At 39.1% G+C, this 1,153,433-nt stretch overlaps 3 protein-coding genes, 2 long non-coding RNA genes, 2 other non-coding genes and 1 pseudogene across 15 annotated transcripts; 5 read left to right on the forward strand and 3 right to left on the reverse strand.

Annotated features, from left to right (window-relative positions):
- The first annotated feature begins 20,038 nt into the window (after positions 1 to 20,038).
- Positions 20,039 to 26,047, forward strand: LOC105733017 (uncharacterized). The gene is made up of 3 exons (XR_001111152.2): positions 20,039 to 20,415; positions 22,222 to 22,362; positions 25,464 to 26,047. It is a non-coding gene; the product is annotated as an uncharacterized LOC105733017 (long non-coding RNA).
- Positions 26,048 to 27,983: 1,936 nt separating this feature from the next.
- On the reverse strand, positions 27,984 to 963,456 carry CTNND2 (catenin delta 2). 9 transcript variants are annotated; one of them, XM_064375868.1, is made up of 23 exons: positions 962,815 to 962,870; positions 789,746 to 789,882; positions 620,981 to 621,093; positions 467,632 to 467,666; positions 467,165 to 467,281; positions 450,004 to 450,176; positions 437,361 to 437,925; positions 418,438 to 418,632; positions 400,490 to 400,745; positions 293,774 to 293,906; positions 256,293 to 256,506; positions 214,163 to 214,346; positions 174,754 to 174,871; positions 168,748 to 168,933; positions 156,360 to 156,533; positions 141,799 to 141,873; positions 140,622 to 140,772; positions 79,923 to 80,133; positions 76,276 to 76,360; positions 50,913 to 51,039; positions 46,501 to 46,632; positions 36,581 to 36,654; positions 27,984 to 29,174 (listed from the first exon to the last, which is right to left on the reverse strand). In XM_064375868.1, exons 1-23 carry the CDS (start codon positions 962,849 to 962,851, stop codon positions 28,914 to 28,916), a joined length of 3,753 nt encoding a protein of 1,250 aa, XP_064231938.1. In that variant the 5' UTR covers positions 962,852 to 962,870; the 3' UTR covers positions 27,984 to 28,913. The 9 variants fall into 9 exon arrangements, with proteins under 9 accessions (XP_064231938.1, XP_064231940.1, XP_064231937.1 ...); XM_064375870.1 differs by lacking the exon at positions 962,815 to 962,870 and adding an exon at positions 962,156 to 962,176; XM_064375867.1 differs by lacking the exon at positions 962,815 to 962,870 and adding an exon at positions 962,050 to 962,109.
- On the forward strand, positions 31,670 to 35,728 carry LOC105733018 (uncharacterized). The gene is made up of 3 exons (XR_001111153.2): positions 31,670 to 33,207; positions 33,302 to 33,423; positions 33,817 to 35,728. It is a non-coding gene; the product is annotated as an uncharacterized LOC105733018 (long non-coding RNA).
- LOC135274954 (U6 spliceosomal RNA) lies at positions 84,428 to 84,535 on the forward strand. Its single transcript, XR_010342696.1, has one exon. It is a non-coding gene; the product is annotated as a U6 spliceosomal RNA (small nuclear RNA).
- On the reverse strand, positions 120,313 to 121,766 carry LOC135274764 (uncharacterized). The gene is made up of 2 exons (XM_064375751.1): positions 120,614 to 121,766; positions 120,313 to 120,517 (listed from the first exon to the last, which is right to left on the reverse strand). Exons 1-2 carry the CDS (start codon positions 121,608 to 121,610, stop codon positions 120,477 to 120,479), a joined length of 1,038 nt encoding a protein of 345 aa, XP_064231821.1. The 5' UTR covers positions 121,611 to 121,766; the 3' UTR covers positions 120,313 to 120,476.
- On the reverse strand, positions 743,179 to 743,298 carry LOC135275067 (5S ribosomal RNA). Its single transcript, XR_010342781.1, has one exon. It is a non-coding gene; the product is annotated as a 5S ribosomal RNA (ribosomal RNA).
- LOC110569236 (L-lactate dehydrogenase B chain-like) lies at positions 879,734 to 880,747 on the forward strand (annotated as a pseudogene).
- A 157,368-nt stretch (positions 963,457 to 1,120,824) lies between the features above and the next one.
- Positions 1,120,825 to 1,122,183, forward strand: LOC135274765 (zinc finger CCHC domain-containing protein 9-like). The gene has a single exon (XM_064375752.1). The coding sequence runs from the start codon at positions 1,120,887 to 1,120,889 to the stop codon at positions 1,121,700 to 1,121,702; it is 816 nt and encodes a 271-aa protein (XP_064231822.1). The 5' UTR covers positions 1,120,825 to 1,120,886; the 3' UTR covers positions 1,121,703 to 1,122,183.
- Positions 1,122,184 to 1,153,433: the final 31,250 nt, after the last annotated feature.

Consider the following 1,153,433-nt stretch of genomic DNA (forward strand, 5'->3'; position numbering starts at 1 on the left):
ATAAATCAATTGCTTACAACTTGCCAGTGAAATGAACTGTCAGCATTCCCAGGATCCCAATTCCTTCTTTGCCTGCTGCTCCGTTTTTAGACCCCACAGAAATGGAATAACAAAATCTTATTCAGAGATATGCTGATTAGTGTGGACATCCTGAGAGGGTCTTTTTCCAATAAGAAAAGAACCTCATACAAATTTTGCCAATAGCCATAAGGTTTTTTCCTCTGAGCGTGTTAAAAAAAAAACTGCACAGTGTTAGCCTTCATTGAAATTCACTGTTTTTGGATAGGTAGAGAGCTAGCTGAGTTGAGAGCCTGTCTCATTTTAAAGACAGTTCCATCATTTTCAGAAAACTTACCCTTTAAATTTATTTAACCCAAACAGAGTGGGTTCAATAAAATTTGAAATAGAGATATAAATATATTTCCCACTACTAACTAGTGTGTGTTAATATCCTCTAAGTAAATTATTTATTAACCTAGGCATGCAAGGGAACCGGAGTCCAGGGAGCTCAGAGGGGGCGGTGTCTGCATGTGTTTCCTATTGCCACTGTCACAAACTACCACAAACTTTGACTCTTAAAACAACATACATGGATTATCCTATGGTTCCGGATATCAGAAGCCTGCAACGAAGTCGTAACAAGGAAGAAATGTGTTGGCAGGGCTGTGCTCCTCCTGCAGGCCCTAGGGGAGAATTCCTTTCCTTTCTTTTTCCAGTCCTAGAGGCCGGCTCCATTCCTTGGTTCATAACCCCGTCCAGCCAACGATCGCAGCACGCCCAGCTCTGCAGCCATCACCGCACCTCCGTCTCTGACTCCGGCCCTCTCCCCTCCCTTTCAGAAGGACACTTGTGATCACATTTGGCCCACTGGCTAATCCCCCACTGGCTAATCCAGGATTACATCCCCATCTCAAATTCCCTAATTTAATGACATCTGCAAAGCCCCTTTGGTATATAAGGTCAGATAGTCAAAGGTTGTGGGGACGAGGGTGTGGCATCTTTGAGGAGCTGCTATTCAGCCTTTAGCACAAAGGGTGCCCGGCTGGCAGAAGGTCCTCTGTGGCCCTCTTCTCCGTGCCCAGAGGATCTGGCTGGCTCTATTCTCCCTTTCCCCACTTTTCTTTCCAATGTGCCACATTTCTTTATCTTTCTTCCTCTTTTATCTTTCATTTTGCCTGTGCTCTGTTCTTAGTCATTCTAAAAGGACCAAGGCAGGAGTAATGAGTATATACCTTTAATACATCAAGGGGATATACAGCTTGTGCATGATAACATGAGCTCTCAATTCTGGATGAGTTATGAGATGAGATAGGGGAGGATACAAGGGATTGTGGCAGCCTGAAATATGCCCCATTGTGCACTCAGCAGCAGGCATGGTAAGTAGCTCAATGCCACGTCTTCGTCGCAGTCTCAGAGTAAATGCATTTTATTGATTTTTATGTTTAAAAGTCTCATCTGCTCAAGTAGCGTGTTTAATGCTACAAGTACAACAGAAATAAGTTAAAACTCTAACAGGCAAAACAAGTCCTACAATATATTGGAAAAGCTGCAGCAATTTGTTTAACTATTTGCAAGTTTATTTATACATTAGTTGACTTTTCAGTTATCCTTTGGTTTCTCCTAGCTTTTAGGAAACAGTGTAAGTGCTCTTGTCCCGTTTAAGGATGATCACTTTTAAAAATCACACAAAGGTTTGGTGCTGGGAGAATTTCTTCCCACAGTGATTACTTGACGATGTGAGTTTCTATTGGGAGGAGAAAGACCACTGTTGATAAAAGTTTAAGAAAATCATTTATATTTAAATTGAGAGATGCTTGTCCTATTAGCAATAATTTTTATAGAGCAAGTAAATCTTCTCTTATCTATTTTCCCCAAAGATTGTTCTAAGCACAATTGTAAAGCATTTCCCGGACAGGCACAGTGGCGTTTGTACCTGTAATACTAGCACTTTGGGAGGCAGAAGTGGGCAGATCGACTTGAGGGCAATAGTTTGGGACCAGCCTGGCCAACATGGTGAAATGCCATCTCTACTAAAAATACAAAAAATTAGCTGGGTGTGCTGATGCTGTAATCCCAGCTACTTGGGAAACTGAGGCATGAGAATTGCTTGAGTCTGAAAGGTAGAGGTTGTAGCAAGCCAAGATTGTGCCACTGCATTCCAGCCTGGGTGACAGAGTACAACTCTGTCTCAAAGAAAAATAGCATTTCCCCACCTCCTTTTTCCTGTTCTTCCTGCCTCCCTATTTACCCCTAATTCACGATTTGCTGGTACCTAGTGCCGTTGTGCAGTTCCCAGCCTCTGCAGAGACCCCCGCTGCAGAGCCTCAGCTGGGCTAGCCCTCGTGGTTACCCCCTGCTCCCTTCCAGGATCCTCTATGAAACTTCAAAGATCTTTTCTTCAGAGGATTTTCATCAGTTCTGCCAGTTGTCCCACGTGAGACCACCTGATTCTTGTGAAGGCACTGGTATGCTTCTGTTATCCTCTTTGGAGTGGCTGGAAACAGAGGGCTTGAACTAGCATTCCCAACATGAGTTCTTTAGAACACAGGTTTCCTAGGAGGTGAAGAGTTACCACATAAAAAATAGGTTCAATTGCCAAATAAGCCTTGGAAACTTGTGATGTGCACTGGCACATGTCAGAATAAAATACCCTAAATAACTTGTTTAGGGACACTTAACACAGTATTTCCCATCATACCATCTACAGGACCAAGGGACCTGAGACCTCGTCAAGAAGAAAGGATCTTTGAAGATGAACTGTCATCCTCAGTAATGGACGGGAAAGCATTCTGGAAAGCATCAGCATGAAGCGAAGCAGAGAAGTTATTCAGCTGTGTTTGGGATCGAAGGCATCAACAGCAAGGGCAAGAACACGCAACTCAAACGCAGGTGGAAGAAGGAAAACCGTTGGTTCATTCATTGTAAAGCGTAAAAGTAGATCCGCCTCAGCTGGGCCTTGGCCTTCACTAACAACTCAGACTGGAGCAGAAAAAGGAAAATTCTTGGGTTGTTTACTAAAAAATCCAAAATGAGGATTGGCCGAGGCATTCTAACAGAGTCATTGGGGCCTGGTGTTTTTCTATCTCCTGGCTCTGACTTCTGCCTCTTTGATTTTATTTTGAGGACCCCAAGTGGCGTCTTTGAGATGTGGTGAACTCACATCTTCTCACTGCAAAGGAAAAGTCAGAACAGCCTTCTTGCATTTCACTGGTTCTGCTGATTGGATGACATGATCCTCTCTGAACCCCTCAGAGTAGCCAGGAAGATACCATATTCTGAATGTGACCATTCAGAGTCCTGGGACCAGGGCAAGGGACAACTCCACCCAACGCACGTGGTCAGAAGATACGCAAGATAGTGGTTTGCCAGAGAAAACTGTGGCATCATTACCAGAAGTAGAATGAATGGGGTCTTGGTGGCCAGAATACAACAAATGCCTACTGCAGCTGAGAGGAAATCACTAGCCAGTATGTGTCTTGGTCTTTATGTATTAAAAGCCATTCAGTTCTATAAGATTAAAGGATTAGCAGGTTAGTGGTCCAGATAATCCAGATGCCTGCAGTTATTACAGAAAATGCTAGAGAGAGAAGATGCCCCCAGAATATGAAGCAAAGCTTAGCCTCTGAAAACGTGCCTATCCAAAACTCACCTCACAGAGCATTGATCAGTGCTCTGTTCCTTAGCAAGCTGGTTTCCTTGAGGTAAGGACGTTACCTCCCCCTCCCTATTACTCAGCATAATACTTCATGCTGATGAACTTGTTAGAAGACCATTCTTGACTGAATTAATGAATACATTTTCAGTTATAATTCAAGATGGTATTTTTAAAATGTATGTCCTAGGGTACTTGGAAAACACCCCTGTCCGGTCAAAAAGTGAACTGTTTTTGGAACATACCATGCTAACAGAGAAAACTTGTAACCTAATAAGTTGTTCTGAACACATCTGAAGACTCTGGGAAAGTGTGGGTCTCAGTCCATGAGGAGTCTAGGAAGGGAGAACAAAGAGCCGGGACTTTTCAAAGTCAGTGGGAGAGGCGCCCTGCACAGCTGTCTAGGTCTGGTCAGCTTGCTATAGACTGGCAGGCTTATACGCAATAGAAATTTACTTCTCACAGTTCTGGAGGCTAGAAGTCCAAGGCCAGGGTGCTAGCATGGTTGAGTTCTGGTGAGGGTGCTCTTTTGGGTTGCAGACTGCTGACTTCCCACTATAACCTCACATGGCAGTAGGAGTGGGGGGGCTTCCCTTTTTTTTTTTTTTTTTGAGACGGAGTCTTGCACTGTCACCCAGGCTGTAATGCAGTGGTGCAATCTTGGCTCACTGCAATCTCCACCTCCTGGGTTCAAGCAATTCTGCCTCAGCCTCCCGAGTAGCTGGGACTACAGGCATGTGCCACCATGTCCAGCTAATTTTTTTTTGTATTTTTAGTAGAGAAGGGTTTCATCATCCCATTTTTTTATAAAGGCACTGATGCCATTCACGAGGGCTCTGCTCCTGTGACCTAATCACCCCCAAAGCCTCCACCCCTAACACCATCACCTTGGGATTTCAACATATAGATTTTGAGTGACACAAATTCACACTAGCTTAACTCTGTGCAGCTTTCTTCTCTCTTGCATCTGTCCCATAACTTCAAGCCTTCCTGGTCTCCCCAAACTTCGGGTTCTCTCTCTCTTCAACTCAGCAAGGTACTTCTTGGAGTTCCCTCCCTGTCCCCAGTGTAGTGTCCTGCTGAGACCACAAGGCTCGCTCATCTTGTTTCCTTCCACTCAGGGACCACAATCCCTTTGTGCAAATCCTTCCTGCATTGGTTTTCTCCAGTTTTCATTTTTCTTTCTTTTCTTTTTTGAGATGGAGTTTCTCACTCTGTCACCAAACTGGAGTGCAGTGGTGCAATCTCAGCTCACTGCAACCTCTGCCTCCCGGGTTCAAGTGATTCTCCTGCCTCAGCCTCCCGAGTAGCTGGGACTACAGGCGCGTACCACCACAGCCAGCTAATTTTTGCATTTTTAGTAGAGACGGGGTTTCACCATGTTGGCCAGGATGTTCTCAATCTCTTGACCTTGTGATCCACCTGACTTAGCCTCCCAAAGTGCTAGGATTACAGGCATGAGCCACTGCACCTGGCTTTTTCTCCAGTTTTTTAAGTGTTTAAGGTGAGAGGGGAAATCTGGCTCCTGCTACCCCATCTTGGCTTTTGACATGTACAGTGAATGCATTCATCTGGCTGGGAGTGAAGGCCTAAGGAGGACCTGTGGACTGGATGGAGGCGGGAAGATACAACTAGCTCCACAGTTCTGACTGCTGGACAGCATCCTCACAGCTTCTCCTGGGTCTCTGATGAATGACAATGGCTAAGTGTAATTTGAATCCCGAAGATGTCCTAGTGGACATTAATCATGTTTTCTGGAGGTGGGGCATCGTTAGGATGTATTTGCTTGGGTTTAGTCTAAGTCCGGTCTTCCCAAGGCAGAGATCAAAACATTTGGATCTGAGTGGTCTCTGAGGCATTGATTTAGGTATGTGATGTGGCCTCCAAACATCAGCTTCTGCCCTGAGGCCTTTCAGTTGAGTGACTTGAGCAGCGTGGCTCTGGGCAGAGTCCATTCTGTCAGAACAGGTGGTGGCATAGTCGTTTCACAAGACTGTCTTGATTCCTTTGTGTTGGTGTAAGGAAATACCTGGGACTGAGTAATTTATAAAGAAGAGGTTTATTTGGCCCACGGTTTTTCAGGCTGTACAAGAAGCACAGCGCCAGCATCTGCTTCCGGTGAAGTCTTTAAGTGGCTTCCACTCATGGCAGAAGGCGAAAGGGAGCCAGTGTGCAGAGATCATATGGAGAGATAGGAGGTGAGAGAGGTGGGCGAGGGAACTAGTAGAGCAAGAACTCACTCATCCCAGGGAAGACATTAATGTATTCCTGAGGAATCTGTCCCAGACCCAAACACTCCCCATTAGGCCATGCCTTCAACATTAGAGATCAGATTTCAACATGAGATTTGGAGGGGTCAAACAAACCAAATTAGAGTACCTTCCCTGGGTAAAAATGGGTTGATGTGGACTGTGGTTACCACGCTGTTTCCTCTAGCATCCAGGAGGCAGCAGCAGAGGCTTGGCTCCCTGGCCAGGCAGCTCATGGCTGGATTTTAGCCACTGTGCCTGGAACCTTAGCTTTCAGTCTGTTTCACCAGCCATCCCAATAATTCTGTGAGTACCTCCTTTTTCTTCCTCATCAGCCAGAGTTGGCTGACTTCCACTCTTACTTGGAAGACTCAATATCTTGGTTGTATTATTATTTGCTGGGTAGCAAATGACTGACAAAGAGGTAACTGAAAAATAGGATATCACTTTATCAAATAAAGAAAGGCTAAATTTAAACAGCTGCTTCCAAGTAGACATAAGTCCTTACTTACAGGCTTGTCTGTGTATATCATAGACCAATGCTGAAGACCGGAAGAGAGCAAAGGCATTAATTATTCCAAGACTTATCTCTTTCTATTGTCAACTGTAACATTTTTCCACTTGAAAGAAAATCTTCTATTAGTCTAGTAACTGTTTCTGAATATTTTAGTGACCTGTGTCAGCACTATACAAACCATATACTTTCTAAACAAGTTTCTAGGCTTCACAAGCATTTCCGGAGTTGGACATTTGTAATCAAGGTATAGGAAATACTAAGCTGACAGACGGCTTTCTTTAATAGATGACTTGGAAACAGCATCTGATTTCACTAATTTTATAACTTTTCATTCATTTACATTTATAAACTGAGCATGTACCTGCTATGCTTCATTTCATTCTTTTGAAAGAAACACAGAGACCAGGGTCATTTTTATGGATAATTATGCATCTTTTTAAAACAGCATGGGTAGTTGTGGCTTAGAGTGGAAATCATGTCAGCTGAGCCACCCAGAAGATGCCTCTCCCAGGAGTCAACTAGATAAGATGTGGTCATAGAAGATAGGAAATGCTATCTTAATAAAGCACCATCAACTCCTTGTCTTTTAAACGTAAAAGAACTGATTCCTGGTTGGTAATAGAAAGAATATCAGTTGGAATTTCTGGTAGGAGTTACTTTAGAGTAGAAGCACATATTCAAATGTTTGAATGGTACACTTCACTCCTCCCCAAGATTACTTGATGAGATTTGTATGGACAGGCAAGAAGCTACTTTGTTGTGTAAACTTTTGAAAGGGAATGAGAGAGAATAAAAAAATCAACAAGCAAATAAATGAATGGGCTATGAACATAGTAGGTGAGACATTGAACTAGCTGTTATTTATCCTTGTAAAGGTGAGAGTGTTTCTAAAATAATATCTAAATCCAAAACCAAGCCATTGTAACAAGACAGAAAAGCCTCATTGGGCTCTTTATGGTGTGTGAAGCAAAACTGTAGATATAGAGAATAAATTCACTAGAAGAAAAACCTTGGAAGTGCATTTAGTTCAATACACTCAGCTGAGGCCCAGCCAGGAAGTGATCTGCCAAAGGACTTATTAGGTAGCGGGCAAGTGTTGTGGACTGAACATTCGTGTCCCTCCGAAATTCATATGTTGAAATCCTAACCCCTGAGCTGATGGTATTAGAAGGTGGGCACACTGGGGGATGAGTAGGTCATGAAGGTGGAGGCCTCTTGCATGGGAGTAGTGCCCTTATTAAAGAGACCACAAAGCGCTCTCTTCTCCCTTTCTGCCATGTGAGGATAGAGTGAGAAGATGGCTATCTATGAACCAAGAAGCAGGTCATTGCCAGACTCCAAAACTGCCATGGCCTTGACCTTGGAGTTTCCAGCCTTCAGAACTTGGAGAAATAAATGTTGTTTAAGCCACCCAGTCGATGTCAATTTTGTTACAGCAACCCAAACACAGAGAATGTAAGTTTAGAAGGCTGTGTCAAAGCAGAGAGGGGAGCATCACACACCGGGGTCCATTGGTGGGGGTTAGGGGAGGGCTAGTGGGAGGGAGGGTGGGGAGGGATAACGTGGGGGTAAATGTCAGGTACAGGTGATGGGGGGATGGATGCAGCAAACCACCTTGCCATGAATGTACCTATGCAACAATCTTACATGATCTGCACATGTGCCCTAGAATCTAAAGTACAAAAAAAAAAAAAAAAAGAAGTCTATGTCAAAGGACAGAGCACCATGACAACTTTAAGAAGCGAAAAAAAAAAAGAAGCTAATACCATATAATGTGGCCATCGTGATGAGTAAAAATCTGAGAACTATTTGCAAAGTCAGGAGCTCTTGGTTCCTCCATGTTATAGACATTAAAGTGAGCAATATTCTTCACGGATAAAATTGTTTTACTATGAAAAGTTGCCTGGGTTTCCATAGACCTGAATGGGCACTCTCCTATTGAACACGGGACCTGAATGAAACCCTATAATGACAGACTTATTGCACTGACAGCCCCCTCAACGCTGGATCAAGATGCAAAAAGGCATGGCTAAAATGAGATGAAATCCAAGTGCAATGAAAAAGATCAAAGGCATAGATGCAAGAAGAGAGTGCCTGATAATAATAGTTCTTATTTGCAAAAGCAAAAACAAACAAAACCCTCCCAAAACAAAAAGGCACCTAGAGTTTCAGTGGATTCCAGCTTAAGATGCACCAAGGGTGTGACGTGATTGTCATATAAGCTGAAAGAAAACTCAGGCTGAATGAATCAGGCTCAGTGTCCACGAGCCCTAGAGGACGTCACAAGTAGGGGTATAGATGCAAGTTCAATATAACAGGGAACGTCCTTGCTGTTTATTGTGGCGTCAGATCAGGCTGACAATTTGGTGTGCATTTCTGGAAGGTTATGAACAGCTGGATGAACATCTGTCAAGGATGCTGTAAACTTGATTCTGCTTTTGACTAGATGGCCCCCAACTCCACTCTAACTCAAGGGTGTAAGTTTAAAGTCCAGCATTACCCTCCAAGCCCCACCACATAATATGTGACCTTAGACAAGTTACAAAACCTCTCTGAGTCTCTTTTCCTTGGCTTTAAGATCAGGAAGATTAAATATATCTCTCATAAATTGTTTAAAATATCAATTTAAGAAGTGTAAAGCAGGCCCTAGTATAGTGCTTGGTACATAATAATTTTTAAAAATGTTTGTGTCGTCAGAACTTTCCATTCTTCCATCTATAACAACTCATTCAGGGATGAGCATGTGACCCCATAACAATTAATGAGATAGACTTGGGTTCGCGGAGTTCTTCTTGCTTCATGGATTTAAGGCTGAGATGACGCTTCCTGGAGATCCTATTATATCTGAACTCTGAGATTAGGACCAGGACAGCTGGAATCAAAGACAAGAAGCAGAGAGAAACAAACCTGTGAGGACTTCCGTCCCTGAATCTCGCCATGCCTGAAGCTTGATGACTCCTAGAGTTCTCATTTACATGTGTCAATTAATTCCATTTTGCTTCTTGCAGTCTGGTTCAGGGTTTCAGTCAAATGTAACAAAAGAATTGTGACAGATATAGTTCTGGAGAAAGACATTCTCATATCCTTATAGTTTATTATTTTTGCTCCCTGTGAGGCCCCAACCTGACAGCAACTTTTCCTTTCTTTCACGCATAAAGCTCTGAAGCCACCACGAGCATGACTTTTCTTAATTATCTACCTCTTCTTCCAGTCCAGGGCAGCCAACTTTGACACATCAAGGACACGCTGACCTGGAAAGTCTGTTGTTATTTTTGGCAGCTCTCAGCTTACAGATCATACCTTTAAAGCCACAGCTGTGTCTTCTTTAGTTCACCCTCTAGGTGCCAAAAGCCTCATCAATAATGAATAGCCACGATGTCTTCAAACTGACTTTAGCATCTGGCCTGAGGAGGGGCACGCCAAGTGTGGGTCTCATGGCAAGCAAAGCTGGAACAAAGACAGAAGTGCTGAGACGAGCTCAGTCACAATGTAGATTCACCAGTGGGTCTCTAGTGTTACATTTCTGCCATCGCCTGCTTGCTAATTAAATCAACTGTCAAAACCTGCTATGAATTAGGTTATGGCTGAAGCGAACCAACATGGAAGCCCCATTGCCATCACTGCACAAGGTTGTTGAAGTCACAGCTCTGACGCTTTCTGATGTCAGCTTGTCTGAATGACCCCTGGAGATTCTTCTGACAACCTCCAAGGAGGCCAGTGGGTCTGTTGATGGACACAAACCTGAATTTTGGTGGCCAGGCTGCTGGAGGAAGAGCTTGAAGCGCCTACTGGTTTTCATAGACACGAGTGTTCAGTGCTGGTGGTTCTCCCAGAAGTGCCCCTCCCTTCTGTTGCGGTTGCATTGTCCCCTTGCAAAAGCAGCAGGGACCCTTACCCCAGATTTGGTGCAGGTTTGGAGGTTGATGACCTCCATGCACGAGAGTGTTTGAGGAAAGATTTATTACTCACACAAAGGACTCTCTGGTAGAGCTGAGCAGGTGCCAGCAGGCCTGGGGTTGGCTCAGGCAGAGCAGAAGGATGGGCTTGGGCCTTTGAATAAGTGGCTAGGAGCCCAGGACATGCTCACTGGATTTAGGGCCCAGTGAAATCCAGTTCGACCTCATCTCTCGTCTTGATTACATCTACAGAGAGCTAGTCCCAAACAAGGCCACATCCTGAGCTTCTGGGTGGATGTGAGTTTTTGGGAGAAACTGTTCCACCCAGTCCACAGAATGAAAGCACTTCATTATCATTTCTGAAAAATCACCTTCTTTATCACACGTACCATATTGCTGAATTTCTGCTTCCCTAAATGGGACTGGAAAGAATCCCACAGGCTCATGGGGTTCCCAGGAAAGTTTGATCCTTGAAGAGGATTGAGGCCTAAAGAATGGATTTGCTCAAAGCAGAGCTGAGAGAGGGAAGCAGTGGAACAGGGATGCCACCTGCTCAGCCCTCGCCTGGGGGAACACTGGCCGGGGATGGAGAACCTTAGTGACCCACGCTGGCCTGCTTTCCCAGCGGAGACACAGCTGAGTCAGCCACAGTGAGTGTGACATTTGGAAGTGTCATGGCCTCAGGATAAGTGTGGTCACCGGAACTATTAAATATAGTTCTCGTGGCTGGTGCCCCATTCAGACAGATCTGATGCTTGGTGACATATTCAATTGGAAAATTTGCCACAGCTCGGTTGGATTCAGTGGCCTCCCCCTTTAATTGTGGGTTACGCTGCCAGGGCTGCCATAACAAAGTACCACAGGCTGGGTGCTTAGGCAACAGAAATGTGTCTTCTCATGCTTCTGGAGGCTGGAAGTCCAAGATCAAGGTGCTGTCAGTGTTGATTTCACTCTGAGGTCTCTCTTTCTGGCTTGCAGATGGCCGTCTTCTCACTGTGTCCTCACATGAGCTTCCCTATGTCCCTATATGTGTTCAAGTGTTTTTTCTTTCTTATAAAAACACCAGTCCTGTTGGATTAGGGCTCTCTCTGATTACTTTGTTTTAACTTAATTACCTCCTCAGAGGTAATTGAATAGGGTCACATTCTGAAGTACTGGGGCCCCGGACTTCAGCATATGAATTTGCAGGAGACACAGTTAAGCCCGTAACAATCCCTTCCACATGTTTGTGCTGAATGAGCAAAGTGCCTGACCTTTTTTGTTACACATTTCTCTCTCTCTCTCTGTGAAAGTTATGACTGTCTGTCAAGGAAGGGTTTAGATTTTAGATGGCAGGGACAGGAGGCACAGCCAGGCTGAGGGCCCAGAATCATGACTCAGTTCAGAGTGTGGGGTGCACGAATGCTGAGAGGTGTGAACTGAGGTGCTGCACTGACAGCTTGTTGACTTTTCCCGAACAGAACCCCAGTCTTCAGGGAGCCTTTTCAAGACATTTATACCTAGACTTTCACTTGCACTGGAAACGTGTATCCACCTCTGCAATCCGCAGGCAAGGTTGCAAATAAACCTATTTCTAAGCATGGGACTTAAAAGTATGAGGGATTTTGTTATATCTGTAATTTCAGTTACATAGAAGAATTTCATATAAGATACATTATTTGAGGGCCTTGTTCTAGGAATGTATATACAGCAAGAAGCTGTTTTAATCCCAGCACTTTGGGAGGTCGAGGCAGGTGGATCACCTGTGGTCAGGAGCTCGAGACCAGCCTGGTCAACATGGTGAAACCCCATATCTACTAAAAGTATAAAAATTAGCTGGGCATGGTGGCAGGCACCTGTAATCCCACCTACTTGGGAATCTGAGGCAGAAGAATCGCTTTGGGAGGCGGAGGTTGCGGTGAGCCATTGTACTCCAGACTGGGCGACAAGAGCAAAACTCTGTCCCAAAAAAAAAAAAAAAATGCCAGGTGCTGTGGCTCACGCTTTGGGAGGCTGAGGCAGGCAGATCACAGAGTTGGGAGTTTAAGAGCAGCCTGGCCAACATAGTGAAACCCCATCACTACTAAAAATACAAATAAATTAGCCAAGCTTGGTGGCAGGTGCCTATAATCCCAGCTACTTGGGAGGCTGAGGCAGGAGAATCACTTGAACCCAGGAGGCAGAGATTGCAGTGAGCCATCCCTCCACTGCATTCCAGCCTGGCAACAGTGAGAGACTCTGTCTCATAAATAAATAAATAAATAAATATTCTGTTGTTGTTTGCATAACTCTGATGATGATGCGATTGCAAAAGCCAGGTGTGAGACACAGAATAATGGTCCTTCAAAGGTGTCCACATTCCAGTCTCCAGAACCTATCTTATCATACATGGCAACAGGGACTTTGCAGATGGGATTAAAGAGCATGAGGCTGGGAAATTATTCTGGATTATCTGGGTGGAACCGATGTAATCAGAAGGTTCCTTATAAAGGAGAGAGGGAGGAAGGAAGTGGGGCTGGGGGAAGAGAAGAGAGGAGGAGTTTTAGCTACGCTACATGGCTGGATTTGAAGACGGAGCCAAGAAAACAGGAAGCCTGGAAAAGACAAGGAAACAGATTCTTCCTTAAGGCCCCCAAAGTGGCACAGCCACACAGCCCTGCCATCCCATCTGGGACCTCCAGAACTGGAAAATAACACATTTCTGTCTTAAGCCATGAAATATGTAGTAATTTGTTACAGCAGCCATAGGACACTAAAACCTCAGGGTAATTAAGTTACTGTATCTTGAGCAGCCAGAAGTAACTGGGTGATATTATCACTGAACAATTGCCTCAGCATCTTCAAGGTGCAAACGGTGGCCAAGAAATGCACCATCTATCAATATAATGGCTCCCTTTCCTGCATCTGAGCTGATCCAGCATCTGAGGCTTACAGAGTCCAGCAGAAATGGGGTCCCAGGTTCATAATCTACGCTTGTTCTAGCTGTTGCTGTCCCTGGGCTGAGCTGGCAGGGTGTTATATTGCCCAGCCCTTTACAAATCCCTCTTCTACACATCGCTTTTCCTCGATTTCTCCTAATAGGCTTCACCTTGGAGACCCCCCTTCTTCCTCCACATCCCCTGTAACACTCTGACTGCTCTCTTCCCTACTCCAAGAACATACTACTGGCATCCGTCTAAAGCCCATCTGTCCCTCTAGGTATGGCCATCTGGCCCCAATTCATGTTTATTCTAGCATGGATGACAGCCATCCCTTCCCTCCATCCAGAAAACAGTCTTCTTCAGGCACTAGGATATATCCACTTTGGAAGGCTTCGGGTGGTTATTAACAACACTTTGGGTGGTTTTCTCATTATATTTGTTTCCAAAAACTTTTATATAATGCCTCTTATGTGATAACTTCAGTAATTTTGGGCTAACTGAATGAATGTTAATAATATACATTAGATGTGGCCGATTGAGGTCTTTCATGGTTCCATATGAATTTTAGAATTATTTTTTCTATTTGTGTGAAAAATGTCATTGAGATTTTGATAGAAATTTTGTTGAATCTGTAGGTTGCTTCCTTGAGAGGCAGCAAAACTAGAGGCATCACACGTTCTGATTTTAAAATATATTACAAAGCTACAGTAATTCAAACAGTATGGTACTGGCATAAAGACAAGCTTACGGTACCAATGGAACAGAACAGAAAGCCTAGAAATCAACCCACACATATACAATCAATTATCTTTCATAAGGGTGATAAGGATGCCAAGAGCACACAATGAGAAAAGAATCATCTCTTCAACAAATAGTGTTGGGAAAACTGGATGTTCACATGCAAAAGGATAAAACTAGACCCTTATTTTAGTCCATACCCAAAACAAACTCAAAATGGCTCATAGACTTAAACATAAGTCCTGCAACTATAAAATTCCTAGAAGAAAACAGGGGAATAGCATTATGACACTGGTCTTGGCAATAATTTAATGAGTCTGATGCTAAAAGCAAAGTTCAACACAGACAAAATGAGACAAATGGAGAAGCATGAAACTCACAAGCTTCTCTGCACAGCAAAGGAAACAATCAACAGAGTGAAAAGGCAATTTACAGAATAGGAGAAAATATTTGCAAACCATCAGATAGGGGTTAATTTCTAAATATATAAACAACTCCTACAACTCAATAGCCACAAAACTAATAACCTGATTTAAGAACAAGGTAAGCCAGGTGTGGTGGCTCAGGCCTATAATCTCAGCACTTTGGGAGGCCGAGGCAGGCAGATCGCCTGAGGTAGGGAGTTTGAGACTAGCCTGGCTAACATGGAGAAACCCTGTCTTTAGTAAAAAATACAAAATTAGCTGGGTGTGGCAGCAGATGCCTGTAATCCCAGCTACTCAGGAGGCTGAGACAGGAGAATCACTTGAACCCAGGAGGCAGAGGTTGTGGTGAGCTGAGATTGCACCATTGCACTCCAGCCTGGGCAACAAGAGCAAAATTCCATCTCAAAAAAAAAAATAATAACAGGGTAAATATTTAAATAGATATTTCTCCCAAGAAGCCATACAACAGCCAACAAGTACATGAAAACATGCTTGACATTACTAATCATCAGGGAAATGCAAATCAATGTCACAATGAAATGTCACTCACGCCTGTTCAAAAAGATGAACAATAACAAGTGTTGACCAGGATGTGGAGAAGAGGGACCCTTGTATGCTGTCATTGGGAATGCAAAATGGTACAGCTGCTATGGAAAACAGTAAGGAGGTTCCTCAAAAAATAAAAAATAAAAAAAAGAAATACCATATTAATATGGTTTGGTTGTGTCCCCATCTAAATCTCATCATGAATTTCCACGTGTTGTGGGAGGGACCTGGTGGGAGGTAACTGAATCATGGGGGCAGGTCTGTCCCATAGGCCATGCTATTCTGTGATAGTGAGTAAGTCTCACAAGATATGATGGGTTTATAATGGGGAATTTCCCTGCCCAATCTCTCTCTTTTTGCTTGCTGCCATCCATGTAAGATGTGACTTGCTCCTCCTTGCCTTCCTCATGATTGTGAGGCCTCCCCAGCCACGTGGAACTGTAATTCCATCAAACCTCTCTCTTTTGTAAATTGCACAATTTCAGGTATGTCTTTATCAGCAGCAAGAAAACGGACTAATGTACATATCGTCTAGCAATCCTACTTTTGGGTGTTTATCTAAAAGAATTGAAACAGGATCTTGAAGAGATATTAGCATTCTAACATACTTTGCAGCACTATTGACAATAGCCAAAATGTGAAAACAACTTAAGTGTTCAGTGACATATGAATGGATTAAGAAAATGCGGTAAACACATACAAAAATATTATTCTGTCTTAACTAGGTGTGGTGGTGCACGCCTGTAATCACAGCTGAGGCAGAAGGATTGCTTGAGTCTGGGAGTTTGAGGCTGCAGTGTTCTCTGATCATGCCTGTGAATAGCTGCCACACTCCAGCCTGGGCAACATAGCAAGACTCTGTCTCTAAAAATAATTTTTTTTAAAAAAAGGAAATCCCACAGTATGAGATAACTTGAGTGAAACTTGAGGATGTTATGCTAAGACAAATAAGTGGTCACAGAAGGACGACTACTGTGTGATTCCGCTTAAATGAAGTATCTAAAATAGTCAAATTCATAGAATCAGGGAGTAGACTGGTGGTTGCCAGGGGCTGGGGGAAGGGGAAATGGGAGTTGCCAGTCAAAGGACATCAAGTTTCAGTTAAACAAGATGAACAAGTTCTAGAGATCAGCTGTGCAATGTTGTCCCTGTAGTCAACAATATTGACTGTATTGTACACCTAAAAATCTGTTTGAGGGTGGATCTCATGTTCTTACCATCATCACCACCACCACAAAAAAACAAAACCAAATCCAGAAAACCGCACACTTGTACCACAGTTAAACATGTTATGGGCAGTGGTGTGCTAAGCTGGCCTGTAATGGCTCTCTGATTATTAAATTTTCCGGAACTTTGCATGCTGGTTGTTAAATATAGCCATTATTAAGTGTTAAATCGTATAAACTTACAACTAGACAAATTAGATGAAAAATAAAGACAATAAATATTCAGAATCCATCACAACCTAATTATTTCACTGCATTTTACTATTACCTGTGTTCTACAGGTTACCTAAGTTATTATCTATTTTATCTGTATCCTGGAAAGTACATACAGGTTTACTACCAACCGCTCTGCGTTCAGTGACAGCATATTGGTACTTTGAAATTGATCATGGTATGTGAACTTACACCATAGAAATTGGTAAATGCTATAAATCAAAAATTTTTTTGAGAGTCAGTTGTTAAATGTTCAGCAGGCCACCAGACACCACTGCTCCTAAGCCAGTTCTTTGCAAAAGATTTCACAAAGACTCCAAAATGGGAGCAGAACACATATTACCACCAATTTCCTAATACAGAGAGACCCAGACATTAACCAGCTTGCCCAAAGAAGGCTTCGGAGTCCTACCCTACTCCATATGTTCACTGTTATATAATTTAAAATCAATTACTAGTAATTGAGATAGTCTCAATTATCTATGATTATCTATGATAAAAGAAATTAATTATTAAATCCTTACATTTATTTTTACTTTTTCCTATAAAGCATAATACATTAGAAAAATAATGGTAGAAATATAAACTAGGGTTGCCAGATAAAATACAAGATATCCAGATAAATTTTAACTTCAGATAAATAATGAAAACATTTTTAGTGTGTTTCAAATATGGCATAAGATGTATTTATACTAAAAGAAAGTTGGGGGCCTGGTGCGGCGGCTCACGCCTATAATCCCAGCACTCTGGGAGGCGGAGGTGGGTGGATCACAAAGTCAGGAGTTCAAGACCAGCCTGGCCACCATGGCAAAACCCTGTCTCTACTAAAAATATAAATTAGCTGGGCATGGTGGCACATGCCTGTAATCCCAGCTACTTGGGAGGTTGAGGCAGGAGAATTATTTGAACCCAGGAGGCGGATGTTGCAGTGAGCGGAGATAGCACCATTGCACTCCAGCCTGGTCAACAAGAGTGAAACTCTGTTTCAAAAAATTAATAAAGAAAAATAAAATGTGGGGTTATTTTATCCAAATTCAGTGAAACACTAGCTATACTTTCCTTTTAACAAGACGGGAAGATTTCTTACTATATTTCTATTAAATTATTTTTTTAAATCTGTAAGGTACATGGATGTGCTTTGGTGAAGAATTCTGCAGAGGCAGACATCCAGGCCTGCGTGACTCAGTGGGATTGGTGTGCAGGCGCACACCTCCACTTGTTATTCAACCTGTTTGTGTAAGCTCATACTTGGCTCTACGCCACTATTGCCTTTTGTTTGTTTTGAGATGGAGTTTTGCTCTTGTCACTCAGGCTGGAGTGCAGTGGCACGATCTCAGCTCACTGCAACCTCTGCCTCCCGGGTTCAAGCGATTCTCCTGCCTCAGCCTCCCGAGTAGCTGGAACTACAAGTGTGCGCCACCAGACCTATCTAATTTTTTGTATTTTTAGTAGAGACAGGATTTCACCATGTTGGTCAGGCTGGTCTCGAACTCCTGACCTCAGGTGATCTGCCTGCCTTGGCCTCCCAAAGTGCTGGGATTATGGGTGTGAGTCACCACACCTGGCCATATGCCACTACTGTTTGTGAAAGGTATAACTGCCCTGCTGATGCTGTACATGCTGCTTAGCTCTCATGCCCAGAGAGAGAGAGAAATGCTACTGACCTCTGTAAGATAGAGCTGGTGTCGTAGGTCAGGGAGTGCAGCTGTAGGCGCGCGGGCAGCAGGAGCTGTGGAGCCGGCTGCTGAGAGAAGCCACAGAGCAGGAGCAGACAGCCAAGATAAAGGCGGACAGGGTGAGAGAGCTCATGTGAGTAAGCTGCTGATGAGAACGCTGCTGAATAAAACTACATTTCACCTGCCTACGGGCCCCCGAGTGTTCTTTCGGCTATCTGCCACCCACCCACTCCCCTCAGACCTCAGCATGGGCTGGAACCTGGCCCAGGGCCTGACATTTGGTGTAGGAGTGGACCTGACAAAATCTTTCTTTACCACTTCCTCTAGTCAGTTCTCCCTTTTAAACCTTTGCTAGGGTCAAAGTTAATTGCATAAATAAATTGCTTATGATTACCTAGTGCAGATACAATAACCTATTGACTTTGAATTTCCACCTAAAAGGGATGACCAATCTCCTTCCTGACTTTTTAAGACTTCTCTGCAACATCTAAAGCAAAACAGAAGCATTTTAAAACAGTTTCCTTGGCCATTCATGGCATTTCACCACACAGTTTGCACGATCACCTCCTCTTGGGGGGATAGAACAGTCTCCTTGTCATTAGCACACTCTGGTGTCAGGTGTGTCTTGGCCAGTGGCTTCAGTTTTTTACTGATTAGAAATTCTTGGGAAAGTAAGTAAAGCTGCCCTTCAGAATCATGGATCTTGGGTGAACAGAAAATCTGACTGGGATACCTCTCTAATGGAGCTCAGGAACGTGCCTGGACCAGCGAAGCAGTGGTTGGCAGGTTGATTATTGCACCTGTGATGTTGAGTGTGTGGCTGTTGAAAGCTGCCGCCATTCATCTGGGCAATGTTGCATTTGCTACAAATGCTCTTTATTTTCAACAGGGCCCAAGGATTAGTGGCAATGAGCTCCCCGCAGAAGGTATGGGACTGGGAGTTGTGGAAACGGAGCCGGCAATTTCATTGCATTGGTAATTTAGGTGGTGTGTGTTAGCAGAAGGGGAAGTGATAAATGGCCATGCAATTTGGAGGCATTCCCGTTTGGAAACAGTATTCTCAGAGCCCGACTCAGAAGAAAGATGGATCATTGCTCAGCTTCCCAGCCTGCGTTATGGTTGTTTCAGCGATTTGATCATCTTTCAGTGATTGTTCTCACTGGTTACAGATGGTGAACACGTGAAGCACATAATTACTTAAGAACCTGAAATTGCTCCTAATAGTGTATTAAGGCAATAATATAATTTCAAATGCTTTCAGTTATAAATCTGCAGCATATTTCACTGGTGGGTGAATGAGATATATTACGATGGTGACTACAGAAAGTATCTATGGAACACTTTTCTGCTTACTAAAATTGGCATTGAGTTTAAAAAAAGTAATTATATTCCCTAACTTTTCAGAAAAGTATGTTCTTTTTATAATAAAATGACAATGTGAATACTTAACTGGGTTTTGTCTTGAGATTGCTTCCATCGGTCCAGCCTTCTGTTACTTCCTAGGAGCAGGCAGGGAGTGTCTCTAGAACATGGTCATGTACCTGACTATTGCCTGTTGTGTGATAGTCTTGAGATTGGTGCTTTCTGAGTGCTCTTAGAAGAGAGCCTGGTTATTTCTATCTCCTGTTCTGCTCTCCTCCACTTTGGCTTTAGCCTAATTGGACTCCTCATGGTCATAAGATGGTTGCCAGGAACAGACAGTTGCTGAATGCTTCCTTCTCATTCAGCTGGAGGAAAATAAAAGCTCAAGATCCAAAAGCTTTTCTTCTACCATAATGACACGACTTTTTCTCACATTTATATTAGTTACATTATTTGTTTTTTACTTCCTCTAGTAAAACTCATCATTTTTGCCTATATTAAGAAATACTGGCTAAATGTTTGAAAGAGGACGCTGAACCTATTGCTGCAAAATGTTACCAGTTTTGTGGTAGATTGTATCAAAAAGGCTACTGCAGTATTTCTATCCCACAGGCTCTTCCATCAGCAAAAGCAGTCTGTTGCTCAGCCCTGTCCCCTGAAATGAAGCAGTATTTTGCAGCTGCATTGACTGATGGAATGCATCCTGACTTTGGTGCCTGGCTCTTTGCCTTGGGATATGGGTTTTGGGAACTTTGAGATAATAAGTAAGAAGTCTGGCTGCCCTGAAGCATCCCTGCTGGAGAGACCCCATGGAGAGAGCTCAGAGGATGCCTGAGGAGCCACAGCTGTCCCTGTCCCAGCTACTTGAGTCTTCCCAGCCCAAGTGCCAAACAGCTAAGTGATTGAGCGTTTAAGGGATTCCAGCTTCCAGCCCCAGCACCTCCGCAGCTGACTCAGTGCAGCACAGCTGTGCTGTCCCCGATGGAGCATGATCCAGGTTACAAATTCTTGAACAGTAAGTTCTCTCTCTCTCTCTCTCTCTTGTTTTTTAAACCACAACTTTTGAAGCGGTTTGTTACAGAGCAATAGAAAATCAGAATTAGTCTAGTTCAAATGGTGTATGTGTGCGATTCTCAACTGTCTTTGATAATTAAGAGCTGGCTATATATTCAGATAGTAGAATTGGGATAGTGTTTCCATTGATAACAGGTTAGCTCAGGTGTGCACATGCAGTCTTGACATGACCAATGATTTGGGTGTAATTCCCACAAAGGCCAGTTCACTTTTCCCTGCTCCGTGACTTAACTATTTGATTGTCTCATAGACGTCTGCTTGCAATTATGAGAGCATGAAGAATCCTTGCAGCCATTAGGAAATGGGCACCAGGCTTCTCTGCTGAGTATGGGAGCGATGGAGGCTGTGAAGAGAACTCCCTGAACAAAAACATACTGTTGGGTCCATCAAGGACCAGGCTTCTGATAGACTGGTCATACGAGAAATGAGGATAAGTAGCCTGGAGCAGATGGGGTTGTAGTGGGGTAGTAAGGATGAAACTCTGGAAGAAAGATCGATGGCAACGGTAACGGATGTGGCAGGCACTGGTTGTGTGGGATGTATGGTGAACAGCAGTAGACAGACAGCGTGACTCACTGAGCTAAGGATCAGACGTATCCCCGTTGCCCTGTATGGACGTCATGGTACTGAGTAAAGGGTGCACCCTGCAGAATTAGATATTTCTTCTTTCTGGCTCCTTCGCTTGGTACACTTATAATTATCTCTTGAGCCAAAAAGCTCCAATTTAATGTCCAGCTGCAAAATTTTGTATTCAGCTGCATGATATCACAGCATCTTTTTCCCCTTTTCTAAAAAATGAGGCTGAGGATACTAGTGGTGAACAGGACAAGGAGAACAAATGTTAAAACACAATGAAATCAAAATCACATTGAGATATCATCTCATGCCAGTTAGAATGGCGATCATTAAAAAATCTGGAGACAACAGATGCTGGAGAGGATGTGGAGAAATAGGAACACTTTTACACTGTTGGTGGGAGTGTAAATTAGTTCAACCACTGTGGAAGACAGTGTGGCGATTCCTCCAGGACCTAGAAATAGAAATTCCATTTGACCCAGAAGTCCCATTACTGGGTATTATAAATCACCAAAGGATTATAAATCACTCTATTATAAAGACACATGCACATGTATGTTCATTGCGGCACTGTTTACAATAGCAAAGACCTGGAACCAACCCAAATACCCACCAAGGATAGATTGGATAAAGAAAATGTGGCACATATGCACCATGGGATACTATGCAGCCATAAAAAATGATGAGTGTCCTTTGTAGGGACACGGATGAATCTGGAAACCATCATTCTCAGCAAACTGACACAAGAATAGAAAATCAAACACTGCATGTTCTCACTCATAGGCTGGTGTTGAACAATGAGAACACATGGACACAGGGAGGCAAGCATCACACACTGAGGTCTGTTGGAGGGGACTAGGGGAGGGACAGTGTGGGGTGGGGAGGTTGGGGAGAGGTAACATGGGGAGAAATGCCAGATACAGGTGATGCGGATGGAGGCAGCAAACCACATTGCTATGTGTGTACCTATGCAACAGTCCTGCATGACCTGCACATGTACCCCAGAACCTAAAGTACAAAAAAAAAAAAACAATGACGGCAATACAATACTGTACACATAGAAGGGGTTGTTTCTAAACCATTTGCGTGAGTGTGAGTTACCTTTGCATTGGTTAATCAGTTTATTTTGCTGCCCTAAAATAATTCTTCATTCCATCTTTGATTGTCCCAGGCCAAGGTCTCATCTCAACTGCTAGCCCATTGCTAAGCTTTTCACTGCCTCGGCCTCCTGCCTCCCGTTCACTCACCTTCATCTGCTTCCAGAAGTACTCCCGAAAAGTCCTACATGATCTGCACGTTGCCATGTGCAAAGGTTTGTTCTCAGCCATCTTTCTCCTTGCCATCCTCTGGGCCCACCAGTGGCATTTGCCAGTCTCTGCATGTGAATCGCTCTCCTTCCCCGGTTTGGACAAAGTGTGCTGGTCTCGTTCTTCCCACCCCCACCCCCACCCCACTTGGCATTCTCCTCAATCCTCTTGTCTGCCTCATGCTGCTTCCCCACGGGTCCTCGTCATCCTGGGATTCTCTTTTCTCCAATTTTTCTTTTTCATGGGTGCTCTGTCCACACCCACTTTTCAGCTTTTAATCCCAAAGAGACACCTGATTTCACATCTCTAGCTCAAAGCACCACATGCACATCCCACTGCCCACGGTAACAGCCTCCCGGCAATCACCATCAGCACGGGAACTTCCCATGTCCAAAACCGAGTGGATTTTCCTTGCTGGAAAAGCTTTTCCTCTTTCTCATGGATGAGTTTCCACGGCTGGACTCCTGGTTGCCTAGGCTCACACCTCAGAGGGATCTTTAGGTGTCTCCATCCTTCACTGAGTAGTAGCCAAGGGCTACTCATTTTATATCTACATTATATCACATTAGTTTTATTTCTCTTGCCTGTCATTCTTTTAGTGCAGATTCATGTGTTTTTGAATCATGGCTGTCAGACCTTCATGTTCCTAAAAATCACCTTTTGATAATGTAGATTCTAATGTGGGACCCAATATTCTGCATTTCTAGTGAGCTGCCAGGCAATGTTGATGCTGCTAATCCCTGAACTACACTTTAAGTAATGAGTTTCTAGGTTAATTACTACAGCAGTCTCAGAAGTGATTCTCCCTCAACCAGTGGTTCTAAACATAAGGACCCCAGACAAGCAACATTAACATTGCTTGGAAACTTGTTGGAAATGCAAACTCTTGGCCAGTTCCAGCCCTACCCAATCAGAAACTCTTTGAATAAGCCATCCAGCTGATGTACTCCAGGTGATTCTAACGTATGCCGAAGTCTGAAACTCGCTGATGTATATCTTACCTTTACAACCATCACACACACCCACACCCCAGAATCTTTGCAACAATGTTGTAAATTTCCTTTTTTGTAGTGTTTCTGTCATATGACTTTCTTCTTTTTGTCTGTGTATCTATTTATGTATTGATTTTTAGACACAGGATCTCACTATGTTGCTTAGTCTGGTCTCCACCTTCTGGACTCAAGCAATCTCTCACCTCAGCCTCCCCAGTAACTGGGACTAAAGGCACGCGCCACCACACATGTCAAAATACAGCTTTCGAGGGCCTCAGACTTTGTCCCCAGCAGACTCCTCTCGCTCTCTATCCTCCTCCTGTTCCTAATTTTAGAGTGAAACTGGCTGCATGTTGTCCTCTGTTCACTCCCCGTCCTTCCTCCACCTTGGCCTTCACTTGCTTCTTCTTCCTGAAGCGGCCCCATTGCTGCTCATTGGAAGCCTCTCCGCGCCTTAGGCTCTTGCCAAATGCCATCTCTGCTGTCTCGTATTTCTCAGGTCACTCAGCTAGGAGCGCATCTTTTTCCTTCCTTGTACGCAGTCGTGGTTGGCATATCGTGCATTGCGCTAGCGTAGTGGTTCTCAGCTGGGGCTGATTTTGCCCCCCGGGGACATTTGCTTATTCCTGGAGATGGCTGAGATTGTCACAGCTGCAAGTGCTGGTGCTATAAGCATCAAGTGGGTAGAGGCCAGGGCTGCTGATAAATATCCTTGAATGCATAGGCAAGCATCTCACACCACCCGCAAACAAATGATTATTCAGCACAAAACGTCAGTAGTGCACTGGTCGGAAGCCCTGCGGCAGAGCTTTACGTGCATCTTCCATTTTCCCCATGAGATTGTTGTCAGCACCACCCTGGGGCTGTCTTCATCACGCAGGCAAGTTCCGGTACATAGAACCAGGTCCGTAAAAGGCTTGTCTTCGTTTTATTGAGAAACTGAGCAACCTACTATTGTAAAGTTTAAAAATGTGTGATCAGTGCTTGCTTATGTGGTTATTATTGAAGTCTATGTCAAGAATTCCGTTGTCTTACTAAGACCTGAACTTGACTTAAAACTCCACTTTCATTATTACCTAGTGCGCGTAGGGAGTCGGGGGTGGGTCTTATTTCTTCTTTATCCTTCATGGCCAATGAGGCTTTAGGTGCAGATAAGTTACTGATGATGGAACTGATGCAGAGACGAAGGGTCAAGTGCCTGCTTTGCTAGTTTGGAACTGGGTACTTGCAACAGGGGCTGCATTAGAAAGCTTCTGTCTGGAAAACCCATGCTTGGGTGTGTTCTAGTTGTTGTGTGCAAACACTGGAGGTCTTGGTCTCTTTGCTTTGTACGGCCAAGCCTGTGGAGGACACCGAGAAGTCTCATTGCTGCGTATCTACTGTCTTGCGATGAGGTGGTGTGCCTGAGGCTCTCTTGCCCACAGGGACCTCTCTGCAGGACAGAGACCAGCACACTTGAATGTAGCTTGTGATCTGAAATGCACCACGGGAAGGGAACTGATTCCGAGAGCCGAACCAGGCTTTGGTGACTCACAAGTCCAGTTTTCTTATTAAGCACTTTGGTACTAGTTCATCTGTATGAGTCCCTTGGGGCAAACTGAACTCAGAAATTTTCAGATTTTAGAAGATAATCTGGGTGTGCACCACACACTCCATAACACGCTCGGTAGAGTCTGGGAAGGACCTGGTAGTCAAATGCACTGTGTGTGAGAAATATCGAAGGAGTCTCACGAGGTGGGAGAAACAGACCATTCATTTCAGGTCAGGTTTTGCTACCAAGTGCATTACAAAGTGTTTTTTTGGTGTTGGAGACTTGGGGATTTTAGAGAGACCCAGGGATACAAGGCTGATGATAGGAAGATCAGTTTGGTCTTGATGAGATGGTTGCCCAGCATGAGTTTCTATTATAATCTTGTTTCAATCACACTGTAGAATTGAAATGTCAGGTGGGGAGCGGAGCCATGGGGCCTTCCAGGAAACGTGGCTGTGGAAAATCCTGCCACGTGTTAGTGGTCTCTGGCATGTCAGCAGTCTCCAGCCTGCGACGTGCAGATCTCTAAAGCACACTCTGGGCTCCCTGATTGCTGGCTTATTTCTTTCTCTTTGTCACACAGAGCTTCCTTTGGTCTTGAGATAAAGGTCAGGTTTCTGTGAACCGACTGGCTGCAGCCTTTCTTCTCCTGCCATCTGAGGTGGAGGTGAGCTGAGGCGCCTGGAGTGTCCTATTTGGTGGGTAAGAGACCCCAACAGCCTGGATGAACACTTTTGTAAACAGCATTTTGTCAGACCAGAGCCATGTTCATTTCCCCGTTGCCATGTGAGTGAGAACACTGAGTCTTCAGTCAAACCTCATTTCTCAGGGGCACAGTTCTCAGAGACGAAGGGGACAGTAGCAAACACTGAAAAGGAGCTGAAGAGAAACAAGACATACCAAATACACTGAGGATTTTTTGTTTTTTTCTAATGAGTTTAAACAGTGCTTTTTTTAAACAGCAACTTTCCATAATGCACGAATCTTATTACTATGAAATGGGTCATCATTGGTTAAACTTCACTTAGGTTAGCTCCAAGTATGACGTGACATCTATGTCACCCTGATTCTTATAAACCTGTTATTTGATTGTCTAATGCATGACTCTTAGTGAGGATCATAGCATGAATGTGTGATAATAAAAAGATCATGTCATTGTTATCCCTAGCGGTGCAGTTTCAGTGTTCCTTCATCAGTCCCTGGTGATCTACACTCTCGAGTTAAAAAAAAAAGGGGGGGTCTGGATTTTACATCCTATTAAGTGCATTGGGTGTTTTATGGTCTACCATAGGGACCGAACAGAAAAAGAAATTTCCTCGTTTCCCCACTTTCCTCTGAAAAACACTATTCCCATCTCTGCAGGAAAATCCAGGCTCTAGAGGCTCTTGTAGATGCAAGACACAGCCACTTGGGGGAGGGGGCCTTACTTGGTCACTTTAGGACAATGAAAGCCAAAACAAAGGTTTCTTGTCACTTGGGGCTTTTATCCAGTACATCCCACATTACAAACGATAAATCACTGGCTGACCCACCTTCTTTGCCAAGGGAACCTGTTGGGGCTTTAGGCTAATTCATAGTTCAAGTAAGACCCTCATCTATCGACTTATCTACCTATCATCTATCTATCTATCCCTCCACCATCTATCATCTGTCTGTAGCTATCTGGCATCTATTTATCATCTCTCTTTCTGTCTACATCTATCCTCAATCTATTTGTGTATGTGCATAAAAAGGAACAAAGGACTGGCTTGAATAACGTCACTTTTAAATTTTTCCCGCTAACTCTACTTCTGATGCCAGAGGCTCCTAGCTGAGTCAATTAATCACAGCCTGGCACAATGTGCTCTCAAACAATTATGGGAAGCAGACATCCTTGGTCTTCAAGAGTCACAAATGTAGGGCATGCATTGAGACTCAAAAATCATAAAGAAAACATAAAGTTTCTCCTAGGAGGAGGACTTTCATAGCACATTAATTCCACTGCACAACTCCAACCGGAGAATGAGTCCTATTGCTTCCTTCTGGAAAGGTGAAGCCAGCTATTACATTACAGGAAGTCATGTCCATGTCACATGCTCTTTACTGTTGCGTCATGTGATACAGACCAAGTGGAAACCCTGCCTCTGGTGCACTATGTTCCTCTCTCTTTAGAGGAGCTGGAGCATTCCTGTGAGGGAACCCAGAACTATATGTCCAACTCGTACATAATTTGTAGGAAAATTCATACATACATTTCTGTGTACTGCTCTATTCTGAAAGTTAACTTTTCATTTCCAAAACTATGCATGAATCGAGTATCATTTGATTGTTGTTAAATTTGGAGAAAGCACCATTTACTTGAGACTTTGAGCTGAATTAAACTATGTAGAGTGAAGGGAAGCCAGTTTTAAAGGACGATGGCAGCCAATTTCTTTTGTTACTTATGTTTTTATTTTTTCCAAGAACAGTTAACATTTACTAGGCACCTATTGGCCTCAGTCACTTGCATCTAAAGAGCAAAGCTAATTTACCCACGGCCCATGTTCTTTTAAATGGTTAGCCTTATTTCTTACCTCTGTTAACCACTATTCTAGCGTTAGCTCCAAGTTCAGTTTTAATAATCTATTCCATAGTTGTCTACTGCTCCCTGCCACATGAACAAAAAGTCTGGGGGAATAAGGCGAGCAGTTTACATTTTCTGTGGATACTTCAAGTAATCGGCCCCAAAGTGAAATTGAGTTGGCCATGGTTTATTGTGTTCTGAGGGGATAAAACGTGTAAGGAAACGACCTGTAGAAAGAGTTGATATCCAAGTATGTGTGAATGTGTGAAAATCCTATAACTCCACTTCAACTGGCCTAATATCCTGAGTCACTAGATGGTCAGAAGAATAGATACAGTACAAAAAGAACAAACCGATGTACATTTATACTAAAAAACCAAAAACAAAGTTTGTACAAGATGAACAGCAAATGAAATAGCTTCTATCAAAATAAAATCTCACACAGGTCATTTTCCTAGTACGTGGACATACATACACCCACACACGCACAGACACACAAGCAAGAATGTGTATTTTGTAAGATATAGGTCCTTGGAAATAGACATTCTTAGCAAGTATGGATGACAGATCAATTGTAATTTATTTTCTTGTAACACTGTATCATCATAAAGAAAACTGGTATAAATGAAAAAATCTATTTCAAATATCTACATCTAAAATTTTAGGCAGTGAAAAAGCACTTTGTTGACAAGGAGTGTGGAATGATGTATGTTAATTGTCAGAAACTGCTGAATGCCTTGTTTAGTCGCCACAAACAAATTCACATATCAGAACGAACAATACTGCTAAATATTCCTTTTTTCCTGCTTTTTTTTTTTTTTTTTTTTTGTTAAAACATACTGGGAGAAAGTAAAGAAAAACTGGAAATCCATACATCTTTCAAAAGTCTGAAATTGAAGCAATATTTAGAACCATAGATGAGGAAACACGGCGGCATTGGTGTAATATACACAACGCGCTTTTCTTCTTTAATCTGTAATGTACATCAAATACTTTACAACAATGCATTAACAAAAGGCAAGAAACATCTTGCTGTACAGAGGAACCCCAATGCAACTTGAAGCCTAGAGTCACAACGGATGAAGAGAGTAAACAAAGCGTGAGAAGCCGTCCCCCATACAGTGTGTAAACTATTCTGTGTCTTGTGCTTAATGATAACCCTCACGCCCCACTGGCCCGAATGCCTCGTCTCTCCTCCCATCAGCCACGTTCAATACAAAGCCCTTCTCATTACTCTACAGCTCACACTAGAAAGGTGCTACCCACTGTTGTATTTAGGATCGCTTTAGCGTTCTACTGATTTCCAAGTTAACCTGCGATTCATTTAGCTTTCTAAAATAGCTCTTAATATGTCCTTACTGGTTATCACAGCCTTCCTATGGAACAGGCTTTAACAAACTAAATTTGCAGGAGAAAAAAATAAAACAGAAAGAAATGTCTTGTGGTTATGCATGCACATGCACTGTTCCCGGAGCGCCTGTGCCCCGCTCCTCACACCCAGGAGTCGGGGGAGGCCGGGTAGTGGCTCGTTTCATAGTTCAGTTCACTGTAGGGACGGGCAGCTGAGTAGAAGTCAACGTAGTTGCCGGTGGACTTGAGCCCCAGGTGCATGGTGTACTCGCTGGCGGGAGGGCGATGGTGGACCTGGTCCTCGAAGAAGGACTCGTCGTAATTTCTCGTGGAATTCTGAAACGGCTGGTAGGTCTCATAATCTTTTCTGCTGGGCTCCTGTGGGACTGGCTGTGCTGAAACCTGAATGGGAATGAAGAGCCACACTGGGTTACTTGGTTTCCCTCGACTCAACCTCCCTCTTGCCCCGGGACCTGACTTCTCCTTCAAAGAAGAGGCTGTGTGCATCCAGGCATTCACACTGCAGCACTGCTCCTCCAAAACTGCCGACTGCCATTGGCTTTCCTTTTGAAAACTGGCTCCTATGTCCATGTGCTATCATCATTCTACATAATCTTTATCATTATTGTGGCAAAATATACATAACATAAAACTGCCTGCTTTAAGACATTTTGAAGCATAAGATTAATTAGGTGGTATGAAGTACATTCACAGTGCTGTGCAACCATCACCACGATCTTTTTTAATCATCCCAAACAGAAACTCTGTGCCCATTAAACGTAATTCTTCACGCCCTCTCTCCCAGCCCATGGCAAGCACCATTCTACTTTCTGTCTCTAGAAGTCTGCCTAATATAGGGGCTGCATAGAGTGTTTGTGTGACTGGCTTCCTTCACTAAGTATCATGCTTGCGTGGTCCATCCATGGTGTTGCATATGTCAGACCTTTATCTGTTTTTGTGGCTGAGTAATATTCCACTGCATGATGTGCACTGCTCTCCTGATGAGTGCACTGAAGGCCATGACTTTGCCACAATGCAATACATCAATGTAGCAAAATTCCACTTGCACCCCATGATTGTGTCCATATAAAAATAAAACATTCCATGGTAGGCATAGACCACATTTTATTTATCCATTCATCCATTGATGAATACCTGGGTTATTTCTACCTTTCAGCTGCTGTAAATAATGTTGCAATAGGCACTGTTTATAATAGGAAGGACTTGGAACCAACCAAAATGCCCGTCAATCATAGACCGGATAAAGAAAATGTGGCACATATACACCATGGAATACTATGCAGCCATAAAAAAGGATGAGTTCATGTCCTTTGCAGGGACATGGACGAAGCTGGAAACCATCATCCTCAGCAAACTGACACAAGAACAGAAAACCAAACACCGCATGTTCTCACTCATAAGTGGGTGTTGAACAATGAGAACACATGGACACAAGGAGGGGAATATCACACACCAGGGCCTGTTGGGGGGTGGGGGGCTAGGGGAGGGATAGCAGGGGGTGGGTGGATTGGAGAGAGATAACGGGGGGATAGATGCAGCAAACCACCCTGGCACGTGTATACCTATGCAACAAATCTGCATATCTGCACATGGACCCCAGAACTTAAAGTATAACAACAGCAACAAAACAATGTTGCAATAAACATTGTGCATTAGTACCTGTTCTAGTCCCTGGGGTCCCTATTCAAGCACCCGCCCCTGAAATGAGCAGAACCTCCCAAGGTGTAGGGTGATGGTAACCCTACAGCAAGTGCATACCAGGATGCACGAATCTCTGCAAATGTGCAGTAACTGGGGAGGAGGTCTGCTGTGAATTATAAAACACTCTTAAAGAAATATTGTTTGATCACTTTTGGGTGAACTCAGTAATTCCCTATTAATTTAACTAAGGTTCAGCATGGAAACCTCCTCTAGAAAGTGGTCTTAGTTAATAGATAATGATTTGTAATTAGCACGTTGTGTGTAAATGAATGCATTTAATGGCTTGCGCATAATTCTTCTCTCAAGTAAGTGAAACTCCCTCTTATATATGTCATTGATTTACACTAGTAATCGACCTGATCTTCAAAGGAAGTGGTGAACTTCATCACAGCAGCTGTCTGGGATGTCCCACGTGTCTAGTTAGTGGTGGCTGAATGAATGAGGTTTCTGTCTACCTGCAAAAGTCAAAAAGTCCATAGAGCGTAAACCTTTTTTAGCCTGAGAGCTAACAAAGGATGAGAGGAATATTTGGAATAAATGTGCAACATGTGCAATTAAATACTGCTAAGTCTGGGTCTCCCAGACTGCGTTGCTAGGTTGGGGTGCCCTTTGCTATTCTGTGAAGAGCGCTGCTTGTGCTTTGCTGAACTTCACTCCAACACAGGCCTGCTTTCCAAGTACAAGACATGCAAAGTCTCAGAATCTAGAGGTTTGGAAAAATTACACAGGGAAGGAACTAGATTTGCTGTGCTTTTAGTTCAGCAGGCACCCTATTCAATATTTAGCAAATTCTTTAATACTCCAGTAGTCATAAATATTTATATGTGTGTTTGTGTGTCTACATCAATATCTATAATCTATCATCTGTCTGTCTTCCTATGCACCCACCAATTCATCCATCCGTCCATCCCTCTATCAAACTCTCACCTTATAGATGAGAAAACCGAAGCACGGAGAAGTTAAGAAGCTTCTCCAAAATGTCATAGCTAGTGGTGGTGTGAGCTGGAACTGGAACACACGGCTGTCTGACCCTAAAACCCAGGTGCTCTACCAAGCTAGCCCAGTCCCATCAGAGTCAGGGTGGCCAAATCTCGGAGGACAGGCCTCAAGGAGCTGACTCCAGGCTCTAAGATAAGAAAAAATGTTGGTGGACAAAGGAGACTGAGAAGCGGTGTGTTTTCTTATGCTGATTTTGGGGGGCAGGGGAGGCAGTGCAGGGGACAGGGACATGTTCGGGGAAGTCACTCACAAGGCTTATGGGTCTCCTCCAGAGTGACTTCTGCTTTCATTTTTTTTTTCTTTTGAACAACCTCGTTCAAATTTTCTTTACTGCTGTCATGTTCTCTCTGGTTGGTGAACATTTTGGAGCTGGGCGTCAGTTTTTTGAGCCTTTTACCTCAGAGAATTAACTTCTTCCATTCATCTGTACTGTTCATAAAGTCCCTCCTCAATCACTTCTGAGGTTTGGTGCCCAAGAGTGTGTACAAATGAACTGTCACAGGTGGCATGTGAGGCTGCTGAACCTGGGGGGTGCTGAATTTGCTCACTAGTCTTGGGGTTTGGACGTTTGCTGGTGAAACACATCTGCGGTGGAGGAATATTGGCTGCATTTTAAACTTTAAGGGATTATCTGACAGTGTCGAAAATCTGGCTGATGAAATGACCCCTGTAAAAGCCCTTCCCACAGAAGAGCTAAAAATAAATGCATTAAAAGTTGCAAAGTTTGCATCAGTCAGATTTGGATGAGGGAAGTAGAATGATTCCCTGATAGAGCCGTGGGGATTTCTGAATCTGGCTGTCTGTCATGGTCTAGAGGAGCCCAGAAACACCGAAGCCTGAAGCGTTTGCCTGCTTTGCCTTAATGCTGCATCTTGTTTTAGAAAGGGGTTGTGACCAGCAGCTCTCTCCAGGGTTGATATGCCCACACTCTCTGTGCTCTGTCCTGTGGCTTCTGTTTCTACCAAGTCATCTTTGCTGAACTTTTTCCTCAATAGTAGAATGTTCACTCTGAATTATGAAGGATAGTGTCATGACACCTTCCAACTCTGTTAGCATAATGACAAAAGACTTCGGGTTTATTCCTTAACGAATTTGGCAGCAAACTGGATTTATTTTGAACACGAGGGAACTAGCAGCCCAGTACAGATCTTCCAACTTTTCCATGTCAGGAAGGCTAAAGACTCAGAGTGATCATAGAAAATGAAGGAGGCCAGACGTTACGTATCAGTGGTTCTCAAAGCATGATCCCCACACCAGCAGCATCAGCATCACCTGGCAACTTGTTAGAAATGCCGATGACTGGGCTCCACTCCGGACCCACTGAATCAGGGCCTCTGGGGTTGGGCCCCAGCAATCTGTACTTTAGTAGCCCTTTGGGGAATTCTGGCTCATGCTCCAATTTGAGAACCACCAGCACAGAAGTGAAAAAATGGGACAGGAAGACAGAAGAACTAGGTGGAGTGATTGCCTCTTCCTGGCTGGGGGACTGAAGGAAACAGGTATCCTCCTTGAATTTCACCTTCCTCATTTCTGCAGACAATTACCACTGGCCTGCTCATGTGACAGTGGGACTGAGGACACCAGGAAGGACCTCAAGATGCTGGTTTTGTTGTCATCAGTTATCATTTAAGTATTGGTCATCAAAACAGCAACCTTTGTTTCTAGTTCCTGAACAAAAATCCCGTTGTCAGCCACATAGAGTCCACTCAATATGGTATTTCACTTTATAAATATGGGATGGACTGGTAAAAACACGAAAGGAGTTTTAGAAAGTATGCATAGCTAAGTCTTTTTTTTTCCTTTTTGAGACAGGGTCTCACTTTGTCACCCAGGCTGGAATGCAGTGGTGCAATCATGGCTCACTGTAGCCTCTACCTTCCAGGTTCAAGCCATCCTCCTGCCTCAGCATCCCAGGCAGCTGGGATTACAGGCATGCACCACCATGCCCAGCTAAATTTTATAGTTTTTGTAGACACATGGTTCTGCTATGTTCCCCAGGCTGGTCTTGAACTACTGAGTTCGAGCTCTCTGCCTGCCTCCGCCTCCCAAAATGCTGGGATTACAGGCATTAGCCACTGCATCCAGTCAGTTAAGTCTTAAAGTGGTGTCTGTAACCCGTTGACCTCAGACAGTCAAACCAAAGATCACAAACTGTGTTTTACACTATTGATTGTTTCTTCTAGGAGTCTTTAAGCTCAGAGTTCACTGAAAATGTGCCTGGGTTCCAGATGGTCACAGGAGCAGCACCCACATGTGGTCTGGTCATATGTCCAGTGCAGGTGCCTCTTTCTCAGCTCTCTTTGTCTTTTGTCTTATCTTGTAGATCTACTTGGAACTGATTTCCCTCCATGAATCGCTTCCCCATAAGCTCAGTCACTATCCAGTGTGAAGCCCCCGAGACCTGGCTGGTGACGGAGCCACCCAGGAGACAAGAGTGCTCAGCAGAGGACAAGCTTCAATCTTAGACTGACCAAACCCTGGAGCATTCCTCCTGGTGAAACTGTTCCAGGTGTGAAGTTCTGGGGTAACTTCTGGCCCAGGGAAGCTCCCAGCCTGGAAGCATTTCATCTAGAATGGTTGGCCACACCTGTATGGCCAGAGAATCCAAGTCAGGGACACTGTTTATGAGTCCGCTCTAGGACTCCTGACCATGAAAACGTGTCTTTTGAAGGGTTAGGATGGTTGCACTATTGAGTCCCCAAGAGAGAAAGCTGCACGTAAAGACAAGGTTTGTTCCTATGACATAGTGCAAAATACGTAAAATGCTTTCTTTTCTTCTCTCCAAGTTCACTGAGTGTCATTATGATCTCCTTGGAAATACTTCTGGGGGAAAAAAACACCCTCTCTCTGGTGGACATTTAAAAATGCCGTTAGATGTTAGGCTAAGATAGAAAGATCCAATCATCCATTTCCCTTGGCTGGTCCCTCTCAGGGAAAGATGGTGGTCCTGAGCTACGAAGACAGGACGCAGCTCTGCTGGGGCCTGCCTGCAACACCTCGGTGCTAACAAGAGGTGCGGAGCTTGCTCTCCCTCCAGGATGGATTTTAGAAACATTCGCCTCAGACCCGGTGGCCTTGGTGAAGACCCTTGGCCTCCACTGTGAGACCGAGTCAAGCACATTCTGGGGACCTCTGGGAGAAAGGCTATGGCTAGGTGGTGTTCACCTCACAGCAAGGATGCCATCTTAGCACATTAATTCTCGTTTGCTTCAATGCTCAGGATCTGCTTAGGTAAAAAGAATGTGCCCCTTAGAGTCAGTATGGACCATCCTCTAAATCTAGATGGCAAGCAGTCTTTTGGAACCTACTGCAGCCACTCTGTGAGATGTCAAAGACCCCTGGCCACCTCAGGGCCTTTCTTCAATGCCAGTGACAGCAGGACTCCCGGGAGGGGAAGGTTGGTGCAGAGGGAGCTGGTTCTGCTGAGGACTTCTCTCTACCTGGGGCAATTCAAGACAAATCTCACACTCTTGGCTGCAAAATCGCAAGGATCTATTACAACCTGACAAGAATCTGTAATAATTGGCAATAGTCTGCTTACAGTACATCCCGAATTTCACATTTGCCACAAGAAGCCTGGTGTATTTCCATAAATGAAGTTGGCATTTCTAATACATTTTGTTTCTGTTTGCCTTTATGTGTGGGGAGGCAAGTCGGCATGTGAATAGTTGGGACCTCCCTGGTGACCTGGTGTCTACAGCTCATGACCCTGTTTATTTAGTCATTGACTTCTTTGCTTTTAGTAAATACTAGAATGGAGAGGAGGCTGATTAGATAATAGCAACACATCAAATAGGCTGTGGGGGCCAAGCCATTCACCAGGAGGGTCACAGACAACACCATATGTCTTCCAGAATGCTGCACATGGACTGGGATGATGCCCAACGCGGGAAGGAGAGATGGATGAAGTTTCTGATCAATGAAGGGGAACAGATTGTGTCTTCTGGCTTTTATAGTTCCCGCAGAGCCAGGGAAAATGAGCCTTCAATAACTGTTTGCTGAATAACACACACACACACACACACACACACACACACACACACACACACAGTCTCTCTCTCTCTCTCTCTCTCAGATTGGTTCCTTAAGAATTTACTGTTCAGTGCTCCTCAAACCTGAATGTGCACACAAGGGCATCTAATTAAAATGCAACTGTGCTACAACAAATCTTGGGCAGGTTAGGGTTAGGAGCCAGAGAAGGCTCTCTCCTGTATTTTTTTTTGAGATGGAGTTTCACTCTTGTTACCCAGGCTGGAGTGCAATGGCGTGATCTCGGCTCACCGCAACCTCCGCCTCCTGGGTTCAGGCAATTCTCCTGCCTCAGCCTCCTAAGTAGCTGGGATTACAGGCACGCACCACCATGCCCAGCTAATTTTTTGTATTTTTAGTAGAGACGGGGTTTCACCATGTTGACCAGGATGGTCTCAATCTCTTGACCTCGTGATCCACCCACCTCGGCCTCCCAAAGTGCTGGGATTACAGGCGTGAGCCACCGCGCCTGGCTTCTCTCCTGTATTTCTAACAAGATTCCGGGTAATGTTGGTGCTGCTGGTTCTCCAACTAGACTTTGAGTAGCGAGACACTACAATGCATTTCATTCACTGCAGAATAATAGAACTTACTTATGTGTTCTGTCTTTTTCAAGCTCTCTATTGAGCTTGCTGTGTCTCCTTTATTGGTAGCGACTGTGTATAATGAGTGCTTCCTTCCTCATGCATTTGCAGGGTTACCGGAGCGACTCGATCTCCGTCCAGTAATTACACAATTCCTATTTAGTAACAACATCTTACATTTGTCAATTTGGGGCTTTCTTTTAGCTTTGCACCATAGTAAAATACTTGCTTTCTGCAGCAGATCAAGCACGAGGTTCAAAGGTCATTTGCAAATTTGAGGCTGTTCTGCCGAGTCCAATACACACACACACACACACCCCACACGCTGCAAGAGGCGTGAGGAGAGGGCCTCAGGGGACCTTGCCTTCTTTTTCAGTTCTTTATGTATGTTGGATGAAAACTGATGTTTAGAATTCCAGGTGATTTCACGAGTCACATTGAAAAGGAAATGCAAAGGAGGTGCATGCTCTTTACCTGGTTGTGTTTGATGTCTTCAGTGGGCGCACCATATGAATTCCTATACAAAGTTGAAATTCCAGTGTTTTGAGCTAAAAGAAAAGGAAAACAAAAGTTTAGCAAAAGAAGCAACATTCCAAATGAGGAGTGGTTGTCAGTGAGGCACGTTCTTGCCCTGACAAAGCTTGTTTTCTTGGGGACCATTCCAAGCAGAAGACATTCTTTGGCTCTGAACACTGCGTTTTACATACAGATATTAAAAAAGGAGAACAGTTATTCTAGAAAATCCCCAGTATGTCAGCTGCTTGCAATAATGTTCACATCACAGACAGGGTCAGGGCAGATGCTGCAAACAGATGGTCATTTTGTAAGTTTTATGGCCTTCTTTTCTGGTGAAAACTGGCGGGTAATAAAGGCTTGTCACCTGCACTGAAGCATGCAGGAGTCTGTATTAGCAGCTCAGCTTTTAGCTGGAGAGTGACAAGAATAGAATTTCTAATTTGAGCTCTCAGAAGTGCTTGATCATCCTTCAGACAGTTCATTTCTTACAGGCCCAAAGGATGGGCAGGGAGCATCGCCCGCATGTCCCCCACGCATCTGGAAGCCTGCGGCTTTGCAAACCTGCTAGAGGCAGGATCCCGCTCTGTTGTCTGGTCTGCCCGTGGTCTAGCTGAAAGAGATGAAGGTCTCCTCTAGTTGCCAGCAGCTTCTGAAGACCCAGAGAGGGGGCCTATTTGCCCACTTCCTTATGGGAGACCCTTGGAGCTCAAGACATCCACTCACAGGAAGGGCACAGGGCACCACTCCTCTTCCAGGTGCTGAAGGGTTATGGGTCAAGAAAGCTTTGGTAGAATGACCATATCATCTAGCAATCCCACTGCTGGGTGTATGTTCAAAAGAAAGGAAATCAGTATATCAAAAGATATCTACACTCCCATGCTTACTGCAGCACTGCTCACAGCAGCCTAGATGTGGAATCAACCCAAGTGTCCGTCAACAGATGAATGTGGCCGGGCACGGTGGCTCACACCTGTAATCCCAGCACTTTGGGAGGCCGAAGCAGGTGGTTCACGAGGTCAGGTACTCAAGACAAGCCTGGCCAACATGGTAAAACCCTGTCTCTACTTAAAAAAAAAAAAAAAAAAAAAACCTGGGTGTGGTGGCATATGCCTGTAATCCCAGCTACTCAGGAGGCTGAGGCAGAGAACTGCTTGAACCTGGGAGGCAGAGGTTGCAGTGAGCCAAGAGAGTGCCACTGCACTCCAGCTTGGGTGAAAGAGCAAGACTCTGTCTCAAAAAAAAAGTGGTATATATTTTTTTCTATTATTTTTAATTTTTTTCCTATTATTTTTAATTTTTTTGTGTTTTTTAAGGAGTTATTTTTAATTTTTAATTTAATTTTTTAAATTGTACTTTAGCTTCTGGGGTACATGTGCAGATCATGCAGGATTGTTGCATTGGTACATACATGGCAAGGTGATTTGCTACCTTCATCCCCCCATCTCCTATATTTGGTATTTCTCCCTCGTTATTCCTCCCCACCCCCCAACTGTCCCTCCCCTAGCCCCCCACAACTGACTGCAGTGTGTGATACTCCCCTCCCTGTGTCCACGTATTCTAATTGTTCAACACCTGCCTATGAGTGAGAACATGTGGTGTTTGCTTTTCTGTTCTTGTGTCAGTTTGCTGAGAATGATGGTTTCCAGATTCATCCATGTCCCTATGAAGGACACAAACTCATCCTTTTTTATGGCTCTGTAGTATTCCATGGCATATATGTGCCACGTTTTCTTTATCCAGTCTATCGTTGATGGACATTTGGGTTGGTTCCAGATCGTTACTATTTATTGTAAACAGTGCCACCATGAACATATGTGTGCATGTGTCTTTATAATAGAACAATTTATAATTCTTTGGGTATATACCCAGTATTAGGATTGCTGCGTCAAATAGTATTTCCATTTCTAGGTCCTTGAGGAATCGCCACACTGTCTTCCACAATGGTTGCACTAATTCGCACTCCTACCAGTACTGTTTGGCCTTAAAAAGAATGAAATCCTGTCACTTGCAGCAACATGGATGGAACTGGAGGTTATTTATGTTAAGTGAAATAAGCCATGCACAGAAAGACAAATATCGTATGTTCTCACACATATGTGGAAGCTAAAAAAAACTGATCTCATGAAGATGGACAGGAGAATGATGGTTACCAGAGCCTGAGAAGGATAGTTGGGAGAGAGGCGTGAGAGGGGCTGGTTAATGGGTAGAAAAACACATTTAGAAGAGAAAGGATCTCGGAGAGAGATCCAAGATGGCTGATCACTAGCAGCTCGGGCACGTAGCTCCCAGTGAAAGCGCAGAGAACGAGAGGACGCCACACTTTCAGACGAATATTTGTAGCTCACGGACCAGGAGATTCCCAGCGGAGGAGCTCCACGGGTCGCCAGAGCAACTCTTGTGGCCAGCGCGGCGGTTTTGCTGGCGCCTTAAAGCGGCAGTTCTTGGTGCAGAGTCCAGAGATTCCTGGGCAGAAAGGCACCATCAACCTTAACACCACTGTCTTGGCCGGTGCAGTGGATTCCTCAGATTTCGGCGCTGGGAATCAAAAAGTTGGACATCCACTCAGAGACCTAGTTAGAAAGTCGGTAATTACAAAGATGACAGATGGATAAATATATAATCAAGGGAAGAAAGCAGCCTAAAAAGGCAGAGAATACTCAAAATCAGAATGCCTCTCCCTCTACAGGGGATCGCAATTCCTCATCAGTAACGGAACAAGGCTTAATGGAGAACGAGTGTGTTCCAATAACAGAAGCAGGTTTCAAAATGTGGGTGATGAGAAACTTCTGTGAATTAAAAGAACTTGTTCTAACCCAATGCAAAGAAACTAAGAACCTTAAAAAAAGGTTTGACGAAATGCTAACGAGAATGGACAATTTAGAGAGGAATATAAGTGAATTGATGGAGCTGAAAAGCACAACACGAGAACTTTGCGAAGCATGCACAAGCTTAAACAGTCAAATTGATCAAGCAGAAGAAAGGATATCAGAAGTCAAGGACCAGCTCAGTGAAATGAAACGAGAAGACAAGATTGGAGAAAAAAGGATAAAAAGGAATGAGCAAAGTCTCCAGGAAATATGGGACTATGTGAAAAGACCTAATCTATGTTTGATAGGTGTACCTGAATGTGATGAAGAGAATGAATCCAAGTTGGAAAACACTCTTCAGGATATCATTCAGGAAAACTTTCCCAACCTAGCAAGGCAAGGTAATATTCAACTCCAGGTAATACAGAGAACACCACAAAGATATTCTTCAAGAAGACCAACCCCAAGGCACATAATTGCTAGATTTATTAGGGTTGAAATGAAGGAGAAAATACTAAGGGCAGCCAGAGAGAAAGGTCAGGTTACCCACAAAGGGAAATCTATCAGACTCACAGCAGATCTCTCAGCAGAAACCCTACAAGCCAGAAAAGAGTGGGGACCAATATTTAACATCCTTAAAGAAAAGAACTTTCAACCCAGAATTTCCTATCCAGCCAAACTAAGCTTTATGAGCGAAGGAAAAATTAAATCTTTTGCGAACAAACAAGTACTTAGAGAGTTCACCACCACCAGGCCTGCTTTACAAGAGCTTCTGAAAGAAGCACTATACATATAAAGGAACAACCAATATCAGCCTTTCCAAAAATATATCAAAAAGCAAAGAACATTAATACAATGAAAAATTTACATCAACTAATGGGCAAAACAGCCAGCTAGCATCAAACGCCAGTATTAAACTTATATATATTTCAATTGGATAAAAAGCCAAAACCCATCGGTATGCTGCATCCAGACCCATCTTACATGCAACAATACACAAAGACTCAAAGAGAAGGAGGAAGATTTACCAACCAGTGAGTAAAAATAAACAAATAAACAAAAAGCAGGAGATGCAATTCTCGCCTCTGATAAAGTAGACTTTAAAGCAACAAAGATCAAAAGAGGCAAAGAAGGACATTACATAATGGTAAAAGGATCAATGTAACAAGAATAGCTAACGATTCTATAGATCAACGAGATAGAAAATTAACAAGGATATTCAGGACTTGAACTCAGACCCGGAACAAGTAAACTTAATAAACATTTATAGAACTCTCCACTTCAAATACACAAAACATACATTACCACCTCACACCTATTCCAAAAGTGACTATATAATTGGAAGTAAATCACTCCTCAGTAATCGCATAGCATTTCATAGGTTTAAATGAAATATTGGTTGGCTGTTTGTTATCTTCTTCCCTTATTCCTTCCTGACTACATCATTAAGTATAATTATCAGTATACAAGAGGTTTTCAATACCCATTACTAAATTGCATTCTAGCCTGGGCAAGAAAGCAATACTCCCATTCTCTCTCCCTCTTTCTTTTCCTTTTTCCTCCTCCCCATTCTCTCTCTCTCTTTCTCTTCCTTTTTCCTCCTCCCCATTCTCTCTCTCTCTTTCTCTTCCTTTTTCCTCCTCCCCATTCTCTCTCTCTCTTTCTCTTTAAGAAAAAAAAAAAAAAAAAAAAAAGAGGCATGAGCTATCATGCCTGGCAGGCAGAACAGTTCTGAAAGCTCTGGACCCATGTTCCTAAACCTGATGGCAAAGTCCCCCACTCCCACCCTGAGTGATTCAGCTCCACAGAGGAATTGAACATCATTTAACCAGAAAATTAATCAGAGAATCTCATTCCACTGGCAAAAACAGAGTTAACTGCCAGCACCTAGTAAAAATCATTTAGTCTTTCTTTGAGCTATGTCTCTAGAATGATTCTCAAACCTTGCTGTACATGTGAATCCTGTGGAGAACTTTTGGAGGTAAAACATGCTGGAACCCCATCCATGAACCTCTGGGGTGTGGCCCAGACTCGTCAACCATTAGACCTCAGATTTTGCCCAGTTAGTATCTATGCCAGTTTAATTCTTTTTTTTTCTTAAAAAAAAAAAGAAGAGGAGAAAGGATCTAGTGTTTCATAGCACCATAGGCAACTATAATTCACAATCATTTATTTTATATTTCAGAACAACTAGAATAATGGAATTGGGGTGTTCCTAACATAAATAAACATGTTTAAGGTGACCGTATCTCAATAACCCTTATTTGATTATTATGCACTATATACTTGTATCAAAAGATCACATGTACCCCATAAATAAGTACAACTATTATGTATTCATCAATTTTTTTTAAAAAAAGCTTTGGAAAATGCTCTCTGTCTAGTGTCAGTGGGGTATAAAATGCTCTAAAACTAGGAAGGGCTTATTGTTTGCTTTCAGTATTTAAGGGATAATGAAGTGGGATCATACGCCACCTATAGGTCACAATAGAGAACGGTCAGTATAACCTCTCAAGGTCTAAGTTCACTCCACCCACGATTTTTACTTAGAGTTCATACAGCTGTGCAATAAAATCCCTCCTGGAGAATTCAGCTTAGGAAGTGAGGGCTGAGAGCCCATTTTCCATTCTAAAGACCATTCAGCTATCCCCTCTGGTTGAATGTATGTCACTCCTGTCTCTGTATTATGGTGTAAACCACAATCCCTCTCTGGACCACTGCTGCTGACTCTTCTGTGATGGCCCATCTTCCGCTCTGTCCAGCCTGATTCCTCCCTCCATCCTGTTACCAACAGCCGAATGACTTTGTTACACAGGTCGGGTTCTACCTCTTTCCCTGCTTGTAACACTCCAATGCCCTTTGCCCTGAGATGGCTCTCCACTACGGCCACGGGGCCCTGCGGAGTTTGGTTCCTGCCTAACTTCCTACCACGTTTTCCCTTCTCACCTCTTGTTAAAGGAGTCCCAGCTATGCTGACCTTCCTTCTTCAGAGCAGGCTGAACTTGTTTAGCTTCAGTGAGGTTGACCTTGCTGATCTTTCTCCCTGGAACTCGCTTCCCTCAGACTTTAAATGTCTCCTCTCGGCCCCCGTCAGGTGAAGTAACCCCTTCCACCCGCACCCCGCATCTCATTACTCTGCTCATTTTCTTCTTCCCACTCAACACGGTGCGGTATCATCTGGTTGGGAACCTGTTATACTGTTTACCTTACGTACCGTCTGCCTTCCTCTTCCAGAGCAGAAACCCCATGAGGCAGAAACAGTCTGTTCTGCTGCTGCCTCTGTGTGTATCCTCAGAGCCCGGCACAGCGCCTGGCCTCAGTGGACACCCATAGAGGAGGCGCCCTATTTGCTGAATGAATGAATGAGTAAACCTTAGATAAATCAGCCTTCAGAGCTATAAATTGCTGGCAGAAAATGTCACTTCAGGGATAAGGTGAAATCTTGTTTTTTCTGTTGCTCAGAATAAAATGCATATATATATTTAGGAACATTTGCACTATTGTAGGCTTCGTCTCCCTCTCTGTTGTGAAATCATAAACGGACACCAAGACCCTCTTATCAGAGGAATCTGAAAAGCATGAGGCAGAGTTTGCGGCTTCTGAGCCTAGGATGTTTCTGCTGGAAGTTCTTTTCCCTTACTCATTTAAAGGAGACTGTGGCCGAGACTGAACGACCTTTGCGGACACAGGAGGCAGAGGAATCCATGGAGGCTCTGCCCTCATATGACCGAGCTAACAGTGGACTCACAGAAGGATGCCTTTCTATTTTTCTAACAGCCCCTGGATACCCAATTTCCAACTGAATCAACACACTGAAAATTAGAACGCCTTTCAAAAGCATAAGAGGCCAGACGCAGTGGCTCACGCCTGTAATCCCAGCACTTTGAGAGGCCGAGGGTAGATTACTTGAACAGGAGTTCAAGACCAGCCTGGCCAACATATTGAAACCTTGTCTCTACTAAAAATTTAAAAATTATCCAGGCGTGGTGGCAGGCACCTGTAATCACAGCTCCTTGGGAGGCTGAGGCAGGAGAATTGCTTGAACTTGGGAGGTGGAGGTTACAGTGAGTTGAGATCTCACCACTGCACTCCAGCCTGGACGACACAGTGAGACTCAGTCTCAAAAATAAATAGATAAATAAAAAGCATAAGAGAGACACTGACAAAAACCAACAAGACCACTGGATGAAAGGGTATGTGGGAAGCTCAGATGGGAGGGAAAAACCTCCAGGTGAATTTAAAAGTCAGGCAGCAGAGCTGCTGGGATTATGCAACCCTTTCTTAAGGTGAACCGAACACGTGAGGTTCCCAGGCATCCAGGACTGCAAGAACTCACTGCTGAAGCCGGCATGCCTGAATGACCAGCCGACTGGATTTGTCAGGGCTCCTCAGTGGCAGAGCAACACTTAGGAGAGAGTAATTTCAAAAGGCTTCATCCAAGCTGGGAAATGAATCCAGAAAAGGAGGCCAGGGGGAGCCCAGAATAAACACCTAGATGGATCTGAACTTCTAAGAGTCGGCAGAGGAGATGATAGCTTCACCAAGGAGCTGTTTCCACTGCCAGCCCGCACAGGCTGCATTTTGAGGGTGAAGCTTCCCTTGTTTTCATAGCAGAGGGAACGTTTTCTTGGTAGGGAATGAAACAAGGAAGATGGAAGTTTTTCAGGTTATCCTTCAATGCACTGAACTTTAAGTGTCCTGTGGATTTGTTCTCAAATGAGAAAAAGCATTGCTTTTGATGTGGAGGCCACAAGAAATCTGATTTTGCACGTAAACCCTGGAATGAGTTAGCAAATGGGCATTTGCTAACATCCTGCAGGGTGGAGGTTGGAAACTCAATGTCCCCATTCCTATGTGAAAGACTGGCTTCCACCCGGCTTGGCTGGGACTTATTCATACTACTATTGAAGGTGGCAAACGGCCACCATCCTCACTTCCGCTACCCCGTCACCTCCACCACCCTCCCCACCACCACCATCTTTGTTGTGATAATAACAGCCAGTGTTTATACAGCACTGACTGGCTTGAGAGGAACTTCCCTACATACACACATTATTCAATAAAGATCTCAATGTTCTTTCTGGCTTGCGACATGATTGATCGTGTACTTCTGAATTGCATTTTTAAGTAAGTTAGAGGAAAGCTGTTGAAGCCTCTAAATAAGTTTGAAGAATTACATATACTGAAATTGTCGAGATCCCTGCCATTTTCTAAGAAGATGAAGTTATCAGAAACACTGTAGATTTTAGTTTTTATTTTACATATAGGGCACAATTATGTCCCATTGGAAGTATTTTGACATAAACACGCACACCCACACCGGAAGGCCTTTTGAATGATTCTCTTGGGCAAGGGAGTTAAAGAGAAACACTAAATAATAATAATGCAGTCAATCTCACGACTATTCTTTAATCTCAGTTTATCGTCCCAGGCAGCTGGTGATGTGGCTACCCAGGGCGATGGTAACTGCACGCTGAACGGGTCCGTTGAATGTGGTGTCACGACTTGTTCAGCATAATCAGTACAAACTAGATCCTCTGCCGAACATCCACACTCCAAGGACTCAGAGTTCCGGTTCATACCTTTCTTTATTCCAGTTCATCTATGACTGCGGCAACACGTATGGGGGAAAGCAGTGAATGTGAATAATAACCTATAGCCCACACCTTGAGTTAAGTTCCCCATTCAGGACACATTTCAGGAGCAGCGGGGAGGTGCTCCCTTGTAGGGTCTGCACGTGGAGGCAGAACATGGTCCTGGGGGCAGGGATAAGAAACATCTGTTTATTATACTTTCCTTTATGCCGCTGAGCAGAGTTGAAAACACTGCCACTGGGGTAAATGCATTTGCTATTAGAAAAATTTATCTTAGCTGTCCTGGTTGGGAAGGCATTTTCATAAATCATGTAATTTGTCTGCTGAGCTTCCCTGCAGCCTTCACCTAAATACTACCGGAGAACTCTGCCTCCTGCTCTTCACATTCCTCTCCTAAGAGGGTCTCAGCGTCTGGACTGCGCCCTTTGCACCCCAGCTTTATGAATGATCTAACCTGACCTTGTTCTATTACAGGCCTCTTCCTCATAGCCTATTTTCAGCAGGGACCCATCTCCATGATCATGTGGTAAAGAGGCTGTGAGGTCCCTGTTTACAGGTCCTCAGGGCTCTGGCAGCTCTACTTTTCAGGTATAACTCCCTCTACAGCCATAGCCCCATGTCCTGCTTCTTGGAGGAGGGGCCATCGGGGAGAGGGTGAGGTACGGAGACCTTGGAGGGGGTTGTGGATGCCTCAACAGAGGCATATACAGAGTATACAGTGACTTAAGGGTAAGCCCTGTTATCAGATGGGCTGGGCACAGCACGGCGGAGGGGGCAGAGACAGGCACCCATTGTACCAATTCTGGCCTCCACAGAGTCTTGGCTGATGAGAAAGGAAGACGGGGGTGTGAGTGAGATGGCGAGGGACAACGAGCGTGGAAGATGAGAGCCGCCCGGAGAAACTGCGGTCATCAGCTCTAAGGAAGCTTCTTGGGGGTATGTCATGGTAAGAGGTTGGTATCACGGCAGGAGGAGAAAATATCTCAACAGTAGTTTCATGGGGTTTCCCTTAAATCCTCCTCCTGCCCTTTCCCCTCCCCTCCCCTCCCCTCCCCTCTCTCACTTCCCCTCTGTAGCTTCCCTTCCCTTCCTTCTTCTGTTCCGTTCCCTCCATTCCTAATCCACAGGGCCTGACTGCACTGCCCCCACCATCTTAAAGTCCCCTCCCCAATGGGTTATGTCAACGAGGAAGAAATATGTGGGACTCTTCTCTCTACTTTGAAAGAATATTATGAACTGGGCAAATGAGAGAGAGGAAAGGACTGACGTAAAACATGTGAAGAAAACATCTTCTCTTAGTTATGCCTCTAATCTCTGTTCCAATTCTTCAGAATCACCATCGTTAAGCTCTCAAGTGACCAGGCAGTTGCTAAGTCCTGCTGAGCATCAAGGCGCAGCCAGCCCCATGAAGCCTGACGCCCCATCCCTCCACCCTGTCGCGTCCCAGGAGGGGCTGCACGGTAGGGCGGGCGCTCACCTGTCATGGCATCTTTCCTGGAAGTGTGCTCGCCTTTCGCTCCGTGGTAGGTGGCATTGCTGCCGGCGCACTCGTAGTCTGTTTTCCTTTCCTTGAGGCTGATCATTTCCCGAGGTGAAGCTGGGGCACTTGCTACATAAAGAAATCGAAAGGGTGATTTTCTGCGTCTCATTCCGTAGCGTGTGGACCTTCCACACGGTCAGGTCCTCAGTATGCACGGCCTCGCATCTCTCAACACCGACGCGAGGACCCGATTTTGTTTCTTTGTTTTCTAATTTTGGCTCTTGTCCCTGCCCCATTCCCTCACCTGTGACAACTGGTACTTTATAGTTAGGGAGCATGTGATTTGGAGGCTGGCAGCTGGGGACCACATCCTGGGGCCAACTTCCTTAGAGAGATCACGGAGGGGACATGACCTGCCCAAGGTGTGGGGGGCAGTTTAGGAATGAGACCCCTCTTGGTTTCTTCCTTTCTCTTCTCTTTTCCTTCCCTTTCCTTCCCACACTCCTTCCTTAATTAGATGTGTTTCAGAAGATCTATTACTGATATTGACTAATCCTTGATTAAAATAAATGCAGTTTTACTTAAACACTGAGTCACCTAGAAACTGCCTTTTAAAAAGTCAGAGGAAACAGCTCTCTACACAGGATGATTTGTGGGGCAGAAATCACCAAGCCAACCAAGACCTTGTTTGTCCATGACTGGGATGGGCTGGGGAGGGGCGTGGAGACAGCTCTGGTTCCTGCTAGGGCATCCTTGCTCCAGCTCTTTGCATCAAATCCCCATTAATCTCTGAGGCCCCCCTTACACTGCTGCCACTCACTGCCTGTCCGACCAGGAGGCTGAGCTCTGCTGCCCCTCTTGCACCCATGTCTAAAGTGCTGGGTTATAACTGGAGGATCCTCCTGGGAAATTCCAGGAGTCCCTAACAAACTGGTACTAGAAGAGAGGAAAAGCCGAACTCAGAGGTGAGGAAGGCAGTAAAAGGAGGCTGAAGTTTCATGAGAGATTGAATGGATTGGCAGCAACTCAACCTTCCTGTCAGTGCAGAGGGGCCCTGAGAGAGGTGGGCAGCAGCCGTGCATCTGGGTGAGGGGCAGTTGGCCATGTGCCCCACTCTGTGGGCATCCATCTGCAGCTGTGTCCAGCTCCAAGGGAGCTCAGGAGCCGTGTCCCTCTGTCAGGAAGCTCTCCCCAGCTCCCGCAGCCCAGGGCGGTGCTTCAGAGCCTTGTTTACCCTCAACACTCACCTGAGAATTTAGGGATGCCCAGAGCCCATCTTGGACCTTTTGAGTCTGAATTTTCAGTGGCGGGCTTCAGCATCCATATTTAACGAGCATACTTGATGACTACTGAGGCTAGGAGTCCCTAGAGGACTCTGATTTTTAGGATGAATCCCTCTTTCCTTCGCTAGTATCAAAGCCTCTCCCCCACCAAACCTCAGTTTACCTTCCAGCTTATCGTTCACACCCTGTGTAGGGTCCCTTAGCTCCCTGGGTCTGTGGTCCCCTAAAGTATCTCTGTCACTGTCTGAGTCATGTGATTCAGTTTGTCACCCTTAGTATCTTCTACGTACAAATTCCTGTGCTAGCCACTGTGGGAGGCGGACATGCAAATCACACGGCTCTTCCTGAACGTGTGCAGCTCTCAATCCAGTGAGAAAATGGATGTTCAAATAAACTAGAATGAGAGGCAGAAGTGCCCAACAGACGTCACAGCCAAGTGCTGGGAAGGTAAACACAGGCGGTTGTTGCCACCCTCTTAAACCTGTCAAAATAAAATCATGCCTCACTGCTTAGCTCTTGAAGCCCTCAGGGCTTTTCGATCCTGGATGCCTATTAGAATTCATTACCTGGAGTCCTTTAAAAAATACTGAGTCTTGAACCCCACCCGATGCCAGATGGCCAGAAGCCCTGGGTACAAACCCGATGGCAGACAGGGAAGAAAACCACATAGCCTGGATAGCCTAAAGTACCCTATCACTTGTAGGACAAGCCTGGAGCTGAAATGACTTGACCAAAAACTGAATCTCCCTGATCCTGAGAACCTGTGCAGGTGGAGAGAGTGCCCAGGCTCTGCTTAGGGAAGGGAGGCTCAGGGAGAGGACAGACAAGGGCTGGGACATGGGTCATCTGTCCCGAATGTGAATCTGGGGAGATGTGAGGGGCAGCTACTGTGCCTTATGAAGACTGGGGTTCTGTTGCTTCCAGAGTGGCACCCTTAGCCCTGTCACTCAATGGGGCTCTGCATCCAGGTCCTGCCTGCTCACTGGTGTCTTGCTCACCTCTTCCACCCGCTGCCCCCTTCTCCTCTGTTCACCATCTTATTCTTCCAGGAGAGTCTCTCTTCCTGCCTTTGCCCTTTTTCCTCTGGGTCTTCCCTAATAAAGGTTAGCCTTTTGTGAGTTACTGCCACACAATCAAGAAGGGACAATATTTTAAAGCCTGTTGACCAAAGCTTTTAAAATGAGAATCCAATATTGCCCAGATGGTGGTGGTTATTAAACTACATCAAGTGTGTAATTATCTCCTGAGACCTTGCATGCAGTGGTGCTCCAAGTCTCCGGTAAATCAGGATTAAGTTCTGGGAAAAATCAAATCACGCAAACAAGTGTTTATTAGGTGTCTGGATGTGCCTCGCCTCGGAAATCCTGAGGCAGCGCACTGGCTGCATGGCTGGGTGAGCACAGCCCTGCCTGCTCTTGAGAGGGCGGCTTCTCTCTCCCAGCCCTTGCCGATCTATTATGTTGCTTCATTCCTATTGCACTGATTGGCTCACTGTGATTCTTAATAATTACAGCTTTCCAAAAGACACTATCCATATGCTTCCCAGACTCCATGTGCTTTATCTTTTTAGGCCTGCTGGAATCATGGAAATAAGAAGCCTAAGAGGCCACCTTTGTGCTTCTGAGATGGGTGGGTGTTTCCATGTGTACATGGGGTTCCTGGCCATCCCCCAGGGTTGGACCAAACGTAATAAGTAATGACAATACACTAAACAGATCAGCTTTTGCAGAGCTGAGAGCGGGCCCATTTATTTCAGTCAGATATTCGCCATTCATTTCTCGTCATGTTGACAGTCAGGTCTGGTGTGGAGTGCTGCGACTATGATTCTCGGGGGCCAGGAAGACCTCTTTGCTGGGCAATGCTCTCTACCAGGTCCTCCCGGGCACCATTTCAGAGAATAGGATTTCCTTGGCAGGGAGAGAGCAGAGAAGAGTGGGAAGAAAGCTCTCATAAATAAAAGCCTACGTCGCTGTGTCTGTGTGGGTACACAGAGCTTGTTATCCATCTTTCATTCTCAGAACAAAATCAAAATGCAGAAATCAAAATAAAAGTTCTAAAAACTTAAATTGTGAGCAAAACAGCAATTGAATTTATGCCATTTCTATTACTAAATGGTTCACATTTGCTTGCCACCTTTCCTCTGATCTTTGGCATTCTTTAACATGACTTTCAAAGGGTATCAAATAAAGTATTTTTACAGACAAATAAAAGAAGTTCAAAATTTAAGCAATAGGAATGTGACACAATCAGGAAAATATTAAATGGAATGACTTACAAGTTACAATTGGCTAAGCTACGAGTTTATGAATGGCACCTGCTGGTTTATAGTTAATAATAAAAAGCTAATTGGATATGGCATAGTTATGAAACCATCAGTGATGTGTGTCAAATGTCTATCACACTGAAGGAAGAAAGCGCATTTGATCTCCTCCAGTTTTTATCTCAATCATGAGAAAATGCAACTCATACAATTTTTATTTATTTTGTTTATTTATTTATGCATTTGGTTTTTGAGACACAGTCTCACTCTGTCACCCAGGCTGGGGTGCAGTGGCACGATCTGAGCTCACTGCAACCTCCACCTCCTAGGTTCAAGTGATTATCCTGCCTTAGCCACCCAAGTAGCTGGGATTACAGGCACGTGCCACCACACCTAACTAATTTTTGTACTTTTAGTAGAGATAGAGTTTTGCCATGTTACCCAGGCTAGTTTTGAACTCCCGAGCTCAGGCAATCCGCCTGCCTTGGCCTCCCAAAGTCCTGGGATTACAGACGTGAGCCGCCATGCCTGGCCTACTCAAACTATTTTAAGTTGGAGAAACTGCCCATGGAAACCCCTGCTCTGCAGACACAGGACAGTTTTCTTTATACTCGTTCCTCGTTATTTCAGGTCCATTACATGCATTTCATGCATAGGAACCTGCTAGCAAAGGAGATTTGCTCCGAGTCTGTGCATACAAAACACGGAGTGGCCACCGCAGTACAGAGAACAGATTCATTTCAGACTTCTAGTAGACGTCTGAATGGAAGGCTCTCCTCTGAGTGGGGGCTGGCTCAGGGACTGGGAAGGAGGGTCTTTGCTCGAAGAGAAATGAAGCCTGGCTGGCTGGCGTGGCAGCCGCTTACCTGAGCGGTTGTTGGGAGACACGCGCACAGGGGAGATGGAGGGCGTGCGGGAGGAGGAGTAGGGCCTTTGCCGGTCCCTCTCAATGGTTGAAGACGAGGCTACAAAGTGGTATTGTGACCATCCATCCTGCAAAACACAGCATGCTCCTGTTAGATGGGCAAGACAGGGTGACTCTTCACCTCCTGACAGTTTGAAGTTCCAAGTATCTGGATTTGCAAAATATTTCCATAGTGTGTCCAAAGAGGTGTTTGGAGCTCCACGCCCTCATCGAGGTGAACAGGACAGAATGGCAATGAAGACATGCCTCCTTCCTTCCAGATAGCCTGGTGGGTGGGGCCTGCTTTCCTTCATAATGTTGAAGAAATGGTCTCTTTACAAACCTGCTCTGCTCAGAAGCTTTGACTTCAATGAAAATATGATGCTCAGAATGTTAGGAGACCCAGAAGCATCTATTTTTTGCCTACCTGGTTCCAGCTCTGCCTGGCTCCCTCTTCCACTGCCTTAATATTTTCCACAAGGGTTTACCCCTTTGCTCCCAGGACCTATCTGTTCGCAACCAGAATCCAGGGCAGCGTCCTCCTTCCCCTGTACCTCCCCCTGTCCCTTCTAGCCTCTTTCTAGGCTCCAAGTGTCCACCTCCGCCTGTTTCCAAGCTGGTTTGCTCCAGGAGTGATATTTTTCAATATGAAGCATATTCAAAATGCATCCTCCCAAGCCTCCATTTGGCTTCCCGTATCTAGTTAGTATACAAAAAGCATCTATACTATTTTCCTTATAAAAACCACATAAATGTATCAATGATTATTTTGTGAATTTACAAAGCACAAAGAAGAAAATACAAATAGAACTCCTCCCTCTCCACCTGAGAGAACTCCTGTTAACATGTCACGGTATTTCCTTCCAGTCTTTTTTTTTTAAATAGATTTTATTTTTATCAAAGTAACATGTTAAATAGTAGTAACATTATAGCAAAGAAAAGCAGTCACCTGCTCCACCCCCAATTCCTATTGTACAGAGGCAACTGCTCTCAGTTCTCTTCGCTTTTTTCTTTTTCCTGATAACATTTACACTTTTAAGGTGCTCAATGCTTTGTTCTCTTGGGATTGTTCAGAGAATCTTGCCGCATAGTTGGCACCTAGTAAGGAAGCTGGGCAGTATCTTTTAAAATCATGCACCTCTAATTCTGGCTTATCCTACCAGTCAGGTAGAACAGGAATCATGAGAATTAGATACACAAAGATTAGTCTTGGTGTATCTAGTAAGAATTAGACGGGAACACAGAAATGAGCATGCATTTTGTTCTTTATTAACTTCTCGTCTATTTACGTTTTCAACGATCCTTGATAGAGTTTTGAGCCCCTTAAAAGTCTAAATATTATCAGAATAAAAAGCTAAAAGAATTGAAAACAGGCGCCGCTGTGCAGTGGGAAGTGGGGGTGGGGCAGTGCCTGCTTTCCTTCGCTATAACTCAGTGGTATTGGACATATTACTCGGATGGAGATAAAATCAAATTAATGGATACTATTATCTCCATTCTACAGGCGGAACTTGAGTCTTTGAAAGTAAGTAGGCCACCCAAAGTCAAACAATACACAAGTTACAAAAAACATATGAATACTAACATGTGGTATTCTAACAAGTGCTTGGAAGGAAAAACCAAGCAGGACTGGGGATAGAGGAGCCGGGGCAGGAATGGGAGAGTGTTGAGGGGGTGGGAGAGTGTGGTGGGGGTGGCAGAGTGTAGTGGGGATGGAGGAAAGAGGGCAGGGACAGAGGAAGTGGGGAGGGGATGGAGGAGCAGGGCTAGGGATGGGAGAGTGTTGTGGGGATGAGAAGTGGGTTGGGGATGGAGGAAAGGGGGCAGGGATAGAGGAAGCCGGGCAGGGATAGAGGAAGGAGGGCGGGGATAGAGGAGCAGGGGTGGGGATGGGAGAGTTTGTGGGGATGAGAAGGGGGTTGGGGATGAAGGAAGGGGGCAGGGATAGAGGAATGGGGGTGGGGATGGAGCAGGGGTGGGGATGGAGGAGTGATGTGGGAATGGAGGAGTGATGTGGGGATAGAGAAGTAGGGGTGAGGACTCTGACATCTCTATTTTGTGGAGTGGGGTCAGGGAGGTGCTGTCAGGAGCCTTAACATTGCAGCAGAACCTGGAAATGACAGTGAAGCTGACCCTGCAGACACAGATGGGGATTCCCAGCCGAGGGAAGAACAGATGTGAAGGACCTGGGTGGGAACTGGCTTCACTGGTGTGAGAACAGTCTCCTGGGACTGAAGAGGAGTGAGCAAGGGGACAGGAAGACAGGAAACCTTTGAGTGTCCAGGACAGTCTGGGGAGGAGTAGCAGCAGCAAAGCTGCTTGGGAAGTCGCTCCCCTAGACAGAGGAGAGACGGCCCAGGCTTGGAGGGTGCCGGTGGTGGGAAACGTGCAGATCTGGCATCCACGCCGGAGGGTCTGCTGGTGGCATGGCTACTGGTGTGGGAAAGAGGAAGCAAGCCTTACCGCAATGCTTCTGGTGTGAACCACAGGGGCCTGAGGTGCCCTCCACTGAGACGGAAACAAGGGGAGGGAGGGAGGCAGCTTTAGGGAGTGGGACCAGAACTGCCTCGCTGGGACATAAGCAGGATCTGCAAACTGGAATCTGAGGGCTGGAGGGAGAACTCTGGACGTCAGCATATGGGTATTATTTAAAGCAAAGAGAATGGATGCAGACACGTAAGTGAATGCTAATAAAGAACAGCAGAAGGCAGAGGCCGAGTGAGCCTGGGGACATTCCAATACTGAGAGGGCGCAAAGAGTAGGGGAAGCTTCAGAGGAAGCCCGGGAGGAACCGAGTGAGTTGCAGGGAGAACCAGGAGGGTGTGGAGAGACCAGGGTGAGGAGAAGGCCAAGAACTGCCCGGCGGTCTGGGGGGAAGCAGTCCTCCTGACGGGGACAGAAGTGCTTTCCCCGGTCAGATTGGCAAATGTCTAACTCCAGCAGGCCCCAAAGATAATGAGAGTTGGTGAAGGGGTGACAGTGAGTACAGACAAGCCTTTGGCAAAGTTTTATCATAAAGGGAAGTGGAGAAATGGGCTTGAAGAGAGTGAGGGGAGAGACGTTTTCATAGATCACCTGGAAGATACTGCAGCATTTAGTGTGCTGATGGGAATAACTCAACGCAGAGAAGAAAAAACCTGGGGACATAGGAGAGAAAGGGAAAAATGGCAGGAAGAAAATTCTCAAGACAGAAAAGGCGGAGAAAATAAAGTGAGCAGTGGGACCACTGGCAGTGGAAACAGAATAGGAGACAGTCAGATTGTGGCCATGGACATGGGAAGAGACAGGTTGATGGGGTGACAGGAAGGCTGTTCACTCTTGATTTTTTTTCTTTGCATTTTCTCAGGGAAAATGAGAAGAAGTAAGGTCATCTGCTGAGAGTGAGGAAGGGTTGGAGCTTAGAGAATAGAGAGGAGAGGGGAAGGGAAGGGAGGAAGGCAGGGGAAGGGAAGGGAGGAAGGAAGGAGAAGGGAAGGGAGGAAGGCAGGGGAAGGGAAGGGAGGAAGGCAGGGGAAGGGAAGGGAGGAAGGAAGGAGAAGGGAAGGGAGGAAGGAAGGGGAAGGGAAGGGAGGAAGGAAGGGGAAGGGAAGGGAGGAAGGCAGGGAAGGGAAGGGAGGAAGGCAGGGGAAGGGAAGGGAGGAAGGCAGGGGAAGGGAAGGGAGGAAGGAAGGGAAGGGAAGGGAGGAAGGAAGGGAAGGGAAGGGAGGAAGGAAGGGAAGGGAAGGGAGGAAGGAAGGGAAGGGAAGGGAGGAAGGCAGGGGAAGGGAAGGGAGGAAGGCAGGGGAAGGGAAGGGAGGAAGGAAGGGAAGGGAGGAAGGAAGGGAAGGGAAGGGAGGAAGGAAGGGAAAGGAAGGGAGGAAGGAAGGGAAGGGAAGGGAGGAAGGAAGGGAAGGCAAGGGAGGAAGGAAGGGAAGGGAAGGGAGGAAGGCAGGGGAAGGGAAGGGAGGAAGGCAGGGGAAGGGAAGGGAGGAAGGAAGGGAAGGGAGGAAGGAAGGGAAGGGAAGGGAGGAAGGAAGGGAAAGGAAGGGAGGAAGGAAGGGAAGGGAAGGGAGGAAGGAAGGGAAGGGAAGGGAGGAAGAAAGGGGAAGGGAAGGGAGGAAGGAAGGGAAGGGAAGGGAGGAAGGAAGGGAAGGGAAGGGAGGAAGGCAGGGGAAGGGAAGGGAGGAAGGAAGGGGAAGGGAAGGGAGGAAGGCAGGGGAAGGGAAGGGAGGAAGGCAGGGGAAGGGAAGGGAGGAAGGCAGGGGAAGGAGATGTGAATCGGTTCTTGAGTTGGGTGGGGAGCGAGCTGACTGGCCAGGACTAGTGGCCCAGGTGTGGCCAGGGCTGGAGGCTGTGGCGATGGACCGAAAAGGAGCGGACTGGCCACATCCATGTGTGCCTCTGTCCAGCCACAGTCTCCACATCTCTGGGGCAGATGTGGAGCGGGTAGAGTTGATGCGTCGTCAGGCAACTTGGAGAGAGGGACAAGGGAATGTCACAGAAGCCCACGGAAGCTGAGCCCAGTAGGGAGGAACACGTAGGTGCTGGAGACCATATGGAGAGTGTAAATTGGTCAGGGTACTGGGGGCTTATGAGGGTCATAGGCTGCTGGGGGGATACTTCACAGGTGTCAGGGGTTTTTTTTGAGGGAGGAGAGCAGAGATCCTTCTTGAAAGGGCAATGAGGAGGGGGCAAGAAGGACGACTGCTCCAAGAAGGATGCGTGCTCCACCTCCAGGGCCAGGGACACAAGGGAGGGAAGGAGGGCGGGTGGGAGATGAAACAGCCCTCGAGGGGGGCCGGGGGGGGCAGTGTCCTCAGGGCCGCTGGTGTCAGAGAGACACGAGACGAGCAGAAGAGGGACTTCACAATAGAATGCAGGGGATTTTGCTGATCTTTAACCACAGGTTAAAGGAGGAAAAGACTGGGAGGTGGACAGAAGACAGGTGGAATATATGGGGGATAACTGGCTGCTCAGAGCCTTCGATCCAGGGGTCCAGGTCATGATGATCATCCCAGGAGGCTTGGGTGATTAGTGAGTTAAGGTGATGGGGATGAAGGGTGTAAGTAAATAAATGCCTCCTTAGGGAAGGGTGGGGGTGTCACAGAATGAGCAGGTATCACGGCAAGAGACAGTGCCTCCACTGGAGTTCTGTGGGTTTCTCTGAAATCCTCTGGAGGGTGGTGGCAAACACAGAGGAGGAGCAGTCTTACCAAAGACACGTGCAGGGCGGAAGATATTTCAAAAATGTATGTGTCCGTTACTTATGTGGGAGAATGATTAAAAAAGAATTTTTAAAAAATGTTTGTCTTTTGAAGGAAATGCTTTGTAGATGACAAAACTCCCAAATATGACCAAATGGGGACAGATCATTTTATGTTTGTCTCATTGCAGTGTAGAAGGTATGCTTTGGGATTCCAAGTAGTGGCTCGGGACAAAACCTTGGCTTCTTTGGTTACGAATGTGATGATATTCTGTGTGGTATTAAGGGTGAACAAGGTACTTTGCAATATGAATATTGGCTAACCATTTAATATGTTCTAAGACCTAAGGACACGCTAGACGTGAATGTGGCACAACTGCAGGACTGGTTTTCCTTGGCGAGACATCAGTACATTAGTTAACACTGCTCTCTTACGCAGGTGATTGGAGATACGTGTTGTTCAGCAATTCAGATTTCATGATGTTTAGACTATATTGCAACCATTCAAGTATTTACATTTCTGGAAATGTCAGAAAAGTGAATGTGATGACAAAATTGATTATAAAGGAACTCTTCTATGGATGCACCCAAAAAAGTTCAAATCCTTCATAAGATCCAATATGGAAAATGCTAATGCCTGGCAGAAGTGTGGTCCCGCAGGTAACCTGTCTGTGGGTGATGGGGTTAGTATACACCTGATGGTGACGAGAGCGGAGTGCGGTGGGAGAAACAGGGAAGGAACCCCTGAATCAGACCCCTCTGAGGACGACCAGGGACAGCACACCTGTGGGTACAGGCGTTTTGAATGGAGGGGAGACGGGAGCTTAAGGAACAGGGCAGAGCAGAAATCCAATAAAGGTCTTTGTTAGAGCTGTTTCCCGAGCCACAGCGCAGGAGCCTAAGGAGGGACAGAATACCTTCCACATTGCAATGAGACAAACATAAACTCTGTGTGCTGTGAGAAGAGGTGATCCTCTCTATCTTCCCTCTCTCATTCATCGATGCAGCACGAAGGCTACAGTGGCCAAACTGTGGAACTGCAACACTGCTACACTCAACAACGCCAGAGAGGACTTTACAATTTTAGTTCTGATGCCACATACAGTCGGCCCTTTGAATCTGTGGGTTCCACACCTATGGATTTCACCAACTTACGATGGAAAATATTCCAAAAAAATTGTCTAGACTGAACACGTACATGTTGCTTTTTCTTGTCATCATTCCCTAAACAGTGTGAGTACTTACACAGTACATTGTATTAACATTACATATTATAAGTAATCTAGAAACGATTTAAAGTTTACAGGAAAATGTGTGTAGGTTACCTGCAAATACTGCACCATGTTATTAACACAAGAAGGACTTGAGCATCTACAAATTCTGGTATCTTTGGGAGGTCCTGTAACCAATCTCCCACAGATGTAGAGGAGCAACTGCCAAATGTCATGGAAACTTGTAGAACACTGGATGCTGGAGACCAGGGTGCACCTGGTTCATGGTACAGATCAATCAACACTCATTACAAACACAGTTATGTGGAATACTTAGCTACCTTGAGCTCATGGCCTTCCACATCTTTTTTTTTTTTTGAGATGGAGTCTTGCTTTTTCTCCCAGGCTGGAGTGCAATGGTGTGATCTTGGCTCACTGCAACCTCTGTCTCCCAGTTTCAAGCAATTCTCCTACCTCAGCCTCCTGAGTGGCTGGGATTACAGGTACCCACCAGCATGCCCAGCTAATCTTTGTATTTTTAGTACCGACAGGGTTTCACCATGTTGGCCAGGCTGGTCTCAAACTCCAGGCTGGTCTCAAACTCCTGACCTCAAGTGATCTGCCCGCCTCGGCCTCCCAAAGTGCTGGGATTATAGGCATTAGCCACCATGCCCAGCCCCACATCTTTTATTGTATAAAATATTTAGTCATTCAATTAAAAAAATGTTTTGCTTTTTAAATAAGAAGGGAAATGAAGATACAGATTCTTCGGGAAAGTTACTGCTCAGCTGACATTCCTTCTATTCCACTAGCCATGTACACTTTTGTTATCTAGTCAGCTAGAATCAATCTATTATTCATTTACTTCCCACTGTCACTCAGAAAGGCTTGGAGGTGGTTCACAGAAATGCAAACAACTAGGGCACATATCTTTTCGATCATTATTTGCCTCTTTAATCGTTATTTTTTCTTGTTAAAATATTAACTCATTGTAGGCCAGAGACTTTGTTTGTGAATTCTGTCGTATCGGGCATTCCACCCTGGCTCCTCTTTGCACCACCTGTACAACTCATAGGGATTAGAAAAGAAAGCTCAGGGAAGAAGCAGGGAGAATGAAGAATTACTGTGGTAACTGGGGAAGGGCCGTGAGTCCTTCCCATTGATGATAAGGAGCTCTTTTACTATCTGCTGTTCACCTTCAGCAGAATGACCCAGAAGTTGTGCCCTTCAGCCCAGGATCCAGCTAAGCTGTCAAAAATGTGATATGATATCTGTGCCTCAAATTGGTTTTTATTTTTAACACATTAAACTTAAAACTGGAGGTCGTTAAATTGTTCCAAGTATATAGAGATAGAAATCCAAAAAAGAAGATGAGTTCAAAGTCACTGAACTTTAAATTGCCACCAGGAACAATCTGATTTTCTTTATCTTACACCCTTTAGCTGGCCTTCCCCCACTTACAGCCTCTGAAAGTTTCCAATGTGTTTCCTGTGAAACTGTATTATTCCCCAAAGCTACGATAATCCACATGGGCATTTCCAATGGTTCAGAGTGCACGAGAGTCAGGCCATTGGTCTTCACTGTATTTCTAGGACGTGGTCAGTCTGTTTAGTTGATACAGGTCTTCTTTTTATGGATTTCGAGGGCCCTGAATTTATACCACTCTCCATTTTATATTTTTGAACATCTTGTAAATGTCACCAAGAAGAATGTATTACTAGAGAGACTTCTACTAAGGGTTTGAATGAGGGAACTAAGTAGCTTTCATTCAGACTGGTCTACAAGAGGTTAGGATAACACACACTCGAGCCATAGCTTCTTATTCTAGAAATTGTGCACGACATTCAGTTCAGATGGGCACGGGAGTTGGTTAGGTTTGTATGCAGAGGATGAGGAGAACTGTCTGTCAAGGTTCAAAACTGTTCTCATGAATATCTTTTCACTACCTGACTTGCTAACCCTGGGTGTCTCAGCAGACAGAGAGGTAGAATCAGAGAGCCGTCAGGAGTCGGCCCTTCTCTCCCAATTACTGGTAAGCTCCGTCTCAGCTTCTTTTCCACACATTAAGGGCAAAGTGACTCATTAGCTTGGGGAGTTTTAAAAATACAAATGCCAGGGCTCCAGCCCTGAGGTTCGTTTTAGAGTATTCTGGGTAGGGCCGGGTATCCTTATTGTCAGAAGCTCCACCCCTCCCCCAAATTGATGCTAATGAACAGCCAGGGCTGTGAACCATTGGCCTGGGGTTTCTTTGCATAGGTGTCAGTGACAAGTTGGGGTACATTTTTAAAGTGCTAAACCCCAGGAGGCCCTTCAGTCTCCATTTCCAAGGTTGACTTCTATAGTAACAAAATAGGTTAAAATCTCAGGCCAGAGAGGGATGCCACACCCACTGAGTGCCAATCACACCTGATCACCCAGTATGCACTGATTAGGAGATTCCATTTCACACATCCCCATCTGGGATCAGGCAGCTCTGTGACACGGCAGGGCACCTTGCATTTTTCTGCCTGTCAAACCTTATCCTGCTTGTTTCTGTATCACACAAACAGGAGGCAGGCAATGCATGCTCATCCAATGACTATTGCCAAATTAATTATGCCACCCTGGTTTAAGGGGAGCTTTCAGTAATGTGACCAGTTTTATTTCCATGATACTAATAAAATGCTTTTACATCACGCTACAGACTTTTGCAGGCCAGTCTATCTACCTAGCTGTGAGGCAGCAAAGCCCTGGTACCTAGCTAGGATAGTACCTGGAACACAGAGGTGTCTAATAAATGCTAGCTGGAGTTAATGATTTAAGATGACAGTATTAATTATTGTAAAATGAAATGACAATCAATTTCACAGGTGTTATAGCCAGCATCCACAGTTCTTAGACTCTATTCTATAACAAATAAATATAATCAGAGCCTTAGAACCTTCTTCTTTTAATTGTAGCTCAGAGTAACTTCATCAGAATCATCTGCTGTTGGTAGATCTGTCTTTTACGACACACTAGAAACTGTGCTAAAGGCAGTGTTAGCTTAGGTAAAACAGCACCTAATGATAATCACAAAAACGTGGCCTTGGGTTTGCCTGCTCTATTTTAAGTGGTAATTTCTCTCCACTGACCATGTTTCAGTGTGAGGTATATATAATTGCCTCCTCTTTAACCAGTCTGGAAAATAATTTTGAAGCATCATTATCTTTGCCACCTCTGTCCCCTGGATGGGTGCTGACTCAGTCGGAGCACACAGCTTGTCTCTCCACCCCCAGTGCTTCTAGTTCCATGGAGCTCAGAATACATAGGTACTTGCCCATGGCAAATGCATTCAGTTCCCCCCAAACACAGATCCTTAGGAGAATCAGGAAATAGGATTAAAAGGAAGAGTATATTACCGTTCTCATTAGCTATGCCCCAATTCTTTTATGACTGGGTACAACAGTCCACACCTGCTTCCAGAATGTGCCCATTAAACTGAAGGGGTTGGTTTCTGGAGAGGTCACCTTGTGGGAATATTATTGGGCAGGGAACAGTGATGACCAGTAGGTGCTCCAGAAAGCATGCAGAGCATGTCAACAAGAGGATGGAGAATATTTACATGTGATAGAATGAGAATGACCCACGTGTTTGGACTATGAAGGGACATCCTGCCATTGTGAGTTGAGCAGGTAAGAGCACCCCACTTCTGCTGAATCACAAAAAGGATGGAGAAGGATACTTCTTGATGGAGGAGGAGGGAAGGGGATTAGGGAGAGAAGTTGCCTTATTCCATGTAATAGAGTTTAGAGAGAAGGTGGGAGGGGAGAGTGAATATTTCAAGGGCTGCTCAAATGAAGGTTTAGTGGATTTGGTGATTACAGGGAGAAAAAAACAGTCTAAATACTAAATCCTCAGTAATGTGCTTTAGCAGATGAGATTCAGCAGAAAATGGAATTTTGAGTTATGCTTATGGTAGCCTCTGACCCCTGCTCCTGGAACACACCTTTTAGAAACTTGACCTCAGTGGGGTGGAGGGTGACCCAGTGAATACCCGCAGCTGTGATGATATAGTCAATGTTGATGTTCCTATTGATAATTTTGTTTCCAAAGAGAGTTCTGGAAGCTTTGTCTTCTATCAGTAGAAGTTATATTTATCAACTATTTTCTTATAAGAGACTTCTCTGACCCAGGTGCTTCAACAAATAATTAACTTTGAGAATGAACAATGGTTTATTTCTACTGGGGATATTAATTGGAACCTAAAATAATTACTAGGACACTGTTGGCCCATGTATGGCCTTTTTTTCCCTGTTTTTTAAACAGTTCTGGAACTTTCTTAATCTACTAAGATTTATTTGGCCTCTACACGAGGAATCCTCAGTGGGCATATGCAGACTACTTGGTACTGAAGTAACTAACACAACTTTTTCACCTTAGCTATCCTTGAAGCCTCTACAGCCCAGAAAGCTTGTCAATTCTAATTTTTTTTTGAGTGACTTGAGATATAAAAAAAAGTACGGCGAAAATCTGTTGGGCTTTTAGCAACCCAGGCTCACCCATGCATCAGCCTGCAACACGCAGGGCTTGGCACTTACATTCACAAGCAAGACTACTGCACTGGGGACCTATTTTTCAAAGGAAAGTCAAAACAGAAGTCGTTGCCTTAGGTAACCAGCTAAGATATTAATGCTCACGTATCAGAAATTTCATTGTTCAAAATTGTACCAGTTTTCCAGTCATTTTTGAGTAGAACAAACCTATTAATGTAATCACATTAAGCAGAGGATGAAAAGATTTCAAATTAGTGGATTTATACATACACATCCTTCTTATTTTCAGAAAAGGTATTAAATACAATAAACTGGAGGCAGAATATTCGAATGCACCATCTGTGTGACTGAAGACCAAGTCATATTTTGCTTAACTACAAAACCTTCCGCCTCTCTCTGCTGTAATAAAACAAGTTTCCATCTATTTTTAAGGAAAACTGTTTGTTAAAGGTTCATTAAAACTAATTCCACCAACAATTCCAAAAGCTATTAGAGTTAAATATTTAAACTAAATTTTAAGGGCCAAAAGGGAGTATTTGCAGTTTAATGTACAAATAAACACTACCTGACATACTAGCTGCTTTCATTAGTTTGTTTCAGCTGTGTTGCTTCTAATGAAATTTAATTAAATTGATTTGGCTACTTAAAGGTACAGTACATATGAACATAAGGATCTTGTGCAATACCATGTTTTAAAAGCGAATACTGTGTAAATCTGCTTTAGGAATTCAATTTACTGCTACTGAGTTAATTCTAAAGAACCAATGTAACCAAGAAGATATGAAAATCTGGAAAAAATAAATATGATTTAGTAGAAGAAAGTATACCATTGTTAACCACCAGGAGTTAATAGGTACCAATGGAATGCAAAAAAGCCACGTATGCACCCATGCAACAATCTTGCACGTTTTTCACATGTACCCCAAACCTAAAATGCAATAAAAAAAAAAAAAAAACAAAGAAATGAAAACACTTGGGAAATTGAAATAAGACCACATCAGCCCTCTTACCTCCCTGGCTTTGCTTCTGAGGCCTTAAAATGAAGATCTGACTTGGACGAGCTGTACCAATGTCCTCTGTGTTTCAATTAGTACTGCAAAGTTAAATTCAGGATAAAACTAAACAGTCCAGTCTTCAGATTTAGGAATCCAAATGTCTAGCTTCTGATATGTCATTTGAGCATTTGAACAGTCAGCTATTTTACACACATACTGATCATTGGTGAACAAATTCAAAGATTACCCTGGGTCTCAACGTCAAGTTCTCTGTATTCCCATCCACTTCAAAATGCTCCTGACAATGTGAATGGAAGCAGAGTCACTGAACACGCCCTCTGCTAGGCTTACACTCTGGGGTAGCTACGCCGGTGCTTTTATTCAATAAAAATTAGTAAGTAAATAGCATCATGCTGGGCACAGGGCAAGAACAGAGAAAGAGACCGGCATGGCTGTTGAGTGGAAGATGGAGGAGAGACAGGTGTTCAAAACATGATCACATCAATAGTCATGATGTAAGAGCCATGAAGGAAAAGTTCAGATTATTGGGAAGGACTGCTATTAGCCTTACAGAGCTGGGGAAGTCAGGGAGGTTTTCTGGAGGGGGTTATAGTTAAACTGGAGCAGCAATAACCAGGCTTGGAGGGAGAGAAGGTGAGGCATCCCCAGCTAAGGAATTGACCTGTGCCCAGGCAATGCCAAGGCTCTCTGTGGGAACAGCTTTGTGCCTGCAGAGGAAGAGCAAAGGGAAGCAGGAACAGTGTGGCTGAGGCAGAGCTAAGGGAAGTGAGTGCAGGGAGGTGAGCAGGACTTTGTGAGAAACTGGAAGGTACTGAAGCATTTTAATCAGGAGAATGGCGAGGTCAGATCTGGATTTTTAAAAGTATACTCTGAATGCTTAATGGAAAATAGACTGAAGATGGTAACATTGATTCCAGAAAACCAATTAGGCAGTAACTGTACCAGGACCAGGGACAAATGATGATGGAAGTAAGGATGGGAGATATAGTTGGGTATGGGAGATTTTTAGGAAATCTATCATCAGGGTTTGCTTAAAAATCGAGTGGAGATAAGAAAAAAGGAGGTATTAATTGGATGACTCTCAGATTTCTAAAAAGAACAACAGGGTGGGCTGGGTGCTATTTCCTGAGATGGGCAACCATAGAAAAAGAATAGATCTGGGGAAAACACTGAGAACTCAGTACTGGACGTATGGACGCTAGAGCTGATGAGTTATCTAAGTGCAGATGTCATGTGGTTAGTTGTATGGATGAGCTTAGTGTTCAACAGTGAAGACCAGATAGAGAAATAAATGTGGATACAAACTAGTCTTCAAATGCATTTAAAAACCATGGGAGCAGAAGAGATCATCTACATTAGCAAGTATAAGGTCCCAAACAAGGATGCCGCAGGGAAGACCAGGAACAGGATGTTGGCAAAAAAGACTGAGAAGGGGCGGTTTGCCAGGTAGAGAAAAATAAGAGTAGTGACAAAGAAGCCTGGGAGGAGGCTGTTTAGCAGAGGAAGATGTGTCAGGGTCTCTCCAGTCCATGTCCTTCTCTTCCTGGATACCCATCGAGACCACACATCCCAGCCTCTCCTGCCATGTGGCTGCCTTTCACACCCACGCAATGGAGATCTAGCCAACAGAGGTAAGACAATGGGCATGTGAGCTGCTAGGTATGGCTGCAGGCCTTATGGCGTGCCAGAGCCACAGATGGAAGGAGGAGTCTGCGTCCTGAGTGCCAACATGGAGAAGAGCTGACCTGTCCCCTTGAACACCTGTAGTCCAGGACGACTACAGGAGCAAGAAAATAAACTTTCACGTAGTTGGATCATTTGATGTTTCAGTCTGCGTGTTACAATGGGGAGCCCCACCTAAGGCACACAGGCAATGCGACTCGATGGACGCTGCAGTTAGGAGCCCGTTCCATGGAGGCGTGAGGACTGACTGCTAGGGGTGGATGAGTACAACAGAAAGTGAGAAAGGCACCATGAATGAACTCCAACCTTCCTAGAAACCGCTTTGTGAAGGCTGGACCATGGGGGAGCAGAAAATGAGAAGGCAGAAGATGGAGAAGGACAGGGAGGGGACATTTCTCAAGCACTTTCAGACAGAAGCACGAAGAGCATGTGTATCTCTAGGGGAAGAATGACCAGAGGGAGAGAATGAAGAAACAGGAAGGGGGAAAACAGACAATACCAGGAGAAAACGGCTTAGCAAGAGGACTGGACCATAAATAGGGAATACATATGTATATATATATTTCTATTTTATAATAGAACCCAATAAAAACAAGCATAAAGTGAAACTATCAAGAAATAATCGCTAAAATGCAGGCCACGTGTAATTGGGGAAAGGTAACCCAGTATGAATGTATCCACTTCAGAACTTCCGGAACCTAGAAGGGAGCGGAGGAAATAGCAGGTGCTCAGTAAATATGCATTGAATGAATAACGAACGTAAGTTACTAGGAGTGGCCACTGGGTAGCAGGATTGACAGGACTGCTTTAAGAGGAATCCCATGGTATTAAGGAGAAGAAGAAAATGGGGGTACTATCGCACAGACTGGCGTAGAGAAAGACCCAATTGATGTATAGTTTTATTTTATGCTACATATTTTACCAGTGGTCAGTCTGTCACCCGGTTACATGGAGCGCTGGTGGTGAGGACAGCATGAACGGCTCTCTCAGGGCAGGACATAGGAACTGTGAGTTCACCCAGCTTTAACCTCGGGAACTGCTGGCACAGGGTTATGACAGCACATGTCACAACAAGAAGCATCCGAGACGGTTCCACATTCTGTGACCTCACTTCTTCCCTTGGTTGTTGCCAATGTTCTCAGACTGTTCCAGCTACAAAACAGAGTCTGAAAACGTACAGTTCTCTTTCCATCGACCTGGCCTCCCTGCATAGGGCAATGGAGTCGTGGACATGAGGCCGTTTTCAAAGTTGAAGCCTATTGGCAATTACCGTAGAAGTATTTCTAATGAAATGACAGCACTGTGGGATCTCCCAAGAATGTGGCTTTTATAACAACCGGGCACAGATATTCAAAAGGAGCCTTGGTGCTGGTGCACACATAGCGAGGATGTCCAGGGAATGAACATCTCCGTCCTAGCCTTTTCTTCACTCTCTCACCCTGTAATAGAAACTCTGCTTTTCAGTTAACCCCTAGAGAGGGATCGTGGGTGGCCACTTGACTAAGAACTGGAAGTATTCACAAAGGAGTGTCTCTAAAATAAAAAAAAGCATGCCCTCCCTGGCTCTTTTCCATTCCAGTTGTTTGTAACGTGGGCAGGCTGATACGCAATGTGGATGACACAGATGAGCACGGAGTGAGGAGGAGCCAAACCCCTGGCTCTGGCAGGTGTTATATCAGACTTCAACCATTACACTCAGGATTTCATGTGAGAGGGAGTTGGAGGCTGAATAATGCTGCCTTCCCCATAAAAGATATCACTGTCCTAATTCCCAGAACCAGTGAATATGGTACGTTAACTGGCCAAAGGGAATTTGCAGACGTGATGGAAGTTAAAGACCTTGAAAGGGGGAGATGGAGATCATTCTGAATATCCCAGTAGGCCCAATATAATCTCAAAGGTTGTTCCTTATAAGAGGAACTCAGGGGGGCTCACAGAGCAGGCAGTACAGTGATGGAAGCAGAGAAGTTTCAAAGATGCTGCACTGCTGCTTCTGATGGTGGAGGAGGAGGAGGAGGCCACCAGCCAGGGAATGCAGGCAGCCTTTAGAACCTGGAAAAGGCAAGGAAACATTCTCTAGAGAACTTGCAGATGATTAAATACTGGTGATAAGGTACTATGCCAGGATGTTAACGTAATTTCCTTATGCTTCTGTTCTGGCTAAGGTCCCAAGCAAGGCAAAAAATAATAGATGACCCCTTGCCCCACTTTCTCAAAGTGTTATACCATCCACTCAGGGTTGCAAAAGTGGTGGACAAAATAGGGTTCTGCAGTATTAGCATATGACCCAACTGCAGATTATGTAAGATAGGGTGAGGGTGGAAGCGGCTGGTGGTGAGAACTTCCTTGGAAGTAATCAGTTGGTTGGGGATTCCTCACCTTCCCTCTCCTGAAGCCCAGGGAGTGAACTGTGTAAAGAGCTTCACCATGAGCTCCCTGAAGTTGCGGGGCCTGGTCTTCAGCAGCACTAGCAGGGCAATACAGAGGTTCAGTGCCAAAGGTGAATGGACCATAGAGTCATGAAGTTTCAGGCCCACCCACTGCACAGGCCCCTTCCAAGGTCTATACCTCATTTATATTCATAAAGTGTACTCTTTTTCTTAAATAGGACTTCCAAAATGACAAAAGCTACAGGGGCACAACATCTGTATCTTCCCTGGTCTGTGTGTAGTCTGAGGCCAATTGAGAATTCTGAGGCAGATAGCTGAGGAGGCCAGGTATCCCTAGTTGGGAGGTCCTTGGTTGCAGGGTGGTACTTCTGAGCAACGCACCCCTCTGTCCCCATGAGAGGTGGAGCTAGCCAGCAGTCATCTCCCATGGGCAGGGTGTACCGGAGCCAAGATATAACCAAGTTGGTTCTGTTCTCCTCTCCTTGAGTCCCCTTTCCCACTTAACTCAACCTCCTTGGGAGGCATTGAGACAGGGGAAGACACAACTTATGAGCAGGGGATGGAGAGGAGATGGAGGGAAGAGAGAAGAAACTGATCATGCTGTCTTTCATGCACACTGAGTTCTCATTGACATGATAACACCCAATCTGCTGGATCCACCAGAAAAACAGGGAGTAAGTTTGAGTTAATTGCCACAAAGTAAGGAAGAAGAATGGATGTGGACTTAGATTAAGCTTACTGAGTTTCTAGCTCCTGATCCAGTAAGTCCTTTGATTCTGCCTTTTGTCTCTGGGGTATTTTCATAGGTTTGATTCAAAATGTTATCATTGAAGCCTTGTGAAAGGGTGGAATTATAGAGGAAGTGTTTAGTTTGGGTACTGCTACACGGATTTCCCCTGACTTGGGGATCTAACCCAGTAACAGCTGTAACTTAGTCATTTCTTGTTTAGAAACTGCCACGTGCATTGATTTCCACTTTTGCACAATTGATTTTTGCTTCTGTTCCCATTTGTGCCTTTGCTTTTGGACAGATATCACATGATGAGTGTCTGAGAATTGTCTCAGAGAGGTCAGGAGATCTCGTGAGTAAAGACCTTCTCTGTCAATACCAAACCTCAACAAGTAAGCGTCCAGATTTACGGCGGAGACGGCATGGAGCTGAATTTAACCTCAGCCGTTTTGTTTCCTACCCTAACTTGACATCAAGTAATTTAGAAAAGAAAGAACTTGAGGAGCTACAATTGCAAACCTTGGGGACACTAGCCTTGGGTTCTTTTAAAATCTGGCCAAAAGTCCTTATATTCTTCCAATAATCTCTGGTTGAAGAATTTTCCGGCACAGTAGAAAGATTAATAAATTCCCAGTAAGCAATTTCCTTGATAAAATGACAGCTCTACATTTAGTAGCTTAATTTATTTCCATAGAGGATTTACTGCTTTTTCATCCCTTAGCTACCCAGAAAGTAGAGTCTATTAACTCTCAAAATAGCAACATATTGGAGGACATATTAGAGCCGTTCAGTATTCCCCACTCTTCATACTGCAAAGCTTAAAATTTAACATTTTGATTTTTGACTATATTGTGTTTTTCCTTGACACTATTTCAAAGTATCTTTCTAAGTCTCACTGGAACCTAGTATTGTTTTCCAAATGTCCAGACGATGAGGTGATGAAGTGATGTTAAACATGAGAACACCACTTCAGTCCGCAGGGCCATGGGCTATTGGCTCATCTATGAAGAGTGGTCAGTCTCCCACAAGCAAGCTGCAAAAGATGACAGAAGGCGGTGCTCACTCCTTCATCCACTCTGGTATGGACATTCGAGGAGATCCGCAGGCATTCCCTTACCCATCTATAATTACTTATTGATTTCTTGTTTTGCGAGTGCAATGGCAGCAAGAGCCAATGAGATGAATCCAAGAGCGGGAAGAAAAGAAAGCCTGGTGCGAGACAGGCCATGAAGGGCATGACGCACTCCCGTCAAAGCTCATTCTTCACTTGCTGGGCAACCCGAGAGTCTATCTTCTCTGACAATAAAAAGAAGGACATTGAAAGATTAGTTTTACGTTTTCTTTCTCTCATCACGAAGGAAGGAGCCAATACAGTATCTCTATTCAGAGAAATATGACCTTACTCTGTTTCAAGCACAGGCAGTTTGGCATTCTTCAAGACATGAGCCCACCGTCAAGATACCAACATTTTATGCGAGGTGGGGTGGAGGGGGGCACAACCATCGAAACACCAGGCCATCAATATTAGGAGGGAGACTTAGTCTGGTTTCTAACCCTGCTACTTGTCAACAAGAGATTGAGTCTGACATCTGATCTACCTGTGATTTGATCCCTACACTTAGGAACTAAGGATTTTATTTATATTTTATTTTTAATTGTTTGAGACAGGGCCTCACTCTGTCACGCAGGCTGGAGTGCAGTGGTGTGATCTCTGCTCACTGCAGCCTCCACCTCTTGGGTTCAAGAGATTCTCCCATCTCTGCCTCTCGAATAGCTGGGATTACAGGCATGCACTGCCATGCCCAGCTAAATTTTGCATTTTTAGTAGAGATGGAGTTTTACCATGTTGGCCAGGCTGGTCTTGAACTCCTGACCTCAAGTGATCTGCCCACCTCGGCATCTCAGTGCTGGGATTACAGCGTGAGCTACCGCTCCTGACCTGAACTACAGATTTTAATCCATCCAGAGAGATAATTGAGTGGATGCTGTTCTCTGTGAAGCACTTTGTGTTTCTTAGAGCAAAATGAGCTTCAAGATCATAAACTCAACAATGGAAAAAATCATTTACCACTTAACAACAGGGACTCTGACCCTCTCCATACTAACTTTACAGGGTCTGTTGGAATGGCCTGGCTTGTCTTCCAGGCAAACCGTCTATGGTGAAGCAAGGACATGGAAGCACGGAGGTTGCATCCTCTCAATTCTGACTGCCATCTTTCAGGACCCAGCACTCTCTCTTGTAAACACGGGACTCTGCTTCCTACAGAAATATCACTGGCAGGCAGAGCTGCGTGGGAGAAGGGACAAAGGCCATGGGATAGGCCTGGATAGGGACACTGGATAGGCCTCTAGGGACTGGGGGAGACAGAGTAGAGAGACCAGGGGGAAAGGAGCTGTAAAAATGAAGGCAGAGGTGAAGAGTGATGATGACAATGACAAATTGAAATCCTCGGATCCAAACCTTCAGCTGCCTGTGGACAGGATGGCAGAGATGGCACTTGCCAAACAAACAGCTTGGAAAAACGTTGTAGAATTAATGGCACCAACTCCCATGGATATATTCCTTTCCATTTTACAAAGCGCCGTGATGACTGCAGTTCCATTTGAGACATAAGCAATCCCCCGAGGTGAGTGTTATAGCTCTCCCATCATGGATGGGAAAACCAAGGGAGGGGGTGGGATTGAGGGAGAGATGCCCACAGTCTTCATGAAGGGCTCTGGAGGTTCTTTGACACAAAGGTCAAGGATAGATACAGACGTGGATATACAAAGTGGAAGGAAGGCATCATGGTGACCCAGGCTTCCAAACCTCCAGAGACCCAGGGGCGTGTCCCGTTGCCTCCAGGGAACATGCTGCCAGGTACAAGAACTGCCAGAGACCATTTTAAGAGGTCGTTTGCTTTTCTGGTGGCTCTGCATCAGGAATGGCTGCTCACCAGGTACAGATAACTGGATGCCAAGCAACCCCAGTGCATCTGAAACCTGGTGAATCGGGGGCTACTCACTGTGTTCCACCCTTCAGCAGAAGTGGCCAGAGGGCTGCCTGAGTCAATTCTTACACTGATAGGCAGAGGGTCTCGAGTCACCTGCCCAAGGTCATGCTTCTGGTAAGTGACAGGGCTGTGCTGGGGACCCCTGGCCATATGCTGTTTGTATTTCACCAAATTATGGGATGAACCTTTCAGACACCAATGTGATCTCCAGTTTTGTGAGAAGTTGAGTGTCGTGCATCAGGAAAGCATAGTCTCTGTCTATTCTCCTCTGCTTCAAAGAAAATTTGAGGAATACATTCATTTTGGGGTGCTATATTACAAAAGGGATATCAACAAACTTACATGTATTTGGGAAGAAGAGATCGCAATGGTGAAGGCTGTGGAAAGACTGAGATATTAGAATTCAGCATGTGATGGGATTTAGGGATGGGTTAACCCCGAATGCGGCACCTTGGCATTTGGGAAAACAGCAGAGGTAGAAAGGTCTCTCTCGCCTTCCCCTCACACTTCTTCCCTTAAGCCGGTCATAAAATCCTCGTTCAAGAGGTGCCTTCTTATACTGGAGCAAAGGAACATCCTTCTGTTTGGACTCACAGGGTCACAGAGAGGAATCCGCAAAGTTCCCCTGTTTATCACCATTAGATCATACCCTTTGTCTTCCAATCAGACATCCCTATGGCTGTCCACCCTTCATCAGACTTCGGCATAGAAATACACAAGTTTACTTGTTTCTTCGGGGGTTTATTCCTTACAGAGGCTCTCATGTCACATAAAGAACTTTATATTAGATAATTTTTGATGCTTTTCTCTTGTTATTATAATTTGCTTTTCATTATAGAGGCTTCTGCTATGAACCCAGTGATGGGTGAGGGAGGACATTTATTTTCCTCCTCTGTACATTTTAGACCTAGAGAAGTAATGACCGTGTAGATAAAGATGGCTAGCTTCAAATCCAGGAAGGCTACTGCAGAGAAGAGAGATTAGACTTTTTCAGTACAGCTTTTTGGAGGACAGAAGTTGCAAATAAGGAGATTTTTGCTTAATACAAGTAAGAAGTTTTGGCTGATCACAGCCACCCCAAAATGGGATAATATGCCTCATTATGTTGTGATTCCAACTGCCATTAAAGACATTGGAGAAGAAAATGACTGCTGGAATGGTCCTGCCTTTCTTCTCAAGCCACAAACCTTTTTCAGGGGTTATGCTGTGCCCTGTCCCCACCCTCCCTGGCAGGGGGCTCTGGCGATGGGACTGAGTTCTCACCCCGGGGTGTGGGCCCGAGACTAGCAGCTTCTGTGCCACTTGCCCTCCCCTCTCTGCTCTCACCCTATGGGCTGGAATGAGAAGTGGGCAGAGCCAGGGCGCTTTGTTTATACAGGCAGGAACGACTTTTCTTTTGCAAGGCAGAGCGATGTGACAGGCATCAGGGTCACCTGCTGGCCTTGGGCCACCTGTCTGAGCACGTATGGATCCATGAGAGGGAAAGGGAGCCCCATGTAGTCTCAGCTCCTATAGTTTTGGGTCTCTCTGAAAGAGATTTAGCCTGTGTTCCAACCAACACAAGTTCTTCTTGTGCAGATTATTAAGGCAGCATCGAAGACATGATGATTTCTGTAATCTTTTAATTCTATGTCCTCCCCCAAACCTATCTTCTTTCTTTCAAAACCAGCCATCCCGACAATTCCCCAACCATAGTCAAACCTAAGCACCCTATTCTTTCAGTCACTTCATTTCTTGGTAAGTATCAAGTTCTAAAAAGTCAAGAACTTCTCGTCTCCTGCTTCTCTTGTACCCCGACCAGTCTCTTCCTGTGGCACATCGTCTTTTCCTTTAGAAGCCATCCTCTGCAACAACACTGAACATCTAACTTCTATTTGTGGTTATCTAAACTTAACTGGCTTTAAAAGGGTGAGGCATTCTTTAACCTGCAAGTGATCACATTCTTCTACACCTGTTTGTGTTCCTTTAGGAGAAAATGACCCAGAAGGCCAGGCTTCACAAAAGTCAAAGGTTCAGATGATACAAATATGCTTTGGTTCCAAATCCATCATGAACCGAACATGGTTTTATATTAAACAATACACCCAGCCAGAAGAATATTCTGATTTGAATCAGAATGTGTCTCTTTAAGTAACATAAAGTAGGTGAGCTAATGAAATGACAGCCTGGCCTCTGTGCCTGGGTTCGACAAGAAAATGAGCATGACAGATGGAGCCGAATTCTGCTCCATGGACACGCTACTCTCAATCCAATTTCCATCTCTCCCCTCATGCTTTCCCTTTTATCCAGAATATCCTTATCTCTTACTCCTAATTACCAAAACTCCATAAATTCCTCTCCAGATTTGATCTACAAGTTTCTTTCCCTTAATCCATGCTTTAAAATCTGTAGTATGTAATTCAGAACTAAATGAAGCTGCCCATTATAGTTTCATATTTCATCTTCACCCCTACGACCTCCTTCCTACGTCTTATGTTTTCCTTTGCAACTCTTCCTTTGCTAAGCCTAGAAGGTGTTTAATAAATAGATTTGAAGCACGGATAATTAAAAGATATGGATCAGACTTTTTTTCAATGATATGCAAATTGTCAATGAAGAACAAAATCAAAATCTATTTCCCCACTGATTGAAAACAATTCATAAAGATGAATGAATTTGGTTTTCTCACAAAGGAGCTTTTCAAAAGGAAAGCTTTTCTGAATTTTGAGCTTTGCTATTAGCAGCACTTATGACACTGGGCACAAAGAGCCTCCTTTCATTTCACAACTGTATAATTTGGAAATTATTAAGAGCTCTGTCTCGATATTTTTAAATCATAGGTCAACTAAAAACATCACCATTCATTTGTCCAGCCCATCCTTCTTGACTCTTCACATGAAACATATTTTTTTTTTGTATTTTTTTAAATTGTACTTTAGGTTGTGGGGTACATGTGCAGGTCATGCAGGATTGTTGCATAGGTACATACATGGCAAGGTGGTTTGCTGCCTCCATCCTCCCATCACCTATATCTGGTATTTCTCCCCTCATTATCCCTCCCCACTCTCCCCACCCCCCGCTGTCCCTCCCCTAGTCCACCACTGACCACAGTGTGTGAAGCATCTTCAGCTCTTGAGTTTTACCTCCATTAAATTCCTGCCAACACATTCTTTTTTCTTCATGGAAATCGACAATTACCTTTTTGAACTCTGCTACCAACAATGAAAAACACTAAGATGGAAGACTCATATGATTATTCAAAGAGCCTGGAAAGTCTCTAAAAGCTACTTCCCTTCTATGAACAGAAGTATGAAAAGGTGGATTTCAGCAAAGAGGAAATGTTCAGGATCTGAAGGAAAAAGGGTCTTATTTCAGGCAGTAATATTTCATCGAGTTTCTGGAGCCACTGATTCAGAGCAGCCAGTTCCTTTCTAATTTATACCATGTTCCTCAAACAGCTGCCTGTTTAGCTGGACTCTTTCCTGGGCAAGACTTCATTTGCCTCGTGGAGGAATTCAAGAAGGAATTAACTAAGGATGCTAAGATAGGAATTTCAAACAAAACAGAATCTAACCCAAACACTGTAGATACATGGCTGATGCTAGCCTATTATGTAAAATGCTCGGGGAAGGACTTAACAGTTGTCCCTTGAACCACGTGGGTTTACACTGTGTGGATCCACTAATAATACAGATTTTTTCAACAAAATGCAGATCAAAAATACAGTATTTGCGGGACGCAAAACCTGTAAGGTTTATAAGGAGGGCTGATTAATTTCTGCAGGGCCTTGAATATGCATGAATTTTGCTATCTACAGCAGTCCTGGGACCAGTCCCCTGTGTATACTGAGGGATGACTGTAATTGGTCTAGAACCTTCACTTAATTTTGCATTCTGTTTCAACTTAAACACACTTCCTCTTAGGTAACAGGAAAATTTTGAAAGAGAAATATATAAGCTAAACTTTGTAAACCTAAAGTGCAAAGTAATGAATACTTAAGGGAAGTTATAAAGGCCTTGGGGGAAATCTAGAAATAGACTATAACTTAGTAGAGACAGCTATTAAATATTTATTTATTTTCCCTGTTGGCTTTGGAAAAGACAAATTTTCCCTCTGGCAAGATGGGTCTCATTCCCTATGATGTGAGCTCTTTGCTGCCCATGTCCCTGGCCAGTGAGTGGCTGGTGACCTGGGGGGTGGGGACTGTAGATGGGGATGGAGGCAGTAATGATCTTGGCTGTCTTTCCACTTCCTGCAGGCAGCCAGGGGGCTGTAGGTGGGTGCTGTGGGCAGTTGCTGATGGAAGCCCACGCACCCTTCCAGAGTCCTGTCTGTGCTTTCTGAATCCCTGCATGGAGACCAACGCCTATGCCATTCTCCCTGCTTATTAGTGATGTCCTCTAACCCCTATTTTTTTTTTTTTTTAGATGGAGTCTTGTTCTGTTGCCCAGGCTGGAGTTCAGTAGTGCGATCTCAGCTCACCTCAACCTCTGCCTTCTGGGTTCAAGTGATTCTCCTGCATCAGCCTCCTGAGTAGCCAGGGTTACAGGCACCCACTACGATGCCCAGCTTTTTTTTTTTTTTTTTTTGGATTTTTAGTAGAGATGGGGTTTCACCATGTTGGCCATGGTCTCAAACTCCTGACCTCAGGTGATCTGCCCACCTTGGCCTCCCAAAATGCTGAGATTACAGGTGTGAGCCACCATGCATAGCCCTCTACCACTATTTGTTAACTCAAATTTGAACTTCCATACTTGATGGCCTTGTCACAACGAAACAATAACTTTAGGGAAGCATTAAAAAAATTCTCCCCTCCTAACCAAAAAAGAAAAGTTAGGCATCCTATACTGAGCAGCATTTGTAAATGAGGTCTCAAATAAAACTTTCTAGATGTGACTTTTTTCTCTGAAGGCATTTTTGAGTCACATTGGGGGTGAGGACTCCTTGGAAGAGTGCGATGTGAACTCCTGCCTGCCTTGCGAGAGTGCACTGAGAAAACGCCGAGCATCTAGGTGGTCCACGTTTGTCATTGGAGCACCGTCTTTTTCCCTTTGGACATAACGCCGTGAGGTTCTCAGGGGCTTAGGGACACGGATCAGACAGTTGAGTCTCCTATTCACTGTTCCTAGTGTGCAATGGTTCTTGATTTCCTGAATTGCATGCTCTGTTTCTCACTTTCCACATATTTATATATATTAATATATATAATAGATATAAAAAAATATATTTATATATATAAATATGTACATGTATATACACACACACATTTATATATCTCCAAAATTACTTGTTAACATTTGTTGATGCTTTTTTTTTTCAAAATCTCTCTGTCATTACTTTTTAGTCTATTGTAGAATACTGAAGCTCAGGAAAATGAGCTTGTTTTATTTTCTGTAAGATGATTCAGGGTAAGACCCTGTGAGCATGGGTCTGTCTAGTCCAGAAAGTTCATGGATCTTCGGAACTACTCAGGGGACACATGGCCTCTTTTCTGGCTTCCTCACTGATTCTCGTTTCAGTTGTGTTTCAATGCCTGAGCCTGTGGGAAAGTGCCCTCCACGTCTGTGATGCATCTCAGAGCCCCACACTGAGTGTTTAGCTCAGGGCCCAGGTGAAGCCAGCCTTACCTTTTTGTAGAGACTCCTCAGATCTCGGTACTGCCACATGCTGTTGAGGACCTGAGATGCGGCCTTGACCACTTTTGGAGAGTGTCTGATGAAGGAAAGACAGGAAAGGCAATACATGAGTGGGACAGCTGTGTCACAGTCCTGTAGTTCTTGGAATATTTCAAACGTCTTCATTATCATTCTGTCTACGATAGTGATCTGTCATCAGTGCTCCCTGATGTTACTTCTCTAACTGTTTGGAAGCACCACGAACTGCGTCCATGTAAGACAGCAACCGTAATCAATACATGTTGCGTGTTCCGACTGCTCCACTGACTGGCGATTCCTCCTCTCTCTCTCCTCAGGCCTCCCTCTTCTCTTCCGTGAGATAAAATAATGTTGAAAATTAGGCCAATTAATAACCCTACAATGGCCCCCAAGTGTTCAAGTGGAAGAAAGGGTTGCACGTCTCTCACTTTAAATCAAAAGCTAGAAACGATTAAGCTTAGTGAGGAAGGCATGCCAGAAGCCAAGCAGGCCAAAAGCTCAGCCTGTTGTGCCAGTGAGCCAAGTTGTGAATGCAAAGGAAAAGTTCTTGAAGAAAATTAAAAGTGCTGCCCCAGTGAACACATGAATAATAAGAAAGCAAAACAGGCTTCTTGTTGATATGGAGAAAGTTTGAGTGGTTTGGATAAAAGATCAAACCAGCCGCAACACTCCCTTCAGCTAAAACCTAATTCAGAGCAAGGTCCTCACTCTCTTAATTTTATGAAGCCTTGAAGAGGTAAAAAAAAATGCTACAGGAGAAAAGTTTAAAGCTAGCAGAAGTTGGTTCATGATTTTTAAGGAAACACAATATTTCTATGACATAAACTAAACCAGTTGTGTGATTTGCTTTGCTGAGATATTCGCTTTGTTGCAGTAGTGTAGAACCAAACTGACACTATCTCTAAGGTATACCTGTAATTCCTTTGACTTAAAGACAGAGAATTTTAGATCTTTCCATGAATCCAGATGAAGCTACGTTTCATTCTCATATAATCAATGCTGAACCAAAATTAAATGCAATATTTTGTTGTATTTTATCATTTAGCTAAATATTTGTTCATGACAATGGCCAAGCAACTCTAGAAAAATACATTTGAATATTCAGGTAGTGATAGTGTAGTTGAAACATAATTAGTATGTATAAATTCCTCTGATACAGTACAGTCTTTCGTTTCTATCTCTTGCGTAGTTACAAACCAGAATGAGACTGTGAATGTGTAATGAACAGCAGGTTTTAACCTCTCGATTAAAATGCCAGTACATCACAGTATTATACTAACACATGAAGGTCAAAGAAACTTGGCTTTCTCTTTAGACTTTAATTCTGATGCATTCACTGGATGGGTACCATAGAAATTTCTACCTGAAAAACTCTTCTAAGTATTGATTGAAGGACTTGGACAATTGAGTGTTTCTAATGTGACAAGTGATTATAACCCAAGCAACAATACACAGTTCTTTACTGACAGTAACAGTTGAGTCTGTTAATAGCTTTTCCATCTTATGACAAAATACAGTGACACATTCAACACAACTTCCTATATAACTGTTAAAATTGAGAAGAAAACAAATGTATTCTTGAGACAGATGAACATGATAGAATGTCCATAATGGATGTTTAAAATGATGTGAAAAGAATAAGTTTTCAAGATTTTAAAATGGCGAGTATAAGACTTCTATAAGAGTTAATAACAACTACACAATTGGAGTCTGATCTTCATCAAAGCTGTCAAGTCAGGGGTGGTGAAGACGTCAGCTGGTGCAGTTCATTGTGGCTGTCAACACAGCTGTGCCAGTGGCGGGATCTCAGAACACCAGCTCCCCTGGTTGTGTCTGCCAGACGCCATGAGTTGTGCAGTTATGACAGACTGGGACTGGCAACTCGCCAGTCTGACTCATTAACATCACTGCATATTTAAGCTTGTGTGTGTGTGTGTGTGTGTGTGTGTGTATATATATATATATATATATATAAAGAAAATGTATAAATACATAAAATGGAGAATCATAGCAAGGCATGTTTCTTCCATCTGTGTTTTCCCATACTATCACAAATAAAAATCAGGTTTAAACTGAACTTATTTCTGGGAATAAGTTTTTAAGGACAATTTAGAATGGGCAAATTTGTAATAATTTTATAAATGAACTATTGTGTATTTGTTTTCCTGCTGTTCCCAATTATTAAATTAACCTCAATTCCAAAAATTTGATTTTCAATAAACTCTACTTCCTTAAAATTTGTCTGGAAGTCCATGGGAATCTCCATGCCTACTATCATAATAGAATTGAGTCAGAAATGGTGAGTTTCATGCTCAGATTTGGAGCAATTCTTCTGGATTCATTTTGTTTTAAGGAGCAGTGAAAAGCAATAATAAAATTGAAGTGTAGGTAGGAGATGAGGATAAATGTAGTTATAAAAACCTTGTTTTGATCCCCAAATTAGTCAGTATATAAAAAAATGAGATATACTACATGAAACAGTGAAAGAGACCGACTAATCGAGAGAATTGTAACCAGGAAGGTGCTTGATTCAATCCAATTTAACACTTCTTATTAAACTCATAAATCCAGGCTGCTGCCAATGGAAAAAGAGATAAAGGAACAACGAGATGAAATGAGTGCCTATTCTATGGAAAAATTTTCAGCCAAATTCAAGGGCATTTATGAGATCATCTGTAGTAAAAAAAATCTTCCCATTAACAATAATCAGTACTGGTCTGGCTTATCAGGAGCTTAGCAACATGGATATGTATCATTTCATAGATGGTTTCCTCAAGTGATTTTTAAATTAGTTTCACCAAATAATTTTCTTTGACCATAGGACTCAATAAAACATTTTTTTTCCCTCTTTTAGGCCCATTTAGTGATGCTTATTGCTGTAGGGCTGCTCATACAGTGGGAGAGAATTAATACACACCAAACCACTCTCAAAGCTCTCTAACTGTATAATTCAGAGAAAATACTTTAATCTTTGAATGTCTCATGAATATAGACAAAAATATATCAGATTGTTTTGCGGACTGTGGTTTCATTGTGTGTGTGGTTGTGTATGCTCAAAAAAGCATACTGTGGACTTCCTACCACAGAGGAACAACAATGACAAAACACTTCCACGTATCTGGGTTGAACTCATGTCTCTTCCAGGTGGAAGGAGCACCTGGGTGTGTTGGTTTGTCAAGTCCACTTTACCAACAGTAAGAGAGAAGACTGGGGATTGCTGGGTCAAATGGTAGAACACATGGACACAGGGAGAGGAACATCACACACCGGGGCATGTCGGGGGATGGGGGCCCTGGGGAGGGATAGAGGTGGAGGGTATTGGGGAGGGCTCACATTAGGAGAAATACCTAATGTAGATGATGGGGGGATGGATGCAGCAACCCACCATGGCACGAGTATACCTATGTGACGAACCTGCACGTTCTGCAAATGTACCCCAGAACTTAAAGTATAAAAAAAATTCAAAATAAAAAAAAAAAGAGAGAGAAGATTGGAAACCATTTGCCATTCTCCTTCTCTTGATTCTCAGAGACAAATGCCTTTGGTGACAATCATAGTTGAAAGGCACATTCAGAACCAATTTTACCAGGACAGAGATATGACGTCACCAGGTAACTTACTTATCTCCTTTGCTTTTGGAGATGCCGACCAACTTCTCGATGCCACCAGCATCCCGTAAGGCCTTGGCGTTCTCCATGTTCTTGGTAATCACTTCGTGCAGGGTGCAGCAGACGGCTGTCACTGTGTCATCCGACATGGCCTTGCTTGCCGTGCTGTTGCTGTTGTTCCCACCTGGAAGTCTGTGGACTAGGTCTCGCATGGCGTATTTGCCTGGAAAAGAAAATAAAGAGAAGACTTGAAAGGAGGTCAAGGTGAAGGTAGAAGGTAGTGGCAGAAGTGGGCATGGGGGAGAAGAGAATACAAGAGGCCCTGTTCATGCAATATTGTTTGTTTCCCATCACTGAACGTTCTCTATTGGGTAACTCTGGACACAGCTACAGAGAAAAAGCAGTCATTCCTCATGGCGGTGCGTGCACTCTGCTGCTAGACTGACCTGGGATCAAAGCACATTATTTCATGGGCAAGTTATTTCATGTCTCTTAAGCCTCAGTTTTTTCAGTCTCTAAAGCAAGACAATAATGGTACCAAGGTTGCTGTAAAGCATAAATGAGTGAATGTATGGAAAGTATTTAACACATGGGGATGAACAAGGACACAGGACTCAATAGGTGTTAGGTATGATTATGTTCTTGCTTGATGTTTATAGAAGTCAAGAAAAATGTATGGAAATTCTAACATAACCCTCAAAAATACCTTAATGAAAGCTATGTCAGGACCTGTATTTTATAACAAGAGTCAAAGCACTAATGTATGGGGAACATGATCACATATACGAGTCTTGAGTTTTGATTCCTTTAAAGCAAAGAGAAACATGGAAAGCAGGAGAGAGGCACTTGACAGTCTGTAACTATGTGTCCTTGGAACTACAGTAACCTGATGCTGTTTGTCTCTCTGATGGTATTTTATTGGGTAGTTCTACCATGTAACGCTTACTAATTTGGTGTGTTTTTGTGTGAAAAATATAATAAAATCCAATTCTGCTTCCTTAATTCACTTTAGCATTGTTAATCTGACTATTCCCAATGATAAAGGTACTTATAATGACGTATTTATGGAGTACTTTTAGTTTACAAAGCACTTTAGGCATTACCAATAACGCTGCAAGACAATTAATTTATCCCACCTGCAGCTTCCATTTCTGCTCCTTTAATTTACTTCTGGAAGTAAGTAAATGAGTGCCTGTAGCAAAGCTGGCTGTTCTCACATTTTTCAGGTGGAATTGGCAAGTGCCTCAAGTTAGATCCCTTTCTTGTCTCCCATCCCCCAGTGAGGCATATTTAGCTAGCTCCTAAAAGCTATATGAAATATTTCACCTCCATCTAGATCTATAAATAATATCTTCTTCTGCTATTGAATTCTCAGGTGCATGCTGCCTGGAAGCAGGAAGGGAACCTTGTGGGAGCAGGCGGTGATATCTTCATTCCAGGCAGTGATACATAAAACACAGGCCCTTGTAATTTTGGTATCTGCTCTTATCCTATGTTTAGGTGGCTTATTTTAGCTTAGAGAGAAAATGCTGATGCTTAAATTACTGAAATAGAAAAGTGTGTTCATTCACTTGATGATAGCGGAGGAAGTGTCTGACAAAAATGGTTTGCCTGCAAACCCCCAAAATGGAGCATATTTATTTTCTAATGACAGCACCTAAAATAGTTTATCTATTTATCATTAAATCAGGCTTAACTCTGGTTAAGAGTTTACTTTTGTAGAGCTCAGCATGCTGGAGATTCTATCAGTTCATTTACCCTCACAAATCATTAGCAGACAAATTTGAGCTCCATAGACATGAGATGACCAATGTGTTCCTTTTTCCTTTTCTTTATAAGGAAAGCAATGAAGGAAGGGCAAAATAACTGAAAAAATATTTCAGTCATTGTATATACAGACACATTTACACCCTTGATGGTATATGGAGAACGGTTTGGTGACCTTGGACATTGTCAAGGGGAAATCCCAAAATGAAGAGAGGGTGAGAATTTAGCTGTCGTATGTTTTAGCTTTCTTGGTATTATCATTTTGAAAATTATGTCATCTAAATATGAAGATGTAGTTTCATCCTCCATGGCTTCCCAATCCTTGAGTCCTGAATAAGAGGCAGGTGTCCCTGTCATGTTAGCTTATTTATAGATAATAAGTAGATGGCAGGTACCCAACCCCTGCAGAGCAGCCTCTTCCCCTCACCCCAGCGTACCATACAAGTACTATCATTTTCCATGTGCCCCATGATATGGAAAAGATCAGGAGTCACTGTCATATTTAGCCTCTCACAACTTCACTGTCGAGGAAACTCACTGGAATTATTTTATTTCTATTATTTCCAATATAGGTCACTGACATTTTACTAGGCAAATGAAGATTTTTCATTAAGTCTATCAGTCTATCTGGAGGGATACATTTTAGTCTATATTTTTGACCATCCAAGTAAAGAAACAAATCCGGTAATATTATTCCATGGAGAAGAAAACCTCTGGGCAAAGTTTGTTCATTATTTTAAAAGGTTACAATTCTTTTTTAGCCTTTAATTTTGTGTTGAAAATGCTATCTTTTTACAGTGAAATTTAAATCCTATCTTCACAGAAAATTTGGGTAGCAAGAAAAGATTTTTAGCTCTTTCTAATGTCAGAAACTTTGAAGCTGATTACGGAAATAATAAAATATGGGATATAGAATAATTACAGATGCAAGTGACCTTGTCTTGTGTGTTTATAACAGTAGTTCATGGAAGAGACAAATTCGACAGGACTGGAGTTGTTATGGAAGGCTTGATTCAGGAGGTGGATATTTAGGATTTTTTTTTGTATGTTAAGGGGGCAACAAGATCAACTTGATACTTTACAAAGAGAATTCTGGTGCATTAAGAAGGAAGGTTTCAGAATAATAAAACTGAAGGTGGAAGAAACATATAGTCTTTTTCTTGACAATAAAGTTCTCTTCCTCGAGACTTCTAGTGAAATTATAAGCACTACAACTCAAGGTAGTGTGTTACTATAACTGTTCCATATCCTGTATTTTCTTTTTAACCTAAGTTTCTAAACAGTTGAAAGAGCTGAAAAGCTATTCTTGCTACCCAGTAGGAGGAATCTTGACTCTTCTCCTCTACTGTTCAGTTAGACTTTTGGGTCTTTGAGGTCTGAGATTTCTTCAGAGGGTAAAAGAAGTTAATTCCCCTTTTTTGTATCACAATGGCAACAGGAAACTGCAAAGTGGGTCGTTTAAACTTTTATTTTTATAGCTCGACACCATTAAGGTGATCAAATTGTTTGCTTTTCTTTTTAGAGAGAGAAATGGATGGAGATGGGGTTGTTTTAGGACTGGGGAAGAAAGAATGTCCCTGTATATACAATGACTGAAGAGGTGGGGTTCTTTTAGGACTGGGGAAGAAAGAGGCTGGTTCACCAGGTGGAGGTTGTTGGAGGTTCTTCACAGTCCCAGCAACATAAAGGGTACTTGGAGCCCAGCAGTGGCCCTGTGATGCATTAGGATTCTCTGTGGGTGCAGATGAGAATAAAAGAGCATAGGCTTCACCCTGTGCTTGAACCTGGCATGGGAGAGAGGAGGTGCCTGACTTGGAATGACCTGCTTAGGCCCTCAAAAGGGGCAGACACCAGTAGTAACCACTGCAGACAGATGACCACTCCACCTGACTACACCACCTTCTTCTTTTTTTTTTTTTAAGACAGAGTCTCTGTTGCCCAGACTGGAGTGCAGTAGCATGATCTCAGCTCACTGCAACCTCTGCCTCCAGGATTAGTGATTCTCCTGCCTCAGCCTCCCAAGTAGGTAGGACTACAGGCATACACCACCACCACACCTGGCTAACTTTTGAATTTTAGTAGAGATGGGGTTTCACCATATTGGCCAGGCTGGTCTCAAACTCCTGCCACAAGTGATCTGCCTGCCTCGGCCTCCCAAAGTGCTGAGATTACAGGCGTGAGCCACCACACATAGCTGACTCTACCTTCTTCTAGATTTAATTTGGTTCAAAAATAAGTAAAAGGTACGATACAGACTGAAAATAATAGAGTGAGTCATTCATTTGGCAGGAAGCTATAATATTTCAGGAACAAACAAGGACCGGTGACTACAGAAAGGAGGTCATGGGAGGATCAAGGGCAGGAGAGCAGCCATGATGGAAGTTCTTAAGAAGCAACTGACAGGGCTTGGAGCCCGGGGAAATGTGGAGGTAATGGAGGGACATGATTCAGAGGTTTCATGCTGGAATAACATAGAGAGTAGTAAAAACCAAATGGATCTTAAAGCTTAATATTAATGAATAAGTTGAGCGTTATTTGCCACACAAAGAAAAACATGCAAAATAAGTTATATTGCTTGCATGAGAGAATCACATACCAAAATCCCATCAGAGAGACAAGTAGGTCATCAGGTTCAAAGAATACCTAGATTTATGAAGGCAAAATGGATATCTTGCCTTGCTTCTATTTTGAATAAATGTGCTACCAATAATCCACCATCATGGAATGACATCTGAAAAAGGGATATCATGGTGCTCGCTTCAGCAGCACATATACTAAAATTGGAATGATACAGAGAAAGATTAGCATGGCCCCTGTACAAAGGTAACCCGTAAATTTGTGACACGTTCCATATTTTAATTTTTTAAAAAGAAAAGCTTGTTGCTCAGATCAAAACAATACAAAACAAGACTCTACCACTGCCACTGCCACAAACAGTCACTCTTTCTTGCTAAAGTTCCCAACAGAAATGACTCCTTGGGCCATTTCTTTTAATTTACTTAGTCTCTATAACATCTCTGACTTTTGCAATACTGATAAGAGACAACCACCGGTGATAATATAATAGTGTGGAAAAAAGACTATTTTCATCATTGATGGACTAACTGCAACCTCGTAGCTCTGCTATCCTTTCCACTGTGTGCGTGTGTGTGTTTCCTTCAAATACCTGTATTTCATATTTGGTGAACCAGTTTTCTAAATCCATATTTGCTTGAAAAACTGCAAGCAAAAAACATTTTCTCTTTGCAATGCTTCATTCTGGAAGTCTTCTGTTAAGCATTGTTGGGTACACCAAGGTAGCCCCATGGACTCACTCAGGAGACCTAACAAACCACGTTGCCCAAGAAAGGCACTCCTTGCAGAACGCTTGTGCAGAAAGGAGCTGGTGGGGATTTCATGGTGAGGTAACAGCTTTGCTCTCGTTCACTGCTGCTGTGTCGCGTTTGTGACTTTCTATTTCTATTTCTGAACTAAGCCTGTTTTGGTTATTGATGTGCATACTACCACTTGGTTTTCTCATCGGTGGCAGGAAGGTTGAGTGGTGGTCTCATGGTCTAAACACCTGCATTCTCTAAGGCAGCAGACAACTTGAGTCCCTTCCTACACTGATTACAGATTTCTTCTGATCACTGATGCAGTCCTGTGTGTGTGGTCTTTGTTGTGCACCATTATAAACTTAAATGTCTCACACTGATTAGAGAAAAAATATTTTTTTCAGGTCAGCTGGACTAGAGAGCAACCCTAGATGAGAAACATCACAACTCCTTTGTCTTCAAGGTCTCAGTAGTTCTATGACCTTCCTGTTTCCTGAGCTGCTAAAACTGATCTATGAGTTTTTGCTGGGTGCTCCGAGTTTTTTTCCAGAAAACTTTTGTATTGCAGTAAAATACATTAAAAATTATCATTTTAAGTATATAGTTTGTTGATATTATGTAGAATCATATCATTCTACAATCATACATCTCCAGAACTCTTTTCACCTTGCAAAATTGAAACTTTAAAAACATTTAAACAACTCCCCAACCCCTCCCTTCACTCCCCGGAAACCCCCATTCTACTTTCTGTCTCTATGAATTTGACAACCCTCGGTACCTCATGTAAATGGCATCATAAAAGATTTGTTTTTGTGACTGAATTATTTCACTTAGCATAATGTCCTCAAGGTTCATCCATGTCATAGTGTATGTCAGAATGTACATTCTATTTTTTCCAGACAGTCTCACTCTGTGATCCAGGGTGGAGTGCAGTGGTGCAATTTCAGCTGACTGTAATCTCGGCCTCCTGGATTCAAGCAATTTTCATGCCTCAGCCTCCTGAGTAGCTGAGATTACAGGTATGTGCTACCACACCCAGCTAATTTTTTGTATTTTTAGTAGAGATAGGGTTTCACTATGTTCACCAGGGTTGTCTTGAACTGGCCTCAAGTGATCTGCCCACCTCAGCCTCCCAAAGTGCTGGCATTACAGGTGTGAGCCACTGCACCTGGCCAGAACTTTCTTTTCAAGACTGAATAATTTTCCATTGTGTGTATATGCCATATTTTGCTATTCTTCTGTTGATGAAATATTGGGTTGATACTTCATTTTCACTATTGTGAATAATGGTGTGAACAGGGATGTACAAATATCCTTTTACTTTCAATCTATTTCTGTCTTTGAATCTGAAGTAAGTTTTTTGTAGGCAACATATAATTGGATCATTTTTTTTTAATGCCTTCTGTCTTTGATTGGAGAGTTTATCCATGTATATTTAAAGTAATTACTAATAAAGAGGATCTTGTTTCTAGCATTTTACTTTGTTTTCTATAAGCCTTATAGCTTATTTTTGCCCCTCATTTCCTGCATTACTATTTCCTTTGTGTTGATTTTTCTTTTGTAGTGAAATGTTTTAATTTCGTTCTCATTTTCTTATGTGTATATAGTTTAATGATTTTCTTTGTGGTTACCACAGGGATTACATTTAACATTATACTATTATAATTTTGAATTTATACCAGGTTAACTTCAATAACATACAAACACTTGGTTCATTTACAGTTTCATCCCACACTTTTCGGTTATTGATGTCACAAAATTATATATTTGAACATGGTGTGTACAAAAACATAAATAATTGGTTTTTAAAAATGAATTCATCTCTTAAATTATGTAAACAACAAAACGTGGAGTTATAAGACAAAGCTACAATAATGTTAGCTTGTAGATTAGTAATTGTTTTTTCTTAAATGTACTGAATCATGTAGAAAACAAAGTAGCATTATAAACCATTGTTAAAACAATATGAGCTTTATAATTGTCTATGTATTTATCTTTACTAAGATATTTATTTCTTCTTATACCTTTGAATTACTGCTTAGTGTTCTTTCATTTCAACATGGAGGACTCCCTTTAGGATTTCTTACAGAGCAGGTCTAGTGGTAATGAACTCTCCTAGTTTCTGTTTATCTGGGAATGTCTTAATTTTTCCCTCACTTTTGCTGGACATAGGATGCCTGGCTGACAGTTTTTTTTTCTTTCAGCACCATAACTATATCAACCTACTGCCTTCTGGTCTTCAAAATTTTGATTAAAAAATCAGCTGATAATCCTACTTTCGACTGCTTGAGTGTGATGAATAACTTCTCTAGGTTTTCAAGATTCTTTATCTTTGGCTGTCAGCAATTTGATTGCAATGTGTTTCAGTCTGGGTATCTTTGAGCTTATCCTATTTGAATCTCACTGAATTCTTGAGTGTTTATATTTATGCCTTTCATTAAATTTGGTAAGTTTTTAGCCATGATTTCCTCTAATAATCTCTCTGCCCCTTTCTCACATTTTTTTCTCCTGAGTCTTTCACAGTGTGTATGTTTATCCTCTTGTTGATGTCCACAGAACCCTTAAGCTCTGCTCCTATTCTTCGATCTCTTCTCTTTCTGTTCTCCAAAGTCAATAATTTCAATTGTTTTATCTTCAAGTTTGCTGATTCTTTCTTCTGCCTGCTCAAATCCGCTTTTGCATTTCTTTAGTGAATTTTTCATTTCAATTATTGTACTTTTCAGCTCTAAATTTTTTAGGTTTTCTATGTCTTTATTGTCTCCATTTTGTTCATATATCATGTTCTTGACTTTTTCCATATCTTCCTTTAATTCTTTGAACATCTTTAAAACAGTTGCTTTGAAGTCTTTGTCCAGTAGGTCTGCCTTTGTGCCATTTTTCAGCTATGGTTTATGTTTTTGGGTTTCCCCCTGCTTTGAACTGGTTGTATTTCCCTGTTCCATTGTATGCCTTGTGGTTTTTCTTGTTGTTGAAACTGAAAATTTGAATGTAATAATGGGTTATCTGGAAACCAGACTCTTCTTCTTTTCCAGGGTTTGTTTTTTTTTGTTTTTGTTTTGTTTTGACTGTTTTAGGCTATCTCTGTGCCAAGAATTAGCCTTAAGATCTTCACTGATATTTTCTGAGGATAAGCGTTTCCCTGGGCATGCGCAATGGCTCTCTTATTTTCTCTTGTATATGCAGTTGCTTTTGAATATGCTAGTCTTTAATGACTGACTCCCAAAAAGTGAAAAGAAAAAAATAAGATGGATGAGGAGGGTGAGGGTGTCAGCTCTTTAAATCCTCTGAAAATAACTTCAGCCAAAGATAGAGGGGCTCGCAATCATGGTATGCGTGTGTGCAACAATGGTTGCTTGCCTCTGTGTTTGTATCTCTGTATACAACAAAGAAGCAGCAATCAGCAGAAAGAACAGATCCCCAATATTTAGAGAACAGGGTCTTCTGTGCCAACCCTGGCTTCTGACAGCTGTAAGTAAGCTGCTCTAGGAACATAGGCACAGCTACCTGCCACAGGGCTGAAGGGTGGGGGATGGGTAGCTACTGCTGAGCTAAGCTAAGATTGACCAAATAAACTGTACTTTACTGTCCAAGCCTTCTGAAATTTTAAGCCTTCAATAGACTCCAGAATTTCAAAATAGTTATGTCAGTGTGATGGTTAATATTAGGTGTCAGTTTGATTGGATTGAAGGACTAGGCAGCTGATAAAGTACTGTTTCTGGGTGTGTCTGTGAGGGTGTTGCTGGAGGAGATTAACGTTTGAATCAGTGGACTGGGAGAGGCAGACCCACCCTCAATGTGGGTGGACACCATCCAAATGACTGCCAGCATGGCTAGAACAAAAGCAGGTGGAAAAAGGTATGATAAGATGCCTTGCTGAGTCTTCTGGCTTTCATCTTTCTCCCATGCTGGATGCTTCCTGCCCTTGAACATCAGACTCCAGGTTCTTTGGCTTCTAGACTCTCGGACTTACACCAGTGGTTTGTCAGGGGCTCTTGGGCCTTCAGCCACAGAGTGTAGGCTACAATGTTGTTTTCCCTACTTTTGAGGGTTTTGGAGTCAGACTGAACCACTAATGGCTTATGTCTTCGTCAGCTTGCAGATGGCCTATCATTGGGCTTCACCTTGTGATCATGTGAGCCAATTCTCCTTAATAAACTCCTTTCACATATACATATATCCTATTAGTTCTGTCCCTCTGGAGAACCCTGACTGATAGACAGATTCTGCCAATGTGATTGTGTCTAGGTGGGGAGGCAGATTCCTGGTGCTTCCTACTTCTCTATCAGCCTAGAATCCTCTCCCCTCTCTGAATTTACTTTTCATCAATGATTGATGATGTAAAGGCGAGGAGCTGATTTTTGTGTGATTGGATCTCTGTAGGTCAGTGTGAACAGAGTTTTTTCCCTTTTGAATATAAAGGGTTGTTTGATGTTTACAATGCTGGAATGTTTTGTCTCTCCTTCCTCTTTTGGGAAATATTTGGAGCTCAATTTATAGAAATCTGTCATTTGCACACTATAAATATGTCTAATTTAAACGCAGTCTATCATCAAAGGGGAAAATATATGCAAAAAAATCTATATTATAAAACTGGTTAATGCGGCTTACAGACCAAATTGGTTAAGCATTCAAAATGGTATTGCTTAGTTATTGAAAATGTTTGCATGCTTGTTAGTATGAGAAAGGTCTCTTCTGTATTGTACAGAGGTCTCTGACCTCTGGAAACATCTGGAAGTTTCTGAGTGTGTTCCTTTTTCCCCCCAAAACAAAATACATGGAATACTACTTAGCAATCAAAAGGAACACTATATGCTACAACCTGAAAAGATTTGAATGGCATTATGTTAACTGAAAAAAGCCAATCTCAAAAGGTTCTATATTGTAAGATAACCACTTATATAACATTCTTGAAATAACAAAATTATACAGATAGAGAACAAAGTAATGGTTGCTAGGAGTTTGGGATAGTTGGGGAGAGTGTGACTATGACAAGATGGTATAACAAATATTGTTGGGTTGAGGGAATTATTCTGTATCTTGAGAGCCTTGATGGTTACACAAATCCAGACATGTGATGACACTGTACCTACATGCTGTAATGTTACTTTCCTGATTTAAATATTGTGTTATAGTTACATAAGATATAGCCATTGCTGGGAACTAGGTGAGGGATACACAGGACCTCTCCTTGCTATCTTTGCAATTTCCTATGAATCTATAATATTTTTAAGTTAAAAATTAGAAAAGTCACACAGAAATGTAGAAATATGCCAATAAACATGTGTTGACAAAAAGGTGCCAGTAAATCTTAAAATGTATCTCCTGGTTCAACCCACAATGGACTTGACAAGCATTACAAAAAATAGCACATATTATATAAGAAGAAATCCAGTTACAAACTCCTGAATCTTCCAGCTTACCCAAGAGTTTGATGGGGATTCTTCTGTTGTGTGTGTATAAACACTTTCTGTGTCTAGAAATTGGTGTAACTTTTCAATTCTCTGGATGAAACTGACAAATGGAGCTCCTGGGTGGTTTGACTGGGTTATGGAAACAAGTAAGTCCTCATATATGTAATTACACAAGAAAATTAAAAAATTGCCAATGAAAATACTCTCAAAATGCTTTAATATGCTGGTCCTTTAAGAAAAAAATCTCTCACAAAAGCTTATTTCAAAGAAAAACACAAAGAAATTTCACAATGAATTAAATTAACAGCCTTGGTAGCTAGGATAAAAAATTTGAAGCAAAGACATAAAAGTTGATATCAGTTTAGCAAAGACAAGGGAAAGAAATAGCACTAAGACACTTCAGGACCTTTAAGGGCATTTGAAGAGGTTTCAATATTTGGTATCTAAGGTAAAAAGAGTTGATGCAGTATTTTTAGCTAAAGCAAATCCTTGCAAAATTAGACTGGTTTGACAATATTAGAGGAAAAACAGAGCTGTGTCTTTCCTCTGATTTTGTCATGTCATAAATCTTTTGTTAGTGTGATCTGTTCTATAAAAGATTAGGTTTATTTCCTCAATTTTTAATAATATGAATTTTTAAGATTTCCAGTTCTAGGTTTATTAGACAGATAAGCTAACATTATTATTTAAAAACGTAAACAGGTTAACAAGTGTTCAGCTAGACTGAATTTTAATAACTGCTGTTTCATGAAGGAGTTGCTCTTCTTCACCTTAGAGAATTCTACAGAAGTGTGTTACTGAGTTACTCCATTAAACTCCTCTGAGTAAAATTTTTAATGTCTTCTTTTTGGAAAAACACCGTCCACTAAACTCATAGGCACATACACATATGCACTCCAAATATCTGCAAATGTACAAATGTCTTGGACTTGTTCATGTTGCTACTTCATCAAATACAAAAACAATATATCAGACTGTTGGAGGAAGTACATTGTGAGTCTGTGAGTCACAGGCAGCTTTCTGGAATCTCAGCTGATCTCAAGTACACACAGGCAACTGTCTCCTAGCCTTCTCTATGTCTGTGAGGAAATAACTCAGTTACATTGTTTCAAAGCTATAACTAATATGAGCAGTTGATGCTGTATGTTAGTTTTCTAATGCTGCTGTAATAAATCACCACATGTTTAGTGCTTTAAACCTAGATATATTTGTTATGTTACAGTTCCGCAGGTTAGAAGTACAACACTGGTATTACTAGGCTACAATTAGGGTGTGGGCAGGGCAGCCTTCTGGGAGCTGTAGGAGAGAATAGTTTTCTTGCTTTTTCCAGTTCCTAGAGTCCACCTGCCTTCCTTGGCATGCAGCCTTCTGCTTCTACCTTTAAAACTAGCAACAACATGGGCTGAGTCTTTCTTATGTCACATCACTCTGACGCTCTCATTTGCTCCCAACAGCTACCTTTTCCACTCTTAAGGACCTTTGTTATTACAAAGGTCCCAGTGGGTCCACTGGGATAATCCAAGGTCTTCTTCCTATCTCAAGGTTAGCTGATTATCAACCTTAATTCCTCTCGGCCATGTAAGATGGCACAGTCACAGGTCTGGGGGCTGTGGACATCTTTGGGAGGACCGTTATTCTGCCTACTACACTATACTAGGTACAATCATTGTAAAATAATATGAATGTGTCTATAAGATAATGGAATGCATTTTTGTTTATCAAGGAAGAAAGCGTGTCTAAGGTAAAAACGTCTGGCTGTGTGTTAATACATAAAATATAGTAAGACATATTCGAGCATGTGCAATAAGTTATGGCAAGTTTGAGAAGGAGTGAACCTTATTTGCTTTGGTTTATAATGCCTAGAAATAATGAAATGGAAAAAAAAACAATGAAAGATGTGACAGTCTTTATAAAGTTTGTGTAATTTTGACGAGTTTACTTACAAGATAGAGAAAAGGCTTGTGAAGTCTCTATTGCAAATGTTGCACAACTAGGGTACAAATATGCAGTTAGAAATTGGGTTTTCTCTCTGAGTACATTGAGTGTATACACTGTTTTCTGTAAGAAATTGTGAAGAATAGTCTGTGCTCAAAGAGCAAAAGCCTCTTTTAACACAAAAATCCTCCTACTTGATATCCTGTTAATTTTTTTGTGCTTTTGTTAATCTCTTGAATCACTTTTAGCAAAATTTCCTCACTTGTGGAAATGCTAGAGTTTCATCTTTTAAATTAATATTTAGTAAAAGATCCTTGCTTATGAAAATGCTAGAGTTCCTAATAACTTCTTTAACTGCTTTATGTAAATAGTATCACTCTGAGCCAAGCTGAAGTTATGTCTAGTCTTTAGCCACTCCAGATTTACCCTCATATCTTGCATCCTCAGATAACTCTTTTTGAAATTGCCTTCCACAAATCTGAACCCCATAGTCAAACCAATACAACTTTTGTTTGTTTGTTTGTTTGTTTTTTGAGATGGAGTCTCACTCTGTAACCCAGGCTGGAGTCCAATGGAGTGATCTCAGCTCACTGCAACCTCCGCCTCCTGGGTTCAAGCAATTCTCCTGCCTCATCCTCCCAAGTAGCTGGGATTACAGGTGTCCGCCACCACGCCTGGCTAGTTTTTTGTATTTTTAGTAGAGACAGGGTTACACCATGTTTGCCAGGCTGGTCTTGAACTCCCGACCTCAGGTGACCCACCCACCTCGGCCTCCCAAAGCGCTGGAATTATGGGTATGAGCTGCTGCGCCTGGCCTCAAACTAATACAACTTTTAGAAGTATCTTTTTTACATTTAAACCATCTTTGGGGTTTCTTAGAAAGTTTCTGGTGATACCAAAGATTTTTCTTCTTCACCTTATGAGAAAAGGGATGCTTTCTATGTTCAGCATTCTGCAGATTTTTATTTGGTTTAATACTATGGTGAGAGTTGTCCTGTTAATCAAGAATCCAATACAAAAAGACCTGTCAAATGAAAAAGTGAAAAGCTCAACCACCACTTACTTATGACGAGTAAAATGTGATCATTGTGATTATGCTTCGGCAGTGATGCCCTTTTCATTGTGGAGAGAGGCACACTCTCTTTCATGTTAAAGAACAGCACAATAATGGTCAACAACTTTTTAAAAGAAAGATCCCATTTCCACATCTAAAAGAACCTTTTCAGTTGGTGGTCATCCTAACACACATTGGATGAAATGAATTAAAAGGCCATGGAGATTGTTCTGTGGCCTTACTGCTCCACTCTCATGGCAGTCACTAATTCTTCATGAAACTAAACTGGCTTCCATTTTGATATTGGTGGTTACAATGAGTAAGTAACCAGACCCATTCAGCCTTAGCACCAACAGGTGGTTTCTGATTTTTTCTCACACTATCCTAAAGACCCCTGCCAAGGCCATGGATCAGTAATGATATCTGCTGGAAGGAACATCACAATAGCTTGATTAAAGGACTCGTTAGTACATTTGACACTTGATGGAATAGAAAATTGGATCTTGGTTACACGCATCCCTCTATCAGCTGGTACCACCGTCACAAATGAAGACTACGGAGGGACTGAGTCAGGAGTTCCAGAACTTGTTTACGGGGGAAGCAGACAACTTTGAGAAACTGGAGTGCTTAGTAATCAACAAAACATAACTACCTAGACAAATGACACAAATTTCGTTGTGGTTACTGTTCTGATTTGGATCAGGCATGTTATAGGAGTCTTCTTTCTATTTCCTCTGCCTCCAGTGCTTGATCTAATAGGTTATGTTTATAAAGACTAGAATAAAACATTCCTTAAATGGAATCTTCTAATTAATCCTTCTAAATTCATTTTAAAAATCCTCACAAAATTTTAAAACAGATGATGATAATAAATTATCAGGAAAAGCTAGTATTTGTAATAGTCCTGCAGATACTATGACATATGTTGATTGTTCTGAGACTATACAACAACTAAAAGCAATAGTTACCTTATTATTGAACTATTATTATTACTAATCTGGGTGTTTTTCTTTAGCCATAGGCTTTCATATTTACCTAGAATCTGTCTTCCTTCTTACCAGAATATAACAGAGTAAATAAAATCTGTGATAATCACCATGTCAGAGGTGTTACATTTAAAGGTAAACATGATTTAATTAAGCATGACAAGCTCGTTTAAAATGAGTGCACTTCATATGTGGGGTTAATGCCTACAACATCCTCTCAAGACACTGGCTTGGTTCACGTTGTGTGGGGTCCCTAAGCCCTGGGCCACAGACCAATATTGGTCCATGCCTGTTGGAACCAGGCCACACGGCAGGAGGTGAGCGGCCGGCGAGCGAGCACACAGCCTGAGCTTCACCTCCTGCCAGATCAGTGGTGGCATCAGATTCTCATAGGAGTGTGAATCCTATTGTGAACAGAAGGATCTAGGTTGCGCTCTCCTTATGACAATCGAACTAATGCCCAATGATCTGAGGTGGAACACTTTCATCCTAAAACCGTCTTCCCCACTGACCTCAGTCCATGGAAATATTGTCTTCCATCAAACTGGTCCCTGGCACCAAAAAGGTTGGGGACAGTTGGCTTAGGGAATCCCAACTCTGCAGGTAGTATGGCCAGGAGCACTGAAAACTTGAAGCACAGAGAGATGGAATACCTTTTGAGACATAGGTAATGGATGTGAAACCTGGAAGAGGTGAACTTTGAATCTGAAAGTTCTGGAATACTGATTTCAGTCATCCAGAATCAAATATTTCTGCCACAAATACAAAAGTGACCACGAAGCAAAAGTTAATCCTCAAGACTTGATATCATAGAGCTCTCATTTTTATAACCATGCAAAGAGGTGTTGGTGAATGAATCAACACTGCCTGCTATATCTATGTCTATACAACTGGTCCAATAAGACAACATATCAAATTAATGATCACAAATAAGAAAACTGCTAAACAAACGCCTGTGGATAAATTTGTATTTTAGGGGTGGAACGTCAGCATTAGGAAGAACTGTGAAGGCAAACCAGGACCCAGCTCCGCCCCTGTCACGGCAGCAGGCACATCATGCACTTTACCCAGTCCCCATCCAGGGAAATAGAACAAAGCCAAGCTCAGGAAACAAACCCAAAGGAAGCAAGCAAACAAACAAACCGTACAATTGCCCTTCTACTGCAGTCCCAAATAATGAACCTTTGACCCATTTCCTAACAGTCGTAGACTCCCCAGACAGCATCATCTCCGACACTGGCAATACCGATATGTGACAAAGTGATTACCTTGTGAGAGAACTGCTGTTTGCCCAGCATGACCTGACTTAATGTAACCTTAAAACCAGGGTAATTTTGTACTTCTTAAGTTTTAAATGGAAAGGGCTGGTCTTAATTCTGGCTCCCCTGTAACAATCCATAAGAAAGCCCCTTTCTCATCTGGATGCTTTTTCTTTCTGTCTTCCTTTCACACAGTGGAAAATGGCTGTGGCAACACCAACCTTCTGGATTGATCATGCCAGTCCCTTTTTCCCAGAAAGGGACCCGTTCATCTCCACATCTGCCCCCTTGTTCCTGCCAGATTCAAATAAATATTTCATGAGATGGCGTGATTAAAAAAAAAAAAGAATCTTCTTTTATAATGTGCCTGTTTTAATTGATTAGAGAATTATTCAAATAGAAAAAGAGAGAGAGAAGGAATAGTAAGAAGGGACCAGCTGGAGCCAGGGGATCAAACAGTTTCTACGGGCAAGGATAAGACAAATTCTAGAAGGTATACTAAATTTCCTTATGCTTTTTTCTAATAACCATTATTTTTAAAAAATACAAGTACAGGCTGGGCACAGTAGCTCACACCTGTAATCCCACCACTTTTGGAGGCCAAGGCTGGTGGATTACATGAGGTCAGGAGTTTGAAACCAGCTTGGCCAACATGGTGAAACCCTGTCTACTAAAAATGCAAAACTTAGTCAGGCATGGTGGCATGTGCCTATAATCCCAGCTACTTGGGAGGCTGAGGCAGGAGAATCGCTTAGATTTGGAAGGCAGAGGTTGCAATGAGCCAAGATTACACCACTGCACTCCAGCCTGGGCAACAGAGAAAACTCTGTCTCAAAAAAACAAACAAAAAAACAAGTACAGACGTGTAACACATATAAGATCCTATTTCACATGCCCAAACTGGCAAGCAGTTGGTCTGAGAAAATGATTCAAAGAGTAACTCAATACTCTGAAAAGAAAGAACATTGAATGAGGCAGAATCTTATAAGTTTATGGCATATGGTATGAAGTTCTTTCTAGAGTTATTACACTCAAATAAACAACCTATTCCATCTGTTTGGAAGACAAAAGGAATCGTATGTTTCAGTACTTTGTCTCATCCAGGGGAATTCACTGAATTAGATTCTGAGAAATTCTCACGCTGTTGAAGTGTGAAGAACTAAGAAAATGAGTAGAACTATGGGCAGGAAGGTGGCTGAGATATGCATGTTTAACTAGTGTAAGAAAGATTCTAAAAATAAAAATGGCAGTTAATTAACTTCAGATTTGCTGAAGTTCCTTTTTGAACTAGAAATAAATTGATTTTTGAGAAATATTGAAAAGGAGGCAAGCAACTAATATGATCCATTTTAACAGGACTTAAATAATTTGATTAACTATTAAGCATGGTAGCCATAAAAATGATTATCTCAAGTCATTGACTAATTTTAGCAGAAAGGAAGTAAAGACGAAAATTTAAACGTACTGATTCTAGCTTCAGGGGAGAAACCTAGGAAGGGTGTTTTATTTTTTGGTCAAGATTGCTATCTAACAAAGACCCAAGAACTCTCCTAAGATGAAAATTTCAGAAGACAATTGTCTTTCTGAGACAGATGAGATCAGCGCTTCTCTAAAGAAAAGTTTGTTTTCATGAATAGAATCTGAAATTAGTCCTCCAACCTGAGCGACATTAGCAGTAATTCATTGATTATTGCAGTAGCTTAATGATGAATTATAAAATCACATTCCCTCATTCTTGCTTTTCCGAATTGATTTACACCTCTGCCAAAATAAAAATCAGATCCAATTAAGGATATGGAGAGAGGGAATCATCCATTGTTTTTTCTCATAGGCTATTACTCATAGATTACATTATGTAGTGTTCTAACTTTTTCAAGAATATGCACATTCATTATTTTCATTTGTATCTTGCATTACCCTAGGGATATAAAAATGGCAGGCATAACTTCCAATTTATCTAGAAGACAAATAGAAGTTAAAGGATATGGGAAAGGTCGCAGAGCTGTCTTCTAAGCTTTGGTGGCTCTAAGTCTTTTGGGCAGAAGCTCTACTGTCCAGCCCAACCCTCCCGACTCCTTCCTCTGAGCTCTTTTCACAGGGATAGACTGCCTTTACCACCTGTGTGACACCTTCCCAATCATGCATTTATTCAGCCAGTCATTCCAAAAACATTCACTGAAGTTGCATCTGGTTTGCTGATGTATATAATTTATCCGTCTAACATATTAACTGAGTATAGGATGATAGCTAACAAACCTATGTCTACTGATAAAATGTAAACTGTGGATAGGATGATAGCTAATAAACCTGTGTCTACTGATAAATTAATAAACAAATTGCATGAGGCTTTTGACCACACAAGGTAAGAAGGTACAACAGCACTTTTAGTGTTGAAAATTGCATTCACATTTATTCTGTTGCAGTTATTATTTACTTCTAAGCGGGTCTGGGGAATACTAGTTTTATAAGGTGCTATGTTCCAAATAGGGTTTCACTGTACCATAAACGCAGGAAATGCATACTCATCTCAGAGACTTCTAAGCATTAGCAAATTCACTTTGAATTAGCAAAGTAAAGGCTCCAAGCAGACCAACAGACACAATGAAGACAACTGTTTAACTTTGTTTAAGCACAAGTTTTGCCAAACTTATCAGAATAGAGACAGCTGTCTTGGGCATGGCACCCATTCCCTTCCCAGAGAAGTGGGGGTCTGAGGGCTCAGCCTGGGGCCCCTCTGTTACCGTTCTTCCTTCTATTAAGTTTTCATGTCACCAAGTGCACACAGATCTTTATACCACAGAAGCTGTAATTTTACAACTTAAATTAATGTTGATGAAAATGAAAACTGAAAGAAAAACTCTTAGTATGAAAAAGGGATGGTCAGAGAAGATGTACGGTATCTGTTTTAAGTGTTGGCTGATGGGAGCAGCTCACCCCAATACATTTTATTCCTAATGCATCTGTCTCATTCTTATGTTACACATGCACACCTTGTTCACAGAGGACTTCATAAACTAGAGAGATATATGGCATTAAAAAGAAGGACATATAATTATTTGCCTGAAATTTCATCTTCCTTATTAACCAATGAGATGTTTATGGATGAATTCCATGATGGTTCTCAAACAGAGGAAGTTCACTGTGTGAAACTTCATTGTGTTGCCCAAGTCGGTTTTTGTCCTGGGACCCACCAGCCAAGGCAATGCTGGTTTCCACATGGCAATTCTACTTCTAATGTAAATTACGAAATTGAGCTTTGGATACCAAGAAGTCTTAGGTGGCTTTGGGTCACCAGTTTGCCAGGGTCTGATTTTGCTTATACAAAATCTGTACATAAAGGATTTTCTCCAGCTGAAATAGACCTGAGAAGGCACAAGCCTGGTGTGGCTTGGGGTGGCTGGACCATCACTTAGTATCTTCTTCTAACACATATATTGGGGCCCCGATTACATGCTAGGTCCCTGAACTTGTTTCAGATCTTATAAAAGCCTTGTCCCCCTTATGTTTAGGAGGCAATCTCCTTTCCTAGACACAAGATAGTTTAGAGGGTTCTTAACAAAAAAAGTGATAATACCCTTTCTTAAAAAATACTTCTGATCACTTGTCTTCACTTTGAGACGGATCTTTAACAGTGTTGGCTTATAAAACGTTTGATATCTAGGTCAGAGCTCATTTTTTAGTTTGTTAGTTGTTTTCAGGATGAAGAAACTGGGCCTGTGTTGTAATTTTATAGTACACAGAATGTTTATTTCAAGAGAAATAACCCAAAGATACTTAAAATGTATTTTAGTAAAATTGGTTTGGGCTTTAGATATTTCTCCAAAAGTCCTAGCTGGTGAAAACACTATTCCTGTGAATGGTAAGAATGTCTCAGGCTATGTAATATTGATTGTATCTTTGTTAATTAACCACAGCAGACATTTTTAATGAAAGTGTTATCATTATTAATAATCTACCCAGGATTCTAGCACTTACATTATAGGCTTATGTTGTATGTGTAAAATATACAGGGTTTATATTTGATGAGTTTAAAACTTTGGTGGTTGTATTTGTGCTATACTAAAAAATATCAGTAACTATATGTTGTAATTATAGGAACTATTCACAAGTAGATAGGTAGAAAAAACCTAAGGTATGATGAAACAAATAAAAAGAGACCAAGTAGATATAAAAGCAGAAGAAAAAATGAGCCTAGAAGACTAAAAATGGACCAAGGTTTATTTTCACTAATTTTACTCAATTAAAATGACTTATTGTTATGTCTCAGCTAAGCCGATGACCCACTTTTTACAAGCAATATTAATACTGTAACATTTCAGGAAAAGAAAAGAAGCTGCTGTCCTTTGGCGATTTCCTTATTGGGATGGGATTTCACTTGTAGCAAAGGAGAAAGATTTGATGAGTAAAAGAGATTGCACGGAAGATTAAAAAGGCAGGAAAATATTAGACACAGAGCTTCTGTACATCCACTGGCTCGAACCTCAGGAAAGTGTTCGGTGTTTTGAGTTTTCTCCTGAAATTGCAATTTTTGGAAAACTTTAAGTATCTATTTGTCTCCCTCACTAGGGGGCCCAGGCAGGGGATAGAGGCTGTCATTCACACTTGGCTGAGAGTAACTGGCCCACAGGCACAGGCCCTGCATCTTCCAGCAGGTTGTGCAGCGGGGTAGCAGCCTCTGCCCTGCAGGAATCTGATGCTCCTGGCTGTCCGCTCTCTGCAATGATGTACCGTGACAGGAAGTCCCTTCCCTTGGCAAGAATGACTTCTTAGCAGTGTCACCTTCTGAAGTGCAGACACCAAGCGTGCCCTGGACACTGCCCTGCCACTCTGTCAAACCCACTTGGCATGATCTGACAGACAACAATGAGGTGAGTGATCATCTGCAAGGATTGTAGGAGCCTACACGTTGGTCGACAAGTAGTTTTAATTATTATTGCACAGTCACTATGGTCAAACCAACCAAACCATGCAAATCTACACATCCATCCAGTAAAAATAATTAGGGGTCTTCACATTACAGAACGATATTTTCTATGTACATTTCATAATCCAATATGAGCAGTCCGTCCTACCCTATTTTGAAAGTGAGTAGAAACTACAGTACGCTTGCCAAAAAAAAAAAGGATGGGTTGTTGGTTTATTTGAAAGTCTGAAGATTCAATGATGTTTGTTTGGTTTAAGATAATTCCATTAGTTACACAGAGCTTACGCAGCAACTGTTTTTCTTCCAATGTCACATTGCTAAGGTCAAGTTCAGGTAAACATGTGCCTGAATACAGATACAGGAGCAGAGCGGTGGACAGGGACAGGGATAGATGCTGGTGCTCAAAGGAAACTGTCACTTGAGACACAGCACAAGATCAGCTCGTGGTTCTGCTATTCCTCATGTGACTCAGGCCAGAGCAGAGATGGATAAAAATGTGGGGCTTTAGGGGTTACAGAGTAGTTCCCCCTTGGGCCACCAAGGGGGCCCCTGAGCGCCCCGAAAGTAACACTTCTTTCTTTTCCTTTGCGTTAGTTTCCTGTGACTGCTTCAATGGATTACTACAAACAGGGTGGATTACAAAATCAGAAATGTATCTCTTACAGTCCTGGAAGCTACAAGTCTGAAATCAAGGTATCGGCAGACAGGGCCATGGCCCTAAGGCTTTAGGGAAGCCCTGGCATTTATTCTGGTGGCTCCTGCATCTCAGTCCATTTGCATTGATCTAAAAGAATACCTGAAACTTGGTAATTCATAAAGCAAGTAAATTGATTTGGATCACGATTCTGCAGGCTGTACAAAAGCCACGGTGCCAGCATCTACTTTTGGTGAGGGCTTCGGAAAGCTTCTACTCATGGCAGAAGGTGAAGAGGAGCCAGAGTGGGCAGAGATCATATGGTGAGAGGATATAAGAGCGGGGGTGGGGGGAAGGTGCCAGGCGCTGTTTATAATAACAGTCAGATCTTGCAATATTGAATAGAGTGATACTCACTCATTACTCACTCATTAAGGCACCAAGCCGTTCCTAAGGGATCTGCCCCTGTGACCCACATACCTCCCACCAGGCCCCACCTCCCACACTGGGGATAGCTTTCCAGTACGAGATTTGGAGGGGACAAACATCCACACCAAATCAGGCTGCATCGCTCCCACCTCTGCCTCTGTCCTCACCGGCCTTCTCCTCTGTGTCTGTGTCATCTCCTCTTCTGTCTCTGACAAGGACATTTAGCTTTGGATTTACAGCCTACTTGGGCAATCGAGGATGATCTCATCTGAAGACCCTTACCTTAATTGTATCTGCAAATACTCTTCTTCCAAATAAGGTCACAGTCACATTCTGGGGACTTAGACTTGGACGGATTTTTTGGGGGCCCACCATCTCACCCACTATACTTTCCTCACCTCTTCTCCATCCTCGCTTTTCTTAAGCAATGTTCCCTTCCCTTCTCCATCCTCTGTTCTTTCCTTTCACTGATCAGTTGGAGACTCAGGACCTTCCTCCTTGCTGGTTTTAACCAGAAATACTAAGTGGCTGACCTCCTGTCTGTGCTGCAGGGCAGAGTGGCTGCTGGCTCAGCAGCGGATGGGGCTACTTGGTGTGGGATGGGGTGGAAACCGGAATGCTGCTGGTCCTAGGCTGAATTGTTACCTCCTCTCCAAAATTCATATGTTGACATCCTAACCCCAGTCCCTCAGAATGTGGCCTTCTCTAGCAACAGGGTCATTGCCAGTATAATCAGTTAAGATGAGGTCATACTGGAGTGGGGTGAGCTCCTAATCCAATATGACAGGGGTCCTTACAGAAACAGGAAATTTGGATCCAGGGATAGATGCATGTCAGGAAAGCACCATGTGAAGATGAAGGCAGAGATTGAGGCGAGGCTTCTACAAGTCAAGGAACACCATCTATTGCCAGCAAACCACCAGAAGCAAGGGCAGTGGCCTGGGACAGATTGTCCCTCACAGCCCTGCGAAGCAATCCACTCTGTGACACCCTGATCTCAAACTTCCTGCCTCCAGCACATTTAACCCAAGCAACTAGGGGCACTTTGCTACAGGACCCCTAGGAAAGCAACACTCTGCTTGACATTGGGGTTTAGGTACATTTCAGAGCTGTTACCTTGATGAAGAGACACAAAGAACTGTTCTATTTTGTTTTATTTGACGAATAATCATGTCTCATCAGTCATGTGGAATCCCACAGAATTTCTCATTCCACTTTTAACAGTATCTGAACTCATTCAATGATATCCCAGCTTGGTATTTAAGACCAAATAAGCAAAAGCAAATAAATAAAATAAACAAAAACGATGCTTCGGTTTATCACATTGGCTGCCATCATCACTGTCACTATCACTGGATTCTGTTTTGTCCAAATCTGTTAAAAAGAAAACAGGCTTCGGGCTCCCTGGAGTTAATGAAGCACAGAGCCAGAACCGACAAAATGGCAAACTCAAGACCAATTTCTTTGGAAAGTCCTTCACAGCCAGAGAAAGCCCGTGTGTTTTCATGGGGCTGATCATCAACATTATTGGGAATGGAAAATAAAGTTTACAATTCTGTCATCAGTGACTCTTCTCAGCAGAGCCTCCTTGTGAATTTCAGGAGGGTTGGTGAGCTGGGTTTCATGACCGTGAGTGCCTCTGTGAAGGCCGTGCTTCTCTCAGCAAGATGAGTGTGCACACAGGGTCTTTATCTTGGCAATAAAAGATTACCAGCTATGGCACTCCGGCTGCTTCAGAAAGCAGGAAAAGCTGCCAGCACATACCTCTGCCTGTCAAGGAGGATGGTGTCACAGGAAACGGGACTGGACACTGGTTCTAAAGGAGCACACGGACTCAATCACATCACACGCAGTTCACCACCAACAGCAATGGCAAAAATACCTTTTGTATTTTTTCCACATAAAAGGCATTGTTTTGGGGTCTGAATTTAAAACAAAACACACAATTATGTAGCAAGGGGTGTGCTGGCTAGGGAAGGGAGGGACAGAGGGACATGGTATGTGTATATTTAGGGGTATAAAGAGTGTGACTCCCTGTCTACATACACACAGATGCCCAGATGCACGCATACGTATATGCCATGACTTTTGTTCATTGGCAGGTCCATGAAAACATAGAAAGATTAATATATTTCATTGTTTGCTGCTGTGGTCTAGGTCAGGATCACCCTAATAAATATAAATCCCATATTTTAATTCTAACAGAATTAGGCTGGGAGCACGAGACTGTGTGTGCCATTTTTTCTGTTGACCATGTCATATTGCTAGCTCCCTCTTGCTTACCAGGTAAAACACCAGCTCTTGGGACTGGCCAACAGGACCCCTGCAGGCCTGGGGAACTGCTGTTCTCCTAGCAGGTGGCCCTGCCTGTAATTTTGTAAATATGCTCTGGGGCACAGGACTGTCAGGTTTAAGTCCTGTTGTTCTTGCTTCCTGCACTGTTTGCTCCTTCTAGTTAACTTCACCTTCTCTGGGCTCAGTTCAGGGGTTTCAGGGGTTCCACCATTTAGGGAGGGTTTCCTAAATCCCTCCTCCCAAAGCTGCTTTGGCTGCCACCTTCACCATCCCCAAATCCTGGCATGCCTCTAGCATAGCACGAGGATCCATTCACCTCAGTACTCTCCTTGAGGCAAGGGATACAGGCTCTTTATCATGCGAGCTCCCAGAACCTGGAGCTGGCTTGGATCAAGGTCTGTGTTCCATAAACACTGCCCTGAACAATGTGTTATCCAATCTCTGCATCTACTTAGCCATGAATGAACAAAACAAGACCCCACCCAAACCAAACCACGGCAAACACAGTCAGGCATCCCGAGGTAGATTCTAAGCCGGAAGTGAAAGTTATTCCCTGAGTGAGGGTAGCTGCCTTCAGAGATTTACATGATCTTGAATATTAGTCAATCCTACATTTAATGTTATATTGTTTTATTTCCCTATAAAAATCTTGCATGCATGTATTTTTTGGTAATGCATTTAGTTGCCTGGGAAACAGCAGGGTCTATGCAGAGAGAGAGAGAGAGTTGGACACAGAAGTGTTTCTGGAATATTAACTAATGGTGCGATCCTCCACCCATGGATGCACAACTTACACAGTTGAGCCATGGAACATCCCTGCCCCACACCACCACTGTGGTGAGCTGACAGGTAGAGTCATCTATGGCGACTCAAGCACAGATTTGTAGAGGGTCACAGCAGTGCTATTTCCAGCTAGTGTCATTTGGCTGGATTGGATTGCATACTAGACTTCAATGGATTTCCTAGTTGTGATTTTCACATATATGTAGACATAATCTATGTCTATGGAAAAAGATTGGAAGGAATAGTTCTTTTGGAGAAAGAGAGAATTCGCCAGGTTTTCAGGGCTCAAGAGACATCTGTACAAGATCTGGAGCCGGGTTCCTCCAGCTTGGCACTGTTGATACTTTGGGCTGGACGATGCTATGTTGTGAGGCAGTTCTGTAGCCTGCAGGCTGGAGAGCAGCAGCTCTGGCCTCCACCCACCAGCTGCCAGTAGCACCCTCCCATCCACACCATTTGTGACAACAAAAAATGCTCTCTGATATTGCTAAATATCTCCTGGGGGACAAAACTGCCCCGTGTCGAGAGGAATTGCTCTAGAGATTCCCAGGTAAGATGAGGTCATTGCTGGAAACGGGAAGGGTAAGTCACTTTCTGAAAGTCATGGGATGGGCATGTCAAGGAGCTAAAGGGAGGATCCTTCTTGCTAAAGCCTCCTGATAGCTATTCCATACTTTTCATGTTGCCTCAATAACCTCCTAAGCTCCTGGAACTTCACGCCTCATGGGCTTTTGGAGGCTTTTGTGTGATTAGAGGGGAGGACAGGGGTGTGATTTGGTATAACTGACATAATACAAATTGCTTGTCAAATTTCCTCTCACTTGTCTGCAGAGTGCAATAGTAGGAACATTTGCACAGAGAAAAATAAATGTCTAAACATGCATTGGCACAGGCAGTGCACAACTTTCAACCTAATGAAAGAAACCTACTGAATGAAAATGTAAGACTTGTCAAACGTGTTATGATAACTCTCCAGTGCGAAGGCAGTATCACCCTCCCACAGACACATGGGCAAGCCTGTGAGTTCACTCCAGTCAGGAGGTGTGCTGACCATCTCCCCTGCATTGTAGGTGAATGTGTCTATCCCTCATTATAAGGCTTCCTGAAATTCCTTCTGAACTTTCCTTCTGAAAATGCTATTCATTCTCCAGGCACCCAAACCCACCCCTTTGTGCATGGAATGTGTCCAATAAATAACTGGGTTTCGTACCACTTGTGCAAAAGCAATATAAAATGTGCTTTTTCCTTAAGGGGAAATATCTCACCATGTATACCTCCTGGGAGTTAGTAATTTCATTTAAATACTAACTTCATCAGCCAGAAGCAATTCATTGTCTTAGTGAAGAGATATACTGTTCTATCCACATTGCTACATACAGACTACTGTTAACAAATAATAATGGAGATATTTCTGGTGCCAGGCTCATAGTAGTGCCCAACAAATTTCAATGAAAGAGTCTAGCAAGTTGAACAAAATGCTCCTTCAATAATCTGCTCCTGGAAACTTGTTTTTAAAATGGTTTAGAGGATATAATTGTGTATGTATGTTTTAGTCCATGGAATTTTAACGGGACGCTCTTTCTTCTTCCCTTTCTACCGATTTCTGGTATATTTCCTTCCAGTTTCAAGCCATGTTCTTTTTCCACCCAGGTCTATTTGTCCCTAGGCCTTGGGACCCAGAATCGATAACACCTTCCCTGCAAGAAACACACTCAGAAGTGTCCACTACCTTAGGTCCCAGTGAAAACAGGTCCAAGGAGATACTGTGTTATGTTCAACGTTTCCCTTTGGTTAACTCCCTGGTTCTTATCTTTCCACAATGATTTCCTTTACAGTTTGTATCTACTGCTACAAATGGCTTATAAATACAGTACCAGAAGGAGAAAAACCAATAATAGATAATTTACTCAAAATTACCTGGCTGTATTTAGTTTCATTATAATTATAATTAAAAACTAATTTAAAATGAAGTCTATTTTGGAACCAGAACTCTGTTACATGATAACTCTCACACATATACCCATGGAGAGACAGAATATGCAAATGGGCAGTGGCCAGAAAATGCGTAAAAACAGAACTTTGACCCACAACCTCAGCATCCTGCCCAGGAAACCAACCCCTTGTCTATAATAAACAACTCAGGAAGCCAGCCTGCTGCATGTTAGTCTTGCAGAAAGGCAGACTGCTATCTCTATTCAGAACCCCTGTACCACTTGGCCCCAAATGGCCAGGACTTGATTGATAAATGAAAGCTTCCCTAGTTTTTGTCTCTGCTTCCAACTGAGGACCAACCAGAGAAGGCCAAGTATATACCCCGATCAATCACCTGGGGAGCTCCGCTTCTGGTTGGCTCATAACTTCTCTGTGCTAATAGCTTCCAATTAGGGCACACCTGAAGCTTCCATTTTTTCTTTTATAATATTTACCACTCTTCTGCCTTTGAGTCTTTGCCAAAACACAAGTGACGGTGGCCAACTCCCTTGCTATAGTAAGCTCAGGAGAAACAGCCTTTGCTTTTCTCTTCTGGTTGTTGGTTTATTTCTACAAAGCCTGCCCTACCAGAACAAAAGCACATTCATTCTTAAGTAAATTGCCTAGACTGGCTAGTGGATTTCCTTCTCAAGGGTCTTAAAGAGACTGTTTATTAAAAAAGTACTGCCATCTCTAGGATGCAATATATTTGCCCAATTGCCAGAGCTCTAATGGGTACCTATGAAGCGTAGATCATGCAGAGAGATATAAGAGCTAACTCAAATAGAAGATAATTTTGGATTGGGATCAAGCAATTAGCTATACTGGAATTTGGCCAGGGCAATAAGCATATAAAAATGGAGACACAGCTTCATGGTTAATTTTAGTTGCCTTGTAGGAATTTGAGATAAACTGACATGAACCTTGGCCTTCATTAGCTACATTGTAAGCCACTGGTTCATCTCATGCATTTGGAACTTCTCTTGATTGTATCTACATCTCTTAGAAAAGAAGTGAGGATCAGAAAAATATAGACATTTGAGACTAATAAAGAAGTCTGTAAGATACGAAAATTCTTCTAATAACTGGGAAATCAAGATTGCAAAAGATTTTTCATAAGAGTTGCGTCATCTCCTCTAATTTTTAGAATGAGGTTTCTTTTTTTTAAAGCTACAGATCTTGGAATGCCTGTTCGCTATAAACTTAAAGCATGATTATCAATTAACTGTTCATTAAACAAATATACATTGATGGCCTGACATTTTGTTGGCCTTGGACTTATTCAAAAGGTAAACAGGAGTGACATGATCAGATTTTGTGTCCCAAAGCAACTGAGAATAAACTTCAAAATAAAATTTGATTTTAAACATACTAAACTTTTGTTTATTGCTTCTTCACGATGTAACTGTGCATTTAATAAGCACTGTCCCCTGCCATGTTTATCTTCTATGAGCTCCCTCATACTTAAAGCATGCACAGCAATCCCAGTGTTTGTGAATATGCCAAGGCCGGGGCTTGGTCTTTGAGAGCAGAGAGTTCATTATACTTTCCATACCAAGCTGGGGTGGAAGAATTGAAGGGGGTGTATAGGTGTAGACTCAGGAGCCAAAGGGCTGTTAAATGGAAATAAATTTTAGATCATTGATGGTTTTGTACTACCTGTGCTTCTATTTCATCTCAGTATCATCTGGCGCAATTCTTGAGATGCATACATACTTTCAGTTCATGGAGAACTAAAACTATGTATCTCCCAACTCAACTTTTGCCCAAATGCTCCTCTCACACACACAGCTGGACAAGAAATTTACATGCAGATAGAAATGGTCTTAATTACCCACTGTTCTCATTAACATCACTTACTATTCTAAGAGATTCTTGCCAATGCAAATAACTTGATTGTTCAATCCAGAAACTTGTAGAAAAACCCACTGACGCTTACATGGAAAGTATCAAAAGACAGTTTGTGCCCTAAGACTTACTGAATTCCTGTTTCTACCAATCCTGAATGGTGGCAAGTCTTAGCATTGGAAGATTCACCTTAAACCAGGCTTAATTCTCCACAGAATCTCATCTCCCTTCTCCAAGGCACTGCCAAAGCTCCCTTGAGTGGTATCCCCTTACCACAGTAAGAAATCAATTCAGCTGTGTTTCAGCAATAGGTTGTGTTGATGATCTTTAGGGAGGCAGCCTCGGGCACCACGAAGGACCAGTTTTTCTCACTAGAAACTCAAGCAGATAAGGGCATCTGAGGCAGTTGCTAGCTGGCCTTTCCTTAGTAACACTAGAAAAATTATTGAATAACACTTTGGATTTATATACTTTCATTAGGAAGGCTTATTTTTGGTCTGTGTTCATAATGCTTTTTCTTTCCCATGAGTTGATTTACTTGTTTGTATTAGAACAAATACGATTTATATAGGGCAGTGGCTAGTTCAGCTTTAGATTTAATCAGTCTTTTAAAGACATGACTTAATGTAGCAATTTACTTAAAGTTTCAAAGAGAAATTACAATAAGAAAAGGATGACAGACGTGATTTGCTGTAAGCTCACTGCTAGGCTGAGTTAATCTCAGATGACTAATCAATTTGGTCTCATCTGAAGCTTAAAGTAAAGGTGCTTTTCTCTTTTCTTTTCTAATAATTTCCCCCCCAGGCTTTGATGGTTTTGTATGCAGAGGCAAGCTTATCAGAGAAGTTTGAGACGAAAAAAAGTTTACATTATGCTATGAATGAAACAGATGAATTTCAATGTCTAAAGGAAGAGATTGAGCTCTTTGGAATAAAGCAAAGCATATTCAATACTGAAGAGGGAATTTAACTACATTGGATAATGCACTAAATTCCTTCCTGAGAATCCTCATCTCAAAGGATTTGCTGAAAAATATATTAATACGTTTTCCCTGAGATTTTTCATGGTTCATTGAGACACGAAGAGACGGCTCTTTTCTGGCATGCACCATTTAGACCGTGCAGCGCTAATGGATATTAAACAAACAAACTGTTACCTTGAAAGATACAACCCCACGGAGGATGTATATGCACGGGGCGCAAAATGCATTTGATCTTCTACTTTGTGTTCCTGTGTGTGAATTTGTTTAGGGCGAGTTTGTTTTGGTAATTAAAGCTTAAGAGTTCTTGGCAGTTTTTTCCTTTTAAAATAAAGGAATAACAAAACTGGCTCTCTCTTTTTATCAAACTCTGCACATGTGTAGGAGAATATAATTACAGGTACTTGGGATTCCAGCTCCTGTGTCATTGCAGATTGCTCTTTAGTTGCCAACACTTTGCTTCATTGTTCCATTATTTACCAGTGGGCTTCTTGGAAGAAGAGAGATGTGATGCCCAAATAGAAAACCTTGTTGAAAGAAGTAAGTTGCTTTTTGGGAAAAATTAAGCATCTGCATAAAAAAGATTTGTGCCTACAATGAAATGAAAGAAAAAAAGGGTTTTGGAGAAGAGGCATCATCACAATAGGCTGGAGATAACTTTAAATATACTGAAAATGTTTAATCTCTTTTTCACAGAACAGAGACACTGAATAACCTTCGCTTGGGAGCCTCCATGGAACCAAGAGAAGCCCACAAAAGCACTGAGGCTAAGACCTGCACCACAGCTACTGCTGTGAAGCACGAGGGCAATGACAGCAGTGAATCCGCTCAGGGCCTGCCAAGTTCCAAGTATTTTTCTAAGTACTCTCCGTGTCTTCAGTGATTTCTAGCAACAGCCCTAGGAGGTCGACACTGCAGTTCTTTCCATTTTAAACATGAAGACACAAAGGCACAGAGACAGTAAGTAACTTACCTAAGGGAGTCAAGCTAGAAAATGTACAACGATGCCCAACACTTAACCTGAAATAAAAGGTACGCAAGAGGAAAAGAACTAACAGGAATATTAGAGATGGCAAGGGAGAAGTAAGAAGCACATTTCCTATTACCTTCATCAGAGGCTCCCTGCAAGCCCCACATTGCTGTTTGGTCCGCTGGGATCCCCTCCCCTGCCCCGCCTTCCCGCCAGTCCCTACACTTGCCTCCCATCGCTTTCATCTCCCAGCTCCTCCCTGCCTGCAGCACTTGCTGTTTGCTGGGCACGGCTGTAACTGAAGTTTTTGAGCATTTTCTCGGCAAAAGTTGAAGACTTGCTATGGAGTCAGCGTGGTTTAACATTTTATGAATGACTCCAGGACTCTTTTGGGAGCATCATTTATTTTCCTGTATCATAAGAATATTCTCACAAAGAGCTTCTGTCCCACACTTAGTGGTTCTAGATAGTGCCACGCTTGTGTTTATACATTTCCATCCTCTCCTATTGCCTGTTTATTTCTGGCTGATTACTTGTTAAATGTTCTCTACTGTTCAGTGTTCGACTGAGAGCCCTGACGCGTTTTCTGAGAGCAATGCATGGGCCTCCTGGCAACTCCTCTGTCCCTGGCTGAAGCAGAGCAATGCCAAGGGTCCTATTTTCTACCTGGCATGGGACTGCTGGCTTGAAGTGTGGCAGGACTGAGTTCATTTCTTTATACCACAGGCTTGATTGAGGAATGAATGAAGTAAAACAGTTGGAGAAGGTAGGGCTAAGGACATAGGTACTGAATGAGCCAGGCTCCTTAAACAAGTCGTGTGGAGTCTTAAAGAATTCATTAGAATGGCATAAAGGTTACTTTAAACTTAAAAGAAACCTTGTCTGAGCTTCCCTCATTGACTAAAGGCTAGGTTTTCTGGATAATGCAGCCATAAATCCCCTCTGAGGAGGCTCCAGCCAAGGAGGAGAGACTGACCCTTAGCCCTGGGGTGAGAAATGTCATAAACCAAACTTTATCTGAACTGTCATACCTCCATTTATTTCCCCTAGAAGCCCATTTGTTTCCACAGAAGCCCTATCTATCCACCCTTTCCCTATTAAGCTGGAGTATAAACCATTACCCGGAGCTGTTCAGTGAGTTACCCATTACTGAGTCCTCCTGCACACTGGTGAATAAACCTTGCCTTTTCTCCTGTGTCTGTTGTCAATTTATTTGCAGTCTCCCAACAGGACCTAAGTTAGTAGAAGAATGGCCTGGAGTCTGGAGCTGGGTGTGCCGGGGCATGCGCTATCCAAGGTAGCCAGCGCTCTGGAGGTCGGCTGTGACTGGGGATACTGGGCTAGGCGGTCTTTGGCTCAGGTAAGGAGGAGCAAGGGACAAAGAGAACGAGCTGTTACTGGCCTACACCCGAGGTCCTTGTGGATGGCGAGTACTGCCATGAGCTACATGACCGATCAGGCAGGGTTGGGTCACAGTGGGATCTCCGTGTGTGCTGAGGACACAGGAGGTCAACCTGCAATACAGTGGGGCTTGAGCGGATTTCCTGGCTGCAGAAGAAAATCCCATGGTCACGGCACATATGATAGTGCAGGTTCTCGGATACACTCTCTCGTGAGTGCTACATTCCAGTCAGTTCTTGTGTGTAATTGCAACATGCAACGACCTGGATCACGGAGATGGGGGTGGGGGTGTCTCCCACCATCAGGCTTTTGCTAAGCACATGTTTGAATAAAAGTTAGATGTCTAAACAATGACTTTTACTTCTGAGAATAAATCTTTCACATTTCAATACTATTAATTAATCTTTCTTAAATGGAGAATCTAAGTAGATGCCTGGTACGGAGTCTCAATACATAGTGGTGCCTTGAATCTAGAATCACTTAGTTAATGTTCATTGACTGATTACCTTGAATTTCTGCTAAGGAAATACTGAAAAATGAGATGTAGAAAATCAACGGAAATGAATCTGGGAAAAATATTAGTGTTTAGTATATAATAAAACCTGATGTGATGCATATAGCTCATTTCAAAATAATGACATATTTGCCCCTCCAAATTGCTAATGTATTTTTTAAATTATTATTTTATTATTATAATTTTTAAAAACCGAGGTCTCACTCTCTTTCCCAGGCTGGTCTCCAATTCCTGGGCCCAAGTGATCCTCCTGTCTTAGCCTCCTGAGCAGCTGGGACTATAGGCATGTGTTATTGTGCCCAGCTTAAGTACTTTAAATTCATGGGTTCTTTGCACAATCTTAAGAGCACTTGACTTGAGGTTTTAAGGTCCTAAGAAGTTTTGTAAATAATAATTTAGAGCTCAGTGAGAAGCAGCTTCATATGTGTGGAAAGGGCAGTGCCATTCTTAAGAGGAAATGGCTGAACTAGCTAGGGCTGACACCCTGCAATGCAGATACATGATGCTCAGCCTGGGCTGTGTATCAGAATCCCCTGCAGGGCATCTGGAGATAGAGAGAAGCTCAGGCCACATGCCAGAGACTCAGATTCAGGAGGCTTCAGGTCCGGTCAGGGCCAGTGTCACTCTTATGTCTGAAGGTGGTTTCACACTGAGTACCTTTTTTTTTTCTTTGAGACGGAGTCTCACTCTGTCACCAGGCTGTAGTACAATGGTGTGATCTCAGCTCACTGCAACCTCTGCCTCCCGGGTTCGGGCGATTCTCCTGCCTCAGCCTCTCAAGTAGCTGGGACTACAGGGGTGCGCCACCATGCCCAGCTAATTTTTGTATTTTTAGTAGAGACGGGGTTTCACCGTGCTGGCCAGGATGGTCACGATCTGCTGACCTCATGATCCACCTGCCTTGGCCTCCCAAAGTGTTGGGATTATAGGCATGAGTACCCTTCATTTAATCATTTGTGTGTGGAACCCAGCCTTGTGCTACATTGCTGTGACGTCCATCTATCTATTACTATCATTGCCCCTTGATCTGCACTATAGAAAATCACATGCTTTTGCCAAAATCTCTCCTCCAGCTCAGGTCTCCAAGTACAGGACAACTGTCTCAAGACCAACATTCTGGGGTGTCAAAACCAGAAAATTGTTCCATTGATAAAGTAAGGAGGAAACAAGAGAAAACAGGAAGTTTAATGAGTATATTGATTCATCTAATGGTGTGGGTTGTTGATATGGTTTGGCTGGGTCCCCACCCAAATCCCATCTTGAGCTGTAGCCCCCATAATTCCCATGTGTCATTGGAGGGACCCAGTGGGAGGTAATTGAATCATGGGGGCAGGTCTTTCTCGTGCTATTCTCACAACAGTGACTAAGTGTCATGAGATCTGATCATTGTAAAAAGAGGAGTTCTCCTGCATTTAAAAAGAGGAGTTCCTCTTTTTGCCTGCTGCCATCCACATAAGATGTGACTTGCTCCTTCTTGCCTTCCACTGTGATTGTCAGGCCTTCCCATCCATGTGGAACTGTAAGTCCAATAAACCTTCCTTTTGTAAATTGCCCAGTCTCAGGTACATCTTTATCAGCAGTGTGAAAATGGACGAATACAGTAAATTGGTACCAGTAGAGTGGGGTGCTGCTGAAAAGATATCTGAAAATGTGGAAGTGACTTTGGACTGGGTAACAGGTAGAGGCTGAAACAGTTTGGAGGGCTCAAAAGAAGACAGGAAATTGTGGGAAAGTTTGGATCTTCCTAGAGACTTGTTGAATGTTTTTGCCCAGAATGATGACAGTGATATGGATAATCAGGCCCAGGCTGAGGTGGTCTCAGATGCAAATGAGAAACTTGTGAGAACCAGAGCAAAGGTAACTCTTGGTATATTTTAAAAAAGAGAGTGGTGAGATTTTGCCCCTGTCCTAGATACGTGTGGAACTTTGAACTTAAGAAAGATGATTTAAGGTATCTGGTGGAAGAAGTTTCTAAGCAGCAAAGCATTCAAAAGGTGACTTGGGTGCTGTTAAAGGCTTTCAGTTTTATAAGGGAAGCAAAGCATAAAAATTTGGAAAATTTGCAAAGATGTGATAGAAAATAAAATCCCATTTTCTGAGGAGAAATTCAAGCCAGCTGCATAAATTTGCATATGTCATGAGGAGCTGAATGTTAATCCCCAAGACAACAGAGAAAATGTTTCCAGGGCATGTCAGAGGTTTTCACAGCAGCCCCTCCCACCACAGGCTTGGAAGCCTAGGAGGAATAAGTGATTTCCTGGACTGGGCCCAGGGTCCTCATGCTGTGTGCAGCCTAGAGACTTGGTGACCTGCATCCTAGCCTCTCCAGCTATGGCTGAAAGGGGACAATGGAGAGCTCAGGCCATGGATTCAGAGGGTGCAAACCCCAAGCCTTGGCAGCTCCCATGTGGTGTTGCGCCTGTGAGTGCACAGAAGTCAAAAACTGAGGTTTGGGAACCTCTGTCTAGATTTCAGAAGATGTATGGAAACACCTAGATGCCCAGACAGAAATTTGCTATAGGGACAGGATCTTCATGGAGAATCTCTGCTAGGGCAGTGTAGAAGGGAAAAGTGGGTTGGGAGCCCCCATACAGAGTCCCTACTGGGGCACTACCTAGTGGAGCTGTGAGAAGAGGGCCACCATCCTCCAGACCCCAGAAAGGTAGATCCACTGACAGCTTGCACCGTGAACCTGGAAAAGCCACAGACACTTAACACTAGCCTGTGAAGACAGCTGGGAGGGAGGCTACCTCCAGCAAACGTGCAAAGCTACAGGGGTGGAGCTGCCCAAGACTATGGAAACCTACCTCTCACATCAGCATGACCTGGATGTGAGACATGGAATTAGAGGTCATTTTGGAGTGTTAAGATTTGCCTGTTCCACTGGATTTCAGACTTGCATGGGCCCTGTAGCCCCTTTATTTTGGCCAATTTCTCACATTTGCAATGGCTGTATTTGCCCAATACCTCTACCCCATTGTATCTAGGAAGTAACTAGCTTGCTTTCGATTTTACAGGCTCATAGGCAGAAAGGACTTGCTTTGTCTCAGATGAGTCTTTGGACTGTGGACTTTTAAGTTAATGCTGAAATGAGTTAAGACTTTGGGGGACTGTTGCAAAGGCATGACTGATTTTGAAATGTGGGAATATGAGATTTGAGAGGGGCCAGGCATGGAATGATATAGGTTGGCTGTGTTTGTACCCAAATCTCATCTTGAATCCCACAATTCCCATGTATCATGGGAAGAATCTAGTGGGAGGTAATTGAATCATGGGGGCAGGTCTTTCACATGCTATTCTCACAACAGTGAATAAGTCTCACAAGATCTGATTATTTTAAAAGGAGGAGTCTCCCAGCACAAACTCTCTCTTTTTGGCTGCTGCCATCCACCTCAGATGTGACTTGCTCCTCCTTGCCTTCCACCATGATTGTGAGACCTCCTCAGCCATGTGGAACTGTAAGGCCAATAAACCTCTTTCTTTTGTAAATTGCCCAGTCTCAGGCATGTCTTTACCAGTAGCGTGAAAATGAACTAATACAGTCTTGTAGATCATCCGTACTACAGAGCTGGGTTTTAGCTATGAGCAGACAAACATCATGACTCTGTTGGAAATTTGAAGGCAGAATCACCATGATTTCCCATTTCATGCCAGTTACAGAAATTTCTGAAAATAGCTTGGGCCAAAAATCATGTTGTTTATAAAAAAAACTGTGGCATACAGAGCTACATATAAGATTAAAAAATCATTCAGCCACTGCCAACTAAGATTCAAATGAATGAAGAAAAATTCAATTTATAAGAAAAACTATCACAGAAACTCTTTTTGAAATGTGTGTATATATAGATATACCCATACACATGAATATATATATATATATGTATTCACACCATATTTATATGTGAAATTGTAATTTTTTTGAGCCTCCCTAGGATTTGAAGAAGAAGGAAGAAGTAAAATGTATTTTTTTTCTGCAAAATAAGGAGAGCTTGACTACAAGATGTCTAATGGTCCTCTATCAATTAGATTTATATCTTCTGGAAGCATTTGCCTCCCTGTAGGCTATTCTCACTTCTAAATGTTTGACAGAGTCTCCTGCCAAGCCATGCACACAGCTGAAAAATGGAAGATAAGTTCACAACCACAGCATTTGCAGGATGGCTCAAGGGGAGGTAGCTACCCTCACTGTGTTTATAAAGGTCTAGCAAAGAAGCATTTCTATTCATTTTCACTGTAATATATACCATGGATAAATAACTTGGCACTGCACATAGGGCTCCTAAAACAGTTTCATCCTCATGGAAAACTGATCAAGACAGAATGACTAGGTATGTGGTCCTGTGCACAGGGATTCATCAAGTCCCAGAAGCCGTATAATAAAGGATGACTACACACACACACAAATTACTTGACAGATGAAAATTTCAGGAGTAAAATGTGACCATCTGGAATAATGAGCCTAAAGAAACAAAATTAAGACAAATGATACCCAACACGAGGGTCTAGACTAGTGGATGGAAATTCAGACTTCTCATCAGTCTCAACTGATTGGCCCTCTCCCCATGTCCCATATTTTTTCCTGGGGTGGATAAACAGCCAAGATGCCTCAATAGTAGTAGCATGAATAAATCTGTTTCAGTTTTGTACTTAAACAAGTAAGAGGAACTTAAAACGACTTCACATGATGACCTGCAGTCAACCTAAAATAATCTGAACATGTGCGGTCATATAATTTTCAGTAGCATCCACACAAAGAAACAAGATTACCTCTTGTCTTCTTTATTCCAAAGTAAAAATGAAGACAATCATGTAAGAAACCTGTCTTTGGTTAATGAGCCAAGAAATGCTTATCTACCTGTGGATATCTACCTAAGATGAGACTTCCTGTAGATGTTTCTGTACTTAGAAAATTAACATAATTGGACCAGGACTTTAACTATCTTTTTTTTTTTTAATATCTGAGTCCTGAGCTTAAATGAATATTGTTAGCTTTCTACTAGGCATCTCCCCTTCCATGTCTCACACACATTTCAAACTTTCAGTCCAAAATCAAAGTTGGGATCTACCATCCCCTTCCCTCCTCTGTCTTTTCCCACTTATAGCCTTGTGTACGTCATCCATCAGCAAACCCTGCTGGTTCTACCTTCAAAATACTTTTTCCACTGCTGTGCTACAGCTCTGGTCCCGGACAGCAGGATCTCCTTCCCAGACTCCAGAATTCAAACCTTCACTGGTCTTCCATCCTGTCTACTGTCTACTGTCCATCCAGCAGCCAGAGAGGACTTTTAGTAATATACGTCTGACCATGCTTTCACGAGCTGAACCTCTCAGAAAAATCCAAATTCCTTATCCAGGCTGAAAGGCATCCCGCACTTACCATCAGCATCTCTGACCTTTCCCTGCCTCATTTACCATCTACGACAAAACATTGACCTTGCTCCTGTTTTTGCCACCTGCCAACCTCTCTCCTGCACCAGGGGTTTTGCTCTTGCTGCTCCCTTGCCCAGATGGTGTAAGGTCTGGCTCCTGTCCATCTCACAATTTAGCTCTTCATAGACTTCTTTCCTGACCATGCCATTCAACATTCCCTTCCCCTTGTCACTCTCTAAGCCCTTACCCTATCTGAAGTGTGGAAAGTAGATACTGTTTTCTTTTTTTTTTTTACACAAAGTTTCACTCTTGTCACCTTGCCTGGAGTACACTGGCACGATCTCAGCTCACTGCAATTTCCTCCTCCTGGGTTCAAGCGATTGTCCTGCCTCAGCCTCCAGAGTAGCTGGGACTACAGGCACCTGCTGCTGTGACTGGCTAATTTTTGTACTTTTAGTAGAGATGGGGTTTCACCATGTTGGTCAGGCTGCTCTTGAACTCCTGACCTCAGGTAATGCGCCTGCCTTGGCCTCCCAAAGAGCAGGGATTACAAGTTTGAGCCACTGTGCCAGGCCTGTTTGCTTATTTTTGAGACTGTTTTCACCACTAGGCTGTAAGCTCCACAAAGCAGAAACTTTGATGTACTGTGATTGGTACATGGTAGGCACTCAATAAATATTGTCAAATGAAGGAATTAGAAGATAAATTAATTCCACACCTTGGAAGTTAGTACACAAGGATAAAATTATACTAAACCCTTGAAATATCCTACTAGGTATCACCGTATCTTGGCAACTGTATTAAACGACCACATTAGACTTTCATGGTATGAAAACCGAAGTGTGGCACTTCCAGTTTGAAAGCTGGACTTCTTTATATTTAATTAGTCTCCGAGAATTTTTAAATATTGTACTCATTGTCCCAATAATGATACTCTATATGAAGATAAGAAATTACGATCTAGCATAAAATTCGTACTCTAGTCTTAATTAGCTTCAAATGCCATCCTTAGATCTTGCCTGGTGCTTCATACCACACAGTTGGCTGCTTTTCTCTTTGTGTAAGCTCCCTCTGGGGAACTGTGGCTCAAAAATGACATTTGTGGAAATGACTTGGGAAAGCCAGAGCTAATTCACCAGAGAAGCACATTTTTCTCACGTTAACCCTTGACTACGTGGGAACAACGCCAAGGTCATAACTATAGTTCCATGGGGGCAGGCTACCCTGGGGCAGACTCCAAAAGGAGCCCTGTGTGCCCTGGGGGCCACATGAAGGCTTGCCAAGGGGATGCAGGGTATGGGGTTTTAAGGGAATCCATTTTCAGATTCTCAACTTCCTTAGGGACTCAGAACAAAACCGATCTGCCTGAAAAACGTGCTTGCATGTTCTTTCACAGGTTCTCTTCTCTTATTTTACAAAACCAGGTCAATTTTCTCCCTGCTGCAGACTGGCAAACATTCTCGAGATGAAGCCAAGGGTATTTGCTCAATGCCAGTGTCTGGGTTGAGAAGGAACAACCATGATGATGGACAGTTCACCCTTTTCCTCAACGAGGCAGTTTCTAGTTCTTTACCTTCAACAAAATTGAAGGAAGACTGAATGAAGTTGACAGTTAATAGATCATTAAAAATAACTTCTGATGATGGATCCCAATGAGATTTACAAAAATCAATATGCATAAGGAGTTCACAGAATCAAGTAGTATTACTATCAGGAAAGACCTATTCCTTCACCTGATAGATATAAGTAAAGCTTTTCAGTATTTAAATCTATAAAAACAAAAAAAGAATAAAATGAGACTGAATCTTGTTCAATCAAGCAATAAGTAATATAATTTTTGAATATATGAATTGCTTGGGGAAAAAAGCCTCATCCATCTGGTGAATGCATTTCCAATACAATTTTACATTTTATGCTGAATAATTTTAATCAAGATAAATGACATTATTTTGATCAATTTTATTCTGCTAATAAGTATAGTAACGATCTATAAGAAAGTTTTAATTTAAAGCCCGATACCATAAGAAATATTTAAAATATATCTTAATTTGTATATGCTTTGTTTGCAAAGAGAATGAGCAATGAGAGACTTTAAAGCATAAAATACATTAATCAGGGCAAAATTTTCAGGAGATGTAGAAAGCTTAAATGTTTAAGGAGCAAAAGGAATGATGTAAAGTTTCTAATATTGATAGGTAATCTGCTCACATATTGTTGAAGAGGATGATGCTGGGTACTAAACCACTGTGGTATCCGGATTTTAAGAGACATATTTAAAAGAGGGATGTGTCAGTTTTATTTTTAAAATGCCACCCAGGAAACTAAACTACATTCTTGGCAACAATTTAAATCTAAAAATGTGAGGGGGTGGGGGCTGGGGGCATAGCTTTCCAAAAGTCTTCTAGAGAGTTAACAGGGAAAAATAAATTGCATATCCCCACTCTTAAACATTCTGTTAATGATTTGCAATCATTGATTCTATCAATAAACTGACATAGGCATCCTCCAGCCTGTGTGTGGTCAGGCCACAATGGGGAGGAACCGGGATCCTCCGGAAGAACAGGTCACCTTTCCCTCAAGGAGATTGCCAGGGTGGGTCAGCCAGACACAGAAGATGCCAGCAACAGGATAAGATGACTTCAGAATTTCAGGGAACTTGGGGGTGGGGAGGGCTAGAAGAAATGGAATCCTCTTCAGCATTTCAGAAATGCCTAAGAGGACTTCAGAAGCATTTCCTAAGAAATGAAAGGGAACACACCTTGCCTTCACCCTGGAAACACACCTTGCCTTCATCTTGAGAATACACCTTGCCTTCACCTTGAGAACACACCTTGCCTTCACCCTGGGAACACACCTTACCTTCACCTTGGGAACACACCTTACCTTCACCCTGGGAACACACCTTGCCTTCACCCTGGGAACACACCTTACCTTCACCCTGGGAACACACCTTACCTTCACCCTGGGAACACACCTTGCCTTCACCCTGGGAACACACCTTACCTTCACCCTGGGAACACACCTTACCTTCACCCTGGGAACACACCTTGCCTTCACCTTGGGAACACACCTTGGGAACACACCTTGCCTTCACCCTGGAAACACACCTTACCTTCACCCTGGGAACACACCTTACCTTCACCTTGGGAACACACCTTACCTTCACCCTGGGAACACACCTTGCCTTCACCTTGGGAACACACCTTGCCTTCACCCTGGGAACACACCTTGCCTTCACCCTGGGAACACACCTTGCCTTCACCCTGGGAACACACCTTGCCTTCACCCTGGGAACACACCTTGCCTTCACCCTGGGAACACACCTTGCCTTCACCTTGGGAACACACCTTGCCTTCACCTTGGGAACACACTTTGCCTTCACCTTGGGAACACACCTTGCCTTCACCTTGGAAACATACTTTACCTTCACCTTGAGAACACACCTTACCTTCACCTTGGAAACATACCTTACCTTCACCTTGGGAACACACCTTGCCTTCACCTTGGAAACATACTTTACCTTCACCTTGGGAACACACCTTACCTTCACCTTGGAAACATACCTGACCTTCACCTTGGGAACACACCTTGCCTTCACCCTGGGAACACACCTTACCTTCACCCTGGGAACACACCTTGCCTTCACCCTGGGAACACACCTTACCTTCACCTTGGGAACACACCTTACCTTCACCTTGGAAACATACCTTACCTTCACCTTGGGAACACACCTTGCCTTCACCTTGGAAACACACCTTGCCTTCACCCTGGAAACACACCTTGCCTTCACCTTGGGAACACACCTTGCCCTCACCTTAGGAAGGACAAGGTGAAGGCAAAGTGTGTTCCCTTCCATTTCTTTCCATTTCTTTTCTCCAAGTAAAGATACATGCTTGTTTCAGCCAAGCTGTGGGGCTATTTTCATGAACGATTTGAGCCCCCTCTTTTCTGAGTTTAAAATAAGAAATCTCACATGCCTTGGAATTTAGAAAGAAAACTAGGCAGAGACTAGCATCTAGTCACTGGATAACTGAGCAGAGACTAGAAAACAATCATACAGACCGTGAAAAGCCCTGAACCTGGAGACTATGACGACATCAAACAGGCTGATTCCCACCATCTGGGAGGGAGAACAGGACTCAGAGTGGAAGGGTGAGAAGAGAGGAGTCCGTAGAAGATGTGCCTTTGAGACAAAGAACATTCCACACACTCCCTCCCCTCCTTCTCTAGTAACTGTCCCCACTCTTTACATGCAGTAAGGGACACTTGGGATTGCTCATCTGTTCTCCAGAAGACAAGACCAGAGTTGGCCTACAGCTGTTTAAAGCCCCTACTCCACGCTTGGGTCTACCAGCCCTGCCAGCTCTACCATCTAAACTCATCCCCCTCTCTCTTGCCAAAGCAAAACGAAGATATAGTTATTTTTCCTAAAAGTCTGTCAGAATGCTTAAAGGAAAGTCATAAAAGAATCAAATTTATAGGAAAGTCTGCATACATGTCAATCACACTGTTACTATCTAGACTGATTGCTAGTCTAGTTAGACTAACTGGGATTTTAGGCAGTGGTGATTTGTTTTTGCTGTACCCAGTTCAAGCTGGTTGCTCAGCTTCCTTTAAGCACCTCTAGGAGTTGGCGGGTTATAGATTAACTAGGTGGGGGGTGGTTGTGGTTGTTCTTGCTACTGCTAGATATTGTCTAGTCTGCAGTTTTCCTGCACTTCCCTAGAACTGCTCTGGGAAGAATCGTTCTTATTCCAAACATTTCTACGTCTTCCACTCCATCTCTGCCATGAGTTCACAAGGGGTGGAGGTGGCCTTTGGGGACAACTGAGAAGCTAAAAAACAGGTTTGCTAGAAGTCCTGTCTTAAGCCAAGCTTGGAGGAGGATATAACCTGATTCAGTCACTTGGGCTTTTCCCACAGGTGCCTAATAACTGTGGATGCAGTCACAAGTACACGTATGAGGCCACTAGCCTCTTCAAGATGGTTCTTCTGCAAATAGTACTTAGTTACGGAACGCTCAGTATTGTCTGTTGCTCATAGAACTTGACTGCTTGATCCAGTAGCACAGTCACACACATGCGTAATAACTTAAAATATTTATCCTGAGGAGCCCTAATACTTTGCCTTTCAAATTCTTTTAACAAGCGTTAGTTCTTTGTCTAACAGAAAGAAGGTCACTGCATAATTCCTCGATTTTCCCCTATGAAGATGCTTTAGAAAAAAATACTCTTCTTTTCTTCATTCAACAAACATCCTTGCCAATATTCATCACCCAGTCTATCTCTTTTTATTTGTTACCTCTTCCCTCTGAGGACTAACAGCTGATTTTTTTATCTTGCCCAAATTCCTTTTTAAGGAGTCTGGGGAGTCATACCCTATAAACCGTAAATTCTCATCAGATAGGTTTTATTTAACCTTATTTATCATGAATTACTTTCCAATTTGACTCTGGCATAACATTATGTGACAAAGAAAGTCAAAAGATTTTACCCCAAAACGTGTCTCTTTGCCATATTTTGAAATGGCCCTGCAGAGCTGTCCTTTGTCGGGGAAAATGTGCATCTGGAAAGAATCTCTATTAACGTAGCTAGGTCTTTTTACTGCAGGCCCTCCCAATCCTGAGGAGATTAAGTAAGAGTCCAGCACCTTTTAAAGGTCTGAACAGGAAACATTTGTATCTGTTGTCTCTAAGGGCAGCCACTATGAGACTTCAAAAGAACCTTGGTCTCCACAATCTTTTATCTTAACTTGAACATTTTCTATTGATCCCAGGTCTTTAGACAAACTCAACCAACTGTCAACCAGAAAATGTTTACATTTACCTATAGCCCCCCTCACTCCCTCCCACCCCTACCCCTGCGCCTCCTCCACCCCCACCACACTTTGAGTTGTCTCATCTTTCTGGACCAAACTAATATATTTGATTGATGTCTCATGCCTCTCTAAAATGCATAAAACCAAGTGCACCCTGATCACCTTGGGCACATATTCTGAAGACCTCCTGAGGGCTGTGTCATGGGCCATGGTCACTCATATTTGGCCCAGAATAAATCTCTTCGAATATTCTACAGAGTGTGACTCGTTTTGTTGACACCTCCCAGACCAACAGTGAGACTCAGTGAGAATGAAATGCAATTGCAATAGTGTTCTGTCGGGTTAAGAAAGCTGTCACAGTAGATTTGCTAATGCCAGGATGTGGTCTCAGGTCAATTTAGGAATATTTAAGGCAGACCGCAGAATTATTCCCTGGGTCTCCTACTGTCTGTGTCCTTAGTTCAGCGATGAACAATCTGACCAAAAAGCAAGGCCAAAGGTCTGATCTTCAAGGGGACTGATTAGCTTCTCCCAGTACACGATGCAGCCTGTATACCAACCCCAGAGTCATTCTGCACACAACCCAGGCCGTCAGTCAGGGCCTGGGGAAGGGACAAGAGGGAGGAGCTCATGAAAAATCCTGTTACCATGATTCAAAAGCAATTCAAAGCACGCACTGCCTCATATCCCCTCTGCATATCAAAAACAACACATTTTTACAATCATCCAGGTATTGGTATAAGGTAGAGAAGACTATAAGCAGAGAATAGTGTTTAAGAAGTGATATGTAGCTTTAACTCAAGAAAAGTAGCTCACCAAAATACTCCAGTATTTTTGGAGAATGGTCAAGGCAGGGTTATAGCTCAAAGTACTAATATGTATATTTTCTGTTTATTTTTCTCCTCCTTTGCTTGCTCACTGAAATACTGAAGGAATCCTTTCCATACTTAACCCAAACCTAAACAGAGACATAGCTTCAAAGAAACCATAGGCCAGTGTCCCAGAGGGAATATCTAGATGCCGCTTGAAGGATCAGGTTTTTAGGTCCCAGAGGTTAGCTAAGACTGGAGCTAGGAAAAGGTGGTGCTGGGAAAAGCAGCGCCTCCAACCCCGTGGTCTAACCAGCTTGGTCACATGTAGGCATCCTGAATGGTGAGGAACTTAGACACCTTGAATGAGGAAGAAAATCCTGTCCCCATCGAAGAGTTGAGATAGTCCCTGGAGCCTTCCCAGACACCTATACAATTGTCAGTGTTATACTTGCATTTGAATGTTTTCAACAAGCTTTTCAAACCCATCCTCTTGATTAAATTGGTCTTTGAACATAAAGGGCTTTATTAAGTGGAAAGGTAAAGTTAGAGTCCTTTGCTGAACTGAAGAGGCCCAGGATATCTTCATTGAAGAGTGTGTTGTGAAAGATTATATTAAAACAATGCCAACTTGATATTTCCACTATCTCTACATACAGTATTTGCAACAGTTGAAGCTGTTTTTGACTCTAGGTATCAATGACATTAGTGGTAATGTTGGCTGAAGTTGGCTATTCCATTCGAAGAAACTATTCGTTACATAAATAATATAAAGAGGAAGTTTGGGTCAGCAATTTCTGAAACAGACTTTTTGTCTTTTCTAATCAGAGAAATGGAATATCTCAGAGGAAAACAACCTTTTAAATACACGTTTAAAACCCGAGAAGTTTAAACTTTAATAATTATAAAATATTTCAAAATCAGAAGAAGACAGTTTTTATTTGTGATGGGTCTTACAGACTCAAATCAGTAGTTCCCAAGCTTGGCTATACTTCAACATCCCTCAGGGAGCCTTAAAATAAGTAGTCATATCTAGGCGTCTCTGGGTCAGGCTCAGGTGATTCCAATGTGCCTCCAAGTTTAAGAACAGTGTTCTTTAAAAAGGACTTTTTGTCCGCTTTGGTTTGCATAGTAAAAATAAAGCATGCAGTTCTATTTTTATGGGTTTCGTGATGGTGTATTCAAGTTAAGGAAGGAGAGTGAGGGTAAGTAGGGCTCAGCTGTAAAAGGTTGTGCTTTTACAACCTATGCCAGAGCTCAGCTGTGTTCTGGTATAGGTTATAATGGCAAACTCATTTAAATTACTTAGGAAATCTATGTATGATGATATAAATTTGATTTATAAAACCACAATATTATGACTTCAACTTAATAATATGCATTCCAACTTAATAAGAATCTGCTAGATGACAGAACACATGCATTCGGGGGTTATAGTAGCAAAGAAGGAAGACACTGTCCACGTTCCCACAGAGCTCCTATTCTAGCAGAACGGTAACTTTGCAATGTGTACTTTCATCACAACACAAACACAATGCTAGGCATACCAGGGCTTTCAAAAGAAGCACAAAAAGTAGAAGTAAAAATAGAGAAAGGTCTTGTTCTTGTTCCTAAAGAGTGACCAGGTTAGATGAGGAGATGACACTATCTCACTTGAGTCATCATGAACTTCTATGAGTGTTGTACACAGCACTCATTAAGTGCCAGACTTAGGGGGTATGCAGATTAACACAAACATGTACAAGTAGGGCTAAAACAGATAAATCTAGAGAACTCACAGAAGCTTGTAAAAAGGGTAGGGCCCGAATTTGTCTTGGAAGATGGGTTAGGAGTAGATAGGAAAGGAGGTGAGAGAGCCATCAGGGTGCCTTGGGAAATGGCTGCAGTGAGCCATCTAAGTGAGTCAGCATGATAATGTTATCAGTAGGGAGAGTGGAGAGAGTGTCCACTTGCAAAGGAGGCTGTGAACTCAGAAATGGTACATATTGAGGATGGACAGAGACAGTGGATGTCAAATTACACAAGACCTGAAAAATATAGGTAGTGCAATGATCCAAAAAGTTGGCAGCTGAGCTTTGCAGCAGAGAGGAAAAAAAATGAGAGAGAGAGAGAGAGAGAGATCTCTCTTTCTGGCTCAGATAACTGGATTATAGTATACAGAGTATAGAGAAATCTTTGGAATCTATAGGTGCTCAACTTCCAGGCCTAACTGTAGATTAAATACTGATCATGCTCTTGAAACATCTGAACTCAGGTAAACCAAATTTAACTAAAGCTGTGACTGGGCTGAATTTAACTAAAGCCCAGATATAGTTAAAGCATGCATTAGATTGACTCAGCCCTCTACCGTAGCAACCCCATAGATAAAATCGGGTGCTCTTTTTTAGGAGGAAAGAATTACCAACTTCAGTGTATTCAAATCTTTCAACATATAATGTCTGGCATACAATAACAAATCACAAGACTTGCAAAGAAGTAAGATAATATGACCAAAAATTAAAAGAAAATAAAGTTATCACAGGTAAATCCACAATAATATAGATGTTAAAATATGTAGACAGGCCGGGCGCGGTGGCTCAAGCCTGTAATCCCAGCACTTTGGGAGGCCGAGGCGGGTGGATCACGAGGTCAAGAGATCGAGACCATCCTGGTCAACATTGTGAAACCCCGTCTCTACTAATACAAAAAAATTAGCTGGGCATGGTGGCGCGTGCCTGTAATCCCAGCTACTCAGGAGGCTGAGACAGGAGAATTGCCTGAACCCAGGAGGCGGAGGTTGCGGTGAGCCGAGATCGCGCCATTGCACTCCAGCCTGGGTAACAAGAGCGAAACTCCGTCTCAAAAAAAAAAAAAAATATATATGTAGACAAGGACTTTATCTGTGATATATTTGTTAAATTATCTAGTGAGAAAATGGACAACATGCAGGAAAAAATTGGTTAAATTCAGCAGAGAAATGGAAACTATAAGAAATGACCAAATTGAAATTCTAGAATTGGAAAATACAATATCAGACAGGAAGGATTTATATAATGGCCTTTATAGAAGATTGAAAATAGCACCTGGAAGGACCAGTGAGTTTAAAGATAGATCACTAGAAACTATCAAAATGAAAGCACAAAGTGAAAAAGAATAAAAAAAATCTTGACAAAGGATCTAAGACCTGCAGGACAATATCATGTAGTGTAACATACATGCAACTGAATTCCCAGAAAGACAGGAAAGTGAGATGGGAGTAGAGAAAATATGAGAATAAATAATGACCAAGCATCTTAAAAGCAGGTAGTATAAAAGCACGTATTCAGAGAACGACAGTAATAACTGACTTCTCATCAAAGCAATGGAAACAATAAGACAATAGAATAATATCTTTGAAGTGCTAAAAGAAAAAAAGTTCTTCTCAGAATTCTACTAAGCAGAGATATCCTTTGTGGATGGAGGCAACTGAGACATTTTCAAAATGACACAAAGCTGAGAGAATTTATCTTCGGCAGACCTGCACTATAAAAAGTGCTAAAGGAGTTTATTTAGGAAGAAGGGAAATTATACCAGATTTATACACATTTATCCTGGATTGGCAGGAAGAAATGAAGAGGATGTGAAATAAAATAGAGGAGAGGTCTTAGATGTATATGGAGAGGGAAGAGGAGAAGTGTACAGGAGAGAGGAGGGGAGGGGAGGGAAGAGGAGAAGGGGAGAGGCTAGAAAGACCCAGGGCACAGCAGTGACATAAAGTGGAGAAGAAAAAGCCAAAGAGGGGAGAACAATGGAGAGGGAAAGGAGTAGGAAGAACACTGGGAAGGTTTTATCTTAGGAACCAAGATACATGAATATGCCAAATGCTGCTGGAAGGTTTGAACAAGCTTGGACGTGAGACATGTCTAGTGTGCTAAGAAGCACAAAGGCTCTTGGGGGGCCTCAGTAAAAATTTTTATTAAGAAAAAAATCAGGGCTGGGCATGGTGGCTCATGCCTGTAATCCCAGCACTTTGCAAGGTTGAGGCATGCAGATGGCTCAAGGACAGGAGTTCAAGACCAGTCTGGCCAACATGGCAAAACCTTGTCTCTACTAAGAATACAAAAATTAGCCAGGCATGGTGGCATGTGCACCTGTAATCCCAGATACCCAGGTGGCTGAGGCATGAGAATCACTGGAACACTGGAGGCTGAGGTTGTAGTGAGCTGAGATTGCACCACTGCACTCCTAAGTGACAGAGCCTGGGTGACAGAGCAAGACCCTGTCTCAAAATTGTTCTTCAAAAAATGAGGCAGCAGAGTTCATTTTGTGTCATTCACCTCAGAAAACACTGACTGGTCCTCAACTGGAGCACCTTGCAAAGGTGACAGTGGCAACAATGATGTCGGGGGGTGGGGGTGGGGAAGTGCAGACTGGGTAAGGAGGGATAGAGGGCAGGAACCCACGGAGGGGACCATGTGTGTGTCCTGGGCTTGCCATGCTATGGGCTGAAACTGAAAAGTAAAATGCAGAGGGGTAGTAAAGAGAAACAATAAACTCCCTGGTGAAGTGTCAGTAAGATATCACGCTTGGTTTACTCACTTGGGATATAGAAATGGAAGAAAAGAAAATAATAGACGTTTCTGTGCATTTCTATCACTGGGAAAAGAGGGCCAAGTGAAAACTGGGGTTTCTGTTTGGATCTGAGGAAGAAAGGAAATGATGGCTTGAAAATGAAACCTACTGGGTTTCTAACATTTTAAGAGTAAAAAAGTCACTCATAAGATGGGCCTGACTCACACAGGCACTAGGAGTATCAGTCTGTGGAGCTAATCGTCAATTAAAAATTTAATACCACCAGTTTCCATTTCATGACTATCACTTTTTCTGACCAATAAATTAAACTGTTCAAGTGTCAAGGTGAGGACCACAGGGATTTGTATCTTTCCATCTCTCTTGAGCACTGAATAACCTCTATCGTTAATGTTGCAATACAAGTGACTCTTAATTAAAAGTAACACACTGTACGTTAACATATATGTGCATTAGCCCAGGCTGTACTGCCTCAGGTTCAGTTGCCTATATCAAATGATAAGAAAGATACACTTTGGGGCTGGGCGCAGTGGCTCACGCCTGTAATCCCAGCACTTTGGGAGGTCAAGGAGGGTGGATCATGAGGTCAGGAGATCAAGACCAACCTGACCAACATGGTGAAACCTCGTCTCTACTAAAATACAAAAAATTAGCCGGGCATGGTGGTGCGTGCCTGTAGTTCCAGCTACTCGGGAGACTGAGGCAGGGGAATCGCTTGACCCCGGGAGGTGGAGATTGCAGTGAGCCGAGATTGCACCACTGCACTCCTGCCTGGGTGACAGAGCAAGACTCTGTCTCCAAAAAAAAAAAAAAAAAAAAGAAAAAGAAAAAAAAAAGATTCACTTTGGGAAATAAGCCACTCTATGTTTCAAATCCATTCATTTTTACCTGACATTGCTTAAATACATTATCATACAAGAAATTGAATAGGAAAATTTTGTTTTAAATTTAAAAAAACAAAATTCCCAAATGAACAATATATCGTTATGAATTTTCTGGTTATGAGAGAAAAAAATGTCTGAATTTCAACTAATTTTCTTGAATAAACTTTTAGGACATTTTTATGAGGAGGTGTTGGGAATTGCTTGATTCTCTCAATGTTCCTTTGACTGGAGTCTGGCAGATGAGCAACATGAGCTTTTTTCTTCTCAAGGTATTCCGTTTAGGAGCAAAATCTGTGCTTGCTGCTTGTGCCAGGTCACAGACCAGCACCCTCAGCCAGCCTCAGGCTGCCCAGACACTGCAGGGGCTGCATCTCCAGGCTTCTGTCTCCTTCCTGGTTCCCTCCCTAATCTATGTCCGGGAGGCTTGCCCCTTCCTGCTAGACTGGCTGTCCCCTCCCCGCTGTCTGCCTCCTTCTCTTCTAACTGCCTTATGTGCCCTCCAGGACAGAACCACTGGCCCATCTGACTGATGGCACCAGCCTGGAGCCTTCCTTTTAGCTGAAACTCAGTTACAGCTGTCCTGGCCTTCTCCATAGTTCCTTGAGATCCATTATAATAAATATAATCAAACACCAGCCAGAATGGTTTAAAGAAGACTAATCTTTAAACTTTTAAACTCTTCTCTAATCCATTAATTTTTAATATTCAAGAGTAAAAATAATAATATCTTTCCACTGGATATTGAGACTTTTGTTTTTAACAAGGAGAGAAGACAGCAATCCACACAGAGAAGGGAATACAATGTAAAAACATGATCTTGCAAAAAGTCTCTTTTCTATTTTTATGTTCTTAAGATTTGGTTGTGGTATTTGAGGACAGTCATTTCATTTCTCATGCATCATCTTCTCTAAAGCTTTTCTTTGAAAACTGTTTGGCCAGGCACAAAATGAATACCTAAACAGTCCAAATAAAGTTATGCGGGCTCTCCCTCTCTTTCTCTTTCTTTGAGGTCTGTAAGCCTTTGGGCAGAAGTCCTGAATTTGAATCAGCTGGAAATTTTTCAATTCTGCCTTTTTACCCTCATGGAGTCTTTCCAAGGGACAAATCATTAACTCTTATTTAATAAAATAATTATTGGCCCTTCAATTTATTTACAACTTCCCTTTTAAAGAATCCTTATCTTCCAGACCCAGCTGCCAAAATTCTCCAACAGGTGTCCCAAGTTAATTAACAAAGAACCCATGGCGTCACCAAAAAGGGAGGCAGCATTCATGAAATTAGGTTCTGGGGTTTAAGAGATGAGTGCTGTAATGCAGGCGTCTAATCTGAAGATACAAAGTTCCAGCCAAGGCACAGAGCTTTCCTTCTGCCTAAAATTTGGCTTGAGAAGTCAAGTTATTAAAACAAACCAGCATAGAGCACTCCAACACATCACCTTGTCTAAGAAATCTGGCTTCCTTTTAAAATACTAATTGAAATTACAAGTGTTCTAATTAAAATGACATCTGTCTGGGTCTGAAGGAACATATTTTTGAAAAGCAGAGAAGATATGTCTCTAAAATTTCCTCATATCTACTTAATAAAGTGAAGCTTCTATGTTTCCAGTAATGAAAATAGCACATCGCCTTCCTGGGTTGCATTGGAGTTTATACAGCCTTGTATCTTTCCCTGGACAGAGATGCGATTCGTCAGGGTCAAGGACACAAGTAAAGAACGTGCCTACAGTGCCGTGTGATCAGTGACCCTCAAGAGGCCTGTTCCCCAGAATGGGGCGCCCATATCCCAGAGTGTTCTGTCACATGCCAGCCTAGCATGAGATGCAAAAATAATGAAACATGCACGTATCTATTTTAACTGATAGGAGTCTAAATGTTTTGTAGAGTGCCCTGTTTTGCCATTTTTCCAGCAGACAATGGGAGTGCAATGTGATACTCAGGGCACAGAGAGGATCATGACTCAGTGCGTTTCCGTCCTAGCTGCGGAATTTAGATAGACTTTGAGGAATGATGTCCTGAGCAGCATTTGTAACGATGTGTCATGGAAGTGGAGACATAGCTGTAGGTGTCTGTTTACTCCCCAGCTCATGCTCTCATCATTAAGGATTTCGTTAAAAATGTATCTCAAAGTTTCGATGAAGAGCAGTATTTCCAGGTTTAGAATTCCCAGAGTCCACTGCGAGATGACTAAATAAAAGAGAATCTTTAAAACTTTATATGTAACATTCAGGATGGTATTGATATAAGGAAGATTTTCCCTGTTCTCCCCACCCCTCACCCCAGTTCTCCAAAGGAAAAAACATTTCTCACTAAGACGTGGCATGGAGGAAGGAGTATTGTAATTCTACAGGCATCAGTCTTTATTTTCACTCAAATTACATTTTAATGTTGTCCTTTAAATATCACCAGGAATCTCTATCCGGAAACAGTCTTTACAATGCACAGATCATATCTTTTATTTGAATATTTAAAACAAGCAAGTAAGGAAGCTTGAAAGGATGGCCCTAGTTCAACCCCCTGCACCCCTCACCTCCTTAACCTCTGGAATGAAGGAAAAGGATGATCTGAAGACCCCTGTGGGGAAAGAATAACAATGAATTTTGCTACTTACAAAATAACAGACTCCCAGGCAAGAAACTACCCTGATTTTGTTCCTGATTTCATTCATGTGGGAGAGCGTGAGTTGTGTACTGCTGGCTACACAGGGGGGCGCTGGGCTCCCTTCCCTTCCCTCTCTCCTGGCGGATGCCTGTGTTTGGGAAACAGCCGATTCCCCTAGGAAATGGCCCCATCCTGACCCCAGGGAAAGTCATATGCTGTGTTGTGCTCCTTCTGAGGTTGGAATGGGGAGAGAGGGCATTGCCTGGACAGAAGCTCAGCTAGCTGGTAAAGTGAAAGGAAAGCCCAATGTGAAAAGTGGATTATAGAACAGGAACACGTGGGGGCGTCAGTCGAAGGAAGATTCTTACACATCCTCCCCAGTGTGGTAAAGCAGCCATCCAAATGGGAGCAGAACGTAGGGAAACAGTCCTGCAAAGCACAGAAGGATGAGGCCAAAGGGTGATGGCAAACTGGGAAAGGGCCAGGCTCACGACACAGAAGACAGGTCCTTCTCTTCAGCCTCAGGAGGGTGCAGGGAGCTAGGAGGATGCTTGCAGCATCCTGGCCCTGGCTCTCCTGCCGGAAACTGTGGCAAGCCGCCAGAGCCCAGGGCAGCCAGGGGAGGGGCTCTGCGAGCTCTGCCAGTACCCACGGGGATGCGGTGGCACCGCCAACACGAACCTTTGGCAGTGACTGAATCACATACAGAAAGCATTACTATTTCCTTCCCAATCTCAAGCCTCTTCCACAGTGGCAGCAGAATGAGTTTGATTAGAGTCTAGATTAAAGAGAGCATCTAAGCTGTATTTCTTTCCTCTGTTGCCTAGACACCATGGAAAGAGACAGACACAGACATCCCCTCTACCCCTTCCTCTCTCTACTTGGATTCCCCAAACCTCCTTCAGATCTGCTCTTTGAATAAATACGCTGTGTTATTTATCCACCAGTTAATTCATTCAGCAACTACATACTGAGTGCTTGTTATGAGCATAGCAAAGTGCCAGACACTGTCAGACATAAAAATAAATACCTCACCCGATGCCTGCTTATTATTTCATTTGGGGGCAGACATATGTATACACAAAGAACGTAAGAGACAACATCAGGATAAAATTACACAATGGAAATCTAAGATAAGTGAGAAGATTTCTTATCGAATAGGTGCTGCCCACTGCAACTCTGGGTGCAGGGTGTAGCCTTTATCAGGAAAAGCCACTGCAAGGTGGGCTTTGGATGGTGGTGGCAGGTAGCAAATGTAAGCTCATGCATGCTTTAAGTGTTTGGTTTCTTTGAGTTTGTTTGTTGGCAGAGAGATGGGATTTGCCTAAACTAAATATCTGCCATCTACATCAGGAACTGTCCATGTGCTGAAATGGGTGGCATATAGCTAAACTTTTTGTTGAAGCAATACAATATCATTCACTCTTTTCATTGAAGCTAATTATTACCATTCCTTTTTTTAAATCTTCTGCACTCAGAAGTACAATTAACATTTTTTGAAGGTTGCAAAGAAATGTATGGATGTGCACGAACTTCGGCTACTATTCCATGCCAGTAGGAAGAACACAAGGCTCTATCTATAGCATACTTATCGCTGGTTCCCAGAGATAACTATGGAAACAGCCCAAATGGAAAGCCGAGGGAGAGGCAAAGCGTGTTACATTCTGCTGGTGCTACTGTGTGATTCTCATTAGACCTCATGGGGCAGGGTGATTATTGTTCAACAGCCTATTTACAGTTTTCCCAATAATGGAGTCTAAGGAAGATGAACCATTCCTTAGTTGCAATTGTGGTAGCCTGCTTGCTTCAACCGCTAACTAACAGAATGATCTAAGAAGAATTCTATTTTAAACCGAAAATCCAGAACTAGTGATGGAAAAGATCTGGATTCCTTCTGAAATCCTGAGTGTCTTCATGCATCTAGTAAATTTATGGAGAAAACAAACTGGCTGTTAGAGTCTTCACTTATTTTTTAATTTTTTAAATTTAAATTTTAATTTTTGAGGTGCGGTCTTGCTCCGTCACCCAAGCTGGAGTGAAGTGGCACGACCTTGGCTCACTGTAACCTCCACCTCTGAGTTCAAGCCTCAGTCTCCCGAGTAGCTGGGACTATGGTGCATGCCACTACGCCTGGCAAATTTTTGTGTTTTTAGTAGAGACAAGGTTTCGCCATGTTGGCCAGGCTGGTCCCAAACTCCTGACCTCAGGTGATCCACCCACCTCAGCCTCCCAAAGTGCTGGGATTACAGGCGTGAGCCACTGAGCCCAGCTGATTCTTGGCTTTTTTAATAGCAAACTCTTTTCTTTAGTTAATGTTTTATTTAATTTCCCTAGTGTTTTGCTGACTTGGAGGTCATGTTAAGATGATGACAAGGCAGGAAAAATTCAGTTCAGTCATTTTTTTTTCCAGCATCTTCATTGCTTTCTCTCTGGTCCCTACTGTCCTCACAGTCCCTACTGTGGATCAGGCATTGTTCTAGGTACATGGATATGCCAGCAAAGAAACAAGACAGAACTCCCTGCTCTTAACAGGCTTACCTTCCAGTGGGGAAGGATGTAAAAGACACAAGATAAATAAGTAATACATTACATATTAGAAGATATTTGGGGCTGTGGAGGAAATTAAGCAGGGAAAGGAGCTGAGGGTAGGATTTTAATTATGGTGGCCAGAAAAGTTTCTCTGGGAAAGATGTGAGTGAGGTGAGGACTGGGCTGCATGAACAAGAGGAAGAGACTCCAGGCAAAGGAAGCAGCAAGTTCAAATTCCCTGAGGCAGGATTTCAGAGCATGTAATACAGAAATCACAGTGAACCAGTGGCTGCAGAAAATTTCTTGATTTTGTGAGGACTAGGTGGAGTTGGAGAGGTCATAGGGAGCTTCCACGTCTGCTCTGCAGAGACTTGACTTTACGCTGAGATGAGGAGGGTTTGGGGTAGAGAAGAGGAATAAGGTTTCAACAGGATGACTCTGGTTGCCAGTGTAACAGGAGACCACCTAGGTTGAAGGCAGCACAGGGAGACTAGGTAAGGGGGTGCTCAGAAATAAGCCAGGAGAGAGATGATGGGAGCTTTGGACCAGAAGTGTCAGAGTCTGGGAAAATTCAGAAGGAAGACCAGATGTGTTGATGGATTAGGTATGAGGTGGATTGGATATGAGTCAATGAGGATGCCAAGGTGTCTGTCCAGGGTCCTTGCAAGAAAACTGGCCATTTTCTAGGGGAAGATTGTAGAAGGGTCAGGTCTGGGAGAGACCCTGGTTATGGACATCTTATATCTGAGACACTCTTAAGAGATTCAGTGGAGAGAATGGGCAGACAGTTGGACACAGGATCTGGGGTTCATGCTGGAGATAATCTGTTTGGAGTCACCAGAATACGGATGATCTTCAATGCCATGAAACCATATGATGTCACCCTAGCTTTTTGTGAGAGGTGATAGAGAGGAGAAGAGGTCCAAGATGAACCTTTTGTTGCTGTTCTGTATTCAAAGTCACTGCAGCTTTCTTCTGTGTATCAAGTTCTGTATAGCATCTTCTTACAAAAACCACTTGGATACAATATTTAAAGTAAAAGAGTTAGCAAAAGTTTCATTCCTCTCTCTTACATAGAATCCAATGTTGTTTTTGTTAAATTTTGCTCTTTTCAGTCAAGAAAAAACTTACTGATTTCATAAAGCCTGTGACTTAGATATTTTCCCTTCTACTTTTAAATGACTGGCTCTATTTCCTGTCTGGTGACATTTGATAGTAAAGGTTTAGCTGAACACGGGCAGTATAGTGATCTAAATGTTCCTGTCTCAGAAAGAGGACTAGGTGACTGGCTTTTGAGAGAGAAGAGATGCCTAGGAGCTGGCAAACCAATCAGTAGTTCACTGTTTTGTTATATTTTAATCCACCAAAAGAAATGAAACTCACACAAACAAACACACAATACCAAGTAGTTAGCATCTAGGCAGTAGACCGATTAGCTATTCATCTTTTTCTCCATTTTTTTAATAGAAGGGATAGAATTTTCTTGGAAATGCCAGTGCTGTCCTGTCTGAAACAACTGTGCAACAAAAATGAAAAGAGTGTATGGAAAGAGTACCTTAACTTTGGGAGCTAACGACCTGCTTTAGATATACCAAATCTACAAAATCCACAGATAACATTTAAATTTAAACTCCACCTAAGTATAAATAGCAAGTAGCAAGCTTATTTCCTGCTGTATAATGTATTACAAGTGTGGCAGATAATTGCATTTATTAGACACAGATTTGCAGTCTGGTCTTGCAGTAAATAAACAAATGGCTGAAGACCTGGAAATACTATGGCTTTTCTTGGAGGATATGATGGGGATTGTGAAATGGCAGGAGGAAAAGTGGCTGCTTCCCAGAGCCTTTTACAGGCTCTCCGTAATCTGGATAAGGGAAAACAACCATGCATGTATGAAAAATTTGTGTCTGAAATTTGAAGCCACACCTCATCTTCCAGTTGCCCCAGGAATGAATTTTGGGCTGTCTATTGTCACCTAACTTCTCCCAGTTCCCCAGATCACCTGCACCCTCGCCATGGGGGTGGTCCAGCTCCCTTCTGCTGCCCACTGACACCTGTTCTCTGCATTTGGGCTGCCAGATCTCATGCTGTAATGGGACTAGTGACACTATAGAAATCATATCCTCAACACCAGATGCCTACCAATCAGAACGATGGCCTGTGGGGACTGTGTCCTCCTCTGAGAGGTCCCAGTAGATTCATCTTTCTCCAGGAGATCAATCCGTCTTGGCCTTGGCACCAACCCACCTACAGAGGGAGGCATCAGAAGGCCTCTCCAACCTTGGTTCCCAGCACTCACCCTGCCAGGTACATGAGGTCCCTTGAAGGCCTTAAGCCCCCTGGTCTGCTCCCAGTTCCCTCTCCAGGGGCTGTGTGCAGAGGCTGCCCCTTTAACTTGGGATTCTTTCCCCCCAGATCCCTCCATGGCTTCCTGTCGCACCTCCTTTAAGTCTCCAGTGTTACATTCCCAACCACCCTTATCTGGACCTCCCACTGAAAATCACAACACTAAACTGGATATCCACACATGGAAGAATGAAACTGGACCCTGATCTCATATAATATACAAAAATCAACTAAAAATGGATTTTAAGACTTAAAAATAAGACCTAAACTATAAAAATTCTAGAAGAAAACATAGGGGGAAAGCATATGACACTGTCTGGGAAAATATTTTTTGGATTTGACTCCAAAAGCTCAAGCAACAGGATAAAAAATAGACAAATGGGATCACATCAAACTCAAAGGCTTCTGCACAGAAAAATGAATAACTGAATGAAGAGACAACCTACAGATCGGGAGAAAATATTATTTGTAACCAAAAATATAATTATGGGTTAATATAAAAAACAGATAAAGAATTCAAACAATTCAATAGCAAGAAAACAAATAACCTGATTAAAAACTGGGCAAAGGATATGAATAGACATTACTCAAAAGAAGAAATACAAATGGCCAGTATGAAGAAACGTTCGATATCACTAATCACTAAAGCAATGCAAATTAAACCCACAATAAGCCATCACCTCACACCTGTCAGAACGGCTATGATCAAAAATATAAAAGATAAGGGTTAGTGAGGATGCAGACAGAAAGAAACCCTTGTGCATTATTAGCAGGAATGTAAATTAGCACAGCCATTATGGTACTGATTAGAAAAACAATATACAGTTTCCACAAAAAGCTAAATACAGAATTACTGTATGATCCAGTAATCCTACTTCTGGGTATATATCCAGAGAATCTAATATCAGTATGTCACAGAACTATTCATAGCTCTTATGTTCATTGGAGCATTATTCATAATAGTCGAGGTATAGAAGCAACCTAAGTGTCCATCAATAGATAAATGAATAAGTAAAATATGGCATATATACACAATGGAATACTACTGAGCCATAGAAAGGAAGGGAATCCCGTCCTTTACAACAACATGGATGAACCTGGAGGACATTATGCTAAGTGAAATGAGCCAGTTACATATGTACACATACCATATGGTCTCACTTAAATGTACAGTCTAAAACAAATGAATTTAAATAAGCATAGGTCCGGTGCTGGTGGCTCACACCTGTAATCCCAGCACTTTGGGAGGCCGAGATGGGTGGATTACCTGAGGTCAGGAGTTCGAGACCAACCTGGCCAACATGGTGAAACCTCGCCTCTACTAAAAAAAAATGCACAAATTAGCTGGGCGTGGTGGCGCGTGCCTGTAGTCCCAGCTACTTGAGAGGCTGAGGCAGGAGAATTGTTTGAACCTGGGAGGCAGAGGTTGCAGTAAGCAAAGATTATGCCACTGAACTCCAGCCTGGGAAACACAGTGAGACCACATCTCAGTGATTTGGGAGGCTGAGGTGGGTGGATAACGAGGTCAGGAGTTCAAGACCAGCCTGGCCAAGATGGTGAAACTGTCTCTACTAAAAATACAAAAATTAGCCAGGTGTGGTGGTGGGCACTTGTAATCACAGCTACTTGGGAGGCTGAGGCAGAGATTTGCTTGAACCCGGGAGGCAGAGGTTGTAGTGAGCTGAGATTGTACCACTGCACTCCAGCCTGGGCGACAGAGCGAGACTCCGTTCCTCCCCATCTCAAGAAAAAAAAAAAGACTTTGTGGAAGCAGAGGGTGGAATGGTGGTTATGAGAGAATGAAGGGTAAGAGGAATAAGGAGATGTTGGTCGAAGGGTGCAAAGTTTTCAGACTTAGGAGGAATAAGTTGTTTGAGATTTATTGTGCATCAAGGTGACTATAGTTAATATATTTTATAAATTTCAAAACTGCTAAGAGTAAATTTTCAAATGTTCTCACCAAAGAAAAGATACTTATTTGAGGAGATGAAAATGTTAATCAGCTTGATTGAATCAGTTTACATTGTACACATTCAGGTTGAGGATCCCTTATTCAAAATGCTTAGGACCAGAAGTGTTTCAAATTTTAGATCTGTTTTGGATTTGGGAATATCTGCAGAATACATACCAGTTAAGAATACCGGTGGAACATCCCTCACCTAAAAATTCAAAATTGGAAATGCTTATTGGAGCATCATGTGGACACCCAAACAATTTCAAATTCTGCAGCATTTCAGATTTTGGACTTTTGGAATAGGGACCCTCAACCTGTATATCACAACATCACTGTGTGGCCCATGAATGTATATAATTATAACTTTCTAGTTTACCATTAAAGAAACACAATCCTCATGCTAAGTGAAAAAAGTCAGACATGAAGGTCCTATGTTCTACAATTCCAATTATAAAAATACCCAGAATAGGAAGATCCACAGAGAGTAGAGTGGTGGCTGCCAGGGACTGGGGAGCGGGATGGAGAGTGACTGCGAATGACACATGGTTTGCCTTTGGTGTGATGAAAATGTTTTGAAACTTGACACAGGTGATTGTACAATATTATGAATATACTAAATGCCACTAATATGGTAGACTTTAAAGTGGTCAATTTTATGTTATGTGGTATCATCTCAATTAAAAAGAAATTTGTAATCTCACTGATCACCCTTTACTCAGCTCCATTTTGTGATTCATTTGTTTAGTTTGCTGACTGAACATCTCCTTCTCTTGAATGTAAACTCCACAAGGACAGGGCTTCCTGTCTGTTTTGCTTATTGATCTAATCTCTGGGCCAACAGGCCTGGTACAAAGCAGGCCATGAGTTTTGTTGAATAGACAGACGAATGTATTACCTCTTTCATGCCTTGCCAATTAAGGATCCTCTGTATTTCTTGAATAGCAAATTAAAGAGAAATGATTTCTTAAAAGAATAGGATTAAAGGGTTAGTATGGTCTTATGCAAAATAAACTTAAAATAGAGAGGAAAAGAAAAGCCACATGTATCCATCAGAATTCCTCAGTTCACCGCATGGGAAACAAACAGCCTGCCAGAGATTCAGAGGATTGGGACAACAACAGTATCAAGTGCTGAGCACCGAGGTCCTTTTCAATTTGCAAGGATTAGAAATGTCAACAAGCATCACATTTTCCTCTAAATTCTAAAAGGTAAATCAGTGCACTGGATTTAAACTAGAAGGACAGCAGAAAACACGAGCCTGCTAATAAATGCACGGCTTCTGCATAAGCCTATGCTGTGCATATGGGTTCCACCACACCTACCCCAAGAGAAAATATTTTCCAGTAACAGCTGAGACGCTGTGACTCAGAGAGAACGTACCAATGAGCTCCTTATTTCTCACGTCCAAGGCCATGTTCCGCAGTGCCGTGGCCACCGCGCACACCACGCGGTCATTGTCTATCCGGAGCAGCTCCACGAGGATGGGCAGGCCTTTCTCTTTTCGGACAGCGGCTCGGATATAAACTGACCACTGCAAAAACAGGGAAGGTGAAGGGCATTAGAAACAAGAAGAAAACCCTACATGCAAATAGTACATTTGCATTTTCAGACGGCTGCTTACAGGAGCCAAAAAGGTTGCGTTACCAAGACCTAGGTGCAGAATGGGTTGAATATGTTAGCCGTGCATTTAAACTTTTTAACTGTATTTTTTGCCTTCAGCACAGGACCAAGATTTCAGGGTTAATCAGTGAACCGCAATAGGTTTCTTTCGTGACAGTGTTTTCAGTACTTGAAGTTGAAAGTCATCTGCGTGATGCAGATATTTGATGCTTCAAGATACAGAGGTTTGGGACAGGAGGATGGGGCCAGTGACATTAAGAGAAATTTTAAAAAAAACTTATGAAAAAGTAGAAAATGAGAATGGGTTGTGTGGGAGTGATTTCTAAAAAGAGCTTTGAATTTGGACATAGGGCACAGAGGTGTTTCTGAACATGCCAGTAAGTCATTGGCTGAACAATAAAGAGTGGACTAGTCAGAAACAGGCAGGGTAGATAAATGTAAATACGACATTGAAGAGCAGGAGTGCACATTGTAAAATATTAAAAAAAAAAAAACACTAAGGTCAAACTGTATAACGTTCAGGGCCATAATTCAACGTCTTAAAGTAGGACATGAAATTTGTTTCGAGTTGGTGGTCGTCAGCCTTAATGGAACACGGGTAATGCATCATATTAAAATGTCCTTGTAATATCTGGATGAAGAAGCATTCAGATTCACTTAACAGAACGCAGGCCCAGATTTTCAGACATTTGCATGTATGATGTATACTGTCCTGTAGTGTCCCGGAGAAGAGAGTGCAATAGAAAAATCTACAAATGTAAGGGTTTCACCTGTTGCAATTTCATTTTGAGTTGAGAAAATTACATTCACGCAATGAGGTTGTGGATTCTGTGGCAAGGTCCTCCTGGGGACCAGTCCTTTCCCACCCAGTCCCCCCAGCAGGCCCCCTCCACCCCCCTTCCCCCATGGGGGCAGGCACCCCAGAGCTGGCTCTCACCTGTGGCAGGCAGGGAGCCCCCTCTGGCAGTGAACGTAGGGCATATGCCATGCCTGCCACATCCTCAGCCCAGCCCTGCATGAAATATGAGATCAAAAAAACAACTTCATCCTGTCCTACATTAGAAGTCACATTCATATAGTTCTTATCACCATCAACTCACACTGTATGCTTTTCTCTCATCCCCGCTTTGCGCCTCAAGCTCTGGGAAGCCTTGAGGGGGTAGGGGAGCAGGTAAAACTCACTAAAGCATCTCTTGGCTGCAGTGAAGTATTTGACAGCTCCACTCTCAGGGAGCAAAGAAGGGGATGGTCAGGAAGTGTCAGACATGACAAAACACTGAGGTGTGCAAACTGCTTCTTGGGATATGGGAATCTGGAACTGACATCCCTTCCCAAGGGGGAAGCTCTTTCTCCTGGTACACCACCAACTTCCATCGATGCATTCGACGGACATGCTTCCTCTGGACATAACTGCCTCCCCTACTCCTTGTGCTCTGCTGGGTCTCTAGTCCCCGGCTTGGAAAAGCCTGGGAATCTGAGCTTTTGCAGCCCACGTACTCCTGGGATCTTCTCTAAAACTAGGGAGAGAAGCTAGAAAAAGGAAGAGAATGCAAATCACGGTGTGGGGGTCAACACTGACATATTGCAAGAGGAACATCAATAATAGCTTGCCACATTGGGGAGATACTCTTGACCTTCTGGAAGATGGCAGGGGTATTCCTGGCAACTTAGGCAGGCCGAAGCATGTGCCCTCAGCCTGATGGGGAAGAAATGAACTGGGGAAAATGAGTTTATCTCTTCCCCAGCACCATTTCTTTGCAGGCCCATGCAACTGGTTTATATATTTGAGATCTCTTCTAATTCATGAAACTCCAGGGAGGTCAGCATTTTTATTTTATAGCCAGGGAAATTTAGGCACAAAGATATTCAATAACCTGCCTACAGGAGTCACCTGCCCCTCTGACTCCAGAGCCTATTACTCCATATCTGTCTTTTTTATGCGCTTCTGACATTATACTCCCTCCACCATCATCCCATCCCACCTCCTGTAATCCTCCACACTCAGTCTCCCAGGCATGGCCAACCTTTCTCTCCATCCTTCCAGAGAGGCAGAGGAGAACCTGGCCATATCTGAAATGAGCCAAGAATAAATGGACATAACTTTGTCCTTCTTAGAAGTCCAGCTACTAGCCACACACCCAATGTTGGATGAAAAGATGATTTGGTTTTTGGAAAACAATGGGACTCCTTCAGCTTTGCTGGGAACTGATTTGAGAGCAACAGAACAAAAAATGGCTACTTAGGACCAAAAATGTGTATGAGATATAGAAACATGTTTTTGGTACAAGAAACTGGTGAGCAGTAATGTGTTCTCCCTAAGAGAGAAAGGATAACCAGACAACAGATTTTATATTTTTATTATTGAGGCACAGAAAATAGCTTTTATTTTGAAAGGTTGGTTATGTGTATGTTTGTGTGTGTACAGAAGATTTCCAATATTATCACAGTAAATGAGACCAATTTGCCTAGATTGAGTAGGTCCAATACAAGAAGTCATGTCTAATTAGAATTTCTCACTTGTGCCAGGAAAGGATCCCTTCTTCTGACAGGTGATGGGATAAAGCTTTTGCACTCCTCCCCCTGGGGAGAGGCTCAGGCCATTATTTGACCCAAACAAGTGTTGTCAGCACAGGACAGAGAAGCAGCAGCAAACAGGTACTGTCTAAGGCTAGAGGGCACAGATCCAGGTAAAAGATGGAATATATTTGGAAGAGAATTAGGGAGAATACAATTTACCTTCTCCACAGTCATTACAGAGCCTCCATGCTGGGGAAAGAAAGGATGCAGTTTGGAGAGGAAGCAATAGATGCAGCAGCAGCACTGTGGGGGCTGCCACCTGATCCCTGGAGTCCTCCTGGACAAGCACCCCTCTATTGATAAGGGGCGCTGAGGATGAAATCCCCCTTGGAGATGGGAGAACAGAAGTTGACAGAAGCTTAGCTGCCCTTCTTGGATGACAGCAGTGGCCGAGCAAGACTCAGCGAAGTCTCCTGTACCATCCCAGATTGGGGGGCCACAGAGAACAGTGACAAGGTTTGCTGGGCTGGAGAGGGTTGGGAGGACTCCTGTAGCCCCAGTGTGGCACAGGTAAACTGCTGGGGGTGGTCTTGAATGGGTGGGGTGTGTAGGTTAGCTGAGCAGGAGGAGCGAAGGACCCAGGGCTGCAGAGGGGTTACTTGGCCAGGAGGGAGGAGACACATCTGTGGAGCACGTGATGGGAGCAGACGGTCCCTCTCTGGATTAAGGAGAGGAGGTGGTTGTTGCATCTCAGGGGAGCTCAAAAGGGATGGAGGGCAGGTGTGGGCCACGAGAGGACCCTGGACTGGAGATGGTCCAATCATCAATCACCACACCCAAGTGTGTCCTGGAGAAGAGGCAGCATAGAACAGAGCTGATTCCACACTGAGAAATGGACCCCACACCTCCATCCTCTGTGCAAGAATGTACCTGTAAGACTCCCAAGTTTAATCAACTGCAGAGGCAGGAGAGGATGAAGGTGAGGAACATAAATGTGGCCATGCTTGAAGCCTGATGGGACTGGGAAGAAGCTAAATGTGATTGGGTTTGCCTAGAAATGTTCAGATTCACATTTCATTCCTTTCTATTTTTTGGCATCAGGCAAATGAGGGCTCAGAGATGAACATGAAATGAATTAACAAAGATGCTTGCACACAAGTTTGTGTCTCATGGAATTCTTGGTTGTATATATTGAGAATCTGGTAACAAGTCAAAAACTTTTAACCCTTTAAGCTCAGGCTGCCTCATTCTAATGCGGATTTCCAGGGACTTGACTTTTACAAATCCCAGCCCAGCTATAAACACAATTGATGATCATAATTTTTCTAAAATTTTCCCCCTTGCTGAAACCGAGGTGATCCTGTGAAGGCTGATTTGTTCCTGAAAGGAGATTAATACTATAATTTAACTAGCTTTTCCTTGTTGAAATCCTCATAATTTGCTAAATTACAAAGGCAGTGGTTTCCTTTTAGTGCTAAATATTCTCTTCTGAGGCTGAACCCATTATAGTGCTAAAATTCTGAATCTGTTAATTCTCTATACTCTTAAAAGTACTCTTGCGTTAGAAGTATAGTCTGTAATTAAATGATTTTCAGTTAAATGATCATTTCCCCATTATCAAATTAGTCATTTCCTCACTTTTTCTTTTAACATGATAAAGTCAGATTTTAAAAACAAACTCTTCCAGTGAAAAACACATACAAAGAATTTGGTACCAATGGCATGAGATTCTTAAATTTGTTTCTGAATTCATTTACAACACCATGCTGTCTCATCCCCATGACAAGAAGGTAGGAAATACCTCCTGTATAGAAAAGCTTAATTAGTATTCTTTTTACCAGTAGTTTACTATAAAAAGAATGCACAAAGTATTAAGGAACCAAATGGCTATTGCTGTATGCCTCAGATTATTCTCTCTAGAATAGATTATTATTTGAAGTACCAAATTCTCCTAGCAGGAAGAGAACTGTGCTTGGTGCCTGCTCTAGAATTTATGAAACAATGGGGCGGTGTTAGCACAAGGTCCTTCAAATGATGGGGTTACTCTGCAATGGACGCAGAAGTCAGGTGTCGGCTCTTCACATCCAGAGTTACATTACAGATTTATATATCTTTGTTTCCAAATTTTCAAAATCTATTTTGAAAATTCATATATCTAATCAAATGAATAGTGAAGAATTCCCTTCTGTCAGTAAAGAAATAAATTCATTTAATAAATACAAATTTTGGTTAAAGCAATGGCAACTATTGCATTTTTTTTTAAATTTGTTTCTTTGTCTATTTTTAAAATGTAAGTCAAGTTACAGCAAAGACTGAATTTTAGCACGTGTGTTTATGCCATCCTGGAAATATTAATTTACAGGCAAGATAATTTCCTGGGGGAAAACATTTAGACGTGCTTTTGCGGTAAGAACAAACAAACAAGGTCAAGCTCAAGTAAAAGTGACCCAGAGGAAGCATTCACTGACGAGACTGGAAGAAGCACACTCATCCCCCAACTCTCAAGCTATCTCAGGCATCAGTAATTTTCAGTTAAAAAATTTCTTTAAAAAGGAAACTTTCTGAACATGAAAAGGTTTTTTTGTTTGTTTTTACTGTGAATGTAATTAAATATTAGAGATGTGATCCTTGTGTGCAACTGGCACCTTGAAATGCCTTCTGGGGAACTAAATACAACCCTGTTAGATGATAGTCCAGGGTATGAGACTCAGGCTGCCTCAGATCTTATTCTGAGGCCCCTGTGTGTTCCTAAGTAACAGTGATGCATGAATCCACCGATGAGAAGAGGGAACTGACCACAGTGGAGGTCCAAAATGAAACTGCTCCCACTGTTACCCTCTAAACAAGAGTGGTGGTTGAGAGGTGCAGGCTCTGAGCCACTGCATTCACAGACATGAAAGATTTAGAGATATTTTTATCCAATTTAGGAAAATAAAATTAACTCAGTTGTTCCTTGTTCTAAGTTAACAGGCACTAAGTCAGAAAATATTTCCTCTAATACATCTTTTTTTTCTCTTTAAATGTAGTACCTCCTGGGTGGAAGTGTTCTGGACTTCATATTTTTCTTTTGGAACCAGAAAATATCATTTTTGGAATATTAAGCCATTTAATTCTTCTGGTTATGGGGAGAGAGAAATCTGAAATTTATCTTTGGGGCACAGTCTGGAGGGCCCTGTTAATGAGCCCTTTCAGTCTTGCCATTATAAGGCAAAGTTTTTGCTGAAGTGTTAAGTAGTAATTTAATTCCAGTGAAATTATTGTTTTACTAAGATCGTGTGTTTTACTTTCTAATAATCTAATATAAATCAAATATATTAGCAAATTCTTTAGAAGATATTACATAATTTTATTTTTCTTGGATCTGGATTTAGATGACCTTACTGCAAATTATTATTCACTGTTCGTAGGGAATGAGTTTATGAAGACATTTGTGTACTAGAGGCCAGGAGTTCAGCCCAGCCTATGAGAAGGGACATAGAGCTGTGATCTTGACTTTCATAACAGAACATGTGTTGTTATGAACCTGTGTTTTTGCTGCTGTTTTTGCTTCCTGCTGGTGGACAGTGATGACAACAGCAGTCTTCTAAGTCACACATTGAAGATGGCAGAACAGCTATCAGCCTGGGTGAATTAATTCGTGGAGAAGAACTTCTGCCTTAACCTGGGCTTAACTGTGACACCAGGAGAAAATCACTTCTATCTTGCTTGGGTATTTGCATATTTGAGGGTCTCTTTGTTAAAGCAGCTAGCACTCGCCTAAATAATGCTATGCTAGTATACTAAAATGAACTCTCTAGAATCATGGAATACCAGCCCTAAGGTCTTAACAAACAATTCTGGAAGTGTGCTTCCTCACCTCCGCCACTTTGTTGTAAAAATAACCTGATGGCCGGCCCGGTGCCGGCACACATTCCTATAGCTGCATCTGTGACGGATTTTGTAGATGCTTTGTTTACATGCTGATCATATTGTAAGGGAAGAGACTAAGTCATATTCAACTATTTATCTCAACTGTCTTCTAGTTTTTGGCCCATAGTTGGAGATTTTAAAATGTTTAGTTGATGAAAAAAGATGTCAGGTTGAATGACAGTATCAAGTCTGATGATTTAACAAGAGCATTCTGCTCTGAAGGAGACTATGCAAAAAGGATGAGAGCCAGTGCAATTACTAACAGGGCCAGCAAATTCTAACCACTTCCACAAAAGTACTGCTAGGGTTTAAAATGGTTATACAGGCCAGGTGCAGTGGCTCATGCCTGTAATTCTAGCACTTTGGGAGATCAAGGTGGGCAGATCACTTGAGGCCAGAAGTTTGAGACTAGCTTGACCAACTTGGTAAAACCCCATCTCTACTAAAAATACAAAAATTACCCAAGTGTGGTGGTGCATGCTTATAATCACAGCTACTCAGGAGGCTGACGCAGAAGAATGATTTGAACCTACGAGGTGGAGGTTGCAGTGAACCAAGATCCCGCCACTGCACACCAGCCTGGGTGACAGAATGAAACTAGGTCTCAAAAAATAAAATAAAATAAAATAATAAATAAATAAATAGTTACATGCCCCTTTGGGAGTCTGTTCTAAAGACAAACAAATCCATTCATTCTGGAGGCCCTGGTGTGGTGCCAGAACCTTTGATTCAGGGTTTATGAATAGTTGTTTCTCTCCAGAACTGAAGAACAGAATATCGAGGTGGCATATCCTGAGCCACCATAGCTCTGATCAGGCTGCGTTGATTCATCTACGTTTTTATGTTAGAATTCCTCTGCAAAGTGACTGCTTAGGCGACTAAGTATGTTAGTTCCCAGGTTAGCCATGTCTTAAACTGGACTGAAAAAGGGTTTCATGTACAGGGAGTTTTTCAAGTGCTTTAAGTACAACTGGTGGACTAGGACTTCCCTTTAGAGCAGGAGTCCCCAGCCCCTGGGCCACAGACCAGTTAGGAACTGGGCTGCAGAGCAGGAGGTGAGTGGTGGGTGAGAGAGCATTACCGGGCCGGGCGTGGTGGCTCACACCTGTAATCCCAGCACTTTGGGAGGCCGATACGGGTGGATCACGAGGTCAAGAGATCGAGACCATCCTGGTCAACATGGTGAAACCCCGTCTCTACTAAAAATACAAAAAATTAGCTGGGCATGGTGGCGTGTGCCTGTAATCCTAGCTACTCAGGAGGCTGAGGCAGAAGAATTGCCTGAACCCAGGAGGCAGAGGTTGCGGTGAGCCGAGATCGCGCCATTGCACTCCAGCCTGGGTAACATGAGCGAAACTCCGTCTCAAAACAAACAAACAAACAAAAAACAAACAAACAAAAAAGAGAGCATTACTGCCTGAGCCTCACCTCCTGTCAGAGCAGCAGCAGCATTAGATTCTCATAGGAGCACAAACCCTACAGTGAACTGTGCATGTGAGGGATCTAGGGGGCAGGCTCCTGATGAGACTCTAATGCCTGATGATCTGAGGTGTAACAGTTTCATTCCCAAACTATTCTCCGCTCCATTGGATACATGGAAAAATTGCCTCCCACAAAACTGGTTCCCGGTGCCAAAAATGTTGGCACTGCTTTAGCAATAGGTTTTGTCTGCTGGACACCAAACTGAAAATCAATTTAAAACATAATTGAGCCCAATCGGTTCAGCTGTTTTTTGTTTGTTTGTTTTTAGTGCTTTAGAGATGCTGCCTCCCTGCCTTCTCACTGGCATTGTTGCTGATGAGAAATCTGCCGTCTTCCTTCTCTTGTACGGAACATGTGTTTTCTTCCTCTGGATGCTTTGAAGATTTTCTTTTTATTGTTGACTTTGAGCAGTTTGATTTTCATGCACCTTGGTTTCATTTCTTCAGGTTCCTGGTGCTTGAGGTTGTTTAAGCTTTGATCTGTGAGTTTAAGAGTTTCATTAAATTTGGGAAATTTTCAATAGTTATTTTTTCAAAATTCCTTTTTCTGTTCTCTTCTTTTCTCTGTCCTCTCATTAGAATACTCCAGCTACATATATATCAGGCCACTTGACACCCACTGATGATCTGTAACTTTCATTTTTCTTTCTGTGTTTCATTCTGGATAGCTTCTGTTGTCTTCAAGTTCACTGATCTTTCCTTCTGCAATGTCTAATCTGCTGTTAATCACATCCCATGTATTTTTCATTTCAGACACTGCATTTCAGACTCTAGAGGTTTTATTTGAGTCTTCTATACATTTTCCATGTGGAACTTTTAAAATGTTTTGAACACATGGAATACAGTTACAATAATTGCTTATTTGATAATTTTAACAATCTGTGCCAGTTCTGAGTTAGTTTTGATTGATTGATTTTTCTCCTTATTTTGGATTGTGTTTTCTATTTACTTTCAGGATAGTTTTCAGTTGTACGCCAGACATTCTCAATTTTAATTTGTTGAGTGCTGAATATTTTTGTATTCCTAAGGATATCTGAAAGCTTTGTTCTGGGATGCAGTTAATTCACTTGGAAACTGTTGATCCTTTTGGGTCTAACTTAAGATTTGATAGGAAAGACCAGAGCATGGTCAGTCCAGGGCTAATTATTCCTCAGTACTGAGGCAGGACCCTACTGAGTATTCTCCCCAGTGGCTCATGGATGATGAGATTTTCCCATCTGGCTCTTGGGAATATGCACTATATGCACCCCATGTGAGTGCCCGATTTCATTCTAATAATTTTAGGTGTTTCTTTCCCAGCCATGGGTATTTGCCTCAGACACATGTGCTGAGAGGTCTCCTCTGCACATCTCTAGGGTTCTATGTGTGGCTGTCTCCTCTTTTGTACTTCATCCTATGAACTCCCATCACTTTGATATCTCTAGATTCCCAGCTCCATCTCCTCAATACAGTGAGTCTACCGAGGTTCCCCTGGTCCCTCAATCTTCGTGCCATGGCTTGGAAACTCTCTCAAGGCAGTGAGCTGAGACAACCAGAGGGCTCACCTTCTTTTGTTTCCAGTCTTTCAGAGATCACTGTCCTTGGTTGATTAACGTCTAGTGTCTTACTAAAAGACCCTAATGTTTCACATATGTCTTTTCTTTGTCATCGTTGTTTTTCCTTGAAGAAAGGTAAATTTGAATCTCTTCATTCCATCTTGGCATCTTGGCTGGAAGTGGAAGTCCCTGTGGTTCAGCTGTTTCTACAACTTTAAAGTTCTGTAATTTAGAACTTTTGAAATCAGATCATCCAATGACAGTAGTAACATTAATGCAAAACTATCCAAAAATGAGTTTTCTTCATTTATCGATTTGGATGCATATGGCATTTGCAACACAGATGTGATCTTTGCTATCAGTACTACTTCCCGGTCTTGTAGGGAAGGTCACTGAGTCCTGTGATTAGGGCCCATGACTTGGTTGTGGCCGTGCTCTTCCCATCTCCTGCTCCACAGAGTGGGTCCGTCCTTGTCCTGCAACAGACTGGCCATTGCCTGTGTCTGAGTGTTCCATCTCCAGGAGACTGCTGATTGGACAGGGTGCTCTGATCACTTCTATGTTTATACCGGCCCAGTTTCTAATTGATTAGGCACGATGCTTTGTGTTCCATTGTCATCATAGTCTTTCAGAACTCTGTTTCTTTACATGTGAGTCTAACGCTTGGTATCACACGATTAACTAGAGCAAAGACAAATCACTTTGTCTTAAATGATAAGCCATGATTCTTACTTGCATTTGATGGACTCCACTGATCTGCCCTGGTTCATTTTTACAAGATACACTACCTACTAAGATAAGCTAAATTCAGAGTCTTTCTCAAGACTGTCATCCCTCTCTCTAAGGACAAGTCTCAGATTTCCCAGTTCCGTTACATTTTTTATTCATTTGGGCCACATGGCCAGAGATTCTGTTTCCTTCTTTACAAAGTCCATGTTGCTATTATGTTAGCTCATTAAATATTAATGGCTAACATCCAAGTATCTCTTTGTTCTGTCTTATTTTAAAAATAAATGGCAACTAACAGATGCTTTGAAAAAAGTCATATTTTAGGAGGAAAACTGACTGTACAAAGAATTTTAAATGTTTGACTTCATAGCAAGTACAGATATATTTCTACAGTTCAAATCCTGGGTTTTCATAAAGCTCAAGTACAACAGAAATAATCCATAAATGGGAGTTAAAAGAACATTTGTTCTCATTTTGGAAATCTTGAAAGCACTACACCCAATTGTTTTAATATTCTGCAACAACAAAATCATTGTACCATAAATGAGAAAAAGGTAACTGAAGTCCATGTTGCCAAAGAAAAACATTTATCACTTTGCTCTGCCATAAAAACATTATGTTTTTCTGATGCTCATAAACCAAGTAATGAGTGTTTTAAAGTTTAAAAAGTGTTTAGGGCCATTATGAAGATCTAGTTTGCTAGTCAATTTGTCACAGAAAAAGAGTGTGCATGATCTTCCTATAAAGAGAAATTATTGTTGTAGATAATGAGGTCTATAAAAAGCTGTCTCCATGCAAAATTTTAGTATTTTACCTCTACATTTCTGTTTTTCTTGGGTCATAAAAAGTTAAGAACATGAAAGAACTACCACTAAATTTTAACAGGTGCTATAAAAATACATTTTTAAAATTCTAGATTTCAGATGGTAACACTGTATGCTGTTGTGTATCCTAATTCAATCTTTTAGTAATTCAAGATTTTTTTCTGAAATCAACTTTTTTAAAGTAAGGATTTATCTGTTTGGTTTCTGGACAAATTGTCCTTTGTCTTCTTTAAATTATAATAATTTATCTTTGCTTGACTTAATGATAATCTTTTCAAATCTTTCCTAAGAACTGTCTACTCACTCTTCCCATGAAATATGGCAAATCAGTAAATTACACAGTAGATGATGATAATGTCACTGATCCCTATACGTGTACTTGTATTTTGATAAGGAATTTCTTATGTATGTATGAATACATTTATAACTACTCCCAAATATTCCTTAGCAGCCCGTTGTCACACCTGAGAACTATCCCATTATCCAGAATTATTAGGGAAGTAGTGCTTCTCATGATCAAGAGTGACATCCTAAGAGTCAAAATTCTACTTTAACCATTGGGATGGAAATCTTTCTCAAATGCTTTCTGTCTTCTAAAATTACTAGTAATAACATTTTCTTGATGACAGAAGGCCAATCTTATGACTCTCAGAATAGATGGAACAGCCATGACATTGAATGATCTCTGACAGTTTTTCTTTCTTGCATTTTTTTTTTTTTGAGATGGAGTCTTGCTCAGTCACCCAGGCTGGAGTGCAGTGGCATGATCTCAGCTCCATGCAACCTCCGCCTCCTGGGTTCAAGCGATTCTCCTGCCTCAGCCTCCCAGTAGCTGGGATTACAGGTGCACACCACCACATCTGGCTAGTTTTTTTGAATTTTTAGTAGAGACAGGGTTTCACCATGTTGGCTAGGCTAGTCTTCGAACCCTAGACCTCAAATGATTCGCCTGTCTCAGCCTCCCAAAGTGCTGGGATTACAGGTATGTGCCACTGTGCCTGGCCCTTTCTTGCATTTTTATATTCCATTTTCCTAACTCTTCTGTCTTTTCTGTTTGCCAGCACAGTATCTACTCTCCCTTCTTAAGATGGTCTATGTGTCTGCTTACAAGAGTTCTTGCATTTTTTAACTTGTTGATTGAAGTCCAATATGGACTGGGAAATTGAAGGTTGTTGTTAAGCTTTGTCTAAAATAAAACAGCTTTTGTGATGCTGACTTTGGCTATTCTAGACCCTTCTGTTTTTCTCTTAGTAGTCTCTACTCTGTTAACAGTAGAGACATTTACCAAAGAAATGCCTTCTGGATATGTGGGATAATTGTGCTGAACTAATACACAGATTTATTGTGGTAGAAACAGTCAGTAACATGCTATCGCCAGAAAATATTAAAAGCGATGATCATACTTCTTCCATAATTCCCATTATGTAAAGTAGATGAGACCTTAAAATATAAAGATAGTAAACCCTTTTTAAACTTATAATTTCCTTACTCTACACACCTAACGACCTACACATATCTAAGCAGTTCTTGCAACTGATCTGTGTAAGATCTGGAAACTTACACAGAAAACTCAGCACGGTAGAAACTGCAGAACTGGGCCCTTGCTGCTGAACTCTGCAGCCTGCAATACATTGTTCAGGACACCGAAAAGAAAATCATTCTCTCATAACTTCTTTCGATCAATTTTACATTGTATTGACAGTATATCGCCATCTGAACAAAAGAACCAAATAAAAAATCATAAAATGTGACCATCTGAGGATGGCCTGGTAACTAATATGTGCTACTAAATTCTTAGTGACCAGTAGACATTAATAAATAGAAAACACTGCGCTGCTCAAGGAAGACATGTGGACATAGATAGTAGTTGAGATAAATGCTCACGTTTGATTTTTTTCACTCAGCCAAGCACAGGGGTGGGCAGTGAGGTACAAGAAGATAAACGGGGCTTGGCTTCTGCCCATAGGGGCGCACAGACCGAATTCTCTCCCAGAGGACAGTCTTAGCAGCTCAGAAGGACTCGTTGTATGAATGAATAACTAGTGTCACTGATTCTTAAATTTGATGTTTAGATGTGGTGCAGTTCTTTGTACTTTAACATGTCTTTTTTATCTGTCTGCTTTTAGGATTTTTTTCTTCGTTACTAATTTTGATCAATTTGATGAAAATATACCTTGGTATCGTTTCTTCATGATTTCTGTGCTTGGGGTTCCTTGAGCTGCTTAGATCTGTGAGTTTATGGTTTTCATTAAATTTAGAAAATTTTCAACCATTATTTCTTTAAATTTTTTTCTGTCCTTTCTCCTCTCATCTGTGGACTCCATTTACACATATATGAGGCTACTTGAAGCTCACTGATGCACTGCACATTTTTTCTTTGTGTTTCATTTTGGATCATTCCTATCGCTGTCTTGAAGTTCACGAATCTTTCATTCCGTAATCTTTAATCTGCTGATAACTCAATTCCACATAGTTTTTGTTTAGGCATTATATTTTAATTCTAGAAGCTTGAGTTTGTTCTTTTATATATTTTTCCTATTTCTACTTTGTGAACATATAGAACATAGAGTTTAAAGACTGAAGTCTAACATTCAAAATCATCTGGAGCCCAGAGACATTTCTCCACTTTTAAGTTGTTATGATTACATGATAATGACATAAGTACTTCTCAAGGAAAATGATAATTGATAATAAATTAAAAATAAATAAATAAAGGAAGAAAGAGAGAAAGAAGAGAGAGAGACAGAGATAAACCACATCTTAAGATGGCACACCTGATTTGCCACCATCTAGCTGTTTGTGTCTTAGTCAGGCTGATGCCTGAAGCCCAGAGCCTATTTCCGTGTACCTGTCTAGTTAATGATGCAGGGCAGGGGAGCTGGGTAGGATAGTGTAGCTCTTGAGCACGTGAGTGCTCATGGGCACATACAGTGTCTTGGCCTATGACATCTTGCTCTCATCCTTGCATCCAGTGTTGTGATTGACATGCATCATATAGAGTGAAGCAGCCCTGATTTTCTCTGTTTGCAGATGACACATCTGAGACACAGTGATGTGCTGTAATTTGCCCAGGCTCACCGTGCTCAGAAAAGGTAGAGCCTTAGTTTGAACTGTGATTTGAGTCAAAGCTTCCTGGATCACGCTAAACTTAGAGAGACATAAGACCTAAGGCCTCGTTCCAGGAAGTGATTTCCATCCGTATCTCTTTCCTGCTCCTGTAAGACTGTGCTCTGGATGTCTACCTGGTGCAACTCTGCTTTTGAAGCTTTTCTTCACCAATCTCTGGTTGCAAGCAAGAGATGGGTACAGCTTTAGGGCTGTCTATGGGCAAGGTATAGAAAAGGGCTAATTATGTCCATCCCTAAGACTCTTAGGAGAAGAAGTGAGTCCGGCCATGAGGCAGTGGCCAGCTCTGTGGGAGGAATTGTCAGGGGCTGGGGCCCATGAGCTGGGATGGCACACCCAAGAAAGAAGGAAGTTCTGTAGCTTGGACCATAGCAATGGAAACAAAGGATGACACAGAGAGAATGACAAGAAGGCAGACATCCAAAGGAATAAGCAAAGGGGAGGGTGTAGTTACATAATGTCGAGGCTAGGGTGTGTGGTGTGTGTGACACCTACGGCCTTGAGCTTCTGAACATTATCTGTAGTTACGTGTATATGCTAACATGGTTTAGAAGAAAATAAATGTCAAGGAAAGGAGTGATTGATGATTATCCCACATCCCAGGATTTGATGTGAAATGAATGGAACATGGATGGCAGAAGTGTAAACTTTCTCTCTCGGTATTCTCCCCACCCGCCTTCATTCTTCTAAGAGGTCACACTGTTTTAGCGACAAAGTAAGTTAGCACACTGGTAACTAGACTCAGGAATTGCTTCCTAGGGTGAGTCTCTTTCTGCCCAAAATGAGTGTCATGAAAATCAATCAGGAACAGTGTCAGTTGATAAGGACTCAGAAAAATGCCGTTCTAATCTCCTCTCCAATCATACATTTGCTTTAACACTTTTGCCAAAGTCAACTAACAATACTATTCTTCTCTTAAGCCCAGGCTTTAAAAACACAAGGGGTTCTTTTCTTTCCTTTTAGGACTGGGACCCAGCACATTTAAGTGTTCACGTGGGGTTTTACACAGGTGTTTGGGCATTAACTCTTACCAGTTAATGATAGTGCTTTGAAAAAATGTCAACCTGTCACCATCTCCACTGAAAACAAAGTAGCTCAGCTACACGAACAGAATGAAAAACATTTCACAGCATTTTCAGTGACTATAATCAAATCTATTCCTCTCTGTTTGTAGTGATCTTCAAGGACCCCTGAGCCTTTAAGACAAATTTTTAAAAGGAACACATTTCCAAGTAAAACAGTTCAATATAAATGGTTTTCCTCTAATGTCCTAAAAATCTTTATTAGAATTGCATTTCTCAAAACTGGACTTGTATTGTTTTCTGAGGAGTTGCTCGTAATTCCAGATTTCTTTTTATTGTAATGAACTGGCCATACCTTCCAGCTCCCTGCAGCCAAGTTCTGCAGGGCGCCTGCCGCCCCTTCCAGCGTGTCTGGATTTGAGCACTCAGAGAGCAGTGTGAGGTAGGGTTTGACTATTGATGGGTGCCACAGCATCTGGATCCCTTTTGGTGGTTCGGCACAGTCTGGAAGAGGTCCTACTCCATCCCACTGGTGGAAGAAAAACAAGAGAGCAAACATCTTTAACAACTTTATGCTTCCCAACATTGCCTTCCTCAGACATTACAGGCAAAAACAAAAGCAGAGCGTTATCACAGTTGGTGAACACAGACTGCACGGAGGCTATTGCATCAGCAGTCCAGGGATCACTAAAAGTAAGCAGCCATTCCTGCTCACCGAGAGCTTGGGATCGAGGGTGGAGGGTGGGTTGGAGGATGCATACAAGAGAATGCAACTGCAGAAGAAGTGGATAAGCTCTCCAAGAATGATTCTAACATGTTGCTGTAGGAAGGAAGGGGAAGATATGAATTAATTTTGATTGAGCAGGTTGGAAGAAGGATAAAGATCAAGGTAGCATATTTTATAGTTAGCATACTACAGGTGCTGCTTAATAATTATCAACAATCAAATGCCCTCATTTTTTATGCATAATTATTAATGTGATAAATGCCTATATAATTTGCTACATACATACAAATTGGGTACTATTGTTGCATTTAACAAATGAGAGAATCGATAAAAGAGAGAAACTGCTATGGTTTATTAGACACATTAACATGAGCTATAGGCAAATCTAGATCTTAGAGCAATCATGATAGTTAAATTTGCTTTGAATTGAATCTAATGAATAACAGGATAATGTGTAATTCAAAATTAATTATACATAATTTAGAAATTATGGCTTGCATACTCAAAGGAATACCAGTCAACCATTAAGAATGATCCTTATGAAGACTATGTAGCAACTTGGACAAATTACAACAATGAAAGTTAAATGATCAAAGCAGGATGCAAAGTAGTATGGGATTTGCACTTTATTCCAAGTAAAATGCACCGTAAAACACCTGTAATTATTATAAAAATTTATTAATAAAATGTCTTTTTTTCTACATGTCAAATTTCCTGTTCTATTACTCTTACCATGTTAAAACTATTAAAAATTAAAATGATTCTGATCTTTGATTACACAAAAGCTTTGTCTTTTGTGAAAAAAATGAGTATAATAAAGATAGAAATGAAAGATGCTATGCTTTTAGAAAAACTATACACATATTCAGTTCTGGGGAAAATCACTGTAAAATAAAACAATTTCTTTATAATTTTAGTGTGAGAACATGAAGGCGTTTAGCTTATTAGTGTATTTATTAATGATTACTTAAAATACAGTATAAATGACACACACTAAACACTTGCAGATATTTTATGTATATACATATATGTGCATGTATAGATATATGTGTGTATAAATATAAAAAATAAAACCATATTTCTGAATGTAAGTCCTTAGTTCTGAATATTTCACTCCAAGAAAATACATGCTTACTTTGTATCCTTGTGACATAAAAATAGAAAAGTGAGTAGAGATACTGTTGTCACAAATAATTTCAAAAATTTCATTATTTATTTCCTAAAAGAAGCTAAAATGCCTGTCTTCTTTTCCTCAATGGTGATACAGCTTAGTTTAAGTCAAGGCTAAAGCTCAGAGACAAATGACATCCTATTAAAGGTCATTTTCAATGAACACGTCACTCAATTTTAACTTTATAACAAGGACACTCAGTGTGGAACGCTTCCTGTCCTTTTAACCAAAGCCACTTCTTAACTATTCAAAGATGACTTTGCACCTGTGAACAGCCTATCAATAAACCCAATACATCTCCTTTAAATTAAAAAAAGAAGGAAGTGAACTAGCCCTGTCACATTGCTCCTAGTTCATTATTTGAGCCTGGCTTGCTGCACTGAATAGAAAGTGGACTGGAAGAAGACAGTAGTCATTCTGTAGGTTTGTCAATTTCAATGACAAAGCAGGAGCAATACTGGCCTCTCAAAGGAGACCAGCTTGGGGTAGTGAATCTATCTACTAGAGTAACAAAAAATGGCAAATTATTTCTTTTATTTCATTTTATATCTTGTTATTGTCTTAAATATTTAAAGCAATTATTTTTATATAAGAATTGGATAAAATTCAGAAAAATCAAAGTGTGAAACTTCCAACTCAACATGGATGAGATTTTCCTCTGATGTAAGAGCTAACCTAACAGCAAGAGGTATGGAGAAGTATTATTTGCATGCTCATTACAAGAAGAGGAAAAGTAGCCGTGTTATCTTTTGCTGGGTTTCATCTTGCTCTCCTTTTCTAGTTTCTGTGCAATCAAGCAGGATGAATGGGTAAGTCAGTAGACAACTTTCTTCAGGCTCTGACATGTCATCTATGTAGCTCTTAAATACCTTTTATTACAATCCTTTCTTAATGGCTACAGAGAGAATCTGAAGGAAATAAAAGGACAACTGATGTGAACACAGATAATCTTTGATGGCAACTGGAGATGGAGTTCAAAGGGGATTCTTGGCTATTTTAGCACGTTGATGGTGCCCTGGTATGTTAATATTGAAAAAAAAGGACTATTTCAAAGCCAATGTATCTGCCAGACCTTTATCTGGGTACTTTCTTCAAACTTTTATTAAGTTAATAGGGGAAAAGTATGATAAGTTAATAGGGGAAAAAGCCTATTAAGAACAGATTTCCATCAGCTGTAAAATGACTGGAAGTATTCTTTAAGACTTGGGTTAACATACTTGAAATTATTTTGTCTAGCTCATCAACATCAACAAGGCAGTAGGGCAATGGTGAGGTTAGGATCAGACTGATGTAGGTGAGACAATTCTGCACATGAAAACTTTTGATGCTCGAAGGTGAGGATTCATGAAAAATCATGGGATATACAGTTCTTTTACCTAAGTAGAAATACTTTATTTATAAATTTAAATATAAGGTGTTTCATTCCTAAAATATCTACAAAAATGTGACGTTATCTGCAGGCAAGCAGTGGCTTGATCTTTAACATAACTGAAGCAGTTACCGCAGTTACTTAGTCCTGAAGAACACAAGACGAAACTTAGAAATCTATGCAAACTGTGTTCATTTTGGAGGACTATATCTCGAGGACCTGCTACTGAAAACCCTTTAAGAGCTTGAAATATGCAAAGAAAACATAAAGAAGTAAAATGTCATCAAGTTGGGAGAGAGAACTTTCTATATAATAAGGAAAGAACACATGAAGACAAAGTATTTCCACAACAGCAGTGGTGGCAATGCCAGGAGAGGATTTTTGATTATGTTATCTGCGTGAGGACTACACATGAGAGAGAGAGAGAGAGAGAGAAAGAGAGAGAGAGAATGTGTGTGTATGTTTATGTATCTTCATTCTTCAGGTTGCAGTTTAAAAGTAAAGCAGAATAGAGAAAGAAAAAGAAATAGCATGAGGAGAATGGCATTTGTGGTTTTTAAAAAAGTTTTTTTGGCTGGGGTGGTGGCTCACGCCTGCAATCTCAGCACTTTGGGAGGCTGAGGTGGGCGGATCATGATGTCAGGAGATGGAGACCATCCTGGCCAACATGGTGAAACCCTTCCTCTACTAAAAATACAAATGGTGCACACCTGTAGCCCCAGCTACTCAGGAGGCTGAGGCAGCAGAATCGCTTGAACTGGGGAGACAGAGGTTGCAGTGAGCCAAGATTGCACCACTGTACTCCAGCCTGGTGACAGAGTGAGACTCCATCTCAAAAGAAAAAAAAAAAGGTTTTGCTGGGTTTCATCTTGTTCCAGCTTGGGGGAAATTTTCAATGAAAATATCCCTTCCTCCTCAGAATTTTACTCCTTATGTTTGAGAGTTACATAAATGTTCCACAATTCTGCACAACATGCTAATTTTCATCTGTTATATTTTAGCAAATAAAATTTACAAAAGTTGTAACAGTCCTAAAGTCTTATAGATACTACTTAAATGTTCAAATTACACTTTGTACAAGTCATTCACATGTTGTTGAACAGGAAAATACACCAAAGAATATATTGCTGGCATAATAATAAGCCTCCGCTTATGAATTGTCTTGTTTAGGGAAATTTATAATTTTACACACATACTTAGAGTTCATAAATCTAAGGATTAAGGTGGTTATAACCAGAGTATTTAAAAACTGAGTAATTGAGAATTAAAGCTCTGTTGGTGACAGACTGGCAGCAAAGCAGTGAGTGTATATAGATCATAGAACAAACCAATAGATTGATTTTTTGCCACCCAAATAGTGCCTAACTCGATAATGTATCAGCACTTTTTTTTTCTGGCTTCAAATATATGACCGCATGACTAATATCCATAAAAATTTGTCTAACAGTTTCTGTCACTCAATTTCTAAAATTGTATAGAATTGAAAATATGTATTCTCTCATTAAGAAGGTAATGCTCAAAAATCTTTTCAGAAAAAAAGAGAATATCAAGCTTCCCAAGATGGGAGGTAAGGGACTGCTAACATTTAGACACGATGCTTTTTGATATGATCACCATAAGCACAGAGGATACACAGTAGCCACTGTAAAAAAGGTCTGCTTAGGAAGAAAATAACATATGTGTGGGGATCTGCTCAATGTGAATGTTAAAGAGAAAGAAACCTTTCTTTGGATTTGCTTTAAATACTTTGGCTTCTACGCAGGGCTTACATTCTATTTAGAAGATTTCTATCTCAGTTGGGTTTGAGAATGAAAGAGTGGAAGCCAGTTACTCCTTATATGAAGAGAAAGACATAAGTTAGGGACAAAAACCTGAAAATAGGCTGGGCATGGTTGTTCATGCTCATAATCCCAGCACTTTGGGAGGCTGAGGCAGGTGGATCACTTGAGGTCAGGAATTTGAGACCAGCCTGGTCAACATGGTGAAACCTCATCTCTACAAAAATAGAAAAATTGGCTAGGCGAGGTCAGGAGTTTGAGATCAGCCTGGCCAACACGGTGAAATGCCGTCGCTACAAAAATACAAAAATTATTCGGGTATGGTGGTGCACACCTGCAATTCCAGCTACTTAGGAGGCTGAGGCAGGAGAATCACTTGAACCCGGGAGGCAGAGGTTGCAGTGAGCCGAGATCACACCACTGCACTCCAGCCTGGACAACAGAGCGAGACTCTGTCTCAAAAGCAAAAAAACAAAAAAACCCTGAAATTAAAGATGTCAATATACTTTATATTAAAAAAAAGAGATGTAAACATGGGGTTTTTTAAGTTATGGGGACTCACAGGACTCCTCTAACGATTACATTCATAAAGCCCCTAATGAATGAGAAGAATTACAAGACAATTTCTTCTCTTCCCTCTCAGCCGTCCTACCACTGCTCTAGTCTTTGATCTCCAATGCACTGGGCTGAGTACCGAGGAGACACCGACAAGGAGCAGTGAGTGAGTGTGGAGAAGGATTTCCATTTCAGGAGAAAAAGTGCTAAAATACACAGGTCCTCTTCGCACATGTCATCGGCTTCATACGGTCTCAGCCAATCAAGTTTGTGTGCAGAAAAGGCCTTTTACTGCTGAGTTCTATCTTCAGAACATCAACAGAAAAGGCTGGTTTCACCAGCGGAATGCATCTCTATTACCTAGATTTCTCTACCAATTAGGGAGCATCACAGTCATCACATATGTGCAGGCTCACTTTCATTTTTAAAGATCTTTCAGTGAAATCAACAACAGACCAGAGATACTGCAAGATAAAGGGAGTGGATGTGTAGCATCAGGGAAACGTTCTGATTTTAAGATCCCACTCTTTCCTCTCAGGGGGAGTCACACATTGCAAAATGTAGGAAGAAAAGATGGCTCTAAGTAGGTAAACTGTCAGAGAATTTTCTCTCAAGCAAGGTCTGGTTTAATGAAGCTGCAGCCAGCCCTACCTCCTTTAAAAAGCAACAATCAAAACCCAAGTCCATCCCCCATCTGCCGCTTTTGCTTGGCCTGCTTTGAACAGCAGGGTTATTACGTAATTTGCCTTTATAGTGTTTCATGGCCACTTCCAGCTTTTGGGGGCTTAAAGGTGGAAGGATAGAGGTGATGGGCATTTTAAAACTCCAGTTAACTGTAAAAAGCCAGAGAGAAATGATTCTTTGTGTTGATTCTTAAGAATTTCAAAGAAAAGGGTATGCGAGTGTCTGAATCCCCCTAGGAGCTGTTCAGAAGACTTCGGCTGCAGCTGAGGCTGAGGCTGTGAAGAGGGAATAGAGTTGATGGCTAATTATCTGTATTTATGTGGCACTGCATTGTCTCTAGGCTCTCCTTGCAAAAGAAAGAAGGGGGTTTTACATTTGAGAGATTAGAAATCCGCATTAAAGAGGCAGGATGAGGTGTCATCTGAACAAAGCATTTGGGCAAAAGAGATTCAGGAATAGCCTTGCTGATGTACCTCCTCCTGTGGGGGGCCAAGGGGCCAGGTGGGCACACATCCCTCAGGAGTGAGGCTGGTGATGCTGCCCACTCCACAGACTGTCATTACAAGACCAGCCACTGTGCTGTGCCCTATAAAGGACAGCTGTCAAGGCTGCTTATGTGACTGGGCCTGCCTGTCCCTTCCCGAAGTCACCATGATGGAACCAACTGGGGCATCACTGATGCTCATCTAGAATTCTCTCTGCTATAATTTGCCACCCACATCTAGGGAAACCTGGGCCACGGCCGTCCCTGTTACTGCCTTCTAAAGGGGCTTTGTCCCTGATGTGCCAACCTCCTTCGGATAATCCTGTGGTCTTGGTTATTTGCTATGTGTTTGGTGATAGGTCCTTCAAAAGACAATCTAGTCCAATGGTCTCAACCAGCAATTTTAACACCCAGGGGGACAAGCAGCAATGTCTGGGCATTTTTGGTTGTCATGGCTGTGGCAGAAGGTGCTACTGGCGTCCCGTGGGTAGAGTCCAGGGAGGCTGGCAAATACCCTGCAATGTGCAGGCCAGCTCCCTGCAACAGAGAGGCATGCTGTCCCAGTTGTGACTGGTGCTGAAGTCCAGAAGCCCTGGTCAAGTTGTAAAAGACAGTGTTGATGGTGTGGAAGACTGAGAGACAAAATGCAATCAAGAAAACTAAACGAGACACCTGAGACAGAGTTTTAAGTCTATGAACTCACTGAAACTAAAAAAGCAGCACTTTTAAGTGGCAGGCTCTATTTTCTACTAGAGGTGAGAAAGAAGTAGAGGAATCTGGTTCATCCATGGATAATGGCAGAGGAGAGTTGCTGCACAAAAATGTGCAGCTGTGATCTCTGCAGGCTCATGAGATATGCTGCTTCCAGGACATGAAATATCATGTCTTGAGTCCACAAGTTCTGGCATATGGCGAGGTGAAAGCCGAGGGAGACCGTACTAGAACCGGCCAAGAGGAATGGGCGGCAGCTGAAAGAAGCAGATGGTTAGAAAGGAAATGATATTAAGCGGCAAAAGAAAAAGTATGTTACTAATGAGAAAATGAAAACTGGGAAAAAAGAAAAACAACCTGTGATATTAGGAAATGAAAACCTAGGCGCATCCAAATGTCATGAAGAGCAGATCCATGGAGTGATAAGAAAAAATCGAGGCCACGAACAGAAAGTGTCACTGACATTCAGAGTGATTAAGATAAATTCCGGTTTGTGTATTCAGTCTTAAAAACATGCATTTGGTCTAGCTATTTCACGTCTAAGAACTTATTCTTAAGAAGTGATTAAGGGGGTAGGTGAGATTTAACTACACAGATGTGGATTACAGTTTACGTTAGTAGAAACTTGGAAGCAACCTCATTTTCTAAGAATAGGGGATTGGTAGTCCTCCACCATGGAATTCACAGTAGCTCTCCCGCATTCCACTGTGAAGAACTGTTTACCGGCAAGGAAAGAAGTCGGTCTGTGTCTAACGATAAGCTGCCATAAAGCGGTCAGCAGAGTGACGCAGAGTGGGCTTGTGCTACACCTGTCCTGCCCATCTGTGGTGCAGCAAGGTGGGCGGTGGGGGGATGGGGGCTGTCACCTGGGGGCAGGTAATAAGAGGCTGAACTCTTTGCAGGGAATGTACAAGCAGTGAAATGAATACAGGTTGGGTTTTGGTTCACTACCATGTGCAGATAATGCTAAATGATTTCACTGATAAGAGACCCCTCCTCACAGGGACACAGAGCCCCTCCTCACTGCACACTCTGAATAGGCCGCTATGTGCCTTCTTTCTTTATTAACCGAATGCCCCAGGTTCACCTAAGGTAACGGTTGTCCCAAGAGACTACAATTCCCAGCCTCCCTTGCAGCTCTGGTGGTACTATGAGCCAGTCTCGGCCACAGGGATGTAACACTGATGCATGAAACTTCTGGGTGGGGCCCTAGAGGAAAGGGTACTTCTGTCTTCTTTCCCCCATTTCCACTCCTGAGCTACGGATGTGAAGAGCCAGAATCTGGACCATGAGGAGGAAGGCAGCACCCTAAAGATGAGATCCCCATAACATACAAGGAGCCCGACCTCTGAAGACTCAAGTACCAGAGTTCTACATCAGTGGAAATATCAACTATAAGACCTTATGAATTTCTGTCTGATATGGGCCTTAACAGAAAAACATCTGAAAGGATATTTCCCAGATGTTAAGTTGTCATTGTGAATCTCTCTAGGAGGAGGCACGCAGAAGGTATGGGTATTATTTTCTTCCTGGAGTTTAGTGCTATTTTACTCACATATTATTTACATGTTAAGTGTGTACATGTACACCTAGATATTTATCATTAGTATCTATTTTGTCTGAAATGAGAAGAAACTGTTATTTAAAGTTCAAATCTCCATTGTGGTCATTTGAACTAGTAATAAAATTCATGCTTGTGCCTTGGGACATTGCACGCTGTTTATTTAGCCTTAGAGTCTCACTTTGGGGTCAAGAGCATCCATATGACACAGCAGGCAATGTGTGAGCTTTTGAAGAAGTGGTAGCCAACACTGATAACCTGAAAACCCAGGAAAACCTTGTAGGTGATGGGACTTCATGCTATCTCGTAATGCCTTCAGTGCAAAGAATTCATTTAGTCTGGCAGGATCAAAGGTCCTGCTTCTCCAGGGATACTTTGAAACACACACATATTTATATTTGTTGCATATAAACTTAAGTTCTTAGATGATAATAGCAATTTAGATGGTGCATTCATTTTGGTGGCGATGGCAGATTGAGAATACTGACTAACAATGAGATAAAGGCAGCACTGTCATGAAAGGCTGAGGAACAGCTCAAAACACGGTGGGGGGGTGGGGGTGGTGGCAGCCGAAGATGCTTGGCTCACAGCGGCCCTTGGGGTCAGGTCTCACCAGGAAAGACCCAGATGAGTCTGGGAAAAGTCACGGCTATGAGCATCCACCCAAAATTAAAACTACAGCAAGAGCTAAGGGCCACCATAGGCCACAGCCTAATTGGGACCAGGCATTGGGCTATAAATCACAGACTGAATATAAGACCCACACAGTCCTTTGCCTCAGAAAATCTGCTCTTTTTGGAGATCAATTGCTATACTTAACCCATCATATGATAACAAGTAGCAGAGAAGTTTAAATAAAATTATGGAGAAGTAGATTAGGGAGCAATTGTTTACTTGAAAGAAGTCTTGGAAAAACAGGGGATGTTTTATGTCCTCTTGAAAGATTATTCTCCAACTAGTGGAGTGGGAAAAGGGAGTGCCAGGCGGTGGAACAGCATGAACAGAAGCCTCGAGGCTGGGCTGCGGGACCCTCAGACATGCCTGGAAAGTGTACAGGGAAGAAGCCTTCAAAGTTCTTCCAAGACATACCTTTCATCATGGAAAAAAATAAGGGGGTATTAAAGTTTTACACAGAAGCCCATTCCTATTGCTTTCTGCATAAAATATCACCCTGTATATCACAGGTGAATCTTCCCACTGATTTATGCATTTGGCATCTACAACTTAAGAAAGAGGTGAAAAGAGCAAAAATATTTACTCTTAAATGGACTACAGTGCACTCAGCTGTGAAACAAAGATGATCATGAAAGAAGGCCTACCAGATAAAAATAGTGGATTGGAATCCTGTTTGAATTCTGACAGGTTTGTGTCCTCACCCATGTGGATAGATATATATTTTTTACCCATTTGAATTAAATAACTTTAAATTGAGTTATAAGCCAAAAAGGGAGGTTTAGAATTCCAGCAGATCCTGCTTATTTAGTTTTTGCTTTTCTCAGTGACCCTTTGCACACGGCCAGTCTCACACTGAGAGTGTCTTGAAGAAGGTCTAACCTGACCAGCAGCTGGTGGACGACAATGTCCCATCACCTCCAAACTACATTTACACAGCACCCACCTCCGGACACCATCACAGGCTCGTTGGCCATATCCCACGTTGAAAAACAAACCAAAAAACGCTTATTGCTACAAAAGGTGCAAAAAGTAAATGAACCCATGTCGTCTCCTCCTATTTCCACAGACCCCAAACTTTGGATTTCCCCCACCAACTCTTCAGTGACAGGCTGCTGGCACCAAGGTCTGCTGAGGGAAGGGAGGGTCCTGCTGGGGGAGATGTGCCTTCTTGGGAGATGCACCTTCTTGGGAGATGACATGCAGACTGTTTCATGGGCGGCTTGCCCAAAATGGACTAGAGAAACTAGCAATTCCTTAGAATTCAGCAACAGGCACAGAGCAGATTCAGAAATGGTTCAGTTTGCAAGGACCTCTTAGACCAGAAAGTGATGCATAGAGTGTCCGACACTTCTGCACATGGGAGCTCGGAATCTGATACTTCCAGTGTGGTTCAATAGCAACCACTTCTTGAACTAAGAGCATGCATGCAACATATCTTTGTGTCATATATTTTCTTGGGTTATCCCTACAGGGATTTTAAAAAAAGTTTCTGAGATTTTTCTTCTAGCTAAATTTGACATGCAGAATATTATAGTGTGTTTTTAAGGTTGAGAATACCAATGCCAAAGGTAAAGGTCAACATAAATTTCCGGAATAGAAAAAGCTCTGGAGGCCATCATTAACCAATTACTATTTGGATCGATTTTACTCCTGTTATAACATTTGGCTCCTCTGTCCTGGAAATCTGTGTTGTAGACTAGATAATCTTTCATGTTAAATAATCTCTTAAACCTTTCAGTGAGGTATAAATCTATTTGAAAAAAATACATTTTTATAAGCATATATTAACTTAGTGCCTTTTGAACACTATTTTTCAATGCCATTTGCAAAGATTATACATGTAATTTCCATTGTAGAAAATTTCTAAATACAGAAGTACAAAAATAATCCATCATTATCTTCTCTGGGATCTTACTCTGCTTTTTCAAGAAACATATATATTTTGTTCATGCAAATAGCATTTTGTATTTGCATATGACATATAATACAAAACTGGCCAGCCTGTGTCTGTATCATCTATACCTGTATTTATGTACACACTTGTTTTTACGTTGCTTTTTTCACTTTACTTGTATTGTATATTTTCTCTACTCTTTAAAAACCTGACTTAACATGTAGTAGAGATTCCAGGGACAAATGATATCCATCTTTACATCTGCAAAGCTAGCACTTTGTGTAAGTTCCTTGATGAGATAAATCAGTTTCCAGGCCCTGAAGTTAGCCTCTGTTCTGGTGTTAGCAAAGGTGGAGACACTTTGATCTCCCATCACTCCCTGTCCTGGTGGGGCCTGTGGTGAGGGGTTTGGTCTCTCAGGAGCTCCCCGGGACAGGGGCAGAGGCTGTTCTCATGCATCAGGTTCAGGGGTGCTGCCTAGCGGCCTTTGTTTAGCTGCAGGGGAACCCCCTTCCAGCTACAGCGGGTGAGGGCCATTCTGTTCTCAAGTGGCCTCTGGCTCCAGCTGAACACTGTTCTGAATTCATCTGAATTGTCCCCCATGGCCAAGCTTCTAATGCCATCCTGTGGAAGGGCTGTGAATTCTCTGTTACCCCCATTTCCAATGGGAAGTGTGAGACTGAAAATCCAAACACTTCAAAACCAGCGATTAAATACATGTTGGGTCTTGAGTCTCCCTCTCTCTGTTTCCCTTCTTACACCACATCTCCTATCCCACCCACCCCTGTCACCTGGACGGCGCCAAGCCCGGCTCCAACAGTGCCCTCGGTAAATGTGTGAATTAACACAGTGCCTACTCAGAGGTGGGATGTCAGAGCTTGCTAGGGGCTCAGGTGGCTTTTCTTTCTTTTTTAAGAAATTTCCTATCTTGGCTCAACTGCGAGGTGTGGGGGAAGTCATTTCATGTCCCACTGTCTCAGCTGTGAAATTTCCACAGGAAGATTGTGCAGATGGATGAGTGATTTTACCTCCTGATGAAAATGCAGGGCTCACTCTCTTTATATACAGAGGAAACATTAAAGTTGCAATTAGGGAAGGGGGTAATTGCATGCAGCTGCAAGCAGCCCGCATCACCTGATCTTGGGATTTCTTTTTCTTCTTCTTCTTGCCCCAGCAACCAGAGCTCTCGGCGTCCTTGCCATTGGCCTCGCCACAGAGTAGCCCGTCCAGCTCGTCCGTGCCCATGTGCTGTCCCTGAGACGTTTCTGCCGCCAGCCGGTACGAGAGGTTCCTTAAAATGCACACACAGTTTTCAACGGTCTGCAGAACCCGAAAAAGAAAAGGAGGAAACAGAGGAAGGAATGAATAAAACTAGCACTCAGCACTCCGTTCTTCCACCTGGAAAGGCATCTTTCTCCACGGACACATTTTTCTTTGGAAGTTTAGCAGCCAGCTTCTGAAAGCACCCCTGACAGCCACAGTGCAAAACAATTAGAGAAACCTGGAAAGGTCTTAGGACCTTCCCCACAACAAACTACTTACCAGAAGTGACTTCTATAAACATCTGTCGTTGTTGATTGAAATTCACGTGTGAGAAGGGAAGAATGTACAAACACGAGAGATCCCAAATATCCACTACAGACAGCACTCCCACCTCTAACTCCCCAACTGGGGACTGGGGATCGGGTAATGAGGAGTCACAGACTTAGAATTTCGGTCAGCTCTGGTGGGTGACACATTTACTGCCCACCAGAGCATTTTCTGAGTGTCAGAGAGGCTGCAGGTGCAAACCAGGGTTGTCCCAGGCAAGTGAGTGGCTGTGATCACCTGGGGGCATACATATTTTTAGTCTGCATTTTTTTTGAGATGGCTGACACTCATGTTTTCTTAGCAAAAAGGTTAAACAGTGGTTAAGGACATATGTTGTGGAGCTGGACACCTGCAGAACCCTAGATGTCCGATTCAGCTGTGGGACTTTGGACAATGCACTTGACATCTCTGGGACTCAGTGTTCCCCTCTGTAAAATGGGCACAGCAGTACCCACATGTTAGGTTCCTTGTGCATTAGGAGAGCTAAAATATGTGTGTGTGGTATGCAGAAAAATGGCCCTCCCACAAGGTCTACATCCTAGTCTCTGGAACCTGTGAATATGTTAGGTCACATGGCTAGAAGGAGGTGGGAATTACGAAGCTAATCAGTTGCTTGTCAGAGAGGAGGTTATCTGGATTGTTCAGGTGGGCCTGTGTCATCACAAGGGGCCTGTACATCAAAGATGAAGGCAGGAGAGTCACAGTGATGTGAGAAGGATGTGGTTGGCCATTGCCGGATCTGAAGATGGTGGAAGCGGCCACAAGCCAAGGTATGTGGGCATTGTCTAGATGCTGAAATAGGGAAGAAAACGAATTCTCCCCAAAACCTCAGGAAGGAACACAGATCTTAGGACATTTTAATTTTATACCAATGAGACCTATTTCAGACTCCTGGTCTCTAGAGCTATAAGATCATAAACATGTGTTGGGTTCAGCCAACAAGATTGTGGTCATTGGTTATGACAGCAACAGGAAAGTAACAAGCGCACAAGTACTGGGAAGAAAGCCGGAGCACACTAAATGCTCTTCAGAGGTTCATATCATGAACGATGGCAGGAGACGGCACAGTGCGGAGGTCCAGAGCTTGTGACGAAGGGCTAACCAGCTTGGCTTCCAATCCTGGGCCCACCATTTCACAAGCTGTGGGACCTTGGGCAAAGTGCTGAATCCTTCTGTGCTTCTATTTCCTCATTTGTAAGCTGAGGGTGATATTAATAGTATCATGTACAGGGCTACAGTGAGGGTTAATAAGCTAATAGATATAGCTCTTTGAATAGTGTCTGCTCAAAAGTGTTTGCTAAAATATCGGTTGTAATAACTTCTGATTGCTAAGAAGAGGGGTGAGCAAACTGCTGCACATGGGTCTGATCCAGCCCACAGTTTTACAAACTGGCTGTTTTACTGGAGGACAGCCGTGCCCATTTGTTTATGAATGGTCTGTGGCTGCTTTCATGCTACGATGCGGAATTACATGGCTGTGACTGAGACAATATGGCCCACAAAGCTGGAAATATTTATTCTCTGACCTTTTGCAGAAAAAGTTTGCTGGTTAAGACAAAACTGACCTTTTGACTCCAGGAACCATGGAAAGAGGGGGAAAATACCCAATTTTTAAAAGAGGTGAAATAATGATGAGAAAAAAAATAAACTGAGCCAAGTTTTATTTTAAGAATCTTACCAAGTTGGCTATCATTTTTCAGGCACCTGCTACGTAACAGCCACCTGTGAAGGCACATAACACAATTCCACTGTACAGGTGAAGGGGAGGAGAGCCAAAACTTGAGTATCTCCCACCAGACTGAGCTGCTTCTGTGCAGTCCTGGGGTGGGACTGGGATACGCCAGGGCTGCTGAGATCACGATCCTGCACTGCTTCCCTCCATTGGCTGGAATTTGGTGAAAGGTAGCAGGTGCCTTGTGCTTATTACCAAGGGCGTGAAAATCTATGAGGAAAACTAGTTTTCAGGAAATATCTCTGGAGCCTTTATCATTCCACACCTTTCTTGTCAGCTTTTCAAGGTGTCATGGGCTGCTAATCCCACAGGCTCTGAGTCAACCTGATTTTCTATTCCAAGCATCCTCTCAGCATCAAAAACTGGACTGGCTGGCATGAAAGCAGGTAAACTCAGGGCGATGCATGAAAGAGAGAAACGATTCTCATTGAAAGGAAAGTGTTATGGCATAAGTCAGAATGATTTTTAAATCAGCTCAAACTGATTTTTCTTACATCAAAGACTTGGAAGAATAAAATTCTTTCTCATCCCACTGTTCGTCTTCCCCGGAGGCATTGCTGTTCCTCCGTTTAACAAATGACAACTGAGGAATAAATCTGCAGTTGCAAAAAATGCTTTAGAATCAAGCTGCAGCTGGGGAAATGATTTGGGAAGAAGCTGGAAGAAGAGAGAAAAAGTGGGGATGGGGTTGGGTAGGGACGGAGGAATGGGGGAAGGAAGGTCACAGGGACCACGCTTAACTCTCCTTTAAGGCTCCTGGAGTTTCTCAGTCTGGCTTGGTTTGGAAGAGTTACTTAATTCAAGAGCTTTTCTCTAATGAGTGGGGAGAAAGAGAAGACAAAATACTTGGGATCCCAGCAGGAGCATGGCAGCCGGTAGCTTTGCTTGGGACGTCCATTGCTGTCAGCAGGGCTCTCAGCAGTTCTTTTCGATTATCAGGGTCATTTTGACTCCTTATTTTCTATTAGAAAGTGTTAATCTGGAAGTTGTAAGAGTGGTCCACCATATGTTATCCAGTCAACACACTGGCCCAATTGTAGGACCAGAGCCACAATCTTGTATGGAATCCAGGCTCTTTTATGTATTAACTTCTTGGGCCTTAAAAAGAAGGTGTACTCATTCAGCCCCATCACCCTCAAGTTGTCATTGTTAAAGCTCAAAAGCAGCCAAGTAGAGGGCTGACTGGAAAATGATGGTACAATAATAATACGTTAAAACAATAATAACAGGTGCTACATGAAAATAATATGTAGCACAATCCCGCCAGTGAAGCACCTGCTGAGTAACTGATCACACGTGATTCTTTCAACAGCCTTGGCATTCAGCTATGATTATGCACCTTGTCACAGAGTTGAGGTCACTTGGGTGCGACGCTCCGGCCAGTGGGAGGTGGAGATGGCACAGTGCACTGGCCCTGTCTTGATGCCAGCTCAGGGCTCTTCCTACTCCACCAGGGATACCTGGGTTTTCTGACTCCAGCCGTGAATACTCCCAATTATTTCAATTTCCCCTTTCGGGGAAAATTCGGACATTAGAAAAGATGAACTACAAAGTCTCCCAGCGTTTTAGGAGTCTGATCATCTGAAACATCAGAAAGAAGATGTTCGTGCCATGTGGGTTCTTGGCATGGCTCCTGAAGAGTGCCTTAACCTTTGGTGCTGGTGACCACACTTGGCCGAAGCATGAGGCTGTTGACTCTTATTTTCAGCTGCAAGGTCCAGCTTGTATCAAAGCTCTTTTCATAACCATCACAGTAAAAGGTATAGTCTCCCAGTGCCTCACTCTTTCACCATTCTGAATATGAGGATGCTGAGCACCGTCGCCCCAGTGGTTTACTTTCAGGAGCTCTTTGAAAACACATGTGTCTATTATGCTAACAAGCATTTGTAAATACTCAAGATATCTTGACTGGTCACTTGATTAGGGATTTAATTTTCCTGCCGATGGTATTAAAAGGTCTAAAATGGTCACTTAAGGGCTTCTGTGAAAGGCGAATGCTTACTCTTTGGTACATCATGTTCATCTTTGAAATTAAAAACACACAGTCAATGAATGGATGTGAGCCTAACTGCGCAGAAGTTAAAAGATGACAAGCTGTGCTCATAATTGCGGTGGACTAGTACCCACAGGGCTCAAGTCCCAGAGGTACCTTGCATTCAGATCTTTGGGGAGTAAGACTCAGGCATCAGTCATTTCCTAAATTTCTTGGTGACTCTAATGTGTAGTCAAGGTTGAGAAGTGCTATGCTCACTTATACACACAGTCAATTCATGACTACATGGATAGAAACACTTACATGTTCTTCATCTAACTTTGTAACTAAATCACATTGTACCAGATTCCTAATTAGAGAGTCATATTAAAGCTCTATCTACTATGGCAGGTTCTTAATCTAAGATGCACATCAAATGACTTGATGAACTTCTAAAGGTACAAAAATTTGAGACCAGAGTTAGACAGTTGGGTTCAGAGGACTGCAATAGGGTTTGGGCAGATGTATTTACATGAACACTCCAAAGGCACTTCTAATAAAGAGACAGAATGAAAATCACAGGATTAAGGCTGAGGTTCATAACCAGGGATAATTTTGCTCTCCACAGGATGTATGACAGTGTCTGAGATGTTTTTGTTTGTTACTTGGGTGGGGATGGGGCTGCTACTGGTACCCAGTGGGTAGAGGCTAGGGATACTGCTAAGCATCCTGCAGTGCATGAGACAGTCCCATGACAAAGAATAATAACTCAGCCAAAAATGTCGATAAGGGTGGCTCTTGAGAAATCCTTATTAAGAAATCACATGTATTACCTGCATTACTTTATGAGTATTGGTAAAGTTTGTGTTTCTAACAGGATATTATGAAATCACTTTACAAACATATGAATGAATCAAACTTATTTAAGACTCAACAAAATAGCTCAAACACTGGAAAAGCCCACCCAATTCTATTCTGGCTTGTGAACTAAGACACTGAATAGACTTTGGTGATTTATTATGTTGGGAGGCCTCATTTATTTAGCATTGTGACATTTATTTATATCTTGCAGGCCTTTTAAAATGGCACTTAATGTAATTAACAGTTGTTAGAAAGCAAGTTTATAAGACTATGGGATTATTCAAATCTCAGGGCTGGATGCAGTGGCTCACGCCTTAATCTCAGCACTTTGAGAGGCCAAGGTGGGCAGATCACTTGAGGTCAGGTGTTTCAGACCAGCCTGGCCAACATGGTGAAACCCTGTCTCTACTAAAAATACAAAAAATAGCCAGGCGTGGTGGTGCATGCCTGTATTCTCAGCTACTCAGGAGGCTGAGGCGGGAGAATCACTTGAACCTAGGAGGTGGAGGTTGCAGTGAGCCTTGACTGCACCACTGCACTCCTGGGTGACAGAGCCTGGGTTACAGAATGAGGCTCTGTCAGGTAGTTTTAACACCTTGTCTTTTCTTTTGAAAGTAGATTACATTAAAAGTCAGGTCGTTTTAACATCTTGTCTTTTCTTTGAAAGTGGATTACATTAAATAAAACCAGAAGCTTGTGAGCAATGTAGTATTCAAGTTTACACACTCAACCAGAACACCTGCGGTTTGAGTAACTTACAACAATCTACGTATTTACTCATGGCCAATCAGAAGTTAGGTATCTGGTTCCATGCTCGAATCTGAAGCCCAGTGTAAAAAGTGTTGGATTCTTACAAGGAAACCAGGAGAGAGTTCAGAAGGAAAGTCTGAAACACTGTGTTGGCTCTCCCGGGCTGTTAGCTATGGTTTAGTCCCGTGGGAGTCTTTATTTTTGAACATGCTTAATCTATGCAAATACAACCAACCTTGCTATCGATCTCACTGCTCCCCAGTGCAGACTGGATCACGTACAGCAAGGCATCTGTGAGCCCATCACACTCTCGCATCCTTCTGCGAGCCTCCTCTCCGGCCGAACTAACATTCCTGTAAAGCAAAAGGATACGTCAGCAATCTTCATGGTTGTCAGCAAAAGAATGTCTTTCCATATCCATCTGCTCTCGTAGTTTTAAAGGAAATGCTTTTTTCCCCACTTTTTCAGAATGTTTATCAAGAATATATCTTTAATAAATAGGGATGGCTTCCACAAAACACATCCCAGAGTTGGGTAAGTCACAGATGTCTATGATGCAACTCCTGGAATAGACAATGCAGAATTCTTAACACGGGATCTGTGAGTCCCATGACCCAGAGGGTTGGGACTTTCAGAAAGTCTTCTAGGTTTACTTCATGTAGAATCAGAAGCTTTTTCATTCAAAGGATTTTCTTTGAGAGGTCTCAAACACTTTAAAAGACGGAGTTTTTAACTTACTGAAATTCGTCTGCCACAAAAGATACCTATCTTGGCCCAACCAGAAGCAGACTTCTAGGAATTTATTCTAAGGACAGAGTTAGAGGTTCCTGTGACAATCTAGTCGTTCTGATGTGCATGGTACCTCTTATGGGAAGGGGCTGCTCCAAGCTCTTTCCTGTTCTAGCACATACTGAGCTAATGGCAACAGATGGGGTCCACTGTAATGAAATGTGTGGCTGTGAAGCAGAGATATCTTTTAGTCCTACAAAAGACAGAGATAATCCTACTCAAAGGCAAGTCTTGGGGTGCTTTTAGTCACTCTACCACCTGAGAGTATGTTCTTCTCCTACCCATGGTTAGCATTTGGTTCCAGTAGAGAATTTCTGCAATGACTTACTATAGACAATACAACCTGTAAAAGGGAGGCTGGAGGAGGTGAGTTAGTGGGTGGTACAAAGGGATTGAAAGAATTTAAGGATCTTGGGGACAGTGGGAGAAAAAGAAGGATGGTTCTCAAACGTTGGGAGCATCAGAATCACCTGGAAGGTGCGTGCAGTACAGACTCTGCTGGCTACATGCTGGAGTCTCTGACTCAGATGTCTGGGGTGGAGGCAGATAACTTGCATTATCTGTGGTGATGCTGTTGAGAACTCAGAACCTAGCTCTCTAGGGAGGGTCTGGCTGGGAGGAGGATTGTGTTCTTTGCTAACTGCTGGGGCAGCCATGGGGCAGATCCCAAGAATCTGTGAGCCTGGAGGGAATTTGGAGAAGTTGAATGAAGTGAATCTCCAGCCCATTATAATTGACCCAGATAGTCTAATTTCATATTCACATCTTTTGCTGTTGTAGGTAATTCTATTTTACACATGATAAAACCGAGTCTCAGAGGTTGTCCAAGGTCACATAATAAGTGTGTGTCTCTGCTTCAGATGGCCAGGATGCTGGAGATCAAACCCAGAGAAGACCAAGGCATGAGATTTTGGCGAATCAACCTATTTGCAATTAGCCTCCCACTTCACACTGTCTTAGCTCTTTGAACCTCCTTTGCTGATCACCATTGGGTGTGTATTGGAATTACTTGGCTGTGACCTCAGTACTGCACTGGGACTTTCTGGAGGGTAGAAGGCATGTCACTCTTATGTGTCTACCTAGCATTCAGTTGAGGAGGAGATGGAATAAAACCTGTGAAGACGGGAAAGAAGGCTTCAGGTCTGATGTCGAATATGAATGCAGAATATGATTTTTTAAGAATTAAAATAAAATAGGTTTCATGTTAAAATGCTACTGAATATAGTTTTCTGAGATCTAAAAAATTCCACTGACGTGTTAAGATAGGCTCTATCACCATTTTCATGTAACACTGGGAAAGATTATGCAATTCAAATTGGTATTTTTGGCATTTGCTGACCTTCAAATATAAACCAAATTTCTCAGCTTCTTAGATAATATAACTAGGCAAATATTGACAGCATCTTTACGTAAAATTTCATAAATTCCATCTTGTGGTGGCCAACCTTTGTTTCCGACACAGTCCGTGGTAGGGGCCAGAGAGGAACTAACTTTCTGCTAGGGAAAAGGTGGTGAGAGGCATTTTGATATTATTTCAAACTAAAAGAATGGCCCTTTTAAAGAAGCATTTTAGATCATTCCCTCTTGAAATGATTTTCACCAGGTTGAGCCGTGAAGCTGTTAAAATAATAAGTTTGTCAAAGATTCCAAATCAGACCTCTTTGGCCAGAAGAATGTTGCCTGGCAATGTGTGATTATGTTTGGCTCTTTGTAGCATATTTCCAAAGTTACTATTTCCAAACAGAATTAATGAAATTCAGGCTGGAAAGCACCTTAGGGCAGTGTGTGTATACGCTGATCTGAATAAACCCTCTGCAACTCTTCCTTGACTAATGTGTTCAGCCTTTCCTTCGAGTATCCCTTTCGTGGAGGCAGGCTGCCTTCCGATTCACAAATTAACTTCCTAATGATCAGCCCTAATTTCATTGGTAATCATTAAATATGTGGGACCAACCAATAGGAAATAATTGAAACCTTCTGTGATGCTCACTGAATGGTTAGTTGTAATCATGGCCCTTAGTAAGTGTTTGACAATGAATCAATGTCCAATCAAGAAAGTTCCTCCCTCCCATTGTATTTATACCATCTTCTGCCCATCATGAGGAAGGTGATTTCTACATCTGGCTAGAAATGAGTGTGGCAAAATTCTATGCATAAACGTAACATCAGAAGTTGTCAGTATTAATCTTGGCATTTTTCTTTATTCTAATTTCTATTCTATTCCAGTCTAGTCTCCTCCAAAATTTGAAAAGTTATTAATTGGCTACTTATTAAAATGTGTAAGATATTGAAAAATGAGAAAGATTAATAAATGAGACCTCGGCTTAAGGTCTCAGCAGAGAAGGGGAGTGACTGAGATACACACCCACACCCACACAGCACCGATGATAGAGCCTTCAAGAGGGAGTTATCATACTGTCCACGGGCGTGGTGAGGCTCAGTATACATTTTTACATAAACTGTCTCTTTTCAGTGGGTAATGGTTTCCTCCAGGTCTTTGTGCTTGGGTTTCTACTTTCTTTTTTTTTTTTGAGATGGAGTTTTGCTCTTGTTACCCAGGCTGAAGTGCAATGGCACGATCTCGGCTCACCGCAACCTCCACCTCCTGGGTTCAGGCAATTCTCCTGCCTCAGCCTCCTGAGCAGCTGGGATTACAGGGGCACGCTACCACACCCAGCTAATTTTTTGTATTTTTAGTAGAGACGGGGTTTCACCATGTTGACCAGATGGTCTTGATCTCTTGACCTTGTGATCCACCCGCCTTGGCCTCCCAAAGTGCTGGGATTACAGGCGTGAGCCACCGCGCCCGGCCTGGGTTTCTACTGTCAATGAACTATACCTCAGTGCATGAAACATATCTTAAGAGAATCTTTGATTTTCACATTGGTGGTAAGGAGGCTTTCCTGTTTCTCCCTCTTCCCCATAAATGCAAGTTCTACTATTTCAACCAGAAATTTCAGCCTTTACTGTTGTTGGTTAAGACTTTTTATCAACATGCTAAGGCAAAGTCATGTCAGCTTAGGATTGAAATATTAGAATCATGTTAACAATATGTGATAAAGCTATAAGCATCACAACTTGAACACAGCTCAACTTTTTTTCTCTACACATTTACTATGAAACTTAACAAGATGTTTCACTATATAAAAATAAACACCCTGATAACCTGTGATGCTCACTGGATGGTTAGTTGTAATCATGGTCCTTGGTAAGTGCTTGACAATGAATCAATGTCCAGTCTAGAAAGTTCCTCCCACCCATTATACTTAAACCATCTTCTGCTCATCACAAGGAAGGTGATTTCTATGTCTGGTTAGAAATGAGTGTGGCAAAATTCTATGCATAAACACAATATTAAGACAAATACCTGTAGACTATTTGTTAAAAGCACAAAAATACGTATAATATCTCATCCTTATTAGTAATCTTTACAATCGTGGCTGAATTGTCAGTTGCTCATGTCATTGGGAAGTTCCTGCTAAAAGTGGATTCTATAATCTTTTTATCTAACAGATAAAAAACAAAACAATTCATTTTTATATCTTCCAATTATAAGACCAATTTTTTTTTCTTTTAATGCAACTAGTTAAACTGCTTCCTTTCCCCTGTCTTCCCTGCTGTTTGAAATCTCATTTTCTTGAATCTCCATCACTCACTGCACTTCAACACACAGCGGTCTCCTAGGACCCAAAGTAAAACTCAAACCATATGTTCACCTGTATAACTATGGCATCTTCCATGAACGATGTGCCTCTGCTTCAGATGGCCAGGATACTGAAGATGAAACCACAGAGAAAACCGAGGAATGAGATCGTGGGTAGTGAATGTATTTGTAATTAGGCTCTACTCTTAGCCCTTTGAACCTCGTTTACTGATCATCATTGATTTTGTATTGGAATAATTTAGGCTGTGACCTCATTACTGCACCGGGACTTTCCGGAGATTAGAAAGCATGTCATCCTTATGTCTATACCTAGCATTCAGCTGAGTGTGTGACACGCAGTTGGCTGTTATTGAGAATTCAGCCCTTCCACTGGATTGGAATTCAGGAAAGCAGGGGCACGTTAACTCTGACTGATTGACCTCTGCGCTCCATGCTTACAGAATAAGTATCAGATGTTTGTTCTCCTATTTGAATACCTGCTTCTTAAACTGTACTTTGTGTTACAAGCCCCACCCTGAGTTATTTGGGGCAGTCTCAATTTGCAAAAACAAGAAAATGGAATAGAAGACAGCATACAGCATCGAGAGTAAAATTGTTTAGCTCGAGATATAAACTATGTCATGACTGTTCATAATATTGATTGAGTACTGAAGACAACTGCACAATTTTGTGGCCTGGAGCCAATCAGATATTTCCCAGTTTCACACCCATCTACAACCTCAGGCTCGGAGGAAGAGCTTTCAGACCCTGGTTCAAGGCTAGGTTGTCTTCCTATGTCTCTGTTTCTTCCTCTCCTTTCTCCCTTTCCTTTTTGGCCTTAAGAATCTGGACTCCATTGGAGTTGTCTCATACCAAGCCCACCTACATGTCCTTGAGCCCTGGGTCCAGCCCTGCTGTAATCATCATTCATCAGGTGGCCCAGCCCTTCACATCCCTCCCTGGGCAGGTGCTCCCTGAGCTCCTTCATCTAATCTTCCAATTCATAACCAGCAGAGCCCAGATGCTGGGTCTCTGCAGGATCGTGCCTGGGTTCCTGAGACTGCAGGATCTGGCCCGGGTTCCATATACCGGTTTGAGGAGTCGGGTGGGTTGTCCGGAAGGTGTTTGAGAGCAGAGCTGGGTTAAGGGATACCGAGAATTCCAAGGCAAAGTCGAAATATGAAGCCACATACTTAGTCCAGCCTCGATGCAACCCAGCAAGGTAGGCCGGGGAGGCAGAATCAACCAGAGATGATGGCGTGGACCAGGGACCAGACTGAGCCTGGGGATACCTGGGACCCCCATGGCAGAGCTGAGAGCCTCTGGACACTTGACCAAGGATAAGGAGAGGTTGTCTGGGGTTCCCAGGCCCGCTGATCCCTTCCCCTGGAATGTTCTCCCTTCCACCTTGAAGCCATCACAGCTGCGGCTGCCAGGGTTCAAGCCAAGCACTGCCTTGTCTACTTTCTAAGCCTTGCCTCAGTCCCACTACTCCTTCCGTCACAGCTCCAGGCACAAGCTTCTTTCAGAGTGCCTATAACACTCGATGTTTGAGTCTGGTCCCACAAGGTGCTAGCGGGTAGGAGGGAGCATCATCTTATTTGATTGTGCTCCCTACTGTGCAGCACACAGTAGGAACTCACTGGATATCTACTGGATGAAAGAACATATGGTTCTTTTCAGGACTCTTTCTAGACCAGTGGTTCCTAACCAGGGTGACTGTGCCACCAGGGAATATTTTTCGTTGTCACAGCTGGGTGAGTGTTGGGGGCATTACTGGAATCTCATGGGTAGAGGTGGCCAGGGCTGCAGCCCCCAACACGAAGCACACCAATTGTTTCACGGCTGAGTGGCCTGCTCTGGATAGCTGGGCTCCCTGAGGATCTAATCTGCATGTGTGCTTCGCCAGCACCTAACCTGTGCACAGCCCCGTGGCTTCTCAAACCTCTGCTGCATCAGCATCAGCTTTGGAACTTGATTAAAATACAAAGGCACAGGCCCTTCCCCTAAACTTTGATTAGCTCAGTTCCTAGTGTGTTCCACTGGTCTCCAGGTGATGAGAACACACTCCACAGGTAAAAACCATGGCCTTAGCCCAGGGCAGGAAATTCAACATAGAAAGGTAAAATACTTATTGAATGGCCCTGAAACCATGTGGTTGTCTACTGTGTGCAACGTGATGTATACACTCTGAACAATATTCCCTAGACTCTTCCTAACAGGATGGGGCCATGTGGCTCCCACACCCACCAGTGATGGCCTTTAGATTAGACCAGTGGCCATTGGCTTATAAAAGTCAACCAGCAAATGATAGGAAATAACTCTAAACTTGTGAGGAGGAATCTCACGAGGAGAATATAAATATAGATTATCTTATTTTTTTGACCATGTAATTACCTACTCAGAAATTGATGGATTTTTTTTAACTCATGACAATCTTCCAATTCAACAACACAGCCACCCCCAGTAAAAAGATCTCCAGAACTCCCCACCTCTCCTGCTTAGGCTAAGCAGAGACTGAATAGACCTAATAGCCACTCCTTCAAAAGAGACATATTATTAGCAGCCAAATCGATTATCAAGTGTTAATTACACGTAAAAATGCAAAGGGTTGGCTCTTTGGAGTTTGATGCCTGTGGTTAGCTCCCTTCTATGGAGAATATCCTTACATTCTCAATGGCTTGAATTTATCATAAATTATCTGATCTGAGTTAAGTGTGAGAATAAAATTATGCCAATCATGCTTTTCTTCATTCCACAAAGCACACTTGCTTTTGCTTCAAAAACATTAAATTTTAAAGAGATCTTCTATCCATAAACACCTAAATCAGGAGTTAAAAACTTTCTGTAAAGGATCAGAGAATAAATATTTTAGGCTTTGTGGGCAGGGTTTCTGCCACTTTTTCTTCTCTCTTCCTCTTCCTCATTCTTTCAACAACCTTTTTAAAAATGTAAAACCTATTCTTACTTGAAGCCATACAGAAACAGGTCACTGGCACGATCAGCCCCTGACCTAGATTCTCATCTGAAGCTCAGATACAGGATTCAGGAGGTTGTCTGTGAACTCCTGATATTTTGTTCAAAGTTCTGTATATTTTTATATGAACGTTATGCAGTTCTTTTTTCTGTGCTAGAGGTACAGAACTTTCAGCATATTCTGAGGCTGGGATCCTAAACTGTCTAAAAACATCTTACCAAAATAAGTGGTTTGAGCAGTTCCTGCTTGGAGCATCACGCTACTTTCCTAAATCTAGAGTCTGGGTTTCAGGAATCAAATATATTTGCCTCCTCAGGGAAACAGCAGCTCTGCCTTGTGTCCTCCCACAAGGCCTTGGGAGACTTTGTCTGTGGTTTCCAAAATCATTGTTCAAAACACCCATCCATTTCCTCTGTGTGGGAAGATCGTCCTCTTCGTCAAGTGCCTAGGGGCGGGGAAGGAAAGGGTGTCTTCTGCCTGGCCACTGGGTCGGCTGACTCCATCTGCCTTTAATGCAGCGACGGTAATCCAGCCAGAGCCTCTCTCTCTCTAGGTGCAGAGACTGCAGGGTGGAGGGCAGCATGAGACCCTCCAAGTCTGTCCATCCCCTTCCCTCTTCCCACAAAACCACGAGGGCCCCTTTGGAAAAAGGGGCTGGCTGGCTTTCTTATCATTCAAAATGTCCACCCAGGTGGCTTCTCCTGGACCTGGCGTGGTGCCCATAGCCGGGCTACTGAGCTGTGAAGGCGCTTTCTTCACCGTGGCCTCCTCATCCGGCAGGTGCTGCTGGGAAGGGTGTGGACGTCACAGGGGATGTGTGGTGACACAGGGCAGCTGCTCTGGGCCAGGCTGGCTTCTTCTCAGTAAATGTCAGCTGAGCAGCTGCTCCACCAGAGACCTCCCAGCCCAGAGGGGAGAAAGACGCCAGGCGGGTTACCAGCTCCCCACAGGAAACATGTCTCCTGCACGCGTGCGGCAGGAAAGAACAGAAGTTTTGCCAGCGGCGTTGGCAACTTCAGTCATTTATGTTTTAAAAATCTAAAACTAATGTAAAAATATTAAGACAGTGGGGGAAATGTCAAACTAAAAGCGATGTCTACACTCTTCACTTTCCCTTAAGGAAGTCACTGTGACCATTTGGTGTTTATCATTTAAGAGTATTTTCCACTCATATTAATAAACTGTGTTGGTAAGATTCTGTTTTTTGCCACAACAATTCCTTAGGCAACTGGCTTTTATCCCTGTTAATGAATATCCAGATTATTTCTAATTTTTTACCGTATTAGGTAATGGTCAGTTCAATTTTGGAGGAGATATGGGCTTTAGAGGAATCATTCTAGGAAGAAAAAATAGCAGAGATAAATGATTTCAAATCAACAAAGCAACCAACCTTGACTGGGTGCCGGCTGTCTTCCATACACAATGCTAAGTCTTGAGATAAACAGATGAGAGCACCTGGCTTTTGACCTTTAAAATGTCACAGTCCAGCAAGGTGAACAGACATTATATTTGATGTGAGTTACCATGATGTCATCAGCATGTAACTAGCAGTGTGGAGAATTTGGGAACCAATCATCTTTGGAAGTGACATCTAGATATACAACAAAAAACCAATATAGGCTGACGTGGATGAAAACTGTACTCTTCATCTGTTTTAGTAAAATATTTCCTTAAGTTGTAATTCTGTAAATTTAGACATCAGTTATTTTCCTTCACACTTAGAGCAGCAAGTCATGGGTTGTAACTTAAAATATAAGGACACGGAACATAATAAACATGTTTCCAGCAAAAAAGCAGCTCATGCAAAGTAAATGGAAAGTATTCAAAATGCATACTTTTAAATGTGAAGGGCAAGGCTTAAACTACAGTCACGCACTTGGGCTAAGTTCCATGCAGGCAGAGGTGGGGTTGGCAGGCTCCAACCAAGGACAGAACCCAACAGGGAGCCATGGCATTCTGTGGCACATGTTAATTCTGGCACGTCATTCACTTTTACTAAGCCTGGCATCCTAAGGCAGTGCAACATGTCTGCTAAAAGTGTGGCTGGCTCATGGTGGACCAAGGGCAAATCTTGTTAATTCCCTTTTCCTCAACCACATTTCCTGTGGTAAGTCCTTCCTGAGATGTGGCCACAGGACAGTCCAGGTGGGTGGCTCTAAATCCCAGGCCATCCCTCACCAGAGGTTCCACTCCTGCTTCTTGCAGTTCTGCGGCTGGTGGAAATGCAGTTCTGTTCCTGTAGTTCTGAGCAGGTGGAAATGCATGACATTTGCAGGATAAGCAAAAGTGGACTGAAGCAGGGTTTCTTTCCCCACCAGCCTAGTGTGCTCAAGTCTCTTACAAGAGGCATTTGCAGCGTCTCCTTCTGACATCTGACCTGAAGGGCAAAGCTGAGGATGACATTGGATAAGCTCTGGCCTGGAAACCCAATGGTGTTTGCTGGGTTGGGTTTGCAAGCTGCTTTGGAGCAGTGCCTCCATTTAATTTTCAATTTCCTCTTTTAGAACTGGCATGCCTATAATTGTTATCCTATGTCGTTCCGCCACTGCATGTTGGGAGCAGACACGTTGCTTCTTTATTGTCACAGGTTCACAGACGGAGAGAAGTCCTTCCACGGGAGCTGTACTTAATGGATTACTCATCCAGCTCGGATTTGGATGATTCAGATTTTGGACTTGTCAGATGAAGAGATTTAAGACTTTGAGTTGATGCTGTAATGGGACGAAATGTGACTCTTTGGAGGCCAGAGGGTGAACTGTGGTAGGCCAGATAACAGCCCCTCCAAGAGGTCTAGACCTTAATTCTTGGAATCTGTGAACAGGTTACTTTATACGAGGGAAAAAAATAGATGTTGCAGATGGAATTACGGTTACAAAGTTTAAAATAGGGAGATTTTCCCCTCTTTTGTCCCTGGAAAATCTCCCTATTTTATTCTCTGCTTTCCCTGGCTGGAGTCAGAGAGATGCAGCAGAAGGGATGATGGAGATCCCAAGAGTACAGGTTCCACTCCCGGCTGCTGGTTCTGACATACGGGGGAGCCACAGGCAAAGCGGGGAGAGAGAGAGAGGCCATTGGGAGTGCAGGACTGAGGGCAGCTCTCAGCTGATCACCACCAAGCCAAGTGGAGACCTTAGTCCCATGGCCATAAGGAACTGGATTCTGCCAACAACCTGCCGTAGCTTGGATTCTTCCCCAGAGCTGCTAGGAAGGAGGGCCATCCCATCAGCACGACCAGTGAGACCAGTATCCAAAGTTCTGGCTCACAGAAACTGTGGGATAATACATTTGTGTTGTTTTAAGTCACGGACTTTGTGGCAATTTGTTACAGCAAGAGGAAACTCACACAGAGCCCGCAGCTTGTTTGGCTCCAGGGTAGACGGAATTCTCAGCACCATCCCTGGTGCCTCACGTCCCACTCCCCCCCAGGATAACTGCTCAGCCTGCAGTGGGAAGGTGCAAGTTTCAAGAAGGGACTTCTAGAGAATGAAACAACTGGATTGCTTTGCTGGAGACATAAATGCCATATATATATACACACACATATATATGAATCAAAATTCTTCCTCGGAGCATGTGGAGAGTTGTGAGGTGGTGGCATAGAAAATACCTGCCCTCAGCAGAGCCTAGTGGCTCATGCCCGAAATCAGAGTATTTTGGAAGGCCGAGTTGGGCAGGTCACCTGAGGTCGGGAGTTTGAGACCAGCATGGCCAACATGGTGAAATCTCTGTCTCTACTAAAAATATAAAAATTAGCTGGACGTGGTAGCGAGCGCCTGTAATCCTAGCTACTCAGGAGGCTGAGGCATGAGAATCACTTGAACCTGGGAGGCGGAGGTTGCAGTGGGCCAAGATCATGCCACTGCACTCCAGCCTGGGCAGCAGGGTGAGACTTTGTCTCAAAAAAACAAAAAAAAAAGAAAAGAAAAAGAAAAAGAAAAGAAAATACCTGCCCTCAACACTGCAAGGCCAGGCCACTGTTTGATGGGACTCAGGTGCACGCCAAGGCCCTCTGCATGAGCAGCACGGATGTGATGTTGGGATGATTGATGTGATGTTGGGATGATGCACTTTCTGAGGCTGAAGTACATGCTTCAACATATTCTGCCCTATCTCTGTTCTCATCAGCTACAAGAGCGCCACCAAATTTGCAGCTATCAGCTTGGTCCAGACTGCTCTCCTGCCTGGTTGGTATCTTCCACTTCTGCCAGAAGAGGCCCCTGAAAACTGGAGTCTTTAGAGCTTGCAGAGAACAGAAAGTGCTGCAGCTGGCATTCTGTATCCATCTAGGACATGAGGACGCTGGATTATAAAAGAGAGAAATGAGGCAGCTTCCTAGCCCTGCTTAAGTGAAGTCTGCAGTGCGGCCTCGTTATTTTAAATGAATTCCCAGAACATTATCTGAAGCACCGACCATAAGTACCAGGCAGTATTACCAGCATGAGGATTAGCCACACCTCCGTAAACGTTCATTGGTTGCAAATAATGTGAGGCTGAATTTACTTGAAAAGCCCTTGACTTCTCTCTCTACATATGTGTTTTGAAAGCTCGTCCCTCATCACAGCCAAATCAGAATAATTTCCAAAGAAATGTTTCCCTAATTTTTTTTTTAGAGATTAGCACAGTCTCGCTGTTGGAATTGCTATGCACCTTACTGTCTTCTCCCAAGGAAGGCAATTTCTTTATAAATCAGGACAATGATAGCTTGGTAATTGCTTTGCTGAGCTGCAGGGACAGAACACCTCAGTGGCTAAAGACGAACTACCTACTGGGGCTGGCCGTGAACACTGCTGTTGTTCTGTACCCAAAGCAGGTGGTCGCTAGGTTCCTACCGCACACCCCCACGTCCACTCATAAACGTAAGCCATCAGGAAGGGACGGAGGGCTCCTCTTTGGATGATGATTAAACACTGCACCATTGTAAGACTGCCTGGATCCATGCCTTCTGGAGTTAGCCACGCATCAGGGAACATTGCTACAGAGAAGCCCAGAGCAGAACCAGAAATACCTGAGTTAAAAGACACCCTCTTGCTGTCAAGTACTACCTAGGGTTTTAGCTACAAGATTCCAATTAAAACTGATGGTCGCCACAGAGTTAACTGCTCTATGAAACGTCTGCTGAAAGTTTCCCATTGGGCTAAATTACAAGGAAATCAGAGGGAAGAAAAGGATGGATGCTGTGTGGCTGAAACCATTAACTGTGAGCCTAATTGTGCGTGTGGCCCTTTGTGCTCCACAAACACTCACACGCTGCTCACAGTTGTTGTTTCCTAACTTGCAGTACTTGGAAAGTGAGCTGGACTCACCAGGCCTTGATGTTTTCATGACCAGACTATGTCTCCAGCTTGGAGTAATGCCATATGGTCCATCCCCTGGGTCAGTGCCCGCCCTCCCTGTGTTCTACCAACTCTCACAATGTTTTACTCTGGCATATTCATGGTGGGCTAAGAAATTCAGGGTGCATTTATATATTGGAAGCTCCCCATATCCAACCTTCATTCTGACACCTTGACTTCCCATCGAGGGGGAAGTCTACCTACCACACACCATGGCAGAAAGAACTATGCTTGCTAAATGATTTGCCAGCATGGCCAGTTACACACACAGCAAAAAGAAAATGTCATGGGTCAAAACACAAATTAGTTTCAAAAATGAACACCAGCTAGTTGTTTTCTTTCTCTGTTAAACCAAATTATTTCTGGTCAACCAGGTGTGATTTATATGACAAGTCACAAAACCTAAGCCTTAAAATATATAAAATAAATGAATATGCTAGGAAACATTGCAGAAGACACATGCCAATATTTACTTCATCAAGCAGGTGGCCTCCAGGAAAATGACCACCACGTGACTAAATAAATAATGAGCAATACCAATGTGATCCAATTCCTTGCATTTTGAGTTTTGAGTCTCCTATCTTCTAAGAAGTAGGGGAACAGAACTTGACTAATCCCTTATTAGCCAAGTTCTCATCTCATCAGCTATAAGAATGCCACCAGATTTGCAGCCAGATTGTGGGCTTTAAGATTTTGCAATCTACCCATCTGACAAAGGGCTAATATCCAGAATCTACAAAGAACTTAAAGAAATTTACAAAAAAAAAAAAAAAACACACACACACACACACACAAACAGCCTCATTCAAAAGTGGACAAAGGATATCAACAGACACTTCTCAAAAGAAGATATTTATGCAGCCAACAAACATGAAAAAAAGCTCATCATCACTGGTCATTAGAGAAATACAGATCAAAACCACACTGAGGTACCATCTCATACCAGTTAGAATGGCGATCATTAAAAAATCAGGAGACAACAGATGCTAGAGAGGATGTGGAGAAATAGGAACACTTTTACACTGTTGGTGGGAGTGAAAATTAGTTCAACCATTGTGGAAGACAGTGTGGTGATCCCTCCAGGATCTAGAAATAGAAATACCATTTCACCAAGCAATCCCATTACTGGGTATATACCCAAAGGATTATAGGTCATTCTATTATAAAGACACATGCACACGTATGTTTATTGTGGCACTGTTCACAACAGCAGTGACTTGGAATCAACCCAAATGCCCATTAATGATAGACTGGATAAAGAAAACGTGGCACATATGCACCGTGGAATACTATGTAGCCATAAAGAAGGATGACTTCATGTCCTTTGCAGGGACATGGATGAAACTGGAAACCATCATTCTCAGCAAACTGACACAAGAACAGAAAACCAAACACCACATGTTCTCACTCATAAGTGGGTGTTGAACAATGAGAACACACAGACACAGGAAGGGAAATATCACACACCAGGGTCTGTGGGGTGGGGAGCTAGGGGAGGAATAGCAGTGGGTGGGGTTATTGGGGAGGGATAGGATTAAGAGAAATACCTAATGTAGGTGACAGGGCAATGGATGCAGCAAACCACCACCATGGCACGTGTATACCTATGTAACAAACCTGCATGTTCTGCACATGTACCCCAGAATTTAAAGTATAATAATAATAACAAAAAGATTTTCAAGATTTGGCACTATGTTCTGGATTATTAACAGCTATTATTAAAACAACCTTTCCAACTTTCATTTCAATTTATCCCTAATTCTGCATATGCAGTCATGTAATTTTTCAATTTATTTACTTGGAGGATATTTTAACAAATCATACTTCAAAGACTTAATAAAGCTGAGAATCAATGTGATTTTTAAAAGCTCATTTATCTAGATGGTAAGTTTTCCTTGAGGTCTATTTCTTAATTCTCTGATTGCTTTGATCACTGACTGACAGCTTATTGAATACCAATAACCATCATCAAAAAACTGAAAGAGGCAAAGAACTGCATATACTCTCACAGAGTCTTGTGTCTTAACCCTTTGTTTTGTGCAATTCTCTAGCCCCTCTCAAATATTGTTTTGTTCTGGGGAGTCACCCCAGTATTTCTGTAAGCTGACTGCTTACTGGGGGGCTAAGTAATTGGAAGAGGGAGTCACTCAGCAAGGAAGGAAGGGCAGAGCCCCTGTTATTCTGCTGGTATCCAGCCCTGCTGCCTACGGGCAACCAGCTCTCTCTGCTTTTTATAGTTTTCGTTATGGACTGAATGTTTGTGTCCCCCAATAAACTCATATGTTGAAATTCTAACCCCCATGTCACAGTGTTAGGACTTTGGGAGATGATTAGATTATAAGGATGAGAGCCTTATGAATGAATTGTCAATGCCTTATAAAAGGGAACTCTGGGAGCTCTTTGCCCTCTTTCTGCCATGTGAAGACAAAAAAGTCAGCTGTCTGCAATGCAGGAGAGTCCTCACTACAACCCAATCGTAGGGGCATCCTGACACTGAACTTACAGCTCCCAGAACTGTGAGAAATACGTTTCTGTTGTTTGTAAGCCAACTTGTATGTCGTATTTCATTACGGCAGGCGAAACTGACTAAGACAGTCTTCTTACATAACTTCCCTGGAAAATGACTCCTTAATTTGTGGCAAAAATGCTAACAGAAACATTCCTTGGATCAAACTAGCTTAATTCCCATGTTTAAATTGGAAGGAAGTGATTGAAAATAAAAACTACCTTTCCTATAACCTCTTAGAAATTTACCCATCTCTGCTAATTGCTATTTCATAAATTGAGAAGTTCTGACAACTCATTTAGTAGTTTTTTACTTGAGGCAAAGACCATGACAAATGTTAGAAAATCCAGAGTCCAGTTAACTTGGCCAGAGATTACTGTATAGCTCTAGCTAGGTGAATACTGTATTAAAAACAGACAAATCATCATCACTGGTCATTAGAGAAATGCAAATCAAAACTACATTGAAATACCATCTCACACCAGTTAGAATGGCAATCATTAAAAAATCTGGAGACAACAGATGGTGGAGAGGATGTGGAGAAATAGGAACACTTTTACACTGTTGGTGGGAGTGTAAATTAGTTCAATCATTGTGGAAGACAGTGTGGTGATTCCTCAAGGACCTAGAAATGGAAATTCCATTTGACCCAGCAATCCCATTACTGGGTATATATCCAAAGGATTATAAATCGTTCTATTATAAGGACACATGCACATGAATGTTCATTGCAGCAGTGTTTATAATAGCAAAGACTTAGAACCAACCCAAATGCCCATCGATGATAGACTGGACAGGGAAAATGTGGCACATATACACCACGGAATACTATGCAGTCATAAACAATGATGAGTTTGTGTCCTTTATGGGGACATGGATGAACCTGGAAACCTCATGATTCTCAGCAAACTGACATAAGAACAGAAAATCAAACACTGCGTGTTCTCATTCATAGGTGGGTGTTGAACAATGAGAACACGTGGACACAGGGAGGGCAGCATCACACACTGGCGTCTGTTGGGGGGAACTAGAGGAGGGACAGCTGGGGGTGGGGAGTTGTGGAGGGATAACATGGGGAGAAATGCCAGATACAGGTGATGGGGAGGAAGGCAGCAAACCATGTGTGTACCTATGCAACAATCTTGCATATTCTTCACATGTACCCCAAAACCTAAAATGCAATAAAATATATATTTTAAAAAAGCAGACAAATCAAGTTTTTGACTAATGGTTACTTAAGACTGCCAAGAAGTCTAAGGACCACTCTCCTTGTTTTAGAATGAAAATATCTCATATGGAGGTGATAGGGGATGGGAAGAAAGAAAAACTATAAGAACACATATCTATTTCATATAAGAAAAAAATATACAGAAAACAGTAAGACTTAAGATTATTTGGCTTTTTTTTTTCCCTGAAAGGGAGAGGGATGTAATTTAATCTTAATTACTAAAATCTATTCTTAAGTTTCTAAAAGAAATTTCTGGAAGTCTTCTTAAAAGAAAGCAGGAGTTATTTCTGTGAAGAGAAGCACCAAGGAGGTCTTGCAAGTTTATACACAGGTCTTAATCACTAGTTAGGAATAATGCTGGAAAGTGCAGTGACAGGACAGCTTGAAGATTCTGCATTTTAAAAGCAAGGCTGCCATGGCACCGATATAGTCTGTCTGCTTCCATGATCATCATGACTGCACTATTCCCCTTCATTGCAGTAGGGAGAATTCTAAATACATCCCTCCAAGATTCCCTTTGGTCGCTCAACCAAATACTTACTGGGGAAGGGGCTTTGCAGATGGGATCAAGGTTGCTTATCAGCTGACCTTAGGATAGGGGAAATGATCTTGGATTATCCTGCTAGGCTTAATGTAATCACATGAGCCCATTAGAGTAGAAGATGAAGACAGAACGGTCAGACTGGGAGATGTGGCTGAGGAGGGAGCAGGAGAGGTGGGGAGAGATAAAGGTAGGGGGTCTGTCCTAATGGCTTTGAGGATAAAGGAAGGGAGCAATAAGCCAGGGAATATGATGCCCTCTAGAATCTGAGAACAACTCCTGGCTGAGACCCCACAAGGAAATGCAGCTCTTAATCTACTGCATGGGTCTGAATTTAGCCAGCAACCTGAAGGCTCCGGGATACAGGTTCTTCTGAGAGTTTTGCAAAAGGAGGCCAATGGCTGACACCTTGATTTCAGAATTGAGAGACTCCAAACAGAGAAACCAGACAAGACCCCTGCACTTCTAGGGTACAGAACTCTGCAGTAATCAGTTAGTAATGTTCTCAGCCATTATATTTGTGATGATTTGTTATGGCCGTGATGGCCGTGAAGAATTTTGTCTTATGTGAAACTCACCATAATAATTTTCACAAATGTTCACTTTAACATTTCTACTAACATATTTCAAAAGTTTTAGATAAACATTGTTTCTTCAGACGAGGGCATTTTACATGCTCTGAATGACAAGACGAGGTGTAGTCATTAGGAATTTTAGATGCCTCTTGTTGCAGGAGGAACAGTAAGCTAAATGAGTTTCTCACCAACTCTAGGTAGCACCTAAGAGTGACTTTTCTTGCTTTACTACGACAAGGTGGCTTGCACACAATATGAGTATAGGATAATGGCACCACTGGGTGCACTATTTCCTTTTATTGCTTTAGTTGTGAAAGGAGTAATGCTTCAAAAATCCAAGAATTATAAAGCTGCACAAAAAGGTCAAATATCAATGACACTTTGAAGAGCCACAGAGCATGATTAAAAACAGGTCACAGGTTGGCTATGAAGAGTTTGGTTTCATTGTCTATCTTCACTGAACTAAGTGCTGCAATCAAAGGACTTTTAATGTCTTACAGTACACGTGTCAGTCTTTCGCTTTTGAGAAAGTGTTAAGGTCTGATTTTAAAATTGTGCACTTAGCCAGCTTGGTGGCCACCCCAAGAATAACTAGAAAACAAGAGAAGGCTCATGCCCTCTACCATCAGCCCAAGGCACATTTGTCATTCAGGTTTCACTGCTTTTTGTAAATAATAATGGTTCTTAGAACTCTGGCACAAACTATATAAAATTACTTCATGGGAGAAAATGTCAAGGCAACAATACTCCATAGAAATAATCTAGAAAACAATCTAGAAACTCAAGGTTTTCTCTAAAGTTCATCTTAATATAATTACTCCTACTATCCATCACTTTATATGTACTGAAATGAAAAGGTTTTAGAGATCTGCCAATCAGTAAAGAAAAAAGTAACTGAAAAAACAGAGTGGATTCACTTTTTGACAAAATAGATGCAGAGAGAGGATCCTTCTATATCATACAAATGTACATTGGTAGATAAAGTGATTGAATGACTTCATTTAATCCAATAATTTGCTAAAATTCTCCAAGAAATACACTATATTATTTTAATTTGAATTACAAATACTCATCATGGAATATTTTTACAGAATATGCTGAAAATAAAATATATAGTGTTACATGATTCCAACTCCAAAGAAAATTAGGATTACTGCAGTCTCTGAGTAGTGGTTTCCCATCTTTATTTTCCACATGGACACACCTCAAAGATAGTGTGCCCATGACTGACAGCTTCCTATGTTCACTGGCCATTCACCATGCAGTGAGATGCAGTGGGCTGTGGGTTACATGAAGCTGCCAACCAGCTAGACACAACTTTGTCCCTGCTCTCCATCTGGTTCATATCATGGTGGTAGGTGGAGACATCCACTTCTAAATTAGTGTTGACCACTGCTATCGTCTTAATATTTGTGTCCCTCCCAAAATTTATATGTTGAAACTTAACCCCCAAGGTGATGGTATTAAGAAGGGAGGCACTGGTGAATAGGATTAGTGACCTTATGAAAGATGCCTGAGGGAGCTTGGTAGCCCCTTCCATCACGTGAGGATGCAGGAAGGTGTCACATGTAGAGCAACCCTCAGTAGACCTCAAAGCTGCTGACGCCTTGATCTTGGACTTCCCAGCCTCTAGAACTGTGAGCAATAAATTTCTGTTGTTTACGAATTACCTGGACTAAGGTGTTTTGTTATTGTACACTGAACAGACAGAGATTGCCAGCCATTTTTGCTTGTTTGTTTGTTTGTTTGTTTGTTTTAGTTCTGAATTTTCTTCATCTTAGAGGTCATGAATTAAATTAGTGATGTATAAAATAGAAATAGTGAGTGAAAAATGACTTTATAAAGTACATTTGTTGCCACAGTGATCAAGAGATGCAAAAGAAGATGAAATGAAAAAAGGAAGAAGGCAAAAAGGAGATAAAAATGAAATGGGAGAAGAAGAACAATGGTGCTAACTGGGATCTATTTTGAGGGTTTTCTTAGTGGTTATGTTGTTATGCACCAAGAGTGCTTCACTCACTGGATAGATTTGTGTGTCGCTCATCTCTGACTCTCCTCTCCCCCACATGCCTACGTTCAATCAGGCAGCACATCAAGTCAGCTCCAACCTCAAAGCATTTCCAGAATCGTTCTCCATGGCCACCACCTGTCTCTTACACGTTCTCTCTGGTTCCGTTCTCATATTTTCTACCTTCTAGGGAATTCTCATAGAGCAGCTGTAGTGATTCTTCAAAAATATGTATCAGAGCACAAGTCCTCCACTCCAAGGTCATTTCACTGAGTCAAACTCAAAGTCCTCACCAAGGCACATGCCTGAATACTTTCTTGTCTTTTAACTCCTACTCATCTTGCAAGTCTTTTCCTTAGAAGACTTTCCCCAATCCCCTGACCAGGCTAAATTCATTGGTTCTATGCTCATTCAAGGCTCCCTTTCACAATTCCCATCCCACCGATGTTACTTGCTTACTGCCTCCTTCCTGCAAAGCCCATGAAAACAGGACCTGTGCCTTTCTTGGCACTCATGTCACCAGCAGCTGGCACAGTGCCTGGCATTGAGTAGGCCCTTAGTAAATAGTTGTTGAATTGAAAAGACTTCCTATTGTATCTCTAATCAATTTCCATAAATGATACAACCATCCCAGATTGGTCTGGAGGAGTTGAATGACAGAAAAGCCATATGAGGAATTAATCCAGTCAATAGTTCATTTCTTATTTATTAATATAGGTCATCTCAATTTGATCTAAAGGCAGGAACTTTATTAATTGTCCTATTCAGAATTCAGAAATTTGATTTTTTTTCATGCCAGTTTAGTCAAGAAGCTGTATCTAGTGGTCTAGATCAAATAATGATTTAGAAAATACTATGAATAGTATATAGACCCCAAAGTGTCCAGGAATTTGCTTGCTTGTTATATTTAAGAACAAGGTTAATCCTCATAAACTTAATACTCTAAGCTTGGTTTACTATTTCCATGGACTCGTAGATAGGCTCCTGCAAATAACTTGGGAAGAAGATAAGCAGTAGCAGGTCTGACTTGGGTGTAGGGAAGAAGAATGCTTTTGGAAAAGAAATCAGGTGACTGATGACTGCCAGGTCTTCTTGCAAATATGCCAAAGACAGACCTCCCAGCAAACAGCACAATAATGTTTACTAGCAGGCGAGTCCTTATTTATGGAATGTTTTCTTCAGAATATTCCTGATGTCTAGGATAGCTCATGAGAAACATCTAGGTTAGGTATCTATCTGGATATGAAATTGGAGGTATTTAATGACCAAAATGACCCTGTATTAGCTTTTTATTACTGCTATAAGTTATCTCAAATTTAGCAGACTAAAATAATATAAATTTATTACCTTACAGTTCTCTCTTATAACAGGTTGAAAGTCCAGTATGGGTCTCCAGAGTTAACGTCAAGGTATCAGCAGGGCTGCAGTACTTGTTGGAGGTACCAGGGGAAAATCTGTTTCCTTGCTTATTCAGCTTACTTGCAGAATTTAGTTCATTATGGTTGTAGGACTGAGGTCCCTGTTTCCTGACTGGTTGTCAGCTGAGGATCTTTCCCAGCTTCTAGCAACTGTGCATATTTCTTACTGGTGGCCTCCTTTCCCATCTTCAAAGCCAGCCATGATCTCTCATTGTGTTGCGTTGCCCTGACTCCAGCCAAAGAACATTCTCTGCTTTTAAGGGCTCATGTGATTAGATTGGGCACACTTGGAAAATCACAACAATCTCCCCTTCTCATGGTGCTTAACCCTATTCATGTCTGCAAAGGTAACATTTGCAGGTTACAAAAAGGTCTTTTGCCAGGTAACATTCTCAGGGATGTTGCTGGGATTAGGGTGTAGACATCTTTGGGGGCCATTACTCTGCCAACATTGCTGGGATTAGGGTGTAGACATCTTTGGGGGTCATTACTCTGCCAATCCCAGGCTCCCTGTTTGTAAGTGATGCAAATGCACACTGTTCCGTGAGGACACGTGTTAAACTGGCTCAGTGCAGGTCCTGACACAGCAGGAAGGACCTGGTAGTGGCACTGGTGGTGCCATCCTCTCCCTACCCAACCTAAGCCCTGTGGTTACCTGTGTCCTTGATATTATTAGAAAAGCTTGATACCTTGTAGGGTCTATGATTGGTGTGAGTTCGACTCAATATTCTAAACCTTGTTACATCGCACAAATTTAATGGGTGGTGCAGATTCTGTTCTATTTGTAATTACTGATTAATTATTTTTCCTAGAAAAGCTAGCTTTGCTAGGAGCTACATAACAGGACCAAGGTTGGTGTCTTGCCTTATAACTTAGGTCATGAGAGCTCTGCTTTGCACATATCTCTAGTGGGGAGTGAATGATGTGATACTGCTGAATTGATTAGTCATGAGGAGATTCCTTTCTGCACGTCCATGCAGAACCAAAGCATTGGAATCATCTCCCCAACAAGCTGGCATTAAGTTTTCTTTCCTTGTCTTCAGAGGAATCACAAAGTAACAGGAAACTTTTTTTTTTTTCTTTTTTGAGGCTGGAGTGCAATGGTAAGATCTCAGCTCACTGCAACCTCTGCCTCCTGGGTTCAAGTGACTCTTGTGCTTCAGCCTCCCGAGTAGCTGGGACTACAGCTGCATGCCACTATGCCAGGCTAATTTTTGTATTTTTAGTAGAGACGGTATTTTGCCATGTTGCCCAGGCTGGTCTCGAACTCCTGGCCTCAAGTGATCTGCCTGCCTTGGCCTCCCAAAGTGCTGGGATTACAGGCATGAGTGACCACACCCAGCCCGAAACCATTTTTGATCTGGAAACCATAACTACCAAAAGAGGGAGAAAGCATCTTGTTACCCAAGGAGCCCATCTGTATCCCAGGATACTGTGTGTCGGAGTTCAGTACTGTGTGAAACCACACTGACAGTGGCTGAATTTCATTTCACGTTTGTTTTCTCACACCTAGAACTGGACCTGCTGATTAATCCCTGTCTTACTTGAATCTTTGCTCACCTCCCTGGGGCAACTACTTCATCATTATGGGTGTGATGTTTATGGAACCTTGGGTGATAGAAGAGCCTGGGTTGAAAGGGAGAAAGAACAACAAATCCTATTTTCTATCTGTTTGCTGCTAGATCTCATGTCCCGCTGGACAGCTGCCCTTACAGCTCTGCTCCCTGAGTGCTGAGTGCTGCCGACCTGCCTGGTGGTGTGGCTTCCTGATGCTCCACAGGAATGCAACAGCTGCCTGAGGGTGTATGTCAGGCTTTTCCTCCTTCTGTAACAAATTAACATAAACTCAGGTGCATAAAATGCTGAGTTATTATCTTACACATCTGGAGAACAGAACTCAGCCATGGGCCCACAAGCTGAAATCAAGGTGTTGGCTGTGTTCCTTTGGAGGCTCCAGGGGAGAATCTGTTTCCTTGCCTTTCCCAGCTTCTCTGCCCTCCTTGGCTCATGGATCCTTACTCTGTCTTCAAAGCCAGTGGAGACTTTCTTATGTGGCACTCTGACACTCTTCTGCTTCCCTCTTCCATATTTAAGGACTCTTGAGATTATAAGGATCCATCCATATAATCCAGGATAATCTCCTTATATTAAGGTCAGGTGTTAGCAACCTTAATTCCATCTGCAACCTTAATTTTCCCTTGCCATGGAATTTAAGGTAATCACAGGTTTTGGGGATTAGCACATGGACATCATTTGGGGTCTGACTTACCACAGGAGGTCAAACAATTTTTTCATCATGTTTGGGCACACATTAGTACCCAAAGAAAACATGGTAATCTCTTGCCTCCTTCAACCTGTCCAGAGCAAAGAAACAGGTTGAGGAAGCGTATTCAGAAGACTGTCTTCAAAGTACTCCTAGCCTCTGCTTTGAATAATTTGATCTCAAAAGAAAAAACAGATAAAAACATTATCTGATCAATTTATCAGTTTCCTATGGATTAAATGGAATGCAATGCTATCTGATTAATTCTTTTTTTTATTGTACTTTAGATTCTTAACGATTGTTTCTGTAAGCCAAGTGCTGAAGTCGTTCTCAAACATTATATATGCGAATAAAGTTCAAACTTACTTGTAACACTCTAATAGATTCTCTACAACTACCTATTGAGAAGACGTCTGTATCTATATTTGCCAATGCTACCAGTTCCTACTGTGATGTCAAACACATGGGAAGAGAGGGTCTATTCACCCCCAGCTACAAAACAGTTACTGAGGCCATTCAGGATGTGCAATGGAAAGAAGGATATGGGAAAACACAGTCTTCACCAAAAGCTCATGCAGTGTGTAGGAGAAGCCATCTGTGTAGAGTACTGGAGAGGAAATATACACATATTTAAGTTGTTCTATACTGGATTTACAGAAATCAAAACAATCTCTATACTGGATTTACAGAAAACAAAACAAATGTATATGGAGAATAATTGACTGGTTTAGCTCCAGGTTGGAACGTGAGGTAAGAGAGAAATACTGATTTTATTCATTTTGTATTGTCTGATTGCTTTAAAAATTATTTTTATTTTTATTTTTTTGAGATAAGGTCTTACTCTGTTGCCCAGGCTGGAATGCAGTGGTACACTAGGGGAGCACTGTAGCCTCCACTTCCCAGGTTCAAGTGATCCTCTGATCTCAGCCTTCTGAGTAGTTGGAACTACAGGTGCACACTACTGAACCCAGCTAATTTTTTATTTTTTGTTGAGATGGGGTATCCCTATGTTGCCCAGGCTGGTCTTGAACTCCTGGACTGAGGCAATCCTTCTGTCTTGGCCTCTCAAAGTGCTTCGATTACAGGTATGAGACATTGTGCCCAGCTGTTTGATTACTTTTTAAAACAAATGCATACAAGACGGTCTTTTTTTTTTTTTTTTTGTAAAGTGTTGTTGAACACGATAGAAAAGATCAGAGTAATTAGTGACGATTGCATGCTTAAAGCGATTGACTTTATCTTTTTTTAAATGCTCAGAGTACCCTCTTGATGGTTCTTGGTGAATAAGGGAGACAAAGCTAGAAGTTAGAGGCTCTCGTCTTTGGAAGGCATCTTCAATAAAAATATCCTTTGGGGATGCTTAATTATTCTAAGACTAGTTGTAGATCTAATAAAGATTGCCTTTGAATGAGTTAAGTTTGGATATGCAAGAAGGCCATCTGTGAGAAGAACAGGGAGCCACGCAAGTTGGCAAAGGGAGGAAAAACTCATTAGGGATAGGAGAAACCAGACAGGTGCCTAGGCCAGCTGTGTCTGCACTCAAGAGCCCAGGCTGGCAGCAGACAGCCCTCAAAGGTTCTGAATCTTCATCTACAGTCAATTTTGGTCTACAAATGAATATGAATGGCTGCATGTGATTGATTTATTTGCCTGTTGCGATAGTTTGAAGGTGTTCTCTAAATTCCTGTGTTGGAAACTTAATCCTAATGTAACAGTGTTGAGAAGTGGGAACTTGAGGAGGTGATTAGATTATAAGGGCTCTCAATGGATTAACATTGTTATCATGGGTGTGGTCTCCTTATTCCAAGAGTGGGATTTTTTATAAAACTGAGCCTGGCCCCCACTCACCCTTTGGCTCTCTCTTGCCCTTTCACCTTCTGCCCTCAACCATGATGAAGCAAGAAGGCCTTTACCATATGCCAGCCGCTTGACCTTGTACTTCCCAGCCTCCAGATATGTAAGAAATAAAGCTCTGTTCTTTATAAATTACCAGACTGTGGTATTCTGTTATAGCAGCATAAAACAGACTAAGACACCTGTCAAATAGATGATAACTTGCTCAAATGGAAAGGAGACAGAAGGACTAAACAGTGCCAATACTAATGTACTCTAGCCATAGAAAGGAAATGAAATTGAAAGCCAGCAAGAGAACAGCTTCCTACTGCCCGCTTCTTCTTTAGCCCTATTTCACAGAGAAATTAGAAACAGACCAGATAACGTTCTTATCTCGAACATGTTAAAGGAATTTCAAGCAAGACAGTGTGAAGTCGAATGCAAGGGGGATTCTTGAAGAGCAGGGAGAAGAGTGTGAACGGCGAGAGGAACACATCAGGAATACCTCCACACCCTACCCTGGCAGGACCTCATTTTTTAATTCACTTGTAAGAAATGGAAGTATTTTATTCTCCATAAGACAGCCTGTGGTACTGGAAAAGGTTTGGTGTTAAATTTAAACTCTTTTATTAGCTGTCTGGTCTTGGGAAACATGCTTAACCTCATACCCTCAGTTTTTTCATCCATAAAGTGGGCTGAGTTTTGGAAGGATTAGATGAGGTAATCTGCGATGCATGTGAGAGCCAGACCTGTAGTGGATATCCACTTCCCACTTACTCCTTCCTCCTTGACTTCTGCTCACTCAGGCATATGTGCCTGAGCAAAGGCCAGAGGAACGTATTTAACAAAGAGAAAATAAGAGCAATACATGTAAAGCATCTAATGCCATGCACAGAAGGCTATCCTGGTATTCAGCGAATGCCCCAGTAGCTCTGGGAAAGGTGAACCTCTTTTTCCTGGCTTTATTTTCCCATGAAACTCTCCAAGACTTCCCCTACCCTTTCTATACACTTGCTCCCCTGCACTAGTTTGCTAGAGGTACATCTAGGAGATGTCAACATGACCACAAGCTGGTGGCTTAAGCAACAGAAATATATTGTTTCACAGTTCAAGATCAAGGTGTCTGCAGGGTTGCTTCTTTCCGAGGGTTGTGGAAAAAACTCTGTTCTGTGCCTGTCTCTTACTTCTGGTGATGTGCTGGCAGTATTTGACTCTTTTGGCTTATAGGAGCAGGACCCTGAGCTCTGCCTTCATCTTCATGTGATATTCTCCCTTGTTGGTGAGTGTCTTTGTGTCCAAATTTCCCATGTTTATAATGACACCAGTCATATTGGATTGGAATCCACCCATTAGACTTCATCTAAACTAACTATATCAGCAATGATCCTATTTCCAAATAAGGTCACATTCTTCAGTAGTTGGGGTTAGGACTGCAAAATGTGAATTTTGGAGGGAGGCAGAATTTTACCCATAACAGCCCCCAGTAAGGAGAGTGAATCATTTGACTGGTGGGTGATGAGCTCTGGCATTGGCTGACATTTTGCACTTGCTGGAGCTAAGCTGTATGACAGCACCAGGGACTGTGGGAGGCAGTGATGCGGGGTGTGTTTGTCAGCTTTTCAAATCCCAGGTTTTCTATAGGAGCAGTCCCTAAGTCTACACCAGCTAGGGGTTTCTATGAGCAGATCCTTAGCCTGCCATTTGGTGGCAGTTAGAAAGCTATGATCTCCACCCAGTGTTCTCACCAGTAAACAGACTATTTAATTTCCATTTGTCTGTTTTTGCTGTCTCATTTTCAATTAGTCCTAAACTTGGGAGAAGAAAAGGGAAAGCATTCCGTCCAGATTCTGAAAGCCCTGCCTTGAATCTTGGTTTGTGGCTTTCTACCAAGGGCTCCAGGGTAAACTGCTACACCTGTCCAAGCTTCAGTTTTTTCTTATTTAAAATTGGAAAAAAAAAAAAAAACCCCATAACCTATCATCTATGATGTTATCCTGAGAATTACGTGAAGATTAGAGGTATTAAAGAGTTATTCTGTCCACAAAGCACTAGAGTGATATTATTCATTGATTTCTTAACTGTGCTGATAAGCACAGTCTAATGGCTTCCTTCAGATGAGGTGGTTGAGGAATTCAGAATCATAAAAACCAAGGCAACGTGAGCACACTGTGAGGACAAAATACTCTAAACAGGTTAGTGAGGCCGTCCAAAGGAAAAGATATTCTGCTGTTTGGTAAAACTCATTGATGTGGTGGTTTCCTTGAACAGAATTATCAGCAACACACACGCTGGAAAACAAGCAGTTATGTGGCTCTACCCAAGAAATTAATCTCATGTGGAAACTGGGGATGACAGAAGTGAAGTCAGTTCTCTCTCCAACTGGGAAGATTTTATGAATAACCAGGAGAGTGAAAGGTTCCTTGCTTGGTGATGATTCGTGCAGGACAGTTATTTGGCATGTGGCCCAGCAGAAAAAGAAGGGCCATTCGTCAATTCAGTCATTCATGCATTCATTCAGGTCGGAGCTACTGATTCGGGTTCTACAAGGTGCCAAATGTTGTTTGGGGGAAAGACAACACTGATACTGATCAAAGATATGATCATCACCTATGGGAGCATGTCGCTTGCGAAGTGACTGGCCTTAAATACCCAAGCACACAGGCAAGAATATCCCTCCAAATTGTGAGAAGTTCTGGATCAAAGCCCAGGATGAATTTATACAGACTGGACATGTCAAGGAAGGCCTCTTACGACAGGAGGCATTTAAGCTGGGATATAAAGGTAGAAAGTCCTCCAGATGCTGGCAGTCATGTGTAAAGGCCCTGAGGCAGAAAAGACCTCAGGGTATAGAACAATGGAGAAGAGGCCAGTATTGCAAACACATTGAAGGAGGAGCGGAGGGGCCCCATGTGAGGCTGGAGTGTTGCTGGGTGGAGGGGTTTGTTTCTGCTGCGGGTTGGGTCTGCCTGCAGGCAGGCGCATCTGGACTTGGTGGTCTATGGCACTCCTTGGCCTTTGTCTTCACCTGGATTAAAGTCTTCATAGCTCACTAAGTTTTAAAGACAGAGGAAGAAACTTCCAGGCCCAGTAAGGTGAGAAGCAAGGGGAGCCCGTTCTCCAGCAGCGTTCCTGGCCTCGTGGTGCTTTGGTGCTGCCTTTCTGGGCTGCTGTCCCCTTCTGTCCCCATGGGAGTGGGAAGCTGCTCAGACAGGCAGTCCAACCTCCCTAAAGCCTCTGTGTTAGCTCTGGGGATCCCGGCCAGGTGCTTGAGAGAAAACAGGAGGCTATTCTGTCTCAATGATCTCCCCTCAAACAGGAATGATCCCTGGGAAATCCCAGTAAGCCCCAGCACGGGTTCCTTTGTGAGCCAGTTACCGAGGGAGCTGGCAGAGGACTCTCTGCTTCATCTGACTCAATCTATTTCAGCTGCTTAGGAGTGACAGGGGTCAAGGACAAATGACATTTATAAGCCAGGGTGAGAGTGCTGCCTGCAGAGGAGAAATCAGTAAAGTTCCTTTGTGTTCTAGGAAGAAACTCAGTGCTGCTTCCGTGCACGTTAGGGAGAAGCGCTGCCCTTCAAGCCCCGTCAGATTCTGAGCAATGTGATAGGCCACACGCCACGCCTCCTGGCAGGCCTCAGAAGGACACGATGCTTTTGCTTCCTTGAAACCATTATTTTTTGCAGTAAGTTTCATTTCCTGCAACACCTGACTCTAACTTGTGCAAAATAGCTCTGTGAACAGTAAGTACCCGTCACGGTGACAATGCTTTCCTTCAGCAGAACCCTCATGTGTTTATATAAATTAGGCTGCAATTAGCAATTACATCGTTGTTTCAAAATAAGGGCAGGCAACATGTAACCCCGGGAAGAACAATGGTCTGGACATGAAAGTCCAGACAGGACTATTATGGAGAATTATGGGGGATGATTAATCAGCTGGCCTCTTCCCGGGCATGGCTATTCTCACATAAAATCTTTGTGCTAACGCAGCTACTTTCTGTAATAAGTTACCTTAAGAGAAGTGTAATTAGCTGCTGGGATTCATTAGCTCCAGTCAGTGCATCACCGCTATAACATCTTCCTTGCTAGTTTACTGCTTGTTAATGGGGAGTGATGATGTATCTGTGCCTTTACGGAACGATAGTGAAGGACGTGGGGCTAACCTGAAGTCCTGGCAGTCTGTCCTTCTACGTAGCAGACTGAAAAACTGAAAACGATTTTATAATACAGAGGAAAAGCCCAGGGTCCAGAAAAGCCAGTGTGGAAGGCTGTCAACCCGTTCACACATATTATTACTAAATGTTGCTTCTTCACTTAAACCTGTTGGAGGCAATAACATGTCGACCAAGCATGAAACCTGGACAGGGCTGTCTTCTCGTTCGCTTTTCCCTGCTTTAGGAAATTTTGTAGTGGGTACTTCTAGAAGCTTCTGTCAGCTTAGAATAAGAACTAACAAGACTCAAGGAGTAATGACTTTTACTTTCATTTGCTTCTCAATTCTGTTTCCAGAATGAGCAATCGGCTTTCTGGGAGATAATGAAGATCCACCCCAGAGAGGCAGCCGGGGGCCCCACGAGGCTGTGCAGGAAGGCAAGTGCTAGTTTTCTCTGCTCACCCCAAAAGCACCTCTGCTTCCTATGAGCCCCCCGCACTGCTGTTGAGTCAGTGTTCAGAGACCCCACCTCTCACTCTTGCACAGTACAGCTGTGCAGGGCAATGGAGAGGAACCCAGGGAAGCAGACCTCCTGCTCAGCCTCCACCCCGCAGCGACCATCAAGCATCGCTGTGTAAATCCTGGTAGACTTCTCCACCGGCCCGCTCAGTGACAGGACAAAGTCATTATCCTGGGAAAGAGGGCCAGACAGCACAGAACGGCACATGGAGACTTTTCTACTCTCTCATTTGAAATATAGTCTTGGTCAACTAGAGGAAAACTAAATTTTATTTCAAATATTCTTGGTTAATTAAGGACCAACCAGACTCAAGAAAAAGAGGATGTGGGACCACCAGAATGTAGAGATGTGTGGTGCAGCACAAAAAGCGTCCAGCTCTGCACGCTGACATCAGGTGGTAGCAGGCGGCAAGGCCTCTGAACTGCTGCCTTCTTGTTTTTTTTTGAGGGAGAGTTTTGCTCTTGTCACCCAGGCTGGAGTGCAATGTGCCATCTCACCTCATTGCAACCTTTGCCTCCGGGTTCCAGCTATTCTTCTGCCTCAGCGTCCTGAGAAGCTGAGATTACAGGAGACTGCCACTAAGCCTGGCTAATTTTTGTATTTTTAGTAGAGACGGAGTTTCATCATGTTGGCCAGGCTGGTCTCGAACTTCTGACCTCAGGTGATCTACCTTCCTCGGCCTTCCAAAGGGCTGGGATTACAGGTGTGAGTTACCGCATCTGGCCTGAACTGCTGCCTTCTGAGTGCTTTTCATGCCTCTCATTGCCAATGTTTCCCTGCCTCCAAAGGATCACAACTGCAAGCTGGAGATCTTCACTTAGGTTCATCAACAGGGGCTTGCCCCACGTGGACTTCGCTTGTTTTGTGAGCTGTTCCAACTCACTGGTTTCTTGGCCCAACTTTGGTAAATGTCAGTTTTATTTATTTTCAAATAATGCCACTTTGAAAAGGGAAAGAATAAACAGCATGAAAACAGATGTGTTAAAGTGCTGGAGAGGCTGGGTATGTAACTGGTAAATGAAAGTGTTTGCTGTGCTCTTTCTTCCTCAATTTATGGTTAATAGATTTGTTTGCTTCTTCTCCAGAAATGTTACATCTTATGCAAGGTAATATAATTTGGGAGTCAGCAGGAAGAAAAATTATATTTTTAATATCAAGAAGTTATGAAGGATTTAAAGAATGAACTAGCTTTTTATTTATCAGGAAGCTAACACCCTGTACTAATGTTTTATAGAAACACTATTAAACATCATTTTATACCAATTGAGAATTAACTAAAGTTTTTCACTGAATTTCTTTTAAAGCGAGTAATTTGTTTGTACTAATGGGAAAATTCAGATATTCACGTCTTCATAGAAAGAATGACTCTTCATTCACATTGAAAAGATAAAATTAAATATTTGCTTGTCCTTTTAAAAGAAGCCCATATCTGCAACCAAATTACAGGATACATAATTTAAAACAAGTTATAGTTGGAGTGTACAAAGTTTTATGATTAAGTAGATCAAACTTTGCAGAAATAAGTGATGAAAACTTTAAAAGGGAATAGCATGATGGGGGATTTCATATTAATCCTTTATATTTAAGGAGAAATCATTATACCTTAGGAAAATATAACAGTGTTTGGGAAGAAATTATCCCCATTACTATTTAATGGAACAAAAATGCCAAGAAGAACTTTGGATAATGATAGTCCTTTTAAGGAAGAAAGACCTTCTGAAAGAAATGAAAAATAAAGGTTTTTCAAACTTTTCCTAATGGAAAAGACAGGGCACATGCAAAATCCCAAAGAGATGAAAAGCTCAAGGGCTACAAGATAGAAACTTTAAGCCAGTTTCAAGTAAAAAGCTTTTATATGTAAAGAAAGAATGTGTTAGTAAGAGAGAGGTAAATCAGACATGGAGATATTGAAAAAAGAAATGTCTTCTCTGGCATTAATTAGGGAAACATATCCCAATTTGTCTGGTCTGGGGCATGTAATGTGGACCTAGATGCATCAGGCTATCTTATCTTAATGATATTATGCAGGACTTTCAACTGCAAACTCCATGGATTCTTCTAATTTTGCAACTAAATGCAAAGTATTACCTTTTCTATGTATGGATATGTTTAGATAGACACACACTTACCATTTGTGTTATAACTGTCTACAGTACTCAGGACAGTGTCATGCTATACAGGCCTACAGCCTAGGAGCAACAGACATAGCATACGGCCTAGGGTGTGTCATAAGCTCTGTCATCTAGGTTTGTGTAAGTGCACCCCATAGTGCTTATGGTGTTTGCATAAGAATGAAATTGATTCAAGATGCACCTCTCAGAACAGCTTCCTGTTGCTAAGCCATGCATGACTCTAGAAAGCACACCTCTTTCTGACTGGGTGGGAGGAAGTGATCTGGATGTGCTGGGGTTGCACCAGCAACACAGACCTAAGTCCTTGTCACTGGTGGAGCTGCCGAGATGGGCAGCTAGCTGTCCTTTCTGAGGAGTTCCCAAGATCACCTTACTCCTATCCACCCCACTGAACTCTGTTCCCTCCCATTAAAGAGGACCGTCACTGTTGAGCCCTGACTCAATAAAACCATGTCACATCTCTGCTAGACACACTGATCAGGAGAGAGCTGCCTGGCCAGGAGCTTCCTCTGCTCTCGGACCAGGTATGGGGAAATGGGGTAGAGTAGGGTGAGTGGTGAGTGTCTCATCTATTCTCATGTCCACACAGAGTCCTTCCCCTTTTCAAGAACCTGGATTAAGAGTGCTGAATTCTAACGACCAGTGACAATGAGTTTTTTTCATGTTTGTTGGCTGCAAAAATGTCTTCTTTTGACATGTATGTTTATTGCGGCACTGTTTACAATAGCAAAGACTTGGAACCAACCCAAAAGCTCATCAAAGATAGACTGGATAAGGAAAATGTGGCACATATATACCATGGAACACTATGCAGCCATAAAAAAGGATGAGTTCATGTCCTTTGCAGGGACATGGATGGAGCTGGAAACCATCATTCTCAGAAAACTAACACAAGAACAGAAAATCAAACACCGCATGCATGTTCTCACTCATAGGTGGGTGTTGAAAAATGAGAACACATAGGGAACATCACACACAGGGGCATGTCAGGGGATGCAGGGCTAGGGGAGGGATAGCAGGGGGTGGGGGGATTAGGGAGTGTTAACAGGAGAAATACCTAATGTAGATGACAAGGGGATGGATGCAGCAAACCACCAAGGGACGCATATACCTATGCAACAAACCTGCAGGATCTACACATGTACCCCAGAACTTAAAGTATAATAAAAATAAATTAATAAATAAACTGTTTACTCTGAAAAAAAATAATGAAAAAAAAAAGACTGCTGAATTCAGCCTGGGTGCATTGGCTCATGCCTGTAATCCCAGCACTTTGGGAGGTTGAGGCAGGAGGATCACTTGAGGTCAGGAGTTTGAGACCAGCCTGGCCAACATGGTGAAACCCCATCCCTACTAAAAATACAAAAATTAGCTGGGCATGGTGGTACATACCTGTAATCCCAGCCACTCAGAAGGCTGAGGCAGGAGAACTGCTTGGAGCTGGGAGGCGGAGATTGCAGTGAGCCGAGATCACACCACTGCACTCCCGCCTGGGCAACAGAGCAAGACTTCTTCTCAAAAAAAGGGGGGAAAAAAAAGAAAGAAAAAAGGAGTGTAGAATTCAGCTGACACATGCCCTTCATCCCAAGACTGGGGTGAGCTAGTTTGGGGCTCATGATACAACACTTCAAAAATACTTTTTCAAGAAGATTTTTTTTAACAGATGAATAATATTGGCAGCCAACTGAACTTAACATAAAAATAGTAATAACTCCTCTTCTTACCTGTGGCTACTGAAAGAGTAAACCATATAAAATAAATGTCCTTGGAGCTTTGCAGTCAGAGTGTGATTATCATTAACATTACTTTGTGAAGGGGCTTTCTTCAAGGTCACTCTAGAATTAGAGCCACCATGGGACCAAGCGCTCATCCATTATATGGGTTAAAATGACTAATTGAGGGTCTGAGTTTAATTATAATTGTAAGCAAAGGCACAGTGCAGATACTTTGACGGGCTTAATAACATTCTTATGTATACAAAGATAGATGTAAAAAATTAGGGTTTTATATTGTTGTCCTTCAGGACAAGATGCTGAAGTGGGAACAGAATAATAAAAATAAATAAACAACTCAGCGGCACCAGGAAATGAGCTGTGCAAGTTAGCAAGCTAGCCTTATGAACATACTTCAGCTGGAGATAAAGTCCTAAGTACCCACGACTAAATACAATGCGACTACATAGGAGGGCAGATCACAGTAGTTTTATTGAGCTAGCTGCTAGATTAAAAGGTAAAAAAGAATGCTCTGCAAGCTTTTACCCACAGTTCACCCTGAAATGATGATAACGGCCACGATGGGATCTTTAGGATATTGATCGGTGATACTTTAAATGGTAAATGCAGTCATGTTTCACAGAAAATCCAGAAAGCATCAGGTCTGTACACGGCTGCTAGAGTTGACATCCTTAAATGATACTGATATCATGTCACATCCCCTAGTATCAGAAAAATACATGCACTGTTCAGAAGCTAGTTCAATGTCGGGAGGAAAAGGAAAGGTTGGCTCGCAAATGAGAGCAGAACACACAGAAATAAAAACAGAGAAACATCTCCGATCTGGGTTGTTTGTTCAGTGTGTGGGCACTATTTGGGGATAGGCAGCATCTCTGAGTTGTCCGCCTCCTCCTCTTCTCAGCGCTGTGTCCTTCAGGTGGCTCCCTGGCTTCCTAGCTTAGCAGGCCCTCTGTTGTTTTCTTATTGGAGTGACCATAATGGATTCCTAGGGCTGTCAGAACAGAGTGCCACAAACTGGGTGGCTTAAAACAACAGAAATGTATTATCTCACAGTTCTCGAGGCCAGAAATCCAAAATCAAGGTGCCAGCAGGGCTGTGCTCTCTCTGAAAGCTCTTGGGAAAAATCCTTCCCTGCCTCTTCCTAGCTCCTGGTGTTGCAGCAATGCTTAGTTTTCCCGACTTGTGGCTGTAACACTGCAATCTCTGCCTCTGTCTTCACAAGGCCTTCTGTCCTGTGTGTCTCTCTGTGTGTATGTCTCTTTTTATAAGATGACATTCATTGGCTTTAGGACCCAGCCTTATCCAATATGATCTGATCTTCATTAACTAATTATATCTGCAATGACCCTATTTCCAAATACGGTCACATTCTGAGGTTCTGGGTGAATAGGAATTTTGGAGGAACATTTATTCAACACACCGTAGTGACTTCAGCCAACATGAGCTTGTCCAGGGTGGAGCCATACCAATGTTCTCTGGTTAGTGTTCAGGCCATGGTCCTATACATGTTTTTGGTTGAAGGTGATAGTTACAGCGGCCACAGGCTAAGAGAGGGATCTGATCACACAATGTGCAAGGAAACAACAGTGAGTGCGAAACTGAATCTGTTTCAAGGTCTGAACCTCACTCTATGAAATTCATTTCCCTGAAGGACTACTTAGTCATAAAACAAAGCAGAGAAGACTAACAAAATAATCTCACTTATTCTTACATCCTAAGCTTCTCCAACATTTTGCCACATTTGTTTGGGACCATATTAAAAAAATTTTTTTTTGTTAAAAATTTGAATCTGGCAGAATTGGAGCAAAAGGAACAACTAGCAAATGGGAAAGAAATGAAGAAGGGGAGTGTTAGTGTGCCTGGGATGGGGCGGTGGGGGGGATGTGAGGAAGAGGTAGCGGAGGCAGAGCATAGAGATGAAGCCCTTCCCTTCTGATCACCCATAGTTCTAGCCCCCGCACCCCTCCTCCCCATCCGCCTGGAGTCCCACAATCTAGATGCCATCATTCTTTCTTTTTTTTTTTTTTTTTTGAGATGGAGTTTCACTCTTGTTACCCAGGCTGGAGTGCAATGGCGCGATCTCGGCTCATCGTAGATGCCATCATTCTTACCAACTCAGACCTCCAACAAATTTAAGAGATTTTTTCCCCCATTTCTATCCTTTTTCTTCAGTGACAGATAGATACTCCAGGAACACATAGACAGGTCTGCTTTTTAAAAATTCCATTTCTTGTCCCCAAATGAATTTTAAACAAAAAAAGGACTAAGGGCATTAACTTTTCATTTTATATTTCATATGTGCTTAAATTTTTGCTATGTCAATGTGATATATCTTCCCATGAAGATTTTCCATTCCATTCTAAAGAAGGCAAAGCAAGTGTCTCCTCTCTTTCGAATGTTCCCTGTGAAGGTGCCTCCTTCACTAGCCTGGGACTTGGAGGTGGTAGGAAACACGGTGGGGTTGGGTCATGAAGTGGGGACAGCCACTGATATTGGTACAATATCCACTGCCTAAAGGAAAGCCTGAAACTGGGCAGAGCCTATTAAGCCTGCATGAAATTGTCTAAAGATAGAATAGTGTCAGCTTGTCAGATTCTGGCTAAGACTTAGGCATATTTTACTGACTTAAATTTATCTTTAATAAGCTTTTGGACATTTAAGAGCAATATAATTTGCATTTGTAGATTTTTTTTTCCAATAAATGAAAAGATGACCTCTTTAAAAATAGTAATTCCTTAAATTCTTAACTTTGGCTCCCACCCTGAAATAACATAAATAAGACTGAATCCTGCTAGGAACAAAAATCAAGAGTAATGATTTTCAATAATATGACCTGATGAATTTAGTTTTACCTTCCACATACTCCTACTGCTGGATTTCCAAGATACACTAGTTAAGGAAATAGTATTCTAGGAAAAAGAGTTTTATTTTCTTGGATGTTTTATTTTCTTTGTATATCTCTGAAACAACAGCTACAGAAGCAAACATTAACTCATCTTAAGGTCATCGGCAAAAGAAGAAAGGAGTCTGAGTACTGGAAAAACGATGTCAACATCATTATCTAGAAAATGCCTTAAAATACAGTCTTATCTTAAAACACAAAAAGGCACCCATAGCTCTAGTTGTCTACATGAAGATTAAAGGCGGAGGTCAAGAGAAGAGACGTGCACTGGGCTGAGTGGCTAGCGCTGTCCAAGGTACCTACACACTCCATAGGCCCTAGCAGGAAAGAATTTCAAGTAAGAAAGAAGAGAGAGGGAGAAGACAACTGCCATTTAAAAGCCAAATGATGTTGGCCACGTGGGTGCCACTACATTTATTTCTGGGAGCAAATTTAAGGAACCAACAGAGAGGAAAGCGTTGCCCTGTCAGCAGTTGGTGGTGGTTGTGTATTGTTTTAAGCAAGATCTGTCAGCATTCTCCTATCTCATAACTTTGTATGTCCTCTCTGTGTGGTAGGGTGGGAATGGTCTGAAACCAGTCAGAATGTGGCTCAAGTCCTGGCTTCATGACTTACTACACATGAGCTCACTGGGCTTACGGTGCATATGAGAATCAACAATGTATCTGAAGTGGAATTTTCAGGCCCCTGGAAGACAGAGATTTTATGAATAATAAAACTTACTTCAATTTTATTAAAAAATCTAGTCTCTATTGATGGTGCATCTCAAACCTCCCTAGAGTCCTTTCAGCACTTGGTACAGAGTGCTGGCCACTCCCACCCGCCATGACGCTTCACCGTTTCATCCTCTCTATTCGAAGCACAATCTCACCTGATCCTTTAAGCCTTTTTGGACCACACCTGGCTGTCAGCCATTTCTTCACCAGTTTTTCCTCCTGCACTGCCATGATCATAACACTAAAATGCCACTAGGCTGTTGTGCTGAGGCTCACTGAGTGAGTGCCATTTCTTCCACTCAGTTATGACTTTCTGCAGGGCAGAGGCTGCCCTATCTCAGCCTCCTTAGCCCCTTCCGGCAGGTGGTCAGGAAAAGCTCCTGGGGTAAAACTGCTGCATGGCAGAAGCAGCACAGGAGGTCATTTCTTTAATCTAAAAAAGATCTCTTTTGGCTTTGTTGGAAAAATGAAAAGCGTAAATATACTTGCATACTAAAATCTAAAGTCTTCTATCATGATATGGACATCTGTGACTGTTCTGGTGTCACAGATGTCGATATGACAAACTAAACCAAATGGCATCGCTTTTTGCTTCTTATTATGTGGTCACTCCTGGCCAGCAGCAGAAGCAGCAGCAAATGTTGAGCTTCTGTATGTGTGAACAGAGGAGGATGTGGAGTCATTCTGGTCTCACTAAACGGCTCTGGCATCACAACCCAGACCCTAAACTCAGCCAGATGATGAATAAAGGGGACCCGTGAGCCTACACTGGTCTATCTTCTTCATCTACTTTTTTATCAAAGGATGTCAAATGTACTTTCATAAAGGTGGTGGCCTACATCCTTTCAAAGACAAGGAAGACATACTTACGCTATTATATTAATCAGAGCACTTTAATGGACAGAGCTAGCCAGGTCCTTATTGACTATAATTGCTTCTGAGGCACTTCCTTCTGCAGTCTTCACTAGGGACCCTGACACTCTGAAAGTAGGGAATGCTAGGAAGGGAAAAACACTTTTAAATAGTTATAAATAAGTGAAATAGAAAAAAATTCAGGCATGAGAGTTCAGAAGTGCCTACAATTTTAGCTTTGGAGGAGTTATACTTCTTCCAGTTGGACAGACGTTTTCTAATGGATAATGGACTTTAAGCGGTTATGAAATGGATGCCTCAGTAGGGGGTTTCAGAGAACTGTATATTTGGCATATGGTAGCACCTATCCAGAGAAATCATGTCAGATGTTCATGATTTCGTGACTTGGATGAAAAGCAGAATTGTCAGAGGATTCCCATTCCTGCCTATGAATGCATGTAGATATTCGTGGAGGCAGTCTCTTATCTTGCTCTGTGCACACACATTCACACAAACACATACCTCCCCTCTCAAGACTGGAGGCTGAGAGCATTGTGATGAATATTCATGAGATGATGATTATTAATACAACTGAGGTGATTTTGTTCCTTCTCGGTACAGACTGGTTGTTATACCTAGAAACTGATCAACTATAGGATAAATGGCAGCTTTGAACCATTCCGACCAAAGAAATCCTATATGTTTTACTTTTGAAATATAGATTATTCAGCCAGGTATTTTTAATCACCCCTTTTGCCCCATCCCATCAACTTCATCCAGCAGAGATTTCCAACTTTGGTACAAAATACAACACCCTCAGGAGCACAGTTTCTAAAGTTTAGAAGAATTACATCTTGATAACTACTTTCCTTCCTAAGAGCAGAAATTAAACAAGACATAAAGTTGATTCTAAGAAATCTCAATAGGTTCCTGAGGGATGGATAATTTTTGTGAAAATGCATCAGGAGGGAATTACAACACATTTGCTGCTTTTACTATTTTAAAAAACCATTTAATACAACAGACCTTATTAAAGAGCTTTTTCTAAGAATTGTAGATTCTTAGTCAAACAGAGAATTTTTAAAAGGAGAATATTTTTAAAAATAGCTACTTGTGACACTTAACCAGATCCCTCTGTATCTGTTATGGACCCTGCCCAAGGAGGCAGCCTGCCTGCTTGTTCTATATGCCTGATATGATGTGAAAGTACCGAGAACTATTGTTTTCAGCCAAAAAAGATGACTTATTTTTGACTGGAATAAAAACGTTTGTTTTTCACCTTAGACCTAAGAAATCATGTGAAATAAGTCTAACATTGACTACGTAGAGAAAAATACCTACATGACTTTATTACCGGGTTAGAAATATCTTTTACTAACTTCTTATATTCCATTGCCACATCAACATTCATCTTTTCAGAATGGTCCGATCCTCAGCAAAAGAGCCATTAAAGTTATGGAAAGAGACAGTGTCTGACCACGGGAAGATGGTGGCAGGAGGCACTCGTGACACAGGACTGACCTTAGGCACCCGGTGGCGTTACGCAGCACCTGTGATGAATGCAGCTGTATTTTCCGATCATCCTGAAGAGGCGAATTTTCCCAGCCTGAGTGGGGGATAATCACTGCGTTGGTCAGTACTGCCAGGGCATCCTGGATGATTGGCATTTTGAGTGCATCGCATGAGGAGAGGTTCCAGAGGACTCCTGCAAGAGACACACAAAAAGAGCTTTTGGGTGGCCATGAGTTTTTCTCATCTCAAAACTGTCTTCCTTATTTGAGTTGATGGCACTGGCAGGAAGGATTAAGACACTGTGGACACACATCCTAGAGCTTGTCCTTCATTTTAGAACATTTGTGTGAACCCATTAAAGGCATTCTGTGAAAAATCTGATGAGTGAGCAGAGGAATTGCGACATGATTATCTTTATCTCCTCATGAAACATAATCAAGGTTGAGAGGTCTGATTGAACTGAGGCTATCAACAACGCTTCTGTTCCATTTTCATACAATGGACCCAAGTTGCTAAATTCTAACCAAGACCAAAGGCACGTGAAAGTTATTTGAAATGGACAACTAGAGCATCTTTGTCTTACCCAAGAACTCAGTGTGCACATGTGATTGCTATGAAAGCTAAGTGCTTTCATAAACAACCAGCAACCATGGGTAAGACCTTATGAGAAGCCAGCATCAGGTCAGATGACAACCGGCTCAACAAGCAATTTAAACTGTGGTCACTTGTGACAGTTTTGTCAGCTTTTCTCTGAAAGCAATGCTCATGGAGGACCTACAGAATGTTCTTCCTTAAATAATGACAAAGGGAGCAGTGGGAAGAAGAGGGCATGTCCACGATGAACAGAATGTCACAGGCAGGCAGAGCAAAACAAAATGTTAAGGGCAAATAGAACATTTTAGGCTTATAAATATTTTTTAAATTGAGACATTCCAGAAAAGGTCATAAGCACTGCATATATATTACAACATCATTTGAAATGCTTTTAACTAATTATTCTTTTTTTGCTTAGAACAGTATACATAAAGAGAAAAAGGAACAGAGAATAACATTCTATTTTTCTTTGAAAGAAATCCTGTATATGCCCTCAACCTAAACAGGTACCACCATTGCAGATATTGGAAATAAAATACTATAGTTGCCTTTAGAAATAGAATTTCTAGCTTATGTGTTTAATAAGCTTTCAATACATTTTAATGAAATGAGATTTTGTTCCATCTACTGTGCTCTGAATAGAACAAACAGAACATATTTATTTCCAAAATTTGTTTTATTGGTTCCTTGCACTGCACATGTTGAACTATCCAAGGACATTAATAATACAAATCTGGCTGTTAATAACTAAGTAAGTGACTATAAAAATAAAGTGACTATAAAGTTCAATAAAATGTGACTACAGAGACAAACTCAATTGTCTTTAGAAATAACATTTACTGGAAATTTTATTTAAGTGAATGCAAAGGAAACAAAATGATTTTAGTGCCTGGCATAAAACCATCCTTCAGTACAAGGGGTTAACTTGAAGGAAATCTAGTTTGTCTGTTTTTTTATGAATAAAGTTGAATTGAAGCACAGCCATGTCTGTTCATTTCTAAATTTTTTACATCTGCTTCTGTCCTATAAAGGAAAAGTTGGGTATTAGTGACAGAGACTATGCAGCCCACAAACCATAAACAATTTACAAACTAGCCCCTTACAGAAAAATTTTGCTCACCCTTGCTTTAGTAAATGTGACCATTTTCTATGCACTTTTGTTTGTGCTTGTGTTGCCATTAGTATCCTAAATTGAGTACACAAAAAATCCTCAATGGTACACAGAAAGTGCTCAGCATATATTCTGATTTGGACTGATTTGAAATACTAGGAATATTAACACATACATTTATTTCTTTTTAAATAAAATACAAAGCTGCTTATTCATCCATTGAGAGATGTTTTACCAAATTCTGGTAATCTAAATAATCAAAATGACTTCCTTCATTTCCAGTCTCACAAAAATGTTCTTTTTAGAGTAAAATAATTGATTTTGTGGTTTCTAAAAGTATATTAAAAAGAAATTAGTATCTACCACAGTATTTAAGAATAACTTTCAGGAATATCACGTTAAGGCCTTTGTGTCTGCTCTTCTAAGTACACAATGCAAAAACACAGGAACAAAATGTGTATTTTTCTTCATTCCCAAATCCAGACTTAAAATATCAATGCCTAAAAATTGAGGCTTGTATTCGTTTCAAAATATGGATGACATCTTTTGCTGTACAGTATATTTCCTTTAAAAACTAAATAGCAGCCTGAGCGTGAAGGCTTATGCCTGTAAGCCCAGCACTTTGGGAGGCTACGGTGGGTGGATCACAAGGTCAGGAGTTTGAGACGAGCCTGGCCAACATGATGAGGCCCCATCTCTACTAAAAATACAAAAATTAGCTGGGCATAGTGGCAAGTGTTTGTAATCCCAGCTACATGGGAGGCTGGGGCAGGAGAATTGCTTGAACCTGGGAGGCGGAGGTTGCAGTGAGCTGAGATCATGCCACTGCACTCCAGCCTGGGTGACAGAGCAATACTCCGTCTTGGGTAAACAAACAAACAAACAAATAAAAACTAAGTAGCAAAAGAGAAACCTTTGCATTTTTACATGAATATAAGAGAATCTAAAGGTTTTCTATGAGAATACAGCTATTTTTACTGTTTTCCTACAAACAGAAAAGAGGTAGGAAAAGAGAGGAAAGAAATCAAAGAAAACCTAAAGGTCAAATCTAATATCTGACAGAAAGTGAAAGAACGGAAAGGCAGATGCAGTCTGGAATGTCTCTTTACAGGCTGTTCTATCTCCTTCACCTTTCCCATTAATTCATTAATCAGTGTAACCTAATTCAGAATTATGCACAAACAGAGGTTCACATTCATTCCACCTTTCCAGGCTGTCTCCATCTGCAAGTCACATTGCAATGAACTGATCACCAGTACTTGATCCATATCTCTGAACCTTCTCTCTTAATTTATAACTGCAATAGACAATGCTTCCTGAACTTATTACAGCTGCAATGAATCTCCATCGAACAACTTTATCCCCTCTGGATGAAGACTTGGCAAAGTGGATTTAATGTGGCAGATTTTCTTGAAGGGGAAATCAGCAAACCAGCTGCAGGGGGTCCTCAAAATTTTGAGGTAGATTATCTGGACATTAGACAGGTTTAAGTATAGAAGCAGCAGTTTCTGCAGACAATTGAGATGAAAATTTACACCATCTGGCAGGAGCAAAAAGTGGGAAACAACTGGCAATTCCACATCTTTCCTGCTACACACAAGCACACGCACACGCGTGCGCACGCGCGCACACACACACACAGTCTTGACTGATGGGAGAGAGATTAGTGGAGAGAGTCTGACATATCTAGGCATCCTCTGAACAAATGGAAAATAAACGTTTTGCTCAAACTTTTACTTCACTCTCCCTCCCCTTTTCCATAGTGGTCTAAGATATGCCCACAAATTCTCGGATGTTTCCTTCAAATAGTGGAACTTAGTCCTTCTCTCCATGAATGAGGATTAGACTTAATGACTCATTTGTGACCGATGAAATATGGTGGAAGTGAGTGTGACTTGAGACTAGGTCATTGAAAAGGTACTGTGGCTCCCTCCAAGCTCTCTTGGATTGTTATTCGAGGGGAAGCCAACTGTCATGCCGTGATGACCCTCGAGCAACCTTATGGAGAGACCAGCACGGCAAAGAACTAGGGCTTTCAGCCAAAATTTTGGAAGTGGATTTTCTAACCCCAATCAAGCCTTTGGATGACCACAACCTCATGAGAGACCCTGAGCCACGACCACCCGAATCTGTGGCTCCTTCTTGCACTCCTCACGCTTAGACAGTGGGTGACATATATGTTGGCTGTTTTAAGTTGCTAAATTTTGGAGTAATTTGTTACGCAGCAACAGACAATATACCTTTCCTTTCCTACCAAGCTCCCACTCTCTCTCTCTGTTGCTTTCTTCTCTCTGGTTCACCTTCCTCTCCCTTTGCCTTTCTACAACGGATGGGCTCATTTTCCCCTCTTTCCTCCCTATGACACTTTAATTCTACTTACTCCTCTCTTACCTAAATCCACTTGTTCGCTTATTCCTTCCAAATTCCAGTGTGAGAGTATACAAGCTACAGCAAGGATGATCCAGCTACACTTTGCAACTAAATTTAAAATGCATTTTAAGTGATTAAATATTTAATTTTTAAAAATGTATCATTCTTTGTGTTTGCAATTCAATAATTGATCAAACCCTTTACTTTGGAATAATCCTGCTCTTATTTCCAATTGCCACTTTAACAAATCACCACATAGGGGCTTGAAAAACACAACTTTATTCTCTGACAGGTTCTGGAGGTCTGGAGTCTGACACAGGCTGGCAGGGCTGGGTCCTTCCAGAGGATCCTGGGGAAGATGTGTTTCCTCATTCTGTCAATCTCCTGGGGGCTGCCTGCATCGCATTCCTTAGCTTGAGATCTTACATCTCTCTGACTTTGGCTTCCATCATCACATCTCCTTCCTCACGCTGACCCTCCCTCCTCCCTCTCATAAGGGCACTTCTGATCACATGGAACCCGTCTGGATAGAATCTCCCCATCTGAAGCCCTCCTACCTGAATCCTACCTGCAAAGTCCCCTTCACCACGAAAGGTAACACTTACAGGCTCTGGGAATTAAGATGTGGGCTTTTGTTTTGGAGGATAGGGGCATTATTCGGTCTACTACAAATCCCCTCAAAAAATAACCTGTTATGCTTAAAATAAAATTAAACTTATTATAGTAGCCTCATGATCAGGCCTTTCTCTAAATCTCTGAATTCATCTTGAGTCAGATTCATTCATTCATTTGTCCATTTCATAATATTAAGGACCTACTACATGAACAGTTCTGTTTGACGTGGAGTGGAGACATCTGTGAAGAAAACAAACAACAAAAAATCCCTGTGCTCGTGGTCCAGGTATCATATAGCTCTCGTCGCTATGCTTCAGCCACAATGGGCTGAACACACAAGCTCCTTTGTGTCCCAGATCCCTGGACTTGCTGCTGCCTCATTCTGGAACATTCTTTCCTAGATCTTTTCATGGCTAATCCTTCTTCCATTCACGTCACCTTAAATGTGCTAAACTCAGAGAGGCTTTCCTGGATCAGTCTAATCTACCTTCCCAGACGCTTGCTGTCAGATCTCCTATTTAATTTCAGCAGAAACCTCATCACTAACTCATTCTGTCATTTGCTCACCGTTCCATCCTCCAACTGGGTCCCAGGCATGAAATGAAAGCAGACACTTCTCTGAGTGCCCATCATATGTGAAACACACAGAGCTACAGAATCCCTGGCATACAGAATATGCCCTGATACACATGAGTGTTCACCAAACAGGCACTAAAGAAAAATAAAAAATAACAGCTGGATGGTATGACCTTATAGGATGCCATGTGCTCCAAGCATCAAACATTCTTTAAGTATTATTGTGCTAGCAAAATGATGCCATGCCATGAACAAATAAAACAGCAAATGCAAGATGTAATTTAAGAAATAATAAATCCAAATGAATAGAAAAATGTTATGTAAATGGGATTATTTACTTTGAATCTACAGAAATTCTACTTTTAGCTAGTAGAGAAAAATTTATATCACTGAAAAATGTTAATCTGTTTTGTATTAAAAGGTTTATCTCTGGTGCTTCATTTGGGTAATTTTCTTACATTAACTTCCTGATAATTCTAAATTAACCCAAGTAATACTAAAATTTCAATTTGAAGAAAAACTACAAAATGGATTGAATGTATGGCGATTTTCAGCGTCCATAACAAATTACCCTGTTTGTTTTTATCTGAGCATAATATAAAAAATGGTTTAATATTTTGGTTAATGGTCACTAGAAAATTTAAATTTATCTGATGAAAATATGCTTATTCCTTCCAGATTACAATCTGTAATAAATTTGTTTTATTAGCATTTTTCTTTTATTATTTCCATCCAATAGCTATCCTTTATCAGTGTAAAATTATTGCTTTTCCAAATATAATTTTGACAGTAAGTTTAATTGAGAAGACATTTACATACACTAAAGATATTTAAAATACAGTTTATTTTTATTTCAGGCACAGAATGGCTCTTTTTCTTGATATTATCCATATTCATGAGCAATGATTGATTTAATAAAAATTCCTTAATAAAACCTTAATTACTTTCATTAGCTCCTTCATAATGCTTTAATGGAGGGTAATTGTAGTTTCTTTTTACTGAAAGAGATGAAGACTATCTTGGTTAAAAACAAAAATCCAGATGAACAAAAATCATGTTTTAATGAAAGCAAGTTTTAAATGATGGTGAAATCAAACACTGCCTAATGGCTCTGCAGGACTTTACTCCAGCCCCCTGGCTGGCTTTCAGCTCTTTGTTTTCAATCTCTAGACCTAAAACAGACCTCCTCAGGTGGGTGAGGCTCAAACCAAGCCCACAGGAAAGTGGGGCTTCATTCATTTTAAATAAATGTTTATAAAATGTATTTAAAATAAATTAGTGAATTAAGCATCTACTTCATGTATTTACAAAGATTTATTTTAAACAAATTTGTCATTTATCTTGGGTGTGATAGTTTGTGCACCTGGGGAGAGGGGAAGGAAAGAGGAGAAGACTGGGGATAAAAAAATTCATTTTTTTTAAAAAAGCCAGAGTTAGGCCTGGTTGAAGGTGGGAGTGGGGGCGGTGGGGGGATAAAGGGGTCCTCACCACCACCTCCTCCACCCCTACCCATTCACACCTTGAGTCCCTAGTGTGTGGAGGTTGAATGATTAAAATGTAGAGGCCCGGGATGTCCTGAATTGCTCATGCACTACTGTGCGTGTGCATTTGCTGTACAAATGAGTATTTGAATGCATATAAACTCTCAACATGTCCCCGAGAAGCAGTGACCCTCAGGAACGGCTGCTAATTGAGATCATTTTGAGAGTCCTTCTAAATGGCAAAGATTCACATACTATACTCACTGAATACTTTTAAAAGATGAAAGCCTTTCTCTTGAGTCGATGTTAGCTAGAGTTTACCAAATGTTGCTATAATAACAGCTCCTTAGGCCAAGGTTTCTTGTAGGAGTCCCAGGGGTTTGTTGACCAGAACAAACGACCTCTACATTTTCCTCCTTAATATTCCAGAAGAGGAACCTGCTGTGGCCTTTGCAGTGGGGATTACGTGAAGGCTGATCCTTTTAGAATTTCAACAGGCCGAATCATCATTCTAGGTTGAGACTCACAGAGCCAGAGATGGGAAGAAAGGGCCTCTAAAGCTGAGAGGCATGGGAGGTGAAGAGGGGGAACTGGAGTGCCGTGGTCCATAACTGTAAACTATCATTCTACAATTGCCATATAATGCTTCAGGTCCAAATACAGAATTTTTAAAAAGATAATCACTTAAATGCAAATTCTAAGAATTAAGTAGAATTATTCTCGCTCATTTTCAAAATACATACAAAATTTATTTAGCACCAAAATGGATGAAGAATGAGTTGTCCTTGACATTCGAAAGTAATTCAGATCTTGGCTATTGCATACAAGGCAAATTCTGGCTTAAATTGACTAAATCTACCTGGGTCTTCATGCAATGTTTTATATCTGCAGCTTTGAAAACAACTTTGTTACAAGACACAGCCATCAATACTAAGGTACTGTCTCGTTCTAAGCCAGAACTGACCCTGGCAACATTCTGATGCTCAAATTTCACAACTAGCAGCATATATTAAAAGTTTAGATCAAGTTGATAAACACTGAGATGACATGAAGCCAGAAGTCATTCACCATTTTTTTTTTTTTTGTAGACAGAGTCTCACTCTATTGCCCAGATAAGAGCACGGTGACGTGATCCTGGCTCACTGTAGCCTCAACCCTCCTGGGCTCAAGCGATCCTCCCACCTCCTTCACTTGAGTAGCTGGGGCTTCATGCATGTGCCACCATACCTGGCTTTTTTTTTTTTTTTTTTTTTTTTTGGTAGAGACAAGGTCTCACCATGTTGTCCAGATTGGTCTAGAACTCCTGGACTCAGGTGATCCTCCTGCCTTAGCCTCCCAAAGTGCTGAGATTACAGGCAGGAGCCACTATGCCTGGATCTCACCTAAATTTTTGATTAGTTTAAAAAACAATCTTCACTTTTGTTTTCAGAGCCTGAATTAATTTTATTTAAAATTAGGTAATGTTACAGACAAAAGACTATAATTAACTGATTTTTTAAAAATAAAATAATAAAAACTCAGATGTGTCTATGATCTCTCTTTTCATTTTAAAATGGAGTATGCATATCCTAGTTTCCTTAGAATTCTTCTATTAAATGTTTACCAAAAAGGCACAACAGATCAGACTCGATTAATGGAAAATGCTGTCTGTCCCAAGCTGGATGCCTTTCTGCAAGTGGCAACGCAGCTACTACTATAAGGAGGGAAAAGCTCTTCGCATGGTAATTTTTTAAAGTAATTATAATTGAAAATAATTTATATGTCAATGTCTGGTAGTGGCCATCTGTGGAAGTCATGGGTTCATCTTTGATCACAGCATTTTATAAATGAACCATAAAATTTCATATTTCTCAATCCCCAAGAGATCAACAGTTAGGAATACAAAATTAGGTTTGTTTAGAACTATAGCCTTCCTCAGCGACCTTGGGTGTGCCAGAACTTTGAAAAAATGTCACCAAAGCACCGAGGCTGAGTTGTATCATCTTTGGAAAGTGGTCCTGGAACTCTTTTCCTAAAACTTACGATAGTTAAAGATTATACTCTTTTTTTAAAAATATATTTTATTGCGTTTTAGGTTTTGGGGTACATGTGAGGAACATGCAGGATTGTTGCATAGGTACATACATGGCAATGTGGTTTGCTGCCTTCTTCCCCATCACCTATATCTGGCATTTCTCCCCATGTTATCCCTCCCCAACTCCCCACCCCCACCGTCCCTCCACTAGTTCCCCCCAACAGACCTTAGTGTGTGATGCTCCCCTCCCTGTGTCCATGTGTTCTCATTGTTCAACACTATACTCTTTTATCTGACAGCTCTCATATTCTTGTATGTGTTGATAAAATGATTTCTTATGCTTTATTATGTTTCTTGGTAGTTTTGTGCTCCAAATTACATATATTAAATCAAGTAACTTAAGTTTGACTTTTCAATAAATGGCATAATGATGAAGAGGAGAGACAGAATGTGTGTGTGTGAGAGAGAGACAGAGAGAGATTTAAAGACAAAATACCCCTACTATCTGATTAAAAAAAAGTAAGTGCAAGAGGTGAAATCAACATAATTTTTGGCCCTGGGTTAAGCAGTACTGGGACAGATATATTTTCCTACCCCTGTGTTAAACCATGCGAGATTGATAAAAAATAATTTAAGTGCTTGCTCTAGGAAAAACTTGCCTGTGAAAGTTTAGGCAGTGAACTAGAGAGTTGGCTTATCAGGAGTAATAGTTTGCTCACCATGACCATTTCAAGAGCCTCCCCTCACTATGCCATTAGTCAAAACTCTGCCCAACCCAATGGTTCCCCATCTTGCAATACCCACCTTAAAATCTCCCAGCCAAGGACCTACAGCCTTATAAATACCCTGCCTTCATTTTCCCTTTTGACACCAAGACTCTTCCAAGGGAGCATTTCAGAGCCACTGCAGTGAAGGAGAATACTTGCTGCAGTAAGTCTAACAAACTCAGCTTTGCTGATCAATGGGTTTTTACAGCAGTCTTTGGGGAGCTGCCAGTTGACAAACCATATGAATTACTGAAAATGGGTGGATGGCTAATGTCATCTTTGGTAAACATAGTCTGGCAAATTTTTGAATATTCAAGGGATCCATTAACCATAAAGTCCTCACCTTATCTCCGTGCATGGAACACAGGGTATTGAGCTGTTCACAGTTCCATTAAGTACCATAACCCAGAAGTTACACAGCCAGCACACATCTTGGAAGGCCCCTAGCTGCCATTCCAAACTCTCTGGGTCTCCAGGCATATACAACCTCTTTCAAAGACAGAGATGGCTATTGCCTTGGGGGTTTCTTTTTTATACTATAGGTAGCACATCTACCCCATAGGTCCTGTTGATGTCGAAATAAAGGCTCTAATTGAATTCATAGGAGCTTGCTTACGCAGGAATCCCTGGATTGAAGACACTGTTCTAAACTAGGGCCACTTTAAAGAGCACCCTTGGGTCCTATGTCTTTAAAGAAAAGCAACATTGGTGAAGATATGGTGGCAGAATAAAAACAGCGACAGCTTTTTCACAGAGCATCGCTGAACCACGTGTTCAAAATAAGATCATACTGAACAAAAAACCACAACACAAATCATAGCCAAAAATATCTAACATCTTTGAGTTCTTGTCATGCACTAGGGTTTTGTTAATCACCTTGCATGTATTAACTCATGTAAACCTTCAACAAAGTCCATTTTACAGTTGAGGAAACTAAGACATAGAGAAGTTGAGTTACTGACAAACTCATTCAACTTCTGGGGAAAATGAAGGTCAGATGAGAGTCTGACTGTGATGCATATGAACAATCAGACAAATGTCAGACACATAAATCTGCTACTTGAAATTGGAGGGAAGTGATGTGGTGTGCTATCCTTTGAAGCAGAATACATGAACACAAGAGAATGCTCTGCTTTTCATCTTTTGCCAGTTCCCTTTTAGCCCCAGGTAATGTAGCTTGAGAAATTTAAAGAAGTCATTTGAGTTCACAGAAGGAAGAACATTCCGTTTTATATGTTTTTAATTGACAGATAAAATTATATGTATGTATCTTCATAAAACATGCTATTTTGAAGTATATATACATTGTATAATGATTAACCTCAGTTAATTAAGAATAACTTTCAGCTTTGAAACTACTTTTAAACTAATTTTTCTTGTAAGCATTTAATTCTGCTGACCTCTACTCTAAAACACGTACACACACAGCTACAACCTTCTGTGGGAAGCATGAGACAAACATCAGATTGAGATGAGCGGTAATTAAAAATCCCAATTGTTCATCTATTCGCCACACTAATTAGATCTTTTTTTTTAGTTAAATCAAAATTGACTGATAATGTATTGGTCCATTTTCATACTGCTATGAAGAAATGCCTGAGACTGGATAATTTGTAAAGAAACAGAGGTTTAATGGACTTACAGATCCACATGGCTGGGGATGCCTCACAATCATGGCAGAAGACGAAGGAGGAGCAAAGAAATGTCTTACATGGTGGCAGGCAAGGGAACCACGTGCAGGGGAACTGCCTTTCATAAAACCATCAGATCTTCAGAGACTTAGTCCCTATCACCAGAACGGCACAGGAAAAGCCTGTCCCCATGATTCAATTACCTCTCACTGGGTCCCTCCCTTGACACATGGGGATTCTGGGAGCTACAATTCAAGATGAGATTTGGGTGAGGACACAACCAAGCTATATCAGATACTGTTGCTGTATCATAATAATGCCAATGATGATCATAAATCCTCACGTCCTGAGCCATTCCCATGTCACAAGCACTATTTAATTAAATCCTGACCACAACCTTAGAAGAGGGGTACTGCTATTGGTTTCCTTTGCAGATCCATACCTACAGATTAAAGTGGTTACCGAAATCTCCCATGGATAGGTAGCAAACATGAGAGAGAGAGAGCTGGGGTATAAACACAGGCTCTCACACTTCCAATTATATTGCTTCTTCCAGACATTCTATTAAGAGGTTATTTTTCATGGAAAATATGCCATCAGTGGACAATAATATTAACACTCATCTATAACTTCTGCTGATCATGCTCAAATTTATATTTGAGTTTCATTTCTATAACTCTGCATGTGAACATCTATTACTGCATATTTTCCTCCAAACATCTTCCTTTCTTCCTTTTAGTTTTTCAGCAGATATTTTATGAATGCCTGTTGAGACAAGGCATTGCTAGGTACTCTAAGGAATATACAGTAAATTAAAAAGAGCCCATCTGGGAAGATAAAATTACACTTGCCCAGGGAAAAATAAAACCCACTTTATGGAGTTGTAGACACTAAAGCCCATCAACTGTCAGAGGTGTTGTGTCATGAAAATTCTGGCAGTGAAAAGTCACCATGGGAGGAGATCACAGAATGTTCTATGGGAGAGGGAAGTCTTCAGCTGGCCCCTGATGTATGAGCAGAATTAGCCACAATGAGAGAAAACATTCAGTTATCAAGAAAAAGGGAGCCAAGGCTTGCAGATAAGAAAGGGTGATGGATAACAATCTTAATGACTATGAGCCTAATTGTATAGTAGATGGTACCTAAAACATTAATTGAGTAAAAAAATATATTTTTCAACAACAAAATGATACTTACATTTGGACAATAGTAGTATTACCCTAGAATAGTACTAGATCAGTGAAAAAGTAATTAAAAATCATGACAAAAATGGCAATTACTTTTACACCACAATATTTCTTATCTAATCCACCTGGGGGACATTAAGAAAGATATGTATGCACTGGCTTCGTCTCTGGAAAATCTGGAAAGTAATCTGGAAAGTGATCTGGTGTGGGTCCTGCCACCTAAGACTTTTTTTTTAAAAGTAGCCAGAATGAGGGACCATGGGGACTGGGAGTTGTTTCATCTTAGTCCTGGTGACTTTAACTGACTTCACCAACATCAGCTTCCTCCACTGACTTCATTCTGAGAAACAGGGAAAAAACTCTAAGTTATGATTATAGGAAAGTTATTACTGAGTTTTATACGTGAGATCTTCATGCCTTAGCATCATCATGACTGAACAACTTCATTCATTTATTTATTTGTTCATTCATCTCATTATCCATCATTCAGTTGACAGAATATTCTTTGGGTCCAGAACTGTTTCAACCCTCAGAGCAAGGAAACCACTAAAGAATTCAGTCTCACAAACATTCAGCAATTTTGGATCAGTTCCTCTGCAGAGCTGGGAAGACAATGACAGGAAAATGAAAGAAGTGGTCTCAAGCCTCACGGAGCTTCAGTGGATGATAGAGGCAAAAACAAGAAAGCAAATACATGTGGTATATGGTTAAGGATGGAGACTGGAGAGGAAATACAAAGGTTGATGTGGAGAGAAGATGCAGGGTGGAGCTACTTGGCACAAGATCAGGAACAAGACCAGGATGTCACAAAGCTCATAAAATCCATTAGGCAGAGAGAACATCCTTCTTGGAAATAAAAGGAAGGTCTATGTGGAGAGAGAGAGAGTTGGAGGATATGTGATGGACACTGAATTCACTCCCTGTGCATGTAGCTAGGTTTCCAGCAAGGACTATATGTGGGACATAGGGGGACATAGGTGGGACCTATGTGGGACACAGGTATTGTATGTTTTGGACCTAAGGGAAATCATTGTGCTTCTGTTTCTTAGAGTTTGGGTGGGGAAACAGATGTTCAATGATCAAATTCAAGGCATTTGATTTTCAGCTTCCTACCAGCTCCATATCTACCACGCTGTAATGTCTGGCACTGCCTACAGTCAGGACTCACATTGCCGTTATAAAAAATGTCAACTCTGCCCACCTGCGGAACCTCCCGGGCACCTGTCCCCTCTGGCTTGTAGCCAACCACAAGGGATCAGTCAGTGGAAGAATAAGTAGGCAGTCAGAGGGCATGAGGAGAGAGAGAACTGGGGAGTGCTATGCCCACTCCTCTGTGGTGCCCCTGGGGCTGGGAAGCCTTGTGGCTAGAGCAGCCTCTCTTCATGGCTCCCAGTCTTCCTGAGTTCTGGAGACCGTGTTTGCTTCCACCGCTTCCCACCACTGAGTCACCAGCTGCTCACCAGCCCTAGATCAGTATACCAGCCCTGCCCACTCCTTGGAAGAGTCCCTGCCTCGGATTCCATAGAGAATCCCAGCTGAGTGTTCTTTTTGTGTCCTGTAGGAACCTGGATGAGAGCTGATGTGCAGGGGATACTTTCTTAAAAGGGCCTCAGAGGCCACTCTAAGAAGTTTCAATTTTATCCAACAGTGCAGTGGATGTCATTAAGCAGGTAACTGTCATAATTGGGTTTCTGTGTTTGTTTTACTATGTTTCATTCCTTCTTGGTGGATCAATAACATTAAATAACAAAGTACAAGATACATTTCCAATTGGAGCTACAAGGTTAGGTTTTGAAAAATCTCTAATTAAAAATTAAGATGAAATTCCCATAACATACAGTTAATAACTTTCACGTGCACAATTCACTGTTGTTTAGCACATTCACAGTGATGTGTGGCCATCGTTTCTACCTACTGCCCCAACACCTCTGTCATCCCAAAAGGATGGTTGGTTTTTACCCACCATTCTGGAGGCATGCAGAGAGAACAGGCTGAAGTGTGGTGAAGAGAATTGGGAAGGCTAGCTAGGAGGTCACTTCAGAACCCCAAGGGAGAAATGGCCAGCAGAGATGGCTGTGGCCAAGTCTGAGACACAATTCAGATGTAACACTGTCTGGCTGGCAGCACGACTGGATGTGGGGCTGCAGGGAGATGGAGATGTTCTGACTTTGAGCACAGAGGTGAGAAAGACTGGAGGAGGAAGAGGTCTAGCAGGAAGTTTTGGGCTCCAGTTTGGGATGTGTTAAGCTCGAGAAGCCAAATTAGACATCACTATCAAGAGGCAGCTGGGTGCATGCATGAGCACAGCACCAAGGTAGAAATGTAGAACCCTCAGCATTTAAATGGTATTTAAAGCCACAGGCCTGGAGGAAGTCACAGAATTAAAGAAATAAAGAGTTCAAATAAAGAACCGGGAGCCCGGGGCTGGTCCTAAGCATGCCTGCATTAAAGAGTCTGATGGTGAAGGTAGTTTGGCATAAAGAAGAAAGAGGAGTGTAAGAAACGTAGTTGCACAAACTGTTCATCTCGGAATGGTTTGCTACTCTTCGATGTCAGTGGACAACTTCTTCTGTTAGTTGCTGATTTATTTTTTTAAATATCGCAAGTAATTTGAAAGCTTTTCTCTTTATATTGTGCATATTTGTAAAAAAAGGAACTAAGCCGCAGTTCTCGTTTAAAAGCATCTGTTTCAGGACTATCAGAGGGTTGATTGAGAACAGACAAAAACGCATTAGGCAGTTGATCACGATGGCATGTATTCAGTGATTATACCGGAACACATAACAGGAGGGAATACAATCACTTATTTTAGGAATCTCCTGAGTCAAAGAAGGAGCGACATAAGCAGAGCGCAGCAAAGCACGCATAACAGTGCAGCCTCTATTATGACTGGAATGTAAAGTGTAATAGGATCTTCAGGAAACAATTTAGGAAAAGTGACAATCTTGCTTATTTAAATGCTATGTGACATTCAGAATTACTCCTTCAGGTAAAATTACAAGACTGATAAAATGGCTTTTCAAGATATTGTTGAATATGCTGAACACATGTAATGCATTTATCTGTTTACTAATCTAACCCTTAGGTTAGTATAAAACTACATTGTTTCCTGAGCATTGAAGGTGACTTTCCTGAGTTGACATGCCAAAACTTTGGAATTTCTATGCTTGTCTATTTCAAACCAAATTTTAGATTGCTTCTATTTTTTTTTTTACAAAGTAATTTCTGTGTATGGGTATATACAGTATAAAATAAATTCCATTTTACATTACAATTAATCTTTATCAAATCTTAGGTTCACAAAAAGTGCATGTTTTTGGTATATATTTTCAAGTTTTCTAAGATGAAAACAATAGTATTATTTTCTCTGATTATAAAACACACATGGTAACATTAAAATCTTCAGTGTAGGCCGGGCGCGGTGGCTCAAGCCTGTAATCCCAGCACTTTGGGAGGCCGAGACGGGTGGATCACAAGGTCAAGAGATCGAGACCGTCCTGGTCAACATGGTGAAACCCCGTCTCTACTAATACAAAAAATTAGCTGGGCATGGTGGCGCGTGCCCGTAATCCCAGCTACTCAGGAGGCTGAGGCAGGAGAATTGCCTGAACCCAGGAGGCGGAGGTTGCGGTGAGCCGTGATCGCGCCATTGCACTCCAGCCTGGGTAACGAGCGAAACTCCGCCTCAAAAAAAAAAAAAAAAAAAAAAAAATCTTCAGTGTATTAAAAAGGGATAAAGAATAAAGTAAGAAAAAAAATCCACCCAGAGATAATGAGATCTGGGAGACATGCTCTTGTTTACGGATCTGTTCTTACATACTCACGTGACACTTGACAGAAATAGAATCCCAGCACACATGCTGTTTGTTAACTTGCTTTTTGCATTCAACACATGTTATGGATATATTTTGATATCAACATGTAGCCACATCTTAATTTTTAATGCCTGGTAATGTTCTATTTGATGGTCCATTTTTATCTAATTGTGTATTGATGAACATTTAAGTTGTTTCCTTTTTTATTTTATTTTTTTGCTGACATTGGCTCTTACCATGTACTAGAGTGTTTTAAATGCTTTCCATATATTAACTCATCTGCTTTAAAGATGTTTCTTAATAGTCTCTCAATATAAATCCTAAAACTTGGATCGCTGGGTAAAGAGTCTACACATTTTAAATACTGAGGCGTATTGCCAAAATGCTCTCCAGAAAGATCAGATCACCCTCTTGACACTGTCACCCAACAGTGTGTGTTGCTGTCCCTCACCAACCTTGGTGTCAGCAATCATTCTCATCTTTGGAGATCTGCTAGCAGACATGTGTCTCCTTCCCACGGGCATTCCTTTAAATTAAACTTCTTCGTATGAGCATATTAGCTGCTTGCATGTTGTTTTTTGAAATGCCAGTTCATATCTTTTGTTTTTATTTCCCAGTTGGGTCATGCATGGGAATGAACACATAAGTAAAACTACTAAATGTTGCAGAGCTGTAGAGATGCTAAAGAATTGAGAAGTTAGTAGAACCAGTATTGACGCTCACAATCATTATTCTTCCTGTCTTAACTTTTGTGACCCTTAGTGTATTGACACCTATATTTCTCTTTTCATGGTATCTTTTAATTCATTTGTTTTCTACAATGAATCCTATATTTAAAAATCCAGGGGACATGTATCTTTTCTGTTTCCCCCTGATGTGATTCCCCCATCTTCTGTCTTGGTGAGAGCAAGCTTTAACAACTATAAAAACAATGTATAGAAAGGCTTTGGAAATGTGTCACCACTGGACACGTACATTGTTGACAACGGACATTAACTTTCACACAGTTTCCATGGCAAACTCTTGTCTCTGTTGCCAGTCGAAGGATACAAAGCTCTAGCCTTGCACTTTACTAAGCATATCCATTTTACTATGTTTGTAGGTTGAGAGTGTAAGCACTGATATAGTTGAAAACAGGTTGAAATCCTTCATAGAGTGAGATCCTATCGATCTATCTAGAAATTTCTACCTCTTTCTCCAAACCACCTTAGTCTGTGAAGTCTGGTTTCCTTATCCTAACTTTCAATAATGGGAACTCAAGATCCAGCAAGGTCCAAACTGGGCTCTACCACCATTACTGATTCATAATTTCTAGTTAAAAATCCAACTATAACCTAACTGTACTTACCACCTCTGTTTATCTTAACTGGCTATTTATTCCAACTTATCATGTCATTGCTCTCAGATTAATGTTCCTACCCTGCAGGAGGGATCCATGGCACTGCCCCACTCAACAACCATCTGTTTGTCCCATCTTCCACAGATTTCACAACAGATGACATAACAGCATCTAAAAGACCAAGTTTGTAGGATTTGTTGATATGTTTTTCATATAAGTTTCTTACACAAACTCTTAATAAGAGTAAGGGTAATAACATTAAAATACAACCTCTCTTCTGTGAGCTGAGCTAATGAGGTCCAGATACATAATTCTGTGATTGAATGTAATAAATAGATGGAGTTTATGAACTCCTGCGAAGATGCATGAGTATTACATCCTTTATTTCACCTCAACAATTCCCAATGCACTCAGATTCTCAGCAGGGACTTTATAAGTTGATGTTAAGGTTCCAAGAACAGAGTGGCGTTTAGATATTCTGTGTTTTGCCCTCAAGGGAAATCCTGGTGCTTTTGTTTCTAGGTGTCTAGATAGGAAAACTGATATTCAATTACGAAATTCAAGGCATTTGATTTTTAGTTTCTTACTATGTATCTACAACATGGTGATACCTAACACTGTCTATAGGACACCCACTGTTGTTAGACAGAAAAAAAGAACAAAAAAAAAAAAAACAGTAAAAAATTATTGGCCTAATCAAGAATCTAAGGCACGCCCTATTTGTGATTCCAGAATTTTTTAACATAGAAAAATTAATCACAATGTATATATAAAATATATGTATTGCAAGTGATTAACAGTTGCTTTTACCTATCACCTCCTGGAGACTAAAAAAATATTAAGGGGAAGGAAATTTTGAGGGACATATTTTTTGGTCTTGTTCACAGATAATTAGATCTATAAAATACTCTCATTAAACTACATGGATCAAGTTAGATGGAAATTTACACCATCCATTTAAATTCTGAATAATATACTGCAAAAACAACCTTTGTCATTTTGTCAATAATTAGATAGCAGTGTCATTTATTTCCTTGGGTGAACTATGATTTGTGAGGATAAAATAATATTATCAGATAAAAAGCATCCTCAATTCCATTGCAAGAAAACATGTATCGGAAGAGAGATCCAAGATGGCTGATGATTAGCAGCTCGGGCACGTAACTCCCAGTGAAAGCGCAAAGAACGAGAGGACGCCACACTTTCAGACGAATATTAGTTGCTCACGGACCAGGAGATTCCCAGTGGAGGAGCTCCACGGGTCACCAGGGCGACTCTTGTGGCCGGTGTGGCAGTTTTGCTGGTGCCTTAGCACGCCAGTTCTTGGTGCAGAGTCCGGAGATTCCCGGGCAGAAAAGCACCATCAATCTTAACACCGCTGTTTTGGCCGGCTCAGTGGATTGCTCAGATTTCGGCGCAGGGAATCAACAAGTTGGATGTCAGAGACCCAGTTAGAAAGTCGGTAATTATAAAGATGACAGACGGACAAATATATAATGAAGGGAAGAAACCAGCGTAAAAAGGCAGAGAATACTCAAAATCAGAATACCTCTCCCTCTACAGGGGATTGCAATTCCTCATCAGTAACGGAACAAGGCTTAATAGATTACACGTGTGTTCCAATAACAGAAGCAGGTTTCAAAACGTGGGTGATAAGAAACTTCTGTGAATTAAAAGAACTTGTTCTAACCCAATGCAAAGAAACTAAGAACCTTGAAAAAAGGTTTGACAAAATGTTAACGAGAATGGACAATTTAGAGAAGAATATAAGTGAATTGATGGAGCTGAAAAACACAACACGAGAATTTCGCGAAGCATGCACAAGTTTAAACAGTCGAATTGATCAAGCAGAAGGAAGGATATCAGAAGTCGAGGACCAGCTCAGTGAAATGAAACGAGAAGACAAGAATGCAGAAAAAAGGATGAAAAGGAATGAGCAAAGTCTCCAGGAAATATGGGACTATGTGAAAAGACCTAATCTACGTTTGATAGGTGTACCTGAATGTGATGAAGAGAATGAATCCAAGTTGGAAAATACTCTTCAGGATATCATTCAGGAAAATTTTCCCAACCTGGCAAGGCAGGGTAATATTCAACTCCAGGTAATACAGAGAACACCACAAAGATATTCTTCAAGAAGACCAACCCCAAGGCACATAATCGCCAGATTTATTAGGGTTGAAATGAAGGAGAAAATACTAAGGGCAGCCAGAGAGAAAGGTCAGGTTACCCACAAAGGGAAATCTATCAGACTCACAGCAGATCTCTCAGCAGAAACCCTACAAGCCAGAAAAGAGTGGGGACCAATATTTAACATCCTTAAAGAAAAGAACTTTCAACCCAGAATTTCCTATCCAGCCAAACTAAGCTTTATGAGCGAAGGAAAAATTAAATCTTTTGCGAACAAACAAGTACTTAGAGAGTTCACCACCACCAGGCCTGCTTTACAAGAGCTTCTGAAAGAAGCACTATACATATAAAGGAACAACCAATATCAGCCTTTCCAAAAATATATCAAAAAGCAAAGAACATTAATACAATGAAAAATTTACATCAACTAATGGGCAAAACAGCCAGCTAGCATCAAACGCCAGTATTAAACTTATATATATTTCAATTGGATAAAAAGCCAAAACCCATCGGTATGCTGCATCCAGACCCATCTTACATGCAACAATACACAAAGACTCAAAGAGAAGGAGGAAGATTTACCAACCAGAGAGTAAAAATAAACAAATAAACAAAAAGCAGGAGATGCAATTCTCGCCTCTGATAAAGTAGACTTTAAAGCAACAAAGATCAAAAGAGGCAAAGAAGGACATTACATAATGGCAAAAGGATCAATGCAACAAGAAGAGCTAACGATTCTATAGATCAACGAGATAGAAAATTAACAAGGATATTCAGGACTTGAACTCTGACCCGGAACAAGTAAACTTAATAAACATTTATAGAACTCTCCACTTCAAATACACAAAACATACATTACCACCTCACACCTATTCCAAAAGTGACTATATAATTGGAAGTAAATCACTCCTCAGTAATCGTATAGCATTTCATAGGTTTAAATTAAATATTGGTTGGCTGTTTGTTTGTTATCTTCTTCCCTTATTCCTTCCTGTCTACATCATTAAGTATAATTATCGGTATAAAAGAGGTTTTCAATACCCATTACTAAATTGCATTCTAGCCTGGGAAAGAAAGCAATACTCCCATTCTCTCTCCCTCTTTCTTTTCCTTCTCCCTCCTCCCCATTCTCTCTCTCTCTTTCTCTTCCTTTTTCCTCCTTCCTATTCTCTCTCTCTCTTTCTCTTTAAACAACAACAAAAAAAGAAAACATGTATCAATTAATTTAAATACTATATCAAGTTATTTATACCAGAAAATGTATGTAAGATGATACTGATTGGTTCCTGGTAGCTACTGATATTCTGGCAGCGGTGTTGGTGAAGGCAAAGAAATAGAAAAGGAAGAGGTGAAGAAGACACAAAGTTGGCTTAGGATTCAAGCTGGTTTTATGTTGTTTAGGATGGAAATGAGATCTCTCAGTGCCCCTTGCTATGCCTGCAACAGTGTATTCTTCATAGACATGTTAACATACTGTCATCCATGACAACTCAAACATTAAGCAAGGTCTTACTATGAAATCAAAGACGAATGAGCATCAGTGAACACCAGTAAGTCCGCTGCTAACCTAAGCCCTTTTCTCAGTAGGTTAAAAGGAGAACACAACAGTGGTTATGAGTTGAGGAGTACTCCCGAGGCCCAGAGTATACAGCTCAATGAGGGGAAAACTGGAATATAGTTTCCACCAAATTAATCCAAGAGGGATTTGTTGAAGTCCTATGATATGCTGGGTTGAACATCATGGAAACAAAGATGACTATGAAACTTCCCCTGCTCTTAAAGAACTTATAGGTCAATGTTGGTGTTAGAGAGACAGAGATGATACAACTTGAATGGAAAATCAAGTCATGTGAACCCTGGTGGGAGGAGTATGATTAACAATGCCTTGTAATGGAAGATGATGCTAACAAAATGAAGCAAATGGTGGTTAAGAAAGTCTGAGGAATTTGAGATGTAAGAAATCAGTAGAGCCTAGCAGAATTTTGCTCTTTAAAAAGTATGTATATAATCGGAAATTTATGATATATAAATATTTTTGTTAAAATTAATTAGACTCAGGGCACTCATAACATTTAATCATTTTAAGTTGGCAAAGAATGTAATGATGGTTATCAATTTAGTGTACAAGGAAGACATACACAATACAGTATTCACCATATATTGAAATTTAACTCTTAGAAAGACATTTGTCCTACTGATCTTTTTGAGACTACAGAACTACGATAGCTCATAGCTAGAAAACTCTTACTTAAAATTACCCCACTAAGATGACAGTGCATATATGTTACAACTGTTTCTTAATTATGAAGATGGTATGTTAAGCAATAAGTAGGTAATTTTTCATAGTTCGACTAAATTTTCTCAATTTCAGTTGCCTACATTCTCCTGGATGGACACATTTCAAGGCAAAACACATGGACATTTATTCTTAAAGATAAAGCACAGCACTGTTATATATTCCTAAAACAAGGTTATCATTTAAAATATGAACCATGCCTTTAAATATGCATGTTTACCTCAAACTTCTGACCTCAGGTGATCCACCCTCCTCGGCCTCCCAAAATGCTGAGATTATAGGTGTGAGCCACCATGCCTGGCCTAAATATACATATTTATCTATACCTAACCTTGACATTCTATAATGTCTCCATTTTTAGTTCTCGTCATAAAGGAGCTAGGAGGTATGTGTGTTACAAGAGAAGTGGTTTTAAAAAATCATTTTCTGACCTCCACCTCTAAAAGTTAGTAAGTTTGAAGTCTGAGGACATATTGACATCCCAACCCTCTTATAAAAGGCTTAAATTATTCCCAGAATAGATAACCCTGGATGTTATCTAATATTTAAAAAATACATAATTGGCTTGGAGAAAGCAGGTATTTGTATTCCAAAATGATGCTGTGTAAACCTGGAAGAACTTTTGCTTTGGTACTTACTACATTAACCTTTTAATGTTTCCTTCTTACCCTAACATGGGGATGATAACAATGACATACTTTTTATTTGCTGGAAATAATAAGCTAAGGGCTCCGCTTATTGAAGAAATAACTCAACAGCAATGACCTTCATTGACGGATAGCTGAGGCTAGGGTACTAATTCTGTAATTAGCAATAAATGTAGGGTTGATATGGTTTGCTCTGTGTTCCCACCCAAATCTTATCTTGAATAATAATCCCCATGTGTTGAGGGAGGGACCTGGTGGGAGGGGACTGGATCATGGAGGGGTGGGGTTTCCCCCATGCTGTTCTTGTGATAGTGAGTGAATTCTCATGAGATCCGATGGTTTTAAAGGGCGGCACTTGCCCCCCCTCACGCGCTCTCTCTCCTCCAACATGTAAGATGTGCCTTTCCCTATGATTGTAAGTTTCCTAAGGCCTACCCAGCCAGGTGGAACTGTGAGTTAATTAAAGTTCTTTCCTTTGTAAATTACCCAGTCTCAGGAAGTTCTTTATAGCAGTGTGAAAATAGACTAATACAAGGGTCATGTGGTCTTAAATGTAATATGTTATTTTGGAAGCAGAATCCTATGTTAATATTTAAAGCATTTTAAAAAAGAAAGGTAACAGTGATTGGATGAGAACTCAGTTTTAAGTTTCACACACTGAAAGCACAAGCAAGGCTATGTGCCTCACACATTGTAGAATCTCAGCGTTGCGGTCGGTGCCTGCAAGGGGATGGGCTCCTCTGCTCATGTCCCTGACCCCAAGGCAGGATGTAGGGTGAAGAAGGACCTCACCTAGCCTGTTGGGGACAGGGCCTGTAACACTGATCCCTTTCCCATATTTGCCTTAGGGCTTATCTGAGCAACATTCTCTAGATCCTGATACCTCGTAGAAAACAGTGAAAACGTGACCTGGCTCTTTAAAGAACCAAACTGAAATACATCACTCGAATCATGCCAACTGGCAACTCCTATAGAATTCCTATGTAGCAGGGATGCTGGCTCCCATCTGAGTTGATGCCTCTGTACCCTGCAGAGTTCAGACAGGGCTCAGCACTCCCAGTTGCCCGAGGATGTGGAGCTGACAGAGTCTGCTAGTATGTGGGCCCAGAGGTTCTGGGGAAGAACCAAGCCTGTGCGCTCAAGGTCTGGGATGTGTTTGGGCAGGGCAGGCAGGCCTGGCAGAGGCTGACGGGCAGGGCAGGAAAACCTCCTAGGAGGGAACTGACGTGAATGCAAACCAGCCAGCCGGTACCATGAGCCGGGTGCAGTGACAAGAAGGGTGGACCCAAGGACTGGAGGGGGAGCCATTGTTTGACTCGTCCTCAGCCCAGCAACAGAGGCACATCTCCATTCCAGGGAAAGAGTCTAAGGTGGGAATTCTAGTACAAATTGTAATGCAAAGGGCAATGAGCCATTCTTTCTCTCTGGTTTACCTACTTCCTCATAGCTACCTTCTCCTGAGGGCTCAGGGCAGACACCTGTGGGGCCACTTTCCCCCAGTAGCAGTAGGTGAGATGGCCACAACCAGCAGAGCAGCACAGGCCATGGCCCAGGGAGCCAGGGAGAGCAGCCAGGGGAACTGCAGGCTCTTCTGCCAAGCCCAGGGTATAGAACAGACACACAAGGAAGTGGGGACAGTAGTGCTTCCAGTGAGGAACTGCGTCTGCTAGAGCAGGATGGCAGGGAGGTCTATGTGAAGGCCAAAAACCACGGAGCCCACGTGTGTGTGTGTGTCTGTGTGGTGTATGTAGTGTGTGTGTGTATATGGGTGTGCATGTGTGTGGTGTGTGTGGGGTGTGTGTGGTTTGTGGAGGGGGTGTGTGTAGCATGTGGTTTGTGTGTGGAGGGGTTGTGTGTGTGTAGTGTGTGGTGTGTGGGGGTGTGTGTTATTGTGTGTGGTGTGTGTGGGGGTGTGTGGTATGTGTGGAGGTGTGCGTGTGGGATATGTGTGCATGTAGTGGTGTGTGGTGTATGGGAGGTGTGTGGTCTGTGTGTGCAGTAGGTGTGTGTGTGTGTGTGTGTGTGTGGGAGGGGGGTGTGTGGTGTGTGTGGGGTGTGGTCCGTGTGTGTGGTGTGTGTGTGGGCTATGTGTGTGGAGGTGTATGTGTGTGTGTGTAGTGTGTGTCTACGCATACCGGGCACGTATGTTCATGCCTGCATGCGCCAGTCAGTGTGTGTGGTGTGTGTGTGGTATGTGTGTTTGTGGTGTCTGTGTGTAATGTGTGTGCACACACCTGGGCATGTACGTTCATGCCTGTATGTGCCGGTCAGTGTGGGTATGCCTACATTGCACAGGCATGCTTGCGTGCACCCACCTTCACATGGACATCTAGGAGTGTACACACCTGTGTATGCATGTCTGTGTGTGCAAGTAAAGTTAGTGACTTAGTTTTTGGAGGAGAGGGATGGATGTGAGACACTTGGTGTTTTAAGTAAATTTGTCTCAACTTCAACCTCTCTCTTCCCCCATCCATGTCTAGGTAGTTTTCCACCGCCCAGATGCCCTCAAAACTCTTATTGCAGGTGATTGCCCTCAACTTCTCACCCTCAACTCTTACTATGGGCCATTTTCCCCCAAGGACTGGTTAATACTATCTTTGCATAAAAGACATACAGCAAAAGAAACTACAGCCAATGGGGAGAAGCAATGCCAAGGGTAGCTGTGGGCTGTTCTTGCAAATTTCATATGACTGACTTTCTGTGGCCTAATGATTTTTTTAAAAAGTGCTTTGCATAGATATAGCTGTTTCCATAGCAACTCAGACTGTGTTTCATTATATTGCAGCCCTAAAGGCAGCCTCAGCAAAGCTACCTAGAGATGGTGAGGGAGCCCCCTGGAGGTAAGGGGAATTTTAGGAAGATCCTGGTATTTCGAGGTTGATCGGCAAATTTTAGAGAGATGCTGCTTTCCATTCACTAAGCTGTGGCTTATCTAATCAGACTTAATGTATGCTTTTGGGAGAGTTCCCCTTCTCAGATCACCTGATCATTTCTTTCTTTTCAATCCCATTTTCATTAGATTCAAATTATAAATACCTAGCCATGCTCAATGAGAAGTTTATACATGACAATAAAATTTCACATCTGTGTTTACACACTTCGATAACTAAGTTAATAGCAAGGGCACTTTTGCAGAAAATTATTAAATTGATAGACTGCTTGAAAATCCTAAATGATCCACGTTCATCTCATAACCACAACTGTGTGTTAAATACAATTTTCTATCTCCTGTTAATTTAACAAAGTCTTTGGAAGTCTCCTGAAAAAGGGCATGGAAAGTAAAGCACATTCGCATGCCTCTCCACCCATACATGTCCTTATAAAGGATGCGTGTGACAGGGTGTGCATAAGTGATGACACATATTAGAAACATCCAAGGTCAAAAGTAGAGAGGATGGGCATCAGCACTCACCAGCTAGCTGGTAAAGATATCCAGCAGCTAAGGCCCCACTGCCAAAGAAGAGGAGCAAATAGAATTAGTTTAGTTTTTTCTTTTCTTTCTTTTTTTTTTTTTTTGAGACCTAGTAGTTTTGTTCTTGTTGCCCAGGCTGGAGTGCAGTGGTGCGATCTCAGCTCACTGCAAACTCCACCTCCTGGGTTCAAGTGATTCTCCTGCCTCAGCCTCCTGAGTTGATGGGATTACAGGCGCCTGCCACCACGTCTGTCTAATTTTTTTTTGTATTTTTAGTAGAGACAGAGTTTCATCATGTTGGCCAGGTTGGTCTCAAACTGCTGACCTCAAATGATCCACCTGCCTCGGTCTCCCAAAGTGCTGGGATTACAGGCGTGAGCCACTGCACCTGGCCTAGCTCTAGTTTTGTGTGCTCTCTCTCGCTGGCTTATGCTATCTCTCTCTGTCTCTCTCTTCTTCTCTCAAACTCTTTTCTTTCATTACCTTGAGCATGTGTAGAACCAATATAAAATTAAACATCTGCTTCAAAAGTGCAAACACGCTTAAAAGGCAAAGACTGAAACAAAACAAAAACCGCTAGAGCTAATGTCCAAGACTTCTTTTTGTCAATAAAAATGTTTCCAAATGCTTTGAAATCAGCATTTCTCAGCCTTCGATTTCCATGCATATTACTGCCTCTCACTAACGAGGGAGGGGAAGAATTTTAAAGAATGAAGGCTGGAGGATGGTTCTTTCTAATCTAAAAAGAATCACTTGACATAAAATGTGAGAAATGGAAGTAGCCTTTTTTCTACTGATACTGGCGAATGCAAATGCGGTTCATTCACTGTTAAGAATATCTGGAAACCAGTTAAGAGTACATGTTCATGTTTGCTTTTAATTAACTGCACAGATAAGCCTCAGAAAATGGATTTGTGAACAGAGCAGGTATGCCGCCTGAAAACAGAATTGTGCTTATGAATTAAAATCCATTTTCTAAAAAAATAAATCCAACATGCATAAAAGCCAAATAATATGTAGGGTAAGTGGCTCTTTTAACTACTATGTATCATAATTTTAAGTGCTAACTGTGTTTGCTATAGACTGCTGTACTTGACGTACTGAATACTTTTATGCTCAAGGTTCCATGGTATTTAAATTGCTTGAAAAAATGTCCTAACTTTTAAGTTGGCCAACTGTCATTTGCACAGTAGATTAATCCTTGTTCACTATTGTGAATTAATAGTCTGTGCAATTTTTTTTCTCATCAACGAGGACACAGCTGACTCTGGGTGTACCCCTAGCAATTTTCGTGTGAAGCGAATCAAGTTATATAGAAACTTATCAAGCACCTACCTCATTATTCCTTCCGCTCAAAGGCCCTTAACTTCTAGAAGAATCTTAGATTAAAAGGCAAATATGGATGGAGAGAGAAGACTAGACTGTTTGAAGCAGACAGCATTAGGCCTCAATGCAAGGAAAGTGGGAGGCAGATATGCACACAGATGACTCAATTCTGAATCCATCGCATTTAAGGAGCAGGCATGGGACAGTTTGCCCCTGCAACCTTCGTGGCCCATGTTTTATTCTCCTGCTACAATTACCTGCAAGTCAAACCCATATGCATCTTTAAAACCCGTTTCAAATGTTGCTTTCTTCATAAAGTGTTCCTTGATCTTGTCAACTGAAGGTTCTCTTTCCTCCTCTAAGCTCCTCTGGCCCTCCATGCATATCTTGTAGAAGTTCTCTATCTCCCTCTCTCTAACTCGATGGACTGCTCCTGGAGAATACAGCTCACATCTACATCATTTTCTTTTCTTTTTTTCTTTTTCTTTCTTTTTTTGATGGAGTCTTGCTCTGTCATCAGGCTGCAGTGCAGTACAGTGGCGTGATCTTGGCTCATCGCAACCTCCACCTCCCGGGTTCAAGTGATTCTCTTGGCTCAGCCTCCCAAGTAGCTGGGACTACAGGTGCACGCCACCACGCCCAGCTAATTTTTGTATTTTTAGTAGAGACAGAGTTTCACCATGTTGGCCGGGATGGTCTCAATCTCTTGACCTCGTGCCACCCACCTTGGCCTCCCAATGTTCTGGGATTGTAGGTGTGAGCCACTGCACCCGGCCATCTACATTATGTTCGTATTCTTTCTTCTACCTTGACTGAGCAACCCTGTAGTGTTGCTCAGACATCTACTGTGAACAGGGGAAGAAAGAAGGTCACCTTCCAAGCAGTCCCATTTCCTGACTTCCCTGGGATTACAGGTCTATTGATACGGGCTCCTGTTTTAGGAAACCACTTCACAGAGATTCTTTTGGGTATTCCCTGGGAAGGGTACACAGTTGATGTACACAGCTGCTGTGATGGCAAAGACAACATCCAAGAGCGAGCTGCTAAGTGAAAAGAGTTTTGCAGGTGCAAAACTGAAGCTTCTCCTCCACTCGGCTGAGTTTCATCCTCTAAGGGACAACCAGAAAGGAAGTTTATTTCAAACGTTTCATCAGAAATGACAAATAAAAACATCTGTTGGAAAGGAAACCAGGTGTTGGGCAAGAGATGGAGACATTCTGTAATTTGCTGCTCTCCTCCAGGATCCAGTGGGGATTGCTATGTTGTGTTCGTTAACACTAGTTAATGTAATTTTTGTGATAATTGTAGAGCAAATAGAGCAAACTCTCAAATATAATTAGGGAAAAGTGTTTCTAATTAACTTGTAACTCATGAGTTGCAAAGTAAAGCCACCAATCAGTTACGCATTGTCAGACCTAAGAAGTGGAAATGTGCTGTACATTTCAATCTCGGCAAATAGAAAACAAAACAAAAAGACCCAGCACAACTTTCCTTTAAGTCTTTATACAGTTTTGGCATGCTGTGAAATGTAATTGCAGATAAGCACAGATACATCTCAGTCACCAGCCCCAGCGATCATGGAGGTGAAAACTGAAGGCAACTTCAGACAATTCAAGAACATCCAACATTTTACTGCAGCACTATGTAAAATAGATCATGCTCACGAAACACTCTGATCGGTGTACAGAAGGTTCTGATGAAACTTCAAGAAGTTTTGTAAGGAAGTAAAGGACTATGATATTTGCAAGCTCCACCCCAGTTACCATGGCCATCAGTAACAGAGGCTTACTGCTGGATGTAAGTCAGGGGCGGTACAGGCAATTTCTTCTATATCCAGTAGAAGCAATTCCACTTTTTTTCTCTCTCACTTGAGGAAGCACACTGTAATCTGAGGTAACCTCAAATTCATTTTAATTTTTAAAAAGTGATAAATGGGCCATATATTTTCATTAGATAATATAGTTACTATTAACAACAAATTATTTTGGCATCTCTCAAAACACATCCGTGCCTCCTAATTCCCCTCCCCTCGCTGTCCGCTGTAATTCTTGGTCTTGTGGAAGTAGAAAGTGGTGTTTCTCAAACATGCATGATCCCAAGAACCATCAGGGGGTATTGTTAAATGTGTGGCTTCCCAGGCTATGAAAATCTAGGGTCCAGAAATATGTATTGTTTTATCAAGTGCCCCCAAAGAACTCTTATGATTGAAGAAACTAGAAAATCACTGGTGTAAAGCAGACTGGCTTTGGAAATCAAGGACTACAACAGGACCACAGACCAGCTGTGACTTTAAGCATGTCCCTTATATCCAACCTCACAGGACCTCAGGAGTATTCAGGACAATGACAGACAGGAAGGTACCCAGCACAATGACTGTAAGTGTGGGTGTTCAGAAATGTTTGTTTATCTCCTTCTTGGTCCACAGGAAATAAATGCAGAGAATACCTGGATTGTCAGGTTTGCCACACTGGACAGCAATAACAGTGTAAAATACAAGAAATAATGTGAAGTATTGGCTCTAGAGGCATCTGCAATGTCCTACTCTGTGACAAAGGTAACAAAGAAGAGATATAAGCTTGACTTACCCAGATATAAATGTCAGCAGTCTAATCTTAGCATAGCACAAGTAACTACAACTCCCTTAAAAAGGCAGTTTATGAGACACACAGACAAATGGAACAAAATAGTGAACTCAGAAATAAGACTGCACATCTACAACCATCTGATCTTTGACAAACCTGACAAAAACAAGCAACGGGGAAAGGACTCCCTATTTAACAAATGATGCTGGGAGAACTGGCTAGCCATATGCAGAAAATTGAAACTGGACCCCTTCCTTATATGTTATATAAAAATTAACTCAGGATAGATAAATACTTAAATGTAAACCCCAAAACTATAAAACCCCTAGGAGAAAACCTAGGTAGTACCATTCAGGACACAGGCACAGGCAAAGATTTCACAACGAAAACCTCAAAAGCAATTGCAACAAAAGCAAAACTTGACAAATGGGATCTAATTAATCTAAAAAAACTTCTGTACAGCAACAAAGAAACTATCATCAGAGTGAACAGACAACCTACAGAATGGGAGAAAATTTTTGCAATCTATCCATCTGCAAAGGTCTAGTATCCAGAGTTTACAAAAAACTTAAACACATTCATAAGAAAAGAACCAACCCCATTTAAAAGTGGGCAAAGGACATGAACAGACACTTCTCAAAAGAAGACATTCATGCAGCCAATAAACGTATGAAAAAAAGCTCATTAGAGAAATGCACATCAAAACCACAATGAGATACCTTCTCATGCCAGTTAGAAGGGTGATTATTAAAAAGTCAAGAAACAACAGATGCTGGTGAGGCTACAGGAAAACAGGAATGCTTTTACACTGTTGGTGGGAATGTAAATTAGTTCAACCATTGTGGAAGACAGTATGGTGATTCCTCAAAGACCTGGAACCAGAAATACCATTTGACCTAGCAATCCCATTACTGAGTATATACCCAAAGGAATATAAATCATTCTATTATAAAGATATATCCACATGTATTTTCACTGCAGCACTATTGACAATAGCAAAGACATGAAATCAACTCAAATGCCCATCTGTGATACACTGGATAAAGAAAATGTGGTATATATATATCATAGAATGCTGTACAGCCATAAAAAGGAGTGAGATCATGTCTTTGCAGAAACATGGATGGAGCTGGAAGCCATTATCTTCAGCAAACTAACACAGGAAAAGAAAACCAAACACCACATGTTCTCACTTAACTTACCAGTGGGAGCTAAACAATGGGAACCCATGGACACAGGAAGGGGAACAACACATGCCAGGGCCAGTCAGGGAGTTGGGGGAGGGAAAACATCAGGAAAAATAGTTAATGCATCTAATACCTAGATAATGGGTTGATAGGTGCAGCAAGCTACCATGGCACACGTTTGCCTATATAACAAACCTGCACATCCTGCACATGTATCCTGGAACCTTAGAATAAATACAATTTAAAATTAAAACAAATAATGTTTTAATGTATGGAAATGTCTTGCTCACTGAGACATCGGTGCCACCATCCTGGTTATTGATAAGAGAGCCATCCATAAGGAAGGGGGATCTATGGCTGGAAGAAGCCAGATGGCTAGAAGGGTTTCTGAAGATCTATGGGATAGAGCGGCACGACCACCCTGGAATGCTTACCTCCAGACTTCACGTATGGGAGACAAAACTTCCTCTAGTTTAACAGACCATTATTTGGGGCTTTTCTTTTCTTCAAGCTTCATTCTAAGTAGTAAATTCCCATCCCTTTTTAATCTCTTTAGCCTGCTTGATTTTTCTTCATAGCATTTGCCACATGCTGAAATTACAGATTTATTTGTTTCCATTTATGTCTGTCTTGTCCACTATGACACTTTAGGAGGGCAGGTCTAAGAGTTCAAAGCTTGAAACAGTCTACAATGGTTCTGTTAATAAGATTACAAAATTTCACGTATTGTCTTGATATAGTTCACTCCTTTACATATGAATCAATGGAAATACCAAGACTCTTCTCAAAGGTGCTCCTTTATTTCTCCCTTCCTCCATCTGGCTCCTTGAAAAACAGGCGCCATGATCTTGATCATTAGGAAGAAAGTCATATCACAAGGAAAGTTGGTCTGTGGCTAGAAGGTGCCTGGGTCTTCACTTCTTGTATCCCAAGCACCTAAACTTCACTTCCATATACAGTTGACTTTGAACAACATGGTTTGAACTGTGAAGGTACACTTATACATAGATTTTCTTCCACTTCTGCCACCCCTAAGACAGCAAGACCAACCTCTTTTCTTCTTTCTCCTCAGCCTACTTAATGCAAAGACAATGAGAATGAAGATCTTATGAAGATCTACTCTTACTTAATAAAGTGCATACATATTTTCTCTTCCTTACAATTTCTTTTATAACATTTTCTTTTGTCTAGCTTATATTATTGTAAGAATATAGTATATAATACATATATAAAATATATGTTAAGTGACTTTTTATGTTATCGGTAAGGCATCCAGTCAACAGTAAGCTATTAGTAATTAAGTTCTGGAGAGCCAAATTATATGCAAATTTTCAACTCTAGGGGTTGTCAGCACTCCTAACTGTTGGGTTATTCAAGGGTCAACTACAGTAGGCACTCAACAGCAATTTGTTTAATGAATTAATGAACTACTGAATGGCTTCTCTCTCTAGGACTGAGGGTGGCGTGCACAGAAAGTTAAAGGTGTGGATTTTCTGATTTGATTAGAGTCAGTCTATTTGGGGAAGCAATTAGGAATCAGAACAGTGCTGAGGGTTTTAAGTTTTTTGCCCTCTGCCTGTGCATATAATTTGGGCTTGCCTCTGCAAAGAGATAATCTTAAAATGGTCAAAATGACAGGAGACAAGAATAGGCAACATCTCAGCAAAGAATATGTGAGATAAAAAGCTGGTTAGGAGATGACTTGCCATCAAAAGGCAGACCAAACACTTAGCTCCTCTCTCCCTCACTGATCCATCAGAATTAACAGCAATGTATTGGGAAAGATTCTTCCCCAGGCCTGATGTTTCCTTACTGTGAACGGAGCACAATTACTGTAACACTTAGACTCTCCCAACCCCTCACTTCCTCTTCCCCTGCAAGGTAGAGGAACTTGTCTAAGGCACTAGTGAGCGTGCAGGGCTTGGCCCAGCTCTGGGCTTCTTCCACTAGGGAATGAATGGCCATGAGGAACTCTGCTTCCCTTGGTCTCCATAAGATGTACCCTGGTGACTGGTAGAGGAGGAGGAAAGCTGCCCTGACCCAATGGCTGCCTGTGCCATGGTAGATAAATGTACCTGATTCTGGCATTCTGGGTGAGCAAACCAACGTGGCTAATAGGCCTGGAGTCTGGCCTCCAACCCTACTCCTAGCAGTAATGAGGTGATTATGTGGCCTCTTTCCTTATTCTGTTAGAACTTGGTTGTAGAAGACAGCATGCAATCGAAGGTTCTATAAAGCCCTATGGCCTAAGCTACCTGCTTGCATAAATACAGTTTAATACACAGCCATACTCATTTGTTGCTGTATTATCTATGATGCTTTCATTGAGCACAGGTAGAGCTCAGTAGTTGTAATAGAGACCTAAAACCTACAAGCTAAAATATTTTCTATCTGTCCTTTTACTGAAAAACCTTTCCAACTCCTATTCTAGAATCTAGAAGCGAACGGTAGAAAATCATATTGCCTCTAGTGCAATGCTTTCAGGTTCAAGAACAAAGGAAAAGTAAAAGGCAGGCAGGACTCCATTTCAGCAAACACTGCTACCCTTCTACATGCTAAAAAGCAAAGTGTCCAACTCAGGAAGCAGGTTCAAAAGAACTGTGCCTTCCTGAGAGCTGCAGAAGGACAGTAGACGAGAATGAATCACAGAAGGACATCCCATCCCAGCAGTAAAAAGAAGTGCTAGAAAAACGCAGGACTCAGGGCCTAGAGCAGGAGCAAGCAGAGACAGCGGCCTGCAGTGTGCATAGCTGAGGTCTGAGCTTGAAGGTGCAGCAGGTTCTGCAATGTAAAGAGCAGCTTCCACTCAGGAGTCTGTTGAGGGTAATTTTGCAATCTTCGTGGGGACAGGAGAGCAAATCAATTCCATAATAAAAAGCAGAGCAATCACTGTTGCACCATAGGATTGAGGAATATCTGCTAACAAACCACAGGACAGTGGAAGGCTTATCACAGGACAGAACACAGTCATGGGACACTGGACCAAAACACCTGACTACCAAAGAGGAAATCCAAAATCAAAGGTTTCAAGTATGCAGAAAGGGAACGAAACCACCTCATAGAAGACCTGGAGTGGAGGGCTTGTACTGTGTCACCCCAGCTGAACTGGAACTATGCTTTCCAGAATTTCCTTCCCTGCTGAGTTGCAGGTTGAGGCTGGAGATATCGGCAGGATGCCAGGCAGGTGCAAGTGAAGCATGGCGCTGAGCTCTGAGGGCTGCGGGCAGAGGGCATCGGGGCTGCAGCAGTGTGTGCATGCCTCCCCCGGCTGCTACTCCACCTTTTGGGCCACAGCTCTGACAGCTCCCACCACATCCCCTCTTTCCACTTCCCTAGGTCCTGGCCAGGAAGAATCATGCAGAGCTCTGTGGCAAAGAGCGGCAGCTTTGTGCATCACTCGTGGTGGATTTGTAGCCAGAGAGAGGCAAAAGACGGGTGCCGTTTGTCCCCATGAATGGCAGCTGGCTCTGGCTTCCCCTACTTCACACTCTGCTGTTCTTTCCGACTGTTGCCTGCTGGCCCGTGACAACTGCAGGCCCATCATCAGACAGAGCAGCAAAGCCTTCCATAGGCGTTTTCACCAGCTCTCACTGTGGTGTCAGGTCTAATCCTGAGAACGAGTCCCCCTTTCCATGCCATCTATGGTGCTTCTGCCTCCCTGGTCAAACCAGGATGCACGTGGAGACAGGTGCTGCCTCTGCTGCCTGTATCTAAATGTTGCAAGGTATCAAGGATGTCTGACTCCAGTTTCCCAAAGAAGAAACAATGGGAATAGAAGAATCTCCCTTCAAGTGGGAAATGCATCAGGCCAGAATGAACCTCTTTGCTGGGACTTTTTTCTCCTGATTCAGGTTAAGTTCACAGATGGTGGACCAGCAAAGCCACACAACACCAGGCTGGCATCCCCTGACTAAATCCAAGGGGCATCCAAGTGCTCATTTCCCTCCGACACTGTGGTCAGCAGAATCGTCATCCTCCGAAGATGTCCACATCTGAATGCTCAAGACCTCTGAATGGGCTCCTTTACATGGCAAAAGGGACTTGCAGATGGGATTAAGTAAGGTAAGGAATCTAAAATGGGGAGACTAACATGGAGAGAATCCTGGATCAGCTAGGTGGGTGCAATCTAATCACATGGGGCTTTAAAAGCAGAGAATCCTTTCTGGCAGTGATCAGAGGAAAATGTGACCACGGAGACTCATCAGAGCTGCAATGTTGCTGGCTTTGAAGGCAGTGGAATGGGGTCATGAGCCAAAGAACGTGGGCAGCTTTGGAAGCTGGAAAAGGTGAGGAAATGGACTGTTCTCTAGAGCCTCCTGAAAGCAACACAGCACCGGTGACAGTTGGATGGCAGCCAGGTGAGTCTGTGTCAGGCCTGTAACATCCAAAACCCTAAGAAAATCAGTCTGCCTTGTATTAAGCTGCTAAATGTGTGGTGAACTGTCACAGCAGCAACAGCTGACCAATACAGACGCACTGGTGCCCGGCTGCAAGCTTGGTGAGGGCTGGCTTCTGGGAACATGCCTGTGCCTGGAATACTTTCCCTTAGGGGGTCACAATGGCTTTCTTGCTAAATTTGATGGGCAGGTGCCATTGTTTACATCTTTGAACAGTGAGAGGCCTTAGAGCTGACAATGCAATCATACATCCCCTGAGGTCCTAAAAGTATGTGGCCAATTCCAGTGTGAGGCAGCCCTGAATTCAGGCTGCTGAAGGACCCAGGCCCTATAGAGGCACCAGCATCGCCCTGGCTGAGACTGTGCAGAATAAAAAATTGGCAGAGGACGATTTTTACATGTTAGCTCACTTAAGAATTGTGGATTTTGAACTTTAACACACAACGGCAAGAGGTATTGATTTTTTGACTTTAATTCCTTTGAACTTTAATGTCTTTGGACTTCAATATGAAAGTGGATTTAAACTTTGATTTTTAATTTCTCCATGGGAATTTGATATTTGGTGGGGGTTATATTAAAATTCAAAGCATTTCTACATTGCTGGCATTCCATTATTGAAATGTCTCTATTAATTTTTATCTTCGGGATGTTGTTTAATCTTCTCAGACCTCTAATTTGCTATGTTGGACAATATAGCTGGACGTCACTTGGAATAAGAAATAAAACTGGATTTAATTTTAAATCTTGGGAACATAGTAACCCTGAATTTGATTTAAATAATTTACTCCTCTGACCCCTTTTGGTGACTCTTGGTGAAATATATACATTTCCCACCAGGAATTCCAGGTGATTTCCAAAAAGTGCCATCAAGATGGAAGAAAAGCTTTCTTGACAAACTGCTTAGCTTCTGCTCTGGGGAGATGGGCTATGCCTCTGGGTGATCATAACAAAGAGGGTGAAAGAAAAATAGGCAGGGATATTAGTGGGAGAAAGGCATCCCCCCTGTTCCAGTGTCTCCTTCCATGCAAGGTGCTCAATCAATGCTATACCTGAACTTCTGTTAAATTAGCAAGGTCACTGGGCTGACAGACCTTAAAGAAGGCCTCCAGCCTGGCTTCTGTCAGCAACAGAGATAATATCTGCAAAAATGTTTACACTTTGTTTAATCTATCAAAACTGTTCAGAGTTCACTGTATGAGTTCAGAGCTGCTTCAGTTCAGAACTCATACAGGACAAATGTTATTTATCATGAACATATTGGAATAGAGAAGAGAATGGAAGGAATAATTCAGCAGACAAGAAATTTCATCACATTTCTGCAAGATGCAAAACAGCCAGAGTGAGCTGATAGATGGAGCCAAGGGAGAAGCAAGCATAGTCCAGGATACACATAAAGGTGACTCTATCCCAGGGAGGTGGCTGGCCGTCCTGGTGGAATGCTAGGAAAGATTTACACTCAGACACGGAAGGCACCTGGGGTGTAGAAATGGGACAACAAGCTAGAAAGGGGTGATTGAAGGGAAGTAGTCACATCTCATTCTCTACTTCCACCTAGGTCGAGAGAACACTCAGCAGAGAGTAAAATACTGTCCCCTTCCTCCAGGCCAAACAAACAAAAAACAACTCAGAAGAATCTCCAAAGAGACAGATTATGTTGGGGAGAACCAAAAAGGTGCCATGGACATCTGGGTCTTAGAGAAAAACCCTCCCCATTAAGACACTTAAAGGATTTCCCACGATAACAGTTTTCTCCCACCCATTTACTCTGAAGTGAAGCTTCACTGTGAACAAGCTTCACCAACATGCAAAGAGCTCAGATGAACTCTATTCCCACTATCTTAAAAATAAGCAGAAAGCTAAGGACCACCACAGATCTGAAGCCTGCAAAATCAATGAAAAAGCCCTCCATTAAAAAAAAACAATGAAAAAAATTGAGATAATTCATGCTAAAGAGATAAAAACAAACTTAAGTTCTAAGAAATATCCTTGGAGAAATTCAAAAATATTTTACATTTGTAAAACAAAAATAGAGGCTACTAAAAAATAAAAAAGAGAATTCTTAGCATTTTTCTTTTAAAAAGATGATATCCTCTTGGGCCCTTGGTAGTGGGAGGGTGGAAGTCACAGACAAATTGGGGAAAATAAATGTTGGATATTGGAGAAGTCTTCCAGAACATATGACAAAAAGGCAAAGCGCTCAAAATTATATAAGGAAATACAAGAGAAATAATCCAAGGGGCTCAAAATCTGACTAATTCCAGAAAGAAAGGACAGAGGAAATGGAGACAAGGGAATTATTTCGAAAAAGAAGAAGAAGAAAATTTCCTGGCACTAAAGGTCATGACTCTTTAAATTGAAAATGTTCAATGACTTTTTTTTAAAAAAGTCACACACCTAGATATATTATGAGAGAATTTTACAGTATTAAGGCTAAAATAATAGAAAATATTTTTTTAAAAAGTCACACACCTAGGTATATCATGAGAGAATTTTACAGTGTTAAGGCTAAAATAATAGAAAATATTCCTGAGAAAAATGATTTTCTGTCTAGAATTGCATATCTAGTAAACATCACTCACGTGTGAGGGTTAAAGGCTTACTTTTTTCAGAATTTAATCTCCTAAGCATCCCTTTTTAGGAGTTTTTAAGTGAGTAAAACAAAAGAGAAGAGGGCATAGGATCTTGGAGACAGAAGTTCTAATCCAGGATCTAATCCTACTGTGCAGGTCTAGAGTGCAACATCCAAATCCATCCTAAAGACTCTGGAAGGGACTTCTATGGAGAAAGGAGGGAATTAATGATGCCTGAAACAAAGGACAAGGTTGAGTCCTCAGCCTGACTCCCTAACTAAAAGGAAAGACCACCTAGACACGCGAAGCATCAGACGGAAGAACACACTCTGCTCCTGGAGAAGCAGAGCCCTCGACACGTGCTTCCAACCAAAAGAAAACTTTTTTACTAAGTTCTATTGTTTAATAAAAACGATTTTATTAAAGATTTGTAAAGGATTCTGAAATCTTTAGTTGGGCATACCCAAGATTTAGGTCCATTATTTCCATATTTAGAGAGAGAAAAACTCCACGAGTCAGGCCCAAAGGACGTACAGCATTTCTAATCAAAATTTATTTGTTTAGGAGGTTTTCAAGCAATGGCTAGCATACAACAGCTTCAACTGGACTTAAATAAAATTCTCATCGTCATCTCATAGTAATTATTGCATAGGAAGAAAATTATTTATTGCAAGACATAGCGGGCAGAAAAATATATTCTGCTGTGAAGAGATATTGCAGTGCAAACAGGCAGCTATTTTTTTCAGCATATGCATGTTTATGTGTTGAATGTAAATGTATGTAAATATCTCAATTTTAACACTTTATCATTGCTCAAATAGTCTGCCAAGCCATATTCAATACCTAATTTAAAGCTTTGCAAGATCATTTCTTTCCTTCTTGTAATTTGGCACTCTTGAGAGCATAAGTTCTTCTGGATATACAGCTAGGCCTAATCTATAATCTGATCTGCAAACTGTGCTTTCATTTTTTTAAAAATCACCAAAATTTTTCTTATGAATATCTGATTATAATACATCCCAGTTTACAAATATTTACTAAGAAATTCAAAGGCAGACCTCACCCTACCTTCCCCTGTAATGTTTTGTTCAACATTTGTTCTCATGCATGAGATAACAGGCAGGAAAGTGATCAGGAAAATCTCCCCTGTACTGGCTGGGCTCCTGGAATGTACTGAGTCGTTATTCTTTGCTGAGCTCTGCATTAGATCCACTGGAGAATTGCAAAGAAAGTAAGAGGTATAGCTGTTACACTTAGATCATTACTTTGTTTAATTCATGCACGATATCTGACCTAATTTCTAAACAGATTTGCGGCGGCTCCTTGCAACAACAGATGTGAAGCCAGCCTTTCTTCTTGTACACCCTACTCCGCCCCTCAGAGTCATCTCGTCCCTTGCTGCTCATCTAGTAAGTTGCTAAAATGTGTGGACATGTTTGCCAGGGCCATCACTTTAAATATTCAGCAGCCAGTACTGCACACTTCTGATCGTTCAGTGCAGAGCCTCACCACTGCAGCGGGCACTGGTGTAGGCATCTCCATGGCTGCACCGTAGGGTCAACTAAGGGCATTCAAGGCTTAGTCAATAGAATCCAAGCTTTCTCTGAGGTGAATTCCTTTGGCCTCATTTGACTTTTGCTTTGGGAGGTGAAGTTGGCTTTGGCTTCATTTACATCATTGATGCAATGTCTGTGCAGAAGTCAGCCGAGTCCTGCAGGTTTCTAGGCACCCTCAGATTTCTGTCAGTAAGAAACTCAGAAGGCTTTGTCTAGAGCCAATCACTAGACTCACTTACAGTAGCAATTTATTCCACACTAGAATGTTCTAGATGCTCTCTTTCAATTTCCTTTACTAGAGTGGAGGGTGGGCCAAGGGGCTTGTGGATTTTCTGAAGAATCCATGATGGCAACTTCAGACACCATGAACTTCAGCTTGTCAACATGTTCTGATATGTTTTTCTTTGAGAAAGGTGAAACTGATGCCAAGCACGATATGAACATGCTTCTGGAAAGGCAGAAAACATCTATTGAAGTAACAACCACTGTCCCTCTTAATGGATGTGACTATCACAGCAAAAGACAGCATTTAGAAGGAGACACAGAGAGAGCCTCGAAACCGCAGCACATACTGATGAAAACACAGTGGGTCAAGACATGACAGTGGGTGGAAACCTTCTTCTCAAAAAAAGTGCAATAAGAGGGTATCCTCTCCAGACAGTAAGTACTTGCATCCTTCCTACAGCCTGAGTTTCACCAGGAAAAGAAACAAGAGGTTATGCCTTTGGTTTTTCAGATGGGGCTTACAAAGGAATTTCTGATGTTGCCCAGGCACATGTGATGGTTGACACCCGGGAGCTGTCAGAAGCAGTGCTGAAGGCAATGGTGTAGGCACCAGTCGGATCCTTTAGCGCTGCTTCAAATGGCAGCACAGGATAAGACACACTGCTGCAGAAGGTGTCAGGTGTCGGGGGTATGGCATTTCCATTCTGTTTGAAGCCATCACTCATCTCAACCTTTGGCATGTGGCTGCGTTTCTTTGGCAATCAGGGAAGCTACCACAGAGGGTTCTTCTAGACAATGGTTTTGTGTTGGAGCAAATTCAAATTTTAGTCAAATCCAATTCTTTTCTAATCATAAATTAATCCATATGATATAGACAGAAGGTGCTCTGTTGGTCTTCATTTCTGGGGGCTTCATGTATCTTTTGGCGAAGTCTTATGCACAGAAGCTTCCTGTCCCTATCACACGCATTGAGTCCTTTCTTTTGCAGGCCGTTCCAACTTAAGCCCAACCCACAAATACAAGGATGGGTGTTCATAACCATAATGGTGGGAAATATTTTCAGTTACATAACTCATCCCCAACCTATCCTAGACATCATACTATGTAGCTAAAAATACTTTTACCTCCCCTGACTCATGTCACCTCACATTAGTTTGGTGTGAAACATTGCTTTAATAGTACGGTAATTGTTAACAAGTATTTTTTTTTTTCCCCACAAAGACAATTTTCTACTTACAGAAAGAAAAAACAAAATAACCAATTTGCATCTAGTTCTGATATAACTAAGGATGAGAAAGAAATGTGACAATAATCTCAAGGAGTGTATACTCAAGAAAATATACTAAAGTTGGGAGTCTTGACCCAGGACTGGATAAATATTTATGACTCTCTAGCTTGAATAATGTATTTTCATCACTTTTCAGCATAACTACAAGGAAATTTTAGAGTTGAGACAGAAGGTCAATAGAACCAGGGACAATTAAAAGATCTTTTTAGACCGTCAACTATGCAATCCAGTTGCCAAATACTTGCTGATAGGGGTAATTTTTGATGAACCGAAAACCAAGTATCACCTAGAATGGCAGTGAGCATGATCAAGATGAGTAAGCAGCAGAGTAATTTGAAATCCTGTATTGAGGCCACCTGGGCCATCAGTACTCCAAGTAACACTGCAGATTTTTAAAGTGAGAGCTGACAGCTCCGTGTTCACATGTATCCAGATATGTGCCAACTGTTTCACAGGGTCTCATTTATTAAACCCTCATGACTACAGTGTGGCTACTATAATCATTTCCATTTTACAAAACCCAAAAGTTCTACAATCAAAAAGCTTTGATGTTCACTTTTTAAAAATTCCTTAATATGTAATACTAATGGTGACTTTTAATAGATATGAACATTTCATTCAAAAAATTCACTGCTAAGTAGAATAAGCCGTCTGTGTTAATGACAGTGTAAACCAAAATACATACCTTATTACCAAAAACTGACATGCCTTGTCAATTATCATTAATGAAGAGCCCTGGGTATTGTATGATGCTCAACTACCTCTAAATCAACTGACAAAAACTGATTATGATCACAGAATTTCAGTGAGGGTTACATGCATTTGATTATTGAATATGATCCATCCAGGTGGGTCACATCTGATACCATTTTCTTAGTGGTTTACTCATTTGAAAACACATATTGAGACTGCCTATGTTATTAGAACACCACAATATTTATTTGGTTAGTATATTTGCTACCGTGTTGGATAATGGAAAGTTTATCTTGAGATAAAATATAATAATTCAATAATGCTTCTAACCTGTGACCAGCTCCCGGATCTCCAGGTCGGTGGTCTTGCGGAGTAACCTCACCAGCGCTGGGATGCCACCACAGTTTTTCAGGGCAATTTTGTTATCATCATTGGCCTTCCCATACACCAGGTTTCTCAGAGCTCCACAGGCGCTACGGTGGACTTCAGTCATCCGATGATCCAACAGGTCCACCAAGAGCTGGATGCCTCCTTGTCTTCTTATCTGAAAGAGCAAAGGACACCCCACTGTTGCTTTAGAGTGTAAAGTTTCACTCTCTATACCAAAACAAGTTTTTCATATAAAGTATCTGCTAACAATTAACTGCTCCAAACTGAATCAAGGCATACAAAACGAAAAGAAAATAAGTGTTTGCTTGATATTTTATTCTCTGTATTTGCTTTAATATTCTACCAATAAAAATCCAAATGCATTTCTTTCAAACTATAGAATTGGGAAAGGTGATTTTAACTTCATAATGGGTGCCTTAGACATTTCTCTCTATAAAATGATGCCATGTCCTCATGGATGAAGCACATGAAGAAATAAAAGGCATTAGAGTGATCCTTATTCCTTAGACTTATTAAATTTAACCACTGTCTTAAAGGGCTGCAGGACTGATGCACAAAATGTTAAAACTATGCTTAATAGGGATATGCTCCAAACATTTCAAAGGAAACAGAAGCGAAGCAAGAGACTGGAAGAATTGACACAAGGAGTTTTATCTCAGAAGACCTGCAGAAATAAGAACGTCTCTTACGTGAGGGACAGAACATGTGAGGCGAAGGCATGTTATGCTTAACTTAGGTATGTGATTCAACAACAAAAGCACGCTACATTTTACTGTTCTTTTTATCAAAAGAACATGTTAATCTTTCATAAGTAAATGCAAAGTATTTTTGCTGTGTATTTCGAGATGCATGTTGTCCTGGTTGCCCTTTGATTTGGGGAACAATTTTAAAATTTAAATTAGAAACAAAATAAAACAGCTACTTAACACACAGGCTAGTTCACAGGGTTTTCAACAAAGCTGCATCTGAAAACTTCTGCATGTATATGGAAAAAGAGCATGATTCATCCAGCAGTACCCTTCTCTTTTTCTTTTTTTATGCTTCAGTGTTCTTCAGGGATTGAAGAATTGGCACTTTCTCTACTTAAGTTTTTGATTACAGAAAAAGTCATTCATGCCACAGATGTGCCAGGACACCTGGCTACATCCCCAGGCTCTTTGAACAGTGCCCAAGTGCTGCTCTTTCTATGAGGTGACTCTAACTACACCGTTTAAAACCACACTTGGAACCACACCCTCACCCCAAGCCAGCATTCTTCTTTACCTTCAAGTGCTATTGAATTCTTCATAGGACTTGTTGTGTTCTAACTTGTGATGTGTATTATTATTGCCTGTCTGCTATCAGGATGCACGTTCTGGGAGGAAAAGTCTCTGTTATATATCCCTATCCCCAGTGCAATGCCAGACACACCATAAATGTTCACTAAATATTTATCAAATGAATGGAGAGGGTTAATTAATATATTATTTGCCACATTGGTGTTTCTCAGCTTTGCTAAAATAGTATTTTCAAAATTAAGAAATATCCCTCTTTAAAGAAAAAAAAAAACTCTTTTGTGAACAGTCAGGAATGTATCCAGAGGTGTCAGCCCCGTGGCTATTCCAACCTAGCTTACAAACAAAATAGAGCGTGCTTCATTCATACAGGGTGGCCTCTGATGATTCCAAATATGCCAACAGGAATCATTTTCATGCATCAGCAAATGAAAGCAGAAGAAGTGGAAATCCTCAGTGCACTCTTGGCCTCTAAATCCCTAATTTGGAAACCATGAATGCAGCGTTTCACATATGGCGCCTCCATGAGAACATTCCAGGGAAGAAAGAGGGAGGGATGAGGAGGGATGGTATTGTTGAGGGGTGACGGTTGCCCTGCTTGCGGCTGGTGACAACACCTGGGTAAGGAGGACTGCAGGGACTTTTGGGTCAACTAAGGAAAGAGAAAAAGAAGTGCAAAACCACTCTGCCAAACTTACAGTTTGACCCAGGGCTTGCTTGGCACCTGCGCCAGAGAGATGATGTTTGTATTCCTATATAGGTGTGTCTTGCACATGCACCCAGATTACAAGCCCATCCACTTCATTACTGTGCTTAAGAAGGCATATTCCACTTGTACAAAAAAGGTTAAACTATGAACATCACTTTCTCTGTGTGTATATTTTCACATGTGTGATTTAGTTCAAAGTTCTCTGAGTTTAGTTACTTTACTAATGATGAAACCATTAAAAAGAGATAACAAATCCATTCTTACAGTGAGTCTATTGGTTATGTCCTAAAAGCAGATAGCATCATCAATCAATCTATGCATTTTATTTATATGTATATATTTTAGCTATACTGGATGTTATAATTAATATTCCTAATTTATTATATTTCCAATTCATATGATTTAATGAATTAAGTGATTAAAATATTATTCCAAAACATTAAAAGGGAAAATGAATTCAAACTGAATGTGGCATGAATTCTTTTTTTTTTTTTTTTTGAGATGGAATCTCACTCTGGCCTGATCTCAGCTCACTGCAACCTCTGCCTCCTGGGTTCAAGTGATTCTCCTGCCTCAGCCTCCTGAGTAGCTCAGATTACAGGTATGCACCACCACGCCCGGCTAATTTTTGTACTTTTAGTAGAGATGGGGTTTCACCATGTTGGTTAGGCTGGTCTTGAACTCCTGATCTCGTGATCTGCCTGCCTCAGCCTCCCAAAGTGCTGGGATTATAGGCATGAGCCACTGCGTCTGGCCTGAATGCAGCATGAATTCTTAATGCTACAATGAAAACAAAATGTTTTCAGTATGGCCCTAATTAATGCCATATACCCAAATTTATAGTGAAATTTTCAGTTTGATTTTAATCTACTTAGATAAACATAAATAAGACAATTAACCTTTTTCTTTTGCTCTAATTTATTATATTAATTGGAAATATAATAAATTAGGGTCACCAGATCCTCTATATGAAAACTTGTTGTCTTGGGATTGAATTTTATCTAAGAATGTGAGAATCCTACTTTCGTTTTCTGAAGCCAAACATGACTCAGAGTTAAAATGTAAATAGCCACATGTGTGAAATGGGATGCCAGATCCTTGATCCTCCCTCCTTCCCCTGCAGCCTCCCCTCTCCCATCAGGGCCAGAAGGGAGGCCCTGACATGGACTCCAGTCCTCTTGCTTCTGGTGGCTATGTGTGGGTCTGATGCTGTCCTCTTCACTTTCCCTCTATTTTGCTTTTCTGCAGGACCCTTCCTTTCTCCAATTTCTTGCACCCAATCCATCTACCAGTTTCTTCTGGTACCTAACATGAAATCTTTCCAAGCTTCCAAATAAACCTATTTTAAACACTTAAAAAGTACAGTTTTCTGAAAACCTATCAGAAGAAACTTGTCTTCTCTGAAATGGCACCTTTATGTCTTGTCCCCCAAAATGGTGAGCTGTCTAGTTCCAATTTATCCCCTTGTCCATAACTCCACATCCAGCAAGCTGAGCCCAGGTTTCAGTTAACATATGATCATTGCAGGTCAGTTTACCCTCTCCTCACAATATTTCTTTAATCATCTTCATGCACAATTGGTTTTTTGTTTGTTTGTTTTGTTTTTTTGAGACAGAGCTGTGCTCTGTCACCCAGGCTGGAGTGCAGTGGCGCGATCTTGGTTCATTGCAACCTCCATATCCAGGGTTCAAGTCATTCTCTTAATAAAGATGAGGTTTCTCCCTGTTGCCCAGGCTGGCCTTGAACTCCTGGGCTCAAGCAATTCATCCACCTCATCCTCCCAAAGTTCTGGGATTACAGGCATGAGCCACCATGCCTGGCCTCATGCATAATTTTTTAAAAGTCAAATCTTGAAAGACTCTAAGTTTAATAGCATTAAAATAAAGTCAGTAAAATGGTAGTTTATATACATCTTATATTTATATATAATTCAACAGTAAAATAAAATGCAATAAAAGAGTGCCTGTCACAAGGTAGTAAGTGAATAAATATTTATCAGATGAATAGTGCAGCTGGTTGTCAGGTATTTCTCTTTGTCTGTCTGTCTGTCTGTCTCTCTCTCTTTTAGAGCAGGTTTAGGTTCACAGCAAAACTGAGCAGAAAGGACAAAATTCTCACGTACTCCCTATCTGCCACACAAGCACAGCCTCCCCCACTATCAACAATCTGCACCCTAGAGGTACATTTGTTACAGTGGTTGAATCTACATTGACACATTGTTATCACTCAAATTCTATAGAGTTCAATAGTCCAAAGTTACATTACGGTTCATGTCTGGTGCTATACCCTCTATTCTTACTAAATGTACAATGACATGTATCCTCCAATTATAGTTTCATACAGAATAGTTTCACTGTCCTAAAAAATCCTCTGTGCTTTGCCTATTTATCCCTCCCTCTCCACTAACCCCTGGCAACCACTGATCTTTTTACTGTTTCCATGATTTCGCCTTTTCTAGGAATTTCAAATAGTTGGAATCATACATATGTAGCCTTTTCAGATTGTCTTCATTTTGTTAATAATATACATTTAAGGTTTCTCCATATCTTTGCTAGAGATCTCATTTCTTTTTGGTGTTGAATGCTGAATAATATTCCATTTTCTGGATGTACCACAGTTTATTTATTAATTCACCTACTGTAGGACATCTTGGTTGCTTTCAATGTTTGGCAATGTTGTATAAAATTGCTATAAACATTTGTGTGCAAGTTTTTGAATAGACATAAGTTTTCAACTCCTTTAGTAATACCAAGATGTGTCATTGCTGGATCACACAATAAAAGTATGTTTAGTTTGTAAGAAACTGCTATACAATCTTCCAAAACGGCTGTTCCACATTCTCACCAGCAGTGAATGGGAGTTCCTGTGGCTCCACATCCTCCCTAGCCATTTGGTGTTGTCACTGTTTGGATTCTGGTCATTCTGATAGGTGTATAGTGGTATCTCATTATGTCTCCTTCTCTTTTAAGACTACCCGTGTGATTCAGATTTATTTACATTAATACAAATGATTAAAATTAAAACAATGAATGTTGGAATACAAATGGGGAAATGATAGCCTCATTTAGATCTTGACTGAACAATTCTCATATCTGCTACTTTCCCGAATGTGATAGAAGGGACTTTTCATACATGGTCTGAATAGACAGTCTTAAACTCACTTATTAAGTGGTTCTTTGATAGATAATTGACCTTAGTCAGTTGTTCCTGTGTAAATGGCTCACATTTATTTTTCTGCTTAGGTGTGCACTTTAGGAATCTAGATGAGAGTAATCTACAAGGAGTATGGAAGGTGGAGGCTGGTGAACCCCATCCTCAGGGGAAACAAAAGATGAATTAACCAATCAAACAAAGCAAAACCATGCCCTACTGCCTGTCTTTTGTTTGTTTTTGCTTTTTAGCTTGTTTACAGTGAGGTCATTCTTGAACGTGATGCAGATAATCTCTGGGGAATGAACACTAGAATGCATTCTCAGTTTGCATCAGGGGAGAATAAAAAATGGCTTTCATACCTTTGCCCTAAAATACGCTGCTTTAAAGTATGTTTACAATTTAAATTCCAGAACTGAGAGTATCTAAAAATCAGGCAGGAGAAGGAGGTAGTTGGTTTCTTCCTTGTCTTTTCCTTACAAGGAAGAATATATCTAATCAGAAAACAAATGGATAGGCAATTAAATTACACACAAGAGAAATGCAAGTAGTGCAACAGCACCTACTGCAAAAGTAGGGCCTAACCACTTAATGGATTTGTTACTCTTAACATAATATGCATATGTTGACAATAGCATATATTTGCCAATGAATTAGCTATTATCATTAAACTGATACCAACATCAATGAATAATTTAAAGCATATTCAATTACAGCAGTGTTGGGATGTTTGTGACAGTCTTCATACAAGTATAATGATAATGATGATATATAGTGGATAAAGAATTACTTTAAACAGCTTGCAACAGAATTCCTCTTGGGAGGTATCTACCTTTATTTGAAAAAAAAAATACTATGAGGTTACTTAGAGGATAGTGAGACCCTGAGGGTGTGGCCTACTAGGCATTCAGGGCAACAGAAGAGATTGCTCACCTGCTCCATATTTGCAAAAGGGAGGGATTTTGAGCTGGGGAGAGAAGACAGAAAAAGCTGGAGTAGCTTTTGTCAACCTATTATTTGGTGAGACAAGGACCTCAAAACAGGTAAGGACCTGGGTGTGTACTGTTATTGCTCTCAGGAATCTTTCATTTTAAGTAAAATGGTTATATCTTTGGGCTTCTGGGTTCATGTTGAAAGAAACTAGGCTGTGCCTGAGACTGAAAGTAAATTTTAATAATAGTGTGTAAGATTGTCACTACATACTATATATAGGTAGAGTATATCTCACATATATATATATGTATATACACACACACACACACACACACACATACACAATGAATACTATGTACTATAGTATTTATTTCCTTCAGATACTTATGAAAACTCAAGTCCCAATGTCTGAGAACTGGTTTTTAGAAAGAGCTGATTAAAAAGAAGATAAGGGAATGCAGTGATTTTTACTAAATTTTCAATTAACTGTTACTTTTCAATGGTGCTGGGTTTGAGAAAGCTTTTATAAAGGATATCATTATTATGCATTCATTTTTAATATTAAGACTTTCAATAATTTTTCTGCTTAAAGGCTACTGGAAGGTACAAAGTTTGTGAATTCTAAACCAGAGGTATGTAGAAATTGCAGTTATCAGTTTGTAATAACTGAAATCAACCCTTACTCTTATTGCAAAGTCAGTTAAACAATCAATGTTTCTATAAAATCTGAACTGAGATATGTCCATGTAGGTGCCTCTAAATAATATAGAAGTATATTTCATAAAAAGAGAGAGATTCTCAAAAATAATTTCCACTAAAAACAATTTCATAATTTTTTGGTTTATATAACTTGCTGTAAATTTTGAGCTGCCCTTGGAGATACTGAATACAAAAATGACAAAGCATTGACAATTACAAAGAATGCCTCCAGTAAGTCTTACTACATTCTAACTCAATTCAAATGTGACTTTTTATTTCCAAATTTAGATATTTCATGAAGAATCCCATGATTTTCTCTAAATCACAAAGTGTTGATAAAACCAGACTTTTAGCAAGCACCTAAGTAATTCTAGGGCCTTGAATGACTGCTTTCCTTGAATAACTTTGTAACATCATCAGTCAGAGGCAAATACTACATGTAGGTGCAGGGCGGATTTCTCCTCTCAAGACCATGCTCCCAAGTTTAAAGGCTACACTTACATTTACTTTCTCTCTCTCTCTGACTACTGTGGTATCTGCAGATCTGAACATACAGTCTGTTCAAGCAGATATATGCTCTATTTCACAGTAGGAGATTTACTCCATTGGATGTTTCATAAAAATACATGCTGCATATACACCATGGAATATTATGCAGCCCTAAAAAAGATGAGTTCATGTGCTTTGCAGGGACATGGATGAAGCTGGAAACCAGCATTCTCAGCAAAATAACACAGGAACAGAAAACCAAACACTGACTGTTCTCACTCGTAAGTGGGAGATGAACAGTGAGAACACATGGACACAGGGAAGGGAACATCACATACTGGGGTCTGTCAGGGGGTGGGGGGCTAGGGGAATGATAGCATTAGGAGAAATACCTAATGTAGATGATGGGGTGATGGGTGCAGCAAACCACTATGGCACGTGTATACCTATGTAACAAACCTGAACGTTTTATATATGTATCCCAGAATTTAAAGTATAATAATAATAATAATAATAAAGAATACATGCAAGGCCTCATGTTATTTAGGTTTATTATATCAATTACATATAGGTAGTACTACACCCTAAAACAAAGATTCACTGTCTATAAAGATGGACATTAAAATATTTAAAGATGGATGGTGAGGGTTGACACATTCTTTCTTTCTCACTTCTCTGAATTCTGATCTTTTGGCTTCTTTTGTGTGTTGCTGGACAGCTCTCATTCTTCCCAACTGATTGAGCAGAGGTCTCTCCTTTGGGGCCTGGATTAAAGTCCTTGCCTGGACTCCAAATCTACTACTAGCCTTTGTTACTGGTTTTAGCTTTGTAAGTCCTTGCTTCCCAGCTAACTGAGCAGATGTTTGAACTTGAACTTGATTCTGAGAAAATCTGCCACTACTATGGCATTTAAGCAACTGAACATTAGAATGATCATCATTTTTAATCTATAATAAAGTGAAGACACCAGTTACCATCCTTATTATTTAACTTTGTGGTGGATGTGATAGTCAACAGAGTAAAAGTGAAAAACTGAAATAAGGAGGTGAGTCATTTGGCAAAAAGACAATTATCAAGATCGATGAAAAAACCTTTGGAATTAATTAGAAAATTCAGTAAAATAGAAGCTTAAAACTTTAAAAATAAAAGCTTTCTCATGGATACATACACACACACACACATACACACACATATATATGTAAATTCATACTTTTCTCATATACTAATTTTACATAATATTCTCACATACATAATTTTCTCATAAAAATAATTGCTCAGAATATTAATAGAAAACTATTCCATTCAGAAAAGCAACATGGAATAGAAAATACTTAGGAAATAAATATATTATGAATTGCGAAGTTTCTTTATGAAGAAAACAACATGTATTTACTGAGACACAAAAAAGCACATGTGAATAAATGTAAATGGAATATCACATTCCTTCAGTATTATAAAGATTTCCATTGGTCTCTAGATTAATTTAAATAATAAAGCAGTTCAAATCCAAAGCCCAGTAAATTTTAAAGTTGTTTTTGTACACAATGACACTAAAGTTCATCTGGAAGAATGAACATGGGAAAAACACAGGAAAAATAAAGAATGATGGAAAGAGGAACATATTCTAAAGCACCAATACACAGAACAATATGAAATGACCCCAGAATCAATAGATAACAATAGGAGAGAAGAAAAGACTCCAGAAAAGATACACATGTTTACAAGACTTTAGGATTTCATCACAAAACGTTATGGATTTGATACCTAGAATAAGTAAAAACAGGCTCACCACTTAAGTAGGGAGAGAGCATTTGATTTTTTCATAATGACACAAAGTAAATACCAGATGGATTAGAAATGTAAATGTGAAACGTAAAACAAAAAAGCACTAGGGGGATGTACAAATGGGTATTGATATACTACTGGGAAGAACTAAGGTTGATACAAAAGCCAGGAGCCGTGATGAAAAAGACTGATGCACACATATTATAAGCAACCTTAAGTAGTGAGGAAATAACTAAACAAAATATTGGCTATGAACATGATAGACAAATGTTTAGACACTTAGCATTGCTAAATTCTTCCTTTAACTTGACCAATCTATTGGATGTAAAATGATATCTCTTTTTAGTTTTAATTTGCATTTTCCTAATTACTACTGAGGTTGAGCCTTGGAGTAAATTTTCTACCAAAGAGGTAAAGAATCAACATGAATAAAACTAAAGTACTTTACTGAGCAATCTAAACAAAAACATAAATAAGTATAAGAAAATGCTCTGTTCATGAATGAAAGGAGTGGATATTAGAAAGGCTATAAATTCTCCAAAATGTATTTACACTTTTAACACAATTGCAATCAAAATTCAAAGGATTTTCTGGAACATGACAAAATGATTCTTTTCATCTGGAATCTTAAGCAAGCAATAAAAAGTAAGAATATTTCAATAAGGAGGAATACAAGAGGCAAATTATTTTATCTTATTTATAAATGCTACATAAAGCCTCAATAATTAAAGTGTTGTGGTATTGATGTAGAGTCAAGACGGCTTGGCAGAACAGAATGGACAACCAGGAAACAGCCTGGGGTACTTAGGCGCTGATGTGTGACAAAAAGAATCACAAGTCAATGTTGAAGGCCTGATCATACCAAAAGGTCTTAGGGAAGCTAACTATACATCATGTACATTAAAGAATTTAAGAACTAAATAAACCAAATAAGGACAAAAATAAGTTAAAGGAATACCTATATGATTTCAAGGATGAATAAGGAATCCTGAACACAAACAAGAATGGAAGCAATCTAATTCCAAAAGTAATAATTGTACGCCAATACAAGATATCGTGTCAGCTTTAGTATCCTAGTGATACTGACTTTGAAAGTTTAAATATAATTTTAATATATCCTCATAGGGAAGCACACTATCCATACTAAAGTTAGAATACATCTTCAGATGGTTCACGTGTTCACTTCCTTTTCTTTCTCCTCCTCCACTCCCTCAATATAATAAGAAAAGAGTGTGACACTGGGTAGTTTTACAGAGATAATTTAAATAAAGATATAAGATTGTCTGGGTGTGGTGGCTCATACCAGTATTTTGGAATGCCAAGACGTGCAGACGAATTGAGGTCAGGAGTTTGAGACCAGCCTGGCTAACCAGGCGAAATCCTGTCTCCACTAAAAATACCAAAAATTAGCCAGATGTAGTGGTACATGCCTGTAATCCCAGCTACTCAGGAGGCTGAGTCACAGGGATGATCTGAATCCAGGAGACGGAGGCTGCAGTGAGCCTAGATCTTGCCACTGCACTGCAGGCTGGATGACAGAGCAAGACTGTCAAAAAATAAATCAAAATAAATAAAATAAATAAGAAATAAAGATATAAGACTGATAACAGCTGCTCTTCAAATTATGGTCTTATTTTTTAAAAGAAATAATCAATCCTCTCTCTTGAGCATAAATATCTACTTTCTAGGTGAACAATTACTAATCTAATAATCTCTTCCTTTGAAGGGGATAAGATCCAGCATATTTATTTATATGTGGGAAGGCTAAAGTCACACATTGTTTAACATCTCTAAGAGAATTTTGGATGACCTCACATAAATTTTGAAAACACACACCCCAAAAGGTACATATGTAACTTAATTCTTTGAAAATTGCTAAAACAAGGCTGGATGTGGTAGCTCACGCCTGTAATCTCTGCACTTTGGGAGGCTGAGGCAGGCAAATCACAAGGTCAGGAGTTCGAGACCAGCCTGGCCAAGATGGTGAAACCCCGTATCTACTAAAAAACAGAAAAAATTAGCTGGGCGTGGTGGCAGGTGCCTGTAATCCCAACCACTGGGGAGGCTGAGGTAGGAGAATTGCTTGAACCTGGGAGGTGGAGATTGCAGTGAGCTGAGATCTTGCCACTGCACTCCAGCCTGGCGACAGTGTGAGACTGTCTCAAAAAAAAAAAAAAAGAAGAAAGAAAATTTCTAAAACATCCAAGACTGTGAATGTAAGAGGCCCACAAATAATACCCACAAAGCTTTCATTTTATAAGGATGGGACAATCGGTTGTTTGGCAAATGTTTCCTGTGGGGCTTGTCCGCTCTAGGTGCTGGGGCTTAGAGGAAGTGAGATGGGCCAAAGTCCCTGGTGGAAAATGTCCAGGAGCCTGTGGAGTCAGGAATCAAGTAAAGAAACCAACAAGGGAGGAACTATGGCCCTTGCTATACTGAAAACTGGAGGCAGCTTTACTGAAAGAGGACCTCACAGTTTTCTAGTCAGTATTTTGTATTCTTCTCCTTAAAGAAGATCTGCTAAACTGTACAAGTTTTGGGTCCACCAACACCTCGGTTCTTCTGGGTGATAAGAACCAAAAAGAAGTCAGAGAAGGAAGAAAGGATAGATAGCATGTGATGTTGTTGCTGGGGAATGGGTCAGGGGATCTTCAAGCAAATACTCAGTGACATGGAGTGACAGAGACCCCAGAGAGAGGGTGACCTGGAAGGCCTGTGTGCCAGGGCTGAGCGGAAGAGAGACAGAAAGGAAGGGGAAGTGAGATGAGGCTGCAGGGCCCCGGGTTTACTCTGAGAAACACAGGAATTTGAGTTGCCCTAACTCACTGCTTTAAAGACCATGTGCCACGGGAAGGCAGACTGAGCACCAGCTAGGGCCACTGCCCTTGTCCAGGTGCGAGAACCACGGCAGCTTCTGACTGATTGATGGGAGTACAAGCACTAAAAAATGGCCAGATTCTAGGTCTGTTTTACAGATTGGTAAATATCAAGTCTGACTGAAAGAAAGGAATCACACGTGATGATGATTTGGGGCCTTGGGCTTTCAATAATGAGTGTTGATAATCATCACAGCAGTGGTTCTGGTTGACTGACAGATGGCAAAGCAGTTCGGAAAGACACGGCCACTCATTTAAATTTCTATGTTACTGGGGTGACAAAAGCATACACTTTAAAAATTGCTATTCTTTTGTTCATGCAAAATGGAAAATAACATCTTTCTAAAATATGAAATTATGCTAAGTATACAAGTAGAAATAATAGAGAAATTGTTTTGTGTCTTAGCCTATGGTTATAACAAATGAGTATTAAAGTAAAAGTAATATATTCCACCAAAAGGAGTTACGATAGAAATGTCGAGAAAACTTTTCTATGTATTTAATTTTAAATTAAAAATATCCTGACTTTAAAAAATTTAAATCACCTGAAGACTTTCATTAAGCCAACAAAAATTGTACAGAATATAACTGGCTTTATTATATATATTACATGATGGAAAGTTTCTTTTTGTTACACGTGTACTTTTTTCTATTTTAGGTTATGAAGTCTCCCATATGTTTTGAAGATCTATTTTTGTAGTAGTAAAAGGCAATGCTTAACCACACTAAACCGGTTGAGAAAATAATTCCAGTTCTGTTCAGTTCAGCTGATATTTATTAAGCATCGGTCCGCATTCCCTGGGGTTGTCATGGTTTAGTGAAGGGGATACACACAAGAACAAATGCAGTATATGAAGTGTACGGGAAAGTCACAAAACCAGCTTCCTTAGGAAATGGGGCAGGGTAATTGTTTCTGGAAGAAGTAATAGCAGAACTGATTTCTCAGGAGTTGAAAAGCTGGTGACCTGTACAATGTAGTAGATGATTAAACTCTCAAATGCTTGGAGTGCAGTAAGTCTATGCTTGTAAAGTCGAGGGCACACATGGTAGGGTTCAGGGAAAGGGCAGGCATCAGTATGCCGCACAATGGTACCTCTTCTTGGCCGTTAAACTCACCCAATGATTGGGGGCATTATTTTTCATACCAATAAAGACTTGGAGACTTTACGAAGAAGAATTCAAGATGTATGGGAATTTTAAAGCCAAAGCACAGAATTTATGAGCGTGGCATGTTTCTAGAGACCTGCTCTGGTCAACAGGCCCTGATTCCTGCAGCCCACATGGCTGAGGGCTGGCTCTGCAGAGAGAGCAGCAGTGGAAGGTTGGAGGGTGGGAGGCGGCCTTGGCAAGGGCCCCCGGCCGGCACAGAGCCCTTCCTGGAGGTAATAGACGGGGAGTGTGGGGGATGCTGGGAAAAGACCAATGGGAGCTGGCACTGAAAACCAGATAAATGAGGAAATAACCACATAAATGTGATAGAACCCACGCCTGGTTTCTGGCCAGGAATGACATGGGAAGTGGTGGCAATGAAGGCAAGAGGACAAATTTGAGAGCTGGTTCAAAAAAAGGAACTATCCATCATGTAAAAGTGCATCTTAGCTATTACATGGTTTGACCATTTACCTGACACATAGAAATTTACAGTCTTAACACACACAGGGGTTCTACATCTCTCAATCATTTTTGTTTAAATCAACTGAAATGCTTTTACTCCAATAGCTCTGTGTTCTGAGCCCCAGCAAGGTAACTGGTGGAACCATCTTGTGTTTCTGCAGTTAGCTTTGCCTCCACAGTCAGAGGGTGGAGGCCGCTGGGATCCCAGAGACTGAGCAAAAAGGAAAAGCGTAAGTTCCGCCACTTAGAGCTCCCGGAGCTCCCCCAGGAGTCTGCCAGATTCAACCACTATAACCAGCTGTTTTGAGAATCCACAAACGGAACCACGTCAACCTGATTTTCTCACGTTTCTATTGAATACAAAGAAAGCTGTTACCTGGGAAATCTGTCTGCAACAAGGCAAATTAAAATATGATTTATTTAATAGTGCTGCTCAGCTGATTAAATGTTATTCACTCTTCATTTTGTCCTTTAGCCCAAGCAGAACATTTATATGACACTTGGATCTTGGTATAAGAAAATACACATTTGGTGCATCTGTGACCTTTGAAATTTACAAAATTATGTACCAAAAAATCTCATCAAGTGCAATGCAGTGCATCCCACACTGAAGTGTCACGCTAATAGAGAAGGAGACTTCATTCTAGGCAGTACAGAGATGGTCACTGCAGAAATTCTGATGGCATCACAACTCTCCCAGCAATTTAGAGGTTAGTACTGCTATGTTACGCACATGCCTCTAATTTTATACGCACGTATAGTATAATGTCATACATATATAATAATGTATGACATATATGTCTATAAGTAAATGTATACATTTAAAAGAGAAAATCATTCAGAAAGGTCTTCTCCTCCTTCCCTCACCAAAAGGGGATTCATTCAGTTCTTTACACTATTTTACTATAATTTTAAGCTTGTAGCATTAATTTTCTTTTTTTCTTGTAACCCACCACTTGTGGGTTCAGAGGACCTGCCTGTAGGTATTCTTCTTTCCAGTAATTAATATAGCTACAGACATTGAGAAGACTGTTATTTCATTAAATTAATAATTTCAGTTGAAAGATTTTCAGTTTGGGATTGTACCAGATTCAATGGCTATAATCTCAATAATAAATAATAAAATGCTCTGATTTTCGTCTATTTTCTGAGGTGAGTTCTAGCAGTGAACTCTTAAAAAAGTTAATGCATGAAATCTCAGGTTTACAAAAATCTTCTCTGTTTTATTTACTGATTTTCTAATTTTGCATTTAAAAGAATACAGGCTATATAAGTATCTTGGTTTGTATTTTTAATTCTTTAAAAATTTTCAGATGAGTTATTTGTTATATTGCATACAATTTTTCTCCGGACTGGAAGGAAGGCAACGATTATACTCTCAGTTTTCAATAGGCTGGTAGATGCTGAGGACTTGGAATGAAGCAGGGCCTTAGGCAAGAGTTTTTTGTCTTTTGTTTCTAAATTCTGCACACACAGTAGTCAAAGTCTTCTTTCCAAAAAAAAAAAACATATGTAACTAATCAGATCTTGTTGATCGCTGCTCAAAATCCTCTAATGATTCCCACCACATCCAGAAGACTGCTAACCTTGGCCTTCAGTCCTGCCTGACCTGCCTGTGTCTTCTCTCTGCTTCTATCTTTCATTGTTTCTTACTCACTTCAGCTTCCATCGCCCTGGGCTTCTGGAAATTCCTGAGCAGGTTGTTCTCCCAGAGTCTACAGAGTGGCTTCTTTTCCATCACATCCCCTAAACCTGATTAGCCATCAAGGATGATGGTATGACCACCCCTTCCCCTTCCCTTCCATGCTGAATCTTCCCCTTCTCTAGGTTCCGTCTTAGCTCCATTTGCAACCTGATCTATTTCACGTACTTATTGGTTGATTTTCTGCTTCCACATTCACTCAGTGAGATGTCAGTGCTATGAGAGCAGAGATCTTGCCTGACTTACTCAACGCTGTGTCTCCAGGGCTGAGAGGGGTGCCTGGCACCCAGCAGGAATTCCCTATCTCGATGTTATCTTTGAACTGAAGGTAGTCTTGACTATTAACTTTGAGCTTTTGCAGTAAATCTGATTGGAACGTTTGCCCTTTGGGAGAAATAGCATGTATCAAGCAGATTCACACTTGGGAGCAAGGACTTCCATTGTCTAAGAAGATATCTCAGAAACTCAGAATATTATACAACCAGGAATATCAGGACACTGGTCTGGCAAACATTATGCACCTCTAAAAGTGTTTTTCTTAATGCTTGATCTTTTTATTTCATAAAGGAAGAGTAATTTTCCCACAAGTAGACCAGCACTATGTATAAAATGCCCCTGCACTATGTACACCTGCATCTTGTTTGTAGGAGCCGATGCTGAATATATTAGCTAATTATAGATATGCAGATGTCTTGTTTTCTTTAACACAAAAATATGTAAAAGCACGTGAAACAGTTTAGCACTCAGGTCCATGGATGAATATCCAATTTCCATTAAATGAACTTGGGTTAAATGGTAAAGAGACAGATAAAAGTCAGAACAATAAGGAAGATTATTCATAATTCAAAATCCTCACATTCTGCTGTCACTCCTCAGGCTTTAAGATACTAAAATGGGAAAAAAATCTAAATTGCAAAACAAATTATCATCCATTGATTCATTTCTTAGGATGTTCATCACAGAGAAATTAAATCTAGAGCCTAGAAGACTACCAAAAGGGGAAAAATGTTAGCTTTGGGGACTCTGAGAGACAATATGAAAAACCATTAGGTATTTATTAATCTAGATATGCTCACAGGGGTGGGGGAAATAGTTATTTTGAATGAGAAATTAAGGAAACTGATTTGCATTGAAATTTTCAAAAGGGGATTTTCATAATGACATTGGGACTTATTCAACATATGATTGATACGCTTGCTTTCAAGACCATGTGGTCATTAAGATGGAATGGATTGATGTGACTAGCCAACCAACTAGTCAAAGGAATAATGTGCTGTTAGTGGCAAAAAATCCTGAGCCTTATCTGAAGGAAGACAGCTCCACAGTGCAGGACATAATGTGGCATCCTGCAGGCAGATGTCCAGCTGCCCAGGGTTCCTCTAACAGTGGAGAGAGCATTTTCCTCACTCTACCACCCTGTAAGATGTCTATGTCTCAATGCCCAAATCCTGTGAATATGTCATGTTACACGGAAAAGGGGAATTAGGGTTGAAGATGGAATGAAGGCTGCTAATTACCTGATCCTAGAGTCTAACATGAACTATCTGGGTGGGCTCCATGTAATCACAAAGTTCCTTCAGAAGCCAAAGAGAGGGGCAGGAGAGTCAGAACAGAAGGACAACAGTGTGAGACAGACTTAACCAGCCATTGCTGGCTTTGAGGAGCAAAGGGGCCATGGACCAAGGAATGCAAGAAGCCTCTAGAAGCTGGAAAATGAGATAAAATGGATTTCACCCTAGAGCCTCCAGAAAAAAACACAAACCTGCCAACACCTGGATGTTAACCCAGCGAGACCAATTTTGCACTTCTGAGTCCCAGATCTACAAGATAATAAATGTATGTTGTATGAAGTCACTAAGGGTGTGATAGTATGTTACAGCAGCAATACAGCACTCACATAGGTGGAAAATCTACTGCTAAGTTATGTGTTCATGAGCAGCACTTCAGGCTTCACTGGATAAGAAATGGCTGCTTTTATCAGCCCACCTAGGGACAGCAGAGGTCTCATCTTAACCTTAGCAAAGTTGGAAGAGCGGTCAGAGGCTCAAAAGGAGTAAGGCTTAAGATCATTTACATAGGGTGGATTAATGAAACAGAGAATGCAAAAATATGGGAAAGCTCATAACTGCAATGAAATCTTAGGAGATGAAATCTTGGAGAATTCTGCTCAACTGTCCATGTCACCATTTGGGAAAGCTGTGCCCGCTCATTCCCAAAGCCCATGCTGCTCCCTCCAAAGGTCATAACCAATAGATCATACTCCTGCTATAACCAGTAGGAATCATTCTTTGGCTGCTGGAAGAGGATGGATCTATATTGCCTGGCCAAATATAAGTCTGATAGGACTAAGGCAATCTCAATATGTGCTGTGTACATAGAAGTACCAAGGACAGGGCATTTATTGCCCTTTGCCCATTTTCTTGACTCAATGGCCAACTCGTTGGTCACTGTCCACAAGTCACTGTTAAATGACTTTCTTTTCAGATAATTTTAATGAGGAGAGACAGAAAAAGTTTTCCCAAGGTGACAGATTGCACAATGGATGGCTAATCCTGTCTATACAAGCAAGGAATGGCTCATTAGAACTAGTGCCTTTTCAGATGAGTCATTCAAGGGAATACAATCTGGTCAGCTGGGAAGATGTGCTCTGGTATTTTGCTTTTGGGTTTTGTCCTGTTAACTTTAACTTTCCCACAAACTAGGGAGGAAAGAGGTAGCTTTCCAAAAATGTTCTGCATCGTCTTGTGCTCTTGTCTGCAACTCCTGTTATTAATATTTATCATTGGCCTTGTTCTGATAAAGAGTCATAGGCAGTGCCTATGATATCACTTGGAAAAGAATGAAGCATCAGAAAGGATGCAGAGGAACCTGAATTCTGAGCCTTCCTGCTTATGCATTTAATGGATGTCTCTGGTATAACATAGGAAATTCTTACGGGAATCTTTGCATTTAATTAGAGAGTTTTGAGGGCAGACACTTTTTATGTCAGTATTTGACATTCTCCAGGGTCTAACAAGACCAAGGAATTTCAGGCCAAGAATGTCCCCTAGGGATGCAAGCATTCTCTACCAGTGCCCAATAGCAAGTCACTAATCACTTTTCAAAAGGTAAATATCTAATGGTGGACTATGGTGGTCAGTATGTTCAAAAGCTTAAGGTTGTCTTTCTGCTGCCCCTACTAGCTTTTGCCATGAACTCCACTCTCTGGGTATTTGTTCCTGTTTGGGTAAAGCAGCTTGTGGATCTTAGGCATCCAGGGTTGTGCCTGGTATTCTTATTCACTGAAGACCTTGAGAGTGTCTTGTCACTTGGGATCACCTCAAAAAATAAATCCCTTCCTCCCTCCCTCCTTCTCTCTCTTCCTTCCTCCTTCCCTCTCTTCTTTCCTCCCTCCCTTTTTTTCCTTCCTTCCTTCCCTCTTTCCTTCCCTCCTTCCTTCCTCTCTCCCTTCATCCCTTCCCCCTTTTCCCCCTTCCCCCTTCTCCCCTTCCTTCCTTCCCCCCTCCCTTCTTCCTCCTTCCTTCCTTTTCCTCTTCATCTGTCTTTTTTCTATTTCTTTTTTTCTAACGATACTTAACAATATCCCCGAATATAAGATAGGATTTCTCCAGTATCCAAGGAGTTATACCAGTGTTATATTTCTTACTAATTTCAAGGCAGCATCAGGGAAATATTCTTCCATCACTTCATAAATATCCTCAATTCTTCAAATTTTCCTTATTGGGTTGTCCTCATAATTCTGAAGAATTGACAAGCCAGCCTCACCTTGTCATAGGAGTCGTGCTGGTGCCAATTCTGTCAGCCTTCTCATTTGTGAGCCCAATATCGTGACACCGGTAAAGTCGCATATCAAAGTATCTTATATCATTAGTAAGTTTGGATCTCTTCATAAAAGTTTTGGAGCATGGGTAAGGGAATGCACATATCTTTGTGTGAAAACTGTTAAAATAGATTGTATGTCTTTCAAATAAAGGCAAATTGAGATTGGCTTTCTCAGAAACTAGGATTGGAAAAAAAGGGAATTTTTCAGATGTAAGCCCCCGGTGCCTACCAAGCTTCCTTTTTAGCTAGAACTATATTGAATACTGTTCAAAGCCACAGGGAACACTGCTTTATTTAGACCTTAATAATCTATAAAGTCAACCCAGAAAAGCTGACTGCTTTGGTCAAATAAGCCATCTGTGTAGAGAGGTGTTGCAAGCCAGGAGACTGGTCTCTGTGACATCCTTAGTTAATACAGATGTCTCCAGTCCCTTCCCAGGAAATCCATCTTGTTTTTGTTTGGGGATTGCTGGTCTTGCTGGTGGAGAGGCATTTAGTCAGTGTGTACAATCACAACAGGTATACTCACCATTTCCACCATGTCCGTCGCCTCACGTGGAAGCTCAGCCTGGCCTGCATATGGGGTGTGGCTGGGTCAGCTGGATACAAGACGAGACTTTTCATTTTGAACAGCCACCTTTCCCTTCTCTCTCTCTGAGCAGCCTTCAATTCTTCAGTACGATGGCCAGGTCTAATTACACTGACTAAGCTCAGAAAATGTGGCTTCCCAACCAACTGCCATAAAAGTAGCTTCAGCATGTGGTCCCAGATCTCTTGCCAGGAGTGGTGGAAGAGTTCTCCAGCCCTCCCCATGCAGTGGGGGTCACCTGGCCGTGCTCCTCACCCACTTCCACTATGACTCCTCCCACCATCACAAGAACGGAATCAAAATACTTCTTCAAGATTGCCATGCTTCACCCTTCCCGAACCTCCATCGGGGAATTTTTCAAATCAGTGAACTTAAGCATAAATACTCCAAATTTCCTAGAACCTTATAGAGGAGAGAAGAATATCAATTTTGATTTCTCTTTTCTTCCAAGGTATTTAGGTTTTACTTATCAGTGGACAAGGACTTGTATGATGGCTGAGTAATTCTCCTCCTTGAAGATGTCCACATCTTAATCCCTGTGAATATATGACCTTACGTAGCAAAAGGGACTCTGCTGCTGTGATTAAGAAACTTAATGGGACAATTGTTCTGGATTATCTGGATGGTCCCAATGTCATCACAAGATGAAAGCAGGTGGGACAGAGTCAGGGAGAGGGGATGTGATGTCAGAGTCAGAGGTCAGGATGATGAACTCTGAAGACGAAGGAAGGGGCCACAAGCCAAGGAATGCAGCCAGGCTTCAGAAGCTGAAAAAGCCAAAGGACAGAGTCTCCCCTCAGGACACCTTGACTTTAGCCCAGGAAAAAAACTTTGGAAAGTATTCAGCTCTGAAATTTTAGAGTCTCTGATGACAGAGTTCTTTCTTCAGTGCTCTAACTTCGGTATCTCTTAGAATAGGGTAGAGTTATTCCAGCCTGTGATAGGGGACCTAGTTCTTACTCCACCTCCCCAACTCCACTCACCAGTAGTCACCAAACAGCTCCATCTTGAAAGGGGAGCTCTGTAAGACAATCGAAGGGAAGCATTCTGCTCAACTGTCCATGTCACCATTTTATCATTTGTATATGATATTATTATTAGTGTCTTCACAAAATGAGAGAAACACAGAAGAGTGGCATACACAAAGGAAACGTTTAATTCTGGGCATGCTTCTCCATCACCTGTGAAGATGGTGAAAATCCATAAAAAACATCAAAATTGAGAGCGTGTTTGTATTACATATAAAAGAATAAGAAACAGCTGGGAGGTTGTGTCTTCTTCCCCAGTGGACAGGAAAGAAAGAAACTGGCTTAAAAGCCCCATAGGTGGTAGCAACAGAAAGAAGAGTAGTTAGGTTAAGTAGAATTAAATGAGGAGAGTGCCAGGCAGTAGGTGAAGTCTGAGAAGTTCCCTTGGGATTCAAAGAAACTGCAGACAGAAGCTTCTACTCCTCACATCTCCTGCCTCCTTCATTCAGTCCGCACTTGGATGCCCAAAGCTCACCCAGACCTCCTAACAATGGCACTGCCATTATCCCCGTGCTCCTTTTCATTCGTCTCCATTTTCCCTGAACACCTGCCGCAGACAACAGATTTGATCACCTGGGGTCATTATCAAGGACAGTCCCCACTTCCGTTCCAAAGCTTGAAAGGAAACTGTGCAGGGAACATACCCTTCTACACAAGGGAGCACTGGGATGAGTCCCCAGCATCCTACTAGAACACCCTCTGCCCGTCTCCTGCTGGAGTTCAGAGACGTTTTGGCTTAACAAAGCTTGTGCGGGCCTGATCTGCTAATATATTGCACTGTTTCCAGGGAACATAATTTCAATTGCAAGATGTTTTTCTTCCAAACAATCTTTGGAAGTTGAAGACAGCCTGTATAGATCCACAGGAAACACAGAAATCATCCTATAAGTACAATTAAATACAAATAATGAAAGAGTTAATGCCAACTTAGTGTTCTACTTGTCATACAAGAGGCAAATTAATTAAGAAGGATTGTTAAGTACAGAAGAGCAATGTGAATTTTGAAGAGCTCTTAGCAAAGCAGATTGTTTTTTCTTACATTTGGAGCGTGGTTAAAAAGTGCACTAGGGCTAACAGACCAGAGTAGTCATATAATGATCACCTATAGCTTTTCTTGAAACATTTAAAAAACATTTGTAATGCTGAAGTGCATCTAATAGGATAGAGATGTGATAAAATATTGTGGGATAGTCTTCGTAAAAAGACACAGCTTTTCCAATCAGCATCTGATATGAAACATCTGAAATGTGGTCAAGCCAGAAATTTGCATACAGTTAAAGTCAGTCAACTGGGGCACCTGTTCAAGTCAGGAAGGCTCTTCCCCTCCATTGTATTAAGCATTTCCAAAACGGCACATGCAGGTGACCAGAGAGCAGGGTCATTATGCATTTGTAGTTCCACCAGCTTGAGCAGGTCTAAATCTTTAGATTCAGAATGAACTGGAACAATAACCTTAGCAAAGTTGGAAGAGCGGTCAGAGGCTCAAAAGGAGTAAGTCTTAAGATCCTTTACATAGGGTGGATTAATGAAACAGAGAATGCAAAAACATAGGAAAGCTCGTAACTGCAATGAAATCTTAGGAGATGACGGTGCCTTATAATCTATGCATGGACGTCACATGATACGAAGCCTTCTTGTATTGTTTCTCTCTGTGTTTTGACAAAATGTTCTCTCTGGTTCTGTGAGTCAGAAAAACCTGGAGAATGTCTGGATGGGAAAAATCAAGAAAATGACAGGTAAACAAGGTGCCTCTTCCTTGGTTCAACAATTTAGAGATTTTCACTTGGAACAAGGCCTGAGGGTGCTGAGTCGGTAGCAATAAGAAGCCAGGTGTCGCCAGGAGGAGAAAGGCCAACGTTTTGCTGCCACTTCCCCCACAGACTAAAGCAAAAGAAATGACCAAAACACCAGATGAAGAAGTTTATGGTGGATATAAAGTTGAACTATGTCCCTGAAAAAGGAACAGTTCTTCAGGCACAGGTGTTCTTCTCTAAACGATGACATATCAAAAATGCATCAAAACGGCAAAGCGCAGTGAGAAATCCCTCAGTGAGTGCTGGCTCCTTCACCTGTGATGCAAACGTGAATGAACTGACATTCACACAGGTCGTTTGTTTCTTCTGCTCATTATTGGAAAGACACAAACCTTTTGTGAGTGGGTGGAGAGGTGGGCGGGGTGGGAGGGATAAAAAGAAGACCCATTAAAATAGAAGGGAAGCATGGCCCAAAGATGAAGATGAAACAGAGTTAAAATAATCCAAAGTGAAATTTAGCAAACCCGGAAAGGAAACTTCAAAGAGATCTGAAAAATACCTGCTGCATCATTGTTCACAAGTCATGACCCAGTTTCAGAGATTGCTCTGTGACTCATGTCTGTTTTGCAAAGAGAACTTTGTGTACCTGGTGTTTTTAATCAGGAGTCTCGCCTCACTGAAAGGGTAGCTACATTAAATCACAATATTGGTCTGATTGCTTAACTTTCATTCACTATGGGCTATTAAAATGGTCTCCTGGTTATAAAGAAAAAGCCTTGTGGGGCATGGTGGCTCACGCTTGTATTCTCAGCACTTTGGGAGGCAAAGGCTGGATGATCACTTGAGCCTAGGAGTTCAAGATCATCTTGGGCAACATAGGGAGACCCTGTCTCTACAAAAAATAAAAAATTAGTGTGGCATGGTGGCCATTGTCTTAGTCCCAGCTTCTTGGGTGGCCAAAGCAGGAGGATTGCTTGACCTCAGGAGGTCAAGGCTGCAGTGAACCCTGATTACATCACTGCACTCCAGCCTGGGAGACAGTGAGATCCTGTCTCAAAAAAATAAAAAGGAATAAGCCTGTCCATTTTACTACTTCCACGCTTTCCCCCTCCCCATCTCTAACACTCCACCTCCTGAAGCAGGCTGGACGTGGGCTCCAGCCCCCTGGTGTGCTGCTCTTCCCAACCATCTCCTTCACCCTGTTCCTTCTCCTTTCTCATTGGAGGTGGGAGGGAGGAAGAAGAGGTGTTTCCTTACATAAAGGCAGGCTACCAGGCCACTGTCTATGTCTGTGGGTCATCTCTGCCAAGGTGGCTCCTGGGGTCTAGCAGGGGCCAGTCAGGTGGCTGGAGCTCTCTGCCACCCCACATCTTTGCGTCACTGGCTCTGCATCTTTGATGCGCACACCTTGCTTCATCCCTTCTGCCACACTCCTGAAGGAACACCGCTAGTTTCTCTAAATCCCTCCACCGCTAGTCTCTCTCTCCCCTGTGACTCTGCTCTGGTTCGTCTTCCTTGAAGGGACCTTTAAGCCTAAAGGAATACAGTCCTTGCTCAAAGTCTGGCAGAATCACTGTGTGATCTCCCCACCATGCTTCTGCAGCCCAAGGCAAGTCACCAGCTCGGAAGCTGAGTGACAGGCAGTTGGGGAAGAAGAGGACAGTTTTCCTTTTTTGCTGCCTCCTACAAACTTTAAGGGCTATTCCCATCCTTAGGCGCAGTCTTCCCCCAGTGTAGCTTCCTTTCCTCTTCTTGTTCTCCTGTTAAACTTCTCAGTGGAAAAGACCACCAAACCAGTGAGGTCTTTCCTGCCCCTAGAGAGATTATCTCTTGTATCAAGAACTGCACCCTTGAACTTGGTCCCAGGGGAGACACATCTGCTGAAGTCTCTACTCAGTCACCTCTGGAGCCAGAAGAGGTACTCATCTGGCACCTCACACAGAACTGTCACGCTGACTGACATCTGATGCTTCTCTGACATTTGGCAGGAGAGGCCTTTGTCGGAGGAGCCCTAAAGTCTCTTTAGACTGCAGGGAAAATCTTCAAGGCCAGGACAAGCCTCTTGATGCCTATAGGTTGCTAGAACCAGCTTAGATTTAGGAAGAAAAGGAGGAGAAAGGAGAGTTAAAAGGAGCAAGCAGTGGAGACAGGAGGGCAGAGAGGTGTAAGGGTACAATGTGCAAAAAAAGAGATGCAGGCTGGGCGTGGTGGCTCCCGCCTGTAATCCCAGCACTTTGAGAGGCTGAGGCCGATGGATTGCCTGAGCTCAGGAGTTCGTGACCAGCCTAGGAAACATGGTGAAACCCTGTCTCTACTAAAATATAAAAAATTAGCCAGGTGTGGCGGCGTGTGCCTATAGTCCAGCTACTTGGGAGGCTGAGACAGGAGAATTGCTGGAACCTGGGAGGCTGAGCTTGCAGTGAGCCTAGATTCTGCCACTGCATTCCAGCCTGGGAGACAGAGCAAGACTCCATCTTAAAAAAAAAAAAAAAAAGAGATGCATAAAGCAGGGAGTAGCAGTGGACCACCTGGCCTGGGATCCCCTGTGTCTCAACTGTCCCATCTATCGGTAAGTAAAAACACAACCGAATCACCATGATTTGGTGTCTCTGGAGGCCTTCTTACTCGGCTTATTCCCCATATTCTGAGTCCGTGATTCTGCCTTACCCTGCAGGTTGATCTATACCTCCGTGCAGCGGTATTTGTCCTCTTTAGTTGTAATTCTGTCCCAGGCTGTTAGCAATATTGCCTTCTTATTATCTCCTCCACTGAGGATGACTCATGGCCCCTTCCGATCAAAGCACCGGCCCAATAATTCCTGAGTCTGCCTCATCCATCATCCTTCATGTGTGAAGGACCAAGCCTTCACGAAAATAGAAAAATATATTGGCTTCTGGCTGCAGTAGTGCTCACCGTAGATCACATATCACATCTCTCCTGTGTTCATAAAGGTTGTGGACCCTGAGAAGCTTTAACATCTTCACAGAGCTAACCCCTCCACCAAGGCCTGGTACACCGGCCCTCATTGCATTCCTCGCTCTCTTCATCCTCTTCCTCTGGCTGTATTTAAACATAATAAGATTCTGTATCTTTTTGAAATAGGAATTAGAGCTCTGTTTGTTAAAGTCACTGCCTTCCTTCTCTTTGTACAGACCTAACTTGTCACGTCACCCAGCTGTTTTCTGCAGACTGTGTGCATGGCCATTAGTACCCTGGTGGTCAGCCTCACAGGAGAGTTTCATCTTGCCTCGTGGCTCCTGGACTCTTCCACAATGTTGTTCTGGAAGGTTCTCAAACACCCCTCCAGTTTCTTCCACTTACTAACATTCTCTTATTTCTGAGTCTTTCTCCTTTACTTCCTAATTACAGATTACATGTCTTGTCATAAATCACTCACATCTTCAGATCCAATAAGCCACTTTGTTTTTAACGACACTTTCTTTGTCGTTATCACACCTTCTCAGTCATTTTTGTAATATTACAAGAGGCCACTGGAGGTTACCTGGCAGCCCTTTCTGGCTTCTTTTACATCTTCCTGGGCAATCCTAGGAATGGTGATATATGAAATAGTGTCTCTGTGGTTCAGAGCTCTAAATGCGAGTTGAAAACTCCCTGTGAGAAGGACTGCCTCTGTGTCCTGCTAACTGGCAAATGAAAACAAAAACAAACAAACAAAACAGGAGCTTGACTTGAAACTTTGAAGTGGGTCAAACTGCAGTGACCGCCATATTCTGGAAAACAGCTGAATTTCCCCAGCACTGCAACCCTGAACAGCGACAACCAGTGAACTATGGACTCATTTTCTAAGTCAGCCACCTCTACCAATGATAATTTCCAAAACAACTTGTGTAATCACTCTGAGTTTCCTTTTGATTTTCTCTTAAAATCTCCCACTCCCCTCTTTTTCTTTGGAAGTCAAATTGTCTCCTGAACTATAATTCATAAGATTAAGACCCCAATGAACTCCTTGTCTTCTTACATTGCAGTTTGGTGTTTAACCTCTTCTTGGTTGACACTACCCAGTGAATTTACCCATTTCTCTTCTCCTTCAGAGCTTCTTTTCCTCTTCTTTTATAACACCAGCTACTCCTCCTTTGACCCACCATCTCATGAAGCAGTCTTTCTTAAGATGTGTTACTTTCCCAATCACCCTGCCAAAAAGCACACCCAGCTCTCTCTCCTCTGATATTAATAATGAGACACTGGCCTACATGGTTTACTTGATCCAACCCTGGGATATTACCTCTCTGATCTCACCTCCTACCCGTCGCTGCCGTACTTGCTAGGTTCCAGCCACACTCATTGTTACTCTTTGTTATAGGTTGAATATCCTTCCTACTAAAAGATATATTGAAACCCTAATACCTGGGACCTGTGAACGTGACCTTGTTTGGAAATTGGGTCTACACAGATGTAATAAAGTTAAGATCATGTTATTAGGATAGGTCCTAATCCAGTACAACATAAGCCCTTATAAGAAGAGGAGAAGCGATACAGAAACACGCCTAGAGGCGAAGGCCACAGGAAGACAGAGGCAGAGATTAGAGTGATGCATGCATAAAGCCAAAGAATGCTGAGGACTGGCGGCCACCAGCAGAAGCCAGACAGAGGCAAGGAAGGATTCTGCCCCGAGTCTCAGAACAACCATGACCCTGCTCCTTCTCAATCTTGGACTTCTAGCCTCCAGCACTGTTGGAGAATAGATTTCCATTGTTCCACATCTTTCAATTTGTGGTACTTGTTTTCCACAGCCCTTGGAAACAAACATACTCCCGGAGCACAAATGAGCACATGCCTTAGAGATCTAGCTCTGAGGTTCACTCTCTGGCTGCCTTTGGGCTCTGTGCCAAGGCTACTTCTCAGAGATCTTCTCAAAGATGCTTTCCTGACCACCTGCTACAGAATGGCAGCTGCCTCTCTCCACCCACTCCTCCTCACTGTCCACCCACTTTACTGTGTTGTATTCCTGCACGGCCCATATCGCCATCTCACCCATGCTGGATGTATGCCTGTGTACTAGTCCTTTTTCACATGGCTGATAAAGACATAGCTGAGGCTGGACAATTTATAAAGGAAAGAGGCTTAATTAACTCACAGTTCCACATGGCTGGGAGGCCTCACAATCATGGTGGAAGATGAAAGAAGAGCAAAAGGACATCTTACATGGTGGCCAACAAAGAGAGAATTTCTGCAGGGAAACTCCCATTTATAAAACCATCAAGTCTCATGAGACTTGCTTACTATCATAAGAATGGCACAAGAAAGACCTGCCTTCACGATTCAATTACCTCCCACTGGATCCTTCCCATGACATATGGGAATTACAGGAGCTACAATTTGAGATTGGGGTGGGGACATGGCCAAACCATAGCAGCCTGTATGTGTTTATTGTTGCTTCCCCCTACTCATGGGGGTCTGTTTTGTTCACTTCTGGATTACTGATGTCAAAAACAGAGCCTGGAACTTTATAGCTGCTCAATGATTATCTGTTGAATATGAATTAGTTCCACTTTCACATATCATTATGTCAAGTATCTGGGTCTATATGTTGTTTTATGTTGGCATGTGCAGGTGGCTTTTTAATTCTAACTTTCTAAAGGGCAGTAGTTGAATCTAGTTGTTAAAACAGCAGCTTAGCACAGAGCCACGCACAACATGTGTGTTCAACTTCCTTTGCTGACAATAGCAGATCTCAAAATGTGGATGACAAACAATACACGTATTCTCTCTATAAAACTATGGAATTGGTTTTACATGTAACTGTTAGAAGGAAATTTCCTTATTTATGTTGCAACACATATTAAAAATAACTCACACTCCTTTGCCACCTGCTCTGTGCTGGCAGTCTAAGTGTATTCTCTTTGCCATGACATGGAGTCTCCATGTAGTTTCATAGTCTGGAAGACTGAATCTCAGAAAGGTAAAGCAACTTGCTTAAGGCCACTGAGGTAGAAAGTAGTACAGCAGCCAGTGTTCAGATGCAGGCAGCCTGGCTCCAGAGCCCTTGCTATAAGCTCATTGGTATCCTCTCTACTGATACCAAATCAATGTAATACAGGCTTTTTTCCAAAAATGTGAAACAATTTATGATGAAAGAAAGAGAAGAAATGATTCAAAGGTAGTCAACTGAAAAGATGAATAGCATATTCACATGAACTATATGAGGCAGAAAGAACTAAGAATAAAATAGAAATTATGAAGCACTTTAAGTCTAGTAGACAGGAACAAGTCTCCATTTTTTAACGATGAAATGTTCTAAATTTGTTGGAATAAAATAAAGTTATAGGGGAGGGAAAAGGTATGCATATTTTATACACAAAAATCCATTTCTATGTTCTATTCTTAAAGAAAGGTAATCTGAATTTAGACAAATTATTAGCATAAATAACATAAATATATTGAAACTAGTCTAGACATACAGAAACACACACAAACAGACAACTGCAAATATGAGCCGTCTTCCATCAATTCTAAGTGGGTATGCCTTAGGTTATATTTTTCTGGCAAATTCTGATTTAAGACTTAGCATAGCCATCACTGTAGAAGGCAGTCACTTTCCCTGACTCTGCAAGGCTGGGATGTAAGCATTTTGTAAGGACTCTCGCCAGCTGTGGCTTCACCTCTTCATCATGCCTAACACACGGTATTAGAATGACCTGTTAGCTGGGCATGGTGGCTCATGCCTTAATCCCAGCACTTTGGGAGGCCAAGGCTGGTGGATCACCTGAGGGTCAGGAGTTTGTGACCAGCCTGGCCAACATGATGAAACCCTGTCTCCACTAAAAACACAAAAATTAGGCAGGCATGGTGGTGAATGCCTGTAATCCTAGCTGCTTGGGAGGCTGAGGCAGAAGAATCACTTGAGCCTAGGAGGAAGAGGTTGCAGTGAGCCAATAATGTGCCACTGCACTCTAGCTTGGGAGACAGAGGAGACTCTGTCTCAAAAAAAAAAAAAAAAAGAAAGCCCAGTTTCTTGCTGTGGCTTCACCTCTCCATCATGCCTAACACATGGTATTAGAATGCCCTGTTTACTTATTGTCTGTCCTGTAGGTTGTTTGTTTTTGTTTTGTTTTGTTTTGTTTTTCTGAGACAGTCTCACTCTGTCACCCAGGCTGGAGTACAGTGGCACGATCTCCATTCACTGCAGCCTCATCCTCCCGGGCTCAAGATATCCTCCTGCCTCAGTCTCCTGAGTAGCAGGGATTATAGGCGGGCACCACCATGCCCAGCTAATTTTTGTATTTTTTGTAGAGACAGGCTCTGGCTTTGCTGCTGATGCTAACCTTGAACTCCTGAGCTCAAGCAATCCTCCCACATCAGCCTCCCAAAGTGCTTGGATTACAGGCATGAGCTACCATACCCAGCCAGATTCCTTAAAGATAGGATCTATATGTTATTGATATTTGGACCCTTCTACTAACACAAAGCAAACTATCAATACACTCTTTTGCTTTCCACTAGAACTGAAAATTTCATTAAGAACAAAAATGCTTTATAGCAGTTAGGATGATAAGGTAATTGGAAAGATTGTTGGGAGTTAGAAAAATAAAATCGATACTGATTTCTTAGAGCAAGACTTCTTATCTTGGGCCTGTGTAAGTTTACTATATAAGATCTTTAAACATCTCTTTAAACACCTCAAAAAGATGGCTGAAGCTACTTTTTGATATAACAAGAAGTAATCAGGTCAAAACCTTAAAATACTTCTTTATCAATGCTGGTCACCAGATATTTCTATCAAAAAGAAAGGAATACAAGTTAATCCTTCTCACATATAAAGTCATATAATAAAGTTTGAATTTTTGAAATAAGGCATGTTGTTTTAAAATGAGGTATGTTAATAAGGAAGGTTCTATGTTTAAAAGAAAATACATTTTCAAATTATTTGAACATTTATAATTTTTGTTAGATTAACAAAATTTTTTTAAATTAATTGATTTATTAACTTAAAATAAAATATTTATCTTGGCATGGTGGCACACACCTATAATCCCAGATACTTGGGAGGTTAAGGTTGAGGACCACTTGTGCCCAGGAGTTCAAGGCTACAGTGTGTTATTATTGCACACCACTGCACTCCAGCCTTGGTGACAGAATGAGGCCTTGTCTCTAAAAATAAATAAGTATGTAGAAAGAAACATTTAAACATTAAAAAATAATCCCTATTTGCCTATATATATATACACACACATATATATACATATATATAAATATATATACACATATATATAAAAGTATATGTATATATATACGTGTATATACACACATATATGTATATGTATATATACATACATATATACATATATACTTTTATATATATTTGTATATATATACATACATATATATAAAAGAGGAATATATATATATATTCCTTTTTTTGTAAAACCATCTGTATGTGAAAAGGGGGTGCCAGCTGCATGCTGACTCTAGTTTGTGTATTGGAAAAAATGGGGAAAAATTCAGGTAGGATGAGCATAAATAAACTACAATCCTCACAGCCCATGAAGTGCATGAAATCAATGAAATAATCATACTATTCTTAACTGAGGGGAGTTTCCAAAAAGAATGAGGAAAGGATTTATAAAAAATGCTCAAAAGTTAGTAACATTTAGATACCTCCTAAAAGATGCTTATGGTTCATACGCTTGGGGAAGTTTCCATGTTTAATAATTCCTGTATCTAAAAGCTTAATTTATGGTGATATTCCCAACAATCTAGGAAACAGTATAGTTGACAGATATAGGTCAAGCAGTACTGCCATCCATCCACACTAATCATGCCTGTGCCCTTTAAAGTGGGAAGACCCACCTGTATCTCAGATATTCATCATCCCATGAATATGGACCCCACAAACTTACTGTGTTTGCAGCAATCACCTGAACCCTCACTTTATTCCTTCTCCTTCTCCCATACTCTTTAATTTTTATTAACTGCTTTTCTTCTGCTCTTATCTCAATCTGGTCCTGACGACTGCCTATGTGACTACACCTCTATCTCAGTTTTTAAACACTTGCTGATCTACAAAGTATTTAAAGTTAAATGTCTTACACTGGATCAGAGAACTCAGTAGAATGCAAACTCTGCCTTAGTCACTGGAGATTGCTGAGCTAGACTCCACCCAGCCCTCCCTCCTCAGTTCCACCTCACTGCTTGGAGGGTGATATGACTTGGTTCTGTGTCCCCACCTAAATCTCACTTTGAATTGTAAAAATCCCCATGTGTCACAAGCAGGACCAGGTAGAGAGAATCTGATCACAGGGGTGGTTTCCCCCATGCTGTTCTCATGATAATGAGTGAGTCTCATGAGATCTGAGCATCTGGCATTTCCCTTGCACCTATGTTTTGATTCAGCAGGTTAGAAACACTTTTCTTACAGAAGTTAGATTTGTTCATTCCAGACGGAAAGTGGGCATATACTGAAATGAGATATATCTCACCTTAAAAAGTAAAAGGAAGCTACCTATATTCTCTCTCCTGTTACCCTGTGAAGAGGTGCCTTCCGCCATGATTGTAAGTTTCCAGAGGCCTCCCCAGCCCTGCAGAACTGTGAGTCAATTAAACCTCTTTCCTTTATAAATTACCCAGTCTTGGGTGTGTCTTCATAGCAGTGTGAGAATAAACTAATACAGTAAATTGGTACGAGGAGTTTGGTGCTGTTGTAAAGATACCCAAGAATGTGGAAGCACCTTTGGAACTGGGTAATGGGCAGAAGTTGGAACAGTTTGGAGGACTCAAAAGAAGACAGGTAGATATGTGAAAGTTTGGAACTTCCTAGAGACTTGTTGAATGGCTTTGACAAAAATGCTGGTAGAGATATGGACAGTGAAGTCCAGGCTGAGGTGGTCTCAGATAGAAATGAGGAACATCTTGGGAACTGGAGCAAAAGTGACTCTTGCTATGCTTTAGCAAAGAGACTGGCAGCATTTTGCCCCTGCCCTAGAGATCTGTGGAACTTTGAAATTGAGAAAGATAATTTAGGGTATGTGGCATAAGAATATTCTAAGCCATCATTCAAGAGGAAGCAAAGCATAAAAGTTTGAAAAATGTTTGGTCTGATAATGTGATAGAAAAGGAAAACACATTTTCTGGGGAGAAATTCAAGCTCACTGCAGAAATTTGCATAAGTAACAAGAAGTCAAATGTTAATCACCAAGACAATGGGGAAAAACTCTCCAGGGAATATAACAGACCTTCACAGCATTCCCTCCCTTCACAGGCTTGGAGGCCTAGGAGGGAAAAACGGTTTTTGTGTGCTAGGCCCAGGGTTTCCCTGCTCTGTGCAACATCAGAACATGGTGCCATGCATCCAGCTGCTTAAGCTCCAGCCATGGCTAAAAGGGGCCAAGTTATAGCTCAGGCCATTGCTTCAGAGGTGTGAGCCCCAAGCCTTGGTGGCTTCCATGTTGTGTTGAGTCTGTGAGTGCCAAAAAGTCAAGAACTGAGGTTAGATTTCATAGGATGTGTGGAAATGCCTGAATGTCCAGGCAGAGGTTTGTTGCAGGGGTTGAGCCTTTATGGAGAACCTCTGCTAGGGCAGCAAGGAAGGCAAATGTGGGGCTGGAGCCCCCACACAGAGTCCCCACTGGGGCACTGCCTAGTGGAGCTGTGAGAAGAGGGTTACCATCCTTCAGAACCCAGAATGGTAGATCCACTGAGAGCTGGAACCATGTGCCTGGAAAAGATGCAGACACTCAATGTCAGACTGTGAAAGCAGCTGAGGGGGGCAGCTGTAAGCTGCAGAGCCATGGGGCAGAGCTTCCTGAGGCCATGGGAGCCCATCTCTTGCATTAGTGTGACCTGCAAGTGAGACATGGAGCCAAAGAGATCATTTTGGAACTTTAAGGTTTAATGACTGCCCTATTGGATTTCAAGCTTGCATGGGGCCTCTGGCACCCTTGTTCTGGCCGACTCCTCCCACTTGGAATGGTTTTATTTACCCAATGCCCATACCCCCATTGTATCTTGAAAGGAACTAACTTGTGTTTGATTTTACAGGTACATAGGTAGAAGAGACTTGCCTTGTCTCAGATGAGACTTTGGACTTAGACTTTTGGGTTCATGCTGAAATGAGTTAAGACTTTGGGGAACTGTTGGGAAAGCGTGACTGTGTTTTAAGATATGAGGACATGAGACTTGGGAGGGGCCAGGGGTAGAGTGACATGGTTTGGCTCTGTGTGCCCACCCCAATCTCATCTTGAATTGTAATAATCCCCAGATGTCAAGGGTGGGACCAGATGGAGGTAATTGGAACATGGAGGTGATTTCCCCCATGCTGTTCTCAAGAGAGTGAGTGAGTTCTCATGAGATCTGATGGTTTTTTAAGTGTCTGCCATTTCCCCATGCTTGTACTCATTCTCTCTTCTGCTGCCCTGTGAAGAGGCACCTTCCTTCTGCTATGATTATAAATTTCCTGAGGCTTCCCTAGCCGTGCAGTACCGTGCGTGAGTCCATTAAACCTCTCTTCTTTATAAATGACTCAGTCTTGGGTATTTCTTCATAGCAGAATGAGAATGGACTAATACAGAGGGGAACTGAGAAGATGGTCTTAAATCCAAGTTCACTAGAGCAGTAGGAGAAGTTAGGGATGAGGATTTTATCTGCTGACTTATGGAAGCAAATTCTCAACATTACACATAGAAGATGTGGTATCATTTTGAAAAAAACCCGGATGTTCTTGGCTTTATTATATGAAAACTGTACAAAGCACAGGAATAAGGAACAAGAAAGGCATGATTTATGACCCTCTGCATGCAGCAAATGTAGACCTGCCTTTCGTTCAATGGCCTACCCGTTGTGTGAGTAAAGTCAATACCAATAATGAAATGTAGACTGAAGGGCTAAATCAGTTCAATAAAATGCAATAGAAAAACTAGAGGACTGAGTAAATTTGGAAAGGCTAGTGCCTACATGATTAGTATTTGGACAACAGGTAATTACAAAATCAATGTCTGTGTATGAAAACACGACAGGCAGCCATCTGTCACAAAGGGAGAACCAATTACTAATAGTTCGGTCTTGGAGTTAGAGAACAAAATATATCTGTGTAGAATCCTTATTAGAGTTTGTGTGTGTGTGTGTGTGTGCGTGTGCATGTGTGTGTGTGTGCACATGTACACTGAATGGGAGAAAGAAAGGGAAACTCTGGAAGCTCACTCTGTGTTTTATTTAAGCCTTTTGCACTTCCCTTGTTCCTTTGGCTAACACTTGCTAACTTCAATCTCATTTTGCCAACTCGGGATCAGGGTGTGCACTCCGTCACACACCACCCTTCCCTTCCCTCTCATCCCAGCCTCCCATGCCTCCTGGGAACACTGTCATGGGCCCTGACAGTGTTTGCAGCCTTTACAAGGTAGCATGCGGGGCTGCCATCGATAACGTGAACAGCTGCTTGGAGTGCCAATTGCTGGGGGCCACCCCAAACAGTGAGAAGTGGTATGGGCAAACTTGAGGGCACCCATAGCAAAATACCAAAAATAAACAGAAGCACGCATATGTACACACACACATGGACACACACACGGACACACACATATACACACACAGAGACACAGGCACACACACACAGACACAGACACATGTACACAAAGAGACACATGTATACACAGTGACACACAGAAATAGACATAAAATAAAACAGTAACTTTAGTGTCTTAACTGTTACTGGCCAAAAAGAAGGTGGATGAATGCACATTTCGCCACTAAGCAGTTTGCACAGTTTAAGTCATTTAATTCTTACAAAGACTCTACAGAGAAGGTATCAGCATCTTCATTTTAAACATTAGAAAAGAGGCCCCAGAGAATAGTCAGGTAGTTTAAGGTGACTGAGCTGGTAAGCTGGGAAGCCAGACTGGGAAGCTCATCCATCCGCCATGACCCATGTGCTGGTTGCCCCTTCATTGTAAGGCCTGTGTTCACCACAATGCACTAGGGGTTATTCTGATGTAGCCGCTAACAAGTCTACAGCTGCTGTCACTACAGCTTCTGTCAGGTGGCATCGCCACTGAGAGGTGCCAAGGCCGGCCCGTGGATCACATTTACAGAGGCAGATCACGAGCTAAGACTTGCCTGGGCCACGAAGCCTGCACTACCTGGCTGGGTGACTCCTTGTAATAGGGTCTGACTCCATCTCTTGATGTTTGACTCCTGATAGCTTTGAAGCCTTACCCTTCCCTCCTCTGCCCCACATCAGAGCAAGCTGATAAAACTCATGAATTTGCATGGTACCCACAGGAGTTTCAAACCATACAAGGCCCAATCTGCATGTGAGAACCCACTCCTACAACCATAATAGCTCCATGCCAGTTTCCTTTCCAAAAGCTTTCAGAAGCCAATTTGGGACCTGCCTGGGAGCCACTGTGCTTGACCCAGAAGGCCTCACTGGGTGAGTGACACCTTTTCAGGCTCTCTTGGTGTGTAAGTGATGCCAGCAACCTTGGCATCAGAACAACCAAATTTTGGGTGGGAGTCCATCCCACTTCGGTGGGGAACCACAACATTCTTGAATCATTCATTCTAACAATGAAATGAAATACTTTCATGACCTTTAGAGAAACCCTCAAAGTTATAGTCTCCAAAAAAGAAAAAGTTATGGTCTTCAAAAAAAGATAACATATGATGATGGTACGTGACCCCCTGATCAGGAATCTGTCCTCCACGTTTAATGGCCATTTTTTTCCCTATTACAAATAGAGAATGACTCGATTAACATCTGTTTGGGACAGGAATCACATAACTTTAATGAGGCTTTAGGTCTTTTTAACAGTTGGCATTTTTTCACATTTAAAATTTTTCATAGATGGACAATATTTCTCTATAACTAAACTTTGGCACTGCTGACATTTGGGGCTGGGTGATTCTCTTTGAGGAGCTGCCCTGCACTTTCTGGGATATTTTGCAGCATCCCCAGTTTCTACTAGTGATACCCACAGCCACCTTCAGCTGTGACAACCAAAGATGTCTCCAGATGTCAAATGTACATTGGGACAAAAATCACACCTGGTTGAGAACCACTGCTCTGTATTCATTCCACAAAGAATCAGGACTTTCTTGATAAGAATGAGCACAGACCATGTTCTTTGCAGGCCCAGGGGAAGAGAGGTGGAAAAAAACAAAAAGCCATGAAGCTATGTATATCCCAACGCAAGCAAGCAAAATCTATAATAAATTGCAATTACATCTTCAAATCTCTCTTTCCACTCTTAAAATAATTTAGCCTCATCCCCAAAATTGCTTACATGCCATGAAGATGACTCATTATAGTTCATAAATCTTTTTTAAAAAAGTGATAACTCAGTTCCTTACATGCAAATGCTTGGCCCTTGTCTAAAAAAGTCAGATTTTGCTGCAACGACCACTGTGATTTTCCAAAAATACCATACAGCACAACATATGCATTTTATGTATTCCAAAAACACAGAGCATGTTAACAGTTGTTTACGTGTTGCACATGGACCATAGTCTCCTTAATGGAACACATATCCACATTTAATCCACTACTCCTTTGTAAATAGTGCCAAACACTTGGTTGTAACACAAAGCCAATTTCCTGCCTACGATCCTTATCCTGTCAATGAGTTCTGCAGGAAGGACAGGTCATAGCTTATACTGACTGCAATAACTATACTGTGATTTGAGGAGAGAACAAATGATTCCTAGTATATCTTTAGGATTTAGGGGCAGAAAAAACTCCCAGAGACAGAATCCGGAAGAGAAAGACAAATCATATTCCAAGTATGGCATCTGACAATCCAGCCTCTATTGATAACTAGCATACACCATTGGTCCTCTGTTCTTGGTATTCAAATACTAAAAAAGGAAGAATGCATAAACAGGCATGCTAATTAATTAGATGAAACGTGCTATGTTTTAGTCATACATTTAGATCTAAATTTTAAAAGCGTAACTTCAGTTATCCTAATTCTTTTCCCCATCAACATTAAAAAGATCTAAGTGCTTATGATCTGGCACCATTCATTTCAGAATCCAAGGAGCACTTGCCTCGGCTTTAATTTTGTTGTCTCCAAAGCAGAGGTGTTGCAAGTAGGCTGCCGCATTAGACTGGACGGAGGGAAACTGGTGTTGCAACATCTGAATCACTTCCGGCAGTTCTGGGTCTCTCCATCCAAATTCTCTGAACAAAAGAAGGTGGGAGAACATGAGAGAGAAATCCTACCACACTGTTAACATATGGTTAGCTCATGTATGAAATTTCTTAAGAGTTTATAAGAAAACATTTCACAAATGACTGTTCTGGTTTTCTTACACGCAGATCCATGTAAGAGGATTTGGAAGAGATTTCCTTGAGTAAATAGTTTTCAAGTGCATACATGTGTATACTACACAGCTTGATTATATAGATTACATATACAGATCAATCTATCAACTGAAGTTACATGTTAATAAAGATTATAAAAAAGTAACCTAATATAGCATATGATTTTAATATATACATTTTCATTTGGGCTTAAGTGAATTATTTCTTTATTTATTTATAACTTTCTTTTAGAGACAAGGTCTTACTGTGTCACCCAGGCTGGAGTGCAGTGGTGTAATTAAAGCTCACTGCAGCCTCAAACTCCTGGGCTCAAGTGATCCTCCCACTTCAGCCTCCCAAATAGCTGGGATTACAGGCGTGTGTCACCACGACCATCTTAAATGGATCATATATAGAGGTCATATCTATTCTAGTATATTGTTTCAACAGCCTGATTCAGGTACAGCATTTAGCTAAATTATCAGACAAGAGAAAACAGAATTGGATGAGTCCAATCCAAAACGTTGTGACAGCAGCCAATGTTGATATTACTATTTTTATTACTGTTGTTATTTTCATAATCTCTTTTTTAAAAATGGACAGATGCCCTACATGATTCTCTGGGAATAAAAGTGTCATAACATAATGACTTTATAAAAGGAAATTATTTATTTAAAAAGTTAGGCTTATTTGCAAAATGTTAATACATTTCATGCACTGCACATATTTTTTTTTCCTGTCTCCTCCTTTTTACATCTGAGCTACTCTAAGAAGCCGGTTGTCATCTTAAGCAATATGCTCTAAAATACTTAAGTCCATTTAAAAATATTATCTTGATTGTACTTTCACACAAAGAAATGTTATTTTATTAAATCTCTGCTCAGCCGGTTAGACATGCTGCTAACAGGACCAACTGTATGAATTCTATCCCTGCAGCTGGGAACCAATTTTTAACAGAGAAATAAAATAGCAACTGCAAGACCACAGGTAAAAACTTGACCCCACAAGCCACCAAAGGGCACTATTTATCCAAAGGATAGGCAGGAAGAGGAATGAGCCAGTTTTGCAGCCACCTCTATTCCTCATGAAACAACTCAAAAGCATACATCCTGTTGATGCCAGGTCGGTGCTGTCATCTGGGAAGAGGAGACACGAAAAATGGGATGGAGGAGGAACAGACAAAGGTTAAAAGTGTCCTCAGAGATTCTAACCTCTTCTCTTTATCTTTCCTTTATCACAACTGGTAGAGGTTGTCAAGCAAACCTTGAAACATGTTGGTGTTTCCTTTATAGCAAGTGAGTACAATATGAAATAGAATACCTCTTGAAGCGGCTTAGTTTTTATTGGAAGGATAAGGAGTTCTATTTAACGTGCATTGAGCATTTTACAAATTTACATACAATCAGACAGCTCTCTCTCTCTCTCTCTAAATATATATGCATACTCAGAAAGACATACAGTATAATAACATATTTGCGAAGAAACCTACTTAAGTAATTGCTGATAACGAACAAACTATTCAGTCCTTCTTGGCTAAGTGATCACAGTAGCAAACAATCATAGAATTAAAAATGTAAAGCCTGTTTTTCTTTTAATTTCCTTTTGTTTCATTATTCTAAACCACATCTGCAACGCTAAGATAGCACAGTCCTTTTAATAAGAGTAGCCTTATAGAATTAGATTCTTTAGGCAAATTGAACCAAAATCTCCTAAATACCTGTAAATTAAAATTAGAAGTGCAGAGACACTGGATGGCTAAGACGAATTCAGGTAAGCCTATGCTTTCAGAAAGCAATTAGTAAAGAATTCATTTCCATCTATTTTATTAACTAGTCAGTAATTGCTCTATTAGGTGATGGCTTACAAGGCATATGCCAGATGCACCTTTTGAACAAGAACTCCAGGAACAGACTTAGAGACTCTTGGCACACACGCATGCACATGTGCACATGCACTTGCACACACACTGCCCAAACAGACAGGAAGGACGAACACTCCAAAGAGTCTTGAGTGCAGAAGGGATCCACGTCCCTCACACTAGGTCAAAGGAAAGGCTGTTGCCAGCTCTGCCCTGTCCCCAACCCCCAAACCTCTGGAATCCAAGTGTCCCTTCCATTCCCACTTCTGCTCTCTCAGACCTTGTACCTCACCTTCACTCTGCTGACCTGCAAATTTCCTCCCACCTCCCAATCACCGCTCTTCCCACTTGAGGCATTTAAACATGCAGACACGCACACGTGATTGTGCCACTTTAGCTCCACACCCCTCAGTGGCTCCCACTGTCCTTAAGAGTCTAAGATACTCCCATGACCTTGGAGGCCTTTGCTGGGCTTGCCCACTCCTGCCTCGCAGGCTCCTGTCTGGCCCTGGCCTGCCCCTGTTCTTGCCCTCCTGTCAGCTGGCCTGCCTGGCCCAGTGGCTTCTCACTCAAACTTGGGGCCTTAGGCTCTTTATGACTTCCTTGGGGAATCCCTCCCCAACTCGTATCCATGCAGTGCCCAGTGGAGGATGACACAGTCATGCTATGGACATGAGGTGACCATCTCTTGCTTCACTCCGCTAGGCTCTGAGGCCAGGGCCGTGACTCTCCTGGTCATCTTTGTCAGCTGGCTCCTACAGGTCTCCCTGACACCAAACGGAGTCCACATAAATGTGTTTTGAAAGAATGAAGGTGCCAAGGAGTGAAGAAAGGGCTTGGACTGGGACAATGTTTCCACAGTTCTACCAGTGACTCTCAGAAGAGCAAGAGTCATTTCTAGAGTAACCACCGCCCCCCCCCCCACACACAGAGCACAGCACACACACCCCCAACACACACACACAGAGAGCACAGCACACACCCCCAACACACACACACACACACACACACAGCACAGCACACACCCCTCCAACACATACACACACACACACACACACAGAGCACAGCACACACACCCCCAACACACACACACAGCACAGCACACACCCCTCCAACATACACACACACACACAGAGCACAGCACACACGCCCCCAACACACACACACAGCACAGCACACACCCCTCCAACACACACACACAGCACAGCACACACACCCCCAACACACACACATGTACAACACATACCCAGTACACATACACACACCAAATTCCCACATACTCCTAACACACACATCCCCAACACACACCCCTAACACACATACCCAACACATACCCCCAACACACACACACTCAACACATATACATACACACAACACACACCCAATACACATACACACACCCAACACACACTTATCCAACACACACACCCAACATACACACCCCCAACACATGCACACACACAAAATACACACACCCAACACACAGATACACACATACCCAAAACGCTCGTATACACCCAGTATACATTCAACACCCAACACACACAGACACACAAGAGGAGACATTCTCCGTGCTGCTAACCTGAGCAGCCTTCTCTGTGTATCTATTACATCTCACAACTCCATGGCTTAGACGCTCCAGTGACTTCCCACTCTGCTTAGACAACAATCTGTGAGGGTGATGTTAGGGTGTAACATTTATGGGGCAACTCTGGGGCACAGTGGAAGCGGATGAAGGAGAAAAAGCCCAGATCACAAAGCCAGACAAGATTGGAAGGTGAATGTAAGTTAGTGTTCAAATCCCCAGGCCTTAAACCAGCTTCCCAGAAACTGTGTTGGAGTTCATTGTGTCTCCAGGCAGTTGACTCCTGGTTTATCGTAATTGGCGGCCCCTTGGGACTCAGTCACTGCAGCAGTTGCCCTCTAAGAAAAGACTAATCTTTTCAAGTGCTCTCCTCAATTTCACAAAATAGATGCTAAAAGAGCACCCTCCAGCAGAGAGTCTGGGGGAATGATTTATCTCCAAGGCTCTTCTTCTATAACAGTTTTGTTTCACTTAAATGAGATTCAGTTTGGTTTTTGTTTTGTTGATCATGGAGATATACCCCAGAGAAATAGCAGCAGGCCTGGAGAAAATAGTCTGTTCGAATCATTTTGGCCAGAATTTAGTGTCTAGTATGGTTTCTTCACATAAGGTCATAATCCTTAAGGACAAAGAAAATCTTGCAAGACAAAAAAGTTCTGGAACAAACAAATACCAGAGGAGGGAACAGCACCTGCAAGGGTGTGGCGTCACAGGAGGGGTTATCTGGGAAAGGTGAGCCACTGTGAGGCATGGCTGTGAATGGGATGGGGGCCTCCAGCGGGGAGGGCTGCTTGGCAACAGTGGGAGTTGGAGCGGGGGCTGGAAAGCAAGTTTGAGATGAGATCATGAAAGACCTTTCATTCAAATACAAAAAAATCTGGACCTGGTCTGTGGATTGTATTGTGAAAAAGAAAGGGACTAAGATTTGTTCAGAATTACAACAGTCAGAATAATCATCTCCAGTAATAACGTGAGCACATACTAAACGTCAGTGGCCAAGGTTCTCTGGTCACAGTCTTTAATTATCTAAACCTTAAAGAACATTGTGTGGCTTATTTTCATTTTACAGAAGAGGCAACTTAAGGTGTTACTGAACTGAAGAGATGGAGCTGGAGTAAATTGCCAGTTGTCGCCTCTTGAATCCATAAATGTAGCTATAAAACTACGTTGCCTGCTGTAATCATTCTCTTGAAATAATGTCTAAAACAGTGATTTTTTTTAAGACAACATCTAAAGAAGTAATAATGTCTGGAACAGTGTCCCTCTGAGGACATGTGGCAATGCCTGAAGACAGTTTTGGTTGTAACCCCCTGGAAGGTGCTGCTGGCATCCAGTGAACAGAGGCCAGGGAAGCAGCCAACCTTATGCAGTGCACAGGACAGTCCCCACAACAGAGAATTATTGGTCCCCAAATGCCACTAGAGCCTGAGTTGAGAAGCTCTGGTCTCAACATATACTGTGTTTGATCAGTTTTGTTGAGCAAGCATGTTGTAAATCTTTCCCTCCTTGACTGTTGTACTAGAATCAGGATTTGGCATCAGAATAACCGTCAAGGAGTTCAGAATGTGAACATCTGGCTCTCTTCCTTTTATCCCATAAATACAGGACGGTCCTTTAGACCTTGCTGGCCTTGGTTTCCACGGATCAAAATATAAAGAATAATACCACCTATTTTACAGCATTTCTCTTAAAATGCCAACATAAAATAATATATATGAAAGTGCTTGATAAAGTACTAAGAGCTAGATATTTTCTAGTAATTTTTACTATAAGACATACAAAGGATCATTTCTCCTTAAAATCTATGTAATATCACTTAAGGTTTTATAAACCTTATAACCTTTCATTGGTATGTATTCATTTAGACATTATACTTATTTGAAGAACTCTAAGTGTAAAGGGAGACACTGCTTTAGCTGGTAGTAAAATTTGCCCTTTCAAAACAGTTTACTTTCTTCCTAACCCCTCTTTGGAGGCCGTGTGCTAGAGTGGGCAATGTTCTTTGGATGCAACCAGACCTGGTTCGAATCCTGCTCCACTGTTAACTTCTCTGCAGCCTTGGCTTGGGGTCTGAGCCTTGCTGGCTGGCAGGGAGGTGCTCACTGTGTAAATGAACAGTGAGTCCATCTGTCCCACTGAGATAATAATTCCTACCTGAGAGTATTATTGGGATGATTAGAAATACTATATGTGAGCCTCTTAGAGCAGCGGTTGGCACCTAGCACGGGCCCTCTAGAAATGTCAGGTGTTGTAAAGAACTAAGAAGAGGAGAAATAAGAACCCTCTACAATCTTCCACAGAAGCCAAACTCTCATTTGTGACTGGGCTTCGCTTTAGAAATGTTAATGGAACTGAAGATATGCAAATGTAACCTTTTCTCCATTAAAACTTGTCACACAGGCCCACAATATTGTGACTAAATCCTCACTCTTACATGGACTATCTGAGTTGTTAAAACCCCAATGCTCAGCATAGAGCTAAACAGCAATGGTTTGCTACCGTGTTCAACAGTTCATGATGACGTTCAACCGTTCATGACTATGTTCTGCTGGTACCAAAATCAAAAAGTTGATGCATCGTCACAATATCTTATCAAGTTTCCCCAGTGACAAGGGTCCCAGGACAACCAGCATCCTTGCAATTCCAAAATATTTTCAGCAAATCTTTATGGTGGTGGTTGTGGCTCACTTTGACTGCTATCTAAACTATTTCCATTGAGGGCAGGGTTGCGTGGACATTATTAAAATGTATGATAATTTTAATCCTTTAGAAACTCTGAACTCAAAAAGTTTTAAAGACCGTACCAATTTTGACTTCCATATTTTGAGTCATGAGGAAGTAGAGGATTTTGTTTTTCATTTGGTCTTGATGATATAGTTGGAAGTGTGCGGGGTGATGGTTATAAGAAAGCTAGATAGATTCTTTAAAGAACAAAACAGAGATATTTACATTCTTGTTGACCAAAGAGAATTTACCCAACAATAAACATATAAAGGTATTAATATCTTAATCTTCATTCCTGGATAGTTTTTAACTAAAAACAAAAACCTGCCCTATACAATTTTTAGTTTTTATTTTTGAGGCAGTCTCACTCTGTTGCCCAGGCTGGAGTGCAGTGGCGTAATCTCAGCTCACTGCCACCTCCGCCTCCCGGGTTCAAGCGATTCTCCTGCCTCAACCGCCCAAGTAGCTGGGATTACAGGCGCTCACCACCACACCTGGCTAATTTTTGTATTTTCAGTAGAGATGGGGTTTCGCCATATTGGCCAGGCTGGTCTTGAACTCCTGACCTCGAATGATCCACCCATCTCGGCCTCCCGAAGTGCTGACTACAGGCATGAGCCACGGTGCCCAGCCTGCCATATACAATTCATCACATTTTTTTCAGAACACCAAGTTGGCTTTTATATAAACAGTAGCATGAAAATTATGACTAGTGCTGGAAATCAAGCTCAATGGTTATACCATTTTTAAGGAAGAAATGGCTTTCTCCAAGATTTATATGCAAGAAAAATTAATTCCCCAAACTGTATCATAAACATTAATCCTCTCAACCATGATTTCTGGTCCTGGCCTCATGATGGAGCAGCCACAGATCTCTCTGGAGATGTGTTCAAGCTTCCCCAGTGAAAAGGGGAAGTAGAAGGTGCTCTGGGACAACCCAACCAGCAGCTCCTCCCTCCAAACAGATAATTCCCTTCTCATATGAAATTTCTCATATTAATTTTACCTACATTTTCACAAAAGATCGAGGCAACTCAGACAAACCACATATGAGATAAGATGATAAAACAGAAATGAAAAAAAAAAGCAAACAAAAGAGAGAGAATTCAAATGTTATAAACACAGGGTCACCTTTCATGTCTGATTTGCTTCAGATTTGATTATTTCCTTATAAGTAGCCCTGACAACAGGAGAGAAATGAACAGAGGAGAGAAGGGGCTATTCCTGTTTTTTCAGTGAAAGGACAGAATCCCCACTGGGAAATTAGAGGGTAGGGATCTGAGGCCTTTTCTACCTGCCCCTATATTTGTGATAAGACTCTGGTTAGGACACTGGGGAAGGCTGAATAGTGGCCCCTAACATTATCCAGAGCCTAGTCCCTAGAACCTGCTAATGCTGCCTTCTATGGCCAAATGGACTTTGCAGATGTGAGTCAGTATCCTGAGATGGAAAATGATCCTCAGTTATACAGCGGGCCCTAAATGCCATCATAAGTGTCATCAGAAGGAGGCAGAGGGAGACTGGACAAAGAAGAGGGCAATGTAACACTGTTGCACGAGGCCATGCTGCTGTGTTGGGCATGGAGGAGGGGGCCATGAGCCAAGGGGTGCAAGGAATGCAGCTCTACAAGCTGGAAAAGTCCAGGACAGTTTCCCCTAGAACCTCTAAAGGGAGCCTGGCTGTACAGACACCTTGACTGCAACACAATGAACTTGGTGTTGGACTTCTGGCCTCCAGAATGATACGAGAATAAATGTGTGTTGTTTTAAGCCACCAGTTTTGTGTTAATCTGTATTAGCAGCAGCAGGAATCTAATACAGAAGCCCATCTGACCCCAGGACGTGGCCCTTTTAAGCCTGTAAAGAGACCACCCCACCAAGGCAAGAAGGTGAGAGAGGCCAAGAAGTACCACCTCTGATTCCAATTCAAGAGTCTTCAATGTGTCTTTGATTATGAGGCTGACTCTTCCATTGATCAGCTCTGACTTCCTGACCACCTCTCGTTCATCTAAGAGTTGGAAATGCAACTTCCCTGAGCTTCAGCTTATTTCAGTAGGGCTCAGTAGCTTTCACCTCTTGCCATATTCCTGTAGGCTGCCTGCCTGCCTGCTTTGTCTAAGGATTCTATCAGGAACCTCTCACTCCTCCAGTCAATATTGAATGGCCACCATGTGTCTGTCCAGTGGAATACACTGTTGAATGGAGCAAAGGTTCCTATTCTTGGGAGCTGACTTTCGATTGGTCACTGGTCATTAAAATTATTAAAAGAGCAGAATGCATTATTTGTCAGATAGTGATACATATGTAGGGGGTCTCCCAAATTCATGTCCCAAAATTCATGTCTCCCAAATTTCATGTCCACCTGGAACCTTAGAACTTGATCTTACTTGGAAATATGGTCTTTGCAAATGTAATTGAGGTAAGGATGGAAACTAGATCATACTGGATTGGGATGGCCCCTAAGTCAAAAGACAGTGTCCTCCTAAGAGACAGAAGACACGGACACAGAGAGAGGCAATGAGAAGATGACGGCAGAGGCTGGAGTGACGCGGCCACAAGCCCAGGGACGCCGAGGATTCCGGCACCACCAGAAGTGAGAAGGGAGCCAGGACTCTCCCTCAGCGCCTCTGGAGAGACGCTATGCTGCTGACATATGATTTTGTTCCTCAGGCCTTCTGAACGCTGGCAGAATCAATTTCTTTTGTTTTAGGCCACCCAATTGGTAGTGCCTTTTTATGACCACCACCAGGAAACTCATACAGGTGGGATGGGAAAATAAAGCAAAGTAGAGACAGGACATGGCAGTCTGTGTGTCTGTAGGTGAGTGGTGTGGGGGGTAGGGGTAGTTATTATAAATACAGAGGCCAGGGGAGACTGCTCTGAGAAGGTGACACTGGAGCTGAGTGGAGGGAACATTCCAGAACAGGAAAATGAGAGTAACAAGTCCCTGAGGCAGGAGCGTGCCTGGCATGTTAGACAAGAGGGAAGAAGGTCAGGGGGTGAAGTAAAGTGAGTCCCAGGTCCTGCTGGGAGACCAACAGGGGGCCCAGGTGTGTCGGCCATCACAGGCCTCTGGCTTCTGCTCTGAGAGAAGAAAGCCGTTGGAATGCTGGGATCTGACTCACATTCTTAAAGGATCACTTTGATGGTGGCTGCCTGGATCCGTGCATGTTGAACTCATAAATTGCAGGCCTAAAATCGTGCATTTCTTGTGTATCAATGATACCTGGATGAAGCTGAGTTCTGAAAAAGGCCCCCGCTGGATGCTGGGTTGAGAACAGATTCTGAGGGGCGGGGTGGGGTGGGAGCAAAGAGCAGCAGGGGCAGCAGTAGCCTCAGCGGGGACAGAGGGTGCTAAAAAGTGCGGGCAATCTGGGTGCCCTTTGAAGGCAGAGCCTGCAGGAATTCCTAGAGGGGCGCATGAGTGTGAGAAAAGAAAGAGGCCCTCTGTGAGCCCCTCTGAGAAGCCCACTCCTCTCCTCCCACCCACAGCACTGGGGACCTGAGCCCACCGCACAGGTTAGTCAGGCAAGGCTACCTTGTGGGGATTGGAATCTCTTGTTTCAGAATTAGGAGGAACTATTTCAACTAGCAAGTTTTCTACTGGCTGGTAAAGTGAAGAGAGAAAAACAGTAAAATGATGAGAAAATGGGCTATCTCTGAACTGTTATGGGTACTAAGTGCCTTACGTTAATCTTAGTCAAGCCATGGGCTGCTTCTCTGGATTCAATTTATTAGAAGTTGGGGCGAGGAATAATGTAAAATGATCAGCCCCAATTTGTGCTATTATTTATATTTAATTACATGTAGCTTAAATATTAACAAATTTCTGCTTCTCTATAGAATATTTAGGTCCTTTAGAAGACATAAACATTCTCAAAGACCATTAGATTACAGTGGATATCATCAATTATGTCATAATACCTATGCAATACCTAATTAACTTTAAAACAGTAATTTATTCATCCATTAATGCAACTAGACTTTTTCAATAAAAATATGCTCCAAAATGAAAAACTAACCTCAAACATTTAAGAATTTAGTTGCCCTGGAAATTCTAACAGGTTCTGTCTGGTGATAACAGACCAAGGGAAAAAGTACAAATTCGTCTCCATAAACTTGACCTTGTAAAGCATGATGACTTTATAGGAAATGTTTATGTTCATCACTATATATCTATTTTAAAATTAACAGACCATGATGTTTCTTAGAAAATCACCTTGACCTGTGAACCTGGAGAAGAAATAAGAGGGAAGGGATTTGATGTCCAAGATACTCGGATTAGAAGTGCATGATTTAAGAACATTTGAGCAGTGGTTTTTACTTTGTTGATATCAGCATAAGATCAGAATTTTGCCTCAGGATTAGAATTTGAGAAAACCACAAAGGCCTTGGTCACCCTCAAAATGTTTTATTATACATATATATATACACCACATATATGTGTGCACATGTGTATGTATGTGTGCAGACATACATGTATAATAGTGTGTAGATATTATATATGTATGATACATATTACAGTATGTGCACATATACATACATATAATGTATATGTACATATATATATCATGTATTATATATATTCAAGGAAACTTGATAAACTTAAAATATACTGTGTATAAACCATAGGACTAGAACACATTTTCTTATAAATTAGGTAACAATACCATTTGACAGTTGTCACTGAAAAAAATACAAATGGTGCACTTGATGAATCTCTTTACGAAAACTTCTTAACTTCTGATAGAAGCCACGATGATACGGGCAGATGCATTCTAACTACAAGAACACTGTCTCTTGAGATTCCACTCTAAGCTCTGTGTTTTGGAAGTGAAACCCTGTCCCAAAGGCACCTCTCACAGTGTCTTTATAATGTGAATCATGAACATATACTTTGGGGCTGATGGTTTACCAGAGTCTAGTCTTGGTTAGAACATAATCTAACAACATCCATTTTTGATTTTTGTCTTCATCGTCTCATCTTAGTTCTTTAAAGAATGCCAACTGAATTGATCTCAGATAATATTGAGCACAGATACCTCCTCTAAAGAAAATCTTAATAGGATCTAACAAAATGTGGTCTAATTTGGTCTAACATTTGGTCACTCTGGTCTCCAAAGCTCTCAGCCTCTAGTACCAAACCCTGGTTCCTGCCCTTAGATTATATGGGCAACACACTGGGAGCAGATGTCTACCAGAAAAGGCCTGTTATCTAAGAAGGAAGAGGGTACTCCTTGTTCTTGTTTTATGGGTTCATTTCCTGATGGACATAGGTCATGTAGCATGGCATTCAGGAAGAGTGAACTTCAGAAACAAGCTGCTAGCCATGTCACTGCCATCCAACCAAGGACATCAGGATCACACCTGTGGTTGAACCAAGTTGGGCTTATTGCTCATAATAAGAAAGGACTCACACCACGGGGAACCATGGGACATGTTGGTAAGAGGCTGTTGAACAGACTGACAAGATTTGACTTGTGTTGGGTGCGGTGGGGAAGATTCAAAGGAGCAAGGCTTTGTTCTGGATTAGGTGCTACCAGGATGTAGGAGACATTCCATGACTGGGCATCTTGAGGAATCTTATCTAGAAGGAGAAAATAACAGAGCAGTGCTCAACCTGTGATTGGCTAAGAATAAGCAGTCATTCATATCAGCCAGGCTACTGTGAGTTGTGTGGTCATTTTTGTGGTTTGAGGGGCCATCGTATTTTGCATCCATATTTGCCATTCATATTCATAGTTCACACTTCAGTATAGTTTTTGAGAAATGACTTCATGGATTACATTACATTGTTTTAACCTGAAATACATTAGGAATGGAAGGAAAGCTTTTGAGCGTTGTTCTTTAGCTGCTAGAATAAAACAAAAACAAAAAAACCCAAAAACCTAAAGCCATTTAATTAGATCTACAGTTATTAGTGTTCATGTTAAAAAACAACCAAAATACACTCATCAATGTGTATTGCTTCACTTTGTCCTTAAAGAAATTCTAAAGAACATATGAATATTTGGGCATAGTCTTAATATGAGGATAAAAAGGTTGCACTGCCTGAGCATCCATTCATAATTATTTCTCATTGCTAGACATTAAAAGCAAAGCAATTCCATAGGCGTTTTCTTTAATCATATTTCATAGTACTTTTGCTAAAAGCTATTAACTTACAGTCTGCATTTCTTTAAATATAAAATGTGGAGAATATTTTCACCCTTCAGTTTGAATAAAATAACCAACAGTGGACCATAGGTGAAAGGGATGTGGAAAGGCCCAACTACAGGTCACTGTCTTGGGATGATTCTATATCTGTACAACTGAATAGATAAGCAAGTTTTGTTTTCAAGTGCAATCATAATAAAAAATAATACGGACTTCAAGATAATGGTACCCAATTACCTTTCACTTCTGTCCATTGATAAAGTCTTAGGGTAGCCTTTTTCTTACCTCTGTGTCTGCCCAATTCTAAGTAGAATGTGTGTAATTATTTGAAAATTGAAAGTTGGCAGTGAATTTAAAAGGTGTTATCTTCTATTGCTCCCATAAATCTCTATAATTTTATTGTTTTTTTTAGAGACGGGATCTTGCTCTGTTGCCCAGGCTGGAGTGCAGTGGTGTGATCATAGCTCACTGTAGCCTTGAACTCCTGGCTCAAGTGATCCTCCTGTCTCAGCCTCCCAAGTAGCTAGTACTACAGGCACGCACCAACACACTCAGCTAGTTTTTAAAGTTCTGTACAGACAGGGTATTGCTACGTTGCTCAGGTTGGTCTCCACCTCCTGGGCTCAAGTGATCCTTCCTCTCAGCCTCCCAAAGTGCTTGGATTACAGGCGTGAGCTACCACACCCAGCCCACAGACCTTTATAATTTAAAATGAGGTAGACGGGTGCACAGGGCATATGGAAGAGATTTGACTATAGCATAAAGATTAAGTGGCAGAGAAACATAGTTTTGTTCATGCAAATAATAAATGCACATGCTACATCTATGATCATTTTTTTTACTAAAGAATGATGGTTTCATTATTAAGCATTTTTAAAGTTCTATTTCCATGTCAGCAAACTGAAGCCACTAGGAAAAAATAAAAGAACTTGGGTCTTTAAGAATATTGGTTTATTATTTAAGTGTTGTACAGATTTATTTTTTATAAATCAAACATTTTTTCTTTGTGAGAAGTGACTGGATACAGTAATTGGCTGGAGTGTTTTGTCTGCTTGACTTTATAGAACTTGAGCTTCCCGAACTTTATTGGTTCACAAACCTCTTCAAATTTCACAGGATGCCTCCCCGGGCCAAAATAAATGCCTGACAGTTCCATTTATTAAGTCCTTAGGTCTGAACAACTTAAGAATTATCTACATCCTGGCCAAGTGCAGTGGCTCACATCCGTAATCCCAGCACTTTATGGAGGCTGAGATGGGCAGATCACAAGGTCAGGAGATCGAGACCATTCTGGACAACATGGTGAAATCCCGTCTTTACTAAAATACAAAAAATTAGCTGCATATGGTGCATGCCTATAGTCCCAGGTACTTGGGAGGCAGAGGCAGGGGAATCACTTGAACCCAGGAGGCAGACATTGCAGTGAGCGGAGATTGCGCCACTGCACTCCAGCCAGGCAACAGAACAAGACTTCATCTCAAGAAAAAAAGAAGAATTATCTACATCCTAATATATCAGTGCTTTGGGGCACTGCACAACTTCTCAAAATGGAAGCAGACCATGCCATCTTCACATCCTCTCCTATGCTGATTTTCACTAGTACTTGCTTTATATTAGAAAGACCTCTGAAAACCGAGGTATGCAAAGTGATGACATCATCAAAAGGAATGTGGTACAACTGGATTTTGAAAGTGAACTAACGGAGCTCATGTTTCAACCTGGTTTCAAGATACTGTATTTATGTTGAAGATTTAAACTATCCCTCGGAATCCCTTGAGTTTCCTGTGTTACCCTGGGACACCTTGGCACATAGTTTGGGAACAGAGCAAACGAATGGTCCTTACGACAGCTATGACCTAACCGTTAACGAAAAACTTTAACAAAATGATCAATTACTGGGGGAAGGGCAAATTATATGCATACAAATAGGAAATTCGTCTTGTAAAGTTTATACTCAGAATTCCAATTAAGTGACATAGTAGCTAAGAAAAATAAACAAACACTTGTCATTTGGGAAAATAGATTTTCACTCATTTCTAAAAATTTGCTGATGTAAATGTTTTGAAATGTATCATTTTATGACTTTGAAAGTCCTAAATCACAACAGTCCTCAACAGCTCTTTATATATCTAAAAATACTTACTATAAGTTTATCAGCATTTAGAATTGCTTTATCTTTTTTACATTAGCAAGAGTATAGTACAATGAGACATGCAATGTTCATGACAAAAACACCATTTTAGTGGCAGCAGCATTACTGAAAATGCTTTATTATATTCAGCTTGTTCTTCACTGCATCAAATTGCTCTTAATGTCTTCAATCTTGTACTTGAACTTAAGGGACCCTCCTTCATACCCATCTGTTGCCCTTTCTCCAGATCCTTTGTTGGGCTGGCATGGACTTAGATTGCAGAATGAGAAATCACATGAGAGCACGAGAGCCAGCGAAAGCAAACAAATTCAGTGATGTGAAAAGTGCTGTCAGGTCAGTGTAACAAGCAGCTCTTTCTAGATTTTTCGGCAGTGCTGTGATCAGGAACTGGGGGGAGGTAATACTTACCCTATGTCTATAGACAACCAGAGATTTAATAATCAGAGAGATTATCTCCTGTACATAACATTATTCTACAATAAGCACTGGCATAAGTTCATTTCTTACAAGTAGAAGTCGATCTAATGCAAGCTCGCATTTATGGCATGTTCTGTGTTGCTAAGAACTGCTCTTATTCCTTCCCCACTTAGTGTTTACCACATTCCTATCAGGATGCTGCCATAAAGATTCCATTTTATAGATGTAGCATCTGCAGTACTGACAGCTTCAGCCACTTGCTTGGAGTCTCAGAGATGATCAGGTGATGGAGGCAGAATTAACCACAGACAGGCTCTCTTCAGAGCCCACAGTCTTACCCAGGTGGCTCACTGTCTCATCAAACACTTTTTGTTACTACTTTTATAAGCCGCTGCAAATTGGGCACCAAAATAAGTGTTTATCCCTCAGTAATTTCATTAGGATAACATAAAACTCATCTAATGTAGGACTAACACCGTGTTTCTTATGGATCTTTCAATTATAATTGCCTTCTCCCCTCTAAATCAAGAGTTGTGTAATTTAAATAATAGCAGTATTTCACACAAAGATATTTTATGTTGCTGACTTTTATAAAGCAATGAACTGTTTGCAAATAAATATCTCTGCTATGCTTTCTCCATTTAGAATCTCAGGCAACCTCAGTCTAAGGTTATTCCAGGGTCCAGGATCAGGAGATGGAACAGAGAATAAAAGGTCATACCTGGAGAAAAAAAACCATGAATGCTCTCAACCGGTTCTTATGCCTCTCCTTTTCCTTTCTTTCATGATCTGTCTCAAAATTTTACTTGCTTCTCATTGGGCTCCATTTGTTCAAATTCCTCCTAGATTTGTCATGTCCTACCTTTCTCTGGCTTTTGTGAGTTTTCAGTGATTTATTCAATTAAGGACTATTGATATGGTTTGGCTGTGTCCCCACCAAATCTCATCCTGAATTGTAGCTCCCATAATTCCTGAGTTTGTGGGATGGATCTAGTGGGAGATAATTGAATCATGGGGGTGGTTTCCCCCATGCTGTTCTCATGCTAGTGATTAAGTCTCGAAAGATCTGATTATTTAATAACAGGTTTCCCCTTTTGCTTGGCTCTTATTCTCTCTTGGCTGCTGCCATGTAAGACATGCCTTTCACCTTCCACCATGATTTTGAGGCTTTCCTAGCCACATGGAACTGTGAGTCCATTAAATCTCTTTTTCTTTATAAATTACCCAGTGTAATGGGTAATGTCTTTATCAGCAGTGTGAAAACAAACTAATACAACTATGATGCATAAATACAACAGACCATCTAGATATCTATTTCCATGAAGAGTTATGCTATTTGTTGGTGCAATAAATAAAACCTTCTGGACAAAATACTTTTTCCTACGTTGTATTATTCTACTCACCTGAGTGTTCTCCTGGTGTAAATCTCCAAAAGGGATTTGCTAAGCTAATCGAAATTTACTGCTTTGATTTGGAACAGATATTTTCTTTAAACAAGGTCTGATACAAAACATATCTTTCTGTACACTCAGTACATTTCATTTTTTATGTTTATTTACTTGGTGTAATCTGTTATCTTGTCCTAAAACTATTTAGTATTTTTATTACAATCCATTATGACTAAAACAATGCTTTACATCAAGTGGCTATTTAGAAAATGATGACTGTCTAATCATCAAATTTAGTTAAAACATTGACTGGATTTTTAAAAATTTACATAAATTACTGCAATTTTAACACACTCAGTTTAGCATAGTGATAGCCTTTACTAGTTGCTTAATAAACATTGGTAGTCAATCCACTTTTCTTGCCAGAGCCTGATTTCCAGACAGCTTAAATGACTTGAACAAAGTTGGTAAAAGAAGCTTCCATCACTTCGGGTTTCCCTGAATTCACACCCTCTGCTCAGTGCATGAAGCAAAGCCCACCCTATCCTGGCTGTGGTTCACAGGAATGGTAAAGGAAGCAGGTTATGATGCCTGAATTTGTCCAGGCACAAAAGAATAATTTAATCATAGGTAGAGCAAAGAACATGGTTCCTACCCTACACAATAGAAGTGGGAACTCTCAAATTTTCTGGTGCTCTTTAGGGAATGTTTTTGACTCCATTTGAATAATATCAGAGGTGCAGTCTATGGTCAGAGGCGAGATCTCCAAAAAGGCTTTCTTCTACTAGGGCAGAGGAAATGCCCATTTCCTACATTCTGAGAACGTTCAGATTCACTGTCCAACAGTGCATGTCAAAATTACAAAGCAGAAGACAGTCTAGAAATTTTTTCACACATCAAGAAGTATGAAATATATAAAATACTTTTCTGAGTTAGAAGCAGGTATCACCCTTACTTTTAGAGTTGTAAATACTTGTGATTGATTAAGATATTATTCACATTTTGATAGCCTAGAGCATAAACTGTAAGAGGCACTACATTAGGTCAAAACACTGTCAGTTCAGCCCAGCTTCTTTCTCTGAGGAGGCCCCAGGGGTTTGGGTTGCTGTTGTTATTTAAAATTTGTCTTTGGAGTCATGCCAGAGCTAAAAGTGTAGGGATGCATTCCAAAACATTTTCCCTCCATCCCCTACTACGTTTGTGTTATCTATGAGTTTTTCTAAATATCCCTTGACCTGTTTATGTTTTAAGTCTTTACAACACATGAGACTTTAAGTTTACTGCCTATTGTATGATTTAATACTTCCTTGTCATTAAATAGAAGAAGGGAAAATGTTTGCATTAACAACTCCAAGGGGGAAAAAAACCCAAAGTAGATCTCGCTTCATGAAAAATGTCCATGGATCTCAGTTGCAGTGAGGACTTGTCACGTCTGGGCCCCTTTCTGCATCAGTTGTGGCTCCTGCTGTCTCTACACATCATTCCTGGAGAGAGACTTTGTCTGCACTGGTTTTGCACAGAGGCCAACCAGAACTTTCAACAGGTGAATCATGTGACACAGAAGCACCTTGAAATCCTAGCATTTTTCCTGTTCATTTAACAGCCAGGGAGGTTTCAAACATCTTTCAAAAAATACTTTCTTAGAACTAAAATCACTGTAATATTGTGACATAAAGAAAAATTTAATCTTGTCGTATGCTCTCATTTTCTTTGAAACACAAAACCCATACTTGGCTGCAACCATAAAGGTTACACGTTCTATCTAGTAGGATGCAGACGCAGGAAGGCACAGGCACGGTTATCATGGAAGAACAAAAACATTTATAAGGGTCTGTTTCAAAATACTGGGAATAAAAGATTGGTTTCTAAGCTCCTCCTAGCATCAATCAGTCACAAGAGCTGGAAACTCACTTTCCATAATATTCCCATTGCTGGAGCCACGGCCACGGCCTCATTACCTCTTGCTTTGAAAACTGTGATGGTTTCCTCGGGCTCTGTCACTCCAGGGTGTAGCCTCTGCAGTTTATCCTGCCCACCTTCACCCCTGCCAGGCTTCTAAAGGCAAACCCCAGCATTTTACTGACCTTCTAGCAACCCTCCAGTGCGCTCCATCACAGGACTTTGCTCCAGAACAGCCCTGTGTTGTGGCCGCTGCCTCCTCCCTGTCTGGGCTCTTTGCTCTGTATGCCCTTTGGTGCATGCCCCGTGCACAGGCTGAACTGTCTGTAGTTTCCTACTCATGCCAAACTGTGTCGCTTCCTCCTTGGCTAACTTGGCCCCATCTCCCACCTGGCATGCTGGTTCTGCTACAGCATTAGCACCTGTAAAAGTCCTTTCCTAATGACAAAAATGTTGATAATATTCCTAGGTCATATTTGTGTGTTGACATAGATACGTAAAGTATCGTTCCTTTTGACCCCATAGAAATTTCTCCAGCCTCTCTGTGGCAACCAAAGAGAATGTGTGGCACTTGTCACATTGAAACTTGACACTTACTTGTGCAATTTGGTAATGACAATTTCCTCCACTAGACAGTAAAATCCAGAGAGCAGGGTTCATGCTAAGTTTAACTCATCATTATCTTCGCAGTGCCTGGCACACTTCTTTGCATATAGTAGATACTCAATGAACAAATGAAACTATTCTAAGATAAAGTCATCTCAAAGATAAAAATAATGATGAGTGAAAGGATTTATGTGCAATATGACATAAGTGCTAACTTATCAGTTGCTTGCTCTCTTGCTTACCACAGCTCCTCCTTAACCCCATTCATTCATTCAGCAAACATTTACTGGATACCAGTGAGGCATAGTGAATGAAATAAGGTCACGGGCCACCAGGTGCTATGGACTAGGAAGTCGAGGTGGGATAAAAGGATGGAGAACATCAGTGTATGCCAGGGTTTCTCAGCCTCAGCACTACTGAGATTTTGGGCCAGATAATTCTTGGTCTGGAAGAGAGGCTACCTTGTATTATAAGATATTTTTACAACATGGCTGGCCTCTACCAATTAAATGCAAATAGTACTGTTTTCTCTCAAGTTGTGACAACTGAAAAAAAAAAAAAATCCAGGTATTTCCAAATGTCCCCTGGGGGGACAAAATTCTCTCTGGTTGAAAATTACTGGTTTAAGGTAGTATTTCCGATACAGCAAGAGAAATGTCACAGGAAATTAATCACCTCTGGTCATATTACATAGATCTCTGTTGACTTATTTCTCGCTAATAATATTGCCAAATATGATAGTAATAGATTTTTTCTATTGGATCTCAATGACTTTTGGTCCAGAATTGTGTTGTGAAGGAAAGAAAGAATGGGAGAAGGTATGCAGGAATTACATCTTGTTACCTCGGTTCAGGCACCTAAGTGAATGATTAGCCACTGGCACATGTGATAAGGCTGCAGGGGTCATGAGGATATTCTCGGAGTTCATCCTCATGTACCAATTAACTGTATTAGTCCGTTCTCACACTCCTATGAAGAAATAACCGAGACTGGGTAATTTATAAAGAAAAGAGGTTTAAGAGCCAGTTCATATGGCTGAGGGGGCCTCAGGAAACTTACAGTCATGGCGGAAGGCACTCTTTCACAGGGCAGCAGGAGGGAGAATAAGTGCCAGCAGGAGAAATGCCAGATGCTTATGAAACCATCATGTCTCCTGAGAACTCACTCATTATCATGAGAACAGCATGCGGGAAACCACCCCATGATTCAATCACGTCCCACCAGGTTTCTCCCATGACACACAGGGACTATGGGATTCCAATTCAACATGAGATTTGGGTGGCGACACAAAGCCAAGTCACATCACCCACCCTAACAGTAGCCTGACGGTTGATGGGTTTTCTACAGCATGTCTTGCCTCTCACTGCCCCATGAACCTTGACAGGCAAATCAATGACAATTTTCTGCTGGCTCCTCACAGCTCTGCAGTACTGCACCTATTTGCATGGAAAGGCACCTGATAGTCTCCGTGCTGAGTAACTCTTCTCATGTATTTCAACATTACCATCATTCTCCTATTACTCCTCCAAGCCCTATTCCATCAGGGAATAGAGCTGGTATAGCGCTGTCAGTTCATTATACTCCTGGGGGTGAATAAGGCTCTTCAACTGATCTGGTGTCTCAGTCAAACTTAAATTTCTTGGAAAGTCAGATCCTTTCAGCACGGCATCCATGAGCGCTGTGTTGGCAGGAAGCAAGTCTTGTACCTAGGCTGAAGGGATTTCTTCTAACCAATCCGAGACATCAGAGCAGTGCAAAGCCCTGCCCATTAGGGAACCATCATATGCTGCATCTTCACAATGCCCAAAGGCCAGGGAGGTGGCAGACATATGGCCCTAAGAGGGACTAGAGAGCTGGTCAGGCCAAAAGCATTTGGAGGGGCTGGCTGGGCCCCTGCTCTCCTTTCTTTTCTCTCCCTAACAGTATCATGGCTTCCATCTGGTCATCCAAAGATCTTTTAAAACATTCATTTATCAACACTGCTATTACTGTTCACAAGTTTATGCTCCCACACCAATCCATTCAGTGAATTATTCAAGGCCACACAGAAACATCTTACGAAAGCTGAAAAAGACTTCAATGCCCCTCCAGGGCAAGTGAATCAGGTCACCACTTCATCCTTATTAGATTAAAATTATCTAATCTTGGTAAGTTTTGCTTTGTCTACTCTCTTCATTTTTGCACAAAAAAGGACTGTGTGTGTGTTTTTACTTTTTCCAATTTGGTAGGTTATGAAAAACACTTATGAGCAGTTTCTTCACCTCTGAAGTGGAAGAAAGGGAGTTTTTCTGAGATTGCAGAATTTAAAAAATAAGAAACACCTAAGGATTTTAGGTCATCATTAATAGAATTCCTATGTTTAGATTTCATAACGTCTTGTCTGAGATGCATTTAAACAGAAAAGTTCTATACATTATTCATATCTTTTTTCTTACTTCTCATTTTCCTCTGCACAGAAAACATCAACTGATTAGAAAATTCCTATGTCTCTTTCCTATTCTTCATCTATCCCCAGTATATGAATCAGTGTATCCTTTTTGTGGTTCTGCTCTGTTTGGGTAGGCTACAGTTCTCAGTGATTTAATCAAACACAAATCCACAAGTTGCCCTGAAGGTATTTCATAGCTAGGATGCCCAGCTACAATCAGTTGACTTCAAGTCTAGGGAGGTTACCCTTAATAACGTAGGTGAGCCTCGTACAATCAGTTGAAAAAGGAAAACTCAAGACTTCAGTAGTAACTCCTGCCTGGGTTTCCAGCCTGATGGTCTGTCCTGCAGATTTCAGACTTGCTAACTCTCACAACTGCATGAGCCAATTCCTTAAAATCAGTCTCTCTCTCTCTCTCCCCCCACCCCATATATGTATCTGTGGGTCTCTTGGGATGTTTACTCTTGGGATATACCCTTTTAGATCCAAGCCATCATGCCAAAAGAAGACAGTGTCACGTAAACTCGGGTCAGTTGCCCCTGCTGAGCTCCCAGTTGACAGCAGCCTCACCTGCCTGCACGAGAGTGTGTCGTCTCAGACATCCAGCCCTATGGGGCCATTATATGACTGCAGCCCACTGACATCTCACTGCATGCCCATGAGACTGCCCAAGTGACAACTGCCCAGCTAAGCCCGATCTACACAGAGAATCATGAGAGGGGAAGATTCACTATTCTTTTAAGCCACTAAGGGTTGGAATGGTTTGTTATGCAGCAAATGGCAATGGCATGTAGGAAGAGCTTTTGCTACATTGTTCTCAAGTCATGTTTGTATTTGAAAAAGAGCTTCTTCGAATCATTCGACAAGAGAATGCAATGTGTCCAAATAGCACCTGGATTCGGCTGAATTCTTTCGCATCAAACAGGAATAAAATATCTGAAAAGAACCACTTTGTTGGGGCCATGAGTTTGTTGTTAACAACCCTGAAAGTCAGTCGGGAATGGATTGGGCTCACTGTATCAAGACCGTGGACCCAGAGAGCCGTTCATCTACTATGTCTTTTCACTAATATTTCTTAAAGAAATAAACACATTTTAAGCCACTTGGAAATTGTCCTAAAATGGAAATATTACAAATACTACCTAATTTTTCCGACTCATTTATGACTTTCCTATGGAGCTTTGCATATGGTGAGTGAAATAATATATCAGTCTGTTTCATCACATGCTGACGATGGCCCTTCCTTAAATAATGTGTTCCTGTCTAATATTCACTGCTGTGAAGTGATGCAGATAGGAAGGAGCAGTAGAACAGATATAGGAATGAGAAGAAACAGATCAGGCAAACAAATATATTTTAAACAGACAAAGACTCATGCAGAGAGGATAAATGGACAAAATGTTACTTCCTAGTGTTTAAACCTCTGTGGAAGACCCTGTCTATATGATGCTACCAAGTTACAAATTGCCACTGTAATGTATAAAATAATGACACACTTTAAATTTGTTACTTATTCTAAAGGCCTTTATTTACACACTAAGTAAAAAGGCTTAAAAGCACAAAGTCTCATGTGAAAACCAATGAAAAAGCAGTAAAAATATCTTTTGCAATATCAAAATATTTTAAAATTTCATATAATATATGTAAAAAGAGGACAATCAATGTACTAGTCTGTTTTGCATGGCTACCACAGAAAATGCATCTGGAAGGCCCTTCTTGCTATGTCATCCCACAGTCGAAGGGGAAGAGGCAAGACAGCACACACAAGTGAGAACACGCTCCCACAGTAACGAACCCACTCCTGAAATAATGACATTAATCTACGAGCCAGTCACCTCTCAAAGGTCCCACCTCTCATCATGATTGCACTGGGGATTAAGTTTCCAACACATGAACTTTGAGGGACACATTCAAACCTTAGCAATCAATAATTTGAAAAAAAATTCAAGCTGACAAGGACAATCATCTTATTGGCAATCATTAAGGCAGTAACATAAAATTTACTATTACAGGCAAGTGTAATAGATGACTTGGTGGGTAAAGACTGAATCCATATGAAGGTTATTAAATTAATTCTGACATATCTGTAATTGTGACGGGCCCAAGAGCAGGACTCTCAAGGTTTTAGCCGTCATTGGCTCCCACATCTTGGAGGGATGCGTCTGGCTCTGTGCATGCAGGTTGATTCCAGGCAGGAGGTTGACACAGCCACGTGAATGCCTGCGTGGACTTATATTGACCTTGGCCCAGAAAGGACTATATGGGGGTTTTCTTTACTCTAACCAAAATTTAAAAATTAAAATTATGGCTCTTCATATGGAGGCAAATGACACAGGCAGCATTAGTGACCACGACACTGGGCTGGCCATCTGTCTCAGCCTCTCATCGGTCTAGGCCAGATCTCTTGGTCTTGCCCCAAAAGTAAGACAAGGGGATGGGCTTGAGCCTCTTTTATTCTGGGAGTTCCTTCCTCCAGAACTCGCTGAGAGAATACTTTATTTGTTATTTGTAGCACGCTGACACTGTGCTTAGGATCTGGCAAGCTCCCTAATGTCCTCCCGGGCGCTTTGCAATTGAGACTGACAAATACCCAGTTATGAAATCCACCAGCTGAAAAGGCAGTTCACTCTCCAAAGGACAGAGTCACTTAGCATTTTTATTTGGCGTCCATCTCAGACACTGAAGCAGCCTCTCAGTATCCTGCTGAACAAACCAAGGGCTATGTGTTTCTCAGCTCTGGATGGTGGGATGCCCTGAGGGCAAAACGTCCTTGTGTCTCGCCCTCCCCAAGGTGGATGCAGGTGTCTTTCAAGACTGTGAACCGTGCTCTTTCCAACCTACGACTAGCATTGGTACATGGGAAAGCAAGGGAGGGCATAGGAAATAATGGATTTTGCAGCTTTTATTTGTGAGTGAATGGGCCTACAATTTTCCTTTCCTGAAAGTCAACTTGAAGTTGAAATAATGGGATGATTCACTGTGAAAAAACTCAATGTTAGATAAAACAGTGTTAGATAAATATTTAAAGTTAAAAATCTCATGTAGAAAGTCTGAGTTAATCATAAAATCAAGGTGAGTCAAAACATATCCATGCCTTAGCTATTTATTGCATTAATTTATCTATCATGGATATCAAGAGTTTTATAGGCACCTGTTAAAAAAAGATAGCAGGCCCCAAGTGGAGTCACTCAGGCTAAAGTTCCACGTTACCGATCGAAATGTAAGTTGTTTACTTGTAAGATCTGACCTTCCCAAAAGTCAGGGGAGAAATGATAGCCACATTTCCAAACAAACCTTTCCAAACAAAAACCAGGAGATTTCACAGCAACCGACCTACCAGAAGGGCCCGGTCAACCTGAGAAACGTAATAGGGAAGTCTCCTCTGCGTAAACCCACACTCTACTGAGGGTGACCAATGTGCCTTTTGCATTCTGCTGTCTTCTTGTTCCTACTAAAGCTGCCCTACTGAGGACAATTGTTCTGAGATGCCTGGCGGAGCTCCTTACTATTTTGTAGAGTGGACGTTGCCCAGTTCATGAATCACTAATAAAAGCCAATTCAATCTTTGAAACTAAATTGGTTGAAATTGAGTTCTTTGCCACACATTTTCCATTCACAGGCTGAACTTCTGATTTCCTTGATCCCCCCAACTCCTTTCAATAACATAGGCTTTCAGAAACTGTCCCTTCAAAACAGACTTTTCCTGTCAGAGAATTGTTTAGTTTATTTACGTACAGCCTGACATGCTCTAGAATGAATTTCCTATGGCTTTCACAAAAGCGTAACTTTTCAGAGGTGAAAGAAACCTTGATGCCACATGAGTGCAACTTTCACCTGAAATGTGACCTTGGATTGTAGAGTCATCATCTGTATGTATGACAAGGGAACACCTCTTCTAGCTGGCCCACTTCCACTCACAGATGACTTGATTCTAAATTTTCTTTTTCCATTGACCCAACATTGATATCTCAACCTATCTCACTTGATTGCTGACTTCTGAAACCTTTCAAGATAACTAAAAATCTCTTTTGTATAATGACCCATTTCATATTTCAAATATGAAATCCATTTCAGTATTTAAATGTATTTTAAATATAGCAACCAAGGAAATGATTAAAGAATACTATAACCAGAGTGAAATATTTAAAGCCAGTAAAAATGATGTGTTAAAAGTATACTTAATAACATGCAAAAATGCTCATGAAATGACAGTCAATAAAAAAGATATAAATCTATATAACAACTATGATTACGTGTGTGTGTGTGTGTGTGTGTGTGTGTGTGTGTGGTGGAGAAAGAGTGAAGACAGAGGGAAATAATGAATAAGAAAATTAAGACAATTTAAAAAGCCTGGGAGAGAATAAATGTGAATAATGTTATCACTGGTGGCACCATGAACCACTAGTAAAATACTTCTTTGTATTTTCCAGTATGAGCCTTGAATTCATGCCTTTACAGTTACTGTGTGTATCTCTGCACTCACACCCACCCTATACTCTTTACAGTTAATTTCACCGAATACCAAGTATTCCTCAGCTGATGATTTTGAGTCTCTTGTCCTCTACTCTAAACACACTCCAGTTTGTGCATGTGTCTCTTTCTGAAACTGCCAATAACTAGACACAGCGTCCCAGGTGTGGTGTGAATAGCTCAGATGGAGTAGATTAGGCTCTCCTTTGCCCTGGACAAGGTCTTTCTATCCACGCGTCTGAAATCGTCTTCCTTCTAGTGGCACATCATCTGTAATCTCACGTTCACCTTCCAATCGACTAAACATAGATGTTCTTTTATAAAATGTTTGGCTAACAGCATTTTGGTAAGTCTTTATTCTTAGTTCTGGCCATCAAAATGACCAATTAATTGAAATACTTATATCAATTATTTGATCTGAGGTAATATATAGTTTAAAATACGAGGAGAATTGTCAAGTTTCCAAAGGATAGTCATTTGATATTATGGGTTGAATTGTGTCCTTCAAAAAGCTATACTGAACTGGTGAATCCAGAACCTGTGAACATGATCTTATTTGGAAATACGGTCTTTGCAGATGGAAGCAAGTTATGAGGTCATATTGGATTAGGGTAGGCTGTGGCTGTGGGCATGACTATGTTCCAATAAAACTTTATTTTCAGAAACAGACAGTGGGCCAAATTTGGCCCATGGGCTACAGTTTGCTGATGGTTACTGAAACTGTTTGAGGAAGATAATGTTTTTACAGGGTTTACAGGTGAGGGAAGCGAGGCTGAATGTTTATAACCTTGTAGAAAGTCACACAGTGAATACAGGGTAGCCCTGGAGTTCCAACTGACACCACATCTCCAGAAGTCACCACTGTAATCACTTGGCTACACTATCTTAGAAGCAAGAGGAATTTTGCGCTTTTGTTAAAAGTATATTAACTGGCCGTGAGTGGTGTCTCATGCCTGTAATACCAGCACTTTGGAAGGTGAGGTGGGCGGCTTGCCTGAGCTCAGGAGTTCAAGACCAGGCTGGGCAACATGGGGAAACTCTGTCTGTACTAAAAAACAAAAACAAATTAGCCAGGTGTGGTGGAGCATGCCTGTGGTCCCAGTTACTCAGGAGGCTGAGGTGGGAGGATCACTTCAGCCTGGGAGGCAGAGGTTGCAGTGAGTCAAGATTGAGCCACTACACTCCAGCCTGGGTGACAGAGTGAGACACCGTGTCATTTAAAAAAACAAGTGTATTAATTAAATAATGAGCTTTCACAAACTTTTCCAGTACCTATATTATCTTGGCAAGAGAAATATAACAAGTTAGAAGCAAAACAAAGACAGGCCAAATTTTATTAAATCAAAAAAACTGCCATAAATGTTCTCCATGTATGTTAGAAGGTTCAGGAAATTAAAATTCAGAGTTATTGACCATTAGTATCTCAAACAATCTGTGTATAGGACTGGAAAAAAATAATGTACATGATAGAACAGAGAAAACAAAAATCTTAGGGAATCAGTGAAAACATGATGCACATCTCAACGTTTCCGTTGGTTTTCCTAGCTGGAAAACCAATTAAAGAGATTTCTTTCAAGTTCCCCGGGCACGCAGAAGAAACATGAGTGTGATGGCCCCCAACATAAGCCTTTCTTTTGCAGGACAGTCCCACCCTCTGCAAAGCTCCTCTCCACACTGCAGAGGGGGCTTTTACTTGGCCCCAAATCATAGTTAGTTTCCTATAGCACTCAGTAGTGTTTTGCTGGATCTTTTATTCCCCTAATACAAAAATACTCCGAACTCACTAGTAGTGTTTGACTGAGTGTTAAGCTGTTCTGCCCAGAAGACATATAACATTAAATTGTCCAAAATTAGTTGCAAATCACTCAGCATCACAGTATGCATTCTCTCCTTCTATTTTTAAAAGTACCTTTCATTCACTGGCTCGGGTACCTTGATCCATAAACACTGAAAATCCACATTACTAACAGAGTTTAGAAATCTTTAGCTGACAGAATAAAAGAGTTTTTCATTACCTAACTAGAACATGATGTTGATGCCTCTCAGATCCTTTGAATTAATAACTGGGGCACAGAAGGTATTGCTACTACTTGGGTTTTGTTTGAATTCTAAGTAAAAATAATTTATTTCCCAGAATACAGCTTTAGTTGAGCTTGGCAAAATCACATTGGGCCAATGGATTCTCACCTCATTTCTGTAATTATCATAAACACACACAAAAGCATAAATAAAGAATAAAGAATTAACTCCACAAATATACTTGGAACAGGACATAAAGCTGCAGAGTGTCACCACATTTAACTCTCTGCTGTAATAAATGCCACAGACAAATAGAGTTAAATGGGTTAATTAGTCACCGGTGGCTATTTTAATTGCAGTATTGAAAATCAGACACAAATGCCAGAAGAATTCTCATTACGGGGTTACCTGGGCTTTAACGGGAGGGTTCGCCTGGGAGAGCAGCATCTCTAAAACATCGTGGAGCTGATTACATCTCTTCCTCCCCTTTACCTTTCATAATTAGCTGTACACTATTAAGTTAATGCACATTTGTCTACAACAATTCAATTCAGACTGCAAGAGAGAATCTTTCTAGTCTATAATTATACTCCAGCTTAATTAGCATAATTTCCACTGCACATATTTTAATAAAGAAGCTGCCATTATGGGTTGGCTTCCCATGTGGAAACTCTTCCAGGGAGATACAAATGCTTCCTTCTCTCGAACTGCCACAAATGCAAAGAGACGATCTAAAGCTGACTTTTTTTTTTTTTTTTTTAGACGGAGTCTAATTCCGTTGCCTAGGTTGGAGTGCAATGGTATGATCTTGGCTCACTGCAACTTCCATTTCCAAGGTTTAAGCAATTCTCCTACCTTAGTCTCCCAAGTAGCTGGGACTTCAGGCACCTGCCACCATGGCCGGCTAATGTTTGTAGTTTTAGTAGAGACAGGTTTTCGCCATATTGGCCAGGCTAGTCTTGAACTTCTGACCTCAGGTAATCCACCCACTTCAGCCTCCCAAAGTACTGGAATTACAGGCGTGAGCCACCATGCCCGGCCTGAAGTAGAATTTCCATGAGATGGGACTGTTGGGAAGGGCATGCTTCTCCAGCAGACCTGATGGAGTCTCCCCACATGGCGCTAACGGCTCATCCTCATTGATGGTTAAGGACTGGTGATGGGTGATTTGGCAATGGTGCCATGTGGTGATGGGGTTTGACCTCATCAGTCTGCAAATGTCTCATCTGAGAGGCTTGAAAACATTTCTACAGTTTAGTTTGGTTCCGGCTCTCATGGGAAAGTCATTTGAGTGCCTGAAATCCAGTCACCACTAGATGTCACTAGTCATTAACTGGGACACAGATAAATAAGACCTTTAAGGTATTTTTATTAACTTGAAAGACCCTAAGCAACGGGTTCTCTTCTCTACAGCTCCCTTGTGTGGGAGTCTGTTAACAACGAGGGAGCCAATCAATCTATTTGTCCAGCCCTGAGATGGGAAATGCCTACCGTGTGATTCAATAGGACTGCACACGTTTTGCAAGTGTTAGAAATCTGTCCTGCTAATAACCAGAATTGTCTGATACGAAGGAAAATCTTCAGTTCTAGTAGCTCATTATATTTTGCATGAACATCTAGCTATTCAAACAAACTTTGCAAAAAAGATTGTGCCAATGGTGTTAATGTTCTTACTAGATCCCTTAGAGAGAAGAATGAGAGGCATTTTCACTCCTCTGAATCTCCTGATGTTGAATGGGAAGTCATAGTATGATACACAAGAAGATGAGCTTTGAAAAAGAGTGGGAAATCATCACGACATCCAGAAAAACTTTAATGAGAAAACTAGAAAGGAGGCAGATGGAACAAGGTGCGATTCTACCAAAGGTTGAAGAGACCTTGAAAGAAGCAGGGGTTTTTAGAGATGCTAGACACCAGCATAATTTCTGGAAAATCCAGGTAGATGCCATGAGGCACAGCACATGTGTCAAACATTTCCTTTTCTGCATGTATATTTAAAAATGCAAACAATTTTAAAAACATATTTTTACTGAGCTTAAAGAGTTTTTCAGTAAGGTATCTATTTACTTTCTCAGTCACCAAAGGTACAATTTAAAAATAACACAACAGGCTGGGCATGGTGACTCATGCCTGCAAACCCAGCACTTTGGAAGGCCAAGGTGAGTGAATCACTTGAGGCCAGGAGTTCAAGATCAGCCTGGACAACATGGTGAAACCCCATCTCTACTAAAAAGTACAAAAAATTAGCTAGACATGGTGGCATGTACCTGTAGTCCCAGCTACTCGGTGTCGGGGGCTGAGGCATGAAAACTGCTTGAACCTGGGAGGTGGAAGTTGCAGTGAACCAAGATCACACCACTGCACTCCAGCCTGGGTGATGGAGTAAGACTCTGATACACAAAAAATTAAAAATAACATAAAAACATAGAAAATATATGCAAAGCACTATCACACTATACTCAGTGGATTCAAAAACGATATAATGGAGACTGGTTTATGTCATCACAATCTGCACTTTTTCACCACAACACTAACCATTTAGAGCTCATGCGCCTGCAGACAGTTACTTAAATTTGTACTGATGTCTTCAAAATGATGGGTCAATTTCTTTTCTTTTAAAACAGGATGTCCACTGCAGGGAGCAATGTGCACACCGACCCTTTTAAACTCTGCCACTGTTGCAGAGGTTTTCCAGTAGCATTCTAAGAGGTATCTGAAGAGATAGGGAACGTTCTGAACTGTCGTCATTTCAACCATGCATAAATGCTCACACACTGTTCCTTTTCTTGATCAAAACTTTTCATTTAGAAATACAACATCACAACTAAAAGCATGGTCTCTGGAGGCAAACTGCCTTTGTGAGTCCAGCTTCTCTGCTTACTGACTGTGAGACTGTGGGCAGGCTACACTGGCTCCCTGGGAAATGGAAAAATAACAGCAGCTAGCTGATAGAATTGAAGAGGAATGAATGGGGGAAAGGGAGGCAGTGCGCTTTGAGCAGTGCTCATCCCAAGCAAGTGATACGGAATCACTCATCCTTATTTGTTCCTCAGCTTTCAAAAATGTAAGAAAACAGCTTTATAACACTTTGGGGCCCTTGATCTGCAAAACTTCTCTTTGAAATCTATTCTGGTTTATTATAATGGAAATGCTAGAAAATAGTTTCCTTGGGTTTATTGATCTTACCAAAATATAGTCTTTAAAAACAGCACATTGCCTCTTGACTTCAGAAGGACCTAGATTTCAGCCTACATTTACCTTGTATTCAAACCTCATATTCAATTGGAACACAGCACGTATTTAACTCATCATATTGTAATGGGGTTGAATGAAGTGACATAGATTCACATGTCTAATATAAAGAAATCAGTGCTTCTGGCTTCAAAAGACCACATGAACAGGAAGTTCACAATATATGGTTGGCATAAATGTAAATATTCATGAAAAAGGTGCCTCTCTTTGAAATTGCTGCCAGAGTGCCCCCCCAGACTTGCACTTTGGAGCCCTGCAGAACGATTTGTAAAGGAGTAAGCCCTCCCCGCTCAGAATATGCAGGACACCATCTGTATTTACTTCAACATAACATAAGCCAAAAGGCAGATCTGGTCAGAAAGTTAGATGTTAATCTAGATAAATTATGCCAGTGATTGAAAATGAAAAAACATGGGGCCTTGAATTGCATGATTATGTTAACCTTGGAAATATTTATCATATGACAATATTTCAAAAGTTTACACATGCGTAAAACAACATTCACAAACGTATTTCACCAATTCTTTTTTTTTTTTTAATTTCACCAATTCTTAACTCCACATGGGAAACAAAACTTTGTGGCAAACTTGAATTAAATTTGTATCTAAATCCTCAATTTTGAGTCCGTTTTCCATGAATATTGAAATTTACTATAATTAGCTACTTCCAAAGAACTTCCCCAAAGTGGGTCTGTTTTTATTTTTATTTCACTCATAAAATGTGTGAGCATGGTAGGATTTTTCCCTTTACATGATTTCTAAAGTTGTAACACGTAACATATACACATAGTTATATAGTTTATATAACCGGAGACACACACATTAAGCAATGCATTTGTATGTAATTAATACACATTGGCTAATAATAATTGGTGAAATACCACACATAACAACTGTGCAACTTTTTAGGTACATGATGGTGTTTCTATAAGCCTATTAGTATACATTCAAAGGAAAACAATGTAAAAACAAAACAAAACAAAACAAAAACATCCAGTCACTGTAATATTTAGCCTGTGGGAATTTTCATGCTTTTGCAGTGTCAGATTTCTGGCTGAATTAATTTTTATTCAACAGGGAGACAATAGATTATGCAACGCTCATAAAAAATACAGGATCCCTGCTTTAACACATGGTACCATGAGAAGCGGCATTAGACAGGATCAAACTCTTTTCTCCCTAAATCAGTGTTCAACATTATACTTCTAGGCTGTGTCTCTTAATACTTCCTTTGGTTGGTATTATTGGATTACTGCAACCCAATCCTTAGCCTTATTATTGCAAGAAAGCTTAAAATAGCAGATAAGAAACCTTCAATAACCAGAAGATAGAAAAAGTTAACCAAATAATAGTTCATGTGAATGCCACGTGGAACTAAATAGGAGAGTATTGATTGAAATTAGATTGTATGAAGTAACATACTAATTAGCATGATTTAGCATTTGGCAATAAAATATAAACAATCTAGGATAATAAAAAGAACATGTTAATCATTACTGTCACTATGATTTTAGCACTATTTTTAAAAAATTTTAAATAATGAGCCACAATATAATTACATGTCAAGTCAATTCAAATACACCCAAACACACACATATGTGTATGCATAATTAAGTGAAAAACTAGTTACTCTTGCAAAGGTAGATGCATTTGAACAGCTTCTGTTCTTTTCTAGTCTGTTCCGTTCTACTCCCTTACATTATTATTCTACAAACACTGTTCGTGATCAATAAAAGTATTTTACCACCCACTAATGGATCACAATCTGTAGTTATAAAAATGACTATACAAACATACATACATGTATAAATTAATGTATGAAAACTAAATAATCCTGCATATTCATATCACATACAGTATTGCATATAAAATATTAACAATTTGGCAATTTGGGTGATATTTAGCTTTAAAAGCTAAAAGTAAACCAAAGGAAAAAAGAGCTTTCTTTCATAATTTTAATTTTATTTAAATTCCTGGTTTATTGGGTATTTTCTTTCTTCCCTTCCTCCACATATATGATCTACTTTTCAAAGATATGTACACATGATGAGAATGACAGCAAGGCTGAGAATATCACCTGCTGTCACCTGGACATTCATCTCAATTGTCAGAATGGGTCCCACTGCCATTATTTTACATTCAGATAGAGAGAGAATGATGAGGTTAGATGATATGCTGCAAAGGTTGTATTGTACCTTTAAATATCTCATATCATCTGCAAATTTGGCTTCAATTACCAAGTGGGTCCTCATCAAGGACTGGCTGAATGAGAAATGAGTGGGAGGTTAAAATGGGGGTGGGGGGTTTGGGGGAAGGCTTCATTCTAAGATATGCTTCATCTCACTTAACATAAGGAGAAAACAACTTTTACTGGCTAGGAAACAAATTGTGCATCTTAAGCTACAGTTCCCAAACCATTTTCATAATACAAATGAAAATATAAAAATATTTTATCTAAAAATATTTTATAAAATATTATACACATATTTCTTTTTTCAAATGTAATTTCTACTTTTCTAAAAGAATACAGTCCATAATTTTTTAAAATACCAATTCCTGACAGAGAGTTTAGATCACTGTGGATTAATTCAGAAAATTATAGCAATGTGAGATTATTTTTGTGACATAATTCTGTCCTTTCTTCATGTGATCACTTACCACCTACTGTGAAACACACCACTCTATAGCCACTCAGATTATTTTATATCCATCAATTATGACATATTCATTAGTTTTGAGAAGCTAGAGGCATTAGGCAACGTTGTTCCTCTGTCAGAGTCTAGGAAATATTTTTTTAATATCTTAGGAAAGATAAATGCTTCTAAATCAGTGTTTTACATGTATTTTGAGTAAAAATCTTAAATCCACCCATGCCACACTCACATTTCCTAAAATGCCACACAAAACCCAATTTTTCCTTACTATGGGTATTATAATCTATTCCATCCTATCCAGTCTCCTAAATGCTGGTGAAAACGCTCTGAATTGATTTCACAGCTCCGTCATACGTGGTCTCCAGGTGGAAAACAAAATTGTGCTAATCCAATTAGGTCATGGGCTCCCGAACTGCAATACAACTATGCCATAAAAATATCATCGTCACATTTTCATTTGTACCACTTAGACTCAAAGGGCAAAGGGCGACCTTACTAAAATATATTAGGGCAAATGATCTACTTTTATAATTGGGGGAAAGATACTAGAATTATATCCATGAGTACATAAAATTAATGTATATTACAGTAGGGGTCAAAGTCCAGCCCTTGGGAAAATTTCTGGACCACCTCCTTTTATTGTATGACCTGTGAGCTAAAAATGGCTTTTATAGTTACACATTTATAATGTATCTGATGACAGGGAACACTAACTTTGAAGACCAGCTAGGCATTCTAACAAAAAAATCATTCCATTCTTCTTGGTAGACCTGTATTACAAAACAGTATTATTATTAACATTATGAATTGTTTTTGAATTTCATTAATAATCATTTTGTGGAAATTTGTTTTCTCTCCTATTATATAAGTATCTACATATAATATTTCCAATTTTGCCTCCTGGCCCACGAAGCCTAAAATATTTGCCATCTGGCCCTTCACAGAACATTTGCTGACCCAAGTATTTGAGCTGAATGAAAAATAATTGTTATAATTATTATGATATACACCCGTCAAATCAGAGAGTGATCTGGCTGCAACCTCAATACACCCTGAGTCTCAGGTGGACACATAGGTAATATGCACACCAGGCGTGTAACTGGCTAAGTGTATAAGTCACACGGCCTTCGGTGCTCCGAGTACAAAACTGTCCCCTTGGTTACATGGAGAAGTGTCCCGCTGAAGAGGAGTCCCTCTGTTCAGCCAAGGAAACTCAGATGCCTTTGTTAAAAATAACTTTGCATTTGTTTTATTAAGTGCCATAAGCTCGAAGGAAAACTGGGCTTTTCAGTCCCTGGAATTTCTTTTCACTTAATTCCTTCCATATCATGGGACCTTGAGCAGCTCTGCAGTGAGAGACAGTCTACTGAATAAGCGCTGCGTGAGATGAGCTGTTCCTGTCTTCTTGCAACAGCAACTGCATTTAGAGTAACTGACACTTACAGGTCCAGATAAATGGTATTATTGGGCAATCTCATTTGTTTCTAAGCTGACATGAAGCAGCACGGGTGAACTCCCTCTGTGTCGATCTTCCATTAAAAGTTGTGCGCCATCCTGATACGCAGTAAGTTTTCCCAAAAAGACGTTTTACTCTTTGGGATATTAACATTTTAAAGTTTAGCACTGGAAAAACACAATTTGAATGAATACATAGATTTCCTGGGGGGTGCATTTATGCCTTCCGCTTTTAATTTTTCCCATGTTTTACCTTGATGGCTCTTGCTTCACTCTCCTTGTCTCCTGCTCTTATAAATACTTCTTTTTAGAACATGTTTAACTGAAAACCTTGAACAACAGTCCACATCAACATTCATCACTTGCTCTCATACTAACTAGGGGCTGAGCCAATGTACTTTTTATTGGTGTAATCCCTGACAGTTGTACTTGTTCTAGAAGTAATATTTTACAACTTCATGAAAATCTTACTTAATTTTCATGACATGCATTCATCAAAGCCTCACTTCTTAAAGCCTTTGGGCTTAAGTATGCATGGGGATTTCTATGTCTGCTTTGGGTGCTGATTCAATATTTTTGGCCATATGTCTATTTTAGCAATAACTAGTAACTTTTTCCTATGAAAGGATCATCTTCCTAAATCCTTATTTCACATGAACACAGAGTGGAAAACAATCTGTCTCAGCAGAAATGTGAGACAAGCCTGAGACAGAAAAAAACATGTTCAATATCACATTGAAAACGTATTTTGGAGAGTAATTAGAAAACAAACAAAACCAATAAAACAATTTTCACAGAAAGTTGACTTTGTTTTTTAAAAACAGACAACATCCTAACACAAAACACTAAAAAACTTCCCTAGAGCAAGATTTAATCTATTAGAAACAGATTATAAAACAATCAAGTCTAACAATTATCTTCTCCCTGCATAAAATATTATAGTTTATTTTTGCTTGTTAACCTCTAATGAAAACATGTTTTTAATCTAAGCAAAGAGTTGTTGTTATTGTTGTTGGAACAAAGAACTATTTTCCAAGGAAAACGAGTGAGGCAGGTCTAGAACTACCAATCTACAAGAAAGTTCCAAAAAAAATATTAAAACCAAAAACGCAATAAAATATATTTAAAAAATTAAATATTTCTTTGTCATTTATGAACATTCTAAAAGTCTTTCTATTGCAAGAGAAACGGTACATCTGGGGCTTACCTGGTACTTGGTCTTCCTAGGATGTTTCACCAACGTTACTAACCTAATTATGGGTGTAGAGTTGGTAGGAAACTGGAAAAGCTGACTTGAATTCTCTCCATAGATAAACTTATGCAGGCTAATATGTGGGTGGGAACAAGAGTTCTCAACAGGTCTTACAAAGTGCCAGGTACCATTACAAGCGCTTTATGTATAAATCACTTTATTTAATTCTCACACAATGCTATGGAGTAGGGGCTACTAATGCCCCCACTTTACACATGGGGAAACTGAGTCACAAAGACACAAGTAAGTGGCCCAAGGTCACATAGCTAACAAGCAGCAGAGACAGGATTCAAACTCAGAGCATCTGGTACCTCCTAATCCCCGCTCAGAATCAACAGCTGGTTAGCACTGATGTCAGGACTGGAAGCCAGCTCTCCCAGGTTTTGCTCCAACTGTCTTGCCAGCAGCCAGTGAGGTGAGCAATGAGAGAGAAGGATGGAACAGAGGACACGCTGGGTTCAAATTCTGCCCCGTGGATTCCCAGCTGGGCCACTGATAGATGCATCTGCTTCTCAGTCTCTTCCACAGTAAGAGGGGTAAGATCCTATCCACCTCTCTGGCTTGCTCTGTTAATAATGAGGTCCCCATTGCAAGAGCGATGTTAATCAAGGAGATGCTTAATAAACATCATTTCCCTCTCTTATACCACACACATTCTCTCCCTTTAACCTTTCTCGGTTCCCTGCTTATTTATAAACTCCTACAGCTCTATATTCAAGGGAAACAAGACTTTGAAACAGCTAGAATTAAAGTTTGACATGACTTCAAATTAATCAGGATTCTATTTTGTGCCAATCCATGGGGGAATGTATTGAGTAGAATGTGTTTCTTCAAAAGACATTTTACTAATTGTGTTTTCTAGACAATTTAATGCCAGCCAGAGAAACATACAATTTGTAGATTGCTGAATATCTGATTTTAATTCCCAAGTCCTTCATTACTTGCACATGATCTAAAAAATACAATTAAAACATGGCCTTAGTTGTTTCTTAGAAACTCAATGCAACCTTATTTCTTTATATAATTAAGTGATGTGACTTTTCCAGAGCACAAATAATGATGTATTGATTTAAAACAAATAAATCATACATCTCAACTTACAAAACTGTGCATAATGGGTTGCAAAGTGGCCCCCAAAAAGACACACCCAAGTGCTAATCCCTCGTATCTGTTAATGTGACCTTATTTGAAAGCAGAGTCTTTGCAAATGTAATTCAGTTTAAGAATCTCAAGAGGAAATCAGCCTGGATTCAGGGTGGGCACAAAATCCAATGACTGGTGTCCTTACAAGAGAAAGGAGAAGGAGATTCGAGACATGAACACACACAGAGAGGAAGGCCATGTGAAGATGGAAGCAGAGATTGGAGTGATGAGGCCACAAACCAAGGAAAACCAGGGGTCACTGGACGTTAAAACCGCCCAGAAAAGATTCTCCCCTAGAGCGTTCTAAGGGTGTGGGCTGCTGATTACTTGATTTTAGACCTCTGTCCTCCAGAACTGCGAAACAATGCATTTCTGTTGCTTTAAACCACACATTTAGTAGTAATTGGTCACGGCAGCCAAGGAAACTAATCCACTATATTTTTGAAGAGAAAAAGAAAAGCATCAGACGAAAATCCCCTTTACTATGCAGAACAACTTGAACATGATCACCACCCCTTGCCCTTTTTTTGTTTCTTAGAGCAGTGAGAGAAAATATTTTTAAAATAATCCTCAGAGCATAATATCAGGATACAACTCAATAGAACTCTTGGTTCTTAAACATTTATTTAAGACTTAATTTCTTCTAAGCTCAGCTCTCCTCGTGCCTCCCCACCAGCTATCTCCATCAAGGGTCACAAGGGACGTGCCAATCCAATGTTTCCCTATAGTCGCCATTCCACTCAACCTCTACGCACTACAGATAAGCTTTCCCGCTCGTGTGTGTCTGGCCTTGCCCTTGAACTATCTTTATCTCTCTCCTGCCTCTGCTTCCTCACTTGGCTTCCTTTACAGGTCCTACTTTCTTGTCTTTCATTTATTTATTCAACAAATATTCATGGAGCACCTCCTATGTGGCAGGCACTGGAAAGCATGAAGCTTGCACGCCACGACGAGGAAAGTAGGAAGGAAGACATCAAAGCATGTTGGTCAGTTCCAGGTGCTAGAGGGAACAAGCACAAACATAACATAGGAAAACAGGGAGTGGGAGAAGCTAGTGGCCAGGAAAGACCTCAGTGAGGAGCTGACATTTGAGAAAATGCTTCCCTGGCTTCTGACATGAGAAGAGACAGGAGCAAGGGATGCGGCTTGAATACAGTGGCCAGTTAGTAAGCTCAGCATATAAATATGTGTGCATCACTGCAACATAGATGATAATCAAAGCCTCAAGTCTGGATGAAGATGGGCAGAGAAGAGACGTGAACAGTGTCTGGGGCATCCCCAAATCAGCCACTCCTTGAGGCACTGTCTCCTGGGGACCCACCTCTCCTGGTTTCCTCCTAATTCTCAGGCCCCTTCTTTGTCTCTTTCCACAATTCTCCCTCATTGCTTGACTTCTAAGTGATGGCAGCCCGGGGTCTCATCCTGGTCCTCTTCTCTTCTTTACCTTCACTTACTCCCATGGTGTTCCCATCCAGTCTCATGACTTTAATTAGACATGGGTATAGACTGGGGTGACAATATAAATTGCTATCAAAACCTGGTGCTTCTGGGACTGAAATGGGGTGATATAAATATTTACACTGAAGAAAAAGTCATCTATGGGGCTGTCTTGGGTTGATGAGAATACATGATTGTTTGATTCTATAGCCAAACACCTGTTGATTTTATACCATCAATCCAGAACCGTCCCTGTCGTCCAGACTAGGATATTTGAGCTTCTGTGATGTCCACTCAAATACTTAAGAGACATTTGAAACCAAATATGACCAAAATCATGACACCCCCTCCAAAACTGTCCCTCTCACCATTTTCAGTAGCTCAATTAATGACAACTCATCCCTGCCTAAAGCCTGTATCAATCTGTCAATCTCTACCTTGATAATATGCCTGTAATCTGACCACTTCTCATTCCCATCCCTGCACCCCTCTGGTCATCTCTGTTCCAAATGACTTCAATAGCCTCCCAACTGGTCTTCCTGCTTCTGATCTTACCCGCTGGAGTATCCTTTCTTTTTTTTTTTTTTGAGATGGAGTCTTGCTCCATCACCCAGGCTGGAGTGCAGTGATGTGATCTCAGCTCATTGCAACTTCTGTCTCCCAGGTTCACCAATTCTCCTGTCTCAGCCTCCTGAGTAGCTGGGATTACAGGCACCTGCTACCACACCCAGCTAATTTTTGTAATTTTGGTATAGACAGGGTTTCACTTCGTTGGTCAGGCTGGTCTCAAACTCCTGACCTCAGGTGATCCACCTGCCTTGGCCTCCCAAAGTGCTGGGATTACAGGCATGTGCCACTGCGCCTGGCCTAGAGTATACTTTCAGGAGAGCAAGCATAGCCAATCCACTTCAAAGCAAAGGAAATTTACGTCACCGCTCTTAAAGAGGCTTAATCCCTCTGGTGTCTTGTATTAGATGATTCATCCATTGCTATAAAGAAATACTGGAGCCTGGGTATTTATAAGAAAAGCGGTTTAACTAGCTCATGATTCTGCAGGCTGTACAGGAAGTGTGGTGGTATCTGCTTCTGGGGGGGCTCAGGAAGTGCCCAATCATGGCAGAAGGTGAAGGGGGAGCAGACACATCACACGCTGAAAACAGGAGCAAGAGAGCACGTGGTGTGGGTGTGGGATGCCACCCAGTTTTAAATGTTCAGATCCTGCAAGAACTCACTCGCTATTGCAAGGCCAGCACCAAGAAGATGGTGCTAAACCATTCATGAGAAATTTACCCCATGATCCAGTCACCCGTCCCCAGGCCCCGTCTCCAATACTGGGGATTACAATTCAACCTGAAATTTGGGTGGGGGCAGATATACACACTATATCATGCCTCCTCATCTGTCCCAGCCACACTCAGTTTTAAAAGTCTGATGTCTTAAATTATGTAATTTGCTTCTGCTTTCCCCAGCCCATCTCTATAAGCAGCATTTATTGTAAAGCTCAGAACATTTAAAATCCAGCAACATCTTAACTGAAATGAAAAGGGACACAGGACAGCAAGTGTTAATACCCACCTGCTAAAAGAAGACCAAATGTCAATGTGTTGGAATAATAAAGGAATAAAAATAGTAATGTTTTAGACTGTTCTGCTGCCACACAAAATACCACAGATGGGGTGGCTTAAACAACAGTAGTGCATTTTCTCGTAGTTCTGGAGACTGGTAAGTCCACAGTCAAGGTTCCAGCAGGTTTTGATTTCTGATGAGGGCTCTTTTCCTGGGTTGCAGGTGGCAACCTTCCTGCTGTGCCCTCACGTGATGGAGAGAGACCAAGCTCGATTTCCTCCTCTTTTGTAAGGATATCAGTTCTGTGATATCAGAGCTCCACCCTTGTGACCTCATTTAATCTTAATCACCTCTTCAAAGGCCCTATCTCCAATACACTCATGTCGAGGGGAGTTAGGGCTTCAACATATACATTTTTTGGAAGGGAAACACAATCCAGGCCATAGAAACAGATGGAAGCATTTACAGGCACGTTTCTATCTTACACATACACTTGGCAATCCCCGAGCACTTTCGGTTTTTTCCCAGGGGCCTCTTCCTTCCCCTAGTTTGTCCCTGAAGGTTGCCTGCTACTCCAGCCCTGAAGACTCTGTTATCCAGTCCTGTCTCTTCTTCCCACAGACCCCTCCTCTGCTGTGTGTCTTCAACTCCCTGGATCAAGGAGCAAACTGAGGGTAAGGAGTGTGAGTGGTGTAAGAAATCATGGCCCTGGGTAGGGAGGAAGCCTCATTTCAGATCAAGATTGGGAAGAAAAAGCAAAAGAGAAAAAGATCAGGATTTACCTTCTTTGAATCATCATGTAACATGTTCACCACACGTGAAATCCTCCAGACAAGTTAATGACCATGTAGCTAGTGTATTGCAAAAAATATTATAACAAACATTTTATGTTTTTGGCCTTTTAATGGCAGATGTTTGCTCCTCGGGTAAATGGTTTCTTCACATTTAGGAAGTAATTACACAAGCCCAGTAAATCCCAGAGAGGATAAGGTCACAGATGGAAAGGAAAGGGCAAATATGTTTACATTATTGACCCAAAGAGGCTTGGGGGAGCCACGTTTCCGGAAATGTTCATGAACTCCATCAGTTTTTCTAAAATGTTCGTTTTTGTGACTAAAGCTGTTACCTCATGAAAGGTGTTAGTGATACTGAAAGCAAACAGTTATAGGAAATAGGATTCCAGGAAGCAATAGAAAATAGTCATAGAATTCCAGGAAGCAATAGAAAATAGCCACAGAATTCCAGGAAGCGATGGCCAATGGCAAAAAACTTGAGTATGCAAAATAAAGTCAACACTTGTGCACCGAATCTGTTTTCCTATCACATATACTAGTTTTCTAGGGCTACCATAACAAAATATCCCAGAGTAGGTGGCTTAAACAACATAGATTTGGTTCTTCACATTTCCAGAAGCTTGAGATCACAGTGTCCAGGTTGGGTTTCTCTGAGGCCTCTCCCCTTGGCCTGCAGCTGCTCCCTCCTCCCCACCCACTCACGTGGCCTTTCTTCTGTGTATGCACATCCCTGACGTCTCTTTCATGTCCAAATTTCCTCTTCTTATAAGGACACCAGGCAGACTGGGTGACGGCCAGTCTTCACAGCCTCATTTTAACTTCATCACCTCTTTAAATGCCCCATTTCTAATTATAGTCATATTCTGAGCTACTGGGGATTAACACTTTAACATATGAATTTTGGCATAACACAGGTCAGCCGATAACATAGTGCTGAACAAAACTTAGTAGCTTAAAATAAGTCATTTATTTTGCTCCCAAATCTAATTTCGGCAGGGCTCAGCAGGGACGGCTTATCTTGGCTCCAGGGCATCGGAGAATCCACTCTCATGGTGGTTCACTACCATGGCTGGCAAGGCAGTGTTGGTTGGTTGTCAATGGGGCATTCAGGGGCAGTGCCATGGGCTGAAAATCTCAGAATATCAGCATGATCAGTCGAAGTTGTTGGTTGTTCAAAAAGAGGCAATTCATGCTTCTCATCTGATGGTTTAAAGCTTCTCACCTCAGCACCCAGGAGAGTGACTGGCATGAAGTAGATGCTAAATAATTACTAGTTTTTAAGTGCCCAGAGAAGATGTACTCAAGAGGGAGAGTTAAGAGGTTTCAGACTTGATACCCTCTCTCTCCTAGCTTACAGCACCAGCATCGGACTTTAGGCACGATGCTGGGAAGAGAATCACGTGTTGTTCTGAAAATCACTCCAAAGGGGTTCTGATAAGCTCCAAGCCCCCATAAAGATGAATGCTACAGCCTCCATTTACAGAAGGCTGATAGCGCCTGCTAGAGATCCTTCTCTGATGCACACGCTGTTAGGGAATGACTGCTTCATCTTTCTGCAGATGCTAGGTAACTAACATTACTTAGATCACCTAGGAGGGTATGATTTACATATCTTTTTTGAATCAATTAATTGTGATAAAAAGGGGGCTTTCATATGTAAACTTTAATCTTGTACTGAATATTTATAGAATAATAAGCCATGAGTAAGTGCAATGCTTTTAAATTATTCCTTTTTATCTTCAGTTGTTTATGCAGGTTTAACTGCAACAGGCTTCACTAATAACCTGTAATACCCTGGCTATTGTACCATCGCATACTGATACACCTTTGCCAGATAATGTTTACTAAAAACTCAGGAAACTCATGTTAAAACTTGTCTCGTTCTAGCACTCCCTCTTCCTCAGATTTTTTTAAGATGAAAGGTTGACAAATTAAAATCCTTCAGCCGACCCAGCAAGCTCAGCCTCATTTAATTCTCAACAGCCAGTACGAAACCCTCCTAAAGTGCTCTGACACCTTCCTACTGTCATTTGCTTGCCTTTACCCCAGCCCTATGCTTCACCTTATTTAGTGGAGAAATTCTGAGTCATTGTTAACCTGACTGCTTAGTCCATGGGTTAACTCTCAGGAAAATCCTGTGGTTTTAGTAAGACAAAATGAAGATTCTTTTTCCCATCCTGTACGGGAATTGAAATCACATGCCCATGCCCAGTGTACAAATAAAGACATTTTTGGTATTTTCTATGGTATAAGGAGTGTCATGATACCAAAGAGATATGTCAACTTCCTTGATACTATTAACATGGGAAGAAAAAAGAGATGAGAATCTGTATATTTGTAATTAAAACCCAATTTAAACAAATACATGTTATATTATTCATACAATTTTAGAAAATAAGTAAATCACACATTAAAAATTTCAGTATTTCAGCCTGGCAAATATGGCAAAACCCCATCTTTACTAAAAAAAAAAAAAAATTAGCAGGGCATGGTGGCACCTGCCTGTAGTCCCAGCTACTTGGGAGGCTGAGGCAGGAGAATCATTTGAACCCAGGAGGCAGAGGTTGCAGTGAGCCAAGATCACGCCACTGCACTCCAGCCTGGGCAACAGAGCGAGACTCTCTCTCTCAAAAAAAAAAAAAAAAAAAAAAATTTCAGTATTGAGGAAACATATATAAACCTTAAAAAAGTAACTCCTTAAGTTAAACAGCAGCAGCCATGCAATGAGGACCTTGCCGTTCTGTTCATGTTCTCTGAGGGGTATCGTGTTTTCACTTGTCCAATGTGCCTGTAATACAGTCTTTAACATGTGGGTTATTAGCAACCATCACCATAAAACTGCTTCTCTAATACTGTGATGGTCCCTTTACCAAGGAAAGCCCAGCAGATTCCCACTGCTGCCTTGTGTGGACTACACACTCTTCTCCGTTAGGAGAATGTAGGTCTGGGCTGCATCAGGCCTTCTGGTCATGTGAATTCTTCAGCCACATGGAGAGCATGAGGCACTGTCTGACAGCACTCTGGGACAGTGCAGAGTTGTCAGTACCGTGCTCCTGCTGTGGGGAGGTGAAGGTTATGCAGGGCTGATCTCACTATCTTTTTATTTTATTTTTTTAAGTTCCAGGGTACATGTGCAGGATGTGCAGGCTTGTCACATAGGTAAATGTGTGCCATGGTGGTTTGCTGCACAGATCATCCCATCACCTAGGTATTAAGCCCAGCATGCATCAGCTCTTTATCCTGATGCTCTCCCCATCCTGCTCCCTGGACAGGAGCTGGTGTGTGTTGTTCCCTTCCCTGTGTCCATATGTTCTCATTGTTCAGTTCCCACTTATAGGGGAGAACATGAGGTGTTTAGTCTACTGTTCCTGCATTGGTTTGCTGAGGATAATGGTTTCCAACTTCACTCAAGTCCCTGAAAAGGACGTGATCTTGTTCCTTTTTATGGCTGCATAGTATTCCATGGTGTATATGTATCACATTTTCTTTATCCAGTCTATCACTGATGGGCATTTGGGTTGATTCCATGCCTTTGCTACTGTGAACAGTGCTGCAATGAACATACATGTGCATGTATCTTTATAACAGAATGATTTCTACTCCTTTGGATATGTATCCAGTAATAAAATTGCTGGGTCAAATCAATCTCATCATTAACTTTGGCTTCTAGGCATGTGTGTGCTCCAGGCTAAAACTCTGCCTCTCTTGCTCTCTGAACTGAGAATGGAGACTGAGTGACAACAGAAACCAGAAATCTGCATCGTTTGTGTCAGAGGGGTCTGGTGGCCTAACAGAGCCCCTCTACTTGACAAAGCTTTAGTCAGGCTCCTATGAGCCTTCTTCTCAATGAGGCCTCAATCTTGGCTCTGTCCTTCCTAACACCAGTTTTGGGAAGAATCCTGATAATTTAGTTTAGAGAGAACCCCTATCCTTGATATTTGATTTTTCTTAATGTCTGATCAAATTCCTCATCCTTCATAATACTTCAGGTTATATCTGGTCCCCGAGCAAGAATCCTGTTAGGTTAGCAAAGAACAATCTCCCCTTGAGGTCCCCTCTTGGTAATTTTCCATCAACTGATCCCCACCCACCACCTCCTTCCTCCTTGGCTTTAAGTCCCTGCTCTTGTCCTTGTTGTATTCAAAATGAAGCCCAGTTTTATAGTGAAATCTCTCTTCTCCTATTGCAATAGTTTCTAAATAAAATCTGTTTTTGCTGCTTTAACTACTGTCCAGCTCTGGTTCTCTTTCATAGGCCCCAGTCTAAAAGTTTTCCTGAAAAAGAGCAGAAGATCAAAGGCCAGGGAGAAGAGTTCTGGAAAAGACTAGAGGATAAACACAAGGGTGTATGAATACTAGTGAGAGGTGCTGATCAATATTTTCTACTCCTTAAATTTGGAGACCCAGAAGTCAGAGTGAGGGGAATTTTCCCCACTTCCCTCCAGAGAATAGACAGCTGGCCCCTCTGCAACAAACTCTTATGACTACAGTAGAATGAAACAAAAGAATGGCAGGTTTGGGTACAGGGAGCCTGAGATACTGGTCCTTCCTTTTGCTGCAATCCTTCCCTCCACTTCCCTCCCAACCAGAATCCTCCTTAGCTCCTATAAGCCCAGGAGGCCTTTCCTGCTACCCACCGGGGCTAAGGAGGTGATTGAGAATGAAAAGTCAGGGTATATATTTCCAGGAGATGGAGAGAGGTGCATATAGATATGTTAAATCCAAAGCGATTTTTAAATGTATTAATGATACACAATGTAATATAAGTGTTAATAAGAGACCCTAGGTGGATGCAGATCAATGATGCTGCAGCATAAAGGTAGGAGTAATATTGCAAATTAGAGGACAAAGATACTGGAAAAATAAGTGCTTTTCCAGCAATTGATATCCACATGGAAAAAAAAATAGATTCCTACTTCACACTACACGCAAGAAGTTGAAGATATATTTGGAACAAATCTGAAGGGTTAAACTTAAATATTTAAATAAGAAAATAAAGGAGAATGATACTTTGGACTTCATATAAGGAAAAATTTTATACATATAAAGAACAAAATTTAAATACATTAAAATTTACAAGTAAAAAAATTAAGAGACATGCCACAAGTTGGAAGAATTTATAAGAATCTAGATAGCATGAAGAATTTAGAAATGCCTCCTATATAATTAATGATGGCTTTCACTTATGAACCAACCCCACTGAAATGCTTTACATGTATTAAGTTATTCAGAACTTAGAAAAGCTCAACAAAGTAGGTGCTTGTATTAGACTCATTCTAAAGAATAAAAAGACTACAGATTTCAAAGATAAAATTTGCACAAGATCACATGAATAGCAGCTATGAGACCTGCACCCAAGTGCCTTAGTTCCAGCACTCTCACTTGAAGCCAAAAGTAAAATGGGGACAGGCCTGAGGAACAGGCAATTCACAGACTACTAACAATGCTGAACATGTGCTAAACTTCAGGGATACTGGGGTAATGCAGAGTGAAACAACAGACCCATCAAACTGGCAAAGATTTAAAAGGCTGACAGGAGTTGGCACATACAGGGTGAAACAGAAACTGTCATAAACTGACAGTGGGAGTATAAAATGGGCCCAAGCATTTTAGACAACAAATGGAGAGTCATTCTTAAATTTGAAGATATACATTCCTCTGTTCTAGCAATGTTTATGCTCTAAAAACTCTTCTACATTTGCCCAGGACACATGCACAAGAACAGTCCTTGCTTGCGAAACATCTACCAATAAGAGCATGGAAACCATCTGAGTATCCGCCAGAGAACAGATGAATGCACTGTGGTCTATCCATGCAATGGAACACCACCAAGCAGGAAAAGAGGAATGAAATCTACATGCACACACCCACGTGGAGAAATCTCAATAACACTGTTGAGACAAAAAAGCATATTTCTGGTATCTCTGTTTCTCTGCGTATATAGTAGTATGATGCTGTGACAAATTTATGTGTCAGTCTGACTAGGCCTCAGTATACAGATACAGCATTTGGTCAAACATTATTACAGATGTTTCTGTGAAGGTATTCTCTTAGATGAGATTAACATTTAATTTAGTCGACTTTAAGTAAGGCAGATAACCAAAATGTGGGTGGGCCTCATTCAATCAGTTGAAGCACGTAAGAGAAAAAGACTGCTCACCTTAGAAGTAAAGGCGATTCTGCCAGCAGACATGAACTCTCCCTCGAGTCTCCAGCCCTGCTGACCTACCCTGCAGATTTTGGACTTGCCAAGCCTCCACTATTGCAGAGGCCAATTCCTTAAAATATATATCTCTCTCTTTTTATGTAGATGTCTTGTTGTCTGTTGTGTTTCTTTGGAGAACACTGAGTAATACAGATGTCAAAAGTGCAAATGTTTAAAATATACAAAGCAGTTTATGAGCAAACACATATGTGAATGGCAGCCTTAGAAGTGTTCAAAGTAGTGTCCTGCTTAATTCTCAATATGCAGAAATAACAGTCCATATACAACCTTCACAGTACGATAAAGGGATGATTTTAAAAGTTGTATTAACATGCAAGAAGTGCAGGGGACAGGCTTAGAGAATTTTGAGAGCTGCACTTAGAGTAAATTTCATTTTTCTAGAAACTGAATATGCTTCCTCTTCTAGCATAAGATGAGTTGACTTTCCTCAATTAAAACTGAATCACTGGAGCAGTTCCAAAAAACTACACAAAAATGTTACATCAAAATAAAAACTCCACATCAGTCAGTTTATAAAATAAATGCAAATTACCCATTTTTCTGAGCTGTAGTTTTTTATTTTAGTTTGTAACAGCAAATACTTTATTTTCTTACATGTATTATAATTTACAATATGTTTTTCTATTATGAATTAGGGGAAAATATGCTGTACTGATTTCTGGACCATGTCAGGCATCATTCAGGTATGACGCTTAAATAATTCAATGCATTCTAAGTTATTAAACTACTGTAGGCAGATGCATTGCTTCGGGTTATTTGTTTTTGCATAAAATATGCCAATATTTTAAGGTGCAGTGGCATGGGATCCGCCTGCTATATATTTAAAGTCCTATGAGATTAGGATTCCAAAAGTAACACAAACATTACATGACACTGATGTACTGACAATCATCTACATTCATGTTCTTCTTTTTGTGCAGAAATAGCTCCTAAAATGTTTTCTAGTGTAACTTCAAGTATTTTTTTAAAAATATGACTTGGGAAAAACAACTGCTAATTAATTTTAACACCATGTCAATTATGCTAATAAAATTCTAATTGAATTCCTTGTGATGTAAATAAGTCTTCCTTTGTGTGTGTTGCGTGAGCGCTTGCATGAGTGTAATTATTATATAGGCTGTCAGATATCAGACACTTATTAAGTGTATCGTGAAGCTATATGGTGGGCTTAGTTGTTCACAGATATTTTGACATATCTAGCTCTGTCTTCCATAGCTTTGAACAAATTAATGGGGAGAGCACAATTTTTTTTTTTGAGATGGAGTCTCGTTCTGTCACCCAGGCTGGAGTGCAGTGGCGCGATCTCGACTCACTGCAACCTTCCCCTCCCAGGTTCGAGCGATTCTCCTGCCTCAGCCTCCCAAGTAGTTGGGACGACAGGTGCGTGCCACCACACCCAGCGAAATTTTTGTGTTTTTAGTAGAGATGGGGTTTCACGGGTTGGCCAGCCTGGTCTCGATCTCCTGACCTCATGATCCTCCTGCCTCGGCCTCCCAAAGTGCTGGGATTACAGTGTGAGCCACCGCACCCAGCTGAGAGCACAATTTTTAAGGTACCACAGAGGTAAATCAATAGATTCTCATTATGAAGATGCAGCAATCTAGAAAGAAGGAAGAGACTGAGTGCTCAGAACTTTTATAAAGAAATAAAAGTGGATGGCGTAATTTAGACATTAGTTATCTTATTTCAGGCTCATTATGTGAGATTGTACAATGAGGAAAAAAAATAGAAAACCAAAGCAGACTCTGCTACAAGATATAAGAGGCGGCACCCTTAGGGGCGCGGGGATGTTGTGACTTCGATTGTTGTCAAATGTGGAAACCCGGCAGAGCAAGTGTGGCCATTTCAGACCCTCGGCATACAGAATCCCCCCTTGGCCTTTGCCCCCAATATGACCAGTCTCGGCTCTGATGTGGCCGTCTCCCTGCAAGCCTTCTGCAGCCTGTCCTCCCCAGCGCCCGTGCTCCCAGGCCACTATCTGCACACCTTCACACAGGTCTCATCAGATCCTCGTGCTGTCCTCTGCTTGCATGCCTCTGTGTGCCTCAGGAATTGCCTGTTTTACTCTTCCCAGTGTCCAGAGCATCTAACACAGTACCTGACACAATGCAGGTGACCACAGGAACAAAATCATCCTGTCTGGTAAATTTTCACTCAGATGCTCTTAGGCACTCCTAGTCTGACCTCAGGCTCGGATTCCATATCCCAGTGGAAGAACAGCTACCGAGTAGCACATGGGAAAACATTCTATGCTTTCTAACTAGACTGCATATGGCATCTTCTCTTATCAAATTGGATTTGGCCAAAAGAACAACAGCTGAGCACTGGGAAAGTTATTCTTAGTATGCGCACAAAAGAGCAACTCCTCGTCTTCAAAACAGTCCTCTGCATCGTGAGTACAGATGCACTCTCCTGCAGAGCCAACTGCTGAGACATCCCTATGGTATCAGTCAGATGCCTTTGGATGCAAGTGACAACAACCAAAAAGATTAAACCATCAAAGAGATGACAACAGCAACTGCACTCCGGGACCAGGGGAACTTAATTATCAGCCTTCTGTAACCTCTGAAAAAGAGAGGTTTCAGAATGAGTCTCAGGATCCTCTTTCCACCATTCCCATCTAAGCTTCTCTTTCTCATCTCTTCTAAGGCTGCTTGTGGTTCCAGTTCCTCACTATTCACCAGAGAAAATGCAGATCATCTTTTTTGGTTCAAAGTCCAAAAGTTCCAGGGAAGGGCTCTCATGAGCTCAGCTGGGGCAAGGTGCTGAATTCTGGAGCAGTTACTGTCACCAGAAGCTGGGGCACTGGGGTTAGTGACCTCTGGAAAAATCACCAGGACCACGCAGCATCAGAAAATGGCTCCCTTTGCAACTGCATGGATCGAGCATGGAGCAACATATTTTCTGGAATATAAGGAGGCAGCATTCTAGACACATAAACGAAAGAATGTTTACTGCGTCATACTCCTAAAGAAAAGAAAAATAAAAATGATAGAATCCAAGTACAGAACCTGCTTGTGTTCCACACCTGTGCACTCATGAGCTGTGCAACTCTAGTCAGGACACTTAACTTCTTGAAATCTTGGTTTTGTTTCTGCCTTTCCCCTTTCCTTTCCTTTCTTTTCTTTCTTTCCTTTTGTTGAGACAGGGTCTTGCTCTGTCACCCAGGCTGAGTACAATGGCATGATCTTGGCTTATTGCAGCCTCCACCTTTCAGGCTCCTCCCATCTCGGCCTCCTGAGTAGCTACTACAGGAAAGTGCTACTACACCCAGCCAACTTTTCGTATTTTTGTACAGAATGGGGTTTTACCATGTTGCTCAGTCTAGTCTCAAACTCCTGGACTCGAGCCACAGGAAGCCACCCATTTTGGCCTCTCAAAGTGTGGGGTTACAGGTACGAGCCCCAACACCTGGCTGAAACCTTGGTTTTTTAACCTGCACAATGCCAACTTTACAGTTTTACTTACCCACATTCCATGTTTGGCTGAAAGGAACAAGTAAGATAAAAGATGTACAATTTTATATAACCATAAAGCAGAAAATAAAGGTAAATAATTATAAAAAAAGAAGAGAGAATAGCAGCATTTTTACACTGTTTTAAATAATGTGCTGTGATTTCCACTCCCCTCCCTTACCATCAGCAAAGGCCCACCCTCTTACTACATAAATCTCTAAGTAAGATAAAAGCCTTTGCATTCTCTCTCACACTAGATTATAAACCATGTGAGAACAAAGTAGGCTTCTAATTATGTTTATAACTACCTATGAGGTACCTGGCAGGATGCTCATTGCATAACAAGAGCTAAACCTAGCACACGTATGATTATGTGCTTTTATTTGTAGCTCATACAATCATAGTGCATTTTGTACTCGCCTTCAGTTCCAACAATACAAACAATTGCTTGCCTTTGACCATATCTACTTCTACCATGACTTTACCTCCTTTAAATACCACTTTCATATTGATAATTACATTTCATCCATAAATGAATGACCTCATATGAATAAACACCCATCATTTCATGGAATCTGCTAAACAAATGACCCTGAATGCAAGCATAATTTACCTTCAGAAAGAGCTTTTAAAAAGCTATAAAAGAATTATATAAAAAGGTACCTTTCATTGAGAGCATGTGTTTTACTCATGATCGTCATTTTAAATGATCTCTAAAGTTAACTTGGTGCTTTGGTCTAAGTCTTGTGCTCAGACCCCTCTATCACGTTAAAAGAGATGAAGCAAAATCCGAGTCTTTTAAAAAAACCTGATAGTTTAGCATAAAGTAACCTTAGTTGTTTATTTAACTTCATATAGTCAAGCAGGACATACTGAGCCCCCAAGAAGGAACACGTGCTAGCAGCTGGCTTTGTGAAGTTTAATAGTTTAATTAAACTTCAACAGTTTAGTTGACTTTAGCAGAGTCTTAGGGAGTTAACACGTCACCTATACTGGAGTCTTCATAAATGAAGTTATGCTACTAGCGAGAGAGGGAAGTCGGATACGTGAAGGGAAGTGAAGAGAAGCGATCATGGATTCGCCATCTTCAAGGAATGACTTGTCTCCTGGCTCCTGCCTGGTGCTGTCCTGCCACTACCGTGCTCCCGACTCCAGTACACATCTGCCTTGGGGATTCATCCACCCATTGGTGCTGACAGCTAAAGGCAACGGCCTAACCTGGGAGCCATTTCTTCCCACAAATCCATTTCCCTTCTAATGTCCCTTTTCTTTTTCTTTTGCAATAATATTAAATACCACATTTTCCCATCATTCTAGGCTAGAAAACTTGAAGTATATCTGAATTTCCCTCTCACTGTTTAGGGTGAGTCTGCAAGTGCCTTTGGGTTTTTCTCTGTAGTTTTTCTCCTATTGATTGGTCCCAAGCTTGATCCTGTTCCTTCAGTTCACATGAAGTGAATCATCTTCCCCGTTCGCTGTGCCAGTGCCTGCCACTTCCAATTCATTACACCATTATTCTCAGATGAGTCTCCCTCATACACACACACTTGCACATGACCCTCTCCTGCTCAAAGCTCTCAGTGGTTTCCTGTTGCTTTTCTGGTCCTTTCTCTCTGGTACTGACTTACCTCTCCAGATTCTCTTGCCCTCCTGCCAAACTAGCCTATTCACTTTTCTCCAAACGTACCTCTAGCTTTATGACTTAGCTCCCCAAATCTTCCCTGTACCTGAAAACATGGGACAAAAAATACCTGAAACCTGGTACAAAATAGATGGCAATAAATATCTGTGAAATGAGTGAAAACATACAGGCAAAACATTTATTTCCTGAAGTCTTGCAAAACTGTATCTTAGCCACATTTCTCTTCAGGTTTGCATTTACCGTAAATTTTTGCTTGCTACACCAACCAGCTATACAAAGTTTCTCTAAATTAAAAAAAAAAAAATCCACATCCTGAAACCTATCCACCTCATAGTGGGACCTATTCACCCCCTAGATCCAAATCCTCCTTTTGAGTTTCTAGCTCACCTTACGGCAGCACTATATACCATTCGGCTTGTGAAAACTAGAAACCTCAGAATAATACTTAGTTCCAAGTTCTCCTGCTCATGGTCGAAGAGTTATCTGCATTGCCACACAATAACAATAGAAAGACAATAACAAACCTTACATTTATTGAAGATCTACCAAATTATGAGTTGTGTTGTATCTTTGCCCTGCCAAAATTCGTAAATTGAAGTTCTAGTGCCCAGCACTTCAAAATGTGGCCCCTTTTGGACATAGTGCCATTGTAGCTGTATTTAGTTAAGAGGAGGTCATACTGGAGTAGGGTAGGCCCCAGTCCGACGTTACTGGCTGGAGTCCATATAAAAGGAGGGAATTTGGGCCCAGACATTGACATGGTTTGGCTCTTGTCCTCACCAAAATCTCATCTCCATTGTAATCGCCACGTGTGGAGGGTGGGATGTGGTGGGAGGTGACTGGATCATGGGGCTGGCTTTTCTTGTGCTGTTCTCATGACAGTGAGTGAATTCTCACAAGATTTGATGGTTTTCTAAGTGTTTGACAGTTCCCCCTTCACACACGCTCTCTTGCCTGATGCCATGTAAGACGTACCTGCTTCCCCCTGCCATGATTGTAAGTTTCCTGAAGCCTCTCCAGCCATGCAGAACTGTGAGTCAATTAAACCCCTTTTCTTTATAAATTACCCAGTTTGGGCCAGTTCTTCATGGCAGTGTGAGAATGGACTAGTACAAACATACTCAAGGAGAATACCACGTGAAGACTGGGTGATGTTGCCATAGCCCAGGAACTGCCAGAAGCCAAGAGAGGCCCAGAACAGACCCTTTTCTAGGGCCTTCAGAGGGAATATGGCCCTGCCAACACCTTGATCTCAGACTTCCAGTGTCCAGAGCTGTGAGATAATCAATTTTTATTGTTTAAGTCCTTTGGCAGCCCTTAGAAACTCATACAGTAAGTACCAGCTAACGTGCTAAAATCCTTTGCAAACAGAGTTATTTAATACTCACAATGGCCCTGAAGTCATCTAGAGTTAGAGATTCATATAATTATTATGCCATTATACAGCTGTGAGAAGGCTTAAGAATTACCCAGTTCAAGGTCACCCAGATAAGCTCAGCTATTTATCAGCAGCAAAGCAAACCAAAATATTTGTAATTCGAAAGCCCAAGTTCATATGCAGTAAACTCCAGGCCTCTCCTGATACATTTCCAGGCTGGGACAACATGAGATACAATTCCCATGCATTAAACTGTATAGAATGTTCACTTTAGGTATTCCTTAAGGTGCTCCTTGGAAATAGAAACTTGAACATAATTCATTTTATTTTAGGTGAGACTGTGTTCATAAGAAGTTCTCCAAGGGGAACTTATTTTTTATCTAATTTATCAGATGTGACATTTAAAATAAAATAACTCATAAACAAAGCTAACATGCTCCACTGCACATTTTTACTGTTTCTTTTATAATGCAAACATGGTATGACCCTTGTTAAAAGAAATTAAAATTGCAGTATCATACAGAGCAAAAATAACAAAATTACATTCTAAAAACATTTCATTCAAAGTTTATATTTATTCTTAATATGTGTGAGCAACTGAATGAAAAAAGCATTCAATAGCCCTGACATTCCTTTGCTATTTCAAAAAGTGGAATTATGTAAACTAAAAAACATAGAACACAACCACCTTTTGTTTAAGCATTAACCACAGGTAAAAAAGACTCAAAGAAATACGGGCATTTTTTTTGAGTCTTTTTTGCCTGTGGGTAATGCTTAAATATATCTGTGTATATATTTCCTAAGGCAGAGTTGTGAGTTATTTTACTAAATTATGCCCATGTATTGGAAGCAATAATGAACCAGCATAGACTAGGGCTGGTCTAGAGCAACAGTTCTCAAAGTCTCAAAGTTTGGTCCAGGAACCCCAGGGCTCCCTTCCAGGAACCCACAAGGTTAGGACAATTTGCATAATTATACTAAGCCATTATTTGCACTGATGCTGCAGGAGCACTGGTGGGTAAAACTGGTGCTTAAGCGTGAATCCAGCCAGTGACATCAACTCATACATGTAGTCATTTTACTCTTCACTGTCACAATCTCAAAACAAAACAAAACAAAACAAAACAAAACAAAAACAGTTCCAATTAAGAATGTCCTTGATGTAGCAGTAAAAATGATTAATTTGATGAAATCTGAATCCGTGAATGCAGGTCTTTTTGGTATTCTGGGTGATAAAATGGAATACACATAAAGCACCTCTGTTTCTGATGGTTCCCTCCTAGAAAAGCCCTGTGTGATGAGTTGTGAAATGAACGAGCCGCTTTTTCATGGGACATGGTTTTTCAGCCTTGGGTATTTGCAAGTCGTTTTCTTGAAAAGGTAAAAAGCAAGCTTCTCACTTCATAGAAAACAACTGACCATATTTGTTACCATCTATATAGTTCAAGCTTTCATGAATATACAGAATGTTGGAAAACTTGGATCTATCACTTTAAGCTTGAAAATTTCCCAGTATTTAGAGACTTTCTGATGTAATCATTGTTAATATTAAGAAACATGACTTAAAAAATATATTGTATAATGAAATTTGTCAACATTTAGAAGATCTGCAAGAAAGTCAGCCCAGTATGTGCCAACGTCATAGATGATCATAAAAGATAAATTTACAACATTCAAGTTTCATTCAAGAATTTAAATTTCCACAGTACAAAAAAGTTCATTGCCATATTTTTAAGTTCCGTATTTCAACTAACCTTTAAGAAACTATAACTTGTAGAGTTTTGGTGTAGTATCAAAGAATAACCACAATTATCTAAAAAGTTTTGTAAATATTCCTTCCCTTTCCAACTTTGTATCTGTATGTAACCAGATCTTCTTCAAATACTTCAAACAAAACATATTACAACAGACCGAATACAGAGACAGATATGAGAATGCAGCTGTCTTCTACTGAGCTGGTCGTTAAACACATTTGCAAAATTATAAAATGATGTTATTCTTATATTGGACAAACATTGTTATTTTAAATGAAATATTTACATCAATACATAAACAGTTTATTATTGTGACTTTAAAATGAATACTTAAAGGAGATGTTAAATTAATCATTTAAACATTTTTGAATTTTAATATTAAATACAGTAAATATTAATAGATGTAACACATAGTAGAAAGCTCTTTGAGGTCTTCCATAATTTTTAAGAGTGTAAGGGGAGGTCAGGAGGCAAAAAAGATCAAGAACCTCTAAATTACACAGTTTGGATAGGAATAGTGGGGATGACTAAGCTATGAACCAACTTATTCTTGAGTTTAAATTTTATCCCAGGATGCAAATATCTATTCTACCCACGACTGTCTAACAAATTTCCACATCTTTAGTTATTTTCACCTCAAAATTCACAGTGATGATAAGACAAAATGAAAATATCATTACCCTAATGTTAAGGTAACAATTAGCAGCTTCAACATTGGGCTGATAGAGTACAACAGGGGTGAGCACAGACCTGAAATTTCCTGTCTGTGTCCTGTTTCTCTGCTTTCTCTTAGTGATACCACATTTCAAAGTTAGTAAATTGTACATAAGCAACCACGCCACTATAACTGCACCTAGACATTAAAACTTCATGCCCTACCAAAACTATCACAATTTGTAAGTGACCACAAAGTCCTCAGGAAACGAATGGCTGTCTTTTGTTTAGTTGTTTCTTTTTTCTTTTGAGACAGGGTCTTGCTCTGTCACCAAGGCTGGAGTGCAGTGGCACAATCAAAGCTCACTGCAACCTCAAACTGCTGGGCTCAAGTGATCCTTCAAACTCAGTCCCCTGAGTAACTGGGACTACAGGTATGCACCACCACACCGGGTCATTTTATTTTATTTTTTGTAGTGATGGGGTCTTGCTATGTTGCTCAGGCTGGTCTTGAACTCCTGGCCTCAAGTGATCCTCCCACCTTGGCCTCCCAAAGTTCTGGAATTACAGGTATGAGCCATTGTGCCCAGTCATCTTTTGTTTCATACCAGTGCTAAAGCTTAGAAATGAATGTATTAATCTGAACAGTAAAATTCCTTTACTCCTAAACCCTTTCCATTTTGCATTTAAAATGCCTAAATAATTGGATTGGCTTGCATTTAGTTATGTCTCTCATTGAACTAGCACTATTACTTCTATGATCTTGGTTTCTGATGATTGTATCTACAAACATGTTTCCTAAGAATTTAAATTGTTCATGCACTGCCTGTATAGAAATGCAGTCAGTACAGAAATGTGGCTTGCAGCACAGGCTATAGCTACAACCCCAGACTCCACCATGCACAGTCTTGGGATGCTGAGCAGGTTAAACATGTCTGTGTGCCTCGGTTTCCTCAGCTACAAAATGATAGTGGGCTAGCGACAGTTCCTCAGAAGGTTTTCATAAGAATGAAAATGATTTATATTTGGTAAACACTTTAGAACAGTGCCTGGTGATTGGTGGTGAATTATTATTATAATAGAGCTGGTAAATAGATTGACTTGGGTCACCTTTTTATTGCACTGTATAGAAACCCTGTGGTACAAATGTATAAATGCTCACCCTGGATGTGAGTTGCACAGAAGCTATTTAGTGAACTCTTTTATTAGGGAATAAAATGATAGTGACGCATATCAGTCACCTCTTTAGGCCGCCTTCCCACTTGCCTCTCTTAACTTTAGTAAGGATCTGTTTTGTTTTCCTAGCTGTTCTTTGGGCTTGGATTGGCTTTTCTTCACTGTTTGGTCTAAATTTACCACTTCAATGTCCCACTTGTGAAGATTTAGCTAGCATTTGTGTATTTTTCATAGGCAAGCATATGCCAAGCTCTCTGGCATATACTCTCTCAACAAGCTGAGATCTCAGTACTGCCATAGCCTTTTATCAGAAGAAACAAACTTTTATCAAGGTAAAGAGTCTCACCCAAGGTCACAAAGCTCAAAGTATCAGAGTCAAGAGAAGAGTGGAGCTCTTGATTCCCAATTTCACATGCGCCGAGGAGGCATGTTGCATGAGGTACCCCCAAAGAGCAACAGCCTCTCCTGTTCCCACCTCTCCCAGGCCCTCTGAGAGTGTTTCTATTCTATCTCTCATCACCTTGAGAGAAAGCTCTGGAAAAGCAATGATAATCTACTAGCAGGATCTGTGGGTTGTCTAGGGGAGAAACACGTGGAATGGCCATGTTATTCCTCCCCTCTGTGAAATGTTCCTGCTAAGATGTGTCTGATTTTTGCTGAGTGTGATTTCAGGCAAAGGCTGCTGAGAACAAGTGCAAAACTGTCACAGGATGCTGGGAGCCTTGGCCAGCCACAAAGAAGGCCTTGACATTTGCAGATGTGAAGTCTCAGAGCTTCAGACTGCTCAGATCCTTAAATAAGCAAGGGCTGGTAAGAGATGTGGCAAAGGCAGGTAGCACCAGTGTGCCTCTGTGCTCTGATGTGTCATGTAGAAACGTGGCCACTTATGTGTGCTCACTGATGGGCATGAAACATACATGTGAATACATGACACATGATCCTTTCAAGAGAAATGGTCAGCTTTCCGAACTTTTATATTCATTTATGTATATTTAAGTTTGAAGATCCTAAGAGTATGGAGTCATGGTCTCTGGGGGGGGCATGGACTCCATTTCAGGGGAGACATCTGAATGGCCCACCTCCATGACACCATAAATCCTATGGTTAACACTCAGATCCCTTATATGGGGATTGGATAGGATTTCCTGCTCTTGGGCGAAGAGACTGGGCTTTGGTATCCAGCAGAAAAAGGTAAGACAGTGGTCCTGGAGAAACAAATGAGGGTGGGAACCTACCCTACCTCCACCGAAAAGCAGGGTAGGTAGGCAGAGAATGCCCAAGGGAACTTCACAGCCTGGAAGGTCTAAGCAGAGGAAGCTATAATGGTGGCCCTCTGGTACTCGATGGGCCTGGTCACGTCAGAAATGCCCATCGTACAGACCTCTCCAATCTCTCAGGTCTGGTCCAGCCTCCTTGTCAGGGTTCCGTGTCTCCCTGGGTGTTCTGCCACCTCCACCTCCTGGTGCGAATACCAGGTCTGAGGCCCCACTGACTACAGATCCGCAGTCCTTCCCACCCTCCCCACACACAGTTCCTAGATTTAGCAAGTAATACAGGACACCCAGTTAAATTTGCATTTTAGACAAACAACTTTTCTTTTCTTTTCTTTTTTTTTAGTGAAAGTATGCTCCAGGCAATATTTGGAACATACATACTTATATAAAAATTTATCCGTTGTTTATCTGAAGTTCAAATGTAGCTGGACATCTTGTATTTTATCTGGCTACCCTAGACCCTCTCCATAACGGGCTAAGCCTTTACTCTTCTGAGGATCCCCAGTCCCTATTCCCATCCCTTCAAGGGTGCTGCCTTTTGGAAGCAGGAAGTAGAAAGGAAAGATGTCTTCAGACAACAAGGGCACAACCTTCTCCTGGGATTAGAGGGCATAATCTGATACTGATGGGGAAGAAAACAAAACAGAATGAAATAGGAACTGATATCTCAGTGTATGGTCTCCCCATCTGCTTTCTTACTCTAGGGTCCAGCAGACAGGAAGCATCTGTGATGCCCTCCGCTGGAGCTGCTGAAATGAACTAGGGAAGACACAAAGTAGACTCCAATGTGTGAGTGGTTCCAAAACTCTGCGGCAGGGTGTGCCACCAAGGAATGGTATCATGTTTTAGACTTAATATGAACAAGCATACATAGTGCATTTTTGGAGAACTTCTTCAAGCTTTACAACCTTTGTTTTTGTTCCTCTCCAATGACCCCCAAAATATCAAACATTATTTTCTTCCCCTGAAGTTTCATTGTTGAGAGAGAAGAAATGACATTTTAAAATTCTTATTCTTCGCTCAGCACTGCAATATAAGGCAGTTTGCAAGCAGGCAGGGAGTGGGTGAAAACATGTTTTGTGTTTTAATCTGAAGACATACATTTTTATACTAAAGTCATACTACATTCCCATTACAAGCACAGAAATTCTGCTCTTTTTTGCCCCCTCCTACTCCCGGGGAGAAATAGATTCCAAATTTTGGAGACTTAATTGCCCTAAACTTTCATCTTTATGATGGAAATGACACTTTTCTTGGAAGACGGAACACGGCCTTTCACTGCTTTGTAACTTTCTCAGACTGAGTCCTGTCCTCGAGGAAGAGGGAGTGGGTAAATCAGAGGAGGGATGGGGGTCCCGAGAAGGAATGCGGGTAACTGGGCGTTGGGTCCTTGGCACACCACAAGCTGGAGCTGAGAGGTAACTGTCAAATCAGAAACCTGTGCCAAATTTGCTTTCCTTGATGTGTGCTTCTGCCTTTTTCTTTGTAATTAATTGATATCTGCCCTTTGTGCTTTTGAGTAAAATTCTTCCCCTAAAGTTGGCTCATCCTGTCAGTCCTGAGAGGGATGAAGGGAAGTGGGCCTGTGTTTCTCAGAATAAGTGGTGCTCTCTGGGCAGCTGAGAATGACGGCCACTACCAATCAGAAGGAAGACCGCGGGGACAGGGAGAGATACAGGGAATCAGAGGGGGTGTTCCTCCAGGGCCTTTCACACCTGGACACAGCTCTTACCCGGGGAGTACTCTCAGCTAAAGTCTTGGAGGGGTGTGTGTCATCTTTCAACGTAGGAAACGATTCTCTTACATCCCCCAGTCTGTTACTTGTGCTATTTCCTTATAAGGGGCCATGGAAGAGAGAAAAGGAGCAATGCCAAAGGAATGCAACAAAGCCCATAAAAGCTGCATGTGGGATTAAGAATTTAGCACTCAGTTTAGGTGTGGTCTAGAAAAAGGCAGTGAAGAGAAAAAGATGCCTTCCCCAGGTCTCCCGTGATGCCTCACCTGCTCTCCACTGTCAGGTAATGGAGAAGAAACCACGCCGAAGAGTCACAGCATGATTTCAGATGTGAGCACGGCTTCCCAGCTCTGAGAAGCTACCTCTGACTAGTGATAGCAGCTGGCGGGAAAACGATCTCCTGGGAAAATGGAGGAGGTAAACGTGCAGCACGTGCCACTTGGGTTATGAGGCATCACCTGGTAGGTTTCACAATGTAGAGGGAAATAAGGAGAAGGAGGAGGAGGATCATTTCGAATGCCTGCTCTCCTCCAAGAAACCTCGTGTCCTTCCTCTTTTTTGCCTACTGCCCCAAAGACTTACCCTTGAGTGTTCAGACCCACAGGCATAGCTAGACTTTGAGCCCTGGGTTAATTTGCTGTCTTACGTACTCACTCCTCAGCACATGATGCCTCCTGTATGTAATGTAATGTTTCATGTGTGCCTTTTCTCCTTAAGACTGTGAAAATAATTGGGCCACAGGCTGCCCCAGAAACTTCCTTTCTCTTCCACTCAATGCTTAGTCCAATACCTGGCATTTGGCAGCTTCTCGAAAATATAGCTAAACTGAATTCTAGCTTGGTGTTTGAGATATGAATTGAGTCTCTGATGAGAAAAAGACAATGCTCTTGACCTTAGGAAAAAGTTAATTCCTAATTACTCCTTTCTGTTGGTACAGGTTGCTCATGGAACCCACGAGCGGCAGCCTAACACACTGGTTATGTTATGTTATGGGTTCTGCAAGTTGATGGCCTCGCTGAATTCAGACCTTCTCCTACTTGCTCTATGACCCTGGGTAAGTAAGTCACCCATTGGCTTTGGCCTCAGTTTCCTCCTTCTATAAAACACAGATGATATCATCACTCCTTTCACTGGGTTGCTGAGGACTTAGTGATGTAATGGATGCAAACTGCTGAAGGGGATGTCTGGCACAGAGTTCGGCGTCAATAAATGTCCGCCATCAATATTTATCTGCAGACCACAATGACATGATCACCACTCCTTCTTCATTCAGGAAGAGCTCCAAGACACAGAGTTCTCCTGGTGCTTCTTGTTTCCACAGGGAGGAAGTATGTGGCAATGGGAAACCAACCCAGCTGTCTCCACTTTGTTCAGTAGCCTCAGTTAGTTACTGAGGGTATTTTGAATCTCAGTCTTCATTCTAAAATGAAGATAATGGTGATATTGTTTGGCTATGTCCCCACCCAAATCTCATTTTGAATTGTAGCTCCCACAATTCTCACATGTTATGGGAGGAACCTGGTGGGGGTAACTGAATAATGGGGGCGGTTTCCCCCATTCTGTCCTCATGATAGTGAATAAGTCTCAGGAGATATGATGGTTTTATAAGGGGAAACCCGTTTCGCTTGGTTCTCATTCTCTCTCTTGTCTGCCACCACGTAAGACGTGCCTTTTGCCTTCCACCATGATTGTGGGGCCTCCCCAGCCATGTGGAACTGTGAGTCCATTAAACTTCTTTTTCTTTAAAAATTACCCAATCTTGGGTATGTCTTTACCAGCAGCATGAAAACAGACTCATACAAATGGTATCTGACTTACTGGTTGTTGAAGATTAATACTGTATTAAAATACTTTGTGAAATGTTGCACAAACAGTTTCATTATTTTTTATTTGCCCTTTTGTAAACATAAATGCATTACACACAGGCACACACCACACACACACACACACACACACACACACACACACACGTTCTCTCTCTTATGCATAACACTGTTTCCTCCCTCAGTGGTGCTCATCAATGCATTTTATCCCTAGAGGTATCCAGATTTTTGCAGACCTGAAACTTGTATAATAGTTTTGAGTCTCTCTAAAAAACATAAAACAAATATAAAATTAGTTTTTTTGACAGAGGGCTATTTATTTAAACTGAGATCAGGGACAAGGAGCAATGGTGGGAGGGACTTTGTTCCTTGCAAGAGAGGGGCCAGGGCTTTCCGCTCTCAATCTAGCCACGTGGCAGCCCACGTGGTTGTACCACCCTTTTCTTCCAATCACCTTGTTCTGACTCAACTGTGCTCCCAGCAGAGAGTCTGTTTCTTCCTGGCCACTGTGCTCAGAGATCAGTCAGCTTCTTTTCCCCCTTTTCCAACATGTATTGTGAATCCATCTGTTCTCCCCATCTGCTGGGCATCTCCATGTGTTTCCCACCAGTCTGAGCTCAATGAGGATAAGAACTGAGTTTAAGAAGCACGTTATTCCCATTTCCTTGCAGCATGGTGGGTTTATGTGCTTGCTTGCTTGCTGAATGAATGCATCTTGGCATTGCATCCACTCAGCCACCAGGCAGCCGTCTTAGAATTGCCTGTGGTCACTGCACTTGCATCCCCCAGTCATTGCCCTCACTGCCTTGCTCCCTTCAGAATGGTGTCTTACTGGGTGCTGATGTAGCTCTTACTACACACAAAACATTGTTCTGAGCACCTTTCAAACACAAACTCCTTTCATCTTCAGCACTACCTGATAGAGCAGGTTTTATTACCATCTCCATTTGACAGATGAGGAACCTGGCACAGGAAGCATTTGCGTGGATTCCCCAGGATTGCTCTGCTGTAAGGAGCAGAGTCAGAATGGGCCTCAGCATCGGGCTCCCAATCCTGGCTTCTAACCATTGTGCTCTGACCCCCTCTCCCTACCTCCCCACTCCAATGCCTTCGGTCATGCCACTTCAGCTTTCAGGCCAATACTGTATTAGCCTCTCAGTGTTCCTGTGACACCCTCCCTGCAACCATTTCCCAGGACAGCAATTCCATGTGCCCTCACTGATGTAGGTGGTTCTTGTGTCATTTGTTACATCCTATTGAATTATTTATGCATCTTGTTCACAATCACAGCGCCCTCCCTCTCATATGTCCTCCTTCTACAAATGTCCCTCAATGTCTGCTATGAGCCAGGTGCAGACTTAGGTGACAGGTCCACTACAGGAAACAAAAAATTAACAAAGAGCAGCTGCATCTTAATGTACAGTAACAAACTATATTAAGCATCAGGAAGGAAAGGTTAAGGATGCCAGGATGGCTTTCAATAAGTAACCTGACTCAGATGGGCAGGTGGTGCTGAGGATTAGTAACATGCTCTCCTCAAGCACATCTGAGAGATGAGTAGGGTTGGCCAAGTGGGAAACATGGGGGAGTGTCCTAGGCAGAGGATGGCCCCATAGGCAGGATTTGCAGCGGAACAAGTTTGGCCCATGAAAGGTGTTGCATGGAGGCCTACACAGCAGGCTCACCATATGCAAGAGAAGGAACGACGGGACATGAGGGTGGGCACTAGACCTATTCAAGGTCTTGAGAGAGATGTTTTTGAAGACTTTATATTTGTTCTTAAATGTAATAGGAAGACAAGGAAGAATGTGAGCAGGGGAGTGGCACTCTGTTTTCCATACATGAAAGATTTATATTCACTTTGCTGTGAGAAGAACGGATTAGAAGAGAGAAAGGCTGAAAGTGCAGAGAAGCCAGTTAGGAGGCTCTGGCAGAAGAGGCGAGAGATGATGCTGGCTTAGAATGGGGGTGTGGAAGTGCAGCTGAAGATGGACAGATTCATGATATATTTTGGGGGAATATTTGAACATATAGTTGTTCTTCATAAATATTTATGTGAATTAAAGAATGGTCTATTTGCCTTTCCTCCTCTTTCTTTGCAACAAATAAAAAGTTGCAAGCTGCTTCCATCAACATTGTTAGAGCATCTTTTGGGACAACTTAGGAAAACAGGCTCCAGGGCCTAGCATGGGGTGGATCCGAGGATGTCTGCTTTTCTGTAGCCATTTTCAGCTGAAAAGATACTGAAATCATCTTATCATCCGTTCAACTAAGAATCAAGTTATTTGTCATTGGGTTGCCTTGGAAACGAAAAAAAGGACTTTTGCTTTCTTGATCTGCTGTCTTTTCAAAACTCACAGGTTGACCTTGGGCACTGTTAGGCAAGGCCCAGCTATTTTTAAACTTTATGGATGTGCTTTTATCCACACATGCATAGGAATGCCTGATGCTTTGATCTTTCACCATGTCGCCGAGTCAGGATGCCAAAATGGCTCAAAGGTTTGGCTTGCGTTGTGCCCAAATGAAAAGGCAGAGAGAACCAAGTGTGATCTCAAATTCATACAATTTAGTCTTCTGTCCCTAGTGATAACTCCCACATTCTGCCTCAAAACAGAAGACTGACACCTCCGCTGGCACTGTGCTTCCCTGTTGTGGGTCCCTGCAGGGGCGTGCTCAGGGGCTCAGTGCAGGGCTCCTCTCTACAACCTGGGGTCCTTACCACTGTCCTGGGGTGCAGGTTGGAGGGACTCTGTCTTTCAGAGTGGCCCCCTGAGGTGGTCATGGGCTCAGTTAAATGAGGCTACTTTGCCCAAAGTGTGATCCCAAAGAGCAGACCCCTTTTTTTTTCTGAACTACCTTCAGAGTCATTTGTCAGTCTCTAAGAACAAATCAGTTTTACTGCAATAGTAATTCTTTCCACATCCCACACCCAGAAATGTCTTCATTCCTTCTTTCTTTGCTCTTGAATCAGTGATGAAGTGAGGGTAGATCAGGCTATGCCCGTGAGATAACATCCAAACCACTAAGGTGGTTGGGGTGTGTGTGTGTGTGTGTGTGTGTGTGTGTGTGTGTGTGTGTGTACAAGGGCTGGTGCAAAGCACAGGAGCACTGCGGGAAGCAACCTGGTGGGAGAAAGCCTTCTATTCTCAGCAGGAGACAGCAAGGCAAGGCCTGCTTTGGAGACTTGTTGTAAAAACATGACAGGGGCCAAGGGGCTGAAGGAAGTTTCACTTGCTGAATAATGCCGAACAATACCTATATTTTAAAATAAGCTCTCACTAATAATAATTTGTACCATATTGTTTGCACCATATCATTGTTTAAGGGATCACCTTATGCTCATTTTAACTGGGGCTCATGAAACAATTTTCTAAAAGAAAAACTTGGTTTCATAAGAAAATATTAGTCTCATGATGACAAAAGTATCAATTATGTAAATTTTCAGGATAAGTGAAACTAATTACTTTTGAGGGCAAATATGCATTACATTAGACTCATAGTTATGGGCTGAATGTTGGTGTCCCCGACCAAATTCACTCTTGAAATCCTAACTCCTAAGGGGATGGTGTCAGGAGTTGAGGACTTTGGGAGGTGATGAGGTCATGAGAGCAGACCCCTCATGAATGTGGATAGTGCCGTTATAAACAGATCCGAGAGTTAGCCATCCTCTTTCCACCATGTGAGGACACAGCAAAGACCGCTGTCCCTGAGCGAGTACAGTGGCCCTCACTGCACAATGAACTTGCCGCTGTCTTGCTCTCAGACTTCCCAGGCCTCCAGATCTGTGAAAAATAAATTTATCTTGTTTGTAAGGCACCCAGTTTGTGGCGTTTCGTTATAAAAGCCCAACTGAGCGGAGACAGTGTTTTAAATTGTATGCCTAAGCATGGTCAGCCTCTGATTAGATTATAATTACTTCTTTTAAAAAGCAAGCTATCTATTCAATTTGCAAAGAGGCTCTTAATTTATCACCAAGTGATTTAGAAACAACAAGGCCCAGCAAACTTTTTCTGTAAATTACCACATAGCAAATATTTCAGGCTTTGGAAACAGTCTCTCACAACTAGCCAGTTGTGCTGTTACAGTGCTGCAAAAGCAGCTGTAAACAATACATCAACAAATAGCATGGCAATAAAACTTTATTTACAAAAACAAAACAAGACAAAACAAAAAACGATGTGGGCCAGATTTTTCCAGCAGTACGTAGTTTGCCAATCCTGATTTAGGGAAGGTAGCAGGCACACTTCCCCTAAGTCTCCACTAATCACAAACTCAAAATTAGTGATGAACTACACAAAACATGAAGTCTATTAATTGTTTAAATGTGTTTTGGTTTAATTTTTTATTTTTAAACATAATCTTAGCTTTATTCAGGGCAAAAGTAATCAGAAGCAATGAATACGGATGCAAATCCAGGCAACATTTTTAATGGCTTGGACCTTTCCATTCAGATGTACTGCACTTAGTCCTTTCTCACACTACTATAAAGAACTACCTGAGACCGGGCAATTTATAAAGAAGAGGTTTAATTGGCTCATGGTTCCTCAGAGTATACAAGAAGCATTTCTGTGGAGGCCTCAGGAAACTTACAATCACAGCAGAAGGTGATGGGGTTGCAGGCATGTCTTACATGTTAGGAGCAGGAGGAAGAGGGCAAAGGGGAAGGTGGTACATACTTTTAAACAACCAAGTCTTATGAAAACTCACTCACTGTCATGAGAACAGCAAGGGAAACATCCACCCCCATCATCCAATTACCTCTCACCAAGCCTGTCTTCCAACACTGGGGATTACAGTTTGACATGAGATTTGGGCAGGGACACATATTCAAACCATATCATTAGCCCCAATACAGAGTTCTCACTGGGGCACTGCCTAATGGAGCTGTGAAAAGAGGGCCACTATTCACACACCAGAATGGTGGATCCACTGACAGCTGCACTGTGTACCTAGAAAAGCCACAGGCACTCAACAGCAATCCATGAAAGCAGCTGAGTGGGTTGTACCCCGCAGAGCCACAGGGGCAGAGCTCCCCAGGGCCTCGGGAGCCCACCCCTTGTATCAGTGTGGCTTGGAGGTGAGACAGGGAGTCAAAGGAGATTATTTTGGAGCTTTAAGATTGAATGATTTCCCTGCTGGGTTGCAAACTTGCATGGAGCCTGTAGCTCTTTTGTTTAGGCTGATTTCTCCCTTTGAAACAGGCATATCTACCCAATACCTGTACCTCCATTGTATCCTGGAAGTAACTAACTTGATTTTCATTTTACAGGCTCATAGGTAGAAAGGACTTGCATTGTCTTAGAGGAGACTCTGGACTGCACTTTTGAGTAAATGCTGAAATGAGTTAAGACTTAGGGGAATGTTGAGAAGGGATGATTGTATTTTGCAATGTAAGAAGAACATGAGATTTGGGAGGGGCTAGGGACAGAATGATATGGTTTGGATTGTGTCTTTGCCCAAAATCTCATGTTGAATTTTAATTCCCAGTGTTGGAGGAGGGGCTTGCTGGGAGGTGACTGGATCATGGGTGCAGATTTCCCCCTTGCTGTTCTAGTGATAATCAATGAGTTCTCATGAGACTTGGTTGCTTAAGTGTGTGGCGCCTTCCTCTTTGCCCTCTTCTTCCTGTGCCTGTCATGTGAGATGTTCCTGCTTACCCTCCGCCCTCTGCCATGATTGACTGTAAGTTTCCTGAGGCCTCCCAGCTCTGAGTCCTGTACAGCCTGCATAACTGTGAGCCAATTAAACTTTTTTCTTTATAAGTTACCCTGTCTCAGGTAGTTCTTTATAGCAATGCGAGAATGGACTAATATACTATCTAATAGTCTTTATTATTTAACAAATATTTGGGCCCTTCCATTGAGCTGGGTCCTGGACTAGGCAGTGGCTAGTGAGAAATAAATCAAACCAACCTCTCAGAGAGTTCCTGTTCATGGGGTATGACAGCTTTTAGTGTGTTGTTCATTACATCCTCAGTGCTGTGCTCAGGCCTGGCACCTAGTAGGTGTTCAAAAAAATCTTTGTTGACTGAGAGAACTGCCATATCCTATTTGACACATCTAAAGTGAGCCCTTATCTTCCCCTCAAACTTAGTTTCTCCTTCTGCCTTCATCACTTCTATTTATAACTCTGTTCTCTAAGATTTAAAATCCCAAAGTCATCTTTTGTGACAGCTCACAGATCCATCCCTTCACTCCATCCTACACGTTAAAATCACTGTAATCTTCCTGCAACTCAGCTCTGATTCTGTCAATCCTCATTCATAACACCTGGGGTGTTGTCCTTTACCTTCAAAAACAAAGGCCATGCTGGTTCTGAGACACCTGAAGGACCCAGATTTACCCACCTCTCCTCTTTCTCTGCTTTTCCCCAGCGGCCTTTCAGCAGACACCTCTCTTATGTGCCTCCTCCCTGTGAGATAGTCACCCTCACATACTCCCCATGCATCCTCAATTCACATGCAGATACTCTCTCACACCCCCTCACCCACATGCACACTCACCCCACATGCACACACACACTCCTCGTACACCCTCACCCACATGCACACTCACACACAATCCTCATACACCATCACCCACATGCACATACACACACACACTCCCCATACACCCTCACCCCACATGCACATACACTCACACACACTCCCCATACACCCTTACCTCACACACACACACCCTCACCTCACACACACACTCCCTCACCACACATACACTCCCCATACACCCTCACCTCACACACACACACATATTCCCCATACACCCTCACCTCACACACATATACACTCCCCATACACCCTCACCTCACACACACACACATATTCCCCATACACCCTCACCTCACACACACACACTCCCCATACACCCTCATCTCACACACACACTCCCCATACACCCTCACCTCACACACACACTCCCCATACACCCTCACCTCACACACTCCCCACCCTCACCTCACACACACACACATGCTCCCCATACACCATCACTTCACACACACACTCCCCATACAGCCTCACCTCACACACACACACACACTCCCCATACACCCTCACCCCACATGCACATACACTCACACACACTCCCCATACACCCTCACCCCACATGCACATACACTCACACACACACTCCCCATACACTCTCACCTCACACATACACACACTCCCCATACACCCTCACCCCACATGCACACACTCTCACACACACACTCCCCATACACCCTCACCCCACATGCACATACACTCACACACACACTCCCCACACACCTTCACCTCACACAGACACACATATACTCCCCATACACCCTCACTTCACACACACACTCCCCATACACCCTCACCTCACACACACACACACACACTCCCCATACACCCTCACCTCACACACACACACATACTCCCCATACACCCTCACCTCACACACACACACACATACTCCCCATACACCCTCACCCCAAATGCACATACAGTCTCAGACACTCCCCATGCACCCTCACCCCACAGGCACATGCACTCTCACCCCACGTGCACACCCACACTCCACATGCACTGTCAACCACATGCACACACTGCCCATACACCCTTACCCTACATGCACTCACACACAGTCCCCATACACCCTCACCCCCCCACATACACACTCCCTACACCCTCACCCCCCCACATACACACTCCCTACACCCTCACTCCCCCACTCACACATACACCCTCACACCACACACATACACACTCCCCATACACACTCACATGCACACTCACACTCCCCATATACTCTCACCTCCCACCACACACACACACACTCACACACACACACACACACACACACTCCCTGTATTAGTCTGTTTTCATGCTGCTGATAAAGACATATCTGAGTCTGGGAAGACAAAGAGGTTTAATTACACTTATAGCTCCACATGGCTGAGGAGGCCTCAGAATCATGGTAGGAGGTGAAAGGCACTTCTTAAACACAGCAGTAGAAAGAGAATATGAGGAAGAAGCAAAAGCAGAAACCCCTGATAAACCCATCAGATCTCATGAGGCTTATTCGCTATCACAAGAATAGCATGGGAATGACCGGCCCCCATGATTCAGTTACCTCCCACTGGGTCCCTCCCACAACACATGGGAATTCTGGAAGACACAATCCAAGCTGAGATTTGGGAAGGGACACAGCCAAACCATATCACTCACCATACACCCTCATCCCACATGCACTCACACACACTCCCCATATGCCCTCACCCCCACCTTCCATAGTCTCAGCATTCATGCCCACCCCATGCTCTCAGGTAAGCAAACTCTTACACAGTCTTTCTCTCACACACTCAAAGCCATCCATACTTCCCTGAACAACTTGTCCTTTTCACATATCTGTATATTTTCTAAATGAGATTTTGCTTGTCGCATTTTACCCTTGCAGAATACTTTCATCTCTATTTAAAAACACCATTACAATCAATTTAAACTGCACTTCCTCCGTGGAGAATGAGGGCCTGGAGAATGCCTGTGGTTTGCAGCTCCTTTGACCCTGAGCGCATGCACTGGAGCAGGTCAGAATCTGAACATCACTCATCTTCGGTGCAGAAAGGTGACTTTGTTTTTCTCTCCAAACTCCTGTTTGTTCCAGAGCTTCTGTGTGCTTGGACTGACACTTTCCTCCAACCCCTTCAGAACCAAATGACATTCTAGTTAGAGTTGACTTGTATAGATAGGTCTGCTTTTCAACTCTGTCACAAGAAGGAAATCCCTCATGTTGTTCAGATTTCTTCCTTTCCCTTCCCCTCCTTAAGCGGATCTGATGCAGCAGCAGGAAACAGGGCCAGGGTCTTACAGGCCTGTGCAGGGTCCTCCAGCCTCAGTTCAGCTGATTGGGGTGCTCAGGGACAAGGTTTCCTCAAGGCTCAGTGACCAGCTTTTGCACTCTCTCCGACTTCCAGTCCCAAGATCCTCTTCCAAGCCCCTGACACTCTGGGCCCTTCTTCCGGGACCCTGTGGGAGCAACTGGAATTCCTGCCCGTGAGTTGCAGTGGAAGAGAAGTGGAGGTGTTCCTGAGCCCTGTTTCCCCTGCTGCCGTTCCCCTCAAATGTGTTGGTGCTGGTGACCTGGGAGGTCGGGTCTTCCCAAAATCTTGAGCAGAGAGCAGCCAAGTATTAGCCTATTCTTACACTGCTATAAAGAAATAGCTGAAACTGGGTAATTTATAAAGAAAAGATGTTTAATTGGCTCATGGTTTGGCAGGGTGTACAGGGAGCATGGCTGGGAGGCCTCAGGAAACTAACACTCATGGCGGAAGGTGAAGGGGAAGCAGGCACGGCTTACATGGCAGGAGCCGGAGGAAGAGAGAGCGAATGGGGAAGTGCCACACACATCTAAACAACCAGATACTGTGAGAACTCACTCACTATTACTAGAACAGAAAGGGGGAAATCCACCCCTGTAACCCAATCTTCTCCCACCAAGCTCCTCCTCCAACATTGGGAATTACAATTTGACATGAGATTTGGGTGGGCACACAGAGTCAAACCGTATCAAGCCACCAGCCCCTTTCTGGGGCCTCTGGTACCTTGGCACCTATCCACTCTGGCTCAATCTCAGGACGCAGGGTCTGTGGATACCTTCCGGGGGCCTCACACAGCAGCTGAACTGTGGACTGGTCCCTCTGAATTTCCTGACTGTCTGATTCCTGCATGATCATTCCTCTTCTTTCCTAAAGTCCAGAAATGTGATCTGTGTTACATTTGGATTCCTGTCTGCTCCCAAGTCAGACTCCAAGCTGTGTTTTGGGAACCCTAAAAGTTTTCCTTTATCAATATCAAGACTGCTTTTCTTTTTTTTGAGACAGGGTCTCACTCTGTCACCCAGGCTGGAGTGAGGTGGTGCAATCACAGCTCACTGCAGCCTCTACCTCCAAGGATCAGGCAATCCTATTCTCTTGCCTCAGTCTCTGAAGTAGCTGGGACCATAAGCATGCACCATGATGCCTAACTAATTTATTATTATTATTATTATTATTATTATTATTATTATTATTTGTAGAGATAGAGTCTCCCTTTGTTGCCCAGGCTGGTCTTGAACTCCTGGGCTCAAGGGGTCCTCCTGCCTCAGTCTCCAAGAGTGCTGGGATTACTGGCATGACCCAATATGCCTGGCCCAGACCGGCTTTTTAAAATCAAATAATCTTACATTCCTACCAAAATTTGGCTAGCCATTTAAAAATTTCTGTTTGAACCTCAAAGCTGAGCAATGAGCTCTGACTCCTGGCTCTCACTATGTCTGAAGAAGTGAATGCCTGCAATGGGGACATGGTTGCGGGAGGTATGGGATAGCCAGGGGTGGCTGGTAGGGTGACCAGGGAAAATAAAGGGTGCCCAGTTACTGTTGAATTTCAGCTAAACAATGCACAATGTTTTTTTAGAATAAGTATGTTCCAAATATTGCAAGAAATGCACTATACTAAAAACTTTTCATTGTTTATTTAAAATTCAGTTGTAATTAGGTATCAAGTCTTTTAATTTGCTAACAAAAATAATCATTAATTACAATTTTCCAGCTTTTTTTTATTAGGCTATGCTAGCAATAAAAACTTTAAATAGAAACAGGGAACTCTAGTAGCTGAGGGTTCACCAGGAATGAAATACATCAATTTAGAGTTTTCAAAACTGTGATCCTCTCCATACTACCTCGTACTAGAAAGAGTGGAGCAGTTAAAGGGGTAATTCAATATGGCCACTGATGGAATGGAGAGCACAGCTTTTGCTATCATTTTATTAGTTTAAATGTAATACAGTCTCAGAGATAGTGAAGATCTCAAATTAGTTTATACTCCACATCTGAACAATGTTAAAGTAATAGATAAACAATTATTTACTGTTGATTCCATTTTTTGTCCCATTTCTCTAACTTTGCCTGTAAAAACTGACTTCACAGCCCCTCTCACTTTTTTTTGAGACAGAGTCTTGGTCTATCGTCCAGGCTGGAGTGCAGTGGTGCCATCTCTGCTCAGTGCAACCTCTGCCTCCCGGGTTCAAGCAATTCTCCTATCTCAGCTTCCCCACTAGCTGGGATTACAGGCGTGCACCACCACACCCAGATAATTTTCGTATTTTCAGTAGAGATGGGGTTTCACCATGTTGGCCAGGATGGTCTCGATCTCTTGACCTTGTGATCTGCCCACTGCAGCCTCCCAAAGTGCTGGGATTACAGGTGTGAGCCTTTGCTCCCAACCCTTCACAGCACCTTCTATTTTAGAGTTTTATTTGTTTGCACAACCTACTACAATAACTGGGAAATTGTAAACAATGGCATTTTATTTAGGAGAAATTATTAACATATGAATATATGTGGATAGATGTTTATGTTAAACACAAAACTCAGGGATCAACTGGGTTTTTGTAGCTGGGTAATGAAAGCATACAACTTTTCAACTTTTCCTTTTAACAATTCTGAGAGCTAACTCATTTTGTAGAACATGTTAGAGTTTTATTTTGAAAAACTCCAGTTTCAGTGTTTCCTTTCTGTGCCACAGTCACTGGAGTGCAGGCTTTACCTAGCTATGGAAAGGGATGGCTATAGTTCTTGATCTGTAGCCATCCCCTACAGAACTACACAGCAAGCTTGATAAAGAGTTTGACTTTTATGAAAATATAAGTAACATTGTTTTGGAATACTCAGATGTCTTATCATCAGTAGATAGAAATTAACTTCATATTTCATACAATACCCTGAGCAGTGACTGAAAAGGACAAGTTCTGGCCATTACCAACCTGGATTAAAATGCCTATTGAGACCAAGAAGAAAAGAGCATTTATCCTGCTGATTATGATTTCTTTCACAATACATTCTATTAACAAGGTTTCTAAATGTTAATCTGATTCCCGACCTAATTAAAATGCTACAGCTAAGAAAAAAAACACAAAACAAAAAATCTAAACTATTGCTGGAGCATATAATTAGGGTAAATTTTTTTATGTTGAAAACCAGTACCAACACTCACCATTTATTGAACACTTACTAGCTGCCGGGTATATTCTAAGCACTTTATTATTTATTTACTTGTTTGTTTTTCTGAGACAGAGTCCCACTCTGTTGCCCAGGCTGGAGTAAGGTGGCGTGATCTTGGCTCACTGCAACCCCAGCTCCCGGGTTCAAACACTTCTTGTGGCTCAGCCTCCCGAGTAGCTGGGACTAGAGGTGCCTGACACCACTCCCAGCTAATCTAAGCACTTCAGACGCATCATCTCTTCTAATGTTTTGGGGGCTTCATGAGGTAGGTACTATTATTTACTATTATTTTATGTACATTTTACAGGTTAAGAAACTGAAGCTTAATGATATTTATTACCTAGCCCAGGGTCACACAGCTAGTTAGTAGAAAACTAGGATTTGAACTCAGTCTTACCCTAGATAACCATAATTTTAACCACCACACACCATATTCTACATCCTGTCTTCATTGATAACAGCATTTTGGTGGCTATGGCAGCATGGGTAGCTAGGAAAATAACACTTTAATATCCAGAAAACACACCGAGGTCAGTGCATTCTTGCATGGTTTCTAAATATCAGTTTTTCCCATTTTGCTTTTTCTCTGCAATAAACTCCCAATTATCTACTGTTTTAAATGCTGAATATCTTATCATAAACCTTTATGTGTCCCTCTATGGTACTTTGTCTACTGAAAATATATTTGTTAATGTTAATTATAAGTACTTTTTAATTAAATTTTGATTGGTTTCTTGAGTGAAGACAATATCTTTCCAGGGAAAGTATTTTCCAGTTATAAATATGACTATTTCTTTAATTCAAATTATGATTTTTTATCATTAATATATGTAATGTAGACTTTTAAAACCTCGATCCTTAACCTGAGGTTCCTAGATCCACAGCCAGGATTATCTCACCCTCAAGTAACCCTAAATTAAATGCAGAATTCTACAAGTATGGATCTATGCAAAGATGGAAATGTGAAGATGCCCAGAGCTTCCATCAGATGTTTGAAAGGGCCCAGGACTTCAAATGTAGCACCAAATGGATCACGGCACTAAAATATTATCTGGATTTTTATGCTTTCTTGTACTAGAGCCCCTGCCATGCTGAGCAGAGTTCCAGAGTTAGGAGTTGAACCATGTCCTTGCCCACCTGCCAGTGAACACGTGTGGCATACTCTGAGGTGCTCAGGCAACCCTTGGTCCCTCTGGTGAAGAACAGGATTGAGCTGCATTCTACTGACTTTGGTAGACTCATGGAACCTGAATTACTTCTTTATGAACCCAATAGAAACTCCAATACACAGACCCACCACCTTCCCTCTGTCCATTACTCCCTCATTCTCTGGCTCTCCCCACCAGGCCAGACCTGAAGTCCAGCTGCTATCACTTTTTCTTCCTGTCCCTCCATGGCATTCACCTGGCAGCCTCAGAGGAGGCCTGACTCACTGCCTCCTCTGTCCCAGGTCCTGAATGTGACCAGAGACAAACATCAAGTCACGCTGAAGGGTGTCCTCTGAATTGACAACCACTCCCCTCAAGTGGGCACTCAGCCCTGTGTGGCAGGCAGTTCCACCTCCCTCTCCAGTCCATGCCCCCTCCCATGTACAGAATGGGCACCCAAATCCTAACCTTCAAACCTTAGCTCCCTAGGCCCCTCCTCATGCTCAAGCAAGAACCTGATTTCTTTTCTCAGTGAGAAAACAAAAAGTCACCCTCTCCTCACCAGATCCTCAACCCAACTGGATTTGTTCTCACCTACTCTGCCTTTGCTTTTGTTAAAATGTAGACAAATTGTCCACTTTCCCTTTGACACCACTAAATCCGTTCCTTCTCCCATAGGTAAGATCCTTCCTTACGATGATGCCCTCTTTCTCCCACCCCACCAAATTTCATCCACCTTCTGTAGCATTCCCACCTGCATAAAAACATGCTGCAAAAGCTCTTCCCTGAAATAAAACAAAGCAAACAGTCACAACACACTCAACCACTCTAGGTGCTGCCCTATTTTTCTCAGAGAGAGTATATAGAAATGTCTATAATAACATCAATAATAATATATATTAATATTGAGAGAACATATCTGTATCTATATCATGTCAGGTACTGTTTTAAGGATTTTGCACATTTAACTCAAATTACTCCACACCACAATCTTGTAATTGTTAATAAAGGGCTGCTATTATCCTCATTTTACTCTTGGGCAAACTGAGTCACAAACTCACTTCCAAGTGGCACACCTTCCATTCTCAACCTCCTTACCTTGCCTCATTTTCTGTAGAACCTCTGTCTACTTAAGATTGTGTTTATTGGTTGCATGTCTCTCTCTCCTGACAACTACATAAACTTCAACAGAACTGAAACTGTGCCTGTTTTCCAATACCTGGAATGGAGCCAAGCCCATGGCTGATACTCAGTAAGTATTTGTTGAATAAAGAGTGTTAAAGACCTACACAAATTTTTGTGTATAGAGTCTTACGAATACACAAAATAAGTATTTGTAAATTAAAATGTCTATTCCATGGTTGTACTATTTAAAATCATACTGTGAATTCATTTGCAAAGTTTTCATGTGTGACGAACCACAGAAGTAGTCTATAGTTTTGTGTATTTTTTCATGTATTCAATTTTTTCGGATTTTCGTTAACTGATGATCAGAATACTTTAGCCTGTCATATTTTACTGTGAGATGGATAACCTGTTTCCTGTTTCCATGAAGTTGCCAGGCCTGCTTTGGCAGGCTCACAAATGAAAGCTGCATATGTACAGGCACTGAGCTGAACCCTGAGAACACTAATCACATTTGAAATGGAAACGATGCCCACTGGTTTTGACCATTCTACACGGAGTTTACATTCCAGCTCATTAGTCAGAGGCACTGCTCAATTGCATTCAACTGGCATAGTTCACTTACAGCACAGGTAAATATCAAGAGGAAATTAAATCAATGCTTAAATACAATATTTTGTGTAACTCTCTTTTTTTCTTTAATTTCTGTAAATTTGGTTGGCAGGTTTCAGCAGGAAAAAAGCTGTTCTTCATAAATATTAATATATTTCACTTTGACTCACAAAAGTAAAGTTGCTTCAGGTTTTTTTTTTTCTCCATTCACTTTCTTGTTTATCTAAATGTTGGTGTCCTCAGACAAAACAGCCACTATGTCATGGTTTTAAAAATCCTCTGTGGGTGAGAAAATAGTACAGCATACCAAACACTCAATCAGCTGAAGAATTGGAAAGGAAAAAGTATTGTATTAGTCTATTTTCACCCTGCTGATAAAAACATACCCAAGACTGGGAAATTTACAAGAGAAAGAGGTTTATTGGACTTATAGTTCCACATGGCTGGAGGGACCTCACAACCATGGTGAAAGGCAAGGAGGAACGAGTCACATCTTTCAGGGCTGGCAACAGGTAAAGAGGGAGGTTGTACAGATAAACTTCCATTTTAAAAACCATCAGATCCCATTGACTATCACGAGAATAGGATGGGAAAGACCCACCCCATGATTCAGTCATCTCCCACTGGATCCCTCCCACAACATGTGGGAAGTATGGGAGCTGCAAGATGAGATTTGGGTGGGGACACAGCACCAAAACCATATCAAATATCTTAAAGCAAAACTCTAAAATAGGTCCTGGTTAATCTTAGAAAATTCTGAAAATGACACCAGTTCCTAAGATTAAAGAAACCAAATTTAACATAGCTTTATATAAGCTATTTTTTTTGAGTTTGATAAACATAAAGATGTTTTCAAAATCTTATGCAATGCATTATATTTTCTAAGTTGAAAATGTATGCACATGGCCTCTTTTTTTCTCAAATAAATGCAGAGCTAAACAACACATCCTAAAGGTCAGTTTTATCATCTTTCTAATATATGTAACATAAAACTGAAATGATAATGGATCTACTACCAACCAAAACAGAATTAAAACAGTTTAAGTGATTGGGAAAACTGATACAAAAATGGACATTTTATAAAACAATGAGTTTCTATGTATGTGTATTGTAGTATTAAAAAGGAATTTGATTTTCCATTTTTGTCACTTGCAGCTATTGTGTTGATAGTAAGATTACTATGTCAAATTAACATACCATGTTCTCCATCATGGATGCTGGCCCCTGCTCTGGGATCATATCCATGCCTTGCCTGGGTGACGGTGCTAACTGGACAAGGTTGGAAGGTTTAAACAATAGCCACCAAGCCAGGGAGAAACAGCTCTGACTTACTGCCAATGTTACAACCTTCTCCATCATGCCTGCACATATTGCTATTTAAGAAAGCCCTCTAATAGTTGCAAAAGTCATCCTTATCAACCCAAGGCATCTTGAGAATGATGTACTAAAAATGTGAAGTAGGGACTGTTAGAAGTTCATAAAAGATGGAAAGTAGTACAGCTGCAAGAGGAAGATGGGAAATGTGAGGGAACAGTCCCTGTTTCAGAGACTGGAGAAATAAATAACCCCCTGATACACACACACACCGCACACACACATGCATGCACACATACCACAGACACACAAACATCCAAATGTAATGAACATGGTTCTTGGTGATTCATCCCTAGAGATTTTCAGTATGAAGCTTGGCTTACAGCACTGCCCTCCCACGTCTGATTCTAAAGCAGAGGTGAGCTCCCTAAAGCTTTACCCCATTTCCCCACTCCTTATGGCCAAGCCCCCAGAACAACGGGAAGGCCCTGGTGACCCTGTTGAAAACTGGGCCTGCCACATGGTGCCTCTGTTTGTATCCTGTTCTGTCCCTCCCTCCACATGTCTGCAACTGCCATGCTGGGTAACTTTTGCTTCTTTATATGCATCATACCCTTCCTTGTTCAAGAAACTCATCATGAACCTCACTTAAGTAGCCTCTTCTGCAATCACCTCTTGCGGCTTGCTGTAGAAAGCCTCTCCCTTCCTGCCCACATTAAATGCTCCTGCTCAGCCTCCCATGGCATGCATGCCCAGCATTTTCACTTCATATGTTACAGGACTGAAACTGCAGGTCTGTCATTTTCCCAGAGACATCCCAAAGTTTCTTGTAGATGCAGACGTATCTTACTCATCTTGGTAATTTTAATGTCACCACAGTGCTTGCCACAGAGAATCTCTGTTGACATAATGAAGGCATAGTTGCATAATAACATTATGCAATAAGCAATTATGAATTGCCTCCAAAAAGACTGGTGATATAAATGCAGTATCCCACACAAGAGTTCCACTGAAGTGTCATTTCTCTCTATATATAAAAGCAGCAACGCTACACTGGGTTGATTCATTTTTCAGTATTTTATGAAATTGTTCTGTAATATGTATTTTGAGTGGCTTCTTGGATACGTTTCTTATGTAAGATTTTTTTTTCATTTTGACAGTTATAGGATAAAAAGTGCCTTATTACAAGTAAGAGACTAAAATGTGCACAGTATAGAACAAAATGTATATTCAAAGTCAAAATAATTTTTTACAAAAGAATGGGCATTCTCCTTCAGCAGGTAACAAAGCACATGCATGTATTTTTTAAAATAATAAATACATTTAAAGAGATTGTATGTATACTTGCTCTGTGTATGGAGATACCTGCTCTAAAGGGAAGGCTACAGGGCAATTTGTTGAAAGAAACAGATGTAAATTTAGAGATCAGAGGCAAAAAGTTAACATGGTCTTTAGTTCTGCTGGCAGATGTGGTTATCTGACAAATTATGTCTGTGACATAGCTTCTTTCATGAATATGTGAGGCACAACTTTACCACATATTTGTCTGTTTCAGTCAGGATCTTGCTGTCTTGCCCAGCTTGAGCTCTGTGACAGTCATAGCTCACTGCAGCCCTGAACTCCTGAGTTTAAGTAATCCTTCTATCTTGTCTTCCCAAGCAGCCGGGACTACAGTGTGCCAGCAAATTAAAAAAATAATTAGAGATAGTGGGGGTCTCACTATATTGCCCAGGCTGGTCTTGAACTCCTGGCCTCAACTGATCTTCCTGCCTTAGCCTCCTGAGTAGCTGAGAATACAGGCATGAGACACTGCATCCAGGGTATTTCTTCCTTTTTTTCCATACACTGGCTCTTAAATTCAAAACATCCTGAAAGTAAGTCACATGATCTATGATGATAAACTAAGTTGAGACACAGTGAGGAGCAGGAAACTGAGCAAGTCACTGGGCTCTTATCCTTCCCTCCAAGTATCACCATTCCGAAAGGACTTTGGAAGCACTTGCTTTGAACCTGCCCCTCCCCAGAAAAGAAAACATCACATCTCGGCAACTTACTGAGAGCAACTAAGGAGGCTCAAGGCTGATACCTTCATTTCATTCAAATACGTCACATTTCATGTTGATTCTTCCCTTGCCTTCAGGATAGTTTTAAAAGATGTTAGACAGCAAAGAGAACTCTCTGATCCAAAGCTTTTAAAATACAGTTTGTTTCTGTAACAGAAACAAATGTTTCAGAAAGGTCTTCTTTGCCAACATTGAGATTCTTCAAGGCCGTCTGACCTATCCATGTCTAGTAAACCATGGTGCACTTCAAGAAAAAAAATCATGCTTTCTACATACTGTTCTATCATTAAAATTACGAATGTTGTCAAATGAAAGATTAATAAATGCTAAGGAAGCAAAAAACTATAAAGTTGCCTGTACCATTAGGAAATGGACTAAGACAGTGACAAGAAATAACTTCTTGTAGGAGACAGGGGTAAAAGTACACACTACAGACTCGAGTTATGTAACTGGGTAATCAATTAGTTTACCAACAATATTTACAATAACAGAAGAAACTTTTCAAGGGCCTTTTGAAATAAATATGTGGAATGTCAATGAATATTGTCTAACGTTTAAAATTTAATAACTTCATTAAAAACCTAAATGACATTTGCTGGTCATTAGTCAACTGCAGTTAAAATAAGTTTATATGGTACTTATTTTCTTTTCAATGTTCTGACATTTTAATTAGTATTTTCTAGTATTTTTTTCCTAAAAGATAAAAATTTCAAACATATATGTTTCCAGTCTCCAGAAAAATTGGGCATTTGCAATTTGTCATGCTATTCCTCTGGCACATCTTTGGACTTCAAGATTTCTCAAATTATATCAGCTCCATGTTTTTCCTTTCCCTCTCCCCCTCCCGTCTTCCTCCCTTCCTCCCTTTGGATTCTTTCCTTTCAACAGATCTACAGGTTTCTGCAGATCTTCTAGGAGGAGCACAGAGGAGAGAGATGCAATAGAGATTCTAATTGAAATTGGCTTGGAAGGATGATCTGAATTTCCCATTAGTAAAAAGAAGTAGTGACATTTCCTGCTTCTCTTCTCAAGTCTCTGTGCTGGCTCACATACTCTTTCACCTTATTGTATATACCTTAGCATTCTCAGAGAACGATAGTCTTCCGGATCACATGATGGAAGGAATCAGGCAAAGTGGGAGAAAATGTGATCAGAGACTCAGGTGGGACAAAACTGTGAAGTCTTGTTTTCATAGTGGGGATGTGGACATTATTCTGCAGGCACCAGCGCACCAGCAAATATCACTAAGAAACGGAATGGAATGATGTGATCAGATTAATTTTGAAGATGGTCTTTTTGGTGGCAGGAGGATGTCTAAAGCTTAGAAAGTTGGGGTCAGTGGCACAAGGTGGGGGCTTTCTTATATTTCCAGGTGAGTGATGAGGAGAATCTGCATTAAGGTAACGACAGTGAAAATGAGCAGGAATTCTAGACGAATGAGATATTCTGCAGAAAAACAGATGGCCAATTTAGTGTGGTTTGTATGAGGGAGGGAGGGAGGGAGGGAAGGAGGACCTGAAGATGATGCCAGTGCTTCTAGCTTAGGAAACAGCCAGCCATGACGGGGCACAGGATCCAGGAAGGAGAACAGATTCAGGGGTCTTTAGTGATAGGATAATGAGTACTGTTTTAGACATGTTGGGTTTGAGATATCTGAAACAATTATTAGGTTGGTTCAATCATAATTGAGGTTTTTGCCATTGAAGGTAATGGCAAGACTGCAATTACATTGGCACCAACCTAATATCTACTAGGTGCAAATATGACACTCTAGAGAGAGGCCTGGCATTGGGGACATAAAGCTGGGAAGGTGAGCAACAGGCAATTAAGCAGATGCCATCAGAATTGTGATTAGGAAGGACCAAGGTCCTAGCCAGGAACAGGATTCCAGTCCCCAGGGAGGAATGGCAATCACCCACAGCAGGGCAAGTCCCTTGCTTTAAGGGGGCTGAGGCGTTTGGTTTCAAGGTGGGGCCCAGGCTGATGGAAGCATGCCATGGCTGGTCATTAGGAGGGAACTCGATAGACACTCAATCCAGAAAAGGGAGAAGCCCATGTCCTAGGTGACACGTGGAACAGTGTGAGGTTCACGTTCAGTGCGTGGAACAGTAAGCTACTCTGTCTTAGATATTTTCTGAATATTGTCTGGCTTGACTTCAAACCTGCAGAGATTGAACCTTGCAGTGAGGGCAGCAGGGACCCTAGATAAGCCCCAGTTACCCTTTTCTCATGTTTATATGCCAAATACCAACAACTAGAAAGAATAATGCCTGCACCATTTTCTAGGCAATCTTCCCCATCAGACCGAAACCCTGCTGAAATGTTCACTCCCTGTACACAGAACATTTTCCAAGTCACAGCTTTGCATATCATTCTCCAAGTGTTACCACTTGAAACAGCAGAGAAAACTTGAAGGGCACATTTTAGTAAGTCACCATCCTATGCTCACTTTTTTGTTGTTGTTGAAAGTTACCAAAGAAACTTTCCCTTTCAGTTCCAATGACCATCTAAAGAAAGCATGCCTTCACTTTTGTATTAACAGTCTGGGAAGTATTTGAGAATATTCCCCTTGGCTTCTCTTTTTCTGGTAATAACGATGAAACTAAATGGTGTCTATCCTAACAAGGTCGGGGGCACATCAGGTGGCAGGGGAGAATTCTGGCTTTCTTGAAAAGATGAAATGCCTGCCTTCTCAGCCGAGGGCAGCCTGCCACCTCCACCACAGTGCACCATTGACTGTGGAGAGGGTAACAGGATGGGAAAGTGTATAGTTGGCCCATTGTTTAAAAGCAACTCCAGACATCCTTATTTGCTGTATATTAATTGAAAGAAACCATTTGTTTTGTGGCTAAATTTGCTTCTGAAATTTGCAAAGAACTGAGTGCTGATTTCCCAGAAAACTGAAGGCCAAGTTTAATTTTTCCAGCTTTCAACCTAATGCATTATCCTTTTTTTTTTCTAAATAGTGAAAGCCGTAAATGGAAATCAAAGTCTGTAGCACAAGAATGAACCCTCTTTGCCTGAACTGGTGCTTAAAGAGAGTTGAAACTCTTCATTTCCTTTCTTATTTCTGAGAAACTGGTTCAAAGGTCAAGCCTAATGGAATGCTTCAGAAGTTTTATTTTCCTTTGCAGGCTTAATGAAAGGCTTAGAGCTTGACCCAATAAAATTTAAATTATGAAGCATTCAGTTGCTAAAGGAATTTCCATGGTTTTTCCCTTTAAAATAAATCCTATATAGATCAAAAGACAGTGCCTTTATATTTCATTAAACCAACACATATATACACGTCCCTTTTTACCTATGACCATAAAGCTGTAACTGTTAATTTTTTTCTTTTGGATTATCATCACGTGGGCATCATTAGTACACAACTGCTCAAGACATGCATAATTATTATATACAATTATTAAAGCATACGAATTGTGATAGGCAATTATGAATCTTAAACATTATTCTATTGAAAATGCATCTCTTCATGAATGGAGGCAGGGTTTAAAAAAATTAATTTATTTATCCACAAATGTATGCTATTTATTGCTGGAATAAGACAAGTCTGTTTCAATCTGTAAACCTAAGATAAAATTCTAATACCCCCAACCAACTGAACTGACCTCCTCTTGGCCAAGGGTACCCTAGAGACATCTTGAAAATTGAATTTCTGGCCTCATTATACCCCCTCCCTAGCTAACCACCATTAGGCTCTCTTTCCCAAGGACTAAACAGAAACCAGCCCTTTGCAAAGACTCACTCCACCACTCAACCAACCAACCACCTGACTCTGCCCTTCCCTTTTGTGCTTCTGACAAAGCAACCGGCTAGCATTCCTTCTGCACAGGAGACCACTGGCCATAGAGTGGTTCTCACCAGTCTACCAGGACTGAGCACAAATGGCTTTTGTGTCCTCTGTTTCACCTTCTGATGTCCAGAGCCTAACTGTAGTATATTTAAATGTTGAGTCTCCACCACAAAATGAACATGGGATGCATTCTGCATATGTGTTAGCCTATTACACAAGCATGCGCCACCTCTTTGTGAAGTTTCCTAGCTAACTAAAACCTGCTGAATATGTACTGTGAGCCAGAGGCCCACCATCAATTCCTGTTCCCTTTGCCTTTCCCTCAAAGCGCTTGCTTTTCGCTTTCAACAGGATGCTGTGCTTCTGGCCTGCAGGATGTGGTACTCTCTTTCAGAAATAAAGCCTTCCTTATCAAGTGTGCAGATGTGTGACTTCTTTGGCCAACAACTCTATTTCTATCTTTGGTTTTTACAGATGCAAGAGTTGAGAAGATTTGTCCACAGTAATATGTAGTGAGGTTTCTGGGGAGTCAGAGGCTGGCCTTTATTTGAGAAGAGGGTGGAGAGAACTGTGAGAGGGACACGGAAAAGAGGTTCAGAGAAGAGCCGGTAGACACTGGCCAAATGAGTGTCTTAAAACTGATTGGCAGGACACCTCATCCCTGAGACACACCACCTCAGCCTGGAAGCAGCTGATCTAGATTGTAAAGGGTGCAACTCCTATCTCTAACCCCCCGAAAGCATCCTGAACACAGCTTGCAGTACTGCTGCCTTCTAGCTGTACCTGGCTTTCTCTCTTCTCCCTCACAGGCCTGTAATGAGCTGTGTGCCTCTACTCCCTCATCCCTTTGCTCTCCGACTGCTCAACCCCAGGATGGGGTGCCAAACTCCATGACAATGTGTAAAATGGGAAAGTCTTTTCTAATGAGGCAGAAGGAAAAGAGCTGGGCAACACTGAGCTCCAGATCAGAGCCTCTTTAACTTTGACGTGAAATGAATCACAACCAGGGAGTCTTGTTGATGAAGATTCAGATCAGTAGGTAGGTGTGTTAGTGGGGGGTGGGGGGCGCAGCTGGGATTCTGCATTTCAAACAATGAACTCTTAAGTTTCAACATGATGCAGAGGCATCTCCTGGGATGCATGCTGGCTGTAGAGAATGGCCTTATATCTGTCTGTACATTGGTAACTTCTGATGAGCGTCTACCTGATTGTTAAGGAGCACATACAGGCACCACACAATTTCTTGATGACAACCACACAACATGAAATGCCTATATACATGGTCCACGTTGAGGTATCTCAAGCTAGAGGGTATGCTACAGGCTCAAGTTAGCCAGAGAAGACAGCCTGGATGTGGCTATTGCATTGACAAAGAGGAGTGGGTGAATCATTACAGCAAGGGAAAGAATAAGGCTTTGAGCAAGTATAAGTGATTCTGGGATGGTCAGTCCAGATGCCCCAGCAAACTGACAAAGGCTCAGTGGGAGAAAAAAAGAGATCTTAGGGGGATTTTGCATGGGCTGGGAAAGGGGCAAGCATTGTTTGAAATCTTTGAAAGGCAAGTTGAAATGTTTGACTTTTTAAAAGGAATAGATACTGTGAGAAAAATCTAAAAGGTAAATCGTCTTCAAAAACTATATTGCAACCTTCTGAAAAGTGAGTGTAAATTCTGTTGATCACATTCTCAACTATACTATACATCTGGATTTTCAAATTCAAACTTCTGATCAAATAAAAGAAAACTCTAAGACTGCCAAGGTCAAGTGATTTTGGAGCCTTATTATGCCACTAATGTTATAATATTATTAAAAGCAATTTACAAGGTCAAACAGGATTAACGTTGTAATGTCAGCGCTTGATTTCTAACTTCTGCAAGAAACTGGATGTGGTCGTTAAGAGATGTTTCTGGCTGGGTGCAGTGGCTCATGCCTGTAATCCCAGCACTTTGGGAGGCCAAGGCAGGTGGATCACAAGGTCAGGAGATCAAGACCATCTTGGCCAACATGGTGAAACCCCATCTCTACTAAAAATACAAAAAAATTAGTTGGGTGTGGCTGTGGATGCCTGTGGTCTCAGCTACTCGGGAGACTGAGGCAGAAGAATTGCTCGAAACTGGGAGGTGCAGGCTGCAATGAGTTGAGATCACGTCACTGCATTCCAGCCTTGATGACAGAGAGAAATTCTGGCTCAAAAAAAAAAAGAGATGTTTCCGATGATAAAATCAGTAATTCAGACTTTAATGTGTGCAGAAATCATCTTGGAGTCTTGTTAAAATGCAGATTCTGATGAAGTGAATGTGAGGCAGGGACTGTGATTCTGCATTTCTAACCAGCACCCAGGTCTCAGGACCTTATTTCAGACAGAGAAGTTGCTAACAAGTTTAAGTTGTGGTCAGCCAAGTGTCTGTCATTTTTTAAGTACAATAATATATTTTACAGCAAAATTCAAGATGCAGTAGGCTAAAGATTTCATTTCAGTGATTTTAGAACTGAAGGAATAAAATGGAAATGACGGTGATTCTTATTTTGTAGAAACCATTTCATTCCCATAAGTGAGTATGTTCAATTTGTCAAAGCAGTAGTGATTTATGACATTAGGTTGATTTATTCATATGTTTAATGATTTATATGGAAAACCAGAAAAATGACTCTTTTTTCCAAATCTCATTTTCTATAACCTACACAAACCTTTTCAAATTTAGAGAAGATAAATGTGTATGTGTTGAACTGCATGTTAAATCTTAAACACTACAAAAAAATTCTTTTTTTTTTTGAGACAGTATCTCATTCTGTTGCCCAAGCTGGAGTGCAGTGGTGCAATCATGGTTCACCACAGCCTTGACCTCTCCAGGTTCAGGTGATCCTCCTGCCTCAGCATCTGGAGTAGCTGGGACTACAGGTGCTTGCCACCATACCTAGCTAATATTTTTGTATTTTTTTGTAGAGATGAGGTTTTGTCATGTTGCTCAGGCTGGTCTCAAAACTCCTGGGCTCAAGCAATCTGCCCTTCTTGGCTTCCCAATGTGTTAGGATTACAGACGTGAGCCATTGCATCCAACCCAAAATTCATCTTCAGAAAAGGTACATCTATATGAGCAAAATGAATGGCCACTTAATCTGCCTCTTTCTGAGCTTTCCCTGAGCGGCTATCACACTCCCAACAGCCCCCTCTTTGAACACACATGTTCAGATTACTGCAAAATCCCACTTCAGCTGAATGTTACGGAGATTCCCACTGACCCACAGGCAGCTCTGCCAAGAAGAGGTGAGCTGTGTCCAGAGTGTTTCATCCTGGACACCCACTCATGGCTCCAGACCGAGCCTCTTGTATTAGTTTGCTGGGGCTGCCATGCAAAATATCTCAGACTGGGTGTTTAAACAGAAATTTATTTTCTCCCAGTTCTGGAGGCTGGACATACAAGATCCAAGTGCTGGCAGCTTTCATGTTTCCTGAGGCCTCCTTCCTTGGCTTGTAGAGGACCACATTCCCACTGTCCTCATGAGGTCTTTCTGTATAACCACATTTCTGATGCCTCTTCCTCTTCTTATAAAGACACCAGTCCTATTGGATTGGGGCTCATCCTAATGGCTTCATATTAAGTTAATCATCTATTTTTTGTATTTTTTGAGAGAGAGTCTTGCTCTGTCGCCCAGGCTGGTGTGCAGTGGTGTGATCTTGGCTCACCTCAACTTCTGCCTCCCAGGTTCAAGCTATTCTCCTGCCTTAGCCTCCACAGCAGCTGAGACTACAGGTATGCACCACCACTCCCAGCTAATTTTCATATTTTTAGTAGAGATAGGTTTCACCATGTTGGTCAGGCTGATCAGGAACTCCTGACCTCAATTAATCCACCTGCCTTGGCCTCCCAAAGTGCTGGGATTACATGTGTGAGCCACCATGCCTGGCCAAAGTTAATCATCTCTTTAAAGCCTTATCTCCAAATACAGTCACATTCCAAGGTATTGGGGGATTGGGATTTCAACACATACATTTGGGGACAGAATTCAGCCCATAATACCTCTCTTGAGCAAGTTATCCAGTGTGGGTAACTCAGGGTGCTACAGAGTTACCCACACTGGAGAGATGCAGAGAGAGGAGAGGCAGAAGTCCTGTGCAATAGCACCCAGGAAGTCAGAGCTTAGAGACCAGGAGAGAAGGAGGTGGTCAGAGGAAAGCGGCAGGGTGGTAGTGTCATGAGTGCAGAGGCAGAGACCCACACTGCCAGGCTCTGCAAAGGGGCTCAGCAAATGCCTGATTCTCAGTGTCATCCTCAGGGCTCCTGCCATGGTCCAGAGCAGCTTTGGTATCCAGCACCGTGAGCTGGTTTTCAATGAGACTCGCCTGGGTAAGATTGCTGACACAGCTTCCTGTCTCTTTCATATCCCTTTGGAAACTTACAAAAAGCTCCTATTGACTGAGATAACCAGAGTGCATTTCATTCCTTGCAGTCTGTAAGTGATTACTGCAGTGAATGAGCTAATGTAGCATGTTACATACAGGCGCTTCAGCAGACAGTGTGGGCCTGAATGATATACACATCACATGTGGATGTATGTAAGGGTCCTGTTATACGTTGCCTGTGTTGCCTTGATTTCTATTAACGCAATAGTGTAGGATAATCAGACAGAAACTCATTTCCTTTTTAAAAATGAAAATTAATGGTTAAAAAGAGTTCAGGCCGGACATGGTGGCTCATGCCTGTAATCCCAGCACTGTGGGAGGCCGAGGCGGGTGGATCACTTGAGGTCAGGAGTTCGAGAACAGCCTCACCAACACGATGAAACCCCATCTCTACTAAAAATACAAAAAAATTAGCTGGGTATGCTTGCTTGAACCCAGGAGGCAGAGGTTGCAGTGAGCCAAGACAGCGCCACTGCACTTCAGCCTGGGCAACAAAGTCAGACTCTGTCTCAAAAAAAAAAAAAAAAAAGAGAGAGAGTTCAACTTACTTATACAGAGCAAGTCCAGCCTGTGTGTGTGTCTATGTGTGAGTTTAAGTGCATGCATGCACACTGTTTAGCACACACACAGTGCTTGAGTTCCTAGAGGCCAATTTTACAATATTAGCAATATTGTCTGTTACTTTCAAGCTGATTAATGGTAAATTTAAGTCTGTTAATATTTCAGTCATCTTCAAAACAAAGGACAGCAAATACATTGCAAGGCACCCTGCAGAAACGTTTCTGTTTATCTAAAAATCCCATGCTTTGTATTTTCTTCTTCAATGTCAAAAGCACTTTTACTGCAGTATAGATGTTAATTGCCACTTATCTTAATGAGTTCTTTTCTAATATAACAGAGCCTGGCTTGAAATATAGAAGACTTCTTTGTCAACAAGAGATAGGAACAAGAGTACTGTTGGTTCCTGGAAGAAAAGGGATGCTTTTTATTAATCTGCTTTCTTTATGTTGGTTGAAAGCGTTCTGATTTAGCATTTTTGAGGTATGAGTTACTACTTTTATCCTTAGTGTGAGGGGAAATTAACCCCTGTAGAAGTCAGGAAATAGAACTTTGGTTCTGAAAGCAAAAGGCACAGTAGGAACTCCTGAGATTATTAAAATATTAATAGAATTAGGTGGTAGCTCATATAATCAAGTTACTGAGGGTAATTTTTAATAAAACTATGGCAGGTTGCTTTCATTTAAATGTGATCTACTTTTAAGTTTATATAATTTTAAGCATGATTATTTTTTATTTATTTCCTAGTTAACATTCCTACCTCATCTTCCCTATGAAAAAGTTTCAGGGTCCAGAACAGTATCTGGCTATTTGTACTTAGAACATATTGTTGAGTGAATGAATGAATGAATGAAAATATCTAAAACTATAATACTAATATTATGTCATTTAAATTTAAAGCTACTTTAGTGGGGAGGAAGGATGGGAAGAGATTGGTCAATTAGTACAAAATTACAGATAGAAAGGAGGACTAGGTTCTGGTGTTCTATTGCACATGGGGGTGACTACAGTTAACAATATTATATGGTATATTTCAAAATAACTAGAAGAAAAGATTTTTGAATCGTTTCACTGCAAAGAAATCATAAATGTTTGAGGTGACAGATGAGCTAAGTACCCTAATTTAAGAACAAATACATGTGTATTGAAACATCACAGTGTAACTCATAAACACATACAATTCTTGTGTATCAATAAAATAAAACCTTAAAAACAAGGTACTTTTAATTCACTATTTTTAACAGAGTCTTATAATTAATATATGAGGTCATATATTATTGTAACATATTATTGTTTTTATTTGATCATAAGAAAATGTGGGCAAGAGATAAAAGAACTTACACATTTGGCAGGTAATAAATGGGACAGGATGCTATCCATGATCTCCTTAAAAGTGGGCTTTCAGGCTTCCTACATGGTAGTGGGAGGCATGGTTTTGAAAAGAATCAGGGTCAGGACCCATGAGGCCCGGATGCTGCCTCCCTGGGGCTCCATCTCCTGCTCCTCCATGCAGCCTTGGTTTCTGTCTACAGGAGGCAGTGCCTGGCCAGTCTGTAGTTGGCTCCTTCCTTCCATTTATGATGATAAAATATACATAACACAAAATTTACAGTTTTAACTATTTTAAGTGTACAGTTCAGTGGCATTAAGTATATTCGCACTGTTGTACAACCATCATCACTAACCATCTCCAAAACTTCATCATCCAAATTGAAATTCTATACCCAGTAAACACTTGTAATTTCCCTCTTCCCACATTCCCAGGTAACCACGATTCTACTTTTGGTCTCTTGGATTTGACTATTCTAGGTAGGTACTTCATATATTTGGAGCATACAATGATATAATTTGGCTGTGCCCCCACCCAAATCTCATCTTGAATTGTAGCTCCCATAATTCCCATGTGCTAAGGGAGGGACCCAGTGGGAGACAACTGAATCATGGGGTAGTTTCCCCCATACTGTTCACGTGGTAATGAATACGTCTCATGATATCTGGTGGTTTTATAAGGGGAAACTCCTTTTGCTCATTCTTTCTTGCCTACCACCATGCAAGACATGCTTTTCACCTTCTGCCATGATTGTGAGGCCTCCCGAGCCATGCGGAACTATGAGTCCATTAAACTTGTTTTTCTTTATAAATAACCCAGTCTTGGGTATGCCTTTATCAGCAGTGTGAAAATGGACTAATACTTACGTAAGCATCCTTTTGTATCTTCTGTATTTCACTTAGCATAATGTCTTCATGATTCATCCCTGTTGTAGCATGTATCAGAATTTCCTCCCTTCTTACAGCTGAGTAAAACCCCATCATATGTATACCATATACTACATTTTGTTCATCCATTCTTCTGTCAACAGACATTTAGATTGTTTCAACCTTCTGTTTTTTTTCTTTCTTTTTTGAGGCAGGGTCTCATTCTGTTGCCCAGGCTGGAGTGCAGTGGTGCAATCACAGGTCATTGCTGCCTCGACCTCCTGGGCTCAAGTGATCCTCCTGCCTCAGCCTCCAGAGTAGATAGGACCTCAGGCATGTGCCATCACGCCTAGCTAATTTTTGTATTGTTTTGTAGAGACAGGATTTCACCATGTCGCCCAGCTGCTTTTTTCATTTCAACAAGAAAAAGTAAAGAGAATTTCCCAGACGATATTAGAAGGAAAGATGGATAGTTTTGTGAGATGATCGGTCAGATCAGGCATAACAAATCATCCCACAAACTTAAAGCTGGAAACAACTGTCTTCATTTATAACACTTCACAGGTTCACAGGAATACCAGACAGGGAACAGTAGATATGAACTTCTCTGCTTCATTATGTCTGGGAGTTGACCTGGAAGATCCAAAGGCTCTGATGGCCCTGGGGAACTTGTCTGAAAGGGTTTGCTCACATGGCGGACAGGTTGACTCCTCACCACGGGCAGCTCGAGTGTCCTTAGGATGTCGGCCTGGCTCCCTTACCTGAAGAAGCCATACACTGCCACTCCTACAGCATCCCAGTAGTCACGCAGGCCAGCTCTGCTTCAGTGTGGGTGGGGAAGACAGAAAGGTGTGAACCCCAGGAGACTGGTCATGGCAGCCATCATGGAGGCCTCCTAACACACACTTTATTATTTTAATTCTATGCTGGATGCTAGGTATTGGGAGATTTTTCAGAAATTATTAAGATTTTAAATATTATTGCTACTTTGAAAAACTTGAATATATTGAGGAGATACTATAATTCTAGTCACTCATTCATTTAGCAAACACATTCAAAATGGTATATGTAGGTAAGGTAAAAGATAGGTAAGGAAAAAGGATTTCTTTTTCACACTCACTGGGAAACAAATTTTGAATGTTTTCACTGCAAAGAAATCATACATATCTGAGGTGATGGATAGGCTAAGTATCGTAGTTTAATAATGATGCAATATATATACGTATTGAAACATCACACTGTACCCCATAAATATATTCAATTCTTCTATGACATATGAGATCTTAAGGTAATTTTACATTACTCACTTGTTCAGAAAAATAAAAGCTCCAACATTGTGGACTTCTAAGTCAGTAGTTCCAACCATCTGTCTGCAAACCAACTTTCATTTTCTTCGTAAGGCCTCTTTTATTCAGTTGAAAAGACTACATTCCAGGGTGATTTCACATCTGCCTTTCCAGTACTTTAAGAAGTGCCGGGGGAGGTCCTTTGTCAAGGGAAAGACCAGACACCCTCTGCTGGCATCTCACCTATCCTTTGATATGTAACTAACTCACCTCTGAATTCCAAAAACGTTGGGAACCACTGGGCTACATTTCAAAGCTGGGGGAACCACCCTAGGGTCTCACTGTAGCATCCTTCAAGGGCATCGGACAGGGTAGATGAGGCCTTCACTAAGGGGGCTTCTTGCAAACGTCTCAGTTTTCAAACACAGTCCGCACTCCATTCATGTGGAGCTTCATCTCTAAAGAAGCCCCCAAACTGGGGCCACTCCAGCATGAAATTTTAAACAATAAACACATTCAAAGAACAGAGCATATACTGAAGTGTCCCTAGAAAACTGAGAAGGTAAAATAATGAAAAAGTGAGGATACTTCTTTCATATCATTCTTCAGTGCACTTTAGTACACAAAGCACTGTGTGTGTCGGAGTATAGCCTGCTGAATTTCCCACTGGTATCTCCTTCGCTTTCTTCTCCTCCTTTTCTTCTTCGTTTTCTCCTTTTCTCCTCCTTCTTGTCTTGTTAGTAGAATTAAGGGTCTGCTAAATCACACCTGGTTCAGCAACCCAGTTACAATCACTAAACATGTTCTTCAGTAGATTCAAGAATTTAAGTTACTAGGCTTGTCAAACTTGAAATGCACCATGAACAATGGGATTTCTGTTCAAATATATTTTTTACTACAAAATGCTAATCTTCTCCTTATCAAGGTCAGTACCTCAAAATTAGTGAGCACTATTAGCTGCAAAACATCTCAAGAAGCAATGGAAATTAATTTCCATTAGTTAAACGCTGATGGTCAACTACAACCTGCTTTGTAGGACAATAAATATTTGAATGCTCCATTTTTGTCCTCAAATGTTCAAAGTCAGATGGTGAAGGAAAATGACTTAGGACATCAAGCCCAATAGCAAAACTGGTTTGCACATGGAATAATCAGAGGGGATTTCAGAATTTCACTTGTGGTAAAATAAATAAGGACTTTGAGGATGGATTAATTGAGATATACTAAAAATAAAACATGTTTCCCATAGTAGTACACATTGGAAAATAAGGGAAGGAAGCTCTTTTAGTTAGGAACTGAGGCAGGAGAATAGGGTCTGGTGGCAGGGAACCTAAGGCCGATTCACACTAACTTCCCAGAACTAAACTAAATCAAAAGAAAAACACGAGCTTTCTACACCTAAGTAACAGAAGGACCAGAGCCTACTCCCTTTGCAAACCCCCACTCCTTTCTCTGTGCGGCAGATGGAAAACTGAAAGTACCTCTGACTGGTTGCTTTCCACAACCAATCACACTGACGACAGGCCAAGTCTTTGTTTGCACAGAAGTGTAACTTTGTAATTTTATTTTAGCCTCTGATTAGTTGCTTTCTACAACCAATCATATATTTGCATAGGATGCTTCAGACTCTCACCGCTTGCTTTTCACAACCAATCAGAGGCTGAAGTGAAGTTACAAAGGTCACAATCAGATTTTGGGCCACAACTTCATCTGCATCAGGTGTACATCAAGTGGCCGATGGGAAACCTCTAGAGGGTATTTAAACCCCAGAAAATTCTGGAACTGGGCTCTTAAGCCCCTATGCTCAGGCCTGCTCCTACCCTGTGGAATGTACTTTCATTTTCGATGATCTCTGCTTTTGCTGCTTCATTGTTTCCTTGCTTTGTTTGTGCCTTTTGTCCAATTCTTTGTTCAACATGCCAAGAACCTGGACTCCCTCCACTGGTAACAGAACTGGCCAAGCTCTCTGAAAGGCACAGAGTACTTTGAACAGAACATGAGTTCAAAAGGTTGAACAAAGCTATGTGGATGCCTATTAAATACATAAATACATAACCATAATGGGCTTTTCAAAAATTTTATAGCTACTATGACTTATCCATACTTTTATAAGGAAAACAAGTCTTGTGTTTGTCTATGAATGTGTACTTTTAGTTTTCAACACCTTATCAACACTCATAAATAGACGAGACAGAAAATCAACACTTTGTTACTGTGTGTCCTTTGCAGCATTAACAACCATGTGCTTACACAAGGTTTGTATATCTTATCTCTGGATAAATGTGTGCAGAGCCAATAAACAGATGGGTTACATGTATATATATAAATACATGTGTTTATACACATGTGTACAGATATTACACAGATACTACACACACATTATTTGTCGCCTGTATGCCACACAGACAGATTATGTGTGTATATGTATGTATACAAATAGTATATCTACATATAATTTATGTGTACATATGTATTTGCTAATATCACACAAATACACTCATAATCTACGTGGCACATACACACATACACAAAACAAAACAAAACAAAACAAATTTTCTCTAATAAAATAAAAGTCTAAGGCTGTCAAGATTATCCCTAGAGGAAGACAGTTCCTGAGGAATGATTGACCCGATGAGCCAATTCTGTCACCTGAATTTTCTTGGTTTCCCTCTTTCTGGTGAGGGTTTCTCCTCGTGGGAACCAACTTTGGGTAGCAGGGGTGCTGTCCTCCATTTTCACAATCTCGTGCAAAACTAGACCCACAAAAGCTTCCTTTAATACCTTTTGAAGCACAGAGCCTTCTTTGCATTCCTTCAAAACTAATTCCCACACCTCTAAAAGATATCAAGCACGAAATCAATGGGAAGCACACAGGTTTTAAATACAATCTCTGCATCCAATTGGAGTGTTTAGATTTCAGAACTTCCTCTCTGGAATTTCAAGCCGCTCTAATTCTCCATGTGATTCCAGGGAAAGAGGCTCCCCGGTTTTTGGTTCTCAGCTGACTTCCAAGAGGTATCATTTTTAATATTCACACTCCTTTTGTGCTCTTAAACATTCTGTTCATTTTTTTCAAAGGCAGATGAAGAGAGAGATTTACCTCCCCTACCTACCAAGGACCTTGCTTCTCATTTGCAGTTTTTGATGTCTGCTTCATCACAAAATGGTACAAGGAACAATTCCACCTACAAGACTCCATTTTTCTTCCAGTATGAGAATATCTAAATCCCATAGACGACACATGCACATCACACATATATCATATGCAAGATCATCAGTAAAATGACAGAGATTCACCACAAAACAGAAAGCAGTATGAATTACTGATAAAGTTAAAGCATCATAATAACATTGCAGATAACTATTTGAGAATTCAGTACTTTATTCCTCTAAAGCAGTGACTGCTTTTATTTTTATGTGTTATCACTGTACTTAGCATTATTGGGGACCTTAAACTTCACTAAGTTCTGACTTCTACTGATACAAGAACCCTTGATACTGGACATTATCATCAGATTTAGTTTCTCCAATAAGCTTATTTTGTAAAAATTTCATGATAATTTAACTATTGCATGGTAGTTCTCAGTTGATTTAAATTGGGGTAAAGATAATATATCTTTCTTGGAACAGGAGGTATAGCTGACTTTAGGTAGAAAGGTTAAAAAAGAAAGTTCAGGAAAGATGGAATAAGCATACAATGATGGATCCACTTGTAAGTCATTAAAGATACAAGTTGAGTGACCCAGGACATCTTAGTTCCTGGCTTCATAATGGAGTCCAAACATAAGAAACACAACCACAGCCACCTCCAAAGAAGATGGGAGGGAGCGAACAAGGTGTGTGGTGGGGGTGTTACGGAGGGTGAGCTACACTGAGAAGAAGGCCAACATACGAAAGTAGCTTTTGCTGCTGTATGTTGAGTCTAGCTAGCTTGGATTTGGCTTTTTCTCCAAGTGATGCAGGGAAGCCCAGGATGCCTGGAGCCCACTTTAGAGGACTGGAACTTGGGTTTCACAGAACTCTCCACACTCCTTGAGGCCCTGGCTAGAAAGTGGGGGCCCCATGGGTTGTCAACTTTTGGGCCAAGTATGAGCTCCACACTCACCTTCTGAACTTGGGGTACAGTCTGTTTTACTGACAGCACATGGATTGGGAAGAAAAGGGGCTCATTCTCTAGAGGAGGGTCTGTATAACAGAGCAGCAAAAAACAGACTTCTGCCATCACAATGGATGGCATATCTGCTAATAAGGAATTAAGTACCTGGTTTTTGGTACGAATATGCATCGGCCATGACTGCCTGTTTCTCATTACTCTTGACCACATAATATCATGGAGGCCCCTATGCCAGAACCTGCCTTAGTATAAATGAGGTGGGTATGTTTAGGTAGCATTAGAAATGAGTTGTTATTTTGGAATGAAATAAAATGTTTTTTGTTTTTGTTTTTGTTTTGAGATGGAGTCTCACTCTGTCACCCAGAATGGAGTGCAATGGTGCCATCTCGGCTCACTGCAACCTCTACCTCCCAGGTTTAAGGGGTTCTCCTGCCTCAGCCTCCCGAGTAGCTGGGAATTCAGGTGTGCGCCACCACACCCAGCTAACTTTTGCATTTTTAGTACAAACAGGGTTTCACCATGTTGGTCAGAATGGTCCAGATCTCTTGACCTTGTGATCTGCCAACCTTGGCCTACCAAAGTGCTGGGATTACAGGTGTGAGCCACCACTCCCGGCCCACTACTTTCTTTTAAACTGATAAAAGGACTCTTGAAAAGGAGGTTTTGTAAAACAAAAAAGTCCTTTTGCATCAGAGTCTTCTCTCCCATCTTCCTATTCTCCTAGGCTATGAGGGCTGAGTACAGGGTTCCTTCCTCCCTGAGGTCGCCCTGCCCTGCTCAGGCCTCAGTGGACCCCTCCTACTCCCACTTCCCGCTTCCCATCAGGGAAGGCCACAGGGGCTGCTCCTGGGCTTCTTTCAGTCTTTCCACGTGGCCTCTATGCCTTCACTCATTTCTTCCATTTCTCTGGCTCCCAAGGCCACTCTCAGCCCCTACCTCTCTCCTAAGCTGCTGCAAGGGCAGGAGCAGTGGCTGCAGCAGTGGTGGGGTGACTGAAGCCACAGCTATATACAGACCCCTCAACCAAGGCAGTATTCTAAGGACCTCAAGGTTTGAATATATTCCATCTTCACAACTTGATGAGGAAGGTGCTTTCGTTACTTTCATTTTACATCCATGGCCATGGGGCGGGGTTAGTGTAGAGATCACGCCCAGAATCACAATTTGCTAAGAATCCCTTTCCCCTTGGATTCAGTTCCCTTCACAAGACAGGCCACCCCCTCTATTCCCGTGTTTGAGGGATGGCATGCACCCTGGGGCTGAGCAACATCAGCTATCATTTAGGGAGAAAGGTTAAAAAGGAAGTTCTGGGAAAGTCGAAGAAGCACATATGAGAGATCTATTAATACTTGTAAGTCATCAGAGACAAAAGTTAAGTAACCAACGACATCTTAGTTCCTGGTTTCATCATGGAGACTATGAAAGACTATGAGTGGGAGGAGAGAAGTCTTGAATTTCTACTCACTTACTTAGCTAAAGGAAAGAAAGCAATGAAGTGCCAGGGCATTTACTCTCTGGGACAGCCCCAGCTGCAGTGGGGGCGTGAACTGGTGGAAGCCACACAGGGAGGGTTGCCAGAGATGCCCTTGCGTGTGCCATGCTTCCAGAGAGCACCGTGTTACTGCTGGGGTGTGGTGGTGGTGCATGTGGGGTTTGGGATTATATTATCCACTTTCACAGTAACTCTCAAAATGGAATAGAGAGCACTACAAGCACAAGCATATTCAAGAGCCAAGAAAACAGCCACCTTTATCCATCTTCTATGCTTGTAGTCAGGTTCCTCAGCCACATTAACCAGTTAAAAGCAGTGATGGGCTGGGCAAGGTGGCTCATGCCTGTAAGGCCAGCACTTTGGAAGGCGAAGGTAGGTGGATCACCTGAAGTCAGGAGTTTGAGACCAGCCTAACCAACATGGTGAAACCCCGTCTCTACTAAAAACACAAAAATTAGCCGAGTATGGTGGTGCACACCTGTAATCCCAGCTACACAGGAGGCTAAGGCAGGAGAATCGCTTGAACCCGGGAGGTGGAGGTTGCAGTGAGCTGAAATCACATCATGGCACTCCAGCCTGGGCAACAGGGTGAGACTCCATCTCAAAAAAAAAAAAAAAAAAAAAAAAAAGGCAGAGTGATAATGTACACAGACCAAGCACATTTAATCACATTGTTCTTTCTCAAGACAGGTTTTTATTATTAAAATGTAATATAAAATAAAAACTTTGAAATATGGCTTCTAGTCAATGTATCCTGTTCAGGAACATCTATTCCACAGTGTGCATGGGAGATTAGTACCCTAACACACACGTAGTCAGTTGAACAGTGTTCTTCCCAAAATCAGTATCTACCTCAGTACCTCAGAATGTGACCTTATTAGGGAATAGGCTCTTTGAAGATGTAGTTAAGATGAGGTCATATTGGATGAGGGTGGACCCGAAATCCAATGACTGGTGTCACAAGAAGACAGGAGGCAGAGACAAGGAGACAAAAAGACAAACATGAAGGCCACATGAAGAGGGAGACAGAGACTGGAGGGATGCGGCCCCAAGCCAAGGAATGCCTGGGGCCCTCAGAAACCAGGAAGATTGGATTTTCCCTTAGAGAGTTGGAAGGGAAATGATCCTGCTGATACCTTGATTTCAGACTTCCAGCCTCCAGAACTGTGAGGTGATAAATTTCTGCTGGCTTATACCACCCATTTTGTGGTAATCTATTACAGCAGCCGCTATGGTCTGAATGCTTTTGACGCTCCAGATTCATATGCTGAAACCTAATCACAAATGTGATACCATTAGGAGGTGGAGATGTTGGGAGGTGATCAGGTTATGCAGGTAGACCTCTCATTGATGGGATTACTGTCCTTTTAAAAGAGATCCGATCTTGTGAGGACACAGAGAGAAGGCAACATTTCTGCAGAAACAGCCCTCACTAGACACAGTCTGTTGCCACCTTGACCTTGGACTTCCCAGACTCTGGAACTGTAAGTAATGAATTATTTTCATATTAAGCTACCCAGTTAATGGTATTTTTCTTATGACAGCCGAAATGGGCTAAGACAGCAGCCCTAAGAAATTAATACACTATGGTTATAATTTATAAGTTAAAAAATCCACAAGCAAGCTATCATGTTACCATTTTGTCCTGATTTGGGCAGGTGAACAGGGGCATTCAGAGACAGCTGCCCTCTGTAGCCCCACATCCCAACTGAGCCAGGCCTGAGTGTTCCAACTGGCCTCCCCCTCCATTTCCAGACCTCTTTGCTTTTTCACTGTCCTCTTTATTGGGAAAGCTTTATCTCAGTTTTTCCCATGGAAATTCCCTCTGCTCCTCACCATGTACCAGTCCTCAACTCCTCCCGCCATACTGCTACTGTCACATCTGTCTTATTTCCCCACAGCATGACGGTCATTTGTAGATGTCCCTTTCCCTCTCATGCAACTTTGAAAGCTCATTAAAAAATAAGGCTGTTTTCAGGCTCTTATCAGATCTGCAAAGCCCACCCTAGAATCTTCCAAGGAAAAGCCACCTAGAAGATAGATGGCTTTTCCTTGGAAGATTCTAGGATGGATTCAGGGGAAGAGGTCCTGAGGAGTGAGGGGCTGCAGACTCCATCCTGGGGGCAGCTCTGGCTGTGACTGGACACAACCTCACCGAGGACATGCATGTCTGATTTTCCCGCTTCAAAGGATGTAGAACAATGTTTACAGTAATTATACTGGATAACAAAATTGGGACCCAGAAAAGTTTTCTACGGTATATAATAATGGAATCACCCTACAAGAAGTGAATGTAAAGTTCTTCATTTATGTTAAAAAGAAAATTAAATATTCCAGATAGGATCAGTGATTCATGGTTTTGCAGAAGTCACCTGTGAAAAGACACGGCATTTTGTTTGATTCTACAGCTCCAGTCCGTATCAATGTCCATGGCAATTAGAAACACGAGATTTAAAGTCAGATTTGGATTCTGTTTCCAGCTTCTAAGCCTCAGTTTCCCCGTATGCGAAACAGGCATTATAAAAAGTCACGTGATAGGGATTAGGGGTGATTAAACAATGAATATAAAATGTTTAAGCATGGAACTTAATAATTAACTTTCATTATCATTGTTATCATCAACACTGTTAGAAACATTGTTGTCATCTTACTGTCAAGAAAACCTATAGTGAACCCAGGTTTGCCCAAGGTAATACTTGTTCTCTCTCTACGCTTGCTGCTGATGTGTGAAGCATAATTTCGAGGGACATCAGCCACTGTTGGGCCCAGAAGTGACAGCTCTTGGGACAACAGCAGCTAGCACAGGGGCAGAAGCCTTGGGTGTGGGAGCAAGGTGTAGGAACTGTCTCCCAAGGCAACTCTGAAAAAGGGATAGGTGTATTCTCATATGATTTCACAGGTCAGAAACAAGATCAGTGAAGGAACTTACAAAAGATGCAGGTTTCTGTATCAATATAAACTAGTGTATAAGCCTTGGATTATTCAAAGAAAAATAAAATGGTTCAAGAGATGGTGAGGGGCGTGTTGCTACCTTACTTGAGGCATCTAAGCAGGGGCTGAATGGCAAGGTATTGGAATTGCTGTTAGCTTAACTGATAAACAACCTCCAGTACTCTTCAAATTCTAAAAGTCTGTAAATTGTGAATCCAGTATTTTTTCTCTTGCACATTTCCTCAGTTAAATAAATAATTATTGAGCATTTGAAGTTAAAAGGAAACTACCCAGAGATTCATCATCTGAGAGAACTAGACTCTGAAAAATATGGTATATGGTTTACTACAAACATTTCAGCCATGTTACTTGAGTTACATGGTAACTTAAGTTACATAACACTGTTTACACTTTAATATCTCATAAATATTCTTCAAGTCTTCATCCTTTTAAAAGCATTTTTGCGCCAGACACTACAGCTCATGCTTGTCATCCCAACCTTACGGGAGGCCAAGGCAGGAGGATCACTTGAGCCCAGGAGTTCAAGACCAGCCTGGGCAGCATAACAAGAACCCTTCTCTAAAAAAATAAAATAAAATAAAAATAACTTTAAAAATTAGCCAGTCTTGTGGCAAGCCTGTAGTCCCACCTACTTAGGAGGCTGAGGTGGGAGGATCAATTGATCCTGGGAGTTTGAGGCTGCAGTGAGCTAGGATCACACCACTCCACTCCAGCCTGGGTGAAAGAGCCAAAACTTGTCTCAAAAAATAAAATAAAAGCATTTTTATAGTATACTTTATTTCCTGAGCATTCAATTCACTGTGTATATGTCTGTGAGTGTGTGTCCATGTGTACACATGCGTCGTGAGCAGGTAATGAAAAAAGCAGCATTTGGAAAACATTCTTTACCAAGGTTTACCTAGAAATAAACTGTTTATAAGTAATATTCATTAATGAGATTTAATATAATGTCCAACAAGAATACTTGTTAATATTTCAAAATAGCATATAAAATATAGTTGAAATGTATAAATAATTCCTTAAAAGTGCATTTTTCATACTATTAGTCAAATATTGTGGTTTGAAATGAAACACCTCCATGGAGTGAGTTTGATAAAGCTGATTGAAAGTGCAGCTGCTAATTTGGGCCCAAAATCAGCATTAAAAATGTGCCATTGTATGTATTTTCCTGTTACGATGAATAACAAAATAGAAGACAGTGTTCTATTGTAAATCACACTCAGCAAAAGGGAGATTCTTTTAGCATGTTTGAAAAATTGCTTTTGAGATAGTATACACAAAGGATTACAATATCTCAAAAAGAGATTAATCAAACATGATTAAAAGTTGCTATTACTGCTACAATTTATACATTACGTCAATAAGATGTCTTAACCATGACTTCTGTTATTTGATAGACATTTATAATACCTTTAGTGTATCCGGGTACATCAGTCTTGCTGTGTTTTTTTCCATTTGTTTCATCAATCAAATTTTCAAAATAAGAATGCTTTTGTGACTTATCACTATCAATGTGACTGATACCTCTTTCATATAATTTAAGAATTATATTTGACTTTCATGTTTAAAAACAACAGTTTATAGAACTCAATATTTGGTGTAGTACCCACAAATATATTAGCTATGGTAACAATCCTTAAGAGATTCACATTTTATGGAAAATAACATACAATCACAAAATAAAATTTTCTTAGCAAATAGAGCTGTGAAGTGAATTTTATATGTTTAAAAATTATTTTCTCAGTGACTGCTGGCTTTACAAATAAAATTGGATAGGGGATTTATGTTGGATAAGGGACTTTTTGTTGGAGCATCAGATGATTAGTCAAAAGAGAAAAGACCAAAGCTTTGCACAATCTAAATGACTGAGCCAACCATCCACAGGAAGATCCCAAGCCCTCAGAACCAATCCTTTTGTATCCGGTAACTCAGAGTAACAGAAAACCAACATGGCTTCTCTGGTTTCAAGTAGAACTGTCATGACTTCATATTATTATTTTAAAATGCTGTATTTGCTTAAACACTTCTCACTGAATAATACTAAAACTCCTTAACAGAGAAGAGATACTGGTCTACAATAAAAAAAAAATAAGGTAGATGCTAGAAATAAAAAATACAACAAAGACCACACATCCAATAAGCAATGATCAGGGATGCCAGAGCTACGTGGACAATTTCCTTCATTCTTCTCAACTCCTACACACATACCGGTACTACCATTCATCCTCTGCAAAAAATCATAAGTATACTGTTTTTCCTTTTTATTTTTTGTAAAGAAATAAAAATGTTCATGCCAACATGTGCCGCAGTGTGGATTCAACATGTGCTAACAATGTAGACATAAGCCCACATACTCACCTGGCAGCAACGCATTTTCAACAAGTCATTTAACATTCAGATTCTGCATTTATTTAAGGCATTACATATGGAATATCAGTTTCTGCTCACAAAGGATTACATTAAAGATGTAAGTAAGCCTACTTTGAAGATTGTAATGTGCTATAAACATATGTTTATAATGATAAAGAGACTTACACAGTCTAGTGTTTAATGGTAAATAAAATGTTAACAAATTCTCCTAAATATATGTATATATATTTAAAAAGCTTGAAAATATTGAAAAGGTTTACATCATAGGCCATAATGCCAAGATAAATAATTGTGAGCTCTAGAAGTTAAATATATCAGTTCTGGTAATATGCACCTACAAGGAATCAAAATATAATATTTAATGGAAAATGCAAAAATATTGTTTTAAAGGAAGTCCTATATTCTGGACTGAATTTTAAATTTAGCATGTCTCTCCATTAAATAAAAACATGTTGAGATATTCATTCATTTTAAGAGAACCTGACAAGAAAGGCGTTACTATAGTTTATGCTCCATACATTTTGCATGATGCCAATATCTAGTATCCTTGAAATTGACAGTGAACTTCTAATTCATATAGCACTAATTTGCATACAAATTTGACACATACAAAAGCTTAGTGAACAATATTCTCTTATTCATTCTAACCTTTCTTATTAGTGTTTTTATTTTTTGGTTTATAGTAGGCACTCAATAAATATAAGTGACACAATCCATAACTTGAAAAGGTAAGAGCTATGTCAACATATTGAGAGAATAAAAAAGGCTGTAAAAATGACAGTAATATAAAATGCAAATGAGTATGCCATTTAATAAAATAAAATGCATTTAATACACAGCATAAAATATGGAAGCTAGGCTCCAGCTACAGAAATATAATTTGGCTTCTTATTAAGCTAAATTCCCTAATAGGAAAATTTAAAGTATTTTCATTGGAGATAAAATGTTTATTGTCAATTTAAACCTACAATGTTAAATATAAAAGTCAATTCAATTATATATTTTTATCTTTTAGCATTTCTTAAGGGTGCAGTATTATTCCACTTCTGTACATTTTCAGTAGCACATCAAGAGATTATTTAAAAATAGAGAATATGTTGAGGTATTTTCTGATGAATACGCTTGCCATACACGCCAAGAATACTTAAGAATCTGGGGCAGATTTTAGGACCAAGACTATAAAGAGTGCTGTTGAGACTGAAAATCTAGATAACCAGGACACTGAACATAGTAAACATAAGAATGCTTCTGATTTCTGGTAGATAACAGTAAGCACTTACTACAATTCACTTTTATGATGGTGTTACACCAAATACAATATTTAACACGGACCCTCCAAACAGGTTTGAACTGTGCTAAAGTAGCTGTCTCAAAGAAAACCATAAAATGATCCCATTCTGCCTTTTATATTTGCAGAAGTGATTTCTTTTTGCAAAAGAAGCTATGCCAACCCCTCAATACAGTACACAGGAACTTGCGTGCTCCATCAGTGAAAAATCTTTGAGATGAATTTTAAGTCCAACACCAGAGTCAAGCCACCTGCCCTACCATAAAGAAATACCAGCAATCTGACATATCAATAGTATTCACAGGTGCAGATATATATTTATGGGACTCTATCAGCATAAATCCAATGGCTATGAATAAAACATAAAGCATCATTTAACTCTACAGGGACTCAAATCCAACTTTAGAAGCAGAGCAGTGCTAAAACCCCTTAACACTGACGGAAAAAAAAAAAAAGAAGAAAGCAAAAAAACCAAACCACAAAATAGCAACAACCACAACAAAAACAACACCTCCATAACAACAATTTCTTTAATATATTATGTTCAAGATTTTATCAGTCTTTAAACAAATTCACTGTAATGTTTATTTCCAGACACAGAGAAATTAAGGTCATACAAAATTTCTAAATTTTCAATTTTACCGTAACTTAGAAGGTGCACCCCTTTGCAATATGATAGAAATGCACGGCAGGGCACGGTGGCTCCCACCTGTAATCCTAGAACTTTGAGAGGCCAAGGTGGGCAGATTGCCTGAGCTCAGGAGTTCTAGACCAGCCTGAGCAAGAAGGTGAAACCTGTCTCTACTAAAATACAAAAAATTAGCCAAGCATGGCAGTGTGCGCCTGTAATCCCAGCTACTTGGGAGGCTGAGGCAGGAGAATTGCTTGAACCCGGGAGGCGGAGGTTGTAGTGAGCCAAGATCGCCCACTGCACTCCAGCCTGGGAGACAGAGCAAGACTCCGTCTCAAAAAAAAAAAAAAAAAAAGTAATGCACATGATGATGAAGCGTACTTCCACTGAGACAATAAAATATGTAGGCCATGATATCTGAGGTCAATTGACATCACCTCCAGTCTCCAGTCTCCCCTGCATTAAAGAGGCCAGTCTATATCTTATCAAATAGTTAAATGTCAAGCACCTACAGACACTCTAATCAAAAGAACATCTTTAGTTTTTGGTGGTGAACCACAGAAGACACTAGGGATCCACTGCAAATACCCACATTCCAAGTCAAACAAAAGAATATACAACCCAAGAAAAGCCAGCCCTTTAATAGCCAATGACATAAATGCAACATGACATGAAAGAAATTGCAGTACCGGGTTACAAAACCGCTTTAGACATCATAGGGAAATAAAAAGGTTTTTACCCACCTGGGATCTTTCTGAATGCTATCAATGGACGGGGACCTGGCCAAGGTGCCTTCGGGCGGGAGAGCAGGGCCGGATTTGCTGTACGGAGACTCAACAGAGGGACAATACTGCAGCTGTCGGTAGGGGTCCGCGTAATTGGAGGCCGGGCCTGCGGCATAGCTGGCCCTCTGGAAGGTGGCCGCGGCGGCATTCTGCGGGCCATGCTGGCTGCCTGTGCGCTGCAAGGGGACGGAGTCGACACCAGGGGAAGATGGGGCTACGACAGGAAAGTAGGGACAAAGTAAAAAATTGAGGACCTGCTCACAGAAACGGTTAACCAGGTCTAGGCAGGGGCAGGGGAAGTTACACACATAAAAAATAGGGGTTTGAAAGAATAAACAAAATTAATCCTTCATATTTAAACCAATACAGTCAATGTTATCCAATCAAATGATAATCAGCATGCCTCAGAGACAAACCTTTCAGGTATGGGGGGAATGCATCTGCTGTGTGTTCTGTTACCCACATCCAAGAGAAGGTGTGTTCAGCTGCAATGTAAACTTTGTGCAGAAGTAAAACTCAGAAGAAATATGATGAATATTTTCTAAGGAGGCATGGGAAGTTAGTTCTTTGGTGCTCAAGTTGACAACATTCAGAATGTGTTCAGATAATGTTACATTAACTTTAATAAGGGTGTAAAACGAATTTAGTAATGTAGTTAATTTTCCTGAATCAAAGAAAATAAGAAGTGAGAGGGAGTGTATGTATGCGGGTGGAGGTAGGGAGAGGGGGGGTTCATGTCTCCATAATTAGCACCAGAACATTCAATGCAGGACTGCTCTAGTTGCTGTAAAGTAACTCCCGAAAGATTTTTCTATGCCTCTTTCAAGTGAAGCTGTCACAGGAACAAACACATTTGGTGAAGGGAGAATGAGGCAAAAACCAACCCAACTGCAAGGCAGACAAAATAAGGAGCTGACTTAGCTTTTCTGAAAGTATTTGCATCTTTTCAATGTGTCTAAATTGTTTTGAGAAGATTTTACACTAGTTACTAAAATCAGTTTGACTATTTTCAAATTGAATTTCAATTTTCTGTTTCCTTCTTGGATTCTTTTTAGATCCTTTCATGTCATTATTTTTATCTAGTTCTCAAAATATATTTGACATCCAAGGTTTGGTTGACACATACAATGAAAATAGCAGTTATTAACTGCTTTAGTGGCTGATAGCCACGATCAATAGTAGACAGCCCACTTGATTTCTGGGGCTATAGAGCAGATTTCATATCAAAAATACAGCCAATGGCTAGATAGGACCATTTATGCCACAGACGCTCTATATGGAATTAGGTTCCAATTATCAATTACACTTCACCACTCAGACTTCCTGACTATTTCTTAGTGGCCAATGATACAGCTTATTTTATCCTCTTTTACATTAGTGGACATATGCCAAATCAGACACGAAGGAAATTACGTCATGCTGAGAAAATAATTACTAAAAGAGGTAAGGAAATTGTGTTGAAATGATGAAAAGTTGCAAAGTGAACTGGAGGAATACACTGTAATACTGAGGATTGACTTAAGAGTTCAGGGCTTTTCTTTGCCAACGAACCTTCAATATTTCATCTCAGAATTACAAAAATTTAGAAAAGTAGGTTCCATAACACGACAAAAATGACAAAAACATTTAAGAGAAACTTCATATATAAAAAGTGCATATTTCCCAGAGGAACAATATTTTGAAATAATGAAGGTTTCCCCGATGTGTTAAGTCTCAAAATAATCAGATTAGGCTAATAAACATTAATTGCACAGTCGGAAAATCTGCTTTATGTCTTTATGCAAGTACTTGAGGATTTATCTTTTCTCCAAAGCATTATCAGCATGTGTAATTAAAATTCACATTTTAAAATTTATGCAGTGTGCCTTATATTATGGTGAAAGGGGTTTAAAATTTAGGCAAGTCTTACTCTTGGATGAACAAATGCACAGAGGTAAACAAAATTTCATTTTCTACGGGTTGTGATAAGCTAGTCAGAGAATCCAGGACAAATGGAGAAAACTAAGCACATCTGGCATTTTTCATAGATGTGCATTTTTTTCCCATTCAGGAAACTAAGTATCAACACTTAATCTTGCTGAAATGGCTTTCAGAAAAGAAATGTTTTTCTATAAAAAATTATTTGCTATTAATATATTAAATACAATGATTAAAGTGTCAGAGATCAGGAAATAATATTAAAATCTAAAGAAATCTTTTTGTTAAAAAAAACAACAGAGTAGGTAAGGAGAACAATTTGACTACCCACACAAAAAACTCTCAAAGGACCATGAAGTAAAAAAAAAAATACAAGCAAGAGTTTAAGAAAAACACTGCCAAGCAGCAGACAAAAAATTGTGAATAACATAAGAGGGACTGGTTCAAAATGTGAAAATAGGGTGAGAAATTCAATTAATTAAGCAGAAACAGGAAGACAACATCTTGGTATGTAAAGAGGAAGAAAAGGTAGGAGAAAATTTATGAACGTTACACTGTTCCTATTTTGATTTGTTTTACATCTTAGTTTAAAGAGTGATATCACTATTATGAAAAAAGAGGTTGAGATGAAATCTAAGATGAGCAAACAACTTTCAAAAAGATTATGTATTTTAAGAAAATACAATCACATGTGTAGTTTCAGCCTTGACAATTGGCCTTTTAGAAATGTCATTCCCAAATCCATGGTTTAAGCTTCTTTTAGGTCATAATAAATAAAACAGCTGATGAGAATTTCAAAATGTAAAACCGGAATCCAAATTGGTGCTGTTATAGTAAAATAAGTTAGAGACTAATCTATGCAATTAAAATAATGTAAAATACTAGTAAAAATGGAGAGAAAACACACATTTTCTTTTTCATAATCATAAAAAAGAAAATGTATGAGAATCTAATGAATCTCAAACCAACCATTAGTAATGTAACAATGTAATACCTTACTTTGTAAAAGTATATATAAAAAACAATTACTTTAAATGAATGAAAATCATTAACGATCTAATATGTAGAGAACATTAAATAAATGAGCTCTTATTATTACCATTAACAACTCTGAAATCAATCAATATTAGAAAACAGAAATGTGCATATGACATTGAATAAAATGCTACAAATATTCAGGGTTCAAGTCTCCCATCTGGTCCCAACTATTTAGACCTTGATGTGGCTTATGTAATCCTTGGCTCTCTGTTAATATGGATAAATTAATATCGGTCACACTATTAAAAGATTTCCATTTAATACATTTTTCCCTTAATTTCTGGACTGTTGAACACTTTTCCTTATTTGCGTTTTAAAGCTCAGTTGACCAAACCATTCTCCTTGTAGGATTACTCTATCCAATTGAACCTACTCAGGGCAAACACTAGAGAGGGAATGTGCTTCATCGGCTCTGTAAACACACTCCTCTCTCGTCTCACCTGCTCTGCAAACAGCCCCTTCTCCCTCAATAAGCTCTTAGAATTCAATGAACTGTATCAATGGTGGCTTTGGGAGATTTAACAAGTAGCCACTTCAGCAGCTGACTTGATACTTCAAAAGACACCTATGCTTTCATGAAATTATCTGTTTGTTTTCTGCAGAGCTGCACAAATAAAGACCTAGTTTATACAGGAAAAATAAAGAGATGTTTTACATTTATGTTCTGTATTTGTTTGAAAAAGGGGAAGAGGCATTCTTTTATATAAAATTAAATATTCTGCTTTATAATAGATGATTGCAAGCATTATTTACTGACAATGGAAAAAAAGGAGAACAGAATAAAATACAAGAATCTGGGCACACAGTTAGAAACTTGGTGGGGGGAATAGAAGGTAATGTTCAATAAAGAGGAAGAAAAAAACACTACTTTTTGGATTATTTATCTTTGCCTTTAAGTATCCTGCATATACAGATAAATATGAAAACATAAAGCACATTTACATGTCTTGGAAATACAAAATAAGCATATAAGAAAGTAATTAAAGAATGTCCCCCTGAAAGCTCAGAAAATAAGAACGGCTTAGATGACAATGGGTCCAAGAAAATGGCCTATACACTCTTAAAAGAAATTCACCCCCATTTCTTTAGGGATAGGGCATCTTTAGCACCCGATACAGCATATATCCAAAAGAGCCATCACCAAGAACTAAACTATAAACATTTTCCAATTTTCTGTACTCAGCACAAGCTGATCCATATTAAATTCAATGGAAGAATTAAGGGTAAATTTAAACATATGAAATTTGAAATAATTTCATATATTACTATCTTTGTGGGAGAGGCATTCAATGCATGGTTCTTAGTAGTAATGGAATAATTATCATTGGTGTTGATCTTATTTTCCCTGCTTTGATTGGAAAACAAGACACTGAAAACACCAGGACAGGCCAAGCTTACCTATCACATTGGTTCTCAAACTGAATGTGGGGTCATGTGTATGAAGATATTGTAGATGTATTTGAAAGAGAATATGATGTAAAATCCTATCCTTAAATAGTTTTCATAGTTTTATTCTTGTTATATCCTTGAAAGAATTTTAAAATGAAAGCTCTTTATTATTTGGATAAATGGCTAATGCATGTGGGGTTTAATACCTAGGTAATGGGTTGACAGGTAAAGCAAACCACCATGGCACATGTTTACCTATGTAACAAACCTGCACATCCTGTACATGCATCCCAGAACTTAAAAAAAAATTCAGGCTGGGTATGGTGGCTCACGCCTGTAATCCCAGCACTCTGGGAGGCCAAGGCGGGCGGATCATGAGGTTAGGAGTTCAAGACCAGCCTGGCCAAGATGTTGAAACCCTGTCTCTACTAAAAATACAAAAATTAGCTGGGCGCAGTGGCAGATGCCTGTAATCCCAGCTACTCGGGAGGCTGAGGCAGTAGAATCACTTGAACCCGAGAGGTGGAGATTGCAGTGAGCCGAGATCACACCACAGCACTCCAGCCTGGGCAACAGAGTGAGACTCTGTCTCAAAAAAAAAAAAAAAATTCAAGATGAGGTATGAGGTACTATGATCATGTTGGAACTTTGAATAACATTTTTATGAGAGTGGTGACTATACCTAAATTAACCAATAGCCTTGTAATGGGCAGATAGACTTCTATGTAAGCATAATTTGAAAAAAATGCAAGCTCCTCATTATGTCTTCACCATATAAATAAGCAGTAAAAAAAAACAACAAATGATTAACAGAAAGGATCCTGTTTAATAATCAGCAATAGCTACTACTAAGAATGTTATTGCGATATACAGCATAATGGATTTCAGTAGATTTGTAGAAGTTGGTATAAAAATTAAAAAGTAAGTAAGTGAATTAATAAAAAGGAAGGCAATATAATCCCATGTTTAATCCTACATATGTATATATTTCTATCTATTTCTATGTACCTTTAGCACTATGCATTTTAGTTTCCCTCTAATTTATAGTATGTGTAACTACAGTCATGATGAATGAGGAAGAGGATACACAGTCATTGTTTTGAAATCATTCCAAGCACATTTTTAGCTGTCAATGGGAAAAGGATAATAATAAATGCTACATGTATTTGGAGCTTCCTATTGTACCAACTACCTTATTAGGGGCTTCTACACACGAGCATTAAATTCTCATTTAATGCTCCCAACAGCCTACATGGCAGGTACTGCTATCACTAACATTACCCTCGTTAGGTCACAGAAGAGCAGTGACAGGACAGTGGGCAGGGCCGGGGCTGAAGTGTAGCAGTGGTCTCCAGGGTCTACATGTTTTACGCCCTGTCTCCTCCACCGCTGGGCACTAGAGGTGAGGCCATGCCTGCTTAAAAAAACCTACACATTTTGAAGTGCAATATGTGTGTCAGAAATGCCAAAAAAAAAAAAAAAATTAATGTGATATAGAGTGTAACTGGTTAAATCCCTATTACCTAGATAATTGGCTCCATCTTAATATTCCTCAAAATTTGCATTATCATTTTCTTTGGCTTCTTCCTCAGAAAGAAATGTAGCAGAACCTCCTTCAATTGAAGACAGAAAGGACCTAAGGGAAGGTCAATGTATAGAATTTTCCATAAAAATGGAAATAGGGCGGTTGGGTGGAGAATGCTAATGTATTTGTGGTGGACTTAGTTCTTTACCTTGAGTAAGATGAGGGGACTGAGCAAACTCATCACAGGACGAGAGAGGCAGGCCAGGAGGAGAGGCTGCACGGGGCAACCTGAGCAGGTTTCCTGGCTGCCAATCTCTAGAGAGCCAGATGAGATGAGGTGCATTATTCATGTGGTTTTACAGGAGGCTCCACAATGTGGCGATAGGGCTGGGTTTGCTCTCAGACATAAACTAGTTTGCTGAGAGCAGAATTAGCTGTGGAAAAAATCTGCTCCGCCATCTTAAGCACTAAAGGATTTTACATCAAGTATTCTGCGATATGTGGTTATGGCATAAAACTCATTTTATATTCTTTACACATCCAAATGTCCACCGGCCGAACAAGAAGCTCAAAAAGAAACTCCAAGGAAGCTAAAATGTTCAAAAAAAATACCTTAGCTGGCTAAAGTCCTGAAATTAGTGACACAGCTTGGAACCTGGTGGATTTAAAACCACAGGTGCTGTGACCCTTTTTATTTTGTAAAAATAAGCATTTCCACATCAAGCATATTCCATGCTATGATCCTGATCTATTCCTTTGTCCATACACTTGCAACATTTCTGGGAACATTTCCAAAAAGAGTCACATAGACAAATTTTAGAATAAAGGAAATTATTATTAGACCTAAAGGAAGAAATAGACTATAATATATAAACAGTAGGGAACTTCAACCCCCCTTTCAAGCATGGACAAATTATCCAGACAGAAATCAGTAAGGAAACATCAGACTGAAACTACACTCCAAACCAAAGGGACCTAACAGACATTTATAGAACATTCCATCCAACATCTTCAGAATACACATTCTTCTCAACTGCACATGGAACATTCTCCAGGATAGATCATATGTTAGGCCACAAACAAGTCTTAACAAATTTAAGAAGACAAGGACAGCATCAAGTATCTTTTCTGACAAAAATGCTATGAAACTAGAAATCAACAAGAAAAACTTTGGAAACTTTACAAATAAATGGAAATTAAACAACATGCTCCTAAACCAGTCAATCAATAATTTAATGAAATTAAAGGGCAAATTAAAAATTTCCTTGAGACAAATGAGAATGGAAACACGTCCTACCAAAACCTATGGAACACATCAAAAGCAGTTATAAGAAGGAGTTTATATCAATAAACACACACACACATATATATATATAAAGAAAAATTTCTAATAAACATCCTAATGATGTACTTCAAGGAACTAGAAAAACAAAAATAATCTAAACTCAAACTTAGTAGAAGGAAGAAAACAATAAAGCTAAGAACAGAAACAAACACTACAGAGGCTAAACACCAATTCTAATAATCAACAAAATGAAAAGCGTGGTTTTCGAAAAAATACACAAATCAATAAACCTTTTGCAAGACTAAGGACAAAAGAGAGAAGACTCAATTAAATAAAATCAGAGATGAAAAAGGAGACAAAATCATTAGAGATGATTATGAACAATTACATGCCAACAGATTTGATAAAACAGAAAAAACCAGATAAATGCCTGGACACATACAACCTACCTGGATTAAATTATGAAGACAGAGAAAATCCCAAAAGACCAATAATGAATGAGAAAACTGTATTAGTAACAAAAAGTCTCCTATCAAAAAACAAAACAAAACAAACAAACAAAAAATGCCCCAGGTTTAAACTAGTCCAGAAAATTAAAGAAGAAGAAATACTTCCAAATGCACTTCACTAGGCCAGCAAAACTGGACAAGGACACACAACAAAAGAGAGCTACAGGCCAACATCCCTGCTGAACACTGATACCAATTCTCAACAACATACTAGACATTCAACAGCACATTAAAAAGATCATTCACGAAAACCTATGGACACAGGGAGGGGAACATCACACACCGGGGCATGTTGGGGGATGGGGGACTAGGGGAGGGATAGCAGGGGATGGGAGGCTAGGGGAGGGATAGCATTAGGATAAATACCTAATGTACATGACAGGTTGATGGAGGAAACAAACCACCACGGCACGTGTATACCTATGGAACAAACCTGCATGTTCTGCCCATGTACCCCAGAACTTAAAGTATAATTTAAAAAAAAAGATTACTCACTATGATCAAATAGGATTCATCCTAGGGATGCAAGGATGATTTAATTCATGCAAATAAATAAATGTGATACATCACATTAATAGAATCAAGGATAAAAGCCATATAATCATTTCAATAAATGCTGCAAATAATTTGATAAAATTCAACATCCATGCATGATTAAAAAAAAAAAAACTCTCAACAAATTAGAAGGTGTGTACCTCAACACAATAAAAGCCATACATGGCAAACCCACAGCTAATATCATACTGAACGAGAGAAAGCTAATAGCTTTTACTCTAAGGTTAGGAACAAGACAAGGATGCCCACTGTTCACCAGTTCTATACATCATAGTACTGGAAGTCCTTGTCAGAATGATTAGGCAAGAAACAAAAACAAAAGGCATTCAAACTGGAATGGAGAAAGTCAAATTGTCTCTGTTTGCAGATGGCATGATCATATAAATGGGCAGCTCTAAAGACTCCACACACAAAACAAAGCCTGTTAGAATTAATAAATAAATTCAATAATATTGCAGGACATCAAATCAACACACAAAAGTCTGTAGCGTTTCTATACACTATACAGAAATGTACTGGCTGAAAAATAAATCAAGAACACAATTCTATTTATAATATTAATAGCTACAAAAAGTTACATACCTAGAAATAAACTTAACCAAAGAGATGAAAGATCTTTACACTGAAAACTATAAAACTTTTATTAAAGAAATTGAACAGGACACAAATAAATGAAAATATATCTCATGCTCATGAGTTAGAAGAATTAATATTGTTAAAACAGTCATACTATCCAAAGAGGTCTACAGATTTACTATAATCCCTGCCAAAATACCAATACATTCTTCACAGAAATAGAAAAGTATATTAAAATTTGTATGAAAACAACAACAAAAAAACCCTTAGTAGCCGAAGCATTCTTGAGCAAAAAGAACAAAACTAAAGGCATCACACTATGTGACTTCAAAATATATGAGAAAGCTAGAGTAACCAAAACAGCACAGTTAGCAGAAAAACAGACACTACACTAACGGAACAGAATAGAGAGCCCAAAAATAAATTCATGCACCGACAGCCAACTTATTTTCAACAAAGGTGCCAATAACTTACATTGGGGAAAAGACAGTCTTTCCAATAGATAGTGCTGAGAAAATTGATAACCACATGCAGAGGAATGAGACTAGACCTCTACTTCTCAACATACACAAAAATCAACTCAAAATGGGTTAAAGACTTCAGTGTAAACCAGAAACTATGAAACTACTAGAAGAAAACATAGGTGAAATGCTTCACAATATTGGGCTGGGCAAGAATTTTTAAAGTAAGACCTCAAATGCATAGGCAGCAAACCCAAAAATAGGTAAATTAGTATTAATAGACAAACTATTAATATTAATAGACTGCGGATACTATAGACTGGGAGAAGACATTTAAAAATGATACACCTGACAAGTGGCTAACATCCAGAATATAAGAAACTGCAACAACTCAACAGTAAAAAACAAACAAAAGAACCGAAGTAACCTGAGTTTAAAATGGGCAAAAGACCTTACTTGACATTTCTCAAAACAAGACGTACTAATGACCAACAGGTATGTAAAAAATGCTAAACATCATGAATCATCAGAGAAACGTGAATCAAAACCACAGTGAGATACTACCTCACTCCAATTAGAATGGCTATTGCCAAAAAGAAAAGGAAACGCTGGCAAGGACGTGGAGCAAAGGGTACACTTACATACTGTTCATGGGATTATAAACTAGTTCAGCCATTATGGACAGCAGTATGTTGATTCCTCAAAAAATTAAAAATAGAGTTACCATGTGATCCAGCAATCCCACTCCTAGGTATATATCCAACAAAAATTAAATCAGTAAGTCAAAGAGATACCTGCACTCACATGTTTATTGTAGCACTATTTACAACAACCAAGATGCAGAATCAATCTAAGTGTCCAACAACAGATGAATGGAAAAGGAAAATGTAGCACATCTACGAAACAGAATACTATTCAGCCGCTTAAGAAAAATGAAATCCTGTCATTTGTGCTAACATGCATGAGCCTGGAAGACATCATGCTAAGTAAACTAATCCAGGCACAGAAAGACAAATATCACATGATCTCAGTCAAGCATGGAATCTAAAAAAGAAGCTGATATCATGGAAGCAGAGAGTAGAATAGTGGTTCCCAGAGACTGGGGAGGGGAGGAGGATGGACAGGGGAGAGATTGGCCGATGGATACAAAGTTACGATGTGATAGAAGAATTGAATTCTGTTGTTGTATTGCATAGTAGGGTGACTATGGTTAAATGGTTAACAGTAAAATATTGTATATTGCAAAATAGCTAGAAGAGAGGCTTCTGAATGTTCTCACCACAAAGAAATGACAAACGCATGAGGTGATGGATACACACGCTTCCCTGACTGGATCATTATTATACGGCATAGATATGTACCAAAACATCCAATTGTATCCTATGAACATGTACATGTGTCATGATAGTGTGTCAATAAAAATATTAAATGAGTAATTTTTTAAAATTTGAGAGGCTTTTCAACTATCATTTTAACTGACAGAGCATGTCTGGTGATGAGGGCAGAATCTGCTAATGTGTAATTATGGTTCCATAGTGCTGCACTTTCTGGTAATGTCTTAATTATTCTTAAGTTCCAACTTTTGGTATTAGATACTATGAAGCCCCATTCAATGTGCAGTTGAAATCTATACTTGGCTTCTATTTTTTTCAACACTGCTATGCTTAATGATGTAATTCCAAGTATGAGGTGACATATCTTCCAGTAACTGGAGTATATCATCCAGGTCAAGGCCAGCTGTGCAATTTTCAGTATGTGTGCCCCTAGTTGACATGACATTAATCAACATGGTTTCATGGTCTATTTATACAAAAGTATGACAGTTATGATATTTTTGAATTTTACCAATAAACTGTTCTCCCATCACTCTGTCTTCCTTCAGCTAAACAATGAGACTTCTTATTTACACCTTTTTAAGTGAATCCACAAAGGAAGCATCTGAAAGTTCTCTTTGGTTCTAAGATGACATTTATCGTTGGGTTGATTTAAAATTTCCAGTTGGGTAACAATAGGCCCTTAACTTTTTAGCCTAAGAAAGTAATAGGTTCTGGAGTATCTTATTTGACTTAATCCAATGGGAAGCACTTGTTTTTATAATTTTAAGTAACAGCACTTAATAAGTAATAAACTGCTGATGATTTACGTATTTGTGAACTCAAATAATTTTATTTTATTTATGTATTTTTTGTTGAGACAAAGCCTCACTCTTGTCGCCCAGACTGGAGTGCAGTGGCGTGATCTCAGCTCACTGCAACCTCTGCCTCCCGGGTTCAAGCGATTCTCTTGCCTCAGCCTCCTGAGTAGCTGGGATTACAGGCGCCCATTATCATGCCTGGCTAATTTTTGTATTTTTAGTAGAGACAGGGTTTCGCCATGTTGGCCAGCGTGGTCTCAAACTCCTGACCTCAGGTGATCTGCCCGCCTTGGCCTCCCAAAGTGCTGGGATTACAGGTGTGAGCCACGTGCCTAACCAAAATAATTTTAATTAAAATAATTTTGACACTAAGACTATTATTTGTATTACAATGAATAACAGTAATAAAATTTTACGAATATGCAGGTCCTATGTAATCCCTCTATCACTTCGTTAAACACTGGCTATTTTTGCAGAGGATTAAGTTCTGTTTAAAGACTATTTTCTCCACATGGATAAATATCTTCACCACATTCTTTTCCCTTTTTATGTTGCAGTACTTGTCAACTTCATGAAGGTATTTAGCAAGTTTGCTCCTTGCAACATCTCTATGATAATTCTTTCTTTATTACAAGCTGACACATACATCACAGAATGCTTGTTTTCAACACTCACTTTGAATAGCATTTATGCAAAAGAAAATCCATCTGACCATCATCACAGCAGACACTGGCCATTTTCACTGGTTTATAAAAATGTGTTTAAGGGGTTGTCAGAGTCAAGTGTTTGTGTTGATCAAATAATTCCTAAATTGACAGTCATTTGTATGTTTAAGTTTGAAATAAAAATTCATGTTATGTATTTTCTGCTTAATAGACTTTACCACAAGCAGATTCATGAGGCCCACGCATTCCTTATTTCACTGTACTCCTTATTTTATAAACTCCGGTTTTGACAAGCCTCATCTCAGACGAAATGTATATTTTATCTAAATCGACACCTTAGTTAAAATTGTGCCTCTTTAAATTTTCATCATGCAAGAGATAAATGCCCAAATATTGTGGGGATGGTCCTGTAAAAGTTAAGTCTGCCATTTCTGCTGCAGTTCATGCAATTCTGCCTCCTCATCTAGGGAAAGGATACTGGGGCCTTCCTCTCTGTTATACTACCCCCTTCCCCCGTTAATGGTCCTGCAAGAAAGATGTGGCTGTCGTGTCTCGTGATGGGTACTCTCTGGGAGCTCTACTGACCAGGAACCACTCTGTGGCACAAAGTGACCCTTTCACCTTTTCCTAGGCTGCCAGATCTCTGGAGCCACCATGCTGGCTCTGTCTCCCTCTTCCAGTCCTCAGGCAGGTGGGCACTGCTGTACTTTCTATCTGCCTCCCTATTCAAAGCACTTTCTATCTGCCTCCCTGTTCAAAGCCTGGGGCCAGGGATGCAGGCAGGGCTGCCCCTAGAGACCATACCCTTCTGCTGGGGCAAGGTGGGGGATAAAGGTCTTTGGCTCTTATTTTGCAATGGCTGGCAGAGTTAGGTCTGGGGCAGGAGGACGGAGACCCCCTTTAGACCACGTTCTGGAACACAGCCTTAGGTGATGGCATGCCTGCTTGGCTTCATCAAATGCTATTGATGTCCTGTGTCAATAGTGAAATTTGTTTGTGTCACAAGCCAGGAGTAGAGGAGAGGTGAGGAGTAGGACTTGGGTGCCCTGTTCCTTGGACATTACATAAATGCTCCTCTATGCATGCTCGGGGGGTCTCTAACATTACAGCTGGGTAGCTTTTTGGGTTAGAAGCCTGGAGGACCTGTTTGACTACAAAAAGGTCGCCAGTGGTCCTCATCTGAGTTGGTACCGGAGATTTAAATTGGTCTTCATAATAAAGTAAGAGGCATGGATGGGTTAATTACGACAGCTAAGAAAAAGGAGAGATGAAGAAGAAAGTTCTAGAGGAAAGATGGGAAGAGATGGTGGTAGGTGGAGCCTACGGGAAGAAGCTAACTGAGAAATTCCCTTTGGTGGGAGAGTTAGAGGATCTAAAATGTCTTATCTTCAGTGTCTAAAGTTCTTTGCTGGTCTTCTCTGTGCAGTTATCTCCCCCACTATCTCTCAGCCCTAGGATGGTCTCTTTCTCAGGATAGTTTCAGCGGTGTCCAGAGTAAGGAAAGACTAGGGGTGAGGTCAGCATGAGGCAGAGCAGGACAGAGAGAGAGTAGAGTGGCCACCAGAGCCAGAGTCATGCCCACGAGCCCGAGCTGGTAGAGAGTACAGCTGGGACACTGAATGAGGCGTGATTCCACTCATATCTTCCCTTGGTGTGATTCCATCCATATCCACACCTTTCTATGCCCCCACTCGCTCCCACAAAAGAGAGGAAGGCCATGTTAGCGGGGACATGAGCAGGACAGGGAGGGGCAACTCGATCCCTCATTTTGTGTATAGCACAATCTTGAGTCATATGATATCCAGCAAAGAAAAAAAACTATTGTATTGTTTAGTATTGCATTGTTGAGTGTTTTTATGAATACTTCAATGTCTTCGATTTTCTTTAGAATACATATGTAGCCTGTACGATGTTACCTTCCATTACCAGTTAATGTTTCATATGTTTATGTCTTTCTCTGAAACAAAATTGAACATGCTTAAGGACAAGGAGATTTTAAGCCTCGTTGAATGTGCCAGTGCATCTAGCACACAGAGTATCTTTAACTGATATTATTTAACAGGATATAGAAGGCCATTAAGCTCCACAGATGAAAATAAATGTCTATTTTGTTTTTAAGTGATAATTTTTACAAATGCAGTCAACTAAGCCCAGGATCTAGGGTAAGACTGCCTAAGTATGAAAGTCTGTTTGTTTGTTTGTTTATTGAGACAGAGTTTCGCTCTTGTCTCCCAGGCAGGAGTGCAGTGGCACCATCTTGGCTCACTGCAACCTTCACCTCTGGGGTTCAACTGATTCTACTGCCTCAGCCTCCAAAGTAGCTGAGATTACAGGCACTTGCCACCACGCCCAGTTAATTTTTGTATTTTTAGTAGAGATGGGCTTTCACCATGGTGGCCAAACTGGTCTAGAACTCCTGACCTCAAGTGAGCCACCTGCCTTGGCCTCCCAAAATGCTGGGATTACAGGAATGAGCCACTGTGCCAGGCCTATTTATTTTTAATAGAGATGGGGTCTGATTATGTTGCCCAGGCTGGTCTCGAACTCCTGGGCTCAAGTGATTCTCTTGTCTTGGCCTCCCAAAATGTTGAAATGATAGGTGTGAGCCACCATGCCCAGCCTGTATGGAGGTTTACAGGCTGTTTCCACACAACCTGTGTGACCTTGGGCAGATTACTCAACATGTCTGTGCCTCAGTTTTCTGATCCATAAAGCAAGCATTGAGCATCATAACAGCATCTCCTTCCAAGGATTGTTCTGGGGGTTGGTAAAATACCCAAAGCACTTAGCACAGTCCCTGGAGGCAGCCATAAGCTACATGCTTCCTCACCAAAGGGGACTTCTCAGTAGCTTTTACTTTCAGGCTCCACCTACCACCATCTTTTTCCATCTCTCCACCAGACCTTTCTTCTTCATCTTGCTATTGTTTGTCCAGCCTCACACGCTTGCTTCAATGACACCATCTAAAAATTCCCCAATTGTGGAGGCATGTCTACTTTTCTTCCTTCCCAAGTGTTGACTCCTAGAAGGGAAGCAACTGGCCTCCAAACTTCCTGCCCCACTTCTCTTGCAGTATCATCTGGAAATGCTTTATGAAATATACTGAAAGACCTCCAGCTGCTGGCCCATTCTTAAGGGCAGAAAGATAAGACCAGTTGCTCCAGTCCCCTCAGCCACCCATCTGAGCTAAAAGCCAGAGGCCCTGAACACTTCAAGTCTGGCAGGCCTCGTAAGAACCTGTCCTTTTCTTTCAAGGAATTAGGGTGTCTGCTTTAGGCCTTCAAGTCTCTTAGAGGTCTGTACCAATGATCTCCAGGGTGGGAGTATGCACAACATAGATGACCCCCCACAGATATGGGGAAAGCAAACTGAGAATTCTTTTTATGGCTACCAGATAACTATTTTTAATATTTACTGCTTTGCAATCTCCATTTTTATGTGTGTTATACTAGACAGAATTTAATAATGTTGTATATGATGTCTTTGATCTCTAAATAAAAAGACATAGACACATATTAAAGGCATTTTCTCCTACAGGCAATTGTGATGCAGTTTCTGTGGTTGTGAAAATGCGAAGACACAAAATTATATGAATTAAGTATAGACATAGGGGTAACCTTGGTGGGTGCAGGGAAGAGAAAGTTTGTAGCTTTATGCTTAGGAGCTGGAGAGAGATTGCTTCTCCTCCTCCACTTGTGGTCCTAAGAGGTCATCCAAGCACCTCTGGAAATTTCCATAGTATTATGTCAATCAGCATGTTTTCTCAAAATTGCTTTAAGTTCAAAGGTGCAGGCTGGGTTGGGGTCTTGGACATCTGAATGTCACAACCTTAGCACATCTCTGCCACAGCTATTACCGAGAAAAGCCCCCAGCAAACGGGTTTCACCTCTGAAGCAGTTAGAAGTTACTGCTGCCTTCCTCATAGGTGGGAGGGAAAAACACTTGTTCATTCTGAATCGCCCTCCATTGAAGGCTTGGAGTAGGGGACAGCAATTTTTTCCTGTCAAGGGCCAGACAGCAAATATTCTTGGTTCTGCCCACCACATGGTCTCTGCCATGGGCACTCCACTCTGCCCCTGCAGGGCCCAAGCCACCATGGATGATATATAAGCGAATTGGTATGGCTGCATCCCAATAACTTTATTTATGGAGAGGTTTGAATTTCATATAATTTTCACATATTACAGACCATTAATCATCTTTAGATTTTCTCCCCCAACCATTTAAAAATGCAATCATCACTCGGCACTACTGAAACAGATGGGGAGCTACAGTTGGCCCGTGGGCCATTGTTTGCTGACCCTGACTCAGAGAAAACACTGTCACAGTAGAGTATCTTTTTTTTAAGTGTGGATATCTTCCCTTCATTTAATGTGATATAGATGAATTAAGGTGTTTTTCTTATTGTAGCTAATTTTTCATTAAGTTCCTGGAAGTTTATTAATAAGGGATAATTCTAAGAGCACATGCATATGGAACAGGGAGTCAATATAATCTCCTTTGTTGTCAGTTTTTATTCAAATTAGATATTGAATGTCACTGTGGTTATTATCTTCTTCTTTTATAAGATGTGCATAAAAATTAAATTACCTTACTTAATAATATGCAAAAACTAAATGCTAAAGTAGCCCAACTCCAGACAGGAGTGGACTTAACAGGTTGAAGGGGAAAACAATTCTGACAGAAGAATAAATGGGCATTCTTTTTCATCAAAACCAAGATATGTATTATTAATATTGGGTGGTATTTATGATGTCAAAAATAAATGAAGAGTATTTTGTGCCTTTCTCCCTATGATTCAGTGAAATATTGAAATGTAAATATCAATAATCAACTAGAAAAGCAGCTTAGCTTGCCTTGGTTTCAAAACATGTAATTTAGCATCATAATGCAGTTTAAGAAAATTGCTATGCTCTACTTAGTGGTCACTGGAAATTCCAATAGTCTGAGGATGTAGAGATCTGTGTGCCAGGTTCTGAAGCAGAGAGCCAGCTCTGCCAGCCTCAGTCCCTGCTGGCGCTCACACTTATCATTAGGAAGGAAGGAGAGAGCTATGCTATCTGCAGACCAACAACACAGTCGTTCCAGTTTACTTAGCCATGTGCAGCTTGATAATAAATGCAATTCTCAAATGTTTTCAATTATATCGATTTTATAGTTAAGATAAGTGTTCTCTAGCAATCTAATTATGACATTTGACAAATTATCTTGCAAATGGCTCACTATATTGGAAAACACTTGCATTTTGTCAAGTGACCTGTGGTTGTAGTCAACTGAAAATATATAGTGAATCGAGGAGAACTATATAATTGATCGAACCATTTGCAATTGCCAACATCCAAGCTTCACACAATAAATTCGTAATTCAATCTATTACTGTATATGAAATAAATGGTCTGCCTTTCAAAATATGCTACCTTTTCAGTAAATATGTTTTTGTTCCATGCTTGCCAAATATGTAGACAATATCATTAAAAAAATACTTACCATCATCAAGCATGTGTCTTTCATGTCCTATGAATGACTACTTCCTTGCAGTACTTACATTCATTAAATAAGTGAATAATCGTGTGTTAAATATTAGTATTGCTTCTTTTCATTTTTCTCTTTGAGAAAATGAGCTTGCAATCCCCACTGGCCTCCTTTCATTCAGATTATACCAAGGTAGCCTGAATTCAAGTCATATTCTGTTTCTACCATTATCATTACAGACGTTGATAGAAGCAGGTCACAGTGCTTGTGAGGACAGCGGACACACAGACACACACCTTTCATTTGGGAGTGTTATTTGAGCTCCCACGCAGAGCCCGCCCACTGGGGACAGGCCACCCACTGGGGTCCTGAATACACACCTGTGCTCGTGCGGTAGGTGCCGGTGTGTGCTGGCGGCAGAGGGTCCCCCTGGCTCTGGCTGAGACTCCTCATAGGGGGCTTCTGATAGACGCGGTCTTCATAGATGGGATCTATGTGATGTTCTGGGGACTGCAGGGCCCGCAGCTCTGGGCCCAGGTGCCCATGCTGGCTGCTGTATGAGGCTCGGGACCCAGCTGAAATAAATTAACAGAGGGATGTCAAGGCTCAAACCAATCTCCAAACAGAACTTGTTTAATCAAAGATACATTCAAATTTTTGGGACAAAATTGTTGAAATCCTCAGGAAACCAAATGAGTAACATGAAATGGCAGCACTATGTCAATCTAATCAGCTTATCGGCATCACCCAGCTGGCTGGCTTTGCTACCAAACATGATCTCACTCTAAGAATAATAATGTTTCTGAGATAAACCCACACGGAACAAGACCAGTGAAGTGTCTTTTCTCAAAACATAATGGATGTAGCTAGGTTCTTCACTACAGGAATCAGGTAGGCAGTCAATCCTAAAAATCTCATATTATCCCATAGTCCTTGCACCTTAAATTACACAATAGAAATCATTTTAAATGATGAGCTACAATGGCAAAGCCATCTTGATGTTGTTCCTAAAAAGTGAATTAGACTTTGTTCCCATCAGCAGTTTTCCCCTGGGAAATAGATAAACCAAAATGTTTGAACTTACAATGGCCTACATCCCTGAAAGAAGCAGATATTAAAGAAAAAGGTTTTCAAGTTACATTTTCCTTTACTCTGACCCTCTACATTGAAGCATTTACATTTAGTCTGTCTCCCTCTGAAAAAGGCAGGAATGACTGTCATTAACCGGTTTGATGTATAAATTGGGGCTACATATCACTTTGCTTTGTAGTATTTATAAATCCTTATTTGTGTCACTTCATTGCATGGTATGAGAAGAGGGGTTGATGTGAGGCAATGCTCTGGATCAGAGAACCATGAGAATGTGAAGAAAGGAAGCCTCTGCACATCAGGAAACAGACTTTCATGAGGCCAAAGAGGCTGGCTGGACAGACAGGAAAGAGGACCTTGACTGAGAGCCAGTATTTTATCTGAGGTACGGTCAGATGCCAACATCACTCTGAATATTATCTCAAGCTTATATTTTCCAGGAATATATTTAAGTACAATATATTTTGAGTTCCTGTTGTCAATTCTTGTTCCTGAAGGTTTTGAAAATATTGCTAAGGATTTAAAAGTGTAAAACTAAAAAAAACAAAAACAAAAACAAAAAAACAGTCATCACATCCAAATGTAGAGATAAGTAAAAGTTATCCATCACTGGTACATTTAGAGTTGTGAATTTATCACTACTCCTTTATTCTAAGCCTCAAGAAACATCAAATGATGACCGATGAGAGGATCTGCTGAACGTTTAAGGGGTGGCATGGTCTTAGGGTATATGTAAAAATCCTCTTTTTACATGCATTTACTTTGCATTCAGAAATTTTCATTAGTACCATTAGTCTAATGACCAAGGGTGCTGGGCAAGGAGCAAGAATCTAAGGTAAAGTCTACCTATGTAAATATCAGATGTTGGATATGCTGACATTAATACAAATATAATAATAAAATTAACTATCTGAATAGGATACTATACTTTTTTACATATTAGAGTGCTCTGAGTATAACTATAAGCTCACAGTGTTTCTCTCTGTAAACACTTGTGCAAAATACAGTTGCATATGTAAGCATTATGCATAGTTCTAAATCAGATAAGGCATTTTAAAAAGAACATTATTTACTCTTCCTTTTATCCACTGTGATAAAGTTTCAATTGCTCAAGGGTGGGCACAGTTGCAAGAGAGGCACAGAGAAGCAGGGGAAGGAAAAGAGTCAAGGAAACAAAGGTTCCAGATGTCACGGCTGGAATTGATGTGTTCTACCACCCTTGTTCAAGAAAGAACAAGTTGGATCCATACTAAGAAGGCCTATTTTATTTGGGGCAATTTCAAGAGAAAATTCTCACACAATCTTTTCTGGGAATCTGCCACAAAATGTCATGATATGGTATATATATTTGCTGATTCAAATAAAATATACTTTTGTTTAATAGTAAGTCTCTTTCATCATTATGGTCTATTTGACAGTGAATCTCAAGCGTCAACACTAGACTCAAAACACCATTCATGAGCATTTACATCTTTGCTAGGGACTGGAACTCTGTTCTTATAACAAGAAAAAATGCTGGAGAAAACCCAACTTTGTCTGAAATGTTATAGACGTCAAGGCCAAATGTTCTTGCCAATTATGTTGGTGAAGAACAATTCTGGGAACCTGGCCTTGACCAAGACCCTGCAGGGTGGCAGAGTGCAACCGAAACATGGATGAGCCAAAGAGAAAAGGGGATGCAGATCCGTAGACCAGACCAACTGCCCTGATGGCTTCCCCTGCCATGATAGACAGAATGTCACGTAATCATAATACCTGTGTCTATAAAGCATTTCACGATCAATTACTGCAATAATTCCTACATCATCCAGCATTAATATTTCAATTTTATAATGTGGTTTTGCTCTTCCTGTTTATTCTCTTCACAGGACAAAATTGGAGTCTAGAGAGCTCAGGCACTGGTAACTTTTCATATACAGTGTGTTTGAAAATGAGCTTGAAGACTCACAGCTGAAACATGCTGGGCTTACAAGCTAAGGAAGATTTCATGAGGCAGGAGGGATAAACGGTATTGGAATTTCCTTACATATATTCTGTGCAGGCTGCTGCTCCTACAGGTTTGGAGGGTTCCCAAAAACTGGGAAAGGCTTTCAAGTTGATCTAGGACTAGCCCTGAGTCATTTGCTGTATAAGAACTACCATGTGTCCTGTCATGGAACCTCAGAGCCATCTCCTCTTCACCACAGCTACAGGTGACCTGAATGGATGCCTGAACAGCTCAGAACCTGCATGACTACTGACCACTTGGCTGTGGGGCTGGTGTCAGGGGAGAGAGGAAAGGGTTCAGTCCTGTGGCAGGGGGGAGATAGGGATTCTAGAGACCCGGAGAGATGGGCAGAAGGGACCACGGGAGAATGAGGGGCACAAGACCCCAGACATCCCCTGCTTCTATGTTGACACCTTTATTCCTTGGCTCGCATTTCCATGTACAACTACTATGAGGAAATGTGACAACATGGCTCAGCCTCAAATTCTACATGTGAAAGGTGGCCTTGGGGTGTTGGTGATCAACAGCTGGAGGTAAACAGAAATCGTATCTAAAGTAATAATTTTACTGTTGTTTCTTGTGTCACTTTTGCCCAAAGAACTTGAAATAAGTATATATGAATTCTGTCCCAGCTCTGTCTCTAACCAGCTGAATAAACTAAGGAAACTCGCCACGCTCTTTGACTCCAGTTTCCTCAAGTATAAGAACAGAGATAATAGTATATGCATTGGTACAAAATGGTATTGTTGGAGGATCAGGATGAGAGAGACTACGTGGGAAAGTGCTCTGCAATGGATAAAGCAACATCAAATAGGTGTTCTCACGCCACTGAATCTTTGAATCAATAAATTATGTCATCTCGTGAAAATACATCTTTTGATTTGACAAAATAGTTGAAAAACCCTCACCATAAACTATCCAAATTTCAAAAACAACACGAAGATTTCAATTTGAAATAATCTAAATAACAACCATTTTTCTGATAATTTTATGAAGTATTATTACAAAATGTGAATATTACAGTTTTATCTTCTCTTAAAAATATGTGTGCTTTCTAATGGATAACTGCAAAAAATGCAGGAATGAATGAAAGGAATTTTTCATGAGGAAAGAAAACAGTGAAATGACTGCAAAAAGGTGGCATCCTTTTTAGACAGGGATAGGGCATAAATTAAATCTCCAAATTGAAAACAATAAATATCTGCTAATTCAGTGGGAAGCCAGGGACAGATTGCAGGGAGTTCTTGACATGGAAAATAGTTACAAGGCTGAAAGGGCTACATATGGCTCACCACCCTGTGCCTTGCCTGTTCCTGTTCCACACCATGTTTTCCTTGGGTCAACAAGGCTGTTTTCATTTGGCCAGCAAAACAATGTATTTATCATTTTTAGAATGATTTGCAACTGAATTTCTATGTAATCGATTTTACATCTATCATTTATAGGTACTAGTTAATCCCCATGGATCTATAAATATATTCATTCAACATATCCACTGAATGCCTGGGAACCTCCAGGAGTTGAGGATGTCCTAGTGCTTAAGACAGACAACATCCCTGGCTTTGAAAATAAGTATTACCTGAAGGAGGATGGAGGCAAAGGTGTTGAAGAAAAATGAGGCAGGGCAGTGGGAAAACGGATAAAGTGTCAGGAGGTTGTAGTGTTTGGCTAGGGGGATCAAGAAAGTTCTTTCTAAGCATCTGACCTTTTAGCAGAGAGCTGCAGACAGTGGGAGAATGAATATCACTGGAGGAAGAGCTGTATGGTTCTCCGGCGGAGGGAACCAGCAGCAGACACAAAAGATCTCTCCAGGATTTCAAATATACAGAAAAGTGATTTTATGTGTACTGAAACCATGCTGTCTTTAAAAGAAATACCAGTAAGTATGTGAACTCTTTATGAGTTCATACTATAATTGATTGTATGAACGAAAGGACTTTTTTAACTCAAAATTTCAAAATCACAGCGACTACATTTTTATCAGGATTTGCAGCAGTCAGCGGGAGATCACGTAACCTTGTGAGAACTGCATAGCTGAAAATTCAGCTCCAACTCTTTCGGATTTTTTGTTTTTTGCCTTGGAGTTTTCATGCCTTAGAATAGGATTAATTCTAAAATCTTAGTTTACTCCTCAAAGAATTATCTAGAAAAATTGCTGAAAATGCGGATTTCTGAATACAACCCCCAAGAGAGTCTGATTAGGTCAGTCAGGTAAGATGCATCATCAATGCACATTTTAATGGGCACCCCCAAGCCTCCTGCTTCTAATGCAGGGATCACACCATGAACCATCCTGTCCCAAATAAAGGAGAAAAAGAGGAGGTGGGTGTATTTTCAAAAACTAAGCATCTAATGTGTCACGCCTTCCATTTATCATTTGTTGCTTTATTCAAACAATTCCACTTAATACTGGTTATGCCAATTACTTTACTACATTAATAAAACAGGTCCATGCTGTTTTCTTTTATTGGAATCCATTCATATTATTTTATTTATATGCTCTATAATATATCACTCTCTAATTTAATGCAAATTCACCTGCCTTTACAAAAAATATATTTTTGCATGTTTTCATTTTACAGTATCAATATAGTTTAAAAGAGCATATTGCCATTTAACTGGTCTCTTCAAATTTGGCACCCAGTTTCAAATGCTCATTTGCAAAGAAATGGAAGGGAAAAAAGAAGGGTTGAAATGACCTAGTGTTCACATGGCCAGAGTGAGCAGCCTGAATGTGTTTGTGAACTATCAAGATAAAGTGCTCTCATACAGAGAAAAAGGTAAATGTCTTGATATGAAGAAAAGTCCAAAACAGAATTTAAGAATTGAGGCTTTTAAAACGTGCGCAATCAGTTAATGCATTGACAATTATTAATGGGACTACAGCTTTGAAGGGCAAAAGGGAACTTCTATAGAGAAGGGTGGGGTTTGGCTAGACATTGATTTTTCCCTTGCAAATTTGCACTGCTGTTGTTCCTTTGTGGATGCCCCGATTTTAAGGGTATTTCCATGATGATATGTCAGCATTGCTAGGCAACATGGCCTTTGCAGGTAGTCAGCCTGTACTCTGTGATAGCTGATAGCTTTGAAATAGCTATTTTCTGGACTTTGAACCTCTTAAAATGTTTGACTTGATGCCTGTTATCATGAAACTCCAGGGGGAAAAAGTGATATCGGCATAGAAACACTTAGAGATATACAAAAACAAACATAACTTTGGTTATCATTATCTCAGAAATGTGTACGAGGTATATTGTTGAGAGGTGCAAATATTATTCTTAGATCTGAGGAATGCCTCATCATAATAAAACTTAGCTCAAAGGAGGCACATTAATAAAGGTGTGCTCACTTGGCACTTTGGGAGTCTATGTAAGGAATTGCGCACATCCACGTTCTTCCTTCTGAACTCGGTTTACTAAGATTGACTTGTTTTATTCTTGACTTTTGCTTTTGACTCGAAATTCCAAAATCTACTTCCTAGTCCTATGTTAATTCAAAAATTAAATTTGCTATTTAAAGGACCCCAAAATATTCCCTATGCATTCTGAATCAAGTTTATCAACTAAATTTCATTTGCAAATGATCACTAATTTGTTGTAATTCATTGGACATCTCATGTTGTTATAAACGTAAAGATGTAAGGACACATTTCTCATATAGGTTACGAGTCATATTTCAGACTTATGTTTGGAAGGAACATTGTTAATTCATATGATTTCAAAGATAAAATTGCACTGAAACCTAATAATTTCAGTGTAACAGGCCAGCTGATAATGTAAAATGTTTCTATTATAAATCTGTTTTTGGAAAGAAAAAATGCCCTATTTCATCTTATTTCATAAATGTTAGATTTTCATATATTATACTAACTTAGTACAGTTTTGCTGCTATCGCTAATAACTTGAATATTATGCAGTCTCTGGCAGCATACAATACACAGAATTTGTTCCTGGAACTTTCCTGATGAGGTTTCCCAGTACAATTTACTGTCACGATAAAACCTGATCACACCTTTCACAAAATGAATATTGTAAACTATTGGGACTCAAATACTTTCCAGCAAAAATAACTGAAAAGTCAAAATCATCGGTCAGGACATCATGGTAAGTGTGTCCATGTGATCTCATCCCTGTAAAAGTATATGCCTCTTGTTCTTGTACTTTCTAACCACAAGCATTTATTCCCAAACTCTTAGGAAAACAGGCTTCTTTTGTTCAGTCCTTTTTGTGACAGGCAGGCATCTGGAACATAATGATAGTGGTAACGGAGTATAATGCGTAATGTGGGGTCCTGTATCAAGCTTTGCATTTTTCCTTTCAATGGAAGTTTGTTCTTCCTCGCCAGTGAAATGGAAGGAGTGTAATACCCCACACCTCATGCAGGGCTTCAACTTAACGAAGAGCTGGTAGGAACCTATGGCTAAGGTGGAATTGGTAACAGTGAAACATATGAGGTACACAGGGATGGTTCGACACCTGTAACCAATACCTGTTTTGGGTTTCGTGTCTCACGGGAAGTAGAAAGTAGCACCAAATTTACTAGCCATGTATTTTGATGTTTCTCAAAATGCCACATGCATATGGATTCCCTAACTGGTATGCAGGTTCTGGCTCAGTGGCTTTGAAGAAGGGCCTGGGGTTCTTTATTTCTAGCAAGTTTTCAGGCAATGCTGGTGCTGCTGGTCCACGGACCACCCTTTGAGAAGCCAGGATGTATTTGTCTAGCTATGAATACGTATCTGGTCACTAGGAGCCCCAGAGACAGACCATCAATGCCATGGTCTCTCCTGCCTAAGTGCTAGGATTACAGATGTGACCCACTGTGCCCAGCACCCCTGCTTTATCAGGCAAACACAAGTGGCCTCAAAAAAGGCACAGGTCAACAGTATAGCTAGACACTGGCAATGCAGGTGCTCATCAGCCTGGGCTCTGCAGCACAAGCTGTGCTGGACATGAAAACTGTGACCATTCTCTCAGCTGCTGCAGAGCGACTGATCTTAGCTACAGCTGGCTAAGGCCTTCAAAGGCCTTAATGAGCAGGATATCTGGGGCAAGAGTCACTTCTAGTGGGAAAAGAGCATCTTTCTGTCATCAGGGTGGACTATTTCTTAAGACACAGTTTCACTATGTTGTTCAAGCTGGTCTCAAATTCCTGAGCTCAAGTGACCCTCACACTTCAGTCCTTCCAGTAGCTGGGACTACAGGGGACAGACCACCATGTCTGGCTCAGGGTAGATTTTTTAAACATGGGTGCGCTGCAACATTTTTGCGGATTATGGTGTTTCTTGAGGCAAGTATCTAGGCTCCCTGCATTGCCACAGTTCACACATATGTAAGGGTAGCTCAGGGCTTCTCAACCCTGAAAGAACACGCATGGCATTTGTCTTGGAGACCTTTTAAAAAGGAGCAATGCTGTGGGTGCACTCCAGACCAGGACCTCAGGGGACGGGCCCAGGGAATGGAATAGCTCAAACATTCTCCAGGTGTCTCCAAGAAGCATCCAAGCTCTGGATGGCTGGGGGTCAAACTAGTAGATTTGAGCTAGATGTCGGATCTTGAGGAGCATGCATCAAGATTTGGTCCTCAGCAGACCCATTAAGCCTGGAGCTTCAGAATATCCCCAGAAATATCCACTCCTGAAAGTGAGGGAAGGAAGGAACCTCTTCTTAGATGAAGCTCTAGCTTCGGAAGTTTGCAGATACCTTTGAAAATAAAGGATGCTTTTTGCCCCTAGCATGCTACACCTAGGGGCATGCCTCAAGCACGCCTCCTGCTGAGAAGTCCCTGCGAGGTCACAGGTTGTGGCCAGGCATAGATGGCAGGACATTTCCCGCCTCTGTCTTTTCCCTTCCCTCCTGCAGGTCTCTGGGCTGGATTAAGTGTGGTGTCTGAGGAGGGTGGGGTCACACACAATCACAATGTGTGTCTTGTGAACTCTTGCTAAAAAGAATTGCTGTAACCACTACCCTTCAAGTGAAAGACAGTCCTGACTAGGGAAAAGACCCTTAGAAAGACTCTACCCAGGCACCCAAGCCCTTCTCAGCTGAGACCAGACAGAATAAGAAATTATGGAGTGACAGAAATTTTGAGTTTGTAGTATCTTTGTACAGAAGGGCAACATAATTTGACCTCAGACTTGTAAGAAAAGTTTTTGACATAAACATGTAAAGAAAATTAATCTATGAAGGTTAATTTTTACCTGGGAGGAGCCTCGTATTTAAAATTTCCTTCAAACCAACTCTCCTCCCTGAGAGTAGCTTTTGGCATCTACTGGGAGGAGTGGGCCCAGAGTCGTCATCACTGCGATCTTCTGAGTGTCCTGATTAACTACAGATGCAGAGCAATCTATGATTTGGTACTTCATTAATTAGTCATTTACCAGAATATTTAATGGCCATATTCACACAGATACTCTTCTTTATCAATGAGGGGGATAAAAATTCAACGAGTGGCATTTTATTTCTCGACAGCTGCGTCTCAATACCCCATCAGTGCAATACTCCAACAGTGCATCTGGAGTCTGGCTTCCAGACCTCATTATTATGGATCATTATGAATATTTCCACGGAAAGAATCCAGAACAAGGTGATCCCAATCTACCTTTTATTTTTTTGTTACATGGAGATGCAAAGCAGGCCAGACCTGTGGGCTGAAGCTTCAGGGAGACCAGAAGCCTCCATTCTGCTTTGAGAGCTAACTGCTGTGGGAACTAAGCTAAGTGTTCATTTTGATTATGCGGCTTCTGTCCATCAAAGCGGTTACAGATGAACTTCTCAAGGTATCCTGTTAAGGATAAGGCTTAACAGGCAGGAGTAGAATTAAACATGCAGCTGTCTTTTAAATGGGTTCAAATATTTGGATAAACATGTGAACTAAGATGTTTTACACCTCAACATCCTAAACAGAGGCCTTCTTCCTCAGATTGCCTAAGATAGGACATAGGTAGACTGCACAAATTCCCTTTAAACAACTAGACATTTAGCTTCTAAAATACAAACCTTTTTGTTTTTTTTTTTGAGACCGAGTCTTGCTTTGTCTCCCAGTCTGGAGTGCAGTGGCATGATCTCAGCTCACAGCATCCTCTACCACCTGGGTTCAAGCAATTTTCCTGCTTCACCCTCCTGAGTAGCTGGGACTACAGGCATGCGCCACCATGCCCAGCTAATTTTTTTGTATTTTAGTAGAGATGGGTTTTCACCATGTTGGCCAGGATGATCTCGATCTCCTAACCTAGTGATCGATCTCCTGACCTAGTGATCCACCCACCTCGGCATCCCAAAGTGCTGGGATTACAGGCATGAGCCACAGCGCCCAGCCCTAAAATGCAAACTTAAAATATGTTCTCCCTATATCATTTTTTTCTACTGCTTTATCTCTTTCACCAACACTCATAGAGTGGCCTCTGTCGTAACTCCTGAAGAAAAAGATACCCTAACTCTCAACATGATTTATAGGGAGGAAATGACAAATAAACAGCTTCATAGTTTAGTAATTCTCTGTACTGACATTTTATAACCTCTCTATATCAACATTTTATTAATTTTTATTATTTTATTCAACATCATTTCAGCATATATAAAATGAGTTGGAGAAGAGAGAAATTCTATTGTGCAATAAACAGTTCTAAGGAGGACTAAAATTTTCCTTTGATTCTTTTCCTCTCAAAAGCTTTAATATGTGTGTATGTGCATTTCTATTTTAAAGTTCAACTAATTACTGGGTTACATTTGCATAATGATCATTTGAATAGCAGTCATATTCATTAAAACATTAATTTTCTAAGACAGTACACAATTGATGAAACCAATCTATAGCTAAAATTCTCCCACCTCCTTCTAAAAATATTGTCATTTTCCAGGAAATATGCTGTTAAACAACCAACTGGTTTGGTACCCTAGTGATGTTAGTGATGCCTTCTAGTACAGAAAGTCCATTTGTTTTGACTACATACAATAAATACTACGTATCTGAAAAAACCTACCAAGTTGGGAGAGGGGAGGCTGTTTTTGGTCATGTGAATAACAACAAGGTAACTGACTACTAGGGTCTAAATGTTTGTGCTCTCCCCGCCCCCCAATTCTTATGTTGAAAGCTAACACCCAATGTGATGGTGTTAGGAGGTGGGGCCTCTGGGAGGTGATTAGGTCATGAGGGTGGAGCCCTCATGAATGGGATTAGTGCCCTTATACCTAGGGAGAACCAGGTGAAGACATAGCAAGAAGGGACCATCTATGAGACAAAAAAATGGGCCCTGATGGGACAATGCATCTGTCAGCACTTTGATTTTGGACTTTCCAGTCTCCAGAACTATAAGAAATAAATCTCTGTTGTTTAAAAGTCATACAATTTATGATATTTTTTATAGCATCCTAAACAGACTAAGACACTGACTCAGCCATGGAAAAAACTGTGGCATTAGCTGCTTCTAACCAGCTGAGCTTAAGACCTGAATGATGAATGCCTTTGTGTGTGTGTGTATGTGTGTGTATTCATGCATCTGTGTGTGTGTTTCTTATTCTAAAGAGAAATAAACACTGACTTCCCTTTTCTACATCAATTTTCTATTTTGGTCTCTCTTTTTCATGTCACTAATTCTTTGCAATTCCTCAGTAATCTCTGATAATTTATCACATTTGAGAAAGAAAAACCCAGTGGCAGCTTTTTTCCGCAGTGTCAAGGGAAGCATTTTCCACTGTGCATTCCTGAGTTAGAGTTTCTGGAGGGGAAGGCAGGGCACTCAGACTGGCAGTCTTCCTTCAGAATGAGTGGTGGGGGTGGAGGTAGCAGTCCCAACCTCCTCACCACTCCATATGCCTGCACTAAATGAACTTTATCTCGTGTAAACCAGCATCTATAATGGAAGTCTAGAAGTTTCTTCAAGAGAACACCTCTTAGAGTAAGCACTGGCTACAGGGTCACCATTTTGGTAGGAGAGAGAGATGTCTGTCAGGGGGTGCCAACTTAGAACTGTCTTGAAGACTGACTTCCAATTAATCTCTCCATCTTCAGCCCATCTCTCCCAGTCCCACTCCTCAAGCTCAGCTCTGACCCTTGGCCCTGTCCAGGAATTCACAGAAGACAGCCAGTCCAGTCCACGTCCAAAGTCCTGACAGAGCGCATTCTCAAAAGACACGATTCCCATATTTTAATTGCTTATCACTCTACTTTCTAGAAATTCTTAACCTGGCTTGCTTGTTGGTGATACTCAAACCCTGGTCTCTGTGTTTTTGTCTCTTTTGTGACTTTATTCCCTATTGTTTTCCTGTACTTTTATTTTTTGAGGTGTCTGGGAAATAGGGGAAACAAATGAGTGGGCAGAGGATCCCATCTTGAACAATTCTCTTGGGTAGTTTTTGTTTTTTTAGTGTATATTTTCTCACTTAAAGCATAATCAAAATCATATAAATTTCAATAATACTAGAAAGTCTTTCATAGAATTCTACAGAAAGAAGCCACTTTCCTACAAAAGAATGAAAAAAAGAACCTGTTTACCCTCATTTAATTTACAAGGCTGCTATGAGGTAGGTAATGAAGGGTGGGTGTTAATTTCTGTGAATCAAACAAAAAATGAAAGACACCAGGAAGACCTTTTGGGCCTCAGCAATCCCAATTCTTGGTTCCAGGCTTAGCCACTAACTTGCCATATGGGAGTATTAAAATTGCACTGTTCCCACTTCAGTTGCACCTGGATGTCAGTTGGATAGAAATCAGATATGAAGGCAAGTGCAATACAGGTGCTATATCAAATGAATTTACAAAATAAATATTTGATTACCATCTCTGTGAGTTCTGGACCTATAGGCAGATGAACGCTATTAGACTGGGCTTATGTACAGAGGATGGAAGTTTTGCTGAAGAGGTTTCCTGGGAATTCCAGAGAGATGAGCTTGTACAAAGCCACTCAGATGCGGATTCCCTACTATATTATGGGGTCTCAGAATTCCAGAGGGTAAGTGGCTGGCGGAATAACCGTTGTGTTGGTGGGAGCAGGAGATGGTTGGTGTGTGGGAATCAGCCTGCACTCCCCAAGTGTGTTGGGGTGTAGGATGCCAGAATGCACTATGCAGAAGGGAGACTCACATTACATTGATTCTAAAGATGGCCGGGTGGGACTGGGTTCCTAGCACAAGAGCTTATGAAGAAGGGGCTGGAGCCCAAGGGCATGGTCAGCAGGGAAGGCAATGACTCCCTGTGGTTGGGACAGTGCCCCATTAGGTCTAGTTTGAAAGAACCCCCAGAAGCTCCAGTTGAGAACAAGTCAGTCTTAACCACCTTTGAAAGGTTAAAGTTGATTAATATCACAGGTTGATCATATTCTAATTAGTAAAGCTACACTGGAATTTTTTAACTTGAAGTGATGGTGGGAAAAACTAAATATCTAGCACTAGAGTGAGCAGAATGTTCATGAGAACTGCTCATGCTTGTGGATGGCAGGGGAAGATTAGCTTTCGGAAATGAATTGAAAGGAGCAGCAGGAGCCAGATCACATGTTGCATTTTGACCCCATCCCAGGAGCTGTGGACTAAACAAACTCGCTCATGACCTGAGTAGACTTCACATTTCCTTTGAGAACCTGACTGCAGAGATTGCAAAGCTTTCATCTAGGATTAGGCTTTTTTCCTTTTTCTTCCTTATATAAGGTGTATCTGGAAGACTTGACCAGTCAGGGAATGGATCTGAAATCTCTAAACAGTCAAGATTCAGCATTTATAGTGCACGATCCACTCTAAATACTGAGTTTTATGTCCATTTGACTGGGGACAAGCTAGACATGCCTTGTCAGATTCCTCTCCATATTAGGTCAATTTTCATTCATATCATTGGTTCAGAGTCTCCATTTTATTCATGTAAATTTTACCTCAACATAAGCTTTCGATGTTTGACTTTAATGCATATTTACAACTCGTATTTCTTTTCAAAACAGGATTAATTTAGCTATAAATCCTGAAAGTGAAAGGATTATGTTTTTTTCTTTGTAAAAGTGAACAAAAATTGATATTGGTGAAGTCACATTCCCACATTCAATAGGATGTCGACAATTTTTTTTTAGATGTTATTATTACTTTCTTTAAAATAGTCACTTAAATAGGCTGAAAACTTATATTGCATTTCTACATCCTTTGTAATTCTCTCCACTGACACAAAAATATACTACCTTTAACTATGTATCACTTACATTTAACGCTACAGAGATTCTGGAGTGAAAGTGACCTATGTTCAAATCACATCTCTGTTATTTCTAGACAAGTAACTTTGGGCAAGGATGTTATCATCCATAAGCCTCAGTTTTCAAATCTGCAGAATGGGGGTAAAAATAATGCCTGCCTCATTAAGTTGCTGGAGACATGAGATTTATTAAAATACATTTAATGCTTAATTTACAAAAAAATTAAGCAAACTCTGGGTCAGGAAAAAATATAAAAAGTAGGTTATATCACTGATCTAGCCTTTTTTCTTAACCATTTATAAATGATAATTTTTATATTGTCCCATTCAAAACAAACAGGAGTTTTTAGAAGCAGTGAAGGACTCTTTCAGTGGCTTCCAATGTGATTCCCTGTCCATTTTTTTCTTTGTAATTTCAGCCTCCACACACTTCCCAGAAGAAAGTTTCTACCAACCAAACATGACCATGTCAATTGTCTGCTGGAAAGATAAATTTCTAAGTCCATTATCTTAGAAATTTAATGCAACAGCGTTATCTTCCTCTGCGCCTTCATTTCTCACCACCCCCTACCACTCTGTCTTTGCTCGAGAAACTGTGACTCTCCGTGTTTTCCCGGAGATTCAGAACTCTGAAATTTCCGGTCAGACTTTCTAACTGAGCTCCAGTTGTCTTCCCTGCCTCCCCGCATCCCCCACACACCTTCTCAAGTCTGACTTTGTTCTGGCTACCGTTTCTTTCTACTTCCTCCTTTACAGCTTTGCTCTGGGACCACCTCATCAAGGAAGCATGCCGGGTGCACACTGAACCCCACTGCAAGATGCTCTGCTAGGTTGCTCCCATAGTAACCAGCTTCTGTCTCACTCTGCACTGGCTTTAAAACGGCCCATTCCTGTGTTTGTTCCAAAACTAGGTCTCTCGAAACCAGGGGTTACGCCTCACTCATCTGCAGGTGTCCAACACAGACAATGACATGTTTTGGGATTCATTAAACCTGCTCTGTGTCTGAAGCAAAGGTGGATGACTTCTTCCTTGCACTCTTAAGGTACTATGGTAGGTATTAATAAATAGTATGAGTTAACTTCTGTCGAGCCAGAAAACATGCTAGTACTTTACCTATGTTACCTTATTTATGTGCAAAAGTACATGAATAGATACAATCGTGACCCCTTTTATCAGGGAATAATTTCAAGCTGGAGAACCACGAGCCTCCCAGCCTTAGGGAGCTCCACCAAGGCAGAGCTGGGTTTCCACTCAAGTAGCTCTATAAGATAAAAGCAGATACAACTGTTTTTTTAATAAAAGAAAAGAAATTTTAAAAACTATCCCAGGATCTTTGGTCTGTGATGACTTAACATGTGAGAAGTTACACTCTTTAGGTTGAATCTGAATTGTGGTGTTTTCCCAGAGTCAGAACTCTGAAATTTCTGGTCAGACTTTCTAAGGCTTGGCCGTCAGGAAGTGCAAACTGTGAATGTGCGTTTCCTTACCAAGTGCCCACTAGAATCAATGACCTGAAACCCTCAGATACAACTTCTAATTTCTGGAAATGTTTTCTTGCAAAACAAGAGAAACTTGAAAAAACTCTAACCTCCATATATCCAACTTTCTACTGGCCATGTGCCCTTTGATTCTGACAGATATCACCTATGCCAAACGAAGATCTTAGCATTTACCAGAACTATTCCGAGACCACCCCGTCCCCCTGCAGCCCACTCCATCTCAATCAATGGTGACTCCATTCTTCTGGTTGTTGGGTGAGTGGTATCTTGAGTTCTCTTTCTCTTACCATCATCACCTAGTGCATGAGAAAATCTCAGTGGCTATACCTTATATATACATCCAGAACTCTAATACATTATCTTCCATAACCTCCAATGCTTCCATCTTGACCCAAACGATAATCACGTCTTGCTTAAATTACTGCAATCACCTCTCAACTGACATTCTTGCTTTTGTCTTTGATCTTGATAGTCTATTCTCCAAATAGCAGCCCAAGTGACCCTGTTAAAAATTACATCAGAATGCATTACTCCTCTGCTCAAATCCTCAGCGGTGCCCATGGGTTTAGCAAAGCCAGCATCAAGTTCTCCACACGACTTGTAAGGCCTCTCTGACCTGGCCTTCTACTCCCACACTGCTGACCTCAAGTCATGTGTTTGCTCTTGTTCTCTCTGATTAGCCCCCATGATCTCCTTGCTATTCAGCAAACATATCAGACATACCCCCATTTCTAAGCCCTTGAACATGCTGTTCCTTCTGCTTAGAATACCTTCTGCCCAGATGGCCATAGGGCTAGCTCACTCACCTACTTCAGGACAGATTCAAAGTTACCTTCTGTGTAAGTACTGCATACTAACTAATGGCACCACTGGAATCTAAAAGCAAACTATTGGGTACTATGCTAAGTACCTGGGTGACGGGATCAACTGTACCCCAAACCTTAGCATCATGCAATATACCCAGCTCACAAACCCACAGAGGTACCCCCAAATCTAAAATAAAAGTTGCAAATTATATATTAAAAAGTCACTTCCTAATTAGAGCCTTTCCTGGCCATCTATCAAAAGTATTTTGTTGATTTTCTATCTTCCTCATTTGAAACAAGGCCAGGGATTTTGGCTGGCATTTTATCCCTGGGATCTAAGTCAGTGGCAGTACATAAAAGGTGCTTAAAAGTAATTATAGAAGGTGGCCAGGCACGGTGGCTAAGGCCGGTAATCGCAGCACTTTGGAAGCTGAGGTGAGCAGATCACTTGAGGTCAGGAGTTTGAGACCAGCCTGGCCAACACGGTGAAACCCAGTCTCTACAAAACATACAAAAATTAGCCAGGTGTGGGGGCAGGGTGCCTGTAATCCCAGCTACTCGAGAGGGTGAGGCAGGAAAATCACTTGAACCCAGGAGGTGGAGGTTTCTGTGAGCTGAGATTGCACTACTGCACTCCAGCCTGGGCAATAGAGTGATACTCTGTCTTCATATATATATATATGTGTATATATATACACACACACACACACATATATTATACACATATATATGTGTATATATATATACATAGATATATATATAATGATGAATTAGTGAAAGTCACTACCTATCCTGTATCCACCCTTCCTAGTCATCAGTGACAAATCTCCAAATTCACAATCCTGAAATTCCAAAAGGTGTTTTGCCATCTTGACCTAACTATACTCTTTCAACTAGCAAACCAAGTAGCTCCCAACTTCACAGTGCCTTGTATGGTATCAAGCACACAAAATCAGACATGGGGGTCTCAGAGTTCCAATACTCCTGATCTCTCAGAAGCATCAAGCTTGTCCCTTATACCTTTGCTGGGCAACGCAAGGGCAACATAAGCTATTTTTACAAAGTACTTTCACAGCCCCTTCTTAGACACAGTGACAGAAGGAGCTGTTGGTTCTACTCTGCTCCATTCACACTCCCCTAACCTCTCCACAGGTATCTGCAGCTGTATGGCCACACTCTCGATTTCTTCTGAAATGACAGAGTAGAACATCCAAAAGTCTACACATATCACCTGTGGGAGAAAGCACTGGAAGCTAAGACTCCTGATTTCTTTCATGAGGTACATGTGAGAACTGAAATGGCCTCTAGAAGGCCACCTGGACTCCCAGTGGGTCAGTTTCCTCTTCTCTGCAGTGGTGGGTGTGGCTAAGAAGGGCGTCATGGAGTCTGGTAAGTCTCCCATCTCCCCCTTCTGGACACGATCTGGTAACTTACTTTACAAAATCATATGCATGAAGTTTCAGTACATGTTTACTCGTCTGCTCTTCCAAGCAGATCACTACTCCTGAGTCCCTACAGCATAGAGATTTTGGTACTCACATTGGGTTGGCACTAATGATTGTCTACCTCAAAATTTCTATTTAAGAGAGAAGCTGTGAGTGAGAATATTTTCATTTCAGTAAACGTAGCTAGCATAATTTCGTAGGCAGCGGCACCGCAGTCTGTATCCTGTTAGGCCAGGCCAGTCCACACTGGCAATTATTGTGCTGAATTAAAGAAGCCCTTGGCCACCTGCCTCATGCATGCAACAAGTTCCTTTTTTATCCTGTTTATCTTCACAGTCATCTATTTGTGTCAAGAAAGGAAACATATGAGCGTAGCATCTGTTACTAGAGTGACACAATTACCAAATACTTCTGTAAGGGAAAAAAAATCCACAATAAATCCGGGTTAGTTGTCAGGTGTTTCAGAAGACAAAACATTAGTCTTTCAATCATGGTGTCTTGTTTTAGCTGAGCATATGGTGCTAACAGCAGAGAAGCACCAGCTCAGCCTGGTAGCTGACTGGCATAACGACCACAGAAATGTCACCTCCTCTAAACCGGCGGCAGGTTTCTCTCCCCCGGCCCAGCCCCTCCCTCCCTGTAATAAAGCAGGTACAAATTCAAGGTACTGTATCATTGCTGAGTTTGTCCCAAGTGTTCGGACACAAGTACATCCAACGACAGGTACAGGACAGTCCTTTAGTTTTCCCACTGTCTAATTTAGCAGAGATGCAAGCCAAATAAATGCAAGCCAAAACAAAAGTCATAATTCGAGGCAATTCATTATTGGTTATTTTCCCACTACTATTGAAAACTATGCAAGCTGAACGTCTAATTTGGGAAAATCCCTTCCTTTTTCCACAATAAAACATAGACAACTTACAGGTGACCCTGTCCATACTGCAGCTGTTACTTGTTTGGCTTTTTTTCTGGATACCATCAACAGGTCTATGGGATATTTTCCTAAATGTGTCTTACTATCATGATTTAGTCTTTAGAACGGGGAGAGGGGCAGAGAGAGGAGAGGAGAGGAGAGAGTGAGGCAGGTGTTTGAGATTGAGACACCACATTACTCCCAAAGAGCAGTCACTGGCGAACTGCCGGGAAGACACTGAACTTGTTCCAGGGAAGCCCTGGAGTTCTCTATCTCCTGCCACTACTTCAAACCTGGCGGACAGCGCGCCCAGCTTTACTGCTGCTGGAGCCCGGCTGCGGCCCCGCGCCCCCGCCACGCGCCCGGGTGAGCCGCGCCAGGTGGCAGCGAGCCTTTACCTGCCAGGCTGCCCGGCCTCTGGAGGGTGGCCGTGGCATACAGCTCCTGCGAGTGCTTGCTGTACTGCTCGGACGCGTGGACCAGGCGCTTGGTGGGCGACAGGGTGGCGTACGTGCCGATGGTGGAGCTCAGCTGGTGGATGGGCGAGGAGGAGATGGTGGACTGCACGGTGGGGGGCGAGGTCACGCGGATCGGGGACAGGCCGGCCGAGGACACGACGATGTTGATGGGCGAGCTGGTGCTGTAGGACTTGGCCAGGCGGCTGGGCGACTGCTTGGGCGAGGAGCCGCGCGGCGCGGCGTAGGTGGCGCCCTCGGGGGCCGAGCCGCCGCGCTGCAGCTTGGTGGGCGAGCCGCCCTGGGGCGCGGCCAGCGGGGAGCCCCCGCGCGGCGGCGCGGGCAGCGTGGAGCTGGAGTAGTAGAGCGCGGCGGCGGCGGAGGCGGGCGGCGCGTCGGGCAGGTGGAAGGCGCTGCCCAAGCTGGGCGCGAACGGCTCCCGCGGCGGCGGTGGCGGCGGCGGCGCGGGCTCGGGCCCCGCCAGGTGGCCGGCGCGACTGGTCGTGCCCTGTGCCCGGGAGAGGAGAGAACACGCGCACTTAGCGAGGGAGAAGAACCCGGCCCACCCGGCCCAGCCCGGCCCCGAGCGCAGGGAGACACCCGGGACGCCGCGGGCGCCCGGCAGCTTGGCGAGCCCAGCTGCGCTCGGGGCGGGACGCGAACCTGCGCCCTCCTGGGGCGGGTTTCTGGTCCTGACTCTGGCACAGGCCAGCTGACTACTGGAAGTAAGTCACGTTTTACAAAAGACACCTGTGTTCGCTTACATGTCGAAGTTATTTCGGGAATAGCAGAAGCATCGCATTAGTCACGTAAAGATATTTAAAGGCCCCCGGACAGGGTAATCATGATCTCCCTGGACGCGATCAAGATCTGTTAGTTTTAATGAGAAATTCGAGCAGTAAATCTTCTTCGGTCCCCACTCCCCACCCTTGCCTCAGGTCATTTCACTGGATACACTTTCTACCTCCGAGAATAGTCCAGTTTCATACTTATCTGGAGAACATCAAGAATAAACATACTTCTTACAGTTTATTCTGCCGCTATTGTCGCGTGGATTCTTCTTTTTGGACAAAGAAAAGTTAAACGGAGAGAAAAATATTAAGTCAGAATGAATTCGCTTGGTCTTTTCAGCATTAAAAAAAAATTCTAGAGGAATCAGAGCAATTGGAAATGAGAATACGAAAAAAGCCTCCCTTTTCTAGATTTTTACACTGAGCTCCCAATCTTAAAGCATCTTTCTCTCTCTCTAGCTCCCTTTAAGAGCCCCCTGCAGCTGTGTCTTCAAACTGAAAGCCAGTCGCCTCTCATTTATTTACAAGAACACAAAAGACAACAAGGGCTGGGGAGGAGCTGGAGAGACAGTTGGAGGGGAAAGCACTTTCCCTGAATCTGGTCCAGAGACAAATTTGCATTCGAATGAAAACACTACATTGTCAACCACTTCTGGGCAGGAGGTCTCAGATCATCCAGGCTTTCCCGGGGGAGCCTACCGGTGTGAAAATGGAGTACGATTGTATACTGAGTTGGAGAGAAGCTGGGAAGGAGGGTTTTGAAATGAGGGGTGGGAGGTGAGTGGGGAGGAGGACTCGGGAGAGATGGAGGGAAGGGAGGAAGAGAAGACTGAACAGATGCTAGCCATTAAAAGTTTCAATTATGCCTCTCCACCCGTTTTGGAACAGCAATTGGCAAATAATAGACTGGGCACTTACATCTGCACATACACAGCCATTCCAAATTTTATCTGGGATGTCAAGTTCATGTGCAGAGCTGAGGGAGTTAATTGAGCAATACTGAAATCCTGTATTAGGAGAAGCCTGGCATAGAAGGTAGATAAACACTTTGGTGAGAGACATTCTCTATGCAGTGTGTATGTATGTGTATGCATATGTATTTATGTATGGTGCATATATTTTAAATATTCTCAGATACAAACACACATGCAATCCATAAAGCAATTATTTTAACGTTTAGAGTGAAAGTAAAATGTAAGCTCCATGAGTTTGTTCAGTGATGTGTCTCCAGCAACTAGAACAGGGTAGAGATACCAGGAATATTTGTGGAATGGTTCCTAAAGTTAGTTTCAAGGCTACGAGGTTCTTATGTGTGGAGGATGGGGGACGAACACTGCAGATGTGGGTGTGCTTACTCTGAACCCCAGAGAAATAGTCCAACTTCATCCAGAGTCATTGAGGGGTGGCTTTGATGCAATTTTGCTTCTCTCCCAGTGGGTAGCTCTGAGCATGAAACATGTTAAATAGACTGGGCTTCTCAAATCTAGCTGTATATTATAATCTCCAGGGGAGCTTTTTTTTTTTAATCTCAATACTCATGACTTACCATTGCCATTTAATTCAGTATCCCTGAAGGTGAGACCCATCTATCAGGTGTTTTTGGAAAGCTCAGCAGGTGATTTCACCTTGCAACCAAATAAGAGTCCCAGGTGCCCCTAGAGCAGTGGTTTTCAAAGGGAGGCCCCTGTTCCCGCAGCTGCAGCATCAGTGTGGAACGTCTTTTCAGCATTAAAAAACATTCTGGATGAGTCAGAGCAATCAGAATCATACTCCACCTTAACTCTGGGGGAGGGCCCGAGGGATCCGGATTTTAACAAGCACTCCCCCAGGTGATTATGGTGCTGGTCAAAGTTTGCCAACACTGCTCTAGAAGACACGTGGATTTGGAGGGTCTGGAGTGGGCCCCAGAGTCTGCATTTCTAACAATCTCCCAGAGCAGGCAGATGCTGCTGCTCTGAGAATTACTGCTAAGCTGTGGACATTTTTCTTCTGAAGCTCTACTGGGGTTCCCTATCAACTGGGGCCTGAGTAACACTCAGCCATGCAGAACACAGCTGGCAAGTGATGGAAAAGCGTCTGACAAAAATTTCTGAAAACCCTTCCCACAGGAACAAAATGAGAAGAAAGAACCCTTTCTCTAAGGTCTTAGGAGCACTCTCTGCTCCCTGTTTACAACAAAACAAAAAAATTTTGTTATATCTTGGATATGTCACATTAATAAAACAACCTTAGAGTACACTAACATGCCATTAACAAATAGCATAATTTTTAATAAGTATTAACTAAAGCATGCAAATGTAAATGAGAATAATATTAAGTCAGTATTCATTCTAATATCTAAATATTAGAACAACATGTATCCTGTGAAAATCTTAATACTTTTTACAAATATTTTCTTTTTCTTGTCACCTGTCAGCACATCTAGTGTCAGGAGTTCTAAGTGCTCAGTGTGACTGTCTCCTGCGTTTTCTAAATGGATCCCAAATCTGTAGAAGTTTTGAGAACTGCCGCATGAGCGGTAGACATTTTGACAAGCTACAGCAACCAATTAGAAAGTCTTTTAGATATCACAGGATCTTGTGAAATTGTGCAAATCATTTTGGCATGAGAAAATAAAAATAAAAATAAAATGTTATATACTGTTTAAGATAATAAGTGGTATTGTCCACTATGTACTAAAGTGCAATTCCCAAAAGGCCTGAATCCATTTGTGTAAAAAGCCACCATCAACTAGAGAGTGTTCTCAGGAGCACCAGCTACACTGGTGAGTTACCAGCAGGGCTTTGTACACTGTAGAGAATGTTCTAAGTCTGTACTGTCAATATGGCACCACTGAACACATGGGCCAACTGACAGCTTGAAATGTGGCTAATCAGCTGAGGAACTTTAGTACACACTTCATTTTAATTAATTTAAACAGCCACATGCGACTAGTGGCCACCTTCTTGGACAGCACAGTTGTTTAAACTCCTCTACAGTTTATAATAAATAATCCAGGGGTGATCTATTCCATTCCAATGGCTTATAGGGTAAAAATGCCTAAGAACTATTCTTTGGCTAAATAGAGAAATCTATTTTGTAGCATCATTTGAATAAAAACAAAATCTGGGGAGCCTCTTTCCACTTTCGTGCTTATGTTTTCTTTCATTACCTAATTTGATTTAGTAACTCTTAGCCAGTTAGGGATACCTGAGGCTGCCATTCAAGCCTGCTGCACAATCATAGGATAGTTTATTACTACCCATCATTTCATTAGAAATAGTAGAAACGCATTTCGACACATACAGAATTGTATTCACTTTAGTGTCAGAAAGTTCAATTCTACCTTCAAAGTATGTTAGCACTCTAAAACTGCAAATCTAATTTTAAAGTTAGAATTCAAGTAAAGTTTCATTTTTTTTTTTTTTTTGTAAACTGAAGACTACTACACACTGCTTCCCTGGGGATATTTGGAAATGTGTGTGTGCATGCAAAGACAGTTGAAATAATTTTTTTATTGATGTGTGGCTCTGAAAAGAAAAATAACGATATAACAAATTTAGAAATACTTGGAATAGATTAAGCCCCAACCTTGGTCACCAATCTAGGCTGTTGGCAGAGACAATTCTCGACTCGGTCTTCATTCTCAGCTCTTTGGATCAGTCTCAGCCCAGAGGGATACTTTATTTGTCTTTCCCACCCCTTCAAAATAAGAAACCCATCTATGAGAAATGAATAAGGAAGCAGGATGTTCACAGATAAGCAACTCCATCAAGGAGATGTTCTGATGAAATAGTTTGATAGGCAGAGTATGGTGCACCTTCAATATAGTTCAGTTCTTGCTTCCCTTATGGAAAATTTTCAAGAAAAATATGGAACACTAACTCATCAAAGCGATTACAAATTGTTTCATCTGTATACATATGTTTCAGATGAGTCAGGTTTAGGATATATTCGGGTCACACTTTTTACATTATATTGTATGTGTGCATATACTTAGTGGTATATTGAGGCCTCTTGTGTAATTGTAGATGCATTTATACCTATTCTATAGAACTGCTTAAGGGGAGGATGTATTTATGAAGTGTAGTAGAAAAAATATTGAAATGGGAAGTTAGGGAATATGTACATTATTCTAACAGTCATTAATTAACAGTACTCAGGTTCGATGCAATAATTTACTCACTGACTCAATAAACCATTAACAAGTGCCTACTACAGGCTGGGCATCCCTACTCTGAAAATCCAAAATCTGAAATCCAAAAATCCAAAACATTTTGAGCACAGACATGAATGTCACAGTAGAAAATTCTACACCTTTGCTTTCTGATGGTTTAAGTATATAAACTTTGTTTCATGTACATTATTTAAAATGTTGTATAAACTTACCTTCAGGCTATAAGATATATATGAAATACAAATGAATTTTGTCTTTAGTCTTGGGGGGGTTTCATCCCCAATATATCTTATTATGTATATGCAAGTATGCTAAAATCTCCCCCAAAAAATCTGAAATCCTAAACACTGCTGGTCCCCTGCATTTAAACAAGGGATGCTTGACCTGTCTGCGCCATGTACAAATGAGGAGTTTGTTTTTGAAGAGTTCTCAATACTTCCCTTATATGGAGTATTTTACTTTGATGTTATTTTGGAGATCCATCAGTATATTTTTGTTTGTGCAGAATACTATCTAGCTCACAATTATGACATTGTTCTTGGGGAAGTAGGAGCCCCTGAGAATACGGCACTCTTCAACAAGAAAGTGGCACTGGTCTCAGTGCTGAGCACATTTGCTTCCAGATTCTTTCACACTGAATCTTCTATGAAGGGGGTAGGAATGGCAGAGGAGTCATAAGGGGACAATTCTCAGAGCTTGAAAATTTATTTAATCCTCATTCTTTGGGGATCTAGCAGTGCAAACAAAACAAAACAAATCCCCCCAAGGCGTCTATCCAGTTAACAAGAGACTTGACAGCCTGTAATCTCTGAGGAATCTTGACTTCCAATCATGAGTAAGCCCTGTCACTGAGCAAAAGCACATTTTATAAAGCAGGCCCATGATTTATGAGCAGTCCTGTGAAGATGCATTTAGACCTGCCAAATTTCCCTAAATTGTCAGCAAGGCCCCCAGTTCTGGGACAGGAGGCATATTTGCCCAGGATGCTGGGCAGCCGGGCTGACAATGTCAGGAATGGAGAACTGGAGCCCCTGCTTTGTGGCTTCCCTGAGTCCAGCTTAATGGGATCAGCAGTCTGCTCCCCCATCCACTGTATTCATCTCTTTCTATTTTCCTGGGATTACAATCAGACTGGCAAACCTAGTTACTAATGATGTCTTCCTTTCCCAGATAATATTGGTTGGTGGCACCTAAGGTCACCGCAGGGAGCAGTACCCGCGTGCAAGCACAGGGTTATGACAGGTGCATCTGGGGAGCACATTCAAAGGAAGCCACAGGCCACATGGCCATGGCCACAGAGGAGTCAAAACACATGAATGTAGCCACAGACTGGGGGAGGAAGAAATTGGAGCTCATGTGTGAAGAAGCTGTCTCGGTGCAGAGTGGTTTAAGTTGTGACACGGCCATGAGAAAGTAAAAGCAATGACAAAATGTACTCCTTCCATGTTAAGAAAGGCCGGATCAATCCTGCATAATAAAAAACAGGGCATGGCTGAACGATGACATCTTCAAAGAAGTCATCTTTTACTCAGAGCACTCTGGTAATGTAACTGAGTCATACCAGTTCTGTGCTGCTGATTAACTGTTTTGAGAAACTGTTGCACTTTCCTAGTGTAACTCTGTCTAGAGCTTTGGGCTTGTGCACAAAGACAGACAAGGCCATTTACTCTCACAGCTTTGAAACATGAAGAAATCACCAACTCCAAAATGCAAACAACTGTATTTAGTACTGTATGAAATGTTCCCAAAATATAGTGCAATTAAAACAAAGCTACATCCCCAAGTAAGTTGTGCGCCTTGCACTTACTCTCCGGAATGTAACGAATTTGCCTGAGCATGCCCACCACTGCTCACAACATGCTGAAAAATTTTCTTTTCAAACCGTCTTCCAAAAAGGAATGCCATTCTTTAATTCCAAAGGAAGAAAGTCTTGGTACTGTGATAAAAGTTTGATTTTGGAAATAGCTAAATAAAACCATCCAGGACCTTGCTTGATGATTCTCTTGAGGGATGCTGGTTTTGGTAAAAGCTAATATGTGTCATAAGCTCCTATGTGCAGTTTACACACCTTCCCTGAAGTCATCACCACTGTGATCATTACTGTCGGTAAGGAAAGAAGGGCGGCGTTTACCTGGTGGTGATGTCCCACAGACGCTGAAAGGTGGCGTCCAGAACAAACTGAACTTAAGTAACTGAAAAACCAAGGTACTTGGAAGAAATTCCTTTCCTCAGATGGGAACATCCCAGTCAAAAGACCCATAACAGCAACTATATCCCTGGAAATAATAAGAGAAACCACCCTCACTGCTTTCTCTCTGCCCAAGGGTCTCAAAATTCTGAAGGACGGGGAGAGAAAGAACAAGAGAGAAAGCAAGAGAGAGAAATTTTGCAAACTATTTTATCTCTGCCACTGCAGTTAGGAGGAGACGGCAATGGATTCACTTCCCCCAGGTCTTTAAGTCAGAAGGGCACACATGGTGATGTAGATTTCTGCATCCTTGGGTACTGATTTTTCCTTCCCTTTGACCCCTCTTTAATGAAAGTTGATTAGGATCATTATCAGTAAATGCTCTGAAAAGCATTTCATATGTTCGTATGGCCATTTCTGTGGTCTACCAGTGGAAGGAAAATAGAGAAGAAAGAAATAAGTCAATGGCATAAGTATCCTATAAATTTATCTTAAAGAATAGGTAATGAGAGATTGTTTGATGGCAACTCTTTCTTAAAACCTACATGAGCACTGGCAAAAATATACTACACAGAACTTTATTTCAGCAAAAGGCTCATTTAATATAACTGTAATAGCCCAAATATTTGCTTGGAAGAGAAAATGTTATATCAAAACACATATACACCATCCCTGCAATGAGAAAGGTTTCCATTATTGAAGCCAAACTAAATACACTTATCCTGGAAAGAGAAAATAGAGAGAAAAGACTTTAAAGCAAAGCAAGGAATAGGGATTCACAATAGATAGTCATCCTAAAACCGTCTTCAAAACAAATACTGTGCCACTTGTCTGCAAATATGCCAAGGAAAATATGTGAAACAATATGAATTCTCTTCTAATGTTGCATAATGTATAAATTTACATTTAAAAATCTCTGCAATTTTTGTGCTTTCCAAATTTATTGGTGGCTTTTCTCTGCAAGTTTTACCTACCAACAACTTCTTTCATAATTAAGCAGACAGGAGTGAAGTAATACTGTCCTTACGACCTTTTTTTTTTTTTTTTGAGATGGAGTCTTGCTCTGTCACCCAGGCTGGAGTACAGTGGCTTGATCTCGGCTCACTGCAACCTCCACCACCAGGGTTCAATTGATTCTCCTGCCTCAGCCTCCTACGTAGCTGGGATTACAGGCATATGCTACCACATTCAGCTAATTTTTTGTATTTTTAGTAGAGATGGGGTTTCCCCGTGTTAACCAGGATGGTCTCAAACTCCTGGCCACGTGATCCACCTGCCTCGGCCTCCCAAAGTGCTGAGATTACAGGCGTGCTCCACTGCACCCAGCCAACCACCCTTTTTATTCAACACTCAGGACATAGGTGTTTACAGGGAACCTTGTTCTGCCTTCAACTTCCCCACCCCTTTGGCCTTCACATCCACCTGACATGAGTGTGCACCAGTAAGTGTTCCAAACACAATGAACACATTTCCCTCTGAAAGAAGTGAGCAGATGGTGTATTTATGATTATGATATACCATTAATGAGGACTTTTAAGACATAAAAGTCAGCACATTAAATAGATAAGCCAGATCGAAAAGAAAAGGAAATTTTGTTTCTCAAAGTGTATCGCTTTTCTAGAATACCTACCACTGTTGTTTTATTTTAGAGAACTATCATACAATTCTTAATTTCTTACACCAAGTAGGTCATTTCCCTAAGATTGCAATTGTGCACACTGCTCAATTCTACCAGAGAATATGTGAAGACTTTTAAGTCTTTAGGCTCATGTACTCCTTTGCCAGTGCTCTGTCTACAGAGAATATTTTCATATTTCTCGCGTAGTTTCTTTTTTTGTTTGTTTGAGGGACAAAAGGCTTGGTGAGACTATTTTATGTTTGGACATGGGCAAAACCAACATGTTTAGAGTTGGTTTTTGGATCGTCTTTGCCAGAAGCTTTATATTTAGCATTTCATATAATCCAATGGAAATTTTATGTAAGTGGAAGCAGGAAAAGCCTGGAGGAAAGCCAACTTCATCTTCTAACCCACCCACAAACCTGTATGGAATAATTATAAAACATCAGGCTGGTGTTGGCAGAACCTGATGGATATCTGGTAAACCCTGGGTCAATTATGAGGGAAATGGAGGTAAGTCTTGCAGTGTTCTCACTCTTGCAGCAGGGCAATCTAATAGGAAGAGACAGACTTAAGTGCAACTAACTACAGGATATCACTTATTATATGACAGATGATGTTTGTAACACATAAGGTAGGTCATGTTCCTCTGCTTGAAATTTTCTACTGGCTCCTGACTTCACTCCCAGTAAAAGATGGGATCCTACCAATGACCCAGTTGGTTTCCCATCACCTCACAACTTCCACAGCCCACTGTAGCCATCCTGGCATCCTTGCTGCTCCATCAGCATGCAGGCTGCCCCATCCAGGGGCCACTGCATTTACTGTGCAGAGGGAGCCATATAGCTTCCTTCCTCTTCTCCATGTATTTGCCCAAAAAATCTCTTCGAGGTCCCTATCATGCTGCACTCCCCCATGCACTTTGGATCTTGCTTACCCTATTCTGTATCCATTTCCTTCCCATAGAAACCATCACTTCTTGATGTACTGTGCAATTTACTTATTTGCTGTGTTGGTTTTCTGCGTCTCCATCCCTGCTGCTAGAATAGAAGTTCCTTAAGGACTGGGATCATGTCTCCCTTCTTCACTTCTCCATCCCAAGCACAAAGGCTCATGGCATCAATTGGTACATGATAAACATCCTGAATACATCACAACCTAGACACACAAAGGTGAAGGTTGATCTGGAGGAGGCAGGGGCTGTGGAGGAGTGACCTATACAACTTGTTTAGAGGCTGGGGCGGGAACTTGCAGCACAGCTGAGCAGAGTCCTGGCAGTGTGGAAAGGATATCTATAAATCCGCTCAGGTCACTTTCTAGAATGTCATTGGGATTTGATGGGAAGGATAGTCCACTTTCTCTCCTCTGGACCAGCTCCCTGAACTCATCCTAAGTCTCAGAAGAATGATTTTTAAGGATTTTAGTTGGAGTAACATCAGAGAACAAATATTTTATGGCAATTTGGGTGACTTACAGTTTGACTTTTGGGCTAAGTTGGGGAATGCACGTTACACACATATAATCAGGGCCTGTGGTAAATCCTGGTGATGATCACTGAATAAGCATTTATTATGCTGAATACATATTTTTAAATACTGAAATTAGAATCTCTGAGCATTTATAATACTCCTTTGAAATTGCATTTAAATTTATGAACCAGGTTTAAAAAAATCGTTGCTTTACTTTAGAATTACAGTTTTTTAGACAAAAAAATACAAGATTTTTGTATTGATTGATTACTGACCATACTTACTTGGCCTGACATCATTAGCCAGAATTTGAATTGCATTAGTCCTTGTAGCAATTTATGATTACAGGATATTCTAAAAATTAACCAGCCTTGAAGGAATAAGATTTAACACAGATAAGACTTTTGAAAAGAAGGAATCACACACTTTGAAAAACCCCTCAAATAGAGGGATGTGAACAATAGTGTCATTATTGGAATGGAATGTGGCCTCCTTTCTCTCAAGGGTAATAGCACTAAAAGCACAGTGAAAATCCTGGCGTATTTGTTGAACATTTCTCTGACATTACATTGAAGCCACAGGCCCTACAGAATATTCAATAAGCATGCCTTTCATACTTCAGCACACAGCTGAAGTAAATCATGGTACCAGTATCTACCACTGAGCTAAATAAATGAGAGTTCAGATATTCCACAAGGGCTTCCCTTCTGTTAGTAGAGTGAATTAGAACATTTCAAGTCCAGGTTTGAATATTCAGACCTGTGCATCCTACCCACTACCAGGTAAGTGAGTCTACCAGTAACCTTTGCCCCAAGCTTAAGTTGTATCTTTGAACATTTACATTTATCGATGTCTTCAAACTATAACTCTGATGATTTCAAATATAGAGCTTTGATGATTTCACAACTTAGTAACCCTTTCTGATTAAACTTTAAAGCAATGTGGAATGTGGTTGGAGGGACAGGCCCTTCATCTCAGTGAAATGTTTTATCAGTTCCTCTTACCCACATCTTTATCATTCAGCATTGTGAGAAGGCAAAACTCACAAAGCCACCGATGAACAAGGATGTTGCTGGAAGAAGGTAACTGTATTTTCAAAATGGTTTCTGGCATAATCATTTAACTTTAGTAGTGGAAATCCAAATAAACTTTCCGTTTCTGCTTCAATAATGTTAATGTCACATAAATGGGCACACAGTAGTGCCCGTAACATACCAGGCTGTTCTAACCCTCTTTGCCTCTCAGCTCTGCGTTCATTTCCTGGGGACATGTGGCCTGCCAGGAACTACTGATATGAAGATGAAAAAAGTCCTGCCCTCGAGTAGCTTTCAGTTTAGTTAGAGAGATGCATGGATGGATAACATCAATACACTGGTGAAAGAGATGGGCTCAGGGGTTACAGAGCCAGTGGTGCATAGTGAACATTTCAGAGCAAGGCTTCCTGGAAGAGACAGCATTCAATAAGTGCATAAGGGCTGAAACTAACTTTGTCAGCTGAAAACGTGGAGTGGGGCTTGCAGTTCTTCATTCCAGAAGCAAAAGCACAGAGGTTAAAAGGGCTCATGTTGCTGAAAATAAGCTTAAAACAAGACAGCCTTCCAATAAATTAACTCTGGTGGGATGATCCAATATGTCTTGTATCTCAAAATTGTAAAAGCCAAAATATTTGCGTGCTCTCTCTCCTCCCTTTATATATAATAACATTTACATCTTTCTTGAAAAAAAAAAAATCACTTCCAGATTGCTAGCTGCTTCTTTTTACAAAGAGTTGGTTTTAACTGCAGCTAATGTGTTTGTGCAGTGAAACTATAAGATCAAGCATATGCCTTAAATAAACAATTAAAGGCACATTTAAAAATCAGACCTCACAAAATGTAACTGTGCCTAAACTCATCACAATTATTTTCCAAACAGTTCTGCTTACCTGATTACACACTTATAGTATGTTTCTTAATATTAAAATCAAAAACCCCAAAGAACAATCCCATGCTTTCTTTAGGAGACAAAATAGTATCTTTTCTGGTTATACTCACAAACTCAGAATGTGTGTCATATTCATATCACATATAGACCCAGAAAGAGTAACTAGACTCACACTGACATAGTCACACAGGGAAACATATACAAGACAGGTATAGCATGAACAACACACAGGTATTTCTAAAGGAAATGTTTGGAATTTAGCATGACTCCATAATCATATTTTATTATTTCCTTCCTTTGTTCACAGCACCAAAGGGCACCTTCCCTCAAGTTGAGGGACACACCTACGAAAAGGCAGGCTGGATCTCCACGTCCCCTGCACGCCCGTTCCCCACCTGTCCCCTTGGAGTCCACTGATACCACACAGCACTGGGTACCTACCTGGCTGAAGCTCTGGCCCGCAGCTCGGGCTTGTGTGCCTCGGGCCGGGAGCTGTGAAGGGGTGGTTTCCCCCAGGGCCAGGGTCTGGTTGCTATGGTAGCTGGCCGGATACTGGAAAGACCCTTCAGGTTTGGAATTGAGCTGAAGTGCACTCTGGGAGAGCAGGCTGGGCCCTGCATTGAAAGTCATTTAGAGCAGTCAGTGACAGTCTCAGTGAAGCAGAAATGACATGTATTATTTATCGAGAGTAGCCTAGAATTATCACATGCACATGATTCCAGCCATCCACGCTTAAAATTCTGAGAACTAAAATGACCATATAATTCGACTCCAGCTCTCAAATGAGGTTTTTTTTTTGGAGGTGGTTGTTTAAAAGTTCTCAAAGGAGTGGATTTTTCAAATGATCTCATCCTGACCTACATAGAGACATTTCTTATGAGACAAATTAGTTAATCAAGTAGTTATTTTGGGATCAGACAATATCAGAAACGTGAAACAATGTAAAAGTCTACTTTTTGGTACCTGTTAATTTTGCTAACATAATTATATCTCCTACTTAATGATCGAGATGCTAAAACACTCAAAACCTTCCAATCACTGACAAATTCTATTGTATGAATAGTGATGTAATACCTCAGTGCCTGAAGGGTAGACAGTGTTTAAAATATTAATAGCTCTTTGTACAGTGTGGAATTCACTGTCGTCTCACATAATCTCCAATGACTAGTTACCTTTACCAACACAGCAATGCACAGTAGGAGAACAAAGACAAGACACAGCATTTAATTGGTACCACGAATGTAGCTGATATTACAAGGGATGAAGAATCAGGTTCTGGTCTTGTTTAATTATACGCTGCATATGAAATTGTGTTTTGTTTTCTTATATTCTATTTAGAGGAGATGCTTGCAAACATTTTCCCATTTTTTCTAAAGCAAATTTTCTTTGATCGAATTGAATACTCTCTTTGGGGATCAAATAAGTGTGGAGGAGACTGAATGTGCTTGCTACTTTCCCATTGTGTGTGTTTGAGAGGGGACTCAGACAAGAAGGGTGTGTTAGCGGCAACAACTTGGCAATACAAGTTTTCTCCTGTCTCTTTGCACCATAGAACAAAGTCACCTTTCAATGGAGTGTAATGGTATACATATAGAACATGCAGACTGTAGCATAACCATGAAATCATTCTGGACCCTCCTCTTTGGCTGTTTTAGACAATAGTATCCCTTTCTCATAAGTATGACCAAATTTCAAGTTCCTTATTTTTTTATTTTTAAGAATGGAACATGACTTTATATTTCAAATGAGACACTAGATGTAACATGATGTGGATCACCTGTGCATCGAAATAATGCATCCTCTTTTAAGTAACATTGGTTCATAAAATCTTTGGCACTTAAAGCTCCCCATTCCCTCTGATTTTCTGATGGAAATTTGAAATAACATGAAGATATTTTTTCATCAGTATTTGAAACAACATGAAGATAAATTTTCATCAATATTTCATATTGAATAATATGCCAATTAGCTAGTACAATTATTTTGGAATCTATGCAGTTTCTGGAAAAAAAGGTAAGCAAGGAAATAAAAGTATCTTCATCCAGCCACAACTTCATCATAAAGGGCATAACAAAAGGACGGTTACAATCCCTTTATTTTTTTGTGTTTGATCGAGTCTCGCTCTGTCACCCAGGCTGGAGTGCAATGGCACAGTCTAGGCTCACTGCAACCTCTGCCTCCAGGGTTCAAGCGATTCTCCTGCCTCAGCCTCCGAGTAGCTGGGACTATAGACGTGCAACACCATGTCCAGCTAATTTTTGTATTTTTAGTAGAGACAGGGTTTCACCATGTTGGCCAGGCTGGTCTCAAACCCCTGACCTCGTGATCTGCCTGCCTCAGCATCCCAAAGTTCCAGGATTACGGGTGTGAGCCACCATGTCCGGCCTCTTTACTTTTAATTTAGGAAACCCAGTCCTGAGGAAACAGTATGTACCAGATGGTAAAGTTTCCAATAGCATGGAAAAGAAATCATTTATTCCATCCTGATGGTATTATAGGACTAATCGCTGATATAAGGAAGTCTCTGAGGGGAGATGCATTTAGAGTTTTATTCTGGGTGTCAGTAACATACTGTCTCCATCACTGCTGTGGAAGCTGCCAGGAGACTAATAGTAAAGTGGAGGAGAAGAAGGTGGGCATCGGGAAGACAGTGACAACTGTGGCTAAGGGATTTACCCGTGGTCCCTCCGGAAGGTCACAGCTGAATGGCAGGAGTGAGCTATGGTGGAAAAGCAAAGGCCCTTTCGGTTGGGTGGTCATCATGGTGGGTGGGCCGGAGGGCTACCCACAAAGGCTTTCTTAGCTCTTTCTTTTTTGTGCAGTCTACCTGGGCACAATGGCTTGCACTGGCCACCGTCTCCTCCCACCTTGAGATAGTAATGCATCTCAAGTGCAAGGAAGGCTAAAGCAGATACAATGACAGTGCATAGACGTTTGGAAATATCAACAGAATGATGTAAATAAAATAAACATAAACAAAATCTTTAATTTCACGTAAGTCATTTAGCATTATCTTAAAACAGATAGTTGCATATCCTCCTTATTTGTCCTTAAAAGAGATTTGGGAATTGCTTTGATGAACTTTTTAAAGTATGTAGTTAGCAAGTTAAATAACTTTTTATATTCTGAATACACTCATACGATTATCTCCAGAAACCTACAAATGCTGTCTGTATGGGATCTTCTAATGACAAGGTAAAGTCCCTTTTCAAAAGAATTTCAATTAAAAATATGGTTTACGGGCCGGGCGCGGTGGCTCACGCCTGTAACCCCAGCACTTTGGGAGGCCGAGGCGGGTGGATCACGAGGTCAAGAGATCGAGACCATCCTGGTCAACATGGTGAAACCCCGTCTCTACTAAAAATACAAAAAATTAGCTGGGCATGGTGGCGCGTGCCTGTAATCCCAGCTACTCAGGAGGCTGAGGCAGGAGAATTCCCTGAATCCAGGAGGCGGAGGTTGCAGTGAGCCGAGATCGCGCCATTGCACTCCAGCCTGGGTAACAAGAGCGAAACTCCGTCTCAAAAAAAAAAAAAAAAAAAAAAAAAAATGGTTTACTTGCTCCCAGAATATATATGATAGAATAATGAAATCTGTTCATCTTTTATAGAATTAGTTGTGTATTTGATCAGTACTCAATGAAAACTAACCAAGATTTTCAATCTCATTATTCATACATATCAAGCACTGAAACCTAGATGTACTCTGACAAAATAATTGCAACAGTGAGCAATGTATCAGAAAGTTACAACACTGACATATCACCTGGCAAAGACAGAACTGTCAGGACAATAGCCAAAACCGTGCAGGCATTTTAGAATGATCCTTTTCCATTGTTCACTAGGTTTTAAATCAGTGTCATTTAGCATTCCAACTTTAGAGAGCACAGACATATGAATATATGAAACAGGTTAAAATTTTAGGACAATTCTTAATTACTTTATAATGAAAGTACAATTTGCATGTAACTAACTTTCGATTAGCTTTATTAATAGTAGTGTGCATTGAGGCAGAAAATACAAATTTGCCAAGGATTTAAAAAGCATTTATAGTTTTGGGCTTTAAATTATGATTTTTTTTGTCCGGGACTTTTGACTTTTTATCAAGCCTTCCTTGGGCTAGAGGTAAAACTAGGCTGCAGTCCTGAACCTATGGAAGATATGACTTGAAGGATGGGGAGTAATATGGGAAGAAATGGTAGAAGAAGAGAAAGAGGCTGGGCCCAGGGAAACAAGATACTGTCTTTCATGAAATGATTTCCAGACGACATCTAATCTGTGAGCAGCAGTGGATCATCATGTCCTTCTTGGCCACAGAAAGCAGAAGCCATGCTCCAGGTTGCCTTCAAGACACTGACCTGAGGGGTCACAGTGGCTTCTTTGACCATTCTGTCCCTTCTCCATGATGGGTCAGTCTTCAGAATTGAGCCCAAGGGTTTTCTCAAAATGAATCACCGCTGTGAGCCAGGAAGAGGAGGTGAAACCATTTCCTGATAAATTGATAATGCTTATGACAGTTTTCTGTCTTTGTTCTGAACAAAACCCACTAGTTTTAACTGGATAGAGAGAAGAAATTCCAAGGGAACTACAAAGTTGATCCCATGAATCCTAGGAAGATACATGCAGCAAGGATCTTGAGTATAACACCAATGTCTCAATATGTTTTCACACATATGAATTAGTTAGAGACTATGCAGCAGCCTGTGAAAAAAACTGTGTGATCTTCATTTTTCCTAGAAGTACAAGCAGAGGCAGAGAGTGGTTACATTGTCAGCCAGTGTCACACACATGGTAACATGAAGAAGGGGCGTGGACCTTTATCTTCTGTCTCCAAGTCCAAAAGTTGTTGTTGTTTAACATCAAAGCACTGTCTCTTTAAGTCACATATACATGTCAGCAGTTTAAGGTTGAAAAAGTCCTGTGTCAACAGAAATCCACTTGTTTGCAGGAGAAATCTTCATGCCTCAGATTTTGGTACTTCTCCAGTGAACTGCTGCTTATAGATTCCAGGTGCCGGTTAGAGGAAACTCACTGTCCACTACTAGCGGGACAAAATCAATCTCAGAAGATGTAGAGGTTGAAATGTTAATTTTCTGCATTAAATTCAGACCCACTTATAGGTCATATCAACACAGATACTATATAACACAGACACAAAATAGCCAGCTTCTTCTGATCAGATTAGCTGAATATTTGAGAGGTTCCATGATTATGTGCACTTGTTCTGTTTGCACAGTTTTGAAGAGGCTTTATGTGGAATTGCTAATGTTTTCCTGCTTTAGTTGAACATCTGCTTCAGAATATAGGAGATCTTCAATTAAAGTATATACTTTGTAATAATAAAGAAGAGGACATAGGTCTACAGTGTGGCATTCCCAAGTTATTCTATGAGTCACAACCATACTAATGGAGTATCTGAATGTGTCTTGAAAAAAATTGAAGACTGGACGTCAGCAGACCTGGGCTCTGGCCCATCTTCATATTTATACTGCCATAGATGATGATGACAAAGATGATAATGACAGTGACAGTAATGACCAGTTAACCTTTTCTGAGTACTTATGAAGTTCCAAGGACTGTCCTGAGCAGTTTCCATCTACTAACTCATTGAATTTTAATGACATCTAAGCAAGGAAGGTACAACCACTCCCACTGATGTTGAGGGAACTGAGGGATCCATTAACTGAGACCTCACAGCTACTGGTGGGCCTGGGGTTGGCTTCAGAGTGTGTGTTCGTAACCACACTTCATGATTTTGTCTCTACAAATTTGAACCTTTCCAAATTTGAACATTTAATGAGATCACGGAAGTGCACATGCTTGGAAAAATTTAAACTGCTACAGGAATATCAGTTATTGTTATTATTATCTGATTATCTAATTGCATACCCGCATGGTTGGACAATAATAAAACCTTCACTGGGATCTTTTTGGTCTTGAAAACCTTATTGCAAGACTGTCCCACACATCACTCATGTTTTCTTTCAACAACCTGCCGGCTTTCATCTTACAAACAAGACATACAAGGCACAGCTCATTCAAATGGCCTGAATGCAATAAAACAACAACAAAACTAATGTCAGAGCAAACAGATGAGAAATTAAAGCCTTTTGGCACTTAGAGACAGTTCTCTGTTTCCTTAGCCTGAAATTCTTTTCTTCATCAACCTCAAAACTCATTCTCAAACTTAAAGTGCTACTTAAATGTCACCTCCTCCAAGCAGCCTGCCCTGGTGATGCCTGATTGCACAGGGAAAACGAACCCTGCACCCATCATGCTATCTTATCACTCTGAAGAGAACGGACTCTGAGAAATTTTCATTATTTAACAGACAAATGTGCACAGTGTTAACAACAGGATCTTGGGAAGGAGGAATGAAAGAAAGCAGGGATTCTAGATATGTAAGGTGATGGCAGCAGGACGTCATTGAGATGCCAGGGAGAATAGCAACCAGGAGTCTCTTCCAGTGCAGGAAAAGGAAATCGGCAGTAATTGAGGACATTTTCACTGGGGAAGGGGCAGGATTGGGTATGGAGAGAAAAGTGCACATTTAAGAGATATTTTCAAAGAAAACTTCATCAGAACTAGTGACTAAGGGAACACGAAGTGAAGGAGAGTCAAAAATGACTCAACCACTTCACCCAATCACTGGAAGGACAATGCCACCCACACTGCACTGGGTGGGTGGGAGTTTCCCAGAGCACAGAGTAAGTTCTTCCCAGCAATCCGTCAGGCAGCATGGCACTGGCATACCCAGGGGCACATCTGTGTCTACAGTGTGAGGTGATTGATTGGGAGGCACTAATTCTGGTCTGTTTCAGTTGAGCATCAGTCAGAGAATGTGCCAAACACTAAATAAATGCGTATGGAAAAGCAGCAACTCCTATCCTATTATATTCCTAAGGGAAGGACTGGCAGAAGACACGTGTGTTAGGGACTGAATGATTAGGGACGAATGAGCCCAGAAATACATTTTTCAGTTACAGAGTTTGAGGAGATGGTGGGAATTTGTATACCTAGGAAGGGAATCTGGGCTTGATTTTAATACTGGTTTAAGCAGAACCTGAAAAACAATCTTTTTGGGTTCTAAATAATTTCCAAGATCAAATTTTGATTATATGCAAATATAATTTTAAAATAGTGGCATAGCTATCAAAGTCATCAGTAGAAGGTGAAGCTACAAAAAGAAGACAAGGTCTCTAAGGGGTAGCATTTATCAATTTAATTCCAAAGAATTATTTTGCCATTAACGAAAACGTACTCAATGAAAAGTGAATAGAACTAAGCAATAGCTTGAAGAGGAACCCAAAGAATGTTTTGTGAGGCTGTTAATTCAGATTAAGCAAAAGAATAATAAACACATACATTGAAATGGGTAAGTTCAAGACTGGACACCTCACAGTGGATGCTTTGTTTAAATTGTTGATTGTCAGAAAGTGTAGAAACATTCTTTATTTATTCTTAGGCTAAATGGATTATTTCAAAATGATTTAAAATACATTTTTATGTTGCTCATGAAAAATAATCATACCACATCTAACAGGGTATTATCATTCATTTCCACCCTCTTGCTACCAAATCTTTGTGGAAGATTAAGAACAATTTGAAGGAGAAGTATTATTTTAATTTAAGTAAGAGTGAATTATTAGATGAACATCGAATAAAAAAATTTTAATCGAAAATATTAAGTAAGAATAAAGGAAACAGATGGTAGAATTTATGTACAGAAGGGTTATGGGCAATTACAAAATCAATGAGAAAAACTGTTGATTATTTCTAAAATTATTGAACTGCTTTAAATAGGTTCAAAGCACTTTGGTCAGACTTGACTCTGCAGAATAAAAATATTCTGTTTAACTTTCACTAATAATGACTTCATTTTTCATTTGTAGCAGCAGTTTCTCCTTTATGGGTTCCGGCAGAACTTGCCAATTTACAAATTTACTTAGAATAAGAGGTAGCTACCGGTGATAAAGCGGTTGTTTTCTCCTGATGTTCATTAGTAACTTATAAAGCTCATTTGGAGGAGTTTCTCTGAGGAGGTTCCTTGAAAATAGTGGTTCAGCGCATCAACTATTCCAAAAATTAACTGAGAGAAAAAGCCCATGGGGCTCGTTATGCAAGACAGCTTCAGAGTTGATGTGCTTGTTCTATGGGCAGGTATGTTTTTAAATTTCATTTCTAAGCCTCTGTCTCCAGAATATCTATTTCATCTGGGCAGTTGGTTTCAATGCGTAATGCTTTACATGAAAATTAAAATGTTAACGGTCCCAGGAATACAGAAGTACTCATTTAGTTTTTAAACTGATTTAGGCTTAACCAGTGTTCTTGGCTTAATTAGTATGCTTTTCCAAGTTTGACTACTGCGGATGGATACATCTCGGATTGGTCAAGTGTCCACACTACATACTAAGTCACTCAACTTCTTTTCTTTTTTTTTTAATTTAATTTTACTTTACATTCTGGGATACATGTGCAGAATGTACAGATTTGTTACATAGGTATACATGTGCCATGGTGGTTTCTGGAATCCATCAACCCATCATCTAGGTTTTAAATCCTACGTGCATTAGGTATGTGTCCTAATGTTTTCCATCCCCTTTCCTCCCACCCCACAACGGGCCCCAGTGTGTGATGTTCCCTTCTCTGTGTCCATGTGTTCTTATTGTTCAACTCCTACTTATGAGTGAGAACATTCGGTGTTTGGTTTTCTGTTCCTGTGAGAAGTTTGCTGAGAATGATGGTTGCCAGATTCATCCACGTCCCTAAAAAGGACATGAACTCATTCTTTTCTATGGCTACAAGGTCACTCAGTTTCTTTACAATGGTGCAAAATGGAAGACATGAACAAACTGACATTTATCATAAAAATAATTTTCAAATGTATAACTATAGCTTGGAATGTATACCAAAATAATTTTATCATGAATGAGATTGCACATGATACTGTAATTTTCATCGCTCACTCCAATTCTCAACTATTACCTTACAAAGTTTTGTCTTTAGATTATTTGTCATTAAAAATTAATGTAGCACCAGGAAAAGAAAAACATTATATATTTCTTCATAAATAGTCTAAGGATCTGATATATTCCTATTTCTCACCATCAATACTTGTGAAAAGAAGTAAAACATTAATACAAGTCAGTTTTGAAGAAAATAAAATTTAAAAGAGAAATTCAGAAAACACCACAATTTGTGAACAGGAAAACAGGAGTTTAAAGAACCAGTTTTTGATTTGCCACACATCATACATGCTCCCCGTGATCTGCATGGCTTCCTCGTGCATTTCATTCAGGTCTCTGATTCAGTGTCTTCTCACAATAGAGGATTTCCTGGCCTTCAGTCATTCTTTATTCTAGTGGTCCTCAGAACTCTTGGTCTCTTAACCCTTCAAAATTATAGAGGACTCCAGAGAGCTTTATTTTATCTGGGTTATATATAATGCTAGTCACTTGAAATGTTTCCAATACAAGAATATGTAGCACATGTTCCTGGAACCATCAGAGACATGATGCTGTCACATGCCATGTAGTCTCTGGAAATCTTCACCAACATTCATGTGAGAAAAAGCATGGTAAAGCAAGTATCTCTTAGTATTATTATGAAAACCGTTTGACTTTGAAAGTCCCCATCAGGGGCCATGAAGAGCCGAGAATTCCCAAGTAAACCTCGAGAAAAGCTGCTCTACTCTACTGTTGACCTGGCTTTGTCCTTCTGCCAAGCCATTACTGATCTGGCCCTCCAGTATTGAAAAGGTTGGTTTTGGCCTTTTCTGAGTAGAATATAAATGCCACAAGGACAGAGATCCTTTGTTCCGGCCATTAATAAGTGCTTAAGACATACATTTAACAAAATAAATGACTGGAACATCTACCTGTGCCTACAGTGATATCATAAAAAACCTGTACACTAAGAGTGGTTACATCAGTTACTGTTCAAGTGCTTTACTGTTTGATCACTATCAGTATTTTTTTTTTAATTTTGAGACAGAGTCTGGCTCTATTGCCCAAACTGCTGAAGTGCAGTGGCACAATCTTGGCTCACTGCAATCTACACTTCCCAGGTTCAAGTGATTCTCCTGCCTCAGCCTCCCAAGCAGCTGGGATTACAGGCATGTCCCACCACGCCCAGCTAATTTTTTGTAGAGACGGAGTTTTGCCATGTTGGCCAGGCTGGTCTGGAACTACTGACCTCAACTGATCTGCCCACCTTGGCCTCCCAAAGTGCTGGGAATGCAGTTAGGAGCCACTGTACCTGGCCAGTATTCATATGTTTTAACTTTTGGAAGACTCCTTCAAGACATCTTCATAATGTGTTACCGGGAGAGTCCTCTCCTTCCACTGCCTTGTTGGGGAAAAGTCTGCTTATTCTAAGGCTTTCTCACTGGGGTGGCAGCCTCTTTGCTTTTTCTCATACCTATGGCAGCTCTGGCAGTTCTGACACCGTCCTCACTTTCACCAGGTTTCATCTAATCCTCATATTTATGTTCTGGGCATCTACAATGCCTTGACAATTTCAAGACCAGGAAATTCCCACCAGGTTCTACACACATTGTGCTTGATGCCAGAAGATCCTGATAACCCAAGTGGGAATGTCGGCTTTAATGAGAAATTTGCATTGTTTTATTAAGTGTATAGTTAAAGAGCTCTTCTTACTTGATGCCTTTGCCTATTCCTTAAATTCTTAGGTTTGCCTCTGAGCTGGCAACCTTGTTAGAGAAGGTATAACGTGCTTCTTAAATGTCTACATGATAGAAGGAAATCTAAGTGAAATCAAAGAAAAAGAAATTAGGCCAGGCACAGTGGCTCATGCCGGTAATCCCACCTACTCAGGAGGCTGAGGCAGGACAATCACTTAAAAAACCCAGAAGACAGAGGTTGCAGTGAGATGAGATTGTGTCACTGAACTCCAGTCTGGGTGCCAGAGTGGGACTCTGTCTCAAAAAAAAAAAGAAAAAGAAATTAAATACTTAAACACTAGCTGAAAAACAAGTAGGGATACCTTCTAGAAGGGAGGCCAATTATAGCTTCCTGAAGGATTTTATTATTCCCTGTGGGCCACCTGTGTGTTTTCCCTCAGCTTTTGCCCTCACCTTCCATTTTTGCCACTGCTAACATCCCATTAGTCTCATACACCCAAGGTAGGGAGAAAGTGAGTGTAAGTGAATTTCAAAACGAATGGCAGCATCAGCCAACTTTAGACCTGGACACCATGACAAACCTCTGGAAAGAACAGTCTTGTTTGTATCTTAAAAACCTGGACCAAAGAGCATATGATCAAGTGATTTCATAGGGAATGAACAATTAGGATAGCTCAACTGACTCAAATAGACACATTTCCAGGATGTGGGGTCCCTAAGGCCAGGTGACGGTCCTTGGGCACCTCTAGGGTAAGGGAGGTTTTCCATCCTCTTGGGTCTATCTGACGACATGGTCTCCACAATAATAAAAAGCAAAACAGAAAGCAGCCCTTTTTCCCTGATAGTGATTTTTATTTTTTGAGCCAATTTGATTAACAGATTCCAAATGGATTTTACCTTTTGATTACTATAATTTTCATGAAAAATTTACTCTCCTATGAACTCATCTGCATTTTTTGGTGTCATGCTTACCAGGAATTATGAAAACATTCACTTCACAAGGATGCCTCTCCTTTTATTATTATTATCACATGGGAACATAAGGAATCAGGTTTCATAGCCTTTAAGTAACCTGATCTCTCAAACATCTCTTGTGAATTAAGTATATTCACAGTAATTGAAATAACATAAGACTGTTACTCAACAGTGAATAATATATTCACCTCTGTTAAACTATATATGATTATTCTAGTTTGATTTTACCTGCTTAGGAGGGTAACATATGATTGATTCCTGAGTTTTAAAAATATATTTGGATTTGAAAACTCAGAAAAATATGTACTTTTTTTTACCATAACACTCAGAATATATTAGTTCTTAAGATTTTTTTCCTATTGAATAATGGAATTTTCTAAACTATGACAATTTCAATTCATTAATGTGCTACAGAAAGAAATAATTACTATTGCAAGATACAATATTTAAACAATCTGTGGTTAAACATATGCATTATTTTTTTCCAGGCTGTCCTTACTATTTCTTATTTTGACTGACACATTTTTGTGAATCACTGGCTAAGACATAATCACCCTTATTTCTGAGTTTATATCTAAAAGGCAGCATAGATTAAATAAAATACTCGGTCCAAGGCAGTTCAAGTCACATTATACATTATGTAGAAAGCTAATGCCCCCAAGCTTCTGTTGGTAAATTATTTTTTGTTGTTTTGTTTTGTTCCACTGAAGCAATAGCAATCTCTGAAGCATTTCTCCTAGTGACTCAGTGACGCGTATTTGCTAAAATTGAAATTACACAACCAGTAGTCACAAAAAGAGGCAGGGTAGTGAAGGTTGTGGACATGATTTACCAAGTGTTTCAGATAGCACTTTTAAAAACATACAAAGTGTTAGAAACCATTGGTAACTGTATGACACAATAAAATCCGCAGAGTAGAGCAGTTACTGCTTGCCTTAAGGTCAAGAAGACCAGTACTATGATTCAAATTTTATTTTAATCAGACCTTTGAAAAATAGCAAAAAGCTTTAAACACAACAAATTAAGAACTATGCCCTTATGGGGTGAGACTGCTTTCCATTTTAGAACTTTTCCAGATTGAGTTTAGACAGTATTTAGCCTTGTTTTAGTCTCTTTTGAGTGAGGATTAAGAGACTGGTTCTCAAGGGCAGGGTGCCAGGTCCAATTTAGCATTAGCTGGTTCATAGCTAATGAATCCATTGATTGAATAATTACTAACTGGCAGAATCTGATGGGCTTTTCCTAATTAGATGAAATCTGTCAACATGCCACTCTGTACTCTGTATCTATTTGCTATGTTTCTATATCGGAGAAGTACATATGGTACGCCGTTGTTCTATTGAGGAGAATGCTGTGCTGTTAGTGCTGTACACTTTTTAAAAAATTCTTTGTTTGTTTAATTTTGTTTTTTTTTAAATATATTTAATTGCACTTTAGGTTCTGGGGTACATGTGAAGAACATGCAAGATTGTTGCATAGGTACATACATAGCATTATGGTTTGCTGCCTCCATCACCATCACCTATATCTGGCATTTCTCCCCATGTTTTCCCTCCCCAACTCCGTACCTCCCCCTCACACTGTCCCTCCCCTAGTCTCCCCCAAAAGACCCCAGTGTGTGATGCTCCCCTCCCTGTGTCCATGTGTTCTCATTGTTCAACACCCATCTATGAGTGAGAACATGTGGTGTTTGATTTTCTGTTCTTGTGTCAGTTTGCTGAGAATGACGGTTTCCAGGTTCATCCATGTCCCTACAAAGGACACGAACTCATCGTTTTTTACGGCTGCATAGTATTCCATGGTGTATATGTGCCACATTTTCCCTGTACAGTCTATCATCGATGGGCATTGGGGTTGGTTCCAGGTCTTTGCTATTGTAAACAGTGCCGCACTGAACATATGTGTGCATGTGTCTTTATAATAGAATGATTTATAATCCTTTGGATATATACCCAGTAATAGGATTGCTGGGTCAAATGGAATTTCTATTTCTAGGTCCTTGAGGAATCACTACACTGTTTTCCACAATGGTTGAACTAATTTACACTCCCACCAACAGTGTAAAAGTGTTCCTATTTCTCCACATCCTCTTCAACATCTGTTATCTCCAGATTTTTTAATGATCTCCATTCTAACTGGTGTGAGATGATCTCAATATGGTTTTGATTTGCATTTCTCTAATGACCAGTGATGACGACCATTTTTTCACATTCATTGACCTCATATATGTCTTCTTTTGAAAAGTGCCTGTTCATATCCTTTGCCCACTTTTGAATGGGTCTGTTTTTTTCTTATAAATCTGTTTTAGTTCTTTATAGATTCTGGATATTAGCCCTTTATCAGATGGGTAGATTGCAAAATTTTTTCCCATTCTGTTGGTTGTTGTTTCACTCTAGTGACTGTTTCTTTTGCTGTACAGAAGCTCTGGAGTTTAATTAGGTCCCATTTGTCTATTTTGGCTTTTGTTGCCAATGCTTTTGGTGTTTTAGTCACGAAGTCCTTGCCTATGTCTATGTCCTGAATGGTTTTGCCTAGGTTTTCTTCTAGGGTTTTTATGGTGTTAGGTCTTATGTTTAAGTCTTTAATCCATCTGGAGTTAATTTTAGTGTAAGGTGTCAGGAAGGGGTCTAGTTTCTGCTTTGTGCACATGACTAGCCAGTTTACTTATTCTCTGCTAGTCCTCCGCACATACTAGGATGTCTTGCATTTTGGCTTCTGATTGGGTTTGGCCAATGATAGGCAGAAGGAGATCGGGGGCAGGAGGAAAAAGAGATGAGGACATTGATTCCCTCCTTGCTTCCAGGCTCTGCTGGAACTAGTTCCTTGGTTTCCCTTAGGGTCTAAGGGTGGTAAGGGCTTCTGTCTTGTACTGCCTGAATACCTCAATATGCACTGTTTGTTCTCTTCATCTTGCCCACTTCTTCATAAATAGTCCCTTAATTAAATTCTGTTCAGTTAAACTCTTTCGAATAGAATGCCTATCTCATCTGGAACCTAACTAATATATATACATAGAGCAATTTAAATTTTTATTTTGTCATCTTCTGAACACTTAAAATTAGCAATATTGATACCCCAAATGATAGTTATCTACCCAATATGTTAAAATTATTTTCCTAAATTCTACTCAGTTACTTCAGTCTCAAGATGTTTAGGGCAAATGGTTCTTAAGAATAATACTATTCTTTATGTGACTGTGGTTCAGAATCCTTTGGTGTACAACTTTTGAATGGTACTTTTATCACCTGTTTCGTTTTTGTTTTGTTTCTTTTCCTTTCTTCAAAGCAGGATGCAGGAGCTTTCAAAAGAAATAATCAACTAAAATCCTTGGAGTCTTCAATAAGATAATTCAGTATATGACAATATAAAGTGACTAATCTTTCTTAAAAAATAAACATTTAACGGTTATCAAATACATATGGAAAGACCATATTGGAGCATTTAACTTTCCTGTTTAAACCATTTGCAGGTAATTTTTTAATACATATTGCAGGCAAACTAAAAGGAACACTAAAACATTTTCTTTCCCATTTCCTTGTGTGTAACAGAGTTTCTCAACTAAGAAAGCTCAATATTATTATTTGACTTACAAAAAAAAAATATTTATCAAAAAAAATCATAGATTTCTCCCCTCTATTTATCTCTGCCAGCATTTATTTACCTTTGACTATTTCACTTTATATTACTTCTCTGCATTACTTTTATCATGTCCATCTTCCTAGTTTCTTGCTATTTACTTAGCTCTTTTATGATTTTCTCCAAATCAAGTACAACATTCTTTATTTTGTTTTCTATTTTTAACAATGAAGTTAAGATGTCCTCTGAATGTGGTTTTTTCCCCCATACTTCTCTGTTTCCACTAAAATGTGTTCCTGTTTTATTTGCTTGGTAAATAATATGCAATTTTCTTTATAATTTCCATTTGATTCAGTAAATAATCCAGAATTATGTTTCTTAGTTTTAATATTATTACATTTTGCTTACAATTTTATCATTTACTTTTAATGTTGGTAGATTTTTATCCAAGGAAATAGCCCTCCATACTTCTTAATTTTTATAATTGCCTTTATCTTCCAGTAGCTGGTCAATTTTTATAAATTTTCCTTGGACATAGGTAAAAAACATATATTACCATACAATAAATAAAACCTCTAAAATTTATTTAATACATTGTTTTGTTAATTGGTTATTTCAACATTTTGTGGCTTTCCTTTCTGGTATTCTGTCTGATTCACATGCATTCAAATGTTCACAATACTATTTTTCATCAACTTCTTTTATTTTTAGTAACATTTGTTTTAATATTCATATGGTATGCTCTTTGGTGCATACACGCTCATTGGATTTTAGTGTGAGCTTAACACATCTCTATAAGACTGCTCACTACGTAACTCCCATCTTTGGCCCTGCTAAGTGATTCTGTATTAAATTCCAATTTATCTCATGTTGTTATTCTTCCAATCCCACTCTTTGCATTGATTATACTTGCCGGCACTATTTTGACTATTCCTTTCATTTCAACACTAATTTTGCTAAATGTTATGAATAACTCATAACTACTTTATCTTTGTTTACTGCAAGTTTGAACTTTTATTCTTTTCAGAGGAGAATTTAGCATGCTTACATGCAGCATTAGATTGATATACCTTAATTATCCCTTCTATTTTAATTTGTTTACTTTTTATTTAACTCATTGCTTTATTTTCTGTACTTTCCATTTATTAAAGAAGACTCCTTCTCCTAAACTCATAATCAAATATATTATTATATTTAAAAAATGAGATCTCCACTACCATCTCCCTCTTCTCCAACACGACAGACTATTCTGTTGCTGCTTTTCTTACTCTGTAACAAGATGAGTGCATGTGTTTCAAATATTAATTAAATAAGTTTTAACTACAGCTATCCCTACAAGAGAAACATTTTTAATGACTATGAGTGAAAAGAGGTAACAATTATACATTTTTCAATACAAAATGCAGAGAAGAAGGATAATACCAAACCAATCTTTCTTTAGGAATTGTATTGAGAGGATGCATACGGGTCTAAATATATCTGTTGTATACACAACAATGTTATCCTAAGAGTAATGGTATTACAAAGATTATAGACGAAATGAACTAATCTGTAAATTAAATAGTTTTCAAGATCAGTATGTTATCTTATCCTTATGTCTTTCTTTTACATGGTAAAGTTTAATGGGTATTGGAGGAAATTTTATTTTTTCAATTAAGGAATAAAATGCTTCACTGGTTTTTGATGTATTACCAGGATAATACCTATTTTAATGATGAAATTTTTAGCCTTTTGTGGAATTTTATTAAAATAAGTGAAGAGAATTTTGTGATTTATTTAAAGGAGGTTCATTTCAACTCCGAACACTTTTATTTATGAGCCTCAGCCATTCTGGTTAAAAAATATGTCACTAAGTGGAGTAAAAGTGAACTTTAAATATTCTATGGAATTAATATAGCAATGCAAGATGGTTAAATACAGAAAGGTGAGGATTCATTGTACAGTATCTTAGCATAGTACTGAATGGTTAATACTGACAGTACACCAATTTTTTTCCTATTTTGTCATATAATTGCTACTTTCTATGATTTCTACCAACAGTGATCTGTATGAGTAAAGCATTGACAGTTAACTTTAAGGCAGACATCGTGTTGACTACAAAATATATGATGAGTTCATAAAATATGCTAGTCTAGATATTGAAAAGGATATCAGAGAACAGTGAGAATCACCAGTGTGTCAGCTGTCAGCACAAAAACTACTGGTTTAAAAGAGTTTATACTCTAATGTGAATTGAGGTGGGATAATGTGGGAAGGGAAAAGATGGGATGGAGTGAAATGGATAAAACAAGCATAAAAATATCCTGAAATCCTCATTTGATATTGCTCATAATGTAATGATATTAGAAAAATAGTGACATAATATTCCTATATTTTAACTGTTTTCAGGCATAAATGCTACGTGACTTACTTTCACCTGTAGAATAATCCTGTGGGTCAAGTATTCCCGATTCCTGTAGAGACCTAATACAGGAGTCCACCAGCTCGAGACCTGTTGTAAGCTCATCTTCGATATCTTTTTGACCATCTGAAATAAAATATTTTAAAGTGAACAAACACATGATATATTATTATTAAATATTTAGGTTATCATTTAATCATAAAAAATATCATAGTACCTCTATGAAGTTTTCATTAGCTATCCCATTGTAATTCTTGGTCAACCAGCATTAAAGCCAAGGTCAACAATTTCATGTACCCTTGAAGAGCCCAGTTACTACAGAATTGAAAGATTTAACTCCCAATAAATTGTGAGCTATCATCAAGTTTTACTAGCAGGACGTTTTCCTGTTACTTTTCTGAGTCTCATTTCAAAGTTCATAAGAAAAGTCTTCAGTAGAGATATGTGTAACTCTTCATCAATAAGACAGACATTACCTTGTGACTGCCAGTGAAACTGCTCTTCTGCTGAACTGTAAAAAAGAGAATACACAGATATAATACATTGATTAGAAAAGACCCTAAAATCTAAGACACAAAGGCACATTAGGGTAGTAATAGTGGCTCCATGGCATTTCTTTTTATTTCTTATTCTGAAAAGGGATGTTGATACGATTTTAATTTTAATCGATTTGCTGTATATCCCTTTTGATTTACAAGTATTAGCATGTTTTAAACGGACATTGTTCAATAATCTTCAGAAAAAAGCTCATTTTTTACAAAACCCAACCTGTTAGAGTCATTCTTTATAAGAGCTTCTACATACATGCAGTTTTACTCTATTTTAGCTATTTTAGAATAGGATCATGTAGACTTTGTAAGATAGCCTAATAAGTAAATAACTATCTCTTTTTTTATTAGAGAGGCGATCTAAATCTTTGCCTCCATTTAGCTGTATCATATTAGAATTTCCCTTTAGTTGGTTACTAGGAGTTTAATTTAAAAATTACAACACTTTACCACCAACTAAATATACATTTCCAAAAGTCTCACTTATTAACACATCTTATGAAATGATACAGTCAGAAAGGGTTGTCCATATACATATGCCAAAGATACTGTATAGAGTGGCTCTGTCTAGGCAACAGAGATTTACTGCGAATGATTTATTAAATACAAAATACACAGTTTCTAAATATGAGCAACTCTTCCATTGTGTATGCAAACACTTCCTACATGCCTCCTTTTTATAGGTAAATAATTGGTGAGAAATCTACATGCTAATTTCTGAGAGACATCACTTTGGGAATGATTCTGTATACTTATTTCACGATCTTTTACTCTGATCAAGCAGCTTCCATGAATAGTTCATTAGTTTCACAACAGCAGGTGGATTGTAGATCTTTAGTCTGTACCTTAGAGGTGGGTTCTGAATACATTTACAGAGACAAAGGGAATTCCAGGTATAAATTCATGTTCAGAAAAGCCATGACTGGCATAAATAAATACAAGACTAGTCCGTTAAGAAACATGTGGCTGTTATAGGGTGTCTTGCCCCTGAGTCAATCCATATTAGAAAACTGGACAATGGTTTTATAATGATGAGAGCTGTAGATAGAATTGATAACACAAAATAATATTTCATATTCAGTCCAATGCAACTCTTTCTTGCATCAAAAAGATGGGACATTATATACTAGTAACTTCTAGCTACAAAGTTTAACTCTGAAAATAGAAACATAATCCTAAAATCAATACTTTACAAATTATGAGACAGTTTAAGTTAGTAAATGGAATTTAATATAAAGCAGTCCCATCTTATTATTCAAGAATCACCAATTCAAAAATCAGAACCATAGTTATCCTGGCTATTTTGATCCTCTAAGAAGTCTATGGATCATCACTTTTCAAGAACGTGAATATCAAAATACTAGTGTTTAAAGATCAATCCCATTGGTCATTTGCAGAAGCTGGACTAGAACTCAGGCATTTGGGTTTTGAGTAATTTTGAATGCTTACTTGTATCAGAATCATCTGTTGTAGCACTTCTTAAATACAGGTATTTTGGGGTTCCACTAGAGTCCTACCAGATCAAAAATCCTGTGGGTTAGGCTGGAAGCCTGCACTGCATAACAAGTTTCCATGACGATCCTTATGTGCTTCCAACTTTGAAAAACACTAGATACTGTTTTCATTAATCATCCATTATTAATTTAGAGCTCCCCACAACTTCATTCTTTTTAAGACTGGACAAATTCTCAAAGTGGTATAATATTGCAAGTGTTTACATGCCATAGATCTTTGTAGGGGTAGAAAACACTTCCATACTGATAGTGGGTTGAATGGAGGGCCCCCCTCTCTCAAAAGATATGTCCTCAGCAAAACCCTGAGACTTGTGAATGGTAACGTATTTGGGAAAAGTGTTTTTGCAGGTGTAATTAAGTTAATAATCTTCAGATAAGACCATTGTGGGTCATCTAGGGGGGCCCTAAATCCAAAGTGCTTATAAGAGATAGAAGAGAGACAAAGACGCAGAGGGGCAGGCCATATGAAAAAAGGGGCAGAGACTGGAGTGATGCAGGCACAAGCCAAGGAATGCCCGAAGTCATCAGAACCTGAAAGAGGTAAGGAAGGAAACTCCCCTGGAGTCTTTGCAGGGAACACAGCCCTGCCGATACCTTGATTTTGAACTTTTGGTCTCCAAAACCATGAGAGAATGAATTTCTATTGTTTTAAGTCAACCGCTTGTGGCAATTCATAATGACAGCACCAGGAAACAGATACAACAACAAGTTCTTATGTTATGTCGTCCAGGATTTGCTACTATCTCTATACTACTACATTCCTTCACCAGTACAGCCATTTACTAAGTGCTTCCTGTATACCAAGGTGGTATAATATTACCAAGGCTCAGTTAATTCACAACAATGACAATTCCCTTCTTTATTGATGGGGAATAACAGATTTAGTAATGTTGCAAAACTTGACCACACAGCTCATAAGGATCCCAGCAGGGATTTAAACTGATGTGTGCAATGCCTAAACTCAAATTCTTCTTTTTAAACCTTTATTTTAGATTCCGGGATACATGTGAAGGTTTGTTACATAGGTAAACTCATTTAATGGGGATTTGTTGTACAGATAATTTCATGACCCGGGAATTAAGCTCAGAACCCAATAGTTATCTTTTCTGCTTCTTAACCTCCTCCCACCCTCCACCCTCAAATAGATCCCAGTGTCTATTGTTTTCTTCTCTGTGTTCATAAGTTCTCATTATTTAGCTCCCACTTGTAAGAACATGCAGTCTTTGGTTTTCTGTTTCTGCGTTAGTTTGCTAAGGATAATGGCCTCCAGCTCTATCCATGTTCCTGCAAAGGACATGATCTCATTCTTTCTTTTTTATGGCTGCATAGTACTCCATGGTGTATATGTACCTTATCTTCTTTATTCATCCTGTTGCTGATGGGCATTTAGCTTGATTCCATGTCTTTGTTAATGTAAATAGTGTTTCAGTGAACATTTGCATGCATGTGTCTTTATGACAGAATGATTCATATTCCTCTGTAATAGGATTGTTGGGTTGAATGGCAGTTCTGCTTTTAGCTCTTTGAGGAATCATCATACTGCTTTCTACAATGGTTGCATTGATTTATATTCCCACCAACAGAGCATTAAATGTTCATTTTTCTCCTCAACCTCTCCAGCATCTATTATTTTTTTATTTTTTAGTAACAGCCATTCTGACTAGTGTTCAAAATCAAAGGTCATGGAGGGGCTAGGCATGGTGACTGATGCCTCTAACCCTGGCTCATGCTTATAATTCCAGTGTTTTGGGAGGCTGAAGCAGTAGGATGGTTTGAGGCCAGGAGTTTCAGACTAGCCTGGACAACATAGCAAGACCTCGTCTCTACAAAAAATGTTTACAAATTAGCAAGGCATGTTGGTGCATGCCTCTATTTCTAGTTACTTGGGAGGTTGACATGGGAGGATTCTTTGAGTCTAGGAGTTTGAGGCTGCAGTGAGCTGAGATTGCACCACTGTCCCTCATGCACCCCAGTCGAGGCAACAGAGTGAAACCCCTGCCTCTAAAAAATTAAAAAATAATTTTTAAAGATTTGTGCAGGGAAACATGCCTAGGTTACTACCCATTTTAAGTGGTATGAGTGAGTATGTCAATGGAAGTCACTCCCAGTGCCAGTAAAGTCCAGCACTCCTCTCCTTACAGGCACACTGAAGAACACACTCTGCTCAGCTCCCTTGCACATAGATGGGGTCATGCAAAAGCCTATGAGAGGAAGGTGACAGGTGCCACTTTATGCTCAAGCACAGAAGAATAAGCATGAGGTGTTCTTGCTGCCTCTCTCTTCTTAAGCCCTGTGTTGAGATGCATTCCTGAGTAACTAAGTGGAATGGAAACTTCCGCCAACTCACAGAGAACACAGAGCACCAGTGAGAAATAAAACACTGTTGTGTTAAAACTCTGTAAATAGAGGGCTGTTCGATCCGGAAGAATAAATGTCACACTGACCAATTCAGAAAGGTGAATTCCTAAGGCATTTCTTGATCCTTGATCTCCAATTTCTACAATACAGAGTTTGAAGAAAATGTCCTGAGTAACCCTAGTACAAATAAGGTGGTGCCAATTTTATGAGCAGGTGTTGATTTCATGTTTAGGACTACAAATCATGCTATTAGATATTTATTTTTCTGTTCATCTCTTTGAAATGTGTTTCAGTTTTATGACGCAACAGAAAAAAGAAGAAACGCTTTTTATTACAATTAAAAAATATCATTGGAAGTGAATATAAAACTATCTTTTCAAAACACAGGGATCTTCCTTTTGGGTAGACAAAAGGCATTAATCACTTCAATGGTTTCCCTGATTTCTTTAGCACTGTTAAAATGCATTAAAAGTATAACTGATCACAGAGAATAGAAGTCCCAAGAGAAAGCTGGTTTGGATTTTATTTCCTTTAAGTGCACACTTTAATCTTTTAGCTAGGAGCTTTTATGCAGTTGCCTATTTTATGTATTTGATTCCTTGTTTTAAAAATTTCTCTAAGGTAGATGCTTTTTAAAAAGCAAATAAACTATTTATTTATTCAATAAACATGGATTATGCCTCTGTCTCAGACTCATATCAGGTATCTTTGAATTACCTGTGGTAAATTTTCTCTCAATTACATAATTCAATTTAATATAATGGAAAAGTCATTTTTGAAGGTGTTATAACTTAAATGCATGTTCAATTTCAGGAAATAAAATTTGCTTTTACTGCTGAAATGCTATTTTATGAAATAGAAATCACCTCTAAAGAAATAAATGTAAGAAAACTATAGACATAATTTACATCAGTCTATACATGTTTGACTATACCTAAATGTAAGATCCAGAACCTAGTGACTATGAGAAAAACATGTATTTAAGACAAAGACAACCATAAATAACACTTAACCTTCAAATACATAAAGACATCAGTGATACTAGGAAAGAATTTTTGAAATAATATACTAAAAGTACAAATCCTAATAGCTAATATGTATATAAGTCTCATTTGGTAGCAGACAATAGTCTAACTGATTTGTAGTTAATCTTCCTATCAAAACTTTTGAGAGAGGTAATATTTTCCCATTTTACAGATAGTAAAACCAAGGTAAAAAGGTGCCAGGGAAGTTGCTGGAGGTCCCTCAGCCACAACTCTGGTAGTGGAGCCAGTTATGACCTTGGTTTCCTGGTTCCAGAATCTACAGAAATGTGTAAACCACTATTCCAGTCACACATTTAGCTACATCAAAAGTAAAATCTTAAATGACTAAAAAACTCCCACCAGAAACCAAGTTGTAAAACAAGTCATGTCCTGAGAGAAAATATTTGCAATGCATATAACTTGCAATGCTTACCTTCCAGAATATATAATGAACTCCTACAAATCAATAAGATAGGGATTTAAAAATCAAATAGAAGAGAGGTCATCAAACATGTATAGCTGATACATAGCAAAAAAAAAAAAAAAAAAACCCTAAAAACAACAAAAAAAGAATGTATGACTTCTGAACACATTAAAAGTTGTTGAGGAATAAAAATTAAACACAAGATACCTCCTGATACTCCACAAACTGTCCAAAAATTTGAAAGTCTGACCTCTTGATACTCCACAAACTGTCCAAAAATTTGAAAGTCTGACAATATTAAGTGTTGGGGAAGAAATGGGGAAGTAACGCTCATATATTGTAGTTGGGAGAGTAAATCAGTGAAACACACAGGTGACTTGTGGGACAGTACCTGGTAATGTTGTACATGTAATACCTAATCATCCAGGAATTCTGTTTCTATGTAGAGACTCCAGGAAAACACCAGCACCTTTGCCAAGGAGACTTGTACAAGATTGTTCATGCCTGCACTGTTGTAATAGCAAGACAATGGAAACAACCTATGTGTTCCAGCAATAGAAAAATTGACAAATATAATAATATGATTACATATTATATATGAGAGGTCTTCAAAAAGTTCATGGAAAATGCATACTATGAAAAACTTATGTGTGGATTTCAAAAATTTGTTGCACCCAAATAAACTGATACTAACTGAACATGTGTGAACATCATCTAGTTTGAGGCACTAACAAGGGTAAGACATCAGTTTGAAAAGAGCTCTTATTAGAGAAATATGAATTCTGCTAAAATTGAAGCAAGAATAAACATCAAATTTACGGGGAAACTTGGATGGAAGAATGGCAAAATCATTGATGCCTTACAAAAAGTTTATGGGGATAAAGCCACCAAAGAAATCAGCATTTTGCAAATGGATACCTTGTTTTAAGAAGGGACAAGATGATGATGATGAAGGTGAAGCCCGCTGCGACAGACCATCCACAGCGATTTCTAAAGGGCGGTGACAAGATGGTGATGATGAAGGTGAAGCCTGCTGCGACAGACCATCCACAGCGATTTCTAAAGGGCAGTGACAAGATGGTGATGATGAAGGTGAAGCCTGCTGCGACAGACCATCCACAGCGATTTCTAAAGGGCAGGGCTGGGCCTAGTTAGTATTCGGATATTGTGAGAAATAAAGTTTATTCTTTATTTGTATCTTTTAATTCCATTTTTCCACAAACCTTTTGAGATCCCCTCATATGACATACCTATGGAATAAATACTATTTGTCAGGTCAACTAAATTAGTCAGATATGTATGTAGTTCTTAAAAACAAAATACAGAGGAAAAAAAGCAAGTTGCTAGTAAGATATATGTTGCAGGATCCCAATTATGTGAATTTTAGAAACACTGACTAAACAATACTGTTTATACACACATACATACACACACCTCTCTATATATACGCATGTAGAAAGATAATAAAAATATATTAACTGAAAAGTTATCGAAATCAAGATGGGGGGGTGGTGGCTCTACAGGGGGTCAAAAGGGTGCAGAAAAATGAGTCTAAGGAAGAGTAACTTCCCTCCCTCTTTTATCTCCAATGTTTTATTTATGAAAAATGACAAAATGACCTGAAGTTATTATGACAAAATATTAACATTATTTTTAAAATATCTTTGATACTTGGAAGGGAAAAAATTCCCCATGATTCCTGCACTTACAAATATGCTTAGTTAAATGCTTCGATAAACCCTTGTGATTGCAACCTTTATAATATTCTTATCACTGTTGGAATCACTCCCAGTTTAAACTCAAATGATGCCAAACAATTCTGAAATATATAATTACAAATAATAGTGGCAACAACTGTTTAAAGGTATATTAACTTCTTTTTCCATTTCACATGTGAGACAAATCACAGTGTCATTTTTACAATGTTTCAAGTTTGATGAAGTTTGAACATTTCAAGTAAGCAACCAATAACTTTCAAGTTCGGAGGGCATGAAATAGGAAGCACGCTGGTGTAAACGAAGATAACCTTTGAATTCCCCGAGAAGTGATTTCCACCTCATCATTCCAATATGATAGCCTCAGTAACTCTCTGCAGGCCATTTCTAATAAAAACATATATGTGAAGTTCAGAGCATTTTCTTATTGCCAGGAAAACACACAAAGCAAACTATTACTAGACACGTTTCATCTGTTACAAACCTGCTCAAATATACTCTTACTGTCTTTTTCAACTTTTTGATACCCAAAGCATCAATCTCCACACTGCATCATGTGCTGTATTATTGCTCACAATATCTTTCAAAATGAAATAAAGGTACAGAACTATGAGTTTTTTTGTTAGTTTGCTTGTAAGGTAAGCAATGTACCTAAAACATAAATAAGCCGGAGGAACTATTGGGAAATAAACTGCTTCAAAACAGACCTTTGGCCGGGTGTGGTGGCTCATGCTTGCAATCCAGCATTTTGGGAGGCTGAGGTGGGCAGATCACGAGGTCAGGAGTTTAAGACCAGCCTGGCCAACATAGTGAAACCCCATCTGTACTGAAAATCCAAAAAGTAACTGGGCATGTGGCAGCCGCCTGTAATCCCAGGTGCTTGGGAGGCTGAGGCAGGAGAACCACTTGAACCCAGGAGGCAGAGGTTGCAGTGAGATGAGATTGTGCCACTGCACTCCAGCCTGAGTGACAGTATGAGATATTGTCTCAAAATAAAACAAAACAAAAACAAAAACAAAAACTGACCTTTGATTCTAACCCATAGGAACAAAAATCTTTATACTGATGATGCCCATATGACCTGACCTTGTATTTGGACAGCAAAACTTTTTTAGTATATAGTTTTGCATGCAGCACCTCACAAGAATAGGCATGGGTTGCCAAATAAAAGGCCCTTAGTCAAAAGCCTCAAGTACTGTGAAAATGTAACATATTTAGTAAAATGGTGAGGAGCGGCCCCCACCAAGCTCGGCTTTAGGCTTCCGCTGCCCTTTTCCATTAGCACTCCATGTCCAGAACACACCGGTTGGGTTGCTGAATAACCCCACTCCCTGCAGAACATTTTGTGGAACTGATTTCCCTGTGGTTGGCTGCCTGTACTCTCTATACTTGTTTGTGGTATAATCCCAAATGAATGTCCTAATATCTCTGCCACGCAACCAGAATTGCTTTTTTAGATGACACATCTTGTTTTTGTTTTAACTATTGCCACCAAAAAGACAACCTGATGGCTATCACGGACATTTTTACAGGCTACAATGGACAGCTGCAGAATCTCAAAGCCTGGTATATCTCAAGGAAGTATGGAACTGCTTCCTCTTTTATAAGATTGTTACCCAGTCCTATGTGACCCACGTGAATTTCTACCCCACCCTAACTCTGCTTATCCTTAGGACACTAAATGCCTGAAGTCAGAAGTTCCCCCTTCAGAACAAACTGGCTAAAACTATGGGATCCAATACAGCAGCTCCTCTGACCTCTGAAGGACCTCTGACTTCATTAAAATCTGATTTCTATGCTAAATGATGCTCCCAATAGCACCATGACAGTTGACAATCACCATGACAACAACTGGAAGAAACCATAAAAGGACAAAATGTGGTAACTCCAGTTCTGAGAAGTTCCCTACCCATTCCCGGAAGAGACATGAATATTCCTCCCCTTGCTTGCATGAAAAATGCCCAACCCTTCATTCAAGATGCCCTACATCTGTGACTTTCCAGCAGTCACCAGACACACACCCGCTTCCTGATTTCATGGGCACTGATAAAGCTGGGCTTGACGCTTACTTTTGGTTTTGCATATTGGCTTGGAAGCACCAAACAGGGAAACACCCCACTTTGAGGGGGCTGGCTTTGTTGGTAATCTCATGTTGTTAAAATGGCTTATATGGCTTATTGGCTATGGCTTACTCCAATCTATTTCATCACTTGGAGTACACTGCGGTCCACTGCGGGAGAGTCAAAATGGGGGCCGGCATGGGGAAATGGGAACAGTGCACATTAAGACAATACCCAGGCATGGCGGTGTGACACAGTCACCACAAACTCTTGGGGGCAGGTAAACACACAGAACTGGGGGTTTCTGGGGGGTTTCTGCATAAGGGGAAGTGATCAAGGCACTTCTGCCTTATACTTTCTAAGCCTCTGTTTCCTCATCTGTAAAATAGAGATATCACTAGAACTTTTCCCATAGTGATTTTATAAAAGTGAAGGTATAAAATATGAAAAATCCACAGAACATTTCCGGGAACATAGGACGCAGTCACCCCCACACCCAACCACCCTGTCCAACAAAAGTTAAGCTATCATTATCACACAGAGAAGAACAGAGGCCTGAGAGAGTACAGCTAATTCACAGAAATGAAAACTGAAAAGTCTCCAGTAGGCCAACCGTGTGGCGTTCAACTTGTCTAGACTTGGGGACCAATAAATATCATCAAAAATGTAAGTTTCAGGCTTCATAGGATTTATATTGTCTATCTTTTTTTCCTCACGCTAAAATGGAGAAGAAACAAAGCAGTCTGTGATTTATAAAGAAAGATGATTTGCTTTAGAGCCATAATCTTTTTCAATCAGTGCTGCTCGGGATTTTCCTGGCAACTGCCACCATTCTTGCCATAGTAAAAACCAGAAAGACCATTTGCTATTTTCAAGACCACAGGAGAAAATAAATCAGAACTAAATTGCTACTATTAATTTCTTTTCAGTTTGAGGCAGGGGAAGTTTGTATTCCTAAGCTAATTTTGCTGGCCCTGGTGACTGACAATTGTCAAAGCAACTGACACTGCAAAGCAGTAACAGCTCCCAAGCCACGGCCTGGACACACACGACTCCTGTGTGTATCACAGAGATCCACAGCACTATCATATCTGCGGCAAGCCAGCTACAACCAAACAGGGGAGAATTCACATGAATTCTGTTTTGTTTTAATTCCTTCAAAATAAATCCTCTAGTTTCTAACAGTCACAAAGAATTAGCCAGAGGCTAGGTCACCCTAAATGTTCTGTCTACACACAAGCCAAGCTGTCACCGTGGGAAAGAAATGCATTCATATTTTTCTTCCTCAAATTCTTTTATAGCTTTGGAGTTGATTGTACTTATATTACAAGAGACATATTATGCATAAAATTCAATATCAGAAGCAGCGACAAATGGTGCATTATAAAGCAGAAAATTCTCACACCATAGCTCCTTCTAGAGTATGCTGGGAAGCTTCTCATGCATGGGGCTAGGTATTCTTTTTTAAATGCTCATAACAGTACACAAAAAATTTATAGTAAAGTGACATTTACAAATACCAACTATGTTAGAAAATAATGTATCATAATATTTTTGCCAGTGGGCATTCCATAAATTGGAATGCAGTAAGTTGCGATTCCAGCTGACCAGGGGTACTGTTCACTCGTTCACTGGTAGGTCTTACAATACAGTGTTTTGAAGCGCTTTCCAAACCATCAAACTGAATAGTTCGTGTAGTTTGTGTGCTTGGTGTATACTGCTGCATTCTAGATGTTACAAGAATACTTCTGTTTTGGTGACGTTATAACTCAATAGTCAGATTTTATTAACGTAAACACTTCATTTCCTGATCCTGAGAGTTAAGAGGGAGCGCACTGCATCTTTTAGGTGGATTATCCATAGCTGATTTTTCTTCAGGAGGAGAGTACTTTGTTTGCTGATAGAAGTGGCATGTATATCAAGGTTCTCAGACATTCCAAGTTACAGTCCTTTGCATTCAATGTATTTTTGTTCCCCAAATTACCCCTGTTGTCTGATCATCTCAGTTAAGGTAGCTCTTTAATTTTGGATACCTCTCTGAGCAAACGGAGAGGGTCAAGCTTACGTTTTCTTGGCTTCTTGTGATCCTGTGTGTGAGTGATGTTATGTGCAGGAGTATATGAATGTAATGTTGTTGCATACACGTGTGTGTAGAACTCACTCCCCTGTTCCTCTAAAATACACTGATGTGCTCATAGCTTTTCTTTCCTCTGCTTTTGCTTCCTATGTATGTCATCTACTACACATATATCAAACCCTGAATATTGGATTTGACTGCATTTGCTATGATTTTAATAAGCAAAGCTAACACCTCTTAGACATGTAATGAAAATATATGTGAATAACCATTGCCAATTTCACAGGAAAGAAAATATATACATATATACACATTTTTTGAGGGGCAATCTTAGCGTCTTTATAGAGCAGAAACCATGTAATATTCATGTACAACAGTTTTTGTGGTGTTACAGATCTTTACTTCCTTTTTTTAGTATATGTGCTGCCGAAGCGAGCACCAGATCTTTACTTCCTTAAGAGCAATAGTGGCCTTTTGACCATCTGAGCCATCTGAAGGTTTCATTAAAAAGTTCAATGGGTGCACAAATGTTCATAACAGTTCTATTCATAATTGTCAAAAACTACAAATAACAAATGTTCTTCTACAAGTAAATGGTTATACACACTGATACATCCATACCAAGGAAATGTATGTGAAACATGCAACAACTCTCAAGGGAACTGTGCTGAGTGAAAAAGAGGAATAACATTCTTGAAACACAAGATTGTAGAACTGGAGAACAGATCGGTGGTTGCCAGGGCTTAAGGATGGAGAAGGGGGTATGTGGCTACCAAGGGGTAGCATGGGAGAGCCTTGCAGTTATGGAATAGTTTTAAATCTTGATTGTCACAGTGGTTACATAAAGCTACTTACATGATAAAATTGCATGGAACCAAACATGTTCCATACACACACCACGTAAGTGCACATAAGGGGGAAATCTGTTGGTTGTAGCAATGTTGATTCTAGTTGTGATACTATATTACTTATGCAAGATGTGACTACTGGATGGGCTAGGCGAAGTTAGAAGAGGGGTGTGTGTGTGTGTGTGTGTGTGTGTGTGTGTGTTTATGTGTGTGTGTGTGTGTTTGGCATGTTCATAAAAATCTATAGTTATTTCAAAATAAAAAGCAAAAAAAAAAAAAATTAGAGGAATGTGGTTTTACACCGTGTTTTCTTTTCCCAGACTAGTTCTTTTATGTGGATTTATATAATTATTTTCATGTAATAATTAAACTAGAATTTTTTAAAAGATTGGGCATAGTGAAGTAATAAGAAAGAAAAGAAGGAAGATGAAATAAAGGAAGAAAAGAGAAAAAAGAAACCATTGTGGACTTCTGATTATCTTTTTCTTCTTACCAGCCAGGGCTCAGGTGACCCCGCCCTAGGCTCATTTCTGCTTTGTTCCGTGAATGAAGGAGTTATCCCTGGAGCATAATACACCAATCACACTACCCATTGCCAATCAGAGACAAGAAATTGTGCTGCTACTGAAGGAAAATTCATCCATTATATGTAAGATTCCCTGCTCATCAGGATCCTGTATTCACTTCCATTGCCATATGTTCTCAGGAAAAATTAAAAATGGTATTTTGGCTTTCAATCCTGGAGCAGAGTACAAGTCTTAATGCATGTTACGTGAGTTCAGGAGACCTCACACAATATACTTTATTGGCTCTCTGGAAGCATATTTACTGAAGTTAGGCTGCTGTCTGGCAGATAATTTGCAGGTAGCTACTGCAGTGCCAATCTGCTTCCACCCCACTATCCTGATGCCTGGAAAGTGGTCTCCTTGATTGATTATGTTTCTGTTGCTTTCCATATTTATTGTGGTGAAAAAAATTACACATTAAGAAATCACTTTCTTTCCAGCATTTAGCATCTCATATTTGAAACAGGAAAGATGGAGCAGCCTCCCCACCTTCTCTGGGTACACAGCAGCTGTATGTGCCCTGAAGTTCTCCTTTCAATAAAGAATGAGGGGCCAGGCGCGGCGGTTCATGCCTGTAATCGCAGCACTTTGGGAGGCCAAGGCAGGTGGATCAGGAGGTCAGGAGTTTGAGACCAGCCTGACCAACATGGGGAAACCCCATCTCTACTGAAAATACAAAAATTTGCCAGGCGTGGTGGTGCATGCCTATAATTCCAGCTACTCAGGAGGCTGAGCAGGAGAATCGCTTGAACCCGGGAGGCAGAGGCTGCAGTGAGCCGAGACTGCGCCTCTGCACTCCAGCCTGGGAGACAGAGCAAGACTGTATCAGAAAAAAAAAAAAAAAAAAAAAAAAAGAATGAGGATTTGAATGAGGTCTGATGAAACAACGGCACTGCCAGTCAGTCGAATGTCTAAAATTATTTTAAGAGCCATGAATTAAAATTCCTACCAATGTTCTTAAGATACTTAAAGCATATTTTAAATCATTCTTGAGATCCTTTACATCCATCTATCCATTTTCCATTGTAAATGTCCCTTGAAAACCACTCCCCTTAACTGCCTTGGTTGGGTTTTTTTTTAATCATCTTTTGCCTGGTGGTATAAAGAGCTCCGTGCCTGGATGATCTCCGTTGACAAAGATTTTCTCCTTGACCAAATGTTGGTTGGGCTCTTCCGAGCTCTCTGACTCCCATGATCTTCCTTGTACAGTAAAGTTCTAGCAACAACCCTGCTAAGTCAGTTTCTGCCATCCTCCATGTATGATCAGGTTCCTCCACCCCCATCATCCTCCAGGTGATGTCTGATCCCCTCAGCCTGCCTTCAGCAAGAATACCTTTAGGTCATGTCAGCCAGAATCCTCCTCGCCCCTGATGTTTCCTCTCAGTAATCTATCCACTGACCCCCACCCTCCTTCTTGGCTGTAAATTCCCACTTTTCCATGTCGTATTTGAAGTTGAGCCCAATCTCTTTCCTCCACTACCAAACCCCACTGTTGTAGTCCCCCTTGAAAAAAACAAGTCATCCTTCCCATTCTTTAACAAACGTCACTGAAGAATTTTTTATTGACACCATCACAGATTCCTTAGTGCTCATGAGAAATGTGAAGGAAGTCATATCTTATGTACAGTCTGAGTCTACACATATGTACTCAGATAACATTATGAGGGCTGGCTTCATGTGCCTGAAACCCATGCCGGTGCACAGAGTCCCACACTCAGAAGTCCCTGTGCTTGGTTTAATGCTCTGCTGTTGCTCTCTTTAAATTCTGGACAACTTTATCTTTGAGCTTATGTTTTGCCAGTGAAATCTGACAGGTTAATGGAGCATGTGCAGAAGTGAAGGAGATATGCACAATCCACTTTCCTCTGTTCCTTGCTGCCTCATTCACGTAGAGCATTTGCAATGCCCTGATGGACGCATGATGTGTTGTGGGAGTTGAGTGAGACTCAAGCGAATACAAGTTAAATGTGTTACATTTATGACTGAGCAAGCAGGAGTGCTGGCAGCTCCAAAAGACCACGCTTCCCCTTCAAGCCAGAACTTGCTTTGAATGAAGAAGGCAATGACCTTCTGAAAAACATGAACAATTGAGGATCCCTGTCATATCCTTTTTTATACAGGTTACCCAATCAGTTAAGTTCAAAATGATAACTTAGAAGAAAAGGGAAAGTCAGGGCAATTCATAGTTCCATTTCCTTTCATTCATTTCTAACTCACCAGTAAGAGAATGTTGGTAGAATATGTATATATCAAGAAAAGAAATAAAAACAGTTGAGGTAGTTTTGCACAGTGTTTCCCCCACTGCAGTAAGAACAAAGCATATAGAAATGCATGAGCTATGAATATGAACTATATAATTTCAGTCATTCTGCAAACAACATCAATGCTCTTATATTTACATTTAAATCTGGAATAGCACAATATACAGATAAATAGTAAAATCTGTGCTAACAGCTTAAAATTTTAAGTTTTCTTTACTTAGAAATATATTAAATAGTATGCAAAAAACACTATGACAAGTTGAGAGTAAGACTGTGGAAGAAAGGAGAAAAGGCTTCACATCTTTTCAGTACTTTGAATGGCAATTTCCCATCTGCTTTTTTTTTTGGAGACAGAGTCGTGCTTTGTCACACAGGCTGGAGTGCAGTGGTGCCTTCTTGGCTCACTGCAACCTCTGCCTCCCAGGTTCAAGCCATTCTCCTGCCTCAGCCTCCTGAGTAGCTGGGACTACAGGCATGTACTGCCGTGCCCAGCTAATTCTTTTGTATTTTTAGTAGAAATGGGGTTTTACCATGTTGACTAGACTGGTCTTGGACTCCTGACCTCAAGTGATCGACCTGCCTCAGCCTCTCAAAAGTGCTGAGATTACAGGCATGAGCCACCATGCCTGGCCCCCATCTGCTTTTTGAACAACTGATCGCAAATTTGCATTCTGCATTGGGCATTGTGAAATATGTGAACATGATTGACCTCAAGTGGCCACTGTGGGGATTCAATAATAAGGTACGTGAAGGTCCCAGGCACGAAGAGGGTATCAACAAATCCTCCCCTGCCTCTCCAGACTTCATTCCACCCCACTGCCTCTCTCTCATTCTTCATGCCTGCAGTCTTTGTGCTTCCATCTATTATCTCCACTGTCAATGAAATCCACATCCTTGTATTAATCTGTTTCCACGATACTGATAAAGACATACTCAAGACTGGGAGGACAAAGAGGTTTAATTGGCTTTACAGTTCCATATGGCTGGGGAGGCCTCAGAATCATGGTGGGAGATGAAAGGCACTTCTTACATGGTGGCACCAAGAGAAAATGAGAAAGAAGCAAAAACGGAAACCCCTGATAAAACCATCAGATCTCATGAGGCTCACTCACCACTACGAGAACAGCATGAAAAAGACCAACACCATGATTCAATTACTTTCCCCTGGGTCCCTCCACAACATGTGGGAATTCTGGGAGACAATTCAAGTTGAGATTTGGTGGGGACACAGCCAAACCACATCAACCCTAAAGGCAAAATCTGACCCTCAGCAATCCCTAGTTCAGAAACCTTCAGTGGTTGCCCATTGCCTGTGATATCAGGCCCTAGCTCCTTGGAAAGCATGTTCCAACTGTGAGACCTTCTTGACCTAACTTGAAGACCCCGTCTCAGCCACCTGCCTTAGATGAGGCCGACTGAGTGAGACCCAACAATACCTTTATCCCTTATCAAAACAGGCTAGGATTATTTGTTTTTCAGCATTTTTCTTTCTGGACTGGGAGCTCCTTGAGAACAGAGACGAAACAACATTCCTCCTTTTTTGTTGCACTGGGAAGGTACTCATAAAACAGGTGTTCACAAGTGGAGGTCAGCACAGTCAGTAAAGTGCAGGACTTCCTTGTAATATTTTGTGTCTACTCTCTATTTATTTCATTGAATTTTGTCTTTAGAATTGTACTGTGACAAAAAGGGTCTACAACACTTTTGTTCAGCTTTCATCATAAAGCATCACTGGAAGAAGTGAGCAATCTACCAAGTGAATATTTTGATTTGTATAACCTCTTTTGGAATAAGAACATTCACAAATCAGTTCCTGAGCTATAGTCATGTTCCTTTGTCCTCACCCCGTATAATTAATATTAAATACTTGAAGAACACATCATGGCAAATCCTTTTATGAAAATGATGAAACCTTAACATACATATATATATATTTTTTGAGACGGAGTCTCACACTGTCGCCAGGGCTGGAGTGCAATGGTGCGCTCTTGGCTCTCTGCAACCTCCACCTCCTAGGTTCATGAGATTCTCCTGCCTCAGTCTCCCAAGCAGCTGGAATTACAGGTGCACACTACCACACGCGGCTAATTTTTTGTATTTTTTTTTTTTAGTAGAGACAGGGTTTCACCGTGTTGGCCAGACTGGTCTGGAACTTCTGACCTCATGATCCATCCGCCTTGACCTCCCAAAGTGTTGGGATTATAGGCATGAGCCACTGAGCCTGGCCTAACTTACATTTTTATATCTCTAAATTTACTTATGGCCTTTTCTTCCCCCCCTTTAAACACAGGACATACCTTAATTCAAAGGAAAGCTATGGGGAAAGCTTATTCCTCTGTAGGGAATGGGATGGGGTGGTGTTCACATATGTAAGGAAAATCCACCCTTTTCAAGTGCCACTGCGTGTTACAGCACTTCAGAGTCATCTTTTTACTTTTCAGCTCTTAAGCTCCATCCATCCTATAAACTTGAGCAAACTAATTTCCTTCTCCCTAATTAAGCCCATTGCCATATTTCATTCACTCAAGCTTTCTATTAAATGAAACATTATTTTCACTTATAAATGTTCTGTGATGTGTTCCTAGTGGCTCCTAATTGGGGACAATTATAAAAAGATAAATCAGAACTCATCAGCAGCAGCTGTCATTAGCATGTCCCTGTTCTGCCTCTGGTGCCCACGTGTTTGTTTAAGGCTCCGGGGCAAAGCAGGACCTGGAGTGAGCCCTGATGAAGCAGCTCGGGAAATTTGCAGGCAGCCAGGACATTCTTCATTTTTAATTTGTTGATTTAATCTGGCTAGAGAGGAACTGACAAAATCCTCATCACCTAATGTGCTTAATGGTCTAAATGAAATGAGTTGGTGGTGTTGGTTTAGTTCCTCTTGGACCCATTTCTAAGTCATACAAACCACCGATAAATTGCTCTAATGAGCCCTTCTCTCAGAAAATGCACCACAGAAGATTAGACTCTGGCATTTTGTATAGATTTTCCAAAAGCATCAGAAAAATGAAGTGATGAAAGAGTCTCTAGGAAGAGGGTTCTCGCAGCCCTGAAAGCACAGGTCGTGATCAACCTCGGGGAAAAGATACCCTAACTGCAACTGAGGTTTCCTCCATCTTCTTTCCCTATTCAGGAAGAAATAACTAGAAAAAGAAATGTAATTTTTGTTGGTTTTAGCTGTAATTGCTGGAGTTAATCTTCATTTTCACTACTAGAAAATAAAGGGATTTTTTTAACTCTTAGGAGTTAATATAAAAAACACAGACAGAAAGGAGTAAAATGTTAGAATGGGACATGAAGTAGAAAAAAGACTAATTCTTTCAAAGTCAGGGAAGACACACTGCTCTTACGTTATTGTATGAATGGTTAATAGTTCAAAAATAATAATGGAGATGACTTGATTTTGAAAAAAAGCTTATAGAGAATAAAAATTACACAACTTTTGTCTCCTTTGATCTTCAAAATGCGGAAAATTCCTAAAACATAAAATCCTTTTGAAATTTAGAATTTTAATTAATGCACTATCCTGGGAAATGACTCCATTTTCCCCGATAGTGACTAGATAAACTGACTCAGAATGTCAATTTAGTAAACGGATGAAAATGTGTTTCTTTATTTGGTCATCATCTACTTAAACCTCCTTTCCAATTGACATACTCATACATGGATATACACATTCACACCACCACCATCATCACTACCAACATCATTGCTTTTGTCCTACTTTGGAAGTTGGGACAGTATTTTGTGTCAGGGAATACAGAACAGAAATGCCAGTATTTAACCTTAGGGTTAATATATGAAAATGCAATCTTAGTTTATCTGGATAATCTGAACTATGCATAAGGGTCATACTTTATATCTCTTTTTTTTTTCTTTTCAAAGATTCAATCAAGAACCCGTCATGCTAAAACATGGGTTGTGTATTTCAAAGGGATTGAGTGGTTTAATGTGTCTGAGTCATTCAAGGTTATCATAACTATTTGAAAGAAAGAATGAATCTATATTACCTATGTAGAATTAGTCTGTAGAACTACCATCATATAAAATAAATTGTATTTGGGCAGCTACACTTTACTGATATTATATCATTTAGTAGAAGACTTTTATGGACCTTTTTCTTTTTTCTAAACTGTCTTTTGGTGGAAGGCGTTACATTACTTGCACGACCTGAGCCTGTATTCTACAACTTGAGGTCAAAGGTGACATGAAACTTTTGGAGGTGAACTCAGCTAAAGTCCACAGAGGTCAGAAAAGCAACCTGGTTGGTTAAACGGGTCTAGTTACTTAACCTAGACACACTTAGGTCAGCAATGCATATGATGGATTAAAGGTAGCCATACATTCTGGCCATTTTATCCATCAAGAAGGGATGTCAATTCTTCCCCTTCCCCTTGTCTCTGGACTTGCCAGTGATCTGCTGAGACATAAAAGGCAGCTCAAGTGATGCTCTGAAAAGTTCTAATTTCTTAAGGCAAGTCTTAAGAGATCAGCAGCTGTAGATTCCCTTCATATAACTGAATGCTTCTTCTTCGAAGCCAGCCTCTGGCTGCTCTGTTGACAACCATGCTTGAGGAAGCCCACGTTAGCCAGGTAGAGAGAGGAGCCACATAGAGAAGCACTGAAGTGACAGACATGTGAGTGAAGCCCTCTGAAACCTTCCTTCTGAGCCCCGCCAGGAGAGTAAATTGCCTCCGTTATTGCCACATGGAGCGGAAGAACCACCCAGATGTGCCCTAGCTGCATTCTAGACCCAGAGGATCTGAGCAAGTAACACGGTGTTGTTAAAGCTACTAAGGTTTGGGCTAGTTTGTCAAAGAATGATGGATAACCGAAATAATGTGCACAGCACAGAAACACTCCTTGGCCACCAATGGTAACAAAGTGACTTGTAAATTTGCATGGCACATTATAGGTCTGCATTTTATTTTGAAGAAGATACTTGTAGAAACACAGGGCTAAACATTTACCTATTTACTTCATTGCATTCTGGCTAAATTTTCTATTTTATTTAACTGTTAGATAAAATGCTCAATGGACTAGATGCACTTCATACTATCAGTTTCTGAGGTTGAGTTTTTTTTTTTAACGTTAAGGTCTTAAGGACCGCTACTTTGAGGAAAATTACAGTTCTAAATGGAAATTATATATAAATTATAAATTAATACCTAGTAACATAGAAAGTGTTGTAAGTTAGCATAAACTGGCCATATGAGGACATGGGCCGAAAAAAAAAAAAGACCCAAATTGTGTGAAATCTACCAGAGGAGACATCTGGGCAGAAATGTGGTTTGAGCCAGATCTTGAAAGAAATGATGGGATAAAATTAGATAGCAGAATGAAGGGAAATCCCATGGGAATGTCGACATGGCAGATTTCTAACATGAGATAAAGATGAAAGGAGAATAAAAATCAATGACTTGCTTAATTCAGTTTAACATTTCCAGAAAACATGACAGCTAGGTGGGCATGACTCTGCAGAATATTATCCAGCCCGTGAAATACTTCTTTTAGTTCTGCCATGGTGGGGAAGCGGGGAGGGGATGATAGTGGTGAGGGTGATGATTTCAATTGAACAGTGATATTTGAGAATCTTTCAGAAGAAGAGAATGTCTTTGAGAGAATATAAGCTAAAAGAAATGATAAGCAAAAAAAAAAAAAAATACAAGGAGATGAGGAAGTACTGCTGGGGCACTTTGTCTGGATTAATTACTACAACTCTGTGTGTATATGTGCATTTTTTTGCAACAATAAACATCTTAATATTTTAGATGTCTCTAAAGCGGCTGAAATCTGTGATTTAATGAAACTTTATAGTGGAAAAAATCTATAAAACAGACACAAAGTGAGAGTGTATTTACTCCACATCAAGTTTCACCCGGGAGTCATTTTAAGACCACCAATCTCTGTTAAAATTATTTACTAAAACATAAACAAGTACTCGAAATCATTGGTCATTAAGAAGATGCACACTGAAACCAAAATGAGATGCTGATGCACAGCCACTTGAATGACTGTTTTCAAAACAGTTGACACTACTCAATGTCGGCAAGGCTGTTGTATCAGGCCATTCTTGCACTGTTAAAATACCTGAGGCTGGGTAATTTATTTAAAAAAAGAGATTTAATTGGCTCATGGTTCTGCAGAATGTACAGGAAGCATGGCGGTGTCCGCTTCTGGGGAGGTCTGAGGAAGCTTCCAATCATGGCAGAAGGAAAAGAGGAAGCAGGTGCATCAACGGTGAGAATGGGGGCAAGAGAGTGAAAAAGGGGTGTGGGGAGGTGCCACACACTTTTAAACAACCAGATCTTCTGTGAACGCAGAGCAAGAGCTCACTCACTATCTCAGAGACAGCATCAAGGCATGAGGGATCTGCCCCCATGACACAAATACCTCCCACCAGATCCCACCTCCTGCACTGGGGATTGCAATCCAACATGAGATTTGGGTAGGAACAAATATCCAAACTAGGTCAGTTGCAAAGGTATCAAAATTCAAATAGGTGGTTGTGTAAAACTGTCCAACTACTTTGGGGAAGAGTCACGGAGTTTCTTTAAGAATGAAACATATACCTACCCAATGTGCTGGTGGTTCCAACCCAAGATATTTCCCCAAGAAACATGAGGCATACATTAACAAAAAGACTTGTACAAGAATGTACTTAGTAGTTTTATTCATAATTGTCCCACGTTGGAGTGATCCCAGATGCTAATTAATAAGAGAATGAATAAATAATCTCTAGTATATTTATACAATAGAAAGCTACTCAGCAACGTGCAGGGTGGAACCGCCAATGCAGGCAACGGTATGGAGAAATCCCAAAGCTTCCTTCTCAGTGAAAGAAGACGGACATAAAATACAGCATGCCACTGATTCCACTCAATATGGAATTCTTAAACGAGCAAACAAAACTAATCCATGGTAGAAAACAAAGCAAAACAGAGCCGTGGTTGACTTCAAGAGAATAAGGTGGGGATTTAGTGGAAGGGACATAAATCAACTTCCTGGGGAGATAGTGTAATGTTCTATATCTTGGCAGAGGTTTAGATTACACATCTGCATGCATTTGTCAAAATTTGTTGAGTGGTACCCCTAAGACCGGTGCATTTCCTTGTGTGTAAATTGTACTTCAAAGGAAAAAATTGGAACTGAAAGTAAATATTCAACTTTAGTTATTAATATGCACAATAAACTCTCTAGGGGGAGGGGTACTGATGTCTGTGACTTTCTATGAAATGTGTCAACAAATAAAATGGATAAGCATTTGGGAAGAGAGATGGGTGAAAAAAGGGATATGTGATAAATCAAGTATATTAAACCATTAATGGTAGGATGTAGGTAGTAGAGGGCTGCCCCATTTTAGATTCTTTCAACTTTTTTGCATTTTTAAAAATAATTAAATGTTAAAAAAGACATGCCTCCTGTATTAACAGTATAAGAAAAGAATGACTCCCATATCTGAGGCTCAAATGTGTTGTGTAGTATGTCTGAAAGAAAAAGCCAAATTCTCCAAGTAAACAGATTATGTAATCTCATCAGACTGCATAAGTGCAAAGAAAATATAGTATACACAAGTGTAACAGACACACAAGCAAATAATTGATAAATGCCTGAGGTTGTTTTTCTCCAATAATAATCCAAATGAAACATTTTACTTTATTACAGAAATAGAGATATTCAGCATCACGAGACAAATGGCTACCTTGACTGATACTCTATTTACAGATTAGCAAACTTTTCCTGTAAAGGCAGATATTTCAGGCTCTGCAAGCCCTAGGTCTCTACTGTAGTTACTCAACTCTGGTGTCATAGGGTGAAAGCAGCTACAGAAACAACCTAGGTAAATGGACACTGCTGTGTTCCCATACATTTTTTATACAAAAACAGGCAGCTGATCTGGCCCTCTGGCTGTATTTGGCCAACTCTTATTCTATTTGACTGAAGAACATCCATATTAAATTCCTCTTCAACCTCACATCACAGATTTTATAGTATTTATAATGCAAATATTGGTTTCAGATAGTATAATTCAACTAGGATGTCAAACCTCAAGTCTCCCAATTCAAGGGGCTTTAGGAACACAGCTCTATTATCTGAAGGCTTTTTTACAGGATGGTTTTTGGGTTGGGGTTTGCTTTGTAGCCCAGCTCTTACTTTCAAATTCACTGGGTGTCAAATGTTCACATTTCTTGGTTGCTTGAGTGCTTACTGATGGGGACTTTAGTGCTCATGTACAATGAGGAAGATAAAATAACAGTTGTGAATAGAACTAGGAGGAGTGTTGAGAGAACTGGAATAGGAGAAAGAAGATGGCAGGGTAGAGTTAGGTGCCTCTGAGTCCTGCAGGAAAAAGTAGACTCCCTTTCTTTCCTGAGCGCCCACTCTCAGGTGCTGGCACAGTGGGAGAACCAATCGCTACTGAGGCACAATCCATACCCTTCAGGAATACACGCTGTTGGTTGGAAGAGCATGAGTGGGCAACAGATGAGCGAGAGAAAGATTCGTCCATTATAAAGATGTTGCTACAGTCAGAGCTGTCTGAGTTGAATTTTATACCTGGAGAGAGAGAAAGAGCTCACTATCCCTGGAAGTAATCAAGGAAAGGCAGAAAGATCTCCCATCAGGCTATTTATTGGAGCAATTGTTCAATGAGGAAGAACCTTCTAAATCCAGAATCTGATGTATAAGGTCACAACTTACAAATTCACTTTGATGTTGGATGAGAGAAAATACCAGATTTTATAGATTATCCTTAGTGACAGGGCCTTGTTAGTCATCATGCACAGTATTTTAGAGTATTTTTACATGTATCTACTTTTTTTAAATATAAATTTATTTATTGAACTTTAGATGCATACTACATCTGTCATTTCTCCCCATGTTATCCCTCCCCACCCTCCTTTCTTCATCTAGAATTCAGCAAACTGTCATGGTCAGTGACGTCCCAAAGATGTTTGTTACTCTTTCCTTGGTTTTGACTGATTTATAAAAAAGAATGAAACTTTTGTAAACATCGATCTCTGTATCTCAAGTTAGAAGTTACAGCATAAGCTATTTTATTTAGAACATAGAATTTCAAAAATTCCACCCAGGATTTTTTGCTGACAGTTTTAAAATGACACAAATGGCACTGATTACTTTCAAGCTCTTTTCCTTTCCTAATATTTCCCTTATGAATTGAAAGATAAATTTAATAAAAAATGAAGTAACTACAGCACCTCAATTAATTGACATTTTGGTATTTTATTAGTTAATCGGTCATGCCTTAAAATGTTAACTTACAAATGGAAAGGATGAGTATCTAAAAGTATAGGCCAGCCTACCTACTCCACTACATCTAAGTATGCTAAAGACATATGTTTTCCTAATATTTTGAAATAATCTCACTAGTTTCCTTGAAATGTTCTGGAGTACCAAGCGGAAATATAAAAGCATGCTAAAAACCCAATAATGTGCTTTTCAGTGTATGCATTTGTCACTCATGGGTAAAATGTACTTAATTATTGTTATGTATTTCAGTCTTTCTAAGACTGAGTCAATTAGGTTACCTCCTTATGTGTGTGAGCTACTGAGTTTCAGAAATCCTGAATGTTCACGACAGTAATTCTCAATTCCTTGTAAAGTAAATCAAGTTGGATTTAAGATGTTCATAACTTTCCCAAGACAGTATTTTCTGACAAGGGAACAGAGTAAGAGTTTGGATGATCTAGCATCATCTTTACGTGCCTAATCTGTGCCCACCACTGTGCCAGGAATTGGAGGGGAAAAGATAACAGTGTTCCTGCCTTCCAGATGCATGAGAATCCAGCAAGCAGGCACCAAGTCTAAGACACGACAGCATCAGAAAGAGTGTTGGGAATGATTTTGTGTCAGGAAAGAAATGGCAGAAATGCCAATGGAGAGATGATGTGAGAACTAAACCGTGAAGACTGAGTGGAGTAAACAAGGAATAGGGATGTGGTTAGAGCTTGAATGGGGTGGAATAAGGGAAAGAGCATTTGGGGTTGAAGGCAGACATGAGTGTGAACCCCAAGATGGGTTTGGGACAGAGACGGTATCCTGAAATGCCTGGAGCAAAGGAGGTGCCTTCAAGAAGAAAGAGGAGAGGACTGTAATAGGAGATGGTTCCAGATGATAAATTGGGGAACCCAAATGCCAATATTTGGCATTTATTCTGAAAAGACTTGGGTGTCATTGGAGGTTTCTGGTACTAGGCTGCCCTGCTTATAGAAGGTAGTGAGAAGAATTTCCCACAAGTACCCTTACACAAGCATTGCAAGCTCAGGGGTGGCTAGGCCCCTTCTGAAGAACAAGATCTCAAAATTAGCACCTAGAAGGTTCCCTGCAGGGTCAGTATAGGCTGTTATATGTTATCTCAACTCAACATTCTCAGGGTGTCTGTGACAACACGGGAGAAGAACCTGATGATCTAACCAAAACTGATGCTGATGACAGTCATGGTTGGGAAGAGATATTAAGAGGATCTCAATTGTACACAGAATGATCAGCTATGTATTGTGGACTGGATATACAAAACTAGGAGAAGAGGATTGTCGTCTTCTAAGGACTTTCAATATGGTAAAGGCGTACCAATTGCAAAAATACAGCCATAAATGCAGATTCAATTACGTGCTTCCATTTCTTTCTTTCATTCACTCAATCAACAAATTCTATGTATTCATGTCCACAGTGTACCCAGCATTCTTTTAAATGCGGAGGATTCAGTGTCAACAATACAAGCAGGCACGATTGTGACTACAGAATCAACACGGGTGTACAAGGTGGGCTGTCTGGGAAGCAGTTGCTAGGGAGCTTCCAAATTCTAATATATGAACAACACGTGGTGTTGAGAAAAGCATATGGTCCCATGTTAAGAATCTGTAACTAATTTCAGTCACACTTGATAAAGAGTCTGAGCTTTTACAGGTGATGAAGGTGACTGCCATCTTTGGCATTAGATTTAAAGAACGTTAGAAGCAGCGAATGACTAAGAATGAACATAATTATTAATCTTCACAATCCAGAGTTTATGAAAAGAAGCTATTTGGATGTTAATTTTGTCCACATATAAGATTAACATGTTCTCTGCATTATCAACAATGTCCTAATTACTTAGGCCAGTTGAGATTAGGTAACTTTATCAGTAGCTAGAAAAACATGATTTAATCCCTTCCAAATGACATGCTTCAATTTTAACTTTATTAGCAATACCAGGACAGTCCTACTTAAAGGACTTACTTCTTTTATGGAAAGTCTAAACTACACGGCATTCCTTCCTTCATTATTTATCCCTTTCCCCAGAGCAAGTCAGCATAGCAACTAAAAAGTGGCTACTTTAAAAGTTACATATGTTCAATGTCTTATAGTACCTTTGAGTTAAATATCCAAATGTTAGTTTTGAGATGTGAATTACACTAGTACCACTGGTGTGTGCCTAAAACAAGCAGCAGACACACGTTTTTCCACATATCAAATTTACCTGGCAGAGAGGGCGGCCAGCTCAGTAAAACCTCATTTCCTGAACAGACCAAAACCATAGTCCAATGCATGGTTTCTCAGGCCTCTTCAACCAGCTCCACGTTTTCACATCTTTTAACATGAAAGTCAAGCCCTGTCACTGTTGAGCATACTTGAATTGTCATCAAATTAATTCCTTAGGGGCAGGCCTAGATAGCAGACAGGATTCCTTGGTCAGGGAGAGGGGATTTCTGTGGACAGTAATGGCTGCAGAGGGTGGATCTTCTGTCTATGATTTAGCCAGAAATTCTGGCATACCCTCATTAGTCATAAAGGGGAAGTCACTTTTTCTCTTTCAATCCTTTAGTTTTGTGTTAATGGAAGAAGACGAGATAAATAAATGGGAATAGTTTCTTATTAATAGTTTGAGTGGTGGTCCAAACCAGAACATTTTCTTTTTGAAACAAGGGTCTCACTCTGTTGCTCGGGCTGGAGTGCAGTGGCACAACCATAGATCGCTGCAGCTTCTAACTCCTGGGCTCAAACAATCCTCCTGCCTCAGCTTCCCCAGTAGCTAGGCGTACAGGCATGTACCACCATGCCAAGCTATATACACACATACATACATATATATATAAAATTTATTTTAAAGGCATAAAATTTATATATACATTATACATATATTAATTTATTTTAAAGACATAAATATGTTTTGCTCTGTTGTCCAGGCTGATCTTAAATACCTGGTCTCAAGTGATCCTCCCTCCTCAGTCTCCCAAATTGCTGGGATTAAAGGCATAAGCCACCACCATGTTTGGTCCACACTGGGACATTTCTTAAGTGACAGAGACAAAGGAGGGGAATTTCTGCCAATAGTTATGCTGGTACAACTTGCAGAAACCAGGACAGTTCTGAGAAAATCAGACATAGGTCCCCTCTTTGTAATTAACAAGATCTTTAACCCAGAAGATCTCATTCTTAATATTCAATAAAAATATTTAGATGATCAAATTTGTCCAACCTAACATATTCCTTTTCATCTCCACCTATTCTCTCATTAACCTGAATGTATACTAAACAGTGACTTGCAAGTATTCTAGCTGATGCGTGAACTTGTTCATGGCATCCAAATTCTCTGATCCAGGCTGGGCGCGGTGGCTCAAGCCTGTAATCCCAGCACTTTGAGAGGCTGAGGCGGGTGGATTACCTGAAGTCCAGAGTTCGAGACCAGCCTGACCAACATGGAGAAACCCCGTCTCTACTAAAACTACAAAATTAGCTGGGCATGGTGGCACATGCCTGTAATCCCAGCTACTCGGGAGGCTGAGGCAGGAGAATCGCTTGAACCTGGGAGGCAGAGGTTGCAGTGAGCCGAGATTGTGCCATTGCACTCCAGCCTGGGCAACAAGATCAAAACTCCATCTTAAAAAAAAAAAAAAGATTATCTGTGATCCATGTTTCATCTTATCTTAAACTCAAAAATAGATTAGGATGCTTTCATTCTCCTCAGGTTCAATGTCTCCTTTCCTAGTCAACTGGCTGTACAGAGCTTTCATTGTGATAGGCTATGATCCTGGTGTGTGAGTTGTAGAAAACTATTTTAATAATACAGAATACTGGAATTCTTCTGAAAAGCTCCAGAGAAATAAAATATATCACCTAATTTTTAGGTGTTATTATTGGGTAAGAACAGATTGACTATAAAGAATCCCCAAATGTGAAATACTTGGAAATAGTAGCCTTGTATTCAGAAATTGAAAAGACTAACGTGTATTTTGATTTCCTACTATTATTTGAAAATTCTCACAATACCAGCATTATAAAATACATAGATCAATGTTCGTGGCTAGAATCATGCCAGAAGACCAACATTTATTTTTGTACATATTTATGATAAGGTAGGTATATGTTGGAAAAATGTAATGTATGAAGAAATATGCTCCTTCCCAAAATTAAAATTTAACTTAAAGATGGCATGGATAGAGTTATCACTGAAGCTCTATTATCTATAAAATTGTCCAACTATACTTTCGCTTTTATATGCTGAGTTTAAATATAATGTTATTATCACACAGAGGGAGAGAAATACTTATTTGTTGATGTCAGTATCTTTCATGAAAAGATATAAACTATACAGAGAATATTCATAGTTGCCAGAAAGACAGAGTTTTGGATTTAAAAGAATCTACTTTTGTTACCTAAAAGGCTGAAAACATCATGTATTACTATTACATTGATTTCTTTTAAGATAGTTTTGCTGTGAGGCAATATTTAAAAATCAGATCAGGATCATATTTGGTAATTAATTACTTTTTGTTTGCTACTGAAATGTGTGTCAAAGCATTAGTACCAAATATACTCATGATATTTTAGAATTTTTCCTGCCACACTCTTTAATCTTGCAATGTATGATTTCACTTGCACCGAACAGAGCTGATATAAAAACTGCTCATCAGGCCATTTTATTATTAAGCTTATGTTCATACGTTTTAAAAGAAGGAAAGTATTCCAATCTCCAATGTGGGACTGACACCTTCTCTCACTGAACCCTGCTCACTACCCTGTCTGGAGGGACATGCATCCATCACACTGTCTTCTCCTTAATCATCAGTTACGTGACTATTAACTAAATATTATCGCCAATATGTGCTTCCATTAGCATAAACCTGGGCCCTAATTATTTTATGCTTTTTTTCTTTAAATATCTGACAAAAAATTACAGTAGCAAATAGGCCTGTGTGGTTGTCTAATTTTTTTCCAAACTTGTCAGAAATGACATTCTTCTAAGTGCCCTTAAATCCAATTTCTTTTTATTACTTCTTAACAGTTTTTTTAAAAAGAACAAAATACAGATTTATAGAAAACATTTGGAAATTCTGTAAAGTTTTAAAAAATTCAAATCACCTATAATTCTGTGAGTCAGAGATAATTCCTGTGGGGATTTCATTGCATTTTGTTCCACTGTTATCAGTTAACGTATATTTATTTGGCATTTTGTTATTTTATAAAAATAAAAGCATACTACTTTTCTTACTAGCCACTGTTTTATTAGCATCTTTGCCTGTCTTTGTCTTTTTTAGATGCAGTCTAGCTCTGTCGCCCAGGTTGGCGTGCTGTGGCGCAATCTCAGCTCACTGCAACCTCTGCCTCCTGTGTTCATGTGATTCTCCTGCCTCAGCTTCCCGAGTAGCTGGGATTACAGGTGCCTGCCACCATGCCCAGCTAATTTTTGTATTTTTAGTAGAGATGGGGTTTCACTGTGTTGGCCAAGCTAGTCTCTAACTCCTGACCTTGTGATCTGCCCACCTCATCCTCCCAAAGTGCTGGGATTACAGCCAATGCGCCTGGCCCTTTTCTGCCTGTCTTTACTGCCTGAAGAAAAAATTTATGATGGCTGCATATCAAGCCATTAGGGATATATTATAACATTTTAAAAGTTATCCTATCTTTTATTATTTAGTTTCTTTCCAATGTTTTGATTATATATTTTATTTAGTAAATGATATATATCAGTATATATTAGATTATATATGTACATACATTGCTGTAATAAATATCTTTGTAAAACTTTCATTTTCTTTGAACAAATTTCTAGAGGTGGCTTTGCTGGGACAAACAATGAAATAATTTTAGTGTTTTACACTAATGTTACAAATTCCTTTCCAAAAAAATAGTTTACAAGTAGTTGTCCAAAGTTCAAGAATAAGTCATAAAGGTTTTTTCGAAGACTGAATTTAATATTAAGACTCATAATGAATCAAATACATACTTGAAATTCTCAATAAATCTACTTCTTAATTGTATAAGATATATGACTATATAACATTAATAAATTCTACACAGATTAAGTCCAAACATATTAGAATGTTGGAAAACACACTACCCTTTAAAGCACACAATAAATTTATTTTTTATCCCTATTTAAAGCAACCTTCCAAAATATTTTTTAAAAGGCACGTGAATATAATCCACTTACTTTGTCTTATTCTGATCAAATTAAACATAATTTAGCAAGAAAGAATAACTGAATTTTTTTCAGTGTGTTATTGTTTCCTTGTTTATAATGATTCTTATAGGTAAACATTTGATACAATGTTTAATTCAAATCTTTATTTTTTATATGGTCTTTGCAATCTAAATATCTCAAATTTGAATCCAGATTATATGAGTGGAAAACCCCTATCAATTACATATTTTGTTTAACAATAGATCAATTTCTCTTTATTTTAATGAATAGATATCCATTCAACATTCCCCAATACTTTCCAAGAAATAACCATCAAAAAGGTAGTCTATATCTCCCAAACACATTCTATTTAGGCACCAATACTTTTGTTTCATAGAACGTGTAGATGTTATTAAAATAATTTGTGTATTGGGATTTTTTTCTCTAACTCTGTTTTCTATAAAATAGTAAATAGATGTAGATATATATTTAGTAGATTAAATTAGAATCCCTTGTGAATACACGAAAGTTATCTAATTAGTTTGTTGCAGATTTGGCTTCGTGTATTATAAAAATACAACTAACACTGACAGAACAAATAAGCATATGAGAGTAACTGTGTTAATGCTGATGAGAAGCACTTTATATAATAACTTAAAAGTATTCATTAAATACTATTGACAAAAGAAAGGACAGTTAGTTTGAAGCAACTTAAGTTTTCTTTATGCTGGGTACTGAAAAAGTAGTTTTGGGAAATAGGATTAACTTTGCTGAAGGCTTTTTCACTGCTTCAAGGGTGACTACAGGGTACAGATCGGACACATCGGGTTCTGCTTTGAATCCAAATCATTTTTGAAGTGTAAGGAAAGACACTTTAATCAGCGTGATCTTGAAGGTGCAGTAAGACAGCCAGCCACTATCAATGTAAAATTCCATTTTATGAAATTGCAATCATTATATATATATACACACACACACATATATAATATATACATATATAATGTATATATATGAGATAGCAATCATTATATACATTATATATATATATTACATGCACTATGAAAAATGTATTTAGAGAGTATATTGGTTTATATTGGCATTTTACTACAATACACCTCAAAAAAACCCACTAATATGACCCAATGAAAAGATATCAGTTCTATGGAATTGGTATACAACACAAGTCAATTTTGTCCCTTTTATTACAACAAATCCAGACTTTGATTTTGACTTTAAATATGTATGTTTGTGGTGTGTCTGTGTATGTGTGTGTGCATACATACATGTGTATGTCTTTACAAGCATGTGGAGATAGATACAGGTTCTCTAGTTCAAAATTCTCTTTCAGAATATTATCATTATTTTCTTCTCTATTTGATGTTCTTACTCTCTTATGTTTACATTCCCTTAGGGTATGTACTGTTACTCTAAGAAGAGATAACCCAAATGTGACATTTACCAGCAATCTAAACAATGAAACAACAAAAAACCCTATGATATAGAAGAAACATTTTTCATTTGGAAGTCACATGAAATCAAGTCCAAATTCAACTTCTGCTATTTCTCAACAGTGTGAACTTGAGTAAGATTTTAAAACACTCTTTGGGTTTCAGGTTTCTTCTGCAAGATGGTATTATAATATTAAACTGATTGGGTGGCATAACAAAAACTAGGCATTGGATAATAGTAGTTTCCTTCCACTTAATTCTTAGATTTCTTATTGATACCAACTGTTAATTGGCTGCTTAACAATAGCATAGTTTTATTTGTACATATGGATGAATGAAGTAATTAATTACTCTCCATCAGCAGTGCAGAATGTTGGCTTTGTTTAATTCAGTTCAGAAATAGTCATTGAGAAGAAGCTAAGTGGGCTACCTCAGCATTGACTTAATGCCAAAATTCAGGAGCATTAAGACACTTAGAAGAAAGTACCAGATAGCTCAACTGACTGAATGCACTGTTGAAGCAACACAGGCACTAAATAAGTTCATTACTAGGCTCTGGAGAACTGGTGTCACCGCATCAGTTTTGGGACTGATGTAGAGAATACACAACGCATTTTCTCTTCTTCAGATGTTCATACTCCAAAAAGCGCTAACAAACACATGAATTTGTTCCACAACTGCAGCCTTCAATGAGCCACAAAAAAAAGAAAAGAAAAGAAAATGTGTAACCTCACATAGAGAAAGCAATTCTCTGAAAATCTGGTCACTCAAATGCTCAACAAGTATAAATTCACTAGCTCTTAGGCATTGGTGGCTGTGTTAAGAGGAATGCAAAAATAAGGAAGTGTAAGATGAAGGGTAGTATGGCCAACATGGCGAAACCCTGTCTCTACTAAAAATACAAAAAGTAGCTGGGTGTGGTGGTGCACGCCTGTAATCCCAGCTACTTGGGAGGCTGAGGCAGGAGAATCGCTCCCAGGAGGCAGACATTGCAGTGAGCAGAGATCGTGCCACTGCGCTCCAGCCTGGGCAACAGAGTGAGATTCCATCTAAAAAAAAAGAAAAAGAAAAAAAAAGAATGAAGGGTAGTCAATGTATTTGAAGCAGGTAAAGACAAATAATTGGCCAGTTCTGGGTATTTGGTGGCCCCTAGGACCTGTGAACAGGAAAATGTGGGTAAGGCCTGAGCTGCACTGAGGTCCTGTGGCCAGCACTGGCACCCAGGGGCCTGGGCTGGGGTTTGTGATTGGGGCAGCGCAGGGCAGAGGTGGTTCACTCAGGCCCGAGTGAGCGTGAGAGGCTTGCTTGTCCTGAAAGCCAAGAGGAAACTGCTTCCCTTTCCTAGGGCTGAAGTACCAAAGCATCATAAACTGTGTACCCTTTAACAGCAGAAATAGATAGCATTCTAGAGGCTGGAAGTGTGAAGTCAGCATTCTTGCTGGCAGGACCAAGTTCTTTCTTAGGGCTCGATAGGAGGATCCTTCCCTTTCCCTGCTCACTTCTGGTGGTTGCCAGCAATCCTTGGCACTCTTTGGCTTACAGATGCATCACTTCAATTTCTACCTCCTGTCATGAGCTGGTTGGTGTTCTCCTCTATGTGGTCAGGTGTCCAGACCCCCATCTACTTATAAGGACATTAGTCATATTGGATTAGGGATACCTCATCCTGACTTGATTACATCTGCAAAGCCTCTGTTTAAAAATAAACCACACATGGTTTCCTGAGATTAGGACTTTAACATGTCATTCTAGGGGACACAATTTGACCTATAACTGTAACTAAATGGTGGGTTGAGTGTCCCTTTCTGCAACTGGAGAGAGTATTGGGAGCCTGCAAAGCAAAGTGGCTTCTGCTAGGTGCCTCCACAGGGACTGGAGGCCTAGCTTTGCCACTAGCTCTGTGGGCTTCTCCTCACTTATGCCTAGGATTTCCACCTTAAAAATATCCAAAAATAAGACTGCACCCCAGTGAACCAGCAGAAAAAAATTACACTAATAAAAGCTCACTTTCAGCCAGAGGGAGAGAATTTTGACAAACAACGATATCACAGGGCTGGGGAGGTGAAAGTGCTGGAAGTCAGAGTTGAAAACAAGAAAGTGAGTATTCTATAGTCTTGTAGAGTTTCAGTAAGCAGTAAGTTCTACAAATAATAAGAAAACTGATTTTCTAAAGGAAAATGTCAGGTTGAAATGCAATCATTCTCAACAATTAAACATAAATGTAACAGAATATTTAAATAGATATTTGGACACAGACCAACAGCATGTATCAGATAGATACCAAAATAAGGTGAGAACCTAGGTGCAAATTTTTTATTGGTTTGTTTTTTGTTTTGAGATGGACTCTCATTCTGAGGGTGGAGTGCAGTGGTGTGATCTCAGCTCACTGTAGCCTCCACCTCCCATGTTCAAGTAATTCTCATGCTTTAGCCTCCTGAGTAGCTGGGACCACAGGCATGTACCACCAAACCCAGATAATTTTTGTATCTTTTTAGTAGACATGGGGTTTCATCATGTTGGCCAGGCTGGTCATGAACTCCTGACCTCAAGTGATCCACCCACCTCAGCCTCCCAAAGTGCTGGGATCATAGGTGTGAGTCACTGCACCCAGCCCTAAAATGAAAAGTTTTAATAAAACCAGTAACCTGACTTACAGTAGTCATTCGTGATGCTAGCAGTGACTCCTGTTCTTCTTCCAGGTTCATGGGAGGATTGGGATCTCCTACTCCAGTAGCATGAAGAGTAGTCAGGTGACATCCTTTGAGCAATGGCATGTGGGTAGTGCTGTCATATATTACAGGACACCCCAATTGCCAGCCTATGATTTGTGATGCTCACAGTTCCTCTGGGAGATGCCTTCACATGTCTTCAAGAGTGTGGAGACTATTTGAGCTGACACGGGGGTCTCAGATTCTGACTTGGAACTGTAAAAACTAAAGGTTGCAAAAGACAGGCTGCCTGCATGCTGCCTGAGGGTCTGAAGAAGTGTCTGTGCAGGGTTCAGTCTGTACCCACAGCTGTGGGGATAAGAATGTGAATTTTTTGGAGATTAAGAGAGTGATTCAGGGGTGAGAGGCACCTGGGCCAGCCCCCACAGAGAGATGCTGAGTTACAGAAGGAGCAAGTGGCAGGCTAGAAGACAGCACGCCACTTAAGCAAGGGAGTTGTGGATAAAAGTTTCTCAGAGATGTTGGTTCACAGCACTAGGAGCAGAGGAGTGTTGGTGTTGGGCAGCCAGCTAAAAACAATGCCAGCTCTTCTGGAACTTTCCTGCTCCTCTCAACTCTCTGGGGTCTTTTCTTCCCTACTCCCCCACCTCAATCCTCATGGCTCATACACATACACACATACATATCTCTGGAGGGTTCTTTAACCCCCTTCCCAGGTAGCAAAAAGAAAGTCTCTTCTATAAGACATCTTATGTGTCAGGAGGCTGAGGTGGGCGAACCACTTAAGGTCAGGAGTTTGAGACCACTCTGGCCAACATGGTGAAACCCCATCTCTACTAAAAATACAAAAATTAGCCAGACGTGGCAGTGAATGCCTGTAATCCCAGCTACTCGGAGGCTGAGGCAGGAGAACTGCTTGAATCCAAGAGGCGGAGGTTGCAGTGAGCCGAGATTGTGGGTGACAGAGGGAAACTTCATCTCAAAAAAACAAAAAACAAACAAATATACAACAACAAAACACCTTATCTGGAGGGAGAGTAAGTAGCTGTAACTTTGAAAGAAATCAGAAGCTTTGACTATGATAAGGGAATAGGAATTATAAGTATCAAATTAAGACAATGCTTTAAAAATTAACTTTAAAAAATATTTATTACCCAAATATTCAAAACAGTGAATAACCTGTGTGGCACAGGTACCTGGCAACAATAGACACCAGCAATGTCACAGATGGCCCTGGAGGCCACCTGCTGTGCCTTTTAGTTGCTGAAACTCAGAGAGCTGGGGAGGCTCAGAGCATAAGGGAGTATCTGGATGGCATGTCCCTGAGGGTGGATGGGGGCTGTGTACACAAGGCAGGTGGCTGCTGTCCACTTAGACAGAAGCGCACTGCTATTTTAAGAACTCAAGTGGTTGTTATGGCCTGAATAGCAGAAGTAAAGGAGGAAGTCTCTCCCACTGAATACATTTCAAAGAATAGTGGGAACTAAAGAAAACTGCTTTGCGATTATATCCCATGAATCTTGACTGCTTGATGTACTGGTACTACATGTTAACAATGTAAGCTGCTTAGAGAGGGTAAGATATACACTCATATATCATATTCACTTTTCCTGAGAATGAAGTTATGGAAACTGGGAGTTTAAACTGGCGCCTAAATCAAGCCTTGCGCAAGTGTTCTGCAAAGGGAGAGGGAGAATCTTCTGAGTGGAGGAAATGAAGGGGAAGGATCAGTCGATGTGCAGAATCACAAAATTGCAGTTTTTCCGCAAATGCGCACATCTGAGGATGAGCTGTGCTGTTCAATGGTTACTGCTGATATTGGTTATACCAAATGATTTATAGAAAACTAATGAGAATGTGTAATTTTAATAATGATATGAGATGTACAATATTAGGTTGGAATATTGAGGTCATGAATTTATGTGCTAAATTTGTTAAATAGTTTAAATTATTAAAAAATTTAGTTAAAATTACTTTTAAAAATTCAGTAGCAAAAACAAAAAAAATCAGTAGCCAATGAATGTGCTACATCCATCCTTACCCACAAGCCAAGAAAAAAAGACAGTATTTTCATGATATTTCAAGTCTTTCAGAGAGGTAAGATTTCACTGTTTCATTAACATTTCATTGTGTGTTTTTTGTTGATTTTTTTTTAAGTAAAATAATTTTGTTATGGTCCAAGGGCTACTATACCAATATAAGGAAAAGATCTCATTTTGATTTTTAAAGTTTTAATTACATTTATTAAGTTATCTTAGAAAGGCTGAAAATGTTTGTGTTTACATTATTCTCGTGCCCACCATGCCTGACTTTTCACGTTTTTCATAGAGATGGGGTTTCACCATGTTGCCCAGGCTGGTCTTGAATCCCTGGGCTCAACTGATCCTCCCACCTCAGTCTACCAAAGTGTTGGGCTTATAGGCATGAGCCACTACACCTGGCCTCATAATTTATTTTATTATCATTTTTTTTAATCCTAGAGCTTGGGTTCAGTTGTAAATAAAACTCTAAGAATGAACAAAAACAAAAAAACAAAAAACAAAAAGGCACAATTGTCTAGCTATCTAAAATTTTCATTTGGTGTGAATTTCAATCAAAACACAAACAATTTATTTTTCTTGCTAATTATGAGGTCATATAGATAAATATTTTCATTGTTGTCTAAAAATACCATTCCTTTATTTCAAGGTTATTTACAGACATAATTGTCTGTAAGAGTAACCTATGCTTTTGTCTCACTAGCATTTCATTGTCCCTGTATTTGAAAGCAAATTAATTGATCAACTGTTTCAAATGAATAGTGAATTCATGGCAGAATGCGACATCGTTAGGCTTTGACAATAAGCACATGTGGCTGCATTATCCTAGCCAAAACCCACATTGTTATTGGCTGCTCTGCTGTCCAACAAGATTTGGATCAGCCTTTCATTAAGATGCTAGTCTCTCCTACCTAACGTGATCCCTTAGCAGGTGGCCCTATAAAGGATGGCAGCCATCTGAGGATCACAGGGGTGCAGGAGGCATTGCACATCATGGAATCATGACACCAGGGAGCACACTCAAAAAGCCCTCGTCCATGTTGTCTCCTCAAAAGAAGTGAGATAAATTAATTACTGGTGTTCCTTTCTCTGTTATTTGAAGATGAAAGAACCCTGATTTCTTTTTTAGATATCCCTTATTTCTTTTTTTCAGGGGGGGAGCTTTTCTTTAATTGTTATTATACTTAAAGTTCTGAGATACACGTGCAGAATGTGCAGATTTGTTACATAGGTATACACGTGCTATGGTGGTTTGCTGCACCCATCAACCCGTCATCTACATAGGTATTTCTCCTAATGCTCTCCCTCCCCTAGACCCCCACCCCCCAACAGGTCCTCGTGTATGATGCTCTGCTTCCTGTGTCCATGTGTTCTCATTGTTCCCTATTTCTATATGAAATTTTATAATTTATTGCTCAGTTACCTGTGATCTGTCGCCTTAACTAGAATGTAATCTCCTTCAGAGTGAAGATAGTTTCTTTCTTGTTCACTGCTGCACTCCCAATATCTACCACTGTGTCTGGCACACAGACATACAGTAAATGTTGACTGTACATAAGAAAGCTTTCCCTGAATCTTCTGAATAAAATGTCAGTCCAAGGAATTCATCATCTGTACAGTTGCCAGACACTGTGATCTGTTACAGTTTTATTCTAAGAGGTTCTGAAAGAGCCCTACTTTTTTTAGAATTAGAATAAACTGAGTGCAAGAAAAGCCCTTTTCGGACTCAGCAAGGTCTGGGTTGTCTACACTGAACTGTCCACATTTCTCACCTGTCTCAGAGCTTGGCTTCAGTGGCTCTCAACCTATGTATCATTCACATAAAATGGGTTTCTTCTGACATTTCTCTACCGTGTAGTAAATCCCACAACTGAGATTTCCTTGGACTGATCTACATGTGAAACCTGGATCTGTCAAAGGTGTTATGGGTAAGTTCCATCATAAAATCTATAGAAGACGTCATTCCATATGTCACCATAACAATTCCGAGGACTGGAGTGTTGAGCTGTATGTCACACCATGCAACAGAACCATTGTGCCTTCAGGGAGGGTGCCAATGGGTAAAACTTAAGTCTCTTAAAAATGACTCACACTGGCCGGGTGCGGAGGCTCACACCTGTAATCCCAGCACTTTGGGAGGCCAAGGCAGGCAGACCACGGGGTCAAGAGATCGAGACCATCCTGGCCAAGATGGTGAAACCCTGTCTCTACTAAAAAATACAAAAATTAGCTGGGCATGGTGGCATGCCTCTGTAGTCCCAGCTACTTGGGAGTCTGAGGTAGGAGCATTGTTTGAACCCGGGAGGTGGAGGTTCCAGTGAGCTGAGCTTGCGCCACTGCACTCCAGCCTGGTGCCTGGTGACAGAACAAGACTCTGCCTCAAAAAAAAAAAGCTCACACTGATGAAGGGTGTTGTACTGTCAATTATCACGTCCATTCACCCAGTATCTTAGCACAGGGGAAGTGAAGCCAGCAGATCCCCAGGTTTGTCCCACTAATACTCTATGCACAGCAGGCTTCTTTGCAGGGCTTCATCTAGCTTCAAGACAAAACAAAAGGAGTTTTTGGAAAGAGACTGATTTCAACCTTAAAAATGTGTTCCAAAGCAGCCATTTTATGGACAGGTTCCTTCATGGTTTTGGACAAAATATATGTTCAATCATTTATCAATTATAGAGAGTGAATCTGATTTAGGCAATCTCTTTTGTTCAGACTATCAAATCATAACATGCAAGTATAGAAATTTTAAACATGAATTTATATTTTATATGAAAATTAATCATATGTTACAACCAACAGTATTAATATAAAATACTATTATAAAAATTAGGCTGGGCATGGTGGCTCACACCTGCAATCCCAGCACATTGGAAGGCCAAGGTGGGTGGATCACCTGAGGTCAGGAGTTCGAGACCAGTTTTGCCAACATGGTGAAACCCCATTTCTACTAAATATACAAAAATTAGCTGGGTGTGATGATGGCATCTATAATGCCAGTGACTTTGGAGGCTGAGGGGGGAGAATCACTTGAACCCTGGAGGCGGAGGCTGCAGTGAGTCAAGATTGCGCCACTGTACTCCAGCCTGGACAGCAGAGCAAGACTCAGTCTCAAAAAGAAAAAAAAAAATTAACCAAAGACAGTTTTTCATGTGTGTATTATAATTGTTGTATGTGGTGTTTGTCTCTTAATGTTTTTGTCAATATTTTTCCCATATCATCATATATTAAAAAGTTATATTTAACATAAGAGTTGAAAGCTTCTAGGCATTATGTGACCCCAACATCACCCTACTGTTGTACCAGAGCCATATCTAGAGCCAAGAGCTCTAAAACCAAACCAACCACAGTATAATTCTTCACCTCCAACTATGTGTGTCCAAAGACACAAATGTGCAATTATCCTAGGAATAGTAATACAGATTGAGCATCCCCAGTCAAAAATCCAAAATCTGAAATGCTTCAAAACTTGAAATGATGCTCAAAGGAAATGCTCCTTGGATCATTTTGGATTTCTGGATTTCCAATGCTCCAATGATATGCACAGTGTCAATATTCCAAAATGCAAATAAATCTGAAATCTGAAACACTTCTGGTCCCAAGCATTTCAGATAAAAGATATTCAACCTGGATTACAATCACATCAGACTAAAATGTTAAATTCTAATGACACATTATTTATTATGAAAGGCAGTTTCAACATTTTTTTTATTGACAGAATTCACACATTCAAGATCTGTTTGCTAAATCCTAAAACAGGCCTATTTTTAATTTGAAAGAGGACATTGACTAAGACTTTCAGACTGAACAGCACATGTGAATAACACATTCTTTTGCTAAAAAAATAAATATAGTGGGATAGGTTCTAATCAGCTTTGTCTTTTAGTCATTTATACCAAAATAAACGCAACTGGCAACCACAGAATCCCAAAGACCACTTTCCTCTGTGGTTTTCCCCTACAGTGGTACATACATTGCATGGAGATTACAAGAATCATCCAAGGCATAATAGCATGTTGAGGCTAATCATGCTTCAGGAAGCAACTTTTAAAAAATGGATTAGCTTATTTTAATAATGTCACCAGCACAGATAAGAATTATTATCAAGATAGGTAGATACGTTGAAAAGTCAGGCTATTGAACATCAATAAAAAGGGCAAATGGAATTCAATATTTGCTTTTTTCATTCAGTTTTTCCACTATTATAGGTGATATAGTTTTATCACAAGTCCCTGAAATAATAAGAGACTATATTGGTAAGCAGAAATGAATTTCATGCTCCACAAAGAGAAACTGAGTTGCTATGGAAAATATACCCCAAAGTAAGAATAAAATTTTATAATTTCTCTTAAAAATCCCCAAAAAACAATTTTTAAAAATGTGACTGGAAACACTGATGTCCAGAGAAGAGCTAAAAATGTGTAAAAGCACTCCTTCCTCCCAGGAAAGTCACTTTCTATAGCTCAGCTCTTTTAAAACACATAGAGCTCTGTTTAGATTTCAGGGATGAATACCATTACCTCATAATAGTTGATTTATAATTTTTTAAAAATCAAAATACAGATAGATACTGAGTGACACTGAGATTGTTCAAGATTCTTTTCATTCTGACTATTCATTCTAGGTAGCCTGTTCACAAACAAGCCTTCTAATCTTTACCCAGTAATTTTTAAAACATGGGCTTGTTTCAGAAAGAAAAAAATACTCAGGCATAGAATCTAAACTTCTTTTGATGTAGTTCACTTAAAATTGAAGAATTTTGGCATTTGAAACATACATAATAAGTGCACACATTTGTTTGAAGTACATATGTTTAAGCTCCATCATAATATATGTATATGACACTGATCAATTTTGGGTGAAGAAAAACTTTCTCGAGAAAAATCTTCCATCACACTCATCAATGTTAATCACTAACAGCAACAGTGATGAGTTCCTGCTGTGTGTGAAGTACCGCATATTCGCCTCTCAGACTTTCTTGGCTACCATGACAAGCAAGTGGCATCATCATCTCCATGTCACACTTCAGGGAACTAAAGTGACTCACCAAAGACCACACAGATAGAAGGTGGCAAAGGCAGCTGAAGTTTAAACCCAAATCTAAGGGACTTCAAAACCTGTGTCCCCCACAAGATGCCTCTCTCCTAAAACACAGATTCTAACTCTAAACAGACACAACTACTCTACTAATAAATCATGAGGACCATCCCATCGAATGTGCGATGGCGGTGATAGCTAATACCAGAGGCTGATTTCTAAGACTAAAATCCATATGCGGCTGCAGCGGAGAAGCTGTCCCAATGTTTGGTGAAACATATTCGCTCTTCTCGGAGCCAGGACATTTTAAGAAAGTGAAACTATGCCATTTCCAGAGTTACTGAGACCTTGTCAAAATTTCTTTCCCATTTTCCCACAATAAATCAATCACTGGAAAATCTGTCATTGCTTATTGTAAATCATAGGAGGTTTAAGCCGAAATATCAGGGACTCAGAATATCAGACTATCAGAAAGCTCAGAATCATTTATCACGAATAAGAAGAGATCTCCATCTCAAAGGCTCCATTTCGGTTTTGGTATATTCAAAGAACATATAATCCAGTATTATCAGTCATGATATATTCTCCAAAAAGAAAACCCTTATTACAAACAAATTCAAAACTGCATTTGTGTAATTTAGGCATTTTGTTTTGTATCAGATAAAGACATAACATCAATCTCTTTTTTTGTATATGTGCATGTATATTTATACTCTTCTTTTTGAAAATTATTCTATTCATTTCTCTGGGATTTATACTACTCTTCTTGAAAGTCATTGATTACATGGTAACATAACTTTTTAATGGAAATTGATTGTTTTATGGAAAATTGAAACTCATTCTCTTATGGAGTGTTATATAAATACAAATTTATTTTGTCAACATTACACTTTACAGGCTTTCACATATTTAAAAAGACCAACAGGGCGGGGCGTGGTGGCTCACTCCTGTAATCCTAGCACTTTGGGGGCTGAGGCAAGAGGATCACGAGGTCAAGAGATCGAGACCATCCAGGCCAACATGGTGAAACCCCGTCTCTACTAAAAATAGAAAAATAAGCTGGGCATGGGGGCAAGCCCCTGTAGTCCTAGCTACTCAGGAGGCTGACACAGGAGAATTGCTTGAACCTGGGAGGCAGAGGTTGCAGTGAGCTGAGATTGCGCCATTGCACTCCAGTCTGGTGACAGAGCAAGACTCCGTCTCAAAAAAAAAAAAAAAAAAAAAGACCAACAGGCAGAATTAACTGTTCTTAGCAGCAAATTATTTACTTTATTCCTCTCCACATAAGTTTTCCTATATTTTCTGTAACACTTCTTAGATGACATTAGGACTCTACCTATAAAAACATAATAAAAAATTGAATTAATTAGCATAATATTTTCATATGTTCAAAAACCGTTTTATTGATACAAAACTAATATTGTTTAGAGGAATTTTTTCATTTGTCTGTGCTATGCACTCATAAGTCATAATGTAATAGAATATTAATAACAGAAAGTTTTTTTCTTTCCTTTTTTTTTTTTTTTTGAGACAGAGTCTTGCTCTGTTGCCAAGGCTGCAGAGCAGTGGCGCTATCACTGCTCAATGCAACCTCCGCCTCCTTGCTTCAAGCAATTCTCTCTTGTGCTATAGCCTCCCAAGTAGCTGGGACTACAGGTGCACACCACCACACCCGGCTAATTTTTTGTATTTTAGTAGAGTTGAGGCTTCACTATGTTGCCCAGGCTGGTCTCGAATTCCTGAGCTCAGGCAGTCTGCCCACCTCAGCCTCCCAAAGTGCTAGCATTACAGGTGTGAGCCACTGTGCCTGTATTTTTTTCTTTTCAGAAGAGAAATCATTTGGATTCTTTTTAAATAATAGGAGAAAATTTCTGAGTATTAGAAAATGGAATGCTGGCAAATAATTTAACTCTTTTTTTTTTTTTTTTTGGCAAGTAACATTGAAATTGCAAGTATTTAACTTATTCAAGGTCTAAGGCTGGACAGAACAGACAGGAACTTCTGGGTTTTTGGTTGTTTCTTTGGGTTCTCTTAGGAAGAATGCATGGCACTAGATCCTTTAAATCATTCAAAGCCTGGGAGTAAAAAATGCCAAGGAGAGGACTGAAAAACGGAACTAAAGTAGTTACCGAAAGCTACTTTATTCAGATGGAGAGTAGTAAGAGAAAATCAGTATCGTTTTCCATTTGTGTTTCCAAGGTGATGCGTAGTGCAAAGAACCCTATTTATTTTGCCAAGTATAGTGAGAATACTATTCTCTGGGCCCCAACTTAATGTTTTTCTAATTCACTTAATCACATGGTACAGACAATATGATCATGATCTTTCCATTACGGGTGGGAAGAACTGTTCAAACCATGTGTATCTGTGTGAAGCACCATGCCTGACACAGTGCTCGCGTGTCCTACTCTCCAATGATGAGACTGATACTGACTTTGATTTCCAAGTATACACCAGAATTTTCAGAGTAAAAGGCAAGAGATGATTTTTATGTCTCTTTCCAGAGACAGCTTAGAAAGTTCTCTGGGAGTTAGTTCCTCCTCCTTCCTCCCTTCTGCTATTTTGTTGTGGAGGTGTTGGCTTAAAATCAATCATTTTGCTGTTCAAGAAGTGATCATATCTTTCTAACAGGAAAGAAAATAGTGTATGAAAAAAGATGACCTTTTACTTTAGATAATGGTAACTCATGCTTATCAAAGAAGATTCTTTTTCAGTGCTCAGGATTAAAGTGATCATATATAGTAAGAGTTTAGCATTTTGTTTTCCATCCAAACCAAGAATGCTTGCTCAGGTGCCTTTGAGAAATAACACAGGATTACTTATGCTGTTAGATTCTGTCAGCATAAATCTTCCCCAGTGCTGATGGAAATGCACTTATTTATTTATTTATGTTGGACAAATGAAGTCTTTCATATGCCATGTGAAGGAATACTCTTAATAAATTAACGAAATTAAAGGCACCAGAATTTTTGCCCATTTCTACAACTTGGCATTTGCACTGTGGAGCATGCACAAGACGGCACATTATATTTCCATCTTTCCTCACTTGGGCAAATATCTACGAATCACCATCACTCATTTATAATCTAATTTAATCGTCTGGGCAATAGTTTGTTACGGGTTCTGCTACTTCTTGATGTGCCCCAAAGGAAGAAGGATCGTGTTTGGTTTTCCTCCCTGCATCAAGGAGACAATGTTCGTTTTACCCATGTATAAACTTGTTTTTTTTTTTGTTTGCCTGTTTGATGCCCTTTTTGCTGTGCAAAAGAGGGCATAATGGAGATAGAATAGAGAATCATTTTAAAAACACCCTCTAGTTTTGCCTGATATTTCATTTACAGCAACATGAAGCTAGGTGTAGATTTCTAGTTTTACATCTCTGTCCAGACACAGGTGCTGTGACCCAGCAGAGAACTACGTCACGTGTGAGTTGAGGGGATTCTTCTCGTGTCCTTAGTTGTACATATATACATTTCAACCCCAGTACCTGGGAAGGTTGCCTCAAACATGTTCTGGTATTCAAAAATTTTATTATAAATTATATTTTCCAAAAGTATATCCAGGGTGAAGCTCTGAGAACTAACATCTTATTTGGTGCTTTTGTTCTTGGCCTTAAATAGAGGCAAAACAATTATCTTTATCTTTCAATATACTGCATTTTTCCATTGAATGCTGCCAAGTAGAATCTACTATGGTGGAGTTTTAATATGAATGCATTACTTATTTTTCTACATAAAGTGGCAAATCTAAGACTGTCACATAGTTTTTAGAGGTAAGATTTAAGTGAAAATCTAGAACTCTGGTCTTCATATTCTGAAGACAGTGATTTTTATCATCAGCAGCATAATTTTACTAAATTATTTAAATTTGTTCACTTTGTAAATTGTAAAATACCAACAATAATAAAATTTAAAACTGTAATAGCCACTAAGTTGGTGTCAGGCCCTCTGCTAAGCACTTTCTCTGTACTGTCTCATTTAATTGTCATCTTATTTATTTGTTTTTTATAACAAATCTTTGAGAGTGAGGTGAGGTGCCTCATGTCTGTAATCCTGGCACTTTGGGAGGCTGAGGTGGGAAGCTTGGTTGAATCTAGGAGTTTAAGACCAGCCTGGGCAACACTGTGAGATCCTGTCTCTACACAACTTTTTTTTTTAAATTGCCAGGCATGATGGTACATGCCCATAGTCCCAGCTACTCAGAAAGCTGAGGCAGGAGGATCACTTGAGCCCAGGTAATCACAAAACTTGGAATTTTCTAGAAGTAGAATTGCCATATATATATATCAGCAGCAGGATAGAGAAACAATATTAATGAAACATTGAATTTCCATGACAACTGACTTAAGTCATCACATTAACCCAGGACATCCTCTGCAGTATTAACTATTTTTAAGATAATAAGAGGTGACCTCATTTGTCCAATGTCACAGAGCTGGTGAGTGGCAGAGTCAGGACTCTTGATTCCATCGTTGGCATTTTTCCCACTTCATCTTCTTAAGAAATCTTTATACTCCTTGATTCTTCACTGGCAGAAGTTGACATAAATTATCAGTAGCTCCTCAGGGTTGTGCTGGATTATTCTCAAAAGGTAGGCATTTTTGGCCACTTCTCTATCAATGCACAGAACACTGTTGTGTGGGGTCTGGCAGAGCAGATTTCTGCCATCATCATGGGCGACGTCAAGACCCCACAACATGGTCTGTCAGTTCCCTGCCTGCTTCCAACTCATTCCAGGACAGCTGTCAACTGCAGTCCATTGGCTCTCCTCTGAATGCAACCCCTTCAATTCCTAACTCCTTTAGAAACTCAACACCCATGACAGTTGATGAGGCACAAGACACTGCAGTGTTACTTGCATGGGCTCTGAAGTATGACCTTTGGACCTCAGCTCAGTTCCAGCTCTGCTACTTTCCAAGTGAGTATGTTTTCATGACATGATAACAGTATGGATCTAAAGGTGTTATTAAAATTAAATGAGTTCATATGTGCAAAGAGCCAAAACAGTTCTGGCATTTAGCTAGCGCCTAAGAACCAGCATCTTACTAAGTCATTCAACTCCTGACCTCTCCATTCTCTCTAGTCCTCAACAATGAGTCTATTCAGGAAAAGCTCTGAGATTTGCTTGCTTAAAAGCTAAAAAATAATATGGCTGTGGATATGTTAGAGGAAGACAGGCCCAGGGGAACGTGCTGGGTAACTTCCATGTCAGTTGTTCCATAACCAGCTGAGGTTACGGATTGGGTAGTTTGTACATACAAGATGGGAGTGAAGTCCACATCAGCTGATTGATTCAGAGTAAGTGTGCCATGAGAAAACTAGGAACACCGCAATCCTGGAAAATGAAGCAGAAATGAATTGCCCAAAGTCCATTTCCACATAAGCCTCATGGCTATGCAACTTTCAGGTGGACCCCTGAGAATGTGAAATCTTCTTAATGGAAACCTTAGTGTCGCAGCAGATGCATTTGGGAAGGCAGAGATGGAAACCAGGAAGGGTGCAAATCCTGCATCTCCAGTTTATTATTTTTCTGAATGAGACCTGGGGAACAGAAGTTCTGCAAGACCTTCACAGTTGCACTCTACTTGTTCTACTTCCCTCTTGAAGATTCATAAGGTACAACTTTAGCAGAGGTTATGTGCAGGTCTAACTCAAAGATTTTTTTTTTTAGACAAGGTTTCACTGTTGCCCAGGCTGGAGTGCAGTGGTGCAAACACAGCTCACTGCAGTCTGGAACCCCTGGGCTCAAGCAATAGATCCTCCCGCCTCAGCCTCCAGAATAGCTGGGAAGCCACCACACCTGGCTTTTTTTTTTTTCTTTTTTCTGTTTTCTGTAGAGGTTGTGTTTTGCTATGTTCCTTAGCCTGATCTTGAACTTCTGGGTTCAAGCAATCTTCCCACCTCAGCTTCCCAAAGTGTTGGGATTACAGGAGTGAGCCACCATGACTGGCCCTCAAAGACTTCTTAAAAGGAATCAATAAATAAGGTGAAAATTAAATGAGACAATACACAGAAAGTGCTTAGCAGAGTGCTTGACACCAATTAAGTGGCTATTACAAGTTTCTGTTCTTATTATTGTTGTTCTATTACAGTTTACAGAGTTAAAGAGTTTAAAGGATTTACTACAACAATGCTGTTGATGATGAAAATCATTCTGTCTTTAGAATATGAAGACAAGAGTTCTAAATTTTCATTTAGATCTTGCCTCTGTAAACAATGTGGCCATCTGAAATTTGCCACTTTATGTGGAAAAATAAGTAGAGCCTTCATATTAAAACCCCACCATAAGAGATTCTGCTTGGGAGAATTCAATGGAAAGGTACTGTTTTGTCTTATCGAATACAATATATTGAAAGATAGAAATAATCGCTTTTTCTGCCCCTTTTTAAAGCCAAGAACAAAAGCACTATGTAAGGTGACAGACTTAAAGTTGCCTGACTTTTCATGCTGCTAAATACGTCTGTTCTAAGAATATAAAATGTTTCCAGATAGTTCTTTTATTTGTCTACCAGGCAAGGAAACCATCTCTTCCCTCTATATCATGAATTCTAAAAACATGTAGAAAGACATTTTAAAATATACTTCATTTAAAACTTTAAAACAAATAACAATAAAATCTGTGTATTTCTACATGGAAGGAGTTGTGTGTACATTTGGCAGAGTGTGTGTAGTCAAGATTATATTTCTGTTTAATATTTTATGATTTTACAAGTACATTTAGGTCATTGTCATGTTGCAAGTACCTACAAATGAATTCAGAACCTACATTCTTCTCAATCTCACAAACTGTGGTCAATATACTGATAGTATCTGATGGTTAATGCCTCAAGTAATCTGATTAAATGACTATTCTTATGTTGCAAAATTCATACTTAGAATTTTGATGAAGCTGAACCTTTCTCACACATAATATTTGTCCATCATGTTGACAAGATCACCCAACTGCAATGGAAAAAGGGCTGTTAAACCCCTTTGGTAACAGATTTAGTCTTCAATACATGTTGCGCCAACAATCCATTCTACAAATACACTCAGAGGGAACCTCCAAAATAGGTGAGACCATGACATTACGTGCCCACAACCCCACAAAAATCTTACATCTCACCCAGATCATGGGACAATTGATAGGATTCAAACTATCTCGGGAGAAAATTATCGAAGAAAAAAGAGAAAATGGATGACCTATGGGAGAGAGCCAATGGAAGAAATGCAGGGAACAAAGCTTGGAATTAGCATCTAATATCTGGCATCCATTGTAATTGCCCAGCCAATTTCTGAATTTGATTTATATCTGAATAACCTAAATGTTAAGACAGTAGAGGTCACTTGTATTTTAATACTGAGAAGTGTGTTTAAATATGAGAACCAAAAACATGCACCTTCTACTGTTTTCTACTATGCTGTCCCTGCTAACTGAGTGATGCTCTACCCCCACTGGGGGCCCCTGTGCATTTCTTGGCTTGTTTCTGGATCCGGCCCTTGGGGAGGCTATTCTAGAAAGGCTGATCTCCTTTCAGTACCCCAGGGCTTTGGCACTTGCCACCCTACTACTCTGCCTCAGACACAGCTTGCTCCTTTTCTTCTTCCTATAGTGCTCTTCTCAGATATTACTTTACCTTAGCTGACTACTGCATATAACATTGCACTCCTTCCTTCACTTTCCTCCCTGGTTCTACTGCATTGTTCTCTCTGGTTCTTTATTTTCTTTCTCCCCTCAATAAGCATACCCCTCATGAAAGCGGGGACTTTGCTGGTTTTGTTTAATTCTGAATCTTGAGCCTCTAAAAGTCTGTGGAACAATTCCCCTGAATAAATGTGCACTGAAGGGACATGCACACATACATAAGGGAAGCACTGTCCCATCTCATGTGTGTGTGTGGAACTGGAAATCCATACAGAATGCAGAAAGAACACAGTGGCAACTCGGTCCAAACCCAGGACCGAGTTCTTTCACAAGAAGCTGAGAGTAAATGCAACTGCAAACCCAGGAAATGAAAATTAGGCCAGGTGGGAGTATTTGCACCAAGATGCAAAGTGAGGGATTGCTTGTGAAATTCTTGCTATTAGAACTAGGTATGTCTCTGCTGGGACTGTCTGGCAGACCTTGACTTAGTGATGAATGAACAAATACACTGAGACACAAATATCCAGTAAAAGTGTGGGGTAGGTGGCTGCACCACTCACAGACACTGAGAAGAGTCTGGTAAAGAGTTAGCAGCCGTGGCCTTGACTAGCTGGCACTCTGGGCATTTATTCAGTATAGATTTAATGACAGAGGCTTTCAGTCAACACACTTGTGGATAATGATTAAAGGCTAGGTTCTGAGGCTTAAAGCAAAGACCATTTGTGGGTAATAACACTGTTGACCCCCTGAGTAGAGAGTAGTCATGTGCTTGTGGATGTTCAAAGGTCAGTCTTAGGACCACATGAGTAAACAACCTCTTTAGATAAACTCCCCCACATTCCTTTGTATCTACTCCTGCCTAATTGCCCCTGGGTAAGAACCGCCAACTTTGGCTCATTCTTTCCCAAGGCTTTTGCAAAATCCTTCCAGCCTTCCAAGAAAGTCTGGATCTATTTTACAATTTTTCCCACCACCCTGACTGAACCCCTACATGTCTCAAACCAGTAGAGTTTCATGAACTCTGTGGTAGACTTTTGCTCAGGTTGGTCTCGGGCCAGAGAACCCAGGTGAAGCTTGCTGTGGATGTGTCACCTCTGTCCCCTTAATGTGGCTGACCTAACGCATCTTGAGAATGTTGTAGCTCTAATGAGCAAGAATCATAAATTCATGGGCTTTCAAAGCTGGAATGGATTTTAGGTATTGTTCAGCCAATACTTGTAAGTAAAGAAACAAAAGAGTGACATTTAAGAAACTTTCCAATGTTTGCAGTCACATTCAGGGAAACTATGATTCAATAAGTTTTAAGATTAGAAAGAAATAAGGATTGAGACATTGATTCTCAGAGAAACTGTGTAGCATCTATGTACATTCTGGGTAAAACTTAAAAAATCTACACAATAAAGCAGTGTTCATACTGCTGTTTCACTGTTAGATTTTAGTTGGTACTTGATACCCACGTTATTTTGAGTCTTAGGGTCTGAATTGACAAAATACCATTGAGTAGGAAAACAAGGGTAGGAGACGAATGACACCCCAGGTGGTGACCAGATCATGGTGGTTTCAGGGCCTCCACTGAGGATTACTGAAATTTGGTCTCAGTGCTCAGAAATGAATGCCCCCCTCCTCACTATAATCCAGTGATACCTAAACACACTTCTGTGGGTTCTGCCCCAGCATACCAAGCAGAGGGCATAATTCCTGGCTAAAAGCAAAGACTGAGGATCAGAAAGGTCATGGTTCCAATTTTACAGTCTAGGTTCTTTATTCTTTGCTTTCAATGCCTTTGTGGGCACAGGACTTGGGGAAGCTGGCCTCTCTCCTTTAAGCACGGCCTGGCTTTCTGGCTTTCACTGTGATTTTGGTCTACTGTAAAGCACTGGTATGTGCCTGACATATCACATCCCACCTCAACTTGAGCCTCGGTCTTGGTCTCTTCAGCCTCCCTGCCTTTGCTGTTGCGGCAGCAGAGAGGAGTCTGACGACATTTGTGGCCCCAGGCTTTAGTCTTAGGATATTATGGGTACCTCTAGAAAAGAAAGATGCTATTACTTTTTTTCTCCAGAGTAACAGCAGAATACAGAAACAGGTTATGATGAGGAGAAAGCATCAACCAGAAATCTAAAGAAAAAAAAAAAAAAACCCTAAAAATAAAAAGTAAATTTAAAAATATAAATGGGAAATAAATTCCATTAGTTGGGGTCCTGGAAAGTAACTTACTTTTATGTTATGTGCTGCTATTGTTGTTGTTTTAAATAATTACAAATGTCAACTAAGAAATGAGCTGCTATGATTCTAATCTATGTGTTTTTTAACACTTGTCTACAGAAAATAAACCATCACTAAGAAAAGAAACAAGAAAAAGAACAACAAAATGGCCTATCAGAAGCTGCCTCTGCCCCATGTGGACTTGGCACAGATGCCCTCCTGTCCCGCATCTGCAGACTCCTCAGTCTTCATTTCAAATGTGAACCATCCATCAATCTTAGAATTACATTTAAAACTCATTAAAAATCTGTTTGCCATTCCTCTCAAAGATTAATCACACAAGTCCAACATAATAGCCTTGACAATTTAAATGCTCCCACTTTACCATTTCATTTCAAGTGTACTGTAATTATATTATATTGCTTCTGGCCAACTTCAAAAATATATTCAAATAATAAACCTATTTTTGGTATATGATACACTCTTAACACTATTCCTCACATTCATTATGTAGAAAACTTAAAAATGTACTTAGAAGTGTCTTCAGAAGTCAGAGTAATCTATTAATCCGTCCATCCATCTATCTCTTAAATTGCGCAGTTATATAAATATGCAAACGTTCACATAGGGAGATAATTATTCTTTGAGTGCTTTGGCTTTTTGTACAATAACTTCTCTATTTTTAGTTCGTGTTTGTATTGAAAAATTTACACGAAGTTCATTCGCTGTCTCAGGTTTATAAGCACATACAGTATGGTAACGTGCTTCTCAGTTATGTGGTCATTAACCAGGACTCTTGTTTGTGGTTACTGGATCCTAGTACATTAGAGAGGAAGATGCTGCCTGCCATAATATTCCATGCTCTGGCTTACTCCTCGTCAAGAGTAGGTATGATGAAGTCAAAGCACAAACCCTTTTGCATCGATATACAGATACCTGAGAGAGCACACATGAGCGTGCTTCATTAAAAAAAAAAAAAAATCCTGAAGGATTCTTTTTATCATGATGCAAAAAGCAAACACACTGACTTCATTTCTTATACATTTTTTAAATGACTTGGAAAAGCACTGGGCAATGGAGGCAGGAGTGTATGAACTACAGGTCCAGCGAAGCTTTGACAGCTGGGGAAAGCGTCCCTTAGTAAAAAACAAAAAAACAATTCATTTGAAAATGACAGAGACAAATTTCTGGTTTCTTTTTCATTCTCAACTGATTAGTAAGGTAGGCTATAGAGATAGTCAAAATAAGTGATAGTTTCAAAGCAATTTTAATTGATTATTTTGTGTTAACTTCTGTTAATTGGTGGTGAACCAGAACCAAAATTTACTTCCAAGAGTTCATCTAAGTGATATGAATAAAAACTAAATTTTAAGTATGTAGGAGATTTTGTTCATTCATTCACCTGATATTTATTGAGTTTCTACAATGTGCCTAGTCCTGTTTAGGCATTGGGGAATTCAGCAGTGAGCCAAACAGACAAAAATTCTTCCATTTGTAGTTGGGTGAGACAGATAAACAAAATAAGTAAGTATATAATTCTGTAGCATGTTAGAAGGTGATGAAAAGAAAAATGGGGATAGTAAGTATCAAAGGTTCCGTTCTACATAAAGTATTGTGAGGGGTTTCACTGAGCAGGTGCTAAGGCATGGTGATCACTGGGAGGAGAGAGTCCCGGGCAGAAGAAAGGGAGCCTGAAATGTTCTCTAGGGAAATAGTGCCCAAGATTAGAGTCCCTGCAGCGCTGGGGTGCTGAGCAACAGGACTTAAACATGGTGGGGGCAACAGGGCTCCAGATAACTAGGGCATGGTCATTGTAAGGGCTTCCCTATTTACTCTGAATATCCTGAGAGGCCGTGGGAAGCATTTTCACCAGGGAGTTAAGTGATCAAACTTGTGTTTTTAAGGATTATGTTGACGCTTGTGCTGAGAACATTCTGCTGGAGAACTGAAGCCAGCAGGCCAGTCAAGGGGCAGAGATATCCAGGTGAGAGCATGGTGGACCAGGCAGGAGAGGAGGTGATGAGAAGTGGTTGATCCTGGCTAAATTATGAAAATACGGGTCACAAGATTGGCTATCGGGTAGAATGTGGGGTTTAAGAGACAAAAGGAGCTCAGCTTGGTTCATGTACTTCATTAACTAAAATTCTAGGACTATGCCATGATGGATTTGATGTAGATTGTTCAATCATTGTGATCACATTTATTTTAAATTCATAACAACATAGAAGAGGAAATGCCTTCCTCAGTTATTGTGAATACAGGCTAAGATCCCAAAATGATCTCTCCCTGCAGGCTTTGTTTCTCCCAGCTTAAAGGATATTTCTCTCTTCTTCCCCTCACCCGCAGACACCGATTTTTTCTTCGGACTTCCTAAGCTTCATAACTGGTTTTTGTCTTTTGGAAGACACATTTTACTTAAACAATAATGTTAAGAATAACTAAGATATTTTACATTTTCACAGTAATTGTTCACATTGTTAATAATCTGCATGTTTCCTATTATGCAGCATTAAAGTATTTTCCAAAAAATCTCAGTTTTTTACTATGTGTACCTATCCAGAGTTTTCCTTCAAATAGCACAGAATATCCAAAACTGATTTTTTTTTTTTGCATTCTCTCCCTGTCCCTATTGTTACTTTCACAAGTTGAGCACAGTTAATGGGTTGCTCCCAATTATTGTGGATAGAGATGCAATGTTTGGGCAACTGGTAAGAATTTGAAACATAATAAATGCAGCAACTGTGCACCTGGGAATTCCCACATGATCGATGTCCCAATTTTGAAATATAAGAATTACGCAGACAAACAAAAGTGAGACAGCTTTCCTGTCACCTTTATTTTTGCCAGACTGACCTGAATGAAGATCACTAGTGACTGCGGTGTTCCTAATGGGTAATTATTTCAGCAGCAGCTACTGAAAAACTCATAGATATAACTCAACATCTGTTTCCCTTCCAAAAGGACTCAGACCCTGAAAATATTAAAACCATCATGACTAAATAATCTTAGCAGGTTGGTCCAGTTTAGACTCTCCAAATACACTGGCAGAAAGATGACCAATTCCATCTGGAGTTTGCTATTATTTCTAGGAATTTCATTATAAAAATGTGGGTTTGCAGTAATTTACTTGGCTTCCTCACAGCAGAATGCAGTTGAAGACGACAGTCAACTTCCATCTCCAAGGTGCAGATGGACATTTTGGATAATCTTTCCTAATGGCAGACTTTATGGAAACAGACCAGTGGTACAACTAAAAATGAACTTCATGAAATTTTAATTTTCTAACTTAAAAGAATAAAACTATTTCTTTAAAAGATGGAGGTTTCGCTCTGTCACCCAGACTGGAGAAAAGTGGTACAATCATAGCTCACTGAAACCTTGGACTCAAGCAATCCTCCCACCTCAGCCTCTTAAGTAGCTGGGACTACAGGCACATGCCACCATGCCCGGCTAATTTTTAAATTCTTTGTAGAGACAGGGGCTTGCTCTGTTGCCCAAGCTAGTCTTGAAATTCTAGCCTCAAATGACCCTCTTGCCTTGGCCTTCCAAAGCACATAAAACCGTTTTTAAACACAAGAGACTATTCCATTCACCTGAAAGGTAGTTCATTTGGAATGGCTACTAATCGCCACTGAGATCTAAGCCTTTTTTCAGTATCCTGGGACTTATCTGTCAGTTTACTAGTAAATTTCTTCTGAACCAGTTTCTTCAAAAAAAAAAAAATGAAAAATATACTAATGTCTTCCAAATTCTATAATCAAATCAACACTAGACCATGATATATAACAGAGAAACATCAAAAAACTGAATTGTTAAAGAAAACCTAATAACAAGAAAATTTAATCTCCTTTCTCTTCCTTTTATAAAAAGTTAAATATTATCAGGAATCCTCTTCCATTCTATTTTAAGTACTTTAAGAAATCATGTCTCTAAAAATGACAATCAAAAAATTATCAAGTGGAGAGTATACCTCTCCTCAGACTCCTGAGATAATGACAAGATGACATTTCCAAGGCCCACATTAGTGGGGGTTCTGCAGGATCATCAATGGAGAGTCACTGATGCCATCTCGTGTCTTTATCCTCTCGAGTCACTTTCAGCACAGAAAGGCGTAATGCTGCTGCATTTATTGAAGCACCAGGGCCCTGAAACCTGGAGGTACTTTCAGAGAAGTCAATCAATCACCTAACACTGCTTGGTACAAACAGAAATGATCACATCACAGAGGGGGACAAAAAAAGGCTCTAAGTATTACCTGCTGAAGACCAGAACATCCGCAGCCACACAGTCAGGGCCAGCTCCTCAGAAGACTCTCTACCCTTGTAGATGCCCACTCAAGACTTTCTCAACAGAATTTTTTTTTCTTAGAGAATTTTAAATACTCAAGTCTTTTTCCTTCCTTCTATAAACCTTTTCAAATGCTTCATTTTCGTCTTGAAACCCACTATGGTAGACTTTTCCCTGCTTTCACCAGTTGCCCCAATTGAATCAGGGATTAAGTGCTATGAACTCCACTGCTTTGCACCTTGCCTCCTGTCTCCTATTCAGTCTCACTGCTGTCACCTTAGTTCAAACCCTTGACCTTCTCTGCCTGGTCTGAGCCTTCACAGACTACTGGAGTGCATATCTTATGAGTATCCAGATACAAATATATTCTAAATTGCTTAGTACAGCATATAATAATCTTATGTCATCCAACTCCACCTTCCCCCTCCATCTTTATTAAGTATACTGTATTTTTTAAGATAGTTTCAGATTTATAGAAAAATTGAGAAGATAGTACAGAGAGTTTTGATTGTCCCATACCTAGTTAAACCCCTATTATAAACATCTTATATTAATATGGTTCATTTGTCACAATTATTCAATCAAGACTGGAATATGATCATTGACTAAAGTCCTTGGTTTACTTAGATTTCCTTCATTTGTAATCTCATGTTCTTTTTCTGTCCCATGATCCCCTGAAGGATTCCATACTCCATTCAGCCATCCTGTCTCCTTAGGCTCTCCTTAACTATAACAGTTCCTCAGGCTTTCCTTTTTTTCAATGACCCTGATGGTTTTGATGAGTACTGGTCGAATGTTTTGTAGAATGTCCCACTATTGGGATTCATCTGAGGTTTTTCTCATGATTAAACTGGGATGACAGGATTTGAAGAGGAAGACCACAGAAGCGAAATAAGATTTTCATCACAATGTGGGCACAGCTGGGTTTCAATCCAGATGTCTAAGTTTCTAAAAGTCCTTTTATTTTAACTATTATTTTAATACATTAACCATAATTTTAATACATTTTCTATCTTTTTAGTTTTTAATTTTCTTGTTATATATACAGATTTTCTAGTCTAAGAAATGAAGGCAACACATTTGAATGTTTTTCTTCTAAATTAAAGGAGTTTCTTCAATTTTGTTTCTTTAACAAGGGGAAACAAGGACTGATTATACTCAGAATACACTGTTTCCTATTTTAAAAAATCACAGTCGGTGATGTTATCAACGTTTGTAAATAACAAATTCCAGTAAGAGAATAATGGTCTCGATAAAGGTATTCACCGACAGTAAATGCTAAACAAATCGAGAGCACGTGCTACTGATTAGTGTGTCCTCTCTATCTGACAGGCACATATTGACCATGGCTTTCAAAAGCTCAGGAAGTTCATTCTATAAAGGCCAAAAACTGGTCCATTAAATATCATGCCAAATCATTCTGAGAAAAATTGATATAGAAGCCTGCTGTCCTTGTCAAGACTTAATTTCCAAGTAGGAGTTACCAATGGCAAGAAGAATAAATACCACTCTCAAGAAGAATAGGAATTAGGTTTAATATGGCATTAATTCCCAAAGTGAAGCCAAAAAGAACTTGAATTTGGTACTTTTAAAATATCACCACTGTTAAGGTGAATAAATCTATGTCTGGTTTCACTTTATGTGTAATACAAGCTGGCAAACTTCTTGTCCCCCCGTTACCATATATAGAACAATTCAGCCTTTGATTTATTTTCAGAAGTGAACACTGTCATATTCAAAGGTATCCTTATAAACAGTTTAATTGCTTGCCTTTAAAATTAAGTATTGAAGAAGCAAGTGGTGTCACTGTGTGAGCTTTTCATTTTATATAAGTGCTTGTTTATCCTATTTTTAAAAATTTTTTTGGGGAGATCCTCATTTAATCCTTATAACTGTTGGACAACTTTGCACATAACAGAATCTCAGCTATTGTAAATTCTTCTTTTATAGCCAATGAGATAACCACAAATATCTTCCAATAAAAGTATTTCATGCTTTCTCATAGCTTTGTATAATATTCCTGACATCAGTCCCATATAGGTCTGATTATTTAATAATTGTACTTTTATAATTGAAAGAAAATTTTACTTCTTATTAATCTTGTCCTAAAATCTTTTCTTTTCACCCATTGATTTTTCCAGACAAACTTCAGATAATTTTTCTTCCCTAGATTCTTCTCTCATCTTTAACAAATTGTCTTTAAATTTGAATTTTACTCAGCCTATAAGTGTATTTGGAGAGAACTTGCATCTTTTCAATGTTTAGTATTTACATTTTTATCTTTTTACTCAGTTCTGTAAGTTTCTGCATTTCAGTCTTAGGAAAATTTGGTTGAAATAACTTCTAAGAATGTTACAGTCTTGAGATCTTTGCACTGTTAAGTTCTTAGAACTTATATCATTAAACTTTCTAACAGGTTCCTATACAAAGTTAGAACTGATATTGATTTTTATATTACAATATATTTTCTAATTTGAAAAAGATGTACATATGAAAGTGTTAGACTGACCAGCAATTATGTGACATCAAGTTTAGCACAGAGAGCGAAATGGATACAAGCCAAATGTTTCCTAGTGTCATCTAAGAGGAGAAACCTTTAATGATTAAATTTGAGCAGTGTCACCTGTCTTCAAAAAACTAGCTGGGCATGGTGGCTCATGCCTGTAACCCTAGCTCATGAGTCTGAGGCAGGAGAATCGCTTGAATCTGGAGGCAGAGGTTGCAGTGAGCTGAGATGGCACCACTGCACTCCAGTCTGGGTGACAGAGTGAAACTCTGTGTCGGAAAAAAAAAAAAAAATTAGTGGCAGGCCCAAATATTCTGTAGAAAATGCAAATTGGATTGACAGTCCTCAAGAGCTAAAGTAATGGAATTCATTTTACAAACAGAACCTTTGACTGTAAGACTTAAGGAGAATGGATGACAGTTACACTCTCCAAGATTTTATGGCACCCAACTGAAGAAAACCAACTGGGAGGGGGGAGAGATAAAATGCAAAATCAGTAAGATGCAAGTGTGGCTAGCAGCATCTTCTGGCCCACTCCTGGCATTCAATGTCCGTGTTGTTTATTATAAGTATTAGGCTTTCCTTAGGCCAAATAATAAAGACATAAACAACACATGGCATCCAAGGGCATCCAGTCAGCTGAGAAGGGGATACTGAGTGAGAAGCGGATACTGAATTTTAGAGGGGGCAGCATCGTCAATGGCTTCCAGAGGAATAAAAAAGGCCTAAGCAGGTTTGCTCTCACTGCTGCTGAGAAGTCACTGAAACACTCAACATACACTCAACAACTACAGGAAATGGCTCCACCAAAATTCCCAGAAAAAATGTTCATATCAAGGAAAAGTTAAAAACCTGCTCTAGAGCACACTGAAAGCAGGACACAGCAGGTGTGTTCACAGGCAAAGCACTGCAAACAGACCAACAGGTGAGCCAGGAACTGAGGAGAAAGTTAGCAAGGCACCACTGGAAATACTAGGATAGGATCTGAGATCAGATAATCCAAGAAGAGCTTCTGTAGGACTCTTGCTATTACAATGGGAATGCCAGGCCTAACTTGCAATGTACAAAGAAGTTGTATGGCTCTTAAACAAAGTGATGAATTTTAACACACCCCTTCCTCTCAAATATTTTTAAGCTTCCGCATGATCTTGTGACCAAGTTTGGCTGGGATTTAAAGGACTCTTTCCTCCTTAAAAAGCAGTAATCAAGAGCCTGAAGGATGGCATCTATGCTGTTTGGAAGAGACGGTCCACAAAAGGAATACCTGTATATGATCGCTATTTAGTTTACTTTGAAATTTGTCTGGAGAAAAACCCTCAACCCTTTTAACCAAAGATTTTGCATTCTGCCCATGCGAGATTAGCAAAAAGAATCAAATGTGGTTTATATGATTGAAACTTCATATAGTTATTTATGTAGATGATAATTATTTATTTACTTAACAATTTCATTGTTCATCCCAATTCCATGCACTGGACAAGGCATTGTGACACCTCCCACGTCTCCCGAAATGAACAAGGCTTAGCAAACATCTTCCAATCTAGTTAGGGGCAACAGAAAAGCACTTAAATATTGTAATACAAAAACAATATTTTTTTTTAACAGTAAGAATCAAGGTTTAAAAATGATACTATGAGAGCCCAGAGAAAAGAGACAATAATAGCTGATTGGAGAAGAGAGAAGCAAACAAGCACCTAAGAGAAGGAGCTGGGACTCTGGCGCTATACACTGGGCAGCTTTCAAAAGGCAGAAGGAACTGGGGTTTTCCTTAAGGGTAAATCAGAAAGAAAGAACCAAGACAGAAGACACCATCGCAGCTGTCTCCTTAGGGACAGCAACAGCCATTTCCTCCTTGAAGCACCACAGTGAATACTGGATGGGAAAAAATAAATTTTTCTCTGATGAAATATGAAATACTTTTGAAAACCATGATAACTGAAATTTCTCAGGCTTGATGTCATTATACGCATTCAAACTGAGCCCCTTAGATTGAGTCCCATTAGCACAGCAAGTTGCCTCTTATTATTTTGCAGTGCTTTTCATCATTATTACCAATTACCTTCCATGGTGCCCTTGAGGTTCTAAGCACCCGCCTTGTGCACACCTGCCTTTCACTGGTTCACTGTGCTAGAGCCACACTTCTGTGACACCTTATGGTCACCCATTTTCGCATCTGCCCCTCAAAGCTGAGGTGTAATCAGCAGAACTGTGCTGCCTCTGCAGAGATAATTTTCTGAACAACCAATCAGACTTCTCTAGACAGTCCTTTTAGCTGGAGGTCATAAGTCAAGCATGTCTCGGGTATTACCTCCATTCTCTCCATACTGCAGGCAAGTCAATTTGACTCACGAGCTTTATTTCACATTCATAGCCCGTGACCTGCACTGAATATTGGCAGAAAGTGAGAGAAATAAGAATTGATGACAGTTGTTTTTTGCCAGCAAGATCCAGGGGCTAAATGACTTGTGAAAGCTTGCTCAAGTAGCCAGGTTGCTAGAAATTTAATTCAGGATTTTGGATACTCAAGGAGCAGTTGGTAACTAATTTTTTCTCCCTTCAATTCACCCAACTCCTTAAAAGTGAACCATTAATGGCCTAAGAGTTAAAAATTTCTAGTATGCCATTCTCAATAAGTTTGGGATCAACAGCATTTATTATGTACCTAATTTGAGTGTACAAAACACTTCATTAGACTCTTGCTCTCAAGACAACTTAGGGAAGTCACACATATAAAGAGTGAACTCTACTCAAGACAAAAGGGTGCAGTTCTCAAAGACAGTCAGCTGATGTGAGAATACAGAGACTGAAACCTTTATTAGGCACTTTTTATATTTAAATATAGGGTGACTTTAGACATGTTATGCCCTATACTCACATAAAGAAAAGAAATAGATGACTTCATGGTGCTAAACCTGGATGGACTCAAACCGGATGATTCTGGGAACTAATTTACTAGTTTTGTTTTGTTGTTTTTTTTGTTTTTGTTTTTGAGACTGGATCTCACTCCATAACCCAGGCTGGAGTGTGTGGCACCATCGTGGCTCACTGCAGCCTTGACCTCTCCAGGCTCAGGTGATCCTCCTACCTTAGCCTCTGAGTAGCTGGGACTACAGGTGTGCATCACCACGCCTGGCTAATTTTTCTTTCATTCGTTCTTTTTTTTGTAGAGATGGAGTTTCACCATGCTGCCCTGGCTGGTCTGGAACTCCTTGGCTCAAGGTATCCACCCACTTACGCCTCCCAAAGTGCTGGGATTACATGCATGAACCACTGCACCCAGGCAGGACTGATTAACTCGTAAAACTCATTCAGAACTTGTAACTCTATCAGTGGACTTACATTATTAATGACTTCAGAACCTCAGAGTGTCTTTATTTTCCCACCGAACCATTCTGTGTTCACCTATAATTACCAATGAGGGCTATTACTTGGACAATTTACCAGGTGCCAGGCAACATGCTATGTGAGTTACATGCACAATTTCACTCAAACTTCTCAGTAACAATGCAAGATAGGTATTATTATTCACATTTTTAGATGAGGAAATGGAGGTCCAGATGGCTTAGAAAACTTTTCAGTGATTCTATGGCCAGGTGGAGGCAAAAGTGAACACAAAGCTGGCTGATTCCATGTTACCTTTACATATTAAAAACTCCATACACTCACACACCTAACAATCTTTCCTATGCAATCAGCTTCCTACGTTTCCCTTGCAATAATAATAATACCGATTTACTATTCACTATGGAAATATGCTCAGAAAAAAATTATTTCTGGATAGAGCAGAAAACATGTACTAAATGTACATGATTATTGTTAAAATAAAATTAATATATAGCCCCAAACACTTTAAAAATGTAAAGTGCTACATAAATGCAAAGTATTTTAAGACTCCTTATAAAAAATAATACTTGACAGCTGCGTACTATTGAAATCACGGTTGTGGGATTAAAGTGATTTTTTTGCTTCCCATTTCCCTCTAGTTTATTTGTAATATTGCACAGAAAGGGAGTAGGTCTCTGTTATCTTTGAATCACCTGAAGTAAAACACCCCCCCCTTTTTATATAAAGATTCCATTTTAACATAAAACATTGGGGATTCGTAGTTAAAAACATTGACAAAGAAAACAATAGGCTCTCAGTCACATTTCTTGGAGTTAACTGGAATAGGCGGAATGTCAAGAAGAATGAGATTGTGTTGAATGACTATTTTGTGGATTCAGTTCCATAGCTTTACAGGCAGATCTTTTATAGCTCACTGTTTTATCAGCAGGTCATGATTTATCCCACAATTATCATGGCAATTAACTCCCATGAACCATTTATTATTAACTCTCAATTCTGCAGGGTCTATTCTTAGAAAAGCAAGTTTTTTGGTTTGTTTTTGTTTTCTTAACAACCATATGATGGCAATCTTGGACATAGCAGATGTATACCTGTTAGGGAGACTCAAGCCAAGGAAAAATGTTTATGAATACACGTTGCCTATCGTGTTCTTTTAACAGCTAGGATCTTGTTCTGTCGCCCAGGTTGAAGTGCGGTGGCTTGATCATGGCTCACTATAATCTCAAACTCCTGGGCTCAAGTGATCCTCCCACCTCAGCTGCCTGAGTAGCTGGAACTACAAGTTCACACCACAACACCTGGCTAATTTTTAAATTGTTTTTGTAGACACAGGGTTTCACTATGTTGCCTAGACTGTTCTTGAACTCCTGGGCTGAAGCAATCCTCCTGACTCAAAATCCAAAAGCTCTGTGCTATTTGACTCCACATTTGGCCCACCTTACCCATGTTGACCTTAGGAGAAAACCACTCTTTACAAATGTGTCCTTTTGCGATGGTTACAAGCATCTATGAGGGATTCCTTTTCACGAGGTCGCGGCATTCATGTTTCCTTACAAAAGCTGGGGTAGTAAAGAAGGTAACATTGGTATGAATAGCGATAACATTGGTATGAATAGCGAACCAATGAAAATTATCTCCTGTACTGTCTATCTGATTTTTAGAGATTTAAGATCAAACAAGCAAACAAATACGGTTGATGTCAAAACAGTGAGAAGTTGTTGGAAGTCATCCAGCTTTGGGCTATAGAGATTAACCTCAAATTCACTCAGCCAAAGGCAACGCCAACGACAACAACAACAACAACATGACTTTGGAAAAAACTGTTTGTTGTTAACCAGTCTACTGGAATTATTTTTCATTATCTACTAATGCTAGACTCTCACTCTAGACTTCTTCTCTCATAGATATGCAGGGATGGATACATGTATGTGTGTGTGCATATTTTTTCTTCTATTTTATAGGAGGCTGCAATTTCTTTTAAATTTCTGCAACTTTATTTTATCAATCTGTATCCATTTCATCATGGGCCCACTGCTTTTGCTGTGTTTGGAGGACCCATGAATTTGATATCTATTTTTCCAGAGCAGTTTTTATAACACAGCTGATTGAATGTAAAATCCTGTAGTTTACCCGTGGCTCTGAAATTGCTCATGTCCCTTGCACTTTCATAAACTACTCTCATTTCCTGCATGAGATCTGTGAAATCTGGCAGTGTGGCTCTTAGAAGACGGGAATTGCTGGAGTAGTGGCTTTTCAGCCTTTTAAGTACCGTATCTTTGGAGCACTTTGTCAAAACACATCATACCAGCCACATCTGTTCATTTATCTGAACCAGAGAAAACAGCTTTTCTTTTAAGATCTTCTTAAATCATGCATATTGCTGCTTAGCTATTTTCCCAAAGGTAGATGCCATTGTTCCCTTGGCAGCCTGAACTTATCAGTGACCTATAATAATTATGCTTTTTATTTTGGTCTTGTGAAATCTGCACCAGTCTTTAAGTATGCTAGCTCCTGAAAGCAACGTTAGTCATCACCAATGCAATTAATTTTGAATTCGGAACTGCTTCACCCTATCTGGTAAATTTAAATCTGAATATAAAGAAATGCACCAATTATTAGATAGGTTAAGAGACATGAGATGGTCAGTGTATATCCCAAGTTTACTTCATTAAAATTTCACTGTTTTCAAAACAAATTTAACAATAGCAACATTTAAATTAAACACCAGAAGGGAAAACATATTTGAACTTAAAAGAAAATTAGGTTTGATGTACATGTGCAGGTTTCCTATATAGGTAAACTGATGTTACGGGGTTTGCTGTTCAGATTATTTTGTTACCCAGGTATTAAGACCAGTACCCATTACTTATTTTTCCTGATCATCTACCACCTCCCACCCTTCACCCTCAAGAGTGTCCCAGTATCTCTTTTTTCCCCTCTCATGACCATGTGTTCTCATCATTTAGCTCCCACTTATAAATGAGAACATGTGGTAATTGGTTTTCTGTTCATGTGCTAGTTTGTTAAGGATGATGGTCTCCAACTCCAACCACGTTCTGGCAAAGGACATGATCTCATTCTTTTTTATGGCTGTGTAGTATTCCACGGTATGTATGCACCATATTTTCTTTATCCAATGTACCTTTGATGGGCATTTAGGTTGATTCCCTGTCTTTGTTATTGTGAATAGTGCCGCAATGAACATACACTTACATATGTCTTTATGATAGAACAATTTATATTCCTTTGGGTACATACACAGTAATGAGATTGCTGCATCAAATGGTAGTTCTATTTTTAGCTCTTTGATGAATTGCCACACTGCTTTTTCCACAATGGCTGAACTAATTTATACTCCCACCAACAGAGTATAAACATTCCCATTTCTCTGCAACCTTACTAGCATCTGTTATTTTTTGGTTTTTTAATCATAGCCATTCTGACTGGTGTGAGATGGTATCTCATAGTGGTTTGGATTTGCATTTCTCTAACGATCAGTGATATTGAGCTTCTTTTCACATGATTGTTGGCTGTATGTATGTCTTCTTTTGAAAAGTGTTCATGTCCTTTGCCCAATTTTTAATGTTTTATTCTTTATAAATTGGTTTAAGTTCCTTTAGATTTTGAATATTAGATCTTTGTCAAATGGATAGTTTGGAAATACTTTCTCCCATTCTGTAGGATGTCCGTTTACTCTGTTGATAGTGTCTTCTGCTGTGCAGAAGCTCTTAAGTTTAATTAGATCCCATTTGCCAATTTTTGCTTTCATTGTGATTGCTTTTGGAGTCTTCATCATGAAATCTTTGCCAGTTCCTGTGTCCAGAATGGTATTGCCTATGTTGTCTTCCAGGGTTTTTATAGCTTGGGGTTTTACATTTAAGTATTTAATCCATCTCGAGTTGATGTTTGCATGTAGTGTAAGGAAGGGGTCCAGATTCAATCTTCTGCATATGGCTAGCCAGTATCCCAGCACCATTTATTGAATAGGGAGTGCCTTCCCCAATGCTTGTTTTTGTCAGCTTTCATGTTTGAGCTTTTAATTCACCAATGCCACTTGGAGCGGCCTTGGGTAATCACCTCTTCATGACTGAAGATTTTCAGCAGTAAAACACAGACTGCATTAAGTTTGTATCTCCTTGCGTGATCATTTTAAGTAGCTCATTAAGGGACATTCTTCTCCCACATGCTGCTCCCATGATGTAAGTTAGGTGCTTAAAGAAGAACACAGTTAACTCCCCTCAAACTCCCAGTGCATTCTTTTCTAAGGCTGATTCAGTAATAGTTCTCTGTTTTAATGAAATTACTTTGACATGTTTCTGTTACCTAACTCCCCCCACCAAACACGCTTGTTCTATGATTTGAAAATATATGTGTGTGTGTGTTTGTGTAAGAGTATACAATTAGAGGTTATAATAGAAGTTTTCTTTTTGAAGAAAAAGAGTTGCACAGAGCCCCAGGCAGGTAAGTGCAGTGTCTAGAAGGCAGGTAGGAAAAAGTGTTGATGTCAGGTGAGCTGCACATGCCGGAAAAACCTACTGGATGTGAAAGGCGGGGAACCACCTTGTGCTGTTTCTTTCCAAGTCTTACTATGGAAAATTAGTGTAGAGGTAGTCACCCAAGAGTGCCTTGCCAAGCCCTGCTGGAGAGCTTGGGACAAAAGGGGAACTGAGTCCCTATATATACTCATTAAAGCACACACTGATATTTTGAACCAACTGGAAAAAGTTAAAAAAGAAGAAAGCTCTACAATCAAAAAGCGTGACTATATAAAGCCCTATGCAGCCTAAGCTCTCCAAATGCCATCATCAACCTTCATAAACCCATTGGCAGGGGACTCATGGCCAATTGTAAATGACACAATAACAAAAAGATGCACAATAATGTGGGATCATAAAACACAGACGGATGCCTGTCTTTATTTAAAAATTTGATATCTTGCTCCTCATGGATTGTTTTCGTGAATTTTCACTTTTATAAATATTCCCTAAAAGTATGACTTGATGGATTCTGATTTTTGGTTCCCTCTTAAGTCTTGCACCTTTGACCAATTCCTCACCAATGGCACCCTAATCCTGACTCTATCAGCCAGCATTTAAAAAATAGTAACAATAAAATAAAAAAGGACTCTCAGCCTAGGCAACATGATGAAACCTGTCTCTACAAAAAATTAGCTGGGTGTGGTGGCACACGTCTGTAGTCCCAGCTACTCAGAAGGCGGAGGTGGGAGGATCACTTGAGCCCAGAAGGTCAAGGTTGCAGTGAACCAATGTCATGCCACTGGACTCCAGCCTGGGCAACAGAGTGAGGCCCTGTCGAAAGGGAGACAGGCAGACAGGGAGAGAGAGAGAGAACACTTGAAAGGAATTATCTGGGTGCCTCACACAAAACAACGTTGAGTATTATTTATTTGTAATAGTCATATATGTGTGAACTGGGTTGAGAAAGAAAACTGATTCCTGTCTGTAGGTGAAAAACAGAAAGAGACAGCTAATGGCCCAGGGAGTCCAAAATCAGACATAGGAATCGCCAACACAGGCAGCCTGTGTAGGCCCCACAAGGCCCCATTTAAGAATTTTTTAATTATGCTGCTTCTTTCTTAATTGCTTTGCACAATCTTTTGCAAAGAACAGCACACAGCCTTGGTTTGGAGGAAAGTGCCTGATTTTCTGCTACTGCCTCTCTGAGTGCTAGGCCCACACCTTTGTACAAGTTCAAAAGGTATTCTAAAGTCTAACTCTCTCCCATCACTGAAGCTGGACTCATACATGAACTTGATTATGCCCTGGACTCCATGGCACGTGCTCGTTCAGCAGGAATCAGTGTTTCGCAGTTTGCCAGGGTCCTTCCTAAGCACACTGCTATTCATGGCATCTTTCTGGCCGCTCCCCAGTCTGGAAGTTTTACATCTCCGATAAATGATGTGTCTGTCTATGGACAGGAATCTGGATAGTGAGGTCTCCTGGTGAAATGCCCTCCACCACCTACATGTACAAAATGAGTGACAAATATTCTTCCCCAGAAATATTCAGGATTCAGTGAAGAGAGGTCTTCCTGAATGTATTAGTATATTCATTCATTGAATGAAGAATCACTGAATGCCCTTTACGCGCAGACAGTGTTCTAGGTGCTGGAAATGAAGTAGTGAATAAAAACATCAAAAATCGCCATTCTCAAGGCACTAACATTCCGGTAAGGAACGCTGCCAGTAAGCAGATGCCAGAGAAGGACACAGGGCATGTCACAGAGCAGCCTGCTAGAAAGAAGAAGTGTGAAGGGTGGTAGAGAGGGCTGGGAGGAGAGGGATGTGGTTGTACCTTGGTTGTGGTAAAACACTGTCTCACTGAGAAGCAGACATTTAAACAGAGACCTGAAGGAGGAGAGGGAGTCAGTAGAGAACCAGGGGAGTGTTCTGGCAAATGAGAAGTCTCCGATGCTGGAACTTGGCTGGAAGATTTGGTATCAGTGATGAGACCAAGTTGCTGGTGCAGAACCAGGGTGCAAAGCAGGAAGTGGGGGGAGGGAGCAGCGGGCATGGAGTAGGTAGGAGAGGGTCAGCAGGCAACGGGGAGGAGAAAGAAGACTGCATGTATGGAGCCTTTGGGACACTCAGAGGAACTGGGCTTTTCTCTGAGATGGAAAACCACAGAGAGGCACTGGTCACAGCAGTGAAATTGCTTTAGTTTACATTGACAGCCTCCTCCTGGCTGCTATTGAGATGATTTTGCCCTTGTTAAAGGTGGAAGTGGATGAAGGACAGTGGTGGTAGCCACAGAGAAGGCAGAAGGAACTGACTGAATTCTGGGTAATTTTTGATGTCGAAGCCAATGGGGTGGATGAATTGAACACATGTGATAACAGGTGACAGTCAAAGATAAGACCTGATTTTCACACCTGAGCACCTGGAAGCACGGAATTACCAATTCCTGGAGAAGACCACCCAGGCAGAGTGGATTGGCAGTGGGTGAGGTTATAAGTTTTCTATGTGGATTGTGAGCTGTCTGTGAGACTTCAGAGCATCACATGAGTTGGGTGCTGGATAGGACTGTGGAGATCAAGGGAGAACTGTGGGCTACACATCTGGCAGCTGGCAAGAACAGATGACATTTAAAGTTAGAGTGGACCCAACTGGCAGACCTGCTTCACATTGTTGCCCAGTGTTTTAAAAGAAGAGATTTGTGTACCTTTCAATGGAGCATATCACCTCCAATTGTCTACACTGGCCATCAATCTCTTTTGCTTTATTCCTATCCTACTTTACTCCCTTGCGAAGCCTGCAGTCTTGTAAGCTCCTCGAGAGTAAGGATCTTGAACTTCATGGTTCAGTGATGCATGTTTTTGGCACCGAGTCTGTTCTCAGAAAGTGACAAACGAATGAATGATTTCTGGAACAGAAAATGCAGTGTGCTCAACAAAGATTAAAGGAAACTCAACTCCCAGGAGTCTACTGGAAGATTAGAAAGCGAGGCAGGAAACAGATTCAGAAGAAAGAAATGTACCAGAATAATCCTTTTACTGCCAGGCAGACCCAAGGGATGGAAAACTGGATAGGGATATACAAGTGACTCAGGAGGGAGAATTTGAGAATGACAACTGAAAGCAGGCATAGACATAGATATTAGAATCAGTCCAAGTCAACAGAGCGGCACAGATTTGTTGGCATTACAAGCTGGCTTCCCCCAGCCAGGCTTTCCAGTTGCACACCCTCAAGGTTCTAGTAGCCCAATTGAGGACCACTCCACGTTCCACAAATGAATGAAGTTCTTTCATGTGTTTTTCATTTTGAGCTCTTCTCCAGTACCTTTCTATCCACTTCAGCCGATGGACTCTGACTCAATATTCAACAATCTAGTCAAGTGTTCTGCTTCTGCAACATCACCTCCCATCATCACATCATACAAATGTAGAGTCTCACGTTACACACAGTTGAATTTGGCTTCCAATCTACCCTCTGGCTTACACAGCACTAGGACAAAGCCTAGGTAACAGCAAGTAAATGTGGGTTGTATTTGATGTAACACAGGATCTAAAAACAGAGAACTCACAAATAAAAAAGGGTCGTTCTGTTGCATAAATGTGCTGCATCCAAATATCCCTTTAGGTACAGCACATTTCTGTACTAAGAAAAACATTTACATTTACTAAGTGTTTACATTTATGGACTAAGAAAGGCAGCATCTATATCCTGTAGGAAGCAGTCCAGGGATCCCAAATATACCCACCTTATATACCCAAGACAACTATGTCTTCATAGTTATCAATTAAAATGCTACATATTACATTCCATTACTTTAGAATATATAATAGAATATAAAGGATGGCAGAAAGCTTCCATAAGCATCATATGGGGCAAGTATGAACTCATTCAACCATAAAATTATCCTATTTATGAAAAGAAAAGAAAAGAAAAGATTCTACGTGAAATAGCAAACAAGACAGAAGAGTATATAAAAAGAAGAGCTCAGTGTGTGCTGCAGGAATGTCCATAAAGTTGGCGATCTTGACCTTCATGAAAGGCAGCCATCTTGTCCTGGAAGGCCTGCCAGAACTTTCTAAAAGAGGTGAAAGCATGAAAAATGTAAAACCCTCACTATTTAGTTACACTTTATTATCTCATATACCAGGGGAAATCCGAAGAATCAACTGAAAAGAATCTTTAAGAACCATTTTTCAAAAAAAAAAAAAAATTGCAGCCTAATGGCAGGGTACATAATATATACTGAAAATCAAGGTTTTCTTTAAACTGGTAAAAAAATGTACAACCTTATTGGGGGAAAATTCACAGTAGCATCAAATATTACAATATGCCTACAATAGATTTAAAAGAAAAGGTGAAAGAAATATAAAAATAAAATGTAGAATTGTTATTGAAAGGGAAAACTAAAGGAAAAGACTTCATGCAATTGGAGGAAAAAATTATGTTTCTAGATGAGAAAACATAGTATTTTTAAAATGCCACTTCTTAAAAGTGTGTGTGTATGTGTGTGTGTGTGTGTGTAAATCACGCCAAAATGTCTATTTCTTTTTCTACTTGAAAATTCAATTCTAAATTAATCTCAAAGAGTATCTGAAGAAAACCAGTAAACATTTTTTAAAAAGGAAATCAGCTATCAAAATAAACTCTAAAATAATAACTCAAATAGCTTGTTAGTACAGATATAAACAAATACATCAATGGATCACAAGGTGTCCAGATAAACCCATAGGCGTATGAGAGCTCAGTAAAAAATATTATTTAGTAAACGATAATATTTAAGAAATGATAAGTGTTAGGAAAATTGTTTTGGAAAATACGGGTCTCTCTCTCATATGACGTTATGTATTCCAGCAAGATCAACACATTTGGGAGAAACAAAGTCCAAACAAGAAAACAAACCGTTATGACAGCAGTTAAAACGTGTAAGTCCATTATTTTTATTTTATAATCATTCATTGTGAAAGTCTTTCTAAACAAGATGCAAAAGGCAAAAGTTATAAAGAAGAGTAAATCAAATTACAATTTCAGTAAGTCCAAAGATATCATAAACAACTTAAAGTACCAAAGGAGACTGAACAATTTTTGCAAAGTATATAATTGATGAGGAGTTGATTTTAAAGTAGTAAAATTAGAGGCTCTGTAAATAAAGAAGAATAAAACACTCAATTTTTTAAAATGGCCACAATGTATAAGCAGGCAACTCACTAAAGGAGAATTAATACAAATTGCTAAGGGATGGAAGAAAGCAGCCTCCATTTCAGAATGACCAGGGGAATGCACATTTATATGAGAATGAGATCACACTAGGTGATAATATCCAGTGTTCATCTGCATGGGGGCCGGGGTGGGGTCTTCTCACCTATAACACTGGTTCAAGTTGGCAGAACCTTTCACAAAATCAATTTGCCAGTAACTTTGAAATGGAAAGTGTATAGCCTTTTTTCTCCCCAAAATTCCTATCCAGGAAGGAAGGAAGAAAGTAGGAAGAAGGAAGGAAGAAACAAAAGAAGGACATTGGAGGGAGAAACAGGGGTAAGGAGAGAACTCAGAAGGAAGAGCGGAGAAGATGGGAGAGAAAGAGAGGGAGGAAGAAGGAGAAAAAGGAGAGTCTGAGCAAAAAGCAATTGAAAAATCATCACTAGGCTGGGGCAACGGCGCACACCTGTAATCCCAGCACTTTGGTAGGCCAAGGCGGGAAGATCACGAGGTGAGGAGTTCAAGACCAGCCTGGCCAAAATGGTGAAACCTCATCTCTACTAAAAATACAAAAATTAGCTGGGCATAGTGGCACATGCCTGTAATCCCAGCTATTCTGGAGGCTGAGGCAGATGAATTGCTTGAACTGGGACCTGGGAGGTGGAGGTTGCAGTGAGCCGAGAGTGTGCCACCGTTGTACTCCAGCCTAGGCTACAGAGCAAGTCTCTGTCTCAAAAAAAAAAAAAAATCACTAGTTTATCTTCAGTGACAATGAACCTAAATAGTCTTCATAGTATGATTAATTACAATTTGAAGCTATCTTTCTTCATTTCTATTTGGGAAAATCTTACCAAGGCTGTATACCAAATAATTCAAAATTGATAATATAAATAATCATCTGCTAAGTAGCTATGTTTTATCCTACTTGTTGCTTCTGAATAGCTTGAAATATAGTTTATAACACACTAGTTTATTTGAAAGCAACTCACATATACAGTGATAACCCAAAGGTTTGGACATATGTAAACTGCTTATTTTAATGTCTGTACTTATGTTCACATAAAAAGTTTTTTTACTTGGTTCACTGAAAATGAACCAAGTAAAAAATGAAATGAGTTAAACATTTTTATTCACTTCTGTATTAGAAAGATTTTATTTTCTTTGCTGAGACCTCCATGACCAAATACTACATAGAAGATATAAATGATCATGTCAGAACTAATTGTAAATAGATCAACTAAGGCAAAACTTTTATTTTTATTCCTTTTATTTATTAAATTCTTTCTTACTATATTATTAGTATCTACTTAATAAAATGCAAAACGAGGTTTCCCTTGCCTGTTCTGAACCTTAGAGTCTTCTTAATAATCCACACACACAGAGACACACAGTGGTTTTTTAAACAATGGAAATTCTTGGTGTCATGTTCTCCTTTACCTCCAGAAACATCTATCATTTTTACTATCATTTAAAAATCTGGCCATATGGCCATTTTTTTTAACACTACCCTAGTAGAGTTTACGTCTTGTAGGGGCAAAAAATATTAAACTCCAAATCACACAAATAGCCCAGTAATGATAAATGGATAAGCACAATGCAGGAAATGCAGAGATCCACGAAGGTGGCACGTGGCAATCAAAGTGCAGTGTGCTCGGGAGACTGCAGGGTTACACTTCCAGGGATGTTGTGAGTCTTTAAATGCAGACACCATTAAAAATTAAATAATATATTCTTACAATTAAATAATTTATATTAAAAATAAGATAAATATTTTACCATTTACTATGATCTATGCTTTTGAGGTTATTTATATCTTTTGTGTCTGCATGGTGGAAATACTATAGAATAATGTGTTACAATGCCTCTCTTTCCAACTCCATGGGACATCATGTTGGTAGCTTGAAACTGACTGTGGTGGGAGTATCTAGACCACAGATACGAGCAAAGATTACAGATTAGTGGCTTGTTTTGTCCCAGAGATCTGGTTGTTAAACATTTTCCAGCACACCGTTGCATGAGGCTGGAGAGCAGGGAGCAGTGAACTAACGTGCAGATAGCAGGTAAGTGGAGATGAACAGGGAAGATGCAGTGTATGCCTATAATCCCAGCTACTAGTAATCCCAGCATCCGCTTGCTAGTTGTCCAACCACACTCATTCTCAGCTTGCCCTAACACAGCCACTGTTTTGTACATAGTGACAATTTACCCAGCTATAAAACCACATATCCTAGCCTACTCCATATGATCTAAAAATCTGATTATCTAAAAAAATACTGGTCGGATGTGGTGGCTCATGCCTGTAATCCCAGCACTTTGGGAGGCTGAGGCAGGCGGATTACAAGGTCAAGAGATTGAGACCATCCTGGCCAACATTGTGAAATCCTGTCTCTACTTAAAAAATAGAAAAATTATCCAGGGATGGTAGCATGTGCCTGCAGTCCCAGTTACTTGGAAGGCTGAGGCAGGAGAATCGCTTGAACTCGGGAGGCGGAGGTTGCAGTGAGCCGAGATCGCGCCACTGCACTCCAGCCTGGTGACAGAGCGAGACTCCATCTCAAAAAGAAAAAAAAGAAAATACTGACTTACTTAGTATTTCTTAAACTTTGTAGATTTCTCATTATTTAAATACATTCAAAAACCGCCTTTAAATTTTTTTACAACATTTATACTTAGCCTACTTTAAGGTAATAATACCCATGAATTTATGGATTGGATGTATTATAAGTGGCTTTTAAGTACCCACTAAAATGTATAATTGTTGAGCCAGGAGCCACCAGCAACCATGTCATATCTCGCTACTTCTCTTGACCCACTTGAGAAAACACTGCCTAAATACAGTTATTTCTCTTTCGCACCGTAGATAAAGAACAATGTTAACCAAAAATGCGATTCCATTACATATTTTATGTTTTTGAAATTGCTATTGACTTGATCTTTTTCATGTAAGAGTTTAGCTTCTTAAGCAGCTTAAGTAAAAACATGATTGAAAAGAATATTTAAAAATTACCAACCAAGTTGGCAATTCTGGTATATGGTTTTGTGAATTTAAACACATTCATGTAACTAGTAGCATGATCAGGAGAGAGTTCAATTACCTAAAAACTTCTCTCATGAAATCCTTTAGACACTCCCTGCCAATACCCAAAACCCTAGCAATCTACTGATCTACTACTGATCTATTGGTCTACTTTGTATCATTATGACTGTCCTTGGAGAATGCCATACTAATAGTCATATACTACATAATCTTCTCCAAACATCTTTTCTCACCCAGCATAATGTCTGTGAGATTCCCTGAAGCTGTTGTACATCAAGATTGTTTATACATCAATAGTTTGTCCTTTTTCACTGCCTAGTAGTATTCCAGAACATGGATGTGCAGAGTTTACACATTCAGTAGTTGAGGGACATTCAGGTTATTTCCAGTTTTTGGCTATCACAAATAAAGCTAGCATAAACACTCACGTGCAGTTTTGGGAGAAATATAAGTTTTCATTTCTCTAGGGTTAATACCTAGAAGTTGGATTCTGGGTCACAGGTTAAGTATATATTTATGTGAAATTATCAAACTGTTTTCCAGAGTCTATAGAATTTTACATTCCCTCGAGTGATGTATAAGAATTCTACCTGCTCCACATTCTTTCCAGAACCTAGTACTGTTGTTGTTTTGAATGTTAGCCATTGTGATAAGTGTATAGTGATCTCTTTAGGATTTTCATTTGCATTTCCCCAATGGCTAACGATATTCAACATCCATGTGCTTAGCTGCCATCCTTATACCCTTTTAGATTCAGTGTCTATTCAAGTCCTTCTAGTTTAAACCACAGAGATACTTCTTTTTGACCATATTCCTATATAAAATTTTTAAGATATAAAAATATGGCTGGATTCTGCAGTTTGCTAGAATTTTTTATGCTTGTCAACTCATTTTCCTTTCAAAAATTTAATAAATGTGGTCTGCAAATTATTGAATAGGAAAAAACCATCACTAGAGGAGCTTTCCAATACACAGTTTTACTTCCTTGGAGTGAAATGAGAGCAGAATGGGTTGGGAGATGCATTCTCCTGGATAATATAACCAAATATGCAAAGCAGTTAATGAGTAATAACACAGTGATTGGCACACAGCTGCCCATATAACATTTACATTCCCATAAATTTATTCTCCACACTTGCTCATTGAGGTATCCTAATGCACATTTGATTGTCATTCATTTTATTTATAATTTTTAAACTAGATTTTTGATTAGGAAAGGATTTATCATCCACAGGCACAGCTGTGTATGAAACAACAACTTAGTGAATGCGTATGAGGTCGTCTCTGCAAAGTTCGTTCTAGGTTTATTGCATTTATTCCAGTGCCTCTTGCCTCCACCTGCTCTAGTAATGGCTCAGATTCATATTCTAGAAAGAGCTTTGCAGCCAGCCCAGTATCTGTATCTCCCCCAGCCCACACTGACAGAATTTAAAGTCCCTGATGTGAATTCATGCTGACAGGTGGTGAAGGCAAACCTCAAGATAAAACAAGATCTCAGCTTCTCCTGAGGCTCTAACTTTCTGTCTTCATTGTTTTAACATTTGACTTTTTGCAAAAGCATTTTTAAGAACTCTAGTCAATGAGATTTTTTTTTAATTTCCATATGAAAATATGATGCAGATATTTTTGAAGCCAGATGCTGAGAATTGAAGAATCAGAATATGGGTCACAATTGTGTTTTACCTACTAAAAATGATAACGTGTATGCTGAGCATTATCCTTTATGTGCTATTTATAAAACATAAGTGTTATAACTAAAATAAAGTTTCCATAGCTATAATTTCTTTCACGGCTTTTGAATGTAAATGTGTATTTATCACACATTTACTCTTTGGCAAATATGGACTAGGCATTAAATAAAAGATCTAAATGATCCACGAAATGCCGGGCAGATGTAATGAGGACTACCCAAATATCTGAATCCATTTCATTTTGAATTTTATATTCAAATTCTTGTGCCTGACTACAAATGTTGGCCTTAAGAAACAAACAAAAGAACAAGCACCTGCACAGACACGTGCACACACACACGCGCACACACACATGCATGCACGCGCGCGCACACACACACACACACGCATGCATGCGCACATACACAGTTTTAATTTTGGTTTTTCATTGCTTAATCCCGCTTAGATAATCTGACATTCTTAAATATTAATGAATATATTAGGATTGACCACAGTTCATCAAAAGCCTTCAATAATCTATGGTACACTTATTCTCTGAGATAAAATATGCAAAATAATTGGTCATCAAAACAAAAGCAGAAGGCCTGGCATGGTGGCTCACACCTGTAATCCCAGTACTTTGTGAGGCTGAGGTGGGAGGATCACTTGAGCTCAGGAGGTCGAGGCTGAAGTGAGCCATGATTGCACCACCACACTCCATCCTGGGTGACAGAGCAAGATCTTGTCTCAAAAAATAAAAATAATAAATAAATAAAATCATGAGACTGTTTAGGAGGGGAACTATAACCATAATTAAGAAATCAAAAAGCAAGATGAAAGACCATCAACTTCCAGGTTTTTGAAAAGGCAGAGTGACTTTTTAGAAAGTCTGAAGCTTTCAAAATTCCATGATACTACAGTGATAACATTGATTATTATTACCGCCTAGTATCCTCCTGTTCTGGCTCCAGCTGCTTTCCCAATGACACATGTCCACCTCCAGTCTCTCTTGGGGAGGTCTCCACTAATGATGGGGTTTTGGATGTTTAGTGGGATGGCCCATTTATTATAAGAACTGCAAAGAGTTCAATAGTGCTTCCTGGGCACCACGCACGAAGTGCTTTCTTTTTTTTCACGTGTTATATCTCATTTATTCCTTGCATCCACACCAACAGGTAGGTACCATTCTTAATATCATCCCCATTTTATGGATGAGTAAACTAATTTGTAGACAAGTTAAATAATTTATTCCAGGTCCCAGAGCTAGGAAGTGGCACAGCTGGGTTTCCAACCCAGGCAGTCTAGCTCCAGAGTTTAAAATCTTAACCCCACCCTGCCTCCTGGGAAGACAGAAATGCAGAACATCTCATAATGACAAGTTCTGCTTCTACAGAGGATGTTCTGGAGTGACTGAAGGCTCACGCCCGTCATCACAGTTACAGCTCCTCTTTGCAAGTGTGCTCTGGTTCCCTGTAGGTGAGCGGGACCCTTGAAGCAGTTATTGATGCCGAAATGGAGAGATACTAACGTGACAAGTCTGATTTCTAAGGCATACCCAGTCAATATTTAAAATAACATATCTGAGACAGAATCCAGTGACTCAGCAACTGCTTGTGACGCATTCTCTCTAATTACCACTGAACATTTGGTTCTCTCTAGACACTGCTGTCACCAAAACACTGCTATTTCATGCAGGAGAACTTGCTTAGCAAAAATATTTTCAGAAAGAACAAGGACAGCTGTCAAAAATCATCATAACCTTTGCAATGTGAGGAATCATAAAATAAGCTGCTGGGTAATCTTTATGTGTGAGAAGGAAACAGGGTATAGCACTCAACCCTCATAACGTAGAATACTATCGTGCACACATCCCATATATTGCTTCATGATGCTACTAAACCACACATGCCCATGTGACTTCACATGATCTCTGCAATGACTGCGTGGGGCAGGTAAACAGGCATTTTACTGGCGTGTTCTCAGAAAAGGTGAAAACATTCATCCATTGTTACTCTAGGGCAAAGGAGCTTTTAGACTAGTGTTCTTGACTTACAAGTGCATCATTCTTCATTTCCTGTGGTCTTGGTACAAGGAAGGTTTTATTCAGTGGTCTGGATGTGTCTTACACATATTTGTAAGTATGTGTAAATATCAGAAAATGCATATGTAGATATCTGTATGTATGTCTATATATATGCTTCCTGTGAATAATTTTCAGATATCTCTTTCTACAGCTATATATATATATATATGGACTTTCTTCTACCAGCCATTATTCCATAAAAAAGAAATAAATGAATACAAAATTAGTAAAATAAAAATTAATTAGATATATGTCTTTATTCACTAATATATATACATCTTTTATTAATAAAATATATATCTACCATTAATAAAATATATATTAATAGATATATGCATATGTATCTTTATTCATGCATTTATTCTTTATACATATTAAGAATAGGTTGGGCATGGTGGCTCATGTCTGTAAGTAATCCCAACACTTTGGGAGGCCAAGGAAGGCGGATCACTTGAGGTCAGGAGTTCAAGACCAGTATGGCCAACACGGTGAAACCCTGTCCTTACTACAAATACAAAATTTAGCTGGGTGTGGTGGTGGGTGCCTGTAATCCCAGCTACTCAGGAGGCTGGGGCATGAGAATCGCTTGAACCCAGGAAGTGGAGGCCAGATCATGCCACTACATTCCAGTCTGGATGACAGAGCTGTGGTGAGCCCAGATCGTGCCACTACACTCCAGCCTGGACAATGGAGCAGGACTCTGTCTCAATAATAACAATGATAATAATTGCATGAATAAATACATCTTTATTAATGATAATTGCATGAATATATACCTCTTTATTCACGTAATTATTCTTAAAATTACTGGGTTTGAATGAACGACCTGCATGGCCTTGCTTAATGACCACATCCTGGCCTGCTGTGTGGAAAGCAAAGGAATGGGGTTATGATTACATCAGTACCTTTCAGTCTCATCTGCAGAATCTCTGGCTTTAAAGTATCAGGGATAACTGAGGTGAAGAGGAAGGAGGAGAGATTTCAGGCTCCACAACATCAAGCAACTAAAACTCCATCTCTCTGGGTTAAACTGTAGGCTAGGTTTCCAAGAAAGACTTCACTAGGAATTCTCCATCAAAGCAGAGGTGAAAATCACTGATCCAGAAGCCTCCATAGAATTGTAGCTTTTGTCATTGAATCACCTTAATGTTTAAATGTATTGTAATCTGATAAAGAATGGCATCTTCTTATCCATACATCATGCAAAACACAGGCTGCTTTAGTGGAGATATATAATTGTCTAAAAGTCATTTATACTAGTCTACAGTTTATTTATCTATGCAAGATTTTGACAAGAACTGGTACCTTACTTAGCTTGATTTCAGTTAACTGTAAGCACTTAATAATACCAAAATTCCATTTAGAGAATTCTAATTTTCGGACTTCATTTTATCAGAATCAATGAGGTTTTACTTAATGTCTTATTTCAGAAGAACATGCTATTCTTTTAAGAAAAATTTTCTATTTGGCTTTACTAATTTTCTCTATAAATATTTTCAGTATATGAAAAAGGTTAGCAATCTGAAACAGTTTAATCTAGTATAATTGTAGATTTGTAGTTGTGATAATTCAGAATTAGGAATTATTTTTTAAATATAAATTTTTAGATACATAACATTAAAGAGGTGTCAAATATTACAGTGATTAAAAATCTTTTTACTGAAAAAATGGTAGAATTTGGGAATAAGAAAAATTCAGATTTAAAGGATTGTTAATTCAATACCCATCCCTCAGGAACAAAAGATCTATTTGTGATCCTTAAGAATATAGTAGTTGTCATGATATGCTGACCAGCAAGTTTCTAAACCTTCTAGTGGATAATTATTACAACTGCTAATAGATTAGGTGACTTCATGAACATTTTCTGACTGATGATATGGTCAATTTGCGCTTATATAATCAAACATGATGGACCATTTGGTCTCGCATGGCCAAAGAGGAGGACAATTTTCATTGGTAACAGACATTTTTTTGAAGTTCAATTTTATCAATTGCTTATAGCATTCATCTTTTTACAAAGAAGGAGGTATTTCTCATCTATAAATACCTATTATAACATAGCTCAAGAACCAAACATGTGTGAGTGGTATTTGAAAGAAAAAAAATGGAAATGAAATAAATACAAATAATTTTCAAAGAGGTGCTGCCACCTTTTGGTTGAACTTCCCTGAAGCATTCTCATTTCTGAAAGTTTGCAGTAAAAATGAGAAATGCTTGATGAAAGCACTGTGAAAATATCAGAATAATAAGCAATTCCATTATGTCAGTATTTCTTATTTGGATGGCTCCCACTACTTCTGATGGGTTTCAGAAAAGACTCACTGATATGAAGTGGTTTTCCAAATGTTAATATAGCAGTAGAAAAGATCTATTTCAGAAATGGAGAAATGGTCCATGTTTTATTGAGGTCAGCCACATTAATGCTATGCCTATGACACCAAGAGAGTCAATAAAAAGGTAATTTTTATTGTATTGAACAAAAGACCATGAAAGATCACTTAACTTTCTGTCCTCAGTATTCCATTCGGACTCAATATTTCATTTCATCATTAATTATTTCTCATATCTGTGAATGTCTTTTTACCAATGCCATTCTCTAAATGCGGGAGGACCCAAATTTCTCCTCACTGCTTGACTTACAAGTTCTTTAAAATTGCTTTCCTCCCTAAGGAATCAATTTGCCTTGGTGTTGAAAGAGCAGAAGCCAATTAGGAAATAATTTTGCCATAGTGTGGCTACTTTAGTTGCCATCTGATAAATAATTACACCAAGAGTGTGTTCCATGATTTTCAACAACTTTATTTAACTGACCCTGACTTGAAATTGGACGTCCTTTTAGAGTCAACTGGTCATCTTTATTAATTATCTAAATATGTGAAATGAATAGAAAGATTAGTAATGATTTCCTAAATGCCAAATACTTTAAAACCCTGTCTTAAGGAATATTTAGTAGCATTGCTGATATTTACAATATTTCTTCCATCCCCTTTGAAATAATTATTTATTCAAGTTAATAACTTAAAAACCAAAAACTTGCAGGGTTTCCAAAATGCACCTGTAGCCTAAAGAATCAAAGCTAACTATGTGAGCCACAGGCTAATTCCAAATGACTCACGGCAATCGAGATTTAATCCCGTTTTTATACTGGCATCAACCTTGAACTGCCCTTGAGCCCAAATACAAGCTGAGAACACGCCTGGCTTCCATCCTAGGGATCATTCAGGTCATCAACGTTTTATTGTAATATTTCTTCACGGGACTAGTCATTAGAGCTGCTCTTTATGCATATGATGCAGAAAAGAGGGGTGTCCAGGGCAGCAGCGCCGGTTATATTGCATCCATCAGAAAATGCACTTGGGGTTGTGGAGTCCCCCTACACCCTAGGGCAAGAATGTGGATGAAATACTACACATGTGCATGATGAACTTGGGAAGGTTCTATGTAATCAGGGAGGCAAAGAATCCTTCAGTACTGTCAGCAAAGGGAATTTGCCACAAATTTGGCAAATTTTGCATGTATTTGTGTCTATTGATGCACTCATTCCTAAAGCGCTGCACTCCGCCAGTTGTTTTGAATTCCAAATTCATTTTCCCATAGAAACAGCGGTGTATGTTAGTTCCAAGTTCTGCTCATAAGGTTCTTCAACATTTAAGAACACTAACTGGACAGCACTAACCACAAAACAGGGCTGGTAATGTGGTGTGAGAGTAGGACTGGGCCCCACACTTGGGAGAAGAAAGAGGGCCAGCCCCTCCTAAAGTCCTGAGGTCCTGAGTTTTGACCACCTGACACTGGCACATCAAGGAAAAGCCGGCTTCCTTAATGAAGGAAAAATGAAGGTCAGACCAACCACTGGAGCTGGGGCTCAGATTCAGGTGGTCTGCCGTGTGTCTCTAAACTGAGAAACTCAGTCCATCTGAACAGAGGAAGTTCTTCCTCTAGGGTTCTAATCATATTCATTCACTCATTTGACTACTTTTTTTTTTTTTTTTTTTAAATACCAGGCCAGGTATTTCCAATGCAAATGGAAACAAAGATGTTACTTCGGAGTCTATAATATTTTGAGAGGTCTAATGTGAAAGGTGGATGTAATTTACCCACATAAAGAATGATGCAAATAGAAATTATGATGGGTGCTACAGGACGGAGTAGGGAGCTCTGAGCACAGAGCGGGCTATGTCACAGTAGGTGGTCACGAAGACCACTGTGAGAGTACCATCTCAGCTAAGACAGGAATGATATGTTGACATCTATGATGCAAAGAATGATGGGCAGAGTATAGGCGACAATATATGCAAAGCCCCGAGGCAAAAAGACATGATGCCCTTTTAAAGGACTGAAATATCTGCTGGGAGATATTACAAGGGAGTGGCCAGAGGAGAATTAGTAGAGACAGGCAAAGGTGAAATGAGAAGGCTTATTTTCTAGACATCGACTTGTGTGTGTGACACCCACGAATCTAGTGTATATAAGTCAGAAATTACTCATAACTTGGGCAAGAAAAATTAGGAAGATAATTTTGTGATAAATTGAACTATCATTTAGCAAATCTGTACGCCTCCCCTCCCCACTGCCATAGAATAGGCTTCGTACCCACTAACTATGGCCTTTGTTAGCCAATGGGATGTGAGAGCATGTGATGCGAGGAAATCTGTACGCCTCCCCTCCCCACTGCCATAGAATAGGCTTTGTACCCACTAACTATGGCCTTTGTTAGCCAATGGGATGTGAGAGCATGTGATGCGAGGCATCTGATTTTCCAGTCAGGCAGCACATATCTGCTCCTTTATCCTGGTCTCAGAACAACTGCACATCAAAGGGGTCTGAACCCTGTCTGCAAAGTGGAGTCAAACTCAGTGAATGAAGTGCCTGAAATCAGGACTCCCCAGCCAAGAACTGGCAGATGGGGAGTTTAGAAACCATGTGCATGTTTGTAAGTGTGCAAATATGTGCTTGGCCTTATAGAACCCTGAGTTTTGAGGTGGTCTGTTGCCCAATTTTATTGCCACAGTAACAGACTAATGCAAAATTGTAACATTAAAATTAGCCATCCTTCTCGGCCAGGCGCGGTGGCTCACACCTGTAATCCCAGCACTTCGGGAGGCTGAGGTAGGCGAATCATGAGGTCAAGAGATCGAGACCATCCTGGCCAACACGGTGAAACCCTGTCTCTACTAAAAAATACAAAAATTAGCTGGGCGTGGTGGCGCGCACACCTGTAGTCCCACCTACTTGGGAGGCTGAGGCAGGAGCATTGCTTGAACCCAGGAGGCGGAGGTTGTAGTGAGACGAGCTCGAGTCACTGCACTCCAGCCTGGGGTCTGGAGACAAAACAAGCCTCTGTCTCAAAAAAAAAAAAAAAACTAGCTATCCCTCAAACACACATACACATACCCAATTGCAAATAAGCACACACGTCGGCTCTGTCCCAGCTCATCGCCAGGTTTGACAACAAGAAAATGATGATTAGGAGTCAATTCAGCATAAGAACCTTGATCATGAACTCTAACACCACCAGAAGATGGCTTGTTAGGCCATAACCTTTTAATTAAATTAAAACCAGGCTGCTACTACCAATGGCACTGCTCTAGGCTTCCTCATAAACCAGTTATCCAGAATATTTCCAATGTTGTGCAAACTTATTTCACTTACAACAAAGTAGGGCACAAGCAAAGCATGATGGCAAAAAAGACCTTCATTAACCAGCTACCACATCCATGATCTCCATTTTCAGCTTATGGACACTTCCATCTTTTCTAGCACCTTTCCTTCCATACAGCCAATAAAATGCTGGCAGGTAAAGCTACTGCTTTGCCCCTTTGTATAGAACTAGAGAATTTTTATATTGCAAAAATGCTTCCCACTTCTTAAGGGTTTTCTTTTCCTTTGTTTAAAAAAAATTTTTAAAGCATATCTCTTAACAGTGAGGTTTTCCAACATAGACTCTGGGATGACAGTGAAGGGCATCTAAGAGAAAGAAAATTGCACTGAAGTATTTGGTCATTGTGTAAGTGGCTCAAGCAGTCTAAGATCTAGATGTGATTTTTAAAAATGCATTTGATGGCTTTTGAACATTCTCATCTCCTAAGAATTTGAACACATTAAAATGCAGACTTCATGAGATCTGGAGTCCTTTCTACTGTGCAGTGTGTTTTAAAAATAGGACAATTACATGTCTTGTTCTTAGATATATAGGTTTATAGGATGTTCTAGCCAAAAAGTCTTCAGAACTCCTGTGTTCTACTATATCTCAAATTCTGATGGTTACAAATGCCTTTGAAAATCTAGTAAAACCTATGAAATACCTGGCCAGAAAAAAATTTCAAGTTAAAATTTGGTATATATTTACAGGGAGTTGAAAGCCTCCTGAAACCCATCTATGGATATGTTATGAGTTCATGATCCCCTGAAAAAGAGCTCTGATCTTGTCCACATTCTAGATGAGAATCACTTCTCCTGTCCTGTCCATCTAATTCTGCATTGCCCTACAGGCTTAGCGGCAGCCAAAAGCCTGGCAAGAGGCCAGACAACTGCAGGATTACGGTTTACCAACTTGCTTCTGGTTTATTTCAAGCCTTTCATAAATTTAGAGAGAGTTACTGAATTTTGGGTTATCGATTACTGGGCTCCAATATTTGTTAACATTCTGGCCACCTTGTTTCAAGTATCCTCCATTTTTGGCTGAAGTATTTAAAAAAAGTCCAAGGCACTCTGCCATTTCATTCATGAATACTGCAGTATGCATCCCCGAATGATAAGAATCTACCATTAATCCCAATTAATAGCAATTCTCAGGCTACTTAATAGAAAATTCTTCTATCACCTCATTTCTATTTCATATAAAAATTTCTCATCTCAAAAAATTTTTTATAGTTGGTTTGTTTAAATCAGAATCCAAAAAAATCTATATATTTAATTTTTTAATTTCTCTTAAGGCTCTTTTACTTACTAGTACTTTCCGAAATTCTCTTCGTACTGATTTGTCCTAAAAAGAAGTTTGTTTTGTGTTTTTATTTTTCTTGAAGAATCTCTCACGTTCTGGGTTTGGCCAATTATTTCCTTGTACTTTCATTTAGCTTGTTTCTTCCTCCCATACATGCCCTAAAATTTGGCAGGTAGAGATAAGTGATCTTTATTTTTTGCTCAATTCTATTTAATATAAAAACGAAGTGAGGGCCTGTGAGAATTCCCCACGAAGACTAGGATCAATGAAGGGCATATATATTTTTATGTTTCAATCTGAATTTCCCTTATCTTTGCTGTAAGATGTCATTTCAGTAATTCTCTGATAAGGAACAGGCCTTTCCTGATAGAGACACCCTCTCGGTCTGCATATTATCCTATTCTGAAGACCAGGTAGGCTGTAACAAAACATATTCCAAATCTTGCACTGAAACAATATGCATGGAAGTGTCTGGCACAATCCCGAACACATGACAAGTTCTTAAATGTTAGCTGAAGCTTAAAATAAAGCTCATTTCTCACTCAGAATAACTATACATCAATTATTAAAATAAATAATCCCTTTCTGAATTGAGGTAAAGAAAATTCTTTACCTCAATATTATATTATAACTCTTATATATAATTCTTTATATTATAACCCATAATAATATAAATCAAGGTGTTCTCTGTATTCAAATGGAGTAAGAATACCTCTTCCTATTCACTGTCATGGATGATACTGACTTCCCGCCAATTTTGTGCTTACATGATATCCAAAAATTGATCATCAGAACAAAGTAATAAAAGCACCATAAACATCTAATCGAAAGGCAGCAGACCCAGCATACAACTTAGGAAGGCAAAATCAGTATATTAGCCAGTTTGCATATTATGGTTGTAGAAAACGAATATTCCAGGTAATCATCACCACTCTGTAATTCCACACATTGACCAGTTTATTACTCCAATAGCTACAAATTCTAAAATACATATACTGAACACAAGGCTGGGACGTTTGCATGCTAAATGTACCTCAGAGTAGATTACGATCTCATGTGAAGCACATAAATAGAACTGATTTTTTTATATTCCTTCAGAATCAAAATCTGCTGCTCAGAAAAAAAACAAAGGATTATCATTACTATAGAGATAAAACCTAATAAACCATGATGTAAAGATTGCATTAGGCAGAACATTAGCATGTCAACTATGAACACCTTTTAATTTGCAATTAATCAACAACTGCTTCATTGTATTCTTTTATTGAATTTTCCTGTTGTTTACCTTTTCTTTGCATCTCAAGCATATTTTAAAACTCCTTAAAAACAGAGAGTACTCTAGTGGGGTCACTTAAAGAGGACAGGGTTTATTTAATTGTTCATTCTCTCATTAGATAAATTGTAAAAACAATATGGTTAAAAACTCAGCTAATGCTAGAGAAAAAAAATAAAATGGCACAGTTCTTGTCCTCAACAGACTTACTTCTCTGAATCTCTCTTCAACCCATTCCTGGGAGTCAAGGGGGAAACCCCAGAGTTTCACATGCTGCAAGAACAAGACAGGAGGCTTCAAGATTGTTTCTCTCCAGATATGACCCCTACTCTCCCAAGAATGAGAATGACATTCCAGAACTGGGTACTCCTGGCAAGATTTCTCACCCTTTACAAATGGGAAGTGACTATCGGGTCTCTCACCTTACCAGTGACCATCCAAGCTCATCAAAAACAGAAGTCACTGAAACCCTGCATCTCAACACTGAGAGGTCCTTATAACACAAATGGAAAGTCACTGTCACAAGTTCAATCCCATTCGACAAATATTTATTGCAGTGGACTGAATGTTTATGTTGTCCCTCCCCAAATTCATCTGTTGAAACCCTAATCCCAAGGTGACAGTTACTGGAGGTGGGAACATTGGGAGGTAATTAGGTCATGAGGGTAGAGCCCTCATGAATGGGACGAGTGCCCTTATAAGAAGGGGCAGGAGTGCTCTCTTTTTGCATGTGAGGACACAGCAAGAAGGCAGCTGTCTATAAACCAGGAAGGGAGTTTACCAGGAACTCAATCCTGCCAGCACTGATGTCACACTTCCACCCTCCAAAACTGTGAGAAATAAATGTTTGTTGTTGAAGCCACCCATTTTGTGAAATTTTGCTATAGAAGTCCAAGCTGACTAAGGCATTTATTATGCAACTACTATGTGCTGTGCATTTTTCTATGTACTGGCTGTATACTGGATGAACAAACTGATACCTTTCTTCAGGGAAACTCAATTGAAGGAGTGTAGTGTGGGAAACAGAATCCTACATAATCCTTATGATTTGTACCTGCTGATGGTTGCTTTGAGTTGGGAGATGAAAGACTGGTCACGGAATTTAATACCAGCACGTGGTTGAGACCATTCATGTCTGTAAATTATTTATAAATAAAAAGTATGATACTTAAATAAATTAAGATATGTGTATACAATGAGACTCTTAGAAAACATCTTCCACAGCAGTCCTCACCACCACCATGTATCTTGAGCTCCTTGAGCATAACTCCTCTGTGCTTTTTATCCCTGTTCATATTAGTCACTACAAAGAGCACAGGAACACTGGGTACCCCAGACTATCATCCTCATAGAGTTCTGCATATCCCCTGGTCTAGGATTTTTCACCCTCACCAACTCCTTAAACCTTTCAACTGTGCCTTCACGGAAAGAAGGAGGCTGTCAACCCCAAAAGAATTTATTTAAAAAAAATATTAGGAAAGAGGGGATCTAGAAATATAGGCACAAATTGAAGCCAAGTATACTTCACACTATGAGAGTACGATAAATAGAGTACTGGAAATGTAAGTACATGTACAAGGAAATGATTTGTATTTAACGTCAAACATGAGTTCTAATGAAAGCTTTCACAATATTCACAGTCAGCATATACACGTTAAATTAAAGTCTGGATTATTATATTTGCGTTAGAGGCTATCAATGAATGAAACTCTATGTAGCAAAAGAAATAAGCCTAAATATTGCAGTGATGGAGTCTTGATGATTTCATAGGGGTCAGCTTGCATCTGCCCTCTCTGCGTCTTCAGATTGCATCTATCTCCTTCACAGTTCACACGAAGACAGCCTGCAAACGCATTTGCCATGGGGGAGACACAGCTTATCAAAGCTCCTTCACTATCAAGTGTCTGAACAAAGTAAGGGTATATTGTTACACTTAGTGAGGGCTGGAAGTCTTAGTTTCTTTTCATATACTGCTTGGACAAAAACAAACTATGATTCTAAACTCTTACTTCTAGGCTCTTAAATTTAGCTCGGGAATCTTGTTCTCAATTGAAAGATCAATTGCCTGTGTGATCCTCAAATGTCAGTTGACTGAGGTCTTCACATTATTTAAACTTTTGCTTTCAGCTTTTATTATGAACAAATTTCATGAGCTGTCAATTATGTGATAATGAGCTTTAATCAATTAATCAATCAGTGCATCTTCATAAGGAGATATATTGTTTGCATCTAAAAGCAGTGGGTTCCCGTCAGTTTATTAACATTGTCTAAGGACAGCTTTAGTCATGATGGTGCAAACACACCACACATTCACTCAAACTCGACACAAGCCAGAGTGAGGTGAAGAGCATCATGAATTTTGCAATTGGATTGGGCATTATAATCTTTTAGTTTTGTAAACTGGTTTGTTTATACCTGTATATGCCATGATGTCTTGTACATACCTTGTGATGATTACTTATGGAACAAAATAAGGATGTTATAAAGAAGAAGAGGTAGCAGGAAACATCTAAACCTAGGTATGTTTTCCTATGCCTCCTTTCCTATCTCTGATCTTGGGGGAATGAGCCATTCAGAATGAAGGACAACATAGAAATCATTCACAAAGAAAAAAACACTCTTCACGGAATATATTAAATCAGTATTTCCACGTAAATGGTTTTACTATTACCTCACTCTGAAAGATAATTATCAAAGTACAAAAGATACGAGAATGCTAGAGAATCATTATATTTATCACCGACATTCTCTGGAAGCTAGACTGAATTTGGCCATTATTTGTAGCTTTTACATGTGAATAAGATAACCATGAAGAGTGCAGACAGCGAACTTGACCCTCCTCTCCTAACCCCACCCTCTCTGGGGGACCAAACCTACTCCTTGGATAAAAGCAGCTCTAATGCTGCTGCTGCTGCTGATCATGATGACTCAGTATAATTTTAAAAGTCATTATTAATCATAAAAGCAAGATAATTTCAGCAACTAAAATGCGTTTTTTTTTTTTTTAAGAGTTAAGAGTCCTGTCTTTTAAAAAATTGTATATATGGGGCCAGGTGTGGTGGCTCACACCAGTAATCACAGCACTTTGGGAGGCCAAGGTGGGCGGATCACAAGGTCAGGAATTCAAGATCAGCCTGGCCAACATAGTGAAACCCCGTCTCTACTAAAAAATACAAAAAAAGGGGCCGGGCGCGGTGGCTCACGCCTGTAATCCCAGCACTTTGGGAGGCCAAGGTGGGCGGATCACAAGGTCAAGAGATCGAGACCATCCTGGTCAACATGGTGAAACCCCGTCTCTACTAAAAATACAAAAAATTAGTTGAGCACGGTGGTGCGTGCCTGTAATCCCAGCTACTCAGGAGGTTGAGGGAGGAGAATTGCCTGAACCCAGGAGGCGGAGGTTGCGGTGAGCCGAGATCACGCCATTGCACTCCAGCCTGGGTAATAAGAGTGAAACTCCGTCTCAAAAAAAGAAAAAAAAATACAAAAAAAATACAAAAAAAATTTGCTGGGCATGATGACGCGTGCCTGTAGTACCCGCTATTCAGGAAGCTGAGGCAGGAGAATCACTTGAACTTGGGAGGTGGAGGCTGCAGTGAGCCGAGACTGCGCCACTGCACTCCAGCTTGGGCAACAGAGTGAGACTTCGTCTCAAAAAAAAATAAAAGATTGTGCATATATATATATATATATATATATATATATATATATATAATTTCATCACGTCCGTGCACCAGCTAGGACCTGCTTCAGTTGAGAATCCTCCTATGGTAATGAAGAGGCATGGCTGGCTTCCAGTTGATTTCCTTGCTGGCAATTCTTTCCCTTCACACCCGGAGCTGACATTCACAAGGGCTTCCCACTCCTTCAAGGCCAAGGTGGTTGGGGCCAGGCCAGCGATTAGGCATGGAAAAGGCTTCCTGGAGGAACAGTGTCACACTCTGGCCTCGGCGCTCTCCAGTGTGGGTGGCTGTGGGGAGCTAATGCTCCCCCTTTCACAGACATTTCATGGGTTTCCTTGAAAGGCCCCACATGGACCATCTGACAGCCACTGCCTGAGCCTGGGACTATGGCAACACCTCTCTGCTATGCCTTCCCTAAGTCCCACTCCTGAGTGCATCTTCAGCATGTGACAGTGGCCCTGTAGCTTCCTTGCTGAAGATTCCTGCTATTGGCAGGTCTCTCAGGCTCCTTTTCTTGGGAACCTGGTAAGCCTCCCATCCACAGAGTCCCCAAATGGGCTCCTTTTTGTCCTGGAGTCTGAAGGGCCATTCTCTCCCCTGGGGCCCTTTGCTGCACGTCCACATCAGCTACTGTCCTGCCTGGAGGCCTCTGCAGGCATGAGTCATAGTATGAATTGCTGAAATACTTCTGTTAAAAGAGTTGGTGCTTTTATAAAAAACTAGGTCAAATGTTTTGGAAAGGCATTATCAAAAACTGTTGACTAACATTTAAGAAAAAATACAACAAACAATGTGAAGAATCATTAAAAAAAAATTAAGAAAGTCTCTGTATGCAAATAGCTTCCCAAGTTAATTCTTCCTCTTTAAAGAGGCCACAACCAGAAGTGGCTGAGGTTGTATCATGGGTGTAGTTTGCCTGGGAGAGAAGGTGAGAAAATGCAGTCAGCAGGGCCACATGCTTAGAAAAGGCACGGGATTCTCAGCAAAATGTTGGTAAATAAATCAACACTTACACGGTTTATGTTGAAATAAAACATTTAATAATTGCATGCAGCACATTTATAATTTTGTTTGAAACAACTTTTCCAGCTGATTGACAATCTACCCACCATTCCTCACGGTATAAGAACAAGTGCTTCTGTTCTAGAACCGAGGTCTTGGAGGCAATGCCACACAACTACAATCATCTGATCTTTGACAAACCTGACAAAAACAAGCAATGGGGAAAGGATCCCCTGTTTAATAAATGATGTTGGGAAAACTGGCTAGCAGTGTGCACAAAGCAGAAACTGGACCCCTTCCTGACACCTTACACTAAAATTAACTCCAGATGGATTAAAGACTTAAACATAAGACCTAACACCATAAAAACCCTAGAAGAAAACCTAGGCAAAATTCAGGACATAGGCGTAGGCAAGGACTTCATGACTAAAACACCAAAAGCATTGGCAATAAAAGCCAAAATAGACAAAAGGGACCTAATCAAACTCCAGAGCTTCTGCACAGTGAAAGAAACAGTCATTAGAGTAAACTGGCAACCAATAGAATGGGAAAAAATTTTTGCAATCTACCCATCTGACAAAGGGCTAATATCCAGAATCTACAAAGAACTAAAACAGATTTACAAGAAAAAAACAAGCCCATTCAAAAGTGGGCGAAGGATGTGAACAGACACTTTACAAAAGAAGACATATATGAGGCCAACAAACATATGAAAAAATGCTCATCATCACTGGTCATTAAAGAAATGCAAATCAAAACTACATTGAGATACCATCTCACGCAAGTTAGAATGGTGATCATTAAAAAATATGGAGACAACAGATGCTGGAGAGGATGTGGAGAAATAGGAACACTTTTACACTGTTGGTGGGAGTGTAAATTAGTTCAATCATTGTGGAAGACAGTGTGGTGATTCCTCAAGGACCTAGAAATAGAAATTCCATTTGACCCAGCAATCTCATTACTGGGTATATATCCAAAGGATTATAAATCGTTCAATTATAAGGACACATGCACACGGATGTTCATTGCGGCACTGTTACAATAGCAAAGACCTGGAACCAACCCAAATCCCATTGATGATAGACTGGACAGGGAAAATGTGGCACATATACACCATGGAATACTATGCAGCCATAAAAAACAACAAGTTCGTGTCCTTTGTAGGGACATGGATGAACCTGGAACCATCATGCTCAGCAAACTGACACAAGAACAGAAAATCAAACACCACATGTTCTCACTGATAGGTGGGTGTTGAACAATGAGAACACATGGACACAGGGAGGGGAGCATCACACACTGGGATCTGTAGGGGGGAACTAGGGGAGGGACAACAGGGGGTGGGGAGTTGTGGAGGGATAATGGGAAGAAATGCCAGATATAGGTGATGGGGATGGAGGCAGCAAACCACATTGTTATGTATGTACCTATGCAACAATCTTGCATGTTCTTCACATGTACCCCAAAACCTAAAATGCAATAAAATATATATATTAAAAAAAAAAAAGTGCTTCTGTTCTATCATGTTGTCTCCTACTGTCAGGTTCAGGAGCCAGAAAACAAAAAAAAGAAGCCTAAAATCCTAAGGCAGAAAACAAAACACAGCCCCCTCCTCCATTTGGCTTCTCTCATCTTCCAATATCTGTTTTTTAATCGCACCCCAAGTTCTAAATATCTTAGTCTACTTACATCTCCATGCTTGCACTTCAAAATCCCTCAAAATGTCACTCGAGGCCAGTTTCCATGGAGCTAATGAATTATCCCCCAAATTATTCAACTCAGCAGCTCCTCACGATCCTCTTTGGTCTACTTATTTTCTGGAATAATGACGCAGGCCCCACCTTTTTTCCTTGGTCCCTGTGCTAGTTGCATTGGGTTTTCCTCTCTTCGATGGCGTCTATTCATTGCTCAACTACAAGATCCTTCCCTGCAGCTGCTTCTCTTCCTCTTGCTCACAACTCCTTAATTAAAGACCACTGTTTCAACTCATATCTCTAGGGTGGCACCCATGGTGTCTGTGTGCATGGTATCATAGCTCAGGGCACTGCACTTGGCCACCAACGGGCCTCGGGAAAGGTTTGTAGGATAAATGGCTAACTTCCAAACCTACATTGCTAGCCTTGACTTCTCCCCAAGCTCCAGACCTACATATTAGGGAGCTATCATAAGGGAGTGGTCAGTAGGTCATGCGTCAGCATCAGACCACTTAGGTTCACACTCTGTCTCTAGAACTAGCAAACTGGAAGGCTTTGGGAAAGTGACTGAACGAAGATATTTTTCCTTACCTACAATACAGGGATAACAAAATTGAGATAAAATAATAAGCAGCATATTGTTTTGTTTACTTTTTATGCCAAAAGCTGTATTATTATTAATATTCACAGCGATCCTTCAACGCAGGTAGGTCAGAAGACAAAAAGTAGCCAAAATGTAGGATGAACAAGTCTGGAGAGGAACTCATGAGGACTGTGATGTATAGTATAATTATACCATATTTGGAATTTTTGCTAAATGAGTAGATTTTAGCTGCTCTTGCTAAAAAAAAAAAGGTAACTATGTGAGATGACACATATGTTCATTGGTTCCACTATAGTAACCATTTTACTCTGCATATGTGTCCCATAACATTGTGCTGTATACCTTAAATATACACAATACAATTCATTTTTTAAAAAAGATAAACAGCCAAGTGTGTGGCTCACGTCTGTAATCCCAGTACTCTGGGAGGCCAAGGCGGGCAAAACAGGAGGTCAGGAGATCGAGACCATCCTGGCCAACATGGTGAAACCGCGTCTCTACTAAAATAGAAAAAAATTAGCTGGGCGTGGTGGTGCACACCTGTAGTCCCAGCTACTCAGGAAGCTGAGGCAGAGGAATTGCTTGAATCCGAGCAGCGGAGGTTGCAGTGAGCCGAGATCGCGTCACTGCACTCCAGCCTGGGCAACAGAGCAAGCCTCCATCTCAAAAACTAAAAAAATAAAAAAATAAAAATAAAAAGATAAATCTTTATTGTAAACAATATGAGGCATGCCCAGGGCTTGGCAAAGTACCTGATGCCCAGCAAGTCTTCCATAAAAGGTAGCTTTGCTTAACCACTTGCTAGATACCAGTGCCCTCATATCCTTCTAGCCCCTCAAACTTGTCCAAAACTTAATCCATTACCTTAAACTCAAACAGTATCTTCCCTTCCTCAGTAATAAAATTAACCCAGCTTTAGCTGTGCGACTGGTAATCAATTTTGGACTCATTTTCTACTCCCCCCTGAACCCCTACATTGAATCAGTTGTCAAGCTTTACCTCTCCAGGTACTCTCCCAAATCTACACATTAAATCTTATACCTGATCTGTGGCCTCCTTTCATTTCACAGTCTCTGACCTACTTTAGACTTCATCACCTTTCATAGGGACCACTACAGTAGGCTTCTACCTGGGATATTACACAAGGACGGCCTGTCGAGTGCTTGCCCATAATACTTCTCTTTTACCTCTAAATACGTCTTTAGTATGGCTAAGGATGTTCCCACATCATGACTTTAAATGGCTGAGAAACATTCAATGGCTCTTTACTGCCTGAAGAACCAAGTCCAGGCTTCTAGCCTCATGTGGTAAAGGCTAAGAGAATAAGCCAAATGGAAAATACCACCATGCCTGATGATGGTCTTGTTCAGGCTATAGAATGAAGAACATATCTTGTAGAGATAAGGCAGGAAATGCCTCCTGAGAGAAGTAAATTCCCCTCCTCCATCACCCAGAGGCATAAAGGAACTGGGCTTTTGATTGGGGAACAGATGTCCTCCTTTCCTTGCTGCATAAGATTTGTACCACGTGGGCTCCAAGGTGTGGTGACAGAGCACAAGGTGCCCCCCCCCCCCATCAGGCTGCTCAGAAGTCTGGAATGGGATCAGGAGCAGCAAGCAGCCAGCTCTGAGAGCAGGTGTAAGCCATTTCCTCCATGGGGTTTCCTCCTTGTCTTTAAAACATTCAGCTTTTAGACATCTGTGCTGTGGGAAACTAGATGGTGCAGGGTTCTGTCCCACAGCGGAGTCAGAGGACGAGTGGCTATGAACAGTGGAAGAAACATGGCTGTGTGCAGATCACAACAGGAGCAGACACAGATGGCTGGGGACCCGAGGAGTCCAAGGACAAAAATGAAAAGGCATGTTCCATAGTCCTGGCGAGGAGGTCCCAGGTACACCACTCCAAAATACTCAGTGGTAAAACTCTTTAAATGGGCTGAACTCCAGCAAATAAGGACAAGGAAGGCTCATGTTGTGAGGCTTTGGACGTAAAAAGAAAGAGATCTTTTTTTTTTTTTTTTGATCTGCATTAGCTACAGAGAAAGGCAGCGCAGTTACACAATTCACTAAATGTTGCATCCCTGTCCTAAGGTCCTGGATTTTATGTTATGGTTATCAGGATTTAGAATTACTTTAATGAAACAATGTTCTCCTATCTCTAAGGAATTATTCCATAGAAATAATTATTCCATAGAAATAATAAGAGACCAGCTACTGGAAACAGCTGGTCTCTTCTCTGGCCAAAATAATTTGCTTGTAAATATTTCCTTTTCTAATGGACAAAACCAGGAGTCTGTTTTGCAGTAAAGGTTCTCTTTTCAACATGCTGCATTTGAAGACAATGTTTCAGGCTGATGGGATCTGACCTTCTCCTTTGCTGTTCTGATGATCTGCTAAGCAAACGATTGCCATGTTCCTGAGACGTCAGGTTGAAACAACAGATGTAGAGCTAGGGAGGCGAAGTGTTTTCCTTCTGCTTCTGACATGATAATGCAAAGAAGAAAATTCATTTCCTTTAATGTAGCCCCAAAAACCATATATCAACACATTATCAAGTGAAATAATCTCTTTTATGTTGTACTCTGAAAATCTTTACATATTCATGTGAAGATAAAAATACTTGGAGTTAGAAAAAAATAAATGTAACACAGAAAATATTCCCAGGTCCAGGCGCAGTGGCTCACACTTGCAATCCCAGCACTATAGGAGGCCGAGGCAGGTGGATCACCTGAGGTCAGGAGTTCAAGATCAGCCTGGCCAACATGTTGAAACCCTGCCTCTACTAAAAATACAAAGTTAGTCTGGTGTGGTGGTACATGCCTGTAATCCCAGCTACTCGGGAGGCTGAGGCAGGAGAATTGCCTGAACCCAGGATGCAGAGGTTGCGGTGAGCCGAGATCCTGCCACTGCACCCCAGCCTGGGCAATAGAGTGAGACTCCGTCTCAAAAAAGAAAAAAAATCCCAGGATATAACACAGTTTTCAAATCATCAAATTACAGAGTAGGTAATATTAATGTTTGAATGGAAGAGAATAAGTAGACTTATAATTAAGTTGCAGGGACTTTAACATGATGTTAACATGGTTTACCTTTGACACTGGTATCTTTTTGGTACTTTTGTATTTTTTTTTTTTTTTTTTTTTTTTTGAGACGGAGTTTCGCTCTTGTTACCCAGGCTGGAGTGCAATGGCGCGATCTCGGCTCACCGCAACCTCCGCATCCTGGGTTCAGGCAATTCTCCTGCCTCAGCCTCCTGAGTAGCTGGGATTTCAGGCACACGCCACCGTGCCCAGCTAATTTTTGTATTTTTAGTAGAGATGGGGTTTCAGCGTGTTGACCAGGACGGTCTTGATCTCTTGACCTCGTGATCCACCCGCCTCGGCCTCCCAAAGTGCTGGGATTACAGGCGTGAGCCACCGACTTTTGTATTTTTTAAGGATAAAGACCAATCAATTGCTTTAAAATACAGAAGAGTACTATGAAGATCAAATAATCAAGTTTTTTTTTTTTTTTTTTCCAGACAAAGTTTTGCTCTTGTTACTCAGGCTGGAGTGCAACCTCTGATACCAGATTCAAGCGATTCTCCTGTCTCAGCCTTCTGAGTAGCTAGAATTACAGGCAAGTGCCACCATGCCCAGCTACTTTTTGTATTTTTAGTAGAGACAGTGTTTCACCATGGTGGCCAAGCTTGAACTCCAGACCTCAGGTGATCCACCTGCCTCAGCCTCCCAAAGTGCTGGGATTACAGGCATGAGATACTGCCCCTGGCCCGGCTCACCAAGTTTTAATAAAAAGGAACATGTTTCCAGAAATTCTAAGGTCTAGTATTCTTCCAGTTCCCCTAAGGCATTGCATCAGTGAACAGATTTGAGTTTTATTGGCTAAAGGGAACAATTCTCTGTAAATACAGGCATTTAAACTTATAAAAGGTGCTTATAAAACAGATAGAAGATGCTGGAAATCACACACATTGTGGAGCTATTAAAAAAAACTATTTAAAAGCCATCCCATAGGATGTTTTATAATGTTTATCTAGTTCAAAACAGCTTTATAGTTCCCATTTTTCCTATACACTAGTAGACTTTTAGGGCAAAAAAAGTAAAGAAAGTGAATAATGGAAAAAAGTAAGAACAGTAGGAGGGTTAAAGAGTGAATCATATAAAAGAAGCTTAAAAGCAGGAGAATATTTACAATCATAGAATAAAGAAATTGAGCACTAGGAAAGAGACCACAGAGTAAAATAAATGAAAAATTAAAAAAAAATAATAAAAGGCAAATAAATAAGAAATGAGTACTCCTTTTTTAAACATGTGTAACTCATAAAATCTCTGAAGTAGGAAAAAATCTTGAAACTGGATCTAGTCTCTTTACCTTTCATTAAGCAGAAATGTGGTTAAATTTTAACACAGACACAGCTGTACCAAACAGGTGCTACGGAGAAATGTGTTCGGATTTCTCACCTTTTCTATGGAGAGTTTCCCCTCCCTACAAAGGCAGAAATGGTTACTGTTAACTTTTAGGAACAGAATCAAGTTTCACAAGGCAGAAAAGAGCAAAATACAAAGTGTTAGTATTTTTCTTTTAGAGACAAGGTCTCGCTCTGTTGCTCAGGCTAGAGTACAATGGTACAATCCTGGCTCACTGAAGTGTCAACCTCCTGGACTTAAGCGATCCTCCTTCCTTAGCCTCTGAGTAGCTGAGACTACAGATGCTTGCCCTCCCAAACTGTTGGGATTACAGGAATGAGTCACTGTACCATACCCAATTTTTTTTAAGTCCTAAATTTTACCCTAGTATCCAAAGCCTTGCTAAATAAAAAATATGGTCTCTGATTACAGAAATAAAGGTATCATCTAAAATCCTGTTAAATTACAGAATCTTGGGCTCCTTCCCAACCTGCTCAGCCCAAATCTGCATTTAACATGATTCCTTATTCCTACACTCATTGAAGTTTGAGAAGTACATTTAGTTTGTTTAGGTATCACTTCTGATAACGTTTACCTCGTGGATTTATTTGTGCAATTGAATAACCTTAATCTATACCTTTCTTTAATTAACATTACTAGGACTCTCTATAATTACACATATTTGTAGGTGGCATTAAAATTATGTAAGAAACATAATTCAAAGTAACGAAAAATTAAATACACTCAAATTTAAAATGCATTTGAGTAGGGCAGAATGTCTCATGCCCATAATCCCAGCACTTTGGGAGGCCAACGAGGGCCAGTCACTTAAGACCAGGAGTTCAAGATCAGCCTGGCCAACGTGGTGAAACCCTGTCTCTATAAAAATACAAAAAATTAGCCGGGCGTGGTGGCACACGTCTGTAGTCCCAGCTACTTGGGAGGCTGAGGCACAAGTATTGCTTGAACCCAATAGGCAGAGGTTGCAGCGAGCCGAGATTGAGCTACTGCACCATAGCCTGGGCAATGGAGTGAGACTCTGTCTCAAAGAAAATAATGCATTTGAATAGAAATTCTTTCTCTAGATGTCATCACCATATCCTGAAAGAGTACATACAGGACACTCTCTACATGACAAAATAGGAAACTTCGATAATGTGGTACTGCGTCCAAGATTTTGAACTGTATGCTAATGAGGCCTTGCACAATAAAAGCCCTGTGGCATTTCACATTGTATTGCTGAGAGTTGACTGGGGTAATTCTTTCAAGGAATCATTACTCTCAGCATTTCTGTCATGTTTTCTCAGACAATGTTAAAGGTCATTTCACTTTCTTAAGAAAAAAATACCTAACATTTAATGAGTCACAGACACATCATTCTATTTGGTTTCTATCTGTAGCAGGCAAAGATCAAAATCAAAATTTTAACCTGGGATGTGTCCAGAAATTAGAGTAATTTATCCAGAGTCCTGGCTCTGGGAGGATGAGCAATGGCAGGTATCCACCTTGGTGGTAACAAAGAGGAAGCCAGGGCTGGGAGGGATGCTGAAGGATGTGGCCAACGTGAGTGAGTGGGGCCAGGTCAAAACCCCAGGACCCCTAATATCAACCATTCCCATTCCATTTTCCCCTAGTTTGGGGAAGATATGCCCTTTTGGGGACCTATGGTGGATGGATCATCTAATTTCCAGCTATGCATTGAAATCATGCATCTTATTCCAAGTAATTATTTTATCTTTTATTTTATCCTACCTGTTAATTTCCCCTTTATATGTCAAGCTCTGAACTTGAGGCAGGAAGGTTGAGAAGAAAAGACATCTGAAGAAATCCTCCTCCATTATGAATTCTGCTCTTCCATAGGTTTCTGTCCTTGGCTGCCTTTACTCTCATTCTATATCCGCATACAGCTTTCTTCCAGGTCATATATATCCCCATACATTGCGAACACTTAGCTCGGTGTTTTAAAATCTTGCCTCTCTTTTGCGCCCCAGATTCATGTTTCTGACTGCCCTTGGACATTACCAAAGAATTTTTCAGCTAAAAATCATTAGAACAAATCTATTTTGCACTCTCAGGAACCAGATTTGCTTTCTGAATTCCATTCTCATGTAATGGTGCAAAGACTCCTTTATTCATTCAAAGTCACTCAGACATAAACACAGAAGGATCCTGGATTTATCTCACCTCTCCCTTCGCCAACCAATAAAGCTTGTTGGGCATATGACCTACGCAGTCTCATTGGGCCTCACCCTTAGGAGAACAATGTGGTGTTTGCTTTAATGCTCTGCTGTTGCCGTCTTAAAATTCCTAATAATTTTTAAACAAAGGGCTCCATAATATTCATTTTGAACTGGACCCTGCAAATGATATGACTGGTTCTGTCCACAAATCCTATAAATTGTGCTGTTAGTGTGGCTTCTCTATAATCTGTCTCTACACATTGCTGCTGGAATTCTCCTAAGTCTAAGCAGTTAGCACGCCCATTAACAATTTTTTTAAAGGCAAAAATTCTGCAGCTTATCAATTTCCCAACGAGTGTCTTTGAGCCTTGATTGCAATGAATTTGTCAGCATAAATTCCCATGCATTTTGATTTTCACCTGTAAAGGGCAGCCTGCCCTGGTTATCATGCATTTGTGTCAATATTACATGGACTGAAAGTCATCTCCTTCTTTCTATATTTAACACACTATTCACTCTTCAGGCTTTGATTTTCCCAATGTGGCATATAACTCTTCTCTGCCTTCCATCACTCTCTCTAGGTAGGTCCATCACCTGTGGTCAACAGTATTAGGATGGTAAGTGGTTCCTAGCTGATTTACATAAGGCTCTGGGGAATGAAGGAAGACCCCCTTTTAGTCCAGAATTTCTTCTGGCAACATCTTTGATGAGGGGAACAGCTGGGACAACATGGGTGTGTGACTTCATGGTGCATTAATTATACCAGCTTTGAGCAAAGTCTGCAGGAGAAAAGACAGAAGCTCCCAAATGACACAGCCACTCAAGTATACAAGTTCAAGTTAGTTTTTCATATAAATCCCAAGTCCTTCCTTTGTTGACTTTATTCCTTTTTAGCACCAGGAAACTCGCCCATACTCCTTTCCATATCTTCACGAAGGTGGTGGGAACTCACTTCAAATCACAGCTGACTTCATTTTCATTGCTGTTTTTCTTCACAAACCTGTTAGTCTGAATCAGAGCCCCATTGCCAGGTACCCAGGAGTGGGTACATGGGACACAGGCAGACCAGGTCAGCAGTAGCACACCCCATTCAGCTGCACTCCAGCTGTGTGCACAGCTCAATGCATCCCTTCCATGAGCTGCAAGACTGTCCAAAAGTACCTCTCCCCATTTTGCTTTTCTCTTTAAGGAATCAGGGATCTGAATTCCTGACCTAATACCATGTTTGTTTTGCAAACCAGTCTCAACTAATCATAAACAATGATGACACAGCAGAGCCATTACTGCTGTTTCCAAATCCCCTCAAGATCTTCCCACATCTGTTTCATTACACAGGTTGCAAAAGATTTGATCAATGTGATCAAGAAAGGATTAGCATTTACTAATATTCTTGAGTTCCTACTCTTACCTATTCTCACTCAATTTTTCTTTATTTCTCCATTTCACTTTACAAATCGTGATTTTCACTAATAAAAATTATCTCTAATATAGAAAAATAGAAGATGGGCAAAAAGTGTCATTGAAGATCCCTAAATATGTATTGATGACTTAAACATCTTTTTGAATTGGATTTTCTAGCAATTCAGTTCTGTAGTAGTTAAAAATAAATCTTTAAATATGTCTAAATTTGCAAATGTGCCTAACTATAAGTGAACCACTCATTTAACAGACATTTAATGAGTCTATACTATATAGTATGTGTGGTCTAGAAACACACAGCCATACCTCAATAATCTAATGAGAGAGAGAGATAATATTAACCCACATATTCTATAACAAGAGAAAGTATGTACAAGTATCAAATGCACTAAAGACAAACATACCTTTGATTCTGCAATTCCATTTCTATATATTTACAATAAAAATGTAACAAGAAATGTGTGACTTCGTCTCTACAAAAAGTTTTTACAAAGCCAAATTCGGTGGCATATGCCTGTGGTCCTCCCAGCTACCCAGGAGGTTGAGCGGGGAGGACTGCTTGAGCCCAGGCAGTTGAGGCTGCAGTGAGCTATGATCATGCCGCTGCATTACAACCTGGACAACAGAGCAAGACCCTCTCTCAATAAAGAAAAGAAAAAGAAAAGGAAAAAAAATGTATGAACATTTAGGTGCAATATTTTCAATATACACATATATCTCTCTCTATATATGACACATGTATGTACTATATAAATAAAGATTTAAAATAAAGCCTAATACCTGGCTATACATGCAAGATAATCCAGGATTTAAAAAATAATGTTTTATAAATATATGTCATGTTCTGGAAAGAAGCTAGTTATGTTCTTTTCTTGACAGCTGGTTGTATTCACTTGATGGATTTTGAGTTACTAATATGTTTAAGAGCATGAATGTAATACAAATATTTAAAAACCATTTTCTCTATGTATAATTGCACAACACATTTCACAGGTGATCAGCTGTCAAGCTTATTTTACTGTGTCCTTTAAGCTGTCCAAAATATAAAAAATTCTTCATTGTTAAATGTCATAGTGTGACCTCAAAAAGCAATGCTGCATGAATGTGCAGTGACAGTTGACACACAGGAGCTGGCATTTTAGGCATCTGAAGAGGAAGTACAATAACATACCGCTAAAGTGTCCAACTGCTTAGACTTAAGATTTTTCCATAAGATGCAAACGTGCATGTGTATGCTCCCCATTCCCCAAAAAATCACATGCAGTGTTATTTCTTTGTTTCTATTTTGAGACTTAGTCCCGCTCTGTTGCCCAGGCAGGAGTGCAGTGGAGTGATCTTGGCTCACTGCAACTTCTAACTCCCAGATTGAAGCAATTTTCTTGCCTCAGCCACTTGAGTAGCTGAGATTACAGGCATGCACTACTTTTCTTTAAAAACATGCAAGTACTTTTTTGCATCACAATAACAAAAAGAATATGCTCTAATGTTTGCGTTACATAACAGGAACATGAAATGGAATCAATCAAATTTTCTTAAAGGCAGGGCAAACAAACAAAAATATGCATCCCATTAATGCACGCCAAAAAAGAAAAAAATGAATTTCCTAATGAATGGGAGATGCTTTTCTCTGTAGAAGCATCATGATCATCAGACTCTGAGTGTGTATTTTCTCAGCACAGGGAATACTGCAGTGACTCTCCTCAAATATTAGTCCATTCATTTCCTCCTATAATAAAAGTGACACTGGAAGGTTAATGATATGAAACTCTGCAGACAAAATGAGGCTACTATCCTCTTTCTGCTGGCAAGATCACAGTAATGCAATGTGACAAATTAGAGAGGAAGAGAATCATAGGTGAAAATTCCATTTAGGATGTATTTTACCCAGCACTGCCTCCATTTGACTAGGTAATATATAAATGTGCATAAACTTTTTAAATTTATGGTTAAGAGGGTTCACAGTGTTATAAACAAGGGACAAACTAGGTCAAGTTGCAACATATTCTATACCATCCCATAACATATCTTTGAATTTCTTCGTACTTGGTAATCTTTGAAATAAAAGCAAATCACGAGTATGCAATTACATGATTTTTGCAACACTCAAAGTATGCTTTTTATGAACCTCAACAGAGAACCACAGTAGGCTTTAAAATAGCACTCATATTTTAATTTCAGCAGAAGTGCATAGAAAACTTAAATATTCAAAGGTACAATTTTCTGTTAAAAGGCTCAAAAACAGTTATAAAATCTATCATAAAGTCTTTAGTACAGTTAATGAAAAATTTGTTAATAGTTTAATTTAGTTAAAAATTATTTAACTATTTGGGAAGCTGAGGCAGGAAGACTGCTTAAGCTCAGGAATTCAAAACCAGCTTGGGCAACATAGTGAGAACCCATCTCTACTAAAAAAAAATTTTCTTAAATTAGCCATGCATGGTGGTATGTACCTATAGTCCTAGCTATTTGGGAGGCTGAGTTGGGGGGACGGCTTGAGCTTGGGAGATTGGGGCTGCAGTGAGCCCTAAATGCACACTGCACTCCAGCCTGGACAACAGAGCAAAACACGGTCTCAAAAACTTTACTTAGCTTAAGTGTAAAAACTGCATTATTATTAAATATGAAATAGGGCAAGAGTAAATTGTCAGAGTCACCACAAATTTTTTATATCTAATTATAAGAAATACATCTTGAAACAAATCATAACACCTAAGATTGAGAATAAGACAAGGATGTTCACTCTCAATACTCCTATTCAACATGGTAAAAGAAGTTTACCATATACAAGGCAATTAGGAAAAAAATAATAAAATCATAAAATAATAAAAAATTAAAAAACAGAAATAAAAGGCAACCATATAGGAAAAGAAGAAGTAAGACCATCTCTACTTGCAGATGATATGATCTTATATATAGAAACTCCTGAGAATCCAGAAAACAACTTTTTGAACTGATAATAAACTTCAGTGAAATTGCAAGGCACAAGATCAATATTTTAAAAATCATTTGCATTTCTATACACTTGAAATGGACAATCCAAAAATGAAATTAAGACTACAATTTCCCTTACAATTGCATCAAAAAGTTAGTAAAACCAAAATAAATGCAAAATGTATGTCATGAAAATAAAGAAAAGAAGGAATTTTTAAAGATCTAAATAAGTATAAAAATGGTCTATGTTCATGGACAGGAAAATTTAATATTGTTAAGATGGCAATACTTGCCAAATTAATCTAAAGATTTAATACAATCTCTATCAAGATTTCAGGTGTTCTTTTGTTCGTTTGAGGAAGTTAACACGTTTATCTGAAAATTCATTTGGAAATGCAAGAACACAGAAAAGTTAAACAATTTTGAAAAAGAGTAAATTTTGAGAACTCACACTTCTCAATTCAAAATATGTAGTTGTTTTTGTTTATGTAGTTAAGACCACATAAATTGAATTCTGCATATAAAATATGTATTTCATAGGCAAGCATATTATATAATTACTTTCCAATATCAATATAAATTCCCGATTTCAGGAAGCTCTAGTTGCTGAATAAGCCACACCTAACCACTGTGTTTATGTTCTGTATGAGATATGTGAAGTACAGGTGGCTAAGTACTAAGCACAAAATACACTCGAATTATGCAGGTATCCTCTTATCTCTTAAATCACTGGCTTAATTAGGCCTTCCATAGTTTTACATCTACTTTAACTACTCTGCTACAACTTACATTTATTAATTAAACTAAGAGAAAATATAAAAAAGCCAACCTTTAATATCTGTCCCAACAAAATCACATTACTTGCATATAAAAAGGTTAAGGTAATTCTGAAACTGTCTAAATTCTTCTCTCTACAATAGGGTAACACTAACTTAAGTGATTCTGCTACTTAAGTAATTTTTAACAGCTTTGTTGAAGTATAATTGGAAAATGTAAATTGTACATATTTAAGGTATCCAATGTGATGCTTTGAGGTATGTATACATTGTGAAATGATCACCGCAAACTAATGAACATATCCATCACCTCGCGTAGTTAACATTTTCTTATTTTTTGTGGAAAACACACTTAAGAACATCACACACCAGAGCCTGTCAGGGGTGTGGAAGGTAAGGGGAGGGAGAGCATTAGGACAAATACCTAATGCATATCGGGCTTAGAACCTAGAGGATGGGTTAATGGGTGCAGCAAACAACCATGGCACATGTATACCTATGTAACAAACCGGCACACTCTGCACATGTATCCCAGAACTTAAAACAGAAAGAAAATATAATAATTAAATAAATACAATAAAATTCATAAGAAAAAAGGTCTCTCCTTTTAGCAAAGTTGAAGTACATGATACAGTATTATTAACTGTAGTCACCATGCTGTATATTAGATCTTCAGACACAGACAAATACTGCAGGACGACATTTATATGTGGAATCTAAAATAGAGAAATTTATAGAAGCAGAGTGTGGCAAGGTGGCTACAAGGCACTGGTGGAACGGAGCAATGAGGTCGTGTTGCTAAAGGGTACAAAATTTCAGTTACAGTCACGCGACGGCACGTAACAACATTTTGGTTAACAATGAACCGCATAGAAAATGGTGGCACCACAGGATTGCAAAGAAGCTGAAAATGTCCTACTGCCTGGTGGTATCATTGTTTTGATCCTGATCCTATGTAGGCTTAGGCTAATGGGTGTGTTTGTGCCTTAGTTTTAAATGAAAACATTTTAAAAATTAAAAGAAAAAAGCTTCTAGATCAGGATAGAAATATTTTTGTTCAGCTGTACAATGTGTGTTTTAAGCTAAGTGCTACTAGAAAAGAATTAAAAAGTGTAAAGAAATTTTAAAATTTCTAAAGTAAAAAGTTACAGTAAGCTTAATTACAGCATGGTTAATTTATTATTGAATTTTTCAATAAATCGAGTGTAGCCTAAGTAGACAGTGTTTATTGAGTCTACATCAGTGCACGGTGATGTCCTAGGCCTTCACACTCAGCCCTCACTGACTCACCCAGAGCCACGTCCAGTCCTGCAAACTCCATTCATGGTTAAGTGTCATATAGAGGTGTACCTTTCTTTAAAAAAAAATTTCGATACTGTATTTTACTACACCTTTACTATGTTTAGATACACAAAAACTTACCATTGTGTCATGACTGCCTACAGTATTCAGTACAGCAACCTGCTGTACAGGTTTATAACGCAGGCGCAATAGGCTATGCCATATGGCCCAGCGTGTAGTTGGCTAGACCACTAGGTTTGGGTACGTACACAATGACACGATGTTCACACAATGACAGAATTGCCTAAGGACACACTTCTCAGAACTCAGAACCTATCTCTGTCATTAAGTGATGTGTGACTGTACTTAAGTAATGTAAAGGTAATATAATTTCAACCCCAATACGTCCACTGGCTCTCCCTATCTCAAAACACACATACAAATTTAAGTATATGAAGGAAAAAATGATAAAAAAAAAAATAGCTCCATGTGTTCTCCCTTAACTGTATTTCTAAAATCAACATTGCATGGGAGAAGTTAAAGGAGGTTCAGTAAGGTTAAGTGACTAGCTCATCCTAACTTGTCTAGCAAACAAAGAATTCAAACTCAGCCTAAAGTTGTAGACCACACACTTGATCATTCTTAATAGCAACAATTTACAACTTCTTTTTAAAGCAAAACTTTTCATAAAAGCTTTCACTTCTTTGAGTACCATTTCCCTACTTTAACTGGACTTCTAACTTTGCTAGAGTCAATAATGGCTTCCATGTTAGCACTTCCAATAGGTCCTAGCCTTGATTCATCTTACACAGCTTCAAAGCAGCACTGAACACAGCTGACAGCCTTATCTTTGAAGTTCTCTATTCCCAGCCACTGTGACTTAAAGGCTCTATGGTTTACTTTTCATTCTCTTTTGTGGTTTTTTTCTTTTCTGGTCAACTGCTAAACATTAGAGTGCTTCAGTCTTACACCACTGGCATCTTGTCTTCTGCATCTCTAGTTTCTGAAGCAAAATAAGATACTGTTTAATATTATCTGGATTTTACTTCCTTATTTATTGGTTTATTTTTTGTCTCCTCACACTAGTGTGTAATGTAACTTTATAAGTCACAACAGATAGGAAGAGTTTAATAACTGTCTGTTGGATGGATAAATGGAAAGGAAGGAAGGAGGGAGGGAGGGAGGGAGGGAAGGAGGAAGGAAAAGAAGAAGGGAAGGGGAAGGGGAAGGGAAGGAGGGAAGGAGGGAAGCGGGAGGGGAAGGGAGTAGGGGAAGGGGAAGGGGGAGGGGAAGGGAAGGAGGGAATGAGGGAAGGAGGGAAGGAGGGAATGGGGAGGGGAAGGGAGGAGGGGAAGGGGAAGGGGGAGGGGAAAGGAGGGGTGGAAGGATAGGCACATGTATAAATTTTAATCCCTCCTTCCTGGAAAAAATGTGATTTGACCTGATAAGGAGTGACTGCTGAAAATATATCTATCTGGCCAGGTGCACTGGCTCATGCCTGTAATCCCAGCACTTTGAGGGTTGAGGCTGGTGGATCACCTAAGGTCAGGAGTTCAGGATCATCCTGGCCAACATGATGAAACTCCATCTCTACTAAAAATACCAAAAAAAATTAGCTGGACATGGTGATGGGCACTTGTAATCCCAGTTACTCAGGAGGTTGAGGCAGGAGAATCACTTAAATCCAGGAGGTGGAGGTTGTAGTGAACTGAGATTGCGCCTGTACTCCAGCCTGGGAAACAAGAATGAAAGTCCATCTCAAAAAAAGAAAAAAGAAAGAAGAAGAAAAGAAAAGACCTCTATCTTAGGCTCTCTTTTCCAGTAAGGCTTGGGTCTGTTTTGTCTGCACTTTGCACCCCACAGTATTCCACGTCCTAGGCCAACAGCATCAGAATGGTTGACTCCAACTTACTATCATGGCCCTGCCACTATGAAACCCTAAAATCAACCTACACTAAAGAGAAAGACCTTGTCAGCTGTGATACTTGCTATGAGTACAAATGCTCCATAGATGAACTAGGTCATGCTGGATTTAGTCACTCTCTCATTGAGCAGGAATGCTGAAACTCAAGGGAGCTGAGCAATTTGTGTACCAGGCCTGAAATGATTACGTTCTCAGTAGAAGATCCCTTTACAAGTGTTTCTGAGAAGCCCACTGAGAAGCATCAGACCTTGATCTCAATCATTGCAACGTGTCACCCGTGAGACACACCCAGACCTCATTTCATTTCCTCTGAGTCCTCTCGGATGCTGTCTAGATTGGCCTTGAATTGTGGCCCTCATGCAGGCATTTGGCTGCCTTCATCCAGTACCAGCCCATCACCTTGTCACGCCTCCTGCTTTCCCCAGCCAGATGGGCAGCCCCAATTTCTTAGCAGCTCTTGTGGGGAAGCTGTGTTATTTCAACAACCATATGCCAGAGCTTAGCACCTAGCAGTTTGTGATAAATAGACTTAATATAGTCAGGATCTCTGTTTAAGGAGAAATGCTAATGATGATAAAGATTTACATTTTGCAATGGAACAATGTGATTATATAAACCTAAGGAAACAAATGAAAATAAACTACTTTGCACTTTTTGGTTTATAGTTTACTTGATGTAATTTTCATTGTTATCCTATTTTTTTTGTATTTTGTATTTTAAGTCATAGGAAAATAGAGGGGTAATTTGAATTTTCCAGTTGAAGATGTGCTTATTACCATTTTAGAAATATAATAAACATTCATATCAAAGGGAAATTTGGCACTTCAGAAAAATGACACAAAGTTTTTGTTTCAAAATTAAGATGGCCATATATGTCTTAATGTTATTTACCTTTTAATAGTACCTTCAGTTCCACCTTCTCCCCGAGCAATCAAATGTCGAAAACATCCTATTTTAACATCAAAGTACATACATATCTGAGGACTCTTCTCTCTAACTAAGCCTTCTTTTTTATTATTGGGCCAATTGTTTAATCTATTTTAGCCTCTTTTCTCATCATCCTTCTGACAAAGGGTTGTTCTGAAGACTGAATGAAACAAACCAGGTGAAATATTTAGCACACTGCTTGGTTAGTGAATGCCCAATGCGTGTTTTTCATTCTCATCACCATCATCAAACATAGATACATAGTCAACATTTAACTTGAAATTTTCTTAGCATTCTTCAAAATAGTTTGCCAGCCATATTAGAATTCTGATTTCTAAAACAGTATCTAGCACAAATTAGGCATTTAGTAAACGTATATTAAGTGTTAGTCACATACTATCCTCTTTTGTAGTTTCACTGAGGCAAAGACCATGTTGCATCCCATCTGAGGCTAGACAAAGTATCAGGAGCAGCAAACACAATTGATGCTCGTCGAGTGAATGGTGCATGGCCCATGCTAAACATCCATTAGGAAATAACATACAGAGCTTGACATTCCATTACAATGACAAGTGACAACGGATGCATTCCCAAGGAGAATAATTTATAAGCTCTCCTTTCTTACCTTTTGCTGATAACTAATTACATATTTGAAGATCACTGCTGCAAGCTATAGAGTCTAGCCACCTGTATCAGACCAGCTTCACACAGCAAACGTAAAGCATAGTGAACGGAGAGATCTATCCTAAATCAAGCAGACACAGTGCATGATTACTGGCTATTAATTATGTGGTCATGCTGTGTGAGAATATAAAATCACAAACATTAAATAGGTAACTGTTAAATAGCAACTTATTTAATGTTGTCACTTAACATACTTTCTGAATCTTTATGTGTTAGAATAAAGACCGTAGATTTTCCATGACAAACATGATTGAAGTATAATTTATTTCTCAATCTCTGTACTGTGTGGTTTAGTAGAAAGGGCCCTGGGTTGGAAGACCCAGGGATAGAACCATAGCCTTGGCTTTGTAATTTTCACAAGTCACTGTACATTACCGCTTGAGTTTCCATCTGAAACCTGTCAGTTCCCTTCCAGCTGTAAAACCCCAAAGTTTCTAATAATAACCCCATCATCAAAATCTGGTGTTTTGTTATCATTCTCACAAAGCATTGCTGCAGACTACAATCAACTCTATTATCCATGTTAGATTTTAACATTATACCCAGGCTCTATCTACAGGAAGACAATATCAAATCAGTGCTCACAATGATGATTTGCTATACCCAGCCAACTCTTTCTCCACGTGAAGGAGACTTTTTCTGTGCAAATTGATATTGCGCATAGTCCAGAGATATCATAAACCAGTATTTCCCATTCATTCTAATCACAGTTGACTCATGACAAGATGGCAGACAGGGCCATAGCAGGTATCAGACTGCATTATTCAGGACCAATTAAGGCCAGTTATCCCATATAGACACAGGATTTTTTTCTTGGATGATGAATGAGAAGACAGAAATGTTTGGCCATAGAAAGATTTAGACTGTCTCAACAAGCTACACACATACATATATTTTTGCAGAGAAGCACACATGCATTTGAATCACTGTTAAAATCAAGTTGCTGTGTGAAAACTAGGATGTTTTTGGCATATATTGTCCAACATTTCTGGTATCAAGTTACAGTGGAGCTATTTGGCATGGTTAGATGCAATGGGCTGGCTTCCCTATGTCATATGCTATTAAATATGTAGGTTTATTTTCAAAAGGTTTCATAACTGATACTAATTTCATACTTAATCCACAAATACTAGCTATGCTGGAAGTTTACTACATAATATAATTACGGAGGAAACAATTGGGCTTTTTCCAAGGCTTGTTCTAACCCTAAAGCAAATCATTCTACAATATCTGTGGTAATATGTGGAGGCACAATAATGATATTTTCAAATTACATAAGATTTTGTTTTAAGATTCTATGGTTTCTGATTTGGAGTTATTTCTAGGCTTTTAAAAATTCATATTTTTAACACAAAAACATAAATGTACCATAAGGTTATGGCATACATGTACTGAGGCACACTTACATAACCATTAAGTCCCTCAACAATGAATGACCCTAAACTCCCGCACTCAGAACAGAAACCTGAAATGCAGTCTTTGTATTTATGATTCTGGAATAATCACAAACCTACAAATGGGCATCTCTCAGATGTGCATAGGTTTAGTGGTTCAGTGCAGAGTACTAGAGGCTGAAATCCACATCTCTTGAGAGAAGAACTTTTGATTAATTTACTATAGTGACAATCTCAGGTCATCTCCAAGTAGAACATAACAAGAAAGACAGGTCCATTCACTGGGGTCTTAAAGGATCTAATGTACCAGTGACTTCCTGCACCTGCTCTTATAGCTCTCTTTTTCTCTGGTTGGAACGTCACCTCTTCCCCCATAGAAATCCCACCCCCTTCTCAGCCAGCCTACTCACTGGTGCCCTTGACCAGCCCACCTTGCTGTGAAGCGGGTGGAGGTGGCCTATGTGTTTCATTCTCTCCATCTACGGCCTTTGGTTTTGGTGCTTTATCTGTGTTACTGTCACAGTGATTCCTCAGCTAATTAATCCCCTGGTTTTATAAGCTCAATCATGTTTAAAAAGTGATCCTCATAAATCATCATGGGCAGAAATGCTTGTTCAGGAAAGAAGTCCCTCTGGGGCCAGCTCCTTTTGGAACTGTGTCAGATAAAGCTAAGGGGGTGAGCAGAAGGTGGGCTGTGGAGCCCTAAAGCCTGGGGCTGGAATCTCTGATCCCCTCACCACATTCCTCACAAACCCTACCTGTGACCTCCACCTTCCCATGTCCCCTCCACAGGACTCTTCAGCCTTTGCAGGCACTCAGGACAGCGTGTGCTCTTTTACCTCCTAACAAAGCCGTCATTTGAATTGTTTCCCTGACTTATGACACCCTGACTCAAACACAATCACACACTAAGGCATTAAATCCGAAAGTACTTTTGTTGTAAGTTGCAGAATGAAATGCTTTTGTTCTTTTGCTAATGGAATTTCAAGCATCAGCAAACAGTGGATTTTTTATTGTTCTTTTGTGTTTAGAGGGACCAATGAAGAGACACTCCAGTCCTCCCTGGGTTAATGGAGGCTGAGTGAGGATGCTTGTGGTGACACAGGGAACCCTGCATTAACGCAGTTCCATTCCCCAACAAAGCCCACTCAAAAGAATTTTAGGCAATTTGAAGACAGATGCTAGAGGCCTAAGGAAAGAGACAAGCTTCTGTCTGTTCCCCTCAGTGAGTTCCTGTCTGAGAGAGCCCACCTTTCCTTGTTTTAACAAAGTACCTATCCACTTTCACAAAATGATTGCCATACAAAATTAATGCAGTTCAATGTTTACTGGTGATAATACACTATGGGGCTTGTAACATACATCTAATTGTGTACTCACAATCACTTCATTTTGCAAAACTTACTTTGTTCCTTATCATGCAAAGGAAGCAAGGCTTAAAAAAAAGCCTACAATGTTGTCCTTTTACTTGACTCAAACATAGCATATAAAAATATGCTATGTTCATTGATCCATAGCTTACTCACAATTCGCAAAATTCTTTGTTCGATGGATTTGACAAGGAATTTAAATCGAATATTTAACTAACTTTTACTAATTTTGAAAAGCAGGCTGTCTGAAGAAGCGGAAAGTCGTGTTTGTGTTTATTGTGAGATGACCTTTCCGCAGTGGCAGTGAGCAACACATCTGCAGTCCTAACTTCCTCAGGACACACACACTATGGAGAGCTCTAGAGCTTTTTAGCTACAGCCAAACATCCACGCTTGAGTTACACATCAAAGGAGATTTTTCATCCTTAGCCCAACTCACAGCACTTACAGCACAATGTGCTGAAGTTTTAACAGGAAACCGCCTCTTTGCGTACTCCCCTCCCCAGGAGGCTCTTGTCAAAACATGCGATATCTCAGAGTTAAACTTCCTGGCTGCACAAACTGATACCTTCTCTTTGTGTTCTATGAATACAATTTTCAAATTAAAAACACGTAATCATATTTTATGTCCTCAAACAATTTAGGAAGAGGTTAAATTTAAACATTTTGATTCAGATCTCAGCCTCTGTAAATAAGGATACATAACATTTCATCATCTACCTATAGTGAGACCACAGAAATAGCCAAAGCTGGGACAAAACAGGAATACTGTGAATTACTCACAGCTAAAAATTTTGCGTTGACTGTCCAGAACCACGAGTAGGTTCAGCAGTTCTCAAATAGTGTCCATTCCTGCCCTGGGCCGCTGTCTGTGTGGAGTTTTCCCATTCTCCCCAGGTCTGCAGAATCCCAGAGGTTAACTGGCACGCCTACACAGTCCCAGTGTGAGTGTGCGTGTGTCTGTGAGTGGTCCTGCAATGGGATGGCGCCCTGTTCAAGGCTTGGTGACCACCTGGTACCCTAAGCTGCTGGGACAGGCTCTGGCCACCCAAGACTGTGAACAAAAATAGTGAGTAAATCACTATCTTACTTGTTTTGTTTGTTTGTTTGTTTTGAGACAGAGTCTCCCTCTGTCACCCAGGCTGGAGTATAGTAGCGAGATCTTGGCTCACTACAACCTCCGCCTCCCAAGTTCAAGGATTCTCCTGTCTCCGCCTTCCATGTAGCTGGAATTACAGGTGAGCACCACCACACATGACTGATTTTTCTATTTTTAGTAGACACAGGGTTTCACCACGTTGGCCAGGTTGGTCTCAAACTCCTCGGCTTCCCAAAGTGCTGGGATTAGACATGAGCCACCACGCCCAGTCTACCTTACTTGTTTTTATTAAACTTTCTTAAATGTATGGATAACTCACATTCATTTTTTGTTGAATATTACAAGCGTTTTGGTCTTTATTCAGAAGTTTGGTGATGTTTTTGTGACCAGAAGCTGCCATACAAACTTAAATCTTGTTATACCAATTAGCCTATGATGAAATTGGTTTTGTTATATACTGCCTGGCTTCAAGTCACAGTTTCCACGGACCTACTGATGACATTAAGTGAGCACCTGCTGTGATGTTGCCTCGTTTTAGGCAGTGCTGATCCTCAGGCCTCACCTCCAGGTGCTGGCTGAGCTGGTTGAAGACAGGGCCAACTGGTGCCTTCATTAAATCACACCAGGCACCACTTGCTAGAGTTTGCCACATGCCAGCCGTCTTCTAAACATGTCTAAGCATTTTCTTATGTATTAACACTTAATCCTCACAATACCCCTGTGTTTTAGGAACTATCAGCATTCTCACTTAATACATAAGAAAACTAAGGTCCAAAGTTAAAAACACAATTACCATTTGACCCAGCCATTCCATTCCTAGGTACACACCCGAGAAAATTGAAACAGGGACTCACACAGACACTTGTAGACCCGTTCTCACTGCAGCCCAAAGTGGAAGAACCCAGGTGTCCACCAACAGAGGAATGGATGAAGAAAATGTGGTCTATCCATACCATGGAATACTATTTAAAGTGAATAAGGAATAACATTCTGATACATGGTACAACACAGATGAATCTAAATGATACGCTAGTGAAATAAGCCAGACACAGAAGGACAAATACTGAATGATTCTACTTACATAACGTACCTAGAATAGGCGAATTCATAGAGACAAAAGAAGAAGGCTGGGTTTGGGGACGGGAGATGAGGAGTTACCGTTTATAGTTTCAGATTTAAAAGATAAAAAAGTTCTGGAAATGGATAGAGTGATGGTTGCACACCACTGTAAATATACTTAGTAACACTGAATTTTATACTTAAAATTATCAAAATGGTACATTTTATGTATTTTTTACCACCATAAAAAAAAGAAAAAACTAAGATGCAAAGAAGGAGAATATCATTCTCCAAATTGTCAGGCCTATAAATGGCAAAGTGTGGCTCAGAACTCAGGCAAGCTTGCGCCAGAGGCCCCGTCCTTCCCTACTCATGCAGAGACACACTGTGCCCCACTGTACCTCTTTCAAATCTCCACTGCATCCCACACAAGGCCTTCTGGGAGCCTGCCCTGGAATCCCACCCGCTGTACCCTTCCCACCCACCCACCTCCAGGCAGGTGTCAGGCTCAAAGTCTCCCCATATCAGCTCCATCTCAGTCCCTTCTCCTTTATCTCCAAGCTCTAAAGCTCCCCTTAGATAGAAGCAAAGGTGGAGTCAATGGCAGTTCCAAGGCATCCCTGAGACTTTTTATCAGCTGTTCCTCTAGTGACAGCTTCTCACCAAGAGCTCGGTCACAGAATGACATTCGTCTAAGCTGCCGTGTCATTATATTTAATATTTCATATAAACCTGTCTTCTAAATTTTACTGTATACTCTTAACGAGAAAGGGTGATCTTATGCTTTATATTTCCCTGGGCACTTAACAAAGAACAATGGACACACGGGCGTGCAATAAACATTGTGTAATAAATGTCTTCCTAACAGGTTACCCCAGGGTGTAGTCAACAGAATGGCAATGGTTTATGACCTGGATACTGTGCTGCATTAAGGGTGTTTTCCCAAACAGATTAAGGCAGACTTCTTCGGAAAAGTAAATAAGCTAGAATAATATCATAATAATATAACAATATTAATAGAGTCAATTTAAAAAACCCTTGCAGTATGAGCACTCCTATAAAGAGAGGCACGTTTAAAAGCTCACAGGGGACTTATCAATCAATGTCATTTTCACAATCGGTTCCTAAGCCTGGGAATTCTCATACAGGGTTCAGTTCTGAATGAACATATTGTTACTACTGCAATTGTACTTGGTGTCAAATGACAAGATCATCCATCAAGGAGGCATCACGGTAACTTGGAGCCAAGCCGCACAGGTCACAGGCACAGAGGCTTTTGGAATTGAGATAATTTTCAGAGCCTTGAAGCTGTGCTCTTAAAGAATGGCTCTCTGGGCCGGGCGCGGTGGCTCAAGCCTGTAATCCCAGCACTTTGGGAGGCTGAGGCGGGTGGATCACGAGGTCAAGAGATCGAGACCATCCTGGTCAACATTGTGAAACCCCGTCTCTACTAATACAAAAAAATTAGCTGGGCATGGTGGCGCGTGCCTGTAATCCCAGCTACTCAGGAAGCTGAGGCAGGAGAATTGCCTGAACCCAGGAGGCGGAGGTTGCGGTGAGCCGAGATCGCGCCATTGCACTCCAGCCTGGGTAACAAGAGCGAAACTCCGTCTCAAAAAAAAAAAAAAAAAAGAATGGCTCTCTGGCTTTCATTTGTATACTCACTTTGTGTCATCAAATAAAACATGGCAACCCATGAAATGAAGAGTTCTTACTCCCAGGAATTCACTTAAAAAATGAAATTTGTTATTAGATATATTCAGGAGTTCATCCTCATGTCATAGAGTTTTCAAAAGTCAAAGTAACTGAAATACACCAGAGTGACTGGGACAGCCTTGAACAGAGTGGGAAACAACATCCCTTGGAAAATACCAAAAGAGAGGTGCAGAGTCTGGGGCTGGTGTCAGGTCCTCAGGGGACTCTGCCTCTAATGTCCAGCTTCACACTGGTGCCAAGCCCTGCCCAACCCAGTGTAAGCCTGCACTGGGGAGTTGGCAGCGTTAGCCATTCTAAGCTGCACACCTGGTGTGGAGTCTGAGCCAGGGGCCACAAAGGAAGTGAACAGCGACCTAGCTCTGAACAGAAGAAGGCCTTCTAGTAGGGCAGGTACCTGCCCTGACTTTAGTGGGCCCTTTTGACTTCCCCATTTTTTTTAATTCTTTTTTTTTTTTAGACAGAGTCTTGCTCTGTCGCCCAGGCTAGAGTGCAGTGGTGTGATCTTGGCTCATTGCAACCTCCGCCTCCTGGGTTCAAGTGATTCTCCTGCCTTAGCCTCCCAGGTAGTTGGAATTAAAGGCAGCTGCCACTGTGCCCGGCTAATTTTTGAATTTTTATTAGAGACGGGGTTTCACCATCTTGACCAGGCTGGTCTCGAACTCCTGACCTCGTGATCCACCCACCTCGGCCTCCCAAAGTGCTGGGATTACAGGTGTGAGTCACCATGAACGGCCAGACTTCCCCTTTTCATCAGTGGCCAGGTGGCCCCAGAGGCTGCTGGGATGGAGCAGCTCTGTATGGGCTTGGAAATTCATGTTGTTGGCTTCAAGAGACATTTGAGTTTCAGATCTTCCGACAGGGGCCTGTGTTGACAGGTATGGAGTGATGAAAATATCTGGGAAGAGAACCGCAGGATCACAGTGTGCTGACCAGGATGGACTGGTGCTGGCAGGAAATAGCAATGTGGAAAACAGGGACACAGGGCCGTATTTTTCCGTCACTGGCTGTGAAGATCTGGGAAATAAAGGTTGCTTGCCACTGGCCAAAAGGAAATTGAAATGAAGGCTTGACCATAAAGGCAGCACTGTCTTTATCCTACTTAGCATAATACAATCTTCTATTAGCTGTGCAAAAAACTGGCTTAAAAAAAAAAACCCAGAGATATTGTGTTTGGGAATGCTACTAAATGGATTATTTAATTTCAGTTAAAAATATCAAACGCTTTTTAAAGCCAAAGCCTCTTCCAATGAAGTACATTTTATTTGCAGATATTCAGAAAAGGAAACAAAATTCTTCCATAGTTCATAAATAAGAAATACACACTATGGTTCTACATAATTTGAGCCATCTTCGATCTATTTTTAACTCTGCTTTGGCACTCAAGAAAAATTCAGAGGGGAAAAGAAATGATTCAATAAAAAGCAATATCCTCATAGGAAGATAATCAAATAAAGCTTAGTTTGGAAACTGGTTTTGTAGTTTTCTAAATACAAGGCATGCAGTGGGTTTACTAGATCTTCAGCATAACTATGAATATGGATGGGGTCTCCAGAGCTAACCCAAGATTATGTAGACAGTTTAAGCTTTCTTCCAGGCAAAATTTCAACTAGATTTAGAAATATTTTCATAAAAAAGGGCTATAAAGAGATTAATGGTATTTTCAAACAATCTAAAATCGTGGATTTGAGAGATCTTGCCTTGGTTTATTGTCTTTAAAATTACTCAGAACAATAGGCCCTGGGTATCTGAAACAGAATTATCAAAATCCTTTTGTACCGATAACCCCATAATTCCTATATTATTTAGAAAAAGTAATTTATCTTGAAAATTACCTGCTATATGCTGTAAGATTGCTTTTTAAAGCTGTAGTTTTTCTGAGCTTCAAGCAATACTGTACCCTGCAGTAAGCTTAGTTTCCGACACCAAAAATGTTTCTGTCAAACTGGCATCCTAGCTTCTCCTTGAGTGCAATAGTTCCTTTGGTTTTTAACTCCAAAAGTGCTCACCTCCACGTTTTCATTATCAAAATTGTTGGCCCAACTCTACTGGGGAAGCAAGGATATGATGAGGATTCCAGAAGGACTCCTAATATCTAAATACACAAGTATGCCAACTGAAAGCTCCTTTTGGTAAATAGCAATACTCTCAGATGGTTAGAAATGGGTAGGAGTTGATAATTCTGCCCCTGTAACTATTACGTGGCTTCAAGGAATGGACTTAGAGATCCAATTTGACCTCATGATCAAGCATTCATTACCCAGCAAACACAAAAGGTCAAATGGCCTGCGTGTGTGGTTTGGGGAAGGCCCCCTCCCTGCTTTCCGGCCCTGAGATCTCTCCTTAGTCACTTTCCAGGAGGCAGAAGAGGCTCACTCCAAGGTGGATGCAGCAGTGTTTCGGTGGCAGGCACCACCAGTCTCCAAGTCAGTTCAGGACACCGAGTCCTTTGGCACTGGAGTGTTGTGGGACCCACAGGGCTTCAGACCTCCAGGCCTCAGCACTGCACTCAAAATACCGGAACATGGTATTTTCTAGAATCTGACATCCCAGGCACATGAGAGGGGCAGAGCCTTAACAGTATTTCTCATCTCATATATATCTTACCACCACTCATTTCATCAGCAACTATGTGTTTCTAGCTTCCCTTCTGCACTTAGCAAACATAATGGTATGGATTTTGGTACCAATTTTTAAAGGGCCAAGGGATCATACTTAGATTATGAACTCTTGACTGAGGTTTTTTTTTAACCACTAATTATCCAAGTCTACAGTAAAAAATAATGTTAACTTACAAATGCACACATAAAGCAGCACCCTATTTACACTGTAGAAACTTTAAAGTGAATTACTCTGCAGACAATATAACACACGGTTATCTCTCCTGCAAGCAATGAAAATAACATCCTGCACACATACCTGTCATTAGAGTTTTTACACTCTACTGGCAAGAGCAGAAGTAATGGAAAATGTTGAAACCATGTTAGAAGTGATCATTCTGAATTTACAAAAGGTGTGGTCAGCCAAGGGTGATGGGTACAAATGTCTCCAGAAAAGGACACCTGGCCAAAGAATATGGGAATAGGACCATGAAAATATGTCAAATAGAGAAACAAAAGATAGAAGGAAGGAACTAAATAAAGGACTCTATGCAGGTGAGGAAAGAGGGAGACGTCGGGGATGGGAAGGATAAAGGGCCTCCCCACAACAGTGAACTACAAAAGACAGGGAGGGCTGGCACAGTGGCTCACACCGGTAATCCCAGCACTTTGGGAGGTCAAGGAGGGTGGATCACCTGAGATCAGGAGTTCAAGGTCAGCCTGGCCAACATGGTGAAACCCCGTCACTAATAAAAATACAAAAATTAGCTGTGCATGATTGTAGGCACCTATAGTCACAGCTACTTGGGAGGCTGAGGCAGGAGAATTGCTTGAACCTGGGAGGCAGAGATTGCAGCAAGCCGAGATAATGCCACTGCACTCCAGCCTGGAGGACAGAGGAAGACCCTGTCTCAAAGAAAAAAATAGAGAGAGCCACCACCATGGGGGATTTTTATCATAAGGTAGTAAATATTAATTGCCAAAATGAGACAGCTCAAGAAAGAATAAAGGATGAAATAAAAACACTCAAAGATAACACTCACCATTTTGATATGTGTTTTTCAGCCTTCCCTTCTATGAATACTTTACAGGTGACAAGCCTCACATAGAAATTTTGTGAGCTGCCTTCATTCTGCTGCCTTCACCAAACATTACAATTAATATCACGTAACAGCACTTTTTAGATTTTATTTGGCTTGTCCACAAAATTAAGTCCAGTCACATTATTGCAAGACACACTAACTGCAGTCTGCGTCACCATGTGCCTCCCAAACTGTTCCCCCAGCTGCTGGGTCTACAGCCACCTCCCGGCAATACCCAGCTGTCAACCCCTTCAGGAAGGGCCAGGCAGTATGCTCCCCTCCAGGGATGGCTTCCCAGAGCCCTCTATAACTGGCTGGCTGTGGACATAGAAAGGTGCAGCTCCCTTGCACCACCTCCAAACAATCCCGAAGGGCTCCCCCAGCTCCAGAGCCGCCCTACAGGGCAACTGACACCTTGGTTGTGACTACACTACAGCCCAACTTCACCTTCTGCCAGGCTTGTAGGCTCTTTCCCTCCGCATCCCTCGGCCCCCTCCCTCCACTCCCTCCTTCTTCTCTTTCCCCATCTCCCCACTTCCTCTGGTGTTGGCCTCAAGAGCAACCCCAATAACTATTCTCCATATCTGATTCAGTTTCTCAAGGAACCTGAATAACATTTATGGAAACATAAGGTATTTAATTTGCAACTGTTTTTGAGAGAACATTCTTCAACCCAACTTCAATTCCAAAATTTTAAAATACTCTCTCAATCAAAAGGATATTAAAGACCTTTGAATTACAAAGCAACTTTTTATTGAGCTATTGAGCACCTACTATAGGTCATCCACTTTGCCAGGGGTGAAACATGATGAACACATTGGGCAACTCACCAACGGAGAGTGGTGAAATTAACAGAAAGAAAACTGTATACAAAAACATTTTGTTCTATCATTTCAAATTATTTCTATAGGTTCAAAATCACAAAACAAAATCAAGAAGGGGCTTAAAGAAAAAAGACATTTGCTAGTCAGGAAATAAAGTTTAATCAGTATTTCACTGAATCAATTTTTATTTGGTCAAGGAAGGATCCGGATCAGATGTTACAGCAAGAGACTTCCCGTGGTCCCAGAGAGGGGCTGCTTGTTTCTCTACAGACAGGAGAAGAAGAAGGAGGGAGGTGGGAAAGAGTTTGAAGTAGTCACTTTGCATAAAAGAAGCATGCAATTCAGAGGAGAACATGAAATTATGTTAGCAATTAATGCCTCTTTATGAAATAATAAAGCAATTAGTGGAAACTTGAACACCAGCCACTAGTGTTCCCATGAAATGGCAGCCCCAGGGGGCAGAGTGGGGAAAGGTGGAAATGCGAGTTCACAAAGACTCTCACTCTAGGCTAAGACGAGTCCAGAGGAGCTCACATTCACGTGCATGAAAGGTCAGCCATCTTGTACAAATATTGAATTTATAGTAATTCTTCTGTCAAATGCAAGGCTTTCAGTGCAAATATTTAAGCATATTTTCTAGGAAGCAATATGATAGCCTGTGCTTATATTTCTGAGTTATCAGTTAATGGGCTTCAACAGCCCTTTAATGTAAATTATATTCAGGAATGGTCCTTGAAGTCCTAACGGGACATTACCTCATGACTCCCTCCACCTAGGGTGGGACTGAGAGCCCACAGATGCCCCTGAAGAAAATGTCCTCCTGGCTGGCTTCATTGTGAATAATGAACAAAGGTCACTGGACCTCAGGCAGCAAGCACCCTGTAGCCTTGACTACCGCACAGAGGTCCAGCGTGAGACAGCAGACAGCAGGTAGCACAGTCCCAGCTAAGCCCAACACCCAGCACAGCTCATCCTTTCCATGGTGGCCCATGAAGCTTCCTGTCCCTGGCAAAAGACTCTGCTCTGGACATCAGCATTTTCACTTAAGGAGACTTCATCTCTGGCTTCATGGAAGCACCAGTTTTTACAATCAATAGATCACTGAGAGCAGCTTTTCTCAAAACCTGATGTGTATTTATGTGGTTTCAGGGTCTTGCCAACATGAAGATTCTGACCCAGGAACTCTGGGATGGACCTGAGATCCTGCATGTCTACCAAGATTCGGATGTCAATGTTCCTAGGCCTGGGCCCTCACTTTGAGGTGCCAAGGCTTAGTGATCTGGACTGTAGAGGGTGGGGAAGCTCACACATCATTCTGGAGAGCATTCTGCATCCACACTGCCTGTAAGAATGGGTATGTTCACAACATGCAGGCTTCTGTATAGCAGTGGATTTTACAGCACCACCTCATACAAAGAGTTTGTACTTTACTTTCCCTCACCAATAAAAAAATTAACATCCGTCTTTTTATTCTTAAATGGCGGGAATATAAAGACAGCCTCCTACTGCTTTTATATCGTTCATATTCGGTAAGCCATTTTCACCTTCCTTAGTTAATTTGATGGGCAGGAACATCCTGTAAACGATTGAAAACCCCAAGTTTCTTGTAAATAATGGGTGACTCCCAAAGTTACCTGAGCTTGTTGTATGCACTAAAATCTCATATTCTTAAAGAAAAACGTAGGGAACAGTGTGTAGCATGTAAGAGCAGGAGACAGGGATCCTGAGGGTGGGCCAGGCATGGCGGCTCACGCCTGTAATCCAAGAACTTTGGGAGGCCAAGGTGGGCAGATCACCTGATGTCAGGAGTTTGAGACCAGCCTGGCCAACACAGTGAAACTCCGTTTCTACTAAAAATACAAAAAATTACCCTGGCGTGGTGGTTTGGCCTATAATCCCAGCTACTCAGGAGACTGAGGCAAGAGAATCGCTTGAACTCGGGAGGCAGAGGTTGTAGTGAGTAAAGACCCCACCATTGCACTCCAGCTTAGGCAATGAGAACAAAAATGTCTCAAAAAAAGAAAAAGAAATCCTGAGGGTGATTCTACGTGATGAGACCTGGCAACATCTATTTAAAATCTGAATTCTTGGTTTCATGTTTGAAAACAGGAGTGAGGCCTTCCTCTGTAGAAGGTTGTCATCCAAATAAAATGAAGTCTGAGAGTTGTCTGTGAGCTAAATATTCTAAGAAATATTTAAGTTAGCTTTGCCTCGAAGACTTTGCTAACAATTCTCTCTGCTCTAACTTTTGTTCTGGAGTGAACTTGGACAAGGATTAAACACTTAGAAAAAAAAAAAAAAGACTTCTTAGCCAGTTTCAGTGGCTCACACCTGGAATCCCAGCACTTTGGGAGGTCAAGGCAGGTAGATCATCTGAGATCAAGAGTTCAAGACAAGATTGGCCAACATGGCAAAACACTGTCTCTACTAAAAATACAGAAAATTATCCAGGCGTGGTGGCAGGTGCCTGTAATCCCCGCTACTCAGGAGGCTGCGGCAGGAGAATCACTTGAACCCAAGAGGCAGAGGTTGCAGTGAGCTGGGATTGCACCTCTGCACTCCAGCCTGGGCAACAGAGCAAGACTCTGTCTAAATAAATAAATAAATAGACTTCTTATGGAACAGTCACTTATCTGCACTGATTTAAAATGCAAAAGGAATTATAATAAAATGATTCACTTTCTCACTCTAGTCAAATATACTGCCTCCAGTTCTTGTCAAAGAAACAGCCCACAATCTGGTGTAAAATGTGCTTCAAAATACTCCCAAATATTATATATCCCTCTCTCGTGGATGTTAGCAGTATGGGATATTAACTTTTCAAGTTTGTTTGTTTCCATATATAATTTTTTCTTATAGGTAGTATCAGGCTAACTATGCAATTTCTGGCCTTGTTTTCTTTACTGTCCATTATAACAAGGAGATTTTTTTTTTACAAGTGCAATCTTATACGTGGCAACTTGTTCCTTGTTTATTCCTTGAGTATTTATAGATTGAAGGAAAACTAAATGTATGACTCCATCTGTAATCACATGGAATATTATTAAAAGTATGGTATTTTATACTTGACATAGCTCAGAAAAGTAGAATTGGCAACATATAAAAATGCAGAGTGGGAAATTATACAATTAGTAATTAACTTACAAAGATCTTTTTTCCCCTGGTGTTACAAGCATGAGGTTTGAACCTATACTAGGTTTAAATCCCAGATCTGCCACTTAAAACTCATCAGGTGACTTAGAAAAGTGTCTTGAATGCTTTGACTTTCCATTTTTCCAACTACAAAAAAGGGGCTAAAACCAGAACTTTCCTCCTCAGTAAAACATGGCTAAAACCAAGGTCAACCTCACAGACTTGTTATAGATTTAAGTGCAGTTCTCTATGTAAAGTAAGTGCTCAACAAATGTTAGCTCTTTTACTTTCTAGTTTTAATCCATAGTAAGCACTCAATAAATGTTACTCTTTTATTTTATATTTATTTTCTATTTTTCATTTTTTAGAGCCAATGTCTCACTCTGTCACCCAGGCTGAAGTTCAGTGGCACTATCAGAGCCCACTATAGCTTTGAACTAGTGACTCAAATGATCCACACACTTCAGCCTCCCATGTATCTGGGATTACAGGCTCAGCCAGCACACTCAGTTGACTTTTTTATTTTTTGGTAGAGATAGGTTCTCCCTGTGTTGCCCAGGCTGGTCTGGAAGCCCTGGCCTCAAGTGATCCTCCCACCTATGCCTCCCAAATTGCTGGGATTACAGGTGTGAGCCACTGCACCTGGCCAATTTTCTAAGGTATCTACCCAGTGGAAAATAAATCATTCTACAAAAAAGATACTTGCACACACATGTTTATAGCAGCACAATTTGCAATTGCAAAAATATGGAATCAGCCCAAATGCCCATCAATCAATGAGTGGGCAAAGAAAATGTGGTATATATTTATCATGGAATATTACTCAGCCATAAAAAGGAACAAAATAATGGTATCTGCAGCAACCTGGATGATGCTGGAGATTATTATTCTAAGTGGAGTAACTCAGGAATGGAAAACTGAACATTGTAGTTTCTCACTTGTAAGTGGGAGCTAAGCTATGAGGATGCAAAGGCATAAGAATAACACATTGGACTTTGGGGACTGAGGAGAAAGGGTTGGGGGGAGGAGGGATAAAAGATTACACATTGGGTACAGTGTACACTGTTCAGGTGATAGGCAACCAAAATCTCAAAAATCACCACTAAAGAATTTATATATGTAACCAAACACCACCTGCTCCCTAAAAACCTATTAAAACAAAGAATCAAAAATTTTTAATAAATAAGCAAAATGCATTTAATAGGTTACAGCAGTCATTCTCAAAGTGAGATTTCCAGATCTGCAGTATTGGTATCCACCAGGTAATTAGAATAAAAGTTCTTGTGCCCCATCCAAGACCAAGTGAATCAGAAATTGAAGGCAGCAGTCTGGGGAGTTGGGGGAAAGGAGGCGGCAACTAGTCTTTACTAATCATTCTGCTGCACTCTCAATTTTAGAAACCACTGGGATACAAGCAGAAGATACCATTGATTCTTTTTATAGATATGAATTCCTAATGGATTTTCAGTTCTGTTTCATGTATTAACTAATTTGACAAATTTGGGAAAGGCTGGTTCACAGCTATAAAGCACTACTCAACGATGACCCAAGCATCTTCAATGTTGGTTCATAATCTGTATAATATTGGGGCATTCTGAAACAAAATTATTTCTCTGATTCATAAACCACACATCTGAAAAATAATGTTAAAATTATCCTTTTTGTTCTATAACTCCTTATACAACTGAGAAGAGAAATTAGTGTTAAAAATCTTATTTGAAAAAAAAATATGGGGTTGAATAGAATTTATATACATTGTTCAACTCATAGTTTGGAAAATTCATCTATTCTCAGGTATTGTAGGATTCTTCTGTGTTGAGCATTAATACCTTACAGGCATCAACAGTTAACTTAAAACTTTTCTTTCCTCTCCACCCTGCTTTTACATGGAAAACGAATTCAATGATAAAATAAGAAAGACATTCACACTTAGGTTGGGGAGTGGGCACTTTTGTATGGTGGAATTCAGAAGCAGGGACTCTAGAGTAAGAAGAAAGCAGCATAGCTATGTAAAGTATAGTAGCAGCTTTAGTAGAAAGGATTATGACAAACATATCTTAGCATCACATATAAAAATACAAGAAAAGCAAACTGAATAAAATACCTATTCACAAACTATTTTATATACGTTTCTTCATTATTTTCTCCTGGAAAATAATATTACGGAGTATGGAATCGTAAGTACTGCTTTTGAGCTCACTAATCACACTTAAGATCCTCTTGATCGACCTAAAGTGTTCCTAGAATTATTCCGAAGCAATACAAGAGCCTGTATACCCTTAGGTAGATTCACCATGGACTCAACCTAAAGAAACTCTTCCTGCATGAATGTCACTTTGGATTTGCCCACTCATTCATTCCTTTCCTATTAATACTTTATTCTTAAATAGCAAACTAGCATTTTGTCCATATACCAACTACTTCTCCAGGACTGGCTCATTAACCATAGCCTCGACTCATACAGGAATTAGATACACTTAGGTTCCAATTTTACTAGAATAGTTTAGAAGTCAGAATGTTCATCTAATAGAAGAGTGGTAGGAAGGAAGAAGAACAAATAAGTGTGAATCTTTGCAAGACACTCAGCAAAGCACATCAACCTCTGTTTGTTGTGTAATAATTTTCCATCAATGAGTAATTCCCATTAAAAGGAAGCATGGCTGTAACTTGACTCATTCAACACTTTTGTTAAACTAACAGTTTGCTCAGTTAACCAGTGGCCACTGTGTATTCTTAGCACATCAAAGCAAAGAATGCTGTATAAACAGGGCAAAAGGAGATTGATTGTAAGAATTATTCTTCCAATCTTAATCCCAAAGAGTAAATGCTGCTGCTTCCACTATTTTCATAACACTCCCTAGCTGCCCAGAAACCCAGTAACATGGCAACTGAGAAACTTTATTTATAATATTCTATATATTCCATCATCACTCAGAGACATTCTCCTTGAGATACAGATGTTTAATGAAGAGAAATGTAAGTAATCTATTTCTTGGTGTCTTGTTAGTTATTAGTTTTTTGTGAAGAGCTCTTTCCTAATCAGACCAGCTGAAACACTCAGATTGCTTTTCTAAAGCTCTCCAACTATTCACAGGATGTTCATCTAAACTTCTCAATAGTTTTCCAGGACACTAATAAGATTTTTCACCTGGATGTCTATAACAAGAGTTAAATGGAGTCCAAAAAAGCCACACATAATTCTTACAAAAATGATGTACAGTACATATATTCAATTTTAAAATATCTCTAAGTTATTGCTATTAAGATTCATCAATACTATTGCCACTACTTGTTGCTCCTCAGATACGTGGTGTACATTTCTGGTCAATTCAACTCACAAGTGCACAATGATCACTGGTGTCCTATGTTCAGACTGTAGGGGACTCAAAGACAAAAATGTCAGGGACTCCACTCTCCATGTGTTCCCCAAGGTCAAAATGTGAGATAAGAGATTTTTGAAATACAGTATAAATGTCAAGTCAAGAGTGTTCTTTGATTTGGAAAAGTTACTTGGACTGATGATAGAATATACGCACATCTGAATTCCACATGACTGGAGCTTGGAGAAAGAACTTGCCTGTTTCCAAGGCCCAGGGCCCAGTCCATGTCTGCTTTGTGGATTCAATCCCCTGAGTCTTTCCCACAACCCACTGGAGCTACAGAGCCCTCAACCCTAATGAAGTGTGGTGTCTACCTAGCTTCTTGTCACCTATAATAACCTGCTGTTTACAAGCGGCTTGCTGATAGTTCAGTCACTCTGTACTGCTGTTGTTTAGAAAACCGTTAGTACAGGTCCATGGGCTAGATGAGCCAGTCATTCAGTTGCAAGGATTATCTTGAGGTGACGCTGATGCAAGCAGCAAGCCATGGGTCCTGCCAATGGTCAGTGGAATTTGCAGCCATTCTGCAGCTGATGTGAAGCCATTAATGTCCACTGGGCTTTCAAGGCACTGCCACATGCTTGTTCCTCCACCTGGCTCCACCTCAGTGGCTGAAACATTTAAAATTACCAATGTGGGTCAGGTGCAGTGGCTCCCACCTGTAATCCCAGCACTTTGGGAGGCCAAGGCAGGCAGATCACCTGAGGTCAGGAGTTCAAGACCAGCCTGGCCAACATGGTGAAATCCCATCTATACTAAATATACACAAAAAAATTAGCAGGGCAAGGTGGTGTGTGTCTGTAGTCCTAGCTATTCAGGAGACTGAGGCAGGAGAATCGCTTGAACCTAGGAAGAGGAGGTTGCAGTGAGCTGAGATCGTGCCACTGCACTCCAGCCTGGGCAACAGAGCAAAACTCAGTCTCAAAAAGGAAAAAAAAAATTTTTAATATAAATAAACAAATACACAAAGTTACCATTATGATGGGTCAAATGGTTGGAAATTAATGATTCCATATATTTTACCAAATATTTCTACAAATTGACACTCTATATAACCTGACACAGTTTTAAATAAACTACACTCAAAGTGTACCCTCCTGCTGCTCACTTCCGTTAACAGGAATCTTTCTCTCCTCCAGAGTTCCTCTTCAGGGCACTTGCAAGTTGCCAGCATTGCCCTTGATTGCATGTACTCCCTGTTAGGCTGTGGAGTACGTGACCTCCTGAGGGATGCACCTGTTCCCCTTCACCTTTATATCTTACAGATTCCCTTATGCCTTGTAAGTGCTTAATCATTTTTTCCAGAAGTCACTGGGAACCCCACTGGGAATTTCTAAGAATGAGTAGAATAAATGGTTATGACATAGATTCAAGGTCATACCGCTCATGCTGCAATCTTTTCTTTTTTTTTTTTTTGGAGAAGAAGTCTTGCTCTGCCACACAGGCTGGAGTGCAGTGGCACGATCTTGGCTCACTACCACTTCTGCCTCTTGAGTTCAAGCGATTCTCCCACCTCAGTCTCCTGAGTACCTGGGACTATAGGCATGGACCACCACACCCAGCTAATTTTTCTATTGTTAGTAGAGACAGAGTTTCACTATGTTGGCTAGGTTAGTTTTGAATTCTTGATCTCAGGTGATCTGCCCGCCCCAGCCTCCCAGTCATGTTGCAATCTTAACATAGTTCTTTCCTACTGGTCTATACCCACCTGATAATGGAAATAATAAGGGTTTATACTTGCCTCTAGTATGAGAGCTAAATAAGCTAACTCATCAACAAGTGCTTTGAACAGGCAGAGGTTGAGTGAATTATCAGCTATTATTGTTATTATTTAAAGGTGACAAATGCTATAAATTGTCTCTTATAGACTCAGGGCTTTGGCAGAAATACCATGAGCCAGACTGCAAAATACTATGCCTTTGGTCTGATCCAAAGCAAACCCAGGGTGCACAGGTGGTGGATGTTGTCAACTAAGGAGAGCAGCGACTTTACAATACGGAGTGACACCACTGCCCCTGGGTGCATATTAGACTCACCTGGAGTACTCCGAGAACTGTGGATCCCTAGGCTCCCCCAACAGACCAATCAAATCAGGCTCCCTGAGGTTGGTCCCAGGTATAAGTGGTTTGGAAAGCTTCCTGGGTGATTCTAATATTATAGCATACAGGAACCACTGGTGCAAAACACTCTTGGAACATGCTTAAAACTACTTTTAACAGTTTTGTGCCAGTTTCTGGAATAAAGGTAAATAGCCATAAAGAAGAGTCATTCAGAGGAAAAGCTCTATTCCAAGGTCATCATAATCTCAATTAGGAAAGTTTCACCATCCCTCATTCTTCTATCTCCTCACTTGTGGCCACCACCATAAAAGGACATAAGAGAACAGAACACACTTTCTAAATGAAGCTGAAACTTAGTGAAAAGCATATGGGGATCAGAGGAAAAGCCTAACTAAGCTTCTAGTCTTAGAGAATGACAAACACGCTTGAACTTGCATTTTTTATACAGGGCTATCGATAAAGAACAAGAAACAGTTTTCTTGTCTTTGCTAAGGGGACATTTAGATAAGACATCTCAACTGAACTGACTATATTATTTGCCCACAATAAGCTTTTCTCAGAGCATGTTAATCCAAATGCATATCAGACCCCTGTGGTCTGTGTTCTATATGGCACAAAGCTCCTAATCCTCAAAAGCCAGATTTGTCAACCTATTATTCATTATTGACCCCCTAAAAAGCCTTTTCCAACTTTTATTCCAAATTGCTTCCCTGACCCCAAGCAACTTTACCACCACAAGTACATCTGCTTGCATACTGAGGCCTTTGACCACTAAGATATCTAAAGTTTCATGCCCTCCCCATTAAAAAGTCTCCTTAGAAATATCACCACTCCTTCCCTGTTGAAAAAGCACAACGTAATTATCAATAAATGGCTCTGTCAGCCAAGAACATGACCTGCGGGGATTTACCTCAGAGGCAAAGCAGGAGTATGCCTGCAAAGCTCAGACCAAAAGCACAATCAGTAATGAACTGTGCCAGATTCTAACCCCTATCCCTGAATCATGCTGCAGGGACCCGCCGTGTTTGCACAGAACAACCTTCTTTTGAGGGAAGGTTAGAATACAGAAAATTACAAAATAATGACTCTACCTATTCATTATTTCAAATGTCCTTTTAACGAATCATTCCAGGTTTTCCTGCTCATTTTCTAGATAAATTCTCAAAATGAGACTTCTGAGTATTAACTTTGATTAGTTTTAAAATAAATGATTTGATGACGACAGCCGCCAACATAAGTTGGTGATATATAGCAGCCAGTGATGCAAAATGTTTTATTATACCAACTATAACTTCCCTTTACATACTGCTTTACCATTTAAAAATATGTTCCCATACATTCTTATTTAAATAATGAGATGGTGGTGAAATGATATATATATTTAATAATAAACTTTAAAAAGCATATAATCCAGTCAAACTATTATAATTGTGCTTTTAAAAGAAATGAAAAGGTCATTATACACTCTTTTTATTTTATTTATATATATATATATATTTTTTCTTTTTTTACTGCACTTTAGGTTCTGGGGTGCATACGCAGATCACGCAGGATTGTTGCATAGGTATATACAAGGCAATATGGTTTACTGCCTCCATCCCCCCATCACCTATATCTGGCATTTCTACCCATGTTATCCCTCCCCAACCTCCCTACCCCACACTGACCCTCTCCTATTTCCCCACAACGGACTCCGTTGTGTGATGCTCCCCTCCCTGTGTCCATGTAATCCAAGCAATTTTTTGACAAACGTGAGACAGTGACTTCCATTTTTATCCTTAAACTGTCTGTCAATCAAAGCCCTATGCCAATTCTTGTTCATCACAAACCCCTTGATAAGGCATCATCCTACCTCTGCTTTACGTGGGTCCCCCAAAACCCACAGTAAGAGGAAAAGGAGGCTACACTTTTCGGGAGGCCAGGAGGGGGAATGCACAGGATATCCCTGAACTTCATTTCTGAATGTTATACTCTCATTTATTAACATCACATCTTCATATCAAAATCTCAAGCCACATATATAAGGACACTGGATTGTCTGCCATTGAATAAACTTGTGTGCACCTCTTCTGCCTCTGCTCCAGGAACAACAAATGAGAGTACTGCAGGTAAGTGGAATCAAGTCTCATCTATGTGACTGCTCAATCAACTGCAGTTAAAATCACCTCATGCCTTTCAGGTCTAGCTTTAAAAATTGTTGAGGGACAACCAGTACGGGCAGGGTCCTCTCATCATGTTCTATGCAGATGAAGACTGCAAATGGTCCAGCCTCTGCTACATCTCTTTGGTTGGAACTATAACAGGAACTAATCCGAAAGGTTATGGCAGTATCCTCTCCACTTAAGGCAAGTGTTCTCCACAGATACAGGCATTCCTTGATGTAAGGGAGACCCTGCAAGGCTTCAGGGTGGAAGACATTCCTTCTAACTACATATAGGTACCTACAGATAAAAAGCGCCTGATACAGCTTGTATAGTTCATGTTTGTGACAACTAGTCTGATGGTTTCTTGTTGTCTTGTTTTGTTTTATTGCATTTTATCCATTCATTGATAATACAATGAATTATATCAACTTCTGTTAAAAGCCATAAGTATGTATTGGAGCTATTGAAACCATTAAAGTTTACACTTAAATGGGTGAATTGCATGGCATATAAATTATATCTCAGTAAAGCTGTTGTTTTAATGATAAAGATTAATGGAATTCCATTCAATTAATAAATCAATCTAAACATAAAGGAGAGTCATAAGCATTTCAAAACAGAAGAGTCTTTACTCATGGGGGTTTAATGCCCTGTTTACATTACTTATGATGCTCTACCCAACACAGACCAATAATTCAGTTCAAAGTGGTCCTAAGTCAGCAAGATGCCCTCATACTTGGCAGAATCAAACATACATCTTTCTTGAGAGACCATACCTTAAACTCTGACCTCATGTACTTCCCATAAATATGTTACAAGGAACATGAATCCACAATCAAAAATCTTACACACATGAGAAAAAATGCCTCAGTGAGCAGGCTGTCATTAAAAGCTATAAATAGAATCAAAGTGAAAGAGATTGAAGATTGTAGAATTGTCATATGCAAAAAAATGGGAAAAGCATATATAATATACTTAAAATATAAAGGAGACTTTAAAATTAAAATGAAGGGATCTTCCAATATGCCAAGGCAGATTTGAATATGAACAAACTGAACTTCTAGAAATGAATAAATAGAGCTCAAAGTGGCTGAAACAACTTAATAGAACACTGATATGCTGCTGATAGGACTAGAAAACAGTACAACCACTCTGGGAAGTAATTTGGCAGTTTTCTTAAAAGGTTAAGTATATGCACACATATGACACAACCATGCCACAGCTAGGTATTTACTCAAGAACAAAGTAACAAATCATACAAACGCGTGTTCACTGCAGCTTTATCTGTAAATAGCAAAAACTATAAACAATTCAATTGTGCATCAACTGGTAAATGAATATGCAAATTGTTTTACATCCTCACAATGGAATACTATTCAGCAAAAAAAGGAATGAACTATTGATATGTGCAATAACTAAAACTGAATAGTTCTTTATGATGAAACACTTAGCAAATTAGCAATTAAAAGGAATGATCTGAGGGCTGGGCATGGTGGCTGATGCCTATAATCCCAGCATTTTGGGAGGCTGAGGCAGGTGGATCACTTGAGGTCAGGAGTTCGAGACCAGCCTAGGCAACATAGTGAAATTCCCCCTTTCTACTAAAAATACAAAAATTAGATGGGTGTGGTGGCAGGCACCTGTAATCCTAGCTACCAGGGAGGCTGAGGAAGGAGAATCGCTTGAACCTGGGAGGTGGAGGTTGCAGTGAACCGAGATCACGCCACTGCACTCCAACCTGGGTGAGAGTGAGACTCTGTCTCAATGAATCGATCAATTAAAAAAATGACTTAAACTAGATAAAATGAGCCTATAGAAAATGTACATTTGGTCAGGCAAGGTGGCTCGTGCCTGTAATCCCAGCACTTTAGGAGGCCTGGTGGGCGGAACACCTGAGTTCAGGAGTTCGAGCAGCTGGTCATACCCTGCCTCTACTAAAAATGCAAAAAGTTAGCTGGGCATGGTGGCATATGCCTGTAGCCCAGCTACTTTGGAGGCTGAGACAGGAGAATTGCTTGAACCTGGGAGGCGGAAGTTGCAGTCAGCTGAGATTGTGCTATTGCACTCCAGCCTGGGTGACAGAGCAAGACTGTGTCTCAATAAATAAATAAATAGATAAATAAATAAGCTACAATAAACACAAAGTGACCAAGCAATTCTGCTTGTTTAGCTATTATTCATAATATTCAAAAAGTGAAAACAATCCAAATGTCCACCAACCGACAAATGGAATTATGTCATTAAAGCATTTCTCCATACATACTTATTCATATACATCTATACATACTTAGGTCATTAAGTATGATTTATCCATACAATGGTATATTGTTTGGCAACTAAAAATAAAGTCCTTATATTTGGCACAACATCAATGAACCTTGAAAACATTATGCTAAGTGAAAAAAGCCAATAATAAAAGATCACATATATATGATTCCAGGTACATGAAATGTACAGAACAGACACATAGAGACAGAAAGTCTAGGGCTAGAAGAATTTGGAGTTTCTTTTGGGGTGATGAAAATGTTCTAAAATGGACTGTGGTGATGGTTATAAGAATCTGAGAACATATTAAAAACCATTAAATTTTATATTTAAATGGGTGAACTGCATGACAATTGATTAACATCTCAATAGAGTTTTTTTTAAAGCCTTGCAGCAGTTCTTTTAATGATAAAGATTAATGTAATTCCATTAACTGAAAAAGATTGCCTACTCTCCCCCATTTCTTATCAGTATAAAAAGACAAAACAAAACAAAAATAATAAGATTTTCGAAGAAGACATAATAGAGCAATTTTCACAGTTTGCTTATATAAAAACCCTAAAAGAAGTCTACAAATTATTAGAGGCAATTAGAAAGTTTAGTAATTTTGCTTAGTATCAGGTCAATACAAAAAAAAATCAACTGCACTTCTATATAACACAGAAATTCTTAGAAGACGTCTCTTATTTAAAAAAAACAAAAAAACAAAACAAAACAAAACAAAAAAAAACATTTCCAGCCGGGCATGTTGACTCACACCTGTAATCCCAGCACTTTGGGAGGCTGAGGCAGGTGGATCACCTGAGGTCAGGAGTTCTAGACCGGCCTGGTCAACAGAGTGAAACCATGTCTCTACTAAAAATACAAAAATTAGCCAGGTATGGTTGCGCATGCCTGCAATCCCAGCTACTCAGGAGGCTGAGGCAGGAGAATTGCTGGAACCTGGGAGGCGGAGGTTGCGGTGAGCCGAGATCATGCCATTGCACTCCAGCCTGGGCAACAAGAGTAAAACTCCATCTCAAAAAAGAAAAAAATAAAAATAAAAGAACATTTCCAAGAGCAACAAAAACTCTATGGAGCCTAGCAATGAATGAAACAATGAACAGTATAAAACCTTTAAGGAAAAATGTCTCAATTTCATTGAAAAACATTTTAAAAGGGTTAAATAAATGGATATCAAGATCATAAATGAGAACACTCAAAATCATTAAGCTGTAATTCTTCCCCAATTTCTCAGAAATAGACTACACATATGTGAAAAATTGACACAAGACAAATATGGTATTGCAGCTTATGAGACAAATGACAGTCTGCTCAACAGCAGGTATTAAAAGAGCTATTTTACATGAAACAAAGAATTGAATCTATACATGCTAATATGCTAAAAAAAATCAATGAAAAACAGATTAAAGATTTTAATGTAGACCAGGTGCAGTGGCTCACACCTGTAATCCCAGCACTTTGGGAGGCCAAAATGGGTAGATCACCTGAGGTCAGGAGTTCGAGACCAGCCTGGTCAACATGGTGAAACCCTGTTTCAACTGAAAATACAAAAATTAGCTGGGCATGGTAGCAGGCACCTGTAATTCCAGCTACGCAGGAGGCTGAGGCAAGAGAATCACTTTAACACTGGAGGCGGAGGTTATAGTGAGCTGACATCACGCCACTGCACTCTGGCCTGAGTGACAGTAGTGAGATTCAGTCTCAAAGAAAAAAAAAAAAAGATTTTAATGTAAAAAGATATAGCTTTACAATTCACATAATAAATCACAGGAAATTATTCAAATGGTGTTTTAATTCTTAAAATTGTTTAAATACGTCTTAAACAGGACTGATCAACATAACAGTAAAACTAAGCATTCTGTCCATCAAAGGGCACTATAGGGAAAAAATAGAATGAGCCACAAACTGGGAGAGCATGATTTTAATACACACAATTAACAGATTAGTATTCAAATAGATTCAGAATTAAAATAACTAAGAAAACAGACAAATCACCAATAGAGAAATATGCTAAAGACATGAATAGGCATTTAATCGAAGAGCAGACATGAGTAAGTGATAAGTGCACAAAAAGTGCTGATAATGCCTGTATCAGGGAAATGCAAACTTCAAACGCACCGGATTTGCAGCAACAGCACCAAAATAATTAGGAAAATGTTAAGTTTTGCTGAATATGTGGAGCAATGGATTACATATCGCCAGTTGGAATGTAAATTTGCACAAGTACTTTGGAAAGTCCTTTAGCATTATGAAGTTGAAGACGTTCCAATCCTGCAACCCAGTCATTTCCCTTCTGTGACCGCCCAAGAAACCATGTGCGCACCCACACAAGGAGACTTCTGTGACAATGTCCCTAGCTATATATTTGCAGAAGAAAACCCTGCAAACTCTGCAAATGTTCTCAGGAGAAAATGTAAATGCCCTGTGGCATATTCAAATGATGGAGCAGGAGGCATCAGTGAAAAAAAGAAAAAATGCATGAACTACCAGCCCCCACGACACCATGGGCAAATCTGTGTAGAGTGCAGTAAAAAGCAAGGTGCAAAGAATACATATTTATGTAAAATTTAAAATCAGGTAAACCAAGTAATACTTTACTCATTAGGATGCATAGGTGTGAGAAAATGTAAAAAACTTCAAGGGTAAAAGAAACACAAAATTGTGAAAACTGTTTACCACTGACATGGTGGGAGAGAGACAATGAGGAAGGGGCCTAGACACTCCAACAATTACTGGTCAAATTCTATTTCTTCCACAGAGTTACGGCATTTTTTTGAAACCATGAATATGCAAATACTGCATATTTGCAATTGCACATATCACAGATTTCATTATATTATGTATGCTACTATCTTAAAATATGAGATTTGTTTCTGAAAATTATATTTGTATAGCATAATCTCAAACAAATTCTCTTTGCTTTATGATTAGAGCCCTATTCATCAATGACAACATTTTAAAAATAGTATGTCATGTAGTTCAGTATAATATAATACTTCTATTTGTAAGTATCTTATCATTGCGTCCAATTAGCACCTCAGAGACATATTTGGTTTTGCACTTTTCTGACTTAAAATATAATCATTTTCCTTGGGAACAATGAGGCAAATTAAATCTTCTGTGTAAAATGGCAAATCCAATCCTTTAACAGAAACACCACAGGTTCCTTTAGATTTCATTTCTTAAAATTCTCTTATTTTGTAGTTGTCAATATTTCTTTATGTTTTAAACATTCTATGGATATTTATTTCTTTATCAGTTTATTATTTCTTTGTTCTGACTCCAAGATCTGCACATGAAACTAAGTTCTGATTTTCTCCCTCTGGAATGCTACTTCATTAGCCAAACATAATAGCTGTTTGAAATGGTCCAGCTGAAGCTTAACATACACTTCTGCGTCCCTACCCCAAAAGGTAGTTTAAAAGAGAGTTAATTTAAATTCAATTTCTTCTCTTGAATTTTGATCTTGCCCTTGCTGATTTATCTTAGTATTAATTGGTCTGTCTTGCACAGGAGGGTTAGTTTGATACATGTATTGTTATAGATACCCAGGAAGGTATTTTTAACCAGGGCGAGGTATTGCTATCATCCCTGTTAAGGTATGCATTTAAGGTAGCATAAAGACTATAGGTTGCTTAACGGCAGGCAATTTGATTTTCTCATCCAGATCTGTATCCTCAGTGTCTGTAACACTGTGTGACACATAGTACGTCCACAATTTATGTGTTGAATGAACAAACGAATGGATGGAGGAATGAGATTTCTCCCTCCTTCCCATCAGAGCAGAGGATAGCACAAACTCACGCTCCTATGCATCTGTCCTTGATTATTGGACCCCAGCATTTACTCACCTGCCACAGGCAGAATGCCTGGAGATGCCTGGAGAATGCCATCCATTTCCATAATCCCTCAAATACCCACAGGCTTTCAACACATTCAAACAACTCCAATGTTTGGGTAACACCGAGGATTTTCTCTATTCCCACATTACTCTCCTTGATAAAATTCTTTTCTAGTACCAGGTTACAGGGGAATTAAATGAAGCTTATTGGGGTAGAACATAGACCTCAAAACTGCAGGGGCCTTGAGCAACTATCCACCTGAGGGCAATGCCTTTTTCACGGCAATGAGACTGTGTGCTAAGCAGTGTGATGTGTTCACATATCACAGCTATGTTATTATACACATATTACTACATATTAATTTAAGTACATTGCTGTACGATGGTGTTCTTTGGCAACAGCTATAATACTTGTCTTTAGCTAACTTGGTACCATCACTATCATCCACTAAGTAAAGGAGAGAAGGAAAGCCTTAAGTAATGTATCTGTAAAAAAAAATCAGGGCATTTCCTATCTACTCACGCATGTAACATGTCATAAAGATGTCTATGTAAATTAATTAACTATTTAAGAAACGGAACAGCCCACATGTATGGAATACCTTCTCAGTGCCTGACACTATGCTCATTGCTTGAAAACACTTCTACATTCATGCTTATAACAGATTTCTGAGGTAAGTGTTATTCTCCCAAAATTTACGAATAGATAAATGGGGTTTACCAGTATATTTCCCAATGATACATCAGTAATATGCAGAGCTGAGATTCAAATCTCAAAGTCCATGGTTCCAAACTCCACTGTCTTCACCCACCACCCTAGCTACCTCCTTAAGTTAGAGCTTTAGAATTTGTTGGGCATTTACGATATGACAAGCAATACATGAGTCCAAAAGACAGAATTAAACTCTTTACCTTAAATGAAGCATGTCAAAATGACAATGAGTTCTCAACAGGTTGATGCCATCATTCCCACATTAGGGAGAGAAGGTTAATTGCTAAATTTCAAGGAAAGTTGGCAGTCAATTCCTTGGACAGATTTTTTCAATAAAATCTTGCTGAGAGTCTCATTCTCAAATACGTGCATAAGACAAAGCAACAGTGTGTGACAATTTTTAAACTTCCTCAGCTCTTGAGGTACTAAACAAACAGATGTGTGAGAAGACAGGCTTATGATTACAGCGTTACTGTCAACCCATTAGGCGACATCTTCGCTGCCTGCTGCTAACACAGCAATCTCTGAAATTTACAATTCTATGATAGTTTCTCCTGGATAAAAGGGAATTAGAATACATTCACATAGGATGAAAATTTTCTAAGAATCAAAGGGTTCTTGTTGAAAATGGGGAACGGTTGTGGTAAAAGTTAAGCCCGTAATATTGGATTAGCCTATCAAATGTTTTGTTAAATGTTCTTTGGAAGAAAGTAACAGCTTTCCAATCCTGCCCTGTGTCCTTTGACACAAGTGAGTCTCCAGATCTTCTCAGCCCTAGCTTTGCCTCCAGAATTACTCATTACATTGGGTGAAATTTTTCTGACCTAACTCCTGGGCAAGGTCACCCTCTCTAACTTGCACTGTGGACCAGGCTCCCTGGGCTTCCATCCCTCCTCTTGGGCTGTCTATTGCCTACTCAGCAACATGCAAAGTCTCTACCTTGATGCGTAGTACATGGCCACTCACAGACTGGGTATGCTTAGTCTCCCTCCTTACCCAACAGCAGCGTACCCCATGAACTCCATTTCAACTACACCGATCCCAAATAGTGGCTTGTCTTTCGACTGCCTTTCCCTCTGAGCAATGCCTTTACCCCATTCCTTTTCCTGCCAATGTTTTGTACCCCGACAAAGAAATATCCATCTGTTAGTCATCCCCAGCATGACTTCCTGTTTTCTTCACAGCAGCAACATATTTTATCATGTTTTAGCATTTCTGTGCCTTTTTTTTTTTGAGATGGGGTCTCACTCTGTTTCCCCGGCTGGAGTGCAGTGGTGCAATTATGGGTCACTGCAATCTCTCCCTCCCACCTCAAACTCTCGAGTAGCTAGGACCACAGGCACGTGGCCACCATGCCGCTTTTTTGTTTGTTTGTTTGTTTTCTGGAGATGGAGTTTTGCTCTTGTTAACCAGGCTGGAGTGCAATGGCACGATCTCAGCTCACTGCAACCTCCACCTCTCGGGTTCAAGCTATTCTTCTGCCTCAGCCTCTCAAGTAGCTGGGATTACAGGTGCCCACCTCTACACCCCACTACTTTTTAAATATTTTCAGTAGAGACATGGTTTCACCATGTTAGCCAGGCTGTTCTCAAACTCCTGGCCTCAAATGATCCACCCGCCTTGGCCTCCCAAAGTGCTGGAATTATAGGCCGGAATTAAAACACCGCACCTGGTGTTTTTTGTATTTTTCATAGATATGAGTTTTCACCATGTTGCCCAGGCTGGTCTAGAACTCCTGGCTTCAAATGATCCCCTGACTTTGGCCTCCCAAACAGCTATTACAAGCCTGAACCTCCTCACCCTGCTGCCTCTTTTATTTGATAGTAAAACCCCAGAGGGCAAGAGCCACATTATGTTCTTCATCTCTTAGGTATCTCTCAGTTTAAAACACTATCCCAGTTCCTTATCTTTAGCTCAAGTTTTAATCAAACTGGAAAACATCCAGACCATCTGAGGCAATTTACAATATACTTACAAACTTCTTTTAAACTGTGTTTTCCCTCATATAAAGTCCATGCCTTGACCTAACAGGATATTTCTATATTTTAAAAAAATGAATTTATAGATAATTCATCTGCTTTCCTTTAAAGTACTAAATCTCATTACTTTTTACACAAGTTCAAGTAATGGCCCCATCCTAAAATATTCAGACTAACAGCACCAGAGTGGACCACTGGGAAAAATCACGGCTCTTCTTGTTTCCTAACTTACAGGTGAGGAAACTGAGTTACAGAAATCCAAACGATTTCCTCCAAGTCACACCTTAAATGTGCTGCTGCCAAGACCACAATCTTCTAGTACTCACTACAACACTCTTTCTGCTATACCCGCCTTCCTTTTCCATCCAAGTAATTTGAACACTTGGAATCATGTTCATGGTAGTCAACAAGCTGAAGTCATCCCAAGGTTGATGACTGACATTTCCACCGACTTTCCTCTGAAGTACGTCAAATGCCCATTGTTAGTTTGTTGGCTGAAGTATCACTGGTTTCCAATATTCTATAATGACCATAAACAAAAAAACAACTATGAACATATAGCTTGGTAAAGGCTTTTGGACTATCAGCATCTGAAGGAAGACAGAGTGGATATGAGGGGGACACAAATGCCTTTCTACTTCTTATCATATTTACACACTTATACACAGCAGGGAGAGGAATGAGCATGCATGATTTGGTCAATCTATTCATCTCTTTCTGTTTGCTGTTTGAAGAATATCTATTCAAAGAGTCACTGGCTTCTATATATTAATTTATTGTGCATTTCCTATTATATATTTGTTATTATTGCACTATCACTCTTCTTTTTACTATCACACAATATAAAAAATCTCATCTTCAGTTTCAGCGTGGGTATGGAGACCTATTAAGGTGGCCTGCATGAAAGGGAAATTGATTTAAGCTTTCTTCCATCTCATCTTGTCAATTTCTGTGTGGTTGTCTAGTCTATATTATGAAGGAAACAAACATGGTACTACTCTGATACATCTCTGTAGCCCACAGTGAGAGGAACAATTTTATAATCTTTTGTAGATAAATTAGGAAGGAGACTTCAATGAAAGATCTTCTGTGTATTCACCTAAAAGGGAAAATATACCTGATTCACTCATAACAGTTGGTATGTGAGATGACTGACTTACATTTCTCATTTAACCATTGCAAATTTATAGTACTGCATTATACCCATTTTTATAGATGAAATAAATAAATATAAGAGAAATTATGACTATATTTCAAGGCAAAGCTAGAAAATATAATAAAAACACAACAATGAAATGTAGCTATAGTTTATGGAATCACAAAGTCGATGTTTTGGATCTATGAGTTTAAAAAAGTTGGAAGAGCTGGGTGTAGTGGCTCACGCCTGTAATCCCAGCACTTTGAGACTCCGAGGCAGGCGGATCACTAGGTCAAGAGATTGAGACCATCCCAGCCAACATGGTGAAACCCCATCTCTACTAAAAATACAAAAATTAGCTGAGCATGGTGGTGTGCGCCTGTAGTCCCAGATACTCAGGAGGCTGAGGCAGGAGAATCGCTTGAATCCAGGAGGCGGAGGCTGCAGTGAGCCGAGATTTCACCACTGCACTCCAGCCTGGTGATAGAGTGAGACTCAGTCTCAAATAAATAAATAAATAGCTCTAAGAATAAGAGAAAGAAAATATAAAGAATTTTCTATCCTAAATGAATTTATAAAGATTTCCAGTTCTCCACTGATCAGAATACTAAATTTCAAAATTCATTAGAGTTAGTTTTTGTAAAACATCTGTTTTATACTACAATTCTTCTAAATAAAATTTATTATATTGATTGTCTTTAGATGTAAAACTAATAATAGCTTTTTGAAGTGAGATGACATTTAGGAAAGAAAACAGGCTTCGAAATTGATACGAATGTGTTAAAATACAGTAATTGATATAAGAAATATGTCAAATAATTACAGGCATAAAGTATTCAATCTTTCTAAGGCCCTACATCAAACTATTTATTATTCTCAAATAAATTTAGAATAATTATTTGCTTAATATGATAACTGGTATTTCATATACATGAATATTAGTATAATTTGTCAACTGGCAATTTCCAAGAGTTAATATGAAGGTATTTATACTAATGATAACATATACTCTTATGCCCTTTATTTAATTTGCATAAAAACAAATCTCAGAAACATATCTTGATGAGGAATCTCAAAACAACTATAATCACTGCAGTATATGGAAAGAAAAGAAGCAGAGTATCAGTTCTAGAATGTTTGCATCCCTAGGGTGAAAACAGACGAGAGACATTTAGATGGCTGTTTACAACACAATTCAAGATACTGTGTTAGACTGAGTGACAGCCTTGTGGTGTGACATTTTAATGCATGTGCTTGGGGAGTACAGATGTCTAGGTTCAGAAATCAATGTCTAGACACTATCAAATTTATACACAGTGAATTTTTTTCTCTGTATCTCAGTGTTTTTATCTACAAAATAAAAACAATAAGACTTAGAGGGTTAATTAGGATGACATGGGAAAATCTAACCCATTTAATGTTGTGCCTGGCCTAGGGAAACTGCTCAGTAAACTAATGCAATTATTATTATTAAAATTATTACTGTTGGCCAGGCACGGCGGCTCTCACCTGTAATCCCAGCACTTTGGGAAGCCAAGTCAGGTGGATCACGAGGTCAGGAGTTCAAGACCATCCTGGCCAAGATGGTGAAACCCCATCTCTACTGAAAATATAAAAAAATTAGCCGGGCACAGTGTGGGCACCTGTAATCACAGCTACTCAGGAGGCTGAGGCAGAGAATTGCTTGAACCCAGGAGATGGAGGTGGCAGTGAGCCGAGATCACGCCACTGCACGCCAGTCTGAGCAACAGAGCGAAACTCAGTCTCAAAAAAAAAATTAATGAAATAAAATAAAATTACTACTGTCATTACTATTGTTAGAACTATTATTACCCTTTTCTTAAGATCAGAGTGAAAGTATGAGACTAAGTCAACCATAGTTCCACATTCGGAGTACATCAAGGTATTTGGCCCTGGAATCCAAGATACCACATTAACAAGTAGATATTTTCATGAAAATTAAGTAAGATGAATATCAAAATGTAATATTATGATCTAGCAAGGTCAGAATACTATATATACTACTTAATGTATTGTATAGATCAATTAGATATATGTAAAAGATATCTTAATATATATAAAATATATATAACAGAAAAATAATACAATAGAGAATATGTATGCTGGAAGATATAAAGATAGAAAAACATAGATTAATATGACTGATTATTTTATCAAAATAACACCAATGAAATAAGAATAGTAATAAAATTACTGTATATTCATTCATTTGTTCATTGATTTATTCATTCTGCACTGATTGAACAATTTCTGTGTGCTGCCCACTGGTTTGGCATATGCTTGTCATCCCTGTCCTGGAGAAATTACTTATAGACTAGCCAAGGAAACAGAGGAGGAACAGACACCTAGTTCTAGCAGTTGACAAGACTCAGTAAAGCCTTAGTATAGGAGGCAGCACCTTTAATCCAGGTTGTAAATTTTGCTTCAGGATTATGAGATCAAAGAAAGCTGAGTACTATATACACCTGGCTCACTAGAGTGACCTTGGATTCTTGGCTAGATGAAAAAGGCTTAAAGGGCTGATGACTACAAAAAAAGAGAGGGTTAGAGGAATAAGACATTCCCTGTTAAAGGAGCAATCGCATAAATGATCCTGCTATTTGGGAGGAGAAAGAGAATGGAAACCTGATCAGAAATTTGATGGTGCTTGGGAAGCATGGAGATGAATCTTGAAGGCCCAGAAACTATCCTAGAATATCTCTTCTGCATTATGAGGAAAAAAGGAAAAACTATAAGAGGAAATCTTAAAGGAAAAATCTCAGCATTAAAAGGTTAAAATTTAAAAAAACCACAAATAATGTGAAAGAATAAAGAGGTTACGACAAGAAGAACAATGATTCATAAAGGGACTTTAGAATTAGGAATATTTGTGAGGGAGGTTTCTGCTCTGGAATTTAAATTGGAAGAAAACAAAGACAGAAAAACTTGAAAAAAAACAAAATTGGCAATGCTGAAAAGTCTCCAAAATATGTCTATAGTCCCTTTAATGTATTCTTCTGGTTTTGTACTGAAGCAGACATTCTCAAAGACTTTGGAAATGACTACTGCAATGTTAATTCTGAATGACTATTCAATAAACTCATTGTCTCGTTTAAATAAATTAGTACAACTTTGCTGGAGCAGTAATAATTTAGCCTCATGAGAAATAATTATTTCCTAGCATGAAAACTAACAGTTACTCCCTAACTTTAAAACAGAAATTATATTTAACAAAAAAATTTTCAAAAAAATGATCCAAAAGCAATCTAACTTTTTTTTTTCCAGCTGGCAAATGTGTACTCACTGTGGTAAGGATATAAATTCCTATGGCTATGGTTGATAAACAATAAAAAGCTGATATTTCAATATATAAGATGTCCAGTTTCCAAAAATAAATATTTTGGCAAATTTATTACTTCTTTATTGTAAAAAGAACAAATCAAATTATATCAATATTGCATCTTGCAAAAGATAATGAAAATACACAAAATGTCTTACTTAGTGAAACAATATTCCTATATGATATATTTCCTTACAAAAATTCACTGATCACACTTTTGAAGAAATAAATTTCATTCTCACTAAATGTATGTGACCATTGGCTTCTGTTTCTTCACTAAATACTGTTAACTATTAATACATTAACCACAAATCAGCCTCTTCCTTACAATAAGTCTGATTTTTTGTGTACATGTGGAAAAGATTTTTAGACTCTATTTGTAGAACTGTTGGCATTTGGGCTCATGAAAGTTAGCTAATAGAATGACCTTTGATAGTATTTATAATCTATATAACTTTTGCACTCTAATCTCCAAAGTATGGCAGACTTTGGTGGAAACTTCTCTTTGCAAAAAATTCAATAGTTCAAAGATGGGAAGGAAAGAAAGCACTTCCTTATGTGCAGCAAGCAACTGCTAATATTTATTATGTTTCATCTTTTCAAATATAGTTAACACCAATCAACATCTTGGGAATGTATATTACAGATTATAAGGTAAAGATGATTGCTTTAGTTAGCTGTCCTTATTCTACAGTAAAACATTACTCTACTTCAGATTCAAAGTCTTCCACTTCTCAGAATCAAAGCTACAGATTAGCTTTTGAGTCCAAATGCATGCATATATGCCTGAAAAATAAAATAGGCTATATGTAAATTAAACTTTTGAAAGGAATAGTCACAGAATAAAATTTATTTTCTTTCAAAAACTTTTATAATTCAACTTTTTGTACTATATATCTAACATGACCAATTACAAAGCATTATATTACTTTTCTATCACTGCATAACCAATTACCAACAACGACATTCATTGTTTTAGCTAATAGTTTTGTAAGTTTTGTAAAGTTCAGACTTGGCAGGGTTGTCTGTTCAGAGTTTTACAAGGTTATCGTCAAAACTTCTACGGCGCTACTTTCTCTTCTGCAGGTCCTGGGGAATGAAATGATCCCCTCTCAAGTTCATGCAGGTTATTGTCCAATTTCAATTCCTTTGGGCCATCAGACTGAGGTTCTGTTTTTCTTGCAGGCTGTGAGTTCACCATCTGAACGTAGACACTTAGCAGGTAGACACTATCTGAATTGCTAGTGCACAAAGCCCCTCCATCTTCAAAGCCAGCACCAGATAATTTATCTTGTGTCAAAACTCTCTAGTTTGGAATTGCATTTCTGAATTTTCCTTTGTCTCTGACCTCTAGACCCAGATTTAAAGGGCTTGTGTGATTAGGTCAGACCAAATAACCTATTTAGGAGACTGAGGCCCCTGCATATTTACATTCCTGGGATTATACAGTCTGCGAAAACCAAGTCATGATGGTACCTGGCTGGACACCTTGGAATTCTGCCTCCCTCAGGTAACAACAAATTTTCTTCCAGCTAATAATCCTCAGAAGCATGCTGGGAACGAGGGAGTTATTGACGAGACATACACATTTGGAATCTCTTGATAATCCAGGAGGAAACTAGCCTGGCTGAAAATTCCAAAGAAGAGTTCATTTTCTTTAGGAAGGGCACAGGTTGCTTCCCATTGGCATAAATATTAACAGGTGATTTCCAAATAAATCAGAGGAATTATTTCAATAATTAACAAAGGAGGAGGTGACTGAAATTCATAAATCTAGATATCCATAGTGAAGTTGGTTAGTTTCAGAATCAATGTTTAACAGAAAGTGGTGCAAATCTCGTATACATTTTGAAAATTTTCACTCATCCTTTAGTTAATTAACAAGTATTTCTGAGGAAAAGTTCCATGGCAGGTACCATCTTGGTGCAGGGGACTCAGGAATGAACATGTCAAGGTCATCATCCTGAAAGGCTCACAGTTAAGGGGAAGAGACATTCACCTAAATACAGATAATGGCAATACTTTGTGAGAAACGTGTGTGTGTGTGTGTGTGTGTGTGTGAGAGAGAGAGAGTGAGAGAGAGAGGATCTCACTCTGTCACCCAGGCTGGAGTGGTGCAGTCTTAGCTCACTGCAGCCTTGACGACCTCTTGGACTTAAGCGATCCTCCCAACTTAGCCTCCAGTGTAGCTGGAACTACAGTGGAGAACCACCACACAAGGCTACTTTTTTGTATTTTTATGTAGAGATGGAGTTTCACCATGTTGCCCAGGTTAATCTCGCACTCTTGGGCTGAAGCAATCCACCTGCCTTGGTCTCTCAAAGTGTTGGGATTACAGGTGTAAGCCACTGTACCTGGCCTGTGAGAATATATGGGCAGGTATGTACAGGTGCTGGGTGGGACCCAGGTCACCAGGATCTGGGTCAACCTATAGCTTAGAGCGAAATAACATGGAGTTTGAAACCTATGACTGAGGTCCAGATCCCAGCTAGGCACTTACTGTCTATGTGGCCTTGGTGAAGTTATTTAACATCTAAGTCTGTTTCCTCATCTATATGATGTGAGAATACTTACCTTGCAAGTGGTTGCACAGACTAAGTAGATAACACGTAATTGGGAGTGGTTGGGTCTACACTAGCACCACTACCACCCCCTTTTCTGGCTACCAAATGTGTGATTTGGTTTGGGCATAATTGTGCAAAATCATTGCAGAGGAGTCTGGAATTTACAAGATTTCCCCAGGGTCATGGCTGGCCATGTGAGGCCCTCTGGTAAATATTTTTCATATATTTTCATACTATATATAATTAATTATATAATTAATACACTATAGAGCATATATGTGTATATGTATATATTTACACACATGTGGGGGGATTGTGGGAGACACACACACACACACACACACACACACACACACACAGAGAGAGAGAGAGAGAGAGAGAGATGGGACGTAAGTACCTTCCTTCCGTTCCAGTTCTGCATGCTCAAAGGTGAGATGATGGTGCCTTAAAACCATCAGGTGAATGGTAGGGTTCTCACAGAGAGGTTGACTTAGGGCCATGGCACCACTGAGACACCCAATGAAAAGAATGCTGCCTACATTCAGGCTTCATGTTAACTAAGGCTGAGACAATAAATGTCTCCCCTGCTACAGTCCATTTTAGTCCAATATTCTATGCTTTCCACTTCTACCACATAAAATTCATTTAGCATGATGCTTTAAACTGTGATCCCTTGAATAGTAAAATGGTTGTTGTTCTATCTTCCATACCCAGGTCTTACCTGGAGGATTCACAAGGGCCAGAGCATTGTAAGTCTCCATGTTATGATATCCTGCCTGCCTCCCCAGCCTCCTGAGATCATTCTCCCCATCGGTGCTTTCCAGGAGTGGCTGGAGGGTGCACAAGGGCAGGGCGCATGTAATCAGAACTGCCATCTGCTTCTCTGCAGCCTGCTGTTGTCACCATCTTTCTCCTTCACTGGGGACTGTGGTTCTGCTGTCCTTGGGCTACAGTCCACGTCCTCACTGCTGGACACCTGACAAGTGGCGCTCCCTCCCTCTATAGCCTTCTGATGCCCAGTACCAACTCTGTTAGAGATGTTACCTCAGCAAAGCCCTGAGACTACCAGTGACCCAGCTGCAGAGGCCATCTGCAGACATGCTCACCCTCATGCTGTGTCTGATTCCCCAACCCTTGTGGCCTCCACCTACTTTGCTCAGTGTGGCCCACATTGCCAGACTCCTCCATGTCCTCCAAAGGACCCATTCTTCCCAGCCTGCTCCGCCGTGGCTTCCTCGTTGACAAAGTGGAGACGATGATGATACTTAACTGAAAAGGTTTCCATAAGCATGAAATGAGGCAAAATGTAAAATTCTTCAAAGAGTACTAACTCTCAGGAAAAACTAAGGAAATGCTGGCCTCACTCTTTATAATTGTTATTGTTGCCATAAATCAACATCATTCTCAACAGCATAAGTCTTCTAAGAGTTATACCTCATTTAGGAGCAGTCCATAGATAGGACTGTCAGTCACACTCCTCATAATTGTTACTGTGGTCATAAATTACTCTGATCATCATCATCATCATCATCATAAGTCTTCTAAGAGTCAAGTCCCCTTTAAAAGATGTTCATAAGAGAGGTCCAACTGTGATTTGAATTCCATTTCTCTACCATTGTGTTACTGATGCCTATGGAAATCAAGAAATATGAATAGGCACCTATTTAGGTGCCCTTAAATTTTCATTAACACTTGGAGACATCTCCACCCATTCTTTGACCGAAGGTTAAAACATCCTGTGGCAGGGCACATATAGAAGGGTCAATGGAGCCCCAACCCATCTCCGATGATTTGTTAAGTTACAACAACTGCCAAAGAAGAGAAACAGTCCAGTCTGCGCTGATCGAGAAGACATTCAGAAGGACATGAGCCCTGAGCTGGGCCACCGGATCTACAGGAAGAGGTAACCCACGCTAAAGAGGAAGGATATTCTAGGAAGAAAGCATCATAGGCCCTGAAATGAGAAATCATGGTGCATTGATAGAATCGCAGAAGTGGAGGAAGCATCCTTCACAGACATGGTTCTGCTTTATGTATCCTGCAGATCTATCTCACACCATGTGGAGGGATGAACTTGGGCTGAATACACGCAAAGGGACGAGTCTGAATGCTGTTTTGGGGTCAGCGGAGAATATGACAAGGGCAAGGACTCAGGCAGGTCTCCAGGCAGGGGCCTCAACCTGGAAGACGAATGAACGGCTAACGGAGCTGCCAGATAACACCTCATTCACAGGCCTGGAAACTGAGGAACGGGCGTTGGGCGCAGCATGAGCCAGATCATTGTACTGGCCAGAGGTGAAAGGTGGCTACTACCAAGAGGGACTTGATTATCCTCTTAAATAAAGCAGGACTTGATCACGATCCTAAATAAAAAGCATCATCTGTATCATGTTCCTGCCTCTGGTCTGGATAGTTCTTGGGAATCACAGAGAAAAAAATGAAACCAAAATCTCTATTTGTAGGAATGATGAAGAATCTAATAGCTTTTTGATCTGAAAATAGGTTCTGGGTGAGGAAAGCCAAGACAGAAAAGAGATAAGATACAAAGTAAACCTTTAGCTCTAATGAAAAGCACCAGTAACTTCTTTCCAGATGACTCAGAACCCTTAGACAATCACTCAATGGTCTGAAATCTGTTTAGGCAAGTCTGTGAAGAGATGAAGAGATCATAATGTTCCCATTTGCAGGTAGTTATAACCTAGAGAGGTGCGTGCAGAAGCTGATATGCTGCAACAATAAATATCTCCAAATCCCTTGTCCCTCAAATTCCTAGGATCCTCCTGTACTATTGGGTGGACTGTTAGGAAGTTGACTATTTCAAATGCACACTGATAAATTTTTTTTAAATTGAAATGTTAACGTGACTACTTGGAAAGAGATCTTCGGCCAGATGCAGTGGCTCCCTCCTATAGTCCCAGCACTTTGGGAGGCCAAGGCGGGTGGATCATTTGAGGTCAGGAGTTCGAGACCAGTCTGGCCAACAAGGTGAAACCCTGTCTCTACCAAAAATATTTAAAAAGCCAAGTGTGGTGGTGCATGCCTGCTGTAATTCCAGTTACTCAGGAGGCTGAGGCAGGAGAATCACTTGAACCTGGGAGGGGGAGGTTACGGTGAGCCCAGACTGTGCCACAGTTGCACTCCAGCCTGGGCAACAGAGCCAGATTCCATCTCAAAAAGAAAAAAAAAAGAGATCTTGGGAGTCAGATGGAGCAATTCCTATCACCATCAAAGGCAGAGGTAAAACCCAATTATATTTATTAGTCATTTCTACCTGTTATATGCAAATATGTCTGGCAATTGTGACTGGATTTTGTTTCATTTCCTGTAAGAAACCCTTCTACCCACTCTCTAGTATCATTGAGAGGCATGAATCAACATCGAAATTACCAATTACGAGACTTTCAAAATAGCCCTCTTTTTAAAAAAAAATTTGTTGAAATTCTACTTTTGTTTAAAAATCTCTTTTGATGTGCTAACTAGGTTAGTCTATCACCTTTAATGAAGACTTGAATTTCTAAAGGTGCATTGCTGAAGCCAAGCAAACAAGTAGGTTATGGGGAAAAAAAAAAAAAAAACAGCGGAAGCTATGCTATGCATTGGCTGTTCTCCAGAGAAGTATCAGTAAATGCTTGTATTATACAAATGCGGATTCATACATTAAAGATTTCCAAAATACAAAATAATTAAGCTTGATGAAGACTGATATTATACATGGCAAAGGGAAATAATTAGGCAGTGTCTTCTTCATTCAACACTATTATTTAGCACAGGTTTAACACAGATTTATTGATTATGTATCATAAGCTGTGAGCTAGACATACAAGATACAGTGCAAAGAACCAAAAGTTGTCATGGTATAATTTTTCTGACTACTTTGGAATTCACTGATGTATTTTATTCAAGACACTTTGGATGTAATAAATGAAATCAACTTGAGACAAATCAAATGATGGAAGAGAACAGGTTTTGGGAAGGTAGCAGATGATGTCATGAAATGTAACATACGAAAGGCAGCCAGTCCTAATGAAAACTAAACTGGTCTCACTGTCTTTCAGGGCCATACGGCTTCTCTGTTGGGAGGCTCATTGCCACTGCAGCGTCCTCCAGTAGCACGCAAGCCACTATGGCCACCATCGCCAAGCACCCACTATTGTATGTCACAAATTTTGGGTTGCTTATTTCATATCCTCCAGAGTAAGAGCCCGGTTACTCACAGTCTAGTCAGGTCCATTTATGGTCCAATCAGGAAGTGGAAATTGATGCACAGGTTACTACACAGTTCCCTAGACCTGCTCCTATCAGGGGCTGGGGTTGGATGAAATCATGTAAAAGGTGTACAGCATGAAAAAATGTCACACAGAAAGATTAGGAACATGAATTGAAAAGGTAAACCAGACCGATAGTGAAACAACAGGCTTCAAAGCAAACTCGATGTCAATTCAATGGTGCATGTGGACCTATAAAATCTGGCAGGCTTAGCTTTTCAGAGGTTCAGCTTTAACAGGAACTTCTTCATATTAGTTGAACTTATAAAACCAGCTTCAAGTGAACACAACTGACTTTTCATTTTCATTATCCATCCTGTTTTGGTTAATCTGGATGTTCAGGCACGTCTGTGATGAGTTTAAAACATCACGTTGTACATATTTGTTGCAACATATACCTAGACATTTGGATGCAGAAGCAGATGATTCCACATATCCTAAATAAGGTTATGTAATGAAAAATAATATTCCATCCATGTGGTTAACCCTACTTAACAACACAGAGTGCAGTGTTTTCTATTTAAAGAAAAAAAACTAAGCAATGTTAAAAGTTTAATAGCATGTGACTCCAATACGAAATGCTCCAATTACAACGTTATACTCTTACAAGGATAAAATATTTTGGAGCAATGCATACAGAGATATTTTTATTCTTTTGCAGCAGCAGGTGGCTAAGAGTCCACCAAGTTCATGTTCCTGCTTCTGCAGAGTGGCTGCTGACCCCAGGACCCTGCCCCACTTCCATCTATGAGGGGTCATGTGACTGATATTCTCTAGTGGACTCTGAGTGCAGTGATGCAACTGACGATGCAATTCAGGATGAAGCCATAGGGAATGGCAAGGCCATCAAGTTAGAAAGAGGTCCTGAGCCACTATACGGAGAGGAAGTATCCTCAGGCAGCTACCCTAGAGAGAAACAAACTGCTCTTGTGTTAAGTTCACTGCAATGTTGGAGTTTATTTGCTATAGCAGTCTTGGTTTCCTCCCTAAAAATGCGGCAGAGTGCCCAAAACACATCATCTAACAAGAGTGTTTTTGAAAAATGGAAGCTAAACCTATGTCTCTTTCACACACATATGCACACGTATATTTATATTTTCATGTATGAAAGCCTGGTTCTAAGGAGGATAATTTTATTTTGTGGTCAAATGGCTAAAAAGTGTAGGTTTTAAAAATATATGTTTAATTATCTCAAGCTAATCACTAATTGAAGAATCATTTATATTTATGAATGAGCAAATATTTTTATACATGGGAATTGCACATACGGTTAATCTTCAGGGGTAATTTTGTAACTTAGCATTATGTATTAGCAAACAATACTGGTTCCATCAGAATGTTCTCACTTTTCTTTCAGGAAACTGGAACTCTGGATCATTTAGAAAAAAAAAAAAAAAAAAAAAAGACCCAAACTGGGAGACTGTGACTTGGCAATTCTTGATTTCCAGCAAGCTGGCTGAATGCAAAGCCTCCCTTTGTCTAAAATTACGTATAATTTGCATTCAGGGCAGGCGTTAATTTTGTTAAAAGAGTTTCAAGTACAAATCAGGACATTTTGGACACCTTCTGAACATCTTAAATCAGGCCAGTTACAATTTCTTTCCAGCATTTGAATGAATGTTCCAACTCCACCGCCGGGTTGGAAAGAAGAGAAACAGCACGATTTACTCGCAGCGGCAACTCAAAGCACAGACAATGAACAGAGCAGCGCTGGTACCTGATGCTGCTCATGCTGCCGGTCTCGGACCCCAGCTTGCATCGCTCCAGTTGGCTGGCTACGATCTGCCGTTCAGCCTCCAGCTCTCGGGTCAGCCTTTCAAACTGTAATTCCTGAAAGAAACCCACAACAAGATCAATTCAATCATCTACATGACAGGTGAAATTCAGACCAAAATGATAGGATGGTGGAGGGGGAAAATAGGATATTCCAAGATGTCAAATTTGAGAAATGTGCAATAAAACTAGGATTCGAAGGTGAGACAGACTTGTGGCCAGATGGCCGTGCAACTTTGGATAAGTTATCATGTAAGTATCAGTTTCATATTCTGTAAAACGGACTTAAAATACTTATTTAATAAGATGGAAATGAGGATTAAAGGAGATACTGTCATGAAAAATTTTCCGGTGCTATCTTTGTCAGATGGTCAGCACCCAGCAGATACCAATACTCCTGACACCACAAGTATAGCATTTAATTAGAGAATAGTTCAGTTTTCAATTATCTTTTAGAGTATTGTGTTTATTCCCTACTGGCCTTCTGGCCGACTCTGTACTGTATACTAATGTTTTCTTCATATTACTTACATATTATAGATTAAAGCAAATAATGCTTTATAATCCACACTCTTCATACCTTTGCATTCCAGAAGAATGACAATGATACCAATTCTATACAGCCTCATTACTAAGTGCATAACCTTTGAGATATTTGATGTATTGCCTTAAAAATAGACAACGGAACCAAAGAAAAATGCTTCTACAAAACTGCCTCAAATCCACTGTCAAAAATGTCAACAAAAAATTCAATCAGAACTTCAAAAATCTCAGCTGTTCCAACTACAGGACTTTTGTACCATATTTTAGTACTTACGCTTTCTTTTCCCATACATGTAGGTGTTTTAGAAACTAAAAATAACCAGAGCAAATCATGTATTTTAATAAGAAATGGCAGGGAAAGTTTTTACAACGTCACATTTAATACGTTTTTAAAAAATTAAACAGTCATGTTTTGGGGATGAGAAACAAGAATGCTTTAGCTTTCTCATACTGAAAAATAGCTTAGGAGTCAGTTTTGGAGAACTTAAACTCAGAAAGTGTGCAGGAATGTATCTTTCCAGAACATAAGATTTTATTTACTTGCTACCCCAGGATACTCTTGCATGAGATATTTAAAAAGTAGAATCTGGTGTGTCCCCTATTACATTAAAACAATCCTGGCTCTTTTCCATAGGTGAAGTTTTTTTTTAATATTGACATTATTTTGAGAATCGAAGTAAAAGACACTGCAAATGAGAGCTTAATTTTCCATTTAAGGCGCTAAAACCGAGGAAGCATTTTATTAACCTCAAACTTTTATTCTCACATATTCTGAAGGGCATCAAGTTTTATAGGTAAGAAATTAATAAGACCTCTGCTGAATGTATTTTATGCATCTAACTTCTTTTTCTTCTCTCTTAAAATTCTACTGCTTTTTTTCTTTTTGGCAATTCCTTTTCATAATATCCAACTACTGGAAGATTTTTCATTTCTAGACTTCTTAACATATTGTATTTTAAGTCTCTCTGTGTAACAGGAAACCCACTCATACTTTTTTGTTTTTGAGACGGAGTCTCGCTCTGTCGCCCAGGCTGGAGTGCAATGGTATGATTTCAGCTCACTGCAACCCCTGCCTCCTGGGTTCAAGAGATTCTTCTGCTTCAGCCTCCTGAGTAGCTGGGACTACAGGCACTTGCCACCACACCCGGCTAATTATTTTTTGTATTTTTAGTAGAGATAGGGTTTCACTACATTGGCCAGGCTGGTCTCGAACTCCTGACCTCATGATCCACCCATCTCAACCTCCCAAAGTGCTGGGCCCACTCATACTTCTAAATTGATAACACTTTTAAAAACATAATACTCAAAGACACTGCAGAACTCCTCACAGGCTGATGGAAATTCATTCTTTGCAGCATCTAAAGTACTTTAATTTGCTGCCCACTTTCCTGTGTTACAGAAGTTCAACATGGTGAAACTGTGCAGCCATTGAAATCGGAATTCATAAACCTGGGGCTTCTGCTAGGACAGATGCTGCTCTTGGGGATCCGTGCTTCAGGCTGTGACCTCTCCATTACCTCTTGTCAGTCTCACAGGAGGGGTGACAATGGGAGATGACTTTCTCATTTGCGAGCTTCCTTCCCAGCACTCAGTCAGATTTCAGGACTCTTCACCCATTCGTGTAGATCTGTGGTTGCATCTGGCTTTATTTTCCTTCCCTCTGAAGGAAAAACCTTAGAGTTGTTCTTCTGGTGTAGTTCCCTGGGTAAAGAAGTCTTCTGTCTTGACAGACCTTAAAAAGGTATGTATCTGATTCCCTCATTTTGGAAGACATTTTTGCTCTAACAACAACAACAAAAAAATACAGTTATCCTTAACTGTATTTCTCTGTATGTCTATAGCGTTTCTTTTTAATTTTTCTCTGTTTTTAAGATTTTCTCTTCATCAGCAGCACTGGGCGATTCGATGATCATGTTGCTTGGTGTCGCTTTCTTCATGTTTCTTATGCTTAGGTTACTAAGCTTGGATCTCTGGCTTTGTAGATTCCACCATCTCTGAACATTTTAAGCCATTATTTCTTTATGAATTGTTTTTCTCTTCTCCATTATTTCCTTTCCTTCAATGACTCCGCTTAAGTGCATTTTAGGCCACTTGGAATTGTCCCACAGTTCATGGATTCTCTTGCAATTCAACTTTTTTTTTTTTCTTTTGCATGTCATTTGGGTAGTTTCTATTGGTGTCTTTGAGTTAACTAAGCTTTACTTCTGCAGTGCTTAACCTACCATTTATCCCATCCAGTGTACATTTTTCTCAGACACTGATGAATCAAACATCTCTAGAAGTTTCATTTGGATCTTTTTTGTATCTTTCATGACTTTAACTTTTTGCACATGCTGACTATAGTTATATTATCTTTTTTTTAAATTCTAACATCTGTGCTAGTTTCAGCTGATGGATTTTTTTTCTCTCCATTCTGGGTCATATCTTCTGCTCCTCTGGAGATGTGATAATATTTCAACACAGACATTTTCACTTTACCTTCTTGGGTTCTGGATAGCTTTGTATTCCTGTAATTGACTTCAGCTCTGTTATGAAGCACATTAAGTTATACAAAAGCAATTTGATACTTCTGAGCCTTGCACTTTAGATTTGTTAAGGGGAACAGAACAGCATGTAGTCTAGTGCTAATCATCCTGCCCTACCAAGGCAAGACATTTCTGAGACTCAACTCTCCATGGACTATGGGGTCTCCCAGCTTGGCTGGTGGGTGCTGGCATACATTCCCAGCTCTCTGTGAGTACCAGGCACAATTTCCTCACATCCTTTCAGATGGTTCTTTCCCTGGCCTCTGGTAGTTTGTTTACATACAAGGGATGCTCAGTTGTCTGCTGAAAATGAGAAGGGGCAGATTGCCTTTCTGATATTTGGACCCATGAACTCCCAGAACTCTCAGCACTGTCTTAACTACTCAGGCCATGCCAGGGTTCCTCCTTTCTGCACTGCTGTGGGGAAACTCTCTCAAGGCAATCATTTCCCACCTTACCCCAAGCCAAGGGTCTACGGCTTACAGGGAAAACTGTTTTGGCCTTGACACACCACTGGGGCTGGGATCTATCAAGATGTAACCACCCTGCCCTGGAATGGTATTCTCTTTGGAGTTCATAAGTGAGCTTGTGAATGGGAACAAGAAGAGCCAGAATGGAAGTTCTCTAACTTGGAATGACTGATTGATTTTTCAACTGAGGACTGATTTTTCTTCTTGGTATAAGACATTCTTGTGGCCTAAAGTCATCTAGGGAAGACAGAGCACTTTCGCAAGAATGGATGAGATTCTATTGTACTAGAGGATACTTAAACTCTGGGGTGACTGGAAAGATGACATCATCCATCTCTAACATAGTTTGGGGTTTGAGGGAGGACAGACCTCTCAGGAATGAATACGCTGCTGAGTTTCTTGGAAAATTTGAGATGCAACAGCATTCAAGAGAGAGATGTTGCTAATAAGGGCAGGTGAGTACACAAAAAGTTAATTGGAAAATTAGAAGTACATGAATTATATTTGGTAAAACTTGTAATTCTGGTTACAAGTAAATATGTACTATTAAATTAATTCAGTGAAGGTGAGACTGTAAAGAAAGAAGAAGAAATGTCTTTAAAGGTTATATAGATTTACAGGGTAGAAGAAACAATAGAAGCCAAGAAAATAATTAGATGAGTAATTCTGGGGCCAAGGACCACTAGTATGGCCTTCTTCTGGGTAATTCTGGTGGAGAAATGGTGATGTAAATCAGGCTCCAAAAAACGTAATACAGAGACCACCCAGAGACATTAAGATTTCATGGGAATTTAGCGTAGCTGGTGGTTTGGAGAAGACATCCAATGGTTTAAAAAAAAAAAAAAGTTATAACAAAAAGCAGAGCAGCGTTAGAGAGCCTAAATCTTCCCACTATGTGGAAATTAATTTATGTAAGAGATCATAAATATTCATGAAAGCATTGGCGATATGATGCAAAAGTTCATTAAAATTTACAAAGAACCAGTTTTAAATGGTTTCATCCTAGAATAGCATATTATTGAGCCATATAATAATACATTGGAGTTATTACAAGAAAAACTATCAAATGTTTTATAACTTTTCCTAAAGAGTCTAAGTTGATGATTTATTTGGTTTAATTAAATGGAGTTTATTAAATGTTTTTAAGTAGATAAAAGCATGTAAACTCTCTTGGGGGGACTCAGTATGAAACTGAAATAAAAAAACTCATGTTCATAGTTTCATTACTTCCTTCAATAAATATGTTACTTAACTTTGTGCTATAGCATTCATTGGGATGGTACGAGCCAGATTTGAGGAAGCATAAAAATGTACAATTGTTAAGTCTTAACACTATTGAGGCTTCTTCACTTCTATGGTCTAAATGCCTGTGTCTCCATACCCTGCCCAAGACTTGTGTGTGGAAATGCTAACTCTCGAGTTGAGGATATTAGGAGTCAGGGCCTTTGGGAGGTGATAGGATGAACCAGGAAATGGGTCTTCACCAGACACCAAATCTGCCTGCGCCACGATCTTGTGTTTCCCAGGCCGCAGAACTGTTAAGAAATGTTTCAGCTGTTTATAAGCACGCAATTTATGGTATTTGGTTACAGCAACCTGAACAGACTAAGACAAGATGCACATGCTATGTTTTGTACGGTTTCATTTCCATTCACATACAACATTTTGTTTTCCCTAAGTTAACAACTTGGAGTTTTTTGCTCCTTTGCTCAGTTGTCTACAGACTTAATCAAACCCCCAAATCCTCCAATTTGTATAAAACTTCTCTCAACACAAACACATGAAATAACATGTCAGTATCAGCTACTGAAGAAATGTCTCCTGGAGTTTTTTGACCTGCTCCAATCTGGCCTGGCTGCCTTCTTTGCACAGCTATCTTCTGGGGTCTCCATCGTCACGCCTCTCTTCTGTGGATTCCTGTCTCCTCGACAAGTTGTCTTCTTCATTTTCCTACTTTATTTCCTTTCCTGGCAGAAAACACCTTTCCAGATACACAGAGATAGAATAATGGGAGCCATTATGTTTTGATGCTCTGCACATCTTTACATGTTTTTATTCTACTCTCATACTTAGTGAATAATAGGAATGGGTAAAGAAATAGATAATTCTAGGCTGGAAATCATTTTACTTCAGGGTTTTGAGACAGTGATTTTTTTGCTTCTTTATCTTCTACTCTCCAATGTTGCTGCTGAGAAGTGTGAAAACTTTCAGTTTTTTTTTTTTTAATGAACTCTATTACTTTCTCCCAGAAAACATGCTATATCTTCTCTTTGTCCCTAGTATTCTAAGGTTTTGTGGCGACATGTCTTGATATACCTCTATTTTTAGACATTTTTGCTGCATGTTTAGTGATCTATTTATTTAGGGACCTTTTAATCAAAAACCTATTGTTTATTCTAAGCAATTCTTTTGAAAATTTGTTATTGCTTTCTCCTCCTTTTAAATTTTTCTTGTTACTCTTGTTTTTTCTTCAACTCTCGTTATTCAAATGCTAAAATGTGGTCCTCAAGGCTTCTTCCTTCTGTCTTCGTATCTTGTTCTGTTTCTTTATCTTCTATTTTACCTTCTGGAAAGGTTCCTCAATTTAATCATTTAAGTCCCTAATGAATGATTCATTGCTATTATATGCTTTTAACTTCTCAGAGCTAGTTTTTATTCTTCGAATATTTTAATTAGCATCTGGTATTTATTCTATGAATGTAAAATCATCTCTTTTCTTTCTCCACAATATTAATGTTGTCGTGTTTGTTTTCTCCTCTCTGCATAGTTCCTGTTTTATGACTTTCTGTTTGTTTTCAATACATATTTTTGAAGGTATCTCAACTTCCCTGGCAGTCTGCTCATGTGTGAGTGTCGGAGTGAAAGAACTGACCTCTTCTATGAGCACCTGCATGAGTGGGACTTGTTAGCTGTGCCTTTCAGGAGAACCACCGGGTGCAGAACATCACGGGGAATCCCCTGAAAAGGCTCTTCCTACCTCCAGCTTTGAGCGTAAACATTTGTCTGCTCTTTTTTTGCACAAAGCTGAGCAAGGTTGAGGAGGGATGAGTCTCAAAATTTAGAACTGTATTCAATACCACTTTTAACACTTTTTCTTGTGGTCCCCGAGTCAAAAGGCTTAATTTCACCCCCTCCAGAGAATATGCCTCTAGTTTTCGCTATGGTGGGGTAGGGAATTTGGAGGTCTAGCTGAATCTAAGTGAGTGTTCAGCCAATCTCTGGGGCTTCTTGCTGTACTTCATGCCCCAGGCACCCACGCCCCGTGCCTCTGAGAGATTTTCCTGTGTAAACTGGTCTATGATTTAACTTGCCCCACTGCTCAGAACTCCATTCCCTTGGGTGTAGTAAGTCATTTCCCACTTTGCCCATCTACCTTATTTTATCCATTCTAAGTCACACATTTTTCACACTTTAGTATCTCTGGGTTTACTAGCTCATGAATTGGCATGAATTGCAATTGATAGCGTGTGATTGTTTATTGGAAGTACTGTTGCTTGCTTCACAGTGCTTTAAGTAACTCTAAAAATTGGTAGCCTCTCAAACTTGATGAATACGGTTTTTTATTTACCCACCCTCTATGTTAAGGGGCTTATATCCTTTTTTAAAAGTCTTACTGCCATTTTGGCAAGGAAGCAGGGGTTAACACAAGGATTCAATGCATCTTCTTTATTTGGCAGTCAGATCATCTTCTAAAATAACTTGGCAAGCTCAGTGCAAACAAGGACATTCAGAGTCAGAGTGAACCTAAAACACCCCAGGTCTTTGTGCCATCTGCTGAACCCCTGTGCTGGAATATGCTAGTGGCAAAGATTGGTCCCTCTGCTCTGCTTCCAAGCATAACCATATCCTACAAGATTCTGGTCATGTTCCTGTTTAAAAAGAGTTAAAGACTGTCTGAAGTCCCATGCTTCAAGTTTCAGTCATTTTCCTGTTGTGTCCTCTATTTCTGAGATTTGGGTTCTACCTAGTTCTATTTTGAGCAAATCCCTGGGTCAATAATACAGACAGAAACCCTTCTCTAGGTCTGGGCCTGTACAGAAGCATTCTGTGGACCATTCAGCCTTCCTGGGGAGGATATTCTGCCTTTCCACACCATTTCTGTTCCTGCTGGATGGTAGGCTCCACCTGTCTGATGTCATCCACCTGACAGATCCCTCTACTCCATCTTCACCTCTTCCCTCCTCCTTTCCTACAACTGACCACGGCCTAATATATCCACTGGCTCCTGCCAGAGTCTCAGTAAATTATCTATTTCCCCCAGTGGCCCGCTACAGCTCCCATACTTCATTCACTATCTGCATGTCTGGCCCATCCTGTCTGTAGATGAGACCTGGTTCTCAGATGCACAAACAACACCGCAACCGAGTTCGCTACATGTAAAATACGAGAATGAAACAGCAATGCTGTATTTCTTCTGGGGCTAAGATTAAATGGTTTGACAGTGTCTGACTTAGTGACAATATTTGCAATAACAGAGCAAAATGACTGTTCAAGTGTTCTGAAGTACTTAATAAGAAAGTAGATTATGGTCATTATAATTGTGTAAATTTTTTCTTAGATGTTCTACCTGGGAGAGGATCGAGGTACAGAATTGTGGTTTCTCTGTCCTGGTTTCCCACTCGGTAGGTGAGTTCTTGCTGCCTGGTGTCTTGCCTCTCTGTACTGACCAACAATTAATACCATCAAGTATGCCTGGGCGATCTTTTTTCTCCGATCACTTTTAATTTCCATTTTGCATGGACAAGTTGACTCTATGGCCACACCTCTTGGCAACATTAACTTTACACCACTGAGACATGCTGCCAAGCCAAGTCTGAAGGGAAAGTGGCACAAATGACAGGGTAATAATTGGAAGCCTAGAGCGGAGTGTCCAACAAATCTGGGAAGAACAAACCATGATGTCAGGATAGAATGGAACAAATCAATGTCAACTGTAAAGCCGTGTAGACCTCACTGGTGAGTCAGAAACTATGGCAAAGAGCTGTCTGTGAAAGTTTACGAAACTGACAGATTAATGTTTTAAACAACGACAGTGTCATCCTGGGTTACCCAGCAAGGCAGCAGATGACAGGAATCAGGACTCGGAAACGGAATCATAAGCACCTTTCCAGAACACATTCAATAACATAAAAATATAACGAAACACCTCTTTCTCACCAACTCCTTCATTCTGCGGTGCTCCATCTGCTTTTGCTCTGCCATTTTCTCTTGCCAAATGCCTTGTTAGCCAAATAAAGTATGTTTAATATAGTTTATTTAATTCACTAGATGACAGGACTCCATGAATTAACAAAGGCTAAATTTCTTGGTATTTTAAGATGATGTACAATTCCATTATGTTTAAATATTTAGTAGGGATATTATATTGGTGACTCTAAAGTATATCACAGTAATCTCTAGAACTGCTTAAAATGCCTGGTTCATTCCCCCAGAAGTAAAGACACAAATGTGTAAGTAATAGAGCCCAGCACGTGCATTCTGAAAATTTTCTATGAGTAATTATTATGACCTTACCTGCTTGGGAATGATTGTTCTACTTATGATAATAGCACATAATGGCAGTTAAGATTTTAAATATTTACTTACCATGTACCTTATTCTGCTAAGTGTTTTACATGCATCAACTTATTTATTCCAACACTGACTCAATATGGTAGGCATCTCATTGTCTGAGACATCTCAGAATTAGCGACGTTAAGTAGTTTCCCAAAGATAAGCTGGAACTGTAATAAGAAGTCGAACCCACACTAACAGTACAGAAACCCATTGCTTCCAAACTCTAGGAACATTTATTTCCACTGTTTTAATAAAGGCTACATAATCAGGAACAATACAGCCAAAATAATAGCACAAATTTCTTTAATGAGGAAGAACTACAGCTCATCATTTCATACTCTTTTATTTTAGTTTTCATTGCCGCCTGGAAATAAAATATTAGAATTATTATGTCCAACCATAGAAAGAATTATACTTATTGTACTGTTCCAAGTTCACACTACAACAGAAATAATTCCTTTGAATAATGGCCCTTAACTTTTAAGAGGGGCACTGCCAAACTCAGATATACCAAACAAGGGCAATGAAGACAGAGAGGAGGCATGCATCGACATCTTTGCTATACTTATACCACAGCAGAGAGAGCAGCGTTCCTATATGTAAAAGGTGAAAGACAAAGTACCAGAACCCTAGGCTCAGCCAAAATCAATGCCTTGCATTTCCTCAAATGGGCTTTGCATGTGTTCAATCTGCAGTCATTCACTCATTGCTCCAAATATCCATTTCCTCTTCTCTATCCTTTACTTGTTCCTCAAGTCTAGTGAAAATGCCTTTGCCTTGCAATTTTACAGTGATGAATCACAACATTAGTTTATTCAATTGCCATTTGTTCTATATACATACATTTCTGACCTCACCCTGAATCTCAGTGCCTGAGAAGAATTGTCCACCACTCTCACAGCACCAAAAACACTATTCTGAATTCTGTTAGTTATATACATATCTCCTCTTCTGGACCATACATGTCTCGATGGCAGAGATCATGCTTTTGCATTATCACCTTCTTCTCATCTACCAAAGTGTATTCTCAATACATGTGGAATAGATGGATGAGCGGATGGATGCCTTAACTGACCTCAACAATTAATGTCTGCATCCACATGAGAATGTATGCAATAGTGAAGAGCAAACTCACAAAATGGATCTGGGAAACTTTAAAAGACAACATTAAATCACTTTTATAGCAGTTCCGATGTAGAATTTCTAGTCAATGATATTTTTCCATGAACTGCTCGCTCACTCTCTCTCCCCCACCCCAACTCTCAGTGTCATCATTATACATACTTTGTATAACTTACCCATGATTTAGGAAAAATGAGTCAGAACAGAAATATTTGAGTGACAAAGGATGATGTTTATCCTTTCTTACTCAATGCTCTTTGTGGAAACATAAATAGCTAAATATCCATATCAATGGAATAATTATACATGCTCTTATCAGCAAACATCATGTACTTGACTTGACCTGGTATCCGCATTTTACTTTGTTGGTCTCTTGTTCCTTCCCGCACAAACTCTTCTGATGGTTTCCAACACACCATCTCCTGCTTTCTTTCCCACCTCTCTGGCTGACCCTCTCATTTTCCTCTGTGACTGTCTCTTCCTCTCTTAAGCCACCATCCTCCTTGTGATCCTTATACCTTCTCTGAACAAGCTCATCTATTCCCAAAGCCTCAATGACTAGTTCTTGGTGTTTATTCAACTTGCCCACTGACATTCATTCCCAAAACCTAGAGATTAGTATCCAAAACCAAAATCAACCAAATCCTACAAACCTACTCCCACGTCTTCATTTTCCTATCTCACAGAATCAAAGTATCATTTGCCCAAATTGCCTGATCCACAGATTTGCATATCTTTCAAGACTCTGTCCTCTCCAGACATACACAACAAATCATCTCTAATCTGCCCACTGAGTGATGCACTGATACTGCCTGGCCACAAGCATCTCTTACCCAGATTCCTAAACTCAGTATCCTAATTAATCTCTGACCCTGTTCATACTTGCTTTCAATCTGTCTTCCACACTACAGCCAAAAAATTTTCTTTAAAAATACCAACTGTGATTATGCCACTCATATATTTAGAACGTTTGAGTGGATCCTTATTACCAAAGAATAAAATTAATTTTTCTTAACATATTCTTATATAAAACATAGTGAGATATAATTATATACAATTAAGATTAATTATATATGAATATATATAATATATAATTATATATAATAAAAATATATATAATATATACAAATATATAATCTTAAAAGGTTACTTATTACAATACAGTTATATTAGAAGATGAGAGCATTTTCAAAGATATACTCCCTTTATTGGCCACCAAGAAATGTATGCAAAACTTTTCAGAGTGAGGAAGAATACTGCTCTGATATTTCAGAAAAGCATCAGCAGATACTTGCTATCAACCTAGCTGTAAAGTTCTCTGTCCAAACTGTGAAATCCACATTAAGAAAAATAAACTCAATCATAAAATTGACACTTTCAGATACTTTTATCCTACATCAATGCATGGCAGAATAATTTATTTTCTCATCATTTACCTCATTCCTAGCAGAATAATCCACTTTCTACCTTCTTCCTAATATAAAATGTTCTAATGAATTTTAGAATTCAGTAGCTCTTTGAGAGGTGAGTGACTGACTATCAGTATTTCAAGACTAGGAAATGTTTCCAGTTTCCTCAGTGGCTTGATAATTCCCAGAGAGTTATCTAATTTGACCACTGGAAATCAAAATTTGTCCCCAACAATACAGTGGTACTGCTGCTGAACTTCTCTTAAATACCACAATATCAGATTTCTCTGGTGCATACATGAAATGCCAACAGAGCACCACCTTCGCACTAACAACGATCACAGGTGCGTACTGTGCCTTTCACACTTTGCCTGGCAGTTTATCACAAGTTCCAATTATTTTTGACTTATCATCATGTTTTATTCCAAGGCAAGAGTAACACTACCTTCTTCATCCAAATCTCTAGTATCCTATCACATATTAGGTATGAAACCAACATTTATGGAATGAATAAGTAAAATAGCTGGAGGGCAACAGACGCTTACGTGCAAAGCATTCTGCAAGGTGCTGAATGACACGGTCAGGGAAGGTATGACCATAAAATTAATTCAGGAGTGGGCCCTGTTGACAGTTCTAAGTCTAGTAAAATCGTTGAAATCGACACATCATGAAACAGAATGCAAAGTAAAATGCTAAATTATGAGATATAAATGAATTTCAAAGATGACTTTCCCTTAGAAAGGATGGAAGGGTGTGTGGAGAAGGAGGGCAACGTCACACACAGGAACTGGTACTTAAGATGCACAATGAGAGGTCATTATTTGGCCATGTCAAAGGGATGTCATTCCAGATGCAAAGAACAGCAGGCATTTAAGCACAGACCTGGACAAATACTGAATGTATGTGGATGTGTTTCATAGAGCAATTAGAGTTCCATCTGATTGGAGTTAGGGACAAATTTACTATCAGGCAAATTACATTGGAAGGCTGACATAAGTAAAAGGCTGATATTCAACAACGATCCTGAGATGCACCATCTCATCCATGTTCATACTCCAAATAAGAAACCCTTAGAAATTTTATGGAACTCATGTGTTTCACTAAAAGCATATAGTTAATAAAGTTTGACTATGTTTTTGACATTTGAGGATCAACAGTGTAAACATGGATCATGTACTATATTGCATTGCAAGGATGTTAGTTTGCTGGTCACTAAATACCCCTGTCAACTGTAGAGCATTTTCATAATTAGGTAAGCACAATAAAGTCGACTGGGGTTATGGACACCAGTAGATATGGGCTCTTACAGCCTAAAAAGCAGTGTCATTTTCTTCTGCATCATTTATGTTGTTGACAATTTTTTCTACCCACTTTGTGTGTTATTTTTCATAGTTCTTGTTCTTCATTACCTCCAGAGTGGATTTTAATTGCTGCTGTCACATCTACCGTTGATTGAGGGGACTGAGGTTCCCATAGGGATGACATCAAGTAAGAGGAGGTTATCATTAAAATAACATACTCTAATATAATAGCATAATAGTTTTACTATTTGTATAATAACAGCTATATTGCTACTCTATTTTATCTTCACAATGAAGCAACGATACATTTAGGAAATGAAGTAGAATCCATTGTGTAGAGTAGTGAACTGGGCAGTGTACAGTGACTCACATCTGTAATCCTAGCACTTTGGAAGGCCCAGCAGATCAAGGTTGACAAGGCAGGTGGATCAAGAGGTCAGGAGTTCGAGACCAGCCTGGCCAGCATAGTGAAACCCCATCTCTACTAAATATCAAAACTTAGCTAGGCATGGTGGCGTGCCTGTAGTCCTATCTACTTGGGAGGCTGAGGCAGGAGAATTGCTTGAACCCAGGAGGCAGAGGTTGCAGTGAGCTGAGATCGTGCCTCTGCACTCCAGCCTGGGTGACACAGCGAGACTCCATTTCAAAAAAAAAAAAAAAAAAAAAGTAGTAAACCGGTAATCACAGAGGTAAAGTGAACTGGCAGTCAGACAGGTTAAGTGAATAATTCAGGATCACTCAGTTAGTGGGATATGAGAGGCAATACAGAGACGGTTGGCCCACTGGTTTTTCCCATTCTTCATAAGGTATGTAATATATGCATGCATGTCAACGCTTTTGTTTCATCTGAGAAATATATTTCCCTGCTGCTTAGGAAGCAATATATTCAAAACATGAGCATTCTTATATTAACTTATTTAAATCCATGTGGGACAACAGGATTGATTTTACTGTTCATTTCTTACAATACTGTGCATTCAATTAAATACTCTCTTTACTAAAGCAGCTTAATGATTTGAACATTTCAGTGTGATCCGTTCTCAGATCAACTTCAAAAGACTGAATTTAAACCTATCTTCAAGCTGTGAAGGTTTTAGTTCCTTTCATTATTTTTTTCCTTTTTAAAATTCCTCTGTGGGGAATGAATTAAGTACCGCCTAGCAAAGGATAGATCCATATTTGCATCCTGCTAATCAAACAAGAACTTGTAAGAATGCAGCAGTGATAAATGTACCACCGTTGAAATTGTTTATATAAGTTGGAGCAAAATGAACTGTGACCAACAGATTCCTTCCACAGTCATCAACCGTCTGTATCACTCCAACGTGCGGAAGTATCTTAATGAATGTGCATTATCAAGTTTGCAGGCTTATTTTCAGTCATAAAGAATAGTGTACCAGATGCTCTTGGTACACTGAATTTGTCACACCGTAGACAAGCTAACATCATTATGTGAGACCACAGGGGAAAAAATAAAAGATTCGCATTTAATCCATATTAACTACCAGGAGATCCATCAAGGCAGTTGGGCTTGCTCATGATACAGCAGCTTCTAGCAAATTAGCAGCCCATAACAACTTAGTTATAATGAGCTGCAAGATCTTACACCATAAGCTCAACTCCATTAAAGCGAATTCAAGTACATGAATTCATGTACAAAGTATAACCTTAACATCTGTCTGTGCTTAGCCAATGTTTTGTTTATGCTTTTATAGGAACAACCAAATGATCTTTGTGTCCCCTGAAACTAGGGACTATAATTTCCATCAACTGCGGTTTTACCTGATAGAGAGGGCCGGGCTGGTCACCACTGGCCTCCCTGGCTGCGGCGTCCAGCAGCAAGCTGTACATCATCCCAGCAGCTGTTTCCTACATATTGGGCCAGTTTTTTCCCAAACAATTTTCCCTTGCTATTCAAGTGGGAGAAGCCATAGTCTACTCAGAAATTAAACAGTCAACAAAGCATGCATATCTAATAAATACTGTAGACCTTGTATTTAGTTAAACCCAATGACTTAAACCCTATCCTACTATCTCAGCATGGAGAACATGTTTTAATAGGCTATTTTTTCCCCAAAAAAAGCAATGTCCTCCTTCTTTTCCCATAGTGGACTGACTACTCTTTAGGGACTCAGGAAATAATATCACCATTATTATATTGTTGTTTCTGTTTTACAGATGGGGAAATGGAGAGATACACTACCATGGTTAACCAGTTGCTAAGTGAGGAAATAGATATTCAGTATATAAGGTATTTTTCATGGAGTTTTATGTAAAGAATGAATACATATTTATGGGAATAATCTAACTTTCCTATTATTTTTCTGTCTTAAGTGTAAATTATTCACTTGGGCAGTGTTTTCAAGTTTTACATCTTACCTGCAGAAATCTTAGCATGCAGAAAAATGGGTACTACACAGATCATTACGTCTTTTCTAAAAGTTTACATATCTAAACCTCATCTACTTCTAATCAATCTAGATACAACATCTTAAAGTCTTACAGAATTTTATATGTGGATGGGATCTAGAAAGTCATTTAATTCATCATCCTTCTCAAAAGTCAGCCTCTCCTCCAGCAGTTTCTCAGTGAAAGGTAACAAGGAAAGCAGTTCAAACCCCAATCCATACCATTTCACAGAATGACAGCTCTAATCAAATTCATAGTATGTTTTCTTATAAAAAAATAAAATGATTCTGCCTTCTGTTCTGCTTCTGACTTCTAACTTACCAAAGCATGACTTTTTCCCTGACACGGTAGACTTTGGAAAGCACACCTTCTCTTCTGTAATTAAAATGGGCAGTTCCGTGGTTTCCTCACTGTTTTTAGAAGTTCCTCCTCTGGCCACACCTTTGCATTGCCCTCTTGTTTTTGATGCCCTCTTCCACAACTCAAAATACTCAACAGTTTATACATGATTTCACATATGGTCTAAAAGAAACACTTTTCTTATAACTTTGAAATTAAACTTCCAATAATATAACTTAAAAGTTACAGTAGCTTTCTTCCCATTATGAAGTAGCTGCTTTATAGGAAACTTGAATCCAACTATGAGAAATTTTTTTTCCGAACCCATCAAACCAGACTTACCTACACTACAGACTCTTCAGCTGATACCTTTGAACCTGCAGACAAGGTGGGGCATGTATCCTACATTTTTATTTCTTTTTTATCTCATATTTTTCAGCATTGTATGTTCTTCTTGAAACAGAATTCTGTATCAAACATATGCATATTTTCTTAGCCGTATGTAACCTGCAAATTCTATAGCTTGCTTTGAAGACATTAGTCCAAGTCTTTGATTACAGGTTTGAATAGAAAGTACATAGATCAATGCTTTGCCACAGACTCTTTTTTAGGTTGACAGTGATCTACTCAACAGCATATCCAAAGGGATATATAAACATGTGCCTACTACATGTCATCAGCATACACAGATCAGCAAATGCCTTGGATTGTTTTCTAGCCCCTGCATGGACTGCACTGTGATGTCAACGTTATCTTATTGGCTCCCCGTCTGCAGAGTGGCTGGTGGTGATGGACTCATCTGCAAACCAAGAGCAATCATTCAAAATTATATAACTGTCATCTTTGGTTGGCCCCAACTCCAATAATAACGAAGACAGAGGGTTTTACAAGGATAAATGTCTAAGTTTATAAATTACCTATTTCTCATATCTTGGGTTTCAGCTGTGATTGTTAACTTCCTTACAATTTGCTCAGCGATGCAGCTTAGTTAGCAGGGGCAGCAGTTGCCTCTAAAGTGGGGTATGGGAAGGGAAGGTTTGAACTTATGTTTAAATGTACTGTTCTCAGCTTTTAAAACTTAGTTTTTATTATACTTTCTAACATGAAGGTTAGTACAGTAGTATTTGAATCATGTATAAATAAATGAGCATACAATGGATGTTCTTTCTCCGAAGACTTTTACTGACCAACAAGTGAGATTAACAAAGGCTGGAGACCAGTGGATGAGACACCCACACAGGATAGGCCAGGGACCCAAGTGAGAGCCCACTGCTGCTAATCTGGTCTGCACTACAGCTGGAGTATACCCTAACCCAGCACTGGGAAGCCCCTGTATGGCAGACAATAAATTCTTACTCATTTGGAAGGGATCATAGAATTGAAGCTTTTAATTTTGCAGTTATGGAAACTGAAGTGGAGAGAGATTAAGTGACTAGAATGAGCAGCTTTAAAGCTCACTTGGGACATAACAGGGAAAAGAAAATGACACGAAATAAAGTTCATGCCAGAGCAGGACCTGATTCTATCCCATTGCTCTTTCTCAAAATATATTGCCCCACTTAGGAAATAAACACACCAAAAACCAAAACAAAGAAAGAAGAGACAAAGAAGGAAATGGAGGATGACAGTCACGGAACTACACCTTCTGGCACCACATGAATGCGGACAGATATTCTGGCGAGAGCATCAAGCACACTGAAGTAACACCGGTGTATTCCCTGGGCAGAATATTCATCTTGTAACTAAATTCCTACAGCCTTCAGCCTTCAAAAACTGTGAATATCCACTTAAAGCAAATAATATATTATCAACACATCATCAAAAAATAAAGGTTTACATATGGAAATATTCAGTCCTAATCTTGCTCCAGTAAAATATTCTTCTACAGATAGAAGAGGAAGACACCACACAGTTCATACAGAAGATCATATGGAGCCTGGACCACAGTGATTAGAATGTCACGACTGCTACTCAGAGAAAGTTATATTCAAAACACATGGATCTTTTCTTAGAATTATACAATTGGAATGCAGTGGTGCCAGCACAGAAAACAGCCTCTGACCACCAATCTCATATTATTTCCTCTACACTACAATGAAGGGGCCTATTTCACACCTCGTTAAATACACTAAGAATGTTGTATCTAATGAAAACTCACATTTTCTTAAAGTTTCTCAAAGATATGAATGCTACTTTTAAGCAAGGCTGATAAAGTTTCTCTGGCTTCCTTCTAAAAATGAATGCAAACAGTGAGCTCTCACATGAAATTGACAGGGATAGACTCTACTTGCTCTCCTTAGGATGGGTGTAGCCTCTATGCAACCATAATGCAACGGAGTCAGGAAGCTGCATTTATAACAGTTACCCTGGGAATTCTGACACCAGTAGTTCCCACAGCACCCACTGTCATTCTTAGCTCTATGCTGATCAGTGGGTCAAAAAGCTTGTTATAAGGGAAAAGTGCCTGGAGCACCTGGATGGAGGTAAATCATAAAACAAAGAGGTATGTGCAGTGAGAGGGGTCTATGAACAGGTGGAAATCTAGGAGGGTTTTCTAAAATCTAAGCGAGATGCTTATATTGAGCCATGCCACTGGATAGAAGAAGGCTGAAGGAGGGAGGGCCAGCTTCAGTTAAGTACACATGGGTTCAAAATCCTGTGCTCATTTAATTCTGTGGTCTCAGAAACATCATGTAATGGAATAATTACTTAGCGTAAAATTTCACTTCAATCATACTGGGATAATATCTAACATGTAGGGACCTTGTGAAGATTTAATGAGATATTATAAGTAAATAATCAGCACACTGGATGTGCAAAATAATTTTATTGATTTTTATTTCAGAATAATAAAATAAATGGAGGGGTCAGGCTTATAAATTTTTCAATGAAGAAATGCAAATTTCCTATTTAATTCTGCATACCCAGTGATTCAATAAGTTCCTAAATGGAATATGTATGACATCTGGTCAATACGTGTGCACTCTATTTGCCAAATACATGCCCAAATGTACCAGGGTCTGCAAACTAAGTCAGGGCCAGGGCAGCACCCCAGGGCTATGTCTGAGTCTACACCCACAGCCTCACAATGAACTAAAAGTCTCCCTTTTTAATTCTTTTTCATCTCCGCCTCTGTTTTTACGGTTTCCAATTTTTGGAAGAAGTACTCCACGATAATGTGGGTGTAGTTAATCCCCAACCTTGGCAAGTAAATTCAATTACATTTAACATTTCAACACTGAATATAGTATCTCTTGAAGAAACTCTATTAATGCTGATGAAAATTACCAGAAATTGGTTCAGAAGAGCATGGGGGCTTGAAATGAACTGAGGCAGATAAAATTCATGAAGAAGGAACATGTGACTAATGCAAAAGCTATGCAATAAATAACCATCTTCAGAGTTGCTCTCCTTGTAGGAACACGTATGCAAATGTTACTCTATACATGCAAAACAGTAGTGGAGGTGGAAAGGAGGCAGAAAGGTTCTAATAATCGTTTTGCCTTGTTCTAAAACGATTAGTTGACCAACACTTAAAATTAACTTTTATTCTAGATATAAATTTTTTTTTTGAAAAAAGGCTAGTACTGTTGAAAGTCACAGACTAACTCAATATTTTTTATTCCTAGAGGAAGGAACCCCCATATCTTTGAAATATATTGACACACTGGAGAAGGTCACAATGTAATTAGCCATAATGTAGTGTTTATGATATTCCTAGAGCTTAGAGAGTTTATTTTTACAATCTTATGTGCTGAGTTTAATTAAACATGTCAAAGGTAGGATGAACTTCATGGGATAGAAGCAGATAATTTGATTCAAAAATAACAAAAATGCACCCACTGTTACTCTGTTTTCCAGGTAAGCCAGTATTAGATATGGCCAAATAGTATCACCATGCACATGATTAATACTCATTGGTGATTCTCAGGACCCTAAAGATACATTTTGTTTCTTCAGTAGAACTTGATCAGAGCTGCTGACTGAGTATGATTCCATAAAAAATCCAGGCCACTGAATCATTTTTCTCATGCTAATAGAGGATAGATAGAAACACGAAGAAAAATACATGATTTAATATTTTAGAAATTATATATACTTCTTTATGTGTTCTTTGATGAAAACATACTTTGAAGAAAATGCAGATAAATCACAAAACCTTAGGGAGAGCTCGGATATTACGATAATGGCCATGCTTTTCACTCTGAAAGGAACAGGCAGAGCACATAGAAGTCAAAGGCATTTGTGACGTTTCCACAGCTGGAGGGTGGTAACAGGAGAGAAGATTTAAGATTGTTTCACTTAGAGTCTGTCTGACATCATATATCATGCCATAGAAGGGAAATGCTCAGGTCTTATTCTGCTCCAATGGAGAATAAGAAGGGTGTTGGAACATAAGCACTTGTGAATCTGCTGCCCGTAACTGACCACTTCTCTCCTACTTGAGAGAGAATAAGGAGTCAAAGCGATAACTTTGAATACTCACTACTGTATCTGTTTTTTTAAAAAAATTGGGGGAAAAAGAACAGTGTATATTTGATGTTAGAAAAAAATGTGTGTGTATATATACATATACACACACTTTATATATATACATATATATAATATATCTATATCTGATTCTCTTTTATTTATTCAATAAATACATCAGGCACAGCCTAAGTGCTGGAAATGCATCAATGAAAAAAATCGACAAAAATCCCTGCCCTCATGAAGTTTACATTCTAATGGAGAAAACAGACAGCAAACCCAATAAACAGATTACATGGAACCACCTGAGGTAAAGGCAATAAAGAAAAGTAATTTAGGAAAAGAAGATGACAAGGAGGCAATCTGAATAGGATAATTGAGAACAGTGTCATTGACAAGGTGACATCACAGAAAAGATGGGAAACAATGAGGAGGTGGGGCATGTGTATATCTGGGCTGGGGGGTGGGGAGAAAGGAGGGGCTAGGATGGTGTTTCAAGCAAAAGTCAACAGCAAATGCAAAATCCAAGTTCTGGGAACATGTTCTAGGAGAGGTGAGGAGTTTCCTGTGCAGGAGCAAAAAGTGAGAGGAGGAAACAATCTTGGGAGGCGTAGGAGGGATGGGGTAGCAGGTGGCACAGCACAGAGGCCCTTGTTGGCCACTGTAGGTATTTTCACTCTGCATAGAGTAGTAACATGATAGGACACACATTTTCATAGGATTCCTTTGCCTGTTATTCAGAAATAATCTTTATACTCATTTATTACTGGTTATTTTGTGTGTCACTTAATCTTTCTTCTACAGGGAAGGACCTAATAAACACATTCAAATGCACCATATAAGCTATCGCGCTGTGCATGCTCTCCTTGGCCATGGCATCAATACAGCCATTACTTTACTACATCCCAGGTACTAGTTCTCACATCTGGATCCCACCAGACTTTTGAGTTCTTGATCCCTAGGGAATATCTCTTTCACTTTTGTATGTGGCAGCTCACTATTTAGACCAGAAAAAGGACTCAAAAAATTTTGTTTAATACAAGACATTGTGAATGGAAAATAACTCTAAAATAGCCACAAAACACAACTCTAAATCACAGTTCACATGTTGATAAGCTACTTGTAGAAACACAAACATAAATCTTCGTTCCCACACGATTCCAACTGGAACTTATGGTCAAACTTATTAGCTAGGATTCTCCAATTTGGCCATTATCATCATATAAGAATTGGACCAGATCTGAAATTGTCCGGACAAGTAAATACATATATATTTAACATGAAAAATATTTTTTCTTAATTGTGTAGATAAAATTTATGAGAATAGGCATATAATATTAAACAATTGAAACTTTTTTATTAATTGTGTGGATACAATCTATGAGTAAAACACCCCAGAAAAAATTTTGTAACATGGTATTTGAAAATTCTCACGTGCAATATTTTTTTAAATTCACATTTGTTTGACTCTCTGCTTGTGTTTTAAAATGCCATCTACTTAGTATGTTTTCAGATATATCCACATAATATAAACACCTGGATTGAAAAACAACCTGAATTCAAATTTACAATATTAACATTCTGAGACATGAGGGAATGTGCAGTCATAATCACACCATCCAATGAGTTAACTTATTATGTTTTTCAACTCTTTATTTGGCTCACATGCATATACTGTGTCCTACAGTTTGAAGACTTAATGTCATGTAAATCTATTAGATTGATTTACAAAAAGTGTGAGCACCCAAACACTATATTCCTAAAGTGAAACTTCACAGTCATTTACTTTTATAGTTCAGCAATATTATTAAATTACAGTCAATATGGAAAACACTTCCAAAGGTCAAAGTTTTCTTAAATCACCGTTCTAAATCCATATCATTGAGATTGACTTTCATGCCTTAAAAATAAAAAGATTTCTTAGCTTTAAGACAATAAACTTAAACTTTTACTTTTATTTAATAATTAGTTGAAATGAAATATTTAGTAAGAGATGCCCTCTGAGTAATATACGCCTTTCTTCATTAGCTTCTTTAAAATAAAAACTATGGCTAGGCAATTAATATATTAAAACACAAAAATATGTTTCTGATAAAATTAAATCATTTTAAGTCAACATGGTCATTTTTGACACTCAGTTTATAACTTATAAAGTCATTCAAATTTCAAATAATATTAATCAAACATAAGTTTTATATTGTGTTTGTCAAAATTAAGGTAAAAATCATTTCTATCACTATTATTACCCATTTGAAAATCCTTTAAAGATACTTAGACTTTCTTTATAAAGACTGTATAAATACTAAAGACTTTTTGAGGCATTCCATTTTACTGCAGTCACAATTCTACAAGGTACAGCTATCTTACAAATATACAACAATCCAAAATAAGTTCCATAGATTGTTATTTTATTCAATAACTGGTTTCAAAAAATCAATTTGTATCTCTAATCTGTTGGGCATCACAATTTTTTTTATTTAACTACAGTGGTGTCAAAGGTGAAATCTACAAAGTCATTTTAAATTTTGGGCAACAATTTTCCAATGAGTTATCTGAATAAAAGCAATCTGGAAACACTTGGTAAAGATTTTCTCTAATTAAGGGGTTTGTGCATCTTATTTACACCTGCACCATTTAGAGTGATCAAAACATGTAATTATTGTATTCTAGTTCTAGTATAAACTCATCACTGAGAACCATATAATGTTTGCAAAAAAGAGAAAGCTATGCAACAAGTTAGCTGCCCAATCTATTGAATTTTCGGCTACTTTACATGTTGACACTACTTGGGTGATTTTTTGCCTTTACTCTCCATGAATAATTTCTTACTAGATGGCGTTATTCCTTTAATTGTGCACTGAAGGGAATAAAAAGACCTTCAATTTCCAAATTAACTCTTATTTAATTCTCACTGAATTATAAGCGGCGATTTACATGGATAATCATAACTTTCATAAAATCTAAAGTATATATCTCTGACACACCAAGTCTTACTAAAAACAATCATTAAATAGTTTTAATGGTTAGTTAATAGGAAAATGGCACGTGAATTCTTACAACCCCTTTCTGTTTAATTTGGTTATTTGGCATCACAATTTCAATGTTCAGATGCTGAATAAATTGATAACTCTTAGGTAAGAAATAAATTCTTACCATATTTTCTACACATAACTTTAACTTTCAGTTTTAAAATTTTAGTTAAAATTATCACAAAAAGAACATTCACAATGAAAGCATTGAAAAACCAAATATGGTTAGTTTTCACTTTTTGTTGTTTACCTTTGCTGTACCTTTTGAAATAAATGGTCCTTAAATACTCGAAAATTGTAGTCTAGGCAAACAAGACGACTAGTCCCAAAGATGAAGGGTTACTCTTCCCTCCTCACCCAGGCTGCGGAGCAGGCGGTTCCTGGCATCCTACCCACCTCCTCCTCCCTCCCTGCAATCAGGCTAAAAGGAACCACAGAGCAGCTCAAAAACCACGGAGAAGGGAGTGAAGAACAGCCTTTAAAAAGTCAGGACGCTGAATTATCCTATGGTAATTTCTGCTTTCACTCGCAAACAGTTTAAGAGAAAGCAAAGCAAGACATATCAGATATACCACAAGCCTAGTGGTTGCTGTCTTAAAAGAGAAAAGAATAGAGTTCAGCCAGGCACAAAGGTCTCCATGGCAACAGTGAATTTAGACCCCCCTTGGCATTATTTATGCAACATTTCATCACAAAAGGACCCTCCCACTAGCCTGCCTGGCAAAATCTAGTTTTTCTAATCTTCCATTCCTTTGCCTTGAATGTATCTGGATTCTTAGCTCTCTGTATATTAACATTAACACACACACACACACACACACACACACACATACACGAGACAACAACAACAAAAACAGATTATGAAATGATTCTCAAACTCAAAACAGATTTCATTTCCTTGATGAATTCAAAAGCAAGAGACAGATTCAAGATTGTTTAGAGTTCATATTCAAAGCCAGTCCAGTTTTGGTTTCAAAGATGAACGGTTGTTCAACAAATAAGTTTATTCAAATTATTTGGTTTTTTGAAATTAATTACAATTCAAAGAGAGTACAAAATGGCAAAATCTAACCAAACTAAAAGGCTCACAGAAAAGAGAACTTCCCAGACACGGACTTCGAAGCTAAATTTTATATAATGATATCCTCCCCACCCACTCCCGGCTATTATAGTACCTCAAACAACTCCTTTGAGTCTTTTACCTGATTCTTTCTATTTTAGCCACAGCTTCTAAAAACATAAATTCAGTAAAGTATTTTAAGCACTTTTTATTGACCTGTGTACCAAATGGATCCCAGGTCCACATTTTATCATTAGATGACCTGGGACAAGTTACTTAAAACAGAGGTAACACCCCTGTGGAACTAGATTGCTGTGAGTATTAACAAGGCAATATCTGCAGAAGGACTTTCTTCAATTCTAAAACAATATACAAATGTAAATTGTTAGGATAATATTTGATGACATTGAAAGGAAACACTTATCTTCACTGAAAGGAAAAGGGTTGTATATAGTATTAGCTCAAGTAAGAACTAATCAAAGTGACTTCTTAAAAATAACGTTTTGGAAATTATTTTTTTTAAAAATACAAGCTTATTATTAAAAATTCAGAGGACATACTTTGATAAAGTACAGGGTAGTTCTTATACACTCCCAGCACCAAATCTATTCTCCTTTTGGCATGTCTAGACCTAGACTATTCACCTTTACTTAGGTATTGATTGACTCTATGTTGTCTTTAAGACAATTTTGCAAGAAAGTTCATGGGTGCCTGTGTTTCCTGATAATGCATGTTTAAAAGGATTTTCCATTACTTGCAAGTCAGGCAAATGTCCCCATTATGTAACCCCCTGAAGCATTTTTCACCTAGAATGGGAGTTATTCGTACCTCTGGAAGTACAACTCATTCTCTGTGAAGGTGTCCCTGGAATTGGGCTCTACTTAGAAGGTTATACAACTTTGGGGTCACACTTTTCTTCACTCACAGTTCTGAAAAAAATCCTTCAGTTACCTCTGACACTGAAAACGGCAGAGTAGAATTAAAGAGCCAGATTGATAAATCCCTCTTGTAAGAAAATTACTGTCCTAGGTGAGAACTATTGTAAAAATAACAACCCATACATTAGCTCCTGTTTATCTCTCTTCCACATCTATTGCCTTTTTTTCTTTTCTGATTTATTTCCTCATACCAGTCTTGTTTATTTCTGCACTATTTGTCTTCTTGATGCTTCTAACACGGTTTCATTTCACCAATTGTTTTCTTTATTTTTCCATAACCTTTCCCAGCTCATTGTTACTCCTTTCATACCTCCTCTGTCTTATGATCTCTTTGATTTTTTTTTCATAATTTTAAATTTCTTTAGGCTTTGAAAAATGGTTAATTTCCTCTTACATCACCTGGGGGTAATTTTATTTTTCTGTAGTTATACTTTCTCTGCCTTTTGTATATTATTATTATGTTCCTTTCTTCTCTTTCTGATTTCTTCGTTTCTTACTTTATTTTGGATAATGTCAACCCATTATCTTACTTTAAACATTCAAGTTTATTACTTACTTTTAAATTATGGCAACCTTATCTTGGCCTGACTTTTGCTTGGTAACAGATTTGGAGGGGAGCGATTCTAAGTAGAAAAAAAGTGAAGGCTTCTGGCAGCTGAAAATGTAGTTCTCATGCTACCTGCCCCCCAACCCCTGACATTATTTTCTCCTGTTGGAGCTTGTCCTTCATAGAGCTCCTTGTCTCTCCTGTGTCCCCCTGTGTCTTCAGAACTCAGTGTTTCAGTTGAGGATTCTGGAGATAGATAGATTCTATCTCCCTATCTCCCTCCCTCCTTTCTTTCCTTCCTCCATGCCTTTCCTTCCTTCCTTCCTTCCTTCCTTTCCTCCCTCCCTCCCTTCCTCCTTCCACTCTTCCCTCCCTCCCTCCATTCCTCTCTCCCTTCCTTCCTATCTACCTAACTCCTTCATTCCTTTTATTCCTTCCTTTTCTTCCTACTTTCCTTCCTTCCTTCCTTTTCTTCCTGCTTTCCCTCCTGCCTTTCTACCTGTCTTCCTCCCTGCCTGCCTTCCTTCCTCTTATTCTTTCCCTCTCTCCTTCCTTCCTCTTCTTTTTTATAAATTGAAATATGCATACTCTACGATATCTGGAAAGAGATGTCTAAACTCATGTATCTCCTTCATATGAGTTTGTGGCTGATTTATTTCCTAGTATTATTGTAACTTGAATTTTATTCTCAATCCTCTTGTATTTTGGTTCATTTTAGTGTTTCCAGGAAAGAAGTAGAATAAACTCAACATTGTGAGATAATCATGATAATAGTTTAAGGGAAATCTCAAAGATGGAAAATGTTTACTCTTGACAAAGTTCATCAGTATTCATAAGTAAAAAAACAATCTTTGCAGACCAGAAATAGTGGGGGAAAGCCCTCAATTTGATCAAAACAACAACAAAAAAATCTACACCCAAATTAGAATCAAAACCTCAGCATGCTTTTCTGGGGGGTAAGGGGGCCACGTTAATGGACAGTGTCCATTATATAAAAATGCACAGGGCTAAGCAGAGCAAGCAGTTATCAAGGAAGAGAACTAATCTGGATGATAGCCTACAAGATAATATGGCGGAGTAGATAACTGCAGTCATAAAGATTGCGTGGTATCCAGGTAAGGAGAGACAAACAGAACACTGGAGCAGAAGGGAATCCAGACGCCAAGCCACACACATACCTGATTTATAAGAAACGTGACACTGCAGTGCAGAGGGAAAGACAGTGCCTTCACCTGTTGAAAAACGCAACTTGAACCTCACTGCAAAAAAATACTAAAAATCAATTCCACCTGGAGTGCAGGGCTAGATGTGAAAGATTAAATGAAACTACTTTGAGAGTAAAATATGTAGCACATGCATGACCTTGGAGTAGCCAGGGTTTCTTAAGCAGGGCACAAAATGAACTAACCATAATAGAATATACAAAAGTCATAAATTGGGCCATATTAAAACTGAGAAATTGTTTACCAAAGACACCATCAAGAAAGTGAAAGTACACTAATGGGATAAGATATTTTCATTCTCTCTCTTTCTTTATATGTGTAAGTCTGAAATGCAATGTAATATGAAATTAATAGGCAACCCAATAGAAAAAAGGAAAAATACAAGCACTGCACAAAAGAGAACATCCACATGATCCATGTGGCCAATACATAAGTGAAGAGACGATTGATATAGTTTAGCTGTGCCCTACCCAAATCTCATCTTGAATTGTAGCTCCCATAATTCCTATGTGTCATGGGAGGGACCTGGTGGGAGGTAACTGAATCATGAGGGCAGGCTTTTCCCATGCTGTTCTAATGGTAGTGAAGTCTCACAAGATCTGCTGGTTTTATAAGGGGCAGTACTCCCGCACGTGCTCTCTAGTCTTCTGCCATCAAGGACATGTCTTTGCTTCTCCTTCACTTCCCATCATGACTGTGAGGCCTCCCTAGCCATGTGGAATTTTGAGTACATTAAACCTTTTTTGTTTTTAAATTACCGAGTCTCCGGTATTTCTTCATAACGGTACGAAAATGGACTAATATGACAATCAACTTCACTACTCACCAGGGTATAAAATTTGAACCACTATGGGATGCCACTAAGTACTCATTAGAATGATAAAATTTAGAGAGACAGATAATGCCCAAACTGGCAAGTATTGGATGTTACTGGAACTTTCATAAAACTGTAAGTGGGAATACTAATACAAAATGTTAAAATGTGTTGTTTGTCAATTTCTTCTAAAATTCTTGATACACATACTCTATTTCTCATCAATTCTACACATAGGTATATATGCCACACACACAAAAATGTTCACCTAAGTACACCAGAACACATTTCCTATAATGCTCATGTCAGTCCCAACTGAACACTACAAAAATGCCCAGTCGCTAGAATGAATACAGTACAGTGTACTATTCTGCAAAGTAAATAAACCATGTAGAACTACACACACTATTGTGAGTGAGTCTCACACGCATAATAGTGAGCAAGCTGGATGTGCTGGAATATAGTAGGTTGATGCAAAAGTAATTGCAGTTTTTGCCATTATAGCAAAAACCACAATACTTCTGTATGTATATTTTACTTCTAAAAAGGTTCTAAATTATTTTGAACCTAGATTTTTGAAAGCTATAAAAGGCGTGCATGTATGAAAATTGGAATGTGATTTACCTATTGGAACGTAATTTACCTACTAAATGTTCTTGATTTAAAAAAAAAATGTCAAAGGTTTCTAGCAATATTGTTGCCAATTTTCTTTTTAAAGAAAATAAAAATTTTCACATTTTACAAAATAAAAGTAGAACTAAAGTACATAGGAATTAGTATTTACTGTGGCAACATTAACCTTAAAATAATTGACTATGCTGTGGCCCTTTGGACAAATAATCCAGTCTTTTGGACAAAAAAACAAAAACAAAAAAACCTACATGTTCATGTCCTGACCATTTTTTATCTACTCCTCATATGGACAGAAAGGTGGAAGAATAAGTAACATTAACACAGAAACGCTTTAACATAAAATAGGTGACTCGGTAGTGATTTATATATAAGTTAAAGTTAACATTGAAAATGCTTATGCTAACGAAACTTGATATTTAGAAGAGACTTTAAAAGACTTGGCTTCTGAAATTTTGGCTTCTTATTTTCTGATAATCAGCATTTCAGTGTAAAACTCTGTAATTCTATTTATTATCCTTCCAGACGCTAAGGTATAAAATTACACACAATTGACAGCCAAATTACTGAGTCTGCCTTCCAAAGGACATGGGGAAGCTCCAACACAAAGATTCTTTTGCAATTAAATCCTTGCAAGGAGTCATATTTTTAGGGCAGGCTCAGATTTTATTTGTATACCAGCAGTTATCTCTAATGAAATGGATTGAAGGAGGTGGTAAAGGAGAAAATGGGTAAAAGGGCTGAGGAAGTCAAATAAACAATGCTGGACTTTTGCCTAGGGCCCTTGTAGTGAAGACTACTTAGATACACCTGAAACCCCAGTGCTGCCTGCTACTGCCCTAAACTCTTGAAACCAAGTGTCAAAAATAGGACCTTTGGTACTAAGAGACTAGAGGTACATATCTTCACACACTAGCTCATAGCCCTGAATCCAGGGCAAATTTGAAGTCTGTACTGGCAGTGTAGCATATACTAAATCTATTAATAATATATATTCTGGTTACTATTTGCTTTAGCAGGGTACAAACCTCTTATTTGGGAACTCACATGCCTTCCTTCACTCTGTGCCTCAAACTAAAGCTCATGCAATGACAGATGAAGAAGACAAAATGAGTTCAGAAGCAGCTCTCTACCCTGGCATGAAATTAATTTCACTGTATTCAAAGCACCCTTGGCTTCTCAAATGGAATGTGGAGTTGGGCATCTCAGTAATAGTTCAGCTTTAAACCCCTTGGCCTTCCTGATGTTGTAAATTATCAATCTATGAAATTCACATGGTTTTTATATTTTTGGCATAAAAAAGCTTGAAGACAGCAATATCCATCCAGTTATCAAATACACAATGGCAATGATTGTCAGAAAATTAGCTTAGAACACACTTTTTAAAATGCATTAATTAATTAGAGGTAAAGAAACACATCTGCTATGTCGAATACGCACAACTGCCTCCTAAAATGCCACAATGTACAAGTTCTACTGTAAATATATGTTCTTTCCAAATAATATCAATAACAAACACAGGATCTCATTTTTAAAGTAATCTTTCTCTCTCGGAGACACACACACTCACGCACACACGCATGTGCACCTTTGCAGAATGCAAAATTTTAAATTATAAATTGAGAGTTTCTCTATGGCAGAACCGGGACCATTTTTTGTTTATTACCAGATGGAAAACACCTACCATATTTTATCCTTTTCTATATCTCAAGCATAAATTTAAGGCACTGCCTTTCAAGACCTAACTCGACTTATTTTACTACTAAGAATACTGCATCTTAATCGCCCAGCCTTAAGAGTGGCCTTTGTTTCCACTTTTTGCATAATTAGCTCATCTCTTTACTTGATATCCTTTAACATTTATGTAAAGTGGTGATAATGAATAATACTCTGTCAAGACAGAGTGGGCCCTGTTTCTCTGGCTGGGCTTAGGTATTATGTCATTGCCCTTGGCTGAGGCACCTAAGGAATACCAATAAGAAAAGGCACATGACTAAGCATTTTAAGTTCTTCCCACAGTGTGCTTGGCTAAGGCACTTTCCAAAGAGACAACTTTAAAAATATTTCTTTGCAAACAGAAATAAAACAAATGAGTAATTTCTTGAAGGCATACCACATTTCAATACATCAAAGCGTAACTATATAAATGTTTTTGTATAACCATTCCCTGTAGGATATATTTGCCTTGAGTATTATAAAAATTCCTTACATGTAGGCTGGAACATTTTGTCCTTGAAATAGTTAACTTCCGACAGGCTTGGGAAGTTCAGATGCATGGAGGATAGTGGTTAAAGGTGCCATCATGGAGGTGAGGGTTACAGGTGGACAAACAGGCTGAACATGACTGGCATCCCCCTGTTTCTAGGACTCTCAAGTTCTCTTTGTGCTTTTTGTTTGCTTATGAGAATTTTTTTAACTGATAGCCGTATTTAAATATTTGGCAATCAATCTTTCATGTTCCGTTTCTTCTTGACTGCCTGAGAACAAGCTCTCATTTGTTCTTTGCACTATGGTGAGGCTTGGTGTGTGTGGAACAGGACAGGCAGCGAACCCAAACAAGTTCGAAGAGATCTCTGATGATAAAAGGACGCTGCCCACAGACATGGCAGCACTGTACATTAAACTGACGTGAATCACAACAGGCTCTGTGACTTATTTGTAGAAACAGCACATTGTTGTTCTAGAATTTTGAAGACTTTTCTGTAAGACTTGTTGAATACACACCTCTTTTTCTGAACAGTGCCTATATATTGATATCTTTTTTTTTTTTTTTTTTCCTGAGACAGTCTCGCTTTGCCACCAGGCCAGAGTGCAGTGGCACGATCTCGGCTCACTGCAACCTCTGCCTCCCCTGTTCAAGTGATTCTCCTGCCTCGGCCTCCCACGTAGCTGGAACTACAGGCGCGTGCCACCATGCCCAGCTAATTTTTGTATTTTTAATAGAGTCGGGGTTTCACCATGTTGGCCGGGATGGTCTCGATCTCTTAACATCATGATCTGCCCACCTAGGGCTCCCAAAGTGCTGGGATTACAGGCAAGAGCCATCACGCCCAGCCTATATAGGCATCTTAAAAATGGGGCCCTTTCGTGTATGTTACAGCTTAAGTTGGTTCTAGGACTGGTAATGCTTTATTTGAAGTCAATATTTAGATGTCCATAGGCTTTGCTTACAGCTTTGTAAAGCTCTTAAATACTGAGTTTGCTCCCTTTATAACCCAGTCCATCTGGAATGAGATGATTCCTTGGTATTTCAATGTCGCTGACATAATCTGATAGACTGGATGAAAAATTAAGGCTCATTTAGCTCTACAGATTTCTGCTATGTTCTCTATTTCTTGCTCTAAGCTTACAATTGGGCCCTAGCCAATAATGTGCTTTTCTTAATTCACAAATGAGCACTCTGAATTAGAGAATAAGAATATTCTTTTTTTTTGAGACAGGGTGTCACTCTGTCACCAAGGCTGGTGTGCAGTGGTGTGATCACTGCTTACTGCAGCCTTAACCTCTCAGGCTCAGGTGATCCTCTCAGCTCAGCCTCCCAAGTAGATGGGACCACAGGTCTACAAGTGTGCTCCACCATACCCCCTGATTTTTGTATTTTTTGTAGAAAAGGATTTCGCCATGTTGCCCAGGCTGACGTCAAACACCTAGGCTCAAGTGATTTGCCTGCTGTGGCCTCCCAAAGTGTTGAGACTATGGGTATGAGCCATCAAGCCTGGCCGGGAATAATCTTTAAAAAAATAATAATAGCAACAAAGATAAGTAGAGTTGGTATTTTGTTGAGTGGGCAACTCACCACTGGATAATGAGGAGAACTCATTTCCCATGTCACTGAAATTACCCTTTTTCACATTCTCATGGATAAAAATAACAGTATTTTTGTCATTGTTGTATCCAAAAAGCAGTTTGGCCTTAAAGTAAAATGTTATCACTGTTTCCATGTACATCCAATGAGGCAAGTTATTATTATCTCATTTTATAAATGAGGAAACTGATTCAGAGAAGTTAAAGAATTTGTCCAAAATTATCCTTGTGTTCTTAACCACTAGAGAGAACTATTTATAATCGTTTACAAAGTTTTAAGTTTGTCTTCTAGGAGCCATGGCTAACAACCACCACATCATGTTCCTATTGGGTTTGTATAATAATGATAAATCAGATTCTCCATCCTTCTACCCAACAACCAAGGGTGATACGTGCTCACGAGGAGAAATTTCAGCTCCCTAAGAATCAGGCAAATTCCTAGGGGTGTCAGTACTCCAAGGGGGTTTCCTATCCAGCAAACCCATTAAGCAATTCTTCACCACCATGGTTTTGTCAAGCATTCTAAAGGTAATCAAGGTTGATATTGTATACACATTTTTAAATCCTTTATCTGATTACATTTAAATGGGATAGTGTTGTGCCTCCTTAAATAAGACAAAACAAATGTCACCTTTCTTTTCATTAAGCCTCCTATGGGAGGGTTTACAAGTTGAGGAAAATGAGGAAGTGTCTATTTCTTATAGTCTTAATATACTGATGGAAGACAAAGAGCTGGGAAAATATATCTTCTCCATGAAAACTGATGAAAAGTAGGAGACTTATCCAAAAGATTTCACAAACAAGTTTAAGTGTAAAACTTTAATATTTATTAAAGTGAATATTCATTAACAACTGTGTCAAAAAACAACAAAAGGAAGTAAGCTTCTTGTACTAGTGTGTTCTCATGCTTCTTGTATTAGTGTTTCTCATGCTGCTATAAAGAAATACAAGGTCTGGCGCAGTGGCTCATACTTGTAATCCCAACACCTTGGGAGGCCACGGCGGGCGGATCATGAGGTCAGGATTTGGACAACACGGTGAAACCCTGTCTCTACTAAAGATACCAAAAATTAGCTGGGCATGGTGCCATGCACCTGTGATCCCAGTTACTAGGGAGGCTCAGGCAGGAGAATCTCTCAGACCCGGGAGGCAGAGGTTGTAATGAGCTGAGATCGCACCATGGCACTCCAGCCTGGGTGACAGGGTGAGACTCCATCTCGAAAAAAAAAAAAATACCTGATACTGGGTAATCTATTTTTAAAAAGATGTTTAATTAACTCACAGTTCTGCATGGCTGGAGAGACTTGGGAAACTTACAATTACGGCAGAAGGTGAAGGGGAAGCAAGTTATGTCTTACATGGTGGTAGGAGAAAGAGAGTGAGTGAGCAGAGAACTGCCACACACTTAACTCATCTGATCTCATCGGATGTCGTGAGAACTCTATCACGAGACAGCACCAGGGAGATGGTGCTAAGCCATTAACAACCACTCCCATGATCCAGTCACCTCCCACTAAGTCCCATCTTCAACACTTGGGAATTACTATTCCACTTGAGTGGGGACACAGAGCCAAATGATAACACATCTACAGCAACATCACAAATGCATGGGACACCTACTTAAGCAGGTCATGATACCACAGCAGTATTTCCTGTAAAACTAAATAATAAGTGTAAAAGGAGAAAAGTTAACTATCCTAGCAAACTTCATTTTGAACAGTATTTTTATTTTTAACAGATGTTTTTGGAAGCTTGTGTCTCTTAGAACTTTTAAGTAGTTATAAATATATTTATACATATGTATTTATTTATTTTTTAAGTGGGACAAGGAGTCATATACATATTTCTTTAATGACCATTTCTGGAGTTTTGAAAAACTAACTCCTTTTGTGTATGAAATTTTGAAGTTGCCAACAATAGTTCTTGCCATATAGAGAATTTATTCTCAAATGTGACATCCATGGCTGGTGAAGGATTTGGGGGTTTTGTTTTTTTTCCTTTTGCTATGTCTTAAAATCCCAAAAAAGTAGAACCTGTACCCATTCATGAGGTCCATATAGATCAAAGGTTAGGTTTATGCCTATGAGTGCAATTCAGTGAAAAGTCAGGGAAATGGAAAAGTGATTACAAAAATAGAGTTTAGACTTTCCCCCGGGGTTGTCAGGCCAGGAAGTTTGCTATTCTGGTGATGAGAAATGGCACACCGATTTGGCTATCTAATTTCTTGAGAGTCTTATTGCATGCCCAGGAACCTTCAAAGTGGAAGGTTCTTCTGCTCTTCTGATGGCATTCTATGGCCATGGAGTTGATACTTGGGTTACACTCTGAGGAATTCCAAAGTTAAGAAGTGGCTCCAAAATGCATCAAGGTACCTACTTTTAGCAAGTCTGAAATATTGAGACCACAAATGATTTTATCCAATTCTAAAGCACAATTATAAATATGGATCTGAATTTAAATTATCTATGATTAAAATATGTGACTTAAATTTCCATTCCTTCATCTATCATCTAGAGTTTTCCTCATCTGATACCGTCAATGGTCAAGGCAATCACTGAAGTATTTACTTACTTACAGGATTACATACCTATGCTAATACAGCAAGTGTGTAAACACATTGTTTTTTGTGCGAGTGTGGGAAAAGAATTTGCTGAAACCTAAATTCTAAGCCATATGTGAGGTATATTAAAACTAAAAAACCAAAAAAAAAAAAATTATGTATCGTATCTTTTCCACAGATGTATTAAGTACATTGTGTGTTATATTTTTTTAATTCAAAAATATGCGAACAATTGTACCAAAATATGTGCACATCTTTTAATATGAAGACTAGCCTGGGCATGGTGGCTCACGCCTGTAATACCAGCACTTTGGGAGGCTGAGGGAGGTGAATCACTTGAGGTCAGGAGCTCGAGACGAGCCTGATCAACACAGTGAAACTCCATCTCTACTAAAAATACAAAAATTAGCCAGGCGTAGTTGTGCGCGCCTGTAATCCCAGCTACTCAGAAGACTGAGGCAGGAGAATTGCTTGAACCTGGGAGGCAGAGGTTCCAGCGAGCCAAGATCAAACCAATGCACTCCAGCCTGGGCAACAGAGCAAGACTCCATCTCAAAAATAAATAAATAAATAAAATAAAGACTAGCCCAGGAAATGGTATTTCAAAATTATTATGCAGAACACTTCCAGACAATGATGTTAGTAATGAAAGGTTTGATCTGGAAAGAAATGTTAGCAATCAGCTCAGCAGTAATAAATAGCACAGAAGTCAGAAGGTAATGAGAGCACTGGTGGTAAAAATGCGGTGGGATGAAGGTCCCAGCAGATATTGTGAAGTCATCCATGAGTGCTTCCCCCCGATGAGAAGGCAGGCTCACAGGTAAAGATCTAAATTCAATGAAATGAACGCAAAGAATTATAAATCTAACAAATACTCTAATTTGACTTGCATAAAACAGCAAGGACTTTTAAAAAATACATGACACTCTATTTTAGTAATACTATATATTTAGATGTCGAAATATCTTAGAATGCCACATCTCTGAATGTATAACTAAGGACTACGTGAATAATGTGCTTGTATCCATAGATGTATAAATGAGAACATGCATACGCATAATTCACATAGACATAATGTTGAGAGCGCAGTATTTGAGAACAACAAGAAAGCTAGTGTCATAAACCTTGTTTCTTTTTCCTGCAGCATTATTTTCACCGTTTTTCTCTTTATGACCTACTTGGAATGATCAGATTCCATTCCTCTCCATTGTGCACAGATTCTTTCTTACAATGGTACGGAAAATGATGTATTGCTCTATAAGAATTTTATTTTTTGTGAAAAAAATGAAAGGAAGACACATCATATTAAGCCATAAATAATTGGAACAGATTTAATTATGATTATTAAAAATAAAATTTAGATCTCTAAATTTTAATGTGGTCTATTTGAAAACCCTTAATCATTTTAAATTTATTCAAATTATTTTATTAGATTTAATTGTTAATATTTAATTTTTCAGTTCTCACAACTCATTAAGAGTTTAACATATTTTTTTAAATGAGAATATATCGTAATACATAAATATATCTACTGCTTTATAGTTTACAAAACTGATTTACATAAATTATCACTTTTGATCTTCTTAATAATCTTTTAAGTAGCTATTAAAATCTAAAACCAAAGAGATATTATGAATTTAATAACAGAAAGCTAATTTAGATCAAAATTCTTATTTGTGAAGTTAAATTACCAAACTAATTACTGAAAATACTCAGGCACACATTAAAATATGCTTCGGTACTTAGGTACTGCTCATTATAAAAAGCACCTAGATAGTAGGACTATGTCTCAAAACATTCACCAGAATCTGTTCAACTCAAATCCGCCCCCACCAAACACTCTAGAAGATTTTGCCAAGTGGGGAAAAGTGCCCTCCTCCCTACTATCCTGAGTTCCCAAGGCTCAGGCAGGCATTCCTCCAAGAGTGTGTTAATTAAGTTCCCTTAATAATAAAGGGATGTAAACCACTATGAGATTCAATTTTCCCCTTAAGAAAATTAATAATATAATTTCTTTTTCTTTTTTTTTTTGAGACAGAGTTTTGCTATTGTTGCCCAGGCTGGGGTGCAATGGCATGATCTCAGCTCACCACAACCTCTGCCTCCCGGATTCAAGCCATTCTCCTGCCTTACCCTCCCGAGTAGCTGGGATTACAGGCCTGCGCCACCATGCCTGGCTCATTTTGTATCTTTAGTAGAGACAGGGTTTCTCTATGTTGGTCAGGATGGTCTGGAACTCCTGACCTCGGGGGATCCACCCACCTCGGCCTCCAAAAGTGCTGGGATTACAGGCATGAGCCACCATGCCTGGAAATTTCTTTAAAAATATATTTTAGTATTATAAAATACTCCATCATAATTTAATTTTTTTTTTTTTTTTATTTTTTTTTTAATTTTTATTATTTTTTTTTTTTGAGACGGAGTCTCGCTCTTGTTACCCAGGCTGGAGCGCAATGGCGCGATCTCGGCTCACCGCAATCTCCGCTTCCTGGGTTCAGGCAATTCTCCTGCCTCAGCCTCCTGAGTAGCTGGGATTACAGGCACGCGCCACTGTGCCCAGCTAATTTTTTGCATTAGTAGAGACGGGGTTTCACCATGTTGACCAGGATGGTCTCGATCTCTTGACCTCGTGATCCACCCGCCTCGGCCTCCCAAAGTGCTGGGATTACAGGCTTGAGCCACCGCGCCCGGCCCATAATTTAATTTTTAACATTGGAAGTGCCTCATAACAATGCCTTAGCATCATGACCTCAATATCAATATAATCATAATTAGGAAATTATAGAGAGAAATATATTAGAGTTTTACATTGTTGGTACCAAGAACTCAATGATTTTTATCATCTGGGAAGATCTCAGAACCAAAGCAACACAAATGAATATTTCTTTTCAGGCAAGTTCCCCATGGACATGTGTCAGTACGCATAATCAGCACAATGACATTAGATAGTGCTATTCAAACACTTTCTTGGCAGTTGAAGCAAGAAACAAGGGCACTGGCCTTTGGCCACAGAGACCAGAGCGTCTCTTCCCGTCGTCTGTCCAGATGGGAGAGTGACACACTGAACCACCGGGGGCACTAATGGAATAACCTTACAATATTCATGTTTGAAAAAGACAGAAACCAAGACACAGCTTTGCTTTCTCTTTAAAAAAAAACATATGTGGCCGGGCGCGGTGGCTCAAGCCTGTAATCCCAGCACTTTGGGAGGCCGAGGCGGGTGGATCACGAGGTCGAGAGATCGAGACCATCCTGGTCAACATTGTGAAACCCCGTCTCTACTAATACAAAAAAATTAGCTGGGCATGGTGGCGCGTGCCTGTAATCCCAGCTACTCAGGAGGCTGAGGCAGGAGAATTGCCTGAACCCAGGAGGCGGAGGTTGCGGTGAGCCGAGATCGCGCCATTGCACTCCAGCCTGGGTAACAAGAGCGAGACTCCGTCTCAAAAAAAAAAAAAAAAAAAAAAAAAAAAAAAACATATGTATATATTTTTTAAATCAACAGTCTCGAATACTGCTTTTCATTTTTCAAGCTAATATTGAAATATGATGATAGAATGAAGCAATCTTTGTTCTTCTATAATTCTCCTGTGCCTAAAATCGATGAGGGAATAAATCCAACACATTACAACACAATAAATAGTAATGATTTATTTAAATAGTTTGATAAGTATAACAGAAATGAAGAGGTTGGTAATTTAAAAGGAAAGATGCTTCTCAGATTATTCTCTAACCTACTAGAAAGAGGCATTTAGGAGAGGGTACTTCAAAATGGGCATCTTAACAATAATGATCACAACACATTGTTGACCCTTTATGCCTCTACTTCCAAAATACGACCCATACTCATCATCGGGATAGAAGCATAAATGACACTGCTTCATAAATTTATTGAACAGATTTCATCTATATTTAGCGTATTAAAAAGATGGTCACCTACTTTTGCAATATGTACATCAACAATTCTGGTTTACATCAAAATAGATCCTACAATGAATCATCCCATGAAAGAAACACAATTAGTTTATCCACATAATTTTTAATGTCACAGTTGCAGTGACTCCCAGTTTTCAGCTTTGCTGCCCACTGCTGGTGTCATTGTCAGGACCTCATGTGCTTCACCAGGACTCTCAAAATACCTTGCATGTCTGTAAGTATCCAAGATTACCCCACCACATTCCTGCTTTGACAGTGAAATAGACTGGAGGCCCCAAAGGCATCCAGAGTAAATGGCTAATTATAGAGTTTCCTACATTCAGCCTTATTATCATACTATTTTAATATAAAATGCAAAACCCAGGATGATTATACTCCCTAAAAATAAAATGCAAGGCTATATGACGGAGCTTGAGATTATGATAATAAATATTTCAGAGAAGTCTATTATACAATTGAACAAATTACTATAAGAATCTGATTTTTATTATAATTAATTCCTTCACTCTATAAATGGTTATTAAATACCTATTTTGTTCCAGGCACTCTTCTGAATGGCAGTGACAGAGATAATCCCACCCTCACACTGTTTACAGTCCAGTTTTATTCTGGAAACACTCTGTATCTGATATGTGTTTCTGCTTCTTCCAGAAGCTCAATTTTATCTCTTTTAAACAAATCAGTATATTTATTCCTACAGTACTTGCATATAACAAATACATAATCACGGCCTGACAGATTGAATTTTTCCTTTTTAATTAAAAAGTATATAATATTAAGGCATATCCCTGAAACTTCAATATTATTGGCTATTTCACTGTCAGAGGGTGAAAATAAGAACACGGAAATTTACTTCTTCATGTTTTGTGAGTATTCATATTCATAGGCTTCTTTTACTGTGAAGTCTCAGTTTCTGAAATGTGGTTCATGGGAAGTGAGGCTTTGGAATAAAAACAGTGTTTCATTTATGCACCAATGAGCTGAGGCAACCTGTGACCCATGTCTTCACAGCCATCCAGTTGGCAGGAAAAAATTACAAACTCTCTAGTTGTTACCATGAGTTGGACAGTGTCCATGATCCTGATATAGTACAAAATTCTTTATATATACAATCAACAACATTCACCACTGAAAAGAAAGTACTATTGATCTATTTCAGAGATGAGAGATATTCAAGAATGGGAGTGACTCACATCAAGCCTCGGAGCTGATATCTTGTGGAGCATGGGTCTGCGCACAGCTCTGCCTCCAAAGGTTTGAGCTTCCTCCGGCAGCATGTGAACCCCAAGTGTTCCAGGTCCCCCTGACTTTCTGTATAGAGTCCATATTTTTCTGCCATCTTCCTTGTGTCCTCTGGCTTTTTACATCTTAGTTCTTTCTTTCTCTCCTAGAAAGCCTGAGTCTCACCTTTTCCAGATGATTCTAAGGCTCTGATATTACCTGGACCCAATTAATCACCCATGTCCCAAGATCTCAAAAAGTATTCTGTTAAAACAGTTGCTTTGGTATTTTAAGACGCATATATAATACCAAGTACATCAGTGGAGGAATGCGGGGGAGATATTCATGGGCATTTGTGTCGGCTTTTCGTTTTAGAGAAGGAAGACCTACTTGTGCATTTATGCAATTTATTTATCTGTGCTTTAAGAATGCTGAGAATAATTACAAGTTTGGTATGATACAGAAAGGATTTGGAGCAGGGAACAATTGCTCTGGGTTTTAGTTATAGCACCAGGTTTCCCTAGGGAGGTTGCTGAACTCATCTTAGATGAAGTTCCTTTATTTATAAAATGAGAAAAACTCTTGTACAGCATAGCTTGAGAGAATATTATAGAAATACAATGAGATGAAACTACAAGTTCTTTGGGGTTAAGGGCTCAGTCAGATGCACATTCATACTCCTAACAGTGCCGAGGGGGACTCTGAGAAGAGGCACACTGGTGCCCACACAACACACATGTTTGTGAAATGAGCATACACATATGAAAGCTACTTAAATTATACAGAATGATCCCATATTTATGTCAATGCGTTGTAGGGGCTGAAGATTTGAGCTCTAGCAAACAGACAAGGGTCTTACATTCTAATGAAGTGTCACAGACAAATTAACATCCACACTAAATGAACAGGATGGTTTCTCAAGGTGATAAGTCCTACAAAGAAATAAAGTAGTCTGGTAAAAAGATAGAGCCCTTGCAGGAATAAAAAGCCCCTCACAGGCCATATTAAGGCTTGGATTTTATTCTAAGTACTTTAAAAAAAGCCATTAGAAATATCAAAGTGAAATGATCTCACAGGTGCTCTTTTTAAAAAAGATCAACTGCATGTATTATGCTGCATTTAACGTGACCCTATCTAGAATAATAAGAGCCATAAAGAAGTAGTCTTGTTTGGATCTGAAATGCCAGGGTTCATAAAGATCATATGAGGTACCAGTGAGGAGTCTGCTGTAACCATGCAGTAACAGTAGTCACTGGAAATCTAGTGGTAGTGGTAGAGGGTGAGAAGAAAAGTGTGCTAAAATAGAGCTAAGAGGAGATCGCAGTTGAGAGAGAAGAATTCTAAAGATGTTCTCCACCCAAGCTCCGGTCCCGAAATCAATCAAACGTTCACTGAGGTTCTACTGTGAAAGGCCTAAGGATAGACTTAAGGTTACAAGTCAGTTGACCTAAAATAGGGAGACTATCCTGGATTATCCAGGTTATTCCAATCTAATCACATGAGCTGGTAAAAGCAGAGAATTCTCCAGCTATATCCAGAGCTGTATGTCAAACGAGGCAAGAGACGAGACAGAAGAGGAGGTAAGAGAGATGCAAAGAGATGGAGGAATGAAGCCATGAGCCAAGGAATACAGGTGGATTCTGGAAGTCAAGAATGTTTCTAAGACACCATCCAGCAAGGAAACAGAGACTCCACCAGGGGATGGCATGGAACTGAACTTGGCCAAGAACCTAGATGCAGATACTTCCCCAGACCTTCCAGAAAGAAATGCAGGCCTGAAGACAATCTGATTTCGGCCCAGTGAAACCCACGTCGGACTTCTGAGGCAGTGACATAAATAAACTGGTGTTGGCTTAAGTCACTAAGTTGGTAGCAATTCACTATGGTGGAAGCAATACAAAACTAACACAGCAGTGGAAATTACCAGAAGGCAGTGAGGGAAAGAAACGCATTGGGATATCTCGGCTCTTTGGATAGAGTTTGAGGGAATGAAGGGATCATTTACTAAGACGAGAAAACATGATGGACGAGCATTTGAGAAGAAAAATCAAAAACAACATTTTGTTTCTAACATGTGAAGCTTGAGATGTCTTATTCATCCAGCTGGATGTGACAGGAAGGCAGGTATGAATGCCCATTTAGAACTGAATGAAGAGGTGAGGGCTAGAGGCATGGGTCAGCTTTGTAAGTGTGTCATAAACATATCAATGATGTTTGGGCCTACATATGTGTTCCCTACAATGAAATATGGGCCTACATATGTGCTCCGAGGGATATGGACAGATAAACAGAGAATGTCATCAGAATGTGTTCATTAACAATGTCTAAGGAAAATGAGGAGCATTAAGGACAGGAGATCATACACTGTTCTGGGTGGAACTGTATCCCCTCTCAGAAAATATGTTAGCATCCAATCCCCAGAACATGTGAATGTGACTCTATTTGAAGATAAGGTCTTTATAGATGTAATCAAGTTAAAACAAGGTCAATAGGGTAGGCCCTAATCCAATATGACCAGCATCCTTATAAAAAGGAAAAATTTAGACAGAGACAGGCACACAGGAAGAATGCTACATGATGAAGTCAGAGGTCAGGAAGCTGCTTCTGTAAGCCAAGGAACACCAAAGACTGCCAGCAAACCAGTAGAAGCTAGGGGAGTGGCCAGGGACAGATTCTCCCTCCCAACCCTCAGAAGAAATCAATCTGATGACACCTTGATCTTGGACTTCTGGCCTCCTGAACTGTGAAACAATTAACTTCTGTTGTTTAAGCCACTTAGTTTCTGGTATTTTCTAAGAACAGCCCTAACAAACCAATTCATGCACATAATGCTGTGAAGTTGATACCTACAACAGGTGTACAGATATATTTTGAGTAGTATGGTCTCCATATCTGACAGATATATTATCTCCATCTTTAAAATAAAAAAATAGATAAAAATATGGTGAGGGAAAAATAATTTTATTAAAATGATTACAATGGTAATCATATAGTTTTGATGACTGAGTTTTAAGAAACAGCAAACACATATTTCTCAAGTATGAATTACTCAGAAGTTAGCTTCTTTCATTAGATGATCTTAAAATCTATTGCAATTCTATTGACACAAATGACTGTTATTTGAATATTAATCCTCTGTGCAAAATTATGGAAAGGAAGGTGCTCAACAGTCTTACTTACGAATTCACTTCTGCATATTCCTTGTGTTTATTCAAATACTTCATTACTTAACTTAGACCTGTTAATAAAGTCAAACTGTCAACATCCCAAATGAAAGAAACTCAAAACTTGGGCTGAAAGTCTGTGAACACAGCAGGTATCAAACCCCAACCAACTTTAAAAGGAGCACACCTTCTGCTATGAGTAGAAACTGATACCTAATTAGGCTCCATGCAAGGAATGTGTTTCATGTTGACACTATGTATTATAAGAAATTCTCAAGTTCATTATCAACCACAAAAAACCCAGGGGGAAAATTCTTTTATAAAATATGATGTCTCTGACTTTATCAACAATTCAGCAGAAATCTATAAACAGATGCTGCCATCTTAAGCTATGCTGCTGTGATGGTTAATACTGAGTGCCAATTCTGTCCCTCTTGAGAACCCAGATGAACACATATACCAAATGCAATGTGAATATACCCACAGCAGTGGAAGCTATGAAGAGTCCTGTTAAAATCTGAGCCACTATGATTCATAGAAACCCAGAAAACACATAGTTGAAAGTAGAAAATTAATGCAGTGTTTTCTCAGCCAGTCCTAAGGCTTTAAACATCATCTATATGCTGATGATTTCCAAGGCTTTCATCTCCAACTCTGCCGTCCCTACTGAGCACTAGATTAATCTAGGCAACTGCCTACTTCCCACCTCCACTGGGTATTTACTTACTAGACTTCTGTAAGTTCACACACTCAGAATAAAAAATCTGGTATTTCTCCCATTATTCCCATTCCATCACTCTCCACATTTCCTCTATCCCAGGCACCCTTATTTTTGTAAATGGTACCACCAGCAATGCAGTTGTAGGGAACAAACATATAGGAGAGATTCTAGAACAGTCTCTTTCCCCTATCCCACAAAAATACATCAGCAAGTTTCTGTTGGTTCTGCCTACAAAGTATATCCTGAACTCCTCCACTTCACATCATCTCTCTACTGCTGCCAACTAGTCCATCATCTCTATTCTAAATTTCTGCAGCATCTTACTTGGTTTCTCTGCTTCCTTTTCTGCACCCCCTGACACCCACCCACCACCTGCAGAGTCTTATTTTCCAGAGAGCAAGCAGAGTTTTCCAACTGTTAAATCATTTTACTCTTTTGCCTAAAATGTTCAAATGCCTTCCCATGAAATTACCGTCATCATCAGCACCATCATCATTCCAAGGGTACCTGAGGCTTCTGGATTGGATAGGACTCTGCCTACCGCTCCGATTTAACTTACTTCCATCCTTCCCACCTTTTACTAAGCCCCAACCATATGGCATTTTTCCTTCCTCAGATCCGTGAAGCGATTCTTGCAGCCTGGATCACGTTTTCATCACATGGCTTCCTCTCCTGGCCCTGTGAATCTAAGCACAGGTGTTGCTCATCAGAGACACCTTCCCCTCAGCCAGCATTGCCCAAGTCTCTCTGATTCACTCATAGTTTCTTTCTCCATGTATTTTGTTTTCTTCATCCAGTGATCCCTACCTGAAACTGCACATATTACTTGCTTATTTTTTAATCTTTTGTTGCTGTTTCTGCAGACATATTTATCATTTGTGTCCCCCAGTAAGTAATGTGGTTTAGAACTGTGCCTTCCTATGTACTGTCCACCAAATCTGAGTGTTTATTTTTTCTTCTTTTTGATGAATTATGAGTAGCTACTCGAAAGTTTCAGCTTTTAGTTTCTACTAAATACAGAAAATGTACCCTCTTTAAAAGTAAGAATTTCTTTCCATATCAGTGACTCTCAAGGTACCCTCTGTCACTGAAATAGTCTTACCTGAAAGAGAATTATTAATCACTCAATGACACCCTCAGGGGATAATGACATTTCCTGAACTTTTGAGAGAACAATAGTCTATTTTATAATACTGATAATGAACACAATTCCAATACTTATTTTTTGGATCAGTACAGACTGACAAGTCCCCAACACTGAGCAGTGAAACAACAGAAAGGAAAGCCTTGTCTGTGTGTCAGAGTATGCCCCAGTCCTGGGAGAATGTGTCTTGACAAAGCTTGGCTGGAACGCAGGTGGGTTTGAAGGCACCTGCCCCAGAGGAGGCTTGTACCTGGGAGCCTTCTGCATCCACAGCTGCGGGATCTCGACCTCATGACCAAGTGACAATAAACTTCTTCCACTTAGTCAGGCTCTACTAACCTTTTACAATTACAGTTTGTCCCTAAGAAAATCACATTGAGAATCTTTTACACAATGACCTCCTTTAAACATGAGAAGAAATTTAGTCCTGATTTATTTGACAGCAATTTGGTTTGAGTCCTAGTATTTGTTATGTTGATTTATGGTAACAATATAAGTGCTGATGACAAAGAGTTTTATGACTTGTTCCAGACACAAAGTTCCACTTATCACCCCATATACTGAGTTCTCTCTACATGCACAGATCAAAGCCACTTGGCCATTCCCTGGGAATGGAGCCCAGTAAGACCTTGCCAGCCCAAAGATAGCAGTGACCTTCATAAACGGATCCTAAGCAAAAACCCAGTGCCTTCTTTTGGCTGGGATCAATGTGATCAAGGAAATGACACTGAAAAGCTTCATCTTGTCTCATATACTATAGCTTGAAATAGCAAACATTTCAAACTCTTTAGCTGAAAAGATGTTGAAGAATTTATTTGTAAGAATAGCAGATTTTCACAACCCTGTAAAGCACACAACTCACATAAGGCAGCAATAATATCCACATTTCAGTGGTGAGAAATTGAGTCCTAGAGAAGTAATGTGACTGGCATAGATTTATAAATCACTATGTTTTAATGTCAGAAGTCTGCCTTGATTTCTACTCTCAGTCCAGGAAATCCACCGTCCAATAAGCCACTCTTCTCCACTTGCCTATGAATGTAAACTCTTTGGGTTCTTCTAGTTGGTAGACCACAAATTTTAAGTAATAGAATGTTATTATGATAAATATTACCTGAATGAATCATAGTAAAAATATAGTGATCCAAAAATATCCACAGAGTTCTATTTATCTCAAAGCAGTGTGATCTATTCATATTTCTGCTATAAATGACATATTAGAGGTTTGACTACACTGTTGTCTTGATGGATATATTTTAGCTGCATATTTGTTCAGGTATTGAAGGAATGTATCTCAAAATAATAAAAGATATTTAAGACAAACCCACAGCCAATATCATACTGAATGGGCAAAAACTGGAAACATTCCCTTTGAAATCTGGCACTAGACAAGGATGCCCTCTCTCACCACTCCTATTCAATATAGTACTGGAAGTTCTAGCCAGAGCAATCGGGCAAGAAAAAGAAATAAAATGTATTCAATTAGGAAAGGAGGAAGTCAAATTGTCTCTATTTGCAGACGACATGATTGTATATTTCGAAGACCCCATCGTCTCAGCCCAAAATCTCCTGAAACTGATGAGCAACTTCAGCAAGGTCTCAGGATACAAAATCAATGTGCAGAATTCACAAGCATTCCTATACACCAATAACAGACTAACAGAGAGCCAAATCAAGAACGAACTGCCATTCACAATTGCTACAAAGAAAATAAAATACCTAGGAATACAACTAAAAAGGATGTAAAGCACCTCTTCAAGGAGAACTACAAACCACTGCTCAACGAAATAAGAGAGGATACAAACAGATAGAAAAACATTACATGCTCATGGTTAGGAAGAATCAATATTGTGAAAATGGCCATACTGGCCAAAGTAATTTATAGATTCAATGCTATCCCCATCAAGCTACCTATGACCCTCTTCACAGAACTGGACAAAACCACCTTAAACTTCATATGGGACCAAAAGAGAGCCTGCATAGCCAAGTCAATTCTAAGCAAAAAGAACAAAGCTGGAGGCATCACACTACCTGACTTCAAACTATACTACAAGGCTACAGTAATCAAAAAAGCATGGTACTGGTACCAAAACACAGACATAGACCAATGGAACAGAATAGAGGCCTTGGAGGCAATGCCACACATCTATAACCATCTGATCTTTGACAAACCTGACAAAAACAAGCAATGGGAAAAGGATTCCCTGTTTAATAAATGGTGTTGGGGAAAACTGGCTAGCCATGTGCAGAAAGCAGAAACTAGATGCCTTCCTGACACCTTACACTAAAATTAACTCCAGATGGATTAAAGACTTAAACATAAGACCTAACACCATAAAAACCCTAGAAGAAAATCTAGGCAAAACCACTCAGAACATAGGCATAGGAAAGGATTTCATGACTAAAACACCAAAAGCACTGGCAACAAAAACCAAAATAGACAAATGGGATATAATTAAACTCTAAAGCTTTTGCATAGCAAAAGAAACAATCATTAGAGTGAACCAGCAACCAACAGAATGGGAAAAAATTTTTACAATCTACCCATCTGACAAAGGGCCAATATCCAGAATCTACAAAGAACTAAAACAGATTTACAAGAAAAAAACAAACAAACCCATTCAAAAGTGGGCAAAGGATATGAACAGACACTTTTCAAAAGAAGACATATATGAGGCCAACAAACATATGAAAAAATGCTCATCACTGGTCATTAGAGAAATACAAATCAAAACAACATTGAGATTCCATCTCACGCCACTTAGAACGGCAATCATTAAAAAATATGGAGACAACAGATGCTGGAGAGGATATGGAGAAACAGGAACACTTTTACACTGTTGGTGGGAGTGTAAATTATTTCAACCACTGTGGAAGACAGTGTGGCAATTCCTCAAGGACCGAGAAATAGAAATTCCATTTGACTCAGCAATCCCATTACTGAGTATATAGCCAAAGGATTATAAATTGTTCTATTATAAAGACACATGCACATGTATGTTTATTGTGGCACTGTGTACAACAGCAAAGACCTGGAACCAACCCAAATGCCCATCAATGATAGACTGGACAGGGAAAATGTGGCATATATACACCATGGAATACTATGCAGCCACAAAAAACGATGAGTTCATGTCCTTTGTAGGGACATGGATGAACCTGGAAACCATATTCTCAGCAAGCTGACACAAGAACAGAAAATCAAACACCGCAAGTTCTCATAGGCAGGTGATGAACAATGAGAACACATGGACACAGGGAGGGGAGCATCACACACTGGGGTCTGTTGGGGACTAGGGAAGGGATAGCAGGGGGTAGGGAGTTGGGGAGGGATAACATGGGGAGAAATGCCAGCTACAGGTGATGGGGATAGGGGCAGCAAACCACATTGCCATGCATGTGCCTAAGCAACAATCCTGCATGTTCTTCACATGTACCCCAGAACCTAAAGTGCAATATATATATATATATATATATTTAACAAAAAGAAAACAATATTTATTATAAGTCATCAAAGGAAGCTCTTGTTTGCTTAAATGAGAAGATATTACACTTTACTGGGGACAAATAGCTTAGAGATAGTCTGTAATCTATAGTCAAGATTTAGGATACAAATCTAAAGACTAAGTCAGTACATGATATGGTTTGGCTGTGTCCCCACACAAATCTCATCTTGAATTGTACTTACCATATTATCCACATGTCATGGGAGGGACCTAGTGGGAGGTAATTTGATCATGGGGGCAGTTACCACCATGCTGTTCTCATGATAGTGAATGAGCTTTCATGAGATCTGATGGTTTTATAAGGGGTTCTTCCCCCTTTAGCTCAGCATTTCTCTTTGCTGCTGCTATGTGAAGAAGGATGTGTTTGTTTCCCCTTCTTCCATGACTGTAAGTTTCCTGAGGCCTTCCTAGCCAAGCTGAAGTTTGAGTCAATTAAACTTCTTCTTTATAAATTACACAGTCTTGGGTATGTCTTTATTAGCAACATGAGAACAGACTAACACGGTAGAAAAATTCTAGCAGCAAAACCTTTCCGCTCTGCAGCCTTCAAAGTTTCAGTTTAAGAAAGATGTAAGACTATCATGGTTTGTTTTCACTTAATCATAGAGTTCACATATTTTTGCTTCATCAGGATGTAAAGATAAACGTTTTTCTTGGGCTGGGTGCAGTGGCTCATGCCTGTAATCCTAGCACTTTCGGAGGCCAAGGTGGGCAGATCACGAGGCCAGGAGATCGAGACCATCCTGGTCATCATGGTGAAACCCTGTCTCTACTAAAAATACAAAAATTCGCCAGGAGTGGCAGTAAGTGCCTATAATCCCCGCTCCTTGGGAGGCTGAGGCAGGAGAATCACTGGAACCCAGGAGGCAGAGGCTTCAGTGAGCTAAGATTACACCACTGCATTCCAGCCGGGGTGACAGGGCAAGACTCCATCTCAAAACAAACAAACAAACAAACAGACAACAGTTTTTCTTGAACTCAGAACTGACTAGATGAGCACACTGTCTAGGTATCTCCTTCCTGTGCTCTTCCCGTTGCACAAGCTCTGAGTATTTATCCCTGTCTCTATAATAGTAGAGCATGCAAGAACACTCAATCATGTTTTGCATGCCTTTGTAGGTACGTTCCCTTCCACTGGAATTGCCTACCAGCCATTGTTTCCCCTTCCTGGTCTGGCAAACCTTTGCTCATCTCCAGCTCAATAGTCAACTGCCACGTGACTCTGCTCTTGCTCCTCTCGAGGACATGGATCACCATGTGCTTGTATCTACCAGGCAAGCAGTCTATGCATCTGTCACTACACGTGTTATCAACTTTTATCCCTCTGACAACCAGCTCCCTCCAGATTCTGAACTCTTTGAGGGCAATGATTATATTTCACTTCTAGTTGTGTTCCTAATACAAAAAAGTAATCAAGAAATATTTGACATTAAAAGCAAAACATACCATATTCATTTATATTTACAGAAATCTTAATATCAGGGGTTCACCAAGCCTACATTATAATGGAAAGTCACAAGAGTTGGAGAATATAGCACCTTAAAACTAACAGTGTGTATATATGAACAGGCTGATAGGAAATCCCAAATGCCAGAAAGTAGACACTCTGTTCTATAACTTAAATGCTGTTGACTTGGGGAATCAAGATATGTGACTTTACAAAAGGAACATCTGAAGTGAAAAGTTTTGCTTGATTATAATTCCAATCAGTAAATTATCACTCATGACTTCTGACCTGGAAGTTTTGTCTTTATAGAAACAAAGTGTTTCAGAAGTAAGAGTTCATTGTTTTTAAAGACTAGTATTAAGTAATTCAATATCCCTGAATTACATTTAAATTACTAATGGCCTAAATAAGCAGATTTATGCTAAGATACATAGAATCTTAGGTATGTACCTTCTTCCTTCTTCATGGTATATGCATTAAATAAATTTGAATGTAAAAGGAAAACTATTCACTGAAAACATAACTGAAAGCAACAGCATTAAGAACGTATACTGCTAACACTGAAGTGCTTACTATTTCTAAAATCAACAACAGGTTAGGCACAGTGGCTCACACCTATAATTCTAGCACTTTGAAGGGCCAAGGCAGGAGGATTGCTTGAGCTCAGGAATTTGAGACCAGCCAGGATAATATAGTGAGGTCCTCATCTCTACAAAAAATAAAAAATTTGGACAGGGGTGGTGGCTCACACCTGTAATCCCAGCACTTTGGGAGGCCAAGGCAGGCTGATCACGAGGTCAACAGATCAAGACCATCCTGGCCAACATGGTGAAACCCCGTCTCTACTAAAAATACAAAAATTACTGGGCATGGTGGTGCATGCCTGTAGTCCCAGCTACTCAGAAGGCTGAGGCAGAATTGCTTGAACCCAGGAGGTGGAGGTTGCAGTGAACTGAGATTGTGCCACTACAATCCAGCCTGGGCAACAGAGCAAGACTCTGCCTCAAAATAAACATAAAAATAAATTAGTCAAACGTGGTGGGGCATGCCTGTAGTCCCAGCTATTTGGGAGGCTGAGGCAGGAGGATCACTCAAGCCCTAGATGTTGAGACTGCAATGAGCTATGATAGTGCCACTGCACTCTAGCCTAGGTTAAAAAAAGAGACCCTGTCTCAATATAAATAAATACATGAATAAATAAATTAAATATAAAAACACAAACTTTCATCATTCTCTAGGAGTAATTAACAATCACTTAAATTAATTTCCATATTTCATAGAGTTGCAGAATTTGTCTCCTTAGTAGTGGTATGTATTTCTTGAGTGCATACTCATGTGCTTTGGTTGAAAATGCTGGCAATGACATACATGGGCATTAGCAATAAACTTGTTGGTGACATTTTCTGAGCAATTTTTGTCAGTGTCAAGATTTCTTAATCAAAATCCATTTTGCTTTGGGGTTTTTATTTTAATGTCGAGATGGTACTCATATGGCAATTATCCTTTTGCAAGTAGCTTGTATAAGTAATGAAATTGTGGCTTACCTCACTTCTCCACAATTTTGTAGATATACATGTATGTGTGTACATGTATGACACTTATTGAAGCTTCAATTAAAATAATCTTTTTAAAGTGCTTCTTATTAAAACCACTGATGACATTTATGAGAGATGTAAGCAAATCCTGATGCTTCCTTCAAAATGATAAGAGAAAAATGTCACAAGAACCATCATTTTGTGGTATTTAGAATTCAGGAAATAAACCACCACTAGAAGCTAAGGAACTAGCCAAAGCTGCTGTCCAATTAGGCATTCAAAGACATTCATGGACGCCTCTGAATTGAATTTTTATGTATTAACTTGTGTTTTCTGCTTCCAGTAATATACTGCTTTAGGGCTGAATTAAATGCTGGTGTGGATGCATTTCCTGGAGATAACCAATATAACTGGCCCATGGAATTAGACCCTGTTGACCGCTAAAGTCTCAGCTCTTGGGTCATTGCTTTCCCACTGGCTCTCTTACTGTCCGCAAGCTGGATAAAGCTAGCATTAGCATTAGGCCTTAATCTGTGTTTCCATGATGGTTAGTGCATGTCTGTAGCTTACTATCACTCTACCAGCGACTGATAAGTTTTGCTCCCCTGTTTCTACATCTGACTCCTGGACAAAAACCCATGTCCATTTCATTCAATGTATCAATTGCTTTAAGACTTTTAAATCTTGTTTATCTTTTCATGTATAGTGACATGCCAGAACAGGTCATTTAAAATATATATGTATTTAAACATGTATTTAAAATATATATGTAGGTGTGTAATGAAGAGTAAAATGTCTGCCAGTTGAAAAAGTTTGAATACTTTCAACAAAAATGTTGGATAATCCTTGCTGACAATGAACCTTTTTCCTATACTTCTTTTTATTTTTTTTTAAACAGTATAATGATTTTGAAGGTAACTTGTTTCTTATTAAGAGTACAGTGATGCTTCTGGTCTATTTGCATGTCTTTCACATTTTCAGTTAACTTATACTGATCACCTTTATGTAGAGACTATGTTTAGCAGGTTAAATAAAATATCTTTAATTTACAAAGCTATATAATGATGTTCAGAAAGGTTAAAAAATGTGCCTGAGGTCTTACTTCTGATAAGTCTGAAGAAACAAGATTTCTGCCTCCCTTTTTCCCACCTGATGAATTATTTCTGCTTCATTCTACCAAGATTAAGAACTCCAAGCGAGGCAAAAAATGTGAATCTACAGAATCACTTCCACTGCTGATGGGAATACAATTTGACAGCCATTTTGGAAAATTATTTGGCATCGGCCTACTAAGATGAATTTTAACTCCTGGGTATGTAATAAAGAGAAACTCCTGAAAAATGTAAAGGCAGAGACATGTACAAGTCTGTTCATGGCAGAAATGCTTTTAACAGCTGAAACTCAGAAGCAGTCCAAATGCTCATCGAGGAGAGAATGGATGAATTATGGGTATTTCTAGGGCAGTGATGAACTATAGTGGGGCACAGCATACAGGCAGGACAACCTGTGTTTCATCACTGAGTGGGGCAGCATAGCAGACAGTTCAGAGTCCAGCTAGGCGAGCCAGATCTGCTGTAGCACCAGTATCAGTACGACCTTGGTCAGTTCTGTAACCTCTTTCATTCTCATTTCTGCATCTCTGGAGTGGGGACAATAATACTCAACTGATAGGGTCCTTGTGAGAATTAAATGAATACACATATAGGAATTAAAATGAACAATGACACAAAATAGGTGTTTTCTCTTACCATTTAAACATTATTTACTAGAATCTAGTAGGATTTGAGTAGACACTCAAATTACTTACATTTCATATTCATTAAGCACATGTAGAAGAGATAATTACTGTATCTTAGAGTAGAACTATATTTGCTGTATTTAACATATTAAAACTTTTGATACATTTATTTATTAGGTTGGTGCAAAAGTAATGGCAAAAGTAATTACTTACTTCCTGAGACATCTTTTCTTTACTATTTAATTGCAAAAGTAATTGCTATTACCTTTAATGACAAAAGCCGCAATTACTTTTGCAATGGCCTAATGACTGAAACCATGAACAACAGCAGTTATAACTTTGAAGGACAATATTTATAATTATTTGTCCACAATCCCTTAAAGAAACACATACACTTAATATAAAGTATTTTCCCATGTCAATTGAATTTATACTTAAAACATTATGTTCTCAAAAATAATGTAAGGCCATTCATCAAATAAGCATTTGAGCATGACGACACATTTTTAAGTATTGAAATTAGAAACGATGAAGACAATCTTATAAATACAAATAAAAAAATCCAAACTGAAGTAGTAAATCTTTGAAATCATCTGTTCAAAACCCTTGATTCTTCAAATGAGGAAAACTGAGATCCAGAGAAGCTAACAAATAATCCAAAAATCACGAGTTTGAGGACAGGCCAATAATTAGAAATTCTATATTCTGACAAATTTTCTAGTGTGTCATATAGTATGTTTTAAATAAATATGTCCCGTGACACAGGAGCTATGCATGTGATAAGACCATAGACATTTTATTCTATGGCCTGGGGCTATGTAGTGGACCATCAGAAGTCCCAAGATCATCAAGGACAGCCAAGTGGCTTTTGAAAAATAATTCGCATAACAGTGGCATTCTCTGTTACACAAATATTCCCGTGTGGTGGCCCATCAGAAGTCCCAAGGTCATTTTAGCACGAGATGGTCCATTACCTCTATGGATGGCCAAGTGGTTACTAAAAATCATAAGCATAACAATGATTTTTTCTCCCTTAGACAAATGCTTCTATTTCTGACTTCTCTCTCTTGGTTGATGACATCACATTCTTCCTGTCACCAAGTTTAAAACTGTGATGTTGGCTCTGAGCCCTCTTGCTCCTTTGCATACTACATGTGCCTACTTACTTCCTGAGACTTCTCTTTCCTATTTAATCCCACTCTCTCCTCTGGGCCATTTTCTCACCACAAAAGTGCTCACTTTTTACAGTTTTCATCAACTCTTTTTTGTCAAGGCACGATCTACTATGACTTTTTGTCAAGCACCTCAAAATATTTCCTTTTACTTTTACTCATGCATTTATATTTTAATTCACTGCAAAAGAGTTTCTCTCATCCCCACTCTATGGAAACGCCTTTTCCAACATGGTCAGTAGTTTCCTACTTACTTGCACATCGGCATTATCGGATGGTTAACTACATGTCCTTCTTAACGTGGTGCACATACCTTGGCCTTGGTGTTAATAATATTCTAATTTCTACCTGTTTGCTGGTTTTGTTTTGTTTTGTTTTGAGATGTAGTCTGAATCTGCCATCCAGGCTGAAGTTTTGTGGTGTATGCCTTTTATTTATGTGCACTAGAACCATAGAGTCCTAAAAATAAAAACAATTCGAAATTGTTCTCAGGTCAGAAGCAGTGGCTCATGCCTGTAATCCCAGCACTTTGGGAGGCCAAGACAGGCTGATCAACGGAGGTTGGGAGTTTGAGACCAGCCCAGGCCAACATGGTGAATCCCCATCTCTACCAAAAATAAAAAGATTAGCTGGGTGTGGTGGTGCATGCCTGTAATCCCAGCTACTCCGGAGGCTGAGGCATGAGAATCACTTGAATCGAGGAGTCGGAGGTTGCTGTGAGCCAAGATCATGCCACTCTACTCCAGCCTGGGCGACAGAGCAAGACTTTCTCAAAAACAAAAAACAAAAACCCAAAAACCAAAACTTATTCTCAGTATCTTTTCTTTCCTTTACCGGGCACTGCATGTAGTCTGAGAGTACAGTCGATTGGTAGTCCTAGTGGGTTACTCATTAATTAGTATTTTTAAATCCTATGTACAGGAGCCTCTGTTGATCAGAAGCCATATACACTCTCTACATGGGTTATAATAAATTTATTTTAAATTTGTGAACTTGTTTGCATGATGGCATAGAAAGAAGTTTAGTGAAACATTCCAAACAGAAGGCATACGCATTTTGGCTTGGGTGAGTTTATAAAAATGACATGATCCAAAATATCTGTTTCTTAATGCTGTACAAGTAGCTGGAAATCTCCGTCCCTGTACTTATCCCAGCTTGAGCAGTAACCCTTCTCCATTAACTACTGGTGCCATCTGTTGGTACGAAATGAATGGGCATCCAGATTGGTGGGTATTTGAATCACTCACAGAAGAAAAATCATGTGATTCACCTTATTATCTGATTTGTGAAGTTGCCATCATACTTTACTGATTAGATATTTTCAAATATGTTTTCAAGAAACGTTTAAAATAATGTAGGAAATGCATTTGAATATCAACAAAAATAGCATTTTAACCAATATTTTGCATTTCTTGATTTTAAAATATAAATCTTAAATAAAAACTTTAAAAACAGTAGCTTCATCATTATTTTTGGTATTCTTCCCAAGAAATGAATAATGGCTCATAGGTATCCTAATCATCCTTTTTTACTTTCTATATTGCTGATGTTTTGGCATCTTGGGGCCTGGCTGACCTGGAAGGACAGCTCTTCCCAGCACTTGTGTACTCCTAGAGAGAGAAATGACCAGCTCCACAGCCTACTTTTCATATGCAAACTAACCAATGCAGTACCCACACACACCACCTCTTCCTCTACAGGGCTGTTACATTCAGGATCAACATTCCCCTACCTAGTCATCCCAGGGGCAGAAAGCACACAATTCAGGACAGCGCCTACACCCCACAGCCTGCTGAAATTATTCAAACCATCCAATCCTAAGCCTGTTTACCCTGCCTTATCCTTCCTTCATACAGAAAGCACAATTAGGTGCTTCCTCACATCTCCCGTTTGCTCCCTCTGCCTCCTGACTAGACCAGTGCTTTTCCACATGACCTGGAGTATCAGGGGGTGCCCCTCCTCTTGGAAATTATGAGTAAAGAACTATCTTTTAATGGCAGTTGTCTCCTGGTCTGTTGACCTCACAATGCCTGAGTAATAATAAAACCTACCTTTCAAAACAGTAGATCTCTGGGTCTATTACCCGTTTTGAAATTCCCATAATTATAACCTGTGACATCCAGGGCTCTTTATATCTGGAGGCTGGAGTTGTTCTTCCTAGCTCCAGGCACAACTGCCAGGTGACACTGAGCCTAGTGGTTCTGAAACCTACTCCCAGAATTTCTGGATCCCACATACCTGAATAGTCTATTTAGTGCTCAGGGCATGTGAACCTCAATGTGGCCCCGATGGAACACATGACCTATTAGCCAAAATGTGGTCTGTTTGGCCCTATCTGTCTCATTCTAGAGATCAAGAATAGTTGTAGGTCCTGGTTCATTGCTGTTTACTCAGCCATTCTCAGGAGTCTCCTGAAAGAACTGTGCATGTGTGAGTGGATGAGTACCTGCATGTGTATACACACACATACATGCATCCATCTAGAATAATTCTGCTGTATGTAAACATATAAAACCAATGTTTTAAAAATTATGTAAAATAAATATCAGATTTTGGACTACCACATTTACACTTCTTAAAAAGCAATTTTGTAATATGGATATATTGGTGGATAATTACTGGTAGTATTTTGGTAATGGAAAAAATTCTGTTCAGTGTAAATTCCATGTTGATTACATTAATCATTATATTTTATTTGTAAGTTGGTTTGAATTATCAAACATACGGAAATTTTACATTTCCAGTAGCATCTTTGCTGATTTCACTATTGAAAATTAATGCAGAGATGAATCCAGATTTTTCATTTATATTATATTAGAGATTTTTGTTAGATCACTAATTTCTTTAACTTTGGAATTCGTATTTTTGGTTGAGAAAAAAATCTCAACCAAAACTACGAATTCCAAAGTTAAAGTGTAAATGGCATGCATTTGTAGCTCATAGAAATACACTTAAATCATGTAAAAACATGATAGAAATCAAATATAAATACAAAACAAATACAGTATGGAACAGCTTATTTTATTTAGATGTGCACAGATGATATATCAAAATGCACTTAGCCTCCTCCTTCATGAAACAAAAGAGAATGTGGTTAAAAACAAGACTGAGAAGGAAGCAGCTTTACTCCTGACCTTTAGCATTAATATCTTGGGAAGAGTAAATTATCTTTGCTATATGTTTCTCATCTGAAAATTTTAAACATCTAAGCTCTCTCCCAATGCTAAGGATTGTCTCATTAAGCATATGTAATTTGAGTTGTCATAATTGGCAGATTCTATAAGCTGCTTTAAGCACTTTCCTTCCCTTGTCCCGAACTCTTTGCAGCTTGCAGACGTAATCCACAAACAAAATACAGCATTTTTAGATGAACTATTCATCACCATTTAAAATTAAAACTAAACTCAAGGCTACGAGCAGTGGCTCAAGCCTGGAATCCCAGCACTTTGGGAGGCCATGGTGGGCGGATCACCTGAGGTCAGGTGTCCAAGACCAGCCAGGTCAACATGTTGAAACCTCACCTGTACTAAAAATACAAAAATCAGCTGGGTGTGGTGGAACGTGCCTATAATCCTAGCTACTCAGCAGGCTGAGGCAGGAGAATTGCTTGAACCTGGGAGGTGGAGGGTGCAGTGAGCCGAGATTGCGCCATTGCACTCCAACCTGGGTGAGAGAGGAAGACGCCGTTTCAAAAGGAGAAAAAACAAACTAAATTTAAATTTATCAAAAGGATGCCTAAAAACCCAAAAAGATCTAAATATGAGTAACTTATATCAGATATCAGGTTTAAATGATAATGCTCACTAAGAAATACAATGAAAGAACAATACCCTATGCCTTTTTTGGATTTAGAAACAATTATTCAACAGAAATTTCTGGTAGGAAACCATATGATTTCCTACAAGTTGTTCCTCAAGCTCTAAAATTACCTTACAATTATGATTTTTCTACAGAAGTTTATATTGAATAGATTCTATTTCCTAAGCTAAAATTTAATTTAAATGAAGTCCAAAAAGTAAATGAACCTATTTTCTTGCCAGTGTAAAACATGATGACTATACCGTCGATTGAGGGTAAAAAACTGGCCAGCTTAATATTAAACATCAATCACATGCAACTACATATAACAGGTTTTGCAATAAACACAATAATAATGTGAGAGTTTTGACTATTTTCCTTAAGAGTTCTTATCAGAAATAGACATCTCAGTTATATTCATATGGGTTCATCAACTGAAGAGTTTTTGATGATTTAGTCTTATTCCAAACCATCCTAAAAGGTGCAATTGATTGAACTGACCATGCAGTTAAAATGGCTAAAATAATCAGATTGACTACAGTTCTGTTGGGTGCTATTCAGAAAAACATGATCTAACAGAGGCAAATTTTCCCCCACGAAAGCATGGCTCAGAAGCCTTTCCTACCTCCATACAAACCTGAACCCTCAAAAAAATATTCTGAAGTATTTATTTACATCCTGTCTACTTCAAAATGGAGTTGAGACAATTATATCAAAAGAGAAAGAAGCTCTAAAAGCAAACAAGCAACACTAATATCATTCATATTAATTTCAGAATGATTAAAACAACTGTTTTACCCCTTAAACATGTAAGATTCCCACTTCTTAAATCCTTTTATTGTTGATATTTTTAATCTACTATGATTGTAACCTTCAAAGCAACATTGCCAATAGACTGGTTTATTTTTGGTACCATAAGGGGACTACTTACTGGCAAAATGTTCCCACGGAATGAGAATTAGAACTTAATTATGCTGTTGGTCTTTGAAATTTTTCCAATGTAAATATTCCTTCATCTACCTAGTACATGAGACTTTCAGCCTCCAGGCAGGCTCTTTATTTTAGAGGAAAAAAATGTCAAATTGGTAGAAACTGGCATTCATGACTTTGCTTTATTTTCATTTTCTTATAGGCTCATTTATATGGTTTGACTGTGCCCCAAACCAAATCTCATCTTGAGTTGTAACTCCCATAATTTCTACTTGTTGTGGGAGGGACCCAGTGGGAGATAATTGAATCATGGGGGTGGTTTCTCCTATACTATTCTCATGGCAGTGACTAAGTCTCATGAGATCTGAAAATTTTATAAAGGGTTTCCCCTTTTGTTTGGCTCTCATTCTCTCTTGTCTGCTGCCATGTAAGATGTGCCTTTTGCCTTGTGTCATGATTGTGAGGCCTATCGTGAGGCCTCCCACATGGCCAGCCACATGGAGCTGTGAGTCCATTAAACCTCTTTTTCTTTAGAAATTACCCAGTCTTGGGTATCTCTTTATCAGCAGCATGAAAATGGACTAATAAACCCATCTCACATGTAATGACACCCATAGGCTAAAAGTCAAAAGATGGAGAAAAATCTTCCAAGCAAATGGAAAACAGAAAAAAGCAGGGGTTAATATTCTAATTTCAGACAAAACAGACTTTGAACCAACAAAGATCCAAAAAATACAAAGACGGGTATTACATAATGGTAAAATGTTCAATTCAACAAGACCTATATATATATATATCCTAAATATATATATGCACCCAACAAAGTAGCACTCAGATTCATAAAATCAAGTTCTTAGAGCCCTACAGAGAAACTTAGATAACCACACAATAATAATGAGAGACTTCAACACCACGTTGACATTATTAGATCAATCACCAAGGCAGAAAACTAGCAAAGATATTCAGGACCCAAACTTGACCATATAGACTTCTTTTTCTTTATAAATTACCCAATCTCTGGTAAATCCTTATTAGCTGTGTGAGAACAGACTAATATACTTGTAAATAAGTGAAAATTTAGGGGCATGTAAACTCCCATGCTTTGAGTATTTCTGTGTTAGACAGAGTGCAAAAAGTTTTAAGGTAAAATCTCACTGGATCATCAGGACAAATCTATTGTTCTCTCCATCTTAGAGATAAAGATACCAAAGTTTGTTAAATTTACATGTCTTAATCAACAGTAGCCATATGAGAACTCTCCGGTCATATCCTTTATTCTAAAGAAATAGCTTACATCAACTGGCTTGTTGAGAAAAAAAGAGGAACACGTAAAATGTGAATATCTCCATTTATGAAAAAAATGTTGAATAACCTTGCTGTTTTCATTTACATAAGAGAGCGTGGAATTCCTTTAATACTTGACAATGGTGTAATTGTATTCATGGACAATAATCAGTCAAAATGTACTCTGTAGGCTGTATTTTATTAAATAGATTTAATTTTAGATGTAATTTTGTTAAACAAATGTAACTTTAAGTACAAAATTAAAAGGAGACCTAAATAGAGCAGTGACATTCAGAAAAATTAACTTTTATCAAGAGTATCTCCTTTTAAAAGTGGCTTTTGTGATTCTGTTTTATAAGAGGTTAGAAAAAGGAAATAAAATGATTCTGCTCCAGTTAAGGAAAATTAACAGTTGCAACTCCCACAGTGATAGCTCCTTTCCCTACTCCAACATTAAGGAATTCCAAATTTTTACCAAAACAACTACAACTGCTAAAACTGTACCTACCTATACATTTATTCCATATATATTTACTTAGAGTCTACTCTATGCCAGGTACTATGTTTGAAGTTACATGTAACCTACTGTAATCTGTGGTTTATATTTTAAAGGCAGCTATCTGTAAAACCAAAACAAACAAAAAATCCAATGACAACAGCAACCAAAAAACCCCACAATATTTTCAAAAACCTAAACGCACTTCAACAACATGCACTGTAAATAGCATACAAAGTTATGACTACATGGCTGAAACTGTCAGAGCACGATAGGAAATAAAAGTGAAATTGCTATGAATCAGTATGCCTTTTGTTTCTTGCTTCTAATCTTCAAAGGAAAACATTTTAGTACTCAAAAATCCATTCCACTAACTCTCTTGTTAGAATGATGAAAATATTTTGTCTAAAAGTTTGAGTATGACATACACACAGAAATTGATTTTAAACCAAGAGGTCAACCAATCCCATAGGAAAAGAATAATGTTTTCAACAATTGATGCTGGAACAATTGGGTAGCCATATGCAAAAAGAAAAATCTCTCTCTCTCTCTCTCTCTCTAACCTACTCTTATTTCACATCATTTACAAAAATTAACCTAACATAGGTCATAGACTGAAGTGTAGGATGTAAAATTATAAAACCTTTATAAGAAGATAAAGGAACAAAATCTTTGCAAATGAAGGTGAAAATTTTCTTTAAAATTAACATAAAAACACAAAATAAAAATGGATATACAGTATTGGAATTCATCAAAATCACAGTTATGCCCTTCAAATAACAATTAGAAAAATTAAGAGGAAACCACAGACTGGATGAAAATAGTTTCAAAACACCTAAGGACTTGTCTCCAATATGCATGAAGAACTTTTATGACTCAATACTAAAAAGATAACTCCATTAAAAAAATAGAAAATATTTGAATGACCTCTTCAATAAATAAGACATAAGGGTGATAAATAAGTATCTTAAAATTGGTCATTATTACAACTTGTAAATATACCTTAACAAAACCAACAAAAATTTAATAGCATCAGTGCTTGCTAAGAGTTTAGCTACAGATTATCAATAAATTTAACTGAAATTACGAATATATTCATTTCACTCCAAATATATATGGTTTCTGTTAACAAGTATAGAATGGTACTATCAGCCTCTTTCAAAGATTGAGTATAAAACAGTAGGTGTCTCAGATACCTGCTGTGACATAAAACATGAGGCCATAATGGAAAGGCAAGCCAACTAAAATGCCAGAACTCATTTGGTCACAGAGCTTCCATTCTAAATTCAGCGAAGGGACAGTTTTCTTCTACCCCAAGTCTTTTGTCACACACTGATGCCAACTTGTCTACCTTCCCCCTGCTCAGAATTTTGCCTTTCACTCCATTTGATTGCAAATGTATGGCTGATTGCTTGTTTTGCCTACTGATTACCTCATTTGTTTTTAATTTGCATTGTCTTAAAAATGAACATTATACTATGTGTGATATTTAGTAATGAGGTAAAACCTAAAACATAAACTTATAGGTAAGACAGACTTACATAATTCATTAAGATTATATGAAACATCATCATATTAGGAATGTACACATTGCTAATTGTAAAATTATATTCCATCAACCAGCACAAATTGAAGAGTCAGAGTGTTTAAATCACTTAAGTTGTTAAGTGGTTGAGTCCTGGAACGTGTTTTTACTTTTGCTAGACACTCTGACTTTGTCTCTGGTGACTGCCACTGTGTAATTATGTTCTTTCTCCTTAGAGGAGCAAAGACAGCAAGACTGACACTCTTAGATACAGGAAGCTATGACACTGTGTATCGCATCCACAAAAATATACCTACTGATGCTTTTTCTAAAATGAAATGCTTGCTCTAGACAAAGCATTAAACATCACATGCAAATCGGAAACAAAAACACAAGAAGAGTTTTCTAAGTGTGTGAGCACACACATACACACACACACTGAAGAACCCATCAGTGTTTTAATTCTAAGTTTTAAAAATTGTGCCAAATTGTTCTTATTCCTTTTTGTTTTGGTGTGCTGGAGGCTCTTTCACTCTTTCTGTTAAGCCAGGAATCTTATTTCATCTATTTTCACCTGCCAGGTAGAGAATAGATGATGAAAGAAATTTCAGTTAATTTGCAGAGGTGTTTGGAAAGCATCTGAAAAATTGCTGGTGATAACTATGCTCCAAATTGGGTCATGAAGAGCAAGTCCCATAAGACAGATCTTTTGTCTTTTTGTTAGATTTATTAACACTGGAGGAACTAGGGAATTCTATTAAAAAAAATAATAATGTTTCTGGACTTTGGCCAAACATCTGAGAGGGCTGGTGGTAGTGTGCTGCCATGCCCTTCGAACTCTCATCACTTCTGATAATTCTTCAAGACCTGTCTAGAAGTCCCCAGTTCTGCAAAGCAGACACTACATAATCCAGATGGAGTCACCACAACTCTTCAGTGGCTCCACAGAACAGATGCTCTCCATCATGCCCTTTTATCAGCTGTGCACCACAGTGATTTTAACAATTCGTTTTAACACAGCCTCCTCTATTGGATCATGATTCTATAGTATGACAAAATGTTCAGACTGCCTGAAGACATCAATAGATATCTGATGAAAGCGATGGCTGAAATCCTGCAGGTAAAATGAAAAAGATTTACTATGGGTAACAGTAGATATAAATAGTTAATGACAATGTAGAAATATAATTTGCTATTTCAAATGATGGGAATTATAGCAGTGGTCCCCAACCTTTTCAGCACCAGGGACCCCAGTTTCATGGAAGACATTTTTCCCACAGACTGGGGAGGGTGGATGGGTAATAGTTTCAGGATGATTCAAGTGTGTTACATTTATTGTGTACTTTATTTCTAGTATTATATACTCATCATAATGTAGAATCAGTAAGAACCCTGAGCCTGTTTTCCTGCAACTAGATGGTCCCATCTAGGGGTAATGGGTGACAGGAACAGGCCATCAGACATTAAATTCTCATAAGGAGCCCACAACCGAGATCTCTCACATGTGCAGTTCACAATAGGGTCTACACTCTTATGAGAATCTAACGCAGCAGTTCATCTGACAGGAAGTAAAGCTTAGCTTGGCTCACTCGTCCACAACTCACCTTCTGCTGTGCGGCCAGGTTCCTAACAGGCCATGGAGTAGTACCGGTTCATGGCCCAGGGGCTGGGGACCCCTGCTTTATAGAATACAACTAACTTTTTAATCAAATGTGTGATTTGGATAGGGATAGCTATTATTTGGATGACAGAAATAATTCCACAAGTTTTCACCATGCTGGAACAATGGGTAAATCCAAAAAGATAGAATTTAAACAGGATAAATTAAGAAGTCTTAATTTTAGATTAAAATATTTCATGGTCCAGGATCAAGACACTGAGGCTTAAAAATCATAATAGGCATATAAGACCACACAATAATGGACAACGTCTATCGAGCACTTGTTCTGTATTAGCTTCAGTGCTAAGCATTTGACCAGTGTCAGGTAACTCAATTCTCAAAACAGTACAATATAGCAACACTAGAATTTGCATGTAAAAGATGAGGCAATTGAAACTCAGAGGACAGAAGTAACCTGCCCAAGGTCACACAAAAAGTATGTGACACAACATGAGAGTATCTTCAGCTCTCTGGATTAAGTTCCCTGTGTTCTTTTCCAGTTAATCACTGCTCCCAACCTCATATATAAGCACCATGCTCTCTACTGAATCTCAAAGCAGTCTGGGAGTTACCTGGCCTCTAAAAAACTACAAGGCTCTATGCTACATTAATAGATGTATTATGGCCAGACTAAGAGGGCTGACCGTTCTTTATAACTTTTTGTACTTTTTGTAAAATTACATTTGTCTCAATTACAGTATCCCCAGGATGGGAAAGTGTCCAAAAAAATAAAAGTTAAAATAAAAGTGGTTAAAGCTTTTGAGAAGACTTGGAAGAAGACCATGGCCATCTTGGAATGCACAGAGAACTGCAGAGGCAAATGGCACTTTTAATTTTTGCATGCCTCCAAGTGATGGGACAGAAGCTGGCAGGAAAAACTTTTTAGCAATTAGAAATGTCTAAAAATAAATAGAATAATTTGTGAGATAATAAATTCCTCTATCCTGGAAAGCATTTTCGTGGAATGTGGATGACACATGATTGGGAGCGGTATGCGGTTACAGATTTGACCAGGTGACTGCAAAGTCCCTCTCCCACTCTAGGGATCCATACATTTAGTTATCAATGACCTAGGTAGCAGAACAAATGAAAATGTTAGAGCTCTGCTTCAATAACTAAGGTCCATGCCAATATTTCTGAGTAATGTACATTGAGCATTTCTTACAATTACTAACCACTAGTCTTATTGTCACTGCCTAACCCAGAAAAGTAAAACAACAACAACAACAACAACAAAATTCATACAAGAGATAATAAACCTCTTAAATAACGACACAAAGACACACGGGAGGTAGACAGATTTATCTGGTGTCTGATATGACTGCTGTTTTCTACAGGTGGCTCACAAACCCCACTCCCTACCCTGGTATCTCATTAAAATTCTCTAGGTTGTCCACGTAACTAAAAGTGATAACAGTACTTGTTTAGAAAGAATGCATTTCCACCCCTGAAACAGAACAGTTTGAACATATCAAATAAAAACTACCAGCAATTAGAGTAGAGACCATGACATACGTAGCCAAAGATGGAGAACACTGCTGGTGAGTTTTGAGCGTTTACAGTTTTATCCATTTTATGTTTCATTTGTAGGCACACGTTGTTCATATCTGAATATGAGTTCATTTGTTATTTCATTTAATGTTATGTTTTTTTAGAGACATGGTCTTGCTCTGTTGTCTAGGCTGGTGTGCAGTAGTGCCATCATAGCTCATTGCAGCCTTGAACTCCTGGGATCAAGCAATCCTCCCACCTCAGCCTCCCTCAGCCTCCCAAAGTGCTGGGATTACAGGCATGAACCACCACATCTGGTCTTACTCATTATTTTAACACATCATTGCTTCCCAAGTCAAACAGGCTATGATATGCCATGCTTTAATTGTTGAAACAAAATGCTAATTAAAATTAATTGAAAGTTAAAATGACTCATGTTATGGGGGAAAAAAGTAAACTTTTCTTTCCCAAATAGCAATGAACTCTAGCATGTTTAATATATGTTTCTTAAATTCTCCATATAGTTTTCTACTTATATGTGCATCTTTGAAAAAGGAGACCTAACTCATTACCATGGGCCGGTGCTTAGTTCCCCATGTGCCACGCTTTATCTACTCCTTAAGGAATCTCCTAGCTCTCTGCATCCCATACAGTGCTGTGATAAATGTCTGCTACACACATATCCTGTGAGCTGTAGGAGGGTGTCTCTAATAATTCACACCAGGGTGGAATGCAGGACACTGGGCAACACACAGGCTGACTCTCATCAATTCAGTCCACTGGCTTCCAGAGGGGCTGACCAGCAAACACTGCAATCAGGAGTGCAGGTGTGTTCCTGTTTCCCCAGTTCTTGACAGCACTTGGCATCTTTCAACCTTTGGCAAACCGACTGGTGTAGAGAGGTCATCTTTTTCTTAAACTGCATGCAGAAATTACTAAGGATTCTACTTTGGTAATTACCCATTTATGTGCTTTGCTCAGTTTTACATTAAGATAAGCTTTTTCTTTTTCCTTTATTGATATTGTTTCCTTATATATCCTAGGTGTTAAGATAACCTGCTGTCAAATAATCCTGCTGTCAATAATCACACCTGTATTCCCAGCATTTAGGGAGGCCAAGGCAGTGGATTGCCTGAGGTCAGGAGTTCAAGACCAGCTAACACGGTGAAACCGCATCTCTACTAAAAACACAAAAATTTAGCCAGGCATGATGTCAGGTGCCTATAATCCCAGCTACTCAGGAGGTTGAGGCAGGAGAATCGCGTGAACTCGGGAGGCAGAGGTTGCAGTGAGCTGAGGTCATGCCACTACACTGCAGCCTGGGCAACAAGACTGAAACTCCATCTCAAAAAAGAAAAAAATCATACAAAAATAATCATATCTTTTCCCAGTCACTTGTTCTTACATCTCTTAACTTTTCACATTATCCTTCACTAAACAGAAATATTAGTTTTGATGTGGTAATATAATGTCACTTTTTCCCCTTAGGATTTTCCTTCCTGGGGAAAAAAAAAGTCCATTCAATAAAGCTTTTCCTATCTTAATGTCATTAAGATATTCTCCAATATGTTATTCTAGACATTTCATAAGATTACTTTTTGCATTTAGGTCTTTAAAACATTGAAAGTATTATAGGATCTTTCCATGATAAGCCAGGTTTCTGTACAAGGTTATGCTATCTTTATCATACATCAAGTAAACATATATTCATGGGGATACTTTCTGGACTCCTCTGTAGCAAGGATCTATGCCTTATTCTGAAGACTACACACGCATTTTACTACTATAAACATTGTCTTATTATTTGGTAAGGAAAGGCCCTACTATTTTAATTATATATACTAAAGAGAAGATACTTAAGTTGAAAACATTCCATTCTATATTTTACAACATCCAGTTAAAACACTAAGTTCTTGATAATATTCAAGCTAGATTATAGAACACATTATTAAGTTTGTCCAAAGACATCCAAGTATTAATATGGATGAAGACTGTATTCACTATATTTGCCCTGAAAAATAAAGTTTTATTTTTAATATAAGGGAACATTTATAAGGCTGAAAATTTTTTACCACTAAAATCTGATGCCAAGTCACAGGTTTCTCATTTTAAAATAAAATGGATGGACAAGATGATGCTGAAGGTCTGTGTAAGCTCTAAAATTTTTACGAGCTTATAAAAATCACCCAAATAGAAATTTCAGTGAAAAAAGGCCATTTCCATGTCTCTATTTTTGGATACATTTCCTAGAAGGTAGGCTTTACTTGTACATTCACCTTCATGCTTTGTCTCAAACGTGTGCACCAACTGAGAATACAGAAACATCCTTCATTGCCAAGTAGGTTACTTGAAAATTAAACAGCAAAAATAACACAGAAGAAATTCTATGTAAAATTAATACCTAAAAATGCTTCGAGACTGAGGTGAGCAATTTAATAAAATATGAGCTAAATGAATTAGATATATCTCATCAAACAAAATTACTATTTCTAAGATAATCCTGTCATTTTTAGTACAAATAGCTATTTTAATAATATTATATATGATAGCACTTAAAAATAATACTGGTGTCTTAGAGTTATGCCAGTTTTTCCCTGAGACAAAATTGAGTTTCTTCAGATATTTTAGAGAAAATCTATTCCAAAATGTACACATCTTTTTAGAGGCAATTAAAAATACTATCTCATTATTACAAGTGAAAAATGAAACCATATTATATGCCCATGAGAATTGCTGCAATAAAGACAGATAATAACAAAAGTTGCTCAGGATACAGAATAATTGTAACACTGATACATAGCTGGTAGGAATGTAAAATGATATAGCCACTTTGAAAAACAGTGTGGCAGTATCTTAAAAGTTAAACAGAAACTCACCATACCCAGAAAATACACTCTTACGAATTCACTCATGAAAAATGAAAATTTATCTCCACACAAAGACATGGATACAAATTTTCATAGAAACATTATTCATAATAGCCTGAAACTGGAAATACTAACGCTCACTGGGTAAATGAAATGTAGAATATCTATACAACGGGATACCATTCAGCCATGGAATGGAAGGAGCTACCGATACATGTTAAAACATGACGTCTCTCACAAATATTATAAGAGCAAGAAGCCAGAGGTAAATGATTACATATCATATGATTCCATATTTATAAAATATCCAGGAAAGGCAAACGTACAAAGTCAGAAAGCATATCAGTGGTTGCTTAGAGCTGAGGTTGGGAACAGTGATTAACTGGCAAAGAGCATAGGGAACTTTTTTGGGTAATGCAAAGGCTCTGAAACTGGACTCTGGTATGGAAGCACCTAGAAAAAACAGAGTATGAGGAGCTCCAAGGCTCGTTTTCCAATGAAATAATCATAATTAGTAAAAAATTATTAAAAAAATATTTAAAGTCTCCGAAAAATGTTTTAAGAACACATAGCAAATAGAGAAACATTTCCTCAAGATAACCAACTTAATCTTGGAGGGAAGAGAGACTGCGGCATTCGAGCCACAACACACACTCCTCTTTTTGCTGATCAGTGTGAGAGAAGCTGTACTCTACTTTGAGTAGTTGGTTCCAGAACACGGGGCTCACTCTCTCACCACCTCCAAGTATAGAGCTACGCAGTGTTTCCAGGAGGGGAAAACCACCAGAGTTCCTCATCCTGCACAGCTTCATGTTGTAGAAGCTCCCTTTCAGACAAATATGACTGAGAGGTATAGGGCACCCTTCCTTTACCCAGGCCCTGTGGATGGTGGAAGTTCTCCCCCGCTGTAGTAAGCTGTGACTAATGACTCTAATTGGCCTTTCCCCAGCTGGCTCCTCAGAAGGAGATTTTATGCTGGGAGGAGCAAACTTACCATCCCAGCCCTATCCCCCACTTATAGAGCATGAGTGCCAATCCAAAAGACATGGGCCATGTACCGACCTCACCTCCAGAGAAGTGGTGTAAATGTGTTGCCTGGGAGGGCAGGCAAGGCATATGAACAGAGAGTTCCAGTGCTCTCCTTAATGGGAATGGCTGTATTTAAAGTACAGCATAGAGAACTCGAGTCCAAGTGTTTGTTTAAAACAATGAAGCTCTGGGTGTTGAACAATTAAGAGAAGAATGGCCGGTCCATGCAACAAATGGAATGATGGACGAGCTAGAAGTTAGAAGTTTTCCAGAAGGGTAGCTAAGATGATCCCTCCTGTAGCTGAACAATTCTCAGACTAGCAGTTGGTGAAACTTAAGTGAGTGTGATATGAATAGAGGTATTCCAGCAAGAAGCTTCACAGGGGGATGAAAAAAAAAAAGACAGTGATAGCCAGCCTGGCTAAAACCAGTCAACCTGGGGTGCAGGGGTGAGGGAGAGGACATAAAGGAAGACTGTGTATCTGCCTAAGGATGCAACCTCCGAGGAGCGACAGCAGAAGCTGAACAGAGAAAACAGACCTCAACAAACGATTCCAGTCAAGTTACCAAATAAATAAACAACAGAAACAACAAGCACAGGTTGGAGGGTGGTCCGTATTCAGAGCAGCTTCAGTACATTATCTAAAATGTGCAGCTTCCAACCAAAAAAGCTGTGAGCCACCCAATGAAATAGGAAAGTGTGACCCATATAAAGGAACAAAAAAAATACCCAGACATTAGAAACTGCCTCTGAAGGAGCCTAGATGGTAGATTTAGCAGATGAAGATTTCAAAGTAACTATTTTAAATATGTTCCAAGAACCACAGGAAACCAATCTTAAAGAATTAAAGGAATATATGGTGATGACTCATCAAATATAGGATATTAATAAAAACAGAAAGCATTAAAAAATAAATCGAAGGAAAATTCTAGAGTTGAGAAGTACAATTAACTGAGATGAAAAACTCACTAGAGGGAATGCACAGTAAAGTTAAGCTGGAAGAAGAAAATCTCAGTAAACTCGAAGAAAGACCAATAGAGATTATGCAACCTGAACAAAAGAGAGAAAGAAGAACATAAATTGAACAGAGCCTCAGAGAAATGTGGTACACTATTTGGCACACTAACATGCATGTAATGGGAGCACCAGAGAGACGAGAGGGAGGAATTATCAAATGAGAGACAAGAGGCATGAAATTATCAAATGAATAATAGTTGTAAACTTCCCAAATTCAATGGGAAACATTAACCTACACATCCAAGAAGCTCGATAACTAAAAATAGAATAAACACAGAGATCCATATCCAGACACATCATAGTTAAAAGGTTGAAAAAGAAAGATAATGAAAAATCTTGAAGGCAGCAAGAAAAAAAATCACTCCTCCTTAACAAGAGAATGCCAATAAAATTAAAAATTGACTTCTCACCCAACACAATGAAGGCAAGAAGGCAATGGGATAAAATATTCAAAAGTAAACATGCCTGAAACTAACTAGAGAGCCCTAAATTAGATGAAGAAAAAAATAAGAAAATTGAAGGAAGATACCAAAAATTCAACAATATTAGTTGAAGAGTTCAATATCCCATTTAAAATATTAGATAGGCTGGGCACAGAGGCTCACACCTGTAATCCCAGCACTTTGGGAGGCCAGGGCAGGCAGATCACGAGGTCAGGAGTTCGACACAACCCTGGCCAACATAGTGAAACCCCCGTCTCGATTAAAAATACAAACATTAACCAGACATGGTGGCGGACACCTGTAATCCCAGCTTCTCTGGAGGCTGAGGCAAAATAATTGCTTGAACCCAGGAGGTGGAGTTTGCAGTGCACCACAAACACGCCCCTGCACTACTCCAACCTGGGTGACAGAGCGAGGCTCCATCTCAAAAAACAAACAAAAACTAGATAGTACAACTTGATAGAAATATAGATCAGTGGACTAGAATGGAAGGCCCAGAAATAAACCTGGACACTTACAGTTAGCACTGGAATATTTTACAACCCCTTGTCTGTTTCAGCCTTTCTTCAATGTTTCAGTCTGAATGCAGAACTTTCTAGTTCTATTAGATTATTTTTTAAAATGTATATAAGCTTAAGACTTTGCTCCGTTCACTTTTTACAAACTTCATTTAAAATCAAACATCTTCCTTCCTCCAATATGAGCTAGTATTTCAGGCATCAGTGGTTTGAAGTGGACAGGAGTATAGTCCATCTTCTTATACCTGATGTTTTTTTCTTGGGTGTTGTCCAAGGAGAGAAGAGAAAGATGTTTCCTTATGAGTTTATCATTGAAGGAGGGTGATCTTCTCATTAACTGTAAACATATGAACAATTCCACCATGGGAAGTGGGAAGATGTGCTGGTCATCATGCATTTCCAAAAATTTGAGAAGAGTCTCTGTGTAAGTTGGTGGAAGCTGACAACTCATGAGAGACACGGCCCCAATCAGCACCTATCAGCCGGTTTCCCCCTTTGTGACATCTGTTTCTATTTGCTGTCCAGTACCCAGTTGACAGAATCAGGCTCATGCTTCTCATCTAAACAGCTCTCTGCCCCATGCATTGGCAGTGCCCATTTACCCAGCCGCTCCAATGTCATCTATCCTTTTCCGCAACTCTTGAGCGTTTGGCCACAGTGAGTCGAATCTCCTCTACATTCAAAGGACTATATACTCATCAGAAGGAGAGAACTTTACCCTTTCCTTTTTCTGGCTGTACATAGTGACGCATTTTCCTAACATTCTTTTTCAGCCCCCGGGGAACCTGAGCAAGTCCATAAGCCACGGAGCAGGGCGGCTGTCTCCCCTTCCTTGAAAGCACCTAAACTTCAGAATTGATTCTCCTGAGGATTCACAGTTGAGAATTTTAGAGAGCAGAGGCCAGAAAAACACCTTCCACTCCACGGGGATAAGAAGGGCGTGCCTGGGCTCTGGACCTTCCTCTCAATCTCAATCCCATGCACGATTTCTTCACTTCTGCTTCCAGTTCTTGCTCTTGAGGATGGGGAGGTGACAAACCAGAAGTCTCATTTAAAAACCGGGGCTCTCAATAGGTTGCTCTTTCCATGCGATCCCACACTGAGTTTTGAAAGTCAGATTAGGAAAGTTGAATATTTTACTGTTTTGAGTAGGTGGCATTGCAAAAAAGATAAGAAGTAGCACAGAAAGGATGTAAAAAGCAACAAAAAGATGCACAGTAGAATTCCAAGGCACTGTAATATTTAAGCTGGAAAGGTAGAAGAATCTTAGAAAAGAGAGAGCGTAGAAAACATGATGCTAGAAAATCTAGAGTGAAAAAACATTTCCTAATGGTGCAGCTTATGGTATCAGATGCTGTGAATACATCAAGTAGCTTCAGAAATGAAAAGAGTCCATTATTTTTAGCATCCTGGAGATTATGAACCTTTAGAGGAATTTTAATGTCATCTAGTGGGCAGAAGATATGGACAATGGGTTAAAAGATCAATATAAAATGAGACATTAGAGGCAAGGATTATACAGTACTCTTTCAAAATATTTGGTGTTACAGCAAGGGAAGGATAGCTTCATAAAATATAAGCAAAGATTTTTTTTTCCTTTGTAAACTTAGGCTGGAGGAAATGACTTGGGCATGTTTTTAGGTAAAGAACATGGAGCAGTGTGAAGTGAGTTTTTAAAAATTTTAGAAAGAAGATGGAATATAAAGCAAGATTTAGAAGAATATGGAACAAAAATGAGTGTGGGAGTTTGTGTAGCTAAATGTTATCTTTAGAAAGAAGAAGGCATCACCCATAAAAGGGGGGCAATGATCAGAGAGAACAGTGAGAAACTGGAGTCTTACTACTAAGCATGAGGAAGCAAAAAACAGTGGAAGCTGAAAGGGAAGCAGTAGTTGAAGGAGGAAAAATGGAGCTCCTAGGAGCAAGGACAACATTTCACAGGAGTTTTCAGAGCAGATAAGACTGGAGTGGATGAACATTCATACTTTCTGAAGGGATGTTAGGGATAAGGCATTTCCATTTCTATTACTGACCCTCTATAGCTCTCCAAATTGCTCCAAATTATTTTTTCAGAATTGTCACAACTTCTCAACCACATCTGGATATTCTAATTAACTGTGCATGTCTTATGCTAACATTCTAACATTTTTTTCTGCCCTTTTATTTCTGTACTATAATAAATCAGTCCTGAACATTCTACATAGGAAAGAATATCTTTTTTTTTCTTATAATATAGATGAGGTATTGTTTAACCCCTTGTTTTCAGGCCCCCTTTCCATCCTGCCTTGCAGACACACTGCCTGGGGAACCTGAAACCTTTATGGGTTCTATGAGCAGATCAGCTCCCACCCCTCCTCCTTCACACCAGCTTTCACTCCTACTCTTTAATGCCAGCATGTATTTTGGGGTATCTTTTTCTTCTACTTTATATCACAACTGAAAACTCTTGCACTAATTTTCAGTCTTACAGAAATATGTTCAAATGTCTTATCTTCTGAGGCCCTCCAAGCATCAGTGGTTTAATCCCCACCCCCCAACCTCATTCACGATTCTACCGTCACTTGAATGGAATTTTAGAGAGAAGAAAAGAAAAAGAGAAAAAGGCACCCCTTAATAAGCATCATAAACAATCCTAGAAGACATGAACTGTTTATTTTGTATATTATACTTCTAATGAGCATTAAACACACACAAGCCCACTTAAGCTGTTTCTAGGCTGGCTATAGGATATAGCTGTAACTACTGCCAATCTGAAACCTCTGCCGGCTCCAGAATCATTGTTCAAACAGCTGTATCTGGAAATAATCTTGTCCTCTCTTCCTCTCATTCCAGAATAAAATATCTATTAAAGTAGGAAGTAAATGCATGAAGGAATATAGTGTTTTGCTTTATCTATCCAGATCCTGAATATAAAAGATTTCGTGTCCTTAGTAGTTAGGAAAATAAAACTTTTACTAGAAATACAATATAAAGTAAGGGTGGGGGAAGTCATCCAAATGGCTAACATACACTAAGAACAAGGAAGTTATGGTAGTGCAGGCAACTGAAGTGAGCATTTCTATCCCATCATGATGATTTTCCAACCTCTAGTACAATTGGCAAGTTAACTCTGCCTGAAAAAGTGTATCGCTGTTAATCAGAGGAAATCAGGTCCAGTGTGCATGTCTTGAAGACACTTCTGAAACATTATAAAGTGTGTCATCTTGGCAGCCAGCTGGAGTGCAACCACTTGGAGCAGATCTATTTATCAAAACACACAGAGAGCAAGTTTAAGACGTGCACATTGGAGTTGAATGGAGCATGAAGAAGGGGCAGTGGAGAACACATAAATATTGAGCAATCACCTTCCATTTGGAAGTTGGAGGCAATCCCTCACATGGGCTTTTATGCATTTAGAATTTATTTCTCTGGGTTCCAAGGTGCAGGTGGATTGTAATAGGAACAAATAATATCAGGATCCAGGAAAGAAGGCTACCAGCATGAAAAGGAGTTACTATCTCAAGTAGATGGCAATTTCAGAATGGCAATTATAACTTCTTCACAAGTAAAAAGCAAAACAGTTATTTCATTTAGTAGTTAGAAAAGTTTATAATTTTTTTTAAAAGAACACCTTCAAAAAACAATCATGACCTTGGAAAATGTTTACTTACTTTTGTCTATTTCTAAATACCCACTGAGCCCTTAAATACTAATAGAGGGAATATGTATGCTTCCAAAGAAACAGTTCTTGCCAATAAACCAAATGAACAAAACATACAACACAGAAGTACAGAGATACATTAAAAGACTGTCTTGCTAAAGCTCCCTTGAAAAAATAAGTACACATGTCTCAATGCCAGTTGAGAAGTTGGCCTTTGCAACCACAAAATGTAAGCTAAAAATATTTTCATCTTGTGAATATGGAAAATAATACCTTGCATTTAATTTCCCTCCAATTACCTCTACTGAAAAATTTTATATGACAAAGTTACTCTTTTAATTGCTTATATATTTATTACAATCTTAGTACAGAATTCCACCTCTTTAGCCTCAGAATAATGCCAGTGAAAATTAGACTAGCACATATTCTATAATACTGATTCCTAACTCATTCTGAAAATTGTTAGATCTTTATAATTTAGTAACATAAAAAACGTAGACCTTGAAAACATGACCAACATCAATCTTCTCAATGTTTAAAAATTATATACATTTTTAAAAATATATTTATTATTTTCAAACCCAATTTCATTTCTACTACCTCCATTCAAAACCTATTAGACATTTCGTGAAAGGGGAGGTCTTAGACATCATGTAATCTAAGACTCCCTTTATAGCTGAAGATATTTGCATTCTAGAGAAGTGATATTAATTGAATATAGGATAAATCTTCTTAAGAAAACTAATACCTTATCAGTCATCAGTAAAATATAATGTAAAGAACTGGTCTCTAAAGTCTTTGATTTTAACGAGAAAAGATAATAGCCTCTTTTTTTTATCAAGTGAATTCATTTTAAATTTATTAAAGTTCTGTTAATATATTTCTAGTACTTTAAATTAGTTGCATCATCTGAGGGGGAATGTGTTTGTTGCCAGCTGCCCCTCTGGGTAATGAATGGCTTGTGCCCATGGCTGACTGTATTACCTCTCTTCTCCGTTGATGTGTAATGCATTTGCCACTTGACTGTGTTATCCATTCCCAAACATTCTGCCCATGGTTCTCTGGTTAGAGAATTCAGCTCCTCAGAAAGCCAGCAACATTTATTTTTGGTATCTTATTTTATGTTTGCCAATTTTTTATTTATGGCATAATTCTACTTTTATTGCTTTATAAAAAAATTAGCAAGAAGCACTAGCACTAGTCTATGAAATAACTGGTACCACAGTAATATATGAGATGTCTTAATTCTCCTTATCTCTGCAAAGGCCCTTAAATTCCCTGCAACATATTTCTTTCTCTGGTTCTAGAAATTACCCTTAAATTAAAAATATGTTTCCTGCACCAAAGTTGCTAAGTGCTCACTAACTATCCTAATAACTATATGGAACCATGGACTCCTGCTCACTATTCCTGCTCTGACACCCAGGCTGAAGTGCAGTGGTGCCATCTTGGCTCAGTGCAATCTCTGCCTCCTGGGTTCAAGAGATTCTCCTGCCTCAGCCTCCCAAGTAGCTGGGACTTCAGGTGCCTGTCACCATGCCTGGCTATTTTTTTGTATTTTTAGTAAAAACATAGTTTCACCATGTTGACCAGGTTGGTCTCAAACTCCGGACCTCAAGTGATCCACCTGCCTCAGCCTCCAAAAGTGCTGGGATTACAGGTGTAAGTCATCGCACCCCAGTCATAACCTTAATTTTGGAACAAGGCTGGCTTCTTATATCTTTATAAGCAAAAAGGTTTTCATGATCTGTTACAATTTAAAAAGAATTCTGGGTTTGGCCAATCTTTTCCATCAGAAATGAGAAGGAATTACTTAAGAAATCAAAGCAATAGGACATTGTAATGCAAACTATCTACACTGGCAGTCCCCAAAAGGGGGTGATTTTGCACCCCCTCCCCCCACCACCAGGGGACATCTGGCAATGTCTGGAGACATTTGGGGTTGTTACAATGGGGATGAGAAGGTGCTACAGTCATATAGTCATCCAGTGGGCAGAGGGCAGGAAGGCTGCTAAACATCCTACAACACGCAGGACACCAAGTACCACAAGAAATTTGCCAGTTCAAGATGTCAATAATGCCGAGGATGAGAACCTTGATTGAAGGTCTGGCTACTTAAAATGCTGTCTTCATACCAGCAGCTTTGGCTTTCCTAGGAGCTTGTTGGAAACTTGGAACCCACCACAGAATTTCTGAATCAATCTACAGTTAGCAAGATCGCAGGTGACTCATATGGATAGTCCAATTTGAGAAGCACTGATTATATAACACTTAGGCAATTCTTACATGTTCTAAAAGAGCATCTGTCTTACAGCACAAAAGAATACCTTTAACCTAAATAACAGACTATTACAGCATCCTGTCTCTAATATAATATTACCATTAGTTCCACTGTGTTGCATACCAAAAAAATTCCATTGCTTGGTAAATATGGAAAATTCTGGCTAGGGAAAATGAACATACTAGAACCTCTAAGAGCCTAATGCATCTTAAGAATCTCCAAGAAAGGGATATCATAGGTGCCATTTCTCAAAATTATATAACTCTAGAATCTATTTTTTTCAGAGCTTTTAATAAGTCTAAGTTTTCATAAAACAAATTTCCTTTTCACAGCATGGAAACTAAACAGAAACTGATTAAGGTTAAGATCTCTCGCAACAGAGCCTTGAATTAGTTATTACCTATGATGCATGTTGCTTCAACAAAAGACAAAACCCAAGACCTGTCTCAACAATGAACGTCTGGCTGGAATCCCACAGAGCCTCAATAAGAGAACACCTTTCTCAAGTGTTAACCATGCCTAAGTAGAAACTTGCAGAGGAAAATTTCTTACATATAAAAATCCAGGTGAAAAAAATATCTTGGACACTGTTGCATGTTAAAAGAACAAAGCTTAGGACTGGAGATGAATTCTCTTCATTCAGAAATCATATTAAAAACACACATGCTTTCCTCACATTATATGACTAGTGATAAAACATTTTTTTATTATGTAATAGAAAATGAATCTGTTAATAAGAAACTCTTGGGAACAATTGCAAAATAGAAGGAAACAAACATAAGTAATTCAATGTCAGTGGTGACTTGATTATGCACATAAATTACATGGAGTCACAGACTGTCTCTTTTCATCACTAATTGCATTACAGGTTATGTAAGGTTCACTGAATGAATAGAATCATCTTGGTGTGGACAGCTTTGAAAAACTGTGAACATTTCCTTAGCAATTAAGAATTCCCTAAGGCTGCCACACTCTGGGTTCAAATCCCTGGCATGTAATGTTAATATGTGGACATCTATAAATAGGGATAGTGTTACACTATCTAGAAAAAGCAAACAACAATAGCAAAAAGCATGTCTTTATAACTATAATTAATAAGACAACAGGAGTGGTGTCACACATACCTAGGTTCAAATCTGCATGTGCCCTGTGCCCTGAGTGCCCAGCAGCATCAAGGGAAGACCTGTGTCTTCCTCATCAAGCACTTGTGTGGAATGTGGCAAGAGTCATGTGACACGCAACAAAAGAGAACACAGGGTGTTGGCATCATTCTGTTAGAAATTACCTTTGTTATACTTAAGATTTCCATTTTTAGGGCTGCTTAGCTATTAAGACATCCTTGGGTGAAAAACAGTCATCCTGGTCCACTAGAGTCATTGGGCAGAGCTTCCAAAGACATAATGAGCCCAATCAACTCTGCTGACCAATGTGAGTGATATATCCAAGATGGCATTAGGAGCATACTCTAAAGTACTTGACTTTCACTGAGTGTATCATTCATTCCTCTAAAATAAAACTCAAGATGTCAGTGTTGACTCTGAGACACATGGTGCATTCAAGGGGTCAGCATGGTTTCTGGAAAGATAGCCAGGCATGTATTCAAGGTCATTCTGAGTAGAGGATTTAAAAAAGGTGAGCCATCCTCACTTTTTATGATTACACGTGAAATTGTTAAATAACTTTGTTCATTTAACAGTGACTGAACTTTGTTTCTCTAGAAGCATCAAATAGGAACATTTTAACTCTCTCAGATACTCTGCTCTAAAGTGTGCAATGTAAGAGTTCAATGAACACAGTAGAAATATCACAGGCCCAGGAACAGGGTAAACCATACTCCAATCTCAGTTTTACTAGGAGTATCCATTTCCCATTGGAAAAGACATTTAATCTCTTTGAGCATCCATTTCCTTCACAGAACAGGAGTAAAAGAATATCTTTTTTTTTCCCCCTCACTCACAAGGTTATTAAAAGGATCATTTAGGTAATACAAAACAATTTACATGTTTAAAATTGATAAAGTTGGTCACTGATTCCATTCCATTCCCTTTTCTTCATGGTGCATAACCATTGCAGCTTTCTCTCATTAAGGTTTAGGATAATTGTTTTCCTCAGAAAACATTACATTGTATGAGCTTGTCAGGTAAAAATAGCAACATTGTTTCCTAAAAGTAGAAAAAAAAAAAAGACACAAGGTTTGGAGAACAATTTTGTGCCCGAATTTACACATACTAACTATTGAGATAGAGCCATTCTATCTGTATATATTAACCACCTATTTATGTGTCAGATACAGGCCAGGTATTTGAAATCTATCAGTCATGAAAACACATAAAGATCCCCATCCTTGTGGAGCTTCCATTCTAGCAGCAGGAGGGAGAACATAAAGAATATGATAATAAATCATCAAATCATGTATTCTGTTAGAAGATGGCAATCATGTATTTTAAAAAGGAATCATAGAACAAGGGGTTTGCAATTTGAAGCAGCGCAGTCATAGTAAGTGCTTTGAGAAGGTGGCACTGAGCAAAGAATGTGGAGGAGACGATGAAGCCAGCAGCATGAACTCTGAAGGATGAATCTTCAGGCAGAGGAAGAGAAGAGCAAAGGCCCTGGGGTAGAAGCAAACTGCTGTATTCAAGGCACAGGAGGCAGCAGTGGAGTTGGCCAAAGTCAGTCAAGGGTGGGGCTGAGAGGTGAGGGCCAAGAGGTGACAGGAGGCTAGTTGTCACCACCGCACCTCAAAGGAAGAAGCAGTTTGCCCACAAATGTGACGTTGGGGCCACAGAAGCTGGGCACAGGCGATAAGGGTGAGCTTTGTGTGTGAAGAATTTAATTACACTAAGAAACCAATTGGCATTCAGTCTGCTTCTCTTATCATTATGTGCCAGCAATTCTAAGCAATGTCACAGAGGAAATACTCCTCAACTCCTGAATTCTTTTTTGATCTAAGTGCTAAATAATTGCTGTGGTTACTGTGAAGTTCTACTTGTGTGTAGAAGAACTTCTACATATATTAGAAGTTCCTGCTATATGGTCAACCCCTAAAATATGGAGACTCCAGCTACAGGCATTTGGGTCAAAAGAACTTTGTAGTGGTCCAGAACTGTGCGAGTGCTGCCTGCATCTCCATTCTCGGTGTCAGTAGAGAGTCTTCAATTGAAATTCAAAATAACAAAACTACAGTAATCATAGCAGCAAAGAAACATATCTTCAGTTATAATCTATGTAAATACTTGGCAGTTGAATTATACTCAAATTTAAAACAGTGAAACAGATCACAAACTGTAAGGTATAATATTTTGTGTGTATGCATGCATATTTTAGTTCATACATTTAATATTTTACTGATTTTTAAGCACATCTTTGGAACAGTAACTTGTTACTTTAAAATTGTTATTCTTATATAATTGCAATTTGCTATTAAACTCTAATGGGATTACTTATTATTGTGAGAGAACAAAAAGTAATTATTTTTTTTCTATTTTTCCCCCTAAAATACACTAATGTAATTTAAAAAGTTACATCATTACTTATTTCCTTTTTTGTACTATAATATTTGTTTTTATTGCTCTGAATACATATATGAAGTAAAATTAAAGAATTTCATTTTTGCACTTTTTGTTCCTGGTCATTATTACTCATTTGACTTCATATTCGTTATTGAAAATAACTTTTTGAATAGAGGAAGAAATGTTAAAAAAAAAAAAAAAGATGCACTCTAGCTGTTGAATACATCAAGTAGACAAATGACTGGAAGGAACTCACTAATTTTATGATTTAAATATTTAATGCACGAAGTACAATAAAATCACTTAGTCCAGAGGCTGACTTTATTACTTTTGGCTGTTATTCTCCACAGTGGAAAGTTTCATTAATAGTTGAATCAATAAATGAATCAAGAAAAAGTGAAAAAAAACTGGATAATAGTATTTGAAAGGCTGACAAGAATGTGTCATACCAGACATATGACACAGGTACCAATGTGGCACTTTATGTAGGATGTTTCACATTCAATTAGCTTATTTTCTTGCTTTAAATATCCAGAAGATGTTTTAGGCTAACAATAGTAATTGTTATGTCCAACTGCTGTAACAGTTATATCCTGTAAATGATACCAAGCAATATATATATTTTTAATTCTGCTGGTTTTACAAAAACATAATAGCAAAGGAAATCAGTTATGACTGCCCACAACATGGTCATTGTAATGTGCCCTTCATGCAAAAAACTGAACAATTGATGCTTGTCACCTATTAAGTCAAACTGTGGATAACTATGAAAATAAACCTGTTTTAATTGATTTTTTGTCAATTAGAAAATTAGATATATGAAGAAGTAATTAAGTTTGATGGCAAAAAAGTAGATGTTTCCTAAAATAGGTATATATATGTATGTATGTGTGTGTGTGTGTGTGTGTGTGTGTGTGTGTATATATATATATATATAAATACTTTCACAGTATTTTTTTTAACATACAGGCTCTCAGTTTGTCCCCAGGCTAGAGTACAGCTGCATAACCATCATAGCTCACTACAGGCTCAAATTCCTGGGCTCCAGGGATCCTCCCAACTCAGTATCCCAGATGGCTGGGGCTACAGGCATGTACCACCATGCCCAGCTAATTTTGAATTTAATTTTCATTAAAAAATTTTTAATATTTTTAAATTTTTAATTGTAATTTTTCCTAGAGATGGGGTTTTACTATGTTGCCCAAGTTGGCCTTGAACTGCTGGCCTCAATCAATCCTCTCACCTCAGTTTTCCCAAAATACTGGAATTACAGGCGTGAGCCATCATGCCCAGTCTAATTTTTTGATATACAGTTTCAAACTGTAAGCTATAATGGTTCCCTTCACATATTTATTATATTATGACTCAATGGAATGTGAAACAGGCCCATGTAACACAGAACAATATCCTAGAAATTTTGCTCATCTTCACAACACTGTTTTTAAAAATGACATTAAAATATTTGTATTTGCCTGGAAAAATACATGGTTAAAAAAATCACTTCTTTCTGTAGTTATTTATACTAAATTCAATCATATGTGAACAATTCCTTATCCAGATTTTTTGTTTTCCTTTTTTAAAAAAATATTTTTCCTCAGATATTTGAATATGTCAATAATCACTACAGCCTTCCATCAAATTGAGAACCACTATTACTGCAATAATTAAGAAGGGATTAATAGCTCTTCCAGATATTTTTACTGTATTCCTGTGCACTTGTAACTGTTTCATTTTTAGACCAGGAGAATAAAAATTTCTTGTCCTTACTGCTTATTTAAGTATACCTTGTTATCTTAAAATGCTTAAAAAAACAAACAGCATGAAGAATAAAATAACAATCACATTACCTGTGAAAAAGTGCAGTAGGAAATTTCTTCTATATTAATATTTGTTATTTTATGAAAATAACGTTCAACTTTTAAACAAAAACATTATATTATTTATGTAGGTTTATAGTTTTGTGTTTGGTAAATGGTTCTTGTCAATATGCATAAATATGCAATATGCATAAAACATATGATTCTATTTTAGGTATTTATCTCAGCAGTCCTCTGTGAATCATCTTTCTTCTTTCTTTTCTTTTCGATTCTTTTTTTCTTTTCTGCTCTTCTCTCTGTTCTCTCAGTCCATGAGCCCATCGCCCCTCCCTCTAGCCTTGTTTTTTTTTTTTTTTCTTTTTATTGTGGATAAAATATACTGAATACTTATCATGTTATGTGCCAGCTGCTGTGCTCAGAGTCTTATGTGTATCATCCTAGTTTCCCCTCACAATTCTCTGAATAGCCATTACTAGTGGTATTCATTTTATAGATGGTAAAAATGAGGCTTGGAGAGATTAAGGAATAGCCCAAGGTCATCAAGGCGGCACACAGCAGAGCTCAGACTCACATTCAGCAGGGTCTGTTTCCAGTGCCAGAGCCTTTCACAGTAATAGACACTGAAACACATATTCTCAAGTAAGTGCCAATGTTCTCTTGTCTGAACATTTCCTTGGAATACATTTACATCAATGGAACAACTTACAGGCTAACTTAAACTGTTTGAAACACGCTTCCAAATTATCTTCAAGAAACCATTTTACCAATGATGCATAGAAAAGTCCTGGCTTCCTATTTCTTAGGACCCAATGTTGTTTACTTGAAATTTAAAAATATTTTTTGTTCCATTTGTCTTTTTGTTCCTATCTGCTAATGTAGAAGCTTTTCTTCCCTTCCCCTCCAAGACCCTGTTCTTCCTGAGCATGGCACAGGAACAGGCCACATGACCCAGCCTCCTGCAGAATGTCTGCAGATGGTGAGTTTCTCAAGTTGCCTGACCTCCTTCTACAATCAGGTGGAAATGTGCACCCTGGTCTCCCAGTGCTCAGGAGGCTGCTGACCCTTGGGGCATCTTTAGTCCCCATGAACACATGGGGATTCCAGGACATCAAAGCAGCCACACATTCTCATTGGGATCCTTCTAAAACTGACCTTTATTTTTCTGTCTTCTATTCCATCAGCCTTCTCCTCTTCCAGCACTTGCAGAACATTGTAACAAGTAAAATTAGTCCTGCACCTGTAGAGTACTCAGTCACTACTGTCCCTGTCTCCATCACCCCTTCTGCTCATTGAGCAAACTCTACTGTTCTTTGCTCCCTTCCTCCTTCAGCTGGACTTCATGGTGTATTTAAAAACTCAGCCAGCTTTCCTCCAATGCCCCCCACCCCCAATCCCTTTGTCAATTTTCTAGTCTAGTTCTGACAAAAAATCCAACTCTGGATTAAGGCTATCTGCCTTCTCCATGTCTAAGCTTCAAGAAAATAACTTCTGCTGGAAAAAGAGCACAACTGAACAGAATGCTGTTGAGGAGAATCCACGTCGCATGGAATCCAGCATCAGCTGGTCCTCCTTCAGTGTTCCCCACGGCATTTCTAATTCCCTACCAACTTGTCCCTCTCATCTCCACCAGTCGCTCCACCCACTGAAGGGTGGCTTCCATGCAAGCCACTTTGCTGATAGTGCCCGCTGCAAACCCCTTCTATCTGCTTGTCAGTGAGATCATACTTCTCTTCTGTAATTGAAATAATTTTCTGCTGGTTTCTGTAACAACTCACACTCCTAACGTTCTCTTAAACGATTCCCTCACCCCTCACTATTCTTTCTTGGTTTCTCCACCTATCCGATTACTGTGGGCGATCTTCTCAAGGCTGCATCAGGACCTGTGCTAACTCTACGCTCTGTCCCTTGACAATTCTCACCTCTGCATGGGCATTCCATTACTAACTGCTTTCTTCATGATACCGCCACATCCAGCCATGATCTTGCTCCAGAGTCCAGGCTTATGCATCTAATTGTGTATTTGCCTATTTCCTTAGAAATCCAGGTTTCTGTCCTCACCACCTGGATAAAGTATAGTCATGTTCATGGACAGATGCAGACCTAAGGAGCAGGCTTGTTTGGCTAAATCCTACATAACTTTTGGGTTTTAGCCTAGATATGGCCTTCTATCTATGTTAAATCTGGATTTAGTATATTTCTATTGTATTGCATCCTGAACTTTTATCATACCACTTAGGACACATAATTTCTTATATAATTTTCTATCCCTCTCAGTCATCTGTAAACTGGTTCCATCCATAGGGGCTGAAAGAAAAGTGATTTTTTCTTTGACTATTTTATTCCCAGCTTTATACAGTTTACCCAACAGGTGCTCATGTTACCAAGATAAACTTAACTCAATGGAATTTAATTCTGCCTGAGAATACGGGCCACCAGAACTAGGCTATTTGGTCCTGCCCTGTTAATCTCCATGTCTCAGCTGTCACTTTCTAGGGATGGTGGTGCAGACATTTTCCTCAAAATCCCCTTTCTCCAACCTTATCAACTCTTGCCAATAGATGCCAAGTAAGCTACTGACCTATCCATTTTTCTGGGAAGAGGAGTCTATAGGCCCACTTGGGTTTAGCTTTACACCTTGCCACACTTAGAAAGTCCTCCCCATGGCTGGCGTGGTGGCTCACACCTGTAATCCCAGCCACTTTGGGAGGCCAAGGCGGGCAGATCATGAGGTCAAGAGATTGAGACCATCCTGGCCAACATGGTGAAACCCTATCTCTACTAAAAAATACAAAAATTAGCTGGGCGTGGTGGCAAGCGCCTGTAGTCCCAGCTACTTGGGAAGCTAAGGCAGGAGAATTACTTGAACCTGGGAGGCGGAGATTGCAGAGAGCAGAGATCGCGCCACTGCACTCCAGCCTGGTGCCTGGCGACAGAGCGAGACTCTGTTTCAAAACAAAAAAAAATTCTTCCCCACAATTATATTTTCCCCTAAATTTATTTCTATTTTTTAATGTGCTGAAATCTTTAATCTACCTGATGCCTGTTTTGCTAGAAACTTACATTTACTTTTTCCAATTAGTAAGTTATCTTAGCACTATTTATGTAATTCTTCAACAATTCTCCCACGATCTAAAATTTCAACTCTATAACTAGAAGAATCTTCTAGCACCCTAGCGAAGAGTATAGACCCTAGAGTCAGCTGCTCAGAACCAATTCCACACTGACACTCAACAGACTTTGGGCAGATCACTTAATCTCATTGTGATTAATTTATAAGTAAAATGCTTAAAGTGGTACTAATGCAGAGAAGATCTTTTATGCTACTGTGTATTGTTACTGTAATCTGATTTCATATTTTATTCTTCAGCCCCATTTACTTTATTGTTGAACTTGTGCCACATTAATTGCTGTAAATGGATAACACATTTTCATGTCTAAGAGAATATTATTAATTCTGGTCCCTTTTTTAAAAAAAATACTTTCTACTCTTATGTCATTATTCCTAAAGTACAATTCTTTGTCCTCCAAATACTAATTTAAAAAGTCCACTACCACTTATGTATTTATTTCTATGGGTCAGGCATTGTATTAAAAGCTTTATTTACATAGGTAACCAAATTTACTCATTTGAGATATGCTTTATTATTACATTTGCTTTATGAAATCCGAGAATAAAGGTTGCAAGCATTAAGCAACCCAGGTTGTCTAAGTCCAAAATTTGTATCCTATATGACTATATAACATATCACTTTCATTAAAGAAACTTTTCTTTTTTTTTTTGAGACAGTGTCTTGTCTGTTGCCCAGGCTGGAGTGCAGCTGTGATGTGTTGGCTCACTGCAACCTCTGCCTCCTGGTTCAAGTGATTCTCCTGCCTCAGTCTCCTGAGTAGCTTGGATTACAGGTATAGACCACCACACCCAGCTAATTTTGTATTTTTAGTGGAGATGGGATTTCACCATGTTGGCCAGGCTGGTCTCAAACTCCTGACCTCAAGTAATTCACCTGCCTCAGCCTCCCAGAGTGCTGGGATTACAGGCATGAGCCACTGCACCTAGCCATAAAGAAATAAACTCTTGATGAGACTGGGATAGGATTTGGGTTAAACACAGATTAATCTTGGAAGAACTGACACTGTTGACTATTGTCTTCTTGTTCAATATTGTGGTTACTGCTTTATCCAATTATTTATGCTCTCCATTAAAGTTTTATATTAATATAACTAATATTTACAGTTTTTACTATATTGTAGGCACTGTTAGAATGCTTTACAACAATTAACTATTCTAATTCTCACAATGACCATATGACTTTGGCATTATTATTATTAATTTCATAGATAGAAAACCAAGGACAAAAAAGTCACAGAGAGGTCCCTTTAAATGAAATGATTTAATGACTTAATATTACCTAGCCAGTGAGTGACAAAACTAATATTTTTGTTACACACTCTTTGTTCCAGAACCCATGACTTTAGTCAGTGATACAGTTTGAATTTGTGTCCCCGCCCAAGTCTCTTGTCAAATTGTAATCCCCAATGTTGGAGGAAGGGCCTGGTGGAAGGTGATTGGCTCATGGGGGTGATTTCCCCCTTGCTGTTCTCATGATAGTGAGTAAAATCTCATGAGATCTGGTTGTTTACAAGTGTGTAGCACCTCCCCCTTTGCTCTCTCTCTTCCTACTGCTCTATTCACTAAAACAGAAAATTGGTATTGAGAAGTGAGGTATTGCTATAAAGATACCTGAAAGTGTAGAAGCGACTTTGGAACTGGGTAACAGGCAGAGGGTGGAAGAGTTTGAAGGGCTCAGAAGAAGACAGGAAGACATGGAAAAGTTTGGAACTTCCTAGAGATTTGTAGAATGGTTTGACCAAAATGCTGATAGTGACATGGACAATGAAGTCCACGCTGAGGTGGTCTCAGATGAAGATGAAGAACTTACTGTGAACTGGAGTGAAAGTCACTCCTGCTATGCTTTAGCAAAGTGACTGGTGGCACTGTGTCCCTGCCCTAGAGAGCTGCAGAACTTTGAACTTGAGAGTGATGATTTAGGGTATCTGGTGGAAGAAATTTCTAAGCAGCAAAGAGTTCAAGAAGTGACCTGGCTGCTTCTATCAACATATGGTCATATACATGAGCAAACAGATGATCTGAAACTGCAACTTATATTTAAAAGGCGAGCAGAGTATAAAAGTTCAGAAAACTTGCAGCCTGACCATGTGGTAGAAAAGAAAAACCCATTTTCTGGGGAGAAATTCAAGCCAGATGCAGAAATTTGCATAAGAGAAGTCCAATGTTAATAGCCAAAACAATGGTGAAAATGCCCTTGCAGGCATTTCAGAGAGCTTTGCAGTAGCCTCTCCCATTACAGGCTTGAAGGCATTGGCAAGAATAATGGTTTTAAGGCAGGCCCAGGCCCAGCTACACTGTGCAATCTCAGGACACTGCTCCCTGTATCCCAACCACTCCAGCTCCAGCCATGGCTAAAAGGGCCCCATATACATATCAGGCTGCTGCTCCAGAGGTTGCAAAACAGAAGCCTTGGCAGTTTCCAGGTGGTATGAAGCCTGGAGGTTCAGACAACAAGAGTTGAGGCTTGGGAGCCTCTGCCTAGATTTCAGAAGATGTATGGAAACGCCTGGATATGCAGGCAGAAGTATGCTGCAGGGGAGGAGCCCTCATGGAGAACCTCTACTAGGGCAGTGGGGGTGAAATGTGGGACTGAATCCCCCAGAGTTCCCACTGCAGCACTGCTGAGTGGAGCTGTGAGAAGAGAGCTACCATCTTTCAGAACCCAGAATGAGAGATCCACTGACAATTTGCACTGTGTGCCTTGAAAGGCCATAGACACTCAATGCCAGCCCATGAAAGCAGACACAGAAGCTGTACCCTGCAAAGCCACAGGTGTGGAGATGCCCAAGACATTAAGAGCCAACCCCTTACATCACTGTGGCCTGGATGTGAGACATGGAGTCCAAGGAGATTATTTTTTCAAGCTTTAAGATTTAAAGACTGTCCTGCTGGGTTTCAGACATGCATGAGGCCGATAGCCTCTTTGTTTTGGCTGATTTCTCCCTTTTGGAATGGGTGTCTTTACCCAATGCCTGTAACCCCATTGTATCTTGGAAGTAAATAACTTATTTTTCATGTTACAGACTCATAGGTGGAAGGGACTCACCTTGTCTCAGCTGAGACTTTGGACTGTGATCTTTTGAGTTAATGCTGATATGAGTTCAGACTTAGGGGACTGTTGAGAAGGGATGACTGTATTTTGCAACGTGAGAAGGACATGAGATTTGGGAGGGACCAGGGGCAGAAATAGCTTTGATTCGTGTCCCTGAACAAATCTCATGTCAAATTGTAATCCCCAATGTTGGAGGTGGGGCTTCGTTGGGAGTAACTGGATCTTGGAGATGGATTTCCCCCTTGCTAGTCTCATGATAGTGTGTGAGTTCTCATGAGATCTGGTTGTTTAAAAGCGTGTAGCACCTCCTCATTTGCTTTCTTCCTCCTCCTACGGTAAGACATGCCTGCTTCCCTTTTGCCTTCTATCATAAGTTTTATGAGGCCTCCTCAGCCATGCTTCTTGTATAGCCTGCAGAACTTTGAATCAATTAAACCTCTTTTTATTTTCATAAATAACCCAGTTTCAGGTAGTTCTTTATAGCAATGTGAGAATGAACTAATACAGTCGGTAAGCTTTCAGACTGACTCTCAAATAATTTATAAATTTCTTGCTATGCATATTGTATTGACATTTGTGAATGGCACTTTTTCTAACTATATTGTAATTGCTAATCTATATGAAAACATTATTTATTTATTTTCCTTTTTAAATTATTATTGTTGTTACTATTTTGAGAAGGAAATCTCAGTCTGTTGCCAGACTGGACTGCAAAGGCACGATCTTGGCTCACTGCAACCTCCACCTCCTGGGTTCAAAGGATCCTCCTGCCTCAGACTCCCGAGTAGGTGGGACTACACCGCCTGCCGCCATGCATGGCTAATTCTTTGTATTTGAGTAGAGATAGTGTTTCACCATGTTGGCCAGGATGGTCTCAATCTCCTGACCTCGTGATCCACCTGCCTGGGCCTCCCAAAGTGCTGGGATTACAGGCATGAGCCACTGCACCTGGCCTCCTTTTTAAACTTTTATTTTCAAGATGTAGACCAGAAATTTGTGTTACTGGTTTTTAATTGTTTTGATATACATAGACACTGTGAAGTAATCACCATAATTAAGCTAACTAACATATCAATTACTTCATATAAGATTTTGTGGGTGTGATGAGAAGACTTATGACCTACTCTTTCAGCAAATTTCAAATACACATTATTAACTATGGTTACCATGCTTCACATTTAATCTCAAGAATTTAATAAACTTATAAATGAAAGTTTGTATCCTTTGATCTATATCTTCCCAGTCCCCCACCCCCAAACCTCTAGCTACCATTTTTCTACTCATTTTCTAAGGGTCCAATTTCTCTAAATTACACATATAAAAGACATCATCCAGCATTTTCTTTCTGTGTCTGGCATTTTACTTGGCATAATGTCCTCCATCTATGTTTTTGCAGATGGCAGGATTTCCTTCTTTTTTAAGGCTGAACAAAATTTGTGTGTGTGTCTGTGTGTGTGTGTGTGTATGTGTATGTGCGGTGTGTGGTGTGTGTGTGTCCTACAATTTCTTTATTCTTTCATCCACTGACAGACATTTAGGTTGTTTCCATATCTTGAATATTATTAACAATGCCACAACAAACATGGGAATGCAGATATCTCTTTGGCATACTGATTTTAATTCCTTTTAATAATCCCACACATACCCATTATAGTGGGACTGCTATATGGTAGTTCTGTTTTTCATCTTTTGAGAAAATGCCATACCCTAATGGCTCTACCAATTTTCAGTCTCACCATGAGGATTCTCTTTTCTCCTCACCTCACTAACACTTGTTATCATTTGGCTTTTTTATAACAGCCATCCTAACAGATGTGAGGTGGTATCTCATCATGATTTTGATTTCCATTTCCCTGATTAGTGATACTTAGCCCTTTTTATACATCTGTTGGCCATTTGTACATCTTTCTTGGAAAAATGTCTATTCAGGTCCTTTGGCCATTTTAAAAGTTGGTTATGTGTGTTTTTTGTAAATAGTGAGTTATATGAGTTGTGTTATATATTTTGGATATTAGCCTTCTCTCAGAGATACAGTTTGGAAATATTTTCTCTCATTCCATAGGTTGCTTTTTCATTTTGTTTATTGTTTCCTATGCTGTGTCAAAACTTCTTAGTTTGATGTAGGTTTGTTCACTTGAGTGTTTTCCCCCCTTTGGTTGGCTTTTGGCGCCATAGTCACAAAATCATTGCCAAGATCAATGTTCAGGAGCTTTTGCCCTATGTGTTCTTCTAGAATTAGTATATTTCCAGGGCTTACATTTAATTCTTACTCCATTTTAAGTTGATTTTTATGTATGGTTTAACATAAATGTTCAATTTCATTATTTTGCATGCAGACATCCAATTTTCCCAATGTCATTTATTAAAGATTGTCCTTTTCCCATTGTGTGATCTTGATGCCTTTGTCAAAAACGAGTTGACCCTATGTAGGTGAGTTTATTTCTGGGATCTCTATTCCATTCCATTAGTCTTTGTTTTTATGTCAGTACCATATTGTTCTATTTATTATTATAGCTTTATAGGACACTTAAAAAGCAGATAGTATGATGCCTCCAGCTTTGTTCTTTTGCTTAAGATTGCTTTGCTCTTCAAGGTACCATCAAATTTTAGAATTCTTTTTCTATTTCTGTAAAGAATGCCATTTTTGTGCAGACTACAATCATTAAATCTGTAGATCACTTTGAGTAGTATGGACATACTAACAATACTAATTATTCCAACCCATGAGCATGGGTTATCTCTCAATTTGTGTTATCTTCCATTGCGTTCATCAGTGTTTTATACTTCTCAGGGTACAGATCTTTCTCCTCTTTAAATTTATTCATAAGCATTTTTATTCTTTTTGATGTTATTGTAAATGAGATTTTAGAAAGATTTTCATTAAAGAAGCTCACTGTTAATTCAATATTATTGTATACAAACATGAGTGAAATTTGTATGTTAATTTTGTAGCCTACAACTTCACTGAGTGCATTAGTTTTAACCATTTTTTTGGTGGCGGCTTTAGGGATTTTTTTTTTTTTTTTACATACGAGACCACGTCATCTGCAAATGGAGATAATTTTACCTCTTCCTTTCCAATATGGATGTCTTTCGTTTCCTTCTCTTGCCTAATTGCTCTGGCTAGGACTTCCAGCCCTATGCTGAATAGATGTGGCAAGAATAGGCATCCTCGTCTTGTGCCTGATCTTAGAGGAAAAGCTTTTTCCTCTAAGCATCTTCTAACATTGAGGATGATGTTAGCTGCAGCCTTGTCATATATGGCCTTTATTATGATTAGGTGCATATTCTTCTTTACCTAATTCGTCGGGAGTTTTTAATCACGAAAAGGTGTTTCACAATGAGATAAAAAATGTTGTCAACTGTGAGAGCACTGGTTTATGTGTATTATCTTGCTGCCCTGTTGGAAGATGACTAATTCTAATCATGTATCAGTCAGTTACCCTGGGTTACATAAGTCATTTTGTTTTTCAACATTCAGAATTTATCACTTCATATTGTTTTAAAGAATGTTTTGATTAGCACTTCCTGAACAATTTTAAATAGATTTTGCACTAAACATAATTGCCCATACTGCACCTCAGTGGGAATGCCTCTAGTTTTTCACATGTAAGACAGACTTAACTTTTTTTTTTTTTTTGAGGCAGATAATACTTAAGCTGTTAAGGAAACATTGGGGATTAAGGTTCTTATATTCAGTCAGTTACTATTACTTCCTGGATCTTTCATTATTTAAGGTACAACCACCACCACCATTCTGCAAAACAGACCCATATATCTTGTTAAGACAGCAGTGCATTAACGAGTAGGACTCTGCTCTCCATCACATGGATATATCACAATCGGCATTTGTAAAGTAAAAGAATGGGATTGAGAAGAAACTTATTACTCTTATTCTTGACATGATCAATCCTTCCAAGTTTACGTAAGATCATTCCATAATAAATTATATTAATAGACAATTTTTAAGGAAGAAGTACATGGATTGTTCAGCTCATCATCATGTGTTTTGGCTGAAATAAATCAAAATATAAAGGGAAAAAGCTGTGCTTGTATTGATTGATTATTTTCATTCGGAACTTAGGAATCAAATAAGATCAATCCAAATGTACTAGAAGCAGCCCTAAGTAGCTTTCATACATTCCATGTCCGATTACCCAGGAAGTAAACATCACACACACTGTGGTTTCGGTAATTGAAGCAGCCGCTAATGCGGCTCCAGATTTCCCAGGCTGCTTTTTTTTTCTTTCAATGATGACACACACTTATTTGGTTTCTAATATGGGAGGTACTGAGTTAACCATTTTGACTTATTTCCATAACAGCACCATCAAGGTTGTACCTGCAGCAGATTATTCTTTGACTCAGTAAAAAAAAAAAAAATTAATAAATAAATTATTTTAGTTTTAAAGTAGCTCTGAATAATTCCTTTCCAAATCTGTTTCAGGCTTTTAGAATTCAGACATGGTTACATAAAAAGTGAACCATAAATTGGCATGAGACTATAAATTACAGTCAAAAAAGACCTACGTATCAAGCAAGAGGAATCTGGATGTTTAAAATCTTTGTGCATGCTTTTCAGTTTTAATTCATATACACATTACCTAGAAATATAGTCAATAAGTGGTTTTACGTCTCTCCTCTTTAATTCCATGTGCAATGTTACCCTTTGAAATGGTCTTGTAAAACACTCTAGAAAATAAGAGCAGTCTAAGCTGACTTCATGAAACATCTACCTTTGCTCAGCACAACCCTATACCATCCCTGCTTCTATACCCTTGCTGAACATTCCCAGAAAAAAAAAAATACAAATATGAACCAGAGTCACTAAGTGACCTCATTTTGCCCTTAGAGTATTAGGTAAAGGTTCTTTGTTTTACAGATTCTCTCTCTCAGTTGTGGCACAGGTTATTCCAAACACACACTGCATTGTTACTACCAATGACCCCACCAGTCATTGATCTCAAGAGGTAACTCTTGTTCCTACTGATCCATGAACAGTAGAAACTCATTGACAGGAAAGCCTTCACCCCACCTCTTATCGCAGATGAGTGTTAAAGCAGAGCCACAAAAGATGTACAACTAACAACCTTGTAACTATGCAAGCTCAGTAACAGCGACAAAAAGAAGTTAATGATAAAACAGTCCATCCCAGCAATTCTGAGATGCTCATTTCTTCCTATTTTAAGGTTTCTGAAATCACGATAAAGACGACAGGCAGTGTCTTCTTACAATCACTTTCAGCCAGATGGTGGCCATGGTAGTTTTCAAGCCCAACGCAGGTGAGAACTTGGCCTCTGTGTATCATTCAACAAACTCTTGAAGAGCTTTGAGTTAGGAATATCAGCTATGGCTGTTGTCTGAAAACATTCCAGTAACATATTCTGATGAGACCAAGAAAATAAAACCTGAAGAATGTGTATCAACAGTTTGTAAGTCAAGCACAGAAGGCAATCATGAAACACTTCTCAAAAATGCCCAGCACCCTCACCACTTTTTATGTCACTGAGGGTGGCAGTGTGGGGAAAACCAAGACACTGATGGCTCAGCATCAAACGTGAATCAGAAGAGAAAGACTGTGGAATATTTTTTGGGAATTCTTAAGTCACCTTGTTGAACTTGTATTTTCATTTTTAAGGAATGTGCAACAATAATATAATCATACATGATAAAAATTTATATCTGGATGAGTCTAAACCAGCTTTTCTAATAGGTATAACATAAAAATATGAAGCAACAAAAAAGCACTGTGGCCTACTTTGCATGCTAACATACTTGTATTCGGCTTGCTCGCGCTCTCTCTCTCTCTCTGATTCCCTCCCTCTTCTTTCTCTCTCTCCTTTCTCTCTCCTTCCTTTCTTCCTTTCTCTCTTAGCAGTAGATAAAATAACCATACGCATTAAATTCAAAGTGCCTCAGGTTTTATGAGTTGGCAAAGATTTAAATAGTGCTAGTAATTCCAACCATTAGTCAAACAATTAGTGATAATCACACTAAAGACTGACAATACAAATTGCAATATTTTCAGATTAATATTTTAACAAGTATGTTTTAAATAACTTCAATTGGTAAATCAATCAAAATGATTTTAACAAGTCATTTTGATAAACCTATTGTGCATAAAATTCAAATACTTTTAAACTTAGCCCCAAAGCTCAGTATCACACAATATACGCATGTAACAAGCTTTCACATGTACCCCCTGAATCTAAAAGCTGAAATTATAAACAGGAGAAACAGAAAAAACTTAAACTTAATGCTTCTTATTTTGAATGATATAAAAACTTAAGTTGCTTCTAACTTTATGACTTTTGTTATATAGGTGGTTATAATTATATTTAAAGTGGTTAAAATCATTTTCTCAAAATCATCATCCAGAGGAACACTGTTTATTTTTATTACTAAACCAAATTTTTATTTTTCAAAAATTGCTGAATTCATATTTTAATCTATTAGTTACACAAGTATTTCCTGAATACCTACATTCAAATTATAGTAAGCTTCCTCTTTTAAGTTTTATAAAGATTGTGAAACTTTCATTATTACATCTTTTTAACCAAGTGAGAATAAAAAAGTCTTGAAAATATCTTGTATGCATCTGTGCGTGTTCATATCGACACATGATCCACTGTCTTCATTACATAAACCTAGTTCAAGTAACTTTTTGCAGACGAGGAAAAATGTACTTGCCAGAAGGTGAGAAGCAAGAGCAGGATGAAGAAATAAATCTGTATTACTTTCCCTAATACATATCAGAGATATTGCAATTAGCTCGGTGGCAGCATTCTGAATCTATCTGTTGTTCCACAGCAGATCAGATGCAGTCAAGTCATATTACTGACAATCAAGGAATAAACAGAATCCAGTATGGGAAAGCTCTGATTTCCTGGCTTCCTGTGCTATCTCTATTGTTGTATTCTGTGGAAACTCACTAAACTGAAAAAAAACTGACATCTCTCATCTTTGTCAAAGCCATAAAAACATTACAGTCAATGTCTTGAAGTCACTTAAGGCCCCTGGCTTCATGCACTCAGCTTGTAAGCTTTCCATAAGCGACAGCTGATTGCTGAGGGGAGGAAGCGACAAATTAGTGAATTAAAAATTTACACTGCGCTATATGAATATATTTCCTGACAATCAGCATTATTGGCTGCTAAAATGAGTTTCAAAAAGATGTACAGACCTTGAAATTTTAAATCACAGTTTCATCTAGTAACACAAATCGCATTTTTATTTAGTTTCCAAAGGATTACTGAAAGGAATTGAGAGATCAATTATGAATTAAATATTATAAAACAGAGCTTAAAACAAGATCACATTTAGCAATTATTTGATAGTTTAATAAAAAGTTTAGGCCGGGCGCGGTGGCTCAAGCCTGTAATCCCAGCACTTTGGGAGGCCGAGGCGGGTGGATCACGAGGTCAAGAGATCGAGACCATCTTGGTCAACATTGTGAAACCCCGTCTCTACTAATACAAAAAAATTAGCTGGGCATGGTGGCGCGTGCCTGTAATCCCAGCTACTCAGGAGGCTGAGGCAGGAGAATTGCCTGAACCCAGGAGGCGGAGGTTGCGGTGAGCCGAGATCGCGCCATTGCACTCCAGCCTGGGTAACGAGAGTGAAACTCCGTCTCAAAAAAAAAAAAAAAAAAAAAAAAAGTTTAAAAAATTCATTTCAGTTGATTGTGCTTTAACGGCTATTTACTTGCAAATAAGGTTGACCCTTTATCTACTGGTTCCTCATCTACAGATTCCACCAATGGCAGATCAACATTATTTAGAAAGAAATTTTAAAAATAAAACAATACAAATAATACAAGTAAAAATAATACACTATAACAACTATTTTCATAGCATTTACATTGTATTAGGTATTATAAGTAATATAGAGATGATTTGAAGTATATAGGAGGATATGCATAGGTTACATGCAAATGCCACATCATTTTGTATAAGACACTTGAGCATCTGTGAATTTGGGTATCTGCTGGGGGAGTCCTGGAACCAATTCTCCTCAGATACCAAGGGTGCGTACTAGTAAGACTATATTCTTAATATAGTGTATGCAATTAGAATGAATCCTTAACTCCTATAAAAGAATAAGTTCATGCCTGGACTGTAGACTTCAAAGCATCATTCTCTTATTTGCCTGGTACATTAAAGCTTTCTAGCATTTGCATGCACACTGATGCAAGGACACACAACTGGTACATGACTCTACATCCAGAACTAGAACAAGGGAACATGGAACAAGGACCCCTGATGCCTGCTCAATAGACCCTCCCTACACAGATGCAGTGGCCACTCCATACCATCCAGCATGTGACACATTGAGCCCAAATGCGACTATGATAAGGGCCACTGTTTCCTGCATTAGGGCCTGGTGTTTTAATGCTTTCTCCTTTACTTAATGTTTGTTTCTTCTCATTGACTTTCTGAAATGGTAGCTGCCTAATTCTATAATTTTGACCCTGAAGGTAGCTCCCATTTTCAACTCTTACTCTAGAATTCAGTCTTACTGGAAGGGAACTACATTGTTTAGTTTCATGAAGATTTTTTCTGTCCTCAACATATCATCTTGCTGCCTTTTATAAAAAAAAAAAAATCAATTGACTATATAAAGATATGGCTGTTTATTTTCTATACTTAAACCAAAGCCATACTGGTTGTTGAGACCTTTTATGATTTTTATTTACTTGTTATACCAGTTACTGAGAGATAGATGCTGAAATTTCCAAGGATGGCTGTATTTTCTATTTCAACCTTTAATTCTATCAGTGTTTGCTTTATACGTTTTGAAATTCTATTATTCCATAAACATACATTAGGATTATTATGTCTTTCTGTTTCTACATAAAGACCTAAATCCCATTAATTTTTGTTTTTCCTATGTTTACTTTGACAAAAATTAATCAATAATAATGGTAATTATCTGATATTTGCTTTTACATGATTATTGTTTGCATAAAATGATTCTTTCACTTTTCTTTCAAAACATCTGTGACCTTGTATTTCAAATGCAACTTTTTTAGACAGTTGGGTTTTGTTTTTTACCCAATATGGTGACTTGTACCCTTTAAATAGAATGTTTAGTCCATTTACATTTAATGTAATTATTAATAACATTGGATTCAGTCTACTATTTTTATACATTTTTTATCTGCTGATGATTCACTGCAGGAAGTATCACTCTAAGGTGTGTTGCCTTTTTATCTAGCCAGTAGTTGAGCTACAGGTGGAGCACTGTGATTCCTTCAGGCTTTGGTTTATGTTTTGTCATAGTCAGTGTGTTCTGTTTTACTCTGTAGTAACAGGAGATCACTTTTACTCTAGGCTGTGCATATTAGTTCACTCTCACACAGCTATAAAGACATACCCAAGACCGAGTAATTTATAAAGGAAAGTTGACTCACAGTTCTCTGCATTGCTGGGGAGCCTTCAGGAAACTTACGATCATGGAGGAAGGTGAGACAGAAGCAAAGGCATGTTTTACATGGTGGCAGGTATGAGAAAGAAGTGCATAATAACAGAAAAGCCCCCCACTTATCAAACAACCAGATCATGTGAGAACTCACTCACTAGCACAAGAACAGCAGGAGGGAAACCAACCCCATGAACCAATCACCTCCCACCAGGTTTTGCCCAAGAGATTTGGGTGGGAAGAGCCAAACTATCACTGTGGCTATTGGAGGGATCTCAGTTGAATTCCCAAGTTGATCAGCAAGGTTCCTTCACTCTGATTAAACCAGAAATCCAAAATTTCCCTTTATTGCATGACCTCTGATAGTTCCACAGCAGCTGTTTTATCTGAAATCTTTAGTAATCTCATCCTGTGAATGAGCATGCAGCCCCCAGCCAAGGACCTGAGAAAACAACCATGCAGACTTTACATTCCTCAGCTTCTCTGATAGCCTCTGATGTTCACATTCCAATTTCCTCAGCAGCACCAAACTGATCTCAGCCCCTTATCTCACCAAGACACCAACTTTCTGCAATTTGGCTTTCCCTCCTGTGTTAGTGTTGGGAAATTATTTGTAGACAGAGTTGGGACAAACATAAGTCTTATCTCATTTGCTTCCTTTCCCTCAATAACCAAGCCCTGCACCAGTTGTCCAAAGCCCAAAAACAGTTGCTTCATATATTTGTCCAGTTTTATAATTGTTTATGTCATGAGCATCCGTTAGCTGCCAGTAACGTCTTTATGGCCAGAAGCAGAATTTCAGGCAGATACATGTTAAGAAGGGTTCTTCCTGTAGTAGTAATAGTATATAATACTTTCAGGAGAATTGTAAACACTTAATAGTCTAGAATATTGGATACTTACCCTGAAGTAGTGAGAAGACAGGATGGAATCAGATTTTGAACTTCAGCTGTCAGTAAAGAGTCTTTACTAGATTAGCAATGGAGAAACTTTAAAGAAATTTGAGCTGATGGGATGAGATCAACAGCTTCTGCTTGAAGAAATTTTAATCTGGGTGAATTCATCAGGTACTTGTAATGGAATGAGATCTGCATAGGCAGACTAGTTAAGAAGATGCTACCTGAGATCACAAGGCCATGAACAAGGATGGGGGCAGGAGAAATTTAATGAAAGAATGGGAATAAGTTACTTTATAAAGGTCTACCATTGGATGAGTATGATACGAGAAAAGTATAAGTTAAAGTGCGATCAAAAGTATGGAGCCTGCCTGATTTAAGGAGAAAGAGGATGATCATTGGACAGAAGGGATTTGGGAACAATATCTGACTCTGGGAACAATTACATTAATGATATCATTTTGAGTATGAGGCTGGTAAGATATCAAACCTTGAAAGAGAAGATGCCCAGATGGCAATGACCAATAGATGCCTAAATATATGGGTCTACAGCCTCTGGAGTAGACTCACTTCCCAAAAGAAATCTGAGGATTTTGTATACACATAGGCGATGAGTAAGTTACACAAGAAAACAAATTAGGATAAAATAGAATCTGGGAGGAAAAATAATTTGAGAAAGAGAAGATGTTGACGTTGACAGTGTTTCAATTATTGATACTTTGGTATCCTTAAAAATAATCCACATATTTAAAATATTAGTCTAGTTTGTATGTGTGTACATGTGGGCATGTGTTGCAAGCTGAAATAATAACCTTAAAAATGTCTTAGTTTATTAAGTAGTATTAACTCACATGATCATAAGATCCCACAATAGGCTGTCTGCAAGCTGAGGAGCAGGGAAGCCAGTCTGAATCCCAAAGATGAAGAACTTGGAGTTCGATGTTTGAGGGCAGGAAGTATCCAGCACCGGAGAAAGATAGAAGCTGGGAGGCTAAGCCAGTCTAGGCTTTTTATGATTTTCTCCCTGCTTTATATTCTAGCTACGTTGGCAGCTGATTAGATGGTACCCACCCAGATTAAGGGTGGGTCTCCTTTCCCAGCCCACTGACTCAATGTTAATCTCCTTTGGCCACACCCTCACAGACACACCCAGGATCAATACCTTACATCCTTCAGTCCAACCAAGTTAACACTCAGTATTAACCACCAAGATTCTCATAGGAGCATAAACTCTATTGCGAGCTGTGCATGCAAGAGATCTAGGTTCTGCACTCTTTATGAGATGGGACAGTTTCATCCCCTAAACATCCCCCTCCCTCCCCATCCCAAAACCCCATCCACTAAAAAACTGTCTTCCACAAAGCTGGTCCACAGTGTTGAAAAAGTTGGAGATTGCTGGTCTACATGAAAGCTGCAAGTAAAAAAATAAAGCAGACAAAATATTTCCAGTCTGTACCCACTTGAGAAGGCACACACCACAGTATTATGCCAAAACTAGGATGTTATTAAGCCATGAGTTGTGAGAATGAGAAGTGAGGCAAGCACCAAATGATTCTCAGCTATTTTTAAGATTTTTGTTTTAAGAAATGCCTCTAGCTGGGGTCTAAAGAAATGCAAGACTCCAACACAGCACCCACAGAGTCACTGCAGATGGTCTGCCACACATTTGTACTTTCTGTAAAGTGGTCATGACATCATAAAAAATGTGTCTGCATCATTGATTTGAAATATAAGACTTTGACAAAAATTAGATCACCCTAATGTTCTCCACTTGTCTTTAGATTGATCCATATTAAAAAGATGATCAAATTTTCCCCACTAAAGAGAAGATATTCAATCATGAACTTGATTTTTCCATTCCTATCTGCAATCAACATTTTAATATATACAGCCTATCAATAAGTACAGTGGAAAATAGAGTTATATAACTACTAAAGTGCTTAATGAGTAGAACAGAGATATTCCTGGAAGAAAAATATATCTATTCCTGGAAAACAACAATGAGGAAAACCATTAAAACGTGATGTATTCCTAACAGCATGAACTAAACTACATGTGTGTGTGTATAAAGTGCATGTGGTTTCAATTAATACAATCAATTTTTTTCTTAATTACCATCCCCAAATACTCTATTCTAATGCAGTATTTAGAAACAAGAGACTAATAAAGCCAAATTTAAACTTATAAAAACCTTAAAATGCTTTACCAATACAAAGACTGTATAAATCAAAGATTATTATAATTAAAATATTCCAGAATGGAGTCATAATTTGACCTAGAGAGAATAAGAAAATATGTACACTAAAGTGTTTGATATGTATTATAATAATATTTAAAGATATTCTTTATCATTATATTCACAGCTAATAGCATTAACTTATTATTCTTCTAAATTACATTAGTTTGTGAAATTAATTTTAATGATAGTAAAAGAGATTTGATTGGAAACACTCCCAAGTAGCATTTCTTAGCAAGCCAAGAAGGTTGAAACCATCTCAAGACTAGATGCTATTCCTTCTTCAAATTCCATTAGTTGCCAACATATCTCAAAGCTACAGAGAACTTAATGTAAAAAGTTTAGTCTGGAAATTTGTTCAGACCTGAACGTCTCATTTAAAGTTGCTAATGAAAATGTTATTTCATAATAATATAAATTGGTTGCTAACCTTGATAACTTTATTCAAAATATCATATATATCAAATACTTATATATATATATATATACTATATTGTTATCAATAGAACATTTTTTAAAACTTCACTTCTGTGTCATACCTTGACAAACACTAAGAGTTTTCAGGGCTGACTGTATTAAGTTGACCTTCAAAAATTAAAAAGAGGCTGGGCACGGTGGTTCACGCCTGTAATCCCAACACTTTGGGAGGCTGAGGTGGGCAGATCGCAAGGTCCGGAGATTGGGACCATCCTGGTCAACATGGTGAAGCCCCCATCTCTACTAAAAATACAAAAATTAGCTGGAGATGTTGGTGCGTGCCTGTAATCCCAGCTACTCAGGAGGCTAAGGTAGGAGAATCACTTGAACCAGGGAGTCAGAGGTTGCAGTGAGCTGAGATGGTATCACTGCACTCCAGCCTTCTGGCAAAAGCAAGACTCTTTCTCAAAAAAAAAAAAAAATTATCATTTTTTTTTGAGATAGAGCCTGTGTGTGTGTGTATATATGCACACACATCTATATATACACACATATATGTATATATATACACACACACACATATGTGTATGTACACACACACACACACACACTTTAAATTTTATAACAGAAACTCATGAAAGTACCAAAATCATTTATCATAGGAAAAACATTTGCTCATTTCCTAAATGTCAGATGGCCTTTGGGTTGAGATCCTTTTCACCCAAATTATGCGCTCCAATTCATTTCATTCACTATTTCCTCCATGGATACTTCCTAGGGAAGCTAGAACTGATAATTTAGTCTTCCATTCTCCACAGAATGAAGTGCTCCAACAGGTCTTGTTCAGGGAATGAAGTATGAAGTCATTCTTTATTGTTGGATTAAATATATAATTGTAAAATAAAAGCAAATTAATTGCATTGTGAAATCGCTGCTTTGAAGAAAGAATCCTAGTGAAAGGAATGCCTCCTCAGGATGAAAAGTCATGAAATTTTAATATTTGGTGTCACAGGTTTCCATTACTCAAGCTGCTAGCCTTCTTTTGATGGTGAGCACTAGAGTGAATTGAAATTCAGTTTCCCATCCAGATTTCCTATGAATAAATAAAGTCATGCTTGAGTTTACAAATAACTGGGTTAATATTTGCCATTGGTGCATAGTGCATCTCCATTCAGAGCTTAATAGCAAAATTGTGTAGTCTGTGGGCTAGCTGGGAACCTTGCCTGTGACTCTCAGCTCCATTACTTACCAGCTATGAGACAGTGAGCAAGTTATTCCACCCTGCTGCTTCATTGAAAGAATGCAGATAGTGATACCTACATTACAGAGTTGTGGTACTAGTTTACAGAAGTGGTTCTGAATAACATCTAGTTCTACCATATAGCAGGTTAGGTCATGAAAACAGAATGCCTGAGCCCATGTATAATTCTTATAACATTTCCACAACCACAATGTTACTGTCTTTAGGGATTTCACTTGAGGGGAAAATAGACTAAGTGACAGGAGGGTTTTCTCTCATTTCAGAAGTAGTAATTTGGTTTTATAGTTCAATGCTATATGGAATATCATCTTCAAGCATGGCTACTTCTCGGGCAGTTTTTATATTCCAGAATGACAGATTTACATAATGGCTTGTATACTCAATAGAAAATATCAACTTGCTCTTCTTCTCTCTATCATAATACTGATGTAAAACAGAGAGAAAAGTGAGATGTGTATTCCAGGGCCAGTTGAGTGAGAGGAGAAAGAGGCAATGAAGACCCTAACTTTCCTGACTCCCATTGCTTAAACACATTTGTTTTTGTCCTTCCAAGTGGACCACAAGGGTTATCCTCCTGCTTCACAACACAGTGTTATGCTTAAAAGATGACAGCAGAAATACGTAGGGGAAAAAAATGCATCATTTTTCTTAATCAGGAATCGTATATATTATGAGCAAAGAAATACAATTTCCAAAGATCTAAGCTTTTCACTAGACTTGCATGCAGTGACCATATGATTATTAAATTTTTTAACCAAGCTGAATGTGTACTACAGAATGATAGCCAAGAAGGGTGACACTTAAGCCCCAAACCTAAGATTTAGGGGAATAAAGGCATGTACACAAATTGCAACCTGAAATAAAGTCATAGCCTGTGGTATAACTGCAAAGTCTATGCACTGCAAAAAAGCACCTGGAGAAAGAGGTAATTAGAGGCTGAAATTGGATGCTCATTAAATTATCTAAGCTATGCACCCCCCTGGTCTAGGGCTGTCTCTTCCAGGAAGAAGAAACATTCCAAGTCAGCAGACTTGTATCAACCCAAAGGGGAAACCAAATACCTTAGAAGTCCAGAATGAAATAAATACATTAAGAATGAAACAAAGATAAAAGAAATAATTATTTTCCCTTGAAAGATTATTGCACTCTTCAGAGACGTTTTAAAGAGTTTTCATAGACAGGATTGTTTCAATTGTCACTTCAAAATTTAAAACCAAGTTTTTCACAGATTAAGATGAAGGAGTACGTTTGGATAAAAATAAAAGTGTGCTGTAATGCGATCATAAAATGGAACTAAGCATGCCTCATCATTGGAATTGTTCTCTTTCTTGGCCTGTTTCTGTAATGTACAAGGGAAGGAAACCATTTCAGATTTTCAACTACTCTTTTTTAATGTAAAGTGAATGAATTCTTCTACACTTCAAATTGAGAGATTCTGATTTCTATGTAACTAAAGAAAGTCCACAAACTTGTACAAATAAGGCCAAATTTCTTCTAATATTCTAGTTTATCACTTCAATACTCACGAGTTTTATAATCAGAAAATGCAGGGTCTATTTTAGGAACACATCACTCCTGAATTTTTCAGAAGTTCTGGAACTTACACAGTCTTTTTATATAAGATAAATCGCATTTTTCCAAGCAGGGAGTAGTAGAGAATACATAAAGTAATCATTGTAGATATTCACTTCCTATAGTTCTCTCTAAATAGTTCTCTCTCAATTAATTTATAGGTATAGCTATCATTATACAGATAAATATCCAGATACAAATGCCACTATGTTATAAACGCATATTTGTGGCTTTTGCAGCTTTTTTATTTTTTGGGAAAACTGCTTTAAAGGTTGAGCAAAGACTTATTTGAAATTGTAGTAAATGATTATGCATAAGTTTTGGGTTTGATGAGTTAAAATTAATTTGCAATACTGTTGCTTTACATTCAGAAATTCGGTCTAATCTTTTTCTCATACTTTATAATCTGATTCTGAAGGCTGTGTTTCACTGTTTTGTAAGTCTGTGCAATGGTCTCAAGCCCAAAGCACCATAGATTTGAACTGGCATTACCATGCTGAATTATTTAACCCATATTAGAAAGTTAGCTGATTTTTACAGGAAAAGTGAAGAGAGAATTTAGACAAGACATTAGTAACTTCAGATAAAAGAGAAAAATAAATATAAAACTGATAAAAAGCATATCTAAATGTTTGAGGCTCTATGACTGATCAGCATATGAGTCTTAAATTAGAGCCACAGAAAGAGAGTGAAGTGTCCGAGTGTTGGCTGAGGGGTGACGGTTTTGATTTGTGCATGTCCTCTATATCATAATTATGACTAGATTGGCAAGACCTGGGTATATTCAACCTCATTTTAAAAAATAAAGCCCAATTTATTCACAGAGGTTTGGGAAACAGATTAAGCTATTATTAGAAAAAGTCCTGCTTAAACTACAAGAAGTAAACGCAGCGAGTTCTTGATTCCCAAACAACTCTACAATGTTGTTACTCTAAGTGTTAATTCTTTGAATATCTTTTGAATTCCAAATACAAGGTACACCAGTAGATTTTAAAGTGAAATCATATTTACAGCTTTTCCTCCTAAGGAAATAATCCACTGACTTTCAAAATCATAGCAAGGTTAAAAGACAGTATATCCAATAAAACATATGCCAAGTTCCATTATGGCCTTTCTCAGCAATTTAATGAAGACAGATTTTTTTCACATATGCATATATTTTATTACTTAACTTACTAATTTTAGAGTAGTTTTAGGTTCACATCAAAGCTAAAAGGAAGGTAAAAAGATTCCCCTACACTTCCTACTCCCCCACATGCAGAGCCTCCCCCATTATCAACATCCCCTACCAACGTGGTACAGTTGTTACAACTGATGAGCCTAATTGACTCAACATAATCATTTAAAGTCCATAGTTTACCTTAGGGTTCACTCTTGGTATTGTGCGTTCTATGGGTTTGAAGAAACATATAACAACATGTATAGATACTCAGGGACATGGATTTTTGCAACGTTAGAGGTATATCATTAGAAGTGGGATTGCTGAGTCAAAAGGTAAAATGCATATGTAGTATTTTTGTTTGTTTGAGATGGAGTCTTACTCTGTTGCCCAAGTTGGAGGGCAGTGGTGTGATCTGCAACCTCCTCCTCCCAGGTTCAAGCAATTCTCCTGCCTCAGCCTCCCAAGTAGTTGGAATTACAGGCATGTGCCACCATCCCTGGCTAATTTTTCTACCTGTTTTAGTAGAGATGGGGTTTCACCACATTGGCTATGCTGGTCTCAAATCTCGTGACCCTGTGATCCGCCCTCCTCGGGCATATGTAGTTTTGTCAGATATTGCTATATTCTTTCCAATGGAGTTATCGCAGGTTGCATTCCTCCCAGCAGTCTCTAAAGGAAGGCAGAATTTTTGAGGTGCCTAAAATATTTATTCAAACTAAGATCGCCAATAAAAGTATTCTGAAAGGCATAGAACTGAAGAAAATATAAGGATTTACTCAAAAAAGTAGGAAAAAAAGGCATTTGATATGCAATACTCATACTTGAAATGGGAAACAAGCCCATCAGGTAAACTAGTGTATAGAACAGAAACTCACTTTCCACAGGACCAGCCCAGTCCCTGTTTTAACCGTGATACCCAATTTTCCAACTGCCACTGGCACTGCCCATGGAGACTGATCTTCATCGAATCTGTGTTCGCCTGGCAAGTGCAGTCATTCTGAATCCAAGTAGCGATGAATGCCATTTGTCAGCAAGCGCAGTGGGAGGGAGGGAAGGTGACCAGAGCCCTCAGAGAAACCATGGAGGGGCAGTTCTTATTCCTCACAGAATCCCATCTTCTCTCACCAACTCTGTATAACCCGACCCCCCTCCAATTTTTAACTCTTTTTATATTTTGGTATTTTGTCCCTATATTTTGCATTCGCCAGTCCTTAAAATCACAGGGGACCCAGAAGAGATTTGAATGTAGCACCAATCAAATTCACTAAATATAAATGTTAAAAAACTGTTATGTATATATATAACATTTTCAATTGCTTATACCATTTATATATATATATAACATTTTCAATTGCTTATATGCTATTTTCTTAACTTTATCTCTACTGCCTTTTAGCTATAAAGACAGCTTTATAGAACAGCTTTCCTTCCAAATGGACCGGTATTCTTAGATTAGGTACTTAAGTCCACATCACAGCTTCATATTGTCACCCTTTCTGTGTCACCTTCAACTCTGTCCCAAATACTAAAAAATAAAAGGTGAGAAGTTCTTAGAGTCATGGCAGTGATTTACACGTTACATGTATCTTTAGTATTGTCAATCCTGGGCTTTTAGCACCCAATTTATGGGGTCAGGGGTTAAGAAAGAGGCCAGTGGGGTGAAATTCAGTGAATTAATATAATGAAGATCATCTCGCAAAAGAGATGAGCGTTTATGAGTGACACACATCTCTGAAATTTAAGAACAGCACTTAGCACACTAAACTGTCCAAGTAGTACTTGAATGCTGACTTTTTTTTTTTTGTAAAAACTTAAAAAGAAAAAGATGTACATTCTTCAGAGCTATTTTTTCAATACCTGAAAAAAATCTTGTAATCCCATAATTGGTTTGTGACATATGTTATCATTCCTTCACAGAGTTTTCAACTCAACTTGAGCCATTCCTCTTTGGTGCAGATAAGCTGTATTTTATATTCTACTGCAGTTCTCTGCCATATTTCTTGACTTTCAAATCTCAAACTTAGAACATTTCTTATGAAATGTTTAACTTCCATTAATGTCAAACCTGTTTCTCTTTTGTATAAATTAATATATTACCATTAAATTATATTTAAGTTTACCAAATATTTCTCAAAATTACCTCATTCTCTTTAAAAGATAATCCAAAACTTGGTCCTCAATTAGCTTCTTCCATTGTAAACCAATCCTTCCTTTCTGAACTGGCTTGCTTAATTGATTGTATGCTTACTTTTTGATTCTGTTAAACAAACTTAAATTTGCTACTGCTGTATGTAGTTAAGTGCAACCTAACCTAGTGTGTCAACCAAGAGCAAACCAATTTAAGAGTCTATTGTTGCAATAAGTAACTATGTCTCACCCAATCACAGTAGTCAAACTTCAGCCAATCACAAGTTGCCAACTGATAAGACTGTGTCCTTATAAGGCAAATGCCTCATGACATCTTGCTCAAATAGGGCAAACACTGAGCTGTAACCAATCAGGCTGTTTCTATACCTCCTGTTCTTTCCTGGTCTAGAAATACTATCTGCCCACTTTGCTGAGTAGAGTTTGCTGAATCTCTCCTCGTTTTGAGAGCTGCCCAATTTATGCCATTCTTTGCTCAGATAAACTATGTTAAATTCAACTTGTCTGAAGGTTTCTTTCAATAGATCTGACTGGTTTTCCAGTAAGATGATACCAGATATACTACTATAGTGATTGTCATTTCTTAGAAATGAATTAATATCAAGACTAATGTGAAGAAGAGGAACTGGCTTTCGGCAAAAATACTTAAAACTCTAATAGATAATAATGTGCTTAGGAAGTGTGAACACATGGTTATGAAACCCTTAAGTTAAAAAAGGCACATAATGAAAGCCCATGTATTCGAGTTTTAAGTCATTCAAAATTGTGAAAGGAAACATTACAAGTAAGTTCTATTTTGATCACAGTTGTGTGTAGTTTCTACATAAAACACCTAGATTTCATTGTGCTTGTCCAGTATCATTACCAATGCATCTAACAAGTGGTCCAGACTGGTGACAAAGGTGACGTGAATCTGATTCAGGTAGTATCAAGCAGAACCCTGCAGAGGTCCCACTCACATTGGAAATGCATTTTTGGCCTTATTTTCTACTCCACCAAAAATATTATTCTGGTTAACATCCCATAAACAGGCAGTGAACTAAAAAGAGGGAGAGAGCGTTCCTTCCTGATAGCAGGAAAAACATTCTCTCTACCACAGACCATGGATGGGTACGTGTGTCAGACAGAACTCTGACAATAAGCATTTAAATATTACTTGGCACTGACAATACAAGAACGCATCAGGATTCCCTTTACTATCTGGAAAACAATCTAGACAGGTATCTTAGAAAACTAACGTAACAGATCAATCCACTTCCTGTCAACTAAAGTTACCTCCTACTCTGACAGAAATGTGTTCTTATTTATTATTCAAATGGCTGCAGCTTACCAAATCTGATTATCTATCAGGAGGGAGACTAGGTTTTCTGAAGTAGTGACTTCAGAACTCCTGACTGGTATTTTACATTAATAAAATTAGCTAGAGCTCTAGACCTGCTGAGTCAAGAGCTAAAATAAAACTCCCCAACCAGAAATCCATCACCTGGATAGTGCAAGCGGCCACAATGCTGGTGGTAGAGTCTTTGATGGGTGTCCATTGAAATGAGGAGGATTAATTAATGCTCTGACAATCATCAACCTTCAATAGGAAATTAAATGTTATTAGGACAAAGCCCTCTAGCACCACTGATCATTGATATGAGCAGGGAACTAAGCTTAACGTGAGCTGCTATGTCCATCTCACACAAATTAATCTAGCTAAAATACTGCAAACCGTGCAGTATCACAAACAAAATTAAGGTGAATATTCCATTAGTAAAGAGTAACAAACCTTATTTTAAAGTACTATATTAAGAGTATGGCAAGTTACAGATAAGTTCAAGGAAAAAAGTAAAATGTTCTGCCCTGTATACATGAAAAATCCAGAGTACTGGGGCTTTTGGCTCATTGGCTCCAGGAACAAAGGGCAGGTGTATGCGTGGTGTTTTGCCACCCACTCCACACCTCTTACTTCCATTTCTTTACTTGCCTCTGCTTGATCATATTGATGGATATACTCATTCTACATGGTGCTGAGACGGACACCAATGGTTATGGAATTACATTACTCTAAAAGGTTGATATCTCAGAGGAGGGAAAAGATTCTGTTTTTCAGCATCCCTTTCATTTTCATGGGGGACTCTGACTGGCCCTTCCTGAAATGATGCTCATCCAGGAACCAATCAGTGTGATCAGGGAGATAAGATCCTAGATGGGCAGTCATGAGTCACATCCCTAGCCTGGAGAAGTGAAATTAACAATCCCAACAGAATTACACAGAATGACTGGTTACCTAAATGAAAGGAGCTGCAAAAACCTGTAACTCTACTACAGACACATTATGTACTCAATCCATTCAGAGGGTTAATTTACTGAGTACCTAGTATAGGCCAGGCCTTGTGCTAAACCCTATAATGCCAGAAACATGGGGATTAAAACTAGTGCTTCTATCCCTATCAGAATTAAAATACTATAATTCATTGAAGTCTCAGTTTTATACCATCTTTAGGCTTATTATGCTAGACCATATTATAAGCAGGTATCTCTGACACACGGTATGTAATGAAGTCCAGGAATTGTCAGCCGGGCTGCTTCTCACTCCCTCAGGAGTTAGTGACTTTCACCACAACTCAAAGCTTTAGGGTTAGTCTTTGGATCATTGCTTCATTGGTTGCAATCAAGTGGCTAATTTGGTGGTCCCTGTCTTTCCCAACACTCATGTGCCTCTTTACCTTCTGAACCCAAATATGCTCAAGCCTCTCACATACTACCTAATTAAATATGCCAATCAACAGCATAATGGTTTGTTGAATTCGACCAAAGAGTACAATCCCACTAGTGGCTGCTAATGATATTAGTAACGTGTCCTGTGGTGGGCACTCATAAAACTGAGGAATGACAACAGCCAGCGCCCTGACCTCATAGAGGCAGCATTGTGGTGAGAGAGACACAAACCAAACGACTAGTAACACATTCATCTGTTATTGTGGTCATTGTGATGAACGTTCTAAAGCACAATCACTGGAATTACACAAGAGTATAATTCAAGTACATAACTTATTCTAGGAGACTAGAGATTACGTTTCTCAAGAAAGAGACTTTGGAAGTGTAACATGAAGGAAACTCAGGAATTAACTAGGGGATGTGGGTGGCAGGAGTGAGAGAGAATGCTCCAGAAAAATAGGACATTCTAAGGAAAAACTCTGAGGTGTAAAGACCATAGGATACTGAGAAACAGGGAGACAGCCAGAGTAGGGAAAAGTGAGAACAGCAGGTGGACATCACCAACCTCTGAGGCAGCGCTTAGATAATGCAGGAACACAGAATTAGGCTAATGCTAAGGATTTGGCTCTTTATCCCTAGAGCAGCGGTTTCCACACATGACAATTTAGCCCCCCACCCACACCTCCACATTTGGCACTGAATGGAGACATTTTGGTTATCACATTGCCACAACTGTGGTGGTAGGAGTGGGGAGGGGGTGTTACTGACACATTTAGTGGAAAGAGACCAGGGCAGCTGCTAGACATCCTACCATGCTCAGGACATCCCCCTACAACAAATGGAATCATGTCGGACTGAATGGGAAGAATGCTGAGGTTAAGAAACTCTGTCTTAAAACAGCATGAGGACCTAGAAAGGTTTTCAGCTGAGAAATTATATTAAAATGTGCGTAACATGCACTTAAAACAACCAAAATATTGTTCCTATCAGGAAAATGAATAGGAGGAGGAGAGTGAGTAGATGTATGTAGGCTGATAAAAGAAATAACCCAGGAAGTCAGGACAGAAATAATGGCACAGAGTGGCGGGCAGGCTGCAAAAAAAGGACAGGATGGACAGAGGCAAGATACATCATGGAGAACAAGCCAACAGGCTTGCTCATCACCAGCCAAGGGACCAAAGAAAGGGAAATGTTCCAAGAATGACTCCTATGGTTTTGGCTGTTAGGTAAACAGCTATACCACTCACTCACAACAGGAATGGTAGTGGAGAGAAAACCACACGTTCAGTTCTGGACATGCCAAGCTTAAGATGTCTGTGAAACAGGAGGGTGGGGATCTAGAGAATGAGAGGGAGAGGCTGGGCTGCTGATGTCAATTTAGAGATGTTTATGATGGCCCGTGAGTGATCTCAACCAGGACAGACAGAATGAGATGCAAAGATCTCCAGCTGAGCCTGGAGGAATTATACCCACAGTTGGGTAGGGAAGAATAAACTGGCTAAGAAAACAAAAGAACAGTCAGAGTGGTAAGAGAAAAACCAAAGGAGAATAACAGTTTTTACCTAAGAAAAGAATTACTTCGAGAAAAATGGAGTGTTAAACAGTTCAGAAGAGAGACCAGAGATAAATGAGAGCTGAACCGTGTCCACAGCTGACACTCCAGAAGTACTCACATGAATCTAAAGGATGCAGATTCAAGTCTTCTGAACGTAATAAAAGCATTTAAAAGAAAATTAAGTCAAAAACTTGTGTCTGCGCTGACATGTGCCCTGTGCCCTAACTTTTCAGGTTCTCTTTCTCTTTCTTCGTTAGTCTTCTTCAACAACCCTGATCTTACTGTTTATTCCACATGGCTTCTATTGTGCACATGCTGAAGTCTCTAGGAAATCCTGCTCTTGAGGGGAAAAAAAAACCATCTCTTTCCATTCCCAACAGGGAAGTTAATGAAGGGATAATGAATGCAATAGAAAGCATAAAGATTAATTTATTTGTATAAGTCAACAATTTTTATAACTGTGCAATAATCTTAATTACAGTTACTTGTCGCAATGTAATTCCCACTGACCATGCCACGTAGATACATGTAGTAATTTTATGTGTACTTTCTAAAACAAATTGGTTTACACCTGTTAGAAAGGCTGAGCTTGCCAGCTACCTGCAAGTTTACTAATTACCTGCTTTGAAAATCTGACCTATCAGGAAAGGGTTAATTTTTCTCAGTAGCAATCCTGTGGTCACCATTTGAAGTAATTATCACAATAGAGTAAGAAACAGACAAGCTGTCTACATATGAGGTGACTGGAACAGCATGCTGGCCTTCTGTGCAGGTAAGTGCCTGCTTGTTTTCCCAAGGTAACTGGGAGCAGCAACTGGCCTATCTGTAACTTCCTGCCATTGAGACACCATGCAGAGTCATAGAGCATTTGAATTATCTCCGATTTCTACAAAGAAGACAGGCACACACTGCACACTGGTTTAACGTATCACAGTTTCATATGCTCTTACTAGACTCTCACATCTTTATATGAAAGTTATTCTCTGTGCCTGAAGCCCTGGGCACTTCTATTGGGCTGGGGAGGATATTTTTTAGAAACCAACAGACGGAAGCAAGATGACAGAGAAAGCCGAGGTGCTGAAAATTGCCCTTGCAGCTTAACATCCAATATTCCACAGGCGTTCCAAACACAACTTATTCAGAATCATTTGCACATTATCCCAACATCCGGATAGACTCATAAAAATGTGAAAATGTCTACTTTGGTCAGCAAATGTATTCTAAATAAAAGAATTGTATCATATGTATACTGGAAGGATATTTCTTTGTGGAAACTTAGAGAAAAAAGGTTCCTCCTTTAATTTCTTTCTTAACTGTCTTTTTGCTGTATTTATAAAGATGCAATAAATTTGGAGCTACATAAAGCAACACATTTCATGATACATGGAAGGTGAACAGAGGAAGAGAGGCACAGTTAATGTTCTTAATGGCAGTACAGAAAATCGCTAAGCACCAAAAATGCACCCGGAACTGTATGACGGGCAGGTAATACAGGGGTCCTTGCTCCTTGATGGAAATGCAACACATGACCAAACCAAGAGCTTCATAGATTGGCATGTAGTCTGCTGTTCAGATAGGATGAAAAACAGAAACAACAAAACTCTAAAATCCTACGACTGAAAATATTCCAGAAATATGCAACTATGAAGGAGGAGGTAACGGTAGAGGAATTTACAAACTAAATGTGTAGAAAACATAATTAAATAATTACTAAATTCATTGGAACAGAATACATGGCCCCACAACACAATTTAAATCACATTTTCTACATCACTTCTTTGCCAGTCAATGATGCATCGATTTGTAATCTCTTCTGTATTTTCTGATGGGTCAGTTTGCTCTGCTAATTTATCATGCAATTCTGGGGTTTATCTATCTAACTAGTTTCTCACGTATTTTAACCTTCACTTAGAAATCCACAGACATGTAATAGAGACTTAACACATTTAAATATCCTTTCAAAAGCAGTGTATTAAATAGAATATTAAGTTTCCATGTCAGAATGTAAACTCCAATGAGGTTATAAAAATTTCACTGAAAGAATTTTAAGTATTCTGAGCAATGCAAAGACTATTTATCAAACAGCAGTGGAAAATAAATAGGTTTCATTACTCCAAACATTTACCCTAAGTCACATATTTATACCTCAATTCACAGCCCATAATAAAGCCATTAATAGAATAATCATAATCCATATAAAGACAATAATTTCTTTTCCAAAATACAAATGAATCATTTTTAATAATCCACAGCACAACCTAAGCTAGCGATCCTGTAACCGTTGAAGATTGTCTGCACTTACACGGTACTTTGCCAATAATCCGTATTCTTCTTTTATTTTCTACCGAACTGCTCTTTATAAAGTACTCAAAGAGAAAACTAATGCATCCCTTCTTAAACTTTCAAGTGAAGGCAAATATACTCTGGAAAGTGAGTTTCTAATCTCTCTCCTTCAAAAAGCCACTTGGAATCACATAAACAAGAAATCTCTGTTGACACCCCGTGGAGAAACAACATATAAAGCTGTAGACGGCATGACTACATCTTTCCGTTATGATGACTGACAGACTCTGGGTCAGAGCCCTGAGTCCTGGAGTGCCGCCCATGTTTCATTTCCTCACTGTAACACGAAGGGTTTTGAGGAAATCAACGCTAAGCTCTCAAGAGGCCTAACATGTTACGACAGTAAAAATTCTAGGATTGCATGATTTCAGGGAAGAGAATAAAAAGGGTATAGATGTAAAAATATACCACTATGATGCCCATCCACTTTTAATCAAGAAAGACAGCTACTGTTAGGTTTTTATACGGTATTTTTAATAGAATAGAAATAACACAAATATTTAATGAGATATATTGTAAAGGATACTGTTTTATTGAAAAATCTGATCATTTTAAATTAGCGTAGACCATTCAATATACTTTTCTTTATTTCAAATGCATATTTCCTTCTCTAAACACTCTATTTCTTTCAATAAGATCAAATATATTAAGTCATATATCCAGTCAGCAAGTTGGTCATGGCACAGTTAGTACATGTACTGTGATTTCCACCTTAACTCCTACCAAGAGTGTGAATGAGTTTGAAGTTGCATATAGGTACGTATGTACATAGCTGCCTTTTCCTTGAAGAATGAGAGTTTGAAGTTGCAGTAGGTATGTACGTACATAGCCTGCTTTTCCTTGAAGAAGATAAGCAAACAATGATATACAAATAAAAGGCATTGTATGAAGTGATAATCTTAATGGCCTTTAAAAATATGATCAACAGCATTCCATGAGCAATTAAGTTACTACCAAAAAGTGATCACCTATGAAACTTTATATAAAATTACAGAATGTTCAAACTCTCAATCTCTGCTTCTCACTTCCACGAAAAAATAAAAATAAGCACTATAACCTATACTAAAGTACAGGAGTGAATTAGCAATCATTAAACATTCAAGGATTTAATTCTATGTAATAATGTCTCTAATCATACTTAAGAGAGTTTATTGTTTTGAACTGCTGGTAGTTACTTCAGTCCCTGTGGCCCATACCTAAATACCCTATATTGAAACCAAATGAAGGAATTAATATAAATATACAGGGCCTACAAAAACATGGGGAACCTCTCCAGCTCTGTCACCTCTAGGATAAAGAACCAGCACAGCTTTTGGTGTTTTGTTTGCTTGCTTGTTTCACACTGACCTGTGCTAGGCTCACTAGGGAAGAACCTGCTCCCAGGGAATAGCATGTTTTTATGTCACTCACGTTTTCAGAGAAAAGCTGCCATCTTGGAGTCTGTATTTGATGCCAAAAGGGGAATTCATAGACAGACAGAAGTATGTTTGCTTTGTTTTTTTCTTTTCCCTAGAAAGATCCCTTACAAAATGAACTGTCAAGGTGCCTTTCAAAGCCATAGTTATATTTGTTATTACTGACAAAAGAAATCAGGAGGAGTAACTAACAACTTTTTCGTAGTTCAGTTTGCTGCATGGAACTTCTGAAGAGAAGGACAAATGATGACTCAAGGAGAACTCCTACTAAAAAACTGCATAAAGACAAAAAAAGGCATGAAATGTTAGGCTTATTAGAAATAGCACACTAAAGCATGAAGTGGGCTACAAAGAGCCTTGATGTTGCAGAATATAAGAAAAATACCGTAGTGCTGTTTTTCCTATAGTACTCTGTTAGGTGATCGGGTGATTGTTCCTATAGTTACTGTGTACTTGGTCACCCACTATAGTAAGTCATCTCAGCTGAACTTCTTGAGGATTTTATGCAAATCAGCTCCTTTAACTGCTTTAAAACAGGAAGATTTTCTCTATTTCTGAAACTTTTTGAACTTCCTTCGTTAGAATACCTCCCACCACAGGCCGGGTGCAGTGGCTCACGCCTGTAATCCCAGCACACTTTGGGAGGCCAAGGTGGGCAGATGGATCACAAGGTCAGGAGTTCAAGACTAGCCTGGCCAACATGGTGTAACCCTGTCTCTACTAAAGACACAGAAAATTAGCCAGGTGTGGTGGCAGATGCCTGTAGTCCCAGCTACTGGGGAGGCTGTGGCAGGAAAATCACTTGTACCTGTGAGGCAGAGGTTGCAGTGAGCCAAGATCACGCCATTGCACTCCAGCCTGAGCGACAGGACAAGACTCATCTCAAAAAAAAATTTTTTAAAATTCCCACTATAGCCGGGCGCAGTGGCTCACGCCTGTAATCCCAGCACTTTGGGAGGCTAGGGCGGGTGGATCACGAGGTCAAGAGATCGAGACCATCCTGGTCAACATGGTGAAACCCCATCTCTACTGAAGATACAAAAAAATTAGCTGGGCATGGTGGCACGTGCCTATAATCCCAGCTACTCAGGAGGCTGAGGCAGGAGAATTGCCTGAACCCAGCAGGTGGAGGTTGCGGTAAGCCGAGATCACGCCATTGCACTCCAGCCTGGGTAACAAGAGCCAAACTTTGTCTCAAAAAAAAAAAAAAAAAAATCCCACTATAAATACTCAAACAAGTAGGAACAAAGAGAATGGTCCAACCCTTCTTCCCTCTGCCTGTTAATATAATAATCATTGTCGTGAAATCATTGGACTGATGCTTCACAAGTTATAACCTTCATCTTATTCATAGTGCAACCTATCAAAATGGCCATGTTGTCAGCTGAAATAGTCTAGTATCATCAATTCCTCAGGGTTTACTATAAATATTTTAGAAAGCAGATTATGATAAAAATAATTTAAAAAAAACAAAACAGTATACGGAAATGCCAATACTATGCTGACCCTAAGACATTTTTCGTTGTCCATACCTAGAGTCACAAATTTAAATGAGGGGCAGTAGATGAAGTGTGTGTGTGAAGGTGCTGGGCATAAGAGCTGAGGGTGTCTTGGAGACAAAGGTGAACACATATTGAGTCAAAACTGGTTCAATTTCTTTAAAAATAAAAGTGAAGTGGTGGCCATCATATTAACCTACAGGCCACAAGTAGTAGATTGTGAACACAGTTCACAATCTCACCTCTCATGAATTTCTTATGACAAATTCATAATTAATCGAGCTTTCTGGTTATTTGAGTGCCAGGTAATATTTGATTGTGTGTGAACTAGGATCATAATGGCAGATTTAGGGTTTGAGATACACGAATTCTTTCACAAAACAAATTCTTCTAACTATGGCTTACTTTTCCAAACAAAAGGATTATATTATTAAACTCAACCTTTTAATCTCTTAATATGGAAACTCTAAAGACAGTACACTTTACATATATCCACTGAAAATATTTTTTAAGTTAAATTCCATCAACAAATCATACAAGAATCATTCAGATGCTAACCCAATCCTACTACTGTGAATTGCAATTTGATGAATACTTGCAATATTATTCATCGCTACAAAGAGTATCTCAGGTAATTCCCTCACAATAAACCTATATGAGAGTTATTTTCCTAGTCTAGAGATAAGAAAATGAAGACTAGAGTTGTTTATCCTTAATCTTCACATTCCCTAAAAAGAAGTCCCCTTAGCATTCAAATCTGTTACAAAATAAGCATAAAGATTTGCAGAAGGCCTGGCACGGCAGCTCTCACCAGTAATCCCAGCTCTTTGGGAGGCCAAGGCAGGCAAATGAATAGCTTTGAGCTCAGGAATTCGAGACCAACTTGGGCAACATGGCAAAACCCTATCTCTACAAAAACTACAAAAATTAGCCGGGTATGGTGGCATGTGCCTGGTGTCCCAGCTACTCAGGAGGCTAAGGCTAGAGGACTGCTTGAACTCAGGAAGTGGAAGTTGCAGTGAACCAAGATTGTCCCACTGCACACCAGCCTCAGTGACAAAGTGAGACCATGTCTCAGAAAAAGAATATATATATATATACGGAAAAACTCACGTGAAGCACTGCACTTTGGAAAATTCTCCTACAGTACAAAACATCAAGTATATAACAAGAGGCCATGGATAACTCTGAGAGGCATTACGAGAGCCCTGCCTGTCCCAGGCCACTTCATTTGCTATTGGCCACAACTGACCTTCATTTTCAGTCATCTTGTCCAGCAGCACTAGGAAGGCAATCAATCTTTTGTAGGAGTGATTTTTTTTTTTTTTTTTTTTGAGACGAATCTCGCACTGTCACACAGGCTGTAGTGCAGTTGCAATCTCGGCTCACTGCCATGTCTGCCTCCTGGGTTCAAGCAATTCTCCTGCCTCAGCCTCCTGAGTAGCTGGGACTACAAGCATGTGCCACCTCGCCCAGCTAATTGCTTTGTGTATTTAGTAAAGACAGAGTTTCAACATGTTGGCCAGGATGGTCTCAATCTCCTGACTTCGTGATCCGCCCACCTCAGACTCCCAAAGTGCTGGGATTACAGGCGTGAACCACCATGCCTGGCACAGGAGTGAATTTTTTAGGGGAGGGATGTGCTATTAAATTATATAATAATAATGATACTACTGTTTCTAATGAATAACTTATATTTGTTTTTTATATTTGCCACATTTAAAGATCTCTCCCAGAAGTATGTGTGAGCTCCAAAAAGGGGTTTTCATTAGACACTACTTCTGGCTCCACATCAAAGTATAGGTCGTGCTGGTGAATAGTGGAGGGAGAAATGTAATAAATTTCCAAATGTGAGCATGTTACAATATTTAACAATATAGTTTATTAATGGAAGTAATGCATATATATATTTAATATATTAAACATATTCTTATATAGAAGTATATATATAATACACATGTAGTATAAATATGTATTTATATACTATATGCATCTATAATATACTATATTATACTATAAACATATATACTACATATACTATATACTTATATATCATCTATGTTTTTAAAATGTAGACAAAAATGGAAAATATAGTTAAAAAGGTAAGAAAATGGGACTTTTCATTTATCCCTCCCAGTGACGTGTCTTCAAGAACTCTATGTCACATGCCCTTTATATCTACATGTGCTATGATTCAGTCTAGTTTACCTTCCCAAAGTCTTTTAAACTCACCCTCTCCCCTTGTTTTCACTATAATTTACCTGGTTAAGTTCTTGGTCAAGTTTTTGCCTGGACCACTCCAAAAACCTCCAAACTGGCTTCCCAAACATATTGACTCTCCAATTTATTCTTCATGCAATTGCCAGAGTGATCTTGCTAATACACAGGACTGATCATGTCATACAACCTCATCCCTGACCTTTAATATTCTTCAATGACTCTCACGTGAACCCAACTGCATTGCAAAGGCAAGAAGGGGCCATGATCATCGGCCTCCTGCCCACCTCACTGGCTCAATGCCTTGCACTGCCTCCCACAGTCATCACAACAACCATAGGAAGCTATTTTCAGGGTCCCAGATACACCATGTTCTCTTTCCTACCTAGACTCTAGGGTATGGATTAAACATGTGGGATCCAGCAGCAGTCTACCCAGATTCAAAACCTGCTGCTCCCATGTAGTCACTGATGCCTGGGCAAGCTACTATACCTGTTTAAACTGCAGGAGGTAGCTGGACCTGACTCATGGCTTAGGTGTGAGGATCATCAGATGAATGAGATCATTCTCGCAAAGTTTTCCATACAGTGCTTGGCTCACACACAGGTGATATCTGTGGGCCTTCTTTCCATAGCTAAAAATGCACTATACTGCACAAGAGGGAAAAAGTCTTATCCCTCATGGAGCACATGTTCCAGTGGAGACAGACACTGACAAGTGTAACAGATAGTGTGTTGGAAGTAAAAACTCTCATGAAGAAACTAAAGCTGGCCAGGAGTGCCATTTTCAGTAGGCTGAGTAGGGAAGATATTAATGGGAAAGTGGCATCGGACCAAAGGTTTGCAAGAGGTGGGAAGGTGAGCCACACAGAAATCTGAGAAAGAAATATTCCAGGCAGAGACAATTGTAAGGCAAAGACCGTGAGATGGGAAATGTGCCTGGTGAGTCTGGAGAACAGAAAGGAGATCAATGTCTGGAACCAAATCGTACCTGGGCCAGTGACAACGAAATCAAAGAGAAAAGTGGTGGTGAAGGTCATGGTGGTTTGGGGGCCACTTGAAGGGTATTGGTTTTTACTCTGAGTGAAGTGGAAAAGTGACTGCCACTGGCTATTACTTATTAACGTTACTGGGAAGTTTCAACTCAATCTTCCAAGCTGGCTCAAGAGCTTCAAGTCCCCCACAGGATATCTGAAACCTCTATTATGGCACAGCAGTCTCCCAATTCCCCATCTGAACTCCTGGAAGAAAAGGCTCAGGGATTCATCTCAGTGTCCCCAGTGCTCTGTGGGTTGCTCAGCACGCAGGAATGGCTCAATTAACAATGACTTTGAGAAGACCCCAAAAAAGTATCCATTCCACAGTGCACTAGTTATACTCTGCATGATCCTAAAAATAGTGATGGCAAATAAGCATATGCCTTCTGCTGACATCATGTTGGAATTCTCAGCACTTTCAGCTGGACTGTTTTGCTAAGATTCTTTCATTTTACAATTTTCAAAAATTCTTGCACGGGTTATCTAAATCTGTTTCAAAAATAACCCTGTGCTGTTTGGATTTAAGTATCTCCATTTTCCAAATAAGGAAATGGAAGCCCAAAATATCAAGTGACGAGTGGAAGTCTCAGTTCTATAATTCAGAAACCCACCACCCAGGAGAAAGACCCTGAGGCTTGTACAGAATGCACAGCTGCTTATGACACAGAGAGCATCCCTGTTAAAACGCCAGCAGCACAACAAGCTGAAGCAAGGCAGCAAGAGGGAGACAACAGACGAGATAATGGAGCAGCACTTGGCACTGAGAGGAAACAACCAAAGCAGGAAGAATTCCATTCTGCATTCACTGATCACAGACGGAGGTGCCCTTTTGATGAATGACACAGAATAAGAGGTGCTGTCAAGAGACACCAAGATGACTGGGAAACAACAGTATTGACACCAAAGTTACTACTGGTCCTGTCTGTTCTCTGCACTGCTGTGTTATTCTATTGCATTTTTGTCAGATTCTAATTCCCCAGTAGCAGTACGATCTGTGATATGGAGCACAGGCCAGCTGTAGCAACAATCAAAAACTAACCAGCACTGTACCTGTACCCAGTTAAGACTTTGCATCTACTAATTATGAAGTCTAACACAGTCTTTTTTTTTGTTTGTTTTTTACTTCTGGGATCTGGTTGCTTAATCTGCAAAAATAGGAATGACCATGTTTATTTTAAAGATTTGTTACACAATAAATAATGTGGTAGAGTATTAAAAATGATGAACTGTTCTATGATGGCGAAAGATAATTAAAATCTCTCTTCTCTCCACATATATTTGTGAATTAGTTGTGTTGCCCTCAAATTAAATAATATTTTACTTCATTATGATTCTAAAATATAGATTAATTTTTCTGCCATCTAAACAACTAACACCTAAAAACAGAATCATACTTCATAGCCATATCTTTTTTTTTTTTTAATTTTTTTTTTCTCTTTTTAAAAGTCTATGGCACCCGGTATTCCCAGGTGGTCTCCCAACCAAGTACTCACCAGGCCCGACCCCTGCTTTGCTTCCGAGATCTGATGAGATCAGGTGCGTTCAGGGTGGTATGGCCGTAGACCATACCCGTATCTTAATGTCACTTCTTAGTAAATAAATCACTTTGTGAATGCCGTTGTAGAGAATGCTGTGACTTATACTCTTTTTTACATATACTATTTCATAGTTTCATGAAGCTAGTAATCACAATACTGCAAAAATTGTCTAATAGGTCTTTCATTCACCACAGTGCCTCTGTATTTTATTATGGTGATATTTTGACACTTGAGAGCAAAAGTGGTAAGAGTCTATCTTCATAAAAAAATAAAATAAGGGATCAATTAATTACATTGAACTACCTTGAAAGCTGAAGTAAAGAACTTGATTTCCTTCGGCTTAGTGTGAGACTACTGATCCTATCATGTCTTTTCAACAGCGCACACCGTAACACAGTAGAAGCTATTTTGTTACAGCAGCATCACCACCCATGGCCTCGAGTCTAGGACAGTAAATGAGCAACATGAATGAATTGCCATTCTTCTTCCTTCCTACACAAAATTGTGATGAATACACACTAACAGTCAAACATCAAGTGAAATCTATCTTGTTCTTTCAAAAATAATAACCTGAGTATAAATTTAAAAGATTACCATCCCAAGTTTTGAGATTTTCAAATTGCCTCAATTGTAAAACGACTTAAATGAAAGTGACAAAGTCAAAGAAAATTGCACTGTGATGGGGAAATAAAATCAGCATGAGGAATGGGTTGGAAGAGAATAGAATCCAATGTATCACCCAACTGGTGCAGGAATTCAAAATCATGTAACTGTTGACAAATATTTAAACAGCAACACATCAGCTTAAATGTACAACTAAAAAATAAAAACAAAGGAAATCTGTCAAACAATGTTACAAACAACAAAGCACGCTGTTGAAAATTGTATAGTCCTCAAATGCTGCTTCATTTTTACAGTAACACAGAGACATGAAGCAAAATGAAAAGCGTATCAGGTTCTGTAGCCCCTTCCATTCACCTAAGCTATTACAGGCTCTCACTTAAGAAATCTATACTTTGAGCAATATACTCTTTTATAAAACAAAAAAACTTGACTGCTTATAACTATTATATAAAATACTGCTATATGCACTTTGGGCTTAATACAAAATTAATAACTCCATTCAGAAGGATCACAGCATATTAACCTGAAAACATGTTGAAAATAAAAAGTGAAATTTTAGTTTACCAAATGTAATGATAATAAAAGTTGCATTGTTTTGTGTTTGTTTCTGTAGTCCATCTAACAGTGAGTCTCTCCAAGATAAGAACAAAAAATGTGAATATTGCAAATATATTAAAAGAAATGATACGTCTGGCTGATAGAGCATGCAAAGTAGACTCTAGTATGTTTTGAAAATTACCGTTTCCCCCAATATACAAGTAGTCAACCAAAGCATCAATTCTTTGAAAAAATACTTTCATCTACACAGTTCAGATACAAAATATATGTATTTTAAAAGAAACACTGAATATATAATAAAGACAAGTAAGAGGTAAATTGGGGTGGCTGGCTCACACCTGTAATCTCTGTACTTCGAGAGGCTGAGGTGGGAGGACTATTTCAGGTCAGGAGTTTAAGACCCGCCCAGGCAACACAGTGGTCCCCTCTCTACAAAAAAAAGTTAGTTGGATGTGGTGTTGTGCACATGTAGTTCCAGCTATGTGGGAGTCTGAGGTGGGAGGACCACTGGAGACTCAGGACTTAGAGGCTGCAGTATGCTATGAGTGCACCACTGCACTTCAGCCTAAGTCAAAGTGAGAACTTGTATCAAAATAAAGAAAAACTAAGAAATGTTTTCGCTCTGAATTATGTAACTATATTTTTTAATGTGCACAGTGCCATTTTTATATTCTATGTTAACATTTTTGTTTAACTAGTTCTATAAAATTTCAAGGTTACACAGCTAATCAACAAAAACTATATGATTGAAACTTTGGTTTTAAAAGAAATTTTCCGAATATATAAGAAACACAATAAATCTATTTTTCTGAAAGACAATGCAGTCATCAAAACACTATTTTGCAGCAGGTGAACATTTAATACTTTGAAAGCATGACTGCAATATATTTTGTGAATTTTAATCCTGGTTAATTCTGGGCATGTAACTGTTAGAGGTTTTTATTTCGTCCACTTTGTCTTACCTTCTTTCAAAAATTTCCAACAACAAATGTAAAAAATAAAAGAATGATTCCCAATTCATCATAAAAATATGAAAATCAAACTGGAAAACTATTGGTAAACTATAGCTTGTGAAAATGCAACTGGCCAGATGCACAGTAAGACAGGCTGCCATCTGTGTTTGGCTTTGTTGAAATTTCATCGCTTAGAATTTGTTTTATTGGTTAGGCAGCAAAACAAATCTTGGCAAGGGAACATCAGGTCTGAAGAGAATCCTGAGGATGTGGAATGTTTCAAGAGGCAGTTGGGCATGTGATGAGAAGATAAATGCCGTTAGGTAGAATTTGGAAAACTAGGTCAATATTTTATTTTAATTTATTTGAGACAGAGTATCACTCTGTTGCCCAGCTTGGAGTGCAGTGGCATGACCTTGGTTCACTGCAACCTCCACCTCCCAGGTTCAAGTGATTCTCCTGCCTTAGCCTCCTAAGTAGCTGTAATTACAGGTGCCTGTCACCCTGCCTGGCTAATTTTTATATTTTTAGTAGAGATGGGTTTTCACCATGTTGGCCAGGCTGGTCTTGAACTCCTGACCCCAAGTGATCTGCCTGCTTCAGCCTCCTAATGTGGTGGGATTACAGGCAGGAGCCACCACGCCCAGCCTAGTCAACAGTTTTAAAAGACTTAGAAAGTCTCACTGGGGTATGTGACAAAAATCCCCTCTTATATCCCCAAAACTCTAGTAAGAATTTCCATATTTCTTCAAAGTTTAGTCCTAAAATATATCTGGGTTGTCCATTTTCACATATTGTATATATAAATTCAGAGCCCAAAAACCAAGAACATTTTAAAACTTACTCCAGTGTTAAACACTGGAGTAATTTAAAAATTTCTCCTATGGCGAGAGGAAGCATGCTCACTACTTCCACCATATGAGGACACAGCAAAAAGACACCATCTACAAATCAGAAAGTGGAGCCTCTTCAGACACTGAATATGCCAGTACCTTGATCAAAGATTTCCCAGCCTCCAGAACTCTGATAAATAAATTTCTGTTATTCATAAGCCATGTAATTTATGCTATTTTCTTATAGCAAAGCAAATGGACAGAAACACAGGCTTTACATTCAAGTCAACTTGGGTTTGAAACCCAGTTTTGGAAGACACTGCATTTTATTTTAGGGAAGTTATTTAAATTATTTGAGTCACAGTGTTCCAGTTTGGGAGGCCAAGGCGGGCGGATCACCAGGTCAAGAGATCAAGACCATCCTGGCTGACATGGTGAAACCCCATCTCTACTAAGAATAGAAAAATTAGCTGGGCATGGTGGTATGCACCTGTAATCCCAGCTACTCAGGAGGCTGAGGCAGGAGACTCGCTTGAACCTAGGAGGCAGAGGTTGCAGTGAGCTGAGATGGCACCACTGCACTCCAGCCTGGTGACAGAACAAGACTCTGTCTCAAAAAAAAAAAAAAAAAGGAGCTGAAAACACCTGCTTCATAGCATTGATGAAAGGATTAGATGGCACACATAAAATGCCTGGAACAGGCACTTAGGAATCAACCTCCAATGCAAAAGAAGCTCAATGAGGACAGGGCTGTTTGTGTCTTTTGATCACTGGTGTATGCCTATCATACAGAAATGCTCCATATATATTTGGAGAATGGGAGAACTAGTGTTATCATCAATAATTATTTTAATAATTTCCCCTAAACTTAAGTAGCAGCCTAAACATAGTACAACTGATTCCTGTTATGTGTGATAGTTTTGTTCTCTAAAGTCAATGATAACACTGAATAACTAAACACTGAACTATTGCTCCTAGGAGAAATAAAGGGTTATGTTCCTGCCAGCCTTTGGTCACAATGTTTTCATCAACTGATCAATGTATAACCTTGTTTTATGGGTGCTTCTATTTAAAGATATCTTATTTTTTTAAATATATTGTTGATTCATTAACATTTAATTCATGGCCAACAGCTCTGTAACTCATGACCAAACAAAGCTCATTGAACACATATATTTTCTCTATAAGGCATGCTGCAGGTTTCTTGCACTTAGAAACACTAGATAACAAATTAGCATTACCATTGAGGCTATTTTAAACAATTAAATCACTGGGAAAACGCATGGAAATGAAAAAAACAAAAGTAAAGTAAAATGTGGTACCAACTAGACTATGAAAAGGACATCTGTTTGCAGTAGGAGAGTTGAAATAAGAAAGCAGAGTATTATCTTATGAGACCTGAGTTAGGAACATGTATGTCCATGCATGCACATGACTGTGTGTTAATTTTGGGGTTGTAAATGCATTTTAGCAAATACATTAGCTCACAAGCATGAAGTTCTCAAATGCTGAGAGTGGACTGTACATCCAACAGGAAATACATGGTACTCGTATAAGGATTACACCTTCTATTTCTGCATATCTCTCTGCTCTCCTTCTATCTCTGTTCAACATTATCAAAAGTATTCTTTTCAACCAGTACACACCCAATCGGTACATGCTGAAAAGAAAAAAATGAACATGTGCTTTAAGGATTTTCATTCCAACAGAGACTAAATACACAACAGGACTTAGAACCCCAAAATGCTGTCATCTTAAATACATACGGTACAGTAGTCATCCAAAAGAATACTGTATATAGCAAGTCATTTTTTTAACAATGTTACCTACAAACATATGTCTTTCAATGAGTGTTTTCTGGGTTATAGAACAGAAGAAATGGAGATATGCTAGATGAGGTTAAGTAAATAGAAAGCAGACAGAAAACCACTAGCTTCCATCAGGGTCTAGAGTAGGCTATAATAACAAAAAGGTCAGGTCAGGAAGAGACAGACTGGAAGAAGAGGTATCACACAAAGTAGGAAATTGGTTTATATACTATGGTATTAAAAATGCTGATTTTTATCATATCTTGTTACATTGCTTATTGTTCAAGACAAGTATCTAGCAACTGGCCTGAGAGGAAATTAATACCCTATCATAATCTATCTGCTCTATTGTTCAGTGGCAAGCAATAGGGGAAAATCTTCCTTGTCTTCACAGCTCTGTGGCTTGTGAATTGGTTTATTACTTCTTCCACTGAGGCTCAAGTGTTGAATTATTCTCTACAGAATCATTAAGAAGTAGGGACAGAGGGCCCTACCACTTCACCTTTCTTTGGTTACAATGGAATGGGTAAATAACAAGGTATTCAGAGACGTTTTCCTATTTATGTATTATAATAATGCTTTTCTATCTCTTGAGAAAAATGGAATATTATTCCATAACAATGTCACATTCACATTTACTTCCCTAATGAAGAACACTACGCAGACTTCCTTTTACTTAGCTTTGCATGAATTTAATGTTCTTACGTAGTCTAATTATTTTAACACTGAAGCAGGCTTATTTAGAATTATTAGGCAATAAATAAAAACAAAATCCATAATCCCTTAATTTGTCCCATTTTTATCTCACCATAAACAGATGTAATATTACATACACATATATTACATATTAAAATTGTGATATTGTATATAAAGTCTCGCACTGTTTTTAATCACTTAAACATATAATGAGTATTGTCCAGTCCCTTGGACAGTCTTCAAATCAGTAGTTCACATGGCCTGTAATGGATGAATTTTTTAAACATTTGCCACTTTTATTTAAATATTTATAGACTTTTTATGAATATCTATAATTTACTTTAAAATAATTAGCATGGATAGTGTGATATTGCCACGCAATTATTTGAGCCAGAGTCAGCAAACTCTTTCTGTAAGGGGCCAGATAGTACATATATTTGGATTTGTGAGTGATCTCATCTCTTCTCCAACTATCTAGCACTGCCATCGTAGTGCCAAAGCAGTGACACATAATGTACAAAGGAATGAGTGTGCTGTGCTCCAATAAAACTTTATTCATAGACACTGTTTGAATTTCATCTAATTTTCACATGTCGCAAAATATTTTTCTTTTGAATTTTTTCCAACTATCTAAAAAATGTGAAAAATCATTGTTAGCTCATAGGCCATACAAAAATAGCCAGCAGATTGGAACTGGCCTTGGGCTATAGTTTGCAGACCCCTAGTTCAAGCCCCACTGCAGATTTAGTCAGTTGCCCTAATGACAATCTCCTGTTTCAGGACTAGCCAACTCCTTTCCCAGTTAGAAGCCCCCTTCTCCAGAGGGGGGCTACCTTAAACTGTTTGGGCTAATTTCATATCTAATCAACAGCAGATATTTTTAATAATTTGCATGAGAATGAGTTTCCATGGGTGAAATTAATGGCTTGCTAGCATAATGTAGATGTAAGAAACAAGCACTAATTGTGCAAATTCATGGTATTTAGAGCCAGCTTTTACCCGTCTTTGGGGGTCTTCGGGAGCACCTGCAGATCCTAAGGGAGGTCACAGACACTCTGGAACATAGACAGTAGTTACGTATCAACAGGTATGAACAACTAGTATTTAGCAACTGATATGCTGCATAATAGCTGAAAATCAGCCCTGACTAAAAGGGCTTTAACTGATCTCACGGATAGTTGGATGAAATCTTTTGTGCTGGCTTGAAGATAAAATTTTACCCCATATAGAAAGAGTTGCTGACCCCTGCCTTAAACACCTGGGCAATATCACACTGTTACTTTAAATCACAGATATTCAGAAAAAGTATTAAAATGTTTATAATAAAATGTTAAGTGTTTAAATAATTCAGCCATTTTAGGGAATGTGAAATGTTTTTGAAGACTAACAAACTGGACCAATATCATTATGTATGTAAGTGATTAAAAATAGTGCCAGGATCAATATATCAATGCCCGCAGGCGTGGTAATCTTGGTGTCAGAACTGTTCTCCCTTCCACCTGTTATACAGAGGTTACTGGAAAGTCTGCAAACTGCACCTAATTCTAACCATTAGAAGCTGCCATTCCATTGCCCAAAAAAAGTTGTGCCTTACGAGTATACAAAAGTTTGATCTCAATTCACAGGTTTTCAGTAAAACACTTGCTGAGTTTCACTTATGTGCCAGGCCTAGATACAGACACAGTAGTGGAATAATGGCAGATATGGTCCTGATACTAATTGTTATTGCTTAAGTAGGAATAAAAAATAAGCATTAAAATATATTAAATATTCCTTTGCATTTTATAAGTCAGTAACAGCATACTACATTAAGCACTAACAGGGATTTCTATGAGCCAGGACTGTCTCAAGGGCATGGCATATATCAATCTATTCAAGACCCCAGCCTTAGGAGGTAAGTTGTATTATTATGCCCACTTTTCAGATGAGAAAACCGAGGGACAGAAAGATTAAGGAATCTCTTGACATAAGACAACTTTAAAGTGGTGGCCTGAGTTTTAACCCCAGCAGTTTGAGACCAGAGTCTATGCTTTTAGTTTCTGTTCTTCAAGGTTTGGTGAATGAATTTGGGGTACAAAGTGGCAGTTACTTAGGTGAACAGTCAGGGAAGGCCTTGCTTAGCAGGGATAATTTAAACTGAAGCCTGACGGATGAGAAGGCATCAATTATGAGAAAATCCCAAACAAAGCGCATCTAACACCCTATGTCTGGGAGGAGATTTCTCTGTTCCTATAAAAGAAAGGAGGCTGACACGCCTGGAACCTGGGAAGCTACAGGGAGGACCTTGCTTTTATTCTAAGCCAGCAGAAAATAGGAGAGTTACAGTCAGATTTAATGTTAAAAACCACTCTGGTTGGTGTGCAGAGATTGCATAATGGGGTTTGGGGAGACAAGAACGTAAAAGTGACACTAGCTGGGGGCCACTGAAGATCAAGAACAAAGGTGGTTTAGACCAGAGTAAATGCTGCAGAGAAAGAGAAACTGATGCAGTCCATTTAAGAAACAGTTCAAAAGTTCTCAAACAATACTCCCCAACCAAACCCTCCATGAAATCTACTTGATGCTTAAGATAAATAACTGCATTTCTTATATTAAAGCAACATATTATTCTTTTTTTAATTTTTTTTTTGAGATGGAGTCTCGCTCTGTCACCCAGGCTGGAGTACAGTGACAGGATCTTGGCTCACTGCAACCTCTGCCTCCTGGGTTCAGGCGATTCTCCTGCCTCAGTCTCCTGAGTAGCTGGGACTACAGGCACCTGCCACCATACCCAGCTAATTTTTGCATTTTTAGTAGAGACAGGGTTTCACCATGTTGGTCAGGATGTTCTGAGTCTCCTGACCTCATGATCCACCTGCCTCGGTCTCCCAAAGTACTGGGATTACAGGCATGAGCCACCGCACCAGGCCCAAACAACACATTATTCTAACATAAATTACACACTTCCTTTTTGTCTCGAGCTTACAACTTTCTCTCCATGAAGTGCTGGAAATAAACCAGGGACTAAATTTTCATATGCAGAATTTTTTCTCTCTTACCCAACTAAGATATACTTAAGTTCATTTGAAATGTTATGAAAGCAATGGAGCTAGTATCACAACAAAGTTTAAAGTAAGAACTGTCCATTTCAATCCATTAAACAGGTGATTTATGTTTGGAAAACTAAAGCTTTAAAGAATTTAAAAATAGGGTCAATCGTTCATTCTAATTTATAAATATGTATTATAATAATTGAAGCATAATTAATATCAACAGGTATTTTTCTGTCTTTTACTTAATGCCATATTATCTTGTGCTGTTATCAAAAGATTAAAATGTTATAATTTATCTATTAGTTAACTCTCTCTCTCTATATATATATGTAAATCATATGTACCCACACACACATACACACATAGTTACATCTAATCTACTTATAATTTTAAAAAGAGTAACTTTTTTTAAAAGTGTCACTACATATGTCAATTCTATCAAATGAGTAGCTGTAGAACAGGTCTGGCACACTCAATCATAATCTTAAGCACTGGGACAAATGGTCAGGTTTACATTTCAGAATCATTGCCTGGTCATTAGTTAGGCTGGGCTGAATCAGTGTAGAAGTCAAAAGTCCACAGAGAAACAAAGGGAAAGTAGGGAATCGCAGAAGCATAAATGCAGTGGCTGAAGGAATGGCCTATTTCTTGGGCCCTGGGAGGATGACGGAGTCAACTGAGGATCCAATGAGGATGACAAAAAGAGGGAAAGACTGTGGGTGAGAAGGTGAAAAAAAGATTATTTATGAGTGTGCAGAGTTCAGTTTGCTCAGGGAGCATGGCAAATTGAATAAAAAGTCTAAATGACTGAAGAGAGAGGTAGGCCAGACCTTCACAAATCTTCAACATTTAAGTGAAAACAAGGGAGGAATAATATTCCTTAGGGATATTGTGAATTGCAGAGAAAACGGACAGGATGATGAAAGGAATATTTAAAGGACAAGAACAGAAAGAGAAGCCTCCAAAAATACTGTGGCCCAACTCTCCTTCCTTCCTCGTATTGCCATCTCTTTAAATTCTTACCACATAAACAATCATATTATCCAGGGGCTTCCTTTCAAAGTAAAAGTATTTTCTAGAGCATTCTAACTTGTACCTGTCCTGTAAGAACTGTTCTGTAATGAAGTTAGAAATTATAAAGGTGAGCATGAAATGAGTACAGTGGGCACCAGGGTGTAAATTTAATCAATCCTCAGGTGGTTTCCCTCTTTGATCCAGCTTCATTCTTTTCTAGCAGAGGGAGTCAGATACTTTGTAGAACCTCCATTTTACACTTATCATTACACTTAGTCTAAATCATCTATAATTTGGGCTTTAAAATATGCGTGTGGGGAAACTATGGGTGGGTAGGTGTGTTTAACATATCAATATGTACTGAAGATTTAATCATTTGGCCAGGCATGGTGGCTCACACCTGTAATCCCAGCACTTTGGGAGATTGAAGAGGGCAGATCATTTGAGGTCAGCAGTTAAGAAACCAGCCTGGCCAACATGGTGAAACCCCAGCTGTACTAAAAATACAAAAAAAAAAAAAAATTAGCTGGGCATGGTGGCACTCTCCTGTAGTCCCAGCTACAGAGGAGGCTTGGGCAGGAGAATCGCTTGAGCCCAAGAGACAAAGGTTGCAGTGAGCTAAGATCATGCAAGTGCACTCCAGTCTGGGTGGCAGAGTGAGATTCCAACTCAAAATAAACAACAACAAAAACAAAAATTTAATTATTGAAGGTGACTGTCCCGACCTTGAAGAGCTTATAGTTTGCTGAGGGATCAATGACTTAACGAATCAAAGCCCTACTTGGTTGTATTCAGCGTGGTTGGGGAATTAGCCGTGGTGAGAATGTGCCGCAGGGTGATGCACATGTGTGAGCTCTTTTCATCGGTGCTGTGCGGTTCATTCTCTGTCATCCTCTCGGGCTGCCATCCTTTTGTCTGCACCTATTCACTCACTGAAGCCTACGGTCAATAGAGACACTAGTTGAATAGAAGATTATTTTAGATGGAACACTCTCAGATGTCAAGAAATTTCTGAAAAAAGTAATGGTGCCAGGTAGCTGAGAAAAAGAAGAGATAAGACCTTGAAATAAGAATCTGATTGAATAACCGAACTAAAGAGAGAGAAAAGCCTTTGAAAAGCAAGTGATCTACTTGAAATTTGAGGATTTGGGCTAGAGTATAAATCTGTCATGTTGAGAGAATACTTAGGAAGTTGGTGAAGATAGAATCTGTGCTAACTCAGGGTAACTATGAAATGATTATCTTTATTTCAGGAGTAGCATCTGATATAATCAAATGGCAGTTATTCTATTAAATAGATGCCCACTTTGGTTAAATATTTTATGATTACCTGAGACCCATTCTGTATGTAATTGTCTTTTATGATGTCTAAAGAAATCGTCAATATTCTGAAAGGAGGCTTTTAACAAAATCATGGGCAACAGGTGGAGATTTCTCCTCTTTGCTTGAGAACACAGCAGGCTCTCTTGAGTATCTATTTCTACTTCAGTAAGACTTAAGTCTCCATGAGGAACTCCCCCTAGGAAAACCCCAGTACTACCCCATCAGCTAGGGACCTTCCATGTAGAGAATTTATTGGATGTCAGAGATAATGGCTGCATTTCAACCTGTCTGCTGAATACCCAGGATAAATGTGTGTGAAGCATAAATAAATCCAAAGCGGACTGAACTGACAGTGTAATAATAATATCAGATTTAATCAACAGACATCTTTCACCAAGTGATTATTAAAACCTCTCAATTTCTATACATTCGATTTTCGTATTTATTCTACTTTGAGTTAAACTGCTAGATTTATGAAATACAGAACTATTTATGATGAGTTTTCTGTATAATTGTATATATGATGAATATGTGTAAGGACAAACTTCTACCCACTTCATTTACTATAACCTCTCTATGTATTAAAACCCCAAGAGAATATACTTACACATATATAAGAATAAGAAAGAATTATGGAATACTCCTTAATATAAGCTCCCTGTAGTATAAGTAAAGAATTTCTGTTTTAAAGTCTTGTAAAATATATGACAAGAAATATTTCTTATTTGTATAATTTTTATATTAGCTAGGACACAAAAATGATGCTGAGAAAATAGTTGAGGATTTTTATCACTCCAGATATGTTGAGTTATGCTGCAGTAAAAACAACCTAAAAATCTCAGTAGCTTGAGTCAGCAACAGTTTAAAGAGAATGAATTCTGTAGTGCCTTCCCACTGTGTCTGTAAACTCAGCCACATAACTCATCATGGGAAACAGGACACAAGCAAAGGCTTAGAAATCACTCGCATAGTTGCATCTGTCCTCTCCCTCATGCCTCAACCATCACTCTGAGAAAATGTCAGGTCTATTGCAGGAAGAAACACAGTGCACAGAACCAGGGTGTCCAGGTGCTCCAGGTCACATCTAGTTGAAACCTAGACACAGGACCATAAACACCAAAAATCAGCAGAACAGAGCTGACCACCCCAGTCCTGTGAGCAAAAAATGCTTCTTGTATACCACAAGAGTTTGTTGTTGTTACACAGCATAATTGTGGCAAGGCACAGCTGATAAAGCTATCAAGGTCCTAGTATACGATTTCAGCTCCCAGTTTATTTTTCTGTTTTGATGAACACTGTTTAATTCAGTTTCAAGTCCACATGTACATGTTAGTTTCCCCAATCTATTGCCCTAGAGTTACATGAATACATGAAGGAGGTACTCAGACAGCTCTTGTTTTATTGTATGTCCCGCCAAAAAGATGCCACATGTTCAGATTAGTTATTCCCCTTGATCAGCTCTGCTTTTCTTTCTCCACACAAATTAGTGCTTCTATCCACAATTACTACTGTCCCTCTTCTCTTTCTCCTTCCACTCTGAATTGCAAAGACAATTGTAAGTCACGGATTCCAAGCCACTCTCCAGGACAAGGATTGCTACACTGGGTCCTAGGGTGGAAATCTAAGAGGAGGATCTTTTCTGGCTTTCTGCTAATCCCTTCAAATCTGGAGGGCTTCTCCTGTGTACTCTTCAAAAACACAAAGGTTGTTAGCATGGTTTCACTCTCTATGCAGAGACTGAGCTCCCCTTTGACTGGGATGCTTTCTTCCATTTCTCCTTGCTATAATCTCTGCAGGTGCAAACCAACCCTGACTTCCTGGACCTCAAACTGGGCCAGAGAGCCAAACTCCGTACTTAATTTGGAGGTCAGGCTTACTACTTGATCACATCGACTTTTAACCAACATTGGCAACACTCAGACGCTTCAGTGTTACTCCCAAAACATGGCAATGGGAGAATCTCAACAGAGAAAAATTTTAGGATGAAGCATTCAGAGATCACAAAGGCAAATTCCTACAGGATCAGGCAGGTAACACAAATGAATGCAGTGGGCTGGCTGGGGTTAGAGTCAGGTAGAGTCTATAGGCTCCATCCAAAAAGGCTAAGAGCTACTCAACTGAAGTCAATTTGCTCCAAGAAGAATGATGTTTCAACTTTTCAAATTTTCAAAAGAAATGAAAAATATACAGTTGGGAATTAATTTGTTAAAATTTATATTATCCAAATGAGACATATATCTAGTTTACAGATATGTATTTATACATGCTATCAGGAGATAGCAACCACCATAGAGGTTTGAACAATTTGGTGGATTATTCCAGCAGAAAAACAGTGTTCTTACAGTCAAGATACACGCATGGTACCTGAATCGCGCTTACTGGAAGCAACGTGGTCTCACCTTTCCTTTACCTGGGTTTTGCAGTCAGAATGGAACACAGAGAGTAGGGCCACACAGGCAAATCTCCATTGCTGCTGTAGAGTTATACCTTCTACCAACAGCAATTATAATATGTAAAAGATCTTAACTTTCTAATGTTTATTTAGCAAATGCTATATTCAAGGCACTAACTTAGGTGCTGCGGGATTTAGAGGGGAATAAACATTGTCTCTGCCCTCAGAAAGCAGACAATTTGACAGGATTACTGTATTTAGTAAATAAACAGATGACTTGCAGTCTTTTGAGTCTGATAGAATGAATTTTTAAAGAGGGTGAATTTGAATTACTTATCTAGATATCTTGTATATCTGTCAAACAATTAGATTTTGGAATAAAGACACAAAATATAATTTGATCAGACCCCAGTATCTCTGATCAGAATCAATTAGTAACTAAAATAGTTGAGACGGTGCAAAGGAATATTATCCAGGAGGAAGAAAATTAAAAGAATTATCTTTTTCTGAGGGATTCTCAAGGAATCTTAAAAGACCAAATAGAGTGTCTTAAAAATATGTGTACAGGAATCCTCATCTGAAAGCATCCTACAATTTTTTTCATCTTTCATTTAGAGGACAGAAAGAAAGAATGGAAATGATTTTTGATCAAAAATTTGAACATGCTGTTTTAACAGATATAACTAGAAGACTAGATATAGTCAAACTCATTTGAAATTAATTATCTAAGAAGCCTCAATAGTGTTCATCCCATCAATCTTGTTCAGGCCTGACCTCAAAGGACTACCTGCAAAGGTGTGAAGACAGCTCAGACTTCAGAACAATCCAATGCACGGCCTTGGCTGACATTCACTACAGGAAGACTAATTAAAAAGACTTCTCAGAATACAGATGCCTACCTAATGAGAGCTGAAGTAACACATACCATTTTTCACTTAGGTCAAGAAACAGATGACAGACAGTAGCAGATGGTTCACTTTAACAGATGCCTGATGAAAATATGAGTGATTGCCTCTCAGCTGCCACCTGGTAGAGTGTTGAAAGCACCTCAGTCACAGAGAGGGATTCTGGACCCAAGTCCTGAGCATCAGGGATGTAGCTCAAGTTCCAGTTTCCAGAGGATGCTCTAGCAAACATTAGTGGAGGCCACTTAGGTCCTGAATGAACTGTGTTTGTCCTGGAGGGCTCCTCTAATGGATGCATCCTAACCTTTAACCCATAATAAGACAAATGTACTTAAGCCCACTTCTAAATGAATTTGTCTTCACCTTGTTCCTTTGGAGGCCCTGTGTCCAGCCCAATTATGATATAGCTGTCACAGTTTAGTTATGGCTCAGAGTTAGAAAAAAGGAAAAAAGCTGCCTACATAAAGCATATTTACTTGGCTCCCTTCCCTGAAACCCACTGGAATGGAAGAAAACAATATAATCACATGCAATAAAAATGGAAAATACCTACAATACAAATGCAAACCTAGTGAAACTCAACTAAAAATACACAAAGCCAATGTGTTTCTCTCCAGAGCTCAAGTAGAAGGCAGATTTTGCTAGAATTAAATGAGAGACTCAAGTATCTCAACTCAAAATGATCCATTTTCTGACAAACTAGAGAAACTGTCTGAAGATAAATCCAGAAGGGATAGAAAAAATAGCCACAAGCTTTTGAAGAGCTGACATTTGTCAATGGTGCAGGCATAAATCACCTCCAAATAGCCAACTAAATGCCTAAACAGGACAAATACCACACTGACCTTCTGCCAGAACAATCAGCATCTCTGCCCAAAGATATGTCTCCAACTCAGAGGATGCTACACATTGTGTATGGAGAAACAGAATATATCTGAGCAGTATACTAGCCAGAATTTTTCCCCCACCCAACTCCATTCTTGAGCAAATCATGAGCCAGACTTGAGAATAATTATTAGAAAGAGAAAAGGCTAAAGTAATGTAAGTGGAAAAAAGCAAAAGGCAGATGACAGAAATAATTCAATAAGCTGCAAAACAGTATATACAGCCAGATACCACTTATATGAACATATATGTACATGTGGGCATGTAAATAAAATAATACCTGTGATGAGACATCTGAAAATGTACATAATATATATCTGAGTAGTGAGAGAGGGGTTTATGTGATGCTTCTACTCTTTGCTTTATTCATATAGGAACATTTTAATTCTCTTGAAGTATCATTTTGAAAAAAGATCTGAGTTGAGCTTAGCCTCTGAAGAGAGTGGACATCCCCTCAGGGAAGCAGTATAATGCTATGTCAGACTTGATCCTTTGTCCTTTTTCTTCTATCCCTTTTATCTTCCCCTTGATGCTATGGTGAACAACTTTAGAGTGTCCCTCCACCAAAAAAAAATGACATCTGTCCACACCTTTAGGTATTCCTCCACATCTTGAGTGTGGTTAGGGCCCAGGACTTGCTTCTAATCAAGAGAATATGGCACAGTGATGGGATGTCATACCTATAATTACACTCCATTATATATAAATACATTACATAAGACTTTGTCGTGGGAACAGACTCACTCTAGAGACTCCCCTGGCTGGCTGGAGGAAGTTAACAGCTGTATTGGGAAATTCCACATGGCCAGGAATTATGAGTAATCTTTAGGGACCACAGGTAGCCTCTAAGAGCTGAGAGCAGCTTCCAGCCTTGAGCCAGACAGTAGTCCAGACCCTCAGACCTGCAGGTCTGAACAAATTCTGCCAACAACCTAAGTGAACTTGGAGCAGATTCATTTCCAGTAGAACCTTCAAAAAAACCCAACCCATCCAACCCTTGATTGCAGCTGTGTGAGGTCCTGAGCACAGGCCCAGATGAGTTGTGCCTGAACGTCTGACTCACATCAACTGAAATCATAAATGTGTGTTGTTTTAGGCCAAAGACAAAGCAAAAGCAAAACTCTGAAACCATTTTCATTGGTGTGATCATTAAATCATGGTGGTAAAATATGGGCCAAGCAGGGGATAGGGATGAGGCCTTCTCAACACCTGTACTTTCCAGTTTAACACATTTTAGCTAACATATACAGGCAGATAAGCACCACCAAATCAAGATACAGAATGCTTCATCAATCACACTGAAGAGCACTCTCTTTCTCTTAGTTGTCAGCCCCCTGCCCTGGCCTGCAGGCATCCACTGATAGGATTGTCTACAGTTAGGTCTTTTCATTAATATCACATAAGTAGAATCATACATAGCTTCTTGTGTCTGTCTCATTTCACTTAACACAGGGCTTCAAAGATTTTCACAAATTATTGTAAGTATCAGTAATACGGTTTTTTTGATGATGAACTTTCTTACCAGGGAAGCTACTAAAATAAGAAAATGAGAACTAGGTGTTCCATAACCATAACTTTTGACAAGGTGTGACTACAGAAACAGAGCAGGCCTGCCAGTCCCATCCTCCTCTCATGCACACAGACCTAATGATTTTTCTACAGAATGTACCCGTTGTCCCCATACAGCGGCAGAATGATGACCTGCAGCTCACTTCTGCCTTCTTTTTTTCATGCACATAATCCAAGTGGTAAGACCTCAGACAAAATGAAAAGGCATCTGGGAAATACATTTTTACCATTCCAGCCTCTGTAGTCCAGGAAAATACCTACAATAGATGATGAGTGGCAATCCTAAATCCCGAAAACCAGGAATACAGGACACACAACTGCCACAGTACATACTGAATGCTAAATTTTCATCTACTTTTTAGAGTAAACCAAAATATAAATAAAAATTTTAATATTTTCTTCCTACTCTCTCTGTTATGGAAATTACTTTTGTAAGCCAATATTTAAGACATGTAACAACTTATAATTACAAAATCTGCTTAAAAATAGAAGAAAAGCTTCAAAAAGGCCTCACGGTCTTCAACTGTCATCACTGTAGACAACTCTCACTGTTTGACTCTAATTAATCTCTTGGAGCCTCCATTTCTACATCTTTAAAGAGACAAAGTTAAATATTTCTAAGAACTTTACACTCCTAAATTTCTGCATTTTGCTAGTTCTAGGACATTAGCTATGATGTTAAGTGGTAACTCACATATATTCAGAAGAAATATATCGATGATCAAAAACATGTTTTATAGATTTTTTATTTTTTTGAGACAGGGTCTCACTCTGTCACTCAGGTTGGAGTGCAGTGGCATGTTCTTGGCTCACTACAACCTCCCCAGCCCGGGCTCAAGCAAACCTCCCACTTCAGCCTCCCAAGTAGCTGGAACTACAGGCACATGCCACCACGCCTGACTATAAAGATGATTTTTTAAAACTTAATAAATAGTTTAATAGATTTATCAGTGGTAAAATGTAAAAATACCCATTGGAGAGTAATGAATTGTATTTAATTTCTACAATAATATAAAATGTGCATCAGTTTACTGAGGGAAAAAAGCCATTACACATTACCAAAGGGGGCCAAGAAATCCCCTAGAGAGGAAAGTTTTAAGGAAGAAAAGACAACATCTTTCTTAAAGGGTTTAATCGTGGTTCTCTCTAGATCTTGGAGAGATCTGAGTATTTCTAAGAATTATAATAACACTAGTAATAAGTCTTGTATTTACTAGAGACTAATCTGCTAGGATGTATCCATTTGCACAACCTGAATAACAATGTCTGAAATAAAAGTTTACTTTTCTTGCATGGCAAGTCTGGAATTGTCTAGCGCAGGCCTTCTGCAGTGTGGCTCAAGTATGATGAAGACAGAAGCTCCATCATTTCAGATGCTTCCCTATCCTGGGAGTGTTGTTTGTCAACTCAGGGCCATGAGCTCTGTTGCAGTTCCAGGAATCAGGCCACATTTAAGGCAGGGTAAGCACCACAAAATCAAGATACAGAATGTTTCATCACCCTGAAGAGTACCCTCCTTCCCTTTGTTGTCAGCCCCCTCCCCTGACCTGCAGGCACCTACTGATGGGATTTGTCTACAGTTACATCTTTGTGAATATCATATAAGTAGAATCATATAAAGCCTCTTGTGTATGTCTCCTTTCACCTAACATAGTGCTGTTGAGATTCACACAAAATGTTGCATGCATCAGTAATTAGTGTTTTGTTTATGAACTTTCTTACCAGTGAAGCTACTAAAATAAGAAAGTGAAAACTAGGTGTCTGGTAAGACTGAAGAATAGCAGTACACTGACTGTTCCCAGGAAAGCAAGAACTGTCTCAAAAAACACAGTAGGTTTCTGCTTTTATGGGTCAGAGCTATGCCTTATAACATGCCTGGCTACAGAGGAGGCTGGGAAGATAAAATCAGCTTTCTCAATTTTACAGCAGAAGCCAGAAAGGGAGAAGGCAGTTTCACTTGGCCAATGGCAGCATCTGGCCAAGATTTACAAGATGAAAGTCTTTCATAGCTGCTGTTCCTTAGGAGCATTAGCAGCTAGAGTTAACTCCAGGCCCAGCTATACAGCAGTGTGAATGATCTCTCACTCAACGACCATTGACTCTAGAAAAACTCTCAACTACACTGTGACATGGGTGTGCTTCCTCAAATAATTTCATCATGTAAAAGCATCTCTTCTCCTATCTGTTAAGACACTTGTCAAAATGTCAGGTAAAATAAGATGATGAACTAAACTGTATTATAAAATTGTGCACAATAATCCCAAACGCTTTTTGAGTTATTTTTTTCTGCTTGCTAAGAATACAGCGTGACCTGCAAAAACATCATAAAAAGTTAACAAGTCTACAGAAAGCAGTAAGAGCGGTGCAGAGAGAATTGCTTTCATCATTTATAAAGTGGTAGACAAAGTATTCAGAAGCCTTAAAACAAACGCAAATGATGTTGTCAGTAAGTAAAAGGTTGGACTCCTTTTAATATGGAGAGATTTCATACTGAACATTACTTTAATATTAAACTAATGTTTTCTTTGCTAAATTATCCTATAGTGAAATTGTCCCTTAAGTACATTTTAAAAATATAAATCATGCTCATTGAATACAATTAAGTAAAGATATTATAAAAAGCATATTCATACATTAATAACGTAATAGTTACTTAGAAAAATGCCTTCAGTGTTTCACTTAAGATCCACGAATATGTATTCTGTTATATATGGAATATAAACACATTTTTATTATAAGAGATTAACTTAAACCCACAGAGATATTTCAATGCAGTGAGGGAGAGGAGCCCGCAGATAACTCTAACACCTGTTAGAGGTGACTAAGCGTCCCAAGATGATTGCTCTTTCCTTGGCTTTAAGGAGCCAAGAATAATTTATTTGGATTTTGACCTGCTTTCCTTTGTCTCCATCTCCTACATCAGGTGATGGTTTAAGAAATCCCTCAGTTCTCTGGGCTAGAAGGATGTACCGACTGACCCCTGTGACTGTCACCATCAATAGGTGATCAATCCTGTCACTTATGGCTCTCTCATATCCCTCTCCATTCCCTGGGATACTTCCTGGGGCTGAGCTATTGTTCTCCCCCTTCAGAACTTTTGCAAAATTTCTCAATCTATCCACTTGATCCTTCTAAAGACTTCTAGGTCACTGTTTTCCTAAAGGAAAATCTGATTATAGCACTGCCCTGCTTTAAAACACAACCACTGTTGCCACCACTACTACCATCACCTCTCAATATTTTTCATTGTCTCTAGAACAAAATGAAAACTCCTTACGTTTGAATGTGTTGTCTTTCACTGTCAGTAGGGAATTGACCCAGTTCTCAGGTTAAAGTGAAAGTGAAGGCTGGGTGCAGTGTCTTATGCCTATAATCCCAGCACTTTAGGTGGCCAAGGCAGGAGGATCACTTGGTCAACAATTTCAAGACCAGCCTCGGCAACACGGTGAGGCCTCATCTCTACAAAAAATGAAAATAAAAAAAATTAGCCAGATATGGTGTGCATGCCTGTAGTCCCAGCTACTTGGAGGCTGAGGCAGGAAGTTTGCTTGAGTCCAGGAGGCTGAGGTGATAGAAAGCTGTGTTCCGGCCACTGTACTCCAGCCTGAGTGACAGAGCAAGACCCTGTCTCAAAAAACAAAACTAAACTAAAACAAAAGTGAAAATGAGGGCGACTCTGAAAACAAAGTAAAGAAAAGGGATACGTAGTGGTCCCAAGCCCTCCATTTCTGAGATCTCAACCTGTCCATGACACTACAAAACACCATAGTAGCACCACCTGGTCACAGAATCCCATGATGCTAAGAGTGAATTTCTGCACTGTGGTTTTCTCCAACATCAGACCAACGGCTTGCTCTCCAGGGACTACCGGCTACCACATGTCCTCAACCTTAGATTACCTATCTGTGAGCTCAGCTCAGTGGCTCTATTCTGAAGGCCTAGGGACTGGACAGTGACAAGCACAGGTTATTTGGAGAAATTTTCATAATCAACTGACTCTACTCCTACAGAGGACATTATTCACTAGTGACACATTTGGCTTTATTGTTGTAGCAGGTTCACTTACACATAAAAGTAGTAAATCTCTGTCGAATAGTTTTGCTAGGATTCTTTCTTTGATTTTGGCAGTCCATGAAGAAAACCCAAGCTGAATGATGACTAGAGAAAACAAACGAGCAGGGTACACTGGCAACTTCCTTCCTGGTCTTCACTTACCTTTTGCTTCCACTAAGTCTTCAAGGTCCAGATTTTACAATGGCACTCCCTTTTCCTCGTCTATTCGGGATAGAATTAACCACTTCCCTTCCTACACTGTCTTTTATCACTTTTGTTAATAGTTTGTAGCCTACATAGTTGTCAGTTCTTACTTATTTTTCCTGCTTTACTACTATAAACTTCTGGAAAGTTGCAGAATTTTTCATTAATCTTTCCAGTTGTGGGATACAGGAGTTTAATACATGTTTGTTGATTGGGTGAGTCTGTATACAGATGAATGAATGAATGAATGAATGAATGTTCTCAAGACCCTGTTGTATACCTAACCCACTGTTCCTTTTCTTAATTTAAATAATCTCCTTTAGCATGCCTGTTACAGTTTTTTTATTTGCCATCTTAGGGATATAAATCTAAGGCTTTATATATATCTATAAATTTATTTGCCATCTTAGGGATATAAATCTAAGGCTTTGTCTCTGTGATTTATTTTTTTTGTCTCTATAAATTTATTTGCCATCTTAGGGATATAAATCTAAGGCTTTGTCTCTGTGATTCATAAGGTTTTTATCTGTGTCCCCACCCAAATCTCACGTTCATTTCTAATCTCCAATGTTGGAGGTGGGACCTGGTGGGAAGGAACTGGATCATGGGAGCAGAGTCCTTATGAATGGTTTAGCACCATCCCCGCTTGGTACTGTATAGTGAATGAGTTCTCATGAGATCTGGTTGTTTAGAAGTGTGTGGCACCTCCCCACTCTCTCTCTTCCTCCTGCACCAGCCACGTAAGACAAGCCTGCCTCCCCTTAGCCTTCCTCCATGATTGTAAGTTTCCTGAGGCCTCCTCAGAAGCTGAGCAGATGCCAGCATCATGCATCCTGTACAGCCTGCAGAACCAAGAGCCTATTAAACCTCCTATCTTTATGAATTACCATTCACAGACATTTGTTTATAGCAGTGTGAGAATGAACTAATACAGTGGTAAACTAAATTATTCCTGGGGGCTTAAAAAATACAGTTGATAATCAAAGAGCTAAGAAGATAACTAAGTATTTTCCTTGAAAACTGATCTCAGGTCAGGTGTGGTGGCTCACACGTATAATCCCAGCACTTTGGGAGGCCAAGGTGGGTGGATCACCTGAGGTCAGGAGTTCAAGACCACCCTGCCCAACATGGCGAAATCCCATCTCTATTAAAAATACAAAAATTAGTTGGGTGTGGTGGTGCACACCTGTAATCCCAGCTACTTCGGAGACTGAGGCACAAGAATCACTTGAACCCGGGAGGCAGAGGTTGCAGTGAACTAGGATCAGACTGCTGCACTCCAGCCTGGGCCACAGACTGAGAATCCATCTCAAAAAAAAACACTGATCTCAGATATAGCAAAAACAGCTTGAAGAATGTCTACAATTTCTCCTTCATTGGCTTATTAGCAGAAATCCTTGAGTGTAGATCTAGGAAAAAGGAACTGATGAAAAACAAACATAAACTTTAACTCTACATGTCTCTTTTCTAAGTACCTCAGCAGGCTGCCTTTCCCAGCAGTTACAGCTGAAGATCCAGGCAGTGCACCACTACAATGGTATTTTCAGTGGATGTGAGGTTAGGGTTGAGTTTGCTATGTGCATCAAAGTTTTTGCTACATTACTCTTTTATTCTTTGTCACAGCAAAACAAAATACCATGCAATCCGATTCTCTGCCTATCCGCTTTAAACATAAGAAAAACACATTTTAAACTCTAGTCACTCCACATCATTTACACAGATAATATATTTAACTTCCTTCCAATGTGTTTCTTATTGACTTTAATTACCAAAGGGAAATTACTGATATTCCCATTCTTCTTACCAATGATTAGCCTAATTTTTGTTGTTGTTGTTGTTGTTGTTGTTTTAAGACTAAGTCTCACTCCGTCGCCCAGGCTGGTCTGATCTTGGCTCACTCCAACCTCTGCCTCCTGGGTTCAAGTGATTCTCCTGCCTCAGCCTCCTGAGTAGCTGGGATTGCAGACATATACAATCATGCCAGGCTAATTTTTGTATTTTTAGCTGAGACAGGGTTTTGCCACATTAGACGGGCTGATCTTGGAAATCCTGACCTCAGGTGATGAGCCCGGGTTGGCCTCCAAAAGTGCTAGGATTACAGGTGTGAGCCACTGGGACCAGCTGACTGGCCTAATTTGATAGCATTTTTTAATTATTTAGTTGGCATAGTCCCAATTTTAACGTGCAGGACATGCTCACTGCATGCCACTTACATATAGAAATGTACATTCAGGTTTTACTATTGTCTTTTACATAAAAAAAAGTGAAGCAGATACTCTTATGCTAATGTCATACAAAAGTAATAGTTAATGGTTATTTTATTACATGTTATGTACTGTTTTAAGCTCTTTAGATATATCAGCTATCAAATTCTTACAGTTCTGTGAGATAAATACTATTATTAACTTGACTTTAACAGATAAAACTGAAGCACAGAGAAGTTAAATAGTGTAATAAAGTATATTTACAACACTTCTAGTTATTGTTAAAATGAAGTATAGTTTTGTCTCATGGATAACCTTCACATCTTGATCATTCATACCTTCCACATACTAGCCACATGGTCTTAAGTATGCTAACTTATCTCATTAAGCCTCAGTATACTCATCTTTCAGATGGGCATGGGAATTGTATATGATTCTGGTAGGGGGCAGATTAATAACATAACGTGTGTGAGGCATGGTGCTTGGATCAGAGTAATTACTCAAGGTTAATTAGTTAACATTATTATTACTAGGAGTTCAAACACTGACTTCTAGTCTTGGATTGGGGTTTATAATTTGTATAATGTTAGAGAAAAGAGTTAAGATCTTTGCTTTCCCAATTTCTTTACCTGTGGAGTGAGAACTAAATGTCCCCCGCCAGCTACATAATGTAGTGCAAAGTCAAATCAAACAGTGTTTGCAGAAGCAGTTGGTAAACTGTAAAGAACTATACACATACAAACTATTACTTCCATTAAATCAACAGGGATAAAACGGCTTTAACCTTTTATTCCACAATGACTGCTTGAGAAAGTTTCAGGGTCTCTGATCTAACACAGGTAAATGCTTTCATTACATTTTTTTAAATGGCAAATTGGTAGCTGATTTGTAAAAAGAGTTTTCCAAAATATTTCTTAGGATACAGACCTCTCTCTGAAGTTTCACAGTCCTTGCTTCTCTAATTATGGATGAAATGTAATATTCCTATTAACAGCACTGAGACATCAAGAAAATTTTGAAATGTTTGTAGTGTTCTGTTCTATATTCAATAAAGGGCGTGCAATGATGTTAAAATAAAAATAATGTTAATAAATATAATGTAAATAGAAATATAAAGTACTTTGAAGTTCAAACTCTGAATTCTCTTATTGGAAACTCATTTTTCCCATGATGCTGATTAAATATATATAATTTAAATACTATTTTTATAAATTGGTGGGCATAGGTTTGGTTTTGCACATTAAAAAAGAGGGTAAAATAAAACAAAAGAGTCATTCATCCCACAAATCGGAGTTTAGTAACTTCCCACAGTTAGCATACTTAATAGCTTAAAATAAGTTTAAAAGAGAACCAAGTACACCAGTTTGAAAAGATAAATTTATATAAAATTATTTTTTTGATTAAGTATACGCCATAGTGAAAATGGGAAAATGATACTGAACAGCAGCACAGAAAAGCAGAGGTATTTTTTGATAATAGTCATTCATAGTATCTTAAGGGTCAGGCTATAGATGAAGTTACAGCCCCATTCCCTACAAAAATGGTATGCACACAGTTCTGCAAACTGGGTACAAGGAGAAAGAAATAAGAATATAGGATATTCCTCTCCCCTATGAAAAATTACACTGACTATGACCAGACAGAAATAGTAAATACAGTCAGCAATTTATTTCTTATTTTAGAATGAAAGAAATCAGTGTAAATGGGTGACTTCACAAATAACATTTGTTTTTGTTGTTAATATTACTATTGTTATTATAAGGGCTGCATTTAAAAACTATTCTTGGTGGAGACAATTAGCTCCTACCTATATTAGAAATACAATATGCAGCCCAGGCACGGTGGCTCACACCTGTATTCCCAGCACTTTCGGAGGCCAAGGCAGGTGGAACATAAGGTCAGGAGTTCGAGACCAGCATGACCAACATGGTGAAACCCTGTCTCTACTAAAAATACAAAAAAAACTACCCAGGCATGGTGGCGCACACCTGTAATCCCAGCTATTCAGGAGGTTGAGGCAGAAAAATCGCTTGAACCCAGGAGGTGGAGGTTGCAGCGAGCCGAGATCGTGCCACTGCACTCCAGCCTGGGCAACAGAGTAAGACTCCGTCTCAAAACAAAACAAAACAAAACAAAAAGAAATAGAATATATATATATATAAATATATATAAAAAGAAATAGAATATATATACAAATATATATAAAAAGAAATAGTATATACAAATATATATATACATAATATATATACAAAAAGAAATAGAATATATATATACATAAATTTATATAAAAAGAAATAGAATATATATACAAAGGACAGGTTTTCTCCTAGTATTTTCATCATGAGGATAAGACTTCTGCAACAATCTGGATATCATTAGAATGTTTAAATATCAGCTCCATTTCAATACACAGAAATAAAATTTAACACAGAGCCTTAATTCTACAACTTTCTTAGGGTGCAAATTGCAATGACATTTGTGATAGATTTGAAGACTAAAATAAATGGTTTGAAACATTCATTAACACAATCTAAACTTGTCATCTTTAATGATCAAGGCTTCCGGACCTACTGTTCACCTGGAAGTGTGGCACAGGACACTGGGGACAGGAGGGAGAGGACTCTGAGGACTCCGTTCAAATATGGCAGGTCCCTAACAAGACTGCAGTCTCCACAGCAAGTTCAATATTAGTTTACCTGTAAATTACATTGTATATTTAACTTTGTTACACAGGGAGTATATGTTTGCTGTGAGTGATGGCTTAATTTATTTTTAAAGAGAAAGTGAAAGATATTTCTTGTGATTGCATCTGAAACACAGTGAATGAATTTGATGGAAGGAGTGCTCCTGTGGAGCTAAAATTGGTAGAAAATGAAAAAAGGGAAACCCCATCAAAAACTGTCTGTGGTCGGCCTTCCAGACAGAAAACACAAATGTCTCAACAAATCTTTACATATTTTTATTTTCCTAGGGATAATGACATGTTTTTTATGACCAACTCCATATTTTTCTAAAGATTACTGCATGAATATCTCTCTTCCTCTTTAATACCTTACTCAGGTAGTTACAGAGCACAACAGTGGTTGCCTTGATTTTCTACTTCATTTATATGCATTTACAGAGCAGCATAGAATCAAGCTTATTTGAAAGGTAGGAAAATTTAGGTTCAAATCCCATTCTCACATTTAATAGTCTGTGGACCCATAGTAGGTTGTGAAATCTCTCTTAACCTCATCTTCTTTATTTTAACTTGGGGATAATACAATCTTCTTCATATGTAAATTATAAGAAATCAGGAAGATAGAGAATGAAAACATGCATATTGTGACACATTATTATTAGCTATTACATTTATGATTATCATTATTAAGGGAAACAATAACAGTTACGTAAAAATAAAATACCTTAAGCTTTTGAGAGATAAGGTTTCTGTCTTAGACTGAATTTTTCTTCATGGCCCTAAGTTACCAGGCAGAGTGACTGGGGAAAATAAATGCCCAAATTTAATATCCAATACGCTCTGGGCAAGTTTAGTTCCATAGCAAGAGCAGATGTGAATGATACTATCAAGCGTGAACTCCTCATTTATTCATTTTTACACAAGAATATCACAAGAGACTGCCAAATGCTTCATTGAAATCACAAAGCATTACATCTTCAGGTTGTCACTGCTTTATCTGTATGGTAATCTGTTGGGGAAAAAAGGAAAACACACACACACACACACACACACACACAAAGGCAGTTTGTAACCGTTCCATCTTAGTGAAGCTACAGTGGCTCGTTCTGATGAATTTTTTGATGTATTCTCCAGTAATTGATTTAACTCCAAAAGTCTTCTGTTAGTCAAGACTTTTTAAGAAAGGAAAAGATCCATTAACCATCTACAGAACGTTGTCCAAATAACAGATACATGTAACAAGTAGATTTGATCCATTAACCATCTACAGAACGTTGTCCAAATAACAGATACATGTAACAAGTAGATTTACCTTTCCTACTTTTTACTGGGAATTCAGTTCTAGGAGGCCTTTCCAGGAGTCAGTATTCTGGAATGCTTCAATTCATGCATAGCTTCTTAAAGGCATCTTATAAGTGTCTTAAGATAGAAATGGAAATGTTACGGGTCTGCCTATAAAGAGATTACCCATCCAAGTCCCAAATATATGATTTAGTTAGAATTCATTCGGTTGTGATAGAAGGTCAATATGAACTAGTTTAAGCAACAATGACAACAAAAAAAGACAAAAAACAAAATCAAACAACAACAAAAAGAATTTATTAGAAGGATACTGGGATCTCTCACTGAATCAAAAAAGTTGAACAACCAAGCATTCTAGGTTTCTTTACAGGGCAGAAAACAAGGCCTCCAATTATTCAAATGTTTCTATCATAGACAAGCAGACTCCACTCAATAGATAATAATGCTGGGACTAAAGGACTCAGAAAAATGCACTGGTGTGTCCACATCTCCACTCCAAGGTCACCAATCCTCTACGACCAGCGTGAGCATGGGGTATCTGGACTATCCATAGAGTGAGCAATTAGGGCGCGCTTGCCAACCACTCATAAGGGGTTTCACACCGTAACTTCTGGATTCCTTTATACCCGGCCTGATGTTATACTGCATCATTATCAAGTCATAATGTTTTCTGGAAAAATGTAAACCCAATAACAAAAAGAGTAGCAATTTAGTTATACACTCAACTAATTAAATAGTTTAAACAATAAAATAAATAAGGAAAGTTAACAAAGAATAAATGTAATTTCTCATTCATTTATTTATGTGTATATTATCATAAAGGTCAAATTCAAGCATGTGCCCATAGAGACAGCATTATTATGAATAAGAGAGGTTATTTACTTGGGTTAAAGTGTTTTAAAATTAAATGTGATGTATTATTGCTATTGAAATATTCACATCACAGCTTTGTGACCCTTGAATCTACCTAAATACATTAAATTTCATTTACTTATTTTCTCTATATATAGAATTTCTAACAGTTGTTATTCATTCATTCATTCATTTAACCTAAAATTGAATCCCATCACTTAAGAAATTGGAAAGTACTAGTGTTTTTGTTTTTTTTTGAGATGGGAGTTTTGCTCTGTCACCCAGGCTGGAGTGCAGTGGTGGGATCTCAGCTTACCACAACCTCCTCCTGCAGCTTTCAAGCAATTCTCCTGCTTCAGCCCCACAAATAGCTGGGATTACCAGGCCCGCTACCATGCCCAGCTAATTTTTGTATTTTTTTTTTTGAGACAGAGTCTTGCTCTGTTGCCAGGCTGGAGTGCAGTGGTGCAATCTTGGCTCACTGCAACCTCCACCTCCTGGGTTCAAGGGATTCTCCTGCCTCAGCTTCCTAAGTAGCAGGGACTACAGGCACAAGCCACCAGGGCCTGGCTAATTTTTATATTTTTAGCAGAGACAGGGTTTCACCATGTTGGCCAGGCTGGTCTCGAGCTCCTGACCTCAGGTGACTCACCTGCTTCAGCCTCCCAAAGTGTGGTATTACAGGGGTGAGCCACCACGCCTGGCCAAAATACTAGTCTCAATACTAAGAATTTTGTTATAAAATAGTGACTTTTAAAAGGATAGAAAATGTGTTTCACCTTACTCACTGTATTACTAGTTCATTCTCACACTGCTAATAAGGCGTACCTGGCTGGGCGCGGTGGCACACACCTGTAATCCCAGCACTTTGGGAGGCTGAAGTGGGTGGATCACCTGAGGTCAAGAGTCCAAGACCAGCCTGGCCAACATGGCGAAACCCCATCTCTACTACAAAAAAAAAAAAAAAAAAAAATTAGTGAGGCATGGTAGCAAGCACCTGTAATCCCAGGTACTCAGGAGGCTGAGGCAGGAGAACTGCTAGAACCCAGGGGGAAGAGGTGGCAGTGAGCTGAGATCGCACCACTGCACTCTAGCCCAGGTGACATAGTGAGACCCCATCTCAAAAAAAAAAAAAAAAAAAAAAAAAAAAGACATACCTAAGACTGGGTAATTTATGAAGAAAAGAGGTTTAATGGACTCACAATTCAGCATGGCTAAGGTTTAATGGACTCACAATCATGGCAGGAGGCAAAGGAGAAGCAAAGTCATGTCTTACATGGGGGCAGGCAAGAGAGAGCTTGTGCAGGGGAACTTCCATTGATGAAACCATCAGTTCTCATGAAAGTTATTTAGAACCATGAGAACAGTATGGGGGAAACTGCCCCATGATTCAATTATCTCCATCTGGCCCCAGTCTGGACACATGGGGATTATTACAATTCAAGGTGAGATTTGGGTGGGGACACAGCCACACCATATCACTCACTATTAACACCGTTTTTAATATATTCCAACAATTTAAATAAAATGGACAGATTTATCGACTTCCATAAAATGGACCAATGGCAATAAAACATCAGGACTCCTGAAATGAATGTCACACATTCAATTCAATCTCAGGGGTTACATCTGAAATTTATTACTATTGTTACTAACTATCAATTAACAAAATAATCACAATGTTCTTATTTGTAGCTACCACACAAAGAGCAGCTTCCATATTCCAGGCACTATGACAGGCACTTTCCATTGTATACAAAAGAAGGAAGATGTCTCAAAGGGCCATAGGGACACTTTCCACAGCATAATTCAAATAGGGGCTAAAGTTCTTGAGATTTCATGAAGACTACCTGGAGTCCCCTATCCCACATTTTGTGAGAATTTCAATTGGCCCAGGATTTCTGGAAACCATAGAACCTCATGTTCTACTGGTCATCTCTGGCTCTGAGCTCCTGCTTCTGTAGGAAATATATCGTTCTTCATTCACATACAATAACTATTCCATGTGCTAACCAAGATGAGCAATACAACTTGTTCTCTTTGATCTCCCCCAAGCCTCTTGATATCAGACACTGGCAGGTGCTGGAAATGGAAAGACACACTTGTGTTCCAGAGGATTTTAAGTCACAGCAACAAAAATGACCTGATTATCAAGAATTCTAACACATATGTTTCTTTACTATTTTACAAAAAACATATAATTAAGAGAAAAAAATCTATATATTCTCCAAGAACATAGAAATGTAACATATTAAGTGTAATCAAGGAGCTCTGAAACACCTCCTGCAATCTCTCTCCATCATATTTACAGACCGTCTCATGGAATAATCTGTCAATAAGTAAAATCCTGAAAGCCAACCTATTATTATTTTTTTCTCCGCCAAATATCCTCTCCTCTCTCCCAATTTCCTCAGTGACTAAAGAAACCCCAGATTCACCTTTGGATTTCATGATTTCATCCATTGAGACTGCATATTCTTTACTGTTAAATTGTCTAAGAGAGATGGCAAAGAGTAATTCATCAAGCAGACATCAACTAAGGAGCACAGATTTCCATGGGCATTCTAATAAACTAATATGTGTTTGTAAAATTTGTGTTATTATATACATACATTCCATCACAACTCTGAGGTCTAACTGTCTTCATTTTATCAGAGAATTAAAATCAATTTCAGAAATGCTACATAACTTACCAAGGCCATTCAGTAAGAAAACGCTGGAAGACTCTGAACTAAGTATACTAATGCCAAATGTATCACTTTTTCCATCAGGGAGAATATTAGCCCACACTCCGTGGCCATTTATGAATAAATCCTTAAAACAAGATAACATACTTCTCTTTCAGGAGCAAGTGTTACGTAGCTTACTCTGTGTCATGGGAGAAGCCATGAAAATTTAACTTGTCCTTAAAACTGATTACAGCTCAGCAGTACTGAGTGACTTTCCCCCTAGTTAACAAAGGTAATTACATGTCCTACCTCAAATCCTTAACCGGACTTGTGGTGGCGACAATGGTTTCTAATGCTGCATAATAAATTGTCTGCTGTTAGACACTATATATTTATGAAGTACGGATATCTCAGACCACAGAGGAAAGATTCTTAGCAGGAACAACAACAACAAAACTATATTTAAATGTTATTAAAAATAATGTGCAATATTTATCCTTAGTGATGAAATACTAACAAGTAGATTTTACTAACAAGTTATATGTCAGACTTTAACAATATCTATCTATGATTTGAAAAGGCCTTAGTTCATTTAGTTAAATCTTCTATCTAATTTAAGTCCCTCATAGATATTCATTCAGATGCTCCTTGCTTAATTCTAACAACTAGGACTTCACTATTTCTTTCTTTGAATTTGTGGGTAGCTCTGACATATATATATATTTATATATAATGCATTTAGGTTAGGTAATGCTATATAGCACAGACCCTTTCCAACTTTTTTCATGCCCTAGTATCCTCTCCTAGTTTCACATGGGAGTTACAAAAGGATAATAGATTTTGAGCATGTTGTGCAAGGCAATGGATGAAGCCAGTGCCCAGAGCTCACCCAGCCACACCCGGGGCTAAAAAGAATCCCATCTCAGCACATTTACTGACAAGCTATGGTACATCTCTGTGCTGCCACCCACAGGTCAAAAGATCTGTCATTGATTACTGCTTGTTAGTGAATTTCCTGAGGAGAGAGCAGGAACCAGCCTTACTTGAGAGTACTTTCCTAAATTTGTCACTTGCTGGCATCTTTGAGAAACTTTTTTCCATTAAAACAAAAAGTTTAACTTTCAAACACATCCCTGAGGCAGGCCTGCAGTAAAACTTGCCATTGTCCCTAGCAATATAAACCCCAAACCTATTTGTTCCTTCCAAATACATGGGAGGCTACCTAAGTCACTTAGTTACTCTTTTCTGCTTAAAACTCCTCAAGTTTGCATCTAAGATTCATATCTGACACAAAAATGTCACTTGTCTCTCCTAAATTTTGACTCTTTATTCTAATGCTCTTCTCAGTTGTACAACAGTTGTTCAACAAAAGCTTTGTTCTTCTTTTGCGTAACCATGTTTGAAGACAGTTCCCACAGCCCTGCTTCCTGTCTCACTCCACCACCACAGTCTGCAAGCCAAGCATTGGTTTTCCCACCTGCAACACATGTAACTTGACTTCTAGTCTCTTCACAGGCATGGGTATGCTGCCCCAAGAATACTGAGGCTTATCACAACTCATGTTTGGAAACTTACTTTGTCTACTGACTAAATATATTGCTAACACTTTACATATTTTAAAATGCATTGTTGTTCTGTCATAGAATTTTCTTGATGTCCGTAGGCTCTGGTCTAGCAGTTCATTTCAGTGTTACCTCAGCTTGCTATTCTTCCTATAGTCAAAAAAGTCAGAAAATATCAAGTGTTGGCAAGGATGTGAAGAAATTGTAATCCTCATAAAATACAGAAACAAGCTGGCAGTTCTTCAGTGTGTTAACCTAGTGTTACCATGTGACCTAGCATTTCCACTCCTAGGTATTTACCCAAGGGAAATACAAACACAAACTCGTACACAAATATTCATAGCAACACTATTCCCAATAGACAATAAATGAACACAACCCAAATGGCCATCAATGAATGACTGCATAAATGAAATGAGGTATATTCACACAATGGAATATTATTTGGCAGTAAAAAGTAATGAAATCCTGATGCATGCTACAACATGAATGAAACCTGAAACATTATGATAAGCAATATAAACACTTTACAAAAGACCATATATTTATAATCCCATTTACATAAAACAATCAGAATAAGAAAATCTACAGAAGCAGAAAGTATAACAGTGGTTTCCTGGGGTGACAGAATATACTAAAACCACATAAATAAGGGAACAGTATGGTATGTGAGTAAATCTCAATAAGTTGTTCTTTTTTTGGTTGTTTTTGTTAATTCACCCCAGGCTACACAGAATCATAAGACCTAGAAGTAGAGAAAATGATCTAGCATGACTGATTTTTTATAAACATGGAAAAATGAGTGAATTGGTTATCTATTACTGTGTAACAAACCACCTCAAGATTTAATGACTTAAAACTACAACCACCATCTACTTGGGTCATCTATCTCCAAGTATCAATGAAGACAGGTGGCCTCTGCTTCACACAGCACCAGCTGGGGCTCAGGGCTCCACTGTGGATGGCTCACTGGAAAGGCTGCTAAGTCGCTGCTGGTGTCAGCTGGGAGTTCAGATGGTGCTGTGTGCCTGGAGACTGCATGCCTGTCCACACAGCCTCTTCACAAGGGTCTTAAGCATGTTCATCTCATGGTGGCTGGTTTCTAAGAATGAGCATCCCAGAAGAACCAGGCAGGAGGCCTACTGCCCTGTAACCCTGGTCACAAGCATTCCCTTCCACCACAGTCCTAAGTCTAACGGGAGTGAAGAAGAGGAAATATCAAGCTCATCTATCAATGGGAGAGGATTTGATTCTCATCACAAGAAGGATGGGAGACACAGGAAATTATGATCTAGCACTCTGAAACAAGACAACCTGCCATAGTGAGTTTTAGGCTAAGTATAGTGTCAAAATTCACCTGTTTAATTCACCTTCCTGCAATCCTTAGTTAGGGTCCACATTTCTAACAAAACCACCTATTTACTCACTTCCTGTGTTGATGTAAAAATACATTCATATTTTACATTTTAATGAAGTGGTTTTCAATAACAGACTGTTTGAAGACATCATTTTCCACAAAGAGTTTTCTTCTAAGAAAATGCTGAAAAGTAAACCCTCACATGAGCCAGGGACAAGAATAAAGAACTTGCTATAACAGCACCTATAATTTTTCAATACAAATCCTCCTGGCATTTTCTTCTATGAATATTCCATTTCCTATTAAGTGAAGACTGAAATTATTCTGTTACACAGTTGCAGGTAAGTAAGCTTTTTGTCTCCCTCGGAACCATCCACGCAAATATGCTGAAAAGGCAACTTGTGCTAAAATATAAAAAATGCCAACAATAAAAAAACTACATACATACAACACTGTATGGGTCTGTTCTCACACTACTATGAAGAAATACCTTAGACTGAGTAATTTATAAAGGAAAGGGGTTTAATATACTCATAGTTCCATAGGGCCAGGGTGGGAGGGGCCTCAGAAAACTTACAATCATGGTAGAAGGGGAAGCAAATACGTCCTTCTTCACATGGTAGTAGGAAGAAAAAGAATGAGTGAAGGTGGGGTCGGAAAGCCCTTTATAAAACCATCAAATCTCATGAGAACTCACTCACTGTCACGAGAACAGCAGGAGCGTAATGCCCCCATGACTCAATTATCTCCCACCAGGTCCTTCCCATGACACATGGGGATTATGGGAACTACAATCCAAGATGAGCTTTCACTAGGGACACAGCCAAACCATATCAAACACATACAACACACCACCATTAAATATACAAATAAATAGTAAACACAAAAAATTACTTCAAAATCTGTAATGATTAGTACATTTTAATATGACATCAAGAGTTTCATCAAGCACAAATATGTGAAAGATCTCTCAAACATAAAAGGCATACAAAATAAGCACTAAAACAAATAATCAAATTGCTCCGAGACTCTAGGACAAGAGCCTGCTTTCGAACGGCAGTTTAAAATCACTGAAGGAGACTGCCAACAAATATGATAAACTTGGCTTAATTATATACAAACAAAAATAATTAAGTGTATTTGTATGCTTTTTCTGTGTAAAGTTGCTGATTCATGTACTAGCATGGTAGGTGTTTTTTTCCTTTTAAGTAAAACAAAGCACACAGTCTAGTATAAAATAAAAGACACATTTTATTAAAGAAGGATATGGTTCATAAGCCTCATTTTAAACTGAAAATATCTCATTCCACCTGGTTACAAGAGTTTCGATTGAGGCTGCTTATAGAAAAATATTGTAATTTGGGGGCCTAGGATTCATCGAAGACAATGGGTGCATTCTGAAGCAATATGCAAGCAGCCCACATGGAAAACCTAGATCCAATACAACCATTCAAGTAAGTGTAAAAGTATATGATCAATGTAACACTGAAAATGAGACCCTTGTACACAAAAATAACTAAGGATTTTTACCACAATTAAGCAAAGCATTTACTTTTGTGTTAAAATAAAATGGAAAAAGACAGTAGGTTCATTCCTAAGTCATCGTCTCAATAGAAATACACTGAACACCTCCTCCGTGGCTGGCACTGCTCCAAGAGCTGGTGACACAAGAGTAAGGAGGGGAGACAAGGCCACATCCCCAACCAATAAGCTTTGGTGAGAGTTAGAAAAATATTACAGTTATTATTACTACTAGTAACAGTAATATGTCTATTACTGAAATGTCTCATTTCTATTAAATCAGTTGACTATAGCTACCTATTGAAAGGTTTTCAATGTCAGCAAATAAACCAGTAAAGCTCCTAGTATGGTAGTTTCTTATCTTGGGTTTCCACAAAGATGGAGTCATATCACTGCAGTGTTATTCAAGCCGTGTTCTCGGGGCATTCTGGTGGAGGGATGAGGTGTTGTTTTCAATATGAGCAGAGGTCTCAAAAGTGAGAGGATTTATACTCTACATGATTCATTTTAAGAATAAATTACCTCTGGCTTTTGACAGGGGGTCTCTAGTAGACAATTTCAGGTCTCTGAACAGTACCTGAAGTGTGTGGTATTGTTTAATAAAATAATTTCATAAAAGTGACTGCTTTGTTAATAAGTGGGCTGGATACCAAGCTTACCTGATTGGGTGGAGGGTTTCTTTTTTGTTGTGTAAGTAGTGGGCATGGGTGCTGGCAAACAGGGCTACAATTGTATTCCAAAAGCTCTGAATCAAATAAAAGACTTTAAACACCTTTGGTTAAGATCCCAGAGTTCTACCTTTCAGAAGAGAAGATATGGCAGTGTCAAAACTACCTGCGGAATTGTTTGTGATTTACTGTAAGAACTATGGAATAGTTAGATAGACTTTTATGTAATTTTTTATCGCATTTTAGCTTTTGGGGTACATGTGAAGAACATGCAAGATTGTTGCACAGGTACACACATGGCAGTGTGATTTGCTGCCTTCCTCCCCTTCACTTATATCTGGCATTTCTCCCCATGTTATCCCTCCCCAACTCCCCACCTCTCACTGTCCCTCCCCTATTTCCCCCCAACAGACCCCAGTGTGTGATGCTCCCCTCCCTGTGTCCATGTGTTCTCATTGTTCAACACCCACCTATGAGTGAGAACATGCGGTGTTTGATTTTCTGTTCTTGTGTCAGTTTGCTAAGAATGATGGTTTCCAGATTCATCCATGTCCCTACAAAAGACATGAACTCATCGTTTTTGATGGCTGCATAATATTCCATGGTGTATATGTGCCACATTTTCCCTGTCCAGTCTATTATCGATGGGCATTTGGGTTGGTTCCAGATCTTTGCTATTGTGAACTGTGCTGCAATGAACATTTGTGTGCATGTGTCCTTACAGTAGGACAATTTATAATCCTTTGGATATATACCCAGTAATGAGATGGCTGGGTCAAATGGAATTTCTATTTCTAGGTCCTTGAGGAATCACCACACTGTCTTCCACAATGGTTGCACTAATTTACACTCCCACCAACAGTGTAAAAGTGTTCCTGTTTCTCCACATCCTCTCCAGCATCTGTTAATGTTGGAGATTTTTTGATGATCTCCATTCTAACTGGCGTGAGATGGTATCTCAATGTAATTTTGATTTGCATTTCTCTAATGACCAGTGATGATGAGCATTTTTTCATATGTTTGTCAGCCTCATGTATGTCTTCTTTTGTAAAGTGTCTGTTCATATCCTTCACCCACTTTTGAATGGGCTTGTTTTTTTTTTCTTGTAAATCTGTTTTAGTTCTTTGTAAATTCTGGATATCAGCCCCTTGTCCAATGGGTAGACTGCAAAAACTTTTTCCCATTCTGTTGGTTGCCGATTCACTCTACTGACTGTTTCTTTTGCCATGCAGAAGCTGTGGAGTTTGATTAGGTCCCATTTGTCTATTTTGGCTTTTGTTGCCAATGCTTTTGGTGTTTTAGTCATGAAGTCTTTGCCTACGCCTATGTCCTGAATGGTTTTGCCTAGATTTTCTTCTAGGGTTTTTACGGTATTAGGTCTTATGCTGGCTAAAGTAATTTACAGATTCAACACTATCCCCATCAAGCTACCAATGACCCTCTTCACAGAACTGGAAAAAAACCACCTTAAACTTCATATAGAACCAAAAGAGAGCCCGCATAGCCAAGTCAATTCTAAGCAAAAAGAACAAAGTGGGAGGCATCACACTACCGGACTTCAAACTATACTACAAGGCTACAGTAATCAAAACAGCATTGTACTGGTACCAAAAGAGAGATAAAGACCAATGGAACAGAACAGAGGCCTCGGAGGCAACACAACATATCTACAACCATCCAATCTTTGACAAACCTGACAAAAACAAGCAATGGGGAAAGGATTACCTGTTTAATAAATGGTGTTGGGAAAACTGGCTAGCCATGTGCAGAAAGCAGAAACTGGACCCCTTCCTGACACCTTACACTAAAATTAACTCCAGATGATTAAAGACTTAAACATAAGACTTTTATGTAATTTTAATTTTTAATTTGAGCATAACTTCTTTATCTTTCCAGGATGTGTAACTTTCAAAAATGCATCCCCAGATGACTAAATCTATTGACTCGGGGGAATTAAGCTATTTAGCACTGTCTCTCTAGATGTTGAAGATTACCTGTCAAAAGTGATATTGTTTTTGCCTTATTGATATTGAGTTGTTCTTTCTCACAATAATTAGGCAAGTGGCCCAGCTGCTTCCTGAGGCTATGAGTAGAATGTGAAAGTCAGAACCTGTCCTTAGTGAAAAAGGAGGATGCTAATCTTCACTTTTCCATGCCAGAAGGGCACACAGCCAGCTCATTTAGAGCCCAAGGCATGAACTTACACGTGCCTTTTATGATTGCAGCCCAGTGACAGCAACTTGAACATGATTGATGGGCTGCCTCAAGCATGTTTACCTGTGTCACTGATGCATGCTAGAGATAACTCCAGTCCAAGCCACTGATGCCCAGCAACAGGAATTTTCAACTAAAGCAAGAATGAGTCTAACCCACAGTATTCCCTTTCTTCCTGTCACATTTTCTCTACAGATACAATTAACTAAAAATGAGGTACAGCAGTTCCTTAAATTATTTGTATTTATTAGTGATTACTTTTAAAAATATACTGCAGATCAAATTCAATATATTGCTGATCGAATTAATGTATAAATTCCCCATTCTCTTCTCCTAGTTAAATAAGATTTAGACTGGCAGAGAATACTATCTAACTTGACCTTAGCAAAACCTTGATAATAGAAAAGTATTTTTCTTGGGAAAAATATTAGACAACATATTGTAGGCCTATTATTTTGTCTAAATGATGAGGTTGTGTAGTGTAGTAGAGAAAAGAAAGTACGGAATTTTCAATTCAGTGAATAAAACAATTTAATTTCTCATTTCAATTCTACAGCAATTTCCTGTATGGCTTTTGGTAGGCACACTGAATGTTTTTTAAAGTCTCGGTTTCTTGATCATAAAATACATACTGAGCAAAATAATTAAAGGAAAAAAATATGTTATTTAACTCTATATCTGAGGAAATGTTTTACATGTAGATTTCATAGAAATACTTGTTTTAAAAAATATGTAAACTAAAAAAATTTATTATCTGTTCTTTTTAAAAAATGTTTTCATTTTTAGATACTATTGAACATTGATTCCTTGCTCTATAATAATTCCTGTGTGTTTTGTAGCTATTCCTACCATATCTGGTTCCATGCCTCTGAAAAGTCAATATTTCCCCCGCTGAGCTCCCTCTAGAATATGCTATTGGTTAATTTCTTGCTTTATGCAAACCCTGCATAGGGCACTGACTATTTTACCCCAAGAGCCCCAGCTTTTGTGGCCTGCCAGGGGCCCTTGTCAGTAATTAATGATGACATATTTTCCAAGTGAATTTGTAAGGGTCTTGAAACTCTTTTTTTAAAGCCTTTGCTCCAGGCAGTGTCTGTCAAAGCAGACCCAATGATTAATGTACAAGGAAGTCTGACATGTCACTTTTTTTCATACTGAGAAAACCGAATCAATCTAAGACATAAACAAAGGTAGAAATGTGAAATAAAATTATGATATTAAATAATTCACAGTGAATCTGTATCACATACCTGTTAGAAACATTTTGAAATAATATTAAATGATATGAAAAAATATTCCTCAGAGAATGTTAACTGTACAAAGAATAACAAATATTTAAAAAGCAAAATGAAAATTTTGAAAAGATAATCTTATATTCGTATAAAAATCCTGGAAAGAAATATCCCTAAACATTTGCAGCTACCTCTGTTTGTGATACATTAAAAAAAAAACTGATTTATTTATTTTCCTATCTAAGGTTTTCAACTTTTATATAATATGCATGAATTACTTTTATAGTGGAAAATTCATAAAAATTACTAAAACACCACACTTAAGATATTCAGTATGATTTTACATATAACTATTTAACAGTGAATTATAGCAGTAAATATGACAGAGGCATTAGAAACAGTATCATGTTACAAAACCCCACATAATAAAAGCTTATTTTCCAATTTAGCATGTAACACCCAAGTCTCTCTTTTCCCCCATAATGGCCTCCAGTGCTCTGTAAACCCAACAACTACTGGTAAAAGAGAACAGAGCATAAAACCACCAAATGTGTTAATTAGTGAAATGGAGTTTGGAGTTATCAAAAGGACAGACAGGTATACAAGAGTCTTAAGAAGAGTTACAAGCTGAAACTCTAAGGAAAATACTAAGTTTTAAGGGGGAAAGGCCAAAATAACTTGCAGTAACTAACAGAATACACATGAGAGAGCATTAGGAAGCAGGGGTGGAGAGGCAGAGATGATGTATCCAGAGTTCTAGAATTATTCATCCATAACTGGAACTCCCAGCATACATTGCTAAGACTTAAATAAGAAGTTTATGATTTGTTTCACCTTGATTTATAGTTTGAGTTGTGATTTTTCTGATGCACAGGGTTAACAAGGAAACAAACACACTTCAAATGCAGGTGGTCCCATTAATCTCATGCTACTTGACCATCCCGCGCCTTCAAATGTGAACTTCCTAATTTTACATACACACTCATTTTCTTTCTTTACCCTCCTGAAGTCTAAACACTCCATCTGGCCAATCTATCTACAATTCTCCCATCCTGTACATGTGATATTCACAAGGCTTTCTGATCCCTGCTCCCCCTTCCTTCATATAAAGCATATCATGTGTCATGACCCAGTTCTATGGATTCCTAGCTTGTGCCTTTATCTCTCGATTCATGGCTTGAAACAGATGATCACTATTCCTAATACAGCTGAGTTTCTGCAATAAAAATTAAAGGAACGTCATGCTTTTTTTTTTCATTTCTAATCCACACCTGGCTTGAAACAAGAAATAAAAATTCAGCAATCACATAATTCTCATTTAAATTTTGATATGTGGAGAAAGTTCAACTGGTAGCACTATGCCATGGATAATTCTTTCCTTCTCTGACTAAGAAAATATAAAGTTCACTGGTCTTTGCAGATAATCCTCTATCTTCTTGACCTTTCCTAAGGGTGCTTTAACTTCCTCTTTTTCTTCAATGATAATTTTGTCATTAATTTCATTAAATGCTTTCTAAAAATATCATCTGAAAATTGATTAATAGTTATGGGTCATGTTCTGAATAACACATTGTGTTATCAGAAATTATTGTTGCACATTATAGTAACACTAATAATGCTGAAAGATTCTGTAATGATATGCAGCACTGGAAAAAAACTAATTAAGGGAGTATTTTATACTGAACTTATTCCAAATAGTATTCTTCTTATATAGAGCTAAGTTACTTTTAAAATTCTAAATATAGAAGCTGAATAAAAAGTAATGCATGCTATCCTCACAAGAGATGATATAAAAGACCAAGTTTCTTTAGATTTTAAATGAATCTTTTTAAATGCTTCCTTGCGGCTTCATATGACACAACATATATAAAGTACTCAGTGTCATGGTTTGCCTCACAGTGAAAGCCTAGAAATGTCGACCAGGCACAGTAATCCCAGCACTTTGGGAGGCCGAGGTGGGTGGATCATGAGGTCAGGAGTTCGAGACTAGCCTGGCCAACATGGTGAAACCCTGCCTCTACTAAAAATACAAAAATTAGCCAGGCATGGTGGTGCATGCCTTTAATTCCAGCTACTCAGGAGGCTGAGGCAGGAGAATCACTTGAACCCAGAGGCGGAGGCTGCAGTGAGCTGAGATCATGCCACTGCACTCTAGCCTGGGCAACAGAGGGAGACTTCAACTCAAAAAAAAAAAAAAGTAATATCTTACTCTTATTTTCCTATATTATATACAATAAGAAAAACAACTAAAAGGAAGAGACTGTTCTGCTACCTAAGAATCACTAATATCCTAAATAATGGTACTCATAAACTCTTCTAAAATCAAGAATATGGTTTATAATGCTTGTGGAACAAAAGGAACAATAAAAATTAGTACAGCAATAGAGCATCTGGAGACATAAATGCTCTCAATTTCACATTTTTTTAATCTGTAAAAATCACCTGGAGTTTGATAATACATTAACTAAAGAGTTTTCTTACATTTTCATCTATAATTTTTAAAATTTTAAAACTCTTTACATATGGTTGTCTTGTATTTTTAACTCCATTGCTAACTACTTGAAGACCAACTCAGATAAAATTTTTAAGAAATATATATAAGAGAAATGCAAATCAAAACCACATTGAGATACTACTTCACGCCAGTTAGAATGATGATCATTAAAAAATCTGGAGATAACAGATGCTGGAGAGGATGTGGAGAAATAGGAAAACTTTTACACTGCTGATGGGAGTGTAAACTAGTTCATTGTGGAAGACAGTGTGGCAGCTTCCTCAAGGACCTAGTCAAAGAAATTCCATTTGACCCAGCAATCCCACTACTGGGTATATACCCAAAGGATTATAAATCATTTTATTATAAAGACACATGCACATGTATGTTCATAGCAGCACTGTTTACAATAGCAAAGACCTGGAACCAACCCAAATGCCGATCGACAATAGACTGGACAGGGAAAATGTGGCACATATACACCATGGAATATGATGCAGCCATAAAAAATGATGACTTTGTGTCTTTTGTAGGGACATGGATGAATCTGGAAACCATCATTCTCAGCAAACTGACACAAGAACAGAAAATCAAACACCACATGTTCTCACTCATAGGTGGGTGATGAACAATGAGAACACATGGACACAGGGAGGGCAGCATCACACACCGGGGTCTGTTGTGGGGGGCCAAGGGAGGGACAGCAGGTGGGGTAGGGAGGTTGGGGAGGGATAACATTGGGAGAAATGCCAGATGTAGGTGACGGGGGTTGGAGGTAGCAAACCACATTGCCACGTGTGTACCTATGCAACAATCCTGCATGACCTGTACATGTACTCCAGAACCTGAAGTATAATTAAAAAAAAAAAAGAAAGAAAGAAATATATTTAACTTAGCTTTTACTTCACAGATAATAGTCAAGACTTGAGAAAAAAGAAGGAAACTTTAAGAATGATTTAGGATACAAATGCCTCAATGAAAGAGATCAATTTTGTGCATCAGACCATCCCCAAAAAGCTCACAGAATCTGCTGCTTGTTGACTCAGCTTTCACCGAGGCAGATGCTGCACATGTCCCAGATGCTGGGACCTAATTCCCAGCCTCTGACTTGGGCACCTGGGGCTTCTCTATCTCAAGTTGCCAGAACACATTTGCATCTCTACAAACATCACTTACGTGTCACCAAATAAACTCACCTTTGCTGTCCAAAAATGAACAATACATTTTTTTTAATTGTATTTTAGGTTTTGGGGTACATGTGAAGAACATGCAAGATTGTTGCATAGGTACACACGTGGCAGTGTGATTTGCTGCCTTCCTCCCCTTCACCTATATCTGGCATTTCTCCCCAAGATATCTCTTCCCAACTCCCCACCCCCCATTGTCCCCTCCCCTATTTCCCCCCAACAGACCCCAGTGTGTAGTGCTCCCCTCCCTGTGTCCACGTGTTCTCATTGTTCAACACCCGCCTATGAGTGAGAACATGTGGTGTTTGATTTTCTGTTCTTGTGTCAGTTCTCTGAGAATGATGGTTTCCAGGTTCATCCATGTCCCTACAAAGGACACAAACTCATCATTTTTGATGGCTGCATAATATTCCATTTTTTATTTCCTCAGAAAAAAACTTTTCAAGTAATATGGTTTGGCTTTGTCCCCACCCAAATCCCATCTTGAATTGTAGCTCCCATAGTACCCAGGTGTTGTGGGAGGGACCCAGGGGGAGGTAACTGAATCATAGGGGCAGGTCTTTCCCATGCTGTTTTCCTGACAGTGAATAAGTCTCATGAGATCTGACAGTTTTATAAAGAGGAGTTCTCCTGCACATGTTCTCTCTTATGTGTGGCCAGGTAAGATGTGTCTTTCGCTTTCTACCATGATTGTGAGGCCTCCCCAACTACGTGGAACTGTGAGTCTATTACACCACTTTTTCTGTATAAATTCCCCAGTCTCTGGCATGTCGTTATCTGCAGCATGAGAATGAGCTAACACAGTAAGTTTTTGTTAAATTCTCATCCAGGATTTTGAGAAGTCATTTTATTTACAGTAACACAGTTTTGCCTTAAACAGTCTGTGCACTTTTGACATTCAAACTTCACTCTGAGATGAGTAAATATTTCCTATTATCCAAACGCAACTAATATTTATTCCAGTCTCCCAAATATATTTTCCATTTTTGGTTTTCTTACCTACCCCCATGTCTTCAGTCTGTTCCCACCTCCATCTAACTGTAAAACACATATGCTTACCAATGTTAATAGTTCAATTTGTTTCCTTCTATACTTTTCTAGATGCTCATAAATATGTATAAACCAAAACATATCTAATGTTATGATTTTTAAAAAATAGGATAATATCTTACTATATAATTTCCTTTCTAAAATTCTCATGGATTTTTTTCCCCAAAGCTTAGACATATAGCCCCAACTCATTTTTACTAATGACTATATAATATTTATAGAAAGAATATAATGTTTTCAATTCTTCACAAAGCCATATTTTTGGCTATTTCAAATAATTTTATAATAAATACACATACACAAAAATTTTATCTATATAGTCACTCATTTCTACAGAATATATATATAAACGATTAAATAAATGGTTATTGAACATTTTAAATGTGGATGCATACAAACAAATCATTTCACAAAAGAAATATTATAGCAATTTATATTCCCATTCGGAATGAAAAAGAATGTGGATTTCCCCAAACCTTAACTCTTACTTAGCATACAATATAAACTACTTTTCAACAGTTGTCTACCTAGTATATTAAAAATAAGTCTTATTTTCAGTTAAAATTGTATGTCCCCAATTGGTACATTAGAGAGGACATTTCTGAACATTCATTACTTGCTTTCATCTTTCTTCTGTTTATTTTCTTGGCCTAGTTTTCTATTCTTTCATTTCTCTTTTTCTCACCAACATTAGGAAGTCTTCATATATTAATTTTATCAACACTTCATTATACTTTCCTTGCATTCTCATATTTTATACTTCCATTGGTCTTTAAAATAGTTTGATCCAGTTTGCCAAAGAAACAACCAGCCAGCCACAGGATTCTGATTACACTTACCTAAATTTTATATCCTAATTTGGGAGACAGTAATATTGTGATGATACTAAGCTTTTCAACAGAGGGCCATGTCATGCCTTTTCATTCATTATGAATTACTTTATGTCTTTGTGATAAAATAATTTTCAGTAGACAGGTCTTGTCATTTTTTTGTTACATTTATTCTTTCTGCTTTAAATTTTCTTACTACTCAGAAGTTAGCAGCCTAGCAAGACTTTCAGATCACACCTGAATAAGAAAGCATGACATAACCCCACTATAACAAGATAGGATCCTGAGGATGGGGTGTGGTATTAACACCCTTTGTGGTCCCTTTTTCCATTTCCCGTTAAACGTAATCAGAAAACAATCTCAAGAGTAAGCTTTGGAAAGCAAACCAATCAAGGAGTACAGACTAAAGCTCAACCCAATCCCCTGCTTCCTATTTTTACAAACTAGACTCTCCACTCAATCTATTCAACTCTCCCTTGAGTACCTACTTAGCTACACACTTCCTGACCAGATGGCACACTTTTGACTGATAGCATCATTGATCCTTTCGGTCAGTGGGATGATGGTTTAGGTGGTTTCCCACTCTTACCTAAATCAGTTTCCACTCATAAAACAGAATCAGTTTCCTCTAGAGCCCTTCTTCTTTTTGAATAGAGTTACTATTCTTAATTGCTCCCATTTTAGGCTTTTGCTCGCTGAGACGTTCCTGGAGTCAGGTAAGTTGCTAATTCAGCAGCAACAAATCACATAACCCAAACGTAGCAGGCTTTCTTAGTTAATATAAAAAACAACTGATATATTTTCTAGCACATGTTTAGAAGAATCAGTAAATGAAAGAATCTTGATCGTCCAACTTTCTTTAATTATTTACTACTTTTTTATTTACAAGAAACATGACCTTAATAAAGTGATATTTTAAATCTAAGGTTCACATTTTATTTACTGTGTATTTTTTGGCAAAGTAATGTTGAAGGCAGAATCGTTCAGAATTTCATTTGTTTGAGAGGAAAAGTTTTAGACTGCATCCTTCTAGGTCCATCTCAGAAAACACTGGAAAAAACAATTTGCCTTGACCTTGGTGATATTCAATTACTGTCATACATAATAACTTTTAACCTCCTGGATATATTTTAACTTTTTATTAGATTTTATATTTTCTAAGACTAATTATTTCACTTTGTACATTTTTTTTTTTTTTTTTTTTTTTTTTGAGACGGAGTTTCATTCTTGTTACCCAGGCTGGAGTGCAATGGCGCGATCTCAGCTCACCACAACCTCCACCTCCTGGGTTCAGGCAATTCTCCTGCCTCAGCCTCCCGAGTAGCTGGGATTACAGGCATGCACCACCATGCCCAGCTAATTTTTTGTATTTTTAGTAGAGATGACATTTCACCACATTGACCTGGATGGTCTCGATCTCTTGACCTCGTGATCCACCTGCCTCGGCCTCCCAAAGTGCTGGGATTACAGGCGTGAGCCACCGCGCCTGGCCCCACTTTGTACATTTAATAGCATTAAATGTCAGACCCATCAATGAATCTCCTGAAACTTCACCCACAGGAAATTTTGATTGTAAAGTTGTTTTTTTTTTTTTCCGCAATAAAATATTTTTTCAAGAAAGGCTGACTAAAACATGGGAGTCAAAAGGAATTTTAATCCCATTATAGTATTATTTATATAATAAATACCAACACTGTGCTAGAAAATTATGAGTTTCTTTCAATATAATCTTTAAAGTTCATCTAGAAAAACAATCTTTAAAATGTCCTGAAACACATGTCACAAAAATGGAATGTTTCTACCTGTTCTTTGACTGAGGCGAGGATGGCAGAGGTGGTTTCTGTTTCAGATCCATCCCCGTTGGAGGTGTTTAAGCCAGGGCTCAGGGAACTTGTCTTCTCTGAGGCTGATGAAGGCTGGTCTGGGACAGGCATAGCTCCTGCAAGGCAAGAGGACAGGATCAATACAATCAGATATTGACACAAAACAGGCACAACTATCAGATCGCTTTAAGGATACACACTGAAAAAAAAGTAAAACTATGAGCTGCTGAGAGAGAACATAACATCATTATAGAAGGGGAGCGATACAAGTAAAGCAAAGTAACAGTACAAGAAATAGAATGTTTTATCCTTTTATCAACCCCAACTAAATTCCACTTCACACTCACACCTTGTGCTTTGTCTTTGAGATAAATGGAGAAATGATGAGAAATTAAAGGAGAGATTATAAGAGTAAGGCAATAAAGAAGTAATGAGTCTAAGAAGCGAGTCCAACTACAAATTTATGACTATTTTAGGCAAATGTATTACCTGCCTATTGGTACATGCGTTGTTATTATATGTTTCCTTCCTGGTTCCTGGCTTGTATCTCTTATAGACCCTATTACAGTCTTGTGATGGTGTTGAGTGTGTCTGGCCTCAGGAAAGCAATCTCTGAATCTCAGGCCTCTGAAAACAATCTCTCTGGCCTTCCTCTGACCACCTTTTACCTGCTCCAAGGCAGGACTCTAATCCTCCCTGCCTCCTTTCTGATTGTAGGTCATAAGACCCTCATTCCACAGAGAGTCCTGCCCCCACACCCTGGGGAAAAGAATGCTGATGTCAAGAAGCCTCCTTAAAACCCCAGAGGCCTGGGTTTGTAGAGCTTCTGGAGAGCTGACCACGTGGAGGTTCCTGGAGAGGGTGGCACATTGGGAGGGCTTGGAAGCTCTGTGCCCATTCCCCCTAACTCGCCCTACACATATCTTCATCTGTATCCTTTGTGATATCCTCTGAAATAAACCTGTAAACCTAAGTGCATCCTGAGTTCTCTGAGCTGCCCTAGCAAATTAATAGAATCCAACCCAGGAACTATGGGAACCCTACCTTGAACCCTGTTGGTCAGAAGTTCTGAGGCCTGGGCTTGCAGTTGGTGTCCGGGGGGATGGGACAGTCTTGGGGACTGAGCCCTCAACCTGTAGGCTCTGACACTATCTGAGAGTAGACAGTGTAGTAGAGAGTGCCAGAACTGAATTAGAGGACACCCAGCTGTGTCTGCTGCTTGTTGTGTCAGGGGGAAAAACCCACACATTTGGTCACAGAAGTCTTCTTCTGTGTTGATGATTGCTGTTGTGTGAGAGTATAAGAAAAAATAAAGTTCGAGGGTTTTTCCTAAAACAGTGTATTTCCAACTCAAAAGAAAATCTATCAGACATTCCCCTTTGTAAGAAAATCATACAGAAGCCATGATTAATAATTTACCAATAATTAAAGAGATACCTGAATTAACATAAGAAGCTTAGCTGGTATTATGAAATACAGTCAATAACTAATCTACTCCACAAATATTTACTGAGTTCCTAGTCTGTGACAGACAGAAGACAAAAACTGGCAAGGCCATTTGCCACAGTTGATTTTGTCTGAGTTCATTTATGAAAGAAAGCAGAAATTCAAATAACATTAGACCCAGTGCATAAGTGGATGCATAAGTACAGGTTAAAAACAAGATTCTCAGAATTGTTCCTATCTTTCCTGCACAAATAAATGAGATTGCTGTGGTCTGAATATTGATGTCTCAGAAATATGCTGAGATACTAATACCCAGGGTGATGGTAGCAGGAGGTGGGACCTTTAAGAGGGGATGAGGTCAAGAGGGTGGAGCCCCCATAAATAGGGTGAGTCCTTATGAAAGAGGCCTGAGAGAAACTTCTCAATCCTCCCAGTATGTGAGGGCACAGCAATAAGGCATCATCTATAAACCAGAAAATTGGCCCTCACCAGACATTAAATCTGCCAGGACTTAATCTTGGGCTTCCGAGCTCCAGAATTGCAAGAAATAAATTTCTGCTATTTACAAGGACCCAATTTATGGTATTTTGTTATAGTAGCTCAAATGAACTAAAAAGGGGACTGAAGTATTTGGTATATATATCATCTAGCAATGATCAACAGAGAAAGCAATAGTTAACTGAGGGTGATATTTACCAAGGCATTACAAAACCCCCATCTCAATTAAAGACTGAGAGTAAATAGAAATTATTTTCTTGCCTAAAGCTATTATATTACATATCCCTCCAGGAAACAGAGTTGTGTAAATGTTAAAAGATACTTTCTATTATGCCATATCTAAGCATCCTGGGTTTTACATTAAGAGATGTTTATTTCCACAGTAGCCTTTGCCCTATGCTTTTAGCTATGTCTAGTTAATAATTTAGAGACAGGCAAACCTAAAAAGGCCCCATTATAGAATTTTACTTAAAATATATGACAAAAAAAAAGCAGTCATCCAAATTTCTTATTGAACATTCCATTTAATTTTTGAATTGTTTAAATTTTATGAGGTAATTATAGTAATATCACCGATGGGAATTGGAACAGCACTGGAAAAGTAGATCTGTTACAAACAGAATATGTGAGAAGTTTTGGGGAAATAATATCAACAAAGTAGAATTTGAGAAAAGAGTAAGGATCAGATTCAATATGATTTGGCAAAATGCAACCATAGCTAAAAAGTTTAAAGTATTGAAGGTGATGAATACCAACAGGATGAAAGAAAGACATTTGCATAATTATGGTGATGGGTTAGGAAGAACATAATAAAGTATAGTTATGTATTCGACATGCTTTCTCATATGGTTTTCTTATTTGATCAAGTCTCTTAATCACTTAGAATGTAAATAAGCAGTTCAGCAAATGTGCCCAAGTAAAAGGGTGGAACCTATGAACTTCCATCTAGGAAAGGTTTGAGAGATGGGAGAAGAGAGCAGAAAGTGAGAAGGAAGGACAACGCAGCTCTTGTGTGCAGTCACCTCTGATCCCCCAGAGAGCCACCATGACCTTGTATCACCACTTCTACCAATGTCCATGGGTTCACAGGGGACTCTACGCAAGATGATATGGTTTGGCTATGCACTGCTCCCCCAATCTCATCTTGAATTGTAGCTCCCATAACCCCCACCTGTAGTGAGAGGAACCAGGTGGGAGATAATTAAATCATGGGGGCAGATTTTGCCTGTGCTGTTCTCGTGGTAGTGAGTAACTCTCATGAGACCTGATGGTCTTAGGAAGGGCAGTTCCCCTGCACATGCTCTCCTGCCTGCCACCATGTAAGACATGCCTTTGCTCTTCCTTCACCTTCCGCTATGATCATGAGGCTTCCCCAGCCATACAGAACTGTGAGTCCATTAAATCTCTTTTTCTCTATAAATTACCCAGTTTTGAGTATGTCTGTATTAGCAGCATGAGAATGGACTCATACACAAGGAGCACCTCATGCCGAGAAAAGGGGAGTCTTACCTATTTTAAATTACAATTTGTTGTTTTCTTTAAATTTTATTGGGCCCACGTTAATTCAGGCTCTGAATCAGTATTATTATCAACCTATTTTTGACAAAGAAATTGTTTAAAGGCCCAAAGTTATTAAGTCATGTAAGTGGGCCCAGAACTCAGGCTTTCTGCCTTTTAATTCCTATTTCAATGTCCTTTGATGTGTCAGCCTATTTCCCGTAACCTGTACTGCCTCCTAAATGCTACTCTACAAACTAATTTTTATAAAATGAAACTCTTTAAAAGTATAACAGTGACCTGTCATAAAAAATATGGGATTTAATAGGCACTGAATCAAGGTTTCTCCCTGGGCACTTGACAAGTGTGACCCACACAGTATGGAGAATAATTAGGCCTGTTTATCTACCTCCTTTCTCCTTACAGCAATAACAGAAAGAGAAGTGGAATCTTCAAGGCTTATTCCACCATACAGAGCTATTGCTACCTAAGGCAACCTCTATTCCTGAATGCAAATGACTCTGAATCATTTCCATGATTCATGATTTTTTAAATCAAAATTTAACTATTGGTCCTCACTCTATCTGGAAGAAAAGACAGTCACCCTCCAATCACAGTCTTCTCATATCAGGGCACACAGAAGAGAGAGAGGAAACCTGCAAAAAACCTGCCCCAATCAATCCCCGATAGCCTTAGGGTAAGTATAAGTAGTGTTAAGCTTCCCACTTTGCAGTTATTTGCCCAAATACTTTAGTCTTAATCACAGCCAATATACTAAAAAACAATATTTAATCTGTGCTAAATCCAGTAAATCTGGAAAGTACAGAGAAATAAAAAGCAAAAAGCAAGAACAAAGGAAGAGCAACCACCAGCAATTCTGCCATCCCAGATAAGTAAAATTACTTTGACGGGGATTTTGGTAATTTATTATTTCTGATATAACTTATTCTGTACAATGATTTTTACATAATGAGGTACTAATGCAAGGTTTTTTATTTTTATATTTTGCTCAGCAACATCTCATGAACAATTTCTTATATCAACAAACATTTATCTACAGTTTAATTATAATGAATACTTAGTATTCAATAATCTGTTTATGTCGAAAGTTATCTACCTGTTTTTTATATGTGATATTTTTACTCCATTTTACATCTATGAAATGTTCAATAGATGGGTTCCAAGCAGTAGAACTGATAAAACAAGGGATCTGCGTATTTTTCAGCCTTTTGTTAGCCAAAGTCCTGCTGTCAGGCTGGTCTAGCCTACCCGTGCACTGGAAAGATCATGAGAATGTCACCTCACCACAATGTTAACCACACTGATCTCCATTACCCTCTCAGGCTTTTGCCAACCTGATATAGAAAAATGCACCTCTTTGACTTTGTTTTTATTCAACTACGAATACAGTGCACATTTCCCACAGATTTAGTCATCCTGTACAGCACTTCTTGCCACCCTTGAAATGGTTACCATGTAAGAAGTGTTCCTATACATCATAGAATTATAATCTGCAAATACCCCAGCTGCATTTTAGACAGACCCATCTTCCACATGAGAAAAAGAGACAGCAGTGAGGGAAGAACAGCCCTAAATTTCAGGTGGGTTCTTCTAGCAGAACTTGGTACCAACAAGTCCTATGTCCAGAAAACGATAAAACAACAATACTAGCAGTTTCAGGGTACAAGTCACACTGCTCTATGCCCATACCTGCATGAACAGTGTTACGGACAGAACCGTGTTCCCCAAATTCATATGCTGAAGCCTTAACCCCTCATGTGACTGTATTGGAGACGGAGCCTTTAGGGAGGTGGTTAAGGTTAAATGAGGTCACAGAGCGGTGGGGCCCTAATACAACAGAACTTGGTGTGCTTATAAGAAGAGTAAGGGGCCAGGTGTGGTGGCTCATGCCGGTAATCCCAGCACTTTGGGAGGCCAAGGTGGTGGATCATGAGGTCAGGAGTTCAAGACCAGCCTGGCCAAGATAGTGAAACTCTGTCTCTACTAAAAAAAACTAATTAATTAATTAATTAGCCTGTCATGGTGGCAAGTGCCTGTAATCCCAGCTACTGGGATGCTGAGGCAGGAGAATCGCTTGAACCCGGGTGGCGGAGGTTTCAGTGAGCTGAGATTACACTGCTACACTCCAGCCTGGGCAACAGAGTAAGACTCCACCTCAAAAACAAAAAAAAGAAGAAGAGCAAGAGACATCAGAGGTCTCGCTCCCCCTTTGCATACACATAAACAAAGGTCGTACGAAGACATAATGAGAAAGTACTGTCACAGTCAAGAAGAGAGGCGGCCTCGTGGCTCCTTGATCTTGGACTTTTGGTCTCCAGAAATATGAGAAGATAAATTTCTGCTGTTTAAGCCATTTAGTCTGTAGTATTGTGTTATGACAGCATAAGCTGACCAATACCAGAAGGGTTCAATTGTTCTCACCTTTCTTTCCCTTCATTCCCCTAGGGGCTGGATGTGGCATCTTGGGAACTGACAGGAGCAGGGCAAAACATCTCTCAGTAACACCTTCATCTAAAATGAATCACAGGTCTCAGGAGGAGGCATATGTCCCACCCTTGCTTGAAATCCACACAATGGGATAAAGCAAAGCTTACAGAAGGAGGTACCCCATTGAATGAAATAAACCTAGAGAACAAAACGGTACCTTAAACATCCATAATATTACCACTTCCATAAATGATGCAATAAGAAATTCAGAAAGATTGGCTGGCATGACAATAATAGCAAAAGCAGGTAGGCCCTGCATGTTGAGCCTTCTTTTCAATTTGAACTTTTATAACCATAGATAATAAGATGTTAAGATGTCCAAATGAATAGTCTAAACTTTTCTTTCCCAAATAGGAGTCTCAATAAATTTACATTACACTTGGCAACATGCTAGAATCTTATCTGCATTTTGGAAGGCCAAACTCTCTTGCCATCAATGCAGGGACAATACGAAATGTCATGTTTTATTGACATCCATCATACACACAAACACACACACACACACAAATTCTTAATATTTGAACTTGTTCTTTCTTTAGTCACTTCTCTACAGCAACTGATGACTTACACATCAAAACATGGCCATCTTCAACAGAATAACTGACGATGTCTGTGCCAGACAACCATCCAATTAAGTGACACACTCAGCATTCTTGTGTCTTTCTTACTTGGTGGTCTCCTCCTCTCCAATTTAGCAGTAAGTTCCTTTGGCTATGATATGGGTTTTTCTCCTTCTTAGTTTCCCTCCCTTCTCTGTGGGCCATGACCTGTTATCCTTCCAATTCTCCTTTCATTCTGTCACTCTTGGAGTCCTAGGGCCCTCATGCTCTGAAGTCACATGCTTCAAATTCCAGCATTTCCAAACTCCAAGTATGCTGTGGGAGCTAGGTATTTCATCAGTTAGACTTGCACTACAGCAGCCCCTAGCCATATATGACTATCTACATTTTAATTAAAATAACATTAAGGCCAGGTGCTGTGGCTCACACCTGTAATCCCAGCACTTTGGGAGGCTGAGGCAGGTAGATCATGAAGTCAGGAGTTCAAGACCAGCCTGACCAACATGGTAAAACTCCGTCACTACTAAAAATACAAAAATTAGCTGGGTGTGGTAGCACACGCTGTAGTCCTAGCTACTCAGGAGGCTGAGGCAAGAGAATCACTTGAACCCAGGAGGTGGAGTTTGCAGTGAGCCGAGATCATACCACTGCACTCTAGCCTGGGCAACAGAGCGAGACCCCATCTCAAAAAAAAAAAAAAAAAAAAAACTAAAAAGTCAATTAAGTCAATTCAACTATTCATATTTCAAGTGCTCAATAGCTAGAGATGGCCAGTGGGTACAGTATTGAATGGTGAAAAGTGGAAGATCTCCATTACTGCAGAAAGTTCTACTGATGGCCCCAGTCTATACCCAATAGGCAACTCTCTGATGTAATTTTCCATCAGCAGCTGAATCCAGGCAGGAGAGGTCTTGAGAAGCAGTCAGATTACCAGAATAATTTGAAGGGAGAACTGGTGGGACTCCTGAAAGATTCTATGTGGATGTGAGCCATGGAGAGAGGAGTCCAGGTGAGTCCAAGGGCCTGGCCTGAGTGACCGGTCATCAGCCAAGATGTCAAGACTGTGAGTGGAACAGACGTGGGATGAGGAAAGTCAACCTTGCCTGCAAACTTTTCAACCTGAAGTCTACCTATGACTCTTCCATGCTGCTGACATCTGGGCAGCTGAGCTCTCTGGCCAACCACACTGTGTTGTCAGTCAGGGAATGTAAAGATTGATGACTTCTAAACGTTGCTTGTCAAATCTTGTTTCCCCTCCTGTTCCTTCACTTCAGGAAGGTCCCGTTTTATCTTTTACTTAGAGTAGCTAGAAACATTTATAAGTCTTCTCTCACTTTCTTCTTTTCCCTTCAGCCACTGACTTAATGCCAGGGACTCCGATGTTAACTACCTTGACTTCCTACTCCCTCACACCAAACAAACCAGCAAACCCTGAATAAGGCTACACTTAGCCTTCTTTCCTTCTCTCATGTAGATCAAAGAAATGACTTCCATTTCTTCCAGAGAATACCCGCCTCCCTGTTCTTGACCCTATGTTCTAAAACACAAATGTTAGCAAAATAGAATTACTTTTGCTTTTGACTTTACTTCTATCATTAGGCATTACTTTCATAATTTGCCATCACCTTACACCCAAGTGAATAGTGAAATAGGGCATTAGAACATCTCAAGTACTGTTATTTAAATATATATGTAAATATGAGCCATTCAATGTTTTTGAAATTTACATATTTTGATATATTTTATTTTTAAAATCTTCTACTAAATAGGTGATGTTTTAAAGACTCCTACTATGTATAACTGAAGAATGAGCATAAACACCTTTTTATGCATATTAGGGTACAAAGAATGTGTGATTAGTACAAATTAGCATCATGAACAACCGTATTGAGCACCTCATTTGTGTAATCACTCTCATCACCAAAACCACACTTCTCTACTTGTAACTAGTATGTTGCTACCAAAAGAAACAGGCATCACATCATTCTTGCTCAGACGTGCTCTGCACATCTAAAAATATATTCATCCTCACTTCTTACTTTATAAAGAGAAATCTGAAGTTATCACTCATCATAATATAAACAATATAATAATAGTTGTCAAAACTACATACAATTAAGGCAGAAACTCAGTCTGTCTTGGTCTATGTTCAATTTCCCACAGCTAGCTCAGCATGTAATATACAGAATCTAGTTAAAATATTTGTTGAGCTAATATATGAATGATTAAAGTAAAACTGATAATAATTGCTTACAAGAGCATGTAACATAAATAAAATGGGCTTTGCATTAGGAGCATTTCTCTATGTGATATTTGAAATGATACTCCTTTATTTCAACTCAAGATAGCTGCTTTTCAGAAATCCTCTGACTAGCTTAAGACTTTCCACTGAGTCAACCATCCAAGAATGATGTACACCTTGGGTAAGTGGCTATGAAGGTAGAAACATCAATCAAGTAGGCTTCCGGAACCTGATACTTGCAACCAATAGCTTGCAAATAGAATCTGGCGAAACATATAGAGCACATCATGCAAGGATGGGAAGCAGCACCACTGAGCCATAGTCAGAACATGCAATCACAAGGGCACAAGCAGAGAAAGGCAGGAGGCAGAGAAATGTTCAGTTCCACCTGGGAAGTTGGGGGTGTGGCATCAGGTATTATTCATGGAGTCAGCCATACAGGCCATTTGCTGCTGAAGAGGAAGATGTGATGGCAGGAGCATGGAGAGCTGGTGGGATCTCAGGGTTGAGCTCATGTGTCAAACACAAGGGGATGATCATTCTACCTGTGTGTTCAGAATGGTAGGAGCAGTGGGAGGGTCAACCTAGCTTGGTGGGTCAGGAAACCCATTCTGTCTCCTTCTAAGAGCTATTCATTGAGGAGGATGGTACCATCCTGAATATCACCACAGACTTCATGTCCACCTGAGTTATTATTCTTAGTGACATAAATTATGTGTGAAGGTAAAAAGGAAGCTTCTGTGGTGACTTCTACAAAGCAAGATGGAATGGTGGTGCTCACACAGGGGAGATGCCTAAGCAGCCAGGTTCTAGCAAAATGTGGTCAGTGAGGATGGGAGCAGGTCTTCCTTTCGCTATGTTCTAAATGTCTCACAGTCCTCTTTCTAAAGCATGATCTCAGCCACTTTCATCTAATCTTAATAAACATTACACTAACAACTTATCTATCTTAAGAATATTATTGAAAAGGTAGTGCTTTTAAAAACAAGCCAGTAGTTAAGGGTGAATCAATGGCTGCTGCTCTTGAGCTCTGCCCCAGGCAAGCTTGTGACTTGAGAGCCACAGCCGACACCACAGATGAAGCAAGGAAAACGTCCATCAGCCAAGCAACGGGTCAGGTTCTCAGGGCTGAGCTGACAGATCTCTCAACAGCAGTCAGGGTACCTTCAGACCTGAGGACTGAAGGGAAAGACTAAAAAAGGGTAGGCGATGGAGTGACTGACAGTGTAATGGCAGAGGGTTAGAGCAGAGTGAAAAGGACCAGAATAAATGTATATGGGGAGACATGTGGAGCAGGAAAGGAGCAACTGGGCTGAGATGCAGAGAACATGGGGTGAAACTCGAAATGCTGCCAGAGAAGGAAAGCGGGGACAGCAGCTATGCTGTTGGTAGATCCTTGAAGAGGATTTTGTGGGTTTTGTTTGGTTTTTTTTTTTTTTGGAGACAGGGTCTTGCTTTGTTGCCCAGGCTGGAGTGCAGTGACATGATCTCAGCTCACTGCAACCTCCACCTCCCAGGCTCAGGTGATTCTCCCAAGTACCTTGGACTACAGGCATGTGCCACCATTCCCAGCTAATTTTTGTGCTTTTAGTAGAGACGGGGTTTCACCATGTTGCCCAGGTGGGTCTCGAACTCCTGAGCTCAAGCGATCTGCCCACCTTGGCCAAAGTACTGGGATTACAGGAATACAGGCATGAGACACCACACCCAGCTGAGGATTTTAAGAAATTGGATGATGACCTTGAATTTGTCAATGATCTTGAACTTGAACCTGCTAATTTCAGGAAATAACTAATATATAACATACTATATTATCATTGTTTTTTAAAGCAAGTAAGTATTATATTTATGGATCTGCATTTTCTCAGAATTCTGTGTCATATCCTAATAACGGAAGTGAGGCACGTACATTGTGGGCAATGTAATCCTCACACATGTTGGTTCAATCAAGGCAGTCTCAGGAGTCTTTTTCAGATGGGCCCTTCATGGGGTACTATATTATTATATTAACAAATGAAGTCTCCACAACTTCTTGTGGAATCCTGGGGGAAGGCTAGCACAATGAGGCCGAAAGCCACTGTTGTACATATATGAGTTTCCAATGGGGTCTACACCTTCTATTTCTTCTCACGGAACACTGTCCAGACCTGTCTTTGGCAAAGCCATGCACACCCAAGACTGGATGTGCAAGTAATGACTGAGTTGTTTACCTCTAGCTGAGACCTCAGAGCTGATGTCCATCCCTATACATTTGTAATAAGCCACAACCTATTACAAATAGCTCCATCAGAACCTCAGAAACACACCAAATTCAGCATGACTCCTAGTCTCTTGCACACACAAAACCTTCCTAACCTGCCTCTCATGCCTGCAATATTACCTCCTTCAATCAACTCCATGCATTATTTGTTACGAGTGTCAATCTTCCTTACCAACCATCTGATCACAGGGTGCTTTTTCCCTAAATTTATTTGAGTGGAACTCTGCACCTAAATAGAGGTTTCCAAACTTTCTTTAACATAAAATGTGTTTTATCTCATGGCCCAGTGACACATAACCATGTATTTTAACTGAAACAAGATTTCATGAAAAAGGAAGGTTTATAACATGTGATACACTATGCTTCCAATTTTTTCCCTTTTATTTAAAATTCTAGTGTTACCCATCAAATTAATGGATAAAAAACAGTTTGGAAACCACTGACACAGAGGGTAGAGTTCAATCTGCTTTGTATGATGTATGAGGCTGTTCTTGTCCTGGCCCACGCATATTTTTTTTTAAAGACCTTGTAGCCCAGGCTGGAGCATAGTGGCACAATCTTGGCTTACTGCAACCTCCACTTCCCGGGTTCAAGTGATTCTCCTGCCTCAGTCTCCAGAGTAGCTGGGACTACAGGTATGAGCCACTATGCCTGGCTAATTTTTGTATTTTTAGTAGAGACGGTGTTTCACCATATTGGCCAGGCTGGTCTCGAACTCCTGACCTTGTGATCTGCCCGCTTCAGCCTCTCAAAGTGCTGGAATTACAGGTGTGTGTCACTGCGCCCAGTCTCCATTCTTAGGACTGTTGCCTCTCCTCTCACACCTTACGCTACACACAGCAAGCCTCTTGCAGCTCCCAATACATCTTATTAAACTGTATTGTGAACATGCAGGGTTCTCTTCCTGCATGTGCACAATTCAGTTTACCACAATCCAGTTTACCATCTTCCCTTTATCATCACCAAGACCTTTGTTGGCTACCAAACTCCCTTTCTCTTTTCGCTTTCATAGTCCCATGGAGGCATTTCTTCCTCTGTGAAGCCTTTTGGATAACTCCAGGCACCATGAATCACTTCACTTCCTCTTTACCATTACCTTCAAAGCTTGAACTTTCCCCAAGTATTATATGATCATTATAAACTGTGATGATCTTATCTCTTCTGAGACTAAAAAAAAACTTCATATTTTTGAAATCAGGATGCTCCTTCATGTGACTGCAGTCCCCTTTACCTTTACTCTGTTCAGGATAAATTTTCTGTCACTTGCAACTAAAAGTGTTACTAAATCACTGATATACTCAGTATCTTAGATCTATGGAAATACCATATATTTTACATTTTATATCTCCTAATTAGTTCATGAATTCTTTGAGCACAGAAATTGGGTCTTATTCATATTTATAACCTCAGTGCCTAGAATAATGCCTGGTAAAGAGCTGGCATCCTTAAATACTTACTGAATAAGTCAAAATGAAGAACATTTATAATTTATTATCAGCCCCATTTTAAAATGTCAAGAAATTTTACACTTAAAACACTGGCACATAAATGTCCTATAACTCTTCCCAGGTTTACAAATATAAATATTCAATATATTAAATTAAATCTACTAAATATAAATCTATAAAAATAGAAATATTCAAATTAATGAGTTTGGTTGATACATAATATTTAAATAGTCAAACCATATATATTTCCACCAACCACACTTATGACTACATTTATAATGGAAATATGTCTAGATAAAATTAATAATCATGATAAGGTAAGTTCTAGGGTTCATCTTTACTACAAATCAGATAGTAACCCACTTTTTGAATCAACAATCATCTTAGTTCCCCCAGAAAACACAAATATATTTCAACAGCTAGATTGATGAGTTTACCAAGCTACAGAGACACTTACCCTTATGCCAGAAAAATAAAGCCTGTGATTCTAAAATTACAGAGTCATCAAACTAAGAGCAGAAATTGAAATAGACACAGTACCTTAAAATTTGGCTTTCCCAGAATAAAAGGGGAGATTCTAATGTATTTCATAAAAAAGAAGCTCAGTGGTGAATGACTATTCTTTTGGCTGAAACTTCAAAGAAGCACACTTAGCACAGCCCCTAATACAGTGTTCATCACACACTGTGACTGTCCAGAATACTCTGTTGCTGCCAAATGTCTCAGGTGCTGGAGTTCCTCTCACACAGCTCCCGTAGACTTCCAATCCATCTCATTCACTGCATCTGGACAAGACACTGAACAAAAGCATCTAAGCTTATAAGTGAAACAAAACCTGTCTTCCTAAATTTTCTCCCTAGTAATAAATATGCAGGTTTCCAGCTTATATTCCCCATTTAATCATAGATTTACATCATAAAATCTGGTACACACACACACACACAAAATCATGCTTAAGCCAGTCACAACAATTTTATCACTGCGAATTGCCAACTTTGACTGTCACAATCTATTAAACAGAAGGTCCCCAAATGCCAGCTACACAGTGGTTCACAACATGTTCTTACTTCATAGTACTTGAAAGTGTCCACTCAAATTATGGCAATTTACCCTTCATATTGATTCCAAATATGTATCTGCCACTTCACAGTTTCTCAAGATACCAGAGCTCAATGACATATCTAGTTTTTCCAGAATTGCTATCAATAGGCAGTCAAGGACAAAAATCTCATGCTGCAGATAGCTGCACTCAGCCCATATGTTTAACCTATCACAACAGTATCATTCAGTGTTTTAAAATTAATTATAAAAGAGTTTCAACTATTCTTAAACAACTTCAGTCACTACCATTGACATGGAAGTTTTTTAAATAAATATCTCTAATGACCTTAAAAGAACAAATAGAAAACAGAGACTGAATAGAGCCATAATAATTTTATAGCTGCCAAGATACGTTGGCATTTTTTACACACAGATAACAAATTTTGAAATTTTAAGTGATATAATCTGCCTATTACAACACATTACTTAAAAAGCTGTGCTTAGAGAGTTAAATTTAAATTATATATGTTTAAAAAGTATTATTGTAATTGTAAAAGTTACATGGCAAAGAAACTCTCGTTTTTTTGTATATAATCATTCAACATTACACTTTAGGGTTTCAAATATCCTGGTAAGTGATCAATAGCTAGTTTCGAATAGACAAATAATTAGCTATTATGGAAAGGTGATTATCAATTCCCAGCCTTACTTTTGCCAATTTGTTTTCTGTTTTCTTTTAATTTACAATTTGTACAAATCACTATACTGTCCAGACAAATTTATAGCATTTCTTTACTGCCAAATTCCCTTTTTCTCCAACTGAGACTCTCAGATATTGTTTCCTTTTTAAAATACCTCCTAACGAAAATATTTTCCCTCTCACCTCCATTTACATCTTATCTGCTTATTTATTACTATCTCTGTTGGGTTTGGTTTGGGAGAATATGACGATTTTTAATTATGTCCACAGATTCTCTCATACTCCTATCTTGAGGAAGTAGAGCTTACCCCCCCTCCCCTTGAGAGTGAGCTAGATTTAGTGACCCTTTTCACAAATAATATGGTAGAAGTGATGGTATATGATTCTGAGACAAGTTATAAAAGACACTGAGACTTCCCTATTGATCTCTCTTTGATCATTCACTCTGGGAAAGTCAGCTTCTAGACAGACAGGATGCTCAAGCAGCCCTATGGAGAATGAGGTCCAGGTAAGGAAAAACCAAAGCCTCCTACCAACGACTGGCGAAGACTGATACCAACAACTAATGGGCGATATGAGCAAGACATTTAGACAGCGCATCTTCCAGCCTCAGATATGCCTTCAGATGATAAAGACCTGGCTGACATTTTGACTGAAACATTAGAAGAAACTTTGACTCAGAAATACCCAGCTAAATGGCTCCTAGATTCTTGATTCACAGAATCCATGAGATGAATATTAGTTGTGTTAAGGTCCTAAATTCTAGGGCAACATGTTATGCAGCAACAGATAACTAATACTGAGCGTAGTGACAATCTTCAGGTGTTTCTGAGGTCCACTACCTAATGCTGAGGTTTCAGTGATTTCATTATAGTCTTTTTTTTTTTTTTTTTTTGACACCAGCACATAGAATGAGTAAGAAAATATGGCAGGCCAGAGATTCTGCTCCATCTTAAAATTTTATTCTACACAGTCCCTCAGAGCTTATGACTTATCACAGACTCCTCAGGAACCATTTCCAAGAAGGGTTCAAAGCTAGGAAAAAATCAAGGAAAATAATGTATGAATGACTTAGCATGAGTATAATCATGATTTCACAATACATTTTACATTTGACTGTTTAAAGATTTCTAAAGATGTTCAAAGATTTTACTGAATAGCATATATACATATTCAAAAAGCCAGCATTTCATAAGTATTTCTGAAGTGTAGGCTGATATTTTTGGACAAGGATATTTTCTCCATGGTTTCCATAAAATAATAGTCTTATATATGAATGATGCAATGAGGATACACTATGTTTTTATGTCATAAGATGATGTAATCTTACTCATTTACTGTACCTTATTTTAAAAAATAGACCCTTGTATATTTAGGTTTCAAGTATTTCTCTTAATGTGCATTATAATCTATAATTATATAGCTATGATTAGTGCTAAGTTTCCAATGACTAATTTTCTGGCAGGTTTTTTGCAAGATCCTCTGAACAAGTGATTTTCCTGTATTATTATGCTTATACTCAAGCCAGTATTCTGGCACTCGACTTTCTTCCTATTCTTCAACTAGTACCTTTCTGGTCTTGGTATGAACCAATTACATAATCTCCCAACTCAAGGTGGAGTGACTTAACTCTATCTTGATAAGATACTAGCACTGCTGACTTGTTTTCCTCTTTTTTTTTTCCATCTAGGACAGCATACACCTAAAATCAGTCTTGCTGTTATGACTTGTTGTGGTCAAGGAATTATAACTGAATACATGCACTCAAGATCCTGTGCATGATTCTTCATCCTACCCTCTGTTTCTTCTTACTTTGAAAAACCCTATGTGTTGTATTAGGGTGGAATAGGCATAAGATATTGAAGAGTAAATATGTGGAAGGGGAGGTTTTATCTACCCACAGAGGACATGTTGCTTGAGTGATTCAATAGACTGCTTGTATTAAGCCAGAGAGATTTTGGTATTGCTTGTTACTATGGCATATCCAGCCCATCCTGACTGACACACTGTCCAGAGTGCATGATGGGGGATACTTACAAAAGTTTCTGAGTTAAAAGATCGTAATAGTCTAAATTTCTCTTGAAAAACACATTTGTTTTGCCCCCAAAGGATTCAACTTTAATTACAGTCCTATTTGAAAAATATTTCTCTGGATCTAGGTTTCATCATTGGTATAGGGAACATTCTATATTCTAGGTTTCTGTCAAGATTCAAAAATAGTCATTTTTATTATTATATTTAAAACATTATAAAGTTTGTGACTAGACATTAGAACACTAATACAAAATGTTAACTCCTAAATTATCTTTGTTTATATATTTTAAATTATCTTACACACCAAGATGTAATCAATAATTGATAAATGAACTGTAATTATAAATACTTATACTACATTGTGATATGTGGTTTAAGCAATGCATTTTTTAAAATCAAATGTATTTCTTAACTTCTTGGTATGATAAAATTAAGATTTCATAGACACTCACCTGTCCAGGGTAAACTTTAGTAGACTTTCTTATATCAGGAAATTAAAGAAACACTTCATTTAAGTGTAAACCTGAAATTTCTATTAGGGAAACCATCAAATAATTTAAAAGAGATTTATCAGTGAATTTTGTTGGTTTAATCAATATTAATAATCTTTTCCACCATTCATTCTGAAATTTCTCAAGTGTAAAGCAGAAGAAAAGACAGCTTCTTTAAACTTTTGTTTTAGGTTCAGGGGTACATATTTAGGTTTGTAATATAGGTAAATTGAGTGTCAGGGGGTTTGGTGTGCAGATTATTTCATCACCCAGGTAAGCAGAGTAGCCAATGGGTGATTTTTTGATCCTTTCCCTTCTCCCACACTATACCCTCAAATAGGTCACAGTGTCTGCTGTTCCCTTCTTTGTATCCACATGTACTCAATATTTAGCTTCTACTTATAAGTGAGAACATGAGGGTTGGTTTTCTGTTCCTGCTTTAGTTCACTTAGGATAATGACCTGTAGCTCCATTCATGTTGCTTCAATGAACACGATCTTGTGCTTTTTATGGCTGCATTGTATTCCACAGTGTATACCTGCCACGTTTTCTTTAACCAGTCTACTCTAATGGCCATTTAGGTTGATTCCATCTTTGCTATTGTGAATAGTGCTATGACGAATATGGTAGAATGACTTACATTCCTTTGGGAATATACTCAATAATGGGATCGCTGGGTTGAATCACACTTCTGTTTCAAGTTATTTGGGAAATCGCCACACTGCTTACTACAATGGTTGAACTAATTTTCATCCCAACAAGCAGCGTATAACATTCCTTTTTCTTCACAGCCTCACCAGCATCTGTTACTATTTGACTTCTTAATAATAGCCATTCAGACTGGTATAAGATAGTATCTCTCTGTGGTTTTGATTTGCATTGCTCTAATGATTCATGATGTTAAGTACTTTTTCATAAATTGTTGGCTGTGCACGTCTTCTTTTGAAAAGTGTCTGTTCATGTCTTTGGGCCACTTTTTAATGGGGTCATTTTTTGATTGCTAATATATCTAAGTTCCTTACAGATTCTCTATATTAGACCTTTGTCAGATGCATAGGTTACAAATATCTTCTCCCATTCTGTATGCGGTCTGTTTATTATGTTGATAGTTTCTTTTGCTGTGCAGAAACTCTTTAATTAGGTGGTCCCATTTGTCAATTTTTGTTTTTGTTGCAATTGCTTTTGATGTCTCCATCATGCAATATTTGCCAGGGAATATGACTATAATAATATTTCCGAGGTTATTGTCAGGGTTTTTATAGTTTTAGGTTTCCATTTGTGTTTAATATCTTGAGTTGATTCATGTAAGGAAGGGATCCAGTTTCAATCTTCTACATATGGCTGGCCAGTTATCCCAGCACCATTTATTGAAAAGGAAGTCTTTGTCTCATTGGTTGTTGTTGTCAGCTTTGTCGATTAGGGTTGCAGGTTTCCGGCTTTTTTTCTGGGCTTCCTATTCTGTCTCATTGGTCTACGTGTCTGCTCTTTTTTTTTTTCTTATCACTAGAATGTTGTTTTCATTAGTGTAGGCTTGTAGTGTAAAGTCAGATAGTGTGATGACTCCAGTTTTGTTCTTTTTGCTTGGAATTTCTTGGGCTATTGGGGCTCTTTTTTGGTTCTATATGCATTATACGATAGGGATTTCTATTTCTGTGCAGGATGTCATTGGTAGTTTGAAATAGCATTCAATCTGTAAGTTGTTTTGGGTAGTGTGGCCATTTTAATAATATTCATTCTTCTGATCTATGAGCATGAAATGTTCTTCCATTCCATCAATCATCTTGGATTTCTTTTAGCAGTATTTTGTAATTCTCATTGTAGAGATCTTTCACTTCCCTGGTTAGCTGCATTCCTAGGTGTTTTGTACTGTTTGTAGCTATTGTGAATGGGATTGTTTTCTTTACTTGACTCTCAGCTTGGATGCTGTTGATGTATACAGGTGCTACTGATTTTTGTACACTTTTGTACTCTGAAGCTTTGCTAAAGTTGTTTATAAGATCTAGGAGCTCTGGGGCAGAGACTATGGGGTTTTCTAGGTATACAATCATATTGTCTGCAAACAGATAGCTTGACTTTCTCTCTTCCTATTTGTACGGCCTTTATTTAATTCTCCTGCCTGATTGCTCTGGCTAGGACTTCTAAAACTATGTTGAATGGAAGTGGTGAGGGTGGTCATCCTTGTCTTGTTCCAGCTCTCAAGAGGAATGCTTCCAGCTTCTACCTCTCTTCACTATGATGTGGCTGTGGCTATGTTACAGATGGCTCTTACTATTTTGAGGCATATTCCTTCAGTGTTTAGTTTGCTGAAGGTTTGTAACATAATGTTTAATTTTATCAAAAGCCTTCTGTATCTATTGGGATAATTATGTGCTCTAAGTTTTTAGTTTTATTTATGTGATGAATCACATTTATTGATTTGCAAATGTTGAAACAAACTTGCATCCGACAATAAAGCGTACCTCATCATGGTGGAATACCTTGTTGGTGTGCTGCTGGATTTAGTTTGTTTGTATTTTGTTGAGGGCTTTTACATCAATGTTCATCAAAGATATTGGCCTGAAGTTTTCTTTTTCGTGTGTGTGTCTCTAGCAGGTTTTGGCATCAGGATGGTGCTGTCCTCATAGAATGAGTTAGGGAGGAGTCTGTCCTATTCAATTTTTTGAAATAGTTTCAGTAGGACTGGTACCACCTCTTCTTTACACATCTGGTAGAACTCAGTTGTGAAACCATCTGGTCCTAGGCTTTTTCTGGTTGGTAGTCTTTTTCTTACTGATTCAATTTTGGAACTCATTATTGGTCTGTTCAGGATGAGATTTCTTCTGGGTTTCACCTTGAGAGATTGTATGTCTCCACGAATTTATCCATTTCTTCCAGGCTTTCTAGTAGATAGAGGTGTGCATAGATGTGTTTATAGTAGTCTCTGAGGGATTTTTATATTTCTTGAGGGTCAGTGGTAATGTCCTCTTTGTTATTTCCTATTGTGTTTATTTGGATCCTCTCTCTTCTCTTATTAATCTAGCTAGTGGTATGTCAATCTTATTTATTCTTTCAAATAACCAACTCCAGGACTTGTTGATCCTTTGCATAATTTTTTGTTTCTCAGTTTCATTCATTTCAGGTCTGATTTTACTTATTTCTTAGCTTCTGCTACCTTTGGGGTTGACTTGCTCTTGATTTTCTAGTTTCTCTAGATGTGATGTTAGGTTGTGAATTTGAGATCTTTCTAGTTGGTTTTTTTTTTTTTTTTTGAGACGGAGTTTCGCTCTTGTTACCCAGGCTGGAGTGCAATGGCGCGATCTCGGCTCACCGCAACCTCCGCCTCCTGGGTTCAGGCAATTCTCCTGCCTCAGCCTCCTGAGTAGCTGGGATTACAGGCACGTGCCACCATGCCCAGCTAATTTTTTGTATTTTTTAGTAGAGATGGGGTTTCACCATGTTGACCAGGATGGTCTCGATCTCTTGACCTCGTGATCCACCTGCCTCGGCCTCCCAAAGTGCTGGGATTACAGACGTGTTTTTGTTTTTTGTTTTTTTTTTTTTAATGTGGGCATAGAGCATTATAAATGTTTCTCTTAACACTGCTTTAGGTAGGTCCCAGAAATTCTGTTAGGTTTTATCTTTGTCCTCATTAGTTTCAAGGAATTTCCTTATTATTCTGTTTTTTTGTTTTTGTTTTTCATTTTCTGTTTTTTGGGAGGGGGTAAGATAGAGAGTTCTGTAGTTGTTTGTTAGATCTATTTGGTCAAGTGTGGAATTCAGGTCCCAAATACTTTCATTATTTTCTGCTCTAATGATCTAATGTTGTCAATGGGGTGTTGACATCTTTCTCTATTACCATGTGGTTATCTACATCTCTTTCTAAGTCTTTAAGAACTTGTTTTATGAATCTGGGTGGTCCTGTCTTGGGTGTATACATATTTAGGATAGCTATGTTTTCTTGTTGATCTCTTCACCTTTTTTGTCTTTTTTGATTGTTGGTTTAAAGTCTATTTTGTCTGAAATTAAAATACAGCCCCTGCTTTTTTCTGTTTACTTAGTGGATTTTTTTTCCATCCCTTTACTATGAGCCTGTGGGTTTCACTGCATGTGGGATGGGTATCTTGAAGAGAGCAGGTCTTGCTTCTTTATACAATTTGCCACTTTGTGCCTTTTAATTGGGGCATTTAGACCATATACATTCAATGTTATTGTTGACATGTGCAGATTTCATCATATTATCTTGTTGTTAGCTGGTTATTATGTAGACTTGATTGTGTGGTTGCTGTATAGTGACAGTGATTTATGTAGTTAAGTGTCTTTTCATGGTGGCTAGTAACATTCTTTCCTTATAATTAGCACTCCCTTCAGGACCTCTTATAAAACAGGTCTGGTGGTAACAAATTCCCTTAGCATTTGCTTGTCTGAAAAGGATCTTATTTCTTCTTTATCTACAAAGTTTAGTTTCACTGGATATGAAACTCTCAGTCGCAATTCATTTTCTTTCATAACACTTCATATAGGTCCCTAATCTCTTTTGACTTGTAGTTTCTGCTCAAATGTCTGCTGTTAGCCTGATGGGGTTTCCTTTGTAGGTGACCTGCCCCTTCTCTCTAGCTGCTTTGAACATTTTTTTTCTCTCATTTCAATGTTAGGGAATCTGATGACTACATGTCTTGTCGATGATCATCTTGTAATAACTTACAGGGATTCTCTGCATTTCCTGAATTTAAATGTTGGAGAACTGGTCTTCGAGCTCTGAGATTCTTTCCTCGGCTTGGTTTATTCTGCTTTTAATATTTGCAATTATATTATGAAATTCTCGAAGTAAATTTTTCAGCTCTGTCAGGTCAGTTTGGTTCTTTCTTAAAATGGCTATTTCATCTTTCAATTCTGTATCATTTTGTTTTATTCTTTATAGTTCTTGGATTGGGTTTCAAGTTTCTCCTGAATCTTGATGACCTTTGTTCCTACCCTTTGCTCCTATTCTGAATTTTATGTCTGTCACTTCAATCATCTTTTCCTGGTGAAGAACCATTGCTGAAGAACTCGTGTATGCCATGCGGAGGTAACAAGACACTCTGGCTTTTTGAGTTGCCAGGGTTCTTGGTCTGGTCTTTCTCAGTAAGCTAATGTTCCTTCAAAAAGACTGTTTTTTAATGCTAATATTATGCTAAAACTTTGTGCCTGGATTAAACATAAAATTCAGAAAAGAAAAGCAAAATAATTTTAAACAGTTATAAAGTCTATGCTGCAAACACTACAAAATTATTAACAAGAGACTGATCCAAGAGTATAGAAATTTTTTTTTAAATATATAACGTCTATCTGATTTGAGTGGAATAAATACCGTACTCGAAAGCTGAATAATAGATAAAACAGTTGTTTAGTTGTTACGTGAAAAGTCAATAATCACCTCTCAGTGTTTTTAGAATATACTTAAACTAGTAAGTTAAAGGAAATGTAACTCCAATATAAAAATTCATACTAACATTATAAAATGTTGCTTAAAACGTTGATAAATTACACAATATCTGGTTTACAAATATTCAAACAACTTAGAAAAATAAAAACAAGGACAAATTTCTCAAAAGTCATATTTTATGGGTATTCTGCTAGTTTTCCCTTATCCATTTACATATATATGTAAAGATACACACATATACACCTACCCATGTACATACATACACATACACACACACACACACACACACACTCTTAACAAAAATCTGATGATGCTATATATATTATTCTGTAACTTTTTTTTTCAATCAGTATGTCTTGGAGACCATTTCAGACCATTACTTATGAATTTATCATGTTGTTTAAATCAGTATGCAGCAATCCCATTGTACTGATGTATCATTTTTAGTTCTCTCCTCTACAAATGCTTTTTTCATTGCGTTGCTTTTAGTTCTTATTTGAAAAGTCAATAATGACTTCTAAGTATTTTAAGAATATATTTAAACTGATAAGTTAAAGGAAATGTAACTTCAATATACAAATTTATTAGTACCATTATAAAATGTTGCTTAACACATTGAAAAATTACACATTATCTAGTTTTCAAATATTCATACCACTTAATAAAAACATATAGACAAATGTCTGAGCAGTCATATTTTATGGGTATTCTGCTAGTTGTCCCCTATATATTTACATATATATGTAAAGGTACACACATATACATATACACATGCACAAAGACATACACACACACATATATATATATATACACACACATACACACACTTAACAAAAATTTGATGATGCTATATATATTGTTCTGTAACATTTTTTTTTTCCAATCAGTATGACCTGGAGACCATTTCAGATCATTATTTATGAATTTATCATGTTGTTTAAATCTGTATGCAGCTATCCCATTGTATTGATGTATCATTTTTAGTACTCTCCTCAACAAATGCATTTTTCATTTAGCTCAAATATAGTTGTTGAAATCAGAATCACTTTATAAGGGTGTATGTGTGTATGTGTATTATTTTGGAATAAATTCCTAGAAATGAATTTGCTGTGTCTTAAGAATATAAACATCTTAAGCTGTGACAGATGCTGCCATCTTGTTCCCAAAGCCTTTCCAAAGGAGACTTTGCCAACAACATAAAGGAATGACAAATTAAATGCACTTTGGCAAGCATAGATATGAGTGATTATTTAAATTTTTAATAATCTGACAGTTAAAATGTAATTTATAATTGTTTTGTAAAAAATGGCATTTTAAAATGTAGAGTCCATGAGACAACAAGCTGATTCCAATAACAGAAAAACATGAGTCATCTTTCTATGACTTGTCAAGTTAGTGTTATTATATTTCTCTAATAGTACTTTACCCAATTTACTGCAATTGCAGATAAAAATCTTCTGACCCCTACATCTATTGTATAAAGTCATTACTTTTAACTTCATTTCACAAATGGAGAAAGAGGAGACTCAGGAAAAATAAATAAGATGTACAGTCTCTGAGGGTAGTAGGGGCAGTCAAAGATTTTAAACTAAATTTCTGACACCTTGTCATGTACTATTTTGATTAGAACCCAGAATAGTCAATGTTTGGATGTAATAGTTATTTTGCATATACATACTAATATGAAACAATACACATTAATTTCAAGGAAGTTGTTTTTATAATTATAGATTAATCCTTTAGTTTTGTCACTAGACAGTAATTACTTTTGAAATCCCAAAGATAAGAAGCCATCTTTTTAATTCACTATATTACCAATATCTATTTAAAATTTTTAATTGATAAATAATTGTATACATTCATGGGGGAGTACAACATGAGGCTTTGATATATATTTACAGTGTGGAATGATTACGTCAGGATAGCTAACACATTTATTGCCTCAAATACTTTTTTTTCTGGCAAATAAAAAATTCCACCCCTACTCTTTTACCAATATTGAAATATGCAATGCAGTTATTTTAGTTACCATTCTGTATAACAGATCAGGAAAGCTCATTCATCCTGTCTAACTGAAACTTTGAACCTTTTGACAAATATTTCCCCTTTCCCCATCCACCTAGGCCTTAGCATCTGGTAACAACCACACAGTATCTTTTCATTATTATTATACTTTAAGTTCAGAGGTACATGTGCAGATTTTGCGGGTTTGTAACATAGGTATATACGTGTCATGGTGGTGGTAGGCTGCATCCATTGTCCCGTCATCTACATTAGGTATTTCTCCTAATGCTATCCCTCCCCAATCCCCCCATCCTGTGTTATTCCTCCCCTAGGCCCCACTGCCAAGGCCCTGGTGTGTGATGTTCCCCTCCCTGTGCCCATGTGTTCTCATTGTTCAATACCCACTTATGAGAGAGAACATGCAGTGTTTGGTTTTCTGTTCTTGTGTCAATTTGCTGAGAATGATGGTTTCCAGTTTCGTCCATGTCCCTGCAAAGGACATGAACTCCTCCTTTTTTAGGGCTGCATCTTTTTAATGTGTTGTGAAGACAGTTATCTTCTAAAAGACCATGCTTATTCAAAACTCCAAAGGCAAATTTCAGAAAAGTTGTAATTTCTCTGTGTTTACAATTATTTTATGTAATCGTATTTTAAATCTTAGATATGGGTAAATAGGTTTAAAATGTCATATTCCCAGTCTAAAAATGGTAATATTTAACATTTCAAAATTCATTTGTACCATTCTCTACTGTACTTTTAAAAGTAATTTCTCCGACCAATTAAATGATTCTATGTTTAGGAAAACTCGCCTTATGGCATTAGGCTTCACACAATTTATTTTCTTCATTCTTTCTTTTCAGTACATTTAAAATGTTTCAAATCAGCAGCAATTACCACTCTCTAATACATAAATTATTGTTGAATAAAACGTCAAATATTTTAATATTTAGTTGTAAGAAAATCAGTCAATTATAAGTGTTCAAAATATTAGACAAATTTAAAATAAAACAAGAATAACCTATAGAAAAAAGAAATTTGGGCTTTATGTCAAAAAACAAAATTTCTGTAAATTAGATAGGAAGCACCTACTTCTTTACCAGAAATATTTTAGAATGATTTGTCTTTCTGGAGAGAGAGGTCCAAGCATGAACCTAACTGGAATCTTTTTATGTCCCCGTTTTTTGACAAACTGTCATCTCCAAAAGACGATTGGGAGATGAAATTTTAATCAATTAGGGATGATTTATTTATTTTTAATTTTTTGAGACGGAATGTTACTCTGTTATCCAGGCTGGAGTGCAGTGGCACAATCTCAGCTCACTGCAACCTCCGCCTCCCGGATTCAAGTGATTCTCTGGCTCAGCCTCCCGAGTAGCTAGAATTATAGGCACCCACCACTATGTCAGCTAATTTTTGTAGTTTTAGTAGAGACAGGGTTTGCAAAAATGGTTTTATGTTCCATCTATTGTGAAAACCTTACTAACGTGGAGGAGCTATTAAAAGCATAATTGCAAAGGCTTAAAATCAGAATTTGCTTTTTATAAACATGTCCAAGGGTCTTAAAGAAAATGATACATAAAGATAAATCAACATTATGTTTCCTTTTAAAATCTCAATTATGCAAACATGGTAAGGTATATAGATTTTTGTTAGACAAAGCATAAATATTCAACTATAAAAGGTTTTTTCCATATTTACTTTATAATCAGGTTTATTATTAATTAATTTCTCTATGTCTTAGATAAAAAAGCTATAAAAATGCATGTTAGTGTCATACTAATCTTGGCATGTATGCTAAAGATTATTATCTATACATAGATCATTATGCATATGAGGTAATAAAATTCTAAGTTATAAAGAGAAATTTTTACAGTGCAATAACACTGATTGCATACGCACTATGGACCAGGCATTACTCTAAGCTCTTCGCCAGTACTGACTCAATTAATACAGCAATGCTATGCTGCAGTTCTATTATTATCCTCTTTTCTAGATGATGGAACTGAGATCCAGAGACATTAACCTCCCGAAGGTGGCAAAGGAAAGGGCTATTGTTTAAACATACATGGCCTATGGTTCAGTCACTGTGCTGTGCTGCTAATCTACTGGATGCCTCTTAATACTAATACCAGTTTGGTAAATTATTCATTAATTAAAAAATAATTCAGGGACCACATACTTTGCCCAGTCCAGTACTTGGCATTGAGTATAGGATGCCAAAAATAAAATTCTTATTTATCCCTTCTTCCTACTTTGGAGGAGCCACAATTAAAATAATTAATAGAGTAATTGAATCTAAAGTATGCATTTTTGTTATGAAGAAGGAAGGTCTGTAAGTAGGAATGACTTCGGTGAGCTTATTACTTTGGTGTTCCAGTGCCTACCACAATGGCCAACAAGTATTCTAGAAGCTCTTGTAAACGACTCCATTCTGCAATCCTTATTACCCAGCCCCTCACTGCACCTATGGTTATCTCTCTACTCCATGGGAGTCTGGGACCCTTCTGCCTCCACTGGTTAAGGGGCGATTACCAGGAGCTAGCTGTGTTGCTTCCAAACCCAACATTCCAATTTTGTCTAACAATTGTAGTAGGTGATTAAACATACGTAAGACAATAAGACATAACTGCATCAAGAATAGTCTTTGTTATTTTATGAATACTTGCTGAAATTCCTTTAAGATAAGCCATTAAAAAATGCTGTGGAATTATAGATAAGATCATTGTAAAAGGCAAAGGAAAAATAATAAACATCTAGAAGTATTACTCTTTAAAATACTTAGCAAGTTTCTTAGATTCCTTGCTTAAATCAACAAACTGCAAATCCTGAAGGGAGGAAGGAAGAATAGGGATCGAAGCAGCCAGAATGCTCATTTGGCATTATGACGAGCAGATTCACATTGAAATAACTGACCTAGGTCCTACATAGTTAGTGAACACAGATACAATTAAGTCAAAAATAAAATGAATACAGCATTTATGTAGTTTTTTTAATGATTCTCTATTTTAAATGACTTTTCTTAATCACTTGGTTAAAAAGTTTTTACCAACCAGTGTCTCAATATTTATTGGTTGAATGAAAGAAAGAATGAACAGTAAGTGAATTGATCATGTGTAACCTATTCAGCCTGCTATGTGATTGTTTAGTTGGTCTTTTCATTGTATGAATATTTGTTTTGCCTGGAATCATTTACTTACCAGATCAATTAGTCATTTATTAACTTAATTAAGAAACAAGTGGGTACTGGTACTTGATGATGTCAATAATTCCACCAAAGACGACGATACTGCAGTGTTGAAGGCTGTTTTGTTTCGCCTGGAAACTGCCTCTGCTCCCTTGTGACTGTGTCTGCGCACAGCATCTGCATGAGGCAATGCACTTGGATAGACCAATTTCATGAAACTGTAATTACTCTGAGAACGATGCTAAATTTAAATTGTACAAGTGACTGAATTTCAATTTAGAATAACAAATCTACACATCATCTTATTGGAAAATCATTATCTAATTTCTGTGTACCACACATATAATTTGCACAATTGAGAAAAAAATGTCTCTCAATTAGCTATTTTTAAAAGTGAAACAGCTTTGTGAACTTTGAACAGAGGATTAAAGTTCCATTGATATACTGAACAAAGTGAACTATAGGAAGAAGAATATTAATCAGAAATTAATTTGTAGATTATATATTCAAGATGGTACAATATCTAGTCACAATCTAATCACTGTATAGGTACCAAGGGAAAAGTAAATAATAAAGAATTGAATTTTAATTTCACATATTTAAATTTGTATCAAAATATGTCAATCAACTCAAGTTATTAGAGTTGTTACCTACTGATTTAGAACAAACAACTGCAGTACAGAAGACAAGCCTTGTGTGAATACAGGAAACTGTTTTGGCTGTAAAAGACTTCATCAGGTTTTCAAGTAGCGTAGGATCTAACACTATTTCTGATACCATACACTATTTTATACAAAAAAAGTATAGCTTACATTGGTAAACAATAAATCTTCCTATTTAAAAAATAAATTGATCACATTAGTTACTGCAATGGGCAAATTTGGAAAACTAGATTCTACCACAATTAGAAAAAATGTGGAAGCTGAAAAATGAAGAGACCAGGTCACATATATAGATTAGGTGATAATAATCAAATCAGTAAGAGAAAAAACTATGTTATCCACAGGCATATGTGATTTCTCTTATATTCAGTTTCTATTATCTAGAAGATTAAATGTACCTTTAAACACAAAAATATGCTTATTGATATAACTGGATGAAATTTCCATTTCACTTTGTCAATTTTAGAGTCCCCTACAAAAACGGCATCCATTCTACACATTTCTTCTTGGCACACAGCAAAAACTACAGAAGCACATGAGTAGCCCTTGAGCAGCACAAGGGAGAGTAAGGAGTCCTTGCCCACACATCTTATAAATGGGAGAGTAATGAGGCATAAAGAAATTAAGTAACATTTTCAAGGTCATACCCTGAGTCTTTAATAGAGCAGAGAATAGAACCATAAGTCTTGGCTATTAGATCTATACTGTAATGGCTAGAGCATGCTTCCAATCTTGCACAATGAACCAAAATGAAGTACCTGGGACGAGACAAGCCTCAAACATGCATATGAAACACTTGCTTATCCAAGAAACTAAATGACCGAAAAGAGAATTATTTTGAAAAGTAAATTAAAGACAAAATAAAGCTCCATTACAATTTCCAAATGAAAGCTTGCTTTAAGATGGATGATAGTGATCAAGCACATTTCTCCTTTGCTTGCTTTTATTCATGACACATTTTGCAATGACCTTGTGAGTTTAACCCAGGCCTTCAAGATCAGTCCTGGAGTTGCCTGGAGCAGCACTGTACAGCAGTGCATCTTCCAAATGGATTGGTCAAATCCCAGTACTGCCTTTCGTCTAGTCCTTTTCTCCTGCTCATATGTGGATTTGGACTTGAAACCACACATGTGAGTTCACAAAATAATAAATTCACCAACTGAATTTTGCCTGGACAACTGCTGAGTTCTCATGAGATCTGGCTGTTTAAAAATGTATAGCACTTCCCTTCACTCTCTCTCTCCTGCTGGCCATGTGAAGACGATACATGCTTCCCCTTCACCTTCCCTCATGATTATATGTTTCCTGAGGCCTCCCCAGCCATGCTTCCTGTATACCCTGCAGAATCATGAGCCAATTAATCATTTTTTCTTCATACTCAGTTCCAGGTAGTTCTTCACAGCAGTGTGAGAATGAACTAATACAGTAAAGGCTTACATAAGGCAATGAAAATGGGAGAAACACACTCTACTCACAGCCATCGTGCTTTCTGCCCAAGTATCCAAGCCCATGTAACCCTATGACAGTAAATGGACTCAATGGACTAAAACTACTGTAGGTCATTTCATTATAGGATTATGACCCATTCTGCACAGATTATTTTGTTTATTAATGTTCCACCTGCCTGTGCTTCAATTGACCAGAGAAAATCTTACAGAAGAAACACTGACTTAGCTTAATTGTCTTCCAGATTTGATCCAATGAGCATTACAAGAGTTTCTAAAGTAAACAATAAATAATTCAGAGGAAATGGCTTCCCTGAATGCTACTTTAAAAATTTCCTATTAGCAAATTCACTCACCTAACTTCAGATATTCTCACTGAATGGAGAAACATCTTTACAAGGTACTTTTTAGTGTCAAAAATAGACTTCAATGTGTACAACAGAAATTAGTTGTTTTGGTTGATCAGTAGCCATTTTCCCTGTTTTTGTTAATTGCACCTTGATTTTCCTTGACAGACTTACCCATCTTGACATTGCATGAAGTTTTGTGGACTCCCAATCAAGGGTCCACAACTCTGCAGACAGAGTAGTGGCCTCAAAGGATATCCAAATTCCCAATCCCTGGAACTTATAAATATGTTATGTTAAATGGCAAGGAATATTAATGAACATGAAAGTGAAGTTTCTAACTAGCTGACTCTGAGATGGGGAGATTATGCTGGATTATCTGGTTGAACCCAATGTAATCACAGTGTCCTTATAAGTGGAAGAGGGAGGCAGGAAAGTCAGAGTCAGGAAGGAATGTGACAAAGAACGAAGGAATGATGTAATGGCTGCCGTTGAAGATGGAAGGGTCCACGAGCCAAGGAATGCTGGCAGCCTCTAGAAGTGAGACAAGGCAGGGAAATGGATTCTCTTCTAGAGCCTTCAGAAGCAGTGGAGCCCTACCAACACCTTAATGTTGTCCAAGTGAGGCTCATTTCAGACTCCTGGCCTCCAGAAGTAGAAAATAATAAATGTGTATTGTTTTAAGTCACCACATTTGTGATAATCTGTTACAGCAGCCACAGGAAAATATCCTTCCCTGGCCAGTTCTGGGCATGTCTCTAAGTGAGTGGGTTCCTCTTGGGATCTAAACCGTAAGAAAAGCAACACAAGGACAGAAAACGGTTGAACCTGATGCTGCCAGTGAGGATACCCCAAAGTCACTGTCTACTAGTCCCTGATGCTTATATCCCTGGAGTTCTCCTGGGTTCTGCCCTTCCTAACTCCTGGCTTTTGGATATTTCCTTTTCTTTTATGAGCATCTTATATGGTTCCAACAAGTGACTTTTCCTTTCTTCCTGGAAGCAAATCAGTGGTTTCTTCAACTTGTAACCAAAGATCATAACTGATATAGTTCAGTCAGCTATTTAACCTGGTTCCAGCAAAGCCATTGGCTGACTGCACTATGAAACATACATTTTCTATGGGCCAGAAACTGCTCAGCACTGAGGATCAAATAACAGCAGAAGCAGTTTCTACTACAGAGTGTTACCAAATGAGTGCAGACCCAATTCACATGAATAAAAGCTAAGCTCACACAAAGAAAAAAAAAGTGTCCAGACAAAAAATAAGGAATATCATCTAACTCAGACTGCAAATTTATCGATTTCTATCGTCCATGGGGCAACAGGAATATGGTAAAATCTATCCTCAAGAAGTGAGTCATTAATCCTGCCCTGCCACCCTCCCTTCCTTCCTCATAAAGAAAATGTTTATGAACGCCTATTTGATGCATTGAACATAGGGAACACCAGACCAATTTAAGGCAGACAAGCAAAGTCAGAGTATCTTCCAGTTCTGTGGTTCCAAGTTGGGGGCAGATTAATTAAGAGACAGTCTCTATAATGTAACAAATGTTCTAACAGTTAGACTGGGATGGCAAGGTCAGGATCATGCCCGGGAAGCACATTGCTGAGCCAAATGCTCAGAGACAAGGAGAAGTCGCTCAAGCGAGAAGGTGGAAAAGGGGCAGTCCCACCCACAAGGAGCTGTGACCTGGGCTGAGGCAGTCATACACACAGCAAGGTTCCAGGCTGCCAGGTGGATCACAGAAGGGGAGTGAAGACCAGAAGAAAAGAACTGTAGAAGATGGGAATGGAAAGAAAAGGAAAGACAGGCCAGACAGGGTCTGTGTCCACTCTTTTGCATTAGCACTCCTCAGATATCTTAAAAAAAAAAATTGATGTTGAAGTAAAGTAAAATATTTTATATGTGAGGTATGGACTTCAAGATCAGATTATAATATTTTGGAAATATAAAAAACATACCTTGAAAATGACTTGAAAAATGGTGTTGAACTCTCGGTAGAGCATTACAGGCTCTTGAGGTCATCTGTGTATGCAACGGGCTCAAATGAGATGTAGAGAAGGGGATAAATTAGAGATACAAGGAATTCACCTTCAGAGGCCTTTTGATGGACATAGGTTTTCCTAAATGACTCAACATGGCTTATGGTCAGAAAACAATTGAAATAATTTGTTAATAATAATGTATTAAAATATTTCAATTAAAGTAATTTTAAATTGTAAAATGCTCTATGTTCATTCCATCAGAAGAGATCTGTTATACATTGTGGGTTCTGCATTATTTCTTAATAACTAGGGTCAGTACAGAGATAGAAAACAAAGGCTTGGGTTTTCTAAAATACGTACCATGAAACCAACAGTGTAATGTTCACTTTTGGGAAATCTCATGGCATATATAACCAGGCCTTTTAACTATTTCTCTTCTGTAACAAGGGCTCAAGTTAGACATGATTTTTATTTTTTCATTAAGTGTGCACTAAATAATTAAATCACATTCTAAGATTAATTTATTTACATATACTTGTATAGTCAACATCCACTTGGCTGACTGAGGGAACGCAGATCCCATAGGGAGAAGTAAAACATTCCATAGGGATACTAATGCAAGTTACAATGGTATTAGTGCTGGTGGCTCAGAGCCACTTGATGATCAAATGGGTGGTGATATGGTTTGGTTATATCCCCACCCGAATCTCATCTTGAATTTCCACATGTTGTGGGAGGGACCCAGTGAGAGGTAACTGAATCATGAGGGCAGGTCTTTCCTGTGCTGTTCTCATGATAATAAATAAGTCTCATGAGATCTGGTGGTTTTAAAAAGAGAAGTCCTCCTGCACAAGCTCTCTCTCTTTTTGCATGCTGCTATCCACTAAGAAAGACATGACTTGCTCCTCTTTGCCTTCTGACATGATTATGACGCTTCCCCAGCCACATGAAACTGTTATGTCCATTAAACCTCTTTCTTTTGTAAATTGCCCAGTCTCAGGTATATCTTTACCAGCAGAGTGAAAACGAACTAATACAGGAGGCTTGGGGGCACTTACTTGATCCTCAATTTAGACTAGGGTGTTGTTGGGAGCTTCATCAAAGTCATGGAGGGAAGGCTTTCAGTCCTGTGTGCTGTGAGTTCTATTTTTGCTGTGAATTAATACTAATTAATTAATACTAATTCACAGCACTAATAATGTGCTGTGAATTATATTTCTCATCTCCTGTCCTCCCTTTTGACGTATGGTAACATAAAATCTGAAACCTACCTTGAATTTCATGGCAATATTTCTGAGTCAGAAATCTTCATAGTAATAAACACCTCAGGAAAAAGAGAACCAGGAAACTGACTGATATCTGTACCATGAAGCTGTGGCCAGGAGTATGGCACTTCATTGCATGCCAGAACTCAGCCTCAGACCTACCCCACCTCACCACACAGCCCTCCATCCACTTTGTCATCTGGGACTGCGTGACTCCATGTGGTTAGTACACCAACAGCATTAGCTATCACCGGGGAGTCAGTCCATTAAAAATAATAAATATCCCCTTTCCTTGGACCTAATGACTCAGCATTGTAACAAGATGCTAAGCACATGCAAGTAGCACAGAGATAGATGAATAGCTCGTCCTAGAATTGAGCAGTGTACAACCTATGCAGCTGTATATGGTAGTTTTAATCCCATCAATGCTTCAATAGTATTTTGATGGCAAGAAGACCAATGGCTACACATTGCCCATTAATTACTAGCATGCCATGTGACAGCAAGTGTGAGGTTGTGTGTGGGCATAAGTCTATGTCTCCATCTGTTCTTATATGCCCACTGCATTTCTCCAATTCCACTTCCAGAAATGCAGAACTCATGCCCGTGCACCTCTGCCTCTAAGATAAAAGATCCCTGAGTATGTGTCACATTCAAGAGATGGTTTGGAAATGAGCCACGAACAAGAATTATGTTCCCTTAGATGAGCAAGTCGGATGAATCTCCATTTTTAGCTGAGGGTGTTTTGGTACACCTCCAATGTAATGCTCATCAGCCCCTCCTTAAGCATAAGGAAAATGGATTTCTAGGATTCCTATCAAGGCAGATTGGCATAGGGCACCATTGTGCCTAAGTCTGTGCTAGGTTTTGACTGGCCAAGCACTGATGACCACTTTTGAAGGAGAGGCAGAGACAGGTGAGGTAAGCTCTGTCTTTGGCAAATATCAATACAGCAGCACTGGGAGGTCTGTCGACAGAGCCATCACTGTTCTCCCTATCCATTGTACATTATTTGGATATCTGTTGAATTAAGTAAAAAGAAAAATGCGTAACATATATAAATATTGTGCATATTTCATAATTTTATTTGTCCTCTAAGAGAATATTCCAATAATGTTTCACTAAATTCTTAACTGTAATACAAAAATTCTAGGTTGAAACAACAGACTCCTTCATTTCTACTAATAATCCAAAATGGGAGTTGACATGCCTTATCACCCTAATTTTCTATTCTAATTAAAGCATTCAGCTTGAAAAATCTCTTACATGAAGCTTCATGAAACTAAATGGAGCAGGTTTTTTGTGGTCTCTTCATTAGTCTGTTGTCTTCCTGACAATCACTGCACAATATTAGAGATGTATTATACTAAATAATGAGCAGTAAGGGGCACCTACATTCAGAGAGCCTCTCTCCCACTCAGGAATTTTTTTTTTTTTTTTTTTTTTGAGACAGAGTCTTGCTGTGTCATCCAGGGTGGAGTGCAGTGATGCCATCTCAGCTCACTGCAACCTCCACTTCCCAGGTTCATACGATTATCCTGCCTCAGCCTCTCCAGTAGCTGGGATTTTAGGCACGCACCACTATACCCAGCTAATTATTTTTACTAAAGATGGGTTTTCAACATACTGGCCAGGCTGGCCTTAAACTCCTGACCTCGTGAGATCCACCCTCCTTGGCCTCCCAAAGTGCTGGGATTATAGGCATGAGCCACCGCTCCCGGCCAGGATGTTATTAAATAGCCAAGACATCTGAGACACTAAGAGACTTTGAAGTTCACATAACCAATGAGTAAATGTGCCAGACACACCTTGCATCTTGTGATCACATAATATCCCATGCTCATTGATGAAAACTACCTGTAATTATTTTTGAGAACAAACCACTGCCAGAGTTGAATCACTGAAAGATCCCAGGAGAAACTAAGTCTCCCTAAGGGCCCTGATTCCCAGTATCTTCCGGATCCCAGTTCTTTCTCCATCCTTCAGACATTTCGGGAGTTCAGTGACAGAATGCTGCTGGGAGTTGTTTGGCCCAGACTTTTATTTCTGTTGGAAAGACCTCCCTGCAGCTAACATAATCAAGCCAATTTCCCATAAAGGGGACAGAAGATTGTTTTTGCATTCTTTGTCTTTCATAGACTATAAAATAGAAGCATTTCCCCTCAGAATCCTATCAGTGGTTCTCAAACTTCAATATGCATCAGAATATCCTGGGGACCTTGTTAAAAATGTAGAATTCTAGGCAGCAGGCTCAGAACTTATAACTTCTGGAATTTCTTCAGGGATCCAACCCGGGGTCACTGGAAGGACTACCTGTTCTATGCCTTGCTTTGAAAACCCAAACACAGAAATGACAGTGAGGCTGAATCCCCAGAGGCGACATCATGGGGTGCAAAGTTGGGGCCTCTGGAGTTCTCTGTGAAGGTGATGGCACCAGGTCCCAAACAGTATTAACAGAAATGATACAGCTAACACACTTGAATGTATAACTAACTACAATAAGAGCATACCAACAGAAGACAATCATTTCATATTTGTAATTGCAAAAAATAAATCCTAAAGGAATTTTCTTTACTATGGTCTTTGAGCAACTGTCACGATGTACTTGAAGTGGGTATTATACATGAATATTAAGATAACTGTAAAATATAACATTCTTCTAGATCTTCAAAATGGCAATTTATTCTACTAATACTTTTACATATTATCCATTTGCCTATATCACTGAAACAGACATTTAATTCACTAGAAACTGAATTCCATTAATGAAAGTTTAAGTATAAAATGAGATGGTAACTAGAGATCCTATACAGTGGATAGTACATAAATGCAAATTAACACACATATAAAATATATGCACCAGAATAAGGCATTCAGCTGAAATCATTATAGTATAAGTAATTAATAATTATATTTTCAAATCTCAGTAATAAGATGATTTGGCCATTCACAAATATGTATAATTTTCTGTACCAACACTGTCGACATATAATTTGTTTTCCAACCCCACTGATTTTCTCCAGGCAGATGTATCATTTTCCAATTATAAGATTAAACATTCAACTTGAAAATATGTTAGCAGTCTAATTCCTGTTTGAATAACTTCCTGTATATTTTCAGAAATATATTCTGGTATTCAGGGGGAAATTATGAAATTCAAAATGGCTGATGAATTTAAAAGATGCAACTGGCCTCCGAGAAGTATTACCACCACAGGCTAAGTCATGAGGAGGAATAGAAGCTTTTAGAATAGGAAAAGTCTTTGAAGAGAAAGAAACAGAAACTCCCTAGCTGGGCGCGGTGGCTCACGTCTGTAATCCCAGCACTTTGGGAGGCCAAGGCGGGTGGATCACAAGGTCAAAAGATCGAGACCATCCTGGTCAACATGGTGAAACCCCGTCTCTACTAAAAATACAAAAAATTAGCTGGGCATGGTGGCACATGCCTGTAATCCCAGCTACTCAGGAGGCTGAGGCAGGAGAATTGCCTGAACCCAGGAGGTGGAGGTTGCGGTGAGCCAAGATCGCGCCATTGCACTCCAGCCTGGGTAACAAGAGCGAAACTCCATCTCAAAAAAAAAAAAAAAAAGGAGAAACAGAAACTCCCTAGGTCTGAGTAGACCTCATCAGCATCACAGACATAGGGACAGAGAGAAGAGGCACAGAAACCTGGTCTCTGTATTTTTCAAAACACGGAACTAATATTAACCTTAACACGAATATTAACCTCAACATGAATATTAACCTTAACATGAATACTCAGTACTGAACTAATAATACATGAAATACATGAAGTAAACAGAATTAGAACATATAAGGATCCCGAAATCTACTGAAGATTCAGTTTCAGCTTGTCACACGTGATATTAAAAAAGAAAGAATGAATGAATGACTGTTCAGTATGGATATATTTTTAATTTGAATGAATATTTCCCATCATGCAGGAACCTAATCATGCCTGCACAGTGATCCACAGAAAACAGAGTAGGCTGGCACGTACCTATACTTCCCTGCATCCCCTTCCCTGAGGCAAATGTCTAACCATCTGAATTTGACCATGCTAGGACAGACAGAGCCTGACCTGGGACCGTCGGATTTGGGACCCAAAGAAGTCAGCCAATCTTTCTTCAGTGACCACAAATGTAAGATGTAAACATTGAGAGCAGTGAGTAGATCAGTAAAGCAGACACAGAAAGAGAGAGTATGTGTGTGAGCGAGAGACACAGAGACAGAGACAGGGACTGAGGGGTGAGAAGAGAGACAGAGAGTGAACACTGTAGGTGTTCAAAAAAAAGTGTGCTCCAAAAAAAGCAGGGGGATTAAGTTTCAGCTGCTTTCTGATTCTCAGCTATGTTCCTCTTCTTGGGTTATGAGAAACACAACTGTATCATAAAACGAAACAAAAATCACTTCTTTTCTTAAATGTATATCCATTGGATTCTGTCAGAATCAAATATTCCTACTAACATACTCATAAAATCACAATATACATATGAAATGGAAAGCTTTACATTATAAAAAGGAAAGGGGTCCACGTATCTTACCATCCTGGAAATAGCTCTATTTTATTTTTCATGAATCCACATTGTTAGCCTACCTTTTAGCATTTGAACATTTTTAAACATTTAAATTATCTTATTAGTGCAGATCTACAATATAAAATGAAAAATAAACACAAAGAACATAAAAAGAATGGAGTTAAAATGCTTTAAAACACCATCATTTAGAGAAAAGCCAATGTTAATCTATTACTTGATGCCTTATAATTTAGCTCCTGATCTACTGTTTTGAATATTTAAGTTTTCCCTAATTTCCCACTATTAAAAGAGATTAGAATAGAAATCTTTGCTTGCTTGTTCACTTCCTTAAGATAAATTATTTGGGTTAGGATTATTGCCTTAAAGACCTATACCACATGAGGGCTTTTGAAACACTGAAAATTTTCACTCTGGGTAGGCTGTTGGATTTATGAGCTCAGTAGGCACACTGAAAAGCCACATTAGGTACTAGGATTGTCTAGTCAAGTTTGCTGATCCAAAGGACAGTTACTTGACTGTTTTAATTACGAGGCAAAAATGCACATTTCCCCCACATCCTGGCCATGTTTACTTATTTTACAATTTGACCATGGTCTCTGCCTGTTCTTCTACTGTGGACCCAGCAGATGTTCTCACAGACTATTCCTTAAATAGCAGAAATTGACTTTCTAACTAAATTAGAAGTTTTAATCTTAATTAAATCTTTGACTTTTTTCCTTTATTATTTCTGCTTTTGTTTCCCATGATTATATAAATACTTACACTTTGTTTTATCTTTTTCTAAAAGTCTTATTTTTATACTTAGCATTAGATCTCAGCTGCATTCATTCTGGAAAAGAGTTTAAAGTCAAGTGGTGGGGCTTTTTGTCTCAGGATTTTCTGTGAGAAAATTAATAATAAAAACAATAATATGAAATTTAGATAGGAGTTCTTAACCTGGGGTCCATGGAAGAGCTCTGCTCACAGAGGACTTTGAATACTTTAAACCATGCCTGAAAAGTAGAATGTGTATGCATTTGTGGATTTTACTAAGAAGTCCTAAAGCTTATATTAAATTCTCAAAGAGGTTTGTGAACTCTTAATGGTAAATAACTTTGATTTAAAGAGTAAACTATAGATTAAACACATAGCAGTCCTTTCCTTTAAAAAGGTGGCAAATCCCTTTTAATTTCAGAGGAGCAGACAGAGTCCTATGATCTTTTAGCCATTGAAGTTTTTGATCCAATTGAATGTCACACAAAGCCCCAGAGATAACAGCAGAGTTTTTCTGTTAAAGCCACGGTGGGGGAGTCTGGAAATCTGGGGCAGAATGTGAGAACACTGCATCAGAATATGACTCAAGGTGGCAAGATGTTCTATGAATACATCTTCTACCTCTTCAAATAAAAGTTTTCAGAATGACTCACCATAACTCAAATTCGTTATGGTTGTGAAACCTGAAATAAATAATGCTGCAGATTAATTAAGAGAAATGTATGCTCTTTGACTCAGATCATCATCCAGTATCAGACTGTCTGGCATTAGTGCAAAGCTGGAATGACAGTATCACAAAAGCAGCTTCTGTGCTGAACAGTTACTGTCAGCCATGAAATCAACCTCAAATGCCAGTGGAGCCCAATAAACACCAACACTTCCTCTCAATCATCTCTCAGTGCATCCACCTTAGGAAGTGACAGGAAACGATGCATCCACATGTAAACTCAAACAAACCTATGAATCCATACAAATGACATGATTTTTTCCAAGCAGTAAAATCCAGGTCTTTTAGCTTTTCTGTTTTGTGCCATCCAGGTATTACTATTACAACTAATTTACGAAATTAGAAATGGTGCAAATTACTAATAATATTGCTTAAAATAGATAATTATTATTTAATAAGTACCACAGTCAAATGAGTTAGACACTCCTGCAATACAAAATTAGTTATGTCAGCATAGCCTTAGCCTCTGATGCTATATAAGAACAGAACTCTCAAACTTTTTTTTTTTTTTGAGATGAAGTTTTGCTCTTGTTGTCCAGGCTAGAGTGCAATGGCACCATCTCGGCTCACTGCAACCTCTGCCTCCTGGGTTCAAGCGATTCTCCTGCCTCAGCCTCCCTAGTAACTGGAATTACAGGCATGGGCCACCACACCTGGCTAATTCTGTATTTTTAGTAGAGACAATGTTTCTCCATGTTGGTCAGGCTGTTCTCAAACTCCTGACCTCAGGTGATCTGCCCACCTCAGCCTCCCAAAGGGCTGGGATTGCAGGCATAAGCCATTGCACCCAGCTGAAACTTATTTTTTCTTTGTAAGTTTCCATATATAAGGACTTAGTAAAAAAGCATTCAACAAACATGCAAATTTATAACCAATCAATTTTAAAAGGAAATCATCATGTACTAATAGAAGTCATTAAATTATTTTTTACTTTTAAGAGAATGATAGAAACTACCTTTTAATATCTGCACTTTCTGTTCTGAACAATTTATTAGAATAGATAAAATACAAAACATGTTGTCAAGCAAGAAGAGACAGTACATTAATCTGTAGAACTGAAACTGGGTATCCAATAATGTTAAGCAGAAGGAAATTCAAGTAGTTGTTTTATAAAAGAACTGAACTTTGACACTGTTGTCACATTTATTCTTAACAATTCAAAGAACAGTTCACTGAGATATATTTCAAGCACATATCAACTTGCCTATTGATTGACAGAGAATAAAACAATAATGGCTTTAATCTAAAATACTGGTTGGTATGCTAGCTATGCTGATGATCAGATAGCCACATTTTCATTTGCAATATGGAAGTAATATGTACCTCAGTCTTGATTTAAGAAACACATTTTTTCAACTGTAGAATACAATTTAATTTTATGTTACCCCATTGATACCATTTTATTAGTACAATTTTCTTTAAGGACTCAAAAATGGCTCGCTCATTAATATGAACACCCAGCTAACTGCACATTAGTACAGTCCAACTAAGTGAACTTGTCTGCATATGGAAGAGACATCCTTAACAGCTAACGTCAAACACCAGGGCCTGTTGGGGGAGTGGGTGGGCTAGGGGAGGGATAGCAGGCGGTGGGGGCATTGGGGAGGGGTAGTATTAGGAGAAATACCTAATGAAGATGATGGGGGGATGGATGCAGCAAACCACCATGGCGTGTGTATACCTATGTAACAATCCTATACGATCTGCACATGTGTACCAGAACTTAAAAAAAAAAAAAATACTGGCAATGTTCTAACTACATTCAACACTGTTCAGCTGGAAGTGCAGTCACCAGCTTCTCACTTCCATCCAATCCCATCCCAGTCGTCCTTCTGTCTCTCAAAATGGACATCATATCTGACTTTATAGTCACAGTCATCAAAGACAGCCAAGCAGCGGGAAAAAGAAGACAGGTGTGAGTACTAAACACCTCTTTCAAATGGCTGAGAAAAGTACAGTTTTTATCACATTGTCTTTGAGGAATTATTCTACCAATCTGGCCTTATATAAAGATGACAGAAATTCAGTACACAGTTAAACAAAAGAGTGAAAGACATTTCCTAAATTATTGGAGAAAAAGAAAGGACTTGGGCATTTGAGTTGAAGAAAATTTGACATAAAATTCTCTTCTGCCACATGTTACCTATAGAACCTTGGAGAAGTCACGCAACTTTCCCTGAATATCCATTTCCTCTAATATGCATATACTCATCTGTAAAATCGAGATAACACTAAGTACACTCCTGAGGATAAGACAAGAGAAGCACAGGAAGGTTCCGTAAGCATTCACTACCTGTTCAGTGTGTCCCTCCACTGCACTGTCCCCAACTCTCTTGCTAATGGAGATCACTTTATCTGTCAAGTATCTCCCCTTGGAGTATTTACAGCTTTCCCCTATTGAATCAAAGGTCATAATATCACAAAGAGAGCTGAGTCCTTCCCCTTCCTGCAGAACTCAGGGAGGGCTGTGGTGGCTCTCATGGGTGCTGCTGCTTTCAGAGGGGTCAATGGAGCAAAGCTCTGGGCCCCAGAAGGGACTATGAATAGATCATGTGTCTGTAGCCCTGGGGCACTGAGATGAACAACACATCCCTGAAATTTATGTCCACTGGAATCTGTGAATGTGACCTTATTTGTAAATAGAGTCTTTGAAGATATAATCAAGTCAAAATGAGATCATACTGGATTAAAGTGGTGCTAATACAAAGACTAGGGTCCTTATAAGAAGAGTGGAATCTGGACACAGACACACACACAGAAGATGGCCCCATGCAGGCAGAGGGTGGAGCATCCTGCCATGAGCCAACTCAAAGGATTGCTGGCAATCAAGAGAAGCTGGACGAGGCCAGGGAGGATTCTTTCCTAGCACCTTCAGAGGGAGCATGGGTGGTCCTTCTGACATTTGGGTTTAGATCTTCCAGTCCCCAGAACTGCAAGAGAATAAATTTCTAATGTACGCCACTCAGTTTGTGGTATTTGGTTACAACAGTGGTAGGAAACAAATACACCTAAGGAATAATGACAGGGGCAGAATCCCATAGCACAGAATCCTTCTGTAGTCACAGAGGACTTCAGGCAGTGAACACTGGAAGCAGAGGGGGAGACCTCCCCTTCATCAGCCAGTGAATGAGACAAGGGATGCTGAAGACAAGGAGTTAAAATAGCCAACCTCCCAAAAATACTCAACAACAGTGCATTTAAAATAATATTTTCTGTTAATTGTACTTCTATTCATAAACCTCTACTGTGAGTGCTAGTTTGTGGAGGGTCAGAGATGGGGATAAGTGATACATGCAGTTTACAAGGCTGTAAAACAGCTATCATTATTTGAATAGATACTATTTGCTGGGCTTATTGCATATATTATTTTTATCCATATAATGAGAAATACAATATTACAAATCCCAATTATTTTATACATGGGAACACAGAGACTCAGAAATATTAATTAATAGCCTCCACCTCGCAAACAGCTAATAAGCAACTGATGTGGGATTTCCACCCAGAATATATCTGATTGTAGCTATTACGCGATGCTTTATCGCAGGTATACATTCCCAAGTTATTAATCTAGCAAATAAAAATTACTTTTAAAAAACAAAATAATTTTTTAAAAGGCATATTGATCACCAGAAAATAGAAATATTTTATTATTAAATATTCTATATTTACAAGTCCTTAATAATAATAAAAGTAAGTGAAAATTTTTATAATCCCTTGAGAAGTATGCAGCATCCCGTAATAAATAATTAGGCAAGTTATACTACTGGATATCCATGCTCCTAATAAAAAAAGTATGAGACAATCCAGTTTCAAGAAGGATAATCTATGAGCTGACTTCTTGTTAAAAATACTCGTTAAGTAATTCTCAACAAATACATAATACTCATGACACTTTCTATTTCAAATAAATAATTGTATAAGCAAGTTCCCACTTTCAATTTCTTTGTTTTAATATACTTTATAAATTGCTTAAATACATTACCATAATTGACCCTCAAATGAGCAAAATATAATGAAACATCTCTTGGCATGTAAATTTGCCTTTCAGCCACAAATGAATCACTTACTCCTCAATAAACAGGACATTTGTACACAATTAACAATAGCCATCTATCATTCCTCCAAAGATGGCATTTTGCCCATGACTAGAACCATCAAAGTTCACTGACTATTGGTTATAAAACACTTCTTGAGTGATATTTACCTTAGTATTTCACATGTCAACATTTAATTTATCGAGTTTATTAGATTCAATGTTTATATTCATACTTCCCATTCATCTGCTTAACTTCAGTTAATGAGGTTGATTTTGTTGTTTCCAACCCTGGATGGAATTCTGAGACCTGGAAGACGGAGGGGGTTGAGTGGCCAGGCTTGTGGAAGAGCCCAACTCCTGAATCTTAGATAGAGGCCAGCATAAAATTTGGGAAATGGGGCAGGGGGCTCCTCTAATGAATATTGGGGAATGTGCCTGAAGCAGGGGAAATGGATGCTTGCTAGGCAAAAGCAGCAAGCATCTCCTCACAGCAAAATTCTTCTACATCCAACATCTTTACTCTTAGTTATTGAACACTGGTCCTGTCAGATTTTCCCTGGAAAACTGGTAAAAAATAAAAATGTCCAGGCCTGGCTCTCTAAATAACATTAGGTCCCTGTATTCTTTATTAGCTCTCCCAGTTGATTCTGAGATATCTAAATGTTCTTGAGAACTATTGATCTATTCTACAAACTTTTAAGTTTTTGCACCTGGTATATGGATCAACATAGTCCCAGAATAAAAAATTTTTTGGACCAATCAATCTTAAGTATGTACTGTGTGCCACTTGTTGCACATGTCCCAAACTACCTGTGATCTCTTTTAATTTTAGAAATAAAATTTCCAGATCTCAGGTTTTGAAGTGTCAACAAGTTCTCCACGTGATTCCTATCAACCACTCCAGCCAGGTGACATCATCAGCATCATCAGCAATGAGCCATGCTTGACAGGATGAGCCCATAATACAAGAATGGTACTTTACTCTGTGGTCTTTTCCCCTAAACTTATAATCGCAATTGAATCATGTGAAAAACTGAAAAATCCTAGTTAAGAGATATTCTACAATATGCTAGACCAGTACTCCCCAAAACTGTCAAGGTCATCAAAAGCAAGCAAAGTCTGAGAAACTGTCACAGCCACGAAAAATCCCAGGGAGACATAACCTAAATGTAATGTGGTATCGTGAATGGGATCTGGAAAAGGAAAAGGATACTGGAGAAACACTGAGGAAATTTGAATGAACTATAGGCTATACTTAGTAATAATGTATTAATATTGGCTCATTAATCATGGCAAATGTACCATGTGAATGCAAACTTTAATAATGGAGGAAAGTGGGTGAGAGTCATATGGGAATTCTCTGTACCATCTTCTCAGTAATTCTGAAAATCTAAAATTGTTCTAAGATTAAAAGTTTCCTTTAAGAATCCCCCAGAAATGCCTCTCAGAAATCAGGAATTCAATGCAATGCCAGCTACCTCACACATCCTCCCGACAGCCAATTTCAGTAAGCCTGAGAAGCAGATGCCATCCTCCACTCCATGTGGTCTCCCAATTTTGCCAGTGATTGTCACGACCTTAGAAAGATTGGAGGGATGGTTTCTGCTCCCAGTGAAGTTTGCCCACGGCCACCTCACATCATCCTCTGCCCTCTCGCCTGGAGAGTGCAGAGGCTATGGGGAACACACTGAAATGGTAGTTCTTACCTCTTCTTAGCTGGACTTCACAGCTAGTAGGCCTCTTCAGCTAGAATCGGATTGAATCCAGGAACCCCCATTCCCACATCCAGCAACTAGAAGATCCCTAGAACCACATCCCCAGTATATAGACATTTTTCTCACTGGATCCTACAAGGAGGAAGATGAAAAGGGTAGGCGAGGCTGGCACAGGATTCTCTAGAGTAATAGAGGTGACACCCAAAGCTGAAGCTGATGATGCTTAATATAGGTGATGCTTTGACACCACAGATGATCCAAGGAGCCACTGCAAGCTGGCAAGCTATGTCAGTGTTGGGTGCAAAATAAGTAAAGTAGCCTGCTCAGGACCATGGAGTTCTACAAGAATTTCTTTACCCAATAAAGTGCTCTCCCTTTCCTTCAAATTTAAATGTCATAATCTCCTTAACCTTTGTTTCAAGCCACTACTTTACTTCCCTTTGAAAGGCACTGCTTTAATAAAACACACTGGTAAACTGTTTTCAAGATAGGCATGGAAGACAAGAACTATCATTAACACACACCTGTTGCTGCTAGTCACTAAGGGTTTGGCAAATACTATCTCACTCCCCAGCAAGCAAATGAGAGAGAGAACACTAATCCAATTGACAGAGGAGTGATCTAAGGAGTGTTAGGTGGAACCAAAATTGAGCTTCAGCCCAGCTCAATTAAAAAAATAAAAAGCTTATGCCTCTCCAATTTCATGCTGCGATTTTCCATGACGGTGTGCTAATCTATCAATTCCCTAACACAATCATTTTCTGAATGCTGAGTTTAGCCAAGCCACAAAGAAGTATGAGGTTTCTGAGGAAGCCAGCCTCTGCCCTTAAGGAAGCTTATGATCAGATGTTGGGGATTCCTTTCCCCTAGGAGTCTGGCTTTTGCTTTTTATTGCCCTTCAACTGTCTTTTTGCAATAGAATTTATAATTTGAAGAAATGTTCGATAAAACTGCAGGATGTTCTTTGAACATAACCTCTGTTAAGACAGGCTTTGAAATGAAGAACCATATACAAGACCAAACCTCCGTTTTTGTTTTTTGTCACTGATAATTTACACAATGCATGCTTTACATGGTTGCAAATGACTCCTCAACTCTGAACCAGGTAAAATAAACATTTCGTTTCTGATCTATTTTTCTTCGAATTTCTCCACACTGAATTATACTCAACTGCATCACAATTACCCATTTGATCTTCTGTGTATTTCTGACCTATCATTTAATTTATAAATACTACCTGTAAATGCACTACTTTTAAATTATAGCTACAATGATTTTTAAATTTGCCTATACTTGGGTATCATCTAGAGTTTCCAAAAAATATATTGAAACCTGGGTCCCACATTCTTGATAAGGTTTGGCTGTGTCTCCATCCAAATCTCATCTTGAATTCTTGCCCCCATAATCTACCCATGTCATGGGAGGAGCCCAGTGGGAGGTAATTGAATCATGCATGCAGGTCTTTCCTGTGCTATTCTTGTGAGAGTAAGTCTCACGAGATCCGATGTTTGCACATACTCTTTTGTCTGCCGTCCTGTAAGATGTGCCTTTGTTCCTCCTTCATCTTCCACCGTAATTGTGAGGCCTCCTCAGCCATGTGGATTTGTGAGTCACTGAAGCTCATTTTCTTTATAAATTACTCAGTCTTGGGTATTTCTACACAAGAGTATGAAAATAAACTAATACAGTTCCCAAGAGACACTGAGGTAATTGGGTTGGGGTGTGGTTTCGATTTAGGAAGATAATTTTAATATGCAACAATGCTTGAAAACCACCATTCTACTAAACACTAAATACAAAAGAAACAGACCTTTTGTAAACTTACTACATTTGAAACTTTTAAGAAAATGAGATAGAAGGAGAATTAAACCTAAATTATCCAGATATCTGAATGCACACTCCTGAGGGCAATAAAGGTCTGAGAAGAGGACCTATTACGTAAATTCCATCCATATGTACCTGAAGCCCACATGGAGGTATAAAACAAGCCTTCATAAATGTATGTTTTTGTTGTGAAGTCTCATCCTTTGTTAACTAGTGCTAGAATAGTTTAATAGTGGTTACATACCACTACCACGAATCTATTCCAATCAGCATTCCAAAACAATCTATTTACTTGTTCCTTATTTAACCATCTGGGTTCACTATGAAAAGCTCCATATCTTTCACACAATCCATTATCCCATTCCATTATGAGACTGTGATTCAATTTCTCATCTACATGTTGATCTTTCTTTTATATGATTATAATCAATTCCCCAAATCTGTGATGTGAATATTTTCGGGACTGAGTCAATAATCACACTCATGTTCACTGGTCAAGTTAGAACCAAGTAAGAGATTCAGAAAGGATTCAGATGAAAGGACATAACAAGTTCACTTTTGGTGCTGGTCTAGTAGACAGTGGAGAAGATGGCTTACAGCTGTGGCCCAGAGGGAATCATGATGCTGAAGTACATGCAAGGCTCGAACAACCTACTGAGGCTGCCTTTGGTCAACTTAATAATAAGAAAGGGCTCACGAGAGGCAGATCCCAAAGAGAAGAGAGGGGTCAAATCATATGTGTCCAGCTCTTTCTCCCAGGCTCCCCAGTCACCATAAGAAGAGATGAGTAAAGGAGCCAAAAGAATGCGGAAGAATTTCCTAGTTGGTATGCCTCCATTGCATAGAGATATTCAGCATACTGCAGACTTGCTCATGACCTCCACTGACAACTGTCAAATATGCACTGCTATCTGTTATTTCATCTTGGCAGCTCTTCCCATTTGCTGCCTGCAATTATGTCATCTGCTCTATATCTAAAACCCATTCTCCTGCACCCTACTGCTCAGGAATCTGCCTTTCCCTTGCCCCTCTTCATAATTTATTAAGTTGACCAAAGGCATCCTTAGTGGGTTGGTCTAGCCATGTGTGTGCTTCCGCATTGGGATTCCCTCTGGGCCACAGCTGTAAGCCACATTCTCCAATATCCATGAGACCAGCATCAAAACTGAACTTGGTTTTTCACAATGGTTTTTAGGTATAGAGCAGATGACATAATTGCAGGTAGCAAATGGGAAGAGCTGCCAAGATGAAATAATAGTCCATATTTGACAGTGGCCAGTGGAGATCATGAGCAAGTCTGCAGTATACTGAATATCTATATGTAATGGAGGAGAAACTTCTTTTGCCTGCCTTCCTCTTTCCCTGTGGAGGCACATCAACTAGGAAATTCTCTAGGGTAACAGTTTTTAGATATAGAGCAGATGACATAATTCCTACTTTCCTTCCCAGAGCCATCAGGGGAGGAGGCAAGGCCCTAACTACTGTGCTGCATGTCTCCTCTTCAGGACAACACTGGTGTCTCTCCATGGCACCCTGGGTGAGAGATCACTTAGCAGGGAAGTAAAAAGAGTCAGGGAGTAGACCCGTGAACCACCCTATAGAGGTGGTGTCCCAGCCATGTATAGTAGATGGACCACATACTATGTCCACAAAGTTGTTGCAAAAGAAAGCAGAACAAAAACAACAACCACTTAAAGAATACACTAGTGAATAAGTTGACTCTTTGTTGTGATCAGTGGACAAATACAAACTGAATGCTGTAAAACAGCTATTGTTGTCCCATTAAAAATGGCATAAGCTATAGAAAATGATAACTGGTTGAAACACATAGCACATCAATCTCAAGTTCATGGAATTCAAATGGACAATGGGATAATATAAGAGAAATGAAAAAAGGTAACATGTTAAATTCTTGTGAAAAATAACTTGATTTAAGTGGTAAACAGGTGAAAATAATATGGGCTCTGTTACATATTAGTGACTCAAAGAATATCAATGGTAACTGATTTTAGGAGGTTTTTCTTGGGGAGGGGGATGTGATAGGCAAAACTCTAAAATGACCCCTCTGTGATCCATATCCTTTTATTATCCCCTTATCCACAGATGTGGAAAAGATCTGTAAATATAATGGGATATCATTCCATTGATTAGACTATGTTATCAGAGGCAAAGGGACTTTTCCAGGTAGAATTAAGGTCACTAAGAAACTGACTTCCAGTTAATTGAAAGGAAATTTATACTCCTGAGCCTGATTTAATCAGGTGAACTCATTTTAAAAAGTGTCTAGAGATAAAAACCTCAAAGCAGCAGATGTTTTCATTGCTGGCTTAGAAGAAGCAAACCCCATGAATTCAACCACAAACAGGAAAGGAATTCTGCCAACAATCTGAGACAGTTCAGACATAAGTGGGTCACTCCCCAGACGAGTCTGCAGATGAGACTACAACTGGTCAATGCCTTGATTTCAGTCTAATGAAACCCTAAGCAGAGGACGAACCAAGTCAAGCCTGGACTTCTGACCTTCGGAAATTGTGAGATAACAGGCATTGTTATAACCATTAACTTCGTGATAATTTGTTATGCAACAATAGATAATTAATATGAGGATAATGTGCACCACAGTTTTCTTCTATTGTTTTTGCAACTTAAGTGACTATACATTTAACTATCTTGCTCATATGTGCACACAATGTAAAAATAAAAATTCCCCTTGATTAGAGTTTTTTATCACAATACCTTATACATAGGCTTTTTCCTCACATCAAAACACAAATTATTATCTATATTGGTAATTACAATACAGTGAAACATAATTAATGTATCCCAATATTATAGTATTCACATTTACCTAGATGAGGATGATAGTGTGTTGGTCAAAAATAGTCACTAGTTATTTTGCAAGCCATCTCTTTGGAAACAGGAGAGGTATACATTTTAAAAAGAAATACCATGAACAACGATGGCTGGAGTAAAGAAAGGCTAATTTGGATTTTTGAACAAAATAAGCATTTAAAAATACTTTTCAGTAACTTGAACATGAAATATAAAAAGCTATTTTTTAAAAAACTAAGTTCCAATTTAAAGTGAATAAAATATGAATTGGATGTATCACAACCTCTGCCTCCTGGGTTCAAGTGATTCTCCTGTCTCAGCCTCCCACGTAGGTGGGATTACAGGCATGTGCCACCATGCCTGGCTAATTTTGTATTTTTAGTAGAGACAGGGTTTCCCCACTTTTGGTCAGGCTGGTCTTGAACTCCCAGGTGATCCACCCACCTCAGCCTCCCAAAGTGCTGGGATTACAAGCATGAGCTACCACACCTGGCCTGAATAATACATGTTCTATCAAAATAAGTCTACACTATTTAACACAGTAGGAAGCAAGCATGAGATGGAAATATGCTACTAACATACTGTTAATGTGGGGAAAAAGGAAACTGTAAAACAGAATGTATAGGAGTATCCTAAACTTGCAGGTTAAATAGTAGGGAAAAAAAAGTCTTAAAAATTAGAATCAAAATTTACCTTGGGTAAATAAGTATGATGGTAGAGTTTAGGGGGTGGGCTACTAGCTACTATTGAACTTGAGTGCCGTTCTGGGTCTGGATGCCAGCCATGGAGGGGAACTGCCCTGTTGCACGAAAAGACTCTTCACGAGTCAGTCTCTTGGGATGGACAGCCAGTGCCTGGGGCAGTCATGAAGCGGGGTCACACTGCTGCTGCTGTCACTCTCACTAACTGCACCTGCAGCATTTCCCGGGTGCCCAGACCAGTGCTGAGTGCATGGCTCACCTCACCCTATTCGACCAGACCCCTATTCTGCAAGTGGGTGCATGTAACAGCATGGCAGCAGAGCTGAGCTCTGGGTACCCAGCCATCTCGCAGCAACCACAGGAGCTGCTCAGAGGACCAGGCCAGCTGGCAGAGGACAGGGGCTGCTTTTTCCTTCTCAGTAATCACAATTCACTTCCACAGCTGTCATAATTCTATTTTAGAAAAGTAAAGTGTAAGACTGCCCTCTCAGAAAGGAAATCTTCAATTTGCGTATTTCCTAGAGACTTCTTTCTGTTACTCTATTAATTTATTAACACTTTTTAAAGTGATGCAGTTTCCCAAGATGCCTCTCTGTCAGATAAATCATTGAGATGGTTATAAATAAAGCATTATACCTTAATTCCCTAGGTATCTAACCCAGAAAACGAAATGCTACTGATTTTCTACAGAAATGTTCTGAAAATTGACTGCTATTGATAATTCAATTCTTCCCTAAAATTAGGAAAGGCTGGAGCAAGACGGGAAGATAAGATGTTTTCAGATGCTAGACAGAACAAAAATGACAAAGAAATGTGAATCTATGGTAGGATCATTAAACAAAGTTAGTAGCTTATTTTGGACAAAAGAAACTGAATTGAAGGATAAGATGTACTTTTCCTGAAGATCTCTCTCCTTTAGTTTTTTTTTTTTTTAAACATTTCTGTGAATACATATTTATCTTGAATTATCCAAAGTTCTCAAACTGTGCTAACATACTGAGCTTGTAGTTCCTGGAGAAATTGTAGGGTTTACCGATGCTTTTATTTTAGTCACAACATTTTCTGGAATAGAGTCGTGGGGACAGAAGTAAGCAGATGAAAATGTCAGAGGAAGGGATTCTATCTTCCGAAAAGCTTGGCCTGCACAAAGATGCAAAACTGTTTAAACAATAGGGTCACATCTTATCAGAAAGTTAGGTTCCTCCAGACCTGGAGTCAGGAGTATGTTTGTGAAGCTATGGATGGAATGATCCCATGATCCTAATGTAAAACCTTCTGGACTATGCGATAGTGGACAAGTTATTAAAGTCCCTAAAATGTAGGGGTTGGGGGAAAACAAGTCTTTATTACTACCAATAAATTTTCTTAATTTAAGCAATGGTATCTTTACATAATAATCTGAACAAATAGAGCTAAGCAAAATTGTTATGCATATGTACAACTAAATTGGACAGTCTCTTCATAATCAAGATATACTAAATGCTTCCAATTATGTTAACAACTCAGCAAGATTTGAAAGTGAACATAAATTATAGGTAAAATAAATGCAACAACACTAATAACTGTAACGCATGATTTATTAAAAACTGTAGTTCAGCCACTTTTCTAGAGAATCATTTACATGCCAATAAATTTAGCCACCACAGCCACACCAGGAAGTAGTCCCTTTAGTGATGACTAATCTACCTGCAATTGATGTACTTATTATGTATAGCATTTGTAAAGTTAACTTTTTATCTCTTAATAGGTTGCATTTTCAGCATTTTAAGATTTTTTAATTAACAAAAAGTATTATTGAAACTCCATTTGAAATACTTGTCTGGTTATATTGGAAATCACTGAACTTTACACACATTCCCAAAATTTAATAAAGGATTCTGGATGGGTATGTCCATGTGTGTGGACACATGTGTGTATATCCATGCCTAAACAATATGGATTACTTAGTACATTTATTCTTGAGCTTTTAACAGGTAAAGGTAAAATAGAGTTGCATTTAGTTGGGGGAACATTTTTATTCCCTAGTGAGAGTGTGTTCAGTTTTTAATGTACTTTTACTTGGAAGTTCAAATAAATGAGTATGTATTGACAGGACCACATAAATTAATAACACTGATTTTCCAACAAATACACAGTAGATATTCATGTGTAGAATATTGCTCCCTTTAAGTTTACTGCTTTGGAAAAATATATGCTTAAAATCCAATGATATTTCATTGATAAAATGATATTTAAAAGTGTTTTTTAATTTTTATTTATTTATTTATTTATTTAGAGACAGAGTCTTGCTCTGTCGTTCAGGCTGGAGTGCAGTGGCGCATTCTCTGCTCACTGCAACCTATGACTTCCTGGTTCAAGTAATTCTCCTGCCTCAGCCTTCCAAGTAGCTGGGATTACAGGCACACACCACCACGCCCAGCTAATTTTTGTATTTTCAGTAGAGATAGAGTTTCACCATGTTGGCCAGGATGGTCTTGATCTCCTGACCTCATGATCCGCCCACCTCGGCCTCCCAAAGTGCTGGGATTACAGGCGTCAGCCACCGTGCCCAGTGGTTAAAAGTGCTTTTTAAGAAGATTTCAAAACAGAACTCATTACCTAATGATCACATCTAGTTTTTAATTCTAGTTGGTGCTGCTCGGTTTGACCAACTGTAGCCTTAAAACAACTTTGGTTAAAATTTTTTAAAGTAAAACTTCAAAAAATATGTATCATAATATTCAGAACTAAAGACTTTCACAATCTGGCTATTAAAGTTATTCCCACACATCAACATTAAATCAGCCTAATAACTTTCTGCACAAGACAGTGTGCTAAGGACCCCTAGTCCTGTCCTCAAATCTGTAAGAGGGCTGTGTTCACTCCAGCAAAGAGCAAATTGTCATAACTTTACCTAATATTTTATACTTTTTAACCATTTAGGGCCTTTAATCAACTTGGAATTTATGTTTTTAGTGGGAAGATGAAAATCTAATATTACATTGCTTTTCCATATAGACAGTCAAAGATATCACATTAAGACAACAGCACTGATTGAAAAAGTCTCCTGTTTCTCCCTCTTATGTATGAAATTCTCACATACGTAGAAGTCTATTTCTAGTTATATTATTGTTCAAGAGCTTAATATGCAATCCACATAAATAAAAACCAGAATGGTACCTATGCATACTTTGTCTTATTAACATTATTATTTTGTAAATTATCTTGGATTATTCTGTTCACTTACATTTTCATGTGACTTTTTGAATCCATTTTTTGGCACTCCTAAAAAATCTTGTTTGGATTTTGGAGTGGGAGAGCATTAAATCTGTTGATTAGGAGTAATTCTCTCTTGCCTTCCCATTCACAAACCTTCTACTGTCTCCTTTTATCCTGATCTTCTTTATGAGCTTCTATGAAATTTATAATTATCTCCAAAAAAATTTGTACATTTTTGTTAGGAATTTATTTATGCATCTTATCATTTTATTGTTCCTGAGAGTAAGAATACGTTTTCTACTATATTTTCTAGTTATTTATGCCTGGTATAGAGGAAAGTTATTGATTTTTATATTTTGAGATTTGATCTGAATACCTTAATGGACTCATTTTTATTAGTTATAATAGCTTCTCAGTTACTCCCTTGGGTTTTCTGGGTATATGCATTATAAAGTGTACAAATAATGGCATATTTCTTTCTTCCATATCATTTTACCCCTGCCATATTTAGATTTGCCTAGTATCTCAAATATAATGTCGAATATTCCAAGTGTTACAAAGCATAACATTCCAGATGTTAATTAAAATACTTCTCATATTTCACTACTGAACATAATATTCTGATTGGTAACTCCTTTACAAGTTTAAGAAATTCCTTTTATTTTATTCTGCTATGAGACTTATATTTTAACCATGATTTGGTATTATACATTATCAAATTTATTTCAGACATCTGTTGAGATGACCAGAAAGCCTTTCTTCTGACTGGTGTTAATGTACTAATTTTTATTCATGACTTTTCTAATACTGAGCCATCCTTGCATACCTGCAATAAAACACACTTTGCTATGATTCGTTTTTATGATCAGAGGATTGAATTTTATTTAGAGTTTTTTCTCCAGTGTTTAGGACCTATCATTCCATTTACCGATTTTCACTTCTGGCCAGGGTACTGGGTATCTTGTATTGCTTATCTAAAAATTAAATTGCTGAAAAACCATCTTTCTCTGGTTAACCAATTTGAACTGCATCATATCATTTCGTTTGTCAGGCTTTCCATTATCCCCTACTCCAGATTAAGTTTCAGCCAATTAGTGCCTGCCATATGTTTGTCGCCCTTCGTTAGAAGAACATTTCAATATGCAGTCCTGGAGTCCTCTGAGTTGACTGACAATGTCATAGAGATGTAGATTAAGGCTGAATGTGGGGGTTCATGCCTGTAATCCCAAGGTTTTGGGAGGATGAGGCGGGCAGATCACCTAAGGTTAGGAGTTTGAGACCAGCCTGGCCAACATGATGAAACCCTGTCTCTACTAAAAGTACAAAAATTAGCTGAGCCTCATGGCGTGAGTCTATAATCCCAGCTACTTGGGAGACTGAGGCAGGAGAATCACTTAAACCTGGGAATTGGAGGCTGCAGTGAGCCAAGCTCATGCCACTGCCCTTCAGCCAGGGCGACAAGAGAGAGACTCCATCCTAAAAATAAGGGACGTAGATTAAGCATGGGCTTTTGAGTCAGACATGATATGTCCCATTACTGTGTAAATTTAAACCTATGCTCTCTTCCTTTGTAAAATGAACATAATTCCTACTTTATATGCTGCTGTAATGGCTGAATAAGGTAATGTGCACAGAGTGGCTAGGGCACACAAGATTTTCTACAAGTAGTGATGTGTTAATTTTTCTTGATGAATGTGAATATTAACATTTGCTTCTTTGAATATGTCAGCCTATGTCTCTGCATGTTGAGTGATGCATAGGGTTTACACAGGAAATCTACAAATATCACTCATAAAAGAATAAAATAAACTGGTATTTATTTTCAAAATCAAAAGTTAAATACAGAGCCTGGGACAATCTGACGGTGGAGGGAAGAAGCACCATGTCGTAGGGCCAGAAGCCACATAGCAAGTGTCACAGAATGAACTGTATCCCTCAAGTAGATATGTTGAGGGCTTAATTTCCCAGTACCTGTGAACATGATCTTATTTAGAAATGAGATTTTGGCAGACTTAACTAGCTCAAATGAGGTTATACTGAGGTGGGATGGGCCCAGTCCAATAGAACTGGAGTCCTTAAAAAAAGAGAGATGATATGAGACACTGGCACCCTGGGAGAACACCATGGGAAGACACAGGCGGACAGTGGAGCAACATATCTACAAGCAAGCAACGCCCGGGGTTACCAGGAGCTGGAAGAGGCATGAATCCTCCTCTAGAGGAGTTGGAGTGAACATGGCTGTGCCAACACTCTGATTTCAAATTTCTAACCTCCAAAACGTAAGATAATACCTTTCAGTTATTTTAAACCATATAGTTGGTCATACTTTGTTATAGCAGCCTGTGGGGTATGGGCAAAGGGTGTCTCATGGATCAGAGCCATGAAATAACTTAAAGGTTCAGGTTGTCAAAGAAGCAAACCAAGAGGAAGACAGTGAAACAAGAAAACGCTGATATTAAATCAAATGTTATCTGAGCTGGTATGAAAGCAAGAACATGTTCTGATGTGCACACCAGTTAGAACAAATGGAAGGAAATGGCCAAAGGGGTCTGAGAATAAATGCCATGATGACTAATTATGTTGAAGATTTATTAAAAGTGTATCAGATGCTCATCAATCCACTAGGTAATGGGTGCAATTTTAACTGTTAAATATATTTGATAATGTATTTGGCAAACGTTGCCACAGAAACACAATTTCATGGAACAAAGAAACACTAGCATAATCTCCAACATAATTTTCCTATGAAACTGGTTCACAAAAACGAACCTTAGGCATTGAGCACTTTCTTGCCTCAGGATTAACATCTATCCTATCAATTCATTACTGCTAAACTTGGGGATCCATAATCTTTCTTAGGTAGTATCAATCTCAGTCTTCAGAATTTCATCTTCCCCATCTCTGCCAATTTTCTGAGTGATGAGAGAGGCAAAGTCAATCACTATTCTAACTGATCAGATACTCTAGGCAAACAAAATGCAGTTATGCTGGTTTCACGCTGGTCAAACAGGATCAAAGATATGGATGTCATGCCAAGAAAGTGTGTGACTGCATTTAACATTCTACAAATAGAATTAATTGACTTGCTCTCCAAGTCATATGATGAAGCTATTCTAACTCTGGGAATGAAACCAGAATTTCTCACCATCAATTCTCTTTTCCCTAGACCATGCGGTCTCAAAGTTTTTATTCTCCAGTGATAATCAGTTTAAATGAGAGAACGCCTGCCAAACCCAATGCTCTAATTACACAGTTAGGAAGAACTGATAATAATTATTGCAATGTTCTACCCTCAAAAACTGTCAGGCAATGCTGACTGATTTAGATACTGAGACACAATTTTCTTTAAAATACACACACACACACACATATATTTTTAAAACTGTCTAAATGTGTATATGCCACAAAAATCCATCATTAATGATTGTTAGCACAAATTTGTAACTAGCAAAACTAGTTCTGAGGCTTATGTTTTGCTTTCAATTTTTAAATAATTCAAAAGTATTGGTTAAATCAATGAATGCATGAATATTTTATTAACATGGTCTGCAAATATAAGAAAGAGAAAAAGTACTGAGATGCTCCTTCCTCATATATTTTTATGCAAGCATGAAAGCTTTCAAACATTTAAATACAAGTACAGCAGGGGTCTAAGAGGAAGCACATGAAGGCCGATGAATTGAGTGTTCAAGATATTATTCATGCTTGACATGGCTTTTTATAAAATTACACTTCTTGTCACCTAGAATTTTACTGATTCTTTCTTTTAATTACCAAATTCCATGGTTACTTCCTCCAATAAAACAGCAATGTCCTCTTAAAAGAAAAATATTCTAGCAGCACACAATGCTTCTATTCTGCTTCCATTTCCTCTTTCCCTAAGGAAAGCTTCCTTGCCAGACTCCATTCACAGCCAATAAACTCTTGCCAAAAAAGGCTTAAAATGATAAACTAACTCAGGGATAAAAGGCAGAAGCTACATTTATTCAGGGAGAAAAAAAGTCCACATTTGCAGAACTCTCTAATGTATATCACGATTTTCAGGGATGCATTTTAAGTAAAATTAGAAATGCTTTAGATGGTTAAACATTCTAATGCAATCAATTTTCATATTTTTTTGCATACAATGGACACTAAGGTATTGACGTCGATTTCCAGAGATAGAGAACTAGATAAATATTTTATGGTTTGCTGTGCTATTGGTTTATGGGGCTCCTCAGCCTTACTATAAATGTCCACTCTTCATATAAGCCCAACAAGGTGGGTCTCTCCGAGGCCCCATGTATAATCTGCTCTGCCTCTTTGCTCCTCTCCATTTTCCCTTTCTCAGGAAATGGCAATTCTGTTCCTCTAGTAACTCAGCCCAAAAACCCTGAAGTCATCCTTGACGCCTTTCATAATGTCACACACAGTACCGGTTACAGGATAAACTGTGTCCCACCAAAATTCATATGTTGAAATCCTAACCCTCAATACCTCAGAATGTGACCCTATTTGGAGATGGAATTGTTGCAAATGTAAGCAGTTAAGATGTGGTCATACTGGAGTAGGGTGAGCTTCTAAATCAATATGACAGATGTCCTTCTGAAAAACGGAAATATGGACACAGTCATGTGCACAGGCAGTGCACCATGGGAACACTGGAGTGATGCTGCCACCAGCCAAGGAACTACCAGAAGCTGGAGAGGGGCCTGTAGACCCTTCCTTAGCACCTGCAGAGAGAGCAAGACACTGCTGACACCTTGATTTTGGACTTCTGACCTCCAGAACAGAATGTAAATTTCTGTTGTTCTAAGCCACTCAGATTGTGGCAATTTGATACAGCAGCCCTAGAAAACTAATAGAGTCATCAGTCCATCAACCAATCATACTGGCTTTTGACACCTATGAAATTACTTGCAAATGCTTTTCTTCTAACACTAGGGTTATTTATTCCTAGATTTTATTCATCATGCGAAAGTTTTCAAAGACACAGTATTGGCTCTACGTTGACTCCCATAGTTATGACAGATGCTTATTTTAAGTTTACTGATAAGAAATATTGTATCCCAGCACTTTGGGAGGCCGAGGTGGGTGGATGACAAGGTCAAGAGATCGAGACCATCCTGGTGAACATGGTGAAACCCCGTCTCTACTAAAAATACAAAAAATTAGCTGGGCGTGGTGGCGCGTGCCTGTAATCCCAGCTACTCAGGAGGCTGAGGCAGGAGAATTGCCTGAACCCAGGAGGCAGAGGTTGCGGTGAGCCGAGATCACGCCATAGCACTCCAGCCTGGGTAACAAGAGCGAAACTCCATCTCAAAAAAAAAAAAAAAGAAAGAAAGAAATATTGTAAGGCATAAAGTGTGTTTCGTTGTTTGCTCCACCCTTGGTGACCAACTACAGGGACACTAGCTCACCCACTGCACGTCAGTGTACCATACCACACCTTGGGAGGGGCTGCCCTGGCATTAGGCCAACTCCTAAAACTATCGTAGTATCTTCATTCACAGTCAAGCTTCCAATATTAATTCTCTTTACTAAGGAATTTTATTTCTGGAAGAGGGATGAGTAGATGGCACCAACTGACATCCTCAAAGTTACTAAGCACTATCTTCTGTCCCCACATTTTAATACATCCATGGTGTTTATATTATTTCCATCAGTCTGCTGAAAATTTAAAAACTGATCTAAACTTAGAAAAAATGGTGTACGAACCTGAAACACAATAGCTACTGATACAAGGTGCTCTATAATTAGGTGCTAAATTGTGTGCACAGATGCTACATGCTGTAAGAGATCAGAGCAGCCTTAGATCAATGAGAGCTCACCAGAGGACTGGAGTCTTGCTATGTAAATTTGTGTTTTTCTCTTTGATTTGCTTCGTCATCTGTAGACTCGTTTGTTTTGGATGTTTTCTAAGTACGTGAATTAATTTACAATACGAAAGCATAACTTAAACATCTTTGCCCACAAGGAATGCTTATTTTTCAACAGGACTGAAAGATGATTATTTACAAGCCAGTAGGGAGCAAGAATTATAAACATCAGTCATTTACAAAATTAGAATTTATACCATCTTTTCTCCCATGTATGAGTGATTGACAGGATATAAAACAAATGCTTAGGATCCAAGCAGATGGGTTTTCCCCACTTGCAAGGCTCCAAGTCTTCCTGGGTAAGGAATGTCTACTTGGATGCTCTTTTGCATCTGGAATGGTTTAAACTTTCCTAGTTACGATTCATAGGCTCAACACAGAAAGTTCATGGCATTAGCCCCACACAAAATAAATGTACTATTATTATCCTCCCAAACACTACTATATTTGAGAGGATAATAATATATACATGTATATAGTATTTATATATATAAATATGGTACATATATAAATATGGTATTTACCATATTTTCTCATGTATTTTTTTACTTCTCCCTTTTCACAATCTTTTACAATTAGATAACAAACAATAAATTAAAATGTTATTCAGGGACCATAAATATTCACTTATTTATTTAATCCATTTAATTTTGAAACAAAGACTGTGTGTTCCTCCTATGGTAGACAGTGTACTACGTGCTTTGACTCCAGTGGAGGACAAGCAAACCTCACTGCCCACCAGAGCGAGGCGGTAACTATCATTAATGCCAAAAATGTCTTTATTGAGAAGGCCAAGGAAGGTCTCTGGAGGAAGTGACATTTCAGTTGAGCAATAACAAAAAGAGGAGTGGGAAAACTATCAGGTGAGGATACAGACCGCAGGGAAGGAATATAAATCTGGAAACCAGATTTAACATAGTTTAAGGAGATTTGCTTTATCCTGTGGGTAATGAGAAACTACTGAAGAGTTTTCACTTTAGGGAGCTAACATCATCAAATTGATTTCAGGATCCCACTCTGTGACTCCAGATTTAATGGATGGGAGAAGGTAGGTGTACAACTGGCTAAGGGAGGTCAGTGAGGAGCCAGATTCCATCATCTTGGTTAAATGTAGAGTGTCAAGGATAGAAGGGGAAATGAAAGAAAGAACTGACCTGCTCTGAGACAGGTTTAGAATGTGGACCAGCCCAGATACAGTGGCTGATGGCCCATGATGGCTAAGGAAGAAGACAAAGATTTCTTGGGAAGGAGAATATGCTATCCGAAAATCCAAAATGTTATTCATGTATGACAAATAACCATTCAATATGGAAGATCTGACTCTTCTACCTTACTCAGTGAGGTTTCTATTGCTGGTGGGGAAATGGTTACCACAGACTTAGTAACATAAAACAACACAAAGTTAGTACTTACAGTTCTTTAGGTCAGAATGTCCACAAAGGCCTCAGCAGGCTGTATCAGGCAATTAGCAGGCCTGTATTCTTTTCTGGATGATCTGGCAGAAAATGTTTCCTTGCCTTTTCCAGCTTCTGCATTCCTTGGCTACTGGCCTCCTACCTCCATCTTCAAAGCCAGCAATGGCAGGCTGAGTCCTCCCCTGACCCTTCTCCACCATCACCCATCTTATACAGCCACACCCAGGGAAGGTTCTCAGCATTTAGGAAATCGTGATTTTATGTGGCTCAACAGAACAAACTAGGTTCCTCTGCACCTCTCACCATCAGCTGAGTAGCAACCTTAATTGTATCTGCAACACTAACCTCCCTTGCCATGCAATGTTACATATTTACAGGTTCCAGGGATTAGGGCATGGCCATCATTCAGGGCCATTCCTCCACCAACCATACTGATGCAACATTTCTTCCTACACATGCTAGTCCATATCCAGCCCAATTACTTCCCTAGAAAGGACTTTTGCACTATTCTGTTCTGAACAAAGCATATTACAGGCCACGTTCTTCCCAAAGAGCCTTATCTGAGGGGCTTTCATTTGCAGCAATATTTCTGCATAATCTTATCAAGAATGATTTCCAAATAACAGGCAATTTGTCCTTTTGTACCTACAACATTGCTAAAACCTTATCTTGTCCTTTGTTCTACTTAATTTACTTCTTATGGCTCTCCTTCAAGGGTATATAACATTTTCAAACATAAGCATTTGCCCATTTTTAAGGTAATGGGCCCAATCTGTTTTTTGAAAATGAAATAATATATTTAAAATCATGTGACTTAGGGCTGTTTATAGGATGTCTTAATTCATCGAATGGTTAAGTATTACAAAAATCCATATAAAAACTAAACATCAATTCACACAATGCATTTTCCTATATTTTTATAACAAAACAGTAGAAAAATACACTGCTGCTAAAAATTAATAAAGAAACTATCAAAAGCTCAACAGAAGTGCTACTTCTGTCAACAAAACTTAGAAAGCAAATTATCAAAGAATCGTATGTAACTATGACTTTTTGTCTTTGACTTAGCCCAGGAGTGAGGGATTTTATATAACTACTATCCACAAACATGGGATTGTGTTTATATCTATCTCACTGTGCTTATATATATCTAATAGCAGTGAAAAGGCAAATAAACTAGGAAAAGAGCCATTACAGATCCTGAAAATGACAAAAATAACTGAGAAAAAAAGGTTTCTTTGCCATTGAGACTGGCTTTACAAATATTTTTCCTAAATGAGATCTCCTAAAGAAACAGCTAGGAGAACACTTTAAAAGTCACCTCCATTCACCACAATGGAATGAGTGATCACTGATCATTTTGGTGTGAGTAACTCTGATATGGACACAGGGCAGTGGGGACACTGCATTCCTGTTAGCATCACAGCCTGGCACTGGCCTGTGTCTTGACACGGTTTGGAGAATATTCCTGGCTTCCAGCCAGAGCTTCCAAAATGGGGCAAGAATAAGTGGAATTAATTTTTCCCTCATTTTGGATGTATTCCAAGTTTCAGGGTTCAGTGGTGTCATTATCACAGGATCAAATTATGATCAAAGACAAAAATGCATAAATATTTTAGCGAGTAACCCAGTGTAAGCTTACAACTCCAAACTAAAATGTTTAGTATTAAATGCTGTTCTCAAATATTCACCTCTAAGCTCCCATCGTCCTCATTATGTACTTGAATAATTTAAATATAAATGACATAGTTATATGTATGTGGAAATTTTATAGAGGTATAATTGTGAAAACAACAAACAATTTTCAAACTTCTCAGTAAAGATTTGCTAGGATCCTAGAAATATAAGATAACATCATTTCTTGATTTACATTTAGTTATCTTCTTGTATCTATATAAATAGTTTGTAGTATAGTTGCGTGACTGCACTTATAAAAAGACAGTGTCATAAAGTTTCCTTTGCCCCTCCGTAACAATGCATGCAACAAAGCATTTTTTGTATGTTTATAACTTTTTTAAAATTTTATTTTATTATTTATATGCATATATTTTATTGAGTTTTAGGTTTTGGGGTACATGTGAAGAACATGCAAGATTGTTGCATAGGTACATACATGGCAATGTGGTTTGCTGTCTCCATCCCCATCACCTATATCTGGCAATTCTCCCCATGTTATCCCTCCCCTACTCCCTACACCCCTCTCTCCCTCCTCTACTTTCCCCTCAAGACCCCAGTGTGTGATGCTCCCCTCCCTGTATCCCTGTGTTCTCATTGTTCAACACCCGCATATGAGTGAGAACATGCAGTGTCTGATTTTCTGTTCTTGTGTCAGTTTGCTGAGAATGATGGTTTCCAGGTTCATCCATGTCCCTACAAAGGGCACGAACTCATCATTTTTTATGGCTGCAAAGTATTCCATGGTGTATATGTGCCACATTTTCCCTATCCAGTCTATCATTGATGGGCATTTGGGTTGGTTCCAAGTCTTTGCTATTGTAAACAGTGCTGCAATGAACATTCATGTTCATATGTCCTTATAATAGAATGATTTATAATCCTTTAGATATATACTCAGTAATGGGATTGCTGGGTCAAATGGAATTTCTATTTCTAGGTCCTTGGGGAATCGCCACACTGTCTTCCACAATGGTTGAACTAATTTACACTCCACCAATAGCATAAAAGTGTTTCTATTTCTCCACATCCTCTCCAGCATCTGTTGTCTCCAGATTTTTTAATGATTCCCATTCTAACTGGCGTGAGATGGTATCTCTATGTAGTTTTGATTTCTCTAATGACCAGTGATGATGAGCATTTTTTCATATGTTTGTTGGCCTCATATATGTCTTCTTTTGAAAAGTGTCTGTTCATATCTTTTGCCCACTATTGAACGGGCTTGTTTGGTTTTTTCTTGTCAATCTGTTTTAGTTCTTTGTAGATTCTTGCTATTAGCCCTTTGTCAAACAGGTAGATTACAAAAATTTTTTCCCATTCTGTTGGTTGCCGAGTCACTCTAATGATTGTTTCTGTTGCTGTATAGAAGCTCTGGAGTTTAATTAGGTCCCATTTGTCTATTTTGAATTTTGTTGCCAATGCTTTTGGTGTTTTAGTCATGAAGTCCTTGCCTATGCCTATGTGATGAATGGTTTTACCTGGGGTTTTTATGGTGTTAGGTTTTATGTTTAAGTCTTTAATCCTTCTGGAGTTAATTTCAGTATAAGGTGTCAGGAAGGGGTCTAGTTTCTTCTTTCTGCACATGGCTAGCCAGTTTTCCCAACACTATTTATTAAACAGGGAATCCTTTCCCCATTGCTTGTTTTTGTCAGGTTTGTCAAAGATCAGATGGTTGTAGATGTGTGGCATTGCCTCTGAGGCCTCTGTTCTGTTCCATTGGTCTATATCACTGTTTTGGTCCCAGTACCATGCTGTTTTGATTACTGTAGCCTTGTAGTATAGTTTGATGTCAGGTAGTGTGATGCCTCCAGCTTTGTTCTTTTTGCTTAGAATTGACTTGGCTATGTGGGCTCTCTTTTGATTCCATATGAAGTTTAAGGTGGTTTTTTCCAGTTCTGTGAAGAGGGTCATAGGTAGCTTGATGGGGATAGCACTGAATCTATAAATTACTTTGGCCAGTATGGCCATTTTCACAATACTCATTCTTCCTAACCATGAGCATGGAATGTTTCTCCATCTGTTTGTGTCCTCTCTTATTTTGTTGAGCAATGGTTTGTAGTTCTCCTTGAAGAGGTCCTTTACATTCTTACTTTTATGCCTAGGTATTTTATTCTCTTTGTAGCAATTGTGAATGGAAGTTTTTTCTTGATTTGGCTCTCTGTTAGTCTGTTATTGGTGTATAGGAATGCTTGTGATTTCTGCACAATGATTTTGTATCCTGAGACTTTGCTGAAGTTGCTTATCAGTTTCAGGAGATTTTGGGCTGAGACGATGGGGTCTTCTAAATATATAATCATGTCATCTGCAAATAGAGACAATTTGACTTCCTCCTTTCCTAATTGAATACCCTTTATTTCTTTTTCTTGCCTGATTGCTCTGGCTAGAACTTCCAATACTATATTGAATAGGAGTGGTGAGAGAGGGCATCCTTGTCTAGTGCCAGATTTCAAAGGGAATGCTTCCAGTTTTTGCCCATTCAGTATGATACTGGCTGTGGGTCTGTCGTAAATAGCTTTTATTATTTTGAGATACGTTCCATCAATACCTAGTTTATTGAGACTTTTTAGCATAAAGAGCTGTTGAATTTTGTCAAAGACCTTCTCTGCATCTATTGAGATAAACATGTGGTTTTTGTCTTTGGTTTTGTTTATGTGGTAAATTACATTTACAGACTTGCATATGTTGAACCAGCCTTGCATTCCCAGGATGAAGCCTACTTGATGGTGATGGATAAGCTTTTTGATGTGCTGTTGCAATCAGTTTGCCAGTATTTTATTGAAGATTTTTGCATCTATGTTCATCATGGATATTGGCCTGAAGTTTTATTTTCTTGCTTAGTCTCTGCCAGGTTTTGGTATCAGGATGATGTTTGTCTTATAAAATGACTTGGGAAGGATTCTCTCTTTTTGGATTGTTTGGAATAGTTTCAGGAGTATCAGCTCCTCTTTGTATGTCTGGTAGAATTCGGCTGTGAACAACCCATCTTGACCTTGGGTTTTTTTGGTGGGTAGGCTATTAATTATTGCCTCAACTTCAGCCCTTGTTATTGGTCTATTCAGGATTTCGACTTCTTCCTGGTTTAGGCTTGGGAGGATGCAAGTGTCCAGGAATTGAGCTATTTCTTCCCAGGTTTACTGGTTTATTTGCATAGAGTTGTTTGTAGTAATCTCTGATGTTGGTTTGTATTTCTGTGGAATCTGTGGTGATATCCTCTTTATCATTTTTTATTGCATCGATTTGATTATTCTCTTTTCTTTTTTATTAATCTGGCTAGTGGTCTATTTTGTTGATCTTTTCAAAAAATCAGCTCCTGGATTTATTGATTTTTTGAAGGGTTTTTTGTGTCTCTATCTCCTTCAGTTCTGCTCTGATCTTAGTTATTTCTTGTCTTCCACTAGCTTTTGAGTTTTGATCTTGCTCCTCTAGTTCTTTCAATTTTGACAATTGGGTGTTGATTTTAGATCTTTCCTTGCTTCTCATGTGGGCATTTCTTGCTATATATTCTCCTCTAGACACTGCTTTAAATGTGTCCCAGAGATTCTGGTATGTTGTGTCTTCATTCTCATTGGTTATGAAGAACATCTTTATTTCTGCCTTCATTTCATTGTTTATCCAGTCAACATTCAAGAGCCAGTTGTTCAGTTTCCATGAAGCTGTGCGGTTCTGAGTTAGTTTCTGAATTCTGAGTTCTAACTTGATTGCACTGTGGTCTGAGAGACTGTTTTTATAATTTCCGTTCTTTTGCATTTGCTGAGGAGTGATGTACTTCCAATTATGTGGTCAATTTTAGAATAGGTGTGACGGGGTGCTGAGAAGAATGTACATTCTGTGGATTTAGGGTGGAGAGTTCTGTAAATGTCTATTAGGTTTGCTTGTTCCAGGTCTGAGTTCAAGTCCTGGATATCCTTGTTAATTTTCTGTCACGTTGATCTGTCTAATATTGACAGTGGAGTGTTAAAGTCTCCCCTGTTATTGTGCGGGAGTCTAAGTCTCTCTGTAAGTCATTAAGAACTTGCTTTATGTACCTAGGTGCTCCTGTATTGGGTGCATATATATTTAGGATCATTAGCTCTTCTTGTTGCATTGATCCTTTTACCCTTATGTAACGTCCTTCTTTGTCTCTTTTGATTTTTGTTGGTTTAAAGTCCATTTTATCCGAGACTAGGATTGCAACTCTTGCTTTTTTTTGCCCTCCATTTGCTTGGTAAATCTTCCTCCATCCCTTTATTTTGAGTCTATGCATATCCTTGCATGTGAGATGGGTTTCCTGGATACAGCACACCGATGGGTTGCTTATAACATTTTAAAATAACTTTAGATAAAGTTTAACAGTATTACAGAGCAAAAGTGAACAAAGAAAGTGTTTTAATAATTTCTCTTTCGGCCGGGTGCAGTGGCTCACACCTGTAATCCTAGCATTTTGGGAGGCCGAGGTGGGCAGATCACTTGAGGTCAGGAGTTCAAGATCAGCCTGGCCAACATGGTGAAACCCTGTCTCTACTAAAAGTACAAAAAATTAGCCAGGCATGGTAGTGCACACCTATAGTCCTGGTTAATCAGGGGGCTGAGACAGAGAGGTAGCTGGAACCTGGGAGGCAGAGGCTGCAGTGAGCTGAAGTGGTGCCACTGCACTCCAGCCTGGGTAACAGAGTGAGTGTGTGTCTCAAAAAAAAAAAAAAAGTTTGTTTTTTTTCAAACCAAGATATCAATTTACTTCTTTAAATATTTTAAATGCTATTTTCTTTTAGTGGGGAACTACTTTCATATATGTTAGACTTTTTCTACTCTTTTGGTAACCACTGGTTATGCCAGTGAGCATGTGTGTATGAAGTGAGAGCACATGCTTTAGTGTCGTTTTCTATAAAAATAGAGGATTTGGCTGGGTGCGCGTGGCTCACATCTGTAATTCCAGCACTTTGGGAGGCCAAGGCAGGCAGATCACAAGGTCAGGAGATTGAGACCATCTTGGCCAACATGGTGAAATCCCATCTTTAACTAAAAACACAAAAATTAGCTGGGCGTGGTAGTGCATGCTTGTAATCCCAGCTACCTAAGAGGCTAAGGCAGGAGAATCACTTGAACCACAGAGTTGGAGGTTTCATTGAGCCAAGATTGCACCATTGCACTCCACTCCAGCCTAGCAACAGAGCAAGACTCCGTTTAAAAAAAAAATAGGGGATTTATATGGCTGCATACATCTCCACGTAACAAGTATTCAAAAAAAAAAAAAATGAAAGGTTTTGTGTTAAAATGTACTCCATACATTTTGTGGACCACATAAAACACAGTATAAATCATGACTTTAAAATATCTGTGCTCTTCTTCATATAAATAATCATTTTAATCTGCAGAAATTAAGGGAAGTAACAGGCAGTTTCATTCATATACTGTCTCGGAAATCTGAAATACCTGAGGCTGAATCCTGCTTTGTTAATATTCTTTTTTCCTTGCTGAGTGTTCCTTGAGTAAGTTAACCTCTATAAACCTCAATTCATTCATTTGTAAAAACCTGTAATATACTAGCATTTACATTTAGGTCTTAAATCATCCATCACATATTTGTTCATCTTTTGAAAACCTCTTTACACACTCTGCAGGTGCTTCATGACTCTATTTTCTACTTCACTGATGTAGTTTCCCATTCTGTGATTCTATCTTTAATTTCCAGGGCAGTTTTATGTTACTGGCGATGTTTTTAATCCTGTATCGTTTTTATTTACCACTTGCTTTCTTCCTTTTTATCTCAGAATAAAGATATGGGTTCCTTGGTGATTTCCACGTCTTAATTTTGTGACAGTATTTCATGTCTTAGAGTCCAAATGTCTCCTGCTTCTTCCTCCTTTTGAGGTGTGTATGGTTTCAAACATTTTATCTTCTCCTATGGCTTTTGATCAACTTCTACTCCCCCTTTTTATTTGTTACATCATTTTCAATGCACTTTTGTTCTGTGAGACAATACACAGACCTTTTTGTAGAATTTAATAGGAAAAGACATTAGATGTTATTACTACCGTATTATGAAATATCCCCCCTTGCAGTGTCCATAGCTGTACTTGGATAATGAGAAAAATGTTTAATATTTTATCTATGTTAGCAATATTTTGAAACATAATGAAACAGTGTTCTAACAGCATAGTGGTAGATACTATTTAAGTGACACTTAAGTTGTGTCAGGCAAGCTACTGTCTACAGATAAAAGTTAGGCATGAAAAGTTCATGTAGTTTAGTCAAAGTCACACATCACACAAAGAGGAATGCTAGATTCCGACTCATGTCAGAACACTCCATGCATTTTCTACTACTCCAAACTCCCTCTTAAATTATTTTAAGAAGGAATAGACTAGGGTGGTCGAGTTTGACATTCCAGAATTTTGGACTAGCAGCCCACTTAGCCCCTTACTACTTTATTTAAGTAACTGAATTCATTTCTCTTAGCCTCATTGTACTTTTTCTAAGATTTAAGCAATGACTATCAGCTTCATGTGTTAGTGACACAATGAAATGAAATTAAGTATACATTAAGTCTGAAACAAAATAAATGTTGATTAAATATTTGCTGAATGGAATTTAAATATTCAGAGGATCACTGCCATTATAGAGTATCGGTTTTGACTTTCCCTCTGTAGTCACCTATCAGTACATAGAGAACTTTTAAGAATAAATGAAAGCAAAGATGATTCAATATGACATGGATTAAAGATATCTGAGTTTCTAACACTGAAGAAAAGCTTAATGACATAAAATACCAGGAAACATACCTTTCAAAATTCAATATAGATAGGATCTACTCAGGACTGTGGTCATGAAATTACATAATACATTTAAAGATGTTATTGAGCCTCATGATCTAATCAGCAGATTTAATAAAGAGAAACTCACAAAGCCCTTTATTCACCATGGGTCAGACCTTTGTTTTGATCCTACCGTGTGCCAGAAACTCTACTGAGTACCAAGTGACAGTGAAGGAAAAGGCATACCCTTCCGTCCTTTAGAGAAACTGCTAAAACATTTTTCATTTGACTCTTCCACAGCATATAAATCAATGATTGATAAACATAAAATCAATTGAGGTAATTAGGCAGAACATTCATTTTAGTAGAAAAACAGCATTTTCTCATCATAGTCTCAACTATAGGGAAACCTGATCATTCTCACTTAGAAATGAGTATTATATTTGAAACCCATCAATAAAGTAGTATTTATAAGTCATAAAATACACTTCAAAATTTGTTTCTCTTCCTTTCATTACTTTCAGAAAATACTGTTGTTAAGTAGTGGTAACATGCTAATTTTCTAATGAGAGGGTACATACAGAGTTTCATGACTGTTTTTGAAGAGGGTGTTCTTTGCATCTATCAAGGCTAAAAGAAAGAAGGTATTTAAGAAGCTAATTTCCTACAGGAATAATAGAAGGTTTAAACATTTTCCAGGCTGTTCTTCCATAATTATCTTTTACAATTTTATCTTCCAAAGTGAATACACTCTTTTGTCGTTGTTGTTCTGTGAGTTAAACAGCACGTTGGCAAAATGTCTTGGTAGCTGATAGGTACCAGTTAACCATGGAGTTTTTTTGTAAGTTTGCACAGTGGTTTTATTTTCTGAGCCAACACAGAACAAACGTAATAATGAGCAAACTCTTACTCACCTAGGATAACAGTGATAGCTACATTTACTAAGGCAAAGGATCCAACTGATGATACAGTTGCTTTTGAATCTCTTTTAACTCTCACATCTGTTTTTGGCTCTGTGTTTAACAACAAAACTTGGGCTTTTCCTCAATTGCAAATGAACTAATTTGAATAGGCACAGAGATGGGTAAAGGCAATGCTGGTTTCTTCTTACCTATGATAATTTAACAATTATAGTTTCCATTTTTGCAATGCTTCTGGTGGGCCATTGGAGCTAAGAGCATTTGGCATGAGATAGCTGGTACCCTCCAGGTATGAAATTGGGAAAACTCCATAGGCAGCAACTGATTTTTTTTCCTTTTGTATCTGCTTATATGCCCTTAGTTATATTGTATTGTTGGGAACTGGAAGTTTTACTCTATGAGCACAAATATAAAACCAGCATCTTTTTACTTTAGTACAGAGTAATTCTATAGCATCAAATAACTGGGCAATAATCAGTAATTCTGAATTACACAGAGCAATCTAAGCAAATGTATATTTTACAATGATTTGTTTAACAAAATAAGCAATTTCATTCTTGATCATATAATATTTGGAAAATATCTCCCAAACATATCAAACACATAAAAACAGAAATTACCACTCTGAGAACATGATACGTTTTTCCCAAACTTTTCTGCAGGCTCAACTGTGTATCTATTAAAAATCTTCTGCCAGCCGTTGTGGCTCATGCCTGTAATCTCAGCCCTTTAGAGGCCAAGGTGGGCAGATCACTTGAGGTCAGGAGTTCGAGAATAGCCTGGTCAACACGGTAAAACCCCATTCTCTACTAAAAATAAAAAAATTAGCCAGGCATGGTGGCCATACCTCTAATCCCAGCTACTCAGGAGACTGAGGCAGAAGAATTGCTTGAACTCAGGAGGCCTAGGTTGCAGTGAGCCGAGATCACACCACTGCATTACAGCCTGGGTGACGGAGGGAGACTGTCTAAAAAAAAAGGCCAGGTGCGGTGGCTCATGCCTGTAATCCCGGCCCTTTGCGGGGCAGAGGAGGGCAGATCACCTGAGGTCAGATGTTTGGAGGGCAGATCACCTGAGGTCAGGAGTTCAAGACCAGCCTGATCAAAATGGAGAAACCTCATCTCTATTAAAATACAAAATTAGTCAGGTGTGGGGGCACATGCCTGTAATACCAGCTACTCAGGAGGCTGAGGCAGGAGAATTGCTTGAACCCAAAAGGTGTTTTGCAATCAGTCAAGATCACACTACTGCACTCCAGTCTGGGCAACAAGAGTGAAACTATGTCTCAAAAAAAAAAAAAATCTTCTAATCATACTACGTAAGTATTTTGGTTTATTATGACTTGTTACCTTGTTACATTGTATATACTTAACCAGGTCATATATAATAAAACTATGATATTAATTGCTATATAGTAGCCCACTACATGGCTGTTTGCTAATTTATTGAACATTCCCCATTATTATCTATTTGAGTATTTTTTTCTTTTTATTATATAAACAGCATTGTAATGAACATTATTTTATCAAATACATATTCATTCAACTAATAACTTTTGAGTCCCTTCTATGAGCATGTACCTAGGAAATATTATCTTTGTTCTCAAAAACTTATTAGCCCAGATGTCATAAACACCAAATATCAGTGACTCTCACATACTTCAAGATACCTAGATTATTAAAGAAGGGAGGGGAAATTCTCAAAGGTTTCTTAACCAAAAGTAAGTTCATGTAAGGCCTTTAAACCCTATTAAGAAGTTCCAATATGTACAAGAAGAGTGGTCATTGAGAAATTTGACTTTTTGCTTTTGAAAGATCATCGTCACTCCAAAGGGGAAAAGGGATCTGAACTGTATATGCTTGTGCAGAGCAGGCTACTCCCAGCAGCCAGTTATAACCGGATGACATAAAATAGGGCACTGAATGATATTTCAGAGGTAGACACAATAGGATTTCTTGATCCACTGAATTGAGGATGAGAAAACGACAAGCGTCACTGAATGTTAAGGCTACTGAAATACTAAGGAAGTGAACCCTCTGCCTGTCACATGTGACTCACAGCTCATGTTCTAAGGTTTTGCAGGCTGCCACTGTCTAGTGCTTTTCCAGTGAGATGAGTTCACTTCCTATTCCACAAACTGTTTTTCTCACTGTTTCAAAGGGAGAGCCTATGACCCATATAATTTTATATCATTCATCTTTTAATTCACTGTTCTATCACCAGTGCCCATCCTCCCAGATATCTGGTCTGCAATATTGCTATACTTGGATTTTTCTTTTTTTCCACTCATTTTTCTCCTCCAATCTAGTCAGTAAAAATTTTACTAAATTCTGGCAACCTCCATTTTTTAAAACTTAACTAAATTCTTACCAAATTCTAGCCACTAGAAATCAGTAAAAAAAACTTACAAAATTCTGGCCACTAGCCTCTGTTCTGAGGACTCATATGAGTTCTGCACTTTAATAAAGTCTTCATATTTTAGGGGGCAAGACTCTGATGTAGGGACTTCTAGGCAGATGCACTTTTAAATATATGTCATGGTTTCTGTTTAACAACATATTACACATTAGCACAACAATGAGACAATAACTGTTACTGTCAAGAATACAGCACAACAGGACCTCTCATCCACTGCTGCGGGAATGTGAAACGGTACAGCCACTCGGGAAGATTGTTTGGCAGTTGCTTTAGTATACAACTAAATATAGCCCTACTCGGCTATCCAATCATTATACTCCTAGGTATTTACCCAACTTATTTGAAAATATGTCAGCACAAAAACCTGCATGTGAATGGTTATAGGAGTTTTATTCATTACTGCCAAAACTGGAAGCAAACAAGATTGCCTTCAAAAGATGAATGCATAAATAAACTGGCATAGTCATATAATGGAAGATTATTCAGCCCTAAAAAGAAATGAGCTATCAAGCCATGAAAAAACATGGCTTAAACCCACATTACTAAATCAAAGAAGACAATTTGAAAAGGGTACACACCGTATGACTCCAATTATATTCTAGAATAGGAAAACTACAGAGATGGCAAAAAAAAAAAAAAAAAAAAAAGAGTGGTTACCTGGGGTTTGGATGGAGAAAGGGTTAAAGAAGTGAAACACAGGGCAATTTTTAGGGCAGTGAAACTATTCTGTGCCACACTATGCATCTGTCAAAACCCATGGAACTTTACACCACAAAGAATGAATCTTAATGTATGCACATTTAAGAGCACTTAGGAGATCAAGGGATCTGAGGATAAAATGCCAAATGTGGCAAAGCAAACTAAGTGTACAAAACAACCTCACTGAAGAAGGTGAGAAAAGAACTGGTGATCTAAGTAACTTTGGAAATGAATGGAGAATGCAAGACTAAAGGGAAAATAATTATTTTAATCATTGTGAGTTAATCAATGATGTTGTTTCCCATGGAAGTATGGGTTAATGACTGTGATCCTGCTACGTTTGTATACTGTCACTGAACAATTAAGTAAAAGGATGGCATGTGGTTTGAGCGAGGCTTCTCATTTTTGAAGTGGGAAGATACATTTAGGCAAGAGGAGGAGAACAGAATGATCCAGGAGGTAACAGACTAGAGTTGGACACTATGTGTGAACTGCTATATAGTTTCACATACATACAGAATATAGGTTGAATACAGGGTAAATATAGAAATATTCATAGGTAATGTATATACTCAGGTTAGTCTACACTCATATATTTATTTTCTGTATCAACTAAGAGTCTAAAAACAAGGACACTCCACTAGCAACAAGCATATCTACCACCCTTGGTTTTTAATAGCATTCTTCAAAAAAAGGAATCGGGGCTCCTAGAAAAATGGCTGATCCCAGGACTGGATTAGGGAAAATGTGAGACGAGTTCAGAGAACCTCATAGTGCCAGAAAATAAGAAAGTACAAATAAATGAATGAACAAAGAATGAACGAATGAATGGAATACATTGAAGCCACACAGAAACCCCTTTGAAGAAAGTTAGAATAATTGCTACAGCAAAATAAAAATGGTAGCAGTGGATTGTAACATAAAGTATAAAATAAATATCCATGTGTCTATACTAATATAAAAGTTTGAATAAATAAATGGATAGAAAAGACAAATCTCCCACACAGAATTCTACATAACTCACATAGATCCACCAGCCTCAAAAAGTAGAGAATCTTCGCACTCAAGTGTACACTGTACATTGTGACTTCCTTCCAAACAGTAGAGTATAGAAAGCCGGAGAAAGTAACTTCGTAACGGAGAAATCTGACAAACATTGTCTCAGCTAAGTGAACAAGGTCAATGTCAATAATGATCAGTCATGTCAATAATATGTACACTAACCCTAACAGGTAGATTCCAGGAGAGGGACATCCTAAATATGACTGACTGATACTCCTCAAAACTACCAAAGTCATTAAAACAAGGAAAGTCCGAGAATCTTTCAGAGTCAAGAGGAGCCTAAGGAAACATGATTCTAGAAGAGACAATAAGACATTAGACAAAACCTAGGAAAATCTAAATAAAGTATGGACTGTAGTTAATAATAATATAATAATACAATTTTGTAATTACAATTAATGTGACATAGCAATGTAAGATGTTCAGATGAGGGATAACTGGGAATGGGATATATGAGAACTCTCTGTACTATCTTTTCAACTTTTCTATAGCTCTAAAACTGCACAAAATTATCTTAAAATCCATTTTAAAATGCACTATATAGCAAACAATTTAAAGCAAATAAAACCAAGAGTGACTAATGCTCACTGCCCACGTCACTCTAAATACAGAATAAATACCTACAAAAACTTTAAAGTAACCAAAGACATTATAGTATCTAATTTACATTTAATAAGGTAGAATACGTTCAATCAAAATTCATTTGAAGATCTTTTGTCACTGTTGTGCATTCGTTTCCAGGGTTCATTTCCTGAGCCAGCCCATCTACAAGCAATGTGCAGAACTAAAGTATTATATGGGTAATGTAAAAATTTGGGTAAGTTCTTTAACACTCTGGGTTTTGGTTGCCTCATCTACAACATCAGGGTTGTAACAGCACTTATATACGCATTGGGGAAATCAAAGAAGTTAATACATGTTTATATATAAAACACTGAGAAAGGTGCCAACCACAATGAACATAAACGTTAGCTATCATTATGATTATGTTGATGATCATGAATAAGTGATCCTAAAAAAAAGATGATCAGTAATTGCTGCTGTCATTCCACTTTTATTAAGTAAACCATGGGCAGAGTAGGGGATAGACAGTGCACTACTGGTAGTGACTACATTTGAGTGGATGGATCAAAGGTGATTTTCTTTTTCTTTATGCTTTGCTGTTATTCTCAAGTTGCTAATGGGTGTGTATTAAATTATAATAAAAATAAATATTTAACATTCTGAATCAATTTGCTACATGAGATCAATGCTTATATCACCTCTGCTTAAATCTTATATTATAAAAATAATACATGCACATAGTTAACTACTAAATAGTTCAGGAGGATTTCAAATTGAAAAACAACTTGTTCCTTCATTTCCTTCCACATTTAATGCCTCTGTTACTGCTGGCAACTTTAACACTTTTCTATTTGTGTTTTTCCCAGTGGTTACTCCCACAACTCTAAATAATAGACTTAATTAAAGAATGCTTGTTGTGTCCAATTAAAGATTATCTTTTGACTTTAGATGACAATAAATGAGGATTCAGTTTGCTTAAGCCATGCCTACTACCTTCTGCCTCCCAGATTTTGATATGTGTATCATAACTCTAAGTCCTTGGGTTGATTAGGTTTTTAATTTATGTGACATTCAAAAGGCTGTATGTCTTTTGCCCTCAGTGCTCCCCAGTATTACATTAGCAAATGTGCTCCACTCTCCCAAGGTCGTCGAGTTCAAAGGAACAGGTGTGTATAACACAGAGTTCAGAACTATGAACTATGTAGTAGAATTTTTTGGCAATCTGAAAATATGTACGTTTATATCTAATAGAACCTTAGAACTGTGAACTATGTGATCATTACAGACTTAGGTTTCCAAAGCCCACTCCAAACACTGTGTATTTCCTCTGAGAACTTCGCCATTGGCACGTACTAAGACACATGAACAGAGGCATAACGGTTATGTCTGCGTGATCCCACAGGCCTACTTAACCAATATGTTTTTTTCTAAACATATATTAAAACAGCCATCTATTAGAACTGCTAAGCCTATAAATTAACTTATATTATCAATGATTGTGTTTGGGTAGGTTATGTACTGTTTGTAACAGTGATTCTCACCCTAATTTTTCAGTCTGTACAAAAGAAGTATAGGAAATATAATTTATCAGTAACAGTAGCTCCCTACAATAGAACTTCCCAACAGATGGAGGGTACCACTAGACATATTAGAATTTGAAAGGGATGGCATAAGCACTGAAGCCTCAAAATAAGCCCTACTTCTCTATCCAAAGAGATTCTGCTACAACTTCTAAAAGCAGATGGCCACTTCCTTTCCTGTCCTTAGCTGTACCACATTACATTAAACATCACAGATTTAAACCATAATGTGAAGACTTACAGTCACTTGGCCATAACTAAACATACTTTATTCACTTATTGCCATATATTTAATGAACTCCCACTACCTGCCAGATGATGGTCGAGGAGTTGAGAGCCCCTCCCTCAAGAGCAGACAGAAACTGCTACGGCTCACAGAGCTGACAGTTTAGAGGCGGGAACGGAGATACAAACAGGCAATTACAACACAGAGCCATCAGGACAAGATCTATCACTACTTAACCCTAACTTTCTCTGGGAATTCTTTAATGTAGAATCAGATCTTCTCAGGGCTTTTCTGCAGCTCTCAGTCTACAAGCAGTTTCATGCCAACTGCTCTGAAGTGCTTTTCATAGCTGCCAAAAGTTGATTTTTGTTATAACTACTCGGTTTCTATTTTAGTATTTTCCCCTTCTAGTTGGTCTCACCCATTGCCTTGGATTCTCCTGCATCTGCTTTCTTTCTTCTCTCTACCACAGGCAGAAACTCTGATAAAAATATAAATCGCATTCACTAGAGACAGTGACGCAAACCAAACTTTCCACATTTTCCTAATCACAGTAATGTTTCTCTAAGCATGTTTGTTCAGGACCCTACCATTTTCTTAGTAAAAACAACTCAATGATTAAAAATAAGTTTTCTGTATGTATTATATGAAGAGATGTTGAAAGTGGAAATGAGAATACTGACAATCACAGGCAAAACATCCAAGATACTAAGAAAATTAATTCGAACTACTAATGGAACAAGTCCAGCTGGAATGGAAAGCTGTGAGAATTATCATCGCTGAGGCTCTGTGAGGACACTTCAGTGTGGGAATAATTGGAAGAAGATTCTTGGGATATAATTCCTTGGTAATGCTGCAGGTTGAGCACTGTGCAAAATTATAAATGTACAAAATGTGAAACACGAATTTCTCCTTGTGATAAGGATGACAAATGTGGATGTTTTCATAATCAACTTTTAACTATGACTACCTTATTTTAAGCTTCCTAGGAGAACTGATATCGGATTCTAGTTGGGATATCCATTTATTCTAGGATTCCATTGAATTGCATCACTTTCAAAGTGATGTAAAGCTATACATAATACTATAGAACATAAAAGATGAATTTTGAGAGACTCTTACAGAAGCTCCAAATTCTAAAAGCATATGCATGTAGCAATGGATTGGTGGGATTCTAACTTAGTCATCTTTAGTTAGAATATATACCGAGAAGATTTTAAAAATCAAGACGTGTTCATAATTTTATTACCTAACTCTGAATTTACTCACTCCCACAGGATATCCATAAAGCATGAATCTAACAAATGATCGAGCAAGAGTAAGTCATGGTAGAAATTCATATATCATTGTCAAGGAGAGGAATAACTGAGTCAGGATGGACCACAGGTCTCCAAATAGCAAATGGACTTCATCATCATCACCAAATACTGATTTATCACCAGGCACAAACCAGGGACCAGGTAAAGCTCTATTCTACACCAGGACATAGAAATTGGTCACCGCTCATCAAAGGGTCACAGTTTAGTAGAAGAGAACCAAAAAATGACTGTAAACACTGACTGGTCTCTTGTCATAAGCATGGTGCAACCAGTGATGATTATAAGGGCACAGAGTATCTGGGAAGTCACTGGGGCTCTACTGTAAATAATTATTTTATCAGGAGGGAGGTCTTCTAGCAGTTCTCAGTGGAAGAGTAGAACTTAAGAAATAATCATGCCCATAAATGCTGGCCTTGAAAATCCCAGGCTAAACATAGCAAAGAAACTATCAGTCCCTCAAGCAAATGTACAGAACCTGATTTTTAAATACCTCATTTTTAAATATTGAGAAAAGTATGTCCCCTTATAAATATGACATCTTAAATATAAGAACTTATATGTAAGACTATACACACCAAGTTGAACTTGATATTCTTTAACATATTAAATATCTGCATATACTATGCTATATTTTTATATGAAAAATCCATATCTGGTATCTCCTTTAGTAGTTTTAGATGGTATTAAGTTCATTTCCTGAGCATTTGCTAAAGCTGCTATCTGAGCTACCACGTTAATTTGAGTTAAATTGCTAAGATTATGATTTAAACTTTAAAAGTAATTACAATGACTATGACACAGACCTTGAAAAAGAAGGAAGGGCTTCATAATGAATAATGGTAGAATTTGGGTTGATATTCATAATTTTTTCAAGGATTTACTATAGAAAATTACTTTTTAAGCTTAATCTTGAAAGGCAATTTGATAAATTTTAAGAAAACATTGAACCATTGCCTCAAGCAACATTACGAAAATTAAATGTACATTGAATTAAATGTTTAAATGTGGAGTACCACTTTTTAACAAATGTTAATTTCTAAATTTAAAATGAGCACATTTTCCTCTTACTGTAAAATATAATTTGCAATTATATCAATTGTGGCATGTCAGAAAAATCATTAACTTGAAAAACAACTTTGTCTCTAATGCTTGTTATAAGGCATGATTGTAATTTGGAAAGCAACCCAATTCCTGGCATGTGTACATGGGTGTATGTGTATGGAGGTATGCTACTGATTAAAATGAGAAGCAATGTGCCTCCTAAATTAGCTAATTAAGTACTGTCATACCACTTTAAGCTTAAAATCCTAGGGTAAGTTAGGCAACACCTGTTGTTGTCACTTAAGGAGCTATTTTTTTAAAAAAGACATACTTTGTGACATGCAATGGAGAAAATGGTTCTTACATCTATTTTTATAATGTGCTATTTTATACATATCATCTGAATTCTACTATAGTTTGTGCTATGAGTTGGACATGCTTATTACACATTAAGCCATAAGAAGAACAAACAAGCCCCTTCAAAAATGGGCGAAGGATATGAACAGATACTTTACAAAAGAAGACATACAAGAGGCCAACAAACATATGAAAAAATGCTCATCATCACTGGTCATTAGAGAAATGCAAATCAAAACTACATTGAGATACCATCTCACGCCAGTTAGAATGGCAATCATTTAAAAATCTGGAGAAAATAGATGCTGGAGAGGATGTGGAGAAATAGGAACACTTTTACACTGTTGGTGGGAGTGTAAATTAGTTCAACCACTGTGGAAAACAGTGTGGCGATTCCTCAAGGACCTAGAAATAGAAATTCAATTTGACCCAGCAATCCCATTACTGGGCATATATCCAAAGGATTATAAATCGTTCTACTATAAGGACACATGCACACGAATGTTCATTGCAGCACAGTTTACAATAGCAAAGACCTGGAACCAACCCAAATGCCCATCGATGATAGACTGGACAGGAAAAATGTGGCACATATACACCATGGAATATTATGCAGCCATTAAAAACGAGGAGTTTGCGTCCTTTGTAGGGACATGGATGAACCTGGAAACCATCATTCTCAGCAAACTGACAAAAGAACACAAAACCAAACACCACATGTTCTCACTCATAGGAGGGTGTTGAATAAGGAGAACACATGGACACAGGGAGGGGAGCACTATACACGGGGGTCTGTTAGGGGGGAGTTGGGGGGACAGCGGGGGGTGGGGAGTTGGGGAGGGATAGCATGGGGAGAAATGCCAGATATGGGTGAGGGGGAGGGAGGCAGCAAATCACACTGCCATGAATGTACCTATGCAACAACCTTGCATGTTTTTCACATGTACCCCAAAACCTAAAATGCAATTAAAAAAAAAAAAAAAGATACCAATTTGTATTTTACAAAAAAAAAAAAAAAGTGAAATATTTGTATAAAAAAACCGCTACTCTACCTATATAAGGATTTTACCTTCAGCCAACAAATTCTCATTGAGTTTCTTAGGAACCAGTCACTCAGGGTCTGTGAAAGATACTTAGGAAACTGAGGCCTGATGGAATTGACTGCACTGCTGAGCTAAAATCTGACTCTGATCGTCCAACTCCAAAGACCAGGCTCATTCTAGAGCACCACCATAAAACTTAATGGAGAACTGGGCAGAGAGAAATACAGAGAATGTGGTTAAATACTGCTGCCTTGGGGACTTACAACACTACCTCCAGTCCTCTGTATAATGGGATAGTGAAATTTCATGGCCATTCTGATTTCCCTCATTGAGTGTGCACCTATCTAACACAACTTACCCATCCACATTAGATTTCTTTAAAGATTATCATTAAATAAGAAGGTATATTAACATAAATAAATCCAAGAGGCTAGTATAAATTCTCTTGCATAAGGCATGCTATTGTAAAGGTGTCAAAATTTTCCATTTTGTGCATTTAAAATTTAGATCCATCCAATTCCAATTTGTTTAGACAGGGTCCAATTGATGCCCTAGTTTTATATTACTCATTGCTTAGTGCTAGAGAGTGAATTAAGCTTCTGATCTATTTTCATTTTGATATTTAAGGATCAAGCAGAACAATTACACATGAAATCCCACTTTCCATAATGGGAGATCAGCAAGATCACCAAATATTGAATTCTACTCTTGCTTTATAAGGTCCAGCTTGGTAGCTCAGACTCTTTGTAGACACTAGATCTACAGGTAAGCTGTTTGTTTTTGAACAGTGGGAAATGGGCAATGTTTTAGGTTACAAGTGGCATCATATGGCATCCAGAGAAATATAAGTAAGTGCTTTATGATCTTTTTCTAAAGATTTTTTAAAAATCATTATTAAAATGGCTATCCTCATAAACGTCAACTGCCACTGTAACATAATAAAAGTATAAATGTCAATGTAACCATTAAATATTTATTAACTTCCTACCAAATGGAAGCATTATTTCTTTTTTTTTTTTTCAATTGCATTTTAGGTTTTGGGGTATATGTGAAGAACATGCAAGATTGTTGCATAGGTGAATACGTGGCAGTGTGATTTGCTGCCTTCCTCCCCTTCACCTATATCTGGCATTTCTCCCCATGCATTATTTCATTCAAGGTTCCAAATAGTCAAAACTCCCTGTCTTTATGAAGCTTATCTTTAAAAGGAGAGAAATAAACAATAAACACAAATAAATTAGTAAAACACAGATGTCCAGTTGTGTTGGGAATATCAAAGCAGAGGGAGTGCATAGTAATTGCTGGGAGAGGTACTGCTTTTCATTGGTTTTTCAGCTCTACTTTTATTCTTATGACGAATTAGAACATTTTTAACTCTGTGAAAATCATATTTTTGGTTAAGAGGTCAGTTTTAAGCAGATCCAAATGCTTTCTATTCTTTTATAACTGGAAGACTGGAAAGCATCCTAAGGCTGACATGGCATGACCCCTATTGTATCTTCCCATCTTCTTATTCCACACACTCCCCAGTAGCAGACACCGTGGAGTTCACCCAGCATCAATCCCTTTTCCATCCCATTTGTCAATGGCCATGAGTTTTGCATTGAATTGGTTGGCCACCACATTGGGGCAGTGATGGGGTTGTATCCCAGGTCTAAACAAATCCAAGCAGGTTGTTTGATTTCAGGAAAATAACAGTAAAGCTGAGCACTTTTGTTTGATGACTAAATTTAAAAGGTTCCTTTCTCCAAACAATGTATTTGAAAATGTGAGATCCAAACATAGTAGCCTTTGTTTTCAGATAAGGGAAGACAGCCTACCATCAAGCTGACTCTTAGGAAAAAACACAGTGCAAAGAACCACACAAAAAAGTTACTGGAGCCCTCGTCAAAGCATGACTAAAGCCCGTGATGCCAGGATACGCTTCCTATGTCAAACAAAAAAGTCTCACCATTAATTCTGTGTTCTTTCCTGCTTTGTGTAACCAAAAGGAACCCAAACTACCACCCCACCACACACATATTCATATATACACCACAATATACTCATATACTTGAGTGTGTTTTAGAATCTTATTTGTACAGTCACGCACTGCATAAGGACATTTCAGTCAGTGATGGACCACATACATCAAAGTAGTCTCATAAGATTAGAATACCATATTTTTGCTGTACCTTTGCTATGTTTAAATACGCAAATACTTACCACTATGTTACAACTGCCTACAGTATTCAGTACAGTGGTATGCTGTATGGATTTGTAGCCTAGGAGCAATGAGCCATATAGGCTGTACCATCTACTTGTGTGTAAGTACACTCCACAATGTTGGCACAATGACGAAGTGGCTCACGATGCATTTCTCAGAATGTATTCCAATCCTTAAGCAGGGCAGGACTTAACCACGTTCTTCCAGAACAAAGTGAAATAGTATAGCTGTGCCTCAGCAATGTGAATCCTGGAATACGTTCACAATCTGAAGTGATCTCTGTTAATTTTTTTTCATTTCAGAAGCCTGAATAACAACTTCTCCTATCACTTGTTATAGAAATATATTCAACCGTTTCTCCTCATAATTTGGTCCGTTATGAAGCGAAATGCGTATCCAAATATTGTTAGCAACCAGTATTTTTGGTGATACATATATCTCATTTTATGTCAACATCAACCTTCTAAAAGAGTCCACATCTGTTTTAAAATAAAAAACATTTATTTATTTACTTATTTAAAACTTTTCTGTAGAGACAGGGTCTCGCTACGTTGCTCACGCTGGGCTCAAACTCCTGGCCTCAAGCGATCCTTCTGCCTCTAACTCCCAAAGCACTGGGATTAAAGGCATGAGCCACCCCACTCATCCTAGAACAAACATTTAAATCAGCATGCATGTAACTGAAAAATGAACAAGACATTAAAATGAAGCTATAATTTTCATGCTTTACCACACAGCACTGATGGACACCCTTTTAATACTCCAGGTAAATCCTGTAAGAATCTGCAAAATGACTTGAGAACCATAATCTATTACAACCACCATGAAATGACTAATAGAATTAGGCTATTATTTTAATTTAGATGCTTTTTCTTTAATGTGTATCTATGTACCTGACATATATTTTCATCATCTATGTAATTACATTTAGTTTATGTATCTATTATTTCTAGCATATCATTTTAACAATAATGAAACTCAAATATTCAAAGTTCAATTAATTTGTACCTAAAACATATTAAATCATACCAATGTATATTTTTACATGAATATAAAATGCATCTGAATATAAAATTTTATCTTATAAAATCCTACATGCATATAGAATGCATTTGAAATGGAATATATCTTTGTGTATCTACGGAGAGCAATCAGGAATCTCATATATAAAAGTGAAGACATCTTGACATTACAGAACTTTGAGTCCCTATTGGACAAGCTTCTAATGAAAAGATATGTTAGAGGACAGCAGTTCAAGCCCACAAGTGGGATATCACTGAGGGATGAATTAACGCTGTAACAGACTGCTAAAGAGTTCTATAACACTAAGGCAGATCTGTCTACAATTTAAAGTTTGCAAGAAATGGTGACAGCACATGGGCTGGCCAGGTTGGAGAGCTGCAAAGCACACGTGGAAAAGGAAAGTGAGTGGCTCCCAGCCAGCTGAAAAGGGAAAGCCAGACAGCAAAGAGCCACTGCTGGTTATGATTAAGCTACTCTGAATTATATTCAAACTGCAGTTTTTAATGGACAAGTATCAGGGCTCTTGCTAGCAATCCCTAGGTTTCACTCTGAATAGGACACTGCAATGTTGCCTAAACATAAAGCTTTCTCTAGTTGACAAAATAAAACATCAAATAAAAGGATAGCAGAATAACAATATATTTCCGGTTGTGAGGCTACAACATAGATTGTCGTATGAAAGATTTCTAAACAAGATAATGGAGTTGATATTTCCATTATCATGATCAACAGGAGTTAAGTTATAATTGGCCATAGCAGATTTAATAGGTTCATAGTTTAGAAGTAAATGCTATTTAAAGAACTTATTTTTAAGATCTTTTATTTCATAAGATTCTCATTAGTGAGAATTTTGTGGATACCAGGATCCAACTTGCAAAAGGAATTATCTATAAATTATATCTAAACATACAAATCCCTACAAAAATCTCATTAAGAGATGAGAGATATCTCTAAGAAGTAATATATAGGCAGATCTAGAAATTTTGAGAAAACTGTCATGAATAAAATGAAAATAAAAAAGGAGTTTAATTCAAAAACCACAGAGAAATTATAAGTTTCTGTACCAGTGAATTAGAATTAACATTAATGTAAAATTTTCACCTATTTTACTTACTTAACATACTGAACTTGTAGAAAACACTGCCATAATTACACCTACTTTTAAAATTATAATAATAGCAAAAGCTTATATGAAAGACGTCATTTAATAAATTCTGTTTTAACCAATTGACAGTTATCAATTAATTTTATCTTTTAAATTCTTGGGAGACTCAAACTGAGTTTTATGATTTATGATCATGATCAGTTGTTCTCTAGGCTACATAAGCAACATTAATGGATTAGAAATCCCAAGGGTTTTTTTCTACATAATTCTATTAAGTAGTAACTACTACACACTGTTGCACAAAACCAGTGGTATTTCATGATAGATTTCGTCAAATCACATATGCCATTCAAGTAACAGAACTTCTGCCAGCAGTTTGATAATATAACAGGATGAAGAATGTTGTGTAGGCATTTCAGCAAAAGCCCAAACAGGTTCACATTCTCAGGAGCACAGCTGAGAGCAGCGACCATCAGCTTCCACGAGACTTGCTAACAGGTCGAGAATTCAGACACCTCCAAGACTTGCTAGCAAGTGACAGATCTGGTCCTTCTAACTTTGGGGAAACAGAGAAAAGGCTCCTCCCCATCATCTCATGTCACTGATAAGGTCTCCACGATACTCACTGAGATGCATGGGGTGCCTGTGAGCAAGGAGACAGCATCTCCTTGTCCCCTGTTGCTAGCTGAGCTGCAGAGCCCATGAGTCCACTCTAGCATCCAGCACAGAACACAGTTAGAGCACTCTTGCGAGAACCTGGCAAGAGACCCTGGACCTGGGAGACCCTCATGCACCTGGGGGCTGGCACTTGCCTCCTGTCTGGAGAAACCACCCATGCAGTGTGGAGCAGCCATGATGTGCAGGGTGAGGAGAGATCATGAGAATAGATTAAGCTCCTTTCTTTAGTGAGATAAGTAAATGAGGATATAGTTCCCACTGGCTACCTAAACAACACAAAAGAGAACTGAACTTGAACCTTTTTGAAGAGATCCTGTCCCCAAGGGCTACCTGCTGGGACAAGGAGACTACTGAAACAAGATGTGGTTGGGAAGCCTTTTGTGCGTGGGAAGACTGTATTACCATGCAAACTACATGCATCCGGGGTTTGTGCAGAACCTCAGAAAAATACATGGAGGTGATTCCATCCACATCTGGGATGCCTGCGGTCGGCTGGTATTAGTATAATTGTTTTTCCCTAAGGCCCTCTCCCCTTGCTCCAGCACCAGAGAAGCCAAGTGGACAGCAGGTAGGGGAGAGAAGAGGGAGACAGGGGAGGAGCTCGGGAGAGAGCGAGTTACTTGCACTTGAGCGAGCCAGAGCCAGCAGGGTTAGCATAACACCAACACAACTCCATTTCCCATGTGTCAGGCCAACTGGAGGGAAGGAGAAAGGAAGGGTAGCGGGGAAGGGGAGGAGACAGCTTTGAGGGGCAGCTGTGGTGGAAATTCTGAGTCAGATGAGACTTAATACATAAAAGCCCTGTGGCTGTTCAAATCAGACTGTTTTTACATGTGGAAGGACGTCTCCATGCTCTGTCTCCACAGGTTGTGGGGGACGGGATACGAGTCCACTCACAAAGCGAAAAACCATGGTTCAGCTTAATCAGGGCTCACAATTTATGTTGAACAGCAGCAGAAGCATATTCTTAACACTTAAGAAATACACGATTATAAAAGAAGAAAATTAATGCTTTGAAAGAAGCACATAATCTGATTCGGAAATGGCAGATACAGACTCAATTACAACTCCATGCAAAACAATCTCATGGGAGTTTCAAAATGCGATGAAGGGAAGTTATATATTATGAGGTGTTTTCTTTTTCCTGTTCTCCTCCATTCAAATCAAAACCACACCTTATATTTCTTTCCAGAGCCTAGAAGTGTCATTCATTTGGTAGTCTCTATAATACATGCTTACTAATAAAACAATGTGGAAACCAATTATTAATAATCTTGAAAAGGAAGGAAGGAAGGAAGGAAGGAAGGAAGGAAGGAAACACAGAGATGGAAAGAAGGACATTTATTGATTATGACATGTCTAGACATTGTCATAAGGGCTTTGACATTAACATGGTAATGCCCATGAATTCATTAATTAACTAAAAGCATCAACTCACATACTGGTAATATCAGTGTGCAGTATTTATGTCACACAGCTCATGACTGGAGGATTTCCACTGAACCAAGCAGCCTGGCTCCTGTGAATGCATTTTTTTTTTTTTTTTTTTTTTTGAGACAAAGTCTCACTGTCTCCCAGGCTGAAGTGCAATGGTGTGATCTTGGCTCACTGCAACCCCTGCCTCTCAGGTTCAAGCAATTTTCCTGCCTCAGCCTCCCAAGTAGCTGGGACTATAGGTGCCCACCACCATGCCCAGCTAATTTATGTATATTTAGTAGAGATGGGGTTTCACCATGTTGGTCAGGCTTGTCTTGAACTCCTGACCTCAAGTGATCTGCCCACCACAGTCTCCCAAAGTACTGGGATTACCAGCGTTAGCCACCATGCACGGCCCTGTATGTGCATTCTTAACCTATATGCCCTATTGTATCCAAGTGGCAAAGAAATATTGGACTAAGCAAATTAAATAAGAGTACACCAAAGAGTCTACCTAAGACAGTATATGTCACACATCGACAAGGAAAAGCTTCTCTGCCAGCTAACATGGAGCCCTCCCTGTGAGTAACCTACATGGGCAACTTTGGTTTTGGATTATAGCGGGTTTCCTCTCCTAAGCAACAAGTTGTGGCTGTGGAGGTGACAAGTGGAGGGAACCACACACCATGTATCTCAAAGACCTATTTGTTTTCAGAACCTGTTAAGAGGCTTATAAGTAGGATTTACAATTCTTTCTTTCTTCTTAGATTGTGGGTTTCTTGCAGGCAGGGCTGTGCATTGCTCCTTGAAGATATTACTTGAAACAGTATCTGTACAGTCGAAATTCAATATATATTTCATTAATATTAAACCTGGCTTTGTAAATGTGACAGCACTTTGAGAGGCTGAGGTGGGTGGACCACTGGAGGTCAGGAGTTCGAAAGTAGCCTGGCAGATGTGGTAAAACCCTGTATCTACTGAAAATACAAAAATTAGCCAAGAGTGGTGGCGGGAGTCTGTAATTCCAGCTACTCAGGAGGCTGAGGCAGGAGAATCGCTTAAGCCCAGAAGGCAGAGGTTGCAGTGAGCTGAGATCACGCCACTGCATTCCAGCCTGGGTGACAAAGCAAGACTCCATTAAAAAAAAAAAAAAAGAAAGAAAGAAACAGAGAAAGAAGATATATGGAATTTAAAAGAAACAAAAACCTCTTTTGATTTTCTTAATGAAGAAAACCCTGCAAAACCTTAAGTAATTTTCTTTCCTGACACTTATGGGGAAGTAAGACTACACCCATGGATCCACCTCTGTTCAGGCTCAGTAGCTGTGACAACAGCAACTAGGATATCACTATTTTCCTCTCATTTTGGGTCTTCCCAAAGACATACTTCGGAATGGGAACAGTAAAGCAAATAATTCAAACAGCTGCCAGCTAGGGAAACCTCACAATCTCTCCTGTCCCTATGGTTAGGGTCAAGGCATATTCCCTGCAGACTCCTTAAGACAAAAGGTGCAGTCAATCTTCAGGAGGTTGGGATACTCTAGGCCCAAGTAAACTTTGTTGCCTCTTTTACTGTACAGCCCCTTTGCCAGGGTCATGGAAATACTCTTGGCAAACTCTCCAGGAATGGCCTCAGCAGAATCCTGGGCCCTGTCTTGGAAGTTTATGACATTCCCTGCTATGGAGTTCTCAAGGTAGCACAGGAGCTTTAAACAGGCCTACACACTGCCTGCAACAGTCTCAGAAGGTATGTTAGTGATTCTCTTCTTGCAAGTTGGCATGCAAGCAAGCTCTTCTCTGACTGCTAAAGGAAGAGCCCTCAGCAGTGCTCAGCCTTTGGCTTTCTCCTGTATTCTAATCCCTGTCTTTCAGGACTTGTGGTTTAAAGAGTGGACACAGGGTCGTATGTCTGACTGCCTGCTTCCCCCATGTTTGTGTCCCCTTTTTTCAACACTGTCAAGGAAAGAAAATGTGAGCTCTTTGGTACTTTCTGTCTGAGATGGACTCAGATATAAAACTGTATAGCCTAACCTGTTAATCGTGGTTACTAACATGGTCTATGGGAGGTTAAGGAATATGGAAAATCCTGTTCTAACTGCACATCCCATGGCATTTGTGCATCTGTCATGTGAAAGGGTTAAGAATGGCAACTTCAGATCCAAAGCTGCCTCTTTACCATGAGCAATATCTCATATTTCATTCCATGGGACTATAACCCTTAAGGCTCAGACTTAGAAGAAGAATGGTACTGGGGAACACAACTGCAGGTAAAAATTAAAATGCAATACTTTAATAGTTAGAAAATGGTATCTGCATTGCATTGACTTCTCCTCCAAAGTTAATAGAATGCCCTGTATTCACATTTCAGAGTTAACTCTATGGTGAATTAGTAAAATGACAATAGTCCCAGCTCACAAACTAAGATGTGCTCATGAAGAGTTTTACATATTAAAATGAAATTCTCTTGACTGCTTACCCTACGTTAAAAAGATTTCCTTTATGACAGTTTACACAACTGTTCCATATCAGATTTTTTTTTTCCTACACAGACTGTAAATTAATGTGCTGCTTTGATAGGAGGTCTCCTGCTAATGCAGAACTCAGTAATTGTTGCTCTATGTCTGTTAAACAAGTTGAGAAAATTCTTTGAGACTTCAGGTACTGCAGAATGTGGGTTTTAAGAGGTGCTCATGTCTGCACTTGAAGTAATGAAAGATTCATTGCATCCCACAAACTAATCAGCAATTGTCTGATACTACTAGGATTATCATGGTAGCAGAAATTATTTTTAATGATAAATTAAGCTTTCAGAGGGATTGACAATTCACAAACTAGACACCATTGGTCAAACTACTAATGTGCATGGTATTCTTTGATGATGTCTTCCACGTATTATGAAACATCACATCTTCAATTCACATTGATTTTCTGGTAAAGAATATTACTTTCTCCAAATATTAGAAAAATGTAATTGTCTGTTCCTTAAACTCTGACTTTTAACATGTAATATATCTACATACAATCTAATACTCACTTGTCAGAACTTTTTGAATGATAAACTTATAAATGTCATATTACGTAAATTTTTATTTTAAAAGCAGCAAAGGAAACACTGAGATCTAGCTGATGTTACATAAAGTATTTAAATATATCATGTGTACAGTGTACTTCGCTTCACAACTTACTCTGAAAGCACCAACAATGGATTGATGGAAGAGTAAAGAAATGGTGCTTCTCCACACGATTGTTAAAGTGGTCTCCAGAGCCTTCTTTCTCCCTGTGCAAAATGGCAACTCTTAAGGAAAAACTCATTGCACCAGTTGCAGAAGAGCGGCAACAGTCCCAAACAATAAGATCACTGTAGTGGGTGTTGGACAAGATGGTATTGCGTGAGCTATCAGCATTCTGGGAAAGTCTCTGGCTGATGAACTTACTCTTGTGCATGTTTTGGAAGATAATCTTAGAGGAGAAATTATGGATCTGCAGCATGGGAGCTTATTTCTTCAGACACCTAAAATTGTGGCAGATAAAGATTATTCTGTGACCACCAATTCTAAGATTGTAGTGGTAACTGCAGGAGTCCATCAGCAAGAAAGGGGAGAGTCATCTCAATCTGGTGCAGAGAAATCTTAATGTCTTCAAATTCATTATTCCTCAGATAGTCAAGTACAGTCCTGACTGCATCATAATTGTGGTTTCCAGTCCAGTGGACATTCTTACATATGTTACTTGGAAACTAAGTGGATTACCCAAACACTAAGTGATTGGAAGTGGATGTAACATGGATTCTGCTAGATTTCGCTACCTTATGGTTGAAAATCTTGGCATTCATCCCAGCAGCTGCCATGGATGGATTCTGGGAGAACATGGCAACTCAAGTGTGGCTATGTGGAGTGGCATGAATGTGGCAGGTGTTTTTCTCCAGGAATCGAATCCAGAAATGGGATCTGACAATGATAGTGAAAACTGGAAGGAAATGCATAAGACGGTGGTTGAAAGCGCCTATGAAGTCATCAAGCTAAAAGGATATACCAACTGGGCTATTGGATTAAATGTGGCTGATCTTATTGAATCCATGTTGAAAAATCTATCCCTGGATAGATTTTTCATCCCATGTCAACAACGGTAAAGGGATGTACGGCACTGAGAATGAAGTCTTCCTGAGCCTTCCATGTATCTTCAATGCCCAGGGATTCACCAGTGTTATTAACCAGAAGCTAAAGGATGATGAGAGGTTGCTCAGCTCAAGAAAAGTACAAATACCCTGTGGGAAATCCAGAAGGACCTAAAAGCCCTGTGACTGCTGAGGTCTAGGCTGTAGAAGTTTAAAAACTACAATGGAATTAACTCTGAGCCTTTAGTTTTCATCCATGTACATGGATCTCAGTTTGCTCTGATTTTCTTCAATATGTGAATTTGGGCTCACAGAATCAAAAGCCTATGCTTGGTTTAATGCTTGCAATATGAGTTCTTGAACAAATAAAATTAACTATTGCAGTGTGTAAAAAAAAAAACAAATGGCAAAGTGTATTGATACATGAAAGACTTCATAGAGCAAATTGTCACCTGCAGAATCTAGGTGGGGAATGGTTGTTCACTGTCCAATTCTTTCAACATTTCTGCAGCTTTAAGGTTTTTCTTAATAAAGTGTTGGGAAATTTATTCCAAATTCTTCATGAAAATTGAAAGAACTAAATCAAAAAGACATTTCATCTGATCTTGAACTTTACAGTCTCTTCAAATGACCTGTTGGTTGACCCCATGTCAGTTCTAGACTGTTCTAACTGCCCTGACTTCTTTATAGGAAGACCTACCATCTGGCAGGCTGTCTTCCCCACTGTAAATCACTTTCAGAAATTACTTCTGAGAGAAGTGTCAATGGCAATGGCTTAAAATCAGTATGAGAGATATTTAAATTAGCTTTATCAATTAGAAGTATAGGCATTTCTACTTAGCTGAGAAAAACTAAATCAATTCTTATTTCATTTTCTAGTGAATTATTTTAACAGTTTAATTTAGTACTCCATATGCTGAAACCATTTCCTAATAAACCATCAGCCCAGCAAGTGTATCCCCAAATAAGAAAACTACACATTCAGTTTAGTAAGAATATATTCAGAGTTTTCCATCAATAAAACAGGATTCCTCATTCTTTAAGTAATGACATGTATAATAATAATAAACCCCATTTATGTAGCAATTATTATGTAGTAGTACTATATTAAGTGCTTTATTTTTATTATGTTAGGTAAAGTGTAAAAACTATCAAATATAATGTCAATGTTATCTTCATTAGAAAAAGAAGAACTTGAGACTCAGAGATACAAAGTTAATGACAGAGCAGGACTGTGAACAAAATCGTATCTTGGCCTTTCTGTTATACCCCTTCCATTAATGTTGCAGTAACTGTCTATTGGTCTGTACCTCCAATGCTATGTTTTGGAGAGCTGTCATAAATTATGGCACAATTGAGAAGAAGTTTTAGTGACATGGTAAAAACAATGAGCAGTGTATGAGTTTCAAATTCTTCAAAACAATTTTATGATAAAGGATTTTAATTACTCCAACAATATATTCAAACAATATATGGTGTGTGTAACAAATGAGTAGTTTATTGTAGTAGGTAGTCTCAAAGACAGTCCCAAATAATTTCCATATCCTGATATTCATGGTCTTCTCCTTGAATAAATTCGCTCTAACCACACAAAAACATTGATGGGATTATCATTTCCACAATTAAGTTACAAAACACTGTGATTTCCATATTGATAGTAGTCTCTCTCTGGTGGTGTCTGACTTTCACACTTTGATAAAGTAAGCTGCCACACTGGAGAGATCAGCATGGCAAGAAATGAAGGAGGCCTCTGACCAAAAGACAGTTAGAATATAAAGACCTGAGTCCAACAATTTATGAGGAACTCAATGCTGCTAACAACCACTAGGTGAGAATGGAGGTCGATCCTTCCAAGATCTACAGGAGACTGGAGATCTTGATTCAGGCCTTGTGAGAGATTGGGAAACAGAGAATCCATCTAAGCCATGTCCAGATTCCTTACACACAGAAACCATAAGATAATAAATGTATGTGACTACAGACCACTAAATTTTAGGATATATTTGTTATGTAAAAATAGATAACTAAAATATTCAATTGCCAATGTTAAAATTACTCAATTTATTGGCTGGGCACAGTGGCTCACAGTGTAATCCCAGCACTTTGGGTTGCCAAAGCAGGCGGATCAGGAGGTCAGGCATTCGACACCAGCCTGGCCAAAATGGTGAAACCCCATCTCTACTAAAAATACAAAAATTAGCCAGGCGTAGTGGTGCACGCCTGTAGTCCTAGCTACTCAGGAAGCTGAGGCAGGAGAATCGCATGAATCTGGGAGGCAGAGTTACAGTGAGCCAAGATCACGCCACTGCACTCCAGCCTGGGTGACAGAGTGAAACTTCACCTCAAAAAAAAAATTACTGAATTATTGTAGCCATTGATAATTTAACTCCAAATTCCTTGAACTCATATTCTGTGCATACTTTTAATATTCATGTCAACAATTCAAATATATATTCAAGAGTAATGAGAATTATATTCAGAAGTAAAACACTTAATAAAATAAGAATTAAAGATCTGCACATGGTAAAGATTTCAAGTTCTGACACTTTGAGTCTTCCAAAAGACAAATGAAAAGATCAAATTAAACAAAACCACTAATGATGCATGGAATTTTTTCCAATTAATGAGTTTTTGGATTTGTGCTGGGTGTTCATTGGGAGGATTACTACAGTCAATCATGAATTGTATTGACTCAAATTTGTTCTCAAATATTTTCAAAGAAAATGTCTCCTTATTTATTTTTTAGCTTGATTCTGAAAGTGTTACAGCCACTGTTACAGAAACACACTGGTGGCCAACCCAAATTATTAATCACTGAGGATATTTTCATTGCTGAATAATGATAAAAATGTAAATATCAGTCATTATAAAACATTCAAATTTTTAGCTGTTATGCAGCTCATTTTCGTTAGCCAAATTGATGGTACATGCTATACTTTTTACATAACATTTTTTAAGGCAATGTTCTCACATTAGTAAATTTAAAGGAAAGGTATTATTCATGCTATGTAAAAGATTTGTAGGCCATTAGGTACCATGGTAATACCATATTGTACAGTACTACTTTAAAATCAAGTCCTGAGAAAATGTTATGAAATTCATTGAGGGAAATGCTCATAATAAAAAGTATAATATCAAATGTGAAGCTCAGCTGGGCGCAGTGGGTCACACCTGTAATCCCAGCACTTTGGGAGGCTGAGGCAGGCAGATTACTTGAGGTCACAAGTTCAAGACCAGCCTGGTCAACATTGTAAAACCCTGTCTCTACTAAAAATACAAAAATTAGCTGGGCATAGTGTTGGTTGCCTGTAATCCCAGCTACTCAGTTGGTAGGGGAATCGCTTGAACCGGGGAGGTGAAGGTTGCAGTGAGTTAAGATTGAGCCACTGTATTCCGGCCTAGGCAACAGAATGTTTCAAAAAAAAAAAAGAAAGAAAGAAAAGGAAATGGTGAAGCTCAATTTAAATACTGATTTAAAAAATTAAACGTTTAAAAAACTTTTAGACTTCTTGTTGCCATGTCCGTTAGTATCCATCCAGGACAAAAATAAGTGAGTTATACATAAACACTGTATTGGCCAATGAGAATACATTTCATAAACATCCACAGTATTAGAGTTAAAAATTCAATCAACAAGTATAAAATAGAACCCTCTTCTCTACACCTTTGCTTTAGAAAACAAAGGCATTAAAGGAGTGTCAGCAAATGTCTTACTTCAGGCCTGATGCAGGAGACAGCAGTGGCAGTGGTGGAAGCAGAAAGTGTGTATTCCTTAAGGAGGGAGATGGGAAGGAAATCCTCCAACACACCATGAGGAAACAGGAAAAATTCATTGCTTTAGGCTAAAGGGTAGAAGCAAAAGCAATCTGCCTTAACTGAAGGGGAATCTTTAGGGCTCTAGAGTGACACAAAGCAGAAGTCAGCTACCATTAGGAGAGGTACAGAAAACTCTCTCCTACCCAAGATAAATCAGAGATGCTGAAGAGGTTCTAAACCTTAGACCTAGGAGAATAGGTTCTATAAGACTAAATCTAGACTTGGAGAATCCTTCTGGTACCCACCATGTGTAACACTGAATAATAAGCCACAACCCTTTACCTCTCAGGAAGGACAAATATATAGGGAAAGACACCCCTCTGTGGAGCACATAATCAGGTACTGTGTAAGACTGAGAATAGGGTGACAGAAGTCTGAACAATCCTCTGTCACCCCAAGCAGAGTAGGGGAACAATCATAGCCACAAGATAATCAGAGTGCATCACTGTACCCATTTGGGCCTGTAGTAAACTGAGGATAACACTAGCCACAACAAAACCCAACACAGCTAAAATACTGATTACTAACTTATCCTCCAACACTAATAGATTCACCATGACTCCCATTTCCAGAGATATATCATATTTACCTTTGATTTTGCTGTTCCTCCACAAACACAAAAAGAAAAAAAACTACCAAGAAATAAAATAATAAATATTCAGATTCAGAAATTACACAGGTATTGAAACTATCACGTAGGAACTTTAAAAGAAGTACAATTAATATAGACAAGGTAGAGACATGCATGAAGTGATGGGAATATAAGCAAATAAACAGAACTATAAAGTATGAAAAACTTATGAAAAATGTGAAAATAAAAACACAATATCAGAGCTAAAAAGTACCTTAAGCAGGCTTATCAGCACAACAGAGATGAAAAAATGATCAAAGGTAAGGATTAAGCAGATTTTTCCCCTGAAATTATGACAGGCAAAAAACAACGATGCAACACTTTAAAGGGCTGAGAGAAAAACATGTCAACTAGGAATTCTGTAACTAGTGGAAACAAATAATAAATCAACAATAAAAATAAATTAAAACTTTTTCAGGAAACGAATGCTGAGCCATTTTCTTGCCAACAGACATACAATGTAAAGAATAATAAGGGAAATTCTACAGAACAAAAATTATGATGACAATAGTAAATCTAGATATACACAAAGAAAGGAAGACTAGTAGAAATAGTAAAAGTTAAGGTAAAGAAAAAAGTTTTTTAAAATTATTTAATCATTTAAAAAGATAACATTGACATAAGCAAAAATAACTAATATTGTGAACTTTACAACATATGTAGGGAAAAAATCATAGTTCAGATTCTGAGAGAGACAAAACAGAATTATACTATGGTAACTTCCTTACAGTATATTATGTAGTGCAATATAATTTGCAGTAGACAGTAAATCTTATACAAACACACACAGTAAACCCTAGGTTTACCTACTAGGTAAAAATAAAAGAAAGAGCTATGACTAAAAGCCAATAGTGGATATAAAGCAACACTTTAAAAGAAAACTCAATCCAAAAGAATGGAGAAACTTTCAGGAAAAATATAACACAATGATCAAAATGATTGATGTAAACCCAAAATACAATAATCACATGAAATGCACATGAATTAAATATTACCAAATAAAAGGCCGAGATTGTCATATTACATTTAAAAAGTGATATCCAATATCATGTGGTAAACATAAAGCCAGATTTCAATATAATACAAAAAGATAAATTAAAAGTAAAAGGACAGAAAATTATACTATCAAACACCATTCAAAAGAAATTCAGAGTGGCTACATCAGACAAGACAGACTTCAAACTAAAAAACAATTACAAAGACTAATGATAGAGGAGTCCATTCATCAGGACATAAGAATACAATCTACATATTCATAAAACATTATCCAAAATATGTAATACAAAATGTATATAATTCAAAGAAGAAAAAGACAAAATTCATAATCATTGTTGGAAAATTAAATATGCCTCTCTCAATAGTTGATAAAAGCAGTAGATAGAAAATTGGTGAGTATAAAAGAGTCCTACACAACTGTATCAATGAACATGATGTCATTGACATTAATGAACCATTCCACACAAAAATAGCAGAATAAATATTAAAGGACACTTGGACATCGATAAAGATAGATCATATTTAGTAACATAAATTAAATATCAATAAATTTACCATAAGTAAAATCCAACAAAATAGTCCCTCTAAACAAAATGAAATTAAGTTTGGAATTAACAACATAAAGACATCTGAAATATCCTTAAATGTATGAAAATCTAAAACTCAAGGGTAAATAACTCATGGGCTGTCAAAGAAGAAAGTCAGAGAGATTACAAAATATTTTAAAACTGAATAAAAACACAATATAGCACAATATGTGGGACTCACTTAAACTGCTGCAATGAGCAAAATATGCTGCCTTAAATCCTATTGTAATAAAGCCAGAAAGACTGCAACTCAAGAATCTAAACTTCTACCCTTAAAAAAGAAGAAAAAAAGCAAATAAGATGCAAAGTAACAATAATGAATAAAACAAAGATAGAAATCAATGAAGCTGAGAAAAGGAAAATAATAGAAACAAATCCATGAAATAAAAAAAGCACGTTCTCTGAAAACAACAAAATTGATACATCATTAGACACATCAAGCAAAAGAGAAAACAAAATACTGAAGTCAGGGAAAATTGAAACATCACTGCAAGAACTAAAGACATTAAAAGGAAAATAAAGAATCATTATTAACACTTTTATGCCAATTATCTTTGATAACACAGATAAAACTGCAAACTCCTTCACCCAAAGAAAGCATACAATTAGCTTCAAAGGTGAATACTGCTAAATATTTTAAAAGAAATTATACCAATTGTATATAAGATTTTGCAAACTATAGAAGGAACTGAACACTTCCTAAATAATTTTATGAGACTCTTTACTCTGATACCAAAATCCAGATATAATCATTGCCAGAACACTACAGTCCAAAACTGGACTAGATGCGCCAGGAAGAGTTTCTCCCACCAAGAGACCAGACCAGCAAGAAAACTGACAGACTCTGATATGGTTTGGCTGTGTCAACCCAAATCTCATTTTGAATTCCCATGTGTTGTGGGAGGGACGAAGTGGGAGGTAATTAAACCATGGGGGCAGGTCTTTCTTTTGCTATTCTCATGATAGTGAATAAGTCTCATGAGATCTGATTGTTTTAAAAAGGGGAGTTTCCCGGCCGGGTATGGTGGCACATGAGGTCAAGAGTTCAAGACCGGCCTGGACAATATGGTGAAAGTCTGTCTCTACGAAAAATAAAAAAGTTAGCTGTGTGTAGTGGTAGCTGCCTGTAATCCCAGCTACTTGGGGGCTGAGGCAGGAGAATTGCTTGAACCCAGAAGGCAGAGGTTGCAGTGAGCCAAGAGAACACCACTGCACTCCAGCCTGGGCAACAAGAGTGAAACTCTGTCAAATAAATAAATAAATAAGGGTTTCCCTGAACAAGCTCTCTCTTTGACTGCTGCCATCCATGTAAGACATGACTTGCTCCTCCTCGCCTTCTGCCATGATTGTGAGGCCACCCCAGCCATGTGGAACTGTAAGTCCATTAAACCCTTTTTCTTGCATAAATCACCCGGTCTCACATATGTGTTTATCAGCAGCATGAAAATGGACTAACACAGTAAATTGGTACCAGGAGTGGGGTTCTGTGAAAAGATACCTGAAAATGTGGAAATGACATTGGAACTAGGCAACAGGCAGAGGTTGGAACAGCTTGGAGGGCTCGTTAGACAGGAAAATGTGGGAAAGGTTGAAACTTTCTAGAGACTTGTTGAATGGCTTTGCCCAAAGTGCTGATAATGATATGGACAATAAAGTCCAGGCTGAAATGGTCTCAGATGGAGATGAGCAACTTGTTAGGAACTGAAGCAAAGGGATTCTTGTTAAGTTTTAGCAAAGATACTAGTAGCATTTTGTCCCTGCCCCAGAGATTTGTGGAACTTTGAACTTGAGAGAGATGATTTAGAGTGTCTGGTGGAAGAAACTTCTAAGCAGCAAAGCATTCAAGAGGTGACTTGGGTACTGTTAAAAGCACTTTTTTTTTAGACAAAGTATCCTTCTATGACCCAGGCTGAAGTGCAGTGGCGCAATCACAGCTCATTGCAACTTCCACCTCCCAGGTTCAAGTGATTCTCCTGCCTCAGCCTCCCGAGTAGCTGGGACTATTGGTGCACACCACCACACCCAGCTAGTTTTTGTATTTTTAATAGAGATGGTGTTCACCATATAGGTCAGGCATGTTTCAAACTCCTGACCTTGTGATCTGTCTGCCTCAGCCTCCCAACATGCTGGAATTACAGGTCACACCCAGCCAGCTTTCAGTTTTAAAAGTGAAACAGAGCATAAAAGTCTGGAAAATATGCAGCCTGACAATGCGATAGAAAGAAAATACCATTTTCTGAGGAGAAATCCAAGCTAGTTGCAGAAATTTATATAAGTAATGAAAAGCCAAATGTTAGTCACCAAGACAATGCGGAAAATATCTCCAGGGCATGTCAGAGGTCTTCAAGGCAGCCAGCCCCTCCCATCACAGACCAGAAGGCCTAGGAGGAAAAAGTGGTTTTGTAGGCCAGGCCCAGGGTCCTCATGCTTTGCGCAGCCTAGGGACTTGCATCCCAGCTGCTCCAGTCATGGCTGAAAAGGGCCTCAGGCCATGGCTTCAGAGGGTACAAGCAACAAGCCTTGTCAGCTTTGACAGGGCTCTCATGGAGAACCTCTGCTAGGGCAGTGCTAAAGGGAAATGTGGGGTTGGAAGCCCCACAGAGTGTCCCTACTAAGGCACTGGCTAGGGGAGCAGTAAAAAGAAGGACACCATCCTCTAGACCCCAGAATGGTAGATCCACTGATGGCTTGCACCATGAACCTGGAAAAGCTGTAGACACTCAATGCCAGCCCATGAAAGCAGTCGGAAGAGAGGCTGTACCCTGCAAAGCCACAGGGACAGAGCTGCCCAAGACCATGGGAACCCTCCTCTTGTATCAGCATGACTTGGACATGGAGTCATGGAGACAGGAGTCAAAGGAGATCATTTTAGAGCTTTAACATTTGACTGCCCCAATGGATTTCAGACTTGCATAGGGCCTGTAGCCCCTTTGTTTTGGCCAGTTCCTCTCATTTGGAATGGCTGTATTTACCCAATACCTGTACTCCCATTGTATCTAGAAAATAACTAACTTGCTTTTCATTTTACAGGTTCGTAGGTAGAAAGGACTTGCCTTGTCTCAGATGAGACTTTGGACTGTGGACTTTTGACTTGCTGCTGAAATACGTTAAGACTTTGGGAGACTGTTGGGAAGGCATGATCAGTTTTGAAAAGTGAGGACATGAGAATGATATGGGTTGGCTGTGTCTCCACCCAAAACTCATTTTGAATCCCCATGTGTTATAGGAGGGACTTCGTGGGTGGTAACTGAATCATGGAGACAAGTCTTTCCCATGCTGTTTTCGTGACAGTAAGTCTCTTTGAGATCTGATGGTTTGAAAAAGGGGAGTTTCCCTGTACAACCTCTCTCTTAGCCTGCTGTCATCCAGGTAAGACATGACTTGTTCCTCCTTGCTTTCCACCACGATTATTAGGCCTCCCCAGCCATGTGGAACTGTGAGTCTATTAAACCCTCCTTTTTGTATAAATTGCCCAGTCTCAGTATGTCTATATCAGCAGTGTGAAAACAGACTAATACAGACTCCAAGCAGATGATCCAGAGGAAGGCATTGAGAGGCGAGAGGAAGCAGATCCTGGGTTGAAAGTGGAGGAAGCTAGGAACCCTGCAAGGAGTTCAGGAGCACCAGGACTCCTTACGCACCTCCAGTGGCTCCCAGAAAAATAGTGAGTTAAATACACATGGGGTGGCCCACTCTTTCTACAGAGTTCTGGAATCCTCAATGTTGGAAAATTAATTTTTAAAATGTATACTTTCAAATGATGATTGAAAATTAAAACAATACCATTTATATCATCAAAGCATGAAATATACAGGGTTAAGTGTAATAAAATATATTTGAAGTTTATTCTGTGAAAATTAGAAAACAATAACAGCAAGAAAGTAAAGGAGAGTGTGTGTGTGTGCATGTGTCTTTACATGTGTCTACTGGGTTGGAAGACTCAACATGGTTAAATTGTAGATTTTCTCCAAACTGTTGATCTTCAAATTCAACACAATCCTAATAAAAAATACCAGCATATATTTACGTAGAAATTGACAAGTTGATACTATGTTTTTTTGTGGCAAATTGAGGGACCTAGAATGGTATTAACAGAAAAGAAAAAGAAAAAAAAAAGCCTGAAAAAAAAAAGAACGAAGTTGGAGGACTTATACTGCCTCATTCAAGATCCAATATGGAGCTAGAGTAATCAAGACAGCATCCATTTGACATAAAAACAGACATCTAGAATGAGGAGGAAAAAAGAGTTCAGAAACACTCCCCCTCATAAATGGCGCTGCTGCTTTTTTCCTGGAGATAGGAAAGACTTCCTAACAACTGAGTGCAAAACAAGTGGACATATTTATGTATATAAGCATAAGAAGAACCTCATTCCAAAAACATCTTCTTAATCGTAGATCTAAGGTAAAACTTAATGTATACAAATTCTAGAAGACAATGTAAGAGTTAGGCAAAGATTTCATATATATGATGCAAAAGGGAGGCATCAAAGAAAAGATATAAAAACAAAACTTCATTAAAATACAAAAGCTCTGTTCTTTGAAATATATTATTAAGAAAATGAAAAACCAAGGTGCAGTCTCGGAGAAGATATCTCCAAACCACTTATCTGATAAAAGACTTGTATCCAGGAGCTAGGAAAAACAAAAAACAAACAAAAACCCTACTACTCTAAGAAACAGAACCCAACTAAAAAATTGGCAAAAGATGTTTAAAAAAAAAAAAAAAAAAAACACTTCACCAAAGAAGAGAGACAGTTAGAAAACAGAACATAAAAAGATGCTCTACATCAATAGCTTTTAGGGATTCTCTCCCAAAGCAAAGCCAGAATAAAATGCTATTACCTGCCTAATAAAATGGATAAAATAAAACCATCTGGGTGCAGTATTTCATGCCTGTAATCCCAGCACTTTGAGAGGTCAAGACAGGCAAATCACTTGAGCCCAGGAGTTCAAGACCAGCCTGAGCAATATGGCGAAACCTCATCTCTACAAAAATAGGAAAATGAGTGGGGCATGGTGGTGCATTACTGTAGTTCCTGCTACCCAGGAGGCTGAGGCAGGAGGATTGCTTGAGCCCAGAAGGTTGGGTCTGCTGTGAGCTCTGATCGAGCCACTGCACTCTAGCCTGCACAACAGAGTCAGATCCTGTATCTAAATAAATAAACACGGAAAAGAAAAAAAAAGAATATATACATATACTACGCACAGTGCTACACAAAGCTGACAAAGTTGTGAAGAAACTAGAACCTTTATACCTAGAATCATGGAAATGGAAAAGTAAATGGCAATTCTGTAAAAGAGTTTGGTGTTTTAAAAGTTATGCATGCATTTAAGAATATGTATTTCATTCCTAGGCATTTACCTGAGAAACAAAAACATGTTTGATATTTTAAGCAAATATTTGTAGCAAATTTATTCATAATAGCTAATGACTGAAAACACCATCAAAGTCCATTAACTAGTGAGTGGAGAAACAAATTGTGATAAAGCCACAATGAATACTACTCAGTATTTTTTTTTTAATGTACTGTGATGTATTATACAACATAGTTTAACCTCAAATCCATTATACAAAAGACAACTTACAGCACGGTTCTATTTATATGACATTCTGAAAAAGGCAAATTACAGGGACAGAAGTCAGATGGGGTCGCCAGGGCAGGGAGGATAGAGGTGGTGACTATGGTGGGGAAGGAGGGAACTTGGTGGGATGATGGAACTGCTTTGTTTTTGTTGTTGTTGTTGTTGTTGTTACAGTTTTTGAGACAGAGTCTCGCTCTGTCGCCCAGGCTGGAGTGCAATGGCGCGATCTTGGTTCCCTGCAATCTCTGCCTCCCAGGTTCAAGTGATTCTCCTGCCTCTGTCTCCAGAGTAGCTGGGATTATAGCCAACCACTACCATGCCTGGCTAATTTTTGTATTTTTAGTAGAGATGGGGTTTCACCACGTTGTCCAGGCTGGTCTCAAACTCCTGACTTTAGGTGATCCTCCTTCCTTAGCCTCCTAAAGTGCTGGGATTACAGGCATGAGCCACTGCGCCCAGCTGGAACTGTTTTCTATCTCCCTCCCTTTTGGCTGTGGTCACATGACAGTACAGATTTGTAAAACTTCATGGAATGCTAAACTAAAACAATTGAGCTTTGTAGTATGTATATTATACATCAAATCCTGAATATATCCTGAAACAAACTTGAATTAAAAAAAAAAAACACCACATGTTCTCACTTGTAAGTGGGTGTCAAACAATGAGAACACATGGACACAGGGAGGGGAACATCACACACTGGGGCCTGTCGAGGGGTGGGAGAATACAGTGCTTGGGGGGACTAGGAGAGGGATAACATTAGGAGAAATACGTAATGTAGATGATGGGGTGATGGATGTAGAAAACCACCATGGCATGTGTCTACCTATGTAACAAACCTGCATATTCTCCACATGTACCCCAGAACTTAAAGTATAATAATTAAAAAAAAGTTAATCATATGACAGAGATCAAAAGTCTTAAGGCCACCAAAAAATAATCCTTTGTGGGAGAGGCAGGTGAAACCTAGGGGAGGAGATGGGGTAGTTTGCCTTCTGAAGGAGTAGCTTGTAGTAAAATGCTCCGGAAAACAGAACTTTGGGAAAATAAAATCAAAGCGCACACCCAATGACAAAGAGCTTGCACTCTTAATAACTGCACCATCAAAAGCTCATAAAAATATTAATACAGCCCCCATGGTAAAATGCATGTAAAAATAAATGCTTTAACAAAATAACATCATGGCATCTTACCCTCTCTTCCTCTACCCATTTATCCAAGACACCTGTAACCAGCTGGTATCTACAGATCTTTTCTATGCATTCTAACTTTTCTTCTCTAGATAACATAAGATGCCAGAACAAGTAATTGAACAATGTTGATTCTGAATATAAATACAAAAATGTTGTCCTCACCAAAAAATGGTAAGTATGTGAGGAAGACGAATATGTTAATTAGCTTGAATTAGTCATTCCACAATATAAACATATATCAAAACAACATGGTGCACCCATAATATGCATGTTTTGTCAAACAAAAAAATAAATACCTATATAAATAAATAAGGTGCTTTAAAAATACTCCGTTAAATTGAACACAGAAACACCTATATTTTGCAGAAACTTGGGTTGAATATCATTTTGAATACACTCTTTATTACATCAGAGAATAATAAATTCTGACTCCTACACTGAAGAAACTAGAACTCCAAACAAAAGTAGCACTCCCTTTCAAATCTCCTGATTCACAGGTCTTTGAATTTGCCCCCTTTCAACATGAGATCCCTCACAGAAAACACAGGACTCAAAAACATTTAAAAGCGGATGGGGCCGGGTATGGTGGCTCCTTCCTGTAATCATAGCACTTTGGGAGTCCAGAGTAGGAGGATCACTTGAGCCTAGGAGTTTGAGCACCCTGGCCAACATGGCAAAATGCCATCTCCACAAAAAATACAAAAATAAGCCAGGTGTGGTGGCATAGGTCTGTAGCCCCAGATACTCAGGAGGCTGAGATGGGAGGATGATCTGAGCCTCGGAGGTTGAGGATGCGGTGAGCCATGATCACCCCACTGCACTCCAACCTGAGTAACAGAGTGCAGCTATCTCCAAAAATAAAAAAATAAAGTGGATGAATGAGGAAAGGAAGAAAACAACTTTTTTTATATACTGCTAGATTTGATTTTGTCATTTTTGAGTATTTCTGCATCTATATTAATGAGGAATATTGACCTGTAGCTTTATTTTCCTGTATTGTTTTTGTCTGATTTGGTATGAGGGTAATGTATCCTCATAAAATGAATTGGTAAATATTTTCTTCCTTCTGTTTTCCACACAAAAGCAGACACTATGCAGGATTGTTGTTATTTCATCTTTAAATGTTTTGTAGAAATCACCTCACCAGGAAACCATCTAGGTCTTTCTTTTTTTCCTTTTTGGAAGGTTTTAAATTATGAGTTCAATTTCCTTAATAACTATAGAATTATTCAGGTTACCCATTTAATGTTAGTGTTGGTAGTTTGTGTTTCTTCAGGATTTGTTCCATCTGCTCTAAGTTGTCAAATATGTATGTAGAGTTGTACATAGTATTCCCTTACTACCATTTTAATGGCTGCGCAGTATACAATGATATTCCCAGTTTTGTTGCCAGTGTTGGTAACCTGTGTCTTCTGTCTCTTTTTCTTTGTCAGTCTTGTTGGAAGACTGTCAATTTGATTGATCATTCCAATGATCCAGCGCTTCGTTTCACTGATTTTTTCCAATATTTGTGTCTCTTGAATTCCACTGATTTTTGCTATTATCTTTCTTATGTCTGTCTTTCTGCTTGCTTTGGTTTCATTTCCCATCCCTCTTTTTTTTTTTCTCTAGAGTCTTTAGCTGGGAGATTACATTACTGTTTAGGACCTGTCCCCTTTTTTAATGTATGCATTTAGTGTTATAAATTCCCCTTTCAGCACTGCTCTGGTTCTGCCCCCCCATTTTTTGTATAATGCATTTTAATTTTCATTCACTGGAATGTACTTTTTAAATTTCTTTTGAGCATTCCTCTTTGAGCCATGAATAATTTAGAAGTGTGTTGTTTAGTTTCCAAATGTTGGGAGATATAATCCCCCTTTAAATCAACAAATCACCACTCCATGCTGGTTGGGCCATGGCGAGAATGAAGCAAAATGTTTCATAAATGGAACACGTTTTTATATATAATTTATAAAGTACAACATAAAAAAGCACTGGAGACTAGAAAAGGGTGCTAAAACGATCATGATTTCCCTAGATTCTAAGAGAAAACAACTATGGAATGTGGAAAACATGCTTATCTGGGAAAACTTGAGAATTAGAGAAACACATACTACTCTTTGACAGTGACTAGTTAATCAGCAAGCCTGGTAAGGAAGACATGAGCACATGATCCTTTTGTAAAACATTAGCTCTGCTTTCATGACACTATGACTGGTTCTGTGAAGACTCATTCTGCTTTCATTTTTATAAATTAGATAATGCCAGTATAAGGAGCCAAATTACCCCAAAAAAAGATTCACCTATGATTTATATTTCCATTAGGAAAACAGACAATTTAAAATTCAAGCAAAGAAATGAAGCACCCATAAAGAAATTGTCTACTTTGAAAAAGGAAATACATCATCTCTTAACACGTGCTGATTAGACCAAAAAAAAAATACTTAGCTAAAAATTCCATAAAAGCACAAAATTCTTTTAAAGCAACATATTTCTTTGCTACTCCGTATTTAGCTATACCAAGGGTAGGTATAGTGGCAATAGAAATATGTGATAAAGAAATTAGAGTCACAAGAGAGCTGACAAATGACCTATGCTGCTTCTGCTCCTGTTATTTCAGGGGGACGGAAAGAAAGAAGGAGAAAATATCCATCACCACCAGTGGTCCAAGGCCAAAGCTGCAAACAGGGCCGATCTGGAAAAGGTGGTCAGCAGCAGCAAAGGGAATTGGCAGAGAGCTTAATTATTAGGATATGAGAATAGAAGGGGCTGGAGTTTCAAAGAATAATCAGGGAATCAGTAGTGGATTTCCTATTTGTTAACTTGTTTTCTGACTTTGGTTCAACCACCACAATTCTCAGGGTGACCATTCTCTAGCTCTGAAGTACACAGGAGAGAACACATATCTATTAAAGTTCCCTTCCAGATGAAAAATATTATGATTCCAATATTTATTAGACATCTACCTTAAAGGACATGAAAAAATATGGCAAACGGGAAGAAAGAATAAAGCACTGAATCAAAACAACAGGATCAGATCCTCACGTAACATTTTACTATCTGTGTGGCTTCAGAGGGTCACTGGAAGTATCCGAAGTCTATCTTGTTCAACATTGACGATTGTTTGAAAAATAAATGTGATGACGTGAATTAAAATGCTTTGTAAATTGTAAATATACAGTGGGATATTATTGCCAGTGGTCAATATCTGAAGAACAGAATTAGTAAAGCCTTGTGAGCTAAGGGCAGGGAAGACTAGTCATTGTAAGAGATAGCAATCTCGAGTCTCCATTCATAGCTGGACAATCACACCTGAGTTTTAAGAAGCTGGATCTGCAAATGTTTCTAGGCAAAATTTACAGTATAAGTATCTTTAAAAACAAATCAGACCCTCTGGACAAAACCTTTGAAGTTTTTTTTGTTTTCTATGTTTTCCCAGCTCAAAGACTTGTGAATCTGTTTTTTCCTTTAGAAAAAAAAAAAAAGAAAGAAAGAAAGGTTGTATCCAGGTCCAAAACTCCTGAGTGTACTACAGAGGGAGACAATAATCTGCAAAATTTTGGGCCACTAGTATCTACAAAGCAGTTGGTTATTGAAACTCTAGGTCATTTTTGAAGAAGAAATCAATTCTGAAAACAATCAAATGTGTATACTTCTGCTCTTATTATATATCCAGACCCTTTAGTTGTCTCCACTACAGCAGCCACGACTACATGACAAGCTCTCATTACCTCCAGCATGGAGCATCACTAGGTCCATATAATTGGATTCCCTGACACCAGTCTTGTGCTCTGGCAGGACAATCAATTTTACACAAAGCTTCTGTTCTAGGAACATCAAATAATTTTTTCACTTTGCATCCTAACATTCCCTTTCTAGAAAACATGCCTTTCCCAACATCTCAAGAGAGTCTCAGATGTTTCTCTCTCCAAGTGAATTTCCTAATTCTCCACATTCAGGCCTTTGTTTCCACCAAACTTCACAATTCCTGAGATTAATCTTTATGCTTTGCGGAGTTCCTTTCCTCCCAGCTCTGCATTTTTAGATTACCTTAGCTGTCCTTTAAAAATTCCAAACATGGGCAGGCGCAGTGGCTCATGCCTGTAATCCCAGAACTTTGGGAGGTGGAGGAGGGCAGATCATGAGGTCAGGAGATCGAGACCATCCTGGCCAACATGGGAAAACCCCGTCTCTACTAAAAATACAAAAACTAGCCAGGTGTGGTGGAACACACCTGTAGTCCCAGCTACTCAGGGGGCTGAGGCAGAAGAATAGCTTGAATCCAGGAGGCAGAGGTTGCAGTGAGATGAGATCCCACCACTGCACTCCAGCCGGGGCAACAGAGCAAGACTCTCTCTCAAAAAACAAAAATTCCAAACATACCAGGCACATTTATTTTCCACTTTCTCTACCAGATTGGAAGTGTGTTTCAGAGCAGTGGTTCTCAAACTTTGGGCTGTATCTGAGTTATCTGGGAAATCTGACAAAAATATAAAGTTTCAGGCTTTCTCCTTAAATGAATCCCAGCCTTCTTATGACTTCTTACCTCTCCAAGTAAGGACAATGATAGACATGGACGTTTAAAAGGTACTGTTGGGGTCTGAGGTAACAGGAGTCAGCTGTAACAGAAAGGTTCAGTTTCAAGTAGTTAACTACTTAAGTTCTACATTTTAGAATGAAGATCAGCCCCTGCATCAGGTTCACCCAACTTATGGCTACTCCCTCAAGACTATCCTGAATTCCTGAGATATTATTTGCTAGAGTATGAGACTATCGTTGTTAAATATTACATTGCATCAATTTAAGAGAGATTTTTTTCACATTTTAATGTCCTTGGTATTGGGTCATATCTTAAAATCTATGACATCTTAAAATTATTTACCAGCATCTTTTCTTCCACATTAGCAGCTAACATAAAGGTGCTTCTTACAATCAAGTTTTCTCAGATTTGGTGAAATATAATAGCAAAGACATCAAGATAAGAAAACTCTAACTTGAAGTTAAAAGAGAAGAAGTAACCCAACAGGCTCAATAAGTATTGTGGAAATAAAGTAATAGAATAATGTAATATTATATGATTAACTGAATTCAGGCTAGGATACTTAAATATGAAAATTTCCAGGGGGAATCTGTCATCTGGGCAGTTTTGTAAAAATACAGAGGAGTCTAGTCTCTTTCCTTAAAAGAATTTCAGCCTTTTTATGATTTATTAACTGTCCAAGTAAGGACAGTGATATACATGGAAATCTGAAAAGTATTGCTGAGATCTGGGATAAAATGATTGGTGATCTAATATCTAATTACCCAGAGAACTGAGGCATACTCCATCTAACAGCCAATTTGGTCTGCTAAAGGATGAGGCATGGACCACATCTCAGTTCTGAATTGTCTCTTGACTTGTGGGTCACCAAACGTAGGTTCATCCTAAGAACACTTCAAAAACCAGAGGTGTCTCTATCTGTATAACAAAATACCCCAGATTTAGTGGCATGAAACAATGACCTTTTTTTTTTTTTAACTATTGTTGCCTATCATGGCTCCAGGGGTTACCTGGACTTGGCTAAGTGGAGTTCACTTGGGGACTTGCATATGGATGTATTAATAGCAAAATCATGAGTGGCTGGGGCTAGAGACAGCCCATATGTTTGATGCCTGGATGGGAAGACACAAACAGCTGGGAGCTGAAACAGAGGGACACCTTGGGCGCCTCCATGTGGCCTGTTTATGAGGTCTCTACAAGACACTAGCTTCAGAGTAGTCATACCTCTTGTATGCAAGCTCCTGGCTGCAAAGGTGAGGTCTCCAGAAAGAGAGACACACAGAGAGAGAAAGAAAGACAGAAAGAGAGAGAGACAGAGAGACAGAAAACAAGTATCTGTGAAAATTGTGTAGCTCTTCGTGACCTAGCCTAGGCAGGCATGAGTCTGCTGCATCGTATTTGCTAGAATTGAGTCATTAAGCCTATCTATAGTCAAGAGAAAGATAATTAAATGTATGGATATGTTTTAAAACCACCATAAAGAGACATCTTAAATGTTAGTGATCATTCTCTGAATCCAAAATTCAAAACTTGCATTTTAAATAATCTGAAAGTTAACGAACACAAAATATTTTTCATTCTTAAATAATTATAAAAGTTACTGCAATATATTCATTAGGAAAAAAATAAGCTGTAACTAAATCGGAGTAGTCTGCTGAGTCAAACAGAACTCTAAACAACCTATAAAAATAGAAAAACCCACCCACCAAAATACACGATGGCTGTCTTTCCAAAACACAAATTGGATCAACACAAAATCTCTCAAAAAAAAGATGCTTAAAGTAGCATAAATAATGTTTCTTTGTGAAATGTTCATTGTTTCCTACTACATATTGAAGATGATTTTAAAGTACATTATAAAAGAACTTGTGTCCCTCAAAATTAATTATTTCAGGTTAGTGGTTGATTTTATTTCTTATCTATGAACTGCACCCAGAGAGATATGAAGCCTAGAGGTCTGAATAATCAAGACAATAAATATCCTCTACGTTTTTATATTTTTCAAAGAAATAAATATTAAAAAGGTAGATGCCCACTGTGATTTTGACTCAACTTTTAAAACTTGCACATTTGGATTTGAATGCTACAAACTGGACCCACCAAAATAACTCAGCATCACTTCATTTTTAAAGAATCACAAGTGTGTAAGTGTAGGAATCCATTCTGTTTAGAGTAAAATAAAATCTCCAGAATCAGCACTCTGGCACTTATTTTCAACATAATGTAGGCATAGTGGAAAACTGTAGGTTTAACAGGAGGCACTACAGGTAAATAACACATTAAATTTTAAAATAAGAAATACCCAAAATCTGACTGTCTGTCCACGTATCTATATACTCAAGTAATTTGGAAACACCACTTTTTAATGATGATATCTACCCTATCAGGCAGCCACTGACAAATGTGAAATGGATGACATAAAATATCTAGAATATTTTTATGTTGATGATACTACTATAACAAACTTTATGTCAAACACCATGCTGAATGCCAGGAATACATTATTTCATTGAATTCTCACCAGAAACCTATGAGGGCAATAATATTGTCTCTATTTTAGATCTCAGACATCTACTGTATACCCAATTTGATATAAGTGTTCAGGGAATCATCTGAATTCCTTACAACAAACAATAATGAACATAAAAGCAAGGTAACCTTCCAATGTGCAACACTTACCCTCTCATTTCTCACTAATCCATTTTAGAGACACCTTGCTTTATCATGCCAGCCCCTTGCTGAATTTCACCATTACTCCTAGCCTTATAAGATGTCTAAAGATAAGCATTTAATCTCAGAACCAAAACACAAAAAATTAATAAGCCCTCACCCCCACCCCTACCCCATAAGTCCTTACAGTTAAAGAATTATCTAAACTTGGAATATGGATCACTGTGTTTAGGCCATAAATTGACTAAGTCTGTAAAAAATGTCTTCTGATCACAGACTGTTTGTCAGGCAATAGGACAAAACAGTTAAAACAAAATTATGGAGCTTTTATTCTAGATTGAAGTTGAGAGAGACAAAATACAAATGACAAAACAGACATAACAGACATATCACAATAACAGCTAATGGTGAGAAAGAGAAATGAAGCAGGCCAGGAGATGGAAAGAGCAGGCTCTCTGGGGTGGTGACATTTCAGCAGAGGTGATGTTATAGCTTGTCTAGACAAATCATATAACCTCTGTATGTCCATGTTTCCTGATCTGTAAAATGAGGAAGTGGACTAGAATTGCATTTAATGGACCTTCAAGCCTTGAAGTTGTATGACCCTGAGCCCTTTCATTCACAAGAAAACCTCCCAAAGAAGAGTTTAGTCTAATAGCTCATCTAGTATCCATCCAATTCCAGTGGAATCAACAGTATCAATCAATCACACTCCCTATGAATAATACCTTTCACCCCTAGAGGTGAAGGTCTGCTCTCTTCTTTTTAATCTGATAAAGCATTCTGGTAAATATCACAATGCAAGAGAAACAATATTTCTAAGCATCAGCAAGGAATGTGTCAGGATTCCACATTGGCTGATCTTGTGGACCAGAGAGGGTGAGAGATGTAATTTGGTAATTTACGACTCAAATTCTCACAACCTAAAAAAAAAAAATCAGTGAATCAATTTTAATGCAAAGAATGCAGTCCACTTTTTTTTCTCTGACTTAAAGAATGGTATTATGTAAACAGTGTCAGGATGTAGGGATCACTTAAGGGAAGGCAGCAATTCTGAAAACACAGATTAAGGAACAAGAATGCACAGTGACACCTCAAGCTCCACTTGATAGGCTGAATGTAGCAAGATGTACCAGTAACACATGCAAAATTCTATACTAGGGTTTAGAAAACCAATGTACAAGAATAATATGGAAAGTCAAATCTTGGTAGCAACATATATTGGACAAAATCTCCTTAGATATTTTGGCAATCAGTTTAAGTTAGAATAATCAATAGTAAGAAGTTCCCCCAAAACCGTCACCCTAGGCTTTTGTTACCTAAAGTGTGGTCCCTGGACCAGCTAAATCAGTGTCACCAAGAGCTTTCAGAAATGCAGAATCTTGAGGTCTACTCCAGACTTAGAGAATCAGACTCCACATGTCAGAAAGATTCCCAGGTGATTTAGTATGCACATCCAAGCTTCAGAAACCACATCGTAGGCTGTAAAATCAGATCAGGTAAAGGTCTAGTCTATCCTAGAGAGGGCACAACTGCAAGACAGGATCAGCACATATTAACAGGATCAGCACATGTTAATGAGATTCAGATCAGCTGCAGCAGGGCGTGGACAAACTCAAATCTCCAAAACTATCAAGACTATTCTAAGGTTGGGAATTTTTGGTTTGGAATGTGTTATTTGGAAAGGCTGCCACTAGCCACATGTGGATATTTAGCTCATAATGCAAGGCTAGTCAAAAACAAAAGGTGCTAGAAGCATAAAATACACTTCAGACTGCCAAGGTTTAGTCATAAAAAAACAAACATAAACTCTCTTTTTCATAATTTTTATACTGAAAATGTCAAAATAATATGTTGGAGTGTTGGTTTAACTCCAATATATTATTAAAATTAATTTCACCTGTTTCTATTTGCACTTTTTTAACGTGGCTACTAGAAATTTTAACTTGCTTATGTGGCAAACATTTTATTTCTACTGGCAATGTTGCTTTAGAGACAATAAGAGCAGATACCCTAGTTCTTTTCTGTTTTGTTTTTTGTTTTTCAGACCAAGTTTCACTCTTGTTGTCCAGACTGGAGTACAATGGTGCGATCTCAGCTTACTGTAACCTCCGCCTCCCAGGTTCAACTGATTCACCTGTCTCAGCCTCCAAAGTAGCTGGAATTACAGGTGCATACCACCACACCTGGCTAAATTTTGTATTTTTGGTAGAGATGAGGTTTCATCATATTAGTCAGGCTGGTCTCGAACTCCTGACTTCAGGTGATCCGCCCACCTCAGCCTCCCAAAGTGCTGGGATTACAGGTGTGAGTCACCCCGCCCAGCCCAGTAGTTCTTTTCAAACATGTGAAGTGCTGTTGCATAGCAGAAACGTTAACCTGGCTCAGTCCAGAAACAAGAATCAGAACGCTGCTTTAATAGTGTTTGAGCAGCAAAGGCAGGTTAACAAATCATTCTTTCCCAACAATGCCCAGTAGGGAAAGTCATCTCTCCAACAGATTCATCACTAAATTTGACACTTATGAAAAGGTTTCACTTCTTGTCTTACCAAAAAATGTGAAAATATGGCAATAAAAATAAAACAAGAAAACCAAATTACCTATCAAAAAGTAATGTCTCCTGAGTAGTTCCTGATGCACTCTCCTTTTGCCTCCAGAGAATAATTAGACAAATCGTTTTATTTTCCCTTTAGAGAATGATAGACACCCAGGGAGGCAAGAACATATCAAAGGGATTGACATTCAGGTTTGCAAAAGAACATTTTTCTGAAGATGGCACCTACTTTTGTTAAACTTCCTCATGGATACATTACAGATCATTCACTGGAACAAATATTCGCTGTCTTGAGACCATCAGGATTCCCAGGCAACCTGTATCATCAGTATCCCAGGAGGAAAACATAAATAAGTAAAACTACCCTGTGTCCATAAACCTGATCTCAACAAAGTATCAAGACTGTCAGCAGAGTTTAGCAAAAAATATCTATCTCACCACTATGATATTTAAGGCAATACTCCAAGAAAATAACTATCTTACCTTGTTAACAAATTAAAGCTACAATAATGTAGCTCATATTTCACTAGTTCTACATAATTCACCTTCTAGATGTGTATTAGAAATGCTAAATAATTATTTATATCCTAAGAAATTGACTCCTTGACTCTATTTGGATCAACAACAATAACAAAAAAATTCCCTTTTTACCAAGGGTGGTTTGTTTGATTTTCTTTAGCAGAACCTGGTTTTATAGGAAAAATAAAAGATTATATTCTTTGTACTGGCACAGAAAATCTTAACAACGGTTTGTTCACATTATAAAGTATCAGTGGCCCACAGTGTTTCAAACACTGCTGTCTTTAAGATAACAATCTAGATTAAAGAAAATTCATTTTGAATTTTCAGTTTCTGGGAGGCAGAGGTTGCAGTTTGAGTGCCAGTTCTCACCAAGCTCAATCTGTTTATGAGATTTTAGTTCACTCACCATCTACTGAGGACATTGGCTATTGTACTAATTCCTCCAGCTTTAACTTTCCACAATCCACATTTTTTATATAAATGGAATGGAAAAAATGACTTCCCATTTAACTAAAGCCCATGCATATCTATTTTAATAAAAATAGGTGTTATTTAGGGATGAACATCTTTATAGAAACTTTTAACATGTTTCTAAGAAGTCTGTGTAATAGCTCCCTGAAGACTTTTTTAAAGTTTATAAAGCAATCTATCGTGGGTGCACTGTGAATATCTTGAAGGGATGGATAGACTGAAATACAAACACACACACACACGCACACTCCTTGTCAGATTTTGAAGTCTACTAATGCAATCTCTGAAGCCAAATTAGGATTCACATTTGTAGATTCCCATTAAGATGAAAGCAATCTTCAGTTATACTTACTTCATTCAATCTGAAAATTGGAAAATATTTTATAGCATAAAACAGTTCTGGCATTAATTTTACAAAAAGATACAGAACTTTCTTTCTAACTGTAAAACTAATGAATTCAGGGAGCACCTGTTGTTTAATTTGAACTCTTTTAGAGGTGCCATGTATACTCTGTTGCCAGTATTTTGATGAATTGATTTTTTAAAATCTCAATAACTAGCTTATTTTTCTAATCAATCACTATATTTTCCTGGTAAATTACTTTCTTCCTAGTAAGCTTCAAATATAGTAAGTCACGTTAATATTTTTAATCAAGCTTCAGAGGAAGTGCCTGAGTTGCAGTTGGATATCCTAAGATTGGCTATACATAAAGGCAGGAAGGTGAAGATCAGGGAGTTAGCCTCTTAACTGACTGGGGGGTTGGGGAGTAGAAGGGTAGGAAGCCATCATTTTTATGAACAGGAGCTAGCGTGTGATTGTAACTAGAGTCACTTACTGTATCATGGCAAGAAACCTGACTCCAGTGGCTATTAGCTGAGGTCTCACAAGGAAGCCACAGCTATGTTAGGACAGCAGCTTCGACGTGGAAAGCAGGTTTCTACCATCAACTTTCAGGACATGGAATAGCCAGGACCTGAATGCTTGTCTTAGCACCATCTTGAATGTGACCTGCCAGTCAGCTTTATAAAATCAGGGTCTAGACATGTTGTTTTCTTTTTGTATTAACTGTTATATCAATCGCTCCCAGTGTAGTACTTTAAGTAATAACTACTTTTAAATGAAAAAGTAAATCTCATCTACTCCATGGTGGCTGTTTTGGACTATCTTATGTCCTCCCAAAATTCATAGCGTCCTAACCCTAGTACCTCAGAATGTAACCTTATTTGGAAATAGAGTCATTGAAGATGTAGTTAATTAAGATGAGGTCATACTGGAGTAGGGTAGGCTTCTAAACCAATATGACTGGTGTCCTTAAGAAAAGGAGCATCACATGAAGATGAAAACAGAGATCGGAATGAAGACACAAAAGCCAAGTAACATAAAAGATTGCTAGGGAACTACCAGAAACCTGCAACAGACTCTCCCTCACAGCCCTCAAAGAGACACCTTGGTCTTTGACTTCCATCTCCAAAATTGCATTTCTATTCATTAATCCACTCAGTTTGCAATGCTTTGTTACAGAAGCCCTAGTACACTAATACAGTAGTCAAGACGATCTATGGCTTGATATTACAAACAAATCAAGGAAAGGTTAAACCTGAATAAAATCTATAGGATATCCAGGCTAATGAAGAATTTTTTTCAAGGGATGTGTAGCACTATATTTAATGTTTGGGTCCTTAATAAATTGTGACTAGCCTATATTCAGAAAAGCATAAATGTATCAAATAAATTAAACCAAGACATCTAAAATGTAAACCCTGTGAAAAAGGGAAACTTTGATTTGTACATTGACACATCCTTGGAACATAAATCACAGCCTAGCACATTATGGCCACAAACCATAATGATTTTTAAATGAATGAATGGCTAATACAGAGAATAATTATTCCAAATACAGGAACAAACTGGTGGCTTAACAAAACATTAAAAATTCAAAATCCAAACCAGAAATAGGTATAAAAAGAAACTGTTTTTTTTTTAACTATTTCTATTTGGACAATTTTGTGATTGTTTTATTAAGTGAATGTCAGTCACTAAAGATAGAAATATTAATGGAAAAATTAGAAATACGGCATATGAGTTGTCAGTTTGAGAAAAATGCAAGTACAGTAACATGTTCAACAAGCTATCAAATTTTTGCTTCATACTGTACAGATGGCAAAGGTGCTGTGTTTTTAAGTATCAATTAGAAGTAACTACACATCCACATATAGAAGATAGAAACCAGACCACTCTCTCTCACCATATAAAAAAATCAACTCTAAATGGATTAAAGACTTAAATGTGAGACCCAAAACTATGAAATTAGTTGAAGAAATCCTAGTGAATCAATGCTTCATGAATTTCAACTGGACAAGAATTTTTTGTAATAAGATCTCCAAAGCAGAGACAATAAAAGCAAAAATAGACTAATGGGGTGACATCAAACTCAAAAGCTTCTGAACAGCAAAGGAAACAATAAAGTGAAGAGACACCCTACAGAACAGGAGAAAGTATCTGCAAAATATGCATCTGACAAGGGGCTGATATCCAGAACTTAGAAGGAACTCAAGCAATTCAATCACTTAAAAAAAAAAAACCTGATTTTTAAACAGGCAAAAGACCACAATAGACATTTCTCAAAAGAAGATATAGAAATGGTTAATAAATATATATAATAAAATTCAACATCACTAATCATCAGATAAACGTAAATCAAAATCACAATGAGGTATCCTCTCACCCCAGTTAGAATGGCTATTATCAGACAAAAAGATATGCAGGCAAGAATACAGAAAAAGGGAATTCAGTACATTGTTGGTAGTAAGGTAAATAAATTAGTTCAGCTATCATAGAAAACAGTATGAAGGTTCATCAAAAAATTAAAAATAGAACTACGGTATGATCTAGCAGTCCCATTATTGGGTATATATCCAAAGGAAATAAAATCAGTATGTCAAAATCATAAATAAATAAATATGCATACCCATGTTTAATGCAACAGTATTCATAATAGCCAAGATATGGAAATCAATCTAAAAGTCTTCTACAGATGAATGGAGAAAGAGAAAGTGATATGTACACATATGCACAATGGAATACTATTCAGCCATAAAATTGCATGAAATCCTGTCATTTGCAGCAACACAGATGAGTCTGGAGGACATTATGTTAAATGAACTAATCCAGGCACAATAAAACAAATTCAACATGACCTCACTCATTTATAGAATATAAAAGAGTAGACTTCATAGAAGTAGAGAGTAGAATAGTGGTTACTAGAGACTGAGAAGGAGGAGGGGGGAGGCAGGTATCAGGAGAGGTTGGTCAGTAGTTACAAAATTACAGTTAGGAAGAATAAGTGTTGTGTCCTATTGCTCAGTAGGGCAACCACAGCAAGTAACAATGTGGTATATGTTTCGAAATAGAAGATTTTTAATGTTGCCCCCTAAAGAAATGATAAATGTTTAAGGTGCTGAATACCGTAAGTACTCTGCTTTGTTCATTGTACTATGTATACATGCATTGAGACAGCACATTATACCCCATGAATATGTGTAATTATATGTGGCAATTATAAATTTAAATAAAACTAAATTTAAAAAGAAATTAACTATGAGAAACAATGTGGAAATAGATACTAAAATTTTTAAATAAGAAGCATAATTATGCCAACATATCTACAGATACTTTCATTAATTACTTGTGGGTTACATTGTCAAGTGTCAAACAGAAAAATCTTTCAGTAGCAATGGCAATTATGTTAAAAACTGGACATTGTTTAGAATTATGTTAAAAAGTTATTTAATGCTTATTTTAATATATTTTAAAATACTGATGAGAATCATAAATTCCTATAGAAACAATTTTCTATACTTCTACACATCATTTTCATAGATTTTTATCTCACGCAAGACAAAAGTTTTCCCTCTATTCTTTCAACTTTAATTTCTTTTAGTCAACAATGAGTATTAAAATATTTATAAATTACTTCCTTATGTCTAAACATTGCTACATTTTATGGGAGAAAAATTATAACCTGGTCTAAAAAAGTATATCTTTGAAGAAAAAAAAAATGATGCAGACATCCAGTTTTAAATTATTTGTATTATAATTAGGCATAAAGAAATACAACTAAGCCAGAAGTCCTTAAGGTTACAGAAACCACACACTTATAAAATATAAAATTATAAAATAAATGAAAAATAATTATGAAATAAATAAAATTCAAAATAACAGCATTAATATAGTGTGTTTGATGTTGTAGCTTGGGAAAATTAATGACCACCCATAGCATGAATTTGGGACTCACTGGCAATGGTATAGATCTTTTCAAATTTGGTGTTTTCATTTCCACCCGACCTTATTCATGCAATGACAATGATTGCTTCCTAAGGACACACTGGCCTCCACTTAACATAAACCCTTCGTGAATGTCCTAAGCTTACATCATGCTGTGCTCCACATTTTTGGTTCAGGCTGTGTCTTCCACACCCAAAGCTTCTGGTAGAGAGCTTCTATACACATAGCTCCACCTATACTGACTCTACACGCTGGGGGAGACATATAGTATATGTGGATTGTATATCAAGTGAGTCAAATCCTGCCCCAAACCTGCTAGGTCAGAATATTTCATTCTCTTGTCCAGGATGATTCCCATGAAATCCAGACTAGATAAGGCAGAGTGAGCCCTTAACAGTCTTTTGGAAACGTCGGGAAAAAGTACACTCTTCCTGTGGTTGCTCAACTTCTAGCATATAAACTTGGAGCTCCCATTGACATACTACACTATTTGTAAAGAGCCTGCTGAAGATGAAGTTAGTAAAGAAGAAAGCAGAACTAATAGACAGTATGGGTCAATTATCACGCTGCTAATAAAAACATACCAAAGACTGGGTAATTTATAAAGAAAAAGAGGTTTAATGGACTCACAGTTCCACATAGCTAGGGAGGCTTCACAATCATGGCAGATGGCAAAGGCACATCTTGCATCGCAGCAGGCAAAAGAGAGAAAGAACCAAGCAAAAGGGGTTTCCCTTTATAAAACCATCAGATCTTGTGAGACTTCTTCATTACCATGAGTGAGAACAGTATGGGGGAACTGCCCCTATGATTCAATTATCTCCTACCAGGTCCCTCTTACAACATATGAGAATTATGGGAGCTACATAATTATGGGAGCTACATAATTCTCATATGTTGTGGGAGGGACCTGGTGGGATGAGATTTGGGTGGGGACACAGCCAAACCATATCAGACAGAAAGAGAAAAAATGAGCCATGACCACAGAACATGAGGAATGAGCAGACGTCTAGCATTTTTAATGAGAGTATATAAATTTCATATTTCCTATGCCTCCAGGTTAAGTTCATTCTCTATAATTTGCAAAGGGAGTCCCAACTAAACAGAAAACTGCCACTGGCTACCAGTGATATGCCCAAAATAAAGAACTGGTTCGTCTGGGGGTAGGGTTTAGCTGGTGAGCACACTGCCCTTGACCAGAAAGGCAGGTATTCACTATCTGTTAGTAAAGTGGCTATTAAACTCCTATGTATCTCGGACCACAGGCTGGAGGGTTTGAGGACTTGGTGAAGCACGCCAGATGATTTTCAGGACCTTGTGTAAATTTCTCCAAAGAACAGGCAGTCTTACACCCAGACTGGCACATTAAGAAACAGAGAAAAGAAAATAAATGTATGACTACAGTGGCACATTCCATGAATGGTCAGGAATCCAGAATGGCTGAGTAGGAAAACCATGAGCCTTGCAGGGTTGAAAACCAAATCTATTCCAAGGCTCAGACCTCTTTTTCCAGCAATCTGGCGATAAGATATGAGGTTTAAAATACACCCAGCACTCCACTGATGGGTGCAGCAAACCACCGTGACACATGTATACTTATGTAACAAACCTGCACATTCTGCACATGTATCCCAAAACGTAAAGTATAATTAAAAAATAAATAAAATAATAATAATAATAAATAAAATTACTCTAAAAGAAGAAATACACCTAGCAGCTGAGGGGAAGGAATATACGTCGAAGATGAGCTAAGGTGCTAATACAGAGCTCTTATGTATATGCTAAGTCCAAAGGCAAAGAACACCATCGTGGAAAGACGTTTCACTCCACTCCATCAAAACTCCAAGGAAATGAGAAACATAAGTGAAAAAAAGTAGGCTAAAATGTGGCAATTTAACAATGATGAACATACTTTGTTTTGTAAAGATAAATATATTCCCTAGATATGAAATTCCAAGGTACTAGGTAATAAAGTAGCTACTAATGGTCAACATCTCATTGATATAGAAAGTATGGACTTATCTGCATTATTGAAACCAAATATATAGCTTTATTTCCTGTATGAATACTAGTATTATTTCTACTACACATTTTTAATGAATTATTAAATTGGCAGGAGACATTGTTTTGGGGAATGAGAAAAAAGGCAAGTATGATTAATAAAAAAAAATCTTAAAAAAATAATGGGAGTTCTTTTCTTCATTTATTTTCAAATCCATTCTGCTACTGAGCTAAACAAAAATAACACCCAGAGTGCTGATCCAAAATCACAGTATTCACTCACATATATTTGCATCTCATTAATGGAAAATAAAAGTTTCTATTTGAAGTACATTTTGTACTACCCAATATAAACTTTCCTAGAGTTCGAACATACTATTAATTTAGAAAGTAAATAAATATCTGAAGCTTCCACATTTACTGTGATAGGTAACTTTCTGTGTCTACTTGGCTAGGGTATGGTGCCCAGCTGTTTGGTCAAGCACTAGTTTAGAAATTGCTGTGAAGATGTTTGGGAATTTGATTAATATTTACAATCAGCTCACTTTAAGTAAAGCAGATCACCAGCCATAATGTTGTAGGCTTCATCCAATCAGCTGAAGAACTTAAGAGAAAAGACAGAGGTTCCCTCCAATCAGAATTCTCCTCAAAACTACAATATAAACGCCTGGTTTGAGTTCCCAGCCTACCGGCCTGTCCCACAGATTTCAAACTTCACTCTGCAGCATCGTGGCAGCATCGCCCCCTACCTGAATTTCCAGCCTGCCAGCTTGCCCCACAGATTACAGACTTTCCAGTCTCCATATGTGTATGAGCCAATTCCTTAAAATAATATTCATATTAGGGCCAGGTGCAGTGGTTCACACCTGTAATCCCAGCACTTTGGAAGGCTGAGGCAGGTGGATCATGAGATCAGGAGATCGAGACCATCGTAACGTGGTGAAACCCATCTCCACTAAAAATACAAAAAATTAGCCAGGCGTGGTGGCATGCGCCTGTAATCCCAGCTACTTGGGAGGCTGAGGCAGAAGAATTGCTTGAACCTGGGAGGCAGAGGTTGCAGTGAGCTGAGATCGTGCCACTGCACTCCAGCCTAGGCGACAGAATGAAAATCAGTCTCAAAATAATAATAATAATATTCATATTGTCTCCCTAATGTGTGTGTGTGTGTGTGTGTGTGTGTGTGTGTGTGTGTGTGTGTGTTCTGTTTCCCTAGAATGAATTTCTCTTATTAGAATAACATTTAAATGCCACCAAAAAGATCTTGGCTGAAACTCTGCCTTTCAAGAGAAGAAAGGTCTTTACGCTGCATGATTGAAAGAAATGTTACACAGTCTATTTTCTCAGCGCTACTTATTCCTAGAGGAATTTGCTGACTTTACTCTGTGGCCTGGTGGGAACTGGTCTCACCCATGTTCAGTCCACAGGAGCAGCTGGCTCTATGCAGCTTTGTTCATTAACACAGGGTCTGTTTGGAAACCCTACTTGTAAAGTCATTAAACCAAGCCTAACCAGGACTTCTTCACAGAAGTGCCGGATTCTCTGCCTGTAGGACTGAGTCACAGGCAGTCATGTTTGTGTTTTGGAGAGTTTGCTTGGTCTGTGTGCTGCTGCCAAGGCTCTACATTGGCAATGGCCAATTCCATTTGTGATTCTGGTAAACACAGTATGTTTCCTAAGGTGCTGATGGTAAAAGTAAATCCAAAGTTCTAAGCTTTGACATTCAAAAACCTGGCCAGAACCAGCTATTTATATTTTAATCAGCAGTTGGGGCAGAGGGCAGATAAATGTAGTACATGCTTTCTAGAAAAAGCAAATTGAAAATTTTTGAGTATAATTTCCAGTCATTCAGTCATGGTACATTTTCTCCTCCTACCTCAAGCCAGCTACAAGCTTACCTTCCCCTTCCGGTTCCTGTTTTCTTGTTACACAATTACAATTAACTTATGTCTCTGAACCATGCCACCTCTTTAACCAGACCCAGCAGCATTGTTTCTTCCCGTTTGTTCCTACCTTTCAGACTCTTCGGCTTTCATTTGTTCACTTTCCATTTTCTAGTGCCCACTGTAGGCCATGGTATCACACTCAGCCCCAAGAATATCACAGGAATGTCACCTATAGACTGACCTCAGAATGCTCACATAAAGCCAATCATTCTTACCAAAGGTGACTATCCAAAGTCTGAAAGACATTTTTAAACTGCATTCCTAAAATTAGAAAAAAAATCCACAATCCTTGTTTAAATAATTATAGATGAAACTTGGTCAGCACAATGCTAAATCACTATATTCCTGCCTTGACCCTAAGGGATGGCCTAATGGCAGTAAGGAACAAATGACAAGAATCAAGAAAGAACGGAGGAAGATACGGTGAGAAAACCTGAGTAAACATTACATCTGGGCACTTCTACGTGCACAGCATGATGCAAAGGAAATCCCAACTGTGACAGTATCGCTGGTCAAAGAAACAGGTACCAGTCAGGGTGATCCAAATAGTATCCGGTTCAGAAATATTCATCTCATGAAAAGATAGTGCATACTTATATTGAAAACCTCAAACTTTCTGTTTACATGCAGTGGGAAACAGTTTCCTAGATCCTGGAATTATACTGACTGACCCTTTAGAAAGAGAAGCGAGCAGATAAGAAATGTAATAGAGTAACAAAATATATGTATTTGAATTACTTGTTCATAGAAGGCCCAATTAATTATTCAGCAAAAAGAAAAAAGGCAGCTGGGAATGAACAATGGGGAACCAATTTGATAATGGGTTTGCCCTTAATGTGTGCACTTTACCAGCTCAAAGACCCATGTGATCTCTCTGAGAATCACTCTTTCTCTCTTCTTTGACTGTATTTTTCTTACCTGTTTCTCTGTGTCTCTCTTTTAGTGTTTTCCTCTCTCCTTTCTTTCACACTTCTTCCAAATAAAAGAATCACATTCAAATCTCAGAAGATTAATCAAAACCTGTCAAAAGTGGAAAACACATGAATATCTGGGAAGAATCTACTTAATTGGAGATCGCCCAACCTCTCACCAGGTCTCTCGTGCTAGGGAAAAGTCGCTCTTTTTCTGTCATCACTCCACCAAAACTGCTTTGGTCTGGCTCCCCAAGGACCATCCTCTTTCTAAAGCTGTGGACAATTTTTAGGCCTTCCTTCCTTTAGCTGCCTGCAGCATGTGACAGGTGTCAGCACAGCCAAGCTCTTCCTGGGTGTTTGTGTTTGGCATCCTGAGCAGCATTCACTGCAGGTTTTCTTCCTACTTTACTGGCCGTGTCTTATTCTTCTGTTGTTTTTTTTCTCCGTGACATCCCAATCACGCTCATACCAGGGTTCAGTGGTCTTACCTCCTCTTTTTTATTTACATTCACTTTCTTGGGGATCTCATCCAGTCTGATGACTTTAACTATCACACATACGTTGCTGAATCTCAAGTCACTGCCCTCACCCAGACCCTGACTCCTGGATCCACCTGCCTACTCAGCACTGACAGCTGGGTGCCCTACTCAGCACTGACAACAGGCCTTGGTGAACTCGAAACTCATCTCTTAAGTTGATCGAACTCTCAGACCTGCCCCACTCACCTTCTTCTCCTTCTCATCTGGTGCCAGTTGCATCTCTCAGGGTTTCTGAGGCCCAAAATCTTGGCAGTCATTCTTAACTCAGCCTTTTCTATACCATTATACATCTAATCCACCAGGTACCTCCATTGAGTCTACCTTCTGGATATGTACAGCATTTAATCGCTTCTTGCTGACTCCATTGTTCTCCTAGTCCGGGCTGCCATCATGGGACACTTGGATTGACGACACCATCTCTTAACTGGTCTCTCTGTGTCCACCACTGCTCTCCTGCGGTCTGTTCTCCACAGATTCATCAGACTGATCCGAGTCTATGTCAGATCACATCACTTCTTGGCTCAAAACCATCCATGATAAACAAGGCCCCGGAAAAGGCCCTGGTTGAGCATTCGTTCTCCTAAGTATCCTCCCACTATTCTCTTCCAGCCACACTATCCTCTGTGTTGTTCCCAAAGCACATTCAGCACACTGCCATGGGTGACCCACTGTGCTCACTGCTCTCTGGGCCTGGACTGTCTTTTCATGGCCAGGGTCACAGCTAACTCCCTGACGTCCTTTATTCTTGCTTAAGTGTCAGTTCTACCTAACTATCCAACATAAAAGTTCAACTGCATTGCTCTTGCCTGGAATCTTTTCTCCCCGACCTTCCTCTACTTATTTTGTTTTCCATGGCACTTATCAGTATCTAACATACAATTTACTCATTTCTGTTTACTGTTTATTGTCACCCTCTCAAACAGCTGGGCACCGGATCCCAGCCAAGCAGACACTTAAAATTACCTATCACAGTAAATGTGGAAGCTTCAGAAATTTATTTACTTTATAAATTAATAGTATGTTCGAACTACAGAAAGTTTATATTTGTTCTGTGATATATTCCAAGCATCTAGAAGAATGCCCGGCTCAAAGAAAGAGCACAGTAAAAAAACTCATTGACTAAGTGAATACTCAAAACTCTAATTTGAAAACTTCATCCAATATTTGTAAAATCTCTCCTAAAGCTCATAGAAGGTATAGATTCCATCTTAATACAAGTATCTAACATACAGTAAAATCAACACTGAACTGGGAATTCAAACACTGGATTTAAACCTGGATCTCATTCTTAGGATTTGGCCTCGCAATAGAGTTCTTCAACCTTCCTGAGACTCAGTTCTTTACCTGTGAAATCAGGATAATGTTTAGCAGTTTTTGTTGTTGTTTTGGTTTTTAAAACCAAATATGATGATGCATGTAAAGCTATAAATTCAAAAAAGCAAGATCATCTGATAAGAGGCCCCACTATTCTCTTCGAAACTGGGCCATTTGTGTCACGCTGTCATTTTTCATAAAGCAAGTGATATAAATACTCTGTAACTATAATGTACAGCTGCACTCACAGACCAAAATAAATCTGATTAAGACACGGTTCCTTAAAGAGTGATGGTTACTTGAGTTTTTGCATTCAAGCATAAAAAACCTGTAATGCCGGAGGGCAGCCTTAAACCAGGGATTAGCTGGAGATGCCGAAAGGATTTGTGGAAAAGGCATCAAGCCACAGGTTGAGACAAGGACAGCAGCATCTTATGTTACCTAGAGAGATACCAACGGACAGTGGTGAGGTGTGTCAGCTCCTGAGCCAGACTCCCCAGGTTTGAATCCTGGTTCGCCTATCTTTCCTGTGTGTATAACCTTGGACCAGTGAACTAACCTCCCATCATTGGAAAAACAGAGACAAATCATAGGATTTGCCTGAGGATTAACTGAGCTACCATCTAGGATGCACCATGATATGCCTTCAACAGAAATTCCTTTGGGCAAACAAGGGTGGGAAAATAAGAGTTAGTGTGCACATCCAACAGGTGAAAGCATTTTCCCTTCCATATCAACACAAACCAGTGGAGAGGAGATCTGTAAGCAACTTATTAGGTGGAAAAACAAAATCTAAAGATGAAAAGGTATATGAAATACATACAACTAAAAGCCACTTTTAACTCTCATCTTGAGATTATTCACAGATTAAGTGTTCTTGAACTCAGTAACTTTAGAATACAGTAGTCAGAGACTTCTGGTCACCCTCCATAGAGGTTCCCTAAATGAGGTTCTGATGCAGAAGTATTCACATTACCTGGCAACCTCTCAGACATATACATTCTTAGGCCTCACCCCAGACCTAATAAATCAGAAACTCTGGTTCCAGGACCCAGAACTTTAACAAGCTTTCTAGATGATGGGAATGGAGGTCAAAGTCTGCAAAACCACTGCTCTAAGCCATCAACTCCAAGAGAGAATAAAAGATATTGCCCATAATTGAACTTGCCTCTTCACTGTTTTATCGATGTTACTAGTTTATAAAGTGTGGTTACAAGAAAAGGCTTTGAGAAAGCACTGAGGGAATACTATGTGCATTAAGAAATTGCAGTTAGTTTGGGAGGACACAAAATCTTCAACTCACAAATATCTATTCACCAACAATTATGTATAAGCCACCATGCCATAAACTGGGAGAGATAAAAGAATAAAACATGAACCTTGCCCCTGGGAGTTTATAATATTATAAGGTACTCAGATACAGAAAGAATGAACAAAAATACAAAGCAAAATATATGTTCTGCTTTCACAGCTAAGAAATTGAGCAGAGTTCAGGAATATTGACTACACAAGGAAAGATGAAAACAGCAGCTCATCTGGCATGGCCAGAGGGAACAAGGTGAGAAAGGATGCTGTGGAAGAGGGGACTGGATGGGAAATTGGAAGTGAGTGTCATCTGAAGGAGTGTAGCCTTTATCACTTTTTCAGTACAAAGTTGCTGAAGGCTTTTGCAAAAGGCTGTGTTTCTCTGTATCTAACAAACTTGGCTCAGGATTATAGTTTAGTATCGAGCTAAGTATATACTCTTTAAAGAGTATATACTTTAGCTCGATACTAAAAGTAGAAAGAGGCTACAGACAGGAAGAAAAGATAACTGTCCAGAAAAAGAGAGGTAGGAGGGAAGATATAGAAGTGAAAAAAAAACAAAACAGAGGATAGAATATGAAAGGGCATCAGGGACTACATTGGCAGAATGAATTACCGTAAGTCAAATAGCACCCCAGGTTTAAAACTAAAAAGAACATCAAAAAATACATCTCCCTTCAACATGTATGTGGTTTGTGATACAACTCACTTACTGGTAACATGGCTGAATCTTAGCTATCTATAATACTTTTTAAATATGTACTTGGACCAGAATGAATTTGAACCTTATATGATGAGTTCCTGGCACAAGAAATAAAACCAAAATCACAGCAGTTTAGAGTGTAAAAGCAATATGGGTGGCTTTGGAAATCCCTTTAATAATTATGTAAGATTACTTATTTTCAAAATTATCAAATTCCCAAACAACCCACTTAAACAGTTGAAATTAGTACATGAAGACGTATCAATGTCCAGTAAGCCAATTTGAGTCCATGCATTTTAAAAGTTTCACATACTTCCCATTAGATATCCGAACTTAAAAACTACTACTGGCCGGGTGCGGTGGCTCACGCCTGTAATCCCAGCACTTTCGGAGGCCGAGGCAGGTGGATCATGAGGTCAAGAGATTGAGACCATTCTGGCCAACATGGTGAAACCCTGTCCCTACTAAAAAATACAAAAATTAGCTGGGCATGGTGGCGTGTGCCTGTAGTCCCAGCTACTCGGGAGGCTGACGCAGAAGAATTGCTTGAACCCAGGAGACGGAGGTTGCAGTGAATCGAGCTCGCGCCACTGTACTCTAGCCTGGCACCTGGCAACAAAACCAGACTCTGTCTCAAAAAAAAAAAAAATTTTACGCTACTGACATCAGGATTCGATTCCTAAATTATACAGTCCATACTAAATCATAAAAACATTGGTTTTCATAGTTCAATTTCCCCTACTCTCACATGATTAATTTGAATCCAGTACAAGAAAAGAGACAGAGGAATGGTCCTCCCCGTGGGGAAAACCTCTGAAAAGAGTCTGGGATGATGAGGATGTGCCAGCCATATCAAGGTACAAAGCTCTGGCAAAGATGTTTGCAGGGGGAATGTGTGGTGATACAAAGGCAGTGAGGCAGGAACAAGTCTTGTTTGTACAACAAACAAAAATGGCAATGAGGCTGGAGCATAGCAGTCAATGAAGCTGTGTTAGCAGGCCGTGGTAAAGATGATCTCTCTCCTGCATGAGAGCTGGACAGGGTTGTGAGCAAGAGGACAATATGATCTGACTACCCTTTGCCGATAAGTTTATACCTGTGTTCTAACGAGGCCTGCAAATCTTGTCATTTGGACCCAGAATAATGCAAAAAGCTCTTGACCCATAAGGGTGTCTATGATCTTTGGGGTCACTAAACAGAAGAGCTAATATATATTAAGTACAGGTTAACCTAGTTAGTGCCATATTTAATAAATTTGAGCTGAGCTGCAAATGTGCATATTTGATCAGGGACTACCTATGCTATTAAAGAAAAAATATCTTCTCTATAAGGGAAATTATGCCTGTCTGCTCTATAATGTGTTTTGTGATCGTGCATGAGCATATAAGAAAAGGAAGAATACACAACACGATATATTACGATTTCAGCACAAACCTTCCAGACAAGATCCACAAGAGGCTGACAAGCGTGCCCACAATCAGGATGGTCGTGAAATGGAAAAGAGAACTTTTCAGATAGGAAGCACAAAAACTGTGGGTTCCTTAGGGGCCTATAGCTAATCTGGGAATCTCTGTGGCATATGTTTGGAGGTTGGACTTACTCCCTCAAAATAACTGAGATAGAATGAAATTACAGACAATGTGGCTTCAACCCAGAATGTACCACTTTTTAAAGTAACTTTATATGGTGACTGCTTGTGGTTATTTTTCACTCATTTCCCTCCAGTTTTAATTTGATGTTTCTTATCAGTGCAAACCTAGACACCTGCTTAAACACTTTCTACAACACTGGATTCTACTTAGTTAATAACAAAAATAGACGGCAAAGTTGGTTTTATATAATATCACCTTATAAATGATGTCAATATACATGCACACAAAGAAACTCCCACAATTTTACAGGTAAATATATCCAGTTTGTAGGAATGGGGTGAAGGGGTGGAAGGTTGGATGACAGAGAGAACTTAAAATGTTTCTAAGGTGACTAAACCCAAAATTGTTGTCTGCAAATGTAAAGCTATAATACAATCAATAAAATACCAATATCTGTCCTATTCCTTCTACTTTTACCAACCATATTGTTCTACACAAACCCTGTATATAACCTATTGATATATGTATTCTTATTATTGAGAATAATTCTTAGCTCCAAAGCATTAACTATTGTTACAGTTATTATTATTTGATTAATCCATGGTTAATCAAATAATAAAACAACAATAAAAATAAGAATTAAACAGCAATAAAACTAGCTAATATGTAGCAAACTTATATAGGTTGTTCCAGTGTTAAATGCTTTACATGTATTATCTTGTTAATTGGAAAAACCCAGTGAAGTACATTCTATGATGGTCAAGTCACAAGGCTAATGGCTGGAATCTAGCCTGAACTCAGACCCACACTCTGAACCATTCCAAGAGCATCTCCTTCGGGACTGTCTGCTAAGACACAGCTGATGATTCCTGTATGGAGTCTTCACTCTCCTTCAACACTGACATCTCCTTGCTATGAATGATGGAAACAGTTCATTTCCATGCCATTATGTGTTATACTTAACACATGGTGCCTTGTTTCATAATTTACACTATCACCACAGGTGTTAAATTCCACATGCAGACTTTCATATGGTAACAGATCTAAATGAACAAAACAAAATGCACTAAATGACAACAATGAAAATAGAAATTAAAATATCTTCCAATCGATTACCAAGCCTAATGATTATAAGATTACTGTAGGAAGAATAAACATCCAGTTCTTAGAAGAGAACAAGTTCACGCATAATCTGGTCCCCCTATATGTCTACATGGATCTGCAGGACCTCTACCAGTCATCTCCCTGCTTCCCACTACTTGCTTTCAATACAGGGAAGGTCCTAGAGCCTTTGCACATGCTTTCCACAGAACAATCTCCTATTCTTACACTTAATAACTGCTGTTCATCTATCAGAGCCACCTACATGCCTGTAATTCACACACACCTCACACACATTAGCCTTTGTCCCAATGCTCTTTCCTCCAGATCCCGCTTTCTTCCCATTTAACATTTTTCTCAGTAGCAAAATTCATCCATGAATGTGGAGAAATCAGTGTCCCCATAAAACTCTGAGCACCACAAGGGCAGGTACCATACCAATTTTGTTTTCAGCACTCTTTCCTTAACACCTATACTTACCACAGTATAAGCACCCTATAGGGACTACCAGATACAGACTGAAAGATCCCTCACCATCCCTTTATTTGCCATTTATTTAAGAAACCGGCAAAAGAAGGGAGAAAAAAAATTACAGTTGAATTGTTACTGTACTTCTTACAACTGTCAATCATATATTCATTCATCACAATATTTGTGATCAGTTTAAGTATCTAAAATATTTAAGGTTCAATTGGTTTATGCTACAATTAAAAACGTGAAAACTCAACAATTTTATCAGACAATAAATTTGAAGTACAAGTTCATTCGAAAGCTAGATCTGCCTTATAAGTTGTGGGTTTCTATTCCACCAGGAAATGCCAGGGGCAGAGTGATTCTATCAGATTTTAGCATTTCCACTTCAATTTTCCATGAAAATAGAAATTGCAGAAGTACCAAGAATAAAAAAAAATTGCTATTTCTTGCAACCAATTCTTGTTCTAAAGCTTATTTCCTTAGGCAGTGCTTCTTACTCTATTATACTTGCTCACTCACATTGAAATCAACTAGCAAGTGATTTTATTAAGTATTATATACTACTGTGATGTTTTTGAATCCTTGGATAATATGAATGTATTTACAGCATATTTACAATAATACATAAAGAATTTTCAAAATAGGGATATTTTGTAACCAGGATCTACTGGCCATAAAAATATTTTAATCTAATGATGAATTCTTCTACTGAGAGCTATTACATCTTTTAAACAAAATAGAACCCATATTTCCCATACATAATGCTTTTTACAGATTTACTAATGCTTCAATTGCTGGACAATTCTGTAATTACATTTGCTGGACAGCTCCCTCCTTAGTAAAGTGTAAGGCTCAGTTGTGAATGTTCTTGTTTTAATAATATTTTGTAGCATTTGAAAAGATATATAATCCCTAATGTTTAACATAGAGGTTTATAACCAATTCTCTATTAGAGCTAAGTACTGTTAAGCTCATCTGTAAATTTTACCGTTTTAGTATCTTAATTGGATTTCTGGTAATTATAGCTAAGATTCTATAAGGCACATAAGAAGTGTTTCAGCTACAAAATAGGAAAAATTTAAAATATACACTTGCCTTCACTGCTTATAAAATTGCAAGCCAGAGGCTGTTTTTATAGAAGTGCTATAATTTACCTTACAACAGATATATAAAGAAGCTAAACCAGGTAATATAGGTACCAATTAGAACTTTTACTTTTATTCATGCAGTGACCTAATTTACCACAGTTGTGGCATTTAAATACAACAATTTTTGAAGAAAGTTGGCACATTTCCATTACTCCAAGGACTTGCATAAAACATGACAACCCCATAAATATTGCAAAGATAGGGCATTGTATCAAGTCTGCCTAAATTTCCATCCACATATTACTATATCAGTAGAGTTTTTCTCTCAATAAAACATAATTTTTTTTGTTGCTAAAGGGTAAATAATGTTTTCAGAAATCTTTCTATTGTATTTTGAAGTGCAGTGTTCCAAAAGCTCCTAGAATGCTCTTTCTGCTACTGTCCTCTAAGATATAAACTATAGAAAATGACTTGACATACATTTTCTGACATACATACATACATTTTTTACATCTGTATCACATGATCACCAATATATATGATGGTTTAGAGTTTTTGAGTTTTATGTTTCACGTCTTAGAGTCCCGTTCAGCCTTCTCTGCTCAACTCTACACCTGTATCATCTACTGCCTACTGGACCCCTCCACTCAGACATCTGATAAACCTCTGCCACATAACAGCGTTAACACCACATAGCAGAACTCCAAAATAAAAATGTAACAAACGTGATCTACTGAACCTCTCCCAAACCAAACTTCATTTTCTCCCCTCTCAATGAATAGAATTCCATCCTTCCAGTTGCTATGCCAAAAACTGGAATCATCTTTTATCCATCTATTTCTTATACCCCATCCAATCTGTCAGCAAATTCTTTGACCTTCAGAACATATTCAGAAGATGATCACCTCTCTCGCCATCTCTCCTCTGAATGCCATCGTCCAAACTAATGTCATCTTTTGTTCAGGCCCTCTGCAAGTGCCTGCTATCTGAGCTACCATCCCCGCCCCACAAGGGAGCAGGGAAGTCAGAAGAATGCTTGCAAAACATGAGCTGGATCATGTCCTTTCTCTTCCCAAAACTCTGCATTGTGAAAGCCAAAGGGCCCTCACAGTGGCCTACAGAGTCTGCTTGATGTGTTCTTCCATCATCTCTCTGAAGTCTGCATGTGTGCCGGCCATGATTGGAGGCCTTGGCATTTCTCGAGTATATTCAGCATTCTCATAACTTAGGAACCCAATCTACTGTATCTACAAAGCCACCATCCCTACCTTCTTGAAATATTAGCTCCAATGATTTCTTCTCAATGTATCCTACCCTGACTACCCTATTTATTAATAGAAATTCCAACAATGCCCCTATCTTTTTGTGCCCAACCCCTCTAAGCTTGCTCTGTGATTTTCTATAGCAGTTGCTGCCTCATTAGATACTCTATACTCAACTTGGGTCAAATGGAATTAAATGGGAAATAGAAATTAAGACTTCTTTCAACTACTGATTTAAACAAATTTCCATATTTATATTATCTAAATATGGACCAACTGTTAGGAAACTTTTCTCAAAGATTGTCCTGTTTTAACCAACTTACTACTAGTAATTTTTCATTTGAAATATTCCATTTAAAATGAAAAAAATTATGGAAAATAAAAATTTTCCATTAAAATGAAGACATTTGCTATAGTAATTCATGTTCACTATAGTGTTTTCAGGACAGCTGGTCAAATTTTGGGAAGGCTCCCTCTCAAATCTTGGAATTTGTTCAAGTATGCACTAACAATATGACATTTTCTTACTTTGAAGGCACCATGGTTTTGAAAAAATTTATTCCATCTATTCGAAGACTTTTTCCCAAAAGTACATTCATGGAGTACATCATTAGGAAGCAGGAAAACTTGATGCATTTCTTACCATTAGTACTAAAACAGACATTTCTATGCCTTACCCTATATTCCTAAAAAGTTGGTATTTGAAGAGTTACTCAAAAAATAACAATCACATTACTGCCACTTCACCTGCTTTCTTATTCCCCTGCCCTCCTTCTAAAAGGAGTCTTCATTTTGCCATAATTATTAGAACACTGTTTCTTGGCTATGCGACAATTTATCTCCTTTGAGACATTGGACAGCTCTTCTGTTTTTAGCCTCTTGAGAGTTCTCAAACTGCTTTATATTTATTGTCAATGCATATAAGACGAGAAAAACAAGAGCTATATTAAATTGGACATGAATGAAATAGAGTGAATATCATTTGAATACACAAGATAAACAGTTTTCGGTATCCCATTCAAGAGAAAAATTAGGGCTAACAAGAAATACAAAGACTAGTTAGCCTTCAAAATTCAATGTACACAACAGCTCAGAATGAGATCTGGAGTCTCTGTCCTACTTAGCTGGCCCTAGTTTAGCAATGTAACCTGAGCGCATCTATTTTCTTGTATTTCATTTAATCCATGAACTTACACGAAAATGTCCACGTGTTTAAATTGTGTTTTCCTAAGAAAGCTGAAAGCTTTTTCTTTATGAAAAGAAATGATATACTGATATTCATCTGTATTCTCCATGGTACAGTGCACACTGTTATGCAAATAGATATTCAATAATAAAACTGTTGATTGCCAAACAATTGTTGTTTCTTAGTGTAAATGGTACATCTTGAAAATATTCTCTTTTAGAACTTGAGGGCTGTAGGTCTCAAAGGATTTTACTCAATGGGAATAAATCAAATTATGGGGCCAGATACATCACACCAGGACCTCATGCACAATAGCTTCCTTAGCTTAGGAACCAATTGTTTTTGATTGGTGTTAAGCATTATATGGACAGCTGCTACCGGGACAATAAAATTATTAATAACTTCCAGCAGTAAATTCAATTATTCTGATTATAGATGCTTGCCTATGTGTTACATGCAAAAACCAGGAAGTGAAAGAACTTCCTTTTTAATGCTGATTTTTATAAAAAAATAATAAAATCTGAGCACTGAAAGGCCAACTTAACAATTGCTTGGCAAATTCATGTGCTACAATCAGCATAAAATGATAATCACCAACCACACTTTGCCTCTTCTATCAAAGTACCACTTCTGTCCAAACCAAATTTGAGAATAATATAATTGCATATTGGAAGCAACATATTTAACACAAGATAATAGGCAATTTAGAATAGTCTGATGTAGGGTTGTCTGACACAAAGAGATGGTTTTACACCCCTAATTTCTACAGTTCTCTTCAACATTCTCTACAAAATAGATATAATAGATAACTGAAATCAGCAGAAGTAGACCTAGGGCTAAGAGCTACTAATGTCAGGTTTTATTTAGGGTCCATCTAAAGCAGAGCTCCCCATTCTTTCAGCAGTTTGGGCCCGTTCTGCTGGTTCACCACTGCTGGATCATGAATTGATCAGGATCACAAACGTCATGTTTCACTCCATTGCCAGGTCAGCGTGTCCACTTCCTAATTACTGCTTGACTTGCTTTGTCTTCCTCAATCACAGGAAGCCACTCTCCACAATGAAGGCAGGCTTGCAAGAGCTCACCCGCAGAATGCCACCAGCAAAGGCTTTGACCAACCTCCGCTGCCTGAAGAAAAGGGTCAGGTCCCAGAGACAAATCATTCTTCAATTTTAAAGGCAGACAAATGACACTGTTCTTCCTAGAAAGTTCTATTGCCAGTATTTAGTAGAAATCATTACTGTACTACTTAGAAATGTGGATGCCACAGTAAGCAGACGCAAAACATGACATTTTGAGTTTTCACAAATCCTCTGACCATGATTCTTGCAAAACAAATGTGATGATCTTAAGATCAAGCGGAGTTAAAATTGTATCTAAAAGTCTCATTTTCTCCTCTAGAAAGGTAACTCAGCTTACTGGTCCCAGCACCTGGGTGACTGTCCAGCAGACCTGGGATTAGCACTCCCACTGACTTTGCTGGATCCACCATCTAGCTGTATGGTCTAAAGCAGGCTTTCTCAGCCACGGGACCATTAACATCACCAGACAGATAACTCTGCTGCAGGGGTGCTCTCTTTTGTATTGTAACATGTGAGTGGCATCCCTGGACTTTACAGCCTAGCGTGAGAGCAGCCCTGCCATGCCTCCTCCACCTGTTGTGATATGCAGAATGCCTTCTGTCCGTGCTCAGTGTCTCTCAGGTGGCAAAACTGTCCCCACTTGAGAACTACTAGTCTACGGTGAATCACAAACCTGTCTGGTCTCAACTATTCTTGTTTTTTAATGTGTAAAATGGGCTGATATAAGAATATGAGATGGAGAAAAGCATATTTGCAAGCATATTCACAAAAACTTCTTTTGGAACTAGGATTATATTGTTTGGAAGTTTCCTTTTTTTTGTTTGGTAGCCTATCTGTTACTGAAAGGAAGAAATTTCAAAGGGCCTGAAATAGGAAGAACTATCTGTATTGAGAAAGGGAGAGAATTTATCAATAACTTCAAAAAGAAAGGGAAAAAAGAGAAAGGAGTTACTGAAGGGGAATAACTGTCAACCTCTTTAGGCATCAACAAACTAAATAAACTCTTGATATAATTGAGATTTATTAATAGAGACCAGCAAAGGAGACAGATTTTCACTTCTAAGATGAATCAGTGTGGGAAGTAGAACAACATCCCTTAAAGATATACATGTTCTAATTCTAGAACTGGTGATTATGTTATTTTCCACACAAAAGAGAATTAAGGTTGCAGATAGAATTAAGGTCGATAATCAGTGGAATTTAAAATTAGGAGATTATCCTGTATTACTTAGGTGGGCTTACTATAATCATAAGGGTCCTGAGAAGTGGACAAAGGAAGAAGAGGGGAACATATTGACGTAAGTTGAAAGACTCAATCTGTTGTCATGGTCTTTAGAATCTGGAAGAGACAAAAAGAGTTCTCCTTTATTTTTAGAGCCTCCAGAAAGGAACACAGCCTTGCTGACACCTTGATTTTAGCCAACTGAGATCCACATAGAGTATCAAACATAAAGAACTTTAAGAGGAACAGGTGTGGTGGCTCACACTTGTAATCCCAACACTATGGGAGGCCAAAGTGGGAGGATCTCTTGAAGCCATTAGTTTGAGGCCAGCCTGGTCTCATAGCAAGACCTTGTCTCCATAGGAAATTTAAAAATTAGGCAGGTGCAGTAGTACATGCCTATAAACCTGGCTATTTGGGAGGCTGAGGTGGGAGGATTGCTTGCACCAAGGGGTTTAATTAATGTAGTGAGCTATGATTTTGCCACTGCACTCCAGCCAGGATGGTAACACAAGACCTTGTCTTTAAAAAAAACTTTTAAGAGAATGCATTTGTGATGCTTTAGGACACTAAATGTATAGTGATTTGTTATAGCAGCAACAGAAAACAAATGCAGTCAGGTATAACCAATGCAGCATGTGAGGACACAGGACTTAGTTAAAAGGATGCCTGAGCAGGATGTGCAAATCTCCGTTGCCATATAAATGAGAGTATGGGCCAAGGTTAACCATCTACAAAAATCAGGAGGTCCTCACCGACAACTCTGATACAGGAAATTTAAAAACAAATACATTTCAGAGACTGGGAGAATTTAAGGAGATTTTGTATCTAAAGTGTGCAGCACAGTGCCTGGCACATCCTATGTGCTAAATCAATGTTTATCATGGATCTCTTACTGCGTTTTTCCTACGATCAAAAGAAAGCTTTTGCCACAATGTAATTGCCTTTCCCTAATAACAAACTACACTATGGCTCATGCAAAATAACGCACAGAGAGAAAGAGGAATCACATGCCATTAGGCTTCTCTTGGAATTCTTTGTGTGATCAATAATGACATTCTATTCTGTGTGGTCCCAATCAATACATGAACTCACTCCAAGTCACTGCCTCCCCGACACCTTATCATGAGCAGCAGATAAGCTGTAGCAATTTTTCTAGGTATCTGCAAGCGCATCTATCACTGTGACAAATGCATGATGCGGTGTTGTATTTTCTCTTCTTAGCCTTGTTTTAATATCATAAGTCTGTATGTAACAACACAGGATTCTTATCCAAGCTCACATTTTAATGCTTTCCGGACTGCCAATGCATAATGACCTTTTTTGAATATCCAGCTGGTTGGCTGGTGCAAAGTACTGTGAAGCCAGGGACAGTTTCAACAAGTCGAGTTATTCCAGAGAAGCATGAACTTGCTAGAGGCCGTGGTACTAATTTTATTGCATGTTAATTCTAGCTAGGAAAATTGCCCTTTGCTCAGACTTTGGACAGATTTCAGAAAAAAATCCAATGATTATTTGAGGCAAGAAATAATTGCTGTTTTTGTTTTTATTTGGGGGAAGAAAATACAACATCACAGAAAACATTACAGGCAAGGAACAGCATCTCAGATTATTATAATCAGCCAATCAGAACTTTAACGAGCTGTTTAAGACTTTCTCTCTCTTCCACATGGAGATGTTAGTTCTGTTTCATTAACAGGATATTCAGTCATACTGGCAGAAAATTATGTGGCTACTGTTTGAGAATGAGTGATCATCATTTTTAGAATTATTGTGTATTAGACCAGAAAGTAACTCAAAAGACCCACCAGTTTTGCCATTAGTTAACAGATAGTGAGACCATTCATTCATTCAGTAATACCTATGCTCCATAAAGCCTGTGCTGGTCTCAGCTAGTCAAAGACACTGACCCTAAATCACCTAGCAAATCAGTGACAAAGCAGTGATTCTAAGCCAAGAACTTTGGCTGATCACTGTAATCAATACACCTAGTAAAACACAAACTTACATTGTGACTTAACTAAAATAATGTACTATTTACAAATTGTAAGAATGTATGAAAAACAGAAACAGAATGTAAGCAGTGCTGGACATCTAGAATGCCTCACATCAGATTGTTTTCCCAATTATCATGGAGCTAGTTCCCTACACTTCGCCTCAGTGCTCTCTTTTAGTCAACCAAGAGAAACCACTGATGGAGAAGCAGGGGCAGAACAGACAGAGTCCACAGGTGGAGTACCAGTGCTAACGCTTACCACCATGCATGACCTCTGACACCTGCAGGCACAGCTAGAGCAAGCTGTGCAGCATGCACAGGGGTGTCCCTGGCCTCCAATGTAGCCACCGTCCCTGCTGCAGTGCTTAGGATCACACTGGCCCCAACTAAGACCTGCGGCTGGACTCCTGCCTCTGCTCTGTCAGGACAGCCTTTGAGTGCTCCAGGGTGGTGATCTGGGTGTGAGTTCCACCTCAGGACAGTCTGATGTGGGAAACACTAAGGACAGACCCAAGCTACCAGTTTGAACATCATTTTACCTTCAAACATGGTACGAAACCCACTGAAACTAAATGAATCAAACTAATGGTCTTTGGTGTTAGATGACTGAATATTCAGAATCAAGAGGATCATGGAGTTCACCTGTTCTTTCAAAGTATGCAACTCAACAAGAAGAAGAAGAAAATGCAAAAGGGGCAAATGACTTGAATAGACTTTACTCCTAAGAAGATTGCTATGGTTTCAACATTTGTCCCCTCCAAAATCCATGTTGAAACTTAATCCTCAAAGTGGCAGTACTGAGAGATAGGGCCTATAGGAGGTAATGGGATCATCAGGGATCTAACTTCATGAATAAATTTATCCATTAACAGATTAATGAGTTACCATGGGAGTGAGACTGATGGCTTTGTAAGAAGAGGAAAGAGACCTGAGCTAGCGCACTCAGCCCCCTTGCCATGTGAGGCCCTCCACAGCCTCGGGACCCTGCAGAGTCCCCAACAGCAATAAGGCCCTCACAAGATGTGGCCCCTGGACCATAGACCTCTCAGCCTCAATAAATTTAAGAAATACATTCCCTTTCTTTATAAATTACCCCCAGTTTTACATTTTAGGTTATAAGCAACAGAACACAGACTAAGACAAAGGCAAACAAATGGCCAATAAGCACATAAAAAACACACAACATCAACAGTCATTAGGGAAACACAAATTAAAATCAGAGTGAAATATCACTTCATATCTTTTAGAATGGCTATACTTGGCCGAGCACGGTGGCTCACTCCTGTAATCCCAACACTTTGGGAGGCCAAGGCAGGTGGATCAGGAGGTCAAGAGATCGAGACCATCCTGGCCAACATGGTGAAACCCTATCTCTACTGAAATACAAAAATTAGCTGGGCGTGGTGGCGTACGCATGTAGTCCCAGCTACTCGGGAGGCTGAGGCAGGAGAATTGCTTGAATCTGGGAGGCGAAGTTTGCAGTGAGCCAAGATTGTGCCACTGCACTCCAGCCTGGAGCCTGGCGACAGAGCAAGACTCTTTCTCAAAAAAAAAAAAAAAAGAATGGCTATACTTTAAAAAATTGAAAATATGAAAATAAGTGTTGGTGAAATGTGGACCAACCGTAATCCTCATGCATTGCTAACAGGTGTTAAAAAGATGCAGTCTATTCAGTCCTCAAACAGGTAAACACAGAATTGTCATATGATGCACCAATCCCACTCTTAGGCATATGCCCCAAAAAACTGAAAATAAAGACTCAAATAGATACTTGCACACCAAAGTTCACAGCAGCATTATTCACAATCACCAAAAGGTGAAAGCAACTGGAATGTCAATTGATGAAGGAGTAAACACAATGTGCTTTATTCATACAATGGAATATTATTCTGACATAAAAAGGTGCCAAATTGTGATACATGCCACAACATGGAATGACCTTGAAAGCATCATGCTGAGTGAAATCAGCCTTACTTATACAAGAGGTCAAATAATATGTGATTCCATCTATATGAAATACCAAGAATAGACAAATTTATAGATTGTACAGCATCATCAATATATATAATGCCACTTATTTCTATACTTAAAAATGGCTAAGGTGGTAAATTTTATGTATGTTTTAATGCAATAAAAACATATCTATTTTTCTTTGGTCCAAGAGATATACTAGAAGATCAGGAGACAAGTCAATTTAGGCCAAATATATTACCTTTTCCTGTTCCAGAATGGGGGCACTAATGTGTTAGCAACCAAATTCAAAAAAATAAGGAAGCAGGAAATATTCTAATTCCCTTGACATAACCCTAATTGATAGTAGGATGAAAATCTCAAAATTCCGGCACCTTGAGAACATTAAAGAGGCCTTGATGAAGCATGAAACCACCTGGTAAATACTTACATATAGACTGATTTAGAGTGGAAAAATGGTCATGATGCATCTAGACCACTATGCTTAGCAAAAGAGCCCAATGGAGAAAACCAGAAGGGAGAATACAGGACTGTAGTAGGGGATGGGACCATTGGAAGCCTCTAGGAATCTACATCAGTGGTTCTCATTCACAGGCAGTTCTGTCCCCCCAGGAGACCTGTGGCAATCCCTAGAGACATTATTGGTTACTACAGCTGGGTGCTGGATTTCTGCAGGCATCTAGCAGACAGAGGCTTGCAATGCTGCTCAATAGCCTGTAATGCAAAGGACGGCGCTGCCCCCCGCCCCCCACAACAGTTATCCAGCCCATAATGCCAATAGTGCTGAAATGGAGAACTGTCAGCTACACGAAAGCTGAGCCTTCTACGTAGTTGGTCAATCAGTTAAGATGGAATGACAGGGACACTCGTAACTGAGCTGTATAGTCAGAAAACACGGAGATGAATTTGCTTACAAAGAACAAGCTTTTGCAGAATTCCCTGACTTAAGTAAGCTTGAGGATAAACAGAATCTCCCTTGGCTCAATTCCCTGTAAAAGGAAGTAAAAAAAATGCATCAAGTCCCTGATTGGCTTTTGCAGGGCAAAGCAAGAAAACCCATCCTCTCCACATCTCCTGAAGAGGCGAGAATGGTTTGGTCCTAGCTGTTGCTACCATTCTGCTCACTCAATTCAGTCATGAAGAGTTGGCCCCAGCACATGCTAGTACAAGAATTGGCAGGAAAACGGAAGTTAATGCCTGGAGGAAAACGTCCACAAATTCAAACAGGCAGGTGCAGGGGTCAAACTTAATGCTTACTGATCAAGACATAACTCTGTAATCTCAATTTATGGAAAATTAACCTTTGACGGAGACACAGGAGCAAGGTTTCTGCAACAGAATGAAGGTTTGTGTCCCCCAAAAATTCAAATGTTGAAATCCTAATTCCCAATGTAGTGGTATTTGGAGACAGGGGTCTTTGGCAGGTGATTAGGTATAGATAAGGTCATAAGGGTAGAGCTTCCATGAATGGGATTAGCGCTCTTGCAAGAAGAGGCCAGAGAGTTAGCTAGGTCTTTCCCCCATATGAGAATACAACCAGAAGTCAGCTGACCCCCACTTAGAAGGGGGCCCTCATTCTCAGACTTTCAGCCTTCAGAACTATGTGAAATAAGTTTCTGCCATTTGTAAACTTCCAAGTCTATGGTAACTTGTTCTAGCAGCCCAAACTTAGACAGTGTCCCTCTAAGCCATCTCTCATTTTTACATGGCTTGGTCTATAGATGATGCCACACAGAGACAGACAAGTTTTTTAAACTTCTCTATGCCTTAGTTTCCTTAACTGTAAAACTAGGATAAAAACAGCCCCTGTCCAATAGGTATTAGGGGGATTCAGGGAGCTAATACTCATAAAGGACTTGGAATAATTTAAAAAAAGGTGCTACATATGTATTTATAAAATAAAGACTGTACATAGCTACCATGTTAAAGGCTGCCTTTCTGATTACTATCATTTCTTTAAGAACTATCAGACTTGTAAGAATTTGTATTTTAAAGAAAAAAAGATGATAAAATCTTTAGGAATTTAACTGACAGTTTACCAAGTTTTCATCAGTGTAACAAAGAAAGACTTTCTGGCACCCTCTAGAGGTTTTATTTTTGTCTCTAAATGATCTTCATAATGTTGTTCATATTTTAGTATTTTCAAATGAGACAACTCTTCATAATTTATTGTGAGACTTCAGATTGGATGAGCATGAGACACAATTATAGTAGTAAGAGTTTTCACTGTCAAATTTCTTACACTATTGTTGGGACAGAGAAACAATTACACACTTTTGGGAGAGGACAAAGATGCAGAATGATTTGATTTGATAATTTCTGGATATTTCCTGCAGAAAAAACTATTCATTCTTAAATCTGTAGAAAACTAACATTTGTTGGAGACACAGGAATTCAACAGTGTTATGCCTATCTGTTCGAAACACATATATAATAACAAAAAAAGCAAAAAGTAGTTCCAAGATATATACAGTGATTAAGGCAGAGCACATTCATGCACAACTATTTAAAAATTAATGCAATGATATGACTTGAAATAACCCAAATGGATACTTAAAGATGAAAATACTTAAAGATGAAAACATAACTTTATTTTGCACATCAAATAAGGCAGCACGCAGAGGTTAAAGTATAGCAAATCTGCTCCCACGCCTAGTTAGTGCATATTCAGAGACACATCCTGGGACGGCTGAGTTTACTTGTCACCAGTCCCTTTATATTTATCTTTCAAGGTGAACTGGATCACAAAGAGATTTTATTGACCACCTGTGAGTTTACCACTTTATTATAACGTAAAAATCAATAAAAACATGTTGCGTGTAAGTCACCTCTCCATTCTGAACCAATTAAGAAATATCAGATGGAATTAAAAAGATAGCATCCACTTTATTGCTAGAGGCTGAATTATCACCTTGGGCTGGATGCCTAAGCAGCCACCTTGCTACTTCACTTTTTGAGTGGAACTTTCCCAACTGGCCAAGGGGCTGGAATACAGGACACCCCTTTGACACCTGCCCAAGGGGCTGGAATACAGGACACCCCTTTGACACCTGCCCAAGGTGGAGGTGACAAGGAGAAAATCTGCAGCTTCACAGCAGCCTTGTGCAGAGCACTGACCTTCAACACACCCATTCCAACCAAAAGCAGGACCAGCAGGTGACACAGTCCCCCACTGGTGACAAGGAAGTAAAAGCAACAGAGAGGGAGCCTAGAAAAGGCAATCTGCTATTACTACCTTCAGGGGAATGGTGGGGATGGGGAAATCGAGCGCCCTCACCACATCGGTATCCAAGCCCTATGATTCAACAGTGAATGAAATGGTAGGCATATTTACAGCCTTAGTTTGAGGGCAAAGAAAAATAAATGGAAACACTGGAACTGATTAACTATGAACTGAAGTCCTATCCTATTTTTAAGTTAAAATAGCAACTTTTTTTTGGGGAGATGTTGTCTCTCTGTGCCCAAGCTGGAGTGCTATGGCATGATCTCAGAACAATGCAACCTCCCAGGTTCAAGCAATTCTCCTGCCTCAGCCTCCTGAGTAGCTTAATTTACAGGCACCTGCCACCATGCCCCGCTATATTTTTTGTATTTTTAGTAGAGACGGGCATTTCCCCATCTTGGCCAGGTTGGTCTTGAACTCCTGACCTCATGTTCCACTCGCCTTGGCCTCCCAAAGTGCTGGAATTACAGGCATGAGCCACCGTGCCTGGCTAAAGCAGCAACTTTTAATGATAAAATTCTCTCACTCTTGTGACCTCTTTATGAGGAAAAAAAAGTGAGAAATTTTAAATAACCTCTACACACTGCAAAAAACTACAGCAGTAATATCAAATATCATTGAACTAGTAAAACTTAAGATAGCAGTCCAGGGGGAATATGTGCCAGAACCCTCAGTAGATCCCCGAAACTGCAGAAAGTACCAAACCCTCTATACACTGTTTTTTCCTATACATACATACCTATGATAAAGTGAAATTTACAGTTAGGCACAGTCAGAGATTAACAATAACTAAAAATGCAATAGGACAATTATTACGATATACCAGCATCACTACTCTTGTGCATTAGAGTCATTATTAAGTTAAAGTAAGAGTGATGTGAACACAAGCATTGCCATATGACAACAGGGGACCCCAACACCAAGATAGTTCCTGAGTAACTACTGGGTTGCGGGGAGCACAGACAGCATGGATTCCCTGGAGAAAGAGGCAATTCACAACCCAGGCAGGAAGGAGTGGGATGGTGAGTTTTCAGCACACTACTCAGAATGGCATGAAATTTAAAATTTATGAATTGCTAATTTGTAGAATATTCTGTTTAATAATTTTAGACCACAGTTGAGGGTGGAAAACTGAAACCCAAAAACTGAGGATAAGTGGGGACTACTTTAATGTTTAACTCAGGAAATTAAAATACCACAATCCCTTACCCGGATAGCCTGTACTATGCCCAAGTAGATCCCATCATTAATTTTCAAAGGAAAAAACCTAGACATATGAAAAAATGAACATTTATCAGTGATTAGTTGATTCTTTCAACCAATTGTGAAAAAAATATGTAAATTATCCAATCACAAATTGGTTTGCGCAAGTAGAAACTGAAGAAGAATTCTGACCTCATAGAGTGATCATGACTATATCTTTTCACTTAAGTGGATAACTTGATAATAATTTTCCTATGGAATCACAAAACCTTTGATCCTTCAGAAGCAAAGGTTTCTAAATTGTTTAATCACTCTGGTAGAAACCTGTGTTCAGGGTTTCAAACTCCAAGTACAAGTTAGCTGTTAGCCTACTGTACGTAGTTCTTCAACTTCGAAACTACCTCCCTTTTCCTACAACCTCAACCTTTGCTTCCTAACCCCTAATTCACTATTAAATTTGTGTAAGCTCAAGCCTGTAATCCTAGCACTTTGGGAGGCTGAGGCGGGTGGATCACGAGGTCAAGAGATCGAGACCATCCTGGTCAACATGGTGAAATCCCGTCTCTACTAAAAAAATACAAAAAATTAGCTGGGCATGGTGGCGCGTGCCTGTAATCCCAGCTACTTAGGAGGCTGAGGCAGGAGAATTGCCTGAATCCGGGAGGCGGAGGTTGCGGTGAGCCGAGATCGCGCCATTGCACTCCAGCCTGGGTAACGAGCGAAACTCCGTCTCAAAAAAAAAAAAAAAAAAAAAAAAAAAAAATTTGTGTAAGAACATTGCTTTTTATGGTTGCTTCTCTGAGAATACTTAATTCAATTCAAAATATTCACACCCTGGGAAAGAAAACTGCTGTCCAAAGCATTTTCAGCATTTGGGATTAATGACTACAATGTACTAAATGTTTGTGCCTCTCTCCCCCAACAAAATTCCTATGTTGAAGCCTTAACTCCCAATGTGACAGTATTCAAAGCCAGGGGCCTTTGAGAGAAAATTATGTTTAGATGACGTCATGAGGGTTGAGCTCTCATGATGGGATTTTAGTGTCCTCATAGAAGAGGAAGAGGGGCCGGGTATGGCGGCTCACACCTGTAATCCCAGCACTTTGGGAGGCCAAGGTGGGCAGATCACGAGGGCAGGAGTTTCAGACCAGCCTGACCAACATAGTGAAACCCCATCTCTACTAAAAATACAAAACTTAGCCAAGCGTGGTGGCACACACCTGTAGTTCCAGCTACTTGGGAGGGCTAAGGCAGGAGAATCGCTTGATCCCAGGAAGCAGAGGTTGCAGTGAACTGAGATTGCGCCATTGCATTCCAGCCTAGGCAATAAGAGCAAGACTCCACCTCAAAAAAAAAAAAAAAGGAAGAGGAAGAGATGGCAAAACTCTCTGCCATTCTGAGGACACAGTGAGAAGGCAACAGTCTGCAAGCCCTCAAGAACACAATCATGCTGGCACCCTGATTTTGGACTTCCCAGCTTTCAGAACTGTGGGAAATAAATACTGCTGTTTATAAGTCACCCAATCTATGGTATTTTGTTGTAGCAGCCCCAGCAAACTAATACAGTGACCCTGAATAGACGCCAGATTATACTAGAAAGATTCAATAGTTCATGGAGTTTCCAATCCATAAATCAAGACCAGAAAGCAATCAAGGTTATCAAGACCAAGTGTGCTTTTGCTTCCACTCAATCTCACAAGGAATATCCTTGATGAGGAATAAAACAGATGAAATTGTGAAGAAAGTGTTTAAATTCTCTGATTTCCTAACAGCTATAGCATGACTGAATAACATTACTGAATGATTCCCATTTATAAGATCTTCAACCTGGTGCTATTCATATAAAGAAATGGAAGGCATGATCCATTCCCTATCCATAGTCCCTTGAGAATATGGGCATAAACATTATGGTATGATTTCAAATAGATAGATAGAAAAAAAGAGGAGAGGAGGAGAAGGGAGAGGAGGGAAAGGGAGGAGGGGAAGAGGGAGGGGGAGATGGGGAGGGGGAGGGAGGGGAGAGGGGTGAGGAGGAAGAGAAGGGGAGGGGTAGAGGAGAGGGAAAAAAAAGAAAAGAAATAAAATAAAAGAACAAAGAAAAGTCTGTATATGTAATCTTTCAACAAGGTGACTTGGGTCAAAACACAATTCATAGAGAGAAATTCCATCTAAGAGTCAACAAGTTTAACATTTAATCATAGAATTAAAATCAATAAGATCATATTTGCAACAAATTGACTGTACACACATGCACATATAATTAAAAAGCACATAAATATTTAAACAAAAGAGAAAGATTATTTTGCATGGAAAATAAAGCTGGGAGAAACAGTCCAGTAGCCTGATTTGGGGAAAAGACTACTTCAAAAACACACCACATATTTAAGAGCATTTAATAATGATGTAGATTGAAAAAGTGTTCAAAGTTAGCATTGTTTATACTTTAGCTACTTTAATTGGCATTGAGTTATAAACAGTTTCTAAATTTCCTTATGATAACTCAATGTTATCTTTTAAAAGTAATTTTAAATTATTATAAATCAAACATGAAAGAAATAAGCCACATTTAACATCCTATTTAGTTCAGCAAACTTGCTGAGTTACCTTGGTAATTAAACAGTTAAAACCTTAGAGTCCCTTGAGATTTATAAGTAAATATTAGTAAATATTATCTGCACATAGTTTTATGTTTTTCTCCTTGTTCCTGCCTAGGCTTCATATGTCTATTCTTTATAGTGATGACTGAGGTTAAAGAAGTGATGTTAGAAGATAGTCTTTTATTTTTGTGACTGAAATGGGACGATACACCTTAGATTTCAGTATTATTTAGACTAAGAATGTTTTCTTTAATTCCTAGTTCACTAAGAGATACTAATTATGTCTGATATTGAAATTTATCATTTTTTAAATGTGAAATATGCACATTTGTAATAGCTGGTTTTCATCTATTTTCTTTCATTTTACTCCATTGCCATTAATTTCCTAATTTCTTGAGATGAGCACTTGGCTCACTAATTATCAATTTTTCTTCTTTTCTAATAAATTGCGCTCTGTGAACTAAACTAGCTATATGAGTTTTGCTATTTGCTATTTTAATTGGTATCCAGTTATAACCAGTTTCTAAAATTCATTATGATGCCTCAAAGTTAACGTTTAAAAATAAACTTTGTAGAACCATCATTATAAATCAAGCCTATGAGAAATAAGCATATGTAATTTTTAAAGAAATCATATTTTGAGAGATTAGAAAATAATTTTTAAGCTATGTTACCAATATTTGAATATGCTTGAAGATTAACCCTAATATTTAAAGTATCTATTATTGAGAAGCTTTTATTTCACATTGCTGCCTAATTCACAGCAAGAAAATAAAGGTTTGAGAAAAAATTTTCCCACTTTCAATGATGATGGTTGTTGACAGCACCATCATAACCACCATAATCATCATCATCATCATCATCATCCTCTACCAAGATGTACCATTTCTCTTTAAGACAAAGATATAAGACTATCAAAATCTGAAGGACAAAAAGACTTTTCTTTCATTTGGCAAGAAGTGCTACAGAGAACAAAGAGAGGACAAAAATACAATTTCCAATTATTAACATCAAATTTCATTAAACTATATATAAATCCATAAAATAACTAAAACTATTTAAGTACCAAAGAGCAGCATGCATAATTCTGAGACTTTGTATATGGCAGAAACAAATAAATATATCTTGTGTATAAGAAAAGTAATGTAGAGGCGATTATCTTCCACTCAAGCTTTCTTCTTTTGAAAGTGCAGTACAGAATAGCTTAACAATTTTGTACACATACACACAGACACACAAAGGAACAGAAATTGTAAAAGCAATCAGAAACACTCAAAAATGTGATTATATCTTTTCTAAATTGTTTTTCATTTTATAGTTGAAAAATGACAGCAGTGTATATTAACAAATGTGGTATAATAAAATTTTATATACAAATAACTCTATTACAAATATTACATATTTTCTTTGGCTTTGGTCCCTAAAGAATATTTTCTATCTCTTCTTTACTATCTCTCCTCACCAAGATGTGTTATTTCTTCTAAAAGTTTGCTGGCTTGTCTCTGGGATGAGATCCCAAGAGAAAAGGTCAGGCTCAAGCAAGGTAGGGTTCAGAGGAACCCAAGAAACAAATTACATTTGTACTTTGTTTACTTCACATCTTCAGAGTAGATCAATGCACAGAGAAAACAGATGCAAATATCTGGCAGTGTTCTATAACCCAGATCTCAAACTGAGTACAATTACACCAGAAACCTGCTCTAAGGCTTGAACAGCTGGGAAAGTGACTAAACGTTATTTCCAGAATCCTGAAGTTTGCAGTGTGAGATCCACTGATCATGAAATTCAGTGTCTACACCTTTTCAGGTTATTATTTCCTAAGAGTCCTTGTGGCTTCATGCATGTTAGCAGGTCACCCCATGCAGAGACTCACTCTTGCCCAGCCTCAAACCTGCCCACACCGTATTTCCTGAAACATCGACAGACAAAAAGCAGCCAAAGAGAGAGAGAAGCATGTGGACATTGGGGCACCATAACTTGCAAGTTGGAAAGGAGAGATGGGACCTCCTGGGAGTTTCGCCACTAGCCTGATGCCTCAAATTAATAACATTTTTCATTTCTGTCTCTGCAATTGCACTGGAAGCTTTTCCAGGGTTCTTCAAGGCCTCCTCGCTCTTTGATTGCTTCTGCCAGCTCCAGCCGCCCCACATGGCAGAGCTGCCTGCAGAGCAGTCTGTGGTTACCATGGAGACAGTACCCCACAGAAGAGGAAGGGTGGAGGCAGATGCCAAGTGGCACCATAGAACATGACTGCAGCACCACCGAGCCCCAAGTACTCAGGATGGACGTGTCCGTGAAAGGAGAGGAAGGTGGGGGGATGACAGAGCATCAGGGCTGTGGGTCAGACAGGATACGGGAGAGAGAGGGAGAGACAGTTAAAATTGGCAAGTGTTTCTGGGTATGATTCACTGTTTCTACCAAAATGAAACATAAAAATCAGGCCTTTGAGTTTATTGAAAAATTAAATGTATGTATACATATACACAAACATATATACACATACACATATGCCTGTGCGCATATATATATATATATAAAATATAAGAAAAGTTTGATTTGCCTTTTCTTTACATCTGGGAACAGCATTTATACAAAGGTTAATTTCCATGGAAATATCAAAAACCAGCAAGATGGCTCTGGAGCATGCTACCTACCATTTTATTTGAGCATGTAATCAAAACATGCATTTCCAATCACAATTCACATCCTATTCTGTGCTGTTGATAAGCTTTTGACATTCATTTTCTCTTATACAAAAATCTTGTTTCTCTCTTATGTACAAGAATTATGAAACAAGACTTGTTTTACTAATAAAAACTATAGGTTCACAAAGAGTAACTCCCAAAATTAAAGTATATGTAAACTATCCAACTCACAAACACTACACAAAAGGCTTTTTCTATGATGTGGTTAGAGCTGTTCCCTAGTATTTCAGTTCTTCATCCTCTCAGCATATGGAAGGGCAGAACTTCCCTCTCCCTTCAGGGCCGGGCATGGTCACATGGCCCACTCTGCCCAATGAAATAGGAGACAGTGACATATGACTCAATTTTCTATATCATTTCCCCACCTCCATGGCCAAGGAAGATTGTGCTGAGATGGAGGATCCACTGGCTTGGGTTCTGGAGTCACCAGGACTGTCCAACTCTCCATTCAGCTCTTGCCGATCCATGCCAAAAATGCACCAACTTTTATTCTTGTGGGTGGCTGAGACTTGGAATTATGTGTTAAAGCAACCTAACTTAGTTTATCCTGATATATAACCCTGTTATTCAATTATAAAATATTTTAATTAAGACATTATACTCATTTGTAAGAGGGGCCCAGAAATTTATAGCATATTCTCTTTTCAAGGTCTACTAAGTTAGGAAATGATTACTATAAAAGGTAATATATGAAATGTTCCATAATAAATGGAAAACAAAAGTTCTGTAAGAGTTCACTTTGGGCAGAGGTTAAGAGTAGAAAAATTAGCACAACGAAGTCTAATTAAGATAGTGATATTAAGGAGTTAATAAACCAAGAAGAAGGCCTTCTATCCCAAGTCAGATGTGGGGGTCTATGACACGGAATAAAGGCTCAACTACTAACGCTAACGCTGCTGCTGCTGCTGCTGCTAGTGCTACTACAAAGGGAGTAAACTGTAGATCCCTTTGTGAACAAGAAACTCTGCATGGATAAACTAACTTGAATTTGTTTTCTATTTAATTTTTAATTGCTACATAAGAATTATACATATTTATGGTATACACATGATATTTCAATACAGGCATACAATGTGTAGTGATCAAATTCAGGTAACTGGCATGTCCATCACTTCATACATTTATTATTTCTTTGTGTTGGGAGCATTCAAAATCCTCTCATCTAGCTATTATTGCTAACTATAGTCACCCTACTAGAACTTATCCCTCCTATTTAACTGTAATGTTGTACTCATTAATACTGAGAAGTATCCCTCCCTCCCCACTATCCTTCTCAGCCTCTGGTAACCACTATTCTACTGTCTACTTCTATGAGATGAAATTTTTTAGCTACCACACATGAGTATGTTTGTCTTTCTGTGCCTGGCTTATTTCAGGTAACATAATGTCCTCCACGTTTTTCCATGTTGGTGCAAAACACAAGAGTTCATTCTTCATTTATTTATTCATTAATCCATCAGTAGACAAGATGTAGGCTGATTCCACATCTTGTTTATTGTGAATAGTGCTGCAATAAACAGGAGAGTACAGATAGCTCTTTATCATATTGATTTCCTTTCCTTTATATAGATACTCAAAAGACTGCTGGACCATATGGTATTTTTATCTGTAGTTTTTTGAAGAACAGCCCTGCTTTCATAATGGCTGTACTAATTTACATTTCCACAAACAGTGTAAAAGAGTTTCATTGTCTTCACATTCTTGCTAGCATTTGTTATATTTTTTCCTTTTTGATTATAACCATTTTAACAGGGTTGAAATGATACCTCATTGTGGGTTCAATCTGAATTTCCCTGATGATCAGAGCTGTAGAGCATTTTTTCATGTACCTGTTAAATATTTGTCTTTTTTTGAGAAATGTCTATTCAGATTATTTGTCCATTTGTACTTGATTATCATTATTATTATTATTGCTGTTAAATTGTTTGAGTTTCTTATATATTCTGGATATTTATTCCTTGCCAGCGGGATAGTTTACAAATATTTTCTTCCACTATGCATACTGTTTCTTCACTCTGTTGATTGTTTCTTTTGCTATACAGAAGTTTTTTAGTTTAATATTAATATGATCCCATTTGTCTATTTTTGCTTTTGTTTCCTGTACTTTTGAAATCCTATCCAAAAAAATCTTTGTCCAGACCAAAATCATAAAGTGTTTCACCAATGTTTTCTTTTTGTAGTTTCATAGTTTAAAGTATTACAGTTAAGTCTTCAATCAATTTTTGCGTTGATTCTTGTGTATGTTGAGAGACAGGGTTCTAGTTTTATTCTTCTGCAGAATAAAGAATAATAAATAATAAGGGTCTAGATTATTCTGAAGAGTATCTCTCCTCATATACAAATACATACATATCTAGCTTTCCCATCAGCATTTATTAAAAAGAGTGTCTCTTCCGCACTGTGAGTTATTGGAACTTTTGTCAAAAATCAGTTGGCCAAAAATACATGGATTTATTTTGGTGTGCTCTATTCTATTTCACTGGTCTATGTGTCTGTTTTTATAACAGTACTATAGCTTACTACAGTACTGGTTACTATAGCTTTGCAGTATAGTTTAAAGTCAAGGAGTGTGATGCCTCCAGCTCTGTTCTTCCTGCTCAGGATTGCTTTGGCTACTTAGTGTCTTTTGTGGTTCCATACAAATGTTACAGTTTTTTTTGCTATTTCTGTGAAGAATGTTATTGGCATTTTCACCACAACTGCATTGAATCTATAGATTGCTTTAGTAGTATGGACATATTAATTTTAACATATAAATTCTTCCAATCCATGAACATGGGATATTTTTCTATGTTTGTGTCCTCTTCAGTTTGTTTTATCAATGTTTTATAGCTTTAATTTTTGAAATATTTCACCTCCTTTGTTAAATTTATTCCTAAGATTTGGGGGGTTTTGAAAATCTACTGCAAATGGAAATATCTTCTTCATTTCTTTTTCAGATTGCTCACTTTGGGGCTTTTTTGGGGGGGATTTTACAGCAATCCCAGTAAAGGGATTGCTGGGTCAAATGGCATTTCTGGTTTTAGATCCTTGAGGAATAGCCACACTGTTTTCCATGATAGTTAAACAAATTTACACTCCCTCTAATAGTGTAAAAGTGTTCCTATTTCTCCACATCCTTTCCAGCATCTGTTGTGTCCTGACTTTTTAATGATTACCATTCTAACTGGCATGAGATGATATCTCATTGTGGTTTTGATTTGCATTTCTCGAAAGACCAGTGATGATAAACTTTTTTCATATGTTTGTTGGTCCCATAAATATCTTCTTTTGAGAAGTATCTGTTCATCTCCTTTGCTCACTTTTTGATGGAGTTGTTTGTTTTTTTCTTGTAAAGTTGTTAAAGTTCCTTGTAGATTCTGGGTATTAGCCCTTTGTCAGATGGGTAGATTGCAACAATTCTCTCCCATTCTCTAGGTTGCCTGTTCACACTGATGATAGTTTCTTTCACTGTGCAGAAACTATTTAATTAGATCCCATTTGTCAATTTTGGCTTTCGTTGCCATTGCTTTTGGTGTTTTAGTCACGAAGTTTTTGCCCATGCCTGTGTCCTAAATGGTATTGTCTAGGTTTTCTTCTAGGGTTTTTATGGTTTTAGGTCTTATGTTTAAGTCTTTAATCCATCTTGAGTTAATTTTTGCATAAGGTGTAAAGAAGGGACCCAGTTTCAGTTTTCTGCATATGGCTAGCCAGTTTTCCCAATACCATTTATTAAATAGGGAATAATTTCCCCATTGCTTGTTTTTGTCAGGTTTGTCAAAGATCAGATGATTGTAGATGTGTGGCATTATTTTCGAGGCTTCTATTCTCTTCCATTGGTCTATATGCCTTGTTTTGGTACCTTTTTGGTATTGTCTTTAAATTTTTAAACATAAGATCATGTCATCGGCAAAGAGTGGATAATCTGACTTCCTCCTTTCCAATTTGGATGCAACTTTATTTTTCTCTCTCGTCTAATCACTCTGGGTAGATGTGTCAGTACTATCCTGAAAAAAAGTGAAGAAGACAAAGTAGGTATCCTTATCTTACTCCAGACATTAAAGAAAAGGCTTTCAACTTTAACTCAGTCACTATGATGTTAGCTGTGGGTTTGTCACATACAGCCTTTATTGTTTTGAGGCATGTTCCTTCTATACCCAATTTGTTGAAAGTTTTTATCATGAAGGATGTTGAGTTTTATCAAAATGTTTTTCTTCATCTATTGAGATAATCCTATAGTGTTTTGTCCTTCATTCTGTTGATGTGATGGATCATAATCATTGATATGCATATGTTAACCCATCTTTGTATTTCTGGGATAGTTCTCACTTGATCATGGCGTATAAAAGCACTTTTGGATGTGCTTCTGAATTCAGTATGCCAGTGTTCTGTTGAGGATTTTTATATCTATGTTCATCATAGAAAACGGCCTGTAGTTTTCTTTTTGGTGTTGCTGTTTCCTTGTCTGGTTTTGATATCTGGGTAATGCTCACTTCATAGAATGAGTTTGAAAAAAATTCCTTCCCTTTTAATTTTTTGGACTAGTTTAAAAACAATTGACATTAGTTTTTTAAAAGTTTGAATTCGGCCATGAAGCTATCCAGTCCTCAACTTTTCTCTTTTGGGAGACTTTCTATTATTGATTCAATCTCATTACTTGTTATTGGTCTGTTCAGGTTTTCCATGCAAATAGAAACCACAAAAGAGCAGAAGTAGCTTCATTTGTATCAAAGAGAATACACTTTAAGTCAAAAACTATAAAAAGAGACCAACAGGATCCTTATATAATGATCTTTGGATCAATTCAGCAAGAGGATATAATAATTATAAATATATATGTACCCAACAGCAAAGTGCCCACTTTCATAAAGCAAGTATTAATAGATCTAAAAGGAGTCATAGGCTGCGGTACAATTCGACAGTCTACTTTCAACATTGGACAGAAATTCAACAAAGAAATACTGAAGTCAAACTATTCTCTGAACCAAATAGACCTAACTGACATTTACTGAACATTTCATATAAGAGCTTCAGAATACACTTTTTTCTTATCAGCCCATGAAACATTCTTCAGGACAGACCACATGTTAGGCCACAAAATAGGTCTCAACAGATTTTTAAAAATATAATAATATCAAGTATATTTTCTGACCACAATGGAACAAAGCTAGAAATTAACAAAAGAGAAACTTTGGAAACTACAAATACATGGAAATGAAGCATCATGCTTCTGAACAACCAGTGGGTCAATAGACATTAAGAAGAAAATTTTTAAATTTATTAAAACAAATAAAAATGCAAACACAATGCAATATACCAAAACCTATGGAAGACAAAGAAGCAGTATGAAGAGGAAGTGCATAGCAATAAATGTCTACATTAAAAAATTAGAAAGATTTCAAATAACCTAAAAATGCACCTCAAGGAACCAGAAAAGCAGAAATAAACCAGCCCAAAACTAAAAGAAGAAAAAAACAATAAATGTCAGAGCAGAAATAAATGAAACTGAGACAGAAATATAAAATATCAATGAAACAAAAAGTTGGGGTTTTGAAAGATAAATAAAATAACAAATATTTGGCTAGACTAACCAAGATAAATGGGGAGAACAACCAAATAGTAATTTGTTTATCTGGTTATTTAATAACCAAACAAATAGAACCAGAAATGAAAATGGAGACATTACAACTGATACCACAGAAATACAAAGGGTCATTCAAGACTACTATAACTATATACCAAAAACTGGGAAACATAAAATAGATAAATTCCTAGATGCATTTAATCTAGATTGAACCACAAAGAAATCAAGTTCAATTTGATTTTCTGAAAAACAAAAAATAATTGTTTAGTGGAAGTGTGTCCTTGCAATATTTGGAACATACTTATGCTGGAAAAAAAAGTATGGCTTATCTGAAATTCAAAGTAAAGTAGGCATCTTGTATTTACATTTGCTAAATCTAGCAACCCTAACTGTGTATACTTTCGAAGGATTACATGGGTTATGTAAAGGGTTCCTGAGAAGGCATTAAAAGTTTATCTTCAGATATCAGTAAGATAATTCATAAAATAAAGAATTAATTACATTTTTTGGCATTGTAAATGGAAAGAAGATAGCATTCCTACTCATTTGTTAAAATAATTTCAAAACAAATGATGAAAATGCCCTTTGCTTCTATAACAGCCATATTCTAAACAAAATAGTTGAGTAATTTTGCAAATTTCAAATTATCTGTTTCTTTTGATTCCAAGCCACCATCAAATAAGATGTTTTCTATTCTATTGCTTTTTAAAAACAATTTCGAGTACTTATTCTCCTTCCCTTCACCTTTGCCAAAAATCTATGACATAACTGATAAAAATATTTAGGCTGATTTACTATTTAATTAGAAATCAATTTGAATAATAATTCTAAAACATTAGGACACAGTCTAACCCTACTAAAATTAAACAAAAACATCTTTCTCTTTACAGAGGTCTTTAAATACTTTGAGCAAGCATTAAAAAAAAAAAAGATGGACTAGATAAAGAAAATGTGGCAGATGTACACCATGGAATACTATGCAGCCATAAAAAAGGATGAGTTCATGTCCTTTGAAGGGACATGGATAAAGCTGGAAACCATCAGCAAACTGACACAAGAACAGAAAATCAAACACCACATGTCCTCACTCATAAGTGGGTGATGAACAATGAGAACACATGGACACAGGGAGGGGAACACACCGGGGCCTGTTGGGGGGTGAGGGAGCTAGGGGAAGAATAGCAGGGGGTGGGGGATAGGGGATGGATAGCCTTAGGACAAATACGTAAGGCAGATGATGGGTGATGGATGCAGCAAACCACCATGGCACGGTATACCTATGTAACAAATCTGGACATTCTGCACACGTACCCCATAACTTAAAGCATAAAAATAAAAAAAGAGGTGAGTTAACATTAAAAAGAAAACTTCTAGGGTTAAAAATTAGGTTGTAAAAAAGAAATAATTTTTTATCTTTTAGGACCTAATTTCCCCTATTATAAGCATCTTACATTAGTATGGTACATTTGTTATAATTAATGAACCAGTATTGATACATTATTACCAGCTAAAGTTCATACTTAATTCAGATTTATGTAATTTTCCCTAATTTGCTTTTATTGTTCCAGGACCTCATCCAAAATACCACACTACATTTAGTCATCGTGTCTCCTTGGTCTCCTCTTGGCTCTCAGTTTCTCAGACTTTCCTTATTTTTAATGACCTTGACAGTTTTGAGGAATACTGGTCAGGCATTCCGTAGAATGTTTTCCACATGATTAGACTGAGATTATGGGCTTTGGGGAGGAAGCCACAAAAATAAAGTACTATTTTCAACACATCATATCAAGGGTATAAACTAGATTTTTTTTAATTGACAGTTTTTATGAATTGCTTACTCCTAGCCTTGGAGGCTAAATTATATTTTAATACTCTCAACCTGGTATTACCAGCTTATTCAATTTGAAGTAAACATTTGGACAAGACTTCAGGGCTTCAATTTTATAAATGAATGCATTCTTAAATTAATTTTAATCTCATTTAAAATAATCATATGACATTTCAAAGTGCAAAAACAAAAAGTTGTTGAAACTTAGAAAATAGAATATTGTAAAGAGTAGAACATTACGTTTGTCCTTTAATTAAATCCACTGTAGCTTAAAGGCCAAAGTTACAAACTTACAGCTAGGCTAAAAGACCCAGGGAAAGGTAGAATGGTTTACAAAGATAAGAATATTTGCCTATGGCAGAGAGTGACTGCCTGCACCCCACTCCCCAGGGCCAAACGTACTAGGCCACAGTTCTTTAAATTGCTCAGAGACTTAAGTTAATTCTTTCCAGCCTTGCCAACCTTAATCCAATCAATGGTTTCCCCCATGGCCTAAGAGTTGGCACATCTCCCTTAGTACTTAAAAACACAAGAGAATTCAAATCTCCTATTTGTTAAGCTACCAAATGAAGAATTTCAGGGAGAAGATAAGAATACATGTTATTTTTCAACTATTAATCAGCTCCTCAATTGAGAAACATGAAAATAATTAGAATATTTTTATAGGTCAAACATGGTGACCCATCAGAAATTTCACATTATCCTACCTACTACTTGTAACACAGCAATGTAGGCCTGGTTGTGTATTTTTCAAATTCTCAGAATGACTCTTAAATAGAAACCTTTTCAAGACATGTACCACTCTTGCTAAATAATCTGGTAAATGTCCCTTTTCCTTCTTACTGTAAAACTCAAAAGTCAAAAGCTGGAATAACTAGACAGCATGCAGAATGTCAACTATGCAGCTGAAGGTAGGGAGAAGGGGCCAGAGTGCCACTTTCCACCGAGCCCTGAGATGACCAGCACCCAGACACACCACAGGTGACACATTTTCAGTTACAAACTTTCAAATGTCTCTCTAAGACTAAACTGAGTAAATGATTTTAGGACATGATTTAGAGAGGATTCAAATATTAAAGATGTACAACTATGTAGCCAATTCAATGTTCCAATAGAGAAACAACTCAATCTAAATTACTGTTTGAGTGGGCAGCCACCATGTAAACATCAAAGGGAAACTACCTTCAAATACTCTTGTTAGGCCAAAGGAACCTCCCCAATCTAACGACACATTGGATAACTTCAAGCACTTCTATGTGCAGGTTTATATTTCAAAGACGTAACTCACTAAAGCCACAGCTAATTTAAATAAGCAGGGGATTTCATGATAGTGGAGTCCAAACAAGAGATATTAAAGTTTATAAAAGCAAATACTTCATTTTATATTAATATAAATTCTCAGATACAGACATTTCTTATAGATGAACTAAAAGTAAACATGGAATTACTAAAATATCACGAAGTCACAAGAATCCACTTTTAGCATATTATCACATAGCAATTTTTAAAACTCTATGTCCCAAACACATTAACATTTCTTCTTTATAAAGGACGTCACAAGGTTTTCAACCTTTGTCACTCAAGGTCTTAGGCCAAAATTAGCATCTGAATATTTTATAGTCATTTAAAATATTTTACTTTTCTTTCAGTTGACAATATTCCAAGTCATAGACAGCACCTTCAATTTAAGGATAATGAAAAATATAAATTCACTCCGAGAAAACAAATCTACTTTAATAATTATATATGTTGTGTATTTCCAACTTTGCCATTATTCATTTATACTTTCTCATTCCAATGTCTTGGAAAAGCATCCTAAAAGTTCCCATCAGAATCAACTTTTTCCTGCAGTTCATAGTCTACTATTTTTTTTTTTTTTTTTGGAGATGCTGATTACTGGTCCCTGAAAACATAAATTTGGTACAGTTATATTTTATAGTTCTATATTGGTTCATATTAAAATCATGAGCCAAAAGTATTTCTCATATATCTAACATATCCTCCTGCCACAAATACCTGTCATAGCTGTATTTATCATGAGATAACCTGCCTTTGAAAGACAACCTGCTCTATCTAAGGATGCCAGGAAATCCATTGCAGCTGACTTGAGAGGCAAAAAGCACTATATTACATCTGCACGTGGAAAGGCAGGCGGCTCTTGCAAACTAATCTTCATATTGATCCCTCACATCCCTTCAGATGGACTATCTGTCTTCTGCTTGTATTCTCGTTTCAACATATATCTATGATATGACTTGATGATCATATATTAAAATTTTATCCTTCGTAAGGCAGCTACTTAGAAACCAGGTATGCATTAAAGTTTGTGAGTTCCTATGTGTACTAGATCAGTACATGATCAATTTTAAAGTCATTTTAATGACGAACCTTCAAGGAGGTTGCAGTCTAATGGAAGGAGACATGGAAACAAACCTGTAAGCCAATAAATAAAAGAGATGATTCCTATCATTCATAGGTTATGAAAAAAATAAAGCAGGGTAACTGTTAGGACAAAAACATTTGCTTTAGCAGGATGATCAGTGGAGACAGACAGCCAAAGTGGCTGCAGCCTAATAAACCTGGGGACAGAAAGGGGAGAAAAGACAAAATGGAAAGAAGCTGGACCTTTTCTGGTTGTCACCGCTAGGGTTATAAGCAAAGGCAAGATGTGAGTGAATTAGAAGGAGCCCTAGGACGGCTGTGGGAATGATGAGCCTGTGGTGTGATGGCCAGCCAGGAGCCTGCAGCAGAAACCCTGGTGAGCAATGAGACAGCTGGAGCCTCTTAAGACTAAAGGTGACAAGACGTGGGAGGTTCAACCAAGATGAGAAGCATCAATGCAATTTCGGAAAATACACGTAACAAAGAACTATGGAATGCCATCTGTTAATAAATATAGGCATGTGGGTCTAGGTACTCTACACACCATATTGTTCTATGTATCACATTCCAAATTTTATAAATCAAAGTAAAACATTTAAAGTGAGCTGAATAAGCATTTATTAATAAAACAGCTCAAAAAAGAGCTTCATATTATACATGAGGAATTCTCATTCATTTAGGGAATAATTCAATCCCAAAGTCTCCAAATCTGCCCACCAGAGGTTGGCCTTCCTTGACACTGGGTACCTTGCTGGTTTCATCCTCTGGTGTTGGTTATGGATTGAATGTTTGTGTCTTCTCCTCCCACCCCCCAGCCCCCGCCCCACCAACAAAGTTATATGACAAAGCCCTAGCCCCCAATGTGATGACAATTGAAAACGAGACCTTTGGGAGGTAATTAGTGTTAGATTAGGTGATAAGGATGGGGTCCTCATGAAGGGATTAGTAGCTTTCTAAGAAGATAGATGAAAGATCTACAAAAGGTCACGTGAGGAAAGAGTAGGAAGGCGGCCGTCTGCAAGTCAGGCGGAGAGCCCTCGCCTGGAGCCAAATCTGCCAGCATCTTGATTTTAGACATTCCAGCCTCTAAAACTGAGGTAAACAAATGTTGTTGAAGCCACCCAATTTATGGTATTAGGGCAGCCTGAACCAACTATGACGGTCCTGGAAAAATTTGGTGAAATCCTTCCAAAGCCAGGATGCACTATCACTTGACATTAAACAAGTTTTCCTTAACCTCTGAGATGAAAGGTAATATAGTATGTTATTAAATTTGGAAATATTTATGTCCTTAGGAAATATTTACGCCCTTCAGTTTGGTACTCAATTATCTACTCAGTGCTACAGCACAGTCTGTGACTCTCTTGTCAAAACATTCTACCATCTTCTCCTGGTGACTAATGAACAGCTTCCCAAATTCTCCTGACACCATAGTATTCTCTGTAACATCACACATCTGCACAACATAAAACCTGAAACCTTGCGTTGTGTCTATATTTTTAAGTCCAGTATGCACATGCAGCTTAGCTTGTTGATGATGACAAACTTTTCCACATGCCAGTGGTATCACTGCAAAGAGTACAGCACCACATGCTGATACTGGGATGACCAGTCTACCTCATTTGTCTTCTCAATGCCTTCTAACTGATGTATAAATAGTCCTACATTTCTTCAAATGACCAGAAATATGTATATTCAAAGCTATGCTGACAGTAAACATGTAAGTAACAATGCTCTACTAATATGAAAACTATTCTGAAATCACTTCTGTAGTATAAGTAACTATTTAACATAAGTCGTGGATACACATATTGAAAAATAATAAGCTATAGCAAAGAAGAACTATTTTTCCTCATAATCCACAAAGCAATTTGCTCTATAAATAATAAAAAAAGAAAGCCAATGGACAGCAAACACAACTGTGTAAGCATCAAAGATCTTGAGAGAAACTGCAAAAAATAAAAAAAAAACTATTTGGAGTTAGCTAGCACTTTCTTTGGGCCAGAGCTAAAAAAAATTCCTATAGCCACCAAATCCCAGCCCACCACATCTCAATTAGCTAAAATGACAAATAACTGTAAGGAACAGCATGTATATTTAAAATCAGATGAATATCACCTAAGGATATTCCAAGAATCAGTGCACACAACGAAATCTACTACTGGTCCAAAAATCTGTTACATTGCTTTCAAAATTCTTATCCTCACTTTCAAGAGATAAAATATGAGAATGCACTTGTAAAGACTAACATGCTATAAAATTCTACAGAATAACTTTGCTTATATTTCCTCCCACACTCTGTTCAACTTAAGACAGCACTTTATCCAGCCCTGTCACCAGCTCTCCCACTTGTGGCTCTGCACCGCATGCCATTCTGTAGGCCTAACTGCACTATTGTAAAATGCACGATTTATCAGGCCACAAGGAAGCTACATAAACTCATATTATCACTATGTAATTGTCAAGTATTTATGTTTACTACTGAAAGACCCTGAATCCTAGTAGCAATTAATGCATTTTAAGAGAATCGGCACATGGAGAAAGGGAAGGATTTCAGACCTGTAATTCAATTAAGGCTGGACAGCCATCTCAGTTTGAAATCCATGTTTGAAAAGGATGGAAGTAGCTACCCATCAACTAGGAAAAAAAAAAAAATGCCTAAACCATTCAGAGGGGGACAGATTATCTAGTGCTGGAGGTACACATCCAGAGCATTCTGTTGGCTATTATTCATAATTTCTTGCTGCTTTTTAAACTTACATTCACGCAGTTTGTTGAATGAATGCATACATCAATAAAAAGTGGAGTCACCCATTATAATAGTTCTGTTTCTAAAACTAGTTTAAGCTACCTTGCTCCTTCCCACTTGTTGAAATTCCTGCACTTACCGGATGTTACCAAACTCCCAGCTTCTAGCTCATGAGAATATCCTCAGTCTTCCACATCCATCGCCTGTATTTGCAGAAGAAGAAGGATGCTGCCTGAACGTTAATTTCCTCCAGCCATCATCTTGGTTCTATCCTCTCACATTCTGCTTCTTTCCTAGGTCCACAAGTACCAGCTAAGTACACCCCATGAACCCCGTCAACTGCTACAACAGGAAGTATGGTGTCACTATACAATTTATCACACAACCTGTGCTAAACTGCTGAAGGAAGACCTGATTTCTAAGGATAGGAGGTCATATCTGAAACTGCTATAAGCGGTCAGCAAAATGAAGATTAGCATCTCCTCTCAAGTACCTAAAACTTTGCAACTCACTAAGTAACATACTCCTTGAAGGAAACTTTTAACTTCCCTTCTTTACTTCCTTCCAAAGTTTTGGGAATGGAGAATAAATTAGATTTCTGTAACTTACACATGATTTCTTCCTACTGGCAGGCAACAGTTAGAGTGATAAGAATTCTGTGCAATTTTGTTCAAAGTATTTAAGGAAATATGCTCAAAAAATGGAAGCCAACTATGGTTCACACTTCTAAAACTGTTCTGATAAAGCCTCACAGGTGCCAGACTCGGCAGCCCACCAAGAGAGAAAATAATATTCTGGAGACATTTCTACAGATTTCACTCTTGAGAAACAATAGGGCTTCATTCCACTCCCATCTTTAAGCAGCAAATATCTGTGCCAGAAGAAAAAAATATTTAAGAAACTGCTTGTAGCCAATTTTATATAACTTATAATATTTGAAGTGGTATAAAGAAATAACAAGAATTACTTCTACTGATGGATAAAGGAGAATTCTTCCTTTAGGCAATACCCAGTACCATGAAATGTAGCAGTATCTTTACAACCATTATAGAAGTGGGCATTTTATAACCATATTAGTAATGGAATTCAGAGATTTAGTTTTATAGGCAAGAATATCTTTTGACTGTAACTCCTATCCCCACCCCCATTACCTTATTTTTGAAGAGCATCAAAAATTTCAGAGAATATATTTTATACTGAAATGTTTGTTATAATCACCAAAGTCCTTTGAGTTTTGATTCCAATGAACAAATGGCAAAATAGGGAAAGATGCAAAGTCACAAGAGAAGGCAAATCCCAAGCACGATTTACATCCCAGAACTTGGCATCCTAAGGCAGTGGTACCTCCGGAGTGCTGCAGTATCTGATACCTGAAACCAACCCAAAGCAAGCAAAAGAAACCTTGGTTCTGGAACCATTTTTGCTCCAATGATTAACTAAGTGTTAATTATGTACTACTCTATGATTTAAGGATCAATTATTTTAAAAGATAGATTACCAGTATGGGGTGGGGCTGGGGAGAAGCATGGTCCTATGTAAGCAGAGAGGAGTATGTGCCTGGGAGAAGGGGGAGAAGATAGAAAATCATGTGTTTGCCTAAAAACTGTGTCCTGACTCTTCCCAGTGGACTTGAACATGAGAAGTGAGGCATCCCTGAAGAACACACAATGAAGTGTCCCTACCACACACAAAACACTTCCACCTGTGAACCCCAGACTGCCACAAACACCTTGCCTTTTCTCACAGTAGTCCTGGAGTCTGTGCAGGTGCGTAATTATGTTTCATGTGGGAAAAGCAAAGGCCAGAATTACAGAAAAGCATCTGGTATCTGTATTATCTCACACTGGAAAGAGCTAATGTGTGTTGTAATAGTTAACCCACCACATACTGTGCTATGTATTGTAAGTCCCTGGTCCCTTAATTCACCCTCACAACAAAACTGAAGACACAGGAATTATTGTTTCTCCTGTGTTAACAATGACACTTAGTAGTAAAACATCCACTCACTAAGAAAATGATAAAGTTGGAACATGAACTCAGTCAGTTGAAGCGCAACTTTGAAGCTACTTTCTCAACCATTTGCTCCACTGCTGTATTTACTACGGAGATACACAAAATCACCAAACGGCCAAATGTTTCCTTAAGGAAGAACTCCTGTAGGACAAGTGAATAAGTGAATAACTTCAAGCTTTAGAATTCTTCTCCCAAAATAAGAACTAATAAAATGATATATAAACTGTTAAGACACAACAAAGAGTGGCATTAGTACTAGAGACAGACCATAAAAATCAATTTAAAAAGAGGAAAATAGATAAATTGAGAAATGTGTATAAGATATAAAGAGATAATTCACAAAAAATTAGATGTGGACAACAAAATTATAAAATATTTAAACTCAGGAATAGTCATAGAGAAGCAAATGAATTAGAGGAAAACACAATAGTTCTCCTATGTAATTGGAAGATTTTTTTTTCTCATTAGTACACCCAGTGCTGTTGAAATCATGGAAAAATTGTCACACTCCTGCCTTGCTGAAAGAAATATAAATTATATAATCTTTCTGGAAGACAAATGAACAACATATATCAACAACCTTGAAAACCTCCAGTTCTAGGAAGTAATCTAGAGTAAATAACCTGATGACTACTATTTAGTTATTAGGCTCTTAACTATAGCATTAAATATAACTACCAAAAATGAAAATGTCATCAATCTCCATAAACAGAGTTGTGTAAGTAAATAATGTTAGATAAAGTTATAGAAAAGAGACACTAAAAATGGATACTAATTATATGAGATGTTAATAGGTAACTAAACAGCATATGAGCAATTTTTTCTAAATTTAAAAATGTGTACAGATTGACATTTCTGCTAAAAATAGGATGATTTCTGGGGCTTGCAACCATGCATGAAGTTTAACCTCTTTTAATATTTCTATATTTTCAAATTTTCAATGAGCATGTATTACTTTTGAAAACAAATCTCAAATTTAAAAAAGAGAAAAACATAAGTATGGCTGATAAAAATCTGTGTAATCTACATTCCATGATGAATGACCTTTGTTAACTTTAAGTCATGAATTCAGCTAATTAATGAACTTCACCCCAAAATAAATATATACTATTTTTTTAAGAATGGAAAGGCATGTTTTTCTTCTGTATAATGTAATATACATTAAACTATGATATATTTAGTGGAAAAGTAATATATAAAGAATAAAACTCTTGAAACCCTAACATAAACACTGTGTTCTCACATTTGTGAGTGGGTATGTGTGCTAGGTATCACATTCAATACAGTTATTTGCCTTGATTATCCTCTTAACTTTAGTATCATGAATAGTTATCATACAATTAGCTACTCTGAAAATATAATTCATAACTGCATATTTCTTTTGATAGAGGTGCCATAATATATCCATGCACCTGCTATGAATTTAACATTCCTCTTTCAACCCAAATTAAACAACACAAATAATCTGATCCAGATGCTAGAACCCCAGCTTTCCTGCATCAACCTACCATGTCCTGGGTTAATGAGATAATTTGTTCTATCTGTGAGACTTTTTTTATATAACCTCTCAGTCTTTCTGGAGGACTCCTCTTCCTCCTCATTCAGTTTCTCTATAACCCCAAGAACAATGCTCCACATCAGTGAAGACTGTGCTAGAGATGAGAGATTGGACTGTGGCTCTTTTACATTTGAAGCTACCAAAAAGGTTGCTCTTTCTGGAAATTAAATTATTCTATATTGTTGACAATAACAACTGCTATATTACTCTAATATTTGAAAGTCTAAATAAAATATGTGACAAAGAATAAAATTTATTTTTTAAAGTAAGCATTTTTAGATTGAGTAGTCATGCTTACAGTCAAATACATCATATCTATTTAGAAAGGCCATCTTTCTCTTCTTTACTGTGTTCTGGATTTCTCCTTTTAACTGTGAAACATCAAACAGCCACCAAAATCTAATTATTTATACTGAGGTAGAAAAAGCTGTGGATAATAGCTAGCCTGGATCATCATTTATATATAATTTGCGAAGTCAGATTTTGACATTGTCTTTTTTATGTCTTCTCACCATTTACAAAGCAATCCAATTATTGGCTGTTATAGAATAACACGAGAAACAGGGGAAGAACACCAAGGGTGCGTTATTTTAAAGTTGGCTATACATAAATCTGCTGAATTTCATGGACCATATTTGCTATAAATAAACCAGGGCATTAGATGCTACCTTGATGATTCCTTACGTAGTGTCAAAATAACATTAAATATTTAAAGAGCTCAACTACCAAGCAAAGTACTGTGAAAGCTACTATATCCAGAATTCTATCAACTAGAATTCTTTATAAGCCATGCCAATGGGGAACACTTCTACTCTATTCTGATATTTCCTTTCAGGCAAAGGGAACTTAATTAATGTAACACTGCTGGCCTCTCTCCAGCCTTTCACTTTCTCTGCCTCTGAAGAATAAAGGAGCAGCTTGCTTGCTTCTTCTCTCTTCCTCTAGAGATCATCCTCCCCGCAGAGAGCAAGGCTTGGCTCTGCCAGCTCAGAAAAAACTCAGTTCCCGTGGGGAGGGAGGAGGGAAACAAGGCCAAGGACCTGTGATGTCATTCAACTGCCACACCAAGCTACCTCTAATCAAAACTCATATTTTTGCCCATGGCAGTCATGTATTTATCTTTTCCCTTCTGATATCCCAACTTGCTCAGATGGGGAGTGGGGAAGAGGAGAGCTTGATATTTATTGGATTCCTTAAAGACGCCAAAAAACCAAATTCCTGCACATTTTATAATTCTTAAAGTAAATATATACCTTTCTGTGGTTTATGTTATTGCATATTTAAATGCAAAGAGATATTACAATAAGCATTTTTACATTATAGGGAGGTTTCTAAATCAAAAGAACAAACTGCATAAAACATGTACAAAGTGCAGTTTTCTTTATACATATCTACTGGACAAAATTTCTAATGACAGTTGTGATAATCACATCTGTTAAACAAAAAATGTTACTAATGATAAAACTCTGGCCTTTACTTAGGCAAGATAAGTGTATGTTCTAATATCAATGATCAAATTGATTGTTCCACATCATCTCGTGTTACAAAGTAAACATCGTATTTAGTAACATGTCTGTATCATTCAAAACTTGTAGAAATGTTACATATATTTATTTAACCAAATATAATTGGCTCAATCTCTTATTTTGATTAAAAAAAACAGAAAGTTCTTCTATCATAACATGTATTTTGCTCCGGTAACTTACAATTGGCAGTTCCTACAACAACACATAAATCTGAATACAAATAACATTTATTGTCAAAATGTTTTCCTGACTGAAGATAAACTGGTCCCATTATACAGGTCGCATTCTAAAACAAATTGTAAGATGCATCAAATCGTGATTATGGTAAAAATTACATTGCTGAAGATCACAGTTCTAAATCAAGCCCCTCTGGGTTTGATCATCCCAAGGAGCAGGGCATCTTCAAACCTGGAAGAGCTGGGCACTTTTTTGTCTTCACTGAAGCTCTTGCGAAACAACAAGCGAAAAAATGACCATCTATTTTCAAAAAGGTACCAATTCACATACTTTTTATTTCTCCTCAAGGACTTGATTTTAATTGAAGAGGGGGTCTTCTCTTTATATATTTAGCTGTTTAATGTTTCTTTTTTCTGTTTCATAATGATATTATGATGAGATTCATGCTCTGTGGTTCTAAACAGAGCAGATGTGTAATATCTGACCTCACAGAGAGTGATGCTTATTAAACTGCTGATGATAGTCTTTGTACAACATTAATCTTTGTAGAAAATTTGATCTTAATCGGGTGACTAACACTAATAAAGAATATCAAAGTTTTATAATTTCTACTAGATTAGAATCTCTTTTTAATAATGGTGTTGGGAGATATAATTTATTTCTTCTTTAGCTTAACTATTATATACTGTAATATATAAAGGGTTGGTATGTTTCAGAATAGAAAGTTTAGCATATTTTATATGCAAATCTGCATAATGAAGCAATATTACAATAGGAGTAGGGGTAGGGAAATTATAGCATTTAATACCCTTTGTTAGAGAGGAAGGTGACCTAGATAACCTATTTAATTTTAACATTAGTACCTGTCTTGTATATATGGAATATATTGACTTCTTGTGTTTACACAAAATATATATTTTATGCATATTTTTATGTAAATTACAAAATATATAATTTATGTAAACACAAGAAGTCAATATATACCATATATACAAGGTACAATAAAACATTAGTACCTGTCTTGTATATATAAGTATATATTGATTTCTTGTATTTACATAAATTTTATACTTTACAAGCCACTTATCCATGTTCTTACTTTATCCTCAAAGAAATCTTTGAAGACATTCTGTCTTATTATACCCACGTTACAGCTGAAGAAACTGAGTTAACAACTGAGGATCACATAAATGGTGAGGGATACACAGCTAAGAAGAGATAGAGCTGGAATCCACCAAAAGCCAGTGCTCTCTCCCCACCAGAAGCAGAAGGCAAAACAGCATTACACTAAGGAAACTTCTTTTTCCAGTAATTGTCATTTCAGATTACAAATACATTTTTAGAGAAATAGTTGGGCTCTGACATATAACTCTGTGTGTGTGTATGACTTCATTATGAAATATCAGAATATATAATGTATAGGAACCTAAAAAAATAAGTTTCAATATATGTAATTCATTTTGCAGGTAATGTGCCAAGAGAGACAGGTGAATATTTATCTAAGATGGAAAGCTTCTAGGAATCACTGTCTCATTTACTTAGTCATTATTTCCAATTTGTCAAAAACTAATTGATACAGAGTATGACTTCAATATCCTAACACAGCTAAGACACTTCCTACAAATCAATTAACCACGATTCAGAGCTTGGAATTGCACTTAACTGCTATGTGATCAAAAGATAAACAACTGAAGGTGTCATAACTGCACATTTTTGTTATGAGTCTTAACATTTAATGGACTAAAAGCACAGTATGATAAAATATTTCTGTGAGTTCCCTGTGTTGGAGGTACTGTTTGTGACTACAACTGAGTTCATTAAACCCAACCAGGCAGTTTGTTAATCAGTAGGCTGGATTGGCAGACAATGTGATAGAAACTATTTATTGATGACATGTTTAATATTTTATATTAATATAAAAAGCTGTTGCTTTGGCATATAATCAGATAACTCGGAGCTAGCAACAAGTATCATGAATTGTTTCCACTTAAATTAACTTTTCACACACCAGAAAGCTATCAAAGTACTGTGGACATGAGAACACCTTCAGAAGATGGATGATGAAAACCATCATGGAAGCCAACAAATGAATCTGGCTTGAATGACAGTGTATTTCTGACTTGTAAATCAACCAGCAAAGAACCACACCTTCAGCCGAAGTACTGGACTAGAAAATAACTGGCAGTCCATGCTTTGTTTTCGTTCATTGTCTGAATTATGACATTCAAGTGTAAGTACTCCCTATGTGAAGTCTTTTAAAAATAAAAACTCTGTTACGAAGAGTGAGACTCGCATCAATGATTTCCCTCTAAGGAAGTGATAATAACGTTCACACAGAGAAAAAAAACACAAATGGGTGTTCCCATTTTCTGTGGCTAATCATAAAGAAAAAAAATTGTAAGTCCAAAATGTAACAGTTTCCATTTTAATTCAACTGGCTTGTGACAACTGTATACACTGGTCCATATATAGTGTACTGACCCTATGGACAAATTACAATAAATTATTTCAAATGTAATTTTAATGTTTTCTTACATAAAGACAACCTGATGAAATTACTCTGAAAACACCTTCAACAAGTCCACATAAATGAATACCACACAAAAAAGAAGTTTGATAAGTCAAAATGAAAAAGAGCAAATTCTGTAACATTTTCGAAAAATGCACTGCATATTCAAATAAATACCAAAGTAATATTATATTTCAGAATATTATAACTTCATTTTTAATTTTAGAGGCCATTATGAAAGCAATATTATCCTTAGAAATTATTGAACAAAACTATAAACTGCATTTTCAAGCCAATACGTGAAAACATTTTTTTGTCTCCGACGAACCATTTCACAGAGAGAAAGAATTGGCTTGTATTCTATGAAAGATGTAAAGCAGATGGAAATACTGTAATCTGACAGTGTATGACTTTTATTACAAACAATGAAAACATTAGTGACATCTACAATGATTGGGTTATACAACTACACAAACGTACACCAGATTAAATAACTCCTTTCCGTAAGACTATGACAATTTCATAGAGCACCAACCTCATGTACTTACTACAATTGCCATTCAATCAGGTAATATCACTTTCAATCCACAATATGACATAAAACCCACATATACAGCACATGTAGTTTTTCTCATGCTCATCGGCCGCTCTGGGTGCACACACAGGCACAGAGCAATATCAACTCGTCAAAGAATCATGTTTAAGACTGAAACACTAGGCTCAAAATGAAAAAAAGAAAAGGAAGGAGAAATGCCTGCTACTTCATCTATCGCTTCTTTTTGGAAGAAATTTCATATTAAAACAAGTCAATGGCCACAACAGTGTGTTCAAAGTGCTCTCGGAAAGTTCCCTGAATGTGAATAAGGTGAAACTAAAGCAATATTGCTAAAAAGTGATCACAGCATTCAATTAACTTGTGTCGTATAGACCTTGCCAGTCCTTCTGCATCACTGACTTGTGATTAGTATAATCAAAAGCCTCCCCAAATTCAGCATTCAACTCCGAATGTAATTGTCTTCCTTCAAGCCCTGAGTCCTTGTAATTCACAGATCAGTAAGGACACCACTTAGCATTTTCCCCCAACAACGTTAGGAAGATTCTGCGTATGGCGACCATGCGTTAACAAAAGAGATTTTAGGACAGTTTCAAGCATCTAGTTCATATCTGAGGATACTCGCCCCTATATGTCACACTTCTCGTAGCACAAATCCCCAAAATAATACGCAGGTTCACCACCATAACTTGATAGGAGTCATTGGAAACACTTCTCCGTGGGATTTTAGAGGTGGTGCAGCCCGGAAGCCTTGTCATTATGTAGGTGAATGACCAGTAGCAGAGACAGACAAGCTGGACTCCCCTCAGTAGATCAGCCTCTGATGAAGTATGCACAATGAGAGAACTCCTAGGGAGTTTCAGCACCTCCCTATTTTCATGGAAGTCACTGCAGAAAATTCCAAGCCTCTTCAATATTGGTCACATAGTTCTTAAAAGTGGAAATTTACACCTGTCAGGCCCAATACTATGCTTACAACATTCTCTGTTTTCTAAATCAACATATTTGCTTGAGCACAGTAAGCATACATCTTAATAACACCTTCCAGAGCTAAGGCGAATCAGATCAGCTCAAATGAGGCACACAAGAGAAAAAAAACACCTTGGAACCACAACCTGCCCCCTCTTTATCCCATCTCCCACACCCTTCATACCCCCACGGTTACAGCAAAATACAACTTTAGGCATTCTGGAAGTAACTGTTCTTTGTGAAAACCACACACACACACACACACACGCATGCACACCCCAAAAATTCCTAAGTCTGTTTTCCTACCACACAAACCAGGGAGGCTGCACCACCTTTCTAGTGACTTAATTCTTAACGTAGAGAGGCTCAACCCTGCTGAGTAGCAATCGAAGAAAACACATTACACACCAGAACAAGAGGAGGGTCGGGAAAAAAAGAAAAATGCAGCTTCGCTTTCAGCCATTAATTACGGATCACCCCAATTTCGCATCGCTTATATCCAATACGCACGCACCGCCTTCCAAACCTGGCTTTCAGGCAGCGCTTTCCGGAGCCCGGCTGTCTATTGTCAGCACGCAGAAGCCCCTGAAACCTGTGAAGACGGCTGCAAAGGCTTCCTCGGAAGCCGCTAAATATAGACCGAGGGGGCTCTGGGTCTGGCAAGCCGCGGGAGCCTGAAGACACGGCCATGGACGCATATGACTAAGTCTTTCCATTTTGTTCTAGCCAAACATCGTAATGACATTGAACATAAGGGCAAAAGACTGGAGGGAAGTCCTCCCCACCCCCACCCCGTCTCCTCCCGTATATTGGGGACGTCATGAATGTATCGGGTTTGTTCTCAGGGTGGCGGGGAGCAGCATGTCGGTGCTGCCCTAAATACGCTTCCTCCCGGGGAGATGGGTGGCAGGGAGGGGGAGCACGCAGGGCAGCCACTTGGTAACCGCTCCGAGAAAGGCACTCACCCCAAACCCCCTTCCAGGCACAGCGGCTTCGGAGGGGGACCCGGCGCGATTGCGGTCCTCCCTCAGGCAGGCAGGACCCCCGCAGCCGCCCCTGCCGCCGCCGCCCGCCGGCCGGGAGCCCGGGACCACCCCCACCGGCGGCCGAAGGAGGAGGACTGCGCTGGGAGAAGGCTGCGCCCGGCCCCGGCCGCCCAGCCCCGCAACTCACCCAACGGCGCGGCGCCCGGCGGCTTCCTCGCGAACATGCACCCGCCGCCGGCGACAGCTCCTCAGTCCGGGGAGAGGCGTGCGCGGCGCCGCCCGGCTTCAGAGCAAGGTCCTGACCTTGCCCAACTGCAGCATCTTCCGCTTTTGTTGTCTGAGCGCGGCCGCGGGACAAGGGATGCTGGCGGGCGGCAGGGGCGAGCGCCGCGGGCGAGAGGCGGCTCCTGACGCGAGTGCGCGGCGCCCGGCCCGGCGGCCCCACTGAGCGCGGCGAGCGCAGCGCCCCCTGCCCGGCTCCGTGGGCTCCGCGGGCTCCTCCGGACTCCTCGGGGCTCCGGGCGCCGCCGCTGGCCGGCCGGGCTGACAGAGCCGCCGCGCCCGCCGCGCCCGCCGCTCCGCTCGGCCGGCTGCCGCCGCGGGCGCGAGCCTGGGGCCGCCGCGGCGCCCGGCGCCGAGCGCTCCCGAGCTGCGCCCCGCGCGCGGCTCGCGCCACCTGTGCCGCCGCCGCCGCCGCCGCCGCTGCCGAGGGCGAGGCTCCTCCCGCGGCGCGCGGCAGCCTCAGCCTCCACCTAAGCCTCGGCGGCCGGCCCAGGCGCCCGGCTAGTGAGCTAGCGTCCGCCCCGCCGCCGAAACCGGCCCCAGGTGCCGAGCATGCCCAGTGCCGCCGCGAGATCGGCGCTTCGCCGCGCGCATTCCACTTCTCCTGGTTTTCGCGGCAGCAGCGGCAGCCGCGGGAGAAAGGGGAGGAGGCCGCGGGTTGGGAGAGGGCCGAGCATCCTTGGGAACGCACACCCTGGACCTGAGAAGGGTGGATGCTCCGGAGCTAGGCGAAAGCTGGAAGGGACCTGGGAAGGGATGGAACCCTGGCTTACACGTTTTCCCTCTTTCACGTGCAGGGCGCTGACAGTTGACTCTGGTGGGGCAGATGTCAGCCTGCAACAAAGGGCCAGGGGTGCGGGGTCCCAGGGCGGCCAGGTGGGTTGGGGGAGGGAGGCCGGCAGAACGTGCACGCTGGTGGGCGCAGGTGGATGCTCTTGCAGATCTTGTGATTCCGGAGCTAAGAAGGCACGACGCTCAGCAGAGGTCCTCTCTACGGCACCTTCCCAGTCTTGCCAACACCTCCCATGTTCAGATGACACATGTTTTTGGCGGGTAGTGAGAGTTTTTCCTTAGGCAAAATCACTCCGGATTTGAATCTGGAATTTCTGTAAACTTCCTGCAAGAAAGACCCTTGCCCAGTCTGAAACTTGAGCAGACTAAGTTCTCTCTCCCCCTCCTCTTGTGCCACCTGGCCATCCTCTCTTGGCCTTCTTCTGCTGCACCTCTGCCACCTTCTCTTCCTCCTTTTCTTCCTTCTTTCCCAGGCAAAAGTGAACCACTCCCCTGATCCTTCCCTGCAGTCTTCCAATGCATCTTGCATTGCCTTCTTCACGTTCAGATCGGTTTTCCACGTTACCTCCTGGCTTGACTGCTCCTTGACCTCGTTGGGACTTCTCCATGCGTATCCTGCTGTGAAATACAGCAAGTGGAATCACCGAATTCAAAGTCTTGTTGAAAAGCAAGACCCAAATCATGAGCCAAGGAAGGCCTCTGGGCCTTCGCCCCTGTTGCTCTGATTCAGGAGTCAGGAGGGGGCTCACCCCTGCTGCATTCACAAGACAGGCCAAGCAGAGCACAGCCTGCCCAGGGCCCAGGGCAAATGTTCCTCCTAATTATGCCACAGGCATGACCCTGAACACCGCGGACTGTCTGAGTTTGTGATCTCCTCCACTGCACCCCTCCGCAGAGCTTGTTTCTGAAACACGAATAAGCATGACAGAATACAGGAAATTGTAATAAGAGGGATTTGGGGCTTATGAGTCTCAGTAACATTGTGTTGGAAGAGATTATCCAACAAACTTAAATGATTTGAATATTCAAGTCTATTCTGTATTGTACTTGGGAGTAAGTGGAAATACAAATGGATCTTAAAGGAGAAAAGTCATACAGAGATTAAATAGGTAACAAATAATTGTTGAGAGGAGCTGATTAAGCAAGGACTATTGACAGCAGTACAAATGTTCACTTTCATTCCTCCTACGCCAGGTGTGGACATGCACACATAGGCTCGGTCTCATCTGCAAAAGCAGTTCTCCAAGCTGTCTGCAAGTGTTAAAGCCAGTTTGATATTAAAATGTCCTGAGTCTTGTGAAGGAAGATATGCAAGACCTTTTTTTTTTTTCAGCACAGGCTTAACGGTAATTTTTATCTTAGTTCTCAGAAAGGCAGTTCAATTACATTGAGTACTTGGTACAAGACAAATTAGCAGCACCATATACATTAGGTCACATTATATTTCAAGAGATGTTCTGGGTTCTCACCTGAGCTTCTGTCAGTCTGCTATTGTTTGGTTTTCTCTTTGCATCATCTAACTCAAGAAGTCAGTGGAGAAGTGGGAAGGGAGATGAGGGGACATCAGTTACTCTTTAGATTAAAATTGACAGCCGGACGCAGTGGCTCACACACTTTGGGAGGCCGAGGCTGGCGGAACATGAGGGCAAGAGATCGGGACCATCCTGGCCAACATGGTGAAACCCCGTCGCTACTAAAATACAAAAAATTAGCCGAGCGTGGTGGTGCACACCTATAGTCCCAGCTACCCGGGAGGCTAAGGCAGAGGAATCACTTGAACCTGGGAGGCAGAGGTTGCAGTGAGCCGAGATCACCCCACTGCACTCCAGCCTGACAACAGAGTAAGACTCCGTCTCAAAAAAAAAAAAAAAATTGACGTAGTTGTATAGATTCTATTTACAGAAAATATATGCGTCTTTTATGCCTAATAGAGATCTAAGTAAAGAAAATAATTTTGTAAAGTTTTTTTTTAGTTATTTTTGAGATGAGCAATGGCAAATCCTATCAACTAATTTTAAGCCTGGGAAATGCACTGCAGGCAGTCCCGACAGATACTGCTGGGGCCTGGTCGGGTGTGATGTGGTTATTTAGGAAGCAGAGTGGTAACATCTAATGTCCTGGACTGCTTTGATTTAATTTGTTCAGTGCCCCTTTTCATTGAATCATTCATGATTTTTATTGTTCTAGAATAATTTGTAACTTAAGATATTAAATTCACAATTAGATAATATTGAAAAATAAAAGCAAAATGATCATGTGTAATGTTAGATCTTGGAACGACTCACTGCTGCCATCTTTTGCCTCTTGCTTCTGAAGTTCCTATAAAAAGGAACGTTCTGAATCCTCAAATGCACTTTGAGACCAGAACATTATTAGTTTATTATTTTCAAATTACAGTACTCAATGCTCAGTGAAAACCCTTCATTATATTTCTTCTGGTTATGCATTAATAGAGTTATGTGATACAGAAATCACATATAAATACTAAGTGCTGTATCTCTTGATTTTTCAAATCACTTTTCAAAATTGAAGCAAACATATTTTTATATGGAAGGGTAACTTAATTTTAGAAATAAAATCTAATAATTCAAAATATTTTTAATAAATGTATGTGTCTTATTTTGTAATTCAAAGTATGCCAATTTTAGGAGAATGACATTCTTATTTAAGTCACAGCTGTTTAAATATGACATTGTTTGTTTCTATTGAGATTCAAATAGAAGATAGTATTTTTGTAATTTTTTAAGTGAATTACCCATTGATAAACAAGTGAGAAATTTTCAAATTGGGAAATTAAATCAGGTGAGTGATTATAGCTGCTGTTCAGCATTTAAATAGGGAGAGTAATACCCCTTTAAATTCACAATTTAAATTTTAAGAAAATTACCTGGAATAGTAACCAAATAGTGTCATCACAAACGTATATGTGTATATATTTGGGAGGCTAATACACACTATTTGCTCTTGATCATAAAAGATATGATATTTGTTACCTGAAGGTGTCTCTATGTTTTTGAAGACTGTAAAGCAGTTAACAAATTTAAACTAACCATTTTAGTTAAGATCAATGTGTGGGTCATTTCACTCCTTGATTCAAAACTTCACATTTTCACTCAGATTGCCCTTAATTATTGCTGCAAGTCCTATGATGGTGTCATTTATTCATTCAGCAAATTTTTATTAAGCATCCATTCACTGTGATTCAGTATTGGGCTAAATTTGGATAATTAATAAAAAATGATAGAGAAGATGACAAATTCCTTATCCTCCCAGAGTTAATTATAAATTGGGGTTATTGGGGAAGGCAGAAACTGAAGCACTGCAAAGAGGTAATCACTACCAGAGGCCGATGGCACGTAAACGCCCTCATTTCTTCCTAATTGTGTATGTGCCTCAGAGTATCGGTGCTTTGTTTATTACATTTCTTTTCTTCCAGTGTTTTCCCATTGTTAGTGTCTCTTCAAAGGATTCTATTTGTTAATGCTAGGACATAGGCACCATGGTAAGAAAATAAGATCTGAAGTCCTGGAGCAAAGCCAGGAGAAGGTAAATTTGGTAACAGCTGAAGGTGTTAGAAATATGATGAAGCTAGAAGTTATACTGAATGGAGGGTTCCAAGTTCAGTAAGGAACAAGAATTTACACAAATAAAAACATAATATTTTATTTTAAATAACTTTCTTTTTATTGTCAATATTTATGTTATGATATTGTGTCAATATTTTAATATGTGGTTTTTGTTTTGTTTTGTTGCTTTTGAGACAGGGTCTTGCTCTGTGTCCCAGGCTGGAGTGTAATGGTGCAATCATGGCTCACTGCAGACTCAAACTCATGTCCTCAAGTGATCCTTTGCCTCAGCCTCCCAAAATGCTGGGATTATAGGCCTGAGCCACAGCACCTGGCCAAATATCTGTGAATTTTTTTCAGGAAAGCAAAGTAAGCATTATGCAATATCCATTGCAAAAATGCAGCATTCGGTTTCAGTAGGTTTGAGAAATAAATACCTTTAGAATTAGGTAGTTTGTAAAAAGTAATACTACTAATAATTAATGGTTAATCAAATATGCTGTTCTCAAAATCTGTCTGCATGTATAAAAAGAATCTATAAATAATGCTGAGTTCTCCTGACTTATAGCCTCAGATTCCGGAGACTATAATATTTAAAGCCACATGGCCATCTTATTGTGTTGTTTTATTTTAAATCCTTGATCTTATCGTTTAATGTAATGTATCCTCTACTTTGTTAACTTATTCTTCTGGCCAAGCCTAAACCTAATAGTCACTGATGGTTGCCTTCCCAATATCTAGCCTCCTCTTCCTTTCTTCCAAAACCTAACTTTTGTTGAGTGTCATGTGACCAGCATAAAATGATACTTCCCAGCCTGCCTTGCAGCTATATAGAGCCTGTCACCAAGACAAATATGAGAGTCTGATTGGAATGTTCAGGGAGCACGTTGCTGTTGCAAGACAGCAGGCTGGCTAGGAGTTGACTGACCATAAGAAGGAGAGCCACAGACCAAAAGCGTCTCAGCCTAAGATAAAAAGAGCCTGGGAAACTGAAAGTTTCCTGCAGCCACTGTTTCACCCTAGAACTTCCACTCCCTGGGCTTCTTGTTCTGGGAGAAAAGTTCATCTGCATTTGATTAAGCCATGGTGGTTGGTTTCTGTTACGTGCAGCCGAATTCAAGCTCAAATCGAAATATATGATATCTGTAATGTCTCCCCTCTGCTTACTATAACTATTACTACTTTACGTATTTCCGCCACAATAGATTCTCTCCAAAAATTAAAACAGTTTTTCAACAAAGTGAGTAAATAGATATGGCCTGAAATCACATGTATTAGAAGATAAATCAAGGAATAATATAAGATGAGGTTTTTATTGTTACTGACCAGTAAACTCATCTTCAAAGCATTGCACAATGGGTCCACCTCGATGATTTTTATACTGTCTTCCAAAATGAAATACCTAATTTTCAGTCTTTGTTCTCCTTAATATTCTCTACTCACTCCAGTGTTACTCTCAAGGTTGTCCAGAATACACATTCTGAAATCAATTTACTCATTAAAATGAAATCCTTGAAGCCCTCATTTTATTATCCATAAATAAGCAAAATCTTGCCTCTTGCTTTGTTGTGAAAATTAAATGAATGAATCAGTCTATGATAAGCAAATGGCTCTATTTGCTTGTCATAGAGTGGCACACAGTGAGCAATTAGTAAATGATGGCTAACATGAATCATGATATTAAAATATCCCTTTTACCTCTGCTGTTTTAGTCAGCTTGCTATAGCAAAACACACTATTATCTGATTACATATATCTTACCCAGTCATCAAGACACCTAGAAGATACCACCTTGCCAGTGAACTTTTTGATATTCATTTTTTTTCAAATAAGCATTAACTGAATTTCTCCCACATGCAGGTAATTAAATCTTGCAGATTGGTTGTGTTTCATGCTTTCATTGAATTTTTGGGAATTTGAAAATGCATCACATTCAGATTATGGAGTCAGGTAGCTTACCTTTTTGTTATATTTCGTTACGTCTATATATTTATATGCCTTGTCTGCTCCATACAATGTGTTGCTATAGTTTGTATGTTGGTAATAATGTTATGTAACATTATTCTCCATATTCTCTAAGATTTTGTCTATGAACATAGAATATGTTTGTGGGCAGTTAGATTTTCTATTTGTGAAGTATATTAAACTTCTATAATAAGCAAAAACAAACGTTTCACAAAATCTTTACACAAACATATTCTAACATGAAATGTTAAATTACTTGGAAAAATCATTTTCCTGACAAGTTCTGCAAAGATGAAACATATATATATAGTTAGGAATAGGAACTTAATAAATTTTTCAAATAATTGGCAATATCATTCAGGACATAGGCATGGGCAAGGACTTCATGACTCAAATACCAAAAGCAATGGCAACAAAAGCCAAAATAGACAAATGGGATCTAATTAAACTTAAGAGCTTCTGAACAGCAAAAGAAACTATCATTAGCATGAACAGGCAACCAACAGAATGAGAGAAAATTTTTGCAATCTACCCATCTGACAAAGGGCTAATATCCATAATTTACAAAGAACTTAAACAAATTTACAAGGAAACAACCCCATCAAAAAGTAGGTGAAGGATATAAACAGACACTTCTCAAAAGGAGACATTTATGCATCCAACACACATATGAAAAAAAGCTCATCATCGCTGGTCATTAGAAAAATGCAAATCAAAACCACAATGAGATACCATCTCATGCCAGTTAGAATGGCGATCATTAAAAAATCAGGAAACAACAGATGCTGGAGAGGATGTGGAGAAATAGGAATGCTTTTACATTGTTGGTGAGAGTGTAAATTAATTCAACCATTGTGGAAGATTCCTCAAGGATCTAGAACCAGAAATACCATTTGACTCAACAATTCCATACTGGGTATATACCCAAAAGATTATAAATCATTCTGTTATAAAGACACATGCACATATATGTTTATTGTGGCACTGTTCACAATAGCAAAGACTTGGAACCAACCCAAATTCCCATCAATGATAGAAAATGTGGTACATATACACCATGGAATACTATGTAGCCATAAAAAAGGATGAGTTCATGTCCTTTGCAGGGACATGGATGAAGCTAGAAACCTTCATTCTCAGAAAACTAACACAAGAACAGAAAACCAAACACTGCATGTTCTCACTCATAAATAGGTGTCAAACAATGAGAACACATGGATAAAGGTAGGGGAACATCACACACGAGGGCCTGTTGTAGGGTGGGGGACTAGGTGAGGGATAGCATTGAAAGAAATACCTAATGTAGATGAAGGGGTGATGGTTGCAGCAAACCACCATGGCACATGTATAACTGTGTAACAAACCTGCACATTCTGCACATTTACCCCAGAACTTAAAGTATAATAAAAAAAAGAAATTTTTAAAAAGTCTCATGAAAAAAATAATGTTAGTTCCCATCAAAAAAATTTAAAAATTCAGAAAATTATGAAAAGCATCATAGTTCCACCACCCAGAGCTCATATAGTGTACAAATGCCTACCCTCTTATTTACTTAAAATTATATTTCTTTACTTTCCCATTCCATTTCTCAAACTTTTCTAAGGTTACATTATTCTTTTTATAATGAATATTCTATTTTACACATTTTGACTGTTATCACATGACATCTCTCATGGTAAATAAGGTTCAATGAAGGTTCTCAAATTGTTTGAAAAGATAAACCCCCAACTATATCGATTTCTGAGTTGGATGAAATAGCTTATGGCAGCTCTATGCCTCTGCTAAGAATAATCAGAATTTTTGAATAGAAAACAAAAATATTTATCATATATATCAGAAACCTGCTGAAGCAAAAGGAGTGGAGGAGTCAAGATCCCAGACAGGGAAGAATGCGGACTTCGAGCTAATATGGTATGTCTGCTTCTTCCCTGGTAACCTCTGCCAGTTCTGGATACAGTGCAAGAGGCTGGGTTTTGAGGCTTTTCCTGGGTAGGGGGCCATTGTTTGAGACACAGATATCAGCAGAGTCTTTGTTAGTCCCTGTTAACTTCAAATTGAAGCCCAAGGGAACAAGATCCCAGTAAGAAGAAAGGAGCAGAGGCCAGGCGCTGTGGCTCACGCCTGCAATACCAGCACTTTGGAAGGCCGACGCGGGCGGATCATGAAGTCAGGAGTTTGAGACCAGCCTGACCAACATGGTGAAACCCTGTCTCTACTAAATATGTATGTATATTTGCAAAAATTAGCTGGGCATGGTGGTGTGTGCCTGTAATCCCAGTTACTCAAGAGGTTGAAGCAGAAGAATCACTTGAACCCAGGAGGCAAAGGTTGCAGTGAGCCTAGATCACACCATTGCACTCCAGGCTGGACGACAGAGCAAGACTCCATCTCAAAAAATAACAAACAAACAAAAAAACAGAGCAGAGAACTGAGGCAGAAACATGGAAATATGGCTGGTATTCCCTTCAAAACTTTTGATAACTTATAAAGCTGCACAGGGCTAAACAGCTAAGCAAAAAGCCTCTGAAAATCAAATACAATTTTAACAGTCCTGCTGTGCAGAGAAGAAAAGCATTCCCATCCAGGACCAGCCTGACCTTGGGAGATATTTCAAATTATCAGTTAAATAACCCCTAGGGTGTTGCACCCTGAGAGCCAGAGAAAACAGAGGCAGAATAAACTCAATAATACTGTGACTCTTCTCCAATTCAGTGAAGTTGCTGATTGGAATAGAAGCTACCAGGTGATCTATGTACCTGCCAGAGGAAAGGGTGAAACCTTTTAGGCAAACCTCTGCAATTTTTAAATATTCATTGTCCAGCATTCAATAATATCTGTTATTCAGATTTAGGAACAAATAAACAAACAAACAAAAATTAACCAATGTAGAATTGGAAAAGACCCGTAGGTGATCTATATACTAGAATTGGCAAATAAAATATCAAAAATGATAATGATCAATATGTTCAACAGAATATAGGACTGTAGAAAAAGATAAAAAAGAAAAAACGTGAAAAGGAAAAGATAGAGAAATTCACCAAATAATTGAAAACTGTGAGAATGAATCCACTGGGAATTCTAGAACTTAAAAATATAACGACAAGTTAATTTAATAACAAATTTTATTTGATCCATCATCTATAAAATTTTATCAATCCATATGCCACATTTGACAAAATTAGCCATGTGCTGGATTCTAAAGCATGTCACAGTGTGACATACTTGTATTCATTCAGAGAATAATCTCAGGGAACAGTGTCATTAAGCCAGAAATCAATAACTAAAAAAAAAAAAAAAAAAAAACTTCCTATTTATAATTTAATCTGCACTACTTTAAAATAAATTTACTTCAGGGCCGGGCGCGGTGGCTCACGCCTGTAATCCCAACACTTTGGGAGACCGAGGCGGGTGGATCACGAGGTCAAGAGATCGGGACCATCCTGGTCAACATGGTGAAAACCCGTCTCTATTAAAAATACAAAAAAATTAGCTGCGCATGGTGGCGTGTGCCTGTAATCTCAGCTACTCAGGAGGCCGAGGCAGGAGAATTGCCTGAACCCAGGAGGCGGAGGTTGCAGTGAGCCGAGATCGCGCCATTGCACTCCAGCCTGGGTAACAAGAGCCAAACTCCGTCTCAAAAAAAAAAATAAATTTACTTGAGAAAGTTGTATTTTAACATAAATGATAAATAACAGGTGTACAATAAAACTTGCAAGATGCAACAAAAACAGTCTTCACAATGTCCATCAAATATATTATATTATGTATAAAATATATAAATAGTTTTAGACATTAGACAGCAGTCAATGTAAGGCTGCTATTCTTGAGCTATTCTTGAGAGAGAAAGTATTCAAAAGACATTCCACTTTTGCACTGCTTTTCTCCCTGGGTAAATTTCTGGGGTGTGGTACAAGCAAGATCTGGGTTTCCACTGAACAGAAAAGGCAAGGATTAAATTTGAGTTTACTAAAGAGTCTTTGATGTGGAGGAGACAGTGGTGGAAAAGAAAGGGTCATAGAGGGGAAAATCCAGAAGTTTACATAATAATGCACCTTGAGACCGGGAGCGGTGGCTCATGCCTGTAATCCTAGCACTTTGGGAGGGCAAAGCGGGTGGATCACCTGAGGTCAGGAGTTTGAGACCAGTTTGGCCAAGATGGCAAACCCGCCCCCTGTCTCTACTAAAAATACAAAAATTAGCTGGATGTGGTGGTGTGTGCTTGTACTTGCAGCTACTCAGGAGGCTGAGGCAGGAGAATCGCTTGAACCCAGGAGGCAAAGTTTACAGTGAGGCAAGATCGTTCCACTGAACTCTAGCCCGAGTGACACAGCAAGACTTCATCTCAAAAAAAAAAAAAAAAAAAAAAAAAAAAAAAAAAAAAAAAACTCCTTTGAGCCTTGAGTCTCTTGACAAAATCCTGGATTAATGAGAGTAGAACAAGATTCCAAGAAGCTAGGTAGAGAACAACTGCTGCTGGGAAGCAAAGAACTGAGGCAAGATTTCACAGCTTCTTCAATGGGATGGATTTTCACTGTCAGGTCCAACTAAAGTGCAGAATGTTTATGAACAAGTCAAAGATGGAGTTGAGATGTCAGACACGCCGTCAGTTACAGGTGTTATGAACTGAATCGTGTTCCCCTCCCAATTATATGTTGAAGACCTAACTCCCAGTGTGCCTGCATTTGGAGATGGGGCCTTTAAAGACATAATTAAGGTTAAATGATGTCATAAAAATGGGCCCTAGGCCAGTGGTGAAACCTTGTCTCTACTAAAAGTACAAAAATTAGCCAGGTATGGTGGTACATGCCTATAATCCCAGATACTCGGGAGGCTGAGGCAGGAGAATGGCTTGAACTCTGGAGGCAGAGGTTGCAGTGAGTCGAGATCACACCATTGCACTCCAGCCGGGGCAACAAGAGTGAAATTCCATCTCAAAAAAAAAAAACAACAAAGAAAAGGAAAAAGAAAAGTGGGCCCTAGTCCAGTACAACTTGTGTCCTGATAAGAAAGGAAGACACCAGGGATGCCTGTGCACAGAGGAAAGGCCTCATGAAGATGCAAGGAAAAGGTGGCCCTCTGCAAGCCAAGGGGAGTGGCCTCTGAGAAACCTTCCCTGCTAGCATCTTGATCTTGGACTCCTAGCCTCCACAACAGTGAGACATAATTTTCTGCTGTTTAAGCACCCACTCTGTGGCATTTTGTTATGGCAACCCTAGCAAACTAATACAAAGAGTAAAGATAAGCACACGTTAGGACTGAGGTCTACAACCTAGAAATATGGGGCAGTGAGGCAGGGAAGGTGATAGATCTCTTTGAAGAGAGTGTAAAACCTGGGCTTGACAGCTTTTATTCCATTAGTACTTTAACTGTTCCCAGCATAAAACTCAATACTTTTTGATGGAAAATAAATGAAATCCAGTGCATTTTCGAGATATTATTTAAAAATTGACCACTATAATTTTTAAAATTGGGTATGGAAAAAGGAAGAAAAAATAACCAGATTGTACAAAGAAAAAAAAATCTATCACAACGAAATTGTTGACAACCAAAGATTGAAAAAAAAATCTTGAAAGCAGCTAGACAAAAAGAACACAGGAGACACACAGAAATAAGATTGTTAAATACATTGAGTACTCACAAGAATTTATGGATGCCAGGAAACAATGAAACAAAATCTTTTAAACACAGGAAAAAAGAATATCAACACAGAAATCCAAATCCAGTGAAAATATTCTTTAGACATGATGACAAACTAAAGACAGTTTTAAGTGAGAGAAAAAAAGTAATTCATTGCTATCAGTCTTCTTCTAACAGAAATGTAAAAGGAAACTTATCAGGCTGGTAGGAAAAGAGAGCAGAGAAAAATTTGGAACTTTGGAAATTAAAAAAGAGCAACAAAAATAGTATATATCTGGATTAATATAAAAGACTATTTTTCCTCTTCAGGTCAGTTACATATATATGACTGTTAAATGTTAAAATTTTAACATTTTCCAATGCAGCTTTTGGTATTCATTGAAATAACACATTCAGAAACTATAACAAAATGTCAGTTGGTGGTAGTTGGTGGTAGGGAAGAGGGTCTTATATGGCTGCAAGGGTTCTGTATATTAACTGAAGTGGTAGGTTATTAACTCTACTAACCAATAATAAAAATAATACAAAGACATATAGCCAGAAAATCAACAGACAAATGGAAACAGAATATTAAAAATACTCAAGTAATCCAAAACAAGGCAGACAAGGGGACAGAGAGAAACAAATGCAGAAGGGAAAAACACAAAAATAAAATAAAATGATAGGCATAAGTTCATTCATATTAATAATTATATTAAATGTAAATGGTTTAACTACTTCAATTAAAAGGCAGTTATTGACAGAGTGAATGAAAAGGAAGATCCTACCACAAGCCAAAAACAAAAGCACAGATTTTGGAAGTAAAGGATAGAAAAAGTCTACCCTGCAAAAGTAAGCCAAAGAAAACCAGAGTGTCTATATTAATATCAGATAAAATAAACTTTGAGACACAGAGAATGTAATTAGATAAAGAGGAAGATGTCATAATGATAAAAGGATTAAATTATCAAGAAGAAATAACAATTAAAAATACACATTTCAGAGCCTCAAAATACACGAAGCAAAAATTAATAGAATTAAAGGGAGACCTAGACAATCATTTAACAGCCTTCTTGCAGTAATTCATATAGTAACCAGACAAAAAGTCTTTACCTCCTGATTATACACAGCATGTTCGTTACCTCCTGATTATATACACCATTGTGTGAGTCCCTCTTCTTGAGTTTAGGCTGGACCTAGCACTTTTATTGAATAGCATCCATATATCTGCAGAAATTCTAAATATCCATAGAAAATGGATTGGTATTTTATAGCTGAAATTCATTTATGAAATACTGCAGCATCTATTGCTTCAATTATCTTTCTAGCTCTTCTAACTTGATCATTCTGATGAAACATCCTGCCATGTTGTGGGCTGCTCCATGGAGAGATCTCACATGGCAAGGAATTGAGGGTGGCATCTGACCAACAGCCAGTGAGGAACTAAGGCTGTTATCAAACAGCCCATGTGGAACTGCATCTCGCCACAACCACACCAGCAAGCTCGGAAATGAATCATTCTGAAAGTAAGAAATAGTTGACTGCAGCCCTGGCCAGCAACTTGACTGAACCTTGTGAGAGACCTTGAATCAGTGGGTCAAGCTAAGCCACCCTGGAATCCCTGAACCATAGAAACCGTAAAATAATAGTTTTTTGTTTTGTTTTGAGATGGAGTCTCACTCTGTTACCCAGGCTAAAATACTGAGTCACGGTATCAGCTCACTGCAACCTCTGCCTCCTAGGTTCAGGCAATTCTCCTGCCTTGGCCTCCTACAGGCAAGTGCCACCATCTCCAGCTAATTTTTGTATTTTTAGTGGAGAATGGGGTTTCACTATGTTGGCCAGGCTGGTCTTGAACTCCTGACCTCAGGTGATCCACCTGCCTCAGCCTCCCAAACTGTTGGGATTACAGACGTGAGCCACTGTGCCAGCCAATAATGGCTATTTTAACTCACAAGGTTCAAGTGAAATTTGTTACAAAGCAATAGATGACAAATACAAACCCTTTCTTGAAAAAGACTAGTTCAGTAGTTCAATTGCAAATTAACTTTTCATTTAAAATGTAAATTGTATTTGATTTTTAGTTGATTGATTTTAAAATTAAATTTAAACACTCATTCCAAAAGCAATAGAAAATATAAGAGGTATATATATATATATATATATATATATATATATATATATATAGCGAGAGAGAGAGAGAGAGAGAGAGAGAGAACATAAATTGAATCCATAATTCAAAACGCTTTTACAAAGAAACCAACACAAGATGGCTTTAATAGTAAATTATCTTTCAAATACTTAAGGAAAAAAATTATTGTGGTCTTATACAAATTTTCCAGAGAAGAGAAAAAAGAAAGCAGAGCACCTTTACACTCATGATATGTGGCCACCATAAACTTGACACCAACGTCTAATGCGGACTTTACAGAAAAGCAAAAATATGAGTTTTATCTCATGAATGTAAAAACTCATAAAGAAAATAATTAACTTCAAATTGAGTTAACTGATACATTTCAAAAATACATTATAAACAAGTGAGGTTTATCTCAGGAAAGTAAAGCTTTTTTCAACTCCCGAATATCAACTGCCATATTCACCACATTAACAGAATAAAGGAGGAAATTACAGACTCAGAGAAAAGCTTTTAATAACTTCAAATACCCATTTAAGGTAAATAAAGAAAAAGCAATTTAGCAAACTAGGATTAGAAGGAAACATCACTGATCTGATAAAGGTTAACTAGAAAAAAACACCTGTAGATTTCCCTCTGAGTTCTGGAAAATAAGACAAAGATGGCTACTATCATCACTTCTATTCAACATTTTATTGTAAATGTTAGCCAGTGAAACGGGCAACAAAGAGAAATAAAGGTGATAAAAATAGAAAGTACGGAGAGCAGGATGATACTCCCCCAAAGATCTCTACATCCTAATCCTTGTAACATATAAATATGTTTTTTATATGGCAAAGGTACTTTTCAGATGTGATTGAATTCAGGCTTTTGAGATGGGGATTATCATGGATTATCCAGGTGGGCTCAGTATAATCACAAGGGTCACCATAAGTGGAGAGGAAGGCAGACGAGTGAGAGGGAGAAAGAGATTTGAAGATGTTATGCTGCTGGCTTTGAAGATGAGAGGAGGAAGGGACCACGAGCCAAGGAATTAAAATGGCCCCCAGAAGCTGGAAAGGCAAGGAAAATAAATTCTCCACCAGAGTCTCCACAATGAAGCAGCGCCCTGCCAACACCTTGGCTTTAGCCCAGTGCAAACCATTTCGTATTTCTGATCTTCCAAATTGTAAGGTAATGAGTATGTGTTGTTTGACGCCACTAAGTTAGGAGTAATTTATCACAGCAATAATAAGACATAGATACAGAAGAGATTGTTTATGTGTACAAACTCCAAGAGTCTGCTATCGAACTTAAAATGTGAATTCAGCAAGAACACTGGATTCATATTCACGAGGTGTTGTATTTCTACACACTTGCAGCAAAATATTGAAAAACAAAACAAAATTTTTAAAAAACACCATTCACAAAAAATATTAAATACCTATATTGTATCTAACAAGGATAGGCAATATCTTAACAAGGAAAAGTATAAAATTTGCTGAGAGTGACTAAAGAATTTCTACATAAATGTAAAGATATTCATAGTTATGAATTAGAAGACTCAAAATTGTTCAGATACAAATTCTTCATAAATTTATCTATATACTCAGTGCAACACCAATACAAATTCATGATGTCTTTAAAAATTCATATGTTGATTCTAATATTTGTACATGAGTGAAATGTGCCCAGGATAACCAGGTCAATCTTGGATTTGAAAAATAAATTTCTAGGATATACACTACCAGATGCAAAATTTATTGCATAAATCCATAGTATTTAAGATAGTGTGATATTTGCACAAGGATAGAAAAAAGACAAAGGAGTAAGGTAGAGTTCAGAAATTAATATATATGGATGGTCACTTGACTCATGCCAAAACTGAGTGAACAGCAGTAAACAATCCCAACAGCAAGATGAAGGCTGAATGAGTGAAGCGCCTTTCCTTTGTAAAGTTGAAAAAGGGGAAAATTTTGAAAGGGGAGTAGGGAAGGAAATTATGCTCTTATATCACACATATGTTGTTGAGGAAATAAATTTTACAGAAATAAACATATTTGGACATTGATCATTTGAAAAGTGACTTCTTTAAACTGAATGGTACCCTAGGAAAGTCACTGTGTGTCGCCAGGATTCTCTCAGGTGGGGACTGCTGGTTTGTCACGGAGATTCAGGAGTCTTTGTTGGGTCTCAATCACTAAGCTGATTGGTGAGTAAGTGGATGTTCTTATTTTAATCTTTTTAACTATGAATAGCTGTACCTTGATTTAATTTTAAGATTATCATGCATGTGGCTCTGTAAGATTTATATTACATAAATTCAAACATAAAATATATAAAGATAAAATATGCAAAATATAATTATGGACACAAATCATAGTAATGATAGATGTAATTAAAACAGCTTTGAAATATCAATATTCCTCTATCAAATTTGCGAAGTCTTCTTCACTTGTAATATTCAGTGTTGGTTAGAAGGGAGAAGTGCCAGTGAAATGCACATCATCACAACACTTTTGGGGGCTAGTTTGCAGTACATGTTGAGATTCTAAAGAACTTAATCTACTTTATTATTGAAAGTGATTTTGAAGGTCTCATTTTGAAGTCGAGCATGGGAAACACAAGTAAACCTTTCACTGATAACTCAGACCAATCATATAGGTGTTAATGTACTATGACACCAAGATAGCCTCATGTGTCTTTGCAGTATCTCTTGACTTGTATTAAAGGACCCTAGTCTTTAAACATTTAGCTGTCACCAGGCAAGCACTTATCTGAGTGTCTCTGCTCTCAGGATTCCCTTCCCTGCATGCACACACATGTGTAGTGTGATGGGTCCCCGACCAGGTTACTTAAGGATGTATACCCACTGCTTGAACCCAAAGGCCAGGCATTGAGCCAAGGCCCTGATGCCAGGCAGAGGAACAAGTGTCCCTGAGAACTTAAACATCCCAGGAGTATATGAGAACCTACCAAGAAAAACAGTCTCATCACCTAAAAACATTAGGAAAAGAGCCAGAGAATCGGCTTAAAAGTAGTTTAGAGACAAGAGGCAGGGTGGATCTCTAGAGCTGTCCTGCTGTTATTCAGGAGCACCCTGAATGTAAGTCCTAATAAACTTCATGTAGTTGTCAAGTTGGACTTTGCCAAGTTATTATTTGGTCTCTCAACACCTTCCTTGTTGCGGAGGTAGAGGAGGCTGTGGGTGTTATAGTCCCAAGTTTTTCTCTTAACAACATGCAAAACCAAGATTCCTATCTACTTTTGTAACAGAGTCCCTGCTCTAATAGAGATCAAGAGACTTCTCTGGGACTTTTCTAGCTTTATTTTTGCAGGATGTATAAACACAATATTTTGCAAAACACTTGAAGACAAAAAAAGAAGGTAAAATAAGAAAAAAGGATGATTTAGCTGTGAAATGCATGAGCAGGTTGTTTAATGGATAAATATCAACCTGAAAAGGGGACTCAATAATTTGTAAGTGGCCTTTCCTGGCTTCGTATTTTAAGCCTATACATTTAAAAGGAGGCATGTGATATCAGTTTGGGAAAAGAAAGTCAGAGAATTGAAAGACAGCATAAAGTCTCAAAACATATTCCAGGAGATGAGCACAGTGGTCTAAAATTAGCAAGATGAACTTTAGTGGAGAGAAATGTGACGTCCTTCCCTTAGGTGAAAACAACGCTGTAAATAAATCCAGGTATTTATTCACACCATTGTTTTTAGGTGTAAAAAATTATACCATTTAAGAGGCTGTGGATTCTGAACTGGGATCCATATACCAGAGCTGCACTGGCCATGCCCAAGCCTTGGGAACGTGGGTGTCCCTGGAACCAATTGCTTCCCACTCAGTTCAATCTGTTCAGGCAAATTTCCTTCCAGTGCCTTCAAGGGAAGATTGGCCTTTCTAACTAGTGCAAGCTGCTGCTAATTTTATTCAAAGGCAAATATCAGAGACACCAGCTAATCTAATTCCCCACCTGCCTGGAAAGCTGCCTTCATCTTAGTACCATGGAATGAGAAACTGAAGCACCAATTACAGTCTGCTGTGCCTATAAGACCTCTGACACCACCTGGCGCCTCATTTGGAGTCTTCCTCATTGTGACTCAGCACTGCCATCCTCAGCTGCAACCAAAATTCAAGCCCTCTGGTCACTTTGCGTTTCATTATTTGTTACCGTCTTGCAGCTCTGTATTCCCTGGAAATTTTGGCTTACCATAATTAAATACCCCTAAATTACTTTTTTGAATAAATTAGTTTTAATTTTATTCTTAAAAATTCATGAATTTGTACAAATTATTAGGAGACCTCTGTTCAGGTTGACATCTATCCATTAAACCCAAGTTTCATAATTCTTACTGTTTTCATAGGACTTATTGTTCTTCATTAAGCATAAGTCACTCTTATTTACCTACATTGCTTATTCCTCAGTATACTAAAGACACGGAAATGAATTTAAATTTCAACTTTAATAAATACATTTACAATAATTGCTGCTCTAAATCATGAGTAGTCAACCATAACCAAGTAACGTTTATTTAATTCAGTTCCCTTTATTTAAAACTAAAATATTGATCCTAGGAGTTCAAGATCAGCCTGGGCAGCATAGTGAGATCCCATATTTAAAAAAAAAAATACAAAAAATTATCTGGGTATGGTGACATGTGCCTATATTCCCACCTACCTGGGAGACTGAGATGGGAGAATTGCTTGAGCCTAGGAATTTGACTGCAGTGAGCCAAGATCATACCCACTACACTCCAGCCTGGGTGACAGAGTGAGACCCTGTGCTTTTTTTTAAAAAAAAAAAAAAAAAAAAAAAAAAAAGCTAAACTCTATTCTATCCCCAACAAAAATTTAACAATAGGTAATTCATATGCTTCTTACTTGAAACTTATATTACATGTATTTCCTGATAAAATTTTATCAGAACTTTGATTTCTCTAATTTATGAGATGGTTTCTTAGCCTAGATTTTAGATTTCAGGTCATTCAGCTTACTATGCAGAAAACTCATTCCTGTATCTGGTTTTATACTGTGTTCATCTCTGTGTTTCTAGATTAGGTTCTTGTCTAATTCTTGGTTTATCCAGTGTAGCTATCAGGTTAATTTTCTGGGGCTGACACCACAAAACACCACAGACTGGGTGGTTTAAACAAGAAAAATGTGTTTCTCTCAGTTCTAGAGGCTGTAAGTCCAAGATCAAGATGTTGGCAGGTCTGATTCTCTTGAGGCCTGGCTGCTGGGTTTGCAGAGAAGCCTTCTCCACATGTCCCTCCGTCGTCTTCCTTCCAGGCATGTGCACCAATCTTACTGGATTAGGGCCCATATTAACAGCTTTATTTTAATTTGATTATCTATTTAAAGGCTTTATCTCGATATACAGTCACATTCTGAGGTACCAGTAGTTAGGGTTTTAACTTGTGAATTTGGGGGGACACATCTCAGCCCAAAGCAGCTACCATCTTTCCTTTGTAGTGATATTTGAGATTTTCATTCTCCTTTAGTTCGCCACATTACAGTTTTACTCCCCTTGCTGGTGCTGGCTGATTGTTCATTCCTTCATTCACCTGCTCATCAAATGCCTTCTCAGGGGCAGGCCATGCTGCAGGGCCTGAGGGTAGAGACGTGTCACTGCCCTTGTGGCACTGATGTTTTTCTGGAAGAGGACAATGACTGTAAACACAGAAACTGACTTTTCCGTATTGTGGTGTCAGTTTGTAAGTGGTAAGGTCTCAGAGGAAAAATAAAGAAGGAAAAGAGGCTAGAGATGTAAGAGTGCTATGTTTGATGGAGTGTTCAGAGACACTTCTCTAAGTAGATGTCATTTGAATAGTGATTGAATAAAGTGAGAGAGAAAGCTTTAGGAATATCTACGAGATGTGTCTTTGAGGCAGGGGCACAGCAATGGCAAAAGCCTTGAGTAAGATTATTCTCAGCAAATTTAAAGAATGGAAAAAGGAAAGCCAACGTGAAGGTCAAGGGCCAGATAATATTGGGCATTTGCATTACAGAAAGGCCTTTTGCTATTATAAGGGTGCGGGGAACACTTCGGAGAGTTTTGACCATGGGCAAGACGTGACCCAACTTACCAAACTTAGAGCCTCAATAGAGAGTTCTGGGTGCTGCATGGAGGACAGGTCACAGGTCACAGGAAGGCAAGAATGGCAGTGGGCTGCTCCCCTGTCAGACCAGGACAAAGATCACAGCAACACAGGTAAAATTGTTACCTGATATGGTTTGGCTGTGTCCCCACCCAGATCTCATTTTGAATTGAGCTCTCATAATTCCCATGTGTTGTGGGAGGGACCCGGTGGGAGATGAATGAATCATGAGGCAGTTTCCCCTATACTGTTCTTGTCATAGTGAATAAGTCTTGTGAGATCTGATGGGTCTCCCCTTTGGCTTGGCCCCCATTCTTTCTTGTCTGCCACCATGTAGGGACTTGCCTTTTACCTTCTGCCATGATTGTGAGGCCTCCCCAGCCACATGGAACTGTGAGTCCATGAACCCTCTTTTTCTTTATGATTTACCCAGTCTTGGATATGTCTTTATCAGCAGTGTGAAAACAGACTAATACGCGGCTGGTGGAGGGAGGAGTAGCAAGAAGTGTCAGATCCAGGAATCTCTAGTAAAATCAAACTAGGTTTGATGGACTCCTGTCACCTGCGCTAGGAAAGCAAGCCAGCAGAGTGACTTTGTCAGCTCTGCTCCTTGTGGTGTAGCAGAAGACTGAGCTCAAAACTCTTCCTCCTGCCAGACAACAGTATAAACTAAACTAGATAAACGTGGGCAAAAGTGGAATAGGTGGAAAAGAAGCCAGACACCCTTCTCTCATGGGTTGAGTAAGATGATGCTATTTCAGCACCTTACAGTGTTGCCAATTGTCCACAGCTGGAGACACTTCTGCTGAGAAAAAATTCTCCACGAATCTTTACACATTTCTGCAAAGTCAGAATATGTTATGTTCCAAGCAAAAGTTACTCTCAACCTGGGTTAAAGAATGGTTTAATGGTAGACATGCCTTGCAAGTTAGAAATTTATGTTGCTCCAAAGACATTTGCTTACTTTGTAACATAACAAACTCCTTTATTACTCCCCTAGAACCACTGGTTTATAATCCAGATTAGAGACCTTTTCCTCCTCTCCCTAGAGATGATTTCTTTATATTCCAGAGACATGTTTTATCTCTGTCTCTGTCTCCATTTCTCTGTCTCTCTGAAAAAGAAGAGGGATAGGTATGACAGCCACACTAAATATGCTCTGAGTTTCATAACACTGAGGTTCTTCTCTTCTGCATGTGCAGGAAATATCAGGCAATCATTGCCTTGCCCCTGGAGAAATTAAGGAATTAGGGACCAGCACTGAGATCTCTCTGTTTTCTGACCCAGAGAATTAGTATTTCCTGTCAGGATGAATAAATACAGACACTGAAATGTGACAAATTCTACTGTGATTCATTTGAATTATCAAACTTTGAAACTTGAAGATAAATCTAATTTAGTGAATTTGTATGGAAAGTCATGAATGGTCATTGAGGATGAAAAATCTTCATAATATATTGATTGTACTTACATAGGCCATAGGTTTGGGATGAGTGAGATCATGAGTAAAATATGTTGGGATACATCCCACAAACTGGAAAGTGAAGCTGTGTACAATTCAGTCAGCATGATGACAATGTAGGTAAGTTGATGTACCATGCAAAACTTTTGGGAGCTACTTGTTTGGTATATGTTATGGGCTGAAGCTGGTCTCATTCTTTCCCATCCAAATTCATATGTTGGAGTCCTAACCCTCAGTTCCTCAGAAAGTGGCTGTATTTGAAGATAGGAAAGTGACAATTACAGTTAAAACAAGGTAATTCAGGTGAGGAACTACTCTAATAGGACTGGTCGCATGGTTTGACTGTGTCCCCACCCAAATCTTATCTTGAGTTGTAATCCCCACATGTTGAGGGAGGATCTGGGTGGGAAGTAATTGCATCATGGGGGTGGTTTCCCCTATGCTGTTCTTGTGATATGAGTTCTCTAACTAGGTTTTGATTTTACAGGCTCATAGGCATAAGGGACTTGTCTCAGATGAAACCTTAGATTTGGACTTTTTAGTTAACGCTGGAATGATTTATGACTTTGGCAGACTGTTGGGAAGCCATGATTGGTTTTAAAATGTGAAAGGTCATGAGATTTGGGGTGGGCCAGATAATGACATGGTTTGGCTCTGTGTCCCCACCCAAATCTCATCTCAGATTGTAATCTCCACACGTTGTGGGAGGGACCTGATGAGAGGTGAGTGGGCCATGGGGGTGGTTTCCCCATGTCGTTCTCATGGTAGTGAAGGAGTTCTCATGAGATCTGATGATTTCAAAGTGTGGCACTTCCTATTTCTCTCTCTCTCTCTTCTACTGCCATGTAAGATGTGCCTTGCTTCCCCTTCTACCATGATTGTAAGTTTCCTGAGGCCTCCCCAGCCATGCAGAACTGTGAGTCAATTAAAACTTTCATTTTTTAAAAAATAAATTACTCAGTCTCAGGGAGCATTTTATAGCAGTATGAAAACAAACTAATACAACGGGTGTCCTTTTAAGAACATTAGATTAGGACACAGCCACACACAGAGGAAAGACCAAGGAAAAGATAGCCATCTGCAAGCCAAGGAGGCCTCGAGGGCTCAGAAGAAACTTGCCCTTGTTCTCTGACATTTAGCCTCCATAATTGTTAGCAAATAAATGACTGTTTTTTAAACCACACAGTCTCTGGTACTTTGTTATGGCAGCCCCAGCAAACTAATGCAATGTGTGTGTGTGTGTGTGTGTGTGTGTGTGTGTGTGTGTGTAAAGATCCTTAACCTCATGCCAAAGGAGTTTTGGGCTCCTGAGACAAGACAGGGCATCTCTGGATGATGGAGGCTGAGGTTTTTTTTTTAATTTTTGAGATTATTCTTATATCGATTATCCTTAAACCCAGATTATTATTGGTCTAATTGGAATATTCTGAGAAGTCTATGTGATTAGAACTGCTGGTGGGAGTGGAAGAGGACTGCATAGAGACATAGAGGCCTAATTCAGTTCTTTCAAGCTAAATATTGACTCAGGTGTTTTCTTCCCATTTGCGAAATGCAGAATTTGCAGAACAGTGATTATTAGTGAGAACATCAGTAAGAGCTGTTGCCTGGTACAAAAGACAAGGTGGAAATTGTTGAGAAGGTCAAGTAAGTGACACACATATCTTTATAAGTTGGGGCATAATAACTTCACTTCCATGTAAGAGAAAAAATGGGTTCATAAACTATACAAATATTTTTCTGACATACAGAAAAATAATGGTGATATCCAAAATGAAATCTATTTTGGAAAATAGAGCGTTAGCTAGCAGATAATGTGGTGAGGAGAGAAAATAGTACATTGAGAAAATGTTAGAAGTAGAAGAAGAAATATTGCCAACAACCATGAATCACACTTTATCAGCATGAATCAGCAACCTTGCCAAATTCTCTAATTAGTTCTAATAATTGGTGGTGGATTTTTTTGTTTGTACTTTCTTAGTAGACAATTGTTAACATAGAAGCACAGGTTGGTATCTTCCTCTTTGAAATCTTATACATTTTGTTTATTATTATTATTATTATCATCATCATCTTTAATCTCATCACTCTGGATAGGAATTCTGGGGCAATGTTGGAAAAAAAATGTGATAGTGTGCAGCTTACCCTGTCCCTGATTGTAATATCTCTAAAATTTTACCATAAATTCTTTCTGTATATGAATTTCCTATCAGATTTTGCATTATGAGTTAACAATTTTTGGTGTCTTTTTATTTTCATAATTTTTCTATAGAACACCCTTTGTTGCTTTATTCATTCTTCTATCTGATTTGGTTGCCTGAGCCAACATCTGAGCTTCGTTTAGAAGTTTTACTTTCCTTCTTTTGGCAAAATGTTTCTTGATGCCTTCTGGAAAGCCCTGCATTTTAACATTTGATGATACTGATTTGCTTTTTTACATTTAAGATTTTTAGCAGTGTGCTCCATGTAGTTAATGTTTCTCATCCTGGCATCTTGAAAAGTCCCAGAACACAACATACTACCTACCTTTACTTGTTGAGTGAAAGTGAAAAGAAATTCATACACAGCCTTGAGCATGATAAGTGAGGGAGTCTAATACTTGGGAAAAATAGGTACGTAGGTAATACACTTTCAACTTTTTGGTGAGGAGGACTTTGAAACTCGAAATTGTATTTTATTTTACATTTCTTTTTGTTTAGACTTGAAAAATAAAATTCTGGATTTGTCAGAGTGGGCAGAGCAAAAACAAGCCTAATGAATTCTTCAGTAATTCCTAACCCTTCTCACACTGTTTTCTACAAAACTGTTTTAAAAAGCCCGCACTCTTCAAATCATAGTCACCGCCTGCCCCTGGAAAAATTCACAGATGACGTAATCTGCTTCAGAGGAGTAGACTTCTTGCAAGAGTGACTGCTTAGGAGACTGACTTGTAGGGAAATTGGTTCCAGTGCTTTGCCCTGGGAAGTTCTGTTTAAAGGCCACATTGGGAAGCAATCCTTGTGATGCCTATGAGCACATCACTAAAATATGACCAGAGCCAGGGCATATCACATTATCTTGAAGATAGTTTCCACTGAATGGGGTCAGACAACTTGGTGACAAAACAATTGTTTGTGAGCAAAGGGTATTGTATTTATGGCATTCAAAATCATAGTGAATTAACGTATGGGAAGAGGTTGTGATGGTATCCTTTATCTTAGTAGAAATATTATTGGGAAGCTTGACCCCATGTGTGGATGCAAGTTTTAATACCAATTCTGTGTAATTCAGGGAATGACTTTTTCAGGTTCCACCAATATGAAATATGAGCCTCCTGCCTTGAAATATTATGTGCCACTATAGTAAACGCTATATGGGTTACCAAGATGATTTAGAAGTACAAAGTCATGTTTTTCTTAAATGATCATGGAAGTTACATTTTCCTTTGAGCAAGCCAAATTTTTATTGAATTTGTCAAAATTCATAGACCTGTGCCCTAAAATTAACTTTACTGTATGTAAATGTACCCCAATAGAAAAAATATTGATTTAAATATATCTTAGAAAATGTCAATATTGACATGTTAATAAAATTATAGCTTATCTATTTAGGTACTTCTTAAATTGTATTACATTTTTCTCTATCCTCAATGTAAAACACATTTCCTAAGTCCACTCTTGGGACTCAAAAACTCATGCCCCAAAATATGGCGTTTTGACATGCTGAACCGAAGACAGAGCCTCAGGTGTCTTTAGCCTCTCTGCTGCCACCATCTCTCCCAAAGAAGTTGACATTCCTTTTTCTGCCCAAGATCTGACCCACCAAGGAGAATGATTGTTTTATTTTCTTCTCATCCCTGTAAGACCAAGAACACAACCACACCTGAACAGACATTTTCACTGTCAAAGAGAGCTATTTACAAGTTAATTACTGTTCCTGAATCCATCCATTCTCTCTAGCAAACCCCTCAACAGAATTCCTCTTAGCCAGGATGATATGTAAGTTCCTGAACCCCACTGTGGTGTTGGGTCTTCATTCTGAAAGCTTCCATGTGTATACATTAAATAATTGTGTATGCTTTGCTTCTACTAATCTGCCTCATGTCAGTGATTTTTCAGCGACCCTTCAGAAAGCAAAGGGGAAGTTTCTTTTTGGTTTCTCTGCATTCCTATTGTCCAAATTCAATTGCCACTATCAGGATAGTGACTCTTTTTAGTGAATTTAACAGGATTATTCCCCACTCCCTGTATCAGTTAGGATTCTCCAGAGAAACAGAATCAATAGGACATATTACAATTATACATATACATATACATATACATATAATTTATTATGAGGAATTGACTTACATGATTATGGAGGCTGAGATGTCCTATGACCTGCTATCTGCAATCTGTAGGCCCAGGAAAGCTGGTGATGTAATTCAATGAGAGTGCATGGCATAAATTCCAGTCCAAGTAATTTACCTAAAAATAATGTTTGATTGTTAACCACACCTAGAAAAAAATGTTTATTCTGGGCATCCTCTGGCCAGTCAAGTTAATACTCAAAATTGTTCATCACTTTCCCCCAAATTCATGACCCACTATTAGAACTATCATTTCTTCAAAATTAACATTAGCCATAGAAATACTTTCTTCTCTTAAACCTACACAAATATCTCTCATGTAAACCATAAAGTAAAAAGAGACAGATTTTTTTCCTATTTCTTGCACATGATCTGTTAGAATTCAGTTTATTTTATTTTAATTGAACTATGAATAGAATACTAGTTTTAAAATTTTGAATAGATTACCATGAAATGCTAATGTTCATTTATGAATATTAATGTGTCAGCATGCATGAAAGTCTCATTAATCAGACAACTGGCACATGGTTGTAATGTGTAGATTGCTACTGTGTGTATCCCTGATGTTATGTGATCAAAAAAGTTGAAAACTCACAACTTTAGCTCATGTATAATTATCCAAACTTCTTGAGTTTGGTTACGGAGTGAAATATCTCCCCCTAAAATTCATATGGAAAGTCAAAGTCCCAATCCTCAATGCAATGGTATTTGGAGAAAGGACCTTTGGGAAGGTAATCAAAGTTAAATGAGATAATAAGGGTGGGGCTCTAATCTAATGGGATTGGTGTCTGTATAAGAGGAGGACCACACACTGGGGAGTGTTCTCTGTCTCTCTGCTTGTCTCTCTGTCTCTGTCACTCTGTCTCTGCCTCTATCTCGTGTGAACAGAAGAAAAGTAATGTGAGGACACAGTGAAAAGGTTACTATCTGCAGGCCAGAAAAAGAACCCTTACCAGAAACTGACCTTGCTGAACCTTGACCTTGGATTTCCAGTGTCCAGAAGTGAGAAAATAAAAGTCTGTTGTTTATGCCACTAAGCTTATGATATTTTGTTATAGCAGGCTGAGAAGACTAACACAGGTTTTCTTTTTAGTTATTCAGAATAACTGGGAAATTGGAAAATAAATTCTCATTTTTAGGAAAAATATGTCTGTTTTTACAAGTATGATTTTCTCATACTTAGAATTCATGAATTCCATTCATATATTATGTAACAGTAACTAGAAAAATATGAACTGGGGTTTAAAAATTAAAAATAAGTTAAAGTAAATGGTGCACAGAAATAGGATTCTTCAGCACAACATTGGAAAGAAGAAACTAAACTAAAAACATAAATGAGGGTTATGTCAGCAAGATGGCAGAATAAAAAGTCTCAACTCTTTTCCCCACACAGAAAAACCAATTTAACAATGATATATGGACGAAATATCATCAGTCTGTGTGCCTTTATGAGAGGGTCACAATCCAGTTAAGAAATTGTAGGTTTCTAGATAAGCACAAAGCTGAGAATGACTGTATTAAACCAGGTAAGAACAATTTTACTTTACTAGTGTCAGCTTTTCTGCAAGCCAGCATAACTCAGCACCAAGAGAAATAACCTCCACCCACAACTTCTCCCTCATGGATGGAGAGAGAATGGACGGTGCTTCCAACAACGTAGCTTTTTAGTTCACTGCCTAAAGAAACAGAATCTGTCTTGCCTCACCTTGAGTTCTGACATAACTGCCATAGTTCAGATGTCCATGGACAGTTTAAAACAGAGAAAAGAGGGTGGGGGCTTTCTGCTATTGGCATGGCTCTGTGAGATAGAGAGAAGGAGCTTCTTCACAGAGAATGATGGATAGAAACCTAGTATGCCTCCAATGTCCCAGCCTGTGGTACAGGGGTAACAGGAATAACAGATTAAAGGATGCTGGAAAGAAAAGAAAAAGAGAAAAGAAAAGAAAAAGAAAGAAACTAGTAACTCCATCTACTTACACATGTATTAGTTCAGAAAATATACATCCATAGAAGGGGATTGAGAAGCTCCCAGAATCTCTCCCAAGACTGATGGATAAAGGTCTCCCTTTTTCTGAGTCAGTCTATAAGGACTGGAAGAAGTAGCTGTTTCTGCAAATGCACAAACATCAACACAAATATACAAGAATCATGAAGAGTCAGGAAACAATAATACAGCCAAAGCAGCAGAATAAATCTCAATTAAATGACCCTAAAGAAATTGAGATCTGTGAGTTGGCTGACAAATAATTCAATACAATTATCTTGAAGCTGAATGAATTATAAGAAAACAGAAAACTAAACAAAATCAGAAAAATAATACATGAATAAGATAGAAATATTAACAAAGGGATAGAAACTATCAAAAAGAACCAAGCAAAAATTCTGGAGCTCAAGAATATAGCAAAACAAAAACTTCAATACAGAGCTTCAGCAGCAGATTTTCTCAAGCAGAAGAAGCAATCAGTGAACTCAGAGTGATGTCATTTGTTATTCAAGGAGAATTCAAAGGAGCAAAAAGAAAAAAGAATGAAAAAGAGTAAACACTTAAAAGACTTAGTAGACATAAAGAAGTTTTTTATTGTTCAAATTTTTATTTTAATGCATTATAAAAGTTTCAGAAATGAGAGAAAGGGGAAGACATCTTATTTAAATAACTAATAGAAAAAAATCTTCCCAAGTTTGGGAAGAAAAATGGACATCCAGATTGCTGAAGCTTAAAAGGCCCCAAAAGTATGAACACAAAGAAATACACAACAAGACACATTATGATCATATTGTTAAAAGTCAAAAACAAAGGGAGAATTTTGAAAAAAGCAAGAAAGCAATAACTTGGGATGAACAAGGGCGTCTCAAAGACAATTAGGATATTTCTCAGCAGAAACCTTGTAGGTGAGAAGAAAATGTAACAATATATTCAAAATGATGGGAAAAAAATTGTCAACAAAAAATACTATGCCTGGCAAAATTCTTATTCAAAAATGAAGGGAAAATAAAGACTTCTAGAAAAAACAAAAGTTGAAGAAGTTCATTACTACGAGAACTGCCTTACAGGAAATGCTAAAGGGAGTTCAAGTTGAAACAAAACGGACAATTATGAAAGCATATAAATGTATAAAACTCCCTGGTAAAGGTAAATATGTAGATAAACACAGACTACTGTAATACTTCAATAGTGATGTGTAAATACTTTTGGTTTTAATATAAAAGTTAAAAGAAAAAAGTAATAGAATTACTACAACTACAACAATTTACAACATGAAAAAGTGTACGTTGTCACATCAATAATAAAATGTATTGGAGGAAGAAGTAAATGTGTAGCATTTTTGTATGCAATTGAAGTTAAGTTGTTAGCAGCATAAATAGACTGTTTTAAAAGATTTCATGTAAGCCTAATGGTAATCACAAAGAAAATACCTATAGAAGATACACAAGAGGAAAAGAGAAAGTAATCAAAATGTAGCCTCAAAATTCTTCAAATCACTAGGGAAGATAGCAAGAGAGGAAAAGACGGACAAAAATACTGCAAGCCAGATAAAAAAAGAATTAACAAAATGACAGTAAGTTCTTGCTTGCCAGTGATTATCTTAAACATAAATGGATTAAATTTATCAAAATCAAAATACAGGTCCGGGCGCGGTGGCTCACGCCTGTAATCCCAGCACTTTGGGAGGCCAAGGCGGGTGGATCACGAGGTCAAGAGATCGAGACCATCCCGGTCAACATGGTGAAACCCCGTCTCTACTAAAAATACAAAAAATTAGCGGGGCATGGTGGTGTGTGCCTGTAATCCCAGCTACTCAGGAGGCTGAGGCAGGAGAATTGCCTGAACCCAGGAGGCGGAGGTTGCGGTGAGCCGAGATTGCACCATTGCACTCCAGCCTGGGTAACAAGAGCCAAACTCCGTCTCAAAAAAAAAAAAAAAATCAAAATACATAGCGTGGATAAATAAATTTTAAAAAAACAATTTTCAACTATATGCTGTCTTCAAGGGACTTATTTTAAATAAAAAAAATATATAGAATGGAAGTGAAGGGGTAGAAAAAGGTATTACATGCAAATGACAAACAAAAGAAAGCAGGGGTCACGTATTCGGCCATTCTTGCATTGCCATAAATAAATACCTGAGACTGGGTAATTTATAAAAAGATAAGAGGTTTCATTGGCTCATAGGCTGTAAAGGAAGCATAGTGGAATATGCTTCTGGGGAGAACTCAGGAAGCTTTCAGTCATGGTGGAAGGCAAAGTGGGAACATGTATATCACATAAGAAAGCAGAAGTGAGAGAGAGAGACTGGGAGTTTGGTGATGCCACACACTTTAATGTGGCCAGATCTGTGTGTACTCAGAGCAAGAGCTCACTTATCATTAAGGGGATGGCCCAAGCTATTCATGAGGGATCTGCTCCTATGAGCCAAACACCTCCTACCAGGCCCCTCCTCCAACATTGGGGATTACGTTTCAGCATGAGATTTGGTCAGGGACAAATATTCAAGCTATATCAGGAGGCTATACTTGTGTAAAATAAACTTTAAATTAAGAAAAGTCACAAGAGACAAAGAAAGTTGTCATTTAATGATTAAAGGATCAAGTCATCAGGAAGACATAACAATTATAAATATATATATATCCAATATTAAGCATATATATATATCAAACATTGATAAGTCTAAAGGAAAAAAATAAATGGCAATATATAATTTGTAGGATAGTTTAATACCCTATTTTCAGAAATAAGGAACAGTGGAATTGAACAGATCTGTAGACCAAATGGATCTAATATATATTGTATTAGTTTTTTGGGGGCTGCTGTAACAAAATATCATAGATTGCATAGTTTATAAACAATAGACATTTATTACCTAGCCTCCTTCTGGAGGATAAGAAGTCTCACATCAAGGCACTGGTAGATTCAGTATTTGGTGAGGGCTGATTTCCTGGTTTATAGATGGCAGCATCTCACTGTGTCCTCCCATGGTGGAAAGGACAAATGCCTCTCTGGGGTCTCCTTCATAAGGGTACTAATCTCATTCATGAAGACTTCACCCTTATGATCTAACCTCTTTCCAAAAACCCCACCTCCTAATAATTTTGGGGGCCAGAATTTCAGTGTATAAATTTGAGGAGTTACCAACAGTCAGACCATAGCAAGACATATAAGAAACATTCTACTTCACAGCAGCAGGGCACATACTTCTCAAGGGCACTTAGAGCATTCTCCAGGATAGATCACAGGCTAGTTAGCAAAGCAAATCTGAACTAATTTAAGAAGATTTATATCATGCCAAGTATGTTTCCTGACCACTATAAAATGAAACTAAAAATCAGTAAGAGTAGGAAAATGAAAAAAACCCCACAAATATGTGGAATATGAACAATAAACTCTTGAACAACTGAGAAATAAAAATGAAACCTTAAGGACCCCAGATGACTGAATGGATCCCTTCTTGGCCAAAGGGACCCTAGAGAAACCTTGACAACTGAGTTTCTGGTTATGACAGTATGGGAGATCATTATGCCCTCTTCCTCACTAACCACCATTAGCTTTTCTTTCATAAGGGTTAAACTGAAACCAGTTCTTTGGAAATGCTCACTCGACCACTATATCAACCAATTGCCTAATTCTGCCCCTCCCATTTTTGGTTTCAATAAACTGTCTGGTCTTCCTTCCTAATAAGAGACCACTGGTCACAGAGTGGTTCTGCCAGTCTACAGAGGATGCACAGCGAGGGTTTTCATGTCCTCTACTTTACCTTTTGATGTCAGAGGGCTGAAAACTCCATCCTCGAATCATGCTAGTGCCACCATTTTTTTTGAACATTGGTCCCACGGAGAAGCATGAAGCTCAGCTGAACATCTGCATTGTTCTCCTATCATAAATATTCAAGACTTCTCCTATAGCTTATTGAATATGTATATTTGGCCACAACATTCAGCATAAATCTCTGTCTTATTCTTTGTACCTTGAAACTGTCTGTTTCTGGCTTCTGGGTGCAGATTACCTTTCCCAGCCTGTCAGAATCGCCACCTTGCATGCTGCAATCATTTTTGAGAAATAAAGCTCTTCTTTCCAAATTTATGAACCCCATTATTCCTCAGCTGATACATCCTATGGGTCAGAGAAGAAATAAGCAGGGAAATTAGAAGGAATCTCAAGACAAAGATGAAACCAAAACACAACATGCCAAAACTTAGGTGATGCAGCAAAAATCGCACGGAGAAGTTTATAGTAACGGATGCCTACATTAACAAAAAAAGAAAGATCTCAAATAAATAATCTACCTTCATGCCTCACAGAACAAGAAAAAGAGCAAATTAAACACAAAGTTAGCAGAGGGTAATAAATAATCAACGTTAGAACAGAAATAAAGGAGAGTAGTATTCAATAGAAAAAAAACACTGAATCTAACAGTTGAGTTTCTGGGAACGATACGAAAATTTGACAAACCTTTAGCTAGACAAGAAAAAAGAGGGAAGAGTCAAACAAAATCTGAAAAGGAAGAGGAGACATTATAACTAATGCCACAGAAATTAAGATCACAGGAGACTTCTGTTTAAGAAAGTACATGGTAACACATTGGAAGACATGGAAGAAATAAATGAATTCCTAGAAACATACAATCTACCAGACTGAACCATGAAAAATTACAAAATCTTAAAGACCATGTCTTAGTCAATTTGGGCTGCTGTAACAAAGTGCCTTAGACTGGGTTATTTATAAGTAACATAAATTTATAGCTTACAGTTCTGGAAGCTGGGAAGTTCAAGATCAAGATGCCAGCATTTTTGGTGTCTGGTGAGGGTTAGCTCTCAGCCTGGTAGAAGGCAATTTCTTGTTGCATCCTCACTCGGTGAAAGGGGCAAACAAGCTCTCATAGGCCTCTTTACTATGAATACTAATTCACCATTCGTGAGGGTGAAGCCCTTGTGATCTAATCACTTCCTAAAGCACCACTTTTGATAAAATTGCGTTAGGGATTAGGTTTCAACAAATGAATTCTAGGGGAGCCAAACATTCAGACCATAGCAGACCAATCATGAATAATGAGATTGAGTCAGTAATCAAAATCTTCCAACAAAAAGCCCAGGACCATATGCCTTCACTGGTTAATGCTACCAAACACTTAAGAAAGAATGAACACCAATCTTCCTTTAGTTATTTCAAAAAATTGGAGAAGAGGAAAGATTTCCAAACTCATTTTATGAGACTAGCAGTACCCTGATACTAAAGCCAGATAAAGTCACTACAGGAAAAGAAAACTAAAAGATGATAACCCTGATAAACATAGTTACAAAGGCCCACAACAAAATACTACCAAACTGAGTTCATCAGCGTGTTAAAAGGGTCATATACCATGATCAAGTGGCATTTATCCCTGGGCTGAAAGGATGGTTCAAATGGATTAATTTGACACATTGTAACAGAATAATGTAATGCAACAGAATAAGGGATAAAAATTATCTGATCATCTGATCATCTCCACAGACTGCAGAAAAGCATTTGATAACATTTAATATCCTTTCTTGATAAACTCTTTCAACAAACTAGGTATACAAGTATTAGCATTAACATAATAAAGCCCAAATATGAAACATCTACCACTAGTATAATACAATATTAATGTGAAAACTGAAATGGTTTCTTCAAAGATCAGAAAGAAGGCAAAGATGGCTATTTTAGTCACCTGTATTCAGTATCGTATTGGCAGTCCAAGCCAGTGTAATTGCTAAGAAAAAGAAATTGCATCCAAATAGGAAAGGAAGAAGTCAAATTATTTCTGTTTGCATATGACGTGATCTTATATGTAGAAAACCCTGAGGGCGAAACACATACATGCACACACAAACTGTTAGAACTAACAAATGAATTCAGTAATATTTCAGGATTAAAAACTTAACATAAAAGTTGTGTTACTATTAACTGTCTAAAAAGGAAACTTACAAACAATCCTATTTAGAACGACTTTAAAAATGCTTAGAAATAAACCAAGGAGGTGAAAGACTTTGTCTTAGTCCATTCAGGCTTTTATAACAAAATACCTTAGATGAGTAATTTATAAACAACATAAACTTACTGCTTACAGTTCTGGATGTTGGGCAGCCCAAGATCAAAGCAACAACAGATTCGTTGTCTGGTAAGGACCCGAGATGGTATCTTCTTGCTGCATCCTCACATGGCAGAAATAGCAAAATGTCCCTCTCACCCTTCTTTTGTAAGGGCACTAATCCCATTCATGGGGGAAGAGCCCCATGTGATCTAATTACCTCATCTCTTAATTTCATCATATTAGGGATTCGACGTCAACACATAAAGTTTGGAGGAACACAGATATTCGAACCAAACATAACAAGCTTGTACACTGACAACTATAATGCATTGATGAAATAAATTAAAGAAGATATAGAAGACACAAATAAATACAAAGACGTGTGTTCATGGACTGGAAAACAATAGTGTTAAAATGTTCATATTATCTAAAGCAATCTACAGTTTCAGTGCAATCACTACCAATATTCCAATTGCATTTTGTACAGAAATAGAAAAAAAAACCTATTCTCAAATTTACACGAAAGAAACCTAAAAACACCAATTAGGCAAAGCAATCTTGAGAAAGAAGGACAAAACTGGAGACCTCACACTTACTGATTTCAAACTATATTAAAAAACAAAACAATGTGGTGTGGGCATTAAAAATAGACAACTATACCAATGGAACGAGGTCACAATCTCAGAAATAAACCCACATATAACATCAACTAATCTTCAACAAGGATGCCAGAAATCCACAATGGGGAAAGGATAGTCTCTTCAATGAAGGGTGCTGGAAAAACTGTACCCGTGCAGCCAAAATAATGACACTGCATCCTTGTTTTACATCTTATATAAAAATCAACCCAAAATAGATTAAAAACGTAAATGTAATACCTAAAACTGTAAAACTTGTTGATCAAAGCATAAAGGGAGAGCTCCTTGACAGTGGTCTTTGTAATTATTTCTTGGTTGTGACATCAGAAACACAATACAAAAGCAAAAACATACAAGTGGCATTTTATCAATGTAAAAAGTTACTGCAGAACAGCAGAAACAATAAATAAAGTGAAAAGGCAGCCTATGGAATGAGAGGAAGTATTAGAAAACCATACACATGATAAGGGGTTGATACCAAAAATATATAAGGAAATCCTACAACTCAAAAGCAAAAAACCAGATGTACAGATTAATAAATGAGCCAAGGACTTGAATAGACACTTCCCCAAAGAAGGCATAAAAATGGTTAACAGATAGATAAAAAGATGCTTGACATCATTAACCATCAATGCAATTCAAAAGTCAAAAATACAATATGCTATCACTTCACACCTGTTAGGATGGCTATTATAAAAATAAAGATCACAAGGGTTGCCAAAAATGTGCAGAATGGGAAGGCTTCTATACTGCTGGTAGGAATATAAAATGGTGCAGCCACTGTTGGGAAAAGTATTGAAGTTCCTCGACGTATTAAAAATAGAACTACCATATGATTCAGCAGTATAACTTCTGGGTATATATATGAAAGAAATGAAATCAGGATCTAGAAGAGATAACTGCACTCCCATGGTCATTGCAGCATCATTCACAAGAGATAAGACATTGAAAAAACCCTAGTGTTTCCTTACAGATGAATGGATAAAAAAGTGTGATGTGTAAATACAACGGAATGTTATTTAGCCTTAAAAGAGAAGGAAATCCTGTCATTTGCAGCCACATGGGTGTACCTGGAGGACATCATGCTAAGGGAAACAAGCCAGTCACAGAAGGACAAATGCTGCATAATTCCAATTATATGAGCTATCTAAAATAGTTAAACTCACAGAAACAGAGTAGATTCGTGGTATTGGGGTTATGGGGAGGGAGAAATGGGAAGTGTTATTCAATGAGTATAAAGTTATGTAAGATGAAAAAGTTCTAGAAATTTGCTGTACAGCACTGTACCTGTAGATAAGAATGCTGTATAGTACTTTTTAAATTTTCTTTACAAAAAGGAAAAAATCAAGTAAAGAGCCTAGAGTCATTGTAAGATAAAAGTCAGTCTCTTTGTTTTGCGTTTTTAACTAGCAGGTAACACAATGAAGAGATTTTTAAAAGACCCTTGTAGTTTAAAAACCTACCTATTGTTGCTGGAAATTCACATTGAATAGCATATATGTTTTTATATATATATATATTTTATGTCATATATGTTTTTTATAGGTCTGCTTCACTCCTATTAACATGTTAACTTACCTTACTAACTTGTCTCACCCATGAGGAACTCAATTTCCAGTCTCCAGGTAAATCTCGTTCTCAGCAGATGACATACTCTCAGTGAGACTCAGCAAACGATGGATAAGCTCTGACTCAGATGTGTTCTCCTCCCTCAAGCTTTGCTGCACCAAGCCTGCCTGCAGCTAATGGAATGTGATGTTTCTCTAGTTGAGTCCACATGGTCACTTAACAGGCTGGTCATTCTCAACCCACTGAAGCACATGAGTGGAAAGAGGTTGTGAGCAGCCTAAAGAAAACAGTGGCATTATTGTTGATTAATAACAGAAGCACATATAAGAGAATGAGGAAAACTTCACTGTCACAAAGTTATTATTGTCATTAGAGTAAGCAATACATGGAATTCAGAGTTGGGATATTGTTTAGGTGATAAAGGTAGGAATTGTGCTTACAACTTCATATATTTTTAAATATCACAGGCTATTAATACCATGTCTAAATGCCAATTTTATGTGTAAAAAACATAATCAAATTTGTTGTTAAAATATAAGAATCTATTTATATATAATTTCTAGTGAATGATTTTTTCCATTCTTTTCATCTCATGAAACAAACATTACCTTTTTATCACACACACATGCACATGCACACACATGCACACACACGCACACACATATATTTTTCATGATGCAAGCACACACATATTTCTTGTACCCAATACGTGTTAACAGAGTCACCATATGATCCCTAGGTATATACTCAAGAGGAATGAAAATATATGGTCACACAAAAACCACCTGTAAACAAAAATATTTATAGTAGCATTATCATTATTCATATTCAGAAAGTAGAAACAACCCAAATATCCATCAACTGATGAACAGATAAACAAATGCAGTATAGCCATGCACTAAATAATGACTTTTAGGTTAAGGAGACAGCATATACAAAAGTGGTTCCACGAGATTATAATGAAGCTGAAAATTTCCTACTGCCTAGTGACATCATAGTTGTTATAAAGTCATAGCACAGTTATTTCAAAAATCGAATGTAGCATAATTGACCAGTGTTTATAAAGTCTTTGGTAGTATACGGTAATGTCCTAGGCCTTCACCACTCGCTCACTGACTCATTCCAGTCCTGCAAGCTCTATTCATAGTCAGTGCCCTATATAGGTATACCATTTTTTATCTTTCTTTTCTTTCGTTTTTTTTTTTTTTTTTTTTTTTTTTTTAAGACAGAATCTCACTCTGTCACCCAGGCTGGAGTGCAGTGGCATGATCTTGGCTTACTGCAACCTCTGCCTCCTGGGTTCAAGTGATTCTCATGCCTCAGCCTCCTGAGTAGCTGGGATTGCAGGTGAGCACCACCATACGTGGCTAATTTTTGTATTTTCAGTAGAGAAACATGTTTTCACCATGTTGGCCAGGCTGGTTTCAAACTCCTGACCTCAGGTGATCTGCTTGCCTTGGCCTAAGTGCTGGGATTACAGGCGTGAGCCACCATGCCTGGCCCTTATCTTTCATATTGCATTTTTACTGTACCTTTCATATGTTTAGATACACATATACTTACCATTGTGTAGCAGTTGCACACAGTATTCAGCACAGTAACAGCATGCCGTACAGATTTGTAGCCTAGGAGCAGCAATAAGGCTGTGCTATACAGCTTAGGTGTGTAATAGACCACACCATCATGGTTTGTGTATGTGATGGTTACACAACAATGAAATCTAATGATGCATTTGTCAGAATGCATCCTCTTCATCAAATGATGCATGACTGTTTGTCCTCCCAATGGAGTATTATTCAACAATAAAAAGGAATGAAGTACAGATACACGTTACAACATGAAAATGAAAGTGTTATGTGAAGGAAGCCAGATACAAAAGAACACATACTGTATGGTCCCATTTACATGAACTTGGGAGAACAGGCAAATTTATAAAACTAGAGAGTAGATTGGTGATTGCCTATGGCAGGGAGTTGGAGGTATGGAGGGCAATGGATAGGACTGCAAAAAGTTATGGGGCCTTTAGGGGTTACTGATAAAAATACTTTAGGCTTAGGTTGTGGTCGATGGTTGCAACAATATATGAATAGGCTAGAATAACCGTTGAATTGTGTGCTTGAAATAGGTGAATTTATGGTTAGTGAATTACATCTCAATAAAGCTGTTTAGTAAAGTAGAAGACACCAGGATTGCAACAGGACATTTCAATAGACCTCTATTAAAGCAGGATTGGTAACTGCTATGATTTGTTTGTCCCCTCTGAGACTCATGTTGAAGTGTGCTCTCCAATCTGGTGATGTCTGGAGGTGGGATAGTGGGAGGTGTTTGGTTCATGGGGGTGGATTTCACATGAACAGATTAATGCTCTCCCACAGGAGTGAGTGAGTTCTCTATGTGGCTGGACTGAATTCGTTGCTGAGGAATGAGTTGTTATAAAAGTGAGTCCAGCTTCCTAGACTCTGTCTTGCTTAATCTCCTGCCATGTGATCTTTCTGTACATGACCACTTGCTTTTCTGCCTCTTTGCCATATTTTGACTCAGCACACAATTCTCACCAGAAGCCGGCCAGATGCCACGCTATGCTCTTGAACTTCCCAGCATGCAGAATTGTGAGCTAAATAAACTACTTTTCTTTATTCATCACCCAGTCTTAGGTATTCTCTTATAGCAACACAAACAAATACAGTATCTATGGCCTAGATACCAATGATTCCCTTCAATTTCCCTTTCCCTTCTGTATGTCTGTATTTCCCAATGAAAATCTTCTTCACAGTGAACATTAACAAGATACAAATCCAGACTCTTTCATGTGAAGCCTTGATCTGTGTTGGAGCTGCTTCCCCACAGGCAACTCCATCTCCTACGTGAGAGGCAGGTGAAAATTTTAATAGGGGTCCCTGAGAAGTAAAATGAAAAATGGCACATAAAAAGCTTTTTACAAAATTGGAGACAATTATGGCTTTATGTCTACTATTCTAATTATAGGGTTGCAAACCAGTAATTTAAAACTGTTCCTTTATATATTATTTTACTATGACCAATGATTTTCCTGGACAATGGGAGATCAAATGCATGATTTATAATTAAAACATTTCTGTTCTTATGTCAGGAGATGTGTATATTGAAATTCAAAAGCATCACAGCACACATTCAATATTACAGGTAAAATATATTTCGTGTTTCACTTATGACAGGTGCTATTTAAAACAAGTTAGATGCATTAGTTCAAAGAAAAGTTTTTTTCATTGGATGGAACATAATCAGAAATTATCCTATGCCTTTGTTTCCATTTAAGAAGGTGTCTTAGAGATTTTAACATAAATAAAAAGTGTTTGCAACTGGGAAGAAGTAACTTTAAAAATTATCCATTTTGGGGTTTCTATTTAAAAAATGAAGAAACTGAGAGAGGTGGAAGCCCTAAGGTCATTAGAACTAAGTGGTAAAGCGAATATAAATGCTAGTGTTCCCAATCCCTTCCCATCAGGATACTTTCTTTCAAACCTCACATAAGCTAAAATAAGCATGTCTACAAAGAGATAACAGATATTCCAGTTCTGTTTTAGCCTCTTAATACTTGTGGGTGGCAAACTTACTCAAACTGAATCTAACTTTCTTAATGGTTATAATATCTCATCTAAATTCTATGAATTTTGTGATGCTCAAATTAAAGTACACAGACAACATGTGCTTCACAATAGGCATATCAAAAATTACCACTAAATGTGCTATTGCTCAGGTTGAAATCTGGGATGTAGCAAAAAACTAGCTGTATGATAACAGGTAACTTTCTTAAAAAATAAAATCACTTCCCATCCCTCAGTTTCTTCATTTTTTCACCTGAGGATAGCAACTGTATCTACCTCACAGCATTGTTCCATGAGGATTCAGCCACAGTGGGTTTCCAAAAGGGCTTTGGAAAGTACTTCATACCAAGGGCCCTTTAAGTTGTTTGAAAAGTTGTCAATACCATCATCATCAATCATTATCATGGTAATCCTTACTATAATCAAGGAATTATTTACCAGGTGCTAATGAGTTTATTAGCCTCTATATCTTTTCCATATAAATGATTTGGAAATAAAGATTTCAAGATGTTCAGAACGTTATGAAATCTGAAAGATTATAATTTATATTCATACGTTTGGATGTAACCTTGATATGCAATGAAAAGGAGGTTAGCTCACATTTAGTAAATTAAAAACTCACTGTGTGAGAGGAAGATTTTTAAAATGCTTTTGAGAAAAATGAAAAAATCCAATTAGAAAAGAAAAGCTGTTGAATTTCAGTATTGTTTTTATTAGTATAATTACCACAAAAAAACCAGCATAATCCAAAGGAACACTTGGAAGAAACCATAAATGAGTTAGTATTGTGGATTGTCTCTCAATTCCATAGCAAATATGATTACTGGAAGCAAAGGCTATATTTGACACATACTTTTGTTATTAACATGGACACTAAACCAAGGTTTATGTAACAATGACAGTTTTTAAATGGATTTCTTTTCACATGAAATTAATTTCAGCTTTTATTGTTTCATTTCCAATATACATGGGCAAAAGCAGTCATCGTGACTGAAAATGAGTACTGAGTGACACCGTATCTTTCACAAAAGATTTTCACAATCTTTAAAACCAGTGAGTAATAAATGGTAAAAATTTCTATTTATAGTATCTTTACTGGATAACTATCAAGCTGCAAGCTTTTTTATTTTTTGAGACTGAGTTTAGCTCTTGTCACCCAGGCTGGAGTGCAGTGGCACGATCTTGGCTCACTGCAACCTCCACCTCCAGGGTTCAAGTGATTCTCCTGCCTCGGCCTCCCGAGTAGCTGGGATTACAGGTGCCTGCCACCACACCCTGCTAATTTTCTGCATTTTTAGTAGAGACTGGGTTTCGCCATTTTGGGTTGGGCAGGTTGGTCTTGACCTCCTGACCTCAGGCTTGCCTTGGCTTCCCAAAGTGCTGGGATTACAGGCATGAGCCATCTCGCCCTGCCTGTAAGCTTATTTTAATAAGTAAAATTTAAATATAAACAAGACAATTGTAAGTGCATAAAGTTAACTTACTAGTAAAAATGCAATAGTATTCCAAAGTCATTATACGCCAGATTTAAGTGGCAGAAATGTGTCTGACTCCAGCTTCCCTTTTATATCTCATTGGAAATATGTGCCTGAGAGTCTTTTTTCCCTTATAGGAGCCTCCTATGCTGACTGAAGAAGCCCTAGCCCTTTTGAAATTGGTGGTAGAGAGCTTCATCATTTCCTGTTCAAACCAAGAAAATGGTGTACGTTGCAAAACCCTAAATAATGGATCACCAGTGAGAATAATATCATTTGTCAGTGACACAAAGTTTGTAAGAAAATGTGCTGCCATGGTTGGGTGGTAGGAATGGTAGTTGTCTCGGCTGAGACGTCTTTCCTATGTTGTTTTTTGGCCCATATATCCCAATTTCTTAATTTTACAGATGAAGAAAAATAAAAAATAGAGACCCAGGCAAGGAAGATATTTGATCAGGGACTCGTAGGTTGTAAATGAAAGAACTTTGGTGTCCTATGTTCAAGTGTAGTGTTCTTTCTGCTACGCCATCTCAATATCACCCAAGATGTAGCATTAAATTTTGGAAAAGTACACAGCTGTAAAGCCGCCAGCCATTTTATTTCCTAATAGGAGAAAGACTGGAGCTTAGGAAATTACTGTGACATGTATAACATAAAATGTAAGGAATCAGAGTAAAGGAAACCTTTCTTAGTAGCACATACCATGGTGCATATAACCTATATATACATGGATTAGCATGGAAATAAGTAAAATTGGATTGCTAAACCAAATAATATAATTTTAAAATTGTAGTATTTTTATATTGCTAAAATGTTAAAAGCATTTTGAAAAGGGAATCATTCATTACTTATACCTTAAATTCTTTCAAAGAGAAGTAAAGCAAAATGAGAAATACCTGAATTTATACAGAAGCACAAAGTATAAGACGAAAAATTGGTATGATTTGGAGCTCAGATACAATAACACTAAATGCAATGCCACGTGGTTAAAAGGACCCTGGGTCCAGACCAGCTAGATGCAAATCTTGATCTTACCACTTAATTGCAATGTGAACTTTACAAACTTAAGCCATGCTTGCCTCAAAGAATGAGAATAATAATGAATACACATACATATACACATAGATCAGAAGAGTGCTTATAGCAATACTGAAAACGTACCTTGTGTTAGTCTGCTAGCACTACCATACCAAAATACCATGGACCGGGTAGCTTAAGCAAAAGACATTTATTTCTCACAGTTCTGGAGGCTGAAAGTTCAATATTAGGATGTTGATAAACTTGCTTTCTCTTAAGGCCACTCTCCTTGGCTTGCAGACAGCCACCATCTCCCTGTGTCCTCCCATGGCCTTTCCTCTTTCTACATGCCTCTTCTTCTTCTTTTAAAGATGCAGTGTCTCTTCTTCTTCTTTTAAAGATGCAGTCACGTTGGATTACAGTCCCACCCTAATGCCCTCATCCTAACTTAATGTCCCTCAGAGACATTATCTCTAAATATGGTCACATTCTGAAATACTAGGGGTTGGGATCTGAACATATAAATTTGGGGGACATAATTCAGCCCATAACATACATCTTGGATCTTCTATCTTGCAGAACATAACTGGCTGAAAGACCAAGCTGCGTCTGAAATCTAAAATGCATTTATTCTGAGGCTGCACTTCCCACAGGCCAGTGGCTGAGCATCACAGGAACACTCAGGAAGGCCCCTTTGTATAAGACTTAAGAACTCTCTCTGGCTTTGCAGAAATTTTCTTTAAAATGCACTACATTCTTTCTCCTTCCGTCTCTATTTCCTTCCTTCTTTCCTCCTTTCTTCCTTCCTTCTTTCCTTCCTTCTTTCATTCTTCCTCCCTTCCTCCTTCTTTCCTTTCTCCCTTTCTCCTTTCTTTCTTCCTTCTTTACTTCCTCCCTCCCTCTCCTCCTTTTGTTCCTCTCTTCCTCCTTCCTTCCTTTTTCCTTCTTTCTTTCCTTCCTTCTTTCCTTCCTTCTTCATTCCTCCCTTCCTTCCATTCTTTTCTTCCTCCCTCCCTCCCTCCCTTCCTTCCTTTGCAATTCCATTCTCCATGGAAATTGAATATGCTTTAGTTACCATAAGTCTATTTTTAAAGATGTGTTGAAGCATTTTCTTGCTGAAGAACTATCAGCAAGTATAATTGCTAAAAAGCTTGATTTTGTTCTCAGCCTGGGACATACCTACTTTTATGTCAAGTGACCAAGGCGCATACTTTACAGAAACAATTTTATAAAAGAACTCCATAAGGTGTCATCATTTCCTAAAAAAAAAAAAAAAAAAAAAAAAAAGCTACATGATTTTTAGCACCTACATTCTTCTGAAAAGGTTGACGGGTTCAGCAGAAGTCTTGACAAGTGGTAAGAATTCATCTGAAGGTGTTAACAGGGACGTAGAAGCTTTGGTTCCTGGCCCTGTGTCATGTTGATAGGTGACACACACCATTAACACATGCCAGACTCAGCTGTCTTTGTAAAGTTTCTTCACCAATGTTGAAGATAGTGACCAATTTGTACCATGATGAGAAGTTTCATAGAAACATTTACTGAATGTCTATTTGAATTCATCTGGTGTCACCATGAGACTATCTTGGGAGTGTCAGAGATTACCCGAGTGAAGGGTTAGACCAGGTAGTTTCAACTCTCTTTATAAAATCTGAAACTAAACAATTATTATTTTATAATGGCTTGTTTGGAATCCCTCTCTAGATTTATCTTTGGGTGGTTTAGATAGGATTATTACCTTGGTGAGGACTTGTTTGGCATAATGATCTACAGAAAATTTCTTTTAACTTCCATATTGCCTCTTTCCACCATACCTAAGCCATTATAATAGCCATCTGTCTAGGAAGTAGGAGTGCTTCTAAAAGTTCCGTAACTATAGTCTATTTTTTCGGTTGGTGTTGTCAGCTACCTAGAAACCCTTTTGTTTCCAAAGCATCCCCAAATCATGCATTCCTCCAGAAGCATGCTTGTTGTCAGGATCTATCCCTCTCTGAACTTCGGGGAGTTGAAAAGTTCTAGCCAGTGCAGTAAGTTCTCCCACCTGGGCTGGTTTTATCTCAGGTAGAAGATTGTATTCTAAAGGAGAGCTTAGGTTAGTCAGAGTGTATCCTGTTTAATCCCCTCCAGTTTCAATTTTGAGGCATGATACTGTAAAGGGGTTGTGGGACTCAGGGAGAGCAGAGAGGTGTCCAAAAGATGCTCCCAATTCCCTGATCGGGAGGGGGAAGCAGGGGAAGCACTCAGCTCCCTCCCTGTCTGGTTCTTTTCCCAATGAGTCCGAGGTTCTTGGGCTCCCTTGCCCCAGGAATGGGGAAAAGTGCGGGTGAGCATAACGGTCACGTAAATATTCGACCCAAAGAGTTTTGCAGAGAGTGATTTATTAGGCAGAGAGAGAAAGAGAATTAGAGAGAGCTCCCATGCTGTTGTGGGAGGGGATCCCAGAGAGGAAAATCTGCACAGCTATAGAGGGAAAGATAGCTCCCGCTTTGTTGTGGGAGGGGATTCCTGAGAGAGAAATCCCCGCAGATAAGGTGCAGTGGAGTTTTAACTTTGAAGTTATTCCCGCCCCATTCATGTTCTTGTCCAATGAGAGAAGTTCTTTCAAACTTACTCTGGAGTGATTGATCTTCGACTCTGATCCCGGATTGGTTGCTTGGGCCCACAGCAGGGCCCCTCCTCCCAGGGTTTTTGGCAGGCTTTCTGAACAAAAGAAGCTCACCTGGAATTTCTGCCTAGCCCACGCGGGGGAAAGTCAGACAACGAATGGGGAGGTGGATGAAGGCATGGCGCTGGCAAGTTCCTGCCTTTGAAACTCTGTGTCTTCCCATGGCCTTTCCACTTTCTGCATGCCTCCTGGGTGTCTCTTCTTCTTCTTCTTTTAAAGATGCCCCTTGTGGACTCGGTTTTCCTTAACACAGTCCCTCAATACTAGATGAAGATGCTCAATGGAAGCCTCTAATAAATCTAGGTGAGATAGTGAAGGTTCCCTACCCATGGTAAGGTGATTTGAGGTCCTCCTTTTTCTGTTGGAGGCAGGAAAGTGGAAGGACTCAGTGTTGTAGGACTCAGTAGCTTAACCGAGACCTAGATCAAGCATGGAGCCTAGAACTAGTTCAGCAGAAATATTGACATGTAGTAGCAATTGGCCTAAGAGCAAGTGAACAAATCAAGTGAGACTGCAGTAAGCGGTTGGGTGTTTTGTTTCCCATGAACCGTAAGAGGACAAAAAGGCTTGTTCAAACCACTTATGCACAAATAGACAAAAAAAGCTTTTTGCAGTTAAAGAAACCTAGGGAAGAAAGCTTTGAAAAATCTTCCTTAGGTTATAGAAGTCTTGCTCATGTGTTGGATCCTAAGAGAGAGAGTCTCTTATTTAGGATGTAGTCAGTTAATAAAGAGTTGATGCAATTTTAGAAAAAAAACGGCACGTGTTGTCTACAATGTCCAGTTAAACATGGAAATCCTCTCAATTGCTGTTTAGGTTTAGGATCAGTTTGGTAGTCTTTATTCTATCTGAAGAGAGGTCTTCTTTTTCTCTTTAGATAGCTCATGGCCTATAATGGACTGTGTTTTGGTAAAATTGTCATTTATCTTTCGAAACTTTATGTTCTTTCCCACTAAGGTTGAGAGCAAGTAAATGGATTCCTTTTTTACAGGTATCCTTTTTCTCTCAACAAAATAGATTATCTACATACTGTGTCAGAGCTGAATTAAAAGAAAATTTTGACCTTCTGTCTTGATTGAGGGTCTGGAAAAAGTATGACGGTGCTTTAGTTAACTTCTGGAGCATAATAGTGCAAGCATATTGTCATTCTCCCCAAGTAGGACCAGAAGATCTTGATTTAGGGGCATGCTGAAAAAGAGTACAGATCTACTACAAAGACTTAAGTGGTTTTAGGAACTGACCACAAGGTGTTTTTTGGATTAGGTACTACTGGGAAGTGAGAAGTGAGGGCCAACAATTTTATTGATGGCCTTGAGGTTTTGAACAAATAGATATCCTTGGCCATTTGTTTTGCTGCTGGTGGTGTTTTTCTTCTTTCCTTTTCTTATAAAATGGGAGTGTTACAATGTTACAAAGACTTGTTCAGAGTAAGAGAAGGCCTTTGCATATAAGCACTTTGCCAATTGGTCTGAGACTTTCTTGTGCTTGTGGCTTCAAGGGATATTGGCAAAGATTGGGTAACAGCTTGGTAAGGTAAAAGTTTAATAAGATCTGTTCTAGTTATTTTCCTGAGTCGGTGTGTGTCCCAGAGTGTGTCAGGTATGATGTCAAGATCTCTGATGGAGGTATGCATCAAATGTAATGGAGAAGGCAAAGATATATCCAAGTATAGTCTACAACTTGATCGTGAATAGAGAAATCTTCTGAAATCAAAACATACCTAGAACTTCTGGTGTGCATTTAATATTATGATCTCATTTGAAAAGTAAATCTCTCCTTGTCAAATTTGCAGCTGTGTTATTAGAGAGCATGAAAGAATGTTTTTAAGTCAAATGCCTAAGTGTTAAAAACTGGGAGATGGGAAAAACTTGTGGTTATTTGAAATACTTCCCACCTGTGTGGTACGTTTATTCTGAGGAAGAGGCAGGATTTCACATAGAATGAATAGCACCCATATCCTCCAGGAATTGATGAGGTTGACTAGTTTTATATATATAGTAAACTCAACTTGATTATTTAAAGATAAGACAGGCATCTTTTTCCCTTCTTGAAGTATTATTATTAATTTAAATGGAGAAATTCTTTTGGCTTGAATTTTCTTTTGTAAAATGAAATGATTTTTATTCCACTGGCCCTTTTGTTACAACGTCTACAAGTGTCCTTGTCAATGAAGGATCAGTTTTAAAGTTGAATATTTTACTGTTTGATTTTCGGGGCAATAATTTTATTTTGGGTCTTGTCTCAATTTTGTTATAAAGCTCTTTCAATGTGTTCCGAATTAGGTGCAAAATTTAGAAATACAATGAGAGAAAAAAAATTTTTCCTGGAAGAGGAGAGGACTTAGACTTAGCTGACCCCATAGGAGCTGGAAATGATTGGTCACAAGTGATACTTGTGTACGTTGTGCCTTGGTCCCAAACTTGATAATTATCTGCCACTGCAGGCAGATGTGACTATCTGTGCTTCTTGATAAGTGGAAATGAGAGAGAATGCTTTCTCTAGATCAAAGCCACACTCTGAGGACAAAAAAAACAAACATGAGTTGAAATGAACTTCATTCAGCTTTATTCGTGATCCGCTGAAATGTTTGGATGGATGCCAATCTGGTGAGAAGTGCAAATTTACTATGGCATGAAGCCAGCTCAAACAAGTTTATAGGGACTATGCCCATTTTTTACTGTGTGATTTTCCTTATTATGAAAAACAACACTTTCAGACAGTACAACACCACAAAGGAGCACAAGAAAGAGTAAACATGAAAGAACAGGAATGGCTCAATTCCACCAAGAGTGCCAAACAAATGGAAATCAAAAACAACACCTGGGTACCAAACTAAAAATGGTTGAGGAACCCAACAAAAAGGGAACTGTATTAGTCCATTCACACTATTAATATAAAGAACTACCTGAGACTGAGTAATTTATAAAAACAAGAGGTTAAATTGACTCAGAGTCCCACAGGTTGTACAGGAAGCACGGCTGGGGAGGCCTCAGGAAACTTAAACAATCATGGTGGAAGGGTGGAGAGGAAGCAACCACATCTTCACATGGCAGCAGAAGAGAGAGAGAAGCAGGAAGTGCCACGCACTTTTAAACCACCACATCTCATGCGAACTTACTATCATGAGAACAGCAAGGGGGAAGTCCACCCCCATGATCCAATCGCTCCCACCAGGTCCCTCCACCAACAGTAGGGATTACAATTGAACATGAGATTTGGGTGGGGACACAGAGTCAAACCACATCAGAATTGGATTTCAGACCTGTTCTGAGTTACCACATAGGCACAGACTTAACAAGCCTGTTATGCTTTGGCTGTGTCCCCACCGAAATCACATCTTAAATTGTAGCTCCCATAATTACTACATGTTGTGGGAGGGACCCAGTGGGAAAAAAATGAATCATGGGGGCAGTTTGCCCATACCATTCTTATGATAGTGAATAAGTGTCACGAGATCTGATAGTTTTATAAGGGGTTTCCCCTTTCACTTGGCTCTCATTCTCTCTTGTCTGCCTCCATGTAAGATGTGCCTTTCATCTTGTGTCATGATTGTGAGGCCTCCCCAGCCATGTGGAACCATGAGTCCATTAAACCTCTTTTTATTTTATTTCTTTAATCATACTTTAAGCTCTGGGTTACACTTGCAGAATGTGCAGGCCTGCTACATAGGTGTACATGTACCATGGTGGTTTGCTGCATCCATCACCCCATCATCCACATTAGATATTTCTCCTAACGCTATCCCTCCCCTATCCCCCTACCCCCTGCTATCCCTCCCCTAGCCCTCCACCTCCTGACAGACCCCAGTGTATGATGTTCCCCTCCCTGTGTCCATGTGTTCTCATTGTTCAACACCCACTCATGAGTGAGAATATGCGGTGTTTGGTTTTCTGTTTTTGTTAGTTTGCTGAGAATGATGGTTTCCAGTTTTATCCATGTCCCTTCAAAGGACATGAACTCATCCCGTTTTATGGCTGGATAGCATTCCATGGTGTATATGTGCAACATTTTCTTAATTGAGTCTATCAATGATGGGCATTTGGGTTGGTTCCAAGTGTTTGCTATTGTGAACAGTGCCACAATAAACATATGTGTGCATGTGTCTTTATAATAGAATGATTTATAATCCTTTGGTTACATACCCAGTAATGGGATTGCTGGGTCAAATGGTATTTCTATTTCTAGATCCGTGAGGAATCGCCACACTGTCTTCCACAATGGTTGAATTAATTTTCACTTCCACCAACAGTGTAAAATTGTTCCCATTTCTCCACATCCTCTCCAGCATCTGTTGTCTCCTGATTTTTTAATGATCACCATTCTAAGTCACACGAGATGGTATCTCAAATCTCAATGTGGTTTTAATTTGCATTTCTCTAATGAACAGTGATGATGAGCTCTTTAATGATAAAGGGGATATCACCACTGATCCCACAGAAATAGAAACTACCATCAGGGAATACTAGAAACACCTCTAAGCAAATGAATCAGTAAATCCAGAAGAAATGGAAAAATTTCTGGACACTTACATCCTCCCAAAGACTAAACTAGGAAGAAGTTGAATCCCTGAATAGACCAATAACAAGGTCTGAAATTGAGGCAGCAGTTAATAGCTTACCAACCAAAAAATGTCCAGGAGCAGACGGGTTCTCTGCTGAATTCTATCAGACATACAAAGAGAAGCTGGTACCATTGCTTCTGAAACTATTCCAAACAATACAAAAAGAGGGAATCCTCCTTAACTCATTTTATGAGACCAACATCATCCTGGCAAAGACACAACTAAAACCTGGCAGAGACAGAACTAAAAAATACCAAAACCTAGCAGAGACACAACTAAAAAAGGAAAATTTCAGACCAAAATCCATGATGAACATTGATGTGAAAATCTTCAATAAAATACTGGCAAACTGAATCCAATAGCACATCAAAATCTTATCCATCACGAGCAAGTCAGCTTCATCCCTGGGATGCAAGGCTGGTTCAACATATACAAATCTATAAACATAATCCATCACAAAAACAGAACCAAGACAAAAACCACATGATTATCTCAATAGATGCAGAGAAGGGCTTTGGCAAAACTCAACAGTTCTTTCTGCTAAAACTCTCAACAAACTAGGTATCAGTGGAAGTATCTCAAAATAATAAGAGCTATTTATGACAAATCCACAGCTAATATCATACTGAATGAGCAAAGAGTGGAAGCATTCCCTTTGAAAACCGGCACAGGACAAGGATGCCCTGTCTCAGCATTCCTATTCAACGTAGTATTGGAAGTTCTGGCCAGGGCATTAGGACAAGAAAAAGAAATAAAGGGTATTCAATTAGGAAAACAGGAAGTCAAATTGTCTCTATTTGCAGATGACATGATTGTATATTTAGAAGACCTCATCATCTCAGCACCAAATCTCCTTAAGCTGATAAGCAAATTCAGCAAAGTTTCAGGATACAAAATCAATGTGCAAAAATCAAAAGCATTCCTATACACTAGTAGTAGACAAACAGAGAGTCAAATCAAGAGTGAACTCCCATTCACAATTGCTACAAAGAGAATAAAATACCTAGGAATACAACTATTGAGGGATGTGAAGGGCCTCTTCAAGGAGAACTACAAACCACTGCTCAAGGAAATAAGAGAGGACACAAACAGATGGAAAAACATTCCATGCTTATAGTTAGGAAGAATCAATATCATGAAAAAATGGCCATGCTGCTCAAAGTAATTTATAGATTCAATGCTATCCCCATCAAGCTACCATTGACTTTCTTCACAGAATTGGAAAAAAGCCCTTAAACTTCGTGTGGAATCAAAACAGAGCCTGTACAGCCAAGACAATCCTGAGCAAATAAACAAAGCTGGAGGCATCATGCTACAGTAATCAAAGCTATAGTAATCAAAACAGCACGGTTCTGGTACCAAAACAGAGTATAGACCAATGGAACAGAACAGAGGCCTCAGAAATAATGCCACACATCTACAACCATCTGATCTTTGACAAATCTGACAAAGACAAGCAATGGGAAAAGGAGTCCCTATTTATTAAATGGTGTTGGGAAAACTGGTTAGCCATACGCAGAAAGCTGAAACTGGATCCTTTCCTTACACCTTACATAAAAATTAATTCCAGATGGATAAAGATTTAAACATAAGACCCAACACCATAAAAACCCTAGAAGAAAACTTAGGCAATACTATTCTGGACATGGGCATGGGCAAGGACTTCATAACTAAAACACCAAAAGCAATGAAAACAAAAGCCAAAATAGACAAATGGTATCTAATTAAACTAAAGAGCTTCTGCACAGCAAAAGAAACGATCATTAGAGTGAACCGGCAACCAACAGAATGGGAAAATAATTTTGCAATCTACTCATCTGACAAAAGGCTTAAACAAACTTACAAGAAAAAAACAAACAACCCTATCAAAAAGTGGACAAAGGAAATGAAGAGACACTTCTCAAAAGAAGACATTTATGCAGCCGACAAACATATAAGAAACCTTTTTTCTTTATAAATTACTCAGTCTTTGGTTTGTCTTTGTCAGTGGCATGAACATGGACTAATATGAAGCCCCAGCTCTAAGGCACAGGAAGATAGCATGTGTCCTACACCTGTTTGAAGGCTGGGGTTTGCAGTGATGTGTGGTGTAGATAATTTCTTTGTGGAGCTTCCAGGAAAACTGTGGAAATAAGTGAAGCCCACTCAAGTGAGAAACAAACAAACAAACCAGAAATGATCCATTCAGAGCTTGCTAAAGTAAGGGTGTTAGCCACCATTACTGGTGTTAGGCAGAGATTTAAAGGCAGGCAGAGAAGTGGAAAGGCTTCATATTGACAAAAATAATAAGAGAAGCCTTCAGATATGCTCTGGTTGGATATTGTTGACATGAGGAAGCTGAAGAAGCCTACCTAGAAGTGGGACATCTCGTATGATTGGTTTTGGAAGTGTATTTGACTTTCTCTAGTTAGTCTTGAGTTGGGAACAGTGGCAACAAACAAGAAAGCTGACCATCTTTGACCAAGTCCCAATCTTTCTGAGCTTATTGTGGTTCAAGTTATTGTTTGGCTTACTGAGATAGTTGATGCAGAGGTTGTGAGTCCCAGCTTTATTGTCATACATAATCATACAATCTGGCCTTTGTCCATTTATATGTGCAGTTTCTCCACCTCTATAATCGTTATTAGTGATGTCATCCACAGGACTTTATAGCCTCTGTTTTGTTGCAAAGAATAAAGAAGCAAATAAGAAACTTGTGGAGCACAGAGTCGATTCCTCTTCTTTTGCCTTATAACAGCATATAGAAAACATTTGGCCCAGGTTGTGAGATGATTAAATACCATATATATGTTTTGAAAGCCTGACTGTAAAAATCTCTCCAAACTCTCTGGCTTGCCCTCCAGAAGTTCAGCACAGGGACGCAGACCTTACAGTAATCTCCCTTGCAGGAATCCCCTTCAAAAGGAAGGGTGTCTTTGCGCCACTTTGTCTTTCCTTCTGCACATTTCACTTAGAAGTTCATTTTTCCATGATTTCACATCTCTATATGAATTTTAAATCCTGGATAGAAATATATACATGTCTCTTAAAATTTGAAAGAAGGACATTACATAATGGTAAAAGGATGAATGCAACAAGAAGAGCTAACGATCCTAAATATATACGCACCCAATACAGGAGCACCCAGATACATAAGACAAGTTCTTAATGACTTATAAAGAGAGTTAGACTCCCACACAATAATAGTGGGAGACTGTAACATTGCATTGTCAATGTTAGACAGATCAATGAGATAGAAAATTAACAAGGATATCCAGGACTTGAACTCAGACCCGGAACAAGTAAACCTAATAAACATTTATAGAACTCTCCACTTCAAATACACAAAACATACATTCTTATCAGTACCACATCACACCTATTCCAAAAGTGACTACATAATTGGAAGTAAATCACTCCTCAGTAATTGCATAGCATTTCATAGGTTTAAATGAAATATTGGTTGGCTGCTTGTTTGTTATTTTTTTCCCTTATTCATTCCTGTCTCCATTGTTAAGCACAATTATTGGCATAAAAGAGGTTTTCAATACCTATTTTTAGACTGCATTCTAGCCTGGGCAATAAAGCAATACTCCCGTTCTCTCTCCCTCTTTCTCTTCCTCTCCTTCATTCTTTTTTTTTCTTTCTCTCTTTCTTTCTTCCTTTATTTTCATTAAAAAAAAAGAAAAAAAAATTTGAATGCATGTCTTACTAACTTTATTCTTGTGTGTCCATGTGAAATTGCTATCTTTTCTACACTAGGTTTCTTTCCTTGTATTTCCAATTCCTTTTTTCCACAAAATGCCGTCATTCAGTTTCCAAAACTTGAGACAAGTTTCTAGCCCTTGAAGCACATACTCTTAGCCTTATCATTCCTGTGTCTGAGTGGTGCCAACTTCACCTTTAAAGTATATTAGGAAGCTGTATTTTCCTCTTTAGTTTTGCTGACACTTCCCTAATTTGGTTTCTCATTAAATTCAGATAGACTAATGCTCTCCCACACTCCAGTCATTCACAATCTAATTCAATGTAACTATTGCTGTCAGACTAAATTTTTTTTTTTTTGAGAAGGAGTCTCCCTCAGTTGCCCAGACTGGAGTACAGTAGCCATGATCTTGGCTCACTGCAACCTCCCGGGTTCAAGCAATTCTCCTGCTTCAGCCTCCCGAGTAGCTGGGACTACAGGTGCACACCACCATGCCCGGCTAATTTTTTGTATTTTTAGTAGGGACGAGGTTTCACCTTGTTAGCCAGGATGGTCTCAATCTTCTGACCTCATGATCTGCCCACCTCCACCTCCCAAAGCTCTGGGATTACAGGTGTGAGCCACTGCGCCCTGCCAAGACTAAATTCTTTGGAGCCATACCTGACATTTCACTTTCTTGTTGAAAAACTTCTTCACTTATTCCTTTGGTTATATAAAGTAAAGCTGGATATTCTAGCCTGTGATGCAATGCACTCTTCATCATCATCTCTCTCTCCCTTTCCCTAGTTATAAGCCTGTACCATCCTTCATCTCAGCCTCTCATATTACGTTGCATGCTCAGCTCTACATCAGAGGCGTCCATGTCCATGTCCAATCTTTTGTATTGAACAGAAAGCTTTATTAGTAGCATATCTGTATTTAATTCATCTTATTTTTAATAACATTTAGAATACTTAATGAGATTTATTAAACAATAAAAATTAAATTCTTGAGTCAAAAACGAAAATAAATATATATGAAAATCATTTAAAAATGTAGTGAGAATGGCAAAATGCAAACTTTGATGAAAGGTATGATTATGGCAAAAATTAAATGCTCTAGTATTATTGTGGTCAATTTCTATAGTGAAAATGTTGAATGGAGCTTGAATTTAAGGTATACATTTAATGGATTATAGGATTTTTTTAACACAGGAATAGCGGAGAACACCATACTAAGTGGAGGAAATAATTTCAGGAAAGTTTTTGATGTGCAGTTACAATGAGCATCTTTATCTAGTTAGATAAAAGGGAGTCTTGAGTATCATTGGAATTCATCCCTGTTTCTCCCGTCTTCTCTTTCCTCTAGTGTTGAAATAGGTACAAGAAACATTAATGCTGCGGAGAATATATTATAAATTAAGTGTCCCAATAATTTGAACATGTGATTTAAATTTAAGTATTTTATACTACAGTTGATAAAAAGTTGTACTAAAGTTCTAAAAAAATAACTTCAGCTCTGCAGCTATGAAAGAGAACAAAGCAGGATAGAAGAATGTTTTCCTTGGACTTGAGTTCCAAAAAAAAAAAGGAGTAAAAGCTTGCTTACTGTGGAAAGTCTTAACAAAAGAGTTTTTACATTATTACTTTAGAGTTTTTCTGATTAGATCCCTGTTTTACTTTGGCATAAGTGAAATATATATGAAAGATTGGCCCATCCTCTTTCTTTTTTTCACTTGGAAAGAACAAAGTGTTCCAAAGGGATTCTTCAATTAAACCTTTATTAGCCAGAATGTTCTTTTGTAAACCAAATGGGCAATCTTGATATTAACATAAAAACAAGAGAATTTTTAGCCTTTCTACAACCCTGACTTTCTCTTGTATGCTGAAAACCATTACTCTGCCCCGTAATGATTTTGAGCATTGCTGGCTCGGGGGAGAGATGAGGATCCAGTTGGATCAGTATCTGGAGAGGAAGCTCTTGGGTAAAACAAAATGCATAGCTGTGATAAGGAGGATTGTTTTTCCATCTTGGGAATTTGTAACCAGTGGCATCATGTTCCAGGAAATGCAGAAATGGCTATGACTCACAAGAACCCAGCCAGCATTTACCAAAGTTACTCCATTTATCTTATGAGAATGTGGTCACTTTTCCTAGAGATAAGAATTGGTTCTAAGCCATGGAACTTCAAATGGTGAGGAGTAATTTTCACTGTTGTCCCAAGAAAGTCCAAGAAGTATGGTTTATCAGGGGGACAGAACAATCTTTGGCCTCTGTCAGTTAAAGGATACCATGTAGGGTTATTTGCCAACATACACCTATTGGATTGGGAGTTGTAGCTATGCTTTGTTCCTAAGATTAATATCTCAATACTTTTTCATAATAGCCTGGAACACAGAGGTGTACAGATATTAGGAATGCTTTCCCACTCTAACCTGGATTAGAAAATGCATTGGCATAAATTTAACTTGTCTAGGTATCTTTGAGATTTCACCCAGAATTAATTCAGATAAAAGGCTTCCTCTTTTAGTAGATGTTCCCTGGCTATTCAAGCAATGAATGCTTTAAATAACCATAATGATCTAGCATGGTTTGCCCACTTCTAGAACATTAATCACATCTCAATTTGAAGTCATTACCTATCTGATCTCCTCACTAAGTCTCTTGGCATATAGACTTCTGCTTTTAACTTTGAAGTAGCACCCATATGCAGTTTAGCACACAATAGGCATTGCCTATGTTTCCTGTGCATAAATTACCAATGTTAATTCTTGTGATTTCTCTCACAACTCTCCAAAATGCCATATATGTTGATATAATCAGTATAGGTTTGCTCATATATTTTATGGTGTGTATTTTCAGATATTGTTTTATTAATTTTACATATATTTACTTGAATATTCTGAGGCACACTGTCTTGAATGCTCTATCTTTATTTCACAAAAGGCCATTATTAAACTATTTTTTCTTTACATATTGTGATGGCTGATCCTAAGGCAGATCTATTAGGAGCTCATGTGTTTAAGGAGGTCCAAGATTATGAACAATTCTCAGAGGGAAAATGGGATAATGGACCAATAATTGCTGCTGATTGCAGAAATAGATTTTCACCCTTTCATGAGATAAAAAGAAGCCTTGTTTAATTGCTGTAAATGTGTCCTATGCCTTCAGGAGTTGGATTCAGAAGATATTGCGATGTTACACCTGGGAGTCTAAATATGGTTTTGTACTGATTGCTGATTATTATTTTTAGGTCTTCGTAATCTCTTGTCTTAATGTTCTACTATATGAATACTCTGATAATACCTTGAAGCAATCCCATTAACTCTATTAATGTTATACCTGTATTGATGAGAGGGGTCAGAATGTTTCATGCACTTAAAATTTTATTTTAAAGACAGGTTACTAGTGTGGCATGCAGAAGAAAAAATGAGTTATCAAACAAATTAATGAGTCAGAGCAATATTTGTTTTAATGGACTTTGTATCTATTTCTGTATGAAACCTTGACAAAATGATGGGACAATCCATTAGAAGCAAATCTGGCAAATTAGGTACTTGCACAGTTGGAAATGTTAAACAAAATTGCTTTTATAGACAGTGACATTATCTTATAGGTAGCTTACAATTGAATTTTTTTTCAAGAAATCTAAGAATTTTTACTTGAATTTTTATTGTTGGTCCTTTTCTGCAATTTTGGCCATATTTTTTCTACCTCTGCCATTAGACAAATCTATAATTTCATTTCAAGATCATTTGTGAAGTACTTTTGAAAAACACAAAACATAAATAGCTTGAAACAAATTATTATGACTGTTCTCAATACTTATCAACTCATACCAAAGTAGCAAGTATTTTGCTGGTAACATAGTTCATCATTGAACAATGAAGTGAAATTGTACTAAAAATGTATTATATATTAGTCTCTGTCAGTAGCTATCTGGGCAGAAATTCAAGTCATTTTACCTCTTTATGCTTCAGGTTTTCTGTCAATAAAATAATGTTTTTTAAAAAAGTATTTTGAGGGCAACATTCATACCCGCTAATCTGTAAGTATAATGTTTGTGTGGGTGCGTTTCAGAAAAGAAACTGATAACAAATAGCTGAGTTACATCATGAGCTGAGAGTATATGTCTTAGAAAACTTCAAACTGCTTTTGAAATAAGTAAAAAATATTTTAAACAAATAGGAGACAAAATTTTATGGTTGAAGATAAAGAAAATTTGCTACTTAAGGAAGATATTTAAAATGTCAGAAACATTTCAGTTAAGTCATTTCTGAAAAATCATTCAGGTATTTCATGTATGACAGTCTATTTCCTTTACATGAAGTTGATTTAACAGAGAAGATAGGATACTAATAGTTTTCTGCAAATATTTTTAAAGGGGGAATTCTAGTACTGTTAGTGTTCATGTGTTTTTACAAAGGAAAATATTAGGATTTAGGATACTCACAGAAAACTAAACAATCCTAATCCATGATTTGTGTAAATGGCATTAATTTTATGAAATACGAGAGTCCAAATAACACAAAATTTACACACCCTGTCTCGAGTGTTCCATTTATTTTATGAAAGACCATTATTAAACTCTTTTTTTCTTACATTGTGATGGCTGGTCCCTTAAGACAGATGTGCTTGGAGCTCATGTGTTTAAATTTACATATGAAATGTTACATAATTTTTTCCTACAAAGAAGTCAGAATTAACTTTATTTTGGTGATTTCACCTTTGGCATCTAATTAGGTGAGAAATGGCTTTGATTTACCTCTGTCCCTTTCTCAAATGGAGCATGTAGACCCGAATACCAAATTCCATTGACAGGAAAAAGGAACAAGACTGGAAAACAGCCTAGAGGCAGAAATATCAGACACTTGCAAGCCTGATGCTATCTGGTACTCAGATTAAATTCTCTCTCATGGAACTCTGCACAACGAATTTTTTCCTTTTTGATAGCTTTCCTTCTATTCCTACTGCTCTAAGGAAGGAAACAAATATATAAATCTCACACCCAAGCTCACAATAGAAAAACAACACTTCACAAACTTAATTGCACATCCTTCTACAAAAGAAGCATGAGGGAAAACACTGAAAAGCTGAGTTTTGTACTCTTGTGGGTAATATTTTTTAAATTTCCCCAATTCTTTCTTTGAAGCTTCACTTTAAAATACCTTATGAGAAACATATTTCTAAGGTTTGGATTTGAATAAAATTATTGAGAAAATTAATTGTATAGTTGAAAAGATAGAGGCTTTTACACTTAAAGCTTTTTTTTTTTCAGAATATTGGTTTAAAATATGTATTGCAAAGGAGAGAAGAACATTTCTCATTTTAGCATTCTTAGGGAAAGTCACGGAGTTAGGCTGGTTTTCACAGAGGAGAAAAGATCAATTAACCTGTAATCACTGAAGCAGCATACGTTTTAGAAGACTAACGTAGGCACTACTTTCTGTGTTTCAAAAATTTGGTTCTTGTTTTGGAACTGTGACAAAGGAACTCTTGATTTTTTTCCTAGACACCTGCCAGTCACTTAGAGATTGCCCACCCCAAACAATCAGGCAACATGGAAATGAATTGGAAGCCTGGTCGCAAGAGTACGAATGCCAGTATCATGTGTTAGGACATGTTACATTGTCTCCAATAGCTAATCTAAATAAAATTTTAGTTATTGGAGCATGTTTCACAGGTTTTCAGTTTAATAATTTTTAGTAATAATAGTCTAGAGAGGTCAAAATGTTAAAAGTACCATTCTCTGTAATATTCTTTAACTACAACATGCCATTACTCCAAGTTTTAAAAGATGTGAATTACCTCCTCTTCACAGAGCTTGTATTTCTTTTTACTTTAAAATTTCTCAAATTTTATCACAGCTCATTCCTCAGAATCATATATATGTTTATTTTTGTACTGGTTTCCATACTGTTGTTATAAACAATGTTTCCCTTATTAAGATAATAGGACCTGTTTTTAGGTTTATTATGGTATTTTATTTTTACCAATTAACAGAATACCTTGTGTTATAATTAGAGTTTTTGATGGCTTTGTCGATAGTGCCACTGCTTTAGTATTTTATTTTTCGAAAACTCCAGGCTGATTTTAATGTAAATCTCCACTGCCTTGAGAAAATTAATAAATGATCCATATAATCATATATTATTGAAATAAACCATCATTTTAAAAACTGTGTGAATAAGACTTTCATAATTTTCCTTCAGAATCACCTACACTATTCCATCACCTTTTAGTATATCTTCCATCTGATTGTGATTGTTTTAATTAATATTCTGGAAACCTGTAAGTTTCTATTTGAATGGATTCCACTATCATTTTGATGTATCCACATCATGACTAACTCTACTGAATTGTTGCTACACTTGGCCAGAAGGCACCATTTTTAGATTCCCGGGGAAGTGGTATGATTTTTAAGATTCATGCCTCACAAATCTGAAAATATTTTCTTTCTCATGTAATAAAATGACCACACATAGCATATAAAATGGAATGTATCGTAGGCATCTTCTCATCTCATAAGAACATTGTGCATTTATTTCTTTTCTTGAGAAAATTTATATATATATATATAAATTAAAAATCAAGCCAGTGGATTAAAAAGGCAATAATTATAAATTGGCCAGAGCTATTTTTAAAGTATGAGTCTTTTATGTATACTTAGCCCTATTATTTCAGGTTATCTGTGGGAAAAAAGTAAGCTATTTAAAGAGAAGATTTTTGTTATTGTTTTCCTAACCATGTAACTTTTATTTTTCACAAATAATTCCAAAATTTTGAAATTATATTAAAAATATTTTTTTCAAAGCTAATATTCACATGGTTAGGAAAACTGAACATAAAAATGTTATTTAAAATTTATATTATTTAAAATTTAAATTTTATTTAAAATTTCTGAACAAGAGCATTTGAAGCTGATGATTTCCTTTACAAATTGGCATCAATATATTATTTAGAGTAGAAATACATTAAGGCACCAGGGAAAGATGACACAGGATTCTTGAAAGGTAATTTATGTAAATATAAAAGTCAGTTTTCCAAACTCAATTTTGAATATTCAGCATTCCAAACATTTTTTGAAAGAATTGGTATTTGAGAGATGTCTTCATTCAAAAAGTTTAGATACAACAATGGAGAAGAATGGATTTGTTCTCTTTTAGAAACAGCAAGAAAAGTGACTCTGACTACAAATGACCATTCAAAGGGGTTCCAAATTGGTTTGAAATAATTTGAAAAGACCCTGCCTTACTACACATTAAATTTTCATAATCCCTTAGTATAGTATAAAGAGCTGCATTAGTTTTCATGCATGCTAATCAATGCGTGTATATACACATTTTGTTTTCTTTTTTTCTTTTTTTTTTAAGGGTATGCTCATCTTCATCTTTAATAAATACTACCAAATATTTGAAAAGCCCAAAATGTCAAGGACTGGCAAGAGTGCCACATGCGATGAGTGTGGAACGGCAGCTCACTGTAGCAGGTGCTGGCACATCTTGTTTTCTAATTTATATTACACGTTAGTCTCAAATCCTTAATTTTGTATTTGATAGAATTGCAAATATGTAATTCAGTAAAACCCTAATTTTCCATGAAAGACTACCTGGATTTTTATTAAGACGTCTGGTTTGGACTATTGAAAACTGAAGACATTACTGGTCTAAAAGCACATACTTATTATGGCTATGTTGTCTTTATAGTTTACTTGTTTCCGGGGTTTTTCTTGTGTGCTCTTTATTGTTTATGATTAGCCAGTCAACCAGACTATCTAATTCTGTTTAGTTAATTTGGATAAGAAATTTTTCAGAGGATAACAGGAATAGTAGCTGGTGGATGGTTTTCTTAGGGACGACCCCCTAGGTGAATGGTTTGCAGATCTCGGTAAGTCCTGTTAGTTAGGGAACCTCGTGGGATTTTATCTGTCCTTTGTTGCCTTCAAAGCTTTCTGTTGAGTAATCTCATTGCTTACAATAGCTATTATCCAGAGAAAACAAGGTACTATAAATAGCAATCCTGGGATGGCCTTTATCCTAGATATTTTAACTCTGAAATAAACAATTTTAGTCAAAGTTGACTTTTGACTGAAGAGTATCACAGTTTTGTATACAAGTGCGTGAGTTCATCATTTTACAATTAACCTTACCTCAATTTCAATGAAATGTAAACAAATAAATATTTATGTAATTAAATAAAAAGTCAATGCTCACTCTGAAATAATGGATTTTTAGAAAATACACTCAGTAGACATGGAGAAATTCTTATTTGTTTACATTAGGAAGCTCTCCAGATCTATTTTTTGATCTGGAGTGATATTACTAGTCAAAAGTATTGTCCCCTTTAAAGCAGCCACCTTTGAAACATGTGCTTTTAAGCCAATGATTAAAACTTATTTTTATGTGCCTTTTGTGAAAATGGTCTCTAAAGCCTGGGTACTTGGGACTGGTGCAGCTTTTTAGAGAGAAGTTTATAAAGCTCCACAGAGCCACAGCCAAACTACCAACAGGACATGCTCCAAGGTCAAATAACTTCACCCAGGTGGGGAAATCCATGGTTGTGGAGCTTTATAAAAATGAAAAAAAGAAAAAAAAAAAAGGAACAGAATTGTGGACACTCCAGTTGCAATTCTAGAGATAAACATAACAGCAAGAGAGATGCCAGTTTGATCTGGGAATATTCAGGAATCAGAACCTGGAGGGCAACTTTTAGAAATGAGGTCTGGTCGGCCAGGAGTGGTGGCTCATGCCTGTAAGCCAAGCACTGTGGAGGCCAAGGTGGGCGGATCACCTGAGGTCGGGAGTTCAAGACCAGCCTGACCAATATGGTGAAACACCGTCTTTAAAAAAAAAAGAAAAAGAAAAGAAATGAGGGCTGGTAGGTTTGCCTTCAGCAGAAGACATTTTCCAGAACCTTTGGCTGATTTTTAAAGTCTTTTAGCCATGTTACCTGTGAATTAAATGAGATGTTTTATATTTAAATCTACGTATGAAGTGTATATTAATATATTATCTAATTTGTTACCTCTGGAATACCACTACTTTCAGTCTTATCATTGATATTCCAAGAGCAATCAATACACTAAAAACGTTTTGATTTTATCACCAATAGCTACTTAAAGATTATCTCAATGTGTACAGTGGATTTTTTAAATAGAAATTTTCTAATTCTAATAATATGCAATAAAATAGTATATATTTTGATGTTATATTCACCTTTATTTATATGTTGCTGTTCAGTTTTTTCCATGGAAGCTTTACACATTATTAAAGGTTTACACTTATATCCCTTCATATGTTACTCTAAGAATGGGATATTTATTTTATAGAATGTATTTTCTAAATGTTACAGTTCTTTCACCAAAAGCTATTGATTTTTACACATCTACCTTGTAACCAGCTACACTGATACAATTAATGATTAGTTCAATTTGTCTCTATTTCTCCTAGACATATTTATCATAGCAGTAATGGTTTTTTTCCCATTTCAAATATTTTAATTTTTTTTATTGTATAGGACAGTCTTTATTGTCTTTTTATGTTGACACTATTTGCCAAATTGATCATCCTTTCTTGTTCCTGACTTTAAAGGAGATGCTTCAAAGGTTTCTCCATTAACTATGGTGTTGGCTGTAGGTTTTAATGAATAGACTGATCTCATTGTAAGGAAGTATCAGTTTCTTTGTTTTCAACTTATCATAAAAGTGTATCAGATATTTCCAAGTAATTTCTCCTCTTCTCATGAGGGTTTTATTATTATTATTTTCATGAGTTTTTTCTTTTTCATATGTTAATTTGATGCATTGAATTCATAGATTTCTCAGTGTTTAGCTAGCTCTGCCTTCTTGGAATAAACTTGTTCTTATGAATTATTTAATGCACTGCCTGATTTTAACTTACATTTTTTGGATCTATATTTATAAATAGATATTGGACTATAATTTTTCTGTGAATTTATGCTTATTTTTCTTTGAAAATTCTCAGTTACATCGTTTTCTTTTTTAGTGTTTGATTTCGAGTAAATAGCTATTAGATTTTTCCCTTGTTTTCAATTTTCTAAGTGTGATTGACAAATAAAACCGTATATCTTTAAGCTGTGCAACATGATGTTTTGATAGATGTATACATGGAGAAATGTTACCACTATCAAGCTAAATTAGCATATCCATCACCTCATAGTTACCAATATTTCGTGTGTCGTGAGAACATTTGAGGTCTACTCTTTTTGTATATTTCAAATAAACAATATACTATCATTAACTATAGACACCATGTTGCATCTTAGATCTCCAGAAATTATTCATCCTGCATAACTGAAACTTAGTATTCTTTAAAGAAATAGCCACTGGATTTTTGTTATTCTTACTAAACATTTTATATTTTTCTATCATTTTCTGTTTTAATCTTTACCAATTTGTCCCTTCTGCTTTTCTCAGGCTTAGTTTTTGGTTCTGTTTCTTTTAAAATTAAATGCTTAATTAATTCATTTAAATTTATTTTTGCTAAGTGATGAATGCGTATTTTGCCATGAAGATTTCTCCAAGCCCGATTTTGTAGTTATTCCCCAATTTCTAAAAGGTAAGGACTTCATCATTGTGATTTTCCCTATATTGTGAAAATGTAGTTTGATTTTCCTTGGCCTTACAGTTCCTTTTAAAGAATTTCTAAGTAGAATAGTAATCATTATTCACATTTTTCTTAATTTCCTGCTTTACTGAAGAATCCAATGAAGTTTTGTGTACGTGGTAACCTTTAAAAACACTTAAAAATAGGTACTTGCTAGAAAGTTACCAATGAGTACAAATAGAGTAGTTAATAAAAATACATCAATTAGATTTGCTAATTAATGATTTTAATATGCCTATTGACTGTACTTTTTCCCACTGGGCTAATGGAAATGATACAAAGTTTCTTAGTTCTTCATGTTGCCTTCTCCTTATGCTTCCTGAGGTTTCCAATTCATCAATAATAATGTTATATAATTTAATAAATAGTACTCATTATGGTTAGATTTTTTCAATGTAGGTTGTATTTATCATGGTAAAGTTTATATCTATGTTTTTTTTCTTTATTTTGCATTTAACCTCAGTAAATATTGCTATTCACATGCTATGTTTTCAGGAAAAGAAGGGATTATTCCAACAATATTGTACCCAGCCCCCCTTCCCTATCTTCGGACACCTTCACCAACATATCGCCAGGGAGCATATGAATGCAATCCAGAAACAAGAAGCCTTCTTGGCCCACTGTGGAATACCTAAACCTGCTTCTGTGTGTATGCGTGTGTGTGTGTGTGTGCATGTGTGCACACATGAACGGAACCTTATGCCTCTTTGGCGAATCCAAATCATCAAAGAATCCTACCTCTCCAACTCCCCACCTCCAATATTTCTCCATCAGTAATCTTTCTGAGTGCACTATCTGTTTGTTTTCTAATTCGACTCCACTTTCTCCAGCTTCTGCTTAGAGTCAGTGAGCTGTTACAGAGACCCCCTTGTTTGTCCCATCCAGCTGTTCCCAAGCTTTTTCCCCATATTTTTAAGGGACGCAGAATTGAAAACATTGCTTGTTCTGCACAGGAAGTGAAGAGCCCAGCATTACATTTTGGTATGCCTGCTTACCCTATTCCCTCCAATTGGGCATTGGGAAAGCTTCTTTAAAATTAAAAATTAATAGTGTTCCTTAGTTATACTGACTATAGGCTTTCCTTTTCTATTCTGCAAATATCTTTTCTGCTTTCCTTTATTTCAGAAAGAAGTGGAAATGCTTTTACCTACCAAATTAATTTGAAATTCTCAACATTTTTTTGAAGTGGTCCCAGTTGTATGCTGGAGATGGACAGGTCTAAAAAATTAACAATCTACAAAATAATTTACAGAATAAGATTTTTCCATATATAAAAGTTATATAACATGCTTTTAGTAATATTTATTTATGAGGGAACATTCTGTAGGATATTATTTGCCCCAAGTTTCAACAATAATTAAAAATATTTCAGTTAATAAACTGTTTTAAAACAGGATATTGCAAATGTTACATTGGAGTAAATTTGGAGTAATGAATATTTTATCGCAAAAGATGAAAAGTAAATATATATTATCAAAATTATCTAAAGTACTGTATAGTCAAAATTGAAAATAAAATACAATAATATGATAAAAAACAGTAAGCAGTAAATCTATAACAGATAATAATAAATTATATTGTAAATTTATAATATTTTTTCTCTACTGAAAAATGTAATGTGTTTAAAAACTGAAGTAAATTATTTACTAATTTGCATACTATCAGTATGTTGTTGAATTATTGAATATAGCTCGTCATGTACTGGTGTTTTATCTATTTCAAAGAGACATATTTGTGTTTACTATGTTTGGCCAATCATAAATGTACTCTCAGCTGAAAATTATATAATTTAATTAATATCCTTCAAACTTTTCTGTCACATGTTACTCTAACCTTCAAAAGAGCCAGTGTATAATCAACATTTATATAACTCAAAGATGTTATAATATCAATTTAATGAAAATTATACCTAGTGATAATATTTTGTGCACAAAAATGGCCCATAAAAATGTATAATTATTTATTTCCACTAATATGTAACTTCTTATTTCACACTTGTGAAAATCATGCTGCATTTTATTTACTTTCTCGGTAGCTGAAGTAGAGTCTGATTTGAATAGTATGCAATAATCTTGGCAGTGACATATTTCACTATTTTAATACTTAAATATCCACAGGAAAAGGATGAAAGATTATTGCTTCTCATTAGAAGAAAAGATAATAATAAGCAATATTATGGTGATTGAAAGATTTTTATATCTGAAGATAAGCAACAACTCAGGGTTATCTATTTTAAATAATTTTAAATGGTTGCATATATTCTACATATTCAGATGGAAGGGTTTAATTTTATGTAGACTGTGTTATATTTATATGTATTTAGTTACAGTTTAAAATACTTCAGGTCCAACTTAAGAATTAAACATTAAATCAGTCAAAGCCTTTCTCTCTTCCTAAGGATAACCAGTTCCTATATTTGGTGCTAATTTTTTACGTGTACAATACAGATTTCTTGTTTATTTTAAAGCTTTATAAAATACGTTGCTGTATTCTATCTTTTCTTCCTCTCAAATTATATTCATTAACATAAGTACATGAGCTTTAATGTATTAATTTTCAGTGTTTATTATACTTAAGCAAGAATATATCACAATTTATTACCTATTTGCTTACTGATAAGCGTTATATTATTTCTGATATTTTCCAAAGACAGCCAGTGTTGTCATGAACATTTCTAGACATGTTACTTGTTCATGTAAGATTCCTTAGGATATACCAAAGTCTGGAATTTCCCAGTCATTCTTGCGTATGGGTATTGCATCAAATTAGTCTTCAAACGTCCTATCCTAGTTAACAATTCCCACAGTAGGATGGATATAACCAACATGATTGCTTATATTCTCCCAAACAGGTGGTATCTTCAGACGTGATCTTTGCCAGTCTGTTTACAATGTAAGTTTTCTAGTTTTAATTTGTCTTTTGTCACTAAAGAATGGAAGAACAACTTTTCAAATGTTTATTGGTGATTTGGATTTCCTCCTCTGTGAATCTCCTAATTTTGTCTATTGGAAAACCAGTAGACAAAATTGAGTATTGTTTCACTTTTTGTGTTGTTTTTGTTTTTGAGACAATGTCTCACTTTGTCACTCAGGCTGGAGTGCAGTGGTGTGATCATGGCTCACTGCAGCCTTGACCTCCCAGGCCCAAGCAGTCCTTGGTAGCTGGAACTACAGGTGTGCACCACCATGCCTGGCCACTTTTTGTAGAGACGGAGTTTTGCCATGTCATCCAGGCTGGTCTCGAACTCCTGGGCTCAAGTGATTTGCCCATCTTGGTCTCCCAAAGTGCTGGGATTACAGGCATGAGCCCCTGTGCCTGGCCTAGTATTATTTCTCTTTTAGGAATTCTTCATTGCTTTTAAGAATTAAATTATTTGTTGAAGTAAATGTTACAAATAATTTAGTCTGACAGTTCCTTTTTTACATTTTTAAATTTTTTGACAAAGATTTGTTCTTTTACTTTTAAGTTCAGGAGTACAAGAGCAGGTTTGTTACATTGGTTAAAACAAATGCAAGTTTGTTACATAGGTACACTTCTGTCTTTTTTTTTTAGATTATTTCATTACCAGAGATTAAGCCTTGTATCCATTAGTTATTTTTCCTGATCCTCTCTCTCCTCTCATCCTCCACCTTCAAAACAACACACTCCACCAGTGTGTGCTGTTTCCCTCTCTATGTCCATGTTTTCTTATCATTTAGCTCCCACTTATAAGTGAAAACATGAGATATTTGGCTTTTTCTTCCTGTGTTAGTTTACTAAGGATAGCAGCATCCAGCTCCATCCATGTCCCTGCAAATGACATGATCTCCTGCTTTTATGGCTACGTAGTATTCCATGGTATATGTGTACCACATTTTCCTTATTCAGTCTATCAGTGATGGACATTTAAGTTGATCTTCTGTCTTTGCTATTGTGAATAGTGCTGCAATAAACATATATGTGCATGTGTCTTTATAATAGAATGATTTTATTCCTTTGGGTATATAACCAGTAATGAGATTCCTGGGTCAAATGGTATTTCTGTCTTCAGGTGTGTGAGAAATCACCACCCTGTCTTCCACAATGGCTGAACTAATTTAGTCTCCCATCAACAGTATAAGCATTCCTTTTTTTCCACATATAAGAAAAAAGATGCTTTTAAGTGAATTGCTGTTGTTCATACTTTGCTTGTATCTTCTTTAAAAAATCATTTCTTAACTAAAGGTCATAAAGATAATTTCTGTATTCTAGTTTTTTGCAGATGTCTATTTATAATTGTGAATCCAATTGTAGGTAACTGACATTGTAACAAATGTTAGTATTCCAATCTATGCAGATGGACATCTTTCAATTCATTTAGTAAAATTTACAATTTGAAAAAATGTGTGACTTAGCTCCATAAAATTTATAAAAACTTTTGTTAGATTTTTGGAGATATTTTATGCTTTATTGCTATTGCAAATGGCATTTAAAACATTATGCTTTAAAGTTTTTCTTTCAAGTTATGAATCTGTTATTACTTTTAGCATATTTATCTTTTATCCAACAACCTTGATCAATTACTTGCTAGTTTTAATTATTTTTTAAAATCTTGGCATTTGTTGTTTAGACATTTTTATAGTCATCATTTGAAAATAATAGCAATGTGTTGCTTTACTTTCATTTTCTCCACTTCTATTTGATTACTTTATCCCTCTAACCTTACTGCTTAGAATCTTGAGAGGTAATTTATTAAGGTAATAATGAGTATCTGTCTACTTTCAATTTTTTAAATGGATTGTTTCTAAACCTTGATCCCTCTTTATTACTTACTTATTTTTCAAATGAGGTTTTGCTATGTTGCCCAGGCTTGCCTTGAACTCCTGAGCTCAAGTGATGCTCCTGCCTCAGCCACCTAAATAGCTGGTGGTACTACAGGCATGCACCACTGCTCCCTGCTTCTCCTTATTTCTGTTAGTTTTGCCATATGTTTATCTATCCATGCATATATATCTCTTCACATTCATCTTTTTTTGGCTACCTTTCTTCTTGCCTATTAAATCTTCCTTCTGGAATTGTTCTTGTCAAAACATAAAATTGAGAATTTCCTCTGTTAAGTCTCTGTTGATTAATAAGTTCTGTCTTAGGTTTCCTGAAAATGTCATCATTTCAACTTGGTTACTGAATGACACTTTAACTAAATATAAAACTCTAAGTTGACTTATTTTCGGCATTTTGTAGCCCTCATTCTATTGTATTGTGGATTCAATTGCTCCTCTTGAAAAATGTATTAATACCTCTATTTTTCTTTTGTAGGCATTCTATCTTTCTGGTTTGACTCCTTGTTTACTTTTTAAAAATGCTTCCCCCATTTTTTTTCAGTTTTATTACAATCAGATGGATGTACAATAAAACCATTCAAGCTAAAGTTGTGCTATAGGCTGAATGTTTGTGTCTTCCCAAAATCTGTAAGTTGAAACCAAATCAATGATATGATGGTATTTAGAATGAGGGTTTTTAGTAGGTGACTTGTCATGAGGATGGAATCCTAATAAATAGGGGTGTGTGTGTGTGTGTGTGTGTGTATATATATATATATATATATATATGAGGGACTGCAGAGACTTCCCTTCCTTTTCTCATCATGTGAAGACAAGGCTAGAATACAACCGTCTATGAAGCAGGAAGTGGGCCCTTGCCAGACAGCAAATCTGCAAGTGTCTTCATTTTGGAATTCCTAGCCCCTATAGCTGTGAAAAATACATTTCTGTTGTTTACGAGCCACCCAGTGTATGGTATTTTTTTTTTTTACAGCAACCCAAACAGGTTTAAGACAGAAAATTGGTTCTGACAGGTAGAGTGCTGTAATCCAGGAAAACTGGCCTCTCCAGATACCAGATGAGCTAGTACCTTGAACTTCTCAGCCTCCAGAACTGTGAGAAAGTACGTTTTTTATTTAAGCCACCCAGTTTATGGTATTTTGTGTGGAAGACTAGGCAGATTAATACAAGCTCCTTCCACAACTCTAATGTAAACCAGCATTAGGTTTCTGTAATATGTGCAAAACTAATACATTTTCATATCGGTTGTTTAAGAGTGCTCTACATTTAGTCTGACTTCTTTTTGTGAGTGCCTTGAAAGGGTCATGGGCATTTTGAGGATCAGGCAAATGGAACAATAAATTGGGGAATCATTTAAATTTGTGCACAGTCACTTGTATTATGTTTTTGGCAGTCTCTAGTTTGTATAATTATGTAATTGCTAGCGATTCTGATGTAGGCTGGCTCCAGGTGTCTACCACTTACTAGGCTGCTTCATTTAAAATTAACATTGCAGAGGTATAGGTCTGAAGCTCATATTGTCATACAAAAGTGGTGTTACCTGGTGCTAAAGAGATGTGGGGAATAAAGAGCAGGTTAAAATAAATGGGGTCAGAAGCCACTCTGTGGCAAATTTTCCAACAATAAAATGGATAAAGTTGTAAACAGATAATAAGATTTTCAACAATACTAGTGAAAGCAGAATTTATCTCTTAATACAAAAATACTTCATAATTCACTTATACAACAGTATATGTTAAACAATAGGAATCCATGAAATAGAATTTATCAACACTCTTATGTTGACATTGTGCAAACATGTAACAGTACTAAATTAAGAATGTCACAGGTGGGTGTTGAACAATGAGAACACATGGACTCAGGGAGAGGAGCATCACTCACAGGGGACAGTTGGGGGGGTAGGGGAGAGACAATGGGGGGTGGGGAGGGAGGGAAGGGTGGGGAGGGATAACATGGGGAGAAATGCCAGATATAGTATGCACCTAAAGTAAAATAAATAAATTAAAAAAAAAGAATGTCTATATGTGGCATATTTATTCATCCTAAAATCAATGATAAATGATTATGAACCAGGGTCAGTTATCCTAGAGGAGTAGTTTTAAACAGAGTGTAACTTTACCCACATGTCCACCTAGGGATGACTGCCAATGTCTGGATATCATTTTAGTTGTTACAACTATCATCTACAGTTTAGATTCCAGGGGTGCTGCTAAACAACCTATAGTCTGTAGGATGCTCCCGCAATAAATAATTATTCAACCCCAAATGTCAGTAGTGTTGAGGTTGAGGGAGTCCATCTTGGAGGAAAAGACTAAATTATCTCTTTTGCACTATCATTAAAACTATTACCCAATCATTGTCATATACAAAGATAACCTATGAATATGTAGTTAAATATTAATATGTATATGTGATTGTTAATTGCTAAATATATTATTTCTGCACTGTGTGATATTTACAATATTTATCACAAACATTTTTAAAATTTGTGATTTTTTTAATCAGTGTAAATGCATTTTGACTTTTACATTTAATTGTGTAGTTATAAGTTTGTTTGTTGTTTTTTTTTTTTAAAAGAACTCCACCCCTAAAATTTCAGGCCCATTAAACCTTGGTGGTACTTCTGGAAACCATTCTGGAATATGAAAAATGTATTAGTTATCTATTGTCGAGTAAAAAAATCACCCAAAACTTTTTGGTTTTTGAACAACAACCATGCATTAGCTAATGATTCTGCAGTTAGCAGTTGGTCTGGATCAGCTAGATGGGCCTTATCCAGGGGTCACGCATGTAGTTGTGGTCAATTGACAGGCTACATGGGGCTGACTGGATAAGGTGGTCTCACAGATGTGTTTGGCCAATGACACTGGCAGTCAATTGGGCACTTTTCCTTCTCTCCTTTGTGGTTTCCTGAGCACAGGGCTCAGATGAAGTTCTTTATATTGAAATCTCAGGACAGCAAATCAATGGGTCAAGAGTGGAAGCTACTCTGGAATTCAATGTCACCTCTGCCACATTCTACTAGTTAAAGCAACTTAGGAGGCCAGTCGTGTCAAAGCATGTGGAAATGGACTTTCCTTTGGATGGTTGGGAGAAAAGTAACGTTACGAAGTCACAGGACTGTAAGGGGGCTAGGCTTTTATGGGATACATTGTTTTGAACAGAGTGCCACAGCCAACATTTACTCAATTTTCTAAACTGTAATTTATAAGTTCCTGTCATGCTGCTGCCTTTTTCATAGACGCCTTGCCCTGCACAGAGTAGTCTAGTCACAGTCTGCCAGCAGAGGTGTTGGTGTCGCTGAGCTGCCGCAGGTTCTGACCAGCTGCTGTGTGAACTACCTCGGTAGTGGTGGTTGCCCTTCCCCGCACTGAGCTGGACCATCCTGGGTCCAGCTGTGCTTGCTGCAAAACTCTCAGTCCAGAGTGCTTCAGATTCTTGTTTTGTGGGGTGGTACCTGCTGAGCCAGATTGCCTGGCTCCCTGCCTCTGCCGCCTCCCTTTAACTTGAATGGGCGGCTCTGTCTCCCAGGCATTCCGGGTGCCAGTTGAAACGGCCACCCAGCTTTGTGTGAGTTTCTGTGTGCCAATCTGGCACTGGCTGAAACCGCCATGCTGAAAACTCATGGCACTTTTTGGCCTGGGGATCTCCTGGTCTGTAGGCAGTGAAAATTTGTTTGGAGATGTGGTGGGCACTCACCCTGTGCATTGTTCTTGCTAGGAACTGCACTCCGGAGCTGTTCCTATTTGGCCATCTTGGATCCTCAATATTCTTTTTGTAGTATTTGTTTAATTCACATTTTTTAATTTTGTATTTTGAAAACTTTTCCACATTTATTTTACATTTCATACCTGAATATTTCATTATCTGAAGTTTGTAAGGAGGTGTCTTATTTTATTCTTTATTATTTTTAGTAATTCTTAGTAATGGTTTATTTCCTTTCACTTTTATAATTTCTTTTTCTAAATTGTGATCTTCTATTCAGTGGGGTTTTGTCTATGAGAATCCTGTGTGTCTGGATATGAAAATATCCCTCCCGGAGAGTCCTGTTGGGCTCTTCAAATACTCAGGGATATTGCCAACCAGAATCAGGCACTCAAACTCATGTGAGAGTGCATATGATGAGGAAGTTGCAGAGAAGAACCTGAAGATAGAAAAGTGTCTTACCCTCTTTCTGAAGAGTTGACTTCTTTTCTTTTTAAAACTCATCTTTTACCAAAGGTGCAGTTCCTTAAGAGAACCACTTTTGTGGGGTTCCATTGCCACCCCCTCCTTTTGCATGCCTGTATTAGTGTGTTCTCATGATGCTAAGAAAGACATACCTAAGACTGGGTAATTTATAAAGGAAAGAGGTTTAATGGACTCATAATTCCACATGGCTGGGAGGCCTCACAATCATGGCAGAAGGGAAATGAGGAGCAAAGTTACTTCTTACATGGTGGCAGGCAAAGGAGCTTGTGCAGGGGAACTCCCATTTATAAAACCATCAGATCTCATGAGAATGGGGGAACCACCCCCATGATTCAATTATCTCCACCTGGCCCTGCCCTTGACATGTGGGAATTATTACAATTCAAGATGAGATTTGGGTGGGGACACAGTCAAACCATATCAATGCCCAGTCATATGTCATCTATGTTATGAGGCAATTCACATTGCAGCTTTTTAGTTACGAAGTCAGAATGGGCACACTAGCATTACTCACAGGGTTCTACCTCTTGTTTCCAGTTCCCTATGCATTTTGGTACCTGATATATTCTTCTATTTCTCTAGTTTTGCACTTAAAATCATGGGTGAATATTTTATTCAGCATTTCAGGAAACAATTTTCTGGATATTTAGCCTGCCGCATTCCTAGAAATAGCAGTTCTACATCACATTGTATAGGAGGCATTTTTACATTAAAGCATTACAGCCTGTTCAAAGTTCAATTTAAAAATTAAAAGTTTTCAATTAATATCAACACAGTATGAGGAGAATACTTTAAATAGCTTTACTGGTTTCATCTGGTAATATTTTTTTCTTAAATGTGCTTGTGTGTTGGTTTTGTTCCTACCTCATTATTCCTTATATATTAGCTATGAAAGAAATCTTTGAAAATATTATCCTTAGAATAAAGGGTAACACACCTTAGGGTATGTATGTTTATGCTGTTAAATTCAGTCAGTCCTTGGTTACTGAGCATATTCTATAAATTAACATTTTTAAAATGTAATTCAAAATTCCTACTCAGTCTTTGTGAGTAGCCATGTGAACACATACAATCTTTCAAAGGGTCGATGTCTAGGCTGGGATTGCTCAGAAGAAAGAAAGAGTCTCAGACACATTTTTTTTTATTTATTGTTGCAGTGTTGCTGAAAATAGATTTTTTTAAGAAACATATACCATCCCACACTTCATTCTGTAGCTATATTCATTAGGCACCACATGATGCCAGATTTCAGTGCTTGGCATTAGAAAAAATACTTGTAGTTTTTTTTTTAAACAAGATTATGCCAAATGTGATATATTAAAAATAAATTTATATAGAGCATGGTGTTTATTAATTTAAAAAGCAAAACCTGTATTTTAGAATTAATACAAATTTATATTTTAAACCACAGTATTTCTTCAGTTTTTTTACTGGCATAGATTATTACTCCAAGTGTCTGAATTACAGCTGCTAAACATCATAAAATCGTTATATTTGACGATTGTTTTTTGATACTGAGTCCAAAAGAAGAAAGATAACGTAGAAGTTTATCCAAATAAGATTCTAAGTAGCTCCATAGCACACACCAAATTGTATCACATTTAGTGTTAGATTGTTTAAGGACCCGGATAAACTTTTGTATTTTTGCACTTTACTCTGAATATAAAGATTTGATTTATTTTTGAGACAGAATATTGCTCTGTCACCTGGGCTGAAATGCAGTGGAATGATCATACCTCACTGCGGCCTCAAACTCCTGGGCTCAAGGCTTCCTCTGGCCTCGGCCTCATGAATAGCTAGGCTCACAGGCCTGTGCTAAGATGCCCAGCTGATTTAAACATTTTTTTTTTTTGCTTTGGTAGAGACAACAACTCCCTATGTTGCCCCAGGCTGTTCTCGAACTCATGCTCAAGCAGTCCTCCCTCCTCTGCCTCCCAGAGTACTGGAATTACAGGTAAGAGCCACTGTGGCAGACTTGAAGATTTAATTATATTTGTCCTCTCATTAGTCTCTTTGCTTTGATGGAGTAGTTGGTTCTTTTGGACCCCAGGTGGAGGTGGGAAGGGTGAGACGTTGTTTCTGGGTGTAGGATGGGAGTAGGCCGCTGAGATCACCTGAGATAAGCCATTTTCTCCAGGGCAGGGGTGGCCAAGGAAGTGTCTACACCGTCAATTGGATGTGAACTCATCCTGAAGCTCTATGAGAACAGCCTGGAAGGACATCCCAGGTGAGGCTTGAGACCCAGACCTGCAGAAGGTGAGGGGAAGCTGGTACTGGGCATGTCCAGTGTGAGCACAAGAGAGACTCCCAAGAAGACAAGAGAGAACAAAATCAACCTGGGATATTGGCCATGTCCAGAGGACACCACCAGGCTTGCATCTGTGTCCGGCCCTCGGCCTGTTCCCTCCTCCCTTTCTCATGGAGAAAACTCAGAGCCACTATAGGGAAGGGGGTAGCAAAGAAGAAGGGCAAGGATGCCTACTCTTCCCTGTTCCCAGGGTCTCTCCTCCAGCCCACACTCCCAGAAGCAGGCCTCAGCTGGAAGCAAGAGTGAGTTTCAAACGGGAAAACTGTGGAATTGACTCCATAGGGCTTTTAATTCAAAAACAAGAAGGTTGCTTGTCTGAAAATGACCTGAAGTCTTTTTGTTACCTATCACTGACTGGAAAAGTTATGAAGCCTGGGCAAGTTGTACCCAAAGTTTATGGAATAAATGGCCCACATTATGGGTTCAAGGGACAGTAAAAAGAAAATCAAAAAATGATACTGATTTATTAAGTAAAGTTTTGTCAATAGATAGTTAAGAGCTGGCTTTGTGTTAAACTTGAAGATCTAGAAGATCAGATATACAGATCTTTCTTGTTAAAACAGACATCTAAACTTCTGTGTGATATTACAGTACATGAAGTATCACAGATTATTTAATGGGCATGTATATGTAGCTTGTGCTGTGCAATGTAACAATTAATTGATTGATTCATTTATTGACTCATTCATTCACTGATTCAACAAGCATGTAGTGAGCATTGAGTATGTGCCATCTCCTCCCAAGAACTTGGCAGGGAATAAATAGACAATTTGTTTGCCCATGGAGTTTCTACTCTCAGGAAATAGACATCCTTAGGGTTCTGTTGAGAATAGACAAGTACCATAAATTCCTAGTGGAGGAACTGTTGAATAAAAGAGCATATGTTTTTGAAATTCTGCTACATGTTGTTAAATAATTGTCATCCAAAACGTTATCCCTGTTGACAAACACGTCACATATAAGGGATTGCTGTTTCCCAACCCTTCACCTATGTGCTATTCATATACTGTTTTTAAATTTTGCAAATTTGATTCTTAAAGCTTGTTCTCAATGTCGTTTTATATTTCATTCTTTTACCTGTGAGAGAATTTGGACATCATTTTATAACTTTATTTGCCATGTTGTCTTCCATGATGTGGCTATTCAAAGCCTTTGGCCTCATATTTACCTCCAGTTGGGCTGGTCATTTATTTCCCTAGAGTTTTTCATCAGACCTTTTATTTGTTTCCATATTTTCTGTTTTCATTTAAAGTTTTCTCTTCTCTCTGAAAGATCTTGCTTATTTCACGTTTATAAATACTTCCTGTAATTATAGTTAATTTTGTAAGTTTAAATCCTATAGTAACTAATCTTTTTTTCTCTTTTCTTAACACCACGAAACAATCCTTTTTCCCACTGATTTGAATAATCATTTTCATTTTCTCAATTTCCATTTGTGTTTAGGTTTCTTGCCATTTAATTGTTCTTTTTTTATTTTTACCTAGTTCCAAATGTATTTGTTGTAGCCTCATAATGTTCATATCTATCAACATATGTTTCAAAAATAGGTCATTTTAAAATTTGTTCATTGTGAAATACTTTCAGACTTTTAAAAAGTTACATAAATAATATAAAGAGGTCCCTTATACCTTACCCAGCTTTCCCAAAGTTAAACACTTATTAACCATACCATGATTAATACACCAGGAAATTAACACTGATGCAATGCCACTAACTAATCTACAGGCTTCACTCATGTTTTGACCATCTATCTATTCAAGTTACTGGTTCAGATTTCTATCCAGGATCCCTGTTGCATTCATTTGTTCTGTCTCCTTAGTGGTCCCCAATGTCAGCTGTTTGTCTTTTGTGACGTTGACTTCTTTGTAGAGAATTGGTTATTTAATTAGATGTCTCTAAATTCAGATTTGTCTGATATCTCCTTATGATTAAATTTAGATTATGTATTTTTTTGGCACAAATACCACAAAAGGATGTCTACCCTTGTGAGTGTAGGAGTCGGGAAGAACGTGTCACCTTCTACGTCTTATTGCTGATTACCTTTTATCACTTGCTGGTGTCTTCCAAGCATAACCACTGCAATGTGGTTTCCCCCTAACTAATTAGTATCTTGTGGGGCGGTATTTTGAGGCTATGAAAATCCTGATTCTTATAATTTTTTAAGTCACTAATTTTAGCATCCATTTATGATTCTTTGTAACAGTTATTACTGTGGCATTTGTCAAGTGTCACTTTTTTTAAAAAAATCAGGATTGTGTTTTTGTATTTTTATCTCATACAACAACAACAATGAAGCAAAAAACAGGCTCTGGGAACATTGTGTGTGGTTTAATTTAGTTCGTTGGGCAAAGCCATGTCAGCAAATGTCATATTTTAGGTTGTACAAATAAACATCTAAGAAAACTCAAATCATTTGTTTCAATGATCTTCAAAAGACTATTTTTGTAATAAATCTTCCTTAATAAGCACAGTTAATGTTAAAGATTATTTGAGAACCTAGACTTATTTTTGGGTGGGGTCACAATATTTTTGTGATATATATAAATGTGGTTGATGAGTTACTTTCAGATGTAAGCATCTAACTCATGTTTAAACTGTCATGAAAAACATTGCTGGTATCTGTCATTTACCTCAAAAGTGGAATTTTAGATGAAAAAAATTTGACAATTTCGTGTTCTAAAAAACTTACCAGTGTTCAAAAATATGTCACCCACTTTTCCTCCCATCAACAATAGACTGTTAGATAAAAAGTTATGAACTTTTAGATCTGTCATCTGTACAATTTACTTGTGCTTTATTGGCTTAAAATATCTTCTAGGCAGCAATTGCCAGTCTAAAACTTAAATACACATTTCAAATCTAATTATTTGTCAAAGCAACTTGGCAAAAAATGTTATTTTTTTGAACATCATCCAAAATTTTCTGTCTAAAACACATTTCTCTTAAAACTCACTGATATAAGACAAGTATGGGTACATTTTGCAGATTATTCAAAGAGAAAGAAAGTGAGATATTTAGGTTGATGAAATAAGAGAACAGGCAATTACAGTAATGTAGACCTCCACTTCAAATTGTATTTTTAAAAAAATCAAATACTTTTCTACGACTTCTATCTAACCTCTTCCACATAAGTAATTGGGATTGTATCACAACATTAGTATAGTATATTTGAACATTGTGCTAAAATAAGAAATGTGTCAGTGACTTAGTTTTTGCATAATCGAGCTCATATATTTATAGCGAAACTAATAGTCTGAGTAATTGTTACTTTTTTCTTGGTCTCTGGGTGGGTCCTTGTAGCAGAGTACCCTCTGGACATACAGCATGCCTGAGACTTTAATCTTGCATTTGTTACATCATCAATATTTTGAGTTTCTTTTTTAGAAGAGTATAAGCTTAGCCTTCCTTGATTAATACAGTTGCTAATATTTCCCCCTCTCTTATAACAGCTTACTTTCCTTAGACTAAATACTCAGATGTGGGACTGCTGGATCAAAGGTATGTCTATTTTAAGTTCTACATTTTTCTAGAGTACTTTCAAATAAAAGGCATAGGAATTCACAGTCACAAAAACAACAAGTATCCCAGTATAAAATGCATTTTATTCATTCAGTGAACTCTGAATGCATCTACTAAGAGGGAAGATTTAGATTAGGAACTCTCAAATGTCTTGATCTCAAAATTACTTTATACTCTTAAACAATATTGAAAACTCAAAAAAAACCTTTTGCTTAAATGGGTTGCATCTGTTGATATTTTCCATGTAAGCAATTCATATTACAAAATTATCAATATCATTATGCATGATTAAGTCTTTTAAAAAGAGCAGTAGAGGCCGGGCGCGGTGGCTCAAGCCTGTAATCCCAGCACTTTGGGAGGCCGAGGCGGGTGGATCACGAGGTCGAGAGATCGAGACCATCCTGGTCAACATTGTGAAACCCCGTCTCTATTAATACAAAAAAATTAGCTGGGCATGGTGGCGCGTGCCTGTAATCCCAGCTACTCAGGAGGCTGAGGCAGGAGAATTGCCTGAACCCAGGAGGCGGAGGTTGCGGTGAGCCGAGATCGCGCCATTGCACTCCAGCCTGGGTAACAAGAGCGAGACTCCGTCTCAAAAAAAAAAAAAAAAAAAAAAAAAAAAAGAGCAGTAGAAAATCTATTGCATAAATAGATTAAACATCTAAGAAAAATACCTGAAGGTCTATTTCAGGTATTTGAGACAAGATAAATAATGTTTCTATAGAAAACAATCATGTTTTCCAAAACAAAAAATAACAGTGGGAAGAGTGGCATTGTTTTAATTTTTAAAATGTCTGCCTCACTAGAAAATAGGTGGACCTCACAGCTGCCTCTGCATTAAATCCGTTGCAATAATCACACACAATGTGTCCTCCAAAAAAGTCTACCGTATGCTGTGAGAGAATGAGAGTGAAGCAAAAAACTAAAGTCTTAGTATTATCATGGAAACACTTCTGACCTTTCAGTCAACCACCCACAGAATTTATAGAACTTATGGTCTGAATGTTGGTGTCCCCCTAAAATTCATGTTGAAATCCTCACTCCCCAAGGTGATGACATCAGCAAGTGGGGCCTTTACGGGAATGATCAGATTGTGAGGTCAGAGTCCTGGGGAATAGGATCAGTGCCCTTTTAAGTGAGGCCTGAGGGAGTTCTTTTACCCTTTCTACCACCTGAAGACATGGTGAGAAGGCACCATGAAAGCAGTCCCTCACCAGACCAGCAAATCTGCTGGCACCTTGATCTTGGACTTCCCAGCCTCGAGAACAATAAGAAATAAATTTTTGTTGTTTAGAAGCCACCTAGTTTCTTGTATTTTATTTTGGCAGCCTGAATGGACTAAAACAGAGCTTCTGGTTTAGATCATTAGCTACTGACTTGGGGAACGGCCAGGTTGCAATAAATGAGAAAGCAATCCTAAGAGATGGATTATATATATATATTATATATGTAATATTTTTAATATATACATTTTTTATATATGCATATATTTTTTATATATGCATCCATGTGTCTATATATGTGTGTATATATGTGCATATGTGTTTAACAGTAACACCTACTGTTAAATATTCCACTAGAAGAATTCCAAAGGATGAAACTACTGCACAGATGCTTATCTCTGTCCAGGGTTGTCTAAACACTGAAGACGCTCCAGGAGAATTTGCCTCACGACGTTAAGGTGATTTACCTGGGTGTTTTAGTTTGTGTTGCTGTGTAACAAATTACCCAAATGGAGTGGCTGAAAGCTGTAACCCTTTGTCATCCCTCAGCTCTGTAAGTCGGATGTCTGGCATAACATGAGTGGTTCTCTGTTTGGATATCACAAGGTTGAAATCTAAGCTGAACAAAGGCCTCATCTGGAGGCTCTGGGAAAGGATCTCCTTCAGAGTTCATTCTGGTTGTTGGCAATTTGTTTTTTTGTGGGTATAGACTGAAGTCCCCAATCTTTTGCTGGTTGTGAGACTGGGCTCACTTCAGCTCTTACAGGCTGCTCTCTGTTTCTTTCCATGCAGCCCTGTCTACCTTCAAAGTCAACAACGAATAACCACCTTGCTTTGAATATCCTTCCACATTCTACCTTATCTAACTCCTCATCTGCCACCACATGAAGACCATTCTCTGCTTGTAAAGGGCTCATGTGATTCAGACAGGTCCATACAGATTGTCTATTTTACAGTCAACTCAGTCATATAATGCAACATAATCACTGGATTGCTATCTCAGCATATTTAGAGGTTCTACCCATACTGCAAAAGGAAGAGGTTTTATATATATAGGCCAGGGTCATGGGTCATTTCAGTTTGTGCCAACCACAGTGAGTCAGGGCATCTGGTGAAACATGATGTGGTGGGCAGCCTCTGAGGTGGCCCGCTGTGATCTCCATTCTTGGTATTTATGCCCTTGTACATCTCTTTCCTCAAGTGACCTGGCCCGAGTGACTCACTTTTAGCAATTAGCATGTGGAAAAAGGGATGGGATGAACACTGAATAAAAGTGCGTACATTGACTCAAAGGTCACATGGACAATGTACATTTAGGAACATTACTCTGTGAAGAAACTTCTGTGACGTTGTAGCAGATGTTATGGAAATACTGATCCTTGTGCCACTATCCAGACTGGAATAATATTTATCACATACTCACCAACACAGTGGCTGCCATCATTGTCAATGCAGAGCATTAAGAAAAGACCAAATGCCCTAAGACTGAGAGAAGGAATACAATTGAAATGGAAATGTAGTTGTCAGCAGAAAAGAGACGGAATTACTGAGGGGTGGAGGTGGGATTTGGGGTTGAGGAAAATGAAAGAGTGTAGGAATTGTAAAAGCAGATGTAGGTGCACTTACTCTGTTTCGGTTCTTGACATTGGCAACCTGAAATTATGAATGTTTATTCTTTATTAAGAGTGTTTACAAGGTCTCTTTCCTGACAATGCTGAACCAAACTGATTGGATAATACAGTCTTAAATTTCTCTTCATACTTCATCAAAATTGAATTAATAAGAATAGCTGCATAGTGTCTTTCTACACAATCCTCCGTCTTCTTGAAAATGCTGAGGGGTGTGTGTTGCTTTAAAAATGTGTATCATATGGTGAAATCTAGAATTAAACTCCTAACTTAAGTCTGAATTTAATAAAAAGCAAGAGGAGCAGCGTGCCAGACCCACATGATAGTGTGTTCAAAAATTCTATTTTATTTGCTTCTGCACTTCTCTGTCTTATGAAACCTGACTTTTTAAAAATTAAACTTAGATTCCCAACTCTGAGATTATATTCAGCATATTTTCTTTCTCCGCTTCTTTGCTTCTATTACTCCCCAGGGCCATCTTTGTCTCTTCCCCAGCAAGGCAACTTCCATTGCTGACCAAAATAGGATACATCAAAATTTACCATCTTTCCGTGTTATTGCTTAGTTTCATTGCTCTATTCATTTTTACAATCTCCCACCAAACCCTCCCCTTTTTCTGTTTTTATATTTCTCTTCTCTGGAGGCTATTTTTTCTCTTCTATGTCTTGCACTAAATTTCTATTTTGAAAAAAAATATTTGTACTGCTTTTTTTTCTTAATCAAGAGTCAGCCTGAGCTTTAATACATATTCTCAGGTATTGCCAGTTGACTTTACTGGTTCCTGAAAATCATCCATTGGTTGTCAATTCTGTACCACTGTCTCCTGGAGAGTGAGATCACTGACAAATGCCCTTACTGAGAACAGTTGGTATTGGATGGTTTAATCAGATTGTAACTATTTTTTTTTAGATGTCCCTAAAGAATCCCCAAGTCTTTCTTTATGGCCTCAGAAGTTTAGAGTTAGTTTTCTTGGAATTTATACCATTAAAGCTGGAGACCATTCTGTATTTCTTCACCTAAAGTCTCTGTGATAACTGCTTTCCCTATATTTTTATTTTCTCATAATGCTTAAAATCATTCAGTCTATAATGTTTGTATCCATAAGTATTATATAGAAATATACAGAGGCTTATATAGAAATATATAGATGTACTTATAACCGTAAGCATTATAACTGCTTTTCCTATATTCTTATTTTCTTATAATGCTTATAATCAAAATAGATTCAGGTATGATCTATGCAACCTTAAGATTCATTAGGCCTGATGGTTTTGGATATGAGGATGATCCAAAATATTTAGTGCCATGTATCTGGAAACCTTGTAGTGAAGCTTCTTAAATTCTAGGGAATCATAGGACCAAATGTGGGGAGAAATTTCCAGGACGAAGAACAGATGTTATGGGGCAAGCTGATTTGTTTTTTCTTATTCTATATCTCTCTTGCAAATATTGCCCTCTCTCCCACCCAAGCTTGATCATATTTAGATGTTTGTGATTTTTAAAGAGGGATAAATTGGTGATGACTGTAGACTTATTTAAAAATGTGTACTAACTATCGCTTAAATCAGTTCTTATGATTGATTCAAGCTATGACCTACTATAGAATGTCTGAGTTTCCTGGTTATTTCCCTCTTTTCCTTTTCTTGTGCAGATCAAACACTAGGTCCCACACCTAACATTGCTGATTTCAATTGAACTTGGAAGTGTGTGTTTTACACACTGGAGGAACCTGATTACAGTGCAAAATGTCTTCACAGATAAGTGTTAATGTAGAAAATGGTGCTGTATTTTGGAAGACAACTGGAAAACGACACATGGCAAGCTTGGCAATACAGCAGTAGTGAAGCAGCTCATGATCAGCCTTGGAAAGCAGCAGAGAGATGGCAGGCAAAGAGTGGTTCAGGCCTTCTCTGTTTCAGACAGGAAAGTAATGTTAAAATGGTGTTTAAAATGGTGTTTATACAAATTTTTAAGAACATAGTAGTCCTTATGGAAAAATAATATGGAAAGAAAAGTTTCAAAAGAAAACTCTAAGATAGACCTATAAATTGATCATTTTGTTTTCAGAGAACTTGAAGGTGAATTTGATGCTTAGTTTAGTCAAATTAGAAGTCGAGTAGGGCTATATGATTAAAATTCTGTAATGGAGCATACGTTAGAAGTAAACCATCATTTCTATTAATCTTTCTATAAATCTAATGATAATTTTGTGGTACTGTGATTCGTAATGTACATTAAAGTATAAAAACAGAAAATATTTTTAAGAAAAAGTGATTCTCCCACTATTAATATGAAAAGGAGAATGTACAATCAATATTTGGAGGAAAATTTATCATTATGTACATATTTTATGTGTTGCGTTAAGCTGCAGGACTTGCTTTGGAGAGAAAGATAAGGCCATTGGCAACTCTGGATACATGAAAAACAAAATAAAACAAGCAGACAAACAAAAACATCTGGGAGCAAAGAAACAAGAAACTCCTGGGATTTATCAGATAACTATTCATTCTTGGTTTTATGGGGATGAATGGTCTTTTCAGTTGGGCTGGCTTAGGAAATTAGAAGAAAGAACACTGCTAATTATGCTATTCCATAAGACCAGATTTGCATATTCTTGTACCAGTAAACAAACAATGCAGCCTCCAGTAAAAGCTCAGGCATGGAAAATAACTGTCCTAGGATAAGAAGTCATTTAATATTTAATGATTTAATATCTTCAGTGTAATTATTTGTATGCTCAATAGGTAAGCTCTAAATCCAAAAGTCATGAGAATTAGTCAAAAGAGGTAAATTTTAGAAAGACAATGAGAAGCAATTGATACTTTTCATAGAGAATGATGTCATCGAGAAACTGTTTCATAATAATTGTGAGTGCAGAGGGCAGTTTTAACATAATAATGCTGTCCTGATGGCAGGTCAACAGTAATTTTTTATTAACAACAGGTGAAGCAATAATGTTTTCAAGTAATATTATGCTGAAATCTAGAGAATTCTTTAATTTTTATATTTATTGAGTGGGCAAAATCAGTGTGGAGTTAGAGTTTTCATGCAATTAATTTCACAAAGTTCCTATTCATGGGCTTGTGTAGTGCAGGTTCACGTTACATATTGTTGGTTTTCAAAGAAGAGGAAGATGAGAGATCATTAGTGAAAAGGTTTAGAATATCCTATATTTAGGGAGTGTGATTATTGCATGGGAAAATAATCAATGAGTCAGGTTTATAGAGTTAAGGATAGGGAAAGCTGGGTGAGACTAGGGGAGAGAAGAGACGTATTAAAGGGAAAATAGAGGCTTTGGTATTTCTGGAAGAGGCAGTCTTCATTGTCCTCAAACATTACTTCTCTCCTGTTATAATACTAGATATCACCTGATTTCTAGCTGGATATGTGATTGTCTAGTGTAAACACTATGTTTCCCAGTCATGTAGGCAGTTAAGTGTGACTGTGTAACCATGTGTCCAAGGATTGTTCAAAGGGATGGCAGATGAAGAGACGTATGCGGTGTAATGTTTATGCTCTTAACGGGAAATAAATTGCCCTCTCCTTTTTAACTCTGGCTCCTCCTGTGTGCTGCAGTGCAGACATGGTATTGCACAACTTTGAATCATGCGGACAACTAATACTAAATACTGCATAATATCTAAAATACTGCATTATATCTAATATACTGCATAATATAACTAAATACTGCAGAATATCCCGAGGCCAGAAGGAGCCAGGTTCCTTTGATGACCTCATATGGCAGAACTGCTATGTTGCCCTGGTTTACATGCCTCAAACTGTATGCAGAAGAATGATACATTTCTGTCTAGTTTAACCCATTGTTAATTTTGGTTTTTGTTACACTACTATCTGAACCTACACCTTAACTGATGCAGCATTTATATGTTAAGCAATTCTAGGATTTTGTCTTTTTCTAATAATTACAGCTTTCCTGAGGGCCTGGATTACAGAGAGAAGACTGGCTTTCACATTTGTAGGCAGCCTTATTTTTTTTTATTTTTATTTTTTATTGCAAGCTGGTATCCTGCAAGAATGTAAAGGAAGTCCAGGGAAATAATAACAAATATTCTTCAAAAGTTCAACTCAATCTGCAAATTGCTGTCGGTAACCCTCTTTTGTCTTACCATGGAAATTGATATCTAGTGATAAAAATTGGGGTATTTTTGAAACACATAAGGATGGATGTGGCAAATATAACATTTGACCCAAGTTAGACATGAAAGAGGGCTCAACTGACAGGCAAATTGGAGATAGAAGGAAGTCAATATTGTAGGTAAATTGTGAATCTATGATATTGGCTAAACCTTTAAAAATTGACAGGTAATAGAAAAGAACAGATAAGTAGGAAGGAGCATTTCAGAATGCTCAGAATTCTTGAAAAGAAGAAATAAGGAAAGCAAATCCAAAATTCAGAGGTGTATTAATATGCTCTGAAATCACACAATCAGGGGAGAATATTGAGGAAGAATAGCTCGGAGACAAAGAAAGAAATAGAAAAGAACCATCGAGAAGCAAGTAAAGTTAACCAGTTTCATGATTTTGTTAAAATGATTAGTCTTTCTAAAATTAAGCAGGAATATGAATATGTACATCTAATGCCCAAATTTCTAAATGCCCAGATTTATAAAGACCAGTCTCCAAAAAAGGGATCAGAGGTCCTTGGAAAATTGGGGTTGGGGCAGCAAAAATACAAGATGAACCTGGGGTGTCTTGTGATGAGTAAGCAACTCCTTAAAAAAGAAAAGGGGAAGAAAAATGAAAATAAAATGGGCATGTCCATAGGACTTAAGAAACAACTTGGAAGAGCTGTCAGTAGATTAATCTGGAACCATGTGAATAGCAAAATATTTATAGTATATGCATTTTAAACCAAATAACACAATAAATATCAATGACGCTATCCTGGTATAAATTAATGTTGAGTGAATAAATAAGTAAATAAACGGGGGAGAAACAACATCTCCTTACAGAAGAATTCCATTCAACAAAGGTGGGGAAAAAGGGGAATTAGAAAATCACTATTAGAGCACTACAATAATAATTGCTGCAGGCAACCTCCATAATGAATGCTGAACTGATTAGCTAGGATAAGCATGATATTTTTACAGCCACAAAGTAATTTCCCCAAAGCATTCATTAATTACTGTGATGGTTTAAAAATATTTCATAGATACTTTCATATACTTCTTTCCAGAAGATGGAGCTTAATTCTTCTCCCTGTGTATGTGGGCTGGGCTTAGTGACCTGCTTCCAATGACTAGAGCCTGCAAACAAGAAAGAAACAGTAATTTTACAGTGGAACTTGCAGATACCACCTGCACCAAATGATAAAGATTAACATCACCAGTAGTAAGATATATCGACTTCATGTGCCCCCTAGTACGATGTGATAAGTAGGGCACATCATTTCTGTGTCATTCCTTTCAGAAACTATATAACCTTAATCTCATCATGAGAAAACAGCGGACAAATCCAAATTGAGGGACATTTTACAAAATATGTGACCAGTATTCCTCAAAGTCAAAGCTATGAAAGATAAGAAGACTCAGGAACTGTCAGGGATTGGTGAAGACCAAGACAAAAAAATAAATAAATAAAAGACAGCTAAAGGCAATGTGATATACTGGCTTGAATCCAGAAATATAAAAAGTACATTAGTGGACTATATGGGGAAATCTGAACAAAGTCATTTGTTAAAAATGTTTTGTCAATATTTATTTCTAACTCTTAATAATTATACCATGAATATAAGCTGCCACATGAGCAGGATATGAGTAAAAGGCATACAAGAAAATTTTGAATATATTATCTTTGCAATATTTTTGTAAGTCTATAACGGTTTTAAATTAAAAGTTTATAAAAATAAACATTTTAAAAAATACCTATAACACTAGGGTCAAATGCATAATTTCTTCACACTGTAGAAATCTCTAATTTCCATCTATAAATTACATGTGGGGAAGTGTTCAACTAGAATTGAAAACAAAGATCCAAATTTTGCACTGTGATAGCAAAGTACTTGAGTCTGGGATTCAAAATAGGACCTAATTAAATTATGAACAAAATATACAAGAAAAATACAAAAGATGTGTAGAAAAGAAAATTAGTATCCCAAATGAATAGTAATGAGTGGTTAGAGGCCAAAAAATAATTACATGTAGGCAACATCAAATTTAATTAAATTCTCAATTTGATAGATATTATGTTCTTGCCTTGCAAGGTAAAACATTGTTTTAACGGAAGAATTTATTAAATTTAAATGCAAGTTCGAAAGAAGATGCTATATCGTATAATGTGGAAAGTAAACTTTAAGAGAAAGTGAGGAAATGGAACTGAAGATGAAAATTTAGCAAAGTAATTTTGGAGAGGAACGTTTCTGTATTCATTCATGACAGCATCATGGGCAACTATCCTGATAGTCATAGAATACCTTCATCTCTAAAATGTATCTTCTAGTCTGAAGACAGCAGCCATGAATGTAGCAGCAATGGCATTGAATACTGAATTGAAACATGTGACTTTATGACAGTACATGTGATAGGTTGAATTATTGCCATGATGCTTTACTCCTCCCTTTTCCACATGACTTTATTGCTTCTTCCATAAGAGGTAGAAATATTATAATTCCCTGTGTAAAGCTTTCCTTGGCCAATTTAATATTAGAAAACTTAACAGAAGCAAAGCCTTGAAGTGTGTTTGTACCTTAGAGCTTGCTCTCTTACACTTTGGGGATGCATGATAAGAATGTGGCCCCAGCTGGTGCACTGGTCCCAAAAGGATGAGAGACACGTGGTGCAGATGTGGCTTCTATCTAGAGCTTAGAGGGAAGCCCTGAGGAGCCCAGCTCACATCAACCAAACCCCAGCCAACTCACACACATAAATGAGAATAATATTATTATATAAGGCTATGGAGAGAGTTTTATGGTAGTTTGTAATGTAGATTTATTATGGTAATAGGTGACCATTACAGTAAGTTAGAATTGGTGTCTTCTTGCTTTAGTTTTGACTTGGATTCAAATAAGGAGATTAAACTCCAAAGTGTATGATGTAAAAATCACTGTAGGGAGATACTATTAGAAATATGTCCTAGGACACTTGAACAGCTGTACTTGGTATATAGCATATCATATATATATATTTATATATGTATAAAATATACTTTATATAAGTATATTCTATGTATTAACATATTATATAGTAATTATATTATATGATATATTAATATGTATAAGTGCATGGTATATATTAATATAGAGTATATATTAATGTACACTATATTAATATTAATATATTTATATATAATATGTAATAGATATATAAATATTTAATATATTTTCTATAACATATAATCTATGTGATATGAAGTATATAATATATTAATAATATATTAATAAAAATAATGCATTATATTATATATTTTAATGTATATTATATATTTATAATATGTAAATGTATACTATATGTTATATATATTCATAATGTATCTATACTATATATATTATGTTATATGTAACATATAACATATCTATAATATATAATATATTTAGAATGCATAACATGTATGATATATAATATATATTATTAACATTGCTTTAACAGAATAATTTATTAAATTTAAATGCAAGTTCTAAAGAAGATGCTATATCATGTAGAAAGTAAAATTTAAGAGAAAGTGAGGAAATGGAACTCAAGATGAAAATTTAGCAAAGTAATTTTGGAAAAGAACGTTTCTATATTTTATATTTTATGGTGGTTTATAATGTAGATTTATTATGGTGAGAGGTGACTGGTACAGTTACATATGTAACATATATACTATGTCATAATATATATAATACATATTTGCTATGTTATAATATATAATATATTTATAATATATATCTATAGTATATAATTATTAATATATAATACTATTATAAATAAAATATATATCATATATTTATAATATATTGTATATTTTAAAGATATATAATATATATTTATAATGTATAGCATTATATATTATAAATATGCATATATTTATAATATACAATATTATACAACATATTTATAATATTTATTTATAATATGTAATACTGTGGATATATAGTATTCATAATATATAACATATTACATATAATATATTATAGAGTATTTAAGTATAAGCTATAATTAATGTATACTTACATACTCTATAATATATAATATTATATATTGTATATACTCTAATGTAATATATAATATATATATTAATGTAGAGTATACTTATGTAGATAAAATGGTGAAGAGTCAGGTTTTATGAGGAGGTCTTCCGCAGCAGCTGTGCCATGAACCCCACTCCTCTGCTCCTTGCATGTCCCTCTCCAAGTCAGTGCTGTAGCTTTTCATAGGTTTAATGGAAGTAAATTACAACATATGCTGATGTGTAGGGTTTTGTGCAATAGAATCTCCTAAAAGGACAGGGATTAGAGGACCTGGGTGACACACTCATGCTGAAGGCTAGGTTTTGGAAGGCATGGAAAGCTTCTAGGCATGGAATAGGGATGCAATCACTCAGGTCAAGGGATCTTCAAGGGTCTGACTAGACCATAAGCTGGGAATAGGTGTGAGGAGGAGGAAGGACAAAGGAGAAGATGACAAACAGCTTCTTTCAGTCTCTAGGCTTTCAGCCTCAAGCAGGTCTGATTTTAGGAATGGGTGAGAGAAGATTTAAAGCTTTTATATATCAATATATTTATTATATGTTGGAACACACCTCTTATGGATTGAATAGAAACTCTATTAATGACTGAAAGTGACCATAATACTTATTGTAGTATAATAGATCAAAATTGTATTATGTTGGACTAACTCAATAAATTGCTTCATTCTTTTGTTACACAAAAGCTGATATTTCACTTTTTTATATTGAAAATTGATCATGGTATGCTTTCTTTAAAAACATCTGTTGTATATATTTCTGAAAGTGAAGTGGCTTCAGCCAGTTACATATATTGAATAAAAAGTTAAGTGGCTAAATATACTGAGTGGTTATGAATTTCTACTGTGTATTCACATCTTCTTTTCAATATAAAAAAGTTTTAAATAACTGTTTTACAATAAGAAAATTTTATTTCATAGAATCAGGGTACATCTTACTGAAGAACTACATGCATGCATAGATATCATTTAACACATTGAATATATATTGTTCTATTTTACATATTCTGTTTATAAATCAAGAAACAATGTGGAGGATATCCTAAAATAGATTAAAATGATGCAATGGAACGATAATAGTTTTAGCAGATACCAGGAGAACATAGAGCTCATTTAGTACATTTAAAAATTTTAAATTGTATTGATGAGGATATCTGAGCCTCTAATAAAAAGAGATAAAGTGGAAGAGATTTTTAAGGTCATGCCCAGAGTATACATAATACTTGGCCTTCTAGCCCTTTTCTCTTTTCATTATACTATGCAGCAGTGTCTAACTTACAAATTATTCTCAAGTCATTTTTTTAAAAAGGAATGTATATTCGAGTGTAGTTTATAACACACTGGGGATAACACTAAAGTGAACAATTTACTATTATTAAAAATAATTGGATAGATATCAGTTTGAAATAACAGAACCATTCTAAACATCATACTTAAGCTATATTACATAAAATAAATATGTAAATTATACATAAATACACACATATATGTTCGATAAAATATTCCACTGTTGCTTTTGCATTGTTAAATTCTCAACTATTATTTGAATTCATTACTAAATATTATCCATGAATTATTGAGAAATAAAAAATCCAATGTTGTTTTCTCTCCATGATAACAAGAAATAAAATGACTATTTCTGAAAAAATAATATCCATAATCTTGGTGACAGATTATTGAAAATGTATTTGCCAGTTATAGGTCTTTATATTTTCAGTGGTCATTTTAAAGCAATATGCAAGTGACCCTGCTTGTGAAGTCAGTTTCAGAGAAGCAAATCTCAGAGACTCTTGTACTTATGACTCACCTGTGCCCTGCTTCATTGAGTTAGGAACTTACATCATATGTAGTTAATTGGGTCATGGAAAGAAAGACAGGTCTTTCCTCTACAACCTAAGTAAGTAAATCCTGAGTAGTGAAAAAAGAATTTTTGAATGGCTCCAACACACCAGAAACTCCTCAGCACTCCACCTGTATCCTAGTAAGAAGAAAGAATAAAGGACAAAGAGGAGAGAACAACAAGAAAAGGTTTTTTTTTAAAGGAGAGGAGGAATATGTGTTCAGGAAAAGAATAATCTTGTTTAGGAGAGGAACAGCACTTTCCAGAAGAAGTAAATTAGAACCCACATTACCCTCCACTCCTACCCTGAAGTCATAAATTAAAATAAACAGACAAACAACCAAAATAAACAGTAGTTTTGGGTTAGTTTGCTTTTGATGGCTGATTCTGGGTTACCAAAAATTGGATTTTAAACAGATTTGTTACTATGTTCATGGATTTAAAAAGAATTTAGACATTCTGGAATAGATACGTTGCTCTTAAACAAATGCAAAATCATTTCTACAAGTAACTTTTATATGATTTTTGTAAAGTATGTCAATGTAATTTAGTACAGGTCAAATTATGACACCAGGTCACTCATTCCCCTTGTCTGAATTTCTGATCATTACCAATGATAAATCTAGGAAGGGTGTTGAGGAGTCTGATAGATGTCGGCAAGCATTCTAGAACCCGTGATCCATTAAAATTTCCAAATAGACCATAGAACATCTCCATAGGTGTGCTTTAGGAAGAGGTAATGGTGGGGGAATGTTTGGAGAATGACTGGCTTTAGGTGAAATTCTGCCAAAATACACAACAAATAAAACAAGTGGATCCTTGAATATAGATAGATTCATTTGGCGTATTGCTATGTGTGCCGTTATATTTTTCTTGGATTATTCCATATGAAGTTATTTTGAGTTCAGAGCCAAGGACGTGTTCCTTAGCATTGGTTAGATGTTGACCCATTTGACATTTATACCAGTTGCTCTCACAAGGTAATAGAGTAGATGCTAAAACATTTCCTGAACCCCAAATAATAACCCAAATTCCTTTTCTACCATTATTGCTTCATTCATTTGGATTATCAAGACTATAGCAGCTTCAAAATCTCCTGATTAAAATGCACTTTGGAGAGGTGTTTAACCATCAACTAAATTGGCAGCTAACTGGAATACTTTATCTATGCCAAAAATACTCCCAGCATCTGTGGAAATAAGTGCTTCCTTGAGAGGGCTCTGGATGGCTCATCCACAGGTGCCACCACAATGTGAACTTCACTTGGCTTTTGCCTCAATTAGTTGAAAATCTTGAACACATCATAAGCATTCAAAAATTATTAAAAATAATTAATAATAAAAGAAAAGCAAGTATAAATAAATGTGGCTGGAAAGTAGAGGCAGGAATCCAGAGAGAAGTCCAAGATGGCAGACTACATTGGAAACTTTCTAGGCCTGAGGCCATAAGGATACAATCCCACTGTGAGATGGTAAAGGGACTGCTGTTAGGTTCTCTTTACACTTGAGCAAACTTGTTCACTTCAAAGCCTGTCAATTTTTGTCTCATAGTCTAGTTTCTAAGTGGCTTGTGTTCAATGTGAACCAAGTTCCCATGATTCTGAACGTGGAATTCTGTCCCCTGGAAAGAATCATAATTAAATTTATGCAGCTATTCTTCTGATAGTAATTAAAGTTAGTCATTCATATTCAATTCTATTTCCAAATGAATATCTTTCATCACTTTCATCTGCATTTTTCAGATTTTTATGATGAAAAAGTTTGATATGATAAATTATGACTCTCAGGAAAATTGTTCTTTGTAAAATATATTCTTTCCTAAAGCAACATTTACAATTTAAAACTGGTTAAATAGCAGAAGTGTGTGTGTGTGTGTGTGTGCGCGTGCACACGTGCATGCATGCACATGAAACTTTAAAAGTACTGTCTTTCGTCAATTTTTAATGGGATTATTTTTCTTTTGCTGGAGTTAACTTTCTCATAGATTCTGATAGATCTTTGTCAGATGCCTAGTTTATGAATACTTTCTCCCATTCTGTAGGTTGTCTGTTTATTCTGTTGACAGTTTCTTTTCCTGTGCAGAAGCTCTTCATTTTAGGTCCCCCTTGTCAATTTTTGTTTTTGTTGCAATTGCTTTTGAGAACTTAGTCACACATTCTTTTTAAAGGCCAATGCCCTGAATGGAGTTTCCTATGTTTTCTTCTAGGATTCTTAGAGATTGAGGTCTTACATTTAAATCTCCATTCCATCTTAAGTTAATTCTTATATATGGTGAAAGATAGGGGTCCAGTTTTATTCTTCTGCATGTGGCTAGCCTGCTATCCCAGCACATTTGTTGACTAGGGAATCTTTTCTCTATTGCTTATTAGTATCAAATTTATGGGAGATCAGATGGCTGTAGGTATGCAGCTTTAACTCTGGGTTCTTTATTCTGTTCAATAGGTATATGTGTCTGTTTTTATACCAGTATTATGCGGTTTTGGTTACTGTAGTTTTGCAGTATAGTTTGAAGCCAGGTAATGTGATGTCTCCTGATTTGTTATTTTTGCTCAGAATTACTTTGGCTGTTTTGGTTCTTTTTTGGTTCCATATGAATTTTAGAATGTATTTTCTAGTTCTGTGAAAAAAAATGACTCTGGTACCTTGAAAGTAGTAGTGATGAATCTATAGATTGCTTTCAGCCAAATGGCCATTAAAAAAATTAATTTTTTCCAATCCATGAGCTTGGAAGGTTTTTCCATTTCTTTGTGTCATTTTTGATTTCTTTCAGCAGTATTTTGTAGTTGTCCATGTAGAGATCTTTCACCTCCTTGGTTAGATGTTGACCCATTTGACCCAGCAATTCCATTACTGGGTATATATCCAAAGGATTATAAATCATTCTACTATAAAGACACATGCACACATATGTTTATTGTAGTACTATTCACAATAGCAAAACCTTGGAACCAACACAACAAAAAACCTAGGTTAATTTTTTTGGTGGTTGTGAATGGGATTGGCTTCTTGCTTTGGCTTTCGGTTTGCACATTATTGATGTATAGAACTGGACTCCTTCCTTATGCCTTACATAAAAATTAACTCAAGATGGATTAAAGACTTAATGTATTAGGACCCCAAACCATAAAAACCCTAGGAGAAAACCTAGGCAATACCATTCAGGACATAGGCATGGGCAAATAATTCCTGATTAAAACACCAAAAGCAACAAAAGTCAAAATTGACAAATGGGATCTAATTAAACTTAAAGAGCTTCTGCACCGCAAAAAACAAAAAACAAAAAAATGTCATCAGAGTGAGCAGGCAACCTACAGAATGGAAGAAAATTTTTGCATCTATCATCTGACAAAGAGCTAATATCCAGAATCTACAAGAAACTTAAACAAGTTTCCAAGAAAAAAACAACCCCATCAAAAAGTGAGTAAAGGATATGAACAGACACTTCTCAAAAGAAGACATTTATGTGGCCAACAAACATATGAAAAGTTCATTATCACTGGTCATTAGAGAAATGCAATTCAAAACCACAATGAGATACCATCTCATGCCAGTTAGAATGGCGATCATTAAAACATCAGGAAACAACATATGCTGGAGAGGATGTGGAGAAATAGGAACACTTTTACACTGTTTGTGGGAGTGTAAATTAGTTCAACCATTGTGGAAGACAGTGTGGCGATTCCTCAAGGATCTAGAAATAGAAATACCAGTTGACCCAGCAATCCCATTACTGGGTATATACCCAAAGTATTATAAATCATTCCATTATAAAGACACAGGCACATGCATGTTTATTGTGACACGGTTTACAATAGCAAAGACTTGGAACCACCCCAAATGCCCATCAATGAGATGCTGAATAAAGAAAATATGGCACACATATACAATGGAATACTATGCAGCCATAAAAAAGGATGAGTTCCTGTCCTTTGCAAGGACATGGATGAAGCTGGAAACCATCTTTTTCAGCAAACTAATGCAGGAACAGAAACCCAAACACTGTATGTTCTCACTCATAAGTGGGAGTTGCACAATGAGAGGGAGGGGAACATCATACACCGTGGACTGTCAAGGGGTGGGGGACTAGGGGAGAGATAACATCAGGAGAAATACCTAATATAGATGACTGGTTGATGGGTGCAGCAAATCACCATGGCACGTATATGTGTATACATATGTAACAAACCTGCATGTTCTGCATATGTATCCAAGAACTTAAAGTATATATATATGTGTGTGTGTGTGTGTATGTATATGTGTATGTATATATGTGTGTGTGTGTGTGTATATATATATATATATGCTGCTGATTTTTGTACATTGATTTTTGTATCCTGAAACTTTACTGAAGTCCTTTATCAGGAGCCTTTTGGTAGAGTCTTTTAAAATTTTTTTTAATTTTTAATTTTTGTGGGTACATAGTAAGTAGGTGTATATATTCATGGGGTATCTAAAATGTTTTGATACAGATATGCAATGCATAATAATTGTATTCTGGGAAATGCAGTATCCATCCCCTCAAGCATTTATTCTTTGTTTTACAAACCATCTAATTGTGCTTGCTATTTTAAAAGGCACAATTACATTATTATTGACTATAATCACCCTATCATGCTATGAAATACTAGGTCTTATTCATTCTTTCTAACTATATTTTTTGTACCCATTAACCATCCCCACCTTTCCCTCACCCTCTCCATTACCCTTCTCAGCCTCTGGTAGCTGTTCTTCTACTTTCTATGTTCATGAGGTCAACTGATGTGATTATTTTTAGATTCCACAAGGAAGTGAGAACATGATATTTGTCTTTTTGTGGTCTGGCTTATTTCACTTAACATAATGACCCTTATTTCCATCCATGTTGTTGCAAATGACAGGATCTCATTCTTTTTTACGGTGGACTCTTGAGAGTCCTCTAGGTATAGCATCATATCACTAGTGAAAAGAGATAAATTGACTTCTTTTCCTATTTGGTTGCCTTTTCTTTCTTTTGCCTGATTGTTCTGGCAAGGGCTTTCAGTACTGTGTTGAATATACTTACGATATAAGTAATATTCTTGTCTTATAATGATAGTGGGTATACTTGTCTCTTCCTGGTTCTCAAAGGGAATAATTCCAGTTATTGCCCATTCAGTATGATGTTGGCTGTTGCATTTTCAAAGATGGCCTTTTCTATTTTGAGATTTGTTCCCTCTATGACTAGTTTCCTAGGGGATTTTATCATGAAGGGATGTTGGATCTTACCAAAAGCTTCTTCTGTGTCTACTGAGATGAGTATGTGTGTGTGTGTGTATATATATATATATATATATATATACACAAATATACATATATGTATATATATGTATGTGTATATATATATAGTGTTTTTTTAAAAACTATATATATATGTATATGTATATATATATGTATATGTGTATATATATATATATAGTGTTTTAAAAAAATTCTCTTTATGTGGTGAATCATATTTATTGATTTGCATATGTTGAAATGACCCTGTATCCCAGAAATGACACTTCTAGAAGGAAGAAATACAAGTGGCCAACAAACATGAAAACATGTTCAACATTACTAATCATTAGAGAAAGGCAAATCAGAACCACAATGAGAGGTATCATTTCCATCTAACATCAGTCAGAATGGCTACTATGAAAAAGTAAAAATATGTATATATAAAATAAAAAAAAAAAGCAACTACCTGTTGGTAAGGCTGCAGAGAAAATAGAACTCTTACACATTGTTAGTGGAAATATAAATCAACTCAGCCACTGTGGAAAGCAGTTTGGAGATTTTTCAAGGAACTTAAAATAGAACTACTATTGAACCAACAATCCCATTACTGGGTTTATACCCAAAAGAAAATAAATCGTTCTTCCAAAAAGACACATGCACACATATATGCACGCATATATTCATTACAGTACTATTCACAATAGCAAAGACATGGAATCAGCCTAGGTGCCCATCAGTAGTGGAATGGATAAAGAAAAGGTGGTACATATGCACTGTGGAGTACTATGCAGCCATAAAAAATAACAGAACTGTATATTTTTGAGCAACATGGATGCAGCTGGAGGCCACTATCCTAAACAAATTAATGTAAGAACAGAAAACCAAGAACCATATGTTTTCACTTATAAGTGGAAACTAAGCAATGGGTTCTTAAGGGTATAAAAAATGGCAAAAATAGACACTAGGAACTACTAGAGGGGTGTGGGGAGGTGTCAGGGCAAGCATTCATAAACTAATTAATGGGTACTATGCTAAGTACCTGGGTGAAGGGATTAATAGTATCCTAAACCTCAGCATCAGACAATACACCCAGATGGCAAATCTGCACATGTACCCCCCGAATCTAAAATAAAAGCTGAAAAAAATCTGGCAGAATATTGCTTTTACATTTTAATCATTGGAATAAAAAAGTGAAAGCTGCTGTATCAGTATTTGCTCATCCACTGATTTCTTTATGTCCTGCTCAGGATTTTGACATTACGGTCAATAAATATTGCTTCAAAGAAATAATAAAAATGGACAATTTAGTTTTATTTTAGAAAGTATTATAATGTAAGCATGTTGTCTTATCTCATTTTTGAAGTTATCCTTCGCTTAATCATTTTATTTATATTCTTGGAAGGCAATATTGCTAAAAAGGTTTTTGGCAGGAAATTACTGAGTCAAAATTTCCAAAAATGAATATTGCATCATTCATTTTATGAACTTTGCATTCTGAAGGTTCAGCATCATTTTGGGTTTCTTTGAAAATCATGTAAATACTTCTACTACTTTTAAGGATTTATAAAATCAAGGAATACGTTAATAAAATATCTGTTTAAATTTCAAAACTGGGTGGTAAATGAACCGCGGTAATTTTCCAGTGTCAGTTTTCTTTTAAGCATCTCTTTCATCTTTGTTCTCATTTCACATGTTTTAAATATAGATGTTATTGCTAATCAGATGCACTCAGCATTTCAAAGTGATTTGTTTTTTCAATATAAACACATATTTTCGTTGACTTTTAAATTCCAGAATGGGATCAGATAGAAACAAGGGGTGTTTATTTGTTTGGAACTTCCAGATTATACAATTTGGAACCGGGAATAATGATTTCCTCACGGTGTTAATATCGTAAATAATCACTTTACTTAAGAAGTCTCTGTGCCAAATTAAAATCAGAAAACGCATTGTTTATTGGCAATAGAACTGATATTGGTGTCATTTCTGCTTACTTGTTTTTGTTTTTGTTTGGTCCTGGTGAATTGGCTAATGTTTAGATAATGTCATGGAAAGTAGATCGGTAACACAGGGGATCTTTTTATAATAAATATTTTAAAATTATGGAAGAATAAACTGGAAAATGTCCAGGTCCCCTAAGGGTATTGCTGAGATGCAGATTCTGATTCAGTAGTTTTGGAGTAGGACCGGAAGTTCTGTATTTCTAATAAGTTCCCAGATGGCGTGGATGCAACTGATCACCATGTTGAGTAGGAAGGCCAGAGAGGCTGGGAAGTAGAATTAGATTTTTTCTAAGACAGGGGTTCTTAATTTTTTTACATCAGTCATGGAGTTCTTTGACAGGCTCCTGAAGCCCGTAAGCCCTTTTCAAAATAAGGCAATACAATCTATCAAAAATAAGATTACAAAATGAGCAATCATATAGAAATACCAGTATCAAATTATTTTTGGAAAACTATATGTCTTATAACAGTATATGTGCTTCACTATTAACATTAAATAACAAGACCTAACAAAAGATCTAGTGATTCCTATAATTTCAAAAGAGTGATATTTCGGCTGGGTGTGGTGGCTCACACCTTTAATCCCAGCACTTTGAGAGGCCAAGGTGGGTATATCACTTGAGGCCAGGAGTTCAAGACCAACCTGGGCAACATGGTGAAACCCCATCTCTCCTAAAAATACAAAAATTAGCCAGACATGATGGCACATGCCTGTGACCTGAGAATTGCTTGAACCCAGGAGATGGAGGTTGCAGTGAGCTGAAATCATACCACTGCACTCCAGCCTGGGAGACAGAGTGAGACTCTGTTACATCCCCCATGCCCGACAAAAAAGTGATATTTTATGATATCTGAAGCTACCATATTAGTATATGACAATATCTGTGATTTCTATCTATGACAAATGCGTAGGACCACTGTAGTTCACTGCTCACATTCATAATGGGTAGAAATGCCATATTTTGGTTAGTAGTTAATGAAAATAAAAATGCTAATTTCTTCTAGGCCAGTGCTCTAATTTCCTTTGCAGCAGTAAATTTCATGGTTTGTAACCAACACAAATATCGGATTTTCTTTGTATAATTTATGAATTACTAAATATAGACGTGAAAGCTTGACCTATTTGTACCATTTAATCAATGACCCTTCACTCTTGCTGTTGTATCTTTTCATACTTTATTTTTATAAATATTTATTAAATATGTGACTACATATTTTTAAATGTACATGTCACATTTGGGAAATCACAATATAAGAAGTCAAAACACACATGACATTTTAAAAAGTGTAGTGGTAATTCATGCTTAAAACAATATTATTTTTAAAAATTAGCCATACGTTGGCCAGGTGTGGTGGCCTACTCCTGTAATCCAAGCACTTTGGGAGGCCAAGGCAGGCAGATCACTCAGTCAGGAGTTTGAGACCAGCCTGGTCAATATGGTGAAACCCCGTCTTTACTAAAAATACAAAAATTAGCCAGACATACTGGCACATACTTGTAGTCTGAGCTACTCAGGAGGCTGAGATGGGAGAATCGTTTGGACTCAGTAGGCGGAGGTTGCAGTGAGCCAAGATTGCGCCACTGTACTCCAGCCTGGGTGATAGAGTGAGACTCCATCTAAAAAAAAAAATTAGCCATGTATTAGATGTTTCAACTTCTGGAGTGTATATCATAATAAAAATAAAATCAATACTAAGAAAACGATAAAATAAAGTACAAGGATTACTATGGATAATACTTTGCCTCTGGGGAATAGTTGCTGTTGGCAGAACACCTTCACACAGAATCTCATTCCATTCTTGAAACAGCCAGGAGGCGGGGGACGTAAAGATCATTGACTCTATCTCACAAACGAGAAAACTGAAGTTTGGATATATTATAATTAACTCACATAACTAGTTGCGAAGTCAGGGCTCAAATTCAGGACTTTTTTTTACATCTATATATTTAGTACCTATTCTTTGCTATCCACAGTAATAAAAGAGAAATATGAAAGGGTTCTTGCTCTTAAGTGGACCACTTTCTGCTGAGGGGGAGAGACATACCATGGTCAATATTGCATATATTGATATGTTTATAAAGTGCCAGGGCCCTGTACCAGCCTATAGGAGGAGCGGTAGATACTGAATGCCGTGCTTCTTAAAATCATCTAGGATATAGTAGGGTTTGCATTTTGGGAATTAACTTTATAGTTTATTTTTTAAAGTCATCCTGTGCAGACTTGACTGAGCCTGTACCTTCTTTTAAATTACTTTAGTTAATTTTTTCTGTCCTGGAATAAACAACTCTTTAGCACCAGCTGAGCAAAATGTCCTAGAATAAGAATCAGCTTGAGTCCTTGGGATTCAAAAGCACTCCTTGTTTTATGCAAAAGATGGAAAGATTTGAAAAGTTAGCTTTCTATTTATTTGAGTCTTTTTTGATGTCATTTTTTATGACATTAAATAAAATCTTCTATTCTGCAGAGTTGTTGCCCATATTTTATTAATCTTATCCTTACCCTCTTTTCTCTTTGCTGTTATTACATATAATATATGCTGTATTATTTTTTTAATCAGTAGGACAGTTTCTTTCTATTTCTAGTTTCTAGAAGATATTTTTGTTCTCATTGTGTTTTGGTTTTCATCATAAAAGAATTTCCACCCAGCAATTTCTGGTGTGAGAAGATAATGGAGAACTGTTTGAAATTCTAAGGGGAACAAAGTATGACCCCACAATATTTTATCCAGCCAAGACAAAAATAAAGATGAAAAATTTTATTTTTATGCAAGTCAATATGTTAGTCAAATACATTTTGTGCACGAAGTAGATGCTTTAAAACATGAAGAAATTCAGACTATCAATGAACCTTCCTTGGCACAACAAACAGGAGCACTGAAAAAAATAGAAAGCAACATTAAGAACAACAGCAATGAAGCTCCATTGACCACAGCATCCACCAACTCAAAATTGTTTCAAAAAATGCAGAGTCAGCAAAGCATAGTGAGAGCATTACTAAATATTTTATTAATTTCGCAGTCCATTTGGGCTGCAGTAAAATACCATCAACTGTGTAGCTTATAAACAACATACATTTATTTCTCACAGTTCTGGAGGTTAAGAAATCCAAGATCCAGTTATCCCAGATTCACTATCTGGTGAGGACCTGCTTCCTGGTTTGCTGATGGTGTCTCTTGCTGTATCTTCACATGTTGGAAGAGATGAGGGGTCCCATGCCTGAGGGCTCTGCCCCATGATCTAATCACCTCACAAAGGCTCCATCTCCTGATAGCATTACCTTGGGGGCGAGGAATTCAACATTTGAATTTTTGGGGACATAAACATTTGGACCATAACACTAAATGTATTTACATATAGACAACAATCAAATAACTATGAAAGTTATGGATTTAGAAGAGAGTGTAAATGTAATAAACCTTGACAATCATTTCATTTTATATAGTTGCATTTATTTCACTAATGTTATGCAATACAGTGTGCAGGCATAGGCTCTAATTGTTTTAATATTTTAGCTGTCATAATGTGAAAGAAAAGTGAAACATGAACAAATTATGAGGTGAGATGGGGTAATGACAGTAAGCTTGATAGGGCTTTGATGGCCAGTTGTTAAAAAAATGGTCTAAAATGGGAATTTAAAAAGAAAAACAAAAAACTCTAACCTAATTCCATACAGAAATTGTAGAAATAGTATTTAGAAAACAATATTTTCTTTAATAACAAGGCATTTATTAGAAGTTCTTTAATCTTTTAAATTTATTTTCTGTTATAAAGTTAAATTTCTGTTATAAATTTAATGTACCTTATTACAATCACATTTATTATGTTTTTAAATAAAATGTATTTTTCACTCTCTATATATATTTAGAAAATACATTTTATTTAAAAACATAATAAATGCGAATATGTTGAAAAATACATTTTATTTAAAAACATAATAATAAAGCAAATATATATATAGAGAGAGAGCGAAAAATACATTTTATTTAAAAACATAATAAATGTGATTGTAATTTGACTATCCATCTGTATATATGCCTAAAAATATATTGGACTAAGAGTCTTAATGATGATATCAGTTATTCCTAGATACAGCGATTTGGTGTGATGTCTTTTACATTTGTCCTTGCATGTTTTTCATTGCATTAAATATATATGAAAAAGTAGCGTTAGTTACCAAAAACTGATTTAAAAAGCAAAAGGAAGACTGGAAGCACTACACCAAGATGTTTACCGGAAATTCCAGTGGTAATTCCAGGGGTAAATTCTACTATATGGGAATATGGATGCTTATTTTCTTGTTACTTCTTTGAATTTTTAACTTTCCACCAGAATGTGTAAAAATGAATAAGCATAAGCCTGTGCTTAGTTTAAAGGTGCAACTACAGCCAAAGAACTTAGAAGGAGGGAAAGGTAAATATCCTTAGAGATTTTTGCTTCATAGCAAGGCGTTTGGATTGGGTAGGGGAGATCGAGAAAAATGGCCATTTCAAATGGAAATGGGTGAGAGATGCAAACTCAGCATCCTGAAACAGGTTACTCAGTATTTGTGGGACCTTTTCTGTGTCAACATAGAGAAGAGGAAGGGTGGAATGGGGGAGGCCTTCTGTTGCTCATTCACCTCAAGAGTCATGGTTCACAGGAAGCCTGAGGAAGCCTCGCCAGGCTCATTGGCAACGGGACCCTTCCAGGGGCTGCACCCAGCCCTGTTATGTGTCACCATTCCTTTCCCACTTGGAAGGAGAACTCCTGGCAGTTGCTTAAAACCACAGTGTGTGAATGATAATGGGGTGCAGATTCCTCCTCAGTAGGGAGGGAATTCTCAGTCCTTTTCTAACTTTCCATCAACCCCAGTGACTCTGGGCAACTTTTGGCTGATCTTTATATTTCTCTTTGGTCCCCAAAAATCTGGTGAAAGAGTGTATCAAGACAGATTGGGCCGAGCACGGTGGCTCACGCCTGTAATCCCAGCACTTTGGGAGGCCGAGGTGGGTGGATCACGAGATCAAGAGATAGAGACTATCCTGGTCAACATGGTGAAACCCCGTCTCTACTAAAAATACAAAAAATTAGCTGGGCATGGTGGCGCGTGCCTGTAATCCCAGCTACTCAGGGGGCTGAGGCAGGAGAATCGCCTGAACCCAGGAGGCGGAGGTTGCGGTGAGCCGAGATCGCGCCATTGCACTCCAGCCTGGGTAACAAGAGCGAAACTCCGTCTCAGGAAAAAAAAAAAAAAAGACAGGTTACTACTGAGGATGGGGGGTTCAACACGTAAAAATGTGCCCCCCTATGAACAAGGGGCACAGTACATGGGGCATATACCATGCATCTCACATGATGTTCTCATGTGTAAACAGCCCAGTGATTTTTAAGCATATTGAGAATTTATCCCAAGGACAACCCAATGTATTTATTCCTTTATTTGTTCCAGCAATACAGTTATCCTGTGACCAGTTTTATTTACAACTTTATAAAGACCAAATGGAAGTTATATATTAAATTTCTACCTCATGCTAGCAAAAAAAGAGCAATGAGCAAATAATTTTGTGTAATACACTCTAATAAATCAAAATTAGCAAAATGTATTAAGCATCAATGAGCAAAACTAAAAGTTTGCATGATTATAAAGGACAACTGTGTTACAATTAGCATTTTAAAATCAGCACAGACATTCTATCCTTTTTCTTTCTGATGAAAGATATAGTGTTAGTATTTTTCCTTGACTCTTTAGGCTTATCAGTATTCTGAAAGTAAAATTACATGACAGAAAAACGAAATGATGTTTTTAAAAATGGGTAATATTATCATTTTATAATTTAGAGTTTGGACATCATTTAAAAGTTCCAGTTTCATTCAGTTAACTTCAGTTCACCCATCTGCAAAAGTACACACATTTTCTCAGTTCAATGAGTGCTAATTCTAAAATGGACAATTCAATAAATGAAAAGATAAGGGAGTTCCTCTGGGTCTGAAAAATTAGAGCAAAGATAGTATGCTTTTCATTCTGGTTCTAAGAAATTAGAATCTTGAAATTGCTTTCAAAAATCTCATTACGCAGCATTAAGCATTTTAAAATTTACCCTTAAAATATTCTAAATGGAAAATAATTCTTATCGGGCATATTTTATTTTTAAAAATAATAGCTTTATTTGGGATATATTATGCATACCATAAAATTTAGCCTTTTAAAATGTACTTTCCAGTGGATTTTTTTGTTACCTTCACAGACTTATGCAACCATCACCACTTTCTGATTTCAGAATGGTATTATCCAATACATAAATTTAGACAAATACACAATGACATATGTCCACCATTATAGTATCATGCAGTGTATACTCACTGCCTTAAAAACCTTCTGCCTGTTCGTCTCTCCCTCCTCCTCAACCTCTGGCAATTACTTAATTATTTACTGTCTCCGTAATTTTACTTTTTCCCAGAACATCATATAGTTGAATCATACGTTATGTAACATTTATGACTGGTTTCTTTCCCTTAACAATATGCACTTAAGTTTCCTCTATGTGTATCATAGATTAACAACTAATTTCGTTCTAGCACTAAAAATTATTTCATTGTATGGATGTATCACAGCTTATTTACCCATGAACTTGCTGGAAGGACATTTTGGTTGCTTCTAATTTTTGGCAATTATGTTTAAAGCTGCTGTAAACATCTATGAACAGGATTTTGCGAGGTCATGTCTTTACCACTTTTGAGTAAATACTAAGGAGCTTGGTTGCTGGATCATACATCTAGTTCTGTAAGAAACCAACAAACTGTCTTCTTACATGGATGTACCATTACCTCTGTCATAAATGGAATTATTTTCTACATTAAAAAATATGTTTATTGGTAGTGTATAGCAATACAACCGATTTTTGCATATTGATCTTATTTCCTAAAACCTTGTGGAACTCAATTATTGGTTCCAAAAGTTTCTGTGTATGTGTGAGCATGTTTTGTATTTTAAGTATTTTAAGTATTTTAAGTGTATTTTGTTTCATTTTTAACATATATGTTGTCACACTTCATGAGACTTTTGGAAGTTTTGTTAACTTTTGTTTCGTTGCTGTTTTACATAGATTTTTGCAATTCATCCATATTAATATGTGTAATGGCATTTATTTTTATTGTATTTATTTTCATACAGTGAAAACACTTAAATCTATTTATAGTCTTCCTTGTTGATGGAACTTGGGTTTTAGCCAGATTGTTAATATGACAGAAATGCTGCATTGAATAGTCTTTTTTTTTTTTTAAGATGGAGTCTTGCTCTGTTGCCCAGGCTGGAGTGCAATGATGCAGTCTCAGCTCACTGCAATCTCTGCCTCTCGAGTTCATGTGATTCTCCTGCCTCAGCCTCCCTAGTTGCTGAGATCATAGGCACCTACCACCATGCCTGGCTAGTTTTTGTATTTTTAGTAGAGATGGGGTTTCACCATGCCGGCCAGGTTGGTCTCAAACTCCTGACCTCGGGTGATGCACCCGCCTCAGCCTCCCAAAGTGCTGGGATTACAGACATGAGCCACCGCACCCGACCTGAACATTCTTTTGTATGTCATGCAGTACACAAGTGATCCATCCTTCCTTCCTGTCTTCCTTCCTTCCTTCTACATAGCAGGAATCACCTTTGCTTCAGTTCCTAATAAATTCCTCATCGCCATCTGAGACCACCTCAGCCTGGACTTTTTGTTCAAAACTATTCAAGGAAGCTCTAGGAAGCTCTAAACTTTCCCACATCTTCCTGTCTTCTTCTGAGTCCTTCAAACTCTTCAGACCTTTACCTGTTACCCAGTTCCAAAGTCACTTCCACATTTTTTGAATGTCTTATTAGCAGTGCCCACTCTACTGATACCAATTTACTATATTAGTCCATTTTCATACTGCCATAAAGAAATATCTGTGACTGTGTAATTTATAAAGAAAAAAGAGGTTTAATGGACTCACAGTTCCACATGGGTGGGGAGGCCTCACAATCATGGTGGAAGGTGAAGGAGGGGCAAAGGCATGCCTTACATGGTGACAGACAGAACAGTGTGTGCAGGGGAACTGCCAAGTATAAAACCATCAGATCTTGTGAGTCTCATTCACTATCATGAGAATAGCATGGGAAAAACCCACCCAGATAATTAAATTACCTCCCACTGAGTCTCTCCCATGACACTTGGGGATTATAAGATTTGGATGGGGGCACAGCCATACCTATCACTCTATGTTATTTGTTTATTTCTGCACTACAGCTCTATGGGTTATGGTATTGCTTGGCAGGCAAATTCACCTATTTTACCTTTCTTAAGAGTATCTGGGCTATTCACAGGTTTTTGTACATTCATGCTCATTTTAGAAATATGTATTCAAGTTTAGGTTCAGAGTTAAGTTGAAATCACTTTTATCCACAGAATAGAATGGCTAACACGTTTTGAGTCTTATTTTAAAAATCTCAATCTAACCTCTGATCATAAAGACGTTTTCTTCTTTTGTCTTTTTAAAATTATATTGAGTTCTTGGGTAACTTCCATTTTATTTCTTCCTAAGAACACTGCATTTTTGTTGCTATGGTAAAAGGACATTATTAATTAGATTTTCTGCTCCTTGCTTTGTAGAGAAATATCATTTTTTTTCTGTTGATATTCTATCCAGCAACCATTATTTATAATATTTTGTAGTTAGAGTTTCTTGAATTTTCTTTGTAGGGAGTCATTTTATTTGCAAATAAGACAGTTTTGTTTTTCCTTTCCAATCTGTGCCTTTTAAATGTTTTGTTTTTCAAGTTTATTGGTTGGAAGAAATAAAGTTACTTGCACTAAAAAGTTTACACAAATATGGTTTTATTTGTAACATTGTATAGCCTGATCTTCTGTTCCCTTAATTTCCTATCCCCAGATTAGTTTGTTAGATCTGGTTATTTGATTACATTAAGATTTCGTGTGTGTGTGTGTGTGTGTGTGTGTGTGTGTTATGATAGATGGTATTTTACATTTCCACTATGAGTCTCATAATGTTTATTCATCTCAGTTTTTGAGATGTTGCCAAACCCAAGTATCATTGCCTAGAATGATTTTCTAGGCTTCAAAAAGTGGCCACAAATTATTCTCTTCCCTCTTTTCTCTGCTCCCTTTGCAATAGACTTTTCCACTCCTCCCATTAAAAATGGAATTCACTTCTTGCCCTCTTGACTCTGGGCTGATGCTGTGATCTGCTTTCATCAGCATAATCCAAGGCATGTGAATTTGGAGGGTTTAAGCACAGGACTCCAGAGACTTTCTAATCTTGCTCTGTTGCTGCCCTGAGACTACTATCCTCCTTTAATATAATATGTAGAAGAAAAGGTTGAGTTGAGAGTCAATACTAACTGACAGATGTGTGTGAAGTCCTTTCAGATCATCTGACTTACTGATTCCAAAAGTGTGTTTCATAGGGGAGATCAGCATATTTGCCAAGTTTAACCCTTATACTCACAAAATTGCCCATCCAAAAACTGTAAGCAAATACATGACTGTTGTTTGTAAATGACCGCATTTTAATAATATTTATTACATAATAACAGATATGTGATAATGTTGGAATTTGTTATGGGCTACTAAATGATGATTTTCTAATTCTATCAATACTTATTATCTGGAATACTTGTGTGATGCTGACCACTGATCAATCTCTTCCTTGGTCTTCTCCAGTCCGTGGATTTTCAGCTTCTCATTTTAAAAGAGTGTCATTTCTTCCTCTGGTTTCCTCTTATAACATTTCTATTTCTATAAGTAAATGTCAGTATATCTCTATCCCACAGATACCTTAGGTTTTTCCATTTTTGCTACCTACATGAGAATATCTGATTGAACAGAAAAATTTTGGATTTCAAAACTATATGCCCTGTTGGAGCTTTGCAAATTGATTTATAAATGCCCTCATCCTTATATATTCACAAAATGTCCTCTTCTGTTTTTAGGGGGTTTTTGTTATTTCTGCAATGCATTCAAACAAGTAAAATAAACTCTTAGAAGGTAAAATATTACATTGCACAAAAGCCTGATGCATAATTGACAATCATGTATTTTTGTATGATGAAAGCTAATATATTCACTATATGTAAACATGTCCAAGCAGATTTATTTGTTGCTAGAATACATTTTATGTATTTTCAAGTACATTAATATACATACATGTTACAGTCAAAGACTTAAGCAGCTAAATACTCTGAAGTTGGAAAAAATAAAATACTTACACTTTGAATTTTGAAAAATGTGTTTTATTATATATAAGCAAGTCATACATAAACTATGTTTTGATTTCATACTCTATAATTAAATTTCAAAATATAAAATCAAGCTCAGTCCATTCTTTTATTTATTGCATTTTATTAAGGTTTAATTTAAAGTAACTTAATATATCTTTGGGATTAAACTACAATGGTTTTATACTTTATTCCTTTAGGTATTTTATGATAAACTATATACCATCTTTTTTATCTACTCAAGAGGGTCTGTTAGATAAATCTTTTGATTGCAGTAATACACACAACTACATATCAATTTCCTCTTTCCAAAAAGGGTGATTTGTGAAGTTTAACTAAAATATAGTATTTGATATAGAAGGCAACAGATAAGTAACAGCTCAGATAATTTACATAATATATTTTCACAAGTAAATATAATTCACAATTATACATTTGTTGTTATTGCTAGTAAAACAAACAGATGCTACTAATGAGGATTTTTTTTTTTCTTCTATAGGATGAGAGATCCTCTTGAGCTAACTCATTGCAAGGATCCCATAGGAGTCTAAGTCACAGACATAATAAACATAAACACATAGTTGCTGGTCCTGGGAACTGGGAGATTGGGACTTAGGCTGCTTTCTTTCACCATTAATGAACTGATAGTCTCTATCAATTTTGCTTTTACATGTAAATTTTATATGCTTACTTAATTTTCTTTCTTTTTTTTCTGCCCGTATATTTTCTGATGCAAAACAATGTAGACCCATCTCTCTGACTCTGGGAAAGTTGAATGAAGAAATGCTTGGAAAGGTGAGACTTCAGGCTGCTCATAGATTATTACTTGCTATGGTCAGAATGTTTGTGTCTCCTCAAAATTCGTATGTTTAAATTCTAGCCCCTATGTTATGCCATTATGACTATGATTAGTACCCTGATGAAAGGAACCCCAGGGAGATTCCCCTTTCCCTTCCACCATGAGAGGGCACAGTGAGAAGTCTGCAATTCACAACACAGATGAGGGCCCTCACCAGAAGCCAACATGCTGGCACCCTGATCTTGGACTTGCCAGTCTCCAGAACCATGACAAATTAAATTCTGTTGCTTTTTAAGCCACCCAGTTTATGGTATTTTGTTATAGCAGCCCCAGCAACTAAAAGATCAATTTTTGCCTTCATCTCTTTAACTCATGACGTCTCCCTTTCTCTGTGCATCTGCTTCTCTTGGTCTCTCTCTCCTTAGCAGTTATGTCTGGATCTTTACATTCTCCACTTTCCTGTACCTACTGCTACAGAAAGCCTGTCTCATCCTCACAGCTCCATGAACTACTTGCTCAAGTCCTCACCCCCAACTACTCATCTTCTTCTGGGCTTCTGATTCACAAGATTGAGTATATATAAAATTGTCTCAGCTTAACTTTGTGAAATAGGTCACATGTCATAAGTGATGGCACTTTCCTGTCAGGAGCTCACTCCTAAACTAGTAGACTGAGGTCCACAGATTGTGTCCCCAAACAGGAGGAGGGAGAAACTCAGGAAAGGACAGGATAAGGTTGAGGAATAATGGGTAATCCTTGTAGAAAAAGTTTGGCTCTCACTTTCCAAAGGAAGTAATTGTGCTATCTTGGATAATTTTTAAAAATATTAACATGTAAAAGTCACTTAAAATGATATAGCAAATAAAATAGAGTCAAGTATCAATGGATAGATCTGCTTAACTTACAGTCCAGTCTTCACCCTAGAACTCTTTCTGTCCAGTATTATCATAGGATGATTTGAGAGGAGTGATAATTATGGATAAATTTGGAAAACCAAGCTGAGTCTCAATCCCTTGAGATTCCATCCATTAATTAAGTCAGGTCACTGGAGAATTACATCCTGGGGCCATATGGTCCTGAAACCTTGCAGAATTGCAGCTGCATTTTGGCAGCTTTCCACTAACTCATGAAAGCCTTCTGCAGGAAACAGCATCAAGCAAGAACATACTGAATTATATGCAAGGAAGCACATCCTTCCCTTCAGTACATCCTATATGAAACCCACTGTCACAAGGTTATATTAGGGATAATCTATGGGGAAGTTTTGTTCTTCCAGGACAGTGTTTTCTCTTCAATGACAATGAGTGCTACATAGGTAACCATCTGTAGCTCGCTTTCATTTTGCAGCTAGGAAATTCAGAGCCAAAATGTAGACTTTTCTATGACTGTCATCTTTTTAAATTCCCTTATTTAACTTTTAACCTCTTCCTCCCCTCCCGTCAACATCATAGTTAATAGCTTCTTATTTAACTAAAAAGCTAGAATGAAGGTATATAACCTTCATTCCAGCCTTTTAGTTAAAAGAATATCTTGCCTTTTAAATGTTTATAGCCTTAGCTCAGGAGGCTGCACATGTACATAACATAAGGCTCCGCTCTGACCCAGAGAGAATCATCATAGGATCCAAGCCAGATTTATTTCTCTACAATATTAGTTCCATTATATCTCTACTGAAAAAAAAGTCTTTATATATCCCATTGCTTACAGCAGAATGACAAAATTTACTGTTAAGATTGTCCCTTATTGTATCTATAAATTCTTACCTCATGTGCTTCCTCGTGTGATTCCATTTCTCTAGGATGATTTCATTTTTTGCCTGACAATGAACACTCATACAGAGTATCCCAGGCCAGTTTATGCTGCTTTATACTTCCTTAAATTCTTTTACCCTCCACCTATGCTTTGAAATCCAAGTAAAAACCTAAGATTGAACCCTGCTGACCCAGATCGCAATAATTCTTTACTTCTCTGACTTCTTCCAATAGCATTTATTGACTGCATCATGAAGTTTAGCTTCACTTCATTGTAGTGGAAATCCGCCTTTTGAGTGGCTGCCTAGATGAAAGGTTTTTAGTTTCGTTAATAAAATTGTATCTTTGCACACGTTCACCCTCTTATCAATGGTGAGGAAAGGAGTTAACATCATGGCACTATCTTCAAAAGGTCTTGCTTGCAGGGCTGGCCTTTAATTAGCATCTGGGAGCTTGAATCACAATAGTTTCTCCACTCCTGGCTGATTAGTTTGTTTTGCTACACCGAGGTTGCTGGTATAAACAATGTGATTTATGGTGAAAACTTGGGCAGAGGGTATCTACGTGACCAGCTACCAGTAAAATTCTAACTAAATAACAAAACAGATAGTTATAGTAAGTAAGCCATAAAAAGGAACACAATACAGGGGGAAAATACACAACAGGAAAAATAACACCACCACCAAAAACCTCATAGCTGTGAGTACAAAGGACACCGGTTCTGTGAGTCCTTCTGGTGAATCACCAGACATGTGGCTGGTCTTTATGACCCCAAAGACCACCTGAAATGCTGTTAAAAATGAGAGTGGGCTGCGTGCTGTGGCTCACCCCTGTCATCCCAGCGCTTTGGGAAGCTGAGGTGGGCAGATCACCTGAAATCAGGAGTTTGAGACCAACCTGGCCCACATGGTGAAATCCTGTCTCTACTAAAAATACAAAAGTTAACCAGGCAGGGTGACGGGTGCCTGTAATCCCAGCTACTCAGGAGACTGAGGCAGGAAAAGAGGTCAAATCCAGGAGGCGGAGGTTGCAATAAGCCAAGATTGCACCACTGCACTCCAGCCTAGGCAACCAAGTAAGACTCTCTCTCAAAAAAGAAAAAAAAAAAAGCAGTGAAGGTATAAAATAAGTATTATTTCACAATGACTAAAAAGGGGATGGGAGTGAGCATTAGTGAAAAAGCAATAAAACAGTTTGGCAGAAGAAAAGTGTGCAGATTGGTCCCTAACAAAGTGCAGTGCAGAAAACAGAGAAGGGAAAAAGGTGAGAGCTGATACCAGTGTTGGTTCTTCTGCAGCCCCCAAAAGCTCAGGATTGAAAAGTCAGGTACAAGGGAAGGCAGGAATCACACTGGTGCCTGAGGGAGTTATTGCAGTCAAAGCATTACGGCCCTCTAGTCCCCTCACCCGGTAATTTTACAAGCTCCAGATTAGATGCCTTCTTCTTTTTTTTTTTTTTTAAGTTTTCTTTTTAAAAAATATAAATGACTCTAGGTTGATCCTGTTATTTCTTAACTATCTCCCTACCAGTGTGGCACTTGACAAAATCCACCCAGGTACCATAAGTTTTCAAGCAAAATCTGACACTTTGATTCTTGTATTGACTTGGCAATTCAGGCATATCAGACATCTGAGCCAAATTGTACCGCATGTGAGAGCTATATAAAAACATCATTTAGAAAAACTTGACAGTTTCAGTTTTATATTAAATTCTTTACCTCTCCAATATAGCCGAGGCCACGGGCAGCTGTTTTATGCACTGAACTCAGCCCTGTGTGGAGGTGACTCACCCAAGCTCAGCTGAACAGAGTCTTTTCCTCATGCATTTGGTTCGTCTACATTTGTAAGTTTGGCAAGGGAGTGAGCGTTTGTTTTTATCTTCCATATGGCAGGGAAAAAAAAAAAAAAAGCAGCAAGCCTGATGAAAGAGGGGATTAAATAAAAGGAGCTGAGATGAGCTGAGATGAGAGGTGGAAAATTAGAAGGGATCCCAGTTCATGCTGATCCCTTCCATGGCGCGGCTGTCTGCTTCCCGCTGAGTCCCCCGCCTCCCGCTGAGTCCCGGAGACACCTCTGTCTGTTCTCACTGTTTCCCTGTCCTGATTAGGGGAGCTCCAGTGGGAGAGCTGAGATCTTTATAGACTGCCTGGCATGGATTTTCAATTGCATCATAATTAAATTCAATCTCAGGCATATGCATTAGAAACGTTAGGTTTTTGTTTTTAGATGACCAGAACCTAGCATATTACTATATACAGGACAGGCTCTCACTTTCTCTCAGATATACATAATATGTATCAAGTATTATTATAAATATTATATCATTTTCATATGTTATGTTATAATTATATTATAAATAATTGTTTATATCATTTATATATTTATAATATAATATATATTCATATTATTGTTATATTTACAAAATATAATATATAATTATATTATTGTTATATTTATAATATTTATAAAAATCATTGCTTTATAAGAAATATGTTATAGTATATATAATTTAATATTATCTTATAATATTTATAATAGTATAACATATAACAATGAATATGAATATTATATTATTTTCATGTATTATAATAATGGAATAACATATTATAGCAATATATTTGTATATGTAACTCAGTAAGTTAAGAACAAACATTTTTATTTTTATTGGCTTCTGTTTCTCTGCCTTCTGAGGGTATCATCAATCATAAACTTTATCCCTAAAGCTTGTAGCCAGGACAACGTAAAGGGTTGTTTTTTATCCTTTTACCCTCGTGGCAGCCTTTGTCACACATCGCCTCATTACGTTCACGCTGACCCGTTCTACACCTAAGACCAGGAACTGCTGCCAGTCTGCACAGCACAACCGTTCTCCCACCCACAGCTTCCTCTGGCCCATTGGCTTTGACACAGGGCATCACACAGGCTGCCCTCTGGCTTCAGCTCCATTGCCTGCTCTGAGCAAAGAACCCGCTCCTTAACAACTGATAACTGGAACTTAACTTGGAAGCTCCCTGAGCTCAGCTGCAGCCTGCTAGCTTCATTCCAGCCCCAACACGAGAACCAGGACAACCTTCTTTTTTTCAAACGACATTTTCAAAACCAACACTACTCACAAGCATGTTGTCAAGATCAAACTGAACAAGTAACTCCATGTGAATATATTTGCTTTAGATAGCATAGCGTATAATATTTGCATGTACTGTGATATGTTTTAATCATGCATGCTACCCTGTACAGAGTCAATCCTTTAGTGAAATTTAGTATACAGAGTGATGATTAAATAAAAATAATGGGTCCATTTAGATCAGGAAACATTAAAATTTTGCTAAAGAAAGAAAAATATATGACAGTTTTCAAAAAGTTAGATCATGTTTGAAAGTGTAAAAGGTCTTCTAACCACAAGATGTTAATTTTGGCTCCATTCCCGGTGAGTAAAACAATGAATCTGACAAAACTTTTCTTTCTTAGGCCGTGTTGTTTGTTTCCTATACCCTGATCTCATTCAGTTGTTTTAAAACTGACATTTTATTTCCAGATTTTTGGGCATAGGTATAGAAATAAGTTGAGCTTCCTAGAGCATACAGTATCATCTGTTATTTCTTTTTCAACTAAAATTACTGCATTGACTCATTTATAATTTCCCGGCATCTAGCCCATCTTTCAAATTCTTAAAATTATAGCTAAAAGCCTTGCAGAGACTTTTGCCAACACCTTAAGTATCTTATTAATTGGGTTTGAAAAATTGTGTCTAGACTGGACATTCAATTCATTCAATTAAAATTAATGAGAATCCATGAGGCTGCTGGTTCAGAGTTGGGTTCTTGCCAACTCATCTCTAACCAAAAGTAAAATACGCTCACTTTTGGACAAAGTCCCTGTCACAGTCACCGAATGATCATAGTGCACTTCATCATTGCCAGTGATTATCCAATACCACTTCCCACTATTTCTAAAGTTCCCATTGTCCCGTGGAATTGATGAAAATAAGTCACCAGTTCTTGGCTGTAGCCTTGACACATAGCATGGTGTATTTCAGGGTATCATGAAGTCTATTGGTTTTTTGCAGATGATTAAATAGTCTGGGGTGGCTGGAAAAGATTTATTTGAAGTTGTGGAAAATAAATGTTTGAAAAAATAATTTTTAAAAACTATATTTACAGAGTAGAATTTTGAAACATTTTTATTTGTCTTATTTGATTTTCTTTACTCCAATCTCCACCATTTAGAAATTATTCCTATGGTTCTGGTTGAAGACATAGTTGTATTGGAAAGAAACATGTTGAAAGGAAAGAATTTAATTCAGACCATTAGTAAATATACTTGTAATATTATTTTATTCTTAGCTATCCAAGTAGTAATGATTTTCTACTCTTATTTGGCATAGCAACAATATCAATGTGGGTTTCAAGAGTGTATATATGAATTTAAAATGAGGGAAAATGTATATCACAATATTCTTTTTTACTGGAGTATAAGAAGACTTAGACATTAAGATGGTGTCTTTACGTATTTTTATTTCTCTCATAGTTCTATTTCAATACTTTGTATCTGGGTTTAGCCATTCAAATCTTACCCAGATAAACAAAATGAATGACCTGGATTTGAATTTGCCATTTTACCTATCAATTGAAGCACACGGTGGCAACTGTATTCCCTTCCCTGAAATTTTGAATGTCACAAACTTAAAGTGCATGAAGATAGACATTTAAGACTCTATCTAGTCTTGGAGCTGACTGTATAACCAAAATGGAACAGTATGGGTGCAGTTGGGGAAATGCCATTTATCACATTAGTCTAGAATTCCTTCTGTTCTGAAACAAATACCCAGGCATTATTTTTAGCTTGTATATAACTTGCAAAGAGCTGTACTTGGATAGCTACCAAATAAAAAATGTAAGTATAACCACAGAGACATTCTTATTCTGAAGAATAAAGGCATATCATCAAAGTTAAATAGAATTATGTGGTTTTAACTAATTATGATTTAATTAGTAGAAATCGGATTTTTAGAACGAGGGCATTTTACTTCTTGGTCCTTTAAAAAATGCTGTATAAAGGGTATTTCAAATGCGAATCAGTCTTTGAAACGGTTGGTGTAAAATCTGGTGACATCAAAGTGACCTTTGTTCAGTTGCACCCTCATCCCCAATGCACCTGGAACAAAACACTCAGCTTGTGGTTCTGAGTTTCTTGTTGTGAGATGTAGGAGCCAGATTCTCCAACTTTCTATGGATTGCATTCTATGACTTCTTTGTTCTTATCCAGTTATCATGCTTATTAGCATGATATCATTTTCAACCAGTTAAATGCATTAAAAAATTAAATAAGCATGTACAATTGGCTGGGTGAGAAAATGCCCATGAGCCACAGCAGTGAGACTCTTCTACAAGCATTGTTTCATCATCTTCCTTTCAGAAGCATCCTCTGCTTCCACCTCCAGCAGTACGAATGGCTCATTCAATGCCACCAAATCATTTTCCACTCTCCAAGGATCTGCTTTCTAGCTACCTTCTGTTTCTTTTGAAAATTCTCCACAGAAGTTACCTTCTGTTTGCCACATCATTTTTTTTCTCCCTAAATCACCATTCTCCTCTACTACCTCCATCATGGCATTTGATGCTGTTACACATACAATCCACTGTATGCTTTCAAGCCCTTCATTATGTTTCAGTTTATCGACCTCTTTTCTACTGTTTTAGCCATAAAATAGCCCACAATACCTTTTATTTTTTAAAATGAGACACAATAACCTGAAACTCTTACACAAGTGAGTGCTTTCTTTGATGCTTAAAATGTGTACACCTCCCAATTTTATTTACCCGGCAACATTTACTGAGCACCTATTCTGAGCTTGCCACTGTACAAGGGGGGTTCTAGACAAAATAATAAGAAAACAGGCACCAGCCCTGACTCTTATGTGGCTTCCGGTCTAGTGGGAAAGACATGACAACTGATAAACTAGGCATATGTTAAGTGTTTATTGATAGGTCCTTCTAAGGGAGGAGTCTCAGTTCTATGCCAGCCCACCCTAGCTGTAGGGGGATTCCATTCCAGGTTGAGCAGCAGGATGTGAAAAGGAACTGTGGCAGGAAATATTTAATAACATGGTGTATTTTAAGAACTGAAAAAAATGTATTTGTATGTATAAATGGTAAAACCAGCAAGCTATGTGTATATTAAAAATATGATTCTCTGAGTAATTTATTATGTAGCTGGGGTTACTTTGGGATCTGACATCCACCCATCTGTCTGTTGAGAAGACAATTTATACAGATCTCTATAAATATCCTTGTTGGGGGCATTTTCTCATCCGAATAGACACTGTCTCTCCCATATCCCATTAGTTGCATTGGAAAGAAACATATTGAAAGGAAATAACTTAATATGGATCATTAGTAAATATACTTGTAATGTTATTTTATTCTTAGCTATCCAAGTTCTTATGAATATAGACCATTAGAGTAATGAGTTACCAATGGTAGAGTCTTTGGCCTTGCAATTCCACAAATTTCAAATATTTTTATCTATCTATCTATCTATCTATCTATCATCTCAATAAATCAATAATCTATCTATCACATATCATATCTGTCATCTCAATCAATCATCTATTTATCATATCTCATATCTATCTATCTATATGGATATAGTTAGTGTGCTCAATGTGTGTGTGTGTGTTTAGCAGGTTGGGAATTCTAGTTCAAACAAGTAGGTAAATAAACTGTTGGAAAGATAAATTAGGTGTGACTAATATCCCTAGAGGTGCTAATAATGTTTAAGCATAGAAGTTTTGTGTTTAAGCACAAGAAGTTTTTCCTATCAGCTGTGGAAGGCAGTTCTGAGGACACAGACAGAGATGTGACTGTCTTGGGGAAGAGGCACTGAAAGGAGCACTTTTCATCCTAGAAAGTGCTTCTGAGGAGCATTTGCTGTGAGGAGCACTTTTTCTTTTTCTCTTCCTGAGTCAGGGATGACTTGGCTCTCGATAATACTCATCGTGGGATGACTCTTCAGAGGGATGCAAGATGCACTGCTTCCTTCAGAGACAACCGTTACGCCATCCATGACCTCTGTCCCTTACAGAACTCCCAGGTAGAAGCTTAATATGTACAGTGATCCTGAATATAAATCTCTGTCATATTGGCCAGGGTTCTCATCAGTAAATTGTTAGTAAAATTTTCCTTCTGCATGAAACTTTGAAACTCACCTATTCAAAAATAAAATTTATCTCATAAAGAAAAATATAATGTATCTTGGGAGTCTTGTACTTTACAAATAGAGTCAACACTATTAGTTCTGACCCACTAAGTCAATCTATCAGTATTCAGGCAAAACTCTGAAAAATGTAAACTTGATTTTCACAAAGTAAAAAAAAAATTACAATGATGTTATAATAATGATCTGCTCTCTCCAACCTACTGTAACCTTTTCATTCAAAATGATCTTTCTAAACAATGTCCCCAGATGACAAAGTATGCAACAGAGTTTTTCTTATGCCAGTTTAAATTTCTGTGTATATTCCTAATTAATTATATATCCTAATATTTATATGGCACTCTGTCACTTGCAAAGCGTTTTCACATTTTCATGTTTATTATTATCTCATCTCATTCTTCGGTAAAATAAATGGGTATTATAATTCCAATTTGAGAGGTGAAGAAGAGATTCAAAGAAGCTAATTATTTGCCCAACATCAAATAAAAAGTGATTTGCAGAGATAATAAGAGTCATAAGTATTTACAAGTCAACAAATACATCCTGGTCATTATGACAGGTGTGTTGTATACATTTCCCTAAAATGCTTGCCTCAGCCTCTGGAGGAAGGTAATATTACCTCCAATTAACTATGATTACCAAGTCAACCCAGTGAAATAAGTAGCAGATTCTAAAATATCAATGGTGTTACAAATTAAACTAAACTAAACTCAGAGCATTTCACGGTAGGCTATAAAATAGTTTTCCCTCATTCAGATCAGCTTTGCTTCTTTCATTTAATACTTTCTATCAAGAAATTTGTTATCATAGAAAAATTTGGGTACATATTTTTCAAGTCAAAGAATGACATATAAAATAATGTATAGTTGGAGACAGTACCTTTTTAAAAAGTAACTATTTTGAATGGTAATTTTCTATCAAATTACCAATTTCTTCTCCTCCCTGAAGAGAGCTTTAATAGGAGAATCGGCGTATGGCAGTGTTGACTTAGGTGCTGCAACATGGAATAACTGGAAATGTTTAAGTCATGTTCCAACTTATTTACGTTTTTCAGACATTCCTGTTAGGGAATATTTAGATAACAGAGTAGAGAAAAAATCCTATGGAACCTTTATGATCATCATCAAATATTTATTTCTAAGCACCACACAAAACAAAGAAGATACAGACCTGGCGTAGTGGCTCATGCCTGTAATCCCAGCACTTTGGGAGGCCGAAGTGGGCGGATCTCAGGGTCGGGAGTTTGAGACCAACCTGGCCAGCGTGGTGAAACCCCGTCTTTACTAAAAATACAAAAATTAGCCAGGCGTGGTGGCGGGCGCCTGTAATCCCAGCTACTCGGGAGGCTGAGGCAGGAGAATGTCTTGAACTAGAGAGGCGGAGGTTGCGGTGAGCCAAGACCCCGCCATTGCACTCCAGCCTGGGCAACGGAGAGAGACTCTGTCTCAATATAATAATAATAATAATAATAATAATGAAGAAATAGCTTCTTCCTAAACATATAAATCTGAAAAAGGGGAGCTAAAGACTACATGTCAAGAATGAAGTATTTTTCAAATAATTAAACTTATGCTTAGAAGTAAAAAATCAAATAGGTTTAAAGGAATAATTAAAATTAAGAAATATTGGGGAAATATTTGAAAGGAAACTTTCTATCTAAGAGGATATGGGTCAAAGCTGTGTAACTGACAAATTACCATAGTAATTTTTAAAGCGGGCTTGATAAGTTCTAGAGTAGAAACAAATGAAACTATCTATGGAAGTAAAGAGTGGACGTTGTCTTCCTCTAAAAATTACATATTGCACATATTAAAGTGCCTTGTTTTTTAAAGTAAAATGCTGAGATGTTTGAAAACAAAAACAGTTTTTGAGATTGTTTTAATATCTCTGAAAAGGAAGAGATTACTTCATTTTCTTGGTGCCAGATATTGATATTATTTTAAGAGCACAGTGAACTAAAACTCGCTCATGAATTTGGGATTTTTAAATCACAGGAATGAACCAATCACCATGAAGATTCAACTGGAGTAAAAACTTCAAGGGCTAGAATTTACATAATCTTAAATTAGGTTATTTTTCAGATCATTACTCTTTAGGGACTTTACCTACCTTGGTTCTTGTAAGCAAGAATACAATTAAAGATAATTTAGATTTTTAAAAATATTACTTTTGAATATTAATTCTGAAGAATTATCTAATTTCTGATTCTCATGTACATTTCTATTTGACTCATTACTTGAAAACACGTGTGTAACTCATTTTAAACAATATTAGCGTTATCAATGCAGCCACAGTTCTGTAGTTATTGCTTGACTGTGCGCCCAGTTTACTTCTCCATATCTCTATTGCCACATAGTTCCGTTGAATTTGATTCTCTGTTTTAAGAAGCAAAATCGAGTTGTACTAGGCACTGGAGTTAATGGGGTCATTCATTCACAAACTCTCAAAGAACCAAGTAATAAATTGGTTTCCATATGTAGCACTGCCCTCTACTGGGCAAAGAAAAATCTGGTATTATTAATGGTTTTCTAATTACAGTACTTAAGGGCAGCTTAGTAGAAAATACTGATAGAGATATTTAAATTGAACTACCCTGATATTTTTTAAAGATGAAGAGGCTGAGAATTATCATCATAGAATATGAGAATCTTAACGTTTTGTAAAGACATTTTTACTTCTTTTCCTCTTGTTTTGATTAAACATGATCTTTGATTTGATCTTAGGTTCTTTCGAAGTTTCAACATACGAGAGAGGTGGCATATTGCACTATTCACTAGTAATGTGATAATGAAATTAAAGTCAATTTGGCATTAATTCAAGGGTTTTTTATTTGAGTTTGTTCTTGGGAGACAGAGACAAATATTATCTTCATTTTGTAATTTGTTTATAATTTATTTTGTTTACAACTTTATATTGATAGTCAGTTTATATTTGGATGATAATATTTGGATGTTTGCTTTAAGCTATACCTTCTGTAGGGTGTCAACAAGAGACTGTGAAGTGTTATCTTTTCTCTTTTTCTCCTTACTCTGTTACAATGTAGGGCAGGGGTTTTAGAAATTTATACCATAACCAGATTCTACTAATTACCATAAAAGACAAAGCCTCAATAAAACTTTTTAGTGTGCTTATAAACATAAACTCTAAGTAATGTTGAATGACATTGGAAAATATGATTAGTTACATCAGTAAATGTAAAAAATTTGGATCAAACTGCGTAGTCAGCAGTAGATGTCAGAACATACAGAGATGGCAAAAACACACACACAGTATTTTCCCACATTGTTTACATGATTTCAAATCTAATGAAGCTAACATGTTTTTAAATTTTGCATGTCATATTAATATTTGTTTGTCTCAATCAAACTTTTACAAGATACAGAATGGCAGCCAACTCAATAATATTCCCTTTCAGGTGTCTGTAATGATATTCCCTGTATTTGTTGGGGAAGAAACAAACTTTTAAGAATCAGCGGAATTAAGGCAGAATTTACAGCCATCTGTGAAAAGAGGATACTTTGAAGACATTTGCTAGTTAAGCTGGGTGTGGTGGCTCATGCCTGTAATTCCAGCACTTTTGGAGGCTGAAGAATCACTTGAGCTCAAGAGTTCAAGATCAGCTGGCCAACATGGTGAAACTTCATCTCTACTAAAAATACAAAAATTAGCTGGGCGTGGTGGTGCATGCTGTAAATCCCAGCTACTTGGGAGACTGAGGCAGAAGAATCGCTTGAACCCTGAAGGCAGAGGTTGCAGTGAGTTGAAATTGTGTCACTGCATTCCAGCCCAGGTGACAGAATGAGACTCTGTCTCAAAAAAATAAATAAATAATCTATTTGCCAGTTAGGAGCAAAGGGGATGTTGGATGGCAGGGTAAGATTGTTCTTGAAAATATTTTTTGTTTACTCTTTTTCATTAAAATATTATTTTAAATTGAAAGTGGAAGGTCTTAGACACCTTTCAGTTAATAGCGTTTTTCCGAGAAATATTTTCCAACAATTTTTTGAATAATGACAATCCAAAAGCCATATTTTTCAGTAAAACTATATTTATAAGAATTCCAAAGAGATTGAAATATTAACAGTATCTCTTTCTTTTAAGTGATATGGCTGGTAGGGATGCAGTAAATGCCGGAAATGGCTTAAATCCTATTACTGAACATTCTTGGGGCTATTGTGAACACTTACCACACCTTTAATGCACATTCTAAAAATAAAAGCATCCATCATGATATTACCCCACCCAATATCCTTGGTGATTTTCTGTCATGTATTGGTTAAAATCTAAAATCCCCCTTATTGGTATGAGACCCTGCAGATCTAACCTCTCTTCTCTCCTCACCCTCGATGTCCACTATGCATGGCAGGTATACCTACACATAGTCACTCATCTCGAGTGAGCAAACCATATTAAATTCTTCCATTTCTCTAAAACAGAAATTGTTTAGAATGAACAGAGGGGAAATGAAAAGAATTCAATTGATCTATACTATAATGAATAGAAAATACTTAAAATTTTCTCTTCACAATCAGTAACTTAAATTTAGCAGTTCTTTCTTTTATGAATGTAAGCAGACAACCATCATAAGAAGTACTTGATTCATGCAGATCACATAACCAAAAAAAAAAAGTCCTTGAGACTTTCTTATCAACAGAAATCATCTTTATTTTTGTAATATATTGTACTTGTTGCAGATACTCATAATGAACTCATCATTACTTTAAAATTGTAGTAAATATAATTTTAGATCTTTCTTAATAATCAGTAATGAAGCATAAATTTCATTACACATTTTTAATGATTAGACAATTGTGTTTATAACTTTCTTTGTCATCATATTTTTAACTTTTATGCATTTAATATTTATTTATTTAGTCCATTTATAATTAATGTAATTATCAATATATACATTTTATTCTTCTATTTGTTTCCTAGCCTTCTTTGTATTAATCAAATAGATTTTTGTCATTTTTCCCCCAAAATTACATCATTAATTAAATGTTATTTTAATATTCTTTTAATAGTTACCTTGGAAATTACAATTTATGTCATTGACTTACACAGTCTATGACACATTATTTCTTTACGTGTGAAAAAACTCTAAAAGGAATTAAATATCACATTGATAATGGCATCTCAGAAAATAAATACAGAACTAATCCAAGTAACTTTTGAATGGCCTATGTCTTCAGTCATATATACCTTCAATAGAATGTAATCTAAAGATAAAAAGAAACAAACAGAAAATTTAGACTTCATTTAGGGAATTTTTTATTGTTAGTGTCGTGAAAGTAGAAATTCTAAATGACTTTATGTGTACAGTAGAATTAAGCAAATTAATAACTATGTAAATATTTGGGAACCAGAGTTTTTTTCTGTAGGAGAAGAGTTTATGCATATGGACTGGGATAAAGGGAGGGAGATCCTGGTGATGAATTGCACCAAGGTTTTGTTGTTTAACCAGCATTTTCTAATTGTTAGGGTGAAGTGACAGTCACCCTAGATTTGTTCATACTATATATTAGTCTGTTTTCACACTACTATAAAGAACTACCTAAGACTGGGTAATTTATAAACTAAAGAGGTTTAATGACTCACAGTTCCACATGGCTGGGGAGGCCTTGGGAAACTTATAATTATGGTGGAAAGCAAAGTGGAAGGATGGCACGTCTTACATGCTGGTGGGCAGAAGGGGGAAATGTCATACTTCTAAACCATCAGTTCCCCTGAGAACTCACTCACTATCATGAGAACAGCATAGGGGAAACTGGCCCCATAATTCAATCACTTCACACCAGGTCCCTCTTGCAACACATGGGGATTACAATTTGAGATGAGATTTGGGTGGGGACACAGAGCCCAACCATGCCATTCTGCCCCAGCCCCTCCCAAAATTCATGTTCTTTTCACATTTCAAAACCAATCATGCCTTCCCAACAGTCTTCCAAAGTCTCAGCTCATTTCATCATTAACTCAAAAGTTCAAGTACAAAGTCTCATCTGAGATAAGGCAAGTCCCTTCTGCCTATAATCCTGTGAAATAAAAAGCAAACTAGTTACTTCCAAGATTAAATGGGGGTACAATCATTAGGTAAATACTGCCATTCCAAATGGGAGAAATTGGCCAAACAGGCTTCATGCAAATCCAAAACCAAGAAGGGCAGTCATTCCATCTTGAAGCTTAAAAGTAATTTTCTTTGACTCCATGTCTCACAACCAGGGCACCCTGATGCAAAAGATGGGTTTGCATGGCCTTGGGCAACATCACTGCTGTGGCTCTGCAGGGTACAGCTCCTGTGAACTGCTTTAGGGGGCTGGCATTGAGTGCCTCTAGTTTTTCCGGGCATAAGGTGCAAGGTGTCAGTGGGTCTGCCATTCTGGGATCTGAAGGATGGTGGTCCTCTTCTCACAACTCTACTAGGCAGTGCCCCAGTGGGGACTCTGTGTGGGGCTCCAACCCCACATTCCATCTGTCTATTGCCCTAGTTGAGGTTCTCCATGAGGACTCCACCCCACAACAGACTTCTGTCTGGACATCCAGGCATTTCCATACATCTTCTGAAATACAGGCTGAGACTCCCAAAGCCCAACTCTTGTCTTCTATGCACCCACAGGCCCAACATCACATGGAAGCCATGAGTAGTAGGGGCCTGCACCCTCTGAAGCAATGGTCCAAGCTCTACCTTGGCTGCTTTTAGTCATGGAAGGAACTGGAGCAGCTGGGACACAGGGCACCATGTCCTGAGGCTGCATAAAGCAGTGGGGCCCTGGGCCTGGCCAATGAAACCATTTTTCCCTTCAAGATCTCCAATCCTGTGATAGTAGGGTCTGCCCTGATGCTCTCTGAAATGCCCTGGAGACATTTTCCCATTATCTTGGCTATTAACATACATCTCCTCATTATTTATGCAAATTTCTGCAGCCGGGGGCTTGAAATTCTCCCCAGAAAATGGGATTTTCTTCATGACTCCATGGTCAGGCTGCAAATTTTCCAAACTTTTTTGTTATGCTTCCCTTTTAAACATAAGTTCCAGTTTTGGATTATCTCTTTGTGAATGCATATCGCTGTACACTTTTAGAAAGAGCCAGGTCACCTCTTGAATGCTTTACTGATTAGAAATTTCTTCTGTCAGATACCCTAAATCATAAATCTCAAGTTAACAGTTCCACAAATCTCTGGCAGGGGCAAAATGACTTCAGTTTCTTTGCTAAAACATCGCAAGAGTGACCTTTGCTCCAGTTCCCAAGAAGTTCCTCATCTCCATCTGAGACCACCTCAGCCTGGAGTTCATTGTCCATATCACTATTAGCATTTTGGTCAAAATCATTAAACAACTTTCTAGGAAGTTCCAAAGTTTCCCACATCTTCCTTTTTCTGAGCCCTCCAAACAACTTTAACCTCTGCCCATTTCCCAGTTCCAAAGTCACTTCCACATTTTCAGGTTATCTTATAGCAGTGCCCCACTCTGCTGGTACCAATTTTCTGTGTTAGTCCATTTTCACTCTGCTATAAACAACTACCTAAGACTGGGTAATTTATAAACAAAAGAAGTTTAATTGACTCACAGTTCCTTATGGCTGTGGAGACCCCAGGAAACTTATAATCATGGCAGAAGGTGAAGAGGAAGCAAGGTACATCATATATGGCAGCAGACGAGAGAGAGAGAAAGAGAGACAGGAAGTGCCACACTTTGAAACTATCAGATCTCATGAGAACTCACTGACTATCATGAGAACAGCGTGGGGAAACCACCTCCTAAATCCAATCACCTCTCACCAAGTCCCTCCCTTGACATGTGGGATTACAATTCGAAATGATATTTGGGTCAGACACAGAGCCAAGCCATAGCATTCTAGGCAGAAGAAGTTTCTCAAAAAGATGATGTTGAAAACCTTGTTGTCAAACTTGAAAAAAAGAAAGTCCTAATGGGGCAGAAATGAAGAAAGAAGCAGCACAGCAAGTGGGAGCTCACACCATGCGCATCACAAGGATTTGGTACCTAGACAAAGCTCCTAGGGCTGCTTACTGTAAGGTTATTATTCAAGAAGGACATGAGAGAAAATACTTGATTGTGCACAAGGGAGGGAGCTTAAAATAAGATCCTTGCCTAATGCTGGGTGCCTCAAAGTGCTGTCCTGCTCACCAGATAAGAAGATTAGAGGAACTACATACTGGCACTGGAAAATGGTTGGGATGGCTGCCACCAAAACATCCTTGGATGAATGGAGGGAAAAGCCAACTGCCAGAGCTACTAAACTCTAGATGTGAGTTGCTGTGTATAAAATTAACATGCTATAAGTGAAAAGCTCAGTGAAACCTCATGGCTCTGAAAGGGGGCAAAACAACCCCTAGAAGAGACATATTTGCCTCTCCATAAACAAATCAATTAACAAACAAATAAATATACCTTATATAGTTTGTATATGTCAGCCAAACCTCATGTTGATATGTAATCTCTGGGGCCTGGAGGGAGGTGATTTGAACATGGAAGTGGATTTCTCATGAATGGTTTAGCACCATCCCTCTTGGTTATCTCGTTATAATAGTAAGTGACTCATGAGATCTGGCTGTTTAAAAGTGTGTGGCACCTCCCTCTCTCGCCCCTGCTTTCACCACATGAAATCTCTGCTCCTGCTTCACCTTCCACCATAAGTGAAAGTTTCCGGAGGTTTTCTCAGAAGCAAATGCTGCCATGTTTCCTGTACGATCTGCAATACCATGAGCCAATTAAACGTATTTTTATATAAATTGCCCAGTTTCAGATATTTCCTCATAGAAATGCAAGAATGGCCTGACCCAGAAAATTGGTACTGAGGAGTAAGGCGTTAATGGAGAGATACCTGAAGAAGAAGACTAGAAGACTCAGAAGAAGACTAGAAGATGAAAGAATGTTTGGAACTGCTTAGAGACTGGTTAATTTGTTGTTGTTACTAAAATGCTGATAGTGATATGAACAGTGCAGTCCAGGCTGACAATGTTTCAGATAGAAATGAAGAACTTTTGGGGAACTAAAGCAAAGGTCACCTATGTTGTGCCTTAGCAAAGAGACTGGTTGCATTCTGTTCATTCCCTAGGGATCTGTGGAAGTTAGAACCAAAGAGTGTTGATTTAGTTCAGCGGTGAGAGAAAGAGATGAGAGAAAATCATGTGGGAGTAAAGAAATGACCTAAAGTTCTACTTATATTTAAAAGGGAGGTAGAGTGCAAAAGTTTGGAGAATTTGCAGGCTTATAATGTGGCAGAGAAAGGAAAAACTTTTATGGGAGAGAAATTCAAGCAGGCTGTGGAGCAACCACTTGCTAGAGAAATTTACATAACTCAAAGGGAGCCCAATGCTGATAACCAAGGCATTGGGAAGAAGGCCTCAAAGGCATTTTAGAGACCTTCACGGCAGCCCCTTCCATCACAGGCCCAGAGGCCTAGAAAGGAAGAATGGTTTTATGGGTCAGGCCCAAGTCCTCACTCCCCTGTGCAGCCTCCAGAAGCGGCTGTCCACATCCCAGCCAATTTGGCTCCAGCCTCATCTCAAAGGGCCCCAGATGCAGCTTGGGCTGCTGCTTCAGAGGGTGTAAGCCATAAGTTTTGGCAGCTTCTATGTGGTGTTAAGCCTTAGGTACATGGAGTGAAAAAGTGAAGAAATGCTTAGCAGCCCTGCCTAGATTTCAGAGGATGTGTGAGAAAGCCTGAATACCCCATACAGAAGCCTGGTACAGGTGTGGAGTCATCACACTAAACCTCTACTAGGGCAGTGGCAAGGGGAAATGTGGGGTTGGAGCCCCCATGCATAGTCCCTACTGGGGTACTGCCTCACGGAGCTGTGGGAAGGGGGCCATCATTCTCCAGATCCTATAATGGTAGATTCACTGACAGCTTGTACCCTGTGTCTGGAAAAGCCACAGACACTCAACAACTTGTGAGAGCAGCTTCAGGAAGTGAAACTTGCAAAGGCAGAGGGATGGAGCTGCCCAAGGCCTTGCGAGCTCACCAGTGTGCCCAGTATGTGGACATAAAGTCGAAGGAGATTATTTTGGAACTTTAAGTTTACTGACTGTCTTGCTGGGTGTTGAACTTGCATGGGGCCTGTAGACCCCTTTTGGCCAATTTCTCCATTTTTAAAATTTTAATTTGATTTAATTTAGTGTTTTAGACAGAGCATCACTATGTTATTCAAGTTGGAGTGCAGTGGCACCGTCTTGGTGCACTGAAACCTCCGCGTCCCCTATTCAAGCGATTCTCCTGCCTCAGACCCCTGAGTAGCTGGGATTACAGGTGCCCACCACCACACTCAGCTAATTTTATTTTTATTTTTTAATAGAGATGAGGTTTTACCATGTTGGCCAGGCTGGTCTCAAACTTCTGACCTCAAGTGATCCTCCCACCACCCAAAGTGCTGGGATTAAAGGTGTGAGCCACACCTGACCCAATGTCTCCCTTTTGGAATGGGAATATTTACACAGTGCTATATCCCATTGTATATTGGCAGTAAATAACTTTTTTAAAAATTATTTTACATGCTCATAGGTGGAAGAAAGTCATTTCCAGATGGGATTTTGGATTTGGGACTTGGAAATTTTGAGTTAATGCTGGAATGAGTTAAGAACTTGGGGAAGACTATTGAGAAGGGATTATTGTATTCTGAAATGTGAGAAGGACATGAGAGTGAGGCTGATGTGGTTTGGCTGTGTCCCCTCCCAAGTCTCACCCTGAACTGTAATTTCCATAATCCCCATGTGTTGTGGGAGGGACCCAGGGGGAGGTAACTGAATCATGGGGGCAGTTTCCCTCATGCTGTTCTCATGATAGTGAGTGAGTTCTCTAGAGATATGATGGTTTTAAGAATATCTGGCATTTCTCCTACTGGTACTCATTCTCTTTCCTGCTGTCCTGAGAAGAGGTGCCTTCCGCTATGATTGTAAGTTTCCAGAGGCCTCCCCAACCATACGGAACTATGAGCCAATTAAACCCTTTTTCTTTATAAATTACCCAGTCTTGGGTATTTTCTTGTAGCAATGTAAGAATGAATTGATACAATGGCCTTACACAAAATTCATCTTCCATTAAAAATTAATTCCAACCAAAAAATTACAGAAAAAGCAGATTAACTTGAAATAGAATCATCAGTCAAACAAGAAGTGGAAATGATAGATTACTTTGAAAGAAGTCCTAAAACAGCACTAAAGTGGATAAATGATTAAAGATGGGTGGGTATTTCATTTATAACAATTGCTAAGTAAGAGTCTACTCCTTCAAAATTAATATATCAAAATAGTCATTTTATCTTGTTCACATTTTTGAGAGTTGGAAATTTCAAAAAAAGTTCATGGTAGACAATATTTATCTCTGATTCACTCTGGAGGCTGGAGCAGGAGGGTCCACTCCCATCACAGTCCTGTACTGACATGTCTGGTTCATTGGGACTGTCTGACTTCTCTGTTTCTCTGCATGGCACATGATGTCTTACCTTCCAGGCCTTTCAAAGGCAGGTGCTATATCCTGTGACATGGCATCTGGCTTTCAAGAGGGGGTTTCCCAAGAGCGAGCTTTCCAAGAGACTGTCTTTGGAAAATACAGACTGCCACAGCAGATGAGACAGAAGATTCCCCACAGGAAAATAGAGAGCTTGTAAAGTGTGTGTATGTAAGTACATAAGGAGCTGGAAACGCAGAACTGGAAAGTGTGAAAGAAAAATAGACAAGAGAGGAGCAGTGTTGCCTTCTGTCAACTGGGAATATCAGAAGGAAAAATTGTAAAAGTTTTAGAAGATATAAAACTCTGGTTTTCTTCAGATATGAAAAAGTTCTTGATTCTGTCTATCAAAGGAATGCTTTGAATATTGAGCAAGATAAAAAATTCAAACGTAGGCACATTGTGGTAAAACTGCAAAATATCAAAGACAAAGAGAGACATGAAAAATTCAGTAGGTAAAAAATACAAAATTAGCAGGGTGTGGTGGTGCATGCCTGTAATCCCAGCTGCTCGGGAGGCTGAGGCAGGAGAATGGCTTGAATCTGGGAGGCGGAGGTTGGGGTGAGCCAAGATTGCGCCATTGCACTCCAGCCTGGGCAACAAGAGCGAAACTCAGTCTCAAAAAAAAAAAATTCACTAGGTAGAAGAGCCAGATAATGTGCAAAGAAAGCTAATCATACTGTATGTTATAGTTTTAAGAGGTAGAGAAACCAGTGGCTGCTGGAGTATCCAAAATAGGTTTCTTGGAAGAACTGGGTGTAAACCAGTCTTTAAAGCCTGAGATTTAAATAGTAGTTCAAAACCAAAGTTCTTTTCCTGGGCACACACATTCTACAAGTATATGATTTGAACATGGTAGAATATATTATTTTATTAAAGGTAATGATAATAGTTAATGATTATTCACTGTTTATAAGTACTGAATGAATTTTAGGGATTTTTCAAACATTATATCATGTAATCTCTAAAATAATGTTGGGAGGTGCCTATTGTTTTTGTCATTTCATAGACAAAATTTAATTGCCAGAGGTAACTGATAGTAAGCAGAAGAATCAGCATCATAACCCAGATATGTTTCTGACTACATTCAAAGGTCTTAATAGCCACACGATACTCCTCTAAAGAGACCAAGAACTCCACCTATTCATAACACCTCTACCATACTTACTTTCCATGAGGTTAACAAGAGTTCACTGTAGGTGAATACACACATGGGGAATGCGATTTCTGTCAAAAATACAACTGTGTTTGTAGAACAGCAAAAAACTTTTATAATGGGAGTGGTAGTGGGTTTCGCTTTTTTATCTTGCTTTTCTAATAAGAGTAACCCTTAAAAAAATAAATCTCGGATGAAATTTTCTTTATGGAACAAAAAGCACTTGCCTTACCACGTTAATGCTAGAGGAAGAAGATTGATGTTTTCTTGCCTTTTACTTTTATTCACTCTTCCTTCTATGCTGTTTAGAAAATAATGGATATAAAAAAATTGCTTTACCACTTCAGACAAATCCAAATTGTGCTCTTTGCAATCAGCCTTCAGCCCTCCCTTCTTACCAATCATGCCCTTTGGTGTGAAGACTGAAATTCTGCCATATCCTTCAGATTAACAATGTATACACACTCTTACATGTATTCTCATGGATTGGATTTTAAACTCTGACATAAGGGAAATGATTATTTTATTTGAAGTATGTAAACCTTATTAAAAATATGTGACCCTACAAACAAACAAAATTGCAACCATGCTTTTTATGCCCCACAGGGGCTGGAAAAACATTCAGTATTTTACCAAAATTGCCCTTAATTTTCTCATAGATGGTCATAATGGTTCAAAACATTTATAGACTTTTTTCTCTTGATTGGCATGCAGGCCATATGAAATTGGGTCAGGAAAGTACATCAAAGTCTTTTAAAGCTTGTTTCCAACTATGCATTTTTCTTTTATACATTTTTATCTTTTTTGGGGTCTTAGATACATTCTATCTCTACATTTACAGGCTGATTTACAGACACATTTGATCTGTGTCTGGGCTGGGGATACTCATTCCTGGCTCTATTCTGGAAAGGTTTGTGACAGACCCTTGCACTCTTCAGAAGGAAGAAACCATAAGAAAATCTAATAGTGATTTTCTACAATACTAACCTTCTTGCAATACTGATTCTGTCTTCTAGCATTACTTCATTCGTTAGATTGTACTTCATCACTATTACAGCTTGCCTGTATATTATCATTTGTCTTTTCCCCCAGCACATAGATAGAAATAAACAATTCTTAAATGAATGAGAATACTGTAGTGTAACATGTGAATTTTACTTTTATGTGTATGGTGGGTGGGGGGAAAATGTAACCATAATTCTGGAAAGAACATTAGGTTAGGAAGAAAAGACATAGATTCTGGTCCTAACTCTGACCCTCACTGGCTGTCTATGAGGTAGGGCAACTGAGTCATTTGGGATTTTATGTTTCTCTTCTATGGAAGTGAAGTTAATAACAAAGTAGCCAGTATTATTGACTGCTTATTATGACAGTACCAGGAACATTTCAGACTTTTGTGTGCATAATCATATTTAATTTACATTATGTGAGGAATTAATAATATTGCCTCTTCAATTTGAGAAAACCTAGGTAGGGAGAGCTAAATAACTTCCCAAGTCACACAACCTTTAGAGAAGGATTGATCCTAGGGCATCTAGCCTCGTGTCTAGCCTCTCAACCTCTATGTTGCAATTGCTTCCCTTGAAGTAGTAGTAGCGGGTGAAATAGCTTCACAATCTTTAAATTCCTTCCCCTTCTAACATGACACGATTCTTAATTTCCTCCATTGTTGGTAAATAAAATACTTAGGTAGAAAGTGGAATCTGTAGAAGATAAAATGCTTAAAACATCAGGATATCTGATGAAGGCAAATCTGAAATAGAGATCTTGTTGAGGTAGGACATTTTTCAAAATAAAAGCCATTTAGAGGGGACACCTGGGTGGATCATGGTGGATGGGAGGCAGGACTAGATTTCAGCTCCAATTCAAAGTGACAGAGCAGCATACGGAGGCTGATGTCATGAATTTTTGCTCCGGAATTACTCTAGAATCAGGAAACCCGAGAGGACCCACAGACCATCTGCAAGAAGTGGATTGCTCCTGCAAGACCCAGGAGACACCCCAAATGCTGTGAGTGCCCACACTGTGGAAGTGGGAAAGAAAGAACATCTGCCCTCAAACATGCACCCCCACTGGGGAAAATGAAGGTCTATGTTAAGAGACAAGATTCCGACCATACCTGGAGCTGAGTCAACTGACAGAGCTGAGCAAAATACAGGGTTAGAAGCAGCAGCAGAAAAAGCCCTGTGAGATCCCTGGGTCCCCTAGCAAGCCATTTCTGCCTGGCTTCACAGGGGTCCTGGCTTCACAGTGAGAGGCACTGGGAGAAGGCCACAGGAAAAGGAAATCTCCAGCTGAACTTTATAACAATTTGAAGTGATTGCATAGTCTCCTGGCCAACTTGAGGGAGGACGTGAATCTGGTGTGCAGACTCCACAGGCAAAAGAAGGAAAGCCATACTTGCTTTCACAACTGGAAGGCGGGTAACCTGGGGCAAGTTCTCAGTCCTGATCACCCAATGTCTGGAAATAGACTCGGTGCTGTTGGGGAGGCATGATGGGAGTGACACTGGCCTTTCGGGTTGTGGGGGAACTGGGTGAAGCCTGTGACTGCTGGCTTGCCCCTATTTCCCTGACACCCTGCATGACACAGTAGAGCTAGCCATAATAATCCTAGGAACATAACTCCATTGACTTGGGAACCTCACCTCCATACCCCACAGCAGTCACAGCAAGATCCACCCAAGGAGAGTATGAGGTCAGACATGCCTAGCTCTGCCCCCAACCCATGGTCTTTTCCTGCCTTGGTACCTCCAGATGAAGGGCATATAATCTTGTGCATTCTAGGGCCCTGCACATTGCCTGTTTTCTCCATACTACCATAGCTGAAGCTCTCTGGAAAGTGCCACCTCCTGGCAGGAGGCCAACCAGCACAAAAGTCATGCATTAATCCATCAAAGCTAAAAACTCTCACAGAGTTCATTTCAACCCCCTGTCACCTCCACTGGAACAGGTGCTGGTATACGTGGCTGAGAGATCACAGATGGTTCACGTCACAGTACTCTGTGCAGACTATTCCCAGTACCAGCACAGAGCCTGGCAGATTTTCTGGGCAACTAGATCCAGAAGAGAGAGAATAATCGCTACTACTTGGCTCTTAGGAAGCCACATCCTTAGAAAATAGGGGGAGAGTACTACATGAAGGGAACACCCCATGGGACATAAGGCTCTGAACAAAAGCTTTCAGTCCTAGACCTTCCCTCTGACAGAGCCTTCCCAAATGAGAAAGAACCAGAAAACCAACTCTGGTAATATGACAAAACAAGGTTCTTTAACATCCCCCCCAAAACACAGTAGCTTACCAACAATGGACCCAAACCAAGAAGAAATCCTTGACTTACTTGAAAAAGAATTCAGAAGGTAGTTATTAAGCTAATCAGGAAGGTGCCAGAGAAAGGTGAAGCCCAATTTAGGAAATCAAAAAAAGATACAAGAAGTGAAAAGGGAAATACTCAATGAAACAGATAGCAGAAAAAAAACAATCAAAACTTCAGGAAATGATGGACACACTTATAGAAATGCAAAATGCTCTGGAAAGTCTCAGCCATAGAATCAAACAAATAGAAGAAAAAACAATCAGAGCTTGAAGACAAGGTCTTCAAATCAACCCAATCCAACAAAGATAAAGAAAAATGAATAAGAAAATATGAACAAAGCCTCCAAGAAGTCTGGGATTATGTTAAATGACCAAACCTAAGAAAAATTGGTGTTCCTGAGGAAAAATTTAAATCTAAAAGTTTGGAAAACATATTTGAGAGAATCATCGAGGAAAACTTCCCAGCCTTGCTACAGACTTAGACATCTAAATACAAGAAGCACAAAGAACACTTGGGAAATTCATTGCAAAAAGATTATCACCTAAGCACATTGTCATCAGGTTATCTAAAGTTAAGATGAAGGAAAGAATCTTAAAAGCTGTGAGGCAAAACCACCACATAATCTATAAAGGAAAACCTATCAGATTTACATCAGATTTCTCAGCAGAAATCCTGTAAGCTAGAAGGGATTGGGGCCCTATCTTTAGCCTCCTCAAACAAAATGATTATCAGCCAAGAATTTTGTATTCGGCAAAACTAAGCTTCATATATGAAAGAATGATACAGTCTTTTTCAGACAAACAAATGCTGAGAAGATTCACCAAAACCAAGCCACTAGTATAAGAACTGCTAAAAGGAGCTCTAAATCTTGAAACAAATCCTGGAAACAGATCAAAACAGAACTTCTTTAAAGCGTAAATCTAACAGGACCTATAAAATGAAAATACAATTTAAAAAACCAAATGAATGAATGGCATTCATGTGACCTGGATGAGATTGGAGACTATTATTCTAAGTGAAATAACTCAGGAATGGAAAACCAAACATCACGTGTTCTCACTCAAGTGGGAGCTAAACTATGAGGATTCAAAGGCATAAGAATGATACAAGGGACTTTGGGGACTTGAGGGGAAGAGTGGGAGGGGAGTGAGGGATAAAAGACTACAAATAGGGCGTAGTGTGTACTATTCAGGTGATGGGTACACCAAAATCTCACAAATCACCACTAAAGAACTTACTCATGTAACCAAACACCACCTGTTCCCCAATTACCTATGGAAATAGAAAAATTAAGCAACGACAACAAAATAAAAGCCATTTAATTAACCAATAGTAGCAGAATCTATAGGACCAATAATTTGACCTTCAATCTCACATATTCAAGTAACATCCATTTTCTAAAATTCTTTTGTTTAAAACAGCAAGTATATTGAATGTAGGAACAGTTAAACAATATAAATGAATCATATGGGAACAGTTGGTGCACACACATGCACACCAATATGGCCCGTCAAATATCTATCTATCTATCTATCTATCTATCTATCTATCTATCTATAGATAGATATATATAGATATAGATAGATAGATAGGTAGGTAGAAGGTGAAATTAATAACAGTGAAATTAACACACACACACATGTGTGTGTGTATATATATATATATATATTTCTCAATATACGTATATTGGTTGATTTAAAACCCAGTCTACTGCTGGCCTGAGGCACAAGGTTACTAGTTCTTGAATAAATAAAAGATCTTCTTTGACTCATTTTTGGTATTCTCCATCTCTAATCATGACACTGTCATTCAGGTAGTTCTTCAAATAACATTGAGGACATTCACCATACACTGCTTTCTATTATCAAACATAACCAGCTACCCACTGTGTCTATTCTACCCCTAAATATCTATTGTGCCTGTTTCTCTACATCTCTACCACCACCTCCCTAGTACCAGCTACCTCATCCTGCACTTGGTTGATTTTTCTAATGGTTTCCTCACATTCACTCCTGGTCCTCACTAGGAAGTCATCATCACATTTTAAAACTGTAATTCTTCTTTAAGTGCCTCCGAGGGAAGAAAAACAAGTAGAAGTGAGTAATTTAGATATGAAGATATATTATAAACTTTCATAACTAAGACAGTTGGCACTGGCCCAGCAATAGGCGGAGTCATCAGAAAAATATGATGGAAAGGGTGAAAGTGGCACAGATATGCATAAAAGTGATACATGACAGATTTGGCCATGCAGATCAGAAGGGAAAAATGGATTATTCGATAAGGCATGCTGGGAAAATGAATAATCTATATGTAAATCAACAGAATTGGACCCTTCTTTTTGTATGCAAATAATACATTTTAGGTCGTTCAAAACTGAGATTAAAAAGCAAAGCTGAAACAATTCTAGATAAAATAGGAGAATATATTTATTACTTCAGTTTTTGAGTCAGTCACAAAAAGCAAAACAATGAAGAAAATGTTGATTCACATTGAGTATGTTAGCCATATTAAAGTATAGAAACAAAGAATCAAAGCAAGTGCTGTGGATTGAATATTTGTGCTTCCTCATGCCCCTGCAAATTCATACGTTGAAATCTAATTCTCTATGTGAGGGTATTTGGAATTAGGGCTTTAGGGAGGTAATTAGGCCATGAGGGTGAAATTCTCATGAATGGGATTAGTTTCCTTATAAAAGAGCCCCAGAGAGTTCTCTCACCCCTTCAGCCACATGAGGAGACAGTGAAAAGACAGCAGTCTCTAAAGAAGACCTCTACCAACGCCTTGATCTTGGACTTTCCAGTCTACAGAAATGTGAGAAATAAATTTCTATTGTTTATAAGTCACCTGGTGTATGGTATTTTGTTATAGCAGGAAAATCGATGAGGAAAAAATTCTTATAATGTGCTAAATAATATACATATGTAAATTAAAATGGCAGAGCACAGTTGGGAAAAGAGGACATCAAAGCAATGAACAACCCATATTTATAATACAAAAAGATGTAAGTATAAGTAAACTAGGCAAATAACTCAACAGAAAATCAGGAGATGTAAATGGACAATGTGTAGGAGACAATGTCAGAATGGCCAGTGAATATCTGGAGATTTTTAAATGCATATTTAGTTAAAGAGATGTAAAACCATAGGAAACTACAATTTCACATTGATCAGACTGGCAAAAAATAAAAAATTAGATAATACTAGGGACAGTAACATGCAAGTTTTTATTTGCTTGGGTGATGGTTTACTAATTTTTCTGAGTTTTTATATAATAAGTTAATGATTATTAAGAATCTTGTGATATTTTCCTTCTATGTTAACACAATTAAATCACTGGTATGTTTTGGACTTTAAATCAGTATGTCCTTAGTGCATTTTTAAAAAATTTCTGCTTTTTCCCCCCAAATAATTTATAATAGCTCTAGAAACTGGTATACTCCAGAGAAAAGATGAATAAATATTAACTTTGCCTGGCTTAATTTAGAAGAAAAGTAAATTATTCAAGTGAAAGCAACTGAAAGTGCAACCAGAACAAAACTAGCAATTGAGGCTCAATTCCTGTACTTACGCTGCCTTGTATTTTATGGCTGAGGTACAAGATAAAAACATCACAGGTACACGAAGCTTGTTTCCTTAATCTAATAATTACTATTTTTAAGGAGTACAGTTAACTGTAGAAAACGTTTTGCTTACACCGATGTGACAATTCACTTTCCACTTATTCTTTGTTCACTCTTTGGTTCAAACTCTTGGTGGAATGAACCATAGTAATAGTAAGAAAAACAACCAACCAAGCAAGAAACAAGCAAATGAGAAAAGAAAATGCTATGAAGGAAGTCATAGGAAGTGTAGTTATTTTATGTCAGAGATTTATGTACTTTGCAGTCAATATTTGAAGAAAATATTCATTTGTAGCTTCTGTAAGCATTTTACAAGTGTCTCATTATAAATAACTAGACTAAAGAGCATTTTTTTTTACAAGTACAGAGATACTGTCTTGCAGGAAGTCTTGAAGGATGTGTTCAGTAGGTGGAGGACCATGAGAAACTGCTTTATATTCCTGCATTTTGAATTCTTATTACATGCCTTTCTGTTGTCATTGAGAAATGAAGTTGAATCCAAGCTTAAATATATTTGTGCAGTTTTTTGATGGCAAGCAATGCATGAATAGAAATGTATTGATGTATTAATCTTTTCTCCTAAATTCTCAGTAAGCTCTTTACTCTCTATCTACATATTTAAATGTTCAGTGCTTATATCCAGCTGTATAGTTTTACAAATTATCTTAGTACATAAGAAATATTCAGTAATATTCGTGAATAAATGATATCTACAGCTACCACTATAATGTGCTGACTTAGATGAGAAAATGAATACTGACTCAGTAATAACAAGAAATCTCATGAACAAACTCATAGTCTATGAGATTTAGCTCTCTAAATTTAAATTATATTTATGTGGATTGCCATATCTTCTGTGGTGAAGTCTGTTTATGTTTTTTCCCACTTTTTAGTTGTCTGTTTTCTTGTTGAGTTGTAAGTGTTACGAACCTTATGTCACATATATGGTTTGCAAATATTTCTCCCAGTTTGTGCCTTTTCAATTTTTTAATGGTGCCCTTGGCAGAACAAAAGTTGTTAATTTTGCCCGATCGATCCAAGATGGCCACTTAAGAGGAAGTCGGGATTGCAGCTCCGAGAGAAGGCGCAGAGGGTGAGTGGACGCCGCATTTCCAGACGGACTTTTACTGCCCACAGACCAGGAGATTCACAGCAGGAAAAGCCCCACGGGTCTCCAGCGCTGCTGGTTTGAGCGGAGTGGCCGCTCAGCCTACGCCCTGGAGCGGGGGGCAGTGGCTTCTTGCGCAGAGCGAGAGAGACAGAGTTCCCTCTGAGCCAGAAAGGGGAGCTGAAGCAGGGAGCCAAGCCAGGAGACCCCTGGGCAAGGGAGTGCCACGAATCTCAGAGCCGCTGCTTCGGCTGACGCAGCGGCACACAGGGCAGCGGATTTTAATTGCGTGGAGAAGCTCCCCGCATTCCCAGCGCCGCTGGTTGGCCCGGAGCAGCCGCTCGGCCTGCACGGGGGGCGGGGAGCAGCAGCTCCTTGAACAAAGTGAACGAGACTGTGTCCCCTCTGGGCCAGCAAGGGGAACTGTGGCAAGGAGGCAAGCCAAGAGATTACAGGACAAAGAGGGCCCCTCTAGAAACACGGCTGAACCCGGGACGGTTCAGCTCTGTGGGGGAGGGGCGTCCTCCATCGGGAAACACCCTGCAGTTCCCGGGGAAATTTTCCGTAACCAAGACAACCCGCCACTACAGAGACTCCGTCACTACAGGGGCGGGCCAGCATAGCGGAAGCAGTTCTAACTACACCCACAGGACTGCTGGGAAGCTCACACGGAAGCTGGGCGGAGCCCACAGCAGCTCAGCGAAGCCTCTGCAGGCTGAATGTGACTAGACTGCCACCTTGTGGGCAGGGAAAACGGTAGCAACACAGCTGAAAAATATAAAGTGCTAAACCCCTGGGCCAGAACACCTGGGGAGAAGAAAAGGGGGTTTATGAGTTCAGCTGCTGCAGACTTAAAATTACCAAAATCAGAAAGACAGCAACTACAAAGTCAATAGGCGGATAAATCCACAAAGATGGGAAGAAACCAGCGCAAAAAGGATGAAAACACCCAAAACCAGAACACCTCTCCCCCTACAAGGCAGCATAACTCCTCACCAGCACGGGAACAAGACTGGACGGAGAATGAGTGTGATGAAATGACAGAATCAGCTTTCAGAAAATGGATAATAAGAAACTTCTGTGAGCTAAAAGAACATGTTCTAACCCAATGCAAAGAAACTAAGAACCTTGAAAAAAGACTTGACGAAATGCTAACGAGAATGGACAACTTAGAGAGGAATATGAATGAATTGATGGAGCTGAAAAACACAACACGAGAACTTCGCGAAGCATGTACAAGTTTCAACAGCAGAATTGACCAAGCAGAAGAAAGGATATCAGAAGTTGAAGATCAACTCAATGAAATAAAACGAGAAGGGAAGATTAGAGAAAACAAGGTAAAAAGGAATGAACAGAGTCAACAAGAAATATGGGACTACGTGAAAAGACCTAATCTACGTGTGATAGGTGTACCTGAATGTGACGAAGAGAATGCATCCAAGCTGGAAAATACTCTTCAGGATATTATCCAGGAAAACTTCCCCAACCTAGCAAGGCAGGCCAAGATTCAAGTCCAAGAAATACAGAGAACACCACAAAGATATTCCTCTAGAAGAGCAACCCCAAGGCACATAATCATCAGATTCACCAGGGTTGAAATGAAGGAGAAAATACTAAGGGCAGCCAGAGAGAAAGGTCGGGTTACCCACAAAGGGAAACCCATCAGACTCACAGCAGATCTCTCAGCAGAAACCCTACAGGCCAGAAGAGAGTGGGGGCCAATATTCAACATCCTTAAAGAAAAGAACTTTCAACCCAGAATTTCATATCCAGCCAAACTAAGCTTCATAAGTGAAGGAAAAATAAAATCCTTTGTGAACAAGCAAGTACTCACAGATTTCATCACCACCAGACCAGCTTTACAAGAGCTCCTGAAGGAGACACTACACATAGAAAAAAACAACCAGCACCAGCCACTCCAAAAACGCACGAAATGGTAAAGAGCAGCAACACAATGAAGAATCTCCATCAACCAATGGGCAAAACAGCCAGCTAGCATCAAAATGACAGGACCAAACTCACACATAACAATATTAACCCTAAATGTAAATGGACTAAATGCCCCAATCAAAAGACATAGACTGGCAAATTGGATAAAAAGCCAAAACCCATCAGTGTGCTGTATCCAGGAAACCCACCTCACATGCAAGGATACACAAAGGCTCAAAATAAAGGGATGGAGGAAGATTTACCAAGCAAATGGAGAGCAAAAAAAAGCAGGAGTTGCAATTCTCATCTCTGATAAAATAGACTTTAAAGCAACAAAGATCAAAAGAGACAAAGAAGGACATTACATAATGGTAAAAGGATCAATGCAACAAGAAGAGCTAACGATCCTAAATATATATGCACCTAATACAGGAGCACCCAGATACATAAGGCAAGTTCTTAAAGACTTACAAAGAGACATAGACTCCCACACATTAATACTGGGAGACTTCAACACACCGTTGTCAATATTAGACAGATCAACGAGACAGAAAATTAATAAGGATATCCAGGACTTGAACTCAGACCTGGAACAAGCAAACCTAATAGATATTTACAGAACTCTCCAGCCCAAATCCAGAGAATATACATTCTTCTCAGCACCACATCACACCTACTCTAAAATTGACCACATAATTGGAAGTAAATCACTCCTCAGCAAATGCAAAAGAACAGAAACCATAACAAACAGTCTCTCAGACCACAGTGCAATCAAGTTAGAACTCAGAATTCAGAAGCCCACCCAGAACCGCACATCCTCATGGAAATTGAACAACTTTCTCCTGAATGTTGACTGGATAAACACTGAAATGAAGGCAGAAATAAAGATGTTCTTCGAAACCAACGAGAATGAAGACACCACATACCAGAATCTCTGGGACACATTTAAAGCAGTCTCTAGAGGAAAATATATAGCAATAAGTGCCCACATGAGAAGAAAGGAGAGAACTAAAATTGACACCCTATCATCAAAATTGAAAGAGCTAGAGGAGCAAGATCAAAAAAACTCAAAACCTAGCAGAAGACAAGAAATAACTAAGATCAAAGCAGAAATGAAGGAGATAGAGACACGAAAAACCCTACAAAAAATCAATAAATCCAGAAGCTGGTTTTTTGAAAAGATCAACAAAATAGACAGACCACTAGCCAAACTAATAAAAAAGAAAAGAGAGAATAACCAAATAGATGCAATAAAAAATGATAAAGGGGATATCACCACAGATGCCACAGAAATTCAAACCATCATCAGAGATTATTACAAACAACTCTATGCACATAAATTAGAAAACCTGGAAGAAATGGATAAATTCCTGGACAGTAGCCTCCTCCCATGCCTAAACCAGGAAGAAGTCGAAACCCTGAATAGACCAATAACAAGGTCTGAAGTCGAGGCAGCAATTAAGAGCCTACCACCCAAAAAAAGCCCAGGCCCAGATGGTCTCACAGCCGAATTCTACCAGACATACAAAGAGGAACTGGTACCATTCCTACTGAAACTATTCCAAATAATCCAAAAAGAGGGAATCCTTCCCAAATCATTTTATGAGACCAACATCATCCTAATACCAAAACCCGGCAGAGACTCAACAAGAAAAGAAAACTACAGGCCAATATCCATGATGAACATAGATGCAAAAATCTTCAATAAAATACTGGCAAGCCGATTACAACAGCACATCAAAAAGCTTATCCACCATGATCAAGTAGGATTCATCCCGGGGATGCAAGGCTGGTTCAATATACGCAAGTCTATAAATGTAATTCACCACATAAACAGAACCAAAGACAAAAACCACATGATTATCTCAATTGATGCAGAGAAGGCCTTCGACAAAATTCAACAGCCCTTTATGCTAAAAACCCTCAATAAACTAGGTATCGATGGAACGTATCTCAAAATAATAAAAGCTATTTATGACAAACCGACAGCCAATATCATACTGAATGGGCAAAAACTGGAAGCATTCCCTTTGAAATCCGGCACTAGACAAGGATGCCCTCTCTCACCACTCCTATTCAATATAGTACTGGAAGTTCTAGCCAGAGCAATCAGGCAAGAAAAAGAAATAAAGGGTATTCAAATAGGAAAGGAGGAAGTCAAATTGTCTCTATTTGCAGACGACATGATTGTATATCTAGAAGACCCTATCACCTCAGCCCAAAATCTCCTGAAACTGATAAGCAACTTCAGCAAAGTATCAGGATACAAAATCAATGTGCAAAAATCACAAGCATTCCTATACACCAACAACAGACTTAAAGAGAGCCAAATCAAGAACGAACTGCCATTCACAATTGCTACAAAGAGAATAAAATACCTAGGAACACAACTAACAAGGAACGTAAAGGACCTCTTCAAGGAGAACTACAAATCACTGCTCAACGAAATAAGAGAGGACACAAACAGATGGAGAAACATTCCATGTTCATGGTTAGGAAGAATTAATATTGTGAAAATGGCCATACTGCCCAAAGTAATTTACAGATTCAATGCTATCCCCATCAAGCTACCAATGACCTTCCTCACAGAACTGGAAAAAATCACCTTAAACTTCATATGGAACCAAAAGAGAGCCCGCATAGCCAAGTCAATTCTAAGCAAAAAGAACAAAGCAGGAGGCATCACACTACCGGACTTCAAACTCTACTACAAGGCTACAGTAATCAAAACAGCATGGTACTGGTACCAAAACAGAGATATAGACCAATGGAACAGAACAGAGACGACGGAGGCGACACAACATATCTACAACCACCTGATCTTTGACAAACCTGAAAAAAACAATCAATGGGGAAAGGATTCCATGTTCAATAAGTGGTGTTGGGAAAACTGGCTAGCCATATGCAGAAAGCAGAAACTGGACCCCTTCCTGACACCTTACACTAAAATTGACTCCAGATGGATTAAAGACTTAAACATAAGACATAACACCATAAAAACACTAGAAGGAAACCTAGGCAAAACCATTCAGGACATAGGCGTAGGCAAGGACTTTATGACCAAAACACCAAAAGCATTGGCAACAAAAGCCAAAATAGACAAATGGGACCTAATCAAACTCCACAGCTTTTGCACGGCAAAAGAAACAGTCAATAGAGTGAATCGGCAACCAACAGAATGGGAAAAAATTTTTGCAGCCTACCCGTCTGACAAAGGGCTGATATCCAGAATTTACAATGAACTAAAAAAGATTTACAAGAAAAAAACAAACAAGCCCATTCAAAAATGGGCGAAGGATATGAACAGATACTTTACAAAAGAAGACATACATGAGGCCAACAAACATATGAAAAAATGCTCATCATCACTGGTCATTAGAGAAATGCAAATCAAAACTACATTGAGATACCATCTCACGCCAGTTAGAATGGCGATCATTAAAAAATCTAGAGACAACAGATGCTGGAGAGGATGTGGAGAAATAGGAACACTTTTACACTGTTGGTGGGAGTGTAAATTAGTTCAACCACTGTGGAAAACAGTGTGGCGATTCCTCAAGGACCTAGAAATAGAAATTCCATTTGACCCAGCAATCCCATTACTGGGCATATATCCAAAGGATTATAAATCGTTCTACTATAAGGACACATGCACACGAATGTTCATTGCAGCACAGTTTACAATAGCAAAGACCTGGAACCAGCCCAAATGCCCATCGATGATAGACTGGACAGGAAAAATGTGGCACATATATACCATGGAATATTATGCAGCCATTAAAAAGGAGGAGTTCACATCCTTCGTAGGGACATGGATGAACCTGGAAAACATCATTCTCAGCAAACTGACACAAGAACACAAAATCAAACACCACATGTTCTCACTCATAGGTGGGTGTTGAACAAGGAGAACACATGGACACAGGGAGGGGAGCACTATACACGGGGGTCTGTTGGGGGAGGGGGGATAGTGGGGGGGGTGGGGAGTTGGGGAGGGATAGCATGGGGAAAAATGCCAGATATAGGTGAAGGGGAGGGAGGCAGCAAATCATACTGCCAGGTGTGCACCTGTGCAACAACCTTGCATGTTCTTCACATGTACCCCAAAACCTAAAATGCAATAAAAAAAAAAAAAAAAAAAAAAAAAAAAAAAAAATTATATTTATGTGAATAATTATCTTCTGAAGCTCTTAAAATTAGTTATTTCAATTCTTTCAGAAGAAAAATATCATTATCATTAAAATATACACTTAGAATACACTCTGGAAAAATTTTAATTTATATTTTAGCTTATTATATGAATCAAGGATAGCAGAATTCATTCCATTCTTTGGAATAAAAAAATACCGTAAGCACCATAAGACATGACGTGTTAGGGCACTACCAAGTAGAGTACTGCAATGCAGCTTGGATTCAAGAAGCCAAGCAGTCTGGAACCCAGTCCTGGCAAACATAATAACTGTGTGACTTTGAAGAAGCAAATTAAACTCTCTAAACTTCAGATTTTCATCTGAAAAAATGGGATAGTAGTATTATCTACTTCATAGGGTCATAGTAAATTTGTATGTCAAGTGCTTAGAATAGAAGCTAGCAAATGATGTGCTGTTATCTATAACAGTAGCAGCAGCAACAACAACAGCAATCATAATATAATCATTACTGTTTCAGCAAACTGCCTTACCGACAATGGGAATTTAGCATTAAGTATATTGATTGGCTTAATAGGTACTTGTTTGTGGCAGATGTATCTACCTGGCATAAATAACAGTGTATATAGTATTATTACAGTGTATAGCATTGTTACCCTGCATATAAATTATGAAGAATGCATCTAAAAGTTTTCTTTACAATATCATCCAAGGTTTTAATGAATGAAAGGTTTATTTTGTCCTCTTGTAGTTTTGCACAGCCCTTTAAAGCATCCGACTCTTTTTGGATATTTTCCTCTCTATTAAGTTTCTCTTTAGTGCATTGCAGAATTTCTGAACTCAGTAGTGATGTTTCACTGACTCCCATTATGACTGAATTGCACAATGACAAATGGAGAATTTAGAAGTTCCAACTACTTGTCTTTCAATATTAATATTTTTTAAAAGAGGAAATTTTCCTGCGAACTTATAAAGTACTATTGAATTAGGCTAAGTAATGATAAATGTAGATTTGAACAGAAATTGGAGAATGTGAATTTTAAGGTTGACACTGCATAAATAATTCATATAGAACCATATGTTAAAGTGTATTTATTCAAGTAGCAATACAATTGTCAATTTGCAGGGGTTTTTTGAAATCATTAGCATTATTTCTTTAAAATACATACTTCCTTGATTCCAAAATAAAAGACTTTTCTAAACGAAGAATCTAACATCCCATTGTGTGTACTTAGAGAAATCTAAAGGATAAGTTTTCTCTGTCACATTAGTAAACAGATACATTTTAAGACTTTTTTCATAAAGTCAAATAAATATCAGTAGAGAACAATATTTGAGTTTAATGCAGAAATCACAGAATTATCAGATTTTAACCCTCAAATTTCCTAAATTGTTTTCAAGAATATAGTATCCTGAATCCTTGAGGGAAGTAATATTTCCACTAAATGCTCCTATAACAGTGTCATGTTTTGTATCAAAATTATTTTTATATCCCCTCCTCCCTCTAGACCATAAAACTCTTAAGAATAAGGATACTGATTGATACGAGTTGCCTGTGTCCTCACCCAAATCTCATCTTGAATTGTAGCTCCTATAATTCCCACATGTTGTGGGAGGGACGTAGTAGGAGATAATTGAATTGTGGGTGTAGTTTCTCCATACTGTTCTAGGTAGTGAATAAGTCTGACAAGATCTGATGGTTTTATATGGGGATTTCTCTTTGGCTTGGCTCTCATTCTCTCTTCTCTGCCCCCAAGTAAGATGTGCCTTGATTGTGAGGCCCCCCAGCCTTGTGGAGCTATGAGTCCATTAAACCTCTTTTTCATTTTTCTTTCTTTCTTTTTTTTTTTTTGAGAGACAGAGTTTTGTTCTTGTTCTTTGACTGGAGTGCAGTGGCACAATCTCGGCTCACTGCATCTTCTGCCTCCCAGGTTCAAGCAATTCTGCTGCCTTAGCCTCCTGAGTAGCTAGAATTACAGGCGTGAACCATCATGCCTGGCTAATTTTTGTATTTTTAGTAGGGACAGGGTTTAGCCATGTTGGCCAGGCTTGTCTTGAATTCCTGACCTCCAGTGATCCACCCACCTTGGCCTCCCAAAGTGCTGGGCTACAGGTGTGAGCCACAATGCTGCCATCTCTGTTTTTTCACAATTACCTAGTCTTGGCTATGTCCTTATCAGAAGCATGAAAACTGACTAATACACCGCTTTTCCTCACTTCCCTATCTCTGTCATATTTCAGAGGGGATAGTTCATACTCTATGTGTTGAGTAAAGAGCCTATATATTTTTGGTCATTTATAAGTAAAAGTCAGTGTTAATTTAAATGACAATATAAGATTTCTTCATTTTTAAATGTTTGATTGTGCTATGTGGTATATGTAAAGAAAAATCCATAAAGCTTATGTACAGTTATATGTTTTAACAATACTTCTCTGTGAACCCACAGAGAACTTCATTTTCTAGTTATTATGGTCCTTACTAGAAAGTGTCAAAAAAGAGAAATTTATTTAGTTCAGTAAAAAAATGCCAATACTCCCCTCATAAAGCAAACAAACTTAAAGAATTTCCAATTGCACTTAGGATGCATAAGACTCTCAACCTATAATTGAGAAAAACTTTAAAAACTGACAAACTCATACATTTTTGGACTCATCAGAGAGCAGAGTTTGCAAGATATACAGATGAACTGAATTCCACATGGTGATAAGCACCTACAAGGAGGGGGTGGGACACAAAAATTGTTCTGCCTTTGGCATAGCAAGTCAGAGTCAGTAACAGTCATAATAGCAGGTAAGAAGAAAATAAGTGATATTGCAAGGAATTGTAAGTGTAGGCTAGTGTGACAATTTAGAAGCTTGAGACATAAAGGCATTGGTTCTACCTACAAGCTTTCACCACAGACCTCCAGCTATTGTTTATGAGAAGGATTGTGGTGGGTAGAGCAAAACATTCAAGAGAGATCTCCCACTCCTTAATGAGCAGTGGCACTAAAACCCATCCCTTTCCTGAACAAGCACTTTTCTAAGCAAAAGTCACCTGCACTAAAAGAACACCCTGGAAATCTCTGTTGCAGGCAAATGTCACCTGTAGCCAGGAGAAGAGTAGACACAAAAATCACCAGCTTGTGAGGAGGGCAGAACGCCTGTTGTACCCAATTCTGTAGTGATACAAAACAAAGAGCCGCTACCAGAGGAGAAATGGGAAACACATTTCTACCCAAGACCTTTTCTCACTATATATGACAGATTTTAGGTGCCATGGAATGAGTGAGAAAGCTCCATCCATGAGACTAATTATTCAGAACCTGCCTGGACCTGAATCCAGAGTGTAAGAATCTAAAAATTCCACTTTTTAATAGCAATAATCTGCACTAATAACAAATGATAGCAATTTGCTAGGGGAAAGGCAAAAGTATGGAGAGAGATGTCTGTGGGGGATATCTGTGCAGGGCTTGCTGAAAGTAGAGAAACAAACATTTGGAAAAGATCTTCATATAATGCAGGAATCACACTAAGTGCAAGGTAGCAGCAGCCCACAGCTGGAGAAATTTTCAGTTTTTAATGCACTAAAGTATAACAACAAAAGTCCAAAACATATCCTAACTCCTGAATAGCTAGACTTATCCCCCTATGGCAAGAGTTAAGAAAAGCAGAGGAATTACCACATTTGAGTGTACATACAATTTACTTCAATATCTAAGTAATCACCACTTAATTTAAAAATTCTGACTCCCTAAAAGCAAGAAAAATAGTACCCATTATCAAAAGCTAAAACAATCGACTGAACTAGACCTAGAAATGGTCTAGATAGGCACATTAAACTACCCACAACTAAGAAGTCAACAGATCTAGTTGACAAGTTGGGCAACATGTAACACTACATGGAAAACATAAGGAAGAAGATGGAAATTATAAACAGGATTTTTTTTTAAACCCACACTATTAGAGATAAAGAATTCCTTCCATCATTACACTTTATATAACTGAGTCCAGAGGGGCTAAACTTAAAGATGTGTCAATAGAAATGGATCATTTAATTCATGGTTAATAGAAATGGTTAGTCATTTCATGAAATAATCTTACATGAAATACAAAGTGAAAACTGAATGAAAAGAAAAAAACATAACAGAGCACCTAAGAGCTGTGGAACACTGTTAAATTGTTTAACTTATATTTACTTGTAGTTCCAGTAGGAGAAAGGTGCAAAAATGAAAAAAGAATATTTTGAGCAAAGAATAAGTACAAAGAAAAACAGACCTGAGCACATGATAGTCAAACTAAACAACAACAACAGTAACAACAGCAACAAAAAACAAATATATGGAGATAAAAATCTTGAAGGCAGCAGGGGAAGAAGAAAACGTTACATTCAGGGCAATAAAAACTAAAATGAAAGCAGGTTGCTTGTCATAAACACAGCTATGTAAACCAGAAAACGATGGAGTGATATCTTTAAAGTTCTGTAGGAATAAAGATGAAATACTCTCAGTTTAGAATTTTATACCCAGAAGAAATACAAAATGCCAATATCACAGAAGTTATCGGCTCCCTTCTCCCAGACCATGTCACCTTTCCCTGCTAAGGTAATCACAATACTAACATTTATGAAAATATACTCTTAATTTTCTTCATAGTTGTGCACCTATGCATTCACCTAAAGTTTAAATTTAATCATTCTATTCTTGTTTCATATTTTGGCTCAATATTATATTTACAGGAATCCTTCACATCATAATGGGCAACTCTATCTATCTTCATTTTCATCTCTGTGTACCTTTCTGCTATATTATAATTTATCACAATTTATTATACATTCTTACATTAAGGGACATCACTTCTGTGGGTTCTCTAGCTAGGCCTCTAGGATAACACTTTCTTTCTTGGTTCACCACTCGTTTTTCTGATGACTTTGACTGAGCAATTTGGCTATGTGAAGACATTATCAAAATTTGGCCTTCTTGATCAGTATATGTTTCCTGAAATAACTCATTCATTTCTATTGATTTAACAATCAAAGAAGGTGACTTCCAAATCTGCGTTTATCTATTCATTGACTATGTTGACTGTCCATTTCCTAAAAAACTCTTTGACTAAGCAGAGCCTACTGCTTGAAGGTAGCATACCGTTTTGATAGACTCTTAGTAATGTCTTAGGAGAATAGATTCAGGGAAAGATACTTGTAAGAATCTAGGCCTTTATGTGATTTTAGGTCAGTTTTGCAAGGTGGGAATTAATTTTGATGGGATAGAGTTTATAACGTAATAGCTTTGGATTGATAGTTACAACAAAGAAAGGGTTTTGAAGTGAGTCTTAAGATATCAGTCTTGATAAGTAAGCAATTTTTTAGTGTCTTGTCATCTAGGATCAACCATTTTCTGGGGCAAGACATGAAGTCATTTTTACTTGGGCCCAGGATTGTTTAACAAACAGATAGGAAAGTACATCTGATACAAGCATTATTCAACACAGGGAAAGTGGATTATGTTAATGTGAGTTCTCTGACACTGGACATTTTAAGATAAACTGCATATATTTACAATTAAAGCTCAATGCATTTGTGTCACACAGACACTCAAATGGCTTCCTCTTAAGTATGGTGTGGGATCTATAACTTGCTTTTAATTACTAAAATATAACGAAGGTGATGAGAAGTCACTTTCGTGATTACATGACATAAGATTTTAAGTTCTCTCTTGCTACCAGACCCTCTGGCAATGAACTGAGAGTGGCCTCTGGATAACATCCAGCAAGAAACTCTAGGCAGCCTCCAGCTGACATCTAGAAAAGAACTGAGACCCACTGTCCAGCAACCCATAAAGAACTAAAACATGCCAACAGCCATATGAGCCTGGAAGTGGAGCTTTCAGATAAACCCCCACCCTGGTTGATACCTGGATTGTAGGCTTGTGAGAGATCATGAAACAGAAGACCTAGCTACGTTGTGGCAGATTATGATCTATAGAAACAGCGAGATAATATAGTAAGTCCTCACTTAATGTTATTCTGTCCATAGATTTTTGGAAACTGTACAAAGCTGGTCCCAGAATAACATACTTTTGATCAACATTGTTTTATAATAATTTTGATGAGAAAAAGAATTGGTTTCATTATGTTATTTTTCTTAGAACCTACTGATGACATTAAGTGAGGGCTTCCTGTATAGCGTTATGGATGTTGCTTAAGCCACTAAGTGTGGCAACATTGTTATGCAATAACTAATAAAGCATTGAAAACTAAATTCTCCATTTCGGGGACACAAAAGGGATTTTTAAAACTGCATTCTCTGATTTTTTGTTTTTTCTTTTCCTTCTCTTGCTCCACCCAATCTATTTCTCCAAGTATGTTTTCTCTCTTCCCTTCTCTTAACATTTTACATACTTTTCTTCCTTTTCCATTTCTTCTCTCTGCTTCTTACTTTGCTTCTGGTAAATTACACAGTTATATTCCTAGTCACATTGAAGTTTTGGAGATATTTTTGGTTTATTATATAAATGTCCATGAGAAGATGTTTCTTCAACTTGCAGAGGCCAGGGAACTGGACATATGGTTGAAAGTCCTGTGCAATGTTGTTTATTCACAGGAAACAGCTCAACGCATTTTCAGCCTAATTGCAGTGTAAGCCAGAAAGATGTTCTCATGCAAAGAAGATTCCTTGCTATTGTTGAAGCGGAATGGAACAATAGGAAAGGTGTAAGTTCTTTATTTTACTGATTGTTACCTTCACATGATTTAATTTTACACATTGCTCTGAAGGACAGATATTGTAGCTAGATTTGGATTTTAGATCCCAAACATGCGACTTTTAGAGGAAAGTAGGTTGAGAATGTGGAGTCTGATATAAATGGACCAAAGAACTTATGAGAAACCAAAATACAGCTTTACTTTTATTTTTAAGTTAAATTAAATTTTAAAGACAGCACCTTGTTCTGTGCTCCAGGCTGGAGTGCAGTGGCATGATCATAGCTTACTATGGCCTTGAACTCCTGGGCTCAAGCAATCCTCCTGTCTCAGCCTCCCAAGTATTATCGCTAGGATTACAGGCATGTGTCACCATGTCTGGCTAATTTTATCTTTTTATTGTAGATATAGAATCTCACTTTGTTGCCCAGTCTGGTCTCAACTCCCTGGCCTCAAGTGATCCTCACGTCTCAGCCTCTCAAAATTACTGGGATGGCAGATGTGAGTTACCATGGCTGTCCTGAAATAGATCTAAAGATGAGTGCTTAAGTGTATCTTCCCAGCACCCATGGAAAAGTTCAGCAGATTCTATCTCTAGACGGTAGTATCTTTCTATACTCTTTCTTGCTCTCACAGTGTCTTAATTTACCTGATTTTCTCCTGACACCTGCACGGCATTCCTACTCTGCTTGTCCCATATCATTTCCACCAACTCCAGCCATTCCAGGCCACTTATGAGCACAGACTATACCACGCATAGCTGCCTGGAAATTATTTTTGCTATTTTAAAATTTTACGTCAGAAGGCTCTGCTGCTTCATCTTCATCTTGACAGCAAGAGAAGCTCTGAGCATGCTTCATCTCAAAAGATACCGTCACCATTAAGTCATTTCTGATCCCAAAGTCAGAATTACAGTCTGTCTTCTATCCCGCCACAGCAAGTTTCCTGATACTCAATTCTACTTAGAAGCCATTTTACAAGTCATGATGTCTGCCTGCCTCACTAGAGTATATGCTTCTTGATAGGAAATTACTCTTTTATTTCCTTCTCTCGGGGGTCCTAACATTGTAGATTTCGCAAAATATGGGCTCAGTTTTTTCTTGATACCCGTTCATCTGCAATACTTAAAGTAAAAATCTGACCCCCCCCAAAAAACAGATAATGTATTTTAAAGTGGCAGATAAACATGTGGCTTTCCGAAGTTATTATTAAAATAAGTATTAATAAATCAAATACACCTATTGAAGTCATATTCCCCAAGCAATTGAACAATAATTTCCCAACTCTATTTTTTCCAAGCCGTTCTCTACTACACAGAATTGGAGAGCCTATAAAATTTAGGTCAATTTACCTTCTGCTCAGCTGGAATACAATTGCAAAGTTCAGTAACTTGCAGAGCAAAAACACTCTCACATTTTCTTTAGAAGTCTTTAGATTATAAACTTTTATACTTTTCAATTATGGTTGAAATCTCATTTTCTTTTGGTGTGGTTTAAACATTTCCCTTGTTTTACCATCTCATTCCTGAAATGTTGTTTTGGAAACAAAAGTGAGTTAAGTTTTTAAACATTATCAGTTTAAATGCTGTCTACTCAGGTAGCTGCTGCTTATAAAAGTAATCAGAAAAAACAAATGTAAACTAAAGAAAACTCCGAATACTCACTTTATTATTAATTAATCCCTTTTATTTATTTAGGTGCTTCACATTTACATTCAACTACTTCCATACATGTTATTTTTTATCATCACAACTGTAGAAAATGGAATAATTGTTCTAGCTTATGACATTCTCACATAATAAAGAGGGAAAAATATTTCAATGCATATTAGACACAGCCAATTCTATGTGTCTATTAATAAAATTAAAATATCTACATAGGTTAAAGCCTTCATATGCTAAAATGGAATTGAACTTATTTTGCCTGGTAGCAAAATGCAGGTACTCAGTAACATTTTTATTAATAATGTTAGACATTTAATATTAAAAACACCTTCTTACGTGAAAAAAATAAGAACTCAGATGAAAGATAATGATGTAGCACTTAATATTATATAGTCAGTGCTTCGGCAGTTTAACTTCACAGCTTATTTTGCAAATATTAGTATGGAAAGGGTATAATGTGCTACAGATATGGCTTTTAATTTTGAGCAAGGATGTGACGAATTGCATGGACAGCTATGTCTTGTATTTTGGAAGATCATCTATTATATAACATCAATAATTTTGACACCTTGAACGTTAGCTTTTCTTCTGAAATTGGAAGCATGTTTAAAGTTTTCTAAAGCATAAATTTAATGAAAGTTAGTATATTGTTACTTCATAAGAAAAAGTTGAGGGATTAATAGATGAAAGATAAAATTTTAATTTTCAACAAAATTGGGCAAGTATATATGTACTCTAATTAGTATGTTCTGCAAATTCTCATTTATTTAGAGGACATATAATTATAAAACCCAGAGATCAGTGGATTTTATCAAACCATAGTAATTTTGATTTTGAATTATTGCCCTTTTTAACTTAGTGTTCTATTTATTTAATAAATTTGATAATCTCAGTGAGTATCAAAGTACTTGATTTAATCTTTTTTTTTTTTTTTTTTTTTTTTTTTTTTTTTTTTTTTTGAGACGGAGTTTCGCTCGTTACCCAGGCTGGAGTGCAATGGCGCGATCTCGGCTCACCGCAACCTCCGCCTCCTGGGTTCAGGCAATTCTCCTGCCTCAGCCTCCTGAGTAGCTGGGATTACAGGCACGCGCCACCATGCCCAGCTAGTTTTTTTTTTTTTTGTATTAGTAGAGACGGGGTTTCACCATGTTGACCAGGATGGTCTCGATCTCTTGACCTCGTGATCCACCCGCCTCGGCCTCCCAAAGTGCTGGGATTACATTGATTTAATCTTAAAGAGTAACTTACACAATCCTGTGTGCTATTGACTTTTTGTGAAGAACTTGGAAATTTATTATTCATCTTACTATACAAATTGAGTATGAAATGTATTAACTAAGCTCAGATTCAAAATACTCACTATCAGAATCTTATAAATTATAAATCATAGGAATAATTTTTTAAACATTTAATTATATAAGATATGTAATTTTTAATGTATACTTTTTGCAGGAAAACAGGCCAAGATTAGCAATCTGTACACAAACATTTTTTGATCCTCTAGATACAGAGTCTATGAGAGCAGTTTCCAGTTTCAACACAAGAGTACACAGTCTTCTGTCTGCACTCCTGAACACGTGAGCCAGGCTTCACACCACTCGAGACTTCTGTGTACACAGAATAGGATCCACAAGTCCTTCTGAAGGTGTGTGAGTGCATGATAAATGCTCCATAAATGGCTACTAATGGGAAACCTACATCACAGGTGAGAGTTGCAAGAGAAGTGTTAAAAAAAAAGAGGGTGAATAAAAATCAGATTCCAACGTATGGAGGGTGAATGAGAGATAGCTGATGAGCATGAAACACTTCTTCAAGAATGTCCAAGGTGGTAGAGAAAGGGGGATAGTTTGAAGGTCAAGGAAAATCAATACTTTGAAAAGATTAGAGTAGAGGATATTCATAAAAGATCTCTGGAATGATAAATACTGTAAGACATGAAGGGCATAACAGACTTTATTCATAACTGAATTTTTTATGACAAAGCATTGTTTGTTTTGGGAACTAGGTTCTTAAACATTCCCTTCATGTCAAAGGCCTCAAAAGCTAAAAGCACTGATAACACTTGTTTAAAGGTCCTCTCTGTATTTTATACAGAGTTTGGTTAATGTCCAACTCGTTTGAAGAAATACTCACTCTAAAGGAATGACTCTGGATCCACATGCTAAAAATGTGGATTTCATTATTTATTTATATTATTTACCCCAAACCAAAGTTTGTTCCTTGCATTATAAACTAATCATGATTTTTTCTTTTAGGATATAATTTGTGACCAGTCTGCAGAAATAGAGGCATTATCTTTTAAAAAGTGATTTTTCTGCATTTTAGATAATCAGGTTTAATTTAGATATAACAATAATGATTAAAACTTTTACGTATATTAAATATGCATTTAGCAAGAAATGTTCTCAGGTGTTTAAGGAAAAGTGCTTAACTGAAGCATTAGCCATCCTACCTTGGTGGAGGTGGGTGGGCTTTTGTCCCCTGTGTCAGTCATCAGTGGCAGAGTTTCAGGTGTAGTAAGAGGCATATTGCCTCCCAGGTGAGAGCAAGGGAACTCCTCAGAGAAGGTTACTACTATTTAGCCAATACTAACTCCAGCTAAGGGGTGGGGACATTTGCCAGAAGACAGGATGTGGCAGGTTGTCTTGGAATTCACCAAAGCCTCTTGGAGAAACCAAGCATTGTTCAAGGCACTGGACATTTAATAAGGAGCAGGGTAAATAAGTTGCTGTCATCTTGGAGCCTACTATCTAGGGGGTAAAAAAACAAACAAATGCAAAAATAAATAATGTAATTTCAGACACTAATAATTGCCATAGAAACTGAAGCAGAGTTACAGAATCGTGATCGGCAGGAAGTTGGGAAAATATTTTTCATGTTGTTTATGAATAATTTACCTGTACAGGGGACATTTGAGCAGAGCTGAATGATGAGAAACATCCAGCTCTGGAGAGACCAGGAGGAAGGGTATGTTGTAGAATCTGCAATCACTGTAGCAGTTCTGTGGTGGAGATGGGCATGTCCTATTGATTTATACTGAAAAAAGTTAAGAGCAATAGGAGATGGACCTGAATGGTTAGCAGGGATGGATGACATAGGACTTTGTTGGCCATGGATATGTGTTTAAGTTTTATTGGAAATATGATGTTGCAGATAATAATCAAAAGGTTTTCAAGAGTTACAAACAGGAAGACTGCATAATATCAGACTCGATTTACAAGTTTAGAATGTTTCCTTTGTTGGTTATATAGAGATTGGACTATAGTGAGTCAAGGGGGAGAAAAGGAAAAATAAAGAGACTGTTGGAGTTGGCCATATGGAAGGTCCTTGGCCTTGGACCAGTGTGGAACAGCTTGGCAAAGTGTGAGAAGTGATGAGGATACGTTTTGAAGGTAGGGCATTCTGATGTTTTAGGTGCAGGAGATAAAGAGTTTAAAAGACAAGTTATTGGAATAATCAACTAGTTCAATTACATTTCATTTAACAAGATGCTGATAACGAGTTGAGCAGATTTGGTGAGCAGGCATGGGAAGCGGAACACAGTATGTGTGACAGTGTACATAAACTTATATGTAAAAATATGTACCTTTAGTTTAATTGATAATTATAAATAATACATACAGTAATTGAGAAAGAAACTATGAAAGTTCTCGTTTCCTAGGAAATAAAAAATAAAGCAGGTATTTTATAAAATACTCCAGAGTTTTGCCTTTGGATTATTTCAATGGTTTTTGTTTAGGTAATAAAATTCTTAGTGTTAACCCTTAAATCCAAGATACTGTATCCTATAGGCAATTAATCTACATCCTTTATAAGCACCAGCTAAGATAAACATTAAAAAAATCAGCACACTAAGGTTTTACAACGCATCCCTTCTCATACACAAAGTCAATTAAATGTGACAGCACAGACACTTCACTAATGAATTAATTCTACATTAAGAATTAACTATCTGTGTTTCTAGAATTTATTAAACAGAACGCAGTTTGGCCAAGGGGAGAGATTACTTCATTTGACGTTCAAAAAGCTGAGTCTGAACCCTGTTTCCGGAATTTATAACCTTGGCAAGTGAGTGAGCCTCAGTTTCTTCATCATTAATTAGAGGTAAGAATATCTGTATTTGGGGGATTCGTGCGCGGTAAGAAGCTGCGCGGCAGCGCAGTGAGGTACCTCTGATGAAATTATGACCAGGTGGGCACGAGTTAATACCACATATAACAAAAGACCCTTGCCTGCAACATCATGGGAGGACATGAAGAAGGAATCCTTTGAGGGAACAAGCCAAAACCTACCAAAGTGTAAACAACTTGAAGCCAATAGGCTATCCCTTAAAAATGATTCACCCCAAGCAAAACATAGAAAGAACAAAAAGAAAAAAGAGTACTTAAATGAAGATGTGAATGGATTCATGGAATACCTAAGACAGAATTCACAGATGGTTCACAATGGGCAAATTATAGCAACAGATAGTAAGGAAGTAAGGGAAGAAATTGCAGTTGCTTTAAAGAAAGACAGTCGACGGGAAGGAAGAAGATTAAAAAGACAAGCGGCAAAGAAAAATGCAATGGTGTGTTTCCATTGTAGAAAACCTGGTCATGGAATTGCAGATTGCCCTGCTGCCCTTGAAAATCAAGATATGGGCACTGGAATATGTTACAGGTGTGGGTCCACAGAGCATGAAATAACCAAGTGTAAGGCTAAAGTAGACCCGGCTCTTGGTGAATTTCCTTTCGCAAAATGTTTTGTTTGTGGAGAAATGGGACACCTGTCTAGAGCTTGTCCTGATAATCCCAAAGGACTCTATGCTGATGGTGGTGGTTGCACACTTTGTGGCTCTGTGGAACATTTAAAGAAAGATTGCCCGGAAAGTCAGAATTCAGATCGAATGGTCACAGTAGGTCGCTGGGCAAAGGGAATGAGTGCAGATTATGAAGAAATTTTGGAGGCACCTAAACTGCAAAAACCCAAAACAAAAATACCTAAAGTTGTTAATTTTTGATAACAACTAGCACTATTATTAGTTACCACTTCATTTTTACTTTCTAAACAGGCCCATTTCACAAGTTAGAGTCGGGCTCCCTCGTAGCCAGGACTATACTGTAGATAGCAGTATGATCTAACTGTGATCAAAAACAATTTTGTTTATTCTGTTCATCAAATAGTACTTCTACCACTGTTTGGAGAAAACTGAAGAAGAGACTAAGATGGTTAAATGGATTCTCTAAAAGAACACATTTTAAGGGACAGAACTTAGGCATAACTAAGTGGTTGTATACCTAATTGTAACAATCATCTTTTATAAAAGCAAAATTATGCATAAATGTGAAACACCCCTAAACAAAGGATACAAATGAACTTCTTTTAGTGATATTGTTTTCTTGGCTCAGAGTATCAATTTATTATTATAATAGAAATGTACAAGTTGCTAGAAAGTCTGTATTTTTAAAATATGGAATAAAAATGCGTTTCTATTGCTTGTTTTTCTGAAAAAAAAAAAAAAAAAAAGAATATCTGTATTGTCTTATGTAAAATACGTTATAATATTAAGTATGATAAAAATAATTTATCCATGTAGATATGCCACTTTCCAATGCATCCCCTAAATAGTTAGCCGTAGGAGAAGCCAAGGAGACCTGGGCAAGTCTGACCTCTCACGTTACATCACATTTGCTTTACCTGTACAACGGGCCTCCTTTGGGTTTCCAATCAGACTCCAAGACTGGCTGCTTCCCCAGGACAGGGCTTTTGGCAATGTATGCTGATTCTTAAACTGTCTCCTCCATCTTTTTTGAGCACCTGATACACTAACTTTTCTTGGGATCCTTCTTGTTAAGCAGCCCCAAAGCATTCTTACTGGGTAGGATTGATTTGTTTGTCTTAAGCTCTAGCTCCAGAAGGTTAAATATCAAACAGCATTCATAAATTAATATATAAATATATCTGATAACATTCACAATGAATTTTCCTTAATGATATCCTGTAGTCTTTAAGAGAGAGGACTCTAGATTCAGATTGTCCAGTTCCAAATCCTGGATCCATGACTAATTATCAATGTTGGTGAAGCTTTTTGTGACTAATTGTGCTCTTCTGTAAAACATAAATATCAAATATAAAGAAAAAATGTGATTATTTTTAAAAGTAGAAACAAAAGTATAGACAATCTAAAATAAAGAAATTTTGAAGGATGCTGAGTATGTATGAGATCATGAAGAGCCGGAAGGAAATGCTGCATTTTAATACATGTTTCATGACATGACTGAACATTTTATTTGAGTCTAATACTTTTTGTTACTGAAATACTGAGAAGTCATCTATTTCTTAGGTGTCTCAGGGAAAAGGCATTGAATTATGTTATTTTTATTTTGTTTTAAATTGAAGTTATTACTTCTTTTATTAGAGCTTCTGTTACTTAGCCTAGATCAGATGTCTACAATGCGTCACTAATTACTTTGGCATTACAATCGCTATTTCAAAAAGCTTTTGAGGAAAAACAGGTTGAAGATGAATACATACATTTCCATGTCTATATCCTATCTATCTACCTACCTATCTATCTATTTATCTATCTATCTATCTATCTATCTATCTATCTATCTATCTATCTATCTACCTACCTACCTACCTATCTATCATCTATCTATCTAATCTATCTACTTTATCTTTCTATAGACATAAAATAATTTTTACTCACAGGTAATAACCTTGCTATTTACTCAACCTACATAACATTTATAATTCCTGGCATATAAGTGAAGAATACACTTTCAAAATCCAAATATTTTACTTTTGTAAAGCACAAATGTTACAAGTTCATCTCTGCATGCAAATTATTTGCCAGTCATGATTTTTTTTCTTTTTAAAAATTCAAGGTGTAATTGAAATAGTCAAATTCAACTGTTTTAGTTTAATTTTTGTGTTTTGATAGAGTTTGACAGAGTTTTGACAATCATGTAACCATACCATAATCAAAATATAGAACATTTCCATCAAACCAAAAATTTCATTTGTACCTTTTCAAGTGATTCCACTATATATATTTTGGTATTACATTGCAGTTTTAATTTGCATTTCCCTAGTGACTAATGATGTTGAATATGTTTTAATGTACTTTTGCCCATTTTTTAAATTGTGTAGCTTATTTTCTGCTTATGGACATTCAATAGTTCTTTATGAATTCTTAATGCAAGTACTTGATCAGATATGTTTTCTGCTAATATTGTCTCTAATCTGTGGCTTCTCTGTACATTTTTACAGTGTCATTATCATTTTAAAAATAAATATGTAATTTTTCCTAGTTTGAATTGTTTTGTTGTGTTGTATATCAAAAATATTTGCCTGTTCATGGTCACGATTTTTTTTGTGTGTATTTTACTTTAAAAGTTTTACAGATATAGCTATTACATTTAGGTTTATAAAACAGTTTGTGTGAACTTTTGTATAATATATGAGGTAGACATTGATGTTAATTTTTGTCATATGGATATTTAATTGTGTCAACACCTTTTGTTGAAAACACTGTTCTCCATTGAATTGGTTTTGGCCTTGGTAAAAATCAATTGACTATATAAGTCTGGGTCTGTTTTTGGAAACTCTATTTTGTTATATTGATTGATATAGCTACATTTTATTTATTCATACCTTCTATCACTGTAAGTTTGTCATAAGTTTTGAAATCAGGGAAAATTTGTTTTCTATTTTTCAAAATCATTAGAGCTGTTTTAGCTCATTTGCCTTTTCAAATAAATTTCACAACCAGCTTTGTCTATATATAAAAATATATTCTGCTGGAATTTGGATAGAAATTGGAATAAATATATAGATCAGTTTGTGAAAATATTCATGGTAACAATATTGAGTCTTCCAATTTCTGAATATAGTATATCTTTATTTAAATATTTTATTATTCTTTCATCAGTATTTTGAAGATTTTAGCTCTTGACCATATTTTGTTGAACTTACAACTATTTTATTTTATTTTTTATATATATATTATTGCACTTTTGGTTCTGGGGTACGTGTGCAGAGCATGCAGTATTGTTGCACAGGTATATACATGGTAATGTGGTTTGCTGCCTCCATCCCTCCGTCATCTGTATCTGGCATTCTCCCCATGTTATCCCTCCCCAACTGCCCTACCCTGTGCTGTCCCTCCTCTATTCCCCCACAACAGACCTCAGTGTGTGATGCTCCCCTCCCTGTGTCCACGTGTTCTCATTGTTCAACACCCGCCTATGAGTGAGAACATGCGGTGTTTGTTTTTCTGTTCTTGTGTCAATTTGCTGAGAATGATGGTTTCCAGATTCATCCATGTCTCTACAAAGGACTCAAACTCATAGTTTTTTTATGGCTACATAGTATTCCATGTTTTCCTGGTCCAGCCTATCATCAGTGGGCATTTGGGTTGGTAGAAATTCCATTTGACCCAGCAATCTGATTACTGGGTATATATCCAAAGGATTATAAATCCTTCTATTATAAAGACACATGCACATGTATGTTCATTGTGGCACTGTTTACAATAGTAAAGACCTGGAACCATCTCAAATGCCTGTTTTATTGAGATTTTTGGTGGTCATGTGGCTTTACTGGTGATGATTAAGGTCCACTATGTAATCAAAGACAAGATGACCAAAATAGGATAAAGGAAAAGGTTGTAGGAAGTGAGGTGGTCAAAGAGCTGCCAATTCAAAATGTGTCATGGGCTTTTTCCATGCTGGTTTTAAAGTCGCTGGGAATGACTACCATAAAAAGGGGAAGGGAAACACAGTGAGGCAGGAACTAAATTTTTCATGACACAGAGGAGAGTTTGTAGACATTTTGACACTGGTGTATCACAACAATGTGAAGATTACAGCTAAACGGTCTGAAGTTCAAAAGAGCAGCAACATTTTGAAGGAGGTAGAAGTGCAAATGGTTTGGTAATAATGTGGGGGTCATGAAGCACATGAAAAGAATAAATAATAACCTCCACCTGCAAGCAGTGTCAGTATCTGTCAGGGAGAGTGACGGTTGGGTTAGGGGAAGGAGAAAGGAGAGAAAAGAAAAGTTGATAATAGGAGAAAATTTTGTAATCTCAGAGGTAGAGTTCCAGATACATTTCTTCACGGGGAAAAAATCGGAAGTGTTTATGGTAGTTTGGAAGTTGTGAAAAATACAGTGAGTGTCAGAATTCTCAAGATAATAGGTGACCTGGAGGCTGGCATATCTAGAAGAGACTGAGACAGAAAGAGAAATAACTAATATTACATTCCTTAAAACACCACTTCTTTTTCGATCAACACTAATGCTTAAAAATCATCTGAGCAGGTTCTGCTTTATATATATGTTTACAATTATTTATATTCAACATGTATGTACACTTTACTAGCTTTTGTGGACTTTATGAATTATACATAAAATGGACCAGACATGGTAGTTCACACCTATAATCCCAGCACTTTTGGGGGGACAAGGTTGCAGGATTGCTTGAAGCCAGAAGCAAAAAAGTGAACTGTGGTGGTGGCATGTGCCTGTAGTCCCAGCTACGCAGGTGCCTGAGGTGGAGGATCACTTGAGCCAAGGAGTTCAAGGTTACAGCAAGCTATGATCATGATCATTCCACTGTATCCCAGCCTGGGTGACAGCAAGATTCTGTCACAAAATCATCAATCAATCAATCATACAAATAATGAATGAAAGGTGTTGAGAAAAAGATAATTTTTAATGTAGAAACTTAAAGCAACAATTCTTCTTTTCTTTTGCACAATAAACTGAGGAATAATACTGCATTAAAGAAAGACCTTAAAATTCATCCAGAACAATGAATTATTCTTTGGGCATAGGGAATGCTGAAGGAGTGAGAGTCGGGCTAAAGCCCTGCAGCTGCACTAAGCATCAGCAGCAAGCCAAGACCGGGAAGCTCTCCTCCAGGGATGCAAACGTAACTGCAGGAAAATTTTACATTAGATCGTTCAGACAAAATATGTTTAGAGGAAATGACTTTGAATTGTCTATTGCACATATCTTCAACTTGGCTTCTCAACTAGAATAAATGTTGCTATCAGGGCCAGAAATTTTAAAAAAGTAGTTAATAAATGACTTGTAAAGTTTGCTTTCTGGTTTGACCTCCGGGCACCCTGAACTGAATCTCTTCCTTGCCTGGAGAAGTGATGTGATGATGAGTCTAGGTTTGAACCTTGGCATTCAGCTCTCTGATGTAATAGTTGTCAGATAATTTTTTTTTTAACAAGAAGCTAAAAAAGATTGAGATGCAATGGTGAAAAATTGATTCAGAGGTGGAAGATGTAATTGTTTTCAATGGAATGCCTTCTTTCCACTTTATAGGATCTGCTGCATGTTCACATGGCTGGCTATAAGTGCCATTCTAGACTACAGATTATGTGAGAAAAAAATCTTTCTTCTATTAATTGTATAGTTTTTAATGTCCCTTGGATAATTATTTTTATTACTGCTTAATCAATCAACATACATTTGGTTTGGAATTTAAAAAATTAAAGACACCCTGAAAAATTAAATATCGTATTGTCACACTAGAAAGTTGTCTCACCCAGCGTCATCTCTTCTAGTGACTGATCCTTTTCTTTCTGAAAACCATTCATCTCTGATAACAGTAGGACTGTAGATCTGAATGCAAGCCAAACCTGCCTTCCTTGAGTCAGGCCTTGGTCACAAGTGGGTCATCACTCTATCCAGGACAGTCATGATTCTTCCCTGGAATTTTTACACATGATCTTAGCCAAAAAGCTGAGAAGCAATCCTAGGATTTTCCAGTGCACACTTGACTTTTCTTTTCAGCAGCCAAGCTGTGTGAAGGTGAGCCTGGAGCTGCTGATGGCCGTGGTTCCTGAGTTATAAAATATTGCAATATAAAATGCACACTAAATCAAGGCCAAAAACATTCAGAAACTGTGAACAATGAATGAAAATTAAGTGGGGAAATGACGTTATGTTCTATTTGATTCTACTTATGTGAATTTCTAGACTAGGAAAACTAACTTATTTTCATCAAAAGTAGATCTGTGGTTTCTAGGAGGCTTGATTTGCAATAAACGTGCAGAAAAGGGTTAACATAAGCAAGCAGGAGACTGATCCTTAGAAAGGCCAACTTTCAAGGTTGGTCTTGGCTGGCATCTAGAAACTTGTATTTTAAGAGTTCCCATCATTCTCTGATAAGAATGATTCATTGTCCTAAACTATTTGTTCAAACAACTGATTTATCCTGAATATTAGATTTTCTTGAAGTCTAAAATTTTTTTACAGAGTAGGCAGAGTTTGTTCTATGTGATCAATCCCAATAAAAACCACAGACTTTGAGCCTCTCATAAGCCTCCCTGGTAGCCAGCATTTCACATTGCCATCCCAAGTTGCTGCTGGGTGAATTAAGATCAGCTGGTGCGACTCCAGCGGGATAAGACTCTTGGATGCTTGCACCTGGTTTCTTCCGGATATTGCTGGATGCGACTTTTCTCTGCTGATTTAGCTTTTTATCTGTTTTTTTGTAATAAATCACTGCCATGACTATGCCTATATGCTGAGTCGTGGGAGGCCTCATCAAAAGTGGGGATGATCTTGGGACCCTTGGTACAGCATAAAGAAACTTTTTGTCTCAATCGAAGTGTGATTTATATGGCTACATTCAATTGTCAGAATTGAATGTGCACTTAAGATCTGTATATCATACTGAATAAAATTATTTTGAGAAAAAAATGATCAATACATTTGTTAAAACATACGATTATGTGAAGTGTTATTCTTTAGTTGCATGATCTCTCAAAAGAAGACTTGAAATGCCATGACACAAAGAACAGGGTTCCAAAGACAGATTATTTCATCATCTGTTGAATAAAGTACATAACCTCTGGAAGGGTCTCTGCAATTCCTCAACCCACTAAACCCATGGAAATGATAACATTCAAGTAGTTCTGATAGACATTTTATTCCACTTAACCGTATGATTATTTAGAGAAGAACTTGGCATTGCATTTGAATAAAGTATATTTGCAACTTTTTTTAAGGTAACAGAAATGAGGGATCAGGGCTTGAAAGACATGGCCTGATTTGATTCACACTTTTTATACCAGTTTTCCAGCTGTCAGGTGATGGGGGCATTTCATGATTTCTCAACAAACTATCCCAGGCATGGCAACTCTTCAAGTGGACAGGACCTTGTTATCATGTTAAGAGCTATTTAGACTTATTATGTGAGATTCTTGTTTGCAAATTCTAAATGAAATTAAGATCAGTGAACATTCCAAGATATCTCCATCATAGTTTATTCTTCTAATAGGAATTTCAGTGAAAAAGGTTCTATCATCAAAAACAGAAATCTTTTGTAATTCTCAGAAGTATTAATATATTAGCATGAAATGTTATTTTTCAAGATAGGGAAAAGAATTTGGTGTTTACCAACTCTTGTTTTTCTCAGATACTGAGCCCTGTGGGGCTCTTTTGGAAATCTATTTCTTGAGGAAGAGATAACATATTACCAAAGAGAAAAACAGTTGTCTTTATTTCTAGTTTTTAAAAAATTTAAGTCTATAATAATATAAATTTGAATATATACTGAATTTAATAGTTACATGATAAAACTAGTATGCAAAATGAAGTATATTTTTGTACAAATTAGAAAATGAAATTAACATTATCTTTTAAAAGAAAAGCAAGCCAGTTAGGTGCCTACGTCAAAACTGAGATTTCTCATTTTATTGACTTTCCTTAAGTTCAGGGTAGCAGCTGAGGCCTTGCTAATGCTCAAACCCTCTTCTTATTCGTATGTGTAGTTGGATGAGGAATTTTCGGGTGTCAGATGGGTTAACAGTAAGAGAATCTTTTCCTGCTGCGTTTACTTAATTAGAGTTGGTACATCCAGATGTTATCTACTGGTATGCAAGAAGTTTCATGTAACACTGAGAGAAAACATATTTTACACACGTTTTTAGCTCATGCATTTAATTTAAACTACCTCCTATAATATCTTGCCCCTCAAATTGTATGCAGAATGTTGTGTTTCAGTATAAAATACTGAAAACCAAATGGAAACTTCTAGAACCCAGTAATTTCATATAACACACAGAAAAAAATTATTAGTCTAAAAGCCAATTCATCATTCACTGTACCCAAAGATGGTTGAAAGAAGCCTCATAAAAATTCAGAGTTAAGGTTGTATATTAGACAGAATAAATCTAGAGCAAAAATAATTTTGCCCCAGAAAGCATCAAAAGTCAGTGAAAAGTGACAGTTTTGATTAGAAATTTAAGAACCTGGAGATGTCTTACAAAGTGATGGCTATAAGCTGTCATGTCATGATGTCATATATTTAAGTCTTAGGAACTTCTGTGAGCCCATGATAAAAGGAAATGGACCACATTACTTTTAAGAAAATCACTTATTTTATGACACAGTATATATTTTGATCATAGTAATATCACAAATCTATTTGAATAATCATATTTGTAAAATCCCTAGAATTTAAAAAATATATAGGTTTCACGTTTTATAACTACCTCTTACAGTCCAAAAGATAAGTTTACATAAATTTTCATCCAGGCGAGAGCTGTGGATTTCCAGGGATTTGTAGAATGATTAGTTCAGTGGATTGTAATGGTCACAAAAGGAGGAAATGATGTGTAAAATAACCAAAATGTACCAATTTGAAACTTACAGAAAACCTTGCAATCTATAATACACAGATATCGTGCTTTCCATTCAATTTACTAATTCTTTCCAGAGATATGCTGCTGCCTGTGTGACACAGCTGCTGGTCTCATCTTTAAGGCACTGAAATGCCTGGAACTGATGATGCAGACGCTTTGCCCATGCAATGCTTAGCTCCATTTAATAATTACGCATTGACAAGTGATTATGCAATCTAGACATTATGAAAATTAAGCTATCTTAATGATGAAACAGATGATGGATGATTTGGGGTGACAGAATCATTATATTACTGTCTATGTTATAACTGTCTATAGACAGACACAAATTCTTAACATGATACTCATTAGCTTTCTTTGTTCAAGCAATGAAACTTGCAATATATTTGCAGTTATTTGAAATAAACTGAAGCCCTTATGTGAAGGTAGACACAATCTCTCTTGGATACTCAATATGGAAATCAGATTGCACTACATTGTCTTTACTACCCCTTGGAAGTATAAATTTTGGAGATAGTCACTGCACCAGCAAATTTACAAGATGATAACTTCCAAATAACTAAATCAAAATTCTATTCTGCCTAAATGGTACCTATGACAAGTGTCAATTCACCTTTCATATGCACCATGTAGAGGATCCCACCAAAGTACAGAAGTGACATTTGTAATTACCTTATACAATATCAATTGGCTTCACTATATTACTGTGTTCACAAAAGATTTCTTCTTAAGAATGATGTACTTGAGGCCAGGTGCCGTGGCTCATGCCCGTAATCCCAGCACTTTAGGAGGCCGAGGTGGGCAGATCACCTGAGGTCAGGAGATTGAGACCAGTCTGACCAACATGGAGAAATCCCATCTCATTAAAAATACAAAATTAGCAGAGTGTGGTGGTGCATACCTCTAATCCCAACTGTGAGACAATTATCTAATATTCTAACATATGAGAAAAAGTAGTTGCAGAAAGACATGAAAGAATTAGGCAGAAATAAAGGCAGAAAATTTCTCAAATTAGGTGAGAAACATTATTACTGAAGAAGAATAAATACACTTGTCCTCTTTATTCATGGGGGATTCCTTTCAGAACTCCTCTGTGAGTATTAAAAATCATAGATGCTTCAGTCCCTGATAAAAATGGGCAAAATATTTGCATATAACCTATGAATATCCTTCTATACAGTTTAAATCATCACTAGATTATTTGTGATACCTAATAAACTATAAATCCTATGTAAATAGTTTTTTTTTAGGGAATAATTTTTTTTAAAGACTGTACATGTACAGTGCAGATGCAATTTTTTTTCTGAATATTTTTTATCTGTAGTTGGTTGAATCCATCAATGTGGAACACATGGTTGGCCTACTCTACAAAGACAGACTGTGCAAGAAAAAGCGTGCTTAGGCATACCATAATCAAATTATTGAAAAAATATAAAGAGAAAATATTGGAATCAACCACAAAAAATAATATACTGGGGACTTGTGATTTGAAGAAATCCAGACTTAGAAACTATAGTTACCAGAAGACACTGCAACAATATCATTGATGTGCGGAAAGAAGAGAGATGTATCAATCCAGAATTCTATACACAACGTATCCCTCAAGAATGAAAGCAAAATAAATACACATTCAGTTAAATTGAAATTAAGGTAACTTATTGCCATAAATTTAAGTTCCAGGCACTACATGAAATTTTAAAAGAAAAATTTTAAGCTTTAGAAAAATAAAGCCTTAGAAAAAATCTGATCTCCGGAAAGGAATGAGAAACATTGGAAATAGTAAATAATGAGGGGAATATAAAAGACGTCCCTTTTAATTTCCTTAAAATGCATAGTACTGATCAAACTAATATTATTATCTTATTTGTTTGTAATATACACAGCTATAATGCATATGGCAATTATAACATAAGAGATAAAGATTAAATGGGCCTGTAAGTTTACAAGTTTTCTATATTTTATGTGTTGTGATAGTACTAATTCTAAGTATGTTTTGAAAAGCTAAGATATATATTGTAATCTCTAGAACACTAAAATCTATTTAAAATATATATTGGCATTCAGTTAGAACATATATTCTAAATATATATTGTAATCTCAAGCACTAAAATATATTGCAAAACTCCAAGACACAAATCATTATCAAAGTAAAAATGAACTATTTATTAATGACCAAAAAGATCAACCTGTCAATAGCAATCATAAATGTGTAAGCACCTAAAATAGAGCATTCAAAAAAAATCAGCAATAAAATTGATAGGATTAAAGCAGGAAACATATAATAAATTGGAAATTACTTAGTATAATATTAGCAAACTGAATCCAGAAATGTAAAAAAAGGTTAACACATCATGACCAACTAACTAGACTTTATCACAATAATGCAAGTTTGATGTAATATTTAAAAATGAATCAATGAAATTTATCTGAGGAGAATAAAAGAGACAAACTGTAACATCATTTCAATAACTGTACAAAAGTATTAGAAAATAATTCTATACCTATTCATGATGAAGCTATCAGTAAACTAGAAATAGGAATAGTCTAAATGGCATCAACATAAAACAGTTACTGGGGATATTAGCAAGACGGTAGCATAGGAATTCTCAGTCTTGACTCCTTTCTACAAAATGTAGCAACAATCCACAGAATAGAATGTCTCTTAGAAGGTTCCAATACTTGAGTACAAGCTTGAGACAACTGCATGGTGTCTATATTTATACTTACACAAAAATATATACAATAAAAAATTTAAAATCTGATAAGAGAGATAGATTGTAATACAAAAATGGTAAGAATTTTCAACACTACACTTTGAACAATAGACAGATTATCCAGGCCATAAAGAATAAAAAGAAAACATTGAAATTGAACAATACTTTAGTACAAATAGATCTAAAAGACATATATACTTAACATACCATTTAAATAGCAACAGTCTTCTCAAATGCATATGTAACATTCTTCTGGATAGATCACATGTTAGAACAGTAAATAGCCTTAAAAATCATGTTAAGTATCTTTCCTGACCGCAATGATATAAAACTAGAAATTCATAACAGAATGAATTTTGAAACGTTCACAAATACACAGACATTAAATGATGTGCTTCTGAGCAACCAACGAGTCAATAAAGGAATTAAAAGGGAAATTTAAAAAGATCCTGAGACAAGCAAAGACAGAAACACAACATATCAAAACCTAAGGGATACAGCAAACAAAGTTCAAAGACGAAAATTTATAGAAATAAACACCCTACATCAAAAAAGAAAGAAGTTCTCAAAGAACTTACAATTACCCCTCAAGGAATTCAAAAAGGAATGAACTAAGCACAAAGTTTTCAGAAGGAAGACTAGAAATAAGTGAAATAGAGTCTAGAAAATCATACAAAATCAACAAAACAAGCTTTTCATAAAAAAGATGAATAAAATAAACAAATCTTTAGCTAGACTAAACATAAGAGAGAAGATTCAAATATATAAAATCAGACACAAAAGAAGAGGCATTGTATTTGGTAACAAAAATGCAAAAGAATACAGGGGACTACTATGAACAATTAGCTGCCAACATCTTGGACGACTTAGAAGAAAAAGAACCTAACAAGACTGAATCATGAAAAACAGAAAATCTGAACAGACCAATAATGAGAAAGGAATTGAATCATTAATAAAATGCCTCCAATCAAAGTAAAATCTCAGGACCTGATACCTTCACTTCTGAATTCTACCAAACATTTAAAGAACTAAGATCAATCCTTCCCAAACTCTTCCAAAAAATTAAAAAAGGAGAGAATATTTTCAAACTGTTTTTATGAGGTCAGCAGTACCCTGATACCAAAGCCAGGTAAGGATACCACAAGAAGGTAAAATTACAGGCCAATTTCCTTGATGAAGAAAGATGTAAACACTCTCAACAGAATACTAGCATACCAAATTCAACAACACATTAAATGGATTATCTACCATGATCGAGTTGGATTTATCCCTGGAATGCAAACATCGGTTAACATATGCAAATCAATAATGTGACACCTCACATTAATAGAATGAAAGACAAAAAGTATATAATCATCATTCTGCATCATTAGATGCAGAAAAAGAATTTTATTTTAAAAATATTTTATTTTAAGTTCCAGGATACACGTGCAGGATGTGCAGGTCTGTTACACAGGTAAACGTGTGTCATGGTGGCTTGCTGCACCTATCAACCTATCACCTAGGTATTGAGCCCTGCATGCATTAGCTATTTATCCTGGTGCTCCCCCTCCCCCTTCCCCAACCCCAACAGGCCCCATTCAACATCATTCTTTCATGATAAAACTCTTACCAAATTGGGTTTAGAGGGAATATACCTCAACACAATAAAGACCATATACGACAAGTCTATAGTTAACATTATACTCAATAGGGAAAAATTGAAAGCCTTACCTCTAAGATCTGAAACAAGACAAGATACCCCACCCTTGTGACTTCTCAACCTGGTAGTGAAAGTCCTTATCAGAGCAATTTTAAAAGAGAAAGAAATAAGTGGCATTCGAATACGAAAAGAAGAAATAAGTTGTCATTGTTTGCTGACAACATGGTTTTATATTTAAAAAAACCCTAAAGTCTCCACAAACTGTTGGAACTAATAAACAAATACAGTAAAATTGGATGATACAACATAAACACACAAAAATAAGTAACACTTCTATATACTAACAACAAATGCTCTGAAAAATAAATCAAGAGAACAATTCCATTTACAAGACCTACACATTGAAAAGAAAATAGGAATAAATTTAGCCAAGGAAGTAAAAGGCCTGTACAATAAAAACGATCAAAAGTTGATGAAGAAAATTGAAAAGCCAATTAAATAAAGATATGTCCCATGTTTATAGATTGAAAGAATATTTTTAAAATGTTCATGCTGCTGAAAATTACCTACAGATTCAATGCAATTGCTATCAAAATCCCAATTTTCATTTATAAATAAATGAAAAACCAATCCTACTAATCATATGGAACCACAAAAACTCCAATTAACCAAAGCAATCATGAGCAACAAGAACGAAGTGGAGGCATCACACCACCTAGTCCCAAACTGTACTGCAAAGCTATAATAACTACAACAGCATGGTACTGGCAAAAAATAAACATGTCAATCAATGGAGTAGAATAAAAAAACCCAGAAATGAACCCACACACGTATGGTGGATTGATTTTTAACAAAGATTCCAAAAATATACAATGGGAACAACATAGTCTCTTCAACAAATGCTATTGGAAACACTAATTATCCACATGCAAAAGAATGAAATTGGAAAATTTTTTTGCACCATACACAATAATCAACTCAAAATAGATTAAATATTTAAATGTTTAAGACCAGAAACTGTAAAACTACTAGAAAAAAAAACCATAGAGGAATAACATGCAACATTGGTTTGGGCAAAAATGTTTCAGATTTGACCCCTAAAGCACAAGCAACAAAGGCAAAAAATGAACAAACTAAACATCAAACAAAAATTTCTGCACAGCAAAGTAAACAATTAATAGTTCTAGTGGGATAGAGAATCTACAGATTGTGAGAAAAATGGCAAGCCAAACATTCAATAAAGTTTTAATAAACAAAATACGTAAGAAACTCAACTTCATAACAAGCAAACAAAAACCCAATTACAAAACGGAAGGGAACTGAATAGACATTTCTCAGAAAAACACATACAAATCTCCAACAGATATGCGAAAAAAATGCTCAACATTGCTAATCATAAGGGAAAAGCAAATGAAAGCCACAATGAGATATCTCATACCTGTTATATGACTTTATCAACAAGATGAAAGATAACCAGTGTTGGTGAGGATATGGAGGAAAGGGAATCTCAGTTAGTATAGCTGTTATGGAACACTGTATAGAGATTCTTCAAATAACAAAAATGAGCATTACCATATGATCCAGCAGTCTCACTCCTGAGTATAAATAAACTCAAAGATTTGAAATCAGCTTGTCAATGAGACATCTCCACTCCCATGTTCATTGCAGCACCATAACACTACAATAGCTATGTTATGGAATCAACTTAAGTATTCATCAACAGATGAATGTATAAAGAAAATGAGGTATGATTACATAATGGAATACTATTCAACTTTTAAAAAGAAGAAAATTCCATCATTGTGACAAAATGGATAAAATTGGAGAACATTATGCTAAGTGAAATAAGCCAGGTACAGAAAAAAAAAGTATTGCTTGATGTTACTTAAATGTGTAAGCTTAAACCAATAACTCAGAAGCAAAGAGCAGAATGGTGATTACAGAGACTGGAAGGAGGAGGGAGTAAGGAGATGATGATTAAAGGATACACAAAGTCTCAGACAGTAAAAATAAGTTTTTTTTAAAAGATATATTACACTATGTGGTGAACATAGGTAATACTAGTATATTACACATTTCAAAATTACAAAGAGAGAAATATAAAATCTTCTCACCACAAAAATAAGTATTTGAGGTGATGGACATGTTGATTAGCTTGATTTAAGAATTCCCCAATGCGTTTATGATCATAACATCACTTTGTACCCCGTAAATGTATAAAATTTAAGTTATTGATTTATAATTCCAATTTATAATTTAAAAAATACCTAACATCATTAACAGTAGTGAAATATAAGGAACAAGGCAAATGCTCTTTCTCATCACTTATGTTCAATATTGTACTAGAGGTCTTAAGTCATTGCAATAAGTCAAATAAAATAGGCAAATTTATGATGGGAAAGAAAGAAACAAAATTCCATTTTTATGTGACACAACTGTTTATGTAGATATTTTTAAGGAATGCAAAATAATTATTAGAACTAATAATTTAAAAAGGTTATAGGACACAAGGCTAATCTATCAAAATCCTTAAAAACACAGTTTTTATAAGCTAGCAGCAAAAATCTAAGAAAATAAAATTAAATAAGCAGTCTCATATACAATATAGTTTTAGAAACATAAAATAATAAATTCACAATGATGTGCATGACCTTTACAATGAAAGCAATATAAAATATAACAGTACTAATGTAATTTTATTTTTTGAGATGGAGTCTCACTCTGTTGCTTAGACTGGAATGCAGTGGCACAATCTTGACTCATTGCAACCTCACCATCCTGGGTTCAAGCAATTCTCCTGCTTCAACCTCCCAAGTAGCTGGGACTACAGGCACATGCCACTGTGCCTGGGTTATTTCTGTGTTTTTAGTAGAGGTAGGGGTTTCACTATGTTGGCCAGCCTGGTCTTGAACTCCTGACCTCAAGTGATCCACCCACCTCAGTCTCCTAGTATTGAGATTACAGGAGTGAGCCATTTTGCGTGGCCTTTAACAGAAATTTTTAAAAACCTGAGAAAAACATAAACTGTGTTCATAGTTTGGAAGCCTCAATATTAAGATATAAATTGTCCACAATTTGACTAATATATTCAATGCACTTCCATTGTAATAGCAACAGACATTTTTGGAAGGCTGGGATGTAGAGGTTAATAAATTAATTCTGAAGTTAATATGGAAATACAAAGAGCCTAAATATCCAAAGAAATATTTTAAAAAAGGACAGTTTTGAAGGGCTTATACTATGTGACCTCACGTTTATTATGAAGTTAATATAATAAAAATTGTTTTACTGACATAAAAACTGATATTCATTAAACAAAAAAAGGGAGCTCAGAAATAGGTTAAGATGTAAAGATCATTATTTTCAATTTTTGTTAATGATGCTAAAGCAATTCAATGAGGGGATGAATAACTGTTAATAAGTTATGCTGGATATCTATACAGAAAAACTGAATATCAAATCTTACCTCACACCATATACAAGTAATAACTGAAGATGATTAAAAAACCTAAAAATACAAGCCAAAACCAGAATGCTTTAAAATAATACATTAGACTTTACCAAAATTATTACTATTATTATTTTCCCAACAAAATACATTATTAGGAAAATACATAGATAAGGGACAAGGAAAATTGTTGCAAATCATACATGTGACAAGGAAGTATGCCAGGTTTACAAGGAACTCTATAACACAATAAAACAAGGTAAAAAAATTGAATTAAAAGAAGACATTTTCACAGATCATTATAAAATATCTGTAAATGGAAAATAAACACATCAAAAACTATTCAACATCTTTAATCATCAAGGAACTGGAAACTAAAACAAAAATTTGATATCTATCAAAATTAGTTACATTAAAAGGAATCACAACACCAAATGTTGTTCAAATCCCTGTGGTACTACTGGATATCCTATGCATTGTTGGTTGGATTGAAAAATGGCACATTCACTTTGGAAAAATGCCTGGCAGTTCCCTATAAATTAAAAAAGAAAATGTACCTACCATCCTAGGGAACTTAAAACATATGTTTATCAAAAGTTTTGTACAGTAAGTTCATAAGAACTTTATCAATAATAGACAAACCTGGAAACATCCCAGGTATTCATCCACAGGAAAATGGATTAATTGTGGAATATTTGTACAGTGGAATAATACTGTGCAACAAAAAAGCATGAATTTCTAACACATACAACAACTTCCATGGATCTAAACAATATTCTGATGAAAATGAAAATCTTTCATGAAAGGATGTATTGTACTTATTCCATTCATTTTGCAGTTGTAGAACATTTAACTCTAAACTATAATGTAATAAATGGCTGATGGGAGTGGAGATTTATTTGGAAGAGGTGTGGGGTCCTAATGTTTTATATCCCCAGAAAAGTTTGGATTATTTAGGTTTACCAAAGCTTAATGAATGAACAATTGAGATCCTTTTCATGCCATTGGTATAGGTTTTCATCCAAAGGAGAGAGAGAAGAACATCCTGTAAGATAACCAATATCAGTGAGGGGCCAATTACTAACTGCTTTTCTGACAGTATGTCAAACATCTGACCTTCACTCCTGAGCACTAGGAAAAATTTATAAAACTAGGAAAGATGATAAATTTTCCTAGTCTGTAAACAGCTTATAACTTTCTTAATCTCTTGTTCAGTTGGTCTTACACATTTATAGTAATAATTGTGTCTGATACAAGTGTAAGATATTGTTCCTGCTTTCAGCAACTCCCGGTCTATACAATAGAACCACTCACCTATTTTTCTTAGGCTAAACTTTATCCCTGACTGGCTTCCTCATTTGGACAATGCACCCTTGGATTCTCTTACAAATGAGTGTCTTTTCTGCATGTCATGTGGTCTACACCCACACCACCGATTCTGGAAATCTGATAAGGTTGGCACCTCCTGCTGGAGATACACACTTTAACTGCATGTATAGAGTGTGTCTCTGTGATTTTCTTTTTGGGATTCTGTCTAGTTTGTTTCTCATCCGTTACTCCACAGCATATACATCAGGTTGGTTGGTGGGAGATGGAAGACGATCTTGTTACCACCTCAGAATATAGAATAAAGACAATGTTTTTAGAAGCAAAAATTTCCTGGTATGAATATCTAAGATTGTGGAACTAGTCAGACCAGTTCCTGGGCTTGACTTACACTTGATTCTACCTCTAAATACCCATAAGAAAAGATTAGGTCACTCAGAAGGGAAAATCCCTTGGTGGTTCCTTTTCGGGAGAGATCTTAATTCCTCTACAATATAACATTTTTAAAGGGCTTCCTTGAGCTGTTTGAAGTCACCCTAGATAACAATTCTCAGAGAGGAAGAATTAGGCTAAAGACATTTTGTTGAACTTAAATATTGGTTCTCCTGTGAGTAATATTTCTGTGGGTGACAATTTCAGACCATCTTATTAGATTAAGAACAGATTTTAAGAACATATTAGTTCTTAAAATTTTGTTTCATTGTAAATTTTTGTTAATGTTGCTCACATTAAAGAAGGTCTAGTGCATTTTCTAACTCTTTCCAGTCATTCTGAATGCTTTCTTCATTATTAGTGTAGATAGATAAATGAAGAAGCAAAAATAAAATCTCCTTTAGTTTTTTATAAAGCAGGAAAATAGAACAGAAACGATTGGCTGTTTATGTAAAGAGAATAATTTCTCTATTTATAAAATGATTCTTTTCAAGAGAGGTTAGCACTTATTCCATCATTATTCCAGATCCATTTCTGGTTCAACAGTTTTGGCTCAATGGGTCACACCAAAGGGCAGTACTTTTGATTCTCAAAGTCATTCCTAATCAGTATTTACCAAAAGCTCAGTTGAGAAAAACCACAATTAAGAGGATTGGGCTGAAATACATCTAATGCTCCAAATCACTTAAAGTATATCCTGTATCAAACCATATTTAAGGAGGGTAATAGGACAATTTATTATTGAACTTCCTCTCCCATATACACATACACACGTACACATCTGCTCACATGTACACATACCCAGAATTTTTGTTACTGAGTTATGATTGAATCTAAAATTATGAGCCTATGCTAAATTTTGATGCACTTTATCATTCACTTTACTTTGAGAATATTTAAAGGACAGCACATCTTCATTGAACCCAATTTTTGTTTTTGTTATATATACTAAACATGATTCTAGGCATTTGGGATTCTTCAAAGTTTATGACAAAATCTTAGTTTCCACACGGCACAGGTTTTTAAATAATCCACCTGTTTGGAGAAGAACCACTAGATACAGCGTCCATATTATGTATTATCCAAATTGGTGCACTCTTGAGAGCTAAATGGGAAACTATTACTAATGCTGAATTAGTAAATCTTCACTGGCATATGAAATCATGTTACCTTTAGGCAATATTTCATTATAGTTAAGCTGGTCTTAAGTCAGACTGCCTGCTTTAATATTTCCATACCACTATTTGATGTTTCTCCATGAGAAAATTAAAAATCCTAGTTAATTTTTAATTTTCACCTGTAAAATTAGACAAAGGTAGTACTCAATCCTTAGTTCTGTGAAGAATAAAGGAGATGACGTGTAAAGTAGTACTATACCTGGCACATGTTGAGCATTTCGTAGTTGTTAGCTATGCTGATCTAAGTAGAAATCCTAGTTACATGACAAACAACAATTATTTTTGGGGATATAGTTCTAACAGATATTGTGAATTTGTACTGCACTTATATTAGATATGTTCATTTGTCTTTTTAAAAAGTTTTTCTTATTCTCCCCATGGAAGCTGAGTAATACATTTGTCATTTGATTACTTTTGCAATTTATCCTATAATTGACATTTTAAAAGAAAATACCTCATAAATAGGTATTTTTGGCTTTGCTTTAATATCTTTATATAGCTACATTAAACATTTCATTGTGTAAAGAGCTAATTCTGTCCATTGTCTTTTAATATATATTTGATTAATGACTGCAACCACTGAATTTATACTCTTAATATCAATATTTTAAGTATCTATAGTTTTTTAGCTACTCAAATTGTAGTCACGGTACGAATAATGGTAACCCTCTGTCTTTCTACCCAACTCATTCAGAATTTCTGTTCTCTATTCAAATGCCACCTTCTGGGCAAGGTCTTCATATAAATAGAATTGAGCAGAATGTCGACTCTATAACTAAAGAGACCTTGTTTCTTTTTACTGCTGTATCCATACCTCCTAGGAGAGTGCTTGGTAACTTGGATGAGCTGAATAAAATTTAAGTGGATGTTGAATAAATTGCAGATGACTTTTCTATATATTTCATCTCAAAGAACAATTTGTTATTTCCAACTCTTTGTTTTGGGAAACATAATTTTCTACATAATATGTAGAGTAAAACACTATTATTGTATTTTAAAAACATACATGAAGGACAATACAATTCTCCAGAAATCGACAAGTATCATATAGATGCAATAAATTACAAATTTTACTTGTGTTTATCTCGTGTCCTATCATAACTTTTTCAACAAGAAAACCAAAATCTCTTTCTGAGTCATGAACATATACGGTTAGCTCTAATTATCCAAGATAATAATGAAGGATGTGAGTAGAATGAATTGATATTCACAAGTAATTTCCTAGTCACATTCTGACCAGTATACTAATTATTCTGGAGACCCTCTCTTAACCTTTAACTAGAGATGCTGGCAGGAGGAAAGGTTTACCATCTAGTCAATCCCTTCTATCTTGCAGGAGTAAAGAAAGTATGAAAGATCTAAAGGGCATACAGGAGAAAGAGGTCTAAAAAAATGCTTTACTGATCCTCGGAAAATCCCTAAATAATTAAGTGTGCAATTGAAAGAAAAATTCATGTCAACAAACTATAGTTTCAAGTATGTTGTATTCCCTACAGTTTACCACAGACCTTAGCATTCTATTCTTTAACGTTTTCATAATTATTGTTTCTTTTCTACCTAGTTAGGTTGTAAGTACTTTGGAAACTATGTGTGTATGTGTGTGTGTGTGTGTGTGTGTGTGTTCCTGTCTTCTTCTCTAAGAGTATACATTTGTATATAGAATTTAATATGTGACATACAATAAGACTTAATAAATACTAAATATGTATATAATATATAAATAAACAAATAGATACTAAATACTAAATAAATATCCTTTTCTGTTCAGTAAACACTTGAGTTTGATAAACACGAATTAAGCTTTTATGTTATCAAGTGATAGAATTCTCTTCATTTACCTCTTTTGACATTTTTTACCTGATAGTGCGGATTCTATAGATGCCAAGAAAAAGTATCACAAAGATCCTACTCACAAGGAACTAATAACCATTAGAATGTGAGTTTCAGAATGGTAAGGTCTTTAACTCTCCACAGCTTTATCCCTAGCACCTAAGTCAGTGTGCAGTACAGAATAAAATAAACACACCTAATAAGAGAGAAATATATAAATATCTTTAAAAATGTAGCATGACAAGTAAAGCAATAGAGTTATTTACACATTTAGAAAGAAAAAGTGACTACTGCTATCTTTAAAGAGAATCAGGAAAAGTAACATACAAGAGAGAAAGTGGAGCAAGATTTTGAAGGAATAATAAAATATATCAGCCAAAACTGTTGGATTCATAATTTCAAAAAAGGGTCATTATATGCATATAATCACAGAAAAATTAAATAGTAAGGTATCTTCTGCTCTTATTAATGACAAATGGTATCTTGGCATTTCTAGAAACAAGGTACGAGATGGAGAATGGTTACATTAGTTGAGCTGCATGAGCTCAATGTAGGTTTCTTTTAGTTGGGTTTTGTTTTTTTCTTGCTAGAAAGCCACAATGTTGAATACTTTTGTATCTTTTCTTCTCTTCCAAAACTCTTTTAGTTATATTATTATATGTACATTTTTATAGTTTATAAAATTTATCTTCTGTGTAGTATGGTAATTCCTTCAGCAATTTTTCCTAAATGTTATCTCTACACATTCTTTTGCTGAAGAATATTGTCCTTAATCATTCTTACAAAGTTACTCATAGTAACTGTATTAGTCCATTTTCAGGCTGCTGATAAAGACATACTCAAGACTGCTCAATTTATAAAAGAGAGAGGTTTATTGTACTTACAGGTCCACATGGCTGGGGAGGCTTCACAATCACAGTGTTAGGGAAGGAGGAGCAAGTCACATCTTACATGGATGGCAGCAGACAAAAGAGAGCGTGTGCAGGGAAACTCCCCTTTTAAAACCATCAGATCTAGAGAGACTTATTCGCTATCATGAGAACAGCACGGGAATGACCTGCCTCCATGATTCAATTATATCCTACTGGGTCCCTCCCACAACACATGGGAATTCAAGATGAGATTTGGGTGGGGACACAGCCAAACCATATTATTCTGCCCTAACCCCTCCCCAATCTCACCTCCTTGCATTTCAAAACCAATCATGCCTTCCCAACAGTTCCCCAAAGTCTTAACTCATTTCAGTATTAATGCAGAAGTCCACAGTCTAAAGTCCCATCTGAAGGCAAGAACCTTCTGCCTATGAGCCTGTAAAATCAAAAGCAAGTTAGTTACATCCTAGATACAATGGAAGTACAGGCATTGGATGAATACATTCATTCTAAATGGGATAAATTGGCCAAAACAAAGGGACTACAGGCCCCATGAAAGTCTGAAATCCCATGGGGCAGCCAAAAAGCTCCAAAATGATCTCCTTTGACTCTCCTGTTCACATCCAGGTCATGCTGATGCAAAAGGTGGGTTCCCATGATCTTGGGAACTCCACTTCTGTAACTCTGCAGGGTACAGCCTCTCTCTTGGCTGCCTTTACGGGCTGGGATTGAGTGCCTGTGGCATTTCCAGGCACATGATGCAAGCTGTCAGTGGATCTACCATTCTGGGGTCTGGCGTATGGTAGCCCTCACAGCTCCATTAGGTGGCGCCCCAGTAGGGACTTGTGTGAGCACTCTGACCTGACATTTTCATTCCACACTGCCCTAGCAAAGGTTCTCCATGAGAGCCCTGCCGCTGCTGAAAACTTTTGCCTGGACATCCAGGCATTCTATACATCCTTTGAAATCTATGGGGAGGTTCCCAAATCCCAATTATTGACTTCTGTGCACTGCAGCAGGCTCAACACCATGTGAAAACTGCGAAGGCTTGAGGCTTCCACCCTCTGAAGCCACAGCTTGAGCTCTATATTGACCCCTTTCAGTCATGGTTGGAATGGCTGGACACAGGACACCAAGTCTCTAGGCTGTGTGCTACAGCAAACCACTTTTTCTTCCTAGGCCTCTGGGTCTGTAATGGAGAGGCTGCCATAAAGACCTCTTATATGCCCTGGAGACATTTTCCCTATTGTTTTGGGGATTAACATTCGACTCCTCATTACTTATGCAAATTTCTGTAGCTGGCTTGAATCTCTTCTCAAAAAACGGGATTTTCTTTTCTATTGCATTGTCAGACTGCACGTTTTCTGAACTTTTATGCTCTACTTCCCTTATAAAACTGAGTGCCTTTAACAGCACCAAAATTACATCTTGAATACTCTGCTGCTTAGAAATTTCTTCCACCAGATACTGTAAATCATCTCTCTCAAGTTCAAAATTCCACAAATCTCTAGGACAGGGGCACAATGGCACCAATCTCTGTTAAAACATAACAAGAGTTACTTTTGCTCCAGTTACCAACAAGCTCCGCATCTCCATCACAGACCACCTCAGCCTGGATTTCTTTGTTCATATCACTATGAGAATTTTAGCCAAAGTCATTCAACAAGTCTCTAGGGAGTTCCAAACTGTCCCACATTTTCCTGTCTTCTTCTGATCCCTCTAAACTGTTCCAACCTCTGCCTGTTACTCAGTTCCAAAGTTGCTTCCACATTTTTGGGTATCTTTTAAGCAGTGCCCTACTCTATTGGTAAGAATTAAATGTATTAGTCAGTTTTCATGCTGCGGATAATGACATACCCAAGGCTGCACAATCTACAAAAGAAAGAGGTTATTGGACTTAGTTTCACATGACTGGGGAGGCCTCACAATCATGGCAGAAGGCAAGGGGGAGCAAGTCACATCTTAAGTGAATTGTGGCAGGCAAAGAGTTTGTGCAGGGAAACTCCCCTTTTTAAAACCACCAGATATCATGAGATGTATTTGCTATTATGAGAATAGCATGGGAAAGACCTGCACCATGATTCAATTACCTTCTGCTGGGTCCTTCTCACAACATTCAAGATGATATTTGAGTGGGGACACAGCCTACTCCACTGTTACATACTATTAGATGATGGTGCACAGAGCCTGGGAGAAGCCTGGTTTTTACCCTTTTGTACATTATCTAACTTTATTTCATTTTCTTTCATTGCCTTGAGATTCATAATGATTTTTATTTTACTTTTGAAGCCTAATGAGTAGCATAAGAAGGCACTCATTATAGACAACTGTGCATCAATTTTGTGAGAGATACTGGAATATTTTTCCTTTGTAGACTTGAATCTTTTTTTTTTTTTAAAGAAAGTTTCTTTGAGAAAGGTCTTCAAGATGTCTCATTAGAGGCAATTGGTACTTGCCTCTTCTACAAAGAAGAGCTAAAATTCTGAGTAGATAATCACACTTTGAATACATCATCTAAGAGAGAACAATGGAGTTAAACAGAGCAATGACAGAAAACATTTAAAGCAAGGAAGAAGAGGAAAGCAAAACAGCCCGCTTTGCTGGGACCCGTGGGGAACCTGGAAAGGTTCTACATTGTGTGGAAAGAGTGAGTGAGTGACCTTCCCAGAATCCATATTCCCACCATGGACTTCTATACTCCTAGCTACATGAGAGCCTCTAAACCTTTGTGAACCCTGAGACTAACATAGGGAGTTGCCTAGACATTACATGAAGGCATTGCTCCAGTGAGGGAGCTCATTCTGGGTACCACACCCCTGCAAGCCCTAAGCAGCTACTACAAGGCACCATACAGACAGCCCAGTCCCCTTTAGACCATATCCTGCCCAGGAGCCCAACAGCTTCTGCATTTTCACAACCCTGGAATCTCTACCTAAGCATTCTTCTGGGTTCCTAGGGGTCACCTCACCCATGTCTACCACAACCAGCACCTGGTGCATCACCAGGGGTCCTAGGGTAGGTTTGCCCAGCCAGGACCCACCCACAAATGTCTGAGCATGCCCTCTGGCAGTCTACTGACCAACCAGTCAAGTCCACCACCATGGGTCAATGAATACTCTTCCCGGGGCCTGAGGTCAATCCCACCCAGCTTGCCATTACCACAACAGCTGGCACCCACAACAGCTGGTTACCATACATGTGACACCTGTGGGCCTGGAGACTGGCTCATCCAACCTGTTGCAACCACTGCCAACACTGAAGTGAACTTCTTGTGAGCCAGAAAAGTGTTCCATCCCTGCTGTTGCCATTGTCCTTGCTACACCCACTGCCCAGGGGCCTGAGGACTTGTCCATCTGCCTGACTGTCTTCTGCCATTACTAGCACCCGGGCAAGCCACCTGGAGGCCTCCAAAATGACTCCCTTGGACCTGCTAACACTGGTACCAAATTATACCATTCTGGGGCTCAAGAATACGTCCATTTCATATCCCAGTACCCACCAAAACTTTATCACAGCCTCCACTAACAAATTTACCCTAGGCTACTGAGGAAATGACAGATATCACCAATGCTATTTATAGCCAGGTAAATTATATTGAAACTACACTTCTACACTCAGGATAAATGTGTTACCCAATGAACACCATAAATACATCTTCAGGAATATGTCCTCCCCTTTAGAAGTAAATTCTAAAACTTAGACGGGTGACTGTTATTACCAGATGTACAGATATCAACATAAGGACACAAAAACACAAAAATGTAAGAAAACATTACACCTTGAAAGGATCACAATAATTCTCCAGCAACAGAGTCCAATACAACAATTATAAAATTCCAGAAAGAGAATTCAAAATAACAATATTAAAGAAGTTCAGTAAGATGCAACCAAATACAGGAAAACAATACAAAGAAATTAGGAAAACAATTCAAGATATGAATGGGAAATTTACCAAAGAGATAAATATAAGAAGACCAAACAGAAATTCTGGAACTGAAGAATTAATTAAGTAAAATATTAAGACAGTAAAAATCTTCAACAATAGACAAGATCAATTAGAATAAAGAATTTCAGAACTGAAAGACATGTCTTTTGAAATAACACAGTTAGACAAAAATAAAGCAAAATAAAAAAAGAGAATGAACAAAACCCATATGACATATAGGACACCAGAAAGTGACCAAATATTTAGGGTCCCAGAAGGTGAAGAGAAAAAAATGAAAGAAATAGAAAATCTATTTAACAAAATTGTCCCCACGTCTGGGAAGAACATTAGACTTTGAGATAGAGGAAGCTCAGGGAATGCCAGATACATTTTTTAAAAAAGTTCTCATCTTTGGTAAATTATAGTCAAACTGTCAAAAGTCAAAGAAGAGAGAGAATTCTAAAAATAGCAAAAGTAGATACTTTTATAGTAGTAGTTTATTTTACAGTAGTAGCTTTTTCTATATTTTATAGTAGTAGTTTATTTCAGCATTATTGCTTATAATGGGGGCATTTATAAGGTATCCCCCATTAGGATAACTGTGGTATTCTCAGGAGAAACCTTATAGGCCAGGAGAGAATTGGATGATAAATTCAAAGTATTTAAAGAAAAAATTTCCAGCCAAGGCTATTATACTCAATAAAATTACATTTCTTAAATGAAGGAGAAATAAAGTTTTTCCCAGACAAGTGAAAGTGCAGGGAATTTATTCAGTACTAGACAGGCTCTGTAAGGAATGCTTAAGGGAGTTCCACATGTGGGAGTGAAATAATGATATCTGCCATCATGAAAACACACGAAAGTATAAAACCCATTAGTAGAGCAAACACACAAATGATAAAGGACTCAAAACAGAAAACCACCAAAGCTAAATGATAAACAATAAGACAGAAAAAAGGAGAGGAAGGTGGTACATACAACCCAAAACCAATTAATGAAATGACAGGAATAAGCTCTAACATACCAATAAAAACCTTGAATGTAAATGGATCAAGCTTTCTGCTTAAAATGTGTAGGCTGACAGGATGAATTTTATTTTAATTGGTCCAACTATAAGCTGTCTACAAGAAAGTCATCTCGCCTTTAAGACATACAGACAATAAAGGGATAGAAACAGATTTTCCTTACAAACAGAAACAAAAGTGAGAAGGAGTAGCTTTACTTACATAAAACAGACTTTATGTCAAAAATAATAAAAGAGACAAAGTCATTATATAATAATAAAAGGATTAATTCAGCAAGAGGACTTAATTTTAAACCTATATTCACCCAACACAGGAGCATCCACATATATAGAGAAAATATTATTAGATTTTTAAGGAGAGATAGAGTCCAATACAGTAATAGTTGGAGACATTTGTATCCCACTCTCATCATTAGGCAAATAATCCAGACAGAAAAGTAAAAAGAAACATTGGATTTAAACTGCACATTAGACCAAATGGACCTAACCAATATTTACAGAACATTTCATTCAATAGCTACAGAATACACATTCTTCTCATCAATATATGGAACATTATCTAAAATATATAACATATTTTAGAATGCAAAATAACTTACTGGCAAATTTTAATGAATGGAAATTATATCAATTATCTCAGACCACAGTGAAAAAAAACCAGCAATCAATACAAGTAATTTTGGAAACTGTACAGATTGATGAAAGGTAAACAACATTCTCGTGAAAAACCATTGGGTCAAGAAAGAAATTAGGTGGAAATACAAAAATTTATTGAAACAAATGAACATAAAACCACAATGAGATATCATTTTGCTCCAGTTATAATGTCTATTATTAAAAAGAAAAAACAATGAGTGCTGGCAAGGATGCTGAGAGAAAGGAACTCATATACACTGTTGGTGAGAATGTAAATTAATACAGCTATTGTGAAAATACTATGTAGATTTCCGGAGAAACTAAACACAGAACTACCATATGATTCAAAAATTTATCCAATGGAAAAGAAAATAAGTATATCAAAGGGATAATTGCTCTTGTAAGTTTATTTCAGCATTATTCAAAATAGCAAAGATATGAAATCAATTAAAGTGTTCATCAAGACTAATAGTAAAGAAAATATTCTATACATACACAATGGAATATTATTCAACCACAAAATAGAATGAAATTATGTCATTTGCAGTGACAAGGATGAAACTGGTAATCAATCAGGCACAGGAAAACAAATATTGCATGTTCTCACTCATATGTGAGAGTTACTAGACAAGGATGCCCTCTCTCACCACTCCTATTCAATATAGTACTGGAAGTTCTAGCCAGAGCAATCAGGCAAGAAAAAGAAATAAAGGGTATTCAGTTAGGAAAGGAAGAAGTCAAACTGTTTCTGTTTGCAGACGACATGATTGTATATTTAGAAGATCCCATCGTCTCAGCCCAAAATCTTCTCAAACTGATAAGCAACTTCAGCAAAGTCTCAGGATACAAAATCAATGGGCAGAAATCACAAGCATTCCTATATACCAATAACAGACAAACAGAGAGCCAAATCAAGAGCTAACTCCCATTCACAATTGCTACAAAGAGAATAAAATACCTAGGAATACAACTAACAAAGGATGTAAAGGACCTCTTCAAGGAGAATTACAAACCACTGCTCAACGAAATAAAAGAGGACGCAAACAGATGGAAAAACATTCCAAAGAGAATAAAATACCTAGGAATACAACTAACAAAGGATGTAAAGGACCTCTTCAAGGAGAATTACAAACCACTGCTCAACGAAATAAAAGAGGACGCAAACAGATGGAAAAACATTCCATGCTCGTGGTTAGGAAGAATCAGTATTGTGAAAAAGTCCATACTGCTCAAAGTGATTTATAGATTCAATGCTATCCCCATTACACTATCAATGATCTTCTTCACAGATATGGAAAAAAACACTTTAAATTTCATATGGATTCACAAGAGAGCCAGCATAGCCAAGACAATACCAAGCAAAAAGAACAAAGCCAGAGACACCACATGGCCAGATTTCAAACTATACTACAAGGCTACAGTAATCAAAGCAGCATGGTACTGGTACCAAAACAGAGACATAGACCAATGGAACAGAACAGAGGCCTCAGAAGCAACACCACACATCTACAACCGTCTGATCTTTGACAAATCTGACAAAAATAAGCAATGGGGAAAGGACTCCATGTTTAATAAATGGTGTTGGGAAAACTGGCTAGCAATGTGCAGAAAGCAGAAACTGGACCCCTTCCTGTCACCTTACACTAAAATTAACACTGCATGGATTAAAGATTTAAACATAAAACCTAACACCATGAAAACACTAGAAGAAAACCTAGGCAAAACCATCCAGGACATAGGCATAGGCAAGGACTTCACGACTAAAACACCAAAAGCAATGGCAACAAAAGCCAAGATAGACAAATGGGATCTAATTAAAATTCAGAGCTTCTGTACAGCAAAAGAAACCATCATTAGAGTGAACTGGCAAGCAACAGAATGGGTAAAAATTTTTGCAGTCTACCCATCTGATAAAGGGTTAATATCCAGAATCTACAAAGAACTTAAACAGATATACAAGAAAAAAACTAACAACCCTATTCAAAAGTGGGTGAAGGATATGAACAGACATTTTTCAAAAGAAGACATGTATGAGGCCAATAAACATATGAAGAAATGGTTATCATCACTAGTCATTAGAGAAATGCAAATCAAAACCACATTGAGATACCATCTCACACCAGTTAGAATGGCAATCATTAAAAAATCTGGAGACAACAGATGCTGGAGAGGATGTGAAGAAATAGGAACACTTTTACACTGTTGGTGGGAGTGTAAATTCGTTCAACTGTTGTGGAAGACAGTGTGGCGATTTCTCAAGGATCTAGAAATAGAAATTCCATTTGACCCAGCAATCCCATTAATGGGTATATACCCAAAGAACTATAAATTGTTCTACTATAAAGACACATGCACACGCATGTTAATTGCAGCCCTGTTTACAATAGCAAAGACTTGGAACCACCCCAAATGCCCATCAATGAGATACTGAATAAAGAAAATGTGTCACATATACACCATGGCATACTACACAGCCATACAAAACGATGAGTTCGTGTCCTTCGTGGAGATTTGGAAGAATCTGGAAACCATCATTTTCAGCAAACTGACATAAGAACAGAAAACCAAACACTACACGTTCTCAATCACAGGCAGGTGTTGAACAATGAGAATGCATGGACACAAGGAGAGGAGCATCACACACTGGGGGCATAAGGGGTGGGTAGGGAAGGGACAGTATGGAGTGGGAAGGGTGGGGAAGGATAACATGGGAAGAAAGGTCAGATATAGTATGTACCTATGCAACCACCCTGCATGACCTGCACATGTACCTCAGAACCTAAAGTAAAATGAAAAGACAAAAACAAAACAAAACAAAACAAAACATCTTATGGAGGTAAACAGTAGGATTATAGATACCAGAGGATGTGAAGGGTGTGTTGGTGTGTGTGTTAGGAGAAGGGGATAAAGAGAGGTTGTTTAATGGGTAAACTATACATATATAGTCAGATAGAAGGAATAAGTTCTAAGATTCAATAGTGTGACTGTTGTTAACAACAACGCATTGTATATTTCAAAATTTAAAGAGAGGAGGTGAAATGTTTCTAACACATAGATATGATAAATACTCTGTTAGGATTCACTCCAGGTGGCTGGCAAAATACTAAGGGAAATATTAGGGAACGGTTATAAGATATAGTCTCTAACCTTTTGGAAGGCTGAAAGGTTTTAATGAGAACAGGCTGAAGGCAGCCAGTTCCTATGTTAGAGTATTAAGTCATAGGGTAAAGATTAGGATAACAAAAGCTTCCCCAATTAAGTCTGTTTACCAAACATTCCTTTGTCTCTACTCTGTTTACTCATGTAAACTTTGTGCTGGATGGCCCTCTGAGGGGGAGGTTGAAGAGGAATTACCTATTAATCATGTTTATTCTGGGCCCCAGAACCGAGACCTTTTATTATTTGTAAAGCCACTCTTTTAACCATGTTAATTATCCACAAGTGTGTAACTTAGAACCTCTGTTATTAAATTTATACTGAATAAATGTAAAAAGGAACAGGGAGTCATGGTCAGTTAGCTGCAATCGCCCTCTGAAAGCAGTTGAAAACCATCTTTAGCCCACTCTGATTCACTGTACTGGGTCTGAGAGTGTATTCATTTATCTGTCGCTGAGACAGGGTCTACAGGACAGACCTCTGCAGGTGATCAATGTCTCAATACTTGAGATATGGACACCCCAAATATGCTGATTTGATCATTACGCTGGCTAGGCCTGTAACAAAATATCACATGTGTGATACTGAGTGTCAACTTGATTGGATTGAAGGATGCAAAGTATTGATCATGGATGTGTCTGTGAGGGTGTTGCCAAAGGAAATTAACATTTGAGTCAGTGGACTGGGAAAGGCAGACTCACCCTTAATCTGGGTGGGTACCATCTAATCAGCTGCCAGTGCAGCCAGGGTATAAATCAGGCAGAAAAATGTGAAAAGGCCAGATTGACTTAGCCTCTCACCCCACATCCTTCTCCCATGCTGAATGCTTCCTGCCCTTGAACATTGGACTCCAAGTTCTTCAGCTTTGGGACTCAGACTGGCTTCCTTGCTCCTT

This window comes from Aotus nancymaae, unplaced genomic scaffold, assembly GCF_030222135.1.
Source record: "Aotus nancymaae isolate 86718 unplaced genomic scaffold, 86718_ANA_hifiasm-v0.15.2.pri h1tg000014l, whole genome shotgun sequence".
NCBI lineage: Eukaryota > Metazoa > Chordata > Mammalia > Primates > Aotidae > Aotus > Aotus nancymaae.

Bases quoted from the DNA above. Each gene is read 5' to 3' on its own strand.
- LOC135274764 (XM_064375751.1), bottom strand. From the start codon at position 121,610: ATGGAAGGGAACACACTTTGCCTTCACCTTGTCCTTCCTAAGGTGAGG. The intron at 120,518-120,613 runs GTAAGGTGTGTT...TCCAGGGTGAAG, and splicing joins GGTGTGTTCCCAAGGTGAAG to GCAAGGTGTGTTCCCTTTCA.
- CTNND2 (XM_064375867.1), bottom strand. From the start codon at position 962,104: ATGGCTGAAAGCGAAGCTGCATTTTTCTTTTTTTCCCGACCCTCCTCT. The intron at 418,633-437,360 runs GTAAAGGCTCGC...AATTTATTTCAG, and splicing joins GAGGCCGGGCAGCCTGGCAG to CTGGGTCCCGAGCCTCATAC. The intron at 76,361-79,922 runs GTAAGTTACCTG...TTCCTTCATCAG, and splicing joins TCCAAAAGCAAAGGAGATAA to ACACTCTCCAAAAGTGGTCA.
- LOC135274765 (XM_064375752.1), top strand. From the start codon at position 1,120,887: ATGACCAGGTGGGCACGAGTTAATACCACATATAACAAAAGACCCTTG.